This window comes from Nothobranchius furzeri, chromosome 16 (genome assembly GCF_043380555.1).
Source record: "Nothobranchius furzeri strain GRZ-AD chromosome 16, NfurGRZ-RIMD1, whole genome shotgun sequence".
In the NCBI taxonomy this organism is placed as follows: domain Eukaryota; kingdom Metazoa; phylum Chordata; class Actinopteri; order Cyprinodontiformes; family Nothobranchiidae; genus Nothobranchius; species Nothobranchius furzeri.
Window position 1 is genome coordinate 46,031,341 of NC_091756.1, and position 840,000 is coordinate 46,871,340.

The following is an 840,000-nucleotide window of genomic DNA, read 5'->3' on the forward strand; positions in this document are numbered from 1 at the left end:
AGGCCTACCTTTCACTTCTTATAGAAAATGTTAATGGCACATTAAACAGTCAACTAACTGCTGCAGGATGGGAAACTAGAAAACAACTGGCCAGGCGCAACTAAAACAAGAGAAATACCAAACATAGCAGCAGAGCCGGAAAGTTCCATGAGGTGCCCTTCTCTGCCTCTAATGCATCCAGGGGTGCCTGATTGATTTTTTGCACAGGAGCTGGTGTCTTAATGTCCTAATGCATTGCTCTGTCACAGAGGGCTGCCTTGGCAAGCTGCCCTTTCCACAGACTGATCTGTCACTCAATTGGATGAGACTGGGGTAAATAAATAAAGAGGGAGGCCGGTAGAGGAGGGGCGTAGGAGGACAAGGGATGGGCAACAAGCATGATTACATTGCCAGATAATCATAAACCACACACACACACACACACACACACACACACACACACACACACACACACACACACACACACACACACACACACACACACACACACACACACACACACACACACCATTGTCCTAGAAAACATGCTCCAAAGCAGCTGTCCTGTGTGTACATATTGTTGCACAATGTTTACTATTTTTCTACCTGACATTGATTTGACAAGGTCATGCCTGTTTTATATCAGGCCATGGACTCCAGTCTTATTTTTTCCCCCAGATGAGTAAGTCCTTCAAAATCAATACACTGAAAGCATTTTCATGTACATTCATTTTAATGAAAATGAACCTTAACACTTTCTTAGTTTATGAAATTGTAGTTTTACCAACACATATTTCTACCCATGTTCTTGTTTCCCTGTTGCTCCTAAATTAAAAGGACACTTAAGCATCATGAAATGGTGACTTCAATGCTCAGATTATGCTTGTCTCAAACATAAGTTTAAAAATGCATATCTCCTCACATTTGTCAGAGTTGACATTTGATGTATACAATAAACTTGAACATTGCCAAGTTTTTTGCAACTATCTGCAATACCTCATCGCAGAAGTGCTATTATTGTTTTCAGACAGTTTTAAAAATGTCAGCTACTGCCTCCTACAGGACGGAAATGCAAGAAGAGATTACACCTCTCAGAAGTTTACAGATGAATGGTTGTAGACATGACACTGTTAAAGAGATGTAAAAGGTTTTTTTGCAATAAAGGGTTTAGAGGAAATTTTGAAATGCAGAAGGATTGACCTGCATTTAAAGATTTGTGACTGAATTTGACAAGGTTGTTGGTTTCAGGTGGACTGGTCCTAATATTCTAGAAACTGTTAATCTATTGGGATTGTACTTCATAATGATAGGGTTTCTAGAGAATGGTCTGATGTCCAGTAAGCAGCAGTTTTGTGGATGAAAAAGTATTCTTCATGTCAGGTGTTAAATAAGAGTTGGCAGGTTGATGATATAAGACAGCAGAAGCTCAAATAGCCTTGGGTTTCAACAAGATCAGCAGAATGCCATCTCTGAACCACAGCATGTTGGACATTCAAGCAGATGAACAACAGCAACAAAAGACCACAACAGGTGTCATGTTTATCAGCTAAGAACAGGTACTGAAGCTACCATTCCCACAGGCTTACCCAAAACTGGACCCATATTCTTATATACAGCCAGAAAAGTGATGCATCATTTCAAAGTTCACAAATTACAAATTAGGTAAGTCAAGTATAACATTATGTCACTTAAATCAAAAGAGATAGGGAGACTGACATGGATCAATCACAGCTCCCTACTGGTTTGGTTAGTGGGATGATGTGACTGAGCTCTCACTAGACTGAGCTCTCACTATTGGCTGTGGCCAGACTATATATACACATATATATGATGGTTCACCGGGCTAGCATTGTAATCCTCCAACAGCATAGTATGGCTTAAACAAAGTGTCCTCATTTTGAAATCAGTTTAATGGTATAACCTGGCCTGTAAATATGTTTGAAGAGTATGTGCACTGTTGTGGTGGTCTGACCAACCATTAGTGATTTAGTTTAAAATTACATTAATTAATGTTGGTGGTGAAGCATAAAGCATTTATCTCTCTCTAATCTGTTTGGTAAAATAACTGTAAGAATCCATCACATATTTAACTTTAACTTTGCTATTTGTACAAACTCCTAAAAAACAGTTTGAGACAAAAAGAGTGTATCTATTGGGGACACAATAACATACCCGCTACCCGCAGACTGTACAAACTGGCAACTTAACAATGACAGAAAAATCCCAAAAAGTGCCAGTCTTGTGAGAAATTACCAGAGTGAAGTTTATTTGTTGCCAAGAAATTGTAATTTGCAGCTTCACCGTAGTGGTAAAATGTAATGACCCGTGGGTGAAGCAAAGTGGAAAAAACAAATTAAAAGAAAAAATGGTAGAATTAACCTGCAAAGAAAAATATTTCAATTTTCATGCATCCTTAAAAGTAAATATATATTTGGAATAATGTGTGCACAGATAAAATAACACAGGGCAAGTAATGTGCATTTATAGAAGTAGACACCACTCACCCATGCTGAGTTTCTGATGAGATCAAACAGACTTTGACTCCTTTTGTTGCCACATCTCTCCCCTCTGCTCTGCCCTTCTGCCCTTTTGCAGTAGGCTCAGTTGCTCTTGTAGAAACTATAGTCAGGAGGTTTAATTCTATAGCAAACAATGCACACACTTCACTGCTTCCACTCATAGTGGAGGAAAACCAATATAAGGTTTGAGAGGAAATAGCAAATTCTCTTGGAAAAAGAAAATAGTAAAGTGAGAAAAGCTGCAGGATGCTGTCCAATTTTTGCTGTGATGGTGAAACAAATTGAACTTTAAACCTACAGTCAGAGCACCATCCTCAACTCATTCAAACCTTCTGTTTCGTATCCATTTTTATTTATTTGTTACAACGTTCAGACCAGAACCAGTAGGGTAAGTGCTTAGACTTTGGGAAAAGTAATAAAACATAATTTTCCTGTTTGTTTTTCTTTTAAATCTCCAGAGAGGAGCTGCTGAGCTTTTCCATGTGCAGTAGTTTATTTTGGGAAAAATCACCCCTCCAGGTGTCAGCAGGACTAGCTTCACAGAAAACTACACAAAAACTCTTCATCTGAACTACGGAGGATCCTAACTATATGTTGACAAGAACCCCTGTGTGTTTATGCATGCACATTCATGCAATATGTTTCAAGGAGTTGAAGGCAAGGTGATTTGCCTACCTTCTTTAATTCAAACACACTATAGATGGTGCGTTTGTAAATGGCTAAAACTAGTTTTTCAGGGACGAGTGCTGTTGTTACAAATCATCTGAAGCCTGACATTAACCTATTTTGTGTAGCCTAGCACTTAGAATGCTAACCAGAGCTTCCCTCACCCAGGTCTGAGGGAAGCACCGATAAACATGTTACCTTTGGTAAAACAGGTCAATCATTGTTACAATCTCCTTTGGAATGCAGAGAATCCAGTGCTTAGTCAGATTTTTTCTTTACAAAATAATCAGCCAAATACACCACAAAACTCTATACTACCTAAATGCATACCGCAGTGTCCTGCTTGAAATAAAATAATGTATATTTTGTTGCCCAGCTTGTTGTCATGAACAGTGGCAGATTTAGCAATATGAGGGCCCAAGGCGAACACAGACATGGGGCCCCTTACACGAAATTGTCAACAACCTTACCTTTAACTGGATTCAGGAAACTCTCCCCTCTTCTGACATGAGTTATTTTCCCTTTTTATTAGTCCTCCTCTTTTTTCCTGTATTTCCCCCCCTTTGAGCGCTTTCAATATTTGCTCAGCTTTATTTTTCCTGTCAGTGCTCCTGTGCTTTTGCCTTTGTTTCTTTTTTTCTATTTTCCATTTTGGTCTATGTTTTCCTCCCTTTAAACATTTTCCATTGTCTTTCCTTTTCTGCTTCCTTTGATGTTTACATCGAAAAACGACGTCACTTTCAGAAGTGAAAATAAAAGCTTTTTTAAAGCAAGCTGCTTCTTTCTCTTATTGGAGCCACTAGGATAACTCCATTTCATGCTTTATGTTTTGACTATCGCTTTGAGTTTGTTACGAACGCCCCCGCCTCTCTGCTTCTTATTTGTGGTCTTATGACACTTAGCAAACAACAATTAGGTGCATTACCACCACCAACTGGATTCGAGTGGAATGACTATCAATCACTTCCTGTTTGTGCATTGCCGTCTTAATAACCCTCTTATGACCATAATTATAACAGGGCCGCCTGGTATTATTGCTTATGGCTGTAAAATTGTAACAAAAAGTGCAAAGTGTGTGTAACTCTTCTCCTTTTTTCAGAACAACCGCAGCTTTCAGTGTATGGTTTGCATTTAGAATTTATTTTTCTATTAAAGCCTTTAAAAATCAGCTTAAAAGTGAAAAAAGCAAAAAACAGATTTGAATTTTTTAAAATATTTTACTGAACAGGAACTTCAAAATTACTGGGCAAAGAATTTGGAATGAACAATTTAAACTTTGAACTGTAATGCATCTATTCTTAAAAAAACGTGAACCTGGGTATCTTTTTTAGCAGTTTTGAGACCATTTGTTTTTGTAAACTTCCAGTTCACTGGAGATCTGTCCTTCGTGGTCACTGTCTTCAGATATAAGCCTTCTGGGACTTCTAATAGATCGTGTTGATTTTCTTTGAGACATTTCCATAATTTCATTCAGGCTTTTCATGCCAATTAGCTTACCCGTTCCATTATCCGCTATCACCGCGGCGCTGTTCTCCGTTTAAATCAGGCTGTACAGCAGGATTTCCATAACTCTGATTGCTTCATGCTATAAATCGTTGGAAAGCAGCTTTTATGTACTGTTAGGAACCATTGGAAATTTTTGAATCTGATCAGCCATTCAAAAGTTATAAAACAGAGCATTTTGAATGACAAACTCGCATGTCTCTGAATCTGTGTTGTGATTCATTGCGCCCAAGACAGGGAATCCCGGTGGCTACCTTAATTTATTGTATATGGCCGAAAAGCCCCATTGGTAATCTTTTCAGCACTTTTTGGAATTTTACAGATATCTTGAACGGTTCAGGAATTATGGTAATGAGAAGTGCGCATGTCCAATCCCGTCAGCGGTGACAGGTTGGTAATAAGAATATTGTGGCATTAACAGAGGGGTGCCGGCGGTCATGGCTAGGGGGCCCCCCAACACAAGAGGGCCCCAGGCGGTTGCCGACCTATGCCTAATGGTAAAACCGCCACTGGTCATGAACATGAACACTGGTAAAGTAAGTAATGGATTTACAGCTGATCACATGTTTTGGAATCAACCCAGTTCAAGACAAAACACAAACACAAAAATGACTAAATTCAACTCAAACACATCACTCGAGTTCTCTCATCACGTCATTGGTTCCCTGTTAGATTTTGGATTGAATTCAAGGTTCTAATGTTTGTATAGAGGTATCCATGGGCTCATACCATCCTATATTTGCGACAGTCTTTCATTACAAAAGCAAGGCAGAGAAACAAGGTCTTCTGGTAAATTTTGTATACATGTTCCTAAATCTAAATACAGACAGTGGGGGGATTGCTCATTTTTGGTGGCAGCTCTGATGCTGTGGAACAAATTGCCCATGGCTACTAATGCCACTTTTTTGGATTAACAATACACCTATTTTGCATGGCTTTTGAGAATCCTGAGGTGTTTTAATTTGTGTCGAATCTGTGCTGTTGATTTTTACATTTTAACCTATGTTGCTATCTTAAGATGATTCTGACACAGAAAGCATACTGAGGAATGTTGAGTAAGGGTGCGTGTGAAAAATGTATCTCTTCTACAAATCTTCTTAAAGTATAAAACCCTTCTGGTTCCAAGAAAAGGGCCAATCAGACATCAGTCCATCTGTGATGAATGTCTGTGTAAGTAATGGAAATTTGCAGGAATCTTTGCTTCTGAACATTGCAATATAAATCCCCTCTGCCGGTTGAATGGACTTTACTGGTTTGCAGTTTTTGTAAAATGCTGCAGCATTTCTCATGTTTATAATATAAACCGTCCATGTACTAAACTGCTGCCTCAATTTTTAACATTTTTTTTCAATGCAACATTTCTGGACAGTATAAATACACATTATGAGATGGGTTTGGCCACTTGGTTTGTTTGTTTTGCTGTCAGGTTAGTCCAGCTTCCCACTGAGCCCTACAGCCTTAATCCATTTTGGCATTGCTGATATTGTTGTTGTTAAAATATTGTTGATATTCAATCATGAGGCAGTGGAATGAGGGAGGACTGAGGGAAGTAATCTTAAGTCCACTTGTCGTTACACAAACAATGCTTCTATGCTTTGGTGTGACCCATCATCTTTCAACTTTGCTTGCACAGCGCTCGCCTGCTTGAAGTGGTAATGGCCAAAAATGGAGGTCATATAGCACAGGATCATTATCTAAACACGCACTTTAGACTATTATCTCTGCAGCTGCTCTTTGTGGGTCACTGCAGTTTGCAGTTAGAACTGCCTGTGAGAGAGGCATTTCTCGGCTCTTTCATGCAGTTGGTCCAGTCTACAATATGAACACCCACACACGTGTAAATGTCATCGCAAGCTCTAAATGCACAAACAAATTCATGTTTTTTATCTTCAATGTTGGTTCAGTCTACATTTAAATTACACATTATGGCATAAAGGAGCTCTAAAGGAGTATAAATAAAATGACAGGCGATGAGAAAACTGTTGAAATGCTTGAACAGTATCTGTTTCTGCTGCTTCATTGGCCCATCCACTAATAAAGACTAAATAGTGGTCACTGGGGAAACAGACAGGCTGAAAAACTGTAATTAATGTGTGGACCCATTATGTTCAGGCATAGCAACTTTCCTAGGCACCTGCTTAGCACAAGGCAGCATATTAACCTTCGGCTGCTTGCAGGTCTCCATCTGCAGATATTCAGAAGAATCTAACTAGCTGCCTCAGCCTTTGATTAGCAGCAAGATCTGAGCCGCCAGTGCAACTCTCACATTGATTAGCTGATAAATAGCCTCTACTTTCCCATGGAAATGACCTCAATCATTAATATGCCAGCGTCTATACTTGCCAGTGGTCTTATCAATAATACATTTAGAAAAATATTTTCATTCTTTATCCATTGCAAATGCTGCTACATTTATTAACTTAAGGCCATGAAATGTTTTCTTTTTTTATTCATGACATTTACATTTGCATGAATATTTACCGCGCTTATGGAAAAAATAACAGATGGGCAAAACCACATGTGAAATTTAACACGGGCACATGTTCAAACCCATGTAATGTGTGGAAAAACATGACCACCTGTGTTTTGCATGCATTTCCAGTGGGAATTTGGGATATTTTGATTGTAATGAAGTGGTAAATCTTTGGATATTGTATAAAATACATATACAGGCATGGACAAAATTGTTGGTATCCTTCAATCAAAACCCACAATGGTCTCAGAAATAACTTGAATCGGACAGAAGTAATAATAAATAAAAGATTCTATGAAATTTAACCAATGAAAGTCAGACTTTGTTTTTCAACCATGCATCAATGGAATTATTAAAAAAAAAAAACGAACTCATGGAACAGGCCTAGACAAAATTGTTGGTACCCCTAACCTAATATTTTGTTGCACAACCTCTGGAGGCAATCATTGCAATCAAACAGTCCCTGTAACTCTGAGATTTCTGCACCTCTCAGCAAGTATTTTGGCCTACTCCTCATGAGCAAACTGCTCCAGTTGTCTTCGGTTTGAAGGGTGCCTTTTCCAGATGGAATGTTTCCGTTCCTTCCAAAAATGCTCAATAATTGAGGTTGGGGCTCATAGAAGGCCACTTTACAGCGTTCCAATGTTTCCCTCTTAGGCATTCTTGGGTGTTTAGCTGTGTGTGTTTTGAGTCATTGTCCTGTTGCAAGACCCATGTGTGTGAGTGACACCAAGCTTTCTGAAACTGGCCAGCACATTTCTCTCTAGAATCCCTTGACAGTCTTGAGATTTCATTGTATCCTGCAGAGATTCAAGACATGCTGTGATGCAGCAAAGCATAATAGCATAACATAATACAGCCTCATCCATGTTTCACAGCAGGGACAGTGTTCTTTTCTTGATATGCTTCATTTTCTTTCTGCGAACATAGAGCTGATGTACCTTGGTAAAAAGTTCAATTGTTGTCTCATATGTCCATAGGACATTCTCCCAGAAGCTTTGTGGCTTGTCAAGATGTAGTTTGGCATATTCCAGTCTGCCTTTTTTATCTTTTTTTTCCAACAACGGTGTCCTCCTTGGTCATCTCCTATGTAGTCCACTTTGACTCAAACAACAATGGATGGTGCGATCTGACATGGATGTTCCTTGAGCTTGAAGTTCACCTTTTATCCCATTACAAGTTTTTATGGACTATTTTGTTATCATTCTGATTATCACTCTCTTTGATTTGTAATCAATTTTCCTCCTGCGGCCACATTCAGGGAGGTTGGCTACAATCCCAGGAATCTGTGTCGGGCCAAAATCAGGGCCGGGTGACAGAACCCGAGTTCAGTTGTGGCGTGTGAGGGTAAACCCAAACAGGGAGTGATTAGCACTGGGTGAGGCAGACATGCAGTTTAATATAGGAAATCGGGTCACGTGCTGACTGGAGGATCAGGACGCATCGCGGTTCCACAACAGGTAGAAAGATGGACTTACAAGAATTAGACAGTCTTGTATGAAGGTTTGCTGGTCTGATTGGCAGATAAGCTGGTCTGGTACTCGTGGTAAGGTTCAAACAGGAATGATGACTGAGTGGTGAGCGGAAGTGAACCACTTCCCTAAATAGAGTGAGAGGGTCACATGATCAGAAAGCATTGGGTGATGACTGCTGGGTAGTGGAGTCCTGGTGGTTTGGTGTCCAGGAGGTTGTTTGGAGGGCAGGAGCCGTGACAATCTGAAATTTCCAAATAATATGTGCAACTGTAGTCAGAAACATCTAGCTGCTTGGAGATGGTCATATAACCTTTACATTTAACGTGCTTGTCCATAATTTTCTTTCTAATCTCCTGAGACAACTCTTTCCTTCACTCGCTCTTGTCTGTGTTAAGGGTGTGGTACACACTATGTCACCAAACAGCACAGTGACTACCTGGAGCCCTATATATAGGCTCACTGACTGATTACAAGATTGTACACACCTGTGATGTTAATTAGTGGACACACATTGAATAAAAATGTTCCTTTGGTCACATTATTTTCAGTCTTTTCTATTCATCTTTGTCTATCATTGGATACATTTCATAGAATTTTTCTTTATTATTACTTTAGTCAGATTTCAGTTATTTCTGTTACCATTGTGAGTTTTTCTTTCATTGACCGAAGAGTATCAACAATGTTGTCCATGTCTGTAAATTCTGTTGGTTTTAAACTCACTCCAGTAGCTCAGAGTCTATGTGTAACTTATAAATTCATTTGTTAAAGACTAATACTCTATTTCATTTTTTGTAAAACTAAAATCTTTGTCAACTTAAAACATTTTTGAGTTTTAACTGACTAAATTCCTGACTTTACTCCTGCAGATTTCCAGGACAACTGCCTCATTCAGAAACACATGAAACCAGCCTCAAGCCCTGCTGATTTCATTCCTACCCCATTGTTCATCAGGATGTTTGACCAAATTGTATTAATTCATCCCTAAAATCTGGCTCTGTACAATCTGTTTTCAAACATGTAGTTGTTGAACCTATCTTTAAAAAACCCAGTTTAGACTCCTCTCAGCCTAAAAATTACAAACCCATTTCTAAATTACCCTTTATCTCTTAAATATTGCAGAACTCTGCAGCAAGGCTAACTGGAGCAAAAAGAGGAGTACACATCACTCCTATTCTGTCTCTGCACTGTTACCCTTTAACTTTAGAATTAATTTTAAAATCCTGACTATAACTTTCAATGCTCTACAAGGTCAAGCTCCTCCCTGTATTACTGAACTGTTAAAGCCTTATGCTCCATCACGAGCCCTCAGGTCCACCCACCAGAACCTTCTAGAAGTTGCAAAGACCAGATATAAAAGTCGAGGTGATCGCTCCTTCCAGACTGTTGCACCCGACTCTGGAATGATCTTCCTTTATCCTTACGCAGCATTGACAGTCTGGACACTTTTAAAAAACAGCTAAAGACCCTTTTATTTAAAGCTGCTTTTACCTAAATCTTTTAATTTCTTATTTTTAACTAAAATTTCTAATCATCTTTCATCAGTTTATGAAATGCAATAATTTTATGACTTTATATTTTCTGATGTTAATCTATTTCTGTTTTGAGATCATTATGATTTTATGACTTTATGTTTGATTTTGTTTTTATCTATGTGAAGCACTTTGTGAATCTATGTCTGTGATAAGTGCTAAATAACTTAAATTTACTTGGTCAAAAAGACAAAGACTAAAACTAAGATGGCTGCCAAAAAGAACCCTAGTTTTCATTTCAAAATTTGATTAACAACTTCATAAAGGTGTTAAACATTGAATTAAAAAAATATTATATCTGATAATAATTGGTCACTCAGAGTTTTTTGGAAGGGGTGACAGTGACACAGGCATCAAGTGCTCATCCCGTAATCTGAAGGTTGCAGGTTCAAGCCCCGCTCAGTCTGTTGCTGTTGTTGTGTCCTTGGGCACTTCGGTCAGAGGGACTGGTGGCGCCTGTGTACAGCCGACTTGCCTTTGTCATTGTGTCTCAGGGCAGCTGTGGCTACAATGTAGCTCATCACCACCAGGGTGTGAATGTGTGTGTGTGAATGGGTGAATGACTGATTGTGTTGTAGGGTGCCTTGGGGGGTTCCAGGACTCTAGAAGGTGCTATATCAGATACAGACTATTTATCATTTTACCATTTTTTCGTGCAGGGTGAATAAGAAATACATTTTCTACACCTGTCTTTAAGAGAAAATAGGCAGTGAAACTAGGATTTGAAAAGCCTAACAGACCTATGTCACACTGTCACTTCATGGTGCATTATGTAGAAATGATGTAAAAATGACATTCTGTGGTAAAGTTTGGTTACTGCAGCCACTTTAAACAACTCTGGAGCTTTTTGACGGCTATCATCAGATTAAAATTATCGGGGCTGCAGTATTAGCTCACAGGAGACACGGCAACCCCACACTCAGTGATGGTAAACAGTAGTTACATCCCACCTTCCTTTGATTTGAAAGGAGAAAAACAGACAATCCCCACAGCTGGATATGAAATATGTTTCAGTATAACCTTTCTTCCAAAATGAGTGAAACATTAGACACTTTGTGATTTTCTCACTTTAAAATTCTCACCATATTCTTACATACTGCCCCTTTAACATTCATAGACTCAAACACCTTCACTCATGATGGAAAAGGACACTGTTGTTTTAGCCATAGACATGAATAGATGTCCCATTGGGAGCTGGAGAGTGTAATAACGTTGAAGCCACATTAGATGGATGAGCATGAGCAACTATGTCTTTTTTGTGCAGCCTATTACTGCAAGAACCAGCACACTTTTGAAAACAGATCACGTGGGACTACTATAGACTTTTCTGGCAAGCCTAATGGGATTTTATATTTTAATTTATTTTATTTTATTATATTTATATTCAATTTATCTTGCCATACAACATCTGATTTTGTGAAAAAGCATAACAAAATGTGTTTTTTAGATGGGTTAGCATCTTCCTCAATATAAATAAATGCACTGGAGGAAAATAGAGAAGTAAGGAACTAAGTAAAACTGTATTTGTATAGCGCCTTTAGAAGTAAAAACCACAAAGTAGTTCACATAAAAAAAGAATTCTAAAATATAGCAAAGTCAGGTGCAAGAAAAAAAATCCAACATGGCGGCCGGCCACTACGGCAGCGCCAATAGGCAGCGCCAGTCCAAGGGGCATCTCAATATATGATGTCTGTGATTTTAGCATCCAGGAATCAGCAGAAATGTCTTCGCTAGAAGAAACTAACAGTTAGCATTAGCACCTCTACAACATGGCAGAACTCTTTTAGGCATGTTTTATTTATAGAGATAAAAGCAAATGGAATTAGTGGTGAGCTTTGTTTCCCCAGAGTATGACTTACAAGGCATTCATTATTACTAGAAACCATTGAAAACGTATCAAAAAACGGAGTGATCAAATCTTGAAATAAATGAAACCCAGGGTTTGCTTCAATTGAAGGAGTTTATGCTTCTCAATGTCAGGAGCTAGGTCATTGCTTTGGTGCTTTATCTGCAGGAATGGGGTGATGCTGGTCTGTTGCAGTGAAGAAGTAGCATAAAAGCAATATTCCAATGCTCAACTTTGGTCATTCAATTTTCCAAGAAATTGAAAATATTGTCATTGGGGGGTAAATGGGCTCAACCTTAGAGGTAACAATAGAAGCTCCATCATTGCAGAGGAGTTTGGAGATGAGTGGTTTATCCTCCTCATTGAAATAAGTCAGCTGAGGTAGTTCAGGCATCTATTTTTGATTCTTCCTGGTAGCCTTTCTCTGAAGGGTTTTGAAGAAGACACTGGTACAGGCTGAGATTCACTAGATCCTCTGTGGAACCACCCAGGCACGTCAAGAGCATACACAATGGAAATTTCACTGTAGTTTCATTTTTTTCATGTCTTATTTATAAAAATGTTTTCTGTGCAAACCTGTAGAATTATGCAGCAAAATGTTAACATGATTATATAGACTGTTATTAAATGGCAAAATAATAGCTCTCTTTGCTATTGCATTCATTGTTATGTGGATCAATAACAATCTCATTAATATTTCAAAATGCCCTTTTCAAGTTTATTTTTAATCTCAACATCAAGACCACTTAACTTTTTGCTACTCTTTTTAATCCTGACTGTTGCTTTTCGGATCTGATGGGATTCTGATGTCATACTTGACAAGACTCGTGGTGAGTTGAGTGATGCAGAGGGAACCAAGGTCAGAAAGATGACGAAAGTTGACAACACCGATGTTCCTCCCACTGTGATATATGTATATATATATATATATATATATATATATATTTATATATATACAGGTGCTGGCCAGTAAATTAGAATATCATCAAAAGGTTGAAAATATTTCAGTAATTCCATTCAAAACGTGAAACTTGTACATTATATTCATGCAATGCACACAGACCAATGTATTTCCAATGTTCATTACATTTAAATTTGATATTCATAAGTGACAACTAATGAAAACTCCAAATTTGGTATCTCAAAAAATTAGAATATTCTGAAAAGGCTGAATATAGAAGACACCTGCTGCCACTCTAATCAGCTGATTTACTCAAAACACCTGCAAAGGCCTTTAAAAGGTCCCTCAGTCTTGTTTTGAAGGCACCACAATCATGGGGAAGACTTCTGACTTAACAGCTGTCCAAAAGACAATCATTGACACCTTGCACAAGGAGGGCAAGACACAAAAGGTGATTGCTAAAGAAGCTGGCTGTTCGCAGAGCTCTGTGTCCAAGCACATTAACAGACAGGCGAAGGGACGGAAAAAATGTGGTAGAAAAAATTTACAAGCTCTAGGGATAACCGCACCCTGCAGAGAATTGTGACGACAAACCCATTCAAAAATGTGGGGGAGATCCACAAAGAGTGGACTGCAGCTGGAGTCAGCGCTTCAAGAACCACCACGAGGAGACTCATGAAAGACATGGGATTCAGGTGTCGCATTCCGTGTGTCAAGCCACTCTTGAACAAGAAACAGCGCAAGAAGCGTCTCGCCTGGGCCAAGGACAAAAAGGACTGGACTGATGCTGAGTGGTCCAAAGTTATGTTTTCTGATGAAAGCAAGTTCTGCATTTCCTTTGGAAATCAAGGACCCAGAGTCTGGAGGAAGAGCGGAGAAGCACAGAATCCACGTTGCATGAGGTCCAGTGTAAAGTTTCCACCGTCAGTGATGGTGTGGGGTGCCATGTCATCTGCCGGTGTTGGCCCACTCTGTTTCCTGAGGTCCAGGGTCAATGCAGCCGTCTACCAGGAAGTTTTAGAGCACTTCATGCTTCCTGCTGCTGACCAACTTTATGGGGATGCAGACTTCACCTTTCAACAGGACTTGGCACCTGCACACAGTGCCAAAACCACCAGCACCTGGTTCAAGGACCATGGTATCCCTGTCCTTGATTGGCCAGCAAACTCGCCTGACCTTAACCCCATAGAAAATCTATGGGGTATTGTGAAGCGGAGGATGCAATACGCTAGACCCAACAATGCAGAGGAGCTGAAGACGACTATCAGAGCAACCTGGGCTCTCATAACACCTGAGCAGTGCCACAGACTGATCGAGTCCATGCCACGCCGCATTACTGCAGTTATTGAGGCAAAAGGAGCCCCGACTAAGTATTGAGTGCTATACATGCACATTCTTTTCATGTTCATTCTTTTCAGTTGGCCAACATTAGAGAAACAAACATTTTTTCATTGGCCTTTAGAATATTCTAATTTTCTGAGATACCAAATTTGGAGTTTTCATTAGTTGTCACTTATGAATATCAAATTTAAATGTAATGAACATTGGAAATACATTGGTCTGTGTGCATTGCATGAATATAATGTACAAGTTTCACGTTTTGAATGGAATTACTGAAATATTTTCAACCTTTTGATGATATTCTAATTTACTGGCCAGCACCTGTATATTTCTGTGATCAGTAGTATTTTACAAGTAATATAATCTTGGACAGCTGCACTAGACACGTGATAACACAGAGTAATGCTAAAGTCACACGACACATTTCCTTTTGTCTGATCCAATCAGAACCTTCATTTCTGATGCGAGGCATGGTTTTCTGTGGTGTGTTTATAAGCCCTCTTTTGCATGTCAAATTCTGATTTGCCAGTAAACCAAAATATGACAATTATAAAAAAATATTCCACGTCACCTTTAGTTCAGTTCAAAGCGTTCTAGAGAAGTTCGGACAGGCCATCCGAACACCTCTTCAGCCGAAAGAACCTTTCTCAACAAGCTGGTTAAAATCTGTTGCATGTTACACCTGACTGCAACGGTTCCTTCAGAATAAAAGCTGAACCTCATGACCCCTTCAGGGTCTTGCTGGTGCCAATAATAACCTGTCGTGACCTGGGAGCATTTTGAGACTAGATTGGTCGTCACCGCTGCTGTTTCTACCGGCTTCGGTACCAAGGAGGGTCCACGGACCTCGACATTCTGGATCTAAACTTGAGGCTTCCCCCGGCGTTTCATGTGAGTTATAAATCTCCAACTAAAGTTTAGAGCGAAACATCCACTCCCACTCAGAACTAATTGCTTCTCCGGATACGAGGCTCTGATAACAACATTCCACACATATACATTTTTCATCTCACGTCTCATTCCACCTAGTTCATCAGTACACAGAGACTTTAAAGTTAGTCTTGTTTAAATTGTATAGAAATAAATTTCTTAACTATTATAAACCTAACTCTCTCTCTTTTCTCGGAGTTAATACGAAGTGTCACGTAATCCCTGTGTTACGTCCCCAACAGGTGTTGTAAAAATGTGAAGGATGGGGGTAACATAAGAACCGGCAGAGGAGTTTAAAATGGGTTTATTTGTAACAAAACGGTATTAAAAACACAAGCAAACAGATCTCTCTAAAAGGTTAACATTACACAGCAAATTATCAACTATAAAACACCTGGTTAAAACTTGTATTAAAAGCTTAACCGAACAGAAGGTGTTTTAAAATCCTGAAGTTGATAAAAGTTCCAAAACAATCCCCTGACTAAAAACACCTGGTAAAAACGTATTTTAAAAGCATTACCACAATGAAAGGTGTTTATAACCGAGGTCAGTAAAATTGCACAAACAAAGATAACCTTAAAACCAAACAGCCAAAAAGATCCCACTGGATCATCCAAAACTTCACTTAGAGTTAAAAACTACCACAGTTTAAAACTCAAACAAATCTATACGAATGGGGTTGAAAACAAACAAAAACCGGGAGGACAGCAGAACCCCTGTACTGCTGTCCTCCCAGACTGCTGAAGGCACAGCCTTTTTATACAGGTGTTGGCAATCAAGGAAGATTCAGCTCAGCTCTGCTCCTCAGCAGCCCGGGAGAGAGGAGGAGGAGGGGCGGTGTCAGGCTGTTTCACCAGAGCTGGGTAATCCTGGCTCCCGCTCTTCCCTGGCCAGACTGGCAACCGTAACACCCTGCAATAAAAAGTTCAGATCTTCTGGTTAAAATATTCAAAGATCCATCAGAATGATATTTCATATTTCAATGGAATCTCACGTTTTATGGTTCATAAGTAAGATGTAAACTACCCATCATTACAATAACAATTTCTTTTCTCTTTGGGCTTGCCCCTTCAGATGTCTCCACAGCCAATCAGCTGTCTCCTACTTGTCTCCTACCTGTAGTCCTACTTTCTGCATCCTCTACCCTCACACCAATACTCCATGTCCTTTTTCGTCACTTCCATTAATCTCTTAGTTTCCTGCCTGGTGACTCCTACCTCAGTGTCCTTCTACCTACAGAGTGTAATCATTGTATCTCCTCTGGACATGTCCAAATCATCTCAATCTGACCTTTCTGGTTTTATCCAGACAACTTGGCTGGTCTCACCAAAGCTCTTTTCTCAGCACCCTGTCAGAAAACTTTCTTTAAATTGACTTAGATGCACATCCTTCTGATCTTCCCTGTACTTCTCCATCAGCATCCTTAAAGCAAAAGTGGCATCTTTAGTACTCTTTTTAGCTTCAACCCATACTGCTACTCTCAAATGTGCACTTGTGACCTAAGCCTCTTTCCCAATAAGGCCTCCCTCATTGTTTGTCTCATTAGCCTTGTTCATCTGTAAATCCCATTATTTAATAAGCTATCTCTGCTACCATGTTTTTTAATCTCATGAAGTGTGATTTATAAATAGAAGGCTGCAGAAATTAATATTTTAGACTTTGCTGAGTGGTGAATTGTGCAAGTTTTAGAACAGGGCTTATAGGGTTCCTGGGGCCACTTTGGAACAGCTGGTTGTCCCATAATCACAGTTCTGTAGGACTGATTCCAGCTCCTGGAAGACACTTTTACTATTTCATTTTGACAGCACAGTCACTTAAATTAAAAAACACGTGTGCAGACACACACACCACGCAACACTCCACCTCACTACTAGACTTACATGTGTCTACTTACACGTATGTCCTTACAAACTTCAGGCAAGAAAATCCCAGATGAGCCCCATTTTGTTACATGCCCTCTTTGGTCTAGGACAGGGCTATTCAAGTTCAGGCCTCGAGGGCCGGTATTCAGCACATTTCAGTGGTTTCTCTTGTCCAACACACTAGATTCAGTGGTTGAGTCACCTGTGCAGCAGCTCAACAGGCTCTGCAAAAGCCTGTTAATCACCTGCTGATTGAAATCAGGTGTGTTGAAGCAGGTTAAAACTAAAACATGCTGGACACCGGCCCTCGAGGCCTGGAATAGAATAGCTCTGGTCTAGGAGGTTCAGGGGGGAGTAATGCAGGAAATAAAACCATGGAGGGAATGAATCAAAGACGCAGCAACTGCTTACTATGTTTATTTTAACAAAAAGAGTCCATGAAAAAAGAACAAAGGTGGTAAACTACTATTCTAAACTCAGGTTGACTCCCTACTAACAGCAGGGAGAAAAAACTAATTAAAGTGAAACTCTCGCTCTAAAGATACAAGGTAAAGTAAAACTAAGTCAGCTACTAAAGAGAATGCTAAATGGGTCTGTGGCTCAAAAGCTCTACTAAAGGTCTAAAGGACAAGCAAACAAAGCAGGCTATTACTGTAAGTCTTCAGGCTAGAGAAAAGGGTTACCCTTAGCAAAACTACTACAAAACTAAGGAGGACAACAAACCAAAACTGAGTTCCAAAACTACAAAGCCAAGGAGTCCAAAGGGGTTCGAAAAAAAGGGACCTTGCTTCTTTGGTTTCTGAAAGATATTTAGCTTCTCATTCGAGGAGCTGTTTCAATTCTGATTGGAATATGGGAAATGAAAGATCAAAGCTCAAATCAAAGAAGTCCAGTTGAATTATTTTGAAACTCTTTCAATTACCATGACCTGGATTATTGAGAATCTTCAGCAGCATAAAGCCAGTGAGGACAGCAGACTAAAACTGAGTGTCAGCGTGCTTACAAACAGCTACCACGGCACCTGGGAGAACAATACACCAGTTTTAAATTCCTCTGTCTTCTGGAGAAGCTTTTCCATAAAAAGGTTAAATGGCTTAGTGCTGATTTGCTGCTGCTGGTGCAGCAAAGCAAAGTGTGCCTCTCTCCATGGTGCTGAAACGGTTGACTGGAAGGGTGAGAGCAAACTTTGTTGTATTTTCTGTGCAGAACATGACAGGGTGAGCACTCTCAACTCAGACCAATCACGACATAGTTTCAATTTCTCTGTTCCTGGTGTGTTTACCTTTAGCCAAAAAACAAGAGAATAAACAAACCATGAAGACGTTGATTTTACTTTATACATTTGTTCCTGGGAGAACCTTCATTTTTGTAACTAACAATGGGTTTAAGGCAATGTTTGTGTTAAAGTTATTTAGTTGATAAAATGTAAGCAGCATACACATTCTAAGCTAGGCTAATTGCTAAATGTCACGTTAAGATGTGTTTATTAGTAATTTATTTTTTTGTTTGTAGTTATGGTGATAAAAAAGACTCACAAAAGTGATTTTCCCCATTTATGAAATTTTAGGATTAAAGCGATTATCATGTCCTTCAAAACAGACCTACATGGTATTAAAATCTAATAAAATATTTCTAGAGCCATCACAGTATTCAGGTATGTTATCATGATTGTTGGAAAGGGAGATTTGAGTCAAAAGTCAATTATCTTACTGTGGGAAACAAGCCTAAAATGCCTTGCAAAGTTGTAATGCAGACTATGTCTGAAATATTTCAACACAAAATTTACCCATTATTTATTTGTTTAATTTTTTCCAGTCAGTCACAAACATAACTATTTTGCTTTACTATGTACTATGGAGTAAAAAAACACAAAAAAAAAGGGTTGCATTAATGTAAATTGCATGGTTGGTTCACTGATGTGAAGAGAAGAAAATTAGATTTTTGCTAACACTAATGTTACATCTTTTACTGGGTAATGTGTGGCATTTAGGTGGGAATGAATGATGCACCATCAGAGAGGAAAAATAAATAAAGTTAACAATAATACTTTCATCAAATAAAAAAACTATCCAATTTTTGAAGCATCAAATCAATTTCTAATGACATGTTTATTTTTTCATTTGACCTATTCCAAAACTAGAAATTGTAAATCTTTTTTTCATGGCATTTTAAGACATTTTGTAATGAAGTGGGTTTTCCTTTAAAAAAATCACGTAATTGTTTATTAATTAATTATGCTTGATTTTTCTTTTTAACTTAATTTCCCACAAAATATGTTCATGTTTTTATATGTAGTGATTTGTTGCACAGACACACTTTATCTGCAGTAAAACTGATGGTGGCTGACTGTTTGACAGGTTTACAGCTTTGTACTCCAGATTGAGTACAAGTGTCTATGCTCTGCATGATTTTTGATTTATTGCCTAACATCTGCTTCCTGGCCTAATTGTGGGAAATGAATGCATGCTGTTATAATTTTAAAACCATCAGTCAGCGGTTTAGAGGGTTGTAGATGTGTGCAATAATTATTTAATGTCATTCATTAAACAAATATCCACCTAAAAATAAATTAAAACTAGGTCACATCAATAAGTAACATTATTGCACAAAAACATTCAGCCTGTCAGAGGCTTTGTGTTATTATCTGAATGTGTTACCATTCTGCTGTCATGGTCTGCGTCTTCCTTATGTGTCTCCTGATGTTTCTCCATCCCTCTCTAGATTTCCTTCCATGTCTCATAGCACCCTCATGTGTCCTTTGTCTGCGTCTCATTTATGTGTCTTCTGTTTGTAGGCCTTCATAGCATTCCCTCAGGTCCAGTGTTAATTTAGTCATCCTCAGCCCCCTCCAGTTGTAGCTCCAGCCTCTTGTTCCCCAGCTCAGTATGTGTGTGTGTGTGTGTGTGTGTGTGTGTGTGTGTGTGTGTGTGTGAGTGTATGTTTGTGTTAGTGTGTGTATGTGTGTGTGAGTTTACGTGTGTCAGTGTGTGTATGCGTGTGTGTGAGCCCTTCCCTCTGTCTTTAGAGAATTGTTGTTTAGTTTTGTGTTTTAGGTTTATTTGCCCTCCTCTGTTTCTGTTTTCCCATTTAGTTAAGTATATTTACCTGTCTTCCCTCCAGCCCTCACTCCACACACCTGCTGCCATTTTCCCTAATTACTCCTCCCTGTTTATATAAGCCCTGTCTTGTCTCTGTCTTGTGTCAGTCCATTGTGGTAATTCTGTCAGTCTTAGCGATCCTCCTCTCTATTATTACTTATGCTTCTCGTGTCTCTGTTAGATTTCTAGTTTTTGGGTTTTTGGACATTTTTGGACTTTTGGCTCCCTGCCTTGGATTTATTCTTTTGGTTCATCCATCAAAAATGAAAGAATTTTCTTTATATTATCTCCTGCCTCGTGTCATCTTGGGTTCCTGCATTTTGGGTCCTACCATCCTCGTATCGTGACATCTGCAAATGTGCAAATCTAAATTTGAAAACATATGTGGAGTGGAACATAGAAATTGATGTTATATTAAGAATGAATCCTCAAAATGCTGACTTTCAGATTTATTTTCAGAATATTCTCATTGAAACCAAGAGTTTCTGTTGTATAACATGTGGTGTGCTCTTTCTCCAGAGTCGAAATATGATTGGACAAGTGACTCAAAAGCTGTTCAAGTTGCGCCGGACCAAGCTGTATATTGCTCAAAGCTTTGGACTGTGACAGTATGTAACACACACTTTGCACAATAGAAGATGGTTGCTGTCAGGCCAACAGTCAAACAAGATGGGATGTGATGACCTGCAAAAGATGCGGAATGAAAGTGCAAGCTTCCAATGACTGAGCCTGGAGATTGTTTCCGACCTCATGGTAAAGAAGCAAAGTGCAAAGGTTGGTGTTTTCTGAACACTTCAGCGGCTTGTTGAACACTGCAGAAGACAGTGAGGACATTCCAAGAAAACAAACTCTGATCTTTGACTGACAAGCATTAACAAAGGTAGTTGTGAACTGAAGGAAAAACAAGAATGAGCTAAAAAGAACAGTGGGAGCAGGAGGTCAAACATTCTCTGTTTCGGACTGCATTAAAACCAGCAGAATCATTACTGTCACTCTGATAAAGAGATATGATCAAAAAGAAGGGTCAAATTACAGGAGAGCTATGGGGAGTCCAGCTCCCCTGAAATGAAAATGGACTACCCTGAAAGCTCTCATCTAACACACCAAGGGGGAGACTGAAAAAAGGTCCAGTTTCAACCCCGTTACATTATTTACATGCACTCTCAGCGTAACGCAACTTGTTTTGAGCGGACGGGACAGAGAGAGCTTGTTGATGTGCTCCAGGCAGCTGCGTACTGGTTACTGCCACAGTAAACCTTTTAAAAGTTGCGTCACCAAAAGAAAACAATTATCATGCAATTGTGCATGACCGCTTATGTTCTCTGGTACTTTCTGTCTTTTATAGGGGCTTGATGGGCTCCGCCATAGCGGAGCTCAAAACCTGTTCTTTGGTGACTTCATTTCACTGGCACAGACGCATAGGGCACACTCAGCTGATCTGCAGTCAGTAGATCCGTTTAAACTGCTTAGTTTAAAAGTAGTTCAAAAGGTGGAAAAAGTATGAAATTGAGAGGAGAATTGAGGAAGGAGTTTGAGGATTGAGGGGAGATGCAGTGAAATAAAACTGACGGGACAGGGAATTATTCAAATAAAACAAGGAAACAAAACAAAGTGCTTTAAAAGGAACCCAGGTTACACAACTTTGTGGTTCTTAAAAGATAAATGTTAGTATCAGTTTTGTTAAAGTGGTGTAAAAAACCTTATTAATGTCTTCATTTTTATAAAATTTGTAAAAATAGTTTAACTCGTAGGTAACCATTGCTGTTAGTGTTGCACTGCACTCTGGGCAGTGACATCATATGGTTGCACCGGTCGGCTTTGGGACCCTGTAGGGACTGTTCAGCAACATCAACATGCCATCTGTTCAGCCTTTTCAGTTTGAACCAGAGTGAATCATTAATGAGGACATCACTGACAATGTTTCACAAAACGAGCATCAAAATGAAGAGCAAGAAGGGCGGGATGAAGCGAATGCAGGACTAAACCGGTGGTGCGTGTGTGGCACAAATGCATCTCCATGGTAACGGAGAGGGAGAGTGTTTGTTGTCAAGAGCTCACATTTTTGTCAGCAGAAGTTAATGGTAAGCTATTGTGTGATCAAACATTCAATTATGAGTGATTTTGGAGAATTTTAGCATCCAGAGCTGCCGTGTGCTTCATTGATGATTAGGATATTCAGTGAAATGACTTTAATCATTTTTGCAGATATTATATATTTGGGGAACACTGTATTGCTACACTTACTGCTTGTTTTAATGACGGGAGAGGTGAAGTTTCAGCTTCATCCGTGATGAGTTCACCCAACATGACAGAAGCGGCAGCTGCAGGAGCGGGTTGTCGGCTCAGGAGAGCATCCAGCGTCTCTTGTCTCTCTGAGGGTGTTTAGGCTCCTTGTGTGGGGAAAATGGTTAGTAAAAAATTTAGTTTCCGCCTTTTCTTATACCCAGCCGCTCTGGTGAACTCTTTAAGTTGTCAATTATAAGCCTCAAACACATCAGGAGAAAAATGTTGGGAACACAGCCGCGGATCTTTGGGAAGTTGTGTCCGTCGACAGGCATCTTCCCACTGTTTCTCCTCTTCTTGCAAGTGGGAAAGCTGTGTAAACTCACATCACTCCCCTTGTTGCCGTCTGACTGGAAATTACATCCAAAAGCAGTGCAATGCTGCATTTTACTTAATTATTAATATGGTGAGCGCGTAAACAAACACTAGCTATTCTTCCAAGTGCAACCAATATATGTCATCGCCCTCAGAATGCATTGCGTGCAGAAAACATGGCATCCTATGTTTGTCAAAAAATTTACCAAATATTATAGATATATAAATAAACAGCAATATTTTGTGTGTTTCGAACAACATAGTTTGGTACAACGGAAAAATTGTGGCTTATTAGTGCATACACATCCTCATAGCTGGACTTCCTTTTAAAAGAAAAAGGTATTTATTCCACTACACTTTTTAAACTGTACAAAGCAATAATGTACTGTATATGCATGTAAAATCTCCATATTTAATAAAATGCTGATCCACTTCAAAACACAGTCACACACCCAGGGTTGTTTTAAGGCATTGGGGGGCCCTTGTGAAAGCCAGTGTCTGATTCAGGTAGGATTAGTATGTGAAAATGCCAGCAATGTGTGCAGAGAAGATAGTGTGAAGATTTAAAGTGTAGGCAATAAAATGTAAAGATGCCATGTGTGACCTTGAGACCAGAACTGGAGCAGGAAAGAATGGAAGACAAGATTGAAGAGAGATTTAGAAAAGTGAGGAGAACTAGAGCAGTACCATCAAATATTTGTAATCCTAGGACACAACTGCAGCAGAAAAGTAAGTGGAATATCATAAAAATATGAGAGTGAACTCTAAAGCTAGACAGTGCCTGTTTTAGGGGCACCTCTATTGCTCCTATCAGCTTTCACAATTCCATTCAAAAAGAAAACAATGCTAATTATATGTGACCATGAATAACCATCAGTTTCAGCTGGTTTGAGCAATTTGAACTTGTTTAGAGTTTGATGACAGCTTTTTCAACAGAGTGATCAGAAGATGGAGAGCAGTCACAAACACAGCAGGTGCAAAAGTGACGAGGAGATCATTTTCTCATCTTTAGATTATTTTCTGATAATGAACTTTCAGGACTACATTTCTAACCCTGCAAGATAGTTTATGCTTTCCAGCCCAATGCCTTGTCTTTTAAAATGTTTTATTAAAAACTTAATTTTGGAGGAATTTTTGTCGCATAAGTGTAAGAAAGTAACATTTGAGAAAGAGGATTAATTTAACTTTTTTGTGCACCTAATTGATTATCTTTCTTTTTGATCCTAAATTCAAATAACACCAGCTCTCGGGAAATTGTAAATATCTCAAACTAAATGTGTGCCACAGACAGTTCAGCTCTTTGGAAATCAGATGCACTTTTCCACACAAGTAATTTACATAAATATGGGTGGGCTTCTCTCTGCGTGCAGCATAATACCTCATTTAAATACAAGAAAACTTCACCAGAGCAGAGAAATGCTTTTTTGCTGGTATAGCAGAATGATGGGCAAATGCACCCTCTGTGAGAAATTAGTAAACAAAAAATCCTAAATTTAATCTTTGAATAGTTTTTATAATAAAAAATACAGGCACCTGTCTCCTCTTCTCCTTGGAAATGATGATATTGCTTTAGATTTTAGATCTCATGGCTGGCTGGTTGCACAGGCTACAGCATCTCTTCATCCCTCTTGGCTGGTGGTTACTGCCTCATCTGGTGGCTAAAGTCCTGAAACAGCAGTAACCCTATTCAGAGTTCACCAGAGACTCCTAGCTTATAGTATTTTTGGAATGAGCTTCTATTACAGAATGAGCTACCAAAATCTGCAAGAAGGAGAAATAAAATTGAAAGCATCTTAATACACAACCCTGATATCATACTTGTATTGTCATTTAAACGTATAAAATAAGTTGTTCAAATCAGGTTTTCTTGCAGTTTTGAAGACTCAGTTTTGGTCCTCACCTGTAACTTGTGTGGTCATGTCATGTCTCTTCATGTTGCTGTTTCTACCAAGCCTTTTTCAGGGTCCTGTGAATACCTTTTTCATTTTCAATCTAAATCTTTCCCCCTTTCCCCATTTTTTGTCGTCATACTTTTAAATCATTTTTCATTTTGTTCTTGTCAAATGCATTGTGATTTTTATCTTGAGGCACTATATAAAACATTTTTATTCTTTTTCAAAACACAAAATATTTAAGTTAAAGCAGCTTTAAATAAAAGGGTTTCCATCTGCTTTTTACAGGTGACCAGAGTTGCAATACTATGGAAAGAAGTTCATTCCAAAGTTGAGGTCCAACAGTCTGGAAAGAGCAATCGCCTCAACTTTTAAATCTTGTCTTTGGAACATCTAGAAGGTTCTGGTTTGTGGACCTGAGGGCTCAGGTTGGAGCAGAAGGCTTTAGCATTTCAGTAATATAGGGAGGGGCTTGACCAAGTGAAGCCCTGAAGGTTATTGTCAAAAATAAATATTTGCAAATTCATTGGGAAAAAGGGCCAGTTGAACTGGGAGGTCAATAAATTAAAATATGGTGAACTACAGTTCACCCTGCTTTGATGATCTGACATTTAAATGTCCATTTATCCTCAAATAGCAGACAAGTTTGTCGGTAAAGACCAGAAGACCTCCATCACGACGTGTTGGTGTGGGAAACAGAACAATTTGGTGGCCACATTTCATTAGAAAGCACAAAAATTCCAACTCTAAAAGCGCATTGCAGGGATGCACCTGTTGCAAAATGACCAACACTGTGGGCTTACCACCCCTCCCCTGTGGCAGGAGAGGTCCCAACAGTAGTTTGTCAGGTTCAACACCAGGGAGCGCCGGGCCACTGTCCGTATAGGTTTCACTTATCAATGTGGATGGAGTAATATGGGAGATGTCTTGCGTTTCATGTAAGTCAGATCTAATTAGTACATCCGAATGCAGCGTTTGCATCTTATCCGGAGGAAGGTCTGCAGAACACAGAGTTACAGCCCCTCCCACCTGGTGATCATTTTTTTAAATCTTGGATTTTTGAGACTTCCTGTTGCAGATCGAAAACCTGCGTTTTTATGCTTATCATTTCAGCAAGCTGCATTTGGAAATCATTTCTCATCTGTAGTGTAATGAAATGGAGGATTACAGTTTAATTAATGACCATAGACGTAAGATCCCTATCGAGTATGAATTCCATCTAATGGACACTGGGTTGTTTAAATCAGAAAATTGGATCTTTTTATTGCAGAGATTAGAAAAATGTTACATATTCACTCAGAGACAACAGAATAGAGAGAGTCAAGTTTAAAAGTTAAGAATTAAAAAGACATAACACATTACTTTCACTGATCCAATCAGAATCTTACAGATCTGACGGAGGCGTGCTTCTGACGGTGTTTGGTAATTTTCATTCGACAATAAACCATAACATCCGAAGTATAAAACTATGCCATGTAAGCTCTAATGCCAGTTCAAAGCGTTACAGAGCAAGTGGCGGAGTGGCCAATCCTGATCTACACCTCTTTAACCGAAAGAACCAATGACAAGCTGAAAAATCCAGTCGCTATAACAACCAGCGGCAACAACAGCTCCTTTCAGAATAAAAGCTCCATCCACCGACCCAGGCTTGGGTCTGACCAGATGCCAATAAAAGTGTCGTGTGCCAGAAGTAACTCAAGATGGGTTTGATCGGAACCGCGTCTTCTCCTACCGGCTCGGTTTCCAGAGAGGGTTCACTGGACCTCGATATTCCTGATCTACAGAGGACTTCCACTGAAGGCAAGGTAGACCGGCAAATGGTGTCTCATGTGCTTCTGAAGCTAACCAAAGCTTAATGCAAAACAACATCTTCAGTTCCCGTCAGAACTATTTGCTTCTTCGGATTTGCTGGTTCTGATTTACATCACTGAAAGTGATGTGTTATGTCTTTTTAACACTACATGAAATGAGTCCTGTTGGAACACTTAAAGTCACAGTACTTATTATTTCTATAGGATCATAATAAAGTAATTAATATTTTGATTTGACAGGTCGGTCACATGTTATTTATTGACTAACACTTTGATGGATTAGCTTTATTAAAATAGAGTTCTTTGATTAATTAAAAGAAACAAGTTCATTGTTCGTTCTTCTGTTGAGCTGAAAATAAGCAGGTTAGAAAGAATGCATGAGACCTTGAGACTATCTCTCATGCAGACTAGTCCTGAGCAAAGAAGGGAAAAATAAGAGTCATTCTGTTCCGTTACTGTAGAATGAGGGAAGTCAGCTGTTTAATTCCCTCTGAACTCATTTTAATGATGTACCGATCCTTTAATTTGTTGTAAAATTAATGGAAGCTGAATAAGAACAATGCTTACCGGTTGTTTGTAAATGAGCTTTGTTACAGGAGAAATTTTTGTGTTTTGAATGACATATTGATAATGCACTAGGAACCTTATTTTGAGAAATAAGATATTGGTGAGAAGAAAGAAAAGAAAAGCTTCAAGCTTTTTTGAGCCGGGTGAAAACCTGCCAGCAGATGGCAGCACCGGCTAAAGGAAAATGATTGATGGAGGCAAGGCACGGTTGTGTCACACCCCTTAATCAGATCCACAGGCGAGCTGAGCTATTGAAAGCTGAACTCTTGTTTTTGGCTAAAAACACTGTGGTTTTTGGACAAAATGTTTACTCAAAGGGATTTTAATGGAGACGCATGCATCTGCGGTGGATTCCCGCTTGGTTCTGGCATACCAGCTCCTATCTCCGCCCAACGACACTATTTTAGCTTCGTCGGCAAGGCCTCGATTTGAACAGAATCTGGACTTATAGGTATTTTACATCCAATAGGACACCTCTCGGCTGCAATGGACCGTGCACTGGTTAACGCTGTCTTAGGCCGGTTTTAGCGTATATTTTGCGGTGTTCAGGCGCAAATGCCCTTCCACTATCGTGGCTCGAACGTAACAGCCTGTGTTTGTCCTAAGCTATGCGGGTGCGCGCAATTAGTGATGTGATGAGTTTTGTTAACGATCACTCCTCAGACTAAAGTCTGGATGTTCCGAAAAGCTCTGAAAAGTCCGGTACTTACCGGAAAAAGGTGCTATTTCAGTTGACCAGGCTGTCTAGCAATTAGCTTTGTGCTGACGTGAAGAGAGAGAAGGAATTCTCTGACTCAGGAGTGATGTACAGACAATGTACAGACGAGGTGTACACAATGTACAGACAAGGTGACGAATAAACGTATAAACACATGAGTAAACACACATGTAAACACACATTCATTTACTTTTTTAAGCAATTAGGATGTAGTTTGAAATGGTTCTTACAGAATCGGCTGACTTTCGCTGCGTCTCGGACTACCGGAAGTTTTTGCCGGAAGTCGGTGTTATAGTAGAAGGCATCCCTCCCGGAAGTTCCGGAGGAAGAAAATTAAAGAGACACAGCTCCCCTTTTTATGAATTATTGAAGATGAAACACAGAAATAGCATGTTTTGATCTGAAAAAGACTGGTTGGCTCGCCATTTATGTAGCGCGGACAATCTACATAACCAGGATTTAACGCTGTTGCTATTCAGCTTTGTTAGATTCTGAGAAAGATCAAACAAATTAGCAAAAGAAGCTTATATCATGTATAAATATCCAGGATATTTATATAATCGATAGAAGTTCATACACCAACGGGCTTGGTCTATATTTAATCCAAAGATTAATATTGAATTGAAGATATTTAAATTATTAGCAAAAGTTTATTTATTAAACCAGAAGACATAACGGAATCTTTGCTTGTTCATTAACCAAATATACACCATTCTGTGTTTCATTTCAAAGAAGAGTCAGGGTTTAAACGTGAATAACTTATTACTAACAATTTAAAGATGACAATTTAAAAATGACAATTTATAAATGACAATTTATAACAGCTTTGATATTAAAACTTGGTATTAAAATCACCCTGTGTCTGGATGAAAGCTAAAATGAAATGCGTGTGTTTGGATGCGTGGATATAATCTCAGGTTTCTTTCAGAGAGAGAAAACGTGTTCTGGGTGAAAGAGTTGTTTTGCAGCTAACTGAGTTGTTTCTTAGAGATAACAGCATATGGACGCAATCTGTCGGAAGTGTCTACCTCACCCAGTTATGAGACCTTCTTCTGGATCCGAGATGTCAGGTGGGATGACGAACTCCAAGGATGAGGTGGGTAGAATTCAATTCAATTCAATTTTATTTATATAGAGCCAAATCACGACAAGAGTCACCTCAAGGCACTACACATAATAAACATTCCAATTCAGGTCAGTTCATTAAGCCAATCAGAAAAAAATGTTTCCTATATAAGGAACCCAGCAAATTGCATCAAGACTTTACAGCAATCCTCATACTAAGAAAGCTTATAGCAACAGTGGAGAGGAAAACTCCCTTTTAACAGGAAGAAACCTCCAGAGGATCCTGGCTCAGTATAAGCAGCCATCCACCACGACTCACTGGGGATCGAGAAGGCAGAGCAGACACACACACACACACACACACACACACACACACACACACACACACACACACACACACACACACACACACACACACACACACACACACACACTCTTGTTTTTGCCCCTTATGAGGCCCGCCGGTTTTTCTATGCTTTATGGGATCCACCCTTTCTAGTGATCCTACATCGCTTTGAAAAACAAGGTTAGATGTAAAAAAATCCTAATCATTAATATCACTTCAATTTAACACATTTCTAAAGTTTTGACCAAAAAGGTATTTGGCCACTTGTGGGCCCCGTTTCTAGCATTGCGAACTTGTGGGGTCCACTCACATGCGTACATATCAAGTTTTTATATGTTAACGGGGCCCAAGGTCACTATCTGCAGCTGCTGATACCAGTCTTTATTATTACTCCCAGTTTCCTCATTTTGGACTAAAATAGCTTCTTTTTTTTTCAATAAGTGATTATGTATATGTGTGAACATTTATATCTGCCTTGACAGATTACAAGACAGTCAGCTTCAAAGACAGTTTGATGACAAAACTGAATTGACCAATTTAATGACATTTTATGCCATAGACTTGTGATTTTTTTTATTATTAAGTAAATCATTAATCTCATCTCCACTGAATGTTTTAACAATATCAGTTTGACGTTCTATGCAAACCGAACATTTTTTGTTACATTGGCATTGAAATTATGCGTTTCATTGGACTGCATTCATAATGCCTTGTTATTACAGGTGTAAAAAATATACAAAAAAACCCTGTGAAATGTGTGTATTTTTAGACAACTGAACAGCCATAAAACCTGAGCAAACCCTTACAACAACAAAAAGTTACAACAAACACAACAAAGGACAAAACATTTTGAGAGCTTACATCCAATGTTTTGCTTTTACCTCAGTCCAATTAGGTGCTTTCATACTAGACTTTTCTTCTCAGGGCTGTAATGCGATTTTTAACATAATATTTAACAGCTTTCCAGTCTCTGTTTCTGAGAGCTTCAGGTGCTGCAGTAATACAGCGCTGACACTCTTCTTTACCAGGAACTTGACTCCTCATGATAAATGTCCTCAAATGTTTGTCCACTGCAGCACACTCTTCTAGGATTTCAGCATCTCTTGACAGCTGTTTGTTTTTCTGTGTGGACAAAAACAAAACAATGTAGGTTTTCTTTTATAAAAAAGTTTTAATCTTAATTAACACTGTAAGACCCACTGTTTTAGAATTACAACAATTTTGGTTATTGTCCAAAATTATTCCACAAATTCAGTCTGATAAATCCCCAAGGTCCTCTGATGGTGGTAAGCACAAAACTTACTAAATGTAAACAAATCAGGTAACAGAATTCCATTTGCACCATTTCCATGTACTCGAAGAGAGGTCCAGAGTCTGGGGGCTACAGCAGCAGATGATCAGTCACCTTTGGTCTTTTGCCGGGAGCTGGACAACCAGTAGGCGTAGGTCACTGGCCCTCAGGGACCTGCTGGGGGTGTAGGGTCTGAGAAGAGCACCAAAGTATGGTGGTGCTTGTCCATGTAAGGCCCTAACAAGCAGAACCAATATCTTGAAATGAACCCTGAAGTTGACTGCCAGCCACTGAAACTGGAGGAGAAGCGGGGTGATGTGGGTGTGGTTGGAGGTCCTGGTTAGAAGCCGAGCACAGGCATTCTGAACCACCTGTAGACGGTTCAGGGAGGTTCTGCTCAGACACGTGAAAAGAGAGTTACAGTAGTCCAAGCGTGAGCAGATGAAGGTGTGGAGAACAGTCTCAAGTTCAGAGCGAGACAAAATGGGACTCAGGTTTGCAATGTTCCTGAGATGAAAGAACGAAGACCGAACAAGAGAATGGACATGAGAATCCAGGGTGAGAGCCGGGTCAAAGGTCACACTAAGATTCCTGGCGGAGGGTTTGGTGTGAGAAGCAAACTGACCAAGAGAGTCTCTGACTTTGGGAACCAGCTTGTCTGGGGCACAGATGAGGATCTCAGTCTTATCTTCATTCAGCTGTTGAAAGCTCCCAGCCATCCAGGTTTTAATAGTGTCTAAGCAGGTGTGTAACAGCTGCAGCTTAGATATCTCATGGGGCTTAAAGGAGATGTACAGTTGGGATGACATCTGCATAAAGATGGTAGGAGATTCCTCCGAGAGAGCTCAGGATGTGCTGAAGAGGAATCAGATAGAGGAAGACGAGTAGAGGCTGCAGTGCAGAACCTTGTGGGACACCATAGGTGAGGGAGGTGGTTTTAAAAGTAAGCAGGGACTTGACCATAAACCAGAGAAACATTAATTGTGGAGAGCACGCTGGGATCGATGCACTGAAAAGCACTTTTAAACAAAGATGAGGGTAAGATGTAGAGGGGGCATGAAGAGGTTTTGATAGAGTTAGCTAGTTTGGTTAACTCAGGCAAAGAAACAGGAGCAAAGCTATGTAGGATGATGGGCCTGGTTGGAGTCAGGACAGGCAGAGATAAGGCTGAGGGCGAGATGCTAGATTTGACCTTATTGACTTTGTCCACAAAGAATGACAGAAAGTTCTCACAGTCTGCAACAGAGTGAATGGAGGCTGTAGGAGAGCCACGGGAGAAGATGCTGCTGATGGTGTTAAACAGCACCTTGGGATTCTCTTTGCACTGGGACACCAGGTTGGAGAAATAGTCAATCTTTGCATCTCTGACTGCAGAGTTAAAGGAAGTCAGAAGATTCTTTAGATGCAGCAGATGGACATGGAGATGGGTTTTCTTCCACAAGCGCTTGTAGCAACAACAAGCTACTGACCATTGACCTCTGTGACGGGTCAAACTGACCCGACATGTGCCTCTGCTTTTATCTGGAGCTGAGATGGCTGCTGAGACACACTCTCCTTCTGCAAGGACAGCACAGGGTTCTGATAACCAGTCATCAAGGACGCAGCTCGGGGAAGGAGGACAGCTGAACTGTTCATCTTATGATTTTAATAAAGAATGAGAACTGTTGATGAATTAATTAATATGATCAACTGCTGAATCAATTTGTGATCAAACTTGTAAATGATGTTTAATGGAGATGATGTGATCAGGAATAATACACCACATATTGTTAAACACACAGCAGGCAAGAGCGGAGCTTCTCAAGGGCAAAGACGTCACGACCTGGGAATGCCCCGGGAAGGGGGGTCGTTCTACAAAACTACTGATGAGCGAGCTGAGAGTCAGTTCGTTGAGACTTCACAGGGCCCGTGAATTCCTCTTCGACAACATCAGAAATGTGGCACGCCGCCAGGTTCTGGACACTTGCAAGCAAGCTGAAACACCAACTGAGTTCCACCGTCAACCGTAGAACAGTTTGCTTAAACTTGAGCCAATCAGAGACTGATTTTGACCAGTGGACTTTAACCTCAAAGCCTCACGGATTGGGAGACCAGCTGGGAGTGCCCGTGTTCCTCCATCGACCGGGGTCCGTCCAAGACACCCCCCAGGTGATGTAGGGCACTCACGATTACTTCTTGTTCCAAAGCGACACGGTAGACTAACCCAGTTATGAGACCCTCTTCTGGATCTGAGATGTCAGGTGGGATGACGAACCTCAAGGACAAGGTGGATAGAATTCAATTCATTTCAATTCAATTCAATTTTATTTCTATAGCGCCAAATCACGACAAGAATCATCTCAAGGCACTTCACATAATAAACATTCCAATTCAGGTCAGTTCATTAAGCCGGAAGTGGGCGTGGTTTAACCGGAAGTGGGTGTGGTCAATATATTATTTTAAGTCTGAAATTGATATGGATTGATCATAAGTTGTTATGTGTATTGTTTATTTGAAAACTATTTACAGAGCAGCCTCAGAATTGAGATTAAATATTTTTGATCACAATAGTAAAGGGACTATTTCAGAACAAGTTTTTCAACAAAATCAGAACATTAATATTTAAGTGCATGGATTAATACATCTGAACTCGTGCAGTAGGAACTAGGAAATATGAAATGCTAGAACCACTCACTACTTTATATATATTTTTTAATTTGATTAAACTGATTTTTTTCTTAACGTTCTTGGCATTTACCCACACAAAGTTAAACAAAACAATGTTGATTAAGGTGTGTGTGTGTGTGTGTGTGTGTGTGTGTGTGTGTGTGAGAGAGAGAGAGAGAGAGAGAGAGAGAGAGAGAGAGAGAGAGAGAGAGAGAGAGAGAGAGAGAGAGAGAGAGAGAGAGAGAGAGAGAGAGAGAGAGAGAGAGAGAGAGAGAGAGAGTTAAAAAAAAAAAAAAAACCCGACCGGAGTGGAGGTAGTGACACAGCACGTCAGCTCTGTCTTGTCAAATGCACCATGTAAGTTACGAAAAAAGTAACTTTAAATATTCAACCGAAAATGAGGCGAGCTGAAGAAAACCTAGGGAAAACTCAAGAAACGTGAGCAACAGTGAAGCAATCACAGCGAGATCCGTTACTGTCTGTGTGTGTGCGTGGATGAGCCAGACGGACTGCGCACCCGGCCGGCTGCAGTTTTGTGTGTAGGGAGGGGCAGGCGCTCTATGTGACTGGCCAATCACAGAGCGTGAAGACAGTCAGTTACCCAGTGAGGATTTTCCTTCAACACAATTACAGATATTTACAAGTTTTACTTGTTTCATGCTCGTATTCCTCAAAAATGCTTTGTCCGTACCGGATACTCGTCTGAAACGAGCATCCAGCTCATCTCTAGTAGCATGCTTGAGCCATGTTGGTTAAGGTGAATACCATTGCACCTGAAAAATGAAAAATGCTCCCACAACAGGTAGAAGTTTTCAATTGTAGCGTCACTCTTTGTAGCGTGATGACTGCAAACTAATTGTGACCAACAAGGTGTGATGATTTCATATAAATATGAAATATCAACCTGATTGATCTTTGATTAATTTAATCAGAAGATTATTCATACTTTTACTTGTTTAGGATCCATGAACACACTTCGTATTAATTCAGGCAGAGTCAGGTATATAGTTAACAAAAAGGAATTTTATTATTTTTTCTAAACTAATAATTTATACATGACAAGAAATGAATAATAAGATGTGATGTAGTGGATATGAGGTGATGTAATGTCATGTGTGAAGTGGTGTGATGTAAGCTAGATGTTTAGCAAAAACCTTCTTTGTATCTGAAAGAAGTTGTGAAATCTGGGTGGAAAAGAATTTGCTGTCTGCTATAAACTAGAGAGTTGGATATATATATATATATATATATATATATATATATATATATATATATATATATATATATATATATATATGAAACAGCATCAGACACAATCTGTTGTATCTACAAACCCTGGTCGAGGTCCCCAGCAGATCCGAACTGTCAGAAGTTGGGTGGACCTCACGGTACCTGGAGCCTATAGGTTAGCTCTGATACAACCTGTCTAATCTTGAGATGTCTTCCAGATCACAACAGTAGCTGGAATGCTTGTTTGCATCCAAGGTGGATGTGTGGCTCTTAAAAGAGCTGTCTGGCTGTGTCAGCTTGCAGCATGCAAATAGGCTTTTTGTAGGTCAAAAGAGATGTCTCAAAGATGCTTGTTCCCGAATGGGCCGGTTCGAGAATCAGCTAGAAACTGAATTCATCGGGAAGTAGTTCTTGTCTTAATAAACCATAATGTTATAATGTAATGACTTTTGGCCAGGTTTTGGCAAATCAGAATTTGCATGTTTGGAGTCTTACCAACATCCCTCAGAAAGCCACGCCTTCTTGAGATACAAAGATTTTTTTTTTAACACTGTGAATAAGAATGTTCAAAACTCTTATGTGAGGTGAATATTAACCTTAGTATGTATCTTATTGTATTGTGTATGAGTGTAAACAATTATTTACTTGTTAAATCAAACACATACTGATCATAAGCTATGAAATGGATCGTTGTAAGAGCAATATTCAATTCAAAGCCATCATTGGTTTAAGCACAGAATATTCAAACATTTGATTTAAACATCTTGTTCATTCATCACATATGATTATTTAACTTATAACTATAAATTCATGTAGGAGCTTCAAGTAGGCTTGATTTTTATTTAAGGTGATGTGTCACCAGCCTGACTTTTATGCAGAGAGTGCAGGACCTTGGGAGATTGTTTTGTCTCCAGTGGGGAACTATAAGTGGGCAGAGGTTGCTTTGGGCGTCTGGATCCGACAGGGGGTGCAGCCTTGAATGTGCAGTTTCTGGCATGTATGAAAGGTTATTTTTGTCAATTAGATGGTGAAAAATGAACCCCTTTGATACGTGACACAATGAAACCAAAACTAAGGGACCTACAAGCAAACTGGTCAGAAGTGGACAGAGAGCAGGTGGCTAAAACTTCTACATCCACAAAAAACTCTGAATTAGGCCAGAGTCAAAAAATTACTGGCTTTATAGTTTTGGAAAGTATATTTTTCAAATATACTAACAATAGTATTGGTCAGTGAAGGGAGACCATTTTTAAAACAATTCAGATGCATTTTTTTCTTTTGAAGATCAACAGAGAGTCACCGTCCATCCTCCTTAAGGTTATGAATTATTTTGTTTGCTTTAAAAAGCATAAACCTGTCATTGTGGGGCAGGAGGAGAGGGAGGACACGCATTCAAAATAGCTGCAAATCTATCAGAAGATTTGTAGTCCAATTAAATCTGCAAGAAATAAAAAAATACATCCCAGCAATCATGTGAACCTAACAAAATCCACAGAATCCAGCAATCACTGACAGAAAAGAACTAAGTTTTTAAAGGGATTAAATCACAAAAGTAGGGAGTAAAAATAGGCATGTCTCTTATCCAAGAGTATAGTCCAATTTTGGAGAGATGGTAGTTTGAGGCCCGATCCACCTTAGTCACTCTGCCATTGTGTCTTTGGGCATGTTATCCACTGAAAATATATTCTCATATGAGCTCTTTTATATTAGTATAAGCTCTTTTATATGAACAAATATGTATCTCTCACTTATGCCCCTTATATATTATCATGAATACATTATTATATGCCTTTTCTTGGAATCTTGTTATAATATCGAAAACCTCTCTGTGCCTTTTCTGCTCAAGCTGAACAGCGGCATGTTTTCCCCTGCACAAAAAAGGGAGTGAAAGTGTTCCTTCCTTCAGTTCCTCAATACAAGAACAACTGTCTTTGTTAGCAAAGGATGTTGCAGGATGTGTCCTGGTCATCTCAAGGTTGCATGTCCTTGGGATGAATTGGTCTTTCATTAACAAGGCTATTAGCTGACGTGCATCTGCAGGTGCAGATGGCAGAATCACGTGTGTGTATGGCAAACTGCGTATGTTACATTCCTGTACTCTTCAATAAAAATCAGCCGTTTCAGCAGAACGGCGAGAGTCTGTCCGAAGCAACTGACGGGAGCAGGTCGCGGGACCTGCTGTATGTTGCAAAGGCTCTCCCCCTCATGAGCGGTGAAAACAGTGACTGGACTTCTGATCATTTGTCTCCACATTCTGCCAACTCAAAAGGTGTTTAACTCCATCTTCTCCGTACCCGTGCTTGGTCTAACAGAAGAAAGACCAACAAATTTGGCGTCACGAACAGGATTTTTTCTTTTTGAAGAAAAAGGAGTTTTTGGAGGACAATTTGACCAACCGACCCAGTGAACGATCTTGGCACAGAACACCGTGGTGGAAAACAAGGTGAGCAGAACCTTATTTCTAAAAACTGCTCATTGGATTTATCCAAAGCCTTTGTGTCCAGAATCATAGTAGCTGTGGTCCTAAAAATAATAATTGGAGAAGAAAGTGGAGACAAGTGCAGAAGAGATAAGATATTTTTGTAATGGTTTAATGGTGAAATAAGATAAGGATTTTTACAATGGTTTAATGATAAATGAGATAAGGAAATAGTACAGAAGAAGGGTTGGAGGCCCAGGGTTATTAGAGAAGCCCTAAATTCCATTTTCCAGGTCGTGGCTGACCACACTATTTGCTGACGAGCGAATAGAAAATATAACGAGGTTATATTAAGCTAGGGTAGGGCCTTAGGGGTGGGAACCCTAAAATACTGCAGGTCAAGGACCTGGTTTAGGTTAAGGCCCTGGGAGGCTAAAGAGAGCTCCCTGAAGTTTAAAGTACAGGTCGAGGACCTGGTGTGGGTTAAGGGCCTGGGAGGCTAAAGAGAGCTCCCTAAATTCGAAAGGTCGAGGACCTTTGCATGAGATGAGAAAAATGTTCTAAGGTAACTGTTTTTGCATAAAATGAGCAATGTTTAAAATATGACAAGCAGCCTAGTTGAAGCCACGAGAAATAAGGTTTTATTGAGAAAGTCAGCAGAAAAGGCGATGAAGGAAAAGGGGTAGATGTTAACAGTAGAGGTAACTGGAGCAAGATTTGGGAAGTGAAGGCTGCAGAATCGAGAGAAAAAGGCACAGCTGTAGACAAGCTTCACTGTGTGTGTAAGCTGAGTTCAGCCTGTGTGTGTGTGAAGCGCAGCAAGAGGCTGCTTACGGCTCTGGATTGAAAGTGCAGCACTAGGAGAGTGCAGAATGCAGAGCAGAGTTTTGGGAGCTCCGTGTGTGTGTGTGTGTGTACAGAGCTGGATGGTGTGTGTGAAGGCCTGATGCGGTACCAGAAAATAAATAAATAAGATAAATAAGAGCTTTAAAAAGTTGCAACTCGTATATGTAAATTACACTGCAGTGCTAAAATTAATGTTTGGAGCTACGCAAAATTCAAATTCTGCAACCCTGTTCTGATCAGTCTTTGAACAGAACACCATAAGTTAATAAATAAAAGGTTTTTAAAGTAACATATGTGTATGTATGTGTGTATGTATGTATATGTGTATACATATATATACATATGTAGTGTACAAGCGTGATAATCATTTGTGTGCGGAGCAGCATGTGAGGGACCCCGATCTGGGGGATAAGTGGCCTGGAGATAAAAAAAAAAAAAAAAAAAAAAAAAAAAAAAAAAAAAAAAAAACAATAAGAAATGCAAGTAAGGTTGTATATGACAGCTTTATTTCAGAAATATATGGATATACATATACATAAAGTCAGATAGCTGCTAAACAGTAAAATCAAAACAGATCTGCAGAAAATAAATATATAAACTATTCCTCAGAGCGCTCACAAAAAATTGCAATTGGATTTGCTCTAATGTTACATAAGGCCTGCTTGAAAGCATAGTAAGCATTAAATTCTGAAAATAACCAGTGCAGTGTTAAATAAATTCTGTGCTTAAAATATTACATATATATATAGAGAGAGGGAGAATAAATAAGTGACGGACTGACTTACTTTAAAAAAAAAGAGACTGTGACAAAGAAAGAATGTCTCTGTGCCTTGTGAATGAGTGAATGCGTGTCTTCTTGCATGAGAAGTAAATGCTGCTTTCGCTGGATCTTCTCCTGAATGACTCAGTTTTTAATAGAGGGAACAGCTGCTTGAGAAACTGTGCGGTTCATGTTTTTGCTAGACGGTTATTTAGTTCAAGAGACTGTGGAAACAATTGAAAAAGAATTTATCGTTAGTGTGATGACAAGTAAATCCTTTAAAATACAGGTGCTGGCCAGTAAATTAGAATATCATCAAAAGGTTGAAAATATTTCAGTAATTCCATTCAAAACGTGAAACTTGTACATTATATTCATGCAATGCACACAGACCAATGTATTTCCAATGTTCATTACATTTAAATTTGATATTCATAAGTGACAACTAATGAAAACTCCAAATTTGGTATCTCAAAAAATTAGAATATTCTGAAAAGGCTGAATATAGAAGACACCTGCTGCCACTCTAATCAGCTGATTTACTCAAAACACCTGCAAAGGCCTTTAAAAGGTCCCTCAGTCTTGTTTTGAAGGCACCACAATCATGGGGAAGACTTCTGACTTAACAGCTGTCCAAAAGACAATCATTGACACCTTGCACAAGGAGGGCAAGACACAAAAGGTGATTGCTAAAGAAGCTGGCTGTTCGCAGAGCTCTGTGTCCAAGCACATTAACAGACAGGCGAAGGGACGGAAAAAATGTGGTAGAAAAAAGTGTACAAGCTCTAGGGATAGCCGCACCCTGCAGAGAATTGTGACGACAAACCCATTCAAAAATGTGGGGGAGATCCACAAAGAGTGGACTGCAGCTGGAGTCAGCGCTTCAAGAACCACCACAAGGAGACTCATGAAAGACATGGGATTCAGGTGTCGCATTCCGTGTGTCAAGCCACTCTTGAACATGAAACAGCGCAAGAAGCGTCTCGCCTGGGCCAAGGACAAAAAGGACTGGACTGATGCTGAGTGGTCCAAAGTTATGTTTTCTGATGAAAGCAAGTTCTGCATTTCCTTTGGAAATCAAGGACCCAGAGTCTGGAGGAAGAGCGGAGAAGCACAGAATCTACGTTGCATGAGGTCCAGTGTAAAGTTTCCACCGTCAGTGATGGTGTGGGGTGCCATGTCATCTGCCGGTGTTGGCCCACTCTGTTTCCTGAGGTCCAGGGTCAATGCAGCCGTCTACCAGGAAGTTTTAGAGCACTTCATGCTTCCTGCTGCTGACCAACTTTATGGGGATGCAGACTTCACCTTTCAACAGGACTTGGCACCTGCACACAGTGCCAAAACCACCAGCACCTGGTTCAAGGACCATGGTATCCCTGTCCTTGATTGGCCAGCAAACTCGCCTGACCTTAACCCCATAGAAAATCTATGGGGTATTGTGAAGCGGAGGATGCAATACGCTAGACCCAACAATGCAGAGGAGCTGAAGACGACTATCAGAGCAACCTGGGCTCTCATAACACCTGAGCAGTGCCACAGACTGATCGAGTCCATGCCACGCCGCATTACTGCAGTTATTGAGGCAAAAGGAGCCCCGACTAAGTATTGAGTGCTATACATGCACATTCTTTTCATGTTCATTCTTTTCAGTTGGCCAACATTAGAGAAACAAACATTTTTTCATTGGCCTTTAGAATATTCTAATTTTCTGAGATACCAGATTTGATGTTTTCATTGGTTGTCACCTATAAATATCAAAATTAAACGTAATAAACATCGGAAATACATTGGTCTGTGTGCATTGCATGAATATAATGTACAAGTTTCACGTTTTGAATGGAATTACTGAAATATTTTCAACCTTTTGATGATATTCTAATTTACTGGCCAGCACCTGTACAAAAGTTGCATGGTTGTGGTTATAAAGGAAGTATTTTGTCTGATTATGGGCCGTGGAGTCAGCTGGACTCCCTCGCTCTCTCTGTTTTTCTGTGTAACATGCAGTTTTAAGCAATTTGTGACTTTAGAAAGGATATTTTTCGGTGTTTTGGACGTACCTTAAGGCTCCTGGTTAGGGTATTCAGGAGATCCTTCCTCTCGGACAGATCTAGTGAGAATGACTGGAGTTTCAGCCTGGGGACCTGACTCCACCCACTTTTACACACAAGAATCCCATAGTCTAAAAATAGCACAGGGTGCTGCGAAAAGCAGCTCTGAACTTCTCAGGATCATCTTTATGAAAACCATAAAATTAACAAATAATCAGTCAAGAAATAAAATATTTGTTAAATCTTGCTATAAAACAAAATCCAATAATTGTCTTGCCTCAACATTAAGAACCATTAACGTTAATGGCTGGATTTTGGGACGCTGAATAATGAAAAAACAGATAAACTAAGTATTATTTCCTGTAACCTGGCTAGAAACTGTACCAGGCTGTTTTGAGTTAAAAACTGGTAGTTATTTTCCTAAAATAAAAATAGATAAATAAAAAATGAAAGGAGGGATCTTGCATTTGGGATAGATTGTGCCTAATGTTTAAAACCTGTGTAGAACTGATTTGATGATTCAGAACAAATTGTGCATAGGAAGTAGTTCAGATTTATTTTTGAGTCAATAAAGTTGACTAATTATTAGAAACCATCGTTGATTTTGATTTGTAAAAGAGAAAGTTCTGTCATTTCAACCCAATCAACATATTTAAGGAAAACGTTTGCTGTGCATTGTGGTGGGCATGAACTTTACTGGGTGGGCCTGTCACAACCAGCTGCAAAGAATGTTTGGGTCTGACTTCTATACAAAGAGAACCTGGAAGCCCTCACCAAAAACTGTGACTTATAACATCAAGACGGGGAGCACTACAAGATGGACAAAGAGGCAGAAACTTATTTGCCCTGCTGCTGATGAAACAAAGTACAAAAGGGGGAGCATGTGTGCTAACATGTGAACTTTAATCAATGACGGTGGTCATCCTGGACTTACAAAGAGACGCTCAAAAGAGACTGTTTCCTATGGTTACACCCAGTAAAAGAGTGCTTGCTGCAGTCAGGTAATGAACAAGGCTTTTTGGCAACAACCAGTTGAATTGATGAAATGTCAGAACTGTGGAAAATTTACTAAACTACTGTAGAACATAGTTAACTGGAAAAGTTAGCCTAAAAAAGAGATAATAATAATAACAATAAATAAATAAATAATAGGATTAGTAACCTGGATTTCAGCCCAACTCACCATTGGACGTCAATATAATCTTTATTGTTTTAGGATTCTCAGCTGCAGCGGACATGCAGTAAAGCCTTATTTTCTTTTCAAAACGGAATACATCAGCGTTATCACTTATTTTCATTGGTTAAGGAAACGGTGTCTATTTATAAGTCTAGGAGAACGCTTTAGGCTTCAACAGTTCTCTCCTTCGAGCAAACATGCGCAAATTTCCGGACAGTTTATAGTAACGTTCCATCCCATTCCATTCATTGCATAAAAATAAACATTAAATGAATAATTTGGCATTCAGCTGACTAAATGATTTATGGAACATCTCATCCGAGACAACAGTGTTGTTTCAGCTCCGTTGAGTTTCCCAACAGATCTAGCCAAACCTAGCTGATCCTATATTTTTCTATCAGCTGTAAGTTCTAACGTAGAAAATAATGTTACAAAAATATTGAATAATGGTACCCCTCATTCGATAAAAATTATGTTCACATTTTTATCTTGTGAAATCTTTAACATAATATTTTTAATTGGCCTTTTTGACGACAATTGGCTAAAAAGTCTTTAAGATTATCATCACAGGATGGCATGATAAATAAGTAAATAACATAAATAAATAAATAGACAAAAATAAGAGAGAAAAAGCAAAATTAATTAAATGAAACGTAATAGTAATAAAACGTTAAATTGATCTAAAATCTGTCATTCAGCGCCACTGGAAAAAGGAAGAGGATAGGGGAGTATTTCTTAGCACAAATCACGTTATTGATTTAGCAATGCAGCTTAATTTCAGACGCTTTTTAGGATGATACTAATTTGTGTTATAGATGGAGGAGTAGCACAGAAACACACTTCTAGATGTGGAGATAAGGAAAAAACTGCTGATTACCAATACTATGTACAAACAAACCTGTAACTGCAGTTTCGTTATTTATGAATTAACCTTAAGTAGTGAATTAATTCTTAGGATTTCTTGTGCGAGTAGTGTTCTTAAAAAAGAAAGAAAGAAAGAAAGAAGGTAAGAAAGACAGGTAGTTTAGGTAAGGGACAACCTGAAACTATTTGGTTGAATTGATAGTAAAAGTGGTTGTCCTAATTTCTAATTGGAGAGATCACACCGCAACATGAGTTTAGAACGGCAGTTATGGGAAGTTTTGTTGGATTAATTTGATTACACGCTTTAGGTCTTATTTTTTCTTTCCACTGATTTAGCGTTAGGTTAAGTGTTTTCACACTTTCGCTTCAGTCTGACATTTGCTTGGTGTGTGAGGGCACAGAGACGTGTATGGACCGTGTGTTTGACTGTGTTTGTCTTGTTTGTTTGTTTATTTATCTATATGGGCGTGGCTGAGCCTTGAGAAACATCAACAAAGCCATTGGACTATTCTGAGTAAATTGACCAATTCAAATTCAGGATCCTGAAACAATTTGGCTATAACCTCTAATTGATGAAGGACATCTTAAGAATTCATTGTACAAGGCTTCCTCTCCAGTGTTGCCGGAACTGTTATAAAACTCATGCATGGTTGTATATTTTAGTTTGATCATTTATACTCATTGAATTATTGTTGTTTGCTTTATGTTTTAATTTCTTTGTAATTTTTTCCCTGTGACACAGGTGGAGATGCTGGTGGCAAAGTGGATCCCACTCATTTCTTTCTCCCACACACATTCTTACTCTCTCCCTCTCTCTCTGTGTATGTGCATGTGTATGTGTTTGTGTGTCTGTGTGTGTCCATGTCGTGATGTCACTGTACCTTTAATTGCGCTGGCTGTTTGTAACTGTATGTGTCTGACGTTGAAGGTATCAGAGGCTAGGGTCAGTAAGAGATAGGACATTTTTGTGCATAACCTTTAATCCCTAGGCGATCGGTTCGGGGAACTTCTGGTCTGGCCGGAGTGTGAATCTTCCTACCAACTATCTGCCAAGATCAATTGGACTGCACAAGCCGAGAAAGCCTTCATTGGACCAAAACCACACATGAAGATACTTCGCCTTAGGTGCCAGGCGTCGTCTGGGTCCTGCTGAAGGTCACCAAAAGAAAGTGGACGGAACCAAGGTGGACCGGGCCATACAGGATCACGGAGAGGACGTCACACGCTGTCCGGCTGGACGGGAGTAGCCTAACCTGGAAGAGAAGCAGCCGACATCTGCCTGACCAGAAAAAGTACCCAAGGACCAGGACGAGAAGCAGCTGACATCTGCCTAACTAAAAAAAAAAAAAAAAAAAGGATCACAGACTAAAACCAGGAAGAGAAGTAGCTGACTGCAATAGCGTGCAAAGCTACCAATTCTGCGGGACGAGGTAGCGTGCCAAGCTACCACCACATCCTGCAGGACGAGAATTGTGATATCATTACCCCCTGCAGCTGCCTGGAGCCAGTGAAGGGACCTCAACAGGGGGAAGAAGTAACCACCCTATGAACATTCTACAAGGGTTATATTTGACACCCTCATTTATTTTACAAGGGTTATATTTTATACCCACTACTCATTTTATATTATTATTCATTTACCTGTTTAGTATTAGATATATGTTTACACTCATTGCATTTCCAAACTCAATTCTGAATGTACAGATTGATCACCATTGCCATCTCTCCTCCACCTGCTGACCCAATTATCCAGATGCCCTTGTTACTAGCCAATCCTAACATCTATTTGGGAGGGGAACCCTCTGATGACAGTGATGACTCTCATGATGAAGAAGATGATGTTAGAGTGTGAGAATGTTCAGTGATTTATGTAACAATCCCTTCACCTGTTCATTTCTATGAGTTTTTTGATTGTGTTGTTTTTATTTTTTGATCATTGATGTCCTAGGCATGCCCACTCTTTGCCAAAAGGTGTTCGCCCCAAAATGGGGGGACATGGGGGAATTTTCCCTATTTGACGTACGACAATTAGGGTTTTTCGCCCTCATACGGTGAGCATGCGATCCGTTCATGTTGTAACATGTTCAGTCAAAAATATGATCATGTTTTTGTATTAGTTTACTGCTAGAAATATGAGAAAATGTAATCTGATTGATTGTTTGTATTGGTATTTTAAAACTTTGCTTATTAGATTCTTTTTGATGAAATTTGGTGTTGTTGTTTTGATTTCCTACATCTTTGTTGAACTCTTAAAAGAGTTCAAAAGGGGGATTGAGAATATATTCTCATATGAGCTCTTTTATATTAGTATAAGCTCTTTTATATGAACAAATATGTATCTCTCACTTATGCCCCTTATATATTATCATGAATACATTATTATATGCCTTTTCTTGGAATCTTGTTATAATATCGAAAACCTCTCTGTGCCTTTTCTGCTCAAGCTGAACAGCGGCATGTTTTCCCCTGCACAAAAAAGGGAGTGAAAGTGTTCCTTCCTTCAGTTCCTCAATACAAGAACAACTGTCTTTGTTAGCAAAGGATGTTGCAGGATGTGTCCTGGTCATCTCAAGGTTGCATGTCCTTGGGATGAATTGGTCTTTCATTAACAAGGCTATTAGCTGACGTGCATCTGCAGGTGCAGATGGCAGAATCACGTGTGTGTATGGCAAACTGCGTATGTTACATTCCTGTACTCTTCAATAAAAATCAGCCGTTTCAGCAGAACGGCGAGAGTCTGTCCGAAGCAACTGACGGGAGCAGGTCGCGGGACCTGCTGTATGTTGCAAAGGCTCTCCCCCTCATGAGCGGTGAAAACAGTGACTGAACTTCTGATCATTTGTCTCCACATTCTGCCAACTCAAAAGGTGTTTAACTCCATCTTCTCCGTACCCGTGCTTGGTCTAACAGAAGAAAGACCAACACCACTTTGCTTATATCTGTGTGGTCATGCGAGGGGTCAGAGGCAAACTGTCTCAATTTTTTGAGACATTTTTTATGTGAATTTGTGAAACTGATGAATTCTCTTATCGTCTCTATATCCTGAAAAACAACAAAAGTCAGAAAGAAACAAAAGGAAAATAAACTGCCTTTTTTAATAGCCTGTTTTTACCATGGGCTATGGATGATAATCTGTACTCTTTGTACTCTTTCCTGGGATCTAGTTTGTTCCCTTTAGCCAAGTATTGTGTCATATTTTCACCCTTTTTTCCTTCCAGCTGACAGGATTCAGTATATCTTTTGGTGACTACCTGTGACACCTATATCACTAAAATCGTCCTCTGTCCTTGAGTGTTGATCGTACCGCAGGTCCAATCTAAACACTATTTAGCTCCTGCCAGGAAGCCTTTTAGCCTATTAACGTCTGAGCCCTTTTTAACCTCTGCATTTTGAGATCCTTCTATCACTGACATTGTTTCTCCCCTTCAGTGTGCCGCCTGCATGTGAAACACTGAATGTTGGAGGGATTAAGGTTACAATTTGGCTTGAAAACACTGCTAATCATGAGGCTTTCTGTTGCTTAAGGTTTAGAGGATTCACACTGAGGAAGCTTCTTCATCCTAACTAAAGTACGAGTTGGGTAAAACTGTTGTGGTACAGTACCACATGGGTGTGTGTGTTTGAATTTATGTGCTTCCTACTGTGCTGCATTGTAAGCTTCAGAGGGAGTCCATTGAGGGGTTTGATAGAGGAAGAAAGGAAGTTTTGGGGAAAAAAAGCATTGACATTTCACGACAAAAGAACTGCACTGGTTTTGCGACTAGCTATTTCTATCATAAGCAGTGTGTCTGATAATTACTTGGACAATTTTATAATTATTACTTTGTGGTAGCCTAGAAATCTAGAGAGACCGTAGGAAAAAAAATTTGCTCTGAAGGTCATTCCAGCCATGCACCATTGTCACCTAAGCAGGTCTACCATTGGCCCAAACAGCTTTGTGTCTTTCTAGTCACAGCATTTACATTAGAAGAAGTAGTAGAAGAAGAAGAAGAAGAAGAAGAAGAAGAAGAAGAAGAAGAAGAAGAAGAAGAAGAAGAAGAAGAAGAAGAAGAAGAAGAAGAAGAAGAATTTCTATAGCACCTCTCAAACTAAAAATCATGAAGTGCTTCACAAAAACAAAAAAATGTAAAATATAAAAAAGAAATTAGAAATTGATTAAAAAGATATTTAAAATGGGCAAAAATAGACTATTGTGATTCAAATATGTAAAGAAAGAGAGAGAGCGAGAGAGATTGAATAGGAAAGAGGGAAATCGGTGGATCCTGAGGAAGGTGGAATAGGTGGGGAGAGCAGAACAAGGAGAGGGCGATGAAGGTCACATCAAAGCCAGCTTGAACTTGTGAGTTTTCGTCTGCTTTTTAAAGGAGCCCCCTGAGTCCATTGATCTCAGGCTCAGGGGGAGAGAGTTCCAGAGTCTGGGGGCCACAGCAGCAAATGATCTGTCACCTCTGGTCTTTAGCCTGGTGTGCTGCACAACCAGTAGGCTTTGATCACTGGACCTCAGGGCCTGCAGTTGGGTGTAGGGTCTGAGAAGCTCACCAATGTATGATGGTGCTTGTCCATGTGAGGTCCTAAAAACCAGAACCAGGATCTTGAAATGAACCCTGAAGTTGACACATTTACATGCTGTTGGTGATGAGCGACATTGTAGCCACAGCTTCCCATGAGCACAATGGTAGAGGCGAGGCTGCCGAGCAGAGGTGCCACCGGTCCCTCCGACCACCACCTTCAGGCAATGGGTTACGCGTCTTGACCAGGGACATGACTGCAACAGACTGAGCAGGACTCAAACCTACAACAGCAGCATTCTCCGCTAGGAACCAGGACTGATCCCGCAACCCTCCGATAACTGGACAACCAGCTCTGAATTACTGCTGCCATAAATCTAGGACATGCTGGAGGGACTGTGTTTCTTGTCTGACCAGGGAACGCCTGAAGATTCCCCAGGTGCTGGGGAGAGGAAAGTCTGGGTTTCTCTGCTTAGGCTGCTGCACTCATAACCTGACCTTGGATAAGCAGAAGTCAATGAATGGATGGATGACAACTGCTTTTACCCAAAGTGACTGACATAAGTAAGGCAGCAAGCTAGATGAAGTGTCCTGCGGAAAGACACACCTGCACAAGGACCACAGTGAGGGATAGTGATCAAATTAGTATTTTTTTCTCTTTATGCCAGCTATGTTGCCACACTTGGATAAATTCAGTTATATTTGTTTAACTGTGATTTGCGTAGAAAAAGCTCATCCTTTTGACATTCAAAGCAGCTTATTGTGTGTTCATGTAATTTTCTTTGGTTGACTATTACTTTACTCGAAAACTTAAATGATTAATTATTCTTTAGCAGCTTAATTGTCTGAATAATGTCATTTTAAAGTACTTTCCTCATCATTCTTATACACATTTTGAATGGATGCCTAAACCATTTATCTTGTTTGTCTCCTCCATAGCTCAGTGAATTACAAAGCTTAGATAAAGGAATAAATAATTGGATGGCAATGTAACAAAACACATAAAAAACAGAAGAAAATTCTATTGCAAAAAGAAAAAGAGGAAAAGTGCTGCAGCTTTGCCGGATATAATGATTCAGTAAATAAATCTCTAAAAACAAACATGAAGAATGTGCCATGTCAGCAAATCAAGCCATTTTTATGTTAGACCATCATGTCTTTTAACTATTCTCTAAATTTAATATGAGGTCACATTAAATCTCAGAAGAGGTGCTATCAAAATTTGGTAAAATGTTGAACAGGTTCATGTGAGTGACCACAGCTGCATTTTCTTTAATGTCCTATCTAATGTTGAATCTGTCCCTCACAACCTAAAATCAAAGAGATGTATTATTAATCAGTCAGAAGTGGATGGATTTTCTAGATTATTTGATAGCAGCTCAGTTCAGGGTGATGATCCAAGCTTGTTCATCCAGTCATTGGATAAACAATGCTGCAGAATCTTAGGCAAAGTGGCTCCTGTTAAGCAGATTACTTTTTCTAGCTTTTCTCTGGATTAATCAAAATATTTACAGTCTCAGAAGGACATGCCACAGAGCCGAGAGGCATTGGAAGTCAACTATATTAGAAAGTCACAGGCTGCTCTTTAAAGAACTGATAATATCTCTGAATGAGACGGTGAAAACTTCCAGGGCCACTTACTTTGCTCAGCTGATTGCTGTGAACAAAAATAACTCTAAAGTCCTGTTTGACACCATAAACCAGATTGTTTCTCCTCACACCCCTCTTATGCCAGTTTATTCAAGGTCTGACTGTAACAACTTTCTAGCATTCTTTGAGGATAAAATCAGAAACATCAGGGCAAGTTTTTCACCCCCATCTACTTCCTCCACCTTAATTAACAGACTTAGTGACTCGGTGAGGATCGTACCTTTCTAGCATAAGTTACAGTGTATAAACCAAATCATGTCAGATCACCAGGTCTAGGCTGTCTCTCTTCTTTTGTTTATTTTGGGTTTTCTTTGGACTTTTTGAGTTGTTTTGCTGGTCTGTTTGTGTCACGGTCTGAGGTATTTCCCTGCTGTCACTCCCTGTCTTTTGAGTTTCCCTCTGCAGGTGGGCGTGTCTGGAGGTGACCAAGCTGCAGCAGATCTGCTCATCAGCTGGCCAGGGGTATTTAAACAGCTGGGAGACTCCTACACTTCGCTGGATGATTACTCTACCTGGGTACCTTCTAACAGCCACTTGTGAAACTTATTCGAGCTCTGTAAACTCTTGAGAATTAGATTTGTTTTTGGATTTTGGATTTTTGAGATTTGATGTGTTTTTGGATTTTGGATTTTTGCCTTTGTGACCTCCTGCTCTTGTTCCCAGACAAACCTACACACTCATCTCTGACTGGCAGAACTCTGGAGCCCACACCATTTGGATCTCCAACTCCGCTCGTCTCTCAGCCTCTCCCCTGGCCAGACCCGCCTCCAGCTGCCCACCTAACCTCCCCGGACCTCCCCAAGCTCAGCTCCCTCCACGTCTCTTTTCTGGATCTCAGTCCCTGCTACCCAGACCGGACCACTCCTCCCTCAAACCAGTTCCCACCTCTCCAGACCGTAAGTCCTCCACATAAGCCTGATTCCCTGTGCCATCCGCAAATTGGATCTAACTCCGATCTGTCCACAGCTTCTCCCGCACCAGCTTCCTCGTGCAAGAACTCAGCTACGTTTACGCTGCTTCCTTGGTTTCCCTTTAAAATAAATTCTTTTTAAAAACATTTTACACCGCCTCAGATCTGATTCTGTATGTCGTGGGTTAGATTTCTTCACCACAACATGACAGAATCATCCAGCCATTCCTCTAACCTCAGTACAGAATCAGTTCCCTCTGTCGTTTCCGCCACCCTAGCTCAGCACAGTGATTCACTCCAAGCTCTGTCTGATCAACTCTCCCACACTAACCACACCTTGTTTGAAGTAGGAACGATGGTAAAGGAATTAAGCCACAGACTCACCTCCCCGGAGCAAGCCTCATCCCCCGCTCAGAGTCTGCCCGGACCCGTTCTTCCTGCACCATCCAGTCTGCCCAGCTTCCGGGTCGCTACCTCTCCTCCACCGGAGACGTTTGACGGCAACCGGGAGGTTTGTCGAGGTTTTCTCCTCCAATGCCAGCTGGCTTTCCAGCGATCTCCGGAGTCTTTTTACACCGATGAAATTAAGATCTCCTACATCATCGGTCTTCTACGAGGTAAGGCACTCCGGTGGGCGGAGGCAAAAAGCCGGAACCCGCACTTCCTTAAGAGTCCGTTGGATGAGTTTCTGGCGGATTTTAAAATGACTTTTGACAAACCTGTGTCAGCGGCTGAAGTGGCCAGACAGATTTGGAGCTTACGTCAAGGGAAGCTCTCAATCGAGGATTTTGCCATAGAGTTTCGGACCCTAGCCGCCACTTCCACCCTCGATGAAGCCTCACTTAAGGGGGCGTTCACCCAGGCTCTTAACGAGCAGCTTCAGGATCAACTCGCTTTCTGCCAGGAACCACCTGATCTCGAGAGCCCTATCGCACTGTGCAGTAGGATGGAGAAGAGACATAAGGTACGCCAAAGAGGTAACAACTTCCCCTTACCTTCTCGCCTTAACTGCCCGCAAAATGTGTATCCAGCAGCTCCAGCTCCGCCCCCCAGTGAGCCCATGCAGATTGGTCGAGCTAAATTAACCCAAGAGGAGAGAAACAAGCGCATGAGTTCAGGGGTGTGTTTGTATTGCGGCATGTCTGGACATTTTGTGGCCAACTGCCCCAAGCAGTTAAACTCCAGGTCCCATCAGTAGCCCCGAGAGTACTGGTGGGAGGTTATTGGTCAGATTCAAACTCTCGGTGTTTGCTGGAATGTTCTCTGTCACATAATCACATTACTCTTCCCTCTCTCGCATTAGTTGACTCTGGCTGTGAATTAAATCTTCTTGACCAACAGCTAGTGGAGCAACTCCTGGTTACCACTTTCCCTCTACAAACACCCTACCGTGTATCCTCTCTGGACGGAGGCTCCCTCACCTCTATCACTCACAAGACTGCACCCATTCGCCTTATGACGTCAGGTAACCACAGTGAAGAACTCACCTTTTTTGTATTTCCTTCCCCTCAGTCTCCTGTGGTCCTGGGTCATCCCTGGCTTAAGAACCATAACCCCCGTATTAACTGGGTCACAAACCAAGTGGAGATGTGGAGCAATAACTGTCATTTAACCTGTTTGGGACCAGCCCGTTCTAGTTCCGAGCCTCGAGCCCTGAAGACCACACCACCCGACCTCACCGGGGTTCCGCCTGAATATCACGACCTCCAGCAGGTATTTTCTAAACATAAAGCGTCCTCATTACCACCTTACCGCCCTTACGATTGTGCTATAGATCTTCTCCCTGCAGCACCTCTTCCCTCTAGCCGTCTCTACAGCATCTCCAAGCCTGAACGTGAAAGTATGGAAAGGTACATCTCCGAGTCCCTGGCATCCGGCATAATTCGGCCTTCCACCTCTCCTCTGGGTGCTGGCTTTTTCTTTGTCTCCAAGAAGGACGGCACCCTGAGGCCTTGCATCGACTACCGCGGTTTAAACCAAATCACGGTGAGAAACAAGTATCCATTACCCTTACTGTCATCCACTTTTGAACCCATACAAGATGCGACCATATTCACTAAGCTGGATCTTAGAAATGCTTACCATCTGGTTCGCATCAGAGAGGGAGATGAGTGGAAGACGGCTTTCAAAACACCAATAGGACATTTTGAGTATTTAGTCATGCCTTTTGGCCTCACGAACGCACCTGCCGTTTTTCAGAACCTGGTTAACACTGTTTTGAGTGACTACCTGAACAAGTTTGTCACAGTATATCTGGATGACATTTTGATTTTTTCGAGGACCCCCGAGGAACACACCGGTCATGTCCGAGCCGTTCTCCAACGCCTACTCGAGAATCGGCTCTACGTTAAGGCGGAGAAATGCGAGTTTCATGCCCCATCTGTTAAGTTTCTGGGTTTCGTACTGGAGAGTGGAAGGCTGGGACCTGACCCCGAAAAGGTGCAGGCAGTTAAAGACTGGCCAACTCCTTCCACACGCAAACAGCTACAGAGATTTTTGGGTTTCGCAAATTTCTATCGTCGGTTTATTAAAGGGTACAGCCAGATAGCCGCCCCTTTAACACAACTAACCTCAGTTAAGAGGCCTTTCATCTGGGATGCTGAAGCCTCCAGGAGTTTCTGTGACTTAAAGGAGAGGTTCATTCAGGCCCCTATTCTCACCCGTCCAGACCCTGCAAAGCAGTTTACTCTCGAGGTTGACGCCTCGGACACTGGAGTCGGGGCTGTGCTTTCTCAAACCTCCCCCACAGATCACCGCCTCCATCCCTGCGCCTTCTTCTCACGGCGCCTCTCTCCTGCCGAGAGAAATTACGATGTGGGAGATCGTGAGCTCCTAGCTGTGAAACTCGCCTTGGAGGAGTGGAGGCACTGGCTGGAGGGAGCTGAGCACCCCATTGTGATATGGACGGATCATAAAAATCTCTCCTACCTCAAAGAAGCTAAGAGACTCAACCCACGTCAATCCAGGTGGGCCCTGTTCTTCTCACGTTTTCACTTTATCATTTCCTACAGACCAGGCAACAAGAACATCAAGCCCGACGCTCTCTCACGACAGTTCTCGGTGAATTCGGATCCCGAGCCCACTACCATCATACCACCGGATTGTGTCCTGGGAGCCGTTACCTGGGAGATACGGGATCAGGTGCTCGAGGCTCAAAAGAACTACCCCTGTCCCAATCAGGTACCCAACCGCACCCTGTTTGTTCCGCCTTCCGTCAGGCATAAGGTGATTAACTGGGCCCACACCGCCAAGTTTTCTGTCCACCCTGGTATCAGTCGTACCGTAGCCTTAATCCGGAGGTCCTTCTGGTGGCCAACAATGTTTAAGGATGTCAAGGAGTACGTTTCCGCCTGCCAAACCTGTGCCCGCAACAAGGGAAGTAACCAACCCCCTTTTGGACTATTACATCCGCTACCCATTCCCTCCAGGCCCTGGTCCCATATTGCACTAGACTTTGTCACCGGTCTTCCCCCTTCTCGAGGCTTTACGGTTATTTTGACCATTATCGACCGTTTCTCCAAGGCTTGTCACCTAGTGCCGCTAAAGGCTCTACCTTCTGCCGCTGACACGGCCACTTTGCTTGTTAAGCATGTTTTTAGGCTCCATGGCATTCCTGCGGAGATACTTTCTGACCGCGGCCCTCAGTTTATCTCAAGGGTGTGGAGGGACTTCGCCACCTGCTTAGGGGCTAAGGTGGCGCTAACATCTGGTTTTCATCCGCAGTCAAATGGCCAATGCGAGAGACTAAATCAGGAGGTAGAAGCCATGCTCTGCTGTCTGTGTTCTTCTAGCCCTTCCAGTTGGAGTACCCACCTTCCTTGGATCGAGTACGCCCATAACGCCCATGTCTCCTCCGCCACTGGACTATCCCCCTTCGAGGCCTCGACAGGTATTCAACCCAGTTTGTTCCCTTCTGTATTTCCCACCACAGTTTCCTCCATTCCTCAGTTCCTGAAGGGGGCCCGACGGGTTTGGGCGGCCACGCAACAGGCCCTACAGAGGACTGCAGAACGCAACCGGCGTCTGGCCGACCGGCACCGGCGTCCTGCCCCAGACTATGCGCCTGGACAGCGCGTCTGGCTCTCCACCAGGGACATCAGATTAAAGGACCACTGCAGAAAACTTTCACCCACATTCATCGGTCCCTACACGATTTCTGCTGTCGTCAACCCGTCCTCCGTCCGCTTGGATCTGCCGTCCCACATGAAGATCCACCCCGTTTTTCATGTCTCCCTCCTTAAGCCTGTCATCTCCAGTTCCCTGTGCCCTCCTGTCGACCCTCCGCCTCCTGTGCGTCTCGCTGACGGGGGCCTCGGTTACCATGTCCAGCGCCTTCTGGATGTGCGACCTCGTGGCCGAGGTTTCCAGTACCTGGTCGAGTGGGAGGGTTATGGCCCGGAACATCGGCAGTGGGTCCCGAGGTCATGGATCGATGACCCCTCTCTCATTCGGGATTTCGAGTTGGCCCGCTCCTCCTCCTCCTCCTCCTCCTCTGCTCGGCCGCCAGGTGGCGTCCCTTGAGGGGTGGGGGGGGGGGGGGGGGGGGGGGGGGGGGGGGGGGGGGGGAGGACTGTCACGGTCTGAGGTATTTCCCTGCTGTCACTCCCTGTCTTTTGAGTTTCCCTCTGCAGGTGGGCGTGTCTGGAGGTGACCAAGCTGCAGCAGATCTGCTCATCAGCTGGCCAGGGGTATTTAAGCAGCTGGGAGACTCCTACACTTCGCTGGATGATTACTCTACCTGGGTACCTTCTAACAGCCACTTGTGAAACTTATTCGAGCTCTGTAAACTCTTGAGAATTAGATTTGTTTTTGGATTTTGGATTTTTGCCTTTGTGACCTCCTGCTCTTGTTCCCAGACAAACCTACACACTCATCTCTGACTGGCAGAACTCTGGAGCCCACACCATTTGGATCTCCAACTCCGCTCGTCTCTCAGCCTCTCCCCTGGCCAGACCCGCCTCCAGCTGCCCACCTAACCTCCCCGGACCTCCCCAAGCTCAGCTCCCTCCACGTCTCTTTTCTGGATCTCAGTCCCTGCTACCCAGACCGGACCACTCCTCCCTCAAACCAGTTCCCACCTCTCCAGACCGTAAGTCCTCCACATAAGCCTGATTCCCTGTGCCATCCGCAAATTGGATCTAACTCCGATCTGTCCACAGCTTCTCCCGCACCAGCTTCCTCGTGCAAGAACTCAGCTACGTTTACGCTGCTTCCTTGGTTTCCCTTTAAAATAAATTCTTTTTAAAAACATTTTACACCGCCTCAGATCTGATTCTGTATGTCGTGGGTTAGATTTCTTCACCACAACATGACAGTTTGTGTGTTGGCTGCTTGTTTTTCTCTACCCCTACCTCTATTTTTATAGGCTTGGTGGAAGTGAGACTGGACCAGAAGGGATTTGTCCTTGTGAGTTCCTGGAGGAATTATTTTGAGGGAGGTGGTGTTACTGCCCCTGCCAATGGACGCCCATCCTATGAGCAAGCAAATATCTCTGTGCCAGAGCAACCAGGTGATTGGCTGCTTTGAACTTTATTCCAATTCTGACCTATGGTCATGAGTTGTGAGTAATAACCGAAAGAACAAGATCACAAATACAAGCGGCTGAATTTAGTTTTTTCACATGGTGGCTGGGCTCAGTCTTAGAGATAGGATGAAGGACTTGGTTGGAGGGGCTGATGGTGCCTGTGTACTGCACCATCACTTATGAGCTTGCCCAAGAACATATGAGGATTGTGTGGGGAAATGACTGACTGATGTAAAGCGCCTTGGAGTCCTTTGACTCAGAAAGGTGCTACATAAGTAAAGTTTATTCAACATTAATGTTAAGAAGAGCCAACTGAGGTGTTTTGGGGCATTTGGCGAGAATGCCTCCCGGACACCTCCCAGGGGAGCTGTTTCAGGTATGTCCTGCTGACAGGAAGCCCCATGGTTGACCCAGGACACGTTAGAGGGGTTAAATCACCATGTTGGCCATGGTGCACCTGGAGATCCTGCTAGTGGAGCTGGTGAAGGTTGCTGGGGAAAGTGAGGTTTGGGCCTCTCAGCTGAAGCTGCTGCTTTTACGATTTCCCTAAAACAAAATGAGACTCTATGGCTGGTCCATTCACACAATGATGCCTTTTAGCAAATCTGTGGTTACAGTACTAATGTAATAATATGCAAAAATTGTAGTATGATTTATGAAACCTTAGGAACAGATTTCATCATCTCTTTATTTCTAGTCTTGGCACATGTAAAGTTCTGTTAGAGGTTCTCTACTCTTTTCCTTTTTGTTTTTGGCAGCACACAAACATACTTTTAAAAACTTACTCCTCTTCCCAGATTATCAACGACACAGCCTATAGCAGCCTTTTTCACTTTAATGTGTATTCTTACCTGCTACAGCTCACCTCCCATGAGATTTCCAACAAGATTTACTGCAAGCATACATGCATTCTATAATGTTGTCAGACTCAGGCAATAACAATCCAAGCCTGTCATTTTCAAGTTCAAATATTTTGACTTACCCACTTTTAACCACCGTATATATTATTGCGCTGCAGTTTTTTTTCAGTGATGCCAGGCAAAGCAATTTCCCTCGGTTTTAGTCAGAGCAAAAAAATGTCGGGTGCTTGTCAACAAATTTACACCTGAACTCACTAGAAAACAGGGACTTGATTCAAATAGTTCCTCCATTTTTGCAAACAATATGTTCAATTTGAGGGAATTAAATTTGCCAGATTCATAATCAGTTTTGCAGTTTATGATAAACACTGTAACCTCTAAAGCCAGAAAATAATTTAAATTCACATTTGGCTGAAGAAAATAAATTCATACAAACTTAAGAGAACTTTCAACTAGTTTGCTTTAGTTTCCTTGGGATCACAGTGATTTCATGAAACAAAACTTACAACGGGTTATATTGTTCCCTAAGCTAAGAGCCAAATGCTTAGGTGTGTTGGATTTCAGTGTAAAGGTCATATTTTGTCTAATTATATTCCTTCTAGGTTTGTTTTGTGCATGTACCATTTAAAAAATATGATAAATAAAGATATTACACCTTAGCTGAATTCCTTCAAAAAACTTGAGACCCCAAAAACGTCCCAAAAAACGAGTCACTTCTAAACTTACTTTTTCCATTTTTCCATACCGTACCATACCATACCAAATGTATTGATATGGCACATTTAAAAACAGCATGGGAGCTGACCAAAGCGCCTCCCAATATAAAAACAGAACATGCAATTGCTGATATAACAGACAGAATACAGCAACAGAACATGCAATTGCTGATATAACAGACAGAATACAGCAACAGAACATGCAATTGCTGATATAACAGACAGAATACAGCAACAGAACATGCAATTGCTGATATAACAGACAGAATACAGCAAACAGATAAAAACCAATAAAAGCAAATAAAACCAGCAAAAACAGAGAGATAAAAAATCACAATCTAAAAGCCTTATTATAGAGGTGAGTCTTCAGGCATGACTTGAAAACACCAATGGAGGGTGAGTGGCAGAACATTCCAGAGAATGCAGGCTACATACTATATATATTTCCCAATGTTATCTTCTACCGTTGGCCATCCTCTCTCACACTATTATTTCTCTTTGCATATTAAGCAGAAATTGACTAGCTCCTGGATGCACAAACTGTGCTGATGCCCCTTTACCCGTAACCATACTTAACACATTTAGTTAATATAGTCTTTTCTCTTGTGTTCCAGCTCATTTAGGTCTTCTCCCCATCTCCCGTTTCCCCTGTGGAGTAAAGGTCTAGTGAGACATGGGGAGAAAGGAGATTAGTGTCTGTTTGCTTCATCTCAGTGCCTCCAAAGAATCACTGGCTAATCCTAGCCTCGGCTGCCTGGATGCTTCTGATCTGTTTGCACTCCGACTTGGTGACAGTGGGCCACAATTGTTCCAAAGAGATTTCTCAGAAACAGCTAAATAACAGGCTTTGTCCTCACACACAGCACAGTTTTTTTTCTAAATCCAGGTGTCCACGCTGTCTTATTATCCCAAAAGCTAGACAACTTGACTTTAGAAGGTTAAAACCTAAGTAGAGCTGTGAAACACACTTGAAGCTCAACCAGAGCCTTGTTTTAGTTCCTTATTACCCAGTTTGAAGCCCAAGAAAAGACATGCCACCGATGACTGAAAAAAGGGAATAGCCTATCCAAGGACACTAGGCAGTGGTTCGGATAAACCCATCCGTCTGTCCTTGTCCATCATATGCAAAGATTAGCATGATAACAGCAAACTGTGACTAAAGTATGCATAAAATAATCTCTAAACAGTCACTAAAACCCCAATAAAAGTGCTATTTGCTCATTTGTTCAGTAAATAAATGCTGATAAGTACTCTGACACTTGCACATTTCTTTCTGTTTGGCCCAGTACCAAATTTTCAGAAACTCTTTCCATTCTATGACCTGGTGGTGGAGCATTCATGTTCTGCAGAAGGCAGGTGCAGTTTTAGAATGAAAAGCTGCACATGAACATATGCTCATTCTTCATCAGCTGGTGTAAAGAGTAAGCTAGAACTTTTACTGACGAAATGTAACAGTTTTGTTTTTAAGCTTTTTACACTTCAAAATATTTCAGCATGATCATAAACTGAGCATCAGTAAAAGTTTTTGAAGGGGACAAATTATGACTGTTTTTATTAAGTTATAATAATGCTATGGTCTATACAAACTGTGTTCATGACGTTCTTTGCACTAAATCCCTCTCAAATGAAGCGACTTCAGCAGTTTAACCCGGGGCGTTTCTAGTATCAGGGGTTTATGGGTGCTGAGCACCCAGAGAGCTGCCCGGCCAATGAACATACACTTCCATATTTTGTGCATTTTCACCCAATTTCATTTGTGAAAGAAAAGAAAACCACTGTTTTCACAAATCAAATTATGATTTTACACATCATAATTTATGTCAGTGGTTCACAATCCTGGTCCTGGAGGGCCGGTATCCAGCATGTTTTAGTTGTAACCCTGTTCAACACACCTGATTTCAATCAGCATGTGATTAACGAGCTTCTGCAAAGCCTGATGAGCTGCAGCACAGGTGATTCAAGTGTGCTGAAGCAGAGAGGCCATTAAAACGTGTCAGATACCGGCCCTCCGGGAGTAGGATTGAGAACCACTGACCTATGTTTAAAGGTTGAATATGGAACATGGACAATCTGGCCAACTGTAGTGTTCAGGGGATGCATTGCAACAACACTAATTGTTTGTTCACTGCTGACATGTTTCAGCACCATGTTCAGAAACAAATCATACAGGGTAAGAACTAATTCCTACTAATAAATTTAATTTACAACAGCATTTACCATTAAAACATCTTCCGGGCTCAGAATCAGCTGCTTGACTTGTCAAGTTTGCCATTTTACACAGTGCCAGCATCAACTTGCTGAGTGGACTTTTTAGCTCAATGGTGTCCTCTAGTGGCTCGTAGAGGTAAACAAAAACAGTGTCATGCCCGTCAAAATACATTTTTGATTTTATTTTTTTTAAACATAGATTTTAAAGGAAAACTGTACATTCATTCTGCACACCTCTAAATGCCTTGTGGAGGGTTCTATTTTTTAAAATACAGTTTTTTTTATTAAAACATTCCACTTTAACTTGAACTTTAACAGATTATGCCATCAGTGTAGAATAATCTGGTCCAGGTTTGGGTTAGGGGTAGGGTTAGGGTCTAGGTCAGTGGTTCCCAACCTTTTTACTTGGCAGTCCTCTTGCCATACATAAAGGTTTGTTCACAAATATTATGCAGGCATGGCATAACATATTCATACTCTTTTTACAACATTTTTCTTTTTTCTTCTTATTTTTAAAACCTAATAGAAACAAAATTATGTTTTTCTTTCAAAAATTACAACAAATCTTTTACAGTAGATATTTAGGGGAGAGGTTAAAAAAAACATCACTAACACCAAAGCCTACTGGTTGTGCAGCACACCAGGCTAAAGACCAAAGGTGACAGATAATTTGCTGCTGTGGCCCCCAGACTCTGGACCTCTCTCCCTCTGAGATCAGTGGACTCAGTGGTCTCCTGTAAAAAGCAGCTGAAAACTCACCCTTTCAAGCTGGATTTTGCATGACCTTCATCACCACCCTCTCTTTGCTCTGTTCTTATTCAGCCTTTCACAGGATCCACTGATTTCCTTCTTTCCTATTCATTTTCTCTCTCCTTTTCCACATTTATTCTTTCCTCCTTTCAAACATTATTTTAAACATTTTTTAAATATTTTTATTTATTTTGTTGTTTTGTTTTTGTTTTTGTGAATTGCCTTGTGATTTTTATCTTCAGAGTCGCTATATAAAAGATTATTTTCTTTCTTTCTTTTCTTTCTTTAGTCTGACAAAAGTCAGATATAATCTTAATGTTGTGACTTTTTTTCAGAATTCTTAGAATAAATCATCATGGCTTTATTGGAATTATTTCAACTGTTCTCTGTGTGCTTTAAAATGTTTTGGCTTATATGAAACAACAAAACCCCATCACATTGTCTGGGTTAGAATCTTCTTCACCACCAAACTGTCCAGTTACTGAGGAACCTGCTTTTTAGCAGCTTTGTGACACAGAGAAATGACTGTCTTCACAAAGACTGTCAGAACCACCCTGAATAGCTTTAACCCACCAATAAACACCTTCAGTCTTTAATGCAATGTAACATTTTCTCCTCCACATTCATTTCTCTGTCCTCCAGGACTCACTCTGTTGTTTCCTTTTCGTTTGATGGTTTGTGCTCAGCACGCTTTGACCTGCTTTAAAGTCCTGCCTCCTAGTTTGATTGACAGCAACTGTTTTCTTCACACTATAATGTGAGATTTAAACACAAAACCGGATCTTGTCAATAATGCAAAACAATGTTTCAATTTGACTTTTCCACCCAAGCAGGAATCTTGGTCACTCTAACCTCCACATATTAGTCACTCAGGAAGGTACCGAGCGCTCAGAGCTGGAGTCTGGGGAAAGTAAGCAGGATCAAACCTGCAGGACAGGTTTGCTGTATTTTTTATTTCAAAATGTAACATTTCAACCTACTGTATGTCTTTATGTATATTTTACTAGTGTGTTTAAAATAATGGCATTCAGTAAAAATCAATAGATAATTAAATAAATAAGTAAATCTCAAGCTTTATGAGTTCAGGGGCTATATTTAGGGGTTCTTCGGCACCTCCCAAAACAGGCTAGAAACACCTTTGAGTTTATCCGTTTTGGTACCTTCCAGAATGAGTCGTTTCAGGGCTTTGTCACTTTAAGAAAGCAAGCTGTAGCTCACCACATCCACCCATCCCCTGCTCAGGCTACTATAAGCTGAGAAGCTCTGATATCTATGAGGAGCTCAGAGTAGAGCCACTCCAAGGCCTTTAATTGAAAGTTTAATGTTACGGCCGCCGCCGTTTTGGAGCCCAGTGGTGTGCTGCGCTCCGTTCCCTGTTCAGCAGCAGCGCAGCAGCAGCGCAGCAGCACCATGGACAGCTACTCCTTGGGAAGCTGTCTATAATTTCAGGACCCTGGACAGCGCCAGAGCAGCAGTCACGCCAGCTGGGACTTTGCGCCTCATCAGCTGGCTCTTCAAAAGCGGCCAGCTGGAGATCATCAGGGGAGAGAAATGTTTGGTGGTTGCAGCAGCAACGTGTGGTTCTCTCCCCTTGGTGGTTACCTTGTGGACTGTTGGTGATTTAAACCTGGTTGTAGTTGCTTTCTTGTGAAGAAACAACTTTAGGACTTTTTTGCGTGTTTTGGGATAAGTTAAGTTAAACAGGTAAACTTTTGGTTTTAGTGTGTCTTTTAGACCATCTTTTGGCAAATTACCAGGTGGGGATTCCTCCCCTTTTGAAGTCTCTGAGTTCCTGAGCTATTTTAGTGGTTTGGACACTTTTGGTTAATTATATACACTTTGCGTTGGTAATTTCTAGGTAAGGTTTCTTTTTTTGGCCCTTCTTTTGGTTCTTCTTTTTTTTTTAAATAAAACCTTTGAAAATACAAGGACACTTTGAGTTTGGTTTTGTTTGGTCAAGCCTTTTTTTTCTCCCCAATAAGGGTCACTTTTCGTTATACTAGTCCGTCTTATGTTTATTCCCCTCTCATCCCTAGCTGAGCCCACAGAGGGGTGTAACATTTAACATCAGCTGCAGCCCTGAGGGACATTCATTTAAAGCTTGAATAAAAATGTGAGTGGAAGTCTTGTTTCACCCAGATTGTCTCCTAATTTGTTCTAAACTTTTGCATTTGTGTAGGAGTTGTTTTTTGTATTGTGGGTGTATTTGTGTGCACATGATAGTGAGAATATGTTCATTGCCCTGCCATGCCTGTATGCTTGTTGACCTTATCAGGTTAAATGGTTGACCAAGAATGAGGTCTTGGGCTCTATCGACATATTTTCCTTAGAGAGGTACATTCCCCTTCACTCTTGCAAAGGGAGGCTCAAAAACAAGCAAACAAATTCAATAAATTTGCTAGTTTTTTTTTTTTCCAGCACAAAAACCCTAGTAGTGGTCAGAGCACTACAGGCAGATGAACAGGCTATAACTCACAGACTGCTCTGTGACTGGACTGGGACCTCGTTTAATAGCAGAACTGTTGGCAATTTCCAGCCATTTATGTGCCTGTTGCAACATTTAGTGGCCTCACACTCAATATAGTTGAAGCTGGCTGACTTATTTATTTTTGTATAGTCCTAAAAGGTATAAAACCTGTAGCTTCAATCACTCACTTCATGAGAGAAGAAAGAAAGGAATGCAGGATGTAGGGCGTTACTCTTTGTCTTGAATTTGCTCCAGTTAAAGACCAGCACTGATGCCTAATTGAAAATCTTTATGTTTAATTATCACTAATAAATATCTTGCCTCGTGCCCATTAGTGTTACACACAGTAATGCTTAAACACTTGTCTGACCACCTGCTGCCCATTTTATAATCAGGCTCAGTGCACACAGCTTTCAGTCACATGCTGCCAAATCGACTGTGTTCCCTGTGTGAGTTAGCCATTCAGTGTCTCTGCTGCCTGCTTGTTACCTGCATGCCATGACCGAGTGTGGGCTGCCGACTTCCTGTTTTTACTTTGAACTCTGTCTTGTTGTTTAATCTTATTGTCCAACCTTTTCAACATGAGATTGAATTCTCAGTTTATTTATATCTTCTGAGCTTGGTAAGGGTCAGTGCTGTTAATAATGTGTGCACAAATTTACAAAGATTATGAATCTGTGTGCAGTGATTTCCTAAACTGAGGTGAAATTCTTTACATAAATGTGCATGGTTTGCTAAAGTTGCTGATTGGATAACTGGACCAAGGGAACAAATGTATGATTTGTGCACATATTTTGCCATATTGGTAATAGCAGATTGATAAATCAGAGTCAGAGGACTCTGTGGTGCTTTACTCTACAGTGAACCATTCATTCATACACTGATGGTGAGGGGCTACATCCTCTTAACCGGTTTAATTCTCTGCTGCACAGAGACAGTTAAACATTAAACTGTGATCATGATTTAACAAACTAAGAAAATGGAACACTGACCCAAGAAGATGTTTGGTAAACTAAGGGAACAGATTCCTAAACAGTAAGGATAAAACTGATTATAAAACTGTACATCCATCCATTGTATATAAAGCACATTTAAATCACCACATTTAAGCTCACCAAAGTGCTGTGCACACAAGGCAAGTAAGCCATTGAAGTAAATGTACTATATGTAGAATAAAATTCTAAACTGTGTGGATTATTGGCTAAACTAGAAGAAACAGATTACAAATCCAAGTGCATGGTTCCGTAATGTGAAATAAATATTTTTAAGTTCCCTAACTTCAGGTCAGCAGCTGATACAAGATAGCTGAACTAAGAGGCAATCTCCATCTTCCAAAAGTGAAGCAGTACCTAAAGGCGGTGTTGCCTGGTGGACACCCTTCCCTCCCTCTCACACACACACACTCAGTCATAGAAACAAGCCGTTAACAAGCACACGTGTGCAAGTGCACACACGTTAGCTTTGGTCAGCTCAGTTAGATCGTAGCTACATCTGCAGTTTGATGGGTGTCAACCATCAGCCCCCACCCTCACAGTGCCACTCTCAGCTCTCATTCTCCTGGAGTCACGAGACGCGTTACGCGGCCAGATGGTGGTGGTGAAAATTGCCTACTGAGGTTCAACTGACCTCTTCAGAAACCTAGGAGTGACGGAGCAGAGAGTCCTTCCATATTATATGTACAGACAACCAGACTGAGAAATGCTGTAAAATCATGGCAGGAATTTTAAATCTTTGAATAAAACTGTCTAAAACAACTTCCTCAACAAATTCAAAACACAATTGTCTTGTCTTTACAGCAATCGTTTCTGAAACCATCAAAGAAAAGGCTTTGATATGCTTTGTAGGGTGTGGCAAATAGATTGCTTTAAGAGCTATATATATATATATATATATATATATATATATATATATATATATATATATATATATATATATATATATATATATATATATATATATATGTATGTATGTATGTATGTATGTATGTATAATTACCTCTACTTATAACCAATAAGTTGTGACTCTATCTAAATATAGAATATCAACTCTGCTTGGTCTTTACTGTGTTTATCAGAAGATCTAGGATTCTTTCTTTATTAAGGAATTGTACACACTTCGTTTTGAGTCAGAAAATAGTCAGGTTTATAAAAGTAAGAATTTATTTTACAAACAATTAAAACATGGCAAGTTAACTAAGCATTTACTGTGATGGATGGAACTAAATGTGATGTATGAACCTATGTGTCAATGCGATGTTAGTCAGAACTTCCTTATCTAGGAGAGCTGAGTTCTGGATGTAAAAGAATTTGGTTTGCTTTAAGCATTGAAGATGGTTGTTACCAAAACACATCAGACGCAATCTGTCATGTCTACATACCCACTTGAAGACCCTCGTGATAGATCTGGCATGTCGAAGTCCTCAAACTTCCAGGCACGAGGTCCGTAGAAAAACTGCGGCACTACTAAACCGGTCTTAGAGTTGTCTCCAGGTCACAACAGACAGATGGAACCGCGCGTCTGGCGGACTCTTAAAGAGTGTAATGTTAATAGATAGTATGTTGAGTTATGTAAATTGCTTGAAGAGCTATTTATATTATTAACATCACTTGTCACCAATAAGCTGTGATACTCTATTCAAGTATAGAACATCACCTTGCCTGGTCTTAGGATGATTAGTCAGAAGATTCTAGGATTCATTTATTCATTAAGGGATCGTACACACTTCATTTTGATTCAAGAAACAGTCAGGTTTATAAAAATAGGAATTTATTTTACAAACAATTAAGACTTGACAAACTGTTTAAACTATTATTTACTGTGAGTGGACGCGAACTAAAGGATGGTGTGTGGAACCTGTCTGTGAATATAATGTATTCAGAATCTCCGTATCTCAGAAAGCTGAGTTCTGGATGGAAAGAATTTGATTTGCAAATAAGCTATAAAGTTGTTATCAAAACCACATACGCTATCTGTGTGTCTAATTTACCCGGATTAAGAGACCCTCTTGGTGCATCCGAGAGTGAGAGAGGTCAGATGACCGCTGGCACCGGAGGGCTGTAGAGTACCGAGGTACCGATTCGTTCAGTCCAGAGATATCTCTCGGGTCACGACAGATGGATGAAACCAAGCGTATTAAAAATAACTCTGAAGGAGTTTGCATCAGCTTTGTTCTGCAGGAACTATCTTGTTATTCTCAGCTTTGCAGGTGCGAAAAAGGTTTAAAAGGGTTTTAACAGACGTGTCAAAATCCTTGCTGGTTAAAGAGGTTATGCTCAGATGGCTGGTCTAAAGCTTTTCCTCTAGAACTCTCGAACTGTTGAACTGTTCGAACTGAGGGAAAAACCAGCTTAAACTAATTTTTATGGATTGATGTTATGAATTAATGACCAACCAGAAGTTGCCAAGTTTTAGGATATTACCAAGCCCCTCTTTGATTCGGAGACTATGAATCTGGGCAAAAGGTTAACTCTGTTGTGCGTTAACTTAACTTTACTCTGTCTTTGTGTGAGTGCAAATGTTATGACCTTGTCCAGTAAACATGCTAAGCATATATCATTAAGCACAGATCAATGAACATTTCATTGTTTTACCATTATTATGAGTAGCAATAACAAAAGTTTATTTAATGATTATTTTTAATTATAAAATTTTCTTTCTTCTTTCATCTGGGAATAAAGTTTATTTTATGAGTTCCTCTGTAAAGAGAATGTTATTGTTTATCTTATTATCTTTCAGAGCTGCAGTCCAGCTGGTGTGAGGAAGCAGGCTCTGATTAAAGGAACTACGTGCAGACTTCCAGTCTCCTGTGAGGGGAAAATATTGTAGATTGTGCCATAGCCAGGTTAAGTTGACCTGGCTGTAGATCTTGACCTATGGGATCTCAAACTCAGGCCATTTCGTGACATTACAAAAGTCTGAACAAGATCAGCTTGTTTGCAGGAATTGCTTCTGTATCAGCTTTGCAGTTTCAAAAAGGTTTTGACAACGTGTGAAAACATTTGATGGTTAAAGAGGGTTTTGCTTCAGGTGGCCGGTCTGAAGCTTTCTCTAGAACTGAGAGATCACCCGAGAGTGATCCAGTTTTGATGTTCTCATGTTATGATTTGTGTAGCCAACCAAAGGTTGACAAATTTGAGAAATATTACCAAGACAACTCAAAAACACGCCTTCTTTGATACGGAGGCTCTGACTGGGGTAAAAGACTATTTATGTGTCAGAGTTTAACTTAACCTTATTTTGTCCTTGTGTGAGTGCAAATGGTTATGACCTTGTCATATTAACATGCTGAAACGTATTTTCAATCACTGCAATTATAACATAACATTCATTTCAAACTTCAATCGTTGAGCACAGATTAATGAAACATTTCATTATATTATAATTATTATTAGTAGCAATAAACAAACATTTATTTAATGATTATCTAGCTTAAAAGTTGTAGAAGTTCAAATCTGATTTAGGAAATCATTCTTTGACTTAGCAACTAATCCGGGCTGCGAGTGTTCCTTATATGGAGGCATGAAGAATCCTGAAAGATTGGACCTTGAGGAGAGAATGTTATTGTTGACAATTCGTTATCTGTGTTCAGAGCTGCAGGCTCTGAGCTGATGGGATGAAGGCAGGCCAATTTAAAGGGAACACATGCAGTCATGTGTCTCCTTTTTGACCAGATGTTGAATAGATTTTGAATGGTCAAACTGTACCTACAAACTCACCATTGCTGGACGTTACATCTATTTGGGTGGTTCTCATTTTGGAAACAGGTTCTGGTCTAACTAAAAAAGATCGTTCAAAACAGCCGTGACTCTACACCAGTTAACATCACCCAGTGTATGTGTCTGACATCGAGGATTTTCCTTATATATTGGGCGAAGAACTGCTCAAGCGCTTTTCATTCCTAACCCTAACCCTAACCCTCTTTCCACTCGGATTCAACCGTCACCCATGGATCTCCACCAGGACCTCATTTCTACCTTAGGTGTTGTTAACAGCAACAGCGCCACCCAGAAGACCAGTCAGTCTAGGGTTTCTCTGGTCAGTGACTGCCCTAGTGTCTGTGTTGTCTCTGCACCTGACTTCCTTCGCCCTGCGGTGGGAACACCACCTACCAAAGGGGGTGTTGATAACATCACTGACCCTACACCATTACAGTCAGCACCCGAGACCTCATCTCCTGATATAGGTGTCTCACCTACCAAAGAGGGGGTTGAAGGTCGCCCTGTACCACCACAGGCTGACTTTGATCTTTCTGGCTGCACCTATGCGTCAACTGAGGGTTCTCCAAAGCGCACCCCTGCGCCGAGTCCTCAAAAGACCGCTACTGCGCCAGTCTACAGTAGTCAGCCTCCAAAATTTCAGGTTCCTGGTCTGTTAAAATATCCTATGCTGGTCACATGCATCTTTGGGATTTTCAATGTGGCTACGCCTCCTCCTCAGCCTTCTCTTCCTTCTGCTGAGTGAACCTGGCTCCTCAATGGGCATCATGCTTAGGGAGAGCCCAGGTCTGTTAATGAATACCGTCACTTCACACAAAATTTCTGATACAGATACTGTACCAACAGGGCCGGCTTTGTCGACAGGCGACACAGGCGGCCGCCTGGGGCGCCATCTGATGGATAGGGCGCAAAATAAAAAAAAAAAAAGTTTATTAAATTCACGTTTGTAATATGAAATGCACTCTCTACATACTCAAAATTCCCCTTTGAAATGACATGAAATTAAAACATCAATATTTAAATTCTAATGATCTGGCTGCAGTGCATTTCAAGCTCCCGCTTGAGCCACCGCTCCGATGCATTTGACCGTTAAGGTTGCCATAGCTATCACGTGTGTGGGTGGCACTGGAGAAGGACATCCTGTTGTGGTCGCGTTTAAACGTTTGATATTTTACGATGAAAAGAACGCCTAAGCCATCGGGATCAGCATTCCGAAAGCGAAGGAAGGAAGAAGAATAAAAACGGGCCCAAAGCAGAGGTATGTAGACTTTATAAGTTTTGCAAAGGAACGTTTTGCGTTAGCATTGTAGCTAACTGCCTCTCCTGCCAGGCACGGTCCACATACGGACCCTCGCTAGCTGTTTACACACACAATACAATATCTGTAACTTTAACCCATTCATTTTACGTTTGAATCGTCGTGTCCAGATGCAGTGAGACAATGTTGAGTCTCACTGTGATCTGGGACGTAATTTTGGGGGGGGGGGGGGGGGCGGGTGGGACATGTCCCCCCCACTTTTTCAAAAGGCAGTTTTGGTCCCCTGCACTTTTTTCCGTCCAAAAACAATATTACGCTCCATTAAATGGATTTGGTTGAGCACTAGGACCGAAACGGAAACCGGTTTACTATTAGACCCGCCCAAAAGCTAATCTATTGGCTCTGCTGATACTTGCTAACGTATTATTGGCTGTTGCTGCTGTCACTCAAGTTGTAAACAGTCAGAACGTGCTCACGTTGTTTTGCTAGTTTGGAGCCGCTAGGGAACACCGGTACTGAGTCACATCGTCAACTAGACGCTGTGTAATATCAGCTCAGCTCAGCTTCCATTACATAACATTTGAATAAGTGTTCATTTGTGGGTTTTTGGTAGTTAGGCACAGCCAGGAGGCAGCATGTCAAGAAAACGAAAAGTGATAAGAGACTTCTTTCAAAGTCAAAACGTAAGTTGGAACATGTGACACCCCTGCATTAAGCTCAGACTCACCTCCTCCTTCACAAACATACTCAAAACTAACTTTTACAAACTAATCTCCTCCACATAACTGACTCCTCAGACACAATTTATTCGTATTATTATAATTATTTTTTTATTATTATTACTAGTAGTAGTAGAAGTGTAACTTCAAAACTTTTATCATTTAACTTTATTGTAAACGTATCTATTGCAATGTATATGTTCACATTAAAAAGCTCTGAAAAATGAACAGTATCATCATCGTCAACAGATTTTTTTAAGCTTAATGTCAAAGATGTACACTTTTCATTAGATTTATCTTATTTTTTCCATTTATTTTTTGTGTGTTGAAATGCAACAACTGTTTAAACACTTTTAAGAGAAAAAACATATTTAATATGTTTTTATACACTCAAATGTTAGGGTGATGATCATGTGTAAAACATTAGTTCAGCATGTCCTCTAACACAGCAAATGAACAAACGGCCAGATCTCAGGAGGGACCGTTTATGTATAAATAATTTTTATACTTTTGACTAGGCCTGGGAAAGTAACAAATTTTGCTGGACGATATTTTGTCCAACAAATTGTTGATGATAAACGATATCATTGTCAACATTATCTAGACCAAAATAACCACTAATATAATGTTAATATATCATAATAATGCAAGTACACCTTTTAAAATGCAACAAATAAACCTTCATTTAACATTGAAATGTCCAGAACCAGAACTTCTAAATGAATAAAAATAACAAACAAAAATTCAATAAAAAAGGAATCTCACTCCCTGTTAGAAAATGTTGCACCAAAAACAATAAAAAAAAAGACCCAAAACAATAAATACAATGGCCTATCCATTGTCAACAGCCAAAACTGCACTTCAATAATGATAATAAATAAAAATAATAATAGAGTTGTAAATTTTTTAACTTTGATATATATATATATATATATATATATATATATATATATATATATATATGAAATCAAAATTTCGTCCCTGACTGTGATGATGAAGAATGTAAGATTTTTTACTGGCTTTTGGAGCTTGATTGCAGCCTTTTATGAACGTTGTTTCAAGTTTTAAGTACGCATACAATATGAATTTAATATTTGTATATCAGAAGAACGTTAGGTGTGGGTGTAGCAAATTTTCAACTTTGTCCGACACATCGGGCGGGCGGCACCGCCGCGGCCGTGGCGGTGACTCCCCCGCTGCCGCCGGGCCCGGCGGGGAGTGAGAACTGCCTAAACCCAGCATGACATCTTATGCCGTCTCTTTCTTGTTTACGCTGCAGCGTCTTCATCCAGGCATCACGCAGCAGCACATTTACTGAGCTACAATCTCAGCATCTAGAACCAGGTGAGTAAGTTGTTAGGCTATTTGTAATCAGCAGTAGAAACGGGCTTTTTCAAATTAAACGGCTTATCACATATGATATGCAAAATTGATTTGTTTAAATCCACACCAGACACTTGTTTTTGGCACAATCAGTGCAGCATTGATTTAGCATTGAGAATATTAAATAATCTCAACATACACATCTGAAATTGTCTCCTTAAGATGTTATTGTCAATTAGGCTGTAAATTTGTAAAAAAAAAAAGATGGACGTTAGTTTTTGTGACATTAGTGAGTCATCTTCAGGGCAGAAAGGTTTATGCCCTGAAGAAGGTCGTACAGAAATGTGTCGGTGTTTCCTTGTTTAATAAATGAAATCCTCAGAGTGCCTCAGATCACCGGTTCTTCTTCCTCATGTTCTACGATTTATTTGATGCTGAAGAGCACCTGAGAGTGAGACATAAGTTTTTTCAAATAATCCCCATGGATGCGCTCACTTCCACCTGTTTTTGAATGTGAAAGTGGCACTGTTCTTAATTCATGCATCAGAGGGTTAAGTTGCTTTGTGTGTGTGTGTGTGTGTGTGTGTGTGTGTGTGTGTGTGTGTGTGTGTGTTTATTTTCTCACAGAAGAAGAACCCAACACCACACCAGCAGACTCAGTGCTCCTATCCAACAGCCTGAAGAGACGCCATCATCAGCTTCAACAGATGTCTGTGAACATGTATGAGCTGCTGGCCCCATGGATCCTGCTGACTGGCCACAGCAGTAGAACAAAATGGAAAGTAGAACTTTCTTTATGATGACACTGATATTTGAGTTTTGCTTTTGATTGTACTGTTTAATGTTGCTTTTGATTTTGCACCCCCCCCCCCCCCCCCCCCAATGACATTTGCACAACTGTTTGAGTTGTCGGCTATTGTAATATTCTCAGGTTACTTATCTTTCAAGCTTACATTTATTCTTCAGGCTGTTGACTTTAAAGAGTTGCTGTGTGAATATTTAAAATAAAAAAATAGTAACTAAGGAATAACTGTGGAGTTGCTTTTTCCAATGTGTGGACTTGTGTTTGGGTGAGAGGCGCAAATGGGCACTCCCGCCTTGGGCACCAAATTACCCAGAGCCGGCCCTGTGTACCTAGCTAAACAGGGAAGTACATTCCCTCGGACGGCATGTCTTACAGACCACCATGGTCCACACTGGTGAGGTCTCTCTATATTACTTGGATCCAGATAGACTCAGGTCTGTTGTAGAGTTCTCTCCTTTCTGTGATAACATCTCCTTTCAACCTGTGATTTACTCCTGGTCCTCCTCCGACTCTGTCATTTTCCTCACTACATGATCCGACTGCTGTCTGTCACTTGTGTTGGCGTACGCACTACTCTGTCACTTCTCCACACGGTTGTCCTCCTTAAGGGACTCACTACGCCTTTTGGAGAGCCATCCAAAATTAACTCTGACGTCTAAAGTTCCAAATGGTACTCTTTCACCTACCGACCCACCTCCAATTACATTTCCATCTCTAGTTGTATCTCCAGCAGTGTTTAAGGGGGATGATTTTAATCTCTTCTCACTCAGTTCTCTGTTTCACTCAGTTCTGTTGAGTGAGTGCGTGTGTGTGCGTGGATAGAACTCATGTCTAAACATAACATCCAGGCTTGGTTGACTGATGTTGTCATGCTGTGAATTTCCATAATTCTATGACTAAGTTCACAACTGTTGAAAGTGAGTAAATCCACTAACTAATCCAAAATTTATTTTCATTTATTTTTCAATTCCTAGAGATTTTAGAATTTTTACAAGTTGAGATTTCTAGACTTTGCTTAGAAAAATCAAAGATTTCCAAATCAATTTGCAGCTTTGGAAGCCGCATTACAAAAGGGAAGTAATCCATTCATAGTAAGAAATTTAATAAGGCCAGCAGAAACTGCAGTGAGTTATTTAATTTTTGCTTCATTCAAATGAAGCACTTTCTGTCCCTGTGGGTCTGGCTGATTATCAAAGACGACTTTCACTCCTTTAATCGTGTGTGTGTGTGTGTGTGTGTGTGTGTTGGACTAATGGGCTCTCACTGCTGCTTGACAGTTATTGTGTATTGCTAATGTATTTTATGTATACCACTCAACCAAAACACACGCCCATCGTCTGCATCTTTAATGAATTAAAAATGAGGCATCTTATAAATATTTAGCTTATAAACAAAATAGTTTCTATTATCTCATTTCTTGAATTTAAAAACACTGAGATAATTTGAGTCAGTGAAGCACAAATGGTTGTAAATAACTACAATGTTTTAGCACTGTGATATTCTGCAGGCTTGTTTCTCTTTTACATTGTCTCTACTCTACTTTCTGTGTCCTTTTTATTCTGACTCTCAAGCCCTTCTCTTCCATCCCTCTCACTGCAGCCCTCTGATCATGTTTAATTCCCCACCTGTTCTCCCCAGATTAACGTCTCCTTGTGTAATCCCATTAAGTGCCCTGTGTTTCTGCCTGGCACTCATTACTTCTCCAGCACCACCCCACCACCAAAGCAGATTCTCACACTCACGCAGCGAGCTGTGCATGGAGCTGCAGTTTCCCTCGCAGTAATGGAAATGATCCTTTAAGGTCTTTGACCTTGAGTTGTCCTCAAACTTCACATCAATATGTCTGAAAAACGTGAAATCATAGAGCTGTTTATTATTCTGCTGTAGTAAATGAAAAAACAAGATAAACTACTGAGAAATGTAGGAATTATTGACTGTTTATGGACATTGAATAACTTGTAAAGTGCACATAGTTTGGGTTTTATCACTACATTGCAAAAAAATAAAAAAATAAAAATACATATAAATATTTAGCTTATAAACAAAAGAGTTTCTATTATCTCGTTTCTTGAATTTAAAAACACTGAGATAATATGAGTCAGTGAAGCACAAACGGTTGACAATGAACAAAGTAAAGTAAACAACGTTTTTCTTAAACTTTTAATGCTTCAAACATAAAATAATCACTAAAAAGTATATTTTTGTGAGTGGGTGTGGTAATTATCATGTGACAAGTCATTTAATAATTTATATTATAAAGATAAAATTGGATCTTACCCAATGTAGTACTCAGCTTTTTCACCAGAAGGCAGAAGACCTGAATATGAACAAATTATAAAAAGGGGAAAACTCTTAAAATGGAATTGTAGCACCCTAGAGGCTGGTTCCAGTTTAAGCTTTAGGTCCTGCTGACTCAGAAAAATTGTAACTTTTTTTTTACCGAAGTCTAAAAAAAGAGTGAAAAAAAAAGACAAGAGGTAACATCTCTCACGTGTTGACTCCTGCTAATTCAGTGTTTAACTCACGGCTAAAAATTGTTATTTGAAGCATCAAAAACAATCTAACTGTTTGCAAGTTAGTAGGCCTAATTTCTCAGGGATTTACGAGTATTCAGCTGTCATGAGCCGGGGTGAGTACTCTTCTCATTCTCACCATCTCTGAGTGTTTGGTTTCAGGAGAGGGAGCGACAGCTGTTCCTCGTTCAGCTAATCAGTGGGCCTGCTTATAAGGAGGATGGTGGACGTGACTCGACGTCGGAAGATTACTACTGACTGGTAGTCTCAAGCCTTAGAAGAACTCGTCTCTAGATTTTGAACTCCTGTGTATGTGTTAACCTCGACTAACCTTTGGATTTTGTTTGGATCGCTCACCTCAGGTTGGCTTCACCTCAGGACTTCCACCCAACTCTGTATGGATCTCTCACCGGCTCACTTCCTGGTTCACCATCCACCCGCTTGACCGACCCGCTCTCCACCGTGCCTCGCTCCCTCTCCAACCCCCACACTGGTCTCTCAAATACATCCCCTTTCACCATCGCAACCGCTCTCTGTTCATTACCTGGATTATTACCCCGGCTCACCCCTCCCTAGCTTTTCTGATCTTCCCGAACCGTAAGTCCCTCTGTCAGTTTCCCTCAAGTGGACTACAAATCCCAGTACTCACCTCTGTTACTCTCCCCTCTAGACGTTGCTTCCCGTTTCCTCACCCGCTGGACTTCCAGTGCGCCTTTAGTTCCTCGTTTTAATAAAATATTTACTTTTTTCCTTCAATTTGTGTCAGTCTCCTGATTCTGCATGTCTTGGGTTAGACATTTGCCCCAGAGCATGACAGAATCTTCCGGCCAAAACGCTAACCCCGCAGAATCAGTACTCACCAACATTTGTCACAGATTATCCCAACAGGAACAAACACTCCCCTTGCTTATGGAGCAACTCACCGCTGCAAACCAACGATACCAGCAGCTTGAGACTATGGTTCATCAGACCCATGAGACCTTGTCCCATACTCGTCAGCCGCCTTCTTCAGCGGAACCACCGTCAGTCGCTCAGGCTGCCGCAGGAAACCCCGGACAGGAAGCTGCAAGGCCCATGGACGGAACCCACTTCTGTGTAGCTCCGTCCCCGCCATCAGTGACCTTCGGGGGTGAGTTTGAGGAATGCCACAGCTTCTTGCTCCAATGTCAGCCGGCCTTCAAACATTGTCCCACAGCTTTTTCCTCAGACTCCGCCAAGATCTCCTTTATAGTAGGTTTGTTACGAGGAAAAGCGTTACGATGGGCAGAGGCTAAAAGCCACAATGACTTGTTTTTATGTGGACCCTTTAACAAATTTTCATCCAATTTTAAACTAACGTTTGATTGTTTTGAGGACAACCTGGAACGAGGACGCCCTCATCAGAGCTTTCACCGAGGCTCTGAATGATAGAGTGAGGAACCAGTTGGCCCTATGCCCGGAACCCAGTTCGCTGGAGGAGCTCATCAGACTGGCCATCTCCATCGACAAACGTCACCGGGAGTTGAGAAGACATGAACCAGAACCGGTTGCCTCTTCTTCGCATGAAAGGGCCCTAGGGGCCAGTGGGCGTCTCGCACCAGACTCCTCTTCTGCAGAGGAGCCCATGCAGATGGGAAGGACTCGCCTCTCTCAGGAGGAGAGAGAGCACTGGATCAGGTCAGGCCTTTGTTTATACTGCAGCGTTTCTGGACATTTTATTAACAACTGCCCGTCTCTGTTAAAAGGGAAAGCCCGCCAGTAAAACCGGGACTACTGCTGGGCGGTAACTCAGACTCTGTTGGTTCTCTGTGCTCTTTTCCGTGTCCTTTGATTGTAAACTGTAGACAGATTCCACTCGAGGCCCTTCTGGACTCAGGGTGCGAGCAGTCTCTGTTGGACCCTCAACTGGTGGCTGAGTGGAAGATTCCCACCACCATGTTATCCACCCCTCTCTCAGTGTCCTCGTTGGACAACCGAGATCTCTCCACCATCACCCACCAGACTGTTCCCATCCGCCTTTTGGTTTCAGGTAACCACACAGAGACATTGAAATTTTATGTGTTCCCTTCTCCTCAGTCGCCACTGGTTCTTGGGCATTCATGGTTGGTTCGCCACAACCCCATCCTAGACTGGAAGGAGAACAAGATCCTTGGATGGAGCCGGGAATGTTCCCAACTATGTCCTTGTTCAGCTTCACCTCCCGCACGTGGCCCCTCAACACCCCCTATGGAGAACATTGACCTGTCTGCCGTTCCTCAGGTGTACCACAACCTCAAACAGGTGTTTAGTAAGGACCGCGCTTCTTCTTTGTCTCCTCACAGGCCTTTTAATTGTGCCATCGATCTGCTGCCGGGGGCTCCTCTGCCATCTAGCTGTCTCTACCACCTCTCCAAACCTGAGAGAGAAAGCATGGAACATTACATACAGGACTGTCTCACTGCTGGAACCATACGACCTTCATCCTCCCCCCTGGGAGCAGGTTTCTTTTTTGTGCCCAAAAAGGAGGGAACACTCAGGCCCTGCATTGACTACAGAGGTTTGAACCAGATCACTGTTCGTAATAAGTATCTTCTGCCTTTACTCTCCTCCACTTTTGAGCCAATCCAGGATGCCTCAATTTTCAGCGGGTTGGACCTCAGGAATGCCTAAGGGAAGGGGATGAGTGGAAAATGGCATTCAAGACACCCCTGGGCCACTTTGAATATGTGGTAATGCAGTTTGAGTTAACTAATACCCTCGCCGTTTTCCAGTCTCTAGTAAACTCAGTATTGGGTGATTTTCTTAACAAATTTGTAACAGTGTACTTGGATGACATTTTGATATTCTCTAAGACTCTGGAGCAGCACACCCAGCATGTGAGATCTGTATTACAGCGCCTCCTTGAGAATAGACTCTACGTCAAGGCTGAAAAGCGTGAGTTTCATGTTCCCACAGTTAAGTTCTTGGGGTTCATCACTGAGAGCGGGCGGTTAAAGCTGGACCCAGAGAAGGTTCAAGCTGTTACAGAGTGGCCCACTCCATCCACAAGGAAACAATTACAGAGGTTCTTTGGGTTTGCCAATTTTAACCATAGGTTCATTAGAAACTAAAGTCAGACAGCAGCCCCTTTAACCAGCCTAACCTCCGTCAACAAACATTTTGTGTGGTCTCCAGATGTCAAAGCTGCCTTTCAGACTCTTAAAGGGAAGTTTTCCAACGCCTCCATCCTGCAACGTCCAGACCCACAATGTCAATTCACCCTGGAGGTGGATGCCTCGGACACCGGGGTGAGAGCAGTACTATCCCAGGTATCAGTAAAGGATCAACGCCTTCACCCGTGCGCCTTCTTCTCACGTCATCTGACCCCTGCTGAGAGCAGATACGATGTGGGAGATCGTGAATTACTGGCGGTGAAACTGGCCATCGAGGAGTGAAGGCATTGGCTGGAGGGAGTGGAAAATCCATTCTTCATCTGGACTGATCATAAAAACCTGGTGTATCTTAAGAAGGCAAAGCAGTTAAACCCATGCCAGTATGGTTGGTCCCTTTTCTTTTCACGTTTCGAACTGTGGCCCTCATCAGACGTTCTTTTGGTGGCCATCCATCTACAGAGACACTAAGAGTTATGTCTCGGGTTGTCACACCTGCTCCCAACAGAAGGGGGACCATCGCCCTCCAGCTGGTCTGCTACACCCGCTACCCATTCCCTCTCGCCCGTGGTTCCACATAGCCCTGGATATTCTTTGTGGTATCCCAAATTCACATGGTTTCACCTCCATACTCACCATTGTCAACCGCTTCTCCAAAGCTTGTCACCTGGTTCCTTTAAAATCTCTCACTTCCTCTGCAGTCACAGCGCAGCTCTTGGTGAGACACGTTCTCCATCTCCATGGCATCCCTGAGGAGATCCTATCTGACCGAGGCCCGCAATTTGTTTCCAGGGTTTGGAAGGAGTTCGCGGAGACCCTTGGAGCTAAGGTGGCTCTCACCTCTGGCCATTCCCTCAGACTAACGGACAATGTGAACGGATGAACCAGGAGTTGGGAGCCATGCTGCGCTGTGTCTGTTCCTCACACCCTTCCTCCTGGAGCACCCACATACCTTGGGTGGAATATGCTCACAACAGTCACGTCTCCTCCGCCACAGGTCAGCCCCCTTTTGAATCCTCCCTCGGTTACCAACCCTCACTTTTTCCCCAGCAGTCCTCGGTTTCTTACATTCCAAAATTCCTCTGCGGTGCCAGGCGCGCCTGGTTCACCACCAGGGCGGCGCTGGACTGTATGGCCCAATGGAACAAACAGTTGGCAGACCGCCGGCGGCGCCCGGCTCCAGTTTATGCCCCGGGTCAGAGTGTCTGGTGATCCTCGAAGGATATCCCGCTGAAGGCGACAACCCGCAAGCTGTCCCCGCGATTCATTGGTCCTTTCAAGATTGTGGATGTTCCCACACCCACACTGTTCGTTTGGACCTTCCCCTCTCCCTACGTGTGCATCCGGTCTTCCATGTTTCCTTGGTCAAACCTGTGGTCTCCAGTCCCCTCTGTCCCGCTCCTGCTCCTCCTCCTCCGGCTCGATTGTACAAGGGGGGGTCTCGTTTACAGTGTAAACAAGATCCTGGACTCTCGTCGCCGTGGTCGAGGAATCCAGTACTTCGTGGACTGGAAGGGGTACGGTCCCGAGGAGCGGTCTTGGGTTCCTCGCTCCTTCATCGAGGACCCGTCCCTGATCCGGGAGTTCGAGGCTGCTTTGGCTAGGACGCCAAGGGGCATCCGTGGGGGGGGGGGGGGGGGGGGGGGTGTCATGAGCCGGGGTGAGCACTCTTCTCATTCTCACCATCTCTGAGTGTTTGGTTTCAGAAGAGGGAACAACAGCTGTTCCTCGTTCAGCTAATCAGCGGGCCTGCTTATAAGGAGGATGGTGGACGTGACTCGACGCCGGAAGATTACTACTGACTGGTAGTCTCAAGCCTTAGAAGAACTTGTCTCTAGATTTTGAACTCTTGTGTATGTGTTAACCTCGACTAACCTTTGGATTTTGTTTGGATCGCTCACCTCAGGTTGGCTTCACCTCAGGACTTCCACCCAACTCTGTATGGATCTCTCACCGACTCGCTTCCTGGTTCACCATCCACCCGCTTGACCGACCCGCTCTCCACTGCGCCTCGCTCCCTCTCCAACCCCCACACCGGTCTCTCGGATACATCCCCTCTCACCATCTCAACCGCTCTCTGTTCATCACCTGGATTATTACCCCGGCTCAGCCCTCCCTAGCTCTTCTTATCTTCCCGAAACGTAAGTCCCTCAGTCAGTTTCCCTCAGTTGGACTACAAATCCCAGTACTCACCTCTGCTACTCTCCCCTCTAGACGCTGCTTCCCGTTTCCTCATCCGCTGGACTTCCAGTGTGCCTTTAGTTCCTCGTTTCAATAAAATATTTACTTTTTTCCTTCAATTTGTGTCTGTCTCCTGATTCTGCATGTCTTGGGTTAGACATTTTCCCCAGAACATGACATCAGCATGCCGATCCTTGTGAATATGATCTTTTTTATTCACCATTTTTATTTTTGAATGGTTTAAATACAGCATGTGTTAAAGGACCGGCTAAAGAAGTATGGGTCTGAGAAATGTGTAGACATGAAAGAAGATACGTCTGGCATTACATGGTTAACAAATGTTATTCATGGTTCCTCAATTAAAGTTAACTTAGTTAGAACCCAGTAAAGTTAAATCTTTGCTAAGTTACAATCATTATTTAGGGGTTTTAAAAAATGTCAGATAATTTAATTGCTTCAGCTATTTAAATTTATACTTTTCAGTTATATATTGATCATTCTTTAAAAAACATTTAAATACAAATTTAGAAATGTTTACAACCAACAGTAGTAGCACTCCTATTGGCGTATCTGGGTAACAGTGTTTGGTTCTCCGAGGCAACAATGAAGAAGATAAATTGCTGTCATACACTTGTTTTGTGGATCTGGCTCCAGCTGCATGTGACCACATGAAAAAGGGGGAAGAAGCAGCAATCCAAGCAGTCTGTTTAAAGGAAAATTGAGATTTCACACCACAGTTGTGACTTCATTAAACTCTCTTTTGTGAAATACAATAAACATTTATCAGCCTGTTTTCTCTAATGGCTAACTGTCAGCTTCCATTATCACTTCCATTCATCTGTCTATCTAACTGTGGCATCGCCTTCTCTTTGGACACACCGCAGATCATGAATCAGACATTTAGGGAAGATAAATGAGATGCTATCATGCACCTGTGTTTGCACTTTTCTGGGATCATGCAGTAGTCTTGTATTAGCTCATCACAATCTACACATTGTTTTATTACAGGTCTAAACCTTTAACACATCATATCCTGTATTGATTGCTTCTCTGAATTTGCTGATGTTGTATCAGATGTTCTTGCAGACAATATTATTGAGTGAAGTTACCACCAGCTGCTGAAACTGTGACAATGAGTCAGTACATTTGTGGGATTTAAATGCTGAACAGAGAAGTTCTAAATTGTTATGATCCATTCAAGTTAGCAGTGCTATAGAAAGAACGAGTCCTCAGGGGTTATAGTCACCCACCTAAAACACTTCTGCTGACAAGGGTCTTGTCATGTTATGTATGGGGTGAAGAGACTCTGTCTTCCCTCCCTGAGATCTAGCTGAGCTCTGTCAGTGTTTTTTAATGCTAGAATGTTGGGAACACATCCCTGCTGGACCAGCAGCCGGTAACTAACTCCCGCTGATTTTAAAGTTTGGACCAGCAGGAGCAATCATTTTCCCAAGCACCATTAATCTTACTTTTCCCCCACCTGTCCTCCTACCACCTCCTCTTCTTCCCAGGTGGTCTCCCTCGGGCGCTCATATACCTCCTCGGCTTCTTTTTGCATCTGTAAAGCACACACACACATACTATTTAAACATATATATATATATATATATATATATATATATATATATATATATATATATATATATATATATATATATATATATATATATATGTTGCTGGGTGGGCTGCTTTACAGCATTCAAACAAATAGGGGGTAGCACTTAAGTGTCCAGTGTCCTGAGACGCTGTGAATCAGAGATGGCTGTGCCTCAGTGGAGCTTCCACTGATAAAAATTGAAGAAACTTAGACTCTGCAAGACAATGAACACTCTCAAATTAGGTAACTATACACATTAGTTTGTAGTTTAAGCCAGTAACTCATTTGAGACATGGACATTTTCAGAAAACACCATTGTTTTAAATGAATTCAAATGGAGCTGGTACATGCAATGCATTTGAAAAAGTAATCATGTGAAATTCAACCCTTTGCATGCTTTCCTGCTGCCATGTGGGACTATTTTGCTTTATTTTTAAGCAAAGTCAATTTGTATTCTGTCAGTGTTAATTTTTAGGAAATGTATGCCTAAAACATGCAGTTTTAAAAAGACCCTGTTTGTGACATCACAAAGGAGGTTTCCCCTGTTTCCCCTTTTAGAACATAGTAGTAAAGGTTTATATGAATGGAGCAGAAAGGATTTCCTTCGTTTTGGGTAAACACTTACAACACCGTAAGCATAGCAATTTTTGTCACCCCCAAACTGAACGATAAAGTAACGGCACTCATTATTTTTTGTTTGCAAAATTTAAATATAAATTCTGAATGGCCTGTAATTAAAACACAACCATTTACACACACACACACACACACACACACACACACACACACACACACACACACACACACACACACACACACACTTGTATTTATATGCTTGTGTGGACCCTGTTGATTTCCATTCATATTTTTTTTTCTTTATTTGTGACTGTATTGTGCCTAACCCAAACTCCAATCCTAACCATAGCCGATGCGGCTCTAATCCTAACCCTAACCTAAACAAAAGTTAAATCACACCATATTTTTAAAACCACATTTTAGGGTAATTTGTCATTGTGTGGACCAGCCAAATGTCCCCACAATGTGAAAATGTCTACGCACTACAGGTTAAAAGTTCAAATCTGTCCACATAAACATATAAATACAAGTACACACACACACACACACACACACTGGTGGTGATGAGCGGTACAAACAGCTGCCCTGAGCCACACAGACAGGCGAGGCTGCTGAGCCGCCGACCACCACCAGCAGGCAAGGTGAGTTAAGTGTCTTGCCCAAAGACCACAACGACTCCTCTGCTACTGTAGCCCCACATTCCTTCTAATCAGAATAATGGCTCACTCACTTCACTGGATCCACAGATCCACGCTGAAAACTGCTTCTGTTGGCAACTGTAGACAAAGCTGTTTCCCTGGTTAACTAAACTGAGTGAACAGACTTTTATGACTTCAAAAGAAACACCCCAATTAAACCCTGCCAGGCTCTGTTCTTATGTTCTTAAATAAGGTTGAAGTGGCTCAGCAGAATCCAGATTAGGACATGTGGGGCATGTGATGTAATTTAGAAAAAAGCAACGTTTGTTCAAAAATTCTCATCGAAATTTAGTTTCTTGGTCAGGCTGCATGTCGGCACAGTTGCTACCATTGCCTTGCAGTAAGAAGGTTGTAGACAGACCCGGCGCCAGAGGACTTCACCTGGAGGGGCAGTGGGTTTTTCTGGGGGGGCCCAGTAAACCGTGTTTTGATCAACCCCTTTGCATGTTTATAATCTGTCCGATGGCCGTTACATACATACAGGTGCTGGCCAGTAAATTAGAATATCATCAAAAGGTTGAAAATATTTCAGTAATTCCATTCAAAACGTGAAACTTGTACATTATATTCATGCAATGCACACAGACCAATGTATTTCCAATGTTCATTACATTTAAATTTGATATTCATAAGTGACAACTAATGAAAACTCCAAATTTGGTATCTCAAAAAATTAGAATATTCTGAAAAGGCTGAATATAGAAGACACCTGCTGCCACTCTAATCAGCTGATTTACTCAAAACACCTGCAAAGGCCTTTAAAAGGTCCCTCAGTCTTGTTTTGAAGGCACCACAATCATGGGGAAGACTTCTGACTTAACAGCTGTCCAAAAGACAATCATTGACACCTTGCACAAGGAGGGCAAGACACAAAAGGTGATTGCTAAAGAAGCTGGCTGTTCGCAGAGCTCTGTGTCCAAGCACATTAACAGACAGGCGAAGGGACGGAAAAAATGTGGTAGAAAAAAGTGTACAAGCTCTAGGGATAACCGCACCCTGCAGAGAATTGTGACGACAAACCCATTCAAAAATGTGGGGGAGATCCACAAAGAGTGGACTGCAGCTGGAGTCAGCGCTTCAAGAACCACCACGAGGAGACTCATGAAAGACATGGGATTCAGGTGTCGCATTCCGTGTGTCAAGCCACTCTTGAACATGAAACAGCGCAAGAAGCGTCTCGCCTGGGCCAAGGACAAAAAGGACTGGACTGATGCTGAGTGGTCCAAAGTTATGTTTTCTGATGAAAGCAAGTTCTGCATTTCCTTTGGAAATCAAGGACCCAGAGTCTGGAGGAAGAGCGGAGAAGCACAGAATCCACGTTGCATGAGGTCCAGTGTAAAGTTTTCACCGTCAGTGATGGTGTGGGGTGCCATGTCATCTGCCGGTGTTGGCCCACTCTGTTTCCTGAGGTCCAGGGTCAATGCAGCCGTCTACCAGGAAATTTTAGAGCACTTCATGCTTCCTGCTGCTGACCAACTTTATGGGGATGCAGACTTCACCTTTCAACAGGACTTGGCACCTGCACACAGTGCCAAAACCACCAGCACCTGGTTCAAGGACCATGGTATCCCTGTCCTTGATTGGCCAGCAAACTCGCCTGACCTTAACCCCATAGAAAATCTATGGGGTATTGTGAAGCGGAGGACGCAATACGCTAGACCCAACAATGCAGAGGAGCTGAAGACGACTATCAGAGCAACCTGGGCTCTCATAACACCTGAGCAGTGCCACAGACTGATCGAGTCCATGCCACGCCACATTACTGCAGTTATTGAGGCAAAAGGAGCCCCGACTAAGTATTGAGTGCTATACATGCACATTCTTTTCATGTTCATTCTTTTCAGTTGGCCAACATTAGAGAAACAAACATTTTTTCATTGGCCTTTAGAATATTCTAATTTTCTGAGATACCAGATTTGATGTTTTCATTGGTTGTCACCTATAAATATCAAAATTAAACGTAATAAACATCGGAAATACATTGGTCTGTGTGCATTGCATGAATATAATGTACAAGTTTCACGTTTTGAATGGAATTACTGAAATATTTTCAACCTTTTGATGATATTCTAATTTACTGGCCAGCACCTGTATACTTCCAGGTCAAATCCGCCGTTTTGCGCCACCAACTTGTTCTACATAACTAACTGAAAAGCTAAGATTCTTCATTGTTTAATTCCAATTATGTATGCCAATTAAAGATGCAATCAAAACTTAAGACAAAGTAACCAATTTTACTGAACCTCTTAGAAAAATACGTGCAACTCACCATTCTTAGCTGCCCCTGCGCACCACAGAGTCACCATCTCAAAACAATCCTTACGTCCAGTTAATGTTCTCCAATAAAGTACTTAGTCCACAAGTCTTCTTCCAAATCCTGCCCTGCAGCTTGATACCTTAGTAAATTCTTCTTTTTGCACGTGTTTCTCATGATGTTTACATCACGAATACTAGTTAGCATCAGGTTAGCATGCTACTTCTTGGTTGCGTGCTTCTTCTTCTTGGTAAACATTAACTTGGTGTGTTACTGCTACCAGCTGGTAAGAAGTGTAAACTTGGTCTTCTAAACAAGATTTAGAAAATCTAGAGTGTTTTCTTTCTAAAAAGAGAACAGACAACCCTGTATTTAAGATGGTTCAAAAACAGTTTCAACTTCAATATGTGTTTTAAAATATTTGAATCAAAAGGACAGCAGACACCCCTGAATTCAAAATGGTAACAAAGAGTTTGATGAGGAATGAGAACTAAACTGTCTGCAGGGGAAACAGTATGCTGCATCTGTTTTCACTGAATACTCCAACTATGTTCTATTTTGGTACCATGATGAAGAAAAACTGCGTTTTTCCCAGAGAAAAGTCAAACTGGATAATTTTCCAGGCACACCTGATTAGGCTTATCCACCCTGAGGTCATCTGAACGGCGATTTATGTTGGTGCTGCTGCCACTCGGTGGCGCAATTGTCTGCTGAGACTGTGCTGGAGGCACGGAGAGAGGAGGAACAGATGCACTTGTAGCTGCAACTTTTGGCTGCACTTGCCTTTTTGATGATGCATCATCCCTGCTTGTGCTAGTGTAACCCAGAAGCTAGAACCTTAATGAGGTATTAACTAATTGGCTTACTAATATGATCCATCCTCAATTTAGATAAAATATAAAATATAAATTAAGGAAATTAACAATACTAATTAATAGATATCTAATTAACTAATAGATAATTTCATAATGAATTATTGGAAGGGTGAATAACTAAAATAACGAGTTTAATATTAAACATCGGTTAAAACAAGAATCTTGAACATCACTAACAGAAACAGAAGAGGAAAGCTGTATACTATTGGTCCAGGTGGGAATCTGAAATTTCATTGGCTGAGAGAAATAAGTCCCGCCTCCGCGAAATAAAACCGTGCGACGCAGCTGAGCGAGAGGAGAGACAAACGGCTGTGCAGCACGCAGATACAGAAAGCAAAGACTGAGCGGTTAGAGAGAGAGAGAGAGAGAAAAAAAAACAACGGTCGAGGCCGTGAAGAACCCTGATTTGGGTGCCGCATAGATAGAGGGAGAGGCGGACTTGACTCCTTCTAATAAGAGCTAGGAACTTGGAACCAACGCGGTGAGTAAAGAAAAAAGAAGAGAAAAAGCTAACGATGCAACTTAAAAAAAAAAAGGAAACTTAAATAGCTTATCAAATTAATTCCATTATTATAGATTTGTGTGGAGACGACAGAGTGAACCAATCCTCTGTAGGAGGGAACCGTTGGAGCGCGTTGGTGAGTGAATGAGATTAAATTCAGTAAATTATTAAATTCAAAAAGCTAATTACAGCAACCGAGGTGACAGCAGTGGGCTGCTAGACGTTAGATCCCAGGAGTTAACATCTCAAACTACCAGTTAACGGTGGTAGGGCATATAGGAGTTAACGGCTCAAACCGCCAGTTAACGGCGGTAGGGCATATGGGATTCCCAGGAGTTAACGGCTCAAACCGCCAGTTAATGGTGGTACGGCCTAGATGTACAAGGTCCTCAGGGGCGTTATAGCTAACGCCATAGAATTAGCAATGCGTCCCTTAACCAAACATTTAATAATAAAAAAAAAAGATAAATAAAAATAAATAAAAGCTAACTGATTAGGGAGGAATTATTTTACAAAGGTGGACCAAAGGACCAGAATTTATATTTTGTTGAATTTTGTTATAGAACATTTTATTTATTTATTTATTTATTTATTTATTTATTTATTTATTTATTTATTGTGTTACAGATATACAAGGTGTCACAATGCTGTATAGAAACACAACTAAATGTATCCTTGTTGTCATGAATGTATTTCTTGTTGAATAGTGTAGAGTAATAGAATCTAACTGAGCCTATTGAGCTGAACAATTGTTGTCATATGTAATTATATTTCCAGAGCTACTGAGAATTATTTTAATAGACAATCAAATTGATGTTATGTTAGTTGAACTGTGAACCCAAACATGATTGGCTATGCCAATAGAGTGAAGCATTTGTTTAAGTCTGTAAGACTTTATGCTGTGATGTGACGAGAAGGGTCGATGCCAACTCGCTAACAGTCCTGTTGTTTACAGGCTGGGTTTTTTTTTTCCTTGGGTTTGATCCCGACTCCTATGATCACTCACTTGGAACGAGAACTGGATTTCTTCCTGACGAGGGAGATGGCGAGCCTTAACCACTGAACGAACCAGGACATCTCAAGTAACTGAAGAGCAGACTGCTCTCTTCTGTGAACAATCTCAACGGTGTGGTAGGAAAAAATCGCACCACCGGACTCTGACTTTCACCCCAAGCGTGGGGATTTGACTTGACGCCGGCTGACTTGTGACTCATATGATCAAATCTCATACCGACCATTTTACTATTGTCGATTGTTTTCATCTGTTTTTGTGTGTTATCTTTATGTGTTATATTTCCCATTATTATTAAAATTTAGTATATAAATCGTTTCATGCTATACCCGTGACTCCAGTCATTCTTAAACAACCTCCAATTCTCCCCGAACCTAATTATTGGCCCATTTGTCTATTTTTCCTTTTAATTATCTTATTGTATCCTGTAATCCGGTTACATAAAACTTGGCGAGCCAGCCAGGAGAATTGTAGAGTTGTTACCTTAGCTAACCATTGACTGACATCATAAGAGTGCCTGGAGGTCACAGTGGTTTGCCATTTTGGCATTATTGGTACTTTTGAGTGTTTTAAAATGGAAGTTGTGAAAACAGAAAAGGTCAAAGTTTCAAATGCTGTTTTAATCAGTGGGTTAACTGATACAGACCTTGATAACGAAGTCTTTGGGTTTATGGAAGGATTCGGACCAGTTAACAGGCGCATTAAGTTACCAAACTGTGATCAGATTATTGTGGAGTTTCAACATGAAGCCACTGTTAAGGAATTAAAGAAACAATGTTTACCCTATGACAAACCTTGTACTAGGAACCCAGATGTTTTCTTCCATATTCAAGACCTAGCCAGCGCGTACAGTCTAGAAACTAGCACATCTGCCACTGATGCCTATCTGTCAGAGCTCAGGGACATAGCTGCGCGTAGCAATCAATCATTTAAAGACCTTCTAATGGAGGAACTGGCAAAAATTGGGGAATCTTTAGGAAGGGATACCCATGCATCTGAACCAGTCACTGAACTAGAGCCAATGCTCCATAGTGACCAAGTTACATATTCCCTGCCTTTAACACCAGAAGTTAACTATATGAACAACTCAAAGGACAATTGTCCACCTACAGAGACTGGAAAACAAAACCCTTGCATTCCACCAAATCTTTTAAACACACCTGAGGTTCAGCGAGTTATTGTGGAACACATTGTTAAAAGCAGTGAGGTTATCCCTCCGCCTACTTCACAATACAGACTAAAACCGTTGTCAGGGCGAGTTCCACACCCTTCTTTTGAAACTGACTATGATACTTGGCGTAGTAGTGTAGTGTTATGCATAAATGATCCTTCACTCACCAAGTCCCAAATTGTACGAAGAATCGTGGAGAGTCTGTCAGCCCCAGCAGCGAGCATTGTTAAAGCTCTTAGTCCAAAATCCGACCCGGAAACGTACCTTGAACATCTCGATTCAGCTTACGCAGCTGTCGAAGACGGCGACGAGCTCTTTGCTCGCTTCTTAAACACAAACCAGGACAGTGGTGAAAAACCTTCCGATTACTTTCAGAGGTTATACACCTTGTTAAACCTAGTTATTCAGAGGAATGGAATTTCCTCCAGTGACGCCGACCAGCAGCTGCTCAAGCAGTTTTGCAGAGGCTGTTGGGACAGCTCGCTGATTTCAAACCTGCAACTCGAACAAAAGAAAGACAACCCGCCTCATTTTACAGCACTTCTCCTCAAACTGCGCACTGAAGAAGACAAACAGGCTACTAAAGCAGCACGCATGAAACAACACTTAGGGGCACAACGGACTAGAGTGTATTCAAATGTGCAAACAACATGCTCTCAGAGTAAAAACACTTGTGAACTGGAAATAGATGATAACTGTGATGACTTACGCAAACAAATCGCTGAGCTCAGGAGCCAAATTGCACAGCTTAAGGTTAACAACACAGATAAAAAGGCAAAGAAAACTCAAAAAGAGTCAAAACCCCGTGTGGGGACTAAAATTCCAGATGAGCCCAAACAGATTCAGCAGATAACAGCAGTGGTGCCCAGACCAAAGCCTGGATACTGTTTTAAGTGCGGAGAAGATGGGCACATAGCTTCTAGCTGTAGCAACGAGCCAAATCCAGCACTAGTTGCAACTAAAAGACTTGCTCTTAGACAGAAGCAGCGCGAGTGGGAGATGTCAAAGCCAATTGCTCAGTCTCCTCCTTTAAACCGGTAGAAGCTCCTATCGTGGGACAGATAGGTGCTAAAGTAGAACCAAGTCCCTCTAAGGAAAGGACAGAGAGACTTTTTTGCAAGCCAGTTCATGCTCATTCAGTGCCAAAACTTCCCAAAAGATTAGTGGGTGGGCGATGCACAGCTACAGTCTCAGTTAACAGTGTTGAATGTAATTGTTTACTGGATTCAGGGTCCCAGGTAACCACCATTGCCAATTCTTTTTACCAAGAACACTTACCTGACCTCTCAATTAAACCCATCAGTAATCTGTTAGAAGTCGAGGGCGCAAACGGTCAAGCAGTTCCTTATTTAGGATACATAGAGATAAGTGTCACATTTCCAAAAGAGCTCGATCAGTCTGGACTTGAGTTACCTACCCTTGCGTTAGTGGTTCCGGATATAAGCTCAAACTCTGATACACCACTACTCATTGGCACAAACACACTCGATCCTTTGTATGAGCAATTGTCTGCCAATAACTTACCTGATTCCAAGGCACTCTCTTATGGGTACCAACACGTGCTAAAAGCCTTAGCAGTCAGAAAAAAACAAAGCAAAGATGGACGAGTTGGTGTGGTGAAGCTTCGAGGGAGAACCCAAGAAGTTCTCCCTGCAAATAAAAAACTGTTACTAGAAGGGTTTATGCAACCCAGCCAAAACAAGCATGAGCCTTATGCACTCATTGAACAACCCACCAATGGTTCTCTACCAGGGGGTATAATTGTAGACTGTTGCCTCATTTCCTTACCTTCACATGGTCCATACAAAGTACCTGTTGTACTAAGAAACGAAACTAACCATGACATCACATTACCCACTAACTGTGTGATCGCTGAGTTAGTTAAAGCCGATCGTGTTATGCCATATCCAGAACCTGACAAAAGTGATCAGAAAGTACTTGCGGCGTGTAGTTCGCAGCAACAGACTTCACCTTCAAACCCTCCTCTCAGTTTTGACTTCGGTACTTCGCCCTTGTCCGAAGAATGGAAAGGGAGGATCACCAACAAACTTAACACTTACTCCGATGTGTTTTCGCACCACGATCTTGATTTTGGTCATACACAACAGATAAGACATCACATCAACTTAAAAGACGAGACCCCATTCAAACAGAAATCTCGGCCGATCCATCCACATGATTATGAAGCCGTGAGAAAACATTTGGAAGCCCTCTTGGAAACCGGTATAATAAGAGAGTCGGAGTCTCCATTTGCCTCACCAATAGTGGTAGTTCGGAAAAAGAATGGTGAGGTACGTCTATGTATAGACTATAGAAAGCTTAATCTGCAAACCATTCGCGACGCATATGCCCTGCCTAACTTGGAGGAGTCCTTTTCTGCTCTCGCTGGATCACAGTGGTTTTCTGTGATGGACCTCAAGTCAGGTTACTATCAAATAGAGATGTGTGAAAAGGATAAACCTAAAACTGCTTTTGTTTGCCCGTTTGGGTTTTATGAATTTAACCGTATGCCACAAGGAATAACAAATGCTCCAAGCACTTTCCAACGGGTTATGGAAAAGTGTATGAAGGACATTAATCTGAAGGAAGTGTTAGTTTTCCTAGACGACTTGATCGTCTTTTCCAACTCCTTGGAAGAACACGAAACCAGACTTTCTCACGTTCTTGAACGGCTTAGAGAATACGGACTCAAGCTATCACCAGATAAGTGTCGTTTTTTCCAGACATCTGTGCGTTATCTTGGACATATAGTATCTCGAGATGGCATAAAAACCGATCCAGATAAGGTGGAAGCACTCAAAACATGGCCGAAGCCTCAGACTTTGAAGGAACTCCAATCTTTCTTAGGATTTACCGGTTATTACCGACGCTTCGTTAAAGATTACTCAAATATTGTCAAGCCACTAACATCTCTCACGGCTGGTTATCCACCCAAACGGAAAAACTTTAAAACACCACCATGTAGATCAAAGTACTTGAACCCCAAAGAACCCTTTGGGAATCGTTGGAGCCAAGACTGTGAGAAGTCCTTTCAAACTATTATTGAAAAACTTACCACTTCGCCAGTTCTTGGCTACGCTGACGCAAAACTCCCATATCTAGTACACACAGATGCTAGTACGACCGGACTCGGTGCAGCGCTATACCAAGTGCAAAACGGTGTCACACAGGTAATCGCTTATGCAAGTCGCGGTTTAAGCTCTAGTGAAACTAGGTACCCTGCGCACAAGTTGGAGTTTCTAGCCTTAAAGTGGGCCATAACAGATAAGTTTCATGACTATTTGTATGGGAACACATTCACTGTCATTACTGATAATAATCCGTTAACTTACCTCTTAACAACGGCAAAACTCGATGCAACGAGCTATCGTTGGCTAGCTGCGTTGTCCACCTATAATTTTGACATCAGATACCGTGCAGGTACACAGAACGTTGACGCGGATGGCCTGTCTAGGAGGCTGCATGATAAACCTGAAGACAACTCAAAATTCACTGAGGAATGCCAACGACTAGATGAGTTCCGATCTCATCTTTTATCCTCTGTCAAAGAAGTCGAGCTTCAACTTCAAGCCGAAGCAGTGAAGGCAACATGCCAAAAGCACATGGTCTTGGATGAGACTGATTCTCCTTGTGGTTTAGTTCAGTCACTTGCCATGTCTGCAGCGGCCATTCCAGACCTATTCCAGTTGGAAGACAATAGTGACAGTTTCTTTGCTGTGCCCAAGTATAACCATGCTGACCTTGTCTCCTTGCAGAGGAAAGATCCAACCATTGGCCGAGTCATTCAGCTGCTTATGACTGACAATAAACCGCCAACTGATACTATTGCAGAACCCCCGGTGGTTCTTAACCTTTTGAGAGAGTGGAAACGGTTTGAGTTTCAAAATGATTTACTGTACCGGAGACGCCAATTAGGACCAGAGACATCATTGCAGTTAGTCTTGCCTGATTCATTACGTTCAACAGTCATGCAAAGCCTACATGATGATATGGGGCATCTTGGGGTTGAACGTACGACAGATCTCATTCGGTCCCGTTTTTACTGGCCAAGAATGGCTAGTGATATCGAAATCAAAGTTAAAACTTGCGAAAGATGTATCCGTCGGAAGGCCCTCCCTGACAAAGCTGCTCCAATGGTGAGTATTACCACCACCAGACCTATGGAGTTAGTTTGCATGGATTTTCTCTCCATAGAGCCAGACAGTAAGAACACTAAAGATGTCTTAGTGATTACAGACCATTTTACAAAGTATGCAGTGTCCATCCCAACCAAAGATCAGAAAGCCACCACCGTCGCGAAGAACCTGTGGGAACATTTTTTAGTCCACTACGGGTTTCCTGAGCGTCTTCATAGTGATCAGGGACGGGATTTCGAATCACGTACAATCAAGGAACTTTGTTCTTTACTTGGTATCCGTAAAGTCAGAACGAGCCCTTATCACCCTCGTGGCAACCCCGTTGAACGGTACAATCGTACATTACTCAGCATGTTGGGAACTTTACAAGCCACTGAGAAACATCACTGGCGCGATTTTGTAAAACCACTTACTCACTCGTACAATTGTACAAAAAATGACGTGACGGGATACTCTCCCTACGAGCTAATGTTCGGTAGGCAGCCTCGGTTGCCTATAGATATTGCCTTTGGGTTACCGCATTTGAACAAGCCCTCTATAACTCATTCTCAGTATGTTAAAGAACTGAAGAGTCATCTGGAACAGAGTTATGACATTGTCATAAAAAATTCTCAAAAAACAGCGAGGAAGAACAAAGAACGGTTCGACAGAAACATTCGTGAGTCCACACTAGGTGTGGGAGATCGTGTTTTAGTCCGAAATCTTCGCTTAAGAGAAAAGCATAAATTAGCAGACAAATGGGAGCAAACAGTGTATATAGTTCTCAAACAGATGGAAAACTTGCCAGTATACACTGTAAAACCAGAGAACGGAGAAGGACCCAACAGAACACTCCACAGAGATCTTTTACTGCCTTGTGGTTTTCTCTCTTCATTAGAAAATGAAACAGAACGCGTTACGAAACCTAGCAGACCTCATACAAGACAGAGTTCAGCCTTAGAACCTGACCCAGATGAGCCACTTGACGAAGAGGTAGATGAGTTTTATTACTCTGATCTTCCACAAGTGCTAAACCGACCATCCTATCAAATAGCGGTCACCTTGCCAAATAGGGAACTCATAGCAGATTCAAGACCGGTAAATAATATTCAACAACAAAACACACTATCCTTACACACAGGGGATCGCAAGGAACCAACCTTAGCTGGTAATGAAAATGCTGAATTGTCCTTACTTGACAAAGGCATCAACACCGAAACATTCTTACCTGACAGAATGAGTGAAACTGCGACATTCTTACCTGAAAGAGTGAAAGAAGCAGCAACATACTTACCTGAAAAAACGAAAAAAAAACGAAGTATACTTACCTGACGTAGAAACGGGGGATGAAACTAACACAAACCTACCTCAATTGGATGGTGTCCTAAAGTCGCAGCAACGTGATGTAAGTTTTGAACCCATCATACACGATCAGACACATACATCTGAAAAGACCAAAGTCTTAGAGAATAGCTCATCAGCTCTGTCGGAAACAGAGAGCTCACTTCGTCCTGTCTCAGTTGAGAATCAAACCGAAACGGATGAGCATGATACTGTGCAACCAGAGATGTATGTCAGGAGATCTGAACGAAGTAGTCAGCCTCCTCAAAGACTAACTTACTCTCAATTGGGCAATCCACTAGTGACCGTAGTTAGGTCCCTTTTCCAAGGACTTAATAAAGCTTTTATTGACTCTCTTACTCAAGAAGTTGTGTACCCCGTAGAAACAATGCACAGGGACGTGCATGATATTTAATGGGGGAGGATGTAACCCAGAAGCTAGAACCTTAATGAGGTATTAACTAATTGGCTTACTAATATGATCCATCCTCAATTTAGATAAAATATAAAATATAAATTAAGGAAATTAACAATACTAATTAATAGATATCTAATTAACTAATAGATAATTTCATAATGAATTATTGGAAGGGTGAATAACTAAAATAACGAGTTTAATATTAAACATCGGTTAAAACAAGAATCTTGAACATCACTAACAGAAACAGAAGAGGAAAGCTGTATACTATTGGTCCAGGTGGGAATCTGAAATTTCATTGGCTGAGAGAAATAAGTCCCGCCTCCGCGAAATAAAACCGTGCGACGCAGCTGAGCGAGAGGAGAGACAAACGGCTGTGCAGCACGGAGATACAGAAAGCAAAGACTGAGCGGTTAGAGAGAGAGAGAGAGAGAAAAAAAAACAACGGTCGAGGCCGTGAAGAACCCTGATTTGGGTGCCGCATAGATAGAGGGAGAGGCGGACTTGACTCCTTCTAATAAGAGCTAGGAACTTGGAACCAACGCGGTGAGTAAAGAAAAAAGAAGAGAAAAAGCTAACGATGCAACTTAAAAAAAAAAAAGGAAACTTAAATAGCTTATCAAATTAATTCCATTCTTATAGATTTGTGTGGAGACGACAGAGTGAACCAATCCTCTGTAGGAGGGAACCGTTGGAGCGCGTTGGTGAGTGAATGAGATTAAATTCAGTAAATTATTAAATTCAAAAAGCTAATTACAGCAACCGAGGTGACAGCAGTGGGCTGCTAGACGTTAGATCCCAGGAGTTAACATCTCAAACTACCAGTTAACGGTGGTAGGGCATATAGGAGTTAACGGCTCAAACCGCCAGTTAACGGCGGTAGGGCATATGGGATTCCCAGGAGTTAACGGCTCAAACCGCCAGTTAATGGTGGTACGGCCTAGATGTACAAGGTCCTCAGGGGCGTTATAGCTAACGCCATAGAATTAGCAATGCGTCCCTTAACCAAACATTTAATAATAAAAAAAATAGATAAATAAAAATAAATAAAAGCTAACTGATTAGGGAGGAATTATTTTACAAAGGTGGACCAAAGGACCAGAATTTATATTTTGTTGAATTTTGTTATAGAACATTTTATTTATTTATTTATTTATTTATTTATTTATTTATTGTGTTACAGATATACAAGGTGTCACAATGCTGTATAGAAACACAACTAAATGTATCCTTGTTGTCATGAATGTATTTCTTGTTGAATAGTGTAGAGTAATAGAATCTAACTGAGCCTATTGAGCTGAACAATTGTTGTCATATGTAATTATATTTCCAGAGCTACTGAGAATTATTTTAATAGACAATCAAATTGATGTTATGTTAGTTGAACTGTGAACCCAAACATGATTGGCTATGCCAATAGAGTGAAGCATTTGTTTAAGTCTGTAACACTTTATGCTGTGATGTGACGAGAAGGGTCGATGCCAACTCGCTAACAGTCCTGTTGTTTACAGGCTGGGTTTTTTTTTTCCTTGGGTTTGATCCCGACTCCTATGATCACTCACTTGGAACGAGAACTGGATTTCTTCCTGACGAGGGAGATGGCGAGCCTTAACCACTGAACGAACCAGGACATCTCAAGTAACTGAAGAGCAGACTGCTCTCTTCTGTGAACAATCTCAACGGTGTGGTAGGAAAAAATCGCACCACCGGACTCTGACTTTCACCCCAAGCGTGGGGATTTGACTTGACGCCGGCTGACTTGTGACTCATATGATCAAATCTCATACCGACCATTTTACTATTGTCGATTGTTTTCATCTGTTTTTGTGTGTTATCTTTATGTGTTATATTTCCCATTATTATTAAAATTTAGTATATAAACCGTTTCATGCTATACCCGTGACTCCAGTCATTCTTAAACAACCTCCAATTCTCCCCGAACCTAATTATTGGCCCATTTGTCTATTTTTTCTTTTAATTATCTTATTGTATCCTGTAATCCGGTTACACTAGCATTGTTTTTCTGTTTGCTAAACCAAGCTCTGATATGGGACAGCAGTAGCTCATCAGGTTGAGTGGGTTGTCCAGTAATCGGAAGGTTGCAGGTTCGTTCCCGGCTCTGGACAGAGAATTCTGCTGTCGTGTCCTTGGACAAGACACTTAACCCACCTTGCCTGCTGGTGGTGGTCAGAGGGACCGGTGGCGCCAGTGCTCGGCAGCCTCGCCTTTGTCAGTGCGCCCCAGGGCAGCTGTGGCTACATCGTAGCTCATCACCATCAGTGTGTGAATGTGTGTGTGAATGGATGAATGATACACTGTAATGTAAATTTCTTTGGAGTCCTTACTCTGAGAGGCACTATACAAGTGCAGGTCATTTATCATTTATCCATTTTAGCAAGCACTGTACCAAAGCGTCTTCTTCTACTGCATCTAAAACTGTTGATTAGTAACCTAGAGCGCCCTCTGTTGATCGTCTTGAGCCAATACATTTGCATGAGGTGTTGTAATCTGTCCTGGGCGGGCCAGATCGGCCTTGACGCTGGGCCTGGTTGTAGGTTTGGATTTTGGCTGCGACCTTTCAACTCCAAGTTAGCATTTTTTCCCCATGCATGCATAGGTTTCATCCAGATACTCAGACTTCCTCCCACTAAATATTTTGTTTTCTTATTCTTTTAACTCAAATTTGTAATCACCTTTCATTTGTTTTATATTTTATAATTGTATAACTTTATTTTTCAGATTTTGTATTTATTTATGTTTTGTTTAGGATCATTATGATTTTATCTTAGGTGTGTTCTTGCTGTGTCTTTGTAAATCCATGCTTTCGTTCTTTTTTAAACACAGAAACAGTTTTGTTTACCTGTTTGTAGCTACGGTTTCGCCGACAGCTGCCGGCTTCTTCAGGCTGACGCTGGAAGGTCATTCCACATTTGTGGAACGATGCATGAGAAAAGTCTGGATTGTCCTGAGCGTGGTGTAGGCACTGCTAGCCGACGATCCTGTGATGACCGGAGCGGCCGGGCCGAGATGTAAGCCTTGTCTGTGATGAGTGCAATACAAATAAAATGTGCTTACTCTACAGCCGTTTCAGAGTCAGGACCATTTACTTAGGTTTCTTGGTAGACTTTGAGAAAGTAGTTGATCTTGAATCAGGTACATTTATAGTAACTTACAGTAAACCCTTAAATTATCCCTCTATAAATCTGGCATAAACATGACAGCTTTAATTATCAAACCAACAAAAAACATGTGTGTTAAGGTGGTATTAAACTGTCATGTGTGTGGCTTGTTTTGACACATATTGTTTGCATAATTAATGCTTTTCTTGACTTCAAGTGTAGTAGAACGATTAAAATCAGTTAAAGCCATTGACTGAAATGATTGCTTAACTTTAAAGTCAAAGAAAGTAACTTGACAACACTGTTGGCTCTATTCTCCTTGACTTGAAATGTTCAAAGGACTTTGGTAGAAACAGTTGCATGAACTTAGTTATAGCCAATGGAGATTCTTGCTGCAACAAGCTGTTCCAAAAAAATAAATAAATAAACAAATGTAGAAAATGTAAAACTGTAATCTTAGGGGGACGAAGATGTCATTCACCTTTAAGTGGGCTTAGGTGGTGCTCACTCTTCACCCCTGCCACGTGGACCCAAGGGATAAACCATCAACCCTGCTCAATGGTCAACTTTCCTCGTGGGGTCACACCCATTAGGACAGTGGGAGGGTTAAAAACAGCTGATGACCATTTAATTTAAAACAGCTATTACTAAAATCTTTTGTGGTTTCTTCATGATATGTAGTTTTGTTGATCTTTGGAAAGTACTCTGTGATTATTCTTTCTGTGACAAGTGCTGTTAATAAACTTTACTTACTTAATTACCAAAATAATAGCGAAGGGGGTGGGTGTGTCTGACAAAAGGTTTGTCAGACCTTGTTTTGATTAGCTTTAAAAAGTCTTCTCCTAAGAGAGAGAGGGGGGGGGGGGGGGTATTTATTAAACCAAACATGCAGGTTTTGCAGGCAGAGATGGGGAAGACACTTCAAAGCATTTTAAAATAACTTTTTTTCTTTCTTTGTTTTTTTTTCTTTCTTTTTTGGACAGCCTTCACGTGAAACCATTGGGGATGAAAGAGTAAAAGAAAGGCAGGCAATGAGATTGCTCTGATGTGAATAGGTGAAACTCGTGGCCGTTCAGGGGCAAGGACAAGAGGACAAGTTTGCATGTTGGAGCACGTTTGAAGAGCTCTTCAGTCGTGTTTTGCTTTCACCAATTATCTGCAGTTTTGGTGAGAGGCACCACAGACTGGATGTACTTATGATATGCTCAAGTCTAATTTTACAAAAAATAGATTTTCAACTTGATTTATTTTGTAACCACAATTTTTTTCAACATTGTCTGCTCAAATGTTTCACTTTTCCACTAAAAAGCATTTTGTTTTATACTTTTAGGAAAACTTTTAGAAGCTCAGCAGTTTTTAGAAATGTAATTATCAACACAAAAACATATGCAGGTCTAAAACACTGTTGTAACTATGCCAAGATCAAACCTAAATCGGTGCTAAATCTGCAGAAGTACTTGTATTAGGAATTTCTACAATCTAATAATATGTTTTCAGACAATGGAGGAAGATTTGAAAATGATGCATGCTTTCACTTGGAAAATGTTAACTGCAACACAACATAATCACATTTTTTATTTAATTTTCATTCATGGGTTGAACTTCCTTGTTTATCTGAACACAATCTTGGCTGAGTCTTTGCACATTGAATTGCCTCTGTGTATGACATGCTATATAAATAAGGCTACCTTGCCATGCCTTTCTTGCACACTTAAAGGAATGTCTGGAGGAAAGGTATAAACATTCAAGTTTAATGACAAATAATGATCCTACTTTCCAATAGTAAAAGATGCTGTGTTACCAGCCACAATGAGCTGGCTTGATTTGGATCATAACTCCTATGCTAATTATCTCAATGACTTCTACGGCCTGGAGTCATTCTACCAGTCCCACATAGTCCAACCATATGCTTTGAAACATTTGGGTTGTTTTTCCACTTCACTGGCATTTCAGCTTAATTGAAGAATGCACCTATGCAGTGTTTGACTATAGCGCAGAGCTTAGAAATGTGTTTTAATGGTCTCCTCAGGGCAGAAAAGTCAGTTAGAGCTCGACAATTGGTCTAATTATTAAGAAAAAGGAAGGTCACCTGGAGAGGTTTAGACCATGGAACATCATCTCACTGAAAACAAGAAAAAAAACTATTTTTAAAGTCATGGTTGATGAAACACTTAAAGCAAATTCAAAAATATGCCATATTTGATCATATTTCTTATTTTCATTTAAATGAAATCTGAAGTTTAAAATGAGTGGTTATGCTGCTGAAGTCTGTCTGTTTGGGGCAACAGTTGCACAGGAGTTAAATGCCAGGGGCCTCATTTATCAAGCTTGCTTACACACAAAACAGGGTCAGAAAACTGCATAAGCAACTTTCCACGCAAACTTTGGGATTTATGAAAGAAAACTTAGCGGAAAAATGTGCGCAACTTTAAGTTGACTATAAGGACCTTGCTTACGCACATTTTGGACATGGAGAGCACCTGCAGTGCTGCTGCTGAGAAGGATACAATTATGAAATCCTGCAGCATTATCATTTGTACTGCTTTGTTTTCACACAGAACAAGACCCCCCCCCACACGCTCGCGTGCACACACGCACACAGCCTGAAGCGCAGAATACGCAGAGGCATCAAAGGCCTTGAGCAATATCTCAAGGAGATTAGGTTGTTGAGGGAGACTGTCTCCCCAACTTGAGCAGAGAAGGCATGACCTTTAGGTCAGAAAAACAGTCATTTCATGATGCTACACCTTTTTTGGTTGGAAAATACAGGTGCTGGCCAGTAAATTAGAATATCATCAAAAGGTTGAAAATATTTCAGTAATTCCATTCAAAACGTGAAACTTGTACATTATATTCATGCAATGCACACAGACCAATGTATTTCCGATGTTTATTACGTTTAATTTTGATATTTATAGGTGACAACCAATGAAAACATCAAATCTGGTATCTCAGAAAATTAGAATATTCTAAAGGCCAATGAAAAAATGTTTGTTTCTCTAATGTTGGCCAACTGAAAAGAATGAACATGAAAAGAATGTGCATGTATAGCACTCAATACTTAGTCGGGGCTCCTTTTGCCTCAATAACTGCAGTAATGCGGCGTGGCATGGACTCGATCAGTCTGTGGCACTGCTCAGGTGTTATGAGAGCCCAGGTTGCTCTGATAGTCGTCTTCAGCTCCTCTGCATTGTTGGGTCTAGCGTATTGCATCCTCCGCTTCACAATACCCCATAGATTTTCTATGGGGTTAAGGTCAGGCGAGTTTGCTGGCCAATCAAGGACAGGGATACCATGGTCCTTGAACCAGGTGCTGGTGGTTTTGGCACTGTGTGCAGGTGCCAAGTCCTGTTGAAAGGTGAAGTCTGCATCCCCATAAAGTTGGTCAGCAGCAGGAAGCATGAAGTGCTCTAAAACTTCCTGGTAGACGGCTGCATTGACCCTGGACCTCAGGAAACAGAGTGGGCCAACACCGGCAGATGACATGGCACCCCACACCATCACTGACGGTGGAAACTTTACACTGGACCTCATGCAACGTGGATTCTGTGCTTCTCCGCTCTTCCTCCAGACTCTGGGTCCTTGATTTCCAAAGGAAATGCAGAACTTGCTTTCATCAGAAAACATAACTTTGGACCACTCAGCATCAATCCAGTCCTTTTTGTCCTTGGCCCAGGCGAGACGCTTCTTGCGCTGTTTCATGTTCAAGAGTGGCTTGACACACGGAATGCGACACCTGAATCCCATGTCTTTCATGAGTCTCCTCGTGGTGGTTCTTGAAGCGCTGACTCCAGCTGCAGTCCACTCTTTGTGGATCTCCCCCACATTTTTGAATGGGTTTGTCGTCACAATTCTCTGCAGGGTGCGGTTATCCCTAGAGCTTGTACACTTTTTTCTACCACATTTTTTCCGTCCCTTCGCCTGTCTGTTAATGTGCTTGGACACAGAGCTCTGCGAACAGCCAGCTTCTTTAGCAATCACCTTTTGTGTCTTGCCCTCCTTGTGCAAGGTGTCAATGATTGTCTTTTGGACAGCTGTTAAGTCAGAAGTCTTCCCCATGATTGTGGTGCCTTCAAAACAAGACTGAGGGACCTTTTAAAGGCCTTTGCAGGTGTTTTGAGTAAATCAGCTGATTAGAGTGGCAGCAGGTGTCTTCTATATTCAGCCTTTTCAGAATATTCTAATTTTTTGAGATACCAAATTTGGAGTTTTCATTAGTTGTCACTTATGAATATCAAATTTAAATGTAATGAACATTGGAAATACATTGGTCTGTGTGCATTGCATGAATATAATGTACAAGTTTCACGTTTTGAATGGAATTACTGAAATATTTTCAACCTTTTGATGATATTCTAATTTACTGGCCAGCACCTGTATGTTTGCATTCCTAAAGCAAATGTAAAATAAAAGCAAAAATATCAGTTTATAAAAGAAAGGTCTGATTTTGATGAAATAGGGCAAAATGGGGTAAAATTTTAAAGAACTTTACTGAACAAATTACAAGTATACAACATTTTAAATGAATGGATAGATTTACTTACATAAGAACTAACAAAATATACAACATTCCCATCTTATTCAAATTTAAAGGGCTGCTAATTATGTAAATATGTTTAATATCTTTCACAAACAAGAACTTTTGTACTTTCTTGAACAGTTTGATGTTGGTTGCATGTAATTTCACGTTCTTTAAAAAACAAAGACATTATGGTGTTTTATTACACAGCTTTACAGAAAACATTTAAATAGAAACATGAATTTAGTAACAAAACTGCTAAATTATTTCCAAAACATATGTGAAATAACAGAATAAAAAAAAACAGATACAATATGTTTTGGCCGAGTGGTGTTGCCATAGAGTGACGTCATCAACAGGCGCAAACTTAAGAATGATGACCTTCTGTGCTTACAGGAGCAGAGCTTGATTTCCCAGGAGCAAAAGGGTCAAAAGTGCCTTCGTAAAGCTTGAGTTTCTATCCAACTTAGCTGCACAACCTGTTAGCCCGAATCAAACCTGCAGTAATTACTCTTGTCGGTATTTAACTAAGTAATGCGTTTCATTTACCCGTCTCATACAAAGTAGATGTTTCCGTAAATTCATGTATCTAAACTTGAATGGTTTCACATACACCATAAAATAAAGCCAAAACTAATTACATTAACGCTTTAAGTATTTTTACACCAAAACTAAGATAATCAAAACTGCTGGATCCTGTATAAACACTGATGACCACCTTTTTTATATTCTTACATCTGACTGCTCAGCAGCACATTTAAAAAATTTAAGTACTGTCATGTTTTTTCTAAAAGACAAAATAACGCTTCAAAACAGACACAAAAATATATTCCTGAATGTTCAGCACCTGTTTTCCCCTCAACACTAAATGGAGGATTTTTAAAATAAAGGGGTTAGTATCAGGCTCCATTTAATCTGTTAAAAAGACAAACAACAGGTCCGACACTATTATTATGCCCTCATATTTCTACACTTGTAGGCTTTGTGTTTTGCATTTTGTCTTCTAACATGTTTCTGCAGACAAAGATAACTGTGTATTTCTACCTAAATATATTATCTATTTTGTACTTCAGGCTCATTTTACACAAGGTGAAAATTTGGCAGAAGTAAATAAGTCCCAAGGCTTAACCAAAGGGACGAAGCAAGTGATGAGCCCAAATGACTGGAATAATTGGTAGAGCATGTCACATCCACTTAAGCAGCAGAGTTGGTTCTCCACTCCTTGACAGCTGGGAATTACGAAGGTGGATGACAAGAAAGCAATTGAGACAGTTGTAAAAAGCCCTTGCTCTTTTGTCAGAACCCTTGTATCTATGTCTTCTATTACTGTCAGAGGGATCTTATTACTAAGTGCTGCAGAAAATAACGTGACTTTGTCATATTCCTTGCTGTCATTCATTATTCATCCTTCTAGTTTGCTCTTTGCCTCAGGACCATCTTTCCTCTTCCTAAATGACCTTTGTGCTGCAGTTTGAGTCTAAATTATGTATTATGTTGTACAAAACTAAAATATTGTGGAGATGATTGCATGAGACAGCGCCATGTAGATTGATTCCATATCTTGTTTTCACACATTTGACAAGAAATAGAATAAATGTGTCACAAGAAATGTGGGAGAATGCAGCCTTCAGCCACCTGACTGTACAGGACATCAAGAAGAAGCGATAGACATATGCAGGATACAATAAGATTGTTCTAATCATATTTCTCAGAAGAAGAAAAGCTGTGACCATATCAGTGTTCCCTGCCTTGAAATTCCATTAGTAAAAACGGCTTTACTCGGAGGTAATTTTTATGTTCAGCCATAAACTTTGCTCATTGTCAGCTGGATCACAGATTGGTTAAATCCACGTTATCTGATGTCTGATTGAACATTTGCTTTGATTTTAGCTTTAAAAAAAGTGTCGACATCAGCTTTGCACTGGGTTTGATCTTTGGTGAAGTAAGTTTTTTTTAGTACTGAGTAATTTTCTGTTTGTGACCTAACTAATAAAAAAAATTGACACATTTTTAGAAAATACCATTGAATATAGTTTTTCCTTTACAGATGTGGTTCACTTGTTTAATCAATACATGTGCAGTGCTCTCTAGTAAGAATGAATGCCTTGTAAGTTGTTCTCTGGGTGAAAAAAGCTCAGAAGTGCAGGTAATTTGGAGGAGAAATTAGCTTCAGAGGTCATCTCACCTTGGATTGGATAACAGTTTTTCAATTCAATTCAATTAAATTCAAGTTTTTCTATATAGCACCAAATCACGACAAGAGTCGTCTCAAGGCACTTCACACAGTAAACATTCCAATACAGGTCAGTTCATTAAGCTAATCAGTAAAAAGTTTCCTATATAAGTGTGACAGTGTGAGCATTCTGTCACAGTGTCCCGATTGATCATGCGCCCTGGCTACTTGGCCAAGGGGATGTCCCTTTGGCTGACTGGTTAGAGCGTATGACTCTCACCCGGGAGTCTGGGGATCAAATCCTGCCCGGGCCCTCGTTTATCCACCTTGCCACATTTGGCGTTGTTGGCAGGATCCATGTAGTACTGTCAAGTAGGTCCATGGATGTGAAGTTTGTGGCACCCTGCGTGGGAGCACGAGGACGTGCTTGTGGAAAGAGGGGGGAAGATGTGACAGTGTGAGCATTCTGTCACAGTGTCCCGATTGATCATGCGCCCTGGCTACTTGGCCAAGGGGATGTCCCTTTGGCTGACTGGTTAGAGCGTATGACTCTCACCCGGGAGTCTGGGGATCGAATCCCGCCCGGGCCCTCGTTTATCCACCTTGCCACATAAGGAACCCAGCAAATTGCATCGTCACTGATCATCCGCTTCCGGTCAGTAACAAGATGGTGCGTGTGCTTGGCTTAGCTGCAGTCACCGGCCACTTTTTTTTAACTTTTCTTCACTAACCTCCTCTTTTCCACCTTGCTCCTGTCTGTGATCCTCTTCAGTAGTGTCCCTGCTTCCATCTCCTATGATCGCCAGACTCTTTTGTCCTTCCGTTCGTTCATGATCGCCCAAAATGCATCGAGGACGTACCTCTCTGTTTGTTTATCTGAGTGGCGCACTGGCCCGGAGCCAAACGACGATTCCAATCAGGGCGCCTCTAGCGATGTTTATATGGTCCCGGGAAAACGTCGGAGGAAAAGAGGTAAACGAGCAGGAATCCAGGTGAGAATAAGACTTCTCTTAAAGCGTGGTTTATCTAACTGCATGGTGACGCAGTTGTTAGCGCTGTTGCCTCGCAGCACGAAAGTTGAAGGTTCGAAACTCGGCTGCGGCCTTTCTGTGTGGAGTTGCGTGTTCTCCACATGCATGCGTGGGTTTTCTCCGGGTACTCTGGTTTCCCCCACAGATTACAACATGCCTAATAGGTTATAAATTGTAAGTCGCTTAGGATAAAAGCATCTGCCAAATAAATCAACTTAAACATAAACATTGGCGTGATCATCTAGCTTATTTTCCTTTGTTTGGCGACTTGAGCGCCACTTCTGCATTCCCACCAGGCCACGTTGCAGCGCGGTTTCTCCGTCCAAGTTTTTTAAGGTCGGTTTATCCTCATTCCTCAGTGGTTTCTCTTCCTGTTCCCTCCATAAGTGGTTTTTATAAACACTGTGGATCTAACCCTGCTAATTTACATCCACTAACTCCAGCTGTTTCTGTAGTTTCTGATTCCTCCACGTAACTCATCATGGCTCTATTAAATACCCGCTCTGTTAACAATAAGTCCTTCCTGCTCAATGATTTAATTCTCTCTAAAAAACCTGGATTTTGTTTCTGACTGAAGTTTGGCAGCAAACATCTGATTATTCTGGTCTGATTGAACTCGGCCCGAGTGGTTATTCTTTTCTTAGACAGCCCCGGGTTTCTGGTCATGGTGGAGGCCTAGCTGTTGTTTTCAGAGACCATCTTCCATGTAGCTCTACAACCTCTGGTCACTTTGCTTCCTTTGAACTGCAGCTGATTTAAGTCGGGCGTAAGGACCCATTCTACTGTGCTGTGGTCTATCGTCCACCTGGTCCAAACAGTTCTAACCTTCAGGAGTTTAGTGACTTTCTATCCTCCACTGTGTAGCTGTCCAGACTGGTGATTGTTGGTGATTTTAACTTACACGTTGATGATCCCTCTGATCTCTTTGCCATGAATTTCTCCAGCCTTATGGACTCCTTCAGCTTTACCCAGCATGTTTCTGGCCCCACACACACCAGGGGGCACACTCTAGACCTTGTTTTTACCCTGAGTCTAAATGTTGACACTGTTTGTTCTGAGGACGTTTATATTTCAGATCACCATTGCATTTTATTTAACTTGTCAGTTTCTGCGTCCCCACCTCCTGCTTGCCGCATGGTTAGTTCTCATTTTCTTAATGAGAGCACAGCTAGCAATTTTTCTGCTGCTTTTGATCCACCCTTTTCTTCTGATAACAATCCAGATTCCTTAAAGGGACTTTACGGAGTTTTGAATTTTTATGCTCACGATTGCTCCCTCAGGCCAAAAGCGTAACAGCAGCTTCAATAGTAGGCTCGTGCATGAGGCTCGCATGCTGTACGTACACACTCCTTAACAAAAATAACAGCTGAGACAGTCAGCTCCGTGTCTGTGTGTGTGGCCCGGAGGACAGAGGACAGGAGAACGTGCAGCTAATTAATTAAATAATTTGGTTCTGTACCTTTCTCTTCAGCACAGCCGACAAAGGTTTAAGATGGGTCAGTCCTCCTGCATGCTCTTGAAAAATTGTTCCAAAATGAAAGTTGAACCCACATCTTTTTATCTGTGAATTCAATGCCGTTCGGCGAGTCTCAAATAAAAATTTGGGCATCTTACTGTAAAAAATATACCATTAATGTGCAAAAGAAACTCTAAATAAACTATGTTCATATCCAAAATCGAACCCGGGTCTACTGCACAAAATTCCAACATCTTACTAGGCAAGCTAACACACCAGTGGCGTCACCTGTATCTGTACCACTTAAGAACGGTCCGGAGGGCTATGCCTGAGCGTGAACGCACATGAAGCAGCCTGCTCGACCCGAGCAGCTCTCTTTTTCTGTGATTTTACAGAAAAATAGGCAATCACAGTAAAAATTCCAGGGCTCATTTTACAGGACCAGGGCACTGCAGGAGAATGTATTAAGAAGACATTTATTATTTCTATACATGTTTTGGCTGTCAAACTTCCATAATGCCCCTTTAACTTCTCAGTTTAACGAGCACTGCTTCTCAATTCTGGACAACATCTGTCCTATCAGAACCAGATCAGTTCCTGCAGTGAACCCTACTCTCTGGCTTAATTACAGCCTTTGCAGCCTGAAGCGCCAATGCAGAAAAACTGAGCACTTGTGGAAGAAAACCCATCTCCACGTCCATCTGCTGCACCTAACCCTATTCTGACATCCTTTAACTCCGCAGAGACATGAGGGTTTCCTATTTCCCCAACCTGGAGTCCCAGAGCAAAGGGAATCCCAAGGTGCTGTGTAACACCATCAGCAGTATCGTCTCTCCTGCCTCTCCTACAGCCTCCATCCACTCTGTTACAGACTGTGAGAACTTTCTGTCTTTCTTTGTGGACAAAGTCAATAAGGTTAGATCTAGCATCTCTCCTTCAGCCTTATCGCTGCCTTTCCCGACTCCAACCAGGTCCGTCATCCTAGATAGCTTTGCTCCTGTTTCTTTGCCTGAGCTAACCAAACTAGTTAACTCTATGAAGACTTCTGCATGCCCCCTCGACATCTTACCCTCATCTTGTCTGGTTTCTGGTCAGGTTCCTGCTTACTTTAAGAACGCTGTAATCCACCCGCTTCTTAAAAAAAGAGTATTGACGCCTCTCTCCATAGCAGCTTCAGACCCATCTCTAAACTTCCGTTCATCTCCAAGATCTTGGAAAAGGTTGTGGCTAAACAATTCACAGCTGCTCTTGATCAATATAACATCTATGATTGCTTACGGTCAGGTTTTCGTAGAGCTCATTCTACTGAAACAGCTCTTCTTAGGGTCTCTAATGACCTTCTGATTCACAGTGTTGCCAGGGACTGTTCTGTTCTGGTCCTGCTGGACCTGACTGCAGCCTTTGACATTGTTGACCATCACCTGCTACTAGAGAGGCTGAGAGACTGGGTAGGCCTATCAGGATCTGCTCTGGAGTGGTTCTCCTCTTATCTCTCTGAGCACTCTTTTTCTGTGGCTGTCTCCAAGTTTAGGTCCTCCACCACCTCCCTTACCCATGGTGTCCCACAAGGTTCTGTGCGGGGCCTCTGCTCTTCCTCTATCTGCTTCCTCTTCAGCACATCCTGAGCTCCTTCAAAGGAATCTCCTACCATCTTTATGCAGATGACATCCAACTGTACATCTCCTTTAAGCCCCATGAGATGTCTAAGCTGCAGCTGTTACACACCTGCTTAGACTATATTAAAACCTGGATGACTGGGAGCTTTTTACAGCAAAATGAAAATAGGATTGAGATCCTCATCTGTGCCCCAGAGAAGCTGGTTCCCAAAGTCAGAGAATCGCTTGGTCAGCTTGCTTCTCACACCAAACTTTCCGTCAGGAATCTTGGTGTGACCTTTAACCCAGCTCTCACCCTGGATTCTCATGTCAGTTCTCTTGTTCACTCTTCCTTCTTCCATCTCAGGAACATTGCTAAGCTGAGTCCCATTCTGTCCCGCTCTGAACTTGAGACAGTTATCCACACCTTCATCACCTCACGCTTAGACTACTGTAACTCTCTTTTCACGTGTCTGAGCAAAACCTCCCTGAACCGTCTACAGGTGGTTCAGAATGCCTGTGCTCGGCATCTGACCAAGTCCTCCAAACATGCCCACATCACCCCGCTTCTCCTCCAGCTTCATTGGCTGCCAGTCAACTTCAGGGTTCATTTCAAGATCCTGGTTCTGGTATATATGGCCTTACATGAACAAGGACCATCTAACATTTGTGATCTTCTTAGTCCCTACACCCCCAGCTGGTCCCTGAGGTCCAGTGATCAAAGCCTACTGGTTGTGCAGTGCACCAGGCTAAAGACCAAAGGTGACAGATCATTTGCTGCTGTGGCCCCCAGACTCTGGACCTCTCTCCCCCGAGGCTGAGATCAGTGGACTCAGTGGACTCCTTTTAAAAGCAGCTGAAAACTCACTTGTTCAAGCTGGATTTTGTATGACCTTCTTCACCACTCTCTCTTTGTTCTGCTCTCCCCACCTATTCCACCTTCCTCATGATCCACTGATTTCCCTCTTTCCTATTCACTCTCTCTCTTTCTTAACATCTTTTGAATCACAATTGTCTATTTTTTGCTCACTTTAAATATATTTTTAACCATTTTCTAAATTATAATTTTTATTTTTATATGTTTTGTTTTTGTGAAGCGCCTCATGATTTTTATCTTGAGAGGCGCTATAGAAATGATATTTTCTTCTTCTTCTTCTGGTGTCAGTGACTTTACAGCAATCCTCATACTAAGCAAGCATTTAGTGACAGTGGAGAAGAAAACTCCCTTTTAACAGGAAGAAACCTCCAGAGGATCCTGGCTCAGTATGAGCAGCCATCCACCACGACTCAGTGGGGATTGAGAAGACAGAGCAGACACACACATACACCAACACCAGCCCACACACACACACAAAATATACACCAAGTAATGTTTCTATGGTTACAATGTGATTTCTTAGTAAATATCCTACAAACTATGTATAAAGCCAATTTAAGTACTCTGCCAGCAAACATTCAGAGAATATTTGAAAAGAGAACTACATGCTGAAAGAAACTGATGTGTTTACAAAACCTAGATTTAATACTAAAATTAAGGAAAAACCTTAAAAGGGAAATCCCAAAAACTCTGTCATTTAATATATTCAAAAAATGTAACAAATTGAGTGTACTGAGTAATTATGAAAATGTAAATCAAATCAATAATCATGATCACTGTGGAAATAAGAACAGGAAAAAGTTCTAAATGAATCTGTATGTGTGTCTGACAAACGGAAATTGTATAGATTAGTTCTTCTGGAAAAGGGGACAGAAATTATAAGATGTTTCTCTCCATTCTGCTCCTTTTCGTTCAAATTTGATTTTTTGTTGTTATGTATATATTTTTGTTTATATTTTTTATTTGTTTTTATTTTGAATGAAATAAACAAATAAAAAAATTCTATTTGGTGAGATATGAATTTTATTGTATCTATCTTAGTGAATCTATAATTAAATGGGTAAACTAGTAGTAGCACACTCAATGTAAATGTTGAACAGCCACACAACTGTACCACTGACAGTTTGCTCAGTTTTATCTCCACAAATAACACAAGTCCAAAGGAGTTCTGCCTTGTGGTGATGTTGCTAATGCTAATAGTTAGCTTCTACTTGTCAAGATGTTTGCTGGACGCTAAACCAATAAATCATGATGGGTGATACCATGAATGTTAAGTGACAGTGTCACAGAGCTGTAAGAAGCTAATGCAGGAGATATGTGTAGGAGACTATTTTCACATTCAGCCTGCATGAAAAACATATGGTGACAGATAATAATCCGAAATAATCATCAAAAAAATCTTTTCAGCTTTCCACACCTTTAAATGCACACATCTGTTTTAACGTTCAGGAAGTGTTTCAGAGATTTGCAGAATCAGAAAATGTTCAGATTAGAATGAAACCGCAAAACATTTCATTTACTGGATTAGTATAATCATTTGGTGGATATTTCATGCCTTTTTCTCAGATCCCAAAATCCCAAGTTAATTTACAAAACAGGCTAAAGCACGACCAAAGTTCAAATCCTGGAGCCACTAACACGTTCTTTAGTGTCTTTTATTTATTTCACAGATGTTTTTTTTTTCTCTCTTCATCCATTTCCTCTTCTTATCCAAGATTGACTCATGACAATAACAAAAGCAGGAGGAAAACGCAAACATCTTTCTCCCCATAGACAATCTTCATCTCCTTCTGAGAAATCCTGAGATGTGTCTAGGTCATAGTGGAAAGATAATCCCCCCAGCGAGTTCTGGATGTGCTCCAGGCCCAGGGTATCCCTCCTGTGCTCAGAAAACCTCCAGTGGGAGGCAACAAGGAGGCATCCTAATCAGATGCCTGAACCACCTTAGTTTACTCATGTCGATGATGAACAAAAGGTCTATGCTGGATTTCCCCTGAATGACGAAGCCCTGCATCTTACACACTTATAATCTTATAAGATATTCTTGCCATGTGTGGTGTGTTAAGAGTTCTCTGCTTTGCTTGGAAAGATGTCAAGACCACTTCAATCACATACTGGAGATATTCCGCATGTAGGTTTGTCTTGGCCCATTATAACAGCACGTGTGGTGTGTGCCACGAGGACAAACAAGCAGGTCTTTAAATGACTTGAATTAACCTAGCAAATGTAACTTTAATTTCATGGCTTTACTGAGTGTGATTGGAACATGCTGTGTCTGGTCTACATCACTCTTGTGATGACCAAGCTATATGACAGCAGGGAGTTTAATAGGAACACAGATGGAAACAAATCTAGCAGGATCATATAAGTATAGTTAGGTGCTTGCAGTGAGACATGAAAACAGACTAGGAACTTGAATCATGGCCATCTCATTCCAACAACTTCACACTTAACCAGTAGTAGCTTTTCCACAGAGGGTGCCAGGGTGCCGCCACACCAGTCTCACAGTAAAATGAAGAAGAACATAGGAATCACAAAATATAAATATAAAAAAAATACATGAAAATTAGACTAAATAATTTATACATCATACAGACTATAAGTGATGTGTACAATCTGCATTAAAATGTAGTTTAAAAATGTTATTTCTTGTTCCTTTTAGACTCAACGATCTTATCCATAGACCTATGCTTACTGGCGCACATGCGCTGGATTGCTCCCTCCAATACAAAAAATATGAGAGCCTTTGGGCGCAGAGGTATTACAACTGAAACCAGGTGGAGCTTAAATCTCAGTTAAAATCAGAACCGGACGGCCTCCACAGTTCACCATTTTTATTTATTTATTTATTTTTGCTCCTCGTTCTTTGTTCATTTTGGAGCAGCTGAGTCTACCTTGTGGATTTTTTTATTATTATGGAGAACCAAAAAAAAAAGATGGAATGTGGCTTCAGGTACTTCTAAACACTCTCCAGCAGGTAAAAAAGTGATTTATTTATTTATTTATTTATTTATTTTTTACTATACCGCAGATTATTACAACCATAAACTGGCCAAGGTAAGACTAAATTAATGCTTTTGACTCCATGAAATTAGCTTTGGTTGTTTGTATATTGGTGAAACTTAGGCATGTATTTGGAACAATTCTGCTGCTACTGGTCCATTGCATTTAAGTTGTGTGACGCATAAAAATGGTAATTTGGTGTCACCCAGTGGTGATATGTGATTAGCACATCTGAAAACAGCTCAGGCATCAGAACCGCAAATTGCAGATGTAACCCACAGTATAAGGTGACATCACAGAGACATCCATTCTAGGTCGTTTCTGAACTTTCATCCTAGGTCCCCAGAAGGTGCAGACTGTGATGCCAGATGACGTCTTTTTCGTGATGTCTACTGCACGTCGCAAATTGACATGCTTAGAATGTTCAGATTAGTGTGTTTCTGCTGTAAATTAGGTCATTGTGGACGTCCTTCTCACATTCTCCAGACCTCGTTGCAGAGTATTTTCCAAGTAACTTTAATAATGTTTATTTGAAACATCAGCACAACATTTGGTCATTTTCCCAAGTCAACGTTAACTCCAAAACATTGAAATAAAGACAGTTGATTACTATTGCATCAGCATTAATCAGTCACAGGGGACTTGCTAGTGTTAGCATAGCGATCGTTCTTAACTAACGTTGATGAAGAGACCTGCTAAAACTGCAGATTTGGATGATTTAACCTCACAAAGCTTAAAAGAAATGAACATAACATGAACTGATTTGAGCAAGCTTACCTTCAAACTACTGGAAGTGATGTTCTAAGTTAGCCAAAGTTATTTTCTTCTCTTCCTTTTTCTCGTCCTCCTTCTTCTTCTTTGAGATTTTAAGGTGGTACTCAAATAATGTGAAGTGTATTACTGTCACCAACTGGTGGGAGGTGTGAAATCAAATGATTTAAAATTAATGACAGTATAAATAATGTTTTAAAAGCCAAATAACAATATTTTGTAGAAAGGACGTCCACAACGACCTCCCCTGGACCAGAATTGACTCATTTGTGTAGGTCCTGGAAACTTCAGTAATGGACGCCCCAAGGAATGTTAAAAAAAAGACGTTGTCTGGCGTTACAGTCTGCACCTTCAGTGGACCAAAAAATGAAGGTGAGGGAAATTACCCAGATATGACGTCATGCGACGTGTCTACGTGACATCAACAGGACGTCCACACAGACCTCCTATAGTGCAGATGTAGCCCCTCTCTTGAGGTCATTGAGATGTGAATACCGGAGGTCCACAAGACGTCAATGAAAGAGATCATCTGGTGTCACAGTCTGTAAAAAAATGAAGGTGATGAGATTGACCTGGATATGACATCCCTACGACGTGTCTTTGAGCAGTGAGCAACAATCTTTTTTATGTTATTTATTGCATGTGTTTTAGACGTGCCCATGATGTCCAAAACCATTACCCCACGCAAGATTCACATGTTTCACATTATACTGGCATCCAAGCGGGGTCATGTTTAGACATCCAAAAAAGGGACCTGGTTTGCTCGTCCAGCAGAGGTCTAGAAATGGTGTAGACTGATTAACTCGATATAGACTTGATCTGCACGTCCACGCGACGTTGATTGTTTGGTGGGAAATTATTAGCGATGAGGCTATTTTTATTTACATTCATAATGTGAACACTTTTCTGATCTGTGTGTTCTCCTGAAAAATGTTTGTGTTTGACAAGAAATATGAAGAACTAATGATTAAGCAGTTACGTTTTTGACACATTTTATTCAAACACGTTTGAGACTAGTGAGTGTTTTTTATATTATTTTTCGTGCTTGCTTGAACTATTTTGCGATTGATTTAAAAAAAATGAACAGCAATGTGACTCAAAATTACAAATATTTTAAAGATTTTATTTTTCTAATAAATAAAAATGTATTTTATTTATCTGCCCATAAACCATCATTTTGTAAGGAAGGAAATTGATTAATGGTAAATGGCCTGTAATTGAAATAGCGCCTTCTAGAGTTCTGAAAGCCTCCAAGGCACTTTACAACACAATCAGTGATTCACCCTTTCACACAATATGATGAGAAACATGTTAAAAGTAAAAATGTGTTTAAAAAGCTGCCTCGTTACTTATTTGCACCTTCCCACAATAGGGTATGCATATCTCAGCAGGCATGCTCTTTTTGGCACATTTTTTGGTTAAAATGTCCCCCACCCCAAAAAAACTGAACTACCTCAGTGTGAACTAGAGAGGTCACGATCAGATTATTTTGCCCTTGAGTCAGTGTCATTTAATTTTGAGCATCACATGCAGGTCCTGATCCAATAATTATATAATACATAAAAAAATAATAATAATAAAAAAGAAAATGAAGAAACAGATCTAGGATGTTCCTTCTTTATATTTTATTAACGTTAGTTTAACATTTAACAACTCTGTTAACAAACAGAGCACTTCAAGGAGATAGCTTGAAAAATCATGTAATAACATAAACTATTCACTTTTGGACTTAAGTGCAATAGCAAATATAAAAAAGTCTAATAGAAACACAAGTAGAACCTACCTTTAAAATATCTGGCAGCAGCTATTTTGCCTTGACCCCAAAATGCCTTGAAACAGCCCTGTGTGTGAAACTGAGTTTTAAAGGTGATCTGAATTGTATCAAATCTATAAATATTGCATGCTTATAAATTATTGCTTTATAAAGGTAAAAATGTGTAGTGTGATAAATCTACCTATATGTTCTTAGATTTGTTTTCATGTTTTTTATTTAACTATTTTCCTGTCCTGTCTGTCTCTGATCTTCCTGCATCTTCTCTTATTCCTCCAGAAAAACTGCTTTTTCCTTTTTAACTAAGCAGATCAAAGGCATCTACCGACTGCAAAAAGAGTGGAGAGCGTGCTGCGTGGCCATGCGAGTGAGGTGAAGTCACCAGATCACGGGTGATGAGCTCTGTAGTGGCAGAGCGCATCAAGGATGAATAAAAGACAGAAAGTACCAGAGAATATGAGTGGACATGAACGATTGTGTCTATGTTACTGGGACCAATTTCTGATCATGGATCTGGACATCCTTAGTGTAAACTGAAAGGCATGGGTTTAAGAGCCATCTACAAAAAGCAGATTTGAGACCTTTGAGGTTCTCAGTAGAAGATGCTATCATCTTGATTACGCATTTAGATCATGTCCCTTACCACTACAAAAAGACACACAGACAATGGGGACCAACCACTGGGAATGAGCAACAGCCCAATAGACATTTGTTGAATGTAATTTTAATGAAAAAATTATTGAAATCAACAAATCATATCTCTTGAAAAATCTTGAGCATAATTTGTCCTCTCTCTAAACAAATCCCCTGAAACCAATTGGGTAGCTTATCAAGAGGTCAAGACAATTGCTGACAGCTAAGGTTGACTGTCAAATTGACATCTGGCAAACCTGTGGAAACCAGAACATCTGCAGAAAACACCCACATAAACTCATTAGCTGAAGATGAAACTCTACACAAAAAGGCCCCAACTGAGCTTTTAATACAAAGCTGCAACCTCTGAAACCCTTTGAACCCTTCTTGCAGTGCTAATCACTGTGCCCAAGTGCTGAATGGATGATATAAATACAATTCTCTCCTGTGATCTTTCTATAATCTGTTTACACTGCTTTTCAGCTGCATGGTGTGGAAACACACAAGAGAACATTCAAGCAGATCCCCACTCCCTCTCCAATTTATCTGTTGTCTCAATGCATGCACTTGCTTCACCTCATCTACTTTCCTTCTCTCCTCCTCCAAAGCAAAAAGAACACCATTCTCTCGCTTGGCTGTTTCTCACTTTGAGAGAGTACCGTACAGCTTTATTTTGTATCATCAGAGAATGTTGACAGCAAATGTAAAGGAAATGTGTTAATAATTTGTGCAATATGTAAATAAAATGTTTTCTGACCATGATGGCTGCAGAGTTGTAAATAAAAAATGTGATAAAAATGTAAAATAACTTTGCAGATAGCATTCCTGCACAAACTATTTATTTGAAGTCTTTTTTTTCACTCCTTTTAATCAATAAACAGCATTTGCAATGTTTTGTTATTGTGGTTAGTTTGTCTGTTTGAATAAATGATACAGAAACTTTTCCACTTTTGAAAAAATGTTGGACTTTACCAGTGAATTTTGGAGTTGGAAAGTCAAATTAGTCAAAAGGTGAAACAGATCAGACTTCATTAATACATTTAAAACTTGGTGCTGGGCTGTGTAGCCTCAGACTGTATGCATTGCAGCTCATACTTTTTTAAACAAGACATTTTAAAAACCAGCCAGGACACCTTATTTCTTGCATCATTCATTTTGTTTTTGTAAGGGTCATGCCCCCACTGCATATTCCAAAAGATATACACAGAAAAAATATGGCATGGAGGGAAAAAAACTGTCTAGAATGGTTGCAGGGAATTTACAATTGAGGGAGCATTTGGGGGTCCTAGTAAAACTTGTCATTAGGCCAGACAACAATATTTGGAATCGCTTTCAAGCAAAACATTTTCATTAAAAATGTAGTTAATGAATTACAAGCATGTTGTTTCTGTTAAAACTATTGCTCCTTGTATAATTTTTAAAAGATACGCCCCAGTAACGGAAGTCAACCAAAACACTTATTACATTTCTCATTAAACACACAGAAGAAAGATGTTCAGTGAATCAGATTGGATTAATATTTTTATTCCTGAGATGGAGGAGGAGAATAGGTGAGCCTCTGTCACAGACCTCTCTGTGCCCGGCTGTCATAACACCAGCAGTGGTGATTAATGTGATGGGCTAGAAAACTATGTGTCAGGAGGAAATATGTTTTTACTTGAATATGCATGTATACGTATGTGCAAGGGAAGGCAGCAGCATACATATTTTATACTTACAAATTTAAAAACTGATAAATGGTTTATATCTCACTTTAATGCGAAATTAAACAGATGGGTTTCTCTCTCTCTCTCTCACACACACACACACACACACACACACACACACACACACACACACACACACACACATCACAGGATTGCTCCAAAGCATCTGATCTCCAAGCTGCAATTAACCTGCTAACGGCAAAAGTGTGTGTACACAAATGCTAATGGAGCCTCTCCCAAACTAACATATGAGGAATGAAAAATGCCATATTGATTATTACTATTGTATTATTAATAATAATGATAATAATAATAATAATAATAATAACAATAATAATAATAATAATAATAATAATAATAATAATAATAATAATAATAATAATAATAATAATAATGGCAATATAAATAATTAATATTGTTGTTGTTTTTGTTGTTGTTCTGCTTTGTTCCATTTAATAACCACATGCTGAGATCAATCCCTCACTTTATCAGTGAGTCAGAATTAGTCAGTTTTAACTGTTTCATGTTTTTTCTGAGATTGAAATTTTGTTCTAGGGCAATTTTGTCTTGACCAAAAAATAAAGAGATTTTTTTTTCTAGAAAATGGTGTGACTGCAGGTTTTTGACCAGTCCAAAAGAAAGCCAAGCTGTATATTTTGTTGCTTTAGTGACTCAGTTATGAGTTTGTCCTGTAACCAGTAGATTGCACTTTTGAAATAAGGCTCCATCCATGCCATTGTTTGTGTCCTTAGGCAAGCCACTTCACCGGCTGGTGGTGGTCGGAGGGACTGGCGGCATCAGTTTTTGGTGTCATCTCTGCCAGTGTGCCCCAGGGTAGCTGTGGCTGTTAAAAAGCTCATCACTCCAATGTGTGAATGTGTGTAAATGAATGAATGATGCACTGTGGTGCTATAGAAGAGCAGGTCATCAAGGCAAAATTTGTTTTGTTTGGTTGTTTTGTTTCTTCTCACTGCAAGGTTTGCATGTGCAAGCAAATTGAGCTGGGGCCCTGATGGAAAGTTTGTAAAACTCAGATGTAAATAGCATGTCCTTATTAGCCACTGGGGTTAGAAACTAAGTTGTAAGTATTAAAATGCCATACAATACCAAAAACAAACAGTAAAAACAAGTAAAACAACCAATGAAACAACACGACAATAAAGTCAAGCATAAATAAGGGTCATAATCCAAAAGCCTAATTATAGAAATGAGTCTTCGATCTTGAATTGAAGACAGAGACCAAAGACGACTACTGTATGGAGATGAGATGGGCTTTACAAAGGACAGGTGTGACATACACAAAGTCTGCTCCCCCCTTGCTTTAAAGTTCATTTTTGGGATGCACAGCAGCAAGTGGTCAGCTGACCTCAGAGAGCTCACATAGGGTGTGAGCAGCTCTGACATGAAGGAGGGTGCAAGGCCATTTCCTCATTTTACAAAGAGTAAAATCTTGAATCACACCCTGAAAGTCACAGGCAGCCAGTGTAGATAGGCCAAAACCAGGGGATGTCACTACGTCTGTCCATGCTTGTCAGTCATCTAGCAGCCACATTCTGCACAATCTGCAACTGGTTCAAAGCTGAAACATCATCACAGATGAACAGTGAATTTGCATAGTCCAATCGAGAGGTAATAAAAGCATGTATCACAGACTCCAGATGTGAACGTTTCAGTACTGGTTTCAGGTGTGTCAAGAGGCGGAGTTGAAAAAAGCACAATTTAACAATAGCATTTATCTGAGGTACCGTTGAAAACCCTGCACCCCAAGGCTAGTGACACATTGTTTGGGTTCAATAGATGGAAAATTAGGAGCAGATAATGCACACGAAAGGTTTCTAGGCTCATAAAGTAGCCTCATTTTGTCATGTTTGGGTTTGTGTATTTGACCCACAACTTGACGAATCAGTCTAGACACAAAAACAAAGTTAAACAAAACATTTTATTAACGTGAAGTAAAGGAGCGCCACCAATGTGTGACTTGGCTGGGAAAGGTGAGCGGTTCTGGAGAGATGGAGGACATTTAGCAGCTAGCACAGTGAATGAGGTTTTCTGTGTCTGGCTGGACTTACTGCTCTGTTGGGATGCAGGGGCTTGAGGGGGAAGGTTGAGGTCTGAGGTGGTGGTCCAAGGAGTTGCGCCCAGGAATTAGGGCTCAAATACACTAAATGAACAGGACCGGCATGGATTTTACTCCGTCTGGGTTTACTTCACATTTTAAAACCGAATTTATAGTTTTATGTACTCAGAAATTAAATAGACTAAACGTCTCCGACCCTTACCATGCCCCTGGGATACTTTTTAAAACTCAAGAAGCTTTCGGAGCAGACCTTCTACCGGATTTGCAACACATTCTCACACCCAAAGCATTGAAAAATGACACGTGTGACCAAGCGTCAAAATGTGACGATCAGGGTGCCGCAGTGCGTCGGGAGAGGATGCGCAGGGACAGAGCGTCGGTATCCGACGCCCGCGGTGAGACGGACATTTGACCGACTTGTGAACTACTTCACCTTCCCCTCACCCCCACGCTAACCTTAACCAGCTTGCGCATGCAAAGCTTAATTGAAAATCACTGAGTTAAGGTTAGGATGGGGGTGAGGGGAAGGTTAAATCGCTAGAGGTTCGAGGAATAATGTCCGTGTCACCACGGGCGTCGGATACTGACGCCCGCGGTGACACGTGTCCCTGCCTGTCCCTGCTCGTCCTCTCCCAACGCACTGGGGCACCCTGATCATCATATTTTGACGCTTGGTCACACGCGTCATTTTTCGACGCTTTGGGTGTGAGAATGTGTTGGGATTTGAGATACACTGACATTTAAAATTTCGTTATTAGTTTTCCCTCATCCTACTAACATTGCAAAGAACATGCAAAAACCAGGAGGGATACAAATGGAATCAGTCAAGGTTATGTAAACAGCAGCATACAGAAATCACAAATTATTTGCCAAAGTTTTACGTTATATTTACTTAGTGCTATGAGCAACAAGCCATTCTTAGTTTCTTGCGTTAGTTGAGCTAGTTGCTAAATTGGTTTCATTTGTTCAAACCCTGTTCCAAATGTAACAGCCCCACCCTCAGCTCCATATCTTTTCCCATTTTTTGGATTGTCTGACATGACTTGGTCAAAAAAGCCACCGGAGGGAACTTCCTATTTTCTGCTTCAACTTTCCCCCATCGAAGCAATGGGTGGGCTATGTCCATATTTTTGTATGTCAGTGGTCAGTTCTTGTGTTTATTAATTTAATTTTTATGTTTTTAGGGCGTACTACTGGTTTAGAGCATTCTTCACAATTGCATTGACAAAAAAACTGTTTGATGAATAAATTTCAAAATGCAGAGAGCAGATTTGTGAATTGACTTTGTTAATGATTAAGAGACAGATTTGATCTTTTCTTACACTTAGTGTCTGATAATGTAAAACTTCCATTTGTTTAAGATAGACTTTACAGGCTATTGGTGCATCCGTGTGTGTCTGTAATCAGCGGTGGCCACAGTTTCCTTTTCAAATGCTCTGATTTACACACACTTTGCTGTTCTGTGCTGCCAAATTACCTGTCAGGGGTACTTTATTGGTGCTTAAACAATCATTTTCACAAGCCTGACGGATTTTCCAGCCATTATTATTGCATCACTCACACCTCAGATTCTTTCACATCATATAAGTCCTCTGCTGTAAACCCACAACCAAGATGGACTGTGTGCATTGAAAATGAAAAGCAATTAAATGAACAAATATAAATGAAAATGTGCATAAACAGCATTCCCAACATGAAGCTTCTTTCTACAGAGAAATGACTAGAATCCCTTTTCCAGACCTTTTCAAAACATGAACCAAAGCAGGCTTTTCATTTTAGGAAACACCCACTAAACTGCCTAACTGATGATGCAGAATCTAAAACATGATGGAATCAAGATCTGCTTTGTCACCACTGCTGTTTACGACAGCTGTTGGCAAAATCTGGACTCGGATTTAGACCAAAGGGGAGGTCAGCCTACAAGTCACATGTGATACTGAGAAAGTTGAAAAGTAAGTGTATATTTTCAAAACTGAGATACTATTTTATTCTCAATAAACTGGGTCAATTTAAAGGGAGACTAGGCAGTTTTTACTTGTCTTTAGCACACCCACTCAAACCAAAATTGAAACTCATCTCCTCGTTATGCATTTATGTTTTTACCACCATAATAACAGCTGAAATTTCTCCTCAGCCTTTATTCATTTCTACAGGAGCGGTTCATCATTAAATGAAACAAATCAGCTGTGTTCATAACCTAAAACAGGCAGGAAATGTGCTCTAAGCAGACTGCAGTGCCTGGCATGTCAGCTCTACTTTTACTAAGTCCAACACGAATTGGGCCGGCACTCAAGTTGAAAGTGTGTAATTCTTGTCACAGAGGGTGATGGGGTCTGAGTGAAATTTCATTAACCATGTAAAGGGTCTTGTTAGTACATACTGGCTCAAAAACATGATTTAAAAGATCCGAAAATGTTAGTATGGTTTAAGATGTCACCATGGCTACACTGACAGCCAGCACACATTGCAGTCGGCTTCATGCCAACAAGTCAGTTAAGCAAAGATGTATCCCTTGTATTGTGTTAGAAAGCTGTTTACACCTGTGGTCTTAGCAGGTCTATTAGGACCGATGATTTAAAAATGCTTAAAGATGCTTAAAATCACCAGTTTTCTTCAAATGTTGTTTTTCAGCTAATTGCTGGCTTAGTATGTATTCATATAAATGGAACCAGTGTGTGAATTGTTTTTTTAGTTGGGTCCACAGACACATTATTTTAAAATATACCACTTGTTTTTTTTTTATTGCCAAAACAGTTTAAATTCACTAAATATATTTCTTTTTCTTATAGAATGAGTAACAATAAACTATACATTTGTTAGAAGCTAATATTAAAGTACACCTACCAAAAAATAAATTATACTTTTTTTACTATTTAAAATTATTAACAATAATCTTTGGTGTTTTGGGTCAAGACGGACCCACATAAATAAATGGTAGGATGAAGACAGCAAGTAATTTTTTTTTTCCCATAAAACCGACTTTTGTTTAACCAGACCAATTAACCAAACAATTTAACCATAAAATGAACAATGATAAACAACACTGTGTGTGTAGTTGTGTGCGCGCACATTCACCTGCAATGACCATAAACTGAACATTGAAAATAATATGGTGTTAGCGCAGGTATGTAATTCTGAATTAACCATAATCTAAACAATGGAAACAATGAAAACAACCCATATTTTGAACTCTCTCTGTGTGTGTGTGTGTGTGTGTGTGTGTGTGTGTGTGTGTGTGTGTGTGTGTGTGTGTGTGTGTGTGTGTGTGTGTCTGTGTGTGTGTGTGTGTGTGTGTGTGTGTGTGTGTGTGTGTGTGTGTGTGTGTGTGTGTGTGTGTTGGTGATGTGGGCCATAACTGTGCATGTTGGGCCATAATTGATCCTCAGAGCAACCCATAACTTTTAAGTGATGCATACAACCGCCAGTTTTCTCTACCGGGTCGTTTTGGACACGTAACTACGGTGGCCCTGAAGTGCAAACCACAAAAACAAATCACTTAACACAACAACACATTGAAACACGCAACAACAAATCACTTAATGCAAAAACAAATCACAAAACGCACAACAAATTGAAAAGTACAAAAACAAATTCACTAAATGCAACAAAAAATCACTAAGCGCAAAAACAAATCACTAAACGCACAACAAATTGAAAAGCACAACAACAAATTGAAAAGCCTAACAACAAATCACTAAACGCACAACAAATTGAAAAGCGCAACAACAAATTCAATAAATGCAACAAAAAAATCACTAAGCGCAAAAACAAATCACTAAACGCACAACAAATTGAAAAGTGCAACAACAAATTCACTAAACACAAAAACAAATCACTAAACGCAAAACCAAATTGAAAACCACAAAAACAAAAAACAAACCGGAAAAGGTAGGTACCAATGCTGCAACAACAGGCATCACTGATTGGATGATGGATCCGTTGGCCTTTTGAACCGGAAGTTGTTCTGCCGAAAGTGGTTATGTGAAAGAGTGGTCAGCGGGTACAGGATGCTTACGAGTACAGGTCCTCGCCGGTCTAGCAAGGCCGGGTCCTTGACAGACCGCTAAGACCGGAACCCAGCGGCTCTGAATTCGGACAGTCTAGCCTTCACCTCTACGGTGGCCCGTAGGTCCCGTCACAGCCGTGGCGGCAGCTACATGCAAAGGAAAAATGCTAAAGGTAGCGAAAATCGAGCAGGACTATTAAGGAGCTACAGCAGCTTCACATCCATCAGCAGCATTTGTTCACAAACATTTTCAGGTAAAGTAACTTTGTTTATTCTAGAAGCTTTCAGGACTTACATGTTATCTTTAGATGGTTTCACATATGTTTTAAGCTACAGAATGAACTTGTTAAACATACACAACACATTACTACAGAGTATTATCATGTAGATAATTAATATAAACCAAATGCATTATAAATGTTGAATTCAGTAGGATGTTTTCTAATGTAAATTGGACCTTAGAACTTATTTTGCATCAAATGGGGGTACAACGTTTTAAAAACAGGCTTTTTAATAAAATAGCATTGAACTGTTTTCAATGTGCATTTGTTTATTCAACTTAAGCCTAATAATGATTAGATCTGTCTTAAAAATGTAAATTCTCTGTAGTTTTCCCTGCTGCTTTTCTTTAAACTGAACAGAACCAGTGTACTGCAGGTTATATGTTTTGTTTTACATTTTTCAATAAAAAAAACTCTTTTTTTAATCTATTACAAGTCAGCATGCACTGTGCTGCACATCTGCCTCTCTGCTGGTGAAGTTGTGGGTCTGGAGGATGAGCGTGAGGAAGATGTGTGTGGAGGAGGTCAGTGGTGCTCAGTCCTGGAGGAGGTACCAGCAGACCACCACTATTGTTAACAGGCAAGTCATTCACAGAGATGTAACAGCCGTCGTCTGAGCCAGCCCAGCAGTCCCTGTAGATGAACGATGGAGTGGACAATGAGAGGAAGCATCCCAAAGCTCTCTCTGCAGACTGTCCTGTAATGATGTTCCTGTGACGAAAAACATCCAGCCACGGGTCTGCTCCAGCCCTCCATCCACATCTGGATCCTCCTGCAGCAGATCCAGCTGCACTGTTAACCCCCAAATTCCACTACCTCCGCTCCGGTCCGCCCCCGCCTTCCGCAGCCGCTCGCTTCCGAACTCAATTTTTACTGGTACCCGCTCTACAACAGCTCCGCTCCGGTGCGGAGACCTGAGGTGGGCAAACAAGCTGTCACGGTGTAGGAGGTGGAGATGGCGGACCATGTGTGGATGAGCTGAGGAGGAGGTAAAAATGCAGGCTTCAGTAAAAGTAAAAAATATGGTTTAATGGCAGTATGGGATGAACAGGAACAACACCAACAAACAACAACAGTGATCTGACAAAGGACGCGGGCAAAACAGGTGGTATAAATACAGAGGGCTGATTAGGGAAACATGGGCAGGTAAACGAGGGACAGATGAGAATAATAAGGGTAATCAGGGCAGGAGAGGAACAAAGTCAGGAGGGCAGGGGCAGATCGTGACAGTACACCCCCCCCCCCCCCCCCCCCCCATCTTAAGGGCGGATACCAGACGCCCATAAGGCCACACAACACAGGAGACGGGGACTCGAACACTGGACAGGAGACGGGGACTCAAAGGCTGGAATGGGACGGGACTTGACTGGAACGGGACTTGACTTGACTGGAACGGGACTTGACTTGACTGGAACGGGACTTGACTTGACTGGAACGGGACTTGACTTGACTGGAACGGGACTTGACTTGACTGGAACGGGACTTGACTTGACTGGAACGGGACTTGACTTGACAGGAACGGGACTTGACTTGACAGGAACGGGACTTGACTTGACAGGAACGGGACTTGACTTGACAGGAACGGAACTTGACTTGACAGGAACGGGACTTGACTTGACTGGAACGTGAAGACTTGACTGGAACGTGAAGACTTGACTGGAACGTGAAGACTTGACTGGAACGTGAAGACTTGACTGGAACGTGAAGACTTGACTGGAACGTGAAGACTTGACTGGAACGTGAAGACTTGACTGGACGTGAGCAGGCGTGGGACCCAGGCAGAGAACTGCAGGAGCAGGCGTGGGACCCAGGCAGAGAACTGCAGGAGCAGGCGTGGGACCCAGCAGAGGCTGCAGCAGTAGGCGTGGGACCCAGGCAGAGAACTGCAGGAGCAGGCGTGGGACCCAGCAGAGGATGCAGCAGTAGGCGTGGGACCCAGGCAGAGAACTGCAGGAGCAGGCGTGGGACCCAGCAGAGGCTGCAGCAGCACGAGACCTGCAGGCATAAGCCCCACAGCGTGGACCAGGAAGTGGACGAACGGCAGGAGCGACGCGAGGAAACCCAGCTCGGCGGCAGGTACTCGACAATCAGTCTGAGCAGGTGCACAGCACGATTTGCTGGGTCTCAGGCAGAGGCTTGGGTGCAGGGAAGCAGGAGAAGAGCGGGGAGACCAGCCCTACCACCCCGGAGAATGATGGCGTGCGTAGGGGGTGTAACTCCTTCAAAGCTCCAGGATCCGCAGCTTCCATGAGGAAAACAGGACGGGGACAGAAAGCAGGAGAGGAGAAAGGCTCGACCACCACAGGAAACGGACTGGATGCGCCGAAACCCACCCAAAGGCTTGACCACCCCGGAGAACAGGAAGGATGCGCCAACACCCTGGGCCAGAATCTCCTTCTGCTAAAGGAAAAAAAAGTAAAAATAAATCCTCCAGGGAGATGTATAAGTGCTCACCACAGGTCCAGGTTGGTCAGATCATTCTGTCACGGTGTAGGAGGTGGAGACGGCGGACCATGTGTGGATGAGCTGAGGAGGAGGTAAAAATGCAGGCTTCAGTAAAAGTAAAAAAATGGTTTAATGGCAGTATGGGATGAACAGGAACAACACCAACAAACAACAACAGTGATCTGACAAAGGACGGGGCAAAACAGGTGGTATAAATACAGAGGGCTGATTAGGGAAACATGGGCAAGTAAACGAGGGACAGGTGAGAACAATGAGGGTAATCAGGGCAGGAGAGGAACAAAGTCAGGAGGGCAGGGGCAGATTGTGACACAAGCATGCGCGGGATTTTCGAGATCTTGCGATACAGTCCGAGCAATAAACGCGGAAGTTAGATCCAAACACCCGTTGTGTGGGAGAAGCATCGAAATGAACTGTTTAATCTGCCCATCATTTGTGTTGAGAGATCAGCAGTGTTTGGATCAACAAAGTGTGACTACTTTGATAGTGGGAACTGTATTTATGGCTTACTTTTGTGCATTTAAACTTCAGCTGCCATTGATAGTTGTTAAAAGTTGTTAAACCTGTGCATATGAAACAAAAAACGCCTTTTGTTTATCGATTTATTGTGAAAGTTGTGCTTGCTCCTTTTCCTGTTGGGTGGTTGTGATTTCTGTCCATTTACTGCGGAGGTGCTCCGGCGTCCGGCAAAAATTGGATTGATTCTATTTTTGCCGGACGCCGGAACAGAGGGCGGCGCACTGCGCCGCACTGCCGGACCACGGCCGCAGTAGTGGAATTGCGCTGATTGACTACAACGGGACCGATTTTGCTCCGGCGTTCGTGTCGGAGCGGAGCGGAGGTAGTGGAATTTGGGGGTAAAGACTTCCTGCTCACTCAGTTTAAATAAATGACCCAGGAAGAGTCACTCAGGTTAATCCTGCTTTAACCGTACTTAACTGGTCCATACTGGTTTTGATCTGTAAATAAGTGTAACGTATAATAAATAATCTTGTCTCCTTACCATCTTTTCATTTTCTGTTCATGTAACATGTTCAAAAACATCAAATAAAATTGGTGATAAAATCAATGACCAGAAATAGTTATCAGTTAGTATTTCTTTTAATAAATGTGTTAAAATATCAAACAGCTAAATAACATTAACATGATGACAGAAGGCCTCTCTCCCAGGATGTTCAACAGGTAAAGCCTCTCCTGACCCTGGACACCTGCAGTCCTAAACAGAGAAAATCAGAGACCACAGATGACAAAAAGGCATCAAACACATTTTTACATTTATCCACATGACAAGATAAAACTGTTATTCTTCACACAAGCACTTTTTACTTCATTAAAACGTGTCAGCTGTGTAAATCCCTGAATGTAAAACTACTTTTCACAGAAGAACTTCTGTGGCTGTGTGTGTGTAAACAGCTTCACTCTTCACCTCTAAGCTTAATAAAAACGCTTCTTTGCTCCGTTGTCCTTAAAACAAATGACAAGTTTAATTTGACACACACACACACACACACACACACACACACACACACACACACACACACACACACACACACACACACACACACACACACATACACACACCCACCCACACACACACACACACAAACACACACAGGAATAACTGGGTCCTGCAAAACAAACTCGTTCTTGGCAGTGGCGGCTGGTGAAAAATATTTTTGGTGGGGCTGTGCTATTTTTTTTAAACAAACTTGTGCTTTCTGAGCTTTGTGCACAACTTCACTATTTCCTGAATTAAGCACAGCTCTTTTATTTCCTGTCTTACATCATTGGACAAACTGATTAATCCAGGTGTGTCTGACTATTGGCACGCTGCCTTGCGGACCAAGGTTGAAAAATACTGCATTAAATTGCACATAAAATAACATGACCATAAATGGTAAATAGGCAATGCAAGAGGCAAGTAACAAAAACATTTTGTTTAATTTCAACATTTGAGTGAACACGAAAAATTATGAGCAGGTCACTGTTACAGTAATGGTAGTAAACACTACTTAGACAAAATGCCAGAAATTTACACTGTTAGGACTTATGGAAAGTGGAAACATTTTCATAGGAAATAATGTCATCAGTATCCTCTTACAAATGTCATATTTCCCACTTTTTGGGACAATAAAGCATTTCTGGTTCTCAATGAGATGTTTTTACTTCAAATGTAAAAACATCTCATTGAGAATCAGAAATGTTTTATTGTCCCAAAAGCTGGGAAATTTGTTTGCTGCAGCAGAAGTGTAACAAGTAAAATGGAATCAGATTGATGTATGTACAAATTTACTTGAAATACACATTTACATGATTAAATATGTATAATAGGTATGTGTGTTGAAATTAGTTTTTACAGTTACTGCACATTAAACAATGTACATGTTATTAAACAAATGTTCCGGTTTGTGGGACAACCAAGGATTTCTGATTCTGATTGTCTTGTTTACAGAAATGTAATGTACAGCTTACCTCTGCACCCAGCTGTTGTTCTCCCTGTCCAAACGTCCTCCGTTTCTTTGTTGGCTGCTGCACTGATGTGCTGCATTCCTCAGTCAGAGAATGAATGGAGTCCCCAATGAGACACAAGTTCCACATCCACCTTCTGTGGATCCCAGCCATTTTGAATAACAAACACAGAAAGCAAAATAACGCATTAGCTTGATTGCATCCAGCTAGCCACTGCTTCCTGGTGTACCAATTTTGGGAGAAGCGTTGTGAGTACAGTTTACCCTTCTCCTTGTCCTGCTGGCTTACCTTTACGTCGGGCTGATCTGGTCCAAGCTCTTTGACATTAAGTTTTTCCACCATAGTTCTCCTCTCGAACGGATACTGGAGAAGAGACCGAACTGAATTCAGTGGCTGCTGAGATCCGGTATCCATGTTGTAGGCGCACTGGCGTCCATGTCTACGTCTGCGTCATGGCCGTCACGAGTCACGACCAAAAACGTGCTGGAGTCGAGACTCTCCGAGTTCTACCGAACACCAACGAAAGCCTTGGCGGTAGCTCTATCGCCCATCATGCTTCTGAAACTTTCTGAAACAACGTCGACGCTGATTGGATACATTCCCATTCCTACCCTTTGATATTCTTGTCAGCAATTGGACAACTGGTCCCGTCTTGTTTGGGCGATTGAAAAACAGCACACAGCCTCCACCGCTCGGCAGAAACCGGCAGAGATCGGCAGAGACCGGCAGAGACCAATGTAGATATATATATATATATATATATATATATATATATATATATATATATATATATATATATGATTTATTTTTGTTACAAAACACACAATTAACTTAGAATATGTGATTATTGTTAATTTTATTTATTTATTTTTTAAAATAAAAATTAAAAACACAGGGGAAACTGGGAGGGCGGCGCCCTATCGCCCTCTACTGGCCAGCCGCCACTGGTTCTGGGTGATTTCTGCCTAAAATGTAATTTTAAAAACAAATATACAAACGAAAAATGTCAATAAACTGAACCGCTTTAAGCTTTTTAGGTTTGTACAGCTAGTTTTTAACAAACGTACGTTTAAAACTTCGTAGCTCTCCCCATTTTCTCTTCCTGTTGAAAATCCACAGCCGATGCGCAAAGCATGCTGGGATAGCCTTGTTCTGTGAGGATACAACAGACCCATCCTTGAAATGTGGGCGGAGCGAGGACGCGTTTGAGGACGCGAGAATGGGTATTCTTGGAATTCGGACAGTACTCGTCGCTGCGCTGTGACGTCATCGACCTCAAAATGCACTCTTACAAGTATCCTTCCCGTGGATTCGCAACGTGTGGATCACTGGTAATGTTCATGTTTGTAAAAATGTGTTACGCAGAACAACTTCCGGTTCAAAAGGCTAACGGATCCTTCATCCAATCAGTGATGCCTGTTGTTGCAGCATTGGTACCTACCTCTTCCGGTTTGTTTTTTGTTTTTGCGCTTTTCAATTTGTTGCACGTTTTGTGATTTGTTTTTGCGTTTAGTGAATTTGTTGTTGCGCTTTGTGATTTGTTATTGCATTTAGTGAATTTGTTTTTGCGTTAAGTGAACATGTTTTTGCGTTTAGTACCTACCTTTTCCGGTTTGTTTTTTGTTTTTGTGGTTTTCAATTTGGTTTTGCGTTTAGTGAATTTGTTGTTGCGCTTTTCAATTTGTTGTGCGTTTAGTGATTTGTTTTTGCGCTTAGTGGTTTTATGTTGCATTTAGTTAATTTGTTTTTGCGCTTTTCAATTTGTTGTGTGTTTTGTGATTTGTTTTTGCATTAAGTGATTTGTTGTCGCGTGTTTCAATTTGTTGTTGCGTTAAGTGATTTGTTTTTGTGGTTTGCACTTCAGCGCCACCGTACGTAACACCACAGATGTAACTCTTTTTTTTTTTGATACCTTTAGAGTTTAAACTGTGAAAATTGATCTTGCTGCATTTAAATAGATGTGTCTGAGGATTAGATGAAGCCTCGTTCCAGGACAAAAAAGGAAAGTGTACTTTTTACACAGTTAAACTTGAAAACGCGTCACTTTTGACCCTAACACAACAGAAGGATTATAGAAAGATGCAATAAACATTATTGATCAATCAGAGGAATTGATGAAATCCAATTTGAATCTTTGTATAACAAGATTGAGAACCCCTTTAAAGACAGAACTAGAGATAATTTTTTCATGTGATGAAATTCAAAAAATTTTGTTTGATCTTCTAAAATAAAAACTTCCTTTTTGAATTCATTTAGTACTTGTAATGTGTCACCCACTTAAATCTGTGTCATAGATAAACTTCAAAAATTGTGCACGAATATGACTTTAATCAGTACTATTTTCAAAGAGGAAGCAGACACATTTTAAACAAGCCATCTTTATCAAGATTAAAGATGCTAATTTTATTAGGTTAGCTTGCATGCCACAGTTGTATTAAATAGTAAATATACAATAACAGGAACTTATGTACATTAGAAATTCAGACATTGCAATGCTACAAGTATACTCAGAGAGTTGTACAATATTAGCAGATAATTTGAAGATTAAATCACATTGTGTTGCCTTCAGTAACTGGGATGAATATTGGGTGCCTAAAGCTGGTTTTGTTTCAAGTTGAAAGCTTTAAAATATCGACTGTAGAGTCCAAGTTATTCTACCGGATAAAGCCCCAGAAGAGGCAGGCTTTTGGTGAACTCAGTGTCCAGTGTAATTAGACATAACCCTTGTGACAAGTGCCCCAACATCCCATAGTTGGAGCTGAACAGATGAAGAAGCTGAAATGCCTCTGAGCTGATGTGAAGGACTGACCAGAACCAGAAACATTCAGCTGCATTCATTACTCCTCAAGGTTACAGCAGGCAATAAAATAAAGGATCAATTTTGCTGCTCAAAGGAGCGTTATGTAATCAGATTTTTGTTTATGCTTAGCCTTATTTTAATTAATTTTGTCTTATTTACTTGAAGGGGTTCAATTTAGGCAAAATCTTAAGAACCATCCATTCATTTTTTTAATCCGCTTATCCACGCAAGGTTGCAGGGGGCTAGTGCCTATCTCCAGCGATCTCCGGGCAAACAGGCGAGGTACACCCTGGACAGGTTACCAGTCCGTGGCGGGGCAACACAGACACGCTGGTCAAACAACCATACACGCACACACGTACCCAAGGAAAATTTAGAGAAACCAATTAACCTGACAGTCATGTTTTTGGACTGTGAGGAAGCTGGAACCCATATATTCACAGGGAGAACATGCCAACTCCATGCAGAAAGACCCCAGGCTGGGATGTGAATCCGGACCCTCTTTGTTGCAAGGCAACCACTGAACCAAGTGCAGCCCCAGTCTGAAGAACCATTAGGTCTTATTTTTGCAAAATATTGAAATATATCAAAATATTGAAATATATCAAAATTTTTATCATTTTCCTCTATTCTTTTATCTCTCACTTACCTGATGGTTCACATCCTTGTATTCTTCATAATATCTAACTTTACGTATCCCATGCTGCCTTTCTCACTCAAAGATTCCATTTGGGATGTCTTCTGACTGGGAAGCATCGATTGGAGCTTTCTAAGTTGGGACAGCACGGAGATCACTGCTTCCTTTTTGATGATAGACGGAAAACTAAAAGGTGTGGTTTACTTGTTTAATTTGCAGTAGAAATGAATGCCTTGTAAGTCATCCCAACCAGTCTGCATGTGTTTTGTGTATCTGGAGAAGACGTTTAACCGCCCAACCAGCCATTCCTCACCATCCCCGCATATTTCTCTCCTCCTGCTCCCTCACATCATCACACAAACATACACATAGGACCTTGGGGGTGGGCAAGTCAGGGAGTGCGGGTATGGACCCCATTTCCACATTCCTGTGGCAACCTGCCCCCCAATTTTATTTGCACCTTATACACTTCCACTGACGACATTCCACACAAACACACACTTAGGGCCTTGGGAGTGAGCACATCCAACGGCATTTGGCAGGGGGATATCTCAGCCTCCTCCCGGGTGCCGGTGCCCACTTCCAATTTTAAACCACATTTAGACACCAAAGGCTGAGGGTGTAAGTGGGGTGGTGCGGTGGCATCAGCTGGCATAGGCCGGATGATGCCCACACTGCCCGCTCACCACAGCCATGGAATACACCTCATGATCACACAACACTATATTGGAGCAGGCGGAGGGAGACTAGGGGTCTTAGCCACCTCTGTTGTTACTTGGCTTCCTGGGGCTGGAGGCTAGGAGGGAGATCTGGCTGTCTGGTTGGGGTCTGGGGTGGTAGGTTGCTGTGCTCAGCGTTGGGCAGGGGAGCCTGCTCATCAGCACCCCAGCAGAAAGGGTCAAACTCTGGTTACCGGTGATGGTTGTACACAATGTGCGGCAGTACCGGGACCAGAGTGAATAGGGTGTGTATGGGGAGCATGAGTGGGTGTCCGGCGTGCATTTTTGTAAGTCTTGGGTTGTATGTGCATGTGTGAGCATGAGGGAGGGAGTGTGTGACTGTGTTTGTGTATGACTGTATATGTCAGGTGGGGCCTTTGACTCCTCCCCTCTCCTGGAACTTCTTTTGATGATATAGATCTTCGTCCCCCGTCCCCCTGCCACACCTGGTGTGAGGGGTTGTGCCTTGGTCTGCCTGAGTGTTCGTGGCAACCGGGTCTGGGGGTTTAAGATTTTGGCATCTGCCTGATAGATCCTGGTGGCTGCCTGGTGGGGTCTGGGTCCCTGGGCTCTGCTGGGTTCCCGGCGGGGGTGGTCGCCCCTGGGTCCCGGGTCGCTGGGTCCCGGGCTCGGCCGGCTAGGGGGTGGGAGGCTGCAGGTGGGCCTGTGGGCTTGCCGCTGATGTCTCCCGGGACTCTGCCGGCTGCTGGTTGTGGCCCCCCGGGGCAATCCTCTGTGCCTCTCGAGGGGGGCGGGGGCCTTCCTGGTTGCAGTCTCCTTGGGGTTCCTGTGTTCTGGGGCAGCGCCTGGATCTCTGGGACTTGGAGCTCCCCCCGTCTCCTGCGCATCTTTGGGGGGCGGATCTGTGGTCCCTCACACTCTCTGTTGGACGCTCCTATAGAGAAACCTTAAATAAACAAGCGCGTGCACACACACAGGTGCTCACATGGTGCTCTCAAAAGTATGGGCTCGGGCACGTTAAAAACAGGTCTTAAAACTATGGTGGGCACTTAATGCACTGTGATTTATTATCGTGATTCTTCAGTTAAGTAATGTTGATTATAAATTTCTTCAAGTTGACGCAGTGATAGCTTGATCTTGTTGTATTGTTGTTGTGTCCCATTTTTCTGTCCTTTTGCTTTTTTTTGTCCTTTTCTGCAGGTCTAGAAGCAGACTCTTGTTCATTATTGTTTATTTTTGTGGAACCCCCACCCCCCACCCCCCTCATCTCTCCCCACCTTTTCTTTTCCTTTCTCTTTCACCTCTGTCTATATGTCTGGTCAGAATTACAAAGCATTCAAAAACAATAACAATAAAGTTTAAAGTATCAGGCGTGACATTAAAAGCAGACACTTTGATGCTCCTCCTGAGAGTAAATCTGTAAGGCTTGTTACCAGCATTCAGACATCAATTCTGCTTGCTTCACAGCCAGACAGGACACGTAAAAAAAAAAAAAAAAAAGAGAGAGAGAATTCAGATTTATTTCCCAGAATTCCCTGTCGGAATTCCGAGGTTAAAAGTCAGAATTCTGGGAAAAAAGTAAGAATTCTCTTTCTTTTCTTTTTTTTTCTCTCTTGTCAGTGGCTCTAATCCTCTTCCGTACAGAGTAGAAATAAATAAATAAAGTCAATATTACCCCCCACCCCCCACCCCGCTCTAAACAGTCGGCGAATTGTCCGCTCCCAACCCCGTGACCCCGTCTCACTCTTTGAAATGTTCAAAAGTTGGCAGCCCTGATAACAGGTTGAGCGGGTTGTCCAGTAATCGGAAGGTTGCAGGTTCAATCCCGGCCCCGGACAGAGAATTCTGCTTTTGTGTCCTTGGGCAAGACACTTAACACTTATTGCCTGCTGGTGGTGGTCGGAAGGACCGGTGGCACCTGTGCTCGGCAGCCTTGCCTCTGTCAGTGCGCCCCAGGGCAGCTGTGGCTACATCATAGCTCATCCCCACCAGCGTGTGAATGTGTGTGTGAATGGGTGAATGATACACTGTAGTGCAAAGCGCTTTGGAGTTCTCACTCTGAGAGGTGCTATATAAGTGCGGGTCATCGTCATTCATATGTGTAGCAGACTATTTTCATGTTCAGCCTGTATGAAAAATTCAGAGTGACCAATTATAATAAGAAATAATCATTAAAGATTGATTCTCAGTGTTTCACACCTTTAAGCAACCAAGCCTTTGTGTCAAAACATTGCAGCAAATTACTATATGAAAGAATCCAGATATTGGCAGGAAAACAGAAGCATTTCATGATTTTTAGCACAAAAACTGAATGTTTTTGACAGCTAAAGGAAGTGATTTTACTGAATTTTTAGAGAAAAATGAGTCCACATCATACTCAAAGAAAAAAGCAGGCATTTCACTTATTCCTCTGTGTGTGCTCTCTTTTTTTAAAATTAATTTGATCATTTGATTTCCAAAGAGCTGGCAACCACCAGCAGCTCGTCACCTTTATGGACTTTTCATGGAGCGAGTGGGAGTAGTTTACATTGATCTTTTGCAACTGATCTCTGGTGGGTGGGTGCTGATAGCTGGCACCACAGTTTGTCTTCGTCTGTGACCGCCATGGCAAAAGAGTGGGAGGCACTTTGGATCTTCTCCATGTCCCCTTATTGACCTTTATTCTGTCAATAAAGAAGCTCCTTGTTGCTTAATGCACCTTAGCGGGGCACAAATGTACCCATTTATAATGTCGTGCCTTAGATGAGCTGCAGCTTGTTTTCGTCTGGAATACCCAGTCTGTCATCATACTTGTTTAGCTCTAAGTTTAGGTGAATTTCTGAAAGTAGTAAATCATTTTCAAATAACTTTAATTTGTCTTGATTGACAGCCAATTTTGGCCTTTTTTTGCATTGCGCCTTCTTGGGGCCTTCTAGAGTCCTGAAATCCCCCAAGGCGCTTCACAACACAATCAGTCATTCACACATTCACTCTCTGCTGTTGATGAGCTCCGATGTAGCCACAGCTGCCCTGAAAACACTGATGGAAGCAGGTCTGCTGAACACTGGCCCCACCAGTCCCTCTGATCACCACCAGCAGGCAAGGTGGGTTAAGTGTTTTTCTCAAGGACACAACAGAAGCACTCTGCCGGAAGTTGGGATGGATCCAACAATCCTCCAATTACTGGACAACCCGCTCTACCTCCTGAGCTACTGCTGTTAATGAACAAATTGTTAACCACAGTTCTGATTATGTTCCATTTACAATTTCCTATTGGAGAAACCCAATGAAAGCAGCCCCATGTACATTACAACATTTATATGGCAACATAATTCAAATCAGTATGATAGAAAAGGGGTTTATCATCAAACAGCTGAGATATCTCCTGTAATTTCAGCTCACAGCAAAATAATTTCTCCTTCAAGTTGCTTAGACATAAGACTTGTCTCAAGGCACTTCACAAAGTAAACATTCCACCACACCAACCTCCTCAGCCAGTGCTTTGACTGTTTTAGGTTTATTTTTCACAGATTGTTTCTTCACCTGCTCTCTTGTCTGCACCACTTCCTGCTTCACCGCCTGCATTTGTTGCATATTCCTGCTATGACACCTTCAGCTGTCTCCAGCTCATGTTGTATCCTTGTCAAGCAGCTACTCATAGTTCAGGGAAACACTGTTGACAATCACATTTGATAAATAATGTAAGCTAATTGTAGCAATAGCATTTCATTTAGCAGATTTCCTTCATTTTTATGGTCTATGCTCAATATATTCACAAGGCCAGGCCCAGCCAGCATGTATGTGTGGCCCCACATTGATTATCCTCAGGCTGAATGGGTACAAACTAAGCATGGCTATTTTTCCATTCAGCCCACTCGCACCTAAACAGAACCCATACATTACTTGTCTATATTGTGCTGTTAAATGTTTTTACATTTTTATTTTCTATTTCTTTTTATCCTGAGGCAGTATATCATATCCAGACCATCACACTACCATCACCATGTTTGATTGTTGGTATGATGTTCTATTTCTGCAATGTCATTTTAGTTTTATCCCAGAAGTTAAAATAAATGGGACACAGACCTTCAACTTGTTTTATTATCCATCCAAGGAATGTTTTCTTAAATCTCTTGAGGTGTTTTTCAACAGATGTCAGATGAGTCTTTATATATTTGGCCAGTAGATGTTTAGGCCTTGGAATCTGTGTTTGAATTGCATTGTTTACTAATAAGCTACATTTCTGGAAAACAGTTGGAATTGATAGCACTTAGTTGTGGGTGTGGGGGAAATATTTGTTTAACCTTTAAATTATTCTGGGGAATGTATTTTATTGTTTTGCTGTAATTCTTTTTTTTAAATGAAAACTAAAGTCCTTAGAGTAATATTTTCAACTCAAACTTATTTCAGTGATAATGCCATTAAAGTAACAATAGATAGGTACTGTTTTTTTTTTTTGTAATTTTAAGCAGAGCTTTACCAGTGATCTCAGTGATTGTTAGGTTCGAAACTTGACTAACGTATTTTCCGGACTATAAGCCGCTACTTTTTCCCACGCTTTGAACCATGTGGCTTATAATGAGGTGCGGCTTTACTGAAGATTTTCCTTCACCTGCCAGGGGGCGCTTTAGCAGAAAGTGAAACAGGTGGAAGTTAAAAGTGGAAATCGAAGAAAGTGCTCATTTTAATTTAGCACATGCAAGCAGCCAGCACAACGAAGAATTTTTTTCAAATCCATACCCCCTCATCATGGTAACTACACGTATGAGTTCATATGATGCCGCACTTAAGTTGAAGGCCATCGATCTGGCAGTAAAGGAGGGAAACAGTGTTGCCGCACGTAAGCTTGGCATGAATGAATGAATCCATGGTTTGGCGCTGGAGACGGCAGCAGGAAGAACTCATTCAAGCCAGCTTCACCCGGGGATGATGACAGCAATACGGATAGCAACACTGACATCGCCACAGAACAGGTATTTGACGAAGCTCTTCTGAGGCTGTTCAACTTCGACACTGAAGAAGAGGACTTTAATGGTTTTAGTGCGCAAGAGGAAGATGAGACCGAATGACTTTTTCTGGTAGGCAAGTGTGTTTTATTTACTAACCAGGCATGTTTTGTGTGCAGTTTTTATTTTCTAATCATCCAGGGCTTATTAATGCTGTGTCAACGCTGTTCTTTTCTTCTAAACATGCATGCAAATTACTGGTAATAACGTGACAGTTCTGCTTTTATTTTATAACCATCCAGAAGTATGAATGCTCTCAGTGCTGTTTTCTTTTCTAAACTTGCAGGCACGTTCACCCGTGTTTAAAATTTGTTTTGTTGAATTAAAACAACAACGAAAAACCTCCGTGTAGCGTCTTTCTGTCTAATTATCTTATGTTATGGCCATACATGCGCTGTGCACTGGAGACCTGCATGTGGCTGCTGCGCCGCAGCTTGTATTTGAGTGCGGCGTGTGTGTGGAAAAAAAATTTTTTTTTTTGTTGGTGTGACTTATATTGAGGTGCGCTCTATAGTCCGGAAATTACAGTAGTCTCTATTTTCTCTGCACCTGTCTGCTGACAAAAAAAAAAAAAAAACTTGATAATTTTGTGGAGTGGGTATAGGTGTTTTATAAAGGGCGCTCTTTACCTGTTTTGTGGCTGTTAGCTTTAATGCTAACAGTTAGCATTTTCAGTTAGCCGATCATCAATAAAAAGCCCACAAAGAAGAAGTTTGCTTTTTCTGTTAGCATCATGGTGGATTATGGACGTATAAAGAAGAGAGTAATTTTATTTGGAGGCAAAGAAAAGAGCTAAAACCAGAGTGAACATTGGTATGGCCTAAACTCATTTGAAGGAGCTAAAGGAGGATATGTAATCACAGACTGATGGTGACCTGGCTTTGTCGCTCCTGGACGTATAAGTAATAATGTTTTGTCCAACAATGTGGATCTTTTTCCTTCATGGTTTATTTAAGTATTAGCTGACTCTTGTTTGTGTTAGCTCATTGTTAGCACTAGCTAGAGCAAGTTGCTGCAAGATTGTTTATGGCAGTTCAACTTTCAACCAGTATGGTGGAAAAGCAGGAAACCGCTCAGGTTTACTTTAAGCAGATGGCATGAATATGAAAAAAATGGCAGATGTAAAGAATATTTAATATGGGTTTTGCTGCAGAGGCTCCATATCCAGCCCTTTTTTTTATCACTTCCGCATAAGCATCACCTCAGGATGTTTATTGCTGTCAGTCCACCTGGTAAATGAACCAGCTAAAGAACAAGTGGCTTTGGTGCACTGAATGAATTGTTTGGGTGAAAGGTCGAAGAGAATCAATCGCTGTTAGTTTTATTGCGTGTAGGCAACGAAGACTCTCAGTGACTGTGGCCAAAGAAAAGCTATCAGGAAATGCTTTAAATCAATAGTTTCAGACAGGCATTTCATTAGAGGCACACCCAAGATGAAATTAGTGAGTGTAGTATATGTGTGCTTCTGTTTTTCTTTTTGGTCTCAAAACACAAAAGTATTCTGACTAAAACACAGAATAAGGGTTACGGATCGGTATCACGGTATCATGTCTTTAAATGCTCAAGATATTTTTCTTAGACTCACAATGCTGCTCTCCTGCCTCTGTATCATCACTTGACCCTATTTTGGTGGAGAAATAAGCTTTAGAGGCCAAAATAAACTTGCTGCTTTTTATTTGAGTAAAATGACCTTCAGGGTCTTATTGCTTGATTTATGATCTCAAGCTTTAAACTCAAAGTTTGTGTATCTGCATTTGCAAGTCAATGTGTGACTTGGTAAAAATGTGCAGTGCGTGCGTTGTTTATCGGAGGAGTGTGAGCACCGTTCAACGATGCAACGGTGAAACGTGACTTGAAGCTCAGCTGGGCACTTAAGATTCTCATTATGCAAAATTTGCTTGGACTCTCACATTTGACTGCCTATCACTTTCTAAAACATACATACATATACAAATGTGGCTGCATGAGCAAGCACAATTTTGAACTCAAATTTGAACACAAATTTGCATCCATATACAAAGAGAGGTTCATGCATACATTCAGAAAACAATGTGTTTAATCGCAGTTGTTATTTTATTTTCCTGAATATTTTCCAAAACATACCTACTCTGTGACGTCCCTCTCCCCCAGCCCCTCAAAGGCTCTGCCCCTACCTCCGGGCTCTTCAGTGGAGTCTCATTTCTCTTCTCTCTGGGCTGTCAGCGCCATGCATGCTTTGGTAGAATTAATAGAAGACTCCCTGGCTCATCACAGAGAAATGGTTGCCATGTGTTGTGCTGTCTGCCAGCCTGTATTTCATGTATAATGCATCCTGCTCCCCACCAGCACCACCTTCACTAACTCTTATTCAGCGGAGGTGGAGATGAGCTTACAGAGTTGAAGTATGACCGCATCAAAGCTAGAGGACATATAGACACAAAAAATGGGCACAAATAAAAAAATAAAGAAACACAGAAAGGATATCTGGATGGATGGTAGACACACATCAGGATGAGAACTGAATCAGACAAGCACATCGGACACAAGTCTTTGTTATAAAGCAAACAATTTACAAAAAAGTTTCCTGTCTCATCAAATCATCATCCATTCATTCAGGTCTAAGTAGGGGCATAATCCAGTGTTCATCCAAACCACATTCTTGAACCACCTTAGCAGACTCCTCTTGATGTTAACCCTCTCAGGCTCAAAATAAGTTCTGATAAAAGGACGAACAACTAAGTCCTTCAGGGGTACTTCTGAGTTAAAAAATGCTCATGAAATATGTATGTGGAGTAACCAGGTAGGTAGGTTTTAACGTTGCAAATCTGCAACGCCTGCCTCCAGAGGTTAAGGAGCTCTGGCTTTGGCTTTGATCCATCCGCACACCATCCTGCCCACATTCATGAATAAGACTCAAGAAAACCTATTCCTCTACTTGAGACAAACCTTCTGCCCCAACTTGGAGCAGACAATCCATTCTTCTCCTGTTGAGAACCATGCCATTGAATTTGGAGGTGTGGATTTTATTTTTCCTATGAAAAGCCAGGTAATTGATTTCTGCATTTTATTGAGACAAAACCTAAGGTTTTTCTAACAATGCACAAATCAAAGCAGAAGAACGCAGAAATAAAAGATTGACTGGCAAGGCATCCCAAAGAAAATGTAGCATTCTCCAGTTGTCCTTGACTTCTGGTTTCAGGCAATGGTATGAGCATTAACAGTTTCTATGATGTTATGTTAATTTGTCTCATTTTATTCGACCTCTGTAAAAGGGTAGAGATGGTAAAGAGCTGCAATTCATAAACTTTTTATGTGAATGTGAACATTCTCAAGGTAAAGCTGAGACTTAATATTTTAAGCCTGAGTGAACATATTAAAAAGTCTATTGCATATTTAAAATACAGCACACTGCTGTCTGGAAGGCATTACTCGTCACAATAAAGATATACGTTGGTGTCATCTTCCCACACGTGTAGGCCCCGTTAACACTGGATTAGGGCCATTGCCATTTCCCAAATCTTTGAGATGCTCTACAAATGCAAAATAGTGTCAAACTCACTGTTCAATGTCTCTGACATTGCAGCTAGACCTGCAAGATGCCTACTGCGCTCATGTGCATTGCAATTTCAATAATCGAACATAACAACATGCAGCTCTGACTTTTACCATTTATAACTGTCAGGAATTGCTTATGCTCTTGGGTGGGTCTGGGTGAGGGTCTGGTGGCTTGGGTTCTGGGGTTGATCGTCCCAGATGGGAGTCTGGGCTTGGCCTAATGGATTTGGGTCCTGGCTTGTTTGCTGTCAGTGGCATGGGCGACTGCATGCGGTATGGGCCCTGGCCAGATAGGCTGGGGTCTCCCTGCCCCAGCTGGGTTATGGGAATAGGAGTGCCTATTGGGGCAGCAGGGGAGCTGGCTCCCTGGAAGCAGTCTCTCCTCCCCATCTTCAGTAATGTACCTCCTCCTGCCTCATCACATCTCTACATAACAACACACACACACACACACACACACACACACACACACACACACACACACACACACACACACACACACACACACACACACACACACAGGGCCTTGAGGTGTGGGTAAGTTCAACTGTGAGGCTTGTTTTCGGCACTCAGACATACATTCTGACTGCTTTACAGCCGGACAGCTCATGAGAAAATTAAAAGCAGCAAAAAAAAGGCTGATGCATTAGAAGCTATTCCACAAACGCAAATGGCAAATATGTGATGGGGTCAGCCATTAGGCCAGCTTGGCAGCTCCTGTTTAAAATGGTCAACATCAGTACAGAATGAGTTAATATTCGGCTAACATGATAATAAATCTGAATAAGGTCTTATCTTGCCAAGTCGCATGTAATGATGAGATGATTCTGTACTTACTTTGCACATAACCGAGGTGCAGCCAAGGTGTGGAAGGCATCCATTTTGGTGGCCTGAGGATCAGGTCTCTGCTTTTTGCAGATGATGTGGTTCTATTAGCTTCATCAGAACGTGATCTTCAGCTTTCGCTGGAGCGGTTCACAGCCGAGTGTGAAGCAGCTGGGATGGGAATCAGCTCCTCTAAATCTGAGACCATGGTCTTGATTTGGAAAAAGGTAGAATGCCTTCTCCGGGTCAGGGATGAGGTCCTGCCCCAAGCTGAGGAGTTTAAGAATCTTGGGGTCTTGTTCACGAGTGAGGGAAAACTGGAGCATGAGATCAATAGGTGGATTGGTGCTGCATCTGCAGTGATGCGGGCATTGTACCGGTCTGTTGTGGTGAAGAGAGAGCTGAGTCAGAACGCGAAGCTCTCAATTTACTGGTCAATCTACTTTCCTACTCTCACCTATGGTCATGAGCTTTGGGTAGTGACCGAAAGAACGAGATTGCAGATACAAGCGGCCGAAATGAGTTTTCTGCGAAGAATGGCTGGGCTCTCCCTTAGAGATAGGGTGAGAAGCTCAGTCATTCGGGAGGGGCTCGGAGTAGACCCGCTGCTCCTCCACATCGAGAGGAGCCAGTTGAGGTGGCTCGGACAACCGGGACAGGATGCCTCCTGGATGCCTCCCTGGTGAGGTTTTCTGGGCACGTCCAACCAGGAGGAGACCTAAAGGTAGACCCAGGACACGGTGGAGGGACTATGTCTCTCACCTGGCCAGGGAACGCCTTGGGATTCCCCCGGAGGAGCTGGCCCAAGTGGCTGGGGAGAGGGAAGTCTGGGCCTCTCGGCTTCGGCTACTGCCCCCGCGACCCGACTCCGGATAAGGGGATGAAAATGGATGGATGGATGGATGGATGGATGGATGGATGGATCTTTGTGAAGATTATACATCCCTCATGAGAAACTCAGCTGCTGGCTTCTCACATAAATGCTCATTATATCAGCATATTTCTGATAAATCCCACATCTACTGCTTGACATTTCATTGCATTTTTTCTTTCTATGAAAGCAACTTCTGGTTTCCACGTATTTCCCTCAGTCTATGTCAGTTACTGACATACCTGATTCTGTTACTCTTATTGTGGTAGAGCAGTTCAAAGCACAGACTGTTCGTACTGCCAGCACTGAAGTGCTCGATAATAGCAAACATCCAACACTAAAAGAGAAGTGGAATTTCAAATATGAAAAGCAGCAAAAAGCAATAGAAGTAGACAAAAAAAATCTGGCTCTGGCTTTTCCAATGTTATCTTTTTAGTGGCAGCTATTCATTATGTTAATATAATATCTCTAAAAATGGGGGAAAATTCAGTGACCTCAAGCATCACAAACAACTTGTTTACTAAAATGTATCTCAAACTACAAAGTGTTCCACATTGTCCCCATTTGAACCCCAAATGATGTCTGTGAAAAGGAAAGAATGGGTGAGTCGATGTGAAAACTCAGACATTAAATAGAACCACTGGGTGTAAAGACACTACATCACCTAATGTGTCTAATCACATTGTTTTATTTGTAATAATAAATATATATTTAAAAAATACATACAGTAGAAAACACAAATATGACTGTATTGAGAACAGTAAAATATTGCTCCCCAGACAAACCAGAATGTGTTTGCATGCATTTAAACATATTCCTGCTATGATGATGGGATACAAAGTTTTTTAAATGTGACTAAAGCTCATTAATTGGGTCATTTGACCCATATGCAGATATTGTTTTGGTTCTATATATAATCCTCCTGCCACGTGCCTGTATCTGCCTGTGTATGCATGCATATGCGTGCGCATGTGTGTGTGTGTGTGTGTGTGTGTGTGTGTGTGTGTGTTTGCACACGCGTGTATACATGTGTGTGTTCCTACTGGATGCTGTAAAAGCACCTGCTAATCACACTGCACACCTGTGGCTCATCATCTCATACAGCGGATATCACCACTCTACTCACTGCCACTTATTCAGTCCTCAAGCTTATAGCTCCATGAATTTGGACCTGATGAATTTACGTTTTCTGTTTCAGCAGTTGTCTAGTATTCATGATCTGAAATCCTGAAACCAAAAGACAAAACTCTCCTTTTTCTTGGTCATGGAAATCACAATGTACTATGCTATAGAACAGTGGTTCTCATTCCTGGTCCTGGAGAGCTGGTATCCTGCATTTGTTAATTTTAACTCTGCTTCACAAACCTGATTTCATCAGCAGGTGATTAACAGTCTTCTGAAGAGCTTCATGAGCTGCTGCACAGGTAATTCAACCACTGAATCAGGTGTGTTGGAGCAGAGAAACAAGGAAACATGCTGGATATCGGCTCTCCAGGACCAGGAGTGAGTAGCACTGCTACATGATAACTTGCACATCTTCACCTAACAGTCTATAATTGTGGTAAGTAATGCAGCCTTTGATGCGTAGTTTTGCTGCTTGAAATCTTCTGTCACAATCATGCATCTTTGTTAGACCTAGACACTGTAACATGTATAAAGGCTTCATTTCTGAGCTTATTAATGCAAGAACCCGCGTGATTGCTGATCGTGAAAATCAGAGTTTAGGTCTAAAATAAACAAAAGCAGAAGTCTTAAGTTTACATTTGCTCTTCAAAGTTAACTTCAAGCACCTCAGACTGGATGCTTAACCTCAATCAGTTTCTCATTTACAGCTGAGAAAATTCAACAGTTCTCCACCTAGGTTTCACTTGGTGACTCCACTTGATGTTGCCTTAAGGCTTTTTCACAGCGTTTTAATAATATACATTTTTCTTATAATGTATTTGTTATGGAAAAATTCATGTTTATTAATTATTGATCATGGACTAAATCAACTGAATGTAAATGTATTGCTCCATGCCTCTCTGCATGCTCAGTTACTCAGACACACCCACACACTGTTCTCACACACACACACACACACACACGCACGCACGCACACACACACACACACACACACACACACACACACACACACACACACACACACACACACACACACACACACACACACACACACACACACACACACACACACACACACACACTCTGACTCTCTCTCACACACAATGACCTCACTCCCATTCTTATGTTACTGTTTAAATAAAGTCTGTGAACAGATGTTTGGGGCATTTGCCTCAGGCATCTTGCCACAGTTATAACTGTTTGACTTGTTGTTCATTGTCTCCTTCTCTCTTCAATACAGGAAATGGGTTATTGATAAACATATTGATAAAATCCATGACAGTATTAAACTTTTTTTGACTGATAAAATACTTGGTGGAAAAGTATTTAAACAAACATGAATTTGCTGCAAGAGATTATTTTAAACCAAACTGTGAGTGCCTATCAAATGAGCAAAGGCAGGTTAATGGAATTTTATATGAACTGTACAGTTAGTTTAACTATTACATTAACATAATACAATAGCGCAGTATGTCTCAGATAATAATAAAATACTTTAAATTACGTGGAAAAAATAGCCCCTTGTAGTCACAAATATATACATTTTTATTGTATTTTTTTTTTGTTTTTCATTTGAATAAATAATAAAATCATCATCATTTCAAAAAGAGTGGCACATATTGGTTATTGAAAAGGAGATGCCTTTCCATCTAACCATCTGTCCATCCATCCATCCATCCATCCATCCATCTGTAGCGTCATGAATGGCCTCATATTTGTGACCCAAAGGTCACACTTTCCCAGCTGGGTCGAGACTTTTGTTCCACATATTAACCCAGGAGCCGTGAAGTCTGCTAAACATCATCTTTATCTGGCTGCTGTTCTGTCCCAAGATGAAGGACACTTCAAGATTTTAAAATAATAATTTTAAAATAATAATTTAATAAACTGTTTTACTGTTTATTACTATCATCATAAATAATCATCATGGTTCAGTATAAATGTATTTAATTACTGAAATGACTTATTATTCTTTGGGTTAATTATAATTATTATTTATGATAATCAGTAATGTGTGATCATCAACTAGAAGGTCATTGGCACGTGTACACCTCATGCAGAACTGGATCCAGGGTAAAGGTTAACCACCTCACATGTTTTTACTCCATGACATAAGCTTTCTGAAGCTGAGAGGGTGTGTTCTGAGGTTTTGTTAAAACCAAATCTCCGCAGCTGAAGTTCAGTTCTTGAACCCACCAGAGGACGAGGGTCGGCCGCCCCAGCCTCACTAAGCATTCTGTCACACCGATAGAATTACTCCGAATAGACGCACCTGTTTCCAGCTGACACAAAAACTCCTTCAGAGTTATTGATTTTGAGACGCAAATAGTTTCATCAGCCGTGTGACCCACGGAGACATCACAGGACCGATTTAAGACGCACCGAGGTCTCTCTACCAACATCGTGCCCGGAGGAAACGATCTCCACCTGACATCTCGGATCCACGGAGGGTCTCCTGAACTGGGTGAGATACACACTGTCCGACAGATGCCGTATGTACTGTATGCTGTTCTCTAAGAAACATCAGTTAGCTGCAAAACAACGTTTTCCACCCATAACGCTTTCTCTCTCTGAAAGAAACCTTCTGAGATTCATTCATGCATCCAAACCTCGCATTTCATTTTAGCTTTCCATCCAAACACAGGTTTGTTTTAATAACAAGTTTAATATCAAGCTGTTTCAAATTGTCAGTTACAAATTGTCATTTCAAACTGTCATTTTAAAAAGTGTTAGTAATAAATTCTTAACTTTCTAAAACCTGACTCTTCTTTGAAATGAAACACAGAATGGTGTATATTTTGGTTATTGAATAAGCAAAGATTCCTTTAAACTTCTGATTCAATAAATAAACTTTTGCTAAAATTTAATTATCTTAAAACTAAAAATTAATCTTTGGATTAAATATAGACCAAGCTCATTGGTGTATGAACTTCTATCAAATATGTTAATATCCTAGATACTTACAAATGATAGAAGCTTCATTTGCTAACTCGTTTGATCTCTTCAGAATCTAACAAAGCTGATAGCAAACAGTGTTAATTCTAGTATGTAGTTTAACCACGCTACACATCCATCCATCCATCCATCCATCCGAGAGATCAGAGATAGTGAAATTAATCTTGATCTCTGGGTGCTCAGCACCTCTAAGCTTCCAGTCCTACGATCATGTATGGTTGGAACCTAGACGGATCAATAAGACAGAATGTTTCTTTTTGGCTCAGTTCCATCTTCACTAGACAAAACCTTGGTGTGTTGGTTCATGTCTTGATCTGTCCTGTTCTATTCCAAACAGCACATTAAGAAACATGAACTTTTCTTCTTCAGACAAACACTCATTACCAACCTGTGGAGAGCGAGTCACCATTTTGCCTTGAGAACCATGGCTTCAGACTTGACAGTGACACTCTGCAACAAACCACTGCAGTGCATGATGATTTATGGCTTGAAAAGATCAACATATCACATCTTGTGTGATAGCCCTTGAACGTCAAAAAGAAAATTAAAGGGGCAGCTCTGCTGATGTCCAACCAAGGGGCATCTTTGTCTAAATTTTCTGAAGCCAATGTGGAAGTGAGAAAAATTGCAGTTCGCCATCCTCCGCTAGGGTCTGGCACCAGAAAGGAGCAAGTCAAGTTACCATTGATTCCCATGTTTGAAATGCCAATTTTACAGCATAAATTGACATGTTTACAGCCTGGTTTAAAGACATTTTAAGTTTAATAGGGCTAGTTTACAGTCGTTACAACTCTGAGGGGTTGACATTTTTATAACTCTTCTGTTGAGGTGTAATTACAATGTTAGAAATTATGAATAATTAGATTTGAGTGACAGGTAGCATGCACGTCAGAGGTAGCACTAGCGGCTAGCTCTGGTGAAGGACTCAGCCTGGAACTCACGAGATGTTTTGACTCTGAACTCTGAAGTTGTGTCCTCCGTGTGTTTGTTTTTGGATGTCAGTCATGGAATTATTTGGACAAAAAGGGCCATCTGTGGTATTAATTGCAACAACATACACTCCAGGAAGTCTCTGCGTTATTTATAACTTGTAAGTAAAACTACAGCCCTGTACTCTATTTTGCTGGTTGAATGGGGGAAAATGCAAAATGCTGCTTGTTCAAAATAGGCTGAAAAATGTCAGAAAGCACCAGTGGATATGAGCCGACATAAACGATTGTGTGGTATTATATTTGTTTGGGGTCACAACACTTTGAGGATGTTACTGTGACTGTACGCAGGAAGCAGCTGCCTGGCGCACATCAACTGTCGTCCTCTGTGCTCTAAAAAATACCTGGAGAGTCCACATAAATAATGTAATATAAGTAGAACCAGGATCTTTGTTCGGGCTCGCCTTGGGTGTGTAAGTTGAGGGCTTTCAGATAAGCCCATCACCCTTTCGGGTGAGCCAGGCTCCCCCTAGCTCCCCCGTAATTCAAACTTTGATTGTTGGTAGGGCCGGGTATGAGACTCTACTTACTGAGATCCACAGTGGCTGCCTCACAGATCTCTGACTGCTGTTGAGGAGTGAAGCTTGTGCTTGTGTGGCCCGACTTCCCGGCTAACAAATTGTTATGGTCTTGTGTTATTTGCCTTTGGAGCTCTCTCTTTTTTTTTTTTTTACATATATATATATTTACATATATATATATATATATATATATATATATATATATATATTTACACACACACACACATATATATATATATATATATATATATATATATATATATATAAATAACTTATGAAATAATTTTCCAATAGTTGGCACCTGTTCAGTCCACACTCATACCCAGCTGCAGTTTTTACCCTACAGTATATTTTCAATAACATGAGGAGAGCATTATTTTAATGGGAAATGATTAAACAATCTTAGGAAGCAGGCTGAGGTAGCAAACTCAAAGTGCAATATTAAAAGTGCAAAACATTAAAAAAATTATAATCTTTCAGTTAAGTCCCCTTTCAATTTTTCTGAATGAACTTTGACTCCTGCACACAGCATTGAGCTAGAAGAGTAGATGCCGCACCGACCGCTGCTGCCAATGTTTGGCCGGTTTTCCGGGTTGTACTTTTTATAACTCTATGGTTAACAGGAAGTTTTAGCTAGGCTTTGGCTACGGAAAAGCTCCGTGAAGATCTGGAGCTAGAACGGCGAAAGAACACATTCATAAACCCGTTCACGCATGCCAGGACGAACGTACTCACTTTTACGTTCGTCAGGCAAAATACGAACGAGTTCAGTTCATGTTCACAAAAAAGCGAACAAATTCACAAACGATTGTTCAATGAACACGTTCGGGCACAACACTGGTAAACACGATAGTAGATACACTATCGTGGACCAGATACGTGACTTTAATGGTGGCAGGATACCGCAGAATAGCACTGTGCCCTCTGTTGTCCTGGCGAGGAATCGTTTTGCAACAATCCCCAGCTGACAGAGAAGTCCGAGAGAAAAAAAAAGTCTCTGTCAATGCATGTTCATCTCTCCCTCTTGAAGCTGACAGAGAAGTATAATTTAGGCTTAAAAGCTCCCATTGGCTTTGGTTAGCTCAGTTAGCTTGTAGTTGCGAGCAATGGAGAAATGAGATCCTCAAAATTCTGTTCGCAGCTCCACCTTGTTGTTCTTTTTTGTATTGTCTGTGAGTGTTAATGCACCAAGTCTAAGCCTCAGAAACCAGTGGTGGTGTCACTGATCCTGGTCCTCGATGGCCACTATCCTGCATGTTTTAGTTATTTCTCTGCATAAACACACCTGGTTTTAATCTTCTGGTGATTAACAGGCTGCTGCAGAGAATGTTGTACAGGTGATGCATCCAAGAATCATTTTATCTATAAATCGTTTTATCTACAAAATAATCTGGATTGCAGTCTTAAGAGCAGAGCAAACAGTTGTTCGTAACTGATTTTAGCTAAACAGTCAAGCCTTATAATGGCTTTGATTGCCCTTTTAGTTATGCTGCTTGTCTTGCTTTTTGTTTGCATTTTCAAGTTTTAAAATAGAAAATTTACTTGCTAAATGAGATACCACAACAATGGTAAAAAAACAGTATTGGTATGGAGTGAGAGCTCTTTACCTTTAAAGTTTACTGTAGCTGACATGACACTTTTGTCTTGTTTCTCATCTTCTTTGCCTTTACAAAACAAAGAATTGCAATGAAATCTAACAGTAGTCTTACATAAACATATAAAAATGTTAACATTTTGTGATACTGGACAGTGTTACTTTCTATAATTTTCTCGAGTAATTTTGTCAAATCTCCTCAGTGAAACAGGAACCAAAGTTCTCCAAAGACTCCCACACTTCTAAAAACAACAAGGTGTACTGTACATCTCAAGGGTCGCAGGAACATATGGATTCTTCATCTGTTTTCTCCATCATCACTTCTAATCACATTTCTCAGTGGAAATCAACAGGAAATTAGAGGCAATTTGTCAGAGCAAAATATGTTTCTTGTTCAAGTTCCTCAAGATGTTAAGCTGGGCCAAGCTGTCATCGAATTAATTAACATTCTCAAAAAATAAGTTTAGACAAGAAAACTAAAGTGAAAGACCCACTCAATAGTGACGTTTATGGACACAACCTGAGAGGATTGGGTTTGTAGTACACATTTATTTAATTGTTGGTTGAAAATAACTGTTAGCAGCTTTATATTAGAAAGTCATCCATCTGCACCTTAAACATCAGCTGCATTGCAAGCTTCTTGCTCTCAGCACTTATCTGGGTGCAGAGGGGAAAAATACTTCTTTTTATAAGAATTTGCTGACCCTTTGATTATACTTCTGCTACTGTGTTGGTTTTAGCATTTTACTCTGTTTCTAATTGTGAAGATTAAAAGCATGACTTTTCTTTCATTTGAACCATTAAAAACTCTGTAATAAATCCTGCTCAGTAATGTTTGTTTTGAACATGGACCAGCTCAAAAAGCATGATTTTTATTCAGAAAGAACTCAGTCTTAGTGAAGATAATTTATAATAAATAAAGGCTAAACTGGTAATTTACCGTTGAACCAGTGAGGGCTGACTAGATTTATAGAAACTGAAACAATTCAAAAAGAGAAACTTATTTTTAAATTTCTCACCCTTATTTAATCTACTCATTGTTTTGCTCAGCTCGCTATGTTTCACATAGCCAGTCAGAGGTATTACCTCACACATATTTGTGCTACAGCTAGTACAAAATGAGAGCTTTGATGATGCATCAGAGGAAATAAGATAATGTGGTAAAATCAAATCAAAGATGAAAAATGTCTAAGAATTTAGACAATTTCAAATAAAACACAAGCTGGAAAACCAGTTTAGCTTTTTGCAATATCTGAAAATCAATTATTCAGAACCAACCAGCATGGATTCCCTCCACACAGTGTGTGTTGTGTATTGTGTCAGTTTAAATTGGGACTTGCTGTGCTATCAGTGAAATATTTTGGTATTTTTCTTTATGCATCGATTTTGCTGAGCTTTTACGTAATGTTTTTTTTTCGTTCTATTTTTATGTCATGATTTCTTTGTCAAACTGTTTTAACAACAGCACAGAAAAATTACAACTATAGCTTGAGGAGCAAAAAAGAAAAGGTGGAGAATTTACTTACAACTTTGAAAACTAAACATGGAGGCACTAAATAAACAAACTATATGGTCCAATGTTATCAGTAAAGGCAAATCAAAACTTGGTCAAGCGGCACCTCTGCATCCACAAACAGCCGAAGCAGCTACCCATTGAACTACTTGGGAATTGATAAGGAATTGGATTGATGTTGACAAAAACGTATCAGTTCCCACCCCTACTTGTCACTTTGTTACATAGCCTTGAAGCTTCTCTAGCAAATCTGCAAACAAACTAGGTTTTGAATGCAAACTTGATCATGAAAAACACACCCCTGCCCTCAGGTATATTCCAGAGGAGAGAGAGCGCTAATCACCAGTCGCAATTTTTTTAGGTCAAATTGTCGTTTGTTATCTGTTACTTCAAATGTTTTCCTTTTTAGGATTCTGGTAGTTTATCCTGAAGTTGAAGTGGTAGCAGCTGGCTGTTTCCCCTTCTATGATAATGTTGAGCAGCAAACTCCTCACACCAATGGTGTCATTGCTAAATACGCGAGTCCGTAATGAATGGACCCAGGAAAGTGTGGATGTGCGGTGGTTCGGCGAGATTGAAAACCTGAGGGTTAAAATAGTTGCTTTGGTCCGGAACATACAAATGGCGGAGGATTTTAGACAAATGCAAGAGAACCACTTTATTTTACAGCCTGTCTCAATCACCTGGATTTGGAGACAGCCAAGAGGAAGGAACAAGCAGGTGTATTAACAAGGGCTGTGTTCCACTTCTGCAGCAGTACAGATGGGTGGTTTTGCTAAAATGCTAACGAGCAACTCTTCTTAAAACTGATGCGCAGCCCTTCTTCATACACCTGTGCTTTTCCTACTCTTTCCGATCAAAATATTTGCTGTGAAAAAAGCCTGAGGTCGCCACAGCTCCCACCTGCCTAGCTCCTCGATGAATGGCAGGAAACAGAGAAGCGTTAAGATAAGTAACCATTTCTGGTCCGAACCGTCTTCATACAGCGTTCACCGTTCTCCTTAGTTTACACTTGTGTTCAATATTTTAATGGACTTCTCATCATCTCTATCTCTCATTTTCCTACCTACTCCTGTTGACGTCGTTTGCAGAACTGCTCACTCAGACTGTAATTAACGTCTGTTTCAAGTTGAAATAGAAACATTTTGTTGACACTTGTTTCCAGAAGGTGCACTTTCCTGTCAATATGAAAAAAGAACTGCTCAGCACTCCATCCTTAATTGAAAAGCTCTTTCCCTGAAATCATTTCAGTAAAATTCATGAATTATTGAAATGGCTGAAAGGATGAGGGTAAAGTGGACTATCATGTTGGATCTTTGATATTGACAAAAACCAGAGATAAAAAGAAATCACTTTTCATCCACCTTCATCTGAATGTATTCTGAATGCTTTCTCTTCTCATTATAACAAAGTGTCAAAATACTACATTTAGTTAATGAGGAATTTGTTCTGTAACACTTTCCATTATACTTAAAGATAAAAGAGGACCTTTTTCAAATGATAACAGTTCAACTTTGCAATCTCTAAGAACAACAAAAAGTTTCACATTTTGCTTATGCGTCACTTATGTGTGTGACACTTACTACACATGTTTAATTCATTTCAGGAAGTACAAATTCATGATTCCAGTTCTTTATGACCCTCTGCTTTGTTCTTAGATTTATCAGTGGCAATGTGTTTATATTTATGCAAGTGCTATTATTAATCATGCTACACTTTTCTTTTTAAAAAGTCAAGAATAAAGATATGTCGCCTTGACCTTATTGGCTCTACTGATGCAAGATGAGGTCAGGAAAAATAATAGTTTAATTTAGTTTGTTTTATTGTGCGAGGACAGCACAAAAGACAAAATTACATGTAAGGGCAATGCAACTGTTGTTTTGTACAGATGTTTTCTAACCAGAGGCTAATTAGCAAGCCTAAGCCTTGGTTGGATTTTAGAGACAATGAAATGACAGCATTTATAACGTTAATCACCACACACACACACACACACACACACACACACACACACACACACACACACACACACACACACACACACAATCGATGTAAATAAATTAGTTTAGCTGGTAAAAACATCAGTGTTCACAAGTTTGTTTTTGTTTTAATTCATAGTTAATTTTGTTAAAATTAATAAAAAATAATACAATTATTCATTCTAATTTGTAAACATCATGTATTTATTTATTTATTTTTAAATAATTCAAATTGGACTATGTTGAAATGAAACAGGCTATGATCAAATTCATTCTGTAGGGAACAAAAACCATTTATTGTGTGTAACAGCTTTTAAATTTTAATCAGATTGCATTAAAATTAACTGATTTTCAGACGTGGATCATGTGGCTTCTTCAGTGTTACACCCTTATCAAAATTATCTAAAAAAAAGTCAATGGCCTTTATTTGTATAGCTCCTTCTTTTGGTTCTACAACCCCCCAAGTCCCTTCACAACCCAATCAGAAATTCATCCATTCACACACACATTCACACGCTAATGGACATGAGTAACGATGTAGACACAGCTGCCCTGGGGCGCAATGACAGAGGCAAGATCTGCCGAACTCTGGCACCACTGGTCCCTCTGACCACCACCAGCAGGCAAGTTGGGTTAAGTGTCTTGGCCAAGGTCACCGGAAGCCAAGATTGAACCTGCAACCTTCCGATTACTGAACAACCCTCTCTACCTCCTAAGCTCAGCATCTTAAGGATGTCTCAAAGAAGAACAGCTACGCACAAAATGTAACTATTGTACATAGCACTGCTTCTAATAAGTTATTTATTTGGAGAACAAGTATTTCTGCATCCTGACAACATTTTAATGTTTTGGTGATTCAGAAAGATCTTTTTTAGATATATATTTATTTAAATGGGCTGTATGGAAAGCTGGGCTGTATTTCACTGTGTACTGAAAGAGACAGGCAGAGCTGTTTGTTGTCAGATGGACTCATAACCTGATTAAGGCACATCAGAAAGGAAAGAAAGAGACTGAGCAGGAGGGAGAGAAAGTATGCAGCTCTGTCATGCATGGCACGGAGGCTTTTCTTCTCCCGTTGTCAATTAAAGCCGGCAGCACTGCACCTGCATGTGTATGCCAGACCAGCGCCGCTGACCAGCGTTCACCTTGGCACCGTGCCTGCTGTCCAACCAGCTCTTAATGAGGGGCTTTGTGTGAATAAAAGGGGCTGGCTGGTATACATGGCAATTAGGCTGAAGCAGTTTTGGGAAGATCAATGAATCTGTCTTCTGCCCCCCTCCACCTCTTTCTGCCTCACATTCCTTACTTTTAATGATTCATGCTTACGAAGGTTTGATTGGCAGAAGCAGATTTTGGTTTGCGAGGTTTTCAAATGTGAAGGTTTGGAATTGACTGTAATCCTTAAATAATGAACCATATGTCAGTGTTACTAATAGTGTTTTCTTCAGAAGTTGACAACTTTCTGAGGAATGCTTGTGACACAATTTGGTCAGAATAGCAAATGGGGGCAGAAAAATGTAGCTTTTGAATCAGGAAGGTGGCTTACTTTCCCTTCCAAATCTGAAGAACTCTCTCAACAGAAGAGTTTAAGACCCAAGTGTTTCCAATAAACCACCAAGGATGGGGCTTTTAGAGCTTTTGAGTTGCACAAATGTTTACTACAGACATCATGGCAATGCAATGCTGGTTTCATGGCTTCATTCTGCAATGTATTCTGTTGTCTTCTATGAGCCAAACATGAATGCTTTGATACTTTTTGCATTATTTTCTCTTGGACTGCTGAAATATCTCTGCGAGTTTATGTTAGTAACCTCCTGATATTGTCTCCATATTATTAAGCATGGTCATTTAGTACCAATGGATTGACCACCTGATCTGTCATACTTTTTGCCTTCATCACTGTTATCAAGCTACTGGTCTCTTCTCTTTGAATTTTCATCTACATTGTGCTGCTTAGCTGTGCTAGCTCAAATAGCTGGCTAGCTCATGTATGTGCATACTCAGCCTTGCAGGTTTTATATTTTTGTTTGTTTTGCTGGTTGCTCATCAGCTACAATGCACAACACTTCTCTCTGCTATGTTTAATGCATTTAGGTTTGCATCCACAACTCTCTGGCAAAGTACTGAAGAAAATATGAAAAGAACAAAGATGCTACATGCAGGGTGCTGTATAATCTGAGTATTTATTGCTGCATATGAATTTACCTTAATTATGCTCAGTATTAAATACCAAGTTCACTTGTTTAACACATTTGCAGTGGTCTCTAAATGAATGCCTTGTGAGTCAATTTCTTTGGAGAAAAAAGCTTTAGTGCTCCTGTTTCAGGAACAAGACGGCCAGATTTGGAATCTTATCTCTTGATATTCAGACATCTCACTTCTGATTGGCAAACAGCAATGCTGACTCTGTTTGCAACATTGATGTTTGATCTCCACAAATAACACAAGCCTGAAAGCGTTCTGCCATGGAGTTGCTAATGCTAACAATTAGCTTCTACTTGCCTAAATGCGCTCTGCTCTCTCCTGGATGTTAAATCAACGACAGCCTTCCCCAGCTCTGCGTCAATGTGTGTGAGTCTTTGAATGCTGGTTGTCAATGTAGCGTGGAATTGACTGGTTTTTCATATGTAAACATTATCTTGCCTGTTTTCTATCAGCAGTTAATGCAAGAAACAGGGGTAGAAGACTATTTTCACATTTAGCTTGCATGTGACAACTCATTTAAAAAGTAATATGTAAACAAAAAGGTTTATCTATAAACTTGGTCTTCAAAGGATATTAACAACACCAGGTTCATAAAGGAGGACCACACCTACCCCTATCTCAGGCTAATATCTCTCATTGAAAACAGCTATACACAAGATCATTACTATTCACAAGCTATCGGGCTATTAAATCCCTGACCGACTGAATCATTGATTACCTATACCCGTCTCAATGACTTTTTATAAAATGGCAGAACCTACACATTTGCAATTTTAAATGTAAAAGCTGCATGGTGGCGCAGTTGTTAGCACTGTTGCCTCGCAGCACGAAGGTTGCAGGTTCGAAACTCAGCTGCGGCCTTTCTGCGTGGAGTTGCGTGTTCTCTCCATGCATGCGTGGGTTTCCTCCGGGTACTCCGGTTTCCCCCACAGATCACAACATGCCCTATAGGTTATAAATTGTAAGTCGCATTGGATAAAAGCGTCTGCTAAATAAATAAACATAAACATAATGTTAGTGACATACGCCTATTTTCACATTTATGCAACCACCTGAGAGTACACAGTGTTTATGCTAGTTCCTTTCTTCGTTCCCTGCTAGATTGAGTTGGAATCTGGAACTGAGGATGGTTAGCCTCTTGAATACATATAAATGAAGACTCACTGGAACCTCAATCCAGTACGTGAAATGGACTCTTGACAGGGTATGAATTACACAGAATCTTCAGGGGGAGCCAAGTGATATTGGGGGAGTGAGAGATTTTGTCTATTTTGCCCCCAAAATGCCTTGAAATGGCCCTGGGTGTGGGACTGAGTTTCGAAGGTGATCAAATAGTATAAAATATAGAAATATTACATGTTTAAAGGTGTAGTGGGGATAAAGCTACCTATATTTTCCTTTTCAAGCACTTTGTTTTGTTTTCTTGTTTTTTATTTGACTATTGATAGGACCCATCATTTTTCCTTAGGGGTAGATGATGAGAAAAACAGGTACCTATTGTGTGTTATTGTGTTTTTTTGGGTGGTGCCACTTTAAGAATGTTACTGTGGCCGGGGGAAGGATACAGCTGCCTGGTCCGATCAACAATCGGCACTCTCCATCCTCTCTGCTCCAAAGAGTCCCCAGAATGCTGAGTCCATATAAATGATGTAATATAGGTAGAAACTGGACCTTTTTTAGGTTCCACCTGGGTGTGTAAGTTAACTCATTCACTGCCAGTCGTTTCCTGATCGCTAAAGACCTTCGCTGCCAGAGTTTCTCACCGTTTTTACTTTTTTTTAAGTCAAAGAACGTTGCGCGCTAGGATGATGTTGACGCCAAAACAACCAAAAGAAAGCGGAGACTCACCTCTTACATCAGGAAGAACCTGCGTGTTTCAAGTGTTGTCCATTCTTTCATAATCTGTTGTCGAATTGTGATTGGCAGAAATGTTTCCGGTTTGCGCCTCACTTTTTTTTTTTTTACAGGAACGGCCCAAAACGATCTCCTAACACATGGATGTTCTGCTTCCTTATCATGTGACGTGTGACGTATGCGGATGATGATCTGCTTTAGAGCTGAGATGTTTGTTCTCTCAGCGCGGGGGCTCATTCCGATGCCCAAACAGTAAAAAAAAAAAGCAAATGACGACTTTAGTCATTGGCAGTGAACGGTTGGATCTAAAATGACAACTTTAGTCGTTAATGGCAGTGAACGAGTTAAAGGCTTCTATTGGGGAGCCCATTACCCTTTCAAGGGAGCCAGGCTCCCCTTAGTTCCCCCTCAATTTGAACACTTGCTCTTGATAAGTGGGTGATCCATAATTTTTCCTAAGGGGCGGCATAGATAGGAAAAATGAGTTCCTACTATAAACAGCCAATTGGAAAGACAAAAAGTTGTTTTCATTTAGACTTTGTTGTTGATTATCATTATTTAAGAACACCTTGCACAGTTTGGTCTACAACGTCTTTTTGAATCGCTAATATTGAGAGATTTTAAATTGATATATTAACATTGTTACTGATATACTATCAGCTACATGGTAAGAATGTTGAAATATTAAGATTCTTAAGAGATTACTGTAGCAAACAGGAAAGAAGGAGCCCATGCATTTCTATATGGTTAAATAACAACAGATGCAACCAGAGAAACATGATGTTCAGTAACATATTGTCAAGATTTTGTGTAAATTCTGCTGATACATTTCCCCCTTTTTCATAATTAGTTTTAATAGTGGGTATGCTGTTTTTATTTGTTCATTAAAAGTTTCTTTTTTCCCAAATTTTTCTTTTGTGGATATTTGTTTTCTGTTGCTGCATTATAACTGGAAACAGAAATTCCCAGAAGAACCTGCCCGAAGGGCTAATGAAGTGAATCTTAATCTGCTTATGAATTGTTGTGATGATCTCAGGTTGACGCAGGACTTGACTGGCTCATGCTGTTGTGCTTTGTAAATTCAATTAATTTCACAATATTTCTATTTGTTTCTGTCATTTCTACATATATCATGTTTGTTATTCTGGCATTTACAAGTAAAGTCATTTCATCTTATTTCATCGCACCTCCTTTAAAAAAAACATGAAAATAAAAACCTTATGCCCATGCTTTTGGCACCTCTAGTTTTCAGTATTGTATTTTATACATACGGTTTAAGAGTCAGGGTCATAATGTCCTAACCCTATTGACATGTTTTATGATTTAAACACAACAATTCTCAGTTATCCTTTATCTGAGCTGAGAACTTGTATTATGCAATGGAATTTTAAAGCAATGTTGGTGTAATCATCATAACATTGTCCCAATATTTCCCTTAGCTTGTGAATCAGTCAGCAGTTTGTTCTTCAGCTCTACTGCTCTTCTGCTTCAAAATGACAAAGTTTGAACATCAGATGATCAAGATGTTCCCTGAGTGGTTCTCTTGGGGGGTGGGGTGGGGGGGTGGGGGGGGTGGGGGCTCAGATGACTACTTCTGGGATGTGACATGTGGCCAAACCTACAATTCAAAGATAGGATCATATAACTGTTTGACTCTGTAACACCAAGAACGAGCTGGAGAGTGTTTATTGGCAAGAGGACGTCCCTCCTAGAGCTGCTAAATTTGTAACCTGACCCCAAATGAGTGAATTATAATTGGTTTAAGTGGCATTAGATCAGCTAACAGCAGAAGAAATATATAACAATGCTGAATTATTTTTTGAAATATCTTTAATATTTGGAGATGAAATATTAAGTGTAGTTCCAGCTGGTTGTTAGATTTTCATTCTAGGAACAATGAATAACTGGTTCAAAGTTTTGAGAAAGATGTTGCAAATTGGACCATAAGCAGCTGTCACAAAATGATTCTTGCTATGAAATGCAGATTGGGTTTTATGTGTAGCTTTTCACTTCAAACTGTATGCCACCCACAAAGAGCTTTTTGTGTTTCCTCTGAGACTTTAATTTCTAAAAATGTTGTAATGAACATCATGTAAATGTGAGTGACGAGACTCCAGGTAGCAGAGAATGGCATGAATCTGTCACAAAACAAGACATTCAAAGTTGACATCTTAGAAAATGTTGAATTTTGACAAATCAAAGTTGACATTCAGACGTGATAAAGGTATGCAAATGCAACCATAGTGAGGAAGAGAGAAATGAGCCCTCCTACAGTTAAGATGTTGTCTTTTAATGAAGCTTCTTACGAATCTTTCTTTCTGTAATCGTCAACATTACAGGCGTTTGCTACTGAGAGTCAAATGAAACAGGAAACTAAGAGGTTTTTGGCATTTGAAAGTAAAACAGTGAGCAGCTTTCAAACCCTCTGGTTTTTGTCTCTTCGACAGGTCTAAGTGCAGTGTGTACTGAGAGCTCTGGAACTGGAACAAAATCTCACCTGAAGACACAGCAAGTGCAAGAGAAAAAAGCGTGAGTATGACGCAAATTTGACAAGAAATTTGAATGCAATGGCCAGTCATCAGTCACACAATCTTTGCTGCATGTAATTGGTATCACATCACAGACACCAAATGTAATAGGTGGATTCAAAGGGTTTCAATATAAAATAATTGTAAAAACTGATCAAACACTTTTCACCTATCATCTTCTGAAGGTTGAAAAGCAGAGTGAAGCCTTAAATTCTGAACTAGAAACAGCAGTTGGGGTTAGCCACAAGGTTGGATGAAATGTTAAAGGGGCCGTGTCATGGAAAAGCCACATTTTGGAGAAAATCCAGTAATGTGTCAGTGGAAACTAACCTCATCATTAGGCCCTGCTCCTCTGCCAGAAGCTAGTCTCTAGTCTGAAACCTGTCTCCCCTAACCAGTGCAGGATATGTGGCAGGTGACTGGTGTCATCTAGCAGATTGGTAGTCTAGTAGTTAAAGTGCCAGACTGGATACCTGAACCACTGGACTACCAATACAGTAACCAACTCGCCTAAGACACTGTTGTAAGCATGTTTTGTCAGAGCGGGCATGGCCAGAGTTTCACTGAAAAAAACATTTTATTTCTGGGCATAAATTCAGACTGATGAAAATAACTTGTATTTCAGATAAATTATATCTCGGTAATACTTTAAAATATACTGTGCCTACTGTGTTCTCACAGGTTTAAAATAGCATGATATGAAACCTTTAAAGATCAGGTTATGTAAAGCATGTTTGAATAGTCAGTGTCTTACCTGCTGTAGTTGAACACACTGCACTTACCTGTTACCCAGCACTAGCAGGTACATCCAGGACAAGTAATACTGAGCTGTGATATGTGTTGCAACCAAACTATTTTACGCATTTTTACTTTCATGAACAGCCTCTTTCCAGAAAAACAGATTTTATCTCATGTAGGATGTAACTCTTATTTCACTGATTAGAGGCGGCTTGGGGTACTGGCACAATAATTATTTATATTTTTTATACACAGAAACACACTTCAGAAGGGTTTTCATTTGCATTCCAACTATGAGGTCATGCTGTGTTAGACTGACAAGCACTGTAATCATCAAAGATGTTGGGTTGAAGTCTGATACAGCTCATTGTTGGAGGCTGAAGAGAATCATGCAAAAACACTTCTCTTCCTGAAACATTCCTGTATCTGTGACATTTTAAATGCCAGTGCTGATGTCCTGCTAATTCTTGACTGACATATGCATAGTGGCATCATGAGTTAGATCTTCACTTAGACTGGGGTGGGAGTTAATCTTTCATGAAACGTATACCTCCTGTAGATTTCCTCAGTTGCTGCAACAGTCAGCGGTTACGGATGAACACATGGTGAAAAAAGGAAAAATTGTTTACACGTTTTTCTTCATGTGTTCTCTACAAAACAGTCTGCACCAGAGTGAAGAAATGCAGAAGAGAGATGGAGAAAAGAAGACTGACTAACAATGTCACCTTCAAAATCATGACAGCATCAGACGTCTACAACTTGTTAGAAGTAGACTAATGTCAAGATCTGTTGAATTGAGTGCATAAACATGCAATGTAACAGCTGAGTTCTGATGTAGCCACACACTTAGACCCGCTCCCATGTAATGATTTTTATGGTTTTTTTGTTAAAAAGCCCCAAATAGTTTTCAGTGACTGGGTATCATTTAATTCATTTCCAACAAATGGGTGAGTTGGGGTGCTGGCGAATCAGGGGCCACAAAGAAGAGCCTTGCAGGCTTAATGAGTACACCACTGGTCTATACACAAGAATGTTCAGAGCATTTATAATGAGTAGAGGGTTGAATACCCAACAGGGTGATGAATTAAATTCTAGTTAGTACAAGCCTCTCAAAGTACAGCTTCAGACACAAGTAAGGTCTGATACAGAATACATCTTGTCCTAGCTTCTCCAGTCCCTGATCCGCTTTTTCTGAAGTACAAATAGAAAAAAATAAGTCTAAATAACTCAACTTTATTTCTATAGCGCATTTGCACAATTCTCATTGACCAAGTTGCTGCACACATAGCAATTCAATATAATAGTACAAAACATTAAAACAGTAAAAATACAAAATTAACCAGAAGTAAAAACTAGAGAATATAAATGAGACTTTAAGAGAATCTTCAAAATGCAACTGAGGAGGCTTGCCTAATAAAAAGGGGAAGCTGGTTCCACAGTCTGGAAGCCACTGCTGAAAATGCACAATTACCTCGGCGCACCAATCATGTTCTTGGAGTTGCCAGAAAACAAGCACTCTCAGATCGTAATGCCCTAGAAGGAGCATGAGTTTGCAATAAAGCCTTCAAGTAAGGTGGACCCTGGCCTGAATATGAATATGAAAATGAATGTAACAATAATATTACATCAAACTTATATAGCGCTTTTTAGGCCACTCAAAGACATTTTCATGCACTCTCACATTCACACACTGCTAGTGATGGTAAGCTACTTTGTAGCCACAGCCGCCCTGGGGCGGTCTGACAGAGGCGAGGCTGCCATTTGGCGCCATCGGCCCCTCTGACCACCACCAACACAGGCAAGTTGGGTGAAGTGCCTTGTGAGTTTCTGTCTAGAATCATATCTACATATGGTGTTTACAGTTCAATATTATATGAAGATAGACCTTGGACTGGTGCACTCAGATGGTTTGATTTGTTGTGAAAACATAGCAGTGTCTTTGCCAGTTAACTGGGTGATACAGACTGACAGTAGCTCTAAAGACCAGTCGTCATTTTCTAGGTCCAAACGTCTTTTGTTTCCCGTGACTTCAAATGGTGTTTTTCTTTTTAGGACTCTGGTAGTATGTCCCAAAATTGAAGTAGTAGCAGACGGCTGTTTCTCCTCTGATATTAATGAGCAGAGAACCTCTCACACCAGTGGTGTTCTGCTGCAAAAGGAAAGGAGGACCAGGTAAATGTGGAATTGCAGTGACCCAATGAGACAGACGACTGGATGGTCCAATCGTTGGTTTTGGACCGAGCCGTGTTATTGGCTGAGGTTTTTAGACAAATGTTTATTTTTTTGTTCAATTATGTATCAAAGGTGTATTCATGAATTGACAGCATTTTCTTTCAGCTCAGGTCTTTCTTTACCACAACAGACCATGACATTAATGAAAATGAAGCCCTAATTCATCACTTTACCCAAAGCATGTTGTTGGCAAGGATCAGCACAACCTCCCTCTTGTGCTAGCCAACATCCACTGCACCCAACATGTACTCTTGTTCCTGCAAGTGATGGATCCACATGAAGACTTTTTGGGCTGAGCCAAGACAAACCCCAGGAGCCAAAACATTACGGCCATGCACTTGCTAACAAGTCCCCCCACACGGTTCCTTGTGGCAGGAGGTTCTTTCAAAATGTAAAAGCAACATTTGAGAAGCTTAGGGAATACTATTCAAATGTCTGGGCATACATTTGTTAAACTGATTATCTGTACAAAATGCAGATAAAACAGAATCCATCTGAATATTTTGATGATTTAGGCTAAAAACTGAAAAAGGAAAATCTCAAAAGGAGATAAATTTTTCATTGTTTTGTTCGAATGAGAGGACTATTCTAAACAAGTTTCAGCCTGTATGAGTCAGCAACCAGCAAATCATCATCATCATCATCATCATCATCATCATCATCATCATCATCATCATCACCATCATCATTATCCTCCTCCTTTACTTATAAAGCACGTTTAAACAGCGACTACGCCAACCAAAGTGCTGTACAAGACGATAGGACACCAAACTAGAAGACAGCAGCATAAAATAGATAAAAACACAAAAACTAAAGTAACAGATCCCCAAACTAGAAAACAGCGGTGTCATTAGATAAAAATAATTAAAAAAAACTAAAATAACTGGCAAACTTAAGGGTTAAACAATCTCAGCTGGGTAAGCCAGGGAATAAAAATATGTCTTCAGACGTACTTTAAAAGTTGGAAGGAATGGGGCAAGTCGGATCGTCAGGGGGAGTTGGTTCCAAAGCTTAGGCGCAAAAACTGAAAAAGCCTGTTCACCACGTGCCCTATAGCGAGCTGGAGGGACGAGCAGAAGGTGCTGGTCAGAGGACCTCAGGGTTCGCACCGAAACATAGGGGCTTAAAAGCTGCGACAAATAAGAGGGTGCCATAAGATTTATACACCAGCAGTAGAATTTTAAACTTAATCTGAAACTGAACAGGAAGCCAGTGCAAATTTGCCAAAACAGGTGAGATGTTTTGCCATCAGTCTGTGTTTTTGTTTAGAAACCTTGCTGCAGCATTCTGTACCAATTGGAGGCGTACCATTGAAGAGGAGGGAACCCCATATAACAGAGAGTTAGCATTGTCCAAACGTGAAGTTACAAAAGCATGAACAACTGTGTGGAGATCTCTCTTGTTAAGGACCGATTTTAATTTAGTCAGCCGGCGAAGATGAAAGAAACACGACCTGACTATCTGGTTCATCTGGGTAACCATTTTAAAACTGGCATCCAGTATGACCCCCAAACTTTTAGTTGTCGGCTTCAGAAAAACCGACAAAGAATGACGCAGAGATGGCTCCACAGCAGAGGGGGAGCAGGGGGCAAAAAAAAAAAAAGCCTCCAGTTTGGAGCTGTTCAGATGGAGGAAATTGGCAGAAAGCCATGACTTAATTTCATTCAGGCAGTCAGTGGTTGGACAGGGTCAGCCGCTTTAAGAGCCACATAGTCGTCAGCAAATGTTTAGATTAACCTGAAATGTAGTATTGTCATGAAGTTTTCAGTAGTACAAAGACATCTTGCTTTTATTGCAGAAAACTCAAATAAACACCCAACATAACCTGAACCAAACCATAATGAGCAGAACTGTATGAGGAATTAGTGTAATCCAGACCTGTAAAGTCATTTTGCTCTGAGTTTGATTTGTTTTGCTGTCTACTGGTGAGAGTGTGGAACTAGGTGTGAGGTGAAAATGTGAATGATGCTCTCAACAGAAATTTTCTCTTAGATGCTGCATGATCCAACTCAGGTGTAAACATTAGGGATTTAACACAGTTGTAGGTGATACAGAGTTGAGCTATTTTGATTGATACAGTACAAATGAAATGAATTTGGAGATAGGGAATCAGTAACATCCAGAGTAACGTTTTGTTTATCCACTTTACTTCATTTTGTACCATCAGGCTCATCTACCTTTATTTTTTTACCAGGCCCTCTGTTTTTTATGTTTTGCAAAGGTTGGCACCGTTCTTCTGAACATATTTATTTTCCATTTTGACCATCTGTCTCTGAAAACAGCTTTACTCCTCATCCTCTGCTTTTCCAATGCTCTCTCACTCTCCCTCTCACTAATGACTGCTATTGGATTTTACTTTTACTCATCTCCATCTGTGATGACGTCTATGATTAAAGATCTCACAAGACTGCCCGTCATTTTTTTATGCTGATATATTATTGGGGTTGTTTTTTCAGCCCAATTTTGAATCTGTGCTGTTGAACTTAAAGCATCCACGTGGTGGCTGTGAAAGGCTTTACCATAAAAGATCTAAAATACTGAGACTCAAATGTTTTTGCTGTAGAATTTAGACCTATAGACTTAGCAGTTTTAGTCTTCTCAATCATTCATTCATCTTCCAAACCACTCAGTCTTGAGGTTTGTGGTGAGCTGGTGCCTGTCTCCGTCCGTCACCAGGGTCGAAGTGGGGGACACCCTGAACAAGTTGCCAGTCCATCCAATTTCCACACAGAGACAAATGAGCCAGCTGGACACTCCATCTATCCGTCCATCCATCCATCCATTTTCCTCCGATTATCTGGGGTCAAGTCATGGGGGCAGCAGCCTAAACAGAGAGGCCGAGACTTCCCTCTCCCCAGCTACTTAGACCAGCACACGGGGGAATCCCAAGGTGTTCCCTAGGTGAGAAACAAAGTCCCTCCAGCATGTCCTGGGTCTTCCTTTAGGTCTTCTCCCAGTTGGATATGCCCGGAAAACCTCACCAGGGAGGCATCCAGGAAGCAACCCAACTACATGCCCGAGCCACCTCAGCTGGCTCCTCTCGATGTGGAGGAGCAGCGGGTCTACTTCAAGCCCCTCTCAGGTGACTGAGCTTCTCACCCTATCTCTAGGGGAGAGCCTAGACACCTTTCAGAGAAAAATAATTTGGCCGCTTGTATCCACAATCTCATTTTTGTCACTACCCAAAGCTTGTGACTGTAGGTGAGGGAAGGAATGTAGATCGACTGGTAAATCGAGAGCTTGCCTTCTGGCTCAGCTCTCTCTTCACCACAACAGATTGGTACAACGCAACACTAATCTGCCTATCTATTGATAGCCACACACTCGCTCATTGATCATTTAAAGTTGCCAATCAACCTAAAATGCATGTTGTTTGTTTTGTGGGAAGTAACTGGAATACCTGGAGAAGATCCACGCATGCGTGGGGAAAACAGGCTAACTCCATACAGAAAGGCCACAGCCAGGTTTGTGACCTTCTGACTGCAAGGCAACACTGTTTTGCAGCCGCCTCTGGATCAGAGAGAAGTAAACCTTTCTATTGCTGCCTTCCAGCTGTTCATTTGACATTTACAGTTTGGTAAACCACAGCACTGAGGAACCAAAGAATTTTGTTAATTTCAAACTTTTAATTGATCTGAATATGATTTAGGTTGGTACATATGATTTGTTTGGAGGGTCCGGCGGCACCAGAGTAGATCTGTGGCTATAGCTCATGACTCAGTAATTATGTCACTTCAGTGTATGTCAAAATTGAAAATAAATGACACTGTGAGCACAACACGATGCATGTTTATAAAGATAGTTATATATATATATATATATATAAAATATTCCATGGTTGATATGGTTGACAATGTGCGGAGTTTAGAGAAGGTTGCATTTGTAACAATTTTGGCAGTGACTTGGTGAAGGTGTAGTGCCTCCTATGAGGCAGCAGGACCATTGGTTATCTCTGATGATGCTCCTTCCCATATTAAAGGAGAAACATTATGCCGTTTTTATAAAGCTGTCACGGTTGGGCTTCTGTTTTTGAAGTTCTTTGCACAAAATCTCTCTCACATAAAGCGTTTTTATACTTAACATATTCAGTACCTTCCAGAATCAGCCGTTTCAGGCCTGTCCTTTTAAGAGAGAGAAGCAGAACACTTGATGCATCTAGTGGTGCCATCTAACATCAGCATAGTGATGTGTGTGGTGGAAAGAGACCTAAAAACCTCAGCATCTTTCCAAAGGTCAGTGAGAAGTACTCCCACTGGTCAATCTCCTTCTTGAAGCTCTGACCTCCATTTTTTCCCCATCAGAGCACTCGATGTACAATTTCTCATTTATTATTTCAGCTTTTCAGGCCACTGGAGTACTTACAGACCCGTGTGTACTTATAATCTTACCTTATCTGAAGTAAAACCCTCTGGAACCACTGAGCTACTGATCAGACCATCGGCCTGAGAACATCTCTGATGATTTAAAACTCTGCAGCTTTTCAGTGATCAAAGATGCCTCTCCACCTCCTAGTTCTTCCTACAGTATGCTGCTCTCCTTAAGGCCTCCAAACATAGAGGGGGGAGTTTGTAGCTTCCAGCATGTCTTTGACTTTTTTATAGAAATAAAATGAGAGCAACATTCTGCTGTCAGCACTTGACTTCACTGCTGAAAAGAAGACTTTTGTTAGAAATATGAATCTACACAGTTTTAGCTTCAGGGGAAAGCTACAGTCGTCCACAGCCCCACCTTTTTTAATTTTTTTTATAAATCTAATCTATTCAATCGGTAAATTGGGATTTAACTATCAATTTCTGCTTTCAACTGGTCAATTTCTGTCATTTAAAACAGCTAAAATATGACAAATTAACTATAATTTTACATTTAATTACCCAGTCTCCTAGGAAATGTAAAGAAAACATTAAAATGTTTAAAATCTATGGCATGCATAAAATGAAAAACCCAAGGTTACTAAGCCAGAACAAGTATGCATACAAAAAGAAAAAGTGAGCATGCATTCACTCAGACACATTCAGATTCCTGTGCCTTTATTTCTCACTTTATAGTCCCAAAAATGGCAGCTAATATTGTGATTTAATATGTTAATGAAGAATACCTGGGGCAAAACGTAGTGAAATCTGAACTAATAGCAACTGCATGGATTTAAATCATCATTACCAGTCACGTTGTTAATTTTAGGGCAGCATTAACCCTTTGGTGCATAATGGTCACTACAGTAGACAGGTACTCAAAATTGTTATTTATTTGTTTTTGCTATTAAGCACAGCTGTTGAAGATTTTATTGCATTTGAGCCCCTCCGTTTGGACTTCAGTGAGTGAAGCCAACATATTTCATGTTCAGAATGCACGCTGTCCACTGAAGTGGACATGTAATAAATTATTTGTAAATTAACAAAATGTTACAAAACATATTTGTTGAAATTTGTTTCATTCACACCTAAAGATGAATAAAAAAATTTGTTTAAAAAATCATGGTTGAAGATTTCATAATTCATGCATCAGAGGGTTAAAAAGCTTGTGAGGTGAACAGAGCAAGCAGTGAGCAGCTTTAGCACCTGTGATCACAGCTAGCCAGTACTCAACAACACCAGGAGCTAACACCTGGTGGTGTTAGCATCTGCAGAAAAACAACACCATCGTGTGCAGAAAGCTGTGGCTCCTAATCCTGCATCTAAGGATTTTCTAAATGACTTTCTTGCTGAGTTCAGTTGCCGTGAGTACTCTGGAAAATCAGAACAGGGGCCCCTGAGCAGCCTTGGGGGTGGCAGGTGAGACTCTCCATCTCTGTGATGTTAACTTGTTTATTGTCAACATTTGTGCAAGGTTTCACTTTTTCCAGAGAGGATTTTGAAAAGCCAAACTGAGTTTACATATCCTGCTGTGGGAAACAAAACCCATTATGGTGCATTATTATGCTGCTGCCCCGTGGCTCCTGCGGCCGCCATCCGCTGAAACATCTCAAACATTAAGCACTCCTGCTTTCTTCTGCTTCACTGTCATTTTCAGGAGGGGAACATTTGCTCAGCCTCTTATATCCCCCTCTCTACATTACTGGTACCGTCATTCTGGAAACGACATTTGCTCTGTCCTCTCCTCACACCCTCCCCTCCCTGCAGGCACACTCTTCTGCAAACTTATATCCTTTTCCTTGATGAGAAAACATGCAGTTCTTTGGCTCTCTCTATATGTCATGCATTTCATATATGGTGGTGAATTACAGCACATTCCTTGGCCTGAGCTATAAAAGGAGAAGGGAACATTACAGCCAGCCAGAATAATTTCATTAATATATGCAGCATGATTCCTAAATCTTCACCACCTCTTATCTTCTTAGAGTAACACAAACACAAGCATGTGATGGTTCCATCCTTCTGTGGACAAAAAGAACCCCTGGAAGCGTTCAGCTGGGCTCAGACGTAAAAGAGGGGGTGCGTTTTTGCACTTGGCCGCGTGGTGGCAACCTGCGCTGCCCCGCCGCCTCACCAGACCCAAACGTTACCTCACGAAGAACCCGGGACTCGCTCTCATCAGCCGCCACCGGTAGCAGCACCGGGCTCCCCCAGAGCGCTGCTGTGACTGCGCGGAACTTTCTTTCTCATCATCCGCACACCGAGCTGCTGAACTTCTCCTCGTCGCTCCTGTCAAACTGAATCTCCGACCTTGACAGCGCACCGTGGAGAGGAACTTTACAAGAAGGAGGGGTGGGTTGTGTGTGCGCTCTGGATTCTGACGCTCCTGTTCAGAAGAAGGAACACGGGTTGAGGAAAAGTCTGTTTAACTGAAAGCAGCTGAAGTTTGAAGTGAGGACAAGTCGCAGACAGCAGCATTTTGGCGAGACTTGGATGGGAATGAAAGTGTGAGGTTCGTGTGTCCTTACAGGTGTTGCGGGACGCTGCGTTTGGACTTAAGCTGGTTTCAGCTGACTTCATCACACCAACCCAGGTGCGCGCTGCTGCTGCTTGGCTTCAGGAGGAAATACTATTTAATCACAACCGAGCTTGTGGAACTTAACACTCCTCAATATTTACACCCTGCTTGGTGAATTGCACTGAAAGTGTTCGGTTTCAGGCGCTCAGCCCAGCGCGCTCTGCTGGACTCAGGTTCGTGGACAGAGACAACCCCACAGCAGGCGGACAGCAGACGGACCTCATCGGCACTCCAGCATCAAAGCATGCCACAAGCTCACCGGGCACTTGTTGTCCAGTCCGCCCGGACTGGAGCAATGTGTGAACTCTCCTGGAGCGGATCAATGTGGCGCGCCACATGGATTTTATTTTTGTCCTTTCTTATCCAGTCCACGCAAGCTCAAGGTAAGGAACTGGGTACCAGCTCGAGCTCGGCTCGGTGCAGAGCTATTTGGTGTCTGCGCGGTTCCGGTTGGATGTTTGTGTGAAAGCTTCTCCGCTGCAGAGGCAGGATGCTTTTATTTATCTCTGCCTCTCCGCACACGCACGCAGCAATTGTCTTTTTTCAGGACACACACACACACACACATGCGCGCGCGCTCACGCACACAAACGCCACCTCATCCTCACATTCATTGAACCAACTCATGTTCAAAGTCCACCCACAGCCGAAGTTTAACTTTATTATCAGTCTTTTTCTTCTGTTTTCTGGTGTTTTAGATGTTGGAACAGCTGTAATGAGTTCTAACAACACGTGCCATTCAAAGCCAAGCTGTTAGAATGTTAAGCTGATTAATAAGTGGTAATTCATTAATTAATCAACCAGCCCTCTCTCCTCCGGGATCTGAAGTTTGCGCAGCAGAAGCAGCGCAGCGGATAAACAGATCTGCTCCGCATTGATATGCAACGATAAGCTCTTCCACATGCACGCATGTATTAAACACTTTACCAGGGGTTTTCTTTTCTTCTAAAAATGGTGCAGCCTGAGCTGCGCAGAGGATTAGAAAACGACAAAAGGGAACTGTTTACAAAGATATTTGATATTTTTATTCTGATGGTTTGATGATTATCATTGCAACGCATCTCATATTGTTGTAACATACCTGGGAATACACAGCCAAGTCTGCTGCAACCTTTTCATCATTGATCACTAGTTCCTTTGCTTCATTTGTCAGATTTGTAAATGGTACAGTCTAAATTTGCAAGAGAAAACCAATATGTACTTTTGAGACTGATGTAAATTTGAGACACTGTGTACTTGTTATTTACTTTGGTGCAAACATCCATGTGTTTGGAACAGAATCAGGGCTGGAGTTAGCATTTTGGGGTCTTTGTGGTCTCTCCAGTGAAAGGCATGGCGTGGAAAACTCATTCAGGCATGCCCAAAGGATGTTTGTACAGCCATTTTCACCATTTGGAGGCTGTGTACTTGGGTGACACTGACTTGAGGAATAAACAAAAAAAAAAAATACTTTTTCTCTGCCTCAGGATCACCTTTCAGTTATGGGATTCGGGTCTTGCTGCCAGTGTAAAGAGGAAGTGTTCCCTCTCAATAGTCAGTGCACTAAGTGAGGCTCACTCAGTAATACAATGTAGAAAAGATGAGGGAGAAAAAAAAGAAAACCTTGGAAGATATCCATCATTCATGAAGCCAAATCCTAGTCTCTGACATTTACAGGAGACTGATAACTGGTGAGTCCCAGGGATTAAAAGCTCTGACATTATTGTTTTCTCTCCCTCCATAACTGTATCTCTTCTCACAGCGCAGGTCTTCTGCTCTTACCTTCTGCATTTAACCAAGCAAGTTCAGTCAGAACGCATCAAGTGCAGACGTGGCCTGGGGAGAATGCTCTGCTTGTGTTTTTGTGGATGTGCATGAAGCAACATCTATAACATCCACACACGTTAGCGAGGACGCGCCACTGATCATTCTCACTCTCCGTCTGCTCAGTCCATCCAGCCGCAGTCCTCAGATTCCATTACAGAGGCGCTCCTGGGTCAGAAAATGTAGGATTTAATTGGACTCTCTTCAGACCGTTCAGAGTGCAGCTCGTTGAAAGTGACCCCAGTGTGGGCTGCTCTCTTTCCCACTATGATTAAAGAATATGATGAGGCGAGAAGCATGCCTCTGGATGGACATGTCAGCTGCAGCTCGCCACATTTTAATGACCCGTCTGCTGAAACAGCTTTTTAACAACAGGAGAATGGCCTTCATCGCACCAAAAGGCTATGAAGTTCTGCTTTAGGGCTTGCTGATCAGATAGAGGTGATCTTAGTTGCCCTAATGTTGTATCTTGTCATTCATCCTGATTGTGCACAGCAAGGGAAGAGAAAAAGTCTCTGAGCACCTGTCTGGTTGCTAGAAAATGTATATTTGAACTGTCAGTGGTGTTGATATAAAAAAGTATTTGTGTTGAATGCATCAGTTGGGTTGCTGACACGTATGCTCACCCTTTACTTTTTCCTCAAATGTTTATCTTCCTAAGCCACTTAAAATATTTAGTTTTGAAGTGACAATTATAAAAGCTGTCTGGTGTGTCTCAATGTTCACTCTGTTCATTTACTGAGGTTATGCCAAACAATGCTGGGCTCGCCCGCTGGTTGTGTCATTTCTTACAAATCTATTTTGAAGCTTGGAGCAGCAGGGGAGGACTCTATTGGAATATCAAGTTTGGCACATTCTGCATCATTCAGTGTTTGTTGTTTAGCAGAACTGGAAACGGCTCAGCTTTAGCTTGATGCAGTGGCAGTTTTTCACATGAGCAATATGGCTCATGACCCACGGCGGCGTCTCATCGGGGTGGTGCAACCAATCAAATAATAAAAAAAAAATCCCTTCATTGGTTCTCAGAGTTTTTCATTACTTTTTTCATGTCCAGTCAACCTAGAGAGTGGGCGCTTCCTTGCATTGTGTGGGCATCTCTGCTTGCTGCTGAGAAGAGAGACAGGAACGTAAGGTGGGAGTAATGTCATTTCTCTAGTCCCACAAGTTGATACGATGTCTCACATTTAGACTTTATGCTCTGTCAACGTTGCTCTAAAGAAGATCCCAAACACTTGGCTTTGTCAGAACTCCTTCTTTGATGTCAGGAAACTGTGAGACTCAAAAAAAGCACGTACTGTACTGTTTGATGGTGTTACATGTGTTACATTGTGGCATGTGCTATTATCAGAAGACCGCTTCCATGGCTGGGTCACTTCTGGAAGGGGCAGTGCCCAGGTTGGTCATAACTCAGCTAATCAATGTTATTTACATGAAGAGAAGTTTATTTTCTAAATGTGTTGTCTGGGTGCCTGAGCTCGATTAGGAGTTGTCCTGTTTGGTGTGACCAGCCGGACTAAGGTGTTTACATGCATTCAAATAGAACGACTTCAGTTGCAATAATTCGGTTTTCTGATGCTTCATGTAAACGTACTGAGAAACAGCCTGGATGAGCAGGTCCAGCTCTTTATGCAGCAGGTTAAAAGTGAAACTCAGAATAGATGCTGCTTTGTGTTCAGTTGCAAGGAATTGTACCATCATGCTGAAAGAAATTATTGGAAGTAGGGCTGGGCGATATGGCAAAAATAGAATATCACGATTTTTCCAATATTTTGTCACGATTTCGATTTTATCATGATTTTTTATCCATGAATAGCATAACTTCAATTGCATATTAAAGAAGAGAAACATTGAATAAATAAACATTTATTCATATTAGGGATAATCAGCACAGTGCTAACACACTTATATTTTAAACTCACACCAGAGATGATAAAAGCCCTGAGAGAAACAATTACAAAAATCAGTTTTTCTCTTTTTTCATGTTACTTAACATAAATTAAAATTGTAAACATATTTAAAGTGCAAACATGTCAGTTGCAAACGTATTGTGCAAACATTAACTTGTTCAAAATACTATGTAGCTCCCAGTTGCTCATGTAGTGGATAGTTAAGCTCAAATACGGCTCTGATGTGCGGCTGGACCAGAGATCGCTTGTGGTAGCAAATAACTGCGCATTCTGAATATTTTCTGCAACAAGTCTCTAAATAAAGTAAAATTTTCCACTGCAGAGTGGAGACAACCCATAGAAGCACTGATTTGATCTCATTTCAGAGAAAAATAGAACAGGTTAGGTGCACCTAATAAATAAAATTACTAACAAACTCAGGAATCTTTCTTTGCTTCACTGTTCTGGTGCTGAGAATATCACTAATGTGGATCAAAGGAGATACACAGATGAATGCACCTCTTATCATTTGGAGACTACATTTACTGCAGCTGGCAGAGGCAGAGATTGTTTCTATTGATATACGGAGTTTACAGAATCATTTTAAATGTTAATAGGGGATGACTGCAGGAGGGAGAGGTAAATTACAGGGGGTCACCAGCAAAAACAAGAAACTACGAGTCTGATGAAACCCGCTGGTTTTCCATCAGGCAGTCACGGGGCGGCTCCAACGACCCAGTGACCGAGCTCAGTCCGGTACCGACACCGGCTCGGCAGAGGGTGAATGAGCAGAGGTGACGTCGTGCTCTGCTTAAGAAGCGGTGTTATTTTCCTGCTTCAGAAGAAGCGTCCAACGTGTTTTTACGCTTTCTCCGAGACATGTCACGTCACTAAGTTGTTAGCGCCGCGCGCTAAGGAAACCCTGCGTTCCTCTTCGGAACGAAAACCTCGTTGTCGCTCAGCCGCGGCGAAGCCATGTTTGTTCACACACAAATGAAAACAAGCGGGGCACTAATATATTACTATGACTCACTCTGATTGGTTAAGGGTCAAACAAAGGCGTGTCATTCGCCTGAGGTAAGTTCCATTTTCATTCAGAGGCAGAAATTCAACAGCAGAGCTGTGAATCGTGAGAAAACGGTCTCTCAAAAATGACAGACCGTCAGATGTGTGGATCGTAAAACGGTCTAAAATCGTCATATCGCCCAGCCCTAATTGGAAGCATAAAGTTCAAGTAGAAAGTTTAAAGCAAATACCTACGGTGAGATAGCATCTGTGATGAGCATACAATGTAATAGGGTGAGTCTCGTGTTATAGATCTTATGGTGCCTTTTTAGTGTTGTTGCCTGTTGGCAGACTGTGTGGACATTGTTAAATCAATGGACTTCAGATGCGCAAAACTGGGCACCCGGACTACCATTCATTCTAGACCAGGGCTATTCAATTCTGGGCCTCGAAGGCCAGAATCCAGCATGTTTTGGTTTTAACCTGCTTCAACACACCTGATTTCAATCAGCAGTTGATTACCAGTCTTCTGCAGAGCCTGATGAGCTGCTACACAAGTGATTTAACCACTGAATCCAGTGTGTTGGAGCAGAGAAACCACTAAAACGTGCTGGATACCAGCCTTCAAGGCCTGGAATTGAGTAGCCTAAAGCCTGATTTATGCTTCTCCGTCTGCGTCAGTGCGGAGACACGCAACGCCATTATCCGTCCTTGCGTAGGGCTCCGGCAGGCACGCAAGTACGTACGGAGTCGAGCCCACTTTTTTAAACATCCGTCGAACGAGACGGATTACGCAAGCTTGTGATTGGTCAGGACGCCGCTGTTGTTTACAGCGCCGCCATTGCAAAGAGAGCAGAGTTTAACTAGCGGCAGACTCGGAGAAGCTTGAAGTATACCTCGTGACAAAACTCTAAAAATATGAACGTTTCATCCTCCCGTGACTGGAGGAGTGAAAAGATGTGCAGCAAGCGTTTTATTTGTGGACGGAAATGACAGGAAACGTGGGTTTAGAGGTGGGGAGCGCATGAAGCGGTGGGAGAATGAGAGACAAATATGTCCGTGTTAAAAGTCTCTTATATACACAAAAAACACAACATAAACACATAGGGCTGCAACAAACGATTATTTGGATAATCGATTAATCGGATGGGGTCTCGACACGATTAATCGATTAATCGGATTACATGGGGAAATTTTTAAAAACTGCTAGGGAAACGTTATTTCTCTCCTTCCTTCACTTTATTTAACACAACATTATTAGAAAACAGTTCAATGGCAGAAAAACAACATGCCATCACCTAAATTGTCTTATAAGGTGTATAGACAGAGACCCTAAGCTACATCTATCTGTGACCTAAAATGCTTGGTCCAAGTTAAACAGCTTAAGGGCAATTCTCATCTGTTTTGTTTGATCTCATCTGTTGACATTTATTTTAAATGTAATTAAACATAGGCTGTGAATTAATCAAAATTGATCACTATTTCCAAAACTGACTGAAAAAATACCAAATAAAACAAAAGTAAATGAATGCCATCCTCCTTGCGATGATGCCCTGGGCAACTGCCATAAAGTCACATCAAGAAATGCTGCTGATCATTCCAATGATCCCAAATAGACTCACATTAGGCCACATGAAAGCAACTGAACCCAAAAATATATTAACCAGTATATAACTGCACTCTCACACAACACGCCTGCAGCAACAGTTAGGACTCCTCCCTCCCTTTTAAAAGCGTTTTTGCTTCTGAGGACATTGTGGTTGTAAAACCACATGCTAGTCTGGCCCCGGTGTGATCAACCAGTTTCTGCGGGAATGTGACGGCGGAACCAGGGCCAGATTAACACTTTGTTGTACCCTGGGCAACAATATTCAAGGGCTCCATCATCACGACCCAAGGATCACCATAATGTGGTCACATACAGAATATTTTACTGTAATATGCAGTAAATATACTCAATACTTGAATGCCTGACAACACGTAACCCGCCCAAAGTAACCTTTGACCCACCTCGTGTGGACTGACCAATGAGGAGAGGGTCTTAACTTGAGGCCCTCTCTTCATTGGTCAGTCTGCATGAGACTGACTCTCAACTGACGTTCAGTCGTAGGCAGCGAAGCGTCTCTGTGCAGCGCAAAAGCCCGGGTGGACAGTTTGTTTAATGTAGGGTGACCATATTTCCATTTCCAAACAAGAGGACAGGGATCTGTGCCTATGACGTCACACTATGGCAACGCCACACAAACCATGTTGGGACCCATTTTTTGTAAGAACTAAATTAATATCAGATTCTGCCAATTAAAGGGCTCTAAAACAATTCATATGTAAATATTTTGCATATTTAATGCAAAATCTAATTTTTCTGCTTTAGTGCTGCAACAAGGTTTTATTAATAATAAATTATAATACCTTTTGTTTTACTACAGCATCGGTAAGCTTCCTGTGCACAGATTATTAAGGATGCTTGTTTCAGCTGTGAGATTAGACGATAGGATCAATGAAAAAATAAGTTGTCACACACTCCATGGAAACTTTCAGAGAATCCACAAATAGTGGCTTTCAAATGGTTTTGTTACTTTTTGCAAGTTTATAAAAGAAGCAGATGAGACAGCATGTCTGATAATTTAGTTTTTCATCTGATAATATTAGAACATGTCAGTAATGTCTGAGGGGCTTTTATAAACACCATATAACTAACACTACTGGAGAGGGCATGAATTACACAGAGGCTTCTGGGGAGCCCAGTTATTGGGGGGGGGGGGGGGGGGGGGGGGGGGGGGGGGCATTTTGCCTTGGCCCCCAAAATGTCTTGAAACGGCCCTGGGTGTGTGACTGAGTTTTGAAGGTGATCTGAATTGTATCAGATGTATAAATATTACATGTGTATAACTTATTGTTTTTTACTGGTAAAAACGTGTAGTGGAGATAAATCTGCCTACATTTTACTTTTCAACACTTTGTTTTGTTTTCTTGTTTTTATTGAACTATTTTCCTGTCCTGTCTGTCTCTCATCTTCCTGCATCTCCTCTTAATTCTCCAGAAAAACTGCTGCCTGGATTCTTACCTTTTCACCTCATCAGTTACTTTTGAGCAGATCAAAGGGATCTCCTGACCATAAAGCGGAGAGCGCGTTTTCGATGCTGCGTCAGTGAGGTGAAATCACCGCAGCACAGGTGATGAGCTCCGCAGTAGCGCGCTTCAGGCACAAATAAGACAGAAAATAGAGAACATGTGCGGACATGAACGATCGTGTGCTAATTATAGTTTTTTGGTTGCGCCACTTTGAGAATGGACCGTGCGCTGGAAGCAGCTGCCTGGATCGCTGTGCAACAATGCGGAACCGGTTCGCAGCAGCGCAAGTCTGCCGGCTCTCCCTCGCGCTGATCTGCCGCTACCGGCTCTCCCTCACGCTGATCTGCGGCTCTCTCTTGCGCTGATCTGCCGGCTCTCCCTCGCGCTGATCTGCGGCTCTCCCTCCCACTGATCTGCGGCTCTCCCTCGCGCTGATCTGCCGGCTCTCCCTCGCGCTGATCTGACTTGCTCTGGTCTGCGCGCAACGGCGGGCGGGAAGGGGGTGGGGGGGTGGGGGGGGGTGCTTTTGGAAGAGTTGTGCGACACAACGAATCGATGACACAATTCGTTGCCAACGCTTTTAGTAATCGATTTTCATCGAATTTATCGATTCGTTGTTGCAGCCCTATAAACACACGATCTTGGACCGATACATGACAGGATACCACAGAACAGCGCTACGCCCTCTGTTGTCCTGCCGGGCAATTGCTTTGCAACACTCTCCAGGAGACGGAGAAGTATGAGAGCAACACGCTTCCGTCAATCCGTGCATGTCTGTCCCTTGCGGAGCTGACGGAGAAGCATAAACCAGGCTTTACTCTAGAGCTACCTTTGTCTTGACAAAAGCTGTATGACTTTTATTTGTCAGAGGGATGACACTCAGATCAATTTCTTCATATGGTATGTGGATAGTGTGTGCATGCATGCATGTCTGTGTGTGTGTGTGTGTGTGTGTGGGGGGGGGGGGGGGCGATGCCAAAGAGGTTGAGATGAGTGGTCTGTTCTTAGCTGTTTTCTGTTTTAAATAAGACCTTGACAAAAATAGAAGTCAAGGAAGCCATCTCACTTTTGAATCTGTTAGAAGATTGGTTGGAGAATGTATGAGTGGAATGAAATTTGTGCAGTTTAGGAGAACCCTTTGACTGGTTCAGAAAAATGTTAAATTGGATGCATTCTTATCTCAAGCAGGAAAATAGGACATAAAATCATAGACGTGCCATTGAAAAAAACCAGTGTGTCTCTGACTTTCTGACGTTAAGGCTGAACCTGCTGTTGCAGACCACTGAAGTGGTGCGACTTGATTGGTTTTGTGTGCTTTGGAATCAGAATATATTGAGCTGATTACTGATTCGTGTTTAGATGATGCAAAGCTCTTAATAAAAATGATTTAAAAAGGTATTTGCTAAAATGCTAACTGGCTTTGGTCAACACAAAAGCCACTTAATATAGTCAGTTTTAGCCAAAGTAAAGTAATGCAAACCTCACAACAGGACTGACTGAGATGTGGGAATGAATGATATGTCAAGACCAAAGAACTGAGGATGTCGCTAGACTACAAATGGTCTGATTTGTCACTCATCCTAATTGACAGACTGGGGATCTTTTTCCTTGTAACAGCTGTGCTCTGAGAAATGATTTTTTTTAAAGGAGGGTGGGGGGGGGGGGGGGGGGGGGGATTTGAGGCTGTCCTAGATCTTTGCAGCCAGCACTTTGGCAAAAGGTCACTATGCTTTGTTTTTAGTATTCAGGGCAGACAGAGAAATTTGTGGTCAAAGTCCAGCAATAGATTTCTCAGAGGGACGTCTAGAGTTCCACAGCACTCTGCTCAATAGAACCAAATTTTCAACCAAGGTCTCTAGTAGTGACAAATCCAAGAACTTCTTTTTTGTCTTTGGGAAGCAATTCTGAAGCATTTTAAATTTTGACTGTTTTATTGATTCAGGTTTCCAATAAGAGCAAGTGAATGAGGTTAGAAGTGTTTTCAAGTGGGACTTTGCAAGTGTTACTACATTCCCTTCCTGACTGGTCAAATATGAAGTAACAAAATGAAGCTTGTCCGTTTGATGGTTGGGTAAATCAGTCAGTCACAAAAAGTTACATAAACAAGGGTAAGCATTAAAAAAAAATAATTTAAAGTAAAAAAAATATATAGATCAGTCAAAGCCAGAAGTGTCACTTGACAAGAGTGTTGTGTGACAAGAGGGGGGAAAGACAAAAACTGAGAAGGTGTTGACACATTGACAGATCTTTAGTGACATAATTTTCCAGATATAAAAATACACACGTGCATGACCTGACACATTCCCTAGGTTTGCATTTTAATCATTCTGCTAGTGTCAGTTTGCTACTTGGTTTGGTTTTGGCCAGAGGCAGAGCCTGGGGATGAAAGAAAATGAAGACCACACTCATGGACTCTTCACCTGCTCATAGGTAAACACAGCTCATTACTATCTCCACTCTCTTGGGGCAGCAGTTGCCTCATGATCGGAGGGTCATGGGATCGATTCCAGCTCCCGCCAGGGGTATTCTGCTGATGTGTCCTTGGGCAAGACACTTCACCCAATTTGCCTGTGTTGGTGGTGGTCAGAGGGGCCGACGGCACTAAATGGCAGCCTCGCCTCTGTCAGACTGCCCCAGGGCGGCTGTGGCTACAAAGTAGCTTACCATCACTAGCAGTGTGTGAATGTGAGAGTGCATGAAAGCACCTTTGAGTGTCCTAAACAAGCGCTGTATAATTTTGATGTGTTATTATTATTATTATAGCCTTTGAATTTAGAATTTTAGACCCACAGTCAGCCTCTGCCACGTATTACCATGATCTACTTTTAACAGCAGGAATAAATGATCTTACCTGTATAGGGATGCATGTTTTCCAAAATTTCTTTAACCGGCTATTGACGCCCCTTAACGGTTAATAGCGGGTTAATTGGAACAACCCCCCCACCCAACGCACATAAACATTTGCCCCTGCTCTTTAAAAAAATCTTTTTTTTTCTGTCTACACTTTTGTTATATAATTCTGATGCACAACTTAAGTCCCACACGTGTTACGTTTATGAGCAAAAAGTAAAGAGAGTGGGTTTATAGCTGGAATGTCCGCTAGACTGAGAACTTGCTGCGCAGTGTACGGTCTGGCATCAAGCACACAGTGCTGCTTGCAATTGCGTGCTTATGCATGTTCTGGAGGCCACGGTTTAAAAAAAAACACACTTGTTTCCTTACATTGAACTAAATCATTACAATGACATTTCTTTATTTTACTAGACAAATTAGGAGTCAAACGCAAGCAGAAGGTGTCATGGCATGTCGTATATATTTACACACACACACACACACACACACACACACACACACACACACACACACACATATATATATGTATATATATATATATATATATATATATATATATACATATATACATATATAATAATTTTGCTCTAGTGTCTTTTAGAAGAACTAAACTACTGGATGGATTTTAATTCTGTTACAACACAGAAACTAGTAATTGTATGTATATCTACCAATTGACCTTTAGCATGGACTCCATTCAATATGGCTGCCACAGCTAAGTCAAATTAGCAAACACATAAATGACTTGTGATTTAGTGCAAAGAATTTCATGAACATGTTTTATATGGACTAAAAGCTTTTTACAATCTTAAATAAAAGTTTTATTATGTCCCATTTAAAACTAAATTACCTTCTACCTTTTATAGAACACCAGGCTCTAAAATTGAATGTTTTAGAGAAAGGTGTGAAAATCTTATAGATGGATTAAACGACAAGAAAACCTGGTTAATATGTGGAGATTTCAATATTGATTTACTTAACCAAGAAAACCACAAAATCACTACAGATTTTGTAGATGGAATTTCCAGTAGGAGTTTATATCCTGTGATTACTAAGCCAACCAGAGTTACCAGTACCTGTGCTACACTAATTGACAATATTTATACAAATGAAATACATAAGGCAGCTAATAGTGGTCTTGTAATAAGTGATATAAGCAATCACCTACCATCCATCCATCTTCTGAACCCGCTTTGTCCAAGTAGGGTCGCGCGGGTGGGGGTGGGGGTGGGGGGGTGGGGGGGGGTCTAGTGCCTATCTCCAGCAGTCAACGGGCAATTAGGCGGGGTACACCCTAGACAGAGAGCCAGTCCATCGCAGGGCAACACAGAGACACACAGGACAAACAACCATGCACACACACACTCACACCTCAGGACAATTTAGACAGAACAATCAACCTAACAGTCATGTTTTTGGACGGTGGGAGGAAGCCGGAGTACCCGGAGAGAACCCACACATGCACAGGGAGAACATGCAAACTCCATTCAGACAGATCCCAGGCTGGTAATCGAACCCAGGACCTCCTCATTGCCAGGCAACAGCTCTAACCACTGCGCCACTGGCGATCACCTGCCAATATTCATAGTACATCATAGTCAAATAAAAAAATAACCAACGAAGTTGAACAGATAAAGCATATTTGAATAAGGTCAGAGGAAGCAATAACAAAATTTTGTAATGACCTGTTAAAGGAAAACTGGAGTGGGGTTTATGTTAAGGATGTGAACATAGCATATGATATATTTTTAAAAACATGATAAGAATTGCCCAATACTGACATGTAATATAAGAAAAATGTTGATGTAAAACCTTGGTTAACTAAGGGACTACTAAAATCCTGTAGGAAAAAAATATATAGAGAGATTTCATCAGACTTTGATCTAAAAGCACAGAAATGAAGTATACGACTTACAAAAATAAATTGACAACAATAATAAGGCAAGCAAAAATGATTATTATAATTTAAGGTTGAAGGAAAGTACAGGTGATATGAAAAGAACATGGAGAATCTTGAATAGCGTTGTACGACCTAGGTCTTTTCACGCCAATTGTCCAGATTACTTTATTAAAGGAGATAACGTTCTGAGGGATAAAAGTGAGGTGGTGAATGAATTCAATTCATTTTTTTGTAAACAAAGGGCCAAGTCTGGCCAAATCTATGGAAACAAATATTAAGGAAGACGTAAAAATTCCAGGAGGGAGTAGAATTCTACAGTCTATATTTTTGGGAGATGTAAGTGAAATTTTGAGTAAAAAAAAGTAAAAATAAAACATCTATTGATTGTCATGGGATTGACATGACTAGTAAAGAAAACAATTGAGTATGTTGTTTAACCTCTTACTTACGTTTGTAATTTGTCTGTTCAGAATGGTATATTTCCAGAAAAAATGAAATCAATGGTTAGTGCTTCCCCAGTTTTCTAAAGTGCTTGAAAAATGGTTCACTCAGAAACTAGACAACTATATTGAAAACAATAAACTGCTGAGTGACAATCAGTATGGATTTCGATTAAATAAATCTGCATCCTTGGCATTACTAGAATTAAATGAAGAAATTACAGCAGCAATAGAAAGGAAGCAATACACAGCAGGTCTGTTTATTGCGTTAAGGAAAGCATTTGATACCATAGACCATAGTTTGTTACTTTCTAAGTTAAAGAATTACGGGATAAGAGGGATAGCTCATGATTGGTTAAGTAGTTATCTGACTAAAAGAAATACATTTGTACAGTTAGAAGATGAAATTTCAGATTCTCAAATTATTACATATGGAGTCCCACAGGGTTCTGTGTTTGGACCTAAGCTCTTTAATTTGTATATTAATGATATTTGTGATGTGTCCAAAATATTACAGTTCATTTTTTTCGCTAATGATACAAATATATTTTGTTCTGGGAATAACTTACAAATTATTTAGGAAAATATGGATTGTGGGATGACTAAACTTAAGAAGTGGTTTATGGACAATAAATTATTTATACAGTGGAATAAAACAAAATTTATGATTTTTGGAAACAGGAAGACTGATGATTCTGTTACATTGTCCATAGATGGCACTTCAGTTGAAAGAGTAAATGAAGTAAGATTTTTAGGGGGTCATCATTTGAACTTAATTGGAAACCCCATATAAAATACATAAAACAAAAACTGTGTGAAAGTATTGGACTTTTAAATAAAGTAAAAAGTATTTTGGAGTCATCAACACTTCATATATTATATTATTCATTTATTGTTCCATACTTGACTTATTGTATAGATGTTTGGGGCAACACATATAAAACAAACACTAATCCTTTGTTTTATTACAGAAGAAAGCTATACGAATTATATATAAAGTAGATGCTAGAGAACATACCAATAGACTTTTTATTGAATCAAAAATTATGAAATTCAGGGATTTGGTTAATTTGAAAACTTTACTAATTATGTTCAGGGCAAAAAAGAGGTTACTGCCAGTGAAGTTACAGAAGGTTTTTGTTTTGATTACAAATGATGGAAAAAATAGAAAGAAGCCTGAGTTTAAAAGAGTTTTTGCACAAACAACATTAAAGCAAATGTGTATTTCAGTATATGGAGTAAAATTATGGAATAATCTGGATCGTGACCTGAAAAAATGTTTAACTACCGATCAATTTAAGAGACTATATAAAGAAAAAAATCATAGAATCCTATGATTGATAAGTAAATATTGAATGAGTTCATTAATAAGTTTTATTGTGATTTTGTTTACAAAGATGAGGAAGTTCTATACTTGGTTTGTATATAAGGCCATTCTGTAAATTATATTGTATGAAGTAGAAAGGGGTAGGTCATACAAGACTCCTTCCTCCCCTTTTTTTTCACTTAGGAGACTGTTGATGATTGTATTTTGCATGAATGATGAATGAAACTGCTAAGTGAGAAAATAAATTAACAATTAACAATTATACCAGCAGCAAAACGCATTCCTTTTAAATACTTTGAGTCCTTTATTTCCCGTATTTGTAATAAGAACATCTGCAGTGAAGTGGGCTTGAAATGCATCGCAGCGCCTGTGCAGCACCTCATCTTCATTATTGAATTCTATGTATGTGATAAAACACTTTTATCTTTGCGTCTTTGAGAAATTCAGCCCCTCATGTCTGGGCCTGCTGTTTTCTCATGTTTGTGTGTGTGAGGCTGGTCCTTTTATTGCAGCTGTGTAAACGCGAGAAGAGATGGGTGGAGGTATAGAGACGTGTGAATACGTGTTGAGCATCTTTGTCTAGAGTTCTATTGAGGTTTGATCTGATTTCAGTGCATCTAAAATGCCGACTTACATTATCCATTTTAGATAATGATCCATTCTGTATTTAAAGGCAAACTTAAAAACATCCCCCTAATGTCCATTATTTGCTCTAGTTTAAAGTACCTGCAGATTCAGACAAACTCGTGTAACGATATGCTAATTAGTGGCATGACGGATTGTGATGCCAAAATATTAGTTAGAGCAGCCTTATGAAAACAGGTGTTAGAGCACATGAACTCTGTGATCCTCTTTTTGACTGCCTTGTGTCTTCTTTATTTGATCAGTGTGACAAAAAAAATCCTTCCTCTAAACCGCGGTGTGTTTGCCAACTGACAACCTTTCAAATGTGTGGTTCTGTGGGTGGACTAATTGTATTGTATTTCATGTTTCACTGGGACCTGAAGCAACATGCCAATGTAACTCCCACCAACTACCAATCAATGCCACATCTCAGTGTCTGCTGAGGTAGTGAGTGGGACACCAACTCTTAATCTATACCCGGCAAGCTAATCATACACCTGACTTAAAGGTATACTTTGACCATTTAGATAAATACTCACAATCATAACTTTAGAATTGACTCTAAACCTTCATCCATTGGCCTCCATCTCCACTAATTAGATGCTGTCAGCTCCAGGTTTCTTCAGTGTCCCACCTATGGAATAATGGCACCTTGTGAGTCAGAGTTTGGACTAAAACATATGAACATATTATGGCCGGAACATGATTGCATTTTTTAACCCTGCATTGGCACAGGCAGCAGGCTGCATCTTTGTTCACATACTTGCTGCTGCACTGCGCATAGTACTGAAGTGTGCCCCTAGGGGGCACAGTAGAGTACTCCTACCAGACAGGGAGCCAGGTTTATGGGGTACAATCAAAACAAACGCATCAATAGAAGAGATCACAAAGTGGTTAATTTTGAGGTCACAACAGAAAAAAAGACAGCTGCGGTATGAAAGACATCCAAACCAGAGATGGAGTCACCATGGTGAGTGTTTCTCGCTCGTTTTGGCAACTCTGCCTACTGGTTACTCGTAAATTGCAGCGTTTGAAAGCGTCGTGTAAATTTCGGGGAACGTGCACAAACAACGCTTCAATTCAAGTCAAGTTATGCGTGGCAGCCATGTTAAACACGTGTATGCGTCATTAACCTGCAACTATATTCCAGGCCTTAGGGGCTACAAAAGTCACTTCATAATTAATCCATCTCTCTGCACTGTTGTTACGTTGCAACTTGTTTGTTGTTGTTGTTTATGTCCTCACTGTCTCTGCATGTTGCACCGTGGGTCCATGAGGATAGATATTTCAATTTGGCTGAATGTCTGTCATAAATACAAAATTTAGACCAAAGCTGACTGAACTACCTCCGTTTAGAGCAAAAGAGTTTTTGTCCTGACGGACTGATTGACTAACAGCTACTCTGATCCCAGACAAGCGTTTGTTGCTGCCCTAGTAAAATGGCTTTTCACCAACGCTCCTCAGTAGTTTAAACAATGTTGTTTTCATACTCTATTTTTTATTTCTTAATAAACAATTGCACCACTGTTTGTTTTATATTGCATGGAAATTTGTATTTTTACAGGTGTGAATATCACCAGCAACACTTTCACTTCACGCAGAAGTCAAGTCTGGTAGGAATGTCATTTCTTGTGAAACAACCATTAACCATAAAATTCATAGCATTCTAAATATTAGAACAAAATCATGTTCCCATTTTCAGATTTGAGTTGCTTTAGGATGGCATCAATAAGAAAATATATTGACAAGCTCAGTACTATGTCATCCCAGTAACTAAGTTTAGAACTTGCATCAAGGGTCCAGTCTGGCAGGAAGGAGAAATGGAAAACTGATGGTCCTGTAAAGATTTATAAAAAAGCTTCAGAAAACTGCAGAGAAATGTAGTGAACAGATGTTGCTCTAAAACTGCAACATTTCTCTTAGGAGTCAAACCCTTATTGAAAATCTAAAAATGTGTTATTCTGATGATCTTTCTACCAAAGCGGATGGCTGTTTTCTGAAAGCATCTTCAATCTACTAAATTTTACACTGACTATTATTTTATTAAAGTGTCTTTTTTTTTATTGCATGTTTTTTTTTTTGGCAGTCATATGTAGAAATTTCTGCCCAAATAGATCCAAGTATTGAGCCCTACATTTAGCTTTTGGGAGCATTTAAGACAGCAGTAACACTCTTTGGTCGTGGCTAATGCTGTTCAGGAAGCAACAGGTAGGATGGTGATTTATTACTTTAAAACAGAATAAAATCACTGAAAACAATCAAAACATATTTTTAGGACCCCAAAAGCTGGAACAAAAAGTACATGTCAATGACCTCCACATAGATTTATTTTCTAGGCTGCATAAATAAGTTAAGCACATTTCCAGTTCACAAATACACTAGTTTAAGATGTTCTGGCTTTTGGGATGGTATTTTACTACTTTAAACTTAAATAATCCCTTGTTTAATCCTTCATTAGAACTGGTCAAGATAAGGTCAGTCTGACATGGAGTGAGATTGCATAACAATGATGCCACCTGCAAATCTCAGCCCCTTGAGCATTTTGCCAGATAACTGTTGGGGTGTAATCATTCCCATTTCACATTTATCTGTTCAGTCTCTGCATTTGCTTTAAAATTCTCTCATTGCCATGCCAGCCACTGTTCATTTTTCTCCCTCAACTCATGGCACATTTTTCCAATTTTGATCCTAAAATTTCAGTCAGTCTTGCTCATTGAAGTGTGGGTTTCGTAACCTCAAAATGACAGTCTGATTGAAAAGGGACAGATTTTGTATTACTCCATTTCATCTGCTTTTTGAGTGCCGGGAAACCCAGACGGTTCGACCAAAGCAAGAACTCAAAAGGTCATGATGGTCGTAAACGGACTGTTTTAAGATCTAGTTATTTTGTCTTTTTCTTGGAACGTGACTCTAAGGATTCTGGTTAGTGACTGACTGTGCTGCCCTATTTGTCTCTGCATGGATATAAATGTGGTCTCTAGGGCTGAGAAGAGAGGTCGACTAGGCCAGCTGGGACGTGTCATTGCACATTCTGCTGCACAAGGGTCAGTACTATTGGAATGACCTGTTGGACTGAAAACAGCCTGGAATCCTTGCAGATCTATAAACAGACTTTTTTTTAAATCTCTCACTGGGCTTCAGTACTGAAAGCTGATTGTTCCACTTTCTATGCCAATTAGGACTTTGAATTGGAATACTCTTCTTTGTCATATTCTTAAATGGCCCCTTTGATCATTTGCTAGGGCATTGCTTTGTTTAGTAGGGCAAGCTGGATTACCTTCTCAGAATTCTTTCCCCCATTAGTGGTTTGTGTTTGTGAGTGCATCTTCTCTTCATGTAGGTTGTTAGAGAAATGTATTTCTAAAGACAAAACTGTGTTTGTGCACATTTATTTACTACCCACTGATGTTTTCTAAGGAGATGTTTACATTTTTGTTGTGCTCGGCTTTTCAGTAAAAGAAATACATTCATATTCCCACAGAGTACATTTTATGAAGCTTCTTCTTAAGAGGCTCGTTGTGAAGTACAATAATGTAATTCTAACATGGACAAGGTGTGCTTCAAAAGTGGATTGACTATTTAAAGAAGGTTGTTCCTTGTTTTTACATCACTATTTAAATCTGGTTTCTGACTGTGTCATGACTATTGGAGACATAATGACAAAAAAAAAGAAAAATTCCACTGAAATCACCCAATTGGTATGTTTCAACAACTGTAGGCATGCCAAAATAACAAATAATAGTGACATTTGGGTTAGTGTTATCAAATTTAGTCACACAGACCTAATTATGTCTTGCAGTCTTTGTTCTCAATTAGTCACTCTCAGAACTAGTCACAGCTTGGTTATATAGGTCAAAAACCCTTCATAAAGTTGTCTTTTACTTTCTACGCAAAAACAAAGTGAAAACGATTCAAGGTGAATTTAAAACTTCTGCAAATTTTGAAAACGATTATCATTCCTGTGACACTACAACTTGTTTCTGTGATTCTTCCATTGAAATTAAAAACCCTTGTGACATCTGGCAAACGACCACATGAATGTCCAATCTGATTCGTCACCAGTAGTTGGTGCTTGGTGGGCTCATGGCCACAGCATACCAAAGCACTTTGGTCACATGTGTACACACATTTTAATGCGTCTATAGCAGGGGTGGTTTATCCTGGTCTTAGATGGCCGGTATCCAGCGTGTTTTAGATGTTTCCCTGCTTGAACACACCTGATTTCAATGAGACAGCATTCTGCAGAGCTTCATGAGCTGCTGATTAGGTGATTCAGCCACTGAATCAAGTATGTTGGTGCAGAGAAACAACTAAAACATGCTGGATACCTGCCCTTCAGGACAAGGATTGAGTATCTCTCCAAAGCTTTTACTCATTATTTGAGTTGGACCAAGAAAGGATGCACTGCTGAGGATTATATCCAGTATCATCATTTTGGACCCAGCAGCGTTTCATTGTAGAAGTGGTCAAATACCATTTTAAAAGACATTCCACACATATTCCTCCACAGTACCACATACCCCTTTTTTTGTGTCACACAGTTATTTTCTCCAAAGAACCCCAAGATAAGTAATGAACGGCAGGATTCTTATGGTAGACTCAATATTTTCCTCCACTTTTAGTGAGGCCATTAAGCATGCTAAAAATGGCAGGTGGAAAGCATCACTCAAGGCTCGTTCACCAACACAATCCCTCATCTAGCTAGATGAAAATTAGCATGAGCTTCAGACTCCAAGTTTAGGTCCTCCACCACCTCCCTTACCCATGGTGGCTAGATGAAAATTAGCATGAGCTTCAGTCTGCATCAAACCTCAGGAGCATTCTTGTATGTTTACAATTGCACTTAAAGTGGCTGCTTATTTTGGAGAAAAGAAACCACTATGTTGCTCCTGTGGGGAGGAGTTTTATGTGTGTGGTGTATGAAAGCATATATAAGTGGTATATAATTGTTGGTGTTTATACAAGCGGTGGTCAGTTTAAGCCTACAGACCAGTAAGCAGTCGTGACGACTGACACGTTGCTTCACGCAGGGTTCCCTCAGAGCAGAGGTTGTTTCCCTGCAGCTCTGAGATCATGAAGGGACATTATATCTAAAATTTCCTGAGCCATTAACTTTGTGGCTAAAAGGAGAATCAGGTTAAGTTTCCCCTATTTTCTGCATAGTTTGCTATCAGTGTCATGATTTCATCTTGAAGAACCTGGATGACAAACAGATCGGTTTAATGGCTTATATCGGAATGGTAGGGACCCTGATCGATTCTGACAATCACGCCATTTTTAACAGACATCTCATCAAAGGCCCATTCCCTTTTTCGCCATCCCATTACCCATCTCTCCAGCTCTTGGATCTGCTGCCTATTTACCCATCCCATACAGGAATAATGGGGCCTTCACCCCCAGTTGGATTAATCAGCCATAACCATATGCTACCGTGTGCAATTACGCTGCAATTTTGACCAAGGGAAACAGCTGTTGCCATTTGAAAGGGTGGAAATAGATTGTAATTGCTTTAACTTTGATTTGTAGGGTGCTTTGATTCGATGAGAGCACACATTTTAATGCTTTACATAATAATAACAGAGAATGAAGAGAACTATTAGAACATGAGCTTTTTCTTGCTTCCAGATGCATTTGGATGGTAAACTTGATGTTTCTGAGCTATTACTCACACATTAAAAAGGAATGGGTTTGTTTATGTTTGGATATGGAATTGTTTTCTATTTTGGGAGGCTATGTTTTAGATTTAGTTGTTCGCTGAGATTTGAATATGTTTATGCCTTGTGGCGGTTTTATATTTTGATACAGGAGGTTCTCTAATCCCCTTTGTAAGACAGTTGCATTAAAAGTGATTTCTGCTAAAATCTTTTTCCAAACTCACATCTTTACTTTTATCTGTTTGCCTTCGTGCTTTAAATTTGTTGCAAACATTTTATGGCAAAATGTACAAGCTGTCCAAAACCTAAGTATAAAGTAGTGTGAGTGAGAGGCCTATTATTGAAACAGTAAAAACACAGGATGATTCTACTTTGCTACAAAAGGCGTGTGGTGCATATTTTATTGTCATTAGGAGACCAGTTGTTTTATGAATGCATTATGTAAACGGGGTTCTTTCTACAGGATCTGTCTGGTTCATCTATGGAGCCAGGAAATGGAAACGTATTACTCCTCTCTTCACTGCTTTGGAGTGGCTATAGGACGAGTAAAATATTTTAACTTTGTGAAAAAAATTTTATTCAATATTTTTTTATCCCCCAAAAAATCTCTTCTGTTAGGATTTTCTGACTGAGATAAGAAAAATACTATTGTTGGTTATCAATCTTTATCTGGTACATCGTTGTGCCTCCTTGGCTGGTGGCAGGAAAGTGCTTTATAAATAAATGATTGATTGATTGGTTGTAAAACATTTAGTAATGCAACTTTGCAATGTTTGATTTGATCACACCAGAATTAAGAAGTAATTCAAAAAGTAAGTATCCCATTGTTGTCAAAATGCTGCTAATGTTAACTATCCCTTTTTAAAGACTCATTTAAGAAAAAGTCACTCAAACTTTATTTCGTAGTTTTCCCGAAGATTGAATGAGATTTCTTTCCTTATTCGGTGAAATCAGAAATTACACTGATGGCTGCATCCTTACAAGGTATGGCCTGGTTTTCAGTTTTCAAGGCATGCAATTTTGTATAATTTCTGTATTTAAAGTGCTTTTAAATTCTGTAGTTGAAAGTGAATGACTTGCCGTAGATCGCTCTAGATAGATCTACTGTATAAGGACAGTCCTGTTCCTTCTCTGGTTTGTGTCAGTTGTGTCTGATGTTTGAACAAGGGGCAAGCCCTGAGACCTTGTGTAAAAAACCTTCCTGAAATAAGGTGTACTCAAGAAAAGGAAAAGTGTACATGTCGATGTACCCCTATAAATGTTTGGATTTACATACACTGCCCAGCCCAAAAAATTGTTAGCACTGAAAATAAAAAGCTCACACTCTAATAAAACACTCTTTCATTGCACTGCCCTTAGCTTTGATTACGGCACACATTGATGATGGGTCTGAGGCGGCGGTCATGTGGGTATGATGCTCATTAATTATACAGAATTTTAGGCTTTTACTACACTTAAACAGAAGAGTGAGAAAAAAATTCACCCCCCTCAGAGTTGTCATGAGTGTAAACTAGATCATTTAAACCAAAAACATGTTTTGGTACCAGGCTGTAAACATGTTGATTTCTGCTGTGAAATTGATAATTTTAACATGGGAGTCAATGAGGATTTGCTCGCTTCTGATACCAGCCCCCAGCGGCTGAGGGTGGAATTGCAATTTTTGGTACTTCCGGGTTGGCCTCAATTTTAGAGCTGCTTTGTGGGGGCTTGCTCTGCACTCAGGATGCAGGGCTAAAATGTTCAAATAATTTCTAAGGAGGGCTTTGGACTCAAAAGAATACCAAACCCCTCCAGCAGTCCAGTTAATATTTGGTAATAAGAAAAACACAAAAATACAGCTAATGTAATGCTAACTGCATCATGTTATCTACCTGCAGACTATTTAAAGTTTTTTATGTTGATTGTTTTCACTAACTCAGCTCTCAAGTTCTAGAAATGACACTTCTTATATTATTAAACTCATTTGCAAATAATTAAAGAGACTGATATTTCATCACTTAATATATTAATGCAACAAATAAAAAAAGAAACAATAAAAACCTCCACTCATATTAAAATATAATAGATTACTTTTGGACATTTAGATGTCACATCTACCAATCATGAATAGTGTTAAACAAATAGTGTAATTACAGATTTATTTCATATACATAAAGAAGTAGCAACAGAAACCCAATTCTGGAGACTTCTGTAAAGAAGCAGTGCTTTGTACTTAAGCTATTTAAAAATCATGACATACTCTAATGCCACATTCATTTTTAAACAGCCGTGAAGAGTGCGAGAAACGTGGCGTATGTAACCATATGTGTGCACAGTTTACACGTAAGAGCTGTGGTCTTGTTAGCATGTTAAAACTGTCTTCAGGCATTTCTCAAATGGCTGCCCAACTGCAAGACTTGCCTCAAAGGGTTCTACATGTATTCATGAGAGAATTCTGCATTTACTCTCAACTAGATTTGATTTAGATGCAAATACATCAAAAATGCACATGTAGCATTAAACTATTCTGTAGAATTATAGTTGGACTTCTGGTTTGCCATTGTTGTTTTAGTTTACAAGTGTGTGTACGACCTGCTTCAAATGTTTACCCACTCGTTGCATCTTGTATTATATTTGTAGCTTTGTGAGGTTAAAGGACAGTTTCAGTTCCCAAAAATTAGAAATAAAACCAAATAAATTAGCATTTTATAATATAGTAGTGGAGTTAGATTAACATACTTAAAATCATTTACTTGGATGCAACATTAAACAGGTCACTGAAGGTTGAAGGCAGCTTTTGTAGCAGGTTGAAAAACAAAAGGTAAATCTGTGCCTGCGTGGGGTGGGGTCTAGGATATGCTAATTATTGACAACAACATTCACATCAGTGTGCTGTTGGTTTATGTAAGGTTCACAAGAGCATACACTTGAAAACCATAGTTGAAATTTTAATGGTGCATTTTAAAATGCTAAAACTGTAAGGAGGTAAATAAAAAAAGTTCAGTACTTTCTTGATTTTTTTCAGCGTTATTTCTAAAAAGAAATACAGAAGCCTTTGTTCAAGTTAATGAGCTTTGATTAGAAACGTATCTTTGCATCTCCATTTGAGTCATTTTTGCCAGTTTAGTTCCTACTTGTTGACTTTGACCAAGAGAGGGTTCCTCACTTTAGAATCCCCCTCACTATAGTCTTATTGGATTTAAGTCCAAGCTTTGATGTGAAAACTCTTCCATTTTCTGTGTTCTGATGCTTGTAGGGATGCTGTGTTGTCTTGTGGAAGTCAATGTCAGCGTGCAAACAGCAACAGAGGAAGAAACCCAGAAAAATGTCCAGTCATTCATTGAAACTAAAGGACTAAACCTAGAACTGCAGGTTTGGAAACGTAACTGTCAACCACGTCCCAAACATAGTTAAAGATAGGAAGCCAACACTTTTAGGATGTTTGTGGGATGTTCAAATGCTGAAAAAAAGAGAAAACCTAAACATTTCTATTATAGAGTTTAAACTACATTAAAGATGTCAAATTCTGGCCTTTTTCACCCCCCCCTCCCATTCGGTTAAATGTTTGAAGAATGACCTTCGAACTGAATGCAAATGTCTTCCTAACGTATTTGCTATATAAAGTTAATATCTCCACTTTTAGTAATATGATATATGACAACATCTTGACCCAACTTTGAAATCAGAATTGAAATCTATTGTTTTCTTTTTGTGTGTTTCTTTTTGACACTTACAAAACAACCCCAAGAGACTGAAGACAGCTCCTTCTGTAGCAGGAAGACGTGTCTGTTGAAAGAAACTTCTCTGCTAGTATTTGTGCACACATCACAGATGACTACGATATTGCTTTGGACAAGCTCTTTTCGACTCCTGCCAAGCCTCATGTAAACACCAAGCAATGTTCAAATGATTTGGTTTGTCATATGATGTACTTCTAAAGTGTCACGCAGAAGCAGAGATGGATGGAGGTACAAGGAAAGGAGGTGAGATCAGCATCACCAACTAACTTGTTTGACTTGTTGGAAACACTCGTGCATCATTTCCTGCTCCAGTAGCTAGGCGTATTTAACAGCCCTTCTTTACACTTAACACTTGAGCAGTTCCCCACGTGTAGATTAGTTGGATTAACATCTTGATTATCATTTGCATGGATGCACTTCACACATGACCAAATCACTTAACACTCTTAGCAGTCAACTTAATGGGAATAACCCGATGATAATGGAAGGTGACGGCATGAGCTGGAGGTCCGGATACTGGGCTGTGACCCACAGTATTACTTGTGCTTGACTTCAGCTCAAGGACACTTACATTGTCGCTAGCCCTTTCCTTGCGTGCCGGCACTGACATCCGCTCGCACCGAATATGCATACATGTGAAGCACTCTCACAGAGCTGAGCAGAAGTGCTCCATCCATCTTGATTTGTCAATAGCTACAATTTTAATTACACCTGAGAGCTGTCAGCCTGCCAGGCTGGGCGGAGAGTATTGATTTACTCTGACTAATAGATTAATTGCTATGTTCAAGAGGCGCAGTTCCCCCCTCTGACTCCATCTCTTTATTTTTCCATTCCCTTCATTTTCTCCTCTGGTTTATTGCCTTTACAGTGGAGTAGGTAAGGTGCTTGTGAAGAAGACCCAACATATTTTAGAGTAGTGAGAGTGGCATATTAAGGAGTAGACTTGTTGTTACTGTTCAACAATAGATGACGCGTGAATGTAGGGCAGGCATTGCAGTACATCACCACGGCTATTATGTGACAGTTAAAGGAGGCGAGAGATTTGAAGGCACAGCTGCCAGGGACTGTTTACTGAAAACCTGAAAGCAGGTGGCAGTTTTTTACAGAGCAGAATGGGCTTCTACGTTAATGTCGCCATTTTCGAAGACGACACACACCGGTGATCAGAGAGGACTGGACAAGGAGCGTACTGGCTAATGCTACTATCATCTCTAAATCTTCCATCCTTCCTGGCAGAAGTCTCATTAAGTGACAGAACTCCGGAGCTGCTGTGCATCACAGGAAAAGCGGCTGCCAACCTCCCTGGCTCGAGTTCACACACTGTGGGTCCTCTTACCATTAAATGTAATTGTATTCCTTTAATATTGTCACTCACAATAAAGGAGAAGCGTTGGGTTTGTCAATGATTTATTTACAGTGACAAACAAGATAACTCCTTATGAAAGTTGCAGTAGGCTACACCGTCCTAAGACTCTAGTCTCATGTTCATGTGGTCGTTTTAAATTCTAGCTTTAAATATTTATTCTCAGTTCGGTTGACTTATGTTTGAATGAAACAGGAAGTGACTGCTCTGTGTGATTTTTTTTTCTCTTTCTTTTTAGCATTAAGTGTAGCAGCTTTACAGCAGCTACGCTGGCTAATGCCACATGGTCCTGCTTTGGGTTTTAGGGTACTTTAGAAAGATGATACACTAGAACAAGTGGTGTTGTTGAGGTTCTGACTAAATACACGGTTGCTTAAAAATCTGAGCGTAATTGCTTGTTTTTACTTGGAGCCTACCTGATCGGTTCGCTACTTTTCTGTTTGGATTGCATGTTTTTCTCTCAGCCTGAAATCTCAGTGCTGAAAGAGAATCCCTGAGAGGCGAGTACTAAATGGATGAAAGTGTTTTCCAAACAACTTTGGGAAAGTTTGTGTCTAAAGTTGCATACATCAAACTGCAGACATGAATACAAAAATCGTCCATGTTTCTGTTTCAGTCAGTAGGAATTGAAATCCATGTTTTTGAGTTTCCTGACAGTTTGTGAACACTTATTGCTGCTTATAGCATCGTGTCAAATGCTTATTAAGAACTGGGCCCTTTTAGAGAAGGACTGTAACAGATGCAAATATTTATGTGAAAAATGTTAGAGGGGTTGTGTGGAGTAATTATGAGTAGTCAGAATCTGAGCTGCAATGATCAGTTAATATTCAGCATGATCAGGTCCATTAGTGTTCAGCAAAGTTGAAACTCTAAATCATATTTTTCCCCTGTCCATGGACCGTTCATGACTAAGTGCTGATCCACAACAGATCTTCCATGTGGAAGGTTTTTCTTTCAGAACCAGATTGTGACCCTGGTCACCCTGGACACAGTCTCTTCGACTCGCTCCCATCTGGCAGAAGGCACAGATCCATTCGGACCAGAACCTCTCGCCACAAAAACAGTTTCTTCTCCTCTGCAGTTGGACTTTTGAATGAAAATCCTAGGGCAGCCCACTCAAGTTGATTGGTCCCAGTCACGTGACCCGATGCTGTGCTTGAAACATTCAGCAAACACTCAGATTAGTACCTACATGGAGTAGATAGCAGCTTCTCTAATTCTTGCCACTTTTTACATTAATAATTTTATCATGAGTGTTTTATTAGTTCTTATATTTGCTTATCTCTTAATTAATTTTTTTTCTATCTTACCTTCTGCACCAAAATACCGCAGCAATTTCCTAATGTTGTGACTTGGCACACATATGGCAATAAAAACTTCTGATTCTGATTCTACTTTTAGACATCATGTGATTGCTTTTTCTTAAGTATAGTTCTTGAATTGCAATTCAGAGCTGTACAAGAATCAGAAATCAAATTTTCTCTCTGATTCTCCAAACAGATCAATGTGACTGATGTATGTGGCAGGTAAGATACTGAGTATTCATGAGAACCCCTCCAATCCTGACTAAGAAATAATGAACTATTCCTTTAATGAAAGCAGTGAAGGGGTGGCAAAGTTGATATTTAAGCATTGAATTAGATTCTTAATGCAAAACATTTTGGCGAAATGACAAATAACGTGGTCTATCAGAAGAAGAAATGTTTCTTGACATTGTTAGCTTTAATTACACAAAGGTGGTGAAGTTTTTCACATTATTTCATTATAAAAACAACATTGGGTGAAAAAGGTTTACCGTGATCTCTATTAGTTACTTTGCAAGTCCCCAAGCTGCAGAATGCAACAACACAACCTACACACATGCTGGCTATTCCTCAACCCCATGTGCACACATGAACATTCATATTCATAAGTAAAACATGTGTGGGTAAATGTAAATTTTATTTTTAAGATGTGAGGCTTTTTCTTGTGAGCCCAATCTTATAAATACAAAGTTAGAGGTTTGCAGAGTGAAGATTCTTCTCTCGCTGGCCCATCAATGTCCTCCCAGTGGAACCGAGCAAACATCACGGTCAGATGGTTCTGTGATGATTTACTGGTCTCAGTGGACCATATAAAAGTTGCACACTTACAGGGGGAATAAAATGTGTAACACATGAAAACCCCATTACTTTTAGTTGACTGTAGTAAAGACGTGTGTATTTATACAGCTGCTGGACCCTTTTTTAAAATTATTTTTTAAAGGCCCCTTTTAAAAAATTTTATTTAACTCACTGACATTTTTTATTTTTCCTCACATTTTACTTACAGATGAAAATTTTAATTACTATTTTGTGCAGGGAGTTTAGGTAAATACTTAACAGTTTTCAGCAAATTCTTTCATTTTCAAAAATATTTCTACATTCAACTGAATTATTTTCCAACTCTTTGTAAAATCAGAACATGAAACATTAGTTTTTAATGATGAAAATCAACGTCAGTTCATTAAGTTGAGCAGAACCTGAAATTCCTCTTACTGAAGAGTGATGTGATAGCTGAAGGACAGCGCTTACAGATTTTTTCAGACATTTTGTAATTGTTTCATTGCATCTCAAACTTGAATTAATTTAAGATATTTATAATTGCGGATTGGTGCTGCATCTCTGTGATACAGGCGTTGTACCAATCTGTCGTGGTGAAGCGAGAGCTGAGCTGGAAGGCAAAGCTCTCGCTTCACCAGTCGATTTACGTTCCTACCCTCACCTATGGTTATGAGCTTTGGGTAGTGACCGAAAGAATGAGATCATGTATACAAGCGGCCAGAATGAGTATTCTCTGCAGGTGTATGGGCTAGCCTTTCCCTTGGAGATAGGGTAAGAAGCTCGGCCATCTAGGAAGGGCTCAGAGTAGATCCGCTGCTCCTCCACATGAGAGGAGCCAGTTAAGGTGGCTCGGGCATCTGGTTAGGATGCCTCCTGGATGCCTCCCTGGTGAGGTTTTCCGGGCACGTCCAACTGGGAGAAGACCTACAAGAAGACCCAGGACACTCTAGAGGAGCTATGTCTCTCGGCTGGCCAGGGAACACCCTTGGAAGAGCTGGCCCAAGTGGCTGGGGAGAGGGAAGTCTGGGCCTCTCTGCCTAGGCTGCTGGCCCCGCGACCCGACTCCGGATAAGTGGCTGAAAATTAATGGATATGATTGCATTTTGATCGCAGGATTGCAAGAGGGTGACTGGAAACTGAACCAGGAAACCAGTTGCTTTTTTCTTCTATTTTCCAGTTTTTGCCCTGAACTATAAGCTCGTGATTCTTAAACATTGAAGAAAGATCTGTTTTCACATTTCACTTCTTCACCACATTTCACTTCTTCACCTGCTAAACTAGTAAACACATCTTCCATGACAGTTTAACAAAATCCTGTGAGATTGCGTTGAACTCTCTTTCAACTCAAGCTGCTATCGCTCGTGTTGTCTCTTCGTGCTTACACCCACAAACATTAAAACTCCTGTCAACCACTCAAAGCAGACACATGTTTTGACAGTTATGTTCTAACTGCTGTAAAAAAATACTTCAGTGCCAGGGATAATTGTTTCCTTCAGATCTTGCCAGTTTGTTAGGTTCTAATGTGTTAACACTGAAAAGCAATAAAAAAGCAGCAGTGAAAAAAATAATAAGAGACTTCTAATGTAGGCTGCATTTTATTTTTCTGCACTTATCATGCAGGGTGTTGCTTTTATTGCTGAATAGATTAATTTGTTTGTAAATATTTTGTTTTGTTTCCCTAATTTTTATTGTCTGTAGTGAAATGGCAAAAGGTAGATTATTTGTTTTTTGCTAATTTGGTAGTGTGTGGTTGTTTTGTGGTCTGCTAACACAATATCACTGAATGGATCAGAATCAAACGTCCGGAAGTGCACCACTCTTTCCTCATTTTTTTGTTCTTGTGGTCTTCTTTTATAATTAATTGAATTCAGTTTTTACTCAATATTCTGCACACAACACCATGTTGAGGAGAGGAAAAAAGATTTTGGGATATTTTTTGCTAACCTATTGAAAATGTATAAATAAACTAAGAAATCACATGTACACAGATTTTTCAGATATCCAGGAAGGGCTTGGAGTAGAGCCGCTGCTCCGACGTTGAGAGGTGAAGGGTGTAGGGCTGGGCAATAAACTGAAAATGTACCGTCATCAAAATTTCTGATTCTTACTGAGATAATTGTTCCTTTTTTCAATATAAATTTGATAATAAAAAATGAAAAGATGTGTGTAGGTTGGCAGTGTTCGGGTCCCTTTAAAAAGCTGTACCACCTTGAGTCACGTAAAATGTGACTCATTGTAATACACGTGACAGCCCCATCTAGTGGACAACTTTTGTTTCTGCGTATACCTGTATCTATCGTCCATTTATCCTTATCTAGGGGACATCCTCAATAGATCGTGATATTGATTTTTGGCCATATCGTCCAGTCCTAGAAGGGGGGTTCTATTCCAACGTTCCTCATTGTGATGTCACAGTAAGGGATTTTTTTTAAACAGCTTGTTTTACTCAGACAATTCCTGAAACCAAACACTGACAAGAAACCATCCCAGATTGTTGCTGCCTGGTTGGTAGAATGAATTAGATGTGGATGCAAAAGAGAAAACAGTTAACTTTTTGCACTCTTTATTCTTTTCTTCATCGCTGCTGCTAGTAATCTTCGGCTGCGCTAACAAAGAAGGCTGTTTCTTGTTAAAAACATTTTTTAAAAATGACCCACTATTGTATTTCTTACTTTTATTGCATATTTGCAGTGGACTGTGCAGTACCTGTTTGCATCGTTTTGGCTTTTCATGATGGTCTTTTCCCAGCCTCTGCAGCTGCTGCCTGGCCCAAAAGGTTCAAAGACACCAATTGTAAACTTCTGACCCTCAGTGCCTTGTCAAATGACCCCAAATTGCTCTGTACCCACATTCTTTCATGGCAAGGAAAGTCTGATGTACTCAGAAGAATCCAGCACCACCTGCAAGGACGTAAGAGTCCAGTACAGTGATGTGCCGTTCTCTCTAACCGAGCTCTGGTGGGATTCCTTCATGCTTTCTGTGAGTGATTGACGTTTTTTTCCTCTGTTATCAGCAGGAGGTGTGAAATTTGATTGGCAGCCATGATCAGAAACTACCTCTCTCAGTATGTAATGGGAGGAGGCGGTTAAGCGGGAGGTGCTTGACTAATGCCAGCAGCTTTCAGGTGGACTGACAGAACAGACAGACATGCTGTATTTGTCTCAGCCTACTCTGAAAGAGATTCTGTCGGACCTCGGCGCCGACTCCTGCCAAATACAGCCCTCTTGTTCAGTCGGGGCTTGAGGGAGAGCAGTAAGAGGGGTCGTCTGTCAGCTGTCCGTTGCCTTCGCTCCAGGTACAGCCAGACGAGAGAAAAAAAATCCATAATTTCTATTTTATTTTTATTTTTTTGAAGTGTGTAGGCTGCATGTCCTTTCTGCCATTCTAACTGCCTTCACTGCGTTCTTTTGCTCTGCTCATAAGAAGCTTTGAGGGAAGAAGAAAGAAAAGTAAAAAGATCAAAAAGAGCCCACACATTCTGCCCTCCAATATCACTCCATCTCTTAGCATTTCAGATTCTGTGCAGATTTTCCTTTTTTTATTGTGTGCTTCAGTTTATTTCATGCACGTCTCAACTCATGTGTGCTTGTACACATTTGCACGTGCTTGGAGCTGCTATGGGCAGTTACTTCCCCTGGCATGGAGCCCAGTGCTGCTGTTGGCCGACGCACCGTTGGCGCTTCCAGATTGAGCCTAACATTGAAGCTCCCCCTCAGTGAAGTGCATCAGGGCGATGTTTGCTTTTTGATGTCACTTCTGGTTTTCTGCAATCTTCTTTCACTGAAATCTCACAGCGCAGATTTATACAGCATCACAGAAAACGGGGACGGACTTTGGAAAAAAAAGACGACATAAATAAGTAAATGAAATGCACATATATTTGGAGTGTTCAGATGCAAAAGTAAAGCCCATCTTAAAACCAATCAACTTTAATATGACAGAAAATGCACGTAATTCCTAAATTCGAACTTTTTTAAACATTAAAACCAAAACCTCACCATGCCTCTTTATGTACTGTAAGTAATACATTGAAAATAGCTCTAATCGTGTTTTTAGTTGCTAAAACTGAAGACAAATCTTGTGCATCAGTCAGAAAAAATGATTAGTCCACTGTGTTCTTAAGAGATGAGCGAGGTATGGTACAACCACAAGACCTTTGGGGATAACGGTGGCTGCAAAAATGTGCTCATGAAAAAACATGTAAGAGAACAAAATAAATAACTGCTATAAAAGTTTGTTTATAGGTTTGTTTCACAGAAAATCCAGGGATGAAACACTAAATGTGATAATTTAGTATTTTATTAACTAATTTAATTATACATTTTCCTCAGTAGCTAATGGATTACAGTTTATTTTGCACACTCATTAGTCCTAATTATGTTTATACTTTGTGCTGATTTGCTCAAAATGTATTATACAAATTATTACTCCATTCTGCAGTTGTGAATTACAAACCATTCACTTTCTTTTGTAGGAGTCACAGTAGTCATTTTGCCAGCAACATCAGGACATCCTTTTGTAAAAGCTCAGGATAAAGCCAGACTCTCTGGACATCTTTCACAGTTATAAATGAGAAGTTGGAGTTTTACAGAAACATAGTTATAAAGGGTTTCTGTTTTTTATGTGTATGTGTTCATTCTTGCAGATGTTTTTTGGACAAGTTTATACAATAAAAGTCTTTCTCCATTCATATTTGTATGGGTTGGCTCAACTAATATGTCCGGTTTTAAGATGAAACTGACCTTTAACATATTTTACTGTGCAACTTTAAATTATGTTATAAAAAAACCATTGGTTAGTTTTTTTTGCAACATTTTTTAAAACTCAAAATAATATATATTTTTTAAGTTTTTAAAGTTTCTTAAAGGTTTAATACAAAATTAGATTTTTTTTTTTCATTTTTAAACCAGTTTTAGATTATTAGGAAATAAAATTGTCTATATTTCATTTCAATGTACAAAATTAATGTTAAACAATTTTTTTAAAATCCCTACAGGAATTTCTGCCATATTTATAAAGCAATGTCTAGGGTCCTAGCACCACCCAAAGTACTTTACAACACAACGGTCATTCCGCCATTTATACACACATTCAGATACTTGCGGTGATGAGCTACATTGTTGCCACAGCTGCCTTGGGGTGCACTGAAAGAAGTGAGGCTGCCCAACACATACAATAACCACTGGCCCCTCCCTCCACCATCACCAGGCAGCGAGGGTCAAGTGTCTTGCTCAAGGACACAACAACCACTACAGACCAAGTGGGGTGTGAACCTGCAGCCCTCAAGTTGCAGGACAGGGACTTAAATCCTCTGCCACCATTGCCTGTGAAATAACAGTAAACAGTTCTACAATTAGAACTCACTTTTACTGGTCGAGCTTTGTGTTTTGAGGAGGAAGCTACGTGGGTCAAATGCGGAGGACAAACTTCACACACCAGTGTGACAACTGTAACTCTAAGGTTCTGTTCTTACAGAAATTAGATCTAAACCACTAACCTCAACTTTCTTGATGCCTCACCCTATCCAGCATCATGTTGAGTCCTCTCATGCACAATTTCCCCGGAATGTGTTGTCATTGAGTTGTGGAGGGTAAGTCACTGGGGGAAGATGTGAAAAACTGAGTTCAAGTCAAAGAAACTCTGTAGATGTCAGAGGGGCCGTTAGTTCACCCCTGTGTTTGAGTCTATATCAACATGCATTTACCGAGTCCCCACTGCTGCATAATCCTTCATACATCATCTGTTTTGGTGCTCGTTTGGCCTGCAGTGGAGCTCGGTTGAGTGAAGTCTTATGTGAGCTGTGTTCCTCTTGTTTACGTTTGCTTGTCTCTGCTGCTGTACAGCCTGTGCCACCAAGCTTCACTGTATGAGAAGGTGCAAGCAAGCATGCAAGATGGAGGGATTGAGGGATTTAGAGAGACATGAGGAAGGGGGTGGGTGGGGGTGCAGAGAGATGGAATTTGCACAGTTACTGAATTCATAAAGGATGAAAAGGGCCTTGGCAGGAGTCTTAAGGGGCTAATAAAGAAAGTTCTTTCAGATTAGTTAGCTAATAGAGCTGCAACAAAGTGTTGCATCTTAGCACTGAGGGGAACACGGCCTCCTGTGTGCTCACTGTGATGTGGGTGGAGTGACTAGTGGGTGGGAGACTGAGGGAAGGTGAGGGGGGAGGCACATGGGAACACCTGCTGTGAAGGAGCCCTGTGGGTCCTTTTATTTAGTCAGGGATGAACAAGAAGACAAGAAAAGGAAAGGGATCCTAACTTGCATAAAATTACATCTCACAGCACTTTCAGTACTTAATGGATGACATCCATACACCCATTAGCTGGTAGCTACATGTTTTTTCCCCTGCAAGATTAAGAAAATGAGTATTTTCTGTAAGGTACAAGAATTTTCACATCTGACATTTTGATTGTCTGGAGGGCAAGGACAAGAGTACAAGAAGGAGCTGAAAAGCCATTTTGAAATGATTAAAAGAAATATGCTCAAAATGTAACCAAGAAAACCAGAAATATGTTTCCTGCTTTTATTTTATGCTTTCTGAAATGCAAAGCTCTTGCATGAAGAAAAGTGAATAAGTCTAAGCTAAAAGCAGGCTCATCTGACACATTTCTGAACTCCTAAAGGCTGAAGACCACATTGAAATAAAAATTTAGCAGTCTATAAAGTATGAGCCGGTATTTACATTGATGTCTCTGAGAAGTTTGAACACAAATGTGGCAGCTTTTTTTATTCTCCAGTTTTCCAAAAGCTAATCTAGTTCTTCAAGAACCTAAATCAAAAAGTAGCTTACTTGAAAAGAAGAAGAAAAAAAAAAACAGTAGCTTACTCGAACCACTCAGATTTGACCGTTTTTACCATTCGTCCTCCTCTTCCTTGACTACACACTGTCCAGACTGGATTAATGATCAATGTGCAATACAGAAATGGTAATGAATGGTAAATACTAGGCTTGCAGTATTTAAAACACAACCAGATTGATTTAGCTGAAATGATTAAATGTGCATCATTTAGTGTGTTATGAGGAAAAGTTGCCCCTTCCTGTGGGTGATATCCGTTCCTATCGGAGTAGGAAGGGAAGAAAAAAAACTGTTTATATCATCTTTGGTGTTAATACTTGATAGGAAAAATGGATACCGGGCAAGTAAAATGGAGAGGAATGTGAAGTTCTCTTCAAAGACTGAGTGGGGGTGAGAGAGTGTGTGGAAGTGTGTTAACTCTAATAACAGAGGGTGAGGATCTTCAGCGTCGTATTGTCAGAGGGATAGTTAATGAGAAGCCTCTCATAGTGGAGACTGATTGAGTGTGTCATCTTTCTCTTCTCACCCCAAGCACCCTTAGACTGATCCATTTCTTTCTTACATCTCATTCGATGTAGATCTTTACTGTTGAAGAAATCCCCGTTGTCCTGTGTTGTCTTACTAATGACTGTGATTTTTTTGTCCTATTAAAACTTTTTTTAGGGATCTTCTAAAAAATCTATAGATTTAGGTATCTTTGCATTTGCTAACTTGCAAATCAACGTGCACACCTTGAGGTGGGAGGTGATGGACATGCAGTTGCATATCATACAATTAATTTCTAGACAACTTCCAGTTTGATGGTAGTAATTAGTTTTAGGAAAAGGTTCTGGTGTATAAATGCCGGTTGCCGGTCTTTACAGAGGACTAAAACCACTGAAAGTTTTATCTGAAACCGTAACAGTTGTTTTATGTGCTGATATGAAACACACACGCACACACACACACACACACACACACACACACACACACACACACACACACACACACACACACACACACACACACACACACACACACACACACACACACACACACAGGAACACAAGCAATTTCAGCTCCTCTCTCAAATCATTGTGTAATCACTCTGCTGTAGGCCACTCCAGGTTTTCTATTTTCCACCTTTCAATTGCTCCGCTCACAGATGGAGGAAACCCGCTCCAGTTGACTTCATTGCAAATGTGATAAATGCTGTCCTTTTGTTGAATTATACAACATAAAGCACCATTTAGAAACCACATAATGGCAGGTTCACAATCATCCTCAGCAGCAAAGACCTACTGAGGTTGGTTTGAAATGTTTCACCTTAAACGCAGAAATATTCTGTAAGCCTGACTTTAAGGACTCTTATCACAAGAAGAGGGCCCTGGAGGAACGTAAACATACACAAACGGATCTCTTTCCATTCTGTACATAAATGGGAAACTAAACAGGTTTTGCAAATCATGTAAAATGTCAGGTGGGGCCTTTGACTCCTCCCCTCTCCTGGGACTTCTTTTGATGATATACATCTACTCCTCCCCTCCCCCGCCGCACTTGGAATGGAGTGTGGTGCCTTGGTCTGCCTGAGTGTTTGCAGCTCCCGGGTTGGGGGTTCAAGATTTTTAGCGTCTGCCTATTTAATCCCGGTGGCTGCCTGGTGGGATCTGGGCCCCTGGGCTCTGTTGGGTCCCCGGCGGGGCTGGTCGCCCCTGGGTTCCGGGCCCGGCCTGCTTGGGGGTGGGAGGCTGCGGGCGGGCCTGTGGGCTTGCCGCTGATATCCCCCGGGACTCCGCCGGCTGCTGGTTGTGGCCCCCCGGGGCGATCCTCTGCACCTCTCGAGGGGGGCAGGGGCTTTTCTGATCGCACTCTTCCTGGGGTCCCTGTGCCCTGGGGCAGCTCCTAGATCTCTGGGACTTGGAGCTCCTTCCATCTCCTACACATCTTTGGGGGCAGATCTGTGGCCCCTCGCACTCTCCTATAGAGAAACCTTAAATAAACATGCTCGTGTACACACATAGGTGCTCACATGGTGCTCTCAAAAATATGGACTTGGGCACGTTCAACACATGTCTTAAGGCTATGGTTGGCACTAAATGCACTGCATTTATTATCGTGGTTGTTCAGTAAAACAATGTTTTTAGATTTTCTCATCAGGTTGATGCAGTGATAGCTTGTTCCTGTTGTATTGCTGTGTGTCCTTTTTCTTTTTTCTCTCTCCTTAACCTTGTTAATCAGGATAGTTGATTTGCTGCTGCACATAAACTGTCAGTCAGAAGCTCTGCTAGCCGGTTATCTTAAAGGAGCTAATTCAATTTGTTAGCTTGTTATCAGAATTATAGTTGCAGTTTCATCCTCTGAGCTGCTTTTTAAGATCTAGGTAAACTTGCTCAATTTGGGGTTAAAAACAAACCTTTTCACATATTTTCCATGTAGATTTTTTGCCAGTTCCTCTTCTGAAAGGTAAACAATTGTTTTTCTCTTTCCCTCAGAAAATCTTAATTTTCTCCTAGTTTGGCCCAGCACAGTTCACTTCCCAATTACAGCCTTATATCATAACCACATAAGTGGAGAAAATGTTCAGTAGCAATGAGAGAGTTTGCTGTTGCATTTAAGTGATGTTAACTATTATTTAACATTTAAACTTATTTTCTGATTTTATTTATTCAAAAAACCCTGGTAAGTGATGTTTTTTTCTGTATTTGGAGCATCAGAAAAAGTTTGATGGTGGAGGTGATGTTTTAAAGTCACTGAGAAACTGCATGCATGTAGTTTGTTGTTTTGCTGCTAATACAGTAGCAGGTGCAGCTGCATATTTTTGCAATAAAAATGTTATGTTGTAATGGAATTCATGCTTTAGTTTTTGTTTGCTTTGAACCCAGAGCAGACATCACACACCAGACGACATCAACACTGCATACTTTAGTATTTGTTCATTTATCGCAAGTAATATCGATATTGCAATATTAAGCACTGTTATCGAATATCGCAGGTTTTCCTTATATCGTGCAGCCCTAACATGGGCCATTTCTCAATACCCAAGTATGCTAATATGTTCTTGTGTACTTGACAAATATGTTCTTGTGTACTTGACAAGTATGTTCTCGGCAAGAACACCAGAAAGTCTGTTCTACATGGCAATAGGCACTGCGTGTTTCTATGGTAAATAAAACAACCTGACATAAAGGCCATGGTGAGTATGTTGGTCACGAGACTCCTGTCCATAGTTGGCGATCAAGGTTTCAGAGAGATGATCAAACAGCTAAATCCAGGTCACTACGACCTACCAGGCTGATCCCACTTCACCACCGTGATGGAAAAGAAATATGAAACAACCTTTAAGGTGTGTGTGTGTGTGTGTGTGTGTGTGTGTGTGTGTGTGTGTGTGTTTCTCTCTGGACACAAATAAGGTAAACATTAGAATATAATGCATTTTATGGTAGAATAAAAAGGTTACTGACTAAACCATCAAGAAACACTTTTTAAAAAAAACTTTAAACAATTTCTTTGTGTTAAATCTTAACCAATTTATTTGATAAAGCAGATCCTCAGAGCTGTCGATGGGCCCCTGACTGCTGGTGTGTGGACCAGCCGTGCTACAGACCTTGGTGTGTGCTGCCACTTCCTCAGTTAAGATTAGAAGATGAAGCGCTTCAACCTTGCCATCATGCCTCTTGCAAACACTCGACATTGTTGTGTACAATATAAAGCTAATGATGGGTTTATTAGAGCATCCTGGTGCAATACGCTATACTTTTATGAATGACATGATTATTCAACTAATAGTCCACAAAACTGGAAATTAGTTACTCTCACATCAACAACCCAGGAAGGAAATGTTCTGTCTAAAATTGTAATTGCCTCTGAAATATACAACTATGGAAAATCCTAATCCAAACATGTTGAATGTGCTTTTCTTAAGGACTGGTTCCTGATCCATCCATCAAAGTATGATAATGACCAAGAAGAAACATTTTCATAAGAACTGAAATCATTATCACATGGTTTGGCAATGTTATTGTGCCTGCGTTTGTTTACAATCTTGTGAAGCCCTAAAAATTCCTCAGACTATACTGTAATGTCACTTTTAATTTAGACAACTGGAAGTACTAAAACGTTCTGATTAAAATACAGGAGCAATAACAATAGCAATGAAGATTTTCCTTACCATAGCAATGAAACAATGATACAGTATTTCCATGCTCTATGGCGTCTGTTTAGAGGTAAAATTGAAATTGTGTGTAAATGATCATTTTGAGAATACTGGACACTTGAGTATATTTTTTCTCGGAGAAGTGGTGATAGTCTTCCTTTTGAGGATTACTTGAGGTTTAAACAGTTTCTGTTTTTTAGAATTAAATCAATTGAAGACATTTGGTAAAAAAAAACCTATTCTGGACACATTGATTTCTGCTCGACTCTACGGACTGGTTTGCAGCCCTCATACCCCCTCCGCTTTTAGAACTATGCCCTTTCGCTGCTCTGCATCTTGACCAGAAACAGAGGGGAGTTTAAGTGGGGTACCATTAATAAAGACAGAAGCCGAAAGGCCGCTGCTGTAGCCGATGCTGTAATGATTAATGAGGACCATCCTTTAGCCTCTGTGCTTGTATCTCTGTTGAATAGGCTCTGATTATTCCAGGCTGGGTCACACACGACTAATAGCTCCTGGGTCTAATTATTCCTTCTTTAAGCTATACCATAAGGAACAAAAAGAAAGACCTGCAGGATATGTTCATTTGATTAGACAATTGATATAAGAGCTTGTTTGCTTTGTCTACATAGGTATGCATATTTATTAGAATTTCCACAACAAACTAATGGGCCTCTGTAATTTTGGAGCCTTGATGATTGCTTCTTTGCCCTGCAGCAGCATTTTTGCATATTTAAGTTTCCACCATTAAAATATGGGATTGTTGTGGCACCTACTTAACAGCAATATATTTCCCCCCATCCCTGGAGGCTGTTTTTTCCATTAGGAGGTCATGGAATGCCTTTTTGTTTATTCATTATTATTTGGTTTTCAAAGCTGGATTGTAATTTGTTATCCTGAGTAGGAGGAAGGAGTAAAAGGCTATTGGTGTGACACTGCGTAGGAGCCATGATCTCTGACCTCAAAGAGATGTTCAGGAAATTGAATTACATGAGGAAGTGTAATGCAAATGCCGCTCAATACAGTCTCTAACGAGGACAAATAAAACACACTAATTAATGCTTTGACTTTTGTTTTTTGCAGACGGTGTGAACTTTGCATCATGTTGTTCATGTGTAGTCACTTCAGCGTCAATTAATTTGTGAAAACACGTTTTTCTCTTGTGGTTTTGGGCTCTAAAATTGGTCCTAAAAAGCTGCCAACAATGTTGCCTTTCAGCTTTCATAAAACTTAAGAAATTAGGTGATAACAAAGGAGTCAATGACTAGAATTTAGAAATAGTTTGTATTGTTATTAATTTTAATTTTTTATGACTGCACATTCGAGTGAATCAAAACAAGGTCCTAATCATTGCTGTGCAACTTTGAAATCTCAACTTTTTTTGCATGTTTCTTTAGGAATGTACAGATGTAAAAACATATTATCTTGCTCTGTGATCTCTTTGCTTTAGTCGGGCTCCTTCCTGTCAGTCATCTTATTATTCTCCTGTGTTAAAAAATGTATTCATATATTTATGCCAAATAGTCAACGATAAGTGAGTTTTATTTCTGTAGCTAGAAGACAAAAATATAATAATAATAATAATAATAATAATAATAATAATAATAATAATAATAATAATAATAACAATGTAGGGCTTAACTTATTTATTCCTCACTCAGTAGCTCCTGATGACCTAAAACTATTTTAGTGCTGCCAATTGTTTTATGTGACAGTCAACTCTTTGGAATCAGTGCACACCACTCCAGTGCAGAAGCTTTTAGTTGGGTGCATGATTACAAATGATGAATGAACATCAGCACTCTTTTATTTTAATGTGGGTTTCGGCATCAAGTCATTGTCAACAACAGTAAACTCTTACTGCACATGCCACTGTGTTGAAATTTTACGGCAACATTAACAACAGGCATTGACCAGGGCAGCTAAGCACTCTCTGGCTTCCAGCAGCTACCAATGCTAATGGATGCATGTCACAAGTTACCAGAGTTGCATGTAATGGTTGACTCACATCTGCAAATCATGTTCTACTGCACTTCCCTTTCCATTTGAAGCTTAGATAGTAATACACTTATCTAGGCACACTTGTTACTCCCATCACAAAACAATAATAAGCACATTAACCAAAAGCAAAATATCTTCTGCCTACCCCATAGAGGGATGTTGCATTTCACTAGTTTAAATGTTTTAGGGATGCGCCTTTACCACATTTTTTTTTACCGGATATTGACGCCCCGTAACGGTTAAACGCCGGTTAACCAGAAACCAACAGACACTTTAGACGCTAACATTGCTTCTGGACAAGGTTCTCACCTAGCTGCTTCTTTGGTATTTGCTTTGTGGCATTTATAACTCTGAAGTTAGCTTTTTAGTTTTTAGCTAACGTTTCTAAAGGGCGGCATGGGGAACAGTTGATGGTGAAAACCAAATTTTGATTGGGATTTTCCTTTTTGAGAGCCTAAAAAAATGTGTGATTGTGTGAGAATCATTATTTAGAAAAAAAGTGTGTGTGTGTGTGTGTGTGTGTGTGTGTGTGTGTGTGTGTGTGTGTGTGTGTGTGTTATTATATACACACACCGCACATTTACATTTCTGAGACTATCACTGTCACCTGACTAAACAATTATACATCATCACCCCCTTACACAAACTGCAGCAAGATGGAAAAAAAATTGTTAATATTGGCCTAATTTTATTTATAAGACCGATTAAGCATTAAAAAAAGCACCAACATAGGCCAATATCAATATTGATGCTGATATATCATGCATCCCTATAATAAATTGTTACTTCTGTTCTAGCATAAGTATAGCAAATCATCTTAACGTTGTCATTCTTTTTATTGGGGTATTTCACTGTTTTTGTATGAATTGATTGTATTAAGTATATTTATGAGCTCAGTGGGGTGTTGAAATAGCATGTAAGTAATTGTGTTTCACAACAAAATTTCCATAATTTAGCATCTTACTTTTTTAATTAGTCTAGACGTAGCCATTTTTTCATTGCAAGTTAGTTTCTGCCCAAAAAACCCCAAAACTGGCAGAAAATATCTTAGTTTAATTACCCATTGATCGCCCACTCCCTGGCCCTGTTGACTTGTCATTTTGGCTTCGCTAGTTGCCATTCTGCTTCATTTCCTTAGCAGCAATCACTCTGTCAGTATCTGAGATGGAGTTAAGCTGCGGCTCATTGCACCATGGCTGTTCACGCTGGGCCCGAGCCATGTGGAAGCACCGGGCGTACTTCTCTGGCCAGAGGGAGGCAAGAGCATGGTGGTAAGGAGTAGTGCGCAGAGCAAGTGACAGCAAGGGGATCCTTTCCAGCTCCTAAGCGTGTATTTTTTCCACTCAGGCGAGTGTCTTGTTTACTCCACAGCAGTGACTGTACGGTTCTCTGCTGGGCTAATTTGTCACCCCATAAAAACAGGACAGCGCTGGTACACTTGGCGTGGGAGTCAGTGAGCTTGTTATGTCCTAGCAAAGATGGGGAGATGAGAGGGAGAAAAAAAGAGATAGGCAGATCTGCTGAAAGAGGGAACATTTGTGAATAAAAGGGTTTTGGGAAAAAAAAATGAAAAAGGAATTTAAGTAAAATAGAACTGATCCAAGGTTTTGAATTGAGGAGAGTAAATGTAAAAACTGAACTGTTATTTATTTGTGGGAATGCTTTTCTGTGTCTTTGGGTGAAAGGGTGGCTCTTCTTTCATCTTCTTCCCTGTTTCTCTATTCAAACAGAAACTTGTTTGCTTTTCTGAGGGTTAGCTGCTCATTAGAGAACCCTGCAGACTCACTCTAACAGGGCACACTCAGCTGACCTGCATGAATGACAATGCAATCCAAAATATGGTGCTGTCACATTGTGATGAAATCGCCTTAACAATGATCTCCTACCGTACAAGCACACCAAGGTCCAGAATATTTTCCTCTTCATCTGCCTTCCCACTTCTCTTTTTTCCCTTAATGTCCTGAAAGAGGCTTCCAACTTTTATTTCCTCTGTTTCTCTCGTGTTTGGGTCAGTAATGAGCTGGTTTGGTTTCTCTCTTTTTTTTTCCACAGACACACATTTCCTTCCATCTCCATCATCCTCCCAAATCCCCGCCCTCATCTACCATCTTGTGTTCTCTCAAAGTTTCTGTTTCCCAGGAGCTCTCCAGATTGCCTTTTATGTTTTTTTCCTCTTTTACAGTAAAAAAAAAAATCTTTATTCTTGTTTTGTTGGATTGGAAGAATGCAGCACACTACACTACCCTCCACTGCACTATCTGGAGGAAATGCTCATGTTCAGCCTATGTGGTCCTCATCTGTCTTCCAGGTGTGAAAAATGCATGAGCTCATGTATTGCCCTCAGGCTAGACATAGACAGCATCACCCAAGGCGCTGTGGTAGAATGCCTAAATGGGAGACATTCTTTCACTCTATCGCAATTTGCCTAAAAACACTTCTGCACTTACAGTATATATAGGCATTTACCATAGAGGTTACGTCTGAACTATGCAATGTTATGATAATTGCTTTCACTATCAGAAAGAAACATGCATGCATTCTAGGGCTGCTCAATTAATCAATTTTTAATAACAATTACAATCTGAGTTTTGAATGATTATAAAAACAAAACAAGCCGGTTTTTTGCTTCTCCCTGTTGCGCTGCTCTGAGTTGCAAATCAAGCGCACCACCCACAGTGTTTTTTTCTAACAGCTTTTCAGATCCCCCTCTTGACTTTTAAAATCCTAAAAGTGCCTAGTAAACAACCTAGGAACATTTCTGATAACCCTTAGATACTTTCTGGATATCTGCCATCGACATTTCAAGCTGGTTAGCAAAACACTCAGACCGTCCTTCCGGACACTAGGTAAAGGGAATGTTATAGTGATGTGTCGTTCACGGAAGCAACAGCTTTCAGTGCTGGCTTCCTCTTGGATTAGCTGGAGGGAATGACACACAATGTACCAGCAGACTCCTGAAAAATGGCAAAATGTGCGCATGTGGCTCGCTAAACACGCACACAACACTCCTCTGATTGTTATGCCTGGGACAATTTTTACTTTAACTGATAAGACGTGTAAATAAATACATAGAAATGAGTTCCTCACTCTGATAATAATAGTTCATCTCTCTGAGCAACACTACGTACGCTCCCCTACAGCACTGCTGGAGAGGACTAAATAATCATTATGCAACATTTTGTGAACTTCACTAAAACATATGTTTTGATTTATTTGATATTATTATTTTGTATTATATTATTACTGTATAATGTCAGTATTGCAAGATATTGGTTGGGTATTTGGGTCATAAACTATGATCAAGTGTATTTGCCTTTTTATACTAGGAAAGGAGTTGTTTTTGTGATTATTACCTTGTTTCTTTTTCTTATATTTTTATCCTGATTGTGCCCTTTGCAATTTTATGACTAAATGAATAAACAAATAAATAAAATCAACATTAATTTAAAAAATTAGCCAAAATAAGATCTCAATTTCAGTCAAACTAATTGTGATGATCCTTTTTGCCATAATCAAGCAGCCCTAATGAGTTCATAGTTTGTTAGCTTAGCATCATTCATGACTAAAATATGTCCAAATTCCAAAATTAGACAAACAAAAGAAATGTATGCAGACTTAAATGTAGACATGGTTTATGGCACGTGTCAAACACAAGGCCCATGGAGCATTTTTATGTGGCCCGTGAGATAAATATCAAAAATATAGTAAAACTGACCTGCTGGCCGATTTTACCGCAAAGACGACAACTCCCATGATGCTTTGCGGCGTTAGCGCGGAGCCAAAGCGCCCCCTCCTTTGTGTTTTTTCCACCGTCTGCTGCCGGTGTCTGCAGCTCACTGTCTCGGACAAACTAAACACTCCTCTCACTCAGTGCCGAGTTTACTCAGCAATTTGCCGACGTTGAAGCCCAGAAATGGAGATTTTAACTGCTCAGTAATGTGTTCACGACTGAAAGAGAAAGTGTTCCAACTAACTGGTCTCACCCCTCTTAACTGTGCAGCCGATGATCTCCACATCACTGATCACTATTTTATTTCTTTCAATATTGTAACCCAGCTTTCTTTTACCAAACCAACCCGGCTCATTTCTTTTAGGAATATAAAGGACGTCAATATCGACACTTTATCCTCCTATATTGATAATATTCAGCTACCGGGCAATCTCTCCTCTCCCGATGACCTGGCTGCTCTCTACAATGACCAGTTAGCTCACATTTTAAACTCCCTTGCTCCAGTTAAAACCCATTCTGTTACTTTCTGTCAGTCTGCTCCCTGGTTTTCCCCTCAACTCCGGACGCTGAAAACCAAATCCAGGCAGCTTGAACGCCTCTACAGGAAAACTGGTCTCACCATTCACAAAGAACTATATAAAGATCATATGACTCAGTATAAGGACTTAATTATACTAACCAAACAACAGTATTACTCCTGTCTAATCAACTCCAATCGAGGCAACACTAAGTCACTGTACTCTATTATCAATAAAATTCACCGGCCATCCGATACTCTGCCCCCACACATGTGCTCTACTGCTACTTGTAATGCCCTTCTTCTGTTCTTCAACGAAAAAATAATAAACATTCACCGTGCAATCAACCAAAGCATCCCCCCAACCTCCCCATATGATCCTCCCGAACCAACACAGTTATTTTCCATTTTCCAACTTCCCAGTGATTCTGAGATATCAGATATTATCCACAAGTCAAAGCCTTCTACCTGCCTTCTCGACCCCCTTCCACGTCCTTGGTTAAATCCTGCCTCCCCTCCCTGCTCCCTCTCATCTCCGCTCTCATACACGCATCCCTTTCCTCCGGTATTGTTACCTCTATCTTCAAAACTGCTGCAGTTACTCCAATACTTAAAAAAACTGGTTCGGATCTTAACATTTTTACTAATCTCCACCCCATCTCCAACCTAACCTTTGTCTCCAAAGTTTTAGAAAAAATAGTTGCTACCCAGCTCCACACCCATCTGACACTAAACTCCTATGAACCCTTCCAGTCTGGTTTCCGCCCACTTCACAGCACAGAAACAGCCCTCCTCAAAATAACTAACGATCTCCTCATTGCTGCTGATTCCGGTCTACTATCCATCCTGGTCCTCCTTGATCTGAGTGTGGCCTTTGACACAATATCTCATTCCATTCTCCTCCATAGGTTATCTTCCATCGGCATTGCTAACATCCCACTTCAGTGGTTTCAGTCCTACCTGTCAGGTCGCACTCAGTTCATTACTATCAAATCCTCCCGCTCACAGCCCTCTTCTGTCTCTTCTGGTGTGCCCCAGGGCTCTGTCCTGGGGCCCCTCCTTTTCATTATATACATCCTTTCCCTTGGCAATATCTTCCGCAGATTCAATATTCATTTTCACTGCTTCGCAGATGACACCCAGCTCTATTTGTCCAGTAAGCCAAATTCTGCGGTTCCTCCCTCCTCCCTCATCACCTGCCTTCAAGAAATAAAATCCTGGTTCAGTTCGAACTTCTTGAAATTAAATACAGACAAAACAGAACTTATTTTGGTTGGTACCAAGAACATCCTCTCAAAATTTGACAGTTTCTCTCTCACAGTTGATAATACTTCAGTTTCCCCCTCTCCCCAGGTCAAGAGTCTGGGTGTCATCCTAGACAGCACACTATACTTCCAATCTCATATCAATAGCATCACACGGTCAGCTTATTTCCATCTTCGTAACATTAATTGTCTTCGCCCCTCCCTTGATGTCCACTCTACTTCTATTCTTGTCCATAGTCTGGTTACATCACGTATCGATTATTGCAACTCTCTTCTCTCAGGCCTCCCTCAGAAAACCCTCCGTAAGCTCCAGTTGGTTCAGAATGCAGCAGCATGCATCATTACTAAAACTCCCATCTCTCATCACATCACCCCATCCTCAAACAACTCCATTGGCTACCAGTGCACACCAGGATTAACTACAAGATTCTCCTTCTTACCTTCAAGGCCATCCATAACCTCGCCCCTCACTACCTCACAGATCTCGTTCACATCGTCACTTCGTCCCGTTCCCTCAGGTCCTCCTCCTCCATTCATCTCTCTGTGCCCTCCTTTCATCTCAGCACCATGGGGAGTAGAGCCTTCAGCGGCACCGCTCCCAAACTCTGGAACTCCCGTCCCCCTCTCATCAAGAACATTAACTCATTCACAGAATAAAAAAAAAAAAACTCAAAACTCACCTCTTCATAACCACATATCAGCTTTGAATTTTAGAGTGCCTTGTTTGTTCATGTTTACGTATGTGTACTTACTGAATGATTTGTGTTTTTATTCTGTACAGTGTCCTTAAGTGACCAGAAAGGCGCTTTTAAATAAAATTTATTATTATTATTATTATTATTATTATTATTATTATTATTATTATTATTATTATTATTATTAACTTCCAGACAGAGCTGATATAACTCCAGGGAGCAGCGACACGCTGAAATCAGCATGACTCTGTGGCTGCTGTCGTTTTTATTTTTCCTCCCCGACTCACAACAACGTGGTCAAGCTGCTCAGATGCTCTCCATGTTCACCAGCACAGTCCGATGTGAGCACCTGTTGTCATCTAATGTTCATTATTATGATGAAGATGGAAATAAAGAACAAGTCTTTTCCTCAGCTCAGAGCTCAGCCCCATGATGCAGGTATCTGGCTGGAACAGGTGAGCATCACAGTAAATCAGTGGAGCAAACTGAGCTTTAAATATTTTAGTTTTATGCTCTTTTTCTGCTCCAAATCATGAAAGTTAACAGGTGAGATATTGCACTTTCATTTAAGATAAAGTTATATTTTTATTTTGTTGTTGGCCCGTGAGAAAAGATTTAATCTACAGTAAAACAGGAAGTGGAAAGGCTGCAGATAGATGAATAGAATAGAAAATCCCTTTATTGTTCCTCAGTGGGGAAAGCCAGATGTCACAGCAGCGATGTCGCTTATTACAGGCGAAAAAAGGGAGAAAAAAATAAGAAAAATGAATAAACAACAAAATATAAATCCTGAATAGATTTTAAAAATGCTGAATATACCACAAGTAATAAATACCACTGATGCGTTTTATTTAAAATTGACTTGCTCATGTGTAATTTGGCTATTCCACATTCAGTGTTAATGAAAAATAAGTTTGTTTCCAAATTAATAGGTTCAAAGTTGCATATTTGTCGATAAAGAAAATGTGCAAATTTGCCATCAGTTTTTCAAAAAATATGAAGTTTGGCCCACAACTTCGTCCCAGATTTTCATTTCGGCCCAGTGTGAATTTGACACCCCTGGTTTATGGATTTTAGTGCATCACTACAATAATGATACATAACAAACTTGTTACAATAATAAGATGGGGATTTACTCTATTTTTTTATTATTGCTAAAGCATTCCTAAAATTTCTCAGTCTTAGCGTGTTCATATGAATGCTAGTGACCTTAATTTAGAGCATTTTAAGATCTCTAACATACTCTCTCTAATAACATTTAACACACTATTATTATTTAATCAGTGTTCTACATAAAACAAAGTGATGTGAACAACATTTAACAGATAGTGTCAAAGGTTTTATAAGGTTTGAGAATTAAAAGCTGCTATAACAAATTTCACAAAAAAAATCTTGAAACGAGATAGCGCCAAACACCAGTCGTGCTTTTCTAGGTCCAAAATCTTTAGTCGTCCATGACTTCAAATGGTGTTTTTCTTTTTGGGACTCTGGTAGTTTGTCTTCAAGTTGAAGTGCTAGCAGCTGGCTGTTTCTTCTTCTTAAGCCTGATTCATGCTTCTCCGTCAGCTCCGCAAGGGACAGACACGCACGGATTGATGGAAACGTTTTGCTCTCATACTTCTCCGTCTCCTGGGGAGTGTTGCAAAGCAATTGCCTGGCAGGACAACAGAGGGCGTAGCACTGTTCTGTGGTATCCTGTCATGTATCGGTCCAAGATAGTGTGTTTATATTGTGGATTTTTTTTGTATAAAAGAGGCTTTTTAATACAGACAAATTTGTCTCTCATCATCCTCCACCTCTTCATGCGCTCGCCACCTCTAAACCCACGTTTCCTGTCATTTCCGTCCACAAATAAAATTTTTGCTGTGCATCTTTTCACTCCTCCAGTCACGGGGGAATTAAATGTTCAAGTTTTTAGAGTTTTTTCGCGAGGTATTCTTCAAGCTGCTCCGTGTCTGCCGCTAGTTATCTTTGACTCTCTTTATGTTTTTGAGGGCGCAATGGCGGCGGTGTAGACGATAGCAGCGTCCTGACCAATCACAAGCTTGCGTTGTCCGTCTTGACTGACGGATGTTTAGAAAAGAGAGCTCGACTCCGTCCGTCCTTGCGGAGCTCTCCAGCAGGCCCAAAAGGACGTTGCGTGTCTCCGCACTGATGCAGACGGAGAAGCATGAATCAGGCTTTACTTAGCGGAGAACCTCTCACACCAGTGGTGTTCTGATGCCAAATGTGTGAGTGCGTAATGAATGCAGGTTAATGCAGAAGTGCTGTGAGACAAACAACCAGATGTTCCAATAGTTGGTTTCGGATTGAGTCGTGTTAATTGCTGAGGCTTTCAGGAAAATGTGACAGGACGACTTCATTTTATTTCTTTTTTTATCTCCACAAATATGTATAGCAACAATATAGCACGTTGTTAAGATGCATGAAAAAAATGTTTTAAGCTAGCCTGTTTAGCAGGTTTGCCATTGTGGCTTTAATGGTATTGCAATGTTAAGCAAGGACAACCTCCATGGTATTATTAATTTAAAATCAGTATTTACCACTAATTTAAAATGTTTTGCATAACAGCCACACTGCACTTTCCTTGCCACAGTAACCCCCACAGTCCTTCAACAGAGGCCTCAACAAAGTAGGCAATCTTTATAGGTCCAAAGTAACACAGTAAAGAATTTCTGGGGTTTACTTAGCCTGCAACTCTCAAAATAATGGGATTTGTGGGAAGCAATAGGACCTGACCCAGTAATCCTCAGGGCCTAAAATATATTTTGCTAACGTCTTGGTAACAGATTTTCCTGGACATCCAGTGATTTTCTTTGTCTATGCCCTGTCTGGTCAGAGATTTAGATTGGTCCTTTGCTGTCATAAGTGGAGCCTACTTTATCTTGGGCAGGGGATTATAAAATTGTCTTTTTGTCAGAGTAAAACACAAGTTTCTGTGGAACAACCATTGTCTGGCAATGAGACAGACCTAAAAGGTGTGGGTTGACTTGGTCTTCAAATCTGTAAGAAAACATTACCTGGTGGAAAACAAGTACAAAAAAAAGGCAACACATGGATAACCTGACTGGTTCTTTTTTTTACCTAACATCTGGGTAGACAGCTACACATCTCAAATTGACAAACATATTGTTGTTCAGACTTATTCCTGATAATTGAAATGAAAGATGAGTAAAGCGTGCACACGCAATGAGGAGCCACTGTTATAATTCATGCCTCTTCACCCCAATCCAACTTAAGCTCTTTTCTCACTGCCATGCCCCAAAGAAGATCTGCACAAATCCTTTCATTTCCCAGCCTGATTTTAGCAGTGGCAATTTGATGTGACCCTGAGAGGTGCTTGTCTGAGAGTAGCATTTTTAAACTCACTAATCCTATCATTTTGTAGAGGTAAAGTCAGTTAATTTTTTTTTAAAAGTGCTTAAAAAAACCAAATAGTATCACAGTGATAGAATAGTCTGGTCATATTACAGTAGAATGCAGAAAAGGATAAAGGCTTGTACAGATTAACATTGTTATTCAGTCAAGAAGAGGAGTCCAGTGAAGCAGAGCCATTTGTCTTACATTTAGCAAATGCTGGACTGGAGGGGACAAAAGAAACACAAATCTTACCAATCTTACGAAGAACAGCTGAATAATTAAGCCCTCTCACTCGATAGGAGTGCCGCTGTCAGCACCTTTTGTTTAGTTTTATCGCTGTGACATCAATTATTAGAGATTTAATTAGTGTACTATAGCTCCTGTCCAATTCTAAGCCATTTTTGAAGCAATGTGTCAATACATCCAATATCACACCACAATTCAAACAGCCAGTGCAGCCAATTTGTGCTGTAAAAGGCAGTTAAAACAAAAGAAAAGACATGAAAGCTGAAAATTCGTGCTGTTATTGCGAAAATAGAATTAGTGCAAAATGTAAAGCACTTGGCGTGTTTGGAAAGACTAGAAGAATTCTAAATAAATACAGTCCATGCTTCCGTGTGTGTAAAATGGCAACAGTGGTTTGGGGAATGCACAAAAGGTAAAAAACCTTGAGTTAAACGACTTTAATCAAGTAAAAAATCTGCAGCCTTTTTTTTAACTGTCTTGTTTTTTCTGTTTCCTATTCAAACAGACGTTTTCAAACAATTCTTTAGACACCCTGTTTTGTCTGCTCGCCTGGAGTTGAATAAACATTCAATAATAGATGGTCACCATGCCCTTGGATAGAGATCCGTGTTTGTAGCGAGGGAATGTGCACACACAGTCCTCAGAATGCGGAGGGAAGCAGTGGCTTCCACCAGTGGTTTTTGTTTAGGGAACGCCAATAGCATCTATTTCAGCCGTTCGAACTGCCTTCAAGGTTCATTTCACTTGAGAACAACACATGCATTAGAGTTTAACTTCTAAAAAATATCTTCCCACTACAGCATAATAATCCCCATAATTGAGGTTGGTAAAAGTAAATGCTAAATGGAAATTCACCCTTCCTTAATGAAATGAAGTTCCTATTATTTTCAGTGCTGCATCATGCTACGCTAAATGTGCCGCTGACCCATCAAGCTCATAATGATAGCTGGTGTAACCTGAGGCTTAATTGGAGTTGGATATTACCCTACTGGGTCAATGAGATGCATTCCCATGTATGGCATTTTTACAGGACTTGGAACCTGTCCTGCCTGAATGTGTTTGGCATTACTTACGCCCCAGTCAGCCCTTCTTACTGAGAGCTGAGGAACAACGGAAACAGATGGAATTGCCTGTGGGATTGTGGGAAGACTGAGGAAGGGCTAGTATGGAGGTTTGGGAGGAAGCTAGTGCCATGTGGGAGTGTGCCTACTCTACCCTCTGGTCATCTCTGCTAGTCCCACTTGGTGGTCATCCAGGCGTGTACTGGCCTGCCAATTAAAGATGGGCCCACAGTCAACCCTGAGGGTTCCTCTGAGTCTACAGGCTTCTCTCTTCCTACCATTTTCTCTCCACTTTCTTCATATCACTCTCCAACCAACATCCTGCTGAGACTTCTTCTTTGTTCTTGTTTTCCAACTCGGAGGGGCACGCTGCTCAGAGTTTATTAGGCTTTTTTTCCCCCGTTCCTACCCAGATCACTACTCCTCAGAGGTGGCAGCTGTCAGTGCCGTGATCTGCTCAACCAAGTAATATGAGAATAAAGCCATCCTCTTTGGCTTCACACACTTGCTTTACTGCTGTAAAAGCAGAATTGAGATGCAGATGAGGATGAGCTGAAAATTTACTTCGTTCCTCCCCAGCATTATAATCCTGTATGTGTGAGGCCTCCTCTTTCAAGAAGAGTTTAGACAGAGTTTGGTAACTTGGGGTTTAAGTGTTCAATGCTAGAGGTCAGAGGTCATTGGGTTGAGTGTTTTTTTTAGGGGGGGGGGGGTAACTTCATCATTTGTGAAAAAGACTGACTTAGAGAGAGGCAAAATGCATCAGAACAGTGCAGGAGTTGGCTGTCAGCAAAGCCGTAAAAACAGCCGACTGAGAAAAATGAGGTAGGTTCACAAGGTTAAGGTTAGTTTGTTTGCAATAGCTACAAATTCTGCATACATATGTACTAATGCATGCTGTTTACTGGTTGCATCAAATCCATGTGAAAAATTACATTAAAATTTCAAATCTGTAAAATTACACTTACTGGATGGTTTCTTAAAAAAGTGTAAGTAAAATATTCATCTTCTCTTTTATCAGATAAATCAGTATTTTGATTTAATTATTCTGTTTTTAATGCTTTTCTCTTCACAGTTTTTAATTAAGTTGGCACTGAAGACAACTGCAGCAATGTCTGTCTTTGGTATGCCAGGTAATGGAAAGGTCTAAGGACTCCACAGTGTCAAAAAAGTGCATTTTTTAAGAGGATACAGAAATTTGCAGACAATCAATGCAGCGTCAAATACAAACGCCCACAATGTTTTAACACCAACTCAGGGCCACTTATAATTATGTGTCCTTCTGTGTTTTGTTTCTTCTTTCTTTTAATTAAGATAAAACAGAACAGTCATACGATTTAGTATTGCATTAGTTTTTACTATATTCTGTAAATGTTTTCTTTTCTTTATTGAAGACCTCTCAAATCCTGTTGGCTGTGCAACAGCGGTTTGTTGTTTGTCACGTTTTTATGTAGACGTAACACAGAAGTTATAATTTATTTGAATCACTGCTGCACTTCTGCCTCATTTCCTAGAAAAATGGCTTCAAGGTATCAGGGATTGTTGTTGTCATATCCAACACAAAAATCTGTTTTCTTTAAACCTTTTCATTTATTACAATGAGTTTTATTTTGATTTATATTTGCACAAAAATGAAATCCAGACATAACAGTTGCATCATTATTTTATCTTTGTATTTACCTTAAGGGGGAATTATGCAGTTTTGGCTTACTTTTAGCACCCCCTAGTGTCCGTTTGTAGATCCAAAAACAAAACTTTGCTGTGTGTTTCCCTTTTTAACACTTTAAAAGCTGAAATGTCTCCTCAGCCTTCCTCGGTGTCTACAGTTATTCAATACTAAATTAAACAGATGTGTTAATGATCTAAAACATGCAGGAAACCTGCTGGAACCAGACTGCAGCACCAGGTATATCAGCTCCATTTTTTCTAAGTCCAACAGACTGGACCGCAACTGTGAATCTGCAAATGAAATATTCTGGCAACAGGGGGCAATAGTGGCTGGGTGACATTTCATTAACCCTGTTAAGGGTCACTTTAGCACATACTGGCTCAAGAAAACGATTTAAAACTCTGAAACATTCTGCAGTTTCCCTTTAACCATGCTATTCAATATAATAGAGCTATGCACACACTGCTCAACCAAATTACAACAACACTTTAATAACACATCAAATTTCAGTGAGAAAAAAACTGGCATGGAATGGCTAATGTGTTAGGAACAAAGGATTGCCACATCATTTGATGCAAGTAGAAATTATCAACCAATAGAGGTCTTAATTTGAAGTCACAAAGGAATTGAACAACTGATGCAGCAGACCAGTCCAATTCCTCAAGGTCCAGGTTTTCCTGAAGTACCTTTAACACATTACATGTTTACATTAACAGCATTAAACTCAAAGGACATTCTTACCTTGACATAAAGTGGCTTTTTTTCTGGGGTTGTGTTAAAACAACATTTCAGTTAATAAACTTTTGAGTACATGGTTAAAGTTTAATGGTGACAAAACCAGGATAAACGGCACTGGACTGATAAAACTGCCCCATTTGTTCATTTCCTAGAGAAAACATTTAAATTTGGGTTGCACTTTAAAATCTGCTAAATCTATTTTTTTTCTTAAAACCTCCATTTGTTCAGTGTCCATAGAAAAAGCTAAAATAGAGTGATTACAAATCTTTTGTGTTCAATGTGCTTTTTAACATGGCCTCAAATGATATTTGCTTTTGGTTAAAGTGTGAAAATGCAACAGAAAGTGTTAGGTTTTAAAATATTCAAGAGTAGAAGAAGAAACCATTTTTTGTGTGTGTAAACAAGACAAATAATAGATATATTCACACATTCTGAAACTATTCTTAAGGCGGTCCTGATATGCTTTTGGCTTTTCTTTCTTTTACCTTGAAATAATTGGTTGACTAATGGGTTCATAAAAGTTCTGAAAAGCTCTGAGGAGTTTCAGTCAGAGCTGCCTGAAACGCCCCATTAACACTGCAGCCATAGCCACCTAATAGCCCACCTCAAATACAGAACAAGAAGTTGTGTTGCCATTCTTCACCAATCAGAGCACAATGGGCCTTTTGGGAAGCAGGATTTGGAGACCTAAATGCTTAAAAATAACATTTAACTACTACGATAGTCTTGCTGCAGCAGAGTGCTGTTGGAAAAACATGATGTCATTTGAACAATAAAACTTTTAATATGTCTCTTGTTGACCCCTAAATAGCACGTGGTGATGAGTAAACAAGTGAATTATGGTATTTGATGTAAATGTGTTTTAAATTTTGTAATGGAATGAAATGACTGTTTCCCCTCTCCTCTGACACAGGACTAGTCTGCATGAGATATGGCCTCAAGGTCTCATGCATTTGCTTATAAACTGCTTCTTTCCAGCTCAACAGAAGAATTAAGAAAGGACTCTCTCCTTTTAATTAATCAAAGAACTCTATTTTAATAAGCTAATCAAGCAAAGTGTTAGTCAATAAATAAGATGTGACCAATCTGTGAAATCAAAATATTAATTACTTTATTATAATCCTATAGAATATGATGAGGAATATGACTTTAAATGTTTCCACTAGGACTGATCTCACGTAGCGTTAAAAGACATGACACATGGCTTTCACTGATCCAATCAGAATCTGCCAGATCTGACGGAGGCGTGGTTTTGGTGGTGCTTGGTAAATCTGTCAACTTTTCATTCAACCATAAACCAAAACATCTGAAGTATAAAACCATGCCCACGTCATCTTTCACGCCAGTTCTAAGCGTTCTAGAGAAGTTGTCGAAGTGGCCAATCCGTAACTTTCCTCTTCCGCCAAAGAACCAACGACAAGCTGGATAAAATCTGTTGCTGTTCCAACTGCTGCAACGGTTCCTTTCAGAATAAAAGCTGAACCATCAAGACACAGGTTTGGGTCTTGCTAGACCCCAACAAAATCGTCGTGACCCGGAAGTATCTCACAGACCGGTCTGGTCGGCAACCGCTGCTTTTCTGACCGGCTTCAGTTCCAGAGAAGGTCAAGCTGGACCTCGACATTCCTGATCTAACGAGGACTTCCGCTAAGGGTATGTAGGCCGGCGAAATGGCGTTGAATGTGTTTATGAATCTCCTAATCAAAGCTTAGCGTGAAGACATCATCTTCAGTTCCCATCAGAACTAATCGCTTCTTCGGATTTGCTGGTTCGGAGCAACATTCCACATCACACCATTCTCCGTCTCATTCACCTTAGGTACATCATTTAGTTAAAGTTAGTCTAGTTTAATTTGTTTAGTAATGAATTTTTAAACTTTTAAACTTGACTCTTTCTCTTCTGTTGTCTGTGAGTGAATACGAAGCTGTTATCTAATCCCTGCATTAAAAAGTTCCAATCTTCTGGTTTAAAATAACCTCACAGATCTATAAGGTTGATTTCATATTTCCTATGGAATCCTACGCCTTATGGTTTATTAAATAACATGTCATTTAAATCATTACAATTTTGTGACATTCCTAACATTGAACCTTATCCTCACAACAGAACAAAATATTGTTAATGTTTGTGGACTCTTGCCTCACTCTGACAGGTAAATCTCAGGTAAACCTGTTCTAATCAAATGACATTTTGTCACATTTATAACACTGACAGAAGGATACATGACTATCAGTAATCAACCTGGGTCTCCTAACGTGTCAGTATAATGGAAAAGAAAAGACAAACACCAAAGACCCATCATAAGCTGTAATTTTTCTTTAGTCAGACACGTTATATTTTTAGAGAGCTCAATTCTGGATCTGCCAGACAAGCCTTCTGTTGTGTAAAAAGAAACAGTCAAATTATGCACAAGCAGAAATGTCAACGAATCTAAGAATGTTCTGCTTTTGACAAGCACATTTCAAACTATTTTTGAGACTTTTCAAATGGTAACAAGCTTTTAGTCTCGCGTGGAAGTACCTTGTACTGCTTGTTACGCAGCCTTAAATGTTCTGCTGAATTGTAAGTACTTTAGGCTATGATTCTACTTCACTTGGGTACAGCGCATGGGAGCAGATGCTAAGAGGAATGAAAGACACCACTCTCTGGAGATCATCTTAACATCAGGCTGCAGATGTGATCTGCTCCCATTGCGCTCTGCACTCATGAAGTTTTCCTTCTCAAAGCAAAGACGTATCTTAAGTTGGAGCTTGTATTTGTTTATGGATGAGGGCCCCTAAAATCACAGAGCTGCCTCCTAACCAATCAGAGGATTCCACAGCCCCCTCTCACTGCCGTCTGTCTAAAGTTCTTGTCGCTTCAACATTGTGCAGACTTTTTCTCCTGTAGCATTGTTGCTATGATAATGGCTGTTGTTTTAAATTGTCTGTTGGAGAAAATGACTGATTGATCTTAAATACAAAGCAATGATAATGAAGGCAGACAGACTTGATTTGTCAGTATAAATAGACAAAACATTCTAAGATTAATGGGCTTCTTCATGACGACAACAGTGAGTGGAATTCTTATACATTTTGGACTCTTTGTCTTTGACTTGTTTGATGAAACCATCAGTCAGTGCAGCAGAATCTGGTGTTTAGGTGTCTGGTGATAAATCACACTTCCATTGTATAAATAGAACTAAAGCGACACCTGTCCTAATTTTGTTAGGTGTTAAAGGCAACAAAGTGTATATGCCGTGCACTCCTTTAGTGAAATACATTGTGTAGCAATGTTAGTACAAAGCATCAAATGGCAATGAAAACCCACTTGAGGCATTGAATGGTGCAATACTTTAGAAATATTGCAAACATTTGCTAGATCATATTGTCACATACTGTGCTGGGCTCTGTCAGTGTTCTTCTAATAGGTAGGAAGGTGAATCAGTTCTAGCTGGTGGTCAACGTAAATTAGAATGGATATTGGGGATTTTCCAGTAGCACCTCTCAAGGGGAATTGTATGGGTGGAGTTTGGTATTTCCCCCCAACATTTCACTGTCTGCTTTAGGGTTTCTAGTGTGCTGACCTGGTTTGAAAAGGTGATGCAGCTATTGTCGGTCACTGGTTGCTCCATGTTTTGTTTCCTGGAGTTGTTTCTGGGTTCAGAGTCTGACAAGAAATCAGATACTGAGCTGAATGTTCAACATAATCACCAATGTTGTTTCTGTGTGGCATACAGATCACCTCACACATTTTACAGAACACCTTGCACTCTGTCATGTCAAAATTGTGATACTCCCCACCCCGCGCTATGAAGAGCGTACCCATTAGAGTTGTTTGTTACAAATTTGGCTAGGAAAACCAATTATGCTGAAGTGAATGGCTGTAGTCAAAGAACATTCTTACCTTGACATAAAGTGGCTCCATTAGAGTCTCAGGCTGGATATATACTGGCTGTTTCTAGACATGTTTGCATGTTTAAAATGGCTGCCTCACATAACTTGCGCACATGTCGCACACTGCGATATTCGAGTAACCAGTAGGCAGAGTTGACAAAATGAGCAGGACACACTCACCATTGTCACTCTGTCTTTGGTTTACAGGTCTTTCATACTATCTATGACAGTGTTTCCCAACCCTGGTCCTCAGGGCACACTGTCCTGCATGTTTTGCATGTTACCCTTTTAAACACCAGTGTTTCCCTGCTGCCACACCTGACTTAAAATAATGAATGATTAACAGGCATCTGCAGCACTTGATGTCCTCTAGAGGAGCCAATGTAAATCAGGTGTGCTGAAGCAGTGACAAGGAAAACACGCAGGACAGTGTGCCCTGCAAGGTTGGGAAACGCTGATCTATGATACCGCTGTTTTTTTTTTCTGCCGTGATCTCAAAATGAACTAGTTACTGATTTCTTCGATTGATGGCGCCACGTTTGTTTTGGTTGCTCACCACAAGTCTTGCTCTCTGTCCAGTCTGAGTTCTCTACAGTGCCCCTAGTGGAGTCCTCCAGCACTACAGTGACATGCAGCAGAACATATGTTAACAAAGACGCAGCCTGCTGCCTGTGCCAACACGAGGTTAAACAGCAAGAATTTTCCGACCCTAGTTGTAGTTTTTTTCCAATGAAGGCTTTCTGAGCATTTCATTAAAAGTGATTCATGAGATATTTTGCTAATATACAAAGAGGATTAACTCTGACAGTTAATTCCAGTATTTAAGGAACAATCTCAGCCATCAAGTAACATGCAGAGTGTGATTTACTTCAGTATCTGTAGAACTGGCTGAGTTGGTCAGTATTAGTTTTTTTTTTAAACCCTCCCACTGTCTTTATGGGTGACCCTGTGAAGAAAGTTGGCCATTGAGAAGGATTGATGTGGCAGGGGTGAGGTGGTGCTCACTCCTCACCCCTGCCACATGGACCTCAAGGGATAAACCATCAACCCTGCTCAGTGGTCAACTTTCCTCGCGGGGTCACGCCCATTAGGACAGTGGGAGGGCTAAGATGAATTAGCAACAGTACAAAATTGATGTTGAAATTCTTTAGAGCATTTCATTAAAATCTGTTAATTAAATTTTTTGGTACAAAAATAGGTGGAAGTGAGCGCATATGTGGGGAATAATGAACACAAAATTTTGGAAATATTATATATTGTATATTGGAACCGCGCTGTCTTTTTCCTTTTCTTGCTCAATCAGGATCAGCTGTTTTTCTTCTTTATTCACATTATTGTTGTCACTATTAATCTTCCTTAACAAGACTATGAAAAACTGTCTATCCTGGAAAATGCCCTGCAGAAAAAAGTTGCACCTGCTATTGTCAAGACATTAGGTAAAAATTTAATAAAAATACAATTTTCAGGCTTCTTGAGGTGTGTCCACTTTTATTTTGCAGTAATATTTTATCCACGGCTACTTTTAAGCAGCAATCTATCAAGCAATTCCATTTACAAAGACCCTGTACACATGGAAATATATAGTTCTTAGTCTAAAGGTACATTATTGTAGTTTTTCTCCTGTGTAGAATGTTCAGGACCTATTTACTGATTTACAAAAAATTAAATTCACAGCAGCATCATATTTGTAGTTTGCTTTGGTTTTAATCTTGCAGTGTTGTTGTCCTAACATGATGTGTGAAGGAGCTATTCCTCCTTTGGAGTGCCAAACCCTGCAGCCATAAGCAGTAACTTTTAATTAGTGACTCCATCTACAACTGGTAGATAGGACAGCTTCTGCGACTGCAGCGATGAGCCATTAACCACAGACCTTGTAACATGGAAGCTGTGTTTACTGCACTAATGATTGGCTGTGGTGTGAAATGTGGGTACTTTCTATGTGCCACTGTGTGGGTGGTGGTGTTTAATGTGTGTGAGAGATGGTCAGCTAATGTACAAGAAAGGGAGAGCCGAAGTTTAAGAATGAGAAGGAGGGAGATCGAGTGTGTCTTACTCAATCACATGCTAAGTGGCTTTATTGATCATAGATCTTCATCAAGGTGGCTTTATTGAGTCACAGTTGGGAAGGAAAATGGTTTTCTCTGGATCTCTGCACATGATTTATTTTGTAAACCGTTTAAAACTGTATTTTTCAAAGTTTAATGCAACTTTGTCATGGAATAAGTTTGTGAAAAAAGTATTTGCAAAACAAATTTATGGTAGCTGTGAAAGTTCCCTATTACAAGGTTTAAAGCTTTATCACTACATTTTTTTATGTCCAATGTTTTCTTTTTTACTTTAACGACAGCCAACAAACGTTTGTTTTTATTAGTAAGAACAAAATAGTCCCCTGAAAAACTTTCTTGTCATGAATGTGTGAATTCTTGGTCTTAGAGTCCCTTTTCATCAGTTTCAGTGGGGCGAAGCTCAGGCAATTCAAAAGGAAAAGTCCATTACAGTCACACTTCTTTGCTTTTGATGGTTTTTGTGTAGTTCAAATGAGTCTTTGAGATGCGTTTGTGCTCGTTATCTTGCTGCAGTTTGGCCCATTCTACATAAAATCGGCCTCTGAAGAAATTAGTTCTGCAGTTTCAGGTGTCCATCTCCAGCTAAAAACCCCAAGACACTAAAATGTGCAGGTTTCTGTTTCAGCTGAAAGTTTTACACCTTTTGCACCTCTGACATGCTGACATGCTTTATTGTCCTCTTGAGCTCAAAATCTTTACAAACCTATTAAATCTGCAAACTCCACTAGCTGGTTGGGGTGGTGTCCAGTGCCTTAATGGAGACATATTATGCAAAGTTAACCTTTTGCATCCTTTTTGCTGCAATACGGTGTTAGGGTTATTAGGTCAACGAATAATTTGTAAGCTTTTACTTACTTTTTGGATTCTTCATTAAATCCTGTAAATATGGAAATATTTATCGATTTATCGATATTTATTAATTAATTAAGATATCCTTAGATATCTGCGGGGCACCACATATTCTAATTAGAAAGGGACAATTAATTGAATCCAAAAATCTTATCAATCTGTCTGAAGTTCGTAAAATCCGTTTAGGAGCAGAGATTTTCAGCCAACACACACAAAGTCGCTTGAGACAAAACTGAATTGAATAACGTTTAATTAAACAATGGAATAATAATGTAAAACAATCTGATGTGGGTAACCCAAGATGTGTGTGTATAGGTGTGTGTGTGTGTGTGTGTGTGTGTGTGTGTGTGTGTGTGTGATAATGTCCAAAATGGAGTCTTGAACACAAGATGTCTGACCCTTTGTCTGGCTGAAAGTGTATGTGTGTGTGTGTACGTGTGGGTGGGCAACTTGCACTTTAAATTTCCGAAGCACTTTCAATCACAGTAACTTAAACTTAATCCACTCAAAACACTTCAAAAACATCAAGAAGCTTCACAAAAGATTAATCATAAATTAATATCTGATAGTTTAACAGCTTGGCCACAGCAGAAACTATTTTAAGATATCAGAAAATGACAAATGAAACGGCTTACTCTTTAAGATACTCCCAATGGCGTATTTTGGTACGAAAGAGAAAACCGATGTAATTTTAAGCAATAGCGCGGTTTTATTGCTTGTTCTGAACTATAGAGAAAACGGGAGAAGAAGATAGAGAAGGGAGAGGAAGAACTCTTGTTTATCAAACCCGAACAGCGAGGCGTCCCCCACTGTTTTAATCGGCGTTTTCCGTTGATTTGATGGTTCTCCGCTGTTTTCCAGCCAGGTTCTGGGTCCTCACTCGTCCGGGGTCGTAGCAGCGAACGTTTTCTCACGCATCAGCTGGAGTTGAGCACTAGGAGAGAAGATCTGATGGGCTTCCACTGCTTTTCAGCGGTTCTGTGCTCTATCCACTTTAGCATCCAGGCCTCCCGCGTGCTCACGTTGATCGGAGCGACAGCCACGAGCGTCTTCAAGTCAGTTGACTTAACAAAAGACTCTGGCGGTTTGGCGGGAGAAACTGTGTGTGTGTCTCCCGCACATGCGCAGAACTTGTTTTTCCGGTATTCGGCAGTGACGTCATCACATTGCTTCCGGCTCAAGGAATCATGGGAAATGAAGTTTGCTGCCGCTGATGCTTAAATATGCCTTATTTCTTTACGCTTCAGGGCGTTTTTGGCACAGTCTTTTGGAGAAAATTACTGCACAGTAATTTCCTCATGAGGGCAGACCTTCAACATTCCCCCTTTTGGTTTCGGGGATCGCGCCAGAGCTCGATCGTCGGAAGCACAGATGGGTTCGTCCCTCATGACGTTGGTTGACTTGATTGTCGGTCGACTTGATTGTCGGAAGCACAGATGGGTTTGTCCCTTAGGAACGTAGGTCTCCTTGGACACCTTTGGTCTTTGTCTTTGGTCTTTGTCTTGGATCCTGGTCAGGCACAAAAACAAAAGAGTATAGGAAACGGGATAGTCCCCACGCGCATAACGAGGAGAAGCCACCCACGCAGGTGGTACGCAGTGATGTCGTAGTCCATGCGAGAGGTAGTAGTGTGGAAGGAGGGAGGCCGGCGGGCGGTTGACTCCACGAGGGGACAATAGGGGACAAGGATCAGCAGTCCACAGTCCATGGGGACAAGGGACAGGGGCATCCGTGAGGGATAAAAGGGCATCTCACCGCCGACCACACAGTTCAGTTCATGGAGCACGCGGTGATGTACGAGGTCCATAGTTCGCAAACGCGCATTGACCTATGTGGTCCCAAGAACGGGTTTCTACTGCCTCTATGTACACTCTAAATGTGAAAAAAGTCCTTCCATTTGTTTTCTGTCAGTGTCAGGAATCATGTGCCTAAAACAAGCTGTTTCAAAAAGCCCCTTTGTGATGTCACAAGCAGGGAACTTAGAATAGAAGCATCTTCTACATGCAAGAGAAAGCTGCTGCTGAAGGAGCAGCGAGTCTACTCCAAGCCCCTCTCAGTTATCAGAGGTTCTCAGCTTATAGCAGCCTGAGAATTTGCTTTATGCAAGGACAATTTAATGCGAAGCTCCACCTATTATGATTATTAATACTTCACTTTACATTTTCCCTTTAAAATAATTGAAAATCTGTGTTCCTGTTCATTTTATTCAAGCCTGTTTTACGTCATTGAAGCAGGATTGCATGGAGGTTAATGTAATAACTCTTGAAATGTTTCATCACACTGTTGCTCTGTTGCTCACAGTTCTCCTGTAAATCTAATCATATTTGGATTGTTAAAAATGTCATTGATTTGTTGTTATTTTAGTTCGTTTGGATATAAATCTGAACATTTTGGTAGTCTGGTTTCTGTTTTAGTAGTATATACTGTATGTGTACATGTGGCACACACATGTTCAGCTGGGAGTCGTAAAACAAGCTTAACCCCAAAACATCTATAAGTGGGGATTAGTTTTAGAAGAGTCAAGCGGTGTTTCCGCTCAAAATGTTTTTTTTCATTATTATTATTGGAGATCAGGTGGAGGTTTAACAAATGCAAATTACTGTCAGACCAATATAAACCACTGTGTGTGGTATTTTCCTACTCTCATCTCCTTGTAGCAGCACTCAAGTGTCTTAAATATCCTTGGAAACTGTTGTGGGTGAAAACTGTCGTGTGAAACGTTCATTTTAATTAACCAAAAAAGTTACATTTTTAAACGTGGCCCATCTAAACAGTACTAACAAGACTGAACATTTGAGTGTCAGTCTTGTTTGTTATGTTTGCATTCACGTCTTTATGTAAAACTTTTCCACCTTGGCTTCTTCAAACTGGAGGCACAGCCACATTTACAGCCTGTGAATTTGTTCTTTTAAGAGCTGAAGTTAAAATCTGACTGACTTCTGGAGCCTATTGTATACAAACTAAAACTATTACCTTAAGTAATATATATGCCCTGCTAACTGCATCACATATTTCATGACTTAAATCTGGCTCCAAGGAGGAAAAATCAATCCGAAGCTCAATACTGTGATTCATGCAGGCACAAATACTGTACGCACCGAGGAACCAAATTAATGTTCTCGCTCCGAAGCGGAGATCCAATAGTTTATGAACATGTTGAGCCATTTGTTTCTAGTTGCATATTAAACCGAATGAGCCTGTTGGTTTTGGTGCTGACAACAGACCCTCCGTCTCACAGTGCCAGTATGGTATTGTGGAAGAGTGTGAGCCCATTACTCAAATTGGAAGCACAGACAAAAATCCGCCGCCACTGGTCCAGATGTCAAAGGCTTTTATGAAAATCCCTGATGTGATTCAACTTGATCCAACCAACAAAGAGCTCTTGTGTTCCACACAAACAATAAGAGGCTGTGCAATTGCAGCTGCTGAGCCCCTCATTATTGATAGATAAACAGCCGAGACAAACAGCTGACTGCAGCATGATTGGAACAAAATGCCTGGCGATAAGCATCTGAAAACCGTGGTTTATAACCTGCAGATGTGCTAACATGGTTCAATCAGGAGTAGGCGCTTCTATTTGCATAGAAATCATCAGTCTTTGAGAGCTGTGTGCTCTGGCTTGTTAACTTGAAGGTTTTTAGTCTCATGCTGGTATAATGGTGACTCACTAGATGGGGGGCTTTGAGGGCAGTTAAGTTCTGTTTACCGCTGCTATCTTCAGGATATTTCTAGCCGTCTGTTTGCTGTTGCCAAACCGCAACTCGTCAATATGTTTTTTTTCTTTTGTCCTCATTCTACCCAACCCAGGACGGGTTCCACCACAAATTTCTTTAAAAATGTCCTACAGATTCTCCAAATCTTTCACCAGATGCATGTCTCGCAGTGATTATGCCTGCATAGTGTTGTCTTTTCTTCATTTGCCTTACAGTTTCCCCAGACCACATCCTCCACCTGCCCCCTAGAAAGCAACTTCCCAACTGCAGAGACAGAGACAAACACAGGGACAGCACTCAGCATAAGACCAGCTGTGAGGCTAAATGAGGGCCATTCATCTTGGTAAACCGATTTAAGGAATCAAACATATATGCTGACGCTGCTGATCTGCTGACTAGCTCAATAATACCCTGATAACACCTAGGCCCCTTCACAAAAAACGCTTCCTCATAGCTCAGACATGGTTCTTAAAGAATATTGCAGAGATTTGTATTTTTTATTCAATGTAAATACTTTTATTAAATAGGAAAGAGTAAAAAAAAAGGAGACGAAAGCTTTGGAAGTGTAAGGTCCTGGACAAAACCTTCATTCTTGGGGTTTTGCATTGTTGCATTGTTCTGGACAATGACAATCCCGACTCTTTTTGCGGAAGTGGTTTTTTACAAGCTGTTATAAGGTTTCAGTTAGTTTTTGAGGCCTCTGCCCCGTGGCTCTGCAAGGCAGTGAAGGCTCAACCCTGCTATTTTCATCTCCATATATAGCCAGGCAGCTACACCACAAAGTCAGGGCAGACTGCCTGTCTGGCGCTGGACTGGGTGTGGCCCATTTCTGCTAGCATACCATGGGCAGAGAAAAGGATGTGGACAGCTTTCTCTTCTTTAAACTCCCACTGCTGCTTCTTTTTTTCACCTTACGGGCACAGATGTAGAAACAGCCCCTGAACTTTACAACACCACTCTTTGTCCCGAGCTGCAGGCACACACATATCACTTGTTTGCTTGATGTTGCTGTATTAAAAATTCCCCCGTTGAAAATCAAACTGCCTCCAATTGCCCGCCCACTGCTGCATGTGCTTTACAGATCTTTGCAATGCCTGTTTACCTGGCTGTCTTCACCACTTGTCTTTTTTTGTCATTGCCTGGTCAAAGAAGCTTAAAGGGTGAATTTATTTAAGAGAAAAGTGAACTCTTTGCTGGAAGGAGATCTGAAGTGACAGCTGCAGTTTCCAGATGCTTTTGAAGCAAGTGGGAGATCTTGCAGTGTGTGTCCCAGGAGATAGGAGGCACTTTGGGGCAGATGAGATGTTCCAACCTATTTACTATAATAAAGTACATATGGCGATGTAAGATGGCTAAAATGTTACTCATGTTTTTGTTGGTGTGACTTGATATTGTTGCGTTTTTTTTCTACAGAACTCAAGTCCTGTCTAGACTGACCATTACAAACATGAAACAATAAAGTTATAAATAAAACAAGTCATGTATTTGACACTTACAGTTGTGGGTGCATGCTTGCAGACTGACACAAGTATAAATTGTTTCAACAGTTGCCACCTTAGTGGTTGTTTACATTTTTATGACTGTTAGGGCCACTCAGAAAAGAAAACTAAACATGGAAATAACCGTTCATTGAATTAGTTTTATTTTAGCGTCCAGATGAACGTTAAAACATCCCCTTCAGAATGAAGAAGAAATAAGAGCAATATTGTTTTTTTCCCAATAAGAAATGGAGTGAAAAGAAAAATGAGGGCCGAAGCAAAGACTTAGAATACCCATAAGGACTTGTGTAAATAAAAAATGGAGACTGTATTCTATAGAACATATTTTAATAATAAAGGAATTCATTTAGCACCTAAAGTATAATCTGTATCTGGAGCTGAACACAGCCTGTAAATAACTACTCAGATTTCCTAGGGGTTTAGGCTGCATGATGAGTTTTACTGGCAAACAATACTATTATTAATAAACTATATTCATGAGCTTTATGTTTTGAAAGTTATTTTGTGGTATGTGTGTATGTTTGGGACTTGTAAAGGACATAACACGTTTAATATTGATGCTATTGTGGGAATAAAGACTCCACCTTGCATCAAGGTATATCCCTTATGTTGTTTTTCTATTGTTTATGTAGTAAAATCAACATATTAATGGAACAAACATGACTGGTTCAGGAGCGTATCATGGCTCGCTTTGTCAGAATATTCTTGAAATTTCTGACTTTCACCAACTTCTTTTTGTAATAATTTCACTCTAATCTTGACACTGTGATATTAATAAATATATTAAAATAAAAAGTTCTTCTCATGTTTAATGTGATGCACAGAAACATCCCAGTATGTTTTTCTGATAATAGATTATTGGTGTTCAACACCTTGGGCTTCTCTGAAGGTGGTGGAAGTGCTTTACCAATAAAGGATGGTGATGATGATGATGATGGCTATGATGATGATGATGATGATGATCACTGTGTCATTCTCAAAGTCTTTGGAGAAAACTACATTATGAGAAGGTAATGACAAAAAACACATAAATCTGGTGTTTTTTACACTCCAGCTACAGGTCAGGTAGGTTTAGGGCAGATACGTTTATTGACCACAAAAGTCAGCACTAGATGTTCCTTTCACCTGGCTAAATAATGATATTTTATTTTATTTAGGAGTGATGTGAGCCTTGATCTGAATCATTACAATGCTTCCAGTAAAATGAATGATGCTGCTATCCTGCGGTTCTTTTACTTTAAAAACATATTCCCTTGTAGAGCTGTTATCTTGTGATGGCGCTAATGGAAACAGCTAACCTGTAACGCTACAAATGTGCACTTTTTGTAAGGGAAAGTTTCCTTAAAGAATATTTATGGTGTTAACAGCTAGTGTACGTTGCTTTTCCACATAAGAAACAATCAAAACTTTATTTGTATAGGACATGTCATGCACAGCACTGCAATGTGCTTCACAGTCAGCTCAGTGGCCTAGTGGTAGAGTGTCTATCCTGGCACTGGGAGATCAGAGTTCAAATCCCGGTCAGGTCACACCAAAGACTTACAAAATGGGACCCAATACCTCCCTGCTTGACACTCAGCTTTAAGAGGTTTAATTGGTGGGTTAAACCACCAAACAGTTCCCGAGCGCAGCAGCTCACCGCTCCCCACGGGGATGGGTCAAATACGGAGGACAGTTTTCACCACACCACAACAGTGTGTGTGGCAACTATGGGGCTTTAACTATATTCATTAAAAATATCAACACACATGAATAGGCTACAGATAAACAGGATCAAATATGAGTAGACAGTATGAATTTAAATCACATTCACACATATACAAGCACACATACACACACAGACACTTCACTATGGGCCAGCATTGTCAAAAACATACATGAAATTGCATGCACACTCCAATAAGTATGTGTATATGCATCTCAACATGTGTATGTTAGCACAGTACAGAGTATAACACAGCTAAGATCTATCTATTTATCATCTATCTATCTATCTATCTATCTATCTATCTATCTATCTATCTATCTATCTATCTATCTATCTATCTGTCTGTCTGTCTGTCTGTCTGTCTGTCTGTCTGTCTGTCTGTCTGTCTGTCTGTCTGTCTGTCTGTCTGTCTGTCTGTCTGTCTGTCTGTCTGTCTGTCTGTCTGCCTGCCTGCCTGCCTGCCTGCCTGCCTGCCTGCCTGCAATAAATATATACACACACATCCTGTGCACATATTCACAAGACATTGGGACTAATATGTACTCTATCATGCAGATGAACTGCCAGTTGTAGGGCTTACAAGTCAGTGATATTTAGTTTTTCTCTGTGATCATTTTAAAGTTAGTTGGTGGAAATAACCTTAAGTGAATGACAGAACATGCAGGAGATTCAATGTTTTTTTTTAAAGATTGTATCTTTATTAGTATTATAATTGGTGTCACATTTACCAAGTTGATTTATACCCAGCCTTAGGATACACATTAGCTATTTTTTAAATCTTCCTATCTTACTCTGTAGTTATAAATAGCTGCTTTTTCAATGCAAGAGCATTGAAGTAATGGCAAAAATATAAATGGAGTGTACACAACGGTGACAAAGAATCTGGAAAAGAAGCCAACAAATCTGATGATGCAAAAGAGGATTATCTAGGCTCTTTCCCAGCATGCCTATCCTAGAAATTAGTTGATGTGTGAGCTTTAGGTTCTCTTTTTTTTTATTTTTACCCCCCACCTCTCCTGGGAGGTGCTCAGCAGTGAAAGTTTGATGAAGACAGGCATGCACACAGCACCCGGCAGCAGACAACTTTTTTTTTTATAAACCAGTCAGTGTCAAATTTATATCTGCCTCCTCTGATAAAAGTCCCTCAACTTTACTTGTACATGCCACCCTGTTCCAAAAAGAGATTAAAGAAAAGGCTGCTGTTAAGTGTCTCATGAGGGGGGAGAACCAAGAATTGGCAGAGAATAGTTGTCAGGTGTCGGTGAGAAGAAGTGATAAATAAGGAGCCTATAAGTCTACAGGAGGACTAGCATTGGTTGGAAATTGGCTCAGTTATTTTCCCCTTACTCTTTTGACATTTGAAGGTGAGAGGCTGCATGAATTCAGCAGCATTGCAGATAATTTACACAAGACAGAACTCACTAATTCCCAATGCATTACATTTCTGTGGCACTTCCACCTTGGTGTGCTTTCTCTGTGTCTTCGTTTCCCATCTTCCATGTAATCTTTTCCACTGGGTGCAATTTCTGTGGTGGCCTGGTCACACGTTTGATTGAGTATTCCATAGCCCCAATTTATTCAAAATCCACTTTTCCTGGGGTGTCCTTATCCTAAGTAGGTCGCCTGTCTAACAGTATGACAAGCAAGCTGCAACCACTCTCTATTTAAATACCAGTGTCTGCATGCTGCAAAAGAGGGCAGGCGGATGAAGATGTGTCCAGCGTGCGTAAATCCATTTGAACAACGGACCTCCAGGGACCTTGCTGTCCTACTTCCTGGGAGTCAACATCAGGTCTCGTGTGGCATTTAGTGCCAAATGGGTATTGAAACAGGATGGATGGATTTGAAGGTGTGATCTGAGAGGAGCACCACTGAGACTTACCTCTGTGTGACTCTGGCATGTTTTCAAGGCTGTTTTCAAGCAGCTTGCACTTGTCATCCACTGCCTATTTCTGCAGCAACAGCTGGGGCATTACTATGACTCCTATGTGTCTGATCTGCTGCCCTGCACGCAATCCCATAATCACATTCTCAAAGCCCTTCTCATTTGACTTATAGTCTGCTGAGTTCTTTCACAAGCCAAAAATCCCGGACCGATAGTCATCATCGGAGGCGAGGCATGTATGGCGTTCCTTTATACCCACAACCCATATTCCACGCTAACCAAATAATCTTTTCCTCCGTGGCTTTACTCCGTTATTCTCTTCCCCCTTTCATTCCGTCACACTTCAGTCACCTGATACCCTTGACAGTGTTTTTTTTCTCAGCCCCAGGGCCAAGCGGCTCGAACCCATCAGCCCGAGGCCTCAAATGCATCACATGACCCCAAGAGTTTGTCTTCACCTTGGGGCCTGGGGCTTTCTGACACATACATTTCATCTTGGTACACCTATGTTTCTCTTTCAGACATCACAAATTCCTGAAACAGCTCCTCCTCGGGCAATGTTGTTTTATCTTTCACAAAATTTACTCATGCGTTCTCTCAGTTTGATCGCGTTGGAACGCAGCTAAAATCTTTAATCAGCCAGATGATTGAAGACTGTTTGAAATACAATTCTCCACCCTTACAGAAAGCGGTGATCACAAGCATTAGTTGTCTTGAGTGGAGATATAAATCAAGCGCTTCTAACATTCCTCCAATTGTCCTAATTGTTTTATTGAGCTCACAAAATACGTTACCAATGGAAAGGAAAAGAACCCCTGGATTCTTAGCAAGAAGACGAAGAAAAAAAAATGTGTTTTTAAGATATCAAGACTCCTTTTTTGGCTTGATCTAACCCTCTTGTGATTTTGTGTTTGGTTGTTACACGTCTTTGACAATAATAAAACACTAAAACATCAATAGCTGTCACCGAAGCACTTGAGCAAACATAACATGTCTGACATATAAAATATGATCCTCTTAATGTACGCTGCATGATTAATGTGAGCACTAGAAAGCAACTACTAATTACTTCTAAGTACTTAGGAAACTTTATGCCCATAAATAAGCATATTTATTTATTCAAAGTTTAATTTCATTATTCAGTGTTTATAGCTCATTGTTAATGTGTTTGTTTTGCCTCTGCTTCATTTGCAGCAATTACATTTCTCATCAACATTTCAATGATGTTCTTTTTTCCCCCTTTTTTTTTTTTTACTTTTTTGTCAGGTTACAGGCCTTTCATTATTGATGTGTTTAAGCCTGGATGATGAATCTATTAATATCCTCAAGTAAATTAAACTTGTGTCAAGCAAGCCACATATATTCATCACTCTGACTCTTTCCTAATGAGTGAAGTTTAATTGGATCATATTATCAGACAAAAATTGGGACAACGCTGTTTTAAAAAAATATTTTTTGGGGCTTTTTTATTCTGGTAGCTGTCACTGCCGTCACTCTGCTTATGAGCTTTGCAAACAGCCAAAGTTTTTAAAATGGGAGTAAGACACAAGAAGAAATAGAGAGTGAAAAATATTGTTTAATCATTTAAACACTCGGAAATAAATTAAATGAAATATCTAGGACAAATGAAAAATCAATCAAAAAAACGTCTATCGGGGGGCTGTTTGCGTGTTTCCACAGCAGTTTAAAGGCTTTGTTATCCACTTCAAAGAGAAGACTCCCATCCAGAGGGGTTGGAAACAAATTGTGATCCATTTGGCTAAATTCTAGTTGATTCAGTTTCGTAAAGAAAGTTTTTAGGTTCCATTTCCAACGTCAAAACCCTCATGACCTTGAGGCAGTCTCATGCAGATTAGTTCTGTGTCAGAGACATCTGAGGAGAGGGGGTAAATAACCTTCGGTGGAATAGCTCCTTCATCACGTTACAACTGTAAAGGGAGCACTCCAGGTCTATTGTTGTGTTGAAACAAGAAAAAAGGGAGTTATTGTTTCACCTTAACTGTTTCTTTTGGAAAACTTTCTAAAGATAATTTCCGTTTTCTATGTAAGCTCTTTTTTCTCTCATATTGATTACTTTCTCGCAGCAGCACTCGGTGTGTAGGTTTCATGTGGTCAGCTCTCGGTGGCTTAACCCAGACCTCTTCCTACTTATTTTCTTCTTTCTTCAGTTGCGTGTGGTTGAGCAGGAATGCAGCTGCTGTGGCCTCAGCTCGATCAATTACCAGCTGAGTCTGGCTGACCCACGTTACTCTTTAACCTCCACCCAGGAGTCCTGCAGTTCATGTTGACATTGAGCGATTACATAAAGATCTCTCACTTTCTGTGTTTAAATGCTCCTAAAAGGTTTCCTCTTTTTAAAAAAAAATCCAAATTGGAGATCTAAAGTCAAGTAGGTGTTTTACCAGACAGATGACTGGCTGGAGTTTTATTTTTATATCATAATGAAATTAAGCCAGAAATAAACAAATTCTTTCTCTGCATCAGTTTGAAATGGCAGTTCACATCTTCTTTACAACTCAGCTGAAAATTGTTATAGGCTCTGTCTTGCTTCTATAAAGGCTGCAGCTTGGTCTGGTAAATATTGTAATGTTTTGTTAGTGGCCACAATTACTAAACAGTTAATAAAATATGAAAGGTGTTCAACAAAGTATAATGTTCCATAAAAATATAAATCATTAATATTATTGAGCCTTGAATATCTGACTGACACTGTAAATAGGTAACTTGGGTAACCAGGGAACCAACACTCACCAATAATTTGACACGGAAACAAAAATATAGTTTATAAAAATCAATGTATTACTCTTTTTCTACAACTAATGATTTATACAGAATCTCTGAATGTAATTGATTATTCAAGGTAATGTCTGCTGAGACAATAACCAACTCTAATCAAACGTGATTTTGGCTTTTATTAAGAGTATAATTAGGTGTCTTAAGAAATATATGACTTCTGGGATTACAAGAAAAATCTGGCTGATTTTAGTGATGTTTGATTAGTTATAAAATTAATCTTAACCCATCCAACGCCAGTATGCAGAGTCTACGATACCCATGGTGAGGAGGAGGGTTCTGAAAGTTCCAGCTGGCAAGCGTAGTCGTCTTAACAAGTCATGTGAGTGGACTTCTGGGTATTAATTTTGAATCTGCACAGCTGATCAGTAAGATACCTTCGGGTACTTCTGTTGGAAGCTGATGGAGTTGTTTTACGTCTGAAGTTATTGCAGGTTAAAACAAATAATGGTTGTTTGGTTTTGAAAAAGGGTGGTACTATGCCACCAAAAGTGTTCTCTTGTGAAATCTGGCTGGATCTCACAAGAGAACATTTTCAAAGGATTATTTCTGATTATAATTGGTCACTCTGAGTTTAACATGCAGGCTAAACATGAAAATAGTCGGCTAAACATAAAAATAGTCTCCTACACCTATCTCCTGCTTTAGATTCTGATAGAAAATAGACGGTGAAACTCTAGGATTAGAAAATCCTGACAGATCTACGTCACTGTCACTTTTCATTCATGGACTCGCCCATCTTGACTAACAGTGGGGAAGGCTGTTGTTGGTTTAGCGTCAAGGAAACAACAGAGAACATCTTGGCTAGTAGAAGCTAACAGTTAGCATTAGCATCTTCATATGCTCCTACAGGCTTGTGTTATTTGTGGAGATAAACATCAACATTGCAAGTCAGTGGTAGAGTTGAGTTGCTGTTGTCTAATCCAAAGAGAGAAGTCCAAATATCAGGAAATAGGACCATTATATGACTAAACGAGTGTTCTAAGACTTTAAAACTCTCAATAACCCTGCCCCATCTATCTGTACTGCTTCACTTTATTCTTAAAGTCAGAGGGGACTGGGGATTTGTGGCTTCTGCTCCCAGTCTATTGGGTAAGCTGCCTTTGCAACACAGCATTAAAAACTATCTGTCTGAGCATTCCTTCTCTGTGGCTGTCTCCAAGTGTTGGTCCTCCACCACCTTCCTCACCCATGGTGTCCCACAAGGTTCCGTAATGGGGCCTCTTCTTTTACTCCTTTATCTGCTTCCTCTTCAGCACATCCTGAGCTCATTTAAAGAAATATCCTACCCTCTTTATGTAGATGACATCAAACTGTACATCTCCTTTAAGCCCCATGAGATGTCTAAGCTGCAGCTGTTACACTCCTGCTTAGATGCTATCAAAACCTGGATGGCTGGGAACTTTCTACAGCTGAATGAAGGTAAGAATGAGATCCTCATCTGTGCCCCAAACAAGCTGGTACCCAAAGTCAGAGACTCTCTTGGTCAGCTTGCTTCTCATACCAAACCCTCTGTCAGGAATCTTGGTGTGACCTTTGACCCAGCTCTAACCCTGGATTCTCATGTCAGTTCTCTTGTTCGCTCTTCCTTCTTCCATCTCAGGAACAGTGCTAAGCTGAGTCCCTTTCTGTCCTGCTCTGAACTTGAGACAGTTATCCACACCTTCATCTCCTCACGCTTAGACTACTGTAACTCTCTTTTCACGTGTCTGAGCAGAACCTCCCTGAACCGTCTACAGGTGGTTCAGAATGCCTGTGCTCGGCTTCTGACCAAGTCCTCCAAACACACCCACATCACCCCGCTTCTCCTCCAGCTTCACTGGCTGCCAGTCAACTTCAGGGTTCATTTAAACATTCTGGTTCTGGTCTTTAGGACCTTACATGGACAAGCGCCACCATACATTGGTGATCTTCTCAGTCTTTACACCCCCAGGAGGTCCCTTACGTCCAGTGACCAAAGCCTACTGGTTGTGCAGCACCAGGCTAAAGACCAAAAGTGACAGATCATTTGCTGCTGTGGCCCCCCAGACTCTGGAACTCTCTCCCCCTGAGCCTGAGATCAGTGGACTCAGTGGACTTCTTTAAAAAGCAGCAGAAAAATTCCCTGTTCAAACTGGCTTTGCTGTGACCTTTAGTTAATTCTTTATTCTACTCTTTCTACCAATTCTGCCTTTCCAGGGATCCAGTGATTACCCTTTCTTATTAATTTTCTTTTTCCCTTTCCTTACATTTTAATCACACTTTTTCTTTTCCCATTATTGTGATAGTTTCATTTTAAATGGTTCTTTTAGTTTTCCATTTTTGTTCTTGTGTAGCGTCTCATGAGTTTTACATTGAATAGAGCTATATAAAAATAGTTTCTTTTTCTTTTTTATATTTTTTATATTAAGTTTAATGAATTTTGTAAAATAGAATTTAAAATTAACGTAGATCAAACTTTGCATCCCTGTGAAATTCAATTAATCTACCAACGCTTGTGCTTTTGAAAAAAAAAAACAATTTATTTGCATGTAAAAAGATAATTTGAAAAGGAAAAGATTCACCTGTATCAGATGGAAGGATTTAAACTTTTATTTCCTGATATTTGGATATCTCTCTTCTGACTGGATAACTGAAACACAACTCTACAATTGACTATTTGCTCTGTGATGTGGATGTTTTATCCCCACAAATAACACAAGCCTGGAGGACCTCTGCTGTGTGGTGGAGTCGTTGATGCTAACAGTTAGCTATTTTCTGTCAGAAGCTAATGCAGAAGATAGGTGTAGGAGAGTGTTTTCATGCCCAGCCTGCATGTTCAGAGTGACCAATTATTATCAGAAATAATAAAAAAATAACTTTTTTTTCCAGTGTTCCACACCTTTAACTCCTCATACCAAATATTGAGGTCTACAAACTATAACATTAAACGGAAAAAAGAGTTTATAAAAAAAACTAAATCATTTCCACATACTGTACCTGATATTGTCAAAAAATAATAACGAAAGAAACTCAGGTAAGGTTTCCTAATTGGCTGCACTTTCATCATTGTGGAACCTATAAGGGAGTCTCTTTGAATATGTTCCACAGTTTGTCTTGTTATTATCGTATCAACTAAATGAAATGACCATAGAATATAGAATAAGTTTATTCTATTACTACAGTAATACAATATTATATATTACAACAATTAAAATAACTCTACTTCCTGTTGTTTGACTATATGCCCATCCTGAATGCATAAACACTACAAAGACATGAGTCACTATGTCAATAAGTCTCTTATTTTTCTTTTTTAGCAGCTGACATTTACTGTGAAAAAAGAAATGCCAGAAAACAACAAAAACAAAATGACAGCTAGAGCTCTATCTTTGGTCACCTGGTTCTCAGGGTCACTATGAAAGAAAATGCATTTTTAATCACCAAGTGTGCAATTAGAGACATTACAGTAATTACTCACCAAGGATACATGAGGAGCACTTCGGCATGCTAATGAGCACAGACAGCTTTGAACATGAGAGTCTCAGTTCACTGTTTAACATGCTGAATATTAATTTATGCATAATGCAATAAATACTTTGGTATTTCCAATAGCAGGGATACTCATATCACTGAAAGCTTTTGAAGGGGATTTTGGCTAGAAGAAGGAAAACTCAGTTTATTTCTTGTTTTTATGATCATAATTTTATGGTATTACAAGTATCAACTAGAAGATCACTTGTTAAATATTGCATGAAAGTGAATTTATTTCTGGCACAGTGCTTGGTTGATGCTGAGGGATGCTTTTGGCATCCTTGGTCAGTCAGTTTGGCAAAACATAAAAGATAAGAGTCAATGAAAAAAATGCTTCTGTGGAGGATAGAACTGTAAAACAAGGCCTAATAATCTCCCTGGGTATGATAGATGTTACAGTCAACATATGGATGGGATCATTATGTGAGAAAATCTTTAAAAAGGACAAACAGAATCAATGGGATCCTTCTTGGAAGCATTCATTTGTGTAAATTCCATGCAAATAAAGATGTTACATATTAGCAATCATCACAAACACAAATATACAAATGTACTGTTAAAGGTGAGCTAAGTAACGTTTTCCTATTTTTAAATCATTTTCAAGAGTAAGTAAGTGCCAAAATGACCTTATCCAGAATGAAGGAGTGAATGTAGGCAGAATCTCACTGAACTGGTGATCTGAAGTCCCACAAAGTCACGTATCTCTCAAGAAGCAGTTCTGCTTTATGGCAATCCATGTTTTTGCCACAGAACAGACGAGCTAGAGATGGTTAGCGTTTGTTGTATTTTATTCATCATAGTGAAACCTTGAAGAAACAAAGAAAATATCATCTGATGAAGCTAAAAAGAGAAAAATGTCCGACTACAATCGTAGTCAAACAAGTGGCAACATCAAGAGTTTTCTGAATCACAAGAGCTCAGATACAAATAAGAACTAAAATTTTATCCAGACCTAACAATCATCCTGCTTAGGGTATGGATGCCGTATTCGGTACTTTTAAAGGCACTGACCAAATTCTGTAGTACGGACCAAGGACCGACCAGCATGGTAGAAAGAACGAACTCTAATGTTTGGGTCCACTTCACTAAATGTGATGGCTGACTGGGTAATGATGATATCATTGACAACGTTCTAAGTGAGTTATCATCGTCTTAATCTGCTCCAGCAAGTAAATAAATGGTTTAAGATAACGTTAGCTTGATACTTAACTTCCATTGCTGTCAGCTAATGGTGCGTTCACTTCCTCCTAAGAACTCGAAAATTCCGCCTTCCAAGGAGGAAAAATCAACTGAAAAAGAACGGCAAAAGGAATGAAGATACACAGTAAATTTTGTTATCAGCATAGATGTTTGCTTTAGTTTAATTTAGTTTTTAATACTACAAGGTAGGGCTGCACGATTTTGACCAAAATAATAATCACAATTATTTTGGTTAGTATTTTTAATCACGATTATTAATCACGATCATTCACCCTATCTGGTAAAATGTCTTTTTATTGCACCAATTCCAAATAATGTAGCAGCGTTTTTCTATGAACAGTGACATTTTAGATGAGATTATAACTAATGGAAAAAAAACAAACAAATAACTCATATACTTTTATATTTCAAAGTGCTAACTGAATAACAAAGTGCAACTTAACAGAATCACAGCTTGTACAGAAAAGGCCTTCTGTGAACAGCAAAGGCTGAGGAAATTAGGCTTACAGGTTATTGGCAAGAAAAACTCTACTCGCGTGTGCATTCAGTGCAGTGAGTATGTGCGTCACTTATTTTGGTCCGGGTGAAACATGACCCCGCGCGATTGCAAAGCCATGAATTAATTTAATGTGAATTCAACGAAGACTTGAGGCAGAGAATTTGACTCTAGTCTTTTTTGTACTCAAAATATTTGAGGTACTCGAGGAATCATTTCAGCCCTACTCCAAACTTGTTTTATTCAGCTTTTGCATTATTGCATTGCGTTTATTTGAAGAAACTTAACATACATCATGTTGTTAATTTTACTCCTTTTGTTTTTTTCTGTCTTTGTCTCACACAAACCACATTCTTCATTAGTCACACTCATGCAGCTGTCATCTGCCCTTGAATTTTGCACCTGTTCAGTCTCCCATGGGGAGTCTCCCATGTTCTCCCTTGATGATCTCATCTCCCCAAAGCTCTGCGGTCAAAGACAAGCTGTGTTTACTCTACACGTCTGGACTCCATCTTGCTTTCTCTCAGAAAGATTAGCAACTATTAATAGATTGAAGATTGTGTCGTTTAGTTTGAACATCATGGTTTATACAGACTTTCCATCCTAGAATGTAGGAACAGGAACACCTGTACCTCAGCTGGATGGTAGGATATGTTTTGTTGCACACTATTAGCATAAGGGCTATTTACATAGGGCAGAACTTTTCCGGGTAATTCAATTTATATGTAAAACACCATTGCTAGTGAGGCAAAGGGGCAGTGACGGCTCGGTTAACCCCTGCTGCCCAGAGCACCTGCCTTGTCATAATTATCTACCATGATCAGATTCAGTCCAGAGCCATGTTTTCAAACCAAATGTCAAGCCTTCCCAGACTCAAAGAGTATAGATTCTTCACATTCAAGGTGGGCACTTTAAGTGAAGTGATCATGATTTGTTTTAGCTGATTGATTAGTGAAATGCAATCCATCACTATTTAATTTAGGATCACTGTTTGACTGATACTATTTAATTTAAAGACCTAACATTGTGGTTAATAATGTGGCATTGGCCTACAGTCCAACTAACATCCTGCATCTTCTTCAAACACTTTCATGCACTAAAATACCAACTTGGTTTGTTGTGTTGTAGTCACGCTGCAGTAATGCTGCACCAACTGCAGATCAGTCATGCATGAAAACCGTCACTGTAATGTTATCATCATAATACGCCTCTATTCATCCATGAATGACAGCCGACTCGGTTTGAATTGACAGACTTGTTCTGATTTGCCAAGTTCACGGGATTGAACCAAACCTCGGCCTTTTAGACTTTGTATTCCTATCAGTCCTTTTGTTCCACTTACAGTCCATTATTTTATTTTCTGCTCATCTCTTTTGCCCTTATTTGCCATTGTCTCTTTCCTCCTCTACTTCCTCTTAATGAATAATTCATTGAGTCATACATAATTTAGGGGAAGCAGCCAGAGATTTACACAGCTCTTTGTGTCACTGAGTTTTGTTTGGTGGCATATTTAATAATTGTTTAATATATCAAATTGACTTGGAGTTGCGAGTATGGACCTGGCCCACTGCAGTGCCTGATACATCTGATTATGGCAGAGGTGATTGCCACCCCCACCCCCCACCCCCCACCACCACCACCACACGCACACACACACACACACACACACACACACACACACACACACACACACACACACACACACACACACACACACATTTTCTTCTGTAAGAACGTCTGCGGGATTGCCAGGGGAACTTCCTGCCTTCCTCCAACAACCGTAAATCGCCATGTTCTTGTTGGTTGAAATGCTTTTTGGAATACTTTGCAGCATAAAGTTAGTCGACACAGATGAAGTGGAGGGTAGTAATTAGTCCATGTGTGTGGGATTCTGCATTAACTTCTGATTAAGCTAAACCCTGCTGGAGGGTGTTTAATTTCAGAGTGTTCTGCTTGTTTTAATGTTAAATTCACTAATATTCAAAATGAGAGAATATAAAACCCAAAAACCTTGATAGCATTATTAATCTACATTTCTACGAGGAATCAGCGTGACATTGTATACCTATTTGGTGTTGAAGTCTAAAACTCTGATTATAGATTATGTGCCCATTTCATTTCAACATATATTCACATTAATTTCAAATATAATATCTGCCAGATAATCCATTTGGTTCCATCTATTGTTGTGGCTCTTGGGTGAGTTAATGATTGAAGTCTTTGCCAAGTCCTATTTAATCATCTGCTTCTTTCAGCCAGTTCCCTTGTGCCACAAAGTGACTAATCTATTGTGCCTATGTGTTTATTCAGTTAAAACCCTGTCTAGTGTTTGCCCATGACGGTGATGTTCCTTTGATCATGTGGAGCTTCGTGGTTAATCCCCCCTCCTCTGTGTCATATCAGCACTGGATTGTTTATTAATGAATGAAAACTAATTTGGTCAGTGTTTCAGCTTTCAACAGTCACAGATCATAACTAACAGATTATGGTGACTTTACAGTAATGAAGTTAATTCAGTGGAGATCATGTCTTATATTTGTACTCGGAGCTCTGAGCCTGAAGCTTTATGTCCACATTTATAATTCAGTAGATGTCTTCCATTTAATCATCATACTAATTTAACTTTTTTCCAATGGCATTAAAATATATTAAAGTGGCGAACCAATCTGGATTTACCTTTAAAAATGACCTATAAATACAGGTAAATTTTTGTTTAATTTTCAACCCCTGAAGATTAAACTTGACTGTAATTCTTTATTGATTTAGGTCTGGCCTTAACCCCCAACCTGGAAACCATTACGCTTATTTTTAGTGAGAAATATTCTGCCTACAAGGAGGTATACTCTGTTTCGACTTGAACCACGGAGAGGTAACACATCGATGGGGGACAGAAAACAGCAGGATTTGGAGTCTTGCTAATTAGGATCCATGATATTCCAACAATCTCAACTCTGATTGCTTAACAGCAACACAGCTCTACCACTGACTCCATTTGCTTTGCAACATGGAGACTTTGTCTCCACAAACAGCAGGTAGTTCTGCTGTGCAGTGGATTTGCTAATGCTAATGGTTAGCTTCTACTAGCCGAGGTGTGGTCTGCTCTTAAATGCAACACTGCCTTGACTGCTCGCAACAGACAGGCTTACAGACAGGTTAACCATCTATTTTCTTTCAGCAGCTATTTCACGTGCTGCCTGCATGGTAACCATAGAATGGCCAATCATATTTTAAAAAGTATTATACATTTCTGAGTGAACCTCACACTTACAAAAAGTGCAACTTCAATGTCAATTGTTTTGCTATAGCATTAAATTATTGCAGGTATTCTGACTTCATTTGGTCAGGTAAAGTGGGTTTGGTTACTTGACCACTTCCCTTATTTAAGCAGATCTTTGATTTAGACCAGAAAACAGTTGGTTTTATTTTCCTGATCTTTATAATAGATCAAAGGCTGTTTAAAACCTTGATCGGCCAACGATTACCCCAAAAGCAGCACTAAAAGCACTATACTGAAAAGCCACATAAGAGAAAACATAACTTCTGCTTACAGTAGAGTGTGGAATCAGTTTTAGAGTCAAATTTAAGTTTCACACAACAATTTGTATGTATGTAAGAACATCAATGTTGCAATTAGACTCCACATTTTGATTTAATCGATTTCACGTACACATTTTATAGCTGTGATAATCTTTGTCCTGCAATAAATAGTTCCAAATTCTGCCTAAACTACTTCTACTAACTTAACTGAGATCAAATCTGTTTACATTTTTCCCAGATCCTCCTCTCTGGGACACAGCAGTGTGTTCATTGAACTTCCTGAATCAGAAAGAAATCCAGAGGGGGAGCAGATATACACTCACACACATTGGGATCTGACATAAAGTTATTTTCTGAAGATCATACGAGACGCATCCCATGTTATGTCACCGTCGGCTGCCCTTGATGTGCCTCTGTACAGCAAGATGTTTTTTTCTGCTGGCTTTTATCCCAAAATGCAGCACTCAATGTCTGCCACTGAGAACCAAGTGAGAACACGTTGCTACAGGAAAACGCCATCTATGGCTTGTTTTAAACAGCTTTTTTCTAGTTCCTACACAAGGTTCATGAGGCCAAGGAAGATGACAGCACTCAGGCTACAGGCACTGCCAGATAAATTGGACCCTGGGAAGAGGGTGAAATACTTGGTTGTAGGAGACAATTGGACCTTTTGAGGTTCCTGCCGCAACTTTGTTGTGTGCAAGTTGCTTAGAAAACTTCTTAAAAGCCAGGTGGAAGTATGGAGACCATGCGCGGGGATGGGTTTCTCAAAATGTACAAATTTAATGAGAAGGGATGAGAAAGTGGAGGCAAGATTTTCAGCTTGGTTTTGCAGCTGTATAAAATGAAACCCCCACCGGCTCAACACGAAGTCAAGGTTCTTGCCAGTTCTAGAGGAAAGATAAAAACAAAGCAGATCTTTACCTGTATGAGGCAAAAGGAAAAGGAAAGAAACACAGTATCAGAATAAATGAGAGCTATGGTAAAACAGGGGCAGGGAAGAAGGTCTGTGGAGAGAGATCAAAGCAAGTGTGAGGGATGTGTCGGCATGCCGCCCTCGAAAGAGCACCGGAGAGTGAGAAGTGATAAGTCAAAGGCAGCTGCAGCATCATTAGTGGATCATGATCAATTCCTTAGAATCCTGTTTGCAGGTTTTGGTGATATACTTGTACTGAGGTTGTTTATGCAGCCATAGTCATGTAGCTACTGTAGATGGGGTAGCCTTCTTCTTTTCTTGTGTTTGTGATCTCTGATTTTTCTCACACATCTCCACATCTCACAATCGGCATAGTGGGTGTTTGTCAGATCTCCTGCTCTGCATATAAGTGTTTAATCTGGATTTGACTGATCCAGACATGAAAGTTGATTCACTGTTGGAATTCATCCGTCTGCAGTTTGAATTGAATATAGGACTCAAGGCACATTTCCATAAAGTACTTCTGCCTGTGTACCCTGATACTTAATAGCCCTGTGCCATGAACATCACTTTCAGCCCTTGTTGGTACAAAGCTCTTGTGCAAACGTTGAATTTTTTTTTCACATTTATGTCACATGCCCCATGATGGCCTTGTTACTCACACAACTTCATGAAAAGGTGTAATTCTTACCTACATATCTAGTGTGATTCCAATTGAAAATTTGTACATTTTCTTGCAACTTTTTACCACCAGCTGGTCGCCAAATGAGTTGCTGGCTTCCAGTTTTCTCACATAAAGCCCTTTTCTTGCGCCGCCTCTACTCCCAGGTGGTTCTGCTACATTAATGATTTCAGCACCCCCATTGTTGTGGCTATTGGTTTATCAATACCAGTCAGCATGCAGTAAATTGTCAGCGACTGCGATTTAAGATCTTTTACCACCCTCAGAAGGCAGCTGACAGCCAGCCTGGTAGCAAAATGTAGGCAGACTGACAGATTTCAACAATCATTTAGAAACGAAAGAGGTTTCTGTTTGGAAGCAGCTTCTTCACAATGACAGCATGTTTCCGTGTGAACTTTTCTCACCCACCTCCACATCTCACAGTCGGCATAGTGGGTGTTTGTCAGATCTCCTGCTCTGCATATAAGTGTTTAATCTGTCAGCGTTTAATCTGGATTTGACTGATCCAGACATCAACGAAGGTGATGAGCGCTGCCCCATGCGGCTGCACGCACTGAAGTGAGGAGAGTCCCAACCCTACCTCCCCACCTAGTGGACACTTATGTTGTGTAATTGCTGTGCATTTCTGTCTGAGGTGTTTTTTTGCATAGTAAAGCTGCCCTCTCTGTGGAGGGTAACTCTGAAGTGTCTTTTTTTCCCTCCCCCTGACTCTATCCTCGTATAAACCCTCTTGTTCTATTACGGTAGCATGACTCGGGTTGCGAATGACCACAGTCACCAGTTCTTGTCATGTGTCTATGTATTTATGTCTGATCTCAGAATTGTGAGTACTGAAACTCTAATTTCCCTCTGGGATTAACAAAGTATTTTTGAATTGAATGTATGCACCTGGCTGCCTGTCTATCTTATGTTTTCTATTCAAAATATGAAGCAGTTGCATGTGGATAATGATCAAATTCATGCCTAAATGATTGCATCTGTCACCATAATAGCATTTGCAGATCATTTTGCATGTGCATTCATTGCTAGCATGCAGACTTTTATTTCCACCCTACCAAACATTCTGTTTGACTTGATAATAATTTAAAACAATGTTCATGTCAAAAGAGACACTTTGATTTCAATCGGTAATTTATTCTTCAGACATAGGTTTCCTTGTGAGGTCTGGTCCTGAACGTTATCATTTTGGTGGTGACAGCATTTTGCAGGTTTACAAAACCAAGTTCAGATGAACAAGGGTGGAAAGTCATTGCAAGTAATTACTTCCTACTTGCTGTCTTTTCAAGAAAAGGAACCAGGACAAGAAAAGGAAATGGTGGCTGACAATAGCTCGGTTTGCTGGCTCATTTACCAACCGAGGCCTTTGGCTGCTTTATTTAGCTGAAAGAATGGAGCATTGTGGCATTCAGGATATTTCAGGAGTTGATTGTTTGACCTGCTTAACCTAATTATGATGCATTAGACTCGTGTTATTGCACATGATGGTGGATTCTCTTTGTGTAGAACGGCTTTTGTGTGGGAACACATTCTTGGTAGACATTTATATTGTCACGGATCATCTGTTACACTAATGATGGCCCTGAAAACTCTAGTCTCCCTCTGATGTGTCCATAGATTTTACATAAGAGATGGATTTAGTCAACAGCAAGAACAACTGAGACATTCAGTTGAGCTAAACCTGCATTTTGTCAAAAGACCAATAGGGGCGACTTTTGTGCAAGCAAAAAACAAGTTATTTTTAAAATCTAGGATAAAATCATCATATGTACGTATTTAATATTCAGTTAATACATAATGGCTCAGGTGGTAGAGTGGGTTGCCTCATGATCGAAGGGTCACGGGTTCAATTCCAGCTCCCGCCAGGGGTATCCTGCTGTTGTGTCCTTGGGCAAGACACTTCACCCAACTTGTCTGTGTTAGTGGTGGTCAGAGGGGCCGACGGCGCCAAATGGCAGCCTCGCCTCTGTCAGACCTCCCCAGGGCTGCTGTGGCTACAAGTAGCTTACCATCACTAGCAGTGTGTGAATGTGAGAGTGTGTGAAAAGCGTCTTTGGGTGTCTAGAAAAGCGCTATATAAGTTCAATGCATTATTATTATTATTATTATTAAAGTGAAACTGCGATTTGATGCACTGTGACCCAAAATTCTGAAATTTCAGTAGCTATTCTAGCCATTTATTTTATTTATTTCAAGATAGGGTTATGGAGGTGAAAAAAGTGGAAACCCATTCATCCCATACCTCCTGCAGCACTTCTCCAGCTCCCACATCCCAGCACATTCCAGGAAAGAGAGTTCTGGTTTTACCCCAAATGTTTTCAAGAGGGAGCCTACCAGAAAACATCCTAATAAGGCATCCCAACCACCTCAGCCGGCTTCTTGACAGAACTCCTGATATTATCTCTAAAGCTGAGCCTGGCCAACTTACAGAGAAAGCTAATTTCAGCTGCTTGTTCACAGGATCTCATTATTTTGTTCTTCATTTAAATGCCATGATCACAGATGACCAGTAAATTGGGAGTTTTGTCTTTTGGCTCACTTCCTTCTTTACTACAACCAACTAGAGAAACACTTCAGTTACGGCAGACATAGCCCAGATTCGTTGGTTCATCTCCTGCTCCGCCCCACCACCACTCGTGAGTAAGAGACCAAATGCTTGAACTCCTGGGATGGAGGCAAATATGTTACACTTGAGGTACAAATATGAGTCCTCACTAGACACAGTGGTTCTTCATCTACATTAGGCATTTGCATTCTGGCAAATTTTAAACACTTAAGTTCCATTGGGAAATGGTTTATCTCATTAACTTCTCACTGCATCAAATAGCTCAATGCTTTGAAGATTTGAGAAAAATGACTTCGTCATTGCATTTATTGGAAGCAATGAAACAGGAGACAACTTAGATGACCAGAATCTCTACATGGAAGTGACTCATGCAGTTTCCCACAGGCACATGTGAATCATTGTAATGGCTTCTGCAGCAGTGGTGTCTGAGTCTGGCACACGCATCTGTGCATTAGCACACACTGGCAAGAAAGCAATGAGATCCCCCATCCCCCCATGAAAAGCTATGTTTTTTTTCCTGATCTCTCTGGCAGACGTGTAAAGCCCGCCATCCATCTCTAATTGCCACTACCTCACTCATCATTTCTGTTTCTTCCATAAAAAGAAACATAACCATTTTCTAGCTTATATCCATTTTATTGCTGTATTTAGGGCATTTTATAGTATAAAGCAAAACATTAGGGAAAAGAGAAGAAAAGGCAACCAATACATGCGCTCTTTGTTTCTTCTTGGAGATCATGAAAAACAATGCCCAATAAAATGTCAGGCAGAAAGAGATGACATTAAAACATAAAATAAAATTATAGGCAAAAACAGGCGCAAATAATAAATATTAAAACATTAAAAGTTGCAGAAGCACTATAAAAAACACCTCATTGCACCTAAGGAACACTACTTAGTTTGCAGGAGATGTGTGTGTTTTCTGGACATGGTATTATGCAGACACCATCACCCCTCCATGAAATACACATAAATATTTCCACAAACACACCCGGACAGCTTCCTCACCTTGTCCAGCTCAGATTCCACCCATGCTGATTTTTTTTTCACCGTGCTCACACACACACACACACACACACACACACACACACACACACACACACACACACACACACACGTGCGCGCTGACAGACACATGCCTCCAGATTGTTTAGCATCCAGCAGGCATTCACTCATTGTTCTCAGGGAGTTGCAAGGTCAACAAGTTTCATCCCTGATAGACTCAACATGGAGAGGGAGGAAGGAACAAAGCCGAGGGATGTGTGCACACACACTCTCTCTGGTAAGACACAAACATACTGCACATTTACACACGCAGAGCTTCACATCTTGTGTTTTGTCTTTCTTTAGAAAGATAAATAACATAAATTTATGGCAGCAGAGCTGGATTTTTCAACTGATGCATTTTGACCAGTAACATTGCATCCATTAAAACATTTATACACTTCTGCACAAACCATATCTATATTTTCAGCTACACATCTGGATATTATGTTTTATTATGATGCTGATTCCGTTTACAACCTAAGATAGTGCATTGTTAAACTTGAAATCATTTTTTGTTCCAGCTGCTTGGGTGTTAATCAGACATAATTATGCTGTCTATGTAGCTATGAAAATTCAAGACAGGGTAGGTGTTCCTGCAAGAAGCTGTTCAAGCAATTTACATTTTTGGGAAAAAAAAATAACAGCAACCCATTCTATAGGAGTTCCTCAGACTGCCTCCACTGAGAGTCTGAGAGAGAGACCACAGGGACCTAGATGGGAGTTCCAATGGGGAGCACTGAGCTTATTACTCTGTCTCCTTCATTCACGCTACATAACTTTATAAAAATGTGAATGCTCTCAAATAAAGCTAGTCCGCCTCTGGTTTCACTTCCTGTTCAGCTGCTCGAAGCTCAGAACGTGTGGTTCGTGCACAAAAAGGGCTTTGTGCAAAGGGAGGATGGACGGTCAAAAGGCAATTCAGTGGGTGGATCAGGACCCAATCATGTAGAATGGGGCATTCACAATGGTTGGTTGAGTTTTTTCCAAGGTTGTACTTTTCAGAAGCCATTAAAATTGTTCAATTTTTGAGAAAACATTTAATTTATTGGTTGTGATCACCATGTAAAGAGCGTTTCATGAAATGCAGCTAAATAAATAAATAAATAAATAAATAAATAAATAAATAAATAAAAAAAACTCCTACCCCACTTTAATTGTATTTGGAAAAGTGAATCCAGTCCATGTTAGTCTACTAGTGTCTTGTAAATACATTTTACGTCTTTAGTTGCTTTTGATTACTCCTAAGCAATTCAGTGACTGAAAACAGGTATTTATGGCTTTTCTAGGAAATAACCATTTAGCCATAAGACTGGGGGCATGTGCACAATACTGCAAATTATTTTGCTAATAATTTTTGTCTTTATTCATGAAAATATCTTTATCCACAATGATCCCCTCCCAAAAACTCAAAAACGTCCTCATTGGTAAGTAGCTTTGGGAAACGACATCAGCCTAATACATAAAAATAACACAAAAACTAAATATAAATCAATATACCAAAAATATATATATATATATAATTTATTTGGTGGATAACTTTATTTTCTTTTATACTTGCACATTTACAAGTTCCTTTCAGATGGTCTCCATTTTATACACAATCAGAGTTTGAGCAAGAGGATCTGGTCAGAGTGGGACAGACGTACCTCTATTATTGATTTAGTTTCTAGTGCTCAAGTAAAAGTGGCAATACTTGTAGTAGGCTTATAATCTGGTAAACTAATTGTTTTTGAAAGACTCCACAAGTCATGATTAGGAAGAGGCATCAAAATGGAGTTTAAAAATATCCAATTTAACAAGTGTTTTTTAAAATTCTCATCTTTTCACACAAACATCAGTCAGAAATTCACTGGATACTGTGAATTCATTAATTAAAGCTCCGGAAAACAAGCTCAGCGAGTTCCATAAATTCTTAGTTACTCTTTTAAAATTCACCCATTCATTTCCTCTGCCACCTAATCCCGAGTGAGGTCACGGGTTTTAGGTGTAGCTCATTTTACCAGCATTCATTGAAAAAGATCTACCTAATATTTATGTCAGTAGCTCTGATCACACAATGCTTTAAAAATGTGATTTTATTTATTTTGCTTGGTTTTTATTTTTCCCAATAATAGCAATTAGACATTTGACAGTTTTTGTAGGATGAGATTCATTTGCATTTTATACCTAATAAATCTCAGCTTTGACATCTTACAAAAAAGTCCTAAAATCTGCAAATATACTTCCTGTGATATTATGAGTTAGCAAACCATATTCTCAGTTTGGCTCATTTAAAATGTACACACTATTTAGTATTTTCCAATGGGTTTCTGTTGAAATGTAATGAACATTTAACAGTTTTCCTGTCGTCATTAGCTTTTGGAATGATCTCAGAGATTTGTTCTGACCAGCCCAGTGGCATGTCACAGCAAGGCCAGATCAAACAGATTTCTGCTGCATTAAAACATCTAAAATGTCAAAAACATGTCATAGCAGTAATGTCCCTAAACCACATTATATATTTAAGTTAAGCAGAAACATTAGAAAATAAACAGCTGCATGTTGAGTAGAAAGGACTACAGTAGCTAGCTTTTGCCTTGCAAAATAATAATAATAATAATAATAAATGAATAAAAATAAAAATTATCCACCAAACCAAATACTGGAAAACATGAAAATTGTGTTAGACTTAACACTCTGATATTTTGGTTTTGTAGTTCTTTTAGGATGATCGTAACCCTCATAAAAAACATCAATCACTTCAAAAAATCAGAACTATTGTTTTACTTTTCAGACCGCATGTTTTTTTTGTTTTTTTTTTAAAGGAATGTTGGACTCTGAAACCTTTTAGGCATTCCATGAAAACTTATTATGAGGCAGCATAGAGAAAGGGGAGAAATTATTGATCTCATTTTAGTCATTTTTCTTTGATTGCTGGTTTGGGAGTCTGTTACTCAATCAAATAATTGCAATATTTGCTGCATCAGAGAATTTAAGTAAATAGAACAAAAAAAAAATATCAAGTAAAGATGTAAAGTCCTGGAGCAAGTTACAGGTTTAAAAGGTCCGGAATGCAGCCAATCAGAGCGGTATTATTGTTAACGTCCACCTTTTAGGCTGGCGCACTGCTGCATTAGATTTTAGCTCTTTTACTGATTATGAGTGTCTCCCCACTTCAAGTTCAGGGTAATGGCATCATTAGTTTTCACTTAGCCAGACAGCAGACAGAAAAAAAAATCAGCTTTTTGTCATGACTCAACTATTGATTATTACATTTTCATTCCTCTGCTGTCAACACAGCAATATTAGAATCTTCTTTTGTAGGAGAGTAAAAAACAAGGCAAATAATATTTTTTTTCCTGTAACCATAAACAATTATCACTTCGTAGCTGTTCCACACACCTACGTGTTCTCCCTCTTTTTAATATTTGAAGAAAATGTTCACCAATTTAATTACACTGTGAGTTACAAGTCTTTTATTAGAGGAGAACCAAGGTGTTCTTTCTCAAAAAGATTAAAAGCCTAAGATTTTTACCCATGGTGTAGCATAATCATCCATCCATCCATCCATCCATCCATCCATCCATCCATCCATCCGTCCTGTCATCCTTCCTTCCTTCCTTCCTTCCTTCCTTCCTTCCTTCCTCCCTCCCTCCCTCCCTCCCTCCCTCCCTCCCTCCCTCCCTCTACTTATCCAGTTGGTTTCCTGGGGAATCGAAAGCATTCCAAACTGGAAACCTTAGAGGAAAGTGATGATTTGTAATTCTGATCAAACTTGAACCACCTCAGCTAACTCCTTTGTATAGCCGTGTTTCCTTTGCCTGAACTTCAGGGTAAATTCTGGGAGGGGGAAATTGAGTGGGCGATAGTGTCCCGGTACCCTCAGCGGTCGTGTTTCAATTAAAGTTCAGGGGCCTCATTTATCAAGCTTGCTTATGCACAAAACGGGGTCGGAAAACTGTGTAAGCAACTTACCACGCAAACTTTGGGATTTGTGAAAGAAAACTTAGCGGAAAAATGTGTGCAACTTGAAGTGGACTATAAGGACTTTGCTTACGCACATTTTGGACATGGAGAGCACCTGCAGTGCTGCTGCTGAGAAGGATAACAATATGAAATCCTGCAGCATTATCACTTGTACCGCTTTGTTTTCACACAGAACAAGACCCCCCCCCCCCCCCCCCCCACACACACACACACACACACACACAGCCTGAAGTGCAGAATATCAGCAGGAGGACAGATTGAGACAGAATGTCATGCATCTGTGACAGTGTGTGTCCTGTCACTGTGACCCGATTGATTATGTGCCCTGGCTACTTCGACAAGGGAGATCTCCGTTTGGGTGACTGGTTAGCGTGTGTGACTTTCACCCGGGAGTCTGGGGATTGAATCCCGATTGGATCTTTTTTTTTATATCCGTCACAGATCTCTCTGAAGAATTCACAACATTGACGGCTTCAGCAATGCTGTGCCACTCCATGGATTTTCTCTTATTTGTTTCGCAAAAGCACTTCCTTTCGTTTCTCCACCTCACCCACAAGTAACTCAACTTCTGCTTGAGAAATTGCGCTTCATTGATCTTCCTTGATCTACGGTCGCCATCGCCATTGGCGGAGCGCTGCAACAGCCGGCTTATGTATATGCATGAGATCCACAAGGCACTTTGCATTGACTATTTGTGGCAGTAAGTGGGCGCGGTGAGGGCGCGATGTGACAAGAAAGCAGCTGAGAACGTTTCTAGATAGTTTGATTGATGAAGCAGAGATTGCGTGCAGCTGTGCGTACTCCATGTTTGATAGATCACAAACCTACTTGGTGTGAGTACATTTTTTTGCAGAGCTTAAGTACGGTTTTAGCAAGGATTCTACGCAATGTTTGATAAGTGAGACCCCAGGACTTTACACAGACATCAGCATATTGCTACTGCTTCGGCAGTGAGTGAAAAAAAAATACAGCATCCACAATAACGTTAGTGTGTCGAAGTACACAATAATTTAATTTATTCAGAGGATGAGGGCAGCTGTGTGATGTAAATGTGGCGCTCAATGACCATAGGAAGGTTTGTTTTTTACGGCACTCTGTGAGACAACAAAGCCCCTTGAATTATGTTGCTGTGGGAGAATTTCTTCGGATTTTCTGGTGTTGGGAGTTTAGTAATGGCAATCTTAAAGCTGTGTGATCTGTGCTTTTTTCGCTTCCATTCTGCTTCTTCTAATTTTACTAATGCCAGTTGTTTTTAACAGTGTCTGCTGATGTTATTTTCTACTGAGTTACAACCTATCAGCATGACTTAACTAAATGTTCTGCTCAGCTACTCCACTGACCCATTCCAAGTACTTACCCCTGATCAGGTACTCAGAAAGTTCCTGAAAATGACCCAGAAAGAAGAATGAGATGCAACAGCGACTCTACTGCAAGCTCCCTGTGGATGATGGAGCTGATCACCTATTTTCCGAGGCTGAGTCCATATGAATTGATTATATCCAGGGTCTTTTTTTTTTCACTAGTTTTTGACCATAGTTTGTAATCTAAATGGTCTATTACAAAACGCCCAGATCAGCTGGTCAGTCTCATGCTACAACCTGAAATCACATGCAAACTAAACCTTGTTATAATTCAAATGTTCTGGTTGACTCGCTTATAAAATGTGTGTCCTTTATTTGATATAACACTTTTTAGAGTCCAGGAACCCCCCAAGGTGCTTTACAACACAAAGTGTCGTTCACACACACACACACACATTCACTTCCTGATGATATTGAGCTACAATATAGCCACAGCTGCCCTGGGCACTGACAGAGGCGAGGCCTGCTGAGCACAGGTGCCACCAATCCCTCTGACCACTTCCAGCAGCCAAAGTGGGTCAAGTGTCTTGCCCAAGGACACAACAGCAGCATTCTCTGCTGGGAGTCAGAATCGATCCTACAACTTTCCGTATATTGTTCAATCCTCTCTACCTCCTGAGCTACTGCTGCTCTGAAACATGCAACACATTTAAATCTGTCATTCATAGGAAGAGAAGTTAATCCTAGTTTGTGTGAGTTGTGTATGGGCTGATTTATTATGTTCTCTGGCACCTGTCCAAACACATGTGGGTAAATAAAACAAATATAATTTCCTCATTTTTGGCAATATGCATGCATAATAAAAAATCTCTGAAACAATTTATAGAGTTATGGAGCTACGTTGATGTAAAGTCACACGTCCTTGGACAATGACAATTAAGAGCATAATTTATTCCAGCTACAAAAAATACCTTGATCCAGTAAACACCGACAATCTGCACATGGTGTCCTTTTCTTGTAATTGTTGTAGGTTTAAAACCACAAGTCTTCCTAAGAGTTGACACATAGTTTTATTTCACTTGTTTACTTTGTGGCAAAATAAGCCTTTAACAGTAACTCTGAGTGCTGTGTCGAAAAGCAAAGCTGGTACAGACTTTGATACTTTTTGTTTTTATTTGACCATGAACATTATCAGTTTTTTTCTTTAATGTTAATCTACTTCAGATCTTGTTAGATTGTCAAGTACCATCCATCCATCCATCCATCCATCCATCCATCCATCCATCCATTTTCATCCGCTTATCCAGAGTGGGGTCGCAGGGGCAGTAGCCTAAGGCGAGAGGCCCAGACTTCCCTCTCCCCAGCCACTTGGGCCAGCTCCTCTGGGGGAATCCCAAGGTGTTCCCTGGCCAGGTGAGAGACTTATGGGCTGTTCCCATCTGTACCGGGTTGTCCCAGGCCGGGTAGCGTAGGTTATTTACATATCTGGGTGGCCTGGTATTTTTCCGGGCCAACCAAGGCTCATTCTCAGCCCTCTTCTCGAGGGGGTCTGCTTCAGGCCGACCAGGGCCAACTCACCCACTGCTGACAGCAAATTCACACCTTCCATTAGAGCAAGCCTCTGATTGGTGGGTAGAATCAGCCCACATGGGCTTAAGACAAGGATGTGTGGAATCAACCGGGCCAGGATGGGGCCGACTGGGGCTACCCGGCCCGGGCCGACCCGGTACAGATGGGGATGGCCCAATAGTCCCTCCACTGTGACCTGGGTCTACCTTTAGGTCTCCTCCTGGTTGGACGTGCCCAGAAAACCTCACCAGGGAGGCATCCAGGAGGCATCCTGACCAGATGACCGAGCCACCTCAACTGGGTCCTCTCGATGTGGAGGAGCAGCGGGTCTACATCGAGCCCCTCCCGGATGGCCGAGCTTCTCACCTTATCTCTAAGGGAGAGCCCAACCACTCTTCGGAGAAAACTCATTTCGGCCGCTTGTATCCGAGATCTTGTTCTTTCGGTCACTACCCAAAGCTCATGACAATAGGTGAGGGTAGGAACGTAGATCGACTGGTAAATCAAGAGCTTCCCCTTCTGACTCAGCTCTCTCTTCACCACGACAGACCGGTACAACACCCGCATCACTGCAGATGCAGCACCAATCCGCCTATTGATCTCACGCTCCAGTTTTCCCTCACTCGTGAACAAGACCCCGAGATACTTAAACTCCTCCACTTGGGGCAGGACCTCATCTCTGACCCGGAGAAGGCATTCTACCCTTTTCCGAATCAAGACCATGGTCTCAGATTTAGAAGAGCTGATTCTCATCCCAGCTGCTTCACACTCGGCCGCAAACCGCTCCAGTGAAAGCTGAAGATCTCGTTCTGATGAAGCCAACAGGACCACATCATCTGCAAAAAGCAGAGACCTGATCGTCAGGCCACCAAAACGGATGCCCTCCACACATTGGCTGCACCTAGAAATCCTGTCCATAAAGGTTATGAACAGAATCGGTTACAAAGGGCAGCTTTGGTGGAGTCCAACTCTCACTGGGAACAAGCCCGACTTACTGCCGGTAGTCAGTACAGCTCTGAAAATGACAAAACCTCTGAAGTTTCAGTTATTCTGGAATAAAAGCAAATCAATTAATTGTCTGAAGCTATTAAATGTGATTTTTAATTGCTGTCTTTTAAGCTATTTACTCTTTCCTCAGCTTTTGTATCTTTTGCCTTCATTTATTTAGCATCTTCATTTTTTTTTCATTTTCTCTTTTTTTTGACTGACTTTTCATTTCTAACTGAAAGGGGAAATATCCAGTCTTTTATAAAGGATGCTGTTGATTAAACAGGACTTGTTTCTGTTCACAATAAGATTTTTTTCCTTGCAATTAAATTCAAAGGCTAATATTTTTCTTGATGAATAATTTTTATTCGCCTCCTCAAAATATGTTCTTGTTGAATCTTGAACATTTTTCTCTGATGAAATAATTTCCGTTAGACTAAATGACTTAAAATTCAGTGTTTGATGTATAAATCCTAACCCAGTTTGTCCTGAATTGTGAACATGTGCAGCTATGAGTAAACTCATATTTCTTCAGTGATTTTCATCATATTGTATTCATTTTTTGAGGGTTGAACTTGCTCCGATCTGATCACGTGATTGGATGTCGGGTCCGATCATGTGATTTTCAATGGATCAGAATAACAATGGCTTAGTTTTAAATCCAACAAGTTCCTCTACATCAATATTCTTTGTTTCACAGACGTCTTACAATTTAAGGTAGCTATCATGTTAACCTGTTTAACCTTCACGCCTCCCAATTGGGGGCTTCTACAGTTTCCTGTCCCAAACATCTACAGCTATCCACATTCTCCAAACACAACTAAAACCACAATCAAACAGCCCAGATGGGAAACAAGGCCATTTTAAATTGTAATAAATTAAGATACAATGACATTTTAACTTAATTTTAGAAGAACATCTGACCTTCACTGGTGTCTGATGAAAAAAAAACTTGAACAATTGTAGTTGAGGACCCCTGGAATAAATAAAACAATCGACTAAATTTCCTAAATGGAAAATGAACTCACAACCTCCATCCTGTCAGCACTTTCACACAGGGCAGCTCTTCTAAAATAAAGTTCAAGTATTATTTTATCTTAATGTATCAAAAACCAAAAATTGCTTTGTTTACAATCTAAACTGTTTTGATTGTAGTTGTAGCTGTGCTCGGGAAATTCAAACAATCACTGACTCTTGGGACATGAAACTCCAAAGGCCCCAATTGGGAGGCACCAGGGCCCAAAGAAAAGAGGCCTAGGGCCTAAAGGGTTAAAGCACACTTGGATGTATTTTAAAATGGACAAAGGGAGTGGAATAGACACGTGTAATGTGTGCAGACAGTGTGGAATAAAGTAGTGTTGCGTTCAACACTGTATCTGATGGTCTTTGTAACACCCTAATCTAACAGCTTAAATGTCGCCTCATTTCATTTTCATTAGTGTCTACAGAAGCAATTCATCATGAAATCAGCAAATCAGCTGTGTTAATGATCTAAAACAAACAGGAGATGTGCTGGAAGCAGGCTACAGCACCAGGCGTGTCAACTCCACTTTCACTAAGTCCAACAGGGACCGGACCAGCACTCTAGTTGAAAGTCCAATATTCTAGCTACAGAGGGTGGTGGGGCCCTGAGTGACATTTAATTAACCCTGTAAAGGGTCATTTTGGCAGATACTGGCTAAGGAAATTTTTCTAAAAATATGACAAAATTGCATAGTATCCCTATAAATGACAACTCCCTTTTTTTCTTAATGCATTTCTAAACTATTGGATTGGGACTCGGTATCGACACATTCTTAAAATCAAATGAATAATTTTTATCATTATACCACCTTAATGGGCATTTACATAGGCATAAAAACATTGTTAATGATTTTTTTTTTCTTGCCATAACTCTGCTTCACAGTCTGCAGGATAAGCTTGGAAATCTTGGCTTAGTCTAGACAGAAACCAGGCTGCTGGTCCAGGAAATCACTTGATCTGATGTAAGCATAGGTTCTGTGGGAGATTAGCGATCTGTAGTCAAGCTAAAGACAAACAAACCCAAGCTGTTAGAGTGAGCTCTAAACATTGATTTGATATTTCATTGACATTACACCGCTTCACCATGACTTGCTCATTTATTATTATTTCTCTAAATGCAAAGCAAGTCTAAAGAGAGCTTTAAAATGTTTGTAAAAGTAGACGTTTATGATGATTTCACAGAAATGTATCATTTCACCATCTGGTTTTAAATAAATACGCAAATACAACGCTAGTGGGCTCAGAACACCAGGAACTGGACTCTTTATTAATAGTTATTAGCAGCTCTCTCATCAAAACAGCTTTCTCAATTCAAACAGGAAAGAAAAAGCTTCTGAGCTGTGGTGAGAACTTAGGTAATGCCGACTGGCTTACAGATTAACTCCCTTCCTTTGTTGTGAGGGGTTTTCAGTCACATTTCTGTAGGTGTGAATTGTTGTGAAAGTTTCTCTCTCTCTCTCTCTCTCTCTCTCTCTCTCTCTCTCTCTCTCTCTCTCTCTCTCTCTCTCTCTCTCTCTCTATCTATCTCTATCTCTCGAATGGAGAGAGAGAGAGAGAGAGAGAGAGAGAGAGAGAGAGAGAGAGAGAGAGAGAGAGACAGACAGACAGACAGACAGACAGAGGTTTTAAATTGTCAAAACTTACTAAGTAAGTTTAGATCTGATCCCCAGACAGTTTCACACCCTAATAAATGTGATGAAATCACCCTGCATGCAAACCAGGAGAAAGGATGAGATCAATTGTTGCATGACCAAGGAGGAATTTTGCTTTCAGCGCTTTCTTTCCATACTCCAGTCTAACAAAAATCTCTGCAATAAGTGTCACTACTGAAAAATATTGCCAATTAGCAGGAACATCAGAGGAAGCGTCATGAGGAGGAAAGAGGAATGAGAAAATAAATGGTAAATGATAATGGTCTGCATTTGATATAGCACCATCTAGGGTTCCACAACCCCACACGAGGCTTTACCACACACACATTCACACCCCGATGGTGATGAGCTACATTGTAGCTGCAGCTACCCTGGGGCACATTGACTGAAGCAAGCCTGCAGAGCACAGGCACCACCAGTCCCTCTGACCACCACCAACAGGCAAGGAGGGTTAAACGTTGTGCCCAGCAACTGCAACAGATAAGGCTCAAACCTGCAACCCTCCAATTAAGTGGTGGGCACTTTACTTCACTGTCATAGTTGCCCCACAAGGATTGACTGTCACCAGTAACATATTTCCGGCTCAGCCAAACATCATTCAACCATTTCATCACAGCCACAAAGCCTAATGGTGAGAGATCATCCATCCATCCATCCATCATGTATACCTGCTTATCAATGCAGGGTCGCAGGGGCTGGTGCCTATCTCCAGCGGTCTCCGGGCAAGCAGGCAGGTTACACCCTGGACAAAGTGCCAGTCCATCGCAGGGCAACACAGAGACACACAGGATGAACAACCAAGCACACACACTCACACCTAAAGAAATTTTTGACAAACCAGTCAAACTGACAGTCGTGTTTTTGGACTGTTGGAGGAAGCCGGAGTACCCAGAAAGAACCCACGCATGCACAGGGAGAACATGCAAACTACTTGCAGGAAGACCCAAGGCAACACTAACCACTGTGCCACTGTGCAGACTCAGTGAAGGAACATTACATTTAAAATTCACAGGTATTCACAAACGTCACAGCAACTTAACAGAGACTAGAGACGCCCCGATTAGCTGGAGAGTCGTTTCATGTAGAAGCCTCATGTGTCTCATGTGAGTTATGTTATTGACAAAACTGCTTTGTGTCAGTCTAAAGATAATGGTCTTTTTTTTCCATGTGTAGCCCTGTGAGAAGGTGTTCATGTGTGTGCCGGTGTACTAGCATATCGTGTCATTAAATATTGCACGTAATAAACAAAACACACACAGTTGTTCCCCCTGCCTCCTCCTCTTCGCTTTCCCCCAGCAGCGTGCCCTTTCTCTGGGAGCGGCTCCTCAATCACCCTACATGGAGTAAGAAGAATGGACAAAACCACTGAGAGTCTAATTAACCGTAATTAAAGGCAAACAATTACAATAGCAAAGTCTGTCACTGCGCCAAGATGGTTGGAGCTGCATACCACTGTTTCTTATTTATTTATTTTTTTATATTTTTGATAGAAGCTTTCTGAAAGGTGAAGTTGGTGTGCTCGTACAGAAACAACATGGAGTGTAGAGAGGGTGGGGGTAGAAAACACAATAGATGTTTTTCAAAGACTGATTTAAGTAAGAGAGCTTTTCGTTAATATTTAAAATGCCAGGAAAGAACATACTATATCTCTACTAGTCACGGAGGATTGTTGTCTTAAAATAGAATCAAAACCAGTTTTTATTAATAAAAAACCTAGAAAAATATGTTAAAATTGTGTCATTTAATGCAGAAGATGAATGCATTCCACAGTCAAGACTTTATTAAAATGTAAAATTAATGTCTTTAAATTTTTATCGAATAATTGGAAGTTTAAAAGTTATTTAGAAATAAAACCCTACATTATTTCTGATATACAGTAAAAGTTTTATGAGCTGATCCATTTCCCACTTCAAGAGCGTGACCTTTTAAACAAAAGCTTCACAATAAAAATGTCAAGTTTAGCATATTCCTAAAAGGACAAAAACAAAATTAAACCTGATATAAAAAAGAATATTTAAGATGCTGAAAAATACAATATTTTGTACATTCTATGATATTTCCTATAGAGACATTATTTTGTATGCATATCTCTGTACAAAGACAATGAAAATAAATGAATAAAATTAATGAACAGCAGCTGAATGACTTGAAAAACAAAACTCAGATCTATGCAGGTGAGCATGCCTAAAAACTACAAATATTTTCAGATTTGGCACCCTCATTATTTAGCTGCCATACAGACCCTGAAAAGGTTGGTTGTTTGGGAGCCGGTGAGCGAGCGGGTCGAGGTACGATAGTGTCTACGCTTGTGATTCACAGAGCGTGTTCGCCACCTTGCTCTTCATCCCATCCTCCACCTAGGTGGCAGATTATAGGCCAGACTAATGAATGTCACTCTAAATGAACGACCTGAGCTGCCAATTGTCCCACCACCTCTGGAGCGGGCCTTTTTCCTCTCACTAATGATTAAATACCATACACTTACTCCTTCCTTCCCGCTCCCTTGTGGCTTTGCTTCTCCCTCCCCGTCTTTAAACGCAGCTCGTTAGAGTCCCAGATGAGAGGAAGGAATTGGCCGTGGTGTTCTTTCCTGTCTTTGGACGGATGGGTGCATTTTTAATTGTTTTCTTTGGCAGACGTGTAAACCGTGTTCTGAGGTGTTTGACTGTGTGGATCAAGCGGGTGCTTTGTGTTTATTGCAGATTGGGTTGACAGGGTAATGTGGTCTCTGACTGGTGGAGGTACAATTCACTGTCTGCAGACCACTGGGCATTTCTTTGTACTGGGGTGACATTCTGTGTGTATAAAGGAAAAATAACTGAATTGTTCATTTGTCACTTTTTCATTGTTGTGATGTATAGAACAGGAGGGGCTGCATGTGTGTACGGAGGGTTGGATAAGTGTCCCTTTTGTTTTCTCAAAGTCATTCCTTGCTTGCTTCACCCCCTGTGGCTAGCTTTGATGTGCTAGCATCTGATTTGGCAACGTTCCTCACTACTTCATTGCCCCCTCCCATTCCTTCACCCTCCAGAAACATTTTACAGCCTCCCTCTTTTTTTCCTGTCTATACATAGCCTTTTTCCTTTGGGCTCTTCATCTGGCGGGTGTCTGTCCATCACAAAGCCTGAATGTCCAAAGATACTTTGTTTGAGCCCTGCAGGCACTGAGTCCTGATCTGATGAGATGGGAAGCAGCTGCAGTGCAAACATGCCTCATCCTAAAGTTATTTCAGAATATTGCTGCCCGAGTCAGGATCTTCCTCTTTCTGTTGCAGAAGGAAAGAACGTTGTATTATTTTGATCTATGATTACTTGATATCATTTGCTATGATCTGATATGATAGAGTGTGTCACTTCTGCTATCTTGCATCTGTGTTTGTCGTATTCTTGTCCGTGATATAATAGGCAGTTTTCATTCCCTATCTGTACACAGGGTAAACCTCTGCTCTGGTCTAATCCCGTTAATGCCAGAATCTGATTACAAGCTGTGTAGCACTAAGGCATTGTGGGTGGGACTGTGTGCTTGTGTGAGAGTCTGCAAGGTGTAATACCAAGCAGAATACAAGGATGAGGACACAAACCATATAATGAAAATGATATACTGAACTGCAGAATCACAATGTGTATATTTCAGCTAAATACAGTAAATAAAACCAGTACATTGTAAGTAAAGTGTAGCACAGATCATGTTGCTCCAATACGTCTGGGAATCTTTGTTGTTTACCAAAAGCACTGTTGCACAACGTGTACGTCCTGTTGTTTTGTTTTTTTGGGGGCCTTTCTAGGGCTTCTCAATCATGGCAAAAATGATAATCAAGATTATTTTGACTGAAATTTAGATCTCAATTTTTTAATACAATTTTTTACTAACATTGATTTTATTTATTTATTTGTTTATTTATTTGGTGATGAAATTGCACAGGGCACAATCAGAGGAAGAGAAAAAACAAGATAATCCCCAAAACAATTTCTGATTCCTCATGTAAAAGAACCAATACACTTGCTCATAGTTTATGCCTGAATGGCTAAAGGCTGAAGTTTAACTCATTTAATCCGACCCAATACATACCCAAACAATAATCCAAATACTGACAAAAAACTGTGCAAATATCGGTCATAAAAAATAGAAACATATAAACATCTATGGTATACCATACCATACCAGTTTATTTATAAAACACATTTAAAAATAGCATGTCAGCTAACCAAAGTGCTGTACAGGAGAGGGAAAGACTCGAACACAACCACAAAGGCAGCATAGGAGTAAAATATACAGTCAGGTCCATAAATATTGGGACATCGACACACTGCTAACATTTTTGGCTCTATACACCACCACAATGGATATCAAATGAAACGGACAAGAGGTGCTTTAACTGCAGACTGTCAGCTTTTATTTGAGGGTATTTACATCCAAATCAGTTGAACGGTGTAGGAATTACAACAGTTTGCTTGTTTGTTTCATTTGATATCCATTGTGGTGTGTATAGAGCCAAAAATGTTAGCATTGTGTCGATGTCCCAATATTTATGGACCTGACTGTAAAGCTAAAAATATATAACACACATAAAAGCAAGGCATAAAATTACATTAAAAGTTAACTAACAATAAAACAAGTAAAAGCACTAAGATAAGAGATAAAAGAGAAACAAGTAAAAACTAACTGAGTGAGCTAAAAAGTAGAGATGTTATAGTGAACTTCCACAACCTGCTGCATAATAATTACTTAACCCTGTCCAGCAGTACCATAGGAGTGTGTACAGCAGGAAGATGCAACATGTCGCCCAGATAGATGAACAATTATTATTTATCAGCGTGAGAAACTGGAGGTGTGGTGTGAGAGTTTGCAGCCCTGATAAAATATAAATCCACTTCAGTTATGGCTCGCTGTGTCTTAAATTTATTTAGATTGTAAAACAACCGTTCTTTAGCAAGTGAGCTCCACCAAGAAAATGTTATGATTTGTCAGTCAACGTAACGTGATGCTGCACAGGCGCATTCCCTTTCCTAATGCCTGGTGTTGTGAGACGGTCCGGAGTGCAGCTGAGTGTTTTGCTAATCTGTAGAGAATATCGGCAACAAATGTAAACAGAAGGTAGCTGAGAGTCCTCAGATATGTTGCTAGGTTGTTTTCTAGGTGCTTTTAGGAAATAAAAGTCAAGAAGAAGGTCTGAGAAGTTGTTAGAAATTGCGACAAAGTAGTTAAGTTGGCATCGCTGTGTGGGAGGTGCGCTAACTCGGAGTAGCGCAGGAGTAAACCACGAGAGAGGAGCAAATATTCAACAATTTTGTTTTTATAATCGTTCAAAACCCAGATCATAATTGTGATTAAAATTTGATTAATTGATCAGCCCTAGTCCTTGCAAATCAAAAGAGGGCTAAAATTATCCAAGAATGGTTCCGTAAGACTAAAACGGCCATTGGAAGGTATAGGAACTCCAATCTTATTCTGAACCTAAAAATGTCAAGCCAGGAAACTTCACATAAATAAATAAATCTAAACATCAAAAATCATACAGTAGTAAAAAAAAAATATATATATATATATATATATATATACAGTATATGGCAATTTAAGAGTCAGATTTCATGAACCCTTAGGCGTTGAGTGTGTTCAGTCCTCAGCCTGAGGGAAGAAGGGTGGATAGCATGGATGAGTAAAATCTGACATTTTTTTTACGTTTATTCTGTGTGTTTCATCCAACTGCATTACGGTTCTTCTTAATCCAACATTTTCTCTTTCCCTTTGTATAAATTTAGTTTAATTTAAAGAGAAACACATAATACTTGTTCTTTTTGAACCCTAACTGAGTTTCAAAAGCAGGATGAACGTGAAAATAGTCTTCCACCTCTGTCCTACCCCTGTGAAAGAAAATAGACGGGAAAATGGTCAGGTCAGAAGGAGCCACACTTATCTGTAAATTTGCATTCATAGACTCTCTCACCTAAGCGTGCAACTGTGGACGGCTGATTTAGTGGCCAGGACAGAGCAGAGTGTGTCTAGGGTAGTAGAAGCTAACTGTTAGCAACAGCAACTCCAAAAAAAAAAAAAAAAAAAACTGGTCAGGCTTGCATCGTCTGTGGGGATAATGTGTCATCATTGCATTTTGTACCCAATATAGAAGATCAAATGAACTGCCCTGTTGCTGTTAGCCAGTCAGTCAAGACGTTTGCCTATCACAGATATTGTTGAGTAAGACTGAATCCTGACTCCCACTATCCAACGACTAACGTCTACCTCCTGAAATAGGAGTATGAGAGCTTTTTGATCACAGGAAATGACTCACAAGGCATTCGTTCAAACTATAGAGACTACAGCATATTTATTAAAAAAAGGGAAACAAAGGAGTGTGACAATCAGAGCAGCTTCTCGTTTTCATATTCTCTTTCTTTCTTCATCTTATGCAAAGTGAGAGTTGACTGACAGATACACCTGTTTAAACAAATAAATCAAACTTTGATTACTGAACTCTGAAATATCTGCAGCAAGTGTTTACCCAGCGATGTTTTGAGTACTTGACATTTTTTTTATGAAACACATCAGCAGTTGGGAACACATCTAATCTCCCAAAGTCAAGCATCTTTAGAATGTCAATGTGGCTTTACCAACCAAAACTATGGTCATTATATTGTTGCTGATGTCAGTCGGAGGTTTTGAAGTATGCAGCAGTGACACACTAAATTACTATTATCAGCCAGTATTCTGATATAATCTGTCAAACTGTCGCATCCGTAATGATAAACATCATAAAGGTGTTTGTTGTGGAATTCTGATGTGAAAGAATACAGCTTGTAATGGGTTGGCTCCATCCGTTTGGTGGTTATGGAGAAAGAAAAGCACTCAATGTGACACATTACAATCATAACCTCCGATCCCCATGAATAGTGTGATGGATGTTTGCCCCCCCAAAATAAAGTCTTAATTAGTCATGAAAATAGGCTGCTAAACATCCCCAACAAACACAAGGCCACTCAGTGTGGTGTTTCTAAATCGTTTGAATTGAACTGACTAGTGAACTAATGGTTTAATGATGACAGCTGATGTGGTAACTGAACAACTTTCTTCTTTGTTTACATTCTTACTTTCATTGCAGCCCAACAATAAGCACATTCACACAGCATATCGACATTGAACCACCTGCCTTTCAGCCTCAGTGCTTTGCGAGGTGTTGTTCTTTGTTCCACCTCATCACAAAGATAGACATAAACAGACGGTGAAAATGATGAAACATCTGAGAGACATCGTGGGGATTCAGAGCTTTGTTCTCTTAAAACAAGACATATAAAAGGGTGTTGGTGACCTCAAGCCCCCTCCTGTACAGTTGGATGTGACGGTGTTGACCAGTTGATTGGGCTTCATATGGCTTCTCCGTGGGCTTTCATCCAAGTCGGCGTCAGGCTAGGAGAGAATGCAAAGTGATAAATCTTTGAACTTTTTACAGAGTTTGTTATCCAACTATGAATTATTCCTAATGGCCCTAAAACTTTTAAGTATTGTCTCCTATCGTAGCTTACATCTCTCTCTTTTTTTTTGACCCAGTTGCTATTGGTGACAGTATGTCATACAACCATACTGTAAGTCACAGGCAAACAGCTTGCGCTATAGATTTCCATACAACAGTAAAACTGCGTGAGGTGCAAATAATGCCCCCACAGTCTCAATGAAAATACATTCAGTGCCAACACATTGTAAGCCCACATAATACGCTTTCTTGGTGCAGGGACAGATCTGCACCAAATGACACCCAGCTGTGCACTGAGTGAAATGGATATGTATCCCAGCTGAAAAACACATCTTCGTCTTTTGATGCTGCTGGTATTTGGAAAAGCGTTGCATCTGTGGCACAAACAGGTTGCTCAAAGATTATTGTAAAGCCAACTGATGGTAAAAGCAAAGCTTTGGAACATGTTTTGCCAACATCCCGCAGAGGTACAGAGTTCAGCTTCGTTTCAGTAGTTCAAGCAAGTTTATCACATTTGTCAACTATTGGCCTTTACAATACAGAAAATGTTTTTATTCAAATTAGCTTGTGCTAATACAATACAATCATATAATGAGTGCTCTTAAAGAGACAATGTGTATTTTTACCTTTGTTGCCTGGAAATATGTTTCGAAACATTGAACATGAATAAAATGATGTTGTTGAAAGATATTGGCAAATTTGTAACATGTAACCATAAAAATTGGGTCTAAAGTACATAGGGCGCGGGTCTAGAGTCTTTAGGGAGTGCCGTATTAGACGCCACGTTTCCTTCTGGCCAGCTCAGGGTCCTGCGCCTGTCTGACCTCACACTGATGATTGCCTGGATGTAGGATTTATGGAAGTTACATTACCACGTTTAAAATATTTAGGCAGTAAGAAACACAAATTTAATGACAAAACTGCTAAACTCGTTACTAAATCTATGTGAAAGAACAGAATCAAAAAAGAAATGGAATATATTTTTGCCGAGTGGTATTGCCGTAGGATGATGACGTCATCAGCAGGCTCAGGAAACCCAAGCAGATCCGGACAGTACAGTGCCAGAAAACCAGCATCAGCCTTGCTTTCTCTCGATGGACATAACTGAAGGACCATCAAAGTCTGAACCATAGACTTATTGCTGTAAATGTTTTCAGAATGTTTGTTCGCCCTACAGCAACTAGATTACTGTATGCAAACACAGAAAGCATTTTTGCAGGGGGACATGAAAGAATAAAAAAGTTGCATGCGACCACAGTTACACACAAATACCGTAATTTCCGGACTATAGAGCACACCTCAATATAAGCCGCCCCAACAAAAATAAAGGTTTTCTCCACACACACGCCACACTCAAATATAAGCCGCGGCGCAGCAGCCACATGCAGGTCTCCTGTTTACAGCGCATTTATGGCTATAACATAAGATAATTAGACAGAAAGACGCTACACGGAGGTTTTTCGTTGTTGTTTTAATTCAACAAAACAAATTTTAAACACGGGTCAGCAATGATAGCATTCACTTCTGGATGGTTATAAAATAAAAACAGAACTGACACGTTACTGGTAATTTGCATGCATGTTTAGAAGAAAAGAACAGTGCTGACACAGCATTAATAAGCCCTGGATGATTAGAAAATAAAAACTGCACACAAAACATGCCTGGTTAGTAAATAAAACACACTTGCCTACCAGAAGAAGTCGTTCGCTCTCATCTTCCTCTTGCGCATCTTCCTCTTGCTCTTCATCACATAACTTTTCTGTGGCGATGTCAGTGTCGCTGTCCGTGCTGCTGTCATCATCCCCGGGTGAAGCTGGCTTGAATGAGTTCTTCCCGCTGCCGTCTCCAGCGCCGAACCATGGATTCATTCATGCCAAGCTTACGTGTGGCAGAACGGTTTCTCTCCTTTACTGCCAGATCGATGGCCTTCAACTTAAGTGCAGCAACATATGAACTCATACATGTAGTTACCATGATGGGGGGGTATGGACTTGAAAATAATTCTTCGTCGAGCCGGCTGTTTGCATGTGCTAAATTAAAATAAGCACTTTCTTCGATTTCCACTTTTGACTTCCACCTGTTTCACTTTCTGCTAAAGTGCCCCCTGGCAGGTGAAGGAAAATCTTCAGTAAAGCTGCACCTTTACAGCTTTACTTCCTCATTAATCTGCCATTCACACACACTCAGGACATTTTGTGCCTTGGCTAACAGATTTGTTCTGTCTAGTTCTGCCCATCTGTCCATTTAATGTTGGTTATTTGAAAAATGCACAATATTTATTTTTATACATAATATTTACTAATCTCTGCAGTATATTGTAGCCACAACATGCTGATTTGGAGTAGTGATGTGATATAGATACATCTCCATGTGTGGATCAAATAATCGTATTTGTTGATTCATCAGTCTAAAATTAAAATCATACATTACTGTCTCTGTTCATACATTTTTGAAAGCTGAAGCCAATTTTTCCTTTTTACTAGTAAACTGCAGGCCAAACACTTGGTACAGAGCAGGGATGTTCCAATCACGTTTTTTGTTCCCGATCCGATTCAGAATAATTTGATTCTGAATATCTGCTGATACCCAGTCCTGATTTGATACTTTTCAGGCAAGCATTAAACTAATAAGAAAAAAGGAAATGATTGTCAGGAAAGCATTATAATAATAAGAAAACATCCAAGTCGTCCTTTAAGTTTCTCTTTCACTAGTTTAGGAAGTACACTGATTAAAAAAAAGGTGTTTATATTATGAATATATTTAAAAGTAGCAGTGTCGCTCCTATTTCACTTTTTTTACTTGCTCAGTATACAGCTTACTAAGCAATGGTAAATTGCGCCTTCTAGAGTCCTGGAACCCCCAAGGCACTTTACAACACAATCAGACATTTACCCATTCACACACACATTCACACCCTGGTGGGGATGAGCTTCGATGCAGCCACAACTGCCCTGGAGCACATTGACAGAGGCGAGCAATGCATGTTCCCGTGACGGAACGAGCGGGCGGAGGCTTGAAAGGCAGGGTAACTTTTCCCTGCATAACACCTGTAGCTCCAGCGTGCAGCTCGGTGCTGCGGGAGAACTATGAACTCTGATATTTTGCAGTCTGTTAGCAATTTCTCGTTGTACATTAGCGTATCTTTTTCTCTCAACTGACTCCGCGTTTTTGTCTAACTTCACTATGAACAAAGGCAAACTGGGAATTAAGACCGGTGATTCTCTATGTGGATGCCCCTGGGGAAAAGCCCACGGCGAAAGTAGATTGTTTCCTCTGCCTTCGCTCTCTGGTTTGAAATACCACCAAGCAAACAACATTTTAGCTCTCCTGAGGATATATATTAGAGCTGTGTTAGCCTGCTTGCTAACAGCTGCAGCTTGGTGTCTGAAGCCCTGCCTGCCGTAAATTGTGTGACTTTACTATGTTGTTTCCTTACAAGAAACTATTTTTATTATTATTATTGTTATTATTATTATTAATTAAAACCAAGCCATTTTCATTCTATTTGAAAATCGTTTCCTCAGGATGTATTTTAAAAGTCATGTTTGTTGTTTTTAAAGTTTAATCCAGTTTATTTCTCCTGATCTTGACCCTTTCAAAAACATGTCTTCAGGCCCAATTTCAAATCACAGTATCAGAGCATCCCTATTACAGAGCATTTCATTCTTGTATCCTATTGAAGCTCGCACTGAACCTAGCAGGATAAAAATGGGTTGGTTTGATAAAAAAAACTAGCATTATCACCATACATTATTATTAGCCTAATAATGTTTCTACATAAAAACATATACTACTACTACTACTACTACTACTACTAATAATAATAATAATAATAATAATAATAATAATAAATCAATTATTATTTTAATTTATTTTTTTACATTAGATTGTATTATATCCCCAAGGGGGAAAAAAGGCAAAAAAAGAACATTTTACTATGCTTTTTTATTTTTTGCAAAGAAGTGAATAATATGTTTAAATTATTTTCTTTTCTTTTCTTTCATTATAAATACTATCAAATGTCATGTGAAGTGATGAAAGTAATTCATCCTCTGAGATTTCTTGGAAGGAAGCCTATATAAGCAAATAAATTGTTTGTCTATGTGGTGTTTATAGCAAACTGTCATTTTCATGTCAGTGTCAGATATATGATCAAAGATTCAAATGATGAGCCTTTCTTTTCTAAAGTCCAATGCATTTACGTTAGTCAGTTAGAATGGTTGTTTTTCACGAGGATGTAAGAGTTGACACAGCACCAATGTAATAATTCATGAACCAAACAAGTATGTGCACTGCATGCTAGTCTGTTAATGAACATATGAAAAACAAGACAGAGTGCATGTGTTCTGCAATTTTGGATATTTTTAGCCCCTAAGGTAAGACAAAACTTAAAAGTGAAAGAGAACAGAGTGAGAAGAGGAGAGAAAGAGACATCAATTAAACATGAATGCCAACCAGGGCGAGGGTTTCAGTGTGTTTGTAATCGTGAATATTTGATAAGGGAGGAGACATCTCACTTAGTGCAGGCATATGCTAACAATGGCATTATGGGTTACCAGCCTACTGAAAGGCATGACAGGACCTTCCCCAGGTTCTAGGTATTGGGCATCCTGATGTCTCACACACATGTGCATGTGCATGCACACAAGTACGCATGCATGCACGCGCGCACACGCGCACACACACTCACACACACATACACACACAGCCCCACGTTGCTGTTGTGTCAGTGAAGTTTAGCATTGTACTGCGGAGCTAAAACAGCATCAAGCTGGCATAATACTAACCACTGAGATGAGACCTCTGTCTGCCTCACTGCTCTGAAGGATAACATCAAAACTTTGCATCACTCACACGTCACCTTGGCGACATCTGTTGACTAAAACACTTGGTGCTTTCTTTTTATGTTCCTGTCACATTGTTTTTGATCCTTTTATTGGTTCTTTTTACCTTTCATGATGAAAATTCCAAAATGAAACAGGAAATCACTTTACTTTTTCAAAGGTTAATTCAGAATGATTAAAATGGGGATTAATTTCTTCCCAAAAACTAAACAAAAACAACAAAACATTAACAAATATTAATTGAATAATAATTATAGTATATACATATATACAGTATATATATATATATATATATATATATATATATATATATATATATATATATATATATATATATATATATATATATATATATATAATTCCCATTTCACCCTCTGTGGGTGGTCTCATCCTTCCGAGCTCGAGTCCTTTACCAGAGGCCCGGGAGCTTCAGGGTTGTGTGCAGTACCAATTCTGGACTGAGATGTCTGATGTTTATCCAGGGATCTACTTTAGCCAATCCTCCAGTTTGGGGGTTACTGTCCCGATGACCATGGGCGCCACCGATATCTTCCCTCAACAGGCTTTCTTAAGTTCTTCTTTGAGGCCCTGGTACTTCTCCAGTTTCTCATGTTCCTTTTTCCTGATGTTGCCATCACCTTGTGTTGCCACATGAACCACAATGGCTGTCGTCTGTTGTTTGTCCACCACCACAATGTCCGGTTGGTTCGTCATCACTATTTTGTCTGGATCTGGAAGTCCCACATGAGCTTGGCGTGCACCACCTTAGATGGTGTTTCCCACTTTGACCTTGGGGCTTCCAGTCCATACTCTACACAGCTGTTTCTGTGCATGATGCCAGCCACTTGGTTGTGGTGTTCCATGTATGCTTTCCCTGCCAGCATTTTACATGCAGTTGCAGTTATGCGGTGGATTGTCTCAGGGGCCTCTTTGTATAGACTGGTGTTTATTTGCGCCATTCTCCTATCTCTCAGGTGAGTTGCTCCCTCGTTCACTATTGTTTCACTTATTGGGGCTTCGTAAATCTCTGGATGTGGAGTTGATGTTAACTTCCCTCTGACCTTGTGTCCTGGCTCCCCTTGCCGCTTGGCTGGGCAACATCTGAGCCTGCATCTCATTTATCTTAGTTGTTCTCATCCTGGTATATATATCTAAAACCTTTTTCCTCATTCTTCAAATTTCCTATTGAATATTTAGTAAAACCTTTGGGAAGAAATGGTTTCTAAAGCCATGGCTCTTTGCATGATATAATTTATATATCTTATGTTTTGTATTGTGTCTATAACTTTATAACCAAACCAGGTCGCTCTTTGGAATAAGAACATATTAACTGTTAAACTGTAAGAAACTAAGAACAAAGAGAGACCTTAAACAAAGTCTGTGGTGGAAATAAATACGAGTCAAACCCACCCAGCGTTTAAACTTACTATTTCTCCTATACCTCCCGTACTGACTGTATGACCCATTCAAAGGTGGTTTCTGGTGGTCAAAATACGTCTCCAAGCTTTAACGCTGCATTCTGGCAACAACATTGTGTCTGTAGTTCCTCTGTGTGGTAGCAGGCTATTACAGACACTTCATTGTGTGCTCAGCTTCAGTTTTATCTCAAAATAAAGTGTTGGACATGTCTCAGCAGCCTTTGTTGTACTTCCCAGACTCCAGCAATTACTCCAGTAAGGGTGAAATATCTGTAAGTGACAGCTAAAACTTTCAAGTTGTACCAAGCCAGTTTCCTTTGAACTTATTTTACCACACTTTCCCACTCGTAATTTTGCCACCTTTGCGTCTGGAGTTTCATTTTCTTACTCAGCTTTATTTTTTCTGCTCATGTCATCTTCTTACTTTTCTTTCTTCTTCTCTCCCACAAGGATTTATCCAATCCCTTCCGTCCATTTCTTCCTGTTTCCTAAAACCTCTTTTTACTAATTACTTCTTTCGCATGTCTCCTAAATGACAGTAGATGTCTACTCTTTTGATTACACAGCCATTCCTGTTCCAGCAGCAGTCACATTGTCTGACATTAAGCTGCTTGCACTTACAGGGGCTCCAAGTTGAAAGTGTCAGTTCATTTCAGGGCTCTTATACTTTAAAGCTGCATTGAATAACTAATGGTAATAATGGATTTTATGGAAAACTACTGTTGTCTTCTGTGCTGGAGAGTTATGTCCCCTTGTGCAGGTGTAGACCATATGTCAAAGCTAGCAGCTGGTAGAGGTCATTGTTTTTTTTTTTCTTAAATCAGCTCCCAATGTTAAACAAGATCCAGATCTTGCCTAGCAACAGTTTCATCTGTTTATACAGTCAGTACATTTGGTCACACATTAAAAAAGACAAAATACCACTGAAAATGCTAGGGGAACCAGGTTTAAAATTACAGTTTCACCTCTAACCTTCTTGAGAACAAGTTAAGCTGACTTAAATAAAAGGTGATTCTTTTTCCAATTTTATGTTTATTACTTTTTTATTTACAGTGTGACTCAGAGCAAGCCAGTTTCTAGCAATTTGCCCCCCCCCCCCCCCCCCTTACAACTATATATAAGAGAGAGAGAGAGAGAGAGAGAGAGAGAGAGAGAGAGAGAGAGAGAGAGAGAGAGAGAGAGAGAGAGAGAGAGAGAGAGAGAGAGAGAGAGAGAGAGAGAGAGAGAGAGAGAATCTAAAGCAGAGTCATTGAACTTTTGTCATTAATTTCTAAAGTGACTTTTTCTGATGGACTAAATCCCTTAAACAGAACGTTGGAGCGAAACAAGATAGTAGGTTTGCATGTGATGAATATTTCCGGATTAGTAATGCATGTTTTCCTGTGGATTATTATTATAACTTTTTTTTATGCAATTGCTTATTTCATGCTTGTCTGAGCGAGGGTTGTTCTACTCTGGTGTGAGAGACTGTATGGATGTGTCTCTGTGTGTGTGTGTGTTTCTTTTTTAAGGGCCTTCCATGAATTTTACATGTGTGGCAGCAGACGAAAGGGATCAGAACAGAGGAGGGGGATAAGAGGGACGAATATTACATTAGAGCAGAGCAGGAAGAAAAGAGGAGATGGGAGAGGAAACAGAGGAAAAGAATTGAATTGAAAAGAATTGAATGGATGTGAGTTAAGAGAGGAGACAAGAACAGAGAAGAGGAGTGGAGAGGAGAGGATGAAAGATGACAATGGAACAAAACAACATAAAAAGAAAAGAAGATGGGGGGCTAAATACAACAATTTTGCTGGATTGAAATGACCTGGATTAAGCTGAATTTAACTGAAAACAAGAACGATGAGTGGAGAGTCACTCGCCTGTGTGTGTGTGTGTGTGTGTGTGTGTGTGTGTGTGTGTGCACACTGAATGTCAATCAGGTGATTATGCTGGCTTACCTTTGCATGATCATATGGGTTGTGCTGTGCTGTGCTGCTTAAACTGAAGAAGACTTGTTTATGGAGAGAAGACCAAATTCTGCAAACAAACATGTATAATACAGCCTGGTTACATGCTTGTGCGCGCGCGCACACACACACACACACACACACACACACACACACACGCACGCACGCACGCACGCACGCACGCACGCACGCACACACACACACACACACACACACACACACACACACACACACACACACATCTCCACAAAAACAGAGTACTCTGGAGATGCCACAGTGGCTCAGAAGGCACACATGAAGGAAAAGACAAACAGACACACAATCTCACACCAACACATTCGCAGGGGGATCCAGATGATTTACGTACAGTTCAGTACCTGCGCTGTCAAGCCCCGGGAGTCTCCGGTGTGCGTAGTTGTATGCGTAATAATGGCACACTCCACCTCTCTACCTTTACTAACCAAACACAACAAAGCAGAAACTCAGCTGAGAGATCATCTCAACTGATGCTTGTGTTGCCTGTTGCCCACACTGGCCCATTTCTTCTCAGCTGCAGCTTGACCTTCTTTAAAGAGAGGTATAGAGTTTTCTGTTAGTTAAATTTTTTTTTAATATTTAAATTTAAACCTCAATGTGTAATATTTTCACTTGCTTACAATGAAATTCTGTGTATCCCATTCACAAACTTGTCCTTTTTTCATTTTTATTTTTCACCACCAAATTTAAATCTTCCTCTATGCTTGAAATTAGCTAGCTGTTTAGTGACGTACAAGCTCCGCGTTTCACATTTACACTTTGACATAACCGAAAGAAACAGCAGAGAGCAGCAGTGCACCCTGGAAGCATGCAGTCTGTCAAATAAGCTAAGAAGAAGAGAATACAAACACTTTGCATTACCCTAACCTCAAACTTGTCAGGACCTCAACATGTCCAACTCTCAGCAGCCGCCGTTAACTAGACACCAGTCTCCAAGTGGTTACGTTACTTCCTAACTCACCTCAAGTTGCTCATTCATCGTTTCTTTGTACTAATCTGGCCCCAACATATCAGTTCGACAGTCCTTCTTTATGACCCTCCCTAAGGTTTCTTTTCCCCACGCAGTCTGCTGTCTCTCTCCCAACACTCTCCAGCCCTCCTCCGGTAGCCGGTGGCTAACCTGCAGCTAGTGTTGTCTGCTCAATCTTCACCACTGCTCCTCGAGATTCACTCAACACCACTCTCCCCGGCTCACACCAGCGCTCCTCTGTTTGTTAATTGGTGATAGCTGTGCTCTTCAAGCCTGACCGAACTTGCTTGCTTTCTTCTGGGCGAGTCAAAATTTTAAAAGTTTTTTGCTTGCTCCGTAATAGTTAAATGCTTTGTGCTGATTAGCCTAGAGAGATTGGTATACAATTATACTATCAAGTTAAATAATTGAATGTTTTTACACTCTGGGTTTTTATTCACTTATTTTGGAATATTCCAAATACTCAGTACCCTTTGAAGTGAATTAACAATTCAAATGAGTGTTTTTGTATCGTTTTCTGCAACATTATGAAATTCTGTAACAAGAGATTTAGTTTTATTTTTTTTTATGCTCATGTGAATTTTTTGGTCCATACTTGCCAAGTGTTGCATTCAGGAGCAGGCAAGTAAGTCAAAGTGTCCACTGTAGCGTTCGATAAGTTTTTCTGTCTTTAAAAGGAACCCAGGTTACAAAACTTTGTGGTTCTTAAAAGATAAATGTTAGTATCAGTTATATTATGTGGTGCAAAAAAACCTTAATGTCTTCATTTTTATAAAATTTGTAAAAATTGTTGAACTCGTTGGTCGCCATTGTTGTTAGTGTTGCACTGCACTCTGGGTAGCGACATCATATGGTTGTACCTTGGTTGCTTTGGGACCCTGTAGGGACTGTTCAACAACATCAACATGTCATCTGTTCAGCCTTTTCAGTTTGAACCAGAGTGAAACATTAACGAGGACATCACTGACCGTGTTTCACAAAACGAGCATCAAAATGAAGAGCAAGAAGGGCGGGAAGAAGCGAGTGCAGGACTAAACCAGTGGTGCGTGTGCGGCAAATGCATCTCCGTGGTAACCGAGAGGGAGAGTGTTTGTTGTCAAGAGCTCACATTTTTGTCAGCAGAAGTTAATGGTAAACTACCGTGTGATCAGACTTATTTAGTTACCACTGGTTTTGGAGAATTTAAGCATCCAGAGCTGTTGTGTGCTTCATAGATGATTAGGATATTCAGTGAAACGACTTTAATCATTTTTGCAGATATTATATATTTGGAGAACACTGTATTGCTACACTTACTGCTTGTTTTACTGACGGGAGAGGTGAATGTTCAGCTTCATCCGTGACGAGTGGCGTGTCCGATGGTTCGCCCAACATGACAGAAGCGGCAGCTGCAGGAGCGGGTTGTTCGCTCAGGAGAGCGTCCAGCGTCTTTTGTCTGAGGGCATTTAGCCTCCTTGTGTGGGAAAATGTTCGGTAAAGCATTTAGTTTCCGCCTTCTCTTATACCCAGCCGCTCTGGTGAGCTCTTTAAGTAGTTATGGTTGACAGTAAGCCTCAGGAGAAAAATGTTGGGAACACAGCCGCGGATCTTTGGGAAGTTGTGTCCGTCCACAGGCATCTTCCCACTGTTTTTCCTCTTCTTGCCAATGGGAAAGCTGTGTAAACTCACATCACTCCCCATGTTGCCCTCTGACTGGAAATTACATCCAAAAACAGCACAATGCGGTATTTTACTTAATTATTAATACAGTGAGCGCGTAAACAAACACTAGTGTTAATAGCTATTCCTCCAAGAGCAACCAATGTACGTCATCGCCCCCAGAGTGCATTGTGTGCGGAAAACATGGTGTCCTACGTATGTCATAAAATGTACAAAATATTATAGATTTATAAATAAATGGCTATATTTTGTGTGTTTCTAACAACATATTTTGGTACAGCAGAAAAATTGTGGCTTATTAGTGCATACATGTCCTGTGATGGGTGTTGTATTAGTAGTGTAGTATTAGTACTGTGGTATTAGACAGTGCTAATTAAACCGAAGCAAACATCTTTGCTGTCAACTAAATTTACTGTGTATCTTCATTCCTTTTGCTGCTCTTTTTCAAACAGTGGATTTTTCCTACACAGAAGTCAGAATTTCCGTGGAGTAAGTGAATGCACCATTAGCTGATAGTAATGTTAACAGAAGCTAAAATATCAAGCTAACGTTGTCTTAACTCATTCACTGCCAGCCGTTTCCTGATCAGAAAAGCTCTTTTCTGACAGTGTTTTTCAGCGTTTTTACTGTTTTTATTAAAACTCAAAGAGCGTTGCACGCTAGGATGATGTCAGTGCTAAAGCTAACAAAACCAAGAGTAGACTCACCTCTTACATCAGGTAGAATCCATGCATTTCAAGCTTTATCCGTTCTTTCATAATCCATTGTTGAACTGTGATCGGCAGAAGCTTTTCCGGTTTGTGCCTCACTTTTTTTCAGCGGCGGCCCAAACGACCTCCTAACGCATGGATTTTCTGCTTCCTGATCACATGACGTGTGATGTACGTGGATGAAGATCAGCTTTAGAGCTGAGATGTTTGTTCTCATGGTGCGGGGGCTCATTCCAATGCCCACACAGTAAAAAAAAAAAATACAAATGACAACTTTAATCATCATTGGTAGTGAATAAGTTAAACAGTTTATTCTGCTGCTGGAGCAAATTAAGAAGATGATGCCTCACACTTAAGTCGTTGTCACTGGTTTCTTCATCACCCAATCACCCATCACATTTAGCTACACTGACTTGTATTATGTAGCTGTTTCACTAATTATTTTCTCTCTATATTATTATCATTTCATTGTGTAATTTATCAAAAATGTATCATTTATTTTTCTTGCACCAAGTATACTGCAGCAATTTCCTAATGTTTTGATTCTCAAACATATGGCAATAAAACCCTTCTGATCCTGAAGTGAAGCCAAACTTTAGAGCGAGTTCACTTTCGTCTAAGAAGTAAGTGAATGCACCATTAGCTGAATAGAAGCTAAAATATCAATCAAACATTATGTTAAACAGTTTATTTCCTCATCATACAATCATTTAGTGAAGTGGACCCAAACTTTAGAGCTCTTCCTCTCTGCCATGCTGATTGCTCTAAAGCTCGCCCGCATCGACTGAAGACATTACGCTCTTGCATCGACGCTGCTGTCTACCTTGCCAAATTGCTGTCTCGCAAGTTCTCGTTTTGAAAGACGAGTTCCGAAACAAGGCACCCATTCATTTGACATGAATCGGTACTCAGTCGGTATTATTTATTCCTGTCAGTGCCTTAACAGGACCAAATTCGGTACCCATCCCTAAATGGACATTATCAAGTCACTAATTGTCAAATGAACTGTTGAGTATAAAATCGATGCTAAAGGGTCAAGTTTTCTCCAGACTTGCACTCCAACTGTCCACCACGGGGAAATGGGCATGACCAGAAATGCCTTAAAGTTACCACTCACTATCAAATCCTGGTGCACTGCAGTGTGACAGAATGATATCACAGCCTGTCACACACTCTGCAAGCACATCCATCTATGACCTGTAGTATGTATGGAGATTTATCTGCCTGTATTTTGTGTGTGTGTGTGTGTGTGTGTGTGTGTGTGTGTGTGTGTGTGTGTGTGTGTGTGTGTGGGATGTTAAGCGGGACTCCGATGGCTCTGGATGGTTTCATCTGACCACTCTTGAGCATACAATAGATCCAAGGTGTCAGAATCAGTCACCGTTCTGTGCTCGTACCCCTGTCTCTACTCTCCATCCAGACACCAATCCACCTCTCTCTGTCCCTCCAGCCTTTACTCATCCTGGTGAAAATCTGCATGGCAGGTAAAATATTTTCTCACATTTAAACCTGTGTTTGAGCATTTGGATGTGTAAGTTGTACCACTGGCCTCCTTGTATTCCAACATCATCTAAGACTGACGATTTAAAAACAAGCCACTCGCTTTTCACGAGTGTCTGCTTCCACCCACTCGAATCACATCTCATCTGCTTCTCCCTCTCAGTGCTATGGTTTTCTGTCAGAACGAGAGGATGTAAGGAGAACACTTCTCAATCTAACACTTCAATGTGTGTGAAATTTAATTAAATGTGCTTTGCCACCATCCACACAAAAACTTGAGGGCAGAGCAGTATACAGTGGAAAGCTCATGGACACATGGTAAACATCTGTTTTTGTTTTGATAGTTGTTTTCTTAGCATTCATGTTTTCATCAAAGTTTATTTTGGTGGTAGTGATCGAACTTTCAAATCTCTTTAGAAATGACATTTAAGGTTGATTTTCAACATAGGGAAGCACACAGCCTTGAGAACTGAGATGGTTTGCAAATAACTGTGTTCTCAGTTGATTCTCAGTTGACCTTTCAGGGGTGGTTCACTGATAAAACATTTTTTAATGATTATTTCTGATTATAATCTGTCACTGAGTTTTTCATGCTGGCTGAACATGAAAAAGGTCTCTTACATGTATTTCCTACTTTAGCTTCTGGTAGATGGTTAAACTCTAGGATTTGAAAAGCCTCATAGATCTACGTCACACTGTTCATGGACTCCCCCAGGGAAGGCCGTTGTTGGTTTAGCTTTCCAGGAAACAGCAGAGAAGGTCTCCACTAGTAAAAACTAATCGTTAGCATTAGCAACACCACCACACAGAAAAACTCCTCTAGGCTTGTGTTATTTGTGGAGATACGTTGCAAGTCGGTAGAGTTGTGTTGCTTATTCAATCTGAGGCAAGATGTCCAAATATCAGGCAATACGATTCCAAATCCCCCCGTGTTCCGCCATTCTAGGCAGCAGAATTGTCCAGGCTCATCCAAGCAATCCTGGGCTTTTTTTTTTGTTTGCTCTAAGTACAACTTGCAAGGCATTCATTCTTAGCAGAGACCACTGCAATTGTATTGATTAAACTTGTCTCCCACACCTTTAAGGGAGTAGATCACATTTTTAAATTAGTTTATTTTGGTAGCTTTTAAACAATTGCTACAATCTCTGAACAGTCTCAGTTTGAAGAAACAGAGATTAGTTTGATTCAGATGCTATAACACCTTCATTAGAATAGAATAGAATAGAATAGAATAGAATAGATTTTAATCATCCCACAGTGAGACAATGCACTTGTTACAGCAGCACCAACACTTAAGAGAATAATTTGAGGAAAAACAGTTACAAAGATACATGTGTATACACATAGGTGGTAATCTAGTACTGTAACCTTCCACCACTAAAAACCACGAATAAAAAACTAAAAAAACTTTGGTTCCAACACTATGCAGCAAACTGCATGAGACACAGACATGCAATGCAAATCCATTATTGAACGAGTATTGCACTGATGTTATTGTGTAACAGGATATTGTCAATAAAACTCAAACTGAGGAGTTATAAACTCTCACTTGATATTAAACTGTCACCATCACTGCAGGTTTTTAAGAGTCGTTTGAAGACTAATTTTTATCGTTAGTCTTTTATGTGACTTGATTTTATGTCTTTTGCTGCTTTTACACTGTGTACATAGCTTTTATCTCCTTTTTATTGCTCTTCATGTTTTTTGTGTATTTTATGTTCAGCGCCTTGGACTCCTTCAAAGGCAGTGGAAGGTGATATAAAGACTGATTGATTGATTGATTGATTGATTACTGCAGAAGGAATGAATGACCTACTGTAGCATTCTGTTTTACATCTGGGCTGTCAGTGTGCCTCTGAAGGAGCTGTCCATGGTCTCCTCAGTGGAATGCAGTGGGTGGGAAGGGCTTTTTAAGCTGGAGGTCATGTTCCCCAGCATCCTCCTTTCACACGTCTCCTCAATTGTATCCAGTGGGCAGCTCAGAACAGAATTAGCTTTGTAAACAAAAATAAATAAATTTAAAAAATGGTGTAAATGACATTTCCTGCATTCTGATGCATTTGCACAGGTAGTTACACCTATTTTGCCTACAGTAGTTAAACTTTGACTCAATAGCTATTTGTTCACCACAAACCTTCAGCTGATTAATGCAGAAAATATGAAAACACTAAAACATAGAAACTTCTAATAAAATGTTGATTGTGTGTATTTTATTCTTGTTGATAATAAGAACTAGGGATGTGAATCTTAGAGCAACTCACAATTTGATTTGATCCCGATTCTTGGGGTGCCGATTCGATTCGAATCAGAATCGATTCTCGATCCTCAATTTAAATTGATTCACAATCAGTATTAATAAAGAGTGTCAGCTCCAGGATTAACTACTTTGTTGTACAAGTTATTTAAATCTATCGGACATTTTTATTTGACTTTAAACTGGTCATGCTCCAAAAATGCAAGTTTACAATGTAAAAAAAAAGTGATTCTAAAACTGTAAACAGAAGCAATCTTTTGACCAAAAGGCAACATTTATTTTTGCTTACCTTGTAAAATATAACAAATCTGTAGTTACCTAACAGTAGCTTTGAAAGTAATACGGTCAAATACTTTTCAAGTATGTGTAGAAACAAGTTACATGAGTAATCCTGAGGACTCATTTATCAACTTAGAAAATAAATATGAGAACATCTCAAATTTGTATGGAAAAAAAATTACATTCAAGTGCCCACTTAGCAGCAGAATCAAACACAACTCATCTCAATTTACGGGACCACAAAAGTAAACAGAGTACTGACTCTACTAACAAAGATCAAAAAAGTGCATCTCAAACCTGTAACATGCCAAATATTTGAGTTCTTGGAATCGATTCTGAACCTTTGTGAATCGATTCTGAATCTTTATAAATAAGAATCCCGATTCAGACTTGAATTGATTTTTTTCAGCACCTCTAATAAGAACACCAGCTGGTGGATATGGACTGAATTTGAATTTAATGAACCATTTTAACATTTAAAACAACTACACCTCTGTTATATTCAGGTGTGCACATAAGTGGTCCGCAGATGCGCATGCACTGTCAAAATAAACAACGCGCACCTGAAAAAAAGTGGCAGCACGCATTTGCGCACCTAAGATTTTGTGGAGGAAGACAGACATTTCTGGAGCATTTTAAAGATGTCCAAAAAGCAAGCTACATTAAGTAATTATTTTGGTGTTCCTCCGCCTCCAAAAAAACGTCAAACTGAGTCGGAACTGCAAAAGAAAAGAGTATTTGCGGAGAAGTGGCTGCAGGAAGTCGGCTGGCTTCAAACAAACGATGAATGCACAGAGATGTGGTGCAGATTATGCCGTGAAAATCCCATCCTGGCAGACAAAAACAGCGCCTTTTACATAGGCACTGAAAACTTCAATCATCCAGTGTTTGATAAACACACTAACAGCAGAGAACATCAGAAAGTTGTCCTCTGCTGTGTGTGAACTGGAGGGAGCCAGTCAAGATAGTGAGGATGATGATGAGGATGATGAGCGTCTGTAGAAATAAAAATGGCATTTAAGCCATTTTAAAAACTTCAGTGCTCTGAAATAGTAATTTTGTTAAGTGCTTTAAAATTCATTTTATTTAAATAATTGCATTTGTTATCACAAAAGCAGCTGTTTACACATTGTGTGCTACATTCAGACAATTCAGTCATGTTATTTGAAAATTAGAAGGTTTAAGTAAAGCTGGCAATATGTACCTGTTGTACTTACTTATTGTTTCAGTCAAAATTAAAATATGTTGCATCATCAACGCGTTACTCTGTTTTGTTCCTATTGTGAGTTGGGTTAAGAATTAAGTGCATTAAAAAATGTGAGGACCAAGCAACAACCATAGGTTCTCCCCTGAGTACCAACTCAAAAATATTATGTGCACCCCTGGTTATTTTCCTATTTTACAAGGCAACAATTTAATGTATCCCAGTCTTAATAGTTTTATCACTAGCCAGATTGAAAATACAGATGTCAACAGGTACGTTGTTAGTCGTTTAATTTTATATAAGGATATCCAACAACTGCACTGATTTGAAACTTACCCAAATCCTTAAAAAAAAAGAACTAGGCAACATTCATTAGGCAGATTGGATTTATATATTCCAGATAGAATGGTTCACAGGATCTTTCATAGAAGTAAATTCAAAGAGTCTGAGTACCCGGCCCGGAGGGTAACCGGGGTCCCACCCTGGAGCCAGGCCTGGGGTTGGGGCACGTGAGCGAGCACCTGGTGGCCGGGCTTTCACCCATGGGACCCAGCTGAGCCCAGGCCGAACTGGATACATGGGCTCATCCAACTGTGGACCCACCACCTGCAGGAGGAATATGAAGGATCCAGTGCAATGTGGATTGGGTTGCAGACCAAGGCGGGAGCCTTGGCAGTCCGATCCCCGGACAAAAAAACTGTTTTTTGGGACATGGAACGTCACCTCTCTGGCGGGGAAGGAGCAGGAGCTTGTGGCAGAGGTTGAGCGGTACTGGCTAGAAATAGTCGGACTCACCTCGACACATAGCATTGGCTCTGGAAACCCAATTCCTTGAGAGGTGTTGTACACTCTTCTTTGCTGGAGTTGCTCCGGGTGAGAGGCGGAGGGCTGGGGTTGGCTTTTTGTTAGCCCCAAGACTCTCTGCCTGTGTTTTGGAGTTTACCCCGGGGGACGAGAGGGTAGCTTCCCTGCGCCTTCGGGTCGGGGAACGGGTCCTGACTGTTGTTTGTGCTTATGGGCCAAATATCAGTTCAGAGTACCCACCCTTTTTGGAGTCCCTGGGACGAGTGCTAGATAGTGCTCCATCAGGGGACTCCATTGTCCTGCTGGGTGACCAATGCTCACATGGGCAATGACAGCGTGACCTGGAGGGGTGTGATTGGGAGGAAAGGCCCACCTGATCTGAACTCAAGTGGTGTTTCGTTATTGGACTTCTGTGCAAGCCGCAGTTTGGCCATAACGAACACCATGTTCGAACATAAGGATGCCCATCGGTACACTTGGTACCAGGGCAGCCGAGGTCGCAGGTCGATGATAGACTTTGTTGTCGTATCATCTGACCTGCGGCCGTATGTTTTGGACACCCAAGTGAAGAGACGAGCGGAGCTGTCAACTGATCACCACCTGGTGGTGATTTGGATCAGATGGCAGGGGAAGATGCCGCGTAGACCTGGCAGACCCAAACGCATAGTGAGGGTCTGCTGGGAAAGCTTGGCAGAAGAACCTGTCAAGACGGTCTTCAACTCCCACCTCCGGCAGAGCTTTGACCGCGTCCCGAGAGCAGTGGGGGACATTGACTCCGAGTGGGTCTTGTTCCACTCTGCGATTGTTGAGGTGGCTGTTGCTAGCTGTGGTCGCAAGGTGGCCAGTGCCAGTCGTGGTGGCTACCCCCGTACCCGCTGGTGGACACCAGAGGTTCGGGGAGCCGTCAGACTGAAGAAGGAGGCCTACAGGGCGTGGCTGGTCTGTGGGTCTCCGGAGGCAGCATACGGGTACCGGATAGCCAAGCAGGGTGCAGCAGTGGCAGTTGCCGAGGCAAAATCTCAGGCATGGGAGGAGTTTGGTGAAGCCATGGAGAAAGACTATTGATTGTCTCCAAAGAGGCTCTGGCAAACTGTCCGGCGCCTCAGGAGAGGAAGGCAGCAACTCGCTCACACTGTTTACGGTGGGGATGGGGAGCTGCTAATGTCTACTGGGGCTATAGTCGGACGGTGGAAGGAATACTTTGAGGAGCTCTTCAATCCCACCTATTCGCATTCCGAGGAGGAACCCGAGCCGAGAGACCTGGGGATGGACTGTCCAATCTTGGGGGCAGAAGTTGCTGAGGTAGTCAAACAACTACACAGCGGCGGAGTCCCGGGGGCGGATGAGATTCGTCCTGGGTATCTCAAGGCTATGGATGTTGTAGGGCTGTCATGGTTGACACATCTCTGCAACGTTGCGTGGTCATCGGGGGTAGTTCCTGTGGAGGGGCAGACCAGGGTGGTGGTCCCCCTCAGGGTGACCTGAGGGTGTGTTCCAACTATGGGGGGATCATGCTCCTCAGCCTCCCTGGAAAGGTCTACTCCAAGGTACTGGAGAGGAGGATCCGATCGATAGTTTAATCCCAGATTGAGGAGGAGAAATGCGGTTTTCGTCCTGGCCGTGGAACTGTGGACCAGCTCTTTACCCTTGCAAGGGTGATGGAGGGGGCATGGGAGTTTGCCCAACAAATCCATATGTGTTTTGTGGATTTGGAGAAGGCTTATGACCTTGTCCCCAGGGGCACCCTGTGGGGGAAACTCCAGGATTATGGGGTGGGTGGCTTTCTGTTAAGGGCCATTCAGTTCCTTTACCAGAGGAGCGTGAGTTTGGTCCGCATAGCCGGTAGTAAGTCGGACCTGTTCCCGGTGAGGGTTGGACTCCGCCAGGGCTGCCCTTTGTCACCGGTTCTGTTCATTACCTTTATGGACAGAATTTCTAGGTGCAGCCGTGGTGTGGATTGTGTCGAGTTCGGTGGCAGGAGAATCTTGTCTCTGCTTTTTGCGGATGATACAAAATATACCAAATGATTACATCTCCAATCTGGTCCGGGAACGCCTTGGGGTCCTGCTGGAGGAGCTGGTGGAGAAGGCCGGGGAGAGGACGGTCTGAAGCTCCCTAGTTGGGATGCTGACCCTGCGAGCCGGACCCGGATAAGCGGAGGAAGACAACGACGAGACGACGACGATATTCCAGATGGACCAAGTAAACTTTTATATTCCAGATATCCATGATAACATTCTTACAATCCATAATGCACATTTGATATTTCTCAATCTAATTATTCTTAGGACAGATAATGTCACATTTCCCATGTATGTGTACTGGGTTTGCAGCAGGAGACTTACATTCTGCCTATCTAAAATGAAAATAGTACTAGTCTAAATGTAAGTTCAGTAAGTAAATGTGTCCTTTTAAAAAGTGCGGGGACACCTCCCCTTCTGAAATAATGATTCAGATGCATTTTTTTAGGTACCTGGTGTTCAACTGTAACATTTCTAAATTCCCTGTCAGCTCTTACTTTATTAACTAAAACCCAAACACAAAGTAATTGTTGTCAATATGACTTTACTGTTTGAGTTGACTTCCTTCTGCTTCTCACTAACAGACCTTAATCTGATCTGGACTTGAGGATCTGGTGACGAGATCCTCGAGAGTAACTTTTCAGCCATAAGGTGGATGCATATTTTAAGCTTGATGCATATAAAACATCTGCACAATTTCTGTACCTGAGGAAGACTCGCATGGTCTCTTTGCAATATGCTGTGCTACTAAGTATATTATGATTTATTGCTTCCCCCTATTCAATTTCTCACACTTAATTACAAGTTAAAAACAATAATATTAGGATTTTTATTCAGAAGTGAGTCATCTGACCTTTTACAGATGTTTATTGGGAAAATACATGATCTCAATGAGATTACTGTTTTATTCCTCTGTGCGAAAAAGCTAAAGAATAGCTTTGTTCTTGTGAAACGTGGTGATAATCTATACTTGATCATGGTGATGGTGAAAATCTGCGGCAATGTCTTTAGAAAGACAAATATTCTTTTGAACACTTTTAGATTTCTTAGGCGGGAGTCTAAATAAAGTATTATTGAATTCAAAGCAACACAGTCTGATTTTCTGTTCTAAGTTTATCTTCATAGTCTTTCTTCCACGTCTTTCTTCAACCGATGCTCTCAGATTTTTAACAAACACCCTGCTGTTAGACACACAGTTTCAAAGCTTTTAAGCTCTGATACATAAACCTGCCCCAGCATAATGTTTTTTGTTTTTCTTCTCAATGCTTTAAGCAGTATATAAAACACTTTTTACAGTATTAGTATCAAGGAATCAGATGCTTTAGTAATCCCTACGAAGAAACTGCTTGGCGTGAACGATTCAGACAAAATAAAATTCAGTAGAAATAAAATTCTATGGAATTAAAATACATACTAAGACATCAATACAATAATACAGCATTTGAAGAAATATATAGGGAGCCTAAGATTTCTCCCCTGCTGGTATGAGATGAGCAGTTGGGAGTCCAATATGTCTTTTCCACACAAAACCTATAGAAACTTTTGTCACCTGTTGATCATTAATGCTTTCTTGGCATCAAAATGTGTTTTTAAAATTCACGGACATCATATGTCATACATCATAAGTCCATGGCATTTATCAAACGGGATCAGAAAATAACGTTCATCAGTCCGTAGACTCTCATTCATTTTTTCGGGCAGTAGGGGACCCATGCACCAGAAGTAGATGGGCGTGACTTAGGCTTACTATGACGCGTAATGAGCTGCAGTTGGTGGCTGATCACACCACTGCAAACACACTAGGGTGGGGAGACATCAATTAACAAAGAACATAAATAAACTACCCCTACTGATCAGTCCATTATGTTTAAGTTATTTAAAATGAATACATATTCCTATCAAAACCCAACTACGATTTACAAAAGAGAATAACTAAATACACAAACACAGGGATCTCTTCTCCCTTGAGAGTTAGTATGACCCAGTGGCGCTGATTAGGCCAAGTAAAGTGATCTGCTACAGCTGCTCCTGGCAACTCAAAGAAAAACATATTAAACAATCATATAAACACCTACAGACTAAAACTGATAAGTAACTGAATGTGTGCACTTCATACAGCCACCTAAACAGTCAATCCATAGAAACAAAACACTCACATATTCAAAATAAAATCAACATTACCAGACAGCCATTCACTTGAGGTGTGACAGCAGTGCAGCTGTCACAGTGGGTTATCTCCAAGTACTCCAATTACCTCCCACAGACAAAATACATGCACGTCAGGTTAGCTAGTGACTCTAAATTGTCCCTAGGTGTGAGCTAGGGTTGTTTGTGGCCCGCTGATGGACTGGAGACCTGTCCACGGAGTCCCTCTTCTCTCACTCGGTCCCTGCTGGAGTTGCACACCAGCTCCCCACCACTCTAATGATGAGAAGCAGTTCAGATTACAAGTGATATGAAATAGTAATCAAAGTTTAATTTTGATGTGCTTCTTGCCTAATATAAATATGACATTTTTATAATATTAGTTATTGATTCCTTTTATTTGAGTTGTAACATGTCTACTGGCTGTTTGCATGCCATAAGCAGATGCCATAAAGTTGCAAATAATGGAGACCTGTTTTCAGGATAGAATTAACTACTCCAATCTAAAATAATATGTTTATAGAGTTTAAAATGAAGATATTTTAAATATTTCATAATGGTTGTTATAATTTAATATAATACAATGGTCATTAAAATAAGGTTTTACCCATCTGTCAAACATTCCCTGCATTCTGTTTTCTTGTACTATTAATCTGTTTGTTTTTTCTTTCATTTACTAATCTTTTAATGTGCTTTAGTGTGTCTTAACTCGCACTAGCTGCTGGTTTGTATGTGGTTGTATTGCTTTCACTGGTTTTTATTTGTCACATTCAGCACTCTGGATCATAATTGGATGCATGAAATCAATATTTAAATAAAGGTGATTGATGATGATGATGATAATGATGATGATGATGATGATGATGATGATGATGATGATGATGATGATGATGACATTAAAAGACAAGTTATGGACAGGACCCCAGTGTGGGTCATCATAAATCACCAACTGGAAAATCTACAGAAATCAAATGAACTTTAAGTGATTTTGTATTTTTAGCCTTTAGTGTTTCACATGGATACAAATATCAATCAGAAAAGGATAAACTATAATGAAATGATTGAAATGCTGCTTTTCAAATGGCTTTTTAACTACGAAGTAGAAGAAGGCTGGAACACTCGGGTCAAAGTAAAAAGTAAATGAACTAACGTTTCGATATTGCTGTCTTCGTCAGATTCTTTGCTTTTATAGAACAAGTATTAAGTTTGGGACTTTTATTTTATGGGTCAAAAGCTAAAAAGGAAGAACTGGGCTACATCCCTAGCTTAGTTTAGTTGTGAAGCAGCCTCCTGATTATTCAGCTAGTAGTGATGCTGACTGGTTTATTTTTAGGACCCTAGTGCCAAACTACAGAGATGCTGTTTTTTATAGTGTAGATGTGGAATGACACGAGTGAAATCCTGGGCACACTGGCACTGAATGACAAGGCCTTAATTATTTGGGTACTTCAGCGTTGATTAGCGTGATGTTTGTGACCTACTTTAATGTGAGAGCACTCAGTAAACTCTGGGAAATCCTGCAATCTGCTCAGGGTGAGACGGAGTTGTATATTATGTGGGGGATAGTGATATATTAAGCAGATGGATTTTTCTCTTTCATGTCCTGCTGAACATCCACACTGATGTTGTTGTAGTTGCTCTCACATGATTAGGTTATCACTGTTTTCATGTAAATGTGTGTTTGTACTGATCTTTTAGATGTGAGGTGTCTCACAGAATTGACTCCATTCCTCTAAGTGGGGCAGAAGGGTTCTCCGTTAGTGTGCTGTTCTTCATGTGTATTCTGTTGCTGCTCTTTTCTTCAGCATCCTGTTTTGTTACATGTAAGAACAGCATATGTAGGATCAGCTCATGTCTCTCATTTGTTAGTGCCATTGTAAACAAAGTGTTTGCCAAACAAATAAACATAAATGTGCTTTGGAAGTTATACAGTGCTTCGCAGAGAGCTTGAGTGGTTTTGCGCGATAGTGGCTTTAACAGGCATAGTTCTTCAAAGTTGCATTGTGGAAGAATGCACTAACAATGACACCCGGTGGTGAAATGTGGGTACTTCAGCCTGTTTTCAAAACACACAGATGACTTTTCACACTCCTGTCTTGTGAGCTTCATGGATGTTGCTAGCAATGGGTCAGCGCCAGAAGATTCTAGATAAGCAAAGACGAGTCATGCATAGGAAGTTATTAAAGTGATGGTGTATATTTTCCCTGACGATAGGGGCAGTACATACCTGAATCATTTCAAGCAAGTGGCATTTTGTGTTCGAGTAAGATCTTGCCAACGAATGGCCATTAGGGTCAAAAATCCCTGGGAGCGCTTTTATATTGTTCAACCTCCAGCAAAATGACAAGCACTTCCGACTCCCTTTGATAACTGATAACAAGCAAATATATAAATTTGTAAAACATCAATGTTTATGAATGGTCGAAACTTTTGTAACTGCTTCTTACAAATCAGTAAATAAGTTTTGTCTTCATGGGCTCCCATAGAAAGAGACATGGCATCTAATATGGCATTGCCCAGTGACTTGAGGTGTTTCCTAAAGTCAAGGAACCTTGCATTGATGTCTTGGTCCTGTCCCGCTTGCCTAGGAGATACGTCATCACGAACTGCCAAGGCGTGTTCCAATGTTCATGGTCTACTAAGGCGTCTGTTCTCTGTTTGTTAGCCATTTAGCTAGCTGAGCAAGGACACACGGGAGGTGCCTTGTAGCCTGGCCATGGTCAAAAATTTCCCAGAAAACAGCGCAACATTTTCAAAAGGATGGCGGATCAGAAGCTGGCAGCTACTTCAGGGGCAAATTTCTATTTTAAATGTAGGTCAACTAACTGTAGCTATTGTTTTAAAATTATGGTTGGTTAGTTGCTTAGTAGTTGCAGCTTCAGTGGCTAGAAGGTAGTAACTTGCTTATGCATTTAATTAGCCAATGTATACGCAATAAAAAAAGTAAAAGGCTTCTTATATATCTATATTAAAACTTATATGTATAAAACATAACGTTATCTCCCGTGTCACGTGATGTGACATGACCACCGCGGAGGCCGCGGTCACGTGATGTAAGTCTGTTCCATTTAACCGTTTTCTTTGACCAAGGAAGGACGGTGTCCTTGTAAGCAAGGCGCCTGGCCTCACAAGACATTGCCTTCCTGACTTTAGACCCGCACTCATGTATTTTTAGACATTGATGGATATTTCCAGAGATTAATGGTAAAAATCACATATTGTCACTTTAAGTACATTTCACTGTAAAACTGAGTTGTTGGTAATTGAAAAAGCAGGTTGAGACTATTTTTAGAGCCGGTTATTTGTTTCTAATTCACTGTTAGCTTTATTAGCTCAATGTTTTCCTCTAACCTTCTTTACCCAATTTTAGAGTAAAACAAAAATATGCAGTGGGGTTTTTTTTAGGGGTACAATAAATAACTCCGGGGTTTCTCCTGTTACAGGCTTAGGAGCTGCTGCGTTTTGTTGGCTGGCACCAAATTACAATTGCCAACATAGATTCGGCAACCCCACAAGCTAACAGATTGTAAACAAAGACAGCGTCCCTCTTTGGTCATTTTGAAAGGAGAAAAATTGCAAACCTTCAGTCGGCTTTGAAGGAAATCTAAATCAGTGTAACTTTTAGGCTCTTTTATGTGATTATTTCACTGTCAAATTCACACATATTGTATTTTTAAAAAACTGCGGCAAGCATTTCATCCAATCATTCATTTTCAGAATAGCTGAAATTATGTTTTATCTACACTGTATGGGTTTTAATAATGTTTTCATTTGTACAAAACACATAAAAAATGGAGTTCATGTATCTTTAGATGGAGTGGTCCCTTTTTTGTTCTAACACATGAGATTTGTTTAAGGAACAGAAGAACAAGATACACGCTGCTGTCTGTTTACTTGCATGTTATTGCATTAAACGCTGAAATCACACATGATCTTGCAATTCACTAGTGAATTTGTGACCTTGCGGAGCCAGTTGCAAGGAATACATTTGCTGCCGATACATCTGAAACACTGCCGGTGGTAAGAAATGCTCTGCTGAGATGACGGATCATGACAAAAACACATCTATTACGTTACGTGCCACTTAAGCATCCAGTGGTAAGCCCGGGTTAGAGATGAAATCAGGACCTTTATCTGGGAGCTTGGAGTAAAGCTGCTGCTCCTAATATAATGTAGGCTTCTAGTTGGCTTCTTCTGCCAGCTAGAAGGAGACTCCATGGCAAATCCAGAACTTACCGGAAAGCTTACTGATTCTTTTTGGCCTGGGAACACCTTGGGATCCCCAAGAGGAGGAAGGCGAGGTCACTGAGGAACTGGGCATTTGGTTTTCCTTCTAGATCTGCTACTCTTACAGCCCAATGTTGGATAACCAGATGGATGTTTACAGAATCTTACTTTTACACTGACATAATTTAACACAGTTAAATCAAGTGCTTTACTTACATTTGCCTGTGTAATTACAGCTTTACCACAAACTTTATTTTCACACATTTGTCTGACTTTTCTTGAAAGTAAAGTAATTTAATTTTGACCCACTTGCTGATAGCCCATAGCCCGGGTTTTATTGTCACTGCTGCAAGAATAGTAGATAAGGACCCTTTTAAGGCTTGTAATTTCCTCTGGCTCTTTATTCCCCCTCTAAAATCCTCCACTTAGACTCACTTCTCACCCTCAGTGTTGCAAATGGCAGGATGAGCTTTAGGTGGCTTATGTAACAGTCCATTAAGTTTACCGTTAGAAATGGCCTGTATTGCCTGAGAGGCTGCGGCAGACACCTAGAGATAAGTAATGTCAAAAACAGACAGCGATACAGATGAGGCCTCTTACATCTTTTATGGAACATTAGACTGAGTGAAGAGATGACCTAATTTGAATTGATTTGGCGCATATTTGTGCTACAGAAACATGCAGGCACGCAGAGACGCACAGACACAGGAAACACACACATGCATGAAGATGTGGAGAAACTCACTCAGTCACAGCCAATCTAGGTCTCTGTGCTTGTACACAACCCAGCTGTAGCTGCATATCTTTGGCAAAATCTTAGATGTTTTCAGCTGAATAAGCTCCACCTTGATCCCCCCCCCCCCCCCCCCCCCCCCCCAACACACACACACATGGTTGGTATTAATGAGGCTGTTTTGTCTTGCTGAAATCGCCCTCCATATTGTTGTTTTGCATTTCACAGTCCAGCGAGCAACTGGCCTGCAGATGTAATTGTTTTAATTTGCTAACTGTACGCTGAGTCAATTAGGACGGATTCTGTTCTGTTCCTCCTGCAGAGTGCAAAAAATTGAAGTGGACAACTTCTTACACACACACACACACGCGCGCGCGCACGTGCGCGCGCACACACACACACTTGAGGAGTGACTTGTAATTTTGATAGTTTGTTGTTCAGGAGGACGTGCTGTGCGTTCTCTCTAATCTCACACTCTTTCATGACTTTTTTTTCTACTCTGTTGTTATGCCAAGGTTTCTCTGCATCCAGTCTGTTTAATTAAAGTGCTTCTGTGGTGCCCTTTGGCAGCTGAATGCTTATCTCTGCAATGTGTGTGTTTGTGTCATTTCACTTATTTTTTCCTCTATTCCTAATATTTTTTGGATCCTCCCCCCCCCCCCCCCCCCCCCCCCCCACACACACACACACACACACCACACAAATGAACAAAAACAAACAGTTGAGAATAGGGTGTTAATTGGAGAATTCATCAGCTATGACTGAATGCTTTGCAGTAGGTGTTCAAATGTGAATAATTGATAAAACATGGAAACGAGAGGGAAAATTTGCTGAGATTCATGCAGAAGTCCTGCAGAACTGGAATCCTTGATCCCAAAGAGAGAGCTGAAAGCTGATTATCCGTGTGTGTGATTGGACTTCAGTACTTGGTCTGGTTGTTGGTCCTCCTGACATGTTGAATTTCATCAAGCACAATCCAGCTGGAGAGCTGCTACAATCTGAAGGAAAACAACGCAAGTCTAAAAAGAGGAAAGCAAACACACATCTTATCTGATATACAGCTCAAATCAGAGAAGTGACTCATTTTGCCTTTACTTTTTTATTTGGAGCCTACCTCTGAGTCACAAAGTCTGCACCAGTAAACCTGAGACCATGTGAACCTCAAATTGATAAAATATTACATTTTATACTGCCCTAGGTTTGGAATGATTCACCTAATTGGTTTTGATTGTTTAAAAACTTTATTTGGCTGCAATTACAAAAAAATGCTATTTGAAAACTGTAATTAGGAGCTGTGCACATTAACTTAAGATACTCTATCTAGGCCAGTGAACCTCAACTGCCACATCCGGTCCACCAGACCTTTTCACCCAGCCGTCCAGACCTTTGGGCCCTAGCCCAACTTTGAAGTTTGGCAGCATAAATCACATCCAAAAATCAATAATTGTTTACATTCCCTAAATGCAACTAAAACAACAATCAAAACAGTTTACATTGAAAACAAAGCCATTTTAAATATTAATAAATGAAGATACAATAATCCTTGAACTTTATTTTGGAACATCTGGCCCTCAAAGGTGTCCGCTGGGGGGGGGACTCTGCCCTTTGCATAAATGTAGTTGAGGAACCCTGGCCTACACTAAAGAATAATGCAATTAACTAATGAGTAGGGATGAGCTGGATACTCGTTTCAGACGAGTATCCGGTACGGATAAAGCATTTTTGATGAGTACGAGCATGAAACGAGTAAACCTCGTAAATATCTGTAATCGTGCTGAAGAAAAATCCTCATTGGGTAACTGACTGTCTTCACGCTCTGTGATTGGCCAGTCAAATAGAGCGCCCACCCCTCCCAACACACAAAACTCTGCACCGGGAGCTCAGTCCGCGTCCAGTCCATCCAAGCGCACACACAGACAGCAACAGATCTCTCTGTGCTTGCTTCACTGTTGCTCACGTTTCTTCAGTACTCCCTATGTTTTCTTCAGTTCGCCTCTTTTTAAAGTTACTTTAAAGATATTTAAAGCTACTTTCTTCGTAACGTACGTGGTGCATTTGACAAGACGGTGCTGAAAACGGCTCGTGCTGCGTCAGTCACTATACCTGCTCCGGTCTGGTTTTTTTTCCTCTCCTCTTCCTCAGGATCAACTCCCTCGTTCCTGTTCACTCTCTCTCTTTCTTTACATATTTTAATCACAATTGTCTTATTTTTTTGCTCATTTTAAATATATTTTAATCATTTTCTAAATTCTTTTTTCTATTTTACATGTTTTGTTTTTGTGAAGCGCCCCTTGATTTTTATCTTGAGAGGCGCTATAGAAAAAATCTCTCTTTCTCTCTCTCTCTCTCTCTCTCTCTCTCTCTCTCTCTCTCTTAATTCATGCACTTAAATATTAATGTTCTGATTTTATTGAAAAACTTGTTCTGTAATAGTTCCTTTACTATTGTGATCGAAAACATTAATCTCAACTCTGAGGCTGCTCTGTAAATAGTTTTCAAATAAACAATACACATAGCAACTTCTGATCAGACTTAAAATAACGTATTGGCTAAACTACACCCATTTCCGGGTTAGGCCACGCCCACTCCGAGTACAGATACGGATACAGATAATTTAGATGGTTGAACAGATACAGATAGAGATAGTGGTGTACTCGCTCATCCCTACTAATGAGCCTCATTTACAGCCCAGACTTTTGTGTTGGCCAAGTTTGGCACACCTCTTAACAAAAACAGCAGAAGAAAATGGATAAATGGATGGACCTAGAAAGTCCAAAATAGTTTTTTATCATTTAGAAAGAACAAAATAAAGGGCCCTTTGTTAAACTCCCTTGTATGATTACCACAAACACTGCATAGTTAACTATGATAGGACATTGTTTCTGTGTCATTTCATACAGTGTATCACAAAGCAATAAGATATGAATTGAATAAAAGCATTAGTAAAATATAAAGTAAGATACTATAGATCAGTGTTTCCCAGCCCTGAACCTTGACGCACACTGTCCTGCATGTTTTCCGCGTTGCCCTTTTGGGGTCAGCTGCCATCACACACCTGACTTAAATGAATGAGTAATTAACAGGCATCTGCAGCACTTGATGTCTTCCTGAGGAGGCAATGTAAATCAGGTGTGCTGAAGCAGAGACATGGAAACCATGTGGGACAATGTTCCTTGAGCACCAGGGTTGGGACACACTGCATTAGATTGTGACTTAACTGAGAGCAATTTGATACGACTTTATATAATACGATACACCATGGAGTACCATAAAATCAGAAGCAACCCAATGCAATAAAATACTATTTAATATTATGTAGCTCAATAAAATGTCCAACTTGTCTTTCATTCAAAGAGCTGCACTTTAGTTTGCTGGTTACACAAAATTAGACATTAGTGAAGACCTGCAGGACCATGTCAGGGATGGTTTCTCAGTGTTTGTGTTTGTTTATTTTTTGGGTAGATCAATGGATAAAAAACAAACAAACATCAAGACATCATGATATAATTATGGACATTACAGCTTGTTTGTGAGGGCATTGATGGTTTATTAATGAACTCAAAATTATAGTGTTTGCTGCATGATAGAAGCTTAAGTTTAGCTTAGACATTAATAAATATTGTATTAAAAGTTGCGATAAACACCACCATCTGAAATGGCAGCTGCAGCTTCACTTGTTATCAGACACATTAATGTGAGTTTTTCTAAAAGCAACTAATAAAGTTGTGTAATTGGAAAGTATTCAGCACAAAGTGTTTTTATATATTCACAAAAACATGACTGTTTTGGTGCTCATTGCTGTTTCATCCTTGGAATAACAGATTAACATAAGATTTAACATGGGATTTAATGTTTTTTGAACCGTCGTCTCCAAGCCAATCTAATATATTTTTAAATTTAATTATTTTATTTTAGAGAAAGGGTAATCAGCAGACAAGAATTGGACTTTGGTGTCTGCTTTCAAAATAAGTGGTCCGTATCTAAGTTTTAATATTGCAATATTCTGTCAACATGCCATGCAACAGTTTCACCAAAAGGTGATCATAATTGATCACTCTGAGTTTTTTAAGCAGGCTGAACATGAAAATAGTCTCCTACACCTTTCTCCTGCATTAGCCTCTGATAGAAAATAGACAATGAAACTTTAGGATTAGAAAATCCTGACAGATCTATGTCACACTGTCTCTTAACATTCATGGACTCGCCCATCTTGACTCACGACAGAGAAGGTTGTTGTTGATTTAACGTCCAGGAAACAGCAGAGAATGCCTTGGCTAGTAGATGCTAACGGTTAGCATTAGCAACTCTACCACACGGCAGAACTCCTTCAGGCTTGGGTTATTTGTGGAGATTTAGCATCAACGTTGCAATGCAAACAGAGTCACTGGTAGAGTTGCGTTAATGTCGTCCAAGATGACCAAATATCAGGAAACAAGCCTCCAAATCCTGCCATCTGAAGCTCAGCTCTGATGTCACTCACTTCTAGTTCCTGAAACTGGCACAAATGTGCTTTTTTCCCTCAGAGACTTACACAACATGCATTCTCACTACAGACCACTGCAAATGTATAAACCACACCTTTATATAAATAAAGCCACATTTCACAGCATGCTCTAGATATCCTTAAATGTGGGGGGTTTAACTAATATCTCCATGTTTTACATTTTGTGTTAAACTGAGATTTTGCAGGACTAAACAAACATTTAATGTGTTCATGGGCAAACATTGGTTGGTTGAATAAGAACAGTCAAAAAGATTGTTTCCTTTTTCAGCTTCTAAAGTGACTTGAATCATTTCTAAAAAGAAAAAAAAAGAAGAGCAAGAGAGAAAAAAAAATCTTTTCTATGTGTTTAGAGGAGGACAGTTCCCCTTTTGTCGTGAGTTTGTTGGACATGAAGTGCCATAATAGAAGTTGGATCAATAAAGCCAGATGGCCACCATGAGGAAAACAGACCATGTGCTTCATTGGTTAGATCTTTGACAGACACTGACTGGAAGCCTTCTCTGCAGTCATACTTGTTCCAATTACTTTCTGATAGACTGCTGCTCTAAATCCACCACAGGTGGCGCCATCAAAATAAAGCCAAGCATTTCCCAAAAAGGAGAGATGATTTGCAGAAAGATGCATGGATTTCTGGGCAGTCAGCTTAGTGCTTTAGACGTAGGATTGTTCCCTTTTTATCTGCATGCAGCACTAATAGACTGTAATCACTTTGGCTGACGGTGAAAATTAAAAATGGTGGTGCATGCATAATGCATGAAGGACTTAAGAACTGTAACGCTTTTATTCCACCTGCATGTTTTTGTTGTTTTACTGGAGGAACAAAGACAGAGGAGAAGCCAGATTTAGATTATTCTCTAACTAAAACAAACTGGGTTCTAGGTGGAATACAGTAGAAATGGATGTGTAATTCAGGCAAAAATAGAAGTTAATGTGTCAGATTCAGTTCAGTCTCATAGGTTTGTAACAACAGCAAACTATCAGATGATATTTGTGAGCGCAGCTAAGCAGAGGTAACATATCTGGAGCTCAGCTCACCTCACAGATGAAAACCAAGCACACTGCATTTAGAGCAAACTTCTGATCCTTGACTTTGTTCAGTCTCACATTTCTTCTTTCTTTTATCTTTTGTTTTGTTTTGACCAACCCAACCACCACCACACACTCACATCCATGTTCTCATTTCCCATTCTCCTCCCTCTTTAGCATTCCGTTTTTCCTGCACCCAGTCCACGGTTGTTTGTAGTTGTGAAGTATGGGCAGGTCTTACTCCTTTACTGTTTCATTTTGCAGAGTCCTTCGGCAAGCTGACAAGATGAAAGAACACTTTTCCTTCCCTTTTCAAATCCTCTTCAGCTCATCATTTCATAGTTCCCTACACCCTCTCAACCTCCGTGGCTCTTTTCTCGTCTTTGGATATTATTCTTCTGATTTTTATTTTATTCTCCTTTTGCTCATCCCTCGTCTGATATCTTTCAGCTAATGGAACTATAATAGAAGCTTCAGTCAGGAAATTTGTTTATCAAAAGGCGGTGCATGCTCTCGTCTGTCAGAATAAATCCAACGTTCCTGCTGTAACTCTAAACACTTACCATATTGCCGTGTGATGTGTGCATCATCCTCCCTGCGTTGTGTAAAATGCTGTGTTGAGCTTTTGCCATTACAACAAATCAGAAACAATAATTTCCAAAACCTTTAATTGGTATTGTAGCAATTGAATGCATGCACGTTTTTATGTTTATGCGTGGAACAATCACATATGTGGCGTATTTTTCAGCACAGCTATCAATCTTTCCCTAACTGTGTTTTTTGGTGTTGTTTTAAACTTTCTTTATTTTGTTGCAAGCTGCTACTGCTTGGTTTGTAAACACATCTGCTGCATAATCTGCTGAGGTCTTTGTTGGTGCATTAATCATAGCTGGTGTTCCATGTAGCACCACTGCACTCACTCTTTCTGCTCACATGTGCGGTTGCTGCAGTCTCTTTGGTGTAGTGCCGGCTTCTTTTATCTTCCTCTCTGTCACTCGTTGTCATGATGTCTTGGCTTTTTTATTTTTCTCACTTTTGAGCTATAGTTCACTCCTGCTAACTACAACAGCTTTTCTTTTTCATATTTCAATTACTGACACTATGCCCTAACAAGAGTGCTGCTGTGAAACTACCAAAAAAATTTGAAAAAAAAAATGGTTTCGTGCAAACACAACCAGCAGAACACAGCAGTTCTGTCATTCATGTAAAAAAACTAAACTACTCAAGAAGCTTCTCCACCTAGCTTGTGTTAGCTTCTCCTGTGGCTAGCTAGATTTTCATACTCCCCCTGCAAACAAGCTCCTTTGGGCCCATTGCAGGTCAATTGTGGGCAAATTGTTGAGCCAGTGGGCCCTGATGCCAGAGTGAAATGCAGGGCACGTTTGGGTCCCAATAGGAGACTTGCTTTGTATGGATAAAAAATGAGTGGTCCATGTGAAGCAGACTGAGTCCCTGCTGGGGCCCTTTATCCATACTGCGTGACACACTGGGCTGGGTATGGGTTTGTCCTATGTGGGACCCACAGTCACCACACTGTGAGAGTGGCAGGGTGTGAAAAGGATCTTTAGGTGTCAAAACTAGTGCTCTATGACATATTTTACATTATGGCTGTGTTTAACATTGAAATAAGCTATTTACAGCGTGAACTTCTCAAAAACGTAAAATCTAGATTTTGGATTAACCCTCTGGAGGCAGGCGTTGGAGAGTAGCAACGTTAAAACCTACCTAACTGGTTACTCCACATATGTATTTCATAAGCATTTTTTAACTCAGAAATACCCCAGAAGGACTCAGTTGTTCATCCTTTTATCAAAACTTATTTTGAGCCTGAGAGGGTTAAAGGCAATTTTGAATACATTTATCTTTTTTCTCTAACCTGCAATAATTTAATTTAAATGAGGTGTACACGTTTATATATATGGGTAGTAATTATTGACCATTTGTTTTCAGTCTTAGGTTGTATTACCTCAATTTTAGGATTCGTGCAAAAACCTCTTTTAAACTTGTGTGTGTGTGTGTATATATATATATATATATATATATATATATATATATATATATATATATATATATATATTTGTATATGTGGTATGAGCCAACTCGCCAGTTGAGGTCGGCTGACCAGCAGAAGTTGGTGGTTCCAAGAACAAGGCTGAAGCTGAGAGGGGATAGGTCCTTTTCGGCTGCCGCGCCAGGACTTTGGAACCAGATCCAGGCAATATTAGACAGGCATCATCTCTGGTCATGTTTAAGTCGCTCCTCAAGACTCACTACTATTCACTGGCTCTTAACCCTGAATGATTCTTATCCACTCCTGTTTGAAGCAGTGTTGTGTTTTATTTTACAATGTTTTTGTATGTTTTCATATATTATCCATGTTTTTACTTTTTTTAATTTTAGTCGGTATGTTTTTATCTGTGTGTGAAGCACTTAGGTCAACAGTGTTGTGTATAAAGTGCAATATAAACAAAGGTGGATTGTATTGTGTGTGTGTGTATATATATATATATATATATATATATATATATATATATATATATATATATATATATATATATACACATATTTTTTTCTTTTACTGACATTTTAATGACAAAAAACTGCATACAAAATTTTCTGTACACAAATACAGGTAATTGATACAATTTACCATCTGTTTAAACTTATTAAAGTATTGTTTTCATTTCTGCTAATTGGTCTCTAAATGGACATTTTCAGTTTTTAATTTGAACACTTGGTTTTCTTTGGGTGGACCATAATGATTTTTTTTCTAAACATACAGTTTTCTTGTGGATGCATTAAATACATTGGGATTACTCAGGAAAAACAAGCTTGATGTGGGTTTTATAATTTACCATGGCTGCTAATTTGTTTCTCTTCTCTTCTCTCCCCATGGTGCTGTTCTCTGTGAATGGTTCCAAATAAAGGTAAGAGCCCTTTCACAATATTATTATGCATGCGTGTGGTGAATTGTGACACTTGAACAGATATATCCTAGTAACTCTGGGGAGTCATTTGGACCTTTTATGGCTAATTACTTTAAGCAAGCAATTAGAAAAAGTCCTATAATTAGATACAAAGTAAACAAACAGCAGCATACGTGAAAAAATGGAAATGTTCTGACTTGTAAACATTTGGGTAAGGAATAGTTTTTCTCCCTGTTTTGGATCGTGCTTGGAGGTACCACAACATTGTGTCATTTGAAGTACTTAGAAACGTTGTTTTCTCTTTTTGATTTTAGATGTTGAATGACGGGAAGAATAGGGTTGCTGCTGTTAACTTGTTTTTCCTTTGCATGATAAAGAACAAGCTTTATTTTTAATCTCAACCACTTGTGTATTCTGTTTAGCTGCGAGGAAAAGTTCTGTTGTGCAGAACTCAGTGTAGCACCAAAAACAGGCCCGATTATCTGTTCTTTGTGGAAAAAAAATGTGATTTAAATTTTTTGCTTGTTGAAAAAGCCTAAACAAACAAAATATCCAGCAGATCTTGTTTGTTTTTTCTTAAGCTAGCATTTTAGGGGTCCTTTTTTTAGATGTCACATTATGTCTGTCTTAAATTACAGCAGATCAGCTTTTATTGTGTGTTGAGAAACTTTGAGGTTTCTCTTGGATTGTTTCAGAAACACCACTGTGGTGAAAATCAACCTTAGAGCAAGTTTACTGCACTACAGCAGTCAGTAAATAAAAGTTTCAAATATATGATCCCTCTATTGTAATCCTAGGAAAAATATGTTATTGTTCCCATCATGGGTTTGATTAGTGAAGCTTTAATTTTAGTCATGCAACAAAATTGTTAATTTATTATTCTGTCAAATGGCTCAAACAGCCTTTTGTCTTTCAAACACATCTGATTTACCTTATACCAGACCAGATGATACAATGGGTTGACATGACGATTTCAAATTTAGTACTAGTAGAAAAAAAAATCTACAACAATTAGCTACCACAGGGGCCACAGTAAAATAAATAAAACAAAACATCAGAACTAAATAATGAATAAATTCTTAACTTCTTTTGAAATTGTAATGATTATTACAAGTATTACATATGTTGGCACAGAAAATAAACAAAAAATAAACTAATATTACCAAAACTTGTTGCTTCTTGCATAAAAACAACTGACAAGGTAACATGCGACAGATCTGTATACTCACCTGATGCTACTAACATCAAAAATAAGTAATAGTGTTAACATTTTCTTCCAAACACTTTTATAAATCTTTTTAATGTAGTTATAGCAGCTAGCTCTTAACAGAAGTGTATTGTTGCCATCAGCAAATTCCCAATAATTAGATGGCTAATGATGATGGCTGTGCCATCAGCCATTTACTACCTAACTAATTTAGAAATAGAAACATTATTGGTTATTTTACACCCCTGCTGAATGTCTAGGTGTTGTCTTTTAGGGAGGTTTCACCACTGTAGATGATGAGGTTGTTGCTTTTTCTTGTGATCAGTTTTTTTTTTACACACAGAAAACTGCAGCCGAACCAAAATGTGTCACCACACATCTTGTGAAAATGTTAATTTGTACATGGGTCAGATGAGTCGGTACTAAACGCATCAGTGAGGCAACATGATGGTTGTTTGTCTGCATGGTGAAGTGTTAGCTACTGAAGACTGTGTATTCTACCACATCCCAGAGTATGAACTATAAGGAAGGGCTGGTACACTGCTAGTATACCTAGTCATTGTCAGATCTGGGTAGATTCCTACTCACATTGTTTGGATATGCACCAACACTATCTCCCCCAAAAGGTCTCTGTAAGTTTACTTTGGTCCACAACCAAATGTAGTTATTTTTGCCAAACAAACCAGTAAAAATCTACCAAAATGCTTTGTCAGGTTTGTGGTGCTGCTTGGTCTGTAGCCACAGCCCAGACTCATCAACTGCCTTGGATTTCTCTGGTCATCTACCTCACATGCAAAGTCTCTCCAAATAATGCTTCATTATTTTTTAAAACAACCAAATGGGCAAAAAGGCTCTTTTTGGGACTTAGTTGTCATGTTTCGATTGCATGGTAACAGGTCATGTTGCGAATGTCAACCATGACTGTTCATGTGCTCTGCTGAAAGCGACATGCTTAGATTTATGTGACAGCTTAGCAGATCAAAATAAATGTTTATTTTGATGCCAGTGGTTATGACACATTTTTAATGATTATATTAAAACTATGATTATTTAGACAACTCTTCCAGTGCTGTTTTTGTCTTGTATGCTATTATGAGTCCATTTCAAAGCCCTTGCTAGTGGGTCAAGTGGGTGGCCAGCCAGTGGAGATGAACCCCCCCGTTTTGTCCATAAATGCAAGGACAATCTGTCACTGTGCTGCTATAGACTGTAAGTCACTCTGACACAACAGGAGAAGGGTCCTATCTCTGGCTGTGGCTTCCCATATGGGGAAAATAGCATCTCTAATGACCGCCCCACAGCTTATTACTGCAGTGATTACGAGCCGTTTGTTTGCTTTATCATGGCTCTAAACCTCAGGAGATTTAATGAGAGTTGGGATGTTAAACTGTCTCCCTCAAGGATGGGAAGGTCACAGAAACTGGTTGATGTGGCAGCAAGGCTCTAGTGTTTTCATTCGCATTCCTCTTTGTGAATTTGTAATCCTCACCAGCCCAAAGACTGTCAGAATAATTCATAGTCTTAGTTGGGATGACAAAGCAAGAAAACATGGATGAATATTGTTTTTAGATGTGGAAACTTTGGTGGCAATGAAGGGGTTTGGATAAAGGGGTTTGGGTGAGCAAAAGTTGTTTATGATCATACAATAACAGACTTCTGAAAACAGCAGAATGAGTGGTATTGTTGTGGTTTTCGAGGGTATTGTCATGTGATTGTTCTCATTACAGCGCCATCATGACTTGTACTGTTATTATGTCTGACTGCAACAGTTACCATTTCATCTTTCACTACAATCTCCACGGGCTTCATTATCAATAATTAAGAAATGGCAGGCATACATGTCTGATGAAATGCACTCGCACAGACACACATATACAAATGCACAGTGTACCAAAGGACTGGCAGGAGGTTTGGGACACCCTCATGTTGCTCCAGTCTTCATTAACCTTTCAGTGAGACTCGGTGGCAGCTGGTGAAAGGCAGTAAATAATGAGTGAGGGCCTTGACAAGAATCAACGTTTGAGTAATTAATGTTGCTTTTGGTGGCAGAGAATCACCTGATAATTCATATTATTTGTGTTTGCAACACATCCAATCTGTCCCATTGTGGCTTCCTGTTGGATATAAATGTTGAGTTTTTTTAAGTCTGACAATGCATTTTAAATTGTAATACACTAATAAAGGTTAAGAACTAGGGATGCAACGGTATGCGGTAAAATACCAGACCGTTCGGTACGCCCTGCATGGGACAATCCGCCCTCCTGTCCCGCGGGACTTCGGTACTCCCATTGATTTTGCGCTGCTCTTTTATTTCATGCTTGGCACCATGCGCGTTTGCCTGTCCAGATAGATGAAGGTCCACCCCCAAGTTAATGTCCAATCACCGTTGTGCATCCGCGTCCTCACTCACAAACTCTTACTACAGTTAGGCGGCTGGCTGCGAACGAAGAGACACAAGGAAATGGCGAGCTGCAGTGGAGTTGAAAGGAAAGAGTTTGAAGAGGCACCAGGCTCTTTTAAATCATCATTTTGGAATTATTTCGGATTTGGGGTTGAGTACAATGATGAAGGAGTAAAAATAATCAACAAAAGTTACACAGTCTGTAAACAATGTTTGGCACATGTTTCATACTCCAGTGGAAACAACATGACAAAACATATCCAGCGAAGGCATCCAGACATAAAGCTTCCTGAACACAGGTCAGTCGAGCAACCCGCCGCACAGGCACTAGCAGCAAAACAACTGTCTATCGAGAATGCTTTTGCTCAAACCTACCGGGCTTTTTCAGAGAAACATAAAAAAATTACTGATGCATTGGGAGTATTTATCACGAATGATCTGCAGCCTTTTTCTGGAGTCGAGGATGTTAGTTTTCAACATTGAATGAAGACACTCGACCAACGTTATTCTGTGCCCAGTCACACACATTTTAGTCAGGTCGTCATCCCTGGTCTTTACGACAAAACGCGCAACGCCATCGAGAGTGATTTGGCTAAGGCAGAAAGCCTCGCACTGACCACTGATAATTGGACTTCTCGGGCAACACAGAGCTACATGACTGTGACGGCTCACTACATGCTGGACTGGGAGATGAAAACCGCCATGCTGCAGACTCCTCCCCTCTATGAAAGCCACACAAGTGCGCATTTAACAGAAGAGATAAAAAATACAGTCACTGAGTGGAAGCTAGAGCGGCCAAACAAAACTATACCCGTCGCCACAGATAATGCTCCAAACATTGTAAATGCAGTTAATGAAACTGTTGAGCTGGGACCCCAGATTAGCAGTTTTGCTCATACTGTGAATCTCGCTGCAAAGAGGGCTGTATCAATCAATGGTGTGTCCCGCCTCCTTGGGAAAGTGAGGAAAGTTGTCACCTTTTTTCACCGCAGCACCACAGCCAACCAAGCACATGCTGTGAAACAGCAAATGCTAAACTTACCAAAGCACAAGTTAATTCATGATGTGATAACCCGGTGGAACACATCACATGACATGTTGTCACGATATGTTGAACAGCAGCCTGTCATCTACTCTGCATTAACAATGGACAAGAATCTGAAGAGCCACGTCAAGGGCATTGCAATGTTGACTGATGATGAGCAAAAAATGGCAGAACAACTAATTGAAGTTCTAAAACCTCTAAAAACTGTGACAACACTCATGAGCAGTGAAACAACCCCTACAATTTCAATGATCCTCCCACTGAAAGAAATGATTCTCAAGTGCATGGCCCCTGGAGGTGAAGACAGTGCAGGTATCAAAGAGGCAAAAGAAGCCATCGCACAGGACCTGGATAAAAGGTACACTGACCCTGACCTTCAGAAGTACCTCTAAAAAGCCACAGCCCTGGATCCCAGGTTCAAATCCCTGCCCTCACATGATGAAGCCTCCCTTGACAGACTCTACAGAGATCTTGCCACAGCAATTCTGGAGTATGAACCACAGGTATGTTGATCATATTTCCTGTGAATCCATGGCTGAATTTATATTTTATTTTTGTTAGAAATGTATAAAGAGGTTTTAACATTTCATACTTGTACAGCTCTGTCTATGATCAAACAGCAATTTAGCTTTTCTCTGTTGTGGCAATTACACTGAGTTCACAGGAGCAAAATATAAACATTAACAGCTGTTATTCTATATATTAAAAAATTGTCATTGTTTTTCCAGAGACAACTGGAGCCGGAGACGATGCCACCCACAGAGGGACAAGAGTCAGCCTCTCCCCCTCGAAAGAAGACGGCAATAGCAGAGCTATTTGGGGAGGTTTTTAAAAAAACAAGAACAGGTCAAAACTCTTTCCCAGGTAGTCGAGGATGAAGTTGCTTCATACAGGTTGGCAGACTCCATTGGTGTTGATGCAGATCCTTTCAGATGGTGAAAGACCAATGAGCATAAGTTCCCTCATGTAGCAAAAGCGGCGAAACGGCTCCTTTGTGTCCCAGGGACTTCAGGGACTTCAGTGAGAGAATTTTCTCCACTGCTGGGGACATTGTTTGTGCAAACCGGTCTCTCCTTGCACCAGACAGTGTTGATAGACTCATCTTCTTGCACAAAAATCTCAATAGTGGATGAGTAAATATTGCACTTTTTATGCTGAATGCAGGATTATTTACTAAATTATTTAGCTCTGCTTTTTTGTTCTAAGCACATGCTAATTTATTTTTGTTAAAGGTAAACCAAACTTTTTCGTTCACATTGTTGTCGAGGACAGGAATTGTTTATTTAATGTATTTTCTTTACATTGCGTACATTTTAACATTTCAATTCACTACTGATACTTGAAAAAGAGGTTGTATTATTTCATGTTCAGTACAGACTAAAGAGGGTTAATTTATTCCATACTGTGACGTTACAGCACAAGCTAACTCCTGTTTGTTAAAATGCAAAATGCACTTTTATTTTTGCATTGCTTACCTCACGTATCATGGTTGGGAACCATTTGAATATTTTCAAGTGTCTTTGTTTACATTTTGGAATTTTTTTAATATATTTTGTATTGCATACAAGTGATAATTGAAAGAGGGTGTTAGTGTTCAATGCAGAGAATGTTAACTTATTTCATGTACTGATGTTCTTCCAATTGTGACATTCTGTTTTCGCTCTGAAGACAAATAAATTGCATGTTTTGGAATAAAAGCAGTCTCTTTCCGCACAAACATGCACAGAACCGTCCCGTGGACCATGGCCTAAGTACCGAGGTACGGACCATACCGTGGGCTACCTGTACCGTTGCACCCCTATTAAGAACATTTCTGCCACTTTTGTATGTAAATATCATAAATAATTTATCAACCACTGTAGATAGCTTCTTGAACAATATCTGAAGAAAACCTTTGAATACTTCAGGACTGACACGCTAATGGATTGTATCAATTCATTCAAACTCCCAAGTGAGTGACTGCTAACCTAAAATAGCTGTTTTAAAGTTAAAGTCCCAAAGTAATGATCGCACACTGGTGAAATTCATCTCTGCATTTCACCCATCCACATGGAGGGGAGCGGTGAGCTGCAGCGGTGGCTGCTCTCTGGAACGATTTGGTGGTTTAACCTCCCAATCCAGCCCCTTAAAGCTGAGTGTCAAGAATGGAGGGTCCCATTTAGTCTTTAGTTACCCAACCGGGATTCGAACCCCGATCCCCTAGTCCCAGGGTGGACACTCTACCACTAGTCCACTGAGCTGGTGTATAATATATCATTACGTTTGTGCAACAGGTTTTTTAAATATACATGTACACAAGTGCATCAGTATGTTATTAAAACTGCTGAGGATAATTAAATAAGTATGTGTTTGACATTTAATTACAATATAATATGTTGAAGTTGACAGGTGTTTAAAATAAGAACTTCATTCAATAACTAAAAGTTAAAAGTTTGTTCCTTATTGTTTAAAATTAAACTAAATTCATTAATTACAGTTTATTTTAAAGTGAAATCAACATTGATGAAGTGAATATAGACCTACATTAACTCATTCACTGCCAGCCATTTCCTGATCGGTAAAGCCCTTCGCTGCCAGCGTTTCTCACCGTTTGTACTTTTTTTAAGAGACACAGAACATTGTGTGCTAGGATGATGTCGAAGCCAAAACAACCAAAAATAAAGCAGAGACTCACCTCTTATATCAGGAAGAATCAGTGCATTTCGAGCGTTATCCGTTCTTTCATAATCTGTTGTTGAATTGTGATCGGCAGAAGCTTTTCCGGTTCGCGCCTCACTTTTTTACAGCAGCAGCCCAAAACGATCTCCTAACACATGGATTTTCTGCTTACTGATCATGTGACGTGTGACATATGCAGATGAAGATTGGCTTCAGAGCTGGGATGTTTGTTCTCAGGGTGCGGGGGCTTGATCCGTTGCCCACACAGTAAAACAAATGCTAATGACGACTTTTGTCGTCACTGGCAGTGAATGAGTTAAAGACAAGTTGACTATAGCTTTTAACAGTGAACAAGCAACACCATGACTGAAACAGCTTATGGAGTTGGTTACAGAGAATTCATTTGGTGTTGAGGAGTGGCACTTAACATAAATGGGTGAATTTTCTTATTAAGCAACTTCTTGTTTAAACGTGGTGGAGACAAAATTCCCAACAGCTAATAGTGGTGAGGACATGTCCCCAGCGTCCCTGGCTAAAACGACACCTATTCATGTATCACTGTCAGCGTCAAATTATGTTGTTAATTACCTAAATTAACTGGGGTATTCATAATCATGTATGCCACCAGCAGCTAACTGTAGCACTTCTGGTCTTGCTTGATTTGCAATGCTGTCAGTTTTATCAGTTTTGTCTTTCCATCTTCCATCCTCTGTACTATCCTTTAGAGAATCTCCCAACTATTCTCCCTCTACAGGGGCTCTTTGCATTGAGTTTCAAAACTTTTTCCTGCATAAAATCTAGGAAATTAGAACTGGTTTCTCTTACTCAGGCTGGGTTACCTGTCTGGAACCTCACTGTCCACCCTCATTCTCTTGCTTTGCTCATGTGACACTCTCTTCCCTGGTTTACCTAATCTTGGCTATGAAGCCCTCAGGCTCTTCAGAGGACAGCCTTCCCCCAAGACTGCTGCACAATGTCCTTCCAGCGGTGGCCTCTGCTGTTTTGGACATTGTCAATTCCAGCTTCTCCTCTGGTGTTTTTCCAGCTGCTTTTAAAAATGCAGTTGTTCAGCCGCTATTAAAGAAACCAGGCCTTGACCAGTCTGACTGTGCCAATTATTGCCCAATCTCAAAACTTCAATTCATCTCAAAAGTAATTGAGAAACTGGCTCTCACACAGCTTACTTCTCACCTAGATGACAATGGACTTCCTGACCCATTCCAATCAGGTTTTAGATGTAATTACAGCACAGAATCTGCACACATTCAGGTTCTCAATGATATCCTGATTCTAACTGACTCTGGCTCCCATGTGCTGTTACTGTTACTCAATCAGACCGCAGCATTCGACACTGTAGACCACACCATCCTACTTCAGACTTGAATTTTGGGTTGGTTTGACTGGTACTGCCCTTGAATGGTTTAAGTCATACCTTAATGGTCGGTGTTTTAGTGTTCATGTCGGAGACTGCTCTTCTCCCAATGTCCCACTTCCATGGGGAGTACCGCAGGGCTCCATCATGGGTCCTCACCCCTTTTCAATTTACATGCTACCACTTGGTAAGATTTTAGCAAGTCTCAGGGTTAACTACTACTTTTATGCAGATGATTGCCAGATCTACCTTCAAATCAGCCAACATCACTCATTTTCTCTAATGTCAGAATGCCTCTCCCAGGTCAGATCCTGGCTTTCTTAAAACTGCCTATGGTTAAATGACAGGAAATCAGATGCCATACTTTTTAGCCCCACTAACATGAATGGTGCTTTAGATGTCTCAACTCTCCCACTCAATCTCAAATCATGTGCCACTAGCCTAGGTGTGAAACTGGACTCTGACCTTTCAATGTCTTCACAAGTCAACGCTACTGTCAAGTCCTGTTTTTTCCAACTCCGCCGCATCACTCGTCTTAAGTCAATCCTCAAACGCCCGGATCTTGAGTCAGTCATTCATGCTTTCATTACTTCATGTCTGTATTATGCAAATTCTGTCCTGATTGGGATTAATACTTCAGCCCTAAGCAGACTGCAGAAGGTTCAAAATGCCACGGCCAGATTTTTAACCAACACCGACAGACGCATGCACATCACACCTATCCTCACAGATTTACACTGGCTCCCAGTCAAATTTAGGAGTTATTTCAAGGTCTTGTTATATGTCTACAAGGCTTTGTATTGCCCATCCCCTTCCTATCTGACGAGCCTGCTGACCCCGTATGTTCCCACCCGTGCCCTTCGGTCAGCAGATCATCTGCTGCTTGTTGTTCCGAAGGTTCGGTACAAATCACGGGGGGAGTGTGCCTTCTCTTATGCAGCCCCAAAACTCTGGAACTCTCTGCCCCTCCGTGTGCGTCTGGCTCCCTCTGTTAGCAGTTTCAAGTCGGCCCTGAAAAGGCACTTCTTTAGTATTGCGTTCCCTCCGTGACACTTTTCATGAAAATCTAGCACCGGATTTGATTTTTTAATTCTGTTTTTATGATTCAGTAGCTCACTTTTGGCACCTCGCACCATCTGGTAGCTTATTTGGTTTTATTTGTGCCATTTCAAATGTTTTTATCATTCGTTGCATTATTTTATTTTTTGATAGTGCTGTTAACTGTTCTCCTATTTTATTGTTTTTAGTAGGAATTTTCATCTCAAGACTATTTTTGCTTTGTTCTTATGCATTTTGCATGTTCTTATTGTGTTTCTTGTTCAAGCATTTGGCTTTTTTATGCACAGCACTTTGGTTAGATGCAATGCTATTTTGAAATGGTGCTTTAGAAATAAATATGGTATGGTATAGTATCTGGTTTTAACATGGAACTCTGTGGTTATTTACAAATGTAGAACCCCCTACAGCAAACTTGATCTTTTATGGTAAAATAACATTTGATTTAAAGTAAGGAACAGACCACTCTTTACCCAAGTTTACTTTCCTAAAAGAAGCTATCTAGCTACAATGGCTATTCCAATACAAAGATGCTGAAGTTTAGGTCAAGGATACACCTAAAATAGCTCTGTTTAGCCTTTGCTGGTGATATATGTGCCTGTAAATATTCATATAATGCAAAGAAGAAGAAAAACGATGTAAAGGTTTATGGCAGGGGTATACAATTCTAGTCCTTGAGGTCCGGTATCCAGCATGTTTTAGTTTTAACTTTGTTTCAACACACCTGAATTCAATCAGCAGGTGATTAACAGGCTTCTGCAGAGCCTGATGAGCTACTGCACAGGTGATTTAACCACTGAATCAAGTGTGTATGAGCAGAGAAACCACTAAAACATGCTGGGATTCAATAATCCTGGTTCATGGAATCATTTTGCATCAACAGCTGAAGTTTGGAGATGCTGGGAGTTCTTCTAAGATGGCTGTACTGAATGCTCTTCTGGCTTTGGCTCAGCTCATCATTTCTAAAGAATGTCAACAGTTTTTTTTTCTCAAAACAAAACCCGTTCACAAAAATGTTACAATGGGAAATGTTGTAGACTTCTGTAAGTTTATTTTATATTATTTTTTTATTATTATCATTATTTTTTTTAACATTAGCACAGTTAAAGTTCTTTGTCAGACTTGGATTTGGAATAAAACCAGTGTTTGAATGTGTTTAGGCTCTCACACACACCCTACTATAGTCCAGCACCTGATTTTGTGAAAGTCTTGGTGAACCCTTTTCTCTGGCTCTGTGGCCCACTCATTAATATGACTAATTGATTATGGGCCAAGTGCAAAGCCAAATTATTGAGCTGCATTAATAGATTAAACAGGATGAATGTGCTGGGTATTTAACTTCTGTAGCCCACAGAAAGTGGAGGCAATTATGGAATACCTTCACTGACCACTCAATGAGAAAAAAAAACATCTTCTGTTTAAACTATTTCCCTAAAGGCTGCTGGTCTGTTGACATTGCAGTCATTGATGGTAACAAAAAAGTCCTAGACTAAAAAAAAGGTGCTAATTATTTCTCCGATGACGATTGCTATCTTGGTATCATGCATTTCAATATAAGGAAAATGCCACTGTGCTAAGGAGATGAAGTTTGGGATGTATCATTGATGAGAGAAACTTATGATGTTATGCAACACTAAAGTGATATTTGAACCTATGAACAGCTTCACAGGTGGAGCGGAAATATTAGGAGGGAATAAAGTGCCAGAAAGGGTCACATCTTTAGTAGGTACTGGAAAGTAAGCATCCCTCATATGACAAATGACACATCAGTCAGCTGGGCAGCATATTGATTGGGCAGCCTCTGCTTACGATTTATGCCTGTCATTCCTCTTCCATTTGAAGGGGGTGGTGTCAGGAAATGACAGTTATGTATAAGTCCTCCACATGATTGGTGACCCAAAGGTGGGCTCTTAACCAGCAGTCCAGTCTGTCCCCTTGCAAAAAAGCTACACAGGATGGGGTTGGCTTCAATCTGAAATAATGGGGAAGGATATACTGGGTTGAACTGTGGAGCAAAAACAGCATGAATATAATAAGTCTCTCAGCTCTGATTAGGATGAGACTTCTGCTTGCTTTGCCAGTTCTTGATTAAATCTCACATGTTCATATGGCCCCTGTGGCATCGAGGTTCAGAGGTACATGATGAAATCAAAGCTCGCCATTTTTCAGCGATGATTGCTGTATTGAACCTGGCAATAATGACCATCAGCAGGCGTGTGTTTGCAAGTCACTTACAAAATGAAAGACGTAAATGAAATTATCCAATACAAAAGCAAAGAGCTCTACCACCTGCCACCAGCGGTCTGATTCGTCTCCGTCAGTTGCTTGTCTGACATGAATAAATCAACAGATTGAATCCCAAAAAGCGTGTCTTCCTATTGCAGTAATCAGCACTCTTTCCCGTACAAACAATAAGTGGATGCTGTTTTATTTCCCTTTTTTTCCCCCTCCATCCAATATCTTTCCGGCTGTGAATAGCAGTCAAAGCTTGGAGGTTTGGCAAAGTGGGACCTATCAAGATTTAGATCCATTTGGCAGACATTTCCAGTAATTCAGTGGCTGATGGAGAGAACTGATATGTGGATTGGTTTTCTGGTTTATGCACTGGAAGCTAGTGAGCTCTATTTTAGTAAACTGGCATTAGGGTGACTGCGGCTCATTACCTTAAACAGGAACTAGAGTTTAGGGGAAACGTTTCAACTGGCTCAAGAGCTAAACCTTACAGTTCAGCATTAAGAGATCAAAAATTAGAATCAAGCACTATTATAATTATTTTGAAAATGAGAGCACTCTTGAGTGTTTGAAATATGAAGTTTTCAGGTCTGGTGATGCTTGTGTTATCTACCCATGTGGCATTGGTGCAGATTTATAAAGAGACACCACCATTTTAAATATTTTGATATACACTGGCTGGCCATAAAATAATAAATAAATAATGCCACCTGTATTTACTTGGGGAAATGATTATGAGCATCCTATTGGATAATTACTCTATGGGTGATCTTCTTTCACAAGTTTTTTTAACCCCAACTTACATAATGAATAGAGCAGAACTCAAAACTGTGTTTAGTTGTAAAAGTAAGAGCATTTCACACACAATTCCAAGGGAAGTCAAGAGATTGGGACAGAACTGCTTTGTAACCATAAAGAAACCAAACTTTGAGACTGGAGAAAGGGGCTTTAGGAGCATAAAGATCTGACTCAGTGGAAGAAGGTCATGCGGTATGATTAATTCACATTTACCCGGTCCTAAAGTGATAGGTATGTCAGGGTGAAAAGAAAGACAAAGTGATGCACCCATCATGACTAGCATCTACTGTAGAAGCCTGTGAACGCAGTAGGTGGTCTGGAGTTGCTGCAGTTGCTACATGAGGTCAGCATACCTGAATATATTGAATAAACAGTTTAGTCCATCAATGGATTCTGTCTTCCCTGATGGCATGGACATCTTCCAAGATTTATTGGGCTCAAAGTGTTAAATAAGGGTTCAGGGGGCATGATAGGTCATTCTTACACATGGCTCAGCCCCCAGACCAGACCTTGACCCAATTGAGAACCTTGTGCTGGAGACGGTCTGCACAGTTTTGGTGGCAACTTGTTTTTGGCCAGTCAGTTTAAGAACATTTATTCTCATAATGAATTGTAATCACCACTATAGAGGAAATCTCTGCCACCTGCCGCTGAAATCATCGTCTGCTCTTTCCTTAAATTATGAACTTTACACAGTAGAACTCTGTGAATAATTGTGTTCAGTACACTTTTATTTAACATGGGGGGGCGGGGGGGGCGGGGGGGCTCTTTATTATTATGTTTACATACCTAATATAGTATTGGAATACTTTATATTAAAGCCATTTCATGCAAGATAAACAAAACTTAAAACAACATCGTTTTAAGCTCTTTTGCTTCAAAATATAATTTACCAGTCTGCTTTTGCAGGTTGTGTGAATAAGCTGTCTACACCTTTAGCTATCCAATCAGCCATGTCAGCGTTGTTCAGTAAGCCAATTAGCAGCATGTGAGCTGCAGTGTTTCACTGTCCCCGCTGTTATTAGTCCTTGTCTAAGTCACTACACAGACACTTGATCTGTGAGTGTTTGGTCACGTAGAATGAGCGCCCTTTCCCTGCCATTGACAAAGCCTGCCACCCCTTTGAGTTTAGCTGGCAAGGATTTGTGAGGACACAGAATACTCCCACACACGGATAAAGCCGAATACAATGTCCTCACCTCCATTAGCTTAACTTTGTGATCTCAAGTTTAATAAGAAGTGAGAGAGGGCAAAACAAATCCAATAAGTCTTGCAATCTGAACCAACTCTGTTAACTTTGACTCTGCTTTAATATTTTTCTGTCTACTTTTTCATTTTGACTTATGAATTAATGCAAATAATACTTATTAACAGCATATTAACACCAACATGGTTTTCCAGGCCAGTTACATTTCCAGCTGGATGGAGGATGCAGAAGCAAAGTGTAGTTGAAGCATAGAATTGTCTTGAATAGGAACAAGTCGTCCAAAATATTTGTTTTCTAAGTTTGACCTCAATTTGAGATGATACAGCAACTAAATGTACCAGTTTTTCTTCTCTCTTTTCAAAAAGAACAGTTTATTTTGGGTCCATCAATGGATTCTTACCAAGCAACATAATACATTGTCCTAGCTTTTCTGGTGTGTGAATTCACCAGTGCGAAGCAGTGAGTCAATCTAGCAAGAGTTTTTTCAAGGATCTTAAGTTTGAAGTTAACCAATATTGACAACAGGAAGTCGAGTATTCTGTTTATTATAGTTATCTGAGATAAACTGGAATTTTCTCAAATCTGTCCTGTCAGATTTGAGATCAGTATCAACCCTCAAAACCAGATTTATTTCACCTCTTTAATTAGCAACAATACAGTGAAATTATCACAAAGCAGATTGATGTCTCAGTCATGTGGAAGGGAGGTTGTACTGAAACAGATTTCATTCTCAGCCGGCTGGAGTTTTTCAGTCTTTCTCCTTTCAAAAAACAAACAAAAGAGGGACACTGTTTACAAGTTTACAGTGAGAGCTTGGTGAGTCTGTGCCAAGAAAATGCTGCGGTGTAATTTGACACTGGCAGGCAAAAAACTCCAGAGTTGTTTAAAGTCCTGAAGTCAGTAAACAGAATAGCCCCAGAAGTTATTTCTTGTAGCCCTAAGAATCCACGGCAACTTCTTGTTCTACTGTGATATCAGGTTAAGTAGGCTAGAGGCTAACAATGAGCTAACAATGCAAATGGTAAATTAGAAGCAAATAGTAAACTCTAAAAATATCTCAAGCTACTTTTTCAATATAACAGTGAAATGTATTTATGAAGTGAATAACAAGTCAGTCGTGGCATTTTACTTTTTTTTAATGAGTCATTCAGAAGTATAACAACAAGCTAACAGCAAGACAGTAAACAATCATACTTCCTGTAATTCCAGAGACATATTACCATAGTAAAAGTAAGTGGTCGCTACTGTAAAATACCCAAGAGTGCTAACACCAGATATGACCATTTGTTTATCTATTTATCAACTTACTCTGGATGACTCGTCTTGGTTTGCCATCTAGAATCTTCTGCTGCTCATTCATAACTGGCAACAGCCATGGAACTGACAGATATTGACGCAGTAACCAAATTAGACCACATGGTGTCATTTTTGCTTACCGTAAATCCTCTAATATTGGCCTGTATTCAATTATCGGCCGGGTATCACATTTTGGCCGGTGTTGGAGGAGGTGAATAATGGCCATTTTTTTATTGTGGCCGGGTGGAATGTGGTAACAAGCAAGTACGGGGGGCGGTTATATCATCCGTCTCACTTTTGATTTGCCAGTGATGGACCGCGAGGGTAACTTTAACCATGCGGAGACGAAGAGGAGGCGAAAATTTGATATCAAGTTCAAAGAGAACATGCTGATTATGCTGCAGAACACTCTGGGGAGAAGTAGCAGGGGTTGCATGAACTAGTCACTGCTCTATAGTAACTTTTTATGCCCGTCATCGACTAGTCTCGTGATCACGTGATAATGACCGGCAAGATGCAGTCCTAGGAAAAGACAGCAGCCTGCTGTCAGCAGGTGACAAGCTCCTGCGCGTCGGGAGGCAACGCACTGTGCCAGAGCGTCGGTAGTGACACCCGTCGTAAAACGGACATTTAAACAAATTGTGACATTTACCTTCTTGCAATTTAACCTTCCCCTCACCCTCATCCTAACCTTAACCAGCTTGCGCATGCAAAGCTCTGATCGTTGACGCGCTCCAGACATCTGCGTCCTGAGCACGGCCACAGTAACATAATCAAATTAAGTGTCGCCACCTCAAAAACTAATTTAACACACGATCGTTCATGTCGGCTCATTTCTTTTTATGTTTTCTGTCTTTTATTCTTTTATTTGTGCCTGATGTGTTTTGCTGCTGCGGATCGGGGCGCATCACCTGTTTTGTCCTCGGTGACGCACCTAACTGATGTGGCCGGCAAGCAGCGTGCACTCCGCTGTTTTTGCGGTCAGTAGATCTTTTTGAACTGCATTTCAAAGGTAACTCATGAGGTGAATATATATGAACCCAGGTAGCAGTTTTTCTTTAGGATTGAGAGGAGATGCAGGAAGATAATAAACAGGCAGGACAGAAACATAGTCAAATGCAAACAAGTTAGTTTTTGTACCTGGTGGTTGCAACAAACAGACACCATTGTAGGGGTTGTATGAACTAGTGGACTAGTCGACTTCACGGCTCTGTAGTGACTTTTTATGCCTGTCATCGACTAGTCGCTGTCACGTGATAATGACTGACAAGATGCATTCCTCGAAAAGACAGCAGGTGATGAGCCCCTGCGTCGGGAGGCGGAGGCAACGCACTGTGCCAGAGCGTCGGTACTGACACCGGCGGTAAAACGGACATTTAACCAAACGGTGACCTTTTCCCTGATGCAATTTTACCTTCCCCTCACCCCCATCCTAATCTTAACCAGTTTGCGCATGCAAAGCTCTGATCGTTGACACGCTCCAGACATCCTGAGCACCGCCAAATCAGGTGTCACCACCCCAAAAACAAATTAAACACACGATCGTTCATATCGGCTCATTTCCTTCAATGTTTTCTGTCTGTTATTTGTGCCTGATGCGTTTCGCTGCTGCGGAGCGAGGCGCATCACCTGTTTTGTTCTCCGGTGACGCACCCCCAAAATTCTACTATCTCCGCTCTAGCACGAACTCCGCAGCAAAAACGGTCCCGTTGTAGTCGGCCGGCGAGCAGCGGCACTCCGCTGTTTTTGCGGTCGGTAGAACTGCAGTTCAAAGGTAACTCATAAGGTGAATATATATAAACCCAGGTAGCAGTTTTTCTTTAGGACTGAGAGGAGATGCAGGAAGATAATAAACAGACAGGACAGAAACATAGGCAAATAAAAACAAGTTTGTTTTTGTACCTGGTGGTTGCAACTGTAATGATCAGTAGTTGTATATTTATACACAATAATTAGATCAAAATATTATAATCAGAAGTGGTTGATTTTATCATCAGGGAGTTTACTTAAACACTGTATTGACTGAGAGACAAGAAAAGAGAGAGTTGGGATCGTTTAAGAATCTTTAATTTCTATAATTATAAATTCTTACAATCTACCAGGACTATCTCAATGATGGGTGCATATGGATTTGGATGTTTCGTGTTGGTGTGTGTGTGTGTGTTTTGTTCAGAATCTCTAGGCTGATGTAGCGAATCTGGTTGTTATGACTAGGCTACCACGAGGCTTCAGAAGCTGATGACATGAGCCACCATTTTGTGCCATGACCACGTACCCTGTGGAGCCTCCCGTGTAGATCAGGAAATGCCAGGTCCTCGGACCCTCGGATGTACCGGAGCTGGTGAAACAGCGGTCGCAGCACTACAAAGCCCGTCTGTGGGTCGACTCCGGTAGCAGTCGGCAGGCATCAGCAAGTTCACTCTTATTTTGAAGGAATGTCGTCTTGTTGTTCAAACGACGGAAATCTCCAGCTTGACAGTTCTCAGCTTAAAATAGGAAAGTACAGCTGGTTAGTCTGTACTTCTCTTTTGGCGGTGATGGATTGAGAGCTGGTTGAAAACAATGTTGAGAGTATGATGTAACTCCTTTGGAGCTCGGATCGAACAGAGCTGAGGTCAAAATGGAACTGAGTTTAAAATGGCGTTGCCTTGTTTTATATCCCCTAATTGTTTACAAATCTTAGTAAACCGGATTGGACAAATTAAGTAAACAACCCAGATTCTCTCTACGACAGACAAAAGTTCTGATTGTTTGAAAACAATGTGTCATGCGTTTCCATGGTAATGTAGATCAGTCTGTCTGGTGCAGTCCTGTTTATTCATTAAACACATAACTCATGACATCTTTATTTCACAGATCATTCACCTGATTATTAATGATCAACATATGCTCTGATTAGCTTTATCACGAATAAAGTACTTTGATTAATTAATGGAAAGCGTTCTTCTTCTCTTCTTCTGTCTCTTCTCCTGGAATGTAAACATACTGAAACAAGTGTCCGAACTTGGCGATGTTACTGTGTGAAGGGGCAGCTGTTAAGGGCAGACAATTACAATATTCATAACGTTACACAACAAACAAACACCATTGAAGGTAATCAGAAGTGAGGAACAGAAAATGAAAGAATTATTTTAATGTCTAGGGCAGCAGCAACTCTGAGAGGCTGCAGGCGCATCAGTGAGTTTGCGGCCGCTGCACGGGGGGGGGGGGGGGGGGGTGCTGAAGCAGAAACTACCGTTGTTAAAAGACGTGTTTAACTTTGAAAATGTGGGCGCAATTTTCATTGTCAAAAACTCCAGCGAACCATTAGTTCATTTTGCTCAAAGAGAAATTGAGGCCTGCCTCTAATTCTGGTCCTCCTTCCAATAAAGGCCTGGAGCTTGATGAGCTTGAGTAAAATACAGGCCCGGGCCTGTATTAGAGGATTTACGGTAATTCTTACATATTGCACCTTTAAGTGTGAACATTGTTGAAATACGTCTCTTTTATTGTAAGTATTATTATTATATTTTGCCTAATATAGCATTACAAGGAAACACATTTCAGACAAACACCTATTGTTACATAAATGTGCAGAGCTTGATTCTTAAAACAATTGCAGTGCTTCAGAAGCTGGGATAAGTCTCTAATTTACTAACAGGAAAATACATGGGGTTATAAAGAAAGATCAAAAAGTGGTGCTTTAAATCATTTTACTGTTTGGCCTCTGGGAGCCACTAAGCACTGCTTCATTTATTTAAATGGACAAGCTGGCGCTGGTATAGGTCATGGTTTGTGCTTAAAACATCTCTGGCCAGTCACCCTCCCCCCCACTGCTCACAGTGTGCTTACATGTCTGAGCAAAAGATTTAACAACAGTATGCTATAGGTCAGATCCAAAGAAAAACAAAAGACAGAAGGAAAGGCTTGCCATGTGGTTTTAATCATTCACCAGAAATTCTTTTCTGTCAGCTCCAAAAGTTCAGAAGACAAGGTTTGGTTTCAGATCTGTTGAAGTTTGGATGTTTCCCGCAGCGTTTGTATCTTTAATCAGAAGCAAAACAACTCTGATGGCATTTTTCCTTTACAGATGGGCAAAGTTGCTGTCCTTTTTTATAACTTTGTGATAAAACTGCAAAACTCTTTAAGGGAATGAGATAATGAAATAACCTCCAAGAGTCAAGGTTGATGACAATATGGGAACCCATTATAGCATCCTAAATGTATTTTTTATTTTCTAACTTTTTTTCTACAAACCTGTTGCTAATGAGCGTGTGTCCTCGCCCTGAGTCTCTTGAGCCGATGAACTTTGCGTCGTTTTCAGATGTGTTTCCATTAATTATTGTCCTGTCAAGAATATTGATGCTGCTTCCTTGTCATTCACGCAGGTTTTTTCCTGCATTCAGACAGTAGCCCATCTCTGCTGTCTCTTCTTACCTGTGCTGCACTCCATAAATAAAACTGAGATGAATATTAATGCCCTTCCACCTGTTGTGTTGTTTACTGGGACGTGCCACCACTAATTTATCTCTGTAATTAGCTAGGCTGAGAGAGAGACAGGAGATAAAATGGCATTGAAAATGAAAGAAGAGTTGTTGGTGTTAAAAAAATACTCAGTAGGTTGTGTGTGCAGCAGTGGAGGTGGGGAGGGGACATGTGAGCCTCGCAGGCTTTTCTAATTAAGTGGTCTTCAAAAAGGGATCAGGAAGGGGACCACAGAGGTGTGTAAATAATCTTGTATATGTTAGAATAAAAGGGAAAGAAGGGGAAATGGGAGGAAGCAAGTGAAGAGGAACAGATGTAAACAAGCTGCTGTGTAAGAGTAAAATGTAAATAAATCTGTTTAAGCACCAGAGGACTTGTTTGTGTGTAAAGTGAAAATAATTTGAGAGTTAGCAGTTGGTTTTCCAAGTGGCCCTTGTTTCCCTTTTAATGGCAGCTATTGACGGCTGGAGAGGTTAAAGAAGAGCAGACACATTATTTCCTCTGCCATCAGTTATCTTTTTCATGTCATTTGGAAAAATATGGAAACTGCATGTTTAACTACTCTTCAGTACTATTTTATGTAGATTAACTCATTCACTGCCAGCCGTTTCCTGATCGCTAAAGGCCTTTGCTGCCAGCGGTTCTCACTGTTTTTACTGTTTTCTTAAAGAGTGACAGAACGTTGCGGGCTAGGATGATGTAGACGCCAAAACAAAGCGGAAACCCACCTCTTACATCAGGAAGAATCTGCGTGTTTTGAGCGTCATCTGTTCTTTCATCATCCATTGTTGAATTGTGATCGGCAGACGCTTTTCCGGTTCACGCCTCACTTTTTTTTTACAGGAACGGCCCATAACGTTCTCCTAACACATGGATTTTCAGCTTCCTGATCATGAGACATGTGACGTATGCGGATGAAGATCGGCTTCAGACCTGAGATGTTTGGTCTATCAGCGCGGGGGCTCGTTCCGATGCCCAAACAGTAAAATAATGCAAATGACGACTTTAGTCGTCAATGGCAGTGAATGAGTTAAAGGTAAATTAGCTGTTTTTCCATTGCTGGAACTTCAGGGTAAATTTGGGGCGTGGGAAATTGAGCAGGAGTACGATGTCTTGTTCCTCTCAGCTGTTGTTCAAATTCAGCCTTTCCATTCAGACTTTGCACAGATGTCAGCATATTGCAGCTGCTTCAGCAGTGAGTGATGTCACTGATCAGTGCCCAAAAATGTTCAAAGTAACAATATTATTAAAAGTTAGGGTTATTGTGTTGTCAGCACATTCAACTATGTAAATAAATAAAGTATTTATTAAGAGTATTTCATTCATTCAGATCTAGGATGTCTTATTTTTGTGTTCCTGTTTTTTTTAGTTTTTTTATTCATTTATTTTTTAGAAGTGTATTTTAACCCCATGCCATTAGGTGATTTAAAAACTAGTGGTAGCACTTTGACATTGATTCTGCAGTTTACTGGTAACAAATGAAGAGATTCAAGAACAGGAATGATACTGATGAGTCATGATTTTTGGCCATTTGTGATTTCTAGATCACTATTTTTGGAACTTGGCATTTTTATCATGATCACAATTTAGAAATTTCTATGAGCAGCTTTAGCAGAAAAGTCAGAATTTACTTCTCTTTTTTTCTATCATGTTGGTAAATTATGATAAACTTTGTATTTTTGCACCACTTTTTTTTCTCAGTGATCATGAAAATAATTGTAAAGTTTCCAGTAAATAACAAATCCTTTTCTTAACATTCCTAATATATTGTGGCTAAACAAGTTTAATTTTACAAGTCTGAGGTCACACTTAAATTAAACTTATTCTCTACTGTTGTGCATCTTAAAACCAAATGACTAAGGCATCTGTTATTCTTTGGGTCATTTGATTGTTTCCACATTGTTGCTAAGCTCACTTTAACAAGCCTTACCCCTCACATGGGGACTAGATGGTGGCAGTAAATGCAACACTTTTCAACTCTTAGGATAGTTGCAGACTGAGATTTGGCAACTGTATTTTATTTCTGTGATGATGAGCCAAGGAATAAAAGATGACGAGACCTGATAAAAATCAGCAACATTTAGTGTAATGTGTCAATAGATGATATTTTTAGCTGCCTTTGTTTCATTTTGGCACAATTATCAACATTATTGTGATCTCTTAATCATGTGATGGCCAGTAAACTCCCTTGCATATCTCTTGGTTAGCAAAGAAAAGAAACATGTTCAGAGCCCCATCCTATTTTTAACTATGATTTGCATTTTGACACTTTAAAGTTGAAAGCTTTTAGCTCCTGACCTTTTAACTATTCCATATCTTTGGAGTTGCAGTCCCAACTATCTTTGGCTGGTTGAATAAATAAGCATTGATGGTAAATGGCCTGTATTTGTACAGCGCTTCTTAGGGTTCTACAACCCCCCAAGTCGCTTCACAACACAACCAGTCATTCACCCATTCACACACACATCCACACACTGGTGGGGATGAGCTTCGATGTGAGGTCTGTCGAACACTGTCACCACCGGCCCCTCCGACCACCACCACCAACAGGAAGGCGGGTTAAGTGTCTTGCCCAAGGACACAACAGCAGCGTTCTCTGGTCGGAGCCAGGCTCGAACCTGCAACCTTCTGATTTCTGGATTACTCGCAATTACCTTCTGAGCTACTGCTGTCCCACTGCCATAGCTAAAAAGCTAAATAAATTGGTGCATGATAAACATTTAAACGTGTATGTACATTAATTATAGGGCGACCATTCTATTAGAATATGTTTGTTTAATTTGACGCCTAGGGATCATTTCAATACCCCAAACTAAACATTTAGTGACCCACATTACAGTCCTTACCCTAACTTTGGAAACCACTGCTTTAAGGCACATGCATGTTGATTTGAGAGCATCAAGGCATATTTGCAGTTATATGCCAGTGTTTCCTGACTGTCTCATAAATGAGTGGTTGTGTGAAAATGTGTTTGTGAATTCACACAAAAGTGCAAGTATTCATGCATCTCTCCCTTTACTGCATTTTGAACCACACGTGATCTCACTACTGCTTAACTGTGGGACTGACCCTTCGCAGATGAGCATGTGTGTTGAGATATGAGCTGCACTGCAGCGATTGAAAATGTTGGTGGTAAAATGACTTGTTTTGATTAGGGTTTAGATTTTTTTAATTGAAAACAATCAATAAAATCCATTAACTCACAGATCAATCTTTTTTAGGTGGGTGCAGCCTATTTTAGACACTGATAATATTCAGTGCCACCCAGGTTGGTTAAAGATGGAGGAAAACGTCAGATGTTGCTGGATGAGTGAAGTCTTTTAGTTCCACCCAAAAGCAAAGATTCAGCCACACAAGACTGTCCCTTAGATGTGAGGAACAGGTCATTGGGTCATTGTTCTTACTTGTTTTCAGGCAGAATCCAGACTCTGTCGAGTCGGAACAAATGGCTTGATTGTGTCGGAGTAAAAAGTGGCGAAGTGCCAGACAACATTGTGACGAGTGACGGATAACGAGTCCAGTGTAGAGGACATGAGCAGGACTCTGACTGCAGTGACTTTACCGTCTTTAAACACCCAATGTCTTTTCACTATTGTTATTTTAGGCTGCAATAGAAAGTTAAGCCCTGAGTAATTGTTTACTGGGCCATTAAGGTAATGCACAGTTCTTTTCCTCTGAGTTGATTTTTTCTCGACTGTCTAATGAACAAAGATGAATAACGGTGAGGCAGTAAGTTTTCTGAGCTCATGGTTTATTTTGGGTATTTTCCTTATGCAGCATGGAGTTTCAATAAATGCCACAGTTAAAATTCGTTTTTCTATGAGGCATCCCACTGTGGTCTGGAACAAGGCCCTGCCAGTGTTTGATTTCAGCCCCTGAAACTCAGAAAATTACCCATGACCAAAAACCCGTCTGGACTCGACTGTCCTCGCCCTTTTGATGGACATCCTTCTTCTTATTTATGTATAATTACAGGGAACTAAAGCTATGAAACTCTAGTTCAACACACATTTTGACATGAACATGAATTCTAAAGATTAAAAAGTAGAAAAAAACATGACAAAAGACAGAATCACGTGATTTTCTTTTCTCCATATCTTTAGATCCTCTCATTATTTTGCTTATCCCAGTAAAATTTTGTTGTGTAACCCTTTTAACATGGGTTTTCAGGACTTTGTAAACTTTAAAATGGATTCAGTTACTTTCAAATATTTATGAGACTGAAAATTTGTAACGTCTGACAACACAGAGACAGATTCCTCTGTGTTTTAATAAATCAGCACATGAGTGAGAGCTACACCACAGGTGTGTGACACATGTCAAAAATATACATCTGTTATTTTCAATTATGTTCCCTACATCATCTGTGGTGCAGAACCCAACAGTATATCTCCATTTTGGATTCATTTCCAAGTATCAATACTCCCAAAAGAAAACTTTTTTCAGTTGATCTTGCTTCTTGCTTGGTCCTTCTGCAGCTTTTTACCTTTGTGTACAAACAAAACAGCTGTTTGTTGTCTTGTTTTCTATCAAACAGCTCATGATACCGAGCCATGTGAAAACGTAACTGCAGTCTTCTAAAAACTGTCTGAATATTTAAAAATTTACATTGTCAGCAGCTTATGCTATAAACACAACATGCTATTAAGACAAAGCATTTTTAATGCCAGTGTTTGTTTATTTATTTATTTTCATGCTAAACAAATTTTTGCGGACGAAAACAAAATTAAACTAAAAAACACCACTTGTATAAAAACAAAATTATGGGTAATATTGATCGACATTTTCATTGATGAATAAAAGACGACAATGAAAACAGACAGTAACAAAATTACAGTCAGGTAAAAAGACAGTTTGGAGGAATGGACAAAAGAACCAGTCAGCAAATAAAACAGGCAGGACTAGATGAGAACAGAACCAATCAAAGTCCAGAGCCAGCCGCTGTTGAACACTAGATCTCCCAGAATTCTAACTTTTCCAGAATTCCCTGTACCCGTCATTGTGATGGTTGTCATTTTGGCCATTTAATGCAGGCTGACGGTGACTTCGTGAAGCAAAATGGTTCAAGTGTGCTATTGTTGAACTCTGAAGCCTGAAGAAGCTTCATTTCTCATGCTTGATTGACTGAGAACATTCTTCTAAAAGCTGCAAATAGCAGCTATTTCACATGGAGTTTGAACGGAGAGTGAGTTGGTTGCTTAGCAATGGTGATGCTGTCCATCATTCGCGGAAAAACTTTACCATGTAAACAATAGAGCCGTCAGACTGCTGCTTGTGGGAGGCCAAGACAAAAACAGCCATATTTCTTTTTTGTTCCATACTTTTGTGGGAATTAGAACGCAAACATAAAGGACACACAAAAATAGGAAAAGTCAGGACATGAGCTCCAACTAACTAAAGTGGAAATTGGATGACTAAACCGTGGCTTAAAGTAAAAAGAAATTTAGTCAAAACTAAAACTAAAATAAGATTTCTTGTCAAAATTCACACTGATTATTGTATTTCTAAAAGATAAGGACGGTAAAGTAAGCGTATAATATACAATCTGGTGCTCCATTGGTTCTTTTATTTTGACCTCAGCATTTTTGGTGTTTGATGACAAATACAAGTGCTTTTTTCCCAACTCGATGAGTTATTGGATGAAACTGTTGAAACTTTAATATAGACCAAAGATAATCGTGATTATGATTTGTATGACCTAACTTTGTCTCATCATGGTCAGATTTTGCATCAATAAATATTTTATTAATGTGTGCTGGGAGAATAACAGTTTACTGTATGATTTTTCTTCCTTTTAAATTGAGCGCTGATGAATGATTACAGCACTAATATTGTTTTTTGTTAAATTAAGCAGTAATAACTCGATTAGCTTTGTTCCATTCTCCCAACTGGAATCAGAATGAATGTCCCCTTATATTTTGTCCTGGGATGTTTAACACTGAGTCAGCAATTCAGTCACCTTTTATCATTAAATGGTGCAAACTTAACTAATAATGCTGATTCCCTTATAATAATAGCATTGTTTGTTTTTATGCACTTTTAATTAATACACTTTAACTGACAGTGTGGGAAAAAAATTCAACGTTTTCATTTTCATTAAAAAAACTGCAAAGTCCTTGCAAATAAATAAATAAATAAATAACACACCGTCACCTTATCGTGGTGGAGGAGTTTGAGTGCCCTAATGATCCTAGGAGCTATGTTGTCTGGGGCACTTAGTGCCCCTGGTAGGGTCTCCCATGACAAATTGGTCTTAGGTGAAGGGTGAGACAAAGAACGGTTCGAAGGATCTTTCATGGCGGTTAAAATGAAGAGTCGGAGTACCCGGCCCGGAGGGTTACCGGGGTCCCACCCTGGAGCCAGGCCTGGGGTTGGGGCCCGTGAGCGAGCGCCTGGTGGCCGGGCTTTCGCCCATGGGGCCCGGCCGGGCCCAGCCCGAACCGGATACATGGGCTCGTCCAACTGTGGACCCACCACCCGCAGGAGGAACATGAAGGGTCCGGTGCAATGCGAATCGGGTGGCAGACCAAGGCGGGAGCCTTGGCGGTCCAATCCCCGGACAAGAAAACTAGTTTTTGGGACATGGAACGTCACCTCGCTGGCGGGGAAGGAGCCGGAGCTTGTGGCAGAGGTTGAGCGGTACCGGCTAGATATAGTCGGACTCACCTCGACACATTGCATTGGCTCTGGAACCCGAGACCTGGAGAGGGGTTGGACACTCTACTTTGCTGGAGTTGCTCCGGGTGAGAGGCGGAGGGCTGGGGTTGGCTTTTTGTTAGCCCCGAGACTCTCTGCCTGTGTGTTGGGGTTCACCCCGGGGGACAAGAGGGTAGCTTCCTTGCGCCTTCGGGTCGGGGAACGGGTCCTGACTGTTGTTTGTGCTTATGGGCCAAATATCAGTTCAGAGTACCCACCCTTTTTGGAGTCCCTGGGACGAGTGCTAGATAGTGCTCCATCAGGGGACTCCATTGTCCTGCTGGGGGACTTCAATGCTCACGTGGGCAATGACAGCTTGACCTGGAGGGGTGTGATTGGGAGGAACGGCCCACCTAATCTGAACTCGAGCGGTGTTTTGTTATTGGACTTCTGTGCAAGCCGCAGTTTGGCCATAACGAACACCATGTTCGAACATAAGGATGCCCACCGGTACACTTGGTACCAGGGCAGCCTAGGTCACAGGTCGATGATAGATTTTGTAGTCGTATCATCTGACCTGCGGCCGTATGTTTTGGACACCCGAGTGAAGAGAGGGGCGGAGCTGTCAACTGATCACCACCTGGTGGTGAGTTGGATCAGATGGCAAGGGAACATGCCGCGTAGACCTGGCAGACCCAAACGCATAGTGAGGGTCTGCTGGGAACGCCTGGCAGAAGAACCTGTCAAGACGGTCTTCAACTCCCACCTCCGGCAGAGCTTTGACCATGTCCCGAGAGCAGTGGGGGACATTGACTCCGAGTGGGTCTTGTTCCACTCTGCGATTGTCGAGGCGGCTGTTGCTAGCTGTGGCCGTAAGGTGGCCGGTGCCAGTCGTGGTGGCAACCCCCGTACCCGCTGGTGGACACCAGAGGTTCGGGGAGCCGTCAGGCTGAAGAAGGAGGCCTACAGGGCGTGGCTGGTCTGTGGGTCTCCGGAGGCAGCAGACAGGTACCGGATAGCCAAGCGGGGTGCAGCAGTGGCAGTTGCCGAGGCAAAATCTCGGGCGTGGGAGGAGTTTGGTGAGGCCATGGAGAAAGACTATCGATCGGCTCCAAAGAGGTTCTGGCAAACTGTCCGGCGCCTCAGGAGAGGAAGGCAGCAACTCGCTCACACTGTTTACAGTGGGGATGGGGAGCTGCTGATGTCAACTGAGGCTATAGTCGGACGGTGGAAGGAATACTTTGAGGAGCTCCTCAATCCCACCAATGCGCATTCCGAGGAGGAACCAGAGCTGGGAGGCCTGGGGATGGACTGTCCGATCTCGGGGGCAGAAGTTGCTGAGGTAGTCAAACAACTACACAGCGGCGGAGCCCCGGGGGCGGATGAGGTTCGTCCTGGGTATCTCAAGGCTATGGATGTTGTAGGGCTGTCATGGTTGACACGTCTCTACAACATTGCGTGGTCATCGGGGGCAGTTCCTAGGGAGTGGCAGACCGGGGTGGTGGTCCCCATCTTTAAGAAGGGTGACCTGAGGGTGTGTTCCAACTATAGGGGGATCACACTCCTCAGCCTCCCTGGAAAGGTCTACTCCAAGGTACTGGAGAGGAGGGTCCGATCGATAGTTGAATCTCAGATAGAGGAGGAGCAATGTGGTTTTCGTCCTGGCCGTGGAACTGTGGACCAGCTCTATACCCTTGCAAGGGTGATGGAGGGGGCATGGGAGTTTGCCCAACCAATCCACATGTGTTTTGTGGATTTGGAGAAGGCTTATGACCGTGTCCCCAGGGGCACCCTGTGGGGGACGCTCCAGGAGTATGGGGTGGGTGGCTTTCTGTTAAGGGCCATTCAGTCCCTTTACCAGAGGAGCGTGAGTTTGGTCCGCATAGCCGGTAGTAAGTCGGACCTGTTCCCAGTGAGGGTTGGACTCCGCCAGGGCTGCCCTTTGTCACCGGTTCTGTTCATCACTTTTATGGACAGAATTTCTAGACGCAGCCGTGGTGTGGAGTGTGTCGAGTTTGGTGGCAGGAGAATCTCGTCTCTGCTTTTTGCGGATGATGTGGTCCTCCTAGCTTCATCCAGCTCTGACCTTCAGCTCTTGCTGGGTAGGTTCGCGGCCGAATGTGAAGCGGCTGGGATGAGGATCAGCACCTCCAAATCTGAGACCATGGTTCTCGACCGGAAAAGGGTGGCTTGCCACCTCCGGGTCGGGGGAGAGGTCCTACCTCAAGTGGAGGAGTTTAAGTATCTCGGGGTCTTGTTCACGAGTGAGGGTAGGAGGGATCGGGAGATCGACAGGCGGATTGGTTCGGCGTCTGCAGTGATGCGGACGCTGAGCCGATCTGTCGTGGGGAAGAGGGAGCTGAGCCAGAAAGCCAGGCTCTCGATTTACCGGTCGATCTACGTCCCAATCCTCACCTATGGTCATGAGCTTTGGGTAATGACCGAAAGAACAAGATCGCGGATACAAGCGGCCGAAATGAGTTTCCTCCGTAGGGTGGCCGGGCTCAGCCTTAGAGATAGGGTGAGGAGCTCGGACATTCGGGAGGGACTCGGAGTAGAACCGCTGCTCCTCCGGATCGAAAGGAGCCAGTTGAGGTGGTTTGGGCATCTGGTCAGGATGCCTCCTGGACGCCTCCCCGGGGAGGTGTTTCGGGCATGTCCTGCCGGCAGAAGGCCCCCGGGTCGACCCAGGACACGTTGGAGAGGTTACATCTCCAATCTGGTCCGGGAACGCCTTGGGGTCCTGCCGGAGGAGCTGGTGGACAAGGCCGGGGAGAGGACGGCCTGGAGCTCCCTAGTTGGGATGCTGCCCCCGCGACCCGGACCCGGATAAGCGGAGGAAGACGAGACGAGACGAGACGAGACGAGAATAACACACATAAGAAAGCAGAAAGGGTGTTTCCCTTTCAAATTAACAAGAGACGAACTCCAAACCTTCCATTAATGTGTCTCTCTCAGCATTCAAACAAAAGCACACACTTGGTTTGGGCGGATACGTTTTCCACAATGCCAAACAAACACTGACAGAGATTTTACTGGGTAGCGGGATTAGGATAACAGCAGATTAGGAGAGCAACGGGAGTCAGGAGGGAAAAAGATGATGGGAGAATCTCTGTTGAGTGATGGCCGACAGGAATCATCGTCTCCTCCCTTCACTCATATCCATCAGCGTAAGCAGCAGGGATTACTGCTGGGAGGTATGGGCAGAATGAGCTCTGGGGTTGAACCTTGTCACAAGTCCTAAACCCTGCAGTCAGTCATTGATGACCCAGGTCCACCCCTGCAGCCATTGTTATCCCAGACTCTCATCTCTTTGGCCGACCTCAGCCAGATGAGAGGCGCGGCGGTTAACTGACTCCTGTGAGATTCTGATACATAAACCCGAGCTGAGGTTTGACATGAGAGAGATGCTGAGTCTGTGGGGTGGAGTATAATTAGGGTTTTTTAAGGGTCATTCTGGTCAAATGCAAAATAAACCTGGGTGTGATTTGTCTGCTCTTTCTTTTGTTCTGCTAGCATCATTCAAACCCCATAATGTCATGTTTAAGCTGAACAGAAAGACAGAAGATTTGGACATTTTTATTTTCCTTTTTGGCTCGAGGGGTTTTATAACATTCTCTCTTTGGCTTGTTTTAATGCCTGCTGCCCACAGGCTAGACAGCAGTATTAACTGCAGATAGATCCACTTTATCACTTACCCAGCCTACAGTTAAAACACCAGATAATATTTCCTCCCGTATACTTTAGTTGGGTCCTGACTATTCATTATTTATTATCTATTGCAAATTACATTATCTTTTACAAGGCCTCCATTACACCTTTCCCTGAGGCTGAGAAAATGACTCACTGTCTGTGCAAAGAAATGTTCATGAGATCAGGGCTGAGCATTGCTCTCTACTCGGATCCACGGCACTGATGGGGGACATTTACAACTCAGAGAAGTCTGGTCTGACAACATAATTGATTGGAAATAAGTAATGACTTGGTAATTGTAATCCTTAATTATGAAAATGCACTAAGGAGATTTTTATCCAACAGTCTGATATAATGTCTAAAATTAGCAGTAGGGGTGTTTTATGCATTATAATTTGTGAAGAAATATGGTAATGTTGTTTACTGAGGTGGCTGACTTCTCTGTAAATTTCTCAGGAAGGACTGAAATATTTTTTTTCTTCATTACTTTTTTTTGCAACAGAAGCATGTGGTCATAACAGTGTGGAAATGGAACCCATGGTTGAGTGATGTGGAGACAATTCTTATTACGATAATTAGGGATGCACCAATACTGGTATCGGTAAACGTTAACCGATACCAGGAACCAATACCAATGCAGTTGCCTGAAAGTGGCTTCACTGTAACTTGTCATTTCTGCTCACCTAATATTTTAGTTTTGTGATAATTTCTATTAATATTTTTATTTTTTATCTACCTCACAGTCTTTTCCTGTTGAAAGCAGAAAATAAAATAAAACCTTTATTCCAATTCATTGCATTTTGTTTGTGTGTTAGACGTATCGGTATCGACGATCGGTATAGGCAAGTACTCAGATCCAAGTAGCGGTATCGTATCGGTTTGGAATGGTAATGTTTCACATCCTGCTGCTCAAGTGGGTGAATCTGGCTCAGAAGCTAAAACAGATCAGTGGTTTGTCCCAACTTTATCAGAACCTACGCTTGAAATCTTTATTGACACAGCTACCTGTTTTTATTGACTTTAAACAGCTAAACTACATCCACACGACTGAACTGTTCAGGCTTTTATGTTAAAAATGTCATTTGCTGTATTTTCCTTTTTGTTTTCATTTTCTCATGTTTTCCTATATTTTCCAGTGTGTTACCTGAAGTAGGAGGCTACAGCCGCACTGCTCTCCTCTTATCGCCAGGTCTAGAACTTAAAGTTTCTAGTGTCCAACTAACTAAGTCTTCTGATAAAACATCACAGTGAGACTTAAATGAATAAGTAACTGTTTGACCTTGACAGCTAATACAGTTACTAGATGTTAATTGTGTGACCCACAGGCAGCCCTCAACTAAAAGCAGACTGGTGTGAAGTAATCAGTACATCAGTAAAGTTGGTCAGTTGCAACAAAACAAGAGAACAGATTGGGTTTAGAATTTTACAAATAATTTCTATAAATTTTTTGAGGAGAATTAACAGGAGAGATCACATTTCTCTAATCTTCCACTAAGGCAGACTTCCTGGTTCTGGTTCTACTGGAAGTTTCTTCCTGTTTCACCTCAGCCGGTGGATTCTCAGTACAAGACACTTTATGAAGACAAAATCTGATGTAATTCTGAGACTTTTTTATAAATATGCTTTCTAGCTGACACATTTATGCCCAATTAGCTGCTCAGTTTTACTAATTTAATGCATCTGTCAGTACTAAACTAAATTAGGTTTAAATTTCAATGAAAAGATGTGGTTTAAATAGGACTTGATGCAACTGCATGTGGTTTTCTGCTCATTCATTTATTTCTCATGCAGGTACGAAAACCATCCAGCAATCTTGGGGATCTGATGACTCATGCTATTTAATCGAACACGTTTTTCAGTTTAAATACTGCTGAAGCAAAATGTCCACAACCATCAACCAATGAAATGCTTATTAGGTTGATTGAATGCATAAAAACAGCCTGAAATAAAAGCTAATAATTAGAGGAACTCTGACTGTGCTCCGAACTGTGATCATTCCATCGAGCTTCAGCGGAGAATGGATGATTGTGTGACTGAAATGCATAATGAAGGGCTGCCCATTAGGAGCTGCAAACGCATCAAATTTACTTGTAATGTGGGCTGACATTTCTGACATTATTTTGATGTGGAGCAGAATTAATGATGACATGCTTTTGGGTTTTTACAACATTTGTCAACACAATTTAAGTTTTGGGTCCGTAGGGGCTGAGTTGAAGAGGTTGCATTTATTTTCTCATTCCAAGTCTGAAACTGAATAATTTCCATACATTCAGTAGTTAGAAGAAAAAAATAGCATAATTTATCTTGTACTTTTTTTTTTTTTCCCGTGTCCGAATGTGCCAAATTAGCCATCAGAGATGATGGGGGTGGGGTGTGGGGGTGGACAGAGGAACTGAGAGCTACAGAGAGTAGTGCTGGAAAAAGCAGAAAGAGCAGGAAGAAGGAGCTTGTTGAACATGACATCTAAGTATCTAATTACCTCTGTGGCGATGTCAGCCTCCCAGACCAGGCTGCCGCTTTCACACACGCATCATCCCCTGGGTCTCGGAGCCGGCCCTGCGCTCACTTGTCCCTCTGCGTGCCCTCACGCAGCCTTCAATACATTTGATGCTCTGACTACATGTAAATAGCAACATGACACACGAGGACCTGCTGCAGACGCATGTCAAATTTTTTCAGAGCTTTTTAAAATCAATCTTTATTCGAAATCATGAATATGAAAGGGAATAAAGCATTGTGTCATGCAAAATAAATATTAAATACCTGCTTAACTATCTCATTGCATGTTCTCTTTGGAATTCAGTTCTCCCACATATGGCGCTACTCTTTAGTCTCAGAAGGAGCCGTATAAATATTTGAGTTCATACAATTGGAATCACTGGTGTAGAGTGTGCTGAAGAGAGCTCCCACTGCTGCCTCTGTCATCTATTTCTTCACCGTATCTTTTTTGTAGAGCTTATTTGGAGTATGATAAATGAAAGAGAACCTCTTGCATTCCCATGTTTGAAGACGTGCTGCCAAATGTGCACACACAATTGCAGCAAAGGCTGGTGAGTGTGCTCACATGCGAGTGTGTGTGGGTGTGTGTGTGTGCGTGTAGCGGGACAGGGTTTTACAAAAGGGAGTCGTTAATACACAGCTGACAATTTTATAGATGTGCAGGCTGCTGTCTATCCATATAGTCATGTATAATTCACCCACCTCTTTAACTTTTTATTAAGTCTGAACATTGTCCATTGCCATCAGCTTTTTTTTTCCCTTTTCTTCTTCCTCAGTCATGTGTTTCCTCCTTTTGAATTATGTTCTTTCCCATTTGATGCAGATGCATTTTAAATCAAGTGACGTTTCTTCTCAATAATACTTGTTGGTAGTTGGTGTGTGCATGACACAATTCTCTGATTTCTAATCAAATTTTTATTCCGTTTATTATTTGATTTCCAAATTCTGCCCACATATTGTTTTTCCAAGGCTCAGTTAGCAGAAGGAGTGCTGGGATTTGAATGAAACCTGGTGTTTTTGTTATTCTCCACTGATGTCTGACACCTGAGACCCGAGGGTGTCCTAAAACGTATACTGTACGAGCAGCTTGATTAAAATAAAATACACTCACTTATGGTCTTTCAGCATGAGGGACAGCACCACCAGTTATCATTTTAGAGTTATCTGCTAATAAGAGTTAAAACAGCAGAAATGCTTTATAAATACAAGCAGAACGAAGGATTTCACCAATAATTAGAAAAATGAATCAGATAAAGAGGTGAAAAAGTCTCTGCTAATAAGAGAAACATCAAAAACGTACAACATAAAAAGAAAACAACTTAACTGAATATCTGATAGTGAGACACAGCCACATAACTTTATACAAAACAGTCACGGCAAATTACTCTCTGAGGTACGTCGGCTTGGTCATGAGGGAAGTTCTAAACCCTAATTTACACTTCTCATTCATCTGCGTCGGGACAGACGCACGCAATGCCATTATCCGTCCTCTCGAGGGCTCTCCGACAGGCTCGCAAGGACGGACGGAGTCGAGATCTCTTTTCTAAACATCCGTCCCGCGTTAACGCAAGCTTGTGATTGGTCAGGACGCCTCTGTCATCTACAGCGCCGCCATTGCACCATCAAAAACATAAAGAGAGCTGAGGATATCTGGTGGCAGACAAGGAGAAGCTTGAAGAATACCTGGAAGAAAAACTCTAAAAATATGAATGTTTAAAGATACGCAGCAAGCGTTTTATTCGTGGATGGAAATGACGGGAAAGGTGGGTTAGAGGTGGCGAGCGCGTGAAGAGGTGGAGGACAATCAGGGACAAGTCTGTCCATGTTAGGAAGTAACTGAAATACAAAAAGCACAATATAAATACACTATCTTGGACCGGAAACATGACAGGATACCACAGAACAGTGCTATGCCCTCTGTTGTCCTGATGGGGAACATTCTTTAAAACACTCCCCAGGAGACGGAGAGGGCAAATTGTCTCTGTCCATGCGGGTGTGTCTCTTCCTCGTGGAGCTGACAGAGAAGTATAAATTAGGCTTTAGATGCGCTTCAAAATCACAAACAGATATTGTTAAAGAGCAAGTTCACTGAGAATTTATATTTTACTTATTTCTGAAATGCTGTCGATCTTTCTGAGCTTACCTTGCAGGCTGAAGTGAAAATCGTCTTCTACCCCTATTTCCTGCATTAGCTGTTGACAGAAAATAGACGAGGAAACGCTCTGATCAGAAAAGCCCATGCAGCACGCCTCTGCTACTAGAAGCTAACCGTTAGCATTATCAACTCCCCAACATGGCAGAACTCCCTCAGGCTTATGCTATTTGTGGAGATAAAACTTCAACATTGATAAGCAAACAGGCTTAGTTGTAAAGTTGCAATGAGAGGCAAGATTTCAGAACATCAGAAACTAGCAAACAAAACTCCAATTCCTGCCGTTTTCTGCTCTCCCTCTCCCCCAACTAACTTCTAGTTACTGAATTAGGCGCACCGGAGCTTTTTAGTCACATTAATTGACTCACAAGGCATTGATTTATACTGGAGACCACTGCAAATGTGCTGAAAAGACAAGTGAACTTGGTCTTTCAGCTGAAACTAACCTTGAACTGTGTTTATTATGTGTAACTGATTGATGTATAACATTTTTTGTGGCTCTACACCCCTTCACCCTGTCACACACACACACACACACACACACACACACACACACACACACACACACACACACACACACACACACGCACAGGCTGCAGGAGGCTTATCTGCTGTAGCTCAGGTATAGTCTGTCGTTGTTTATGCAAGGCAGCTGTATTCATATAGCACATTTCATACACAGAAACAATTCAGTGTGCTTTCCAGGAACAAGATCAGCAAAAACATAAAACAATTAAATCAACGTGGCAACACAAAACAGCAGATTTTAAAATCAAATTTTAAATACATGAAATAGACGTAAGAAACAAAATAAAAACGCTAAGTTAAAGACTGAGCAGTAACAGTGCAGAAGGTGCAGCATAAGAAAACAAGTAGATGTTTAAGTTATAAATTTTAGATTCAATCCACACATTTTTTGACTTTGTTGAGACCCTTTTAAGGTTTTAATTATCTTATTTATTATATTCCTGTGACATATTTTTTATGGATCCAATTTTGTAACTTTACTATTAACATTAAAGTGCAATTTAATTAATACTAAACTAAACTGGAAGGTGTTGAGTCCAAACGACCAAGCTGAAGGTGGATCTGGGTCTCTAGAAAATCCTGAACCTCTCGGGCTCCATTCTGTTATTCACAGCCCAACCATCAGCCAATTCTCTACAGAACTGCTTCACCGCTGCACAGTGTCACACTTTCAGAGGTATTGTGCACGTTATGTCACTCTCACCTTTTTACTTGACTTTAACCATCTCTGTAGCTTTGTTTGTCCCATCGATGACATTTCATGCCTGTCACGGCCGCTCTCTCAGAAGCTGGGCAGCTCAAAGGTGTAGCTGTTAGCATAGTCACCAGCAGAGTATATTAAAGGCAAAGTGCTGTAATTCTTTGCTTCTTGCCAGTGGCTTGCCTTCACTTTCAATGACACGCACTGTGATATGTGGAGAAAACCCAGCAGCATGTGGCAGCATCCGATTTACCACTTTAGGGTTGAGGTGCTCAATATAGAGTACTCTAATTTTCCAGTCTGCTGCGTAGGATGCACAGTGTTAAATTGTGTAATGGGATGATTCTCAATGTGCAGTGTCCCCTTTTTCTACATTCTCAGTGGTGTTTTAATGTCTCTGAACCATTCAGAATGTTCTGTATTTCTGCAAGAGCACCATCAGATTTGTGAAATTCCTACAGATAAATAAAATACCGTGCAGTTGCAATTTGTCTTTTTATTTCAGAGGATATTTCAAAGACTGGTGAATTGCATTTATTATAGAGTTTTTTTTTTCTAAATCTAATGGGTCTTTTTTTTTTAGATGTATGGTATAAATAAAATTAGCCTTCTAAATACTCTTTTTTTGTTTGTGTATTGAGATAAAACTCTGTTTACAAACTAAAGGATATGTAGGAACTTGTAATTCTGTACACCATAAGTAAACACTCTCTTCCCCTGATGTCTTCCTATGTGTGATTCATTAAGGATTGCACGGCTGTGTATCTTTCACCCTTTCCTTTCCATTTCCTCCTACTGTTCTCATCAGGGTAAAAGGAAAAGAGCATACACAAAATACCCAGAGTGTGCATCTGCGCAAACACATCCTCAAGCATTCTGTCAGGAAGTCCAAAGCCCCCTGACTGAAAACAAAGAAGCTTGTGTGGATGTGGGTTCATATAGGTTTTTCTACTCATGTAACAAAGAATGGATCCTTTGGGGGAAACTGAGTGTACAAGATGGATTGAGGAGTCCACATATTAGCAGAATGAAGGAGGAATATACATATATATTTTTTTCCTTCTGTGTTTCAGTTAGATGACCTGCCTCCATAGGATTGCTTTACATCCCATTGGCCCATTTGTATATTTTTTTATGACCTAATAACATGAGTGAGGTTACGCAGACTTCTGGATTCAAACATTCAAGCTAGTTCATTGCTTTGACCTTTAGAAGACTTGAAAACCAGCAGTGGAACAGTAATTTATGTTTTGCACTTTTATTAAATGCAAATGATGCTGCCAGTTCAGTAGGTGGAACACACGCATATGTGACTCCTGTTTAAAAGACAAAAATGATAAAATGAAAAAATAGAAAGATGTTAAGACAAAAAAAAAACAATATATATATATATATATATATATATATATATATATATATATATATATATATATATATATATATATATATATATATAGTAGGGCTGGGCGATATGTTCTAAAGTCAATATCACAGTATATTGAGGAGTTCCCCTTGATAACTATAAATGGATGATAACTAGATGTTTACGCAAAAACAAGAGTTGACCACTAGATGGGGTTGTCACATCTACTACGTTGATTCATGGTGTCATGTGGCTCGAAGTGGTACAGCTTCATAAAAGGAGAAGAATGGCGCCAACCTACACACATCTTTTAATTTTTTAAATTTTTTTATAATGAAATTAATTGACACTGCAAAAGTGATATCCGTTAGAGTCAGAAAGTTCCCTAACAATACATTTTGGATTTATTGCCCAGCACTAGTATATAGTGTCTTAAAAGCCTATGTGGCTTAAGACTAATAGTGCAACATTTTATGATGATATGAATTATATATCAAAACGTTTCCAATCCACCATTATCCACTGTGTTAATGTTGAATTCAGCACTAGGCTAATGCAGTGGTGACATTCAGATGTTGGCTTTCTAACCGTCATCCCCGTGAATTGAAAAAAAATGACAACTTTAAAGCTGTCCTTTCAAGTTCTGTGTGGTCTGGCCCTGCAACTTTAAAACAGAAATGCCTTTGTGTGAACATGCTTACTAAAGCAAGCAATACAGTGGGGCAAAAAAAGTATTTAGTCAGCCACCGATTGTGCAAGTTCTCCCACTTAAAATGATGATAGAGGTCAGTAATTTTCATCATAGGTACACTTCAACTGTGAGTACAGAATGTGAAAAAAAAAAATCCATGAATTCACATAGCAGGATTTTTAAAGAATTTATTTGTAAATCAGGGTGGAAAATAAGTATTTGGCCAATAACAAAAATTCAACTCAATCCTTTGTAACATAACCTTTGTTGGCAATAACAGAGGTCAAACGATTACTATAGGTCTTTACCAGGTTTGCACACACAGTAGCTGGTATTTTGGCCCATTCCTCCATGCAGATCTTCTCGAGAGCAGTGATGTTTTGGGGCTGTCGCCGAGCAACACGGACTTTCAACTCCCTCCACAGATTTTCTATGGGGTTGAGGTCTGGAGACTGGCTAGGCCACTCCAGGACTTTCAAATGCTTCTTACGGAGCCAGTCCTTTGTTGCCCGGGCGGTGTGTTTGGGATCATTGTCGTGTTGGAAGACACCAGCCATCTTCAAAGCTCTCACTGATGGAAGGAGGTTTTGGCTCAGAATCTCACGATACATGGCCCCATTCATTCTGTCCTTAACACGGATCAGTCGTTCTGTCCCCTTAGCAGAAAAACAGCCCCAAAGCATGATGTTCCCACCCCCATGCTTCACAGTAGGTATGGTGTTCTTGGGATGCAACTCAGTATTCTTCTTCCTCCAAACACGACGAGTTGAGTTCATACCAAAAAGTTCTACTTTGGTTTCATCTGACCACATGACATTCTCCCAATCCTCTGCTAAATCATCCATGTGCTCTCTGGCAAACTTCAGACGGGCCTGGACATGCACTGGCTTCAGCAGCGGAACACATCTGGCACTGCAGGATTTGATTCCCTGCCGTTGTAGTGTGTTACTGATGGTGACCTTTGTTAATGTGGTCCCAGCTCTCTGCAGGTCATTCACCAGGTCCCCCGTGTGGTTCTGGGATTCTTGCTCACCGTTCTCATGATAATTTTGACCTCCACGGGATGAGATCTTGCGTGGAGCCCCAGATCAAGGGGGATTATCAGTGGTCTTGTATGTCTTCCTTTTTATGATAATTGCTCACACAGTTGATTTTTTCACACCAAGCTGCTTGCCTATTGTAGATTCACTCTTCCCAGTCTGGTGCAGGTCTACAATTCTTTTCCTGGTGTCCTTTGAAAGCTCTTTGGTCTTGGCCATAGTGGAGTTTGGAGTCTAACTGTTTGAGGCTGTGGACAGGTGCCTTTTAAACAGAGAATGAGTTCAAACAGGTGCCATTAATACAGGTAACGAGTGGAGGACAGAAAAGCTTTTTAAAGAAGACGTTACAGGTCTGTGAGAGCCGGAGATTTTCCTTGTTTTAAGTGACCAAATACTTTTTTTCCACCCTGATTTACAAATAAATTCTTTAAAAATCCTGCCATGTGAATTCATGGATTTTTTTTTCACATTCTGTCTCTCACAGTTGAAGTGTACCTATGATGTAAATTACTGACCTCTGTCATCATTTTAAGTGGGAGAACTTGCACAATCGGTGGCTGACTAAATACTTTTTTGCCCCACTGTATAACTGCTGTATGAGAGAAGTCCTCACAACCTTTATTGCCTTACCTTTGCTATCTCTGAACATTTGCTAACACTTGGAGAGCTACGAGTATTACTTATTTATTCATTCTTATTTACAACAACACTCTGGCCAAGAGGCAGAAGCAACAGACACATAGTTAGCATTACCCATCCATCCATCCATCCATCCATCCATCCATCCATCCATCCATCCATTTTCATCCGCTTATCCGGAGTCGGGTCACGGGGACAGTAGCCGAAGGCGAGAGACCCAGACTTCCCTCTCCCCAGCCACTTGGGCCAGCTCCTCCGTGGGAATTGTAGGGCATTCCCTGGCCAGGTGAGGGACATAGTCCCTCCAATGTGTCCCGGGTCTACCTTTAGGTCTCCTCCCGGTTGGACGTGCCCAGAAAACCTCACCAGGGCGGCGTCCAGGAGGCATCCTGACCAGATGCCCAAGCCACCTAAACTAGCTCCTCTCGATGTGGAGGAGCAGCAGATCTACTCCTATCCCCTCCCAGATGACTGTGCTTATCAGCTTATCTCTAAGCTTTACACCACAGAAAAACAGATGAGATTAAAACATACAAGAATTTCTCATTTACAATATGTACAAGCAATCAAAACAGACATAAGTAATCTTTAAGTACTCAGAAGCACATTGATCAGAAATTATTGATTGTGATGAATTATTGAAGGTAGATAATGGAATGTAGGGAGTGAGCTTTAGTGAATTTTGCAGCTCATTACAGTCGTTGAAAGCAGCAAACTGGAATGAGGAGCGGCCAAAGGAGGTGCAAGCTTTGGGAATAACCATAGAGATGAGGTTACTGGAACGTAAATTGTGCTGGTTGTTGGAAGTGATGAGTAATGAGTGAAGATATGACAGGGTTCTATGGATGATTGTTTTGTATATAAATTGATACCCATGTAACATCCTTTGGGAATGCAGTGATGGCTAGTTAATGATTACAGATCATAATGATGTGTAGAGAAAGGGGTACCAGTTACTGTTCTACAGGGACAACGGTGGCAGAGGAGTAAAGTGCCCACCCTGTAACCAGAGGATTGCAGGTTCACTTCCCACTCAGTCTGTTGCACTCGTTGTGTCCTTGTGCAAAACACTTCCCCCTCCTTGCCTGCTGGTGGTGGTCGGTGGGACCGGTGGGGACTGTGCATCGCAGCCATCAGTGTGGGATGTGTGTGTGTGTGTGTGTGTGTGTGTGTGTGTGTGTGTGTGTGTGTGTGTGTGTGTGTGTGTGTGTGTGTGTGTGTGTGTGAGGCTTGATACTTGATATTTGTGTTGTAAAGGATCTTGGGGGGTTTCTAAGACTATAAGTTGTGATATAAATAAAGGTCATTTGTTCTACAACTGCACCTCTCCTCTCTAATCCTGTTGAGAAGGATGTAAATGGGGGAGGGGACGAGTGCTGAAGCACATGGGAGAAGCTACACTTCTAGTTGTGATCTAGGGTCCCTGACACTACACAAGACCAAGGCTCACTATATCACCAATTCTACTTTTAACACAGGATCCATCCATCTACAGTATGACTGTATGTAGTTTTCCCACTTCTAGTGTGTGATAGATGCACAAAAATGCTGCGTTTCGCTTTTTGTTCAACATGAGAAGCTCTCGGTTTCAGCAATGTTCTCACATCACCAGGCAGTTTTTTTTTCTTCAATTGAGCTTTTAAGTCAGCCTAGTACCAGAGTGCCTTATCATGAAAGTGAGCCAGTTGCTTTTTCTTGTGTGAGAAATGCATAATCCCTGCTTTTCTACCCTTCCTACAAGCATTTTTATGTTAATTATATATCTATTTACTCCAAAGCTTTTAGGGTGTGTTAAAGAAATTGCTCTTTCCCGTTTAATACAGCACATGCTCTGATTTACACATGGGTATGGAAGGTAGGGTTGTGACACATGAAAGGGGAATGGGTTTCTTGTTCCTGGGGTGGTGGCAGCAGGTGGGGAAATAATAGCAGGAGGTGTGTGGGAAGAAAGGAATTATGCTGTACCAGGTGGATGTTCCTTAGGGATTTAGCAAACACATCCTGAAGCATATTTAGCTAAAAGATTAGTGTATTTTTTGAAAATGTCCTACAGCTTTTTTTAGATGAAAGGATGAGCACTTCATGTCAAATTTTGCTGTGTAACAAACACACATAACAATTCATATAAATAAAACTTGAAATAGTCAACTGTTCAGTTATTTATTTGTTGAATTTAGGTATTGAAATGATTATTTCAGTTGCTGCCCACTTCACGTGGGTCCATCTCCTGTTCTGAGCTGCAGTGCAGATCTATGCTCAGATGTTAAAGCTCTCATTTACTCGTTATTTCCAAGTGTTTACCCATCTATTTTCTATGTTCTGTTGCTTTTACTATTTAAAATAACTCCAAACATGTTGAAAAATTTTACTGAATGTTTACTTATTTGTCCGTTTTACTACAAACATCAACATTTAGAATCATCCAAACAGCACACCAACTAAAACCTACATTCAAAGAGATCATAGCAATAGTGTGATCGTTTTTCAGATGGTGGTGGTGGTGCATTTTTCAGGGTCCCTGTCATAATTATTTTTTTTTTGTGTGTGTTTTTGTTTATTTATTGATTTTACATATTTTTCACCCTCCACTATTTGATTTACCAGGCCACCCGCATACTTCAATTTTTGGTATGTGGGCGACCTTTGATCCGTTACGCCCCTTACCTGTCCAGTTCAACTAACTGGTAGAGCATAGCTCAAGCTTCTACATCTAATATTCTTCTAATATAGAAATATGAGTATCATTATACCTTAATCATATTACATATTATTTTATTACTATTAATAGTTTACACCACATGCATCAGACACAAGGCCCGTGGGCCAGATGTGGACCGCCACATCATTTCATGTGCCCTGCGAGAGATTCAAGTGTCTTAAAATAAGTCTATGCTGCTTCAAAGCGCACATTGACTATAAACGACATTTCCCATAATGCAAGGCGTTTGTATTCCCAGTGCAGTGACTCGCCACTAGGTTGCAGTGTATTCACTTCCATGCTTAATTAATGCAACAAGTGAAAATAACTGTCCACACATCATTCCAAAATGCCCAGGAAGAGAAAGATTGATGCAGAAGGAAGGTGTTTCAACAAAGATGGAACATGTTGATGCTTCAAGGAGAAGAACTGGTATGTCTTCACAGTCATTAGCGCCCATGCTACTAGCATCAGCGTCTGCAGCGTTACCTCCTCTGCCTCGGACTGAAACTTAAACTGAAAACACTCCTCTTACTCAGCGCCGAGTTTACTCAGCAATTAGCCGACTTTGAAGCCCAGAAAGGGATTTTAACAGCTCCGTAATATTTGCTGCTGACATAGAAAGTGCACCGACCAACTTCCAGACCGAGATGATTTATCTCCAGTTTAGCAACACGCTCAAGTCACTATGACTCTGTGGCTGCTGCAGCTTTTATCCCCCTCCCTGACACAACAGCGTGGTCCAGATGCTCTCCATGTCCAGCATCACAAACCTGTGTGAGCAACTGTTTCTCACTGTTGAACTCCTTCCTCAGCTCAGAGCCCAACCCCACAGATGCAGGTCTGGCTGGAACAGGTGAGCATCAGAGGAAATCTTGAGTGGAGAAAACTGGGATTGAATTATGTTGGTTTTATTAACCTTTCCTGTTCCAGTGCGTGAAAGTTGATAGGTGAGATATTGCATTTTCATTTAAGAGAATTACTATTTTTTATTTATGTTGTTGGCCTGTGAAAATAAATTAAACCTACTTTAAAACAGGAAAGATTACAGATAGAAGAATATAATAGAAATAAAATAGAAAATCCCTTTATTGTCCATCAGTGGGGAAAGCTGACATCACAGCAGCAATAACATTCATTACAGGAGCAACAAAGCAGAATAAAAAATAAAGAATAAACAAGAAAACATAAAATAGAAACACTTAAAAGTTTCAAAAGATAAAAATAAGAAGAAATGCTGAATATATGCAGACTTTAAGGAGTAAAATATTTTTTTAAATTGAGACATAAGTAACGAATACCACTGATGTGTGCTTTATTCCACATTCAGTGTTACTGCAAAGATAAGTTTGTTTCAAAATGAAAATGTTCAACCATTCATATCTGTATATAAAGAAAAATGTGCACATTTGCCATCACATTTAAAAAATATTGAGTTTGGCCCGCAACTTCATCCCAGTTTTTCATTTTGGCCCAGTGTGAATTTGAGTTCGACACCCCTGGTTTACACTATTCTAAAGCCCTTATTGCCCCAATCAAAACATGTAAAAGGGGAAGATTTTCATTGGGTTTTTTTTTCTTAATGAGGAAGTTAAAAGGTTAATACGTACTCCTTACGCTGTATGCATTCTTTACAAACAACAATAACTATTAGAGTTTTCAACAAAAACGTTTCTTCTGTTTTTCAGAATCTTTTCATCTATTTGAATGAAAAACTACTTCAAAATTTAAAAAAAAGAAACGGAAGATGCTGAGTCTCGTTAAAAAGGACAGGAAAAACAACTCTTAAGACTTCTTGCATTATGAGACCCAAATGACCATGCAGCACCAAATGGTTGAAAAGTCATGCTTTATGCAGAATTTTGAAGGAATTATGTTAAATCTTTATAAGGCATTTCTTTTTTATATCCCTTTGAAATCTCCCCTCGTCTGAGCAGCCGGGCTGCCCTTCGTGATAGTCATTTTCCTGATACTTTCCCGATGGTTTAACCTGAATTGTTTTGTTATTTTTTATCAGTGTGGTTGGAGCACCTTCAGCTAACAGCACTATCCAGTGACAATAAATAAATAAATTCATACCTTATGTATTATTTTCCAAATTCAGAGCATGAATTAACACAATTTAGAACCTAAATAATGCTCCTCTGGTTATTCTGTTTATATTTTTGTTTTTTCTTTTTCAGCTCTAGTCAATTATTATGATTGACTCTCTATAATCAAATTAACCTAAATGTTTTCAAACTACTGTTTTTGGTTTGTTTTGTTTCTCAAAGATCTCACAGATTACCATTAAACTTTTGTAGTTATGAAAAAAAATAGATAAAACATTTACTTTCTTCATTAAACATCATTTGTCTGGACCAAGGTCAGAATTCCTTCCAAAAGGGAACAAAGTCTGTCACTCTTCACCAATTATTCTTATGTTATTGTTTTTCAGACTGAACAGAGTTGGAAAGGCTAAACTTGCTGTTACATAACACTGGTGAGAATATAGAGCTCAAATAAGTGTTGCTCTTATACATCAGATGTGAGGAAGACCCCGAATATATATTTTTCATATTTGTGAAGATGCATAATAATTACAGCAGGAAAAAAATAGATTTTAAATTCATCTTCTTTATCTGGCTCTGTCTTGGACCCGCTATAGTGTCATAGTCTAAGAGCATTTAGAGGATACCATCTATCATCAAAGCCACCGAAGAGTAATCTCCCGTCGGCCTGCGCAATAGACTCAAATGCTCTTGTTAGAAAGCTGCAGACTCTTCTCATTACATCCATGTCCAGCCTTTTCTTTTTTAAATTCTTTTTCTACATAGCGTTTATCGACTTCATTAAAAGATAAGAGATGGATGATTAATTATTAATAGGCCCTCAGCTCTTCTTTTCGGACCCACCATGCTATAACAATTTTCTTATTCTATTTGCTCCTCTGATCTTTGCCTTGATACATCTTTCACTACCACACGCAAAGGTGGCAACACAAATTCAGACACAGTTTAATTAGAACTTAGTTACATACACCTCCATGCCGTTCCGTTACCATCATCCCTGTGTTCTTTCCAAAGGCTGGAAAACAGAAAGTGATTAACTGGATGGAAAATGTGGACGTTTAATTGATTATCTGTCTCTTCTAAAAGTCTTTAGTCCAAGGGTACTCAAACGAAATGGTCCGAGGGCCATTTACAAAACAACCTTGAAGTTTGAGGTCCAACCCGGGGGATGGGGGTGTGGTGATCTTACTACACTCCAATACACACCAGCACCGTTCCTACTCCTCTGGCGTAAATGTGACTGATAGAGCCGCCTATGGAGTACCGCAGCTTTGACCAATAATTCTCTCCTACATATTCTAGTGTCTTTTGTCACCAGATAATAGAGCAAATAAAAACGTTCCTTAATAACATGTGCACACATATTCACTGTATTAAACACACTGATCTGTAGAGGATTTTATTTTAAAAAGGCTATAATCACTTTAAATATATTGCAATAATATAATTAATGTGCACAATTATTCTGGTAGATTTTTTGATGTGTAACATAAATATTCCGTTATGTATTTTATTGCATTTACTTATGAGTGTGAATGCTGCTCTCATCCTTCACAACAGAAAATATGTTTTATGTGAAACCAGTCAGATTCATAAACTGTTCAAGAGATATTTAAACCATTTTAAAATGTGTAAAAGATACAAATGATTAATTTTGTGCCTGTTTTACATGTTTGTTTGTTTTTTGTCAGGCAGGCAGTAACTTTATCCATATGGACTGTATTAGAGCAGGAGGGACAAGCATACACATAGATTTCCTCTTATAAATCACATCATATGAAGTTGGGGCTGTTTTAAGACGGCAACAAATCATGTTGTTCTTGGCTGCACTTGAACTAACCGTCAGGCCTGAATGATGTCACATTTTTTTTGTTTTGTTTTTTCAGAGAAATATCTACAATTAATACTATATATATATATATATATATATATATATATATATATATATATAGTTTTTACGTAAGAAAACTTCAAAATTCTATTAAATTCAGTTTAATTCAATTCAGGTTTATTTATATAATGCTAAATCACGCCAAGAGTCGTCTCAAGGCACTTCACACAGTAAACATCCCAATACAGGTCAGTTCATTAAGCCAATCAGTAAAAGGTTTCCTATATAAGGAACCCAGTAGTGTGCATCGAGTCACTGACTAGTGTCAGTGATTTTACAGCAATACTCATACTAAGCAAGCATTTAGCAACAGTGGAGAGGAAAACTCCCTTTTAACAGGAAGATACCTCCAGAGGATCCTGGCTCAGTATAAGCAGCCATCCTCCACAACTCACTGGGGGATCGAGAAGACAGAGCAGGCACATGCTTACACACACACCAACCCACTTACACACACACACACACACACGCGCACACACACACACACACACACACACACACACAACATAAATACAAAGTAATGTTTCTATGGTTACATTTTGTGCCTTACCCTTTTTATTCATTTGGTTTGACTTTTATGTTTAATTTCCTTTATATGTATTTTATGCTGCCTTGCTTTGTGCTCGGTTTTTAAGTCTTTTATGTTTTTACTCACTGTTTATTGGGGGCTTTAACTTTGTAGTGTTTCTGTCAGTTCTGCTGCTCCTATCTTGTCCAGCCCTTTGGTCAGCTGACAGGTTGTGGTTAAATGTGCTTTATGATATGGTAGATCTGAATCCAATTAATGCAATTGTTGATTTGATGTTTGTGTAGCCAACAGCTACTACCCTGTACACAGGTGCAAAGATTTATGAGCTTTTAAAGGATCTCAAGACTTCTAAGTGACCAATTGCCCAAAAGGACAAAAATAGACCCACACTACGTGTCTGGTGTAAGACATCATTTTTACAGAGGAGCAAAATACACCAACTCTTCCACTGAGTCACACATGCTACTAAACTCCCAAAGAAACATCAACCTGGTACATCACCATTATTTTCTTCCCACACAGATATTACTTCCCCACCTGCTGCCTCCACCTCAGAAAGCCTCAGTGAAAGAGCTCAGCTTCACCAGACTCGCATCTTTAGATATTTAATTACAGTTCTGCTTTCAGACATTCCTTTCAAGTTTTTATGTGACCTGTGCTGATCGATCTTCACCAGACACATTTCCAGTCTGTTATTGTGTCTCTAAAGGTTAAGATGAATTACCCTTTTAGCCATGTATTTTTTTTTCATGTAAGGTTTAGAAGAGTGTCTCAGATCTTCATGCAAAAGGGTTGTTACATATGTGACCTGAAAGTTCGTCACACTCAACAACTACATTGCACACAAGGATATAAAAAAAACTTCCTGTAAACATTTGATATCTGACTCATCTGCCTCTTCGAGCTTAGACAAAAGGAGTCAGTATTACATAACAGCCAGCATGTTGAGGATTGGAGGAGTAGGACCCAAAAATGCAGACGCCCAGAACGACATGAGGCAGGAGTAGATGTGAACGAAAACATTCCTTTATTAGGAAGACCAATAACTAAATAAAATCCAAGGGGGAAAAAATCCAATTAACCTGGAGACCTAGAGTCCTCGAAGGACACGAAGCAAAAACCTAGAGACCTAAGAGGGGGGAGGACAAAACAACGCTGACACGAAACAATGGACACTTTGACACAGACAGGGTTTTATACACTGGGACTGGATGATTGGTGATAGCTGCAGGTGTGTGGGGAGAGAAACCTGGTGAAATCATTAACCAATGGGGAGAGGAAACTAAGCTGAGAGGGAGAAATAGAACATGACCTATGAATAATAACAAAGCCTAAGGACTAGAAAGACAAATAACTAAAGATCTAAGGAGAAAATGAGAACTAATAAACCAGAGGAAAGGACCAAGGAGGAACCTAGAAGAAAAAACCTGAACCTAAGAAAACTACAGGGAAATACAAGCTAGATGATACAAAGACTAACAAGAATAGGTAACCCTGGGAAACCTGGTGGGAGCTGGAGGCCAGAAGGGGCATGGGATGCTGGGTACACATGAGGGGGATTCTAGAGAGACACCTGAAGGGGTTGGAGAACTAAAGGGGCCAGAACCTGGGGGGATACCTGGATGGAGAACATGGAGGAGGCTGCAGACAAGGAGACACATGAGGACACAAAGAGGCACATAAGGGAAACCTAGAGAAGGATGGAGAACACATGGGGACATGTGAGGGAGACGCAGGACGCAGAGCATGACAACAGCTTTCTACTTCTAAAGTCCAGCAGTGGTTTGAAGTAACTAAAACATCTTTTCTGTGCTTTTAAGAGTAGCATAGCGTTGAGTACAGATTTAAAATAAAACCCTTGGCTCCTCAGTGTGAGTGCATATTTGTGATTTGACTTTGGGGCTTTAGAATCTTCGTCATCATCAGCTCAGTCAGCAGGATGCTCGTCTGCACACTGATTGGTCAGCATTTAATGGGAAGCCCTCAAGGTGAGACGTTGGGGCTGTTGGCAGGTGGTTAACTCTGTGTGTTTTTGCTGTGCAGATGAATTAACACTACAGTGACCGAATGAGAGTGAGCAGGATCTTTGTTTTAAACAGAAAATAAAAACAAAGGTTTCCATTTTTTCAGGCTCAGGCACCGTTGTGAGCTTTTGTTTTTCAGATAACATCTGAGAAGGAGCCGTTTATGTAGACAACAGGCACCATTGACTAGTTCTTATTGATTTGTTATGTTACTCAAGATGTTCACCGGTCATTGCACTTAAACAGAGCTGTGGTCAAATTAATACATGTCTCGTAAAATGGTGTACTTAGTGTGTCTTTTAAAGGGATACTAAGCAGTTTTGACTTGGTTTTAGCACCTCCCCGGTGTTTGCTGTGCATTAGGGTTAGCAGAATGCAGCGCCACGTGTGTCAGTGCAGCCACAGGTGGCAGTTTGAAGTTGCAAGTGTGGTATTCTGGCAACAGAGGGCGGTGGGGGTCTGAGTGACGTGTCATTAACCCTGTAAAAGGGTAATTTTAGCACATACTGGCATAGTATGCCTTTAAAGACTAAGTTCACTTGTTTTATGAAGGCACTTTCAGTGGTCTCTTGTATCAATGAATGCTTTGTGAGTCGATCACTGAGAGCAGAAAGCTCTCGTGCTCCTATATCAGGAACTAGAAGTGAACCGGAGCAGAGGTGAGCTTCAGATGGCAAGATTTGAAGTCTTACTTCCTGATGTAGCGTTTTGGGTGTTGCTAAATATTTGTTAAATGATCAACAAGATGTGATATTCCGTATAAATATGAATTATCAGTCTGAATTGTCTTTGAATATTTGATTTAATATTACATTTAAGTTCTTTCACTATTTATGGAACACATACTTCATAATAATTCAGAGTCAAGGATATAGTTTATAAAAATGAATTAAATTCTATATTTCTAAACTAGTGATTATACATGACAAAGTTTGAATGAAATGATGGTGGTAAAGGATGACAGACAATAAATGAAATGAACGTTAGATTTTTGTAGCAAACCTCCCACTTTCTCCTTCTAATAAAGTTTTGATATCAGGCATGGCTTTATAGCAGGAAAATACAATAAAATAGATTGTTCACCATAAAGCTAAACTTCCAAATTTTTGGCGAGTAAATCAACAGAACCTGAATGATGCACCTGCTGTCAGGAAGATGAAGTGAGATTTAGGATTAGTTAGAAGGAACCGGAGGCACAACACCAACAGTGACCCAATGTTGCCGGGAGGAAACCAATTTCTTGTTGTTGTTTAAAAACAACAAACCGAACAGACCAAAGCCTCCACGACATCACAATCTCCACCCAGTGTTTGTTTCAACTTCCCGACTGTCCAATTTCCTGTGAGGTTCAATAACAGTTAAAACGTGTGTGTGTGTGTGTGTGTGTGTGTGTGTGTGTGTGTGTGTGTGTGTGTGTGTGTGTGTGTGTGTGTGTGTGTGTGTGTGTGTGTGTGTGTGTGTGTGTGTGTTCATGAGTGTGGTTTACTAACTTTTGTCTAATTAGCTTTCTACCTTGGCTAGTTTGAATTACTTCCTGTATGGGATTTATTTAAACATTATGAGGAACTACTTTTCCTTGTTTTCTGATTCACAATCCTACCTGCTCTTGTTTTGAAACACTGTAGTGGAAATAGGTGCCAATGTTAAAATCTTAACTTAAAATAACTGTTATTCATGGTTGAATGCACAAGCAGTTCATAACTGAATCACCGGGCAGCTGACACTAGTCAGGTAGTCTGCCTTCTCTTTATTTCCGTCAGTCACTGATGAATTTAGTTCCACCAGAAGCACCTGTGTTTTCCTTCAAATTCCCACAAAGTTTTGTTTTTTCTATTTTTTTTGTTATTTATTTTTTTTGCCTAATTATGTATGAAAGTGAACAAAATATGTTAAAAATCCTTAAAGAGAATATGTGTATTTTTTAATCAATCAATCAATCAATCAATCAAAGATACTTTATTAATCCCAGAGGGAAATTAGACTTTTAGTACACACAATTCAGAGATCAGACATACATGGGCAAGACACATGACAAGAATTGGTGACTGTGGTCATTCGCAACCCTGAGTCGCGCCACCTTAATAGAGATCAAAGGGTTACATGAGGGTTGGTTCAGGTGGAGGGAAAAAAGGCACTTCAGAGCTACCCTCCACCGCTCTGCAAAAAAAAAAAAACTTTTCAGACAGATGTGCAACAGACTTCAGACAACACAACATAAGTGTCCACTAGGTGAGGTGGTGGGTTGGGACTATCCCCACTTCAGTTCCTGTAGCCACGTTAGAAGCAGCTCATGTCACCTCAGTGTGGATAGGGGGAGGAGCATTGAGGGTTGGAGGGTTGCAGTGACCCTGGAACATTTCAGCGGCCTTCCCGCAGTCCCACCCAAGCTGGGAAAGGAGACAGAGTTGAGTTGCCATAGCGACGGCACATTCAACATATCTTCTGAGGGGGGAGTTTTCGTTGGAGCCTTGCAGACTCAAGGGCGCCAGATTCCGATTAAAATTTGTTTTGGGGCCAGACAGAGATAATTTCCTCTCTGTCTTACAGTTTGTTGGTCCTCAACCTCTCAAAATCCCAATATTGGACATTAATCTATCCCAATCCGTGCTGATTCGTCCACTGTCTCCTTGATGGCATCCATCTTTTGTGCCAATAATGAATCTCGGCCAAAGTTCCAAGCTTACGATTCATCTCGACAGTTATGTGGGTCTGTGAATTCACAGCGTGGTGCAAACCATCTCTGAGCTCCGGGAGCAGGCCAATATTCCTCGACAGCTCATTAATTTTCCGGTAAGCCAGGTAGCCTCCAAGGCCAATGAGCAGGAAACCCGACACCAACACCACAAATATCCACACATCTTTAGAGTCCTCCAGAGAAGGCTGAGATAGACAAATCAAGTTCCACTGTTTCCAGCAGTCCATGATGTGTCCAACTGGGTCTGTCATGGAGGGGCACCCGGGAGCCCCTTCTCCCGTTCTCATCGTTGAAAAAATGTTATCAATCGCATTGAGACCAACTGACGAGATCCATTTTAGTGTATTTCAGTTTCCAGTTTCCAGAAAAAATGCAGAAGCAGCCGTGCGCCCAGCACACACAGACAGACAAAGGGCCTTGAGGATAAGATATGGAGGAGAGGAGGAAAAAAAGCGTCTGAACCCTCCAAGAGCCGGAAGAAGAAGGATTTTAACCATTAATCTCTGGAAATCTTTATCTAAACAGTGAATATGAATACAATGATGTCCAGTTGTTGAAAGATATTGTCAGGCTTTGTAACATGTAACCATAAAAATTGGGCCAAAAGAACTTAGGGTGCGGGTCTATAAGACGCAGCTTTTCCTTCTGGCCAGCTCGGGGTCCTGTGCATGTCGATGATGTCACACTAGATGATTGACTGGACGTACGACTTAAGGAAGTTACGTTACCACGTTCAAACACGTTTAGGTAGTAAGAAACACACATTTAATAACAAAACTTCTAACCTCTTTCTAAAATATATCCATCCATTCATTTCCATCCGCTTATCCGCAGTCGGGTCGCGGGGGCAGTAGCCTAAGGCGAGAGGCCCAGACTTCCCTGAAGTGCCTGGAGTGAAAATAAAAAGTGTGGGGGGTGGGAGGTAGATTTGCCAATTCATACACCGTTCACCAGATTGTAATATAAATGCCCTTAAATTAAAGATGACAATCTGCAGTCACAGCACCTTGTGCTTGTTTAATTTCAAATCTGTTGTGGGGGTGTATAGAGCCAAAAATGTTGGAACTGTGTCAATATTTATGAACCTGACTGTTAAGTCTATATTTCATTTTCCATCCATCCATCCATTTTCATCCGCTTATCCAGAGTTGGGTCGCGGGGGCAGTAGCCTAAGGCGAGAGGCCCAGACTTCCCTCTCCCCAGCCACTTAGGCCAGCTCCTCCGGGGGAATCCCAAGGCGTTCCCTGGCCAGGTGAGAGACCATGTCCTGGGTCTACCTTTAGGTCTCCTCCCGGTTTGACGTGCCCAGAAAACCTCACCAGGGAGGCGTCCAGGAGGCATCCTGACCAGATGCCCAAGCCACCTCAACTGGCTCCTGTCGATGTGAAGGAGCAGCAGGGATGACCAAGCTTCTCACCCTATCTCTAAGGGAGAGCCGAGCCACTTTTCGGAGAAAACTCATTTCGGCCGCATGTATCTGCGATCTCGTTGTTTCGGTCACTACCCAAAGCTCATGACCATAGGTGAGGGTAGGAACGTAGATCGACCGGTAAATCGAGAGCTTTGCCTTCTGACTCAGCTCTCTCTTCACCACAACAGACCGGTACAAAGCCTGCATCACCGCAGATGCAGCACCAATCCACTTATCGATCTCACGCTCCAGTTTTCCATCACTCGTGAACAAGACCCCAAGATACTTAAACTCCTCCACTTGGGGCAGGACCAAAATGTATGTAAAAGAAAAATAGATGCAATATATTTTGGCCAAGTTGTATTGCCGTGGTATGATGACGTCTGCAACAGGCACAGGACCCTGAGCAGATAGGGAAACCACAGCGCAATCAGCATTGCATTCTCTCGATGGAATTAACTGAAGGACCATCCACGTCTGAAGAGTCAGGCCGAGGTTGCATGCTTTCTGTTCCACAGGTAATAACATTTACCGTAATGTTTTATTTTTTTTTTAACTAGCAACAGTCACAGCAATAGGGTGTAAAACTACCCTGAAGTGTATGTATGTACCGCCCCCTAGCACCAGGAAACGACACTCTGCCACTTTAAATTCCTTTTCCATTCAAACCAAATGTTGTAAGTCAGATTTCTTCACATATTATGTTTTTTAATTCAGCACCAAAACACTGCACTGACATAGAACAGCACATAAGCAGCAATCATCTATTTAATATGCATCTTATTGAAATAACTTTGTTTCTTCTCCTTTTCTCTGTGTGAAATGAGTTCATCTGCAAAGCTTTCCTTGTTCTAAGCTTTGTTAAGTGCATTCTGCGTTCCTCTGCATGCGTTCTCTTGTCAGCAGACCTCAAATCTGTACAGAGTGTTCTGCCTGGTGAAAGATGTAATCACTGAAAAAGGAGGGATCTGGGCCCTCGTTCAGAAGAGCTAGAGTTGAAAGGCTTCACTATTTCAAAGATGTGAGACTTTTGCTCCAAAACCCTGGGATTTGTGGAGTTTCTAAACTTGAGTAGAAGACAGGTCTCCTTGCAAAAAGTTGTCAAAAATTCATTAATGTTCTGTTTTATTCTGAATATGTCCCAAATTTTCCTCTTTCAGTCTACATTTGTATTTCCATGCGGCCAGTTCCTTCCACTTTTCTGCTGCTCTGCCTCATCTTTGGTTGCTGGACAGTCTGTGAGTGTTACTTCTCTCACCCTATTTCTACTTGTAGCCAGCAAAGCCAAGTCTCGCAGGACTTCTAAAAGCAGCCTGCAAACAGTATGACAAATGTGTTGCTTGCTGTCAGTGTTGCTAACATTAAATTTGAAAGGTTCGTCAAAAGGGAAAAAAAAACTTCAACTCTATTCAGCATTTCAGTTTGTTGTCTCATCTTTCTCTGTCACTCCTTTCTTCCCTGCTGCCTTTGAGATCACCCTTTCTGACTGGCCTGGGCGCTTAGCTGCTGACCTATTAAATATGGAGCCTGTCAACATGTGTTGAAAGACACGACGAGCGATGGAGATGATGGGATTTACATACTATTAGTGATTTGAAAAAGGGAAGCGTGCGCTGGGAAGGGTGAATGAGGGAGAGCAGGTAAAGGGATTGGTTAATGGAGGGTGTGTGGATGTGTTCCAAATGTTAATGTGCCATTTCAGGACAAAGTAAAGGTCTGTCAGTTGAAAGGAAGAAAGAAGTGGCTTCAATGGTCAGCTTCTGGTATCTGTATGGGGACTGCCGACCTGCTGTTTTTTTATGAAATGAGAGGAAGTGAACTCTAAAAGTTGGACCTTCCTTGTCATGCTGCTGTTTTGTTAGGAAACCATCACAAGCCAGACCCTAAAAGAAAACCCCTCAATTTTCTGGTCCATTTCAACCCTCAACTTAAATCCTATGAGACTTAGGTCATGACCTAATTCTGAAATTCTTGATACAAATAACTAAAAGGAATTTTTTCATTGAGTGGCAAAGTTCAGCTCCAGGTATAGGTCAAAGAGCTTCATCATCCTTGGGAGCGGAATCTGTTGCTCCTCATTAAATCTGAGGTGGTTTGTGCTTTCTGGTTGTCTACCCCTAGATGCTTTCCAGGTACAGGGGGGGGGGGGGGAGAGATTGGGAAGAACCAGAAGTCTCTGAAGGGATTCTACATCCACTCTGGAGCAATTGAGAGTGCTCCCTGGAGATGGATGTCTTGGTTTCCTTCCTTGATCTGTGACCGTGACAACCCAACCTGAGATGAATGGCTGAAAAAAGATTAAGAAGGAAAATCTTAAATCCTTTCAAATCAGTTAGCTTTACAGTGAGTTTGCCTAGCTCAGATAGAAAACTGAGTAAACAGGAAACAAAAGATTCATTGCTCACTAATTCATGCCCATGCCAGAAGACAACTGATGAATTGGGCGTTTTTACCACCAGCTTTGACACCAGATCAAGGTTTAGAAGTTTGAGTTTATAACTAAGTAGAGTCTGTGCTTTTAAACAATGACATTTGTACCTGTGGTTCTGGAAACTGATGATTTATTTAGTAGAACTTTAGATTTAAGTTTAGATTTTGGTATAGAATGTATGTGAAATTGCTTATTCATTGTAACTGTTATTCAATGTTTTATTTGGGTTTAAATCATTTAATTGAATGTTTTAATTTTTAATTTATTTTATTTTAACCTGATTGTACAGTGTCCTTGAGATTTTTGAAAGGCACTCAACATAAAATGTATTATTATTATTATTATTATTATTATTATTATTATTATTATTATTATTATTATTAACGTTTCAGAACTGGTCGTTTGGCTATAATAATCATAATCAGATGTGCATAAATGCTGGATTGTATGTTTTCCACTCACTGGCACTAAATTATTATGAAAACACAACGTTCTACATTTCTGTTAGATTAAAGAGCTTTTGTATTTCCCTTGTCTGTGTAAACGTTATGGTGTGGATGTTTGTGGGTGAAACTGTACAGAAAGCTATCATTAATGATTACCTTATCCACATTTTCATTTCAAACTAGTCATTCAGCTTACTTCGCCATTTCAAGAGCTGTTTGAAACAACAGAAACAACAGAAACTTTTAGTATATTCCGATTACAGTGAATGCATGTGTTTTTTGTTTCAGTTGGGTTAAAGTAAAATAAAAGTCCCATTTTACTTCCTTCCACTGATGTAAGGCAGATAATCTGTCCCAGTAGAACTGCATGGTCTTTTTCACTTGAGTCCCAACATAGTACATAGTTTCCTCTTCCTGATGACCCTACTGTTCTGACCTCCGATTACCTACAAAACTCTGCCATTCACCTCCATCCTTCGCTCTAGCCTCTTTTCCCTCCCTCAAATCTGTGTGGGGCCAACAGTTGATGGATGGGCCCTCAGGTAGGGGTACAGGAAGGTTTAGTTATGCTTTCTGGAACTTTTCAGGGCAAAAGTAGTGATGGGAAGAGATGAACTAAAGTTAGATTGGCAGAGATTTGAGGGAGGAGAGAGAAGAGGGTAAAATATGACGTATGTACTAAAGAAAAGGCACAAAAAATGTCAGTGTGAGCAAACGTTCTCTTCCAAGTGTTAGAGCTGCAGTCTCCACCCTCTCTCCCTCATTTCCCCCCGGCAACCAGAACATGGTTATTTTTCACCTGTGTCTTCCCTACCCCCTTTCTACCTCTGTTGTCTGCTGTCAATAAAATCTACTGGGGACTGCTGTGTTTTCTCCTACATGTTGGTACTATTGCTAAAATGTGCTCACTAAGTATTTGTTTGGGCTGTCAAGGTGTCTCTTGAGTGCTTGCATGCCTTCTGTTGAATATTTATCACTTACTTAATACTGTTACAGCGCCCCGCTTTCACCCCCAGAGACTTGGACTTCCCCAAACCCACCAAGTTATTTCCTTTTCATTTTTCTTTTTCTACTCCCAATGCAGTTGTTATCCTTGCATTGTTGTTTATTTTAACCTTGTCTGTAATCCTTTCAAACTGTATTTTGTTCTATTTTCAGTGCGTTTCTAGTTCCATCCCTACAAATACAGACCTTCAATGTCATGTTTTAGGGATATCTGGTCAACGTGTATATCCTTGTTTTCCTTGCTTGGAGGCCAGACCCTGGATGTGTGACGCAGTTTGTGGCTGCAAATTAAAAGTTAATTTTTGTTCATTGTGATGAAAAACTTGACCTTTGGGATGCTACAGTCATATACGAAATACCATGCAAACTCTGCAATAAAACATACATAGGAGAAGCTGGACTCAAACTCAACACACAAAGAATAGAGCATCAGAGAGAGCGCGAGAGGGAAACAAGTCGAAGACACACAAGAGCAGCAAAACAAGAAGCAGAAAGTACAACAATAAAATACAATAGATGAATCAAAGAAGCAATAGAAGTAAGAAAACATGGACCAAAAACCATGAGCAGAGGCGATGAAGTCACACTGGCTCACGCATGGGACAGGGTCATCAGCAAGGAGGACTCAGGCAGTAGAGGGCGACAACGTCTTCTGCTGCCCGCGGATGAAAGGAAGTGACACCACCAACACCGGCAATCTCTGATGATGGCTGGAGATACTAGCTGAAACATGTCAGGTTAAAAATAACAATTTTTTACTAAACGTGTGAGAAAAGAACAAGTACATGAATATTTTAAGGGTTTGAAATATATTTTTTCTTTCTTTACACCGTTTGACCTGTCTGTGTCACTAGACCGAAACTTGGTAAACAGAATTTTACCATCTATTTTTGTTTTCTTAAATGAATGTTTTCCTATTTTCAACATCATCTAGATCAGCAAATCTAATGATAAATGATAAATGACCCACACTTGTATAGCACTTCTCAGAGTAAGCACTCCAAAGCGCTTTACACTACAGTGTATCATTCATCCATTCACACACACATTCACACACTGATGGTGATGAGCTACGATGTAGCCACAGCTGCCCTGGGGCGCACTGACAAGTGTGATAGAGGGAAATTCATATTTGTTTGCAAGCAGAAAGCAAAATATGGGCAAACATTTTAACTTCATAGACAAAGTAATCTCCCTTGTGTGTTTCTTTCCCTTCGGTCTCTGTGTTTATTTTCATCCTTCACACACGCCTGGGAGGGATGGAAGAAAGGGAGATTGGTGCACTGACAAAACATGCCTTCTCTAAAACGTAACACAAAACAAAAACAAAAAGTTTTATTTCACACAGGAACCAATAGTAGGATGTACATTTCTCACTTTAAATACCACCGGACAAAATATGCTGCAGTCAATAAGAAGGAAAGGAAGTTGGAAGAAAAGTGTAGGTGAGAGAGTAAAACAGGAGATGTGGAGGACTTAATTAAGCAAAGGGGTCCGCAGAAGAGAACATAGTGGTTGGTCTCTAGGAATGATTACAAATCAAACACTACATAATTTATTCATTGTTTTATTGCCACAATATATTTATAGCTATACTATGTTAGACTGTTGTCAAGAGGCATGAAAAAATAATGCATTAAGCTAAATTGTTTAGTTTTGGTAGGGTCTCAGGAAGAGTTGGTGTCTATCTCCACCAGTCAAGGGACAAAAGGCATGATACACCTTGGACCAGTCTCTCTTATTGCATGTGCATCTACAACTGAAGTCACCCTGTATGGATGTAGTTTCAGATTGCTATGAGCAAATGCAAAAGTGACTATATCTCAATCAGTTTTGCAGATATAGTAGCACTAGCACCTATTCAGAGCTCTGACTGCCCAGCATGGTTGCTTTAAGGTCAACTTCAAACAATAATACATTTGCTGTGGTCTCTAGTAGGAATGAAAGCCCTGCAAGTTGAAATCTGGGGGGGGGGGGGGGGGGGAGCTCTGGTGCGTCTGCTTGAGGACAGCTGGAGGAGAAAGTAACTTCAGACGGCAGGCTTTATTTCCTGATATTTGGAGATCTCACCTCTCATTGGCTAATAGAAATTAAACTCTACTTCTGACTCTGTTTGCTGTGCAACATTGATGTATCACTTCCACAAATAACACCAGCCTGAAGGAGTTCTGCCTTGTGGTGGAGTTGCTAATGCTAATGGTTAGCTTTTACTAGTTGAGAAGCTCTCTGCTGTTTCTTGGATGCTAAACAAACAGCAGCCTTCCTCGTCGTGATTCAAGATGGGTGTACTGCATGTCCAGCTGCCGATTGCCCTCTAGGGTCAAACCCCTACAAGATGGCCACCATGCAGAATGAACATCAACCAAAACTAACATGATACCAACTAACTCAATTTTACACGTACCAAGCAATATTTCATGTAACGTCTGGGTAATTCAAAACGCATGCTAACGTCTTACACATCATGTTGATTTTATAATTAAACCAAAATGGTTGTAACCAATGACTTCTCAGCATAAGATGATCCTGGTTTAAATCTGTTCATTAGATGATATGCATTACTTCAAGGAATGATAGATGTTTGATTAAGTTAAATTTTATCATAAAATAAAGTTCACTTTTTCATTCAGTTTATTTGAGACATTTCTGTCAAGTAGTCATATACTTAGAAAAGACAATGAGATGCTACACACAAGTAGACAAGAATGCTAACAGAACTATTTTCTAACCTAAAAGGCCGGCACCCATTTAAATTCAGAGGGTGTCCTCGTTTTACAGCTACATCTTTGAAGCTTTATCACTGTTAACATAAATTATACCAAAACACCACAAAAGAAGCACATCTTAGAACTTTTGAATAGACAATCTGCACCATTTCTGTACAAACAAGGATGTCACAGATGTGCTTTCAATTTAATTTATCTTTCTTTTGTTTATCACTGTGTGTAGCAAAGGTTTTTTTTATGATTTATCATGTACAGGTAGTTTACAGACAGCTTGTTAAAGAGTAAGTGCATATTACTGCTGCATGATAGATAGTGTTGGAAAGTCTTAGTTAAACAACTTTAAAGTCATAAAAATTGTGTTTCTTTCAAGTTTCTCCTGTGATGCAGCTCTGGATCAGGAGGCCTCTATGTACCCCTGCAGCCATTTTTGATGCAAATATTAGAAGTAAATTGAACTTGAGATTTTAAATAGTTCTGATTGGAGGAAAAATTAATAACTTAGCTGCAGTTAGGGAGTCTGATCAGTTTATTTTCATGCAGTGTAAACAACTTTTAAAATGCAGCCTGATTTTTTTCCCCCTTGATGCTCAGATTTCCCAGTCACTGCACTGCATGAGCGTACACACGCCGCACCCCCTACTGTGTCACAGTCCCACATTGAGGCCTCCTCTCTGAACTTCTTTGGTTCCTTTCTTCCTCCTCGGCTCTATTAGAAGTCAGTAACGGTAGCGCTGTCCCCCATCTTGAAGCCATTTAGTCAGGAAATGGTATAATTCCCTCATCTGGATCCCATTACAGCCAGGCGGGCTGCTATTCCTGTGATATCTGTACAGTGTAATTAAGGGCTTTGTGTCTCACAGCTAAGCACAAGTCGCTTTTCTTCCTCACTGGTTTGCAGCTTAAATCCATTGCTACTATTCAGGAGTCTCATTTTCACCTCTGGCAAAAAATAAAATAAAAAATTAAAAATAATACTACTACTAATAATAATTATATATGTATGTATGTATGTATGTATGTATGTATGTATATATATATACATATATATATATATATATATATATGTGTGTGTGTGTGTATATATGTATGTATATATACATACGCAGAAGCTCTATATGTTAAAGACTGCTCACCCTGAACACTTTTTACATGCACTCCTGGGGTTAAATTTTGTAGCGTTTAACGAGGCAATGCAGTTCTGTATTACGGTGTTCATTTAGGACATCCTCAGGTCTTCAGTGTCAAACATCAGACCATAGAGAAAAATGCCTCAGACTAGCTTGCATAAACAAAGAACTCAGTACAATTTAAGGGCTTAGATTTAATCACTTTTCATTTAATATTGAGAAAGCTCCACGCTAAATTAAAGAAAAAAACATGCCTTTGTTTAATTCAAAAACCCATCAAACCTCTGACTAAATAGTATCAGTAAAAAATGTTTCACCAAAAAATTTAATAAAATAAAAATATCTGACAAAAAGGAATCAAGAACAAAGCTGTGAGGACTTTTGGTTTAACAATTTTATTTTCCAGAACAGGTTTTTCCTGATTCATTTATGTCTGATGGCTTTTTTCCTGAGGCCTTTTGGACTAGCACTATTTAGTCAGAAGTTTGATGGGTTTTTGAATGAAACAAAGGCATGTTTTTTTCTTTAATTTAGACAATCATGCGTGGAGCTTTCTCAGTATTAAATGAAAAGTGATTAAATCTAAGCCCTTAAATTGTACTGATTTCTTTGTTTATGCAAGCTAGCTCACAAATCCCTCAGTCTTCCCTCTCCCAAATGGTTGTTCAAGTCTTTCTTGCACTGGTTTGTCTGAGAGATGTTTTGATCATTTTCATGAATGTGTGAATTACTGTGAAACATTCTGAAGATTACTTTCAACACGGCATTCAATGTATTGAAGAGTTGAAGTCTGAAACCTCCTCAGAATTTGGTGGCCTTTGTTTGAATTTTCAGGGATTACCATGCCGGATGACTGAGAAACTTCATTAGCACAGTCCATGATTGGTTCATCCTGATTTGAATGAGAAACATTTGAACTTGTGTGTCTTGTTTGTGATGATATTTTGTCACGTCACACAAATAATCAGCTTTAGCACAAAAATGGGATGATCACAAGTAACCGTGTCTGAAGACAGTGCAATGATGACCAAATTCTCTCGTGTATTTTTGTTTTGTCCCACATCACTTTGTCACTCCAGAATGATAAGAAGTAGTCTGCTTTGGAAACAAGCGTCATGGAATCTAATTAAAATACCTCACTGGCGAGACCCTCACCACTTCAGCTCTCAAAGAGGAATGAGCGGCTTTGTAAAGCATGCAGACCGGATGGTTTCACTCTTGAAGCTCGTATGTGCAGAAGGGGCGGCGGTGGCTCCAGATTTTATGGACATGACGCACACTGCAGCAAAGTGAGCAGCTTTCCAGGAGCACTAAACATGGACATTAAAGGTGGTTGTCCCAGATAACCCACATGAAAAAGGCTGTACAGACACATGCTAACACACAAGCTGAGTTCATACACATCCTCTCTCAGCTCTGCCTGTGCTGTGATCTTGAAAGCCCGAGTCCGTGTCATTGGAAAATCAATATGGCTTGCTTTTTCATCCAATTAATTAGCTACTGCTGGATGGAGCTATGCTTGTGTGTGTTTATGTTTGTGTGTGTGTGTGTGTGTGTGTGTGTGTGTGTGTGTGTGTGTGTGTGTGTGTGTGTGTGTGTGTGTGTGTGTGTGTGTGTGTGTTGGAATGTTCTGCTCTACAATCCATACATGGATGATTTGCATCTTGTATGAGTCTTTACCCTTGCCTGGCTGTCATGTTATAACTATTACACAACAAAAAGGTGCTCTGTATTTACTGTAAGCAGCATAAGCCAGCTGTATTGTGTTGCTGAGAACACTAGACAGCTCGAATGATGCCACTAACACTGCTGAAAGCTAGCAGCCGTTAACGACTCTAGCAGACAACAGTGGTAAAACCAGATTAGTCCAAAGCCCGATGTCCTGCATGCCCGCTCCTGGTATATCCTTTGAGCATGAGTGTAATCCTTCAAGCCTTTATGCACGTGCCTGCTGACAACATATTAAATAAACATTTAGATGATAAACCGTTGTCTTTCACAGCACGAGCAGAAGGCATTGCGCTGCGACACAGAATTTACATGCTGTTGTTCTATAAAAACAAATAATAAGAACTCAAATATAGTACATTTAAATAAGCATTCTCCTAATTATTCATCCACATTATGTCCTTTTTAGTGCAACAATAACATATGCAGAACATGTATGTGAAATATCAAGTATGACGGTTTTATACCCACCTGCATAATCATTTGTTTAAATACATCAAGTCATGTAGCAGTCTTTTATTAATCTATTCTATAATGTTTATTTTCTTTAACTATGACCTTTTCCCCCAAATAACACACAAACTAATGAAATAGACAATAACGTTTTGTTGACCTATGGTTTGCCTTTTAAATGGTACAACATGCACTTGAATGTCATTTTAATTAATTTTAGAGGTAAATATCTATAGCTGTCACCCAGTGACAGTACACATGAAAAATTGCAATAATGAGTCCTTGTCTTGATACAAATCTCCATTAATACATTTCTAGCTTGTTTATTTTATTTTAATCTAATCCTATTCCAGCTGTTGTATAATCTGTGATCTGTTCCAGGTTTCAGGGCTACTATACTGCATGTTTTAGATGCTTCCCTGCTCCAACATAATTCAACAGTCAAATTACTTTCCCAGCATGTCCTCAAGTTTTGCAGAAGCCTGTTAACCCATTCATCTAAGCCAGATGTGTTGGTGCAGAGAAGCATCCAAACTCTGTGGGATGGTGGCACTCAAGAACCAGAAATGGACATCACTAATCTAAATTGAGTTTCATGTGTTTGTCAAGCTTACCGGAATAAAAAGAATATTGCTAATTTTCTCCCTTCGCTAATTTCTGAGCAAAACAGGTGGCAGTGTGTTCCATCGGAGTGTTTATGAGCAAAGAGCTAGGAACATGGAGTCAGAGCTGTTCGTTAGAGCAGTGGTTCCCTACCTTTTTTTTCACGGGGACCCTCTTTCCTGTGTCCAAGACAAACCAGGGCCCTCCAGACCCAACTCCTATGTGTTTGCATACAATTAAAAGTGGATAATTACAAACTTTATGTAGACGTACAAATATGCCTCTTATAAACAGTTTTGATTGTACTATTGTGTGTGTTATCTGGATTTTATTAAATTAATTTTTACAAATATAATCTTGTTGACCTCACAACCTTAGCACACACATTGTGGGGACCATCTTCACCTCTTTGAGGACCCACTTTGGGGGTCACTAACCGCTTATTGGGAACCATTTGGGTTAGAGCAACCAGCCTCTCTCAGCATCCCTCATTCCATACACCAGTTCAGCTTCAACTGCCTTGGCTCAGGGTGTATTAATGGCGGGTCACCTTTGACCTCTCCATTCAGTCTTGGTGTTGTATATTTGGGCCAGTATCTCACTAGGCTGCACCTGTTGGTAACTACAGTTATGAGATAATGTGCAAATTATCGGTTAGAATCACACTGTTTGTTAGTATAGTGCGTCAGCATGCTAGGAGGCATTTGTTTAGCGTTCTTGAAAATATCATGTAAATGTGCTTGTCTTAGTATTCATTGTATCAGTTTTATTGTTTGTTTTAGTTTGTGAAGCACTTTGTGATTTCTACCTGTGAATAGTGCTATATAAATAAAGTTCTATTTCTTCTTTATTTATTTTTAAAGAATCTTACTATCATTTGTTTAGTTTGTAATTGAATTTAATCTCATTCAGTTTATGAAATCTCAAACTTATAGAGCTTAACTTATTCTCTAAAAGGTCAAGGGTTAAATAGAACTTGTGAATGTCTACGTGGAGTGGCTGTGGCCTATGGTGAGGATTGTTGCTTGTTCAATCCCAGCTTCTTTTGTCACATATTCCTTGATCAAAAGCAGTAGAAGTGGTGGTTCAGAGTACCGATCCATATCAGAACCTTCAACTCCACATGACCGTAAGTTATCACGGACATTATCAGATTGAATCTACCTCACCTGCTTGTTAATTTTAACACAGAACCACATCACATAAACAAGAAATAATCCATTAAAGATCAGAGTTCACTAAAACCTCTCTTGTTTTCCTCATATTATTTTTTTTTATCTTTTTTCTTCAGCCTCATGTTTTTGTTAAGAAACCTAACAATCACCAAAGAGTTATTAAAGTAGGCTAACACGATAAAAAACATTTTGTGTGATTTAAAACATCATAACAATAAATAAATAAATAAATAAAGATGAATAAGGAATATTGTTGGAAGAGCTACAACTGGTCCAACAAATTATTGAAGTGGAACTTTGTTCTTTGGCATGACTGTAGTTTTTTACAATTAGCAGCTTTTTGAATGCTTGCTGCTTCCTTTGCCTGTGAGTTATTTTTCCCAGCCAATGATGGTGATAATACACAATTTTAAATCAGTTCCACTGCTGGCCGGAATGGTCAGACTTGGCAGCTTCAAAGTGTATGGAATTAATTTATAATAACATCAAATAATAGAGCTTGCACACGCAGAACGGTGCGCACATAGCAGGAGAATAAAAAAAAATCCAAGTATTTTTTTCTTCTTCATGTGAACAGAAAGCTGTTAAAAGAGGATTTCATCCCTTGTAAAATATAATTAACTTTACCACGATAGAATCATTGGAAGTTTCAAGCCCATTTGAGCAAAGAATTAATTGTGCCAGTGTGTTGTGGATGTAATTCTGATTAGGTGAATGTGTGTGGCAGCCAGCCAGGACCGGGGACACTAAGCTGGTTTTATGTTTATCTGCTAAGTTCTTGTGAACTTATTATTTTAGTACATCATCAGAGGGTTTCTTAGTTTATCTAAACAAATGTACAATAGGGCCTGCGATGGACTGGTGACCAGGGGTGTGCCCTGCCTCCCACCCTCTGACTGCTATAGGCAGCATCTCCCTGTGACCCGGTGTCAAAGAAAATAAATGACTGAATTAATTCATTCACTAGGACAAACTTTACATCTAAATGAATAAAATAATCCATGTTGGACACAAATTAAAATGTGAACTAAATTGACAATAATTAAACACAATTACAACTGTGGTGGGATGCTGAACTTGTGACATTGTTTTAGGAGCCCACTGAGAAACTGACTTTATTTTATTTTTTTTACTAGCGCTTCATTTTATGTTTATGTTTATTCATTTAGCAGACGCTTTTATCCAAAGCGACATACAATTTATAACCTATAGGGCATGTTGTGATCTGTGGGGGAAACCGGAGTACCCGGAGGAAACCCACGCATGCATGGGGAGAAAACGCAACTCCACGCAGAAAGGCTGCAGCCGAGTTTCGAACCTGCAACCTTCATGCTGCGAGGCAACAGTGCTAACCACTGCGCCACCATGCAGCCCATTTAAGTTTAAGTAGACATAAAAAACACATGTGCTTATGATATTAATTAGGAGTAAATGGATGGGTGAGTTGGTGGGTAGATGGATAAATGGCTGAATGGAAGCCGGGATGGTTTTTGAGGAGCAATTATGCTCCACATTTTCCCTCCAAAATTAATTTGGGTCAAAGCTAATTTCCAACTACATAAGTTACATTTCTAGCAGGCATGCTGTTAGAATGCTGGATAGCTTAAACTGTTAGCTGAATCAGCTTAATAGCTGAACTGAAGCTGAAACTAAGCAAAACTGTCAAAATGAGCTGAATGTATTGAAAGATGTAGAAGCAAAAAGCACCAACAAAGTAAAGCACAAAAAGTAAGTGAATAATAGAGAAAAATAATCCTAAACAGCAGAAAACTGAAATCTGTGAACATTGTATAAAAATCTGGACAGCTAAAATGTCTAAACACATGTTATTTCAGTAGGACAAGTTTAACAGTTTAATATTTACATTTAGCCAAACTGTGAAATTAGCAGCATATGCTAAATTTGGAAACTGATTGCTGAAGCTGCTGAATAGCTGAAGTGAAGCCGAAAGTAAGCTAAACTGTCAAAATGAGCTGAATGTATTTAAAGATTTAGAAGCAAAAATCACCAAAAAGTGTAAAAACGCTCAATATAGGCGGAGAATGGATAAAAAATGCTAAACAGCAGAAAACATGCTTTACAACATTCAAACAATAAATATGAATGACATTGAAACACATCATTTCAAGTTTCTCCTTTAGCATAAAAAGATATTTTAAATTTAAAAACTCCCCAAAAACCAGATGAACCATCTACTTCATTAGAATGCAGAAATGGTATTCAAGTTCTAACCTACTTTGAAACTGGCCACACTGATACTGCAAACACTAAAGTTTGGATATATTATTCAGCTCTTGCTCTTTAGTGGTTTGATCTAAAGTCAGTATTTGAGCCACTATATATGTCGCTATTTCTGTCACAAAATGGAATTACTGAATAGTGCCTACATCTGTATAAATATAAACTCCACAGTTTAACTGGTACTGGCATTATCTGTTGTCACGCTAACATCAGTGCTGTATTCAGTATGTGTGCAATCTGTATCTGTGTCTTGTATGCTGTTTCTTCTTGGAAATTCAATATTCTATTTGTATTCATTTTTGAATTGCTGAAGGCTAGAATAATGGTCCACTGCCTTTGTGTATTTTCCTGTTTTATTTCTACCTTTTATCTATTCTATTCTATTCTATTTGGATGAACAAATGACGTAAATTGTGTGTTCCCTTCTTTATTTTGTAAATAATCTGGGTCTTCGGTGCACTAGTATTACCTTAGCCCCACCTCCTACCAGATTACTATTGAGCATCTCATTCATTTTGACTCTGTCTGCTCTTCCTTTTGAAACAGTTATTAAAAGCCTGAAAGTTGGTTTGTTTTCATACTTACTGGACTGGTTGTTGCACTGACACGATCATTAGCTTCACCAATAATGGATTCCATTTTTTTATTGTGCTCCTCTCCCCAGGCCAACATTTGGAAACTGTTCTAGTGAGTGCAGTAATGATTGTGGGTGGGGGCTGAGTGGAGTGGATCCGTGGCTCATGTTCCTGTAGCCTTAGTGTAAGAAAATCGATAAAAGCCTGGGAATATAGAACAGCATGTGGTGATATCCGCTACCAGACCTGTCCTGTTTGAGTTTCTTCTTCAACAACTGTACTTAGTGTTTCATTTAAATATAACAATATGAATGTTTACAGTATATTTCTAAGATGCTGTTTATCTCTCAGTGGACACCAAGCACATAAAAAAGACAATAGTATCTAACAAATAGCTATTTTTCTTCTTGCAGCCCTACCAGGCACCCTGTTTTTCCTTAGATGATGAACTCATGAAAATGAGAATTAGCCTGAGGAAGCAGTAGAATTGCTTTGTGTTCCTCTGGGATCTCCTAGACTAAAACACCTACAGTTAAAGTCATCTTTATTGGTCAGCCACTCCTGGGAAAGGTAACAACAGTCTCAAATAGACTGCGTGCGCGCACAATCTGCCTGACTGTGCATCAGTGAAGCCAAGGCTCTAGAGATCAGTATGTAACCTTTGCACACTCAAGGAATTCCCATCTGCTTTTTAAATGTACTCAAAAGTCTCTTCCATTAATATACACCGCCAAACATCTTTGTTGAGTATTATAGACATATCTATGAAAATCGTAGCCAGTTTATTTATTAAACTTCCATTATTCACCACATCTGGTTTAGGGTTGGATGATATTCACTTTTTTCAATACCTCCCTATGACTATTCTGTGGATGACATCATTATAATCTACATAAAAAAGGGTTAGATTCTTATCCTGTTGTTTTTGGATGAAGACAAACCCTTTACAGAGCCCAGTAATCAGTGGCTCTGCTCCTGTTTTATTAGCTGCTTTAGATTCAAACGACCTTTTTCTTCTGACAGCCTCTTCTCTATTGATTATACAGGCAATGAAATGTCATAAACAGCATGAGTCATTCATTCAAGAGCTTATGACAGAGGAGTTAAAGGCCTGTCTTTTAATTGTAAGGTTGCAGGTTTGCATCCCATCTCTTGCAGTTGTGTCCTTGGGCAAGAGACTTAACCCGCCCTACCTGCTGGTGGCGGTCGGAGAGATCGGTGGTGCCTGGACAGCATTGCTTCTGTCAGTGCGCCCCAGGGCAGCTGTGGCTGCATTGTAGCTCACCTCCACCAGCGTGTGGATGTGTGTGTGTGTGTGTGTGTGTGTGAATGGGTAAATAGTTGTAAACCCTGGGGGGTTGTAGAACCTTAGAAGGTGCTACATAAAACAGGCTTTTTACTATATTATATGGTTTATGATGATACCCCATATCATAGAGCCCTAGAATTACTGCTGAAGAAATTATGAATGAAAATCAGCACATCTTTTTGTACTTTGGTATATCGTCAGATTTATCGTCATTGTCAGAATGCTCTAAATCATCGTGCCATTGCTCTTGGGCCATATCACCCACCCCTTTGTGAAAATTAACAATGCAGTCAACAATAAACAGGTTTGTTTATAAACGAACACATTATGCGTTTATGCAGCCCTCTTCCTATATAGTAGGAGTCACTATAAAGAGAAAAACACATGAGACATCCTTTTTTTTACATTATTCTTAATGTTTTATCTGTTTTGTCCAAACATAACATATCTGCAGTGTTTCTGATTTCCTAGACTACTTATTTACGACTGCCATCACCTTGCAGTTGCAACCATTTAACTTAATGGTGTTCATTAGAAGCCGGCCAATGTGTTGTACCTGGATGCTGCTCTTAATTACACCTTTAATGGACTCGGCGTTCCTGTGGATTTGTCTCTCACTACAACCTTCACAACATTAATTGAAAACCCCCCACCGTCATCAGAGGGAACGTCTCAATTAACCTCTCCCAGTGGCTATAACTGGCCAATTACACTCACCCCCTCCCGTGTTGTGTATATGGGCAAACACAGTCATAGTTCACAGAGAGCATCTAAAGGGATTCAGTCATTTAATGTTGGTTTAATGTTGGCCTTTTTTTTACTTCCACCTGTCAGTTTTACACACAAAAACGTTGATTTTTCATTTTAATTGTCAAAGTTAGTTGTAGCCCTATTGAAGTAAGTTCCATTACAGTTACAGTTCAATGCTGGTTCAGATTGGTGTTGGAACAGCCAGTCCATGTCCTTTTCTGTTAGCTTTGTGCCTTACCCGTTCGTTCCCTGCCCCCATCTTTATAAGCAGTGAAGTTTGATTTGCCTGCAGTTCCTCAGATTGAATAAAACCAATTGTCCTTCAGACGGAGACTGAGGGAGAAGCAAAGAAAAGGAAGAAAGAAAATTAGACAGAGAGACGGACGGCCAAACAGTGAAAGAGTGGATTCTGACAAGCGGAATAGACATGAGTCAGTCTCCCGTCCTATCAAACATTTCTATTTTTAGAGAAGAAAAATAAGTTGGAAAAAAGGGAGGTACAGAGAAGCCGTTTGCGTTACGTCAAGTGTTCCCTCACAGTTATCTCATTCTTTCCTTTCTGGTTGTCTTCTCTCCCACACTCTGGTCCTTGCTCTCGGGTCTTCACAGGCTTTCCTTCTGTCCATCACTCTAGATTAGCTCGCTATCAGTCAAGAGCTCTTACATTCATCCCTCATGGCTGCTCAGGTAAAGCAGACTCACAAATAAACATCAAGATATAACTGTATATATGCAGTAAACACACACACACACATACACACACACACTGGCTGGAGACTGCACAGTGCCCTCAACAAAGCCAGGAAATAGTTGGAAGAAGAAAATAATAATAAAGCCGACTTGCAACCTCATCTGAAGCTGCTTCCCAGTTAACTCACACCAGCCGGTTGTACGGCTGTGGAGATGATGATGATGACTGGAAACGTGTGTTCGTGTGTGTGTGTGTGTGTGTGTGTGTGTGTGTGTGTGTGGATGTTTGTGTGTGTTGTTCTTTCCTTTATCCACTCTTCACATATGAACCATGTTGTTCCCAATGTTGCTTTTAATGTTAACGGGCTAATATTTAGTTTGTCGACTGTTGAATAGTGTGATTTACCAGAATTAGTTTAGATTTAAAGTTAAGCAAATATTGTCCTCTCACTCTTTCCTTGATTTTGCAACCCTTCTTTATTTTGACACAAGTTTACAAAGTCTTTTTTTGTGTGTATTAAGGTAAAAGTAAAAAAAATATATAAATATATTTACTGAACCTACATACAGCTCATTGATTATGTCTCTGGAGAAATAGTGCAGCCCAGTCGAGTGCAGCTAAGATGACCGAGCTTTTCACCTTATCTTCTTAGTGAGAGCCCAGCCCCAGACACCCTGTTGAGAAAACCAATTTCAGCCACTTGTATCCGCAATTTCATCCTTTTTAAATACATTTAAATTTATTTTACAATAATTACTGGTCTGGTAAAAACACGATCATCAAAAATGTAGCCATTCCATTAGATCCAGGGATCAGGTCCATCTGGGATTTGGAAATATTTCTGCCAAAATGACCTGTCATTGATGGCAGTGTAAAATTTAAAAAAAGTGACATCCAAATCAACCGCTGTTAATAGGATAATTCATGATGAGGCGCCCTTTCTGTTTCAGCTTCAACTCCTGCATTACAATCTATCCTCATGTTTAGTTGTCAGTGGTTTGTACCCATTAGCACTGCACCAAAAGGTCTAACTTTACAGCAGAAACAGAAATGTTTACTGCCACATATGAAAAACCCAACTGCTGCCAAAACAACCTACCCTGTTTATAACCAGTTGTTTCCCCAGTTTGGAAACTAATAAGGTCCCTCATTTGATGCATAATATTCTTGGGAGTAATTCTCTTTGATGTGGATGTTCATTATTTATAAACACAAAATGCAAAAAGACTGGAAAATTCCCCCAAAAGCTTTAAATTGTGCATTTAATCCCAAGTGAGACATCTTGATTTGTTCTGTTAGACATCAATCTATAGATATTAGAATAGACAGAAAAGCGGGAAAGAATTTTGTCACTAAATGTGGAAACATCATCTCATCTCTTAATTAGGATCCCTGCCATTAAAGCTTTCATAATATAATTTTTATTTATCCCCTGATTATTTCTGTCAGCCTGGGGTGTTGCCATCATACAAGCAGTTTGATCAGATACAAGCTCAGCTGCTTCCTGATAGCACAGGGAGAGAAAGAGAGCTATCAGGGAGAGTTATTTGAGCATGCTGTCTCGGCAGTGGATGTGGGCCGCCTATCTGGAGGACATCTCGGTGATCTATGAAGGAGACACTTCGACCTGGGAAAGCCAATTTTCAACCATTTTCCACAATGCTGGGCTACGAGACAAATGTGATGCAGAGTGACACTTTCTCTCAGGAGGAGCTGCAGGAACTTTTCGGATCAGAAGTGAGAGAGATCGGTGCATTTCTGGTTAATCCTCGACACCTTCTGACTCACCCAGATGGATGAGGGACAAAAAGAATCACGACGAGACAGAGATGAATGCACAGAGAGCGAATAATTGCTATTGATGTTTAAGATTGCCTTGTTTGTTCACTCAGAATCAGGGAAGGCAACATTCAGAAGCCAATCTAAACATGTTTGGCAGTAGATTGGTGTTTGAGGCTCCTAATTGTGGAAGGTTTTATTTGAGGAATTGTCATCAGCTTGTTGGTCTGTTGAAGCAGTAATATCTTCAATTTGAAGGTCTGCAAAAAAAAGTGTGAAAAATGTGTCTCTTCTCCATGTTTTCCCTGAATTCAAAAGAACTCGAGTCAAAATGACTTTTATGATGTGGTGTAGAAAGAAAGAAGTCGTGAGAACATTCTGCAGCCTGTGATTATCATGCCACGTTGCATTATTTATTTAAATTTGGGGCCAAATTCAGACCGAGATGAGTCAGTTTAACAAATCCCCCAGGTGGGAAATTGTTGTTCACGAAGCTCATATTTGGGAACATTACAGAACATATTTGTGCCAGCTCTAAACCATAAAGATTTTTATCTTTCTATGTGCTGATGCTGATGTTGTTTTTGCAATGTTTCAAACAAATAACCTCCTTTTGCCCACCTTTTATGGCATCTGTGCAGCTAGCACCGCTCTATGTATTGCCCAATTCTGTGCAACTTAAAACAAATGTGATACTTAACATTTATTATTTCTATAAAAACATGAACAAACAACTTTTGTTTTCAGTCTGGTGTAGATTTCTTTTGCATTGTATTGTAACATTTTTCCCTTTGTCGTCTTCTCTTTTGCTGCCATCCCTGGCTGACTGTCCAACAAACAGGTAATATAAAAAATGTATTATTCCTTCCTTATTTTTCTCTTTGATGTTGGCACCAGTTATTTTCAGAGGAAATAGATGTCCCCGCCTATGCCTGTAAAATCCCTCACATATTAATACTAACAAATGCAAAAAAAAAAAATAAATAAAAAAAATAGGTTAACATCTTCTGTTCAGAAAGTTAAGAGTTTGCTTTGACCTCTACTTCACATTTCCTGTCTTGGTTTCATCTCTTATTCCAATTTCTGTCTGGCTCAACCCCTCATCAAGCTATCTTCAACCCTATTATTTGCTCTCTCAGTGCTGTGACCATAGCCATATTGCCCCAGACCTCTGACAGTTTAGCAGCCTTTTACGCCAAACAAATTTGTGTCTTTTAAAATGAGTTTTTATTTTCTCTTCACAGTTGGGTAAAAGTTGTTATAAAAAAGAAAATGTATGACAAAGTTAAAAAATAAAAAAAGCCAAGAACGTGTATAATAACATACTAAATCCTGCTGACACAATGGCAGCTCAGAAATTTGCAATCTGTAGCATGAACGCAACAATTGTGAGGTGGCAGAAACTTTGTTGTATCATGAAAATATGATGCTATGACACCTAAAAGGTAAAACAAGCTCTCAGGTGCATTATTGGTAGCAATCACTTTGGGAAACCATCTAGGAATGAGAAAAGTCAACATCACCTTGATGTTTTTTAATCAGAATGTACTTAACCGTACATGCTAATTTTCTAGATCAGGTTTCCAAATGTTTTAGCTTTATCCCATACAGTTACAATGCCAAACACTTGCAACCCCTAATTTTGTTCATTAAACGTTATGAACATTGCTAAAAAGAGACCCTAATTTTGGAAACCACTAAGCTAGACTATTAGTTTTTTTTTTTTTTTTTTGCATTGACATCTTTGATGACCGAATCTTTGAGGAGGAAATTTAATTGGCACAAAAATTAGCGGATAGAGTTTTGACCCTTTTGAGAAACATCAACCTCAAATCAGGTTTGTTTAAACTGCTTTAGTTTCATACATTGTGAAACTTACAGTGTCTTTAAATAATACCAGTTAAATGTTTCTACAAAGATACAAACTTGCTCTTGTCACATGGATCTGTGTTGACGTCAACTTCAACAGCTGCATTCAATGTAAGGTAATTAGCACATCTCAAATTAGCATATCCATACAAAAGTTCACTACTGACGCTATTTCTGAACCACTCTGTACATCTCCTCACCAGCTTGTTTTATCTGGATTGTATTTGAAGCTTGTATTGTTTTGTTCACATAATCTGCTACAAATTGTTTGGCTAAAAGAAGGTAAAATAAGACTGCAGTTGTTTTCAATAAATGTCTCCTTTCTTTCTTTCTTTCTTTCTTTCTTTCTTTCTTTCTTTCTTTAAAAAAACAATTTTTGTTAACAGATGAGATTTGAAATCCAATTATTCCTGCAAACGGAAGTCTTAATGTCACCAGCCTCTTTTCAAAAAACTGTTTTAAATGACAGTTGGTGTTTGCACAGGCTCTCTATTGATGTCTGATAAGTATTTACTAAATACTACTAAAAACAAGTCAAAGATGACACTAATCCAAAAAATTCATGTGGTTACAGAGCTAAGATTGTTTAAAAATGGAGACTCTAACAGTGTTTATGGATTGACTTTGTACACTGCTAATGGGACATTTTATTAATGCTGGGGGGAGTATGTTTGTCTAAATTTAAGCAGAGTGAAAGGATGAGCTATCTTTGAGATTTTAAACATGGTGCTCAAAACACGTACATTGCTTGTTGGCCTCCATGAGTCTCCCGGTCCTGAAAAAATGGAGTACTCCCTCTGATTCAGACAAGGGTTGGTGCCATATTGCAGCATAGCTGACATAAAACCATAGGCAGGTCAGTTATAGACTTCATGAGCTGATGGTCACCACACATGTCCAAAACCAGTCAATGAAATATGCTGTGATTGAGACCCCAGCTTAAAGGGATATTCCACCCACACATGAAATTGTGTTTATTGCCATATCCCCCAGAGGTAGATAAGTGAGAGAAAAGCATTTTGTAACCAGAGCAGTAATTCTCCTGATCTAGCTGTCTGTCTGCTTTAGCTTAGCATAAACACTGGATGTGAATAGCAGCAACTAGCATTTTGTGTGCAAAAGTGATTAAAATAACTCAATAATGATACCAAATATTCCTGATGAGCTCAATAAATGGGTCGACTGCAAATGAAAAATAAAAAGTAATATGAGGGATTTGACTTAGGCTTGGGACTACATTACAACAAAGCCCCGCCGTAAGCCGCCGCTGCATGGTGCACAGTGTAGGAGTGTGTCTGAATTAAAGAGGCAGTTGTCAGAATTTGCTCCACCATTTTAACTGAGCTTCAGATATTTGTATTTGCTCAGATTTTGGCAGCATGTTCTCCTATGCAGGGTCATTAGGGTTTGTATGAGTCCGCATAAACATTGTGCAGACTGTGATGAATACCCGCTAAAAGAATGAAAGTACAATATCATAAGTGACTGAATGAAGGGGGGAGGATATAGAAAATAATTTTACTTGCATGTTGCCTGACATTTATTCTAAATTTTGCTACAGTAACACATTTCTAAGAATAACTGAAAGTAAAGACACTAAACTCAAAGGAAGACTTAATGATACATTTCTGCTTGTATCTCTCATTAGATGTTTTTACTTCTCATTAATTTTTGAAGCTGAGCTGGAGAAAAAGGAGCACTGTGATGGGTCTTCTACCTATAGAGCTATATATGGAAGGCTGTGGCAAAGCTTGACAAGGAAATGTGTGACCACATGGTCAAATGTCAGAAAGGCAGCAGTGAAGAAAGGCTATTAGGAATAACAAAAAACAAAAAAGGTGATAATGACTGTGCTAAAAATACCAGATTTTTGTTTTTTATATTGACTCATGTATGAGCCACACAGAGATGATACACTACTTTTAACGTTTAAGTGCACCATCTTTAACGTGGAAAGATTCCACACAGCCTTTTGTAACCAAGCTTTCCCAAGAATCTCTTAGAAATCCCTGTTATCCATTCTAAAAAATTAGATAAAACAAGATTTCATTAAAGCATATATTAGTATTAATATTTGAAGTAAACTCGGAAAAAAACTGTCAAATAAATAAGACTTCATTGATTAAAAATGAAAACAGTTAGTTAAAAAGAATTCCCGTTGAAACATAATATCACTACATCTCCCATGATCCCTAGGGAGAATCTGACCACTTACAGAGTTCAAATAGTCCCGGGTTATCACGTCCTGTTCACTTCTGGTAAAATGTCCCGTTAGTAAAAAGAACAGCATGGAAACTGCTAGAACTGTAAACTCGTAATCCTTCACCATCCACGGGAGCTCCGTTATTGGCACTCAGTTGGTGCTGATGCTACCTGAATCATAGAGGAATCACACCTTTGACTCAATGGTCAGGTTTTTCTTCGGCTCTAGATATTTGATGGTGAGAAACCGTGAGTGTGCTCGGCTGAGCATTCCAGTTGGATTCTCATCAGATGCAGACAACTTGAACCCTTCGAAGATTCCCAGTGCGAGCTGGGTGGCGAGCCAGTCGGACAGCTGATAGAGCTACCTATATTCTTCTGGACATCTTTTGTGGTAGGACAAGAGACTACTAATGCACTGATCAGTCCACATGTTGGAAGATAAAAGAAGGGCCCCAACGATCAAAGACATTGATTAGGGTTGGGTAAATTTGATTTCAGTTAAATTCTTGCTGGAATATTGTATTGTTTTTCCATGTAATACTGGTTACCTGTTCAGGTCAAATGTTAATATTGTAATTGTGACTTTTTCCTAAACAAGTGATCACAACAAAAACCTACTCTCTTTCAGTTGTTTGTATTGAGATTCAACCGTGGCTCTCTCAGAACTAGTGTCTTCTGACACTGGTCCAGATATGATCCCTGATCACTCAGTACCTGGTGCTCATTTATTACATAGTAGGAAACAGGGTCACACTTTACATATGATTTAAGATGTAATTTGTAATTTATCCAAAGGCAGAGCTTAAGCAAATCATTATTGTTCTCATAGGAGGATCTTTGTTGACATTATTTTTTTCATCTTTGTGCACATGCACAAGTGGCTGGGTGGTAAAACACACACAAAATGGCCTGCTATCAATACGTGACGTACACTTTTAAGAGAGTTTACGGACAAAATCCCCGATATATAAATGCTTCAACGTCTAAAGACAAGAGGAGGCTTAGGGAGAAGATTAAAATTGGTAAAAAGACTGTATGACGTCTGGGATGACGGAAAACGTTGGTCTGATTGGCCAGTGTTTTATTCACAAATCTGTTGGGGAGACCTTTATTCTTATTCAGCAGAAAGCCCTGGACCCTTCACTTATGAAAAATTAAAGACTTTTAAATGTCTGGAGGCCTACGATTACTTTGTTTTAAGGAAAGGTGAGTCAATCTCATCTGAAAACAGAAAGCTGTGGTCATGTTAATAGCAGCAGTTTGCTCCGACGAGCAGAGCTACAACGTCATTTACATCACCTGTGGGTGATAGCCAAAGGAAATGGATAAATCCTCACAGTGACTGCAAAGCTGGTAAGTCTTCATGAATCGGTGTCCTTATTTATTTATATATTTAATATTATTATTATGATCGCGGGTTGAGACACCTGATTCAGAACGCAAAAAACAATATGACTCTGTGGATTTAAAAATATACAAAGATGAAATTTTAGAAACATCTTCTCCAATTAACAAATACTTAGTCACAAGGACTTACCGGGAACTAAATTAGCTTCACAAACTGTCCTTTGCTGCAGGAGTTCTGGCTTTCTTCTGAGAGTCTGGGTCGCTGCTTATTATCTCTTTCATATTTTGCTGTCATTAACGGAGAAAATTTCAATAAAACTTTTTTAATCAAGCCTCCCACAGGCCGAACTATCAACCACAAAGAAAGAATAATCCATCTGCTTCGCTGAATCCTCCTCCAAACATGCAAAACAGCCAAATTATTGGCAAAATGTGTTGTTTCTTGCGACACCATGATGCATTGCGAGAAAGGTCACAAAAGATCCTCCTGTAAGTTGTTAGCTAAGGACCAGTTGCTGTTGACAAGGCTGGCGATCACTAGCAAATGTAACCACTGTCATGAAATTGGCCCAAAGCACTATGGTTGAGTTTTAACACTAACCCTAACCCCAAACATTTAGAAATTCATAATTATAAAGTGCAAAACATTATTCACTAGAATATTCAGTCGAAAACCTTTGAGAACGTTTGTGAATTTCCTCAGGTGTAAACAGCCGTACTACTTCATCCTTGGGCTAAATCATCCAGGTTTTAGAGAAACTGACCCAAAAAACAAGTGTATGCTTGTGCGTAATCAAGCTTGATTTCAGTTGTTTTAGCAGTCAAAATGGACGCAGGAACAAAAGAAAAATAAAACTATTGCCTTTAGTTTTGTGTTTGCTGTCAGAAGAATGAAGTAATGTCAAATGTTTTCTGTCTTTTGCTTAAACTTGGCTTGCTGCCTTCCATGTTGTTAGGGTTTGTTTACTTGACATAACAAACTGGGGACTTTTCTGGGGTCAAACACTGATAAGACTGTAGGCTTATGATTTTGGAATTGTGTTTGTTTGGCATTCATTTGTTTTTCGACTTCGATTTCTCCAAGTTCTTACATTGATATAAACTTTTTACCTAATTATTACACCATTAGGGATCAAATGTGAGGCCATCTCTTTTTATAGAAGATTGCCAAAGAAAGGATTTTATTATATGATAATTCTCTGAAAACAACCACATTACGCTGGCCTAGAAATTTAGACACACAGTAGCCGAAGCACAATGATTTGGCTCTCCATGTTGGTTTCACATGCTCCATAGGAGCCTCAGCAGGCCTACCATTGGCCTGAGCAGTACTGTGTTATGCCAATGAAACTGCTCTATTGGTTGGGTGGGCCGGATGATACGTTGGAGCAAAACAACTAAGATGGTGGCAGCTTGTTTCAAACAGCTTTCCCATTAACTTTGGGCTCTTCAGACTTGAGACTTTAGACGTTTCATTGAATCAAGAGCTGATAGAGGCACTTAAGTCCTTTATTTAGCAAAATGATGCATTTGCGTCTTCTTCGATAGAATATGGCAGACTGCCCTGTTGACTGACATTCATAATAAGTATGTCATGTTGTTTGTTTTCCAATAACACGTGGAGACAGTTTCAAAGACAACTGCAGATCTCACCCCACGACTGAGGTCTCTCTATGGGTTGTGGCCAGACTTCACATATATAGGATGGCTTGCCAGGCTAGCATTGCACAATAGAAAGGCCAAAACGCAATATCCTGAAGAATTTCCACTAAAAGACAAGAAACAAGCCAAACTATTTTCCCTTTTTCTTACGGTATTTATAACTAGGTATGTTGGTATGGCCACACACATCTGTGACAACTTAAAAGCTCATAAACTCAGTCAGATACGTTGGTGTTTAATTATAGGTAACTAAACATCTTCCTCCTTGGAAATCGATTATGGCGGAGACATTGTTTGTCTGAAGATAAACACTGAGTGTAACAAGTTGACAATTCTATCTGATATCAAGAAAAAGGCTGTGACATCCCATAGCCTTAAAGCTTGTTGCCTGACAACCACTCACAAATGACGATCAGTTTCAATATCCTCTTCTTTGATTCCCGGTTAGAAAGAAATCATTAAACACAAACCAGTTTAATTGACACATTGCGGTTCTACTTCAGAGGCACTGTAGGGTTAAGGAAATACATTTAAATGTCTCTCTATTTATTATTAAAACCAATTTCATCAGTGAAAATGAATAAGCATTACCATCGAGCCTAAAGAATACACTAATTGTAATTTGTAAATCATTGTCACTAGAGCAGATTAGCTTTTAAAGCCTTCCAAATAGATTCTTAGTATATTTTCAATATCTGCAGATCTGATTTGACTTTAAAGTTTTTGTTGCAATTCTTTAAGAGTATGTCAGCTATTGCCCTTCTATATTATGTATTACGTACAGTAGGTAGGTAAAAATGTAATGACACAGAACAGAAGATAATATATAAAATGACCTAGACAAGAAGCAGAGAGGCTAAGATGTAATGGAAAAAGGTAGAAAATGACCCAACAATGAAATCAGTAGGTCTGCAGAGATGCAAATTGTACCTTTCATAAGTTGCTGGAGCTCTGTAATTGAGAAGAGAGGAAATTACATCCAGTTTGAAAGGAGAGGCTGGGGGTGAAATAGAATAACAACAATTATTCAAGTAGAAGTTTATTAGTTGGCTAAGTGGACTTTGGCTCGATGTAGGACCAGACAAACGTAAGGCTTGCCACCAACCTCGTACCATGCTGTTCCGTTTATTTTCTGTTCAGCCGTGTTTTAAAGATTGAAGCCCTAGCAAGGGGATGGAGCTGCTTTGAGGAACTCACGTCATCTCTCCTCCCACCACAATTCAATCAGATTACGATAAGAGTTGATGACAGGACATATGGCTGCAACGGACCTCCTTCTGTGGAGACTTAATAAGGAGAGAGTGGAGTAATCCCCTATTTTTCATCTGCATCTCTCTGACAACCCCACAGGGATCTGAGGCAGCATCAGATTTCTGCTCCCTCTTTTATCTGATGTAATGGATTTGCAACAGCCACAACCTGGAACAGAAACTCAGATCAGCTTTCTAGAGGAAGATGGCTGAGTATGGGAAATGTTTTGTAGGGAAGTAAGAAAACAAATATATGATTGTCAAAGGGCCAAGATGGAAGATAAAAAGACACTTAATATTTACCGTATCGCATTTTGTGTTGGGTAATTTTAAACCCTTTCAACTGGTTATTATCGCCCCACCAACATTTAATCTATATTGTGTTTTGGTCGTGAAATTAGGAAGCCAAATTTTCTACAAATAGTTATGTCTTTGCAAAATTACAACTCCAATTTTCTTATTCCAGCTGATCAAATACAGTATCAGGCTCATTTGCTACAAGGCTGCCAACTGCCACACGCTTATTGTGAGACTAGTGCACTTGACGCTTTTCACATGTTCACACATAATTTTTTAATGCTTGAAAAATTACTTGAGAGCAAAAAATCAAGGAAAAATTGCCAGGCAGCGCTCAATTATTATATCATCACAGTACCAGACTGTATGTAAATACAGAAAAATTGCCATAAATAAACCTTGATCAGGCTCAGTTTATAACCATAAATCTTAGATTTATCTCATTTCGCAAAATTAATATCGGTGTTCATTAGTGTGAAACAAAATTACAACAAACATTGTAAAACAAGATTAAAACAAAGTAGTGATGCACCAATATGAAATTTTTGGACCGATACCGATATCCGATAATATTATCACTGTTATGGCCAATAACTCATATTTGCCGATACCGATATACTGACATTAATGTTTCTAAAATCAGCAGATTTTGTATAGAATGAAAATTATTAAAACTGGATTTACGGTATTATGTTCACACACACCAATCACATTTATGCTTCTGACATGATTACAAATCACAGTCACATGACTAAACGAATACACATCACCCCCCCTCACTCTCATGAAACAGATAAACAAATGGAGACAAGATGGAAAAAATATCGGTAGCTAATATTGACCCAGTGTCATTTATCGGACCGATACCGATATGTTCAAAACATGACTAACATCTGCAGATACCGATATTGATGCCGATATATTGTCCACCCCTAATCCAGAGTTAAAACTTTTAGATGGGCAGCCGTAGGTTGAGCAAGTTGTCCAAAAATTGGAGGGTTGCACCTTCCAGTAGAACTGGAAATGGCCTGATGTTGGAAACAACACTTCCAATGAGGACAAGCAATATGTGCAATCTAATTCTAGTTCAGTCCTCAGCAGAAAAAAATATTCAGTTATGACTGCGAGAAGTATGAATAGTCCTGAATAGTATGGTTTCTATTTTTTCTGGATGCTGTATGCACTTTGTCATGAAGAAATTACAGAAGCTAGAAAGGAAGAAAAACTTGCGCCAGCAAGGTGCATCCAGTTTATGTCAAATAAAATCTGTGTTGCATCATGCTGTCTGGCATCCTTTGTGGTTATTCATGATAGGGATATCTATTTACAGTGTATTACGCTTTCAGAAGACGAGTGTGGCTTTTGTCATCAGCTCTCGTTGCAGTCGTCTGAACTTGTGAGCAACGTTCTAGACACATTCTGTACACGATCCGCTGTTGGTGTAAATGCAGTCCGTCTTCATCCATTCCACACTTGGTGTAAATGAGGGGTGAAAGTGTTCTTTTAATTTCTTGCCATGCTCTAGACTTAAGCACCACATTGGTGCAATTATTCTACTAGGTATGCCCACCATTACATCATGCCAAGGTTCCCTCCAGGCATGACTCTCTCAGACTGAGTCAGAATACAACTATGTTCTAGACCACATGTGGCCCACCACATCATTGTTTGTGGCCCGCGAGAGATTCAAGTGTCTTAAAATAATTCTATGCTGCTTCAAAGTGCACATTGACAATAAACTACATTTCCCATAATGCATGGCGATTGTGTTCCCAGTGCAGTGACTCTCCACTAGGCCGCAATGTATCCACTTCCATGTTTAATTAATGCAACAAGTGAAATAACTGTCCACACATCATCCCAACATGTCCAGGAAGAGAAAGATTGATGCAGAAGGAAGGGTGTTTCATCAAAGATGGAACATGTTGATGCTTCAAGGAGAAGAACCGGTATGTCTTTACAGTCGTTAGCGTCCATGCTACTAGCATCAGCGTCTGCAGCGTTACCTCCTCTGCCTTGAACAAACTCAAAACACTCCCCTTACTCAGTGCCGAGTTTACTCAGCAATTAGCCGACTTTGAAGCCCAGAAATGGATTTTAACAGCTCAGTAATCTGTTTGCTGCTGACATAGAAAGCACACAGACCAACTTCCAGACCGAGATGATTTAACACCAGTTTAGCAACACCCTCAAGTCAGTATGACTCTGTGGCTTCATTTCCAAATGAAAAGGTTCAACCATTCATATCTGTAGATAAAGGAAAATGTGCACATTTGCCGTCACTTTTTAAAACATATTGAGTTTGGCCCGCGACTTCGTCCCAGTTTTTCATTTTGGCCCAGTGTGAATTTGAGTTTGACGTAACTGTTCTAGGCAATTACAGAAAACCAACATAATGACGGTAGGATTTGTCTTAGTCTAGGCATGTCCAGTGTCAGTGACCAACCAACACCAATGGACACAGGTCACATGTCACAATAAGACTGGCACATTCTCCCCCCAGGATCTAAATGCACTACTATAATTTGTGAATGTTTAAAACAATCTTTACCTGCTATGTCATTCACAATGTTGCTCTCTGCCTTCTACGCACATATCCGGAGACCATGCAGAAGTCCTCTTTCCGGCTTCTGTTTTATGTCACAGCAGGGCCTTTATGTCAGTGCCGTGTGATTGGATCTATAGAGCAAACAAAGATTACTGTTTCTTGGAAAAGTAAAAGTCATGGAGGCAGATTTGACTGCCAGTGCCTTGGGGTAAACATATACAACACTCCTCATTGTGTAGTAAACATTTTTGCTTTATACCAGCAATCTGCAATGCTTTAGTCTGGAGATTAGGTCTCAAGGCCATGGTCAGAATAACCCTCAATCATGATGTTCTCATGTTTGCTCAAGCTCTTACCAGGGCCAAGTGTTGTCTAAAATATTAGACTTTTAATATTTTGTTTTGAGTGTAAACTAAAAACTGACATTATGGACCAGCCCAAACCTGTAAAAACTAGTTTGATTTAGTTTTAGCTCTGGCTTTCACCCTGCAATTACCCCTGACTGGTCCAATACAAACAAAATATTCATACCCAAAGGAAATAAAAAAAATAAGTGTTTTATAAAACTGTTACAGAAAGAGTCAGCGAAAGATTATGAAATGGACAAAACTAACAGACGATGACAAGTTCTGCACTTCTGTGTATACAACTGCTTACAGCTAATTTACTGGTATTTTCTGCACTGTCATCCAAACTGGCTCCAGATTGAAATGACCTTGCACAATGTACACAACTTGTTCTGACCTACAAGCCAGCCGTTTGCCCAGATGCACATCAGTTTTGTCTGTTTGTGAAGGTTTGTCAGTTTTCAAATCACTGGTAATCTCACCATGGCGACTTTAAATACCCCACTCGCTCTCCTTTCTTTTTTTTTCCTGTGTAATTATTCTTCAGTAGCTTTCCGTCATTATTTATTATCACGCTCTTCTTTCATCTATAGTCTTATCCATAGAGCCAGCTCTTCCCTGGCAGCTTCAACAGGACTACGGCCAGCTGCATAAACATTTTACTGACAAGGACGGTCAACTGTTTACTGACAAAGCAAAAGTCTTACTGGCAGCAGCTGTATATGGGTGTAGATATGTGTGGATCTTTGTGCTTTAGGAGGGGAGTGTGTGTGTGCTGTTGTGAATGTGACAGAGAGGGAGAGAGAGAAGATGACAAAGGGAGCCTCTAATGTGCATCCTCTTTTAGCTTGGACACCTAAAGGTCTCTCAGCCTGGACCCATTTGTCCAATGCACTTAACGCTGTCTCCAACCTTGGACTCAACTGTAAATCTGAGCATTTATAGGAGAAGTAGAAGGAATGAACCATGTTTACCTGATTTCATCTACTCACCCTATTTTTGTATTCAAAATCTTTCTTTCATTGATCACTTTGGTGTTTTTTAATTATCTCTCATTGTTTTATTGGTCATCTTCATTCATCATTAAACTGGCCAAGTCTAAGATTAACAGTAAAGAATCAAGTTTAAAAGTCTGGTTCAACTCAGAGAACAGCTTTGTGCTAAACACCAGTTAAAATCAGTAACAACAGGGACATTTAGACCTACTGACTTGAGTCCAAAACCTCTTGAGAAACAAACTAGAGACCAAAAAAGAAAAACAGCATTTGAAGTCATAGACAGCAAAATGCGTTTGGATCTAGAAAACAACAACAGATGTTTAGCACTATCACATGTCCTCTGGCAATGTAGGTTTCTGGTTCTGGTGGACGAAGACTGGTGGAACCAGTGAAGTTACCCAAGGGGAGGGGAGAGTTTTCCATCACAAAACCAGCTTTAATGTGTGAGGTACGTGTTTTCATTTAAAACGAATGTGAATGATTGAATTAAAGAACTACAACCATCACCTGATTTCACTGAAAGGGGGAAAGAAGAGAGACACAAACTCCTGATATTACTTTGAAAAATGACTGACTAGTGTAGCTGAGTGCTGTAACCCTGTGGGCAGCTGCAATATATACCCTGTTTGAAAGCTGAAAGGACTGCTGTTTTATTGTTCTTTTATTGTCTGAGATGTCTTTGATTAAGTTTAGCACAGCGGTTGTTCAAAGACATTTTGAAGACAAATGTTTCTTGGCCTTTAGTGGTTTGCTGACTAGAGCAAAGACTCAACAAAGTATTAATGTGTTGAATGCAGCTTCCAATGCAGACTTATTTTTTTCTCTTTTACAGAAAAGTCTGAAAGAGAGAAAAATATTCCGAGAACAACTGCTGCTGGCATTTGCAAGCACATAGCCATGCACCCACAGGCAGACAACACATGGGGTTGTCTGGTGCTTATAAGTCTATAGGGAGCAGATGCACATGTCATCGGACTTCTGAAGTTCCTCGGAGCATCCAGACACAAAGTCTTGGACTCTGAACATATCAAGGTCAAGCAAACTCTTGTAGACACACCAGTACAAGGATTGAAAACACTTCTGCTGGCTTCCATTTACAACATTAACTATATTTTATTTGGAAAGTTGTCAAATGCAGGAATAACAAACAAACCCCACGTAAACCATACAAATACCCAGCCCCACCTCTCTGAGCAACATTTACACCTAATCTCTTCTGTGTGGATCAAAAGCACAAAGGACCTTGACCAAATATTAAATATACTGAAAAAAATGTGTTTGTTGCAAACAGGAAGCAAGACATAAATAGTTCATTTGGGACATTCAATTGACTTGCTAAATTACATTTACAAAATATGTTTGCTGCTCATGGAAACCATCTATGTTGTTGTCCAAGATGATACCATAACTGTGGTAACACATGGTGAATGCACATCAGCATGTACGGATGTTCACTAATAAGGAAAATTAAAACGTTGTGCTTCTGTTGCACAAAGAATTTAGTATTGTTAACCATTAACAACAACATAAAGTCTAACTTAGAGCTGAAATGGTTGGAGAATAAGATAGTGCTTTTATGTCCAACAAAACAGACTCTTACACCCCGACTTTAGAATGGTCTTCCTTTTTCTTTACGTACTATTGACAGTCCGGACACTTAAAAACAGCTGAAGACCCTTTTATTTAAAGCTGCTTTTACCTAAATCTTTCATTTTCTCATTTTTTTAACAAGTAATTTGTAATCATCTTTCATTTGTCTTATGGTATTTTAGACTTGTACGATTTTATTTTTCTGATTTTAATCTATCTCTATTTTAAGATCAATAAGATTTTAGGACTTTATGATTTGTTTTGTTTTGATGTGAAGCACTTTGTGATTTTCTGTCTGTGGTGAGTGCTATATAAATAAAATGTACTTACTTACAAAGAGAATAAGTGTGTTAGCTATATGAGGTAAACTAGTTGAGGTAAAGAATGTTTTAAATAGACAAAGACAAAGTTTATGATAATTATTGTTTAGCAACTGATTTATTTATAAAAAGATGTTTATTTGCTCAGCTTTTTTAAACTCTAAAGTAAGAATCATGCTAAATTCCTAGAATGGTTGGATTATGTTGGGGCTACCTCATGTCTCGGTACTGTTTTATGTTTATGTTTATGTGCTTAGCAGACGCTTTTACCCAAAGCGACGTACAATTTTTTTTAACCTATAGGGCATGTTGTGATCTGTGGGGGAAACCGGAGTACCCGGAGGAAACCCACGCATGCATGGGGAGAACACGCAACTCCACGCAGAAAGGCCGCAGCCGAGTTTCGAACCTGCGACCTTCGTGTTGCGAGGCAACAGTGCTAACCACTGCGCCACCATGCAACCATGTTTTTGGTGTTCAGAAACAAAGTCATGGAGAGGGTGTCTAGTTTGACAACCTAGGAGTTCAGGTCCTCTTGTTAGAGCAGAGTATTTGGTTCTGCTGGTATTTTTGAGCCATGGCCTTCAGGATGCACTGGGATGGTTTAGATCAAAGTTAAAATAGGCCAAGAGCATCTTGTCTGTCAAATTTGAGGACATGGTTGTCAAACAACAACAACAAAAAAGTTGAAGGGTAATGGTCTTTCGGCTGGGATCAAGTCTTTGCCCTGTGTGGAGTTCAAGTATCTTGGTGTGCTTGTGTGTGATGGTAAAACAAATTGGTCTTCGGCATCAGGGCTTTGTTTTCAATAATGAGGGTGTTGAACTGGCTCATTGTGGTGATAAAGAAGCTGAGCCACGATGCCAAGCTCTTTATTTACTAGTTTGTCAAAATTCTAATTCTCACATATGGTCATAAAATTTTTACTATTGAACAGAAATTATCCAAGGTACAAACAGCTGAGTAGATCTACCTCTCTTGGAAGGTTTAGCTCAGCTTTAAGGATGTGGTTGGGCTCTCCATCATGAAGAACTTAAAGTGGAGATGCTTCTGCTTCTTTTGGAAAACAGTCATTTGAAGGGTTTTGGGCATCTGATTTGGATGCCTGCTACTACAGTGTGTAACAACAGACAACTTGAAAGAGAGTTCAGACCACCCTGAAATGGGGAACTCTAGGCGTCCCTCCTAAACCTAGTGCCTCTGCAATCCTAAGTTTGATCACCTGCCATAGATGGATGGATGGATGGAATAAATGGTAAATGGTCTGTATTTCTACAGTGCTTTCTAGAGTCCTGCAAACCCCCAAGACTCTACACAACACAATGCTAAATGAATGATAAATGGCCCACACTTGTATATTGCCTCTCAGACTAAGGACTCCAAAGCACTTTACACTACAGTGTGTCATTCATCCATTCACACACACATTCACACACTGATGGTGATGAGCTACGATGTAGCCACAGCTGCCCTGGGGCGCACTGACAGAGGAGAGGCTGCCGAGCACAGGCACCATCAGCAGGCAAGGTGGGTTAAGTGTCTTGCCCAAGGACACAACAGTAGAATTCTCTGTCCGGAGCCGGAATCGAACCTGCAACCTTCCGATTACTGGACAACCCGCTCAACCTGTTGATCTACTGCTGCCCCTACAATGACAACAGTCCTTCACACATTCACACGCATTCACATTCTGGTGGTGATGAGCTACAATGTAGCTAGAGCTGCTCTGAGGCACGCTGACAAAAATCAGGCTGCCGAACATTGGCACCACCACCAGCTTATGTGTCTTGCCCAAGGACACCGCAGCTGCAACAGACAGAGTAGGACTTGATCCTGCAACACTCCAGTTACAAGACAGGCATGCTACTCCTCTGCCACCGTTATTAATTCAAGTAAATGTATAAATTGACATTGTATACTTTATTACAAGAAATTATTAAATGTTCCTAATCTCTTAATTACTAAATAATATGCCCATACTCTCATGTCTGTGTTGAAAATTCAATTAAATAATTTATTTGTGTGTTTAGAGAGCAAACCCGGCTAGACAGAGTTTCTGAATAGTCGTGCTTTAGTCCAGTTTTAATGATACTTGCACAGTTTGTTTAAGTTCTTTACGCTAAAACACATTAGCCTTCTCATCCACCTACACACTCACACCAGCAAAATCCTCTTCCCTGCTTGACTCATACACTACTGCCCCCTCATTCATCAATAGTCCCGGAACAACTGGGCCAGGGGTCAGGGTGCCGCAGCAGAAGGCAGGCAGGCGGTAGAGGTAGAGAGGGATTGAACAGCAGGCATCATGCCCTAAAGAAACATCTCCTGCCCTCCAGATGGATTAGCACTCCATTCCATCACTTGCCTAAAATTGCAGTGCCTGTGTGTGTTGGACTTTGATATGCCTGTCAGGTGACACCAAACCACATGGCATCATACCCGGCTAGACAGACTCAGCTCAGTGATGTGTGTCTGTGTTGGATAAATTACAGAGAGGGGGCTAGTTTAACTCCTGATCCAATCTGTCCATGTGCACTGTGAAAACAGTGTGTGTGTGTGTGTGTGTGTGTGTGTGTGTGTGTGTGTGTGCGTGCGTGCGTGCGTGCGCGTGTGTGTGTGTGTGTGTGTGTGTGTGTGTGTGTGTGTGTGTGTGTGTGTGTGTGTGTGAGTGTGTGTGTGAGTGTGTGTGTGTGTTTATACATTTTCATAGTTTGGGTTGCCTTTCAGGTATGGCACCAGTTCTTTCACTGTGCCAATCCAACCATGCTGTAGGATGATTCTTGCATGTGTGGTCTGTGCATGTATGAATCCATCTGGTAATGACTCTGAGATGACTGGGCCAGTTGGCATTGTGAATAGGGGCATTTCCAAGTCCCTGTGTTGACTCGTTTGCTCTAACACTTTCTTTCTCACCATCACACACATACACACCAACACAGACCAGTGCAGATGTGTGGCAGTGTAGGACAATCCAGAGAAACCAGTGCTGCCTGTTACAGTTGGGTCCCCATCTGTTTCAAATGGGATCTGCTAATTCTCAAAAGCACAGCCATTCCAATTAAATGTCACTCTCTTCAAAAGACAAAGAAATTAATGGTGAGCTCTGATCTAATTTATAACGACATAAAAGAGATTTATTGTTCTGAGTGTTTTTATTCTGTGGATGCTTTCATTTCATGTAGATATTATCTCCATTTATTTTATCTATTGCAATCCTAAAGGCACCAACGCTATTGACACATGTTATTGCACAAATCAAAATTCAAGTAATTTCTAGGAGTTGTATACACATTTAAAACAATATCATAACTCACTGAGAAAGAATGAAAAGCTTCATGGATTTAGATATTTTCACCGTCATAAGATTTAGAGCAAACATACTCATGCGGTCATGAGTTTATGTAGGCTCATCATGAGCAAGACTTTTATTAATTTCAGGGATCTTAATAATTGACTTGAAATATTCTTCTAGTGTAGTGGTTAATACAACACACGTTCAATGACTTTTCAAAACAAGAACTGGGTTCATAGATTTTATCTCCAGCTACAACTTTCCTAGGATGAATTTTAAAAAGACAAAACAAATTTACAATTAACTTATCATTTGTAGTCATGATTGACAGCAGCTGGTAGTTTCCACGCAAATCATTTGTTTGACAGCACTGGTCGGAGTGTCCAATGCTCACCTATCATCCTTAAATTAAAAGGAAATTTGTTTTTATTATTTAACAACAACGCACAAGGCACTGTGGCTCTATCTATACACAGTGCCTCTGTTTACCGTGATGACCCACCCAGTGACTGAGACGGTACCAACCACGGCAATAAGTCGCTGCACCAATAATGACTTTCAAATTTATACTTTCAACTGATCACATGGACAAACCAAAGCCTTCAGGGAAAAAAAAACTAAATTTTCTTGATCAAATGAGACTCAAATTAGGCTTTTTAGCTACAGTGACAAGAAATGCCATGGAGATAGAAATAAGGTGGCGCTTTCAAACCCAAGACACCTGTACCATTTTAATGCATGGTGGTGGTAGCATCAAGGCTGTGGTACTAGTGCAGTGGACAAAATGGGCAGAATGACAAAGAAGGAGTACCTCCAAAGGCCTTAAGCTCACCTGAAACCATCAGAGATAAAACTTTGGCACAGTTGAGTGTTCCAAGAGGACAATTGTCCCAGACACACTTCAGAACGGATTTCTGATTGGATAAAAACTTCACAAAGCCCCAACATAAAGCCTGTGGATAATCTTTGGGCTACACTGAAAAACTGCACCAGTACCATCTTCTGTGCCATACTTTTAAGATTAAATCAACTTTACATTCAAAATTGTGTTTCAATTTCTTGTTTATAAAATCATTACAGAAATAGTTTCTATAATCATTCCACCCATAACAGACAAATTAAAATTATTCTTCAAAATCCCAAAATTATAATGAAATGTGTCCAGCAATGGCCGTATGTCAACTTAGGACTTGACTAAAAAACAATATTACTTCATGGTGGACTTGGATCAAATAATTAACAGATTAACATAAAACCTTGAGAATATTTGTTTTCTGGATCAGCCAACGCAGCATATCCAATGTTTTGTTATGTGAGAAGTCTCTAGAAACCAAGCTTGAGTGTGTACAGTATGTCTATTTTTAGAGGAAGTGTAGGCCTTGCAAATGGAAGATGATACAATGTGTGTGTTGCCCTTCTGTAGATGACTGACACAGAGGGAAGTGGGTCAGCATAGATTTTGAGGGTTGCATCTTATTCAGCCAGAGGCAGGGAGCTTCCTGTTGGACTTAACAGAAGCACAGGGATAAAATATAACACCTTTCCTAACTACCTCTTCTTCTTTGTCCATCTGAGCAGGCACCATACTCTGTAACTTTGTGTTCTTTCAAAAATGGTACCAGATTACCAGGTTTTCATTTCCTGCACCCCCCCCCCCCCTTCATTTCTCTATCTGTCCTTCTCTCACAGACTCAGGTCTTACTTCCTTCGGCAGCCTGCTTCCAGTTAACAGCGGTGACACTTTGTATGAGCTATCGCTCCTTGGCAGACCTCAGCAGTGTGGAATCACTTTTTCTGGCCAAGCCCCGTGTCATCTGCATGTCCTGAAAACGAGAGGGAAAGAAGCAGATAGACTGAGAAAGAGAAAAAAGAGACTGGATGGATTTAATGTGCACAAATGGGAAACTGATATTGGAATCAAGGGAAATAAATGAAAGAGGAATTTATTTTGAAAAATGTTTATGTGGTGTAGTTATGTAAACACCACTGCACAATAAAAAGGGGACCAAAGACTTCCAAAATCATGGTAGCATTAAAAACATCCCAGGACAAGTCTGGGAATCACACAGCTTCAGGGAAGAAACTGGTCCAAGCTTTGAGGTCGCTCAAACGTCTGCCTGAAGACAGTAGGGTGAATAGGTCTTGGACTGATTGGGTGGGACCCATCTTTTTTTCCACATCTGGTGGTAAATTTACAAAAAAACATACAACATTTGTTCAAGTACCATCACATTTTAGATGAAGAACAAACTGAGAACATGCGTGTCTGTTCGTAACTTAATATCCTTCTTTATTCACCTCCTGTGGTTTTAGTTATTGTTCTGGACACACTCAGAGCCAGACTTCAGTTATTAATGTGGAACAAGACAAATCTGAGAAAATAAATAAAACGAATAGCTCATAAAGGGACACTTACATGTCCTTTTTGATTCATTTTTGTTTTAAATCCTTTATAGATCTGTTCTTTCTGGCTCTTCGGATGCGAGCTTCATGTCTCCTGAGGCATGTCTTTAAAAGCAGAAGTGATCCAAGCTCTTCCTTCTGCTTCGTTGTTATCGTTTACATCATGTTTCTGATGTTGATTTTGTGTTTGATTCTGTTATCCTCAGCAGTGTTTGCTTTTAGTCCTAGTGCTGATAGAAATAATAACACCAAAGGCTCAGGAAATTGAAAAGAAGCAAATTTTAGCATCGACTGCAGAATACCAAAAGAAGTAAAAGGAAAAAGACAAATAAATATTTTGTTTTGCCTCAGGCTGTGTATCTAAGAAAGGTACAGTTTGAAAACAAGATTTTCAATTATTTGATTGTCCTCTGTGTTGTTCCCTGTAGGACAGGTATTCATCCGATGGGGTGGAGATAGTTGGGCTTTGGTGTACGTCTTTTGTTTCCTCAAACAAAAATATGCCTTGCAATTTTCTGTGCAGCTGGCCCAGTCAAGCTAATTGTTCCAGTGATCTGCAGCATTCAAACACCCGGTGAATCACCAGTCCTGAACTGCTAGCCAGATCATTATCCTTGTTTTGTTTGCCATTAGAAGTGGATAATTGAGTGGAATGATCATTTTTTTCATGCCAAAAAAGTAAGATTTACTGACTCTTTTCCAGCTGTTCCCGAACTGATTCCGGTTTGTAGACAACAAAACCAAAGCAAGGGTCAAGCTGACCAGACCTACAAACGTTCAGAAACTTAAGCAAAGCATGAGTTGAAAACAAGGAAGCTATACGATTCAGAAGAACACAATCAAAACAGGAAACTGACAAGTGAGTGGTGGCAGGACCAGACTTTACTTGATGCTCAAGGTCTTTGTCAGCTTAGGTTTGTGACTCCTTTGGGTCCTTCCAGAACAGCAGAGGAGTTAGTTGGAGGATTTAAAGGTTGCTTTTTTTTTCTTTTCCCCATTTTTGTCCTTGAAACAAATAGACTCACATCCTTGTTTGACACCTTTGCTGTTTTCTGCTACAGACTTGGGTATCATTGAGGAAACTGTTGTTAAAGTTCATATAGCAGGTTCTTCTATGATGCCTGATATGTAGCTCACGTGTCTTATTACGGAAAAAATTAAATTATCTTTTACCCTAAAAAAGGCGGATCAATGTGGAAAATAAACCGACCAAAACTAAATGCGGCTTTAAAAGCAACGATCATGCTGGTTTCCCGCAGTAAATTAAATTACAACATCTGCATTGGGACCTTTGGGACTTTTCGCAAACCATCTTATTTGCATCACTCTATTAATAACTGTGACTAACTGCCCTGATAAGAGTAGAACTGCAAAAAAAATCATTAGATATTAAATAATGAATATATGTGGGAAGTACAAAGACTTTTTGCAAACCTGTTCATAAGGAACACATCAGGTCTGTCGGTAAGGGTGGGTGGTATGGAGTAGGGCTGAAATGATTCCTCGAGTACCTCGTATAATTCGAGCACAAAAAGTCCTCGAGTCAAATTCTCTGCCTCGAGGCTTCGTTTGATTCATGTTTAATTAATTCATGGCTTTGCAATCGCCTGGGGTCATGTTTCACCTGGATCGAAATAAGTGACGCACATACACACTGCACTGATTAGCGAATGTAACTTAACTTTCTCTTAAGTCATGGCAGACAACATGGACCCTGGTGGAGTGCGAAAAAGACAGGAAATGTCAAAAGTGTGGGACCAAGGCGGAAAACGTAGTCCAGTGTAAATACTGTAAAATGGATTTACCACAACACCACATCTTCGATGCTGCAGCACCTGACATCCACATGTAAATGTCACTTCTGCAAGCGGACTCAGAGCCACTACAAGATGATGCATTTTAGCCTGTATTTCTATATATTCGGCGGACACTGCGATTTTTTTATTCGTAGCACTCAGTTTCAGCTCACTCTTTGCATCTGGTAGCAACCCGTCGGACTTAAAATATGCTAAAAATAGCAGTTTTTACACAACACGTCAGACTTTTTATTGTGTTGTTATTGATGTCTGTTGTCCCTCGGGATTGCTGCAGGAGGACAGGTATTTATGAGAGTGGCGGAGGAAAACGAAAGAAAGTAAATAAATGTTTTGTGATCAGTATAATTTAACATAACCACGGCAAACATGCTTTCTCGACAATCCTTGTTATTGTGTGACAAAAAAAAAGTGTAGAAATTAAAACGGACGTGTGTTAATAGAGAAATAGCTGGCGAGTCATGTTTGTGCATGTGCCGTGAGCGGTTCTGGTGCTGTTTGGGCCGCAGCCGCTCGCATTTGTTTACTGTGAAGTAAAGTTGAAGTGCTGAAGTTTTGAAAACTAATTTTGAATAAAACTTGAAGAATAACTGGCAATTGCTTGTTGAGTTTAAGAGGTCTTTCATATTTTATAACATCCTATTTGATATAAGGGTTTACAAACACAAAAGAGTAATTTATTAGAGTACTCGATTAATCGAAGATTTGATAGTGTACTCGATTACAAAAATATTTGATAGCTGCAGCCGCAATTTGGAGCTTGAGGGTTCTGCAGTATCTTAGTTGTTCCTAGAACTTCTCTTTTCTGGACTGAGATGTCTGATGTTTATCCTGGGATCTGCTTTAGCCACTCCTCCAGTTTGGGGGTTACTGCCCCGAGTGCCCCGATGACCACGGGCACCACCGATGTCTTCACTCTCCAGACTTTCTCAAGTTCTGCTTTGAGGCCCTGGTACTCCTCTGGTTTCTTATGTTAATTTCGCCTGATGTCGCATCACTTGGTGTTGCCACATCAACCATAATGGCTGTCCTTGTTGTTTGTCCACCACCACAATGTCCGTTTGGTTCGCCTTCACCATTTTGTCTTGAACTGGAAGTCCCACAGGAGCTTGGCTCTCTTGTTCACATATACGTGTGTGTGTGTGTGTGTGTGTGTGTGTGGGTGCGTGCGTGTGGGTGCGTGCGTGTGTGTGTGTGTGTGTGTGTGTGTGTGTGTGTGTGTGTGTATGTATGGCCTGTAAATGGCCTGTATTTGATATAGTGCCTTCTAGAGTCCTGGAACCCCCCAAGGCGCTTTACAACACAATCAGTCATTCACCCATTCACACACACATTCACACACTGGTGGGGATGAGCTACAATGTAGCCACAGCTGCCCTGGGGCGCACTGACAGAGGCGAGGCTGCCGAGCACTGGCGTCACCGGTCCCTCTGACCACCACCAGCAGGCAATGTGGGTTAAGTGTCTTGCCCAAGGACACAACGACAGCGTTGTCATTTTACATGAAAGCTCCCTGAGATAGACATTTTTCTCTTCTAATCCTTTAGTCAAGCTTTTTTATAAGTGAATCCACACCACTCCCAGACAGTAGATCCACTGCTGTAGTACTTCTGAAATAGGTCATTCATCCTTAACTTGGGGTCTCTGAATGCTACCTAATGTCAGTTGAGATAATTAATTTTCTCCTCTGCTATTTTTTGGGGGGTCGGGGGGACTGATTTTATCTTCATCCATTAACACCTGCAGCTCATTCTGAGGTGTTTTTTTTCTGTTTCTCTGTCACATTATGCCCCTGCTGTTTCTACCTTCTAATTGTGCCGCATGATCAGACACTATGACGTGCAAATTGCTTCAACCTGCTGCACATCATGGGTGTTTTTACATCATCGTACTTGTATAATAATTATTTTTGGATTGTGAGTCTGACACTGAGGAGCAGCAGTTAGGGAGAATGCAAAAGGCCCTACTTGTTTTGCTGCTGAACCATTTTGATGAAATCACCTGTGAACATGCTGGAGACTTTTATCAATGAATAAGTGGAGTTTGTCAAAGTTTTCTTGAAGGAAATAAAAGTAATCTAGGATGCATTAGAAGTATATGGTAGAAGCTAAACTTCTAGTATTTCTACATAGACAGTTGTCAGAATAGAATCAGCCATAGAAAAAGCCATTGCACCATTAGCAAAGCTCAATACATCAATGGTGTTGGACTTGATTTTTAGTATGGCTGAATGCAGGTCAGAATTAACGCCACTACACTGAACGGATCCTTCTGTGACAACATGAGTCAAACCCAGGAACTGCAGGTAATGAAGACTAAAAAGTTGGAAGACTTTTTATAAAAATATACCAGCTCTAATTCTTCACTGAGATGTGCACTAGCAACCAACCAGCTCATCACTGGGGATGTTGTGTGTTCACTTATTATTTCGAGATTAACAAAATGGAGGCTGAGGTCACGAAGCAGGTTGGCTCGTCTAGATTAAACACTTTCTCCTGAAAGAAATCCTCAAAAAAGTGTAAACAGCTCAATAATGTTCAGACGTCTGAATACAAAATGAGATTACTAATTAATGGACTGCTTTAAATTTCATAGTTTCTGTTTCACTTTTGCACTGTAATCCCAGTTTAGGCCCAAGCAAAAGCCATTGTGGGACTTTTATGTCCTTGCTACACTTCCACCTGCATCTTTTACTACAATTTCCCTCGTACTTTGCAATTATCTCAAATCTTCTATATTCCCTCCACGCTGTCCTTCTTCCGTGTCTTGTTTTGCCTCTGGCTGTCTCATCATAGTTGGTCCCGACTGTAGTTAGATTGATCCAAACTTTCGTGGCTCTCCCTGCAGCCACGTATCGATCAGCCGAGAGGTGGAGGGAGGTCAAGCAAGAGAGGATGAGGAAGGATACAGATGAAGGAGGTGCCCACTGAGTTTTTGGATGCTTTGTGGTTTTCCCTAAGATCAACAGTGGAAAAGACAGAGGGAGGGACTCCGATGTCAGCTTCTCTGACGGGGGTTTTCAACAAGAAACTGACAGAACAGCACCTCGGTGGAACATGTCGGTTTGTAAAGTCCCTCTTTTAGATCATGACAAGTGTAAAAGGAAAATAACAGAACAGAGAGCAGTCTGGGTCCAATTCTTTCCCAAAAAAACAACACAGCACTTTGGCTGCAGGTCAGATGAGTTGTCGGACTGAATTAGACAAGGAGAACAAGGGTTCTTTGATCATGTACTCCTTAGCTTGTAGTAACATCCAACCGTATTATCCATACTGTTGTTTCTTTTTGTTCCTATCTATGTTGGAGAGTAACATTTTTATATGTCTTGTTGGGTGATGCATTTAAAAGCCGAAAATGATTAAATATTTAATTAGAACAAATGTCAGCTCTTTCAAGATAACTGTAAGAGTATTTTCATCGTTTGTTTTGTATCCTCTGGTCCCAGTCATATGATGTTTCCTCAGGCTTGGTTTCTTTTCCTAAAGTTTGTAGCAAGCCAAAGTCGACAATGAGTCAGATCACATAAACAAACCACTTTGGAGTTTGCTTGGAACCTCACTAAAGCTTAGTTTATACTTCTACTTTAGCAGGTTTGCACTCTCGCTCACACACACACACGCACACACACACACACACACACACACACACACACACACACACACACACACACACACACACACACACACACACACACGTATGATGGAGAAATTGGTGTGTCAGTGTCAGCAATTCTCCGCTAGGACAGCAGATATATGATAAAAGACCCGCACTTGTATAGCACCTTTCAGAGTCAGATGACTTCCAAAGTGCTTTACTCTACAGTGTATCATTCACTCAGTCACACATACATTCACACACTGATGGCGAAGAGCTACCTCATCATCCAGTCACCACCTCTAAACTCACATTTCTCATAATTTCCTGACCTTCATAAAAAGTTTCTGCATATCTGTTCCTTTCATCATGGCTTTAACGTTTATATCGTCAGGCTTTTAATCACAAGATAAAGATGCTCTGTGTCTGTTTCTAGATATGTTTGGCTCTCTTTTTATATTTATACACACACACACACACACACACACACACACACACACACACACACACACACATATATATATATATATATATATATATATGGGCTTTTCTCCGTCTGTCCTCGTGAGCCTATTGGACTGCCCTTGTTACCATGGTTAAGGGCGTTGTGTGTCTCTGTACCGACGTAGACAGAAGTATAAACAAGGCTTAAGACCACCTTCTCCAAGCTGTCTCAGTACAGTTGCTTTGGTCTGTACCCTGGTGATATCACTCAGTTCTCATCTCCACAAAAAAACTGTTTCATAGAGGAAAACAAACCAGAGTTTGATTTAAATTAACGTGGCAGGTGAGGAAAAACATTTGACTCTTTCTGTACATGTACAGTTTTGAAAAATGTACAACTCTTTTGCTTGAACTCTAGTCATGTTTTATCATCTCTAGGATGTTTTTCCTATTCTTGGCATCCATTGAGGGATTTAGCTCCAAACCTTATCCAAAGACTTCCTGGCATTCATTTTATCATGAATCACTCTCTGATTTTCACCAGAACATGAATAATCCTTCATTTACATGCTACAAAAATATTTAATAGAAAACGCACACTGTCTGCATCCCATTTTATGACCTATTTGCACACCAAATCTGCAAGTCAAGCAACAATGAGTTTTGCAGCATTTGCACATATTGGTTTGTTTCTTTGCAGATGCTGAAGAAGAAAGCGTTCATTTAATGCATTTTTTACGCAAAATGAAACCTGCAGGCTTGAGAATGACTAGAAACTGACTCTTCAAAGACAGACTTTTGTTAATGTCGCAAAGGAAATTACTCGCCAGACAAATATGCGAGTTCTGGCTGCTCTTGCACCTTTTAAAGAATCCTCAATGAAATGTATTCTGTACTGAACCTCTGACTTCCTTCCACTTTTAGGCACATTGATGCTGCAGTGCAGATTTTTTTTCTTTTCTATGAAAAGTGTTCCTTCATCAGAATAAATCAATAAAGATGTTCTTCATTAACACACACGCACACACACACACACACACACACACACACACACACACACACACACACACACACACACACACACACACACAAACACAGACACACACACACACACACACTTGATAACATAATTTCTCCTTTTGATTTTATTATTTTACCGACAAATGATTGATATGATAGAAAAACCAACAGGCATTTGCCTCAGCACTGACACAAGTCTAAAATGCTTCATGATATTTTCTATAGGAAGTTATCTGGACCTCACTGAAACCATTTAAAGAATCCAAGCAGCTTTTAGACGGCAGATGTTGGTCCATTGCCTGAGGCCAACTAGTTACTTGGCCCCCATTGAACCAGTCCTGTCTTTTTACTGTCTCTTTCTTTAAGTGTCTAACTCTCTGTGTAGCTCTGCCAGCTCAGCAAGGCAGCTAGCACCTTGAAAAAGTAGCAAAAGTAAGTGTGAAAAAGAGCAACAGACACAAAGGTAAGCTTTTGGCCTGCTCCTTTTCTTCTCTTCTGTGTGTTATTTTATGTTTCTTTAACTGGATTAGTTTTACTTTTTGTGAACTCAAAGAGACCATGAGGATTTTTCTTACAGGGCTAAATAGCCAGCTATCCTAAACTATACCATCCTTTAAAACAAATTGCTGCTATATAAAAGTTGTCACAAAAATATAAAAATTCCCATCAGTTTCAGATTTTGGAACATAATGTCGCCATTAAAAAACTTGGAACAAAGATTAATGAGATTCACCTTTCTGAAAAGCAATGTTCTGCATTTACGTTAAGTAGGTGAATCTCAGAGAGAGTGAGAAGTTCGATAATGAATACTGATTAATAGCTTAACATGTATAGACTCCACTCAGGTGATAACTTGGACTCCAAATTACCTAGATTGTTATCTGAAGGGACCTATTGCAAGAAGGACCATTCAATAAATACCCTACCCCACAATCAGTGGGGCCCAAAATATTATAACAAACTTTCTAGCTCTATAATCTGAAAACAAAGTAGAAAAAACATAACTTTGCATTATTGCTGTGCCAAAAACTGTAGACCCCCAAAGTGGCACTGTGTTTCATCAGTTTTCTTTGTGAACACTAGAGCATCCTCACTAAAACTGTTTACCTTTGTACTCATGGAAAGTGTGTGCCACTGTGTTTCCTGTTTAAAATGATTGGTAGAGTTACATAAGTCCATGACTCTATCATTTACCCTGTTTGGTTAAGAGTGTCCAGTTACATGTCGACCAACTAAATAAACCTCCAGGTGTCTCAGTCACATGTTAAAGGTGGTGGTGACACCACCTGGGCAAAGGAGTCGTGGTTGTTTCATAGGTGCTGAAAATGTAGAACCCAAGACCTCCTCTTCTTATTGTTGTTTTTAATTGTTCTTCATTACGTCTTATTTTTAAATTCTTTTTCAAATAAACTTTGGCCAAGACAGCTCTGTCCTCAAAAGTGGGTCACTAAAATGTAGATGAACAACTAAATCTTTATCTAAGGATCCAGAAAGGTTCAAAAGAAGGCGACTGGACTTCTTTGGTTTCTTGAAGATGGTTTGATTCTCATATGAGGAGCTTTGTCAATTCTGACTGGAGTATAGGAGAGTCAAGCCCATAAACTGTAGCTGTTCGTTGTTACTTAATGAGCAGATACTACGTATGAATACCCCTCGTCCGTACTTCCAGAACAGTCGTTGATGCCGTTAGGCTCTAGTGTGTTGGGATAATTGTTTTGATTATTGACAGGAGGGCGTGACCTATACTGAAACCTTTTTTTTTAAATTAGGCTTAAAGCTGAATTGTGGGTGCAGAAAAGGTGAAACCTGAGGCCTCCTCCTTTGTGAGTTTTTCATGTTTGACATAGATAGCTTTCTTTACTCCTCTCTCAATTCTTCTATCTTCTATGTCCAGAATGTGTACTTTGTCATCTTCAAAGGTGTGTTCCTTGTCCTTCAGGTGCAGGTGACCTGAAGAGGTGGCTCTCCTGTGTTGTGACATGTGCTTGTGTAGTTGTGGTTTAGTTTCCCCAGTGTAAAGGTCTGGACAGTCCTCACTACTTAGAACTTCATGAACAACGTCACTAAGCTTCTGTTTGTGTTGTAGCTGAGGAGCTGACTCTCCTGTGTTGTACCATGCATTTGTGTAGACGTTGTTCTGACACATACGTAGAAGAAACAACACCCATACTGCATGGTTTTGCATACATCACACCATTCAACTTGTGCTTGGCTGATTGGTGAAGATAGAAAGCTGTAAATAACTCATATTTACACTTGTTTATTTAGCTTCCCTACAATTAGCTTGATTTACACTTTCTCTCTTGTCCTGTTCTCATATGATATAGCTTGTGTCTGTTTAAATTTGTATGTAAAGCCTTTGCGCTTATCAAAATGATACCCTGCCTCCATGTTTCCTGCAAACATTAACAATCAATGACCATCTGTAATTAGCCTAAGCCGATATCACATAACATCTACAAATAGGTACTCTATATTTATTAGCCACCTGATGAGGTTGGGGTCTCATGGCATTTACACTGCATGTTGGAGCATTGTGTGTGTCAGCTGCATTGTAGGGTGATCATTCCATGGTGGAAAGCAATTGAAGAGAATTAACCTGGAAACAAACTCATTCATGAAAACAGTGCATCAGTGTCATGGAAATACTTTTCTGTACCTAAATGGTTTACAGACTTGAGAACACCAGCAGGAAGCAAATGGGCACAGACAAATCCCTACAGACATTCTATGGGTAAAACTAAAGACTGTGCCATTGGAGAAGTAAGTCTGCAGGGAGACTTCCTTGTGGGGGGCTGTCAGGTCCACTTACCTAGACTTACCCTGCTAAATTTGCCCTGTGCTTGCATCTTAGCTAAAAATTCAGACTTTTAAAGGCTTCAGGAATCTCACTCCCCTGAGGTCACAATCTATAGGCATTAGTCCTTCATCTGCCTCTTTTCTTCCATTTCTAGATGTCAGCATCAAGCCATTACTTCACCCCCACACCTTTGGTGAGACGCAGTGGGATCATCGGTGGGCTCTCAATATCTCTGCCCTGTCACTATTAATATCTCTTCTCTTTCCATCTCTCTCTTTCTAACTCACAGTCTCTTTTCCTCTCCGCCCACTCATTCTCAGCTCATTTTGAGAGTATAGTTGACAGAATACAGTTGGGGAGGGAGGGAGATAACGGGGTAGAGCGTTTTCAAGAGCTCCCTCGAATGAGTCTGCATAGACAGAAACAAAAGGTGTGTGGGAGAAATAAAGGAAATAGCAAACAGCTTATTCAAGGTGGTATTCGTCTTTTATACATTTAGATCACATTATTTGCCAAAAACCCATTTCATAGGAGTTCATATGGACTTTTAAAGACCTCTACTGTCCTTGCAAAGGTTTTATTTGCTCATTGTGTAGAAATCATCTAAACATTACAAGCTAAAGGTTTTTTATAAAAATGAAGCAGTGGCCCCATTTAGCTGCATTTTCTGTGTAATTACACAAATAAATATAGTTGGGGGAAGAAAGAAAATAGCTAATTTAATGCCATATACTAAATTTTAAAAATAATGGATATTTTCTAAGATGATGAAATAGCCAATTTGAATTATAAATGTATACTTTTTCCATCATCTAAAGCATGGACCAAAGATTAAAACGTACCGCATAAAAATAAACAAAACAAGACATTCAAATTTGGCAAGTAATAACGCAAAACGTTTCTGAGAAAATTTGGTGCAACTTCAAAATTACATCTCAGAATCATATTTCCTCATTAAGTGTTTAATATTGGATTTTTTTTTCTTTTGCCGTTTTCCTCATATTTTTTTATTTAACGCTCTCCATTAACATTCACATTGTTATAGGCAAAATCCTGGAAGTTTTGACATTTTTACTGACTACATTTTAAAGGGATACTTTGCAAATTTTTCATATTTTTAAAGTGTTCCCTTCAGCCAGTTTGTGCTAAAATGACCCTTTTACTGTGGCTAGAACATTCCACTTGAAACTTCAGATTGGTGAGCCGCTCTGTTGGGAAAACTGAGCTGATGAACCTGGCACTGCAGTCTGATTCCAGCATGTTTCTTGCATTTTTCAGGCATTTTATGGGTGACTGTTAGGGTTTAAACATGTAAACTAGCAGAGGTTGTTCAAAAAAACTAGATAATAGGCATTTTTTTTGGCAGAAAAGTTTCTTCCTTTGCAATTGTTTAATATTTTAAACCATTTTTTGAGCCAATATGTGTTAAAATGACCATTTACAGGCTTAATGAAAGGCCCCCCAGCCCCCTCTGTGGCCAGAGTACCACATTTACAACTTCAGACTGGCAAGCTACCACCTGTTGGAAATATCTGGAGGTGCAGTCTGGTTCCAGCACATTTCCTGCATGTATTTGATCATGAACACAGCTGAGTTGTTTAATTTATTGATGAATCACTCCTGAAGACACTAAGGAAGGCTGAGGAGACATTTCAGCTGTTAGGTGTTAAAAGGCGAACGCACAGCAAGGAGGTAAGTTTCATTTTCGGTTTGACCACTGAGAATTAATAACGAACAGTAGGGGGTGCTAAAAGGAAGCAAAACTACCAAGTGTGCCTTTAAAGCCCCAGTGTGTAATGTTTTTACCTTTTTACTATCAATCATTTTTCCAGTTCACAAACTTGCCCCTTTTAATTAATATTTCTCACCAACATCAATTCTAAACATTCCTCTCAGCTTGAAATTTGACAGTTTTATATACATAAACTGTGGTTTACGCTTCATGGTCATCCACCATCTTGAAATACAGTAGCTGTTAAGGGACATATGAGCACAGCTTTGTGCGTTTGGACTACAACTGTAACCTGAAAGAACCAGTAAAGGGCAGTAGTGCACCCTGGAAGCATGGAGTTTGCTAATTCTACTTAGAAGAAGAGACTAGTTACACCGTTTCTGTACTTGTTAATTTGAATAATAAATAAGGAAATCAAAAGACACATGACATTTGACATGTCAGCATCATATCCGGATATGTTAAGATCCACACACGCTATTAGCTGGACACCAGCCTCCGAGTGGTGTCCCCCCTGACTCCCTAACTCACCTCAATTTACTCTTTCATCTTGTCTTCTTACCAGAACTTCTGATCCAGTCCCAACCAGGGGCAGCTGGTCCATAGGGGCGATTGGGGTGACTTCCTCCCAAGAAAAAAAAATAAAAAATTCATGTGCTTCTCATCACCATTGTGGTCTGCTTGTCTGTGTTGTCAGTTTGAGCCCTCACTGCTGGTGTTCCGGCCTTACAGGGCAATAGGGGGCGATTAGTAAGATTGCCCCTATCGCTCTCAAAGAAAGTTATGTAAATGTTTCCCCCAGACTTTCCAGAGCAACAATGCAGTTTTTAGGGGCTGGCGGTACGTCTCCCTATCTGCCTACGTCATGCGTTACGTCCCAGTACAGGTTGCGTAACGGACATGCACAGAGCGGCAAACCACTTCCATAATGGCGAGCTGCCGGAGCAACACCGTCATCTCTTTTGAAAGAGTTTCCTTTTAATCGTCGTACCAATGCTGATAAAATGGCCACAAAACTATTAGGACCACCAAGACCAAATCTCAACATCAAACAAGCTGCAGTTAAAGGCGGGAAATCCTACATTCAAGGATTTTCGAGAAGGTGGTATGACCAGACGAGTTGGCTCGCGGCCTGTGAGACAGCAGGCTCACTTTTTGCTTCCCATGCCTTCTGTTCAACCCAGTTGGCGCTGCGGCGGCCACAGCTCGTAGACGACCACAGGTGTCACCGACATGCACCATCTGGCTGAGAAGATGGAGAGACACAAAGCGTCAAAGATCCACATGGACAGCTGCTTCAAGTTTTCTACGTTTGGACGAATTAATATCGCAGAGGAGCTGGACAGCAGCTACCGCCTGGCAGTCTGCAGCCATAACGAGGAGGTGAGCAGGAACCGACATGTCCTTAATCGCCTCATAGATTGTGTCAAATTCTGTGGCGTGTTTGAATTAGCCTTGCGAGGGAAAGATGAAAGCGAAGGCTCAAAGAACGCAGGCATTTTTCGGGGATTAGTGGACTTGGTGGCATCTTTGGATGAGGTGTTTGAGGAGCACCTGAAAAAAGTGACTGTTTTCAAGGGCACGTCAAAAACTGTTCAGAACGAGCTGCTGGACAGCATGCTGGCGGTCGTCAGAAAGCGCATTACTGAGGACATCATAGCGGCTAGATTTGTTGCCATCCAAGCTGACAAGACTACCGATGTGTCAACACAGACGCAGCTCGTGCTTGTGAATAGATACATTGACGCACAGCACGCAGTGCAGGAGCGTTTTTTTTTTTGAGTTTCTTCCTGTTGTGGATTCGACGGCCAACTCAATTGTCAATGTGCTTTTGGACAGACTGAACAGCCTCTTTCCTGATGCTCACAAGGAGAGGCTCATCGCCCAGGCTTATGATGGAGCCAGTGTGATGAGAGGAGAGCAGGCCAGGGTCCAGCAAAAGGCACGCGAGCATTTCCAAAATGCTCATTATGTGCATTACTATGCAAGTCAGCTCAATCTGATTATGCAGCAAGCAACCTTAACCATCCCTGCCGTGAATTTTTTTTTCTTGTCTGAGCGATATTGCCAGCTTTTTTGTCCGCTCACCCAAACGCACCAGCATACTGGACGAGGTAGTCACTAGAAGGCTGCCCAGAGCTTCAGTCACAAGATGGAACTTCAATAGCAGAACTGTCAACACCGTGCATGAGCACCTGGAAGATCTCATTCAGTGTTTTGAGACCATCAACTCATCTGGTTCTTTTGATGGCAACACAATGAGAGAGGCCTGTGGTTTTCTCAGGATGCTGCAGGACGAGGATTTCCAGTTTTTTCTGCAGCTGTTTAGTAAAATTATTCCTCATGTAGACATCCTGTACAAGAAACTGCAGAAGAAGGACATCGATGCAGTCATCATCAAGCACGCCCTCCAGATCTTTCTGAGCAGTGTTGAGACAATAAGGTAATTATTTTTATTTATTTATTTATTTATTTATTTTCTGTTATGGCGCAGTTGTCCAAAAAATGTTTGAGCAGCACTGGCACACATTTCCCATGGATGCTCTGAATGCCACGGTGGAGGCATACCCCATGCTCAACAAAAACAAACTAAAGACAGAACTATCTCTGGTCTATGAGAACCCCGAGTTCAGGAGCTGCTGCAGTGCGCTGGCATTGTATCAGCTTCTCATGAGATACAACCTCCAGGATACATTTTCTGAGACGGTCGCTTTGATGAACATCCTCATCACAACCCCGATGACGACAGCTGAGGCTGAGAGGTGCTTCTCAACTCTCAAAAGAATAAAGACATTTCTGAGAAATTCAATTGGCCAGGAACGCCTTCATGCACTGGCCATGCTGTCCATAGAGAGGGAGCTAGTCTAGTCCATGCCTGACTTAAATGAAGTCATCGATCACTTTGCTGCTTTGAAAGACAGACAAGCAAAGTTTCATTACTAATGACAGGGTGTCCGCGGGGTTTTAAAAAGTATTAAAAAGTGATAAATAAAAATTGTCAAATTTAAGGCTATTAAAAGTGTTAAATTTTGTCACAGAGGTATTATTTTTTCCAAATTAGGTATTAATTTTTTCAGACTATCAGGTGTCGTATTCTGAACATCGACATAGAAATATATTCCGAATGAAATGTTTTGAACGATTATAAAAACAAAACAAGCCGATTATTTGCTCCTCCCACTTACGCTGCCCTAAGTTGCAAATGAAGCGCTCCTCACAGTGTTGCCAACTTGGCGACTTTGACGCTATTTCCAACAGCTTGTCAGACACCCTTCTTGACTTTTTAAATCTTAAAAGTACCTAGCGAACACCTCAGAAACATCTCTGGTAACCCTTAGCTACTTTCTGGATAACTGTCGTCGACATTTCCTGCAGGTTAGCTAAACACTCCGCCTGCACTCCGGACTGTTCTTCAGGACATTAGGAAAGGGAATGATGTAGTGATGTGTCAGTCGCTAAAGAAATGGCTCTCGGAGCCGGCTCCCTGTTGGATCAACCAGAGTGAGTGACACACACCGTACCTGCGGACTCCTGAGGCGCTAAAAACGGCTAAATGTGCACGTGCGGCGCGTGCAGCTTGCACCTGATAGCTGTGAGACCGGGTTGGGGGGTGGGGGGTGCAGCTGTGGTTGTGACAATTATTACATTAACTGATGGACGACTTGTAAATAAATAGTTTATAAATAAGGTAGAAATAACTTCCTCACGCTGATAACTAATAACTAATCTCTCTGAGGACACGGTGCTAGTGCACTCTCCTAGAGCACCTTGACAGGACTCAATAAATGTTATGCAAAATTTTGTGAACATCAATTTGCATGTATTTGTTATAAATGCCACTGTATAATTCTTGTTGTCAGTATTTGCAAGATATTGGTATTTGGGTCTGTACTGGTTAGACTTAAATGAGTTAAACCAAGGTCTATAGGCCTTGGGTCATAAACTATGAGCTATAAGTATGTGGCAGTGTGAGTGTCCTGTCACAGTGTCCCGATAGATCATGTGTCCTGGCTACTTGGCCAAGGGGATGTCTCTTTCGCTGACTGGTTAGAGAGTATGACTCTCACCTGGGAGTCTGGGGATCGAATCCTGCCTGGGTTCTCGTTTATCCACCTTGCCACAAGTATATTGGTCTTTTTATACTGGGAATCGGGAGTTATTTTAGTGATCATCTTGCTTCTTGTTTATTTTTGCCCTGAATGTGCCCTGAGCAGTTTTATGACTGAATAAAACAAAAACAAAAATCTACATAAATTGAAAAATCGTCTTAAAAATCGAGATCTCAATTTCAGTCACAATAATCGTGATTATTGTTTTTGCCATAATCGAGCAGCCCTACTTTAGCATATCCGGTCACATAATGATGACGTCATATTCAGTGGTCGTTCTGCATCATTTCAGGCCTCGTGGTCAACTGTCTGAACCGCTGAACAGAAGTGCCTGGCTTATTTTCTAAGTAAAATAAATATGTGCAATACGTTGTCAACATCAGTGAGTCTCTAAGTCTATTCTTTTTGTATGTTATATATGTTAAAATATGTGTAAATAGGTCGCTGATTAACACTTGCAATTTAGTGTTGTGATGGTTTTAAAAAAATTCTGAAGGTAGTAAAAAAAAGTATTAAAAAGTAGTAAATTTTACTTAAGGATTGCTGTATATACCCTGAATGAGCAGGTTACATATCTTTGCTTGAGGCAAAACTACTCTGTCAAACATTTATATGATCAAAATGTGCACTTAACACATCAGACTGCAAAAACTTAATAGGTTCATGAACCAATTCACAGAACAGTTTTCTTTTGTGATAACTTACAGGCAGCTGATTTATTGCTGATTGGTTTATATAATAATTTTACTTTGTCCATTTTGTTTATTTTGTTCAACTTGTTTATAGATGTTTTATGATGGCCATACATCTTTTACCTACAGGCCTTTATCCATGAGAAAAAAGTTTACTTTAGTAAAAATGTAAACATAGCCGATTCATTGCTGATTGTTTTTTTTTTATTATTATACTTTCGCTATTTTTTTTTTTTTTTTTTTTGTTCAACTTGGTCATTGATGTTTGTTCTGATGGCCATACGTTTTATACTTACAGGCCTGTATTCAAGAGAAATTGTACATTAGTTTTCACATTTGATGTAAATATGACTATTGCATCACAGCATTAAACATTTTTTTCCCTGGAAATTGGTTTCTGTTTTACAATTAAGGTGATACTTTCTGATTTATTTACTTTACTGTAATATTGGACTAATCCCTTGCTGAAGGGCCAAAATAATTACATTGCTTAAAAAAACTATAGGCTGACAGATAACAGGTTTGTAGAGCAATAAATCACAACATAGTCAAACAAGTAGACTGAAAAAACAGGTGGACTTTGTCGTCATGTATCGCCCCCTCAGATTTTTCTCAGGAGCCGCTACTGGTCCCACCGTGTCAATTCTAAAGTCCTTCAACTCAATTCCCCTCTCGTGTGCGTTCATTCTGTTCGTTCCTGCAGCCTGCCGTCTCCCAGCACACTCCAGCGCTCGTCCGCTAGCCAGTGACTAAATCAGAATTGTTTACTTGATCTCCACAAACATATTACTAATGGCGATGTATTTCTCCACACGTTACAGAGATGACGTGCTTCCCTGAGGACTTCTTCTCAAATGTTAACTTTGGAAGTGGGTCTCCTTCGGCTGGTAATCTGTGTTAACGCACAGCATGCACAGCGTGTCCCTGGCTTGCCAGCCGTGGCTCACTGCCACAGTTAGCTGGTAGCTAAGTCAGCATTGTTTACTTGATCTCCACGGTGTGTCCCCGGCTTGCTAACCCTCCTTCGCCAGCCATGGTGCTGCCAGTCATTGCACCATAAAATATTGTTTTCTTTCTTTTTCCATATCCATTAGCTGGTCGAATAAGGCCAATTTCTCATAACACCTGACCTCCCGGCTGATGTCACCCCTCCTCCATGTGAGAATAGTGACAGCAAGATCAAGATCTAACAGCTTTAGGACTGGTAGGATGACAAAACCGTCATAGTTAAAAATGCTTTTTTTTTTAAAAACTGGTTGAGGTAATCAACCTGCAGGTGTCAATGTGCTCTGCGCTCCTCCCAAGATCTCCCTCCCACCTCTGGCTACAGTGGCTGAGCGCCATAGGGCTGCTCTCGCTGGGGAAACAGGATCCCCCAGCCCCCATCCACCCCCCACCCCCACCCCCGCCCGGCGTTTTTTTTGCATAGCGAAGCTACACCCAGCCGGGAGTAACTCTGGTATGACTTTTTTTCCCTCCCCCAATTTATCCTCATGTGATCCCCTTTTCATCTAATTAACGGTAGCGCAACTCTTGTTGCGAATGACCACAGTACCAATTCTTCTGTGCTGAAACAATTGCCCCTCGGGGATGAATACATTTTTTTTTAATTGAATTGACTTGAATTGAATATATTGTGTTCAATAGAAAACAAGAGATTTTACCCTTCTTTTCTGCAAACAAAAAACGTTTCAACATAAGAAAATATCAAAGATTTTTTCCTTGTAAGTATTAAATTTATGATTTAAAATTCTGTGACCCACTTAATATTTTACCCCTCCTGCTTCTTAGTGTCTTTATTTACTTTATTTAAAACATCTTCATATAAAGTGAAGCAAATACTCTAAAACCAACAGGATATAACCTTTTAGAAACCATTTAGTTCACATTTTCTAAATGCAGCAGTAGCCTGCCATATTAAAAGTAAATTATTATTATTATTATCTTTTTTTTGCTCAGCTGAAGTGTGTCATGGTTAGAAAAAAGGTCATCCTGCTGCTTAATATTAGACGCCTCAACTCCATTACAGAAATAAAGGTTAAAACTCCTTATTGTCAGGTGTTTGCAAAAGAAAGTCCAGACAGAGACTGTTACTGTCTGTCACCACCTGAGACCTCATTTAGAAAATGGACTTCTGATCAGTTCAGAAGTAAACTTGAAACAAAATGTGTTCACTTCTCTTGCTGCGACTAATTTGGTTAGAGGTAAAGTGCATGGAGTTTGAGTTTTAGGGATGCAGCAGTTGTGAGAAATGAAATAATTTGACTAGAAAAAGAGTGCTTTAATTTAGTTTGGATGTCTTTTTTATACCAGCTAAGTTTTGTCTCTTTACTCATGAGTTGCAGCTGTGAAAGATTCATATTTGTTTTTCTTTTCAACGCTTTATTTAACCTGGAGAATAATGGTGACATATGAAGGGAAATCACAAGGCAGGTTCTGTCAGCAGAAGTTAATTTGAGATTTATAAGTTACAGATGGGATCCTGAGAGTCTGGAAGGGTTTTTATGCTCAGATTTTTTTCATGAATGAACATAAGCAGGCTGTTTGAAATTATCTGAGGAGCGAATTAACATTAAATTAAACAACATTGAATTAATGAAAGCCATTTTCTAATAATTGTCTCAAAAGAAAAAACAACTCTTGTTGAGGTGTTGGTAAAAGGACACAGCTTCACTAAAATGTTCTTCTGCCCTATCACATAATGTTGCTGCATCCTTTAGAAGTCATGTGAAAATCTGACTTTTAATCATCAGAATCTTGAAAATTGTTTTATTTTGTTCATTTCTTGTGCTTTTGTGCATCTGCCATATTTAAATGGAAATGGAAAAAGCGGATTTATCGGCAGCACTTCTGGTGTCTTGAATCTGTCTGCTCCACATCCTCATTTTCCTCTCCCTCACGTCGGTGAATCCTCGCCGGTCGTTCATCATTCCAAGAAAGGAATTGTATTATTCACGCATAATCTGCCAGCAATGACTTATGACAATCTGCATGATTAATCACGGTAATAAGTCCCAAATGACATGCAAACATAATCACACACACACAAAACAACTCAGCATTCCTTAGGGCTAACGGTGTTATACCTTCTGAACAGAATGTATAGTTCAGATAACTGGAGATTTATTTCATGGCACTCTAAATACATAAAGTACCACCAAATGCCTACTATATGCAAATACGAATATGTTTAAGCTATTTGTGAGTTTCACTATTTTAATTAAATAATTTTATTGAGTGGCCACAAATATGGTGGACTGTAACAGAAACATGTGCTGAAAGAAAGAGTTCCAATAAGAAATGGTGAGTTCAATGAGAAAGTCTCAAACAAAAATCTTTAGCAATATTTGAGCTTTTAAGATGTGTTATGTGGGTGACTGTCATCTACTGATTCTCCAAATTGTGGCTCACAAATGGACTAGAATAGACTAGATAGAGACATTTTTAGAGGTCATATTTTACATGACTATACATCTGACTCTGTTTGCTTTGCAACATTGATGTTTTATCTCTACAAATAATGCAAGCTTGGAGGAGCTTCTGTCATGTTTTGGCAGCGGCGGCTCCAGAAATGTTTTTCCACTGATGCTATGAAGGAGCTAGTCTTTTTATTGAGGGTGCTATGAAGGAAGTGGTCATGCGTACCTATTGTTCTCCAAAACACCTTCAACACTAGCAGATACACATGCGTGCACAAAACCTCAACAACACCTGAAACAATCATTAATAAACATCATAAACATATGACCAATCGCTGATTTTCCATGAAATCATAAACACATACAGCCACACAGAAAACCATCGATAGTGTTGCAAGGTTAGCTAACGTTAGTGTTAGCATTTCCAGCGGCAAAACCCCCGACTGCTGCGGAGGTTGAGGGATGAATCTCTTCATCCAGATCCGTAGGTTTTTGTGGGTCTGAGATCACTTCCAAAGATTCATTCATTTCTGACTGAACCCGTGGAAATTTGGGCAACAAAAACCGATCCATTTTACCACTAGCTCTACCTTTCACTCGTTTGCAGGTGGAAAATGAGGTCAAAGGTTAACATCAGTTTCCTGTTTTGGTTTAAGTTTTTACTATCTATATGATAATTTACTGATTATTTTTGTTTTTATGTTAAATATTATCACATCCACACGTTAAATTAAAATTAAATTGTAAAAAAAAAATTATAATATTTACTTGGGGGTGCTATGGGGGTGCAATGACTAATCCAGGGGTAGCTATAGCGCCCCCGTGGCACTGCCACTGTGTTGTGGTGTTGCTAATGCTAATGGTCAGCTTCATAGCTGAGGAGATATGGATGAGTCCAAGCCACAGCCTGGCGCAGACCGGTCAGGCTTTTCAAATCTTATTGTTTCACAATCTCAATTTCTACCAGAATCTAATGCAGGACTTGGGTGTACGACACCATTTTTACGTTCAGCCAGCATGTTAAACTCAGTGTGGTTAATCATTTTCTAAATTATTAAGTAAAACAATGATTTCTTAATGAACAACCACTTCAAAGCTGGAGTATATAGTTTAAAGTTTTTAAGTAACTTAAAGAGTGCTTAAATTTGTTTGTTTCAGTCATTTTGGAAGGATGGTTATACTGAAACATATTTTGTTTCCAGCTGTCTGCGGGGATTGTTGGTTGTTCTCCTTTCAAAACAAAGAAAGGAGGGATGTAACTGTTTACCATCAGCGAGTGTGGGGGTACTGTGACTCCTGTGAGCTAATACTGTAGCATCGACAATTGTAATTTGACGACGAATGGCAAAAAGCTCCAGAGTTGTTTAAAGTGGTCGCAGTAACCAAATTTTACCACATGATGTAATTTTTACTTCATTTCTACATAATGCACATTTAAGTATTATTTGTAAATGTTTCCATTTTTTATTTTATGAGATAATTTACCAATTTTTGAGCAGATCTTGTGCATGATCCTTAAAACTCCAAATTTACAAAAACAGACTTTTATCCTTTTCCCATCTTTTTCAAGTATAGCATGCAGTGGTGACCAGAACAGTGTGGTACATCCAGTAATCATTTTCTGACAGTTTTGTTACGATCTGTCTTGTGATGCACCAGGCATTTTGATGACCTAGTGGCAACTTTAGTAGTTGCAGTAGATGTTAAGCAAATATTTTGTATGACTTGTATTGAGTTTGTAATGGAGATGAATCTCAGCTCTTAAACATCTACATTTTAGCTCAATATCTGCTAAATCTTTTCATTGTAGCCATCTTGACACGATGTAGTTTGCTAACAAATGCACACAAACCAACTAAAAGCTAAAATTATCACTCAGTTTCCTTCTTATGGTCGCAGACAATGATAAAATAAAGCAGCTTCATGAATGAATTCCAGACTGACATGTCATTAGGTATGGGCGACAAAACATATTCTGTTCCCTTTCATAACTTTATATGGGTATCTGTTGATGGAACCATTTCAGATGTAATATTTATGAGGCCCATTCATTGTGTGCCATAGGACAAATCACTGTGTTAGCCAAGGACCCCAGAACCAACGCGGGCGTTTTACACAACAGCAGGAGATAAGAGAGAAGATTAAAGCTGGATCTATGGTGCTTGGAAGAGATGAGGAGGACACTGACCTTCACTGATTTCCTTTCTTGTTCCTACTTTCCTACACACACACACACGCACACACGCACGCACACACACACACACACACACACACACACACACACACACACACACACACACACACACACACACACACACACAAAGGAAGATATCCAGACCTTTATTCACACGTTTTCCAACAGCAAAAGCTTACACGAGTCTTAGTGAAAATTTTATGACCCTAGGCAAACCCCTAGAATGGCTCAAGGGATGTTACGCTACTATGCATCAGTGGAAGACAGGGAAACCACTTCCACTTTTCAGTTAAATCCTGGGCATAAGTGGTGGGTAGGAATCACAGGGGAGAAGTGCACAAAAATATACAGTTCTGACACTCAGAATCAGGGAGTGCACATGACTTTGGACTATTGCTGCAAACACGAGTACACATATGCATTTGGGCTTTGTTTTAGAAACAACAAAGTAGAGACGTCCCGATCAGGGTGTTTTGCCTCCGAGTCATTTAATTTTGAGTATCGGCCATTACCGAGTCCCGATCCGATACTTTTATAATACATAAAACATAAAGAAGAGAAGAGAATCCAGATTGTCCCTTATTTTTATTTTATTCACCTTCTTTCAACATTTAACATTTAAATTTTAAACAGAGTACTTCTGTGATATAGTTTGAATAATCAAGTAATAAAAAAATAAAATTCTTCACTTTGGACTTTAGTGCAACAGTAATATTAAATAAAAATGTCCAATATAAAAAAAGACCCATGTAAACAAATAAGAAAATAAAAGTGTCACAGTGTTAGAAAGTAAGGTAAGTAATGTGCTTTTAGGAACTGCAGTCCTAATTCTTACTCTCCTCCTCTAATCTAACAAAAGGAAATGTTTGTTCTTCTTGATGAAAACCAACATCTCTACCTTGTCAGGTTTGAGCCTGTTCCTATTCTCATCAAGGATGTTTGCAACAGCACTAAAACGTATCTCACTGTCCACAGAGCTGCAGGGGACACAGAGATACTGGGTTGCAACAGCAGCCATGGAGGGAAACTGACTAGCATGTTCTTTCCAGTACTTTAGTGGATCACTTTTCCTAGTGGTGGTTTACTCTGAGAGGTAGGTCTGTACCTGGACTTCTGCTGATGTGGTGCTCACGGACCGGGCCTGTGACTGTCTCTCTTGTAAGATTTCCTTAAAAGCGCTCTCAAGGCTGCTGCATGTGTCATGCCGTGGTGCCTTGCTCACTGGCTCTGCTGCAGCCCCTGTATCCTCTGGCACAGCACTGGCGGCCCTGCTCTCTGTCTTTGCCACCTCCTGGGCGAGGTGTTCCTTTGCAGGCAACAGGTTGGCTGGCTTTGTGAAGAAGCTAAATACAAATAAAAGTAGCACACAATTACAAAAAATAAATAAGATAAGAGGCACTACATAGCACAGCTCTTCATTTAGGTAACTGCCTACAAATGTACTGAAATAATAAACAATACAAATCTAACCACAGAACCAAATCTAAATTAAAAAGAAATAAAAAATGAATTGGCTTAATACTGGTTTCTGTACATGATGTACAAGTTGTGCATTTTAATTTTAGTATACTACTAACCGATCTTTGTGTCTGGGGTCTAGTGGAGAGGCGATGTAGAAGAGTGGCTCTGTTTCAACATCAGCAAAGTGCTTCTCCACTGCCTCCAGGAGAGTGCTCTTCATGGTCCTAATTCCCTGGTTATTGTCCTCCTCGCGAGACAGAACACGCCTGAGGACTAATAAGTGAATGAATGAATGGGATTATAGTTTGTTTGTTTCAAACAATAACAATAAATGTTACAATATTTAACAAACAGAAAGGACCTGTTATGGCAGGGATCACATCAGCTGCAGTTGCTCTCTCTCTGCTCACATCCCTGGTCAGCTCTTCAAAGGGGGATAGCACATCAGCTGTCTTATTTATCAGCTCCCACTGGTGAGCTGTCGGTGCTGCTGGTAGAGTGCGTTCCGCTGAAAATACACTAAGAGCCCTTTTTTGATCCAGTAGGCTCTGCAGCATGTAGAGGCTGCTATTCCATCTTGTCTGCACATAAGAAGAAAACAAGGTTCACTACAACAATAACATAATATTGTTCGCATAGCCAGGAGCAGAGTATTAGTGGCTTATAAAGTGCATGGAAAGAAATAATAAAATAGACATAAACACATTTAAAATAACTGTTAGAATTGGAATCTCACCTGCACGTCTTGCTGTAGGCGCTTGATATCCATATTTAGTTCCATCTGGATGTCTTTAAGCTGAGTGTAGGCCAGCGGAGAGTGTTTAAAGTGGCCTACAATCTTCCTCGTGTTGGCCAGTGTCTCTGTCACGCTGCACTGGGAAAGTAGGCCTTTGTGCACGCAGAGTTGACAAGAATGCGCAACACAGCCCACACTCTGCACTCCCATATCCCTCATGGCTTTTCTCATATTTGCAGCATTGTCGCGCAAAAATTACGTGGACCCGTTGCTTGTCAATTCCCAGTTGTTTAACATCTTTTCCATTGACTGTTGGATGCGCTCTGCGGTGTGCGATCCGCGAAAATCCTGGGCATGCAGCGTAGCACGGTGTAAAACAAAAGTTGAGTCGATCCATTGTGCGGTGAGGCCTAGCAGTGACATGGGAGCTACAGACGAACTCCAGATGTCTGTGGTGAACGAAACATGGGGTACATCTGATAACAGGACAAGGAGTTTGTCACAAATCTTCTTGTATAGCGCTGGCAGAGCTTTATCGGTGAAATAATGGCGAAGGGCATTTCAAACCGCGGTTCTAGGTGCTCCATAAGCATTAGAAATCCCGGGTTTCCTACAAAAGCGAATGGCAAGTCACTCGTTGCAATCATTTGTGCTACCTTGGCATTGATGTCCTGCGCCTTCTCGCTGTCGTGGGGCATTTTTTCTCTTTTCTTGAAAATGTCCTGCAGCGTGGGCTGACTCATTTTCGGCTGTGCTGCCTGTGTAAACTCGCTGTGTGCTGTCGGATGTTTGTTTTTGAGGTGCCGTATCAGGTTCGTCGTATTAAATGCCGCTTTTTCCTTGCCGCCTCTTGAAATCCCAAGTTTGCATATGTCACACTTTGCAACTGCAAGGTTTTTGTCATCCACATTAAAATACCTCCACACCACAGACATACTCGTGCCCCGTGCTTCAAGCTTTTTTCTGTGTTGTGGTCCGCTTCACAGCATTCAACCAATGGTGTGACTGCAGCAAGATGATGTCATGCTGCACGCGTTGCTGTTTCTGTGCGGACCAGAGATCTATTGTGTGGAGTCAGATGTCTCACACTGTGTCACGGCATTACTATAACAGATCCCATAAAAGGCAACGCCCGATTCCGATCGAGTCTGAAACCACGTGATCGGGCCCGATTTCCGATCACATGATCGGATCAGGACATCTCTACAACAAAGGCTATCTTCAAGGATGTGATATGCAGCAGATTGCAAGAAGGGAAGAAGGAAGGAAACTGAAGCCATTACAACCCTTATTACGTTTTATCAGAAAGTGGATAATAAGCTAGTAAAATATAAGAAGATGGAGAAAAGCGTTGAGAAGGGTAAAAAGAGGAGTTTAATAGGATGTAATAAAAAGAGAGGGATTAAGACAGACTGATAAAAGTGAAAAGAAGATGGGATAATGGCGTATGAGAAACAAATAGCAAGTCACGGATGAAAAGGGATAAATTGAGCTGGTGAATGAGAGGCAAGACTAGAAAATAATCAAATTTTGCTGCCTCTCAGCTTGGGTCCATCAGGAAAAAAAGGTTGAGTCATGGGTGTCAGTCAACTTCCTGGCAAGAAACTGCAGAGCATCCCTTCGTCCTTTGCTCCGCTAACTTCCTCCTTCAGCCCATTTACTTGGCTCGCATCGGGAAAGCTGTGAAGTAATTGTGACGATGGAGTGTGTGTGTGTGTGTGTGTGTGTGTGTGTGTGTGTGTGTGTGTGTGTGTGTGTGTGTGTGTGTGTGTGTGTGTGTGTGTGTGTGTGTGTGTGTGTGTGTGTGTGTTGTCTGGCATGCCTTTTAGGTGAAAGCATGTGTGCATGTTCTTGCTAACGTTGATGAATGATGCAATGGGTGACTCAAGGGAGAAAGGGCGTCTGCGTTTCTCTCTACCTTGAATATGTGTCTCTGTATTGAAGTATGTGTAGTATGCATTTGTGGCACATTCACATTTCTGTAAGCCTTTTCCTGGACAGTTTTTGTTTGTTTGTTTCAAAACAGCAAAACGTTTTTCTTGGTTTCACTTGGCCAGTAGCTGTGGAACGAAAGGAAAAACATAACTGTCTTTTTCTAGTAGGAGTCAGGTTGGAGGTTAGCATCATACTTCAAAGGCTTGACTGCAGCTCAGGAATACTGCATATTCAGCTCATCCACCTTCACAATTTAACGTGTGCTTCTTGACCCTCTTATGTCTCACTTCTACACCTTCTGCTCACACTGATGTTTATGCAAGCATGAGGAAACATCTTCATGTCATTGAAGACCCCTGGGTGCAGACCACAATCCGGAATCTAACAACTGGAATAAGCTATATGAAATTAGATCATCTACCGGTATACACACATTGGTCCCTTTATTAGGTACCTCACTAGTACTGTGATGGACTCCTTTTCACATTCAGATCTGTATCAATTTACATAGATTTACCAAGGTCTTTCCTCAGAGGTACTGGTCCATATTGGCATGATAGCATCACACATTTACATCTGCTATGTGAAGCTCCCATTCCACCACATCCCCAAGGTTCTGGTCTGGACTGAGATCTGGTGATTTTAGAGGCCTTTGAAGTCCAGCGAACGATCTGAGCTTTGTGACATGGCACTTTATCTCCATCAGAAGATGGGTCCCCTGTGGTCATTAAGGGATGGACCTGGTCAGCAGCAATATTCAGGGAGGCTGTGGTGTTTAAACCAGACTAAGGTACTCATGGCACATTTACACTTTGGCCAACGTGGCCTGGGCTGGGTGGGAACAGCCCACTACCCATGGCCAGGTTGTGTTTACACAGCCTTCTTAGGAATGGGGATTTAGGCAAAGACATGGGCAGGGTCTGCTCAAGTGATGCGGAGAAGTCCGACTTGTCATGCTTAAGCACGACTAGTTATGGTGCTTACACATTAGCGTTGGCATGGTTGGGGTTTGGTGTGATTAAATGGGGTGAGTTTGGTCTCGATTGGGTGATGTAGTGATCACATATAAATCTGAAGGACGTCTCAGTAATGCAAAAATCCTGAACCTGTGGGCGGCGTTTAATACGCAGGAAAGTTTGCGGTGTCCTCCATAATGAGGTAAACAAAGGCTAGCAAGTGTTGTGTTGTGTGTTGTGCTTTTGAAGACTCTGAGCAATGTTATTTATTCATTTGCTGTGTGTGTTCTCAGAATCTTGTGCTCCGCTATTGCAGAGCCCACACACACACTGCTTTCTCACCTGAGCAGCTGTCGGTCTGCTCGTGGGGGTGAGCTCTGATGCAGAGGACAGGCCCACACACATACACACACACACACACACACACACACACACACACACGCACACACACACACACACACACACACACACACACACACACACACACAGAGCTCACTCTCTTCTCCCGTTTCCACTCATCAAGGACCTGGTTTTCTGCCCCACCACCCCCATAAAGCAAAACTGTGCACATTTCAGGCTGGCCTTTTATTGTGGGTAGTCTAAGGCACATCTGTACATTATTCATGCTGTCTAATCAATCCCTTGATATGTCACACCTGTGAGGTGAGATGGATTACCTCAGTGAAAGAAAAGTGCTCACTAACATACATGTAGACAGATTTCAGAACAATATTTGAGAGTTGTGGGTCTTTTGCGCTTGTAGAAAAACTTTCAGATGTTTGAGTTCAGCTCATGAAAAATGGGAGAAAAACAAAAGTGTTGTGTTTATATTTTTGTTCAGTGTATCCAAAAGGATTTAAACCTGGTGTGATATCTGCTGCTATAGTCTAGGTTCTTCAATGTTCAGTATGCTGTGGTTAACAGACATTGGTGGGTTCCAGCAGTTATTTGGGATTTAATTGCCTTTCTGTCATCTAGAATCAGTCTGTCTGTTCTCCTTTGACTTCCCAGTTGAACAGTGTTTTCATCCACACAAGTGCTGCTCACTGGATACTGTTTTCTTTTTTCAGACAATTCTCTGCAAATTCTAAAGATGGCTGTGGGTAAAGATACTAGTAGATCAGTTTATGAAAGAGTCTCAGCTCATCTGGCACCAACAACCAAGCCACATTCAAAGTCACTTAAATCCCATTTTTCCAGTTTTCTGTCTTCACCACATTTTCAATGCATTAAGTTGCTTCCACGTGATTGGCTGATTAGATATTTTGAAAACAAGCAACTGAACAAGTCCCAGGTATACTAGCTGGTGAGTGTAAATGCATGCAACTCAAAGCACTCAATGGATGCTGCGTGCACTGCAGTTAGTGCAGCTGCTCTGCATACTGTAGTGTAGCAGTGTTATGTATTGTGTTAAGGAGTCTTCAAGGACTTCCCAAAGACATAGGCAATAAACACTCCTTGCACAATAAACACACACACACACACACACACGTATATGCAGACGCAGGAACCCTTTGATCCGTACTGTAATCTCCACGCTGTGTCAAACATTGTGGTAGTTTACACTGCTGACTGAGAACAGATGATGATACCATAATGATACTGCAACCTGTGTGTGTGTGTGTGTGTGTGTGTGTGTGTGTGTGTGTGTGTGTGTGTGTGTGTGTGTGTGTGTGTGTGTGTGTGTGTGTGTGTGTGTGTGTGTGTGTGTGTGTGTGTGTGTGTGTGTGTGTGTGTGTGTGTGTGTGTTGGACCATTATCAGTGACTTAGAGCCCATCACAAACACGGATGGGTCCTGTGGTTAAGTGCCTGTAATAAAGGGCTTAAGTGTTTTGGGCAAGCCTGAAGCTCAGAAGCCATTTGCTGCAAAAACTGCTCAGGAAAACCCCCTCATTCTCTGCACCGCTCTGCGCATCAAAATGATTCAGCAAAAGATAACTCCTATCTCATAGAAATGGAAGAAAGATTAGAGATGTGCAGATTTGTAAAATGTAAATAGATAGCTGCCTGGAGGAGACGTATTTTCCTCCAGTGGATGATGGGATAATATTAAATGTGAGGAAATGAAAGATGGGAGCTGACATAGCCCAAAGGTAAATCCTTCTCATCCTATTTAGGTAACACTCTGTGTGATCTCTCGTGCATTTATCAATTATCCTGCAATGTGAAACATAACCTGAACGGTTGTGAAGTATGTGAATTTGTTTGCTACTGAGCGAGCATATGCATTAAAAAGGGGTGAAGTGCTCCAATTCTTGAGCGGCTGTGCTGTTCAGATTTGTTAATGTTGTGATTTTAGCTTCAGCTTTAATATTCAGAAGGTTTGATCAGTTGCTACCACTCCACCTTTGTGAACAAAGTTAGGAGGCAGAGCTCTAACAGCGTTGATCAGACCCATCTCAGGCAAGCCAAGTCCCCCCAGGCAGCTTTTCTTTCATTTAGCCTTTTATCCTCCTGTGTTGATTTGACTCCCACACCTCTGGGCATTCCCCATTGCCCAGATAAGGCGGAGAAGCCCTGCATATTACAGTAAGGACTATTTTTGGCATGTGTTTTCATTAGAATAAATGGGAAGCTAAGCAGTGGTGTTTAGCTCTTACACTGGTGCTGGGGTGCCAACTTCCCTTTATGGCTTTGCCAAGGCTTCAGTGGCGTAGGATGGAGGAGCTGTGAGGCCAGCAGCCCGCTCTAACAAGGACTGAGAGGAGAGGTCAATCCTTTTGTTTCTCCCAACTCTTTTTGCATTCTGTTTCCATCTATTTTCTTTTCAAAGTGCTCATATCAATTTCACACATTCCCAAGTGGCCAGAGAGTTTAAACCTTCATTACAGCCTGCATTACAATCCTTCTTTTGCTCTATTGTTTTAACTGTGCAGAGTTATATGTTGCATGAAAAAGCAACTACAGGCTGGAAATGAACAATATTATTATGTAATTGAAAAAAACAACTTTAGAGGGCCATTTCAGCTTTTTTAAAGGGGAACTGGGCAGTTGAGGCTTGCTTTTAGTACCCCATAGTGTCTGTTTGTATAACCAAAAGCAAAACCTGTTTCCTTGCTGTGCATTTGTCTTTTTGACACCTTAATCCGGGGGTCGGCAACCCGCGGCTCTAGCGCTCTCTAGTGGCTCCCTGGAGCTTTTTCAAAAATGTTTGAAAATGGAAAAAGATGGCGGAGGGAAAAAATTTTTTTGTTTTAATATAGTTTCTGTAGGAGGACAAACATGACACAAACATTCTTAATGTTTTTCAGTGCTGTAAAATGTGTAGAAAAATATTAAATTTCAACATTTCTGTCAACGAAGATTTGCGTCATAGCCTGCGACACACGTTTCTATCAGCCGGGCGGGATGCCAGGCAGGTGGCTGTTGTGAACAAATCGGCGGCTGTGTGATGGGCCATGGATCCCAAAGGGAAAAAGAGAAAAATAACTGAGGAGAACAGAGGATTCAACGTTTCTTGGTCCGAATCATTTGCATTCATTGCCAATGCGGAAGGATTGCCTGAATGTTTGCTCTGTAACGAGAAGTTGTCAAATAACAAAAAGAGTAATGTGGAAAGACATTTCCAGGGAAGGCATGCTACATTTGCAGCCGAGTATCCAGTTGGGAGTGAGAGGAAAAGTGCGATTGCATTACTTCTGGAGAAATTACAGGAGCGCAAAAATAGATTTAAGAAGTGGATTGCATCGCCAAACTCCACTACTGCTGCAAGTTTTGTTGCAACCGGGGAGATAATAAAGCGTGGAAAACTGTTCACAGATGGTGACTACATGACGGAGTCATTTTTATAAATGCAGGCTGCGTTTTATTGCACTGTTTGTTGCCCCGATGAGGGGCACGTTATGCACGTTCCATTCTGTTGTTTTTTCAAATCCTAAAATAAAAATGACATCAAAAATCGGATTTCTTTATTGCATTTATTTAATTTCATCAAAGCAATGAAACATTATTCATTAATATTGTAATGAAGTTAAATTTGAGGCGGCATCGTACAACAGAGTAGTCACGTGGTGCGTCATTCTCTACAGGATGCGCTACAGGGAAAATAAACATTTAATCATGAAGGCTCATTATGTATTTGTAGCCAACTTAGTCATTTAGATAGTAGGCTAATATAGATACATACAGCATGTGTTACCTTCATTATAAGGCTTATATAAGGCGTTTTATGTTTTCCGGCTCCAGACATATTAGTTTTTTTGTTTTTTTTTTGTCCAATATGGCTCTTTCAACATTTTGGGTTGCCGACCCCTGCCTTAATCTAACAGCTGAAATGTCTCCCAGCCTTCCTTAGTGTCTTCAGGAGTGATTCATCATTAAATTAAACAAATCTGCTGTGCTCATGATCTAAAACATGCAGGAAATGTGGTGGATGTGCTGGAACCAGACTTCAGCATCAGATATGTCCAACAGGCGGCGTACCACAAATCTAAAGTTGTAAATGTGGTATTCTGGCCACAGAGGGTGATGGGGTGGGGTGGCCTTTCATTAAGCCAGTTAATGGTTATTTTAGCACATACTGGCTCAAGAAAATGTTTTAAAAATATGAAAAAGTATCCTTATAAGAAACAGTTTTGCAAAAAAATTAATTATGCTTATTATCTTATTTGTTATAAGTCTTACTGAACAATCTCTGCTAACATGATTAACCCCTAAAGCCTGATTTATGCTTCTCCGTCTGCGTCAGTGCGGAGACACGCAACGCCATTATCCGTCCTTGCGTAGGGATCCGGCAGGCACGCAAGTACATACGGAGTCGAGCCCACTTTTTTAAACATCCGTCGAACGAAACGGATACGCAAGCTTGTGATTGGTCAGGACGCCGCTGTTGTTTACAGCGCTGCCATTGCAAAGAGAGCCGAGGACAACTAGTGGCAGACACGGAGAAGCTTGAAGAATACCTCGCGAAAAAACTCTAAAAACATGAACGTTTCATTCTCCCGTGACTGGAGGAGTGAAAAGATGCGCAGCCAGCGTTTTATTTGTGGACGGAAATGACAGGAAGTGTGGGTTTAGAGGTGGGGAGCGCATGAAGTGGTGGGAGAATGAGAGACAAATATGTCCGTGTTAAAAGTCTCTTATATACACAAAAAACACAATATAAACACACGATCTTGGACCGATACATGACAGGATACCACAGAACAGCGCTACGCCCTCTGTGGTCCTGCCGGGCAATTGCTTTGCAACACTCTCCAGGAGACGGAGAAGTAAAAGAGCAAAACGCTTCCGTCAATCCATGCGTGTCTGTCCCTTGCGGAGCTGACGGAGAAGCATAAACCAGGCTTAACAGTCAACGTAAAAAGCCTAACGTTGCTCTTCCTCGTCATGTTTGCACTGAAACAACCTGACATTTTTGTGTAAATGAAACTTGATGGTTGAGTAAAAGTTTATAAAATATTGTTGAATCATTCTCACTGAGATTCAGGAAAATAGGACTGTTAATAGTTACGAGTAAGATGTCTGTAAGTTTTACATATAAACACTGGAAATCCCTTTAAAAGATGCTGGTGCAAGAATGCATAAAAAGGTAGTTTTATTTTAGCTTAAGTGTTTACAGTCTGCATGTAAAATCTCTTTTCTGTTGCTGTGTTCTCTCATGTACGTTAGCTTCAGTGCTTCATCTGCAGTTGCCTCCAGCTAAAAGAAACAGCTGTTTTGTCAAATTCTGTGTAGCTCTGAGGGCTTTATGACTCACGGTGCCACCTGAAATGACAAACGTTCACATCACTGTGTTCTGCCAAAGGTGGCAGCAGATCTGCAACGTTCAACCATTGTGAAAATTCCCCAAACTTCAGTAACCCTTTGGTTTAGTGTCATTCTGAAACACACTGCCTGTTTCTGTGGAAGCACTGCGTAATAAGAACTGAAACTTACGAAGACATTAAAGTGAAAATGGCTTAATTTTGTTTTTTAATTACTAACATATGGAAGTGGTCTTCTTTATTTTGGTGCCTATTGGACAGAGGAAATCACCAAATAGTGCATGCGTTCACCAAGGAGTAGAGAACCCAACAAGAAGGTGTGTTTCAGAGAAGATCTTATTGAAGGAGCTGCTTTAAACCAAGGTCAGTGCTCCACAAGGACTTAGACTGAGTTTATGTCCTTTGGTGGTCAGAGCCGATCTTGTCTAAGTTGCATTGATTTTTAAGTTATTTACATTTAACTCGTTGATATTATTGGTAACACTGGTCCGTTGTTGACTTTTTAAAACACTGTTAGAAGACAACGTCTTTGTAAATCATGAAGTCAGTTGTGTTGTCATCTTCTATGTTGTTTACTTCTTGATAAGGTTGTCCTTGGCCACTTTTCAAAACTCCTTCCAAAAAAAAAAAACAAGGTTTTTACTCTACTCACCACAAAGAGCTCTTTTTGTTGGTACAGGAACAGGAAGAGGGTTTATCTAGAAAGAGAGCGGAAGCCATGATAAATAGGGAGTGGGAGAAAACACACAGAACTATTGAGAGTAAAAAAAAATTAAAAAGCAGAAGAACCGCTGTTGTTAGCGTCTGGAATGTGGCCATGAAGACAGTTTTTTTTTGCTTTTTGATCTTGAAAGTTTATTTTTTAGAGTTGGTGAAGGTGAATCATAGTTTATTAGAAAAATATTTAGTAAGGAAGAGATGTCTTCCTACGAGGCTCCTTACTTTTCTGAGCTTCTAAAAGGATTGTTGCCATTTAAGATTCAGTTCCTAGGTAACCTGTTGATTTCTGCAGCTTATGATTTTCTCTTGAGTGACACGGCTAATACTTTTGTTCTGTGTATAAATATTGAATTGTCAGATGTCAATACCAAAATACCTGCAGACAGAAGGATGAAAACGTTTTGATCATTCCTTGCCATCGTGTTTCTTATTAATTAAAACAATGAATATGAGAAAAGTTTGTTTTCAAAGTTGTCTGTTAAAGTGTATACCATACCCAAAGACCTTTTTAATGAGGTAATTAGAGTTAAGGATAAGCCCCAATCCTAATTTTGTTAGGGTCTTCTTTTGGGATGGAATTGTATAAAATGCTGTGAAACTTGATATGATTTATTTACTGAGTAAACACACACACACACACACACACACACACACACACACACACACACACACACACACACACACATACAATGAATTGTTCAGTGAGACACAGAGACTAGAGTGGGCCCTACCAAGTGGTTGACCTGTCAACCAAAAATCGAGGGCTTTCTTGAATTGTCCGACTTTAAATCTGAGTTTCAACAAGTAGCTGCTTTGGACTACAAACGCTTCTAAAAGCTGCTCCTCATCAAAGCAAACGACTAATGTTTGAAGTAGGCAGGGTGATTCCAGGTCATGGTTTCTAGTCCGTTTGTGAGAAAGAAAACCTGAAATTGTGTCTAACAACAGAAGAATAAGAAACAAAGAATGTATTGTGTGTTTGACTTGTAAGACTTTAGGACACAGGCAGTGGGGCAGTCCACTGCAGGGTGGCGCCTGTTCTAGTGTCACTTTTGTGAAAAGTTTCCCTGCGTCCTAACCACAAATTTCAAATTGTGCCTAAAACAGTCCTGATTATTTTTAAACTCATCACATGGACGGATGAAGTTGAACTAGAACTTTCCTAGCTGCAGTGAGCAAAGGTGTGTGTAGAGGGAAAAGTAAGGGTGCAGACTTTGTGTGTGAACTGTTAAGTGCATGGGAGGATCGATTATGTGTGGGGCTTGTGTTTCAGCCAGCTTCATAAATATCATTTCACTGGTATTCAATGAAACAACAGCACAGTCTGGAAGCAAAACTCACACCGTGTAATGAAAAGGAAAGATGGGATGGCTTCTGCAGAAAGGGAATAAATCCAAACACAGCTCAGTAGCAACAAGAGGACTGCTCAACGTGGCGCATTAATTCTAATCCCATCATTTTTACATCACAATGTGAGAGATGTTTACAGGCTGATGAAGTATGTTGAGTCACGTAATGGCTGGCCTCGTTAGGCAGTGAGTCGTTTTAAATAATAAGACCATGGATACACCTTGAAAAAAGCCAAACCATTTCTTTCTAACCGCTTCCCTCCTACTTCATAACCACAGTCTATAAAAGGGCATTGGGAGTCTGAATCAGCTCCGCTGCGTTTGGAGCCTGGACTTCAGATAAACAGTGAAACAAAAGCCTGGCCCAGAAAGTTGTCACTGAAGATAAACATGGCAGGAGACTGAGAACTGGTATGCCCCAGCAGTGCAGGCTTCCTATCTGTGTGTGTGTGCTTTGTGGTTGACAGCGGTTTAGTGTCTCCATCTGGAAACACTCGGTTTTACTCTGCTTCTTTTAAACTGGGAATGTGTGTTTTGTGTAAATAGTCACATAGCGCAAAGAGGCAGACAGACACATATTCATGCACAGACAAAGACCTGCTCAGAAAGGGATTGTACACACACGCACGGACTTTCTTCGTTTTTTTTATCTGTTTGTTTCTCTCTGCCATCTGGAGGGCCTGCAGACGGACGGTGATCGAACAGAGCAGCTCTGCTCCTAAAATAGAAACTCTGAGAAAAGTCGGGAGCCCTGACTGAAGACAAGACATCAGTAGATAAGAGACATTAAGAGAAGGAGGGAAATGGAGCAGGAACCAGGCGGTGGGGTCTGTTTTACCTGGAAGCTCAGGAGGAGACCTTTTATGTGGTTGTAATGTCAGCTGCCAGGAAGTGGTTTTAGTCAGGAGGTAGAGCAGCAGAATGCCATCAAGTTACCTCCCCCACTTTATCAACTGAACCTGCACAGAAATACTGATATATATATATATATATATATATATATATATATATATATATATATATATATATATACATATATATATATATATGTATATATATATACATATATATACATATATATATATATATATATATATATATATATATATATATATATATGTATATATATGTGTGTATATATGTGTGTGTATATATATATATATATATATATATATATATATATATATATATATATAACATTTTTCTATATTTAACAACCCTTTGAATAACCCAAGCAACAATAATGACAACTTTGTGAGTTTGCTGGATCTTTTTAGAAACAATAGAAGGCTTGGAGCACAAGTATTGCAGCAGAGAGCTAAAGTTTGAGCTTTAAACGAAGGTAATGGTGTCAGCACTGAAGAACGAGGCCAAACCTTCCCTCTGTATTGTAATCTGAGCTTCCTTGCTCTTTGTTGAGGGAGTTGCTTCTACCTTCCACATATATTAGTGCATGTGAGTTCCTTCTGAAGGGAAATAAAAAATAACGTTCTAAGAACACCTCAGAAATAGACATGAACTTGAGTAAGTAGCTCGTCTTAAGCAAAACCATAAAAGTTGGAAATACTTCAAGATGAGTAGAAACCAGGGCGATTGAAGTGTGGCTTTTAGGCCGCTTTCAGCTATGGGGACAATTTTGTAATATAGGCAAGACCTTATTTTGTAAAATTTATTTATTTATTTATTTATTAGCTTGCCAACACAGGAAAGGGATGCAGCCAGTTACACTTTACTAATGCAAAGCCTGGGCAAGAAAATACTTTCTTTTGATATCTTAACAAACCCTTAAAACCTGTAAAAATTGACTACATTATAATCCATTAATCTCTAATCAAACTTTTTTTATTTCGTTTTCAAGCGTGATTCTGTGGTAGATCGATGTGAATTTTAGCCATTTCTTTCTGATGCAGCAGATTATTGTCTCAGTGTTTGTTGTGCCTGTGAAACTGCTCCATCGATACAGCAAACCTCAGGGCAGACTGATCCAGATCTCACTCTTGCTGCTGAACATTTGTGTTTCAGATCCAGAGAACAGAAAACAACCAAATGATGGTAAATGACCCGCACTTTCAAAGCACCTCTCTGAGTCAGTGGACTCCAAAGCACTTTACACTACAGTGTGTCATTCATGCATTCACACACACACTTACTCACTGATGGTGATGGTAAATGCTAAATTTCACTTTTTGAGCATTTGTTATGATGTGTAACCATGGTAACAAGCTGGTTTACAATCGGGAGCAGCTGATTAACATTTGAAAGGTTGAAATAATACCTCAACTGAAGCCACAAATCCCAAAAGAGCTAAAAGGCAAGAAGCGTGGATGCAGAGCGGGAGCAAAATGGAGACGGAGAAAGAGGACATTCAAACCATCTCTTCCATCGATCATAATGGGCAATGATAAATCAGGTGCTGGTCAGCATCAGAAGCAGGGACCTGAAAAGGCTCAACAGCCTATTAACAAAGGCTGGTTCTGTTCTGGGGACGACTGTGGAACCACTGGAGGAGATAATGCAGAGAAGGATTCTCCAGAGAATCAAGAAAATGATGGACCACCCTGAGCATTCTCTTCACAAGACTGTCAGACAACGGAAGAGTGTATTCAGTCAGAGGCTTCTTCAGTTTCGCTGCAACACTGACCGCTACTGGAGATCCTTCCTGCCAACAGCCATTGTAATATACAATAACTCTTTGATGACTTGATTATTATTATTATTCTGAGCTACTACAGCAATCATTTTCCCTCTGGGATTAATAAAATATTTTTGAATTTGAATTGAATTTGATCTGTATTTGTATAGCACCTTCTAAGGATTCTACAGAAATCAGAATAGTTCACTTCAACAGAATGCTGTGTAGTTAATTTAGGGTTGAGTAAGTAGACATAAAAAGCTTAACACAAAATACCCTAAAAGTTTCTTCTTTGTTTCTTCTAATTATTGCAGTCTGGATACTTTTGATGTGACAGCTTTGGCACAAATGGCAGAAACAGTTTGGATAATGTTTTTGCATTTACCTCATTTCATCTTTAATTAGTATGATTTTTTTCCATCTTATTGTTAAATTATTTATCATCATTATTTCTCATTTATATTGTTATTTTTTATGTGAAAGGTTATTCATTCTTTTTTTCTAAAACCCTGAAGAGGAAAGGAGGATACAGTGGTGTGATAAAACTATTTACCCCCTTCCTGATTTCTTATTCTTTTGCATGTTTGTCACACAAAATGTTTCTGATCATCAAACACAATTAACCATTAGTCAAAGATAACACAAGTAAACACAAAATGCAGTTTTGAAATGATGTTTTTTTTATTTAGGGAGAGGACAAAATCCAAACCTACATTGCCCTGTGTGAAAAAGTTTGGTGCAGTAGTGTTATTGTTAAAGAAAGTTGTGCGTCAAATGGACAGGGTCAGTATGGCTTCTAGCTAAATGTGTCTGGCTATGTCTAAGATTATTTCATTGTCCAGGAAGTCAACTTTTCCTTTTTAATGTGAGAAAAGTTGGACTGGTGATAGACAGTGAAACTTTCTACAAAATAAGTCATTACAATTGATAGACACTTTTTATTTATTTAAATGTAAAGTGAATGCAAATGTATTTTCATGTTTTTGATGTCCTCCTCCTTCTCCAGCAAGGTCAAGGGTCAACAGACCGAACATCGCCTTAGGTCTGACTGGACTGACATATGCATGGAAACATGAATGCATTGGATTTTTGGCATCTAAATGACATGAATTTGTGTCATTTTTCACTAGCTTATTGATATTCCTCACCAGGTTTTACTGAGGCACACATAATTACAGTACAAGAGTAATCTCACAACTATTGTGTGGCTGTAATACCTTTGCTGACAGTAACAGCTGATCCTGTTACCATGTGCAGCAGGGTTACTCTGGAGCTTTACCAAACTTACTCAGGCTCTCCATAAAACCATTAAACCTTAAGGCTTCAACGTTTTTTTTACAAAACCCTCTCTCATACTCACAGACCCTTCATATCCTTGAATAGTCAGCCAGCTCTCTGCCACAGTCCATTAAATGGGTATTAATGCTACTCTTTCCTTAAAGACTCACCTAACCTATCAGATGTTTGTCTCCCCTTCAGTCCTCCCTCTTGGACTTTGTTCTGCTCTGCTCATCCGCCTGATCAAAGACCCTGAGCTCTGCCTGCCTAACCTGAGATGAAAAATGTAATTCATATATTTACTTGGGTCTATCTGGTGTCAGAACTACAGGTTACTGATAAAAGATGATCCATTTTAGGGCGCCCACTAATAACACACTCTTTAACTCTCACTCAGCATGAATGATCCTGCTACAAGAACAATGGGGTGAAGCTTTGCATCACACACTGTGTGATTTATTGGGAGATTTATAGACAGTGCTGATGCTGCTTGGGCCTCATTCATTAAACATTTTAAAAGATTCTCACTAAAATTAAGGATTTAAATTTGGAAACAGCAGCAACTGAAATCAGAACAGCATTTCTTGGTTAATGTGAAAGACATTTCAGTCCTTCTACTACTAGGGCTGAACGATTTTGGAAAATAATCGCAAATTTTTTTCTGAAGCAAAAAACAAAATCTATGTAACTTTTACTGAATATAAACAAGTTTATGTATCTACATATTTATCTACATATCATATCAACAAGTTTCTTTGTCTACATATGCATGAACACTCACAAGTAAAGACAAAATTTGGATTTGAAGGTGCAATGCTTTGCAGCCAGGAGCACATCCCTTGAAGGGGCGTAGGTATTATCATCAACTGTGAAAATTGATTTGCAGGAAAGAAGTGTGTCCCGTTAATTGAAGTATTTTGTGTTTAGAGTTTTTGACATCTTGTCCATGCAGAGCTTCCGTAGTTCAGTTACGTTCACAGCGGCCAGCCAAACCTCAGTGGAATTGAACTCTCTTACGCTTTTCTTGCTTTGCTAAAATGTCTGTACTTATTTGATAAATGGCAGTTTTTACTTTTTATTAGACTCCAAATGTAATCATTTGGCACGCTCCTAATTCGTAATTTGTAAGAATGTAATTGGCGATATTAGCATTAGCTTCACTATGGGTTCTTCCATATATATTAGCATTGTGCCAACCACTCGCTGCCAGTCAAATCGCAGCCTTTGCGATTAGAAAATCTCCTTTTGTCACATCGCAATTTCATTGCATATGCAGGTAATCGTTCAGCCCTACTACCCATTTGCATGTAGGGGAGGAAAATGTTCCTGGGCCATATTTTTTACCAGAACAGATATTTGTATGTTTGTTTCATGTATATATGTATTGTTATAGTTACTAAGTCTAGCATCTTAGTGAATAATTTCAAACTAAGTCCAACATCTTAGTGAATAAATTCAACATTTAGAAACAGTAAGATAGATGAATTTGTTTGCATCTTTTGTAAGACATGCTAACATCCACTCAACAAGACCAAAAACAGTTTCAGTATATTTACCACAATTGGCCATCATCATTTTTTAAGATGTTTTACATATTGATTGGAGGTTCTTGCCTTCCCAAATTTCCAGAAAACCAGATATCCTCCCACTCCAATCAGGAGAAATCCAGTGATCATCTGGCCGAATATCCACACGTCTTCGACATCCTCAAAGGACAGCTGGGAGAGGCATATGATCTTCCATTCCCTCCAGGAATCCAGCATATACCCCGCCGGGTGTGTCCCCTGTGGGCATGTGGGAGCCCCCTGCTCCGTTCTCATTGTTGAAAAATCTTATCAATCGCGTTGAATGATCAATTTATCAAATCCATGGTTAAAAATAGGGCTTTTCAGAAGAAATGCAGAGAAGTGCTCTGTGGGCAGACAGGACAAAGAGCCTTGGGAAAAAACGATAAGGGAGCAAAAAGAGAAGCGTCTGTACACTGCGAGTGCCAGGAAGACTATCAAATGAGAGAGAGAGTCAAGTTTAAAAGTTTAAAGATTTATTATTGAACAAATTAAACTAGATTAACTTAAACACTAAATGTATGGTGTAACTAAGGTGAATGAGACGAAGAATGGTGTAATGTGGAATGTTGCTCAGAACCAGCAAATCCGAAGAAGCGATTAGTTCTGATGGTAAATGAAGGTGATGTCTTCGCGTTAAGCTTTAGTTGGGAGATTCATAAACACATTCAACCCCAATTGTCGGTCTACATACCCTTAGCGGAAGTCCTCGTCTATCAGGAGGTGTAAAGGTCCAGCTTGACCTTGTGGAGCCGAAGCCTGTAGAAGCAGCCGCGGCAGCCGACCACCTGTCTTGAGATACTTCCGGGTCACGACAGTTTTGTTGGCATCTAGTGAGACCCAAACCTGGGTTGTGATGGTTCAGCTTTTATTCTGAAAGGAACTGTTGCAGCAGGTGGAATGGCTTGATTTTATCCAGCTTGTCATTGGTTCTTTTGGCTGAAGAGGAATGTTACGGATTGGCCACACCGACACTTCTCTAGAACGCTTTGAACTGGTGTTAAAGATGACATGGGCATAGTTTTATACTTTGGATGTTTTGGTTTATGGTCGAATGAAAAGATGACAGATTTACCAAGCACCACCAAAACCACGCCTCCATCAGATCTTGCAGATTCTGATTGGATCAGTAAAGCAATGTGTCGTCTCTTGACGCTACGTGAGATCAGTCCCTAGTGGAAACATTTAAAGCCATATTACTTATTATATTCTATAGAATTATAATAAAGTAATTAAAATTTTGATTTCACAGGTTGGTCACATCTTATTTATTGACTAACACTTTGTTTGATTAGCTTTATTAAAATAGAGTTCGTTGATTTATTAAAAGGAGAGAGTCCTTTCTTCATTCTTCTCTTGAGCTGGAAAGAAAGCAGAGTATAGCAAATGCATGAGACCTTGAGGCCATATCTCATGCAGACTAGTTCTGTGTCAGAGGAGAGGGGGGAAATGACTTTTGGTGGAAAACAGTCATTTCATACTGTTACAATATTTATGACATGATGGTTTGACTAGAATCATTGAACGTAAAGGGAAACTACTGCTATGTGGAGCGTCGTTAATGTAAAAAAAAATTATATATATATATATAAACAAAAAAACAAATAAATTGCAGTTATACTAATTATGTATAGCTTCCAGGATGTCTTTCAAAAAAATTCCTTTAAATTCTTACAGGACCGAGGAGCTAACAGCTAGTTTGACACCACACACTGCAGATTTACCAGAAAGTCCCATTTAGCAACACATTTGGATTATAGTATATAATAACACTCTGCGGGTGCAGCAGTGCTATACATTTAACTTCTTTAAAAATCATACAATGTGATTTCCTGATTTATGTTTATAAATCTTTTCTCACAGTGGGAATGCACCCCTCCATGATTTCAAACTGGCAAAATCACAGGGTGTCAAATATGTATAATGAGAGTGAACAGTTGTAGCATAGGTGAACATTTTAAATTGATACATTGACTTTATCTGGTCTTTGTTTAGGTTTTTTTAATCTTTATGAACAGAGAAATATTGACTGATGTCCCGTTAAACTTGATCCTACCGACAAAGCAGTTAAACACAGAAAATGAAACCTTGTGATAAAGATTCAGGATCATCTTCTTGATCAGACAGAAGCTGAGGCTGTCTCATATTGTGACAAACATCCAGCATCAGTTCTGCTTCTCCTCAGTTCCACTTACTTCATCTCCACTGCTGTCACATCTGACATCAAGACACACAAAAAAAGGCAGCAAACAGTATTTGCTTTCTTCAGCCTCTCATTCTGCTCCAGGCTATGTTTAGATATGTAAACAAATACAAAAACACCATTTTCAAGTCTTTTAATTTGTCTTTAATCCTTGTTTTATAAGGTTGAAGAACGTGGTGTGTTCCCCGAACAAGAGGCTAGTTGGTGCAGTGCACAAACAGGCTATTATTTGAATTTACAGACATGCAACAGCTGGAAAACCAACAACACAACCTTTTAATCTCCTCCACACGCTTTCCTCGCACCCAAATCAAATTTCTGAAAAACACAGTTCTCTGTTTGCTGTTTTATTAGATTAGTTCTCAAGCACAGATTGTTGAGTTTTCACTCATCAACTTAACCTCTAAGCTTCCGCTCATGCATCTGTCTTTCTCTTCGCATCAACAGCTGCCGAAGCCAGAAACACAATATTCTCCACCATTCCATTCAGAGGACATGTGGATTGTAGTACATCACAGGATTAGGGCCATCTCCCTCCATAACATCTGTTTTACTATAACGGCTCAGAGAGATTACAAGAGAAACGGCATGCTCTGTTACAAAGGCACGAGCACAAGATGTAATCTCATCAAGCGATTAGACTCCTCATTCTCTCTCTATGCAAACCAAAAGAGAGGAACAAAGAGGCTGAAAAGGTGGTGAACTTATTAAAGCAAAAATGCTGAGGAGGCACAGCTTCAGTTTTTCCAGCTTTTTAAATTAAAAAGTCAGCAAATAAAGCCTTGATGTATTCCTGTGCAGTGTTTTGTGCAATCATTGCTGCAACACATTATCAATGAACAAAGGGGGTGCTCTAAAAAATTCAATGTTCTCTCACTTTTTTCTACTCACAGCAAGACTTTGAACTACTGTGATTCTGCATTTGGTGCTTGGAGAGGGGAATTGAGGTTTTTTTTCCCCCCTGTGAAGTAAAACCTTCCCCCTGAAAACAGTCTTAGAATTATTTAAAAGTTAATGTTTTGGTGTTTTATTTTATTTATTTATTGTTTCTACCAATGTTCTATTTCCCCTGTATTTATGTGTAAATTAATAATGGGAAGTAAAAAAAAAAAGGCCGACTTTGATAAAACAAGCTGAGGTGTACAATCACTAAAAATCTAACAGTTTAATAACCTGAGGCATCATTTGCTGCAACAGGTCAGAAAGAATCTATACTGAAGGTAAGCTGAATTTTTACACATCTTCGATATTTTGAAAGTAGTACTTCTTTATAGTTTTACTGGAAACATATTATCAAAGAAGTTTTGGATTGAGGTTCCGATCATGGAATGGCAGAAGAATCCCTGAACAACTCCAATACACTGGAAGCACACTCGGTATAGGGAAGAGTTTGCTCAATCGACTGTTCAAACTTTCACACAGAAGCTGAAGTTATTTGCACAAACTTGTAAACAAAACACAGGAGAGCAGCAGATGGACTGCTGAACTTTATAGACATCTGGAAATGTGGAATTTACAGGTTCTTTGTGGTGGTGAGGTGAGAGGTTCAGTAGTTTACTGAACTAAAATGAAAAATTCATACTGACTTTTCTCAACTTTAGATGTAATTGCTTTATTATTTGACGAAATTACGATGCTGTTAATGTTTGTAACGTGTAACTATAACTTTCGCGAAGTTACCTAATCAACCACTGTCCATCTCTATGTGATCCATTTCACAGAGCACTTAAGTGTAGGCATACACAAACAATTGGTAGTGGAAAAATCCCACCTCTTTCAATAGAATTATTTACATCAAATATGTTTTTAAGGATCGTGGTTTTGTTAGTTTCAATCAAACAAATCCTTCTTTCAAGTCAAAACCTGGTCCCTTGTGTATCAAGCATTCATAGAAACTGTCCTTTACTCCTTCCTACAAATGAAATATACAATGTTCTCATGAACAGTCAAAATCCTGATCTATGAAACATGACCTGTCATGCATGTACGCCCACAATCGTCTGATGGTAAATTCCACCTGTGCGTACCCAGGTGCTCGTGTCCATTCAGTCATTTGTATAAAAAAACACCTCAATAACCATATTCCGTGCTGTCAATCATTGCCACAGTTCCTATCTCTCAGTCACAAGCGACGCCTTTTTTTCCAGTATTTTTCTATCAGGAAGTCTGGTTGAAATAAGTCTCCAGCCATGGTGTTACTCACCCTTTATACACACACGGATAAAAGCAGACATACGTTAATAGAAATTAAGGGTGAAACAGTTGCTGTACTAAAACTTTGAGTTGTATGAAACAAATTCATAAACCATGTGTGTGTTAGGTGTTAAGATGACCTAGTTATGCATGTGTAGTGTTTATCAATCAAAAAGACACTCTTTTTCTACTTTTAGACTCTGAAGCTCCAAAGAGGGCGGAGCTTTCTCACTAATGTTGTCCATTATTCCTCAGTATTCTGGGCGAAATGTGATATTTGACATACGACTACTAAACATTATATAAACATTATAGAACACCTTTTTTTTATTTTTTTGCAAAGCTGCAGGAAAGGAAAATAGATAAGTAGGTCATCACAAGCTAGCAAAAAGACAATGGTAAGAGTGCATTTGCATCCTTAATTATTGAAATAGAGGAGGAACTTCAGACCTTCACAGGTGAATCTCATAAGACAATCAGTGCAGCCTGTAACAGGCTCAAAACCTCCTGTGAACAAGACCGGTGGAGTTCAGAAGAGCATCCACTCAAAGCTTCTTTCAGTCTGGTTCTGCCTGAAACAAAAAGGAAAAATGAAGGAAAACAGGAATCCAGCAGGACATCAACATAAGGCCACCCTTAAAGACAGCAACGCTGTGAGAGCTGAGAAACATGCTGTGGACTGAGTCACGGTGATTTCACTCCCCGTACATTTACCTTTTTGCTGAGCTCTTCAGCTGTACAGTCACAGACGTCCAGCAATTTTAAATATACCCTCCAATTGCCCAGAGGCTTACTGTAGCTTTTAAAAATGCACTGAAATGTTTTACAAGCTAAAAGTTAACAAATCAAACAAACTGTGTTAAATTTGAACATTTTTCCTGGCAGAAGGCACTGCTCACCTTTATCTAAGTTGTACTGTCTATGGAGCCATTTCCCTTAAAAAAATAATAAACATTACCCTGAAATAAGGTTCTTTAAATTTAGCTAATTTAGTTTTTCATTCATGCATGACCTGCACAGGTGGGGAGCATGAAATAAAGATTGACTTTGATAGATGTTGGTATTAACACATTGATTTCTAGAATGTTGTCTCCTGGTACATCAGTACCCTCCTGTGACTATTTTTCTGCTTGGATCACAAAGGAGAAAACGACACATTACTTCTGCTCAGGTGCAAATTCTGCCTGCCTCACCATAGCTACTGACAGTTTGTAACCCCCCAAATGTACCTGCTTTTTCCAGTGAAAGGAATAACTCCCGACATCTCTGAAACAGGTATGATCTTGTCTCCACACAGAGACAGAGTATGTACTCCCTGCCATCCACTTCTAATTAGGAGCTAATTATCTAGGCAAGTGTAAACAATCTCAGCAGATGGCAAAAACCATGGCATTAGCTCTAATGACCTTGAGCAGCATGAGACCAGAGGCATCAAATCAGAAAAGGCCTCTCTGGTTATGATTTACTCCAGAATTATTTAGTCTCTCTCTCTCTCTCTCTCTCTCTCTCTCTCTCTCTCTCTCTCTCTCTCTCTCTCTCACACACACACACACACACACACGGTTACCAATAAAACATATTTCATTAATAAAAATGTGGTTTGAATCAGTTTAGATATTTTTATAGGTGGCTTTTCAGAGCTCAAACATTTGGTTTTACTTCATGATCGATCAGTTTACTTCTCTTCTGTTATTGCGCTGATGGGCTTTATGTTGGGCTCATATTCACATTCATGACTGACAAATGTCAGAAATCCTCATTATGGAAACTGGTGTTCACATGATATCCTCTAAATCTTTATAGCAACAGTCAAAATGATTCAGGATTTCTGCATTAGCATTTACATAAATTAATCAAGACAAAACAACCCCACTTAGAGTCAGGAACATCTCTTACCTGTCGAGAACCAGCAGAGGGGGTGAGAGCATATATATATATATATATATATATATATATATATATATATATATATATATATATATATATATATATATATATATATATATATCATGTTAAGCTGTTCAGGTTAAGAGACACAAACTCATGTAAGGTTTTCATCATTTTGTTTAAACAGAGTTAAAGATCCTCAGTAGGGTCACAGGGAGCTGCTGCTATCTCTAGCTGGGGGATACCATGAACACCCCAAAAAGATTCACATATCTGAACACTGTTATTACGCTACAAAGATCAGCTGGTATAGATATTCTTCATCTATCAGCCATCATTCTAATGTTTTTCAAAGTGACTTTTGTCTGAAAGTTTATGTCGCTTTTCGTTTTAATTACACCTGCCAGACCACAGAGCACAATCTAAGAGAAAGCAGGGAAAAGGTACAAGTCAGCAACTTATATTTTTGACCAAGTCTGGAGAAGGTGAGGTCCATACCTACCGGTCCGCCTGCTAGTATAATCTAGGCCGCAAGGAAGCTTCCCCGCTCTGCAGCGCACAGGTGTTCAACACCTGTATTATAAGTATACTTAAAATTTACTTGAGGTATCTTTCTGATATGTACAATCTAAATGTTTGTAAACTTTACAAGTACCGCAATTTCCGGACTTTACATCACTGACTTGTGACAGACTTCTCCAATCTGCACCCCAAGAGGTTGGAAGCTGTAGGATCAAACTTCCTTTTATAACCTGGTAACAATGTTGTTGGATTCCGCTAAAAAATTTTAGAAGTAATACACACATCCTGATGTGTAGCATGCAGGCTTTCCCTCGTAAATTTAGCATTAATCATAATAATTCAGATATCAAACAAATGAAAAGGCTTGTTGTCTAAGGAACCATTTATTACTTTTTTATTTTCTTTTTAATAACATTACTCTGAATGCTGAACATGACATATTTCTTCAACCCCCATTGCCTGCAATAGCTCCTGAAAGAAAATAGGTTGAGAATTGCCAGGTCAGAAAAAGCCGGTGTCTTCTACGACACAGAGAAAATGAGCACTCATAGACTCAAACACCTTGGCTTGTGATTGTGGAAAGTTGTATTGTTTTTGTGACCAAGAGGGAGCAGAGCCCCTCTCTGCAAGTAGAAGCTAACCGTTAGCATTAGCAACTCCACAACATGGCAGAACATATTATATTAGTCTTGCTTGTGGAGATTAAACATTAGCACATTTGTGAAGTCAAAACTTTCCTCTGAAAACAGTTTCAAAGGTGTTTATTTGTTGAATTGACATCAGGTTGAACAACAAAAGTCTGTTTCTGACAGACTGAAACCAAGAAGAGTAACTACCCCACCGTGCAGTCATTCTTTCCGTTTTCTTTGCTTTATGTCACCCATGAGACAGATGCTTCACCACACAGATAAAAGCAGATGTACATTTCATAGAAAGTAAAGCTGAAACCGTTGCTGTTGTAAAGAGGGCGGGACTTTCTCACTCGTTTCATCAAATCCCATTGTTCATTATTCCTCAATATTCTGTGGGGGGGGTTTGTTGTTTGACATACCACGACTAAAGGTTGTAGAACAAGAAGACAGAAGAGTGAACGGTGGCAGTGGAAGAGTTGAGTTGTTGTTAGCCAATTAGAGAAAAGATGTTTGTATAGCATGAATATGAATCAGAGTGAGTCAAATAGGGCTACACAACAGTTTTACAAGACTTTATATATCTTTTTTCTCTCACTCATTACTGTGACCTATTACTGAAATAGCTTGGGGACAGCAGTAGCTCAGGAGGTAGAGCGGGTTGTCTAGTAACCCAGTTGTCCCAGCTCCGACCAGAGAATGCTGCTGTTGTGTCCTTGGGCAAGACACTTAACCAGCCTTGCCTGCTGCTGGTGGTCGGAGGGACTGGTGGCACCAGGCATGCCTCGACTCTGTCAGTGTGCCCCAGGGCAGCTGTGGCTACATCATAGCAGATGAAGATGAACTTGCAGTTCATTCAGTTCAGTTCAAATTCAATTAAAAAAAACTTTAATCATCCCCGAGGGGCAATTGTTTCAGTACAGACAATTCCAAACAAGAATTAGGGACTGTGGTCATTCGGAACTTGAGTCGCACCACCGTCTTATGTCATGAGAATTGTGTTTGAACTACAATTCTGGCAAACTTATAAATAAAAAAGTTTACATTTTCCAAAATAGAAACACCTGGTTAACAATAGAATAAGGTTACCCAACTTTGAGTCTTGGTTTGATTTCACTTAGTCAACAGCCACGTGTTGTCCGTGGATACATACTTTCCTTCCTGTCATTGTTCATTTGTATGTGTGTTAAATCTAAAAAAATATTTCTTTAATGTGAGTGCTTTGAGAATCCTGGCAACCTTCTGCCACACATACTGTAAATACCTTCCAATCAAAACACCAATGTCTGTGTTTACCCCAGCGAGATGCACTTCAAGGGGAATCAAAACCCTTGCTGACATTCTACAGAACTCTAAAATAAATGTAGTTTCCAGTTTGCTTTACCTCCTACACAACAGAACCTCATCCAATGATGTGTTTATTTCTCCACTTGCTCCTTCATCTTTTGATTAAACAAATATGAGCTCTTAAAATAACAATGTGCTATAAGGAACAAAAGAAGAGGAATTTATGAAAGAAAGGCACAAAGAAAGAGGAACCAAAGGGGCTTCATTGTTCTGCCCCTGCCCTGTCCAGTGATATAAATGGCAAAGGCCTTTTGGTGTCTGGCTCTTAAAGAACCTGAGCTCTTTTGGTCACCCTGCCTATCCTTTTTTATATTTATTTATTTTCAATGAAAGCAGTTTTCAAGGCCATACTTTATAATTAGAGTCTGCAGAGAAGCCAAGTCCATCATGGTCTTCCAGCAGTGCCATATATAAGTAAGTTTAGGAATAAAAATGAAAAATAAAATAATACATTTGCATTAAATAATGCCTATGCTTTTGTTTACCAACCATCTTAATTCTGTTTTAAAAAAATTGTTTTAGGGTGAACCATACATTCTTGTGCATGCAAAAACCAAAATGATTGAAGGCACAGACATGGATAAAGCAACTTCTCAGAGTAATAGGAAGTACCAAAGTACTGTAGATGCAGCACGATAAATTGCTGATATATTGTCGGAGTTGTGAGCTAACAACACTGTTTTTAGACTCAAGGTCTCAGATATTTTTGCAGTAACTATTGCTTCCTCAAGCACCCACTTTCTATCTGTTTTGCTCCTCTGCACAACAAACACCGTCCACATCCTGAGCTATAATGTCGTAGTGCATTGGAATAAGAGGCAAACGCAGTACAATTGTTGTCAACCACACAAAGAAAAAGTGTATGAATACTGTTAAAAAGAGGTATTATTCTCCATGGCAGGCAGACAAGGATGTGCTGTTTTAATGGAACAGTGAATATATGTTGGTTTGCACCTGTACATCTCCTGTTTGAGGCAGAGAAGTGAATTTAGACCTGGAATGTAAAAAGGGGGCAGCAAAAGCTGCCGAGCTGACTGGGACGCACTGGAGATGCAGAGAATATTTGCATAAGCTTCCATGACATGGGTTTGTTGCAGGATGCAAAAAGACTGCTGATAGCATGTCAATCACAGGTGCCTCACCTGTCTGAGGTGTTTCTGCTGGCGGGAGTGAGGGATAGCTCTGACCTTTAACAAGAAAGCAAAGCTACACAATTAGATTACTATTCTGCCCCTCGCTTGATCTCCATCTCTTCCCTTTTGCTGCCATTTAAACGAGTCATGTGGTGCTTCCCACAGCGTACTGCTCAGCATCTCACAAAGATGAAGATAAAACAAATAAAAACAAATTTAAAAAGCATGTTAGATGAGTAATTAACATATATTTACCTATAATGGAGGTGATTGGAAGTTGTGCTCGACGGGCGTTGTTATCATGATAGTTACTCCTCAGGAGCGGTGAATTTTCATTTACAGTAGAAAAATACAGACTGAGACCAGCTCAGTGGCCTAGTGGTAGGAGTGTCTGCCCTGGGACTGGGAGATCGGGGTTCAAATCCCGGTTGAGTCATACCAAAGACGTTAAAAAAAAATCAATGAAAGCGAACCAATTTTGGTTGGATTGAGGGATTAAACTCCCCAAAGTTTCCCGAGCACGGCTGTGTCTGCAGTTCACCGCTCCCCCGGGGATAGGCCAAATGCAGGCAACAAATTCCGCACACACACCAGTGTGTGTGACAACTAGCAGGACTTTAACTTAGACAATACTTTTGTCGACGCGAAACAGTCAGAGCAAATATTATGCACATGCCTGGAACTGAACATGGGGTTATTTATAAATCTTAAAGTTGAGCTAAAGTTTGTTCCATAAATGCGCGATGTGTCTATCGTGACTGATGGCGGTGTCGGTCAATCATGAGACATAAATCACGCCACCAGAAGGAAAAATGTGCTGAAAGAAAAGCTAAACTTACAAGATCATGAGCTTGGGTTGATTGTGTACCTCGTGTTTGGGTAAGACTATCCAGGGCAAAGATTTCCGTACAACTGTTTACTGCTGTCACATCTTGTTTTTATTGTTGCTTTCATTCATTGTAACTTATTTTTCTTTGGCTTTTCTGCTCATGGTTTCAGTGTCCAGTATTGAATTTGTATTCATTTTTTTATTATCATTTTTAAGGCATACCACTTTGCTTGTGTGCTGCATGTTGGGCCAACAGCTGTTGCCATTGAAATGTGTTATAGAAATAAATGTTAACTTGTTCCTGGCCTTAATTTGTCACTTCTCAATACAAGTTGTTTTAGAATATATTAATTTTCAGAGCCATGTTTCCTTTTTTAACCACTTTCAAAAGGTGATTAAGGTTCATTAATGCTCAGAAATGTGAGACAACTTAGTCAAGGATTAACTTCAAGGTTGATTCTTTGACCCTTCCAGGAGGCACCCTTGGTTTTCTTTAGTGATATTTTAAAAGGTCACTCAGAAACATTATCAAGTTTTTTTTCTAACTTTAACTGCACACAAGGACAGAAATGACTGAATAGCAAGTTTTAGACCTCATAATGCTTACTGCTTGCTTTTAGAGGTTTCTCATTTTGTAAAGATTTTTTTTCTTCTATTTTATTACCGAGAAAAAAAAGTCTACGTTCTATCAAAGAAACCTTAGTTTTTACAAAGCTTGAAGGACAAACTAGACGGTAGAACAAACCCAGCTGTGATGAGTTTTATCTAAACATGTAGGTGGTCCTTTTGGTGCACCTCCACCAGCCGCTGATTAGCTGTAAAGCTCTATCATGGTTTAATCATCCACTGGCCTTTCACGTTTTCCTCCGCTATAGTGAATGATTACTGAGAAATAGGTGCTCCCGTTGGGGTTTACCTCTAATTAAAGTGGGACCTAATCTGTTGGTTTGTTCACAACCTCTTTAATTATCTCATCACTTGCAATGCAGAAAGATTTGCCAACTTTGATCATGAACTAATGCTACCATCATTAGAGTGTAGCAGCAGACAGAATCAGTGATCAGAGCTGCAAAAGTAAGTTTGATTTTTACAACAAATTATAGCTATTATACTTAGATTTATGCACTGACTGAAGAGTAACATTTCCCTTAAACTGATGATATGGTGGAAGGATTTATTGAAAGTTTGGCGATAAGAGGTGTTAACAAAGAGAGAAACAAGTAGGAAGACAGCTTAAGTGTGCAGGGTACAGGCCACTGATAAAAGGAAATGGAGAATGGCTCAGGGGTGGCTAAAAGACAGGTGAAGCCCTGCGTTTTTCAGCAGATGTGTTCTCTCCGTGAATGGTGATGGGCACAGGACCTCTGATGGATGGTCCAGCCTCGGCCCTGTCCTAGGTGTCATTAGGTAGGGACATTTCAGGCACTTGTCTGAATGTAGCTTATGCTGCCTCTGCCCATTTATCATGGAGCTGCTGTGGGTTCCAAAGCTCAGAAAAATAGAATATTCCAGATGTACAGTATGTACGCAAGAGCTACGGGAAGGGATGGTTTTTGACATGTAAAATAATAAGTCAGAACGTCTGCAGACCACGTTAAAGTGGCAGAAAATCTTTTGATTTAATGTAATAATATTGATTTAGTTTTGTTCTGTACGTTTGTAATATTCATTCACATATAGAGCTCCGGACCCCACGTGACTCTCAGTTAGTGGATGCCATATTGGCAGGATAAAAAGGTAAACAAACACGGATCGTAAACATGAACATGAACGGGATCGGCTTGGATTTTACTTTGTCGGAGTTTACTTCACACTTTAAAACCGAAGAAATCGTTTTATATAGTCAGAAATTAAATAGACTAAACATCTCCGACCTTTACCATGCCCCTGGGATACTTTTTAAAAACGCCAGAAGCTGTCGGAGCGGGCTTCTTACCGGACCTGGCCGGGGAACCCCTTGGGATTTCCCCGGAGGAGCTGGCCCAAGTGGCTGGGGAGAGGGAAGTCTGGGCCTCTCGACGCTACAGCCCCCGTAACCCGACTCTGGATAAGCGGATGAAAATGGATGGATGGACAAATAACAGATTTACAGGTAAGTAGTTTAAATAGAGTGCTGTGCTGTTTGAATGTATAAACTGAACGCCAAGAGAAATCACTAGTTTAATTTTTTTTCCGTGAATAAAATAAATATGTCAGGCAGGAGCGTCTCACGATCTGTCTGAGATCTGTCTTGGTGAGACAGACAATAGCAATCAAAAGTGCTTTTTATGTGTGATCTGACAATTGATCAACCATTGCTTAAAAATGAAGTACAGCTTAGCCGGTTAATTGCTGTGATCATAAAACACGTAAACGGCAGCACGCAGAAATCACGAGGCAACGTTTTATGTGATGTTTACTTGTTGCTATGAGTAATAAGACAGAAAAAGCCATGCCAAAATAAGTTTAGGAAGCCCACTAAGAATCGTAATAAAAGCATTTAAAATAAATACCATACACAGTTGAGGAAATGTTGGTTTAAGTACCTGATATGAAGCGGTCGCTGCATAAGCGAAAACCTTTACTCTCGGGGTCCCACAATTTCATTTGAGCCCGGTCACTAACGCGTTTTATTACAATGATCCAACGTTTACGGCGCTCCGGATCTTGGGGAATCCTGTAGATGGCTCATTCCTTATGTCGTCCGCGTCTGTTCTGCATCCTGGGGCACAACAGGAATCTACCATATGTCCCATTTGATTGAGTTTTCTGACAATAACAAATAGTCCAGCTGCGGGCTTCTGCATGCCAATATGGCGCCGTTTCAATTTGAACTGTTGCATGTCGGGAGAAGTGACGTCAACTCCCGGAGCTCTATACAGAGTTGCAGAATATAATTGAATCTCGTGTCTTTAAATTGGATGTACTGGGTTTCCACGTGTTTTCTTATAGGTGGACTCAGCACCTGACTTAGAAAACTTCAGCTGGTCTTAAAATAAACTCAGACTGGCCTCAGTCATTATCTTTTACTCTGCTCCATTACCCCAGTATGAATTGGACACAGTTTTTGGTGCAGATGTAAAGCAACGATCCAAACTCATTTTCTCCAGATGAACTGCATCTGTCTTATTGCCTCTTCAGGGTGGAGACCTTGGTACGATAGAATATGGATGGTTTTAGTGGGTTCTTGGCTCTTTATTACCTGTGCTAGAGGATGAATGCCCTGCAATAGTTTTGTGCATGCTCATAACTTCCATAGAAATGTCACGGTTGTTTGTTATTATCGTTGACAAATATCTTCTATCTTCCATCCTGAAAATAATTGAGAAAGGAGTGCGGAGGTGGAACCCAGAGCGTTTTGCACTAACAGGTGTACAAGGGGAGAAATTGTGGCAGAATTTTTCTGCGGAATTGGACCTTGTAAAAAAAGTTCAATGGGTTTATTATTAATTGCCAGGAAGCACTGCTAAAACATTGTTTATTGTATTGTTGGAAAGACCGACTGCTCCCCTTACCACAAGGTGCAACTTGTGAGGTTTTGGGTTATGTGGGATTAGCAGCACATCTGGACGTGTGCAGAGGTTATCGTGAAATTATTCATTTGCTAAAAAATATGACAATAATCATGAGAATAATAAGTAACCAAAAGCTAAATGCTCTTTTGTAAATGCAGTTTTGGGGTCAACTGCCTTTTTTCATGTACTTATATAGTGTTGGGAGTAACAGCGTTTACATAACGGTGTTATTAATGGCATTCGTTTTAGGTGATGGAGTAATCAGATGATTACTTTTCCCATTGTTCCAACACCGTTACGGGCATGTAAAGTAGTGAGTTACTTCAATTTGGTTGAATTAAGGGCAGCGTTGTCAGGTTTTCTGACAGCCACACTAGTGATGTGTCGGTCACGCACAAAACTGCTCATAGAGCTGAGCCGAGCCAGCTCCTTCTTTGAGGATCCAGAGTGAGTGAGACAGACTCCCCCCATTCTAATCCAAGATGATAAGAAACTGTAAATTGAACTCACACACACACACACACACACACACACACACACACACACACACACACACACACACACACACACACATGTATGGCAACATATATTAGACAGGATATTAGGATGTAAGAAAATATTGATATGGCAATATATCCTGGTATCATTTACAGCAATATTACATCTGAATTCAGATGTTGTGTATTGAATATTTGGAAGAATTTACATGCAAACATTCTCCGACCCTTTGATTGTATATCCATGAAAGATCCCCTGAACTGTTCTTTGTCTCACCCTTCACCTAAGACCAATTTTTCATGGGAGACCCTACCAGGGGCACAAATTGCCCCAGACAACATAGCTCCAAGGGTCATTAGGGCACTCAAACTCCTCCACCACGATACGGTGACGGTTCAAGGAGGAGATTTTGCTCATAGAAGTTACATTTTCATCACTAGTAAATAACTGCAGGTAAAGAGATGCTTTGCTGCATTTTATTGTTGACAATATTAAAATAAGGTTGGAGGTTTATTCTTTTTCTCGGCCTCTTGTCTTGTCTTATCTTGTCTCTGTGTACTGTGCTTTGGGGGATGGGAAGGTTCAGACTCGTGTTTTATTACTGAGCCTTATTGTGTCTTATTATTATCAAAGTGGGATAATCAGGTGAAACAGTTGAGGTAAATCCATTGAAACTAAATTACAGGAAATGCCCAGAAAGGTTGGTGTGGCATCAAAATGGGCTCAGCTCTACGAAAGTCTTTGTGTTCATCATGTGTTCATAAATTAATGGCATCTAAGGTTGTTAACCCTTTGATGCATGAATTATGAAATCTTCAACCATGATTTTTTAAACATTTTTTAATGCTTCTTTAGGTGTGAATGAAACAAATTCCAACAAATATTTTTTGTAAAATTTTATAATTTACAAATAATTTATTACATGTCCACTTCAGTGGGCAGCATGCATTCTGAACATGAAATATGTTGGCTTGGCTTACTGAGGTCCAAATGGAGGGGCTCAAATGCAATAAAGTCTTCAACAGCTGTGCTTAATAGCAAAAAAAAAAAACAAAAACAATTTTGAGTACCTGTCCACTGTAGTGACCATTATGCATCAAAGGGTTAATATTAGCAACGCAGATAGGACTTTACTGTCACCCATTACATTTAATTGAGGATCTTTTTCTACCCAACATCAGACCCCTCAATTCAGGAGTGTCCAAACTTTTCAAGATGAGGCCCAAAATTAGGAAGTTAAAACTCTCCACGGGCCACAAAAATAATTATTTTTAAAGAATGCTAACATTATTTTATAATTTTCATTTTTTCTGATCAAAAAAGGCCTACAATAGATATATTAGTAAAAAATTTAATGAAAAAAATTAAAATATATGAAGTTATACCAATGGCCTTAATTCCACAATTCTAGTGAGGGCCACTCCAAAATGGCCCCCGGGCCAGATTTTGATTACACCTGCCTGAAACCCAAAGCAGGTCGTCACCTCATCTCCATCCACCTGTTGCAGAAACAGCCGTTGCGTTCAAAGTTCACAGAAATGAGATCCATAATGAATCTGCGTATTTCCAGTACAAACTTGAACACGCTTGTCAAATTATTTGTGAAACATTCAGATTTTAATTCAAAATCAACAAAATGCTAATTCTGGGTTAGATATTACAGACAGTGGGGATGGATTGCCATCAAATGTAAAAGCAGTCACTTGTTAATTATGTCGTCATTTTTGATGTCGGGTTGTCCAAGTGACGGCGGGATGACTTGCTGGCTAGTACTACGCCTGAGAAATACCATACCAGACAACTTTTTCTGTTTTTACCAAACATGTTTATATAAATCTGATATAAATAAGTGTATTGGTGTTATTTTATTTGGACTTGATGCAAATAGTGGTCTGCCTTTAGCTGTTCTAATATGAGTACTATTCCCACTCAAACATCCCAGAAGAAATAAAATCTGAGAAAGATTAGTTTCTCTGTCCAATTTTATTTTCAGACAGACTTTTGTACATGTCTTCAAAAACGTTTATCCACCACAAACAGCTCTAAGCATTCCTGCTTTTGGAAGAAAACAAATCCAGTTCACCCTGGATGGTATTTCAAAAAGAAAACACAAAACTCCCAATAAGAAGCTTTCTGTTTGAATATCAACCAAATACTCTGCTTTTCAAAGCAATTCATAAAGTAAAATATTTTTTAATAAAATCTCCGGATGCTTCATTAAATAAATTTCAGCTGCTTTGTTCTTTTATCGTTCTGCTCACGAGAAGCTCCACACAGACAAAGGAGCATTTCTGCACTAGAATTATCCCAAGAGTTTAGGTAAAACTGGAGTTTAGAAATGGCACCGGGCCTTGTTGGACATGCAGAAACATTTGTGAAATATTCCAGTTGGTTTCTGAACATTTTAGGGATCTTGGTGTTCTTTTTGATAGAAGTCTAAAACCACTTGAAGTATTCCCCTTGAGAAAGAAAATAGTCTGATGGGCTTCTTTGGTGTGTTCTTGCTGTGTTGAAATTCTAATTCCATCTTTTAGTTCTTTTTAAAATGCAGAAAAGGTTTTATTTACCTGCAACGTTTCGTTTGCATCTGACGAAACGTTGCAGGTAAATACAATCTTTATGTTTTTAAAAAGAACTAAAAGATGGAGTCTGATGGGCTGATTTCACATTCCTATATCTAGTGAAAAGCATCAAATTGATAAACATTTCTTAAACCACAAATAAGACAAATACTAGCTTTTTAGGTTTTCTCTTTAGTTTTTGTGTTCTTGTTGTTATAAAAAGCCCAAACTTTGTCTTTTTATTTAAAAAGTTCCTCCATTAAATATCTGTTTTTCTATATCCAGTGTGAGGCCAACAGTGAGCAGTTTGCAGCAGCTTAGCCAAGCTGTGACTATTTCCACCTTTCTACATAAACCGTTAGGATGGCACCTCACTGGGCTGCAAATCTTTGGTTGGAATCACACGTAATTGATTCGTCCAACACTTGTGTGACAAGAAGGGTTTTACTAATACCACATTTGTTGTCAAACTGAGTTTAGCTACTCACATTTCAATGCTTGTTGATACAGTGTGATAAAAGCACAGTTTTTTACTTTGAAATTCTTCCAGCAACTGTAACTTGTACCAGCCACTGTGTGGTGGTGCTTATCGGATCTGGAGACACCATATGGCTCATCGTTTTCTGTTCTGTTAGTACTCTGTAGAGTGCAGAAACAACTTGTGGCATGCTGGAAACACTTGGGGTCAGAGCTGCTTTTCATGTCTGATTTTCATAACTAAGTGTAGCCGTGTGAAGACCTGCTGGTGCAGAAAGAAGTAGACATGCTTCTCAGCTTTATGCCCTTTGACTTGCTGAGCTAGATCTGAACTCTGGAGCTAATGCTAAGTCACTAGCACATTTTCCCAGAGCTGTATGTTGCACATGCCTCAGCAACCTCCTGACTGCTGAATAAATCGCGAATGTCACATTGTCATTAAATGATAACTAAACACTTCAATGAAAATACAGATGAAACTCACAAAAATATATGCAAAAGTTCATTAATGTAATTAATGTCAGTTAGACTGAGAGACCATCAAAAGGCTCAGGAGCCCTTTGCAAGTGTTCTGGATTCATTAGCTGATTAGAGTGTGACACTTTGAGTTGTGAATATTGAGCCTTTTCACAATATTATAAGTGTATGAGATTATGAATTTGGGGTTTTCATAAGCTGTAAGTTATCACAATTACAACAAATACAGACTGACATGTCTGGATTTGCATGGAATCAGTCAATATTACCTCAATTACTGACATAAATAAAGTTTTGCACCATAATTTATAGTTTTCTATTTTCACCTGTAAAAACTGGGCCACTCTTCAGATGCTGAAATTAGTACATTTACCTGTAAATGGGACATTTACCTAAATTACAAACAAAATGAGATAGTCATTCAAATTTGGTCACAAAGTTTCTTCATTTATGTATCATTTTATTTTCCTTCTTGTCTCCAGTAACTCCCAAAGATTTCTCATATTTCTTGCAAATTTCGAATGATTAAATGAGTTGCAGATGTCTACAACAGATATTTTTAGATAACATTTGGCTTGCAGTCATTTTGTTTGTTCAACATACCAGTGATACAAGTGTGAGGCGTTATGACTCACAAGAGTAAGTTAGGCAACCCGCACAGACATCTCAAGACATTTTGGAAACTCTTTTGTAAACGTTGTCTCACATCCCAATGAGACACCTGTCAGGAGATACTGACCTGCATTCACAACTAAATTATCATCAATCGTTCTTTGTTTGCTATCTTCCAATTTGCAATTCTTTCATATATTTGATGTTCTAAAAAATCCCAGTTTGTTGGACAGAAATACCCCTACATGTGCACCACTTCTCCACTGCGGTTGCTGCTGCTTCCTTAACAAGCCTAAACAGATTGCCTTGGAGAGTTGAGGAAATAATTTGACAGTAAACTGGTAGTCCAGAGCCTGCAGGCATCTTTGCTACAAAATATCCAGTCCTAATACCCACCCAAGGCTTAGTTTCTATGTTCAGTGATGTAAATAAGACCCTTGTTTTCACCCATAGCCTAATCCTTGGACTTTATAATAGAGTATAGAGAATATTTTGGTACCTCCAGCTTTATAATCACCCTCGTTTTTCTGCCACTTTCATCCTTTCATCCCCGTATTATTCATTATCCATTTTCCTTTTATTCTTTCCGTTGACCCAGCTATACAGGCACAATACACTGTGGCCTGACCACAAATAATGCCTAAATCTAAAGCTCATTAATGAAAGATTACTGTTATTCTGAACAGCAAAAATCAGGACTCATTCTGTGCCTGTATACAATACAAAGAGCCAAACACAAAAGGAACAAACATTGACCCCTGCAGGAGCATGGATGGCTGCAACACACAACATTGTGACTTCCAGTCTAATAAGTTAGGAGGAAGTGCTGTATTTTAATAACTAAATGGTTGAAGGATACATTTAGTCCAGCTATTTGTACATACTCAGTGTGTGCTGTCTCCTGCTGCTCAATGTTTCAGCCTATTTGGCCAGTAGAAGTGATTGGAGGACATAGACTGAAGCAGCCATGATTAGTGTGTGATAACACACTAGGAGGTCAAATAAAAATGGATAACATGAGATAAGAGGGAGCTAATTGGCTTGCTGAGCTGTGCAAACCAGAACCCTTCATTCTTTTGGCTTTATTTAGATATAACCTTCAATAGGTGGTTACAGAGGGGACAGAGGGAGCTGGGGTTGATGCTGCAGGTCTCTTGTCTTTGTCTTAGTTTGAGTTTCAGAGGACGGAGGGTGGAGCTTCCAGCTGACACAGGGATGAGGTGGACGATGTGTTTGCTGTGAAGCTCGTGTAAAGACTTTAGCTCCTGCTAAAGTGCATCTGTATGCAGAAAATAATAACTGGTGATGTTGCATCACGAAATGCATAACTATATGAAAAGTGATGGATGCATTCATATTAATAATGAACCTCTATAAATGCATGGCCTAGACAGCAGAAAGATATGAAATGACAAATGTTTTAGCATTTGTAGCTGCAGACTAAAAAGCATTTTCTTGTGTATCAAAGCCTTCTGACATGAAGGTGCGATGGAATTGTTTCCTGCTGTACTTCACGCTGAACAAGCAGTCAGATGCTGGATAATGACCTCTCTTTCAAACTACTTCAGCTTTCAAATGTTCTAATCATCTGCACTAAGAGCCGATTAATGCAATTATCCACCAGAGTTCTCCTCTTTTAAGGCGAACGGTGTCTAGAATCACCTCATGTTGTCCTGTAGCATGTGGACATTTTCTTCTGGATTAGAGTTCCAGTCTGTAGCTTTCTATGATCACATTGATCGCAGGTCTTACGTTTAATAAAAGAAAAGTTTCTAGTGTTTGTCAAATGGGGCTGATTGGACCTAATTTTGCTTCCCCAAGAAACCCATAAAGGCTTTTATAAAAAGTTGGAATAGCTTTCAACTTTCTAAAATAATTTTAGCACATTTCATGCCCCCAAATTTGGCACATTTTTACACAAAAGTTGTGTGAAGTACTCTGTACTTTCTCTGGGGAAATGTACTTCTCCAAAGAATAAATCAGTGGATGTCCTCTCTAAAATCTTTCAGCTGAAGGACATCTCAAGTTTTTTTTAGTATCAGTATGATTCAATTTCTTTATCCAAATAAATACATGTAGATTTAATGTAGTTCACTGAGAAACATTTTTTTACCTCTAGGCTAAATGTAAAAATAGTCTTCTACTCCTATTTCTATAGTCGCTGACAGAAAATGGATGAGATAACCTTCAGATTAGAAAAGCCAGACATTTGCACTTCAGAATCTCAAATTAACATTCATAGACTCACCCACCCATAGGCTCACAACAGGGAAGGTTGTTGTTTGTTTAGCATACAGGAGAGAGCAGAGCATGTATCGACTAGTACAAGCTAACCATTAGCATTGGCAACTTTGTAACACTCCTTCAGGCTTGTAATATTTATGAGGATGAAACCTCAACTTCCATTTTTGGTCCTTTTTAAAACACAGGAAAGGTTTTTCTTTTCCTTGCTAACGTTTCATTTGCCGACTGCAAACAAAACGTTAGCAAGGTAAAGAAAAACCTTTCCTGTGTTTTAAAAATAACCAAAAATGGAATTAGAAACTAAATACAGTAAGAACACACCAAAGATGTTTAAATAAAACCTCAACGCTGCAACGTAAATGAAGTCTCTGGTTGAGTCATGATGCTGTTAGCCAATCAGATGGCTTCCTGCATGCATGATTCATTATCATTCTGAATGCTGTGGAGTAAACATCTTTGTCTGCAGTGTAGCGGCAGATTTCTGCTCAGAGGGAAATGAGAGAGGAGGAGCAGGGAGGAGTGGTCGTGAGCGCCACAGCTCACAGCAGCGCAGGACGGAGTGTTATGAGGACACGCACGGCAGTATCAGTGAGGGAACAGGGAGCAAATAAATAAATAATTGCGATTCAGAGTCTCCAAAAGCAAAACGGCTCACTCCCACCCTTAACTTATTAAGGTGGACACCACAGACTTTTCCTTGCGTCTTTTGCTCTGCCCACCTGCTCTGGGATTTCAGCATTTCCTTCAAGTCCATGTGAATCATGATGTGAATAAATATCGTCCGTGCCTGACCATGCTGACCCAGATGTGGAAGTGCCTCAAGATTCCCAATCCTGTCGTGTGAAGCTCAAACTCTGCTGTGGCTCATTTCTACTTCTTGAAACTGTTGCAAAGCTTTCATTTATGCTAGAGACCACTGCAAATGTGTTGAATGTGCTTTTTGCACCAAGTACCGCAGACATTTCCTAATGTTGTGATTCTCACACATATGGCAGTAAAACCCACCATTCATTGATTCTGATTGTGAAATCAGTTCTTAGACGGAAGACTAGAGCTCGTAGAAATCACAAGTCTGTCTGATTTCAAGTGCTGCTTTTCCAAAAAACTACTTGGTTTGGAAAATATTTCTCATTCTCACATCATGTCCCAAAGCTTAGACTATCCATCTTCTGAAGCATCATCTTTCTGTATGTTTGATTATGTTAAACATTCAATAATTGTTTCATGTTCTCAACTTTGAGCGCTGAAGTCTGTATGTTTTTGCAGAAAAGCAGCACTAAGACATCCTGACCATGTTTCTAAATATAAGTTAAGAACAGGGTTTAACCGTCACACTACTGTGTTCACTCCTGTTCATCAAGTGCAGCTTCTTTGTCACAACATCTCCCTACAGATGGTGATTAACTCTGAGACGAGAAGCCATTTGGCTTCATATTTACTGGTAGTTAATTTCCGCAGCCGGCTCAATGATCAGAGTCTGTTTGGATAAAAATAAATCCCATGTGGCTTGGTTGACAGAAATATAATGGTGGTCTCAGAGAAAAGTGTGAAATGTGTTATTTTGTGAATGACAAGTAATCATTATACGAGCAGCACTTTTCTTTAGTTCATTTGCACGTTGAACTAAAACAATCCAGCCTGCAGTTCTTGAAAGAGTTCATCAAACACCGAAGTGGCTTCATGTGTGTGTCCACATCATGTGTTGATGTGTTTGCAACCTCTCTCTGTCTCTGTGTTCATTTACTTTCCACTCGCTGTCTTAGAAGGAGGTGAGTGATGGGACTCCATTTTTCTATTCTTGTCACTTGTCTCATCACCATGTGATGTGCCCATACATTATTAAACCCTGGCCGACATTGCTTTACAGTTTAAAGTTTTTCAGAGGGTTAGGAGGGAACTGCACACACTCCTCCTCCTTTAAGGGACACTGTGCACATTTTTCATATTTCTAATTCCTTTTCTTGAGCCAGTATGTGCTAAAATTACCCTTTACAGGGTTAATGAAATGTCACTCAGACCCCCACCATCCTCTGTTGCCAGAAAACCACACTTGCAACTTCAAAGTGCTGGTCAAGTCCTTGTTGGACTTAGTAAAGTGGAGCTGATGTGCCTGGCACTGCAGACTGCTTCCAGCCCATTTCCTGCATGTTTTAGATCATGAAGACAGCTGGTTTGTTTGATTTAGTGATGAATCACTCCTGTAGACACTAAGGAAGGCTGGGAGACATTTCAGATGTTAGATGAACCCTCCCACTGTCTTTATGGGTAACCCCGCGAGGAAAGTTGACCATTTAGCAGGATGATGGTTTATCCCTTCAGGTCCACATGGCAGGGGTCAGGTGGTGCTCACTCCTCACCCCTGCCATGTGGACCCAAGGGATAAACCATCAACCCTGCTCAATGACCAACTTTTCTCGGGGGTCCCACCGATTAGGACAGTGGGAGGGTTAAGGTGTTAAAAAAACAAATGCTCATTGGGGAGAAGAGGTTTCACATTTGCTTGGACCATTGATAATAATAACGGACATCAGAGGGTGCCAAAAGCAAGCAAAACTGCCAAATGTGCCTTTAAACCACAGTCTCATTTGCACACGGCCTTAAATGGATGTGTGTGCCACTGCTTCACTGTTTTGCTGTACTGCTTTAGTTCTTTTAGAAAAATGAAGCACCACTTGGGGAGAGTATTCTTTCAGGTGACAGCAAATTTATCTTGGTTAAATCCTTAAGTTCAACAATTAAGTTATAAAATAAAATACAATCCTCCTGGATGCCTCCCTGGTGAGGTTTTTCAGGCACGACCAACTGGGAGGAGACCTAAAGGAAGACCCAGGGCACGTTGGAGCCTCTTGGCTTAGGCTGCTGCCCCCACGACCCAATTCTGGATAAGCGGATGAAAATGAATGGATGGATGGATAAAATACAACTATTTCTCACCTTGAGTGGGAGACCCTGTCTTGCCTACTCATTCTCATATTGGTACGCACCATATTGGTTCCAACTAGAGAATGATCTTTTTATTTTATTTGTCATTGCTGATATCAATGCGTAGAAGTCATGATGAGTCGCTGGCTTACATGTGTTGCCTTTTTTGGGCTGATTTTAATGACAGATATCTGCACATTGTTTACCTTTTTGTAAGCTAAAACACCTTCCAATAACAGTCAACACTTTTAACCTAATAAGTTTATGAATTTAACCAACTGTTAAATCTTAATATCGTCTACTGCAAAGTGTAAAAATAAAATATTGTTGTTATTTATTTTTATTTAAACTTTATTAATACAGGAAAAAAAATCCCATTGAGATCAAGATGTCCTTTTCAAAGGAGACCTGAGCAAGAGGGCAACAGTACACAAAAAACTAAACAAAAAATTCACTTCTGCCTTCCCACTAGCACCTTTTTCATTTTTATGAACCTTTTTTATCTTAATGTCCATGTATTCTCTCATAGTTTATTACGATCTTTTCTGATGTTTTTTTAATTTGTTGTGAAGTACCTCGTGATTTTTATCTTGAGAGGCACTACATTAAAAAAGTTGTTGTTCTTGTTCAGAATTTTACACAAACTGCACAAGCAGGATCATAATAGTTGTAGACAGTTTAACATTTGTGATTGTATGATTGTAAAACAAGATACATTTGACAATCACTGGATATAAATTGTTTTAAAAGCAGTAAAGATGAGGCAAGGATGGTTGAGAAACAACCTCTCGAGTGTCTTCATCAGATGTGAGGCCAGGTCTAAAGACCGTTAGGACAATGTAGAGCACAAAACACTGGAATTAGTAACTTTCAGGAGGGTCTTCTGGGTAAATCAGTGCTGCAGGTATGAAGGGAGGAGCCATTATCAGAGGGTGAAGGTAAGAACAATTTGTCAAAAGCCACACAGTGGGGGTTTGTCAAAAGCTGAACGTAGTGTTCGATACGATGCTAGACATGTATACACGGAGTAGTGATCAGTGATTAGTTTGCCTCATCTGTTCAGTTCATCTTCATGTTGAAACCAGCAGCTGGCCTGACTATGACCGTCTCCAAGGGAAATGTGAAATATCAGACCGCACAGACACACACCCACTGAACATTTCTCTCACCTGCGCAGCAAATCCACACAAAATTTACGGCTCTGGGCTGACATACATACTCCTGCACATTTTGGAGCCTTTCCCATCCAGTACACACACACACACACACACACACACACACACACACACACACACACACACACACACACACACACACACACACACACACACACACAAACACACACACACACACACACACACACACACACACACACACACACACACACACACACACATTCAGTAAGAGGGCCAGACCAGTGTGCTAAATAAAGACAGACAGTAGAACAGATTTTCACACCCAGTGGGACCATTAGCAACTCGGTTAGACCACCAGCACGCCTCCATCCTCATCAGCATCACAAACACATTTTGACATCCACCATTAAAGAGTAACACACACACACACACACACACGGACTCACACATTGTGTTAAAATAAACAAATCACATGTATACTCACTTTCAGACATGCTTTTGTGATGTATTAGTATTCAATGCATAATTTGCTGAGCCTATCAGCAGTTTGAATATATGTGTGTTGGGGGGCCCCAGGCTGCAGCTGAAATATGTATGCTAAGTCCGATAGCACTAACCCCCCCGAGGACTGAGTTGGAGGGGATGTTGGTACTCATAGGCACCACAGCAGCACCACAGTCCTTTGGGATCTGAGAAATACTGAGTTCTCTGAAAATCCAGCTGTGCGTTTTGCACTCAGAACAGTAATTTCAAGGAAATGTGTCATCCTTAAAGCTGGCCTGCTGTCAGACATACAGAATGGAACTTTGGGGCACCTGCTGAAATAAAACATTTCTCATAAACACAAGGTATACCCTAGAAAAGGTCCTGGACACTGTTTAGTGTGACTGGCTAATGCATTTCCCACATTGCATTCAGCGTAGTGTTACAAAAATACATTTACTTAAAAATGTTTTCAGAAATTACCTGATGCTATTCTGTCAAACTAGACCTGATAGGTGAAACAAATCAAACCTACACATGTTGTTACAATCCATAATACAAATCATTTAAAGTGCTAGAAGACTAGACAGGCCCTTCAGAAAAACACTTCGTTCCACCAATGGCCAAAGGATAACCAATTTGGCATCCATCCATCCATTTTCAGCCGCTTGTCCGAGGTCGTGTCGCGGGGCAGCAGCCTTAGTAGGGAGGCCCAGACTTCCCTTTCCCCAGCCACTTGGTCCAGCTCCTCCCGGGAAATCCTAAGGCATTCCCTGGCCAGCCGAGAGACATAGTTCCTCCAGCGCGTCCTGGGTTTTTGTTACAGTCATCAAGAGATCCGCTGTTGAGCTCCCGCCTGCCGGCCTTTGATCAGCACTCTGGAGAGCGTCCTAGCTGTTGGAGCCTCTGTCTCACCCTCTTGCCCACACTCCAGTTGCAGCTTGTTTCCTGCGTCATAAAGGACAGCTGGTGCAAGCCATGAGGAGGGAGAAGGAACAGAGAGGAGCTAAACAGGAGATCCTGTGCAGACAGCCTTTTGTGGAAGGAGCCATTCCAGAGCCACTTCATGAGTGAACCAGAACCCTGCTGGACCTGAGACTTATCCATGTGGGAGAGAAAAGGGGAAAAAGCTCCTCGACCATGAGATGGACAGGGAAGGAGAACTTGATTGTTATTTTTGATTGTTCTATTAGTGATTAGTTTAATGGCTTCAGGCTTCAGTCTAATAGATAGACTCACGTGGGCACTCCCTAAATAATGTACTTATCAGTAATTTTATAATTTTGTTGCCATGGCTAGTCTCCTGAGACTTGGGAGACTTATTATTTGCGTTAGAAGCACTCCTCCGACCCCTTTATTCATTTAGTTTTTGAGCCACCTCATCTGGCTCTTCTCGATGTGGAGGAGCAGTGGATCTACTCCGACTCCCTCCCGGATGACCGAGCTTCTCACCCTATCTCTAAGGGAGACCCCAGCCACTCTGCAGAGAAAACCTGTTTTGGCCACTTGTATCCACAATCTCATTCTTTCGGTTACTACCCACAGCTCGTGACCATAGGTGAGGGTAGGAAAATAGATCAACTGGTAAAGCAAGAGCTTTTATTGAAGTATACTTTTCAGTTTTTGCTTTTGTAAAGGGCTAATTTACATGTTATTTACTGAACCATGAGACATGAGATTCCATAGGAAATATGGAATCAACCTTATGGATCTGTGGGTACCTTTAACCAGAACATTGGAACTTTTTATTGCAGGGATTATGTCACAACCTCGTATTAACTCAGAGACAACAGAAGAGAGTCAAGTTTCAAAAGTTTAAAGATTTATTACTAAACAAATTAAAACTAGACTAACTTTAACACTAAATGTATGGTGTAACTAAGGTGAAGTGAGACGGAGAATGGTGTAGTGTGGAATGGTGTTCAGAACCAGCAAATCCGAAGAAACGATTAGTTCTGGTGGGAGTGAAGGTGATGTCTTGTCGCTAAGCTTGGATTAGGAGATTCATAAACACATTTGACGCCATTATGTTGGTCTACGTACCCTTAGCGGAAGTCCCCGTCTAGATCAGGAGGTGTAGAGGTCCAACTTGGACCTTTGGAGCCGAAGCTTGTAGAACAGCTGCAGCAGCCGACCAGTCCAGTCTTGAGATACTTCCAGGTCACGACAGTTTATCGGCATCTAACAAGACCCAAAACGGGGTCGTGATGGTTTAGCTTTTATTCTGAAAGGAACCGTTGCAGCAGGTGGAACGGCAACAGGTTTATCCAGCTTGCCGTTGGTTCTTTCGGCTGAAGAGAAGAGTTACGGATTGGCCACTCCGTCAACCTCTCTAGAACGCTTTGAACTGGCATTAAAGATGATGTGGGCATAGTTTTATACTTCGGATGTTTTGGTTTCTGGTCGAATGAAAAGGTGAGAGATTTACCAAGCACCACCAAAACCACACCTCTGTCAGATCTGGCAGATTCTGATTGGATCAGTAAAAGCAATGTGTCATGTCTTAACGCTAGGTGAGATCAGTCCTAGTGGGAACATTTAAAGTCATATTACTTATTATATTCTATAGGATTATAATAAAGTAATTAATATTTTGATTTCACAAATTGGTTCACATTTTATTATTGACTAACCCTTTGTTTGATTAGCTTATTAAAAATAGAGTTCTTTGATTTATTAAAAAGAGAGCGTCATTTTCTTCATTCTTCTCTTAGGCTGGAAAGGAAAACAGTTTAGAGCAAATGCATGAGACCTTGAGGCCATATCTCATACAGACTAGTTCTTGCTGAGGAGGGGGGAAAAGGACTTTTAGGTGGAAAACAGTCATTTCATTCCGTTACACTTTGTTTTTGTCTGCAAAAATCCCTTCATCATAAAAAAATTCTAATATTTTGTCAACCCTTAACACCATGCAAAAAAGTTCTGATTTATCTATTCAAATTGGGTTTTGTTTGCTTGTTTGTGTTTTGTTTGTTTCATTGCTTCTACTTATTGATCTCTCCCGTTCAACAAGAAGTGACTACCCCGTGCTATTAAACAACTTCAAACCTGTTAGTGTTTAAATGATTTAATTTGTCATTTTTGACCTTTTTAAGATAAGCATTTGAGATAAAAATAAGAGGCAATACATGGATCTTATTTCAGAAAAAAAATCTCCCAGCTCTCCTCAATTATAAATTCTCACCTAGGGGCAGGAATTCGTACCTGGCACTACTCTCATTAACAAGAGAGCCGATTTAATGGACTGTACGGCTGGTGTAGTTGTGAATGTGACACACTAAGCTGTACACACAAACCAACATGCTCCATCTCTGAGCGACCAGGGCCGTGGCCCCTGGGAAAATCCTACGAAGTGAGATGAGCTGCATACAAATGAGAGGCCACTAACACACCATAATCCTGTTGTATTATGCAGGAAGCTAAAGAAAAAGAGACTAATGCAGCTTGGTTTTAGTCCGAGTGCATTTCTGTCTCATGTAAAATGTAATTTCAAAGTACAATTTGACTGGTGAATTTTTGAAGGGTTAGTATATATAAATATATATATATATACACACATATATATATACACATATATATAATATCTGGTTCTCAAAAGAGGGCAAAACTGGTTTCAGTCTCTATAAGGCTGTTAAAGCAAAGTTTTAACTACTGAGCAGCCGTGGTTTCAAATGTAGAAATAAATTTTCAAAGAAAAAGTAACAAAGTCACACTTCACTGGAACTGTTTAGTAGTTATATGAGTTGGTTAAAAATTAACTGGTGATGAGATTTAAATAATTAAAAAAAACAGAACTTTAGAAATGTCCTTCCATCAAGAGGTAATGAACAATTAATAGCTTACCTGCTGTTGGTATCTGTTTTAATGGCCTCCATCCAGAAGCATTACACGCTTAACTCCTACAGAGTTAGCACTGCAGGCTAACTTCATAATCAAATAAAAAAAAAACTGTAAATTACACACTACACTTGATCTGAGCCAGAAGACCGATAAGTTAAGTAGAAGACTAGGAAAGGCAAGGCAGCTGTATTGTATTTAATGTTTTTGAGGGGCGCTATAGAAAAGATTGTTTCTTTAGCTTCTATTTTTATAGCACATTTCATACACGGAGGCAATTCAAAGTGCTTTCCAGGAGCAAGAATGGCATTAACATTAAAATCTGCATGACAGCACAATTAAAACACACAAATTAATTTAGATCAAATAAAAAAACACAAATTAATGTCATATTTAATAATCTGAAAAAAGACTAAGTTACAGAGTGAGCAGGTACAGTGCAGAAGGTTCAGAATAAGAATCATTAATTCAAAGATGATGAATACCGTAATTTCCGGACTATAGAGCGCACCTCAATATAAGCCGCACCGGGCTAAAAGCCGCAGATATCTACTGAACTGAAAACGTAGTTTAACTGAACGTAACTGAACTGATCAGTATCAAACAAAACAAAAAAGATATTGATTAGTTTATTCATCGTCCTCCTGCGCACTGAAACCACTGAAGTCATCATCTTCTTCAGTGTCGGAGTTGAACAGCCTCAGAAGAGCTTCGTCACATACCTTTTCTGTGGCGATGTCAGTGTCACTGTCCGTGTTGCTGTCCTCATCCCGGGGTGAAGCTGGGAAAACAAGCAGCGCCGTTTTACTGTGAAAAAAATCCTCCTGGGCGCTTTCCGTACCACTCCTTTAACCATTCCTTCATTAGACTTTCTAGCATCCATCCTTTCTGGCTGACTAAAGCTGCACCTCATTATAAGCCACATGGTTCAAAGCGTGGGGAAAAGTAGCGACTTATAGTCCGGAAAATACGGTACATGAGCGTTTTCAATTTTGATTTAAAAGTTATGGAAGCTGATTCCATCTGTGTGCAGCATAGTAGCTAAAGCAGCTTCACCCTGTTTGGTTCTGACCCGAGGTTCTACCAGCTGACTGTTTCCTAAGGATCTCAAAGCCCTGATGGGCGTGTATATACAGGAAGGAGGTCCAGCATGTATTCTGGCCCCAAGCCATTGTGTGATTTATAAACTAGTAGAAGCACTTAGAAATTATTTCTGTAGTTTACTGGTAACCCGTGTAGAGATTTAAAAACATGAGTGATGTGCTCGGTTCTCTTGGGTCTTCTTACGACTCCAGCCGCAGCATTCTGAATGAGCTGCAGTTGCTTTGCAGCTTTTTTGGGAAGACCAGCCAAAAGACCACTGCAACCCTAGTCCAGCCTGCTGGAGATGAATGGGTTTCTCTAGGTCTGGTCTGGACATGAGACCCCTGAGTTTTGCTATGTGATGAAGATGATAAAACGCTAATCTAGTTATAACCTTAATGTGACCAGTGAAGCTTAGGTCTGAGTCAATTATGACACCAAGATTTCTAACCTGGGTCTTTGTTTTTATTCCTCTGGAGACAAGTTGAGCAATAACCTCCCTTGAAATCAAATACAATCCATTTAAAGTTTTACCACATACCTACCAATGCCATGTTGTTGGAGGTGCAAACACACTGACTACATATTTGCCCTTTTCAGCTGATACTTTGGAAAGAAGTTTAACTCAGTATGGCCTTTAAAATGCATCTTCATCATAAGTAAAATGGCTTTGCAACAGTTTAGGATTGAAAGAAAGTCTAGCTGTTAGCTAATCTCTCTTTCTTCAAAGCAAAGGCTTTCAATTATCTTTCCTTCATGATATCTGAATTAGTTTTTTATACTTTCTGGCATTCTTCAAATAATCAAAACAAATTCCCACTTGTTTAGATTTTTCAAGTGTTAGATGATTTAAAGTTGTAAAGACATGGCATCCCTATTACCTGTTGATGGTATGACAGGAACCGTGGTGCTGACTCGCAGCATGTGTGATAATAATAAGAATAACGTGTATGTGGATGCTCTCTTTGATGGGAAAGTTACTGATCTTGTTTGTAGATAAACATCTTTATTCACATTCTATCTTCATCACTTATGGAATGGTTTCATACACTACCATTTATTCTTTATTTACATGTGCATTGTTGAATATCGTTTTAATTACCCTCCCGCCAAGTGCCCACTCTGCTGCCGATTTAGTGTTTCCACAGTTAGATGAGAGTGATAAGCTCTCCTAGACTTCCTAATGAGAGGGACTGTTGAGATTTTCATCAGTGATCAATGTCCTCTTTGGCCTCACGCCTTCCTTTGGTTAAATGGGTATCTGTTTGTGGGTGATACAGTGTTACTCTGCTTTTTATTTGCATTTCTCACTCCAACCTGGTGTTTTTCATGCCTCCATTCTTCTCCTCTCTTTGTTTCTTGTCTTGTCTCACCTCACGTCTTTTCTTTTCATCTCCACCTTCATGAGCAAACTGCTGGAGGAAAATTAGATTCGGCCACGTCTTGAGCTCACAAACTTTGAGACTATCATCTTCTTCTTTACCAGACATCATTAACCCAGAGACCCTGTCTCTGAAGGCAGCTCAGATTCTATTTTACATTTGATCTCTATTTTTCCTCAGTGAAATTTTTTCTCTGCGTCGTCGCCCTCATATATATATATATATATACCTTTTTTCTTCCTAAATCGTTTCAAGTGTGTTTAGTTTGCCAGTGGTTCCTCATGTATTATTTTTCTTCGCTGGCACACTTTACAGAATAATTTTCTGATTAGCCGTGTCTGTGTTTCAGCTAGACTCTTTCCACTTGTGTTGTTTGGAGGTTTCTACATGTTTGACCAGCTTTAGGGATCAGACTTTACCAGAAGACAGCTCAGTAAGGACGACAAGGGGCCTGATTTTGAACTTGAAAACATAAGGTAGCGATGCGAGTTGATATGATGGGTCAATACGTTGTGGTATTTTATGAAGTTCGTTCTGCCTTCTTGCTGTTATAAATATTTATCCCAGCAAGCTACAGGCTGGTGACACATCAGGTCATGAAACATTAGCAGTCAAAGAAAATAACAGCTAATAAGCAATGCATCCATGCAGATGTATGATTATTCAGTATTTACTTTACAGTATTTACTTATTTAGTTTTTGAAATTCAAGTTTTTTTTTTCTGTTTTGTATTTTTTTAATTTTATTTTCTGAGGGTGAGGTGTAGAGAGATATTTACATTGTTCACTAGATTTACATACTAAGAGCAAACATAGTCCTCTAGATTATTTTTATAAAGGACAGTTGCAAAAATGCACTTTAACAATGAGGAACAAGTCATGAACTAGTTGTAAACTAATACCCAGTTATCGTTATTCATTAGTTATAATTAAACTAATAGTAATGAAAATGTTATACTCATGGTCAGATTGTGATTACGTTATAGTTAACCTTAAATAACAGATATTTAATGAAAAGAATGGCTAGTAGAACTAGTGATGAAATCTCACTTCAATATGGATCAACAGTGTTAGTCAGTTGGTTAGAAGGTTAGTTGGTTTGTTTGGTTATTAACTAAACGTTAGATCTTTAATGCTGAATTATTAGTTAGTTAATGGCCCTCCTCCTTGAACCGTCACCTTATCGTGGTGGAGGAGTTTGAGTGCCCTAATGATCCTAGGAGCTATGTTGTCTGGGGCACTTAGTGCCCCTGGTAGGGTCTCCCATGACAAATTGGTCTTAGGTGAAGGGTGAGACAAAGAACGGTTCGAAGGATCTTTCATGGCGGTGAAAACGAAGAGTCGGAGTACCCGGCCCGGAGGGTTACCGGGGTCCCACCCTGGAGCCAGGCCTGGGGTTGGGGCCCGTGAGCGAGCGCCTGGTGGCCGGGCTTTCGCCCATGGGGCCCGGCCGGGCCCAGCCCGAACCGGATACATGGGCTCGTCCAACTGTGGACCCACCACCCGCAGGAGGAACATGAAGGGTCCGGTGCAATGTGAATCGGGTGGCAGACCAAGGCGGGAGCCTTGGCCGTCCAATCCCCGGACAAGGAAACTAGTTTTTGGGACATGGAACGTCACCTCGCTGGCGGGGAAGGAGCCGGAGCTTGTGGCAGAGGTTGAGCGGTACCGGCTAGATATAGTCGGACTCACCTCGACACATTGCATTGGCTCTGGAACCCGAGACCTGGAGAGGGGTTGGACACTCTACTTTGCTGGAGTTGCTCCGGGTGAGAGGCGGAGGGCTGGGGTTGGCTTTTTGTTAGCCCCGAGACTCTCTGCCTGTGTGTTGGGGTTTACCCCGGGGGACAAGAGGGTAGCTTCCTTGCGCCTTCGGGTCGGGGAACGGGTCCTGACTGTTGTTTGTGCGTATGGGCCAAATATCAGTTCAGAGTACCCACCCTTTTTGGAGTCCCTGGGACGAGTGCTAGATAGTGCTCCATCAGGGGACTCCATTGTCCTGCTGGGGGACTTCAATGCTCACGTGGGCAATGACAGCTTGACCTGGAGGGGTGTGATTGGGAGGAACGGCCCACCTGATCAGAACTCGAGCGGTGTTTTGTTATTGGACTTCTGTGCAAGCTGCAGTTTGGCCATAACGAACACCATGTTCGAACATAAGGATGCCCACCGGTACACTTGGTACCAGGGCAGCCTAGGTCACAGGTCGATGATAGATTTTGTAGTCATATCATCTGACCTGCGACCGTATGTTTTGGACACCCGAGTGAAGAGAGGGGCGGAGCTGTCAACTGATCACCACCTGGTGGTGAGTTGGATCAGATGGAAAGGGAACATGCCGCGTAGACCTGGCAGACCCAAACGCATAGTGAGGGTCTGCTGGGAACGCCTGGCAGAAGAACCTGTCAAGACGGTCTTCAACTCCCACCTCCGGCAGAGCTTTGACCACGTCCCGAGAGCAGTGGGGGACATTGAGTCCGAGTGGGCCTTGTTCCACTCTGCGATTGTCGAGGCGGCTGTTGCTAGCTGTGGTCGTAAGGTGGCCGGTGCCAGTCGTGGTGGCAACCCCCGTACCCGCTGGTGGACACCAGAAGTTCGGGGAGCCGTCAGGCTGAAGAAGGAGGCCTACAGGGCGTGGCTGGTCTGTGGGTCTCCGGAGGCAGCAGACAGGTACCGGATAGCCAAGCGGGGTGCAGCAGTGGCAGTTGCCGAGGCAAAATCTCGGGCGTGGGAGGAGTTTGGTGAGGCCATGGAGAAAGACTATCGATCGGCTCCAAAGAGGTTCTGGCAAACTGTCCGGCGCCTCAGGAGAGGAAGGCAACAACTCGCTCACACTGTTTACAGTGGGGATGGGGAGCTGCTGACGTCAACTGAGGCTATAGTCGGACGGTGGAAGGAATACTTTGAGGAGCTCCTCAATCCCACCAATGCGCATTCCGAGGAGGAACCAGAGCTGGGAGGCCTGGGGATGGACTGTCCGATCTCGGGGGCAGAAGTTGCTGAGGTAGTCAAACAACTACACAGCGGCGGAGCCCCGGGGGCGGATGAGGTTCGTCCTGGGTATCTCAAGGCTATGGATGTTGTAGGGCTGTCATGGTTGACACGTCTCTACAACATTGCGTGGTCATCGGGGGCAGTTCCTAGGGAGTGGCAGACCGGGGTGGTGGTCCCCATCTTTAAGAATGGTGACCTGAGGGTGTGTTCCAACTATAGGGGGATCACACTCCTCAGCCTCCCTGGAAAGGTCTACTCCAAGGTACTGGAGAGGAGGGTCCGATCGATAGTTGAATCTCAGATAGAGGAGGAGCAATGTGGTTTTCGTCCTGGCCGTGGAACTGTGGACCAGCTCTATACCCTTGCAAGGGTGATGGAGGGGGCATGGGAGTTTGCCCAACCAATCCACATGTGCTTTGTGGATTTGGAGAAGGCTTATGACCGTGTCCCCAGGGGCACCCTGTGGGGGACGCTCCAGGAGTATGGGGTGGGTGGCTTACTGTTAAGGGCCATTCAGTCCCTTTACCAGAGGAGCGTGAGTTTGGTCCGCATAGCCGGTAGTAAGTCGGACCTGTTCCCAGTGAGGGTTGGACTCCGCCAGGGCTGCCCTTTGTCACCGGTTCTGTTCATCACATTTATGGACAGAATTTCTAGACGCAGCCGTGGTGTGGAGTGTGTCGAGTTTGGTGGCAGGAGAATCTCGTCTCTGCTTTTTGCGGATGATGTGGTCCTCCTAGCTTCATCCAGCTCTGACCTTCAGCTCTTGCTGGGTAGGTTCGCGGCCGAATGTGAAGCGGCTGGGATGAGGATCAGCACCTCCAAATCTGAGACCATGGTTCTCGACCGGAAAAGGGTGGCTTGCCACCTCCGGGTCGGGGGAGAGGTCCTACCTCAAGTGGAGGAGTTTAAGTATCTCGGGGTCTTGTTCACGAGTGAGGGTAGGAGGGATCGGGAGATCGACAGGCGGATTGGTTCGGCGTCTGCAGTGATGCAGACGCTGAGCCGATCTGTCGTGGGGAAGAGGGAGCTGAGCCAGAAAGCCAGGCTCTCGATTTACCGGTCGATCTACGTCCCAATCCTCACCTATGGTCATGAGCTTTGGGTAATGACCGAAAGAACGAGATCGCGGATACAAGCGGCCGAAATGAGTTTCCTCCGTAGGGTGGCCGGGCTCAGCCTTAGAGATAGGGTGAGGAGCTCGGACATTCGGGAGGGACTCGGAGTAGAACCGCTGCTCCTCCGGATCGAAAGGAGCCAGTTGAGGTGGTTTGGGCATCTGGTCAGGATGCCTCCTGGACGCCTCCCTGGGGAGGTGTTTCGGGCATGTCCTGCCGGCAGAAGGCCCCCAGGTCGACCCAGGACACGTTGGAGAAGTTACATCTCCAATCTGGTCCGGGAACGCCTTGGGGTCCTGCCGGAGGAGCTGGTGGACAAGGCCGGGGAGAGGACGGCCTGGAGCTCCCTAGTTGGGATGCTGCCCCCGCAACCCGGACCCGGATAAGCGGAGGAAGACGAGAGACGAGTTAATGGTCCACTGGAGGTCAATTAATGTTTTATCAAATGTTAGTTATAATAAATTGTTGATTATTTATGTACTAATGATTACTGAAAATTAAACTTAAAGTCTTTGGTATGAGTCAGCTGTGGATTTGAACCCCAATCTCCCCGTCTCAGGGCGGACGCTCAGACCACTAGGCCACTGAGCTGGTTAATGATAGTTAATAATCAACGCAAAAAATATTGTTCATTAAGGATAAATTAATGTTTAGCTAATGGACTATAGATAAGGATTAACAATGGTTAACTACCCTTGAGCCAAGCATTTTTTAATGATGGTACTCCAAAAATGTTCCGTTGATTGTTGGGATTAATTAACAGTAGTCAATTACAGACAAAGAATATTATAGGTCCTTTATTAGGATATGCCCCCCCCCCCCCCCCCCCAAAAAAAAAACTTCTATTCATATTATAAGCACACATTAAGTTTTAATTTCCTTATTAAATGATAAATATCATGGATTGTTCGAGCAATGTGGCTTTGCATCCAAAATGTGGTCTTTCCAACCATGCCTCCACCGGCCAGGCTATGATACTTCCACTCTCATACCTAACCGTTCAAAAATGTTTATTTTGTTTTTTTAATAGTTATTTACTTCATAACCCTCCCTTTGTTTACTGCTGCCAAAAATAATTAGATTTGGTTCATTCTTATAAGTCCAGTTTTCAGACTCAATGGTCTTATTTCTTGCAGTCTTCTCAGTTTGGAAAAAGTTTTCCTTTGCCACTCAGACTGAAATATTTAACACACATACTCATTTTCTACTCATTAGTTTCTGTTTTGCTAACTTTTATATGCAGCAGCAGAACACAACCGGACTATAATCCTGCTGCATGAAGGCTGTTTCACTTGTTGCATTTACAATCACGCCAATTATCTCTGCACAGTCATGACAAACAATCAGAAACCTTGAAAAATTTACTAGAAATTCTGGAGCTTCCGGACTCAGACTATTGTGGGTGTAAATGCTAAAGGAGTGAAATGAAGCTGTTACTTCCAGAAGTAGCACATCTGAAACTCTGACTGGAAGAGAAAAGCTTATTAATCATCCTTTGTCCCTCATTTTGTATTACTTTCATCCCCCATTTTTCTCCACACGCCTTCACTCTGATCCGTCTACCTCCACTGAATTTGTCGAGCCAAGATAGAGAAACGAAATATCAGCACAATAGATCATTCTGACAGTTTAATTTCGAAGCCTGATTATCAGTCAATTTGATAATTATATTATCCAACCATCCAATTAATGTGTTCTATATTTACAATGATGATCAAGTAAGCTCTCTATTTTTACATCGTTTATAAAAGGTGAGATATTGGAAACACAAGGGACCTTGACAGTTTGCCTCTGAGGCTTCTTGATGAAGATATAAAAATCTGTGTTGCCACATTTAGTATGTGCATCACCCTCCAGAGAGGTTCTCACCAGTCTCCTTCCATCCATTCCTTCACACTCAGCAGAGCATGTTCAGAAGCTGCAGCCAGAGTGAGAGACAGAGCGAAGCAGAGAGCGGGTGAGCGAGCGATGAAAGGATTTTACGTCTCCTCCTTGGCTCCGCTCTTGTCCTGTCTGCTCTACGTAGCTCAGAGGGAAGTGTTGCACCGTGCCAATGAGTTACTGACACACAAACATACAGAGCACAGGATGCAGGACCAATCTTTCATGACGTGTTTCCTTGCTCTGCTCTCTCCTGTTATCTCAGTGTCTCTGAGACTTACAGAACTGGTTAAATGCATCAAACACAGGCAGCAGAGCATCAGTGGGGATTAGGTAGCTCCAAATGAGACATAGAAAGGCTTCTTCTTCTGGAGCATGACGGCCTTGTGTCTACACGCCAGTATTGATTTAAAAAATGGAAATATTTATTTTTTGTAAATTTTTACATCAGCATTTGTCGTTTTTGTGAATGTGTGGTCCCTGGATGTAGACGTGGAGTTTCATAACTAAATATTATTAATTTGGGAGCTACTTTTTGAAAGTTCTTTAAAATGATAAATGCCTTTTTTTTTGCAGATGATGTGCCTCCCTATTTCAAGACTGAGCCTGTGCGCAGTCAGCTTCATTTGGAACGCAACAGGCTGGTGCTGACATGTATGGCTGAGGGCAGCTGGCCGCTGGAGTTCAAATGGATCCACAATAATACTGAACTAACACGCTTTTCACTGGAGTACAGGTAAGTCAGCTACAACTGATGTAAACCAGATTTAACTTTTAGACAGCTCTCTTAATCGTCATGGAAGCAGGTGGAGCTCAGGTGTTTGAGAACGCTCGTTTGACATAAAGCTGGTTTGTTTCCTGGCTTCTCCTGATGTAGTGGTCTCCTCAGCAAGACTCTGTTGCACCTTTTGACACATTTTAGAGTTCTTTATGGAACCAATCTAAAGTTCAAAGGTTCTGTATAAATGCTGAAAATGTATCATCTACCAGACAAACAAGTGAGCTGATGGGAAAAGGTCTGGTGACAAGTGATCATATCTTACCTGTGAGTGGATTTATATTGATCTCACAACTATCCAATTCATGTAACGTGCACGAGCAACAAAAAGCTGTTTGATTTGATTCAACTCTTATTCACAAAACAGTGTGATTCAGTCTGAATCGTATTCAAAAGACTGACATCCAACCTTCTCGGTGGCCTGGATTCACCCTGAATCACACTGCTTTGTAGACTGGGACTGGGAGATCAGGGTTCAAATCTGCTCGGTTCTTACCAAAGACTTCAAAAATAGGGCCCAATGCCTCTCTGCTTAGCACTCAGCTTTAAGGAGTTGGATTGGGGAGGTTAAACCACCAAATAGTTCTTGAGCACAACCACTGCTGCAGCTCACTGCTCCCCACGGAGATGGGTCAATGCAGAGGTTTGTTTTCACCAGTGTGTTATGAAGACTTGTGGGACTTTAACTTCAACTTTGAATCAATATGACAAAGCAAAGAATGTATTTGTTAACTAAAACAGCACATTCCTTACCAACTAATAAAAATAAATGAGCCTGTTTATTGTTTTAAAACTTGTGAGAAATCTTCATAAGTCAAGACTCAAAAAGATATCTAGAATAAAATTTAAAAGAACACACCCACCAGGCACTTTTAATTTTGTTTTAGTTGTTTTAGTAACACTTAACAATGAGTCCCTTTATTAATGCCCCCACCCCACCCAGCCTCCATTTCCTGGTTCAGATTCTGACAAAATCATTAAACTGAGCAACAAGTCCAACAACACCGTGTTTGTGCTGATTTATGTTTCTGTGAAGCACACAGATCACCTTACACTGTTAACTGGAGTAGCATTCGCCCCACCACCACCACTTAAAAACACCATGATTTTGTGCAGGGTGGTAGACAATGCATTTTTAAAATCACCTTTTACCAAATCAAATTAAACCCTTTGGTAATCTTTAAAACACCAGTAGTCATTTTGTTGCACAAAAATGTGTTTGTACATTTTCAAAGAAGCATTCTTGTTTCACCAGGCTGTTGCCAAATAATTATTAGCCGGTCTACTTTTCCTTTTTTATTGCCTTTGCTTGGCTCCTTCCCCTCTCAGCTCCGTGACCTCCATCACTGTCTCTGGAGAGGTTGCAAAAAGGCAAAAGGCATGAATGAGGGTTAGGGCAGGAGATAAACCGTCTTTAATGGTAACTGGAAGATCCTAATCAGGTGGCAAACATTGCTCTTATCTCGGAGAGCAGTGTGTGTCTGCACCGAGAGTTTCCACGGCGGTGTAAATGGAGCACTGGAAGGGTTTAAGAAAAGCTTGCTGACATGCAGCTCATCTTTGCTGAGCTGTTGTGGTTGTGTGTGAGAAACAGAACAAATGTGGAAAACAATGGAGGCTGATCATACAAGCAGGACCAGCCAAGTTGATGAGGGGTTTTTCTGGAGACAGATAAGGCTGCAGCAGCGTAGCAAGGTCATAAGTGGCACACAGATGCCACAACAGTTGGTCCGAATGGAATGTACTTCAGGGTAATGCTGTATGCTGGAGCTTTGTGTCAATTTGCCAAAATGGGTAGTTAAACAAGCATCCCAGAGTTATTTTGGTAATGTTTCCACCCCTAAGAAATATTTGGTTGTTTATGTTTTTTCTTTGCCTTTTGTTAATTTTATAAGTCTCATCCACGTAGACTGCAGTCAGAGCAATATCAATTTGGACAATGCCTCAGACATTCTCCTTTTCTTCTCACGAGAACATCTAATTGTGCTCATCTCCACATCTATTCAAAGTAGCACCATTGCAAACAACTTGATGCAAGTCTTTTCTCATAAAAACCATCTATCCAATTTTTTCCCTCTCATCTAAGTTCGGGTCGTTGAGGTAAATGGTACAAGAAGAAAGCCCACATCCTTTTTTTCAGCTCCTCCTGTGAGATCCCAAAGGCTACCATGCAAAAGAAAACACACAATCTCTCCAGTGAGTTCTGGGTCATCTCTGGGGATTTCTCCTGATGCTTGGAAAACCTTCAAAGGGAGGTGACCAGAAGCATCCTAATTAGAAAAAAACACCCCAGACTCCTCGTGATGAGGAGTTTAAGCTTCTTCATCCTCCTTGTCCTTCAGTCTTAACCCAACCTCCCATGGAAGAAGCCCTTCTCAGCTGCTTATATCTGGGATTGTGTATTTAATAAGTTTAAACTAATGGTATGGTTGGAGTGTAAACTGACCAGGAAGTTTAGAGCATCAGCTTTTATCTCCATCATTAAAAACCAGAACAATACCCTCTTTACTAAAGAACCAAAGTCTTGTTCTGTTGTCTTATCTCCCACTCTATTTTACCATCACTCATGAACACAACACCAAGATACTTAAACTTTTCTGCATAAAAATAAGGACTCACTCCAAACACAGATGAAGCATGTCACCATTTCCTGGTTGAGAAAGAACCAGAGTAGCTGAATACAGTGGCTTTAGGACACAGACAGAACCACATCATCACTAAGCACATGACACCCTGAGTTTCATAAGACAGACCCTCCTCTATGACCACCACATTCAGGATCAAAACTCCAACACAACGATATGGGCTGCATAATGGCACAGCTGTTGTATCACAACAAGGACTTTGCAAGTTAAAGCTTGGCTGCAGCTGTTTTGCACAGTCAGCTTGTTCTCCTAATGCATGTGTTGGTTATCATCAGCTACTCCTGTTTCTCTCCACAGTCCAAAAATATACATTTTAGGTTAATTCACTACTTCCTACTTGTCACATCCACAATGGTAAGTCCCTGAGGATAAAATGGTCTTCTTATTTACTTAACTATTTTCTTTATTTGGCAGACGCTTTTATCCAAAGCTACGTACTGTCATTAACCTGTAGGGCATGCTGTGATCTTCTAATTCAACTGAACCAGCATGGAACACTTGTTAACATTTTGGCCAAAGAACTTGCAACTGTGGGCATAAAAAGCTACCTAAATATCTTTCTGCAGATCAGCCATTACTGTTTTGTCTGCTGGTCTGGTCCCAGGAAACAACACTATGATGGTATGTGACAGAGATGGGAATTGTGGAATCAACAAGTCAAATCCATGCCGTCCTTTTTGTTTTTTTTGCTCAGCAACTGAACAAGGTTCATGCACAGTGCTGATTGAAATCGCCTGGCTTAGTTGCTGAACTTAAGAAAAACACGGCATGGAAGTAATTTGTTGATGGCACAATTCCTCATCAGTGGTATTTGAAGTCTAGTCAGAAAGACATTTTTATTTTGGTTGGCAAAACAATCAGGGTTCAAACTATGGGGGAGGAGTAACCCAGCTTTGTCAGGTTGTCGTGTCCCCCGCGAGCTAATACCGCAGCGCTGACAATTGAAATGTGACGACGACCGGCAAAAAACTCCAGAGTTGTTTAAAGTGGTTGCAGTAATGAAATTTGACCACATGATGTCATTTTTACCTAATTTCGACATGATGCACCTCTAACCAAAATCTCTTTACCTGAAAGCACTTTCCTGCTTAGCTATCACCCATTTATTTTCAAAAGAAACAATAAGTGAAGCAAATGTTAAGATTACATGATTCAAGCTCTACATTCTCTATTTATTGTGCATTTGTGTTGTGTCTCTGCACCTGTGTCTTCATTCTCTGTGCCAGCAGAGTATTTGCTCACAGCGGACCCCCATGGCAATGAGGTTATGGATAAGATCCCCAGTGCTGAGTTCTGCTTTAAATATTGACACCGTGCGACTTGACCTTGTGTCCTCTGGCAAGCGATCAATACTGCAAGGCCTGCATGGGCATTATTATTCAACATTTAGGTGTGTGGGAGAGAGTGTTCCAGAAGAGGGAAGTGATGGGAGCTGTTTTAGTGATCGGCTATAGGAATGCTGTTCCCAGGAGGATCCAGGCTTAGCATTGACCGCCGTCACTTAATATAAACACCTTCAGAGTTTCTGCACAGCATTTAGCCAACTTCCTGCTTTCTTTGCTCCCTAAAAGAAACCATTCAATAGATTATTTACCAAATTGGAATCCAACTTTACAAGAAGAAAGAAAATTCAATATAGTTAAGTGTTTCTGTACGCTTCAGCCAGAGAAATGTCCAGCACATGATTCTTTAATTGATCAATAAATGCACGGCAAAATACCTCAGTCTTCTATTGCTTTGTATTGGCCAAAAGCTCAGAGGTAAGAAACTGGCACACCACCCATCTGTAGGCTGCCAATTAACCTAGAAACTTCATTAAGAGAGTTAATTATTAATCAAACCTCGAGAGCCGTTTCTGTCTGTCGGTTAGATTTTAGCTGTATCAGGGTTTCTGATCGATGAAACGGGAAATTTGTTTGCTTTTGGTTCCTTTTGGTCACACAGAAAGAAGAAATAAAAAGTGTTAAACAGCTTTAGAGAAGTGGAGAAGAACAAATGCACGGCACTAAACAGTCGCTAACTGAAGGCAAGGAAAAAGTATGATGGAAGAGGCATGACAGGCGCAGCAGCACCAGTTTGTGTTGATGGTCTTTTGATCTTTATCTCTGCTTATTCTCCCTTGTTGTTGTCAGTTCTTGAGGGGAGAAAATTAGTTTTTCTTTTTCCCCTCTCATTGAACTCCCACAGCAAAATAAAGTCTTTCTCTGGTTTTTAACTATCAAGAAAAAGAAACAAGAAAATCTAGAAATGAGATTAACATTTTGACAGCCGCAGTAATAGTGTGTCACTTTGGTGTCTCCAGTAATGACTTCTCTCTGAAACTGAGGTGGGATGTGCAGAAGTAGTCAGCTAAGTCATTTGCAGCGTTTTCAAATCAAGCAATAAGCAGGCGCTCCAGGCTAATGTATAGATTAGCTCGCAGTCATGTCTTTCCTGGAAACGACCAACCGTACCATCATTCTTCTCTTCATACCTTTGATTTCCCTTTCATCCACTCTCTTTGTTCACCCTTTCTGCCTCACTTTAATCCACTTATATGTGAACTAGCATCAAGCATCCCAAACAGGTACAATTTCATGGTAGCTCTGAAGAAATTAACACAAGTTCAAAACATTATTATTCCATGTCTGTAGGGAAAGAAATGACAAGCTCAGTGTGCTAACCGGATGGAGATGATGAGAAAGCTGGGGATAAAATAGAAGTAGATGTCAGCATCTGTGTGCATAATAATATTTGCTTTTTGACTTCGTCTGATGAAGTGACACAGTTTTATACACTGAATATGAAGTTACAACTCTATTTCAAGAAAGGCATTTTTGCTGGACTGGATCCAAATTATGAGTGGGTTCCAGTGTTTTGGTAAGACTCCTCTGTAGAGAAAGTAGCTATTGGCTGTGAATGACATCATCACTGTATTTGCATAATCAGTCGTGTGCATCTGATTGTAATGCACGCTGCAGGAGAGGGGAATGATGTTGAGCCAGAAACATTAAACATTGTTAAAATGTCTCTTTTTGCAGTGTTTTATATGTACGTGTGGAGATAATTAGAGAGGTTAAAGTGCATGTGTCTGAAACGCAGTGGAAGGGAGGGCAGAAAGAGAAGCAAGAGTCCATTCGTGCTTCTTTACTTTGTGCTTTTTACTTCATCTTGTTTTCTTCAGCATCTCTCAGACCCTTTTGTTGTATCTCACTTCAACACTACACTCTTTCTTCTTTTTTGCCACTTTTATCTGTGTGCTCTGTTCAAGGCCCTGAAACATATCTGTAAAATGTGATTCAAAATTATAATAGGACGGTAAGTTACTTTTGGTATACCCTAGTTTGCATCTTTACCTTTGCAACATTTTTAACCCTCCCACTGTCTTATTGGGCAACCCTGCCAGGAAAGTGGACCATTGAGCAGGGTTCATGGTTCATCCCTTGAGGTCCACATGGCAGGGGTGAGGTGTGGTTGATGTTAACATTGTGTTAGATGTACTATGGGGATGTGTTCCACTACCAAAACATTCTGTCTCAAGGCATACTTTTGAAATACTCGTCTACAGAAAAGTCTTTTGAAATGTATTTCATGTCTTAAAAACCCAGCTAATTTTTTAATTTATTCTTTATTTAACCAGAAAGGTCCCACTGAGATTGAAAACCTCATTTTCAAAAGAGTCCATGGCCAAGAGTCAGCAAAACAAACGTCACAAAATTTCTCAATTACAATTAGTTATATGTACAAAATTTCAGAAGCCAGTTACAAAACAAGTGCTCTAAATCTGGTTTTCAATTTATTCAAGGAGAAAATCTCAGTTAAAGTGACAATGCGCAGTTTTTACCATTAACTCATTAACTGCCATTGACGACTAAAGTAGTCATTTGCATTTTTTTACTGTGTGGGCGTCGAAATGAGCCCACACACAGTGAGAACAAACATCCCAGCTCTAAAGCCGATCTTCATCCGTGTACGTCACACATCATGTGATCAGGAAGCAGAAAATCCATGTGTTAGGAGATCGTTTTGTGCCGCTGCTGTAAAAAAGTGAGGCACAGACCTGAAAAGCTTCTGCCGATCACAATTCGACAACGGATTATGAAAGAATGGATAATGCTCGAAACACGCAAATTCTTCCTGATGTAAGAGGTAAGTCTACTCTTTGGTTTGGCGATGACTTCTGTGAGAACGCTGAAAAACATTGGCAACGAAGGGCTTTTCTGATCAGGAAACGGCTGGCAGTGAATGAGTTCATCTTTGGAAATATTCTGTGAAATGTTGTAAATGAATTAAAAGATGCCCAGTTGTTGAAAAACATTGGCGGTTTCATAACATATAACCATAAAAAACAGGTCTAAAATACATGGGAGTGGGTCTAAGTCTCTGGGCGATGCCATATGGGATGCCATGTTTCTTTCTACAGAAGCCCCTGAGGCCAGAATGCATTTACTGATTTGTTACACACGGTTACAAAACTTTCAGCATTAATAAACATAGTTTTGTTTACACATTTACCTTTTCACTCAACGCAAGCGATGAAAGGGAATCAGATGTGCTTGTTGTTTAGCTGGAGGTTGCACTCCCAGGGATTTTTGACCCTAATGACTATCCGTTGGTAAGGTCTTAATTGAACACAAAAATAATGCTTGCTTGTAATAATTTAGATATCTACTGCCCCCATCTTACTGTTCCAGCTGATGCTCGATGCCCAGCCCTAATCAGGAGGTGGTCATCTGTCGCTCATACTGCAATTTAGTTTTTCAACAGTAGTAGTAAAACTCAAATAGAATGTTGGCTCCCCAAGATTATTAATGTGCCCCACCCCCACTCCCATCTGTCGTTTACTTTAAAAAAATAAAAACTTCTGGATGCAAATAAGTGATTCTCAGAACACTTTTGAAATGTTTGGACCATTATGAAACAGGTTCCAAACAAACAAAGGTTTTCACTTTACCTGGCTGACCTTTGTCCATGCTGACATCATTATGTAAAGGGAGAAATGTCTGAAAGCCAAATAAAGCATCCATAGTAAAATAAATAGCCATGTTTTCTGTCACACCCTGCCCTGTCTCCCCATTCTGTTTAGTCCTGTGTCCATGTTAATTGCTCCCACCTGCCTCTCGTCTCCCAATCACCCAAGGTCCCAGCTCCTCCTGTATTTAAACCCTGTTAGTCCATTTTGTCTGGTTGGCTCATTGTTTCGTTGTCCTGCGTGTCTCATTAAAACCCTTTAAATGTTCCTGTCTGCCTCCTTCCTCACCCGTGTGCAGATCCTCACCTCCATTTCACTCACCGGCACATTTGTGACATTTTCCTTCCCTATGCCTTTTACAATAAGCAAGTTTTCAGGTCTACAAATATTTTACATATTTTACACGAATATCAGACACAGGACACATAGCCTGGCCTGCGAGACTCATCCTCTGTTTAATTCTGCACAGGGAATGAGTCTGGTAACTCAAAGGCAGAGAGGTGCTTGAGGGGTGGGACCAGGCAGCTCAAAAATGACCAATCAGAAAAAAGACGGAAATCCCAACTGTACCGCACAACGTGGTAGTTTTCTAGTTGTAGTAAAAAGAATTGCTTCTGGCAACGGCGCAAACATCTTTTATTTTTTTTAGAATAAATGCTTTTAGCGCTTCTACTTGTGGTTTTGAAGACATCTGAGTCATTTAGAACAGAGAAAAGAGTCGCAGCGAACTCCGCCGCTGTCTTCGTTGTTTATGAGAAACCGAGCTGTAGTTTTTTTAGCTGTAGTAAAAATGGAGTCTGGCGACAGAGCAAACATCCTTGTTTAGAAGAAAGGCTTTTAGCGCTTCTACTTGTTATGGTTTTAAAGACGTTCAAATCATTTAGAACAAAGGAAGGAGCCGCAGCGAACTCCACTTCAGTCACCATGTTTATGACAAACTTGGCATTGTGGTGTGTGATGCATGCTACTCAGCGCTGATTGGCTCGGTTAGAATTCTTAAGGAGTGGGGTTATTTGAAAAGGAGAGTTCCCAGATTCTTTCTCTGTGCCAGGCTGTAGGACACAGCCCCAACAGAATAGGACATTTACTAGCTGATATTGATGGTTTCACCTACTTTATCACTTTATGTGTCTATTTAGATCAGTTTTATTCTCACTGATGAGAAAAAATGTTACGAGCCATCCCATCATGCCTTGGACACGACCGTTCAGACAGCATCTCTCTCTGGATGGGCTTAATGGATTCTTGGATATAACTAAAAATGTCCATTTTCTGTCTCCCTGGCATTTTCCTTCACATACCCTGGGATACAATGGACCATTTAACCTTCCTTCCTCACAATCCATCACTACTTGTTTTCTATGCTAAGAGGAGTGAGTCAGAAGTCCAAAAACGAACAAGCAACTTGTTCCGTGGTGTACATCTTTGTTCAGGAGTGTGTCACTCTGCTCTGAGCAGGTATTGGCCCACATGATGTAATATTTCCGCATAGATGCACTTTGATATTTTTAAAATGTCACAGTGTTAAAATTAATATGACATGACGTATGTGAACTAATCATCGGCTCTTACAGGATTCTATATTACACCCTTAGACTATAGCGTCACCATATTACTGTGCAAGCAGCCTCAAAGGACACAGCTAGTTAAAAGTGTAACTGTGTAATACGGTGTTGGTTTCTTTGCTGTTGTAGAAAGCTCTTTGGAGAAACAGATCCATTCTGACCAGACTGATGAGCAGCCGTTTGGTCCATCGATGTTTGGTTACCAAGTGTCCAGTTTTAGCTGTGGTGTTCTTCTTTTTGGGCTAAATTAGGTTGCCCCATATTCAGCTTTAATTGTCCTGTAGTTTAACTGCTGTGCACAATTCTGTTCTGCAGCAACAAGCTAGTATTTGTACAGATTCCAGATTAGTTATGTCAACAGCTTGGAAAAAAATTTCTGTCAATCTTGACCTGAAGTTCACCCGTAAGATGAGCTGCTGTTTAGTAAACTTTGAGTATTTCCAAAAAAAAGGTGGAATGATGCACCGCTTTGAATAAACCTGTTGTTTTTTTTTTGTTTGTTTGTTTTAGTTTATGTAAAGCTCACTGTGATTTCAGCTATACAAGGAGGTAGCAGTAGCTCAGGAGCAAGGGCGTCAGTTTGTTTTCAGAATTGCTGGGGACAATAAGCATACACTTGAGTGGGGTTTAAAAATTGCTGGGGTCAATAAAGTAGGCTAGCACAGGGGTCGGCACCCCGCGGCTCTGGAGCCGCATGCGGCTCCTCCATCCATATGATGCAGCTCTCTGTGCTTGTAAAATAATGAATGGATATTTAAATAAAATGCTTTATATTTTACTGCATTAATTTTACATCTGTAAGCTAATTCTAAATGTAAAGATTGTCTGCGTAAACCTGAACAGTTCCAACCCAGTCTTACTGTGAGACCGGGTTGACGCGTCACGCTTGTGCGTAATCATATGCGCTTCTGAGCTGCTTTCTGACCTTCCCCACCTACAAAGTTTAATTACAACAATCAAACGTGACAGAGCCCGGATTTGTATTCTGAACAGTCTAAACATGTTTTAAAAAGAATCGCGTGACAAAAGTGGCACCTGCTCAGTAAAACCACCAACAGGGTGAAAAATATCAAAATATTGTAGAGACGAGCTACAACTTCTGGATCCACTTTATATAAATTGTTTTATTGATTATCTTCTTACGAAAGATAACTTTGACGTACACGAGCGACCAGGCGCGTTGCAAACTTTTCAAAAGTGTGGGAGATGTTGTCTGTGCCTAAAATAATTTGATGTTATTCACCTTGTTAGTTTAATTTCCATAATAGCAGAGCAGGTGCGAATTTTAGACGCGTCACGCATGTCTCCGTTTTAAACATGTTTAAGCTGTTCAGAATACAAATCCAGGCTCTGTCTCGTTAGATTGGTGTAACTAAAGTTTGTACTGAATGAAACTTTACATTAAACCATGTTGGAAAAAAAAGGATCCGATTAAATCGTTTCCCCCTCATTTACAGTCACGGAGTACAGCGCAGTGCGCGTGGCTCTGGAGTTAATAAAGTTTAATTGTTTCTCTTTGAAACAATCTTCACAAGAAGGCAAAACAGTTAAATGACAGGTTACAGATATTTCCATTTGACTGTTTATTTTGACGGATAAACTCAAGGATGTTCGTTGATTTCCTCCCACTGAAGCGGTCTGGAAACCCGGTCTCGCTGAGGGATGTGTCACTTGGAAAAATGTTATTTTTATGAAATTATGAAAGTTTGGCTGAACAGCGCTTGTTCCCGTCTCCAAAATGGAGACGCATGACGCATCCAGTCGCCTCTTCAGCTCAGAAAGCACCTGTAGAGACATTTGATCACGCACAAAGTTTATGTGGAGCAGAAGCGGCTGGGCCACGGCAGGTGAAATGTTCCTAGCCTACATGAAGTGAAACTGTTTAATTGTAACATTAATGTGTTACTGGACACGCTGGTCTTGTTGGTTAGATCAGTGTTTGAAGTGGAAAACACACACACACACACACACACACACACACACACCAGATAAAATAGTGCTGATAGCGTGGACTAGAAGACAGGTGATGGTTTACGTATTTAAATGATGATCAGGCTGCTGTAAAATGTAATCTCCATCCACATCCAGACAGAATTATCCTCTATTCTTTCTCTATTTGCTCTGCTCTTGTCTGGGCTGATCAGCTGATGGTGCGCGCGGCGCGCCTAACTAGCGGCTGATGCACATTTTACGCATTTGGAGAGGTGGGCTGGATGCTTTGCGTTTACTGGAAGTTGGTCCACTTAACGCACGGGTGTAGACTACATATTAATGACAAATGAATGAAAATTAAATTGGGAGTTTTTACTTCATATTTTAGAAATAAAAATGACTGGGGAACACATTTATGACGTCTTTTTAAACGAAAATTTCTGGTGCGACCTGCCTGCTTCACTTAAGTCACTGCTTATTAAGGTCCGTCCAAAATTACCGTGGCCCACCCAAAAATGAAAACCTGGCGCTGCGCCTATCATAAACCTCTGCAAGTGGTTGTTCTTCACTTTATCAAACTCAGACTTTGTACAGCTAATGTCAAATGTAAAATTATTCAGTCGAGCTCTTCCGTCCCTCCCTCTCCTGCTCTCCTGGAAACCCGACATCGGCTGTCAGAAGCGGAGGTGAAGAAGGAGATGAGGCAAACAGAGTGAGTGTGACGTAAAGAAACCAGACTGGTGTGGAGGTGAGCAAAACAGCTGGAAAAGTGTGGGTGTTGAATCCCCCACGGGTGCGACGCCCATGGTACCGGCTGCTGACTGTCACCTGTTGTGAGCAGCGCTCTGCTGTCTGAGGGTAGGCCCCGCCCACAACGATGCGACTGCTGCGGTGTTTTCTTTACTGTGGGAAACGGGTAATAATGGCTCTTTGATGGGAACAGGTTGCCGACCCCTGGTATAAGATCTGAGCTGGTAAAACAAAAATCCTCATCAGCAGGCTTTTTTGAAAGTGGGGGGGACACAGCTGCCAATCACAAATTTCGCCGGGGACATGTCCCCGGTGTCCCCGGTTAAACTGACGCCTATGCTCAGGAGGTAAATTGGGATGTCCAGCAATCTGAAGATTGTAGGATCGATTCTGGCTTCTGGCAGAAAATGCTGCTGTTGTGTCCTTGAGCAAGGCATTCAACCCAGCTTGCCTGCTGGTGGTGGTCAGAGGAACTGCTGGTGCCTGTGCTCTGAAGCCTTGCCTCTGTCAGCGTGCCCCAGGGCAGCTGTAGCTATCACCACCAGTGTGTGAATGTGTGTATGAATGGATGAATGATACGCTGTGAAAAGTGCTTTGGAGTCCTCTGACTCTGAAAGGTGCTTTACGAGTGTGGAATATTTATCATTTACAAATCAATTCTTTGTTTGTGTGACAGGTAGCATCCAATATAAAAGCAAACTAATTTCAATTATTTCAGAGCTGTTTCACCTCTGTTTCAGAGAAGCACCAATATTATTATTTTATAAACTTTCACACCATTGCTAATTTCACTTTATTCTATTTTTCCAGCAGAACTATTCCTGCATTAGTCATGCTGCGTCTAGCAGCTGCTGTCAAGATTGGCGATTGCTAAATAACTGAATAATTTTGTGTAAACGAGCATGCAATTTAAAATTGATTTACAAAATGCCCTTTGCATGAACCATAACAATTTTGAGATTGGACTAGTTTGTTTGGTTCTTTTGTACCTCAGCAGCCAGTGTCTCGACCTCACAAGTTTTCTTTTTTCCGGGTATAACACAGGGAATTCCCTCATGTGCTGAGGACCTAGCATGACCAAATATGGTTTAATGAGAGCGTCCCTATATGTGAATGACTGAGAACAGATAGGAGCGCCTGGGTACGCACAGGTGGGATTTGTCATCAGGCGAGTATGGAGGAACATGCGTACGAGAGGCCATCGCATGTTTCATAAATCAGAATTTTGACCGTTTGTATGAACATTCTAAATTGTGTTCATAGGAACAAATTTAGGAACATTTCTACAAACGTTTGATGAATGAGGCCCCAGATTTTTACAACCGATGTCACCCCGTCGTCTTTACAAGAGCGTCCTCATCCACCTGCCGCTGGATGGAGTCTTGGTTTGAGCCTGCAACCCACCAGTTACAACTTCCAGCCATGGACGCCTCTACATTATAATAAAACAATGAATAAAGCGATTGCATTTTTATAAATTGTTTGTAGTAAACATTTGTCTCTCTGTGATCTCCTTTTAAGAGATAGTTAACTAATCTTCCAACAGGACCAGAGACAAACAACCTATTATTGATTCCCAGCAGCTTGAGACAGCAATCGTGTTTGCGGCGTGTTCGCTGTTAAGAAGAAATAAGTGGATCAGAACGAAGACACATCAATGAGAGGAGATCTCAAATAGGAGACGAGCAAATTTTAAAAAACATCTACTAAAAAATTTGAACAGTATTGATTTTTTTTCTCCAGACAAGCATCAGTGACTAACTATAAATGTGTATGTTTGATTTTCTGTCATCAAGCGTTTCACTTGTTGATGTCTTCTATGGATGCATTAAACTCATGATGAGACAACAAAAGCATATAATCACCCTGTAGAAGCGTGTCACATATCCATCTATCATAGTTTTTTACAGTAAATAAGTAATCAGGCATTTAAAGTGAGTAATTTCCACAGCACCTGCTTTTGTTTATGTGACAGAATGCACAATCTGTGTCTCAACACTATGAAGGAGCTCATTAGCAGACGTAAATTAGCATTGAGCCGCTCCATAAGGGCAGTGACCTTTTAGTTAACTCCAAACACTAACAGCATTTAAAAAACACATAATTACAAGTGAACTCAGCTGTATGATGTATCATCTGAATACTAGACGACTGCACACTTTTTGTCAACTTTCACAATGTTTGCGCTGTTTAGCTGACAGATTTTGGGATCCTACTTGAAAGTGAAAAATCTCAAGTGATTGCTTTGAAAATAGGGATAAATATGTGTCACTTCTGTGCTAATTGCGTGATTTCATTTCTGGATGTAATTGCATCAAGACTCGTGGCATCTGAATGCATGTTTATTAAAATGTACCAATTTCAGTAAAAGGTTTTTGAAACAATAACCTTGGGAAAAGGCTGGATGGCAAAATGAGAACACTGTCAAAGTGCACCACAGCCACCTTCAGTGAAGGATTATAGCCTTGCCACTTATCATCTACCATCTCAATCTTTCCCTCCCTCTTTCCACATCTTTCCAGATTTTCATTATTCTATCCTTTTCACACTCTCCGCCTTCCTCCCTCTTCATCTCTCGTCAGTCTTCCCTCCTTCTCATGTCCCTCCATCTGTCTCCCTGCCACTTCTTCGTCTAATCATTCCTCCTGAGTGGGGCTAATTAAAGGGGATCTGACGGAGTGCGCTGACCACGGGAACATCAATCAATCTCTGTCCAACACGGCGAGCCCCCACCCCGCCGACTCCCCAAACCGTCTGCCAACACGCGCAGCTCTGCAAAGGTTAATTGTATTCATTATATAAGGGACAAAGCGAAGACGGGAGAAAACGAATGAGGGAGAACGCTGTCTAAAGTCACCCTGAAGGTTCTGGCTCTTGGGTAAATCGTCCAAAGGCCACAGTTAGGTTAAACTTACAGCAACAACACCACCTGTCACCTGTTTACCCTCTCTCTATCATCACCACATCACTCCATTATCAGTCCGTCCAACACATATCGATAATTGTATTAATATATCTGATGAAGCATAAGAAAGGAGTCACACATCATTAATAAAAAATCCTGATTAGTTGATGAAGTCATAACAGACTTTGTGCTAAAACTCATTTAGACTCTTGAGTCCCAACTACGCTGCTGGTAATGAGCTTTGATTCTGTTCATCTTTATGTTATTAACAGCTTTTTAGCACACACAGCCATTTGTTATCACAGCACTCATTATAGTTTATAGAAGCAACTTCTAAAGCAGCGATAAGGTGGTTTATTAAGACACCAATAGCACGGCATATCAGATTAATCACACATAATTACCTGACTCTTCTTTTTCTTTTATTTGTGTGCAGATATTTGTTCACTTTGATGCGTTTCAGTTTGGAGGAACAGATTGATGTCTTGGTTTACATTCACTCGTCAAAAGGAAGTCATTTTCTGCCGGTCTTTCTGCTTCCACAAAGACTTTCATCTGTGAAACAGTCTCCTATAATTTTTCATCTTAACTGTAAGAAAATTTGATTTAGTTTAGACTTTTCTACTTGTTTTCTAAGTGGACAAAATAAACAAGATTGGAGGAAATAAAAATGCAAACTAGTCCATCATCTTTTTTAAGACATATTTCCCAATTTGTATTGGTTGGAAATAGTTTATCCAACAACATTCATGTATTTAAAGAAATGCAACTTAATAAAACAGTATTTTATATTTCAGATGTGTCCAAACTAGAACATTCAGTGGTATTTTTTTCTTGTTTTTGTCTGTCAGTAAGAAAAAACTGAGTAAGTGTTCTCTAAAGTGACAGTGTATATTTTCCATGGCGATAGGGGGCAGCACATACCTAAATCATTGCAAGCAAGCAGTTTTTTTCTGTTACCAACAGATGGTCATAGAAAGCTTAAGTCTACTTCCGATCGGCTCATGGGTCCCCGGAAGAACAGAAAAATTAATGCAAGTCAATGGGGCTTGAAGTGTCACAGTGTGGAGGGAAGATGAGGAAGCAAGAGCGGATCCTCCAGACAGGAAAATCAACGCAGACAAGACAGCAATGGACATTTGGTTCCTCTTTAATGGTCAGGAGTGCAGACACGACAGGGTAGGCAGGTGTAAACACAAACTGGCATGTAACAAGTACAAACCGACAAACACACTAGCAACACACAAGGGTTATGTACACACTGGGATGGGTAATCAGGTAACAAGAGGCAGGTGGACACATTTAAGGTGAAACCCAAGTCACGGGGCAAGGGGATCCACAATGTGACTAAAAGAGCTATTTTCTAATCCGCTTTGCCTTAGGCCTTGGATCACACATATGCTGTACTTCAATTTCAATGGAAACTAATGATGGGTGTTTCGACCATGCCAGTCACCTACTTTTACAAATAAGAAAAAGTATTTGTCCTCACAGGCTCCTGTAGAAGGAAACATGGTGACTAATATGGCATCACTGAATTAGACCCACAAAAGATTTTTTTTTTTTGGTTATATGTTACTGCGAACATTTTTCAACAACTGGACATCATCTAATTAATTTACAACAACGTTTTGAGGCATGCTTGTTTCTTCATTCACTGATTCTGTAATAAATTTGTTTTCAGAGCCAGTACACTGAGCTGAAGCTAAGCTAATATTAACTGTTAAAATACAAGCAGCCTCAGACCACTGCTATCAGGCTGGCTGCCCGGGCCGTGAGCGTATGCTCCGCTCCTCTGCCTCAGTCGGAGATCAGTAGGAAAAGCTACATGAAAACCGAAAGCTAACTGAGGTTTCTGGGCACTTTTAGTGAGAAAAACCCAATTGAGCGACTCAACAGTGAAGCAACATCAACTCAAAGAGGTGCTGTGTCTCCCCCCAGAGAGTTCCACAGGCAACCAGCATTACAGCCTCACACAGAATCCAGGTGGCCACGAGGCTCTCCGGGAGATGGGAGCGGGCGGCCGCTCCGCTGTTCCCGGCCAGGAGTCAGGAGAAGCTGGGCACCCACTTCGCTGGGCTGCCTCCGGGAGGATGGAGTGGCAGATTTGCGGTTCACTAATCGTAGGAACAACGCTGCTGAAGGAAGAGATAAAGAAACTCTGTAATCCTCCCTTCTTTAGCAGCAACCTCATATATCTTCGACCGCGGTGCACCAGCTAAGCCCGGAAGCCTCCGCTAGCCAGAGATACATCCCATCCCTCCAAAAAAAATGGCCTTTCATCTTCTCATTTATGATCAATATATTTTATAGCCTCATCAATTTTTAAGAAGGACCAGCCCAGCAGAAGTGTGAGTCACAGAAAATACATGACAGTATGCATAACGGAGCCTCTGTGAACACAAGTATCTGTAGCAACACAGGAAGGCAGAGATGCTCCAAAAAAATAGGATAAAAATGTGATGCAACACATTTTAGATCGGATTAGCTCACCCGATATTGTAGGTGGTGTATAAAATCAAATCCATGAGCTACTTTGGGGTATCCATCTGATAACAGCCACCCAGTTGGTAGTTTCACCCTAATCGCACTTTTTGCAGACCTGAGCGACACAAACAGGTGGCTAATCATTTTTGATGAAATGAATGTAGTTCAGCTACTGCGAGTACTTTTGATTTTGTTTCAGAGTTCTGAAGCCTGACTGATGCACTGATGGCCCTTTTACATGTGAGTGCCAACGCTAACCAGCAGGTGGTTGTTATGAATGGGTCATTCATCTTCTCTTGAAACGGTGGCCAGAAATGGAGATTTTCTGACACATACATGATACAAGCAGCCTGATGCCAGAATTGAATGTGAACTGAGTAGGTAATGAAGCTCCTCAGTGATTTTACCACCAGCATCAAAACACGGAGTTGAGACACTTTGCATCCATGCACTGGTTGAAGCCACTTTGTTGGCTTCTTGCTGGATGTTGTTTTTTCTCTTCAAGGCTTTTAATCATCTGGATATTTGTAAACCAAGTAACACCGCTCTGAACAGCCCTTAAGTTTTTACATACTAGAAAGCAGAATTTCTGTCAAATGGATTTCAAAGTATAGCCTAGTTTTCTGAGGGTTGGGTTGTCGGTTTATTTTACATAACTTCTTAAAAACAAACATCAAATCCTATTAAGATTAGCGATGGGAATTCCGGCTCTTTTTAGAGAGCCGGTTCTTTTGGCTCAGCTCACCAAAAAGAGCCGGCTCTTTCGGCTCCCAAGTGGCTCCTCAGATTTTCTGTTGCGTGGAGTACATTTATAACCAAAATAATGCTAAACTATATGTAAAATAATTTACTAATGTTAAAAAAAGCAATATATCAAATATTTATCAGTTCTATGGATTTAATAACTGAAAACTTTAAGAAATCTCCACTTTCCAACTGCTGGCGCTCAGTTTCTCACCGTCTTCGTCACACTCTCCTCTCTCTCGCTCGCCTTTTTCCTCCTCCTGATTCCCTCTCGTCTCCCTCCTCCCACATGTGCTCTGCTGTGTGTCTGTCTGAGTATAATCCTCCCTTTTCCCCGCCCCTACTGCTCTGGGGGGGGGGGGGGGGGGGGGCTCCCAATGACGAGCCGGCTCCCGTCGTTCACTTCAAAGAGCCGGCTCTTAGAGCCGGTTCTTTCACGACCGACACATCACTAATTAAGATGAATGAAAAGAAACTCCACGCTCATTAAATCTGTATATATATTTTTTAATTTTAGTACCATCATACAAATGTGTCCTTTGTCTGCAGTAATAGTTCCCTAAGCATCAAATTTACAGCAAACAGAAGGCTGAAAGCCGGGTTTTTTTTCATAGGAAATTATTTTGTTATCAAGAAAAAGAAACTTCCTTACATCATGATGTTACCATAGAAACTGATGCATCCCATTACTGAAGGTTATGCTCCGACCTTCCACTTGCTGTTTGTTAAACACACTTAAACACAATCAAGAAGCAAGGTAATGGGTAAGACAGCAAACCCACTCCTGCAGGAAACCATTTTACCTCCTGGAAGACGCGTTTATTTTGACAAGGTTGTTTCTCGCTCAAGCAACTTTCAGATTAAACATGTAAAACTCACTAAGTCACCACTTCGGCCTGCTTTCTTCTCTGGCTGCTCCGTGTGTCTCCCAGCCAGAGGTTGCACTAGACATTTTTGTTGTCTGTCATTTTGACCAACAGGGTAAAAAATGAAACTTTTTTTTTCTCATCACGTTTAAAATAATAATAAATAAAAATTAAATCCTATTTAGTTTTCATGCATTTTAAATTAATATTTGGTTGAAAATAGCTGAACAGAGTTCCCCAGTATAAACAATTTCACTTAAGGCCTGATGTGGCCAGAACACACAGTCTCGCACCGTCGTCCTGCTCCGCGTAAACCGAACCTGTTCACCTGCTTGTGCATAATCAAGAGTCTCAATGGGCTTGCCGAAGAGGCAACGGGGTTCTGGATTTTAATTGTTGTTTTGGAGGCTGAATCCTCGCTCCGATGCCACACTGGAGACAAGTAACAAGTGCTACTTTAGCCAAAGTTTTAAAATCAGGGAATATTTATCTAAATGAAATAACCACAAGTGTGCAAGACACTCTGAAAGAAGGGTTTCCAGAGCTGGAAAGCACTTGCTTCAGCAGGAGGAAATCCTCCCGCATGTGCTCTTGTGCACCGTGGTTCTGCTGCACTGATCAGTCACAGGCGCACTCTTAACCCTGCTGTCCACAGCTCTTCAGAGCGCTGACCACATATGCACATTGTCAGTAGCAAGATGCTCTTTATTTTTGGTTTTGTTTCCTCCGTGATGAACTCTGTGTGAAACGTTTAAAATTTAAAAAGTTGGGGGGGGGGGGGGTGAATTGCAATCGGTCAGTATGACTGACAATCTTCAGATTTTTTGTCACTGTTAATTAATAAATAAATAAATATATAAATAACATCTTAACCCTCTGGAGGCAGGCGTTGCAGATTTGCAACATTAAAACCTACCTACCTGGTTACTCCACATTAGTATTTCATGAGCATTTTTAAACTCAGAAGTACCCCTGAAGGACTTAGTTGTTCGTCCTTTTATCAAAACTTATTTTGAGCCTGAGAGGGTTAGATAAGGAAAATGTCCGGTTAGCATGACCACTGCTCAAAGCCAGCGTCTGCACAAAGTTGGTGAAGGCATTTTTAAATATGTGTTACGGCATCTTTTTTTTTTTTACCACAAATATGAGTTTCAAAGACCTAAAGTCTCTGTTTGACAAAGGGTCTGATTCAGTGTTGTTTTTGTTAATGATAATGACGATGAATTGATTTCCTCGTTGCCCTTTTTTCTCATAACTTAAGCTCCTCTATACCATGAAGAGATGTGCAGGAGCTTTGGTTGAAAAGGCAAGACATAAATGATGTTCATAATGCACATTTCTGCCTGTCTCACAAAAACTAGAGGTTACCCCTACTGTACACATCAGTGGTGCGGAACAGCAGCGGAATGGTTTACTCTCGACAATCGCAGCACTCCAGTGCACACTGAGAGTGTCTCAGCAGTAAGATCACAAGATCCCTTGGGACTTCAAAGGTTAAGGTTTGTTTATGCAATCTGCCATTAAACTAAAAATATAATGATTTTGTTGTTATGGCTGTTTGATGTCATTTATGATGTTGTACCTCTCCACTGCCAGGATTTAAACCATTAAAAACACACCGCTGCACTTCTGGAACGATAATGGGAATAAATAAGCCATTAAGTCACACGTAAACCACATATATATGAAACTGCATCACCACAGTACTTTTATTTTGAAAATTACCATGGATTTTACAACGAAACCGTGTGTGATTTCAATTGACTCATCCCAGAAGTGGCTCGTGGAAAAAATAGATTGTCTTTCGCCACGTGCCGCTTCTGGGACGCGTCTGAAAATGGACGCACCGCAGCTCATTTGTATCACTCCATAGACTATAATGGATTCTATTTTAAGCAGTGCCATTCTGTGCCGCTGATGCTTCCAGTGTGAAACCGGGGTAGCAGCGCTGCTGCAACTGTTTTGGTTTGTCTCCCAGCTGCAGCTGCAGCAGCAGCAGCAGCAGCAGCACACATTCTGCTCATCACTTCCTTGTCACAGGAACACACAGTGCTCAGCCGCTCATTGGCACTTATTGTGGAAGTGAATGATTAGAACTACAAACAATGACACTACTTTAAAATATGAACAAATTAATATTTGTAATCAGGGCCAGATTAACACTTTGTTGTACCCTGGGCAACAATATTAAAGGGCCCCATCATCACGACCCAAGCATCACCATAATATGGTCACATACAGAATATTTTACTGTAATATACAGTAAATATACTCAATACTTGAATGCCTGACATCATGTAACCCACCCAGAGTAACCTTTGACCCATCTCGTGTGGACTGACGATGAGGAGAGGGTCTTAACTTGAGGCCCTCTCTTCATTGGTCAGTCTGCATGAGACTGACTCTCAACTGACGTTCAAAGTCATAGGCAGCGAAGCATCTCTGTGCAGCGCAAAAGCCCGGGTGGACAGTTTGTTTAATATAGGTTGACCATATTTCCATTTCCAAACAAGATGACAGGGGACGTCACACTATGGCAACGCCACACAAACCACGTTGGGACCCATTTCTTTGTAAGAATTAAAATTAATATCAGATTCTGTCAATAAAAGGGCTCTAAAACAATTCATATGTAAATATTTTGCATATTTATTGCAAAATCTCATTTTTCTGCTTTAGTGCTGCAACAAGGTTTTATTAATAAGAAATTATTATACCTTTTGTTTTACTACAGCATCGGTAAGCTTCCTGTGCACAGATTATCAAGGATGCTTGTTTCAGCTGTAAGATTAGACGATAGGATCAATGAAAAAATAAGTTGTCACACACTCCATGATGGAAACTTTCAGAGAATCCACAAATAGTGGCTTTCACATGGGTCATTTTGCATTGGCCCCCAAAATGCCTTGAAACGGCCCTGGGTGTGTGACTGAGTTTTGAAGGTGATCTGAATTGTATCAGATGTATAAATATTACATGTGTATAACTTATTGTTTTGCAGGTAGAAACGTGTAGTGGAGATAAATCTGCCTACATTTTACTTTTCAACACTTTGTTTTGTTTTCTTGTTTTTATTTAACTATATTTTCCTGTCCTGTCTGTCTCTCTTCTTCCTGCATCTCCTCTAAACTCTCCAGAGAATCTGCTGTCTGGATTCTTACTTTTTCACTTCATCAGTTACTTTTGAGCAGATCAAAGGAATCTCCTGACCACAAAGCCGAGTGCGCGTTTCGATGCTGCGTCAGTGAGGTGAAATCACAGCAGCACAGGTGATGAGCTCTGCAGTGGCAGAGCGCTTCAGGCACAAATAAGAAAGAGAGTAGAGAACATGTGCAGGCATAAACGGTCGTGTGTTAATTACAGTTTTTTGGTTGCGCCACTTTGAGAATGGACCGTGCGCTGGACACAGCAGCCTGGAGCGCTGAACACCGACGATCAGCGCTGTGCCGCTCTCTGCTCAAGAGTCCATGAATGATGTAATATAGGTAGAAAACTTTTTTTCCGGCTCCCCTGAATGTGTAGAATATCCATCTCCCCCATAATTCGATCCCTGTTCCTGGATGATAAACCGGACATTTTCATCAATACAAGAACCCCCCGGATGCCCCGGACAAAGAGTGAAAAGTGGACATGTCTGGGGAAAAGAGGATGTACGGTCACCCTTGTTTAATATAAAGTGGGAGATCACAGATACATAATTTTACTTGTGCCCTTGCTGCCCTGGGCCTGGGCCCTTTAGAGTTCGTGGTTAATCCGGCCTTGTTTGTAATTTTTACCTGTTTCGTATTCATGTGCTTCCTGAAAAAAATCAAAATTTGGGGTAGAAAAATGAAAGAAATTATGGTTTTAAACAGACTTTATCTGAACATGTTTAAGGAAAATGTTTTAAAATCATGTGTCAGGATTATTTTATCTTCTCCCTGGTTACTAATAACGGGTCACCTTCCTGCACCTTTATGCATTCATGAGTATCACTGTTGATACTCAAGAGCAGAACTGGGTTATTTATATTAATTATGTAGGCTTGTGAAAACTCACAACACTGCAGCTCCATGGAAAAACATTATTGCATTTAAGGAGGTGCGCTTTATCAAATTATACATGTAAAGACACTAATTTGGAGGTCTGATAACTCAAAAAATAAATTAAGCAAACACATCTGTTATTTTTTATATTGTATAGAATACTCTGTATAGAGTCAATTGTGTTAAAAAGAAAATCATACATTTCTTTTGAGACAGTCTACTGAATGATGCACAGCTCTGCATCAATAAATCATATACACTATAGTGAGTAATAATAAAGTAAAAAAATGACACTAGTCTGGGGATTATTGTTTAACTGGACAAAATCTGGAGCAGCTAAATTTGTGTCAAATTTCCCTTAGGTCTAAAAAAATTATGTTGGTGTGAAACTCAATCCAGTAGCTTAGATTACACGTCTCACATATACAATGATTTATTACAGACTAAAACTTTAAGTGTTTTTGTAAAACTAAAAACAAACAATTTTCTTGACTAAAACTGACTGATTCAATTGCATTTTCATCATAGAGACTAAGACTGAGATGCCTGCCAAAAACAACACTGGTCTGATTGACCTGGAGCCAAACAATCACATAAATATGGTCAATATAGTGTGTTCTTTAACATGTTGTCTTGTGTTCGTAGTACTATTACCAACATCTCACACTACCAACACTTCTGATATCTCTAACAAGGAATGTGGAAGAACCTGAGTGTGTATTGTTAGGGTCAGGAGGAACTGTAATAAAGGGTCACTGCCAAACCCCCAGCAGTTCACCCATTGACACACACCCTATGCTGCCCCACATACCACTTCTGCAGTTTGGCTGCAAAGCCAATAACGGGACAGCTAACTGTGGCATTAGGCTTGAGACTTTGTTTCTGTGGCTTTGATGTTTGCCTATAACACCTTTTTATATGTGTGCTGTGTAAGTGCATGCGTCTTAAGGGAGAGCTTCACCATAATCGCTGCATTAGCCTCTTGAGCGCCATTATCACTGAAATAAACGACAGCTAAGCTCCAGTGTCCTGTGTGTCCTTGATCCTCTATTAGATTGTCTTAAATTTGTGTGTTTAATGTTCCTCAGTCAGTTCTGATCCGGCTCACGCTTCCATTTGCAACCCAGTTCTGTTTCCACCCTTTGCTTTTGTATTTGTAATTAGGAAATTGCAAGTATAGACTTTCTGATTATCGTTTCTTTGTTGTGTTTTTCTTTGTGTGTGGAAGGTACCTAATCCCTTCATTGGATCGCTCCCATGCTGGCTTTTATCGCTGCATCGTAAGGAATCGGGTGGGAGCCCTTCTGCAGAGAAGAACGGAAGTGCAAGTGGCCTGTGAGTATGCACTAAAAACATAGGAAATGGAAAATCCGGAGAGCATGTGTGCTTAATTGCATGCAGAGAGCGCAATATGCCCACATTCTCTATGGCTGCTTTTGTATGAAGGACTGAATAGGGAGGACCAGATGCTGGCAGGGTGAAAGATCTACCTGCATCTCATTCAGAGTGTTATCAACCCAGACAGCTGTTCCACTCAGCACTCTCATTAGATTTATATTGTTGCCATGGTTCTTTTATAACTGCTTCATTTCAGCATGACCGCTGCTTATTTCAAATTCCCTTCTTTTGTCAACAACATCTGTTGTTTCTTAGCAAAAGTGCTGCTCCCATGCAACACATTTCTGTAAATGTTTCCCGCCGGTTTCAGGCCGCTCAGCTTCCCTCCTGTTGTTAACGATCTATTAGAGATGCACGTTGGAGGAGTCTCGCGAGCCACGGCACGGTGTCCACCCACAGCTTCATACGTAAAACTGCTACGCCCATTACCCTAGTCAGCTTCATTAGCTTCTCCTTGTTTCAGCGACATTTGAGGGGATGTGGCTGACTATTCAGTTCAGTCAACACCAAATGTGGTGGGAGGGAGGAACAGTCCCACTGGCTTGCTTCCTTTTGTATTCCACAAACATAAGATAGTCAACTCTGTCCTCATGCATCTCATTTCTCTAGCAGCAGTTTGAGCCTCCCATCACTGGCTCTTTTTGTTGCTTCTCCGATGTTGACTCTCTCTGTTTGCTGGCCACCACTGCTTTCTATTTATTTCTTGGCATGCACCCCACTGTCATTCAGCTGCTCTGTATTCCTACTTCTTCCCATTTCCATAATTCCCCTCTTGCCTCATATCAGTTGCTCATCCTCCAAAGGGTTTCAGTGGAGAAGCGGGGTAAAATGGAAAATTTAGGACACCTGCAGAAGAAATAGTTGGGATAGAAAGAAGGGAGGGAGTGTTTAGAGAGACGAGGAAAGATGGTGAGCTGTTTTTGGAAGCAGTTTCGTGGAGGAAACACAATTGGGATTGCAGAGATACACCTCTGAAAGAGGGGAAACATGGGAGAGCATTAGAGATTGGGGGAGAAGAGGGAGGAGGACATCATATCACAAAAAAGAAACTGCAGATCAAAGTCGGAGGATTTGTAGACTTTCCAGATTTTCATTTAAGCTAAGCACCACAGCGGCGCCACTAATCCAGATTACCTGTTTTATTCTCTAAGAAAGGGAGAGAGAGACAGAAGACATAAGATTGCTGTTGATGCACAGACACTCCAACATGTTCAAAGTCCTACACCTTGGGGTGTGGAAACTTCAAGAATATTGTTTCTAAACTGTGCCGGAGCTTAATTAACTAATTTAATGTCAGCGTTGCTCTTCGTGATTTAGAAAGCAAAATTTTTTTTTTCTCTCTGCTGTGAAACTGATTCAAAAGGTTTACAATCTGGGTGAGATGATAGTAAAACTAAAACTACATCAGAATTTGAGGCAGAGAAAAACAAACATTTCAAGTCCTTTGCCCGTTGATCTAATTTACAAATAGTCAGGAAAGGAGCGTGTGTGTTTGTCAGACATTACGATATTAAACTAACAGAGAAATTAAACCAGGAGGAAAGAAAGAAACATTTAAAAAATGACTTTTACTCAATTTAGCATCCTGTTAATGTCCATTTGTGACTCATTACTTCTTGCTTCCTCCAAGCCTTTCTTGATCTGCAGGAGAAACCATAGCAACAGCACTGCTCCGTCCATCAATGCAGCTCAATGCAACGTTTCCAAAGCACAAAGTAGATGGCAGCTGCTTTCAGGTCAACAAAAGCCAAAGAAAGAGATGAAAATTTGTGTTTCTGACTTGTATGTGTGGCTTAACAGCACTCCTGCCTGACCTCCTGACTGCATTTCCTTGTTTTTTATGAAATGTGTTTGTTTTTTCTCTAGTTATGGGCAGTTTTGAAGAGGGTGAACACACTCAGTCAGTCTCTCAGGGAGAGGGTGCCGTTGTTCCAGCACCACGCATCCGCAGCTTCCCTCAACCGCAAGTCACCTGGTTCAGAGACGGACGCAAGATTCCACCCAGCAGTCGAATGTAAGGCTTTTGTATTAATATTTGATTTACAGACATTGGGCATTGCTCGTCTTGGCCTCTGCTTCCCATGGCCACAGCTTGGTGACAAAAGGCAAATTACATCTATCAAATAAAACTTAGGAAGTTAGACTTTTCTTTTCTTAATTTGTGAAAATAAAACTATTCAAAAGAAACAAAAATAAATTTTTTAAACAAACTGAAGATCTGGAGCAGCTAGACAAATTATTAGTAGGTTTATTGCACAAAACCTTTCTTATAGATTTATGTAATCTTTATATAACCTCTTATGTTGCACTTTTGGAAAGATCACACACACACACACACACACACGCACACACAAACACACACACACACACACACACACATAGGGATGGATGGATGTTACACCTGCGTGGTTGTGCATTAACCAATCACTAATCCCGCTCTCATCACATCTACATATGTCTGCAGTGGGAGGTGACCTTGCCCTAAGTGAGAGTGAATCTTTCTTATCAGCTCCTCTTCATCAGTAATCACACTCTGACCTAGAACCACTGTGAGACAAGAGCCCAGACACTCTGAAGAGAGAGGCTGTGGGCAGACGAGTCACTTCAGATCGTCTGCTCCTGAAGACCAAACACGATAGCTCAGTGTGAAATGTATTTACATGAGTCATGAGCGTGGGCTCACGTTCATATCTCTTAATAATATTATAAGCCTCTTGCATACATACATGTTTTACTTTCTATCCATGTTGCAGTGTTGGACTTGTGTGTTTTCACCTTGCTGGGCTTTTTCAGGTTTAGTTTTCTGGTTTATTTTATGTCACTTTTCTGGTTTGTTTTATAAATCCATAGGAAACAGAATCAGGACAGAACTGACCACACGGCGTCCTGCAGATGTGTCACATTTTAAAATGGAATGAAACAAGTTTATTTTGCTTGTTTTGAAGAAAATTTGGACATTTTTATGGTGACTTGGGATTGTAAAATTCTATTAAAAACATCAAACACTAGAATTAATATTCAGATTGAACCACATGGCATGATGGACTTTTCAGTTCTGCTTGGTTTGCGTTTTCACTTTTTCTGTTTAGCAAACTCGGATTTAGCACTTGCTCCAGTTTTGTTTATTTGAGTCTGTAGGCTGTTAAACATAAATGTTACAGGTTGGAGAGAACAGGATCATCAGCTAAATTCTACTTCCATCCATCTGTTTTCGGCTGCTTATCCGGGGTTAGGTCGCGGGGGCAGTAGCCTAGTAGGGAGCCCCAGACTTCCCTCTCCCCAGCTACTTGGGCCAGCTTCTCCGGAGGAATCCCAAGGCGTTCCCTGGCCAGCATGTCCTGGGTTTTCTTTTAGGTCTCCTCCTGGTTGGATGTGCCCAGAAAACCTCACCAGGGAGGCATCGAGGAGGCATCCCATCTAGATACCCGATCCACCTCAACTGGCTCCTCTCGATGTGGAGGAGCGGCAGATCTACTCTGAGCCCCTTCCGGATAACCGAGCTTCTCACCCCATCTCTAAGGGAGAGCCCTGACACCCTGTGGAGAAAACTCATTTCAGTCGCTTGTATCCGCGCGCCATCCCATTCTTTCAGTCACTGCCCAAAGCTCGTGACCATAGGTGAGGGTTGGAACGAAGACTGACCGGTAAATCTTCCGGCTCAACTCTCTCTTCACCACAAAGGGTCGGTACAAAGCCCGCATCACTGTAACACCAGTCTGCCAGTTGATCTTGCGTTCCATCACTCCCTCTCTCATGAACAAGACCCCGAGATACTTAAACTCCTACACACCTCATCCCTGACCCAGAGAAGGCACATATTTCACATCTTTCTCTGCTCAAAGTTTTAAATGAGCTTATATGTTTTATTTTGAAATCTCCTCTCTCTTTTTCTTGGTTGGATTTATTTTGTATGTTTTCGATGATTTTTGTGCTCACTTGGGTTTCAATTACCAATTAGTCCCCCATGTATGCTGTCTGCAGTCCAGGCTCTTTGCCTTTCAGCTGTCGTTTTGTCTGTCTTCCCCGCCTGTGCTCCTTATGCTGTGCCTTTCAGCTTTCACAGTCTGTGGCTCATTTGGTTTTTCAATCTTTCTGTTGTTCCTGGATTCCTGCGCCAGCCTCCTCCTGAGTTTTTGTCCGCCTGCTGAATTTTTGTAATTGTGCATCAAGCATAAGTAAGCTTGTGGTTTTTTAGTTTATCTATTTATTTAGTGTTCCTCAGACCTTCCCTCTGTGTCACGCATCCGGGCCCTTCCTCCCTTTCATCTAAAAGCGTAACACCCACCGCGCTGCTCTTCATCCTCCCTTCCTACCCTGCAGCTGTGCGAATGCTCATACTGCACACACACCGCCAAGGTCACAGTGTGCAAATGAGCACTGTTGATAACAGGCAGCCTTTCTTATTGAAAATCATTTAATTGAATTTGATTCATGCCAGTAGCGTTTACTGTATAGAGGCATCAAAGTCTCTCTAGAGGTGGTCGTTGGGGGGGGGGGCTGAGAGATTAGTACCAAATCACGGATCTTACCTCTTTGGGAGCCTCTTTCCAAAAACCAAAGCTCTTCAGGATCCGATGCAGCCGTATAGTCTTTTTAAATGTGCCTCCGAGCAGGAGTCAGAACCACTACGAGACTCTTTATTCCACCTGCTGAGCCGCAAGTCTTTCTACTCTGGGCCAAGTTACAAGGCGGATTGGAGAACTGGACCAGAGTGATCCTTTTCGCTGTCACGTCCTATCTCCATCTCTACCTTCTGACTCTCCCTCCGTCCCATTTCCCCTCATTGTCCCCTGTTCCTGCTGCCCTTCCTCAGGTGTCATAACTTTAATTTGCAAACTCTCCAGGGGGTCAGTCTTGCTGCTTGTCTCTAGGCTCTGCTTAATCACACCTGGCCAAAAATGAGAGGAGCGAAAGTCACCTGATCTGTGCCAATCACAAATGGATGTGACAATCACCTCCAGCTAATCAAATGGCAGATCATTTTCACATTGATATCACAGACTGCTGCAGCTACTTAGCTACTTCATCATATTTTCATTCAAAGATGCATTTTCTTTATTTTAACACGTGCACTACACTTGGCGTATATGCACTGAGATGTTGAGTTATTAGCAGTTAGCAGTGAGGTGGAAGGAGCTTTAGAATCACAAGGAATTATTTTAAGATAAATTTGATCTCAGATTCTGTTCCAACCAAGTGAAGTAATTTAATTGGACTGATTTTAATTAGAAAACTTAAAATGGGAAGATTTAGATCACCAAACATTACAGGAACATAATTACATCAAGTTATGTCTATTAAGGAAATGAGAATTCGTTATTAACCACTTATTGGTGTGTGTGTGTGTGTGTGTGTGTATGTGTGTGTGTGTGTGTGTGTGTGTGTGTGTGTGTGTGTGTGCGTGCGTGCGTGCGTGTGTGTGTGTGTGTGTGTGCATTTTTATGTCAGAAACAAACATTTCCATTTTGAGTTTTAATTCCAATCTCTTTACTGTTGTGTTTAACGAGAAGAAAGATTTCTTATATAGTGGGCTTGAAAATAAAATTCAGAAGATGTTTCTTACGCACAGTAAACTTTTTTTTTAAGAGCAGTGGAAGAGAAGGAGATATATGATATTGTCAGTGGACTTAAGAACAAAACAAGTACTGACTCCCATGATATTGATATGTTAACAGTAAAGAGAGTAATTGATGGTATTGTAAAACCGCTACAATATATTTTTAATTTGTCTTTCCAGGAAGGGGTTTTTCCACAAAAAATGAAAGTAGCAAAAATTATTCCCATTTATAAATCAGGTGAAAAGCATTGTTTTACAAATTATAGACCAGTGTCGGTACTCTGCCAGTTTTCTAAGATACTGGAAAAACTATTTCTAAAAAGACTTGATAACTTTGTGGAAAAACACGATCTGTTGGCAAATTGCCAGTATGGGTTTAGAAATAACAGATCAACAGTTTTGGCATTGATGGATTTAATGGAAGAAATAACTGAATGTATGGATAACAAGAAGTATGCACTTGGAGTTTTTCTAGATCTAAAAAAAGCATTTGATACTGTTGACCACAAAATTTTAATGATCAAACTGGAGAAATATGGGTTTAGGGGTGTGGCATTGGATTGGATAAAAAGCTATGTGATGAATCGACAGCAATATGTACAAATAAATGAGTTTAAATCTAAATTGATGGATATTGAATGTGGAGTACCTCAAGGATCAGTATTGGGACCAAAATTGTTTATAATGTATATAAATGATATTTGTAAAGTATCGAAGATCCTAAAGTTTGTAATTTTTGCAGATGATACCAATATACTTTGTTCAAGTGGGGAATTTCAACAGGTTGTGGAGGTGATCACACAGGAGTTAAAGATATTAAAGACGTGGTTTGATAGTAACAAATTGTCCTTAAATTTAAATAAAACAAAATGTATGCTATTCGGAAACCATAAGAAAGATATTAACATTGAAATTTGTGTTGATAATGTATATTTAGAAAGGGTTAATACCATAAAATTTCTTGGTGTGATCATTGATCATAAGGCCTGTTGGAAATCACACATCACTTATGTGAGGGGAAAGTTAGCACGGGGCATTGCTGTCTTGGGGAAAGTAAAACATTTTCTGGATAGGAAAACATTATATATGTTATATTGTGCTTTCATATTACCATACATGAGTTATTGTGTAGAAGTTTGGGGAAACACATATAAAAGTAATATTCAGCCTATAATCATAATGCAGAAAAGGGCTATTAGACTAATAAATCAGGAGGGGTATAGGGCTCATACAAACGCACTATATATTAAGACACAAGCTTTAAAATTCCAGGACCTGGTCAAGTTTAAAACAGTGCAAATAATATATAAGGTAAGGAAAGGGATGCTCCCAATTGAAATAAGTAAATGGTTCTTAGAAAGAGAAGGGAGGTATAATTTTAGAGGGAAGTGGAATTTAAGAGTACAAAGAGTAAGAACAACATTGAAAAGGATGTCTATTTCAATAGCGGGCGTTAAATTCTGGAATGAGTTAACAGAAGAAATAAAGGACAGTAGTAATGTAAACCAGTATAAAATAAAACTCAAAAAAGAAATGTTAAATAAGTATAAGACTGAAGAAAATGCAATTAACCCAGGACGGCATGTAAACTGATGTTTAATCTATTCTACAAATTAGAAAATCTAAATATAGTTCTAGTTGAACATGAGAATTTTATTTATTTATTATTATTTTTTTTTTGTGTGTGTGTTTTTTTTTGAAGGCATTGTAACTGTTTTGTTGTTTAAATTTTGATGATGAGGATGTAAACCTGAGGGGGTAGGGCTAAATAAGTATACACTTCTCCCTACTCCTTTTCAAACAATTGCGTGGAATGATTTTATGAAATGTTGGTGAATGTATATGTTTGAAATAAAGTGAACTGAACTGAACTGAACTGAACTTTGTGCTTTAAAAGTATGATAACAACAAAAATAATAAAACAAATAAATGTAAAGGTAAAATTAAAAGTAGGATTAAAAAATAAACATAAAAATGAAAAATAGACATGACATTAACAAAACACAATTCAGCAGTTTTCCCTTTATTTTCCAACATTTCACTCACTTAACCTACCTTCGGAAGATTATTTTAATTAACCCTTACCCAACGTTTAAATTTTCTAACATTAAAGTCATTAGAGCACAAAAAAATGCTCTTATGTGAGGTAAGGGTTAAATGAGCTTTTAGGAGCTCCTAATTCATCCTTCTCTCCCAGGAATAGACTGCTAAAAGTCACACAAAAGCTACAAAAACTTCTAGCAGCACAGGTGGGGGAGCTGCTGTTCTCAACATCATCACATTAAATCACCTAAGAGCTGGATGTGTAACGAAAACCCACAGCAACTTAATGAATACTCTACTTTTGCTTTCCAGCTGCCAGATTCCTCCTGGCATGGCTGTGAGTTTCTGTGGCTCTGTGACTGCTCTCCCTCTCAGCCATGTGTCCTCTGCAGCTGCTGGTCTTGGCTGAGGCAGAGACTCCCTTTCTGTTTCTCACAGCACACCAAGAAACTTGCAAATTCCCCTATTGTTGTGCTTTTTTTCCTCCAGGTCTTTGCCTCGCTCTTCTTCTTCTTCTTCACATTCCAGGTCCAAACATGTCTGTTTGCTGGTGTGCTTTCTGATAATTTGTCTTGGGCGAATCAGTTCTGCCCACGTTGTCATGTCTTTGCTGCACTATGAAGAAGAATGTGTGGCAAAGTGTAAAAGCACTTATTTGGTGCTAAATGTCATCATTCTTCCCTTACTGAATAGGACTGCTTTTGGCTGGGACTTTCCTGTTCAGCTGGTGTGATTTGTTGTGTTATTTAGGAGACTTAATGTGGTGTATAATCAGAGCATCCGTCAGTAAACACATTTGGACGGAACTGTGGAGCGGCTGGCTGGAGGGGAGTTTGTCACTGGAACCTGTCTTCTTACCATTTTTCACTGACATCAATTCACTCTCCACTACCTGTTGTTTTTCCTCCTGAAACGTGTTATTGACACACCACCATGGATTTATCTGCACCATGCTGAAACGCGCTTGCAGAAATTTCCGCCAAGACAGAAGAGCCTGACCTAGAGGAGTCAGTGGGAGGACGTGCACACACATTCCAGTTGGCTTAAGAAATCTGCTGCAGGTACGGATCAATTAATGGCCTTTGCTCATGACGCACGGGTCTTGTCAGTGTGCCATGGATTCTCCATTAGTCACAAGGGCCATGGAATACCCAACACTTCCTCCCCAGTCCACTACAACTGCCCAGCATTACTCAAGAACCTAACCATCTACAGGTCAACAGGGATACTGGGAATAATGAGAAGAAACAACACACGGACTACAATAAGAACACATTTATAAATATCCAACTTATTTTCATAGCACATTAAAACAACCACAGCTGACCAAAGTGCTGCACAGATTGGTCTGACAGAGTGTAAAATAGAACGGTAATAGCAATAAAATCCAGAGAAACGATCAAAGAGCACATGACAATAAAATGCACAACATAGAAACATATTTGGTTTCCATTTCCTGCCAGAATTACAAACCAAGGAGAAAGAGGAGTTTTGAGCTCAGACGAGGTCGACAGCTCAATCACCTCTAAAGTTTAATCTGGATCTTTAAACACAAGAGACACTACTGGGTGACCCAAAGGGCTTTTACTGCTCAGTGGGTGTGAAGAATGCCACATAGCCAAGATGCTGCAAGAGCATTTAAAACAGTTGATGCAAGGAATACAATTTTAATAACAATCCTACAATCGACAGGAAGCGAGTAGAGAAACCAGACCAGAGTTTTGTGTTCACGGTTTTCAGTTCCAGTTGTTTTGGAACATTTAGAAAATATGTAGAGAAGATCTGTCTAAACCCACACAGAACCAAACACGAGTCTAGGTGATGTAAGAAAAACCTGAATGACTTTTAGCAGGCCATTAGTGGCAAACTACTGCTTTGCTTAGGGCAGTGTTTCCCAACCTTTTTCCCAAGGGACCCCGTTTTTTACCAGTAAAATTTTTGACGACCCCCTCCCATTCTCTCTTCCAGTACAAACATTATTAAGAAATGATAAAATTGTTCAAGCACATTTTAATATTCTTTGATTCAATAGATAACAGTAATAGTAGGCTCCAGTACAGAACTAAGTCATTAACAAAACCAAACAGAGCATAATGTGCTTGACAGTTTGTATTACTTTTCTGAACACATTGTTTCTTGTAAACACTGATAAATCAATCATTCTTTTCAATAAATGTTTGACAAATAAAAAATACACTGAGCAAAATGTACTTAAATGTGTATATTACTGTTTATACTAGATTATTTACTGTAAACGCTGTGATTAATCAACCAGTCCTATCTTTAATGAACTTTTGACACTTGAAAATAAAACAGTGAGCTGAGCAAAATGTTCTTAAAAGTGTGTTACTTTTTCTGTACTAATTATTTCCTGTCTTAATATCAGTAAACTTTTCACTCATGAAAAAAATGTGAGCAAAATGTAGCCTGTAAACAAGTAATACATGAAGTTTTAACCCCTTAAAGTGGAGAGGTCCTGGCGACCCACTGAGAGGCTTTGGCGCCCCCTTGTGGGGGTCGGGACCCCCAGGTTAGGAACCACTGGCTTAGGGGACAGCTCTTAGATGGGATAACTGGATAATGGTGTATAGGGGTGCAGTTGTAAAAAATCACATCATATGTCCGGTGAGTGTCTTTTATTTGAAGCTTCTTAAAGTAGATGGGCGTTTTGTCGCCCATATAACTAAATCTATTCATCTATTCATCCAAATCATTTTAGTGGTCTAAAAAAATGAAACAAGTTTTACAATTATAATTTACTAAGATCAGTCCAGTAAGTTCTGGGTCTTCTCAGATCTTAACAAGGTGGACATGCCCGGGGACCTGGAGGCCTCTGGATCAGATTTTCATTCTGCAGAGTTCCTCCTTGTCAACTCTCCTTCAGCGAGCAGACCTTGTTCTTTTATTCCCCGGGGAGGGCGGAACCAGACACACTAACACACATTGTCGCTGTTGCATTCCAAAATATGACCCTTAAAACCACCACGAGTCACGGGATTCCCAAAAGTCGGCTCAAGCTTCCTCCTACGTCATCTTTAATCCCCTACACACTTGCTGTGGACAAAACCTTCCACTCCAATGCATCAGTTATCAGAAAGGCTGTGTGAGAGACTCTCGTGTGCAAAGTCTCACTCTAAATGAAAACCATACTCTGATAAGTGTGTAACAGAGAGCCACCGGACCAGCCCGGCCTGGTTTAAACACACTGACGAGACATCCTCATGGTACGATTTAAGCTAAAGGTCAGCATTCTGAAATGACACTAATCATCAAACAGCTGAACCCCCCCTCATCCGTTCAATGGGTTAGGGTCAGCAGACCGTTTTCAGAAACGCTCTAGAAGAGGCTCATTTCAGCTGCATGTGTCCAGGATGCTGGTTCTTTGCTTTTAGTGAAGACCCATCTCCAACCCGAAGCAGGCCTTCCACCTCCTTTCCGACTGATGAGGTGGCTTATTTTGGTAAAAATTAAGGATTTTTCTTTAACCTTTGTTTAATTTGTGTTTTCTGATTGTAACCCAAAATAAAACAAGTCTGCTCTTTCAGTTCTGTTGAATTCACCAACCAATAAACTATTAAAACTAGAATAACAATAGGAGAGTCGGTTAAATCTATCACTCAGTGTGGAGAAGCCGAAATGTGCAAATGTTTGGCCTAAAAATACTTCTGATGATAATCTCCAAATAATGGTTTACTATTAATCAAATCAGTGGCGTTGGCTGACTGAGCACTCAGCGAACCACAAGCTGCGGGGAGGCAGAAAGCGAACAGTGAGACACAAATCTCTGGTTCATGCCCCCGGTGAGAAAACAAGTGGCTGTTTTCATGAGCAACGCTCCGTTTTCTTTCTCTCCCGCCTTCATCTCTCCATCCCCAGGAGCTGTGGCTTTTTCATCACAGCTCTGCTGAGCAGTGGGACTCGCAGCCTGCTGCCTGCTCCGGCTCCAGCTCCAGCTTCCGTTTGCTGTCATCTGTCTGTTTCCTGGTAGTTTCACTCATACCTTAGCCACTCATGTGAGCTGTTTAATTCTGTGGAGCCCCTCTGCTTCTCCTGGGGGAGGCCATCAGCCAAATGGGGCCCATTTGTCTGCAAGTAATGGAGGTCTGAGGCTGTGGAGCGAGGTTACGCACCTCATGGCCTGGTGGACAAGGATGGCCGTAACAGATACCAAAACACTCCACTTTGTGTGTGTGTGTGTGTGTGTGTGTGTGTGTGTGTGTGTGTGTGTGTGTGTGTGTGTGTGTGTGTGTGTGTGTGTGTGTGTGTGTGTGTGTGTGTGTGTGTGCTGCATTGACACAATAAGATATGCACACAGACAGACTAAATCAGTGGCTGAAATAAATGTGTTCCTAAGCTTCAGCTTCCAGAATCCATTTGAGCAGCGGTGGGTTTTTTAATGGAAGACAGCGGTCTGGATCGTTGTTAATTTAATTTTGAAGAGATTCGATTTATTTGCAATAATTGAAATTAGAGAGGGGAAACAGCTAGTAACAACTGAAGCATTTAAACCTCCTATTGCTCCATCTCAATCAAACATCAATGCTCCTCATCATCATTGATGAAAAGTGCCCCTGCGTCAAAAGGCTGGAAGTCAATAAAAATCACCCTTGATGCTCAACATGAATGTTTTCATCCAGGTGACTATAATTGAGGCTGAAAAAAAGAAAAGAAAGATTCGTCTCCGAGCATCTGGTCAGGCTGCAATTCTCTCTGGTGCATCGCAGCTCTTCCTGGAACATTGTAATGGAAAAGAAAATTGGGTTGGGGGGGGGAAAAAAACATTTTAAGATCCTGGGCTAAGCATAAAAAAACTCAATAGAGACTCAGGCATGTTCACACATATCTGATTTGTCCACATTTCTGTGCTCTGTGACTTGATAAATCCCTGCACCGTGCCGGATGTGTGGTGAGCCGTCGTTACAAGCAAAGCCTCAGACAGCTGCTCGCAACACCGCCGAGAGATGGGGAAGTAAATAAGAATGACCAGAATGCATTCTGGCTCACAGGAAGAGATAAAAGAAAAGGAGAAAAAATCAGGAAGTTGAACAAAAATGAACAGTTTGATTTAACCCAGCCCTTATCTTCCACTTCCCACTTCCTTGTAAAAGCATTCTGCATAATTGGCTTACATTTATTTTCTTCCAGCATCATTTGCTCTTTGATCCCCGAGGCCCAACAAGCTCTGGGAGCGGTTAGATCTGCTGAACAAGCTGTGGAACAAAGTTTCGTGTGACCCCCACTGCAGCAGCGCTGATTACAGACCAAGGGAGAGATGCTCAGCGGGGGGGCATATTAAAATCAACTAGCAGGGGAAAATCTGCCCTCGCTCCCAATAAGTGATACAATCTGAATTGAGCGTGGATAATAGTGTGTAAAAAACTCTGTTTGGATGGTGCTTTGATACGCTTACTCAGTTTCAAATGGTCTTTTGGGAAAAATTGAAAAGGGGCTTAAATGTTTGGAGGAGAGGTTTTAAACAGGCTAAGAATTGTTTATTAGTAAGGTTTCTTTATTGTTGTTGCTTTTTAGTTTGTTTTGACTGTTTCTACAACTCTTTAAATGTGGTTCTAATTAACCCGCTGGAGGCAGGCGTTGCAGATTTGCAACGTTAAAACCTACCTACCTGGTTACTCCACATACGTATTTCATGAGCATTTTTTAACTCTGAAGTACCCCTGAAGGACTTAGTTGTTCGTCCTTTTATCAGAACTTATTTTGAGCCTGAGAGGGTTAATAACAGCCTCTAAGCTTCTGCTCAGATAGTCCAGTGTTTTCCCAAACTCTTTAAATGGTACTTCGCTGAAAAAGCATTATTTAAATCTTATTTCTGCCTTTTACAGACAGCATTTATTATTTGCATTCTTCACAGACCCAGTGGTCCTGATCTCTACACTGGGCACGGGTGTACTTGTGACACTTCACACAGCAAAACTTCCTGAAATGTCTATTTCAGTTCTTCTGTACCTGGCACTGTGTGGTCCAGTTGGGTAAACATTGCAGTAACCAAATTTACCACATTGTGTCATTTTTACTTCATTTCTACGTAATGCACCTTTACCTTTAAAGCCCATGCTAGATTTTCACCACACCTTTCCAAAAAATAAAAATAAAAAAACGGGCAATAATTCCATCACTCTTATAGATGATGAGGTCTATCTTGCAGTAACTTTTCTCTTCATGATGATCAAACCTCAGGCTAGGCATGCCCAAACTGCGTAGCCTCCTGTCACAGAGAACAAAACCTTCTTTTCTAAGCCCTGGCCATCATCAACATTTCTTTTTGGGAGGTACTTTCCTCTTAAAAAGTTATGCCTGGATTGCTTCCCAACTTTAGAACATCCCCTGAAAATTCACCAGGGATTCATTCAGTGCTTTGGACACTTCCATGTTTCCTTCATCCCCAAGGAGATCCATAATTCATAGGTGTTTGTCCAGGATGTCACTGCTCCAGTGAGCGGGCATAAAATATTTACCACAGATCATAACAGCTAGACATTGACGTTTGCCTATAGAAAGAGAGTTTGGAGTCTCAGCTTGTGCAGCGAATCCCAAATGAGTCGTGTGACCAAGACTTATTTGAAAATTGATCAGCCTGAAGATGGATCCTAAGCTGGAGCAGCTACTGTATTTTTCACAGCACTTTGAAGTTTGAAGAAAGTGTTTTTTACTTTTTTCAAATGGCATTCCATGTTGTCTCATTGGTCAGGTAAAGGAGGTATTCCAGAAGGGAATTTTTATGGTTTACTCTTGACAGCATATACTTTTAGGTGTATTGTTTCTTTTGACACTTGCTTACCACAAACCAGAATTACTGTGTTTTTGATTGAGTGAACAAGAAAATGACTACAATCAGGTGGATGCAGTGTGCTCTGTTGCTGCTACTGGTTACAAAGATAAAGTTATAATAGATCCAGGGACTTGAGACAAATATCACTAAGATAAAATGCATTGATTTGTTTCTCCTATTAGAGCCAGTCTTTGAAATCTCAAACATCCTGAATGAAATATGACGTTTAATAACTACCAATGGAATCCATAAAAAGACATCCAACAGATGATGTGTCACCTTCACACAGGGATGATACTTTTTAAAATGGGCATATTTGAACATGAAGCAACAGCTTTGTGATTCAACAGAAGTGAAAACCTGAAAAGGGTTATTTGGCATCTATTTTTATTGTATAGTCCCACATGGATTCATTTCTTGTGGCTTCAACTTCAGCATTATATTCTGATATTTAATTATTCAATGTTTTAGTTTTGTTTTTCATGGAGAACCACATAGAGTATGTCCAAGTGCAGCTCAGGGGCCATTTGTGGCCTCAGAGGGATTCTACATGGCCCTGTTTTTATTTCTAGAATGGTAGTTTTGTTCCAGCAGGAAGTTAGTGTCAAATGGCATCAACATTTTCATGTCTATATTTATTTATTTATTTATTTATTTATTTATTTATTTATTCATTTATTTATTTATTCACTTAAGACCATTCAAACAAATTTAAATCAAATACAAAATAAAAATGTCTTATTTAGAGGACTTAGAGATTCCTCTTTGGTCCTTGAAGGGGAATAGGGAGAAGCTTTCATTGCCCTGTCCCTCAACATCTTTCCATTTCCAACATCCAAATAAACATTTCTACACATACATCATGAACAAAAAGCACTTTAAATTGAGAAAGAAATGAAGAAATACCAACAACAACCCCCCCCCCCCCCCCACCCCCACCCCCCACCACCACCACCAAACACACACACACACACCACAAGGAGCATTAACTGGACTAGATTGGCCCTTGGCTTAAACATTTTAAACACCCCTGATGTAGAGCTTCCCTTACTGAGGCTGTTTTTCATTTAATTTCATTAATAAACACTGTTATAAACATTATTTATAAATGCTGTCAGCTACTTTAATATTAGAGCTGCTGTTTATAAATCCTTTTTGAAACTTGACCTGTTCATAACGTTGTATACAAGTACAAATCAGAGGTCAGTAAAGACCACAGCTATTTGCTGTTGTTTAAAACTGTGTTTATAAAATTGCCTGATTTAAAACAAGAATAAACATTAATTCTGTGATCTGTGAAAATAAGCTGTCTGAATACGACAGAAGAGGGACTGACCATTTACCAAAAGAGAGACCTAATGATCTGGATTTTTGTGTGTTTTTAAGTAAAAAAACAAAAACAAAAAACATAGTTTGCACCAATTCTCCTCTAGTGCTGGAACGTCTTTGGTGTAAAAACTCAAACACTTGAATGTGACATATTGCAGAGAGCCGAGGAGATGCAGGGATCAGGACATGGAAGGATAAGATGAGAGGAATAGATCTGTGACAAGGAAGGCATCCAGCTGAAACACGTTATCAGGCTGTTGAATGGACACAGATAATAAAAAATATTGATTATAAACACAGTCTGAGGCTGTGGCATCAAAGGAAGAAACTCAAAGAAAATGCTTAAAAAAGACAAAAGGAAACTTGTTTTAGGATCCTTAGGAAAGCTGCAGGAAACTGGATCAGTGTTTTTTCATTCAGGCGTTATTTCCGATATTGAAGGTGGTTAGCTGCTAAAATGCAGGTCACAGCAAGCAGTGGGGCACAAATAGCCTATTAATTGCTCAAGCTTATTATGCAAGAACATCATATTTGAGAAAAGAGAGGATGTCAATATTTCTTCTCTGCTCGTTCAGCACTTACACAATGTTTACACATTGTAAATCAATCGACTTAACGCTGCTTGAACAGTGTAATTAAAATGGTAAAATGTTTGATGTTCTTTTCAGAGGTGGGATCAAGAGTGGACCTGAATAAACTACAAATATATCTAACCCGTTCATGGACGTCATTTTGGGGGGGGACAGGGGGGACATGTCCCCCCCACTTTTTCCAAAGTCAAGTTTTGACCCCTGCACTTTTTACCATCCAAAAACAATATTACGCTATATTAAATTGACACTGGTTGAGCTCTAGGACCAAGCGGAAAACAACAGTTTGTGTTGAAGCCTGTTTCCCATTAGAACATACTGCAAAGATACCCATACCCCCCCCCCCCCCCCCCCCCCCCACCCTGTGTCCCCCCCACTTCTTAAGTGAAAATTACGTCCTTGAACCCGTTATTCCCTACATCTTCTGAGTGCCTTTTTAGGAAATGTTTTATGATAGTTGTAATTTTAGGGGGGATTTAACTTTTTTATTTCAGTGAATTTATCTAATTTCTTTTCACCTGATGAAAAAAAGCATTTAAAGAAATGTTCTATGTAATACATCCACCTTTTTGATGTGTTTCCTGCTTCAGTGCAATTACTTTGGACAACACGCTGGTCATCTTGTCTACGGTGGCACCAGATGCAGGACGCTACTACGTACAGGCGGTAAACGATAAGAATGGGGAGAACAAGACCAGCCAGCCAATCACCCTGTCTGTCGAGAGTAAGTTATCAATTTCATACACAGATTACAGTCATGGAAATCTGTATGTGAGTCATTGGGATCTATAAAAATAATACAAATGTGTGATTTATGCAATCATGGTTTCAATCTTAGAAGTCATTTAACCTTTAAACCAGAGGAGGGCCGATATCCAGCAGGTTTTGTGGTTTCTCTTCTCCAACACACGTGATTCGGAGGTTGAGTCACCTGTGCAGCAGCTCTTGAAGCTCTGCAAAGGCTGCTAATCACCTTCTGATTGATATCAGGTGCTCTGAAGCAAAGTTAAAACTAAAACCTGCTGGATACCAGACCCCCAGAACCAGGATTGGCACCCCTGCTCTATGCACTTACCCAAAAATTCCACTATCTCCGCTCCGCTCCGCCCCCGCTTTCCACTGCCGCTCGCTTCCGAACTCAAATTATACTATACCCGCTCTACAACGGCTCTGCTCCGGTGCGGAGACCTGAGGTGAGCAAACAGGCATGCGTGGGATTTTCGAGATCTTGCGATACAGTCCGAGCAATAAATGCGGAAGTTAGATCCAAACACCCGTCGTGTGGGAGATGATCGAAATGAACTGTTTAATCTGCCCATCATTTGTGTTGAGAGATCAGCAGTGTTTGGATCAACAAAGTGTGACTACTCTGATAGTGGAAACTGTATTTATGGCTTATTTTTGTGCAGTTAAAGTTAAGCCGCCATTGATAGTTGTTAAAAGTTGTTAAACCTGTGCATATGAAACAAAAAACGCTTTTTGTTTATCGATTTATTGTGAAATAACGGAAGTTGTGTTTGCTCCCTTTCCTGTTCGGCGGTTGTGATTTCTGTCCATTGACCGCGGAGGTGCTCTGGCAAAAATAGAATCAATCCTATTTTTGCTGGATGGCGGAACGGCGGGCGGCACACTGCGCCGCACGGCCGCAGTAGTGGAACAGCTCTGATTGACTACAACGGGACCGTTTTTGCTGCGGAGTTCGTGCCGGCGCGGAGCGGAGATAGTGGAATTGTGGGGTTAGAGATGACATGATCAATTACTTATGTGACTCAAGACAAAGTCCAACTATCAGAATTTGTTCATAAAACCCAGCCCTTTTGGTTTCACAAACGATAATAGGTTGATGAACAGTCCTGTTATTTGTTGAGGGCAGTAGTAGCAGGTGGTCCAGTAATCGGAAGGTTGCAAGTTGCAAGTTTGTTCCTGGCTCTGACCAGAGGACACTACTGTTGTGTCCTTGGGCAAGATGTTTAACCCTCCCTGCCTGCTGGTGGTTAGGGTTAGGGATGGTGTTCAGCAGACCTCGCCTCTGTCCGTGTGCCCCAGGGCAGCGTGTGAGTGGGTGGATGACTGATTGTGAAGTGCCTTGTAGAACTCTAAGATGGCGCTATACAAATATATATATATATATATATATATATATATATATATATATATATATATATATATATATATATATATATATATATATAAACACAAACTTTTTTTGTTCTGATAAATAACTTGCCATTTAGGTTCTCCTATTACTGAGTACATAGCTACTCACAGGCAGCGGGCTCACACATAGTAACAGAAATTAGAAACAAACTATTTCCTCACCAAGTAGTCTTTAAAATTCTGCAACAATCTTAGCCTCCACAGCAACAACTGGGCTCCAATAATCGAAGCAATTCGACCTCAGCTCAGTAGAGAAAAATGAAAGAGGAAACCAAACAGACAGCGCCTTATGACATGCTAGACTGGAGTTCATTATGAAAGTGAATGAGGAGGACAAGGGTAAAATATTACAGTTGACAATGCGGGCGAGCAGAAATAGCCTGTGGCACATGTTGAGAGCGATGGCAGAGTTGATTATACAAGTGCTAGACCACACACGCGCCAACACAACAAAATTCAGATTATAAAGAGAGCCTAGCAGGAGGTCCCAACTCTGCAGGTCTGATGGAAATGTTTCCCGTGTGCTTAATACACATGCACACACACATACATGAGCAAGCTGCTGCAGGAGAGGTGTGTGTGCATGCTTACATGCATTCATTTGTGTGTGTGTGTGTGTACATGTTCGTTTGCAATTTGCCACATGAAGTTTTGTATGTGTGTCCATGTATGTTTGTGCAGTGACACTTCTGATGTGTTTCTTTTTTTGTTTGTTTGTTTAAAAACCTTACGGTAAAAGTTGTTACCTGTGGAGCAGAAAGCATGTGACCTCGGCGTGACTCCTCATACGTTGGTGTCCTTCAAAGTCCTTCAGTTAATTCCATGGACAGAATGCAATGCTGATGCTAGTTTGTCGGGGCTGTAGGTTCCAGATCTGCTCGAGGTCCTGCGCCTGCCAATGACGTAGAACTATGGCAATACCACTCGGCCAAAATATATTGTATCCCTTTTTTGATTCTGTTCTTTCACATATGTTTTGGAACGTGTTTAGTAGTTTTGTTATTAAAATTGTGTTTCTCAGTACCTAAATGTTTTTGAACGTGGTAACTTACCTTCCGTAAGTTGTGCATACAGACAGTCATCTAGTGTGATGTCATCGGCAAGCGCAGGACACCTAGCCGGCCAGAAGGAAACATGACGTCGACTATTGCGTCCCCCAAAGATGTTAGACCCGTGCACGTACGTTACGAATCTGCCAATGATTTTCAACGACTGGACATCATTCAGTTAATTTTCATCAACATTTTAATGGATATTTCCAGATATGAACTCATTCACTGCCAATGACGACTAAAGTCGTCATTTTAGATCCAACCGTTCACTGCCAATGATGACTAAAGTTGTCATTTGCATTTTTTTTACTGTTTGAGCATCGGAATGAGCCCCCGCACTGACAGAACAATCATCTCAGCCCTGAAGTCGATCTTCATCCGCATACGTCACAGATCACATGATCAGGAAGCAACACATCCATGTGTTTGGAGATTGTTTTGGGCCGTTCCTGTAAAAAAAAAGTGAGGCGCGAACCGTAAAAGCGTCTGCCGATCACAATTCGACAACGGATTATGAAAGAACAGATAACGCTCGAAACACGCGATGTAAGAGGTGAGTGTCCTCTTTGTTTTGGTTGTTTTGGCATCGACGTCATGCTAGCGCGCAACGTTCTGTGACTCTTAAAAAACTGTAAAATCGGTGAGAAACGCTGGCAGCGAAGACTGTTAGTGATCAGGAAACGGCTGGCAGTGAGTGAGTTAATGGTAAAAACTACACATTGTCTCTTTAAAGAGCAAGTCACCCCCACATCAACTTTTTTTTCCTAATAAACTACATAAATGCATGTCTAATCGTGCTGCTGACACGTGCAGTCAATAGTTTTGCACTTTAGTGCATTTTTGTTAAAATGTTAGTTTTCTGCCTAAAATTGTCAGTGTTGTGCCGTCGTCAGGTAAAAACTCTGCGCTGCAGTTGAATTTAAATCTGCCATCGCTATTGGCTACGAGTTACCGTAGAATGTTAGCTGGTACCATATGATGTCACAATGTCGCTGTGAGCCTGTGTGTGTGTGTGTGTGTGTGTGTGTGTGTGTGTGTGTGTGTGTGTGTGTGTGTGTGTGTGTGTGTGTGTGTGTGTGTGTGTGTGTGTGTGTGTGTGTATTTGTAAGCGGCCCCGCCCTTTCAGTCTGTTAGGCAACAGCATTTGCTGCATTTTTCAAACAGGAAGTGGGAGTGGAGTAATACTCTGGTAGGGGTTGACTTGCTATTTAACTACAACCCAAACTGTTTCCCCCACTTTGAGAATGTCAATTAAAAGTCCTTTTTAGAGTTTTGGACCGACTGTTTAACGTGTCATGACAGCAGATGAGGGAAGATTTGAAGTGATTTCATAAAGCTGTGAAATATACAACATCTGACCTTTTCTAATAATGGCTGCTAACAAAACATCATCCTAACAACCCAAAACTCTGTCAAAGCTTCCTCAGCTTTTTCATAGTGTGGATTAGCTATTTTCACTTAGGAATTATGCTAAAATAAACTTACAAGGTAAAGCATTTTACTAATCAGTTCTTAACAACCTAACTTCATCTCTGTACTAACAGGTCTGGGACTTCTGGTTCTCTAATTAGCATATTTTAGCTTTTTATTTTTGAGTTTAAAGGTTTTATGAAGTAGTAAAGATATTGTATGTCCGGAAAAGTGTGTTTCAGGTGACTAGCAGTCAATCATTGCCCCTCTCTCAGGTGTGTGTGTGTGTGTGTGTGTGTGTGTGTGTGTGTGTGTGTGTGTGTGTGTGTGTGTGTGTGTGTGTGTGTGTGTGTGTGTGTGTGTGTGTGTGTGTGTGTGTGTGTGTGTGTGTGTGTGTGTGTGTGTGTGTGTGTGTGTGTGGTGTACATGACTGAGATTGGTATTATTGAGTCATGACAGCCCCTGTAGCAACATCTGACATGTGCAGCCACGAGCTCAGTCCCAGGGCATGGTGGGATGGACAGATTGCTGTAGGTTTATCGCAGACATGACACATCTCAAGCTGCACATGGCCGGGCGAGGCTTTCACAGCCACGGGCTGCATCTGATGCTCATTGCATCACCACATATTCAATGTGAAGGAAACTAGTTTGCAGATTTAAAACTTACAAAACTGCAGGTTCATGGACTCACGGTTGTCTGTTCTCCTCCCAGTGTTGGTTTATGCTGTTCAAATACAATTTTTCTTTGTTTGGTTAGATTTTTTCAACAAATATTTGACTATGTAGGGTCAGTTCTTGGTTTCGTTTATCAGTTAGCATTAAGATGTTTCACACAAAAAGCAGTTAGATGAAATTAAATGTGTGGAGTTCAAAATAACCCCTCAACATCTGCACACCCTATCTGTGGGATCTGGTTCCTTTAAAGAATCTTATTCTAAGGATTTGCCTAACAGCTCTATTTTTATAGTATTTCTTTCACGTGCTCATGTGACTGAGCCTTTGTGAAAAATCAATGTAATTTTGGACAGTTTGGCTATTAAAACATTTTTCTTTACTTTTTTTTTTTTTTTTAGCTGAGGCAAAGCCTGTTCTCTCATGGAATTAAATAATAATATGCACCTTTTCAGATTTTTGGTTTAATTTGGTTATTTCTTTGGAATTTACTCATGTACAACCGCAGATGTTCGTATTTTAGCAGGAGTGAGAAAGTGTGGTCACATTTAATTAGAATTAGCTCTGTTCACTACAGCTTAGATGTGTGAGATGCTATTATTGGTTTACAAGTTTCTAAAGGTTATTTTAATGCTTTTTCACACCTGCAGTGTTTAATCTGTTTAAATCAAACCTGACTTAATTGTATCACATGGTGCGGTACATCTTAAATACATCCTATGTGCTTAGAAAGGTTGAGTCTTTTGTCTCATACTCTGTTTCTGCTCTTTTGGCTTGCTCAGTGTTATTGTACAGAGCTTTGGTTTATTATCGGGACATTCTAATCCAATCTCAAGTATCAAGGAGAGTCCCTAAATGCTCTTTAAACACTCTGTATGTCTGTGTGTTAATGTGTATTTTTATCTAGATATTGGGGGTCCAGCAGATCCCATTGCTCCTACAATCATCATCCCTCCTAGGAACACAAGTGTGGTCACGGGCACCTCCGAGGTCACCATGGAGTGTGTGGCCAACGCCAGGTAATGATCAGCTTTTCAAGGATTGTTTATTGGAAGAAAAATTTTATAAATGTATGCGTGTGTGTGTGTGTGTGTGTGTGTGTGTGTGTGTGTGTGTGTGTGTGTGTGTGTGTGTGTGTGTGTGTGTACAAAGTCCATCTGATGGTTTGTATTTTCATCCACAGGCCTCTGATAAAGCTGAGTATCTCATGGCGTAAAAATGGCGTGTTGGTGACCAGTGGTCTGAGTGACTTCAACCGTAGACTGACCATTCTTAGTCCTTTGGTGGGTGACGCTGGTTTCTATGAATGTGAGGCCCTCCTCCAGAGCAGCAGTGTGCCTTCAGTCAGTGCTGGAGCTTATCTGCATGTACTCGGTGAGATTTTTATTTTTATCATGATTATCATTTGCTACGAAGGTGCTTCACAAAAATTAAAAATTACTTTAAAAATTTGTAATAAAAATGGGGGAAATGGACACATTTAGATTTAAAAAATCTGTCACCTTTGGTCTCTAGCCTGGTGTGCTGCACATTCAATGGGCTTTGGTCACTGGACCTCAGGGACCTGCTGAGAAGATCACCAATGTATGGTGGCGCTTGTCCATGTAAGGCCCTAAAGACCAGAACCAGGATCTTGAAATGAACCCTGAAGTTGACTGGCAGCCAGTGAAGCTGGAGGAGAAGCGGGGTGATGTGGGTGTGTTTGGAGGACTTGGTCAGAAGCCGAGCACAGGCATTCTGAACCACCTGTAGACGGTTCAGGGAGGTTCTGCTCAGACACGTGAAAAGAGAGTTACAGTAGTCTAAGCATGAGGAGATGAAGGTGTGAATAACTGTCTCAAGTTCAGAGTGGGGCAGAATGGGACTCAGCTTAGCAATGTTCCTGAGATGGAAGAAGGAAGCGTGAACAAGAGAACTGGCATGAGAATCCAGGGTGAGAGCTGGGTCAAAGGTCACACCAAGATTCCTGACAGAGGCTTTGGTGTGAGAAGCAAGCTGACCAAGAGCGTCTCTGACTTTGGGAACCAGCTTGTCTGGGGCACAGATGAGGATCTCAGTCTTATCGTCATTCAGCTGTAGAAAGTTTGCAGCCATCCAGGGCCCTCATTTATCAAACGTTCATAGAAACTGTCCTATATTTCCTCCAATGACCGAAATTTAGATTGTGAGTACGAACAGTCAAAAGACTGATTTATGAAACATGCGGTGGCCTCTTGTATGCATGTTCCTCCGCAATTGTCTAATGATAAATCCCACATGTGTGTACCCAGGTGCTCGTGTCCGTTCACATGCCACAAAGGGTCCCAAATCACAGCATAGCAGAAGGATTTCCTTTGAGATCAATGCGCTCATGGAGAACACGTTCCTTCCAGTGTGCACGCTCTGTGAAATCCTCCAATAACACAGACGAGTCAGGATATAATGTCAGATTCTCGTCGGTCATGTGTCTTTTATTGGTTTTAGCACCAATAATACGCAAAAGCCGTTTTTCCACCGACATAACTACTTACTGGATAAATATAATTTGTGGATGAGGAACACGCATGGATAACTGAGACCTTCAATGCTGCGGTTCCCCCGTTCTACCACTAGATTCTGTTCCTATGCATGGTCAAAACTGTTATCATCTTGAAGAACATTTTCACGCAAAAGTATACATATGTAAATACCACACCATGTATGAAATCGTTCCCATGCACAAAATATGCACAGATCTGTTCGTAAGTACGATTGATAAATAAGGGCCCTGGCTTTAATAAGCAGGTGTGTAACAGCTGCAGCTCAGACATCTCTTGGGGCTCAGAGGAGATGTAGAGTTGGATGTCATCTGCGTATAAATGGAATAAGAACCCATTAAGAGATGTGCTTGAGAGGGAGCAGATAAAGGAGGAACAGAAGAGGCCCCAGCACAGAACATTGAGGGACACCATGGGCGAGGGACGTAGAGGAGGACTGAAACTTGGAGACGGCCATAGAGATGGAACACTCAGAAGGATAAGAGGAGAACCACTCCATAGCAGTTAACAGATATAAAACAGATAACAGATATAAATGATGTGACTGATTTCACCTTTAAGTGTGAACTCACAAACATTAAATATATTTGGTGGTTTACTCTGTTTAATGTAAGACAAGATCCTCCTTTATTTTTTCCTGTATTTTTGGTTTTTCTGTTTTTGTTCTCAGCTATTTGGTCCATTTCCAACGTTGTCATTTAGAAAAAGAAATTCTGATACATAGGTAAAAATACTGTCAAGCCCAATTTCTTGTTAAGATTTTTTCAGCATCTGTCTCCTTACCTCTCTTTTTAATTAGATGATATCTATTTAGTTTTATGTTTAAGTACAAAATTACAAAGACATATTTTAAAACTTGCTGTGTGAAACAACTCAATTTGAATTATACATAACAGTTGGAATTTATTGATGAATGAAAATGTTTTAAAAATCTTTAATTTAAAATTAAAGAAGGAGCTTCATTGGCAATATTCAAAACTTCTAGTTACAATTTATTGGCAAACAAGCAAAAATAGAATAATTATTCCTTTTAGTCGCATTTTCCAGAGTCTTCACGCACGCACGCACGCACACACACACACATGTATGAAATATATATATATATATATATATATATATATATATATATATATATATATATATATATACACACACACATATCATATACATAGAGTGGTTTACAAACATTTACATGCACAAAAAACAGACAAATAGGCCAAAAGGAAAACTTCTGTATTTAGGTTTTCAATCTCAAAGTAAGGAAATGTTAGGAAATCGATGCAAATCTTCCTAGTTTCAGTAAATGACTCGAGCAAAAGCGTAGCTGTGAAGTTGTGAGGCAGTAACGGGAAAACGTTATTGATTTAAAATGGAGGAAACTAATGGTTGGCCTCAAGAAACAGTTTAATAGCATTGCTCGAGCCACTTTGATCCCATCCCACTGAAACACTTAGATGTTTTTTCAAGGTTGGGATGTGACTTAAAGCTGAAGGTGAGTGAATGTTTCCCTCCAAACTGCTGACTAGGACTTAGCTCTCCCCTTTTTTCTGTAAAGGAAAAAAATTATGACTTTTTTTTGTCATTTTATGATATTTAAAGTAATATTTTCTTAGCTCACATAATGATCATCTTGTTCAACATCTTTAACTCCATTGTTTGCTATTTCCTTCCTGTTTTATGTTTTATTTCATTCTGTCAGAGCCACCACAGTTTGTAAAGGAACCAGAGAAGCACATCACAGCTGAGATGGAGAAGGTGGTGGATATTCCCTGTCAAGCCAAGGGTGAGCACTCTGTGCATACATACGTCTTCAGTTCAGTGTCAGAATGTCAGGACTTGTTAGATAAACCCTGTCAGAGGAGACCTGTTTAACATTTGTTGAATTTCAATGAATTCATGCTGAAATGGGCCATAAAACAAAGAATAAGACTTACTGTCTGTAATCCTTTTTGACCCTCTGCAGGAGTTCCCCAGCCAGAGATTGTGTGGTACAAGGATGCATTACCCATCGACCCGGTGAAGATGCCCAGATACCGGGTTCTGGTGGGAGGAAGCCTGCAGGTCAACGGGCTGCTGCCTGACGACACGGGCATGTTTCAGTGTTTTGCCCGAAACTTGGCAGGAGAAGTTCAGACCAACACGTACCTGGCTGTTACCAGTAAGATGCTGTTGTGACTAATAATGCAGCTGATATGGATGTTTTGTTGAAACACGCTTTTATATCTTTCACAAAAACACATTAAATCCTCATTTAGCTTACCTAAGCTGTGTCATATTCTCAGATGACAAGATGTAATTACTTCCCAGAAATGGAAATGATTCTTGAATAAGAAAGAGAGAGAGATTAAAGCCAGCAACACTTTTATCATAATCAATATATATCAGGTATTAACAGAAAATCAAACTGTTACCTCTTGTTTATTTACCTGGACAAATGTAAATACATCCATTTGATCACATGTTCAAAACGTTATTGCTGTATTAGTGACTGAGAAACATTTCCTTTGCAGGTTATCACAGAATGATGTCACAATAACTATTTATTTATTGCCTTTGATATATTTATAGATGAATGACACATCTCCATTTATTTCCATTTTAAATGTTTAGTTGTTGCTGCGTTTAGCCAGAATTTGCACGGCCCCAGTGTGTGGCTGAAAGTCCTTCCTACTCATGTTCACATAAAAAATGCTAATATATATATATATATGTATATATGTATATATATATATATCAGAAATATATAGTCTGAGGTGATGGTTTTATATTTTTTGTCAGCAAAATATCCCATTCTTGTAGGTGGAGGAGGCGGGGCCTAAAGCTGATACTGCAGCCTGCCACTAGGGGGCATTATGATTTCTGTCAGCTGTCTAGGCCTTAGAAATATATATATATATTCCTGACTTAAAACAATGAAAAGAAGTAGTAGGGCTCCTTTTAGACAAAGTTTGAGCAATCTGAATTTATAAACCTCAGAAACGGATCAGGATCCAGGTTTTAAATTAAGCTTTGACAAATAATAAAAAAAATAGTGAGAAACCAAAGAAAAATGTAATGTTTTGTTTAATACTAAAGAACTCCAATACATAAAGAATGTGTAATGTACAGACATGCTCTCATTGAATGTCTGATGATAGCTGTGTACTTATTGACCAATAAAACAACTTAGTGAAGCTGAGTTTGCTGCATCTCCCTTATCTCTGAAACAAGAGTGAATTTGTAGAAGATTTTTTATCTGAGCTCGTGTCACTGCTGGAATTTGAAAATCAATGGTAATTGTACTCTCGCTGTGCGTCTTTTCAGTGAATTTCTGACATGTAATTTTCTTCACTGCTTTGCACTTCCTGCTGCTTTCACTCCACACCTTGTTATCAGAATTCATAATATTCAGAGTCACTAAATCACTCTTTCCATCCCCATTTTCATCTCTTTCCCTGACACCACTGCCTCTCCTTTTCTTCCATCCCCCAGATTCTATCTTACCATCTTGCATGCATGTTTCCACTTCTCCTGTTTCCTGAGATCCGCTGTGTTCCAGAAACAAACCCTCTGTTCCTGCTTTCTTTTGGGAGAGATGCATTTTCCTGTCGTCTTAGAAAGGGTTTGATTGATTTTGTGTCACAAACAGGGATTATAGCTAATTTTTAAATGTTTTCTCTTTCTAGTTGTTCTGTCAGTGTTTCCTTTTATTTGCTAAGTTTCTAGGTGGGAACGAAAGTCCAGAGGTGGACTTGGGTAGTTGTCTTGAGTTTCAAGAGACTAAATAAAATTTACTTTAATTCAGAATGTTTGCAGTTAATCAGTTAAAATGGGTTTAATGTGTATGTGGGCAGTAAGGATCTAAAAAAAGATGGTGTTTACATGCATAATGATAAAAAGGGAAGAAAATAGAAAAGTGGAAATTCCATTTTTGGTTCTTTTTAAAACACAGGAAAGGTTTCTCTTTACCTTGCTGACAGTTTCGTTTGCTGACTGCAAAACATCCTCAGAGCTGACACTGATGGTGGCGTCACTTGGCAAAAGAACTAAAAAAGATTATAATAGAAGAAACAACATACTCATCTCACATGACGTCACATCCCTGTTCACAAAAACACCAACCCAAAAAAAAAACCATAGACATAGTAGTTAACAGAATCAGACAGGACAAGACTTTACACAAAAGAACAAACCTCACAGCAGATGGCATAGCACAACTGATAGGACTGGTAGCTAACTCCACTTACTTCACATACGATGACATAATATACAAACAACTGGAAGGCTTCGCCATGGGTAACCCGTTATCAGCCACCCTGTGCGAGTTTTTCATGGAAGACCTGGAACAAAAAGCTATAGCCACTGCCCCCCCCCCCCCCCCCCCCCCAACTGCAAAATAAAATTATGGAAACGCTACGTAGACGACATACTGGAAATCATACCAAAAGGACAAACCGAAACACTAACACAACACTGGAATAACATTGATGACACAGGCAGCATAAAGTTCACTTATGAGTCAGAAACAGAAGGCAGCATAGCATTTATGGATATGAAAACAACCAGGCAGACCGACGGGACCCTAAACATAAACACATACAGGAAACCAACACACACAGACCAATATCTATTATGGACATCAGAACACCCTACCATACACAAAATGTCAGTAATCAGAACATTATATCACCGAGCAAACATGATAACAGAAGAAAGAGACCATAAACAAGAGGACAAACACATACAACACACTTTAAAGACCTGCGGATACCCGACATGGGCAATAAACGAAGGAAAACAACAAACAACAACAGAAAGAAAAGAACAACCAAAGCAAAGAACCAGAAATCCAGAAAGACAAGAACCAAAACCAGTGATAACCTTACCATACATCAAAGGCATAACAGAAAAAATAAGAGCAACAATGAAAAAACACAACATAAACACACCAACAAAACCATACACAAAAGTTAGAAACAGACTAGTGCACCCAAAAGACAAAATATCAGCTGGACAAAAATGTGGAGTCATCTACGAAATCCCATGCAAAATATGCAATAAAACATACATAGGAGAAACCAGACGCCAACTTAACACACAAACAATAGAACACAGAAAGGAGTGTGAGAAAGCGGCAAGTCGAAAACACACAAGAGCAGCAAAAGAAGAAGCAGAAAGCACAATAAAGAAGTCAGCCATAACAGATCACTGCACAAGAGAAAACCATATAATGGACTGGGACAACACAAGGATCATAAACACCGAACAACAGAAATACAAAAGATGGATAAAAGAAGCTATAGAGATAAGGAGACGTAGATGCGGGACCATGAACAGAGACGATGGTGTCTACACATTGGATTGCGCATGGGACTGCATCATCGGAGAGGGGAGAGCGGGCAGGAGAGGGCGACAAAGTCCTCTGCTGCCCGTGGATAAACGGAGTAGGAAGTGACGCCACCATCAGGGTCAGCTCTGAGGATGTTTTGCAGTCAGCAAACGGAACGGTCAGCAAGGTAAAGAGAAACCTTTCCTGTGTTTTAAAAAGAACCAAAAATGGAATTAGAAACTAGACACAGTAAGACCACACCAAATATGTTTAAAGAAAAGAGGAACATTTTTGCAAAACTAACATATTGAAAACTTTCACTTCGGCCACTGAAACACAAGCTAGAACCAGGAGCTGTAAGAAGTTTGCATTGTTAATGCTAATTGAGACAAGGTACTAGTTCATACCATTTAAAGGTGGTGTGCAGAAAAACTAATTACCTCTATTATGAAAAGCATATGAAGAATGGAAAGACATTTTATCATCCATTAAAATGGATATTCTAGGCAGTTTTTATTTTCTTCCAATTGGAAATGGACTTTTCAGCTTTAATTAAAAAAGTTTCATAAATTAGAAAAAAGACATTTACATATATTTCACATAATTTAAACATAAAAGGAACTTGTCAAAAACCATTTTGAATGTGAATTAGTCATAAAATGATGAGTTGTTTCAGTAAAATGTTAAATATCTTAGATTTCTAGAAGAAACTTGATGTAACTTCAATCATAAAATGGCTAAAATGAAAACAATGTGCTACAAGTGCCCCAGCCCCAAGTGTCTTTTTCGGAAGGCATTCCTTCTTCACTTATCAAATATTAAGCATTGTTGATATTTTACTGATGGCCAAACTGTATGTTGAAACTGAATACAACACTGTTGTGAATGAAATGAGAGAAGCTGTTGCTGTCTCTGCAGCAGCTTAGAAAACCATCAAAAAAGTGTAGTTGTAGAGAAATATTTTCTCTCAAATATAATCTTGTTGAACAATTTGAAAATGGTTTTGTTGAGGCAGAGATCATGTAGTTTGACAGTTTCTGGTGCATTAGCTCTGCTTATCTCAAACACGCTATGACCTAAGAAAAATAAAACAAACAATAAATAAATACATGAATAAATAAATAAATAAGGCATAAGACTTTTCAAAAGATTAATAGTTGATTAAATTGTGGGTTAGGGTTTATTGATGCATCCGTTTTAGGATCAGGTGTCTTAAATGGCGCCTGCATTTGGTTCCTTTATGTTACTAATTATTTTCACTGAAACAAAGGTTAGAGTTTTAACCTGCAGTCATAAAAACAAGACAAATGTAGCAATAGGCAAGTAGGGCTTAGATAAATCTGTAATGAATGGGTGCAGTCATTTGGAACAGGGTACTGACTAAATGCTGGAGTGCCTCTCACCTCTCACACTCTCTTGTGACTGTACGTTTTATTCCGTATGTGTCTGTATTTTGTATCCCTTCAGGCATTGCACCGAACATCACAGCCGGACCTTCTGACAGCACCGTGATCGATGGCATGTCAGTCATTCTGCACTGTGAAACCTCTGGAGCTCCAAGACCAGCTATAACCTGGCAGAAAGGTCTCTCTCTCACACACACACACACACACACACACACACACACACACACACACACACACACACACACACACACACACACACACACACACACACACACACAGATTATGACTTCTGTTATCCATTGCACACAAGACTGTGTGGCTTAACAAATATATTCTGATTAGATTCCCTTTTGCAGGATTTAAGGATTTTCATGTTGCATCCCAATAGAAGATCAGGAAAAACTCCCTTTTGCTTTTCACAATCCACCAGCTTCTATTCTTAAATCCCTCAATAGTTCATTTTTTAAAACATTTCTTCCATTCTTTGACATTTTTCCCTCTCCTTTCTCATTAGTGTCTTTTTCTTCTGCCTGTTTGCATAATGAAGGTGAGCGCGTGTTGGCCAGTGGTTCGGTACAGCTGCCCAGGTTCACTCTGCTCGAGTCTGGCAGTCTGCTCATCTCTCCGTCTCACATCTCCGATGCCGGGACGTACACGTGCATGGCGAGCAACTCCAGGGGCATTGATGAGGCGTCCGCTGACCTCGTAGTGTGGGGTAAGGGAAAGGACACAATTAAGGACTTTAGCATCTTATTAAAAATAACTTCTGATGTTCTGTAAGGGAAAGTAAATCTGAGAGGCATCTCCAGTGAGAATATCTATAAGAAAGACACTTTTACTTCTTTCATTTCAAGGAATCATTGAGGTGTATTTTTTTCTGACAAGCCATCAAGAAATAAATCACAATCCCCAGCACGTCATTTCTACTGAAATGAGTTTTCTGAAATTCATTTGCCTTTTTTTTTTTTTAGCTTTGTCGGCTCTTCCTTATTCCCTAAAATCTTTGATTTGTCACCACAGCTCGCACTCGGATTACCACCCCCCCACAGGACCAGAGTGTCATCAAAGGTACCAAAGCTATCATGACCTGTGGAGTCACACACGACCCCAGTGTCATCATCAGGTAAGCGTGCGTTCACCAACATGGAGGGGACTCATGTCCTTACAAGTGTACGGCTGAGGTGCAGAAAACTGGTTAAAAGGAAAACAAATCATGTTAAAAAAGGGGGAAATCCTCCCTGAAATTTAAAATGTTCAAATATTTAGGTGAGTGCCCTGTAAAGGGCTAGTTAATCTGTATTTTCTTTTATTTATTGTATAACTAATCAAATTCAGTTAGTTTTGAAGCAGTTTTTCAACACAACATTGTAAATCCATCAATCTGAATACAGTCATGCTTTTTATAAAGAAAACAAACAGAAAAACATAACACACAGGGTTCTTGCGAGAGCTTTAAATCTTTGAAAATGCTCATGTTTTATTCATATTTCAAGGTTTTGAAAGTATCTGACTTTTTAGCACAGTTCATTAAATTGTTACTAAAATTTGTTGTATGACAAATATTGTTAGTTTTAAGAGATTAGGAGGTGAAAAAATGGTTTTAAACTCAAATGTTGATTCATCTGAGCAATAAATGATGGAAAAGCTTGAAAATTCCTTTGAAAGTGGTCAAAAATGAAATTGAAAACAGTGTGAAAACCACAGATCAAAGCACACATGAACAAGTGTCTCTTTCCACTAGTAATTTATTTTATACTTACTAGATTTTTACTTAGTCTGGTCTAGTTTCAAAATCCACAGATTTAAAGTTAGGTTAATGTTTGTTAAGCTGTGGAAATGATTCTGGATGTGAATCAGCTGTAGACAAACATCCTGAAGGTTCAGTCGTTTATAATATTTTGTAGTTTATAATATTTTGTAGATTGATTTTGATGTAAGTATGAAAGTATTAGAGACTGAGCAAAAATGTTAATGCACACAAATTAATGCTGCTGGAAATATTTTACATACTGCGATAATCAAACTGTAACATTCTGTTTCGTGATTTATAATAGATAAATCAGTTATGTTTTGGTGACAAAAAGGGCTAAAATGTTTGAAATGCACGTTCACATTTCTAATTAGGGCTAATGATGTTACAATAATTCATTAGCTAATAACGTCAGCCTTTGTTGTTGTTTTTAAGAGCGCTTAAAAAATAGTTTCGCAATTAGCACAAAGTGTGAAGGACCCTTAATGTGAAGGAGCATCTGGCGGTTAAAATCCATCCTGTGGTTGACACACACACACACACACACACACACACACACACACACACACACACACACACACACACACACACACACACACACACACACACACACACATTAGACTCTCATCAAACACATGAACTATAGTTTCACACATTCACCTACCGACAAGGCCATATGTCACATGGAACGTGTTAAATACCTCCACATTTCAGCTGTCACAAAGCCATAGCAGCTTTTTTACTGAGTTTTTACTGAGCTGCAGCCTTGTGCCCAAAGATCAATAGAATATTACGTCCCTTTATACCTAAACGAAAACGCCACATCTGAAGCTGCTTTTGAGCTGGGTAGTTCTGATAAATGCCAGTTCACTGTTTGATATGCAGCCATTAGGAGTTATGATGTCCACGCAGGTCACCTCTGATGGGGGAGTTTCAGGAGACACAGGAAAGGAGATGAAATGCTTCACTAATACATATTCATCTTCGGATGCAGTTAAATAAAAGAAAATCATTTCCTCTGTGTACTCGTGGCTCTGCTGTTAAAAAGAGTTCACCTCTAATCTACAATCGAAGTGTGCTGTGGTCAGCGTTTCTCTTTCCTGGAGTTGGTAACAAATTCTTGTATGAGGAGGTTTTGGAATTCATATCAAAACTAGGTGTAAGAGAAATGGATTGAAAATAATGAAAGATAGATAGATAAATAAACTATTGTCCACCTTGAAGTGAGGCAGAAATTCGCCTTTGACATGGCTCACCTTACAATACAATCCATATCACATTCACACAAGTACATAAAAAGACAATTAAAAGGTATTAGAACGTTATCATCGTTTAAAAAATACTTTAAGAATTCTAAATTGTAATTGCGGTGGGAACAAATGATTTCTTATAGACACCTTTCTTGGCCAGTGGAACTCTGTGCCTCCTTCCTGATGCAACTAGCTGAAAATGTGGGTTCAATGGATGGGTTGAGTCTGCACTGATCAGGGTAGCCTTCCTGTGTGCTGCTCGCTTGTGAAGAACAGAAAGTGGGATCTGAGGTGAACCTGTAATTTTTCTGCCTAATTTAACAATGCGAGAGAGTTGTGTTTTGTTTTTAACTGTAAGAAAGTTATACCAAGCTGTAATATTTAAAGTTAGAATGGATTCAATCAGTGATTCATATACAATTGTTAGGATGTCATGTTCACATTGAGTGCTCTTAGCTTCCTTAGCAGGTGGAGTCTTTGCAGCGCTTTCTTGTAGACACCATTGCTGTGATTTGCAAAGGACAGGTGGTCATCAATTTCTGTTCCCAGATACCGGAATGACTGAAGCTGCTCCACAGGCTGACCCTGTATGCTGACGGGTTTGAACAGGGATGTGTCTGCCTCACTGACTGCCCCACAGCACATTTCTTTAGTTTTTGAGATATTCAGCCCCAGGTGAAAGTCTTCAAATGTCTGGACCAGATTGCTGACCGCCTGCTGATATTTAGACAGGTCCTCCGATGTCTTCACTGATGCCACCAGTGCCATGTCGTCTGCATACTTATACAGGGCCATTCTCTCACTATGGCACCGGATGTTGTTTGTGTAGACTGAGAAAAGCACTGGAGACAAAACACAGCCTTGTGGCAGTCCAATGCTAATGACACTTTTCGTGGATTTAAATCCTCTTAAAAACACTTGTTGTGGCCTGTCTTTCAAAAAGTTGTGGATCCATAAAAGCAGCATTGTTTGGACATGGAGATCTGAAAGCTGTCCCAGCAAAATGCTGGTGTCTACTGTATTAAATGCAGAAGAAAAATCCATGAATTATTGTGTATGGTTGTGTAGAGTCCATGTGTTTAGTGACAGCATTTAGAAGTGTGAGACTTGCATCCTCTACACCACATTTTGCCTTGTAAGCAAATTGTAGGGGATCCAGCTGGTCTGAGATGCATTTTGTCAAGTGTCCTCCCACTACCCTTTCCACGCATTTGTGCAGAACTGATGAAAGGGCCACAGGTCTAAAATCCCCCAGTTCTTTTGCATGAGCTTTCTTGGGGATCAGAATTATCGTAGAATCTTTCCATTGCTCTGGAACACAGCCAAAGTCCAGAAGGAGCTGGAAGAGTCTGGTGAGTACCCCACCTAGCTGGGTGGAGCATTCTTTCAGAACCCTACCATGGAGCCCATCAGGGCCAGAGCTCTTGTATGGGTTGATGCAGCGCAGGATGGTGTTGACCACCTCCTTGCTGATGGTCAGTGCAGGTTCAGTGAGGCTGTGGGTGGGGGAGGCCCAGGTGGAAAGCGGGCCAACGCTGTTGAAGCGGGCAAAAAAGACGTTCAGCTGTTCTGCCAATGAGATGGAGTCATGGCAGTTGACTAGCGGGGTCTCAGAGTCTCTTCCCATCATGATGTTCAGGCCCTGCCATGCCTTTCGTGCATTTCCAGAAGTGAGTTGGTGCTCCACATTCTGTGTTTGTTTCCTTTTTGCAAGGATGGCTCTCCTGTTAAAGTCTTTCTCCAGCACCCTCACACGCTCTTCTCCACCAGGCACATTTTAAGTTCCTGTGTGATCCACTTTTTGTTGTTTGGGTGCATTTTTATTTGCTTGGTAGTTGTGACTATTTCTTCGCAAAAGAGAATATATGAGGTCATTACATCTGTCAACGTATTCAGATTGTTTCCACTGTCATTAAAAAATAGGTCCCAATCGGTCATTTCAAAACAGCCCGTTAATGCTTCACTCGAATCCTCATTCCAAACTTGGATATTTTTTGTTACCACTTCCCCTGTCTTCCATTGTGACCTGTATTTTGGTAGTAGTAAGATTACATTGTGGTCTGATCTACCAAGAGGTGGATGTGACCTTGAGATGTATGCATTTGGGATGTTGCCATAACACTGGTCTAGTATCTTGCTCAAATAGACAAATCTACCTCAAATACTGATAGTTTTGCTTGTGAATGAGCTTGTAATGCAAATTTGACAGCTGTGAAAATGTTTATGAAGCAATGCTTGAGATAACTGGTGTGAAATTGAGTTTTAAAAAGGCAGCAAGTCATCTTGCTCCTGGTGGGCTCAGACTAACCTTTCCATTCTGGAGATAAAAGAATTTTTGTTGTTGTTGTTTTCTTTCAAAACTGAGGCCTTTTATGAAGTTGCCAAAAGTTTTGGGAACTAGGGCTGGGAAATAAATCGAAAATGTTTTGTTATCAAAATTTCTGACTTTTATCGTAATAATTTTTCCCATGTCAATGAATTTGATAATAAAAAATGAAAAGTTGTGTGTAGGTTGGCAAAGTTCATGTCCCTTTAAGAAGCTCCCTTTAAGAAGCTGTACCACCTTGAGTCATATAAAAATGTGACTCATCGTAATACATGTGACAGCCCCATCTAGTGGACAATTTGTGTTTCTGCGCATACCTGTAGTTATCGTCCATTTATCGTTATCGAGTTGAAATCCTCAATATATTGTGATATTAATTTTAGGCCATATCGCCCAGCCCTACTACAAACCCAAGGCATTCAGGGGATCCAATAAAAACCTGGATGATGTCACTGTTGGGCAAAAACCTTTAACTTTTCAAGAGATAAACACTTTTCATTAAATGATCTGGTCATAATTTACATGCATTTTTTGACTATTTCTTTGGTCATCCATGAAAACCACAGATGGATGTTAAGGCTGATCTACAGTCGATAAATTATTAAGCACAAATAAAATGATGAAAGATGGAGATACAAGGTTGTTGCTTGTCTGGAAGGATGAAACCTAACTGGTCTGCACAGAGTCCAGACTCCAACCTTCCTGAATACCTTTGGGATGAATTAGAGCAGAGACTGTGAGTCAGGCCTTTTCAGCCAACATCGCTGACTGGCCTCAAATGGTCAAAAAGTCCTACAAAATCTCTAAACCTTACAGAAACCCTTCCCAGAAGTGTTGAAGCCATTAAAGACAAACAGGCTAACTCATTCTAAACTGTACTGATTTCAAATGAGACCTCATTAAAGTTCATTAAAGGAAGGTAATACAATACTTCGATCAATAGTCAATGGGTAAGATCATAAGGACTTTTATTCATAATACAAAACACACAAAGACATCTCAACCAGGTCATGTTTGGTAATGAGTCTGGTAAATAAAGTTTGAAACAAAACTGGAGGTGTGTTCTGTTAATTTTCATTAAGTTAATGCTGTTTATAGTTTTCACCTGAAATACTTCCTTCAACTCAGTGACAAGTCAACCTGAGCAACTCTCCAGTCTCTTCACACCCAGGAGAGTTACAGTAACAATCTCTAGCTTCATCTTCTTGTAATCAAAACTGTAACTCTGAGGAAAAATAACCACGAGTCAGTGGATAGATGTCACTGATGTTTTTCAGAAATTACTCTAATGTTTTGGAAGTGAGTGAAATAAAGACAACTGCAGTTTAATGAACTGCTGCAATCAAAATGTCCAGGGGACAACAATCTGACCAGAGCTCCACATACGGACTCCAAGTTTAGGAGCTGAAGTAAAAAGTTTGAAGTCAACCTCAAAAGCTCTCACTGTGGTTTAGAGGAGCCTCAGTTTGCCTCTAAGCAGATGAAAGATTTAACATTCCGCTGACTGAGGAGTCTGTGTTTCAGGCACTTCTGGGAAAAAGATGGCTCTGTGATCAACGTTCAGTCCATTCCTCGTATGCGACTGGATGCAGACGGAACCCTGCACATCTCCCAGACCTGGTCGGGCGACATTGGCACGTACACGTGCCGAGTCACCTCAGTCGGGGGCAACGACTCCCGCAGCGCTCACCTCCGTGTCAGGTAACCTCCCTTGTGCTTTTGTCTTTTTCTCTCCAGTGTTCAAAGTTCTCCATTGCACAGGAAAGAACATGTTCTTCTCACACACACACACACACACACACACACACACACACACACACACACACACACACACACACACACACACACACACACACACCGCCATCAGCCTTTCACTGCTATCCTGCCTGTTCTTATCGACACCTCTGACTCATTTCCACTTAAACGATGCCGGTTTTTCTTCACCTCCCTTGTCCTCATTCTCACCTGACACTCTTCTAGCCCCTGGTGACCCCCCCTTCTTGTCTCACACACATACACACACACACTCCCTTCCTCACGCACTTCTGTATTGTTTTTGCCATTAAATCTACTCCTTCCTCATCCTTTTTGGTTCTGTTTTGGCCGCTGGTTAAACAGAATACGAATGTGACATGTAAGTTCCGATTTGTCAAAGTGACGGTGTTTCTATCTTCACTCTGCTATCGGCTGTCTTGTTGGCCGGCTGCCTTTTGTCTGCCTCACTCTCCGCTCATTGCTTTAAGGTTTATATATCAATCTGTCTGCGCTTATCTGAATTTATGGCTGCATGTATTAATGATCCTCAGCTTTGGCCTCATTTATTCATGTCGTTGCCGGTGCGTTTTCCTCCTATCTGTCTACTAATGCCTTTCAATCCATTTTCCCCCCTCTGGTAATATCTATCTCGCTTTGTTTGCCTCCGTGTCCATCTTGACAAGAAACCATCTTTGCTGTCTTGTCAAGTCACATTTCATCACCTGTCTAACTGACGTCTCTGTTCGACTCTTTCTTCACAAGAGCAAAGCAAACTGCTCGGTACTTCTCTAACCCCACAGTCTGTTTGCTGTGTTAGGAGAGCACCTTTTGTATTTCAAAGCGGTCCCCTTGGTTCCCCTGCAGGCAGCTCCCCCACGCCCCAGAGAACCCCACAGCCGTCTTGAGCAAATCTGAGAAAAGAGCCATTGACCTGGCCTGGGCGAAGCCTTTTGATGGCAACAGTCCTCTCATTCGCTACATCCTGGAGGTTTCTGAGAACAGTAAGTCACAGCTGCACTTGTCTGAACCTTCTGCGCTTTGCACTTTTTGTGTCAGTTTACACAAATTTAAGGACTTTCAATTATTTATAACGACTCGAGTTTGGCGAAGAGAGAACTTAACTCAAGGGATCAGTGCCACAGACTTAAAAAGATGTAAAAGGTTTCTTTTTTTAGGACTGTTTTTTCCCCTCCAAGTAGCGAGATTCCTGTGATGCCAGTGTTTTTCCCTGATAGCTTCAATGCAAAGCAAGTGCAGCCGAGAATGTTGTGTGCAGATCAAATAGAATTTATGAACATGATCAATGAGGCTAATTAAGAATGTCCATCACTGCTTTTAAATTCACTTTTTAGCTGCAATGAAGTTTATTTATGACTGGCATTGTTTATCAATGACCCGAAAACGTGTCTGCCATCTTTGCTCGTTGAAAACTGACGACAGAAAACCACCTTTACCAGAGCTGCCATGTGGGCCAGAACGTTAAGGAACTTGAAAAGAAAACAGTGAGACCTGGAGGGGTGTGGTTGGGAGGAACAGCCCCCCTGATCTGAACTCGAGTGGTGTTTTGTTGTTGGACTTCTGTGCCAGTCATGGATTGTCCATAATGAACACCATGTTCAGAGATAAAGGTGTCCACATGTGCTCTTGGCACCAGGATACCTTAGGTCGCAGCTCGATGGTCGACTTTGTTGTTGTTTCGTCTGGCCTACGGCCGCATGTCTTGGACACTCGGGTGAAGAGTGGGGCAGAGCTGTCAGCTGACCATTACCTGGTGGTGAGTTGGCTCAGATGGTGGGGAGGATGCTGGTCAGACCAGGCAGGCCCAAACGTATCGTGAGGGTCTGCTGGGAACGTCTGGCAGAGTCTCTTGTCAGAAGGAGCTTCAATTCCCACCTCCGACAGAACTTCCAAAATGTTCTGGGGGAGGCGGGGGACATTGAGTCTGAATGGACCCTGTTCCGTGCCTCGATTGTTGAGGCGGCCGACCGGAGCTGTGGTCGCAGGATCATTGGTGCCTATCGTGGTGGCAACCCCTGAATCCGCTGGTGGACACCGGCGGTTAGGGATGCTGTCAAGTTGAAGAAAGAGTCCTTTCAGGTCTTTTTGGCCTGTGGGACTCCAGAGGCAGCTGACGGGTACCGGCAGTCCAAGCAGAACGCGGCTTGGGTGGTCGCCAAGGCAAAAACCCGGGCATGGGAAGAGTTCAGTGAGACCATGGAGCAAGACTTAAGTACGGCTTCGAGGAGATTCTGGTCCACCATCCAGCGCCTCAGGGGGGGAAAACCTGTTCGCTACCAACACTATCTATAGTGGGGATGGTGTGTTGCTGACCTCTACTCAGGACGTTGTGGATCGGTGGGCAGAATACTTCGAAGACCTCCTCAATCCCACCGACACGTCTTCCAGTGAGGAAGCAGAGTCTGGGGACTATGGGTTGGCCTCTCAAATCTCTGCTGCTGAGGTCACTGAGGTGGTTAAAAAGCTCATATGTGGCAAGGCTCCGGGGTGGATGAGATCCGCCCGGAGTTCCTTAAGGCTCTGGATGTTGTGGGGTTGTGTTTGCTGACGCAGCTCTGCAATATTGCGTGGACATCGGGGGCAGTCCCACTGGACTGGCAGACCGGGGTGGTGGTCCCCTAATGTAAAAAGGGGGGCCACAGGGTGTGTTCCAACTGCAGGGGGATCAGCCTCCTGAGCCTTCCTGGTAAGGTCTATTCAGGGGTTCTGGAGAGGAGGGTCCGTTAGATTGTTGAACCTCAGATTCAAGAGGAGCAATGTGGTTTTTGCCCTGGCCGTGGAACACTGGACCAGCTCTATACCCTTAGGGGGATCCTGGAGGGTGTGTGGGAATTTGCCCAACCAGTCTACATGTGTTTTGTGGATTTGGAGAAGGCGTTTGACCGCGTCCCTCTTGGGGCCCTGTGGGGGGTACTCCAGGAGTATGGGGTACCAGGCCCTCTGATACGGGCTGTTAGGTCCCTGTTTGACTGGTGTCAGAGCTTGGTCCACATTGCCGGCAGTAAGTCGGGCTCGTTCCCAGTGAGAGTTGGACTCTGCCAAGGCTGCCCTTTGTCACCGATTTTGTTTATAACCTTTATGGACAGGATTTCGAGGCGCAGCTAAGGTGTGGAGGGCATCCGTTTTGGTGATCTGAAGATCAGGCCTCTGATTTTGCAGATGATGTGGTCCTGTTGGCTTCATCAGAACGTGATCTTCAGCTTTCGCTGGAGCGGTTCACAGCCGATTGTGAAGCAGCTGGGATGGGAATCAGCTCCTCTAAATCTGAGACCATGGTCTTGATTCGGAAAAGGGTAGAATGCCTTCTCCGGGTCAGGGATGAGGTCCTGCCCCAAGTGGAGGAGTTTAAGTATCTCGGGGTCTTGTTCACGAGTGAGGGAAAACTGGAGCGTGAGATCGGTAGACGGATTGGTGCTGCATCTACAGTGATGCGGGCGTTATACCGGTCTGTCGTGGTGAAGAGAGAGCCGAGTCAGAAGGTGAAGCTCTCGCTTTACCGGGCGATCTATGTTCCTACCCTCGCCTATGGTCATGAGCTTTGGGTAGTGACCGAAAGAACGAGATTGCGGATACAAGTGGCCGAAATGAGTTTTCTCCGAAGAGTGGCTGGGCTCTCCTTTAGAGATCGGGTGAGAAGCTTGGTCATTCTGGAGAGGCTCGGAGTAGACCCGCTGCTCCTCCACATCAAGAGGAGCCAGTTGAGGTGGCCAGGGCATCTGGTCAGGATGCCTCCTGGACGCCTCCCTGGTGATGTTTTCTGGGCACGTCCAACCGGGAGGAGACCTAAAGGTAGACACAGGACACGCTGGAGGGACTATGTCTCTCACCTGGCCAGAGAACGCCTTGGGACTCCTCCGGAGGAGCTGGCCCAAGTGGCTGAGGAGAGGGAAGTCTGGGCCTCTGGCCTTAAGATACTGCCCCCGCGACCCAACTCCGGATAAGCGGATGAAAATGGATGGATGGATGGATGGACGGACGGACGGACGGACGGACGGACGGATGGAAAAGAAAACAGAAAAGACTTAAAGAGATTATTTGTAGTTTTTACGGGTAATCACTGGAAATGTCCATCAAAATGCTGTTCAAAATGAATAAATGATGCCAAGTTGTTGAAAAATATAGGGGGCTTTGTAACATATAACCATGAAAATCAGGTCTAAAATACATGAGGGCAGGTCTAAGTCTCTTCAAGGGTGATACCATATTAGACGCCATTTTTCCTTCTGCAGGAGCCCGTGAGGGCAAAACACATTTACAGATTTGTAACAAGAGGTTGCAAAACTTTTGCTATTCATAATTATTATTTTACACATTTACCTAGTCACTCGTTGCCAGTGATGAAAGGAAGTCTGACTGTCATTTTGCAGGAGGTTGAACGATCTGAAGAAGTACTCCTTCAATAACCGCGCTCCCAAGGATTTTTGATCCTAATGGCAATCCGTTGGTTAGGTCATGCTCAAACACAAAAATACCGCTTGCTTGCAATGACTTAGCTATGCACTACCCCTTATCGCCAGGGGAAATACACACCATCACATTAAAACCAGTTGTTTTACCAGAAACCGATGTAGTGTTGGTCTTCTTTTTTGGCGTTTGAGTCATTTCCCTCCAAAAGTAAGAGTTAGGGAATCAGGAAATGATGATTTGTTTTTGGTTCATGAATGTTTTTGAATTTTTGTCCTTGTTTAGATGCACCCTGGGCCATCCTGCTGGCAAACATTGAGCCAGAGTTATCGGCAGTGACGGTTAATGGCTTGATCCCAGCTCGCTCTTATCAGTTCCGCCTCTGTGCTGTTAATGATGTTGGGAAGGGGCAGTTCAGTAAGGAGACTGAACGGTGAGTGAATGTCTCATCTCTTATTTTTTCTTGCCATGTCATTGGAAGACAAGCCATCCCTATCAGCCTGCATCCACAATCCTTACATTTGTGCATCATCTTAATGCTAAATGGGAGAAACAATAAATTGCTACCTTGCACATACCAAACCAGCTCATGCAAACTTTTGTCCATTATCCTTGAGATCAAATGAATGTTTCCTCAAGACACTGAGTATAAATTTCATTTTGAAAGGACTGTTTCAGCAACTGTCTGCTAGGTTCCGGCAACTCACGCGACCACCTTGTGCTATACACAGGGTCCGAATTACGCGTGAGCTAACGGGAGCTCCTGGAAGCCCTCAGCTTCCACACCAGGGGGAGCCCAATAAAGATCCTGGTTCTACTGATATTACATTATCTATGTGGACTCTCTGGGAATTATTTAGAGCTGAGAGGCGCAGAGCTCTGATCGTTGACATGCTCCAGACAGATGCGTCCTGAGCACGGCCACAGTAACATTCTCAAAGTATCGCCACCTCAAAAACAAACTTAACACGTGATCGTTTATGTCGGCTCATATCCTTTTATGTTTTCTGTCTCTTATTTGTGCCTGATGCATTTCGCTGCTGCAGGTTTTGTCCTCCGGTGACTTCTTCCGATGCACACTTTGCTTCATTTGCGGTCGGTAGATCTTTTGCATTGCAGTTCAAAGGTAACTTATAAGGTGAAAAATATGAAGCCAGGTAGCAGTTTTTCTTTATGATTGAGAGGAGATGCAGAAAGATAATAAACAGCCAGGTCAGAAAAAATAGTCAAATAAAAACAAGTTTGTTTTTGTACCTGGTGGTTGCAACAAACTGCCACCATTGAAGGTAATCAGACGTGAGGAACAGAAAATGAAAATATTCTTTCAATGTTTAGAGCAGCAGGAACTCTGAGAGGCTGCAGGCGCAACAGTGAGTTTGTGGCCACTGCACGGGGGGAGGGGGGGAGGGCTGAAGCAGGGGAACAGTAAAGATGCAAAAACTACCATTGTTTAAAGAGATGTGTGTTAACTTGGAAAATGTGGGCGCAATTTTTAATTGTCAAAAACTCCAGCAAACCAACCAGGATGCAGCTTTAGAGAACAGATGAAGAGCTCCACTATACAGGGAGAACCAATTTTAGAACTCTTTCTCTCCTAGAACAAACCAGATGTATCTTTTCAATCACAAACCAGTAAAGAGTGGGTATACACTATGTGTGTTACACATTCGGGAAGTTGCAGTTGATATTTAGGTGTGAGGAAAGATCCGGTTTGGCCTCTCTGTGACCTTAAATTAGCACCAAGTTCAGTTTCCTACGATGCCTCCCATCCCCCATCTCCCCAGCTTTGCTCCACCAGTCTGCCACACTGCCAGCTCCCAGCCCACAGAAAATGCACAGGGGGTCTCTGTGGTGGTTACAGCGGGGCCAGCACAGGCACACAGGGTATTTTGTCAGGATGAAGATACAGTGTTGGTGGTCAAACAGCCAAAATGTCCTTTCTTTTCTGTTTAAACTGGATTTAGGGGAGAAAAAGCTAACTTGTTTAAGTGAGGGAGTTGGAAATGAAAAATGTGTAAAGCACGTGATTCCTTTAACTCTGCGGATATGTTCTGCAGCGTGTCCCTCCCAGAGGAGCCTCCCAGTGCTCCCCCCCAGAACATTATTGCCAGCGGCAGGACCAACCAGTCTATCATGATCCAGTGGCAGCCGCCACAGGAGAGCCACCAGAATGGCATCCTTCGGGGATACATCATCCGGTAAAACTTGAAACTCGTGTGATCAAAACCACTTTTTCTTAAATTTTCTGAGATCCATATTATTCACACACTTATATAATCTATTTGAAAAAGGAAGTAATTGTGTGTGTGTGTGTGTGTGTGTGTGTGTGTGTGTGTGTGTGTGTGTGTGTGTGTGTGTGTGTGTGTGTGTGTGTGTGTGTGTGTGTGTGTGTGTGTATGTGTGTGTGTGTGTGTGTGTGTGTGTGTGTACATTTGTTGGCATAGTTTATCTCTTTAGAATAGATGTTTTGCTTCTTCTATGAAAAACTAAATGTCAGAGTTGTGTTCATTTGTTTTTGCTTTATTCACTTTCACAAAGTTTGCTTTTGCTTTAAATTTGACAGCGTGTAAGAACTGCCTCACTTAAATCTTGGTTAACACAACTGGTATGAAAATGTGTCTCAATGAAAACCGACATTTCATCATCGGGTTGACTTTACCAAATTTTAGCTTTAAAAGGCTGCAGTAAGCCAAGCTGACTGTAAGTCCTCTAAACATATAATTAGCTTTGTTTTCTGTCAGACATTTTATTCATTACATCCAAATGAAACCGTAGGTGCATTTGCCGGATGAGTTGGTGCTGCCAGTAGGATTTAGGAGCTTGTGTGTTTGCTGGTCCTTTGTCTCCCCCCAGCAGGGGTGACCATGCACTGCAGCAGAGCACCACAGTAGAAAGTCTTTGTCAGCGTAGCATCTTAAGTGGCACAGCTATTTATAGCAGACTGCAAACAAATAGCTCCAAATCATTTATCCAAACATCCCACATGCATATTTTAGGTACCGTCTTACTGGGCTGCCTGTGGACTATCAGATCAAGAACATCTCCAGTCCAGATGTGACCACGTTGCTGCTGGAAGACCTCATCATCTGGACAAACTATGAGATAGAGGTGGCTGCCTACAATGGAGCTGGACTGGGCGCATTTAGCCATAAAGTCACAGAGTGGACTCTCCAGGGAGGTGAGGACCTACAATGAGAGGCTTTTAAAGTTTGATGAGCGTGCAATGTTTTAGATAACCTAATATTTTCGGCTTGTTTTATGTGAAATTGGTCATTAAAGTTGGAGTTCTAGAAACACACTCAAGTGTGACATGCCTCTCAAATCCATAAGCAGCTCACAGCCCCAGCCAACCCACCAAGAACTGTGATATTAGATGGAAGTGTCGGAAAGAAAGTGATGGCAGCATCTGCCCTGACCTGCACCGATCAATACAAGCAACATGACTGATGCAGACAGACTGCTTGTCGTCAGCTGGAGTCACTCTCACACCCTTCTTTTTACCTTTTCACTTCTATATTTAATCCTTTCTTTACGTCTCTCCCTGCATCATCCATTCCAGTTCCAACCATCGCTCCGAGCAACGTGCAGACAGAGGCAGTCAACTCGACGGCTCTCCGTTTTACCTGGACCGCTCCTAACCCGCAGTTTATCAATGGCATCAACCAGGGCTACAAGGTCAGTAGCCCCCATGGTGTCACCTCACATCGTGACATTGACAGAGCTGTCAGAGCAGAACTTGTTCTAGCATGTGTCGAGAGAGGGGGAGATTAGCCAATGGGCAAACAGTAGGCAGTACCAATGGGGACAGTGGGTTTTGTTCACCATTTTTCAGATGAAGGTTGTTTATTTTTTATTTTTTTGCACTGAAAACAATTTACTTTTGTGAAGCTACAAGTAATGCTTTGATGAGTGTCATTATTTTGCCATTGGCACGTGACGTCTGTCCATTTCTCTGCCCCTTGTGCATACGTTCAAATTGATATGGCCCATGGAGAACTCAAAAAGCCAACACCCAGGAGGCTCTGCACTGAGGCTCTTTTTTTTTTTTTGTCATTGAGGAGTTTTGTACTTCCTTTTTTTTTGTCTGGCTTTTCAATGGTTTTGCCCAAACCTTACCCAGCTTGGCGTCTGGGTCAGTGTAATAAAAATAGAGAACCTGAATTTCAAACATCAGGTTTTTTCTCTGGGGAGAGAGGCTTAAAAGAGAAAGGAAGGAAGAAAGTGGGGGGTTGTGGAAGAAACTGTGTCAAATATAGACTTCAGGGACAAATGTAAACACACACACACACACACACACACACACACACACACACAGGAAAGTATATGTAGGAATACATTCGAATAAAACCAGTGTGGAAGACGGATGAGAATTTATGGTCCCGTTTTTACTGGTAACTCTCACTCATAAACTGAAAATGATTTGGGATGAACCAGTTTGTCGGTGGACCAAAGTTTGGGTTTGGGTTGAACAATGAGTTTTTTTTTGTTTGTTTGTTTTTGTTTTTTGTCCTTTTTATTCCATCTGACAAACAATACATAGTAGCTTAACTTAAATAGACATACTGTGCTGCCCATAATTACTCATAACCCTTGGCAAATTCTGACTTAGACTTACTTTTATTCAACCAGCCAGTTATTTTTGACAGGAAATGACACAGGTGTCTCGCAGCAGATAATAGGATGAGGTACAAGAGGCATCATTGTACCAAAAGACATGTATCAGCTTTTATTTACATTTGAGCAAAAATTGTCATGTCCGCTGTTTTTCACCTGTTGAGTTGATTAAAACAGCTGTTCCCAATTAATCTGGATAATTAAGATGCTTTAGAGTCACTCAGATGCTTTAGAGCAGCTTGGACTATTTGGAATGGTTTAGAACTTTGGATTTTCCCAGAGACTGATGTTTTAGAAGGGTATGATTATTATTGGACATGACATCTTTTGCTCAAATATAAATAAAAGCTGAGAAATTTCTGGGGTACAAAAATGCCTCTTGTACATTGTTTTATTTTCTTTTGGAAGACACCTATGTAAATTCCTGTCAAACAATTATTTGCTGGTTGAATAAAAGTAACTTAGTCGAAATTTGCCTGGGTATGAATAATTATGGGCAGCACTGTATATTGGGGAGAGTCTGTATCACTTTGAGATTGTGCTGGGGTCAAACTCCAATCCTCTGACTTGCAGACAACATTCCTATTGGTTTAAAGATCCCTAAAAACCATGATGTCAAATATTCTTCAGAGTAACCACACAAGGAAACAAATTATCATGAGAAAAAGGTGGTAAATAACTGCATTTATTTTAGTCCTTTGACCATCTTTCTTAATCGTCTTTGTCTCTTTCAGCTGCTGGCCTGGGAACCAGGCAAAAGAAATGAAGATGTTGCTATGGTAACTGTACGACCCAACTTTCAGGACAGTGTCCACGTCGGATATGTGACAGGTCTGAAGAAGTTCACTGAGTATTACACCTCGGTGTTGTGCTTCACTACACCTGGAGACGGCCCCCGCAGCCCACCTAGAGCAGTGAGGACTCATGAGGACAGTAAGTATTTTTTTCTCCATGCTGGCAAGGTTACACAAGCACCTCAGTAACGCATCCTTTTGGCAAGATCTATTATTAATGTAGAACAGCGTTGCTGAGAGTTGCTAATGAAGGAGTGTGTTTTGCTCGTGGTCTCACTCATCCCATTTGTGTCCTGGCTATGCTTTCAAAGTCCAACTCACCTCTGTATTCTGTATTTCTCCCAGGTTTTGATGGTTGTAATAAAATGCAAACATTGGAATCCTCAGAAGTAAATTGGATGCAGAGTGGCTCGTTTACCCATGGGCAGTGCTCATTATTCTTATTTTTCCCATCCAGCCCCCGGTGCAGTCGGTCACCTGAGTTTCACGGAGATCCTGGACACCTCGCTCAAAGTCAGCTGGAGCGAGCCGAGTGAGAAGAACGGAGTTCTCACAGGTACACTCGCTGCACTTTATCAAACTGAAGTCAAGCATAAAAGTAAAAAAAGTAACATTTTACCCAAGTTTTTATTTGTCTCAGCTTTGCTGAAAACAGACCCCTCCCTAGAGATGAAATTGAGACTGCTTGACCTCATTTAATGTACTCTGCACACGGGAGCTGCAGTAATATATGCTGTTTATTCTATTTGAGTCATCCCACCTACTTCCACCACCTAATATCCCTTTGCTGCAGTGAGAGAATAGTTGTCAGAAAATGTTATAACATCTTTCAAAAGTATTCCACTGCAAAAAAGAACATTTTCTCATCTCATAAGCCCAGTCTGCAAAGGAAATCTACCACGAAAAGGCGGCTTGTCTCAGACGTAACTCATAAATCTTTTATATCAACAGAGGAAGAGAAACAAAGCCTGATGTGTGCACAATGTGATAGAACAGTACATTTAAAAACATCAGACCAAAGCAGGAGGATGGGTTCATCAGGTGACTGTTGTGTGGAGTTATTAATGGAGAATGGCGAGGGCATCTGTCAGAATAATTAGTGGCTGACAATAAAATCTGGAAGGTGTTTCTTTTGCAAAACAATAGATACATCCTAAAAGAAACAAATGCAAGTAAAAAAAAGAGTTATATTTTCACCTGTTTTTTTTTCTAAATTAGTTGCAGCCTTTGTTCCAGACCTACACGACTGTAACGCTCAGGGGTTTATGAAGCAATCGTTTTAATTATGGTTTGTTACATAAAAGAAACATCTCTAATAAAGAGGAGTTTTGGTTCTCTTCAGATTCAGATTAACAGTCAAGTGTGTAACATGTTTAAGGCTAAATATTCCAAGTAATACAGGCCAGTAACGATAAGCTAAAGTAACACTAAACAGTTTCCACTAAACAGTTTCCTGTTCCTTCGTCCATCTGGTTGAAAGAGGAATTACAACTGTCATAAACAACCCTGCTGCAGCCTGCTGTACCTAGCGCTAGCAACAAGCTAACACTAACATGAGTCAGCTAATAATAAAACTAACCATGAAGTAAAAAGATCCACACTATTGGACAAAAATATGATTACTTAGAAGTCCAGTAGCAACAAAACCAGGTTACCATCAGTCTTTAATTCTGTAGCCTCCTTAGCTAGCTCCCTCAAACTAGTGCAAGCTGCGCCGATGTTCACTCCAGTTTTAGCTCTTTGCTTCACTTCCAAAGACACTGTTTTACTTTTGCTTCCAGGCTTTGCCATGATGCAAACAAAAAAAAACTTCTTTTTTCTGCTTGTGCTTTTTATTGACAACTAAGGAAATGATAATGATAAATGACCCGCACTTGTATAGCACCTCTCAGAGTAAGGACTTCAAAGCGCTTTACACTACAGTGTATCATTCATCCATTCACACACACATTCACACACTGATGGTGATGAGCTACGATGTAGCCACAGCTGCCCTGGGGCGCAGTGACCAAGGCGGGGCTGCTGAGCACAGGCGTCACCGGTCCCACTGACCACCACCAGCAGGCAAGGTGGGTAAAGTGTCTTGCCCAAGGACACAACAGCAGAATTCTTTGTCCGTTGCCGGGATCGCACCTGCAACCTTCCGATTACTGGACAGCCCACTCAACCTGTTGACTACTGCTGCCCCTAGCAGTAGGAAGTTAAAGAGCTCCCACACATCTGGTCAGTAGAGGGCTGCAGAGTGGTGTTAAATATAAAACTGGCCAGGTTTCTAACTCAACAACCACCATGTTAAAGCTCTAGCTTAAAGTTTATACAACTATTTAGTGTCACATTATTGCACTTAAACTGTAGTTATAGTACATAACCATGTTTTTAACTGATTTAATGAGCTACAAATAAACTGTTTATTTCCACAAATATCCTTAATTTTTAAAAGCAAGGCAGACATATCGGGGTTTATAAAGAATCTTTAACCTTCCAAGTCAGATTTCTGATTTCTCGTAGAATTTTCACACATGAAACATTAACATTAGACATGTCTTGGCAGTAGATTTTCATAAGAGCTATTGTTATGCTGACACCATTTTGAAGTTAATAAAGTTGGCTCTGAGTGATTGACAATATTCTATATACCTAGCTATTAATTAACCAGTTAATTATTCAGGTTTGTCATCATCTCTTTTTAAGCATGTGTGTAACCTGATAAGCAAACATGATACAGCACAAAGAGCTAGGTTAGCTTTCCTATAAAAATGCAGTATTTTAAAATACATTTTAAAATTAAAGATGGGCTCTGCTAACCCAGACTGCACATTCAGTTCATTTAGGACTCGTTTGGCAATGATAACAGCTAGCTGTCCCCACCTGTTTTAGCATAGCTGTAGCTGCTAGATGTTTTTGAATTAAAAAAAAATAGTAGTAGCTAGTAGCAAAGTGTTCTCTTAAATTTACAAATGCTATTTTATTACCAATATATTTAAAAGTCTATAACTTTTTCCCTAAAGTATCTGTGTTAAAGAACGCTGATAATTTTTCTGATGCAAAAATATTTCTCAGCATATTCTCTCATACTCCCAAGAGACAGACACTGACATGCCATGTGAGATTACTGATTCGACAAGAAATGCTGCTTAATGCTTTATGCAATCACATGAAAAGAGCTGCTGGCCAAGGAGCAAATTGCATTAACTTTGAGAGGGTGAGTGCGTGCGTGTGTGTGTGTGTGTGTGTGTGTGTGTGTGTGTGTGTGTGTGCGTGCGTGCGTGCGTGCGTGCGTGCGTGCGTGCATGTGCGTGCGTGCATGCGTTTGTGTGTGTGTGTGAGTACAGGGACACATAATCACTGGCTGATTAAATTTGTTATATTCAATTTTTGATGAAGTTAATTTAATATTTCTGTCAGCTTTTCCCCACAGTGCCGAGCTAAGAGTCGCTATTGTTGTAAAGCCACTGCTGAATTTTCTCAGAGTGGATCCTGGGTCTGTTAACCCATCACTGCCGATCTGCAGGTTACCGCATTTCATGGGAAGAGTTCAACCGGACAAACACCAGAGTCACCCATTACCTGCCGAACGTCACCTTGGAGTACAGGGTCACGGGGCTCACTGCTCTCACCACATACACCATTGAAGTGGCAGGAATGACCTCCAAGGGCCAGGGCCAGCTGTCCTCCTCTACTATATCCTCAGGGGTCCCACCAGGTCAGTAACCAAAAATCAACTGATGAAATACTGACAAAGTTAGCCAAACTGAGTGATATTTTAATACATTTATATTCCGGATGAACACTGTTCATTTTTACAGTTTTTCTGGATTTTTGCTGCTGCTGTTGGTGACAAAATGTGACTGGTACAAGAGAGTTTCTGAATCATCTGAGCATGTCTCTCGTGTGATATGGGTGTGAAACTGTTACAGGTGTCAGTGACTCTTTACAGTTTAGTTTCTGTGGTGGGTTAAGTCTAATTTATACTTCTCCATCTGCAATGGTAGACAAGACAGGCATGTTGATGCAAGAGCTCTTCAGCAGCCCTTCAAAGGGTGACCGAGACATGCCCAACTTTTAACTGTCTGTTGAAAGCCACGGAGAACGCAAGCCTGTGATTGGTCAGGATGCCACTTCCTTTAAATTCTTAAACAACACCACCATTCACTTCTCCAAATAAAAAGTCTAGTGGCAAGAACGAAGTGGACTGAAGAACATCACCAGAAAAAGTCCAACCCTTGACTGACAGAGAATAAAGATTTGCCGTAAAGTTCCAAACAGTGTTTGTGTTCAGATCCATCAGCATCTACACTTTCTCCACAGACTCGGGCTGTTTTGGTGTTTCTCCACAGATAATGATGATTTTCTATTGAGTGACAATTGAGTCCATTATGAGATATGACATTGCATCCAAAGGGGTTTGAATGAAGACAACTGGACTTTGTTTTCTTGAAGACATTTCACTTCTCATCCGAGGAGCTTTGTCCAGTCTGACTGGAATATGGGAAGGTCAAGCTTATAAGCTGTGGCTGTCTACTGTTGCTTAACGAGCCAAAAACATCTGCATTCATTCATTTGAGCGACTCTTCATCTGAGCTGATGGAGAGGTATGAATCAGGCTTTATTAACTCTTTCTTTACGCTGTGGAGAAAATATGGCATCTTTCCCTTTAATATTATAATAATGCCATATTTATTTAAATAAAATCTGGTTTTCCTACTGCAACAGTTCTACACACTCTGTGCATTTATGGCACATCATACATTAAAAACATTTATTATTGCTGCATCACATCTACATATCTTCAGATATGACGATGCAACCGTGAATCACAATGGTTTTGGGGGCAGGGGACTGTCTATGAAAACATTATCTTCCTAATAAATTATGAAATAAAAGTCATCTGAGAGATTGAATATTCAGCTTTTAATTTTGAGTATCTGACATTAGTCTTGTAAGTTTGGGTTTATAATTTTAATAGAGCTGTTGTTTCTAAAATGGTGATGCAATGCTCACATTTCATCAGTAAGAAGGGGGGAAACATGCACACGTTGCATCAGATCTGAATGGGCCTATGGGGGAACCTCTACTAATGTTTATCTACATCTGCCAGGGTCATGAGTTCATCCTGCTGCAAATGTTCTAGAATGTGTTGTAAATGCAATATAACCATCCCACAGAAATACCAGCTCTATTCATCTGGTTCTGAAACATATGGTAACATTTATATTATATAAATCCCTTTCTTTTCTCTCTTTTGTTTAAGTCTTTTGCATTTCACATTGCTTTGCCCTCTAAGTTCCTTATTTCAGATGTGCTATCACTAATTTTTTCAGACTGAGTCTCCACTAAAACTTGTGTCAGACTTATTCTCAGTGTTCTATGAAAACCTTTTGGTTAAGATTTACACGCTTCTACGGCTGTTCAGAGGGACACTGACCTGTAAATAAACACGCCTTTAACTGGTGGCACCTGGAATTGCTTTTGGAGTAAAACCTGTCTTTGCTCAGTATAACTTTGTAGATTTCTTCAGAGCGTCAAACACTTTGTTTCATCTTTGAGCATTTGTACTTTTATGATTAAGTTTACAAGTGAAGCTCAAATATTAGAATATGGCGCAAAAGTCCATTTATGTCATTAATTCATCTTAGACTGAGAGACCATCTAAAGGCTCAGGAAATCTTTGCAGGTGTTCTGGATCTATTAGCTGATTAGAGCGTGACACTTTGAGTCTAGACTATTGAACCTTTTCACAATAATCTAATGTATTGAGATTGTTAATGTGGGCTTTTCATCAGCTGTAATCCATAATCATCCCAATTGTAACAAATAAAGGCTGAAGTATCTGGATTTGCATGTAATAAGTCTATCTCATTAGTTTTATCTTTTAAGCTGAATTAATTAAATTAATGAACTTTTGCACCATATTCTAATTGTTCAAGTTTCACATGTATTTGCCTTAGTTATTGCTTTTTGGTCACAATGTAGGAAAAGCTCATCTGTTGTCTAATAGTTCTCAAATAATGATAAAATCTACCATCCCGGTCGTACAAATAATTGATTAACTTAGTAACTAGTTAACTCTCTTGGTGGCACCTTTGGCTCACTCCTCTCTGCAGAAATGTTTTATTTCATACACACTGGAGAGTTTTCCAGCATGAATGACCTGTTTAAGATCAGAGAGCAAAATTTATGATTTCATTACTTATGGCAAGTGGTCCAGGTTATGAAGCATCAAATCACCCCCACTGTCACGCGTGAACGTCATTTTTAATGGGGGTGCAAGGTAGAAGCAGACAATTTTGGATTCCAGTGGGTCACATGAGTCCTGCAGGATTCCCATGAAATGGGAGTCAAGTTATTTATAATCACATTACTGGGACAAGACAGGAAAAAGGGTCCACAGGAGTGGGCAACAGTGGGAATCAAAGATACAATGCGTCGGTTTAATTTACATCTAGTTCTCTCTGACTTTTCTGACCAGCGCCATCTCGCGTCATCTCGCAATGCGCAGCCGCAAGCCGCCACATTTAACAATAGGGACAGAAACAAAGATGCGTTAGAGGAGCGAATTTAGGGGAAAATGTTTGCATCACCACAAAACTGCTGTCAGGGAATTCTGAAGTTTGACACAGGATCCTGGGAGTTGTCAGTGAAGGAGTGGAAACACCTCATGTCATCATGATTGGTTTTGTTTAGAATCACCTTAAAACATGGGACTGGGAGGGAGTGGCAATTATTTTATTGGGATTGGGAGGGGAGGTAATCTTTTTGTTCCTTGCTTTCTCAGACAAGAATGGGAGCAGGTTGGAAAAGCAAAGTAAATGTGTTCCCGTGTTACCCTTTAGTGTGAGGGACATGCCACCCCTACATTTTCATAAGGCAGTTTGGATCCATTCATGATGTCTACTTGTTTTTTTTACTAAAATGGGTTAGAATGTTGATGCTAATGACGTCTAGCGATCAGACGTTCTAAAAATCTGTGTAAACTTTGGATCCACCACCGCTCAAGCCATCTATCCTCCCCTCAGTCTTGAAATGAAAGTTACTTCATTGCTGCCACACCACGTTTCGCTGTAAACTAAAGAAATCTGTAAGGGAGCGAATTCTTTTTCACAAAGTTGTTCACTGTTTCCCCATAAAATCAATAGAAATCATGGAAGTTTCCCAGAGTCTCCTCCAGATTTACAGTCCCACATTAAACATAGTGAGCAAACCTCATGCTGTCTGGAGCCAGAAATGTAATGAAATCTGATTCCAGACACCTTATCTGTGACAAAAGGCCTACGAAAAGGGAAAAAAGAAAAAGAAACGTCACATCTGCCCCACATGCACAAATAATAGCTCCCATGGGAGCATTAAGCACAATTACTGTCTTTAATGGGTTCATATTTGCAAACTCTTGCAACAGGAACACAATGGCAACTGCAATTACTGGAGCTACATTCAGACCCTGTACATCTGTCAACTGACAGGCTGTTATGGTTAGAGCAGGGTTCAGTGCTGCAGTTGTGGGCCCCAGAATGGCAATTATTCCCATTGTATGTGTGTAAAGAAAACGCCTTTGCGCCTGCAACTGTGCTGTAACGATTGAGCTAAAAGCAAACTCAATGATTCGTCATGTAAATAATTCTGAGGTGGTAATTTTACCACGGGACGTATAATCTGCATTTCATTAGGACTAAATACACTTGCATTTGAGCAATCTGGGGAAAAAATAGCACAGTGTACCCACAGGAGTGATTATATCTTTTTTTTAATATCAGGCCACTCCAGTGTGCCACTGTTTGACATTAATGTCCTCCACCAGGATTTATGGAAGCTATACTCTGCTTTGGAATTTCAATGTGGCTTTGTAGATTTTATATTTATCTGGAGGAAACCATGATGGATAGAAATAGGAAGAAAGAGCTCTGGTTTCATTCACACCTGCCCCAGACGCACACAAACACAAAACTTTGAAATTCATAGACACACAAAAGTCCCTCCTCCCTGCTGTTCCTTGAATTTTCCAGATTTGTTCCCCCTTCCAGGATTACCCGTCGGTAATCCATTCTTCTTGTTTATTCAGCTCAAGTGTAAACAGAAAGGATATCAGATTGAATCGAATCTCCAGATAACTGCTGTGTAATTGACATTCATGGCTTTGTCTCCGTCTTTGTGCTGGGTGTGAGCGTCTTGTCTAAATCAAAGGTTCTTTTGATGCCTCTGCTGAATCTCAGAGGGAGAGAAACAGTTCAGTCGTTTGTGTGCAGTATCTGTACGGCCACCAGAGGGCACTGTAGTAGATGGATTTATTTCCCCTTCAATGGGCCTTAAACTAAAAACCCCTGGTGTGTGAGAAGCAGGAGAATTTACATCCACAGAAATGTCAGTTATATGAGTTACTTTCCTCAAAGTCCAACTCTGATTCTTTGCTTTACCACAGAACTTCCTGGACCTCCTACCAACCTTGCAATCACCAACATCGGCCCACGTTCTGTCAACCTGCAATTCAAACCTGGATATGATGGAAAAACCTCAATTTCTCGTTGGCTGGTGGAGGCCCAGGTGAGCCTGACTTAAACCAGATATCATTTTGGATCAAATCCTTTCTGATTGTGACATTTTGAGATCTTGTGTTGTCCATAACATGCTGCTGTCTATGTGGTTTTTGTAGGTGGCTGTTGTAGGAGACAATGAGGACTGGGTAATGGTCCATCAGGTGTCCAATGAACCCGAGGCTCGCTCCTTAGAGGTTCCTGGTCTCAACCCGTACACATCTTACAGGTAAACCTTTAAAAGCAGAGTCACCTTTAGCTCTTCTGCTGACCCAAACTAAGGATCTGACTGTTGACTTTAACCAAACTCTGCAGACATGATTATCACTGAACATTCTTCAATGGTTGCATCTTCATCCAGATGAAATTTAGTTCTTATAGCTGAAGTCTTTACAAAAACAATTTACAGCTAGGATGAGTGTTTGGAGTAGCCGCGTACAACGCTGTTACTAACCCGCTCGCCCTGATCAGGTGTTACAAAGGAAAATGTGCCTCCAGTCTGACGGTGCAGGGCCACACACACATACCTCTGATAGCTATGGAAGTGCAGGGGATGGGGTGCAAAGCCCCTGAGACAATCATGTAACCCATCGCCTCTCATCCCCACCTGTGCATGAATGTGTGTGTGAATGGATGAATGATACACTGTAGTGTAAAGCGCTTTGGAGTCCTTACTCATAGAGGCGCTATACAAGTGCGGGTCATTTATCATTTATCATGATATTACCATTATGGGACCTGTAAATATTGGTGATGATAAATCTGTAAAAGAGGAGGAAAGAAAAACCAACAGTGCTTCAAAAATGTGAGGAAATTGGTAGCTATGGAAACCAAATAAAGGATGACAGGAAGAGAGTTATGTCAAGCCATTTTAATTTTGAATCAACAAGTGGACCTCTCTGTAATTCCTATTTCATTTAGCAATACTTAAATTTATCCTAGCTCTAATTGTATTCATATCAGTCAAATGAAAACACCAACAACTATGTTGTTACTAGCAGAAATTTTGTTTGAGATCTCTCAGAATCCCTTAAACCGTAAGGTGGCCTTTTAAACATTTATTAGACAGACTGCACATTCATTTCAGATATCTATAATTTTACTGTTCCTAGTGGAAATGAACATTCCAGATATCCACTAGAATATTCTAACTCAGTGAACATTTCATATATCTGAAATAGATAGTAAGACTACTTACTAGTAAGTAAGAATCAATCTGTTTTTTATAGAATGTAACTGCGTTATAGAACATAAAAGTAACGTCACAGTTAATTTGCTAGGTAACTAATTACTTTTTGGAAAAAGTAATTTGTAACTTTAACTAATTACTTTTTATGTTTATGTTTAAGTATTTAGCAGACGCTTTTGTCCAAAGTGACTTACAGGTGATAATCAAGCCTTCAGGTTGCCCTTGAGGCTAACAACAAACACTATTCAGTCAAGCCTAGATACTTTTTAGACGTAAGCTGCCCGACACTGGCTATGACCAAAACATTACGACCACAGCCAGTGTAAAGAACACCATGTGAGTTGAATCCTTCTAAATCTCAACCATAAGTAGGTTGTTTTACACTTATTCATGGAGCTGCTTCTGTCTGCTAACATTTGAGTCCTGCATGTCCACATCGCCACGCTGCTTCCAGGTCTTTCTAATCTGTTAATTGCACCATAATCTATTGCAAGTGTATATCACTATTGTTGAATTTAATTTCATCTGTTCAAGCTGCTTCACTTTTTTTATTAAATGTTGAGTATTTATCTCTATGTTAGACTTGGAAAATGGTGTCTTACAAGAGAGTATTCTTGTTTTGGATAAATGTTGTGGAGTTGAATTTGAACTTGGGGAAAATGTGGTGATTAATCCTTGTCCGGTTGCATTCAGGCCCTGAATAAGGAGGTTTCAGGTGTATTAAAGAGGAGAAGGACTTAAAATGTCTTCAGTTATAAATAAGTACTCGGATGAACTCGTTCCCTTGTGTGATTGTAACTTAGTTTAATTTATGTAAATATTTCCAAACCTTTGTGTACTCGTTTGTTTTCTGCTGTTTGCATCAGGCTAGTGATGAAAAGATAATTAGGAATGAACCAGCCCTTGATCCCAATCTCTCCATTAAACGTGTGCAGAATGTGACAAAAACAATTAGGTGTGTGTGTGTGTGTGTGTGTGTGTGTGTGTGTGTGTGTGTGTGTGTGTGTTCGTTCTCCAGTATCGCAGCTAATTTTAGCATTTCAAAGGAGCATTACATATTTTTCTTCTCATTTCATTTGAAAGTTTGTCAGGATTGTTGAAATTATTTTCCAGCATGTGTTTGATTTTTATCTCTGCAGCCTGCTTGTTTACTACAATCACAGTCAATACAGCCTATGGGTCCCAGAAGACCCACAGCAGCTGGAGTTCTCATTTCAACATCCTCGCTGCCACTTTTCACCTCAGTTTAAACACTAAATGTTGTTGCGTGTCCAAGTCGTAACACCAATAAGACTTTAAGTTGTTCATATCCAGTTCTCTGAACTTGCTCAGATGCAGTAAGCCTGAAGTGGGAGCATCTAAAGACGGTGCTGCTGAGTATGGTATTTTATATTTTCTACTGTGTTGTTTCCAAACTTTAGATTCCGTATGCGTCAGGTCAACATAGTGGGCACCAGTCCTCCCAGTCAGCCATCCAGGAAGATCCAGACTCTACCAGCTCCCCCAGACATGGCCCCCGCCAACATTACCCTACGTACCGCCAGCGAGACCAGCCTCTGGTTACGATGGGTGGTAAGAATTGCAACGAGTCTGCAAACACCTTCAGCCTTGTGTCTTTTGATCCAAGCTTTGATTAATCCTTTCATGTTCAGCCTTTGCCTGAATGGGAATACAATGGGAATGCGGAGCAGGTGGGCTACAGGATCCAGTACTACCGCGCAGGCTCGCAGGGCCGCTGGCTGACCCATGTCATCACCGACCGCCTGGAGAGGGAGTTCACTATCGAGGACCTAGAGGAGTGGATGGAGTACGAGGTCAGGCTCCAGGCAGTCAACGGGATTGGGATGGGTCCCTGGAGCCAGCCGGTCCGAGGCCGAACACGGGAGTCCAGTATGTCAGCGTGTTTTCTAACCTCTTCTGTCAGAAAGATTGTGTTTTATCTGTCTCATAAAGCACTGGATGGATTTTAATCAAACTCTCAGAAACAAATGACTGAATGTATACAAAAGGCTGCAGGTCAGTTGCTTTCCCTCAAGACCCCCACCCCAAAATTCTTTGTGTTTTTGTCACCATTGTCACTAAAAATACCCTGGTGACTTTTGTATAAGTGCACATTTAGCATTCATGCAGATCCTCTTCATTAGTCATCGTATTAGAGGGAAGAGCAAGGGTGAACTTGCAGTTCATATGTTGTCATTTGTTGGATTCATTAGCAGACAGATTCAGATTCTCGCTGAGAGTCAGACAAAGACTTTGCTTTTCCTTCCTCACATCTGCTCTCATTTCACTCAGCAGCCGCTAGCGCAGTGGAACAAAGAGTCAGGGGAAATCGACAACATGTGGACTTAAATTTGGAATTTCTGAGTCTTATTTTTCAAACACTGACAAGTTCTCAGAAATCAGGCTTTTTGCCAGCAGCAGAGCAGAAAAGAGCTGTTAGGTTTCTTTTCCTGCTGACCAGAACAATAGATTCAGTTTTCTTTTATACATCTACATGATGAATGCACATTCTAAGCTAAATGTGTTACTGAGATGCAACATTCTTGCTTTTCTCTTGTTTTCATTTCCCAGTTCCTTCGAGTGGACCCACCAACGTGTCTGCCTTTGCCACCACCTCCAGCAGCATCCTGGTGCGCTGGTTTGAAGTTCCTGAGCCTGACAGGAATGGTCTCATCCTTGGCTACAGGGTTTGTTTGTGCTTTTTATCTTGTCTCTGTTTATTAACTGAGTAGCTGTAATCAGTGACTGGGAATGGCAGCTGTTTTTTAGCAGCACATGGAGCAACCCGTTGGCAGTTTCTGTAATTCCACATTTGCCTTCATTTACATTCCTTGCTGGTCTCCTGACCGGATCAGGTGGTGTATAAAGAGAAGGACTCTGATGGCGTGGTCCACTTTTGGACGGTGGAAGGGAATGCCTCCCACAGCATCCAGCTGACGGGTCTAGGGAAGTATGTGCTGTATGAGATCCAGGTTCTGGCTTTCACACGGATTGGAGATGGACGGCCCAGCTCTCCTCCCATTCTGGAGAGGACTTTAGATGATGGTAAAAAAAAATTATGTCTTTATCAAAATATTTTCTTTGGGAGAGATGTTGGAGTTTTTTGTTTAGCTTGAAAACGTTTGACAATTTGAAATCCACTTTTCCACAATAGTCTCTTTTTTTTAAACTCAGCTGTACTTTTTTGCTGCAGTGCCAGGACCTCCAGTGGGGATCCTGTTCCCCGAAGTGCGAACCACATCTGTCCGGCTTATTTGGCAGTCACCTGCTCAACCCAATGGCATCATACTTGGTCAGTAACGTACACTCTCTTTCCTCTTCAGAAGAATGCTGTTATATATTTAGTATTACCTTCTCAGTGGCCAAGTGGGAGAGTGTCCACCCCGGCACTGGGAGATTGGGGTTCAAATCCCGGTCAGGTCATACCAAAGACCCAATGCCTCCCTGCTTAACACTCAGCTTTAAGGGGTTGTGTTGGAGGTGAAACCACCAAATAGTTCCCGAGCACAGCCACTGCTGCTGCTCACTATTCCCCATGGGGATGGGTCAAATGCAGAGATGGAATTTCATTGGTGTCATGACTAATGGAACTTTAACGGATGAGCCGAGAAGATGGCGTTCATTTACTCAAAAAGGATTCAAAGATTAAGACTTGCTATCTAGTGTCATGATCCACCCCGGCCTCCCTGACTGTGTCTCTCCTGCCTTGATTACCCTTATTGTTCTCACCTGTCCCTCATTACTCTGCCCATGTGTTCCTGATTCCCTTGTGTATTTATACCTCCCTCCTTGTTGCTGTCTTCGTCGGATCATTGTCGTTTTGTGCATGTTCGTTTGTCCTGTCGCTCTCGTTCTACAATTAAACCATTTTTATTTTTTCATCCGTTGCCTGCTCTTCTGCCTCCTGAAACCCACCACCACACATGGTCTGCCACCTCCACCCGCAGAACATGACATCTAGGTGTCATTATGATGTAACGGATAAGACAAGGAGCAAGATTAGTTTTTGACATTGCCAGAGTATTTTTCTTTTCTTCGGGGGGGGGGGGGGTTTCACACCTGGTGGAGATTTCAGCCGATTTCTGTTCAGATCTGGTTGTTTCCTTTTTATTATTATGTAAAGAAAATCAGCATGTTGGTGCCACTCGGGGAAGAATTATTGAAGAGAAATAAAATTTATTATTGGGAAGGACTGAAAGAAGTTCTGTGTACTCTTCAATTGTGGTCATGGCTGATGGAGTAAAGACAGGTGTGTGTGTGTGTGTGTGTGTGTGTGTGTGTGTGTGTGTGTGTGTGTGTGTGTGTGTGTGTGTGTGTGTGTGTGTGTGTGTGCGTGTGCGTGTGCGTGTGCGCGTGTGGTTTAGCTGGTTAAAGCTCACATAGAACCCTCAGTTACAATAAAGAAATGAGACTATTCCCAAATCTGACGTTTTTAGACTTTTATATTCCTCTGATTGTCCCTAATATGCTGTCACAGAGACATCAATGTGCTTGCATCGGTCATGACTCTTTGCTCTCCTCTTCTCCAGCTTACCAGATCACATACCACCTGAACTCCACCAACAGCAACGCTGCCACTGTGGATGTCCTGAACCCGAGCGCTCGCCAGTACACCGTCACCAACCTCAAACCGGAGTCTGTCTATGTGTTTCGCATCACGGCACAGACCAGGAAGGGTTGGGGCGAAGCAGCTGAGGCGTTGGTGGTTACCACGGAGAAAAGAGGTGCTTAAATATGGGACAAATTTTAATGTTTGAATCTTGGTTGTTGATCTGGTTTGAGGTGTGAAACAACATAATTTAGAGCTTATTAGCAGTCAGGATATGTGGAAACAGACTGTAAATAAAAAAGGTGCAGATGTGTGTAACAACTTGTGAAGAGTTGAACAAAGCTGTTGTTGCACAGTTCATTTTCAGTTAGAAGGGTTTTCTAAAGAATCTCTGCACTGTGGATTTTATTTAGTAGATCTGGGATAATTATGCATCACTTCCAACAGCATGATGGATCAGGTGTAGTTCATTCTTTCATCTGCTTTTAATTCCAACGTCAGCATATCTCTTCGCTATGGATGCCCTGAAGGGCAAGAGAAAGACGAGGGAGAATAACACTCCTTTAGCTAATAAGTTGTACATTTAAGAAACATTAAACAATCCTTTGGAATCAGGGGATGACACACTTTAATTTTCTTTGAATGTGAGCACACGTTAAAGGTATGGTGGAGGATGTTTCTGAATTTCAGGAAAGAGCCGCCCTCTCCACATTTTGAGAAAAATGAGCGTGAGAGAGAATGCCCAGTTATCATCATGCTCGCTCTGTTCACTAGAAGCTGCCAGCCTTGCAGCTAACTTCTTCTAGCAGTAATCTGAAATGAATTTCTCCAAATAGCATGCCGAACTTTAGCTTGGCTGTCGAGCAGAAAACCGGTGATAGAGCAGTCTGTGCGGAGCCCAACCTTCTCTTTGCGCTTGCCCAGGAAGTGAAAGCTACCCAGCAAAAAGCACATACGACGACGGCCTTGTGTGAGTGGTTCACCAGAATGATTGACAGTTATGCAGACCAATGGTTCAGTTGATCCACACAAAAGAAAAAGATCCTCCGCTATCCCTTTTGTTATAATCGTTTTAGGTGATGTAAACTTCTGTTGTCGTTTTCCCAACTTGGCTTTCTTAGTTTTTGCATCCAGCTTTTTCATCATGAATTTTTCTCATACATTATATTATATATTCCCCTGATTTATATTCCTGTTTCTGGCAGCCCATCCCCAGCCAACCAGCCGCCCCACAGTTCCTCAGAAAGACGTTCAGGCCCGCCAGGTGTTGCTTTCATGGGAGCCGGGCAGCGACGGCCTATCCCCTGTGCGTTACTACACTGTGCAGCAGAGAGAGCTGCCTGACAACAACTGGACGGTGCACTCTGCCTCCGTCAACCATGAGGCCACATCCTACATCGTGTCCAGGTGGAGTTTTCCTCACAGGTGTCTGATTTAAGTCCAGCTCTTGCTAAAAGTCGGGTGCACTTTTCTGTGCTTCTGTTCCTAAGGCTGAAGCCCTTCACGTCCTACCAGTTCAGAGTAAAAGCAACTAATGACATTGGGGACAGTGAGTACAGTGAAGAAAGTGAAGCAACAACCACCCTACAGGATGGTAAGATCTGCTATGTCACAATGAGATAGCACAATTATCTTCAGTTCTGTGTTTTTGGAGAAGGCTCTTTTATTTTGTTTAAGATTTACGGTGATGGGAATGACGCTGTTTAAAAAAAATGGTGTGACTAAAAAAACATTTTTTTCCAGTAACAAGTAATCCAATTAATTACTGTCTTCTTTCATCATAACGCTGTTTCCATTACTTATACGAACATGTGTGCATTACTAATTCAATCAGCTGATTGAGAGCAAAAGAGGCAAATGTCTTCGTCCAAGCGCATCACGGCCCGTGAAGAACGAGGAAGACGTGATGGATATACTACAGCTGCAGGGAAAATTAGGTTACTGTGCAAAATGAGATTTATTTTACTAATTTAACTACACTGAGAGACCATTTAAATGTTCAGGAACCTTTACAGGTGTTTCTATTTGCATTTAAAAAGTTTAGCTGATTGGGGACTTGTTAAATGGTGGCGCCAGTGCTCGGCAGCCTCACTTCTGTCTGTGCGCCCCAGGGCAGCTGTGGATACATCGTAGCTCATCCCCACGAGTGTTTGAATGTGTGTGTGAATGGGTGAATGACTGATTGTGTTGTAAAGCACCTTGGGGGGTTCCAGGACTCTAGAAGTTGCTTTATCAAATACAGGCCATTTACCATTTAAATATCACACAGTGACATTTTAATAGTCTATATCGGTGAAATGCTCCTCTTTGTAGTTCCTTCTGTTAAGTGCCCCTTTTATTTCAATTATTCAGTTTTATAAAAAAAACATTGGACATACATTTTATTATGTTCCATTAATTAGTTCCATTAATATTTCAGTATTGTAGTAATTTATAGTAAATTAAGTTAGTTTAATTAAGAAGGAAACCCATTTTTCTTGCAATATTTAATGAAAAAAGTAGCAAAGTACTTATTTTTCTTGGTAATTAGTTACTTTTATAATCTTGTAACTCGGTAAGTAACTGAGTTACTTTTTTGATAAAGTAATCAGTAACTATAACTAATTACTTTTTGCAAGTAACGTTTCCAACGCTGAAGATTTGTGACTGGTGTGAAGTCATAGCTCCAAACCACTTTTTACACCTATTTCCATTTTTGGACTTTCAATGTTTCTAACCTAATTTTCAAGAGGATTAAACCGCTGGAGGTGTGTCTTCTCGTGTTCAAGCCGGTTATCTTACCGCGCAACAAATAGAAACAAGATAACAGAGTTAATAAGAAAAGACAGTTCTAAAACATTAATGAACTGAAAATAATATATACAGAAAAGATGAAGTGGGTATTAATACATTAAAAACAATTGCAAATGGGCATAACATGTTCATATACAGAACCTTTTTAAAGCAATGTTTTATGTTTTTCTTAAAATCTTCTTGCCAGTGCATGGTCATTTGACTCTTGAATCCAACTAAAACGGTATTCTAGTAGACAGTTTTAACCTGAAATTTAAGAAGAAACAATCTACAAGAGCATTTTTGCCTTATCTTTTGAAATCTTGTGATTACTGTTCTAATTTTCTGCTGCATTATTGTTTGAGGAGTCAGTCGAGCTGAATTGGTCTTCAGAAACAGCCTCACAAACAAGCCCTGTGGGATGTGGCTGTTGCTGTTCCCCATGAGCTGAGGATGCGGAGTGAACAAATATGGTTAATTGAGGGCTTTTCTGTATGTAAATGACGGTGAATGAGCACGAGCACCTGGGTAGGCACAGGTGGGATTTATCAACATACGACTGCAGAGGAATGATGCCTCGAGTGGGCACCGCATGTTTCATTAATCAGGATTTTAGCCATTCGTATGAACTTTCTAAGTTTATTTCATAGGATGGGATATAGGATAGTATCTGTGAATGTCTGATAAATGAGGGCCCTGGTCTAGACAGTTAACTGGAGTGCTTAGTTTGGACTCTGGTCTGGATACAAACTGAACAGCAGCTCAGTCCAGAGCAGGGTGTTTTATTAGGAAGGAATTGATGCGTTGCAATGAAGTTGATGGTACTTCCATTTTAATAAAGCCTTACGTTTGACCCACAAGTTAATGCTGGAGTAATGCTGTTCAATCACTCTAGCAGGTTGCGACAAAAATCCGTGTTTTATCACCACTAGGCTGGATTATGGTTGTGACTTTTATACCGGAATCAATATTTCAGTTGTGAAAAACACTTCTAAAAATAGCTGTTAAAATGAGCCAAATATCACCTGGTTTATCAGCACTCCACGGCCTCCACGCATATTTTTAATATTTTATTTAATAAATAAATGTAAAGTTTAATACAGGCGAAACTCGAAATATTAGAATATTGTAAAAAGGTTCAATATTCTAGACTCAAAGTGTCACGCTCTGATCAGCTGATGAATCCAGAACACTTGCATAGGGTTCCTGAGGCTTTAGATGGTCTCTCAGTCTAAGATGATGTACCGACATTAAAAGACTTTTGCACCATATTCTCATTTTTCCAGTTTCATTTGGACACTTTAAGGTTCTGTAACTTGTTTCCTAACTCCTCGCCCCTCTCTGTCTCTCTATTATCCTCTTTTTGGATGTTCTGCTGAGAGAATATGAACACAGCGAGGATAGATTTCTGCTTTTTTTATTCAATCACCGTTCCACTCCAAATCAGAGTTTACTGCTTTTATAATGGAGATATTTTCACATTGTGGTGTTTGAGGTTCATCTTAAGCTTGAGGTGTTTTTTTTCTTGCTTCTTAGTAACTTCAATCACCCAAAATATGCACTCAAAGAGACAAAGAAAAACATCACAAATCATTCCTATGAAATTTTGTAAAACAAGCAGAAAGAATGACAAAATGGGGGATCATGCTATGCCCATATTGGCAGCTTTACATTGGCTACCTGTCTCTTTTAGGATTCGTTTTGTTTTTAAAGCTCTAAATGGTTTGGCTCCAGCATATCTGGCAGACACACTGCACTGGTGTGTTCCCTCGCGAGCACTCCGCTCAGAAGACCTGTCCTTGCTCGTGGTCCCCCGGTTACGGCTGAAGATGTGGGGTGACAGAGCCTTTTCAATTGCAGCTCCATAACTATGGAATGAGCTTCTTCCATCACACATTTAGTAGTCCTCAGTAGTCCTCTTCTGTAGCAGTTTTTGAATCAAAGCTGAAGACTCGTTTTTATGAGCTGGCTTTCAAATCTGCAGTGATTGACTGTGTTGCTTGTTTAGTCTCGTTTTTAATATTTTTATTTGGTTGTATGTGATGTTTTCACCTGTGTCTGTGAAGCACGTTGGTGGCATGTGTGTGTGTGTAAGGTGCTATTTAAATAAAATTTGAGTCGAGAAATATGGAATGGTATTGCTATAATGCTGTCCAGGGCAGCAGCTGATTAATGTGTGCACCATGTGTGACGGGCAGTATTAAAGCCTTGGCAAAACAAAAAGCTTTAACCTACTGACGAAATGGATCCTGAACTTTCCTCGCTGCTGTTTGGAACTCAGAGATCTATTCGTCTTCTGTTTCTGCTCCATGAACGCCTCAGCTCATGGACATATTAAACTCGCTGAATTGTGCACATTTTCAAGTTAATTTAGCTAATCTATCTCACTTTGATTGCCCCAGCGCCAGACGAAGCACCGGCGATCCTCTCTGTCACGCCACATACCACCACGTCGGTTCTGATCCGCTGGCAGGTAAGCCCCGACATCATTGCTGATTTCTCTTGTTTTATTGTTTGTAAAATCCTTGATCTGTTCAAGTCTGAGAAAGTTTTCTCTAATAAGAGACCATGAAAGCCTGCACTAACAGGATGCAGACTTTTACTCACACGCCCTGGAGTCTGTAATATAAAAGATTACGCCTCCTAACCGCACTCACACCTGAATTAACAGGTACTAAAGAGGAAAACAGGAGGCTCACAGACACAGTTTAACTTTTATGGAGAACACTTGTGGACTTTATGAGGGTGGAGGTGGTTGTTTTGCTCCCTTCTGGGCCTGCTCTCTCATGTTCAACCGTGGGGGATTGATCAGAGTGATTAAATCCAGTCAAATCAGCTGTTTGTGTTGGCTTTTTTGGTGCTTTGTGATGTTTTAAATTAGGGTTTATCTCTACACTTTTCTTTCTTCATAGCCGCCTTCTGAGGAGAAGATCAACGGGATCTTATTGGGCTTTCGGATCCGTTACCGAGAGCTGCTTTATGATCGTCTGCGCAATTACATTCATTCATTTAACAGTTTGTCTTCATGGGCTGAGCTGAACGGTGAGGAAACACCTGCCCTATTGCATTCATCTGCAATTGTATTTAACTTTTTTATCTAAAAGATCCTTTGAAAAACACATCATGAAGACTCATAATGAACCACAGAGAAGCAGCAGAAATTCAGCAAACGCATAATGAAAAAAATTTGCAGTTTCTGCATTTTACTCCAGTAACACGTAATTATAGGACTCTGTCACTCTTGATTATTCTTATGTCAGCAGCACCATTATTTCCATTAGAGGGAAACTGTCACACGAGCCCATTCTGTTGCCAAGATATCTCCACTGGTCCTGACACTTCACAGTAAAACATTTCATCTTGTAATCAGCGGTTATCAGCCGCGGGCTGTTATTAGGTGTATTCAGGAGCTGCTATGTTTCCACCACTGTGCGGCACGGCCTGTAATTTGACTCTTGTTGAGTCATCCATCCATCCATCCACCCATTTTCATCCGCTTATCCGGAGTCGGGTCGCGGTGGCAGTAGCCTAAGGCGAGAGGCCCAGACTTCCCTCTCCCCAGCCACTTGGGCCAGCTCCTCCAGGGGAATCCAAAGGCGTTCCTTGGCCAGCTGAGAGACATAGTCCCTCCACCGTGTCCTGGGTCTACCATTAGGTCTCGTCCCGGTTGGACGTGCCCAGAAAACCTCACCAGGGAGAGGTCCACGAGGCATCCTGATCAGATGCCCGAGCCACCTCAACTGGCTCCTCTCGATGTGGAGGAGCAGCGGGTCTACTCCGAGCCCCTCCTGAATGACTGAGCTTCTCACCTTATCTCTAAGGGAGAACTCAGCCACTCTTCGGAGAAAACTCATTTCGGCCGCTTGTATCCGCAATCTCGTTCTTTCAGTCACTACCCAAAGCTCATGACCATAGGTGAGGGTAGGAACGTAGATCGACCGGTAAATTGAGAGCTTCGCCTTCTGACTCAGCTCTCTCTTCACCACGACAGACCGGTACAACGTCTGCATCACTGCAGATGCAGCACCAATCCGCCAATCGATCTCATGCTCCAGTTTTCCCTCACTCATGAACAAGACCCAGAGATACTTAAACTCCTCCACTTGGGACAGGACCTCATCCCTGACCCGGAGAAGGCATTCTACACATTTTCGAATCAAGACCAGGGTCTCAGATTTAGAGGAGCTGGTTCCCATCCCAGCTGCGAACCGCTCCAGCGAAAGCTGAAGATCACGTTCTGATGATGCCAACAGGACCACATCATCTGCAAAAAGCAGAGACCTGATCTTCAGGCCACCAAAACGGATGCCCTCCACACCTTGGCTGCGTCTAGAAATCCTGTCCATAAAGATTATGAACAGAATCGGTGACAAAGGGCAGCCTTGGCGGAGTCCAACTCTCACTGGGAACGAGCCCAACTTACTGCCGGCAATGCGGACCAAGCTCTGACACCCGGTCATACAGGGACCTAACAGCCCGTGTCAGAGGGCCTGGTACCCCATACTCCCAGAGTACCCCCCACAGGGCCCCCTGAGGGACGCAGTCAAACGCCTTCTCCAAATCCACAAAACACATGTAGACTGGATGGGCAAATTCCCATGCACCCTCCAGGATCCCCCTAAGGGTATAGAACTGGTCCAGTGTTCCACGGTCAGGACGAAAACCACATTGCTCCTCCTGAATCTGAGGTTCAACAATCTGACAGATCCTCCTCTCCAGAACCCCTGAATAGACCTTACCAGGAAGGCTCAGGAGTGTGATCCCCCTGTAGTTGGAACACACCCTGCGGTCCCCCTTTTTAAATAAGGGGACCACCACCCCGGTCTGCCAGTCCAGTGGTACTGCCCCTGATGTCCACGCGATATTGCAGAGCCGCATCAGCCAACACAGCCCTACAACATCCAGAGCCTTAAGGATCTCCGGGCGGATCTCATCCACCCCTGGAGCCTTGCCACAGAGGAGCTTTTTAACCACCTCAGTGACCTCAGCAGCAGAGATTTGAGAGGCCAAACCAAAGTCCCCAGACTCTGCTTCCTCACTGGAAGACGTGTCGGTGGGATTGAGGAGGTCTTCGAAGTATTCTGCCCACCGATCCACAACGTCCTGAGTAGAGGTCAGCAGCACACCATCCTCACTATAGATAGTGTTGGTAGCGCACTGCTTCCCCCCCCTGAGTTACCGGATGGTGGACCAGAATCTCCTCGAAGCCAAACTTAAGTCTTGCTCCATGGTCTCACCGAACTCCTCCCATGCCCGGGTTTTTGCCTTGGCGACCACCCGAGCCACGTTCCGCTTGGACTGCTGGTATCCGTCAGCTGCCTCTGGAGTCCCACAGGCCAAAAAGACCTGAAAGGACTCTTCAGCTTGACAGCATCCCTAACCGCCGGTGTCCACCAGCAGGTTCGGGGGTTGCCACCACGACAGGCACCGACGATCCTGCGACCACAGCTCCGGTCGGCTGCCTCAACAATGGAGGCACGGAGCAGGGTCCATTCAGACTCAATGTCCCCTGCCTCCCCCAGAACATTTTGATTTGAATCATTCTGAGACTAATTCAGAGCCACGTTCCAGGTGATTGTGTGAGGTTTATTTATTTTTTAATGAAAACAGAGCTGCCCTGCTCAGCAGTGAAAGTATTGGACTATGAAACATGATGCAAGTGTCTCTATAACTTCCTCCTAATTGTATTTCTTTAATTGCCTTTTTTCCCTCCTTCAGCTCCCTACAGCATGCGAAATCTGAGCGATCCAATTCTGTCTCAGTATGAGTTGGACAGTAAGTTCCATTATTTTATTGGTTTACAGAAACACACACACACACACACACACACACACACACACACACACACACACACACACACACACACACACACACACACACACACACACACAAATTCCTCCAAAAATAGGAATCAAAACCCTTGTTTACTTTTGGGCTTGACCATGTTTCCAGTGCCAGTTAAAAGTAGTCGTGAGAGCAATGAATTTCAGGTAAATTAACACAACTTTTGGCTGTTCTAGAGCCACGCTACATCTGCACAAACACTTCTACCAATGCGAGTGTGCAAAGAAACTTTCCAAGCTCTGATTACGTGAGCCACAATTCCAACATACTCATCGGTTTGCACATTTCAGTTGATTTGGAAAACTTCTGCAGAAACAGATGGTCACATATTTCTCCTGTACCTCTGTACTGCAGCGCTCAGCTCCCTGTAATTAGAGTCCCTGTAGGAATTGAAATGAAAATGTTTTCCTGCTGTAAAGTATTTTCAGCTGATAAGTTTCTGTGAGAAGCATAAAGATACAGAGTGAGGCAATGGGTCACCCGATTTAACATTAATCACAAACTCAAAGTCTCAAATTGATGTTTTATTTACCTCTAAGTGTTTTTAATGCATTGCTCTCTTCTGTTGCAGAATTAAGTAAGCACAAACGCTATGAGATACGCATGAGTGTGTACAATGCTGTGGGCGAGGGGCCAAGCAGCCCACCTCAGGAAGTGTTTGTTGGGGAAGCAGGTTTGTGTGCATCCTGTTTGTTTCCATCTGTTAACGTAACTCTAAATAATTTCCTCCATGCAAGCAGGGGGAAGTTATTGGACCCCTTTGAGTTAAAGTAGTTGAATTTAATGGCATGGAAATATTTAGGTGCTAATCATATTCAGCTGTACTTGGACAGGAAAACCACATGACATTTTAGAGGTTTTCAAGAGACTAACTTTAGTCATGAAGACATAGCCAGAAACTACTGGAAGAGGGTCAGTGTCAGGCTCAGGATCCACCAGAAAGAGGTCAATGTCAAGTGCAGGAGCTGAGATAATTTGTTTATTTTGTAGATTACTAGATATGTCCACACTGGAGCTGTTTTGGTTATGGGTTTCAAATTCCATTTTTGGTTATTTTTAAAACACAGGAAAGGTTTCCCTTTACCTTGCTAACGTTTCGTTTGCCGACTGCAAAACATCCTCAGAGCTGACGCTGATAGTGGTGTCACTTCCTACTCCGTTTATCAATAGAAAACAACGACATACTCATCTCACATTACGTCACATCCGATCCAAGATAAGGATTTTATTTTTTTTTGAATGTGTGTATGCCTACTTTGCCCTTCTCTCTGACAGTACCTACAGCCCCCCCACAGAATGTTGTGATTCAGTCTGCAACAGCCAACCAGCTGGACGTGGTGTGGGACCCTCCACCTGTAGATGCACAGAACGGAGACATTCAGGGTTACAAGGTCAGATGCTAGAAAAGAAATTCTGATTGATAAGGCACGAATAGTAACAAAAATATATTTTTGTTCGATGTTTATCCTCCTTCAGAAACAGCTGAATGCAGACCTAAACTTAAACTATCCTCACATTATTTCCCGTAGATTTACTTTTGGGAGTTCCAGCGTAAGAATGAGACAGAGCGGCTGCGCACACTTTTTATGCCTGAAAGAGGGGTGAAGCTGAAAAACCTGACTGGCTACACCACCTACATGATCAGTGTGGCCCCCTTCAACGCCGCTGGGGACGGTCCCCGCAGCACGCCGACAAGAGGACGCACCCAGCAAGCAGGTAAACACTGTGACTACCGTGTCAGTAGATATGCAAATTCTTTAATCAGCACAGAAGAACAGAGCAGTCTGGATAAGTGCAACCAGGCAAGCAAATATTTCTGTCTGCAGAGAATGGAAACATGACGCATTGAGACGAGAAAGATGAATGTAACAGGATGACACGACAAAAGCGGATAAATTAGAGCGTGTGTGATTATGTTCCTTCATTAGTCACATTTCTGTGCCGACGGTGGCGCCCGTGTTCGTTTGGAGAGCCCTTAGCGCTCTCTCAGTGTCGATGAGCCAAGCGTGAGGCAGGAATCTGATGTGACGATGACGCTAATCGCTGTTGTCAGTGTGTCAAACAATATTAGCTGAACGACACACTGAGCATAAGTTCCAAATCAGCTGACCCCCATTCAGAATTCATTCATTGTTTTTGCTTTTTGTCAGCAAGCTCTAAGCATGTATCTTGTTTGATATTTTATTTGCAAATAAATTTGAAAACCTTTTAAAGGAAACTTTTCAAATAGATTTCAGACAAGTTAACATTTAGATCGAGGGCATCTACAGCTGTGGAAAGAGGGGCATGTAAAAACAGGTGTTTCCCAACGAGTCTGATGTTTTATCTCCACAAATAAACCAAGCTCGGAAGAGTTCGGCTGTGTGGGGGAGTTGCTAATGCTAACAGTTAGCTTCTACTAGCTGAGATGTTCTCTGCTGTTTCCTGGACGTTAAACCAACAACAGCCGTCCCCGTATTCTATCAGAAGCTAATGCAGGAGGTAGGTATATGAAACTATTTTCATGTTCAGCTTGCGTGAAAAGCTCAGAGTAATAATAGGTAAAAATGGTTTCTCAGTGAAGGACCACTTTAAAGACAAACGGAGAAAAACAATGTTCCAAATACTCACTCAGCCATTGGTAATGGGGTCCAGACTGTGGTCAGTGTGACTGTGACCCGGGTCACTCAGTGTTTGTTGGAGAAGCAGACCCTTTTAACCTGCTTGTATTTTAGCAGCACTGTGGTGCTGACCCAATCAATGTTGTGCAGTTTGTGTGCAAGGACAGAGACTTACTTCAAAGCCAATAACTTCAAGTTGCAGTTCTGCAGCATCCACAGTTTTGTAGATTTCTTTTTTTTTTCTCCTTTTTTGCCTTTGGACCTGCAGCTAGAGCTGCCACAGCTTGGGTTGTTTAAAAGCTGCAGATGTAGAGTTTGTTGAAATGAAAGTAATCACCAAACAGTGGTGAGCTCCACAAAGCCTCCAGCTAAAGTAACAGTTGATATTACACCTATTACCTGGCTGGCCACAATTTACAAGCAGCAACTTCAGAGCCATCCAATTTAAATGTTTTGTGTGTACTAATAATTTGTTTCCATGATTTTATTCTGGTATTTTTTTCCATTTTAAAACGTACCGCTGCATAATGTTCTCATAAACATGTTGATTAAGTCGCAGGTATTATTTCTGATCCTTTTTTCACTCGGATATCTTTTGATGCTTTCATCCAGAAATCGCCTCTTAAAAACCTGCAACGCCCTTTTCGACAAACTGAGTTAACTGATTATTGCTCCTGCCTTTTTTGACCTTTGACCTCTGTATATTGCAGCTCCAAGTGCCCCAAGTTTCATACACTTTAGTGAGCTGACCACCACCTCAGTCAACGTGTCCTGGGGCGACCCCACCTTCCCTAATGGCATCATTGAGGGCTACCGCCTGGTCTACGAGCCCTTAACACCTGTAGAAGGTACTGCTTCATTTTTACCAACCTGCACAGAACAGCTGTTGGCTTGTATGGCAGCTTTATGCATAATATTTTTTCTAGAAATCATTATTTGACTTTTTTTTCCCTCATCAACCTCAAATTGTGCGCCATTGCAGCGCATGAGAGATTTACGGATCTTATCCTAAATAATTAATGACACGGTTAAAAAGTTCAAGCTTTTTTGTCTGTCATAATAATACCATAGTTGAGCATGTGTGTGTGTGTTTGAGTGTGCACCTCCATTGGCTGGCCCATGTAAGACCTGCTTTAAATGTGATGTGTTTGTCTAGACTCCTCAGTGGCCTGTGCCGACTGTCTTCACTCCCCCTCCCCCCCAGGCGTCAGTAAGACAGTGACGGTGGATGTGAAAGGGACCGGACCCCTCTGGTTGAAGCTCCGAGACCTGGCTGATGGTGTCACGTACAATTTCCGCATTCGGGCCAAGACCTTCATCTACGGTCCGGAAGTTGAAGCCAACATTACCACAGGACCGGGGGAAGGTAACCGCAGTGGATGTCTAGAATTAAACATGTAGTTTAAGGTGTGTTTGTTGGAAGTGGTTATGAGAAGTCCTTCTCTTAGCAGCAGCAGATCCTAGTATTACTAGAGGGGAGAATCAGTGGGTGGAGTGTGGTGGTTCCTATGCTGTTACAGGAGCTGTTACAGGAGCTCATGTACACAAAGAAATGTGATTCAGTAGTTCATCAATGCTTGGTAATAGACAAGGCAAGGCAGCTTTATTTGTATAGCGCATATAGCACTGAGGCAGTGTGCTTTCCATTAGAAAGAATAGCAAGAACATTAACGTCAACATGACAGCACAATTAAAATACTCATACACTAATTTCAAACTTATGAATAAAAAAGACAAAGTTAAAGGCTGAGCAGTTACAGTGCAGAAGGTGCAGCATAAGAAACTTTCATTCAAAGGCTGACGAGTACATGAAAGTTTTTTATTTGGATGAAAGCGTTTCCAGAATCGGGCAGATTTGAAGTCATGAGGAAGCTGATTCCATCTGTGTGTAGCATCTTCACCCTGTTTGGTTCTGACCCGAGGTTCTACCAGCTGGCTGTTTCCTAAGGATCTCAGAGCCCTGATGGGTGTATATACAGGAAGGAGATCCAACATGTGTTCTGGCCCCATACCACCGAGTGATTTATAAACTAGTAGAAGTACTTTGAAACCAATTCTGTAGTTTACTGGTAACCAGTGTAGAGATTTAAGAACAGGAGTGATGTGCTCGGTTCTCTTGGTTCTTGTTACGACTCTAGCCGCAGCATTCTGAATAAGCTGCAGTTGCTTCATGGCTTTTTGGGGGAAGACCAGTCAAAAGACCATTGCAAAAGTAATAGTAATAATAGAATAGTGTGGGTGAATATTAATAGAGAAATGTTGTTAAATGTATTGTTATACCACTGGTGTGTTTTACCTTAAAGTTTGGGTTCTATCAGCTGGTAGAAACTAGCTCTTGATTGAGTCCTGCTTCAGCTGTTAGTGTGACTCCTAAATGAGAGTTTGGCCTTGATTCTCCAGACTGAAATCACTGTAACATCTATCTGCTGCAGGTCAGGCACTCACGGCCCCATGACTCCTCCATGAAACCCCTCTTCACAAACAAAGGCTCCTTTATCATATGAGTCTTGTTGATTATTTGTTTTAAACCTTTTTATTCCCTCTCAGGAGCCCCAGGACCCCCTGGAGAACCTTTCATCACACGCTATAATTCAGGCCTGACCATTCACTGGACTGGCGGAGACCCGGGACGTGCTCCCATAACACGTTATGTCATCGAGGCCAGACCCTCAGGTGGGAGCCTCAGCTGATCCTCCTTGATTTGAGCTCCTGTGACTTTGTGAATACGGCGATAGATGTGAACATCTGCTGCCTCTGATTCCGTGTCCCTGCTCTTTTAATGGGTTATTGATTCAGTCGCTGCAGTTGAGAGGATTGGCATCCTGTTTCAGTTTGAGTGACATGTCCTGGTTGAATGGAGAGAGTGATGGATGGGTGTCTCTTGGGGAAAGGGTGTGCTTCACCACTTCCAGGTTAAAAACAGTCCAGTATTTTAGAACCCGATGGTTGTTGGAGAATGTTTTCTCACATAAAATCAACCATTTAACACACACACACACACACACACACACACACACACACACATCCTTACCTATGCTTGTTCACATACCAGCTTAGAAAGTATGTTTTCACCTTTGAATCCAGCTGTGTTAGTTGTATTAACCCGCTTTAAGTTAAAGTCCAGCAGTCTGACAGGGGCACTCTGGTGTTTGTTTGTGTGCCCCATTGAAACTGTCACAGTTCCGCTGATATTTACAAGCAGTGTCGTGTAATAAAGGATCTCTGTAGCGCGCTGGAAGCCTTCTGGCTTTGCCTCATTTGAGAAATGGCCAAGCCTTTGTTTACGTTGTTGATTTGGCTGCAGTAAATTTTTACAAGAGCTGTTAAGCTGATGGATTGAGTCATATTTGAAGGAATGATCAATTACTGCAAGAGCTGCAAGCTAGCCAAATGCTTTATATTAAAAAGAAGCAAACAGCCTGTTAGCAATGGCGTGCTGACATTGTTTATGTAGTTCAGTGTTTAATAATTCTCCTCCTGCCTGAAAGAAATGAATGAATTCTGTTCCAGACGAGGGTTTGTGGGACATCTTAATCAAGGATATTCCCAAGGATGCAACGTCGCACACCTTCAGCATGGATATACTCAAACAAGGCGTCAGCTATGACTTCCGGGTGATTGGAGTGAACGATTATGGCTACGGCTCTCCAAGTCTGCCTTCTCCTTCCATATCTGGTGAGCTTTCATGTGTTTGTTAATAGAAGTGAATGAACTGAATTTACATTACATTTCAAACTTAATTAAATTCCCTCAGGTCTTTAGGACTTCACAGAAACGTATCTGTGTGTCGTTAACAAGCGTGCATTTCAATTTTGCCGTGTTTGATTTAGCTCAGAAAGTGGCGCCGTTCTACGAGGAGTGGTGGTTCCTGGTGGTGGTGGCACTGGTGGGGCTCATCTTCATCCTGCTGCTGGTTTTCATCCTCATCATCCGAGGACAGAGCAAGAAGTACGCAAAAAAGTCAGAATCAGGTGAGTGAACATAAATTTGCTGTTAACTGGGATGATTGCCTCTTGTTTCTGAAGTGGTGATGTGGAAAAACCAGAATCTGATGACTTTCCTTCTTTAAGTATAATTGCACAATTTGAGCAGCTTTTGATTGGCTGTGTATTCTGACTGAACCAGCGGGAGTAAAGGCTAGAAAAAGAGAGGAGAGAAGCTGGAAAAGGGGACTTGTTTGTCCATTCAGTGCAGCTGTGACATCAACCAGTATTTCCCCTTAGCTCAGCAGTTTTTCAGCGGCTGTTTGGCTCACAGGCAGGGGAGGGGTCCCTGTGGGTCAGTGCCCATCCTTCTAACTGACAGAGAAAAAACAAGAGGCTCATTCTCAGTCCAACACAAAGACACTCTCAAAGCCTCTGTCTTGGGATCTGGTCCTGTCTATTGAACCTACAGGGGGCTTTTTTCTTCTATTGAGTGTTTGTGGAACCACCGGTTGACCTTAAACTCGCCTTGAAGCAGCCACAGAGGTTAAAGTTCAGCTGTGGTACCTCAAAAGTATCTTTAACCTGAAACATGTCAAGAAGTGTCTTCCTGTGGCATTATTCACATCCTGACAGTCTGTGATTTTCATACTTTCTTATTTTTATACCTGTATAGTGCCATTTATGTTTGTGGTTAAAGCAAAACTTTGAAAAATAAAATTTCTTGTTCTGATGCTTACCTTTGGATGAGCTAAACTCTGTGGAATATTTCAGCATTTCGGGAAGCAGTTTTATCCACTTTCCTGCTGAAAGTTAAATGCAAAAATCAATCCTGTTCTTGTAGCTGTCTGCTCGCTACAAGGCCAGAAGCAGTTAGATCAGCTACCAAAGTCTCAAAACGGGAAGCACACCAATGCTTTCTCTGAAGGAAGGGAATACACAATCCAGGCAGCTAGTGGTTCCCTGAGGCAGCTGAGTTAACCAGCACCAGGCTCTTTTTGTTCTGATCTTTTTATCTAACTTGGAAAAGTACAACAGTACAGGAAAAGCACATATCTCCATTTAACGATATCCTATCTGTGTTATCATGGATTTGGTCTTCTTTATTCCAAATGAATAAACAATCTTTTCTGAATGTGTGATCTGTACAAAAGTTTAAATGGAAAATTTGCAAATCCAGCTTTTCTAGCAAAAGGCTTTTTGTCCATCTTGAGTTGTTTTTTTTCTGTAAACGTTAAAGAAACTGTATCATGCTATTTTACACCTAAAACAATATATGGCACAATATATGATCAAATATTCCAGTTGGCCCAATTCAGATGTCATTTTTAATTAAATAAGCCATTCCTTCAACCTAGAAATAAGATGTTTGTATTCAATCAAACCCCGCCTCCCCTGTGAAAATTCCACAATAGTACACAGCTGCAGACCCAGAGACTGCAGATTCAAGCCGTCTTGTCCCACTCACATTTATTTTAATTGCATTCTGTGGTTATGTATGAGCATAACTATTCTCCCATAGCAGCTAAATTTTTAGTGGGGCCAAATGTAAAGTCTGACAGGAATGTCTTAATATTTGCTGAAGTTTTCAAATTACAGTGTTTGACTTTCCAAAACATTGGATTTTTTCCACTTTTTAAAATTCCTCCTAATGTGGACTATTGGATGCACCAGAAGAGCGAAATGTTACTGCCATTGATAAGATTTACTCTTGTATGCAGGTGAAACTTGAAATATTAGAATATGGTGCAAAAGTCCATTATTTAAATTTAGACTGAGAGACCATCTAAAGCAGGTGGCATTAACTCCAGTCCTCGAGGACTGCCATCCTGTTAGTTTTCTGTGTTTCCTGCTTGACCACACCTTAATAGAATAATTGAATCCTCTCTTTACCATGTTTAACTTTGTACAGACCTGTTAATTACTCATTCATTTCAATCAGATGTGTAGGAGCAAAGAAACTGCTAACGTGCAAGATGCTAGCCCTCGAGGATCAGAGTTGGTGACCGCTGATCTAAAGGCTCAGGAACCCTTTGCAGTTGTTCTGGATGCATTAGCTCAGGGGTGTCAAACTCAAATTCACACTGGGCTGAAAAGAAACTCTGGGACAAAGTTGCGGGCCAAACTTAATATTTTTTGAAAAAGTGACGGCAAATTTGCACATTTTCTTTATCAACATACATGTAATTTTGCACCTTTTATTTTGGAAACAAACTTATTTTTGCATTAACACTGAATGTGGACTAACCAAATTACACACGAGCAAGTCAATTTTAAATAAAATGCATCAATGGTATTTATTACTTGTGGTATATTCAGTGTTTTTAAAATCTATTCAGGATTTATGTTTTCTTGTTTTTTATTCATTTTCTTATTTTTTATTCTCCTTTTTTTCTCCTGTAATACGTGTCATCGCTGCTGTGACGTCTAGCTTTCCCCACTGAGGAACAATAAAGGGATTTTCTATTCTATTCATCTATCTGCAGCCTTTCCACTTCCTGTTTACTGTAGGTTAAATCTTTTCTCACGAACCAACAACAAAATAGAAATATAATTTTATCTTAAATGAAAATGCAACATCTCACCTGTTAACTTTCATGTTTTGGAGCAGAAAAAGAGCATAAAACCAAAATATTTAAAGCTCAGTTTGCTCCACTGATTTACTGTGATGCTCACCTGTTCCAGCCAGATACCTGCATCATGGGGTTGAGCTCTGAGCTGAGGAGGAGACTCCTGTTGTTTTGTTCATCTTCATCATAATAATGACAACATTAGATGACAACAGGTGCTCACATCGGTTTGTGCTGATGAACATGGAGAGCATCTGAGCAGCTTGACCACGTTGTTGTGTCAGGGAGAAAAATAAAAACGACAGCAGCCACAGAGTCATGCTGATTTGAGCGTGTCCTCTGTCTGGAAGTTAGTTGGAAAATGTTCTCTTTCAGTCGTGAACACATTACTGAGCGGTTAAAATCTCCGTTTCTGGGCTTCAACGTCGGCAATTAGCTGAGTAAACTCGGCGCTGAGTGAGAGGAGTAGTTAGTTTGTCAGAGACAGAGAGCTGCAGACACCGGCAGCAGACGCTGGAAAAAACACAAAAGAGGGGGCGGTTCGGCTCCAACGCCGCAAAGCATCATGGGAGTTGTAGTATTTGCGGTAAAATCAGCCAGCGGGTCAGTTTTTTATATATTTTTGATATTTATCTCGCGGGCCACATAAAAATTCTCTGTGGGCCTTGTGTCTGACACGTGCATTAGCTGATTAGTGTGTGAAATTTCGAGTCTAGAATATTGAACTTTTCCACAATATTTTAATTGTCTGAGATTTTTATTGTGGGGTTTTCATAAGCTGTAAGACATAATCATCACAGTTATAACAAATAAATATATAATATTGAAATATCTGGCTTTGTATGTAATGAGTCCATCTGACATATTAGTTTGACTTTTGAAGTTGAATTACTGACATAAATGAACTTTTGCACCATATTCTGAGTTTTCGAGTGTTCACCTGTACAAAGAATCCCATCTATGTAACTGAGTAATGGGATTTTTAACTATAGAGGTTCATAAAGTACTGCTTTCCCCTACAGTACCTAGGTTCTCCTATAGACAGCATTGTTCATAATACAGCAGGTTTGGAGGAACATACTAACCCTGTTGGAGAACAAGAGAAACTCAGAAATATGTGTTTTAGATAGTCAAATGTGTTTTAGATGAGACACATTTATGGTATTTTGTGTCCAGTCCTTGTTCTCGAGTGCCACCATCCTGCATATTTTTGAGGTTTCTCTGCTTCAACACACCTGATTTTAATCAGTAGGTGATTAACAAGCTTCTGCAAAACTTGATGACCTGATCAATAGGTAATTCAACCATGGGAGCTAAAATTAAAACATGCAGGATATGGGCTTTAGATATGTGTACACCACTGACCACCTGTATCATGATTTGCAACTGTTCACTCAATGTAGCCACATATTTAGCATTTATCTATAGCTTTCTTTCTTTCTTTTAATCTTCATTGCTGATAATGTCAGTTCCACCAAGACACTAACATGCCTGTGGTCACACAGTGTCTCTGTACGTGTGTGCAGGTAACAACTCCAACTGTAACGCTCTGACCCATGGAGACATGGTCAGCCTCGATGAAGGCCGCTTCCCGGCTCTGGAGCTCAACAACCGGAGGCTGTCTGTGAAAAACTCCTTCTGTCGGAAAAATGGCGTCTACACCAGGTGAGACTTCACCCTCTGAAGTCAAAGTTGGACACTTTGCACTTGTAGACAATTTTCAACTCACATTAACAGACCATCTTCAGTTGAAAGTGTGTTTGTGAGTCCCCGTTTTCCTAGTTCTCTGACACATTTATTAGAACATTGCAGGGATAGCGTCATTAGGCCTGATGGGACTGCACATGTTGAATCAAATAATCAGAACCTGTTTACAGTGTGCACAAGAGTTGGATTTAGAATAAAAAGGCTGTCACGGATCTGTAGACAGCAGTAGCCTGTTATTTGGAGGAGGAGGAAGGTGCAGTTTGGCTTTCTCAAATGAGTATGTGTACACATGGTCAAATGGGATTATCTTGTGCATGTAGAAGAATATGAGAAACCTGTTCAGGTGTGTGTGTGTGTGTGTGTGTGTGTGTGTGTGTGTGTGTGCGCGCGCGCGTGTGCATGTGTGTGTGTGTGTGTGTGTGTGTGTGTGTGTTTGTGTGCGCGCGCGTGTTTGTGACCTTGAGGACAGATCAAAGCAGCCACAGGTCTTTGAGAAGCTTCCAGGCAGCTTGTTACTACTGTGTGTCCTGACTTGAAGGGGGAGGCTGGGGTGAGAGAATGCACAGATGTACTCAGAGAATCGGGTCTCTTTGAACTCGACCCATAGTGGAGAAATCCAAAATTCCAACACCCGAGCCTCCACTTACAGATTAATGCCACATCATGATTTCTGGTCTTATGCCGGGATAAAAAATCACATGATCCCACTCTACCCAGTCTAACTCAGAGTCATGTCAGACTGAAAATGCCACTTACGGTTGATTCTCATGGTAGTTCTCTGTGTGGAAATCACTGTTAAATATGGGGATTTAGTCAGTTTAGTTATGATTCAGGTACATTATGTAGACTTGAACCACTGGAACAGATTGATTGAAACTCAGAGAGAGATCATTGGGTGTGCACTTACTATTGATTCACTTTTGGATTCGATCCAATTAAAAAGACCACCAAATTTACCGAATCACCGAACACATACATATTTTGAACTCATATAATAGTCTCCATCAGTTACAAACATGATATCTTAGTTTAAATTATTTCACAAAAGCTATTAGATGCCCAGCCCAAAAAAGGTCACACACTCTAATATTTTGTTGGACCGCCTTTAGCTTTGATTACACACACATTCGCTGTGGCAGTGTTTCCATGAGCTTCTGCAGTGCCACAACATGTGTTTCCAATCCAGTGTTGCATTAATGTTTCACCAAGATCTTGCATTGATGGTGTTAGAGTCTTACCGCTGCACAAAGCCTTCTTCAGCACATCCCAAATATTCTCAATGGGGTTAAGGTCTGAACTCTGTGGTGACCAGTCCATGTGTGAAAATGATGTCTCATGCTCCTTGAACCACTCTTTCACTATCTGAGTCCAATAAATCCTGGCATTGTCATCTTGGAATATTCCCGTGCCATCAGGGAAGATGGAATAACCTGGTCATTCAGAACATTCAGGAAGTCAGCTGACCTCATTCTTGGAGCACGTCATGTTGCTGAACCTAGGCCTGACCAACTGCAGCAACCCCAGATCATAGCACTGCCCCCGCAGGCTTGTACAGTAGGCACTAGACATGATGGGTGCATCACTTCATCTGCCTCTCTTCTTACCCTGATGCACCATCACTCTGGAACAGGGTCCATCTGGACTCATCAGTCCAGTTGTTAATAATGCGTTGGACAGTTCTTAACCCAGATTTAGTAATTTCTACATCTCCTTAGATGTTTTCTCTGCTTGATGCATGCCAAAGATCTGACCCTTCTCAAACAGACTAACATCTTTTCCAATACGACCAGATCTGTATTGCTGCTGTCTTTGCTTTTATTTCAGTGTGTGTAGTGCATAAAATGTTGAGTTTTATTTTAGACTTTTTAAGTTACTTTTTAATATTTGTAACATTTTTACGCATTGCCTTGAAATTAAACCAAATAGCATCTCAAACTCAGGCTTCATCTATTGTTGTTTGATGTGATGTGCTAAAGTTAGGTGGCCACGCTTAATGCCATTGTTATTTCATACCAGAACCATCCTAATGATAACACACTTGTTTCTTCTATTCACTCCACAGTTGATCTAACAGTCCTTATTACCAGATTGATATGTTACACACACCCATCAAGTTCAATGAGAGGTGAAAGTTCAAGAACAAACCAAAGAAGCCCATTTGATTTACACTCAGCATGACCAGGACGACGGAGAGGTGTTTACTTTGTGTATGTCTTTATGAAAGTCCAAATCAACTGCCTTTATCACTCTAAAGAAGGATAACGTGTTTCAGTAGTTTCAAACCAACCCTGACAGTCTGGTTGGAGGTTAAAAGAGCTCTCTGTGAAGATTAACATGGGATTATACACACTTGAGTGACAGGCTCTTTAACACTTCAGACATGTTAATGAGTCACTTTAGGCGAACGCAATGCGAGAAGTGCCCGATGCTGCGTAAAGACCAAGGGCAGATTGGATTTCACTCCCTGCTCCTTACCTGGCTGACTGAAGTTTGCTGTGAGAGGATTAAGTGGACCTTTTTCTACCTGAGTGAGGGCTGATAAATAATTTAAATCTCACTCCAAAGTGTTTGAGACTCACGAAGAGGATGCAAGAGTGGGTGTCAATCTTTGTGTTTTGATAGTCAGTATATCACAAAGTCCCAGAAGCCTCATGGGAACAAATCCTTCACACTGGCTTGGGTTTTTCTTTGGATCTGTTAAAATTCAGCTGACCAAAGGATTTGAAAAGACTGCCAACAAGTCAAAGTTTCTGTTTCATTTAGTCAGCTTTTGCTCATCATTTATTTCAGTTATGTTTCTCAGTGATTGAGAAACATAACTGGTGTGGGTAGTTTTTCTTAGGAGTTCAGAGAAAATCCACATTGTAAGGTTCATGCTAACACAATGCTAACAAGAGCACAGTCAGTTAGCACCACGTTTAAAAGAACAAACATTAAATTATGGCTGCAAAAAAGCGTTTTTATAATTATTCTTAGATCAGGTTTACTTTATTTTATGTTTTTCAGAAATCAGATCTGTACAGATCTGTTTACTGGCAAGGTTTTTTAAGTTATTTCATTAGTTGTGGCTTTTCCCCAAATGTACAAACATTTTAACATTTTTCATACTTTTTCCCACGTGACGATGGGAAGCATTTGCACTAGTTTGCCCAGATGTTTAGCCAAATGTGTCCAGGTAAATCGTAAGTGTACCAGAATCTCAAATGCTCCCGTTCTGTGTCAAACACCTTGATAAGATGAAATATACTTCCAGGATCTTGCCCAAGGAAACTGGGATCAGCGGAAAACCACTCTTCCCCATTTAGTCCAGTGATGTTCAGTTTTAACATGTTTTTCATTCAAAAAGTGCATCTTAATTTGTTGAATAACAATAAAACATAAAAGTATAACTCAAATCTAACAGGAAATTAAATGAAAAGGTTAAAATCTATATTTTAAGTTTTAGCTATTACAAAGGAATAAATATGAAGGAAATGTATCTATTTTCTGCCACTTATATAATGTTGAATGGTGGCAGCGTCCCTCCCCCAGCGACACTCTTTAACTCCTCCTGGAGTATCCCCAGACCAGAGAAGGTCCCTCCAAACCTCTACACCAAGGGTCCGCAACTAAATTTGTTACAGGGCCGGAGTTTTTTCCAGCAGACATTGTGAGGGCCGGATGCTCTTCTAAAATAGTTGTATCTTAATTGATTAATATTTAAAATGGTTTTGTTTTCTATCTTAACAGTTTTGATTGTTGCTTTTGTTGTGTTTGGAGAAAGTAAACAATTATTGATATTTGGGACATGAATTTTGCTGCTTAACTTTAAAAGTCCCCCAACTGGGGGGCGTCAGGGCCCAAAGGTCTGGCGGGCCAGGCGTGGCCCGAGGGCCGCCAGTGAGGTTCACTGGTCTTCACGTTTCAACGTTCTACTTTTTTTCAATATTACTGTTCTCATTTAATGCGGGTTAAAAATTGACAGAATTTGTACTGACCAAATGTATCTATGCTAGAATAATATAGACAAATAACTGCTACCATATCAGTCATTGTAGGAAATATTCAGTCTCTTCAGTCTTAAGAGTGAAATGATAGTTTCCATGGCAGTGGGTAGTTAATTTTAAATTTACACTAAACTAGTCACGTCCAAAACAAAGACAGACTATGTAAAAAAAAAAAATACATGTTGTATTTGTTAAAGTCGGATCAGTTTTCTATTCAGGGGCGTGTCCAGGGAGTGGCCTGGGGTAGCACATGCCACCCTTGGAATCTGATTGGCCACCCCAGGTGCCACCACACTAATTTCCCTTTAAATGGGCTTTTCATTGTCTACAAAAGGCTTGAGGGTAAAACAAAAAAAAGCATAACCATTGGTGCCACCCATGCACAAAGTTGTGCCTCACCTGGGCCACCCCATTTTAATAGATCTAGACACACCACTGTTTCTATTATTTATGTTTTCTGATAAAACTACAAAAATAAGAAACAACACCAATAAATTACCTCAGACATCAGTTTCCTGTTGTTGAAGTTCAACTTCTTGCTGAAGTTAAATGAATTAACTTGAGCTTGATTTAAGTCATCAGGCATAACTGAATTGCAGCTTGGTGATTTCCCTGTGGAGCTTTCCATTTTGTCCACAAAGGGCCACCCCTTGTGAGAGCTGCTGGAATTTACCCACAACATTTTCTAAATTCCTCAAACATAAATTAATTTGCAAAACACTTATGTAAATGCTGTTAGGATGCATACAGCGGCTGTGTGGCTCAGCGAGCAGAGACTGGCGGTCGACTCTGGAAAGTCAACAGTTTGTCCCATTCATCTCCGCTGAAGCAGCACCGATCAGCAGAAACAGATAGGTGCTTGTTTAGCAGGACCAGTGACAGTGGAAGGTAGAGAGGAGATTTAGTATCAAGTGATGTTGTTTTTGTCTGCTTGAAATAAAAAGAGAACCCTGACAGGAAAATTCCATTTTTGGAAATATTTGTTCATTGTGTGTTTCCTCAATTCCTCTTATTCAACTTTCATCCTCTCTGACTTCCCCAAACACACACACACACACACACACACACACACACACACACACACACACACACACACACACACACACACACACACTACCCACCCCCGTTAGGCAAAGCAGCCCCTCATTGCTCGGTCACATTCAGCTTAGATTTGAGTGACACATTTGATCAGCTCATCATGCCTCTGACAGTTTAATTCACATCATCATTGGTGTAGGCAGCGATAGCATTTGCCCAAGCGAAGCCCGAGGCTGCTTTTCATCTGATGACCCCTGCTAAAGTTCTGTTTATAATTTAGTCACAAGAGCCAAGTGGTTTGACATTCCTCAGAGAGGACTGAATCAGGGCTTTATTCATTCCAGGACACACTGGCTGGAAGCAACAGACTCACAAGCGTCATGTGATTCTCATTAAAACGTACATTATTCACATGCAGACGGATGTACGAAGCAAATGTCTCAGACAGTTACGAGGGTGAAGGAAATCTTGAGTCACAGCAGAGAGTTTTGTTTTAAACTAAAGGCAAATGGCTGTCCTAATTAAAGAATTTAGCTAAAATTCAGGCAAACAGATCTATTAAAGGGACAGCCAAACATCCATTAAAAGAGTCTAAAATCCCTGAGTGATTAGTTTCCGAGCAGCTCAGTACGCTTTTACACAAAGATGATCAGTTTGAGGAGATTTAGTCAGGATTTAGAGCTCACCATAGCACAGAAACAGCTTTGGTGAAAGTTACTAGTGATACTGTCATGGTCTCAGACATTGGTCTGCTCGCTATACAGTTTATGTTAATAAAGGGGCAGTCGTAGCTCAGAAGGTAGAGAGGGTTGTCCAGTAATCGGAAGGTTGTAGGTTTGATCCTGGCTCCCGCCAAAGGACGCTGCTGTTGTGTCCTTGGCAGGGCTGGGTGATATGGCCTAAAACCAATATTATGATACATTGAGGGTTTCACCTCGATAACAATAAATGGACGATAACTACAGGTATGCGCAGAAACAAAAGTTGTCCACTAGATGGGGCTGTCACATGTATTAGTTGAGTCACATTTTTATATGACTCAAGGTGGTACACCTTTTTAAAGGGGCATGAATGCTGCCAACCTACACACACCTTTTCATTTTTTATTATCAAATTTATTGACATGGGAAAAGTCAGAAATTTTGATAACAATACATTTTTGATTTATTGCCCAGCCCTAGTCCTTAGGTAACACACTTAATTCACCTTGCCTGCTGGTGGTGGTCAGAGGGAGCGGTGGTGCCTTCAGTCTTGCTTTCGTTAGTGCGCCCCAGGGCAGCTGTGACAACACTGAAGGTCATCATCACCTGTGTGTGACTGGGTGAATGACTGATTGTGTTGTGAAACAACCTGGGGGGTTGTGGAACCCTAAAAAGGTGCCACAAATACAGGCCATTTATTAATCTTCCATACATTAGAGTTATGGAGTTCCTCAGGGTTCAGTGCTTGGTCCTGTACTCTTTATTGTTGTGCTTCAATCACATTAAATAACAAAAACTACGGGATTTATTTCTGTTGTGAAATAAATCCAGTCAGACAATCAGACTACAAACATGTCTAAAAACATGGATGTCTATAAAAATTGATAAGAGGGTGATGGGAATTGATTACTGTAGGATTTTAGACGTGTTGCTGGATTTGTGGAGATGTGAACTGACTTTTGTTTGAAACTGACGTTTTATAAAGAAACCAAACTAAACTGAATTATGTTTATAAATTATGGAGTTAAAGTCATTTTGAAATCTTGAAAAAGAAGAGTTTGTGCTCAGATTTATAAATGACTCTTACATAACATTTTACCTCAATATTGGTAAAACTGGCTATTGTTAGTTAGTAGTGGTAATCAACTGGAGTTGGATGAACAACAGTTTGTATCAAAGTTTTCAGCAAATATCTGTGTTGTGGACACTGTATGTGTGTAGAATGACTGCCACAGTACAAACTGTAGATCTGCCTCAGTAATCATATCTGACCTATATCTTTATGTGTTTTCTAACATCATACATCTTATGATGTAGTTGTACATCCAGTTAATACTCCGTGTTTTCATTAAATCAATAAATGTTTAGCTAACAGATGAGATTTACTTGAAAAAAAAACGTGTTAACTTGTAGGACTACAATGAAAGAAAAAAGACTAAAGTTGAGTAAATGTGATTATTATTCATGAGAGTAACATAAATATTGTAGTGAAATACCAAAGCAGTTGGGTGTTGTTGGAGCTCCTGCATTAAACTGACTGTTTACCTTTGTCCTTTCAACCAGGTCTCCTCCCAGACCCAGTCCAGGCAGTCTTCACTATTCAGACGAGGATGTGAGCACCAAATACAACGACCTAATCCCTGCAGAGAGCAGCAGCCTGACTGAAAAACCCTCAGAAATCTCAGACTCACAGGTGTAGTTTATCCACATGTCCTCTGATCTTAATCCTGTCTTCATAAAGCAGCATTTGTTTCTTTTTCTTGCCGTGTCTGTGTGTGCAAACTGTCATCTCTCTGAATTCATTCTGAATTCAGCTTCACTTTGTCAGCTGTGCTGCATATTTTGTCTGTCCCTTGTGTGTGTGTGTGTGTGTGTGTGTGTGTGTGTGTGTGTGTGTGTGTGTGTGTGTGTGTGTGTGTGTGTGTGTGTGTGTGTGTGTGTGTGTGTGTGTGTGTGTGTGTGTGTGTGTGTGTGTGTGTGTGTGTCGGTCATCTGACCTGCCGAGGTCACAAAATGTAGCTAAAGCACACCGAGATGAGAGATTAATGACTGTGCTCGCTGGACACGCAGAGGTTTTTAGAAACCTGTGGAGAAAGCCACTCAGCAAACATCCACCTGAGATTCAGGTCACTGCACTCCATCACACCAATTCTTATGTAAGCTTTTGAAGGGATTCACTCTGAAGGGGATATATAAGAGCTGTTTTTAAAGTTTCCACTCCAGCCAAACAGTTGGTCTAAATTTCCTTTTCAGTCGTCAGGTCAAAGTGATCTCAGTGGAAACCTACAGTAATGTAGGAAAGCCTGGTTGCCAGATCAGGAAGGGTCATTTTAGATCAAGGAGTTTTTTTTTTCTTTTACAGTTACTTCACAGATTACCAACAATCGTGAGATGTCTAATACTTCGTCCCCTGCTACGCGTCAACTCCAATGAGTAAAATTGATCATTTGTGCTTTTATCTGCCTCTAAAATTATCAGAATATTTGTCACCGTGAGTTTTGTCATGCTTCTACACTCGCTAATCTCTTACATTTATTTACATTGAATACATTTTAACAAACCACTTTCTAAGGTAAAATGTGAACTGTGTAGAGTGTTTCACAAAAGGCTTTCACTTTTAGCCTTCATCCTGCATTTTCTCTCTGATCTAGGAATTCTTCCTCAAATTATCTGCAAACACCTATGAGATAAACGAGTCTCTGATGGGAAGTCTGCAGCCAGACATCTCTCCTCGCCCGCCTTTATCAGAACCTAAGTCCTATTTCCAGATCAAATGAAAATCTCTTTGCGATGCATCACTACAAACAGGACCTTTCGCAGCACCACAAGGTGCCCTCAAACGAATCGTTTTGATATTTCATCATCTATCTGACATATCTACCATTTGTACTTCAGTGATGTCAGACGCAGCCCTAATGCGGCAAGATGATGACACCCGTCTGGTGCCGCACTTCACAGCGAAGAGCTTGACGTTTGTTTTGATGGACTGAAACGTACAGAGCCCTGCCTGTTTCCCCAGGGCTTCTGCCAAACGCCTGACAGGCTTCCATATCAGCACCCACTCATGCTTTGGAAGTCCAGGAATGCTCTTTGAAGTTTTATTGAGCGGATAACTCTAAGCTATCTGTACAACATGACGCTGTCTGTACTTTTTTAATCCCCGAGGCCTTTCTCAGCAGGTATAAGTTGAGTATTGTACTCCTCGCCACGAGTAGATTTGAAGGAAGCTAGCGTTGACTTGGCAGGGCAACAATGCTGTCTTAACTGCTCTGCTGGCCTACAGATAGAAAGCTATTGACTGTCTTTTTCAGTTTTTCTTTTATAGCACAGGCTTTCTCATTCACCAAGGTTGCGTCTGTGTTTTTTGTGTGTCATTTAGGCCGAAACTGGTGGATGAAAAATGATCTCATCTCTGAGTCAGAGAAGGATTGTAGATTATGCTCTCTGCTGAGCAGCATTCCACATGGCGAAAAACGAAAGCGTCTGCTTTCTTTTACGTACCGTGTTTTCCCTCTGCCTCATCTTTCTTTTCTCCACCTTCCCAGCCCCTCTCACAGGCCAGTGAAGCTTCACCGGTCAAGACTCAATAAGGAAGAGCGTCTGTAATGTTTGGATTGTTGCAAATAATACTTTGTTTTTGACAAGTTTTTAAAAATTGCTTTTGCCAAAAATAGTCCACATTTATGGTTACTAAAAATTCTTCTAGTAATTTTGCCCCAGATGCACATATTTTGGCCAAGAAGATAACATTTCTGTAATTAATATGTATTCACGCAAAGTGTGTGACAAATGTTTGTCATTTTATTAGATACCAAACTTTTCAGCCTCTGGCCCACAAAATAAGATTTCACCCCAAATATCCCGCAATGCAAACATTATGAAAGTACCTAGGGCTAATAAAAAGTTGCTGGGAGCTTAAATACAGCTTTGTTTATGTGTATATTTTGAAGTGGTATTTGTTTGTTTGTTTGTTTGTTTGTGTGTTTATTAAGCAAAATAAGTCACTCAAGTAAGTAGACTCAAAAACAGAAACGACTCAAAAACAGAACAATACAGAGTTTCTGTTTTTGAGTAAGTCTATGTTTATGTGGCACATTTATTATTATATATATTTTTTTCATTTTAGTTTGAAGTTTAATTAATAAAACATCAAACTTATATAGCACTTTTGCATGCACTCTCACATTCACACACTGCTAGTGGATGATAAGCTGCTTTGTAGCCACAGCCGCCCTGGGGTGGTCTGACAGAGGCGAGGCTGCCATTTGGTGCCATCGGCCCCTCTGACCACCACCAACAAAGTAATTGTGTAGCATTCAAACTCGCCTCTTCCAGCTATAACAGTTTGAATTTATTTATTTATTTATTTATTTATTTATTTATTTAATCAATTTCAAATTTGAACTTGATGGAGAGTAAAGTCTGCTGTATGACTGAATAACACTATGCTCTCTAGACTGTTGGAAAGATAAGGCCCACACACTGTTATTGATTTAGTCTCTGGGACCCCTGCCGTGCTCTCTTCATCAAGAAGAGCCACAGACAGCCAAACCTACCCTGTTTTTGTGTTGTTGTTGTTGTTGTTGTTGTTGTTTTTGGTGGGGGGGGGGGGGGTGATGATCCATAACTAAAGGACAAAGAACTGACCCACCCTTTGGACTGGAGAGTGCAATAGTTTAGGGGGGATGGGCACCAAGCTTAGCAACGGATTCTTTGTTTGTTTTTAACTGGAAACTGAAGTTAGAATACGTTCATGGAACTTTTTACAGAACTTTAAAACAAGGTTGTGTCTGTGTCTGTAAAATATGAGCATTCATTCTTAAACAAATAGCAATAAAAATGCACATCTTTTTCTTTTATTTTCCTCTGGCATTTTTCTCTTGTTTATGTCGCCGAGAAGCAGGAACGCAGAGCAACTTCATCATTCTGATCATAAATAAACTGCTGTCAAGTAGTTTCATGAGTTAATTATGTTGATCTCTTAATCTCTTTCACTGCCTAATTTAACATCAAAATGATGAAAAAATGTTAAATAATTAACACTGCTGCCTGCTATGTGTCTGTCTAGCACATTTTTGTTGCATAAATAAGACGGCTGTTCCCTTGAGGCTGAGGTGCAATGCTGCATTTCAGGCCCTGCTTCTTTCCCAGCATTCAGCTGCAGTAATTGGCTTGTAATGAGCTGAAATAAGGAGCTGTTTCACCCGCCGTGCTGCCCCAGAGGCAAATCGTTAAGCATCTTTACTTTAGGTTCCTCAGCTGGATCCCCGAGTTATTAATATTGGTGATAAACCAAAAGTAAGAGGGAAAATATTGAAGAGCTGTCAGTGTATATGAAGAACATCATAGGAGTCAGAGTATCTGCTGTGAAGACCACATGACTGAGCTGGGGGTGGGGGTAGGGGTCACTGTTTTCCAATCCATCCATGAATATAGTAATATTTATCTCAGAGTGAGGTAATGGGGTGCTAGTTAGGTTGTACTTTTAAAGTTGTATCTCCACCTTAAACTTACCAGTTGCCGTTTTGTACACACCAATTATCATTTCTTATCAGCAGTCACCAGTGCACACCTATGTATCATTTATGTCGACTTTTGGCACCTGCTCCCTGTGACCCTGGACAGGAGTAGGGCAACATGAGTACATTAACTTAAAAAGCATTGAGTTAGCATGACATAGTTCTAATATTTTCATTTTAGTAGTGTAGGGTGGCTGCCAAAGTGGGTATGACAAGTGCAGTACAAGAATGGCAGAAGTGAGTACAAAGTGTTGAAACGTGAGTCATAATAGGTGGAACCAAATATGATGAAGAAAAGTGAGTATGAAATAGTTTTAGTGGTCAAACTTGAGTATAAAATGGGTTGAGACGATAGGTGAGCACAAATCAGCCTGAGACAAGTTCAGAACGAGTCTAGGTGACGATGGAGGGGCGGAAAGTGAGTGTGAAGTTGACCAAGGCAAGTAAAAGCTGTAAAAGGTATCCTAAAACTGGTTAAGGCAAATACAAAGCAGCGGGAAAGGAGTCCAATATGGGCTGTGGCAGGCACAAAAGGGCCATGGCAAGCATCTTTAGTAAGCATGAAGTAAGTCAAGTCGAGTGCAAAGTGATGGAAAATGCATTGCAATTGGTGAAAAGTGATCCTGAAATAGAACGGTGCAAGTACAGACCATTGTAAAGCGAGCAGGAAATGTGTTAATACAAGTACAAAGCAGTAAACTTATGAAGTGGAATGAGGGCCAACGGTAGTAAAACTATGTGGAAAGGGAGATGTGTGTGTGAAGGGGTAAAACGTGAGCATGATGAGGGTTTAGATAAATATAAATTAGAAAAAGTAAGTAATAATCAATTTAAAGTGAATAGGATGAGAGTACAGAGACCTGTAGCAGATGGCTTTTTTGTGTGAGTAAGGGAACAAGGTGACAGAAGTGAGATTTGGCAGAGGAACAAATTGACCTGAAGCTGTTGCTGTAAGACTGCTGTAAAAGCCTTGATGTGACTTTTAGGGTCTTGTTGACCTTCGTGTTTGAGTCTTGTGTTGCTAACACACCGGCTTGACTGGAATGTCTTCCAAATCTGGTTGTCCTCAAGTTTTAACATTTCTACCAGGGGCCAACAGAGAGACATCACCATTATCTTGTCAATTTAAATGAAAACTACCAAAAATCTTTTGGTGGAAGGTGGCTTGTCTAGCATCTGTCTTCGATTTTAGCTGTGGCAAAAGGGACTTGAGGAGGTTGATTTGAGTCGAGACATTTTATTTCATGTAGAAAACATCAAAAGGAGTATGTTTATTATAAATCTGCCTCTGGAACATCTATTTAGAAATGTTACTCTCTGACATCTCAGAAGGAAAAAGCTGTTTGACTTAGGACTTATGGACCATGTTGAGGGAAATCTGAGACCACCACCATATGCATGACATATGGGCTATGCAATATTTGAGGAAAAGCTCCATGCACAGGAGCTTTGAGTTTGTGCCAGATGTTTTCTGTCTCTGTGGAAAAAATAAAAGATCATTAAAGCAGAAATAAGAGATTAGAGAACTTCTGAAACGGTGAGAACGATCAGCAACTTTTGAGCAGGAAGCTGATCTGACCAGAACATGCCTTTTTGTAGTGCACCTTATACATGACTCATGTTGATTCTCTGGGAAAATTATTCAGTGACAATTTTGGGCTAACTGGATTGCGCACGTGTGTGTGTGTGTGTGTGTGTGTGTGTGCACGCGCATGCGTGCATGTGTTTATTGTGCTCAGATGATTGATCACACACTAGCAGGCCCTTTGGTACAGTGTTTTTATGGTAATTAGATGACCATGAGTAAACCTCAGTAAGTAATCAGCGATCACTTTTATTTTTGTTACAAACACCGGAGCTACAGTTCCTGACATGACCATTTTTCAGCAAGATGGGAAGTTAGCGATGTGAAACTGTACCTGAAATTCTTCTCCGTGAACTCATGAAGTCAGGGAGAGTTGGTAAACTCTGTTTTCATCCTTGGCACAAATCTTACAAACATAATTCACTGAGCATACACTTCAGGATCAAGGGATCAGTCAGCATTGTACCTGACAGTTAGGTTCTTATCTGATCACATTGTGCAAGGATTTAGCTCCAAACATTTAACCTGGATGTTCTTGTGCTAACTAGCCATTTGGACCTAACTTGTACAGACTGGTGCACTCCTTGCCCAACTTGGAACATTTATTTATTTATTTTTATACTTTAGAGGCCTTAAAGTGAATAACTTAGAATGTAAAGTACACAATTTGGCATAAAAGTGCTTGGAAAATTATCTAAACATACCTTAAAAGCCTTTCACTTAAAAAAATTCAAATGAACATCAGACCCTTTAAACCAAGCATGGGGAACCCTTGTCCTCGAGGGCCGGTATCCTGCACGTCTTTGCTCCAACACTTCTGATTCAGTGGTTGATTCTCCTCTTCAGCAGCTCATCAAGATCTGCAAAAGCCTGTTAATCACCTGCTGATTGAAATCAGGTGTGTTGAAGCATGGTTGAAACTAAAATATGCTGGATAGCGGCCTTCCATGGACCAGGGTTTCCCACCCCTGCTTTAAACCAAGAAAAGGAGCAATAAGGGATGACCAAAGACCTTTGTACAGTTCTGTACTTTAGTGTGATCATCGTCATCATCATCATGACTCGGCCATTTTCCTCATTCGATTAAAGTGATGTACTGTAAAACCCATTGTTTTGTTCACCCATAGGAGGCGCTGGTGTTTTCATATGGGACAGGTGGCCTACATACACTTCCACTGCATTTGGTGAGGTTCCTGTGGCTGCCTGCTTTGAATGTTTGTAGTATTTAGGTGAATGGCTCCAAAGTGGTCTCCATCCAATCCTTAACCCCAGATTCTCATTATTTTGTGGATCCCATGTGGTATTCTTCACTGAGCAGCACCAAATCTTATATTTCTGGGTTGTGTGGCTACAACGCTACAATCCTGAAAGTCCTTCTGATTGGTTAAAGTCCCAAAGATTTACTGAACACCACCATGTTGTATTGGTGGTCTGTCTACTGTGCACGCTTCAGTAACCAGCCATCCAATCATGCTTTGAGTACCTTCAACCATTTTGTCCATGTGTACCTGTACTGTGTGTAAAATAGGTGTGTGTGCATGTGTGTTTGTTGTTTAGAAACGGGATGACTGGATTCATGACTTGGAATAACCATTGACTTCATACTCATTTTAATTTGTAGCGCCGACATTGTTTTAAGCCTCCATTAGTTAAAATTATACTAACTCCAAAAACGGGTGTCTTGTTTTCTCTTTCAGGGTAGTGACAGCGAGTATGAGGTTGACCCAAACCGACAGAAGACCCACTCCTTTGTCAACCACTACATAAGCGACCCTACCTACTACAACTCTTGGCGTCGTCAACAGAAGGGGATATCCCGAGCACAGGCCTACAGCTACACTGAGTCTGAGTCAGGAGAACCAGAGCACTGCGCCCCTCCTCCACTGCCCCCTCTTCCCCCTCTTCCACCACAGCTCAGTTCCCCCAGCCCTCAGCCTCAACAAGCCCAGGGCCAGCCCCAGGGTCAAGGCAGCCTGTTCAGGCCCAAAGGAAGCCGGACTCCCACTCCTTCTCAGCAGAGCTCCAACCCCCCTAGCCAGCACAGCACCCTCTACAGGCCCCCCAGCAGTTTAGCCCCTGGGTCTCGAGCCCCTATTGCTGGCTTCTCCTCCTTTGTGTAAAGATTGCTAAAAAGGACAAGATACTTCTGGAACTTATGTGAAAGAACAACATAGCATTGGATAATGCAAAGTCAGCCCAATCGAATCAACACCTGTCTCTCTTTCATCTCTCTGTTCTTAAGTTCTTTTTCTTGTTTTGTCTGGATATATGCAGAAAAAAACAACTTTTAAGAGCACTTTTTTCATGAGTGAAAGTTTCCCAGTTAAGACTATTTCTTTCACAAGTCAGTGAAACATCTGTTCACTTTTATTTTTTATTACTTGCATGACGTTTTGCTTAACATTTACGTCCTTTTTTGTTGTTGTTGTTGCTCTTTTAATACATCAGTAATCTCTGTACAAAGCCACAATTCTTTGAAAAACACAAACATTTACAGATATACATATATACAGCATATATAGTAAGCATACCTATAAAAAAATGAGATGACACAGATGGAGACTCGTGATGAAGTCGTGTTGTGCAAATGAAAAGACAAGTTTCCACGCGGGTGACAAACATAAAAAAAACAGACAAAGTTATATCCAATTTCAGCGTGAAGAGTTTAAATGGACTTTGAAGAAGCTGTTTTGTGTTTCCATGGAAATAACTCTTTGGTCTGATAGCACACAAACCCATTAAATCAAATAGCGTTTATCCATGATTGGTCAGTGACTCTGCTGCAACTGAAGGACCATGCAGATTTATGACAGAAGTGTATAACTGTTTATACAGAAGTGTTGAAGTCTTTTTGTGAGTGTGTTACTGTGGAACAAAGCTGCCTTCATAGAGAAACGGCACCGGATGTGACTGAACTACTTATGGTGCCCAGGACCGTGGCACCACAATGGCACCGCACTACCAGAGCCGCCTTTTACTCCTGACAAATGTGGGGCTGTGAATGTGATCAGCATACACAACCCATATTTCATACTTCACCCTTGTTGGCTCAGATAAACACATCAGTGTCATTCTACTGAAATGCTTTGAAACCCAGCCTAAAGTTTTAAAACTTGCCAGGGACTGTTGTGGAGAGCTGCTGGATGTGCTTAATTGTGATTTTGTTAAAAAAAACTATTTGAATTTTTATTTCCCTTTGCCACTGATCGCTGTCACTGGGCAGAGCTAAGCCTGTGCCAAGAGATGATGTCATAGAATTGCCTCACCTCTTTCCCTTTTGTGTAATCAACCACTCTGTACTAAAGTGTGACTGTACACTCCCAGACACTAAAAGCGTGTGTGTGCATGTGTGTGTGATTACGCTACTTGTGCGTAAGCTTTACAGATCATTCTCTGTTTGTCTGTGTATAAAGAAATTGTCCTGCAGCAACTTTAAAGCCGCCTAGAGTTTTTTGCCACAGAGGGTTGGCGACGATCCGGCCTCCTGCCGGGCGCACTCACAACGCTTCAGTGAAGACTCAGTGGTGTGTTTCTAGTTTCCATAGATCAAAAGAGGAAAAAAAGTCATCTTTTTCCTTTTACTTTTACTTTTCTGTTTGTGAGGTGATTTCATTGTACGCAACAAAAGCTTATCATGCGGAATCTGAATGAATATATTATCACAGTACATTTCTGAAATAAATTATTTTTCAATGTTACTGGTTCTGGTTGTCCGCTGGAATTTTGATGTGTTCAAATGCGTGGAAGGGTGGAGGAAAAACATGAAAATGGAGATTAACAACAAAGCCAGTGTCTTACTGAACTGTGTTTGTTGATGACTTTTGAAGACAGAAGTTTAGCAAAATGGCATCCTTCTTTATGTGTAGCCGGTTGATATGGGATGTATGACAAATTTGCTGACAAACATATTTGTGCAAAAGTCACAGCCGTGCAAAGAGTCATCCCACAATTTATAGACAAAATGTGTTGAAACTTTAAATCATAAAAAATGAAAAGCAAGTTTTTCTGTTAATTGTTATTAAAACGATTTGTTTACTAATGTTAACATAACACCCAAGAAGACAGGAGTCATGTAGGACTGGAAATGAAAGAATTTTGATGAAGGTACTAGAACTAATACTCAGTTTGACAGTTTTAAGGCCATGCGTGGTTTAACGCAAATTTGCTAAAGGCTACAAAGGATTAATTAAATAAGTCTGTTTCTTTGCATTTTGTCAATTTAGTCTCTAAAATTGTTGTACAATAATGAACTTTATCACAATATGCTAATTTATTTTAGGTGGACCTGTAGTGTGCAGCAGAAAGGGAAGAATCTGCAAAAGCCCAAATTAGAAAATATCAGATTTGTCCAATTTGCATACATTGAATGGGTGTGGGCGGGGTCTACATTTGAATCATCAGCTTGCAGGCAGAAGAACAGTTCACATCAGTGAAGTTTGTTGTTTAAACTGGTTACATATTTCTGCTTTTAGAAATTTCACGCCATATGATATGTTACATGCATTTTTAAATTAATAGATGATTCCCCAATAAAAGCCAAATATTGCAGAATTCAACAAATTCAGTGTTAAAAGTAGGTTCTGCGGTAATGACTTTAAACACTCATTTTGCTGCAACTAAACTAGCACCTTGTGGTCAAAATAGGATTTTAACAAGAATTCCTGGAATGAAAGAACCCCTTATATAGTAAGTGATATTCAATTAAAAAGGAATAAAAATACATGAGTGTGTATTGACTGAAAGTGTATGTATGGTGCACATTTGGGATCTGCCTGTGGCTAATTGTTTGATGACATTCCACCTAACCTAAGTGTTACTCCAGGCAGCAATGAATTGGTTCGGTGCAGATGATGTGAGATCCTGTTATCTAGTTACAACCGTCCCTCATGACTTCTCTGTGCTTCCAGATAACCACAATTCATTAGTCAACCATGTTTTTCAGCTAACGAACCCATTCTAATTATTGCTTTAGATTCCTCTGAATGCTCATCCGGTAGTATGTGAGTTATGTTTTGAATGTTTGTATCAATAGGGAAAAAGACACATGTACAATGCCAGATACTGCTAGATCCTAATTGGATCACAGTCAGTCAGTTGATCCGAGGCTAACCCACTAAACACACGGGCATGAGAAGAGGGGAGATTATACTGGATAGGATGGAACAGGGAATTGGAACGAGAGTGTCCAGAGCGCTAATCCCCCTCTCACTCTTTTTTTTGGGGGGGGGGTGGCATGGAAATTTTTTCTCTGACAGTGGAATTGTAGACAGGAGGTGTTTCGCTTACCAAACAGTTTTTTTCCTCTGGGTTTTTCTGTCCCTATCTCTTTTGGGAATGAATGATAGGAAAAAGTAGTAGGCTGGTGGTCCCTGTTAAAAATGGAGCCCAGAGTACCAAAGAGCATGATGAGCTTTGAGAACCCCTCAGTTGGAATATTAAGGGATTCAGACAGAAGGTGTAGTTCAAAGGACTTTGAAGCCATGAATTTAATTGCCTCATTTGTCAGCTTCACTGAGGGCAGTTTGGGGATTTGAAGAGGATGTACTGGCAGTTGGTGAAAGGATACTTATTTGAAAAATAGAACGTTCCCTCTCTGCTCCTTACTGATATTATTCTAATGTGCTGCTTTTTGGAAACCTGAATCGGTCTTCAACTAAATGTGCATTCTTTAAAACTGTTGTAGTCTTTTAAAAAATCTCTTTCCCTCCCACCCACTCTTTCTGTAGTTTACTTTAGTTTTTCATCAGGAAAACTCATTCACATATCCTAGACCACTGAAAGCAACGATATGACTCAGAAATTATCAGAAGATTTTGTATTTGCACACTATTTTGTCCCGACCTGAGTTAGGGAAGAATATAATCCTTGCCCAGAATTTCTACTGTAGCATTTCCTGGCTGCATTTGGTGCACTGGATTCAAAACCTCACAGGGGAGAAATAAATGAATAGGGGCCCACTTCAAGAAAATGTCCCATCAAAGCATTCTGTTCCTGCATATAGCCTCACTGGGCTGGTCAAAAAGGCAGTTTCCCATAAACTTTGCACCACTAATTGGCTCGTAAGACCTATAATGATTATTACAGGTGAGACAGTTTGACTTTGCCAGAAAGGTTGACATCTGTGGAGGAACAAAAGTCGGGCTAAGGTTCACACCTGAGCACCAGATGCTGATTCTACACAGTCTCAATGCCTAACACGTCACATCACACACTGTAAATTTCCCTGAGTGTATCACATGCATTGTGAGTATTAATGTAATCTGTACATTTTGAGAAAAAATGGGAAAAATCTGTTTTATGTAAAACTAGCTATTATGGAGTTATATTTCATAACTATACATACAGTTGTGGTCAGAAGTTTACATACACTTGTAAAAAATATAATATAATGGCTCTACTGAGTGTCCCGTTATTTCTAAAACTCAGATTTTTCTCTGATAGAGTGATTGGAACAGATACTTCTTTGTCACAAAAAACATTCATGAAGTTTGGTTCTTTAATGTCTTTATTATGGGTTAACAGAGAAAAGTGATCACATTTGCTGGGTCACAAATATACATACAGCAGTGCTAATATTTGGTTACATGTCCCTTAGCCATTTTCACTTCAATTAGGCGCTTTTGGTAGCCATCCACAAGCTTCTGGCAAGCTTCTGGTTGAATCTTTGACCACTCCTCTTGACAGAATTGGTGAAGTTCAGTTAAATTTGATGGCTTTCTGACATGGACTTGTTTCTTCAGCACTGTCCACATGTTTTCAATGGGGTTTAAGTCAGGACTTTGGGAAGGCCATTCTAAAACCCTTATTCTAGCCTGATTTAGCCATTCCTTTACCACTTTTATGTGTGTTTGGGGTCATTGTCCTGTTGGAACACCCAACTGCGCCCAAGACCCAACCTTCGTGCTGATGATTTTAGGTTATGTTGAAGAATGTGAAGGTAATCCTCCTTCTTCATTATCCCATTTACTCTCTGTAAAGCACCAGTTCCATTGGCAGCAAAAGAGCCCCACAGCATAATATTCCCACCACCATGCTTGACTGTAGGCATGGTGTTCTTGGGGTTAAAGGCCTCACCTTTTCTCCTCCAAACATATTGCTGGGCATTGTGGCCAAAAAGCTCGATTTTTGTTTCGTCTGACCACAGAACTTTCCTCCAGAAGGTCTTACCTTTGTCCATGTGATCAGCAGCAAACTTCAGTCGAGCCTTAAGGTGCCGCTTTTGGAGCAAGGGCTTCCTTCTTGCACGGCAGCCTCTCAGTCCATGGAGATGCAAAACACGTTTGACTGTGGACAATAACACCTGTGTTCCAGCAGCTTCTAATTCTTGGCAGATCTGCTTTTTGGTGATTCTTGGTTCACTCTTTACCCTCCTGACCAATTTTCTCTCAGCAGCAGGTGATAGCTTGCGTTTTTTTTCCTGATCTTGGCAGTGATGAAATAGTGCCATGCACCTTATACTTACAAACAATTGTTTGCACTGTTGCTCTTGGGACCTGCAGCTGCTTTGAAATGGCCCCAAGTGACTTTCCTGACTTGTTCAAGTCAATGATTCGTCTCGTCTCGTCTTCCTCCGCTTATCCGGGTCCGGGTCGCGGGGGCAGCATCCCAACTAGGGAGCTCCAGGCCGTCCTCTCCCCGGCCTTGTCCACCAGCTCCTCCGGCAGGACCCCAAGGCGTTCCTGGACCAGATTGGAGATGTAACCTCTCCAACGTGTCCTGGGTCGACCCGGGGGCCTTCTGCCGGCAGGACATGCCCGAAACACCTCCCCGGGGAGGCGTCCAGGAGGCATCCTGACCAGATGCCCAAACCACCTCAACTGGCTCCTTTCGATCCGGAGGAGCAGCGGTTCTACTCCGAGTCCCTCCCGAATGTCCGAGCTCCTCACCCTATCTCTAAGGCTGAGCCCGGCCACCCTACGGAGGAAACTCATTTCGGCCGCTTGTATCCGCGATCTCGTTCTTTCGGTCATTACCCAAAGCTCATGACCATAGGTGAGGATTGGGACGTAGATCGACCGGTAAATCGAGAGCCTGGCTTTCTGGCTCAGCTCCCTCTTCCCCACGACAGATCGGCTCAGCGTCCGCATCACTGCAGACGCCGAACCAATCCGCCTGTCGATCTCCCGATCCCTCCTACCCTCACTCGTGAACAAGACCCCGAGATACTTAAACTCCTCCACTTGAGGTAGGACAAGTCAATAATTCGCTTTTTCAGATCCATGCTGAGCTCCTTTGACTTTCCCATTGTAGCGTTTGTATCCAATGAGCCCTATTTACCTGGCCTAAGAGAAGTCACCAGCTGTAGTCACTCATAATCACTCACAAGAAGTTAAGAGGCCATGCTATGAAGCTCAGTTCACTGACACGTTTCTAAGTCACCAAAATTGCTAGATCATGTTGCTGTATGTATATTTGAGACCCAGCAAATGTGATCACTTTTCTCTGTTAACCCATAATAAAGGCATTAAAGAACCAAACTTCATGAATGTTTTTTGTGACAAAGAAGTATCTGTTCCAATCACTCTATCAGAGAAAAATCAGAGTTTAAGAAATAACGGGACACTCAGTAGAGCCATTATATTATATTTTTTACAAGTGTATGTAAACTTCTGACTACACCTGTAGGTCTGGCCCTTAACTACAGTTACAATTTTTTTTGGGGGGTGGGGGGGGTGGTGGTATTTCATGTTATGGACTAGAGGCCGATCAATATATTAAACTTTTTCTATACCGGCCATCGGCAGAACTTATTTTTAAGAGCCGATATATATATATATATATATATATATATATATATATATATATATATATATATATATATATATATATATATATCGCGGGGGCGACGGTGGCACAGGAGTTAAGTGTTCGCCCCACAATCAGAAGGTTGCAGGTTCGAGCCCCGCTCAGTCTGTCGCAGTCATTGTGTCCTTGGGCAAGACACTTAACCCACATTGCCTGCTGGTGGTGGTTGGAGGGACCGGTGGCGCCAGTGCTCGGCAGCCTCGCCTCTGTCAGTGCACCCCAGGGCAGCTGTGGCTACATTGTAGTTCATCCCCATCAGTGTGTGAATGTGTGTGAATGGGTGAATGACTGGTTGTGTTGTAGAGTGCCTTGGGGGGGGGGGGGGGGGGTTCCAGGACTCTAGAAGGCGCTATATCAAAATACAGGCAATATAGCTTTAAATATATTATGGGGCTTAAAAAAAATTAAAGAAAAAATGTGTTTCACTTGCATTTGGTTAAAAACCTCTGCCAATGGCCACATTTTTAATAGAATAGAATAGAATAGACTTTCTTTATTGATCCCACAGTGGGGAATTTCACTTGTTAGGGCAGCACATAGAGAAATAAGAAAAAAATAAAACAGGTATGCAAGGCTTTTACTGTGACCTTCAGAAATCAGAAGAAATGTTAACAAAAGACAAAAAAAATTGAGTTTCCAAGAAGAAACAGCATAAAAGACACAGGCATAAAAATGTGCATCGGGTATTGCACAGGTATTTCACGCATAATGAATATACTAGCAGTAGCTCAGGAGGTTGAGGTTGTCCAGTAATCGGAAGGTTGCAGGTTTGATCCCAGCACCAGACAGAGAATTCTGCTGTTATGTCCTTGGCCAAGACAGTCAACCCACTTGCCTGCTGATGGTGGTCAGAGGGACTGATGATACGTGGAATTGGAAACTTCGCCTCTGTCGCTGAGTCCCAGAGCAGCTGTGGCTGCATTGTAGCTCATCACCACCAGGGTGTGAATGTGTGAATGATCCACTGTAGTGTAAAGCATTTTGGAGTCCCCTGACTTTGAAAGGCACTGTGTGGGTCATTTCTCATTATCATTTAGCACTGCTGTCAACAGAATATGCCAGTAACAGTTAAGGTGTGGAGTTATAGAATCTTACTGGGAATCAATGACTTAAGGTAACATTCTGTTTTGCATTGTGTAAAGGAGCTTCCCATGGCCTCGACAGTGGAGACGGAAAACAACTATTGGACCATCTAGTTGTGTTTAAATCGTTTATCGGACAAACCTTTCTTTCAAAACTAGTTAGAGTTGTTGTAAACTCCTGAAAGTCATCTTGCATTCTTCTTTATGCCTTCTCTGTTTAATTTTTGTGAGTCTGAAATTTTGAGAAATTTAAGACATAAAATTACAAAATAATTCAATCAATATACTGTTTTGCCAAAGCCACTTTGACACTAAATGGCAGCATGGTGATGTAGCTGTTAGCACTGTAGCCTCGCAGCAAGAAGGTTGCAGGTGCGAAACCCTGCTACAGTCTTTCCGCGTGGAGATGCATGTTCTCCCCATGCATGCATGGGTTTCCTCCGGATCCCCCACAGATCACAACATGCCCTATAGGTTAACAATTATACGTCGCTTTGGATAAAAGCTTCTGCCAAATAAACAAACATAAATTGAAAAGAGAACATTTGCACAACTGCTGTGTTAATTTCTGCATTTTTGCATTCAAGTCATAAATATCCAAAATGATCTGACTATACCGTATATAAAACTTGTGACAAAAGTGTCTTATACCAATTCAGTGTTTTTCCAACTGAAAACGTGGTTTATTTTAGCAAGTTTGTTATGAACAATTGCAGTCCTATGAGAGACCTGCTTAAATTTCGAACTCAGAATTTTGAAAACACATATAATCAACAATATCACTGTTCTCATTTTGTGACAGTATCTAAATACAGAGTATTTTGTTTAATCCTGGGCAGTCACTATTCTAAATGCTCCAATTGTTTCTCTGCCTAAATTCATCTGATTTGAAAATGCAGAAATGTGTGAATTGCTGAATAGTGTCACTCCGCCATTGAATCAGATGTGTTGGAGCAGCAAAACAACAAAAACGTGCAGGACAGAGAATGGACACCACACTAACGTATTGGATCTTCACAACAGATACAAGTAATTTGTTGTTTGTATGAAAAAAATAGTCAAAACATCATGTCACTTTTATCATTTAGAAATGTCTTCTGATGTTAAGTTTTGTTTTTCCCTCTCTGAACTGTTTAAAGATCTTTGCCACTCACAAATATGAGTTTTAACAGCTAGTTTGAGAGCCCCCCCCCCCCCCCCCAGCCCCCCTCCATACGAGGTCCTGTCCATTGTTGTGCGCTGTGGATAAATGGGACGCTGGCCCTTTAAATCGCAGCAGGGGGTGGTGCTCTTAGGCTCGTGAGGGGAGGGGAAGGGGTGCTCAGTGGGCCACGCTCTGAAGCAAGTAAACGGACGTTGGAACACAAGCACGGGACTGCCTGCTGCTTTTATTCTTCTGGTAGAAAAAATAAGACTAAATCTGTTCAGAATCACCGTGTTCGCTTTTTTTAAAATCGTGTTTAAGGGAAAGTTGAGTGGAATACATCCCGGAACTTTCACGTCGCCAGGAGTTTAAAGAAAGGTAACTTTTGCTCCATGTTTGTTGTTTTGGGTCTGACTGCGCAGTGTTGTTTTGTGGTCTTCCTTTAACTTGGTCTTTCCTTTTTCTGTTTTCGTGGCGAAACTTTCTCCTTGTGGTTCGTGTTTTCCAAGTTGATTTTAGACTTCTCTGTGAGGTCGGAGAACAGACGTGGGTTGAATGAACCCAACGGTGTGAAATCTGCATCTCATTTGAATGCCAAATGTTCTAGAGGACAATCAGCTCCTGGCAGGCTCGTATCGGGCTCCTGGCTATCCCATATGGGGCGACCAAACAATAGAGCCCTCTGGTGTCCTCCGTCTGTGTCCCCTCACTTTGTCCTCCATCGATCTGGCTGGTGAGGAAGACCGTCCTGGGCCAGAACTGTTTTCTGTTTCAGAGGATTTGATTAAAGTTGGTTATCTGGATGTGGATCTGTTTATTTTTATATGCAAGAGTAAGCTCAAAGTTAGAATCTAAACTTATTTCTTCTCATTTTAAAATATCTCTTATAAGATAGCAACTTTTGTAGTTTTTGTGGCAAATATATATTTTTGGATGCCTATCATCAATAATAACACCGATATAATTATAAAGAGACCTATTTCACTACACAGAGACAAAGGGGACAGTAACCAGTTGAATAAGTCCCAGCAGGCACATCGACATATGTTTTATGAAACATATGTTTCATAAAAGAGGTTTTTATTTTTAATTCTACAGCTACTCTCCTAAACCAGCATGTTTAAAAGTACTTACTTTTGGGGTCTGTAGTTGGAACTGGGCCACAGAGTCTGAAATATGTGTTCCAAATAACCATTTTCAGCCACAGGACAGGATATGATTTAATCAGGGCAGAAGCAGATGGACTCCTGAGTGTCAGCTCTCCTCAGAGAAAGTTATGTAACTTTAGTATGAAGGAGAGATCATAGTAAAATCTCTGGGAGTCTGACTTGACTTGCTTTTTTGCATTTTCTCACAAAATTCTGCCCCACCTCTGTTGGAATGTTGGCGTTTTCCAGCCTTCTGTTTTTAGAACTGACATTTTCCATTTATCATCGTCCCGCTCGATGAGCAGAATAATGTATGCAACAGTGGCAATAGCAGTTTTATTTATGCAGCACATTTCATTACACATAAACTTCAAGTAGTCTCTCCATCATGCTCTAATCGAAAGCAGTATAATTTTGTGTTTGACTTTAATAGCACTGACTGTAAAGTCTGCAGGTCCGTTTAATAAAGGCCAGTTTTGTGATTGCCCACGCTTCACCTGTAGTCACCTTTTCATCCTTGCAAAACTGCCACTGTAAACAAAGTGGGCTTTGTATTAGTTTTGTCTTTGCATGGTTGTTGTTTTCTGACCCATATCTTGTAGTCAAACATACCCACACCCCCAACAACAGGCCTAAGGTGGGTCAGTAGTTGTCATTATGTTTAATGAATCACTCATGACTCACTGATTTGTCTTAAGAGAAACATCTTGTTGCTGGACACGCACTAAGCTTTCCATCTCATTATTAAACCGCTTGTGTAGACCAGCCAGGCACTCCTTGTCAGAGAGGAGTACGTCTGTGTCATCTCTGACTGTGCTTTTATGCAGCAGAGGCTATTTGAGTTGGCTCTGGAGGATACTGCTGCTGTTTGTGGCGCAGCTGGCTACCTTCCCAACTCTTGACTGTGCTGAGGTCATTACAGTTTAATGTTAAAGGAGGGGGTTGGGTGTAAGCATTTAGAGTCGGACTCATGCACAGAATCCCTGTAACTCCAGGCAGTTTCTCATGCCAGAGAAGCTCACATGCTCATGAGAAGCTCTGACGTTGTGCTAGCTCTGTCTCTGAAATGCTTACTGAGTGACGGCATCTAGTGTGTGTGCTTTAAAATGTGTCAGTGGCATAAGCAATGTCTAGTGTGACATTTTCATCAATATCAAGTTTCTGTTGTTTCTTGTGTCTTCAGAATACCTACAGTTTTGTGAAAAGTGGTTTTCTGGATTTATTTGTTCTTGAATATCTTCATGGCATGTTACATGTTTCGTTTCTGTATTTATTAGCCTACTTCATGTTGTCAGACCGATCCAATCAAAGTGATTTATCAACTTTTCCGGTCTGGCAGAAATGAGGACTGGATGTGGCCAGTGACATTGGTCTCAGCTTTTAAAATGTTCTTGAAGATCCTGGTCTTTGTTTTTAACTCTTTGTCAGGAACTGCCCTACCATATTTAGCCTCACTACTGACCCATTATGTCCCTTCAAGATCGCTACGTTCGCGTCAGAGTGACCTCCTAGTGGTACCGCGGTCAAAGCGTAAATCCAGAGGTGATCGTGCCTTTTCAGTTCTGGGTAGGGATGTCCCAACACAACTTTTTTCAATTCCGATACCAGGGTCGTGCGCTCCGTCCCGCAGCACTCCTCCATGAGAGCGGGGGTGGGGTGTTTGCACATGTTCAGCTGCTGTTTCTCACCAGTATCAGCTGATGGAGGGCTCTAGTTTAGTTACGCCTTATGGACTTTAATGAAAAATACAGCCACATGGACAACATTGTTCCTTGCTACCTTGCTAACACACAATGCTCTGATCACGTGGACTTTGCATGCTGGATCTGGGCACAGCTGGATAGACTTCCTGGAATGGAATTTAAAGCGAAACGTACCGCTAATATCAAAGATTTTTGATGCAGTCTGATATAATCTGATAGTGTTTTTGGGCTGATATACAATATCAATATTGGAACGGGACATCCCTAATGCTAGGTGCTCGTCTTTGGAACCAACTGCCACTAGAAACAAGACATGCAGTCTACATCGCTGCCCACTTTTAAAGCTAGGCTTAAGGTGTATTTTGAATCTATTTCTTAAGTTTTATACTCATGTTTTGAACATCATTGTTGTTTTACTGTTCAGCTGTTTGATTGTGTTTTAGTTGTTTTTACATTATGTTCAGCACCTTGGGCCCCCTTGACTGGGTGTAGAAAGAGACTTTACAAATAAATTAGAACTTGAAAATAATGTTTAATAACTGATTATTCATGATTTTATAATAAAGGTGTCAATTACCTTTGAACCTAGAGCAACGTTTTGTTTGCTTGTTTGGTTAGCTTTTCCATTGATACCGAGAACTATCATTTGTACAGGTTATCTTTGTCTGCAAATTTACCAAAATGCCAGGCTTTAAAATTGAAAGCCTTAAATTATTAAACTATGAATGTCGTTTTTGTTATTTGAGAAAAGGGACTATTTTAAACTCTCCAAAGACAGTTTTATTTTTGACAATCATAGATTCACTCCACCTCAAGAGAACAATAAGGTTGCTGGACTTCTGAGGAAAATCAGGCTGAGGTGGTCTGAGTTAGTCTTATAACATTACATGCACACTCTCAAATCTTAAATAGTACGCATAAAAAAGTCTTGATCCATTAACTGGGACAGGAATACTCTGGGATCGCTCTATCCCTCTGTTTCTTAACATTTTGTGACATCAATGGTGGAATAAGAAATGTTTGGGCCTAAAACCACTTCAAACATGTTCAAATATAGTTTCAGTCTGATATAATAAAGTTACTCAAAAAGAAAATGACCCGAATATCTATAAATTACATAATGTGTAAATGTTTTTCCCCTGTGTGTAATGGAATTGATTATAAAAGGATTTCTGACAGCAGCTGAGATAAATCTGTCACGCAGATTATGGTTCCATTAAACAATATTCCTGTAAAAGATCCATGTTCTCAAGGGGAACGTTTACTTTACTTTTATGCCTGTGTCTGTTTTGGTTTCTGTCGATGTGGCATTGATAGATAACCAGTTCAGCAACAATTATTTCCTGTGAGATGTTCTAATGCTAAACAGAAATGATAGCTTTGTCACCCTGAAATATTAGCTGTTAAACTGTGGAGCATTTGTATATTTCAAAACCACTGATTTACAAATCTGTACGATGATGTTTATCTTTGTTGGTGTCTTACAATAGAAAACCAGGTTGATTAGCAGCTCTGACATAATCTAGTTTCACTTTTGTTTCTGTAGCCTCTTTTAGAAAACAATGCCACCAATTTGCCGCAACGTGAGTCGGCATCTGGGAGCTTTAGGTAGTTTATAAGTGGTCAGACCGTGGTGGTAATGTGCCACGATCGTGTCATTTTTACATAAGACTACGTGCTGGCGGTATAAAGAAGGTTTGGGGGCGGTCTTTGTGCTGCCGTGGACTTCTGTTTAGCTTGGACAACACTTGCTTCAAGTTTTTTTTAACAAGCTGATCCTGCAGGTGTGTGTGTCCCCCACAGTCCCCATGCAGTCTCTGGTGATCTGACCCCAACTCTGATGGAGAAAAGCTCCAGGAGTGCTGCATTGCTCCAGATTATCATGTCCGCTGATTCTGTCTACAAAAGTGAAACTTGCAGACCGTGTTTACTTTCAGTTTCATTATAGTTGCCAGCCAGAGCTCAGCAGTAACTCCTCACGTAGGGCCATGTTATCTGACGATATAAGATCGTAAAGGATTTTAAAGCGATTGCAATCTACCAAAGCTCAGGGATCGTAGAACCGTCTATTTGAATTCTATCACCTGTGCCAATGTTTCTGGACCTATGGGCACACATTTTTTCACAGCCTAGTAATGCTATTTGCTAGCTGTTGGCATGACAGACAAACCGAAGAATCCATTGGAGCAAGTTTAATGCAGCATGTTTGTTCGTTTATCTGGGGTGCTCAGTTGAGCTATATTATAAATATAATAATTTAAATGAAAGGGCCTCTGGGACATTTGAGACATGCACCTCTAGCTCTCAACTGTGTTTAGATGGATAGATTTTTCAGATTTTTTTTAGGACTCTGAAATCTTTTATTCTATTTTCTAGGTAGAGGCATTCTGTTAAATGTACCGTAATTTCCGGACTGTAGAGCGCACCTCAATATAAGCCGCACCTGCTAAGTTTTTAAAAACACATGGAACTGTTCTTATATAAGCTGCACCGGGCTAAACAGATATCTACTGGATACCTACTGAATTGAAAACGTAGTTTAACTGAACGTAACTGAACAGATCAGTATCAAACAAAACAGAAAAGTTATTGATTCGTTTATTCATCCTCCTCCGCACTGAAACCACTGAAGTCATCTTCTTCAGTGTCAGAGTCGAACAGCCTCAGAAGAGCTTCGTCACATACCTTTTCTGTGGTGATGTCAGTGTCGCTGTCCGTGTTGTTGTCATCATCCCGGGAGAAGCTGGCTTGAATGAGTTCTTCCCACTGCCGTCTCCAGCGCTGAACCATGGATTCATTCATGCCAAGCTTACGTGCGGCAGCACTGTTTCCCTCCTCTACTGCCAGATCGATGGCCTTCAACTTAATTGCGGCATCATATGAACTCAAACGTGTAGTTCCCATGATGAGGGGATATGGATTTGAAAAATATTCTTCGTCATGCCGGCTGCTTGCATGTGCTAAATTAAAATGAGCATTTCGATTTCCACTTTTGACTTCCACCTGTTTCACTTTCTGCTAAAGCGCCCCCTGGCAGGTGAAGGAAAATCTTCAGTAAAGCCACACCTCATTATAAGCCGCATGGTTCAAAGCATGGGGAAAAAGTAGCGGCTTACAGTCCGGAAAATACCGTATGTACTAGGGGTTGCATGACTTAATTTTTTTAAAAGTCGACAGTCAAGTAATGAAAGTCGAGTCGACTTCGACTAGTCGTTGATGACGTCATACACCTGAAGCGGCGGGGTGGAGGGGGGGGGGGGGAGGTTCGCTGGAGTTTTTGACAATTAAAATTGCGCCCACATTTTCTAAGTTAACACATCTCTTTTAACAATGGTAGTTTCTGCATCCTACTTCAGCCCTCTCCCACTTCCCCCTGCGCAGCAGCAGCAAACTGATGCGCCTGCCGCCTCTCGGAGTTCCTGCTGCTCTAAACATTAAAATAATTATTTCATTTTCTGTTCCTCACTTCTGATTACCTTCAATGGTGTCTGTTTGTTGCAACCACCAGGTACAAAAACTAACTTGTTTTTATTGACTATTTTTCTGTCCTGCCTGTTTATTATCTTCCTGCATCTCCTCTCAATCCTAAAGAAAAACTGCTACCTGGGTTCATATATATTCACCTTATGAGTTACCTTTGAACTGCAGTTCTAAAAGATCTACCGACCGCAAAAACAGCGGAGTGCCGCTGCTGGCCGGCCGACTACAACGGGACCGTTTTTGCTGCGGAGATCGTGCCAGAGCGGAGCGGAGCGGAGATAGTGGAATCTTGGGGGTGCGTCACCGGAGAACAAAACAGGTGAAGAGCCTCGCTCCGCAGCAGCGAAACGCATCAGACACAAATAACAGACATAAAACATGAAAGGAAATGAGCCGACATGAACGATCGCGTGCTTAATTTGTTTTTGAGGTGGTGACACCTGATTTGGCGGTGCTCAGGACGCAGATGGAGCGCGTCAACGATCAGAGCTTTGCATGCGCAAACTGGTTGAGATTAGGATGGGGGTGAGGGGAAGGTAAAATTGCAAGAGGGAAAAGGTCACAGTTCGGTTAAATGTCCGTTTTACCACCGGTGTCAGTACCAACGCTCTGGCACAGCGCGTCGCCTCCGCCTCCCGACGCAGGGGCTCATCACCTGCTGGAGGACTGCATCTTGTCAGTCATTATCATGTGACAGCGACTAGTCGATGACGGGCATAAAAAGTCACTACAGAGCCGTGAAGTCGACTAGTTGACTAGTCGACTAGTTCATGCAACCCCTAGTATGTACTGTATTTTACTGGTATAAAACTTCTAAAACATCTGAATTGTCGAAATAAAAAAAGTGATAAAATGTGATTTGCCAAAAAATACAAAAAATTGTGGTATGATTTTTTTTCCACATCTCCCACCACTATCGTCATTTCATCACGACAACATCCAACACACCAAGGCGTAATTGCTGTTTATAAGACAGTCAATTACCGCAGTATTGCTACCAATCGAAGCAGAACATTACCACTAAATTTGTGCATCTCCATGCCGACATGGTGCCTTTCTAAGTCACACCATTAGTAGTAGTATTACACTCATTTGCCGGCACGTTGTGACTTGTAAAATGGGGTTAGGTTGCTTTATAGGAAACAAGCTGAACCGTGGCAATGCTTTGAAAAAAGAAGTTTCCCCTGTTGTGTTTTAAAACACGGTCATTCTGATATCAGAAAGAAAACTCCACTCTAGGATTGAGGTCAGCACTTGTATTTGCAGTCAGGGGCCAAACATAACCATTGTAAGCAGATGTAACTGTTTGTGTGGAGATTGTAGTTTTGGTCCAGGACTTGGCCTTTTTTATTGTAGGCCGTTATTGTTAAGTGTCTTTGTACAAACACAAAAACAGGTGGTTCTTTCCTCAAGAGTACTGAACAGACAAAGGACTGCTGGTGTATCGTCTCTGAGTCTGCAGGGTGACAAACACATGCCAGAAAACTAGTTCAGGAGGGACGAGTCACATTAAAAGGACTTTTCGGACTTTTGAAATTTTATGCTCGCGATTGCCCCGTCAGGCCAGAAGCGTAACGCAGCTTCAATAGTAGGATCATGCATGAGGCGCGCATGCTGCACGTGCACACTCCTTAACGGAAATAACAGCTGAGACAGTCCCGTGTGAGTGTGTGGCCCGGAGGACAGAAGAACACAGCAAATTAATAAAAATAATGTGCCTCTGTCTCTGCAGCTGCACTTTCTCGTCAGCCGGCCAAACGTGCAGTGTGTGTGTGGTCCGGAGGACAGAGGACAGGAGAATACGCAGCTAATTAGTTAAATCATTTGGTTCTGTACCTTTCTCTTCAGCACAGCCAACAAAGGTTTATGATGGGTCAGTCCTCCTGCAGGCTGACATCATTCCCTTCCCTTGCTTGAAAAATTGTTCCAAAATGAAAGTTTCTTTCATTTTTATCCGTGAATTCAATGCCTTTCGGCGAGTCTCAAATAAAAATGCGGGCGTCTTATTACTGTAAAAAAAATATACCATTAATGTAAAAAAAACCTCCAAATAAACTATGTTCACACCCTGAATTGAACCCAGGTCTTCTGCAGACATCTTACAAGGTGAGCTATGCGCCAGTAACATTTGATCCATCTGTAACGTTTATATCTTTGACAGCTGAAACAACGTCAATCCAAAGAACGGTTCGGAATGAAAATGGCTATTTTGTTGCTAATTTGCAGGAAATATCTAGAAGAAAGTTCTACAGAAAGTAGCTACGGGCCCTCAGAAATGTAGCTAGGTTTGTCACTAGGCGTTAGGAACAGCGACAAAGTTGCTGAGTTGGCACTGCCTCTCTCTCTGCTGCTAAAGCTACTGATAGCAAATGCTACGGGCTATGCCTGAGCGTGAACGCGCATGAAGCAGCCTGCTCGACCCGAGCATCTCTTTTTATGTGATTTTACAGAAAAACAGGCAATCACAGTAAAAATGCCAGGGCTCATTCTACAGGACCAGGGCATTGCTGGAAAATGTATGAAGACGAAATTTATCATTTCTATACATCTTTTGACTGTCAAACTTCCTTATAGTCCCTTTAACTATTGCATTACAGTTGTTTAATAATCCTGTGAGAAGCACTGGTTTGCTGATGAGTAAAGACTTGCACAGCTTCCTGCATGAACCTCTAGAGGACATTTTCAGGTCAGCAGCCACAGTGATGAGAATGGACTGAGGTGAAGTTACAATACCTTGACAGATAAGAATCAAAGGTCTTTGTTGCTTTGTAGTACATGAATGTGAATCACAAGTAGTGCGTGTCCCTTCTGAGCCCCATCTTACCTGTTTATCTCTTTGTGTGTGCACGTACGAGTGTGCGGTTTGGGTGCGTCACAAGGGTTTGGTTGTTCTTCCTTTGTTATGGTGTCACATTGTTGTGTTTTTAGTTTCACAGATTTTTTTCTGACACTATTGAATTTGTGTGTGTGCATTTATGTTTGTGTTCTATGTATGTTTATTGTTCCACTGTTCGTAACTCTAGAGGTCAAATCTTTCAAACAACATTTCTTTGAACACATTTATGCTGGTGTGGTCATGGGCTGAGGATGTTTTGTTTAAATACTCTTATCACGGCCACAATCTTTCATATGTAAACTGTTATTTTAAACAAAGTTTTCAGGATATATAAGTTGTTGCTTGATTGCCAAATCACAGTAGCAGGCCAGATGTCCTTAGGAAATGGCAACAACAACAAAGAAGCATTGCTGTAAGCTTAAACTAATCATGCCTCAAAGAGTAGACTAACATAATCAGGGCGTGATCCAGAAAAGCTCTTTAGATTGAGGAATGTTTTGATCTGGCTGGCAGATCAGCTGGTTTTAGATTAGGTCATTTATACCCTTGATGTTAGGATCAGGTCCTCCATTCAGCGTGACACTTTAAACTGCTTAATATTTAAAATAAACTCTAGTTTGTTACACTAAAGAATTTTCAAACACATTTTAAAGCAATAGGTATTGTTTTGGGGCAGCAATGGCTCAGGAGTTAGGGTTAGCGTTAGGTCGTAGCAAGTGTTGTAGGATTGATCCTAGCTCCTAGAGAATCCTACTGTTGTGTCATTGGGCAAGGCACCTAACCCACATTGCCTGCTGGTGGTGGGGTACACTTGAAGCGCCTTGTGATTTTTATCTTGAGAGGCGCTATAGAAATGATATTTTCTTCTTCTTTTACACTTCTGTCAGTGTGTCCCAGGGCAACTGTGACTTCAATGTAGCGCATCATCACCAGCCTATAAATGTGTGTGTGTGTGTGTGTGTGTGTGTGTGTGTGTGTGTGTGTGTGTGTGTGTGTGTGTGTGTGTGTGTGTGTGTGTGTGTGTGTGTGTGTGTGTGTGAATGCACTATAAAAATCAACCTATAGAAACTACCCAATAAAATTGAGGTAACAAATTGCACTATTTGCTTAGTTAATACCCCATTGAATTTTTGTAACTTATTTTCAAAGTTAAGAAATACCTAAAGGAATTGGGTAAAATCTAACTAGGGCTGCTGCTATCGAATATTTTTGTAATCGAGTACTCTATTGAATCTTTTATTGATTAATCGAGTACTCTAATAAATTACCCCTTTGTGTTTGTAAACCATTATATCAAATAGCATGTTATAAAATATGAAAGACCTCTTAAAATGAATAGCAATTGCCAGTTTTCTTCAAGTTTTATTCAAAATTAGTTTTCAAAACTTCAGCACTTCAACTTTACTTCACAGTAAACAAATGCCTGTGCAAATAATAAGCATACAACCTGAGCCGATTTTCCCATTGCGCAAGAATCTACCAGCACCAGAACCGCTCACGGCGCATGTGCAAACAAGGCTCGCCAGCTATTTCCCTATTTACACACGTCTGTTTTAATTTCAACACTTGGTTTTCTCACAAAATAACAAGGATTGTCGAGAAAGCATGTTTGCCGTGGTTATGTCAAATTATACTGATCGCAAAACATTTATTTACTTTCTTTCGTTTTCCTCCGCCACTCATAAATTCCTGTGTCCTCCTGCAGCAATCCCGAGGGACAACAGACATCAATAACAACACAATAAACAGTCCGGCGTGTTGTGTAAAAGCTGCTATTTTTAGCACATTTTTAGGTCTGACGTGTTGCTACCAGACGCACAGTGTGAGCTGAAACTGAGAGCTACAAATGAAAAAGTTGCATAGTGTCCGCAGAATATATAGCGGACCTCCGAGTCCGCTTGCAGAAGTGACATTTACAGGTCAGGGTTTCCCTTACATAGGCGTAGCCATGGCGGCCCACCACGGCTGAAATCTTACCACCACGCCTACAAGATCCCAAGTTTTTTTTTTTTTTTGCGCTGTTTCCCGAAGAAGCAGCGGGAACTACTATGTTGTCGCTTGTGATCACAGCCGGCGGGCAGCAAGAAGAAAGGAGCAGGCAGAGCAAGGTGCAGTTACAGCATAAGTTACTGAGTTTAAAATTAGAAAGGTAGCAGTGGATATAATGCATTTTGGTTTACATGTTTCAATAGCATTAAGATAAACGAGTGTTGACGATCTTGACAGGTTTTCCTCCAGTGCTTATTAGGCCAGATTTTCCTCCCCCCGCCAGGCTAATCATCACTTATTCATGTAAAATTTATTTATTTTTTCACGTCTGACTTTAACCGCATCTAATACTGTATTACGGCGTGAGCGCAACAGCGACAACTTAAGATCGATGCGTGAGCAGCCTGAGAGGTCGGGTGTTTTCATCTGAACCCTTAAAACCTCTAGCAGGCTACGTTGCACTATTGACGTGTTAGCGCCTTAGCGACGTGACATGTCTCGGAGAAAGCGTAAAAACACGTTGGACGCTTCTTCTGAAGCGGGAAAATAACACCTCTTCTTAAGCAGAGCACGACGTCGCCTCGGCTCGTTCACGGCCGAGCCGGTACCGGACTGGGCTTGATAACTGACCCAGCACAGCCACTGGGTCGTTGGAGCTGCCCCGTGACTGCCTGATGGAAAACCAGCGGGTTTTATCAGACTCGTAGTTTCTTGTTTTTGCTGGGGGCCCCCTGTATTTTACCGCGCCCTCCTGCAGTCTTCCCCTATTAACATTTAAAATGATTCTGTAATTTCCGTGTATCAATAGAAAAAATTCTCTGCGTCTGCCAGCTGCAGTAAATGTAGTTTCCAAATAATAAATAAGAGGTGCATTCATCTGTGTATCTCCTTTGATCCGCATTAGTGATATTCTCAGCACCAGAACAGTGAAGCAAAGAAAGATTCCTGAGTTTGTTAGTAATATTATTTATTAGGTGCATCTAACCTGTTCTATTTTTCTCTGAAATGAGATCAAATCAGTGCTTCTATGGGTTGTCTCCAATCTGCACTGGAAAATTTTACTTTATTTAGAGACGTGTCATAATTTCTCCCCAAGGCCACAAAAAGGGTCACACACAAAATTAAAATATTCATAAAAAATTATGCAACATTATAAAATTAATAGAAAATTCTCAGATCACCATAGGTACATGTGAAATTTTATATATTGTTTATATTTACTCTATACCTATAAATCTTTCTAACAAAAACACTATAATCCAACAATACGGGAAAAAACTGACATAAATTTAAAAAATCATTAAAAATCTATGCTTTTGTACAAAAAGCTGGATAGCATCCAACTGCAGCTGCTCCGCTCTTCTTAATCTCCCTCCGACTCTGATGAGTCCAGTGTCCTTATCGTACTCCGGGATAACAAGCTCAAACAGCTGCTAGTTGGTACGGGTTTCTCGCACATAAGCATCTGGACCTCTTCTGGGAATGACTCTGATTGTGCTTGTTTCAGTAGGAGGTTCTCAGCCTGAATATAGTCGACTGCATCACTGGTTGAACTGGGGTTTTGCTCACCCACCCCATGTAGGGACAAAGCTGTTGCTTGTAGCAAGTCCTTCCATGTGGAAAATGAGCTGACATCTGGGAGTTGAGGATGGAAGTCAACCATTGTGCGTCCACAGAAGGAAGAATTCCTCAACTCACTGTCTTCTAGTTCCGAACAGGAAGTGGGGCTTGTTGGCCAGTGTTCTTCAGACTGTTGCAGGATGTTTGGCCCTTGATGCCAACGATGTGGAAGAGACAGGTCCTTTAAAGTTTTGCCTTGTTATGTCATCAGCCGGATTATTAGAAGTATCCATGTATCTCCAGGCATTCACATCGGTGAGGCTCTGAATCTCAGCCACTCGAGTCCCCACAAAAATTATAGTGGCAAGACTCAGATTTTCTCCAACGTAGGATGGTGGTTGGGTCAGACCAGAGAAATACCTGTCTAATAGGTAAGGTAAGCTCACTTTGAAGGACATTGGCGAGCTGAGCGCCGGGAAGAGCTGCACTTAGCTCTAGCCGTGGCATAGACAACTGCTTCTTGGGAGCCACTCGGGATCTGGCCAACACAAACGAGACATGAACTTCCCCTTGAGCGTCTTCTGTCCGCAGATAAGCAACGGATCTGTACGCCCACTCCGAAGCGTTGCAGAAGATGTGTAGGTCCAGGATGGATGTTGGTGAACCAGCCGATTCTGGAGCATAACATCTGGGAATCTCCATTTGAATAAGATCTGGTAGCTCATTCATCCAAGCAATCCATCGTTCACTAGGGCTGTAGCGAAGCCTCGACGACGTCGACGGCTCGATTCTAAAAATTTGTTGACGTCAGATCCGGTAGTCGACGCACTGCGCCCACTTGTTGCATCCCCAGGAGTTTGTAAATAGAGGAGGAATCTGCCTGTTTTTCCTCTAGTTCGCCCTCTTTTCCGCCTTCACTAACATCTCCGCCAAATACCGAAGACCCGGAACAATGTCCGTCCACTACTGGATTCTTTTCCTGTTTTGCCCGCCTTCGTCTCCCGGCAACGGACAACAACTTCCGGGGTCTGATGCGCTGCTCCGTCTCTATCGCAGATGTAGAAAATCACCGGGAGCGTTTCTCCCTTCATAAAGGAGCTTCTTTCAGACATTAGGAGAGCTGTTTTGGTGGTAACAGTCTCTCCTCCGTGCTGGTCTGTTTGCTGCTGGGTGTTTTTTGTTTATTTAAACTTGGTAACTTGAACTTAATGTTGGTAAAGCTACTGTTAGCATCTTCGCTAACAGCTTCTTGCGTTTGGGCAAGCTGTTACATTTTGGTTTAGAGTTCATCTTTTTTGAGGTGCAGATCTCCCTTTTATTACATTTAGAGTGTTGTGGGTTTTCGGTTTAGTGTAAAATATCACCTGATTTTGGTTTAACCGCCCAGTTTAGAGTTTGGACTTTTGGAGATCCTTATTTTGGTCCAGAACCCTGTAATCTTTGCCCAGTGGGACATCCCTACTTATTTGTACTTTTGTTTTAATTCCCCACAGGCAGAATTAGTTTTATTATTCCCAACCTGTGGATGGAAAGATTTATGATTTTTGTTGTTGTAAATAAACCTGATCATCATTTTAACTTTTAAATCCCGTTATTGTCCCTTCCTTTTTGCACACGAGCCAAACTCCCCAGGAAGGGTCGTAACACCACTCGCCTCACGCACATAAGTGACCATAACAAAGCAGCATGGAGACACGCCGTCTCCAACCACCTCTCAGGCAGCAGCCTGCACTCCCAAGTTCTACACGTCACCAGAACATAACCAACCGCAACACAATAAAAGCAGTGTTATACAAAATGGAAGATCTGTAGTGTTTATTCTCTTACAGTAAGAATTAATCAATTTTTTTGAGGAATTTATTTGAGATTTTCTGTTTTTTGTTAATTGTGCAATAGAAAAATAATCATTAGATTAATTTTCTAAAAAGTCATTAGAATAGTCGACTATTTGATAAAATAATCGTCAGAATAATCGTTTAAAAAATAATCGTTTACCCCAGCCCTATCGTTCACAGAGGCTTTGAGGTTGGATTGGATCGTCCCAGCTGAGCTTCTCTTTCCAGAGGTCTTGCACCAAGATCTTGGCTCTTGTGGTGAAGGGCATAATATATCCGAGTGGATCATATTGGCCGGCAAGTACCTTGTAGACAGTCCTCAAGGTGGGTGCTGTTTCATCCACATTTCTGTGTTTGTACCTTAGGGAGTCTCGTAAACAATCCCAGGAAAGGCCAAGAGTCGATTCTTGAAGACTCTTGCTGTTTTGGGACAGCCACAGGTCACTGCTCTCAGATCTGGTATCGGATGGAAGATGCTCAATAACATCCTGGATGATGCTGGCCCACTGGCGTATCTCAAAACCCCCATTGTGGAGAAGCTGACAAAGACCATCAACCAGCTCTTTGGCTTCTTCCTTCGTATGTGTGCTGCAGAGACAGTTATCTACATAGAAAGACTGCTCTACACAATCTACGAGAACAGGATTTGACTCATATACCTCTTGTGCATGCTGCTGCAAGGCATAGATGGCACAGCAGGGGCTGCACGTAGTGCCAAATGGTGGAACTTGCCACTCATAAATTTTTGCCTCTTCCGTCCTTTTCAGGTCCCTCCAGAAGAATCGCAGAACTGGTCTGTCTGCCGGTAACCGACGTATCTGGTGGAACATACCTTTGATGTTGCCACTTACTGCCACTGGGTATTGGCGGAACCCCAAAATTCCACTATCTCCGCTCCGCTCTGGCACGAACTCCGCAGCAAAAACAGTCCCGTTGTAGTCAATCAGAGCTGTTCCACTACTGCGGCCGTGCGGCGCAGTGAGCCACCCACCGTTCCGCCATCTGGCAAAAATTGGATCGATTCTATTTTGGCCGGACGCCGGAGCACCTCCGCAGTCAATGGACAGAAACCACAACCGCCCAACAGGAAAGGGAGCAAGCACAGCTTCTGTTATTTCACAATAAATCGATAAACAAAAAGCGTTTTTTGTTTCATATGCACAGGTTTAACAACTTTTAACAATTATCAATGGCGGTTGAACTTTAAATGCACAAAAGTAAGCCATAAATACAGTTTCCACTATCAAAGTAGTCACACTTTGTTGATCCAAACACTGCTGATCTCTCAACACAAATGATGGGCAGATTAAACAGTTCATTTCGATGCTTCTCCCACACAACGGGTGTTTGGATCTAACTTCCGCGTTTGTTGCTCGGACTGTATCGCAAGATCTCGAAAATCCCGCGCATGCCTGGTTGTGCACTTCAGGTCTCCGCACCGGAGCGGAGCCGTTGTAGAGCGGGTACAGTATAAATTGAGTTCGGAAGCGAGCGGCAGCGGAGGGCGGAGTGGAGATAGTGGAATTTTGGGGTAAGAAGGACCCCTAGTAAAGAAGGACCAAGGGCAGGTCCAGGTAGGAGATTATCATTGAGGTACTTCCCCTCGTACTGGAGTAGTGAGAACATGGAGCATTTTCCCAGCTGCAGCCAGGTGCCTCTCGTTTGTCAGACTACTTTCATAAACTACTGTTGGGGCGAAAAATTATTCTGTCTGGGGCTTTCAGCGCTGCACAAATGTTACATTAAATGTTAAAAAATAGCTTACCTAGTTTCCGGTGCCACCAGACAGCAGCAGCAGAGATCAGACAATCCATGACACGGACTCCGTAGTTTAAGTTTTATTTTATGTTTTTTTTTTATCAAGTTAAGAGAAGAAGCTGACATGTTTCCTAATTCCTGCATCAGTCCATGCAAGGCCCTTTCTTTCAATTCCAGTTTAGTAGCCATTAAAGGGGCAATTATGGAAGTTTGACAGCCAAAACGTGTAGAAATGATAAATTTCTTCTTTATACACTCTCCTGCAATGCCCTGGTCCTGTAGAATGAGCCCTGGCATTTTTACTGTGATTGCCTGTTTTTCTGTAAAATCACAGAAACAGAGAGCTACTCGGGTCGAGCAGGCTGCTTCATGCGCGTTCACGCTCAGGCATAGCCCATAGCATTTGCTATCCATAGCTTTAGCAGCAGAGAGAGAGGCAGTTCCACTTTGTCGCTGTTCCTAACGCCTAGTGACAAAGCTAGCTACATTTTTGAGGAGCCTTAGCTACTTTCTGTAGAACTTTCTTCTAGATATTTCCTGCAAAGTAGCAACAAAATAGCCATTTTCGCTCCGAACCGTTCTTTGAACGTTGTTTCAGCTGTCATCAAGGATATAAATTTTACAGATACAAAAGACGTCACTAGCGCTTTAGCTCACCTAGTAAGATGTTGGACTCTCGTGTAGAAGACCTGGGTTCGATTCTGGGTGTGAACATAGTTTATTTAGAGTTTCTGTTTTACATTAATGGTATATTTCTTTTACAGTAAGATGCCCAAATTTTTATTTGAGACTCGCCGAACGGCATTGAATTCACAGATAAAAAAGATGTGGGTTCAACTTTCATTTTGGAACAATTTTTCAAGAGCATGCAGGAGGACTGACCCATCTTAAACCTTTGTCGGCTGTGCTGAAGAGAAAGGTACAGAACCAAATTATTAAATTAATTAGCTGCGCGTTCTCCTGTCCTCCGTCCTCCGGCCCACACACACGGGACTGTCTCAGCTGCTATTTTCGTTAAGGAGTATGCATATACAGCATGCGCGCCTCGTGCACGAGCCTACTATTGAAGCTGCTGTTACGCTTTTGGCCTGAGGGGGCAATCGCGAGCATAAAAATTCAAAACTCCGTAAAGTCCCTTTAACAGAGCACTGTGCATTGTTTGTGCGTCATTCGGTCTATAAGGAAATCATGCAATGACAAAGGTTCCGCCTTGCTTGAAATGCAAGTTGTGATTAAATACGAGAATTTTTACGAGTATTTTTTCTAATCTATTAATCATAATTAACGCGTTAAAGTCCCACCCCCAATATAAACACATAAATATCACCAGATGGTATGTATGAATCTGCTGGTGAAGGTTCTCAGTGATCCAGGTCATGCTAATCCAAAGGTTTCAGATGAAGGCAACAGGACTTCTTCAAGAAACCAAAGAAGTCCAGTTGGCTTCATTTGAACCCTTTGGATTAAGTAAATATGAGTCCTTTTGTTAATTCTTTTGTTAAAGAATGTTCACAAACTCTTTCAAAATATATACATATATATATATATATATATATATATATAAATTAAATTGATGATACTTTATTATGTTTGCAGATAAATATTTATGGTCAATTATTGATGTAGTTTTAAAGTCACTCTCCTTCTGTGAAACAACAAAATTAGTTAAAATCCAGCTCTAGCACCAGCCCGCGTTTCACAATAGAGTCACTTTGGTGGAAAAAGTAGCTAATTCCTTAAGTGTGACACTGAAAACAACTTAAATATATGTTTGCTCAAAGCAACCATGTCCACAGCACTGCACGGCTTTTAAATAAATCAAGGAAGGCTGCCGTTATACTAACAATTAGCTTTACAACTGCAGTCACAATGTTTGAACTCCAGTTTTGTGTGGCTTTGAGGGATTTTTCAACATGTCCACTGTTGTGGATTGCTATTATCAGGTTGAAGTGTCTATCTTTGTGAGCTTGTGTGTTCTCTTTTGTCTGTAGTGTTTTGTTGGCTACCATTGGTGTCATTAAAGTTACCACCATGGGGGTTTATTAACTCGTTATTTTCAGGGCTATATGCCCAAGGCCTTTCTTTCTAAGCTTGTGTGTTTGCCTTCTGTGGGGAGGCTGCTGATAGAAAGGCAGGGAGCCGTTAAGAAGTTTACACAGAAAAAAAGGCTCCTTATCTTCCAGTGACATAGAGGCCTCAGTCTGATTTTTACCTATACTTGTGTCTTTTTTCACACCTACACCTGGGAATGAAAAAAGACATACAATATTAGTTTTCCTATCGGTCGAAATCGATATACATCACAATATAAAGCTAATCACTATTTTTGTCAATCTTTAATATTCTCTGGCACTTTAAATTGAGATTTGAATATACAGCAAGGTTGTGCTTGGATGTGTGTATATATATATATATATATATATATATATATATATATATATATATATATATATATATATAAAGCTTGATGGAAACACTGAGGAATTGTTTCAATGGTTGTCATCTGTTCCTAGATATTTGGATTAGAAAAGATTTAATGTTTGTATGATGGTCACAACATTAATGTGTTCTGGAGTGCGAACTGGTCATGATGGGCGCTTTTACCACCCAAAGCTAAAGGCATTTGCTGTTCTGGTGCGTTAGTTTCCTCTTTAGCATGGATAGGTGTGGTGTTTGTGGTCCATTCAGCATGTTGGTTTTTACGCAAAAACAGCTGTTAATCCTTTTGCAGGTTTGTTTTTTTCTCTGTCTAGTTAGTAATGGGGCCTTGGAGGCTAATCCACTCCAGTTTATGCACTCACACACAACCAGTGGCCTGTAATGCTTTTGTAACAATCACAGTTATTGGGTATATTTTTTGAGCTTGACTGAACTTTTTACAGTCTCCAGTTTCAAGATCCCAAAGAAATTCACAACAATAATTTAACAGAAATGTGCATAATTAAATGAAAAAGAGCTGCACACATTTTTATCTTCTCAAAAATACATTGCTGTGAGTTCAGTAGTTTCAGCTACATCTGGTGGCACAGCAGCAGTTATCTGTATTATTTACGAGATAGCTGAGGATAAACAGGCTCTGGTTTGGGTGTTGTCATATTTTCTTTTGGGCTCTTGTTGACTGCTCTGTTCTTAGGTGATAACGACGTCCTAGATTTAATTCTCACATTCTTATTATGGGTTGTTCACATCACTCTCTAGTTTTACTAACTTACGGAAAACACCACATACTTCCCCTTGCACCTGCCTACGTGCTTGAAGACATCTGTGTTCCTGAGAAAGATATGTGAACACAACCTGGCCGCACGGGGGTGGGCTGGCACTAGCTAGACTGAACTGGGCCATGTCATGGGTGAAAACGCCATAATGGAAGGTGGTCAGACCGAAATCCTTTTGCTCCTTCCACATTCTGTCCATATTTCTAGGTTAGTTATTTGTTCGTTCCTGTTAAAACGCTTAAACGGAAGTTGACTGTAACTCATCTTCTATGTTTTGTTTTATTTTTTGGACGGTCTATTATGTCTAAGCTTTCTTCTGAGATAACACATGGAACTTTCCACTTTAGATTCATTTAAGTTGGTACAGCCTTTTAATTTGGAACATTACAACTGAGGAGATATGACTGTTAGCCGCAGCAAGAGTTTCCATATAAAAGCAGTTTTAAATTGATTAATGTTAGGGCCGTGCGATCTGACGATATTAGATCTTAACAGATAATAATGTGATGATGACCTCCCAAAGCTTGGAGATTATAGAACTGTTATTTGCATTCTATCACCCGTCTGTGCCATTATTTCTGGATGTCTGTTGGCACAAACTTGTTTTTTTATTCTCAGCTGAGTCATGCCATTTGTTAGTCTGCATCTGTCTATTGCTGTTGGCACGACAGACGCATTGATGAACCAGTCAGAGCAAGTTTTAGTCAGCGTGTTGCTTTGTTTAGCTAGGGTGCTCTGAGAAAAAAGCTGAGAAAAATAATCTAGTAATCGATGTGTTAAGATGCGGACATAAAATATTATGAATCATTGAAGAACACCATAATTTATTATAGTGCTAGTCGCTAGCTTGCTCCTTCTCTTAGCAGTCATTAGATGTATTCTCACGCAGCCTGATCAGGAAACCTCTGGGTCAATGCTCTTCTCTAAACTTTGCATTTTTTTATGTCTTTTATTATTTGGGGACATATGTGTGTGTTTTAGTGAGCCTTTTCACTGTTGCTGCTGGCCAGAGTCCTGTTTATCCTGTTTGTGCTTAAAGAGACATGGGCCAAACCCCTCTCCTGCTTAGTCAGAAAACAACTACAGAGAGCACCAAGGCCAAATACTTGGAGTGTAATCCTTTGAGTATAGGATACAAATACAACACGAATTTAGCGTAACATGATAGATTTTTTTTTCTCTGAACAAGAAATATTTACTGGCAGGGCTGCTTGATTATGGCAAAAATGATAATCACTATTATTTTGACTGAAACTGAGATTTTGATTATTCAAGACAAATTTTTTATTTATTTATTTTTTTTAATTATGTCATAAAATTGCATAAGGCACAGTCAGGACAAAAATAAATAATAACAACAAAAATAAATAATAACAAAGAAAGAAACAAGATAACCACAAAATAACTCCTGATTCTTAGTATAAAAGGCCCATACACTTAGTATATGACCCAAAGACCCAACCAATATCTTGCAAACACTGACAGCAAGAACTATACAGTGTGTTTATCATATACAATAAAGAACAAAAACATATGAACATCTATGTTTTAGTGAAGTTCACACAATGATGCATAATAATTATTTAGTCCTGCCCAACGGTGCTGTAGGGGAGTGTACATTAGTCGCTCAGAGCGTTGAATCATTATTTATCAGTGAGGAACTTATTTATCTATTTCTAACTTATTTCTAAACAATTTATTTAGACAACACTGTGGGAGGAGTGCTTGATTTGCATCTCGGAGCAGCACAAGAGGGAGGAGCAAGTAATTGGCTTATTTTGTTTTTATAATTGTTCAAAACTCAGGTCGTAATTGTGATTAAAATTCAATTAATTGAGCAGCCTTAATTACTGGTAATATTGTGGATGATAGGATATGAGCCACCTCTAGATAGAATTTAAATGATTTTACATGAATTATAAATTTATGATGAATAAAAGTGCCTGTGGGACATGTATTTCTAGCTATTAACTGAGATGGATGGATGGATAGATATTAGAAGTTTAGAGGCATTTTTTTGGATTCTGAAATCTTTTATCCTATTTTCTGTTAAATAGTTTGCTTATAAATTGATGTATTTGTAACTTCCAAAATGTCTAAAGTGTCAAAATTGATACAAATTGTGATAAAATGGTGATTGTGATTTTGCAAACAATAAATTGTGAAATTATGTTGTTGTTTTTTTTTTTTTCTATATTTCCCACTTGTTATTAATGTGCAAGCAAAGTTAAATGGTAAGTCTGGAACAATTTTGATCCACTCCTTTGATATCAATCCTGCATGTCTGTCATAAGCTTTAGAGAAGAGTTATTTTTTACTTTACTTTGGGTTTGCTGTCGGAGGTGTGGGTCAGTGACCAGAAGGGCTGCTGAGTAGATCATTTCCTCCATGAAACAAAGCTCACTTGGAGTATGTCTTCATCAAAGAGCTGTTCCTGTTAGGTTGGAGAAAGGTCTAAGATCTTCCTGCTTCTTAAATTGAACCAGTAGGTCAAAGGGCTGAGAAGCTGGAGCGACGGTAAGCTGCTTACTCACTGAACACAGGCAGAAACGACTCGCTCAGCATTGGTATGAAGGCCACAGACTCACATAAGCTTTAACACAGATTCTGCTCTTGGTGTTGTGAACATCAGCCAATGGTTTTGGTTGACCTGTTAGTGAGAGAGGGAGGTGTGTGAGGTTGTGTTTGCTTCAGGAAACAAAAACTGCTCTGTTGGTGTTGATGTAGGTGAAGATTAGAATGGATCAAATCATATTATTGATTTACCTTTTGACAACCATTAATGTTCCACTCATTAATGGCATGATAAGCGATGCTTCAGGAACATTTTTAACAAATGGATTTCATTTCTTGACTAAATAAGAGTCTTTGTGATTTAGAGTACCTAACTGTCAATATGACTGCATGCAAGTTATGTTCTTAAAATTATTCATAAATGTTGTGATCCCAATTAGGCCCCTGATAGTAAGACTTTTTTTTTCCATTGTATTGGAGGGAAACTTTGGTGTTCCTTCTAAAAGGGTCCTATAGATTTAAAACTGCATTTGCTTGTTGTTGACTATAAGCAGCTTGGAGTGTCAAATTTATCATACCAAAAAGTGCTTGCCATCTCTTGCTTTATTACGCAAATGAGTAATTTTGTAACCAGTTTCACTTGCTGGCGGCGTCATTGAAGAGCGCAACAGTTTAGCGCTTTGCTTCAACTCTGCAACTGAGCGTATACTCCTGTTTTTGTATGAATGTTGTCAATCTGTGTCAATTCTAGACAAACGCAGCGCCTGAGCAGAGCGCGTGGATGAAGACGTTCTTGTTCGGCTGGGTGATATGGCCTAAAATCAATATCTCGATATATTGAGGATTTCACCTTGATAACGATAAATGGACGATCACTACAGGTATATGCAGAAACAAGAGTTGTTCACTAGATGGGGATGCCACATGTATTATGTTGAGTTACATTTTTACGTGACTCAGAGTGGTACAGCTTCTTAAAGGGACATTAATGTTGCCAACCTTCTGTAGCGGAGAATTAAACTACACACTGGAATCAACTCTGTTGCTATTCAGTTGGAGATTCTGAAAAATGACCAATCAGATTAACCCATGAAGCTTATCATACATAAATATCCCGGATACTTATATATGATCTAAGTTCATACACCAACCTGTTTGGTCTAATTTTAATCCAAGGATTAATGTTTAATTTAGATAATTAAATTTAATAGCAAAAGTTATTTTGAATCATAAGCTAGGAATCTTTGCTTTCAAATAACAGTTACAGTTGTGTTTATTCTTAGCTATTCCGGTCGGTGTGACTGGAACAGCAGGTGGAGGTTTAGGGATGGCCGTTCCCCTTTCTCCATGGTGTTGGTTCAAGAACTGACTTGAAGCTGGTGATGGGTTACAGTTTTACCAAACTCTCAGGACTCTCCCACTCTCTCCGTAAGAAAGCTTTGATCATGCGTCAAAAACATGTGTTGCAGTTATCGTTTATTTGGACTCTGTGTTAGCTGGATAAGGTGAACTGACCTTCTGCTGAACACATCTTTTACTGTCATCAACCATAATCATCTTAATCATTATTATACCCAAAGCATAAATTCATTTCATGTAATTAAAATACCTTTATACTGAACCAAGTGATCATTTATGATCATTTTCATAAACAGAAATAAAATCAATGAGTTTTATTAATTCTTATTATCTAATTATTATCATCGTGAATTGAAGTGTCCTCCTGGGATGGAACAGCAGCAGATATGGATATGATCTTGAGCAGACATCGCGGCTCCTTGGGTGAATCTGTGGATTTAAAAGTACTATTTTAGATGTGTAGATGTGCCCTTTGCCACAAATTAGAGGACCTTCAGTGACGCTACACTACACACACATCTTTTCATTTTTTTATTATCAAATTTTTTGACATGGGAAAAATGTTCTCGATAAGAGTCAGAAATGTTGATAATGATACATTTTCCAATCCAATCCAATCCAATTTTATTTATAAAGCGCATTCACAAGGCATTACAACCAAACAAGGCGCTGTACACTAAAAATGTTGGTTAATTAAACAGGCGTTATATAAACATGTCGAACACAGATAAAAGATAAAAAGGAAATACAACAAAATTCCCAAAAATAACAGCTAAAAAATCATTAAGACACAGGGTGAAGTAAAAATAGGAAAAAACATTTTACAAAGAACCTCAATAGTACGGAAGTCGATAATTGTGGGGTCAGTTTATAAACAGTGCAGATGTCAGTGAGGTTCATAATTATGTTGTATAAGCTAGGTTCAAGTAGTGAGTTTTCAGGCGTGATTTAAAAATCACGGGTTTTCGATTTATTGCCCAGTCCTACACTCTTGTAAAGAATATTAGGTAAAGTCTGTTATACGGACCTGGTTTGGAGTTGGATGTGAGCAGAAAAACATCCTCAGTTAAATATGGCGGGTGAGAGTAAAGTCGTATCCGCATTAATGGCTCGTTAACACCAAATCCCTCAAATGGCATCTTATTTTCATACATGAAGAGCACACAAGGCTTTCAAACCTTTTGGATATCTTCTCTGTGATTTAGTTTGAACAGTTTTCCCTTATAGTCTTTCCTAGTTTCAGCTGTTTGTCCCGTTGATTAAAATGATGTAGTCTGCTCCCGCCCTCTCTCTTGCTCACTCTGTGCTGCTGGTTCTCACTATGGTGGGTCAGACTGGCACGGCTCAGCTGATCATACCTGTAAAGTTTTGGATTAGAAAATAAGGGAAAATTTACAACATCTGCAGCGAGCCACCCCACCACCACAACTGAGCTCTAGTATCTCTTACATTGTAAGATAGGTGTACAAAAAATCTATAATAACCACTTTTCAACCACTTACTACAATTCAGTGATCAGAATCTGATAGGCCTACCTTTGTTGACATTGAAATGCTGTGAACATTCTGTTATAATACAGCCTAAATGAAAACACAAAAGGGTGTGTGCAGTGTTGTCTAATGACGTCTTATTCTCTGTAACAATCTTTCTCACCATACTAAACACCCTTTCAGACCTGGCATTGCTGTGGGGAATGCAGAGTAAAGCCTTCATTAATCTTGGCAGCTCACTGAACCTCACACCCTTCCCTAGCAGGCCCCAGAATCTGTTAATGTTGTCTTCTTGGGGGAGTTTCTTGCTACCTTTCACCTGGTAGTCAATGAGTTCCTCTCTCAGCCTATCTTCACTCAAGCTCAACTGAGGGAACATGACCCCTAGCCTTTCCACTGTAAAATAAAGTGTTGCAAATCTAAACCATGCAATATTTCATAAATTCAATCATTCTGTCAATGGAGAACTGCTCTAACATCTACCTGTCCCTGGAGAAATGTCGAGGCAAGCAGCAGGGTCCAGCACTTTCAAGTCCCTCAGGAGTGGATGGTCAAGGGGAAAGGAGGAGAACATCTTCTGAAGCGCTGCTTCATAGAACCTTCTCACAGATCTACAACAGTGTAAGAGTAAAAAACTGCATTAGTGGCAGCATTTTAGGCACAGTACAGCATATTCTCTCATACTAACGATGGCCATTATAAAACAGCTGGGTAATATACTCACTGAAAGATTTTCTTCTCAGTGGACATGGGAAGCTCTACGCTTTTCATGAAGGCCTTTGTGTCTGCTCCAATAAAGAGCTCTTCATCAGCCAACTGATGTCCTTGTTCATACTCCACCTCCCTGAGAGGTATACCTACGATGGCCCTGGCTGGTATGAGGTAGCCCAGGATCCTCCTGATCAGCCTGCACATTTCCTCTTTAAGTCTGTGAATTTGTACTCCCTCTGACTGTAGAAAATATCATGGGTCAGAACAAAATAACAGTGAATTAAGAATTCTACAATTAGCAAAATCACATTTAATTATAACTGATTATTATTTACACATACATTCAATAACACTGACACCCACTTGGAAGGCAATATTAACATCAGATAAAGGTTTAAGGGCAGCAGTGAGGAACATGAAGTAGATCTTCATGACTGGGTCACGCAGATGGCTGGCTAAGTCATGTATTTTGGCAGTCCTCTCCACCTCATAACTGTTAAAAGTAGGCCTAGAGTACATAGGGAAACAGGGTGGCAATAGTTAAATAAAAGGAAAACATCTGCTGGAATTACCATCCTTACCTGCAGTGCGTCCCACTGGTTCAACACTCTCTGGACACAGGTTAACAGACTCAGCCATCAGGTGCTGCAGTACCTGAGGAGCTTCAGGTGGTCTGAATCTGTAAAGTCTACAAATTCTTTATAGATTTCACATCTTTTTTGCACTGTAATATAGAAAATTATTTAGTTAGTGGCTGGAAATGTATGTGTATGTCTGAAGAGTATCAACTGCAGGCCTATTTATTTATATGAATTTAACTTTTATCAAAGTGGGTGTATATCACAACCAGGATGTTTTCCACTGGTACCTGTGCTGCTTTGATGGCACAGCCAGTGGCCAGTTGTGTTAGGTGGCAGATGCAGCCAAGGTCCTGGACGTGGACCTGGCTGGTCTTCAGTCTGCTGATAACAGAGTTGTGTCTGCCTTTCATGACACTGGCGTTATCAGAGTTAAAGGCTATCAGGTTATCCCATGGAATGCCTCTTTTTCTATTGGAAACAGGAAAAAAAAATGCCATGAAATGTCTTACACTAAACGTAAGGTTATAATTAAATGCAAATTACTACACACGTCAACAACACAGTGCAGCCCCCTTACCTTAAGGCAGGGGTGTCAAACTCATTTTAGCTCAGGGGCCCACATTGCGAGAAATCTAGTCCCAAGTGGGCCGGACCGGTAACTTCAGATTGTTTTCTTTGTTTTAATACAATCAATATAAAACGAGACTGGAGCCTGAGGACAGTGTAGTACAAGTACAACACCTGAAGTGTACTTGAAAATTTGAAAAAAATAAAAAATAAAATCAACAAATTAAAAAAAACATTCCTTAGTGATTCAAAGAGCTTACAGATCACATGGCTAGATCAGTTTCATGCAGCACTTAAAGTATATTTGACTCATTTTACTTTACATCTTTTAGCTTTCACCAGCACATCAATACCAGAAGTCACATCCTGAGTGGCGGCCAACTTCAGGATGTGATTCAAGTTCTTGTGTGGGCCTTGAGCGCAGCTTTGTTTTATTTATACTCATTACAGAGAAAACTTGCTCACAAAGATAAGTTTATTTTCACTCTACATTGTAAAGTATGAAAATAAAGTTTACACAACCATCTCGCGGGCTGGATTTAACGGGCCGCATATTTAACACCCCTGCCTTAAGGCCTCACTCAGCTTTTCATACAGATTTTCTGCATTTCCCACATTGCATATGGGCATCTCCATGAATTTTGTAGCGACCTGCAGAGTGGCCTCATCGTACAGTCTGGTCAGGATGACGAATTCTTTGTCTGTTTTTCTGTTGTACGAATCGTCACACATCAATGAAAAGGGCTGCGATCGGCATGTTTTGGCCAACTCATCATCTAGCTCTGCTGCTATGGCACCTGTTGAGTGAGTGCCCAGTAACGTTAGCTAACAATTTGCCACCAATATGCCTGCTGGACATTATGAATCAGAATCAGAATCAGAAGAATTTTATTGCCAGCGCTCCTTTCAGAGCGTAGGAACTTGACTCCACAGTACAACCTGACCAAGGTTACACACACACACACATATGGACAAGACAGATACAGGCAGACCATGAGAGCAGCCATAACGGCGCTCCTTTGTAGATGAGTAAGGGAATACATGAGGAAAGTTCAGGGAGGGAGAAAAAAGGCATTAACAGGGTTACACCAGCAGGGTGTAGCGCTCCAATGCAAAAAAAAAAACCCGACATGTAAGCAACAAACTTCACAGTTCACAACATGAGACCCGGTAGGTAGGGGGGTGGGGCTGGGATCCTGGTTTCATCAGCGGGGGCGGCCTGTGTGGCGCTCACCAGCTGGCTCCGCAGGTGGGAGGGAGGTCAGGGGAAGCACAGAGAGCAGTGAGTCCTTCATCTTCATGACCTCGGTAGAGAGCACAATCTGAAGGCGGGGGGGGTGGGTGGATAGAGATTCACAGCATTTGTCTGCATTCCTTCCAGCGTGGGGGTTTTGCATGCAACTCCAAGGCTGCTTATGGTGTCAGATTCGATAACAGAACTTTGTTTTGGGTCAGACAGAGATAATTTTTCCTCTCTGCCTTAAGTCTGTATTGATCATTCAAGTCCTCCAGTGAAGCCAATTCAGTGATTAAACATCTCCACACCGTCCGGTGACCCTTTCCGAGATGTTATCAATCCTGCGCGCTAACACCGGTAACGCAGCCAAGACATTGTCCAGCTTGCGATTCACCTCGAGCAACGTCCCAGTCTGTGAGGTATCCACCCGGACGGTGCCGTCCATGGATGCGGGTCGCCCTCCAATCGCTCCCGTCATCCCAATTTTACGGAAAGCCAGATATCCTCCCACTCCAATCAGAAGAAATCCAACGATCATCAGGCCAAATATCCACATATCTTCGACGTCCTCAATGGACAGCTGAGAGAGACAGATGACATTCCACTTTTTCCAGGAATCGAACATGTATCCCGCTGCATGTGTCCCCTGAGGACAAGCGTGAGCCCCCTCCTCCGTCCTCATTGTAGAAAAAATCTTATCAATCGCGTTGAATGACCAATTAATTAAGTCCATATTGAAAAATAAAAAGGTGATTGCAGAGGAAATGCAGAGAAGCGCTCTGTAGGCAGACGGGACAAAAAGAGCCTTGGGAAAACACACAGATAAGGGAGGAAAAGGCAGAAGCGTCTGCTCCCTGTGAGCGCCAGAGAAGAAATAAATATGTATACGCTTTCATAATATTTATACTTAATTTGAATCAACTTACCTTTGATGAGTTGTGTAGATTTGGTTTTTCCTGCAGAATATTTTCGTGCATTAGCAGAGTCTGGGAACATCTCGGCTACACACTTGTTGAAGTCGTCACAGAAGGTGAAAGAAACATTGTTTTTGGCACACAGCATTGCCATTTTAACCTCTGCATTTATGACCTGGTCAGCCTCTGTGGTATTCCTAGTCACAAATGCCGACATCGTCTGGGCATGTTTCTGTGCTTCTATCCAGCGCTTGTGCTTGTTTCATTTCTCATGCTGACTGACATCATTCCTTCCCCCGTGGTAGACACTAAAGTCGCAACTGAAAATCTTACAAAAAGCGTGACTTTGTCCCATCCTGCTCTTCTTTAGAAAAGTAAATTCGCTGTCCCATTTTTCCAGATATTTACACAATTTCTTTGATTTTTTTGGCAGGAATGCCTTCTTCACTTCCATCTATCATCGCTCTCGTTTGTTGTTCCTGCTATGTTCCCGCTGTCTGCACAAATCTCGCGACAACTGTATGGGGCAGTTCTCGCGAGGCTACAGATAATTTTAGAGAGGCAGAGGAATTTTAGAAATACAGGAGATTTACGGGAAAATAATAATACGGGAGGTCGGCAGGAAAGGAAAGTAAAATACGGTAGTTTCCCGGCCAAAACGGGAAACTTGACAGCTATGCAGCTGATCTGAGTGCAGTTTAACAAATGTGAAAGAAATTGGATAAACCTCCCACTTTAATGTAATAATATTGACCAAAGTCACAGCAGGGTGTCATTTTACCTGCGGTTATTCACTCCTGAAATAAAACTTGAAAAATAAATAAAACACAAATGAATCAAGAAAGAAAAATACTTTTTATCAAGTTATACATTTTATTACAAATGTATATTTGTTTCAGGATCTGAGCAGCCATTGAGAAGAGACCAGACCCAATTACCAGTAAGTGCTGACCACCAAACGACGGTGAACAAGTGAAACTGGAGTGTGTGTCAAACAAATCGAGTACTCCATGTATGCCCATTGACAAAATGATAGCCAGGCTGTTGTTTTTTAGCATTTTTCTGATAAGATATTTTTAGCTTTTGTCAAACAGGCTTCACCTTAGTGAGATGAAGGTGAACAGGGAAAACTGGTTTTCTAAGTGCAAAGGTTTTTTTTTTAAACACGGTGGAAAGAAACAAAGGTCGGTTTACTATTTCATTTTCAGTAACAAGCCAGATCTCTTTGGTAGGTCACATCAAACTAAGTCTAATGAGTCATTTATGTAAAACTTCCTTCCTGTTCACTTTTACAGGTTTAACAGGTGTATTAGGTAGAGAGGTCAAGTTCTTGTGTTGCGTGATATTTTCTCATCCATTGCCTACATGCTCAGATCCTCTGAGAGACATTACAATAACATTTTATACAACATTAAAGGGAATTTTTTTATTCATTTATTTATGTTTAATTATTTAACTTATTTATGTTTAATTGTTCTTAGTCATTTGGATTTCTGTGTAAAACTAAGAAAAAATGTACTCTGGCAACTATTTCAATGACATTTGTAAAACCACCTTCTTAAATAGTTTGGATACCTGCTGCACAGCCAGAACAGTCCTGAGTTTTATGGTTGTGATAAAAGACCTTTGTGTGATCCCTGAGGCCTTTGCACTGGGGTATCAGGTCTTGATGGTTGCCGGGCTAAATGCCGGTTAAATACGAATGCCTGGAAAGTGAAAAAGCTCCTCACACTTTAAACTCTGTAAAAGTTGTTGTATTATTTCTTGATTCATTGTTTTACCAAGTGTCAGTACCTATAGGTCTTAAGGTGTAGAGGGCTGATGTGGAGATTGGTGTATGTCAGAGTAACACCCATGTACATGCTGGGGCCTATACACCAGTACAACAAGATCATCATCATTCTCTCTACCCTTCAGTGTTGTATATCATGTTCAGGAGTGCACAAAGATAAATCATACATATTTCCATTTATGTTTTAGCACAATGCTGTTGTGTGCTTTCCAACAGTTTTCCTTCACCACGTGTTTTGTGATCAGCACATAGTTGTTATTCAAGGGCTTTGAAAACCGCCAGCCCCCCTCCCCCTCCGTGGGAATCGCATGTTCCAGCTAGAGGTTGGGTGCCAGACAAAGTGCAAATGAAAGTTGCTGATGCTTTTATTTTTTTCTTGTTGAAGTTACAAAATTCAATTTTTTTGTTCAGCTTCACTGATTAATTGATTAAGAATATCATAGCTAACTTTGGCTTACTGATATTCTCATTTGCATTTTAGTGGCTCTGACAGAAAGATGAATGAGACACTATTTAAATGGATTGTTCTTATTGGTCCAACAGGAGTGCCAAATTCTCACTGAAATCTGAAAGCTTAAACCTAGACGTCATCCTTGTTTTCTTTGGTGGAAAAGATTACTTTTTCACTTTTGGATTTTATTTCATCAAAAGGTTGGACATCACATCGTTCTATTTTTGGATTAAATCATAGAAGAATTTCTGTCTTAGTAATATTTCTGCTTTTAAGTTTGACAGAAATCAGGGTAATTAGTAAGACAACAGTTATGTGTTAAGGCCCATTTCCTGACTTGTAGCTTCTCTTCTCTTATTTAAAAAGAAAAACTGGTTCTTAATCTCCCTCTTTTCAAGATATAAACCAGCTAAGACAAAAACAACCAGTTTAATGGTTTAATAATGGTTAATATTTGAGCTGAGCAAAGGGCGAGGAAGTAGTGCAGGGTACTTGGGTGTTGTGTCTTTATTTCATGTGATTACTAACATGACACAACGCTGCTGAGCATCTAGGTTGTTGTGATGTCATTCTACCCACATGAAAACTGGTGGCGACATAAGATGCTCTTAATCATTTATGGCACTGTCACCACTTGTCTCAGCTGGAGCTACTGTCACATGGCTCAGAGTGCTCCGTTACATAAAGGCCTTGTCCCCAGCTGGCACAGTAAGTGGGGACATGATTGTCAGATATAAAAGAGAAAATAAATATGCCCTTCTTTTCATTTTTGTTTTTCTCATTGTTTCTACAGCTCACCTGCATAGAGTCTGTAACATAATCTGGACAGCAGTCTTCACAAGTACTATGGTTAACAGAAGTGAACGTTGAATTATGGGTGTTGTAAGTGAGGTTATAAAGATGTACTAATATATATACATATATATATATATATATATATATATATATATGTATATATATATACGTATATATATATGTATATATATATATATGTATATATATATGTATATATATATATATATATGTATGTATATATATATATATATATATATATATATATATATATATATATATATATATATATATATCTTTTAAATCTATGTGGTGTCTTTATTTTCATTTCCCATTGGTAATGAAGGCATCAAAACTCTGAATGAACACATGTGGAGTTATGTACTTAACCACAAAAGATGAAATAACAGAAAACATGTTTTATATTCTATTTTCTTCTAAATAGATACTCATTTCTCTCATTATTGCTTTGTACGCTCTTGCCATTCTCTTGATGAGCTTCAAGAGGTAGTCACCTGAAATGGTTTTGCAACAGCCTTGAAGGAGTTCCCAGAGGTGTTTAGCACTTGTTGGCCCCATTTTAAAAGGTCATGGTTGTGAAAATAAAGAAAACACATTGATTGAGAAGGTGTGTCCAAACCTTTGTCCTGTACTGTATATATACAACAAAATTTAGAGAACATTCATGCAAATGTCACTATTTGCCAATTTGACACATGCAAAAGTACTCTCAGCAACAGTTTTATGGGAATCTAGATAAAATTTAGCATATTTGAACTTTTTGTCCTAATAGCTAACCTAAGTCATTTTTACAAAAATCTAGCAGTAATGTTTGCAAAATGTAGAAATGGAAATAGACCAATAAATATTCATTAATTACAACCTGGCTCTTGATATCAAGGTATTTGTCAAGTATTTTGATGACAATAGTAGCCATGATCAGTGAACAGCCAACATAAAGGTAATTCTACTAGCAAAATAAAGCATCTGTATTATGTAACCTAGACTTTTCTTTTTATCCTAAGCATTAAAGGTCTGAAACTTTTGTGACAGTATGTTCCCATGACACTGCCATTCATGCCTCTTTTTACAGTGTACTGAAAGGCTAAGAATTTATGACAGGACTGCAGGCTGGTGATAATTCATCTTTTGTCAAGGCCATAGTAATGGAGTCTAGATGGCCATGGGGGGTTTGGAAACTACTCTTCGTCAAACATCAAGGAGGGCCCAAAGGCATAAAATGGGCCATTTCCTGTCATGACCTAAGGTGTGAGGTTTGCGTCTTTTTGATATTTGAGAGCCCACTGACACCTTTTATTGTGAGATTGAATATCTTCTTGTGACATGTCACATCAAAAGCATTCCTCTTCAGCTCTTGCACTGTGGAGGGGCTCTGCATGTGGCCACCAGGAAGAGTTAATCCATCAGAATGAGCCTAGCTATCCATGCTGGGGATGAAATCTTTTATCCCTTTCTGTCTTCAGCCAACTTAGAGACAGGAAGTCCAGTTGGTCGTTAGCACTCAGCTCTGACGTTGCCATAGAGAAATACAAAACTGTGCAGTGGGGAGTAGCATTATGGTTGTTTTGAGTTTTCAGTCCCACATATTAGCTTTTAGTTGAGCAGTTGTTGGGTGATGCATGAAATAATCAAAGTTTCACCTAATGGTAGATTCTACTTCATAAATCTAGCCAAAATTATTTTGATTAGTGGGAATTCAGTTGTATTTGAATACTATAAAATCTAAAGAACATGCTAACTGGCATTCAGTAGTTCAAATAACTTTTTCTAAATAAGCTTTCCAAGTTTTCTGTTGATCTGGTTGCATGAGTTTGCAGTTACTTTGTGAGAGCAGTTCATTATCTCCATTAGTGTCGGAACCACAGAGGAAATACGGAATGAAGTTGTTGAATGCAGAAGATAAAAGCCACAGCTCTGACATATGAAAGAATGAACAAAAAAAAGATACAAGCTTCTATCATCTATCAAACCCTGCTGTGTTCCCTCTCGGGTTCCAGTTGCGTTTCCAGTTGAATGGGTTCTTGTCAGAAATGCTAATGTTTTCATGGATGACATTCTTTTGGGATATTGTTGAGTGAAGCTCCTATTCATTCATGGAGGGGCAGATACACAAGCAAGCTGAGAGTGTGGGCTTCAGCTTCAGTATGAAAACACTGTGAGTCATGGTATTACTGCCTGGTTTGAACAACCAAAGGCCTTGTTTCTGTCACTAACACATGGAGCTAGTGTGCTATAAGTGGGTGGTTTTCACTCCATTCTGTTTCAAGGCTGGAATCATAAATGAGTTTAACCTTTTGAGCTTTAGCAATTTAGTCTAAAGATAATCAGTGACAGTAAAGTATGGGATTTACTAATCTGTTATCACTGGAGCAGATAAGCCAGTATTTCAAAGGGTTGCAACTGTTAACCAGTTGTAGAAACAGAAGTGTTAGTAAAAATGCAATGGACGTACTTTTATTATGGCCAAGTTATATGGAGAATATGATGTAATTGCATAAGAATTGCAAGTACTGTGAATAATGTCTTTTTTCAATTATCTGACATTATGTCTTATTTACATTTGTTCACAATATAATCTCATTGTATTCACTGTTTGGAAGCCATTGCCAACACCTTCCATAGTTTTTTCACATTCCTTTCACCTTCTTACTAAGTTGAAAAGGGTTAAAGATGGGTTCCAGATGTGCTCAGTGGCTATTCTGAGATAATTTTATTACAGATTTGTTTTTAATATTTTCACATTTCCAATGACACAAGAGCCCACTAACAATGAGGGGAGTGTCCGCCCCTGGGGTTCAAATCCTGGTCGGGTCATATCAAAGTTTTTTTTTTTAAAGTGGGACCCAATGCCTCCCTTCTTGACTCTCAGCTTTAAGCTGTTGGATTGGAGGGTTAAACCACCAAATAGTTCCTAAGCGCAGCTGTGTCTGCAGCTCACTGCTCCCGCTGAGAATGGGTCAAATGCGGAGAACTAATTTCACACTCACCAGTGTGTGACAACTAGTGGGACTTTAACTTCACTCATTCAAGAAAACTAAAAACCTTTGCAAACATTTTGAGACAGTTTGGAAACTCCCCTGCAAATTGCATTTGCTATTTGCTGTCAACAGTTCCAGCCTTGTGAGATTCTGGCTTTAGGCACATATAACGAGACACATTAATGTAATAATGATGCCTTTAAGGTGAAAGAAATAAAACAAACTGTGCTGGATCAGAAGAGAACATTAATGATGGAAGCAAGGTAAAAAAATCTTGTTTTTGAATGAAATCTCCAACTCCCCTGCAGAAATACTGCTCCACCTCATTCTTCCTTTTTTCCTTACTGCATGCTTGAATTGGTCGAGCTCCCAGTATAATGTCTCGTCCTGGTTATATAACAGTCAGGGGCCTAAATGGGAACAAAAGCACAGCAGAAACAACACAAGGTGCAACTCACCAGAAACAGGAGAAGACTGTGGATAAAACGGGCACAGAAATGAATTAAAGGACTAGAACGTTATTGGATGGAACAAACTTTGCTGGTGGCAGTTTTACTGACATAGATTAGGGTAAACATGCTTTGTGTTAGCACCCGAAAGCTCTTTTCACTGTTGCATAGCTCCCCGTGAATGTTTGCATATTAAGGCTTTTGCTACTTGAGAACCCCTTCATTTTGAATCCTTGGCAGCAAAAGTTTCCAAGCTTTATAGGATCCGTACAGAGTGAGTCATGTGATAAGTGGTGATGAGAAAAAAGTAGACATAGCTTTCTGGAGAAGCTTTTAAATGGGAACATTAGATTTTTATTAGTAGTAGGAAGTCTATTATGGATGGCATGTTTCCACATCACCTGCCAAGTTTTGTTGGAGTTTAGTGTTAATAAGCTTATTAACTCTTTTGTTTTCTTGTTCTATTTATAGGCAGATTCATCAAGAGAATGAAACCCGAGAAGAAGCAGAATGGCTGCAAACAATAAACAGCTGGAGTTATTCTTGCTTTGAGACATTTGCCAGTCAACTTTGGAAGGAAACTGTCTAAAGGGGTCTAAAAAACAAGTGCTTGTCATTTCTGTGGATCGTACCTGAGAGACTGTCACCATGCCTATTCTCAAGCAGCTGGTAAACAATGACCAGTCAAAACGGAGGTCTCGCACTGACCTGACTGTGGAGATGATCAGTGCCCCATTGGGGGACTTTCGTCACACAATGCACGTAGGCCGAGGGGGCGATGCATTTGGAGACACTTCGTTTCTTAGCACCCGATCGGGGGAACCTCCCAAGGAAAAGAAAGATTCACCAAGTCCCAAGCCAGGACTGCTGTCCCGCACCTTCAGAAGCAGCAGAAGCAGCAAGCGCTCTCAGTCAGTAAATCGAGGGGACAAGTATGTGAACACAATGGCATCAACTGCTGGCTCATCTCAGGTTGTGAAGACTGCCATATCCCTGCCTTACCTAAATGACGAGAGGTCCAACAGAAGCAGTCAGCTGCCAAAGAGCGTTTCCTCCAGTCCCATGAAGACACTGACAGAGATGGAAACCAAGCCGACAAATGGAGCTGCAGCAATGGCGACACTGGATGCGGAGCTTGAGGAGAAAAGTTTTGGTGAGCTTAAAGATTTGCCTTCGCCGATGCCTAAAGGAGGTGGGATGAAGCATGCAGAGTCTGTGATGTCATTCCACATTGATTTGGGTCCCTCGATGCTTGGGGACATCTTGAGCGTGATGGAGAAGAAAAGTTGGGAAGATGATGACCTTGGATATGAGGAAGGCAAAGGTAGCGAGGGCTATGCATCTCCCTCCCACATTCCCCACATTGATGATGATGATGCTGAGGAGCAGGCTCCTTCAAGGCCACCTCGCGCCACATACAAGCACAACGCCACAGCGGATCCATACACTCCAGAGCTAAACACCCGGAACAACCACCACCACCACAACAACATGGATAGCTGCTCGGTGTCCAGTTCAGGTTCTGAGAAACCTCAGTACCACATGCACGATGGTGACACGGACAGTGCAAAGTACAGTTCGCCTCGTGGGGATGATGATTTCACCTTCATGGATGAAGATGATGAGATCAGAGTGTAGATCGCCATCTCTCTACCACGAACGGGCTTGGATAAACAAGTTTTGGGGTCTTTCAGGTGGAGTTTACAGTCGGGGTTACATACTGTCAGTACACATTGATCAACACTATTAGGCCTTTTCTCTGTGCTGCTGTTGGGAGATAGAGACCCCATTTTTTGTTTGATGGCAGACACTTTTGCTTAAAAAGGATCCCTTTCCATTTTTAGTTATACATTTTCTACAAATCTGATTATGTTTGAGCACTTTCTGAAGAGAAATCAGCCCAGAAAGTCTCTGGCTTTATAAATCAGTAAAAAGTGACAGAGGATGGATTGTGAGGATGAGGACAGTGGATGTGTTGTCAGATTCTGAGGAGAGTTGAGGTAAATGGAATGAAATGAAAGTGCAGGTTTGTAATCTTTGTGTGGGGCGTGATCGTGGAGCTAATGACAGAAGCTGCAGACAAACGCTGCAGCCATGTTTAGGTTTAATGTTCCATTATGATGTTTTATATTATTTGTACATAAAGTATCAGGAGGTAAATCTGCAGTAGCCTACTTTTTGGGAAGACTTGTATATTTAAAACTGACACAGCAGTGATATTTGTTGTCACAAGTATGTGAACTATTTTTGAGTCATGGATGGGTGGAACTAGAGAACGATCCATCAGCTTTTTTGTATAGACACACGACACTTATGTTTCACTGCTGGAGAGAAAAGGTGCATCTGGCTGGAGGGTAAGAAATCATAGAGGCTTTTGGGTAAAGTTGTACATTTTAGAACAAGGTCAAGTGATGATTGTGTTCAGATTTATATTATTAAGGAGGTTTGTAGCTACGGTAACACTTTTACTGTTAAACCCAAGAGATTCTGATTCTGTTAGCCCACATTTGTCTGTGAGTGCAGAAAGAAGGATGTAACAATATGTACAAGTGTTATTAAAGTGCAGGAACTTCATAAAAAGCTATTACACATGTCCCCAAGCACTAAAAATGGAATAAATTTGCTGAGCTGGCCCCCCAAGGTGATAAAATTGACCTCCTCTACTCAAGTCGGATCACATGGTAGGAACAGATGATTAAGTCAGCCAATGGCATGCCCTTTTCCAGTCTGTTCATTAAATGTGTTAGATTAGTTGCCCCCAACCAGCTGAAACTGCTCCAGGAACAGCAGGACCAGGTACAGGCAGGTGGGCGTTTTGTCTCCGGTTGTGTGTGTTTAGTGTGCTTCACACTACAGCCCAGCCATATATTAGAGAGGCGTACTTTCCTTTACCATATCCATGAGAGATGTCTGACCTTTTTCTTTTATTTGGTTAAGAAACTAATTGTCACATATGACAAATGGGAGCTTTGACTTTTCTGCTGCGACACAGTCATATGTGTACATAGGACCTGGGGTCTGCACCATTCTGCCTTCATTTTGTTTAGATTGTGGAACAAACGAAAGTAGAGTTGCTTCATAAGTGAAAGTTGTGCAAAGGAAAATTGCCAAGTACACTTGGTGACTGTTTTGAGGTTAACACTAAACCTAGTACTATCTTCTGATGATCTTGGTTTATCTACATCGTGTTGTATGAGCTGAGCTGATAAGGGAAAACACTTGTGCTGTTGGCAAACAGACACAAATACCAGGGTTTAATAGCATCATTTCTATGGTAACTTAGGTTTTTCTGCATATTTTATATTAACACATCAATGCACCAACACACACTGATATGCTCAAATGATTTATCATCCCAGTGAACAGTCTTACTGTTTGGACTTTTTGGTTGTTTTTTACTTTCACATTATTGTTTAGATATGCTTTATGAATTGTGTGTCTAACCTTTATTGTATCTGGGCCAAATTTTAAGATGTCTTATTAATAAAATGTGGAAATAGTGTGCTGTGTGGTTTATAGGGTAGGACATTGTCCTCATTTTTATCAAACAAATCAAGAATCAGCCCATTAACGCCACTATTTCGCTGAGCTGGGACTACTGGTGACACATTTGAATCAGCATTGGAAAAGGAATTTTGAGACTGTTGTGGAGGTAAAGTCTGTCATGTGAGTTGGAGGGTCTTGGACCTTCTCTAATGTGTAAGTCGTAGAATGGAGAATGATATGACCAAGCTGCAAATAAAAAATTAAAAGTGACAAAAGAAATGAGGACAATTGCATAAAGGACAAATGTGCATGGGGTTTGAGCTTCCCACCCTTGAGGTCAAAGAACTTTCTCTTTTGTTGATGGAAATTTGAAATATCCTCCCCCCCACCCAAAAAATATGCAGCAAATTGTATTCATTAAACCCTTCCCACATGAGCTTCCTTGAGTTAACACTCATCTTACTTTAAAATAAATAATTTCTCTTATCAATAGTGTCAGAATTACCAACTTCCAAATGAGAAGGTATTTTCTTCCGCAGTGTGTACCAACTAGCCACAGCTGTGGTGACAAGGTGGCTTTAGAAAGAACGAGTGGTTAAAACAACCACTTATCTGCTGGTTTTCAGTCAAGTAATGTAATTAGTGCCATCGATGACTCCAGAGAACAATCGTTATCAGCTGTGTGACGCTGGACATCTCCTGTGAGAGACAGGAATGTTTGTGGTCCAACTGCAGTTGCATATTTAACAGCTCACATCACCCTGGCTATTTAAACAGTTGGAGCCTGATTTTGGGTAATTAGAGGATTTTATACAAGTATATTAAATTGCACTGAAATTCCTCCTTGTAATTGTCTTAACTGTCTGGTATTTGTTGTGTTTCCTGTGGGAAACTCCCAACGTAAGCCAGAACAAACAACGTTAAAGAATTAGCATATACTGTCTGCCTGAGGGCTGCTTATATGCTTTAGCGCCATTCCTTGACAGCAGTGGTTTGGTAAGTGGTAAAAACACGAGATAGGGACTGTGAAAAACAACTGGCTCAAAGTTCAACCCTACAGGACTTTCTGTTTTCAGTGGCTGTAGCTTCATGCCAAGTGTGTGCTGTTCCATTCCTTTTCTGATTTCTGTTGTTGCTGTATTAAAATATTCACCTTCCTGACTTTCCTCTCTTTAAAGTAACAGCTATATTTTTTTCAATAAAAGAGAAAGCTGGTAATCTTTGACTCGGCCTTTGTTGTTTTGTGCTTATTCTCTTTGAGTTTTACCCTGCAGGCTGTCCAGTTTTCACACTTGATTTGAAATGTATTTGCATTTTTCCTTCTAAAATGGGTAGAGCGCTGATTGAAATCTGACCTTGAAGCAGCCTTAGAAATGTCTGCGGAGGGGGCTGCTGACAGAGTTCAGCCCTGACCACAGCTTCAAACAAAAACCTACCAGCGTGAAAGTGGAATATTATACACAAATAACCCGGGAATGGAAGGTAAAACCATGCCCAACAGATTTACTACTATGGGCAACATAAATCCTGTAAGCCGACTGAACCCTCCAGCAGTCTGTAGAACTCGGCTAATAAAACATAAAGCGCTCAGACAAACCATAATACAAATAATTTGCATGGTTTCTAAAAGTGATGCTTGTTTCTGGATCTTGTTTTGTGTTTTTAGTCCTGATCCAGATCTCCTGACCTCAGAGGAAGGCTCACTCACACGCTTTACCTTTTGGCTCAGCTCCTTTGCCACAGCTGACCAATAGAGCTTTGGTCTGTTTCTCTCTTCCATACCATCTTTCCATCATTTTTGAACAACTACTCTCCTCTACTTGAAACGCAGACTCACTCCCAACCCCCGAGGGAGTACCTGCTCAGGAATTGGCAGTTTGATTCCCTGATCTTAGAAACAATAGGTTGACTGGACTCAATCTTAGAGACAAGGTAAGGAGCTTCTTCCAGTCTACCGGTATCTCTGTTCCTCAACTTCTACAGTTTTCCTAGAGCGGATCCTTGCTGGAAGAATTGTATGTCCTTTCTGGCCTGGGAACATCCGAACCTGTTGGCTCTACAATCTGACCTTGGACAATCAGAAACAAATGGAATTATTAATCTGACATAATTATTTCTGCTTACACTTGTTGTGGGACAACTTCACATTGAAGGGTTTCAGATGAGAAACCCACTTTCTCCACACCATTATGCTGCCTGTACATTTAGCAGGATGTACATGTTCTGCATCAAGTCCATTTGCAAGGATGAGGAATCAGCTTAAAGGTAATATTTAACACAGAGAGAATTAAACTAAATAACAAAATACATTGTCTTCTGTTCTTTTTCTACTGTTTCTTCCTCAAGTATGAATCAATTTGCTGCTTATGAGGATTTAGATACAGGACTTGATAATACTCTTGATTCATGTTCAATATGTTCAGGTTTTACTGTCAAACAGCTCCTAGCTGTTTGTATTAACTTGGCTAGAATAGATTTATTCACAATATCTAGCTTGAAAGCAGTTGAATCCTTAAAGACTTCCATCAACCTCCTGAGACCTGAGCTTTTGTTTCATTGGCATTTTGAAGCTTATTCAGCTTTTTGGGATTAAAAGGAACTCATTGCAGCAAGTTGGCAAGAAGGTTGTGGGTTCAAATCCCAGCCTGGGGTATTTCTGCATGGAGTTTGAATGGTCTCTCTGCAGGTACTCCAGCTTCCTCTCACGATTCAAAAATATGACTTGGGTCAACTGGTCTCTAAAATGTCTAAGTGTGCATGGTTGTCCTGTGTGTCTGTGTTGCCCAGCAAAGGACTAGCATTCTGTCCAAGGTGTACCCCGCCTGTTTACCAAATCCTCTGTCAGGAATCTTATGTGACCTTTGACCCAGCACTCTCACCCTGGATTCTCATGTCAGTTCTCTTGTTTGCTCGTCCTTCTATCTCAGGAACATTGCTGAGTCCTATTCTATCCTGCTCCCCCAGCAGGTCCCTGGGGTCCAGTGATCAAAGCCTACTGGTTGTGCAGCACCAGGCTAAAGACCAAAGGTGACAGGTCATTTGCTGCTGTGGCCCCGAGACTCTGGAACTCTCTCCCCCTTAGCCTGAGACCAGTGGACTCAGTGGACTCCTTTAAAAAGCAGCTGAAAACTCACCAGTTAAAGCTGGCTTTATGTGACCTTCATCACCACTCCCTCCATGTTCTGCTCTTTTTACCAATTCAACCTTTTCTGGTATCCACTGATTACCACGTTCTTATTCATTTTCCCTTTCTTTACATTTTTTCAATCACAATGTTTTACTTCTCCCAATGTTGTGATATTTTAAATAATTTATAATTTATTTTATTTTAATCATTTTATTTTATTATTTATTTATTTTGTTCTTGTAAAGCGCCTTATGATTTTTATCTTGAGGCTCTATATAAAAAGAGTGTTTCTTCTTCTTCCTTACTTTCAATTTTGGAATTTTGGAGTAAAACTAAAATGCTTTTACTGACCTTAAAGTTGACATGTTGAAATGATCTCAGTTTTTTTTTTCATATTGCCAATTCATCTGCCTTCAGAGCAATCACAGAAGGTTTCCTAGAAATGTTGTGGTGGTGCTGGTTTACAGATGTTATACCACCGCCCTCTGGTGTCATTTTCACATAAATGCAACTTTGGACATTTTCTTCAAAACACTAAGATTTTAGGCTTTTCCTTTTTATAATATAAATTCTGTATTAATTTGCCTCTCATACAAAAGTTAAAAGGGAAAGTGATCACAAGGCTGCATTGTGAGGTCAGAGAAGCAGCAGGGACAGCATTTGTCTAATCTAGCTCTATCTACTGCGGAAATGGTCTGATGCATACTCAGCTGACCTGAAAGACCCCCCCCCCACCCCCACCCCACCCCGGCCGTGGTACCTTTTTATTTGAGAAATTGTACGTAGGGGAATTAAGTAGGAGTACTACAATTTGGCTTACAGTGTTGTACTTTTACATAATTAAATGAAAACTGGGATTTTGTAACTAGTTAAATAAACCCAACGTTAGTGAGGGTGTTACTAATTTTAATGTTACTGTTCCAGGGTTGGAAGTCATTGAGTTACTGTCCATCTTTTCCCTTACAGTGTACAACACACTGAAGGTGTATGTATGATTCAGGGGAGTTCTAACCCTGCAGTGATGCATCCACTGTGTTTGACTTGGTGTCTAGCGTGGCACAAATAGCCGAATAAGAACAAGACTCGCTGGAGACAGAGTGGAACGGTGAGAAAAGGGTGCAGCTAAAACCTGTTCTGATACTTGGCTGGAGACAATTAAAACAGGCGTCAGGACAGCAAAACAAAACCCACATCGTTTACAGCTTTGTCAATAATTAATACGTATGCATGTCGTGACCTTTTGGGGGAGGGGGGGGGGGGTGCAGTGTGGGCAGGTGCCAAGTCCAGTTAGAAATGGAACCAGTGACACCATGAAGCTTGCCAGCAGATGGAGGTTCAGAAGTATCTTTGCTTCAACACACATGATTTTAATCAGTGGGGTCTTAACCAGTTGCTGCAGAGCTTAGCCCTGTCCCACAATCCATTGCTGCATGGGCATTTTGAGAAGAAGGAGGATAAGAGGGCTGCTTCAAATATATGTATTCTCAAAGTATTAAATATTTTATTACTCTCTCTCTCTCTCTCTCTCTCTCTCTCTCTCTCTCTCTCTATATATATATATATATATATTTATATATATATATATATATAATGTATATATAATCACTTGTTTTAATATACTTTTGTTTTAATATGTTTTCAAGCAGCAAATTAGCACAAACGGCAACCTTAAGTCACGGGGATACAGCAGAGGATGACTGTGGTCCTCACTCAATAATAAATCCTACAATAAAACCTGTATGAATGAATGAATGAATGTTCCTGTCACATCCTGCCTTGAGTTACCTTGGCTTTCTTGTTTACATATGCATTATAAACACGCATTATTCAAATAAATAAGTAAATTAAAAACTATTCAACTGAAACACAGTTCTCATTTCAGTCCAGCAGATGGAGCTATTCAGGTTGGAACATTTTTTTTTCTGAATTGTCATCATTTTCCTAAAAAAAAGGTAATTATGTAAAGCACGAAGTTGTGTAAAATAATTGTTTTAATCCATTTCAATAAAAGGAATAAAGCTTTTTACAATTGGTTTTATATTAAATAATTACATTTAATACTAATTTACTAGGATTAACACTACTATCAATCCTACTCTACTATCAACTAAACTTGAATTGATAGCAATTAAATTAAGTGCTCGCCCCTGTAAACGGAAGGTTGCAGGTTCATGCCCTGCTCAGTGTGTCAGTGTGGTTGTGTCCTTGAGCAAGACACTTAACCCGCCTGGCCCGCTGGTGGTGGCCAGAGGGACTGGTGGCGTCTGTGTACAGCAGCCTCACCTATCAGTGCGTCCCAGGGCAGCTGTGGCTACATTGTAGCTCATCACCACCAACATGTGAATGTGTATGTCTAAAGGGTGAATGACTGATTGTGTTGTAAAGCACCTTGGGGAGTTCCAGGACTCTAGAAGGCACTATATAAAATACAGGCCATTTAACATTTAAATAAATATTAGAGTATTAATCCTAGTATTGGCAAACACTTCAAGGCCAAATCAATCAAGAAAATGTTTTTTTACTTATTTTTTTAAAATATGATTGGTTACTATGTTTAACATGGAGGCTAAATGGTAAATGTATTTGTATAGCACCTTCATAGGGTTGTACAATCCCCAAGGTGCTCTGACAGAAGCGAGGCCCCTGCCGAACTCCAGCACCGACCCAAACAAGAAAGTGCTGAAACTGGGAATGACTATATGAGACTGATACAATCAATAGCTAAGTTTACATGCACCAAATTTCCCTTATCAGATTCAAATCCTAGTTGATTGGAAATCCCAAATCTCTGTTTACATGGACGTTAACTGAAATGATCCAATCATTCCTTGAGTATACATGCACCAAACATTCAGTCATACTAAATAGGTTTAGCATACGCAGAGTTGTCTTTTCCGGAAAATAAAATTGGAAACGAATGTCATCTTTTCTGCACATCTTTCCCCTCGCATTTTATTTTCTTATTCTCTAACTTTGTCCATTGACTTACATCCCCCTTGTTATGGACATTCTTTGCATTTTACCTGCATGCTTTTGTTTTTACTGATCGCTTTAACTAAGCTACAGGCTCAGCGGTACATAACACTACTGCTCCTCTGCCACAGGAGAGGAGAGCAGGATAACTTCTGTTCATCTTCCACCATGTTTTTGACTTGCCCTGAGCGTCTGCAAAGGTGGAAAGACATCACTCTGAAGTTACTCACATGCACAGTGGTCATTTTTTTGCTCCAAGAATCTGAATGGGTGTGTACATGGACATCAATCGGAATGATGATCGGACAAAACCACCTCTCTCAATCAGAATGGAATTTCATTCAGATCGGACCATATCAGATCGGAATATTCTGACTGACATGTTTACATGAAAAATCTTTGATCTGATAGGGCATTCATTTTGATTACTTGTGCACATGTAAACGTAGCTGCTGTTACAGCAAGGTGAAAGAATCCATCAGGAACACTAACTGGTTCCAGTTGGATGACTGGAGGATGACCTATAGATTAGACTATGACAAGGAATAATCTGATGCCTTACTGGCTTTGATGCACTTGAATGAAACATCCGCCCCTTTAGCTCCAGATCAGCTGATGACCGCTTAAACACACCTCACTGCTAAATTTTAGTAATGCACGCAACATTGAGACCAGGGGTGGGCAATCCTGGTCATCGAGGTCCACTATACAGCAGGTTTTAGTTGTTTCTCTGCCTAAACACACCTGGTTTGAATCTGCTGGTGATTAACAGGCTGCTGCAGAGCCTGATGAGCTGGTGAACAGGTGATTCATCTGAAGCAGGTTAACAACTAAAACCTGATAGATAGCAGCCCTTGAGGACCAGGATTGCCCAACCCTGGTCTAGACAGTCACTTGTCTCAGAAAAATTTAAGAAACTGACAGAATTGTTTAGAAAATTATCAGAATGCTTTTAGAGCATTAGTGTTACTTTAAGACAGGTTGTTTCACTCTTTAAAGTAGCGCGAACACAACACGGAGCCTTTTCCCAGCTGTTCGTCTGACTACTTTCAGAAACTACTGTTAAGAGCAAAACATCTTAAGAGAAGAGGCGGACGTGTTTTCCCAGACACCGCATCAGTCCAAGCAAGGCAGTTTCTTCTAATTATTCCAGTTTAGTAGCTGTTAACAGAACACTGTGCATTATGTGCATCAGCTTGAAATTCAAGCTATGCTTAAATGCGTGAATTTTTTAATGCATTATTTTTTCTATGTGTTAAAGTCCTACCTCTAATTTTTACATATCATTTTTATAGTGCATTGCATCACAATTGGCTCCGACATGAAAGTGCATGAAGTAAGAATGACATCCTGTGGTATAATTTGGGTCCTGCAGCTCGTGTCAAAATAAATGAGTTTCATGGCAGTTGCCATTTATGGATCAGCGTCAGAAGATTCTAGATTGAGACAAGCCATGCACAGTACGTCCAAAAATAAATTTCACTGTAATATCGAGGTTGGTTAATGAAAAAGTAGTGTGATCATTTTAGAGCTGACTATTTGTTACTAATTTACCGTTAGCATTGTTAGCTCAACATTAGCCTATAGCCTTCTTTACCCGATAGTAAGGTGAAACAAAAAGGTGATGTGGCTTCTTAGGGTTACAAGAAATAACAGTTGGCTGCTCCTTTTACTGGTGTCCATTATTTCCACAGCCTTGCAGCATTTGCCGGTGCAGACTCGGCAACCCCGCGGGCTCACACCAATTGTAAACAAATACCAAGTCCCTCGTCAAACCTTTTGAAAGGAGAAAATCTGCATCATCCCCCACGATTGAGACATTTGACTGTATTGGGATAATTTCACTGTAGGACACAAATTCTTATTTAGTCCAATTTATTTCTTTGTGTACTTCAACTTGCTTTACAGATTTCTTTGACATTCTTTGGCATAAATCACAACTTCAACTGCTTCTGCTTTTAAATGCAAGTAGAGCTTTATTTTAACAGAGATTTGGCCCATGCTGGCTTGTAATTTAGTAGGATTTGGATCACAGCCTGTAAGTTTCTTTTAATGTTCTAGTCCTGTAATGCTCTGCCTCTTAAATGGATGTTTGTCAAGATCATCACTAGTCTTCCTCTTTTTGTTTAGACTCAGCAGGTATGTAATCCTTGTAATCTAATGTTTTAACCTGTAATGAGATAGCGTTTTACTCATTATCAAACAGAAATAAGGAGCTGTTTTCTCTGAATACCACTGTTCTACACATGCTAAGTCAAAAAGAACAAATCCATGTTAAATTTAGAAGAAGGACTAACAGCTTTGCCTGCATATTAAAGCTTGCATTCTTGTTTCTATGATTGTGTTATCATTAATATTTGACATGTGATTGCTTAGGGAAACAAGCTGGCTTTAGACATCAACACGTCACAGCCAACCACATGAACCTCAAATGTTTAAATATTTAGTTTAGCAGAGCCAAGCCAGTCTGAGGAAACCAATAAATCTTTTCAAATGAGACTGTGGTTAAACTGAGAGGGGGTTTGAACTGACACCAGCCTCAGAATATATATGACTGAGCTCACAACACGATAATCCACAGATTGTTTTGAATAAAATGCAGTCGCTTAAATAGTGAAAGACTACAAATTTCTATAGTGACTAATTCTAATTAATAATTATATGTGGAAATTATGTTGAAATCCTTCCTGGAATCAGGCTCTTAAGTCTTTAGTTTTCTTTTGTGCCAATCTGTTATGGCCATGTACAGATGAGCAAAACCCAGGCAAACATTTTAAAAGGCACACACTAAAGGTTTTTAGTGAACCTCCTTTGGATAACAAAAGTCTAGAAACATCCCTCTTGAACAGGTTTGATTGCTTGGATAAAAACATGAAACTCTGGGAACTGTCAGACCAAAAGTAAAAGGCCAAGATACTTTAAAGCGTGCTGAAACTTCCTCCAGATGACAGGGTAAAATCTGTGTTTTAAGCTTCTCGTGTGTCCAAAGACAGATCTGAGCTGGTGACATAAACCTTACCTCAGCTTCTTTCTGAGGAGGCACTAAACATTTAATAACTGATGGCCTACAGGCGGAAATCGATAATTTTGTATATGGCGCAAAATTTCATTTATTTAAGCAATTTTACTTAAAAGGTGAAATTAATGTACAGGGGTCCCTCGTTTAACACGGGAGTTACATTCTAAAATATTACCTGAAATAAGTGTAATCCATAGAGTAGTCAGCTTCATGTTTCACAATTATTATAGATGTTTGCAGCGTATGCAGCTACTGGTAGGGTCTCACACACACACACACGAAACACACCAGAATGTTTGTTTCTCAACAGTTTCATTTCCAGCTCACGTGCATGGGTCAACAGTTTTATTTCCACACACGCACTCCAGCGTTTGAGTCTCTAGTCATGTTATAGGTAGAGGCTCGGGTCTCCTATATATAAAGACACAGGAGCGCTCATTACTAATGCACTTCATCCGTGGCACTGCTGCTCTTCTCTCCTCCACAGATGTGTTCTTCCCAGCGCACCACCACAATGTTTTAAGGCTCCTCACTTCATACACTTTTCTCAGACAGACATTAACGTTTTCTCTCCTATTTAAACACTATCAGAGTTCAAACCATTTTCAACTTTGGATGCAGAACTGTAAAGAAAAGTATGTAAAATTGCACTGAAAAAAATTCTGTGAAACTGCGAGGCCATGAAAGGTAAACAGTATTATAATGAGGAACCACTGTAGTTTCAAGTCAAGTCCCAAGTCTGAAACTTTAAATTTCAAGTCCATCCATCCATCCATCCATCCATTTTAGTCAGGTCACGGGGGCAGCAGCCTTAGCTGAGAAGGTCAGGTTTCCCTCTCCCCAGCTTCTTGGCCCAGCTCTTCTGGGGGAATCCCAAGGCGTGCCCTGGCCAGCCGAGAGAAATTGTCACGAACAGAACTCAGAAGACCCGTAATGACGCCAAACACAGTAAAAGTATATTTAAAAAAAGTATTTTATTTTTTGTGGAGTTACCAGAGGTGGGCGAGGCTGGAGACAGAGTCGAAGAGGAGGCGAGGGTCAAAACCAGATCAGACATGCAGAAACAGGGAACAGGCAGGAGACGTGGTAGAGGGCAGGCGAAGGTCGTGGTGGCAGGCAGAGTACAAGGCAGGAGTCAGGAGAAAAACAAGGTCCAGAGGCAGAGATCAGGCAGGGTGGATGGCTGGAGAATTTACTGGCAAAGGCTTTCAATAATCTGGCAGGGAACTGGTGGCTGACTGGTGAATATATAGCAGGGGAAGCAGGTGTGAGTGATGAGCTGAGGAGTCAGGAGCAGGTGAAGTGGATGAAGCTGATTGTGGTTGCCAGAGAAACAGGGCTTGTAAGGAGCTTGGTGAAGGGACCAGATGAGCTGAATGAAGGTTAAATGAGGAGGCAGAGGAGGTTGAAGAATGGGAGTCATGACAGAAATAGTCCCTCCAGCGTGTCCTGGGTCTTTCCTTGGGTCTTCTCTCAGTTGGACGTGCTTGGAAAACCTCACCAGGGAGGCATTCAGGAGGCATTCTGACCAGATGCCCGAGCCACCTCAACTGGCTCTTGACGTGGAGGAGCAGTGGGTCTACTCCAAGCCCCTCCAGGATGACAAAGTTCTCTACCTATCTCTAAGGGAGAGCCCAGCCACCCTGCAGAGGAAACTCATTTAGGCCGCTTGTATCCGCGATCTCATTCTTTCAGTCGTTACCCAAAGCTAATGACCATAAGTGAGGGTAGGAATGTAGATGGACCGGTAAATCGAGAGCTTTGCCTTCTGGCTCAGCTCTCTCTTCACCAGGACAGATCGGTACAACACCCGCATCACTGCAGACGCAGCACCAATCCACCTATCGATCTCACGCTCCAGTTTTCCCTCACTTGTGAACAAGACCCCGAGATACTTAGGGCAGCAGTAGCTCAGCAGGTTGAGCGGGTTGTCCAGTAATTGGAAGATTGCAGATTCGATCCCGGATCCTGACAGGGAATTCTGCAGACTCTCCTCCCCAGGGCAGCTGTGGCTACATTGTAGCTCATCACTATCAGTGTGTGAATGTGTGTGTGAATGGATAAATGATACATTGTAGAGTAATGCGCTTTGGAGTCCTTACTCTGAGAGGCACCATACAAGTGCGGGTCATTTATCATTTATCATTACTTGAACTCCTCTACTTGAGGCAGGACATCATCCCTGACCTGGAGAAGGCATTCTACCCTTTACTGATTTGAGTCTATGGTCTAGGTAAATAATTAGCTTGTTGTTTTTATTGTGCAGCCCTTTGGTCAGCTGTAATAAGGTGTTAAAAGCGCTTAACAAATAAAATTGATATGTATGGTATTTATTTAGACATATTTATTCATATGCTTGATTTAAGAGTTGTGAGCTTTCTCCTCTGCCTCTTTCCGCTTGGGGTATAAACCGTTTGCAATGCAAACTTGTGCACTTGCCAGCCGAAGTCCACATCAATACACCCTTGATGCATTAGTGACATTAGTCGTAGAGTACTTGCCATGGTGTATACTTAAGATTGGAACAGTACTTGGCCAACGTTGATTATGTCTCACAAGTACGCAAGTCCAGACCAGTACACATAGAAACAGCCTTTGTTTCAGTAAAATAAAAATGGCATGGTGGAATTTGTTGTGTCTTTGCGCAACCTTAACACTTGAACAAGCTGCATTGCCACCTAGTGTTCAGTTCACAACATTTAAAATGTTCCATGTCCATTTACATTTCATTAATAGGAGGGTCTTTTTTGATGTCAAAGTTTGATTTCGCATTGCATCACGAAATTGGGTGGCAACAAACATAATATTTTGCCTATATTTCTGTTGTTTTGCACATTTGGGAAGGACTTAGTGAAGCAGATATATCATTCTTGCTTTGTGGTTGATTTTTCAGCCCGTGGGAGACTTGGTAAAAAGTTTTGGTAGAATTTACTCAGCTAAATACAAAAGAGATGATTGCAGGCGACTTGGACTCTGAATAAAGCCTGGATTCCTGCAGCAACAGACAGTTTGTCAGGCTCATTTTGTTCATGGTAAGTCCTTGTGATTAAGTATTTCTGAAAGTGACAGTATGTAGTTCGCTGGCGCTAGGGGCCATACAGACATTTCAGTGTAGTTTTACACCAAAGCTCCATGACTGTCACTAGTGTAAAAAACATTAAGGTAAATGTTGTTACATGTGAAAGCATGCAACCTCGGCGTGACTCTTCAGACTTTGATGCTCCTTCAGTTAATTCCATCGAGAAAATACAAAGCTGATGCTACTTTTGCTGCACCTGCCGATGTTATTATACTACGGCAACACCACTCGCCCAAAATATATTGCATCTCTTTTTGATTCTGTTTTTGCACAAATGTTTTGGAAAGAGTTTAGCAGTTTTGTTATTAAATTTGTGTTTCTTACCGCCTGAATGTTTTCTTTATAGCTGTAATTTGTTAATAGAACACCATATTGTCTTCGTTTATAAAGAATGTAAAACCACATAAAACCAACATCAGACTGTGCCAGAAAACACAACAACACTTTCCATTTTTAGAAAGAATTCTGTACATTGTGCTAGTTCTTATTTAAATTATTATGTAATCTATTCATTCAAAATGTTGTATACTTATTTTTTGTTTTTCAATGAAGTTCTTTTAAATTTTGCCGCATTTCATCATTCAATCAAAATCGTCTGTGTCAACGTGCTAACAGAACTTTTATGAATGGACGGCTCTAAACTGTTCTTCCCCTCCTTACCTCCTTACCTCTTGCTTGTTCCCTCCAGTCTGCTGACCTTGGCCTCCTTATGGTGCCAAGGAGGTCTTACAAATCGCGTGGGGAGCAAGCTTTCTCTCATGCAGCCCCCAAACTATGGAGCACACTACTCCTGCACATCAGGATGGCACTAAACAATTGTTATTTCAGCATCTCAGTGCCCGTTCAAGTCAAGACGGTGGAGGCATAGGTTAGCAAAGGGTATTGATCTTACAATGGAATGCAAGGAGCTTAAAAGCCAATGGTCAGTAATTTAAGTGGTATAGAAGAACAAACAGAAACCTGATATTTTATGTATTCACGAGACTTGGTTAAATAAAAAATTTGATTTTTCATTATTTCCATATATTGTGATTAGAAGGGATAGAGAGGGTGGCATGGGAGGAGGGTGTGCTACTGTTATTGATAATAACTTAAATTATAGAACTATTAAACTGCAGAAAGAAGAAGGGTTTATTGGAATGGAAATGTACACGAGTAGTGGGCAATTCTATTTAATCAATCCTTATAATCCATGTAAGAAGTTAGATCTAAATAGTCTTAAACTGATGACAGAGTCGAACCATAAAAATGTTTTGATTTGTGTGGATTTTAATGAACCTAACATGTTATGGGGTAGAACAAAGACTGGTGCAATTGGTGTGGAAATTGAGGAGCTAATGGATGATTTGAATTTGGTGTGTTTAAATGATGGAAGAGGGACAAGAATAAATATTAACACAGGTGGCACTTCTACAATTGATATTACTTTAGCTTCAAATGAGTTGGCGGAGAAAAGTGAGTGGGATGTTCAGGATAGTTCACTGGGCAGTGACCATCATCCAATTCTTATTAAGGTTATTGGATTTAAGGAATTAACCACTGAAAAAAGAGAAGGAAGGCGGGTACTAAAAAGGCAAATTGGGAGAAATTCGAATGTGTATGTGAAAAGGAACAAGATAGAGTAAACATGGAGGAAAATGTTGAAATGGTAGAGAAAACATTTAGAAAAAGTGATTAATGAAGCAGCTGAGATAGCAATTCAAAAAGTAAGGGGAATATGAAGGTAAGGAATGTGCCTTGGTGGAATGATCACTGTGAAAAAGCAATTAAGAAGAAAAATAAGAGTATGAAAGAATTAAAAAAGACTCATAATTTCAACAATTTAATAAAAGATAGAAGACTGCAAGCAGAGGCAAGGAGAGTTATAAAAAGTGCTAAAAGGGAGAGTTGAAGGGGTTTTTGTGATAAAACTGGGAGAACCACACCAGTGAGTAATGTTTGGGGAATGATAAAGAAAATGAAAGGAATTTATAGAGAATGGAGAAATCCTGTGCTTAAAATGGAAGATGAGTTGGCTGTTACAAATGTGGATAAAGCTGAGGTCTTAGCTAAAACATTTGTTAAAATTAATAGTAGTGCTAATTTATCAGAGGATAGAAGGATTAGAAGAGAAGAAACTAGAAATAAAAATGAGGTAGAGCGTGATCAAGGACATGTTCTGTCATTAATGGATGTTCCATTTACTTTGTTTGAATTAAAGCAAGCACTGGGGAAGAGTAGAACAACTTCTCCTGGGAATGATGAAATTACTTATCAGATGCTTAAAGACTTGGGGAGTAAAATGAAGGTTACATTATTAGATTTGTATAATAAAGTTTGGGAAGATGGGCTCATCCCAAAAAATCGGAAAGAAGCAGTAATAATACCTATCATTAAACCAGGAAAAGATTCAAGTAGACCAGAAAACCACAGACCAATAGTTCTTACTTTGCATGTTGGAAAACTAATGGAAAGAATGATTATGGAGAGACTAAATTATTTTCTTGAAAGTAGAAATTTAACAATAAAATATCAGAGTGGTTTTAGGAAAGGTAGGGGAACAATGGATCCTTTGGTTTATCTTGAAAATATAATTAGAAAAGCACAATCTAATGAAGAAAGTTTAGTAGTTGTATGTTTTGATCTTGAAAAAGCATATGATATGGTTTGGAAAGAGAGATTATTAATCAAACTAAATAGATTAGGACTTAACGGTATACATGAGTGGATAAAAAATTTCTTATTTAACAGATATATTCAAGTGAAGGTGGGGAATACAATGTCAAATAGGTATCTAGTTGAGAATGGGACTCCTCAAGGAAGTACAGTATAATTAGCCAGGCACTTTTTTCTATAATGATAAATGATGCTTTTGAAAATATAGGTTATGCCTTTGGAAAAGCACTTTTTGCAGATGATGGAGCCACATGGAAAAGGGGAGGAAATATTCAACATTTACAGAAGAAATTGCAAAAAGCAATATGGAGGGTGGAAAGTTGGTCTTATGATTGGCGTTGTAAGTTTTCAGTAGACAAATCTAAAAGTATGGTTTTTACAAGAAAGAGGAATGTGGTGGTTAATCTTACATAATATGGAGAAAATTTAGAACACGTAAAACGTTTTAAATATTTGGGAGTTATTTTTGAGACTCCATTAACTTGGAAGGAGAATATAAGTAAAATTGAAGAAAGATGTAAAAAAGTAATTACTATAATGAGATGTTTAAAAGGAACTCACTGGGGTGCTAGTGCAGGTATTGAAGCAGATTAAACATCCATGATTAGGTCAGTGATAAATTATGGTAGTATTATGTACAGTTCAGCTTGTCAGACTTTATTTAAAAGGATAGAGATAATCAGGCTTTCAGAATATGTAGTGGAGCAATAAAATCAACACCAGTAGCATCTTTACAAGTGGAAATGGGAGAAATGACAATACGTTTGAGATTTAAGCAGATTTTGTTCAATTATTGGGCTAGCCTACAGGGATGTACAGAGGAAGAACATTTGGTACAGAGAGAAATGTTTTAATGTTGGGAAAGTGGAAATGAAAAGTATGAGAGTGTGTTTGGGAAAGCAAATAGATTAGCTGAAATATTTAAATTGAGTGATATAACTTTTGTAAAGAAGTGTTTGTATTCAGTTACTCCAATGTGGATTTTTCCTCATTTTAATATTGATTTTCATATTAAGATTAAAATGGAGCAAAATAAAGGTACAGGAAATTGGGAGAATATTGTTGTAGAAAAATTCGATAGTATTCATAAAATATTTATTCCAAAATTTACAGACGACTCAAAAGACTCAGGAAATGAGTGCACGGGTTTCTCGTTTTGTATTCCAGTTTTAGAAAAGTGTATAAAATTCAGAACTTCTTTCTAATAGTTTATCAGTTTTTATGGTGGAATTGTTAGCAATCTCATTTAGCTTACTTTGGATAGAACAAAATAGAATAAAAAAGTGTATTATATGTACGGATTCTCTTTCGGCTCTAATGCCAAATAGTCATTGTCAACCGATAGTAGACCAGATGTTTTTAGATTGAATAGATTAGAAATAGAAATGAGATTTATGTGGGTTCCAGCACAGAGGGGTTGAGGGAAATGAAATAGCAGTATTTTATGCAAAACAAGCAACAAAACTAAACCCATGGGTAGAAATGCCATATAGTGTCAAAGAAGTGAAGGCGATGATCAGGAAACAGATGATGAATGAATGGCAGGGAATGTGGGTAAGGGGAGAAAAGGGATAGCATTTATTTAATATACGGGGAAAGGTGGGTATGATGAAAATTATGGAAATTGATAATAGAGAACAACCAGTAAGGTTAAGGTTAAGGATGGGACACACAGGTTTAAATAGCACTCTTCATTTAATAGGGAAACATCCTACGGGTTTATGTGGAAAAGATAGGGAAGCGGTAGAGCATGTTTTATGTTATTGTAGTAAATGTGTGGTATATAGAAAAATGTTAAAAGAAAAATTCACATCATTTCTATGTGGGGACTTTAATATTAATTTAGAACATGAGGCCGTACAGATAACTAAGGATTTTGCAGATTCACTGTATAGTGTAGGTTTATTTCCCTTGATAAACAAGCCAACTAGAATTACATCTCGGACTGCAACAATCATTGATAATATATTCACTAACAATAAGGATGATGTCAGGAAAACAGGGATATTAATGACTCATATTAGTGACTACCTACCTGTTTTCGAAGTCTTCAAATACAAACATTCCATAAAACAAAACATCACCATGAACTACAGAAGAGATAAATCAGATAAAGCCATGGAGGCATTAAACAAAGATCTTAATAAACAAAATTGGAAGGAGGTATACGTCAGTGATGTCAACACTGCATACACATCCTTCATGATGATAATATCGGCGCACACCGGCAAGCCCGCTCAGTCTGCCGCAGCCGTTGTGCTCAGCAGCTTCACTTCTTTCCATGCAGCTGTGACTACAAATGTAGCTCATCATCACCGGTGCGTGAATGTGTGTGTGAATGAAGGAATGAATGACTGGTTGTGTTGTAAAGCACTTTGGGGGTTTGTAGAACCCTAGAAGGTGCTTAATCAAAAACAGGCTGTTTAAAATGTTTGAATGAAACAGAGAGTTGGCAAAAGGAACACCAGGCTTTATGCTTCAGCTACTTTAGCTGTTCCTGCTTGAGGTGGGCCTTTTACCATTTTTATGCTGACAAAATTTTAAAATGTTTGAATAAAATTATGTAGAATAACAGAAGTAAAGCTTGTGTTAGGTCAAAAAGCCCTCACACGCTGTATCTCCCCAACGTTACACATCCGGTCTGTTCCTGTTTAAATCTGCTACAGTTTCTTCCCATTTCCTGCTGTCAGCTGAAGTGTCCCGGCCGACACCCTCTTCTTCCCCACTCTCACAGGGTGGAGAGACGGCTTCCTTCCTCAAGAGGTGGCTCATAAGACAAGGAGTGGGAATGACTAGAGGGTGGGGTGATGGCTCCATCACTGCTCTGGGTGGAGGTGGCAGCGGTGAGACAGAAATATTTACAAAAAAATAAACATCAGGCGTGTCCCACATTCTGTCTGAATGAGCATGGAGGGGTGGGGGTCACTGGAGGTTCCACGATGAAACACAGAGGAGGAAATGGACTTTGCTCACCACTCCATCATCTGCTCCCTCTAGTGCCAGTGTGTGTGTGTGTGTGTGTGTGTGTGTGTGTGTGTGTGTGTGTGTGTGTGTGTGTGTGTGTGTGTGTGTGTGTGTCCATACTGTTCACTGCCAGGATTAGATTAAAAATGCAAGAAAAAGTAGCAAAAACAACTCAACGAGGAAATGGAGGGAGCTACGGGAAACATGGGGTTCATTTGAAAGATTTCACCTAAGCCTAGAACTCCACAAAAATTAACTAGTAAAAAAGCTCACATTTTTAAAGGCACCATTTTTCTGTAAATATGAACAAATACACTGAAAATAAACCATCCAATTTATTTCACAAGGACATATTTTAGCAGCTAAGTGATAGCTCTGGTGCTATATCTGCTAAATGAAATCATTTAAGGCCAGCCTGATTTCACCATACGTAAACCAAATCAATGAATTAATGAACAGCTGTGTTCAAATTTAATTTCTGGTTAATCTTGCACATCTGCTATGCACATATGTGGTAATTTAATCTTTTATCTTTATTTTAGAAAACATTTTGGAATTGTAATACTTTCAGTTGGATGTTATGTTTGCATTGGACAAAATAGGATAAACGTTAAATGACCTGTCTTTATATAGCACCTTCTCAGGTTTCTACAACCCCCCCAAGGCGCTTCACAACACAATCAGTTATTCACACATTCACACGCTGGTGGGGATGAGCTACAATGTAGCCACAGCTGCCCTGGAGCGCACTGACAGAGGCGAGGCCTACCATGCATTGGCGCCACCGGTCCTTCCGACCTCCACCAGCAGGCAAGGCAGGTTAAGTGTTTTGCCCAAGGACACAACTGCAACATTCTCTGGTGGGATCGAACCTACAATCCTCTGATTGCTGGACAATCTCGTGAGCTACTGCTGCCCCAAAGCTGGTAAATGCACAAAAACAGACACATTTTGAATGTTAAAAATACTTTTACTTTTTCTGAGGAGCTGTTACCTCCACCAAACTGACAGCAAACTGTACAATATCCAAGAGCACTGCCAACAATCCTCTCATGACAGCAACACATTTCCATGTCAGAATTTAAATGAATAAGAATTTATGTTGTGGTATATATAGAAAAATACACAGATGTTTGTTGAACCACAGAGGAATTTGTAGAAGGACGAGCAACCTCAAATCCTCATTTCCAGGAACGTTTCTTTGCAAAGCGTGCGAATGGTGGAGAAGCCTGCCTGCGGACCACACACATCGATACTCGGCACCTCTGCTTTAGGTAAAGGGTTTATTTGCACAGGCACCGAGTGGGAAACCAAACACATTTGCAAACTATTTCTTTTATGAGTTCAAAAACTACTAAAATGTTCAGGAATGTTCTGCTTTTGTTTCTATGAGCTGAATGAAAGTGACCTCTAAAAACACAAGGGAGAACCAACTGGCTCTTTTTCTAAAAGTTAGAAGAGGGGAGATTTTTTGTCACTATTTCTTCACAGTTTCAACATCAATTACCAATTCAGTGCGAATCCCACTAAAACTACTGGGTTTATACTGCACTTTTGTAGATGTAGAGGGCCTTTTTGTATTCTGGGGAATTATGGGCTTTCTTAACTCCTTGTTGCCTTTAACGGTATGAAAAAAGCTCAATAGGCAAAAAAAAAAAAAAAAAAAGAATAACATTTCTATGTTTCTCCTGCATCCATGCGTGACATTTTCTCCACTCATGAATACACAGGAAGAAGTTATAAACTGCATCTGTATGTGTGACCTGTCGGGTATTTCATCGACTCGCAAACTTAGCATATGATATGCATGCACATGACCTGTAAAAACCTGGAAACAATGTATATATTTATGCACCAATACCTTTCTAAAGACGTCCAAAATGTGGACATGCTAAGAAGTGTGTATTTATAAACCGTAAGCCCACCCAGCCTGGCATGTTTCGGATGCTTGGGGTGTTACCAGAACTGGCACCAGTAAAGGCCAATGGCATTCCAAATACTATAAACACTAAAAGAAGCAGCTTTGAAAGCAATTTAAGGTCTTAAACACAGTCAATTATACATATTAGCAGGAGAATTTTATTATTAAACAGTTGCAATGCATTTTTAAGAGGAAACAGTCACTTGTAGAATTTGAAGCAACTGGGTGTGTCCGTCAGAGAAAACATTATGTCAAACAACCAGCAGCTTCCTGTTATAGCAGGTCCAGAAAATAGCTGCCTCTCTCTCTCTCTCTGTGTGTGTGTGTGTGTGTGTGTGTGTGTGTGTGTGTGTGTGTGTGTGTGTGTGTGTGTGTGTGTGTGTGTGTGTGTGTGTGTGTGTGTGTGTGTGTGTGTGTGTCACATGAGCGCTCACACTCTCTGTGTCATCTCAAACAAAAACATTAGCCAGATTTGGCAGCACCAAGTTTCCACTCCATTGTTTAGAGATTTAAATACAACATCCATTAAATTATTTTTAGTCTTGCTTCACTTCATCACAAGACACTTTCTGGTACCAGGAAACAGCTTCAGATTTAGTGTTTCAAAGGAAAAGCATAAACCATCTAAGAAGCATAATTTGAGATGAAATTAAAAGCAATAATGTCTGACTGTAGGGATCTACCGAATAAATAGTATTTCAACTGATAGAAGTTTGTGACTTCTACAACGTTTGTATTTGGATTACTTTTGACTGAGTGTTTTTTTCCCCACTGTTGCATATGTGCATCCACCCAATCCACACAACAGGGAACAATTTTTTAAAGGTTTAAAGATTTTATTAATCAATACATTTGCAGTGGTCTTTGGTAGGCATGAATGCTTTGCAAGCCACACTCTGGGCAAAAGAAGCCCAGAAATGCCTGCATCAGTATGTACAAGTCTGGCATGTCAGAGGAGAGCTGAACACGCAGGGTTGGGAGTGTTTTTTCCTGATATTTGGACATCTTGCCTCAAATTAGATAACAGTGGTGCCACTTTACCACTAACCCATTTTTGCTCTGCAACATTGATGTTTTATCTCCACAAATAACGCAAGCCTGGAGGAGCTTCTGCCATATGGTTGAGTTGCTAATGCTAACGGTTAGCTTCTACTAGCCAAGATGTTATTTGCTGTTTTTGGATACTACAACATTAGCCTTTCCCATTGTGAGCCAGTGCGGGTGAGTCCAAGTGACCACTTGACGTAGATCTGTCAGGATTTTCAAATCCTAGAGTTTCACCGTCTATTTTATCTATCAGAAACTAATGCAGTAGATAGGTGTAGGAGACTATTTTCATGTTCAACATGCAGATTATGATCAGACATAATTGTTAGAAAAAATGTTCCACACCTTTAAAGCATTTCTAAAGTAGATTTTCTTCTGAACTGGATTTTTGATGTTTTTATGTGGATATAAAACACAGAGCTGATTTTTTATTTACTTTTTAGAAAACTATGACCCTTTATTTACTTCAGACCCAGCGGGATCCATGTACATGAAACACACCAACACATGATTTTAAAAAAAACACAACAATAAAAAACACACACAAAAAAACTACAATAAAACATCAATTAAAAACACAATAAACAATAATAGGTTCAGCAAATTCAAAAGTGTTGATTTTCTGGTGTTGGTCCAATTTAACAACAAGAATAGTTAATTTAACACTAAAACGAGTTATATAGTTGATATGTAACACTGACATGAGAGTTAAAACCCAATGTTAAAAAGGAGGGTTTCCTAATCAACTCTGTAGGTGTCATTTTGGACAAAATAACTCCTGAAAATCTAACTCTGAACTCCCACAGCAGCTGTAACACCTGCAGAGTTAATTTGTAGACTCCACCCTTTTATTCTAAAAGTTGGACAGGTAGTGGCCGATTGGCTGCAGAGAGTTGCAGGAGCTGCAGTGGGTGAGGTGCATTGTGGGTAGTCATGTTTTTAGTTAGTTTGTTCTATTTTGAGGTGTTTATGCATGTATATTTTGCAGAGTTGTGTTGTTCTTAGTTAGTGCTTTGTTCACTGTTGCAAATGTGGTTTTGCTTGTTATATCATGCTTGTAACGTAAGTGAGGAGGCTGGTCAAAAGAATGGGATTGCTGTTTGTTCCACTTCCACAATAATAATGTGGTGCATGGTCAATACTAAATGCTCAGGACCCTACTTTTGATCCACTCCCACTGACTGATAGTAGTCATAAGGTGTTCAAGACATGAGTTAGCCAGTGTTTGTCAGTGTAGCTGGAAACTTCCTGTCATGGTACACTGAAAAGTATCAAAATTCATGGTATCGTGGTGGAGATTAATAACTTGAGTGCAAAGTGACTCTTAAAACTAACACTGGTTGTAGTGTACACAACAAATTCAGCGTGCTCAAAATAACTCTGTCAGAGTTGATTTCAACACTTTTAAAGTGTCTATATGGGCCCAACTCAGTAAGTGTTGATTTAACACTTTTTGAAGAGTTGGTAGTTTAACTCTGATTTAGTGTTAGATATTTAACTCTCGAGGAGTTAGTTTTTAACACAAAATCAGAGTTAAAGTACCAACTCTTCAAAAAATGTTAAATCAACACTTACTGGGGTGGACCCATATAGACACTTTAAAAGTGTTGAAATCATCTCTGACAGAGTTTTTTTGAGCATGCTGAATTTGCTGTGTAAAAACTATTCCGCCAGTGATTCGACCACAACTTTGATGTAAATTGGACAGAACTGTGAACAGGGTTGACCAAACATCAATAAGGCCATTCTGTGACCCAATGACCCTACACAAAAATCTATCCATCATATTCTTTAAGACAGCAGAGCAGGTTGGCACCCCGACACTGACAAACATGTAACTCGCACTGGAGCTCCTTGAGTATTATACTACTTTGCTTATATCTACACCACAAATGGGCAGTATACATTGATATACAGTATGCTTTTAAAAGTAAAATCTTCACTGGTACGGAGCACATGTCCAATTTTATTCCCAGGGTATTTGCCTGGGCATACAGCTTCCTCCGCTGACAGGTCATCATCAATAACAGATGACACATAATCCATTTTTTTGTACATCTACTTTTATTCTGTGCACCAGAAATGGCAATGGAGCTGTTTTTCTACATCAGTTTAATTTTTACTGATTGTGTTACTTTTAGAATTAGATCATGTATGACATTAAAAATAGAGAAATAATTCCATATGAATTCAAAGAGAAATATAATAATCTTTATCCATCTTTAGTCTAGACTAAAGTTTAGATTCTTTTCTGTTTCTCTACTCCAACAGGCCTAATTCAATGTTTGACTTACCTTTACAGCGTTCTACAACATCTGAGTTGTTAGCAATGGTTTCAATCTTTTAACAACAGTGTTGGACAAGTTACTTCAAAACGGTAATGCATCATTTATTACTTGTTACCCTCATTTTAAAGTAATTAATTACATTACAATATTACTGATTTTAAAATGTAAGGCATTACACTACTTTTGTATTACTTTAAGTTACTTTCACCAAAACAACTTCAACATTAATCTGGTAATCTGACGCTCAGTGAGCTCATGACATATATGTGGAAAGTGATGTGGTATCTGAGCTAGGATTACTGTTAAAAACAGTCAGATATAATAACAGTGCTTTAAAATGATTGTTTATTAAATAAAAGCAGCAACAATCTGTACTCTCAGCACACTGCCATCTTATATTAACTGAGCAGGGAGTGAGGTGGTGGGGGCTCCAAGCCTATATTTGCCTTGGTCTTCAAATGCCTTGATACGGCCCTGGATGTGGGACTGACTTCTGGGGTGATCTGATTCTATCACATGAATAAATATTAAATGCTTATATATTATTGCTTTTCACTGGTAAAAATGTGTATTGGGGATAAATCTACCTACTTTTTTCTTTTCAAGCACTTTGTTTTGTTTTCTTGATTTTATTTGAATAATTTCCTGTCCTTTCTCTCTCTAACCTTCCTGCATGCTGCATGTTTTCTCCGTCTTCCAGGAAAACTGTTTCCTAGATTTCCTACTTTCTTTTCTTTCTTTTTTTGTGTGTGTGTGTGTCCTGTCTGGCTGTGAAGCAGACAGAATTGATGTCTGAATGCTGGTGACAAGCCTTACAGATTTACTCTCAGGTGGAGCATCAAAGCATCTGCTTTTAATGTCATGCCTGATACTTAAAACTTTATTGATATTGTTTTTGAATGCTTTGTGATTCCGACCAGACACAGAGACAGAGGTGAAAGAGAAAGGAAGAGACGAAAGATGGGGGGATTCCACAAAAGTAAACAATATTGATCAAGAATCTGCTTCTAGACCTGCAGAAAGAGAGAAGAAAAAACAAACAAAAAAAACATCGGACACAACAACAATACAACAAGATCCAGTTATCACTGTGTCAACTTGATGAAGAAATATATAATCAACATTGTTTAACTGAACAATCACACGATAATAAATCACAGTGCATTTAGTGCCAACCACAGCCTTAAGACATGTGTTGAACGCACCCAAGTCCATACTTATGAGAGCACCATGTGAGCATCTGTGTGTGTACACGCCCTTGTTTAATTCAATTCAATTCAATTCAAAAATACTTTATTAATCCCAGAGGGAAATTGATTAGTAAGGTTTATCTATAGGAGCGTCCAATAGAGAGTGTGAGGGGCCACAGATCTGCCCCCTAAAGATGTGCTGGAGATGGAGGGAGCTCCAAGTCCCAGAGATCCAGGCGCTGCCCCAGAGCACAGGAACTCCAGGGAGACTGCGACCAGAAAATCCCCCGCTCCCCGTGAGAGGCGCAGATTATCGCCCCGGGGGGCCACAACCAGCAGAGTCCAGGGAGATATCGGCGGCAAACCCACATACCCGCCCGCAGCATCCCACCCCCTAGCCGGCCAAGCCCGGGACCCAATGACCTGGGACCCAGGGGCGACCACCCCTGCTGGGGACCCAACAGAGCCCAGGGACCCAGACCCCACCAGGCAGCCACCGGGATTGGTCAGGCAGATGCCAAAAATCTTAAACTCCCTGACCCGGGAGCCACGAACACTCAAGCAGACCAAGGCACCACACTCCACACCAGGTGTGGCAGGGAGAGGGGAGACGAAGATCTATATCATCACAAGAAGTCCCAGGAGAGGGGAGGAGTCAAAGGCCCCACCTGACAAATACAGTCATACACAAACACAGTCACACATTCCTCCCTCATACTCACACATACACGTACAACCAAAGACTTACAAAAATGCACGCCGGACACCCACTCATGCTCCCCATACACACCCTATTCACTCTGGCCCCGGTACTGCTGCACATGGGGTACAACCATCACCGGTTCCAAGAGTTCGACCCTTTCTGCTGTGGTGCTAATGAGCAGGCTCCCCCGCCCAACGCTGAGCACAGCAATCCACCACCCCAGACCCCAACTGGACGGCCGGATCTCCCTCCTAGCCTCCAGCCCCAGGAAGCCAAGCGACAACAGAGGTGTGCTAAGACCCCTAGTCTCCCTCCGCCTGCTCCAATATGGTGTTAGTGAGTGTTGATGAGGTGTATTCCATGACTGTGGTGAGCGGGCAGTGCGGGCATCGTCTGGCCTATGCCACCACACCACCCCACTTGCACCCACAGCCCTCAGTGTCTAAGTGCAGTTCAAAATTGGAAGTGAGCACCGGCACTTGGTATGAGGCTGAGAAATCCCCCTGCCAAATGCCGTTGGATGTGCTCACTCCCAAGGCCCTAAGTGTGTGTTTGCGTGGAATGCCACTGGTGGAAGTGTATAAGGTGCAGATAAAATTGGGGGCAGGTTACCACAGGAATGTGGAAATGGGGTCCATACCCACACTCCCTGACTTGTCCACCCTCCAAGGTCCTATGTGCATGTTTGTGTGATGATGTGAGGGAGCAGGAGGAGAAAAATGTGTGGGGATGGGGAGGAATGGCTGGTTGGGCTTAGCCCTCCAGGAAGCCAGCTCCCCCACTGGCCCCAATAGGCACCTCTGTTGTCAAAATGCCACCCAGAGCATGGAGACCCCAGCCCATCCTGCTAGGGCCCAAAGCAGCAGCATCACAGAGCCTCACGGAGTCGGAGGGCACCAACCCAGCCCCACCCCAGCAGAATATCTACGCCCATCCCTGCATTTGCACAACTTCCGGACTATAAAAGACATGGGACATCCAGGTAAGGTTGGGTCCTCCCCCTCCTGGACTTCCCCCTCCCCTGTGATGGGACAGCAGAGGAGCCAAGGTCTACCCGAGGCCCCTGAACTCGAGTCAGGCACTGCTGCATGTTCCAGCCTTCTTCCCGGCAGCATACATGTCAGGACCTGACCCCCAAGGCCCAGCCCAGATCCCCCCACGGGGCCGGCCACCCCCACACCCCGAGCCCCCAGGCCCCCCACCCAGACCTGCCCAGGGGCAATGCATGTAGATTTCCTACTTTCTAAGTAATCAGCCAAAGGGATCTACCGAACGCAAAAAATATAATAAAATAAATTAAAAAAATAAAAATAAAAAAAAGCTTAATATGCGCTGCGCTCCAGCAGCAATGAGTTGAAATCACCGGGGCACAGATTATGAACTCAGCTGAAAAGTACATGAAGTACCAGAGAATATGGGCTGATATAAATGATCGCAAACGAATTACTTTGTTTTGGTGGAGCGATTTTGTGAACAGCGGAAGCGCGCAGGATGCAGCTGGAGTATTTGAGCCATTACTGATGTGTCCTCTCTGCTCATAGAATGCCCGCAAAGCTGAGTCCATAAATGACGTCATATATGTGGATACTGGATCTTTTTTCAGGCTTCCCGCAATTTGAAATTTTTAGGAAACCCATGTCTTGATTCTGAGTTTAAAAATGCATTGTAATTACCGCGTTACTGACAATTGTACCGAGTAAATATTACCATTTTCTTTCCCTGTAATGCCTTACATGTCCACATTACAGCAAAAAGCAATGCATTACAGTAATTAATTAATTTGTACCGCGTTACTCCCAACACTGTTTAACAATAGCAAACAGGGTCGCTAATCCCTCGAACTTCTAATTTGAGTCGAAGCTGCTTTAGGATAGCCTGGCCAGCGAGTCCAGAGGACCAAAAAATGTCCTCATTTTGTAGGGAAATGGTCACAATGATCCTCAGTAGGTAGTAAGTACAAGAACACACAAACACACATACACAAGCTCCAATGTCTCCTGCGCAAATGTGATGTGCTTGTGTGCTTAATGGCTATGAATATGGGGATTAGAGTTGCTTTGAAACAACAGTAATCTACTTTGGTCGTTTGGCCCTTCTTAGACTATCCATTAGCACGTCAATCTGTTCAGAACTTGCCTCTGTTTCTCAAAATTAAGGACATTCAATCTGCAGTCTTTAACAGGAGAGTTCTCACTCAGCATCAAAATCACACTGAAGTCTCTTTCAGGCAGTTTAGACATGTTCATCTTCCAGTAGTCTTCTAATCGTTCGAGAAAAGGGAATGTTTTTATCCCGTGATCAATTTTAGGTTCAATTGAAATATGCAATCAAAAATGTAAGCACTTTCAAAACCTTAATATTAAATTAAAGGTTAAATATTTACAAAGACCTGTTAGAACCCTGATCAGGTAAATTAATATTTTTTACTGTTTACAGAGTCTCGCTTCAATGGGTCTGAACTCTTTTTGAGGCTTAAACGTATAACTGCATCTCAGTGTTTGGAGCAGTTTAAGTCTTTATAAGAGAGTGGTTCTTCTTGATGGAGTGAGACACTGTTCTCTAACCCCTAAACACTCCTGGATTCCTCAAGCCAAGCGTAAATCATACCTCAAGAGTTTCCCTTACATAGATAACTATCTTTCCTCTTGTTTTTTTAGTTCCCAGAAAGATGTCTGCCAGGAACAAACTCCAAAAAGTAAGAAGGATGAGGCAATTTGTTTTACTTGGAGCAAGTCACCTTGGACAAGGTCGTCAGCGGTTCTTTATTTCCCTCAGAAAGAAAACTAAGAACACTGTCATAATGTCATCTGAACATGAAAATAGTATACTGCACCTGTCTCTTACATTAGTTTCTGATTGAAAATAGACAGTAAAACTCTAGGATTTGAAAATCATCACAGATCTACGTCACACTGTCACTTAACATTCATGGACTCACCCATCTTGACTGACGACAGGGAAGGCTGTTGCTGGTTTAGTGTCCAGGAAACAGCAGAAAGTCTCAGCAAGTAGAAGCTAACCATAAGCATTAGCGCCTCCATCACACAGCAGAACTCCTCCAGGCTTGTGTTACATGTGCTGATAAAACATCAACATTGCAGAACAAACAGAGTCAGTGGTAGAGTCGTACTGCTGTTAGCCAATCAGAGGCAAGATGTCCAAATATCTGGAAATAAGACTCCAAATCCTGCTGTCTGAAGCTCAACTCAGATCTGGCTCACTTCTAGTTAGCAGAATAGGCGCACCAGAGCTCTTTTTCCCAGAGAAGGACTTACAGTGCATTAATTTGTACTAGACTGCAAATTAATCAAATAATGAGTGAATTTGACCTTTAAAGAAACCCTCTTATAGTTAGTATGACATCCTTTTGGATCATGGGAGGGCATTGGTGAGATTTCTGGAGGACAGAAACATAGTGGGAGTTTGGACTGGTGAGATGGTCGAACTATGAACACAGTAGTTCATTGTTTCCTGCAGCAGACAGGGGGCACTGGGCTGCCATGCTGGCTCCTCTGCGCCCACTTCGCCACAGTAACCAACACAGCAGCCGTTCATGACTAATAAACTACAGCTAATAAACAGTCCTGCAGCTCCGCTGTCATAGAAGCAAATACTTGTGCAGTCTTTGGTCCTAATAAGGAAAAGACAAGACAACATGATTTATTTCCATTGCTGCTGCTGGGATTAGGATTGAGTAGAACCAGTTAGATCCTAAAGCTCAGTCTGGTTGGGAGCAGTCCTGTGCTGAGTGAGAGATTGTATATGTGTTTAAGGGGGAGTGGGGGCTGTAATTGTGAACAGGGAGAAAGCCAATGAAAGATTTCTTAGCCATGTGAGAGTTTTCTGCTGTTTATATCCCTGCATGGAATGGATGTTACAGCACAATCTTAAAGTAGCCAAAAGCTATTTGTGGTGTCCCTGTTGCCACCTCGATGAAAGTCTGTTTTCCCCAAAAAGGCAAAATCTCAACTGACAACCAGAAAAACATCTCTAAAGTAATTTTATTCTTTCTGCCGATGTCTAAATGCTGGAAACAAACCTGTCTGACTGTTAGCTACATGTTTCACTAACCAGGGAATTAATTCAAGTCTCAGACTTAGCCTGATTAAAGATGATATTGCATAGCGAGCAATAATGGTCATAATACGCGAGTCACTCACACCACAGTCTGAGTTATAAAAGACTGAGTTGACCAGATAGGTTTGGTTTAAAACTTTAGCATGAAAGTCAAGTGGGAGATGTGCATTCCTTCAAGAAATGGTATTCCAAAAAGGTATATAGATGCAATATTCTTGTTTTTCTAGCACCACCATTACCTTTTAGTTGTCCAGAATACACGCTATCAAAGTTGGTCAAGCATTTTAAGATACATGCTTTTTAATAAAACATTTCCATTTTTTTACTCTTTTGCCGTGTTGTACTTTTTTTAACCCATCCATAGGAAAGCTAAGTCTCCTCCCTTTCCGGTCGGCTCGTGGGTTCCCCGGGAGAATGAAAAAAATGAATGCAAGTCAATGGGGCTGAAAGAGCTATTTTCTAATCTGCTTTGCCTTACACCCTGGATCGCACATATGTTAAACTTCAGTTTAAACGTAAAGTAATAATGTGTGTTTCAAATATGCCTCTCTTGTACTTTGAGTTTTATCAGCTTGTAAAAGTTCGTAATTAGCATGACTACAAATTAGACATCGGTACGTCTCACAGACGACGTCACCACATAATCTCCTCTCCCCTAGCGTAGCTGCGACTCACCAAATAGCCAGATTTATGGAGGTTCTTTCCTCCTGAATGAAGGATTTGAAGTTCGCTTAACTTACGGCCATTTTCCGTCTCTGTTTTTGGTTAAATGTCTATTTGGTGATGCCCACTTCTATTCCTGGATTCATTTTCACACAAAACCTAAAATATTATTTTCCCCTGTTCATAAATAAGCACTTTCTCGGCATCAAAATATATTTTTAAAATTCATGGACATCATATGTGAATTCCATTGCACGTAAAAAGCCGAATTAGAAAATAGCGTTTTTAGCCCCATTGACTTGCTTTCATTTCTTCGTTCTTCCGGGGACACATGATCTGGAAGTAGATGGACGTGGCTTAAGCTTCCTATGTGCAATCATCATACAATATAATGATAGAATCAGACATGTAGTTCAATCTAATCTCAATTTAACTTTACGGAAACACCCAAATGGTACAGATGTGTATTTATTTAGAAAAGGAATGATTGGGAATAACCACCATTAGTAAAGCTTGAACTTGAAAGGACTTGTGATGTCTGTGTTGAATAAAAACGGCTGGGAGGCAGCGCTGAAAGTCATGCTCCGCTTCTGTTACTGGTTGACAGCAACATGTAATGTGGTACAGTACCTTGGGTGGTCGAATCAAACACACTGTAAAAAATAAAACTGTGTTTATCACAGCTGCTGTGGGTCTGGGGGTAACTCATAACCGAATCAAGATAGATGGTAACACTCATAAAAGTTTAAAAACAGAACCAACAGTAACAGTAAACTGTTTAGGAGCATTTGGATGAAGAACGTTCTTCTGTTTACATTTGAATAAGTACATTAGTGAAGGATGTGCTTTTAAAATGTCTCATCAAACAGAGGAATTTGGAAATGCTTATGTCCCGGCCTGGAGGCCTGTTTGAAACCTTGACACTGACTTCTGGTCAGGTCTGCCCTTTCTTCTGACCTCACTTTTCCTGACCCTGACTCCTCCCACTGAAGTTCATTGTGCATTCCCAGCTGCTGCACCCTGTCCTTGCTGTGCACACAAGATGAAAGTAAAGCTGCAACAGATCCACATGAACCATGCACGGAGTGGACTGAAGAAAGTAACAGTCATGTAGCACACACACCTCACATGTCTTTATGTGCATGAACTCATTCTAAAATATATCTTAAGTTCCAAACTGAGCCAGTGTCATGATCCGGGTTGGGAATTGTACAGAATTGTCACTTGGAATTCCATCGAGACATGTTTACCGCTCAGCTCCACACGGTGCCAAATCTAGAAACTATGTGGCCATTTCTTCTTTCATGCCTGCACCCGTACAGAAAGGATGCCATGACAGCGACCTGCAAGCCATCATGAAGAGGTGGGAGAAGGCTAATGAATTTAAGGATTCCTGAAAGGATAAACCAATTTAACTGAAGTTTACAGATTCTGCTGACAATAGCTACATTCTGCTCCGGTCTGAATTCAGAAAAAGGAGAACAATTTGAAAGCCTGTAAGGAGCCATCAGCCTTTGGCATTTTAGAGTCTGAGGGAAGGGGCAGAGGTTGGAAAATGTCTCAGCACAAAAACGCCATTGTCTTTCCCTGTCCTGTAGTGATAAATCTGAATCTTCCCTGGCCTTTTGTTAGCCGAGGAAGATTAATGTGGGATTCCTGTAAGCTCTTTGAGAAGAATTCAGAGTGTGTGAACAAAACGGACATTTTAATATGCCTAAAATGGCAAAAGAAATACTAGTTTTCCCAAAGGTAAATTTGGTTTAATCTGATAATTGATTTAAATCGTACATTTTTATGTTAGACCGTAGTAGTTTAGTATTTAAATGGTAGCAGAACGTGTCTCTTGGATAGGAGACCCAAACCATCTTTTGAACATTGGTCAGTTTGGCTCCTCTAATTGAAGACAGCTTCACTAATGAGAGGTGTGTGTGTGATCACATGCATGTGAAAAAGCACCATGTCATATGAATCCATGTTGTACACACACACACACACACACACACACACACACACACACACACACACACACACACACACACACACACACACACGCGCGCGCACACACACGCACACGCGCACACACACGCACACGCTTAAATAGCCTGCTGTATGAGATGAATAAATAATTATGTAACCTGGTGTAAAACCCAGATTACAATAGTAACCTCATTACACAATTAGAATGAATATTGAAATATGAATAGAAATTTACAAAACAGTTAAAACATGATAAAAGACCAAATAAGATAAATAGAAATCTAAACATTCATACATGCCTTCAGATGCGCTGAGACGCTGACAAGGAAACACTTTCCCGTGAAGAGCAAACTAGGATGCACTAGCAGCCGTTACTTGGAAAAAATTTTACTCCAAGTTCGAGATACAGAGGTCCGAAGACCGTGATTTTGCCGTGAATTACCCTAGGGAAACCCCGTGTAACCCAAGCTGACTTTTCTTGGTCAGGTTTTTTTTTTTTTTTTTGTTTAGATTGAATCACCTCGGCGAATTGAAGATTCTTGTTCCAGTTCTGGATGGTGAGCCCCAGCCCAAACGAACTATCAAGCTGGCGATTAACTGGTCTGTCACTCACCTGAATTCGACTTCAACCCAAGATCTGACTGACAAGGATTTCATGAACATTTATCAAGCTGACTGACTGAACAAACACAAACTGGTGACATTTCATTTTACTTTATTTTATTTTATTTCACAAAGTGCTTTGTTATATCTTAAGTGGTTTATAAATGCTGGTAATAAACCGTTGTTATACTTACCTTGCTTGATCCATGTTGTCACTCCACCACTTGCTCCTCAGAATCTAGAATCTTTTGATCTGGTCCACTTGGTGTTAAACCGCAAAGATTTTCATGTGAACCACCTCTAGTAAAATAACAGGTCATAATTAGGTTTTTTTTTTCAGCTTTTTGCCTGTACAGCCCAGTACTTTTGATCCACCGGTTAGGACCTTTGCCTTGAACAGGATGGTTTTGATTAATCTGATTCACTTAATTTCCTCTGAACTTTGACTGTACATTTCCATAACTTGCAACTGACATGTGAGTAAGCCTTTGGGTGCCTAGAAATAAGTCATAACTTAGCGGCCTCAACACCATGTAAATTTAACATCAACAGCAACAACAACAACAATATGGTATGACCACCAACAAGGTGCTAGTTTAGAAGATGCTCTCTGAAGAGCTGGGCCTTCAGGAGTTTTTTGGAAATCAACAAGGATGCCCCTGTTCTACTAGTGCTTGGTAGGTCATTCCACATCTGTGGAACGACACATGAAAATAATTTGGACTGTCCTGAGCGTGGTGTAGGCACTGCTAGCCAATGATCCTTCGGTGACTGGAGCGGCCGGACCATGACGTAAGCCTTTGCAAGAGGATTCAGGTAGATGGGCGCTGTACTATCCAGGACTTTGTATGCTAGACCAGTGAAGAGCCGTTAGAAGGGCATTGCAGTAGTCGAGGCGAGAGATGGCAGTAGATTGCACCAGCGTAAAGTGACAGAAGTAACGTGATCTTTAAAGGTCAGCTGGTCATCAATCGTAACACCCAAGTTTCAAACTCATCATCAGCATCATCATCACCTTTATTTATAAAAGCACTTTACAGATATATTATGTCACCAAGGTGCTGAACAAGACTAATTCAAAAAAGATAAAAACAAAGAATATATAGAAACCAAAAAAAAAAAAACTGCAAAATACAAAACATCAGTTAACACACAGATTTAAAAGCCAGATCAATCAATCAATCAATCAATCAATCAATCAACTTTATTGTCACTTCAGCCATATACGGTTTGTATACAGTGAGGCGAAACAACGTTCCTCCAGGACCAAGGTGCTACATGCAACATAAATTTACAACATGAAAAAAATATAAGAAAAACAAACTATCTAATTAAGGACAGAACATGAGTGTGTTCGCGTGTTTGTGTGCGTGCGTGTGTGTGTGTAAGTGTGTGTGCATGCATGCGTTTATCAGTCCAGTCCCTTTTCATTGAGGAGACGAATGGCATGTGGGAAGAAGCTGTTGCACAGTCTGGATGTGAGTGCTCGAATGCTTCGGTACCTTCTTCCAGATGGCAGGAGTGTGAAGAGTGTGTGAGAGGGGTGTGACCAGTCAGCCACAATGCTGGTGGCTTTGCGGATGCAGCGTGTGGTGTAGATGTCCTTGATTGAGGGGAGAGAGACTCCTATGATCTTCTCTGCTGTTTTCACTATCCGCTGTAGGGTTTTGCGGTCAGAGATTGCACAGTTCCCAAACCAGGTAGTGATACAGCAGCTCAGGATGCTCTCAATAGTTCCTCTGTAGAAGGTGGTTAGCATCGTTGGTGGAAGCTGGGCCTTTCTCAGTCTTCTCAGAAAGAAGAGACGCTGTTGGGATTTCTTGTACAGGAAGCTGGTGTTGAGGGACCAGGTGAGGTCTTTGTCCAGGTGAACTCCCAGGAATTTGATGTTGTTGACGATCTCCACAGAGGAGCCGTTGATGCTCAGTGGTGAGTGGTCACTCCGTATCCTCCTGAAGTCAACAACCATCTCTTTTGTCTTGTCAACATTCAGAGACAGGTTGTTGACCTTACACCAGTTTGTTAACCTCTGCACTTCATCTCTGTATGCTGACTCGTCGTTCTTGCTGATGAGACCCACCAAGGTTGTGTCATCAGCGAACTTAATGATGTAATTTGATCTGTGTGTTGCTGCACAGTCATGAGTCAGCAGTGTGAACAGCAGAGGACTGAGCACACAGCCTTGTGGGGCCCCCGTGCTTAGTGTGGTGGTGCTGGAGGTGCAGTTCCCGATCCGTACTGACTGAGGCCTTCCAGTCAGAAAGTCCAGGATCCAGTTGCAGAGGGAGGTGTTCAGGCCCAACATGCTCAGTTTTCCGATCAGTTGCTGGGGGATGATCGTGTTGAATGCTGAGCTGAAATCTATGTACAGCATTCGAACATGTGTGTCCTTCTTGTCCAGGTGTGTGAGGGCAAGATGGAGTGCAGTGGAAATGGCGTCATCTGTTGAGCGGTTATGGCGGTATGCAAATTGCAGTGGGTCCAGTGAGGGGGGCAACAGGGTCTTGATGTGTGTCATGACTAGCCGCTCGAAGCACTTCATGATGGTGGGTGTAAGTGCAACAGGACGGTAGTCGTTGAGACAGGACACAGAAGATTTCTTGGGCACTGGGACGATGGTGGCGGCCTTAAAGCACGTGGGAACAACGGCACTGCTCAGAGAGATGTTGAAGATGTCGGTGAGAACATCCGCCAGCTGTTCAGCACATTCCTTTAGCACTCTGCCCGGGATGTTGTCTGGACCAGCAGCTTTACGTGGATTGACTCTGCGTAGAGTTTTCCTCACCTCTGCTGTAGTGAGACACAACACCTGGTCGTCCGGAGGAGGGATTGACTTCCTTGCTGCCACTTCGTTCTGCCTGTCGAACCGAGCGTAGAAGTTGTTCAGCGCATCAGGGAGGGAGCCGTCACCATCACAGGCAGGTGTTGTCGTCCTGTAGTTGGTGATGGCTTGTAGGCCCTGCCACATTCGCCGTGTGTCGCCGCTGTCCATGAAGTGCTTGTGGATCCTCTGGGCGTGTGCGCGCTTCGCCTCTCTAATGGTGTAGATTATAATAATGGGTCTTCAGCACCTTCTTAAAAACCTCTACTGACGTGGAGAGTTGCACAGATAATGGAAGATCATTCCATAATTTCGGGCCTGCTACCGAAAATGCCCGGTCTCCTCTTGTTTAGAGCCTAGTTGCAGGAACTAGAAGCATATCTGAGCGGAGCGAACGACTAGGCATATATGGCTGTAACAAGTCAGACAAGTATTCTGGTGCCATCCCATTCAATGCCTTAAAAACCAATAAAAGAATTTTAAAACGCACTCTAAAAACGACCAGTAACCATTGCAGATCTGCCAGGATGGGTGTCACAGGATCACATTTCCTTTTCCCTTCTAGAAATCTTGCTGCAGCATTTTGCACAAGCTGCAGATGAGCTACTGTACTCTGTTTCACCCCAATTAAGACAGAATTACAGTAGTTTAAACGAGAGGCGATAAACACATGCACAACAGTCTTGAGGTCCTTTCTAGTTAAAAATGACTTCACTTTGTCCAGACGTCGCAAGTGGTTAAAAAGAGGACGATACAACCACACCCACATGTGCATCAAAGGTGAAAGCATTATCTAATTTCACTCTTAAGTTGACTGCCGAAGAACGTAGGTAGGCATTCATATCCCTACAATCCAGTGTTGATCGCTCTAAATCACGATGTAACCCAAACAGCACTGCGTCAGTCTTGCTGACATTCAGACATATAAAATTGTCTGTCAACCATGACTTAACTTCAGTTAGACAGTGCATTAAGGTAATAATTGGACAGTCACTTCTATAGTCCAAGGGTAAGTAAAGTTGGCAATCGTCAGCATACATATGAAATTGAATTCAATACTTCATGATATCCCCCGGTGGCAAAATGTAAATCAAAAACAAAAGTGGTCCTAATATTGAACCCTGTGGGACCCCCCACCGCAGGTGTGTGAATCCAGAACTGAACCCACCCATCCTTACACTTACACTCCTATCCTTCAAATAAGATCTGAACCAGTCTAAGGCCAGATCAGAGATTCCTACATTATACTCCAAACTATGGTGCAACACTTTGTTGTTTACAGTGTCGAACGCAGCTGTAAGGTCCAACAAAACAAGTAGCACAGGATTTCCCCATCAGTTTCCAACATAATGTCATTTAATACCTTTATCAGTGTAGTTTCCGTACTATGAAAATCAAACTGCCTTTAAAGGAGTCAGAGATAGGGAATCAATTTGGATTGAGATGTTGTGCCATATGGATGGTTTCGCTGGGATGACAAGTTATTCAGTTCTAGAGAGATTGAGTTGGAGATGGTGGAATTTCATCCATCTTGATACGTCAGAAAGATAGTTTGAGACTTGTGCAGAGACTGTGAGGTCATCCGGTGGGAATGACAGAGCTGGGTGTTGTTAGCACAGCAGTGGTAGGGGAAGTCATATGTTCGAATGATCTCACCCAGTGAGGTGGTGTATGACAAAGGGAAGAGGTCTTAGTACAGAGCCCTGGGGAACTCCTGTGGCAAGCAGGTGAACAACAGAAGATTGTCTGGGCCAAGATACATTGAACGATCATCCTGTCAGGTACAATTCAAACCAGGAGTGTGCTTTCTGTGTGATGCCTGTGCTAGAGAGTATGGACAAAAGGAAGCCATGGTTGATAGTGGTCACTATGCCTGTTGAAATATCTGCTTGCAAACTCTGTCCTACAGTTATTCCTATACCACTACAGTCATGTGGTTTGCAACAAGGTACAGAAGTCAAAAGGTCCAGACTCGGCTGAAAGAACACAAAAGCACCTCACACACCAGATACAAGTGTGAAAAATGCTTCAAAACTTTAAAGGACACTCAAGGAAATGCAAATTTTAAACTCTTGTTTTTCTTTTATTAAGTTTTTACTTTACTTTCAATGTTTTATGAGTCTTTTCAATACTCAGATTGTAGCTGCCCCTGGCACCATGAAGAAAAGAACGGAGAGCCTCGACGGGTGCATAAACTTTTGTTTCTCTGGTCCAATGCCTTGGGCTTCACTCCATGAGTTGCACTGTGAAAGCTGTTTAGAGATATACAAAGCATAAATAAAAGGTGAACACAACTTCGATGTCATAACAGAAATAGATTATATTCTCACATTTACCTTGGTCTGCTGGCCAAGGGTGCTAAACAAAACAATAATTCCTCAAAGCTGCTTTATCTGTAGATTTGACTAGGTGATGGACCAGAAAACCAAACAATGACTATAGAGTGTCAAACTAATAACCCAAACAAAAGCGTCAATACAGCAAAACTTACGTGGGGATGCAGTCGGCAATGTGCAGCTGAGGTGAATTTAGGCCAAAGACATAATTTCAATACTTCAAACAGTGTTATCTTCTCTATAAACAAATTAACCCAAGCAGTTTTCTCTGGAAGGGTGTGGCTTATATAAATTCTGTGAGCCAATTCAGGGTCATTGCCATCAGCTGCTCATCTGGCAGCTACACAGATTTCTTTCATTCTTTCCATTTTTAAGACTTCTTCAAGCTGCAAATCAAGAATGTGCACCATTACTTAAATACTGGGTGCTCAACCCTATAAAAGACACACTTCTTTTAAATACAAGCATTAGCCATTAAAGTTAAGTCATCTGTCAGTGTTTTGGTCAAACCGTCTAATTAGCTTCATGTGTCGTGAATGACTTTAAGCCACTAGTACACCAAATGTTAGCTCCACATCAGTAATATTTCTCATGTTTTAGTCATTTCTGTGTCAGCTTAGGTAGTTGTGGCCTCTTTCTTGATTCAGATTAGCAGCAAAGTAATATGTTACAGATGAGCATTTATTGATCACTTTATGACAATTTAATTAAAATCCAACCAGTGGTTTATGAGATATTTTACTAACAGATGTTTGACGGTGGATGATTAAAGTTTTTATGACCACTGAAGCCACATCAGAAAAGCGGAGCTGTGAGCTGCTTCATTTACAGCAAACGTCTACTTTGACTGACAACCGTGTGTTTTAAAGGCATTAATCAACATCTGAGGCTGACAGACAGCTTCTATCTCAGACTGCTTCCAGCTGCACTAGACACTCGGTCATAGAGACAAAACAGACTCCAAACAGCTATAAAAAGAGCACAGAAGGAACAACAGTAGGGAGATTTGTGTGATTGCAAATGATGATCGGGCAGGAACATGGAATAGGATTACTGAAAATGAAAGGAAATGATAAAATCCATGACAGAAAGTAACTTCCTCCTTTCCCTTTTGTCCTTTCTTTGTCTTCTGTGCTGTGATGATTTTCTGCCGTTTGCACACCAGCTGGCCACATGTTGAGCATCTCACACCCTCGCTCTCAAGTGACACAAACATGAGGAATGCTGACTCCTTTGTTCCTCATTAAAGCACAAGACATTCCCTCAGGGCATGATCGTGAGTCACTGTGAAACCATCTGAGGTTTCAATCATTCATATTCCCTTGCTGTCATGCCTACATGACGAGCACAAGATGCATTTTTGCCTAATTTGGGGAGGAAGTCTGAGTATGAGTAAAACACACGCCTAGGGTGAATAATTCAACTCCTGAGTCAGCGTGGAAACATTAAACTGTTTTAAGAACATTTGGCCAAAATAACTAGAATCACAGACAGCAGTTCAGCTCAAAGCAGATTTTATCTCACACTAAAAGCTAGAGAGGGGTCTTTCTGAAATGATTTCTGGAGCACAAACTAAATCCAGTCAACTAATCCAGGATACAAACAAAAAGTACTGCAGAATGTAAAGAGTTTCCAGCATGGACTGACACACAAACACCTTCATGACAGAATGACAGATTCTGCTCCATTGGGCTTCCTCTCTGAGGCCCCCTTCCCGGTCCAGCTTTGACACACTCTCCTCCGCTCTGCTGCACGCCACTGAGTGGCTCCGATGGAATGTGATGACCATGGGCCGGACAAAGCCTCGTATTCATGGCCACACATCCTACTCTGGAAGTCTGTGACTGAAAGCCTTGATCACAGAGTGGGGGGTGGGGCGGTGGTGGGGGTGGGTAGAAATCAAACCACCCATCACCTGTCTTGTCAGATTTTTGCTGGCTTCCCCCTCCCCCAAAGCAACTCCTCAATTTTAGCTCGTGCTGCTGACTAAACAGAGAACACTCAACATTTATATACAAACACACACTAGCATGGGGGAATCTTGACTGGGGGGTTCACACATTCAGGTACGGCTCAAAATTCATCAACTTGGTAAAAATTTAAGCCAGTAAACTAAAATGTCTTTATGTTGTGTAAAAAGTGCAAAGAGATTAAAGATGGAAAGAAATGTCATAGCTGCTGCCAGTGGCTCAATGGGGTCACCGTGGTAACGGATATTGGCTTGTTATGGCTCTTTGTTCTGACAGCAAATGTTAAGACAGAAATTCAGGCAAAAATGTAAACCTCAAGACAACAGTTGGTGTGAGAAACTTTTTAGATCTGTTAGAAAAAAAATATCTTCAACCACAAGCAGCAGAAGGCTCCAATGATTGCTCAGGTGTTTACAGTTGCTCATGTAACCCTCCCACTGTCCTAATGGGTGTTACCCTGCAAGGAAAGTTTACCATTGAGTAGGATTGATGGTTTATCCCTTGGGTCCATGTGGCAGGGGTGAGGAGTGAGCACCACCTCGCCCCTGTCACGTGGACCTCAAGGGATAAACCATCAATCCTGCTCAATGGTCAACTTTCCTCGTGGGGTCACGCATAAAGACAGTGGGAGGGGTAAGAGATGTTTAAATGAACTTGAAGAGAATTTTCTGAGATAAAATGTAATAAAATATGGAAACTGGAAAAGGAATTAGAAAGTCCTAACGAGAAGCACAGCTGGTGATACAATACAAAATAGCCACTTTTAGAAAACAATGCTGCCAATTTGCCGCAACGCCGTGACGGCATCTGGGAGCCTTAGGTTGTTTATAAGTGGTCAGACCATGGCAGTAATGTGCAATCATGTCCTGGTGGTGGTATAAAGGGGATATGAGGCAGTCTCTGCTTCTGCTGCCAAAAGTAGTAGCACACTAATCATCAGTGAACCACACGTTTGATCAAACCCCCACAATGTGGGTGAAAAATTGAGTCCAACGCGGAAGTACCAAAAGTTGCAGTTCCACCCTCATCCACTGGGGGCTGCTGTCAGAAGCGAGCAAATCCCTATTGACTCCCATGTTAAAAATACCAATTTCACAGCAGAAATAAACATGTTTACAGCCTGGTACCAAAACATGTTTTTTGTTTAAATGATCTAGTTTACACTCATGACAACTCTGAGGGGGGTGAATTTTTTTCTCACTCTTCTGTTTAAGTGTATTAAAAGCCTAAAATTCTGTATAATTAATGAGCATCAGACCCACGTGACCACAGAGCTAGCTCCGTGGAAAGGCCTCAATAGAGCCTCGGTCTGGCCTGGAAACTGTTCCGGGATTTTGAGTCTCTGTGTTTGTGTATTCTTTTTTGGATATTATTTGTGCAATTGTTGGACAAAATAACTTGCTGTGGCATTAACTGCAATAATAGAGCATCCAAGGAGTCTCCACTTCATTTTTTTCGGTAAGTAAAATTATATTTATGAATTTTAGGTCACTGCCGAGCTGAGCTTAGATTTTAACATGTACTGTTTAACCATGAAATTTAAATGTAATAGGGTAAAACCCAGTGCATTTAACATAATGCTGCACTTTAGAAAATGGGTTGAAATATAACATGTTGGTGGAGCTGGGTTCTGACTATCAGCTTGTGCAACTCTTCTCCCCTCCCTGCAGCTCGGCGCATCTCTGTCTGATCACGGCTTCTGTCTGCTGCGCGAGCTGCCAACTTGTGGAGCTCTGGGATGGAAACCTTTCCACCTGGTTCTCCCCAGCGGCAGCTCTGCGCATCTCAGATCGCAGCAGCGCTTGTCTGCTGTGCGGCTGCCGGCTTGTGGAGCTATCGGAGACCTCTGTGTTCCACCCAGTTTTACCCAGTGGTCAACCTGGCGTATCTCTGACCCAGAAGCTCTGGTGTTGTGCACAGTTAACTCCGGTTGTAGCTAGGTTGCTACCTCCGTTAGCTTAGCTCCCACCTCTGCATTAGCTTTGGGTTAGCTTCAGGTTACCTTGTAGCTAGTTCGACCGGGTGTCGTCAGTTGATCCCAGCCTTACAGCCCCACCCTCAGCTCCACCTCTCTTCCCTTTTGTGGAATTGTCTGGGCTTGACGGAACCTGTGACATGGTCAAAATGGCGGTGGTGGCCACCTCCCATTTTAGCACAAAAACGTATTATTGGAGCCTATGGAAACCCATTGTCCAATATTTATATGTCGATGGTTTTGATGTATATTTTGCACATTTGTTAGATTTTTTTTCCTTTTGAAACTGAGGTACATAGATTTACCCACTAAAGCCTGATGTATCGTTCTCTGCCAGAACACATTGATGGAGACATTTAGACGTCTCCATCACCTGAGGAGTGTTACAAAGCAATTCCTCGCCTGGACAACAGAGGGCATAGTGCTTTTCTGGGGTATCCTGCCACCATTACAGTTACAAATCTGGTCCAAGATAGTGTACTTACTATTGTGTTTACATTGTTTTAATGTATTTCAGAGACTTTTAACATGAATGAATGAATGATGAATTTGTCCCTCATTCTCCTCCAGCTCGTCACTCAGTCGCCACCTCCAAACCCATGTTTCTCTTCTTTCCGTCCACATATAAAACACTTGCTCCGTTTCTTTGTACTCCTTCAGTCACGGCAGAATAAACATTTGTATTTTCAGACTTTTCCATGAGGCGTTCGTCAATATGTTCCGTGTCTGCTGCTAAATATCTTTTTTTGGGGAGCTGTTGACAAAATTAAAGAAAGCTGAGTCCTGACCAATCACAAGCTTGTGGTCTCCATGACTTTTGACAGATAGTTAAAACGTTAGGCATGTCTTCGTCATGCTCTGTTGGCCTGTCACAGAGCCATTGCACTAGCACATACTGGCTTTTTGCAATGTGCCCACACAGACGGAGAGGTACAAATCAGGCTCAACCCCTAATGAGTGACAAGCAGTGAAAATTCTTCTACCCAGCTTTTAAAAACTAAACAGCCCAAAAGTTTTACCAACAGGTAAATGATTAACGATCTGTGCTTAGTGCCTTTCAGGATCAGAGGACTTCAAAGTGCTTTACACCACAGTGTATCATTCATCCATTCACACGCTGGCGGTGATGAGCTACAATGTGGCCACAGCTGCCCCGGGGCGCACTGGTAGGTGAGGCTGCCGAGCACAGGCGCCACCGGTCCCTCTGACCACCACCATCAGGCATTGTGGGTTAAGTGTCCAGCCCGTGGGCACAACAGCAGAAGTCTCAGTCGGGAGCCGGGATCGAACTTGCTCTTTAGCCACTGCTGCCCCTAAAGCAAACACGACTCTGAAAAGCAAAATCTCTGAGTCTTTAGCTGATGACTGCATGTGCATAAACAATCAGAGCTGACTAACAAAGAGGCCTTGAATGCATCAAATGCTGCCTGACAGTCTGACGATATCCGCTTCCTCTCAGTATCGAATATGGCATCCATTTGCCTGCTTTGTGTAGGTAATATAATGCAGCTCTTAGAGCACATTGTGTCTCATTGGCTTTTCCATGAATCCTGCAGCCCTCAAGTACAAACATGCAATTTAGTTGCCATGCAACCTGCACTCATACTAGCTCGAGACATGTAAGCATCTTAAGTGTCTCTACTGCTACGCAGCATTCTCCCCTTACATGTACCGCGTCAGCTGTCCTTGGGAATACAATAGAAGATGGTCAAGCAGAATTTAAAACTACAACTGCTTTTAATTCAGCAAACATGTTTGGACCTCAGTGAGGAAGATTGTAAAAACAGGATAAGGAGAGGAGTTGACTCCAGCTCAGACGAGCCCATAAGGCTCTGATTTTACCATCTGGATGCTTTGTTACCTCAGCAGGGGATCTCAAATTCTGTCATCAGATTTACCAGCTCATTTCCTCTCCAGTGTTCCTCTCCAGGTGTGGCCACCCTCCTCATCGACAACTCCATGTACAATTCATGAGAGAAAACCGATGCCGTGATGATGGTCTCAGTAAGGGACAAAAAGACAGCAGCAGTTTGAGTTTGTTTAATTCAAAGGTTCAAAGGGAAAAGGTTGGTGCTTGAATTGATGACTGTCTGGTAAAGAGGAAGCTCTGGGCATGATGGAGGGCTAGATTGAGAAGGAAACTTAACAGGAAGGGGAGGGTCTGAACTCTGGCTTATTCTTAACTGACAAGCTAAAGGCCAGTAGTTAAAACTGAATTGAAGGTATAGCCTTGGGATGAGTGAGTACTTCACAAAGGATGAAATCATAGATCTGTTGAAAGTTTAAGGTCTTTTGACCCAGAGTATAACAATGTGTCTGATGTTAAAGCATGCTCTATGTGGGAGCAGAACCAAGCTTCAAAAGCACATTTTTGTTATTAATGAAGTTTACTTCAGTGCCAATGTGCAAAGTGAAGGCTATCTCACTCTGTGTATGTAATTCACTTTATTCCCACAGCAGGCTGGACTCCACCTGATTGTTTCTGATCCAGTACGTGATCTTCATGGACAGAATCCAAAAGGAAGGTCCTGCAATAGAGGGATTCTGGTTTGGGAACCTCACCTCTGCCTTTTGCAGATGATGTGGTTCTGTTGGTGTCTTTGAGTCGTGATCTTCAGATTGCACTGGGCGCAATCAAAAGGAGGTAACCAAGGTAACGTGAGCACTGGATTAAAATGCTCCTTCTGAAGGTTTTCTGGACACTCCTCTAGGGGATGACCTGGAAGTGGCTGAAAAGACATCTGTTCTGGCTTTGGAAAACCTTGGAATACATTAGAAAAAACTGGGATGACTTGCAGACGAGAGGGAAGTCTGGATTTCACTCTGATTTGTTGCTTTTGCAATCCAGAATTGGTCAAAGGGACACTAGGCAGTTTTGGTTTGCTTTTGGCACCCCCTAATGTCTGTTGAGTAGAACCAAAAGCAAAACGTAACTCCTTGCTGTATGTTCGTCTTTTTAACACCTTATTCTAACAACTGAAACTTCTCCCAGTCTTCATTAGTATCTACAGGAGTAATTCATCCCTAAATTAAACGAATCAGCTGTGATCATGGACAGGAAGTAGACTGCAGCACCAGGTATGTCAGCTCAATTTTTTTTCACGTGTGAAGTGTGTAAGTCCAACAGACCGGACTGCCACTCTGAAGTTGCAAACATGGTGTTCTAGCCACAGGGGGCGGTGGGGTCTGAGGGACATTTCATTTGGTCATTTTAGCACAAACTGGCTCAAGAAAATTATTTTAAAATATGAAACAGCAGCAAAGTATGGCTTTAAGCTGTGGAAAATGGATCCATGTTATCATTTCCTGAGACATACATCATTTACGTTGTGTTCTATATGTTGATGTTATGAAGGTATTATTATATAAGATAACCTGTTTAGTCCAAACATGAATGTTCGCCTATTTTATTAAAGTCATGAAGAGAAAAACTCTGCAGACCAAATACATTTCTGCCAAACAACACAACCTAAATAACTAATTACATTATTTTGCTGTCAGAGTCCATTTTAATCCAACCCTAAAATTAGAGGATTACTGAGATGCTGTTACCTTCAGACCAATATTTCATCTTAAAACTTTTTGTCTTTCTGGAATTTTAACCCTGTGTGAAGTGTAGACAGCACACTCGCTCCCACTCACATTTTTACTAACTCACAACAGAGCGTCTTGAGTCACCTGACAGGAGTATATATAGGCTTCTCAGGCCAGCGGGGAGATCGAACAGGAATCACTTTTCAAGCTGACACTTGCGGCTCTATGTACGGGGAAGAATTTCATACGAGGGTTGTCTTTTTCTGCTCTCTGAAACGTATTTATAGCAGGTGAGTTCAGGGCAGCAGAGGCATGTGTGGCGTGGCCTTCTGAAACATCACCATGTTAAGAGATGCCAGGGGCGTCAGGGGCAGAGCCAAACGTGTCAGTGTATCCTATAGAACACATATTTATCAAAACAAAAATACTCCGATTAAAGGCTGTACAAACAAAACCAAAACCGCAGACAACTGCAACTAAAACACAAACCAGTCTGAGATAATACTGTGTTAGGTTTAAGTGTTAAAATAGATGGAGTTTAGTTTGATTTATCTCATTTGGAGAGCTTTTACCATTTAGTACGTGGACTGTTCAAAACTATTTCTTGTGAATTTATTATAATTCATTTATCATTTTAGTAGGATTTCTCCAAATGAAAACCACATTCAGAACTAGTCATTATCTGAAAAAGAAAATAAAATTTACAAATTAATGATGAAATAAAACTAATGAATTTTAGTGACCCACTATTTTAAAATGGTTTACCACTGTCTTTCTTTAATCATTCCTGTATGTAAGCCCAACTGTGTATCTGCAAAATCATAGTTTATATCCATCCGTCCGTCCATCCGTCCGTCCATCCATCCATCCATCCATCCATCCATCCATCCATCCATCCATCCATCCATTCTCCCATCTGCTGTGAATTGAAACGTTCTGATATGGAGAAAAAGTTTCATTTATAATGATGCAACAAAATCATGAATCTGATTGTATATATTTCAGAATATTAGAATGGTTTCATTTTAATTTTTGTCGCTCCCTGAGATGAACTTCCATATTATTGGATATTTTTCATTGTGTGCAGCACAGAAAAAGTTGTAAGAATAGAATAGAATAGAATAGAAAAGAAAAGAAAAGAAAAGAAAAGAATAGAAAAGAAAAGAAAAGAAAAGATAAGTCCTTTATTGTCCCTCAGTGGGGAGATTTTGTTGTCAGAGCAGCAATTACATTCACAACAGGAGCAACGAAGAATGCAACATAAAGAATAAAAGGCTGAAAATGAACAAAAAAGAGAGAGATAGCTATACAAATAAATTAAAAAGCAGCCGGCTCTAGCTGAGCCAGAAGCATACTGAAATAGTTCCAAGAGGGAAAAGCACTTTACCGCTATATCACCCTTAAACAAAATGTATTGTAATCTGGTCGCAATATAAATGAGTTCCAGATGTGTAACTCCTGACAACAGCTTTACCTGTTTCTCTTAGTGGAGCTATCGTCTGTCTAGTCCCGCCTCCTCAGAACTGATTAACGTAAATGATCCTTACTTGCTCTGGCAGGCAACACAACACAGATTATTATTCTGTGCTACAGAGGTTTGTGTGCAATCTTCCGGTGTCATGAATCATTAAACAGGTGACTGTAATCCATACAGACAGCTAGATTCTCAGAGTGACAGAGAGCCACCTGATGCTGCATGTAAACCAACTACCCTGCTGTTCTCACAAGATAAAAACTTAGATTTCAAATTCAAATATTCTAATTTACAATTATTATGGATACTTCATTGTGTGTTGTTAAGAGGTTTATGATGGCTTCATAAATGAATTTGCACTACAAATGTTTGTCAGATTTATTGAATTTGGGTTGCAAAGGACCATCAAGCATGCATCAAGCTGTCCTAAGCACAATGCAGCAGCAGTTTTTGACGCTAAAGGTTTAACAAAAGGCAACAAAAAAAAAATAAAACACATCTGGTGGCCATTAATCTGCAAATCCTTGGCATAGTGTTGCAGTAACCAATGGCAACTGCTTCCGTGTCAACAGAAATCTTGGACAGCTCCTGCAGTCCAGGACCCTGAAACATGATTGGCTAGCTGAATCAATGACTTGCAAACTTGTTTATCTATTATGCATGTTGGTTCACCTTTACTGTGTTCTTGGATTCATTCTCAGGTATACCCAGCTCAGCCGAGGCCAGTCACTGTTAATCAAAGGACACAATCTCACCTTGGTAAGTAATGTCTTTGTTTTGATCCCATCACCTGTTGACTCGAATACATGTGAAACTGAGAGAATTTGAGTATGGTGCAAAAGTCAATTTATTTCAGTAATTCAGCTGAAACTGAGAGACCATCTAAAGGCTTAGGCACCCTTTGCAGGTGTTCCTGTTTCATTAGCTCATCAGAGTGTGACACATTGAGGCTAGAATATTGAACCTTTTCACAATATTCTAATCGTCTGAGCTTTTGAATGTGGTGTTTTCATGAGATGTAAGCTATAATTATCACTGTTATAACAGGCTGAAGTATCTGGCTTTTTTTGTAATGAGTCCGTCTCAAATTTTACTTTCACCTTTTAGGTGAAATTACTTAGATGAATCGAAGTTTTATACAATATTGTAATTTTTGGAGTTTCACTTGTAATTTGGATTTTCCCAGTTTCACTATATGCAGTTAACCTTTGAGAATAGACTGTCTATGATCTGAGGAGATGTCATGAATAGGTAAAAACTGTGAAGAACATTCAGATTATGCGGGAATTACAGCTCAATTTTGTTTTGTTGGACTCAGACACTAAGACAGAGATTGAGTCAAGTCACAAATGGAGCTTTTTGGATCTACTCTGTCAGCCACGTATACTCGGCCAAAAACCAGCCACTTCCTCCCTGCCATCTCCACTATGGCATCCAGCTATCGCAACACTCAGCCAGCCTTGATAATGAATCCCAGTGCCAATCTGTGGAGAACCAACAGCTATTACAAGAGCAGCATCGCTCCCCCCTTGACCTCATCTACACAACGTGACCATTTCGATCTAGTTCGAGCCAAGACTGCATTGTACCCTTCCAACAGGAGTGCACTAATGACCCGGTACACTCCAGATGACTGGTACAAGTCCAACCACAGCAATTACCGGGAGTCAGAGTCCTCCAGGAAAAGTGCAGAACGACTGAGGAAAGATACCATTAGGCTGATGCAAGATAGAGAGCAGCTCACCAGACGGACACAGGAAAATACCAGCAAGAACATTGCAGAGAGGGTCAATGACATAAATTTTTGGAAGTCTGAGCTGAATCATGAAATTGACAATATGGTGACAGAGATAGGAGCACTCACTGAGGTCAAGAGGAGGCTGGAGAGAGCCTTAGCTGAGACTGAGGGACCCCTTCAGGTAAGAAAGACAATATTATGAGTGTGCTAGCTTGAGTCATCATCTTTTGTGAATATTTCAATTTTGAGATGAAGTCTTGAGATCCAAACAGATTGGTCAAGTCAGCAGAACAACCACTAAAATGTGTTAATCCTGTTGCAGAGGGAAAAGGTGTACCCAGCGTCTCTTCTCCTTTTGAATCAAACTTTTATTAAGGTCACCTAATACCAGTGATCATTAGTGTCACACTGGGTGCATCAACCTGATCTAGCTAACAATCTGATGGAATGGACACCTTGATGTACTAATATCAGGTGACAGAGTTTTCTTGGAGACTTGTCCAAGCAACTGAAACTGGAGAATACAGCTGACCCATTGCAACATGCACACATGCACAGCATGCTTTATGTAAAGGATACATTACATGCCAACAATCCAGTTGTCCGATTTTCAAATTGGTCACCATCTCTGTTAGCGCTGAAAGAAAATGTTGATGCTGATTTTATCTCAATAATGTCACACCAAGTTCTCCTACTCACAATCATTTCATCAATAGGTGTCTCAAGAGTGTTTGTACCACAGAGAGAAGAGGATGTCCATCGATCTGGTGCACGATGATGTAGAGAAAGACTTAATAAAGGTAAAATCATAATAGTAACTGTTCAACATGTGACCTAAACCTGGCTGCAGATATAAGCTGACAACTGCTTTCTAATTATGCCATAACAAGGAAGTAGAAGTTATAAAGTCATGTCAGGAGAGGATGAGGCGCCATCAAGACAGAGCCATTGCACAGCTGGCGTAAGTCTGACTAATTAAACACCAAGTTGGTAGCAATTGCAAGCTGGTGTTTACAACTGAAGTTTTGATGGTATTCATGTTTATTTTTCTTTGAGGCTGTCTTCAGGTCAAACCGAGCAGCGCTGCACGAGCTGGAAAAAGACTTGAGTGACAAAGTGACAGCTCAGAGGATCGATGACAGGTGTCACCATTTGAGGAACACATCAGACGGGATTGGCTATTACAGGGGGATTGACAGGCTAGACCATTCGTAAGTACACAAATAAGTATGTGCAAAGGCAGCTGGGGCAAGAACATAATCCATCATCTGCTGTAAAGAGGTGATCCATTTCTGTGAATTTTAGCCAATTTTACCACAAAAAACATTAACTTAGATGTTTTTGTTGAAGCCCTTTTTGAATATAAAATAAATTCCTCAATTTATAGAACAAATCCTATAATTAAGTAGGTCATAGAAAATAGCATTCTCATGGCTGTTTGAAATCTGGAAACGGTAAATCATCAACATGCCATTATTTAATCCCCAGAATGGGGGCTTGTCCAGGATTAGCAGGGTATGAATGAAGTCCTTGACTTTCTAACATAATTTTATGTGATCAGTTTATTAAGATATACCCAGTCTGCCTCCAGCTCTTCATTCTAGCTCACTAATCAAGGCCAACATGTTTAATCTCTAATCTCTGTTCTTCTGTCTCTAATTAAGCAAAATCTTCCAGCTTTACATTTTTTTAAATATGCATGAAGAAAATATGATTCCTGTATTTTAACATCCATAGGTTGACAATCCACTATACAGGTGACTCTAGATTAATATTTAAGAATTTACCAGTGTTTCATTTAAATAGTTAATGAGTAGAAATTTGTATTTAGGACCCCTGGGCCAAATTGCCATTAACCCTCTCAAGCTCGAAATAAGTTCTGAGAAAAGGATGAACAACTAAGTCCTTCAGGGGTACTTCTGAGTTAAAAAATGCTCATGAAATACATATGTGGAGTAACCAGGTAGGTAGGTTTTAACGTTGCAGATCTGCAACGCTGGCCTCGAGAGGGTTAACTTGTACAGCTAAAAGTAATGTCATATGTTAGTTTCACCCTTTAAGTTGAATTGCTGACATAAATGAACTTTTTCTCAATGTTCTAATTTTTTGAGTTTTCTGTAAGTTAGTATGAAGTGAAAACCTTTCAAAGCACTGCAGGAAAACATAACCTGACTATTGCAATGTCTAAAAAAACATGTTTTTAACCAACATTAAATGTTTTAGTGCATTTGATACAGTATGTAGTTTGTACAAAAGCATTAAAGAGATGATTTTACATTTCATTTGATCAGAATGGTTAAAACAGCTCAGAAAGTTTTCTTCATACAATAAAACGCTGGATGGCTAAATTTGAAACTGAATATATTTTAAACAAGCTTGAATTAGTTTTTGTTCTTTTCAGAGTTTCTCTGCCAGACTCGTGGTCCAAGTTCACAGATGACAACATCCTGCTCTCCCAGAGCGAGCGAGCAGCCTCCCACAAGCTCAGGGATGAGATTGAAATCCTCCTGAACACCACATCCCATGAAATGTGGAACCAGTTCAACAGCGTCAATGTTGCTTTCACCAGCCGTGTGTCTGAAACTGCTGACGCCAAGAGCAACCTGCAGTCCCACCTGGCCAAGGTCTTCACGTCTTTTACACAATGACCACAAACATCTTATTGGAGCGATGTGAACAGTTGGACATGTTTTTTTACAAAGAAGTTTTTGAAAAGAAAAAATGGGAAAAAGACTGAACTGGTAAATTAGCTTCAGTACGTCAAAAATTCCCATTATAAGTTAAAAAAATTGCAGATTGTATTATTTGACTTTCCTTCAGACAAATCCTGGATCTAATGCAAAACTACCAAGTGGGGCATGTTTTCACATTTGCTGTGGGGAAACTGTTCTTTCCATCAGGCAGTGTAAAAACATTAGAGTTAAACTAGCATTGGTGCATCGCTCAATGATTGTGCTGTGGTGAACAATGACTCCTTCTGTTCTGTGATGATGCTAATTGACTTTAAGGCAGTTGTAATATAGAGCACAGTGCTTTTCATAAACCTAATTTTCTCTCAGCTGTTAAAAGTAGCGATTTCTTGTAATTCAGTTACAACCAAAAGGTTTAGACAGAAGAAGACTCTGGTCAGTTCTCTTTCATGGATGAGAACATTGTTTAGGCCACTTCTCCTTTAATCGTCACCTATTTGTACCAGAGAGTATTTGATTTCTAATTTCAGCAAAACTTCGCTGCCATAAAATATTTTATGAATGTTTGTCTAAAAGTTCAAGCTTGTTGTTTTATCATACCAGACTCTGCAGGAGATCTTCCAGACAGAGATGCTGATTGAGTCTCTGAAAAAGGCCTTAAGGGATAAGGAGAGTCCACTAAAAGTGGCCCAAACCCGACTGGAGGAGAGAACACGCCGACCTAATGTAGAGCTCTGCAGGGACAACCCACACCACAGGTAAATGGGAAAGGTTTCCCAACATGGATGGAAAATAAAAAGCCCAAAGAGTGAGAAATGTAAACATTAATTATCCATCTTCAAATATGTGCGGTATGAAAGTGCTACTAAAATCATAAAACCCTGTGGTTTGATTTGCAAAAAACTTGAAATACCCCAAATGAGCGATTTCACTTTTTCTTTAATTCTTCAGACTTGTGAGTGAAGTGAGAGAGATCGAGGACACCATCCACAAGCTCCAAGAGAGGCTGATGGAGGCAGAAAACACTCTGCAGAATCTGGTGAAGACTAAAGTAGCCCTGGAGCATGACCTATCCATTAAGGCCAACTCACTTTTCCTGGATCAGGAGAAGTGCATGAGCATCCGTAAAGTATTTCCCAGCATGCCCCGTCTGGTGGGCTACACTTAAAACGGCCTTTGAAAAAAGGGTTCTGAGAGGATTTGATAGCAAATAATAGAATTTAGAAATATTTTAAAGGGGCCAGATCATGCTATTTTAAATCTTTTAGAGCAAATGTAGGCAGAGTAAATGATAAGAATTAAACATTACCGTCGGCACTAATGAGATGTCATTTATCTTAACTCATTTACTGCCAATGACGACTAAAGTTGTCATTTGCATTTTTTTACTGTTTGAGCATCGGAACGAGCCCCTGCGCTGAGAGAACAAACATCTCAGCCCTGAAGCCGAACTTCATCCGTATCCGTCACAGATCACATGATCAGGAAGCAACATATCCATGTGTTTGGAGATCGTTTTGGGCCGTTCCTGTAAAAAAGTGAGGCGCGAACCGGAAAAGCGTCTGCCGATCACAATTCGACAACGGATTATGAAAGAACGGATAACGCTCGAAACACGCGGCTTCTTCCTGATGTAAGAGGTGAGTCTCCTCTTTGTTTTGGTTGTTTTGGCATCAACATCATGCTAGCGCGCAACATTCTGTGACTCTTAAAAAACAGTAAAAACAGTGAGAAAGGCTGGCAGCGAAGGCCGTTAGTGATCAGGAAACGGCTGGCAGTGAATGAGTTAAATAGCAATTTACCCCCTACCAGAGTCTTACTCCACCCCCACTTCCTGTTTGGAAAATGCAACAAATGCTGTTGCCTGGCAGACCAAGAGGGCAGAGCCGCTAAGAAATACACACATAGGCTCACAATGACATTGTGACATCACAATGTACCAACCAACGTCATAGTGTACCTCTTAGCCAATAGTGATGGCAGATTTAAATTCAAATGCAGTGCAGAGTTTTTACCTGACAATGGCACATGGTTTCAGGCTGAATGTTTAAATTTTAACTAAGACTACACATGTCTACAGCACGATTAGACACTCATTTATATAGTTTATCAGCAAGAAAAAGTTGATTTGGGGGTGACTTGCTCTTTAAGTGTGAGTTACTTTTGTCAGCCTGATTTTATACCTGGAAATACCTGCCCACGCCCGCGCCAAATGAAAATAGAAACTAGAAGAAAAAAAACTTACCGCCACAACCGTGAGGCAAACCTGTGCAAAACTTTATGTATATACATATATATATATAGAGAGAGAGAGAGCCCAGCACTCTTAACTACTGGGCTACCAAGTTTTTTTTACAAAACAGTTATTGCTTAACACACACATCCTGAGCGTGTCATTACGAGCATCTTTGTAGACAGGATGCATGGTTTGTACAGAAGTCTTTTGTCACCAATGCTGGAGTAATTTGTCAGAATATCAAGATCCAGGTTTCAAAACCATGACCAGACCAGGTTCAGGGGGAGGAGAAATCCCGGGTGACGTAAGTGGGCTACTTTCTGTCGTTTGCAGGATAAACCTTTACATCGACCAAATTGAAGCTGAGACATGAAAATGCATGAATGCGGCCAAAAACAGGTTTGAGGGTATTTCTCATGTTGAAATGACAATATAACGTGGTAAAAAGCTCCAAAAGTGGATTTTCCATGATATGGCCCCTTTAAGTGTCAGTGAATTTTTATGTGATGATTAGGTCTTTTTGGTTTGAATGCGGAAAAGGTTGAATCAAAATAAATAGTGTTTTGACTGTTATCATATCTTATGTGTATATATAAATGGACACAAATAGGCTATGTGTCAGTTTATAAACGATTTCATTTTAAGACACTGTTAACTGAAATAAGTGAAAAAATTAGTCAAGAGCAAAGGCTGCATCTGTTGACTGCTGGGAAATCTTAGCCTGGTAAGCTATCCTATATATGTGAAAATATAAGATGGTCACTCACGATCTATAGACAGAGCTTGGTTGTGGGGCAGAACTTACGATTGTCTTTCAAACTGTCTCCACACGAAACTGGACAGCACTAGGACCAATCAGAGCAATATTGTGGCATATTTATAGAGATGAAAATCAGTCAACAGTCCGCCACACAGGATCAAAGAAGTAGTAGGAGAACCTCAGTCCACTCAAGTCAAAGAAAGGCTCAAGCCTAAATCATCCAGAGTTGATGCCAAAGCTGTTTCAAACAAGCTTGTTCCTGAGCTGCCACCATCTTTTTTGTTTTACTCCTTTGCAACTCTGATGCTTAGCCTCCCAAACATTCAAAGATAGAGCACTGTGATTGGTCCAGCCTAAACTTGGCTGAGCCAGTGGTAGACCTGATGAGGCTACAATTGAGTGTGGCTGCACCAACTTTAAGAGAAAAATGTTTCGCTACTGTTACAGTTTGTCTAGATTGATTGTTAAATTGATTGCTAACTTTTCGGACCTTTATTATGAAAAATAATAAGACCTATTCTAAAAAAGCCTGGTTCTGATCCCAATAACTTCAATACACTTTGTCCAATCTCTTATCTCCCTTTCATCTCTATAATCCTTGAGAAAGTTGTTGCTTCTCAGCTCATCTCCCATCTCAATCATCACAACCTTTTTGAACAGTTCCAGTCTGGTTTTCGCCCTCTACACAGCACAGAAACTGCCCTTGTTAAAATCACAAATTACCTTCTCATGGCAGCTGACTCCGGTTTTCTTTCCCTACTCATCCTTCTTGATCTTAGTGCAGCATTCGACACCATCTCACACAACCCTTCTTAACCGGATAGCTTCCCTTGGTATCACCCACACTGCTGTCGCCTGGTTCTCCTCCTATCTCACTAGCCGCTTCCAGTCTGTTCAATTAATCCTATTCTTTTCACCCTGTTGCTGTTTCTGCTGGTGTTCCCCAGGCCTCTGTCCTTGGACCTTTCTTATTCATCATCTACATTCTTTCACTTGGCCAAATCTTTTACAAATACAAGATACATTTCCACTGCTATGCAGATGACACCCAGATCTATATCTTCTCTCAACCCAATGCAATCTTCCCTCCAGCCTCCCTGTCCAGCTGTCTCCTTGAGATAAAATCATGATTCTCATCAAACTTCCTGAAACTCAACAGCAATAAAACTGAAATTCTACTCATAGGGAAACACTCCACTCTGAACAAATCTCCCAGCATATGAATTAACATTGATAATTCCCCCATCCTTTCTTCCCCCATGTAAAGAGTCTTGGCGTCATCCTTGACAGCACTCTATCATTCAAAGCCCACATCAACAACATCATTCGCTCAGCCTTTTTTCATTTACGCATCAGCCGACTCCGCTTCTCTCTCACTCCTCATGCAACAGCCGTCCTTGTACACAGCCTAGTCACTTCTAGGACTGATTACTGTAATTTACTTTAACTCTACTTTTTGGTCTCCTCCATAAATCCTTTCATCGGCTCCAACTTCTCCAAAATGCAGCTCCATTGATCATCACTCGTACCCCCTCCAGAGATCGCATCAGCCCTGTTCTTCAGGGTCTCCTCTGGCTGCCGACTGAACACTGAATCTCCTTCAAAATCCTGCTTCTCACCTACAGATGTATCCACTGTCTTGCCCCTCCTTACCTCTCTGATCTCATTCATGTTGCTGTACCATCTCGCGCCCTCAGGTCTTCTTCTTCCATTCACCTTGTGGTTCTTCCTGTTGGAAACAGAGCTTTCAGTCGCTCTGTTCCTCGGCTCTGGAACTCACTTCATCTTGACATCTGAAGCACAGACTCCCTCCTCTCATTCAAATACAAACTCAAAACTCACCTGTTCAAACTGGCTTACACTCTCTAGGCCACAAACTCTCCACTCTGTGATTTATAGTTTATTCTTTGTAATTCTATTGTTCAAATTATCTTATTCTTATTTTGTGTATGTTTTATCATGTTTCGTGAGGTGACCTTTGGTTTTGAAAGTCACCTATAAATTAAACGTATTATTATTATTACTATTATTATTATTATTATTATTGATATAAAATAATCTTGTTAGCATTCAACTGTTCCCACACATGCTGCGTTTCATCTGTCCTATTTCCATAATATTTCAAACATTTTTCCTCATAATGTCGAGTATATACCCATGATTTTTGACAAATATGTGTTTTTAACCTCGTGCTCAGCAGCAGTGTTGTGAAATCCACCTGGAGTACTACATGATAAATTCAAATTCACTAGAGGGAATAAAAAGGAGTGATCTCTGAAGTGCTACTGGGATCAGATTAGAGTTTGACTATTCAGCATTAACTATAAAAACATTTGTGTCTTTGAAGCCTTTAATGATCTGGTGGTCCTTTACCTCAACCCGAGAACAAGCTGAACAAACAAATTATAAAGCCTCACACCCAAACAATAAAATCTCACACTGTGGCTTCTTCTCGTCTGAGCAGTCAACCCTCATTTCTGCACACACACACACACACACACACACACACACACACACGCACGCACGCACGCACGCACGCACACACACACACACGCACACACACACACACACGCACACACACACACACAGTAGGACTATTATCACTGTATTTAGCCCAGCCCCTTCACTATCATGCTTCCTGAACAACCTTTGTCTTCTATGTAGAAAGTAAACATGCTATTATAATCAATAAAATCTCAGTTTTTGTTACAACCCCGACATGTGCTGTTAAAATGTGAAGGAAGGGGGTAACATAAGAAACATGACAGTGGATTAAAATGGGTTTAATTGTATAAAAAGGTTCCAAAACAAGTGAGCAAACAGATGGAGAGCATTATAAAACTAATGCTAAACAAAAAATTCTCTAAGGTTAACAGTTAACAGACAAAACACCTGGTTAAAACTTTATAAAAAGTTTCACCGAACTGAAGGTGTTTTAAAAACACAACGAAGTTGATGAAAGTCTAAAAATCAAAACAGAGTTAACCTTAAAACACAGTCAACTAAGATGACATGTGTTGGGTATTTTTATAATTGTACCTTTTTGAGGCCTAAAAGATGCCCATTTTGTGTTATTAACACTTCATGAATCTCTGTGTTTGCCAACTGTGGCTGTTCATGAAAGCTTGAGCAAGGATGTTGATTGTGAAAACTCTGTACCTCTGTAACCTGAGAAGGCCCCGCCTTCTCCTCCATCCTTTGAATAAAGCCCCTGACGAACCGAGAACACAGGGGAGTTCCTCCTCCGAGGCTTTCCCCTGCGTTAACTCTCCATTATTTTGGGGACTCAGGGTAAAATGTCATCCTTGTTGTTGTGTGTTTATTTCAGGTTCCAGGGTTATGGAGATTAAATATTACCCACCATTTTGGTGGAGAATGCAGGTATGCAGAGCTGGTGAGCTGAAGGCTGGAGCAGAGTGGGGGCTGGAGGCTTTGAGGCTGGAGCAGAGTGGGGGCTGGGTTATCTGCGGCCAGTTTCTCACATGTTGATTCGCGCTCACGGACATTACAAATAATCTACTCTCTGTGTGTGTCATCCTTTAAGGTAATATTGGATAAATGAAAAATTACCTATCAACATGAACAAAAGATCCTGAGATCTCACAGAGTTAAAACTTTTAGAAGTTACAACTCATCTAAACGAAGGGGGTTTAAAACAAAACGAGGCCTGGAGGACAGCAGAACCCATGCACTGCCTCCCAGACTGCTGAAGGCACAGCCTTTTTATCCCAGGTGTAGGTCGCAAGAAGGATTCGTCTCAGCTGTGCTCCTCAGCAGTCTGGAAGATAGGAGGAGGAGGGGCGGTGTCGGGCTGATCACCGGGGCTGGGTGATCCTCGCTCCTGCATCCAAATGGCCAGGCTGGTGGCCATAACAGTTTTAAAATCATCATAACTCATCTCATGTTGCATTCATCTCCACATTCACTCATAAAGGTTTTATGAACCATTAGACTAAAGCCAAGTTGTCTTACCATAAATCAAAGGAAATTGGTGAAAACCGTCCAGCTGTAAAGCTTCATGGTGGAGAACTAATGACTTAGACATGTTTTTACCTGAACCCCTTCAAGTCCATGACCTTTTTTGTGTATTGGTTAAGCCTCAACTGAATTTCTTTTAAACCCTCTAGCGTGTCACACAAACCAAACAGACCAAACGTTAAAGATCTGACGCAACATTGTAAAGAGCAGTGGGCTACATTTCTTCCATATGAAGTGTTATAGTTACCAGTGGCTCTATAAGCTACTTGTTATGGAGGTTATTAGTGGGTAGTTTGACCTCTATACACCAATTTAGTGCATTGTTTAAAGGCAAAAACATTAGAGTCTGCCTTTCAGCAGAAGGGGATACATAATAACCTGAATTTCTGTAATGTATTTATAAATTCATATGACCTGCTATTACAGTTTTATTAGGTCAGGAGGGTTTCTTTGTTTTCTTTATTCACTAGCATATCTGAATAGGGAAATAGCACTGTGCTTGAAGACAAACTCACTGGAATATATGGGAAAATACTAATTAAATTAGTCTTACCTGACATGATCAAAATCGATGATGCCATGTGGGGAAATACATACTTTGTTTAATTACATAACATGTTCTAATAAACCCAGAGCCACCTTTTACATCATCCTGTCCAAAATGTGAAGATATATCATCTTATGTGGTTTTGCCTAAAAAAACAACCTAAAAATGTTTATTGTAATTTTGGGGCTTTGGGATTAGACTCAAATTATGTACGTAAGTGCAAAGATATAAGAATGGTTGTTGAGGTGAAATAAATTAGAATGGCGGGCAAAAGTTCAGTTATGTTAGTAATCCAAGGTAAAACTAATATACAGTATGAGAAAGACTCATTACATACAAAGCCAGATATTTCAGCCTTTATTTGTTATAACTGTGATGATTATGGATTACAGCTGATGAAAAGCCCACATTAAAAATCTCAGACAATTAGAATATTTTAAAAAAGGTTCAATATTCTAGGCTCAAAGTGTCACACTCTTATTAGCTAATGAATTCAGAACACCTGCAAAGGGTTCCTGAGCCTTTAGATGGTCTCTCAGTTTAAGCTGAATTACTGACATTAATGGACTTTTTGCACCATATTACATTTTTTGAGTTTCAACTGAAAATGCTGCAAGATTTTCCATTTTACAGAAAAGGTTAGAAAACGAAACACCTGATATCAAAATGTGGTTTGAAAAGGTGACATCCTTTCTAACATGAGAGAGAATCTTATTTGTTTTCAGAATGGCTTTGATGTCCTTTATAAAGCTTTTTTAGGAGCAGAGCAAGCTAACGCAGAACAAACTAATGCAGAGTAAACTAATGCAGAGTAAGCTAATAAAGTTAAAGTGATTTCAAATGAACCTAATAGTGCTAAATGAAGAAATAAACACATTAACCATCATGTTGAAGCTTTTAGCTGCAGCACAGTTACAGTAAAACATGAAAAGTAACAGTCTACCAGTACAGACTTCTCCCAAGATCATAAAGCAGGGCTGCCAACTCTCGTGAGACACACACATTTGACCCTCATCACACACTCTCATGCCACATCTCCAATATCTCACTCTAAACCAGCGCCTGTACCCCCCAAACACGCATCATGCACAGTGTGTAGGGCTAATGAAAAAAAACCCAGATTATTAATTATAGCATTAGCTACTGAACAGCATGCACACAAACAAATTAAGTAAAGTTACAAGTTACGTACGTTAAAGTTACTTAAGAAAACCCTTAAGTAATAAATTGACTGGTGTTTTTTCACACACAGAATCCCATCTGTATTTGGGAATTTTTAATGCTCCACCTGAGAGTGAACCTGTAAGGCTTGTCACCAGCAACAGCAATTAGATAGACAGACAGACAGACAGACAGACAGTCAGACAGACAGACAGACGGACGGACGGACGGACGGACGGACGGACGGACGGACGGACGGACGGACGGACGGACGGACGGACGGACGGACGGACGGACGGACGGACGGACGGACGGACGGACAGACAGACAGACAGACAGACAGACAGACAGACAGACAGACAGACAGACAGACAGACAGACAGACAGACAGACAGACAGACAGATAGATAGATAGATAGATAGATAGATAGATAGATAGATAGATAGATAGATAGATAGATAGATAGACATGTGAAGAAGTTCAGGAGAGTCGGATGTTAAATTTTCCTCACGAAAAGAAAATTTGAATTAAGCAAAAGTCAGTTCCCTCTGTAAAGTCAGAGGTACGGAAGAGGATTAGGGCCACTGAAAATAAAAAAAATAAGAAAAGAAAAAGAGTTCTGACTTTTTTCCCAGAATTCCCTGTCAGAATTCTGAGATAAAAAGTCAGAATTCTGAGAAAAAGTAAGAATTCTCTTTCTTTTCTTTTCTTGTCAGTGGCTCTAATCCTCTTCCGTATAAAGTAGAAATAAATAAATAAAATGTTGAGCACAAAAAGTCTCAATATTACCCCCCCCCCCCCCCCCCAATGGCGGGCGAATTGTCCGCTCCCAAGCCCATGACCCTGTCTCACTCTTTGAAATGTTCAAAAGTTGGAAGCCCTGCATTAAGATCATGCATGTGTAACCTGCACTTTGATGTATTTGTGATGCTTTACAAGCCAACGAGCTATTTCTGCTGTGCAAATAGAATTTTTTTTAAAAAGCAGGAAAATGACGAGACTTCTTTAAAGGAATTCCTGAGCCATTTTTTCCACATAAACTGGTCCACGAAAAATTTTACTTTATTCTTTACTTTATTCTTTTTGTCTGATAGAACTCTGCCCGAGTGGTTATTCTTTTCTTAGCCAGCCCCGGGGTTCTAGTCATGGTGGAGGCCTAGCTGTTGTTTTCAAAGACCCTCTTTCATGTAGCTCTGCAACCTCTGGTCACTTTGCTTCCTTTGAACCGCAGCTGATTAAAGTCGGGCATAAGGACCTGTTCTACTGTCCTGTGGTTTTTCATCCACCTGGTCCAAACAGTTCTTTCCTTCAGGAGTTTAGTGACTTTCTATCCTCCACTGTGAAGCTGTCCAGACTGGTGATTGTGGGTGACTTTACCATCCACGTTGATGATCCCTCTGATCACTTTGCTATGAATTTCTCCAACCTTATGGACTCCTTCAGCTTTACCCAGCATGTCCCTGTCCCAACACACAACAGGCGGCACATTCTGGACCTTGTTTTTACCCTGAGTCTAAATACTGACAGTGTTTGATCTGAGGACGTTTATATATCAGATCACCATTGCATTTTCTTTACCTTGTCAGTTTCTGCGTCCCCACCTCCTGCTCACCGTATGGTTAGTTCTCGTTTTCTTAATGAGAGCACAGCTAGCAATTTTTCTGCTGCTTTTTATCCACCCTGTTCTTCTGATAACGACCCAGATTCCTTAACTTCTCAGTTTAACAAGCACTGCCTCTCCATTCTGGACAACGTCTGTCCTGTCAGAACCAGATCAGTTATGGCAGTGAACTCTACTCCCTGGTTTAATGACAGCCTGAAGCGCCAATGCAGAAAAATTGAGCCCTTGTGGAAGAAAACACATCTCCACGTCCATCTGCTGCACCTAAAGGATCTTCTGACATCCTTTACCTTTGCAGTCAGAGATGCTAGGGTTTCCTATTTCTCCAACCTGGTGTCCCAGAGCAAAGGGAACCCCAAGGTGCTGTTTAACACCATCAGCAGCACTGTCTCTCCTGCCACTCCTACAGCCTCCATCCACTCTGTTACAGACTGTGAGAACTTTCTGTCTTTCTTTGTGGACAAAGTCAATAAGGTTAGATCTAGCATCTCTCCTTCAGCCTTATCGCCGCCTCTCCCGACTCCAACCAGGCCCATCATCCTAGATAGCTTTGCTCATGTTTCTTTGCCTGAGTTAACCAAACTAGTTAACTCTGTGAAGACCTCTGCATGCCCCCTCGACATCTTACCCTCATTGTTTAAAAGCGCTTTTCAGTCCATGGGTCCCAGCGTGTTCTCTATAATTAATGTTTCTCTGGTTTCTGGTCAGGTCCCTGCTTACTTTAAGAATGCTGTAATCCACCCGCTTCTTAAAAAACCGAGTCTTGACCCCTCTCTCCATAGCAGCTTCAGACCCATCTCTAAACTTCCGTTCATCTCCAAGATCTTGGAAAAGGTTGTGGCTAAACAACTCACAGCTGCTCTTGATGGACATCTTGATGGACATAACATCTATGATAGCTTCCAGTCAGGTTTTCGTAGAGCTCATTCTACTGAAACAGCTCTTCTTGGGGTCTCTAATGACCTTCTGACTCACAGTGATGCAGGGGACTGTTCTGTTCTGGTCCTGCTGGACCTGACTAAAGCCTTTGACACTGTTGACCATCTCCTGCTACTGGAGAGGCTGAGAGACTGGGTAGGCCTATCAGCAACAGCTCTGCAGTGGTTATCCTCTTATCTTTCTGAGCGCTCATTTTCTGTGGCCGTCACCAAGTTTAGGTCCTCCACCCCCTCCCTTACCCATGGTGTCCCACAAGGTTCTGTGCTGGGGCCTCTGCTCTTCCTCCTCTATCTGCTCCCTCTTCAGCACATCCTGAGCTCCTTCAAAGGAATCTCCTACCATCTTTATGCAGATAACACCCAACTGTACATCTCCTTTAAGTCCCATGAGATGTCTAAGCTGCAGCTTTTATGCACCTGCTTAGACTCTATCAAAACCTGGATGGCTGGGAGCTTTCTACAGCTGAAGGAAGATAAGACTGAGATCCTCATCTGTGCCCCAGACAAGCTGGTTCCCAAAGTCAGAGACTCTCTTGGTCAGCTTGCTTCTCACACCAAACCTTCCATCAGGAATCTTGGGGTGACCTTTGACCCAGCTCTCACCCTGGATTCTCATGTCAGTTCTCTTGTTCGCTCTTACTTCTTCCATCTCAGGAACATTGCTAAGCTGAGTCCCATTCTGCCCCACTCTGAACTTGAGACAGTTATCTACACCTTCATCTCCTCACACTTAGACTTCTCTAACTCTCTTTTCACGTGTCTGAGCAGAACCTCCCTGAACCGTGTACAGGTGGCTCAGAATGCCTGTGCTCGGCTTCTGACCAACTCCTTCAAACACACTTACATCACCCTGCTTCTCCTCCAGCTTCACTGGCTGCCAGTCAACTTCAGGGTTCATTTCAATATCCTGTTTCTGGTCTATAGGGCCTTACATGGACAAGCACCATCATACATTGGTGATCTTCTTACTCCCTACACTCCCAGCAGGTCCCTGAGGTCCAGTGATCAAAGCCTACTGGTTGTGCAGCACCAGGCTAAAGCCAAAGGTGACAGATCATTTGCTGTTGTGGCCCCCAGACTCTGGAACTCTCACCCCTGAGCCTGAGATCAGTGGACTCAGTGGTCTCATTTAAGAAGCAGCTGAAAACTCACTTGTTCAAGCTGGCTTTTGTATGACCTTCTTCACCACTCTCTCTTTATTCTGCTCTCCCCACATATTCCACCTTCCTCAGGATCCATTGATTTCCCTCTTTACTACTCACTCTCTTTTTTAACATTTTGTTTTTTAATCACAATTGTCTATTTTTTGCTCATTTTCAATATATGTTTTACCATTTTCTAAATTATTTTTAAATTTTTACATTTTTTGTTTTTGTGAAGCGCCTCGTGATTTTTATCTTGAGAGGTGCTATAGAAATGATTTTCTCTTCTTCTTCTTCTTCTTCTACTACTACTACAATTAAACACGACAGAAAGCACAGTGTCGGGCATTTTCATTCTCTTCTCTTTTACTTCTTGATTTTTTTAGTGGAATTAAAAGAAAATAACCTGCATGGAGTTGTTTAAATGGATGTTATGAATAGTTATGATTCTCCTTCTGAATGGGGCTGTCATGATCTGCATCTGCGTCTTCCTTCATGTGCCTCCTGATGTTTCTCCATCCCTCTCTAGATTCCCTTCTGTGTCTCGTAGCGCCCTCATGTGTCCTTGGTCTGTGTCTCATTTATGTGTCTTCTGTTTGTAGGCCTTCATATCATTCCCTCAGGCCCAGTGTTCATTTAGTCATCCTCAGCCCCTCCAGTTTTTGCTCCAGCCTCTTGTTCTCCAGCTCAGTATATGTGTGATTGTGAGTGCATGTATGTTTCAGTGTGTGTATGTGTGTGTGTGAGTCCTTCCCTCGGTCTTAGGTTTAGTTTTATGTTTAGGTTTATCTGCCCTTCACTGGTTCTGTTTCCCCATTTAGATAATTTGTGTCACCTGCCTTCCCTCCAGCCCTCACTCCACACACCTGCTTCCTGTTTCCTTAATTGTTCTCCCTGTGTATTTAAGCCTTGTCTGTGTTCTGTCAGTCTTGTCTTGTCTCCAGTGTTTTTAATCTCAGCCTTCTCTAGCCTCCTGTGGTTTTGGTCTCTAGTTTTTGGACTGCCTTTGGATTTATTGGCTCCCAGCCTTTTGGATTTATTTTATTTTTTGGCTCCCCCAATAAAGGATTTTTTCTTATATCATATCCTGCCTCGTGTCATCTTGGGTTCCTGCATTTGGGTCATAACCATCCAGCGTATCGTGACAGGGGCATGAAAACAGCCCTCTACTTGTCCTCCTTCACCCCACCACCACATATTGGGAATGTACTCTGAAATTCTCTCTGCAGTCCAAACATATTGGCGGTTTATTTTTAACCCTAGCTCTAGTTATAGATTCCCTCTGCCCCGTGTTATTTTATGTGTCTTGCATACCAGCATACTGCAGTGTGATGAAGAGCTGATGGGAGAACACTTGAGCTAGCGTCTATCACAGAGAGCTTTTTACTGCTGTTACAACCAGATCTATGAAAAAACACACAACAAATCAAATCAACTTCATTTATAAAGCGCTTTCACATGCCCAAAATGGACAAACAAAGCGCTGTACACCAATAAAAAGCACAACAATAAAACAGACAAATAACCATTTAAAAAAACAACAAGAAATCCCGAGTACAAGTTTACAATCCATATCAGTCCCTTTTTCAGAATCAGATCCAGATTCAAAGTGATGCTGCCCACGCAATCCCAACTTCAATGTCCAAACGCCAACAAGAACAGATGTGTTTTTTGTCGGCTTTTAAAGGTCTCCAGTGATTTGGCCTACTTTACGTTGGCTGGCAGCTCATTCCAAAGACTTGGTCTGATCACTGAAAAGGCACGACTCCCACGAGACTTCAGGCTGTACCTGGGCACAGTTAATAGTCTCTGATCAGCTGACCTAAGGGAATGCACTGGGACATGTCGGTGGATGATGTCAGAAAGATATTTAGGTGCCCCTGAGTTCAACGCCTTAGACAACAAACAGGATAATCTTAAACCTGATGCGATAGGAGACAGGGAGCCAATGCAAGGCACGTAGAACTGGTGTAATATGTTCAGACCTCCTGGTAGATGTTAACAACCGAGCAGCTGAGTTCTGAACCGCCTGGAGGCGTGCTATTGGAGCTTGCCTAAGCCCCGCATATAGCGAGTTGCAATAATCCAGCCTGCAGGTAACAAAGGCATCAATCACAGTTTCCAAATAACTACGTGACAGAAATGGCCTAATTTTCACTATACGGTGTAGATGAAAGAAGCAAGATCTCATGATTCCGTTCACTTGAGCCTCAAATCTGAGCTCTGCATCCAATTTTACCCCTAGGTTAGTGACCACCGCCTTCTGATGCGGTGCCAGTGTGGAAAAATCAAGCCCTTGGGCACCTCCTTGGGTCTTTGATGGAGTAAACAGAATTAATTCAGTCTTGTTTTTGTTGAAACACACGCAGTTCTGAGCCAACCATAGCTTGATGTCCTCCAGGCAGTCCAGCAAAAGCTGAATGGTGCATAAACCACCACGCCTAATTGGAAAAATGACCTGGCAACCGTCAGCATGTGGATGGAATGACACGTCATGCTTGCAGAATAGGTCACACAGGGGTAGGAGATATAGGGAGAAAAATAGTGGGGCCAAAATCGATCCCCGGGTCACTCCCCAAGGCAGCTCAGCCAGGTCGGAGGAACAGTCCTCCCAACCTCACACAAAAACTCCTCCCTGTCAAGTATGATCTTATCCACTTAAGTGCCTGGCCCGTAATGCCCACAGACCGCTCCAGCCGGTGTATTGGGATGCTATGATCAATGGTATCAAAGGCTGATGTCAAGTCCAAGAGCACCAGAACCACAGCATCACCAGAATCATTAGCCAATAAAATGTTTTTGAGGACCTTCAGCAATGCAGATTCAGTGCTATGAAAGGGTTTGAACCCAGATTGAAATACTTCTCCAATTCCCCATTCCTGTAGAAAAGACATCAGTTGGATAAACACAGCCCTCTATGATTTTTGAGATGAAAGGAAGTGTAGATACAGGTCTGAAATTAGACAAGATTGTTGGGTCCAATCCTGATTTCTTATGCAGGGGTCGCACCACGCCTGCTTTAGGGAAATAGGGACTTCCCCAGATAGCAAGCTGCTATTTGCAATTTGCAGTACATGGTCACCCTCTACAGGAAAAACTTCTGTCAGTAGCCTTGCTGGGAGAACATCAGTTACCGCCCCTGTTGGCTTAAGTCTCATGACCAGATCCTCAAGCTCTGCAAGAGTTAATCGTTGAAAACCCTCCAGTACCCTTGGAACAAAGAGATCTGCAGAGGGGGCATGCTTAAGTGGCTGAATAGAGGCCCTTGTCACCCTTACCTTGTCCACAAAGAAGTCCAAAAGATTGTTACATGACTCAGTGGTGTACTCAATCGCAAAGGGCTCATTGACATTTAAAATAGAGTCAACTGTCTTAAAAGTATCCTAGCATTCTGAGAGTTTAAGGAGATTACGTTGGCAAAGCACTTTATCCTTGCATCTTTCACGGCTTTCTGATAGCCAATCCAATGTCCTCTGGTAGGTCAAGCGAGCTCTGGAGCCCATCTTTTTTCCACCTCCGCTCGGCCTTCCTGCACATTCTTTTCAGTGCTCAAGTACTCTCAGTTAGCCATGGCTCCTTTTTAGCTTTAGGTTTCTTTACCCGTACTGGGGCTACCACATCAAGCACCATGATGCATGATGAATCAAAGTGTATAACAAGCTCTTCTGTGGTCCAAGATCTGTAGTCTTGCTCCACACCCTCCATAGAAAACACTGCGGCAAACTCAGCAGCTGTAGAGTTTTTTAACATCCGACAGCGCTTCACCGGAGCACATTGTTGCACATGTTTGTGATTCCAGGCCACATCAAACAATATTGGCTTGTGATCTGAAAAATAGGTCTCTTGGACCTGCAGGTTGGAGACTCCTACACCCAGTGACAGCACCAAGTCTAAAATATGGCCACACACGAGGAGTCAGTAAGCATATGCAGATGGACACCCAACCGTCATGGTTATGCATTGTGTGGCTGCACCACATTAGTATATCTCTAGGATGCTAATACAGAGTAATTAAAAACATGTTTAGGGACTCAAAGTGAAAACTGGTGTTTTACTGTATTATTTGTTGGATGCTTATAATGTGTAATCAAGAACATAAATGTGTACACATTTATAAGCATGAATGTCATGTTATTTTTTTTATGCTTTAAATAATTTTTTTGGGCTGTTTGTTTTTCCAGTGTAAAATAATAACACAAATAAAATTGTTTTAACCCTAAAACATCCACACCAAGCAAAAAGGATTGAAAATGTTTGCATTTTTCATCAACTTGAGAAGGGTTATTCTGCAGTCTATAGTAACTACGATGTAAAATACATTGAGGTAATATTCATGTAATTTATGTGTTTCTCTTTCTCAAACATTGTGTTACGACGCGCTGGTGAGTGGAGCGGAGGTAAGGACCAGCAGAGTCCGGGGGCCTGCGTCCAGGGCAGAGGAGGTGACGACGACGGGCTCTTGGGGGCCTGCGTCTGTGGCAGAGGAGACAGCGACGGGCTCCTGGGGGCCTGCGTCTATGGCAGAGGAGGAGGTGACGGGCTCCTGGGGGCCTGCGTCTATGGCAGAGGAGGAGGCGACAGCGGGCTCCTCGGGGCCCATCTCTGCCGCAGACGCAGCCCCCCAGGAGCCTGTCGTCACTTCCTCCTCTGCCGCAGACGCAGGCCCCCAGGAGCCCGTTGTCGCCTCCTCCTCTGCCATAGACGCAGGCCCCCAGGAGCCCGTCGCCGCCTCCTCTGCTCTGGACGCAGGCCCCCGGACTCTGCTGGTCCTTACCTCCGCTCCAGTCACCAGCGCGTTGTGACAGAATGAGGCAACCAGAGACACAGAACTGGAGGCGTTTAAATACAAGAGGGCTGGGATCTTGGGTGATTGGGAAACGAGAGGCAGGTGGGAGCAATCAACAGAGACACAGGCTGAACCAAATGGGGAGACAGAACAGGGTGTGACACATCGTACTTTTTTCTTTGGTAGTTTTTTTCCCCCTAGCTGGATTCAGTGCATGATTATTATAAGGACTCAAATGCACTGAAAACCCATTTTTTAAATGATTATTTCTGATTATAATCAGTCACTCTGAGATTTTCATGCAGGATGAACATGAAAATAGTCTCCTACACCTATCTTCTGCATTAGTTTCTGATAGAAAATAGACGGTGAAGCTCTTGCATTTAAAAAGCCTGACAGATCTACGTCACACTGTCACTTAATATTCATGGACTCACCCATCTTGATTCAGTACAAGGAAGGCTGTTGGTGGTTTAGCTTCTAGAAAACAGTAGAGAACGTTTTGGCTAGTGGAAGCTAACTCTTAGCATTAGCAACTCCACCACACAGCAGAACTCCTCATGGTTTGTGTTATTTGCAGAGATAAAACATCAGTGTTGCAAAGCAAAGAGTGGTAGAGTCACGTTGCTGTTACCCAGTCAGAGATGACATGTCCAAATATCAGGAAACAAGACTCCAAAACTTGCCGTCTGAAGCTACTTTCTCGTCCAGCTGAATTCTCCATCTCAAACAGGCACACTGGAGCTTTTTATCCTCAGAGAAAGACTTACAAATCATTCATTCTTACTAGACAGCTCTGCAAATGTATCAGAAATATGAGTCAAGTTGACATTTAAATATTGATATATGAATAAACGATGTGAAACTGTTAATTAAAGCAGCAATGTGTTTAAGCTCTATAGGTTGGCTAGAGGTATGTGAAAGAGGCTTAAAGTGCAGTCATTTAAACCTGACAAAGGTTAAACCATTTAGCCACAATGAAAAGGAAGTTTTGGAGGTGAGGCTGTCAGACTAAAACATCCTTCCAACTGTTAAGCATGATGATGGCAGCATCATGCTGTGGTTGAATGTCAGAGTTTTCAACTTCCTTCCTGAAAACATCACTAAATGGTTGAAACGTTATCAGGAGTTGGGTGTTCCAACATAAACATAATCCCAAACACATCAGTTATCTTGGTTTTATTCATTAAACGCTGAACTTAAGCTTCTAAAGTGGTCGTCTCAAAGCCACCACCTCAGCCTATGACTATCTTTGTCGTTGTTGTGCCAAGAAACAAAGTTTTGCTAAGAAGATTAGGTAAATATTTGCAAGAATTATTCTAGAGGGTTGCTGATGACTGCAGAAATTGTTCGACCAAAATGGAGCTTGGCAAAGTAAATTTAACCAAACATTGATGTGTGTGCGTGTGTGTGTGTGTGTGTGTGTGTGTGTGTGTGTGTGTGTGTGTGTGTGTGTGTGTGTGTGTGTGTGTGTGTGTGTGTGTGTGTGTGTGTGTGTGTGTGTGTGTGTGTGTGTGTGTGTGTGTGATTAACTGAGCAGATATGCATGATTTGAACACTTGCTTACCCAGTCCAAGAAATAATTTAATTGTTTAAAACTGTTCAATCATTAAAGCCCTAAATGATGTGATTTATGCTCATGGTGAGTGTTTGTGAACCTCTGTGTGTAAGTTCAGCTGAGAGCAGGTGTGAGTGAGCATCAACACAGGAGGAAGCAGAAGAGAAAAAAAAAGAAGCACTAAACTTTAATGCTAAGCAGGTTTGCTAAAATTGTTCATAAATCAAAGGGCCTAACCTTGTTGAAACCGTTTAAGATTGGAATCTGACAGGTAAAGCTCAGCTAAACATCTGCTCTGTGATTTTTACATGAAGCGTTTTCTACTAAAGCGCTGAGAGAATTATGAAGGCAGAAACTGACATTGTTAGCATAATATTCAGGAGAGGATATTTCAACAATAAAGACCTATTTTTAGTCAGCGAGGGGATCCTTGATTTTATTATCTTTTGTCGTTTGTTTAGTTTAAATCTCCAGCTCGTTTATTACTTGACCTCTGCTTCTCAAACACACAGAGAGCTCACTTTTTGAACTGAAAGCCAAACTTTCATGGGAACCAGTTCCCCTCACTGCTTTTGAATCAGCTCCAAAATGCCAAGTTTTCTCAGGAGGCTCTTCAGCCAGTCCATCACAGGGTTGTGAAGTTTGCCTATTATTAGACTATTTCAAAACAACAAGACAAAAAAAAGGAGACGAAGCAGCAGCCTGTTGCAGAAACGCTTCAGTTGCTGTCGATCACAGGAAGCTGGAGAAAGCCTGATAAGATGCGTGCTATTCCACAGGGCTTTCCATCCAACCACTCATAATGTGCCTCTGCTCATGCTGACAAGGAAATGTTCAACTTTCAATAATCTTCTTAAAGCATTCTGCACATAACTGTCCAATCTGGAGGAGGAGGACAGCTTTACCAACGTTCTGTACAAAATCATTGTCCTGAAGGTGTTGGTTTCATTGACTGGACTTCTAGAACAATCCATAGCATTGATCTTCACTTATCTATAGACAAAAACAGGATAAGGGGCTAAATGAGTGGAGCCTAGTGCTGCTGAATCATAGTGAGCTAATATAGGCTGGGAGTTTCTAGGCTAGTTTATTAGATTATCTGGCCTCAAACAGGGCCAACTGCTGCTTTTTTAATAGCATGTTCAAATAAATACTCATCCTGGTTGTGAAGCAGAATGATTGAGAAAGATGAGTAACTCATGACTAAATGATTCTGGAAACATCAGCTGATGTGTGCCTGCCTCGTTTTTACGCTTTTACACAAACTTAGATTCAAAACTTTTGAGGAAGCCATTGAACTGCATGTTTACACAATAGCTGTCAATTTTAGGATTGTAATCACAACCCAACGAGCAGTATTTAATTATATTTTGGTTGAAATGAACTGTAAATATAGATAAACAAGCTCAATTTGATTATTAGTCATCTGCTTATTGGTTTTGTTGGATACAGAAGACCTTTAAACAGGTTACAGCACCAGAGGAGTTAAGCACCTGCCCTGTAAGTGTTAATGACAATGATATCAGTTTGCAGTACTACAGTACACGTTGTTTTTACAGGTACATCTATGTACTTTTGTGGGAGAAGATTTCTGGAGACGTTCAGGAAACGAACCACACTCAATGTGAAGCTCAGTTTGTCCAGAAGCTGTACGAAAAGCAGACACGTCTGTTCCACACTTAGTGTGAACGAAGGGTCAGCCATTGTAACTCCTGTAGATGCAAGCAAGCTAGCAACCAAATGTCTTCATTATATTAAGATAATTTGCTTCTCATCTGTAAAGCAAAGTTCTTGATTTACCAGTCAATCTACATTCCTACTCTCATCTATGGTCAGGAGCTGTGGATAGTGACCAAAAGAATGAGACTGCCAATACCAGCAGCCGAAATGAGTTTTCTCCACAGGGTGGCTGGGCTCTCTCTTAGAGATATGGCGAGAAGCTCGGTCATCCGGGAGGGGCTCGGAGTAGATCTGCTGCTCCTCCATGTCGAGAGGAACCAACTGAGGTGGCTCTGGCATCTAATTAGGATGCCTCCTGCATGCCCTTCTGGTGAGGTTTTCTGGGCACGTCCAACCGGGAGGAGACCTAAAGAAAGACCCAGGACACGCTGGAGGAACTGTGTCTCTTAGATGGTCAGGGAACGCCTTGGGAACACTCCTCCCACGGAGGAGCTGGCCAACGTGAAAATCTGGGCCTCTCTGCTTAGGCTACTAGCCCCTGCGACTAAAACCCAGATAAGCAGCTGAAAATGGATGGATGGCTTCTCATCTGTAGAGATATTTCAACAAAAATGAAAAGTAAAACATACCCAAACATTCATTAATACTAGTTAGTTCACAAATCAATCATTTCCCCAAAGCATGGTGATAAATTATTGGTTTTAGAAGCAGTAGGGGGTTAGGGTTATAAATGTTGTGTTTCATTTTTTATATCAACTTAACAGGTTTGTATTTTGGTGCATTTCAAGCTGTGTGACTTGGCTTTAAGCTGTGTTGTCTTTTCCGTGTTTTACTGTAGCCTAGTCTGATTAAAGTGTGATGACAAGTCAGAGGGTGGTGAGGAGCCACGGCTACCTGCCGTCAATCTTTCAGTGTGTCTGTTTCTTTTTATCCTCTAAACTGTATTTCTGAATGCATTTACTTAAATAACTGTTTTAATTTTCTGACATTTTTACAAGTATGATTATAATATATATGTATTGGTAAGCTGGTGTATAAAGTGAGGGTGGAGCCAGAGGAATCCCGCCAGAGTAGAGTAGAGGAGAGAGCATCTGCAGCAGGAGGGAGCTGCTCCTGTACAGCAGCACTTTGTAACCTTAGATAGTGACACTTTAAACACTGATTACTGAACAAAAACACTCCAAACTCAAAGCAGTTGAACTGATTGCCAAGAGGTCACGCTGTGACGCAGATCGTTCTCCACCTCCAACCTTGGTAGAGCATCAGCTGGATCAGCTGTCTCTGTTAACCTGAAATATATCTGCTGTGATTAAGAGCCAGCAGCATCTCAGCTAATGGGTGGCTCCAGCTAAGAATAGTCCAGCAGCGTTTAATGTAGTAGAGTGACTAAAATCATCATGTCACAGTGTTTTAATATCAGCATGAAATGTTCGTCTTGTCGTACAAATAAAGCTTTTTTTATTTTAATAAACTTTTCAGGCTCTTAAGGTCTTCATATCTGCTTAAACGCTCTTCTGTGCTGCTATGTGGCTGGAGTTTCTGCAATCTGATCCAGTCCCATCTCCAGACCCAAGCTCCTTGGCAGAGATCCTATCTACAACTCTGGAATTCCCTCCACCAGTCTGGCATGCTAACGTGAACATAGATCATGTCATCCTCTTGGCGGGGATGAAATGTCAGACGCTGCTGCTGCAGATACAACGTTAATCAGGATCTGAATGTTTGTTATGCGGCTCTTCCCTAAGTTTGGCCTCTAAACTTTAACACTCTGGTGTCTGCTCATCCCACAGATCGTCAGGCTTTTACAAACATTGACATATAAGGAATGGGAGTGGGGCAAGCCTGCACAGCGTGTTACTATCAGCCTTTAAAACTCTTATTTGAGACCTGATGATACTCTAAACATCTGCACTTGATGCTGGAGGAAGTTGCAGCCGACTCAAAAGTTGATGCAAAATTAAATCGATGCACAGCCACAAAGCTCCCACTTCACACTGCACTTCAGACTCTCATCTGCTGTTTTATAAGAGCTGAAGAGTGGGCCCTGTTTTAACATGAGGAATACTGGCATCAACTTCCTGTTAGTGGTGAGGAACAGAAAGTGGATGTTGACAGGGGTTATCTGAGGTGGAACACATCAAGGTCCTCCTGGAGTGAGGAGTACTTGATAACGTCCTGCCAGCCTTTTTTAAATGTGACTAAAAGCTAATTGGACAGTAAAAGATCAAAATATTCCAACCAGGAAATAGCTTGTTCTTCTGGATGTTGGTTCATCTTGACTCAATGAAGGAGAGCATCTGGAGGGAGGAGGCAGTTAACGTGTCAAGCTCTCATTTTAAACATTTACATTTTTGACAGCTCTGTGTACTCCCTGCATGCATATTAACAGGACCAGGCTCCTTGTTGAGGGCGGAACGCCCTCCCACTCCCTCTGGATTTGAGTCATGTCAAACAGAGGAGAACCCGAGTTATCTCACAGATGCTGCATCCAGCGTGTCCATTCACACGTTCAAACATACTCGTGAGTCACGACCAAATGACTAAAAGAATGTAAACCACACTACATTAGCGGTTAAACTATTAAACTGGTGACAAAAGGGAAAGCAAAACTGTTTTAGTCTAAAATACATATAGTGTCAAAATAAAACCTCCCAAAACATCAAATTCTGATCAAAACTTTTGTCAGAAATAACTTGGATGACAACTGGCCTACAATTCCTCGAAGGTTAATGTTAAACTAAAACATGCAAGAGAGTTTCACCAGTTTGGTAAAATCTAGAAAATAATCTGTTAACACATATTGTATCATTAATGACTCACCTACCATGTCATTTTCATCTGAAACGAGTCCGTTAGGGCTCTTTCTGTGTTTGCTCCCCATCAGTTAGCTCTGACAGGAATATTGGCTGACACTGAAAGTTAATCAAAGACAGGTGAATAACCAATGATGACTTTTGGAGTGTTTTATTAAAAGATAAAGTAGCAAATGTCAAACTAATAATAAGAAACACAATTTATAAGGAAGCTATTGTTTCAATGTAAAGACAAACTAGCATTGATGTCCTAAACAGCTGCAGTTCTGTAATTTGTCATAACACCACATTTTATCACATTTAGTACAAAGTTGTATAACACACACACACACACACACACACACACACACACACACACACACACACACACACACACACACACACACACACACACACACACACACACACTTATGCACATTTTCAAGAAAAGAAGCACTGAAATCTTCATTTAAAAATTCACATAATGAATAAAGATCAGATGCTTTTACTGAATAATTTTCTTGAAAGCACAAACGTAAAACAAAGTAAAAATGTAAACGTTTACATGGCATTTTAGCTGTCCGTGTCAGTGTTTAGCAGAGTGAGGTGCATGCATGCAATCTGATCAGTGTAAATTTAATTTCAGTATAATTTACAATATTTGACATACATAAACAGATCATATTATAATAATGATAAATCATGAAAGCTGTTAGTTACTAGAGCAGCAAAACAACGAGCAGCAAGTCACAACACACACAGTCAGTCAGTAACCACTGGCAACCCGTGCGCTATTACGCACCGTCCGTCTATATTGGGAAGCCTGGCTGTGAACCAGAGGGTCACTCCATGACGCAGCGACGCACGCAGGGCGTTGTTCTTCCATAATGAGAAACTTTATAACTGAACGTTGGCCCTGGCATCAATCTAGTGTCAGTAAGACTTTGTAAGGAGGAGGACTACTGCTGGTGGACTCTTTTTGGGAACTTGCTTCTTGCTTTTGCTACTTCTGAAGGAAACACGAGCTCAGCGCCTGAAGTAAGTGGACTCTGAACTTGATTTGCCGAGTTTGTTCTGGATGATTTTAAAGGCGGAAACGCGCTTTCCTCTTCGCAGCGCGCACAGACAAAAGGAATGTTGTTGCTGTCACAGAAATCTTTTCAAAGCTTAAAAGACTCAAATAATCATATGTTGACGCGTTATTTTAACTGGTTCTTCTTTTTTCTGAGAAATTAATTTTGCAAGTGATCTGCGCACGAAAAAGAAAAAAAACATAACGCGTTAAGGCTGGCTCGGGTCTAATAACACCCAACGATTAAGTTTATTTATCTATATAACGAATGAAGGATGCAGATTAAAAGAGACGCTTTAGAGAAAGTTTTTCTAGCGGCTGTCTGCGTGCCTCAGACACACCCCAACACACACACACACACACACACACACACACACACACACACACACACACACACACACACACACACACACACACACACACACACACACGTGGTATATATAATCTGTTTGAGTGTAACTGGGTTACACACACACACACCATTAACAGACTGTCTCCCATTTATTAGATTATCTGTAAAGATGCTGCTCCTGCTCCTGGGAATCGTCTTCCTGCACATCGCTGCTCTTGTCCTCCTCTTTGTGTCAACAATAGTCAGCGTAAGTGGAGCTTTGAAGAAGATCCTTAATGTTTTCTTTGCTGTAATCATGATTTTGCTAAATAAATGTGCGCACTAATAATATAATATAATAACTGATAAATTTGTGAAATAAACTATCAGAGACTCAGCTGCAGCTTGATTCAAGCTGCACGTGATTTGATCCAAGGAAATAATTTGACTTCAAAAGTGTGTGTGTGTGTGTGTGTGTGTGTGTGTGTGTGTGTGTGTGTGTGCGTGCGTGCGTGCGTGTGTGTGTGTACGGGTGTTTATATGTTTAAGTGGACACATTTTAACTTTAAGTCAATGGAGGTCCACACATAAATACATGTGTGTGTGGCTCAAATGACTTGAGTAGTGGTGGACATCGAAGGCTCCTAGTTTTGCACCTGTTTTGTTAATGTATGGCCCCTAGACCTCATTAACATAAACATAACATAACATTCTTCCTTGGATCCAAATTGTCTTAAGGTTAGATCTCCATGGGGGTGGGGGTGGAGGGGTGGGGGTGGGGGGTGGTAATGCATGCATGCCCCTCACTCTGCTAAACCAAATTACACCCATGGTTTGACCCAAGCTGCATATTGTTGATGCAGGTATGGACGACGGGGGAAACTATAACCTCTGACCTCTGGAGAAACTGCACAACTTATGGCAGAGAGACCAGCTGCAACCCAGCATCAGCCGGAGGTTTGTCAGACCCTTTCAGTCATTAGCTGCACATTTACAATATTACTGGACATTTTTGGGGTTTGGAAAAAGAAAACATGATGAAACTTTCATCTCGCTGATGATGTGGGCGTTATGCCTCATTTGTGACACTGACACCATCTAGGGGATAGAATGTGTCACTGCTAGCTGCTCGCTGATAGGCTCCTGCTGTATAAATAGTCTTGATGTGATGTCCATAATAAGGTCTCGTTTTGGGAGTCATAGTGACAGCAGTAAGAGAGCCGTGAATGATCTGGGTGTGGCTGCAGGGAGTATTTAAAGTTGTGGATGTTTGTGTGTAAGAGTGTTTAGACCCTACAGATCATGCTGCTGCTGATGGGCCACACCCTGTCAGATCACCATGTCCAGCTCTGGTTTGCAGAGGTCTCAAGGGCAGTTTAAAACAGCAACTGTACCAACAAGATATTTATAAGGGATCAGATCAAAATAGATATCCATTCATCCATCCATCCATTTTCATCCGCTTATCCGGAGTCGGGTCGCGGGGGCAGTAGCCTAAGGCGAGAGGCCCAGACTTCCCTCTCCCCAGCCACTTGGGCCAGCTCCTCCGGGGGGAATCCCAAGGTGTTCCCTGGCCAGGTGAGAGACATTCCCATCTGTACCGGGTCGACCTGGGCTGGGTAGCCCCAGTCGGCCCCAGCCTGGCCCGGTTGATTCCACACATCCTTGCCTTAAGCCCATGTGGGCTGATTCTACCCACCAATCAGAGGCTTGCTCTAATGGAAGGTGTGAATTTGCTGTCAGCAGTGGGTGTGTTGGCCCTGGTCGGCCTGAAGCAGACCCCCTTGAGAAGAGGGGTGAGAATGAGCCTTGGTTGGCCTCTAAGAATACCAGGCCACCCAGATATGTAAACAACCTACAACCTCATCCCAGCTGCTTCACACTCGGCTGCGAACCGTTCCAGTGAAAGCTGCAGACCATGTTCTGATGAAGCCAACAGGACCACATCATCTGCAAAAAGCAGAGACCTGATCCTCAGGCCTCCAAAACGGAAGCCCTCCACACCTTGGCTGTCCTGTCCATAAAGGTTATGAACAGAATCGGTGACAAAGGGCAGCCTTGGCGGAGTCCAGCTCTCACAGGGAACGAGCCCGACTTACTGCCGGCAATGCGGACCAAGCTCTGGCACCGGTCATACAGGGACCTAACAGCCCGTATCAGAGGGCCTGGTACCCCAAGAGCACATATGGACACTTTTATGTCTGAACATTCATTATGGACAATCCATGACTGGCACAGAATTTCAATAACAAAACACCACTCGAATTCAGATCAGGGGGGCCGTTCCTCCCAATCACACCTCTCCAGGTCTCACTGGCATTGCCCACGTGAGCGTTAAAGTCCCCCAGCAGAATGAGGGAGTCACCGGAAGGAGCGCTTTCCAGCACCCCCTCCAAGGTCTCCAAAAAGGGTGGGTAGTCTGAACTGTAGTTTGGTGCATAAGCACAGACCACAGAACCCTTCCCCCCACACGTAGGCGACGGGAGGCTACCCTCTCATTCACTGGGGTAAACCCCAACATACAGGCACCAAGATGGGGGGCAACTAGTATGCCAACCCCTGCTTGGCGCCTCTTAGTGGGAGCAACTCCAGAGTGGTAGAAAGTCCACCCCCTCTCACTGACACTGGTTCCAGAGCCAGAGCCATGTGTTGAGGTGAGTTCGACTATATCTAGTCGGAACCTCTCAACCTCACACACCAACTCAGGCTCCTTCCCCACCAGAGAGGTGACATTCCACGTGCCAAGAGCCAGCTTCTGTAGCCGAGGATCAGACCGCCAAGGTCCCCGCCCTCGACTACCACCCGTCACACACTGCACCCGACCCCTTTGGCCCCTCCCACGAGTGGTGAGCCTATGGGAAGGGAGACCCACATTTCCTCTTCGGGCTGTGCTCGGCCGGGCTCCATGGGTGAAAGCCCGGCCACCAGACGCTCGCCAATGTGCCCCACCTCCAGGCCTGGATCCAGACGGGGACCCCGGTGACCCACGTCCGGGCGAGGGTACACTGTTTCCATTTATATAATTCATTGTAAGAGGTCTTCAGGCTGCTCTTTGTCTGATCCCTTACCTAGGACCTGTTTGCCATGGATGACCCTACCAGAGGCAGAAAGCCTCAGACAACTTAGCTCCTAGGATCATTGAGACACTCAAACCTCTCCACCATGGTAAGATGGCAGCCCAGGGAGAGGATGAAAATAGATAATGATTGTTTAAAAAAATTCTCACCACAAGTTCTTTTAGGCACCTTAATGTTGGGGAAAGTTCTTAGGAGGTGCAGCAGTTGTATGTTTAGCTGCTAAACGTGTTGCCATGGTGGTGTTAGAGTGATGTCACTGGTCAAGAATGGGCCCTTTGAGCCAGTGTGTGTTGTGTCAGGCCGGCAGTGCCTGCACACACCACCAGATTTGTTTGACTTGCTTTTATTGGTGCGCTGACGCAGAGTGTTTGCACAAGAAACAAGGCGCGTGTGCTGTTTGTGTGTTCATGACTTTGGGAAGTGGACGAAAGCTGTCCTGCTGAGCAATCAAGTCTCTTCTGAAATAAAGTTTCTCCCTTTTGTTGTTATGGTTACTAAATAAATCAGCTGTTTTAATGACACCTTGCTGAGAGATGCAGTGACACATTGGCTATCACTCTCCCTCCATGAGTTACAAACCTGCAAAGCCATGAAAATCACTTTACAGAATTTGCATCCTCTAAAATGAGCTCCTCGGGATTGAGGAGCGTTTTGGCCTGAATGCAGCAACAGTAATGCTCAGCAACATAAATGCGCCGAGCGTTGGAACTGAAGTCCAGCAGCAGCCTTCATCCTGTTTTGAGTCCGAACTAGAACAATAACACGCAGGTTGGAGTTGTATATCCACTCCAGGAAATAGCCAGTGTCACAGTTTTCTACCAGAGAAGGAAGGAAGACGTGTATTTATCAGAAAGCAGCGATGTTTAATTGTTCCCCGCTCACAGCGTTTATCACAGAGTTAAATATAACATGTGAAAACAGGATCAGAGTGAAATCCAGCCACTGCTCCAGCATCGGACCTAAGCTGTCTAAAAAACTGAAAGCATCATATTCCTTCATTCCTAAAATTATCATGAGCTATTGTCCTGCTCTTAGATGAACTCTCAGCTTAAATGACCTCAGAATAAAATGAACAAACACCTCAAAGGAGAAATCAAGTTTTGCACTGAGGTGGTGTGATGTGGAACATTTCCCTCATTATCCTCTTTGTTTTTGACGAGTCCCGATGATCTATGGATCATTGTTTTTCCATTCCTATAAGTGCTCCTCCATTAAAACCACAACTTGTTTTTGATTTATATTCACATAAGATAATCTCTACACCACCTGGACAATGTTGGGTCACATTTGAATGTTTAGTGTCAGAAAAACAGATTCAAAACAAGTTTTTCTGAAGTCCCGGTACTTTAGGCAGGGATCAGCTGATGCACAGGCAGAGGAAGTCATTAGTGATAAAGAAGGTGTGACTCACTACGACAACACAAACAAGAGGAGATGGATTGATGTTGGGAAGGAAATTGTGGCACTTTGAAACCTGGATGGGGTCAGAAGGTGAGCAGATTGTCTCCAGGGGTAAAAACAACAACAACAGCACATGACTACATGCTACTCAGACAGACAGTCCAGGAGTCTAATGGGTTAATAGTGTTGGAGGTCCAGCAGTAAGGATCGATGATGAAAGTCATCCTGTGAGGAACACAAAGAGCTTTTAGAAACAAGATACCTGAGCCTTGTTGTTATGGATCCATTACACATTCCCAGAAGTAAACCAGGTTTGGGTTTTATGTTCTGTTTGGGAGGATGCTCAGACTCGGCTGAGACGAGGCCAGTCCCTACATCTGCTGATGTTACATTTGTCTCCTCTTCTTATTTTCCTGATATATTTATCAGTATGCATATTAGTGTCCCTGTTACTGACTTTTCTTCTCATCCTGTCCTGCAGAGTGGATCCAGGCAGTCCAGGCTCTCATGATCCTCTCCATCATCTTCAGTGTCCTGTCTCTCTTCCTGTTCTTCTGCCAGCTCTTCACCTTGCAGAAGGGTGGACGCTTTTTTCTCACTGGAGCCTTCCAGATCCTGGCCAGTAAGTTCACCAACCCCTACCTGATTCTTTATATATAGATAGATAGTCACTCTGTGCCATCCTGGCAACAAAAATGTAAAAGCACAAAGCATTAAAAGCAAATTCTTAGATTCGACAAACCAAAAAACTTTTTGTACTTTTATTTCAGCAGAACATCCCACAAATTTCATGCCACATAATTCATGGCAGAGAATCAAATGAAGAATCTGAGCCATTAGGTTTTCATGCCCCACTCATCTTTTATACTTCATGCCCTTTAGCCAGAGCGCTGCTCCACCACCACTCCATTGTGTTGTTTCTTGGCAGCCTTTTTGCAAAATGCCATTTTTTTTCTGAATTTCATGCCAGCGCACGGCCAGGGGCACCCAGGTGCCCACTCAGCCAAACAGGAATGAGACTGGGAATGCTGCCAGCTGTGCGAATTAAAATGTCAGGGGAAGATGGCGGTGCGGAGGTTTGAGAATCAGATCGGGTCATGCCAGACAAGGGAGGTGGACGGAATCTGGGAAGGTCTGCAAAGGTCAGACTTGGGTTCAGTAAGCATGAAAGGCTGTGATGTAACATGGAGGGATGCCTTCTGGGAAAAAATGACCGACCTGCCTCTGGTGCCAGACAGGGTTCAGACCAGGACAGAGGGACTGCAGGGAAACATGATCTGATGATACAGCCAGCCTCATTCCTTTTCTCCCCTGCAGGTTTGTTTGTGATGAGCGGAGCCATCATCTACACGGTGATGAGTCCAGAGTGGGTGCCTGAGAAGCACAACTTTGGCTACTCCTACATCTTGGCGTGGGTGGCCTTCCCCTTGGCACTCATCAGCGGACTCATCTACGTAATCTTGAGGAAACGAGAATGAGTCCTCAGTTACCCGACAGCAAGTGTTCGAAGTCCCCTTCTGCAGTTTCAGGTTGTGAAGGTAGCCTTAAACGCATCTAACATAGGGGAGCTAATACCAAAAACCACCAATACTGTTAAAGATGTATATAGTATCTATGGTTTAAAACCTATTTATAACACTTTTTACATAAATGTACATAGTCTTTGTGTTGCTTTGTCAAATGTGCTTTGTTTAAGCTGATTAAGTGCCTCAGTCTTTGTTTGTAACGATGAAATGATCCAACATGATTTTGTTGTGGTTTTATCTGCCTTTTTGTTTGAGTAATTGCCAAAGATAAAAAGAAAAAAAAAATACAAAACAAGTGTTTTACCAACCAAAATGCATGTATAAAAACAGGAAGATAAAGCAAACTTTTATTTATGGACTTGCTCAAATAGTGTTAACATCATAGGATGTAGCATAGCCTTGAATTGGTTATTTTTCTATTTTTGAATTTGCTATTTTTGTTTCATTTACTGCAAAATATGGTGCTATGTATTTATCATTCCTATTACTGATAGAAATCATTTACTAGATATTTTGTTGTGTTATACGTTATTTAAATTGAGAATCAAGTCAGAGGAACACTGCAGAGCCTCACTGCTTATTTAGGGAACACAACTTATACTTAGCAGTGTTTTGTGTTTGTTCATCAGCAGTAAAATTGTAAGATTAAGGCTGTGCACAGATGAGGTCAGAATTATTACTCTGCACATTAAAAAAATGGTTTCAGTAGGTTTTAAATGAATCTGTTTGAAATGTCTTCATTATTGTTTCTGTTGAAGCCTCAAGAAGCCAAATTGCCTTTATAATCAAACCTCTTTTAGGGAATAACACTGCCAACAAAAATAATAACAATGCTACAACTACAAGCCACCAAGGTGAATCCAAATGAAAATCAATTGCAACATATAGTGGTTACTCTATATGTGAAGTAAGGACAGAGAGACCTGCAGCAACGATACCATTATTAGCTTGACATACTTGAAAACTCGCTGCGATTTCTGCCTACTCGTGTTAGTTATCTTTGTTCTGCTCTACTGTACAAAAACACAGTTTATAAATATGTGTGTGCATAACAGCAACTTGCAGCAAAAATGTAGTCTCAAATGCTCACTAAATAAAACTACTCTGCATTATCCAGTACTGTGTTTTCCACTGTTACAAGAGACTGGCTTTGATGTATGTGAAGCTAAATTGGACCCAGAAGCCCTTCTTAAGGATTTATTCTAACAATAAAGAAAGAAACAGCTGCAAGAGCAGCTCACAGAAACCATAAATCCCTTAACTGGTTTCTGGTGCAGAACCCATAACTGACATGTTGCATGTTTTACATGTGCTTTAAGATGGATACCTAGCTTGTCTTGATGAGCATCCTTTCTGCATGTGGTTGCAAAATTACTGTATCCAACTTGTGTCATGCTCGCTGGGGCAAAGGCACGCCTTGCAATACCAGTTATTCAAAACATGCATCTTGTGTTTCGGTGTTGGTGTCTCCTCCCACACCAGATAAGAGAGGACTTGTTTAAACTCTGTGTGATGCTACACAGTATGTCCTCCACCCTTCTCCTTTAAAACAGCTATGTTTTACTGAAACTGCTAATTGGCTAGGGGTTGTATCTGATCATGGGTCCAGTTAGAAGAGAGTCCCTCTAATGACGACTGCCCTGATTTGTTGTAAGCCTAAAGCCTTCTCCATCTCAACCTCTACAAAGCTTATTCCAATTTATTCATTAATAAAATATATTTCTGACCACCTAACAGGCTTTTTTGTGTCTTTCATTTATAGACTGGACTTTGCAGATATCTCATGATTAATGAATCTATATCGTTTTAAAACAACAGAACGTTTGGTTTTCTGTTCTGAGCTTATGACAAGTGTCCAAATCTTCTGTGATGAAGAAAGATTCTTGTTGGAGGCCCAAGAGGTCACAGGCCTCCACTTCCTCCCCCTCTCACATACCAGCTCAGGGTAAAATGAGGACACTGCGTTCCTGTCTGTCTCTGTAGGTGTGTGTTGTAGAAACTCTGGATCGACTGCAGCTGAGTTTATTTTGCTGTGAACATTACATTTTTATCCAGAAAATGTTTCCAACATCTAGAAAACTCCAGGCTTGTCTCTCACAGTGGATTCACCTGGGGGATCAGGGTACCACCTGTGCAGGCCGTCTTATTTAACAGTGATGAGAAGATTTTTGGAGGATGACCTCATTTCACTAAGGGTGGTTAAGAAGCCAGTTCATTGATTGAAAAACACCAGAAACAGACTGGTATTCTACAACAGGTCTACGGGATTGGCTGCTGAGGACTCAGATGGATCATTTATCTGATCATTTGAGGCATCTGGAGAAAAGACTTCCTGGAGAAGAGCAGGTGAGCGCTTTCATCAGTCCTGTGTCATGTCATGATTGGGGTTACTTCTTAGCCAGGAGAGGGAATTCACTCAGTTCAGCCTCAGAACACAGCCATGAATAAAGAATGGCACCCAAAAATCTTCTCAGAAGAACTCCTCCCAAAAAATGATGAACAGCATGGATGATGGAGCACTACGCCACAAGGCTAAAGTGATACCTAACTGGTCTAGTGAACAAAACCTTAACATTACAGCTCCATGCCCAGGAACCCCCCTTAATACCACAGAAATCTTGTTAAAAAGGCGTGTAGAAAAATATTACAAATCCCAAAATACTACAAGGATTGGTTATGGAAAAACTGGTCTGCTTCAGACTGGACGTGTCCTAAAAGTTGATGGTGTCAGGATGAACTGCAGAGGTCTTGGAGAAGAAGAAAAAAAGTCCAACACAACAAATATGAATTCTTTACACAAACATCATGTAACAGTCAATGAAAGCCTTTGAAACTTATGAAATATTTGTAAATATATCGATGTGCCAAAGACACAGTCACAAAATATCCAAAGCAAACTGTGAAAACCAATCGGCCATGGCTACAAGGCTTCCTGTCTTTTACTGTCCTGTTGAATGGCTCCATCTGGTGGTTGAACTATGAAATAGCAGCAACAACTTCATTAAACACTGTTTGAACCAACACCACCTCTCTGTGGTCAAACTGCAGCATTACCTGAAGAAGAGGTGAAAACCCTCATCTCCCCTGGGTGTGGCAGATTGTATTTCTCGAACTGAAGTGTGTTAAACCTCATTACCTCAATATATGACCGTCAAAGCCTCATCGGTGAGTGTTTCTCAGCCATTAGTATGCACACACGCAGTGTAGTCGGTGATTTCTCCTACTCGTCTGCTCCCTACATTAGTCAGTCTAATGAAGGCCCCTCCTCCAGGCCCATTACTGAGGCGTTCATGGCACAACTCATCGTTAGTGGAAAAACTGAAGATAAATTAGTCTTCTGCCTTTGAAATGTGTTAAAGATTCAGACCAAAAAGGACTGTTCACTGGGATCTTAGAGAGACAACGGGATCTTGTTTGTTACAAGAAGGATCAGAGATTTAGAAAATATTTGTCTTAAAAAATGTCTGCTGATAATGAATAAAATAGGAATAAAATTAAATCACTACAGCACTAAGGGCGTTGGACGTGTATTTGGAAGAAAATTCGTTTTAAGTGAAATAATATTTCCTCATTCATAAAATTTACAAGAAAAACAATCACATGCCCCTCTTAAGATTGGATATAGAGCAGGATTCCTAATTAATGTCGTTGATTTCAGTCATCAAACCATTCAGAATTATTTAGCTCTGCATTTATTTGCTGTTTAGACCTAACTTATCAAATATAACAAAATATCAGTGTGAAATTGTGGCACATTTGAAAATAAATCTTATAGTTTTGTGCAGCTTAGTTTGCGGTTTACCTGCACATATTTGCTAAATTTTACTTTTTGTAACAGGTTTCCATGAGATTTCTGCACAAACGTCATAATGAATTTTATTAGATTTTTGTCAGATAAACACTTTATTTTGTATTTAACCTATTGTGACTTATGAGTGTTAGCACAGAGATGAATAAAAAATAATCTGTTTTAGGACTGAATTAAAAAGGAATTGTTCTCACTGGATTCTACCATTTAGTGCTGACCCAAATATAATTGTGTACTTGTGTAACCCTTCCACTTTCCTATCAGGTGACCTCGCCAGGACAGGGGGTAGTTAAACATGGTTTAAAGTTTATACCTTGGCAGGGGTGAAGTGATGCACCTCTAAAAAATATATTAAAATAAAAGATAAAAATACACCAGAGATCCATCTGATCCCATAGCCAAATGCGGGAGGGGTAAACAACTACAGCTGTGTGTGAGACGCATGAGCAGCAGGTAACATAACAGAGGTGTTTTACACGTTTCACATGTAAAATGGGAGTGAAAGCGTTCCACACAGCCAGTCCCAGTGAGGTCACATAATCACAAGAGAATTACAACATCACGTGTGATTTTAGAAGTTCTCATGATAACAAGCAAGGACAAAGATGGCTGCACGAATCCAAAAAGGTCAGTGGTTCATTTCTGTTCTGTTTACCTCAGCTAAGGAAGTAAATCAGCTATGGAGCTTTATTACTAGTTAAACAACTGAATATCTGTACTCCTCAGCCTCCCTGGAAAGGTCTACTCGAAGGTACTGGAGAGGAGGGTCCGATCGATAGTTGAATCTCAGATTGAGGAGGAGCAATGTGGTTTTCGTCCTGGCCGTGGAACTGTGGACCAGCTCTATACCCTTGCAAGGGTGATGAGGGGGCATGGGAGTTTGCCCAACCAATCCACATGTGTTTTGTGGATTTGGAGAAGGCTTATGACCGTGTTCCCAGGGGCACCCTGTGGGGGACGCTCCAGGAGTAGGGGGGGGGGGGGGGGGGCATTCAGTCCCTTTACCAGAGGAGAGCGAGTTTGGTCTGCATAGCCGGTAGTAAGTCGGACCTGTTCCCAGTGAGGGTTGGACTCTGCCAGGGCTGCCCTTTGTCACCGGTTCTGTTCATTACCTTTATAGACAGAATTTCTAGGCGCAGCCGTGGTGTGGAGTGTGTCGAGTTTGGTGGCAGGAGAATCTCGTCTCTGCTTTTGTGGATGATGTGATCCTCCTAGCTTCATCCAGCTCTGACCTTCAGCTCTTGCTGGGTAGGTTCGCGGCCGAGTGTGAAGCGGCTGGCATGAGGATCAACACCTCCAAATCTGAGACCATGGTTCTCGACCAGAAAAGGGTGTCTTGCCAACTCCGGGTCGGGGGAAAGGTCCTACCTCAAGTGGAGGAGTTTAAGTATCCCAGGGTCTTGTTCACAAGTGAGGGAAGGAGGGATCGGGAGATCGACAGGCGGATTGGTTCGGCGTCTGCAGTGATGCGGACGCTGAGCCGATCCGTCGTGGTGACGAGGGAGCTGAGCCAGAAACCCAGGCTCTCGATTTGCTGGTCGATCTACGTCCCAATCCTCACCTATGGTCATGAGCTTTGGGCAATGACCGAAAGAACGAGATCGCGAATACAAGCAGCCGAAATGAGTTTCCTCTGTAGGGTGGCCGGGCTCAGCCTTAGAGATAGGGTGAGGAGCTCGGACATTCGGGAGGGACTCGGAGTAGAACTGCTGCTCCTCCGGATCGAAAGGAGCCAGTTGAGGTGGTTTGGGCATCTGGTCAGGATGCCTCCTGGATGCCTCCCCAGAGAGGTGTTTCGGGCATGTCCAGCCGGCAGGAGGCCCCCGGGTCGACCCAGGACACGTTGGAGAGGGGTCCCAATCTGGTCCGGGAATGCCTTGGGGTCCTGCTGGAGGAGCTGGTGGAGAAGGCCAGGGAGAGGACGGTCTGGAGCTCCCTAGTTGGGGTGCTGCCCCCGCGACCCGGATAAGCGGAGGAAGACGACGACGAATATCTGCACAACTTTTATTTAGAAAGCTTCTGTTTTTTAACACTGGTTTTGTGTTTGACTTCCTGTCTAACCCGATCTGAACTGAAGCATTTGACATGTTTTAGAAACGTAGAACATAAAAAAGTAGACCCGGAACGTAAGCAACATGTCCCTTTGCTTCTAGGATACATCCAACACCATGCACTTCGCAGCCGGTTGAAAGGAACCTGTCCACTGTAATGGCGGCTAATTGCTGCTAAATCTGTTTTGCGGCCGTTTTGCATATTTTTGGTAGAAAGTTGGTTTAAGTTCCACGGGGATGAGAACAGGACTCAGGACCACTAAGGAGCCCCAAGTCCAACTAGAACCTAGAAAGGAATAAAGATTTTTGACAGTTTGTTACTGAAGAAATTCATGAGTGACTTGACCACACACATGGTGGGTGATGATGGTTCCTGCATTTCTAGGAAAAAGTTATTTTATTCTATGTCAAAAGTTTCGGATCACTTGGAAACTTTCTTGTTCTTTGGAAATCAATATTAGACTAAACAAGAAATATAGCAAATAAACTAAATGTGCAGGTGCAGTCTGAGGTAGAACATATTTTTTTATGGAAAACTAATTTCTTGCATCCTTTTTCGCTGCCATGTGGGTCTCTACTGCCTCTATAAAAATCCATCAGGTCTCTGGCAGTGTTTGGTTTAAGGAATTACATGTGTTAAACACATTATGATGTCATAGATGATGAAATTAGCATTAAATCACCTCTCATGCGCTACAGAGAGCTACAGCTGGAGAGGTGTTGGGCTTTCTCTGATGGCTCTGACACTCTCCAGCCCCTTTGTTTCACTCCAAATGAAAGTGTCGCGAAACGACCGCGAAACATACTATGTAGCAATTAGCCGCCGTTATAGTGGATGAGTTCCTTTCCACCGGCAGCAAAGTTTAACATTTTGGATGCACCCCAGAAGCGAGGGGATTCAATCATTATCTTTCATGTCTATTTTTCATGTCCTACACTTCCAAAACATGTCATAATCCGCAAAATCTTGCCAGACAGGAAGTCAAACACAAAACCAGTGTAAAACATCAGAAGCTTTCAAAATAAAAGTCACATACAGGTAAAAGTACGTCATTTCCCTGTAGCCGAACAGAAAATAAACCACAGACATTTTTGTATATGCAGTTGTCTTTCTCTATGCTTATTATTGTGGATGGACTTCTGAGTTCTCCCGTGATTTTGTGACCTCACGGGGTCAGCTGTGTGGAACACTTTCACTCACGTTTCACATCAGAATTGCGCTTTGTTGGGAATGAGCTGGCTAGTGAAATGCCATGACCGCTTTTACATCTGGTGGAGAAAAGGGATGCACTGCCACAAAGCACCAGACAAGCTACATCTCTCCAATTCTTCAAGTCGTTCGAGACATATCATTTTCTGGTGTTTGAACACAGAGTTACTGGAACTGGTAACTTTTGTGGTTGTATTATTATACATCGTTATTAATGTTGCTTTCATTTTTTTATTAGATTGCTTTTGCATTCATGTACTTTTTAATGTGTCTTAAGTCCTATGTTGTGAAGCACTTTAGGCTGCCTTCTTGGTTGTGGGAAGTTTAAATTAAAGATTAAGATGATTTAGGAAAAGACACATCCAGTCCAACAATGAGACAAACATTACCTAAGCCTACCACCTAGTTACCACGTGACCTAAGTGTTATTGAGTTGATAAATAGCTAAAATACTCCCTACTGGTGACCGGTATACTACTGACAAAGAAACAAAAATACAATTATCATTAATTAAAATGGGCGGACTTTAGGCTTTGATTCATTTGTAAGACCTGCAGGATACTGTCTCACTAACTATTGTGATTTTGAACACATTTTTATGATTTAGCAACAAATTATTTCCTGCATTTTTGAACAAAAGTCAACATTTCTTGGTGCATAAAGTGAAAATTATTTTAAAGAAAATAAAAATAATTGTGTCTGCAGGAGTTGACTGGTGCGGATGAATAATTCAGCTCTTTATGTGTCTGGGAGTCCTGTGAATCATTGTGTGGTCTTCAGAGGGTCAGTGACAAGCTTTTGAAGTAATCATTTTTAATAGTATCATCCTAAAATTCTCCCCATCTTGTCCTGCCACACCCAATGTCACTTTGAGATCCTACACTCCAACCCCCCAGTTCTCCCACTTTGGGTTGACTGGGAGATAATATTTTCCAATTTCTGAAACACAATGGAAGGGATGCAAACAGAAGGCCCAACTTAATCTATCACGGCTCCTTCTAGGGAGCAGGGGTGCACAGTGACAAGCACAAAATCGCCGAGCCGGTGGGGAGGAGGGCAACAGACGCAATTAAGGCTCATGAAATGCAAATGGTGCTTCACGTGGGTGTGGGGGTGGGAGGTGGGGTCTCGGGTCTCTGCACGCACTGCTACCATCTGCTTGCCATCACCACCAATGGAAGAACCTCAGGGTCTCTGTAATTTGTAGCTTCAATAATTTTGGCCTCAGATGGGGAGCGAAGATGGAGATGATGCTGTGGTAGCTGCAGACATGCAGCTGGTCCAGATTAGATTCAGATTAGCTGGTCTGATCTCAGAGATATGTCCTCTTACATTTCACCACATGTATAAACACACTTCACATGCAAGCTTGAATACACCTGCATAACATGTGCTGGAACACACACACACACACACACACACACACACACACACACACACACACACACACACACACGCACACACACACTCCTACCTCCACCCTTACACGATTCTTGTGATACTCCATCATCGTGAATCCCAATTCAAGGGTCCAAAAATCCCTGAGGATGCCTGGAGGATCTGTAAGAACTTGATCTCTGGCCACTTGGGGTCTCTCTGTAACCCTAACAGCAGATTCAGGCCCCAATTCTTCCCTGAAGCGTTGTTCAAAGAGGTCAAAGTGGACACACTGTTCTTTTCCTCTTCCTCGATGGCGCAGCCTGCCATTTGTCATGTGGAAATGGAGGATGATGCCTAAGACTCTCTAACACCCACCACACCAACCCGACTGCTGGGTCAGGACAGAGTCGAGGTCATCGCCACACATGGCTGACCCCTGAACCAACGGGTGTCCATCACACTCAGAACATAAAGCAAAGATTGGCAGCTGATGCAGTCAGAAACTAAATCAATGTCAGCTTCTGCCATACATCAACATCACTTACGCAGACAAGCACTTGCTCTGAGAGTCTAATCATTTTATGAACAATAGAAGCAGGGAGAGAATGAAGTGATGTGAAGCACAATCAGATGTGAAGGAGCTGCAACTCTTGGTTTGAGAGCGTGATTAGATGGTGACTGTTGTGCACGTGAGAATCTATAGCAGACGGAGACTATCGTTAAACACGTGACTCATGAAACTGAAGTGGTGCTTGAAATGCTCACCGACAGTCTTGAGTCTGTATGGTTCCCGGCTGCTGCCAAAAGCCTAAGGGAGTGCAGTGATTGTTTTTCCTGTGTCTGTACTCATTTTGCCTGTGGTTCTGGTGTAATACTGCATGAACAACTGGACAAAGTTTAATGAAACTGATAAATAAATAATTAGTGGGTGCTCTTCAAAAACTGATTAAAGAGCAAGTCACCCCCAAATCAACCCTTTCTTACTGATAAACTGTATAACTATTGTGTTGGAGACATTATTTTGGCACATTGGGGCATCTCATTAAAAATATAAATATTCTGCCTAAAATTGTCACCATTGCCATAAACCTCTGTACCAAATTTGAATTTAAATCAGCCATTGCTAATGGCTAAGAGGTTCCCTGTGACAATACTGATACCATATTACATGGTTGCATTGTGGCAGAGTCTCAATTTTCAGACTGGAAGAATGGGTGGAGTAAGACTTAGGTAGGAGGGTGACTTATTCTTCAAGTCTTGGAACAAAGCTTGAGACAACAGCATCTTTCAAATAAATGTGTGACCAGAAGATGGCCACCACAACTTCTGAGCCTTAGCCGGCACTAAAACAGCAAGACTTCAAGTCACTCTGACAGAGATAACATTTTATGTAGCTGAGAGAAATTCATAACACGTGCAAACATTGAATAAGAATTTGCAAAATTCTCTAGGATCAATTATCCGCTTAGGACGATCTTAGTTTGAAAGGTGTTAGGCGACATTATTCAGAAAAGGTAGATCTTTATTGTAAAAAATGCCTGAAATGAAAGCAAAATAATTTACGGCAGCAGAGTGTGTGCTGGACGGATACTTAAAGGGGACTATATTAGACTTTTTTCTGAAGTTATAATGGTACTCGATTAACACAAAACATGTTAATTCTTTGCACAGAATCCCTCACACAAAGCGTTTTAAGCTGTTTTATTCTTGACCGTTTCAGTACCTTCCAGACTGATTCAATTCAGGGCTTTAAGTTGTTTTAGGAAAGCAAGCTGGAGCTGGCCACGCCCACCCATCCCCCACTCAGGCTGCAATAAGCTGAGAAGCTCCGATATTCTGAATGTTATATTTAAATAAAAATGACACCATAATGTTAAACATTCAACTGCAGCAGGTTTTCTACTCTGATATAAGTAAAACTTGTTGGTCAAAAAGGTCAATAAAGATCAGAGAAACAAGAAAATATGCGTTATCAGTTAGTTTTTTTTTAAATAACATTCAAACAGATTGATTAATAAAGACCTAAAACTGCACTAAGGTTAAATGTAACCAACTGATCTGTTCAACTCCATGTTGTTAGTGAGCTTTGTCATCTCTGTCTGGACACCGACAGAACCTGCTCACTCCCTCATCACCCGCTCGAACAAAGAATGTCCTCAAACTCCTAAAGGGCATCCTCAGATTAATATCACAATGATTTAAGTAAAGCTCAGAAAATTGTGTAAACCATTCTCATTAAAATATTTTGTTGATCTAATGGGAAAAATCTTTTCTTTTCAAAGATGGTGTTGAAATTTAGACCCAAAGGCCAATAAAACCCCAATTAGTCATCTTAATTAGCAGGCATCTTTCTGAGCTTTTGTACATCCTGAAATCAGCCTTTATGTAAATGAAACAGAGACAGGGTGATTACTGGAACAAAGATGAATGCTGTAATCTTCTCTCAGTGGAGTGTCTGCCCTGGCCCATCAGGAGATAGCAGGAGTGGGCTGATACAAATGGGAATTTAAAGTCAGAAGTGCTCCTGGAACTGGGAAGCTGGAACCTGGAATAAAGGAGCTAGGTTGATGGGAGATACAGGGCAGAGAGAATAGTTGTAGTGGATGCTTTCATGTGCAACAAAAACATGAAACATAAAGGGTATAAGAACATGGCAAGTTAGCACAACTGTGATTGTCTTGCTGAGTGAAGCAACAAGAAAAGAGGAAAATGATGGGTGGTGAGTTATGTAAGCGAGGTAGTTTCATTGTTTCAATAGGTTGTGTTTTACCTGTCTGCCTTAAAATCACAAAAAAATATATTTTAACACTTTTTCACTTTTGTAAGATAACGTTTTAGGGCTCCTAAAATTAGAGAAACACCAAAACCACACAGGATAGTGGCCCTCAGGGACCGGAGCCCTGACTCATCGAACGTTCGTAGAAACTGTCCTAAATTCCATCCTACAAATGAAATCAGAAATGTTTGTATGAACGGCCAAAATCCTGATTTATGCAACATGCGGTGGCCTCTCATACGCATGTTGCTCCGCTTACGACAGTTGATAAATCCCACCTGTGCATGCCTATGTGCTCGTGTCCGTACATGGTTATTTACATACAGAAACGCCCTCAATTAACCATATTTGGTCATACTACATCCTCAGCTCATGAGGGGATCCCCTGCATTCTTCCTGGAAAAAAAAAAACCTTCGCTGACAGCGAGATCGAGGCGCTGGCTGCAAAAAACTGAATGTTCCACTCTGTTGTCATTTACAGTTTACATCTAAGGAGTTGAATGCATGTTCTGTTTGGAGTTTGTTCTGTTCTTGTTTGAGGATGTTTGTTATCCGAGTGCAGAGATATAGAACTGTCAGTCAGTTTGGTTAACTTGGCAAAGTGTGTTGGTTTGGAGGTTCTGGCGCATTCTTGTAGTTGTCAATAATTGAACAAAGGCTGGATTTGGATTCAATTTGTCAATTGCTCCACAAAGGATCGCAAATCATGATGCTGCTCCACGAGGATCTCTTTCAGAAATCAGATCAGTGCACTCATGGAGGATGAGTTCCCTCCAAAGTGCACACTGTGCCAGCTCCGCCAATAGCACAAGATCAGCCATTCTACAATGTCAAATTCCCACTGGTCACAGGTGTCTTTTATACGTTCTAACAACTGTTATGTGAGTAATTTTTCCACAAACATAATAATTTATTTGGTTAAAATAATTTATGGAAGAGGAACACGCGTGGATGACGAAGACCTTCTGTCAGTATTCATGGTCAGAGCTGTCAATATACTTACGAACACTTCTACACACAAGTACAAGTTGGTAAATACTACACAATGTGTACAATCGCTCCTACGCATGTACACAGAGATCTGTTTGTAAGTACAGCTGATAAATGAACTGACTTTAGGGTCAACTAAACAGTGATGAAATCCAGATTTCACATCTGTCTAAGATCAGTTTATTGTCATGATGTGGTTGTTGTTTGACTCAGGTGCAGGTGAAGACTCTGGGAGGCAGGCAGTTGAACAATGACAAACCAAGAACTAACAAGAGGACAATAAAAATAAACAGGGTTTAAAAAGCATAAAACGGGAAGACTTGACACCAGTGAATGAAGCAGAATGATTCTTTACAGAGGGATGTAGTTTATAAATCACAGGCATGTGAGATCATGGGAAACATGTGTACTCAGAGGTGATGAGGGCAAAAACCAACTGAACAGAGACCCAGTTTATGACATTTGTAAAATAAACAAATAAAATAAAAAAAGGTTTGTGGTTTTATCACCACCACCACCTGGTCAATCCACAAAAATATTCCAAAGGATGAACCCTTAACAACTCAGGAAAAAAGATTTTACGAGACAAAATTGGGAGCTGTGAAAGACTTCACAGTGAACACACACTTGCACTGGTTTTATTTCACTCCAGAAAAGTTATGCCAGGATCATTTATCAACAAAACATGTTGATGGGACTCGTATACATCTGCTTCTGAAGTGTATGCAAGTCTGGGAGGGTCTACACAGAGAGCTGTTGGCTTGACCCTCAGAACCTGAGGAAAAGCCCTCATCCTGCCTAGAAATGTCCCCACACACATACACACACACACACACACACACACACACACACACACACACACACACACACACACACACACACACACACACACAAGTCTGGATAATGTTCCGACAGCCACTTTGCTGCAACCTCGTGCTGCACAGGGAACTTTAAGGACATCCCCGCACAAACAGCACAGCTCCTTTATGATTTCTACCCTTAACAATCAAAGGCCATATGGCAAACATATTTCTATGGTTCATTGGCTTTTATGGCTACAGCTTAAAGAATTGGCCACAGCTAGGCGGTGTTTGGGGGGCCGGTTTGAAGGGTGAAATAACATACTCTGGCCTCAGTCCATTAGAGCCTTTATTTCTACTAGTGCAGTCAGTGGGCACTTTGGGACCACTGAAACAAGCCTGGTTAATTAGGAAGAAAAACATAAACACAACGTCTTTCAGAGCAAACTAGACGACGGACTGCTGCTGAGTCCTTCTGCACCTCTGGTCCGTCTCCTCGCTCTATTTATGCATCATTTGGTCACTTCACTGGAGTTAATTGTGCTTCTCTGGGAGAGTCAGCAGCCAAACAAAAAGTGATTTAATTCTGCATGAGCTACCTCCAACACAAATGAAAGTGACTTTGGGCTCTTGTTAAGTAAAGGTAACTCACCAATTATGAATTTAATGGTCCACACAATGCTGAGAGAGCAACAGAAACAAGGCTGAAACACATCTGAGGTGCTAACTTGAGGATATTTGCAGCATAGTTTTTCAAATGATGTGGAGCAATAACTCAGCAAGATTTACAAGCATTAACCTGCCGCTTAATGACTTCTGCTGATCCAGAACAGAACCTCTGATGACAACCTTAAGACCAGTGGCCCACCTTTCTCAGAAGTGAGCTGCTACGACATCGCACCAAAAAAATATAACGACGTGGAACTTTATCTTTCAGGAATTTCATGGCTATTTGACTCATTCTGTGAGGACCGGTATAAAGTTTATCCTCCTTCCTTTCTTTCCTCAGTGGCTTTTACGGCCTGCTGTAAGTCACTCAAACAGCACCCTACCATTGACCTGCATCTGGACACTATTTAGGGTCACAGAAGTCACTCGGGCAAGTGCTAAACCATGTGGAAACTTCCTCCTTCACTTTGCAGGGTCACTGTGTTCAGGGGGTTAAGAAGATGGTCCTGGTGTTGGAGGGATGGGAGATAAATGCTGTTTGAGAAGGAATAATTGAAGAATAATCTTTAGGGGTTCAGCTGGGAAAGCTGAGCTGATTAAATGATTAGGATTATCATACAGCAGATTCAGCAGAATGAAGGGATTTTCCACAAACCACTGGCCACGGACCACTTTGAAATCTCTTGCAATAAGAAATGTGGTGTGTTAAATACTTGGAAGATGGAAATGATTACAGCTCATTAGTTCTCTAAGGCCAGTCGAAACTCTTCCATTTACTCATCCTTAAATGCTCTTCTCACTGAAGGCATCCTTTGAGAAAAACATCTTTTGGAGAAGAAGTAAAGATCAGAAAACACATTCTAAACAAAACCAAAAATAAGCACAGTAGTAAGAACAAAATACTGTCTTTGCCAAGTCCAAAAGAAGTGTATGATAAAAGCAGATACGAAGAGGCAGATCTGTGTTTTGGACTACTTTAAACGCCTCCATGGCACCCTGCGGACTCAAAACACAGGAGGAAGGATCCTGTTGCAGGAAGCAAACATGGCCCTGTATGAAAAAAAGAGAAATATTTATGACCAAGTGAGAAAATATGATGTTACTGAGAGAAAAAATGTGTTGTTCATAAAGTCAGGAGACAGTCTAGCAGCAGAATTTGAAGTAAAGCCGAACCTCGCTGAGATTGTGGCAACTAGATGGAACGTACAAAACAAAACTTCAAAATTTCTGTTGAAATAACAATGAATAGGTACATAGTTTTCTGAAAAAGTATTTACCTGACAGATTTTTCTGGTTTTGCTTTTTTTTTGTCACTGTTTGTCAAAACATTTCACGTCAGCAAACTAATTTCTATCGATATATTTGCAGCATGTGTGCAGAACGTTTATTAAAAGGTGTGTGTTGGCAAGAATCTCTTAATACGATATATTTAACACCACAGAGGAGACGATATAATATGGTGCAATACTAAAAGCCAGGCCATATTTGAAAATTTTAATGCTCAGTTTAATTTGTAAAACTAAGGCGAGACACTTTCAAGACGCTTCCGGTGTTATTGTGAGTTCTTGTTGTTCCATCAGAATGACGGCATTAAAACTGCTGCCACCTAGCAGTCAGAGTCTGAATTGCACCACGCGGAAGAAATATAGTAAGTAAATTCTCAATAAAAAAGATATACTGCTTTTGAATATTTATTTAATAAAATTCCATGAAATATCACAATATTTCAGTGTATCGATATTTTCTTACATCCCTAACATCTATGGTGAAAGTTTTCTGAACAAGTTGAAAGTCCAAGTGACACAACAAGACGTGCAAAGTTAAAAATCAGGTTTCAAAGACATTTTAGAAATCAGCAGCTTCAGATCTGTGCGATACTGGGCTGACACCGGGATCCGACAGCCAGACAGCCTTAGGAAAGATGCAAGGAGCTGAAGGAGTGATAATTGATTACAGATCACAGAATGGTTCGTCTCAGGCAGAAGCTGCAGAACACACTATGGATGTGGCATCTACGGCTAATTGCAACATGGGAAGTGAAGTCAAAGAGGTCTATTATTCAGTGGCAGACACATCATCCAGTCTTGTAATTAAAAAAATCATTAAGATCCAGACAGATGGAGGAAAATGGTATCTGATACTGAATATTGCATCATTGGTCAAAGTCAAGAAGACACATTACAATTAGGGAAATGAGTGTTTGAGGTAGGTGACAGGAAAAATTTAACTATGACAACCCTTAATCCACACCCAATTGGACAGCAAAGAGTGAAACGAGGAAGTTGAGCTGAACACTAAAATAACATGAACATGTGAACGTAAAATTTTTTAATATGGTACAAAATTTCAATATGCCAGTAATTCAGCTCAGACTGGGAGACCATGTTAAGACTCAGAAATCCTTTGCAGGCGTTCTTGAGTCATTAGCTGATTCGAGTGTGACACTATTCACAATATTCTAATTGTGTGGGATTTTAAATGTGGGGTTTTTATCAGCCGAAAGCCATAATCATCACAGTTATAACAAAGGCTGAAATATCTGGCTTTGCATGGAATGAGTCTGTCTCATACATTAGTTTCACCTTTTAAGTTGAATTATTGACATAAATGAACTTTTGCATGAAATGATGCTTTTTCAGGTGTTACCTGCATTACAATGATTTAGCCCACAATGCTAGTGTGTAATGGGTTTTGGGGCTCATGAAAGCATTTATTTTTGCAACACAAGTGCATTGCATTTCTAAAGTAATGCATATGAAATATGATGTTCTATTTGTATAATCAAATAAAAACAAAGAAAACACACAATTGTTAATCCCTCAGATTCTAAAAGCTCGGGATTTATTCATTTAACTTGTTTATTTTATTTGACTTAGCTTTTAATGTTCTGGTTGACCGTTTTGCTGAGAATAATTCAGTTCCCATAGCTTACTGACACGCGTATTGAAAAATGAAAAGATAAGTACATAAATAAATCCCAACATTATGGCATGTTTCCATTTCCCTAGAGTGGATGTAAACATTCAAGGGGGAAATCCATATTAACATAATACTTAACCTAATGTTTAATTATGTTTCCAGTTAAACGGGGCATTGCTATATTGGGGAAAGCTAAGTATATTTTTAATCAGAAAGCACTTTATATGTTATACAATACGATGCTACTGCCATATTTGAGCTATTGTGTAGAGGTCTGGGGAAACACGTACAAAAGTCATTTACAAACAATAACGACAATGCAGAAAAGAGCTACCAGATTAATAACAAATGCAGGATATTTGGATCACACAAATGAACTTTTTATTAAAACGCGGACAATGAAGTTCCAGGACTTGGTTAAATACAAAACAGCACAAATAATGTATGAAGTAAGAAATAAATTAATGCCTGATAAAATACAGAAACTGTTCACAGAGAGAGAAGGAGGTTATAACCTGAGAGGGACACTAAACGTAAAGATCCATAAGTTTAGAACAACATTAAAACAGATGTATATCACAATAATAGGGGTTAAATTATGGAACAATTTAGAAGAAGAAATCAAAGTAAGTACAAATATAAATGTGTTTAAAATGAATTATAAAAAACATATTCTGAACAAGTACATAGTGGAAAATAGATGATTTATGTGGATGTCCTTTATTCTAAGGAAAAGTAAATTGTATCAATTGTAAAAAGATGTTTTTTTTTTCCATATGGTTTGGTGGTTTTTGGTTTTTTGGTGACCTGTACCATTTTGTTTGTTTTAATGTCGGTTTTGTGTTAGATTTAGTAAACAAGTAAAAATTACTTGTATAAAGGGGTAGGAACATATAAGTTTCCACTTCAGCCTACTCCTTTTCAAACAGAGAAGAAGGGATGATGATATGTATTTTTTCTGTTTGTGGTATTAAAAAAATTATGTATGTTTTCTTTGTTTGAAATAAACTAAACTAAAAAAAAAAAAGCAACACTAAAGAGTTTTCAACACTTTAAGCTATTAGTTTTAAACTGGTTTCAGTTAATCTTGAGCCAAAAATGTGAGTAACTTCATACTGGATAACACCCTGAAGCCCTCTGCTGACCAGAAACTGCACTTAACAGTTTTGTGAATCAGGTAGGAAAACCGGTGGAAGATTTCTGCTGTTTTTCTGTGCCGGCAGCTCATATAAAAACTAGCAGTTTTCAGTTTGCTGACTTCAATAAAAGCACAAGAAGAAGAATTTTGCTTTTCTTTGTTGGTATCATGGCGGAGCCTAGAAGTAAAAGTGAGAGACAAATGTCTCTGCAGGCAAAGCAAAGAACTAAAGCCAGAGTGAACATTGTTGCTCCCAACACTCATTTGAGAAACCTATAGAAGATTTCAATCACAGACTGATGGTGACCTGGCTGGTTTGTCTATAAACCTCCACCAATAACACGTTTTGAACTGAAAGCAACCATTGGACCATCTGGTTGTCGGTCTCGCTGAACCGCTGCACTTCCCTGGATCTTCCGTTCATTCCACACTTGTGTATGTAGCAACAGAACGGGTGTGAGAGGTTCTTCGCTCAGTAATAGAGAAGGAGAAACAGTCTGGATGGTACAGGTCCCATCTACCTGAATCCTCTTGCAAAGGCTTACATCACTGCCCGGCCATACCGGTCATCGACGGGTCGTTGGTTAGCAGTGCCTACACCACACTCAGGACAATCCGAACTCTTTTCATGTGTCATTCCACCGATGTGGAATGACCTACCAAGCACTCGTAGAACAGGGGCTTCCTTATCGATTTCCAAAAAACTCCTGAAGACCCAGCTCTTCAGAGAGCATCTTCTTACTAACTAGCACCCTCCCTGCTGAAGGAATTCTCACACGCTGGTGGTGAGAAGACTTCTGTCATGATCTGAGGTGAGTGGCCTCCCCTAATCCTCCGAGATGCTTAATTATAGGTGGGCGGTGCTGTGGAGCTGACAGCTGTGGTGAATTATCCCATCAACTACCATTTCAGGAGGAGTGAGATGCCAACACTTTGCCCGGATGAATACTCAACTTGGTATTTCCTACCTAGAGTGTATCTAGCCTCTTCCCAAGCTACTAACTGGTTTTCTTGTTTTCTCCCGAGCCCTTTCACCAACTCTTTGTCTCCACTCCACTCCAGACCTGACCCCTCCCCCCTCCCAGTTCTACCATGCTCCAAAACAGTAAGCCAAACCAACTCTCACTCCTCCACTTCCTGTGTCCACTCTCACCAACATGTGTCTGCTTACAGACCCTCCCGTAACTGTGGTTCTTTCCTACCTCACCTCCTTTGATGGTGCTCCCTTAGTTAAATAAATGTTATTATTTCTCTTATTTGGTGTCCTGAGCTGATTCTGTTTATGTCTTGAGTCAAACACATCCCTCAAAATATGACAACTTCATGAAGTTTTACAACAAAATGCACAAATGATATTGGAATTTATTTATTTATTTGAAAAGTTAGTTTAAAAAATTCACATACAAATGTATTTCCTCTTTCTTTCCAGCATCAGTTATTGATATTCCCTTTGCCTTTCATCAAAGAAACATCACTAACAGTATAATGATGGAGCTAATGGTTTTCATTTGTGTGGAATCAATGAGGACCAATTCTTTTTGTATTGAGCTAATGGTGAATGCAATGAGACCCTGGGAAATGCTTTTCATTAACAGAAACTAGCTTTTAATGATGTCTTGTCTCATTAAGACTGATGGTTTAAATTGATCTCGCTTCATCCCACTGCCCAGTTGATTGACCTTTGACCCCAAGTTACAGTAGTTAAACTGTAAAGCAGGCAGCTTGGCAGCTCTGCATCTGTCACTGTAGGCCCACACATGTAGACAGTGCATAATGTGAAAGAGAGAAATAATGGACATTAGGATAAAAATCCATTAAAAGGGCAAAGGTCCAAGAAGATGATTATAAAAGTGGCAGTACCATTGCTGCTGAAGTTGAACCACATCTCCTTCTAAACTGAAAAACCACCTTCCAGCTGAACTCAGAAATCCAAACGGGTCCATCCTCCCTTGTTGCGCCATAGCCTGCAGGTAGCAGACAACTGAGTGACAGAGCAATCGCCTAGTTGTGTGCATCCAGGGACTTAGTCAAGTTGCCCAGTGGTCATTATAAAGAAGCAGGGAGATGGTGGGGGATGCCACCAGATGATCTCACCTCTGTGCCCCCAGCTCAACTCTTTATATGCTAATGACCCCGTCAAGCTGCCCCAAGAGCTAATTTGTAACAGCTTGCCCAATCAGTTGGGAACTCTTTGGTTGCCATGGTGCTTCTCAGCAGGGGTGCCATGGTACTAGGATGAGCTTGTAAGGAGGGACAGGTGGACAGCAGGGATGTTGGTTTCTCCACTGCCACCTCCTTTACTTCATCTGACTGAACACCAGCTGTGTCTACCTCCACATGTCACAATCCTAAGGAAACCTACCGACCAGAGGTCATAGTTTAGGTTTCCAGAGTTCCAGTTTACAATAAATACTGAAAAAAGACAAACTTTTTTTTTCAAAAATGAAACAATAATTTATATTTTCTAAATTGCATTGCTCATGAATCTCCAGCTAAATTCACACATATTAACTAGATTATAACAAAATAAATCATACAAAAGTTATTCATTATAAAATGTTGCTGCTTGATTTCATTAAAATATGTCAATATTTTAACCTGAATTATAAATGTGCTTTCTTTTGTTTGCATTTTAGAGCTTCACTTCAGTCATAATGTATGTAGGGTAGTGTATGGTATAAGCAGTGGAGGCGCTGGGGGGCGCTATAGCTACGCCTGGATTAGTTATTGCACCCCCATAGCACCCCCAAGTAAATATTAGATTTTTTTTACATAATTAATTTTAATTTAAAGTGTGGATGTGATCATATTTGACATACAAAACAAAAATAATCAGCAAATTAACATATAGATAGTAAAAACTTAAACCAAAACAGGAAATTGATGTTAATCTTTGACCTCATTTTCCACCTGCGAATGAGTGAAAGGTAGAGCTAGTGGTAAAATGGATCAGTTTTTGTTGCTGAAATTTTCACGGGTTAAGTCAAAAATGAATGAATCTTTGGAAGTGATCTCAGACCCACAAAAACCTACGGATCTGGATGAAGAGAGTCAACTCTCAACCGCGGCAGCAGTTAGAGTCTGAAACTCTAATTTCCCTCTGGGATTAATAAAGTATCTTTGAGGGTTTAGCCGCTTGAAATGCTAACACTAACGTTAGCTAACCTTGCAACACTATAGATGGTTTTCTGTGTGGCTGTATGTGTTCATGATTTCATGGACAAGTCAGCAATTGTTCACATGTTTATGATGTATATTACTAATTGTTTCCGTTGTTGTTGAGGTTTTGTGCATGCATGTGTATCTGCTAGTGTTAAAGGTGTTATAGAGAACAATAGGTACACATGACCACTTCTTTCATAGCACCCTCAATAAAAAGACTAGCTCCTTCATAGCACCTGCAGATAAACATTTTCTGGAGCCGCCACTGGGTATAAGTTCAAAAATAGTGAGGTAATTGTGTAATTTGGGGATTTAATGAGTAGCAGGTCATGAGCAGACATTGAACAACCAATAAAAAAAATAAATCGTGAAAATGTTGATAATTGTTCTTAAATACTTAACTTGTTGAAGGGGCTTATTTTATAATTTACTAGTTATATCAATTTCCATTCAACACTGAGGCAATGCTGAGTCAAACACAAATTACTGATGCATTCTTAAACAAAACTGAGTTCATTGCTTGGGCACATTTGGATGCAAATGCAAGAGAGTAGAACTAAAGAAGTTATCCCTCAGTGTGAAAGGCCATGAAGTCCTTCAGTCCTCAACAATCACTTATAAATAAACCAAGCTCTAGTGAAGACAATGAAACTCTACTTCCTTTCTAAGAACCATCAGACCCCTCACTCTGTCCTTAATGAGCTGTTGTAAAAACGACATTGTCTCTGCCAATCAGAATGAGAAGAGGTGGGGGTCAGGGGAAGATAAACTCCCACTGACAGGAAACTTTCACTGTGAAGAACTCTGCTCACAACAAATCCCTTTGACTCATGCTACAAGCAGAGTCTCCAATTAGACCAGAAAGAGGGAACATGCATGTTCTATTTACCTATTAAGGGATAAGACTTGGAGACTGTAAGTAACACTAACAAATTCTGGTTCTTTTAGGAAAGCTGGAAAGGTAGAATGAATAGAAAAATAAAAGCATGGTGCTTTACAAAACAAAGTCCAATAATTTATTAAAATGCTTTGATTTTCAATAAATCAATAAAACCTGCATTCAATCAAACCTTTCACTCCATGGCCAACAATTACACTTGTGGTACTAACATTACTGGCACTTCACCAGCAATTATGTTGGCAAGTAATCAAGCATTACATGCCATTAAAATGGGAGCTCTATAAATCAAAAAGTATTCACTTGCAAGGGATAAAGTTTGTACGGTTGAGAGGTGATGGATTGAGAGTGCTTGTCACCTTTACCTCAACCCACAGACAGACTAAAATTACAAGGTCTTGCTTAGATTAGTATGCTACTTGAACAGTAAGAGCCCCATCAATCTTTGCCTGTCGAAATGCTGAAAACTTGGCATGGCCATAAAACACTGCAAACAGTTTGCACTTATCAGAATTTAAAGCTCAAGACGTCATGGAATGTCTGCATACTGTGTTTGACAAGAGGAAACGCCAAATGAGGATCATTAACTAAAAATAAAATGTCTGGAAGAACATACTTGGTGTAGAAAGAGCCATTTCTTTCAGACTGTGTATTTGTTGGTTTCCATTGCAGGCTATTAGAAAAAAAGGCTAAGAGCTTTAAATAAGTAACCATAGCAAAAACTGACAACGCAAAGTGATAAAGAAAGGCACAAAGCAGCCATGATGTTGCGTCAGCAGCGCCATTCATGGTCAGCTGTGTTTGGTGTCCTCAGTGCACAGGTTAAAGATTGATGCCTGCTCTAATCCCCATCTCCTCCCACATGGACACCCACTTTCTCTTCCTTTGTCACTGCAACCCAAAGCAGAATCAAAGAGCTCATTGAAAAAGGCTGGAGTGCCAGCACACCCCGATGCACATGAAAAACTGAGGTAAGTCCTAAACTTTGAGGTCCTCATTGTCCATGTGCACTTTGACACAAGGCAATAAAGAAAGTCCTGCTCTAAGCTATAACATAAGCTCAGAAGAAGGGGCAGAAAAGCATTCACCAAATCATTAACCCTTGGGCCTGGCTGTGGAGCCAGGAGAATGGGGTAGTTCCACCGTAACACCCTGCCCCGTATACCTCACACACCACCTTCTTCGACAGACAAACCGCCCTCTAGCAGTACAGCCCAGCCCCCTTTTGTCCCCATGTGCCATATGTGATGGATTCTAGTGGTTCAGAAGAAAAGAAGGACCACAGAGTTTTTTATAGGCTTGATTCGTAACTTTGGATATGCAAACTGTCAAGAAGCCAGGCAGAAATAGCGATAATCCATTGGAAATGAGAATATCCCAAAAAGGCAAGAGGGCAAGGGGCTAGGTGTTAATAAGAAAATCATAATGATAAAGAAAGAAATCCCAAACGTGCTGCTTGGCCTTTTCTCTGGTGGGCTAACTGATCTTGTGAATGCTGACGGAGGATCATGCAGATATTTTGGGGGTGCAGAGAACAGGGACAGTGTTTTACAGAGGTCTCTTTGGAAGCATGGGGCATTATAAATGCTAAATACGAAGCCAGACCCAGCTGATCGCCATGGCCTGCGGCAATCAATAAGCGAATGGAGACCAGGTGGTGACGGTGCCATTCAAAAGGAAAGGAGGAGGATTTTAACGAGAAGAGCACAACTGAATACACAATGGAGGTTAAGACTGAGATCATGAAAGAGTTGGGAACCCTCTAACACACACCGGAGATGAAGCTTTGATTACAGCACAAGCCAAGGGGAAGAGAATTGGTGCATGTGTGTAGGATCTCAAAGCCCCTCTGGGTAGACAAAAGAATTGGGATCCAGAGCCAAAACGGACTAACGATAAAGGTATTTCTCAAAGGTTATGCTGTAATTACCATTAAATTACTGTATAATTTTGACCACGTGCAATAACCTGTTTTGTATAATTGCCCATGTGAATCACAAACGCATCCAAAACGTACAGTTTTATCATATGTGCTCATTGTGAGCCAAGTCTAGGTTTTGAGCATGAAAACACACACCAAAACAGAAAAATAGGTATGAGTGGATTCATTTCATTTCAGAACATTGGTCATAAAGACATTCATATTCAAGCCTAATATTGATATTGGATGATTTTTTTAGAAATAGACGTCACAACCACCAACACTGAACAAAAAAAAAATAAATAAATAAAAATACTAACATTTAATTGCAACACAAACGTTCAGGTAAGCCCAGCCCATGCAGGAAATTAAAAAGGTAGCGAGATATTTTTAGAGCAGACTATTTGCTTCCACATCACTGTTAGCTCAATGTTAGCCCCTAGCCTGCTTCACCTGATATTACAGTAACACATAAGGATGCCGTGCTTCTGAGGTGTACAAGAAAAAACTTTTGGGTTGCTCCTGTTTACTGGCTTTGATTCTTTAAACAACCCTGAAGCTTTTTGTCTGCCCCTGTTGAATTGCAAAGGCCGGCGCAGCAGTTAGCTCGCCAAAAACACTGCAACCTCACAAACTCACTGAGTAACTAACGACCCCCGAGATGTGTTTCGGTATAACCTCCCTTCCAACATGATTGAAACGTTACACTGTTTTGAGATTGCTTCACTAATCCTTATATTTTGCTCCTTTATGTACTTAAACAGTGGTTTAGTGTGAGATGTTTTGCTATTGACATTGTTTCTTATTTTTAACAGGAATATTTTTTATTACTGATTTTTTTAAAAAGCTCTCATAAATGTTTTCTCTCCAATTTTAAATATGAAAGAAAAAAAACTTACATGTCTTCACTCAACAACAAAAATTTCACATTTTCTCTTCGTCACATTCATACATTGTTTTAAACCCTCACCAATCCATATGGGAGCAATATGTGGGTATTGTTTCAATCAGAGTAGTTTTGACTATAAAATTATGGCACCTGCTCTTTGAACAGAAGAATCTATTAACAACTCAGTTCAGCCAAGTCTTACATGATCCAGGTGTGTCTCCAGCCCTCGTTTTACTAATCCAGGGTCTTTTTAATGCCCAACTGTAATGCAAACGTCATGTAAAAGCTTTCAGAGCTGCTTAATGTGATCACATAAGGAGGGGGTGGACACCGTTTAAAGCTTCACCTGAAATGTGTTGCACATTAACATGAATCAGTTGGAAGGAGTTTTCTTTCCACCTGGGGCAGCTGGGTTTAAAACTCAATGCTGATTAGGAAACAATATCAAACAATAAACCCAAGTGTTTCTTATTTACTATTTTAATGTGTTTTTAAGCATTCTATCACGCTTAAAGAGAACTCTGCCATATGTCGAGTCTAGTTAACTGTCTGCTAAATCATCAATACAAAACAGCTGCTGTGTACAGAGGCACAATTATGCTCATCTGAACTGCTTTAACCACAACAAAATGCAGATTGTTGAGCAGCAATCAAGGAAAAAATGCTGAAACATGCACGGCCATTAGAATATAAGCAAATATGATCATTTAAGCAATGCAATTATTCTTCAAAAAATTGTCATAACTTTGTCCAAAACTGATGCTAAGCATTATTGACTGATTCATTGCAGAGCAGCAGTGAAGTCATAATGATGTTACATGTTTAGTAATAGTCCAGCACATTTTCCCCATTTCATTTGCACTATTACTCTTTATTGAAATCCCCTTTTAGATTACATGGTTTATTATGAATTTGGTGTGAATAATTTCAGTCATTTTCATTTAATAAATGTTAATTACATATATTTTCTGGCTGTAATTACTGCCACACAGCAAGCTGGTGCATTTGTTAACATAACTGCATTAATAATTAATTAGCATTTCAATCTGAGGTTCATTATGTCTGAGCTCAGGCAGGAAAAGCTGCATGAAAAAGATGTTAACACAAGGACTGAGGTGTCAAACAGGTACTGAAAGGTCAGAAATACTCTGAAATTAAATAGTGTTGAGTGAAAATTTGACACATTAAATAACTCATTTTTAAATGCATAGACTATGGTTTTCTAAGTGGAATATTCGTTCACTATGGGATGTTAGCTTTCCTTGAAAGATCTCTGTCTCCAAATCCATCAACATGTTGATGAGAACACACCAAGACATGACAAGCCAACTCTGCCTTTGGTAGAGTAGAAAGACTTTTGTCAGAGAGATGGAAACATCCATCCACTTTTGCCCGCTTATCCTGGGTCAGGTCGCAGGAGCAGTAGCCTAAGCAGGAAGGCCAAGTCCTCCCTCTTCCCAGCCACTTGGCCCAGCCCCTGCAGGGGAATCCTAGGGCGTTCCTTGGCCATCCAAGAGACACTCCCTCTAACATGTCCTGGGTCTTCCTTTAGGTCTTCTACCGGTTGAATGTGTCCGGAAAACCTCACCAGAGAGGCATCCTACCTAAGATGACCGAGCCAACTCAACTGGATCTTCTCGATGTGGGGGAGCAGTGGGTCTAATCTCAGCCCCTTCCGTTTCTCACCCTATCTCTTACGGAGAGCCTAGACACCCTGTGGAGGAAAGTTGTTTCGGCTTCTTGTATCCCCAATCTCATTCTTTTGGTCACTACCCAAAGCTCATGACCAAAGGTGAGGGTAGGAACGGAGATCGACGAGTAAATTGAGAGTTTAGCTCTCTCTTCACCACAACAGACCGGTACAATGCAGGCATTATTGCAGATGCAGCACCAATCCACCTATCGATCTCGCGCTCCATTTTTCCCTCACTCATGAACAAGACCCCAAGACACTTAAACTCCTCCACTTGGGGCAGGACCTCAGCTCTGACCTGGAGAAGGCATTCTACCCTTTTCCAATTTAAGACCATGGTCTCGGATTTATAGGAGCTGATTCTCATCCCTGCTGCTTCACACTCGGGTGCGAACCGCTTCAATGAGAGCCGGTAAGCACATTCTGATAAAGCCAGCAGGAACACATCATCTGCAAAAAACAGAAATTCAATCCTCAGGCAACCAAAATGTGCCAAGAAATCCTGTCCGTAAAAGTTACAAAGGGCAGCCTTGATGGTGTCCAACTCTCACTGGAAACAAGCTCGACTTACTGCCGGCAATGCACACCAAGCTCTGACACTGTTCACATAGGGAACTAACAGCCTGTATCAGAGGGCCTGGTACCCCATACTCCCGAAGTATCCCCTAAAAGGCCTCCCAAGGGACTCAGTCAAAGGCCTTCTCCAAATCCACAAAACAAATGTAGATTTGTTGCGCAAACTCCCATGTACCCTCCAAGACCCCCTAAAGCCGGACGTAAACTGTGCGACTTTTTCACGTTTTTGAGCAGATTTTCCAGTCGTGCGAGAATCCACGACATCAGGGCGAGTTTTGCGCCGAGCGGCGTGTAGTGTACAGGGGGTTACGAGAGGCGATTAACACCATGTGACCAGCTGCCGATCAGCAGTCGTGAGGTCGCACGGACTTCTGGCATGTTTAATATTTTGCTCGTCCCTCGAGAGGGTATTGCACTGTTGAAGCGGTGCTGCGAGCAGCTGCGACCCAAAAAGTATCAGAACCGCCCACGGCGCATGCGCAATCCTGCATCAACGCCGCTCGCTCGCTATTTCCCTAATAACACACGCTGTTCGATTTTGTTTCTACACGTTTTTTTTACTCACAAAGATTGTCAAGAAAGCGTGTTTGTCGTGTTCATGTCAAATTAAACTGATCACAAAACACAGATTTACTTTCTTTATTTCGTTTTCCTCATCCAACACCCATAAATCCCTGCGTGTCCTCCTGCAACACTCCTGAAGGACAACAGGCAAAACAAGACAAAAAAGTCTGACGTGTTGAGTAAAAACTGCTATTTTTAGCATATTTTTAGGGCCGACGTGTTGCTACCAGACATACAGTGTGAGCAGTCAGGTCGCATCCGAGAACTGGGTCGTGCAGTGTGAGCGCATGACTCGTGAAATCTGCCCTGCGAGGAAGTCGTACAGTTTGAGCTGAAGCTGAGTGCTACGAGTGAAAAAGTCGCACAGTGTATGCCCGGCTTAAGGGTATAGAACTGGTCCAATGTTCCACAGCCAGGACAAAACCCACATTGCCCCTCCTGAATCTAAACCCCTGAATAGACTTTACTAGGAAGGCTCAGAAGTGTGATCCTCTGAATTTGGAACATATCCTATGCTACTCCTCTTTCAATAGGGGGACCACCACCCTAGTCTGCCAATCCAGTGGGACTGTCTCTGAAGTTCATGCGATATTGCAGAGCCATGTCAGCCAACACAACCCTACAACATCTAGAGCCTGAAGGAACTCTCAGTTGACCTCATCCATTCCCGGAGCCTTGCCAACAAGGAACTTTTTGACCACCTCAGTGACTTCAGCACCAAAGATTGGTGACACAGACCTACAGGAAACAGACCGAATATCTGGTCCTGCTTCAGCCACACTGATGATAAATTAATCCGCCATGGACAGTGGCCCGGTGCCCCCCGGGTGTCGAGCCTGACAAATTGTTCTTGGGACATCTCCTGCCTCAGGGGATAGCCGGTAAGCCCATGGTATCTGTGCTATTGCAACAGGGGAACCGCTGCAACGCTCTTCTGGATACTGGCTCAGACTACACACTCATGAGCAAGTCTGTTTTCAACTGCATCTGCGTGGGTGCAGGAGGAGGCGTACGACCTCCAGAACTGAGTCCTTGTGCAGTAACTATCCGTGTTTTCTCTCCTTCTGCCATGATCTTGTCTTCCAGGTCTCTGCTCCACTTCACGATCGGTCCTCTGACTTTGACGCAACCCGTGTACATCTGTGGGCACTGTGCCAGGCCTTTGACCCTCGGCGTTGAACTTTTGAAGCGCTTTGAAGCTTTTATCGATCTGGAAAAGGGGGAACTTTGGGCGGGTGTCGAAGAACCCATGCCATTCATTTTGCCTCCTGACCTACACTCTTACTGCCTTGCGGTTGGTGACCCTGAGCATGGGATTGCATGCTCATTGCCGGGTTCAAAGCCTCCATCAGAGCCATCCTCTGATGTGTTAAGAGTGACCAGTACTTCCACAGCCTCCATGGTCAGTGACACCCGCAGAGTATGCATCGTCGCTGCAGCTGGATTGCTTCAACCTGGGGTGGGAAAACCACCTTCTCCAGATGAGGTTGACGGTTGCAGTGACACTCCACCTCCACCTGAAACTCCAAACCCTGCAGTGGGAACACCACCTGCCGATGGGGGAGTTGATGGTGGCGCTGAGACTCCGGCTGAAGCCCAGTACCCTGTGGTGGGGACACCACCTGCCGAAGGAGGGGCTGATGACATCACTGACCCTGCTCCACTACAGCTGGCGCTGGTGACCTCAAGCCCTGAGGTTGGTAACCCACCAATCAGGGGGGGGGGGGGGGGGTGACTGTCGCCCTGTACCACTACTGGCTGACCCTGATCTCTCTGACTGCACCTGCATGTCGACCAAGGGCTCTCCAGAGCGCTCACCTACACCAGTCTACGGTCCTAAACATTCTTTGTTTCAGTTTTCAGGACTGACAAAGTATCTTTGGCTAGTTGCGTGTGCCTGTCTGATGTCCAACGCAATTAAACACTTTTCCAGCTACATCGGTGGACAGAAAATCATCATTGAAACTTAACATCAGCCAGTGACCTTCCTTAACAGTCAACACATCAGAGATGGTGTGGTGACCAACGCACGCAGTACGCCATGACTGCTTGCTCTTCAGAGCTTCGACATTGAAGTACGCTACGCGCAGAATCGCCATAGTCCTCTTGGCATTGGTCTGGCTGCATGCCAGCATTGCTCGGACAATGCTGTTGCGTCGGTCCTACCGGCTAACCCTCCCCAGACTCTGCTGAACCCCAACCACCACTACTTCAACCAGGCTCTCTGTGTGGACTTGCCAACTGTGTACATTGATGGTTCCTTTCGACACAGTGCTGAACCTCATTCAGGCGTGGGTGTTGTTTGGTTACACGATAACCGAAAAGACTCTGAGTGTTACCAGTGGGGTCCTAAGACCTCACAGTTTTCAGAAGTGGCTGGGATCTTGATAATGCTACAACTCGCTGCCGACCGTGGTGTCCGCAAGCTGGTGGCACAGACTCGGACAACGCGTGTCTCAGTTTCATTTGTCATCTACCTTCTTGGAAAAGCAACAGGTTCTTAACCTCTAACCAGAAGCCCATTAAACATTAAGACCCCTTCATGGCTTGTGATGCCTTAGCGACATCGCATGACATGCAGATCTACTGGCGTAAGGTCAAAGGTCATTCTTGTGCACCTGGAATGGATAAGGATCTGAACGATCTTGCAGACTCTCTTGCCAAACAAGGTGTAGCTGTTGGTACCCCATGGTCCTTCAACCCCTTGTGGCTCCCTGACGATGTGTCTTCTCAGCCAGACCCACCCCACGTGTGTGTCATGACCCGAGCTCAGGCCGCTAATGCGTCCGCTCCTCAACCATCTGATGGCTTTGTGTCCGTTCAACCTGTCTTTTCTGAAAACGACCTTGGCAGCCTCCAGTCCCAGGACCCTGCTATCAGCAGGATGACCCTGTACCTTTCTGATCCGACAGCTCATCTGCCTTCTTCTGTTGAGTTTGATTCATTTCCTGAGCTCTGTGCTCTCTTTCGGGTTTGGGTCACGCTGAGGATGGTTGAAGGGTTGCTGATGCATGTCTCCAAGCGTCCATCATCGCTTGTCCTTAAGTGCCACCACCCCTAAGGGGGGGGCATGATCACACAAGCTCATGACTCTCCTTCTGCTGGACACAAAGGTGTCAAGGCCACGTTCGGTACCCTGAGTCAGGTTTCTTATTGGCCAGGGATGCGTCGAGACATCTCAGACTACGTCCAGAGCTGTCTGGTTTGCTGTCTATTTCAGCCATCTAACCCCATCAAAAAGCTCTGCTACAGAGCAGGGGACCATTAACACAGTGGTCGGACCTGCAATTTGATTGGGTGGGGTTCCTGACCAAGTCCAGCAGAGGTAACAAATACTTTTTGACCGTGACCTGTGCATTCACCAAATGGGTTGAATGTTTGCCGGCGCCTAATGACATGGCTCAAACAACTGCTATCCATTTGATGAATCACATCTTCTCCCGGTTCGGCCTCCTCGCACGTATTAACTCAGATGGGGGACTCACTTCACCTCTGGAATGATGGAACATCTTTGGCGGATGTTGGGTGTCAAGGCCAATTTCCACATTGGTCACCGGCCCCAGTCTTCTGGCCAGGTGGAAAGCATGAACCGGACTGTTGTCAGCACATTAAGGAAATACGTGCCATCTAGTCACAGAGACTGGGATGTTAACATAGGCGTCATTTTAACCGGGGACGCCGGGGACATGTCCCCGGCAAAATTTGTGATTGGCAGCTGTGTCCCCCCCACTTTAAAAAAAAGCCTGCTGATGAGGATTTTTGTTTTACCAGCTCAGATCTTATACCAGGGGTCGGCAACCTGTTCCCATCAAAGAGCCATTATTACCCGTTTCCCACAGTAAAGAAAACACTGGGAGCCACAGCGGCCGCAGCGCTGTGGGCGGGGCCTACCCTCAGACAGCAGAGCGCTGCTCACAACATGACAGCAGCCGGTACCGGTCGCTCGCATGGGCGTCGCACCCGTGGGGGATTCAACACCCACACTTTTCCAGCTGTTTTGCTCACCTCCACACCAGTCTGGTTTCTTTACGTCGCACTCACTCTGTTTGCCTCATCTCCTTCTTCACCTCCGCTTCTGACAGCCGATGTCGTGTTTCCAGGAGAGCAGGAGAGGGAGGGACGGAAGAGCTCGACTGAATTCATAATTTTACATCTTGACATTAGCTGTACAAAGTCTGAGTTTGATAAAGTGAAGAACAACAATTTGCAGAGGTTTATAACTGGCGCGGCGCCAGGTTTTCATTTTTGGGTGGGCCACGGTAATTCTGGACGGACCTTAATAAGCAGCGACATCAGTGAAGCAGGCAGGTCGCGCTAGAAAATTTAGTTTAAAAAGACGTCATAAATGTTTTCCCCCGTCATTTTTATTTAAAAAATATGAAGTAAAAACTCACAATTTAATTTTCATTGATTTGTCATTAATATGTAGTCTACACCCGTGCGTTAAGTGGACCATCTTCCAGTAAAAACAAAGCTTCCAGCCCACCTCTCCAAATGCGTAAAATGTGCATCAGCCGCTAGTTAGGTGCGCCGCGTGCACCGTCAGCCCAGACAAGAGCAGAGCAAATAGAGAAAGAATAGAGGATAACTGTGTCTGGATGTGGATGGAGATTACATTTTACAGCAGCCTGATCATCATTTAAATACGTAAACCATCACCTGTCTTCTAGTCCATGCTATCAGCATTATTTTAATTGGTTTGTGTGTGTGTGTGTGTGTGTGTGTGTGTGTGTGTGTGTGTGTGTGTTTTCCACTTCAAACACTGGTCTAACCAACCAGACCAGCGTGTCCAGTAACACATTAATGTTAGAATTAAACAGTTTCACTTCATGTAGGCTAGGAACGTTTCACCTGCCGTGGCCCGGCCGCTTCTGCTCCACATAAACTTTGTGCGTGATCAAATGTCTCTACGCATCATGCGTCTCCGGGAACAAGCGCTGTTCAGCCAAAGTTTCATAATTTCATAAAAAGAACATTTTTCCAGGTGACACATCCCTCAGAGAGACCGGGTTTCCAGAACGCTTCAGTGGGAGGAAATCGTATCGCATGCACCGGGGTTCTGCGCTGCGAATCCCTCTACAGATCTTCAGCTCACTGTCCACCGTGGGCGTGCCGAGCCGCACTGAACACAGTGTCCAGTATAAAGCTCTGATGTTCTGATGGGAATCAAGTTACCTCTGCGATGTGCATATTAAAATGTCAGCTCATCCATGCGCATCAGTGTGCGTCGGGGTAATTCTTTCAAAACAACCAACATCCTTGAGTTTATCCGTCAATATGTGGCAAGATGGAGAAACGAGTGCCCGGGCGGGATTCGATCCCCAGACTACCGGGTGAGAGTCATATGCTCTAACCAGTCAGCCAAAGGGACATTCCATTGCCCAAGTAGCCAGGGCATGATCTATCGGGACACTGTGACAGGACACTCACACTGCCACACCTGATTATGAAACTTTGGCTGAATAGCGCTTGTTCCTGTCTCCAATGTGGTGACGCATCCAGGAACCTGTCTGAGGAGAAGCCCAGAATCTGACATCCTTCAGCTCAGGAAGCGCCTATGATTACGCACAAGAGTGACGCGTCAACCCGGTCTCACAGTAAGACTGGGTTGGACCTGTTCAGGTTTACGCAGACAATCTTTACATTTAGAATTGGCATACAGATGTAAAATTAATGCAGTAAAATATAAAGCTTTTTATTTAAATATCCATTCATTATTTTACAAGCACAGAGAGCGCATCAGATGGATGGAAGAGCCGCATGCGGCTACAGAGCCGCCGACACCTACTTTATTGTCCACAGCAATTTTTAAACCCCACTCAAGTGTATGGTTATTGTCCCCAGCAATTCTGAAAACAAACTGACGCCCTTGGATGTTAAGCTTCCTTTGGTCCTTATGTCCATGCGGGCTACTCCCCATGAGTCTACAGGTGTCTCCCCATTTGAAATGATGATGGGTAGACAAATTTCCCTGCCGTTTCACCTGCTGTATCTGTCAGTTCAGCCCAGTGACGCTCCGGCTTACACTAGCAAGCAGTATTTGCAGGACCTGAAAAACCATCTGCCTGCAGCATTTTCTTTTGCACTGACAAATCTGGAGAGATCAGCTGAGGGCAGGAAGGCTTACTATGATCAGAAGGCCTCACATTCTGAACTCAACATGGGTGATGAGGCCTGGTTCTACATCTTTGCTCTGAACTCCGGTCACACAAAAATAACCTCTGGTAAACTGGCTAAAAAACTTTTGCCAAAGTGGTCAGTTCCATACCTGATAGCTGAAAAACAATAATATATATAATAAGCTGGTTCCCAAAGTCAGAGACTCTCTTGGTCAGCTTTCTTCTCACACCAAACCTTCCGTCAGGAATCTTGGTGTGACTTTTGACCCAGCTCTCACCCTGGATTCTCATGTCAGTTCTCTTGTTCGCTCTTCCTTCTTCCATCTCAGGAACATTGCTAAGCTGAGTCCCATTCTGTCCCGCTCTGAACTTGAGACAGTTATCCACACCTTCATTTCCTCACGCTTAGAGTACTGTAACTCTCTTTTCACGTGTCTGAGCGAAACCTCCCTGAACCATTTACAGGTGGTTCAGAACGCCTGTGCTCGGCTTCTGACCAAGTCCTCCAAACACACCCACATCACCCTGCTTCTCCTCCAGCTTCATTGTCTGCCAGTCAACTTCAGGGTTCATTTCAAGATCCTCGTTCTGGTCAATAGGGCCTTAAATGGACAAGCACCATCTTACATTGGTGATCTTCTTAGTCCATACACCCCCAGCAGGTCCCTGAGGTCCAGTGATCAAAGCCTTCTGGTTGCGCAGCACACCAGGCTAAAGACCGAAGGTGACAGATTATTTGCTGCTGTGGCCCCCAGACTCTGGAACCCTTTCCCCCTGATTCTGAGATCAGTGGACTTCTTTAAAAGCGGACTCTAAGCGCCTCGTGATTTTTATCTTGATAGGTGCTATAGAAATGATACTTTCTTCTTCTTCTTCTGTAAAAGCAGCTGAAAACTCACTTGTTCAAAGTGGCTTTTGTATGACCTTTTTCACCACTCTCTCTTTATTCTGCTCTCCACACCTATTCCACCTTCCTCAGTATTCACTAATTTCCCTCTTTCCTATTAACTCTCTCTCTTTCTTAAAATTTTTTTTATCACAATTGTCTAATTTTTGCTCATTTTAAATATATTTTTAACCATTTTCTAAATTATTTTTTATATTTTTACATGTTTTGTGTTTGTGAAGCACCTCGTGATTTTTATTTTGAGAGGCGGTATAGAAAGGATATTTTCTTCTTCTTCTTCTTGTTCTTCTTCTTCTACTCTCATATAACTGATACCAATATTTATCTTTTAAGGACCACAAGGTTTTGTAACCTGGGTTTCTTTTAAGGCCTGACATTTTATTTAGTGTGCATTTTTAATTCAACCTTGATAATCTGGACATTATTTGGAGTTAACAATAATCAATAAAATATTAAAAAATATATATTAAGTAAAATGCAAAAAAATGCAGTCTAAATTCAATACATTGATAAAACCTAATTATAATGTTCTTCAATAACAGGATAAAGAAAATAAATATTTACTTGACAAAAACCAGAGGCCACCAGATCTCAGAAGGTTAACAAATACAAAAAAGATTTTAGATTAAAACAAAAATACAATCCCAAATATGGAATGGATAATGAATTCAGCCTTCAGCTGACCTGATTGTATGAAGTTTAAGATCGAAACAATATTAAAATGAATGTAGCTGAATTTATTTGTAAAGTTTGTTAATTTCTCTCCTTGGTGTCATCACTGACTTCCATCCATCTACGCATCCATCACTCAGCTATCCACTCGTCTACCAAGCCATGAGTCGTCTTCGTTATCTGTTGAATGTTTGCTTCATTTGCCTGCTCAACCCTGTCTTGTTTGAGGGGATTTGAGGGGTGAGATTGTTAATCCCAACTTTGAGCATGAATCAGCATCCAGAGGGAAGGCCTCCTGGATTCTCAGGCTCTTTCTTATGATAATGGTCCAATCAGTATGGCCGGAATGATGAAAATGCCAGTTGGCTTATCTCAGTGGGACAGCTTGGCGGTGGTATGAGAGGCCTGTCAGAAAAACAAGAACCTTTTTTTTAAATGAGGATGGCACAGCTCTATTTCCCTGCTACTTAAATCAGTGTGTCTTGTGCACATATCTGCATGCATGTGTGTGCACAGCTGAGCTCAACCAAAGAGTACCTGTGTGTTTGGAAGACTAAGGGAAGGGTGCCTGTGAGCACATTTATGGATTTGGGGTGTTTATGCCCGAGTGTGCCCTTTGCCTGAACCGAAGTTACTTACTATGTGTGACAGGTGGGTCCCAAAATGCCAAACCACTGGTGTCACGTTTCCAGACTGAAACTCCTACCAGGACATAACATTTGCCATTTTTGGCCTGAGCAGCTTTTTAAGTGGATACTGACAAAGTGAATCCCATTTCACCTTTATGCACGGACCATTAGCTCTATCCCTAGGTTGTCCACATTCACGCCAACAAGTGAGTCCCAATTGTTTTTTAGCAATGTGAGGAAAAATGTGAAATGAAATGATTTTATCCCTTCATAATTACCATCAGTGATATCTGAGAAATTAGACTGTCTAATTTGATTAATTCCTAGGTATTTCACAGTCAATATATTAACAAGCAAATTTTAGGTTTTGTCTACAGCTGTCTGGCAGCAAGCTTGATAACTAGTAAAGTTTTGTTGGTTTCATGGAGAACCATTCCACATTTGGATACCCCAAAAATGATCTCTCCAGACTTTAACTTTAGGGTCAAGGAGGCTAAAAAGGCCAAAGCCTCATGTAAGAGTAAGATTGGAACAACATTAAGGAATGGAAGTCAGGCATAGGCGATGACTGTGGTTAGCACTGAATGTTCAATGTTTTCTGAACAGAGCAGGTATGTTTTAAATCTGAGGTTTACAATGTATGGTACAAGTGGTCCCCAAGATCCCTTAAGTGGCACCAATCTAATGGCAATTTTAGCATCAACTATTTATAAGGTTAAATTACTATTTACAAGTTAAATTAACCATCACAAGCTGAAGTGTGATGAAAAACTAAATAAATAAATACCCCAAAAGACACGTCGTTGAAGCTAATTCTTAGGTGGGCTTCTAATAAACACCAAATCGAAGCAAAATTTTAAAGTATGCCCAAGTCACCTCGACTGGCTCCTCTCGATGTGGAGGTGCAGTGGATTTACTCCAAGACCCTCCCAGATGACCAAGCTTCTCACCCTATCTCTAAGGGAGAGCCCAGCCACTCTACGGAGAAGTCATTTCAGTCGCTTGTACCCGCGATCTCATTAGGTCACAACACAAAGCTCATGACCATAGGTGAGGGTAGGAACGTAATTCCACCGGTATCGAGAGCTTTGCCTTCTGGCTCAGCTCTCTCTTCACCACACAGATCAGTACAATGCCTGCATTACTGCAGATGCAGCACCAATCCGCCTGTGGATCTCACGCTCCATTTTCCCCTCACTCGTGAACAAGACCCCGAGATACTTAAACTCATTCACTTGGTGCAGGACCTCATCCCTGACCCGGAAAAGGCATTCTACCCTTTTCCAACTCAAGACTATGATCTATGATGATGTAAACGCCAAAACTACCAAAAGAAAGAGTAGACTCACTTCTTACATCAGGAAGAATCAACGCGCTTCTAGTTTTTTCTGTTCTTTCACAATCCAGTTCGAAGTGTGAGCTGCAGAAGCTCTTCCAGTTAGCGCCTCGCTTCATGCATAGCGGTGTCCCAAAACAATCTCCTAATTCATGGATTGTCTGCTTCTTGATCACGTGACGTGTGACACAGAGATGAAAGTCAACTTTAGAGCTGTGATGTTTACTCTCAAGGTGGGTAATAAATAAAAAACAAACTAATTAAACACACCTTTGGGATAGTGAGTTAAATACCCAAACTATGATTCATACAAGTAATAACAAATATACATGAAGGTAGGTACAATAAATAATACTGTTACTTTCATATATGTATAATACTGTGAATTTGCCAAAATGTGGAATATTTTGAACGAGCGTTAGATGAACATAAGCTTCCCTGCTTCAACCTACTTCTTTTGGCCTCTGTTGTTGTAATAATGTGAATTATATAACCACTCAAATAAAATAAAGATAATAAATAAATAAACAAACAAACAAACAAATCATGTGCCCAAAGCTGAGGTAACAGTGTAGCACTTGAACTGCTAAGGATTTTTCACAAGTGGCAAAGATTATGAAAAAAAATGAAGAACCACTGATCTCACCTTCTCTTGAACTGTTGCTGCACTTGAAAGGAACTGCATGATGTCAGCATTGTTTGTGTTAATGGCCATGCCACAACAGGTGGCTTTAGTCATTGACAGTGAGCAGGTTCAGACCAATGTAGGGTGCATTCCTCTGTAAGTGGTATTATGTGTTTTGGCTTGGTTGAAATGTGTTCACTACTGGTGAGGTGGAGGTTCTTGCCAGCTGGAAGAGAAGCAAAGGATGGGACTGGCTGGGAATCGGTGGTGTGTCCGTTTCTGTACATGGAATCTTAAGTTTCAGTGAAGGCTTTGAGGCAGATTGAGGGGATAAACAGGGGGCACTGTCTGTCTGGTACTTGGAGAAGATACACAGCTGTCCTCGGCAGCTCTGTTCCAGACACTTTGGCGTCCTGTTAAACTACACAGGTGTGGTTTTCGTATCTGTGGTCATTTTTGTTTTAGGGGAGCATCTGTTGCATGTATCCAATCAAATTTCTGCACCCAAGCAAGCAGACGGAAATGACCGGCTCATCACCCACTTTCACAATGTGTAGGAAGGGGATAGCTTTCTAAGATATGCTGACTACAGATCACAGCTCTCTGTAGGGCTGCAGCTCAGTAATGAGAGGCTATTATCACTGCTGAATATACTGCAGGGGAGATAAAAGAAGCCCAGCCTGCAGGCTATGTTCACCGTCACCACTCAGGAATAACCACATGACGCTTGTGTCTTCAAATTAAATTCTCATCTACTTTCTCTTTTCTTTTTACTCATTACATCAGATGTTCCTGGACGGGCTTCATTTCCCTCTACTTCCGGTTTGTCTCTTTCACTCTTCAGTTTTTTTTTAAATTATTTTTGTTTTAGTCCAAACAGCTACTTGCTCCCCCCAGAATTGGCAGGGTGGGGTTGTTCTTGGATTCAATGTTGGGAGTAAAGTGGATAACAAGAGGACAAATGAGCACAGTGACCATGAATGCACCTCCTTCAAATAAATCTCCACTCATCAGAGGATAGCAATGGCATGCTTAGTGTGCCAGGAGACTTTCAGCTCGTGCTCATTTTCTACAAGTGTGGAGCAGACATGGCCACAGGGTGCGTGTGCTGTGTTTGTGACCTTTAGGGCTCCTCAAGTTACACCACGTGTGATGAAATTTTACTGTGACATCATGTACATAATCATTAGCACAAGGCTGCAATTGCTGTTGCAATTTAATACAGATGTGACACTACTAAAACTATTTTGGTGTTGTTTAGCGTGATTTCAGTTTTCTAATAAGCTTGAATTTCCTAAAACCCCACAGAATCTGTTCTGTAGTCATGCAAGGAGAATACATTTAAGAAACCAAGAGTACTAAAAGGGTCTGTCATCCTTATTAGCTTTTCACTGATTTTTCTCCTTGGCGTTTTCTCTGAATTAAAAATCCTCCTCGGTTTACTGGAGAAGATCTGCGTCTGTCGACTTTCATTTGTCCACAGCATTTGCATAGGATGACTTACACAACAGACAGCAGCTCTTTTCCTTTAAGCTGATTCCAAAGAAATAAACTTGGAGTGGATATGAAGGAAGCAGAAGCCATTCGACAACAAGGAACTAAAGTCCTTCCCATTCTGAGCGTGCTTATCAGCTCTGCTCACAAAGCAGGACCTCAACACTCTGAACTAATGGAAAGACATGAGTATTTATGGAGAACTAGGGCAAATGCAAACTACCATCAGTTCGCATTGCAACTCTCAGTATTTTAAATCAGATATTTAATTTAAAGTTTTGATATTTGAAAACAATATTTGAAAATCTTTATCTTCCATTATCTTCACAGTTTACATTGAGTTAAACTCGACTTTGTTTTTTAATCATCCTGCTACTAATCTAAAGCCCCAATACATAAAACCATTTGACTCTTCAGCGTTATACAGTTCAGAGTAAGTATTGCAGCTACGGTAGCCCACATGCATCAAAAAGGTAATGAGTCAACTACTTCCTGCTTTCACTCCAGCGATCAGGTCCTTTCTTTATAAATAACATGAGCCTGATAGTATAATCTTCTGCCGGTATCTCTGGCCTAACCCTCACAAAGCATACAACTACTGCAATCGAGCAATTAAAAAACGTTATATTAACCTACCAGTTCAGAAGGAAGCAGGCAAATTCTGTGGGTGCTTGAGGAGTTCAGTCATCAGTGATCCACACAAGGAGGAGGGCTGGCATGAGTCGGAGAGTCAGGTGTTGCATGGATCTCGTGGAGGAGTGGTGGAGACAACATTGGCTGCTGGTTAGCCACTGGCTAGTTGAGGAGGACTGCAGCATGTTGGGAGAGAGACAACAGCCTCTGGGAGGAGAGGGGACAGAGGGAGAAAGAACTTTAGGAGGGGTCTCAAAGAAGAAATTTGGAACTGATACGTTGGGACCAGATTGGGAGCTCTAGTATGAAGACATGATGAATGAGCAACTTGAGGTGAGTTAGGAGGCTGGTGTCCAGTTACTGGTGGCTGCCGAGAGTTGGATGTGATAAAGTCATGACGTGTTTGGCGTGTCTTACAATTCCATTGTTTGACCTTTAAAGATCATGTTACCTCAGTTGCTCGTTCATGCTGCTTTGCGCTGTATAACATACGAAAGATCAGACCATACCTAACACAACATGCCACCCAGCTCCTGGTGCAATCCACTGTCATCTCCCGCCTCAATTACTGCAATGCCCTTCTAACTGGTCTTCCAGGCTGTACAGTGAGACCTCTTCAAATGGTCCAGAACGCAGCGACGCGTCTGGTCTTCAGTCAGCCAAAAAGAGCACACGTCACCCCTCTGTTCATTGAGCTCCACTGGCTACCGCTAGCAGCACGCATCAAATTAAAAATGCTAACACTAGCATACAAAGTCCGAGATGGTACGGCTCCCATCTACCTGAATCCTCTTGCAAAGGCTTACGTCTCGGCCCGGCCACTCCGGTCATCACAGGATCGTCGGCTAGCAGTGCCTACACCACACTCAGGACAATCCAGACTCTTCTCATGCATCGTTCCACAAATGTGGAATGACCTTCCAAGCACTACCAGAACAGCGGCTTCCTTTTCAATTTTCAAGAAACTCTTGAAGACCCTGCTCTTCAGAGAACATCTTCTTAACTAGCACCTTGCCTGCACCCGTCCCCCCTCTCTACCATCCACTCCTTTGTTCCCTCCTCTCCATGATTGATGTCAAGTTGTTGTTATTGTTGTTGTTAGCCTCAAGGGCAACATGCCGATTATCACTTGTAAGTCGCTTTGGACAAAAGTGTCTGCTAAATACATAAACATAAACAACATAAACATAACAAGTAGGGCTGGGCTGTACGGCTTAAGAATAAAATACATTTTGTACATGCTTCCTTAGAAATATTTGAAAAAATAAGTGTTAAACTCTGCATTCTGGTGCATTTAGACTGTAATTTTGGCCACTGTTTTTTCTTTTGGCCATCTGAAAAACAGTTTAGTTCCAGCTGTTGTTGTGAGTGAATTGCTATGTCTTTTTCATTCTGTCAGAAACAAACAGATTTTTCAGATTGTTGGTCAGTATTGTTGGCTGATGTAATTTAAAATATTCTGATAAGAGTCGGATTAATTCAGACTGAATATTCACGGCTTTAGTCTTGTATTAAATCTGTTTACACATCTCTACCCTTATGAATAAGATAATATATCCTACATTCATATTATTAAATAAAAATAAAAGAGTACTGATGTAAAAACAACTTTTTTGTAATAAAACATCCATGTTGGCCGGTAATCAAACCTGGATCTGGCTAATGGGGAATCTAAGTCTCCTCCCCTTCTGGTTGGCTCATGGGTCCCCAATCAAAACAAAAAAGAATGTTAGTAAACAGGGCTATTAAAGTTATATTCTTGTCTTTCTGGGCTTTGCCTTACGCCCTGAGTCACATCATTCAGGCTTTTCTAATCCTAGAGTTTCACTGTCTATTTTCTATCAGAAGCTAATGCAGGCGATAGGTGTAGGAGACTATTTTCATGTTCAGCCTGCATGAAAAATGCAGTGACCCGTTAGAATCAGACAAAACCATTAAAAGTTTTTTTTTCAGTGAGGTTGACCTATATATTGACCTGTTGACCTACAACAGATTTGTTAGATTTCCTAAATGTGTCACCCCCCCCCGATATTAAACTTGTCCCTACACCCTTGCCTTAGCGGCTCCTGATGACGCATCTCCTAGGCAACCGGGGTGGGACCAAAACATCAAGGCGAGATTGTTTGGCATTGAGAAACACCCTGAGTGTCAAGCAGGGAGGCATTGGGTCCCGTTTTTAAAGTAGTTGGTGTGATCCAATCGTGGATTTGAACCCTGATCTCCCAGTCCCAGGGTAGACACTTTACCACTAGATCAGTGTTTCCCAACCCTGGTCCCCAAGGCACACTGTCCTGCATGTTTTCCATGTTGCCCTTTAAAACACAAATGTTTCCCTGCTGCCACACCTGACTTAAATGAATGAGTGATTAACAGGCATCTGCAGCACATGATGTCCTCCTGAGGAGGCAATGTAAACCAGGTGTATTGAAGCAGAGACACAGAAAACACAGGCCAGTGTGCCCTGAGGACCGGGGTGTGGAAACACTGCACTGGGCCACTGAACTTATTTTATAAGGCCTTACATAGTGACACATTAAACAGCTTATCAGACTTTTCACACTAAAGGAACAAACGGCTCATGTTCTCATGACAATGTTCCAATATATGGTACATAGATGGCTCCAATGGCGCTTACACATTAGCGTCGGCACAGTCGGGCTGGATGGCGTGAGTGTGGGCTGGTACGGGCGGTGTAGTGTTCACATATAAATCCGAGGGACTTCTCAGGAATGCGGAAATCCCGGAGCCTGTGGGCGGTGCTTATTACGCGCTGTAAAGTCCGCTCCATAAGGTAAACAAAAGGCGGACATGAGCTGTGTTGCTTTTGGAGACTCTGAACCACATTATTTTATTAATTTGCTGTGTGTGTCCTCATAATGTTGTGACACACACACACACACACACACACACACACACACACACACACACACACACACACACACACACACACACACACACACACACACACACACACACAACTATTCTTTTCTCCTGTTCCCACACCTAACGGCAGCTCCGTGCTACAGACAAAAGTTTTCTCAACAGCAGCCAGCATGAAAATGAATCGTGCATGTGGGAACCCCCCGCTGGCTCAATCTTCTCGCAGATCTGAGGCGGTAGGCATAATTTCAGCCGGCCAATCAGTCCATAGTGTCGCCTCAGTCCCAGTCGGACCGCTGGGGAGAAGGTCTGAGAAAAAGAGTCGCCTCAGCACCGAAAACATAAACCTGACCTGTGTGTGAAACCAAATTCTAGTGCCATTCGATACCTTTTGGGGCCGTGCCGACGCTAATGTGTAAGCGCCATAAGTGTTTTTGGCATCAAACATCTCCAGTACTGCGAATCATAGTAATTTAAGGTGACCCTAATTAAAACTGTCTTTAAAAAAACAAAAGGTGAGAAGAGATGTATGCTTTGTAACGTTCAGGTAGGGTAAAGTGTATTATTAATTTGTCTGGTGTTGATTAACATCTGGTTAATAAGTCCTAGTTCACAGGGTTCATATGGATGATTCACTTGGTGCGCTCTGGACTGGGGTGAACATGAACTGAATTGAATCTCTCCGCTTCCTGATTAGACTGTATATAAATTACTACCAGGGACTGACACATAATCAGAGCTGCCTTTGAGAAACAGAAAATACAGGTGCCCCAGTGGTGTAACTTTCCACTGCGTGTACTGTATATGCAACACAGAGAAGAGGAGGCCTACAGTGCTAATTCGTCACACACGGCAATGCCTGCCAATGTTCAACCAAATGTTCATCAATCACAGAAGTCTGCTGAGCACATAAATGTCCACATGTAGATATTTGCCAGTGGAATTGAATCAATTTGTCCAAAAATGACCAAACATTGTCCCAAGTTCTAGCAGACCTTCATCACAACTGCTAGTGAATATGCTAGCTGCCCTTTCCTTTGTGACTCAGAAGCCGTCATGCTTAAAACTTCCAAACCTTCTGCCAAACTTCATGCAAAATATTCAACCGTGACATAGCGATGGTGTTTTTCTGAATCCAGGAGCTCATCAATCACGGATTTGTTCACGTCTTCATTTGTCATGTCAAACATAAACATTTGAGTACTTTGCTCTGTTGCATTTCCAAAGCCTCCTTTTCTTCCGCTCCCATTAATGGACAATTCTCCGTGGTGCTGCCCAGTTTTACCATGCTGCAGATGCACACTTTGCCGAGAAAGAAAACGTTGCCCTGGCTTTGAGAGCTGCAAGCAGGTGTAAAAACAAGCAAATGGCATGGTGGAGGGATGAGGAGAGGAGGAAGAAGAGGGAGAGGCGAGTTATTCTTTGCTCCAGTTAAGGCTGCTGGCTTTAGTTTGGGGCTCATTCATGTGGCAGAGGCCCATTAATCATTTCTGTTCACTGACAGGACCTCTGCTAGTCGCAGACACATTCACTTGCACCCATCCACCCACCCACACACACACACACACACACACACACACACACACACACACACACACACACACACACACACACACACACACACACACACACACACACACGTCTGTGCATCCAATTGGGCTGGCACACACATAGATGAGCACGCCCTAATTTTACCAAAACATGCTCAATAATGATCTCCCCCACGCCCATAAATCTCATCAAAAAGTCAAGTCATCAACCTTATTCAAACACCTCTCTGTCCACTCATCTTCTCCCTCTGATAAACGCCATTAATGACTCATCAAATGTACATTTAAGGAGGACTCAGATTCCCCTTCAGGCTAAAGGAAATAAAGTAAGAGCGAAACGTTAAATAAACTGAAATGATGTCAAAATAACATACAGGGTTTTACAGAAACTCACCGTCTCACAGATATCTGCTTAAGTTAAACCTAAATGGCTGTCTTGACTCCATAATCTAATTTTTCTGACTAAAACAGATTTAGTGAAAATATATTGATAACTCCCAAGTTTTCCAAACTTTATAAGAAACTTTCCTTTAATGACAAATAGTTCAAATTATCTATGTGATGCAGAAAATTATTTAATATTTGTCATTATTGAAAATAACGTAGTTAGAAATCAAACATTTAGAAGGTTTGTGGAATTTAGATTTTAAAAACCTAATAAATACTAATTTAAACAACACAACACATTATTTTGACTAAATCTGAAATTGAAACCTCATTTAAGCGAATCAACACCCCTTGAATGAACACAGTTCAATAGAAAAATGCCAATTTGTTAACTTTATGTACTTAATTTTGCTAAAGAAAACTGCTGTTTATGAAAGCACCACTAGGGGCAGCCAACTCCACAGCTTTCTCCAGAAACTCCCTCTCTCCTAAGGTTTGGTTTTATCATGACAAAGAAGTCTCAGGCCAAAAATAATGAGTGAACAGAAGATATTTTAGTTTTTATTTCAAAAAGGAATAAGAGGTAGGAACAAACAACAACAACAAAAGAAGTTTATGTGTGTTTAATCTATTATGTGACAAGAAGAAAATGATGTGTCGCACACATGCGTGTTTGTCTTCAGTGAGACACGTTTTCAGGCACATTTGGTTGGCACAAAGATCTAGTTGTGAGCATTTCTCTGAAACCGGCTGCAATTAGAAGCTCTCCGATACAGGAAAACACCAACCTAGAGCTTGTTGTTGAAATATGCTCAAGTAGCAGCTGCAACAAACCATTTCACAAAGTAGGAGCACATGGAAACAGATGGCAGATAAAATATTAAAGGTAAGTCATTTTGTTTGCCACAGTGACAGTGAGGAGCAGAGCAAGAATTCACGGTGTAATCTAAAGACGACAGCTCATAAAGCCTGGTTAGGAAACAACTCAGGCTGGGAGGGGAAAGAGCTGAGGCAGGAGAAGTTAAAGCAGGCAGAAAGATCACAGCTGTTTGCTGTTTTCATTTGTTTTGGAGAGTTTAAGCATGCAAATGTGCCTATTATGGGAACATCACTTGCTTGATTATAGTTTGGGCTTGCTGAAGTGTTTTCCTAACTAAAAGTAATACATAAATAAATACCACCTTACTCAATGACTTAATGACTGATAATCTGACTGATAAACAGCTTAAAAGCATTGTCACTGCCATCAGTTAAACACAATATTGATGTTTATGCAAGATGCAATGCTTTTGATCAATATGGAGGTGCAGTTAGCAGGAATTGTCTAATAATTCTGCTAAATAAACATGTAAATCTAAAATAATTATGTCTAAAGGAATATAAAACATTTGTGAGAACTGATGTGTAATTTAAAGATAACCTACACTTGTTATTTCAATAACTCTGCAGTGGGCAGAAAATGGCCAATTCCCATCCAGTCTCATCCTTACTCAGTAATATTTATGATATTCAGACATCTAGCCTCTGATTGGCTAACAGCAACACATCTCTACCAGTCAGCATGTTTACATGCACATCTAATCTACAGCAATAAGCTGGGAGCCTTTATCCAAGTTTACATGTACGTTAGACAGCCGAACAGGATATGCACAATGGCCGAAGATATGAACATATATCGACGATATGTTAACACAGCGTTGCCCGTCATGAGCCAAGATGGCTGAGTTGAACTTAGTGGGTTTTTCAGACCCAACCATTCTCCCATTTATATATTTTTTGTGTTTTGTTTTAGCGAACTAATGCAGGAAATAGAGGTAGAGGACAATTTTCACTTTCACTCAGAGTATCTGATTGAATAAAAAATAGCTTTGTTTGTTTTTCAGTTCACCTTTAAGAGTCGTTTTCAAACTGCAGCAGTTCTCTCATCTTAGCTGCGTTTATAGCCAATAGTTTCTTGCAAATTATTAAAACCTGTTGAACTTTAGCATATTCTGACACCATAGAACCACAAACTTAAATGTTTTTTTCATTGAGAAAAAAGTTTCATGCCAGAACTTACCAAAGAGAAAATGAACGGACACGAATGACTGTGTGTTAATTATACATTTTTGGGGATGCCACTTAGAAAATGTTACTGTGGCCGTGTGCAGAACACAGCTGGAGTTCATGAATAATCAGCGGTCTGTCTGCCGCTCTCTGCATCTCTCTGAATCTCTGCTCAAAAGAATCCCCGCTACGCTGAGTCCACATAAATAATATAATATAGGTAGAAACTGGATCTTTTTTGTGCTCCTTCTGGGTGGATAAGTTAAGGGCATCAGGGGAGCCTGACAAACTTTTAGGAGAACCAAGATGCTCTCCTGTAATTTGAACCCAGTATCCAAATCCGGATCGGAGCTTGGATCGGGAAGTAAAGCCTGAGTCCCGATCAGCCTGAAACTTTGTGATCGGGCCGATTTCCGATCATGTGATCGGATCGGGACATCCCTACCTTTAGGTGTGAATGAAACAAATTTCAACAAATATTTTTTTGTAACATTTAATAATTTACAAATAATTTGTTACATGTCCACCTCAGTGGACAGCGTGATTCTGAACATGAAATATGTTGGCTCGACTTACTGAAGTCCACATGGAGGGGCTCAAATGCAATAAAGTCTTCAACAGCTGTGCTTAATAGCAAAAAATAAATAAATAAACAATTTCGAGTACCTGCCCACTGTAGTGACCATTATGCATCAAAGGGGTAAATTAAAATCTGAAGCACAGTACATCCTGTTGGACTCATTCTCTCCAGAATGTGGCTGTTCAATAATCTACAACATCTACAGGCAGCATAGATAAACTTCATAACATTTATTCAAAGTAACATTTTAAATGGATGAATGACTCCTTTGAGTAACTAATTTACTAACCCTAACACTAACTTGGATCAAAGCTTAATGTAACAAACATTTTCATCTAGTTTAGACTTTTGTACCAGAATCTCAAAGAAAGGATTAATGAGGAAACAGCTTCCTGATTAATTTTTGCCATCTGTCCTTCAAAGAGATGTGAGTTAGAGGAGTAAACACTGGAGGAGCAGAATCAGAAAAGCCCTTGAAGGGATGTCAGTGCTAATTGTTTCCTATTTAGGCAAACAAGTTGCATCTTTAAGGTTGGCCTGTTGGCTATAAAAGGGACTTGATTAAAGCCTTCAAAAGATCTTTTAGGAATCAATGAACTCTAGAATAGGAGCCTGTTTTTAGTGTAAGAACAACCAGATGTGTTGATGCCAAGATGTGGCAAATCCTTTCACTGACTGGAAAAAAGGAGAGAAATGTGAGAATTAAACAATAAATATGTTACACATTAGTGGTCAGAAATCATGTGATGGTAATAAATGGTCCATTTTGATTTTGGATTGGATTAAAATGCTGAAAATTATCTGTACCGTGTGAATTAGCCACAGAGGAAATTACATTTTTTTTCACAATTATTAATGCAAAATGTAATCAGAGACTCAATATTTCTGGCTGTGAATCTATATCCATCCATACAATAATTACTGTGACAACAGAAGAGACAAAAAAGCTTAAAAGTGATCTTGCTTTTTGTCAGTGTTATTACATGTGCAAAAGTCACCATCAAACTGGATTAGGGGAATGGGATTGCAATGCCTGCCTTTGATCTGCCAGATTACAGTAAATCTTCTACGGCACAGAATGAAAAGTTACCACTTGAAACACACGTGTCTGTGTGTGTGTGTGTGTGGGGGTGGGTGGGGGGGGGGGGTGCAGGGGTTCAGCAGGGGCCCCCTAGCTAAGCTGCACACCCCCTCACCTCGTGCATCCAGGAGGTTTGTTGTGGCTCTGAAGTGTGGAGTCCGAGAAGACACAATCAGGACAGCAGAGAAGGAAGAAGGGAGAGAGCAGAAGGAAAGAAAAGACAAAAAGAGAAAGAATCTCTTTAATAATGATGCATTTATTCTTTCCAAGCCATTTTCTGTCCATTCAGCTACACATGTATGTGAATAAAGATCAAATGTGTCAAACGATAAAAGCTGAAGCTCAGTCAGCTAAACGACATCCTGACACCCTTCGTCCTAAACTCTAATCTCTGATGTTCTTATAATATACAGGGTGACATTCTGCGTTCTAGCAAGGAAATCTAATATATAAGCTCCCCAGACTCTGTCAGACAGTGGCTAGATTAGAGCTGCTGTCTGCTCTGCTGTGACGATGAATAAGACTGGATAATAGCTCTGCTAATTATCTCCAGACAGCATCAGAGGAGTCGAGAACTAGTTCCTGGTTAATCGCAGAACAAATGTCTCCTTTGCTTTTCCGTCATCGCCACCATCTCTGTCCTTCCCACTCTATCTGCCACCTCAACAGCGAGTTCACTCAGTCATAATGACGTCTTTTACTGAGCAAAGCGCTCATAGCTGTTTTCACCCCCTGAAGAGATGTAGCGAGACCTTTAGCATGACCGTGTCATCCGCTCGACTGTCGAGGACCCGAAGAGCTTTCAATAATCCCGATAACGAAGCTTCCTCCAGAGACAGCTGGGGTTTAATCTCACAACAGAGGGGATGGATGGAAAAAGAGAAGAGACTGGAGGAGACAAAAAGAAAGACTGAAGAAAGGAAATAGTAGTGCAGTATAAGTAGCATCAGTAGAAGTTGGTATGCAATTTAAAGGCCTAACTTGTGTTAGTTATCACAGACTACATTTCATGCCAGGATAAGATGAGCAATGATGATGTTTTATGGGTGGAGTTATATTGGTTGTAAAGAATTATTCAAAGTTACAGTTTGACGCAGTGATAGCTTGGTCTTGTTGTATTGTTGTTGTGTCCCTTTTTTGTTGTTGTTGTTGTTTTTTTTTTTTTGCTTTTTTTCTTGTATCTTTCTGCAGGTCTAGAAGCAGACTCTTGTTCATTATTGTTTATTTTTGTGGACCCCCCCCCCCCCCCTCTCTCCCCACCTTTTGTCTTTTCCTTTCTCTTTCACCTCTGTCTCCGTGTCTGGTCGGAATTACAAAGCATTCAAAAACAACAACAATAAAGTTTTAAGTATCAGGCGGGACATTAAAAGCAGACGCTTTGATGCTCCACCTGAGAGTAAATCTGTAAGGCTTGTTGCCAGCATTCAGACATCAATTCTGTTTGCTTCACAGCCAGACAGGACACGGTAATAAATAAATAAATAAATAAACAAATAAATAAATAAAAATTATTCAAAGTTTCACTCATTTTTACTAAATCTATCAGCAGCTGTTGGCACAGAATGTGTATCTCAGATGCTACCACATTAGTTCAATATCTGGTAAAGGGAAGCAGTAGATCAAGAGGGGGACCGGGTTGACCAGTAATCGGATGGTTGCAGGTCTGATCCTGGCTTCTGCCAGAGAATGCTGCTGTTGTGTCCTTGAGCAAAACACTTAACTCACCTTGCCTGCTGCTGGTGATCGGAGGGACTGTTGGTGCCTGTGCTTGTAAAGACTTGTCTCTGTCAGTGTGCGCCAGGGCAGCTGTGGCTACATTGTAGCTCATCATCACCAGAGTGTGAATGGCTGAATGATCCAGTGTGAAGCGCTTTGGAGTCCTCTGACTCAGAAAGGGGCTATACAAGTGAGGGGCATTTATCATTTAAATCTAAGTTAAAGCCATTTTTTTACATAAATGAACTGGATTCACTTCACAGGTTAAATGGTTGCAGATGAATGTCGAATGAAGACTGTATGAAAGTTCAAGGAATTTCATCAAATGGTTTATGAGTTATGCTAGTGGATGTTCTCAGTCATCCAGGCCATGGCGATCCAGTAGGTTCAAACGAAGTCAACTGGACTTCTTTGGTTTATTGAAGACGTTTTGCTTCTCATCTGAGGAGCTTTGTCAATTCTGACTGGAAAATGGGAGAGTCAGTCTTATAAGCTGTAGCTGTCTATTATCATTAACAAGCAGAAACTATCTATGAATACCCCTCTTCCCTACCCCTCGAGGAGTCCTCGATGTTGTTAGGCCCCATTATGGTGGGATGGTTGTTTTGATTAAGGGTGTGACCTGTTTTGGAATTAGTTTTAAAGCTGCATTGTAATTGCTGGAGGTTTCATCTTTCCAGCACCTACTGTCCACTTATATACAGATGTCAATCACAGAGCATGCACAAACTTTTGAAGATGTACCTAGACGGATGCAGAGTTGTCGACCTTTCTTGTGGACAAAGAAAAACTTTAAAATGTATTAATAAACAGCATAACATAATAATAAAAATAATTGTATAACAATGTGTTTTAGCTCTGTTAGCCAGCTAGGGGTGCATGTCCAGCGATGCTTTCAGCCATAAATATGGGAGTAGAGACACGGGCATAAATTGTTATTCGTTTGACCTTGTGCCATCACTTTGCATTCTGACCATGCAAAAATAATAAGTACCTCACCAAATCATATCCCATTACCTGTAAACTGACTGAATTGTAGCTATTTTTCATTTTTTACTAGTTCCGTTGGCTTTAGCGGCCATCCTGAATTAAGTTGAATTAATGAACTAATTGGTTGACAAACAGTATCTTTAACATTTCGCCTTTCGGCAGCTGGTGATTAAAAAATGTCCATGAGGTTTTGCTGCCAAACACAGAGTGCAGCCTGTGGAGTCCATTAATAATTGCTCAGAAATCCTGTCATTGCAAGTTTTCCCTAATTACAAGAGTCAGATGGTCTTATAACAAGTTGCTGCAGAGCTGGAATCACTTGGCTCTCAGACTAAGTACTCAGGACAGGCTCACTATCAAAGACACTCCAGTCATCATTGCAGGTTAATCTGTTTTCTACACTTATGTTGTGCAACACTTTTATGAACCTTATCTTTCTTTATATATACTTTTTATTTTTATCGTTTTAGTTATTCTGTTTTATAAATTTCTACCTTTCAGTTTTTTTCTCTGAGTGTGCTTCAGTGAGAGGGCTCCAGTCTAAATAGATGGAAAATATTCATGCATTAATCAGCCTGTCCCCAGACTGTGCTGACATCACAGGGCCTGGCAGGACAAACACACACATGCACACACCCGTGCAAACATTCACATAGAAAAAGTTTTATTTTTTTTATTCAGGGCAGACAAAACATACATCCGTGCATGCTCTCACACACACACACACACACACACACACACACACACACACACACACACACACACACACACACACACACACACACACACACACACACACACACACACACACACACACACACACACACCTTTATTAGACTCAACCAACTGATTGGAAGGGGACAGTAAGCAGAGGTGACCTCATGTTGGTGATCTAATGGGCTGTAGGAACTGTAACATGTCCACAGTCACAGAGGCAGCATGGTTCTGACACCTTCTGGTGGTGCTCATGCTTCAACCATATCAATGATTAATTTAGAGGTTTTGTATTTGTTATCATTTTGGGAGCTCAGGATATTTGTGAAAAAATATGGAAAAAAATTACAATAAGGGACATAAAATTGTGCTTTGTTATTTTAAATTTGTTACCTGAAAACAAATTGACTTAATGGGCAAAGAATCAGGGATTACCAGAATTTACTGGTAAAAAACCTACAAGTCCTAATCAGGGACTAATGGCAAATAAAGAATGAGTCAGGGACTGGTGTAATGCCAGTAGACTCTCTTATTAAACTTCAATAAAGATGCAAAGCATTTGCAATGTCACAGTGATGTACCGCATCACCGCATTGTGCAATGAAACAACCTCTAAAGTACTTAGTACTTACTCATTACTACATCAGTGTCCCCTACCAGTTGTCCTGGTTTCAATGTATGCACTGAAATGGGATGATCACTTCTTTTTTGCTAGTTTTTTTCCTCAGGTATCCAACCTGTCACAATGGATGGAGACAGTAACTGTGTACTCTCATTTGACTGGAGTGCAACTGGACAACTGACTCCCACTAAATCAGCTCAGCCAATTCTAAGGTTTTTAGACTCCTATGGGGAGATTGATGGTGTTCTCAGATTCTCACTTCGAAGGTGGACTATGGCACCGTTGTTATTTCAGGTCGCCTCAGTATGAAGTTTTCTATCTCAAGCTCATGGCACCTGCTCTTTTCGTGCTAGCCAACTGCAACTGATTGCTTTGTGTTCATTGTTAGCCAAGAGGCTCTTCCTGTCCAGGATAATACTGTCCTCCAACTCACAGGCACTAGATCAATGAAACTATGAGCCATTTACACCTGAGGAGGATCAAACACAGTCTGAAAGGGTCATTTGGTGAATTTGACATTATCGTTGAACTCTGTTCAACAATGTACCTTTGGGTAGTTTCATGTGATTGTTTCTTATTTTTTCTGTAAACTTGCATTGATGTTTTGATTTAGTTGTTTTGTTTTTAGATTTAGTAAGTTTTAGTTAGTTTATGTTTGTTTCTTTTGAATTGATCCAGTGTGGCGGGGTGGTTGGGGATGGGGCTCATGTTTTGTATGGTTTGTCATAAAAATATAAAAGTTCAGTAAACAGACCATGTTAAAAGAATAATTGTAATCGCCTCTCAAATCCAGGAAAAACATTATCCAATCATTCTGAAAGAAATGTTCAGAATGATTGGATCCTGATCCATCCATCTAGCTGCCCTCTGACCATGAATGACTTAAAAAGCTTCATCTAAGAAAATACCGGGGTCATGTCTTTACATTCAGATATGCAGTTTCTCTCATAGACGTTAACACAGAAGATGTCAAAGGGTCGATATAAAGGCTGAACCCCTCCTCCATTCAAACAAGTTTAAGGCTGAGGGTGTCATTCATATCAGTAATGGGAAGAAGGGTTGAGCAGTGGTGCACCTCGTCTCACATCTCCCAATCCCCAGAAGGTGTCCTGGTAAAAGATTGTTCTTTGAACAATCTAAAAAAAAATCCTTTGAGTCAGAGAGTAAGAAACCTAATCTGCTAGTAGTTTAGTCTAAAAGCAGCCCTGAGAAGCTGAACATAGTTCTAATCTATGCATACAGTAGTGTGCATAATCTAGAAGCATGCTAAATGAAGATGACATTCAGACATTTGTAATTCTGTAAGAGCACAGCAGACTGAAGAACAATGCCCTGCGGGCCAAAACCACAAAGCCCATTTCAATTAGGTGATCTATATTTTACAGCATAATTACTAAGATACCTCAATCTGGATGTCAGATCTGTAATCAGTTAGCAGAACAGACATGTCAATTACATGAAATTTCTGTCAGCGTCAGATTAATATGCAGCCTAAAGCCATGGGCATTATGTGTTTCAGATTTTGGGCTTTGGGTCAGGTCATTTTATTTTTTATTATTTATTTATCTTTTTTTTATCCAAATGTATTCAAATTATTTGAAAAGAAATTAAGAGAAAACAATTTCTGATTACTCAACAAACACAGTTTTTAAATTATCTGAATGTGAACATGTTAGAATGAATACCTTATAAGTCATACTAGCTTCTTCTAGCCAGGACGTTCTCTGCTCTCTCCTGGATGCTAAACCAACAACATCCCAGGGCTGCCAACTCTCATGTAATGAGCGTGAGTCACGTACGTTTGACCCTCATCACACGCTCTCATGCAACATCTCCAATATTTCATGCTGAAGAATCAAGAAAAACGACAGGCATTCGATCAGCAGGCTAACTAATTGGTAGTGCACATTTTAGCTTGTCATCTTGTTGAAGTGTTAACCTTAATTTTACAGCTTATTACCTCAAACAGATTTTCCATCTATATATTTTTGGCCGCTAACCCGGGGTCGGGTTGCAGGGACAGTGGCTTAAGCAGAGTGGCCCAGACTTCCCTCTCCCCAGCTACTTGGGCCAGCTTCTTAGGGGGAATCCCAAGGTGTTCCCTGGCCAGCTGAGAAACATAGTCCCTCCAGTGTGTCCTGGGTCTTCTTTTAGGTCTTCTTCCAGTTGGACATGCCCAGAAAACCTTACCAGGAAAGCATCCAGGAGACATCTTAACTAGATGTCTGAGCCACCTCAACTGGCTCCTCTCGATGTGGAGGAGCAGCGAATCTACTCCAAGCCCCTCCTGCATGACCGAGCTTCTCACCCCATCTGTAAGAGAGTCCAGACACCATGTGGAGAAAACTGTTTTTGGCTGCTGGTATACACAATCTCATTCTTTTAGCCACTACTCAAACCTCGTGACCATAGGTGAAGGTTGGAACATAGATCGATTGTTAAATTGAAAGCTTTGCCTTCCGGTTTTCTCTTCATCATGACAGATCGGTACAACGCTCGCATCACTGCAGATGCAGTACCAATCCACCTATCCATCTCGTGCTCCATCTTTCCATCACTCGTGAACAAGATCCCAAGATACTTAAATCCCTACCCTACACTTGTGGCAGGACCTCGTTCCTGACCTGGAGAAAGCATTCTATTATTTTCTGAGTCTGGACTATGGTCTCAGATTTATAGACCATTAACATATTTTATTTTATTTTTATCTTGTTTGTTTATATCGTATCTATCTGTTGTTCCTTGGTGTAAAGTTAATGTCTGTTGCTGTTGCCTCCTGGCCAGGTCATTGTCGTAAATGAGAATTAGTTCTCAATCAACTCATCTAGTTAAATAAAGGTTAAATAAATAAAAATACTATAAATTTGTAGAAGCTGATTTTCCTCCTAGCTGCTTCGCACTCGACTGCTAACTGCTCGCGTGAGAGCCGGAGATCACGTTCTGATGAAGCCAACAGGACCACATCATCTGCAAACAGCAGGGACCTGATCCTTAGGCCACCAAAACAGATCCCCTCAACACCTTGGCTGCACCAAGAAATCTTGCCCATAAAAGTTATGAACACATTAGGTGACAAAGGGCAGCCTTGGCGGAGTCTTGCCGGAAACAAGTCTGACTTATTTACCGGCAATACAAACCAAGCTGTGACCCTGGTTGTACAGAGACCTAACAGGCTACATCAGAGGGTCTGGTACCTCATACTCCTGAAGCACCCCCCACAGGGTCCCCTGAGAACGCAGTCCAACGCCTTCTCCAAATCCTCAAAACACATGCAGATTGGTTGGGCAAACTCCCACGCACCTTCCAGGATCCCCCTAAGGGTATAGAGCTGGTCTAGTGTTCCATGGCCTGTAGGAAAACCACATTGCTGCTCCTGAATCCAAGCTTCAACAATCCAACGGACCCTCCTCTCCAGAACCTCTGAATAGACCTTACCAGGGAGGCTTAGAAGTGTGATCCCCCTGTAATTGGAACACATCCTGCAGTCCCTTGTTAGGGGACCACCACCCCTATCTGCCAATCTAGTAGAACTGCCCTCAATGTCCACGCGATATTGCAGAGCCAGGTCATCCAACACAACCGTACAACACAGAGTTTTTAAGAACTCTGGGCAGATCTCATCCACCCCCGAAGCCTTGCCACTGAGGACCACCTCAGTGACCTCAGCACAAGAGACTGGAGAGCCCAACTCAAAGTCTCGGGACTCCGCTTCCTTACTGGATGACATGTCGGTGGGATTGAGGAGGTATTTGAAGTACTCTGCCCACTGATCCTCACAGTCTTGATTGAAAGGCGCATTGGGGAAAAAGTCTGAAAATATGAACATTTTTCCCCTATGACTGAAGAAGTACAAAGATGTGCAGTAAGTGTTTTATTCGTGGATGGAAAATGATGAGAAACATGGTTTTAGAGGTGTCGAGCGCAGGAAGAGGTTGAGTAGAATGAGGGACAAACTTGTTCATGTTAAAAAAAATCTCTAAAATATGTTAAAACAATATAAACACAATAGTAAATGCACTATCGTAGACTAGACACATGACTATAATGGTGGCAGGATACCTCAGAATAGCATTATGCCCTCTGTTGTCCTGGCGGTACATTGCTTTGCAACACTCCCAAGGTGACGGAGAAGTCTTAAATTAAAATATCTCCATCAATAAGGGTTGTGTCTATCCTTCACGGAGCTGACAGAAAAGTATAAATTAGGTTGGATAGTTAAAAAGTTAGGCATGTCTTTGTCAGCTCTTGCACGACGCATAATGGTGTTGCAGGTCTCCGTAACCATGCAGACGGAGCAGTGTAAGTTAGGCTTTAAACTCACTGATTTCATTTTGAACCCAGTCAGAAATCCTTCTTACTTCAGTTTATTTTAGTCAAAAAGAACTAGACATGAGAAAATCCCAGCAGAGGTTAGCAGTCAAACTGTGATCAAATTTAGACGTAATTTACAAACTTTATGACAAGAAAATGTGTAAGATTTGTCAAAAAGACAAATTCAGTGCGATTCTAACAAAAGCTCCATAGTTTTCTTATGTTATGTCTTTAACTAGTCCACACTGCAGTGAGATGCTGGCTTTAACAGCATAAATATCATTTAGGAGAATGAAATATATTTTCTTTGTTAGAGCCAAATATATTTAAATATAGAGTATGACTGCTGCAAATAGATTTCTTTATATATTAAATGCATCAGTGTTGTGTCATCACATGATGTGAATGTTACCAGAAGGTAAATAAACAGAAGAGGCTCCTTTACCTCAGAGAGTGAGAGATAAACTAGGACACAGACATAAAGTGCTGGCAGCAAATGCATTTGTGGTTTTAATCCAATGCAGGCGGAACAGCCAGGTCCTCATAAGGGCTCTTTTCATGAAACTGTGGGGCCTGGTACGTTCTGGAGCCTTGGGAGCAGGGACGAGCCACCCACCCCCACCTTTCTCCTCATACCCCCATCCAGAGCCTAATCATCCTTCCACTCCTTTGTGAAGCTTTTCCACTTTGATTTCATGTTTGTCCGTCTCATGGATCTGAGAAGGAGCAAGCAGAGACGTTCCACAAAAGACCCCGTGAGATGCTGCCCCCTCTACTTCCTGAGCCTCTACACCGCACATACATAACACAAACACACACACAACTTGTAATTAGACATAGAGTATCGGCATACATCAAATAAACATGCTAGTTTCCACTCAATTGAAAAAAAAAGTTACCATGAAGGTTTTATTCTGGAAACATATGCTAGACACTGACCTGTTCAAACACTGTGAATAAAAAACCAGTCAATGTCAAGAAAGTCCCAGGCTGCTGATGAACTGGACTACCAAACCAAGCAGGGGTACCCCCAGCTGTTTCTCTCCCCCACAGATTGTGAAGCAGTCCCAGGATGGGGGTCCTAGGGTGTTCCCCTGGGGAGCCCCAGAACTCTGGGTGTTAGTGTTGCCACTGGGGTTTTATGGACTCCCTACTGAGAGCATCTTCTTACAAGAGACAAAGGGAGGTATTTATCCCCAGGGTGACCGTGCTGACCCCCTAAACTCACCCCCCTAAATCCGCTGGGCACGGACTGGCGGCTTCTTTCAGGGAGCCTTTCACGGGTCTTCACAAAGCATCCTGGCCTGTAGCCTCCTCAGCCATGCATCACTCACACACACAAACACCGTAAAGGGTGGTGCGGAGATGGGCAAGCTATTGTGCTGACATGAATGAATTCAAAGTCCAATAAAACCAACAAAATTCAGTCATAAACCTAACGTTTCTCTGATGGTTTTGCAAATTCCTTGGAGAAAAGTGATCTAAACAAGACATGTATTTCAGAGGAGCTTCCCACCAGATCTATGTGTTAACTTTATGAACCTCAAGGGATTTTAAGTTTTCTGCAGAGGCAACAGCCAGCAGAAACTTCCAGCATATCAAAGCTCAAACTTCTGATGCAAGCGCTCATGAGAGTCAAACGGCTCCCAAAGGAGCCTATTTACAGCACGGTCTTTGTCGCACTTTCTCATCCTCCGTGGTCTTCCCATTCCTTACACTTGTTCCCTCTTTACAAACACATTTCCTTCTTTTCAGCCTTCCTTTTTTACCCCGTTTGTTTTGTTGTTTCTTCCACCCCATCCCTCCTCTTTCTTTTTACTCAGCGCTTCTAATCCCCCTATTTTCCGCTAACATCTTGGTGTAGAGGTCTCAAATTGGGGGTTGTTTGTGAGTTCTTGTGTACGAAGTTCTCTGTGTGTTTGTGTTTATTGCAAAGTATGAAAGGGATGCTAAAAATGGTTGTTTTGTATGTCTGAGAGCAGGTGCGTTTGTGCATAGATGTCTTAGCAAATGGGTTTATCCTCCAATTTAGATTATATGCCTGTCCTTTTAGGGACCCCTGCTTAAAGAAAGAAACTTCTTTTCAGCCTTTTTTTTTTGCATTCTAAAGCATCCTATACACTCTGTAGGAGCCCGTCAAATGTGAAGAAAATAGGTTAGACTGAGTGATAGACGTCTCTGTTCTTCAGCTGTCTCATTTCCTTCAATAGGCTCAGATTTGCTGATGAACAGATCAACACAACACTTCACAGAAGAACAACAACACACTTTTTATCATATTTTTGCTCCCAAAATGCCTTCATGACAGGTTGCAAGCCTGTACAATTGCTATACAGGAGACACATTTTAAAATACAGTTAGGTTTTTTATTATATGTTTGAGCTTGTTTGCAAAACATTCGATGAGTGCAAATCAAAAATAGTAATGCTTCGAAGGTCTTGCTTTCCTTCAAGAATACAAATAACGCCAAGTCTTTCATGCCAGTGTTTTACCTCTAATAATTTTATGTAAAAAATGATGGAAATGTATCTGTTGTCCTGATAATATTAATACACACTTTTTCATATGGTTTATTTGCACTCAGTATCTCATCTATTCTATACGTTTGCAGTGATCTCTAGAAGGAATGAATACCTTGTAAGGGGTTGGGGGCAAATGTGCCTGTTTCAGAAAGTACAAATCAGCTGGAGGAGAAAGTAGCTTCAGATGGCAGCATTTGGAGTCTTGTTTTCCAATATTTGGATATCTTGCCTTGGATTGGATAACAGCAGCATGGCTCTACCACTGATTCTCTTTGCTTTGCAGCGTTGATGTTTTATCTCCACAATTAACAAGCATGGAGGAGTTCTGCTTTGTGGTGGAGTTGCTATTGCTAACGGTTACACTCTATCAGCCGAGACGTTCTCTGCTGTTTCCTGAATGCTAAACCAACAGCCTTCCCCGTCGTGAGTCCGTAAATGTTAAGTTACAGTGTGATGTAGACCTGTCAGGCTTTTCACATCCTAGAGTCTGACTAACTTTCGTCTATCAGGAGCTAATGCAGGAGATAAGTGTAGGAGACTATTTTCATGTTCACCCTGCATGAAAAACTCAGAGTGATTGATTATTTTCAGAAATAATTAAAATATTTTTTCATCATATTTACAAATAAATAAAAAAAGTTGTATATGTTTCCCAGTGAACCTGCATTCTCAGATCCACCCAGTTACATCAGTTACCCAGTTTGCCGTTTACACAAAGACACAAAAACCTTATTGATCAACTTTTGTTTTGGGGTGTCTGGTAGTAAGTACACAATGTACTTTATCACATGTGATATTGTACAGTTGAGATTGTATCTAAAGGGTTCAGTTGCAAAAACAGAGTCAAGCCATTTTTGATCAAAATCATCAAACCTTATTTTGATTTTGTCTAGAGTAAATAATTAAATAGGATACATTTTAGAAAAAAATATAATAATATGAACTGAGTTATCTGTGTTTGCAAATGAACAAGTTTTTTTAAATTTATGTCACAATTTTATTTCTTTTTCGTTTACTTTCCTTGTGGGCACCTTGGATTTAACCCCCAAACCCCTGAAAGTGTTGAATGTGACTCTTGAGAGTCAAACTAATTTTCATTTTTTGACAAAAACAAGCAGGTAAAACATGACTGATCGGATCTGGCTTGTTTCAAAGAAGAGAACAAAGTCTTTCTTCTTTTTAAGCTCTCTACCCGTTGGTCTTTGAAAGGTTATTGAGACATAACATGTGGTTATTTCAGACAAACCACAGAACACGCTGCTCTAAACAACACACTGCCACAAGAACCAAGCTGCCATATTCCACATGGGCAGTTGTAAACAGAGAAATAGGACTCAAAACGTCTTGAGTAAAAGGCCCTTTTAACTCTTAAAGTAACTATTTTAATACCAAACAAAAAGTGTATGTAATGTAAAGCCTCACATTGTTTCTGTTATTCCATTAGACTAAACACATTACTTTGAAAACCAACAAAAATAACGTTTTATTCCAATTTCAGGAACATTTTACCTCAGGTTATTGTGAATTGATTGGTTATTAACCTGTAATGCGTGTGTGCGTCCAAACCTGATCTAGGGATCACTGACACAAAAGAGTCAAGTAAGCCTGGTGTGCTGCTCGGAGTAGGTCTGGAGGGACAGAAGTCAGGTGGAGAGACAAAAGTCACAAGTTTAATTGGTAAGTCACTTCTGTGAGCTGCTACAGCATAAGATCACATTTAATTGCCCACCACTGAAGCTTAATCTAGATCATCCAAGCATGCAGATGCATGTGACATGTGTGGCTCCAGATGATAAACACAGTGTGGTTTTAGGCCTTGCTCACATGGAAACAAGGGTTTTCCAAAACATTGTTTATGTTTTTTCTAAAAATATCTATGTAAACAATGTGCTTTCTAGATATGTTTTCATTTGCACAATAAGAGCCAGAATACTGTAGAGCTGACTCAACATGCACCAAAAGCAGGAATGAAGCATGCACATGAAGAATGGACGCAAACTGTAGAAGCAACAAGAAGAGAAACAAGACGAGTTGGGGTAGACCTGTTCAATGGCTGATACCAATGCAAGGTTCATATATGTTGCTACCAAATATCTCCCTCTCTCCATAGCTGTTTCTACAAAACAATGCCATCTATTTGCCGAAATGCTGAAGAGCCATCAGAGATCTTTTCATCATTTATAAGTGGTCAGACAGACAATTACCACAATATTACTACCACGTGAGGCGGCATGAATGCTGAAATATGTGCACATCGCCATGCCGGCATGAAGTGTTTAGAAGACACATCTTTGCAGGAATGTTACACTGATTTGCCAGCACAGCTTGTCCTGTAAAAAGGGCTTTTGATGTTAACATCTTGGACTTGAATACTACACACCAATGCGTGAATATCTGTAGAGATCAAGAAACCCACCAATGTTTCTGAATAATGTTCTGGTGTTTTTGAATTCAGCAACAGTGAAGCAGCTTTAATGTTCTGACCTGCCTCAAGACTATGGATGAAAAAAATAAAAAAATAATCACCTTAAAGTAACAACAGATAGTTTTCTAAACTTTAAACTACAGCTTTAACATTGATCTCGATGATATTTGAATTAGAAACTTGACCAGTTTCCTTTCTGACGCCACTCTGTAGCCCTCTGCTGGCCAAAAACAGCACTAGGTAGTTTTGTGGAGCGGGTAGGTGTTCTAGGAGGGGCTCTTTACTTACTTTATGCCTGTTGTAGTGGAATACATGTTAATTATGACCAATAAGATGTGGTGATTCCATATGAATATGAAAAATCAATCTGATTGATCTTTGAATGTTTAATCAGAAGATTCTAGTGTTCTTTGTTTCTTTAGGGACCATAAACACACTTCGTATTAATTCAGACAGAGTCAGTATACAGTTTATAAAATGAATTAATTTATTTTTCCTAAACTAATAATTTATACATGATAAGATATGAATAAGGGGATGTGATGTGGTGGATGTGAGGTGTTGTGATGGAAGTTAGCTGTTGTAGCAACCGTTCTTTGTATCTGAGAGAAATTGTGAAATCTGGGTGTAGAAGAATTTGTTGTTTGTTATAAACTAGAGAGTTAGTTATTATAAACAGCATCAGATGCAATCTGTCATGCCAAGTCTACGCACCCTTGGTGTGGAGGTTCTCGTTCAATCCGGAGGTCGACTCCCCAGTGACCGGGGAGGTCAACGGTCACTGGAGTGAACATCTGATATCAAGAACCCGTAGATATCTCCGATAGGACATGTCCAATCTGAGATCCCTCGAGGTAAAGGCTGAAAGCTGGAATGCTTATTTGCATCTAAGGTGGTTGTTTGAGAGGTGAAATAGCTATGGAAAGAGCTGTCTGGCTGTATCAGCTTGCAGCATCACAGAAAAGCTTTTGACTGGAGGTCTAAGGAGTTTTTTTCAAAAAGGCTTTTTTCCCCGATTTGGCCGAATCGGGGTCAACTGGAAACTGAATTAATCAGGAAGTAAGTCTTGTTTTATTCAATTACTTTGTTAGGATTTCTAAACAAGTTTGGCAAATCAGAATTTGACATGTTTCGGAGTATTTACCTACATCCCCCAGAAAGCTACGCCCTCCTTCAGATACAAAGATTATAATAATAAGAAGAAGAATCTTTAAAACTCTTATGTGAGGAGCATTTTAACCTTAATGAGTATCTTATTGTAATGTGTATGAGTGTAAAGAATGATTAACTTGTTAAATCAAACACATAGTGATTTGTGATGTAAATGGATCACTGTAAGAACAATATTCATTTCAAATTCATTGATTTAAGCACAGATTATTCAAACATTTGATTTAAACATATTGTTCATTCATCCCATATGATTATTGTAAGTTTATGACTTGTAAAAGTCATGGAGTCTTCCCTTATTCAGAGTGAAGAATGTTGAGGCCTGGCTTTCATGCAGAGAGTGTAGGACCTTGGGAGAGAATGTTTGTCTGGATGTTTTGTCTTCTGTATGTAAACATGTATTGAACAGAACCTTCTGGGTTTGGAAGGCCAAACAGAAAGTGGATTTATTTCTGTAGATGAAAGGTTATTATGTTGGTCAATACATAGGTGAAAATGGAGCCTTTTGGACATTACACTGTGTAATGGTAACAGTTAGCATTTTCTGTTCACCCATCGTCAACAAAAGGTACAACAAGAAGAAGAAAAAGAAGTTGGCATCACGGTGGAGCTTGGAAGTAAAAGTAAGATAGTAAAGTCTTTAGAGACTTTGGCTTATGTTACTGTTAGTTCATTGTTAGCGCTAGCTACAGCAGGCTGCAGCAGGGTTTTTTACGACAGTTATAATTCTGTTTTGAACCAGTAGGGCAGAGGAGCAATTGTCCTTTAATTTGGTGCCATGTCCCAGATATGTCCCTAATCTCGCAGTAGCTTAGAAGTGGGGCTATGATGTCACCTTTCTCAAAGGTTGAGTTTAAGGAGTTCATGCAAATATTTAAAAAATATGTATTGAGGCTCCTCCAATACCATTTTTATGAAACAATACAAACTCTTGTGTTTTTACAAATCCCTGTTTTTCTGTGGAAAACACCTCATCAGCCTGACTATTTGTGAGGAAAATCTTCTTAGGCTGTTTATGTAGAACCCATAATGGACAAATGAACACCAGAGAAACTAAATGAAACACAGTTACTTTGTTACTGGGACAGCAGCAGCTCATGAGGTAGAGCGTGTTGTCCAGTAATCGGAAGGTTGCAGGTTCGATCCCAGCTCTGACCAGAGAGCGCTGCTGTTGTGTCCTTGGGCAAGAAGCTTAATCCACTTTGCCTGCTGATGGTGCTCGGACAGACCAATGGCACCAGTGTACAGAAAGCCTTGCCTCTGCCAGTGCGCCCCAGGGCAGCTGTAGCTACATCGTAGCTCATCAACCACAGTGTGTGAATGTGTGTGTGAATGGGTGAATGACTGACTGTGTTGTGAAGTGCCTTAGGTGTTGTAGAACCCTAAAGCCGGGCGTACACTGTGCGACTTTTTCACTCGTAGCACTCAGCTTCAGCTCAAACTGTACGACTTCCTCGCAGGGCAGATCTCACGAGTCATGCGCTCACACTGTACGACCGAGGTCTTGGATGCGACCTGACTGCTCACACTGTACGTCTGGTAGCAACACGTCGGACCTAAAAATATGTTAAAAATAGCAGTTTTTACTCAACACGTCAGACTTTTTTGTCTTGTTTTGCCTGTTGTCCTTCGGGAGTGCTGCAGGAGGACACACAGGGATTTATGGGGGTTGGATGAGGAAAACGAAATAAAGAAAGTAAATCTGTGTTTTGTGATCAGTTTAATTTGACATGAGCACGACAAACACGCTTTCTTGACAATCTTTGTGAGTAAAAAAAACGTGTAGAAACAAAAACGAACGTGTGTTATTAGGGAAATAGCGGGCGAGCGGCGTTGATGCAGGATTGCGCATGCGCCCTTGAGTGGTTATGATACATTTTGGGTCGCAGCACCGCTTCAACAGTGCGATACCCTCACGAGGGATGAGCAAAATATTAAACACGCCAGAAGTCCGTGTGAGCTCACGATTGCTGATCGGTAGCTGGTCACGTGGTGTTAATCGCCTTTCGTAACCCCCTGTACACTACACGACGCTCGGCGCAAAACTCGCCCCGATCTCGTGGATTCTCGCACGAGTGGAAAATCGGCTCAAAAAAGTGAAAAAGTCGCACAGTGTACGCCCGGCTTAAGATGGTGGTATGCAAATACAGGCCATTTACTATTTGTCATGTTAATCAGTGTAGATAGACATTTTAGTTAGGTAGGCTACTAATAACACTACCATGATGAATGGTCATGTCCCATGTTCACATTTAGGATCACTTCATAACTCCACACACCTCATTTTTTAAACTAATTGGGCTTGCATAACCTTTGTACCATTTAACATTAACAACATGATCCAACTCAAATCAGTTTGGAGCCATGAACTCAAAACCACATTTCTTTTCAGCTTTGTGGCAGCATCCACCATGAGGAGAAAATGGAGGTCAAATCTTACATTTGAAGATGCATTTTAGAGTCTGGAAGGACGTCACATCTGTGTGGATCCACTAGTTATGAAGATGACAGGCATTCCAAACCAAATCCATGCCACTGTCTGCAGAAGGCATACTTATTTAAATCACTTTCAGCTGTCGCCAATTAAGGATGTTTTATATCATGTGTTTTAAAACCCAAGATTATTGTCAACATAGAATGATGAGAAAGGAAGCAGAATGTTCTCTACTTTTTGTAGAAATCATTTTATCCCCTTCTGAATGGAAGGATTGCTCACATCTATGGAAGCAACTGAAGCAACACACACACACAACACACACACACACACACACACACACACACACACACACACACACACACACACACACACACAACATGGAGAATTATAGTTACAAACACACAAGTCATGAAGGTTGAATACTTATTTTAGATGTACTAATAACAGACTAACAGTCAACACTCTGATCTTCAAAGCATCTGAAGAGGAGAGAAGAGTGAAGCCACAGAAAAGCCCATTGAGGGAGCTTTTGGCACATCTGAACCCACTTAGCCTCTAAAAGAACATTTTAATATTTACAAATCACCATAAAGCTGCTCGCACCACAGTGCAGGAGCAGACTTACAGCTGCAAACACAAAGTCAGAGTGAGGTTGGTTTATTTACAAGCAGAGAATGCAATAAACAAAAACTGCTTTTGCAGTGGTGTTTTAAAGGCCTGTAAAGGGCGAGAGTTTCCTTTCCTAATCTAAACGTGCGAACTTAATAGAATTATAACTTCTGAATTTATACGAGAGGTTTTATTGCTTTTTCTTAAAGTGGTTTGACGACTGATTTTGAACTATTTTGGCCTGGAAACAAGTTTCCAACAGTAAAGCTGAGAACTTTGTGAAACATGTTTGTGGTTTACAGTTGGTGCTTTTTGATCAGTTACTTGACTTGTGATTAAATAAGCTAATTGGCTGCTGTGTTTTTGTACTGGCAGGAATGTTTAAGTTGAAAAACTCCAATTAACAGTTAAAGGATATGGTGGCAGCATCTTGGGTTGAACCAAGCTTCAGATTATTTTCACAGCTGACATCATAAAGCTGTCTTCAATGTCAGGATCATGTTTTATATCCCATGGGACGTAATATAAGTGCAACAGGAGCATCTGAAGAATCTTGGCGATGCTGCAATTCCTTCATGAAACAATATCCAAAACAGGCCCAGCTGCTATTAAAGACTCCTGGGGTTTTACATAGGATATGAAAAGGTAAAAAAATATATTTTACTGAACCAAGTATAAGAGAAGAACATATGATGTCCAAAAGCTCTTGATTTTGGGTCAGATATGTGAAACTGATATGATATTATATTATTATGACGTTACTTATGTTGTGATGAAAGAGAAGATGAAAAAATTGGTGCGTGAAAGCAACACCAAAAATTTTCCAAAAACATCTAAATATCTCACACATTTAGGTTTTGTTTATCTCCTGCTGAAAAAAAGTTTGCTTGTTTGTTAGCAACGCAAGAACCACTGGTCCAATTTTAAAGAGGGGGTTAACTGAGAAATGTGAGTTCTGGCGATAAAATTAGAATATCACGATGAAGCTGATTTGTTTCATTAATTCAATTCAAAAGGTGAAATTTGCATATTAGTTTCATTCATTACAAACAAACAGATATATTTCAAGTGTATCTTTCCTTTAATTTTGATTATTGTAACTGACAACTAATGAAAACCCCAAATTCAGTTTCTCAGAATATTAGAATTGTGAAAATGTTTTATATTGAAGACCTCTGGTGTCACACTCTAATAAACTAATTAACTCAAAAACGCCTGAAAACGCTTTTAAATGGTCTCTCAGTCGAGTTCTGTAGGCTACACAATCATGGGGAAGTCTGCTGACTTGACAGTTTTACAAAAGACGACCATTGACACCTTGCACAAGGAGGGCAAGACACAAAAGTTCATTGCTAAAGAGGCTGGCTGTTCATTAAGTTCTGTGTCCAAGCGCAACAATAGAGAGGTAACGGGTAGGACAAGATGTAAAAAAACATATGATCAATAGTGATAACTGCACCCACGAGAGGATTGAGAAAGACAACCCATTCTAAAATGTGGAAGAGATTCACAGAAAGTGGACTGCAGCTGGAGTCAGTGCTTCAAGAACCTCCACGCACAGGCACATGCAAGGCATGGTTTTAGCTGTCGCATTCCTTGTGTCAAGGCAAGGAATGCGACAGCGTCAGTAGCATCTTGCCTGGGCTAAAGACAAAAAGGACAAGATTGCTGCTGTTCTCTGATGAAAGTAAAGTTTGCATTTCCTTTAGAAAAATCAAGGTCCCAGAGTCTGGAGGAACAGAGGAGAGGAACAGAATCCATGTTGCTTGAGATACAGTGTAAAGTTTTCACAGTCAGTGATGGGTTGGGGTGACATGTCATCAGCTGGTGTTGGTCCATTGTGTTTTCTGAGGTCCAAGGTCAATGCAGCTGTCTACCAGGATGTTTTAGAGCACTTCCTGCTTCCTGCTGCCGACCAACTACATGGAGATGCAGATTTCATTTTCCAACAGGACTTGGCACCTGCACACAGTACCAAAGCTACCAGTACCTGGTTTAACCCTTTGATGCATAATGGTCACAACAGTGGACAGGTACTCAAAATTGTTATTTATTTGTTTTTGCTATTAAGCACAGCTGTTGAAGACTTTATTGCATGTGAGCCCCTCCATTTGGACTTCAGTAAGCCAAGCCAACATATTTCATGCTCAGAATGCACGCTGTCCACTGAGGTGGACATGTAATAAATGATTTGTAAATTATAAAATTTTACAAAAATTATTTGTTGAAATTTGTTTCATTCACACCTAAAGACGAATGAAAAAAAATGTTAAAAAAATCATGGTTGAAGATTTCATAATTCATGCATCAAAGGGTTAAGGACCATTGTATCCCTGTCTTTGATTTGCCAGCAAACTGGCCTGACCTTAACCCCATAGAAAATCTAGAGTATTGTGAAGAGGAAAATCCAATACATCAGACCCAAATTTTCAGAAGAGCTGAAGGCCATTGTCAGGGCAACATGGGTCTCATAACACCTGAGCAGTGCTACAGACTAATCGACCCCATGCTAGTAAACCAGGCCAAAGGAGCCCTAACTACATTTTGAGTGTTGTACGTGTTCATACTTTTCAGTTGGCCAATATTTGTAAAATTCCTTTTTTTTTTTTTGCATTGGTTATTAATTGGTTATTTAATATTCTGAGATGCTGAATTTGGGACTTCATTGGTTGGCAGTTATAATGGGCAAATATCAAGAAAAAAAAACAATTTGAAATACATCAGTCTGTATGTAATGAATTGATCTAATATACAAGTTTTGTTTTTTTTGAATGGAATCGCTCAACTTAAAAAACAACTTTGTTCTGATTTTATGACCAGCACCTGTGTAATACTCAGTATTTTATTTATTTATTTTGATCAGGCATGCTAAAATTCACATGCATTTAGAACATGAAAATAGTTTTCTACCCCTATTTCCTGCACTAGCCACCAATAAAAAATAGGCAGGGAAATGCTCGCATCAGAAATGCCAGAGACACCTACATCACAGGGAAATATTTGTATTCTTGCAACCACGGAAAACTGCGAATTTAGAGGCCAGGAGAGAGCAGAGTGCATCTAGGCAAGTAGAAGCTAACCATTAGCATTAGCAACTCCACAACATGGCAGAACACGTTCAGGCTTGCGTTATTTGTGGAGATAAAACATCAACATTGCATTTTTTACCCAAGAAAGAAGAGCAAATAAAGGCACAGAAAAAGCTGCAATGTTGTTAGCCAATCAGAGATTAGTTGTTCACACATAACGAATATTAATGAGTCAGACTCCAGATCCCCCCCGCCCCCCCCCCCCCCCACAACAAACGTCTACATCCTGTAACAGGAGCCCCAGAACTTTTTTTGTTTGTTTGTGTTTTCACACAGAAAATGAAAATGACTCACAAGGCACTCATAGTGACCACGGCAACTGTATTGTAAAATGGAACATATGGTATGTCCACTTTGTTGAAACTGGATGTACATCTGGTTAATGAATACCTCACTTAGTATGGTCATAAGAACTAATTAGTATTAGAAAATACAAAACTAGCTAATGCACATTTATTTTACAAACATGAAAATGCATTTGTTGTTTTAGGTGTGAGTCTCTAAATGCCAACGGATCCAGTGACTGTGTGAGACTGCATGACATACCACCTAAAACGGCTTTGCTTCAGCATCATTGCTCAACATAAAGTGATTTTAGTTCAGGAATCTGACTTGGGCAGCTGATATGAGTTCCTTTAAGGAGTGTTTGGGCTTTAATGTGAAGGCTTTTGTCCCTGTTGTTCTATTGTAACACATAATGTTCCTAAAAACAAAACTCTGTCACCAAATCTCTAAAGTGGTGGTCTTTTCACCTAATGCTCATTGCTTGGATTAAAAATCTCCTCCGTAAGAACACGTACACACACACAAAGATACACATGCACACACACACATATATGATCTGTCGGTGGTCATTAAGTCTATCAATGAGTCGTGTAATTTTGGAACTTACTCTGAAATCCGGATTTAATGAGGAGAGTCTGCGGCGTATTCAGTCTCTTCCGAAGTTATTCCATCACAGTGAGAAGACTAAAAATCACAAACACTAAATCTCTCTCGGAGGCAAAACCAGTCAATGCATTAACCACAGCCTCATTTCCCCAGCTGCACTTATCAAAGGAACAAGTGGGTTTAATGGAGATCTGTTATACTGATTAAATATTACCACACCGAGCAACATCCTTCCCGAGGCAAAACATACTGCGAGTCATAAAAGGTGACAAAACCCCAACAACAACAAACAATCCAAATGGAGCTCACACTAAACCCTGCAGGAAGCTTTACTAGTACAATAAAGAAAACAGTCCAAACTACACTGCTGAGAAAAAACAAACTTTAAGCTTTATTTAGAAGTAATTTTAAAAGTGGCTGAACTTTATTTGGATGCGATATTGAAGGTTTGCTGTACTGTAGCTGAGGGTTGAACCCACAGCCATCAAGGAGGAACATATGAAAATCCAAACAGGGCCTGAGAGCTCCTGGAGTACCAGCATCAATTACCACCATTACTGCACTTAACCAACACATCCATTCTCTTCCTGTGTGTGTCTCACTGCTGTCATAAGAGCTGAGTGCAGCGCTGCACGCATAAGGGGGGGAGAGAGAAAGTGTGTGTGTTTGTGTGTGAGTGCCAGGAGAGAAAATGAGCAAACTCCTGCATGCGCGTGTGTGTGTGTGTGTGTGTGTGTGTGTGTGTGTGTGTGTGTGTGTGTGTGTGTGTGTGTGTGTGTGTGTGTGTGCTGCAATATATCATCCGAGCCTGAATAGACCCCCAAGACAGAAATTAATGAACTGAATGAGACTTATTAGCCAGAACCTTTAAAGTCAGTGACAGGAGAACGTGGTGGCGGGGGGGGGGGGGGGGGGGGGGGGGGGGGGGGGGATGGGAGATAAGGATGGACTGATAGTATTAATGACAGCAGATCTGAAAGGGAGTGTTGACACACCGGGCACACTTTGTTTTTCACCACCATGCACAGATTTAATTAGACCGTCCCATAATGTCACACCCTGGATTAGTAACTTTATTGGACAATTAATGTCCATAAATTATTTTTTTCTATTGCTCATGTCTGATTTTCAAGCCAACAGATACTAATCTGCAGGCTCAGATTTCAACCCTCACCTCTCCACAGCTCTAAGGGCAGACCTGCTCCTCCAAAGATGCTTTGAAGCCTGATATATTTGCTCACCTTTGACTAAAAGCACACAAAAAGGAGGAGTCAAGCTAGGACTGTGCTACACTGTTTGCCCTTTCTTCAGGATGAATTTGACCCAGTTTTGACCCAGCAGGTTTTGCTTGAGAGGCCATCAATATGGAGACACTTGTTTTGCCTGAGGCCAAAGACCTGAAGATCTGAAGGTACCACTGTGTGCTGGGAGCCAGGTGGTTCACTTTCTTCTCAACAGAGTGTTTCTTTGGTTTCTCTTCATTCGTCATGCAGATTGAGGATAAACGAACATTTACTGCAGGAGTTGTTACTGTAACTGGTCAATGAAAGCTGTGATCTATCTTTATTATAGCTTCCATGTTTGTCTTCATTTAATGCTGACAATAACATTTACAGGCAACGGTGGCACAGAAGTTGTGTACTTGCCCCATAATTGGAAGGTTGCAGGTTTGAGCCCCAGTCAGTTTGTCGCTGTCATAGTGTCCTTGGGCAAGACACTAAACCCCCCTTGCCTGCCTGTGGTGTTCAGAGGGACCAGTGACGCCAGTGCTTGGCAGCCCCGCTTCTGTCAGTGCACCCCAGAGCAGCTGTGGCTACATCATAGCTCATCCCCACAAGAGTGTGAATGTGTGTGTGAATGGGTGAATGACCGATTGTGTTGTAAAGCATCTTCGGGGGTTCCAATACTCTAGAAGGCTCTATATCAAATACAGGCTATTTACATTTACTTCGTATTTGAAAAGAACTTGAAAGGCTGAATGGAATATATAATTATATATATTTACAATATAATATACAATATAATTATAATATATTTAATTATACTATTTCCAAACACATTTCTTAACAGATACAGTCTTTGAAAAATCTGTCCTGGACAAAAAGAACCAGAACCATCCTTCCCACAAGTCCTTAGGTTCTAGAAACCGGCTCTAGATGCACATGAAGCCCAGACTATATTTCTATTGTTCCTTAATTTTTTTTGTGGAATGGAAAGTGGGAATCTGATCAAGGTGAAAAGTGAAAGTGATGTTAGCGCCTAGAATCCAAGTATGAGATAGAAAGTGAAGAGGTACTGGTGAGAAAACTTCTGTTTGCAGAAATGAATGAGACACAGAAGTAAATGTGTTTTTTCTGCAACTCTGACTCACCATAAAAGCCTAAAAGCTTTGCTTTAAAGGCGTAGTTCACTAATACATTTGCAGTGGTCTCTGGTAGAAATGAACGCCTTGCAAGCGATAGCGCCAAAAAAGCCCCTTGGGCTTAGGCAGCACAGACAAGTCGGCTGCTGCAGAGAGTGGCAACAGGATTTAGAGTCTTATTTCCTGATATTTGAACATCTTACCTCTGACTGGATAACAGAAATGCAACCGTACCACTTATCTCCACAAATAAAACAAGCCCAGCGGAGATTTTCTGTGTGGTGGTTTGCTAATGCTAATGGTTAGCTTCTAAAAGCTGAGATGTTCTCTGCTTTTTTCTGGACGTGAAAACAACAACAGCTGCCCCCATTGTGAGTCAAGATGGGTGAGTCCATGAATGTTAGGTGACAGTGTGAGGTAGATCTGTCAGGATTTTCTAATCCTAGAGTTTCACCGTCTATTTTCTATCAGAAACTAATGCAGGAGGTAGGTGTAGGAGACTGTTTTCATGTTCAGTCCTGTATGAAAGACAGTGGCAGATTATAATCAGAAATAATAATTAAAAAATGTTTTTCAGAGTTCAACACAGTTAAAGACCAAGTTCACGGAAATATTATTTAACCTATTTTTTTCTTATATGATCGGTCACTCAGAGTTTCACATAAATGCTAAACATGAAAATGGTTTTCTGTTCCCGGCATAAGCCATGTAGCGTCCAGAAATGGTCAGTTTTTCATGTACAGTTTGACCTCTTCAGTATCCAGTCATATGGAGACAGAGGTCTACATTTTTTGCCTTTAATCTGCTGAATCCTGCCATTCCATCAGCTGGAGTCTGGGCCTGTGCAGCTCTGAACACATGATAACATATTGTCAACAAACTGTTCCCGTTTCCAGGCCTTAAACATCTCCTTATCACTTCTACAGGATTCCTCCTGCCTCTGAATAAAAGTGAACATTTTTAGCTCATATAAGTTAATTAATCATGAAATGAAATGTTTTGCTTATTCTGTGCCTAAGTTAATAAGGTTGAAATGAATATTGTCCTGCAAGGATCTATTTGTCTGATAACCAACGTACGTGACTTGACAAGCTAATCAGCCGTACACTTAAACACATGACGAGATGATAAAGTTAAAGTAATTTCATGCACATAGATATGTTCTTACCCACAAATCAGAGAGCCTTCTGAAACAAGGTGTGATGTTCTGAGGTTTGTTTGTTAACACCTCTTAACATGGCACGTCCTGATTGGCCAGGTAATCATAATATGGGAATATTAAAACGGAAACTTGCTGAGTGATTCAGTTACTTTTTGAGCAGAACTCCGGACTTGCCACCAGGGGAAAACTCTCATCTCTTGACAGGCTGTCGAAACCTACACGCTACCGCAGACACAGCAAAACGGTTCCTTCAGCTATTCAGAAACAGCTGTTCTAGACGCAAATGATTTCATCTATCTGTTGTGATCTGGGAGACGACTCTGGACCGACTGGTCGTACTGCGGTCTTATCTACAAACTTCGGTACTTTGGGGTCACCCGGCCCCCCGACATCTCAGGTCCAAAAGAGAGTCTCGTCAGGGGTACGCAGAACACAGCAAGATTGTGTCTGATGCCATTTTGATAATAACCAACTTCATTGTTTAATGCAAACCAAATTCTTTTGACACCCACAACATAGTTTCTTCTAGATACAAGGTTCTGATGAACACACACCATTCAATCATCATACATCAAATTCCATCCACTCATATTCATCCATCACATTCGTCTTATTTAACTTGGCTTGTTTTTAATTTGTTTAGAAAATAAATGTCTTACTTTTTATAAACCTGACTCTGTCTGAATTGATACGAAGTGTGTTTGATCGCTGAAAAAGCAAAGAATTCTAAGTCTTCTGATTAAACATTCAAAGACCAATCAGAGTGATACTCTATATTTATATAGAATATCACAGCTTATTGGTCATAAGTAAAGGTAATATATAAAGCTTGAAAGCAACATATTTACCCTTCTACAGCCACTAAAACAAATCAGATACACCGATCTATGTCACACTGTGAAATTAGCATTCATGGACTCAATTTAGTGCCCAGAAGAGAGCAGAGCATGTCTTGGCTAATATAAGCTAATTGTTAGCATTAGCAACAACACCACATGGCAAAACTCCTTCAGGCTTGAGCCTTTTGAGGAAATCAATCAGCAACTTTACAGAAAAAACAGAGACAGCAGATATATTATGTTACCGTTCCCCAATCAGATTCGAGAAATGTACATATCATGAATATCAATGAGCAAGAGTCTAAATCCCACCATAGTCTGTCCACCTCTCCTCTGGCAAACTTCTACTTCCTGAAGCAGGAGCTCCAGAGCAATTTCCCATCAGAGGCATTCATTCACACTAAAGATCCCAGCACATGGAGCTTTAAACATCACTTACTGTGGACTTACTGTAGCTAAAATGTTAAAATCTGGGAGTTAATTAGTGGCCAAAACTCAAGCAGTTTTTTTCTGCAATCTTTATATCTCGTAACTGCTGTGGTTTGCATAAACAAAGCAATCAAATGTATCTCCATTTTAAAGTTGTTTAGTATAGTATGTAATGAAAAATACCTTAGGGCTTGTCTATGCATCCCTAGTATGAAGCAACTTGTGCCAATTTTGATCTGGTTTATGGTGTTGAGTTATATCCTGTCAGCAATGTCTGACAAGAAATCTTAAAAATGATGCTGAATCAACTGTGACAAGGTGTTTTTTTTTTTGGCTAGCAGGTAAACCTGCCCGTCTCAGCTCCCTGCCGCCTGCACAGTCAGCAGCACCGCAGATGTTTCCACAATAGCTGCCTCCTTTGCCACTCACCTTGGAGTCTGCAGCCTTCCTCTTATCAGAGAGGGCAGAAGGTAACAGAAAGGGGAGCTTTTCAGTCTTATAGCTCTGGTGTCTCTATATCCCACATTTACCACCAACTACTGATGCCTGCAGGCTAGAGGACACACAGTTTTGTTGTCTGAATGGGAGTGATGCACTAGGTCATACCTTCTTAGAAGCAGGAGCGTTTCTGTCACAGAAAGTGCGTAATAATTAAGATAATGAGCTTTTTCCAGTGCGCCTGTTTAATTTGGCAACACATTATTTAAATGAATCAAATCACTCCAAAGATGAGTTGATTAATCAGTGACATAATCAACAGAAGACATTTTGCTAATGAATAATTGATGAAAGTCATTCATAAATCAAATATGTTCATGCTTAAATGCTGAATATAGCTTCTAAACTATGAATAATTTCTGGGGTTTGAATGACAAATAGAAAAAAAAATCTAAACAAAATAAAATGTTAAACAATGACAGAAAGATGTTCAAAATAAAAATACCCAAATTTTCTTCACTGCAGTGATGTTCTTTGTGAATTTAGATGCTTATAGGTCTAAAATGCTTACATTTTTATTCATTTTGCAGGAATGGTGCAAAAGAAGACAGATAATCTGCCTTGGCCTGTGCAAGCTTGCATGAGCATAGAAAGAGAGTGCCTGGTTCTCTGCAGACCTCTGGGACCAGGGAAGCGAGAGATAAGCCTCCCAGCATCAGCACCCCTAATTCTGCTCCCTCCCGCTCATGTCAAACCACTGGGGTCCCCTGTACTGATAACCTCTAACAGTAAAGCAGCCCTTTATGTCCTGTCTGAGATGTTGGCTATACCACACACACACACACACACACACACACACACACACACACACACACACACACACACACTCTCACACCGTTTCATAAATAAATGCAGGACATCCATGCCATACTCTCGATTCTGTCACCTCTAACAAAACATGCAAGCTGACAGAAGAAATCCTCAAAGACAAAATGATGCAGGGATAGAGAATTGGTGGCGAAAAGCTGCTGCTTCGAGGGCGAGTGGCCCGAGGCTGCAGGTCAAAGTTCTCCCGAGGTCACTCGCAGCCAAACCAAATAGATGACAGGGAGCGGGCAGGAGAGCCGGAGTCTAGGAGGACAACGATAAATGAAACAGACAGGGAGAAAACCTCTGGAGCCAGTGACACAAGCCCCAGGTCACTTTGATCCATCACTGCAAGCTCCCTAAAGTAAACACGGGTTAATTGTCCCGATCAGTCCAAGATGCTTATCTGTCTATTCCCTGCAATGCTCCGATGTGTTTCTACAGAGGACGCCAAGCTTCAGGTCCTAATCAGATTCCTTAGATGCTAATGGATTCGTGCAACATTTAGCTGCTTCAGTCTACCATCCAATGCACAACAAGGTCCAGTTTTGACCCCTTGCATATCTCTCGACCTTTTAATCTACTGAATGCACATCACAATTAATGCAAACCTGATAAAAGAATGAGTGAAACTGGCTTTAATTTTGCAGTACTTATCTTTTAATTGCTTGTCCACTTTGTTTATTAAAAGGAGTTTTTTGATGCCAAAGTTAAAATTGAACATGGAGTGAAGCTTATCTTTTAGTGGTGATTTGTCAGGTTTTGCTGAAAGCTGTAATAACTCTAAACACCCTGTCTTGTGTGTGGTTATGGATTTTGCTCCACATCACTTTACATAAAGGAGGATAAGAAAAGAGCAAGAAGTTTAAAAAAAAGATGATAAAAATAGTGCAGAGGAGGAGGAATTATATTTCCAGAGCTTTGAGGCTGAACTTCTGTTGGACAGGAGGTGGGGACTGTGATGTAGGAATGTCAGCATCCACCTTTTGAACTGCCTTGTATAAATATTGGTGGTGATGTTCTAATGGGGTTTCCTTGTGACCCTCCTCCAACACAACCCTTCCAGAAAGCCCTTTATGTGGATTCTGCTTCCCCTCTGCACCTTGAACCCACAGAAAATAGGCTCGGCGGGTGGTCTCCAGGGGAAAAACCTCATCCAACGATGACGCTACTCTCTGCAGGCCTGGCTGGGTTTAGTTATGCCTGAAGGAGCCCATGATGGATAGTAAGGGAATATCAAAATACAAAAAGCTACTTATCTAGAAAAGGCAAATCCCTGAATTTGGAAGATTTGTTTGATGCAAATTAATGATGAAGGTGAAAACTTTACTCTGTTATTTTAGGACTCGTCCACAAGGAAATATGTTCTTCAAAACATTCATCATTTAAAAAACATCCCAGTAAACATGGTGTTTCACAACAAAAATTGTCATAATTTTATGATTAAATATGTCAGGTGTGTACATATGTAGTCCTCAAACAGCACCACTGAATACCTCAAAAAGTGAAGAAATTATTTGGAGCATGAGCAAAAATGATTGATCTCTGGGTACAAACTGTAAACACAAGAAATAGAAGTTTCAGCTCAATATAGTTATGTGGTTTAGAAAGGTTTTGCTGCAGATGAGCAACTCTGATCTACAACATCTGCAGCACAAATCCAAACAAATAATCAGCTGTTGCTTTTGCTGTTTTGGGAGACTAACTGGGCCTTTCAACTGAATGTGTAAGCGTTGCATGACGTCCACCAAACGTTTGAGAAAGATCCACGAAAGTCACTGTTATACTGGATGGGTGCACTTCCACAGGCCGTAAATCATTTTGGAAGCGTTCCTGAAGCATAGAAACATGCCGCTTATGCTTCAAGTCAAATTCTTTCAAAATATGTTTCCAGAACGTGTCAAGTTCAGCAGTTCAGATAATGCCAGACCAACACATTCTCACACCCGAAGCGTCAAAAAATGGCTCTGGATGACCAAGCGTTTGTTTCTGTCGAGAGCCGACGCTCTGGCACGGGGAGCTTGGTTTTTCAACTGCTGCGGCAAAACGAAAATTTCAGCAAATTCTGACCTTTATGCTCTTGCTATTTAACCTTCACCTCACCCCCATCCTAACCTTAACCCTCTTGCGCTTTCAAAACATTGTTTCTAGTTGTATCTCCCTCTCCAACATGGTTAACGGGAAGTTTAAAATGACAGGGTTGCAGTTAGGATGGAGGTAAGAGGAAGGTTAAATAGCAAGAGGTTAGAGGTTAAATGTCAGTGTAATGTGCGTTTTACCATGAGTGTCGGAAACCGTCACTCTGACGCAGCGCGTCGGAAACAATTACTTGGTCACCCAGCGTCATTTTTCGACGCTTCGGGTGTGAGAATGTGTTGGCCAGACATGAAGTCAAACAAGAGTAATGTAAAATATCCAGATACTTTCAGAATAGAAGTCACAATTTCCAGCTGCTTAACAAGTACTAAAAAGTATGTCACTTCCTGTGAAGCCTTCCGAAGTCAACAGAACAGAAACTAGACCACCAACCTTTTTGGACACATGTTACCTTCTGTCTCCTTGCTTGTTATATTGTGAACTGCTGAAATCATCTTAGGTGTGTTCTTGCTGTGTCTTTCTAAATCCATGCTTTCGTTCTTTTTTAAACACAGAAACAGTTTTGTTTACCTGTTTGTAGCTACAGTTTCGCCGACGGCTGCCGGCTTCTTCAGGCTGACGCTGATGGTGGCGCGTCACTTCCTTCTCCGTTTATCTGCGGGCAGCAGAGGACGTTGTCGCCCTCTACTGCCCGCTCTCCCCTCTCCGACGATGCAGTCCCATGCGTGGTCCAGCGTGTAAACTCCGTCGTCCCTGTTCATGGTCCCACATCCACGTGTCCTTATCTCGATTGCTTCCTTGATCCATCTTTTGTATTTTTGTTGTTCGGTGGTTATGATCCTTGTGTTGTCCCAGTCCATTATATGGTTTTCTCTTAAGCAATGATCTGTTACGGCTGACTTCTTTATTGTACTTTCTGCTTCTTCTTTTGCTGCTCTTGTGTGTTTACGATTTGCCTCTTTCTCGCACTCCTTTCTGTGTTCTATTGTCCGTGTATTGAGTTGGCGTCCGGTTTCTCCTATGTATGTATTATTGCATATTTTGCATGGGATTTCGTAGATGACTCCACATTTTTGTCCAGCTGGTATTTTGTCTTTTGGGTGTACTAATCTGTTTCTAACTGTTGTGTATGCTTTGTTGGTGTGTTTATGTTGTGTTTTTTCATTGTTGCTCTTATTTTTTCCGTTATGCCTCTGATGTATGGTAGGGTTATCACTGGTTTTGGTTCTTGTCTTTCTGGGTTTCTGGTTCTTTTTTTGGGTTGTTCTTTGCTTTCTGTTTTTGTTTGTTGTTTTCCTTCGTTTATTGCCCATGTCGGGTATGCGCAGGTCTTTAAAGTGTATTGTATGTGTTTGTCCTCTTGTTTACGGTCTCTCTCTTCTGTTATTATGTTTGCTCGGTGATATAATGTTCTGATTACTGACATTTTGTGTATGGTGGGGTGTTCTGATGTCCATAATAAATATTGGTCTGTGTGTGTTGGTTTCCTGTATGTGTTTATGTTTAGGGTCCCGTCGGTCTGTCTGGTGATTTTCATGTCCATAAATGCTATGCTGCCTTCTGTTTCTAACTCATAAGTGAATTTTATGTTGCCCGTGTCGTCAATATTGTTTAAGTGTTGTGTTAGTGTTTCTGTTTGACTTTTGGTATGATTTCCAGTATGTCATCCACGTAGCGTTTCCATAGTTTTATTTTGCAGTTTGGGGGGACAGTGACTATGGCTTTTTGTTCCAGGTCTTCCATGAAAAACTCGCATAGGGTGGCTGATAACGGGTTACCCATGGCAAAGCCTTCCAGTTGTTTGTATATTGTGTTATCGTATGTGAAGTAAGTGGAGTTAGCTACCAGTCCTATCAGTTGTGCTATGTCGTCTGCTGTGAGGTTTGTTCTTTTGTGTAAAGTTTTGTCCTGTCTGATTCTGTTAACTACTATGTCTATGGTTTTTTGGGTTGGTGTTTTTGTGAACAGAGATGTGACTTCATGTGAGATGAGTATGTCGTTGTCTTCTATTGTAATTTCCTTTAGTTCTTTTGCCAATTCTATACTATTTTTGCAGTGTTGGTCTGTATTTCCTAATAACGGGCTGATGATTCTGCTGATATCTTTTGCCATGTTGTATGTTGGTGTACCTATGCTGTCAACTATTGGTCTAAGTGGGGTGTTTTGTTTATGTATTTTTGGCGTTCCATATATTCTTGGTGTTATGTTTGCTGTAGGAATCCAGTGTTTGTACATTTTTTCTGTTATTTTGCCTTTTTCGTGCAGTGGCTTCAGTAATTTTTTCATGTTTTTCTTAATGTTTTCTGTTGGATCTTTTTTAAGTATTTCATATGTATTTTTGTCTTCTAGCATCTGTTTCATCTGTTGTTTATATTTTTCTCTGTCCATAACTACTGTGGTTCTTCCTTTGTCTGCCGGTAGAATAATTATCTGTTCATTTTTGGATAAAGCTGTCATGGCTGATTGTTCTTCTTTTGTAATATTGCTGTGTTGAATTTGACTGTTTTTTAATATCCCAACTATGTTATTTCTGAGTTCTGCTTTCTTTCCCTCATCTGTGATCTGTTGACATGCTAGTTCTGTTGCTACAATAAATTCATCATATGGTATTTCTTTTGGTGTGACTGCAAAGTTTAAACCTTTCTTTAATATGCTCTCTTCTGCTTCTGTTAGTTTGTATTGTGAAATGTTACATACCCATGAGTTTGGTGTGGAGTTGCCTTGTATTTCTCCCCTCTTTTTCTTGTTTATGAGTCTGTTTAACTTCTTTATGTGTCTTTCTTTTACTTTTATGAACGCTTTTTCCTGTTTTTCCATCATGTGTCCTTTAATTAGTTCCTCCATTTGTTTATCAAGTTTGTAATTCCTTTTCAAGTCCAGGTGTCCTCTTTCCAGTTCGTCCTCCACACGCCTCTGTTTGGTTATGACGTTCCTTATCCTCTCCTTGAGCAGTGCTTTCTGTGCTCTTTCTATTATATTTTGTGCTGTCTGGGTCCGGATCGATGTTTTCAGCTGTAGGCTTGTGGGTGTGATGTTTTCGTCCCGGCATCTTAAACAGAAGCGAAGGTGGTTTCTTAGACGTGCGCGTTTCTGGTGTAATCGCTCCAAACAGCGGAAGTCCTTCGTTCCTTGTTGTCCGTATTTCTCTTTGAACATCTTAGGTGTGTTCTTGCTGTGTCTTTCTAAATCCATGCTTTCGTTCTTTTTTAAACACAGAAACAGTTTTGTTTACCTGTTTGTAGCTACAGTTTCGCCGACGGCTGCCGGCTTCTTCAGGCTGACGCTGATGGTGGCGCGTCACTTCCTTCTCCATTTATCTGCGGGCAGCAGAGGACGTTGTCGCCCTCTACACACCAACAAAGCCATACACAACAGTTAGAAACAGATTAGTACACCCAAAAGACAAAATATCAGCTGGACAAAAATGTGGAGTCATCTACGAAATCCCATGCAAAATATGCAATAAAACATACATAGGAGAAACCGGACGCCAACTCAATACACGGACAATAGAACACAGACAGGAGTGCGAGAAAGAGGCAAATCGTAAACACACAAGAGCAGCAAAAGAAGAAGCAGAAAGTACAATAAAAAAGTCAGCCGTAACAGATCATTGCTTAAGAGAAAACCATATAATGGACTGGGACAGCACACGGATCATAACCACCGAACAACAAAAATACAAAAGATGGATCAAGGAAGCAATCGAGATAAGGAGACGTGGATGTGGGACCATGAACAGGGACGACGGAGTTTACACGCTGGACCACGCATGGGACTGCATCGTCGGAGAGGGGAGAGCGGGCAGTAGAGGGCGACAACGTCCTCTGCTGCCCGCAGATAAACGGAGAAGGAAGTGACGCGCCACCATCAGCGTCAGCCTGAAGAAGCCGGCAGCCGTCGGCGAAACTGTAGCTACAAACAGGTAAACAAAACTGTTTCTGTGTTTAAAAAAGAACGAAAGCATGCTGAAATCATGGTCCTGCAATTCTCTGGTGATTTTTTAACCTTGCAGGAACAGCTGTGTGGAACACTTTCCCTGCCAGCTTGTCTGCGTTACACGCCGTGGGGGTGGGGCTATCGTTCAGTGACAGAAAGTGCCTTTTTAGAGACTAAACTTGAAACCTAAATGTCCCCTAGTGGCTGGTTTCAGTGCACACTTTAACCCCTGCCACACATAAGAATTGGGTCCTGCTCATTTAAAAAAATATACTCATTTGAATACATTTAATTGTTATTAGTTATCTGTGGGGCTGCATAGTGGTGCAATGGTTTGCACTGTTGCCTTGCAGCAAGAAGGTCCTGGGAAGGACACATCATGGCAAGGAGTTTGTTCTCCTTGTGCAAGTGTGGGTTCTTTCCGGGTACTCCGGCTTCCTCCCAGAGTTCAAACACATGACTGTCAGTTTGATTGGTCTCTCTAAATTGTTCGTAGGTGTGAGTGTGTGCTCAAGGTTGTTTGTCCTGTGTGCCTCTGTGTTGCACTGCGAAGGACTGGTAACCTGTCCAGGGTGTACCTGCTTGCTTGCCCGGAGACCGCTGGAGATATAGACCAGCCCCTGTGACCCTGCATTGCTAAGCAGGTAAAGAAAAAGGATGGATGGTAATTTTGTACAAAAATAACACGAGAATGAGGGAAAAGGTGGGATTCTCAGTTTTGCATCCTGAGTGTTCAGACTCTGATTATCTAACTACAACAGGATAGTGTGGCTCCACTTTTAACTACTTTTGTTTCTTTAATTCTTTGTTTACAGTTCACTCAAAATGCATGGCTAACATTTAAAGATGTATCGATTATGAAACTCATTATAATAAGAATTTGAGGTCCAATTTTCAATGTGGACCTCACAAAAACATTCTCATGTTTGCACACATTTCGTATTAAGCAAACAGCTTTCATGAAGTCAATGTTGGAGTCGTTGAAGGAAACAGGTTTGGTGTGAGTGTGCAATAAAGCTCAATGGGAAAATTAAATCAGATTTTCTCAGCTAAACCAGTTTATGCTTTGATATGTGTTGTGTCATATAGGACTAATTTGGAACCCAACTAAGCTGTATTTATGATTTTCTGCAGATATTTAATGTTTTGTTTGGAGATCAAACAGCACAAAAACGTGTCGATCCACTACAGATGCATGCGCTTTAAGTGACGATTTGTATGCACGTCTGTACGAAACCCAAACACTTTCACCCTCACCAGACCAGTCTTCTATCTCGTAGCTGCATCGTTTCACCTCAGGCGCAGGACTCCACTGTGTCACTCACAGTGACACATGGAGCGGCAGCCCCCTGCTCGTGGCGTACAGAGGTGATCAGCGCCCTGTCAATGTCTGTCACAGCGGCTTTGTCCCCCGTCATGCCCTCACGCTGGCAGGTTCAGGGAGGGGGACTCGTCAGCAGCACTGACAGACTGACATGTGACAGGTGAAGCCAACCAGACAGTTACAGACACCCAAGCATTCATACGCATGCCGGTGTGATTCAGTGTGTGTGTGCTTGCATATAATCACATGGCTGCAGCCTGCTTCATATTTAGGACACATTTTCTCATCTAATACTGCAGGAAAACTGAAAAAGGTTCATTTCGCATAATGTCCAACATACTCATTCGATGCTGTGCAGCAGAAATAGCTGAACCCTGCCTAAAATGGCAGTTCTCATTCTACTGAATGGCACTTTGTGATAATAGGCAATCAGATAACTGTTGCCATAAATTGTAAATTACATTCTGTATAATAAAGGCTTTCTAACAAAAAGTTGTAATGTTAAAGATGCAACCACGGATTGCAAAATAACATTTGAACGAAACAGCATAGAAGCAAATTCAAAAACACACACATGAAGTAGCGTATTGTTTTTGATCACTCTTTACCCTTCTGAGGTTACAGCAGCTAGGGATGCTCCTGCTGCTGCTGTCAGATCTAAGTAATAACTCAGTGTGCGTGTACCTTTGGGATGCGGGTTATGTTAAAATTTTCATGAATAAAGTGTAAAACTTTAAAAAGGGATGTTCTCAACGTTCAGCTAATTTAGGGCTTTGAAACTAAACTAAAATATTGCTAAATGATAAAGGAAATTCAAGTTATAAAAGTGTCAACAATTTACGGCCAACATATGGCCCCTCTTTGAACTGGAGAATTGAATTTACAGCTCCCTTTGTTGCTTGATGGAGTTTTAATGACCATTATTGCTGCCGCTTGTGGTCCCAAATCGAGCATTAGACCTTCAGTGTGGCTCAGATCTAAGCTGGTGCCAGAGGTTGCACCCAAATCATTTCATATGACCCGATTCTCCCATTCCATTACCCAACATTCCCTGTGGGGACAGCAGCGGTCTCTTAACACTTGAACTCTGACCCGGGCCTTATCAAGACTGGGAGGATTTATAGACACCAAGACAGGAAACTGAATTGTCCCACCTTGTGTCTCAGAGGGCACGTACAGTAATAACAATGCACTCTGAGGTTTGGCTTTGAAATGTGATTTATTTCTTATTACTTACAATACTGCATGAAGCAGCATTTGTCTGGGGGTTCATGAACAGCTGCTTCCAGGTGCAGAGGTAAACATTACAACCATAAACATAAAAGTCACAATTTAAATGATCTAGAATGAAATATTTCCACTGAAGTAGTGCTTTATGGTTCATGTTGGAGTGTAATGTCCTACTTACACACAAACAAATACTGTCTGAGTCAGACAAGGTCATGCAAGTTTCTCTTTTTAGTTACACTTTTGTTAGCTGTTGTTTAACACCCACAACCTCAACCATCAACACATGCTGACTTATGATCATTCCAAGCATTGCTTAGTTTTGATACTTAGGGAATACGGTCATAAAAACAATGTTTAGTGAGGAAGAAAGGCTGGAAATATGCTAACTTTTCTTTTAGACGGTTGTTTGATCACTCGGACACTTTGACCTCGCAAAACCTTGTGTCGTCCTGTGCATCTTGGACTATAATATTGTATTCTCTTCAACTTAGACTTTTATAACAACAACAATAATAAAAATAAATACATTAAAAAAACAATAATAATAATTATATTACATTTTATTTAAAGATATTGGCCAGAGGCTAAATTCCTTTGAATGGCATGTGCAAACAAGTACCGGTATTAAAACCGATAACAGATAAAAAAAAGGGTTTTGAATTTTCACGGCAGGAAATTTAAGAAAATCTGATGTTTTTGACTGACGTAGGAAAAAACAGAAGCTAGCTTCTAGTCTAAGCCCTGGGCAGCTGGTGATGTTTCACAGGGAGGTCTGCAGAAGCAGCTATTGAAAACCGCCCCCGACTCAGGTGTTTCTGCATTATAGCAGAAACATATGTGTCATCAGTCACATGTAGCTTCTGTAACCTCTAGTCGGTCAGATTTGAGAAGCTCGGAGAATTTCAACTGAACTCCAAACCCTGCTAGCTGGAAATCACTACCGGAGGTCCAGACATGTTTTGGACCGTTTGAATCAGAAGACCCACGAACCAGTTTGGACATTGGGGAGGATTCTGTTAGTTTTCAGAACCAAAATCAGTACAGTTGAATTTTTTTTTACTTTTGTTAAATATTTCCTTTCTGTGCCCATTGCGCTTCCACTGGGAGCTCTAACATCATACTGTCTCAATATAATTCAGTAATCTACTGTAAAGTAAAACATGTATTTTTATTAAATATTAAATATTATTAATAATTAATATTTTAATGTTTATAAGGTCCTGTTCATCCAGTACAAAAAAGCTCATATAAACATTCAGGTGTCATGTTGTCAAGTTGTAATTTCCAGCCTAAAATAGAAACATTTTAAGAAATTAGGTAAAAAAAAAAGTCAAAAAAATTATGAAAAAGCAACAACTTCATGAAGTTTTAAACTAGAACTTGAATTTATCAAGCTGACAATGATTTTTAAAACAGTTTATTGAGCCCATCTATGATTTAAAAAGAGAATAAATTCTTTGCATGACCGTTGAAGACCGTCTTGACAGGTTCTTCTGCCAGGCATTCCCAGCAGACCCTCACTATGCGTTTGGGTCTGCCAGGTCTATGCAGCATTTTCCCCTGCCATCTGATCCAACTCACCACCAGGTGGTGATCAGTTGACAGCTCCGCTCCTCTCTTCACTCGGGTGTCCAAAACACATGGCTGCAGGTCAGATGATACGACTACAAAGTCTATAATCAACCTGCGACCTAAGCTGCCCTGGTACCAAGTGTACCGATCGGCATCCTTATGTTTGAACATGGTGTTTATGTTGACCAAACTGTGGCTTGCACACAAGTCCAATAACAAAACACCACTCGAGTTCAGATCAGGCGGGCCGTTCCTCCCAATCACACCCCTCCAGGTCATGCTGTCATTTCCCACGTGAACATTAAAGTCCCCCAGCAGGACAATGGAGTCCTCTGATGGAGCACTATCTAGCACTCATCCCAGGGACTCCAAAAAGGGTGGGTACTCTGAACTGATATTTGGCCCATAAGCACAAACAACAGTCAGGACCCGTTCTCCGACCCGAAGGCGCAGGGAAGCTACCCTCTCGTCCCCCGGGGTAAACCCCAACACACAGGCAGAGAGTCTTGGGGCTAACAAAAAGCCAACCACAGCCCTCCGCCTCTCACCCGGAGCAACTCCAGCAAAGGAGAGTGTCCAACCCCTCTCAAGGACTTGGGTTCCAGAGCCAATGCTATGTGTCGAGGTGAGTCCGAATATATCTAGCCGTTACCGCTCAACCTCTGCCACAAGCTCCTGCTCCTTCCCCGCCAGCGAGGTGATGTTCCATGTCCCAAAAACCAGTTTCCTTGTCCGGGGATTGGAGCGCCAAGGCTCCCGCCTCGGTCTGCTACCCGATCCACACTGCACCGGACCCTTCATGTTCCTCCTGCGGGTGGTGGGTCCACAGTTGGATGAGCCCGGCTGGGCCCCATGGGCGAAAGCCCGGCCACCAGGCGCTCGCTCACGGGCCCCAACCCCAGGCCTGGCTCCAGTGTGGGACCCCGGTAACCATCCGGGCCGGGTACTCCGACTCTTTGATTGTACATCCATGAAAGATCCTCTGAACCTTCTTTGTCTCACCCTTCACCTAAGACCAATTTGTCATGGGAGACCCTACCAGGGGCACAAAGTGCCCCAGACAACATAGCTCCTAGGATCATTAGGGGACTCAAACTCCTCAACCACGATAAGGTGAAGATTCAAGGAGGAGTATGTTGCATAATGGAACCGTGAGTGTTAAACAACTAGAGAAAGAAAAGTTTGTGCAAATCACTCAGACTGCTTGGAGATAAGGGCTGGACAGCACGGGAAGTTATAATTTGTGACCCTTAAAAGTGCTACCAGGAGTTAGATATATTCAGAGGGAGTTAACGACTGCCTGCTCTTCCTTTCTGTTCTTCTCTCACTCTTTTGAAGTTGCAGGCCTACAGACCCTTTCTTCTTGATCTCTGAGCTCTTTGAATGGCCTGAAATGCATCATGGGAAGAACAGAAACGAGATGTAGTAGATGTGTGAGGACAGGAAACACTGATTGGTGAAATTTAAATGAATGAAAATAAGAAAAAAGTCAACCGTTTTGGAGTTAAAGCAAGCTTCTTGTTTAAGTTTTTACTTGGCTGTAAGCTAACTATCTTCTGCTGAAATGACAAGTTGGTAAAAGACTGAGCTAAACAGTTTTAAGCTTTTAGGTATGAGTTATTTCAGCTACTTTGAGCTTTTTTTTCAGTGATTTGTATGACATAACAGCTGATGAGGTCACTGCAAGCAAAAAGTTTAAAGCATGGTTAAAGATAATAAATATCACTAAAACAAAATGGGAGTAAAAGTCCCAGATGGTAGAATAATATTTCTTTTTCTTCTGGATGTCATCACAGTTTTGTTTTTTAGAGGATCAGAGTAGAAACTGAAGTGGTTTGTCTTTCAGTCAGAGAGAAAAAACATGGGAAAAGTTCTTTCAGTGTGCTCTTTCATAACCATTAACTGTGATGACACCGGCGGATATTCAGATTGATTTACCATCCTGTGAGGATCACTTGGTCTGCACAAAAGTCTCCACTTCCAGAGATTAAGCTGTGTCTTTAATGAAAGGCTTCCTGCCCCAACATTTCTTCAAACTAAAGTCCACCTCTTTCAAGCTTCACTTTGATTGCTATAATGGCCTTATTTATGAGGTCGCTGGTAAAATCTGTATCTCATTGGTAACTATTTAGCCACAAAGTGGACAGGAAATTAATCAAAATCTCCTCATCCAACGGTCATTTTTCAGTTCCCCAAAATCAATGGAGGGAAAGCTAAACTGTGAGACAAAGGACAGTATATAGGCAAAGTCTTGGAAAAATACCTAAAAAGAAAATACAACAACTACAGAACCGATCCCACAATTCCTGATCCCATCAGGACCACCGTACACAGCAATCACTGTCACATAATTCTATTAGCGACAGACATTTCTACCCTGAGGAGGAACCAGTGAGGTAACATCAAAGAAATCATCAGTAGTGACCTTGACCAGGTCTGGGATGGAGACACCATCAAAGCCGTAAAACTGCAGCACGTTTAAAGTAAGTCCACCACACTTGCCTGATTAACATGTCACAGGGAGATGGGAGCCTCTATAATCAGTCTGAAAGACGATTAGATTGCCAAAGTGCCTACTTTCCTCCAGCTGAAGGGTATGAGGGGTAAATGAACTCTCAGTTCAGCAAACAGGTCATTTAGCTCCCTGTGCTAAATGGATGTAGACAAAACGTGACAGTGAAGCATGAGGTTATGGTTTCTAATCATAGCCTGGGAAGAAGGTGAAAGACAGGCTGAGTGTAAGTGAACGGGGAATGGGGGTTGTTTTAACAGGAACTGGTTGGCTCCTTGATTTGTGTTGCCCTTTGACCTGGAGGGATATTGAATTGTGTTTCCTCATGATGATTTATTTCCTTCTGACATCCTTCCTGAAACAACTTTTGTATATGAAAAACATGCCTGCAGCACTGGAGATAGTCGTGCAAACCTACAGTAGATAAAGATGGGGAGGACTGATTTGAACTTAAAAGTGTTTGAGGATGCATCATTAACCCTTGGGGAAACGGCAGTGAAGAGTGAGGCTGAGAGTCCAGGCAATCAAGGTAATGCACTGGACTGAGGCGATCAAAGGGGTTAATCACTGGCATTGTGACCACGGTAACAGAAAATGTAGTTGTGAGGTGAAACAGTGTATTGCAGAGTCCCCTGCGACACAAATTGAAGCAATTAAATAACTAATAACATGAAAACGGAATAGGTTTATGAAAAGTGCTGAGAAATGGAATTCAACATTCTTTATTTTAAATTGACCATGTACCACCAAAGGATGGGGACATAGTCATGAGGAAGTGGCTGTCTTACAGAAAACTCTAAAAACTGTTTAAAGGACTCGTTTACTGAGTTACGTGTAATAGTTGCTGTTTTTGAAATATGTTCTGTCACTTTAAGTTTCACATGCATGCTAAAGTGCCCCTACTGCCTGAATTAGCTACAGAAAGGAAATAGACGGAGTAACGCTCAGGTCGGAAAGAAATCTTATTGGGCTGGAGTTCATTACATTTGTGGGCCAGAGGAAGCGCCATAGAGAGACCCTCATCACAGTGGTGTCAGGAGTGGGATCGATGGTTATCCTTCCTCCTCTTCACCTACAGAGAAGTGCCACATGCATCCACAGGTTTCTCTCCTTTTGAGTTGTTGTAAGGATGGGACGTGCAGGGACCACTGGACCTCCTTAACCCTTTGGAGGCAGGTGTCGCAGATATTTGCAACATTGAAACCTACCTACCTGGTTACTCCACATACGTATTTCATGAGCAGTTTTAAACTCAGAAGTACCCCTGAAGGACTTAGTTGTTTGTCCTTTCATCATAACTTATTTTGAGCCTGAGAGGGTTAAGAAGACTTGGACAGCTTGACCAAGAAAGAACTGAGATATCCAGTGGTGTGGACAGAGGACTGTGAACAGGCGTTTTCAACGTTGAAATCGGTGTTGTGTAACTCCCGAGTGTTGAAAAGCCCTAACTTTGATCAAAGATTCCTGCTGCAGGTAGACGCCTCGGCAGTAAGAGTAGGGGCTGTCATGTTGCAAGGGGACCCAGGACTGGAGCAACCCGTCCTCTACCTCAGCAGCAAGTTGCACAAGAGGGAGGCCAAATATTCCACTGTAGAAAAAGAAGGACTGGCCATCAAGTGGACCCTTGAAAGTTTACGTTATTAACTGTTAGGCAGAGAATTTGATCTGGAAACTGATCACTGAGCCCTAACGTGGATTAACTCAATGAAAGATCATAACAATCGTCTTACCCAGTGGTATCTGGCCTTACAGCCTTATCGATTTTCGATACGTCATCGATCAGGGCGAGCCAACAGAGGCAGATTATCTTTCCCGGTTGCCCTATGATAGCAACCTGGTGGTGAGAGGGGATGATGTGATGGGGTGGACCCATCCCTCCTGTTAAGGGTGACCCTAGCATACTCATGCACACACCTACACTCACATTCATGGCCAGCCAGTAACCTTCCCGTTCCATTTACACTACACAGCTGTTAAATCATCGGCACTCTCCCTTCCTTCTGTGTGGGACACAAAAAGGGTGCACACTTGTGTGCGTCCCGCTGTCTAATGGTTAAACAAACATTAACTCACGTATGTGGTTTTGGTGCCGCTTACCTGTCTGGCGTACTTCTGTTAAAATAAGCGCTTTCTCGATATCAAAATGTGTCTTTAAAATTCACAGACATCATATGTGAAATACATGGCACATCCATCCATCCATCCATCCATTGTCTGAATCTGCTTGTCCATGTAGGGTTGCGGGGGGAACAGTGCCTATCTCCAGCGGTCAATGGGCAATCAGGCAGGGTACACCCTGGACAGAGGGCAACACAGAGACACACAAAACAAACAATCATGCACACACACACGCACACACACAATTTAGACAGACCATTCAACCTAACAGTCATGTTTTTGGACTGTGGGAGGAAGCCGTAGTACCCGGAGAGAACCCACGCATGCACAGGGAGAGCATGCAAACTCCATGCAGAAAGATCCCAGGCCGGGAAATGAACCCAGGACCTCCTCGCTGCAAGGCAACAGCTCTAACCACTGTGCCACTGCGCAGCCCTATACATGGCACATAACAAGCGGAATTAGAAAATAGTGTTTTTATCCCCATTGACTTGCATTCATTTTTTGTTCTGGTCCGGAAGAAGATGGGCTCTTGCCCAGACATTTATAAAAATAGGATGGCTTTTCAGGTTAAGTCTCTTCTACATCAAGGGGAAAATTAGCATTTTTGGACTCACCCACCTTGGCTTGTAACCACATAACGGTGTGTTGATTTAGTGGCCAGGAGAGAGCATACCGTGTTTCAGCAAGTAGACGCTAACCATTAACATTGGCAGCTTTACAAGATAGCAGTACAGATTCAGGTAACATCAACTGTGGATTTTTTGCCGAAGACTTAGAGCGAAAGTAGGCAGAAAAAGAGTCACAGTGTTGTGACTTTCAATTAAGAAAAAACATTTTTACATTTGATCAAAAACACCTTATTTAGATTAGTCAAGAGCCTGTGATTCAGAGATGGGTCTTTGGCTTTAAGAAAGTCAAGTTTGGCCACCAATCTGGTCCAGAAAAATAAATAAATAAAGATCAAATGAAACCTTAAAATATTAACCAGAAAGACCCACTTTACTCAGAAACATACTCCCCTGCTTCAACATTTCTCTGGATTTGAATAAATAAGTGAAAACAAGTGTCACATGGCTCGTATCTGTTGGTGGGGACCAACAATTTAAATGGCATTAAGGTTAGAGGACTTGGAAGGAAACATAAACAGTCTTGAGTTGATCTTCATCCAAACTTCATTAAAGCTACATGTGAGGCCAAACCCCATACAATGAGTCACCCATTAAAGGGGCTCCCACTGCAGCTACTCTCACCAGTCTGAAGGCCATGCAGTGGGAGTCAAGGTGAGAAATGGCTGCCTGGTCTGAGGCCCCAGACTTACGAGAAACAGCCAGATGAATCCCCTCACTCTCATTCTAGACATGCATTATCCTCCGCTGTCATAAACTTGGCTGTGGAGAAGATTTACAGCTGCCCTCTGCTTCATCTCCCATGGCTTTCCTTCCTAATTGTCTGCACGGCCAAGACCTTGACCAGAGCTTTTCTCATCTGAAGAATCTGAGATCTCCAGATTGATTGTCAACACAGCCTAATAGCTAAAGAAACCACTCCACCCTTGGTCTAAGAACAGAAGACTAGACTGCACTCCTGATGGCAGATTAGCGGAAAAGCCGGAGTAATTAAGTGATTTTCCAGTGAATTAAGATCTTTGTTGAACAACGCATGCCAAGCTGAAGTTAAGAAACGTGGGATTAAGATGGAATCCACCTTAACTCAGCAGCCAAAACCACACAGGCACACACAGAAGTCCTTGTCTGACTATTGGGTAAATTCAGCTTCATTTTGGACAAAACAAACAAAATTGCGAAACAGAAATGAAATACCAAAAGCTTTGCTAAGCTAATCTTTTAAACCATACAACATGTTCTCGTTTAAAACTATATTCTGAAATAAATTCAGAATTTGCTGTTTCAATTTCCTCTGTGTTGTTGCTGTTATTCTTCCTGCAAACAGATCCCATCACTGAAAAGCCCTGCCTGCATCAGAGCCAATTCAGTTAGTGAGAAGCAGGAGCGGATGTGAGCCAAGGTTATGAACCGGAGGACATCATCTTCTCTGATAAAGCTCTGCTGTTGTGAAACCTTGGCCAAGTCCCGCTCCATCACAAAGGCTGTTACGGCACAGTGACCTAACATTTTCGCCGTTCAAACAGTGACCAGAAACAAGAGGGAACAAGAAAAGCAATCAGAGAAAAAGCTCCTGAGCATTTTTTTTTCTCCCATAAAGACAGTCATGTTTGGCACAATGTCATTTAAAAAAATAAATACATAAAGACAGCTACTGCTTCTTGGAATCAGTTTCATTCTCTTCTTTTTTATTCAGGCTGGTTCACCGAAATTTCATTTGGGCTCAAAAGATAATGGAGAAAAGCAAGAGCTGGTTTCAGAAAGGGAGGAGGATCTGGGTTTCTGCTTATTCTTTCTTTTAGTGCACATGGGATGCTACGTTTAGCATGTGTAGGCAAAAATAGCACAACAACAACAAGATGCCTCTTTTGCCCTAACGAGTTAAAATGTTTGAAAGTGAACAAGTTTGGCAAATAACACTTCAGTGGCATTTTTAAAAATAAATTAATAAGGAAATAATTTCAAGTGTTTTTAAAACAAACAAATAAAAGAGAGACAACAGAATGTTTTCTGGAGATAATTTTGTGATGTTAAGTAATGCTTCCCAGCAAAAGTTTCCTCTGGGCAGCGCTGCAATGTAGCTGATTAGATGACCTAAGATTTTAAGTATTTATGAGGCGGTTTTCTTAGATCTGTTGGCTTCTGTTCATGAGGATGATTGGGGAAGGGACAGAGAGGTGGTGGGACAAAGGAGAGTAGAAAATGTAGATTAAACTCAGGGCCAAGGTTGCATTAAGCCTAAACTTTAAGACTGCTTTTGCACTGAAGGTGTTGGACAGAACACAGGGGCTGCATCGCGCCAAGCAACAGGGGGCACAGAGCAGGGCAGTGAGAATGCCAAAATGTTAAATATGTTAAAGGTATTGGCATGAAAATTGTAGAATCTTAGTATAACCACACTTTACCATCTACATAAATATGAACTGGGCTCAGTTTTTCATTTTGTTAAGGAATTTTGTCAAAAGGGTTTGGTAAATTGAGTGCTTTAAGAGCTCAATATATGTATTACCTCTACTTATGACCAATAAGTGGTAATACTCTATCTACATATAGGATATCAATCCTGCTTGGTTTTTACTGTGTTTATCAGAAGATTCTAGGATTCTTTGTTTATTAAGGGATTGTACACACTTCGTTTTGATTCAGAAAAGAGTCAGGTTTATAAAAGTAAGAATTTATTTTACCAACAGCTACATTTACAGTGATGGATGGAACTAAATGTGATGCAGGAAACCTATGTGTGAATGCAATGTTATCTGAACTTCCGGATCTAGGAGAGCTTAGTTCTGGATGTAAAAGAATTTGGTTTGCGTTAAGCTATGAAATTGATTATTATCAAAAGCACATCAGACGCTATCTGTATGTCTACTTCACCCGTTTTCAGAGAGCCTCTTGGTGGATCCGAAGGTCAGAGAGGTCGGATGACCTCTGGCACAGAAGGGCTGTAGAATACTGTGGCACCAATTCCTCAGTCCAGAGATGTCTCGGGTCACGACAGATGGATGGAACCGCGCATCTGGGACTCTTTAAGGAGTCGGAACAATATCACCTTGTTCTGCAGGAACTGCTGCTGTATCAGCTTTGCATGTGCAAAAACGTTTTTCAGATGGCCAGTCTGAAGCTTTTCTCAAGAACTGATGAATCACCAGTGATCCAGTTTTAATGTTCTCATGTTATGATTTGTGTGGCCAACCAGAGGTTGACAAGTTTGAGGAACATTGCCAAGAATCTTAGAAATGTGCCTTCTTTGATCCGGAGGCTCTGATCTGGGGTCAAGGACTATCTATGTGTCACAAGTTTAACTTAACTTGTTCTAGTGTGAGTGCTAATGGTGATGAACTTGTCATATAAACATGCTGAAACATATTTCAATCACTGTAATCATAAAATAACATTCATTTCAAACTTCAATCATTGAGCCCAGATTAATGAAACATTTCATTATATTATAATTAAGTAGCAATAAACAAAAATGTATTTAATGATTATCTAGCTTATAAGTTTTAGAAGTTCACATTAAATTTAGGAAATCATTCTTTGATTTAGCAATTGATCCGAGCTGCGAGTGTTAGGCATGAAGAATCCTGTAGGACGATAAGGATGGACCTTGAGGAGAGAACATTATTGTTGACAATTTGCTATCTGTGTTCAGAGCTGCAGAGAGGCTCTGAGCTCCAGCTGCTGGGATGAAGGCAGGCTGCTTTAAAGGGAACACATGCAGTCTTGTGTCTCCATTTTGACCAGATGTTGAATGGTCAAACTGTACTTAAAAACTGACCATTGCTGGACGTTACAATCATTATAGAAAATCAAAAATGTCTCCTCTAAACAGTGAAGAACTGTGTTTCGCATATGTCACTCAAATATGTCTAACAGGGAAGCTGCTGTTGCTAGTACGTCGTAATTAGCTGTATTTTGTTTACTTTCGTGATCTCAATTATTAAAAAAAAATGTGTTTACAGCTGCTGCGAAAAGTCTGAGCCACATGCCCGTGTCCTGCATGCATTTGTAGCTAACATAGGTCTGATCTAAAATAAGAACCTACATCTGGACTCCAGACGAGTCCTATTAGCATAACAGCAGCAACACTGTTAACCGTGTTAGTAAGGAAAAAACAAGTCAACTGGGAAAGCTACGATACACACACACACACACACACACACACACACACACACACACACACACACACACACAATCTGAAGGATGATCCACATATTTAAAATGTAGATTCGAGCCGACCTAGCAAGCTATTGCTACTACAATATCCAATCAGTCAGGAAGATTTATTCTGGAAAGCTCTTGAGTAAGTAGTTTCTGGAGTTATATCAATACATGCATGCAGTGGTAAAAGAGGCAGCATGTTCTTTTATTTATCTGTAGATTCTAGAATTATATTGGGACAGTAAGATGGAGCTAATCGTCAGCTGAGAACTCCCGCTGGAAGCGCTACGAGCACAGAAATGAAATTTTCAACAAAAGTAAACAAACTGTACCGATTTTGGTTCTGAAGAAGAACAGAATCCTCCCCAGTGTCCAGATCGGCTTGCGGGTCTTCTGAGTCAAGCAGTCTCAAACATGTCTGCACCTCCAGCTATCCAGCTAGCGGAGATGGGAGTTCGGTTTAACTTCTCCGGTAATCCAATATCTGTTCTCGCTGTCGTATCCCAGGGAAGAAAAAAACCGGACCGACTAGCAGAGGCTTCAGAAGCTACATCTGACTGATGACACATTGTCCTTTGCTATAATGCTAATGCGAAAACAGCAGTGTACTGTTTAGACTAGCTGTTTGTGGAGCATTCCCAGCTTAACGTCTGGGTGGTTTGGGCTCAGACCGGAAGATATCTTTTGTTATTTGCAGGGCCATTTAAAAATCTTAAAAATCCAGCAGTGAAAATCCATAAACCTTTTTCAACTGAAGTTTTAATACTGTTTTACACATACCATTCAAATGAATTTTACCTCTGGCTATAGGGAGACTAGACAGTTTTGATTTGCTTTCAGCACCCCCTAGTGTCCATTTGTAGAACCAAAAGCAGAACCTATCTCCTTGCAGTGCATTTGTCTTTATAACACTTGAATCTAACAGCTGAAATGTCTCCCCAGCCTTCATTAGTGTCCACAGAAGCGACTCATCACTAAATCAAACAAATCAGCTGTGTTCATGAAGCAGTTGAAGCAAATGAAGTCATGATCTAAAACATGTAGGAAACGGACTGGAAGCAAACTGCAGTGCCAGTTATTCTAAGCCCAACAGACCGGACCAGTACTCTGAAGTTGCTAATGTTTATGTTTGTGTTTATTTATTTGGCAGACACTTTTATCCAAAGTGACGTACAGTTGTGAATCTATAGGACATGTTGTGGGGGAAACTGGAGTACCCAGAGTACTCAGAGGAAACACATGCATGCATGGGGAGAACATGCAAGAAACATGCAGAAGGGCCACAGCGGAGTTTCGAACCTGCAACCTTCTTGCTGCGAGGCAACAGTGCTAACAGCTGTACCACTATGCAGCCACAAATGTGGTATTCAGGCCACAGAGGGGGGAGGGGGCCTGAGTGACATTTCATTAACCCCATAAATTCAATTGAATTCATTTCAAAAATACTTTATTAATTCCAGAAGGAAATTAAAGGGTCATTTTAGTACATATTGGCTCAAGAAAATGGTTTAAAAATACAAAATTATGTGTGTATAAAATAACACAGGACTGGGACAAAACTGGGATATGATAAAAAGTGAAGAAACACAGTGGAAAACGGGAAGCAGAAAGAAAAGTAAAAAATTATGTTTTTTTTTTCTTCTCATTAGATGTTTCATGACAGCTGGAGCTCCTGTTAGGGATGTGTGATTGGACCTTACAGCAAAACCTTTATCACAAACTTCTGTCTGATCCTGTTTACCTTTCCCCGTTTCCTACTGACCCAGCCTCACCCTCATTCATCACCAGTTTCTGCTCCACCAGGGTCTACATGTTTTCCTCTCTAGCAACAAAACATATCTCGCTCGTCTCAGCCACTACCTCTGGTGGTCTCGTAAATGTGTGCCAGCCATGCAAAACCACCGCTCTGCTTTCCATTAGTCTAAGTAAAAACATGTTTTTATTTAGTTATGCACCCCTCTAGATATAAACTTGTTTCCACCTTCACAACAGCACACGGCTGTTAAAAATTCAGACATTCAGTTTTAAAAAGTCTAATTCGGCCCTCACCTCCAAGCTGTTTCTGATGTATAAATAAGCTGCAAAACATTATTAAATAAACATGAGAATTTACTGTAAGACCACGTCTTTGCCCTACGGTAAAAATTTAAAGGAAGGAAGCCGTTAAAACAGAGTAACGAACAGAGAGGACTCATGATACAAAGAGTGCCACACAAGAAGCTGATCTTTCTCCGTGTACCCTGAAGACAGCGGCAGTGGCTCAACACGAGAGTTTAAACGCTAACTCCAGAAGAATGCATTCAGCTCATGGTTTGAGTTACTGTGTAAAACCCAACAGTTAGAGTACACAAAACAAAAACAACGATGTTTAGTTACACCAACCTCACAAGGTCACATTATTAATGGTTTATAGCATTGGTTCCCATTATGGGGTCTGGGTTCCCACAAGGGGGTCACTAGTGATTGAAGGAGGTCCCACTATCTTTTTTTGCCAAAGTTGGGAGGTTACCATTATTATATTTGTGAAAATTACACTTATAAAATCCCAATTACACTACTCAACACTCTGTGTAAGTGTTATTGTGTGTGTGTGCACAAAGTTTGTACTTTTATGAGTGTATGAAGGTAGGAGATGGGGTTCTCCTTGCAGTAATCAAGACGTAGTTTAGACTGGAATTACTGAAACCCATATAACAGTGAGGGTTAAAATCACCCTAAAAGGCTTATTGACATAACCCATATTTAGGTTGTGCCATGCAAAATACACACAAACATAATTAGTCAAGAGTGATAGAAAGAATACACAATTTTTTATATTATCACAAAAGACAGAATTAGTAGCAAAGCAGGAAATCTATACAGTTTTTTGTTTTGAATAATTTAATTAATTTAGAAAAAAATAAGTAGTTGTGGGTTTTGAATCTGATCAAGGTAAGCACTTAAAAAATATAGCAGCATAGTAAGATCTCAGTTTATAATAAAGTAAACACATGGAAAAACACTTATCTGAACAGTTTTTTTTTTGACAGTCAACAAATGAGCCATATGCTCATGTGGAGAGGCGGGGCCTAAAACGCATAACGCCATCAGCCACCAGTCAGCTTTAACATCAGCGTTGTGTTCTCGAGTTCAACTTCATGTTGATGGAAAAATCACAGCAAGTTAAAGCATGCTGGGCATCAAAGCACCTTATTAAAGCATAAATAAATAATCGCATAGATTCATTTAATTCTTTTGATGCCAATGCCCAAATGGACATGAGAGAACATAAGAGTAACTCACACAAATGTGTGATCTGTTACCGTCAACGGGTAAAATGTGCTTTGAAGATAAAAAACTATATTAAACCCAGAAAAAACAACTTTTTCCACTGAATGTTTGTACTTTTTTTTTTGCTAACATGTCTTTTTTATTTTTATTTATTTATTTATTTATTTTTGTTAAAAAAGCAAATGGGCCATGCAGGACAAATACATTTCTTGCATGTTAAACTTTTTAAATCAAGTCATTATGACTCATTTATGACTCACTCTTGGTATGGTTTTTTTTTATACTTTGTTTTCCAGCAGATAAAATCCTCTCTCAGCATGTGCAGGATCAGATAGGCGGCGTGTAAAATCGTTCTGACAGAAAAATATGATTAAAGTGAGCAGAAACGAGCGAGGTTTAATGATACCATGCTGCGGACACAACTTTCTCTAGAATGGTGATTTAATTGTGGACTTCAAAGATGAGAAGGAATAGATTTTATTTTAATAAGTGGAACTCAAATACTTGAAAATTACATTTAGACTCTAACTGTAAAGCAATTCGTTTGAACGGGTTTATGCTGCTCTTTGAATTATTTTCTGTGAGGATCCTCAACAACGGCCATGCAGCATTACTGGGAAAATTTTCTGTGAAGTGATTATTAAGTTTGGAATATTTTTACTTGCTCATAGGTTCCACTATTCTCCCCTCGTGTCTCACGCTCTGCTTTTCTCTCAGACATGTACACCATCTTCACCGGAGCTCATCTGGTTCGCAGGCTTGTCAGATTGTTAAGAGACACGACACTCATCTCTAGTCCACATCTGAAGCTTGGGTAAGCGGCAGAGCCTCCTCATGTCTAAAATAGTTTCCAACAGGGCTGGGGTTGGAGGAAAAAAGGACACCATCCTGGCCACAGCTAATCACCATGCGATGAATCATGTGAGGCAAAGCCCCTAGTTGCGGTTGAAGGATCACAGATAGTAGATCTCATCTCTACGGAGCACAATCCTGGTGATTTACACATGTCGTGAGTGCAGATGTTGCTTACTGGTACACTCAGCTGCCTTTTTGTTTTAAGTCCACACGTGGAGCTGAGGGTGAACAAGCAGTACTGGATAAAAAGTAAACATTTTAGCTAAGATAAAGTTTAGAGGTGGGAATCAAAACCCAGTTCTTGTTGAGAACTGGTTTCCACTCCTTTAATTCCTAGGAAGTGTTTGTCATTTTTGCAAATGATTCCCTTATCACTTCCAGTTGAAGCAAATGAAGTCATTGTGAAGCTTACGCATTTACTCAGCAGGAAACATGGTGCCTAAGGGGCACAAACACTCGAAAGTTTGGTTATAATTGAAGGACTCATGATTTTGACCCGATCAGGGATGGTGAATGCAGCAGCATCAGAGGTGACTTTTGCACGTCTTCTCCTGTTAATACTGCAGGTAATTAATCAACTATCACTGTCTTTCATGGTAGCATTATTTGCCTTATATGCACACCTCCACACTAGCAGACTGCAACTAAAGTCTGACCTGTGGTGAGATTTTTCCCATCTTGTAAAAGCTACAGCGACACTACACTGTACAGGAAGTTGGCTCTCTGTCACAAGGAGCATAAAAGAAAATGTTTAGAAAAGATCTTTCCAAACGATACCAGGTACAATTGATTATTTATCATTAATAAACTGACAGTTACAGTGCAGGAGACCATGTTAAAACAATGTTTGCCACCTATTGCCAGGAACTGATAAGGAATTGGATTGACAGACAGAATCGACGATGGCATTGATATTGATAAAAACTCAATTCCCACATCTGTTTTTAATGTGGATGTTTCTACACAAATAAAGTGCACCACATCATAAATTATCCTGAAAGAAATACTAATTTGAGCTAAGCTGGCCATTATTTTTAACTGATATTTATTGGGCAAATGTTTACTTGAACTTTTAGATGATAAAAAAATACGTCTCTCAGTAGCAGGAGAAAAAAAAAGAATTGTCGTTCTAGAAATATTTATGAAGCATTTAAATTTTTTTTTCAAATATGAGTTTTTCCCGACAAAAGTAACTTTTTCATTTTCAAAATAATCTTAATATTCAAAATCCTATGTTTAAAAATAAAAAAGAACAGAATAAAAGAAATTATATTAAAAAATAAAAGTTCCGATAAAACAAATGTTCGCTTAAGCTCCATTGCAAAGTGATTCTTCTCATGCCACTAACATTACAAAAAAAACTTCATCTGTGTAAATGATTATCTCCAAGAAGCTGTGACACATGCTTTCTGAATCATTCATTCATTAACGAGCTAATGTAGCATGATATAATAAAAAGTCCCAACAAAACTCCCTGTGCTGCTCTTCCTCCAGTCCACTCCAGCCGAGACACAGTAACGCTGACGATTCTGAAATGTACGGACCACTGAGTGAGTGTAGGTGATGCTGAAATGGAAACTGCGTGCTGGGTAAACATTTACACAAGCTTGATGAAAACTCTTGCATCCGGCGCACTGCTTGGGTCATATATTCCAATCACATGCTCCACGCCCACATGCTCCACCATGCGGTGGGCTGACACCCACTTTGGTTCAACGTAACCCCATTTGTTTCCCCGTAAATGGAGCAAAACCCAGGGATTGTAGCTTTGGTCATGATAAAACTACATCTTGGCTCACTTGGTCGCTTGAGGAGGAAAGTAAAGTGGAATGTGCTTAAAGTAGACACAAATGCACTGAACAGATAATTGTGATCTTTGTTTAGTTTCACAAAGCAGATCAGATCACAGCCATCTGGCAAGCATGATGATTGTGTGAGCAGGTGAGAAAATGAAGCAAACTTTGCACCAACTTCTTCATTTCTCACCATTGAGGTTATTGAAAGATTAGATGCATGTAAGAACCTTCAGTCTGTATGCAATCACTAAAAATGACTCATTGAGAAATTAATGAAAAGCTTTATGTGTTAAAAATGAGAGATCAACTTCACACACAGGCTTAAATAACACTTCCCTGTGTGGTGTGGGCTGGCTCTCCTCGTGGAGTCCAGCGTTGTTCTGAGCTCTCTCATGCAGAAACCAGACCATTTTAGTCATAACGTAGGGTGCGTTGAACAGCCATTTTAAGTTATTTACTTAAAAACATGATCAAAGAAACAACAGGCCCCCTTGAATGGCATGTAAACCAGTTCATTTTTCATAATGTTACAATTTCACTCCTTTTTAAAAATCCAATCTGAGTTGTACTTCTGCTTGTGCTAAAAAAGGTTGGGAAACAAATCATTTTAGGAAAAAAATCACTAATTTATGGAATCTGTAATTGAATCATGTCCTGTTGGCTCAAAAAATAGATCATTTAGAAAATATTTTGGATTTCAGCCTAAAGCGTGACCAACAATTTTGTTTTGCACAAAACCACTGCATCATTGAACAAAGGCCGAGCACCGGGAGAGCAAAGCGCACAAAATAAGAAGCACAGTGAAGATTTTGGATTTTTCCCCCCAAACCTTTAAATCTTGGCGAAATCGTACCCGAGTATAAATTTAGTCTAGAAATAGCTGCCGCATTGTCTTTGCGCATATGATTTATAAGAATTTAAGTGCTTTGAATTATAATGCTTATTTTCTCAAAGTTGAATCACACAGTGTTTTGTTCATAGGTAATGAAGACTTGTATTTCTCTCCTTTAAGAAACAAAACAAAACAACGAATATAAAAACAAAGAAAACACGTAACATATCTGGCATTTTAAGAAACACAATAAAAACTGTCAACAATTCAGTTCCGAAGCTGCATTTAAATTAAAGAACAATATTTTCTAAGCAGCACCAGAGCATCATAAAAGTTTTTTTTCCACTTTTTTTCACCTAAAGAGCATGCGCAAATGATGTAAAATGTTTGTCTGTGTTCTTATCATTTCATCATTTGCAATTTTCTTTATTCCTTTTTTCAAAATGAGCGAATGGATACATAGAAATCAGGAACTACAAAGAAATGTTAAACTTCATGATCAGTATTCTGATTATGAAAATCACACTGCTCAAAAGAAACTGCTTGGTGTCAAAAAGTCTACCATCCATCCATTTTCTTCCATGGGATTGGGTCACGGAGTCAGCAGCCGAAGTCGAAAGGTCCAGACTTCCCTCTCTCCAGCCACTTGGGCCAGCTTCTTTGGAGGAATCCAAAGTGCCTGGAAAACCTCTCCAGGAAGGCATCCAGGAGGCATCCTAACCAGGTACCCAAACCACCTCAACTGGCTCCTCTCGATGTGGAGGAGCAGCGGTTCTACTCCGAGCCCCTCCCGGATAACTAAGCTTCTCATCCTATCTCTAAGGGAGAGCCTAGACACCCTGTGGAGAAAACTCATTCCGGCCGCTTGTATCCACAAACTCATCCTTTCAGTCACTACCAAAAGCTTGTGCCCGTAGGTGAGGGTAGAAATGTAGATCGACTGTTAAATTGAGCTTTGCTTTTGGGCTCAGGTCTTCACGATGACAGATCGGTACAACACCCGCATCACTACAGACGTAGCACCAATCTGCCTGTCGATCTTGTGCTCCAGCTTTCCCTCACTCGTGAGCAAGACCCAGAGATGCTTAAACTCCTCCACTTGGGGCAGGACTTCGTCCCTGACCTGGAGGAGAAATTCTACCCTTTTCCAACTACTAATGGGTTAAAAAATTAAATGTTTTGATGACTAAGAAATATAAAATTGGCTGGATTAGTCACTCCAAAAGATCATATGGTCTGAACTGATATGAATAATTTAAAATCTCCACCTCTGAAGTCTTTTTGTTTAATGAACACAAAGCAATACGTTTTTGCTTGTTTGTTTGTTTTGTTTTGATTGTATTTTCGACACCAGATAATACAGAGTTACGGTTTCACCACTGTGTTCTAGAGGGATTAAAATGCTGTTTTATTTCAGAGTCATGACACGTTTCTGTGGGTGTCACATGAGATCAATGTTTTGTTTTGTTTTGAACTTACACGCACTTGCCTGTCTGGGTGTGTCTGAGGTGAAACTTGTGCTACACGTCTGTGAAAAAGCTTTTTGTAAAAAATATATTTGAAAAATTTTGAACAAATTATAAACAGAAACTTTCAATTAAAAATGACCCTGAATCTTTTAAATATATATACTAAATGATTTAGCAATTTCAGTCAAATCTCTATCATCATGTGCTTATTGCAACCTCAAGCCTTTCTCTTTAAGTCTTGTTGGACAGATTTACAGCAGGGATCCATGATGAGATCACTGAAGAATAAAGGTATTAAACCTGGGGAGAAGCACGAGGAGAGGGGGCTGGGTGCAATCGGATATGGGGCTTCCTCTAATCAGCCAGAGGCTCCACACTCCCTCAGGCCAACAGGATACAAAAAGTCCAAGAAATCTCTCTCTCAACACACACACACACACACACACACACACACACACACACACACACACAAAGGGGGGGCTAGACAGCCAGGGGCATCTAAATAAACACAAACCAGATGCAGAACACGGAGAACACGTGTGTGAACAAGGCCAAGTGTGTGGATGAGTGTTTTCTGTAACACTTCAAATGTGCTTGACAGATTTGCTGATACGGTTTTAATGAGTATCAGATTTTTGTGTTCTGTTTTTTATTTGTTACTCTTTGTCCAAACTGGTGTTGAAATACTTCTGTCACATTATCAAGATTAGGATTATATATCTTAAATTAATTTGTGGCATTATATTTCAACATCATCATCATCATCAACACAGACTGAAGAATAACTTTAGAAGGACAACGATGAAACATAAAGAGTTAGGGAGGATTCATCAGTTTAGATGACCTGTTCATCACTGTGGCTGAATAATTGGGATTTAATTGTCTTTATAGCTCCTGCTGCAGACTGAAACTCACTAATTACAGATACTCAGTCTCAGCTGGGTGATGTGAGACAAAATAGTCTTAATATTTTATTCATGAAGCAACCAGCACTGGTAATGTACTAAGTCTTAAATCAGGGGAGTGTGTGTCTGTTGGTTTTAAAGTGACGTTACTCAGAGAGAGGACCGCTAACGCTGCTGATACTGGCAACACAAGTTCCCAAACAACAGTTGACCCTTCAACAACAAAAGGACATTGCTTTTATGATGGGACTACACTTGAAACACTAGACTGCCAGGTTTTCAGGGCCAGATTATGATTGTGTGGGCCCCTAGGCACCAGGCCCCCACCCTCTTCCTCGTCACTCCCCAACACCCTCCACGCGGGAACTGATTCATTTAAGTATCAGATACCGTCAAGCATTTCAGATAAATGGGAATTAAACCCCATGTGAAAATGTTTTTCCTTCTACATAATAAAAAAATAAATATTAACATAATGAATACTACTACTACTACTACTACTACCTTGGGCCCCCAAATGTCTCGAAGCGGCCCTGGGTGTGGGACTGAAATTTGAAGTTCATCTGAATTGTTTCAAATATGTAAATAACACATGCTTAGATTGTTGCTTTAAACGGTTAAACAGGTGTAGTGTGATACATCTACCGTTTCCTTTTCAAGCACTTTGTTTAGTTTTCTTGTTTTTTATTTCATTTTTTCCTGTCCTGTCTTTCTCTGAACTTCTGCCATCTCCTCTCAATCTTCTAGAAAAACTGCATCAAGACTTTCTGACTTTTTCACCTCATGAGCTACTTTAGAACTAAGCAGCTCAACACGATCTGCCGATGCCATTCGAAGGGGCTTGTTGTTTCCAAATAACAGATAGCAAAGTGCCGCAGCCCTGGCAGAGGGATGAAATCACTGGTTATGAGATCCGCTGAGGCGGAGCCCTTCAGACATTGATAAAAGACAGGAAGTACTAGAACATATGAGCAGAAATGAACAATTGCATGTTAGTAATTTCCTTTTGTTGGCGCCACTTTGGAGAATGTTACAGTGGCTGTGTGCAGGTCAGCAAGAAGCATCTGGAGCACATGAATAATCAGCGCTCTCCATACTTGAGGAGATGCTGAAGGAAGTGCGGGAGAGGCGCACAGACTTGGGCAAAAAGGGTGGAGTAACTCCACATGTTAGGTCTTTTAAGTTATCATCTCAGTGGTGTGTGTGTCGTACCTGACAGCTGAGTCTGTTACTGTATGAATGTCTCCCTGTTGTTTTCTGTTAAACCTATTTTATTCACCTTACTTGGGCTGCTCACGTGGGCCCCTAGTGGGTGTGGGCCCCTGAACCACTGCCCACAATGCCCATTGAATTATCCGGTCTTGCATGTTTTCCTTACGATTAATTATTTATGCATTACAATGACTTTAACATAGCTCCAAACCCATGCCACATTTTGGAACATGAATCATAATCTGAACAGTTTGTCTATATTTATTTTTTCTTTTTTTGCATTGAGTTGTTGTTTATTGTGTTTCTCAGCATTATGAAACAAGCTTAATTTTTAATAAAATAGAAAAATACTTTTAATTTTTCAGCTCTAACAAGATCTACAGGATTCTATGGTGGAGGCTTCATTACATCTAGCTTCTGATGCGATTTGAGAACATTACGGTCCTTAATGCGGGTTCTAAAATTGGACCAGGAAACCTCTGAGCTCTGCTGACAGAGCAAGAGACACTTATGTCAATGATGCCTTTTATTCCTGTTCCCCTCTTGTTTTGTGTTTGTCTCCTCAGAGACGAACAGTGACGAATGTTGCTGTAGCAGAAGTAAGAACTACTGAGTAGTTGGAGAGAAATCTCCTGATGAGTGCTGAGACAACTAAGCTGCCAATCTAGCGCTACTTGGCAGCGCTTTGAGCAGAGAGCATGGTGTGTATGTTCAGTGGCACATGTTTTCAACCAACCAGAGAGCAACCAGCCAACTCCACCCTTTACCACTCCAGAGAGCTTTGTGGTAATGGCCCTCAAAAGTGTTTGAAATAGTTGGAAGGATGATACACGCAAGGAGAAGAATGGCAGTGCCGAAGAAGCATGAAATAAACTGGCCCCGAGCAGAGACAGAGACCAGAGAGCAATTTGTTCCCCCCTCTGCGAATTACAGGCCGGAGCCAGCCGCTGTCTCTAAATGGGAACCAGCTCGGTTCAGCCCAGACACCACTATTTGGGAACAGTAAGTGTTCTGAGCAGAGAAAAACACCATCCAAAAACCCCATGACTCCTTTGGGCTCCAGAGTGGGCCTAGGCATTCCTGGGTGTTCCTTTCTTTTGAGGAGACTTACATAAGTGTACAGTAGAAACATCTAATACCTCTTAGGTGTCTGCTGGGTTTTATCAGTTTCTTATTTTTATAACTGGCCACATGTCTTCCCCTGGTGCTCACTAATGCTCCATCAGAACATTTAAAAAAAGGCAGCTAGACAAACACTCAGATGTGTTTTACTTGGCTTTTACACTTTTGGATTAGATTGTTTGGATAAATATTTCATGTCAGAGAAGAACCCATAAGACTTCCACCAACCTCTCTTCAACTGACGGAGCCCCACTTCAGCTTACTGAAGTCCTTTTGGAGCAGCTTGGGCTTTCCAGTTAAGTCCTTTTTGATCTGAGGTTTATTAATTCATCCAGAAAACCATTTTTATAGTTTTGTTCTAAGAGGCTAAAGTTTTGTTCTAAACATTTTCAGGAGTTAGATGTGTTTATACATTTACAAGCATTGACTTAAATGTTAGCTGTATCCTTAAAGTAATTTTTGTAACACATTAAATAAGTGGTCCACCCTTTTCAGTAAAAAACAATACTACAAAATCAATCAGAAAGCAGATTAAACTCTATAATTAAACTGGTGAAAGACTCAAACCAGAGTCAAAAGTGAGTCTTTAGTCAGGGCAGGTGGCTCCCGAATCTAGGAGTTACTTTTTAGAAGACATTTATTTATAAAGCACTTTTCACAGACGCAAGGCACAGTGCTTCACAGACAAAAACAAACATACAATAAACAACAAAACAGTAAATGAAACTGCATTGCAACTAGTGGTGGGGAGGGATTATGGGAAAGAGCCAAAAACGAGAGCAAGGAGACTGAAGGTGAGTTGAAACCAGTTTGAGGAGGACATAGGTGGCCAGAGGGGCAGAACAGAAATAGAATAAACCAAAAACTGACAGAAATTCTGTACAGCAGCACTACTCACTCTTTACTCGAGACAAAGGTAGCTCAAGGTGGTCAGTTAACAGTGTGAGGTGATCTATATGCCATGCAGAAACACAACACAGCTAAACAATGGTGGGAATCTTGAACATTCTGCTAAGTTTTGGGGTTTTTTTTAGACTCTGAACCAAGAACCTGCAGCCGGAAATGAGGAAGTCAGTGGAAGAGCTCTGGAGCAACCAGTGACTCCACGGAGGATCACTTCTCATTGTGCCCGAACAATCCAACAATGGGAAAAGAGGTGGAGCTGTGGGTGATACACGGTAGAGCGACTCCAAAGTGAATGCACCTCTGGCCTGCTTAGTAACAAAATCATACGTAGGTAAGCTGACCGCTTTGACCGCGGTGGAACAGTGAAGCCCGATAGCCTCCGCGGTCCTCGGTCAAATATATAGCTCTAGTTTTGTTACCCAGCAGCCACACCAACATGTTATATTTCAACCGATTTCAACCCATCTTAGACCAAGCAGTGAATGCATCAAATTTTCCCCCAATCAACCAGCAAACTTTAGCGAGAACAATTCGGTTGAACGACTCAAAAGTGAAACAGCATCAACTTAAAGAGCTGTGGTGTTTCTGTGGTCTCCCTCAGAGATCCACAATTGACCAGCATGACTACAGCCTTCCATCGGTCCGCAAGTCCCGGCTTCCCCCAGAAACGGGAACAGCTAGTCGCCTGCTCTAACAACTGTTCCCGAGCAGGTGACAGGAAGTCGGGCACCTGCTCAAGCTTCTTTTGCAGCCCCACTAACATGTTTGACCAAGCAGTTAAATGACACAGCTTTCTCCCATTCAACCAGCAAAGTAAAGTAGAGAAATATAATTTTACTTACTGATGAAAGAATCAGAAACTGATCGGATGATCTTTTAGTGCACTCAGTAACCACAGCTTGTCCTCTGTGTCCAATAATTCCATTATTAACACTAAAACACACAGAGGACACGACTAGTTCAGAAAGGTGAAATGGCTGAACATCTATTAATAAGAGGCTGAGGCCTTCCGCCGGAGCTAGCTCTGAAGTGGCAGCGGTAGCTTAGCAGGTTGAGCAGGTTGTCTAGTAATTGGGAGGTTGCAGGTTTGATCCTGACACTTAACCCAACTTGCCTGCTGGTGGTGGTCGGAAGGACCGGTGGCGCCTGTGCTCAGCAGCCTCGCCTCTGTCAGTGTGCCCCAGGGCAGCTGTGGCTACAATGTAGCTCATCCCCATCAGTGTGTGAATGGGTGAAAATCAAAATATGTATCACAAAGTAAAGCTTTTGCAAAACAAAACAGGGCAGCATGATTTTTTAACCAAAACATTTCCATAATTTTGATGCAGACTTTCGGACCTTTGAGGTGTTAATTTTGCTCACACCAATACTGAAACAGTAAAATTCCTGTGATGAAATTTGAAGCTTAAAACCAGTCATATTGTTACTGGAATTAATGTGCTGGTGATCCTACCACACATAACACAGCACTACTGATTGTGCACAACAGATCTTTAAACTTAGTAATATTTTCCACTTGGCCACATCAAATAGCCCTGTAAGAGTTTAGCCTTTTGTTCAGGGTGATGTACAATCAGCCATTTTGAACCCGATAAGCCAATACATTTATGGAAATCCTAAAGTATTTTTTATCCATATGGATGAAACCTGTCTCAAAATAATTTCCATAAAATATAAATTCATGAAGAGACAGCAAATGTGACGACAGCCTTCCTTGAGGTTAAAAACCACAGGACACAAAATAACTAATAATGATGGTCTCTGTGGGCTCATTACACATTAAACTCTGTTTTCTATCATTTCCAGGCAGATTATGAAAGGTCTTTGCTGAGTAATTGCCTGGACACCTCAAGTAGACCCCTGCCAAGTTAACAAATCCGTTTTAACATTTAGTTCAAATCTGTAAGAAGGCATATCACACAAATGTAGGTTTTTTAATCTAAAATGATAAAACAGTTCTCGCAAGATGTTTTTTTTTCTAGCTGCATGTTTAGTTTTCCTTTTTGTGCAAGGGTCTACAGCTTGTGTTATACAGGATTCCAACAAAAGACAGCAAGTTGGTTCAGTTTCCTTCTCACATCGTGTGCCTCTGTGGTCACAGAGCTCAACTTGTTCTCTGGAAGAAGATACTTACTCAAAAGGATTTATCACCACAGGGGTCCAATTTGAAGTAGCCTGCAGAGATGAAGATGTAGAAAGACAGAAAATGGGTGAGGGAGGACGATGGCAGCAGGGAGGATTTGGAACTGCGAGCTGCTGGCTTATATTTCCTGGCACTGCTGACTTGTCTCCGGAGGGTGTCTTTGCGTTAAGGTGGGCCAAGACCCCTCAGAATTCAGCCCATATGTTCCACGTTTGCTGACCCAACAGCAAGAAGTGCACCAGCCAAAGGATACAATCTGTGCTGACCTTATTGATACCTTTCCAATACATGTTCAGCGGTCTCTAGTATAAATTAGAGGCTTAATTGTAAATCGATCTCTGTGGGAAAAATGCTCTGGCGCTCCTGTTTCAGCAAGTTAGAAGTAGAGGGGAAGAACACAAATCAATTTTTAGTTTTATTTTCTGATATTCAGTCATCTGGCCTGTGATTGGCTGATGGTAACATGACTCTACCACCAACTGTTTGTTCTGCAATGTTGATGTTTAAGCTCGACAAATAACTCAAGCCTGAAGGTGTTCAGTCATGTAGTAACAATGCTAATGCTAACAGTTAGCTTCTACATGCTCAGCTGTGTTGTTGGATAACTTGGATACTAAACCAACAACAGCTTTCCCCAAGCCAAGGTGGGTGCGTTCACCAGTGCTTATTTTCAGTGTGACGTAAATCTGACTGGCGTTTCTAACTCAAGCATTTTCCCCGTCTTTTTTCTATCAACAGGAAATAGGGGTAGAAGACAATTCATACATTTAGCCTGCATGTTAAACTCAGAGTGACCAATCATATTTTTAAAAATAACAAGTAAAAAAGAGTTTCTCAGTAAACTTGGCCTTTAAATACCACATCAATGTTTGATTCTTTCACAAAATTCCCCAAGTACACCATGAAGATTTTAGATTTATCACATGTTCCAAAATAATTAGCATCTTTAGAATCAGTAATGGAACATTAATAATGCTTTGAGGCTTTGCGCAGTGCTCTTGTTTTTCAAATAAGGTTGTCCCTGTA

At 40.8% G+C, this 840,000-nt stretch overlaps 4 protein-coding genes and 1 long non-coding RNA gene across 11 annotated transcripts in view; 4 read left to right on the forward strand and 1 right to left on the reverse strand.

Annotated features, from left to right (window-relative positions):
• Positions 1-2,591, reverse strand: part of LOC107387693 (uncharacterized) — a 68,625-nt gene extending 66,034 nt beyond the window's left edge. The window contains exon 1 of one of the 2 annotated variants that reach the window (XR_008565566.2): positions 2,484-2,591. This is a non-coding gene — a long non-coding RNA (uncharacterized lncRNA). The remainder of the gene's footprint in view (positions 1-2,483) is intronic. The other variant, XR_001573233.3, reaches the window with a different exon arrangement.
• A 164,106-nt stretch (positions 2,592-166,697) lies between these two features.
• Positions 166,698-601,279, forward strand: sdk2b (sidekick cell adhesion molecule 2b). Of its 6 annotated transcripts, none has more exons than XM_015962803.3 (46): positions 166,698-168,998; positions 478,864-479,023; positions 503,164-503,270; positions 505,200-505,347; positions 520,230-520,363; positions 525,840-525,951; positions 526,116-526,306; positions 529,148-529,231; positions 529,412-529,606; positions 534,224-534,340; positions 534,710-534,877; positions 535,183-535,285; positions 541,013-541,189; positions 542,108-542,244; positions 545,951-546,098; positions 547,723-547,863; positions 548,662-548,843; positions 549,225-549,340; positions 551,014-551,212; positions 551,531-551,629; positions 554,585-554,776; positions 559,487-559,608; positions 559,718-559,827; positions 562,209-562,359; positions 562,440-562,677; positions 563,359-563,474; positions 563,643-563,832; positions 563,981-564,079; positions 565,317-565,511; positions 566,542-566,743; positions 566,827-566,930; positions 570,511-570,581; positions 571,021-571,150; positions 573,827-573,883; positions 574,524-574,625; positions 575,228-575,343; positions 575,482-575,668; positions 577,263-577,400; positions 577,709-577,918; positions 579,100-579,225; positions 580,063-580,227; positions 580,383-580,523; positions 584,551-584,710; positions 592,041-592,170; positions 598,709-598,765; positions 599,279-601,279. In XM_015962803.3, exons 1-46 carry the CDS (start codon positions 168,860-168,862, stop codon positions 599,699-599,701), a joined length of 6,789 nt encoding a protein of 2,262 aa, XP_015818289.3. In that variant the 5' UTR covers positions 166,698-168,859; the 3' UTR covers positions 599,702-601,279. The 6 variants fall into 6 exon arrangements, with proteins under 6 accessions (XP_015818289.3, XP_015818292.3, XP_015818293.3 ...); XM_015962806.3 differs by having other exon boundaries at positions 577,757-577,918; XM_015962805.3 differs by having other exon boundaries at positions 166,700-168,998; positions 584,572-584,710.
• Positions 601,280-608,782: 7,503 nt separating this feature from the next.
• Positions 608,783-647,492, forward strand: cdc42ep4b (CDC42 effector protein (Rho GTPase binding) 4b). The gene is made up of 2 exons (XM_015962802.3): positions 608,783-608,990; positions 644,464-647,492. The coding sequence occupies exon 2, from the start codon at positions 644,641-644,643 to the stop codon at positions 645,628-645,630; it is 990 nt and encodes a 329-aa protein (XP_015818288.3). The 5' UTR covers positions 608,783-608,990; positions 644,464-644,640; the 3' UTR covers positions 645,631-647,492.
• A 40,017-nt stretch (positions 647,493-687,509) lies between these two features.
• On the forward strand, positions 687,510-704,964 carry tekt3 (tektin 3). The gene is made up of 8 exons (XM_054749326.2): positions 687,510-694,633; positions 695,193-695,793; positions 696,329-696,412; positions 696,503-696,573; positions 696,680-696,823; positions 698,014-698,236; positions 698,906-699,060; positions 699,254-704,964. Exons 2-8 carry the CDS (start codon positions 695,224-695,226, stop codon positions 699,468-699,470), a joined length of 1,464 nt encoding a protein of 487 aa, XP_054605301.1. The 5' UTR covers positions 687,510-694,633; positions 695,193-695,223; the 3' UTR covers positions 699,471-704,964.
• A 17,385-nt stretch (positions 704,965-722,349) lies between these two features.
• Positions 722,350-729,630, forward strand: pmp22b (peripheral myelin protein 22b). The gene is made up of 5 exons (XM_054749327.2): positions 722,350-722,540; positions 723,083-723,173; positions 723,769-723,862; positions 727,865-728,005; positions 728,701-729,630. The coding sequence occupies exons 2-5, from the start codon at positions 723,096-723,098 to the stop codon at positions 728,859-728,861; spliced, it is 474 nt and encodes a 157-aa protein (XP_054605302.1). The 5' UTR covers positions 722,350-722,540; positions 723,083-723,095; the 3' UTR covers positions 728,862-729,630.
• Positions 729,631-840,000: the final 110,370 nt, after the last annotated feature.

What these genes read in the sequence shown, in the direction of transcription:
- tekt3 (XM_054749326.2), top strand. Translation starts at nt 695,224, where the DNA reads ATGGAGCTTTTTGGATCTACTCTGTCAGCCACGTATACTCGGCCAAAA. An exon ending in AGACTGAGGGACCCCTTCAG is followed by an intron (nt 695,794 to 696,328) that starts GTAAGAAAGACA and finishes TTTCATCAATAG; the next exon opens with GTGTCTCAAGAGTGTTTGTA. An exon ending in AGGGACAACCCACACCACAG is followed by an intron (nt 699,061 to 699,253) that starts GTAAATGGGAAA and finishes TTAATTCTTCAG; the next exon opens with ACTTGTGAGTGAAGTGAGAG.
- cdc42ep4b (XM_015962802.3), top strand. Translation starts at nt 644,641, where the DNA reads ATGCCTATTCTCAAGCAGCTGGTAAACAATGACCAGTCAAAACGGAGG.
- pmp22b (XM_054749327.2), top strand. Translation starts at nt 723,096, where the DNA reads ATGCTGCTCCTGCTCCTGGGAATCGTCTTCCTGCACATCGCTGCTCTT. An exon ending in TTGTGTCAACAATAGTCAGC is followed by an intron (nt 723,174 to 723,768) that starts GTAAGTGGAGCT and finishes TTGTTGATGCAG; the next exon opens with GTATGGACGACGGGGGAAAC. An exon ending in CAACCCAGCATCAGCCGGAG is followed by an intron (nt 723,863 to 727,864) that starts GTTTGTCAGACC and finishes CCTGTCCTGCAG; the next exon opens with AGTGGATCCAGGCAGTCCAG.
- sdk2b (XM_015962803.3), top strand. Translation starts at nt 168,860, where the DNA reads ATGCCACAAGCTCACCGGGCACTTGTTGTCCAGTCCGCCCGGACTGGA. An exon ending in AGGCCGAACACGGGAGTCCA is followed by an intron (nt 562,678 to 563,358) that starts GTATGTCAGCGT and finishes TTCATTTCCCAG; the next exon opens with TTCCTTCGAGTGGACCCACC. An exon ending in ATACACTTCCACTGCATTTG is followed by an intron (nt 598,766 to 599,278) that starts GTGAGGTTCCTG and finishes TTTCTCTTTCAG; the next exon opens with GGTAGTGACAGCGAGTATGA.